The sequence below is a fragment of the Anser anser genome (assembly GCF_964211835.1).
Source record: "Anser anser genome assembly, chromosome: 3".
Classification (NCBI taxonomy): Eukaryota; Metazoa; Chordata; class Aves; order Anseriformes; family Anatidae; genus Anser; species Anser anser.
The window spans coordinates 26,231,779-27,348,961 of NC_139722.1; the positions used below are offsets into that span (position 1 = coordinate 26,231,779).

Here is a 1,117,183-nt window from a genome sequence, read left to right on the forward strand (position 1 = left end):
ATCTGAGGAAAACATTTCTTTTGATCCCTTGGATGTGCTTTCTTGCACATTTGAAAATGGAAAGAAAGTTAGACAAGGGAAAAAGTCTAGAATTTCATTCCCTGCACTGTTTCTCCATAGCCTAGCAATTATTCAGGAGATAAATGACTGGATTCTAATAGATACAGCAAAACAGGTTTCCATGATTATTGGTGAATGAACTACAGTTATGAAATAGTTTTGCCACTGCTTTTGACTAAACCTCTGCCAAACAGGTAGTTGTTTATCATAAGAATCTGCAATGAGCATTTCATGTTTATTCAAAACTCATTTATATTGATTTCATATCAGTAGAACTCATTCTGGCTCATGGCATTTTTCCTGATTTAAACCCGTACAGATCTGAACAGAATCTGACAGTGAAGAGAACTAAGGTCCTACTGATACTGGAACTCATAGCTGTTGAACAGAAAAGCTTTTATGCATGTGTCAGTGTTATTGAAAAATGTGTTATGTCACAATGCTTAGTGCATAAATCTTAGTTCAGTCTTGGTTTTCTCTAAGAGATCCTGATGTTTTCTCCCACATAATTTCTTCAGCTTTTCTTTTTTCCTCTTTGCTCAAACACTTTGTATATTTGTGTTTAACACTGAATAACTTTTAACAGAGAAAAACTATTTCCACATATAAATTGATTTTAGGAACCAAAAATATGCGAAAGCTACTTCACGGATTTCTGGCCTTGTATCAGGAAACTGTGGAGAAGTAAACATTACATCTCATCTACTGACCATGAGGTCATGGTACACTCAGTTATGAAAAGTCATTTATAAACTACTACCTTTGTGGTTTGGGGGAGGGGGATGGTTTTTGTTTTGTACCTTGAAAATCCTTAACCCTAAGGATTCACTCTTATGGGAATAAATCTGTAAGTTAGGTTAGCCTAGGACTGGATGCTGTTGTTAGAAGCAGGGTGTCATTATTTAAAAAAAAAAAAAAAAGCAGCCACACTGGACAGGAGGAACAAGTTATTTGCACTGTAGCAAGAAATCCTCAGATCAAGCAGCCCCTTTCAAAGTGTGATTGTGGAATGTAGCAGCTGCTCAAGATTCTGCTAACTTGTGGGAGATTCATGACCAGTAGATTAATTTGCTTTTCACCAATTATAATTTATCTTACATCAGGACTGTTTACATTTTCTCTGTCATCTACATGCATTAGCACCAGGTTAATGTGCAAACCGTGTATTAAATTATGTCCTGTATAAATCTTTCCTGCTAAATAGCAGAGTCCTTGTCCTTACTTCCTGAGAATAACCTTTGATCTCCACATCAACAACGAAAATAATTACCATCTCTGCCCAACCCAGGACAAGTCATTTCACTCCTAAATAGCTGCACAGCTGGAGACAGATGTGTGCCTCTCCCTGGATAGACCCTGCAGGGTCTTCCACAAGGCTTTATATCATACTTGTCATTCGTTTATCAGTGTCCAAATGTTGTACACTAGAAATGTGTGTAAAACATTCTCAGAATTTCAAACAATAACAAATCAGAATGGGGGAGGGGGAAGAAAAGGCTGCAGGAAAAAATAGAAGTCTCCCAGCTGTGCAAACCTAAGTAGTTGTATTAACAGCAAATGAATTCTGAAAGTTGCCTTCTGCCATCTCCAGCAAAAGTTGATTCAGGGAATGCAGTATTGATTTTCAAATCCAGTGCCAGACTAATGAAAAAATGTTTAAAACCTACCTTAGCATGTACAAAGACATCCAGACTATGGAATTCTATTCAGAGAAATAATGCATTTTTTTTTCAGGAACCTGATATTTCTGTGTGCTGTGGAGCACAGAGTATTTCTAATATCTTTTTTTTTTTTTTTCAGCTAAAGAAGATTTTTCTCTCAAGTGTATATCTCATGTTGGATTCTGTTTTCCCCTTAATTTTATGACTATGTCTCTTTTAAGCCAAAATAATTTTCTATCTTTATTTTTTTCTTAATCATATGAAAGATTGTATCATTTCTGCTACATTATAAAAAAGAATATTGAAGAATGATATGATTAAGGGAAATGATGTATTTCTAATATTTTTTATGATACAATAAACAGAAAGAATTTAAAGGAGAACAGAGATGGAGAAGATAAATTAAAAATATTTTTAACATTACCTCATGAAATTCAATATCACAAGCTTATCTCAATCAATTATATGGCTACTGATAAACAGGTTATTACAGTTAAGCTTAATTTAAAAAGTTTTGTGTCTTAGGAGGAATATAAAAACCTTCAAAGCCAATTTAATGAGACAACTCTTATTGAAAATTTTCAAGAATCCTCTGAGATCAAACTTCATATGAGTTTGATCCAATATGGTAAATGCAACTCAAAAGGAAAAAGATGATGTTAAGCAGTCTGAATAATAATCTTAAATATATTTTATTTTTTGAGTTGGGAAATCAGTAGGATTCAAGCAGAAAGTATCAATCACATCTAAATAAGAGAAGAATTGTCTAATTAGGTTTATATTTTTCCCTCCTTTGCAGCCACTTACTTTGTTATCAGTCATCCCTGGTCTCTGCAGGAAGCAGGGACAGCCCTGGATGACTGCTCCATTGCTCACTACCACAACCCTTTTCACCTGAGAGCAGCACCTCTTCCAGCTCTCTTATTTCAAAACATCAAGGTGAAGTCAAGTGGGAGAACAGTCTTGAGGCAAAAAATATGAAACTGCCTGTTGTCTAATGGCCATGTTCACTTGATCACTCTTGTACTTTGCTATTTGAGAATTCAGGACAGCCTCTCTGGCTGAAGAAAAGATCTCATCCTCGCTGAATGCTCTTTTTGGTCCTGTGGCTCTATTTATCTTCTACTGTCAGTGGAAACACGTCCGTACTAATGAACAAAATGGGCCATGGCTCATCTTGTGCCTCAAAGGACAAATGGTATGGCATAGTGCACACCTATAGAGCCAAGTTGCTCTCCAGTCTTCCTATGAAGACAGCCTTATCCATATCACCTCCTGGGAGCAGTCTCCCAGCCCACAACATCCCTGAATTGAGATGAGGCATAAGAGAGTGTCAACTAGCATGAGCCAAAACTATGCCCAGAGTGAACAACAGTAATTATTTACCAGCAGTTCAAAGACGGACAACAGGATGGACATGGAAACAGGACTGACCCATGCCCTGGCCTTGTTTAATTTAAGTGGAGACGTTTAAGTGTAGGCTAAAATTGCCATCCTGACTCATGAGGTGTGTTTCAAATGTACAGAGGAAGCAAATGCTCAAATTTCTGTGGGCATTTGTGTATCTGCTGTGCATGGTCTTACTGTTTTATTAGTTATACACAATTCTTTAGCAGTGGAATCACAAAAAAAAATACTTCTCTTCATTCACATGAAAAACAAGTTTGTAACTGGCAATCATAGAACAGAACTAAAGCTAACAATGCAAGACAAGGAGAAAAAGCTACTGTACTTCAAAGCTATTTGCTGAAATTCAGTTGTATAAGCAATCCCGTTCTTTTCTGCAGTGAGATCTCGCAAAATAGTGAGCTGTGTCTGATGAAAATTAGATCAGCTACTATGTGAAGATCTCATATTACATTCACCAGAGAAACGCAGTAGGCTTTCTTGGTCTACATCTCTTTAACATTTCTGTGAATGGGAGGCTTCACAGTGACCACAGCGTTCAGAGTCCAGATAACATATCCTGAAGCAACTGGGGAGTATCACATTCTATATAAAACATTTTTCAGCTAATACAGCAAGCAGTGATACTTTCAAAAGCTTCTAAGTGACTTAAAAGCGTAAGTCCCCTTTTCAGCTGGGACCCTGCTTTGTATCAGGTACAGTCATCAAAAAGCTGAGCACCATGACCCCAGTGCTTTACATACCTCGCCATCCCCAGGAGTGCTCTGCAGGAGTTAAGTCTCTCTCTCTGGGGTCCAGAAGCTGAATGGAGAACTCACTAAGCTAATGAGCACATGGTGCTAAAGCAATTTTGGAAGATTTGCTGAAGCCTGTAGTGCATGAAGAAGGCCCCATGTAGCTGGAATTCATGCCATGAATTCCTTTGAAAGCTAATATTTTTGCAGTCTTAGGCATAAAACTCAATATCAGTGGTAAAAGGTAATCATGTCAGCATTCCCTTTACCTAAAAAGCTGAGTGTTAGAGACCAAGTTGCGGTAATTTGGGGTTCACAGCAGCGTGAGGGGATTTGATCCCACATTTCCCTCATGAATTCTTCAATCATTAAGGTAACAGCCCTCATAATTATAAGCATATTTTTAGTCCTGCAATGAGATTTAATGCTCTCCCTAAAGAAGAACAATTCTGTCAGGCAATATTAGGGCTACTTTGTTCCAAAACATCCATCAGAATTGAAAGCCACCCTGCAGATACCCAGGTAAGGCATATGTAACTGAGAATGGCAGTTGCATACCACATACCTGGCAGGGTGGAGAAGATGAGGAGGACCTGCAGGAATAATCCATGGGTGGAGAATGACAGTAGTTCCCTATGCTCCCATAGGATGGAGCGGGCTGGGCTGGGTGCTCAGCTAGATCCCAGGAAGATCTGGCAGTGTTGGCTTCAGATCTTGAGTCACCTGCTACCACAGAGACAATTCTGGATGTGCAGCAGCTCACGTGATACAGTCAGGTGATTTGGCTTCCAAATGAACTTAAATTGCTCATTAAAAAAATTAAGGACAGATTAAAAAATAAAGGTGCAAATCTCTCAAAGTTAAAGTAAACTTCACAAACACTGTGTTACTGAAGGGTGGGGAACCCATCTTTACTCCTGTGGTATTTTTGTGTGGCTTAATCCAGCATGCTCTGAAGCTGAGTTTCCACATCAGCTGAGCCAGCCAACAGTCCCTCTCACTCATGCTCCCACCCTTTCTGCTACACTGACTTCAGCATTTGACAAGCATTGCACTGAACCCGGTCAATGTGCTGGGAAAACAACAGCCTTTGTTTCACATTAATTTTGTGCTGGATTTGCCTGCTGAAATGACTCAGCTGGAGATGCCCAAACAAACTGAAGGGAGAGCTCAGGACTCTGGCATCCAGCATTTAAATCAGGTTACGCTTGCACAGCAACCCAGTGAGCCTGCCAATGAAACAGGTAGGGATTACCTGGGCTTTGTTGTAAAGGTAAGGTGTCTAGCTACTAATCAAGTGCAGCCAGTCCTAGAACTCTCAAAGGGAAATATTCAAGCATTTTTAGAGTACTTCACTGGAAGGAATTTGAGTTTAGGCAATTTGACAATTTGATGATGCATAAGTTGACATTCTTTTTTTTTTTTAATTTTTGTTTGGGTGAAAATATTTATTCTAGCAATAAAATAGCGTTTGGATTCCTAGATCAATTTGACATTTTTAACTCCTGGTATCAAAGCTACTTTTAAAAATGTGCTGGAAGTCCCTAATTTGTGTAAGTGTCTTTGAGAATTTTAGCCATTATGATCCCAAACTATTCAAGGATAACTGTAAATGCTGTAATAACTTCTGTGTTTTACAAGTCTGTAGTAGGCTTTTCAAGCAAACATTACATATGATAAGTACACATTACTATATTAACACCTTTATAGTCCAACTCTGTCAAAGGCAAACAAGAGTTGGACGTAGAGAGAATCTGCATTTAAATAACAATTGATTAACTGTAGTGCTTAACAACAAGATATGAAGGAAATTGCTGATGACTTAAGGAGATTCTCTAATTTTTTTTCCCATTAGTCAGACTCCTGACTCCAATTGCAGTATGTACTAAGTAAGCAGAAGTACCATATGAAGTAGTACTCAGCTTGAGCTTCCTTGGAAGATTGATTATCATTATGATTGTCACAGTTGCTCTCAGAACGGTCTCTCCTAGTATCTATTGTTAGTTATGTGTTTGAAAATGATGTTTCTGTGAATAATAAATTTTAATTTATATTCATTATAATGCTTACTTTATTACCTTACTTTTACACAAACTTACTTCCTGCTGCTTAAGAAAGAATTTATAAAAAAACAATCCATAACATCTTACTATCCATGAGGGACTTTAATCCAAATCTTGAAATTTCTTTCACTTCCTGAGATCCTCCTTGCGAACAGGCCCCAAGAAGGATCCAACAATCCCAGCAGAGTCTGCCATTCTCATATTTCTACTTATTCTTCATACTTTCATGAATAAGTTTAAAATGAAAGTACAGCAGTCACAGCACAAATGTGGTAACTGAAAAGACAGTAGATGATCATATCTTTATGCATTTTCACACATTGTAATTCATTATCAATCATATTTTTCTGTGGCTGTCTGAGCTCTAAGAATTGACAAATACTCTAAATAGCAGGTAAAAACAAACATAAGAGGAGTGATTTTACCTACTTTACCTACTCAAAATCTATTTCAATGGCAGTAAAACAGAAAAAAAAATCAGGGGAGCTAGAAAGGGAAAGGAGTTTATACTGCGATTCTAATCAGATTTTCGTCAACTAGTAAAATTGTTACAAGTGCTTTTTATCAAACAACAAGAGTAAGTCTAGAAATTACAGAAATTCAAGCTTTTCAATTGCATGTAGAACCCATGGGACTAAAATCTGGGCTTTTTGTATCTTTCCATTATTTGTCACTGAGATGTATGCTGGTTGTTGGGTGAATTCCAGATCCAGGTTTCCTTTGTTTGTGCACAGTGCTGTCACAGAGTGCCGTGACATGGGAAAGCTCCATTTCTCGTTGCTGCAGATGTGTCAACTCTCCAGGTGATATCAATCAAATATAATAAAGCTACTCCAAAAAGCACCAGCTGCAGATCTAGCCCAAGGACTGAAGCTTTGAGCCTTATGCACGACATCTCAAAGCAAAGTCATATGTGATGGTAACAAAACACAGCCCAAGCAGTATTGTTTTCATGCAAAAAACACTGCTGCTCTTTGACAGTGTGAATTGGGACTGATCCATGCAGACCAAACACCCATGCTCAGCAACTGCAAAGTAAGAGCAAAACTTGTCTGAAGAAGGATGTAAGAGGACTACGCCATGCTCTACTTTCTGTGCCATCCTTCATGGAGCAGTCTAGTACTCTGCACACACTATCTGGAAGAAGCCACAAATCAGCCAAGCACAGGTTCATACTTCAGAGAGACCTAGCTCTTTGCAACTGACTTTTACCTGTCATCCAGAGAACTCAGAAAGTCAACTGCAGAATGTATAGCTTGGGATTTTCACATTGTGTTCTGGCCTTTCCAGTGGTATTCTGCATAAACCAATTCATTGCAGTCAACAGCACATCACTTGTTTGAAATAGATTAAATGAAAAAAAGGCTAAAATTCCATTCAAAGGCCAATCTGTGTTCCAGAAGGAGATATTTTCCTTATTTATACATGCAAATAAAGCACTTAAAACAAAAAACATCAGAGAGAAAGACACATATGTGCAAATAGTTGGAGAATATGTGCTAACAAATAGAGAACTAAAACCATTTTCACAGCAATAGCAGGTGAAGAGGAAAATGAAAAATGGCAGATGAGGTAGCAATGCTCAGAAGGTTAAAATTAGTAAAGGGAGAATTATAACTTTTTAGAACTTGTCATATATCTCATGGCTTGAAATAATACAAATATAGAAATAGGTTTTCATAAAGATTCTGTGGTATGTTATGAAGCGCTGATCTAAAAGAACAGATGGTGCTGTAGAGAAATGGAGATCCACATTACCTCTCTGCATACAATAAGAAGAGATGTGGAATTTCCTCAGCTTCACACTCTTGACCTTTGCACTGTCCCCAAAACGCCTTTTATGCCTTACCTTTTATTTTTACAGAGCTTAGCTAGAACAGCGATTTGAAGGAAATGGGAGACAGATTTGTGGACTGGGTGATGGAGGACAGTGATTATAGAAAAGACACAGAGAGATTGATATGAAAAGCAGGCAGGCAGCCAAGATTGCCTTCAAGATTTGCATCTTAACGGGTAGCATGAGGAGAGAGATGTGGTAAGGAACAAGAAACTGGTTAGGCAAATAATTGGTCAAACAGACCTTAGTATGGATGCTGGTGATTTGTGATCACCAGGTCAACAAGGATTGATGTGTACTAGTGCAGTGGATGGAGGAGCCAATTGGAGACCTTGATGATGGTTTTCACTTGGTTTCCAAGTGGTTTCACTTAGAAGCGCTTAGATATCAAGGGGAGCTTGCATGATAGATTTCTGAATGTAGAGACATTAAATATACATTACAGTTCACCAGTATAAACAGGGTTAGAGACTGAAAAGTTAAGAAGAGAAATATGAAAAAACAAAATGTTTCTTGGGGTGTCTCTGTTGTTCCTTAAGGGCTCTTGGTCCCTTGGGATGTTCAGCATCTACCATTTGTTCAGGAGATGAAACAAAAATGTATAGCCAGAAATCAAAACAAGATCTAAACCCATCTGGGGATATCACCTCACCAGTATTTTAACTGAACGCACAGTCTTCTTGCTCCAAACTATTTTGAGATAGTTATCCACTTTCTCATGACCTTTGAGATGAGGTCTATAGTTCCATCTACCTTTTTTTTTTTTTTTTTTTAATCTGAAAATAAATGTAGGGTTGGGAGTAGCAAGTATTCTGATCCAGCAAGTTCACTATGATTTTGGACATATGCTTCCAAAGTTAAAAAATGGAGATGACACTGAGTGTGCTAAAACTGAAGCATAAAACCTGAACCCTTTGGTTTCTAGTGACACCAATAGATGTCCTAAAGGAGCTATACAGTAAAGAATGTTACCATAACCACCTGTACTTCTCTCTGGCTTATTCACTCATAGATTAATGTCATCAGGGAAATAAAGATCAACACAACTGACAAGTATATTTAAGCACTGATTTCAGTTCTCTCTTGCCCTACTTGTAGATGGCAGGAGCGAACTGTGTACACCTTGCTTGAGCATGTACGCCCCTGGAAAGATTTCTGTAATGCAATGAATCATCCCACTATGTCACTAATTACAGAAACCTCCTCTCAGTTCCAGTGAGCCATCAGCTCTATACGTTATGTTTCTCAGTCTTCTTCACAATATGTCAAATATTCAGAGAACAAGAACATCAGTGTTTTAGAGACTGGAGGAAGTCACTTCAAAGGAAGTGATACAAATAAATAAATAAATAAATAGATAGATAGCCTGAGCAAATAACCACCTTCGATAGTCACTAAAGAAGTTCTTTAGGGTGGAACAAACTATAACATTGAAATCAAGTGAGCACATCAGAATATAGGGAAGGAAGAGCCTCGATAAATAAGGTATAATTTTCTAATAAAGTACTATATCACATGGTGTGTATATGCAAATAACTTACATGACTACTGATATATCTGAGTCCTTCATTATCACTAAAGAATTTATCCTCTTAATTCACCTGTGATATTAATAAATGCTTCTATTATTGTATTACAAATGAGAACAGAATAAGGTGCCTAAGTCCTACCAAGGCAAACCTATCTTTGAAAATTTTCACCTATCACAAAAAGAAGCATATGGTAGACTAGAATTAGGAAACAAACCAACATTCAATGCCCGAAGTAGCACTATTTCTGTTCTGCTCTACAAATTTCAATCTCAGAATGTTTCACAAAAACTAATTTATTTCATTTGTCTTTTATAAATGCATCATCAAGACATGCAAATATGGAATTTTTGATTTCCAAAGTTTCATAGTGAATCAGAGACAGAAGCAAGGAAACAATCCAGAGATTAAGAACCCTTCTCTTTTTCTCATATAAATGAAGCCCAAGACTCTGGGCTTATAATCTTGAAACTGTATCTTAAGTTTTAGTAATAACTTATATGATATGAACTAAACATGTGACCTCAAACATCAATCCTCAGCCTTTCCAAAATTAATTGACTAAATAGTTTTTATAGACAGTCACTGCTGTTTTGTTTTTGTTTTTTTTCTTTACCAGCCAGACAAAAATGGGGAGAAAGGATCCTTATGTACTAGAACACAGCCAAGGGTTAAATAAAGTAGGTACAATATGAAAACTGTACAAATGAAGGGGCTCCTTTAGGAAAATATCTCCATTTGTATTGATTTGAATATTTACAAAGATTTACATCTTTGTGCTTAACAAGGCGAAGGTTAAATAAGGCTACTTTGAGTTATATTAAGACTTTACTAACTGGACTGCATGTATACTGTAATAGACCTTTTTAAAAAAAGAAAATATCTACCATACAATCTTGACCTTGGAAGAGGTTGAGAAGACAAGTGCTGTCAGTGGCTCCTATTCCTACAGATCTTAGCCAGCATCAAAAATATCAGCAGAACATTTTCTATTTTCATTTAATTCTCTCTGCATTTTCATTGGAATTGTGTGTACATTTCAATATCAGGCTGCCAAAGTGAAGAAATTCTCAGCTCTGTGCAGATGAGTGTATGGCTAAGTGTCTAATGTAGTTAACCACTTCACTGCATCTTCGAAGCAATGCATGAGACAGGGGAGCTATCAGTTTTTGCAAAAGTAGGACCCTCAGAGATGCAACGAATCAAAGATAAAAGTACTCCTGACAGGACAATAGTCAGAAGATGGTGCTATTATAACAGAACTTCTAAGACAGCTGGGGTCCTACATGAAATCAAAGATTACAAGACAGGCTCAAGAGAAAGGAAGCCATAAGTGAAAAATAGCAACTTGATTTCAAAGCAAGTTGATGCTCAGCATCTCTCTGAATACTCTTTACAGAAAGGTACTCACTGAATTAGAGATCCTTTGATTTTTTGCCTTGGCTTGCTTGCACTGTTCACACCAAAGAGGAAACACATCCACATACCAAAGAGGAAAAACATACACATTAAATTGCCATTCACAAACTTTTGCAAAACTGTTTGGATCTTATCAGCTCTCTTCAGAGACCCACAGATGATTAGGAACATTTTCATATATTTCTACACCATGTAGTGTACCTCCATGTCAAGATGTAGGTTCTGACTGACATGCTGTTAGTATTGCAAACAATCTGGAAACGTGCAATAACACATCTGCACGGCTTCTGGAATAGGGTTAGCTCAAGTATCTGCATAAAACTGCTGGATTCTGTCACATAAAAATAGCCTTAGAAACACTTCCTTTTCTCTTTTTAAGGGAAAAAAATGGAAGTTGCCCAAATTTTCATTGACAGAATACCAACTTTTCTGCAGTGTGAAAAGACTGAAGCATGACTGTGAAAGAGAAAAGGCTGATATTGGTGAGAAAATGAGCAAACAAGACTGTAATTACCAAAGCATCTGTTTGCATGTAAATGAGTGTGGTAATTACACAGATAGAAAGTGGATCTTTAGAAATGCATGAAATTAGAGTAGTTCACAGGAAGTTAGTTGCAGCAATTCATATGATGAGTGAGAGGGATTCTGCAGGCTTTGGGCAATCATGAAAACAAGATTATAGAGAAAAATACAGAACCATTAAGAAAGAAAAAAAAAACACCTATATAAATGTGGTTTGCAATCTGATGGAGTTCTGATTCTTGGTAGAAAACTACTGTGTCATTTTTAATATCTAGAATGCAAAAGACATATATTTATATCATGAAAATCTACCTGGGCACAAGTGTCCTCCTCATGACCCAGCTATGTCAATGGAAATACCATTCCTGGCTGCCCTTCTGGAGGTATTGGTATTAGTATACTTAGTAACCTTCTAGTGAAACAGTCTGTTCAACAACAACAACAAAGCAAAACAAAAAAATCAGCAGAAGAAAAGATCCCATTTGTGAGCTAAAATAGCATGACTAGCTTCATAGGATAGGGTAGAAGCCAGGGCAGAAGCCATCTGCACTGCCATTGTTGCACTCAGACAAGAATATTAGTGCTGATCTTAGTTACAGCCTCATTTTAGAAGACAGAGCTACAATGAAGGCTTTCAGGGAACCTACACACCTGCAATCAGCTATGAACATATGCAGAGCTGTTCCTACTGCCTTGTAACCAAGGATTTTAAGGAGAGGGATATCATAGCTGTGTATTATATTTAGTTACTTAAATTAAAAAAAAAAAAAAAGGAAATATATGCATGTAATCTGATTCTTGCCTTGACAGTTATTACCTGACTTATTGGCTTATTTCTTATAGGTTTTTCAACAGCAGAGTTCAGTTTAGGGGAAAGATACAGAGGAGTGAAAGGAAAACATGGTAAGAAGCATTTAGCAATACTACTTAGTTATTCTACAGTAAATTCAGAGGAAGACAATCTCTTCTACTGTAGTTTGTATTTACATCATGGGAAAAGCTAAGAGAATGGCAAAAAACTTAGAGACACTTGGTGGAAATGGGGTGTAACATGATTGAAGAGAGGGGTCAAATTCTTTCCTGCCAAAGATGAGGAAACCTCTGTGAAAATGTCAGTGAAGCTTCACTGAGTAACACTAGTACAGCTTTTAGCCAGTATGTGAATTTTACAATGAATATTTTTCTGTTGTTGAAATAGAGGCATATCTTTAAGCACTTTTCTGATAAAATGCTGACATTTTCAGTGTGCTTGACCGTGCATGGTTCTGCCAGACACCTCTCCCATTTGCCTGCAGTGGACATGAAGATGCAGATCTCCTGGACAGCCCCCACATCTGGACTGTGTCAGAGAAGGGAACCCTGCAGCTTCCAGGCTGCTTTCCATGAACCTGGGAACCCGCAGTCCCCAGCAGTCCTGGCTCCTCGTCAGGGTACGTCGGCACCCCGCCACCCCAGCCCTTGCCAAGCTGCCAGGGCTTCTGCAAGATGTGGACATAGCCCTGGGTCCTCTGCTCCCACCAACCTGGGTTTGGATGCTTTCGATCTTAAATGTTGTTGTGATCTTTTTTTTTTCTTTTTTTTTCTTTTTTTTTTCTTTTTTTTTTCTAACTAATGCAAGTTTGGGAATTTCAGTTCAATTCTGAACTGAGCGTTTTTTTCCCCCAGAATTGTACGTTATGACTTTCAGCCAGTTTTTGCTGTGGATAGATGATAGGAAAGAGCAAAAGCATAGTGGCTTGGTTATAAGGAGAAGAAAACTGAGAATTAAGCAGTTAAATTGTATTCTGGCTCAAGTAAAGTTCTCATTACCTCACTGTCCAATACAGATAAACAGTAAGAATCAGAAATATGTTCATGAGGATTTCAAGGCCACTGCTAATTTTCGTGGATTTATATCAGTGTATCTGAGAGTAACTATCTGGTCCTTGGATATACGTCCTGAGGTAAGCAACATAGATCCTGCTAATTAACTCTAATTTTGTCTGAATTAATAGATTTCAAAACATGAAATTTGACCAGGGTCAGTAGCTTGCTTCCTTAATTCAAGTTTTTTACTAGCTATATCGACATAGTTAAATTTTCTTGGGAAATGCACAAATACTTTTCAAAGGAAGGTTTCATGGAACTCTATGTACTTACCTACACATCTTTATCCACAAGAATTTATAACATTATATCAAATCAAGAAAATCCCAGACAAGTGAGAAAAAGGAAAAGAAAAGTTAGCAAAAAGGTTTCTCAAAGTTTTACATCCCAATTAAACAAGTAACTGGCTTGGCAGGTCTTGTCTTTGTTCCATCCCTGCAGCACAGTGTAGGAAAGAGCATTCCCTGTGGGAGTTGTTAGTCTTGAATAGCAAAACAGATAACGTGGAGAAGGCTGAAAAGAGTTGTTTCAGAGCTTAAGGAAGAAACACTCATTTTGAAAAGGAATCCCGGTAGTGGGTATATAATTGGCCCAAATAAAAGGGAACACACTTTCTTGTGGCAAGTAATTCAAGACAGCTCAGCAACCAAGATAATCAGACATGAAAAGCATTGTTTATCAATTAGATCAATTAAGGAATTTTGATGTATGTGCCATGTTTCTCCACCTTGTCTTGTCTAACTTTTGGTCTCTGAGCAGCTGAGTAGCTCTAGGCTTGAGACCAGATTTCTCCTTTGCGGAAGGACTTCTTGGGGGCAGAGAAAAAGCCCTCTCCAAGTTTTCTCCTTACAGCTTAGTTGAAGATCTTTCTCATTTTTATAAATGTTTCTATTCACAAGTCAGTTGGAGACCCAGAAGAGACCAGAACAAGTTAGACAGACAAGGTCCTGTTTCCATATCTCTGCTTCAATTCCACTCTCTCGAAGAACTGTTCCCTGGAAAATATGTTGCTTTCCAGCCAACATCTGCCCTGAGATCCCCTGCTACAGAGATTTTAACATAGTCTTAACTCATTGATGAACATCTCACTGAGCAGAAGAAGTGTGTAAGGAGGAAAAGGGACGGAGGGAGGAATCACTGCCTTCAACTCCACTGGTACAGATTTACAACTTTGTTGAAAAGGTGCTCCAAGATCTGATTCAAAGAGATCTTGGTTAATCCCATAGAAATAGCTTCAAAATATAACCACCCACACACAGAAAGGTAGAGTCTGCACCTTGCACATGCCCAGATTTTATCAGTCACTGCCTGGATTTTCACCAAAAAAAATAATCATGAAACTTGAAAAGTACTTGGTAAATGCAATTATAGGTCCAGGTAAAGCCCTAAGATTGCCGATAATCAGTAAGAGATATGAGCTGCAGTGATGGGACTCTGAAGTGTATCTGTCACTCCACAAACAGTGTGGGATAAGTGTTAGAGCATGGGATGCTGGAGATCTCATCTCCCCTGTACTGCTTCTCTCCTGCTCTAATCTTAGGCAAATGTCTCGACCTTTCTGTACCTGTAAGGTGGCAATAATAATAACACATACTTCTTTTATAAAGCATTGACATCTGCTAAAGCAATGAAAATATCTTCATTCCTATTAATAATAATAATTGATGGTGCCCATCTGGCAGCAAAAACATGCAGGAACAGAACACAAAGCATTTAGCTGGAAACGTAGCAGTCAGGAGAAATGGCTGTGTCATGTGTTGTAAATATGGAAAACAGAATGCAAAAGGCCCATTTAATTCATATGAGATTCCTGATCCCTCATGTACCACGTTTGGTGATGATTTATTTGAATTAAGATGGCAAGAAAATCTCCTCTTGCTGGTTTTTGTTGGATTTTTAGTTTAGTTTTCTTTTGTTTTTAATCAAGCTCTTGCTCAAGCCATGTGAGTAAGTATCCAGTAACACATTGTAAATCACAGTTTGCAAGTTCCCTGACTGCAGATGAGATAGTAAAAGATAATGCTGTATAATTCACATGTGGCTTGTTCGTCATTCAAGCACCACATGTCAGATTCTCCCAATGCACAGCCGAATGTGTGAGCAGAAAAGTTGGTAGAGATTGCAAAGAACATAATTTAAAAGTCTTGGTTATTAGAAACCTCTGCTTATTCCTGAAACAATTCAGAATCTTATGAGTACAAGCCTAAGAACTTTTTAAAACTACCTTAAGAGTCATCTTTGAGTCAATTTGCCATGCAGGCATTGCAAGGCAATAAAAAAATAAATGGAACAGAAAAAATATGCAGTCAGCAATTGAGACAACATTTACCAGGTAAAATGGATGAGAAAAAATTGATTCCAAAATGGTAGTGTCTGACAGCATGATAAAAAATAGGAATTTTAAAACAATATAATGGTGTTTGAAAAGTGTCATGGGTTGCCATTTCCTGCAGTTGCTCAGAAAAGGTCTATAGCGCAGCCACTGTTGTAAACCCAGTTTGTAGTCTTTGCTCAGAAATTGATGAATTGTAACCCAAAACTGCAATTCCTCTATATTGTCCATAATGAAAGCCTCAGTACCAGTGTCTACGGTATAGATGTAACAAATAGCACTCAGCTATGTAGAATTTAATACAATGAGGTCGTGAATTGTCTAACATTTGGCTCCTATCATAATATGAATGCTAACTATTGTTTTACAGTCCTACAGGTACCAGCATTCAAAATAAACAGCTGCGCAGTCCTGTGCAGCTATGAAGGACTGGTTTCTTAGTCCTGAAGATAGCTGAACTTCTCATATGGTTCCTTTTATATTAACTACCTAGTCACTCAATACAAATGCAAATGTATCTAAAAACCTAAACAGGCCACTGCAGAAGGAAGAGTCACACAGTTGGAAAGGACTTGTCAGTCAGGATAAACTTTCAACAAGAACAAGGAATGATCATCCTTCTTGCTTGAAGACATCCATGCCAACGTTTGTCTGAGAAATCTCTAGTTGTTTCATAGTGATTGGATGCACTGCTATGTTGTCAGCTACCAGCCAGCTTTATATGAATTTATTTTTTGGCTAAAAAAAAGGGGCTAATGCAAACTGAAAGAAGCGTGTTCTTGACTATCAGTAAACCTCTCCCACCTGTTTCCTAATTAATGAAACATTTAAACCTTTGGCCAATTTCAGGAAAACTTGACCCTATAAATACTTTGTAGAAATGGACTTCCAGAAAAAGAAGAGGTGCCCATCAGGTTCCAAACTAGAGGAAGCCTGTTAATGTGGCTAGCACATCAGAGAATTTGCAAATGCTCTACACTTCAGTCAGTCAGAGCTCACCTTGCCATCATTGCACTCACAGGACTTTATCAACATCACAGTCACAGGACTATGTGCTTTTAAAGGAAGATTAAATAATTCTTGCTGGAATACTGCACGTTTCAGCTCTGACTACCACAGGATGAATACTTCTGAGCCATAGAAATGGTCACTGGTAGCATACTGCAAACATTTGATTTTGGTCAAGAATGTATAGTAATAATGTTAACATTATGAGTAAATCGAAGATTTAGAAGCTCTGACCCATAATGAAACAATAATTTTCAGAGTCATAGAATCGTTTAGGTTGGAAAAGACCTCTAAGATCATCAAGTCCAACCATTAACCACAGACTGCCAAGTCTACCACTAAACCATGTCCCTAAGCACAACATCTACACGTTTTTTTAATACCTCCAGGGATGGTGACTCAACCGTTTCCCTAGGCAGACTGTTCCAATGCTTCACAACCCTTTCAGTGAAGAAATTTTTCCTAATATCCAACATAAACCTCCCCTGATGCAACTTGAGGCCATTTCCTCTTGTCCAGTTCCTTGTTCCTGGGGAGAAGAGACCGACTCCCACCCCACTACAAACTCTTTTGAGGTAGCTGTAAAGAGTGATGAAATCTCCCCTGAGCCTCCTTTTCTCCAAGCTAAACAACCCCAGTTCCTGCAGCCGCTCCTCATAAGTCTTGTTCTCTAGACCATTCACTAGCTTCATTGCACTCCAGCACTTCGATGTCCTTCTTGTAGTGAGGGGCCCAAAACTGAACACGGTACTCGAGGTGCAGCCTCACCAGAGACGAGTACGGAGGGACAATCACTTCCCTAGTCCTGCTGGCCACACTCTTTCTTATATGAGCCAGGATGCTGCTGGCCTTCTTGGCCACTTGTGCACACTGCTGGCTCGTTTTCCTTTTTCTTTTTCTTTTGCTCTTTAAACTCTTTCCATTGTTAAGGATGCATAAAACTTAAACAACTTTAAAAAGGATAAAATTCTCATGTCTCCTAAATGATAATGGAATGAACTTAGCAACTAACTATATAAATAAATACAGATTATATATATATATAATTCAATACAGTTACATGCATATTGTTATATACATATTTATATATATTATGTTTAAATATATATAAAGCAAAAGCTAATTGATACAACCTAATAAACAAAAAGCCCTATACTAGGTACTCTTGTAGAAGGGATTAACTGAACAAGTTTTCATGAAAACACACACACAACCTTGTTCAGAGCATGGTGAAGGTGGTGCCACTATCCTTTCTTTCAAACAGAGGAATGATCAGTTAGGTATTTAAGGAAATCTTAAAGAATATTTCTGCTTTCTAGTATATTTTGAGCAGAATGTGAGCAGTTTGGAGGTATGATCTGGAAGTGTAATATTTATTTAAAAATTAGATGTTTCAATGAGCTGCAACTTAAGACAAAAAAAAAAGTGATTTTGCAAACTATCTTCATTAAAAAATGAACTGCAACAAAATCTATGCATAACTATTGGCAATCTCTTGCTTTTACCTTTAAGAGAATAGATGAAGCTGGTGTCATTTTGTCATGTGTCAGAAGCAAAATCACAGTAGAACAAGATAGCGTTAGAGGTTTATTATGTCTCAAAATATAGAAATATATTCCAACAGCATATTTTAAAGAATAATATAACAATAATCTTCAGTTTCTTATTCTCAAAATGGTACACCATCATTTAAAAATATATTACTTAATGTACCCCAAACTTAGTTTCCATCAAATTCTATTTAGAATAAATCAAGTTCTAAAAAGCATATCCACCTACCCACTTTATACAGAAACAAGTAAATTTTTTGAAGGTAACTGAGGAATTTAAATTGTTTTATTTAGCTGTTCCAAAATGATAATTCAGTTGGGGACATAGTATTTTGATATAAACCCTTGTGCATGAACTGCAACTAAACATAGATATGTAGGTAATGTAAGCATAAAATAGAAATTGAAGTGTAAAATGGAACTGTTGTATCGAGGAGAAAGAGCTCCCAAGACTGAAATCAGAACTGTTAATTAAAAAAAAAAAAACAAACCTGATTGTATGCATAAAAAGATGTATGTAATATTCCAATAGCAAGATAAATTAGTTTCTGCAAAAAAGGCAGTTGCACATTTGCATGCATACACAGTCACACACACACTGATTTTATCAGTGTCATAATCTGAGTTTTCTGAAATATGTCTTAAATAACCACTAAAGTCAGAGTTTACATGAATAGATTGTCTAAAGAGAAACTGAAATGTTGTATTCATTTTTAACAACACTCTGAGAACTGTTTAAATGAAGCATTTTTAATCAAGGCAATTCATGATAAAAGCATATTATACTTAGCCATTTAATAAAGAGAAAACAGAGTTACTATTTTCCCATTTTGATAATGTGAAAACAAACAGATGTCCAAATATTCTAAATGTGGTAAATTTAAAATAAGCATATGGGTGGTAGTGATGGGAATGATAATCTGTAATAAATTGTGCAATTCACAACCACAGGATTTTATTTGAGGCCGAAAATTTAGGGAGGTTAAAAATGATTTGTATGGATTTAAGAATTTTCAAAGTTGTAATAACTGATGTTAAAAGGAAAGATATCCCATCTTACATCTTATTATTGAAACCAAACCTGTTAGAAAGGAAGATGGGACAAAAAGTAGGCTGCAAATTACCCAGCAGTTCGTTATGAAAGGTGTTTTTCATCTTTCCTTGTGAACAACCACCATCAGGGTCAAGTATATAATAACTTGTCTTTGTAATGGTAGCACTTGTGTGGTTTTTGTTTGATTTGACCTTGTGTTGTTATAAAAATATTTGCCACGGTAGTGTGATGTGATAGGTAATAGACTGATGTGATTTGAGGTAAGAATGTTGTAGTTCAATTTTTAGTGTTAACTTGGAAAGTCAGAGAGAGATGCTAGAGTCTGTCTCCACAGAATTCCTGAAGCTTTGGGCCTTTTGCAAGCCCTGTGGCCCACAAGCCAAGAAGTAACACGCTCCTCCAGTTACACTCATCTTGTTAAAGAAAATAGTTACAACAATTATGTGCAATCTCTTCACTTCTATTTTCTATCTACTATTTATTTACTTAAACGCTGTTCAACATTTCACTTTTTCTACTGGAGCAGAACTTCTAAAAGAAAAAATATGTTTAGCCAAGCAGTTTTGTTTATTTTTTTTCTGTGCCTTTTTCTAAATAAATACCTTTCCACAGTTTTCATTGGCACAATATGACCAAACGTATTTTAGTTCCTTTAACAATATGAAGCAGTAACAGAAGTTCTGGAGTTTCTAACTTAAAAAAAAAATCAGTACAAAGGTTTTACTTAAAAGTATTGAAATGGAATGAAATAGGTTCCAGTATGTTCAATTGAAAAAATTAGTTTTTGAAGTTCTACTGCATAGTAAGGTGACCCATAATATAAATGGTTTTGAAATTTTGCTCATACAAAAGAAACTATATACTTTTAAATAAATAAAAGCTACTATATACATTATATTGTACATTTAAATGAGAGATGACATGAAATGGAACAAATTTAGGACTGCCTTTTCATCAGCAAGGCTCATATCTCGACTTTATTACAATACTGAATAAACCCCTCTGCTTTAGATTATTATTTTTTTCATTCTAGTGGCAGCCGCATGAACGCACCACCATATTCCTGTATTTTTTTAAAATAACATTGGAACTGTCATCAAAGTAGAGAACGGAGATTGCATTCAGTTTTGTTGGTGCACAGCATGGCTTTGGTACATGATCAGGGAACATCAAATGAACCTGAAAGACAGATAAATACATAGCTCATATATCAAACAGAGAGGTACAAGGACAACGTCAGTGCAAGACATGTCTTTGCAATTCAGAGAGTTCTGTGGTTGCAGATTTTCCTCGGTTAGCAACTTTAAAGCACAGCTTACCTCCAGAATGTTGCTCTGATTTCAATCGTGCGGGCAGAGTTATACAATAATAGCAGATGGAGAGATAAATGAGGAGGAGCGGCCAAGATACAAAGTTGGTTTTCAGATGAAATTTAGAAAAGAGTTGAAGCTAGGCTGTAGTTCAGGAAAACACATATGTTAGTGCCATCTCTGCTGAGGATGATGCTTAACATGAAGCACATGCTCATGTCCTTGGTCTCACTGAGACTCCAGCATATGCTAAAATGCTTTCTCGCATAGAGTCTCAGCATGGAGGAAAGTTTGTTACAGGCAGCAAAGGCTGTGCAGGCAAAGGCTGGTACTGAAACACTGTTTTCAGTCTACGAAAGAGTAAGATGTAGGTTTTCAGACAGCATGAGTGTATTTAAAGGTTTTATCTAGGTATCTGTGGATCCAATTCTACTTCCACTGAAGTCAAAATCAATTCATAATGTGGGTGCCAGCTGGACAGGAGGTATGGGGAAAGGACAGAGACAGAGAAGGCTTTCTGTACACTAGGCTGAAATATATCAATGAAAGGTTAAAGAGAAGAAAAACAGTTTTGAACAGCATCCCAGATTGAACAAGATCTAGTGGAAATATCTGAAAATTGGGGAAATACAAGTTCTTTGTACTTGAAAGAAGGTTGGATGTAATACTCTACACGTGCTGAAGACTTGGAAACTGGGGAGGCCAGAAAGGAGGGAGTAGTAATACAGAGGGCAAGAGATTATTAAAGCATGGATGAAGTCTTCAGCAGTAATAGGTTTCATTTGTATGTTAAGTCTTTGCAAATCTGTTAGAGCCATCTGTCTCGCAGTGATATAAGCCCAGAGACTTTGCCAGACAACAGAGAACAGTCTATCAGGAAAAGATTTTTACATAACTGTTACCATGAGAAGATCTTTTGAAATGAGCAATAATAAATTCTGAAGTAGCAATTTAGAAAGGGTTTAGACACATTTAAAAACAGTTTAACAAATGAATAGCAAAGCATTGGAGAAAAGAGTGATTGTGCCTTGTCTAAGCAGATGTTTGCCCTGCCATCAGTGCTGGTTCTGCCAGCCCCTGCCACCCCAGAAAGGAGCCCCATGGCCCTGCTAGCCCCTCACAACAGTGATGCTCACAGCCTTTTAAAGAGTGAGCATCTTTATTAAGGCAATAATTCCAAAAGCCTGGAAATCAGTGGGTCTACCTGCTGACCCTCTGACTTGAGTGACCATGAGGTCACTTCTGTGCCAGCACCTTTTCAGTGGCTGATGGGAGGAAAAGAAAGCTAATGTAATTTATTAAGTACAGTCTATCTTGTATTTATATGCATCTGTGTCTTCTGTCTGCCTTAGTTCAGCCTCAGAAAAAGAAGAGAGAGAGGTACTGGCCCAGCATTTCTCCTATGCTTATTACAAAAGAAAAGAAAAGAAAAATGAGTCAGTAATGTTTGGAGGGGTACCAAGGAACAATCACTCCCCAAACCAAAGAGTGGGCTTTTTTAGAATGGTGTAATCAGTATGGCTGAGAGATGATTACATTTGGATTAGGGTGGGGTGTATGAATAATTGTTTCCCAAGCCATCCCCATGTGCACACCTTGTGTAAATCTGAATTGTGCGTAATTTAAACCAGAAAGCATACAACTACTGTTATCTCATCTAATTTATGTGCAGTTAAAATTTAATTAGCCTCATGATTTTTTGGCTGCACAACTGAATGCATATACAGTACATGCAGAGGGAGACACACAATTCCAAAAAGGCCATAAAAAGGAGGGAAAAATCTAAGTATCCAATTTAAAAAAAAAAAAAAAGTGGACAATCTACACAAATTTCTTAACCATAGTAAATTAAGCATTTTTGGAAAGAGTAGACGTACAAGAGAAAATAGCACTGGGCCACTTCTTATTTAAAAGCCCATAATTGTAGAAAGGAACTCTAACCTGGGGATTGCACTGATATTGGCAAATTTTCTGGGCAATGTTTACATAATGCTAAACTTCTGCTTTGCTGACCTATTTCTTTGCAGTTCGGGACTGTATGTATTCTGTTCTTCATCATCTCCTAGGCACATTGCTATATTCCTTGCCAAATAGCATTTGATGTTCCACTTCACCTGAACCTCTTACCACAATTCTGTATATTTCCAGACTCTGACTTTTTCCCTTCTTTTTGTGAATCTTGCTGACTTCAGTTCTGGGATAGAGGAATAATGTTACACCGGTGGCTGGACTTGTAGAAGGTGCATAAATGAGACGTTGAACGGAAAGAAAAAGGTCTCAGAACATGCTGAGTTTCTAAGAATGTCCATTTCACTTAAGATAGCAACATTCACAAGAAAATTTTGTTTTCTGTCAGAAACAAACAGGGAAGACCAAACTTTCTTTGCTTGGGGGTTTTGTTTTATTTTCTTTACTTTTGGTTTTGCTCGGGAGGGTAAAAGCTGCACACTTTTCTGAAGGGGAAAGGCTTTTCAGGACAAGTTTGTTGTTGTTGTTGTTTGTTTGTTTGTTTGTTGTTTTTTTGTCAAAATCAAAGAAGATCAGCAACAAGCAACACAGACTCATCAGGATAGTCAGGTGTAAGGACACTTTTCTATCATCAGTTTAAATCAGAGGGAAGCTTAAACCCATGTTTCTCTATTTGCAGTCAAGTGCCTTGATGTTTTCAGAAGCTCATTAAGGATGGCAATCTTCTCTCCTGATTTCATCCTCCCAATCCCTTCTTGTGTATCTCATTTCTCTGTTGCATAATCAGTCTGCTAATAGTGATGATGTTCAGAGACTGTTCTTCAGCTGGCACAGGTGAAAAATCATGACCAGACATCAGACCCATAGCATTGCATTCTAAAGGTCTCAATTTCTGGAGGTGCTGTGTTTTCGAAAATATAGCTGAACACTTCTGGGCTGGAGGAGGACTTGCCAGCTGCTCCAACTAAGATCATCCTTTTGGCTGCTCTGGCTGGTGCACAGGACTAACTGGCAGAGGCAAAAGGCTGCCTGCAAATCTTTTACATGTACCAGGCAGAGCAACAAATCCAAACACACTTATAAATAAGTTCTATTTGTTAGCCAGGCGTGACTGAACACAATTTCTTACATGCAAATGCGTCTGTTTGCAAAGATTCACACTAAATTACATTTTAAAGCTCTCTGCCAACAGCTGACAATAGAGGTCCACTGAGTGGCCAAATGTCAACAATTCCGTAAGGTATATTATATAGATGCTAACATGGAGCTTCAATAAGCTACAAAAAACTCCGGGGGAGCAGGGGCCCCCTTTGGTTCCTGTCTACACAATTCTCCAATAATAAGACATGGTCTTTTGATGTATTATTGCTTTTGAAATGCAATGGAAACCTATCACACAGACCATTCTGGACAGTTCATCTGCTCTCCACTGTAATCATCAAATCATGTCTTTGAAATGGGTAATTATTTATAGAAATAATCAAGGTTCAATAGTAGTAAGCAGAGGAAGAAACAGGCCCTGTCCCAAGACATGAGTGCAAAATAGACAAGTATAACATAGGCAGAGGCATACCAGTGTCTGAACGATGGCGTGGTTTGTTGCGTTCATGTGGGCATTGAGGGGAAACGAACACTCTCCATCGCAGTAAAATGCAGCATAGCCCTCTGGTGCAATAATCCAGTCCTAAAACAAGAACAAATAAACCCACTCCTTTTTTTTTTCCTCACTCAGAAAATATAAAACTATATCAGGCTAACTAAGACTTGTCCAAGGACAAAATGAACTTCAGAATGTGGCATGTTAAAATACTTTTTTTGCCAAAAAGAAAAAAATAAAAAAAAGAGAGAAAAAGAAAAGCATTTGCTTTCTTCCTGCAAAACTCCAATGAAAATTAGATTAAACAGAAATCTGTGCTGAATACCAACTAATGAGGCTGTAACAGGAATTAAAGGCCCAAACATGTTTGTTAAAATACTTTTCTTCCCAGAGTGAAACTCTTGGATGCTTTTTTGTGTAACAAAATTAATTAAAATCTATCCTCTTTCTTCATCATATTCATTACCATTAATTGTATAATTTCATGAGACTAATGGTTACTAGAGATTACCCAGTCGAATGGTACCGAATCATGTATTTTGAGAACGTCTACCAACACAAACAGCATACGGAAAAGATGAAATGGGGGAAAATATTTAAAAATGTTAATGAAATCTATGCATTTAATTTGCTGAATTCTTCTTTTGTTAGGCAAAGGTATTGGAGTTGCTGTGGGAAAAAGGGAGAGAAGCAAGTACCTATTTCATGGTTTTTGTTTCTTTTTCCACCCTGAGACTCCACCCCGAATCTCACAGATCAACTATTATGCAGTGTAACTTTGGTTCTCCAACAGAAACTCTGAACTTTTCAAGTATTTTTTGTGGAAAAAAAAAAAAAAAAAAAGATTTTCTTTCTTGACTGACTGATTTAAGAGCCTTGTGCATTGGGGGGCATATCAGAATTTCACATTTCAAAAAATGAAAGAACTTGTGATACCTGACAAAGACAGAGAGACAATGGCTCACTTGTTCAGCAGCCTGAGCTCAAGTCAATACGACAAACTTACTCTGTCACCATGGACAGGGTACTTATGCTCTGCAAACTTGGGAAAAGACTATCTGCCTACTTCTTCAGGCTGCTGTGAGGATACACATACTACAAAATTCAGACAGGGCCTTGAGAAGATATGAGAATCTGAGCTAGATGTCTTAAGGATGAGCTTTCATTAAAGAGCACACTTTTTCTTCTCGAGACTATATAGTCTGTTTTCCTCATAGAGATGCCGTTTGAAATAATTCAGAGAAATGTGAAAGCAGACATCTCTGATTTCTTAACAACATATGCAACATTTCTAGGTTATAGGCTTCTGGTGGCCTTCTTGTTCTCTCTTTATAGACTGCTCCTTATCTTAAAACAAACAAACAAACAAACAAACAAAAAACTAGACTGATCTCTATTTTCTTTTCCTCATCATGCCCTATCTCTGTCTTTGTGACCTTTTACTACAAGTACCTTCTTTTTCTCGTTACTATACAACAGGGAGAGTTTGTCCTAGGAATTACATCAACTTAGCATCAGTGTAAAAGCCACTGAGCAGTGATCCAAGCTCTCCTTGCCTATGAACCCCAAAGAAGTGAAATCTCTCTGAGTTGCAGTAGACTAGAGAAAGGAGAATTTGAGTGCAAATTTCAAAAGTTTCTTTGCTTACTGTGGGAATTTTTGTTTTATCTACTGCAGGTCTACTCAGATCTTGAGTAATGGTCCAGATTTATCTTTTAGTGAATAAATCCAGATCGTAAAGTCAGTCATCTGCAAAATGTTTGAGAGAATAGCAGCCAAAAAAAGTAAAGAGATAGTGATAGGGTTGCATTGCAGAATGCATTTAAAGAATTTGTCTCTCATCAGTGAAATACCAATTACCATGAGAAGAACAGACTGTAAATACTGGGAGACAGTAAAATAGATTGTGCCATTTAGCACTGATAGGAAACAGAATTTATAACCATACCTGCCATCCCAAGTCTCGGAAACTCACGTAAAGTTCATGTTTCTTACATGCTTGCTTTTGCTCACTTGTGTTATAATCTATAGGAAGAAAATAAAAATTAATAACTTTTTTTTTTTTAGAAACATTGCTAGAACTGACAAGATTTAGCTCCTGAACAAACTGTAAAAAGGAAAGGTACAAGCATACTGTCATTTGTCCTCACAGAGTCGGTAATAATGTCAGTATAAACTAGGAAATTCAGAATCACCAGTATCAGCCTAATGCAATTTGTGTACAGCAGAAACGACACCCTCAGCATTAGGGAAAACAGTTCACATGACCTGTTTGCTCTCTAGCTATGTAACAAATCCTATAATATTCATATAGGTAATTCAAGGAGGACACCGACAGCCTGATCTAAGGTATACTGAAGTCTTCGGCCTGTTGGCACAGATTTAATTGTCAGGTAAAGAAAGTAGCCCAGTTCAAAAGATAAATTAACAAAGACAAAAATTGTCCTGAAACAACAAAACTTCCAAAGGTCTATTATTAGCATGTTTTTTACTCATTTTTAAATCATATTTTCTGGAAACATTCACCAGTCAATGATCTTTAGTTTTAAATCTACTAATATACACAAGTGGAATAACAGCTGCTCTTTTAAGGTTTGAATGTTTCTGTAGTGTCAGAAATATGTCAGGATCAAAGGACATGAAGAACCTTCCATATGTGCTTCTCCAGAACAATCTTAAGTCTTGAGAAAATGTAGTATTTGTTCCCCACTGCCCCTGAGGAACAGGAAAAGAAGGAGGTGTAGACATGCCTTCACTCCATTAGCAGCCCAGAATTGGTTTAGAGAGCTATTTGAGTGATGCAATCAGTGAGGCATGTGATGGAGCAGGGTTCCGTTTAAAGAATGCTTAAAGTGTGGGGTTTTTTGACCAAAATAACTATTCTGACAGAAAAGAAAAAAAAGTTGGCTGAAATTCATGAAAAAAAAAAAGACACTGAAAAACAAACAAAATCTTCATTTTCAAGAACAGATTTTTTTTAGATAAAGTTTCTTAACACTTGAAGCTGAAATGGGATGGTCTCTGTTTAAAAGTTCCAGGAAAATTGAAAGAGTGTCCTTTTTCATATAAAATGAAAAAGAAAAACACCACACAATTTTCATTGCACCCTGTTATAACATGGAAGAGCTTTCTGTTGACTGGAAGAACTTCATGACTTGCCATAGAAACTGTAGAAGAGAGAAGGAGGTTCTTCTAGAATTTGTACTTTGATCCTACAAGGTTTCTTACAGTTTGATTGAATGAAAAGCTTGCATATATGTTTAGAAATATTAATAGTCTCATTAATTAAAGCTCACAATTAGGTACTGTGAAATCATAGAATTTGTAGGCTGCAAAAAGTCTCAGTGATAATTTAGTTCATCTTTCTGCTGTAACATGGAATTGGTATATACAGAGTATTGCTGACAGTTGTTTGCCTAATGTATAGTCCAAAACCTCCAAGGCAGTGAAATGTATAGCATCTGAGATAACCTGTTGTAGTGCTTCTCTATCTTTGTAGAAAACTCTTCCAAATAACTGTCCTAAATGATCTTTTCTGTGAATTTACCAATTGCTTCTTGTCAACTGTATCATTGTTTCCCTGAATTCTTCTCACTTTCTCTGTGACTTTCTGAAGATCTGATAGCCAAAACTGAACACAGTCTCATGTAAAGTAAAACAATTATTTCCTATGACTTTTGGATGATTTTCTAGCTGTAGACCACAGAATGGGAATTTTAAAGCAAAATCACACTGCTGAATGATCAACTTCAGATCCTTTTTTGATGTAATGCTGCCTAGTCATTTTAGGATTGCTTTGTATTTATATAAATCACCAGCATCATTGCAGAGTCACTGTCTGACATTTTGAGTGTTCTGGAGTAGTGACTGGAGAATATTTCTCATGATTCAGAAATGGGAAATGCCACACCCATCTTCAAGAAGGGCAATCAGCCTAACCTCAGTTTCTGGGAAGGCTGTGTATCAAACCCTCCTGGAAGCCACATCGAGGCATATGAAGAACAAAAAGGTGTTTGGGAACAGTCAGCTTGGATTTACAAAGGCCTAACTGTGCCTAAACAACCTGACAGTTTCCTGTGATGAGCTGGCTAGCTTTGTGGGCTAGTCAGAACTGGGTGTTCACATTGCTTTTTGGAAGGTTTTTGATATGGTCTCCCATAGTATTCTTATAGCCAAATTGATCAGATATGGTTTGGATAGGTAAAGAATATAACAAGTGGAAACTTGGCTGGACTGCTGGGCTCAGAGGGTTGTGATCAGTGGTACGAAGTCCAGCTGGCAGCTGGCTGCTACGGATGTCCCTCAGGGACCAGTACCGGTGCCAGTACTGTTTAATGTCTTTGTTAGCAACCTGGACAATGGGACAGAGTGTGCTCTCAGCAAGTTCACAGAGAATACCAGACCTGGGGAGAGTCATCCATCATCCAAATTACCAATAAAATGTTGGACCAAATCAGATCCAGAAGAGACTCAATGAGATATCATTAAAAATACCCGTCCAAATTTTACTTTTATTGGTAACATGCTATTTGAATATATATATATATATTTTTTTTTTATCAAGCTATGTATATATTTTCTGTTGAAGGCACCTGGGCCCCAAAATGTCTCCTGAGATGGTGTCAAAAACTGTGCACAAGTTGAGATATATCCATTTGCAGTTCTAAATAACTTGTAATATCGTCATGAGTGTTAAGTTAGGCTTTCTAACCTATAATATCCTAAACCCCATTCCTTTTTAAAGGTGAATACTACTTTCTTTCCTAGCCCTAGCATTTTCCTAGCATTCTCTTAGACCTTAATGAGCTATTTCTCAATGACAGCCATTAAAGATTCAGCTCAGTTCTCCACAGGTAGCTAGTTACCTGCTGCCATGTGAGATACCGTCTGTTGGCAGGTAGGGCCAAAATATATGCCCACATCCTATACAGAACTCCTGCATCTTTCTGGAGTAGCCACTGAAAGCAAGGCAGGATACTCTAAGACACGATGAGTTTCCAAAAATCTATATGCTTTCAATATAACCAAGAACTCTTAGTCATCCCTTGTGCTGAATTGCCTGTAATCTAGCATGTTCTGCACATACATTAGAAGTAAGGCAGTGGAACTTTAAATTTGAAAAAATTGAACTGTCTCACTATTTCTTTACAAGGATCTGTATACTGATTTTCACTAATATCAGCACTTGTAGGAGGTAAATATTGAGCTTTTATGTTTCAGCCATTAATAAGAATTTTAAATTCAGTATATACAATGCAAGTCACTTTGAAAAAAAAAACAAAAAAACAAAAAAAAACTATGACTGAAAAATGTGGGAAAGATATGCATATGAGACAGTCAGGGAAGTCACAATCTGCTTTTAGATAGCACCCAAGCAGTCAAACTAATGTAAGCTGAAGATTGTGCTTTTGTAAGTTCTCTCAGTCATGACATTTCCATATTTAAGAATATGTACAGAAGTTTTAGTACCAGAATACAGCAGAAGTGTCTACAGTTAAAGGAGAAAGGCTGAATAATAAACGTGCATCACTGCTGAGATGTGTTGATTGTCTTGATATTCTGAATTACTTGAATATAGGTTAACCAGGAGTGGATGTGCAGTCACACCACGTTACCTGATATGGTGGTCTGCATTTTATGTGAAGACATGAATCTTTAGCCATGTAATCCACACACCTATGAAGAAAGCTAAACTCAGGCAATGTGTATTCCTTCCTTGAATTCTATCTTTCATACAAGACAAACGTTGTGTCTATTGTAACATTGCATGTAAGAATCAAATGTGACATTTATAACAAGATTTGGTGCCAAGCATCTAATTTCATATAATGCAGCTTCAAGGCCCATATGCTTATTTTGTCAAGAATCAAAACTATAGGATATTATGGGTAAGTGACTGTTGTTCCCAACATTGTCAGGGATGGCAGTTAGGGTTCAAACCCCTACATAGCAGAAGGAGTTGTGGAAGGACGGCAAGAAAATATAAGAAATTTTTAAAAGAATTATTATTATTATTTATTTATTTTGGCAGGGAAAATAAAGACATTGAGACATGACTATGTATACTATCATGTGTTCTTCATTAATTAGTGTGACTTCAACCAACAAAATACAGGAAATGCACAGTTAAGCACTGTTTGTTTTTTTTTATCTCATCACATTATGGCCAAAATGTATGTAGTTTACCGTGTAGTAAGTATTCAAATGTGGATATCCTCTAGTGCCTAATTATACATATATCAATATATTCTTTTTAGGTAAAGCTCAAAAAGAAAAAATAAAGTCAGACTTTGTTTCAAGGCAGAGTTATATGAGGTACTTTGGGAACAAATTGTCTTGTTTTGATTTGTTTTATTTTTTCATTTTATGTTCAGTTTGACCGCGATAGAACTGGATAAGTAATAAACACTTCTATCCTCTGTGCAGGCAGGTGAGGTCTGAATGCTAAGTTTCTTTTCTGTGTCTTTGCACCACATTGAGTTCATGTTCTTTTGAAGATTTTAGGAACATAGGGATGCTGGCATCAAATCTGTTAACATTTACCCAGCTGTTATAATAATAACTGGTGCATATAGATTTTATTTTCTCCATTTTGTGTTTGTCTATATCCTCATGAATAATTCAAAAATGTGTTTTCCAGTGGAAGGGGAGAACTGAGTTGCCCAGTAGGGCTATCCTTTTTGATGTGCTGAGAATATAGTAACACTAATCGCTGGGGTACAAAAACATAGAAAAGAAATGAGACAAAAAGCAAAAGACAAAAGGCAACAGGAAGGAAGAAGAAAAAAAAAAAAAAAAGTGGGAAAAAAAATAGAAAAATAGAAAGAGAAAAAACAAGAGAAAATCAAAAAGAAAAGGAAGTAAGGACTGGAGTAAATTTGGGATTGACCTGCAGAGAAAAATATAACTGAACGCTGTGACTTATAAGTGACGACATACCTACCTGGCTCTGGCTACTTAGATGAACATTTGTCACTGTCAAAGTCTGACTTGGATGCTCTGGATATAGGTTGTGGAACAAGCTTAGAAACAAGCATCTACATCACACAGTGACTTTTGCCCATCCCTGTGTCTTTTGCTTCCACAGGGCCTTGCATCAGGGAATAAATGAGAATTGAACGTGGCCTCACAGACCACTGTGAGGAGGAGGATGGGCAGAGTTCTTTGGGTTTTTCTTTTGATGAAATATGAAGAGAACTAGAAACCTCTGGAAGCTGTGCAGAACTAGCAGCCAGCCTCCTCCAAGAAGCTTGCTGCAGTGAAACCCATCCAGTGCACTTGTCCAGTTCCTGGGGCTGCTATACAGAAGAAAAAGGGCATAGCTTTTCCCTGATAGCAGGCTGTGCCTGTGTTCTGCAAAGATGTGAACATCTGGGAAATAAGAATGTGTTCTCTCCTTCAAATCATTTTTTCACACTGCAGCATCTGGATAGAATGTGCACATTACCTTTGCAGTCATCAGTGTGCTCATCCACAGATTTTAGTGAGATTTTTTTCAATAATTATCAAAACAGAAAGCATTTTAGATCACTTACAGCATGAAAATTCCCATAACTGATCTTTAAGGGCATACAAACAAAAGGAGTTTGTTTATGTGTGATATGGGTACTGCTGGTGAAAACTGCAAGGCAACAGCATGAAAGCAAATTTGCTGTTGTGCAGGAGCTAGTCCTACAAGCAGTTTTGCTACAGAGGACATTGCTATGTGAGGCTGCTATGTGAGACTCATCTACCTGTAGCTTTACCACCTATTCCAGCCTGCCCACATCTTGCCTCCCCCATCTCCAGTCACAGGTTGCTGCCCCTGCCTTGATGCAACTGCACATGCAATTGCTTCTTAATCTAATTTTGTTCTAACACTAAGGTTTTCTGAAACTACAATCTTTTTGACAGAAATATGGCATGGATCAACATATATAGTGATGCATATCTATGGCTATGCAGGCTGGGGCCCTAAAGAGGTTAGGAGAAAATTTGTTTCATAATACACATTTCACTAGAGATATTCTGATTTTTCTTGTTTTACAGCAGTTCTGGAGCAAGACTGGATGCATAAATGAGGCTGACCAGTGTTTTGAGACATACATACAACTCTTCATGAGGCAATGCTCATGCTGATGCAACTTGCTGGCATGTGTTAAGGCTGATTTTTTTCCCAGGTTAAACCAGCAGGGAGCTTGTGTTCATCTTTCCTGTTATAATCAAGCAGGCTTAACAAACCTGTGCAGTTTTCATTTCCTCATGGACTAGAAAGACGGGATTCAATTTGAAGTATGATACTTATATTTAGGTATCTTAAAAGTAATGTGCACTTAGATTACTTTTTCAATATATATATATATAATTCTCAAAATTAGTAGACATTTTCCAGAAAATATTAGAAGACTTTAACTTTTTTTGCTGTTGTTGTTCAGAGAGAATATTACTTACCCTGGAGGTAACAGAGAGTATTTTAGATTTAATGCAGTTACAAAGAGCATATTTGACTGTATTTAAAGAAAACAAAACCAAAAACAACACAAGAAAACCTCATGTTGTACTATTCAGTCCAAAGTCTTTATGAAAATAGCAGAAGTACATTGTATGGTAGCAGGAAAATCGAAGGAACGGTTTCTGCAGAACCAAAGCTGATCATACTAGAATCATCCAAAAGGCAAATTCATTTCCTTTTCTGAAGTGAATGAATATAGAGCTAGCATAAGCTAGCAAACGTAACCGATGTGCATGCTTAAACCACATCTGAGTTTCAAGACTTCTGATGAAGTTTAAATAGTTAATAAGGACAGAATGCTTAGTCAATATCACTTTATAAATAATGGATAATAATACCTTTTTGATATAGGGCATGTATTATTTTTTTAATAATAAGAAGTTAAAATTGCCTAGCTGGTGACTTTTTTGTTATTTATTTATAATTGCTCTCCTACAATATCGACTGACGGGAGTTAAAAGTTAGTTGTGCAGATGAGCTGTTTGTATTATAGTTACACAGAATATCAGAAAACCTTTCGATATTCAAAAACAAACAAACAAATAAAACAGTTGTAAACAGAGATCCCTGGTGCCTTAATAAATGTTAGGAGCTTTACAAAACGTAGGATCTTCAGAAGGAACAGGTGCATCCCTCTAAGTCACCTACCTCAGAAATAACTATGTTCCAGATCTGCAATTGAAACTAGAGAAATAGCAGTGCATTTTTTTCTACCTACACCTCAAATACAAATAAAATTGAGTCATACATGTAAGTGAACCAACTCACTGAAGGTAGATCATGCTCAGAGTCAGCATAACAAAAGAGGCTTAAGCAAAGCTATAGGGGCAGGCAGAAACATGGCAGGAACACAGTTTCTGACAGCTCAGCCAATGAGCAATGTCTTGTTAAACTGCTGAGACACCACTGCATTTGAGCAGGTGCCCATAACTCCTGTAAACAGAGACTGGTAATTCATAGCTTCGTCTTACCCCCAACACTTGGCATCCTAGAAGACTCCTGATGACTACTAGATTTGTTGCGGTTCTGATTTTTTCTTTTATTGTTGGCTGCTCGGACAGAACGGAAAAGCACTTCGCTCGCCTTGAAGAATGCAACCATGAATGGCTGTTTTGACTGAGGCCCTTGTCTTCCAACCAGGCCAGCAGATTTAACACTGATACTTCGACCTATAAGGCAATGGAAATCATAAGTTATATATATGAGGTGAAGTTCTGCCCCTACTGAAGCCACACTGGGATTTCCACCAGTGGCTGAAGCAAGGCAAGGATTTTGCCCATAACCCTGAAGTTACACGAATAGAAATCCTAACCTCCTTTTGTTTAAGAGAACTTAAAGGACAAAAAATTCAACAGTTTACAAAAGTTTCAACAGCTTTACAGGTAATTTGTCATTGCATGAAAGTACAGTCTCCATACACTGTGTATATTATTCAATACATGGATATTTTAATTCAGTCTCACGTATGCATCTATAGAAGTGAAAAAATAAATGAGTCCCATTAAAGTCTACAGGCTATCAAAAGGATAATGTAATGCAGTCATCTAGTTTTTGCATCGCTTGGGTGTCAGATGTGAAAACTTATATCCCCAAAGCAAATATGTGGCAAAGAGAAGCATGGATAATAAATATACCTCTGCTTTAAAAACAAATATTGTACAGTGTTACTCAAACTGATGTCCATTCACTAGTAAAGGTAGGAAGGTGTTCAGTTGCTCAAGAGAACAGGGTTTGAAATATGGACTTTATTGATTCTGGTTCTGCACCCAAGGGATGTGCATATTTCTCGAAAATATTTGTTCAGCCAGGACCATGTGGTAGCCTCACTATATTATAGGATCTAAACCTCAGTAAAAGAAAAGAAAGCAAAACAACTCACTGAAACTGCATCAGTGACATTTCAGCAAATAAACCCTTGCTCTTAACAGAATTTATTTTGGCAGCATAAACACTTTTGTGCATACGTGTATTATGCAGAGCCCTTCAACCGTCAGAAAACGAGACAGTGTCATGTGAAGCTGTGCAGCTGTGCTGGGTGGGGGACACAGAGGTCCTTTAAATGGGGAGGTGCAGGCACGAGCACCACCCGCGCTGCAGCATCAGGGCACCGGGGGACTCCTCTAAACTGGCTGGAAATGTTTGTTGTGTGGACAACAAAGGAGCATCTGCCTCGCTAACCTGCAATACCATTAGCTTAATCACCCTGAAAGAGAACTCACAAATAAGCCTAGGAATCAACCTTATAGAAATAAGCATATAGGTTTCCTTTTCAAACACAAACGTACAGTGGCTGTATGCCAGAGTCTATATTTCTTAGAAAAACTCTATCACTGGCGTAAATGAAAGAGGCAGTTTGATTTGTGGTTAAAGTAGTTTCCATTCTACTTCCACTGTAACAAATGTATTAATTCAGCTCAGACTTCCTCCTTCTGGCAGCCCTTTTGCAGTAAAAAGAGAAATTAGAAGTTCCAGCCAAATACCATACCTTGAACTGACCCACTTCAATACATAAACACTTTTACAACATGTTTATTCAGGTGTAGCACTTTAAATTGGTTTAAGATGTTTCCAGTGACAGAGAGCCCAGCAAAGGCAGGAGAAGAACTGAGAAAGTTAGCAGTTATGGAGCAGAGTAATTGGCAACATATTCTGAACAATTTTGATAATTACTTTTTTGACTGCAAGGGAAAAATATATTTGTTGAAGCTTCTGATTTCATTTTAAATGTCTTTTTAGTCTTGCATTTCTTTAATTCTTCTTTTCATGTATTTATGTATGTAACTATTAAATAATTCAGTAACATTAATTTCTATATGTTCAAATATTCTGTTGCAAGTCAGATATGAAAAACTGTACAGACTATTCTCTATTCATTGAACATGGACAAACCAACCTCTTACCACAAAGTTCCAAGTTTCCCCTCATTTCTAGAGGGAATATTTTTTATTATTTTTCTTTATTTTTCGTTCCAAGGACTTTCAGAATTTTAATTTTATCTGTAAAAGATTAATACCTTACTGCTGAATAGTATTTTAAGAATACTATTAGATTTATATACTGAGTGCTGTAAAGATGTGTGTAGGTTTTCTGAATTTAAATCTAGGTTCTCTGAATTTACAATGGTGGATATTGTGTGCGAAGCAAAATATCCTTCAAACCAATGTGAACTCCCTTTAAAATAACTTTTAATATTATTAAGTTTCCTCTGGGTTTCCTTTAGACTTCAGCAATAAGATGACTATTAAGATTCCACAAGTTAGGGCTTACTTACTTATTCAGGGTATAGAGATATACCATAAAAAATTAAGCCTGTAACCCACAGCCTTTTTACACACAGAAACAGTTTATGTGACTTTATTCCTTTATTTGTTTGATCTTCTAAGCAGCCAGCCTGAGTTTTTAGGACCCATTTTTTTCAGTTCATGAATAGTATATGCACTGAATCTGCTCCTAGTGAAGTCAAGACAAAAACGATTATTGGCTTCAGTGGGTTCATCATTAAACTTTTCTCTCTTGGTTTATCATATACCTTAGCTTAACTCTAACCTTCAGAAGATGAAGCAATCAAAATATACACTGCCCTTGAGACACTAAATTTCTTCTGAGGAAGATCTCTGAACTGTTTGGTTTGGAAATTCAAACTACATATGTTGTCTCCATTTTAGGTTGCTTCTGTGTAAAAGAAAGTTTGCATTTACAGAACTTCTATTGTTCTTTATTAAATAAAAATCCTGCTGCTGAAAAGCATCAAACATTTTGCTATAGCAGAGGATCAATCTCTTTGTCATAGTCTTGCCATAGTCTTGCGGTCACACCTTTTTCCATAGTATGGATTTCAGAACACAGTAAGAAAAATCTTACCCTAACTTGAACTGGTAGCAAGAAGCATTCACAGACTTCATTTTTAGTAAGTGGTTGTAGTTTATCATTGCTAGTAACCATTTAGAAAACCTTTCTCTTGGCCTCAGTGACAACTGGAAATTCAGGTCTCTCCAGCACAGTTGTTCCCTACTGTGATACTAGAGCAGCATTTCCCAAAGTCAGCTGAATGGATCAGGTTGATCCCACATCTTCCCTGGCTTCACCAATTGGAAAAACCGAAACAGCAAGGTGTATCTCCACCTCTCTTGAGCGTGTCTGAAGAAGAATCAAATATGGTCAAGCATTCTGAATAATTGGCTTGGTTTTATACTTTCATATCTTTAATCCTGAAGATTTCAAAGGTTTTTTTTTTTCAGACTGTATAGATGCACACAGTGCAAGAAACCAGCAGTCGGTGATGCCCACTTCACTGAACCTAGCCACTGCATTTGAGCTACACCTAGCAAAAAGAAATAAGTGCAACAGATGGACTTACTCTGTGCAGGGACAATCTAGAGCCCTTGTATTCCTCACATTCTGGCACGTGCTTCTCAATCCTGCTATGATAATTTATTGTCTCTTTTCCATATTGACAGGTATATTTGGGGACTTAAAACTTGTTTAAAGCATTATGTCCCAAATCTGCTCAACTCCTTACTTCTTATTTATATGATTCTGAGTCCTTGGCAAGATATGTTTGTTTGACTTGGCATTTAAACTTATTTTTGGCTTTTATTCTATTTGATAGTAAAGTGCCCTTAGCAGTTTGCATAAAAGGTTGTATGGAAGTGCTGGTCTGAGTGACTGAATTGAATTAATATTATTTCCCTTTTAACATTCTGGCCTCTTATAATAAAGGAATATCTGTTTCAAAAACAGATGTTTTCATCTGTTGAATATCTGTTTTTCAAAAAAGCTGTGACATTCAGCTTAAAAGGTACTACCTCAACAATCTCGATAATTTTTTTTTATTTATTTTTTAACCCACAGAATAAGAACAGCAGTCAGAATCAACACTCTGGAGCTATTTGCTGTATCACTCCTGTGCATTATTTTCTGCTGTCACATGCAGTTACAGCATACAACTCCTTTCATAAACTGATTGAGTTCCATCTTAAAAATTCATTTTCTCCCCCAGCTACTCCAAATGGAAATGCAAGAGCGTTTCAAGCTTTCAGTAATAATCTGTCTCACAGTCCTGACCTGGAGAGATCACTTCATATTTCATGGCATTCTGAATCCTGACTTTTTCTGAGATCGCCAGCATGGATGCCAGTGACAGTGGTAAGATTTGTGACCTGGCTCTCTCTCCTCATGCAGTATATATTTTATGTAAGGCATTGAGCAGACACTAATTTTGCAAGAGCTTTCAGCCATTATGCGTCTTGGCCAGATTTACACTGGCAACACAGGACAACAAGTGATTCCAAGATCCATTATTTTGTCCTGAGTCATCGAACTGCAGCAAACCACTCATTTTGTTATGAAAAACAAGCACTTATTTACTTTCAAAAGTGTTCAACAAGCCACAAAACACATTTCACAGATTAACCGCTACCTCTAGGTCACAGTAGTTATTTTGGTAATAATTTTACATATTTGTAGATAGAATTATGAACTTCAGTGATGTTGGGAATTCATTTCTGGTCTCTTGAAAAAAAATACCAAAACATTCCAATGCCACATCTATGGTTTCCTTCTTGTAGGGAGTGATCCCAGTGAAGACTGGGGAAGTCCTTCTGGAGAAAGACCCTGAGTATACAGGGTCCAATAATGTCTAACTTGAGCAAACACACTCCTGAGGTTCTGAGTCTGAAAGCTCACTAGGTATTTTCAAAATTAGATAGAAACTTGCTTGATTTCTCATGCCTGAACAGTGTTCTTGTGAGCAATGGGACTTCACAGAAACAAAAGAATTGAGGGAGAGCTTGGCTATCAAAGCTTAAATGAAGATTTATTTTTAAAATGAAAAGTGAAAAGCTAACAACACAGATATGATGGTCTATATATAAGGCATCCACAACCCTCCAACTCTAAAGTATTTTATACTCTCTCTACTGGATTACCTCCATAAACTGTTACACAAACTTTTCCTTTGGTAGACACATTTATCTACATGGACATAAAATACAGCTTTTGAAACAAGCTTCATGTATTTTATTGACTTGTCTGCTCCCTGGAGGCTTTAAGGAATTCTGAAAAATGGGTGGTCTTGGATGGTCTGCTGTGCATTTCCGAGGCTTCACAGCTTTAGTCAAAACTAAACTTCCAGCCTTGTTATTAAAATCTTACATTTTGTTGTTTTTATTCTGTTCACTTGAATGAATTTTGCATATCTTTTTGTGTTGATTTTGGTATTCATAAAGCTCTTGAAGAAAGCACTTGGGATAATTTGTGAACACGTTAGGAACCATGGCATGTTGTATAAGGCAGCAGTACTGTGTATGCTTACACAAAAAAATCAGATGTAATCATACATGAAAACTCTTGCTAAGTACTTGATTTATCCTTTACATTTAATGTACTTAAACTGTGAATTGTCTGTGGGAGTCCTAGGGCTTTTCTGAACGGTTAAGAATGTGTTCAGGAAGACCATAAAACAAGTAGGGATTAGATTAATTGGTCATCCACTAAAGAATACAATGGATAAAAACATTCTGAATGAAACTAAGCAAAAACGCTAATTATTATTCCTAAACTACTGGTGCTTAAATGCAGATGTATCCTTCATCTGCCTGGGAAGCAGGGCAGAGGGGGAGTTGCACAGCCACACAGCTAGGACCAGTATGCTCCAGTATGCACTGGTGGCTGGAGGAAGGGCAGGAGCCTATCTCAAGTAAGTGTGCCCATACTAACACGGGGTGTGTTCACATTGTTGGCTACAAGCAGATGCAAGAAAATGCTGGTGGTATTTCTGACCCAGCTGGAAAGAGGTTACACCTATTTTCAAAAAGTAAGGGGTGCCCTGGAGCGCTCCCAGGTGCTGGAGCTGGACAATCCATACTTCTTGGGGCCACCCAAGGTGCTGCTGCCATGCTCATGACCAGTGCCAGCTGTCCCCAGGCTCTCCTGTGGCAGCTGCCATGTGGCCACCCTTTTTCTGGATGCTGAGAGAGTCATCCCTCTGGCTCGTTTCACACCAGCAAAGCTCAGTGCCCCACGGTATTCCCGAGCATGTTTAATTTACTCATATAATTTTGGCCAAAGTCAGCTCTGAACCAGAACTCTCATGTAGCTGTACTTAGGCAGTGCTTGAGCCCAAGCTAATAAAACCTGCTGAGGGGCAGGATATATTAGCTTGGGTTCAGTGCTGTGCTAACATGGCTATATGGCTTCCAGATGGCTCAGAATTTAGGCAGAGCTATTGCTTGCCAAAGTCCATATATATATCAATATATATATATATCTTAAATTCCCCCACTGTAAGGACACTAATGAAGGTGAAATCACTCCTGATGGTTTTGCCTTGTAAATACCAGCTCCACCAAAGGACTTAAATGTGACAACCCAGCAGCATCCTCTGGACTACCTGCCAGATACTGTGGTCACATAGGGTAGGTGCCAAGGTTGACTGGGGGCAACCTCGAGGTGAGATTGGTAACACTGAGTGTTGTAAAGGAGAGGTCAAGACCAATGTGAAAGTGTGCAGCCAATTGCCTGTAAGAGCCAGGGTGCTGCCACGGTTTGTTATGGGTTAAAAGCAATTTGGGCACCTCCTGCAGTGCATACCCCAGAAGAGAAGGTGGCCATGCTGCCTCTAAAGGCTTCATAGGAGAAAAGGAAAGGACCTTGAAAGTCCCAAGCTGAGATGAAGAGAAAGTTAAAAACAAAACAAAACAAAACAAAAAAACAACACAGAGATACAGGGTCTCCTAGTGTCTCCCCCATGACACTGACGAAGGAGCTCCCCAGTCTTTCTTGCAGCATGTAGGAGTAGGAGCTAACTCCCCTTCCAGGGGACACACATAATAGTGTACCCAAGTACGTGCTGGAGAAAGACTTGGCCTTCCCCAGCCTTCACTTGGATCAGGATATTTTTGTTCAAGTTTCCCTTTGCTCTGAGGAAAAAAATAATACCTGAAGTAAGGGTCAGAGTCAGGGAGCTGAAGACTGTTGTTGTCTGCCTACCTCAAACAGCAAGTCTAAGAAAACCTGCCTTAGGACTACATGGTGACAGAAATCACCTTAATCGGCTTGGGTTTTTCAAAGTAAGTACCAGTTTCTTCCCCTGTGATGCACAGGCTGATGGAAAATAACTGCAAGCCACAGCGGTCCAGGAAAACACACAGAAATATGGGCTACGAAGGCTACCCAGGATGTTATATTGAGAGGTGTGTATTTGGGATCTGTTTTTTTTTTTGTTTTGTTTGTTTGTTTGTTTTTCCTATGGATCACCAGTAATCATAGTTACACACTTTCTCCCTCTCCCATCTTCTGTAGACAACATTAGGTTCTCCTCAGCACTGACATAAACAGCAAAAGGAAGGCTCTTGCAGATTTGTACTTCTCCATTAGAAGTGATGTGCAAATTGTTGCTAACTTCTAATTATAAAATTGTTAAGTGTTAATACAAAGGTGCTGATTCACTGGAACATGTTTTAAGTCTTTGGACACATATGGTATATATACAGGAAAAGCGTCACATGGAGCATTTCAAATCGTTTCTGCATCTGCATTGATTTTACGCTGCAATTCATCTAACACCCGCACTTCCATCAGTGTGAAAATGATCACCTCTTGTTTTAAACACCATGGAGAGTTTTGGTGTCAAAAGGAGGGAATTGGCCAAAAGGAGATGCTGCAGAATGCTAAGGAGACTTTAAAAAAGAGAATCAAAAAAAAAAAAAAAAAGATCCTTAATTTCCACAGCCCCAGGGAAACAGTGCATTATATGTTGACAGCTTCCATATGTGTCATGCAAACCTTTATTCTTACTGCTCAAAATAAAACGTCCCATTAAGAGAAAAAGTCTACATTTCATGCTAAAATGATGCGTATGATACCAAATACTGTCTTAAAGAGAAAAGAAAACACATTCCAATGTCATGTGGCTTTTTGTACTTTTTCAGCATTTTCAAAGGGGGGAAAATATGAATTACAGTAACCAGACATTGTTCCAGAGTTGTTTTTATCATACTGTTATATTAAATAGCTACAATTTTTTGTATTCCTCATGTAGACATTATTATTTTATATTTATCTTCTTCAGGGATCACTAGAGAATTTTATCTCCACAAGTAATTGCTTAAAAAGTCACTGAAAGATAACCATAAGAAAGATTACTATTAATGATAATGATAACAACACAGTAGCACCTTGAAGTCTCAGCAATTACCAGTGTCCCATTTTAAAGGTGCTGTTATGAATACATCTGAAAAAAAATGAGTACGTATTTACAGACTCTATTATCCAGGGCCCCAGTGCAGCATCTGTCTACCCCAAATATGAATCTTCTGACTTAATGGAATCAGATTTAGTTTAACGGCCCATTGCAATAGAGAGGATAGGGTCTTATCACAAATATCTCTCCAGTTATGGGGGCAGAACTCCTGTACTTCCCATAAACTCAATGGGCAGCTGAAGGCATGTGGAAAGGTGCTTCAGACCTGCATGAACTGAAGTTTCCTTGAGCCAATGGCAGGTTTTTCCATTGCTTTGAATCAGTCCCTGGGTTTTGGTAGGGAAGTGGTTGGAGGAAAGGTGGGTGGGGTTCTCTGGGTTGCAGAGTCCACTACAAACTGAGTCATGTACAAAAATTCATGTTTCATCTGTACACAAACATGTCATTCAACTGCTGGTGTTTCTAATAGCTTCCAGAAGTAACAGCAACCCAATAAAAATAATCAAAGCCTTAAGAGCAAAATTGTAAGAGCATGAAAGGATGATTTTCCTTATGCTAAAATGAAGCGGTATAGCACAGGTCTTCCCAATAGTTTTGAGAATTCTAGTCTCTGGAAGGGCACTCTTCTTGCATGAATAAACTGAAAAGGGAACAGAAAGTGAGGAAAGAGAGGAATTCCCTCCTCACTTGAGCAGCTGCGTTGAGAAATTCAAATAAGCGAGGTGCAGAAGGTAAAGCTGCCTGTGGCTTTGGAATTTAAAATAGAAAATTATCTATCACCTTTCTGATCTTGGGAGTAAGACAGGGGAAATATTTATATAAGCTGTTCTTTTACAATTTCTTCAGTGTATTAATCTAAATGTTTCCTTTTAGCCATACAAACTTTCCTGCTGTTTACTGAATGAATATAAGGTTGAGGCTAGAACCAACAAATTGCTAGTTACAGGATTTCTTAATGAGTGTCTTTCATGGGTATTTCATTTTCAAGAATTTCTTTATTTGAATCTCCTGGGAAAAAAAATAAAATAAAAAATAAAAATAAAAATAAAAATAAAATAAAATAAAATAAAATAAAATAAAATAATAAAATAAAATAAAATAAAATAAAATAAAATAAAATAAAATAAAATAAAATAAAATAAAATAAAATAAAATAAAAAGAAGAAGAAGAAAAAAGTTAAGGATGGAGTTTATTCTGGAGCAGCAAAACTGGCTGGGAGCCAGTCCACCTCATTTGGATGACTGACGAAGGTGTCACCTCTCCAAAATGTTAAGGTCTTAAAACTGGCCTTAATAAAACCATGCTCCATGCTGCCTCCCTGCACAGCTCATGCTCAGGTGCAGGCTATTTGAAGAGTCGAATGCAGCAGCAATGTGGTCTACTTAGTATCAGTGCCTTCCTTTTCTGCTGACTATATCTGGACTTTGTGGGCAATGTTAGGTGAAATTGTGCACCCTAGTTCAAGACTTTTCACAGCACTGTGCCTAAAGGAGGACTTCGGGGCCCACGACAGCCTTTTGCATAACTCTCCAGCAGCCAGAGCACTTGCCAGAAAAGTATGAGGGTCTTTGTTCACAGCCCAGCTGAGCCTGAGGGAGAATGCAGATCAAAAACAATGAGAAAATGTAGCCAGAACAAAGAAAGAAGAAAAAATATATATATTAATCCTTACACCAGGGTTTCTTCTGCTACTCATTAACATTATGTCAGCTAAGGTTTAGATTAACTGGCATCATAGATCCCCTGACCTCTGACACAGAAAGCTTTTTGACAAGAAAGAGCTAAATCTGAAAGTTTGCTTGTAAAGTAGTACAGATTAAGTGAACCATCACAGAAAAAAAAAGGTATATAATTCTCTTTTTATTAGTTTCTAAAGAAGTCTAAGAAAGAATACTTCTTCTAAAAACAGTGTTTTGAACTGAGATGCATTTTCACTTTTTAATAAACAGTATAACTGTGAATAATGTAGTAGTCGAGTAAATTTGTCCTATAAAAAACCCACAGTTATTACTTCAGATTTGTTAGAATTCTTTCTAATTTTCGGCTAATAAAAATTTTCAAGATTTCAAAGTTTTGACCCATTTCAAGGTAAAAAAGTTTTGAAGTTAACTTTTTTTTTTTGTTGTTGAAGGATAGAAAAACAGTTTCCAAATTACCCTATTCTTAACCTTTCTACAGCATTAGTATCAGGGTCTAGGAGGTCATTTCTGAAATATTCGGAGGTTGTTTTATACCTTTCTCCATGCTTCAGCCCACAAAGATATTTAGAAACTTTATAAACCAAAAATTCCACAAATCTGCTAGAATTTCCTGACTGCATGTAGGTAATCATCAGTGGAAGAACATTAAAATGGAACTTGATTTTTCATGTAAGAACTTTTATCCCAAACTTCATTTAATTTAGCTTGATTCAGTTAGCCTTATAATTGTTATATTCCACAGAATTAAGAACAATAAAGAGTTTCCAGACCGTAGCTGCAGCAGGACAAGCCTGTGTTCTTCATTTATAAACCCTCCATGGATTGCCACCCAGTAGAGTTAAAAAACACCCATCCAGAAAAGGTTCACAGCAACAGGATGACAAGAGCATATATGGAGCTATGATCTATAGTAACTCTCTTACCGTCCTCAGTTTCAGCGCAGAGCTGCAAGCCCAGATTGTTCTGTGGATTAATCACCCAGTGATTGCTGGTCACAGTAATGTCAAACACAAACCAACCCACATCAGAAGCTTGAGCCTTTCTTGTGTCTAACAGGAACAAGTCTGCATCCCTAAGTTAAAGAAAATAGAGAGTTACGACATCCAAATATTATTATATTTTGCCCTTAACTTCCTTGCTGACAATAACTTCCTCCAGCCCAAATGAATAATCCTTCGACACAGCCTCATCACAACGCAGCACAGCATGTGCTGTAGCCAGCATATAATTGTTAAGTATAATATAGGTATTTCCCCTTACAGGCCTTTCTGAAATGACTCTCATCATATGAAAGCTGCAGTTCTGGAAAATCTGAAAAAATCTAGCTTCCTGATATAAATACACAAAATATGTAATTGAGACTGTGTATAAAGGATTCATCTTTCAGCACCAGAATGTCTCAGGAATATTAACTTTTATAAACCATCCAGTGCAAAAGACAAAAAATGTCAAAATCACGTTCCAATTTCAACTAAATTCAAAGGAATAGCATTGCTAAAAAAGTCTGTTATTAATAACATATGACAGCAGTTATATCATATAACAAAACATGAATATATGACAGTTTCATATTAGTACAGATGTTTAGAAAATAAGTCTATATATCAAAGTAGAAATTATATACCGATTCAATAATGTAATTATTACATTTTAACCCTCGATTCCCTGGTATATTCTCAGATTTGTTCCCATGAAATTTTCCAGTAATTCAGAAGGGCTGCTCAGGGGAGTTAGTATAATTGTGTTACTAAATGTTTAGCATGGATCGTTTATTTGTTCTGTTTTCACATATCTCCTGACACAATTGGTTCCAGAACCACATCTGTATTACAAATAATTTACTGCAATGAACATACTAAAAACAAGATATTTAACTCTCATCAGTTTCATTTTACATGCTTCTACAAAGCAGCACGCATTATTAAAAACTGTTTTCACAATTTAGCCTTTTAAACTTAAATCTTGTTAGAGAAACCTATTCCTTTTCTGCCATAAATAGTAATCAAAACAACAATACACAAGAAAAAAATGTTTTACTTTACATTTTGACTGTCCAAATCAACTAAAGACAGACTTGGCTCGCACAGACCTTAGAGTTGAATTGTTACCTTACAGACAGCATGAATATATGCTTAAAGAGGTAGGAGAGATGGAAAGAACAGTCTTTTGTATAATAAGTGAATTTAAAATTATGATGATCCTGTCACTGTATTCTCATGCTGCTTAATCACAATGACATGGCAGGAATTTACTGTTTTATCTTGACTAACCACTTTACACGCACTACAAGCCTTTTACACTGAAAAAACATCTTGCGTAGCTCTTGAAACAGTGCTTGTTCAACACGCAGAAAAATAAGACAAAATGCACTCAGACAAGCATACAACATTTGCTTACATGTGAGAAATATCTACATAATCAGGTCAAAGAGCTCAGCAACAATGAAGGAATTTTTTTTTTTTTTTTTAAATTAGGGAAATTGAAAGAGGTTTCTTTAAATTTGTCTTTTTGCCTTCCTTTAAGGGATAATCTTTTGCTGGGCTCTTACCGTTTGTGTTCTAGTAGAACTGTGTGAATGACCACACAAGGAGAAAACATACCTTCTCCCTCTGGAGCTAACATGAAAACAGTCTTACGATTTAAAAGAGCCTGACTCCCTGCGCTAGCACTGAACAAATTAACAACGTACCGCAAGCTCATAAATAGTACTCTCTGGAGTCTTAAATGCCCATTTTTTTCTCTAATAAGCAGTTTTATCGGAACTTTAAAACTGAATGGTATAATTCTGAATGCGACAGGCTTTGACATGGTTATTTGTAAATATATTGTGTATCATTCAATAAATTTAATAGAAAACTGTAAAACTGTTTAGAATAAAAAGTATTACAATATTACAGTGCCATAATTTCACATTTGTATTGTCTCCTCCTGAAATACATAATCATTTTCCCATATAGATTCTTTCAGCTCCAAACTTTGCTGTGAATAATATAAAAAGTCCTCAAAAGTCAGTGCGTGCAATATCTATGTGCCAACTCAGAATAGGGGACTACTAATGGTGCAGCCCAGAAATCTGCATAAAAGACAAATTTTCTCCTGCAGTGTGGCTTTATTATTCTGTACGGCAGCAGAAATTCACACCACTTTGTCTTGGCATTGATATGTCAATCTTCTTGCTCACCTTCCTGCAAGCAGGATCTAGCTATGGTAATAGCCAGCAGACTGTTCTTACCCATTTACTCAGCAAACAAACCAAAAATTAGTTGTGAGTACCTAGAGAAAAATAGAACTCATTCTTAAGAACAGATAGTGAAAGCCTCCGGACCAGTGCAAATGATTTGGTCCACATAATAGTCATTTACTACAGAAATTCAAAATATTACTCAGGAAAAAAAGGTTTTTTTCCCCAGAATTCCTATAACATCAGGTGAAAACCTGACTCTTCAAAAGTCAGTGACAGCTCAGGGTTCAGTTTTCCACCATTAGCTAGTGTCTCAAATTTCTCATCACATTTTGTGACATTTTTAATTTTAAAATTCTCTTTTATTCTGTGAAGAGAAAAACAAACAAACAAACGAAAATCACACTTAAAATGAAAAGCAGCTGCAAATTTTGGCTCTAATTTTTTTTAAAAAAAATCTATTTAAAATTACAACACATGATAAAAAAGTAAGGCATTATGTCGTAAATAGCCTGAAATGCAACAGTGAACACATTCAGGCAGAATACAGCTGATTGTCTTTACCTTTATGGAGTCTCTTTAAGTTTAGTGACCTCAGTTGGGACCCAAACGGCCCGTTGTCTACAAAAGAAATGCTACTGTAGTCAAGAATCTCAGCAAAGAGGTTATGGTCAGAACATCTAAGAAGCTCCAGATCTCCTGGGTCATTTAAGCAAGGAAAGGTGGAATAAACCACCTATACGTTCCTTGAAACCCAGCAAAGTTTTTGACCAGATCAAATCATGACTACTATTACTATGTAATAGGCCATCCCCATAACGCTGCTTCACCTCTCGCCTCATTCCAGAAAGCTGCTCTAGTATCTTAATGCCACTTGAGGATTCCCTAATGTGGGAAGAATCCTTCGGGTTTAGTTAAATTAGTGGCTAGCTGCCACCAGATCATGAACAAGGATTTGGCCTGTTGGAGCACATTACTTTCGTCACGAGAAAAGATCAGGGTAGGAGTACATTGGCAGGGCCGAGTAGGAAAGTTTGCCTTGCCATTGGCTGTGCTTTACACTTTTCCTTAGAACAAATAGAAAACTTCAGTCTCAAAGACTGTCATTTCAGCAAACTCTGAGTGAATTCAATATGCACGCTTCAGCAGCCATGCTGCCACAGAGACAGAAAAATGTCTGAAACTATAAAGTCTGCAACACAGAAACCATAAACCATGACCACGCCTTGCCTAAAGGCATAGCAAAACCTGTAGCAGGTTGTAGGACTCCATCAGATACCCACATTTCCCCTTTCAGATCAAAGAAGGGTGGATGGCGAGGGTCAAACTGAGCAGCTCTGCTGTGATATGACACTAGCAGGGAGCGTGGAGCACAGCAATTGCACAAAAATTTGCACCTAAATCTGAAAATTTTGCATCTAAAATCTCATGTACACATGTAGGACAAACCCATGAAGTCTGAGCCCCAAAGCAAAAGCTGTAACGTTATTGCAGAAACCAATAATACAATATTTTTGGGAGCTCTTCTGTCTGGAGTTATAAAGAAGCAAGTGGGAAAGGTTTCTTGTTTCTAATATGAGCACTAGAGAGGCTGTGATCTTCTCCTACCGCAACACATTGAGGCATTTACCTCCATATACTCCATGTATAAGTAGAGACCAGCAAAATCAGCAATAGGAGGGAAACACTTGACCATTAGACTAAGTCTGAAGTTTCCTTAGTTATACTAGTGAAAAACAAATAGGTGGTGTGTCATTACACATGCACTTTTCCAGCATTGTGATTCCATCAGAAGACAAGAGGATTTTATGCTTATAAATGGAAATATATAAGTTTATAAAATTATGTTTATAAATATAGTGCTTTTACTATCTTAGAAATGTGCAGATGAACTATTGAAAGAAAGTACTAGTATTCTCCAATGGTTTAATAGAGACAATTGTCATTTTAACAAGCCAGATGCTATTTAAGTTTCATCTTGCTTCAAAGGCTTAAGCTGTTTTCCCTTCTCTGAAATAGAACAGAAATCACTCACTGAGAAAACATAAAAACAAAAAATGAAACCCATTAAAACGGATTAGAAAACCAACTTTTCCCATTAGTTCTTAAAAATAAAATTAAATCTGTAGAGTTTGCAGGTAAAGAGATTTCATCAACCTAGCCTTGACCTGTGCTCTTCAAATGGATACATTTTTTTCCCTTCCTGTTTCTTTCCTTCCTCCAAGAAGCTTCTTTTGGGACCTATATCAACAGAAATTCTGCAAGCTGAACACAGAGGAAAAAAAATCCTGCACAAATCTAGTAAGAAAGCAGAAGATACTCTGGAAGGATAAGTGCTTTCCCACCTGTTGGTTCTGCTCCGTTGACATATAACTCCCTGTTTATAGCCATAAAGTTTTTTAACTTGGTGTTCAGAGATCTCACCTGGAAGGTACAAGCTCAAGGTTCTACTTACAAGGTTCTTACTTAAACTACTAAGTAGATTAGCTACTTTGCCTCATCAAATCTGGTCATTTACTCATTTTTGTAGGTTTTGCACAGTCTTGGAAATATGTCACTCGCACTGTTCTACATACTCGGAATCAGAGATTTGCTCACATGTGACGTTATATTTGCTTTGATTTTCAGTTATTGTAAGCACCATGTGTCATTTTATAGACAGTGCATGACTCCATCTTTTAATCACGTTCTGCAGAACATTAAAAGACATACCAAAAAAGCCACACTCCTTCAAAAGTCAGCAAAGTTGAACAGTCTATCTGCCTTTAAGGAGCTAGCTGAATCTTGGCTTGTAGTATGTCGGTGTCAGCAAATGGTGTATTTCCCAAATCTAGACGCTTCGACTGAGCATACAAATCCACCATTAGCTCACCAAGAACATGAACCTTCACCCCCTCTGTCTATGGGCAGACTGTTTGGTGAGATTGGATATGCAACTCTCCATAAACCTGGAATAAATTACATTGAAGATAAGTTTTATTCTTGCTCAGTATTTGTTGTCGTTGCCTAGGAATTAATGCAACACAAGCCACAGCGATAGCAATAATGCCTTTTCGAGGGTATGCTTATGGTCAGTTATCATCTCTCTAATTCAGATAGAAGCCTGGGACATTGTTTCAGGCATAATACACTCATGCTGGCAAGGTACCTGTTGGGATACTCCTTGATGATCTGGTATATGCTAATCTGAATTGTTTCATTCTCAAAGCGGCTGTTGCTTCGATCTTTGTATATCCGGAATTCGGCTGCTGTCACTGCTTCTCCATGTGGGATTTGAGTAAGGTCAAACCGAAATTCCTTGTAGTGCCTTCTCTGGTGGGAGAAGTCCTTGTCTCTTTCAACTGTTAGAAAAAGAGTTGAATGCAAATTAAAGAGACAAAGTGAGAGACAACACCCATTTCCCATGATTAATGAAGCATTCCCCATGCTTAGGAGTAAACAAACAGGACAATATAAAACTGTGCAAATAATAAAACCACAAGCCCAGACGTACTTCCAGTTAAAGGAAATTCCACAAGCTAAGTGTCTTCAGTTCAAAAGGAAAAACCCTCAGTGGCTTTTATACAAATTCCAGAAGCCAGAGTGGAAAGAATATTAAAAAAAAAAATTAAAAAAAAAAAAATAAAGCTGAAAGAGGGCATGTTGTAAAGTAACTAGAAATATGGAGAAACTTAAAGCTGCAGAAGGATTTAGGACTTCAATTTAGTTGTAAGCACAGCAGCAGTAATGCCAGAGACATAGGTGACTTTGGAAAACACTAATTGCCACCATTATCCAGGCAGCTGAGAGGAAAGCTGATCATTCCCTCTCAATGTAATAAATCCTGAAGTAGTGCTAAAGTGCACTACAACCACTATATATTCAAGAAGCGGTCACATATAAATTAACACATGCTGTAGTCTAATGGCATCAGTGTCATCTTGCTAGTGGTCAGAAGGAGCCGTGAATCAGGGCCCAGAGGTTCTGGCAACCCGTCAGCAAAGGCAGGGGCGCTCCTGGCTTGAGGCGTCCCCCCAAACATGCAGGGTGTGCAGGGCAGCTGCCAGAGTTTCTGACACCACAATTTAAAGAACAAAACAAAACAACTAATCTCATTATTGCTTAATTCAGGATCATGCGGAATTTTAAAGTGGAGTGGACAGAGCACTTTAGCTGATTTCAGTGTACAACTGATTTGCGGCTAATTCAGATGTCTGCTGCAGTTCTGACCCTGAGTTAGGAGCCACTCCTGCAAAGAAATATCTGTTTTGATGTGGCAAGTGAACGTACAGGCCATAGTACTGGCTGATGACCATCTTACAGGATGAATAGTTCGACTTAAGAGATGTGGAAAGGAAAATCATCCATGGTTTTCCCTTCTACAGAGAGTAACATGACCTGTTAAGAAGCTGTGCCCAGTGCCCTGTGGCAGTGAAGTTCCACCTTCCTCATGAGGTGCTTTGCTGGACTGATGGTGGACAAAGCCAAACACTCAGAGCTGGGATTCAGGATAACCAGCTAAAGATTTGTGACTGCACCCAGCTCCACTAAATGCTCCCTCCCACAAACCTTGCTCTTACTGAGTTTTGGCATTAACTGTCCTCAGATCTGAGAGAGGAACAACCTCAGTTCCGAAAATGTGTAGGTATAGATTACTGCATTACATGTATAAACAATAAAATGCATGTATTATTACAATAGATGTATATTTATACTTATATGTTCATGTTTATGTGTACATCTGCATAAATTTACATACATACACAATGCATATGTGTTTGTATATATATATAAGTAGTATGCATGTTATAAAGTATATGTAGTCTTCCAAAACAGAAATCTGCTGAAAGAAAAAACTGTTTTGGTGTTGCCATATAAAGTTATGGTTATGGACATATTAAAATGAAAGCAACTGAAGCAAAAGTATTTACATTATTTTCAGAGCAGTAGTTAGCAGCTAAGTCACCTGTGGCCATAGAGCTATCCCTTACAGTACACTTCTCTTTCATCCCTGCAAAAATGTAAACTATCCTCGTTTTTATAAGCACAATTTTTGAAAAAGTACAAAACTGTGTTGCCTTAAGAATCACCAAAAATAAAATATATAGGCTATAAGAACACTTCATCTTCAGTGAAAATAACTTTCTCTTGGCTGACAAAAGGAAAATTGTCTGCTAACTGCATGGTTTACTTGGCTCAAGTGTGTATTTAGCTTACGTGGGTTTGCCATCTTACAGTATGTAGAAAAAGTAAAGCAGAAAAGAGGCAGAAGCATGTAAACGGGCTGCTCTGTACCTGAAGATGAATGTGCTGCTACTGAAGAGAAACAGGATACGGTCTATTTAGCAGCTCCGCTGCTCGGCTCTAAGCTGTGAGACATATACAGAGATCTAACTTGAGGTTTGGGGCCTGTTTGCCTTTTTTTTTTAAATGTACATTTCTGAAAGAACTTGGCAGAGATTAGCATATGCAAATGCACTGAACCAGGGAGGATTTTTCTAGTATGAAGAGTCTGCCGCAAGTTTCTAATGTTATAGCTGAGGATTGCTGGGCTAACGTGGAACAGATATGTCAATAATCCGCAAATGAAAAATATATTAAAGCCAGAATTAATGTATCAGTAATATCTTGGGTTTGTGTTTATTCAGCAAGTATTTACCAGCATTCATGGGTAACTAAGCACAACTCACTGTGAGTAAGCACTGGAGAATTAGACTCTGAATAAAAGTATTAAATGCCAGTACTCCTGGCCTGAGCTGTTTTTATTTGGGTTTGAGGTTTCTTTTTGTCTAGTTTCTTACAAGTATATTCTAATTAATAACATTAGTTTGGAAACAGCAGTTGTCTCCATATACACTGCAGTTTGGACATAAACCTCTACAACACACTGCAATAATGCTGATGGGATTCTCTCAGGACCACTCACAACTGCTGAAAGAATACTGATAGCCCTTGTCTGTAGAGCCCCAAATTAATTATTACAGCTAACACAGATATTACTTATCCACGTATAACCCAGGAAGAGACAGCACAGACATCTGAAAGGGACAGAATTTCAGATTTTCCTTAGTCCTAGATTTGCCAGGACAGAATTGGCAGGCAAGGCAAGACTTGGGAGTATCAAGAGCCTCCACAAATGAAGGGTTGTATAAAACAGGCACTAAAATTCATGAAAAACCCTGATTCCAGGGAAGTCCCACCCTCTGCATTGGAGCCAGATTCTCAACCCGTAAATTTCTGTAAGCCAAAGCACAAAACATAAAAACAATTTTTATGAATTTAGACAAGTCAAGATCTTGCATTATATAGCAGACTGGAAAAAAAATCACAACAATGTTGCGGTATTGTCTAGCGACTAGAATAATAAAATATAAAAGATAAATGTTATTTAATGATACTGAGTATTTTAATACAGAAAATAATATACAAATCTAGATCTCTTCTACATCTAAAAAGTGCCTTGCTAGGGAAGACTTTGAATGCACAGTAAGGTTCCTTATCGGGTCCATTGCACTGCTGAAATGACATGGAGTGCAGAGGAGCACCATGTCTCAAGTATTTTTATTTCAGTGCATCCCTGCATTTTTGGCAGCCCAAAAAATACAGGTTAAGATTTTTTAAAGTATTCCGTTCTTTCAGATCATTCTCGTGTCATTCCAGCTCTGCTCAGTTCATCTGCCAAAATGCCTCTCTGTGGGACAGATCATAGCATCTAAAAAATAGTTGACCAGAAAATCAGGAAGTCCTTTTTTAACCATCAGAGGCATATCATTTTTGTAATTAAAAAGGACTAGTATACCAGTGTCAGTTCTGATTATAATAAAATTCTTCATTTGCTGTCATTGATCAGGATTCCTAGCACCAGCTTTTTGAACTGGTATTTTTACACCACCTGAAACTCATATATTCAGCACTATGGTTACATCAGACAAATCATAGCTCAGGGGAATATCACAAACACCTGTGTGTGTAAGATAGGAAAGAATGATATTTTCCACCCATGTGGCTCACTGATGAAATATTCACACTGTACTAACACTCAGCCCAATCACAAAAAGACTGAAGGCAAATTTACACCACAGAGATACTTTGGAAAAATGAGTCATCTTTAATATGAAGAGAAATTATTATTCACAAATTTTCATTAACACAAGTATAAATCACACAGATGGATGTGCAATAAGTAATCAGTATATTATCAATTCTGCTATAAATGTCTGAGCTTAAAAAAATGTAAAAAGTGCTGGCAAGAAGTTTATGTCACAGTGTATGAGGGACTATTATACGTGCTCTTTCATTAGCAGTTAGCTCCCCACTGACATGTGTTTTGCTTTTCCTGAAGAGGCTGGTATGTGGTGACATGTATGGAAAGTGAAAGCTTCTTTAGCATGTGGGGAGCAAACCAAAGCCAGGTTGAAACAGGCTGATTTTACAACATAAGGTCTTAGGATCCCAACTGGATTCACAAATAGTGAATCTTCCCTAATCAACTTAATGTCATTGTTTAACTACTACTTATACATGCCAAGGCATGGTCTTACAGACCATGTAACTATAAGGGGCCATTTGCACTAATCTCACTGAATTTCACTGTTTGACTCTGGATTCTTTGTATAAGCACTAAGTAAACCAGTCAGTTTTAATCACTTCAAGGTGATAAAGGTTACAGTAAGCCGATACACTACAAACGACACTCGTTTACATCTTGAATATAATGAAATGATAGTTTATCTACAGTGAACACTTGTGCTTATCTGACAGAAACAGGTCAAAGGTTCCAGGCGTTTTCTCCTGAAATTACTCAGTGCTGCCTCTAATGACTGATAATTGAAAGCAGAGGCTGGAAATATCAAATGTGGTAGGTGACAGATAAGCAACAGATTAATGCAAGTACTCTGTTACAGGACACTAAAAGGTCAGAGGCCCTAGGAATTAGCTATTGTGCTACTGTGAAAAGACAGACATCAAATAGCTATTTACCTCATTCTTGCTCTGTTCTCCAGCATTCAAATCCTAGAAACCCATTCTCTCTTCTACAATTAGACTACTTGAAGTGACAACACTTTTTACAAAATACGGCAAAAAGGTTTTATAGGGTGTATTGACAAAAGAAAAGGTGCGATCCCAGAGCAGAATGAAAGATGCTTTGCTATTATGGATGTCAATATGTTAATGAAATGCATCACAGAGAATTTAAGAACATTCAGCAGAACGTGATTCTCAGTTGAGGTAGGCCAGACTTTTAAAAATATACATTTCAAAGCTTTGTAACTTTGTGTAGGCTTTTAGGCTGTAGAATACAAACATTAACTTTAAGAAAGTTAAATTAAGCTTATCTCAAGAAGTATATCTTTCATCTTTTTATTCTTCAAAACACAAATTCTAATTCAAAGTTTGTTGAAGTAAATTCAAGTCTTTTCATTCTGTCTGTTGGCTTTTGTATAAGAATTAGTCTTCTAAAAAAATCTTAAATTGAGTGTACTTTTAAAGATCAAGTGCGATGACAAATACTCTCCAAAAGTGATCATTTAAAAAAATGTGCAGACAAAGGAAATACTTGTCTAAGCAAAGCTACTTTAATTGTAAAAGGTTATAATGTTTTTATAAAACTAAAAGAATCCTGATCAAGACTTGAGAAATTTATTTTGAGTTAGATATCAAAATTCACAAAAATAGTCACCTGCGCTCACGGGAATGTTTTGGACACCAGAGCCTGACACAGTCACTGGAGAGACACTTCTTTTTGTTAAGGGTCAGCTGCCTTGCAGCAGTCCATAATAAGAACAGACGAGTTTATCTACCTTTCTCCTTCAGTCAACTGTGGCTCCAGTCCATAGGAGTAAGAGATAGCTTTTTCTCAACAAACACTTCAACCCATACCAGATAATTTCAATGACTACATCTTAACTGCCAGGATATTGAGTAGCTCAGTGGTGGGACATCCTGGGCCACTGCACAAACACAACACAGGAGTTGGTGGTCAAAATGAAAAAATATATGTATATACATACATATCTGAATTTTTGTTCCTGCATTTGTTTGGCGTTTTTCTTTTTAATCCATTTATTGATATTAGGCATCTACTAGATAATCATTAATCTGAGTGTTTTAACTACAAAGCTTCGGAGTCATATGCCCACTTGCTTATTGTTCTTTTAGTACCAAATCTACTGCATTTCTTTCCAAACTGAGATTCATTTTCATCAGCAGAGCAAGTGGGGGCTGGGGCCCCCACTTATATTCTGAAGCCAGTAGTAAGGGAAAGTGGGTGATTTAGACTTAATATGTCATTTCCCTTCCCATCTCCCTTTCCATGTTGAGGTGGGAACCAAAACCACATCCTCTGTTTCCTTGGTGAGTGGTCTATTAGGCAAACAAAAGGTGAATGAAGATGCAATCATTACCATCTGGTTTCTTCATGTAAATAGATTGCATAGAGTTCATAAATGTCTGTCCATATGCCTTAGCCATGTTCAGAATTTGTCTTTTGAACTGAAATCTTTTGAGAATTCTGGGCAAAATGGATCAGTGAATACTCAAAGCCCAAGAGCAGTCTTATTGGGATACCTTATGTCAGAAATGTAGGCACTTGAAGATGGGTATTCCCAAAATTACCTGTCTTCTTGAGTTACATTCCATTCATATCCTATCCTAAGCATCAAACTCATCATCAGTCTTAGTCCAAATTCTGAATCTGATCCTCTTCCAAATGAAGCAAAATTATTTCTGCAATCAGTGAGAATTTTGTTTAATTAAGGAGGGCAAGTCTCCAAAAATCTTACATTTCTCATTGTAGCAGTTCATTTAAAAAAAAAAAAAAGCTTTATTGCAGTGCTGTATATTTGACTTTCTCTGTATTTATTATTATTAGGCTGGTTGTATTTAAAGTAATTATAGATTTACAGATGTGGTTTTGAAAGAGTGATGTAAATTGGTTTTATAAAATATGTACTTTCTTATTAAAACACAAAGGAGAAGGCTTGGTAGGTCATACTCTGAGGCAAGCTACACTACTGTAAATTTAAAGTTATTTCACTAAAGTCTTTATTTTCAGTCAGTTACTGACATCAATGAGCAACATTTAGCTATTTTGGTTAACTAAATTAGGGACAGTTAGAAAATTATTTGATGAAATACTATGCAGTTAGTGGCAGTTTCAATAAATGAAAAATCATCTATTGTTTATTGAATCCAGACTTCTAATGGTAGAATATCCCTTCCATAATTGCACAGAATTACTGAAATGTATGAATTGCAAAGTAGTTCAAGGCAAGATAAGGTCAATGAGAAAACCTTCAGTGACTGCAGCTGAATCTAGAGCAAGAGTGAAAAGGAGAAAAAAAAAAAAAAGTGTTTTAATACCCCATGCTCAAAAAAAAAAAAAAAAGTTAGGATATTCATGGATCTTAGCCAACTATTTAGTATTACATCTTTTGAGAATGACCAGAAAAGCACTCTTCTATGATTGAATTTTTAATTTCTTAATTTTTTTATTGTAGTTAATAAGATCTGATAGATTTTTTACCAACAACAACAAAAAATTGAAAAAGTAAAAATAGGAAAATAGTTTGAAACCCTGAGTACTTATTAAGGTAGACTTTCAAATGATATGATTTTTACATTCTAGAAAGCGGTAGGCAGAGACTAAGCAAATAATGGAAAAATTTACAAAGACATTGTAAAATATAGGAGAATATGTAAAAATTATAAATTTCTTTTTTATTTTTTCTGGAATTATTTTGAGAATTAGAACTCAGTAGCTAAAAGCTTTCAGCATTCCTCGTGAGCAGGAAAAGATTTCCCAGGAACTATAGAGCAGTGCCTGCCAGCAGCTTTTATAAGCACAGACCTAAACAAATGCCTAGACCAAAGAGGCATAACTGAGCTGCGCTTTCTCAGGCACAATCTCCCAGATGTTCCGTACACCACGAGATTACCTGCGATGCCTTTCTGTAACTTCACACTATTCAAAATATGGGACAAAATATTTGTTTTAATGAAATTGCTGTTTTTCATTCAATAGCCAATGTTTTGCTGAAAATTTCACTGGTAAACATGTGGTATTCATTCAATTTACTGTTTTCAGTATCTTCCAAGTCAAATGCACTTGCTCAAGTCAAAACAAGTGCTACACTGCAGCTGCTCCAATGATAATTAAATGCTGGAAAGCTTGCAGTTGTTGATACAGAATAAGTGGAAAAGCAGCACCCTGCTTTTCTTATGCTGGTCTGATCCTGGCCAATGCAACAGTAGGAATAAATAACTTGAATAAGAGATTGGGTGATTCCTCCTGTAACACAGTTTTGGAAGTGAACAGTACTGTGAGAGCCTATGTCTGCATATTATCACAGATCGAATTTAAAGGGTAGTTGATAAAGCCATTCTTCACAATCTATTTTTTTTTCTCTTAGTTTCTACAGTATAATGTGCTGCATCCCTTCAACCTCTTGAATGCAAAACTTTCACTTCAGACATTCAGCTGCAGCACAAAGCACAACAAACGATACACTGCATATATGCCCTTTTTAATTCCACTAATAGTGGTAGAATATATCTCAGCTGAATCTTCCATAAATTTAGTGGATGAAAGTCCAGATGATGGCAGCCTCTAGGAATAACATAAGAGGTCTTGCTGGGTCCAATTTTGGGCAGTCAATAGTGATGTGTGCCAAGAGTGGGAAACATCACAACCAAATGTTTGGGGGAGGCGATGAAGAAAGGATCATGTGCAGTTTGCTGTTTTGAATGGAACAAGTAGAAGCCTGTGGTTCATCATTGTTTTAAGTCACTTTGTACTGCAAAGGCATTCTGATCATAAATACCTACACTAAAAATGCATGTCCACTAGATTTTTGGTTGTGTTCAGTTTCATCAATGAAAAACAGATCCTTACTTAAAAAAAAAAAAAAAAAAAAAAAAAAAAAGGAACAGATAGAGAAAAGATCACTGCATTACACAGTTCTCAGCTAATGCATAGATAAATTAACTAATCCTTACTCTACCATGACTGAAGTTGTTAATTATTTCTGTATTTTCAATGATGTCTATTTCTCATGGGCTTTGGCAAAACCAGTATATTTTGATACCTTCTGTCAATAGACTTCTATTTTATCTCATATGTGATTTTGTTTTTCTCTAATCACAAATTGTCGCAAAGAAAACTAACAATTATTCCCAGGTTTCTGACTGTGTGAGAAAGTCAGGATGTCAGATCAACACAACCTCAAGGTTAACAAATGACATAAAAAAAAAGAAATCCCTCTTGGGCTCAGCTGCAAGTGAATAGGAACAAAAGTTATACCTCTGGGATCCAATGGTCAGAAAATAGGTGTAAGTTATAACTGTTTTGACACTGTAAAAGTATACTGATGGAACATAACTTCTGAGAAGGGTGAAAGGGCATATATCATCATAGGGCAACTGGCAGGGGAGTAAAAGCTAAACACTAAAGCACATTCTATCTTCCCACATCTTCTTAGTTCCTGTTCACGTTAACCCTCTACTCACTTCCAACCCAACGGTGCCAAGCTACTCCACCATTTACCGTTCATAGAGGTTGTCTAATAAGCTCCAGCCATTCCCCACAGTGGAATTTGTCATAAGAGCACCCATGGAAGTCGTTTCTGTGTGTCAAACTGGGTATGACTGGACACGCACTGTTTTCTGCTTAGCCTGTACTCGCATCTGAATATTTTAATACTACCCATTCCCATTAACACTGACCAAACATTCAGTAAAAATCTGTCCAGCTGTAATAATGTCAAGGAAGGAAAACCTCACAATCATCTCACTCAGAGTCAAGGAATGTCTATTACACATAATAATTTTAAATTTATTTTTATATGCTGTATTTTATATAGGATACACAAAGAGGAAGGGGAAGGAGAAAGGGAAGAGGATGAAGAGCCAGGAGAGTGGGTAAAAATGGTAAGGTCTGGCAATTTCATAGGACAGGTTTTAACTGCCAATTTGGGAGCTAGCTGTGATTATCACAGCTCGTTACCCTGACTCAGGCTGCACCCTCTCCTCTACAGCTCTGGTGGTCTAATCAGATTATGATTAATTCATTGCAAGGAGAGATTATTTCATCTACAAATAATTCCCCGTAATGAGTAAGTGCCCTCACTGGGAAGGAAAAAAACACCTGCTTTTATTTATTTATTTTTTTCTTTTCCCTGAAAGAAGCTTAAATTAAATCTTACCAAAGTTAATGATTATTTCAACCCTCTTTCAGCACAGAAACTCTCTGGCTGTTAGTGAACAACTAAAAGATCTCTGGGCTGGCCATCCAGCATTATGCCTACACTGGCAGAGGAAAAAAAAAAAAAAAAAGTCTTTGCAGAAAATATTTGTGCCATGGGGAAAAAAAAAAAACAAAAAACTCAGATTTGCTATACGTAACTTAAGGACATGTGGTGATCCCTCACAGTAGGTTATTTTGGACAGATGCAGACAGAAAGATACAGGAGTGTCAAAATTACTTAAAACCAACCAACCAACCAACTGCAAGATAACTTCCAAAGAAGAGAGAAATAGCACAACACTTTGAACATATAGAAGTGTTAATTCAGCAATTGTCCATGTAAGATTATAAACCCACTTCCAAAAATTACAATAAAATAACAATAACAAGAACAATATAACAATAATTAATAATAATAAAATCATCATCATCATCATCATAAAGCAGGAACAATTACTGTCAATGTAGAAGACAAGACTAAGAGCCTTCTTTGTGATGACAGACTCCCAGAAAGGCTGAGGTTGGCAGGGACCTGTGGAGGTGACCTGGTCCACCTCCCTGTTCAAGTAGCGACGCCCAGGGCAGGCTGCCCAGGCCCACGTCCAGATGGACATACTTGAATACTTCTTGCATTCTCACCGTTATTCCACCCGGGGCTGCATTCCTGATCTATATATAGACATAATGTTTTATGGTATATCTACTTGGTTCCTGACAAACTACTTACAAAAGCAGTACCCTGGGTGATCACAGAGTTCTACTGTGACTACTGCCCTAATCTTTGATGATAGGCCTAGTTTTTTTATAAAGTAATTCAGAGCTGTCTGTTGCCTATCTCCAAAACTGGAAGCATCACGGCATCTTCTTTTCAGTTTTGTTTTCATTCCCATTTTGATGAGACCGCACTCCCTGCCTGAAGACAAGCTGGACCAGCAAATTTTAATGGAGTACCCAGTAAATCTCACAGACCAAGGTGATATAATGTTAATAAAAGAAGCTTCATTCCTGTATGGCAGCAAATGGCAATGTAAATACAAGATGAGCCAGTCTGGATTTTTTCTCATAACTTATTCAGGAGCTGTCCCCATTGAGCCCAGCTTTCAGCTCATGTGTGTGCCTGTTTCACTCGAGTCCCCTGATGAACATTAGGTCTCTTCCGTACATACACATTTGCTAGTATTTTTGCCTTTCTAATGAATACAAGTAAATATAGACAAAGTGGAACACAGCAGCTGGGAAACCAAAATGGGGGAAAAATATTGTTAATCCTAATGGCATCGGTCCCTCCTTTCTGACCCAGTGAACTGTGGCATGAACTTAAAATACTTGGTATTCACTCCTTAGCATAAACTGTCTCTGGATATTCCATTGTTATATATATATGGCAATAATATATATGTATATATATATTATAAAATATTATTTAGACTGTACTTTATATATATATATCCTTGTAAAATGTTGTCTCCTTATGATATACAGCCTCACTAAACATGATTAATAATTTCATGTCTTAAGAAGTGATAAAAAGTACGACTTTTTGAAGAGTCACGTGGTTAAAATAGAAACTCATCTCAAGAACTATAAAATGATATTAATAAAGCAGCACGCCAAGGAATCAAAGAATTTTATTCCGAAAAAATACATAATATTAAATGACTTTAATAAAGAATATTATATTGTGTTACAATGCATGTACCTCCCAAAATTCTGAACAAAAATATCAAGCATTCTTGAAATTCATCATATTTAATAGTATGATTTCACTTACACCTACTACAGGATAACACCAAAGAGTATTTAAACATTATGATCTTTTGGTTACCTTACTATGATATTCAGCAAAGTCTGTGTTTTGTTTTTAATCATGTAAGCTTGTAATCTAAATCAACATATAAAAACATTCATCTGTGTAAATGCAATTGTGTATAGCTGTACTGCAGGTTTAGCCTTTGCTCCCCGAAAGTCTTGGTACAGATTTTGAGCTTTTGCAATAATTCCGTTCACTTCGTGGTGTGAGAGTCACGGGCAGTACTGTATCAGCCTACAGCTTCACAGCACAGCACCAAGTAGCTTGTTCTTTTTTTGTCTAGAATGTGACACACGCTGAATGACAGACCTTTTACAATAAATCCATAATTATGTGTAGTTCACAGACAATTAATTCTTCATGACACTTCATTCTCCAGTAAGTCTAATTATCAGTGTTTTAATAAAATAAGAATGAAGGTATATTCCTTTGCTTTGTGTTTTTTAAAGTCCTGGGTCTAAATTTGTACTTGGTATTCATCAGCACTGTTCTACTGACATTAATATAGATGAAATATTAAATCAGCTAAGGATATGTATGTGTATGTATGCTTATATACAACATAGACACCACCCGTCTTTTTATTTTATAGCTTCCACTCTTTTTTGTCTTCATTCATTTTAGGAAATGAATTCAATATAATCTGTTTGTGAAAAGTGAGCTATGAAACAACAACAATAGAGAAAGCATATATATATATCATTTTTACTGAGAAGACAAGCAATATGGTAAATCCCAAGTGTTTCAAAAGACATCAACTATATGACAAGCATTACAAAATATGAAGTGTTTGAAGATGCTTTCTGAGTCTTTAGAATACCCATTTTCTAGAACTGCATCTGTTTCTGGGTGTTGATTTGTTTTTATTTTTATTTTTCTGCAACAACAGGAGATAATTGCTGCTTTTTAATGAACCCTTACATGTTCCCATAAATCATCAACTCACAGAAAATCTCATACCAAATATTATACAACTCTCAATAAGCTCATGGGAACTAGCAATTCTAGGGAAGCATAAGGAACTCTGAAGTTTTGGAAAACCACAGGGAGATTGCTTGTGGTGACAGAGGCTCATCTCTTTTATCTCATCATATGTGAACTTCAGCCCTTGCAGTGCTGTTGATAGGCTTCTCACTCCTTCCCTGATCTCTTTAGAGAAAGCTCCAAGCTGAGAATCAGAGAGGAGAAGCCCTTCTCAGAACAACGAAAATTGAGGAACTTTATTCTGAGAAGTACTGAGGATCAAAATGGAGCAGTTTAATGATCGAATTTTGCAATCAATTGGACAAAGCACAACACTTATTGACCTAACTAGGAGATTACTCAGCACCTCATACCACTAAATTCTTCTGCTGTTTTAGTCTTCAGTTCTTTGGAGCAGATCCATAAACTCTACTCCTTATTTCAAAATGTTACGACAGGATGTAATTAAGTACAATTAACAAGGAGGTCAAACGGTCATCTGATAAACACTGGCCCAAACAGGCAGCTTGAAAGGTCAGGGCTGCTAAAACCACATAGTATTGATGGGAAAGAATATTATGATTTAAAGGGGAAAAAATCCCAGTGACTAAAACTGCAGAGATTTACATGCTTGCTATATTACATACACAAACTCATGCACACACACTAATACGCATGCACACATGCCTCGGAGAGGCACCAGCCCACACTATGGGAACAAGAGCAAAACTAATCACATGCTCGCTGTTCTTTACACCAGGTCTGAAATGTCAGATTTGGTTCTCTATTTCTAGTATTTGTTTTTCTTTTTCATTATTTTGCAAAACCGTCTCTTTTAAGAACAGTAAAAAGTCTTCTTGTCCAGGGCTTATAGAAGCCCTAAGATCCTTACAGAAGGACCTTCCCAAAGCAATGTCCCTGCTGTCCCATCATAAATCACCACAAAGACTACAGCTGTCATGGTGTTGCACACTAGGGTTGCTCATGCTCCACGGTCTTTATTATCCACACTACCACTTAGTCCTCTTTAAATCATACTCTTTCACATCAATACTATATGGTTTTATCCACACCCACGCTTTTGATTTCTCTGCTAACTTTTTTTGCAAAGCATACCATTAGAATCCCGTGGCTCCAGACACCAGTGCCATTGGGTGCCACCCACCTTCTGCTCCAAAATCAGACTCACAAACCATTTAGCAGCCCTGCTCTTTCATCTCCTGCAGCCCAGGTTTGCCTGGACTGAACTTAAAATCTCTACCTCCAAAACTGATGCTATCCATATTGTAAAAGTCCAACACAACACTTTTTTTGAACTTACTTTGAGGTAAGTGAATATTCCATCTATACTTCCCTCTCCATTTTTAAAACATGGGATATTTTAAATGGTTATACCCAGACAAATTATCATTAATTTATCACTGTACTGGATCATGGCCACAGCTTTTCAAGAGAAAATGAATAAAGTTTCATAAATTTAACTATAGTCAAATTTATAGTCAAATTTATGAGAATTAGAACAACAATAATTTAATTCAATAGGTACAGACTACAAGAGGGATTTTACAAACCAGGTTCTCATGGGGTCTGAATGGATAATATTGCTAAGCTGGTAGAAAACAAACCTAATAGAAATTTCAGCTGTTCGAGTTCCTGCCTCTTCCTGATTCTTCTCCAAAAACAGATTTAGGTGAAATTTTGCTTCCGTAGAGCTACCAGTTGTCAGCTATGGGTATAGATCATTCGCCATCACTAGCTGCCCTGATTAACTTTCTAGGCTCTGACTCATTAATAACTGTTGTCTCAATTTGCCCTGCATTACAATGGGAACAAAGTAAAGCTGCAGTCTGGCAAGGTACCACACAGGCCACCGAATTATATAATTATATAATAGTGGCCGATCTCAATCTATTGCACTCGAGCAGTTGCTCAAAAAAGAGTTGGAAACTAAAAGTTTAGATTCACCTTTTGGAGCACCTCTGAAGAATCGTGGGAAGTTTCAGAGTGGGAAGCCACACTGTAAAACCTCTCCTTTTCTGCTTAGTTTACAGTCATTTTTTTTATATTGAAACAAGTTCATAATCCAGTCCCAAACACAAAGCAGCTCCTGCTAGGTGTACCCCACCCACAAACTTAAATAATGTAGTTGTCAGGGTTGACAAGTTCTGCCTGCTGTAGCACTTCTGTGTTTTATAGGAAATTTTAACTAGGGGTGTTATTTTAAGAGATGAGCAAATGGGGAAACCCCATGGCCTAGCCAATAAAATATGAACTTTAGGTGCAATGGAGCACTCATAAATATGACTCAGAACAAGGGGATTCATTGTTTCTCCCGACCCCTTTTAGCTGCTCCTCTGATCTCAACCTCTCAGTGTGCGTCATGGCAGCCCTCATCCTTTAACCTGCGGTTTTTAAAAGCTAGCTTCGACGTTATTTATGGCTGCCAACCTTAGTAGCCCGTCTGTGTACTCCCTGCACAAAGGCTGGAGGTGGGGAGGGCTGCGTTTTATTTTGCAGGAATGAAAATTTTTGCCTGGGGAGGTTGGGGTAGTTGCTCTGCCACAAGGGATTGTGAAGAAAAGTGCTCCCTTCACCTGCAAGGCTTGCTGGAAAAAGAGACCCAAATCCCAACTCATTTTCTCTTTCTTTTACTCGTTATCCATATTTAGCATGTTCTATCTCATTTTCTCCTCTCTGTGTATCTCTGTTTGCACCTTCTTCCTCCTACCATTACTCCCCTCTTCTGTCCCCCCAGATTCTCTAGCATTATTGGCCTGGGCAGTGCCCTCAGTTCTGCAATACCATGCCCCATGTGGGGCTCCCCAGTAACACCAGTGTCTCCCAGCCTACCCCGTGTCCGCCCCGAACCTTTCCCAGGCCCACTGGCCGCTGCCTGCTGAGAAGAGGCCTCTCCTCCCTCTGCAGCCTGCGCTGTGCCCTGCCATTTTCTTCTCATTCCTCCATCTCCCGTGCTGTCGCGCGGTCTCACCGCTTCTCTTCCTTTAATCCCTTCTCCAGCCGAACGCCACTGACATAAAATTAAAGTTCAGTGACCCTGCCCAGACGGAGGGGGCTAGAGACAAGGGAAAGGACAAGCAGGAGAGGATGGGGAAAAGTGTGGGAAATAATTATGAAGTCTGGTAGCAGCCAGAGCTCTCCTGAAACCCTGGGGAGCCTTTCTTTAGCTGGAGGCCGCAATTGGCACTTCATAAACTGTTCATTCTCAGCTATGTGGAAACACCAGACGACACCTAGCATGATCAGACTATAATCAATCAATTTTCTGCAAAACTCTATTAGCCTGTGGGCCTGTGAAAGCAAGCTGAAAGGAACTGCCATGGCTAAAAAGAGAAGAGAAAGGAACTGCCCATCTCGTAATTACCCCCATAACTCAGGCAGTAAGCAGGCAGGTAGCCATGGCGAAATTCTTCACATAATTTAACATCCAGAGAAAATAATAACAGAAGCAGTAAGTGTTGGAGACCACATATGTGCCAAAGTTGTCCCGTTATCTAAGCATATAAACTGGGGTTTAGGAGGAGAACCAAGAGGATTTCCATCCAGTCCATGGCAGGCCAATTCCTCCCCTAACATCCTCCACACAGAGGCGTCTCTGCAAGCCGCCCTCTTTCTCTTTCATGGCTAGCCAGAGTCACTCCAAGATTGTGTTTTCCTGGGAAAATATGTACTGTACAATACATACAATCCCCACAACCCCACCCAAAGTCTGTGTTTAGTCTGGAAAGCAGCGCTTTCTAAAGAAGCAGCGGAACTGGGTCAGCCATTCTTCCCAATGGGAAAAATATTATTAACAATATATATTTATATATATGCATGCATATATATAGCTTTTCACCATGCACGTCTAACCATCTGCTAAATCAGTTTCTCTTCAGTTATCTGCAATTTCTTTCAAATCTGTCGGCAAGGAAAGTCAGACAGTTTTATGCCCCAGTTAATGGAGAGCTTGACATTTTTTTGGCTGGGTAGATAGAATAATTTACTTGGATTTAAAGTGTTAACTTTGGCAAAAAAAATAATTGACAGTTATAAAAACATTATTTTGGTAGATGATATTCACGGATAGCACACAAACCTATTTTGAGGTAGAACTATATAGTTCATAAAGTTCATGTAACATGAGAGATTTCAAAGGAAATATAAAATATTTCAATAGAAAACAACAAATGTAGTATAATTCCAAAAAGGAATATGGAGAATATTTCTTGCTTAAAATCAAAAACAATTCCTAACAATGTGTGTCATCACACAAATATTGGTTAAATCTGCCCAATGAGTTGTAAGAATTGGGTGAGGATTTTTAGGGAATAAAGTGAGTAAAGCCCTTTTGTTCTATAAATAAATAAATAAATAAATAAATAAAAACATGTTCTGTAAAAAGTTATCTTAATATTTAATTTGAGCATAGAAAATGCTTCCATATTAAAAGTTATTTCTAATGCCTGATTGGGTACCAATGTGACAACAAATTATTTCATCTCACTGATTGGGTGACTAAAATTTTATCAAGGGAGAAAAAAATCAGGATTTCAAGATACCAGTGAGGTCTTCGGATGAAGGTTAAATCAGACCCACTTGATCTAATTTCATTTAAATTTTAAATAAAAGAGTGAAAAATACCATCTTACTGATTTTGGGTTGCCTTTACAAAAGCTTCAAAAACACTCTGTCATTTTTTCTTGGTATTAGTCCAACTCCACAAATAAAGACATGGGGTCTATTTTTTATTTAACAAGTTTTATTTTATCTCTGTAATAGCATCCCTCTGTCCACAGCAAGATAATAGTACTATTTCTGTCACTTCACTTAAGGCTGTGTCAATATTTTCATTAGAAGTCTGCATTTTAAAGACTAAAACTGTACCATAGCCAAGGAAATTCATGTAAGGTTAAAAGTAAGACAGCAACATATGAAATTGAGTGGAAAAGAAAAAGAAAGAAAAAGAATAAGAAAGAAAGAAAGAAAGAAAGAAAGAAAGAAAGAAAGAAAGAAAGAAAGAAAGAAAGAAAGAGAGAAAGAAAGAAAGAGAAAGAAAGAAAGAAAGAAAGAAAGAAAGAAAGAAAGAAAGAAAGAAAGAAAGAAAGAAAAAGAAAAGAAAGAAAGAAAAAGAAAGAAAGAGAGAGAACTCATTCTCAAGCTTTGAGGGGAGAAGTTAATGATCCTGAGGCCTTTTTGCATGTATCCTTCAAACCCAACTCCCCTTCCACAATTCCTGACATTTTATGGCTTAGCACTCCATATCCCTCACTGGTGATATGTTAGCTGTGAGGGGAAGCTTGTAGAAACTGAATTAGTTTAATTTAGGAAACTAGCTACTATATACGCTCCAGATCTGATTGCAGTTAGCAATCCTTTCTTTCTCAGATGTAATGCAAATATGTTTGTACAGGTATTCAGTGTGGATTGATATACTGTAGGTTTCTTAAAGCATTTCTATAAAAGTTGTGCTCTACCATGTTAGCATTCTCGGCTGAACACAATGGGTTGTAAATCTTGTGAATTTATGTATTTGCTCAGTGTTTTAAAGAAGAACATAATCTTCAAGGCAGCGTATGACCTTGGGGTAGAGAAACTGAAGAAATATGAACAGCTTTCTGTGCCTCTAATAGGCAACATTCCCTTGGATTTCCCTGTCTGATTTAAGAACTGATCACAGCGGGTGTGATTTTAAATTATTAATTATTTTAATTAAGATTGTGGGATCACACTGAGTGTGAAGAAGATAAGGTGCCCTTCAATGGTGCATTAATTACTTTAAAAATCTCCATAATATTGGCATTGTTATCTAAACTAGCATGGGTAGGTCAAAGGCACACATTTTATAGTGATCTTCCCATTTGAGTCTCTTAAATTATTTTTTGATGCTAAGAACAAAAAGCTTGACAGAAAAACACAAAACTTTTATATATTTATCCATTATCATATATAGTACAGATCAATTCACAGGAAGATATGCAGAAAGAAGTTGAGTTGCTTAGCAAACGCAGCAATCTGTTTTGAGAAAAATTTACAGATGTGTTGTAAACAAATGAAACTACAGAACATTTGAATTGAATGAGAAGGAACACTTAAGTCCAGTGGATTTAATGATCACTATGATGCTAATGGAAAATTCAGTCCTTGAAATGCTTGAATGTGTTTTTTTTTAAAAAGTGCTGCTGTTTCTCCAAGTATCAGGCATGTGTATGTTTTTCATACAATCCCTCTCTTTTGGTGAGAGGTGAGGAGTGGGAACGCTAACATTTATCTTAAAAAAGTCCTTCCCCAACTAAATTTTGAGTGAGCAGAAAAGTGAGTAGAGCTACATGAGCATTATTTGTCTGTTCTCTGAGGAACAGGGTATCCTATATATGTCATTTTGGGAGATCAGCCAAAAAGAAGATGCCAGAACTCTAAACAGTCAGGGATTTGCAACAATATAATAAAATATAACAACAGGATAAAAAACACCCAGTGAGGAAAACAAAGTCCTGAACTTGTAGGTGATATAATCAGATCTTTGAAAACCCCAGTGTATTTAGTGGAGGATTTATTCTTTGACTGCTGGACCAACCCCAGTTAACTCTTCTGCTACAATCATCAATATTTATGGAGAGCTGCCAATGCACACAGTCTTATACAAAATACAGGAGAAGGCATAGTCTCTGTCTTGTCGTATCTTTCAAGAAAGAAAGAGATGGAAATTCTGCTATAAATTCCAGTATAAAGAGCAGGTGTTTACAATTTCAACTTCAGGAGAAGTAAATGCAGTCTTGTTTTTCTCCCTGGTTGCTTGACAGACTTATAATTGCAGTTCCCTTGATGAATATTTTTTAAATTTGCTTTGGAAAGTGAGGTATTTGCAGCTCTGACAGGTTGATTTTTATCAAAATTAGCATATAAGTTCCTATTTTTAATCTTTAATATAAAAATATTTTTAAACTTTATTTTTAATCTTACTCAGTCTTTTCAATCTAATGCTTCATAATTCTTATCAAACATCTCAGCTACATATTTCTTGTTTAAATATATTTGTCTTAAATTATTATAACTGGCTGCAATTATATACAAAAGTTTCAATTTAAAATATCAAGATGATTAATAAAGCTTTATAATTACACTTTATGTAATTAATGGTGTGCAAGTATGAACATGGTGAATACTATTTCCAGAGCAGATTAATTTGATGCAAGTCGACTGAGGCTTCAAATTTAAAACCAGTTGAGTTATTACTGAGCTGCACCAGCATTTATTGATTTTAAGGTACAGTGTTAGCATTCGCTTATCACTGCATATTTTCCCCATTCTACATTAAAAGAGCATGCCCTCATCTGTCACAATCCTATATGGCATAAATCATATAAAATGGTTACCTGTTTCCATGATTTATTTTGTTATTATGTTAATTATACCAAAACATAGGATTGTTTAATAAAAATGTTGAAGGTAATCTATGTCAGTCATCAATATTTCTTATGCAAGCTATATGGTGGAATATGTGATAAACCACAATAACCAATGCGTATGGAAGGGAATTTGTAGTGAATTAGGTTCAGCCTCACTAAAAGCTGAGGCATATTTTAATTTTACAGAGGCCAAACAAAAACTGGTATTTACTTTTTTTTTTTTTTTGCAAGTTAAATGAGTCTATTAATCGTAACCACTAGAAAAATAACACATCTCACCCCCAGTTTTCACAGCTTAGAAACATAAGATGAAAGATAGACTTTAACTTCTCGAAATGACTTTCTTAAGGCAACACTGCCTTCCAAACAAAATGAGACAAAATATTAGAAACTTCCCAGTCAAGGTAAAGCAGTGGAAACCTGTAGTCCTACAGAGAGGAGTTTTGTCTTGGAAAACGCAGCAGATTCAGGCCTGCACATATCTGACACTGACCCTTCAGAGACTTATACTCATGCAGTGCAAGAAGTCCTCCTGCAGTCAAAGATGTTTCTTGAAATCAAAGGCTAGTTCCCATGTAAATAGCCATCAGTGCCATTGATGAAATGGTCTGCGACATATTTACGGAGGGTTTTTCTAAGGACACATGAGGAAATTTTTGCAGGATCAGGGCCTTGTCTAATGCTTAAGAGATCAGAGCATTTATCATTTTTCTTTACAACATTGCCAATTCAAATTCAATGGACTCCAGCTATTCTGAGTGAATCAAGTCGTTCAATGATAACTTAAATACGCAGATAAGAAGTAACTCTTTCTTAAGGATGAGGAACATATTTTCCGAAAACAGGGATTTCATTTTCTTCTAATCTGCTATTTTGGAGCAAGAGCAACAAGCATATGAATTTGGAGTTTGGAAAAATGTTGCTCTTAAGGAAAAAAGATCTCAGAATTAAACACCACCTAATCTGCCAAATAATTAATGAAAAGTAATTTTATTTTTATGCCAACTACCTGTAGGGTATCACTTTCCTAGAGATTCGAGTTGTTGAGGAATTTAGTGTTTGGAAACATTTTTAATCCTTTTGCAGGGATTAAAGACCTGGTAGACATAAAAGATATAGAGTATGTGTGATAATCTGAAGGTATTTCAGAACATGTGCCATTGTTTAAAAAGTTTCTACAGAATGTATTATCCTGGAAAGCAAGGTTTTATCAGATTTTGTACGAGCTTACTGAGTAACTTCAAGTTTTCAATTAAATCTCCTGCTATCCAGATCAAACAAGAAGTTTTTAGATAGCTTTATGAGTCCTGAAGCATTTAAAATACTTATAAAAATAGTAAGTACATTTCATGAATTATTTGCAGTTTTCTTAATGAGATTTAAGTTGCCTTCTATTAAAGAAATCTGTAACTGCTTTTTTAACCACAACATAACTGGTAAGCATGTTTATTATACTCAGAAGCCAATATAATTTAGTTTTATCAGGTTTTGTGTCTGACTTGATATAATTTTCAAAAGCATTCCTTGCTTGCATGTTTCTGGTGTTTAATACTCTATTTGTTATTTAATTTATTAATGACAAAAAATGAGAACCATTGCAGACTCTGAGCACCATGGCAGTGTAATAAAACACAGTCTGTGGTTATTAAATAGAAATAACAAAGAAACAGCAACAGATTATTTAAAATCCAGCCATCCAGCTGAAAAGATAATAAAAATCTGACTCTTACAAACAGAAAAAAAAAGCCCTAAATAACCTAAGAAAGCTTTTTTTTTTTTTTTTTCTTTAAATGGATTAACTTTTCCCTCTTCATAACATTCTGGGCTTTAAAATATTAACAACCGATGTTTGTTCATGTCTGAGCTTTAAACAAAACAGTGAGGGAAATAACCGAGCAATAGGCATAAGTGTTTGATTTTTTGAGATTTAAAAAAAAAAAAAAAAGGAGTTAGTTGGCCTAAGGCTAGAATTTTCATTACATCAATGAAAGAAAGAAAACAGAAGCCAGCAGAGGGGAGTTATAGAAACTGACTTTATATAAACAGTGAGAAAAATCTTTTTCCATGGCCACCTACAACGTAGCTACTTTACCATTAGTACAACTTTTCTTTTGCTAGTGGCACAGCAGCCAGGGCCCAATCCTGCTCTTTCAGAACAGGTTACGCTCCGGCTGAGAGATTTGCCCCTCTGAGCCCTCCAAGATCAGGCTAACAGTTAGTCAAACAGAGCAGAAACAACAAATAAAAAATTTCGACCTACCTAAATTGACAAAGCTCATGACCATGTCAGCATCATTCAGAAAGTTGGTGTCGTGCAGGCTGGCTAAGGGAGGATTCTGTGTGGTCAGGGGGGTCATGCGAGATAATTGTATTCTCCGCGAATATCCATTTGGAGAGGCAGGGTATCCTTTCCGTATCCCTCTGCTCTCCCCTGCCATGGATCCCTTTAGTGAATACTCCAGCTCCTCAGTATCCTCTTCATTTGTCATGGCATTATACAGGTCCAGCATGAAGAGGGGTGCAGATGAAGCCTGCTTTCCTGGTGAAAATGGTCTGGGTCTGTGAGGTAGACCCAGGATAGAGAGAATCTCTCTCTGAATCTCCCTTCTCTCATGGTTCCGCAGCCTCCTGTAAATAAAACTCGAATGGACATGATTGTCTCCTAAACCTCCCTGTGCGTGACCCACCAGAACCCAGCAATTCCAGAGCAAGCCCACGAAAGCTTTGAGCGCAGTTAGGTTCATCTTTGAAAAGAAAAAGAACAAGGAAAAAAAAAATCTTTTCTCCTACTTGTTTTGAGTTCCTATGAGGTCTGCTTTCCCAGAGGCTGAAAAACAAAATTTACCTATTCTTCATGTCAATGTCATCTCTAAACGTAACATCTTTGGTGCTTTCTTTCCCCCCACCCTGTTTAAATATTATGGAATGTGTCAGGTTGCAGTTATTTCTAAGAAAGCTGAAATTCAGACTTCCAATTTTCCACTGTTGTTATCGTTTTTTCTGCATTTATGGAGCAGAAGACCAGTATTTTGTCAGCTGACCTAGGCATTCCTATATAAACCTTAGATAACCAGGTCTTGGGTGGGGAGCTGTATTAGCAAGAGCTGTTCTTCTGACACATTGTAGTTCCCAGAGTTATCTTCCCTTCTTATTCTGAGTTCTTCGTACACCTTGCGCTCTTCCCAAGATAAAATCCTGAGTCACAGATTTGTCTTGATCTGTACCTTGGTGGTGTAACACATATTTGTCCAGCAGCCTGGTGATAACTTTAACATCTTTTGAAGCGCTTGAGTGTAAAGTAATTCTAAAGCATGTACTAATCAAATTAATGTGTTGCCATGAATTTACTTGAAAAAAAAACCTTCTGTAAATCCATTCAACCCTTTTCAGCTTCTCAACTGTTATTTCCAACTCTAGCAGGCACAAATATAACAGCTCTCTTCAAGAGAGATCTAAAGACTAATGTAAGCACAACCCTGCTGGGAAAGAAGAGGCTTCTCATTGTAATTTGAAACGGGTATAGCAAAAAAGTCCTTAACCCTTCTGTTGCCAGACAAAGCTTTAACCCCCCCCCCAACACTCCCCCCCAGCTTACAGTAATATACCTAATTTGCTTATCGACTGCTTCTTTTCCTTGCAGCTTGCAGAATATCCCAGCAAACAGTTTTAACTTCAGCAGTTTTAGGATATGTAGATAGCTGAAGGCATGGCGTAACGTGGAAGCTCCTGCGAGCCTACTTATGAGTATATAGTTTCGTAACCTTGAATATGAAACCCTTATAACAGACCAAAATAGCATCCTATTAATTCCAGAAATGTTTATATTTTAGGTAGGTTTAGCAAACGAAGGTGACCTTTTTAATAAACTCTGTAGGAAATTTTGTCGGTTAGGCTTGATTCACTCTTCTCTAAAAATGTCGGGAATGCACTCCGAATGAAAACAAATTTATTCAGCAAGTGAGATTTCAAGTTGTGCATAGCCAATGGTGTAATTAAGGGTTATAGTCACAACTTTCATAAACTGTAATTTGCAATGATAATTTATTCAAAGTAGATTTTGACTCATAAACTGTTAGACTACATTTCCCAGTAAATATCAAAAGCTGAGATTTAATCCCACAACCTGTTATTAACTGGAGAAAGAAACAGCTTTACTGAAAGAAAAAAGAAATATTAAACAGATTTAAAAACTGCTACACATGCAGTTAAGATTTAGCTTAGGATTTTATGACAGCCAGCAACTTGTATTTTCCTCTCACTAAAACAAAATCACAGTGTTAAATTTCATACTGCTCAGATTGTTTGTGGTCACATTTTCTCACTCCTACAATTTGCCTCAAGTCTCGGGGAGATTTTCCTTTGAAGGGGGTGAGGGGGTGGGAGGAGGACAAAAAAAGTTAATAAAACACACGACGCTGAGGAAAAAAACAGGTATATAAAATGCATCCTGTCGGGTTTTCCCTTACATGACTCGCACCTACTCAGCAAATCACACAGTTCTTGAGTAAACTTGGGAGTGTGACAGCAAGTACAGTCACACCCTAAGAAGCCAGGAACAATTTATCTAGTATATTAAGTACAAATGAGCTTTTCTCATATATTGTGAGTCCTGGTCTACATTTGCAGTCCAGTGCAGCTATCGTTAACATATAGCTGATTCTCTCCCATAAATCAGCACACATAATAGACAATGCTTCTACCAAGAAAGGATTTATCTCATACTAGACCTGCTGAATTAACACTGAAATTAATTAAGCTATTTAGCAAAAGTCCTATTATTCTTAGTAGAAAAACAGTCAAAATCAAAATATGCTTTCTGTCCTCATTAAGGTTTTTCCTCAAAACCCATTTGTTACAAGAAAAGTGTTATTTCTGGTTTTGTTTTGCTTTCACTTGTTCTGCTCAGACAGCTGTAATGATACATGGGACTTTACCATACATACGTCTTTTTTTGAATCAGCCCATCATGTATTTTGCAACAAGGTTTATTTCTCTTTTCCAGCAATGTATTTCCTTTTTTTCCCTAAGCATTCATAAAAGCCAGTGGATTGATTGCTCAGAGGATTTAAGTCCTCAGCCCATCAGTACATCCAGCAATAGAAACTTCCTATATTATCCCACTAGAGTGTCTGGTGTTCCACATTTAGTTAACCTTTTCCTATTTAAAAAGCCAAAAATGCCCTCAAGTTTGAGGATGCTGTTATGTTGTAAACATATTTCTAGACAGAAACTGAGTAGGAAAACATATAACCTAGTAATCATATGTTTGATGAAAACAGCTCCTGCTATTTTCAGATGGAGCCACAACCAAAGATGCAAACTAAATACAAAGGATTTATTTTACGGCAACCTCCCCTACACCAAACATCCTTGCCTAAAACGTAAAGATAAAAATATTTTTATTAGTATAAACACAATGTCCTTTTGTAATAAACCTGCATTCCACAAATAATCATTGTTAACATGGATATCTCATATATGGGAGATATAGCCAGGTCTAAAACTGAAAGCCTTTGCTAGAGAAATGAAAGGACTTTGTAATAGCTGATAGGTCCCATTTCATATTTCCAATATGAATCAATTTACTGCTAAAGAAAAACACCACATACAATTTCAGCATGTCAAGATATTTTATTTGATAATACATAAAAACAGATTGGCACAGATATCTGGATTCAGTTTAGGTTGGGGTTCAGTTTCAAAGTCACCTTAGATCTAGGTTTCAAGTTTTACAACAAAAAATTATTCCAAGTTGTTTGCATAATATTAAAACTTAAAAAAATACCATGTTCATGCCATTTTCAGATGCATTCAAATCTAAATAATAGTTGAGGTCAGTATAAAGTATTGACCCAGAATCAAACCCAGGGATTTGAATAAGATGCCCCAGAGATTCCTGCATCTAAGACAAATTCTGGAATACAAAACACACACATGGATTGACTTCTTTTTTTTTCCCCAGATGCTCAACCTGGAAGCATCATAAGAAATTAACTGACCAGTGCTCATCCAGCCCTTACAAAAGTAAGAAAATATAGGGGAAAAACAGAATGACTGCACAAATGAGCTCACATTTGGGACAGACCTTTTGGAAGGAGGAACATGCAACCTTCAGAGCACCTGGAGGCCAGGGGCTCAGAGGCTAGAAAGCAGCAGAGCACCATGCAGGCAACGCAGGCAGCACGAGGCCGAAAGCAGTTGCACTAATTTCTTAAATAATTTGGCATAGATGTACAGAATGAGTGAATTCAGAGTTTATTACATCTGCACCAACGTAAACAATGTTAGAGAAAATATTATAATGAAAGTTGGAAAACCTGGGGTTCCAGATCTCATCAGTCTTGCATTGCAATGGATCATAACACTGCAACGGTGAAAAAAAAATTATCCAGCAGGCTACTGCAGTCATTAAGGGTGCAGTTGTTTGTATGGGCAGTGCCTACCACTCAAAAATAAAATCAGCAGACAGCATCCCACTGGATCCTCACTGTCACATCAACTGTGAGTGATTCAACACAACAGCAGGTCTCTGTAACTGCCTGGCACATGCAGAACAGAATAAAAGGCTGACCCTCTCCAAGCTATTTGCAGCCTAAATCTGAAGCCTACACTTGCAAGTTGAGTGATTCTGCTGGCTCTTTCCCCCTTAAAGACCAGCTAAATTTGGCATTCGTACTGTGCATAAACAGATGACCCTGCGTTAAAAATGTGTAAATCTGTCATTGCTGTCTCCCTGGAAGGTTATTTCTGAAAAAAAAGTCATATGGAGAAAGACGTTTATGAAAAAGTTTCATGAAAGCAGGAAAATTATCAGGGGTTCAAATTACAGATTCCCCAGCAAAAAAGTCTTCTGTACTCTTCCAGGGACAGAAACATTACACAGACATCCTAGTCAGGCATACCTGTTATACTACCTGCATCTGAGCCGGATTTACAATAGTATGGGCTGCATGAGCTGTACCTGTGAGACTTTGAACATAAATACGCAGATGTTTGTGTGCTCCAAATGTCCAATCCACAAAACATGTACGACATCTTTCACTTTTTCATTTTTAATTTATTGAGTAGAATGTTCTATGGAAGCTGTATTCTTACCCTGCAAGCATATCACAGAAAAATGAAGATATTTTTCTGTCAATGAAAGATATGTCTCCTAATGCAAAGGGAATTCCACTTATAATTGACAAAGAGTGAAAATTGGCAGAATTAGCTGCAGAAATTGGCAGTTGGAACATAAATTGATTACGATGCTTGTAAATGTAGCTTATCTATATAAAAGCCTTTTACTTGGGATGATCTTGCCATGTTTGCTAATTGATAGACAGGAATCATTTCATGTGCAAAAGCACTACTGCTTCTGGAACAGAAAATTTGTTCAATGTGATTACTTTATTAAACTTCATATCGGGATGGAAAGATAGCTGTGCTGTGCTCTTCAACCACAGAGCAATTTCAGGGTAATCACCAGGGTTTTACCCAACATCTGAAATCTTTACATGTATTCCTGAGGACTGTTAAGTGTTATATAAAGACAGGGCTCCTGTTTTATGCTGCAGGCAGAATGCAATGCAAAATAAAGCTTGCTACGTACAAGTGTTCAATATTCAGATTATGGAGCAATTTATCCAGTTACCAATCAGCTTCCTGTAGCAAAAGAGTTTTTCATTCAGGATTTCAAAAGCTCAGGCAAAATCACAAATCATCCCAAGAGGTAAGTCATCAAGCATTTTATAGATGGCATTTAATAGAACACTGTTTAAAATTTACAGAAAGACCTCCAGCTTTAAAGTATAATCATCTGGGAAGTTTGTTCTATTCATAGTACACACACAATGTTGTAAAGCTATTCTCACAGAATAGCCTGTAGCGTTAACAATATACTCTTCTTTAAAGTTAAAAAAAAAAAGTAGAAAAATCATTTTGTAATCTGCTTGAAGACTTACTGTGTTCGAGGACTGGGAAAAAAAAAAAAAAAGAACTTGTTTCACACATACTCTTTGGAATACACGAACCACAAAATATACAATTAATAATATGATCCAACATCAGAGTGTTGTCATTTGCATAATTTACAAACCCAAAGAGCTCCCAGAAATCCCCTCTGGTTTACAATAAGCCTCTAATTAGTTAAAGGAAAAAAAAAAAAAAGGAAAAAAAAAAAAGGAACTGCACTGAGGCAAATACAAAACACTTGGACAAGAGCAACATTTATAAGTAGCAAAGCATAGCACTTTTAAAGTAGATTATTCTTGGCTCTGCTTGCAGACGGGTTTTATTGTGCCCCACCTGCACACTGGTACTTGCTAGTCTCATTGTTCTCTGGCTAAAGTATTTCCATTGTCATTTTTTGTTGTTCCCATGCTGTCCCCTGTGCTTTTTCGGGGAACCTCTTCTGCCTCTTGCTGGCTGCCTTTTTGTTTTCACCTACAAAGACGTATAAAAATTCATTCCCAGACTGAGTTCCCTCAAGTAGCTGCAATGCACTATTGTTCGTTTCTTGAAACACTTTACCTATCTAAATTTAGGATTTATTTCTTCCCTCGAGCATTCTGCCACTAAGCTCTATAGCTGTGGCTTTAGCACCTCTACTGGCAACTGTATGATGCAGCAGTCTCGCAATCTTTTTGTAACTGCAGTTTTGTTTTTATACCTTTTTTTCTGTGCCTTGTTTTGCGCATGCTACCCCTCTCTTTCCTGTATTTCCTCCTATTATGTCTCCTTACTTTTGGACGTGCTGCTTCTGATGCCACATGGCCTTTCTTTACAGCTTTTAAACTGTAAACCTTTTTCCTCTATCATCTCCATTGTCTTACTCCTTCCCTACCCTTTACATTTCTTCTCTCCCTCCCCACATATCTGTAGACAGATGTTATTTTCTTCTTTTAAAATGACTTCCTTTGTTTAGCAATATGCTTCCCCTTTTGTAAGAGATCATCTGGCCTCTCAGGCAGTACAAGAGGAGCTGCTGCTCCAGTACTTTCAATTAAGTGAACACTACCATGAATCATGCAGTCCTTGAGAGAGCAGTCATCTCTTGCTGTTCGAAGAGGATTGCGAAATAAAAAGATATGCATGGGACCACTGCAAGACTACATGCACCCTAAAGCCTGTGGTGTATGCTCGCTGGTCTTTCCATGTGGACTTCTTCAGAAGTGGCGATCCATCAGGGAGATAGCCCAGACCCAGCTAAGGAATTGGCAACAGCCCAACTACAAAATGTCTTCACACAAACAGCGTTTTCAGGAAAACTGACATCAGAGTTAACCAGGAATCAGCAATACAATACCTGAGATTTTGTGAACAGTCCAGTAACATTAGAAAATGGGTGTTCTGCCGGCAGTACTTTCATACCAGCTCAGTCAGAAAGGACATTATTTGTATCCTTTGTGTTTGTACTGAACCACAAGAAGCCGAAACAAGTTAACAACCAAGCTCAACTGTGACAGTCAAGCGTGTGAACACATCACGGAAAAATTTGAACTCCAGGGTTGGGTCTATTCAAATAGACAACGTGCAGAAGCAGCGTGGCGGCAACGGCCATGACACAAGTTTTTAAAATAAAATATTGCCTTCCTGAATTTCTCTCATTAGACCATACTCCCTTCTAGCACATAATGCCTTTATCTTTCAAAATGATTACAATTTGCCACAGCTGATGGATTTTTTAAAACCCACAATGGGTAATTGTTGCCAAAATTTACTACTATAAACAGTCTGTTCAAGCCAGCATGTGGTAAGCTGGCAAAGCAAAGGAATAAAGTGAAAAGATAGTCCGTGCTGCTGGCATAGAAAACTCACTTGTTTTCCTTAGTGATTTGTTACAGTGGTTGAGAAAAACTGAAATACTGGACAAAGTATTTACCTACCTTACACTAAAATCTGTATATTGGAGTTGAAACATCTCTTTAGCTGCTAACCTTTCCTTCACGGACCTGGAGGTTTGAAAACAGGATTTGCATGATGTTAAATAGAATAATGCATGTATCTCGTGAGACAGGGTTAGGCAAGAAAAGCATAATTTACATCACAACCTTTGCATCCAAAACTGCAAGGTAATCTAAACAGGGAAGAGATATACAAGTCGTCCTTCATTTCTGCTTCTTTAGCTTCACTACCTTCAGTGCCTCTTAGCATTCAGACCTTTAATTTGGAACAAATGGTATTTCCTGGAGGAATTCTAGTTAAGCCATGTAAATTATAAGACAGCTACAGATGCAGACTGGGACTGCGGAACAGTCTTTTCCTTTGGGGAGTAGTTTCACAATGATATTTTCATGGTTTTTTACTATTTGTTGTTCAGTGCTACTCATCAAAAATGTATCTGCCTCTCTAGAAAATCAGCCCTGGATCGTAAAAATAAACTGTTTTTTGTTCATTTATAGCTCAGATTAGGATGATAAACGGGGAACTTCTGCAGTTTACTCAGTTGTTATATCAATAATGCTCAACAGGTATCGCTTACTTCAGCATAGCCCAAGTACACAGGTGTACCATCTCATCGTCAATTTTCAGAGCAGATGTCCAATATATTGCCTGCTCATTTTTTCTCTCTTTTTTTTTCTTTTTTTTATCTTTGGTGATAAAATGTGTACTGGGACAAGTTAATGAGAATTTTCTCTGACTTCCTGACAGCTAGTTTCCTCATTATCCTGTGAGCACTTCTAGAAAAACCATATACAATAGGCTGCTAAGAAAGTTTCAGCCTTGGTCTTGTCCACCCAAGACCTATGAGACGCTGTTGCCTCTGGCTCCAACCATGTCTTCCTCTGGCATAAGAAGGTGCTGCAGGTCTCTGCTGGGAGCTGGAACACTGAGGTCAGTCTCATGGCCAAAACATTGTCCAACGATTTCTTCTGAGGCCCCGGGTTAACTCATTTATGTTTGTTCTCATTTTTTCGTTGTAATTCAATGTTAATTGGTTTTCACTATTTCTGTAAAGAATGCTGAGGTTTGTTTTCCTGTATTTATGGATCTTTGAAGAACCAAAATCCTCTGCTTCCAAGCAATGAAGGATACTCTTGATGCTGATGAAAAAAACGAAAATATGTTTATACTACAGGATGGTCTGAAAGCTTCAAAACCGTAAAACTTCTGGCTCGTTTACTGCTCTCCTAAAAAAGCAAAAAGATGACCAAACAGATTATTTATATTAAATAAAAAATAAATAAGTAAAAAACAAAAGCAAAACTTTTTGGTCTAAGAGCTTCTTTGCCAAGTTTCAATCTAAAATTATTTTTATGGCTAAGTTATAAATTGCTTAAAAATGGGGTTTATAATGGAAATGGTGACAGACTTAACTATGGCGGCACTAGCAGGCGCCAGCATAATTACAGTCTTCTCAAGACATAACTTATTACAGGCTACGCAGCAGAGCCAGTATTTTGTATTTTAATTAAGAAACCTGGATTTTGTTTGTAATAATTGACTGTTAAGCTGCCCCTCTTGCCAGGACACCCTTGTAAAAGAGACTCTTGCCTGTAGTAGTCTTTCTTTGTTAAATATTTTAAATAAATTTTATACTGTTGACTGGAAGATCGCATGCATTTTATAGGTCATTACTAACTGTCTTTTGGTGACTTCAGATGCTCTATATTTTTTAATGGAGACTTTTGTCCCTCTCATCTGTGACCAGAAAAGGTTTACAGGACCAGAAAACGTTTGCAGCTGAAGTTTCCGAAGATCGCAGTGCTGCAGGACCCGCGCAATCTGCCTCGACCTGCAGCGCTCAGGACGCGGCCAAGATGGCGCCCGCACCGCCCTATATCCCCCCGCTGCCACTCGGCGCACCGGGGTATGGCACCGCCTCAGGGGGCGACTTCCGGGGCCCCGCCGCTGCTTGCGCTGCCTGCACTGCCTGCGCTGCCCGGGCTGCCCGCACCCGGCGACTTCCGGTTGGGATGGGACAGGATGCGCCCGCTCCCTGCTGCCACCTGCTGGGGCCACAGACACGGCCACAGCCACAGCCCTCGGCCCGCGCCCCGGCTCGGTTGCTCTGCGGCCGGTGGCACGAACGGGCTCCCTCCTGTCTCACAGAGGGGCTTCACGTTTGGTTTAGGTTCAGTTGGAGCGGGTATTGCTCCGTGGCAAACGGCAGCAGCTCTGTACGTGCGCGCTGCCGAGTTGTGACAGGAAAGCTGCGCTGGCAGTGAGATGCTCAGTGACGTGCCCAAAATTAAGCAGGTCACACCACTTGTGCCATTTAACCACTTGTGCCATTTAACGTCCTGCAGTATTAACGCCCCCCCCCCCCCCCCCCCAAATGAGATAAATGGAAGTGTGTAACTTTTTTACCTGAAAAAAAAAACAAAACAAAAAAAAAAAAACTGAAGCAGTTCTAAATATATTTCTCAACATCTTTTTGCTATGCTTGAATTGCAGTGGGTATGGTGAAGGCTCGGCTAGAAGCATTGCTCACAGCTCCTTTATTTCTCTCCTCTTGGCCTCAGAACGAGATTATTCCAACAAACTCTATTCAGTCATTTTCCCCCAGGGGCCATCTACCAACCGGAGAGATTATCAAAGTTAATTATGTCACTTCCTTGCTTCTCTCCAACAAGCTCCCAGGCTAAGAAAAAGAGATAAAGGAGTTACCAGCAGATCTCTCCCTGCTTCCTCCTACAGGAGTTTTGCCTCCTGCCAAGAGGACCTTCAACGAGTCTTTGCTGCCTTTGTATCTTGCAAGTGGAGCATGGGGGAAAAAGCAAAGGAGATAATCTACCAGTACAAGCTTTGGAAAAAAAAATAAAATCAAAATTAAAATTAACAAGAAAACAGTTGCACTGTCTTGTGATTTTCTTTCAGGTCCTGATACAGCTATTGGTATTACATTACCAAAGAGTTGTAATTATGTCCAAACAGCTGAATGAAAATGGAAATACAGTGTTTGTTTTTATTTTGTGTCCTTGGAGAACAAATGCAAAGTGGAGAGAAATTTAAGGGAGAAAAACAGCAAGAAAGTCCGCAGAAAATGCACAGAAATTATACCGCGGGCCTTCCTCCAATATCTATATTTGAGGTTTCAAATATCTCAAGTATCACTCTTCACCAGCTATTTATTAGGTGACATTGATTTCAACTGTGTGAGGAAAAAAGGCTGGAAAATATGCTTCATTGATAAAGCTCAGGCAGAAAAACTGGTGAACAAGCAATAATCTAAGGGATGACTGGAAAGACTGGAGGGTCTGAGCCTTGGATGCCTGCAACCAGCCACGGTCCAATGAGGTCCCAAAGAACAGAAAAATCCAATTGATGCAGTGGTAGATCACTGTCTGGATGCTGACTCCCACTCTGCTTTTAATCATGGGAAAGAGAGAGGAGCTTTTAAGGTGAGATTTCAAACATGGCAGTGAGTCACCTCGCAGCCAGTTCCAGTCAGGGGCGCAGTGGGAGGGCAGCAGCAGCCACAGCCGGGGTGTCCTGGGAGGATGCACCCAGCGCTGCCTGAGCAGGACTGGAGGTGAGACCAAGGAAGGAGGGTGGGGTACAAACACAGGGATTTGGAAAAGACAATAGATTTGAGGACTGATGATGAAGAACTGCATGAACTGCTACTGTAGGTTCAGTTCTATAATATTTTGTTCCCCTTGGATGTATGCTAAAACACCTCTTGATCCTCGCGTATATTGCGCCACGCACAAAATGAGAGGGGCGAACGAACAGGCTGTGTGTGACAATGAAAAAGAAAGAAAACACCAGCTCCATCATCTGACTCCTTTATCCAAACTGACTAGACTGATTGCCTTGACATCATGTTTATCAGTTCCACATGTTTTTTGGTTTGGGGGCTTTTTTTAATTCCCAGCAAAGGATACCTACAAAGGTGAAAGCAGAAACCAGTAGAGTCCATCTCCTTAGAGGGTGTATTTGACCTCAGCAGCTTGTTATTTTCTGCTATAGAAGGGAAGTGAATAAGGCCTCTTTAAAACAGGAAAAAATGTGAAAAAGAAGATGTATTTCAGAAATAAAATTACAAAAGAAGGTGTAGCAGGAAAATCAAATAAAAAAGGATAATTCTGTCTTCTATGGTCAAGAGAAGGTCTATATACACAGGAGTCCTTGAAAACCAAAAGGTTTTCCTCTTCAAGTGTCTGGTAATTTGAACTTGAGTTATTGTCAAGATTTAGTCTATTCAAGAACAGAAGAGAGATAATGAAAAATACCATGGGGAGTGTTTGGTAGAAACCAGAATTAGTTATCAGTCTCACAAGAATGATATGCAAACAGGAAACTAATGAAGCTAAATCTCTGCCACCAGATATCAATGACAGAAAAAAATATAACACATAGAATAAAAGATTAAGGCTTCTATTTGAAATAAAATACTGTTTTTATGAATTTGTTGAACAGAACTTTCTATACAACATATATAAGAGCTAAGAGCAACAGCTTCACTTTGTTTACCTAACAGGAAACCTTTTCTGTCTCATGTCATTGTGTAAATAAAAGGGTCATTAAATCTGAGATCTCCTCAGGAGCTGAGCAACAGGATTATGTAGTATCATTAGCAATTGTAAATCTGTGTGCAGGTTCTGCTGCAGCCCTCCATTTGTTCTCCAAACGAAATGTGGAGCATGATTACTCCTCAGCTGGAATTATTCTGGTGACTTCTGTCATAACAGTGGAATGATAGAAAACGTTGGCCAAATCATGCAGCCTGTAGTCAGGCAGTGCACCTAATTAAGTCAGTGGGAGATTTTTCCTTCATGCTAACTGTGGAAATTGGCCCGGTTTCTTTATCCACTCACAGATCAGGATCCCTGTCTTCTTTGTGCAGCACTGGCAGATGGTTTGAACACTGTCTGGCTGCTCAGTGTGATAACAGTCCAGTCGATGATGTACCAACTCTATCCTGCATAGGGATGGCTCGTCCTGACTAGGATTTAAAGGTGAGTATTACAGTGTGCGAGCAAACTCATTCTAGCTAGCAGTAAAATGTACTCTGGCAGAGTTCCAGCAGAGCACTTAATCATATGCTTATCAGTTAAAAGGATGACTCAAATACTTCAGATTATGAACACGCTTTTATGCCCTGTTGCATCACACCCAGAATGTCTGCACCGTTAGCCTGTATTAATATTAACCAGAGACTAAAAGAGATGAAATGGGAAAGTGGGGTTTATAGTGAACTGAAATTCCAAACACTACAGCACACAACTGTGATATTTTGATCCTACTAATATTTTTCAAATGGTTTGTACAACCACCTGTATAACAGATGAGATCTTTGATTAGAAACTTAAGTCTCTGGTCTTCAGAGGAGTATTAATATATATATATATATTTAATAACTTTGCTTTTAAGTCATCCTAAACCATCCCACTTATATTTAAATTGGTGTAATCAGTGTTTCAGCTTCCCAAGATGGATAGGAACATCCTAAGGTCTTTCCTTTTTCTGAAATTTCTTTTTCTTGCTATGGATGACAGAGTATTAAAAAAATCAGAAACTCTTGTAATTGCATAACATAGTCCCAGCTGTGAATGGGTGATGACCAAGTGAGGTTATCAACAGTGCTACTGATCAGGCATGAGTCTGGCACATTTTTTTTTTTTCCAACCACACGCACATTTTGCCTTCTGAACCACAGGCATGCCCTGCTTTTACACTCTGACCTGCTTCTAATGAATTAATACAAAAGCCTGAGTAAGGTTTATACAATGAAGTAATAAAGAACTAAATACTTACTATGAATTATATAAAATAAATTGATTTTCACTTACTGTGTTATTTGTTGAAAGGTAATAAAGGGAATGCATCAGTTCCAGATAACTTCAGGGATTAAGTCTCAAAAGACAGTGATTGCACTCATTTCAAGTTGCAGAAATGCATACACAAACTAGAAATAATGATAAATATTTGGAAAAATACTTCAAATGAGAGAGAATCAGAAGTCTGGTAAAGCAGAAGTAGGACAGCAAAAAAGGGAAGGACTCCAAGGACTCCTAAATGAGATGATATTGCATAGAAAGTTTTTCATTGCAGCTCAAGAAAATACAAGGGAAGTCTGGTCATGTAAAGAATTGTTCAGTGTAAGCTTCTCAGGAAAAAAAAAAAAAAAAAGAGTTGATATTTTGACCCAAATCTTTGCAGTTGCTACCACTCTGTTAATCTTTAGGTTAAAAATGGATATTTTTTACATCCCTGAAAACAAGGAAAGTTAGCAATAACTTGTAAAAACAAGTCCCCATTGTCATTGTTAATGGTAGTATGAGGCAGATACTAATGAGAGTGAGTTCACTCCCATGCCCAGCAGACTTATTTATCAAAAGAGCCGAGTAAAAGCAAAGACACCCCCACACAATCTTAATTAGCCCAATCAATGACAAGTGAAAAAATAGCAGTTGGTTTTCACATGACATTCATACTTCTGAATAAAGTTTGCACGTACACCATCACTTGCATTTCCTATTTTACCTCCCTTTTACAGCAATATGAAATACCTGCCATTTCATTTAGATGATTACTAGCTAACTAGAACAGTTGACACACATTGCCCATTACTTACATCTCTTCTTATTTCACAGAGGTGGCTTCAACTCGAAACTGATCTCTGTTTCCCCTGACTTCATTACGATGCCAAATATGGTTTGACAGAAACAATCCAGTTCCCTGCTGGTGACTAAGGTGGAACTTCATATCATCCTGCCTAATGACATGCTCTGGATGAGTCTCAAAATTATTAATCTTGTAAGCTTAAGATCTGCATAGTCAAAAGAGAGAAATGGGTATGGCCAACACACATTTCATGTCCTAGGCACCGTCACCATTCTCAGGTAGGTACAAGGCACTAGCATTCAGTGACGTACAATTCTACTAAAAGGACAGCAGTGCTCCCCAAATGCTCTTCAGCTTTTCTGTTTAGCAGGCGGTAGATGTGGGAATGACTATGTAAAAACAGTTGTGGGTGGATTTGCAATGCGTGATTCTTTTGTAAGTATGGAGCAGAGGGAACACATGAAATGCACTGTGACAGCAATCTGTAGTAGCAGAAAGCATCCACCTGACTGAATTTATCTAATACATCTAGAGGTCGTTTTCAACACAGGTGCGGCATTTATTGCTCACACTACAAATATCTGTGTGTACACAATGCATCACTCCTCATTAAAATAACTGTGGTACGGTTATAAACTGAGTATATCTAGAAGAGAGGATAATACTGAATATTATCAATTGCTCATAAAAGTCACTGACATTTTGATTAAATTCATTGATCAAACTATTTACCAAATATCTCAATAATAACACAAATAATAAACCAAATACATATTTCAAATATCTAATATCTATAAATAATGAATTTTAAATCTGTCAGAATATGGGTTAAATATATGATAAATTTTATTCAGCTCCATTAATAAATTTTCTTAAACAATCTTAATCCTAATTGATGGTCATGCTAGAGTAATATATGGCACGTGGTGGGGCTTCCTTTAGAGTTTGGTTTTGTATAATAACAGAATTCACCTTTGCGGAGACATACAGATTTACTATAAGGAGACAGCTATATGACAATCTTGATAGAAATGTTGGTCATACTGTGGGCAAATTTAATAAAGAAATAAATCAAACATTAAAATAATTCTCTGAGGAAACTTACTTCATTTGAAGGGAGAAATAAAGGTTCACCAGTAACCATAGTGAGCTCGTATTATTGCCATTGTTTTTATAAGTTGTTGCCATGACTTTTTTGACTTTTGGGCTAGATTGGACTTAAAACACAACAGATGGCTACAATTATGTGTCTGTAACTTTTTTTTAGAATAACTAAACAGAGCACAATAAAATAAACAGGCTTATATTCCAAAGAGACTCTCACAGTTTAAGACAACTATACATGGTTATTAAAAAATAAAATAAAAATAAAATAAAAATAACTCTCTAGACCCTATACAATAGGAATAAAGCCTAAATGAAAAAACAGTTTCACAAATATGCTGTATGTATTAAAGACATGATCATGCCTGTAATCTAATTTCTTCAATTAGCAATTTCAGGAGTACTAAAATGAAAGCACATTATAATTTTGTGAATATTTGGGGACCAAGGGTGTATTCCTTTCAACAGCAAAGCTTCCACTGATTTTTTTCTCAACCAGAAGTGCTAGCTTGGGCTCTTAATAAGATAATTTTTAAATGAGTATAGCTTAATTGCAATATTTATTATCTAGAATTAATGCTAAAGAAGACTTTGGATCAAATGCTTTTTAGAAAAATAAATTTATTTAATTACCTCATGCTACTTCAATTTCTTTATCAGTGGACTTAGTAAATGAGAAAAAGAGTTTAATAAGCCAAAGGAAAAAGACTTGTGGAAAGGACGAGCATACTGGCTAACCAACAGGCCACTAAAACTGCAAAACAGTGTGATGTGAGCATCCGTACGTATTTAAGGCTTTGTTATGTAACATGGATTACTTTAACAAAAAGCACATTGAAAAGCATAAACGGCGTTTACTACTGAGAAAAAAAAAAAAAAGTATATCTGGCATGGAAAGTCAGCTAAAACATTGAGCTTTCTAGCTTTTTTCCCCCCTCTTTGTTAATTTTTTTTTAAAATGTGGCTGTTTATTTAATTCTTCTCTATAACTTTTCAAGCTAAGTCATTTATAATCATGTATTTTAGAGACATGGAGAATCTACTTGAGACTTCAAGTCTTATTGACAATGCCTTGGTCACGCTCTGCCTGGGTAGGTCAGCAAGGAAACGTCAATGGTATGGGAATGAGCCTTTCTGCTTCTTTCACTGCTAAATTCAACCCATACAGCAGAATTCCACAGTTTAGCTGCCTATCTCTGACTAAAGCATAAACTGTTTTCTTCAGAATTCATTACCGTCCATTTGGTGACTACATGACCGTATCTGCAAAATTCATGTGTCAGGCTGAAGATGGGCAACCTGAAATTGCCCTCATTAACAACATAGTCCAGCTAAACTTCACAGCCTGTGGATCCTGTGGACACATGAAGAGTAGCAGCAACTTAGACCAGTCTGAAGCCCCCATTCTACATGCACGTAATCCTCTATCCCTCCTATGAAAAGTAGACATAACTTGCCTAAGAATAGTCCTTTTGGGGGTCTGGAGACCTAATGGTCTGACTTTCTAAAAGTCAGAAATTATCTAAGATGTGAAAGCAAAGGTGACAAGCATGAGAAACTTAGAAAGGATAATAAAAGCACAATAAACAATAATGCACAGGCGAGATGTCCAGTTCAGCAAAGCCTTCCAGCACACACTGCCCTTTAAACACATGCTGAAATTCACTGAGGCCTGTTCCTTTAAGTAATCTATTGGATCTAGGATAAGTTGTAGAATAGAGTAAGTAGCAAAAAAAGACAACAGACATCATATATTTCAAGATTTATTTCCATGCATTTACCAAATCTCTGCATATTAAATGAGGTAAATTTGCCTTCATGGTGTCCACAACTTTTAAAGTATGATGATATCAAACTCAGTTTGCTGGAACACTAATTTTAGCTAGAGCAAAATTCTTAGTAAATCTAAACATAGACAATTTATTCAGTCTGGCTATATATGTGTATTCAGAATGCCAGGGAAAATTGGAAAACACATTTTCTGTATCACTGAGAGTTGCTTCAGAAGTGTCATGGAAAACTACAAAGAGTGAAGGGAAACAGTGCTGTTTAATGCTGGCTAGACAAAGACTGGGATGGACACTGGTTAAGTTTAATCACCAATAAAACCTGGAATTTCTAATTTGACTGACATGTTGTGAGCGTTGTTTGTAGAAAAAGCTTTGCTGAAGGATTACACTGTACAAATTCATTTTCTGTGTTCAGAATTACAAAGAAGTGTAGCATTTGCTTAATTCAGTTTATTTTCAGAGCAGTACTGATTTGTAACGTATGGAACATGTTTTGTTCCCTACTTCAATAGTTCCTTTAAAGTCATCTCTTCATTTTAACTCTGGCTAGTTAAATGTTTCCTAAGAATCTTTATAAGCAGTAGAGGACTACATGAAAAAACACAGAGGACGCCACATGAAAAGGAAAACTCTACTGCAGTTCCTTCAAACCAAATTCCATCAGCTTCTGTTGAAATCATGAACTCACCACTTTCTTTACGAGAGTGAAGCTGACACTCTTGAACCCAAACGCTCTCCAGAAGTTTGATTTTATAAGATCTGCTGAAGGATGAAACAGTGAGGTCTTAGATTTGCCTAACAGGTGGAGAGAGATGACCACACCAAAGTGTAAAAGGCAATTGCCAGGTTGGTGCAAAGAGTTTGAGTTCAGTCATGCGGAGCTATTTATATGAGATTTCTCTCTCCTACAAGAATCCTGATGGGGGAGTTTTCTACAACTTGCTCAAACACTTCATGGAAAGGAGATTAGTTTGGCTTTAATTTAACCAACTAAATTGAGTGTTATTACTGGAAACAGCTCTAAGCTTTTCAATTCCCCTAATGAGGTCCAAACTTCTACGGATGCTATCACCTGAGACTACTGTAATATTTTATTTGGATTTAAATCTTTAACTTGGCAGCGCTGCTGCGTCTCCGTGGACACCTCTCATTTTAGTTTTATATTCTCCCAGGTGGTTGATTACTTATCCCTGTAACAGGATTCCTTTTCATATCGAGGAAGCTCTGACCTCCATTCCAGCACCGTACTGAAATTTTAGCAGACATGGGATGTTGTTTTTGTTTGTTTTGTTTTGCTATCAGGACCTAACAATCCATTATATTGGATTTATGTGACAGATTTTTCAAGGCACCTTAATTTGCTGAGCTTCTTTGATTCTTAATGTCATTTGGAACTAATCTCTTCTGCTAACATGAAAGCAAACTAAGAGCCAAGATTTTTATGGGAGACAGGAAACGTATATTTAAAGGAGTGTTGTGTTATCTTTTACAGCAACAACAAAGGGAATATAGACCCAAATTTACCCCCAAATGACATAGTTGATTTTTTAAACTGGTTTCAAGTGTAAGTCTTCTTGGAATATTTATATGGTATCCACAAGAGCATTAAAACCTTAGAACCACAACCACAAAGCAGAATTACTGGCTGCCCTTGCCTTCTGTCAGAGAAGTCCTAACCTGCGTGGAGCTCTGGGAGGTCTCAGATCAGTTGGAAATGGCATCAGGAGAAGCTAGTTCACAAAAGGAACTATTAACACTTCCTTTGTCTAACGCTTTCCCTCTGTTTTATATTTAGCAATAGAAAAAAAGAGAAAAAAATCATCTTGGCAGTCATTTCAACCAAATTGTTTTTTTTTTTTTACATGTATAAAAAAAAAGACTTTTCACACATAAGAAAGGATATTTCTAGACTTTGATTAGACTATGATACCATTCTGTGTTACAGATACCACTGGAAAAGTTCCCTAAAGCAGTGTGGAGAGAAGAAGCATTATACAGTTCAGAGAACCTTCTTCCAGTTCTGGAATAAAATGTTTATTTAGCTTAATTAGTCTCTATTAACTGTTGAGGACAAGTTGATTTCTACAGTGCTCTTAAGATATTTATATAGTAATTGTTTCTTGAGATATACGATTTGTGAAAGAGTAGACCTGAAAATGTTAGCTGAGAAGACAAGGATGAGCTCATTTAAGCAATACAGTTAACATAAAGCATTGCTTCTACAAAAGAGAAGAGACATCAGTTAAAATAAAGGAAACAAGTTTGACAATGTTTATATTGCTTGCTTAATAAAAGGATGAAGAAAGGAGTGCAAAGAAGCCAACATCCAAAATAAAGGGAGATCTCTAGTAAGTTAAAAAATAACTTGCTTGTATCAGCACTTGTATCAGTAAAGTAATACAATGGCCTTCCTCAAACTACACTATAGACACAAAGGTATCCCTTGAAAAAACATTTGTGATCTGTTCTTGCTTATACAAGTTAATAATTTAGAATTTTGGGGGTAGCATTAGAGTATTTTCACTCTGGGAACGATTTGTGATGCCAAAGGTGTGGAGGTGACTTCAGGAACTGTTAGGAGGTCTCCTTTGTCAAGCAAGAAAGGGTATCTGAAATTAATTTATGCTGAGAATATTTACCCTGTTGACATCCAGCCAGCCCCAGTTGCCTTCTCCAGAACTGCATATCCTATTCTCTTACTTGAGTCAACAGATCAGATACATCTAGCTTAGAAATATATATGTATATCTGAGATGAGTTACCCCACTGCACCCACTGGCAGCAGCTCATTTTATCTTCAGGGTTTATAATATGTATTGTGCCTAGGAAAGCCTATACTGGCAGCAGCACACAGCAGCTAACATAGATGCAGGCATCTGAAATAGAGAGTGATGAGTTCAGACTGCTTCTCTCTGCCTCTGGCCATAGTCCCGTACGTGCCCTCTATGGCCAGCGCAAGCGGTGCCTAACTAAGCTCTCTGGTGATGTTAGCTGCTAAAACCAAGGGAGATTATGTTGCCTATGTGCAAGGAGTGATTTTGCAAAAGCCTGTAACAGATTTTCCCATTACTAGCAAAGGTCATAGTCTGACTCTAAATTGCCTTTTCATACTCATTCCTAACAACATAATTTCAAACCCTAACTTCAGCGTATCAGACAGCAAGAGTCATTCACAGAAAAGATCCCAGATTTTTTTTTTTTAAAACATGGAATAACTAACTCATTTTCCCTAGGCTTTCTTGGAAGTGACTGAACCTTCTCAGCCAAAAATTTCCACAAAGTTCAGCCTGAGGCACAGCCAGGATATAAAACACTGCCCTGAAGAAGTGTTACAGTTCAGAAAAGCATTAGGAGCTGGAAAATAGGGTTTAGGACTGGCAATATGAAAAGCACGGGTGATTCTATTAGTCTCCGTAATGCACAGTTTACATAATATCTATGAAACATTTCAAGTAACCAGGACAAGTTCAGTGAGTATAAGCTAATTAAGGCAAACTAACTGAGCTCCAAGTGTTTTGTTTGGAAACTTTCTATTGATGCTCAGTAGCTGTTCTGTAGATATAAAACAACAGGGTAAATTAAGGGAGTCAAGGTCTTTGACACCTTTTTGCTTTCCATTGAATGTTTCAGAATGTATTATATCACCCTCCACCTGAGAGGTAGCTGTGTTTCTCCAGTGTTTCCAGCCAGCAGATGTTATTGACGCCAAACGTGTATGGAAAACATCCACAGTAAACAATGGCATTAGCAACTGCAGTGTTTGTCTGACAGTCAGAGAAGCACTTAGGGAAAAATAAATCAAAGTATAGATACATATTTACATACATGTGTGTACACTAGAGGGAGGGGGATTTCTATGTATATGTGCAGTGCATATTTGCTGCATTATTCAGTGAAGATTCCAGCTGCTGGAACTGCAAATGCTCTAGGAAGAGCTGGCAAAACAAGGACTACTGCTCTGTCACGGTGTTGTACTAAAGCCACATTGAATTGAACATCCATGAAAATGTTAGTGAAAACAATCATTGGGTAAAAAGTTTGCCATACAACAACTTAATATGCTACCTAATATAAAAGACTTAAAATACATGTAGTATACTATACATACAGTCTCAAAACAAGATACACTTTATATTGGAAACACTCTAGTGATAGTACTTGCTTCAGATTATTTGCACCTTTTCAACTTGTTTTGGTTCAGTCTTCTATGTATTTATTTCATATTGAAATTTCTATGACCCACGTATGGTTTTGATGACGCATCAAAGGCAATTTTGTAGTCAAACCTTCATGATTAAATTTTAACATTTATTTGCAATAATTCAGAGAGAGTGGGCCTACATATTCAAAGGTACCTGGCTAGTATATGATTATATATATTTGTAAGAAACTCTGCAGTGTTTGGTCAAAAAGAGGATTTAAATCCAGTATTTTTTTTATGAGTTGCTGGATATTCTGGCCCAAAGTATCTTCTGCCATCTAGTGGGCAAAATGTCTCACAAACTTCTTCCACATAATGATGAGTGCTTTCAAATATCTGCTTGTAGATTATTACAATCAGAACACCCAACTTAAAATGCATTTACTCCAGTATATAATGAGGGGAGGATCTTACAGTATTTAGTCCAAAGAAAACCAGAAGGCATCAAAGATCATTACTTTTCCACTTGGGCTTCAAAGTAATTCAATACCTCACATAAATACGTTGGAATTGTCTGTCCTAAGAAGCAATATATTAGTGTATTTACAGATACAGTCACAATCCTGACCTTGAAGTATATCTCAGAAGCCTGAAAAGCTGTACTGGGTACTTTCATTGGAGGAGAGTGGCAGGACTACAACGAGCTCCAGTGGTGTTTGTCCATGTTTCCACGGTCGCAGTAAATGAAATTATGTCTTAAATCCAAACAGACATAGCACAGAGAAGTGTCTGCGCCTTCTTTGAGGCAATGGGTGGTTGGTGGGTCAGGGTCAATGCACAGCAGTTTCTCTCAGCGGCTCCCTCCTCTAATTTTTCCTTTTCTTCAGCAAGGGTCCTACAGTCCCTCTTGGGGATGTGCCGGGTCCACCATGGAGCATGTCCTACTCTTCTGACCTTCCTGTTCCCTCTTGTTCCCACTCAGTTCTCTCATCCTCTCCCCTTGTGCCTCACTCTGTGTTTTTACCCTTCCTTAGATACATTTCCCCAAGGCACCACTGTCTTGGCTGCTGGGCCCAGCCATGCCCTGTGGTGGGGCCCTTGGAGGTGGCTGTGACCAGCTGGGGCCAGGACAGGGCAATCCCGGCCTCTCCTCACAGAGGCTGCCTCACAGTCCCCTGCTGACAAATTCTGGACACCCATATACAATACACCTTGTTGATTAACATGCATCTGGGTTCTAATTAGTCATTACTTAGTGTAAGGTTAACTATGAATTGTTATATTACTTTCCCTCCACTAGGATCCCTGGTAAATATAAGCATCAGGGGAAGATTTATTGTTCCTGTCTCAAGCCCACTGTTTTTCAAGGGCCATAATGGTCTAAGCATTTATACTAAATCTAGGCAAAGAAAAGAAGGAAGGAAAAGGAAAAGGAAAAGGAAAAGGAAAAGGAAAAGGAAAAGGAAAAGGAAAAGGAAAAGGAAAAGGAAAAGGAAAAGGAAAAGGAAAAGGAAAAGGAAAAGGAAAAGGAAAAGGAAAAGGAAAAGGAAAAGGAAAAGGAAAAGGAAAAGGAAAAGGAAAAGGAAAAGAGCCAACCAAAATAATAATAAAAACAGCAAATAAGAAAAACAAATACCCTCATTGAACTCAGTTCTACTGGGTGATAAAATATTTCTGTCTTGGGTATGAAAGGAGTGATCCAACCCTCTCTTCTGACCATCTGGTGAACTCTCTAATCCTGAAAGAGAAGGAAAACACCTGAAACTGTCATTTCTGGTCTTTTGTCTTTACATCCCTATATGCACCACAGGTGGTCCTTCCAGGAACAATCCTGTTTCAGGTGACCAGGTACAGCTGAGGACAGGCAGATTCACTGGAAGCACACCAGAAGATGGCTTTGGTTGTCATCAAAAGCTAGCAGTTAACATTCAGATAAGTATTATCTGCCCTGCATGTCAAATCTCCAAATGGAAAGAAGAGATGAAACAAACTGTTCTGTGTTTACATCTGAACCTCACATTATATAGTTCTCCTAACAGAAGATGAGGGGGAGAGGAAGGAAGGGATAGCCAAAGTTGCATTAGCTCTGGTCTCAAAGCTGCTGTCCTGTTGAGTCACCCAGGAAGGTACACTTTCCACTGTGGAGCTTCTCAAGCAATTTAGAGTTACTGGCATTTACAGATGTAACGTTATAGAAAACACCCAATTTGTTAGTGAAGCTTAAACCTACAGGCTTGTTCAGACCATACTTACAGCCAAAGGTCAGCACAGAAATATCTGGGAGATTCATCTGGCATGTGAATACCTGCTACAGCTGGTACAACTCATGCTTGATTTAGAGCAGAAACTGAACCACCAATCTTCCACGTCCACAGTGAGTGTTTATTACTATTTGCTATTTTTCACTGGCTGAAAAAAAGCTAGATGTTAGCTACCTAAGCAGCTGGCCTGAATTAGAATTTTAACTCCAGAAAAAGAAATATAGATGAGGAGAGATCTAGATCTGGCACAAGCAAAGCAGATTGGGACCAGCACTGCAATCTTAAAGTTCTTTAAAATATAGACCAAGATGAATTTATGGCTACTTAGAAATTTATAGCTACTTAGATGAATTTATAGCTACTAGAAAAGCACAAAAGGGAATTAAAGTTTAGCATTAAGCCAACAGGAAAAAAAACAGTATTCTTTACTTTTTTGCATTATCATGAAGAATTTTATTTACTTGAAAATCCAAACACAAATGAACTGAACTACCTTGCCATTCAAAACTGATTACAAATCTTTGCCAGACAAGCACAAATAGCCACTATGCACAGATAACGTAATGAGGTGACTAGATAAGAAGCTTCTTTGTCCCTGAAAACTATGCAGGATAACATTAAAAAAAAAAAAAAAAAGTTCTGTAAAGAATAAAACAATACATATTCCATGATCTGGAAGTTATTCCCATTTATGCAACAAGATTCTTTATGGATGTGTCTTTTGAATTTTCTGTGCCTCCAAGATCATTGTAAAATGTAGGTGTTGAAACCACTTCTCATGCTGTGAAACTTCATAAGACTTTAAAAATGGATTAAAATTGACCAACAAGAAAAGGGTGGCAATGGAAATCAAGATTTCATGACTTTCTGTCTTAGGTTCTGTTCCAGATGAAAAAGCAGTTCAGTGAGAAAACAAAATGCATCAATTTATCCCTTGATTAGGTCACCGTGATTACACAGTTTCATTGGAAAAACACAGATTGCCATCTTATTTAAAAATTATAGTGTGAATCACAAAATTAGATATAATGTTGCAAATCATCCTGATGAGGAAGCAGAAATAAGGTTCTATACATAATCATAAAACTGACATTGTTTCTTGATTCTCCTGACTAACCAGGCAGTTTTAGTTTTTTCTTACTTAAACTTAAACAACTCTAACTTACGTTTTCTTTTCTGAGTTTTCCTGACTCACCACCAATAGGGTGCAAAATTTAGTTCAACAGAGAAAAGATAAAGTTGTCATGGAGAGATGGGGACCTAAGGAGTCTTCCCTCTTTCATTGCTTTCTTTCATTAGGAGGTGCAAACACTCACTGTCTTCCCACACTTGTGCAATTGTATCTTTATATCTTCATACACAGCAGTGACAAGCTTCCCTTGAAACACTAATTATCCCCATGCACAATTCTGAAAAATCGAAGCAGCTCTAGTTTTCTGAAATATGTGCTAAAATATTTCTTTTTGTTGAAAATTACTGTCTTCTTAATGGTCAGCTTTCTACTGCAAGTTTCAACCTGACTGCAGTGAGCAACTTCAGGATGAAAAATGGGAAGAGACTTAAAATGCAATTCACTATAACTGTATTTGAGACAATAAATTTTTTGAAAGGGACAGCAAGAGCTATTTTGTAGTTTTTTATTTGTGCAGTGCTTAGTCTAGCTTACATGTAATAAATACTAATAATCACTATAAGCAATAGCATAGACTGACCTTTAAGTTCCACAGGAGTCATAGTGAACAAGAGCTGGGCATAACTGTATTTTTAATTACATTCTCTCTTTCATTACCATTTAATCAAACAAATGCCTTTTATAATACAGCCCACATCCTCTTAAGCAATCAGTGATTTTTTTTTTATATATAACCTTACCAAAAAGGTCACAACAAAAGTAAGCCATTAAGTTATCACAGATAAGCCTGGAAGTAATTATGTAAAGCCAAACAAATCCTGACAGATAAATTAAACAAATCAAAGTTCATTGTTAGAAGGACTAGAGCCTGACCCAGTAACCTCATGTGTTTGTTCCTCTGATTCCATGAGAAGAGAAAAGGAGGTCTTCAAAAACCTAAGATAAGAAAGATTAGTATTAAACATGTTTATTAGCATGGCAGTCTTTCATGACCAAGGATAGCTGGATCCCATTGTGCTAGACTCTGTAAAGGCACAGGGTAGCAAGTCTACTGTGATAATCAGAAAATCACTCATCAATTTCCTTAAAATTTACTCAAACTAGAATTAATTGGTAAAAAAAAAAAAAAACTTTTTCAAACTTCACTAGTTGTTTTTTTTTGTTTGTTTGTCTGTTTGTTTTTTACATAAAAGTTCCAAACTGATCCCACAATTAAATATGAAACAGGGACTGTTTCACCTCTCATCAGACTCAGTATAATCATTTGAGGGTAGGTCATGGACTGGGCTTGGAGTTGTTGTTTCTATTTTTAAGGCATTCACAATTTATTTTTTTTTTGTACTTTAGAGTAAAGACAGGCACTATGCAAAATATATATTTTTTGTTGTTTTTCTGATTGTCTGTATTTCTAGTAGAAAAATTGCTGTATGATGCCTACCTTGTCATAAACATAATATCTGAGGAGCCAGTTTTACCAGCTTTCATAATAAGATGGATCAACCTTGATCAACCTTTTATGCAACAACCACATATGCATTCTAAAGAGCTACCACAAGCTCAGAGATGATTTTGTGAGATATGAGACCAAATGAAAGTAACTACTGAAAGACTGCTGTTAACCACACCTTTTTTGAACATGGATGCAACTTAATCAAACTATAAATTAGGAATCAAACCCTTAATCAATGAAAAATCAATGAAAAATTCTCTAAAATCTGTAAAACCTGGGCTGAAGATCTGTCCCTCTGTTTTCAAACTTCCCTTTCCACAAGATACCACCAGTAACAACACTGCAACTCAGTGCAGTACATATCCTATTGATATGAGCACAGTTTATTTTTGTAGGATTATGTTTACTTTCCTCTTTTAAATCCTAAATAAAATAAGAGAGAAATTTAAGTCATATGGGAACTAATAGTCCCTACATATAACTAGTCTCCATAACAATTTAAATTTATTATTTCCATTGCATAAATTCGCAAAGTTTCAGAAATCCTTTGTGACACAGTTGGCATTGAAAGGTAACAAGAGGTTTTAATTCATTTAGGTCAGTATGTTGATTCCAGGAAGTAAGTTTCAAATGATGGGAGATTTTTCTGTTCAAGGACATTATATTTCAAATAGTAAATGCAAAGGAATTCAAAAATTTGTACACCAGATGGCAATGTATTCTTAAAAATAGCTGAAATAACTGTTTCATAGAGATTGTTAGATCATTGCTGCTTATGAGTAGTTTACCTGTAAGACTGTAGTGATTAACCTATTACTGGAAATGAGACGAACCAGAAGACATTGATCCAACTGCTCTCGTGTGCAGGCCTGACTCTTCATCTGACATTCTCAGCAGAGACCTTCTTTTCAACAGGGTAGAATTTTAATTTCAACTTCACTTTTTAAAGAGCAGTTTTCGGTAGTACTTAATCCACTCGCTTAAATTGAGATTTCAGATTTATATGAGCAATTGTCTTGCAGGCACTTTATATGAGAATTTCTAGAACAGTCAAATGGAAAAGGATTCTTAAAGCAAAGGCCTGTACTAAAAGAGCATTAATGTTCAGCTGCAAGTCAGCAAGCAGGAAGTCAACAGGGGTTCATCTGAATATATTCAATCTTGTACTAACCCTTGTCATCTCTAAAAACTGTCAAAGAAAGGTGTCTAGCAGTGTTCAACAGAAAACAACAAGGCATATGTGAAGCCCTAACAATCTTCTTATATATATATATTCCTGAACACATTTCTTAGATTATACTCTAAGATATATAGATCTAATATAGCTAACAGCTAAGCTACACTGGCACAAGCTTTGCATGGTGGTAGTATGTTTCACAGTCCTAGAAATAGAGGTTTAAGCCTAAAAATCTTCTGAGTCTTTACCGCACCTCCATAATATTTAAAACTATTTCTCACAGAAATTCCTTTCTTCATCTCTGTGCAGTGAACTGGTTTTAGCCTTGGTCTTTCAGTGTGGAAGAAAACTGAAATGAGTCTTTGGACTTAGGAATGAGAACGACACCCTTCCCCATGAAGAAAAATCCAAACAAATGCTTGTTCCAGGAACTGGAGTTTCATCATCATCAGACATAAACAACCCCTTATAGTTCCTGCGATCTTTATCTATAAGTAGCAGGGACTTATTTGTCATCAGATATTCAGTGTGGATCCAAAATCTCTTCCAGTGTGCTTTCTACAGTGATGGCTGGAAAACTTCCTGATTGTCTCATCCAAAGGTCCCATCTTAGTCACCAGTTTGATCCTGCTTTAAATAAATTTTATTTAATCCAGAATTAATCCTGCTTCTCACAACATCTCTGTTTTGGTGCAATTTCAGATTCATGTCTCTCACCAACTTTTATCAGCTTCACCCACCTAGACTACAGCCCTGCTTGGCACAGATTTTTACCTTGTCCCGTATCAGTGTCCTATTCAAGGTGAAAACAGAATTCTTGCTCTTTCTTTGGGGGATCACTTCTCAGTGTGATGGTATGTTATCCTGAGTTATAGCATATTCCACAAGCACAGGTTGTATTGCTCTTTCTGAGGTTGTGTTATTTTCTGGTTATTTCAGGTCCACCTAAAATATGCCTTTTCTACCAAAAAAAAAAAAAAGTCAAAAACTTCTTCATCCACTTAAGACTGCAATGGAAAATTGTAGCCCACATTTATTGGTCTTAGCTTTTGAAACTAAAATCATGAATGTGTACTTCAACTTATGAGTGGACATCTCTCTAATACTTATGGAACAAGATAGGAACGGCCATCTGAGGATCTCTAAAGAATTGAGACAAGCCTCCTTCTGAAACTGCTTTAATGGTAAGTGGTGGCCTTCTTATTCCAAAAGTGTATAAATACCTGTTCTCCAAAATCTCTGAGAAATAGGTATAACCTGAAAGTAGATGGTCATGGCTATAGGAAGAAAAAAAATATTTCAGGTAGTAAAATCTACTTCTGCTGTGAAATGTTCTTGTGGTTGGAAGAGAATACAGTGCACCCCTAGAAATAAACAGTTCAGAAGATTAAAATCTCACCATCAGCTGAAGTGCTCAGCTACTAGCAGCAAGTTTGAAAATGTTTAAATACATAAAAGAGAAGCTATATGAGTAATGGATGTTCTTGATACAGTGGCTGACCTCCTCCCCACAGCAATACATACAGAGCTGTGTACAACATTTGTTTTGGGTCACTCCCAGTTTTGTTGTGGATTTTTATTCTCCAGGTTACCCATGTGGTTTACAAACTGTCTTGCTCCTGACATGCCTTCAGTGCTGACCAACCAAGTGCCCTTGCTCCGTGGGAGTCATTTGACAGAGTACCAGTCAGTCTAGGGATGCTGCAACAGACCCCATGGGTGAGACCTCAGCAGAGATAGAAAGAATATCTCTGCTTGAAATAGTTCTAGGTCATGTGAAAAAACTCTTCTCTTCAGAGGTAGTCCATTCCGGCAGTAATATACCAAGAACCATTGTTAAGGTTGTGATGCAACCTGACGTTACAAAAAATTAACACATACCTTTAAAAAGAAAAATCTACACAAGAAGATCTCCACTATATAAAAACAGTTAATAATAATAATAATAATAATAATAAAACTGGAATTTTCAAAAGCATGTTTGTTGTTGTTTTCATCAAATATTAACAAACGTGTTTTTTGCTTACCATGTTTCTCCCTCACATCATTCAATTATTAAAAAAATGGGCTCAGAAAGTGAGTCATTAGGGGTACTATCTAAAGTTTTGCTACTGGAAGTGCTGATTTTACCTGCTTAGTTTAGTCAATAAATAAATAACTGTGTTTCATCAACATGAGGAAATTTGTCTTACAACTGTCAATATAAAATGCATTTAATGAGTGCATTCTATGTGCCTGAACAGTGGAAAATACATCTTGTTTTCAGCTAGTGTATACATATGTTGCCCATATGGTTAGAAGATTTAAGTCTGCCCTGAACACTTACAAATATTTTCCAATAAATTCTGTTTTTCTCCTTCTTTACTTTCTAATCTAAGGTCTTCTTCATTATTTAAAAAAGATAAATATTTTTAAAGTTTCAGTTATACATGCTGTTCTTTCTATGCTACAATATTTTCAAGGGGTTTTGGATACACTTTCGCCTTCAGATGTGCAATCAGAAATCTACCAAGCCTCAAGGGAAGCCTGGCTTCTGTTTTCATAAAAGAAGGAGCTAAATTGTTCATAGATTTGGTTTTAAAGGGATAATGTGCATTGTAATATTTATTTTTCACCTAGGTTATTTTCCAAACAGGAAAATAAGCATCTGTTAACAGAGTTTGAAAAAGCAAGGTACATGTAGCAAGCATTGTGTGCAAATTCAATGCAATTCCACTGACTGTGAAGAACATATGAGGTCAAAGAAACAAAAGCTGGGAATATTATTAACCCAGCCCTAAATCCAGCCCCAGCTCCCAAACAGAGATGCTGGAAAAGAGGTAGGTACCCTTGAGATTCTGCCTAAAGCTTCGTTTTATAGTAGACAGCTGCATTGTTAATTGGGGCTTATACCAAAGTAATTGCCGTCATCTTCACTAGCATGCAGTGCTGGTTCTAGAGAACAATACTCAGCAATTTCCATTTAGGTCAACCAATGTAACATTTCCAAACTAATTTAAAAAGTCTTTATTTAATACTTATTTCATAAATCAGATATTCAAGAGAGAAGACAATATATTTAACACTAAAAAAGACTGTTACTTTTCCATTACATTTTAAACTATTTAAGGACTACAATGTACCATGTGATGAGTTCTTGTTTATCTACCTGATACCTCTGACCAGTGCAATTTAAAGGAAAACATTTGTAAGCATGTTTCTAGGGCCCCTAATGCTTGTCACTTGTAAACAGATGACTTTATTGATGAATGCCTTCCAGCAATAAAACTGCTATTCTCCTATGAAGCTGAAAAGGAGAACATTTCACTGGAAATGATTTTACATGTGAAATTTAAGTTAAATGGTATGGACTGAAGCTATTACATTCTGACCTCCCAAGTTGCATAAATCATGGCAGTTGGATTAAGTGCTTGAAAAACATCTAGAATGAAGTGAAATTCCTTGTTGACTGATTCCAACAGTCTACATGAATGCTGTAATTTCCCTTGTTTTCATTTCTACACTATTCTGAATTCCCTTACCACCTGCAAAATAGTTCACAACACTTCCCTGAAGGGAGGCATGCAGGGAGGAAATTCACATCACCAAACTTCAAGCAAATACCTTTGTCTTAACTAATATCTGTATACAGCTAACAGAGAGACACAGGCACCTCCAAAGGGCAATTCTGAATCAGAGCCATGAATTCCCTCCTGTATCAGTGTCTTTATTTGATGAAGGAATCAAATTTAAGCTACTCTTTAAATACCCTCCTTTCTCTTTCTGTCTCACAGAGAGACTGCCGTCCAACTTAGGTATTTGAGTCAGGCATTTATAATTTGACAACACAGAAGGAGCCACATGTCCACCCAAATAGATATAGTGATATAGACTATATGTTGCATTTTCATGGCTTCATCTCAATAAACTTTCATAGGTTAGTGACACGATCTTTGGCACCATCACATAAAGCATAAGCTAGTTTTTCTTTTACAGGTAAATAGGATGTTTCTGTTGTCACCTTTTGCCTGTATTCATTGGTAAATAAGTGTTCAATACAATGAAAAGTGAAAGAGGAGATCACATCACACTGCAATCAGTTACGACCCTGTAACAATTTTGATCTGGTCTTCTAGTCAAAACCCAGGCAAAATGAATGACCTTCTTCTACTTCTGCAATAACAACAGTTCTTGAATCTTTCTCTAAAAGATTCTAGGATTGCTCTGCAAATATAAGCTCAAAGAACAAACAACATGATGTAATTCAAAATTAACTCACTGTGTTACAGGAAAAACAACAACAACAACATCAACAACAAACACAAAAGCCTTTATTTGTCCTAATCTTCTTTTGGAATATCACTGCAAGAACAAGAGGATCTAGCTGCTATTTTTTTTTCCTACTCTTCAGTCACTAATTTCTTTATTAATATGGGGTTAATATTCCCTATATCCTTGTTTTGCTGAATAAGTAAAAAGCCTAAGTTCTAAGCAATCAACAATTCTAATTAAATTATCATGTCTTGGGGGGGGGGGGGGTGAGGGGGGCAAGACTTTTTTACTAAATGAAATCTTGTTAGTAACAAAAGTATTGATCCTAATGCTCAGGGACACAGCTTGATAACTACATCAAGTGATGCAGCTGCTAGTTCTGAGCTCTTCACCAGAAAAAAATGACCCCCAAGTTTGTGACACGTGAAGTACTTTGTATGGGTCAGACAGCAACATTACTGTGTTGCAAACACAAGTGTTCAGTGTACAATATATTAACTGTACATTGTTAAATACAGAGCAATGGAAACTTGCATTTAACCATGTATGGTAAATTTCAGTTTATATTTCAGTTCATTTGCAAACTAAGGGAAGAGGAAGAGCCTACCATAAACACTTGTCCACTTTGTTAAACATCATCAATAAATGACCCAGCAGTGCAGTTCCTATTTAAGTGCATAATGTCCTTACATATAGACGCATGACAGAACAAAGTTAAATAAACTTGGGGCCCCTGCACACTTCTCTTTTCTCCTGTCTCTCTTCTTACTGATGTCCACATATTACCACATTGGCCTACTGCTGGGAACACCTATTGTCCCAGGCGTGATTGCTTCCCAGAGCAGTAAAGAAATAAGTGTTATATCACTCAGTGGAGAACGCACTTTGCCCATAACAAGTATTTAAGAACCAACAAAAGGAAGTACTTTTTCACACAACACATAATTACATTTTGGAACTCATTGCCACAGGATGTTGCTAAGGCCAAGAGCATAAATGGAATTAAAAAAGAAACTAGACAAATTCATTGAGGAAGGGTCCACCAGTGGCTATTAAAATATGATGGTCCAGTCGCTGCCTCTAGCTCAGGAAATCCCTAAGCCATTGATTGCCAAAAGCTGAGTAGAGAGGAAGGGACATATAATTCAGAAGATAAGGTTCAGTATTGGTCTGTTATTCTTTGGTCTGGATACTTACAAAAAATTCTCAGTATTGTATGACATACTGACAGTCTTACCCACAAACTTTTGATCTCAAGTTAACCAAAAGATAAGCAGATTTGGCAAAGATCTCATGGAGTTGGTATAGGCAGAGCAACAGATGACAGATTTTTTTAATGCCCCAAAGCTGTAGCATCAGTTCAGCTTTTCTTAAATATATACCCAAGACACAAATATGTAAGATATCCAACTGCACTGCAATAGCCACTTGCTATTATAATCTATAAATATTACATAACCTATTAAGAATAGTTGCAACAGAATGAAAACTGTAGTGAAGCACATAATCAATGTAACAGTCATCACAGATTTAAGGTCACATGAAAAACTAAATAATCCCAGAAATAAGCCTAGAGTCAATCCAGCTGCTGAAATGCAGAGAATATGTGCCATGAAATAAATCAAGGAGAAAAAACACCCCTAAAAACAATAAGAAACAAAGCTGTTTACATTTGATAATCAAAATATACATTTTGCATTACCATTCATTTCTAGTCACATGTCATAAAGTCACATCTGCACCAAATGTTGTACTCCCTCTCTTTGAACTCCTTTGAAATGTTCCCTTGGTCTTTTTAAAGGGGTGTAAAAACGGGCTCAGAAAACTAATTCAAGATCTGTTTTGTTTCTTGCCAAGATTTCCTTCCAGATTATTAAGAGGGCCTCAAAATTTAGCTAAACAAAATAATCGTGTTGGAAAAAAATTAGTGATTCATTTGAAAAAAACATGCTTCTTGGCAAAAAGGAAATGGAACTAATAGGAGACAAAAGCAATAACTAAAGCACTTCCTTATAGAAATAAGCATGCATGAATGTCAACACTGATTCCTTATTGTCAGCACACATGATATGATATCGTATTTACTCTGTGCTCTATACAATATATTTATATATGGCAGACAACTATGGGCAAAACCATTTGAATAAGCCAATGCTGGTTCATGACTTAACTTTTTATCCAACAAAGCATCTTCACAGCATTCCTCAGAGAGCTAGAGAGTCTATAAAAGATAGAAATAAAAATCTGCCTTGTTAGAAATTATTGTCCATTGGGGAAACTCTAAATATGAACACAAAGCTTGAGTATAGAAAGACTACAATGCTTGGCCAGAAAACAAATGTTCCTAGGGGATTACTTTTTGGATTGACTGTGACTTCAGTGCATTTATTTCTGAATCTGAAAATTTCTAGCCAGTAAGAGTCCAAACCCACAATTTCTTCTTTTAGTATTACATCAGAAGTGTTTTACATACTGCCCAACTTACAGTACATTATAAACGGAAATAAATCAATGAGAAAGCCCCGAAGACCAAATTTATTGCAAATGGCTCAATCCTAAAGCTTTTGCTTGTAGACTCACTGAGTTCAACAAGGCAGTTCATACGTTTAAGTGCAAAGGCTCAGAACACCTCAGGGAAAATGAAGAGTGGATAATTGTTTCTAACATATCATTTACATGTTGTGAGCTATTCCCGACTGGCCGTGGGGAAGTCTGCACTGATTCATGGCTTCAGACACAGAAAGTTGAAGAATCTGGATACTAACACAGCATTCATGGAGGAGAGAACACTGAGACTTGCCTTGGGATTGTAATTTTTTCACGTTTACAAAGTAACAGAAGTGACTGACATCTGCAATTGTCTATGTTATAAAATCAATTTGTCAATACAAAGAAAATTATGTTAGTGAAATGTAATACTGAGAAATGGTAATTTTAATTAAAATGACCATTCTAGTCCATGGAAGAGTCAGTGAGTGTATCACTGTTTGTGCACAGACAACTGCATTCACGTGCTTGTACCAGCTCCCTAGCACCTCTGCACTGCAAAACTTCTAAGCCCACACAATTAGAATCAAATATTTAATTAAACCTCAAGTACATCACTCGTTAACATTCAGCAATGGTGGTACTTAGAGGAAATCACACATATGTCACTAAGATGAATATCTGCTAAGATTCTCCTATATCATTTTACATTGATTTCAAAAGAACTTTTACTTAAGGCAAAAGCCCATCAATTTCCAGTCCTCTAGCAATCTTATAATTACCTAATGTAAGCCCATTGAAGTCTACTGGAGTCTTTCCAACCCCTTTAATATCTCTGGGGATCAAATACATCAACTGAATTGACTAGGTAGTACTGCTATGGCAGGTTTCCGAGGGTTCCAGACGAGTTCCCATCAGTTTCCCACGTATCTTCTCCCCAAGCAGTTCTCTGATCAGGGAATAGCAACAGCTATAAGTCTGCTGACTTTGGATAAGGCAATAAGGCTGTGACTACTGTGCCTATAACATCTGAGTCTAAGGCTTTCTTTTGATGTATTTAAAGGATAAGAGCTTAATTATTTTCCAGGGGTTTATGTTAGGAGTACAGATGAAGACTAAATATGAATTAGAAGAATAGAATAAAATACTATATAGAATAAATGAATAAGAATAAAATATGTAAGTCAGAAATTAACCATGTTTTACCTGATTTTGTTTCTCAAATATTTCTCTAAAATAAAGGAAAGCATCTTTATTTTTTTCAGTAATCCAAATGTTTCAATTCACCTGTCCTTACATAGGCAGCTAGTGCCGTTTGGGAACTGCAGAAGTCTCAAGTTAACAGTCTCAAGTTGTGCCAGAGGAGGTTTAGGTTGGACATTCGGAAGACTTTCTTCATAGAGAGGATAGTCAAGCAATGGAACAGGCTGCCCAGGGCGGTAGTGAAGTCCCCAGCCCTGGAGGTATTTAAGAGACATGTGGATGTGGCACTAAGGGACAGGGTTTGGTGATGGTCAGTAGGTCAGATTAATGGTTGGACTTGGTGATCTTGAAGGTCCTCTCCAACCTAGATGATTTTCTAAGTCATTGTGTAGTTTTTGGAAGCAGAGGAGTATTCTTCATTTTGCAATAAATAGTGCATTTCAGATAATCAAATTCTGAATTACAAAAATAATAAAAATCAAATGTCATAATAAAATTTAAGTAAAATGATCATAAATAGGCAAATCTCATCACATGTGACATTACTTTAAAACTGACATTCATGAAAAATATGCTGGGGAAAAACTGAAGTACAGGCCACCTGTACTTTCCAGCATGTTAGTACTGGACCTGAAAGATAATGTCTGTTTCCCACAGCAGAGGTGATTTTGGAAACTATGTACTAATTTATAAAAACCCAGAAAATTTCTGGGCTTACCTGGCCAAGTATTAAATTTTACCCATATAGTCACTGTGTTCACATAAGGCGGGAGATCAGGTAATGCCTCCAACAGTTACAGTTCATTCCACCCTCAGGAAATCTTTCAGTTAATTGCTGAGGCCCCAGTTGAGGCAAAGACTTGCAATGTACATAATGGGTGTGAATATGTGAACAGCAAGGTAAAGTCATCGCTACTAATGGGGAAAAAATATAAATTACAATTTTTTTTTTAGCCTGATGGGATTCCAGATAAAAGTCTGTATATTTCTGTATGCACCTATAAACCTCTCTCAAAATTTGGCCTAATGAGATTAAATGTCACTGAATTTTAGCCTCCTAAAATTTTATGTCCCTTTTGAAAGGAAATGCTTACTTTATTATGACTATTCACTTCCACTATGTTTGCATTCGTTTTCAGTTTGCATCCCGAAGAGCAACTCAAACAAATATTACAGAATATTGATTGAAAACATATATGAATTACAATCCCAAATCCTTTAAATCTTTTTATATATTTTGAAAGAAACAGACTTGTCATTATCTCAATTTAAACTGAAGAGACTGTTATTATCATATACTGTAATCATCTCTGCAAAAGCCAGTTATCGACATTAATTTTACAAAATTACTAAATAAATATTGCATATACATCTGAGAAAATAATATCTTGCAGACAAATTACAAGGTAAACAGATAAAATTTGCATTAAATATATATATAGAGAGAGAGAGAGAGAGAGATCTGTTGTCTGTTTCTGAATTTAACTGTGCTAAATCGAAGAGCCCTGATCTTGCAGACTTACTTGGCAGACAATAATTATCATGTATGCATGTACTACCTTTATGATCTTTTATGCATTCTTTGGACCACTGTTGTCTTCCATCTGCACTAGTAGCACCCTCTGGAGTGTACTCGCCCCCGCTCTACAGGTCCTTGTGCCTGCTCACATCCAAGCCTGCCCATCTTACTTACACTAGGCACATCACAGACTTTTACACAAGCTATCTTGTAGACTTCTGGTGTTTGTTATATTTAATTCAGGAACTCTTCACAGGCTCCACTAAGAAGTCACCCAGCAAAGTACTCACAGGCAACAATATTGTGCGATTGCAAACTGTCAAATTGTCCAGATCTTGTACTTGTCCACGCGACCTCTCTCTGAGATGGAAACATTTTAACATACAAAAGGTAAACCATTCCAAATGCTGTGTGTAAGAGAACTACATCATCCTCTCCAAAACAGGTCTCAGACTAACCTGTGTTATGTTATTTCTGGATAATATAGGAGCATCATGAAGAGATTCACATTGACATAGTAGGTATACGATATGTTTGCCCCTATTCCTACAGGGGCAAACAGAGCAATTTAAGATCATATTATGATCCTATTAGAACATCATCTTTGCCGGAAGACTGTTATGTTTCAACAGATCACTGAACTTTGTTAATTTTTTAATGTAAAATGGAAGAAAATTATTCATCTCACTCCTTATTTCATGAAAACAGCTAGTACTTTTGTTAAGCTAAGATTTTTTTCCTTTTTATTCCCCATTAACTTATGTATTCAGATTCCAGTTATATAGATATAAAAATATAAATATATACAAATGAATACCTATCTATCTATAAATATATATATAAAATATTTCTTTATAAAACCAGAAATAAAACTCAGAAATAAATCCACTAAATTTTGGCTGAATCGAAGTAAGTTTTATATTAATATTGTCCTAAACTATAAATTACTCAAAGGTTTGAACAAGGTCCAGTTTCCAGAGTACTTAAAACTTGGCCCTAACTTGATGGAACATGACCAGGAATCACCAAAAGACTGACAAAACCTAGGGAACCTGGCCTGAGAATACAACAAAAGCCAAAGCCCGTAGAGGTTCCCATTGACATGCTGTCAGTTTATTTTAATGTCACTGAGACAGTGACTGCCCCCTCACACAGTCATTTTCTTTCACAGACTACAACTTGTATACACATTAGAAACATTAACGGAAAAGGATCGTTGAATGCTATCATAAATAATAAGTTTAATCAAAATAAGGTAAAAGCATTAATGCGATAAAAATAGGGTTTGTTGCAGTTATGATTATTTTGATTAAGAATGAAAGAGACATCTTTGGAAATATAAGCAAAGTCAGAACATCTGGAATCTGAATTACTTCTCCGTGCACAGCACTTTTAATAGAAGCTCTGGTTCTGTCAGTTCCTAAAACTCTTTGTGCACATGCCTGCAACTGAAATGGGCACTGACGGTGATACCCAAAGTAGCTGCTAGCTGCAAATCAGGCTACTTAGGCATCTTCATTGTGTGACACAAAGCAGCTGGACATAGAAGTCTTATTTTCTATGGGCATGAGTTCTGTTAATTGGGTTCTTGGATTGCTAACCTCTTAATAACTAAGCAGGTCATAAAGACACTGTGTAGATTTGGTGACTGGGTCAGACTGTCAAAAACACCTAGCAGTTAAATCACCCGTTGTAATTCTTAGATACAAACATAATCATAGACAAGTACATTGAGATTAGACTGAGGCAAGGACATTTTAGGCCATGGAGTAATTCCAGAATGGAAATTTAACCAGAATCTCTGAAGTTAAAGCCATGCACTTGACATAGAATTTGCCTTGTTTAGGGATAGTGAGAAAAGTATACATATAAGGAGTGACATATTTTAGGATAGTCCAGTAGTCGGAAGGATGGGAATGGTCACAAGTTCCACTAGTTTGGAAAAGGAATGGAGTCACAGTCATTTTATTATGAGTTATTATCACCAAGTGTATCATCACTTTCACCTTTTCATCATTATATCATATCTTTGAAACAAAGCTGAGCAAATATGTGAAATAATTTTAATGCACAAAGAGATGACAGCATCTCCTCAGTTTGGACAGAGATTAAAAAAAGGGAGATATGATAGAGGTCTATAAAAATATGAAATATGTGGAGAAATTGAATAGAGAAGCACTATTTACTGTTTTTCTTAGTACGAGAATCAGGGAGTACCCAATTTATTCACCAGGCAGAAAGTTTAAAACAAACAAAGGAAGTCATTTTTCACACATAATTAAAACTCATGCACAATTAAATTGTGGAACTCATTATCATAGGATGTTGTAAAGGTCAAAAGTCCAAAAGGTTCAAAAAGGCATAAAAGGGCATTCTCATGGAGAATAGATCTATCAGAGACTACCTAATGTAATATTCTAGATGAGACCTAAAGTGCAGGAAAGCTTATAAGCTGTTGTCATAAACTTATTCCAGGGAAATGAGCAGGTTAAGCATACTCTATTTCCATGAAATTTATAATAAGTGTCTACTACTGGTCATTGCAAGGCACAAAATAAAAGGCACAATGGACAATTGACCTGATTCAATGTGGCAGTTCTTATGTTCTTTTCTGCTAGGTATTTATTTGAATGAAAAGTAAATACTGAGTGTTTGCCATTTTGACTTGGTAGAACCTTAAAAATAAATTGGATAAAAGGCAATACAGGGTGCACAGTTATAGTCATATGCTCCCTAGAGCACCATGATTAGAAGGCTGAAGAGTTCCAGTTTTTCTTTTGGTTAGATTTCCTTTTTGCTTAAGAATAAATGAGGGGAAAACTATGTTTCTTTTGTATTCCTGAAAAGCAGCCTGCATAAGGCACATTTTTAATAACCTATTTTTCTGCCTAATTCCACATAATCAGCCTCTGAGCATGTAGTATGATTTGACAAGTTATCTTTATCACTGTGAATTGTATCATCCAAATAATTTTCTTGAAAATCAAGTTTTCCTCAAAGATCCTGATGACATTTATGAAATACTGAGGCATGTGGGAGAGAGCCAAAAAACTGAAGAGACAGACTTAGCCACATATTGTTACTACTGAAGAGAGTGTTTGAATATATTTATAATTACATGTTTAAGAAAGACAGTATAAGTGAACTTAGAGCACATCATCTTAAAATATGGCTGGAGACTATAATAATGTGTCCTAGTAAGGAAGTTTCCAGCTCTTACCATGTTTACAGAAAGAAGTGCCATGTTTTAACATTAGGCAGAAAAGTAAGTTTCCATAGGTAATGACCATAGCAATGAGTAACAAGATGCACTTTGGTAGCCAACACATGTGGTAGTTCTATTAGCTCAGTGTTTTCGAATAAGAATCCCCAAAGATCAGCTGCACACGGGAGCTGCTTAATTTCGTGTCAGCTACATGTACTTTTTTCCAACTCAGCAAACTGTGCAAATAATTTGGCTAGATTTTAGATGGTTCCTGGCAATTTAAAATGCTTGGAAGAACATAAACTAAGTAGCTTTTTAGTTTGTTTTGCCATCAATGTATTTGAAAAATTAAAGAAAAAAAAAAGTAAAGAGGAAAAGTAGCAAAGAATCAAATACATCAAAATAAAATCATCTTCAGTGTGGTAACAAATAATCAATTATGATGAATAAGATTATTTCCAAGTTTAGAGGACTTGGATGACTATCACAGTGTTCGGAGATCCCCTTTTGATTCTAACAGACTTAAGACATTCTGTCTTGATCTTTCATGATTAATTTGGATTATTCTATTCCCAGACTACACTACTGTGTAAATTCTTGCAAACTTGGTAGAATTTGCTTTGGTTAATAATTAGAGATATCAAAAGAAAACCAAAGCTTTTTGCTGCCATGTCTCCAGCAGATAGTCTTCCTGGAAGGATACTAGCTATTTGTTTGGACCATCGTAGTTATTAGTTTCAGAAGTAGGTCTGAGTACACACCATATTTTAATTTGATGCCATGATGTGATGAAAGCACAGCTAAAGTAGATGGGAAATAGCTGTACAGAATTCAATGCAACCAAAAGCACAACTGGTTCAACCAGCATTAAACATGGGCATGCCCCAAATTAGTTTGTACAAGCTTATAAAATACAGATGTTTGTAACAGATCACATACCCCCAAGGCTGTTTTGATGCACATTTTGTACAGGAATGTGTGGAGTATATTGAATCCTTCTCATTTATTTATTACTTTCCCAAAGCTAGGCTCAGTCGAGCCCTTCTTATTTTCTTCTTCCTTTCCCCTCCCTCAAGAATACCACTAGAAAATCAGATTTGTTTGAAGGCACTGTGCCCTCCAGTAACTCAAAAGGCTTTCCCAATCTATCAGCTCCATTACTTCTGCCTTGATTGCTGCATTTGATTGGTACCATTGATGAGTGATTTTTATAATAGTAACTCACCTTTTCTGTTCCTACCTGTGTCTCTTGCTCCCGGGCATCTTTTCTGCTTTCATTTCTTTTCCCTTCTACATCATGCCTTTAACATATACAGTACAGCAATCTCTTCAGCAAACAACAGGACTCTATAAAAATCTATAAAAATGTACTTTTTGGTTACAGAAAATTAATAGAAAATAATAGCTTCTATGATCACAGAAATAGGAAGCATTTTCAACAACTAACAGGGCTTAATAAAACTGCTGATCTTATAGATCAGCAACTTGATATAACTTCGAAGTTGGATATAACTTCAAAGTTGGCTCTGCTTTCAGCAAGGGGTTAGACCAGATGACATCCAGAGGTCCCATCCAATCTAAGTTGTTCTGTTTCTATGCCCTGCAAAGAGATTCTGGTTACTAATATTTGTCAGAACTCCCAAATGACAGACCCATTTATAATAACCACTAATTTGTATGTTTTTCCAGTCATCATCTTGAAGGAAGATACCCCAGGCTTCAATGAGCATTTCCCTTTCTGTAACCACCTAAATAAACACATGGAAAAGAGGAAAGTGAAGAGGGAGCTGCAGAGGAAGTTCCTGTCAGAGTTACAGAAATGATAATGAAGATCGCAAAAATATGCAAGGACAAAAATGATGCAGTCTCCGTGTTTCATTGCAAGAATCTCCTTGGCAGATTTTCCACTTCTTCCATGAAAGCTCTGTGCAAACAGGGATTCCAATAAACATAAATATATACTGGTCAGGATTTTTTAAGGACTGGGTCTTACATCCACTGAAAGTCAGGAGGGAAAATAAAATAAAAAACTAAGTTACAAAAGTTGCTTCTAGTGGAACCTCTCAAGAACAGTAGAAAAGTTTGAGAAGGAAGTGGGCAGACTGAAACTAGAGGAATATACATTTGCATGAAGCAAATTATAACCTGTCAAAGCATAATGCAGGTGTCCTTAGGCCAGCTTAAGGAGGACAGAAACCTCCTATCAAGCAGAAGGGAAAAATCGTGCTTGATCTTGATTTTCAATATGAATACGGACTCTGAAAGAAGGGCCTCACTATCTTTCTGACTTTTTCAATCTGGAAGTGTGAAGGCTCTAGGGCTTCTCAAGCAGCAAGGACTAAAGTGCATTGTTTGTAAATACCCAAAACAGTACGGGGTGGAAAAGCCTTTTTCTGGGCAACAAATGTAAAAATATTCAAAACATAAGAGCTGGTACTAATGGGAGTCCTAAAACAGAGAGGGGAAATGAATACTTCTATACTCCTGTGATTTAGTAACATTCCCAGACAACTGAGTTAGTGACTTTCCCAGGTAGCAAAGTCAACCAGTATGGAGTTGACTGTCTAAGCTGTCTAAAACATGGTGTCTCCATGCAAATGACTTGGAAAGAAAAGTCTCCGGAGTGTTTTCACTTCTGAACTGTACCTGGAAATTATTTGGAAGAACATCAATCATCAAGCCAAGGAGTCTTCCATCAGTTCACTAACACAAAAACATTCACTGGCAGTGCTTCACTTTCTAGTATAGATTCAGCCATATGTTGCCTTTTTTTAATACACTACTATGTAGATGCTACTTCCAACATAATAATCTTTAGTATTCAGTAGATGAAAACAGGCATTTTTAGACAGGATTAAATTTAACCCAATTTGTGCATTTAGTGTAAGATTAGAAAAATCACAGTCTATTTCTGATTATGGATTACAAGTTCAGATGCAAAGGTCTGCAATGTTTATGTCTATATATGCGCAGAAGAATTCCACACAAAGGAGAAACTATCAATGTGTAGTGAGCAATCCTTGGCTACAAAGGAGAATGACTGTTCTTTTATACTGGATTTTTAAAACAGGCAGAAATGAGTCAAGGATAAGAAGCTGGAAAGCAAGTCTTGTTAGGGTGACCATTCATTGTATTGATTTCAGACTATTCCTGCTGTCTAAAAATATCATTTTGAATTGCACTCATGTTTTCCCTAACCTCTTCCAGTCAGCTGTCCTCTGCAAACATCCTATTGTTCTCCAATGCCACATATGGGCCACACATGAAAATTTAGAATGGCAGTAGCCCCAGGGGAGACTGGCTTCATCTCACTGATGTCTCCTTGGGAGCCAGCTACCAACAACATCTTTCTGACTACAGGTCTCCACACAGTTTTGTAGCCACCTCACAGTCGACCATACTTCCTAACTTGTTCATGACAGTTCCATGTGGGGCAGACCTAAAGGCTAAAAGTCAAGTTGTATTAAAAATGATACTTTGTACATTAGACTACTTGTTCTGTCAAGGGAGGATATTAAATTAGTTTGAGAAGACATTTTATTGACAAGTAAAGTTCTGCATTTTTTGTCTGTTCAGTTTTCTCAGTAAATGGGTCCCATTCAAAACTATTTTTTCTTCTATGTTTAATTTCTTTATCTTTTGCCAGTTCTCAGGGATTCAGTTACCATCTGTGAGTTCCCTGAGATCACAATGATTCAGAAATTTCTTCATCTAGTTTTCACCTAGTACCTTAAGTAAACTCTATAGTCTCATGTCATGCTTCACTTATTTATCTAAGCATTCACTTACTGACCCTTCTCCTTTCATGTCCCATATTCTTATTAACATTAATAAGAAGAATTGTGATAAACCATTTCATTTTAGTCAAACATTATATTAATCTGAGTTTTCTTTTATTGTATCTTGAAAATTTTGTTTGAAACTTCACCTTTATATTTTTACACCTGCACACTTATGCCTCATGCTTATACCCTTTTTAGAGGACAGAGATATGCCTGTTCCTGCTTTCAGTGGGATTTCTTCAATTTTCCAGTCACTGAAGAGTACTTTTTATTCCTTTTATCTTACTATGTTTCTACTTTTCCTCTGCATCAGAATAATGTTAAGAATATCTTCAAAGCACAGAAAAAACTTCTTATATTTAGAGTTAAATTTGACATCCCTTAAATATATCATTCAAAGTATTTTAAGCTGCACATTGAAATTGAAAAGAAATATGAAGGTTTTATTGTTTAAAGATGTTCTCCGAGACACTCATAATACATTTCACTTGGATGATAACATTAATACTTTATGTGGACTGTGTAAACACAGAAGTCTTAAAGTACCCCATGAAGAAAATCTTGTTTACTATCTTCATGCTTTCAAGAAGTTTATATAACTTAAAGCATTGTTTCTGTGAAGAAATAGACGGGAAACAAAAAAGGCAACATAAAATTTAAAACAAACAAACAAGCAAACATAAAATAAGATATGGTATGTGACCACCAAAGTCTAGGCAGAAAATCTGCAGAAGGAAAAGTAACTATGGAGTTTCCTGAGTAATTCATATGACAACAATGAAAATACAGCTACAAGCATAGTGTATATTCAGCATCCTTATAGAATGGAAAAATACCTTTCTTCTTCCCCCAGATGTACTTCTACTTTATCTTTAATTTTATTGAGGGAAATGATTAAACAAGAAGACTCCTTTCAATAAATAAATAAATAAATAATTGTCTAAAAGAATTTGCAAGCATGACTTTAAACAGGAAGTTAGGATCCCAGAAAACGAGTGAAAAAAATATGTGTAGATAAATAGCAGAAAAGGGGAAAATACAAATATTTGAAGTCAGAGAATACAGTTTAAGTAATTAAATCAACATCCTATTGGAGGAAAAATGTGTTAAAAATGTAAATTTAAAACCATAGCAAGACAACAAAAAATCATTAATAAGTATACAGATAAGCATGATCATTGGAATATAGAACGCCCAATTTTTCAAAGCTTTTCAAGCAAAACTGCGCTAAAGAAAAGAAACCATTAAGAAAAAAAAAATTCTTCCAGGAGATTAATAACTGGTTGAAAAAAAAAGGGGGGGGGAGGGGAGGGGAGGGGAGGGGAGGGGAAGGCAAGGCAAGGCAAGGCAAGGCAAGGCAAAAAGAAAAGAAAAGAAAAGAAAAAAAAAGAAAAGAAAAAGAATCTACCCAGACCAACTGTTTTTAATTCCGTGTGGATTCTCTCTCATAATTAAATTCTAACATATTTGTCTATATAATTTCTCAGCTAGTTTTTGTGGTCCATTATTTAACAGAAGTTTTGGCTGAAGCAACAAATAAGGCATTGGGCCTTCTGCCTGCCTTTTTAAATACATCCCATTTGTATAAACATATGTATTTCATTTGTTTGATTGTAGTGGTTTTATCTGCCTTGCCTTATTTTTTTTTTTTTAACTTTATTTTTTTTTCCTTTTCATTCGTATCTTTTTCTCCAAAAGCTTCGTTTGATTTTTCAGGAATGAAAAAACATACCAGGTTGTCAACCAAAGGAAACATAATGACTTAATAGTTCTTATGGATGGAATTGCAGTCAAGAAGAATTTTATAGCAGGATAATTATAAATCTCGGAGTGGAGGATTTTGTCTTTTATGTGTAGAGTAATTTAGCTCATTGGAGCCCAGGCCGATTACTGGAACTGGCCAAGCCCACAAAACAACTAATTGAATGTTTCAGTCAAATCCTGCTATCCTGAAATCCCCCGTCCCCAGCCAGCCACTGCCAGACTCAGAAAGCAGCTCAGCCTCACCAGTGTCTCACCTTCTCCTTTGAAGTTACCCAAACATTTATTATGCTGCTTCATAAAAGCCAACATGAAGTTGATCTGGTGTCTGATTTCAGCCCTGTCTTCACCATCCATGCATGGGCATACCAGGAATAACTTTTTGGCACAAAACAGCCTCACTGGCAGCGTGACTGAGTCTCGGCATCCTTGTGCCTGGCCCAGCCACCTCCAAACACCTCAGGTGTCTCTGGGAGCACACCAGCCTTTTGGGGTTCCCCACTCTGCCCCAGGAGAGAGGAAGAACATACACATACACCCCTTGACCACATGCACAGTCAGTATGAATTGTCCTGGACTAGGTTGTCTGCTGTCTAAGTCCTGCTGGAGCCAGGCCTGCCCCTCACAAGCTCCATCCGACAGCAGGTCCTATCTGCCAGAGCACCGCAGCAGCATCTGTCACAGCCCAGCCACTAGGCAAAACAGCTAGGAATCAGGAAGGAATTTCAACTCTCTCCTAGGCTTGAAGACACCCAAATTCCCAGCCAAAACACTAAAACACAAGACTGGAGTGCTGCCCCTCTTGTTTAACTCTGTGAAGTACAGGAGCACAACACCGTGATTTAACTGCGAGTACTGCAGTCACCTCTTATTTCAAAGCCAGCTTCTGCAGGCAATGAGCATTCAAACACCTGTAAGCTTCACTGGGAGAGGGGGTAGGATGCCTGTTTTCTAACTCTTCAGTCTAGACCAGGAACCAAATGCTCTCATCAATGTTTTGGATGAACAGTTTCACAATTAGCTTACTTTATGGGAGAAGGCAATTACTTTCATCTTGGTATATATTAAGAGAAAATCTTCACGTGGCTAACTTCAGATATGGCTGACAGGATGGTTTTACTCCTCTCATCAACACTAGCACGATGCCTCCAGGGCAGAACCCAGGGCCATTCAATTCCCTCTCAGCTCACTCCCAACAGGTATTTACTGGCTCAGGAAATCCAGGTACCTCACCCAGGGCTTTGAAGTCAGCTCTGGAAGCCAATGGTTATACCGAACGTGGCTTAATTCCCTTCCACCCACTCTTCCAAACTAAAACCAACCTCTGGTTTCCTTTAGTTGTAGCACCTTATTCATTAATTATGGACTGAAGCTTATACATGTGCTCAAAGGTTCGTTCTTACTCCAAAGAATTAGGAAATACTTTGTAATAGATTTGCATCCTCCTCTATTTTATCAGTTAGAAAACCAGTGTAACAGCTTCATTCAGAAAAGCAAGTATCTCTTCAGATCTGGAATTTACCTTCTTCTTACAGAACAGACACTTGCTGAACTGAGGAACCCAGAAACTACGCATGCGATATTCCTTCAACTATAATTCGGGGAACACTGTCAGTTCTGTTGTTGCTGAATAGCTTTTAGAACATACTTTTCCTCTCCAAATTCTGTGCTAACTTCTAGTAAGGAAGACTATGCTCCATCATAAACATTGCATTGTTTCCCCCTTATCAGAATTATATTTAAAGGGCACAAAATATGATTAGCCCTTGGAATGGTAAGGTACTGTCTTTCAGCCAACCTGACTTCACACACCTCTACTCGAATGGTCTCTTGTGTTGTTAGCTTTCAAATGAGAAAGATCACAAACATGATCATGCATATTATCACTGAATATAACTTCTTTAGAATCAAATGACTATTTCCAAAGTACTCAGAAATGTCTGCACTTTAATGAGGTGGACGTGTTTTCTCTTATGAACGAAAAGAACACTTGGATGAAGCACAAACACAAGACACCATCTTTGACTTCTGCGCATGACTGAACTTCAAACTTCTTAAAGAGCTTGAGGAATGAGTTTCATGATGGAATATATCATTCTCTATGAGTATTCACAGCAAGGTGAACTTTTAGTAAAGTTGAAGCTGAGCTATTTATTCACTACCTTGAGCACAGCATAGAGTAGACAGAGAGATGTGGTCCAGCTCTACAGCTAAAAATAGAATTTGTAGGTAACATGTACATGTACTCATAGTACCAAAGTCTGTGGGATGATAGGTATATTTTCTCTGAGCATAATTTTATACAGAATATCATGTTTCGATCACGAAGGAATTTCTCCCACAACCAGATAGGTCATGACCACTGGGAGTATGAGAAAGAACTTGGTTCTCTCCCTATTGCATGGAAAATTGTTCACTAGAAAGTTGTTCCTGGCTTTATCTAGGAATGTCATCAAACAAATTTGTGGCTTCTTCAGAGACGTAAATCACTGATGACATTTTTGTTTATCCATCCCATTTTTTTCACTGTGACTGTTGGCTTGTAACAGTAAGGCAGATAGAGACAGCCAAAAAGACAGCATTAAAATATGGTACTAACAGCTGCCTTGGGATGTTTCCCTTTGTCTTAGAAATGTTACGTTAAAGGAAATTCACTCCTTTAGCTTTCAAATGACTTGTTAAAGGACAATGCCAGTAATTTATGGACTAAATTCTACACACATACACACACACGCACAAAGAATAAAAACTGATGCCACAAGGCAGCAGCCAATGCACTTCCAGACTGTTGCTTCTAACCTTTTTGATTCTTAGTTGTATCACACAGGCTGTTAGTTTTCTTTAAAACTTTTTCTTTAAAAACTAGTGGGTCATAGGTGGTTGAAGGTGGACGCATTCCTAAAACTAATTGATTCGTCTGTATTCTTCAATTCAACACTTGTTTCAGAAACCCTACCCAGAGCCCACTGAATTTCTTCTATCTGTCTGATGAACTTGAAGATGTTTTCTTTACCAATGAGATCATGTTTCTCAGCACTAAATGATTTGGTTCACCAGGAATCATAGCGACTGTTCTTTCCTCATAAAAGTTTGACTAACTTTGTCTTGGTAGCAATTTCTAAACAAAATATGAAGCAAACAGTAAATGTTTACATTAATGGTTAACATATGAGATCTGCACCTCACATTCCAGGTCACAATTATTATATCTGTAACAGCTGGAAGCATTTGGATATGTTCCTTTCGGTTCCAGCATTATTATTATTATTTATTTCTGTTACTTCTCTGAGTAACCTTTATATTGCCTAAAAGTTTAGGGTTTGTGTTTTTTTGTTTGTTTTTCCTTCAGAAAAGAGTCTGGGACTTAGCTGCACTATCTAAATTGATATTTTCAAAGAAAAAGTCTTTTTGTACAAAATATTATGTCCCAGCAGTACCTGCAATTAAACATTTTCACATAAAGAAAGGCCTATCCATGGGAAGAAAATAATTTGCTTGTGATGAGCCCATGATAATTTTGTCCCAGCACAGAAGTTTATACGTTTGATAAAGTTGTTGTTAAACACTGCTTCCTGTGTACAGCTTTGGGCAATATTTATTCCATTATTTACAACGTCACAAATGAGTAAAGCACTTATACATGACTAGTTTGAAGTCTGAAAACACTTCAAGGTCTAACAGCCCCAAGGACTTTACTAATCTGCTTGCATGTACATGTGTGCTTCAACAATTCAGTGATGCAACGGACAAGCAATAAAGAAAACAAGAAAAGGACGCAATTTCTGAGGGCTCACCTATCTGATAGCTCAACTACTACATCCTACCTTTAATGCAACCTTTTCAGTTTTCCTCCATAGTCATTGCACATGAAGTTTTTATCAATGGATATATTATTTTAAATTTATTAAGGTTTTTCATTCATTTGTCATTGTTAGTGCAAATTTCCCTTTTCTCTGCTTGTAAATCAATAGCTACCAGACTCCAGCAATTCAAATCCAGCTCTTTTCTGTGGTTTTCTTTTATTAATACTTTTAAATATGCTGCAGAAATTTTCAAGTCCTTAATTTCCTTAAAACAACAACAACAACAAAAACAAACCCACATAGTTATTTACTTCCTTTTATATTATTTCGCAGTTTAACATGATTGTATGTCATTTAAAATCCCAACCTGGCTAGGACTGTTTTTACACATATATTTACATTTCTTGATTATGTTTACAGCAGTGACTTATATGTCGTGCTTATTTTCCATTTGAAAAAGGAATTATAAAGAATATGTATACTCTGACGGACAAAATTTAACCTAGATACTTGAACATTTGATAAAAACAAAGCTTTTACTTTTTTATTTTTTTTTAAAAAGTTCTCCAGCATTGAAATATGGCCTACAATATTTGAGAAGACAGAACAAACACACTGCCTCTTGCAAGTAATGTGGCACTAATTGGAAGAAACCTAATTACCTGAGCAAAATACAAAAATGCAGTCAGTTTTATAATCAAAAACAAGTTTTTGTTTTCTGGTTTTCAGTATGCTTTTGTTTTGTTCCAACAGTAACTTAAACAGCACAGAAGGCAATTTTGGAAATGATCTAGTGTAATATAGTGCTTGGAAGTTTTTTAATGCCCAAATACAGCTTATTTCCACCTTCCTGGGGAAAAAAAAAAAAAAGTTTTACATTAAAATAACTCTATCTGTGCTCTCTCTCTTTCTTGGTGAGATGTGCTTGATACCCAAACTTCTTAAGTGTCTCAGATCAAATTCAGAGACGGTTTGAATCCATGCAAACTACAGCTCCCAAGCAGTTCCATTGCTACAAGAGACCTCATTCCAGCTCCTCAGACAGGCTGCACACTAGGTGAGGTTCAGGCACCCACCAAATAATCTTATACAATACATATAGACATTGTATGTGGGCAACCCCAGGTGGTCACAGCCTGTATGGCTTTCTAAACCTGAACACAGATGTGGAAGACCTCCCGGAGGCCAGGCTGGGGCACTCTGCATGCAAGAGAATTGCAAGGTGAAGATTGACTGCGGGGAGAGAGAGCACCTGACCCTGGTTGTAATGCGGATCTGAAAGCAGAGAAATCATTCCCTGGACTTGGAATTTCTCCCTCAGTCCTAAGTGACTCTAGAAAGACCCTGAAGAACCTATGTGGAGGAGAAAAACAAAACAAAACAAAATAATAAAATATCTCCTTGCTTTTATATGTACAAGGAAAATAAGTAGATGAGCTTGTCTGAAACCAAAGCGCACAAGCACACATCTTTCTCTTGATGATCCAGCACGGCAAATGAGCTCGCTGACTGTCAGGGGTATGCTGGAACATCTCCCATAACCATAAAAGAATTCCCATTAGCACACTCACTGTCAAAATGAATTTCCACTTGTCAACACCCCGTGCCCAGGGCTCTCAGGGCACTTTAACAGATGACAATTTGTTTAAACATTTGTTTAAAGCATTTAGATGGAGGAACATTTTGCTATGTATGCATAAAGTTCTGCAGAATCCAAATATTTTTACTGGAAATTGAAATTTCACTTCTTCCAAACACAGTATTTCTTTACTTGGCATATGGGCACAACAGATGGAGTAAGTATGATAAATTGTTATAATGCTGGAAAAACGTTCCTCTCAATTTTGAAGAGTTTGGAACTGGTGTTAAGATTTTCCTGTTTGACCACCTTGGAATCAATGGTACTTTATATCATTAATGCATACATTGCATAAGCTTGCAGGAATAAACATTCACAGCATCTTTATTAAGGTATAACAGAGCATTCTTCAGCAGATAGTGAAAGTTTTCTCATTTCCAGGCATTTTAGTATTACAATTATTACTGAGCTTGCCCAACAGAGATCTCTAACCTGGGGTGTCCACCAAGGTTATCAATGATTTCCACAGTAATAACCTCTGGTTTTGAGTAGCGTGATACACTGACTGTTTAATCAGGAGGATAAGAAAAGGAACACATCTCTCAGATAATCTGTATTATATGAAAGGAACCTACGTTACCAGAAATGAAAGCATTTCAGGACTAGATTCCTAAAGATTAGCTTATAACCAGTAAAACTTAAAAACAGTCTTGTGTGGGAAATGTTCTTAATTTCACAGAAATGTAATATTATAAGTTGATTTAAAAATTGAAGGCACCAGCCTTTGCCTACCTCATCAGTACTTCAGGAACTGCAGGAACTGGCACAGAAAAGCAGAGAAGACCCTGCACTGGCTGATGTGATCAGTGACCCCAACAGCCCGAAGGAGAACTCAGTTCCCAGGTGGCCGAGAGTTGGTGCCTCTCTCACACACACACACAGGGACAACACCATTCTCCATCCAGCTGGCAAATACCTTCCCACTCAGTTTCCATTTTGACAAGAGATCTTTTTTTTTGAACAAACAAGCAAACAAAAACCTTTCACTTGAGAATATTTGCCTATCCCTGCTTAGGAGTTTACTTTGGTACAGCTCAGCTAACAAATATTAGTAGAATGAATTCTACACATATGAAGCAAAACATCTGAGTACTGGAGACGACAGGTGGAAGTACTGGTATACATAAGCACAAGATTTACTCAAAGAGGTACTGGGAATTACTGGAAGCATGACATACAGTGCTGGGTTTGTTCCAGACCCTTGTGGATCTGTAGGCCGTGTTTACGACATGAACAGTCACACACCAGGCCCTGGCAGCTGCCAGAGGCTCTTCTCCCAAACAGAGGCAAAGCTTCTGTAATTCTCCACCTGCTCTCCATTGCAGCTCACCTGCGGTTAGATTACACCCATCTACTTGAACAGTAATACCTTTGACGTAAGTAGCTCTTTTTCCTCCCTACCATTTACCCTGTCATATTTGTAGATTTCACAGAATCACAGAATTGTAGGGGTTGGAAGGGACCTCGAAAGATCATTGGGTCCAATCCCCCTGCCAAAGCAGGTTCCCTGGAGCAGGCTGCCCAGGTAGGCGTGTGAGAAAGCCAAATTTTAATGTATACTTTATGATCAGAAGCTGACAAGAAGTAACTTGGAGCTGTATGTGATGAGGGAGCTTGTAGTATAGCTGTGAACATTCTGGTGACTCCCGGAGTCACCGACTGGCTTCTGCACCTCCTACTTACAGGAGCACTGGAGGAGAGACTGATGTAGAAGCAAGACGTGGACAGAGACACACAGACAGTAGAGTGTAACACAGATGAAAGAACATCCAAAAATATTTTTGATAAGAAAACAAAAGTGAGACTATAAAAAGCACTTTGCGGGTAGAGCAAAGAAAAAGAAAGCGAGCAAACAAATTATTTATCAAATGAAAGAAGTGAAAGAATGTATTGTAGAGACTCTGTGAATGGACTCCAGGAGCCTGCAGATGACAAGACCTGTGAGAGATTTATCCCTAGCAGGCTGAGGGGTGTTGCTGCTAATTGCAGCCAAACTCAGTTCCCAGCTACAATGGGAAAAAGCAGAAAGCAGTAACCTAGATAATGAATGTCAGAGCTAAGCATCTGGGGATACTAAAAGTGTTTTTGACAACAAAGAATATCTTTGTGACATACCTGCACCTGGAGAATTTTTATATGTATTTTATATATATTATATGACAGGTTTGCCTTCAACAATATACTCTCTGGGAGAGAAACATCTAGTTTCGACTCTGAATTGTTAGCAAACTAGTTGGCCTTATAGAGCAATCTAGAGAATATAGAGCAATCACAGAAATAGCTAACAGGTAACTAGTGGCTATCTTACTGTCTGTGGATTTTGTATGACTATTATATAGGTATCTGGAATAGATAGAGACTCTATATCTGTGGGAATGCTGTGCAGTCATCTATCCAGGAGCAGAATACTTGGCGTAGAAACGTATGTCCTGTTGACCAGAGACAAATGGAGAAAAAATAACCAAAGCCTTCTCATCTCCTCTCCATGTTACATGTTCCTGTGTAGTACAGTGGCATAGGAATATGGTTAGAGTAAAAGCAAGTGCTAAAAGACCACTTGGTTACCTAGACCATCTCTTTCAGAGATTAAGCTTTTAGGCAGAGTAGAAGGCAGTAATGCTGTTAAAATCAGAGAGATAAATTGCACTTAAAATTAAAAATTTTATGCTGTCAATACTGTTACAGTGTTAAGTCTAAGAAAATGGAGATACTATTTATATTTTGGGTTGGGATTTTTTTTTTCTCTGTAAGATTTAAAGGCCAGATGGTATGTGTATGGTGAAGTCCTGCAAAGTGCAATCCATAGAAATTTCATGTATTTTATTGCCTTTCTCTCTCTTTCGTTCTGCTCTCCCCCCAGTAACTCATACCCATGGCCTATCTGCTTCGGCACACACTTGCAACTTGTCCATTCACAGGGTCTCTACAATACGTTCTTTCACTTCTTTCATTTGATAAATAATTTATTTGCTCTTTTTTTTCTTTCTTTCTTTCTTTCTTTTTTGCTCTACCCACAAAGTGCTTTTTATAGTCTCACTTTTGTTTTCTTCTTAAAAATATTTTTGGATGTTCTTTCATCTGTTACACTCTACTGTCTGTGTGTCTCTGTCCACGTCTTGCTTCTACATCAGTCTCTCCTCCAGTGCTCCTGTAAGTAGGAGGTGCAGAAGCCAGTCGGTGACTCCGGGAGTCACCAGAATGTTCACAGCTACACTACAAGCTCCCTCATCACATACAGCTCCAAGTTACTTCTTGTCAGCTTCTGATCATAAAGTATACATTAAAATTTGGCTTTCTCACTCTGCCCGGTTTGTAAGAAAGTGATGTTAAAGTGGTCAGGGCTATGCTGTCAACTCCTTAACCAGTAAAACGTATTGCAATGATTCACTACTGAGTTATTATCAGCATATTATTCTAAGGTTTCTCAAGGTTTTGCCAGTGTACATAATGTGAAAGCATCCTCAAGGCAATGATGTAATTGTGGGGAAATATGATTTAAAAAAAAACAACTGCTATGCCAAGCATTATAAAATCTACCTTCTTGTGGCAGACCCAGATATTTGTTTTATCCATCAAATAAGTGTTTGTTTTAGCATTTTTTTTTTCTTTTTTCCCTTGCTTTGTTATCTACTATGCCAAGCCATTAAAGGAGCATTTTAGTAGCTGTTTACTTTTGCAGACAGGTACTTTGCAGATAACACCCATAGCTGCCTTCCTAGCAGCTCCACAGCAGCTCACATATGCCTGGTGGTATAGTGCAGGTTTGCCCAACAAACAGCGGCGTGCACAAAGGGGTTATTTATTTGATTCATAATTTAGCAGTGAATTGCTCACAGTGTAGATTGTAAATGAATACTGAATTTTGTGCCTCTATAGCTTGGGTAAGAAGGAACTGCCCTTGAGAAAGCTGCCGCCTGCTGGGTGCCTGTGTGTGACAGAAGCTCTGATACAGAGAGGGGGGAAAAGAAAGAACAGAAGATTTTCTGAAGTTCAGCCCCTTCCTCATAAAGGCAAACTAACCCAGGTCCGATGGCTTGGGGTATTCAGTACAAGACCTGTCATAACCCACAAAGACAGGAGTCTTTCATCAGTTCTAGGTTTAGGATCTTTTTTCTAAGAAACATTATAAAAGGACTTATTGCGTAGATAAAAAATCTTTTTAAAGTTTCGTAGCACAGACACTATTGAGTGCTAGTATTTGCTTGCCAATTTCCAGAGTAGAAGTTAGATAATATCAGGGTGGGACAAGTCTTACGATCTCTTGAAGTCTCATCCAGAACTTAGGTGCCGGCTGCCAGAGATTCCTGGTGCTCAGCATTGGCAGAGTCTTCTTGAGCTCTCACCTCTGGGAGGTCTGTCACTTCATATCCAGGAGGCGTTATTTTCACAATGTATTTCCTCTCTCTTTTTTTTTTTTTATTTTTTTGAGGGGACAGGGAGAAGCACCATTTATTCAAAATATATCGTGTTAGAATGGAGGAATAAAGTGAATAACCTTTTCCTTCTCCTTCATCTGATACCCAGGCTACTGTACTGCTTATGCCAGTATTTTTTCTTCAGGATCTTGTCCACATTAAAGGCAGCATTCACTTGCACATCAATAAGAGCTTTGCACACCTTGAAGAATCATGACCTAATTACAAGACAGCTTCTTTTTTATTTTCCTTTGCCTCTCATGTATTATTGTATTTTTCAGCACTTCAAGAAAGTTATTTCTTTGAAACTCAGTTTCTAGGCATTATTTCCTTTTTTTTTTTTTGTGATATTTAATAAGTGATTTCAATGTGTCACAGAGATACCATGAATTTTTTTCGTGCTTTACAAAAGGAAAAACTGAAAACAACAAATGGAACACGCTCTGGAATTTACGAGATTCCAGCACGAGAAAGATACTTTTTGCAGACAATATGGACATACGATGCCATAACAGTCACATGGCTAAACCTTCTGATGAATTCACACCTACCTCTTCTTTAAGTGGAAGAATGCTGTGTACTTTTATCAACGGCAAGAGGAAACTGTCAAAAAGTGTCAGATGACCCACACGGAGCACTTACATAGTTCTATAAGCCTATGGCAGACAACCAAGGAGCCTCCAACCTGCCAACATACCTTCTGGAGAGCTAGCCTAGTGGCCAGATGCTGCTGCTGGAAAAACAGCTTCTAATGCTTCCATCTTTTGCCAAAAAAAGGAAAGAATAACACAATACAATACACTGGGCCATCACCAGAATATTTGTTACCAAAAAGTACGTTATGCAAATACCATGACTACTAGGAGTGGGAAAATGCTTATAAAGAAAATCTCATAAATCTCATAGTAATGATTTCCCCACTGTAAATTGGACTTAGATCCTCCAGGATACATAGATGACATCCTCTATGAGAAAATCTTGCCTATCAACAGAAAAAAATAGCCCATAAGTATTTTTTGTATTAATTCAAGTTTTAAACATTTTAAGAGCATCCCAGATGGCAATGGTCCTTACAATGGTCTACAGCCACTGCTGAATATAGATTCCTCAGATGTGCTTTATCATCTACGTTTTCCCTGTAAAGGAAAATATTACTCTCTTTCCATAAGGGCTTGATTCAATCTGTGTGACCTATAAAAGAGAGATCCTGACAGTGTTCACTGCCAGGCCAGTCAGAAGCATTGATAGGAAATTTCATTTTATTGCAACTTGATTTTTCTGAGAAATGAGATTCTCTAGTTCTGAAAGATGCACAGCTAACAATTTTCAGCTCCTCCTCTAAGAGACCAACCAACCTTGAAATATATAGCCTACAACTGAAGCTGACAATGACATCTGGGCTCTGAAGCAGCAGTGACTGTGAGAGTTCAGCTGTTACAGCAATTAGACTTTATTCTTTTTTTTCCCAAATTGGAAGACTATAGTATCTTTCAATTAAATGAGGAACTGAGAACCATACATACATATACACCATACAAAAACACATACATATATGCACTCACCAAATAAATATGCACATGGAAGCCATCTGTGACATCTGGTCTTTTACTAAATTATGTGTATGTATACAGAGACACGTCACTCCATATGTGCTTACTGCAGACTTCCCTAAGAAGTTCATGATCCTCAGAGGTGCAAAGTTTTGAGCTCCACACACCACTTGGCTTTCATTAAGAGATCCAGCTCCCACACTAATGCCTTGCTATTCTGCATCTTTACATCCAGGGACATACCTCAATATATAAGAGTTAAAAGCAACTAAGAACTGTAATAAAGTGGCAAATGTTAAATCCATTTCACACACGCACAGATACGATGAGTTTAAGCCATATTCAAATTACTGTAGTGAATTGTAGTTCCTCTACTGACACCAACAGGCATTAGACCAACAGGGAGTATATTGTTTTAACTCCAGATCACAAAGCAAGATGCTACAAAAAAAAGAAGTCCAAAAATTCTTCTTGCATCTTGCCCTTAGCTTAAAAATTAGCCCAAGCTCCGGTTTTAAAGACTATCATCAGGACAGTAAATGTCAGTTCTGAGAGTTTCTCATAACTGTTTCCAGGTATCTGGTTGTCAGGTGGTGACATGTTTCACAGCAAATTTTTTATTCACAGCTTCTGATTGCAGATCAACACCCTCATGAACCTCATACAGTTTGCATGAACAGTATTTAAGACTCTCCTGTGGATCACTAATCTGCTACTACTCAAATTTATGCCACTTGTTTAACCTCTTACTTCAGGATTAGTTGAAGACCTGGGAAAAATATTCATATTATTAGCTAAAATATCCAATCAAGATATGACCTTGAATACATCTACATTTTATTCTATAATCCCTGTACATCAAATGAAGTCAGAAAATTAAAGGATTGTAGATTATCAAGCCAGACAAATTCTGTAAGAATTGTAAGAAGCAATAGTCTAAATCACAGGTTCCTAGGCTGTAATTTATGCCTCTCATTGGGATGCAGGATGCTCGGTAATAGTTTCTGGCTATTTGATTGTATAGAATTAGGTTTTCAAAGCATTTTTCTTCATTTAAATAACCTACATTGCTACTGGCTTTGAAAAAGGCACCTGAACAGGTTAGATAGTTACTATTTCCTTTGGAAAATGAGAACTTGTCAAAGCCAAACCCTTTTTGGATATATTTAAGAGGTTCTGCAAACTCAAATTTAGAGCAAAATACCAAAGATACAGCAATACTGAACCTCAAAGCTAAACAGCTCAGCAGGTAGGGCAATCAAATGGATTCAGCTTCAAATCTCCTTTTGCAGATCAAGAGATTTAAGCTGGCTTTTTTTTACATTCAGTGAAGCCTCTTAATTACTAAGTTTTGAAAATCAGTCTTTCTTGTCAAGCATCTTATCACACAAAGTGAAATAGCTCCAAATGAGATTTTGCTTTGAAGATGTAACAAAGGCAAGAGATTGTACTCTTTATGCAGCAATGTACAGAAATACTCACGCTAGGTCAGAATGAGCTATGTTAGATACCAGAAGGAGTAGAAAAAAAGTAAATGTCAATCTTTTATTAGTATAGACACAAAGGTAAAATATACAGGCTTCCAATTAAAGGAACAATGCAATGAACAAGGAGATAAAGTAAATGGGAGCTATTCAAAGGGAAATACTGGACTGCTTCAAGAATTGTTTTTTGTTGTTGTTTTGTGTTTTGTTTTTTTTTTTGAATTGACAGTACTGTTTTCCTTATTGACCTTTACACAACAAGTAGAAGCATGTTAATGAAGACCAGAACAAAAGAAAGGAGGATCAGAACAGAGGAGGGATTAGCTTGGAATTAGGACAGTCATAAAGCTCTGAAATGCACAGCTACAAAGCACAAGCTCATACACTGAAAAATTAATAAGCACAGCTACTTTAAGCTGCAGTCCCCTCCAATGAGAATTACCTTATCCTGTAGGAGTTCACCTGTTAGAAAAAACAAAAGCAGAAAAACAGCAGAGGTCATAGATCTGGGTAGTACTACATAAACACAAAAGACCTACATGACAGTTGTATAGCTTACAGTGGAGAGCTTTTCAAACAGATATAGAATTAAAGTTTTACTCCTTGAAACTAGCAGAAAAAAGGCTGTAAGGGAACACTGGCTTTGTAAAAGATGCCAGAAAAAAAGAAAAAAGAAAAAGTTACTCCAGCCAAAGACAATACTAGCATAAGAATAAAGTTATATAAAATTGCTATTAATAGATGCAGCCTGGAAAGTACAAAAAGATCTTCAGTCAGAATAGTTTGGAAATAACCTTCCAATAGGACTAACGGGTGACAAAACCAGCAGCTTTTGAAATCAGGTATGTATGTGAATTTGATAAATGAAATCATAACCTAGATTACCAAAAAATCAGACTGGTTGAACAAATCAAGACATTTTTGCTGGTCAAATGCATTGTGTTAATTTTTTTCTTACACTTGATAAAACTGAAGTGTTTAGATATAGAAGGAAATGTTTTGTGTAGATGAATGGAAAAAAAAGTGAAATATTCCAGAATTTCCTTTTTTTTTCACTATTTTTCTGAGGTAGAAGAACATACGGGTGGTGTTTTACATTACAATAGAAGCAAACACTAGGATTTCCTACAAGCACGGAATTCTGTTTTTCTGCTTCTGTTCACTGCAGTCAGAGGTCCTTTGGACTTGCTCTTTTGTTGTCTTTACTTCATCCCAGGACACCTCCCAAAAGGTATGGCTCACTAGTCACAAAACCATACATCTTACTAGAAAAAGGTGTCTTAAACATAGACTTAAATTAACACACAGACTGGATAGCTCAGAAAGGTTCTAAAAAGCATGCTGTGGTCCTGATTCCTTCCTGACCTAGCAATGTGTTTCGCTTCCAGCTCTCAAAAATAAAGAACATAAGATTGAATGCAAGTGAATAAAAGGTTTCTAGATTCATTCTTACACAAATTCAGTCAATACTTGCTCACGTGAGCAAAGCCCCACAGTGTGTGCCAAGGAACACTTGTTTGGGGAGCAAATTTTATGCACAGCTTCATTTCTCAAGTTGATGTCTTTCAAGGATCATCCTGGAGGTTTTTAAACTAGGTTTATGAGAGACTAATGCTTGGACTCCAGTATGACCAAGGCTGTGGCTTGGCTAAGCTACTCACTGCAGCTCTTGCACGCACCCTTCACAGGCTGCAGCCCTTGGCAGGCAGCAGCCACTGGGCACCATGCAGCAAGAGCCTGGCAGAGAGGTTCTGCTCCTGGGGATGGTGTTTTATCCAGAGAAAACGGAAGGACACCAAAAAAAACGGCACAGCTGGAAGGTGGAAATGTCCCTACCTGTGTTGCAGGCATCACTCTTTTCTGTGACACAGGACACGAGCAACTCTTTCAATCGCTCAGCAAACCACCACCAGTTCTATACAAAATTTTATTTTACCTTGAATGTCAAGCATATTACCAATCTGATAGTAGGACAACAGAAAAACAACACATTAGAAAAAGCCACTTATAAAGCATTGGATAAGCTCAGTACAACTCTGCCTTAATTTAAGAAAAGGATTTCAAATTCTCATGGAACTGTGCATTTGCTGTTTATGTAAAAGCAAGCAATACACCTTATTAGCAAAGCATACAAAGAAAGTTACACAAAGCTTGCTTAAAATGAAAAAGGAAACAGCATAGCAAACATTGCAGCTAGTTAGCCAGCAGTTAGACCTTTCTCCTTGTAAACCTACTTCTTCAATTTGGCAGCTGCAGTCCTTGGGGAGAAACAGCAAAGGGTACCTAACTTAATCCATAATTATGCAGAACTGTTACAGTGGGGTTGTGCAAACTTTTTTATTAATTATTCTTGTCAAAATACAGCTATAAGCCAGCTATACCAATATTCCATTCTTTTTATTTTATTTTTAAATATTTTCATATAAACTGAATCACCCGCATGGGACCTTTTTGACCTTCTGTAGCTGAAAGTACCATCTTCAGTAAAACCTTGGCCCTTCTTGAATCAGTAGGAGTTCTACCTTTGCATTTCACCTTGGTTTTAAAAAGGGAGTTACATGGCAAACAGGTGATACTATTTCTATAACAAGTCCAGATATTTCTCTTAATTTATAAAAATCAAATATATGCTTTTGCTCACACAACACTTGGAGCTATGACAAATGAAAGGTACACAAGCCAATGAAATTCACACACATATGAAGTTAAAGCCAGCCACATCCTTTCAAAATCAAATAATGTATCTGTTGGCTGCATGTGAAAAATTTCACAGTAATTTACACCTGACCAATACCTTTTAAGGCCTAATCCTGCTGCCAGTGGAGTCTGCAGCTGTTTTGCAAAGGACTTCAGTGGCAGCAGGACTATGACAGGACACTTAAATACTAAATACCAAATATTATAGTTAATTTTATTCCTATTAAAACTGATGATCTCTTTAAAAACACTTGAGATTTAATTTATGCAAGTTATAAAAAATTATTGGAGTTCCTTTTGTAAAGGATTGTATATCCTTTGGGATCCTTATTTGTAATGTTTATAATGTCAGAGGTACTTTTGATCCTGTTTACGGGATTATTGCTGGTCACCTTCCTGAGACTTGAAAGACCATTAAAGACAAGCACCATTCCTATTCCTCTAAATTATTATATCACAAATTAGTAGTTCGGTCCCTTTCTAAAGGGATCTCTCCCCACAATTACACTAAAACACAGTGATGGGTCACAAATTCCAGGGGGTCCGACTGGTCCTGGCATTCCCGGTGTGCCACGATCTCCATCTTTACCAGGCTGCCCACGCTCTCCAGGACGTCCTTCCTTACTCATACCCGGGGGACCTTCTGGACCTTAGTGACACACATAAAAGAAATAAATATATTACATTTTTATTAAAATGGAAACTAGTATGGACACGCAGAGGCCGTGCTCTTTGCTGAAGTACCAAGACAAAGAAAGTTTTATTTTCTGAAAAAGACACTTCTTGTCACAAACTACTGATATATGTGTATAGCAAAACTGTTATCTTATTAAGATTTAAAATAAAAATAAAAAAAGCATGGAGAGCTTTAAGTAAAAACAGCTTTTAAAAGGAAACATGAAAATCTGCTTTGGTATGCTTATACTTTATCATATAATCTGGAATTACTGGGGCATGAATCAGAGTCCTCTGATTTTTATTTATTTCTCTAGCTTTGGATCAGGCTCTAAATTCTCTTCCAAATACTCAACTTTGCATGTTGGAAGAATACTTTCCTTCTCTAAGCAATGGTTACAAGTCACATGATTATATAAAGGCTCAGTTTTCAGATAATGTCTGATTTCAAGACCTGTCTGTTTATAAAAGGGAATCTCAGATACCAATCTCTACAAGATGTGCCTTATATTAAATAATGTGTTCTATGACAATTTAAAAGGCATGCATGAGATAGGCTCCAGCCATAAAAGATATATGGTAATTAAAGTGTACAAAAACTGTTCACATTTTTCTTAACTATATTGATATTTGTATAAACTTTTTTTTTTAATTTAATAAATAGCATGCACTGAATCTGCACAAATAAGCCATCTCTCACCTGGAGGTCCCGGGGGGCCTTGGATCCCAGGAACCCCAATTCCTTGATTGCCTTTTGCACCATTTTTCCCTGGCAGCCCTGTGGATTAGCAAATTCATGTATATCTTTGCACACTAAGAATATTTTCATCAGAACAACCAGAAAGTCAACATTTGATAATATTTATTGAATAAAAAAAGGGATGTAAATATTCATTTCCTTGTAACTTGTATGGTGTACCTGAATTCTTGATTATCCTCACTTCCACTAAATTAAGAGCCAATTTAGCACCTAATAAGCAGGTGGCCACTGTGAATTGAGTGAATAGATGATGAGAATTTAAGAAATTTGTTAACTGTATTGCCTTTTCATTGGCAAAGTTTTTAACAAGTTGCATGAAGAAAGTGTAAATTATTCACCACAGTCTCTGTGGAATACACACTACATAGGTAATCTTCTACAGTGCACTGCAGAATTAAATTTTTTACCAAAGAAGTACTCTCTGAGAGGGACAAAATCTGTGCTCTCTTATACCAGTACAGCCCAATGAATCCAATTGCTTCATAAACATAGATATCTATTTTTCCCTTATTTAACTTTAACTTTAAGTCTGTAAATAAACCCACAGAAATCAGTTGGACTGCTTGTATGGCTGAGATACCTAAAAGTATAATCCTTAGCTTCACCAGTATTATTAAAAAGAAACCTGAATTTTCAACAAAAGCATAAAGAAAGGAATAAAAATCCTTATGAGATGAAAAGAAAAAAGGAGAGAAAAAAACAGGAGTAAGAGGGGTATAAAGGTGTCATATACCAAAAATCAGCCTACAGGTAGCAGACAGTAAATAATCAGTGAATAAACACAGATTTTAAAACAGCTGAAACAAAGAAATTTGGAAGAAAACAAACTAGAAAACATGGAAAATACACTGAAGCTCATGTCTAAACATATCTGATCTAAAAGAAAGAAAATCTAAATGCAGTTTAAAATATCTACAGGAGACTATAAAGGAAACAAAAATCTCTGTAAAAAGATCAAGGGAAAGTACAACAGAACTGAACACTAGTTACCTATTTGCATTCTTGTGTTTTCTCTTCTTCTGACATGCATACTTCAAAAGCAAAGAAACCTTTGCTCAATTACACTTTGTGATACAAACCCAGCTATTCCCTTACTCCACTGCACTAGTCCCATTCAAAACTGGAAGCAGAAAACAAAGTCATAAAGGCCATTAGCATGGTGACATGCTGTCCTGGTTTCAGCTAGGATAGAGTTAATTTTCCTCGTAGTAGCTGGTATGGCGCTGTGCTTTGGATTTAGGATGGGAATAATGCTGACAACATTAGTTGCTGCCGAGCAGTGCTCACACAGAGCCAGCCCCTGGTGCTGCCCTGCCAGCGAGGAGGCTGGGGGTGCACCAGGAGCTGGGAGGAGACACATTCAGGACAGCTGGCCCAGGCTGACCAAAGGGATGTCCCACACCATGTGGCATCACGCGGAACAATTAAAATGGGGTGGCTGGCGGGGGTGGGAGGAACTGCCGCTCGAGGATGGTTGGGCATTAGTCAGCAGGTGGTGAGCAACTGCATTGTGCATCACTTGCTTTGTACATTCTATTATCATCACCATCATGATTATTACTTCTCTTCCTCTTCTGTCCTATTAAACTGTCTTTATCACAACCCACAAGCTTTTACTTTTTTTTTTTTCCTCCCGATTATCTCTGCCATCCCACTGGCAGGGGGAGTGAATGGCTGTGTGAAACTACAACACATACACACATTACCTCTTGTCCCACGAGCCCCAGGGCGACCCGGGACGCCTGTCAGACCTGGAATACCATCATTTCCTGGCAAACCAGGAAATCCTCTTGGACCTTCGGGGCCTCTCGGACCCGGTGGCCCTGGAAGTCCTGGGGAAGCGCTTTGGGACTGACAGTGGTTGCAGTTTTGTAGCCTTCCACTCTGAAGAATAGCAGGCAACTGGGCTGTGAGAATTCAAACAAAAAATTGCTTAAAGTGTTGTAACAGTAAAAGATAAAAACATTTCCATCCACCCAGTAAAACAAAACCAGCTTCCTCTCTTTATGCAATATGGTACCTTTAGGAAACAAGATGCTAAAGTATGGAGTCTGTGGTGTGGAAATGTGTTTCTACAGCTGTATGAAAACCAGTGATAAATCAGAACAAAATACTGATCTTGCTTTCAAGAAAGCATCTTTATAATTACAAGGAAATTTCTTCAGTACTTTAAACAAGGAAAGAGCCTTTCAAACTTACTTCTCAGTACATCTGAACACACCTGTCGAATAAATTCTTCTGAAAATTCTCGTGCCTAAATTGAACAGAGAAGAGTTATAAAAACAGAGAGCATGTAAGTTTGGGGTTCTAAGGTACTCAAAATGACAAGTATGAGGTCCCATACATACAGGTTTTCCATCTGATCCAGGTGGTCCTGGGGGCCCTCTGTCTCCTGGCTGACCTCTGACACCAGGAGGTCCAACCAAACCCTGGATACCGGATTCTCCCTTTTGTCCGTTGATGCCTCGAATGCCTGGATCTCCTTTCTCACCTTTCTGGAATGAGAACCAATGAAAAGCCAATCATATCTTTACATGCCATTTGGAAGCTATGTAGCACCAAGCAAACACATTCTGAGAAAATCTTCACTGACAATCTTCATAAAATTAATATAATCAAGTTGTCATTGAAAATTAATTTGATACTGATTAGATCCATTTCACTAAAATGTATTAAGCTTTCAGATTCTTTAACAACTGTTTCAGTACAATAATTTACCAAGGACCTACATTTCCATCTTAAAGAGACTTATTTGACTGACTAATTGATATAAAACAAAAATCTCTTCATTATTAACATATAGAAGAAAATAGTTAATTTCTCATGAAAAAGTGAATAATTCATTACAGTACATTAACATCCTTCTTAGAAGGCTGGAAAAATTACAAGTGAAATTCTGGCACCATTGAAGTTCTTGGCAAACCTCCCATGTACTGTAACAATCAAGACTTTTACCCTACGTCTGTAGAGTATAAGACAGAAGAAAAAATAGTTTGATTTCAGTTAGGGTTTTTTGTTGTTTTGTTGGTGGTGCTTTTTATTTTTTTAAACTTCATTTACTCTCTGTATGATTGATAGCTGTAGTCCATTTGCTTCACTGGAAAATGTTAAAATAATAGTGTATGTATCTTTATCAAAGCAATGGTTCTTCTGTGTATGAGATTACCTACTGCAATAGTTCCTGTGGAGCTCTTTCCCTACGCTGAAGCCAACAAAACTTCAGTAGAATGTAATTTGGTACATGCCCAAGATTAAAGTTAGTAAACTGTCTTTACTCCCTGATGAGTTTTTTCCTTCCATTTTTTCACAGCTTCTGCATAGTGTTACCAGCAAGTTTAACTTTTTCTTTCTCATTTTCCAACTATTTTGATGGAATTATGGAAACAAGGCAGCAGAATCACTATATATGACAAACAAACTTACTGGAGCAAACAATGCAAGTTTAAGAAGTACTTAGGCATATAGTCTTCACAGACTTATGCTGATTCTTAAATTATGTTTTTAAATTACTTTATATCCTTCTATATAGCACTTATCAAAACACTTTACATCAGAAATATATATGGTTCACTCAAAGCTTTCTGGATTGGTATGGATTAGTAACAATGCCCAGAGTTCTCCAAATGAATTACTACAGGTAGCTAGGTTCAAATTTGGTGTCTGCTTACTCATTTTTATGCACGGAGCTAACAGACAGGAATTTCACCTTGCTACGTTTAGATGGTTTATATCTCAAAACCATGACATGGTTACTGATACCTAGCTGAGGAAAACAAGTTACTGAAAGAGAAAGTACTCAGAACTGCATACCTGGCATCGCAAAAGGACCGCTGTCTGTTCATGTTAACTAAGTTCTTCCATTAAGTCATTTAGCTTTGCTGTAAATAAAATTTGATGCCACTGGGGCAGCGCAACCCTACTGTGAGAAGCCATCACAGAAAAACTTACTCAAGTGACTGGTTATCTGTGCATTTTAAACATTCTTAGGGTGGTTTTTTTTTGTTTGTTTGTTTGTTTTGGGGGAGGCAGATATTTTGCTTCCATTAGTTTTACAAGACCCACTCAAAAAAAAAAAAGGGCATTAAAAGAAAGCGGGCAGTTTTTCCTCTTAATAACCAGACAAATGAGTAAAATGCGACAGATGTCAGTAAAATGCCTAAGAGACTCCTGGGAAGATGCTCCACCAGTAAGATACCAAGCATGAATTGAACAGCAGTCTATATCCTCCTCCCTTTACAGAAGTTATACGCTAATTCAGAACTGTCTTTTTCCAGGGTAGCTGTATTTTACTTTCTTGTTACTGTCAACTTGAATATTATAGTCACAGAGATTTGATATTCTAGTTACCACCAGATAGATTGGTACTTGTTCATTTCTATTACACAATTCCAAATGTTTTTACACTTAACAGCTATTTTAAAAATACCCTCACAAGGCCAGCAAGGCTCAGGGATAAACATATGGAGCACATGTAGCTGCCTGTGGCTATACCAGAAGCTGTACGTGTTGGGATCTGAAAATAATGTTGTTCATGTAGCCAGAAGCTGTTTGTTTTAATTTCAATTACTTTTACAGCTATGGGTTATGTTTACACAGAGACATCTGACTTGCAAGTTGATTTATTTGGAATTAAATGTTAAAAGAGCTAGAAAGCATTAAGAACCAGCGAAGTATTGTGAAAATCGCATCTATTGTAGAAAAAACATCATGGGAAAAAAGCTGCCAAAAAGCAAATGAAACTGCTGAGGGAACATTTTCTGCAGTGCATCATGGTTTTGTAATGTTCAGCCACATCTCATGTGTGGCCTTGTTTATCGACCCTTGCTATTGGCAAAGAAAATCAATAAAAAGGAAAAAAGCTTAGTAAATGCTGAGAATTACAGCCTGAAGAAACTTTTTATTAAATCAGACTGTAACAAATGACAAAATATTTTATAAAAACAGAAAATAAACTAGTTTTATAGGTTTGATAAGTAAACACCACGACATCACTGTATCTTAATGTACAGTAAGAATATTATTGAAAGGATTTGTCAAAATTTTACCATGATTTAAAACATGTAAAGAGGCTACTTCAGTGGTACACAAGTAACACCTTAGCAATTTTGGCTACAATTCAGTAAAGCACCTATAAGCAAAACTGTAATTTTAAGTATTTTGTAGAACCACAGTAGCATACAGGACAATTTAAATATTTGATTGCACATGAGCTTTGAAGAATATGTCCAGTTATTGATATGCAACACTAGTTTAACAAAAAAGGGTTGAACAAAGACATCTCTAGGTAAAGCTGGAGCAAGATGATATTAACAAGACAGCATGCACCCTGATTTCACTAAATATGAATCAAAAACAACTAACAAAGTTAATCTTTTAAATACCAACACTCAAAACAATGTGCAAAACAAATACTGAAAGGTCCGACCATAAATATATCTACAATAGTCAAAAAGAACTAGATAAGAAAAAGAGATGTGACTTCTAAAAATAACCCAGAGAGCAACAGATTTAGTTTCTGCCAGACAAGTCCAAGTGGGCTTCCGGATATGCCCCTCAAGTTTCAGGCTGAGTTGGAAATCATTCCTGTGTAAACATGGTAGTAGAAAGAAAGAAGTCTGCCTTGCATTTTCTGAGTCAGTCTCAAAGATAGAATCCTCTAAAAAATAAATTAAAATATTTTTATATGCTTCACAATTCCTTTTATTGAAATAAAGGCACACAAAGAAATCTCACTGGTCAAGTTTGAAATGCACAGATAAATAGTTCAGATGTGGAAGCCCTTGTCACAGACTTTTAGGGAAGCTAAAAGTACAGTCAGGGTATCATCACAGTTCAAAAGGTTTTACACAAATTTCTGATTGACATTAAATGCAACAGTTTGGATCTACAGCTTAAATGCCCCGAATTTGTTGACTGGTAAAATGAGCGAAGCAACATAAGAGGAAGGATCTTCATTATGTATTGTGCTCCGTATTTTTGCATTGGCTGATGCTGAAGGTAAAATACTGAAAAAGAAGGATCATTTTGACCCAGTATTTTGTGACTTCTAAATTTCCAAAAGTTAGCTTTTTTTTCTTCTACTATTTGCCTTCTTCAACCAGCTCCTTTTCTGATTTTTTTTATTCTCTTAAAGGTATATTTGGCTTTTTCTTAATTTTGCATTTCATGAAATATGCATTTTGCTATCTGTTGTCTTTTAACTAATACTTATTTCTGTTCTATTCTCTGATATTTTCAAATAATTTCTCTTCTATTGCTTATGCATGTGAGTATGGAAATAAGACTTTAAATATATGTTTTACAGAACACAATTTGCAGAAACAAATAGAATAATTTTATAATACTCTGTCATTACAAAATACATACCTCTCCTTGTTCTCCACTTAATCCTTCTATTCCCTTGGGGGATTAATAAAAAAAAAAAAAAAAAAGAAGCAAGTTGAGCCAAGTTACTTGGAATAAAAAAACATTTTTTTTTCCTTTGCTTTCAATAATTAATCACAAATGTTAATTTTTAAAGATTGATTTCTATTTGTATAAAAAACAAATTGTATATAAGAATTAAAAATTTATATCATGGTGGACCAACACTTTAGTAATACTTTAATACCATATCCCAAAAGGGTAACTTGGGATTATATCATACATAATATACACCATGTGTAGAAATAGCATATATATTATGTGTAGAAGTATTAGTGTAGAAGTAGCATATATTATCTACATATTATTAGTGTAGAAGTAGCATATATAGACAAAATCTTATTTACTCGACAAAAGACAAAAGAAATAAAGTTTTGTGCTCTAGCAAAAGGAAACTTTATTTTGTGCATGCTTCGTACTGTCTTACAAGAGAGAAATCAAGCTCAGAGCCTTCGAAATACCAACTGAGTTTGTAAGCCAGATTTTGCATGTTGGCAAATGGTTGTAGTGCCATTTCTACCGAATGGTTCAATGGTGTTATTGATCATTAAATGCCAGGCAAGCTGGCAGCTTAGCACAGGTTTTTTCACTTTGCTGATGGACAAGCGAATCTATATTATATCTTGGAGGAGCCCTGGGGGCTTTAGAAACCTTGGAAGGACCTAGTACTGTCTAACAAAGTATTTGAATGACTGATTCTTTGGTTGCTGGCCAAACTAGATAAGCATGGGAAACAATTTTACACTAGCCCTGTATTATTTTTTCAGCTTTCTCCAAATAAAATAAAATAAAATAAAGCAAGCAACAGCTACTCAGCTGTATCATTCTATCTGAAAAAAAGTGTTTTGTTTTGGTTTTTTGTTTGTTTCACCTTATAATTAAAATAATAAATGACTCATGGAAATGGGTCTATTATTTGCAAAGGTAAAGCCCAGAAAGTTTAATTTGTAGAATGTCAGAGTATGACATTACTTTTGGTTAAAAACAGTCACTGGCCTTTTAGTTTAAACTATTTCTTTTTTAAAATTTTTGCTTAGCTTTACTACCAGGCTCCTGTCAAGCTACATACCCCTGAGAGTGATAAAACCAAGCTAAAATACAATCTAGACCTCCTGCCCATGCTCCACTGGAATCAGCTCCTTCTTGCTAGACAGACAGCTGTATCAATGTCGTAATTCTGAAAAAACAACGGTGACTTCCTTCCAAGTCTAGTTTTAGATACGTACCTCTGACAAATACTTCTCTGTTTGGACATGACATAGATTATGTAGTTTACAAGCATTTATAAATACTAACAGTTATTTTCTGTGGTATAACAAGATAGCCAACTATGACACAATCAGAATACATTGGCTCAGAATTGAAAGAAAAGAGAAATAATAGGATCTCACTGATTTGCAGCTGAAACAGGAAACATCTGTAATTTATGTGCACAGAAGATGTCAATAATGACTCTCAGTATACTATTGGGGGTAATAAACTGCGTGAAAGTGCAGCATGGTATACACAAAATCTTAACATCACAAGCATCACTCTTACAACTTTTCACAAAGGCCACTTTGTGCTGTTATCTGTTTTATATTACTTGTAACAGTTTAATGAAAATTTTCCATAATGAACTCTTTCATAAAATAACACAGGAAAATGAACTTCCAGACTGTTTCCCAAGATATAATATCCCTGAGCCACAGAAACGTGGGCTCCAGGATTTCAACCTCCTTTTCAGAGTGGATCTAGCTAGAGCAGGCTGCTCAATGCTGTGTCCAGCCAGGTTCTGCCACAACCTGTGTAAGCAGCCTGTTCCAGTGTCTGACCCACCCTTGCAGCAAAATGTTTTTCCCATTGATCAAGTTGGAATTTCCTGCATTGCAACTCATGTCCATTTCCTCTTGTCCTTCCCTATGCACATCTTCTCTACTTGTGTTGTATTTGTTATATTTAAAATACTTAAGGTGTTTAAGAGGTAATTAACACAACTATGTAATCATGTTCTATGTAAATATATTTCACACAAAAAAATAAATACTTATGCTGATGAAAATAATCTTAAGAAACAAACATGAATCATAGCTGTCGTGAACTAGGATTATCATTTTGACAGTACCTGTAAGCCTGGATTTCCTTGTCTTCCTTTCTCTCCTTTTCGTCCCTTCAGAAAGGAAGCATGTTTTCTTAAAATATATATTTATTTGGGAGAAATAATTAAACTATCAAAAATATCACAAAGACACAAGAGCTGGGCCCAATCAATCTAAAATTTACTCTTCAAGAACTCAGAGCAGAACCAGTACAGATAGATACAATATCTGTTCTGAAAACACAGCAGTTAGGATATGAGTAGTGACAGTATCCTCACCTATTCTTGTAGATATTTCCATGACTTTTAGATAAGAAGGAGGAAAATGCCACTGCTTATAACATAATAGTAGGCAGAGGCCAGGTGGCATTACTGATTATGAGGATTTATGTGGTGCCATGGTGACTGGAGCAGGCAGGGACAGCGCCTGTCCCAGGACGGTGGGTGCTGTCCCTGTGCCCCAGGTCAGCAACACAACCGATATGCCCAAGCCTGCGTCACTGCTGGAGCCACACAAGGTCTGCACCAAATGCCATCACAACCTGCTCAGCCCAAAAAACATAGCTGGAAATTCATACAGGGCATACCGGGTAGTTTTGTTTGAAGAAGATTTAGGGCTCAGTGCTTTTACTCTTCTTCAATCAAAATTCTTGTAGAGCTTAATTTTAAAAAAAAAAAAATCCTAATTAACTACTAGCACTTTTATTAAGTGTTATCAGATGATTTTGACTAGAAAAAAAGTTGATGTACCTGGATACCACTTTCGCCCTGGCTTCCTTTGTCCCCCTGTAAAATAGTATAAGAAAAGTCTCCATTTAACATGATTCATCTCCAAGAACTGTACTCTGTTTTAATTTAATGCACTAAATACAAGGGAAGCATCTAACAGCCTCTATTTGCATTGAACGAAAACAAATGTATCCCCATGTACATAAACACTGAAAAAAAATACAGTTATAATAATAAAGTTATAATAAGAAGAGAATCTGCCATAGAAAGAGCTGTCAAAAAGAAAATTAGATACAAGTTAAATGGCAAACCCAGAAGAAGCTCATCTACTGAATGTATGGGAGGGGAAAGGACACAGGGGAAGGAAGGGCAGTACTTCTGAAGGGTTAAATTTCATTTGGATGCTAACCACTAAGTGTGCTTGCCTTTGCCCACAGAGAATAGAGTACAAATAATTTATGTAATGTACTATAAACCCATTGATTGCAGAAGTTATATACGACACGGCAAAAAAAATGTTTTACTTTCTAATCAGAAAAAAATATTATATTTGAATTTAACCAAAACTTTGTAGAGAATAAGTTCCACCCACTCCTTTTGTCTTTGATTGAAATGTTTATAGTAAGTTAACATTTATGTGGGTAACTGACAACCAGATGGTGCAAATGACACTATAAAAGGCGGGTACCTAGGTTTATCAATTCGTCGACCACCATCTAATTGTCAATGGAGAGAAACAGTCAGCTCTTGAAAACTATTTATGCCAATTAACGATAGAGGTACATAATCCCAGAATGTGCCTATCTCTCTTCAATGACTGAAAAGAAAAAGTTATGGGAGACCTCTGAAATCAGAGTGACTATTTAAATAGACACGAATCAAAATGGTGGGCTGATAATGCAGCAACCCATAAAACAAAAGACAGATCAGGGGAGAGGGAGGCAAAATTGCATTTAATAGAGGAAAAGAATTGGGATGGAGTTTTGGGGTCCATTTTGCCAGTTTTCTGATAAAAGACAACCATGCTATTACTTTTTTTTTTTCCTTTTCCTTTTCTTTTTTTTTTTAAGAGAATGTTTAGTTAAATGTTAAACAGTAGCATAGAGGAGATTTTGGCCAGGGTAAATATTTTCCTAATTGAAAATCCCACAAGAATGTATTTATGCCAGTTGTTGTATTGTACTTGAATGTAAAATATTTGGTTCGCTTCAACTTTTAAAATGAGCTATAGCTGAAGGGCTTCACTTTTATTGCTGAATGCCCAAACTGCACTGAATAATTCAAGACTTTGTCATACTTCCGACTTGTAACTCCAGTTAACCAGCAAAACATATTCTGACTTCCATCTTCATAAGAAATGGGTAAGAATTACCCATTGCAAGAATTACTGTCTTCACTTTAAAATTTAGAGACTTTCCATAAGTTTTAACAAAATCTCCCTTCTTAAAATGAGTGTTAATGTCTTGATCCATGACCCTTAGATATTGAAACTGAGAATATATTGATAATGAAACTAATTAAACAATTCTTATGACACTAGCTCAACACCAGTCACTCTTGGGTTTCAGTGCATTTTGAAAGACTTAATTAAGCCAGGAAGTCTTTGCCCTTATGTGTTCTGGAAAATCTGCCTCAAGACTTGTCAGAAGACTAATTTTTCTACTTCTCCTCTTGGAAAATGGAACTCAGTTTGAAATAACCTCACCTAAATTTGAATCATTCTCTAGCCTCCATTACTGCACTGACCAGGGACTGCTTTCAGTTGTCTACATATAAGCATATAAGCACTTAAATAAGCACTGTTTTTTAAGGTGCTCTAAGCATCCTAAGGCATCCCCATATGTGTTTCATCTAAGACATCTATATGTGACTGCACATATGCATGCTGGCATATATGACACTGGACATAAAGGAAATCTGTAACCTTCTGGACTAGAAGCTAAAGTCTAGTGGAATACCTCCCATTGTGATTATAAATAAAGCTTTAAATATAACACCACCCTTATGGGTGAAGAAACAAGCTTCTTTACCCTCCACCCTTACTTTCCATAGTGAGGTACCTGATTCATCTATTTCTGTAATGGCTTTATATGAAGGTCATCATTCTTCAAAAGGGGCTTCTTGACATTGCTGGTACTGCTACACACACATTATCATTTTTATTTTTTATTAACATCTTACTTCTATCTGACACCCTACCTGAACTTCCTTTGATTTTAAAGGACTTCCTGTTTATTCTGAAATCTGTAATTCAGATATGTAATGGAGAAATCTTTAATCTTTAAGTTGAGTCTTCAGCATTTCCCGGGGAATAGTACTAGGCTTCCAAAACATGTGTCCGATACATCACTTAAACATACTCCATTTATTTTTATTTTTAAAAACTTGATGCATAAAAATGTAAAGCTATTGTTAAACCTGTTCAAATATAATTTTACATTAATTTAACTTATTTATCTAAATTATTTTAAATTAATTTTAAAACTTTAAATTTGGACTGATAGCATATATGGGAGCATTTTTAGCCTTGACAACTTGTTGCTTAAATAAATACCTAGTCTGAAAGGTTTCATGTAAAGCTTGTTAGTCATAATAAGCTATACGTTAAGGAAACAAGCCTGTTACATATCAGATAACTTACATTGCTCCAAAAAAACAGCATAACATTAAAAAAAGCCTTATATTTGTATATGCCAATTAAGAATTTAAAAAATAATAATAAATCTTTATCTGACCTGCCATGTTCTCCCTTAAAAATACAACAAAATACTGAAAGCAATAGCAGTACTTACTATCTTGCAAAGCAATGAAACATTTATTTTTCAGGACACACATTATTGCTTTTAAAGCGTCCAGAATAGAGAAATCCTAATCAAAATTTAAATTATAAATATAATGGATACAAATAAGAGCTTCAGTTACAATTTGAATTAATTGATTTGCAGCAATAAAGTCAATAATTTGACTTCAATCAATTTTAAACCACATGAAAGGTCTTTAACCCTGAAATCTTGCAAAATCATGTTTTGAAGATCACAAGAACAGCTGTTCCCAGCTGTTTCAAATACACATCGAGTATTTCCTTCATATCGATTTGCTTAATAGCATATGTAAAGGGTAAATTCTTGGTATTTCTCTACTTCTTGGTTGAGTTACATAGAAGAAAGGTGCCATCCTGAAAACAACATCATTTAGAAAACACAACTTTGTTCTTTGTTATCCACAGGGCATGAAAAGTAACGATTTTCAATTACTACTAATGTTCAGGTTCTTAAATCCAGTTCCACAGACAATGCATAGCTGATTTTTCCTCAAGAGATTCATTTCACACTCCAGTAAGTTCTGAGAGTTACAACAAGAGATTCTGTAGGTATTTTAAAACTGGAAATATTCTACAGGCTTTCCAGCTTCCAGTCAAAAAAGCTTGTGTTAATGGCTGAGATGAAACTGAGAAGTTTCAAAAACATGGAAGATTTTCAGAATGATATCTTATGGAACAAAATCTCAAGGGAAGAACTTAATGTAATGTTAATTACAGGTTTTAGCATGCAAAAAAATGTATGCTTGAATTTCCAAATGTACCAAAAAACAACATTGCCTATAATCTTTTCAACCAGGGACTCCTTAAAGACTCCTTAATACGTTTGTCAGAAAATCCTATACAGCTACGTATTAAAAATAAAGGTTACTATTCAGAAATTCAAACATAAATAACTAAATTCTATGATGTGTTCACAAAGTAGTTCTTTGGCAATGAAGAATATCAGCATAACCATGTCTATAACAGTGTTTGATTGATGGAAGGTTGCACCAAGCGATGGTGAGATCCTGAAGGCAAGATCTACCTGAGAACTCAGTATGCAAGAGGAAAAAAATACAGATTCCTGCCTGAAAAGAAGAAATAATTGTCAACCAGGACAGCAGAAGTAGGATCCATCTAACCTTTGCCATCAAAAATTTCAACATTTAATTTAGCTAAGCTAAAGTCTTATCTAGGCTTCAGATATAGTCAATGGTAATAGACAAGTACTTCCAGATTTACCCATTCCTAAGCAAAGATGTGAATGAATGATTCCCCAGGGAGTTCAGACTCTCTCAGTTAAACATGGAGAAAAACCTGGACTAGTTGGCTAGATCAAATAGCTCTTAATGGCTAAGGGTAATTGAGCTGAATCTGTCCCAGCTGCCTGGGATTAATTGTTCCTGTTCTTAGGGGAGATCCACAAAAAGACTTTGCACAATAGAATTTGTAGATATAACACTGTGAGACAATATAATATGAAGTAAATACAGAATCACAGATCATACTATTATGTACTATAATTCATAATGGAAATTTCATTAATATACCTATGTAACAGCACTTTATGTTACACAGTTTCTCCCTTTTGGTCATTCTCTCCTCCCTGTGAAAGCAGATAGTATATTTTGGAAGGTCCATTTGCTAGAAAAACAAAATAGTCTCTAATAATAATGATATATTTAAAAAAAAAAAAGGAAAAAGGATTTTCCTTGACAATGACCACTTACAGAATAAGCATTTCCAATAAAAGATGTAAGTAATATAAAACTAGAAAAAAAACAGCTTACCTTTATACCCTGGGTACCAGGAATGCCTGGGTAGCCTGGTTCACCTGGGGCACCAGGTCCTCCTAGATCTCCCTGAATAACATAATAGCTCTGTAAGTATCAGTGATATGTTGTGAGTAAAAACATATTGCTTGTTTTTTCAAGGTCATGTGATACAATTTGGCTATGGTATTTTGAAATTTTATAACTTAGGATGATTGAAATGTTTGGAGATTTTGTGAAGGGATGTTGAACACCCACAAGCCACAGAAGACAATCCTAGTTCTTAATATTCCAGTACCTATCTTCTATTGCCTTCTAATACATCTGATGTTGATTTTTTCAAAGTTACACAAATAAAACTATCTGAAGTTTGCAATGTTTGCAGGTTTGAATTTCATTACGAGGCTGGAAATTATATAACATTTCAGAACATATTGGTCTTATTTTCATCTCAGTGTAATTTAACCCAACTTTGTTGTCTCTTCAACTTTAGAAGACTGTAATAGAAGCCAGTGTCATTGTGTACATATGAAGCCCAGAGACAGAAAAAGACTGAAGAAAAGATGAAAAGAAGAAAACGAACTAATTCTTTTCTGCTCTTCCCCACAAAGCATTCCCAGCACTATTTTTTTTGACTAAAGACAGTTTCTCTTTTTTGATCACTGCCTTCTGTTTTAAATGGCTGCTCTTCTGGTGATGGCTGAGCTGACCAGTCAGAGAGTCCATCCCAGTCCCATCCTGTTTGTGGATCGTGGAGTCATCTTTGGCTTGAGAAGATAAACTCCTTGTAGTGCTGCTTCCCCATCCAAACACATGTTTTAGAGCACCTCTCTGGCATCAAGGTTGCTGGTTCTCCTGAGTCCTGGCTCAAGCGCAGCACCATAAATTCTCTCATATGTGACCCCAGGCCACAAGGCATTACCAGCACTAGACAGCAAGCCAGAACTGATAGACCAGTCAAACAGCTGTACCTGCCACAGGGGTCAGCAGATGTGACACTGTAAGTGTTGGTTTAACCCCAAATGCATAGGAATTTGAAGGAGACAACCACATGATCTAGCTCAACACAAAATACTGTAAAGCAGGTTTCAGTGTGACTGCTGCCTTGTATCCCATAGTCTAATACAAAGTCAGTAAAAATAACCTCTCAGATTGATTCTGATGTGATTTTATGTTCACTGCTATTCTATTTTGAAACAAAACTGCCTTAAACTTAAGAATTTTATCATGGAAAAGTAAATCAATCTCTGCTTTAACTAAATACTTCCAGATTCATGTTTACCTTGGCTCCTGGTGATCCTGGTTTCCCCTGTAGTCCAGGTTCACCTTTATCACCCTATATAAAAACACAGAAACGTGACTGATACATCAGTATTTTTTACCACATACGGTATTACTAGCGAATATAAACAGACACTAATGGATAACCAGCTTTTAAAAATAAGGTGTGTGATCAAAAGGCTACAGTACTGCTCCTTTACAGGAAACTTGCAGGTTCTCAGGAAAGATGAAATACCCGTAACAAAATGGGATCCACCTGCCTGTTCTCAACCATTCCTTCCCCACCTGCCTCATTGTTCTTGCCCAGTCATACCAGGTTTGTGTATACTGACTTCACATTTCCGCCATACTATTTAATAAAATTCTGAAACTCCTTGGACCTGTCTGAGCAAATATGTATATATACTGTAGCCAATGGAATTAGGCGTATATTCAGCATAAGGATTTTCATTGAAATCTAAGAATTACAGATTCCTTTATAATGCTTTTCTGTAAGCATGAAGTTTTCCTCTGGAAATGCAGCTTATATTCTGAATGAGAGATAAATACAAAAGAAAAAAAAAAAAAACAACAATCATTTTTCACAAATAGAAATAAGACTTTTTTTTTTGATCAATCTTCTTGACCATGGCAAACATTAATGACTTTAAAGAACGTTGCCTTCAGTACACAACTTTAAAGAAATACATATGTAGTTTTAGATATAAATAATGTATGGGTGGAAGTGAACCTAAATGTAAATACAAAGTTCAGGAAATGGAGTCTATATTAATAAATTTTCTCTAAGATATACAATTCAATGCTTACTAGCCAAAACTAATTTCGGATTAAACTAAAAGGTTACACTAAAAGATCTAGATTTATAGTATCTATTTTGGTTTCTGAGAGCATGGGTCAAATTAATTCTTGCTGTAGCTGTAGTGCAATCAGTAAAGTTACATCTGAAATAAATTTGGCTCCTCAGGTGGAAAAAGCAGCACGTAACTTTATATAACACAACTGAAATATAAATAAACGTAACATGGGCAGAGAGTTCTGATGTATACTGAGAATTATCTGGCTCCGAGCATTGCAGAACATTTTCCAGGACGGCAAATCCTCATGACCATTTCTGCAGCAGTTCCAAACCTCATGGGATGACAGGCACCATTTACTAAACTATATTAAGCTCTCTTGAGACCATACTATCATATAAGGTAATATATGGAAATCATATAGGTACTCACCAGTATTCAGTATACCAAAAATTTAGCTGCAAAATCTGGACCTTTTGACATCTATAAAGCAGTCATTTATCAAAGTCACAAGTGAATAAACACAAATGCTCACCTTAGGCCCAGGAGCTCCAGGTAGACCAAATGAGCCTTCCGGTCCCATCATGCCCTATGTATTTTTGAAAAAGGCAGAGACATTTCTATAATAAGCTAGAGGAATAATGTCTTCAATGCAGTGTAAATTAGTATTACTATTATGTTTCTACAGCAAAATAAATGGATAGGGAATATAATGGTTTTTATCATAATACTATACAGGATATAGCTCTGGGTTATTTAGGCCTCTTATTGCCTAAGGAAGGGCCACTGTGCAATGGAAAAAAACATTCAGGAAAAAAAAAGAACAGTGCTGTCATAAAATACTCCTGAGAGAAAAACTTCTGCAAATTAAAACTCCATCTGTATCATCTAATTTTTAACATAACTTTAAAATGTCCTTAGCTATAATTGAAAGTGACACAAGTTTCTTAGTTTTCACTTAGGGTTCCCAAAACTGAAGAAAGTATCTGTGGTATTTCAGAATTCTCTCTCTTCTTTCTGACTATGTGACCCTCCAAGGTTGCCATGCCTTGATCCCCCTTCCAAGCCTTGAGGAGATTTATCTGGATCAGTTAACTTGGGGCCAAACCTTTGCTTTTTCAGCAGTCTTCGAGATTGAACCATTCATTCAAGACCCCAACAGCTTCTGCCATTTCAGCACATGTGCACAACCAGTGCATTGCAAAAAAGAGTCCCTTGGACTCCTCTCAGGGAAATGTGTTGATGAAGCCATATTTGTCTTTGTTCCATACATAAACTAATAACAAAAGGGTATTAAACCATTAAATTGCTGGATTTCTCCCTTTCTCTTTAAAGCTACTCTCAAGTATAATTTAGAAAAGAAATCTTATTTTCGAATCATACTTTCCAAGAAGGAATTCCCATTTATGGTGTTTCCTACATCTGGTGTCAATATATGTCTTTCTCACCACTTCATCTCACTTCTTTTTTACTCTAGAAGTGTGTTAATAAAAAACAATATATTATTGTTTTATTTGGACTTCCATATGTACTCTGAAATATGATCTGCTGTAAGAATGTACTTAACAAGACAGCATAAAATACAAGAAATAACACAAAGTCAAACAATTAAATAAGGTCACGTAATCTAATTTACTAGAGATTAAATGTTATCAATGCTTCTAATTGTTAGTATTTTCAAGAACTACTCTTATTATTGTTATTTAAGTTAATCTTTGCTTTCATATTGATAAAACCAACCACCATCCATTTAGTACAAAATGTTAGGAACCATTCAGTTCAGTGGTAATATCCCAGTCCTTCCTCAAAAGTTGCATGTGATCAAAAATAAATGTGTCAACAGTAATTTGTTACACAGACAGTAATCCAGTTGTGACAAAAAAAAATAATTAACTTTACTAAGACTAAAAGGATGGCTTTGTTTTTGAAAATACAAGAGAAATTTCAAAATATTTAGAATGGGAAGTAATTTTTGTATGCAGGGTTTTCACCATTCCATCACTTTTCTGTTATTTTGCATGTGCTGCTAACTGAGGCAACAGAGGTTAACTCAGGCTTCTATTGTGCTGTGTTGTAACAAATTATTGGGCACCAAATTAATATATTAACATCAATAAGCACAACAACTTGCTTTTTGGGCCACAGATACAGGGCTGTGAATACAGAACACAAATGGTATCTATCATAAAACTCGAGTAATTATATAATTATTGAGTAACTATTACATTTCTATTTCTCTAATATAAATATTATATATATACACATCACATATATACCATAGACATCACATAACTTCCAACACTATCCTAACTTTGAAGGTTAAATCTGCTTGTTCTTACTTAAAAAACAGTCATCAGAGATGATTCAGTTAATCTAGAATAAGCTATTTTTTTGGTGAATAAAGGTTTACTATAGCCTGTGCCATTTCTTTCATAATTTTGGAATAGAAATTACCATTTCCTCTTTATTTGGAGTCAAGCTTCCGCAGTCTGCTTCCACTTACAGCCTAAGAGACAGTGTATTCCCATTAACCTTTTGCTTAGGGCATATGTTCAGAATCAGCTTTGTTACGAATAGTGTAAGAAAATATCCTTTTCATTTTAGAACTGAACCTTGATTACATTAAGACTGTCTTAATTTACATGCATATCAGTCCTGCTTCTTCACATTTTCTCTATTTCCATGTATATAGGAAAATAAGCTTTTATAAATTTTCATTTCACTGTAAGCCTGAATTCAGTTCTGCTTTTTTAAAACAAATTTTGTATTATCTATTGACCTTCTGAAATACAGCTCTGTAATGTTTTTTGCATTCCGTGATGGCTACTTTTCTTCTCTGAAAACTCTTGTGAAATTATTATTTTCTCCTCCTTGGATTCCTGTTCTGTGCTCATTTCTAGCACATTAATTAGTAGAGAAAAGGAAACACAAGTTTGAGGAGCAATAGTGGGAAAGGATGAGAAATGGAACTTGGGGATTTCTGGTTCCTCTCACATTGCCAGCTCAGTGTGGCCTTGTGTTACAGTTCATGTAACGTGCTGTTGAGAACCTACCCCCTACCAATTCCACGCTAGATTACTTCTAGTTTATGCCCACACTAGTGCTTGGATTAGAAGTAGTTAAAAGTTCATCACAAATGTCCCACATTCATTTTATATTACAAGGGAGAAATAAAACCCAGTTGTTCTGACTTCCTTTCTTGCACTGTAACTAAAAAACTACAGGAAGGTAACTACATGAAATCAGTACTCTGCAAGAAAAAAACTTTCTGATGCAATATAAGAAAGGCTTGAGAACATAATCTGAAAACTAGGGCATGTAAAATTACAAGAGAAAAATATGTCCTGAATAAAAATAAACAATAATTCAAGAACATAAAATGTAGTGTTACTTCCCTGTTTTCCAGATCTGACACTATTTATGTGCCAGATAAATTAATAAATTACTGATGTTGGCAATGTAATAGGGATAGTTATTACTGAAGAAGAACTTGTTACTGAAGAATTTTCCCAAGGTATTAATAGCCCATCCACAAGCTTTCCATCTGTTTTTTTCTGGAACAAACATATTCAGTGTGACTAATACAAGGAAAATCCCACTATCTTTTCTGGCTAAAATTCCCTAATACCACATAACATATTCAAATATTCCATGCATCAATTTTCTACTTATTTTATCAGGTGACAAAAGATACATTAAATTGAGTTGTCAGGAAACATTAATATATTATTTTCAAGTGTATCACAGAACCAGATGTTATTTACATAAAGACAATTTGAAGAAAAAAATAGTGAGTTACTTGAATAAATATGTACATTTTGGAATCCCACGTCTTTATTGTAGCTGCTGATACAGCCTCCCCTCCAGCATTTTGTTCAGCTTTATTCAGAAAGAACTGGAGAAAAAATTTCCAGTGATAGATAATAAAAATGATTAGAGGAACAGGTGAGAGACCAAATGAGCACGTATTAACTAGAAGTATTTGAACTTCCCAGTTCAATGCTTCTTCCAAATGTGATCCAAACAACTCCAACAACAGGTTCTCAAGGAAATTTATTCTTTCAGAGAAGATCTTCAGGGAGCTGAAAAAGTTCTTTAAGTTCATAAAAAGAAAATTAACCAGTGTACTCATGTTATTCTAAGGGGCTTTTGACAGCTGTAATATAGTGGTCATGCCTATGGTGGAGTAGGGAAAAAAATACTGCTGGATGGATGCAGCGTAGCTGTACATTGTGCAGGAAATTCTGAAGTTATTGGATGACAGAGTGTTCCAGAATTTGTAAAACACAAAACTAGATTCAGTCTTCCTCTCCATCTAGGAGTGCATTGGTTTCAATTGATCCTATATTTTATTAAGGAGCTTAATCATGACAGAAGAGGTGAGATCATCAATACATTTACAGACATTCATGTCTGCATATAATCTATATAATATAATCTATAATCTATAATCTCTATTATCTGGAAACCAGAGTCAAGTTTTTCTACACCTAGCATTATTCAGGGGGCAAGTTTGGGGTGCTCTTCTCTGTCTTAGTTCTTCTGAATCTTCTTTGACGAAAAACAATAAAACAAAGTGAAAAGAAGAAAAGAAACACAAAAGATGATGAGATTTGTGGACCATACTACTTTGAAAAGTCAATTTACAGCTTAACAACTTCCTCAGCTTCTTCAAGTGATAGTCCGCATACCCCTTTGAATTCCACATGGCTGTAATTTTCAGCACAATCATAGCATCCTAAAGGAAAGAGTCCTTTATAGAATCAGTAATCTCAGCATCATTCTGAAAAATGCAAAATGGAAACTAGAAGACCATCTCAAAAACAGTGACAGATGAGGTGTACTTGTGTGGGAATAGAGATATATTACTGAACAGACAGCAAGTGCTGACATGCACAGTGAATAATGATTCCTGTTTTGGACGTGCTCCTGATTAACCCGTCCAATTACAAATGAAGGTTAGCATGTGATTCAAGTACAATTCAGATGCAAGATAAAATAGAAACTTTGGATGGATCTGAAAATATTTTCTCTCTGAAAAGTAAAGTTAGAATACTATTCAGGTTTACACATCTGAAGTCCATCTACCTTCTGAGTGGACATATAGGCAAACTTTCCAGAAAAATAAATAGAAAACAAATATCCAGTAAAAAATAATCTTCCAACAATGGACATAACATCTTTTAAATCAAAGACCTTCTCACCAAATAATCAACTAAATAATTCTGTATAAAATTATTACATCCTAAGAAATTTGGAGCAGAAAAAAATACGGACTTGCTTTCAGGAAGAGGACAGTGGGAATTACAGATACTGAAAGGACTAACTGATATATATAATCAAAAAGATTAAGATTAAAACACTAAGATATAATCAAAAACAGTAAGGATTGAAAGGAATCAGATTTAGTAATGAATTTGCTCATGACCCCATGAACTATCAGTAAACTTAACGGGGTTAGGTTTTTGTGTGACTCAGCCACAAAGAAAGCCAGAGGAACAAAAGGTCGACAATGAAATGCGTGCATCCTGTTTTTTCAAGGTTCCTGTCGCCCACCAAAATGAAGCATGAGCTGATACAAGAAATTGGGCAAACACCACTGAGAGCAGAAAAGAAAGGTCCCTGAAAAGATTATTCCTGTCCTGCAATGAAGGGTAGATATTGACAGTAAGATGACCATGGCAGAATAACACCAGGCATTCTGATGACTTAGAAATGTACATCAGTCCCCTTTTAGAGAGCCACTATTTGATTTTGCAGATATAAGCAGGGTTTTCTTTAAGTTCAGGATGTGCCCTACCCTTTCTTCTACTTTTTTAACACTGCAAAGTAGCCACTGAAACCCCTTCCACTTTGGGAGTGGATAAAATCCAAACTGATAGTTCATGGGGTCATGAGCAAATTCATTACTGATGAAGCTTTTTCATAAGGAAAGATCTTGAAAAGAGATGTAATAGAAAAATTGCGAGACAGAAAAGTTATGAAACTGAATGACACAATCTGTTAATGATTGCCAAAATCCAAGAATCTATAGCAGTGTACTCTCACCTGTTGCTAAAATATCAAGAGGCTTAATGTGATGGCAAGGACAGCAGAGAGAACAGTTCACAGCTTTCACCCCCAGTTTCAAAACTTCAAATATGCCACTGGGCTAACAACTTACATTTGCCATAACCTTGCCTTGTGATGTTGATATTGTGACTCTATGCATAGCTTCCCTGTTTAGGGATAAAAAGATCTGTGCCACCTATACCTACAGACATCACTTTCAAAACTGCTCAGTCTCTTCTGTTTGCTAAATGCTATCTGCTTAATTCCAGTGATTTTTCTAAAGCTCTATCCAGAGTATTTTCTTCTTGCTACTACTCAAACCCCTCAGCCTTGTCCAGTTAATTTTAATTTACTACTTCATTTTTCACTTCCATCTCAGATAGACTGAATTATATGTTAGTCTCTTGTTTATTAAAGCAACGCTGTCAAGGTATTCATTAGAATTTGATGTTTTTTCTTGGTGCTGGTATTGGAAACTTTCACTGTTACCACAATGAAAATCACAGATTTGGACTCTGTGATGATTTATCTTCAAATATATTTTCTAAGCTAAGCAAGTTAAACTGTATCTTATAGTTTCCCATATAATCATATTTATCTCAGTAGTAGCACTATAGAAATGCTGAAATTTCCTGATTAAATATTTTCACTGAAATGCTTTCTTGGCTTTCTAAGAAAGGGAGGCTGTGTATTCTATTTGCATTGAGTGTCAACAAGCTCATTACATGCAAAACAAGCAACGAATCTCAAGATAAAGCAACAAGGTGAGAAAAACACAAATTTTCTTCTTCCCGTTGCTGACACATTAAAAGACACATCAGACACATAAAATAGAACATTAACACATTAAAATAACTGCACGTGCCAGTCAACTTCAAATCAGGAAATGCTATCTACTTTTTTCTCTGACATGCTACTAATTCTGTAGCCTCAACACAACTGCATAAAATCTCTTATACTGCCATACAGCTCTATACAATAAGAATAAACAATGAATTTCTTATAAGGTTAAAACATCTTTGTCATTTAGTCCACCATGGTCCATAGAGATAATAGCATCTATAGTTAGTTCTATACAGTATTTACTTCATTTTAGCCATGATAGTCCATATTAATCTGCTCAAAGTCAAATACAGAGTGAAACATAGGTTCCTTAACTAAATAAAAAGTCACTTTGAACAGTATAGTTATGATGCCAAGTTGGGCACCTTTCAGGAAAGTCAGAAGCATTTTAGTCAGCAAAGAGGATAAAATACATCAAGCACAAAACAAAAATATTGAGGTATATTAAGGATGGTTAAAAATGGAACCACATAAACATTGCTGAACATTAGTGATATGGGGATCAGGCTCTTCTCCCTAGCACCAAGTGATGAGTGGAAATGGCCTCAAGTTGTGCCAGGGGAGATGTACGTTGGATATTAGGAGAAATTTCTTTACTGAAAGGGTTGTGTGGCATTGGAACAGGCTGCCTGGGGAAATGGTTGAGTCACCATCCCTGGAGGTCTTCAAGAAACATGTAGATGTAGAACTTAATAGTATGGTTTAGTGGTAGACTTGTCAGTACTAGGTTAAATGTTGGACTAGATGAGGGGTCTTTTCCAACCTGAATGATTCTATGATTTCAATATAAAAAGATAATTATTTTTAAAGCAGCATATGTTCAACTAACAACGAAGATCCTATTAATTAATGAAAGATTTCTAACCATCTTCTGTGATTTCTAAATGATTATAAAGAACACAGAAATCACTCTGGACTTTGGACAAAATCACTTTGGACAGTTAAGCTGGACTGTCCAAAAAGACTAAATTATTTTCAATTTCCTACATTACAAAATAAAAATTTCTTTTTAAGCATTTTGGGAATTTTGTGACCTCGGCTATTCTCACAGTCCTTGTTGAAAGTGAATATTATTAGAAAAACATCCCGATATTCACATTCAGAAATCCATTGCACACTATGACAATATATAATCCAGTCTATACTTTCATAATAAATTGACCTGAGTACCTTCAGAGTTAAACCAAAGTTAAAGTAACTCAGAGAGTAAATTCACACTAATGACAATGTGTTTGCTGGATTTGTTTATCAAATGTGTAGTCTGGAAATTATCAATTTTAAAAGAAAATTGTGTATATATTTTGGGGGTAACTTATAAATTAGACATGATCTGATCCTATTTGCAAATATGAAAATGCTAGGTTGCTACCATATGTGCTTGTTTGCTTATCACAGGTAGCAAACAACAGCATAAGAATTATTGGTACTTCCTGTTCATAATAACATGATTCTGCAGACTTACAGTTTCCCCTGGTGACCCTTTTGCTCCTGGTTGACCCGGTGGTCCAATTTCACCCTATATTTTTTGGATAAAGAGAATAGTTGTGTAATTAATATATGTACGATTAACAGTTGTGTTAAATTCCCTTTAATTATGCACATCTGTTTGAGTAGGATTCAAAGGATTATGACATTAACTTTGTTACTTTTAAATTATGCATTCCTTCTGGAATAGTAGAAATAAGACCTAATAAGAGATGCCAAACATGCCATAAGCATTTTGGAACATGTCTCTTTTCATTTGCAGCATGATTTGTTGTCCTAAATCTCCCCTGTGAAAACTCTCCTCTCAGTACAGGTTGAACCTTTAGCATAGAAACAGTATATATATGCACAGTTTTTAACTGTGTTTTGAGTTATTAACAATACCTTTTGTCCTTTTGCTCCTTGATTTCCAGGGATTCCAGGAATTCCCTGAGGGGGGAGGAGGGAAGAAGGAAGGAAAAAGAATCTTTTAAATATATGGAATATTTTATCCAAAAAATAATATATTAAAAAACAAGCAAACAAACAAACAAACATGTCCTCATATATTTAACATTTGATATATAATAAGGGTTCCAAATATGGGCAGGAAATAGAAAAATTAAAAAAAAGAAAGAAAAAAAACAGGTATAAGAAAAGAGCTTCAGCTGGAAACACATAAACTATTTCATCTGGGGATACAGCGAAATAGCAAAGTTCAGTCCTTCCCTGGTGCTTTCTTGCCAGAACTCCACATCTGGCCTGGACAGGCTCACATACTCCTGGTTGCCCACCAAAGGTTGCAATGCTGTACTGAAAACCCTGACATGGGGAAAGAAGCCACTACTCATTATTCATAGGATTCCCATATAAGATAGAGCATGCCTTCCTTCTTCCATCAAAAGTCCTGTCCAACAGGACATCAGGTTTGAGTACCACAAATCCTGTTTTCCAATTTAAATTACAGTGATTGTAACAGAACACAAGAGAGAGCTATTATCATATGTGATGTGTGCTAGCTCCCACTTTCATAAATTCTTGAAGATCTATATCATTTCCTCACCATCGTCATTCATTTAACTCTACAATGTATCTCATATTGGTTTCTTACAGTGACCATTTATCTGAATATAGTTTAGCTTTAAAACAAAACTCCATATATACTGAAAACTGTAATCTGTATTCAGTTAATCTATTTTTCCTCCTAGTTAAATCCATTCAAATTTTTTGTACAGGTACTGTTCTTACTTGTACTATTATCGATCTGCAGCAAGGATTTGGTATATAGACTTTGTGATTTAATCACATTGAAATTAATATGCTATAGTGAAAATAAGTGGACTATTCTAGACAACACCAAAACAAACACATTCTATGGAAAAAAAATCAACATGAATGTAACAACCAGAATAACTTAATAGTTTCCATATGGACTACATTTGTACACTGCTGGCTTGGAAAAGACAGCTCCATTGCTTTGCAGATTATACCCGGCTTCTCATTAATGAACCCATCAAGCAGAAGCAGTTCATTGGTCTTTTTGCACAACTTAACTATGGTATCCTCAGCATCTTGCAAGTCACCTAAATTCCAATGCATGTATCATTAAAAGAAGAGATCAAAGAATATAGTACAAATAACTGGAAAACAAAGTCTCATTCTAAGACTTCCATTCACCTTGCATAATGTAAGTCTTCTGGCTAAAATTCTGTCCAAAACCATCTTTTGCACAAATAAACTGATAGGAAATGGAGTGCATTTATCACCACATTAAGAACTTCCAGACCCGTCCATGACTTCTCAGTATATTTATTTAACAGTTAATTTCTGTAGCTGTAAAACGTAAAACTAAACTATAAATATCCATACCAGAATTTCACACAATGATGAAAAAATCTCCCAGTAGGCAGGAATCTTCTTTTACTGAAAGGATGCACCAAAGCTTTCCATGTTTACATTTCTAAGTTATGTGCAGGGCTGACAGAAGACCATTCCACATACTTATCCAACACAGGGAATGATTTACCATTATATAAGCATGCGTAAGAGAAGAAACAGAATGTCCTGCTGAGCTCTGTTGAACTTTCTGGGCTAAAAGAAATCGCTGATACAAGACATTTAACTTTACCTTTATTCAGTGGCAAAGAAGAACAAAACTCAAAGAACAACTGTAAAACTAAGTCACTGGGCCATTTTTTTCCTTTTCTTTTCTGATTGATTCTGCACTACTGAAATGCAGGGAATTTAAGCTCTTATTTCAGTGGGAGACGATCCAGACCCTCAAAATTCTCTTATGGCTCATTGACATTCACTCAGCTAGGAATGAATCTATCACTTATTTTAATCTGAGTGATTCCCAGACTACATGGGGTGGAGATTTGCACAGTTATTCACAAATCAGTTCGCACAGGAGAAGGAGAATGAAGTGGCTAATTTGCCCTTAAAGAATGCTTTTTCCCATAAGGATTATTTTTCTCTATAGCTCCCATGGTTCAGCAATTGCAAGGACTAATTTCTGTAGGTTCAGTTCCAGGATGTTTAAAACAGTAAACTTTGTTTCCTTCTCATTGTCTACTCCAAATCTATTACCTCCTTTTACATGGATAATCCCTGGTCATGCCAACTAGACTTACTTGCACTTTCCCAGAGGGCAAGGTTAAAAAGTAGCTTAGATATCCACAGTTTCTTCCCTAGCTTCTCAGTCAAAAGCCAAACCAAGCTTTGGAAATGTAGTATCCTTGTTCCTAAACAGAGATTTAATCCACAGTACAAATCCTCAAAATTTGAGCTTGCTTTTTCTTTCCATCCACCATAAGTAATAAGGCACTTTTAACAGGAAGTTATGCTTAACAGGGTGACATAACTATCAAAGAAACCTTACTCTCACTATCAAAAGATGTATTCTTCTGAGCATGAGGTGAAACGACAAGTTTCACTCCATTTGTTAGATGAAAATGCAATTTTTGTGAAGTGCATATTGTAACTAAAATTATCACAAATGCCTGTGTTTAATCAAAACTTAATATGAAACAGATTCATCATGCAATTTTTCTGCCATTAAGGGAAACACAATGTTTGGAACTACTACAAATGGGAAAATTGCCACCCACAGGGAGTAAGAGAATCAATGCTATGGAATAATTCATGATTCACTGGGCTAGGGAAAAAAATGCCTTTAGGGATTTTTTTTTTTGATTTTTTTTACAGAGCTTCTAAGCAGCATTTTGTTCATATGAAATACAAAAAAGGTTGTAATTCTAGATTTTCTTTTCTTCCTCTTTCCAGAAAACTTATTTTAAATGGTTCATATTTATCATATATACAGTTACAATAGCAATAAACGTAGCATTACATTTATAACCAGAATAACTACAGATCAAAGCATCTACTGAGCTTTTATGCTTTCTATCCTTAAACACATTGGACCGTCTTATCCTTCAGAGTCAGTTCATTTCCTGATGTTCTTTTACCTCAAATTTCATGTAAGGCTTAGTCAATTTGGTATTTAAAAAATAAGTTTATTGCAAGTCTTACCACTGCCTTAGTCAGCTCTTTCAGCATCAGCTGTCTAACTTTCTTAACCACCTTAATTTCCTTCAAATGTCTTAATCTTTCCTCTAAAATTTTCCCCTAAATGGGAAGTGTTCCCTTACCCCTTTATAAGCCTATATTAATAATTTTAGCAAGTTCTATAGACACATGAAATTTAAAGCCAGAAAGATATCCTAGTAAGTCAAATTCATAGGTTTAAAACTTTGGCTTCTCTACTGCAGCCTAAGCTGCAGTACTAAGTTGCACTACTAAGTTTGCACTACTAAGTCATGCACTACTAAGTTTGTGCCTAAAAGCTAACATGATCAATCACATATCAGTCTGACAGCTAAGATTTTTTAATTTGAGATACAGCTGTGTTTCCCTTTTATTCATCCTCCTTTGCCTGATGATAGGTTTCTACAGACACAGCTAGCAAAGCCTCCTGAGAGTCTTCACTAAGGTTCTTGACTAAGAATCACAATAAAAGTAACTGTAAACTAGGATATCCAAGGGTAAAAGGAGTTCTGGGTGTCCTTTACATGTGGGAAATACCACTGCTTAGCCATTGGTCTCCCTGCTTCACCACGGAGTGAAGTTTGCCTGGACATGGAACTAAATCCCTTCCTCAGTAGCAGCCTCCACAGCTGGGAATTCCGGATACGTAAAAGCAAGAATTTGTTTCAATTATGATGATGAGCTTAAACAATTCTGTATAAATACTCTATGCTATCCCAGTTTTAGCAATTTAAATAAATCTTCCATTATTTGATAATATCTGGCAGATATAACGGATTTAACTGTAAAAGGAACATGGTTTCACAATCCCTGGAAAATCTGTCTTGCAGCTTTCCTTAATCATGAAGTGTCTATTTTTGTTTTTGGATGATATTAAACAGCTGGATTTTTTTCCATACAATCCAACTAAAAATCCATTAAGTTGGCCAAGGCTTTATATACAAATCAACTAGGTGTAAGCATTTTTACTTAAGGTACAAGCTACACTTCTCAAAATATTTCACCCCCTTTTACTATTTAGCATCATGGATTATTTATATCTCCCTCATGCCTATGAATAGCAGAAAAAAAACACACATAAAAGCTTTTGCAAGAAGAAAGCAAAAATTATTTTACTCCTAAAATGAGCATGTATCAGCTTATTCTATTATTTTCTGCTACTACCATGTGCCTGGTAGAACATCACTCTTTGGCACTGGTCAACAGCTTCAGTATGGAATGTGAGAGTTTCTAGACTACAGAAAACATATGCATTACCGTAAAACCTTCTCTCTAGAAGATACAAGATTATAGAATATTTTCAAAAGATTCTCTGTTATGAGCAAACTGTTTTGCGGTTAATTCACCAAGAAGATGGAAAGAGCATTAGTGTAATCATCTTATTTTCTAAAGGCAGGTATACAAAACTGTAGCCTTTCAGCAGTCTGCTTTAAACAGACTTCAAGATACATGAGAGATTTAGTGGAGGTATGTTAAAAAAAAGTACAAGTCAAGTCAAAATTTGAATAAAAGTACAGTAACAGCCCAGATACTTTTTAAAAGATTAGAGCAAATCCTTGATAATCCTAGAAGAATGAAAGACACAAAACCAACTTGGATAATGGATAAAACTCTTCTGCTGTGGGAAGTAGCAAAATATGTGTAAAAGAAACTCAGAAGTTGCATGTTACTACTGACTACCTGGAATTGACAACAAATAAAAATGGGCTAAATACAAAGAAGGGTTCCCAGATACATAGTGAGTATCCACTAGACTAACATTGCAGCTTTAAACTAAATGCACGAAAGGAGAAAGCATTACCAAGATCCTTACAGTTATAAGACCAGAGTTTGCAAGCACTTTTTTTTTGGCAAGTTGCTTATGAAAAATGAAACACGCATACGTTACATGTGGAACATAGTGACCCCCTGTTGCACTGCCAATAACACAGAACTTGGAAAACTGTAATTTGAAAGCTGGAAATTTTAATAGAAAATGAGAACTGCGCATATGCTCTCACAGGGTGAAACTGATGTTACTGGTTATTGCAACACACTTCAAAATAATATGAATAACAGACTCATCAAATCTCTGTGGATCCAAAGCTAGTCAGACAAAACCCATGTCCCCAGCCCCACAGGTGACACTGCAATGTCCTCCCTCTGCCTGTCATGCCAAGCATCATGGACTGTGCAAACCAAGCACATCCACTGGCTAAAAAGCTCAGACAGCTTTAAACAGCTGACAAACCCAGCCAGGTTTCATACCTACATGCAAACACGTTGATATCCAAGCAGTTACATATCTTCAAAATGTTATAAAATTTCTCTGCTACTTACAATTTATGCAGAAAAGCTTCTGATTGATCGCACGGTTTTGAGCACCTTGCACATCACAGCACAAGATCAGGCTGAGGATGGCTGAGGGGCACCGATTGTTGCTCTGCTCCTTGCACCCAACCCTCCTGGCCATCTAACACTATAAGAATTGCAGTTCTGCTCACACAGATCACACCGGTGAGAAAAAATGTAATTTTAGGCTATCCCCCTCTCCTGTAGTAAGGGGACATGTATTTAAATTAGCAAGGAGTAGGTTTAACAACAAATCACACTTTTTTCCATATGGTGCATACTGTGAAACTTGTCACAGGATGTAGCAAAAGAAAACAATAAAACTGTGTTCCAAAAAGGACCATAAAATTACTAGAGAATTAGTCCACTGCTGGCTATTAAGTAGGGTGGGCCAGCATGCACTTTTGGCTAAGGAAGTCCCTAAAGACAGTCAGAATCTGGCAGTAAATGACAGGGGGAAAAAAAAATTCTACATACTCCTATTAGGTGTCAGAGAAAAAGTTCTGTGATAATTCCTTTGGTCTGTTTGGCAGTTCTTACCTGTGTTTAAGGAACAGCTAAACAAATTTGGTGTGGAGAATGGGATGAAACCCTTCCAGAGCACAAAGTAGGAAAATCATAACCTGATTCAATTAGTAATTGCTAAGACTATATTTAATTACTAAAACTAAAGCACGATCGAACTTTTGCAATGTGAGTCAAAGATTCCTTCTTAAATAGTCTAATATTTCTGCAGTGTATCACTTCATGCTTTGCCTTACTGGATCCAAAAACCGTGTTTTTGCTGGTGCTGTAGTAATTTATTCCATATTGGTCCAATATGAGTAAAAGGTGTAAAAATCCTCAAGACAATTTGTTTTGTAGCTTGACCTAAAAACGGGATCACATAACACTCTGTTCCACATGCTTCATTAGCCCAGAGTACTACTTGATTCTGGTGTCATCTTTTTTACAGCAAAGGCTAAGAATGGCAGTATTTTTAAGTTGTCTGTCTGAAAGGAAATAGTTACTGGCCATTACTTACATAAAAATGAAGACTTCTGATACAACAAATGAAAAATGATGTATTTTTACTCTATTTTTTTCAGTTCGGGAAGGACAGGCCTTATACCATCACAATATTATAATCTTAGCAGAAGCATTAATTAAAACCTACAAAAGGATTTAAATTCATTCTGATTAAAGATTGTTTAGGTTTTCATTTCATTATGGATGGAAAGCCAGCCTATATTCAGACAAGGCTTTACGGGGTTTCAATTCACTGTAATTTTAACATGTATATCTTACATACATGAAAACACAAATTGAAACATGTATCTCCAAATTTTCTAGTGCTTTATCTACTCAAGGCTTGAGTATCAACTTCTCAATTTCACATTTAAAGCTCTTTGTGGACAAGGATTGTCTTCACTGTTTCCTCAATAGAGGTGAACCAACTGGTCTCACAAAACAATTGTTCAGTCTTCTTTATAGCAAGAATATTGAGTATAAGCAATAGTAACATCATTTCTCTGATGAAAGGATTTTTTAGGTTCACAAATACTGCTGATCTGCCTTATTTAACTTCACAGTATCTTTCACTATTCCTACACTACATAGTATGTGATGATTTATCTTGAACACTTGGCAGGACCCCAACTAAACATACAGTACAAGAGTAAGGCAATGCTGTTTGTTCTGAAGGACACCTGGAAAAAGCATAAGAAACTAGTTACTTTAACATTCAAGCTAACACTTGAACACAGAATAAAAAATAAAAATGTTTGTTTGCTCTTCTCTTCCACACTTTCTGGAAGGGTTCAGTTCAACAAACTTTAGTCCATCTAAAAACTTTACTTTTATTAAAAGCCAATCTTCTAAACTTGGCTTCCTTTATGGTTCATTAAAAAAATAGGCAACTTCAGAAGTGATGATCCCTTCTATGTGAGACCACTTTCATGATGAGATGAATAACCCTATATAGATTCTTACCAGAGAAGAGTACAGGGAACCAAAACACAGAGGTGGACTAAATTATGTCTACTTGACTATATTAGATGAAATGAAAGATGAACTGGGTAATTATCAGAGCACAGACTGTAGATTAGCTGGCCACGATCAGCACTTAGAATTCCAAAGGAGTCATAGCTAGATTGCTTCATATTACCACCCTCCACCATACTACCACCTTCTCAAGGAGGCTGTAACTCAGATCTTCTCAGGACATATGTACAATAAATCTTTTCTCTGGCTCATCCCCTATCTTGAAGAAGAATGAGGACTAGCAAAAATGCTCGCTACCTTGTTACTACCCTGTTGCCTGCTGAAATTAAATCAGAAGAAGGAAGGTCAAACATCCTTTGGGTCACCCCATTTCTACTTGTGGTTAAGGAACTCACCATAACCATGCTGAGAATACAACAGCAATGAGAAAAGCAAATTAACTGAAATAATAAATATTTATGACTGCTACATACTAATTGAGTGTCTTCATTCATCGCCTCCTGTACTTACTGCCTGTTCGGTTTCTATGTTTAGGAATCAACTGAGGAAAGTCTCTGTTCAGTTAAATGTCTCCAGAGTCACTGGAAACTCCAACAGATATGTACCTAAACTGTAAATCTAAATGCTAATTCCTAGTGTTCAAAATGTATTAAGAAAGGATTTAAGGAAATATTTTGGGTATGTGTTAAAGATTCAGATCTCTCTTCTCTTGATTATTCTCTAGCACAAACATTAACAGAGACAAAATTCACACCAACAAGACAGAGCTTTCCCTAGAAACCAGAAACACCATGTCCCTGTGCTCTACAGAACATTTAAATACTGCTAGGAATTTGCCTATGAGTCATACTACTGAGATTCAAATCGCACTATTACTGTTATGCCAAAAAGCAATGATACAAACCACTGAAGATGGATAATTGGTATGCATAAAAGTGAAATACTTTGAAATTGCACACTCAAACAGAAATTGCATTATGAAGCATTAGCTCCTATAGCATTGTCTGCAACTAGGTGGAATTACCAACACACAGTTTAAAAAGCCTGGTCTGAATTTTTCAGTTACACACCATAAATGGTGAAAAAAAATACATACACGCTTTCCTTTTATTCACTATAAGTGATAATCTGAGTTTAAATAAGACTTTATTGTCTGACAAGTATTTAAAAATTTAAAACAGCTTTATTTTACGATACATGTTAAAACGATGACAAAAAATCCAAATGCATCTTGATTTTCCACAGCTTGCTTCTGTGACCTGACATGATGAAAGACCACAGTAAGCACAGTGACTCACCACTTAGGGTAAGCACATTATTACTTACATATTCATGCACCTCACAATCTAACATAGTCTAACAAATATTACCCTTTCTGTGTGATTGAACACAGCTGCTGAGCAATAGTCATGAACACAAGTGCTGTGTTTACAGATGAAAGCATTACAAAAATGGCATTGTCATTAATTTAAAAGATTGCAAATACGTCCTATGTCTTGCATTTTCGCATAAAATGTACTAACTAAATGATCATTTATTGTTACTAAAAATATTTTTAATTCTATCAGCATAGGTACTAAACACTGACATATTTTATATCTTAATTCTATAATACGTGTGAGAGTGGGAACTTAGCATAGACAAAAACACAAATAACAAAGTTGTCATTGCTGCAAAATATTTAAACACAATGAGAAAAAATATCTGGCATTTTACTTACTTGTAACTTCTTAGCCACAGTTCACAAATGGGATAGTTGTTCCACTGGTTGTCAAATATTTTATTCTTTACAAAAGATTTTTTTTTCATTTTTTGTTCTTTTCCTTCCCACTAAATGGCAAAAATGTTTCTTTAATGATTTCAAATACTTTATCATACCATATTCTGGCTAAGAGGTGATGTGTATATGACTAAATAAGGCCAAAATCATGTGGTGGAACTGCCACCCAGTAGGGACTGTTGGGTGTTTGAGTTGTCAGAAGTTCATTAAAATTCATAAGCAGTCCTCTATGCACAAACTTATTTTTATGATCCTAGGCATAATTTTTCTGTTGAGGAACATACAAAATGCATTTTGATAATTCTCATTTCCAGTGTGCTATCTAGATTACTGACACATTTTACAGGGTCTTGAAGTATTCCTTGAAATACGTGGGAGTTGAGAAAACTGTAAGGTGAGAATAATGGGGAGATGCTGCTGTTAGAAGATTAATCAGCAAGTATGAAATATTGTTCACTGGAAGTACAACTTTCCTGGCATTAAAATGGCAGATGTCAGCGCAATACACAACATTGCAAATACCAGTCCAAATATTCTCTGCATGCACCCTGTACTTCAGCAAAGCCTTTCATGGATGAAACTACCACACAAGTTCAGGAATGCAATAAATATTATTACTGACATCAGCTGGATCAAAAAGAATGCAAATTAGTCTTCTTTTAAATATCACATGTCATATAAAGTGAATATTAATCACTTGAGGTATACCTATTTTGCACCAGTTATATGACATAACTTTCAAGATCTGGAGTAGTTATTCTTTTCTTATTGGGGTAAATTAACGCATCTGCCTAGGAAGTATTAGATCAGATCAATATCAGATTAAACAAGTAAACAAGTTCATAATTTAGTAATCCTACTGAGAAAATAAAGAACATTTAAAGAACTTCTGAACTTTCTAACTTGAATCAGAGATACCCAGACAGAGCTGAGCTGGACTGACACACAGAGATTACATATTTATCATTCTTCAATCCAAACCAATTCAGTAAGCAAACACATTTTTAACTGAGATTTGGGAGTTACGAAATTCCTGATAAAGAATGTAGGATCTATTTACAGTTGTGTGGATTCTTCCATTCAACAGAAATCTCTACTTAAGTCCAGTAATTTGTTAGAATGTCTTATTTTTTTTCCAGTCCATGCAGTTGTATGTTAGCTAATATACTTATATGTATCCATTCATCATTTGTTCGCAATAACATAAAACATTAAAAATATTTTTAACTTATAATCATTTGCAGAAAACTGACTTTTTGCTCCCAAAAAAATCATTAAAAATCAAATTGTATAGCTATAATGTTTAAATACTGAAAAACTCTCTCTACAGGAAGGTACATTGCAATACTAATACTAAGAAAATGTTTCTGATACTTAGAAAAAAAGTGACTGCAATATCTACATGCTTACAAACATCACTGTAACTGATATCAAAGACTCCTGTCTCCTAAATGCATGAACATTTAAATGGGCAAACATTTATATGGATTTTTAAGTAATATTACCACAAGAGAGGAGAGGCGATGTATACTGTATGCATCCATACTGCCAAGCTGATTCACTTTTGTTTTCATACCGTATCTCTGTACTCCATCTCACACAAGCTGAGAACACAACAGCTGAAACTGCAGTATGAGGTAAATATGAGCATTGCCTCAGTGAGAAAAGGCACATATGGAACAATGTGTGTCACAGCTCTTACTCTGCAGACTTATGGTCTACACTATAAGCATACGTCAGGCAAACACTTCATCTGAGAATTAAAGCTCACTTTCTAGTATAGCTAGTAAGTACAATTTCAAGTTTAAAGTCTCAACATAAAAATTCCCAATAAACACTCAAAATTACTTTAATAAGTAGAAGAAATTACGCTCTTCAGATCTATGGGTTTATGGTTTTGTGTATAAAAAGGACTAGTTCATTGGAATCATTGAACACAAATAAATAAGCACTACCAATATTTCTGTGCTTAGAAGATACTGATTTTTTTTTTAAAGTGCACATAAACTGTTTCCTGCAGGACAATTCTTACAGAATCATGCTTTTAAAAAAGATTTCTTAATTTATAAAAGATTAACAAGCTTTTAAGAGAGATTTTAACAAAAGAAAAATATCCATTTATTGTAATGCAGTTCAGCAAGTCAGTAGGGAGATTTTAAATGACATGACGTATTGGTCAGAGGTACTTCTACCACTAGGCTTACAAACCAGCTGCAATGGAGGGGGAATGCTTGCACATAAGTTTTATCAGCACATGAATTAATAAGAAAAATGCCAGCATAGCTATTAAAAGGTCACTGCAGAATACAAGCATAAAACAGAATACTCCTGAGTACTGTTTATAATTATTTATAGTACATGCCATTCGTGTCCATAATAGGCTTACAACTACAGATCCTTTAGTACTCCCTTACATGTTTTAAGAAATTGCCTCTGTTAACATTGCATCTATAAAACAGTTCTAAAGAAATGTCAGCCGGGTGTGCCATCTCTTCTCTGTTTGATTTCCCAGAGTAAGTTATCTGATTTGAAATGTTGCTAACTGAAAAATTCCAAAAACAATACTTTCCTTAGTCTTTGTAGACATAACAAAAATAAAAAGATATCATATAATTACAGAAAATGAATATAATTAATCTAATTGCTTGGTGCGTGCAGCCAGAAATTTCAAAATTAGAAATCACAAAGAACAGAAAGAAAGTGAGAATTAGATGGGAGAGAACTGTTAGATTTTACAACTTAGAAATGCAGGCATTATTTTCCAAGTCGCATTAGGTCAGTGGGTCCAAGTCTATTACAACATTTATTGTGGCTCTGGTCCAGACTGAATTCAATGAGAATCCTTCCATTGACTTCAATACGCTTCAGATCAGCAAATATGTTGTCATGTCTTACATCATTTTTGTCATGTGGGAATAATAGAGCCATTGAGATTAGTCTGCCTCAAGTTCCAGAAGTCTTTAATCGACTGTTTCTTTACAGCACCATTCTCACATTTATCTTCTTAATAGCAATTAGCTCTGCTGAAAATGAAGGATGGAATGTATGTAATTAACATAACTTGTCAAATTGAATGATGAAGATAAGCTATACTGCAAATAATGTCTGTTAAAAATATATACACCTTTTAAGTGGACTTAAAAGTTATAATTGACAGGAAAACCTCCATTCAGTCTAAAAAATGTGGTTGAGCTTACAGCAAGCACTGTATAATTAAAGAAAGATTATTGAAATTGTTGTGTTGTCAAAGCTGTCATCTCCCCCTTCCTCAAGTAGGAACAAGACTAACATCTGTTATAGTAGCTCCAGCAATCAGAAAGTCATCAGAAGATTCTGTCTGCCCTGACTACTCTCACAATTCAGCAGAGCCTCTTGAGGAAAAATTAATGGTACACTTATCTTTTACTTCTTTTTTTTTTTTTTTGGCTGTGGGAGGAAGCAGGAAAGGAGAATTCCTATGATTAAAAAAGCACTTCTGCTTCTAAAGACTTAATTTAGAGGAAGAAGAAATTAATAAACAATCGTTAAAAAATTAATCTGACTAGCTAAGTCTGCTTGTAAAGAAAAAATGATGTCCAGCATAAAGCCTATCAAAGTCTTACTGCATCAGCTGTTTACATCAAAAAAACCTCATCCCACTTGCATAGTAATTTCACTTTATATGTAAAAGTCAAAGACAATTTTTTCAAGAAAAAAATCAGGTATTCTTTTGAGACCCACAGGACATCATTTCCGGAGAAAACACTGTCCTTACTTCCCTTATGATGATAATGTTGGCACATTTGAAAGGAAGCCAACAGTGCTCAGCCGCCACTACTGAGGTTCCTCAGACTAGTGGAAAAGCACTGATATTAGATTTGAAGCTAAGAATTGTGATGGACTCACACCAACCAGACTGCAGAGTCTCCTGTGCATGCTGATCACTTTTCTCTTAATGAATGACTAAAGAATCATTTCTTCTAAATAAATGAATTTCATAGCAGTGCCTACTTCAAGGCAATACAAAACTTGAATAAACATTTAGTACTCAAGGAAGCATTGAATACTAAAGCACATTGTGTTGCTCCTTCTGTTTCTGAACTACAGTGATTGGACTGACAATGTATTCACACATGATGCTGCATCCTCAAATACGTTTGGTATCAAAAACATTTCCGTAAATAATATTGATAAAAAATGACCACTAAAAGTACAAAATTTAAGCTATTTTATCAAAGGCAAAATGAATAGTATCTTCCTAAAGAGACTAGCATAGCTCTTGCACTCATCTATCTACTGCAAAGGTTTTGATTGTGATTTTTTAATTTTCTTCCATTAATAGTTTGAAGCAATTACCGATTTTTCCATCATTAACACTCCCACCCCATTACATGGGTAATTGCTTTCCCTCTCATATTGTCTACCTAACTAAGCCAAGTTAAATGAACAGAAATCACGTTAAAATTATTTTTTGTTCTGTCTTAGACATGAGGAAGGATTTGAACACCTTAAAATCTGCACACTTCATCCAACTATATTAGTTAATCTCAAAAAGAAAATTCTACACTCCATTCTTTTATTTCAGATTTTTCACTCAATGCTATATGGTTGGGGTATTAATATTCTCTCCTCAGTGATGCTCATTTGAACATACACAAGACTAGAAGTATAAAAGGGTGCAATTAAATTGAAAGAAAAACTGCTGCAGCAGGTAAACGATGAAATATAAATTTCAGAATTTCCTCCATATTGAAAATATTTGCTCACTTATATATGCCAGTTTCTGAAATGACAGTGATACGATAAACTGTACAGCTGAACTAGAGAAGAATAAAGTTCATTAGAATCAGCAACGTTTACTTTTAAATAAATAAATATTATTTCCTGTTATGACTGTCAGCTGCCAGGCATTTGCCCTGAAAAATGCAATCTGTAAGGCATACTATCAGCATACATTTAAAACAATTGCTACTATTTTTGTGTTTGTTCTTTCACAGTTTGAAAAGAAATTGCAATGAAAGATGAGAGAGGCAATGCTGAACATAATAAATACTATTTAACAAGGCATCTTGCCTCAAGGAGGTGTTGCACTCTACGGGTTCCACCACAATTTGTTGGTAGGAAGGAAATGTGGAAAACTGTATAGTAAGGGACTGGTAGTAGTATTACATGAAAAACAGAAGAAAGAAGCAACAAAAATATATTTTGTCTTGTATACTACCTTATCATTAAGTCAGGAATTTTCTCTCCTTGGACCCTGTTTCTGTAAATCTCACCATGGCTATAGATGCAGCAGAATTACACTAACCTTATGTCTGCTTTCAAGATAAACAGGCTACCTGGTTATACCATTTTCTGTGCCATATTTTAAAGATTTCTGCTTTATGAAGAAAAATACAGTAAATTCTGTAGTCTGTAGATTTATCTTTAGTTTATCTTGAAAATAATTCTGCTACCGTACCCCAGCATAAAACACACATTTTGTGAATATTAGAGACCAATTTTCAGAGAATCTCACTGATCTAGATCTGACATTCCTGGTGCAGTTATAGGAGAACAACAGACAAACTAGCAGTGTAGGTATAACAATGAGAGTCAGGTCAGAAGCTGCCAGCCGTGCTATACTTCTACCCCTGTCACAAACAAAAGACCACACGTCGACGTGTTAGAACAGGTCCAGAGGAGGGCTACAAAGATGATCAGAGGGCTGGAGCACCTCTCCTATGAAGACAGGCTGAGGGAGCTGGGGATGTTCAGCCTGGAGAAGGGACGACTCCAGGGTAACCTCATCGCATCTTTTCAGTACTTAAAGGGAGCTTATAAAAAAGATGGAGAGCAACTCCAAGGGATGGTGGCATCCCTGCCCATGGCAGGGGGGTTGGAACTAGGTGATTGTAAGGTTCTTTGCAACCCAAGCTATTCTGTGATTCTATGACCACATCTGAGGTCTGATGATGTGGCCTAAATATTAAGGGCAAGCTCTATCCTTTTAAGTATTTGCAGCTGTATTTCTGAAAAATATGATTTCTGGAGAATAAACATCAGCAGTTGCAATTGTTCAAACATATTACTTGTGGCAAGACAGCATATGCTAGGCATAGAAGAGTGCTACAAATGTCCTGCCAGCTTCACCCACAGACACTCACTTCAGAGTTCCCATCTGCAGAATTGTAAACACAAGTCTAACTTTATTTTCTCTAAAACCGAACTCTGACAAAACTACCTACATTAGAAAGGAGAACCAGGCTGAAATTAAGCTCAAATATGTATTGATTTATTCTACCCTCTAGACAGCTGGCCCCTCAAAAAAACTGTATTTATCAAAACAGCCTGTCATCAGAAAGATGCATGACTAGCCATTAAAGTGTCACTCAAGTGACAGCATGACTGCACTTGGAGCATGGCCTATTTGTCATTAGTAAGCTGAGCTTGATTACTAGCTTTACTAAATGCTTTGTCAAGTATTCTGTCCATAATGTCAAATGTTTTCTTACACAGTGTAGGCAGGACAGGAGGGATGGCCTGGATAACTTCATTTCCATCTAGTACTGCTGAGGGAAAACAACCACATCACTGGAATTAATTACTTTAACAACCTACTTTTTCCTGCTCATACATCTGAGGATTAATAAGAGCAGTAGTATACCAGAAAGAATGCTGTCCAGAAAATAATAACATCTCTCAGATGCTGGAGGCAATGGGAGTTAGTTCAGCCGTGAGCTCCATTCTAGACAACTGCTTCCTAGATGTTGTCTCAAGATGCATTCATTTTGCAACCATGCTCTTTTTATTTGCTAAAGCAAAAGGGATCATAAGATCGCTATTTTTTAAGAGACCAACTTTACAAATTTGCCATTAATGTGGCTGAATGGAAGAAATAAAGATTGTTTGCGTGTATGCTTGTGTGGGTGGGGTATCCATGCAACCTACTGAGCTGCTCCAGGGCCACAGCTGCAGCTGGCTGGTCAATACACACTCGTACACTTTCAACAGCATCATCCAAGGCCTGTCTTGAGCTTAGGCTGCCTATTTCACTATCTAACCGAGTACACAGCTGAGTCTGGTGCCTCCCTCCTACATCTAACCACCCTAACTACTAGGGTACCCCACTACAGAAGACCACACAGAGACTGCACAGTGAGAAGTCATGTTGCCAGCAAAAGAGCAGGGAGGAGGTACTCATGCGTTATGCATCAAATACATGCTGTTAGAACAACAGAAACAACAGAAGTAGTAGACTGCACACACTTTGGCCTTGAAGTGACTGCACAGAGATGTTCTTCGCTCCCCCTCCAACATTTAAATAGACAGGGACACCATATCAGCATACACACTCTGGTGCTACACCAGCAATAGAGACAGGCAATCAATGTATATAATATGACTCGGTGTCTTAGATTTCTTATTGGTTACCTTGAGGCAATTTCCTGATCAGCATGTAGACTTTCTGCTCTTCAGAAGAACCTCCACTGATTAAAATTGAAGCATATAGTACAATCTGGCTTGCCCTATTAGGACTGTGTATACCTTTGGTAGTTGTTTATATATTGAAAGTCTTCCTCTGTATTATTTTTATGGTGACCTTAAAAGATTCTGTAGTGATCTTAATGTCTTAAATCTGACACTTCATTTCTCTTTAAAGTATGGGATGTAAGTGATGAGTTTATATTGTTGTTTAAAATGTTACATTGTGAAGCATTCATATTAATTTTAAATCAAAATATATTCCTTTAGTAGTTAAAGGTCAGTCTTAACCAAAGCTATCGTATCAGAAAGAAAGCCATTAAGGTATTTAACACTTAGTTTCTCCTAGTTCAGAAATGCTTTCTCCTTCCTATTTTTAAAATTAATTAAAAAAATGACTATGACAAACCAACATATTCTCTAAAAATGAAAGAAGACAAAACAAGGCTAGGGAAAATAATGGAATTCTTGTTATTATATTAACAATTTTTTTACAGTGTACTATAACAATATACTAAAAAAAACTTAACTTGGATTTTATGTTTCTTAAAGAACATTCACTTTCAGTTTTTCTTACATCTGAAGATACCATAGACTGTAAAAGATTAATACATCTCACAGTTGCTTGGGGCAGAAAAAGAGTAAAAAATAAAGCCAAAGGAGGAATTACATGTGTTCTTCACTTAAACCAGCAAAATGGAAAGAAAGACTTTTTGGAATGATTGCCTTGTGCGTTGCCGTTTACTTTCAGTGTGTTTATGAGTTTTTGGTGAATATATAAAAAATCTAAAGGAAAGAGCTTGACAATATGTCATCTGAGAGCATCACCTCTACCTTGTAGCTAGCAAAACTAACGGATTTCAGAATTATATAACACATTGCCTCTCATGGTGTTACATTCAGTAAAAAGTTTGTGAATGTAAATAACTGCTTCTTCTTTTCTTACAGTTCAAAATGTAATGCAAACTGTAACACATCTGAACAGCAGTGGTTCAACAGCTGAGCATTATTTACTGCTCTTGGCCTACAGAATGATCACTGATGGTTTCCAAGCAGCTGGCTCACTCTCAGCACTGAAAACCTTCAGCTATTTCTTCAGATATCATAGCTCCTCTGCTTCAAGCAAAGACTGGAGGCCTTAAATAGATAAAGAAACCAGTAGGACACAGACTACCTATCTCATAAAAGTAGGAGAAAAAAATGAGCTGCCCAAACACCAGCAGAGAAAAAAAATGTCTCGGGAAACAAGCAAAACAAAAAGGCAGCAACATGCTCCTCAGGTAAGCCAGAAGACCTGAGATTTAGATAACATGGACAGTATAGCAAGATGCAAGAAAGTAAATGATTGAACAAAGGAGGGGGGAGGTAGAAAAGGGAAAAATAAATGTAAGTACAATCAAGTAATATAAAAGAACATATTCCATGTTGCAAAAGCAAGAGTTAAAGACACCCAGAATATTTCCTCATGTAAGTAAACACCAGAGTTTAGCGAAACCATCTTATCAATGGAAAGACATCAGTAATGAGACTTTATATTATCTACAAATATTGGTGTATAACAGTAGCATACTTAAAAATATTTTAACAAATCTTGCACTTTAAAAGCTTGTTTATTTCTTTTACTAAGTCCAAATTTAAAGATAAAAACCAGAAAATAAATATTCTTTAAAAAAGACATAGTAACCAATTCAAATCAAAATGGGTGGAACATAAAGTGCAATTTCCATTAACTAAAAAATAAATGGAAAGAAAAGACAGTATGTAAAAATATGCCAGCAACTGAAACACTTACGGGCTCTCCACGATGTCCTTCTTGTCCTGGAGATCCAGGCTGTCCAACTTCCCCCTTTAAAATGAAAAAGATTGCTAAATACCATATTCACAACAGGGTTTCTTCTGCATAAAAAAATAATGATTTTAAACAGTAAATTATCATTTTTATTATAAGTAAAATGTAAAGCAAGCTCAAAGCTTCAGCAAACAAATGTCTCAAAAACAGTTTCAAACACACAAGACGTTCTCAATCCAGAATTCTCCCATGCTGTGTCCAACAGTCGTTAAACAGTTTGCAAAAAGAGATGAGAGAGAGAGAATTGTCTTTTGAAATTTGAGAACAGTTGAATCAGAACAGCAGTTACTCATTCAAGAAGGTCATTTAACAATAATAAATTGTTATTGCCTAATTGCAAATACAACTAATAGTCTGAAAACGATTTCAAAGCACTTCAGAACTACAGTAGTACCAGACATGATCAAATCTTTATGTTCTTACTCAAAATATGTATGATCCCTATAAATATTCTGAAAATTTGAAAAATAATTTCAAAAATAAAAGTAGATAAAACAAATGCACAGATCAATTATATATAAAAAAACAATCTAGTAATAATTGACGTTGAATTACAAAGATATGGTCTTGAAGTCACAATAGGTAGCATCTGAGTTGCAAGCCCTGCTTTTTTTCTAAATTCTTTCCCAGAATGAATATTATAAAACAAAAAGAAGGCTCTAGCAGAAATTTCCTTCAAAGACAGCCTGTTTGTTACTGCTCTGAGTTTAATTACGGACCCAGAACGAAGCAATGTTTTATAGCAAGCAGATGTTGAAGTCAAACTGACAAGATGTTTGAATGAAGAACATAACTTCTGTTAACTATTATATTCTAAAACAAATAAAAACTAATGAGTTGTCATATTTTTGTACTACAGTAATTAGATCAAGAAAATAGTCAAGAAAATATCTTTTAGTTTAAATGTACACAGGTTCATGTAACTAATATACTGAATTATCTCTACATTGTTTAGAAGCATAAAAACATATCAATACACTCTCCAAATTCATGCTTTATCAACATAATACTCCACTCTAAAGGGTGTTAAGTTGTGTGACAATTAAAATTTTATGTTAAACAACTGCAACTATTACCTTTCCATATTATCAAACACGAGAAAGGAAAATATCTAATTGTTTTTTCCGTTTCCCATAATAGCAGACAAGGAATTTCACCACCAGCTGGGCAGAGATAACTGCATATATATAGTGAAAATAAAGGAGAATTCATTTGAAATAAAGACGTGAATTCCTATCACGACCAGCAGAAGTATAGTCAAGGCAATTGACAGTCTTGATTCAGCTGATCAGTCACCAGGAGCTCAATTTCATTGCCCACACATGGACATTCAGTCATATTTGAGATACCCAAGCTTGTCTTGTATAGACATCCTGGGCTTCTACTCCCACTCCAGAAAGGCATTGGCTTTCCATAGGATTTAAGTCATATTTGTCAGCCCCCTTACAATGCTTTGGACACTAACACATCTCAAACATCACTAGGTGCTTTTATGTAGGCTACCAAGCTGGTACCTACAAGTCTTCCTTCTTTGAGCTGAAATGCTCACCAGACTCCACTGGCATAACTGATTAGGCCTCCAATGGCTTTAATGAAAACACGGTATGTCCGTAGACCCAAATTTAGCTATGTGTTTTAAGAACATCTGTTAAATTGTCTTTGTATGACATATTTGCCACTGTGAGAGTCATACTGTTGTAAATATACATTAATAATGACAATTTGTATGCAAGTATAAATGGGATTCAAAGACTAAAATGAAATGAATGCAGGAGTTTACCTACTGTAAAATTTAAATTTTATATGTACATATTAAAGGCTTTTATTTCAGATATGCTCTACTAACAAATTTTTGAATTGCAGAATGCTTAGTTGTACATTGAAGTTGGGCAACTTTTAGACTAACAGTGCTGTATGGTTGTATACAAGTGATAATTTTGAACTGACTCCCCTCTTTAACTTCAAATTAAGACATCTACATGTATTTTTCTACCAGAATACATTAGGCACCTAAGATCTCATTACAGTCAAGAGGTGCTTGATTCAGTTACCTCATGCCATTTGAGGTGCTGTAAGGCAGCCAAGGCTTCCACCTCAGACAGGCAGCTACCACCTACAGAAGACCTGCATCCTTCTGAAATGGCACTGACAGGTCTCCTGGGATATTCTAAAGCAGCAAAGAACACTGCAAACTTATGAGTGGTCTCAGCAGTTAACAGTCAAAAGCTGAATCACTCTAAACAATCAATTAGAGCTTGATTCAATTGTCAACATATAGGCAATGTAGAGCCATTTCCTGCTGCAAATAAGGGTGAAAATGTTTTCACCATGAAGACAGTCCATGATGGAACAGTCTGCCCAGGGTAGTTGTGTTGTCTCCGTCCTTGGCTGAGGATGGAGATGCCCCAAGGATAAGCAAATATCTGATTATCACTAATACACTCAAAACTACTGCCCCAGTTCACAAGCCAACTGATATCAATGAAGTCTGCCCAGTCACTACAGTAAACTTTAGCATTTCCAGCAACATGTATTGTTTCAATTCCCAGTTATTCTCCACAGAATAAACTGTATGTATTGGGACAAATAGGAATGCTATTTAAAACTTCATCAAGATATATATGAATATGTATTTGTATTTACCTTGAAACCAGGAATTCCTGGTAATCCATCTTTCCCACTTCTGCCAGGGTCTCCCTGTGGCAACAGTTAACAGTCATCGGTAAGTAAATTAACAAACAGAAGTTAAAGGTAAATTGTCTTGGCACAACTTACGGATCGCCCAGGCATTCCTGGAAATCCGGTATCACCTTTCTCTCCCTTGGAGCCCTGAGAAATGCAACAGTGAGAATTAAGTAGTACTAAATGTCTATGTTAAAAATTCAGCATATTTAATCAGCATATTCATATACATTATTTTTTATGTTGAAAAATTTTGGAAGATGTTTTTCTTCCTTAAAACAAACAGTAATCGATTAATAATTATGACCTGTTACACAAGTGCAAATATGCTGTAAAAAGCCTTTGCAATATTATTATTACATATCAACCATATTAAAGGCATGGGCATATTTGCAAAAATATTTATTTAAAGGTATTTGGTGTTATATTAAAATGTATTACATAAATACATTGACAGAAATATGAAAAGGGTTCTCAAGATATCTAAATAAGCAGACCAGGAGTCTAATGTTACTAGACAAAAGTGTCTTCAGTGGAAGTATTTCTGAATTAGTTAATTAACTCTGAATTTACAGAATTAAATCCTGTATTCGTATAAGACATAAATGATATTGTATTGGTGTCCAGGAGTTGGTAGCAGGGAGCTGCAGAGCAGCGTTTGTGAAGAGAAGCTGGGGCTGCCCCATGCTGGACACAGCCGATTCCAGCAGCCCCACCACAGGGCACAGCTGGGCCCAGCAGCCAGTGGTGATGCCTCTCGGAAATGTATTTAAGAATGGGTAAAAATGCTGCACAGAAGTGAGGAAAAAATGTGAGGAAAAAAACCTGCAGACATAAAGGTCAGTGAAGAAGAAGGGGAAGAGGTGCTCTAGGCACCAGAGCAGAGATAACCCTGCAGCCCATGGAGAGGACCATGGTACAGCAGATATCCACGCTACAGCTCTGGAGAACCCCACTGGAGCAGGGGAAAAGTGTGAGGAGGAAGGAGTGTCAGACAGGAACTGACCACAGGCCCTCATTTATCCTTGGAGGCGCATGGAGGTGGGGAAGGAGGTGGAGGGATTAGCAATGAAGGAATTAAGTTGAGCCTAGGAAAAAGGGTGATGAGGTAAAGGTGTTTTAATTTTTGTCTCTGTTTCTCACTATCCAAACCTATTTTAACTGACAATAAATTAATTCTCCCCATGTTGAGTCTGTTTTGCCTATGAAAGTAACTGCTAGGTGATCTCTCTGTTTTTATCTTGACCTAAAAGCCTTTTCATCTTATTTTCTTACCCAGTCTTGTTGAAGTAGAGGAGTAACAGAGCAGCTGAGGGGGACATCTAGCAGCCCGCCATGGTAACCCCACCACAAATATCAACAGTGTTGTTTTAATTTGTCATTTTACTTGCCTTTTTTCCATATATTCCTGGCACTCCTTGATCTCCTTTAGGACCCCTTTCTCCCTAGACAAAATGAATGTGTATAAGTTGTTTTTTTTTAAAATAGAAGTAGTTACAAACAGATATATATACAAAGAAACATAGGTAACAGACATAAAATGAAGGAGGCAAAGAACTCCTTCTGATGTAAAGAAATAAAACTATCAAGACAGTGAATGCAAATCTTGAATTTTCCAAGCTTTCCTAGAACAGCCCAGACTGTCCAACACCAACAGCTGTGGTGAGACAATCCACAGATAGCAGGCATAGTGCTTCTGCTTCCAGTGGAAGCTGAGCAGAAGGCACTTTGAGTTTCTGGTCACTTCATATAGGTAGGTACCTAACAGAAAATTCAGCTCTTTGTAAATTCCTGCACTTTTGTGGAGACCTTATCTGAAAAGTCTGAAACACAACTTTGGAAAAACTAAGAAGTAAATTGAGTTGAATACTAACATAGAAGAGCAAAAATATGTTTGATGATGTTGTGGGGAATGTACACGTGGAAAAATAAGCTCTGGTCAGATCAGAACTACCCTTCAAAATACCGCCCCTCAAATCAAAAAACTTCAAGAAAATTAAATAATTATTTTTAAGTTCCTGGTACATTATTTGTGATGTAGAAGAGTACGATTAAAGTCAAAGTTTAAAGTAATTCACATAAAATCCAACAGAACAGAACAAAAATGAAAAAAAAAAGTCAGTTTCCATTGACTGATACATACTTAATCAAGGCCTATGGCATGTATCACCCTTCAGTTTCAACATCTTATCTATTCATTTTATGTATTTCATTAAGTACATCAGTATTGTATATATAAACATTCATTTTTTAAAAACTAAACTACAGAACGAGTGGAGATATATGAATATTGGAACAACTATTTAGTTTCAACCTTTGGTGCTGGCATGCCATGTAATCCAGGAAAACCAGGTAGTCCACGGTCACCCTAAAAGAACAAACATATTTGAAATGCTTATGTCCAAAATAATAGTAATATATACTATAATAGCACTCATAATCTAAACAATCAACAAGTAGAGGAAAAATGTTATATATCACAATACCTACTACATAATATTGGTATGCTGACTGATTAGTTTGTTGATCTTTAGACAAGATTTAAGACAGAAAAGAAAAAAGTAACCAATCACTAAACTTTTAAAAATGAATTTTACTGTAATCTCTCAATTAGGGTTGCTGAGGTTCCAAAGCAGCAACTTAGCTCTTTGACAAGTGGAAAAGAAAAAGTTTTGAACAGAGCTTTGAATACCACTGTAGAAACTGTTACAATTCTACCATCCACTCTTAATTCCTAAGATAAGGAAATTCCCTAAATCTGGGATGGCTCTGCTCCTACCTCTTAACTGAAAATACCAAATTCCTGCTGACCTTATCAAATTTCTCACCAGCTTACTCTAGTTGAGTAATGTATTCAATAATAAGGTATTATGTACTTTTGTGTAAAAAAAAAAAAAAAAAAGAAAAAGAAACATAAATCAATAAAACGTTGGCACTTTGATAAATGAGTTCTCATTTCAATTAAAGAAAGAATGCACTTTGCTAGAAGCAGTTGCAAGTGAAAACACAAGCCAAAACAACAGTTTTATCTATTGTTCTCTGCTATCAAATGTCAGGAGTTCCCAAACTTTTGGTATTGGTACTAAGGATATTTATCTGACAATTTATCTGCAAGTTCTCTTGAACTATTACAGCAAAAGGCTTAATTCTAACTTGGCACAACCTAACTTGAAACAATAAAAACAAAGTAAGTTGCTTATCTCAGTAGACCGGACCTAATTCTCTCAGGACAGAGCCAATCACCAAATTGTTTTTGAACAATAACAGTGTTATCTCTCTGTTAATATCGAACTTCAAATGGAGCAATATATTTCAATTTGTTTAATGTACTTCAGTCACAAGAGAGGAATAGTAAATTATGCTCAGGAAGTTATTTTATATAATATTTCAAGTTCCGAGCCAAAATACCAAAAATATGGTGGCATTTATCAAAACCATCCATGTCTACAGGGATTTGTAGAGGTCTGTCACATTCACAGAAGACAGGGACATGACCACAGGAATGACAGAATGTGGGTTAATGCAGTCAAAGTATCTCTCAACAAGTAAGTATTGAAAGAAGGCAACTGAAATGGAATGCAGTTCAAAAAAATCATCAAAACTTATAAAATAAACCTTTCATGCATCCATTGCTTCTTATTGAAAAAGAATGGAGCCCCAATTTCTGCTCAGAAGTGGTGATTCAATTATTAGATAAAACAACATACTTGGCAATGGATGTAATTTTAAATTAGTTGCTGTAGAAACTTCACAAGTAATGGGATGAAATTAAGAGATGAAAATTTGGGCTGAATCATCAGGAAAAAAAAACTAATGGCAAGACCTACTTTACAGTGGAAGAAGTTTTCTAAAACAGTGGTGGAAGCCCTATTTCTTGGCACATTTTAAACAGGGCTGGACTGAGCATTAGGAAATATTCTATCTGTCACAACCCTGCACTGCCAGAAGAATATTGTTTTTTGTCAGCAGTACATTTCTTTCTGCATATGGCCCAATACTGACTGATCAATTAGATTAACATAAGATCCCTGAAGCAACAGAATACATAAGTACATTTTTCAGCTTTAATAATGCATTTGAGAATTCTGCTGAACAGTTATGAATTCAAGGACTTTTAGGATGCTTTCAGGATTGGGAACATTAGAAGAAGGAAATTCTTCAGTAAAATCTGTTTGGAAAACCAGATTTCATTGTACAAAAAAAAAAAAAAGAGTCTGAAGTTTAGACAAACCAAAAAGAAAATAAGTTTGTATCACAATAGACTTTAAACTTTTCTAAACACATTTCTCATAGGGCAAAAGCGTGACAGAAGGTTGGACACAAATATTCACATATCAAGGAGACTTGCCAATAGCCAGAGTTTGGTTTATTCGTTGTGCATATGGGAGATCCAGATTCAAGTTTATCCTGATTACCAGAAGGGACTTTATATATAAGCTTCCACATCTGTCTGCAGTTCCAAGCTACTGGCTACACCTCAGCTAGAATTTTTCCACAGAAAGTTTTGGTTTCAATTAGTCAGTGTTTTCTGGTTAAAAAGTGTCACCCAAAAATTCTTATCTAGCTCATCTGGATGCTCACTCAAAGAGGAAAAGGGTGAAAAGAGACAAAAAGAAACCATTCTGACAGATGTCTGTATCATGCTTCTACGTACACATATTTAGATACGTTTTCGAAGTATAAAATATTCAGTGCAATAAAGGTATTACTAGCAGTGCTAATAGCTATATAAATTTTATTAAATAAAGCAGACCAGATTCAGAATTGAGGTAACATTTTAAATTTTGGATTCTCATTACCTTAGCCCCATCTTTCCCTGGCTCTCCCTTGATACCTGGTAAGCCACGTGGCCCCTAAGAGAAAAAAAAAAAAAAACAAAAAAAACAGCTCAAATATTAACACACAGTGCTACATAATGAGACTCAGAAATGTAAAGCAATGTGACCCAGGGAATTATCCGTGAATTGGCTGATCACAGTATTTTGGTAACTAGATACCAAAGCAGAAACAACACGAAATGTATCCAGTATGAGACTATGCCCCACTGTCATAACCCATGACTGGGGAACACCAAAACAATTCTTTGCTCTAACTGAGGAGTACGCCAGGCAGATACGATTGTCACACAGACTGTACCGATGTCCTCTTCCTTTTAAGTGTCCATCAGAAAGCCTTCACATATGCCATGATTCGGCCTGGCTCTTGGCCCTGGCATGCTTTCAGATATGTAATTCAATAAATTAACATGTTCTCAACTATTCAGCCAGAATGGACCATGCTACATATAAAATACAGCACTGGTTTGCAGTAACTGTCCCCGTCAGTGCTCCTAAATTTCTACTGTGAAGAAGAAAAAGAAGTCTCTTCAGTTAGTCTTGGCTTTATCTGAAATTTTTGTTTGGACATGCGAATTGTGGGTAATCAGAGAATCACAGAATGGTTGAGGTTGGAAGGGACCCCTGAAGGCCATCTGGTCCAACCCCCTGCTGAAGCAGAGACACCTAGAGCAAATCAATCCTCATGACATGGCTTAAGATGACTGTTATTGATTCAAAGAAAAATAGATGGAACCACTGTTTGGCTTCTAGATCAGGATGAAAATGTCCACACCCCAGCTCCTGCTCCTACAGACCTTGACTAGCAATGATTAGATTTGCAGTCTAATTGATAGCCTAACTACAAACCCCAAGGCCATGTGAGTATCAAAGCAATTCACCTGAAGATTGCCCCTGATTTCATGTAACCCCTTGAGCCTTTTTCACTCTTCATACTGCAACTCTCATTGATAAACAATGAATACTGAGAGACAGTTGGCAGCATTTAGAATCACAGAACCATAGAATCATCTAGGTGAAAAAAGACCTTCAAGATCATCAAATCCAACTATCAGTCTGACCTACCAAGTCCTAAGAATAAACCCTGTCTCCTAGTGCTTCATCCATACGTCTCTTAAACACCTCCAGGGATGGAGACTCCACCACTTCTCTGGGCAGCCTGTTCCAATGCTTGACCAATTCAACACCCTTCTTGTAGTGATGGGCCCAAAACTGAACACAATATTCAAGGTGTGGTCTCACCAGTGCTGCATACAAGGGGACAATCTCCTCCCTAGTCCTGTGGGCCACACTATTTCTGACGCAGACCAGGATGCCATGGGTCTTCTTGCCTACCTGGGCACACTGATGGCTCATGCACAGCTGGCTGCCAACCAGCACCCCCAGGTCCTTGCCTGCTGGGCACCATTCCAGCCACTCTTCCCCAAGCCTGTAACACTGCATGGGGTTGTTATGACTCAAGTGCAGGACTCGGCACTTAGCCTTGTTGAATGTCCTGTGACTGGACATGGCACATTGATCCAGCCTATCCAGATCCCTCCGTAGAGACTTCCTATCCTCAAGCAGATAATAATTTATCTCAGATTTCCAAGCTGCAGGAATGAAATAGGAACTTACTTGAACCCCTGGAGTTCCCGGGATACCTGGAGTTCCTGCTGATCCTTGATATCCCTAAGGAAAAGGAATCAAGACTTGTTACTTTTCAAAAGTTATATTCACAAATTTTCAAATACCTACTTAAGGAAAACAAACAAACAAAAACAATCCCCCTAGTTACTGGAGAACTGTAATCGCAACTGTGTCATTTTAGATCGCAAAAATATCAGTAAGCGCTATCACAATCTTACTTTTGAGATTTAGATTTAAGAAGTTTTAATATCTGCATCTGAAATTTGCAGCCTCTAAACTTTATGCTAGGTGATTTTTTTCAGGCAATAAGGAAAATCCATTATTTTAAAATTGTTACATGGGAATGTAACAAACATACTGTTTTATTCACCATTGTTAAAAAAAAAAAAAAGGAACAAATTAACCCACATATGCAGACACTTTTTTCCTCTTTCTCTTCACAAAAGTAGGTGAAGAATGCCAGGACTCTTAAAGGCTTATTTCTAGTTACAGGAAAAAGCTTTAACAAATAAGGCATGCTCTAATACATTATGCAGCTAGTTTTATAATATCTCTAAATAATCACAGAATGGTTTGTGTTGGAAGGTAACTTTAAAGATCATCTAGTCCAACCTCCAAATAAAAATAAAAAATCCAATAACAATAAAAATTCCATTCTCAATACTAAGCACTTAGCTATTAGCTTAAAGGTACGTAACAATGTATACAAGTAAAAAAAGCAGTCTGAATGACTGGGACTATGAAAAGAAATACTAAATAATTCATGAGTTGAAAGGAGAATTTCAGGAATGCTTTACTAGAAATCAGCATTTGCAGAACCTTGACAGAACCTCAAATATATGCCTGAGGTGTACTGGTAGATTGCACTCAGTATGTACTGCAAGGATAGCCAGTTTTCTATGCAAAACTAACCAGCACTTCCAAAGAATGCTTTAACAGAGGCAAGTAAGTGAAGAATGGGGAATTCTAGCTAATTCCATTAAGAACATGTCGTTCCAATAGACAAAATGAGCTGCAAGGAGAGGGTTGTTTGTTTGTTTTTGTTTTTGTGTGTGTGTTTTGAGAAATATATTAAACGAGAAGATAAATTGTCCTATAAAATTCTGAGGCTGAGACCTTCCAACAGGCAGCCCAAACTAAATGGAAACATTATTGTGTTTGATAAATCCCAGAAAACAGACTATCCAATTTCAGCTACCCAGAATTTGATCCTCGTTTGACCTGAAAGAACTAATAATCCCATTTCTAGTGAGCGAGCTTCAGTTTTGAAAACCTAGGACAAAATGTATTGGCTGGATTCCCACACTGGTACAGAGGAACTAACAGAATCTTTTCAATACAAGGAGGGCAACCTGTACATCTGATTTCTTCTTTAAATCAGTTAGAGCTGCCTGGAAATAATAATCAGAGCTAAAATTATTTCCTGGGTTAGATACAAGAGAGTACTTGCTGTGCCCTCTTCCCAAAAGATGTTTGAGCAAATGCCCAAAGAGCCAGCTGGTAATGGTTAGAATAGAAGTAAACAGAATTCTAGGTCTCTGTCCTACATGGATTCTTTATCAACCAATTCACTTTTAGTGCTCAAGGCAGTTCTAGCAAAATCAGCTTTAACTGTAAATGGTGTAGCATTCCAAGACTGCTTATAAGCCTCCTGGGTAGCTGAAACAATTCACCAAGCCAAAAATGCCTTTAAAAGTTCATCCTTTTATTTCTGCTCCAAAAAAAGCAAAAACTTTGGATTACTTCCTGTAGGATATAGTCCTATATAAATAAAACTTTATTTCACGTTTTAGATCTCTGAAATGCAATTTCCCTTCCTTCTTCTAACTGAGTAGGAGAAGAAATAGAGGAGGATAATTTCCTGGCTGAACCGAATTTCAAAATTCGCGAGATGAATGGAGGATGGCAGAAGAGTTTTCAGCTTACAAAACCACATCTTTAGCTCAGAGCTAGATCTTGTAATGTGATCTCAGAGCAAATCAAGCATGTGTTCAGTGTGTTTGTTCAATGGAAAGCTGCAACAGAGAAGATTCAAAAGGAAATTCATTGAAATATACAAAACCGAGAATGTCTGATAAAAATAACCTAGCAATTGTTTGGACAAGTTAAAAACACCTTCTATAAATTATGGCAAACAACTTTCATAAAAACTGATTGTCCTTTTGCATTACTACTTCTTTTTTCATTTATCAGAAAGGAGCAGTGTGTTCCTATATCACTGACAATTTGCATAGCCTCCTTTTGTTCCCTTTCATTAACCTAATTGCACACTTATTTGTCACTCACAAAACTCTGATTTAAAAACACATATTCTAAATGACAAATGTAGTATGGATCATCAAACTATATGCTAAGACCTACATTTTTCTTCAGTAAAGTCAGATTAAACCTTCCTTCCTAACAAAGCTCTCAACAGAAGTATGTATGTGGCATACATACATATGCTCCAAGACCAGCTATACCACAGCTGACATTTTGTTAGATGGTCAGAGGTGAAAGTTCACTTTTCATTTGACTGCAGAGGTAGTTCAGGACTGCAGACTCGCTTTCAGATAAGGTGAAAACACTACATTTGCCACTAAATAGAATTCTTTTTGTCTAGGCTTGGTTTTCTCTCATAAACTCCTCAGAAGTTCAAAAAATGGTGTGTAAAGGTATTATTGCTACCCCTGAACTTAATACTAAGTTCTGAATTCTGTGGCCTAAACACAGGCATCTCGTGCCTTTTGATATTCCCTAGACACCTACACAGTGCTAGAAGAAAGAGGCACAAAATATTTGGAAGGCATTCACTCTTTTGAAGCAGCAGCGGCAAGCGAGACAGCCCTATGGCATGAGAACCCTGTACCTCCCAGGGGATAGTAGTTAAAAATCTGTCCATTAATAGGGAAATTTAGACACCGAGTATCCCTGCACACACGTAAACAGTAAATGTAGGTGTCTTAAACTGAATTCCACCTGTAATGTTTTATCAATGCTGTGCAACAGCACTACTCCACAGCACTTTGTTTATATTCTCATTCATTATTTTTCAGCAGTGCAACTGATCACATGAAATCTCCCTCTCAAGCTGTTGTGGATGGGAACAGAACTGATAAATTGTATGTGCCTGAAAACTTGTAAAGGCAAAATGATAAACAGCAAGACACCAAGATCTTTAGGTACCAGATGGCTGGGTACTAAAAAAAAAAAAACAACCAAAACAAAACAACAGAAAAAAAAATATTTCATTTTAATACTTAAATAACACGACAGCAATTTATAAATAATTCTAAGAGGAAAAGCTGAGCAGATTACTTAGGCCAAAGAACTTATATAAAGGACACAGATAAATTAGCAATACCAATGCTGTCAGTACAATAAGAGTCTTGCCATGAAAATCAAGGTGGCTTATATGTAAGGCAAAAAAATTGAGCTAGAAGGGCATATGACAAGTATTAATGCCAAAGATGTTTTAAGTGCAATAGCAGAGTAAATGTCTGAAGTACACCTTCAGTGCACAAAAATTCAGACGGTATTTATGGGTGTATCATGTTAGAAAAATAAAATAAAATAAATAAAATTAAATTAAATTAAATTAAAATAACTGATAAGTCAATGTCATTTGCACTGTGCACTTCCTTACTGAAAAGCTTTTGGAGTTATGGAACAACATAGATGATAAATGGATTACAACAGGACTACTTGGGAAAGACATGGAAGAAGTAAACAAGCTCCATTTGGCTAGGAAATAACCAAGGATCAACCAAGGATCAAGTAATGGTCTAAAGATATTTAAGGACTGTAAACACTAAGTAAACAGAACTATTCAGGGTGATGTAACTAATCATAATGGAATTCATTTGTGAAAGAAAATTTTGACTTCGTGTTCTGAAAACATCCCAGCGGAGAGGTCTGCAGACCCCTTGTGAAAGTCTTTTTGCAGAAAATCTTTACTACTTTTAAAACAGGTATCTAAAGTGTTACAAGAAAAGCTTTCAAACCCTATTTATTAAACAGATTACATGTGAAAGGAGAGAAAGTCCTACAGCTATTCAAACACATCCACGCCTACACTCAAATTCGCAGTCATGGTATGACTTTATCCCTCATTGGCAATATCCCTTCAGCAACTAAAATCCTGTGAGGTTACAGAAATGTTAGAAAGAAATTGATGTATTTGAATGAAATGTTTCATCCTTTCTCTGAGAAGTTGTCTATCATCTAAACTTTTTGCCGTAGGTCCTTCTTCCTTCTTTTTTCAATGAGCTTTTTTCCTTTCCTCCCCCAAACAACCTACTCTAACACTCCTCTCTGCCTGTACTCATCTGCCTACTGCTGCTCTTTTCCTGCCCCTCTGGACATGTTGAAACATAAAGGTTGAAAAAGACCTCCAAGATCATCTGGTCCAACCATCTCCCTACCACCAGTGTCACCCATAGTCACCAACCATGTCCCTAAGCACCATGTCCAACCTTTCCTTGAACATCCCCCAGGGACGGTGACTCCACCACCTCCCTGTGCAACCTGTTCCAATGCTTAATTACTCTTTCTGAGAAGGAATTTCTCCTAATTTCCAAACTGAACCTCCCCTGGTGCAACTTAAGGCCATCCCCTCTAGTCCTATCACTGGTCATCTGCGAGAAGAGGCCGACCCCCTGCTCCCCACAACTTCCTTTCAGGTCTCCCCTCAGCCGCTCCTCACAGGACTTGTGTTCCAGGCCCTTCACCAGCTTCATAGCCCTTCTCTGGACACGCTCGAGGGCTTTGATGTCCGTCTTGTAGTAAGGGGCCCAAAACTGAGCACAGTACTTGAGGTGCGGCCTCAACAGAGCAGAGTACAGGGGGACAATCACCTTGCTGGTCCTGCTGGCTACACTATTCCTGACACAAGCCAGGATGCCATTGGCCTTCTTGGCCATCGGGACACACTGACAGTTCATGTTCAGGTGAGCATCAATCAGCACCCCCACTTCCTTTTCCTCTGCACAGCTTTCGAGCCACTCTCCCCCAAGCTTGTGGTGTTGCACAGGGTTGTTGTGGCCAAAGTGCAGGACCCAGCACTTAGCCATATTAAACCTCATCCCATTGGCTTCTGCCCATCTACCCAACCTGTCCAGGTCCCTCTGCAGGGCCTTCCTATCCTCCGGCAGATCGACACTTCCCCCCAACTTGGTGTCGTCTGCAAACTTACTGAGGGTGCACTCAATTCCCTCTCCCAAATCATCAATACAGATATTAAAGAGGATGGGCCCGAACCCCAACCACTGGGGAACACCACTGGTGACCAGTTGCTTGCTGGGTTTCACTCTGTTCACCACTGCTCTCTGGGCCCAGCATCCAGCCAGTTTTTAACCCACCAAAGAGTGCACTTGTCCAAGCCATGGGCTGCCACCTTCTCTGGAAGAATACTGTGGGAGACCATGTCAAAGACTTTGCTGAAGTCTAGGTAGACTACAACGGCCTTTCCCTCATCCACCAGGCAGGTCACCCGGTCATAGAAGGAAATGAGGTTGGTCAGGCAGGACATGCCATTCATGAACCCATGCTGGCTGCGTCTGATCCCCAGGTTGTCCCACACATGCCAGTTGGTCATCTCTAGCAGATCTGTTTGGAGCTTGTGCCTTACTCCTTTTTTCAAGAGCATCTTTAGCATTAGAGCTCCGCTGGTAACTCAGGAGATCAAAACAAGTGTCATCTTGTCTCTATCAAAACATGAAAATGAAGGGTAGATCTAGCATTAGATCACAAAGGTAACTAAATGCAGCTTTTACTTTCCAACATAAATTTATTGGTGACTCCTGATCAAAGATCTGTCATCACATGAACATTATTATGGGAAAAGAGTTTTCATTGACTCATTCATTGTCTTTTTCATTTTGCTTTGTTTTGTCCTGTTTATTTCTTTCTCCACATTATTACACTTCCTTCAACTGGCTACTCTACCATCTGCCACAGCTTTCATAGCTCTGAGACATTAGCAATATATTTTAACTGAGCATGATGTTGTGTGATAAATATCTGTATGGGCTCAAACACCATAGGGAAGAAAAAAATTCATCAAGACTATTAGAAACAACATCTTAAATTCTGACTTGGAAAGTTCCCAAGCTTTAGACTGCTGGAAAATGGGATGATGTACTAAGCAAGTATAACTTCCTGCTTGCTGCTTAGGTGTTTGTTCCTATCACCTGCGCTTGGCCACTGCTGAAAATAGTCAGATGGACTTTTGTCTGTACTAATGCACAGAGATTTTTGATGCATAGCTGTATGTAACACAAGTCAGCAGCAGGCATCACCCTGATTTCAAAGTAGTAGGTGTCCATAAAGCCATTACATGACTGTATCAGTCAGAATGGAGCAAACATATTTCCTCTAACAGTAACAAGGTCACATTATTACCAAGGAATATATATTTCTCTGGAATTGAGAACAGCATTTTACAGCAGAATTATCAACTATGTTTGGGAAAGTTTCCTGAGAAAAGTAGCTGCAGAGCTTATATCAACTTAAATCCCTAGACAGACCATCCAGCAGCACAGGTAATCCTATGTATAGATGAAACTATTACCCATTTTTCTTCCAAGAGTTCTGTTGAAATAGTTGGCCATTATACTAAATTCATCATAAAAGATTCAGTCTTCAGTTGATCACCACATATTATTGAACTCTACGTATTACAGCTGTAACAATGTTCTAGAGGTTTTCAGAAAGAAATATTGGAATGATCAGAAATTACTTATTATGTCACAATTTTGATAGTGTATGAACTTTGCATCTAGATATATCAGTAAAGTCAGTCTCACCAGGTTATTTTTGAACTGCTTCTTGCTTATGGACACTGTAAATACATGGTAAACAATTCCAAACTGTCATGAGTGAAACTAGAAGGAATACTAGAAAATCTTCCAGATTTGTCAGCCATGTGGTTCAAAGTTCAAAATTGACAGATAAGTGTATTTTTTTCATTTCTTTCAGCAGGCTGATAACCTATCACCTCTATTAACCGCAAGTGATTGCTGCATATACTCTGTTAATTTATTTTCCCTCTTAGCTTGAGTTTTTCTCCAGGATGTATAAAGTATTCTTTGGAATAAAAAATGGCTTTGTGACTGCAGTCAGACTGCTGAGCATTTTCAGGGCCAGCAACTACTCCAGCTGCTTCTTTCTGATGAATAATGCCCATTAAAATGAGTTCCAATTGAGATTCAAATACTATTTTTACACTTATGGTTATTTATCAATGCAATTTCAGATTTCAGGTTGTGAATAACATTTTTAATTAAAATGTATTTTTATTACAAATTGGGCTTCTCACTTCTGTGATTTTCTCCATTTACTTTGATTGATCTGTTCTCCTTGTATCAGAGTATGGAAAATAAACAGAGGTGGTGATTAAAGGGAAAAAAAACCAACAAAACAAACAAACAAAAAAAGAGCCTTTAGCCAAAACTATTTAAAAAAAAGAATGATTAGAATGATTGACATTGAGTCCTGTTTATGTTCACTTCCCTCAAATGTTACAGCAAACAATTCTACTTGGTAATACCACGTGAACAATTATTTTCTGGTAATATTGAAGATATTCATGGGAATTGTTCTGATTTTTTCCAGACTAAAACTAACTTTAAGTGTTACAACCATCTAGCCAGCCCACAAAAAATAAACTAAATTTTCTTTGATGTTTGGCTTTAAAAATCAGTTACATATAGTAATATAAATGCATGCCTAAAACCTTTCTCACAGGAAGAAACATTTTGTTGACCAGTTATACTGTTCCAAGAAAATGAATACCAGATAGGCAAACTGGAATAACTTTAGAGGAGAACATAAAAATGTGTTTGGGAACAAAAAAGATTGACTTTCCAGGAAAAGCTTTTCATGCAAAAGCCATTTGATTAAACAACACTGACTACACAACTACCTGTAAGCCTATTGTGCTTGCTTTTCAGAGTTCTCCAAGAAGATTCAGCTAAAAAGACTGATATGAGCAAAGTTATCTCGAACAAGGAAAACCTCTGACAGCACAGATAAACTATTAGTAGTATTAGCAAATAAAGCTAGTAGTATTAGCAAATAAATAAATAAAAGAGAGAAAAAGACAGAGGGAGAGATCTGTTTTTCTACACAGTGTATCTACAGGGTCTTCTATCGTTCATGGCTAAAAGCTAGCCTGGAAAGCACTCAAGAATGTACTGTAAGGAACAATAATGTACTGGCCAGAGCTGCAGATGATCTAATAGGCTTGCAATTATGTCCTTACAAAGAACAAGTGCAAAAAGCTACAGCTGATCTTTCAAAAAACTTAGTAAGTTAATAAAGCTATAGGATTTAACTATAAGCACTTCACATATGAACTTCAATACAGCAAAATGGTAAAATTTCTCCCATTAGCAAAGCTTTTAACTTTTGTCTAAGATACTTTTGTTAATCTTTTCTATGTTCAGAGAATGCCCATCTATGCACATTATGACTCACTCTCACAAAAAAAAAAATGTAACTGCCAGATTTCAATGTTACAGAAAGACTACAGCATGGATTTATTTCTCCTCTGTGATTCATACAGTTACAAATTTCAGTGCTTATGAGAAGATATATAGCACCAAAGTGAAAAACGGTTAATAAAAGTATGAAAAAGTCCTAACATCTTGTTTCTAAAGCAATGCTGTTGGCATCTGACTGGATGCTTAAGAAATAAAATCAATCTATTTTTTAAAGGAGAGAATGGAAACTGACAGTTCCCTACCAATATCCAGTCCATTCTGGCTTCACTAACACTTACACAATAGCATTTCATTTTTCAAAACATCAGAGTTAGCTGGATTAAAGACAGTTCTGCTATGCTTATCCATATTGCAACTCTACTTCTAGCAGTCAGTATGGTCACACTGTGATGTACGCTCTCCCCATGTAACTCTGGGCTGATGCAGTTTGTATACCTGTCTTTGTACAGGAGAACAGGAATGCTCTTCAGAAACTGAAGCACTGTCAATAATCAACTGAATAAAAAGGTTATTCTGATGAGATCGTAACTACCCTGCTCAGTTTCCATCTGTTCCTATTTTAAAATCCATATTTTCATGATTGTCTGAAAAAGTAGTATTTTATATCACGAACAATTTCAATTCAGAATGTTTTCTGTATTTTTAGTTGAACTTTGAAGATGATAATTTAACTTTTTTTAAATTCTAGTTTAACTTTGAAGGTAATTGTTATCAAAATCCATTTAAGACAAAAGCACAGGGAAAATACTTACAGCAGGAAAAACGAGGATCTTTACTCATGGAACTATTTAAAAATTCATGTTCTCTCTGCTCTCCTAGACCATCAGGACTACCATTCCCAGGTCTCAGTGTATGAAGTCTGATACTTTAAAATAGAAAAACTTCCAATTTTTAGAAGTAATTGTGGTTTTTTTGTTTGTTTGTTTTCAGTGGCTATTTTTTTTCCTCTCAAATTAACTATACTTCCAAAAGGAATCACTACAGCTAAGTCAACCATCTGCTGTTCCTAAGAAAAGGCCAAGATGTAACTAAGCAACAAAATAGGAGAAATATGAACTTTTTATAATGTGTACCAAGGAGCTTTCTCTTTGTAACTGGTAATAGTCATCGCCCTTAAAACATACACACTTCCAAGTATCAATCTCACTGTTTCCACCTTTAGCTGACATAGAAATGAAATGCATGGCAAGTACTAAAAATTAACAAAAATAGAACCTTAGGTGTTTTTATTAAGCCATTGAAGTTGGCAGGTAGTGTCTATTGAGACAAAACAGGTGCTGGAATTGAAATGCAAGGCCAGATTTGGAAAGGACTTGGGTTTAGTTAAAATATCATAATCAATCTTTCCACAGGACAGAACAATTACTAAAAAAGAGCTAAGTTGAAAGGTCCAATATAGCCATTTGTTGTCCTTCTCTGAAGTCTCTCTAGTTTGTCAAGCATGGACTAAAATGGCTCAGAATAATTTAACATCCCTTCTAAATCTCAACCAAAACCACAGACTATTAATCCACAAGCCCATCCATAAGGCAATGTTTCTTTCATAATGATTTTGTCTGCTCATTTCATAAATGATTTTGTCTGCTTTTGTGTGCTCAACCACTCATATTTTTTAATTTTGGGGGTACATTTTTCTGTATTTTTTTTCTTGATAGCAGTTGGGACCCCTCCATAATTGTGTTTTCTGATCTCAAGACATGATGCCTACCTTCTCTTCTACTTCACCAGGGAGATTTCAAAATAACACTACAACCTAAGGACTCAACCATAAAATTTAGTCCTCATGATAAGAATGAAATGCTACAATTAATTAATAATCTGTAGTTATGGGCATGCACTTTTCTTTTCCTGCTTTTGGTACCCAAGTATCCAGCAGAGAAATTATCCTCTTTTTAGAAGTAAATTATTTATAATATCTTTATAATATTTATAATATCTTTTTATATTAATTTAATATTTATAATATCTTTTTATAATATCTTTTTCTTGATTTACTTTTCTAATGATTACCTTCCAATTAATACTAATTAACATCAGAGGCCATATTCTGAGAAAAGAAACATGACTGGTTGAGTCTCCCAGCTTTTAGCCTGCCTTCTCTCAACACACCAGAGGCACATACACACTACTGCTTTGTAGATGCAGAGACTGCCAGCTATTAACAGAATCTTGCTCAACAGAGCAGCTCAACTGTCACTACCTGAGAGGCTTCCAATTAGATTCACAGATCTAATATATTTTTTCATGAAACTTTAGAGTGTCTTTATTTATTTATTTTTATATGACTTTATTGCAATAAGAATGCTTATCATGAAGACGAGACTAGCCAATGTCGAACCTGGCATTTTTATTTTAAATACATGTGTTATTCATCTATTTTCTTCCATTCTTTACTATCCATACTAATGGAATGACAGCTTAAAAAGTAAAAATAGGGCAAGAGAAAAATATGGGTATTTTTTGTTATGCGTGTTTTAACACATAATGTGTAGAACTGCAAAAGGTATTTTTACGTTGTATACATACATCTACATATTTTGATTGACTACTTCCGTAGGAGGCAGACTAAAAGAAATTAAATGAACCAACGTTAAACATGAGAAGCAATCTCTAAAACAAAATCAACAGGATTTTAGCTGCACTAAACTGTTTCTAATGCAAAAAATCTACGCAGTAAAGTTTGAAGGTCAGAAGGTGTTAACTGTTGCAAACTGATGCAAAGACCAACAAGAACACTGAGACCCTGTTCTCTGCTTTATAACAGTGCCTACCTCATGCCATTGTATTTATATTTTAGCTTGAAACAATACTGTGATTCATAGAATTGTATTCATAGATTTGTTACATTCACAGTTTCAAAGAATGGAGACAAAAGCATCTAAATTTCAGAATCTGGTATTAGTGGTATATGTCTTTTCTCCTGCTAGTTTTGCATTTGCAATATATGACTAAGTTTTTAGTACTCACAGGCTTACCATCTGGACCAGGCTGACCAGGATAACCATGATTCCCAGGCTGACCAGGATCACCCTACAGAGAAGTAGTATGTTGACACAAACAAGACATGAAAAAGCATTTTAAAATTAGCAGAGAGCAACCTTAACACTAATACATCCCATAAAACACTGGCTGCAAGCCCAGATACCTGCTATTGAGGAGTAATTCCTACACCAAAAGGGAACTGATCTTGTAACCCCTCCCTGGGACAATTCTTCCTAACTTCTGGTTCAGGACTTGGAGAAGCAAGCCCACACTCACTATTACAGAGCAGGCTTGACCCATAGACTCACATGCCTTCAAGCTTTTCAACATTGCCAGCAACAGGGGAAAAAAAAAACAAAACAGTTTCATCAAATCTCTATTAAAACCTTGTTATTCTAGCATTTCTACTGGGAGGAAAACTCTCACCTGTACACCAAAGATTTGTCTGAGTCTAGTTCTTAGAGCAAAAGCATGGAAAGGCAGGAGCCAAGATTAAAACCTGTTAAATAACAAACTCTTCTCCACACAATTACTGCTGTCTATAAATATATATATAATTTTAGATTTCTTCTTATAAGGCCTTTGCAATTATTTTGATAACCTCTGTCATGACCATAGTAAGGGAAAAGAAAACAGTTTCTCAGGGACCAAGTTTATTGTAGGAGAGCAAAAGCATATCTCCCTACTCAATATATCCTCTTGGTGTATTTCAGTTCTCTATTTATTTTACTAACAGACTTGATCTTGACTTAATTTGGACCCAGAAAAATACATTAAGACTTCAGCCATGAAAATATTTTATTTCTGCAGAAGATTTAAGCATGCACTTTAAGCATTTCTTCAGCCTGATCCACCAACAGACCAGGTCAGCTACAACTGCAGAACTGTTATAAACAGGGAGGACATTAGGAGGGAAATAGGAAATTAGTTTTCAGTATGATTGTGAAAAAACATCTTTTCACAAATAAACCACAGAAATGTAATGCTCAACTAAATGGGAAAGGACATAGAATAATGTCTCTTTAGAAAAACCACAAAGAGTAACAGTTATTTTATAAATTAATAGCAGGTTCTCTGGAGTTATTATTGTCCAAATTAAAGAGTCCATCTAAGAGAAAATAAATTGCTTTCAAATATACTTTCTAAACTATGCAATTTTATGCCCTTGGCTTAAAAAACTTAAAATATCTGTTATTTGTATTTTATTTTTTTTAATTGAATTAATTTCATTGTACTCCATTAATATCACAAACACATAAATTAAGTTTAAATTTATAAGGTTGCAAAGTCCAGTATTCAAAAGTTGATATGTACTGTAACTGTGATATCCTATAGATCTTAAACTGGCTGTCTTTTCACTCTTTCTGCAGTCTTTTGGGTTAGGCACCATCTTGTCAACTGTATTATTCCATTATCCTAAAACAAATATCATACTGCAATGCAATTGGAAGATTGCATGTCACCTTAGTTCTGACATTTCATACTCTTTCATGCTTTACAGGATGTACAGGATGATAAGTACTTCCTTCTATCTCTCTTTTTTCTTTAATATGCTAAAGAAGAAGGAAAGGGTAAAAAACACAAAAATTCTATTACATTAAAAAATAATCATCTCCATCACATAGTTTCCCTGATAGAAACTAGATTCTACATAGATTCCCTGATCAGAAACCTTTGTCATTATAGGAAAATGCCCTTTAACTGGAGGTAGCTGCAACAGACTGTTAACCCTTACGTGATGAGAGTATTTTCTTTCAATCATTTGCTTAATGAAAGATATGCATTTCAGGGACTTCTGGTCTACCCTTTAAGGAAAGCTAGTAACTGGGAACAGCACTATTTAGCACAGTTATTGGGGAAGGTACTACAGCAAAATACTAGTGATCTGAGACATTAGGCATCTGAGACCCAAGTCTATTTTGCATTTTAATTCTTCACCAATACTGATGAGAGGTCATAAAAATCAGAACAACTAAGGTGGAACTCTCCTTACTCTCCCAGTAAGCATTTAGTCTATTCTTAAAGAAAGAAGAAAATTCTCCATTAAAGACTATCCTATTAGCAAACCATTTCATTCTCAAACAATTGACAGTGCAAGATCATGAAACTGATCAAGTGCAAGATTTCTTGCCAATGCTGAAGATTGGCAAGAAAACACAATTCACAAGCATTTTCTTCGAAAGTAGAAGACATATTTGTGTTATCAGGAGCTATGGCACCCAAACCTGGCCCTGTGGATCCTAATCATTATATTCATCCAGTGGAAACCAGAACTAGCAGAACTAGTCCCCTACTTTTTTAACCTGCTTGACCATGGATGATCAACGTAAAACTTCAAGAAATAAAATAAAGTAGTGCATACTCAAGAAGAAAGAATGGAAACTTACTTTGGGGCCTGGAGGTCCTTGTTTCCCTGGAGGGCATACACAGGGGGCAGGCGTGGAGCCTACATCACTAGGGCCATTCATGCACTACCAAGAGTGAAACCAACCATCAAAACACATGGCAAAAGCATTGAACAAACGTATCATAACATTATATGAGGCTGATTTTCCTTAGGTTGCATAGGTCCTAGCTTTCACTCCTTTGTTCATCTGGAACTTTTGCTCACCTGAACACTGCCTTACAACTACTTTGCATGCATGAATTCACCATTTAACAGAGAAGAAAAATAAATAGGAAAGTAAGTACTAATACTGAGTTGGTACCTGAAACTCTATTTGCTCCTCCACAAATCTTTTGTCAAATAGCTTGGTAATTTTCAATCTAGCAACATGCAAATCTGTTCTCCTCAACTAACCAATAACCATCATTTGAAGTGTGAACAATTATTAAATGTAACTATTTAATAAAAGTTTTTAAAAATAATTAATAAACAATATGTAGAGCATAGTGACAATAACTGACTGCATGTTATCGTGTAACAAGCCTGAAAAGAGCATAAAGCCCATGTCTCCCACCTCATGGGCACATGCCCCAGCCATTAAGGTACTTGAGGAGAGGTGAGGTCTGTCTGCTGCCACTAATTACGACCAGTAACCCCACCGGTGTCTATCATCTAGTAAGGAGAGTTCAGTGAACTCCTTCAGACCACACTCCCTATACAAACAGCAGTAAACACTAAACCTTGACAGATCATTTGAGGTATCTACTTCCCACCACTGAGTTCACATGAAACCCCAGTGTTTTACTAAGGCAGGCAAAGGGAGAGTTACTAGATCAAATTCATTTGACCAGGCACCCAAAATTTAGGTGCATCTGTACTCAATTTATAAGATGAGATTCAGGTTAGATTCAGTGAATTCTCTTTGACCTAGTTCTTAGAGATGTGGAAAGGCATAAATATGGGAATCCAAGCTATGAAAGAACAGATTTTATATTTATTATCTAACACACATTCTATAACATCTTTTTTCAGATTTTCTACAGTAATGAAGACTTTTTAAAATGGTCTCTGAATAGAATTCTCTCTTAGGGTCAAATGACTGTTTAAAATGCAAATTCACATTTCCTTCATAATGGTACCAAGCAGGAGTGGTGTAACCAGGGTGGCTAGGGGAACTATCATACTAAGCCTTCAAACCAGCTCCCCTTCAGGGAGCTCCCATTCGCATGATCCAGGAACCTGACCATTCACTTTGCAACGGCATCCAGCCCTGCAAATAAGAGCAATTCGATTGAACTGGGAAAAAAATCAGGCCATTTATTCTAATAAACGTGGGCTTCTACAGAAAACTGATTTTGAATTTGCCATTGAGAGCTCAATTAATGGAAATCCAGCATTTTTAAGCTTAGCAAACCTCTGTCCATTTTTCAAAACAAAGAGTATATTCCCTAGTATAGTAAATTATATAAAGTCATATACTACCTTAAACTGAGTTTGAGCAGTTTAGGATTGAGCCTACCTCTCCATTCTGAAACAAGAAGAAACACAGTTTAAGAATAAAGCAATATTTGCAATAAACAAAATGAATTCATTTGTAAACATTACCAAAACCAATCATAAATTTGGGGCTGTAAATACCAAGCAACTACAGTTCAAAATTTCAGACTTTCTCAGGTGTGTGTACAGCTGCTATCAACATATATGAATTTTAGTATCATTTATGGGTCTTTCAAAAGGAGCTGCCAGTAGCAGTTTTTCAAAGGCAATGACAAAGCTTAAAGTAAAACTGGACCATGTAAATATTTATACACTGAATGTTTAGATTTGGCTCACAACTTTTGCCAGGACCAAATTCTCATTTAAAAAAAAATCCTCTACTTATTCATTGATGTCCAAGAATGTACCAAAACATTTCTAAAATCTCTGATTTCTGCCTGAATCCAGCATCTGGGAAAATATGTAGCAGCACAGAGGCAAGGCTGGCTTTCTGTCACTTGCTTTCCTGTGTGACTGCATGGATCTGCAGTATCATAGTACATAGAACATAGTACATAGTATCATAGAACAAACCATCCCCAAATATTTCAGCACATCAAACACGTAATTGACTTATTAATAATTTAGTAGCCACCATTACCTGCACTACGTGCAGGAGTTTTATGATGCACATTGTCACCACAGACTTTACACACAATCCGTGGAGAGAGGTGGCTTCCTCTGTATTCAATTTTCATCTCTGGCAAAGTCTAGAGAAAGTTGTCTTTCCCCAGTGATCATAGTGGGAGCTTAAAATTACGATGCAGCCAGTCGTCTCAGGGAATTTAGGCTATAATTAGTACATACAGCCCCTGCTTAGTTCAGGAGCTCTGACACAACCACACTATGATGGAGTACAACCACAAACCACATATGCCTCCAACTTTCATTACCTCCTTGGAGATCATCCAACATTTTTATTTCCTGAAGGAGTCCAGAATTTCATGAGTGAAGCCCAAATTTAATTTACAACAACAGTAAGTGAAACTAAACTGGCAAAATGTGATCTCTTTGCTCAGACTTCTTGCCAAGTTGTAGAGAATGCAAAATATGATGGAGTTTTTAGCGTTTGCTTTCTTTAGCCACATTTTTTTTTTCATTTGTTCATTTTTCATATCCTACCTACTCATTGCAAAGAGCAAGAAGATATGTTACAGGTAAATAGCTAAATATCAAGTTTACAACAGATTTAAAGCTAACTTTACAATAGCATTCCTGAACCCATTAGTTTCCTACACAGACAGTCAGATTTCAGAACAGCTAATAATCCAGACACCTACTTGTTGCTTAAATTAAATGTGTGAGTTTTAAATAAGACTCATATTGAGTGCTGATTATAATAGAAATACTGGCCCTAATTAAACAGGAGCCAAACAGGGTCTATGCAAGTTTGGCAAAAAATGAAATATCTGGATGTTGAAGATTCATGGGCACTGTTGTCAAATTGGCAAGATGGTCCTAAGTCCTAATATACCAAATCAAAACATGCCGAATATGTTTTTGCAGACTAACACACTGGTTTCTGATTATCTTAGACACCAAACAAAGGATGACATTTTGAAAGAAACTGTAAATATAAACCAATCTCTTTTGAGATGTGAGTTGAATGCTTTTGAAAATCTAGCCCCAACTGTGTATCATGAATGATTTCCAAGTTTGTTTACATGTGTTTTACATTTCACTGTATAATTAACTCTATGTAAGAGGGCAAAGAAAGGATCAAAGAACCCCCATAAGCTTTGTAATTGTGTACGAGAATCCTAAAACCCTGAACTGTATTTTATTTTTGTCTTATCCATAACATACTTTGTGAAATCTTGACTTCGTTTCAGTCAATGGGATTTTTAAATCAGACTTCAGCATTGATACTTCTGATACGAAAAGGTGATTTAAAAATATAGGTTTGTTGGGTACATATAGAAATTTCAGATATTAAATGACCTGGCAAGTAACAAGTATAGAAGTATACCAGATAAGTTAAAAAGCAATATTTAAAGTATTTTACACTGCTGTAACCTAGCTGTTTTATTTATTTGTAATGTTTAAAGGCTTAAATTTCTAACAGATGATTCTGAGATTCTTCTATACTGCTGTCAAATTTGCACCATCAAATATCTAAACTAAAAAAATAAAAAAAAGAAAAGCTTTTAAAATATGTTCATGCAAAACTAAGGGTGAAGGCAGACAAATTCTGGGTCACCTTATACTGCAAAAGCAACAAGCATTCGTTTGCACCAGCTGAATCAATGTAATGTTATTTATTTTAGGAATTCACTACTAAGTCAGCATTAAACAGTGATTTGTAAGAATGCCAAGCAGTCTGCAAAAGTTTATCTATCATACTCACAAATCCTGGGATCTCACAGACTGTTTCTCGATTATTTTGCTCTGGGTCACAGTAGATTCGCAGCTTTTGTATATCAAACTATAATTCAAAACAGAATAAAAAAGACTTTTTTAGGAAAAGTGTTAATAGTTTGACATTAGTTTAAACTAGACCCTTCTTAAATTATATCATCCACAGTTTTTAAAAAAAGAACACAATATTAAAAAGCAATAGAAACAGGGAAGTCTGTATGTCTACTATAGTTAAAAATCAATTAAAGATGTAGAAACATCAGGCTTCTCACAATGATTCATACATGCAACCAATTCAAAATTCTGTAGCATAATTATTTAAAGAAAAATAATCAATCCAAGGTTTTGTTTTCTAAAGTAATAGAAATCACCACCCTTAATCCTTGGCAATAAATCCAAACATGCACAGCACGAATTACACCCGCTGCCAACACCATTTGGAAACAGTTACAACTGCACAAGCAAAGCGTACATTTTCCTTTTTACTTTAACAATGCTGCTGGTTCAATCTTTCTCCACTGTCCTGTCTCTACTAGATGTAAGATTACTAAATCTTGGCAAGGCATCAGAAAGCATCCATGACACTTGAAATAATTAGTTTTAGTTTAGCTTTGTAATGCAAAACTGTAAAAAGCAGCTGATAGAAACATTGGCACCAGGAAAGCAAAAGTTTGTGCCATTCTGCTCTGTTACTATACTACAGAAGAATGAAATTTCTGAAGTTAGTTTTTCTGTCATGAACCTACCATGACCACAGAGAGAAAAATACCCTGTTACACTTACAAGAAATCACAGACCATGAATTTGACTAGCAGGGGGAATACAGCTCGGAATATCGAGTCTGGCAATGCCATACATAGTAATATAGATTTTCAAATTTAAAATGTCTTAGCTACAATTTTCAACACTTAAGTATGTACACAAGTTTACCATCACTGTACTGGAAAGCATGTAGGCCAGTAAGACCTTAATTAAATTGAGAAGTCTTGCAAAACATCACTAGAAAACTTATAAATCAGAGAAAAGAAAGAGAATGAAAAATCACCAAAGAGTTTCTGAAGGACCTTCTATCATACTTTGTTTTTCAAAAATATTTCAAAGGATTCAAAGGAAAAAGGATTCAAAGGAAAAAGGATTTCACAATACATTTTCAGGGAAAGTTGGCATGCAGATTTATTAAAATATTTATAATCAGTTTAAATAGAAATATTCTGGCAAAGGTTGACCACTAATGCTTTACAGAATGTGTTGCAGTCTGAGAAACTGAGAATACCTTTTTTAGATTTTAGAAATCAGCTGGAAATGAGGAAGATTTTCCACTTTTCTTCTAGTCCATTGTCAGGAGAGGATCTTATACAGTTCTACACTCCTAAAATGCTTTCATTTTTATTATAGACAACATGTTTGGCTAGTAACATTCTTTAATTGAGAAACTGTATTACTGGGAATCTATAGAAGTCCCATTTCTGCAGCAACTTAAGAGAAAAAAACAAGGCACAACAAACAACACTAAAATCCTAGAATGCACAAAACTATGAAAACGGGATAATCCCACGCTGACAGGGAAAATACATGAGATGATTGGTTACACTTCCAAAATCTCTACTTTCCTTGACATAAGTGCCTGAAGTCCTACCAGAAATCTGTGAGAAGCATTCATTATTTTTCACAAAGAAGTATTTTATTATACAAACTACATTTCCACCAGAAATGCTGAGTCATGCACACAGCATGTCATCCAAGTTTCTGCGTACATTTTTAGAATATGGTAATAATAGAAATGAAGCCTGGCTACAAATGCATACAATTGAGAGCAATGATTAACAATATCTGAAGAGAGTTAATGAAGATGATGCAAAACACATTAATATGTTTTAATAGGAGTAGCAAGGATCATGAAATTAAACAGTAGAGTACAAAAAAGCACAGCTTTCAAAATGACTAAAAAAACCCACCTACTTAGGTAGTTCAGTATTTCTTAGTATTGCTTTTTCATTCTCAGTCTAATTTGTAATGCTATTACCACATTGTTATAAGGAAACTATTTAGCAAACATCTGGAACACTGTCAATGTTATAGTCCTCACCGCTGCTCCATACATCCTTTACCTACATAGCCTGATGTTGTTACCAGCTTTTTGGTGTCTCCATACAGCTGTAAGCAAGAGGAGTACACATTCCTCACAATGGAGGAGAGCCTCGGTACAGGAGTTTCAAGGCTCTTTTCCAGCACAGCAGAATTAAACAGTGCTAGTTTGTGCACCAAATATTCGCAGTACAACATATCTAGAGTTGACGTGCTTCATACTTTCTTGACAGCTCAATGAGAAGGAAACTTCCTCAAAATTGTGTTCTCTCTCTATTGTGCCAACAGAACCCATGCACTGGAAATTACACGCAAGCGTCAAGCACAGAGGATGTCCCGTGCTCTGGGATGCTGTTCCCCAGATTTGAGCAACTGCACTGCAACAAATCAGTGCTTCGGCAAAAACTAACACCCACTGAAGTCAGTGAGACCAAGTAAGTACCCATCGCACAGGATACACCAGTTGTGCTGGGTCCTTATGACAGTTTATGTTCCCTCTTAACTACTAAAATTTAATATATTATATTTCAACCTAGAGTAAATTAGAAGAGTACGTTCAGGAAAAGAGAAAGTAGCAATGAAATGTTAACCTACAGCAGAACTTCTAAATTAGCCTGATATTTAAATTACTGTGTTTTTAACATAAACATACCTGTACAGTTTCCTCCTTTCCAGAATACTTTCCTATTTGGGTTAGTCCACTGATGTAAATACCTAAAACGGGATGTAATGGCTTTGTTTCAATTTCTTGGTCATCTATATACAAAGTTACAAAGTCTTCTGTTACTAAGAGACGAACTTGATGCCAGCCTTCATCAAACAATGTCTAAGAAAAGTGAAAAAAAAAAAAAGGAAATGTTTAAAACAAAATGTCTTTAATTTACATTACAATAAAACTTCTTTTCAACACTGAAACTACCTGTCAATGGTTGAGATGATCAATGTTCCTGGTTTTGTCACACACAAAAAAATTATAACTGTACAGGCAAAACAGTTGTAGCCAAGTAATAATATAATTGCGAAAATGATATTTGCTAATAAGTAAGTCTATGCTTCAGAATTATTTTTAACTCACATAGATTTTTTCAGTCTGCCCCTGAACATGCTGAAACGTATTTCTTATAAATATGAAATCAGAGACCTTTTTTTCCAGCAGTATAACAGATATAACATCTCAAACACTTCAGATCTTAAATCATGGTAAAAACAAACTGGTACTTGAAAACATATACACACTTAGACAGCATCTCTGTTTCCACTGTACTTTCATTTGTAGATTCGGATTTTACTTGTAACGGCTCTCATTACGAAATAAAATAAACAACAAATCACAACATAAAACATTTCCATTTTCCACGGTAACACGATAAATAATCATTTAAAAAAGGGTTGTTAATAATGCAGTGATATTTATAGTGTGTTTAGAGATGTGCAGATCTAAAAAAGGTATAAAATTATTGTCCTCCATAATAGCAAATATAAGCATAGAGAAAAACAGAAGAAATAAAAAAAAGTTGTCTTTGCAGTTCATGGATACCTGGGACTGCAGGAATAAAATCTATTTTTCCTTGTAGATCCCCAAAACACTTAAAATATTTCAGATTGACTTAAAAATGAAATTTCCAGCAATTTCCAGTAAAACAAATGTAACACTTTGCTTCTTTAAAATGTATATATTTCACCTACAAATAGTTATAAAAAGGCAGAGGAAATTTAGAAAGAAAAAAGCAAAATTCTCCATTTAATAACAGAATAAAATACTCCTTGCCAACAAAAGCCTGGTAGTTAAGACCTTCTCTTGGAAAGTAGACCTTCTTTCTCAGAGTACTTATATATCAAACTCCTTCAGCCTCAGCCTCATTTGGAGGAAGGTTTCAAATGCAGGCCGCCACTTCCCAGAAAATTAGAACCCCCTTGGCCACTAAGTGCTCCATCAGTAAAACCTTTCCCACTTTTTTTGCTGAAGTGTCCCTCTCTCTCAAATTAATAAACACTCCCCGAGACAGGTATGGGAATCCCTAGGCTGTGTATTCCTATACTGGTACAAACACACATGCAGAGACATTCAATGTCTTTCACAGGAACTTAGATCATCTTTCTTACAGAGTTGAGTGCTTCACTGGAAATTGAAAAAGACTGAAAAGGCAATCTTCAGATTACACTAGGAGATGGTTTACACAAAGAGAAGAATCCATTTAGTGAGAAAAATAAGCAGCTGAAAGGAACTTTTACTCAACAGAGAACTAGACAAATCTAGGCGGAACTTATTTTGTATGCTGCTCTTCTGGAGAAGAAAATAGCAACTTTCATTACGCATTTTCAAGGGAATTTAGATACTTAACAAACACTCTCTCTAAAAATCGACTATTCTTATTCCAATTTTCTAGCCTCTACATCAAACACAGAAAATACTTTCCAGCATATGTTAGTCAAAGTGCTGCGTGCAAAACATTCTCTGTGATTTTCACAATTACCTGCTGGAAACTGCTGAGTAGAAAGCACCTACAAAGCATTTGCACTGATGACCACTGTGGACTCTCAGGAAACATGGATGAAGTACTCACCATCTATTTTTAAACATCTAAGCAGCCAAGAATAAGATCGTGCATTGTTAAAAAACATGAAGGGCAAAGGAAAAATGTGTATTTAAATGAGTATTCCAACATGATGCCTACCTATTTCTTACCTTTACACGAGGTGCAGCAAAAGTAATAACCTGTGTGCCATTTATTAAACTCGTTGTAGTGAATGATAATGTTTTCTCTTCTCCATTAATAGTGACTGCTATCTGTGGTCTCTTATCCAGGCTTAGAATTCTCCACAAATCCCATGTCTTTTTTACTTTAAATCTTTGAGTAGAAACAAACACATAGGATGGAGGCAGACCTTCTGGAAACACATTCCTAAATAAGGGGGAAGTGGAAAAAAAAGGACAACGTTTGAACATTCAATATAAATCTGTCCTGGTTTCAGTTAGGACAGAGTTAATTTTCCTCCTAGTAGCTGGTAGGGTGCTATGTTTTGGATTAGGATGAGAAGAGCGCTGATAACATGCTGATGTTTTAATTGTTGCAGAGCAGTGTTTACACCAAGCCAAGGACTTTCCAGCTTCTCACTCTGTCCTGCCAGCGAGCAGGCTGGGGGTGCAGCAGGAGCTGGGAGGGGACAGACCCAGGACAGCTGACCCAAACTGGCCAAAGGGGTATTCCATACCATCTGACGTCATGCTAAACAATATATAGGGGTGGCTGGCCGGGGTGGGGGGCCGGCTGCTCGGGGATAGGCTGGGCATCGGTCAGCGGGTGGTGAGCAATTGCATTGTGCACCGTTTCATACACATTATTAGTAGTAGTATTATTATCATTATCATTATTATTATTATTATTATTATTATTTTCCTGTCTTAATAAACTGTCTTTATCTCAGCTCACAGGCTTCACTTTCCCGTTTCTCTCCCCCATCCCAGAGAGGGAGGGGGAAGGGTGAGCGAACGGCTGTGTGGTGTTTAGCTGCCGACCGGGTTAAACCAAAACAAAATCTTAGAACAAGTCTCTCTCACTTTAAACAATCAAACAAACAAAATCTTTTAAATTTTAGACCTATAAATGTATATACCTTGTCAATTCTGACAGGTCAACACGGGAGGTTACTTCATAAGCTTTGGCATTAGTAGTTGGTATTTGAATTCTCTTTTTAACCTTTTTCTTCACACCTAGTCCTAGAAGAATATCAAATCCTTTTTCATCTCGAGCTGCCACTGGAATTCTTGTTGGACAAACAGATTCTGCAAAGTAATAAATGAACATATAGATAAAAATAGGATTTAAAACTTTCAAAAGATACCCTCTCACTTACCTAATGTCTTTTGTAGCTGCCTTTCAAGAAATAAAGGAGAACTGAGAACCGCCAGTTAAGTATAACAAGAGAGAAGTGACATGCAGTATCCTCTGAGACATAAAGTGAGAATACTGAGATGCCATATTTTACTGCAACTACATATTTCTATTTTGATTTGTAACTAATTGTAGTAAAAGGTATTACAATATTTGACTAAAAATAATACTAGATTTAATTTCTAAAAATACATGGTTTCAGAATGCTACAAAATTACAGATGTTAATTTCTATGGTACACTAACAGTTTAGATTAATTCAGCATCCCTCTTTATTAACAACTATTTTTTTCATTTTTCAATCAAAATTTCACCAATCTATTTTCTTACACTGGAATCTGCTTGAAGCTATTCTCACTACAGAAATATTGTGTGGTATACTTTCTGTGGAAACAAAAGTTGGCTGGATGTTATCTTTGTTTAATTCTTTTTACACAAAAATAATCTTAGGCAGTGGACTAAAATGTTTTAAAAAAAAGTGCAAGAAAGCAAAGTGAAATGTAATGCTAAGGCCAGTATTTTTACTAAACTAAATCAATTAAAAGAAAGCAAATGTTTCATTTTATTAAAATTATGCTAAATTATTTAAGTTTTCATCATTTTCCATTGTTTCTTCAGAAAAGCATCCGTTCATAGAAAGGAAAGAACTTAGGAACGCATTTCAAAGAAGGGGTGGAGAGTTCTCTCAACTCCTTCTGGACCAGCCGTGGGCTGGAGAAGTCATGTTTCAGTGCCAGGGAATTATCAGTTCAAAGGTCTAGACTGGCTTCACTTTATAATATGAGCAACACTGCATGTCTTCTCTTTTTAGTCAACTTAAGGGCAGTCAGAAGCTACCCTGTTCATGGGAAAGGACAATTCACACTAAGGGGACATGCCACAAGTACTTGGGGCAGCAGCAAGAAGCTGCATACATTCCCCTTGGTTTTCTTTTCCTCCTCAAAGCAAAATGTCACCTGACTCCCAAATTAAAAATATATTACAAGTTATTTGTCTGGTTCTACAAGAAGAATTCCAAGAACATTCAAGAACATCATCCAAGAACAAGGAAGAATTCCTTGCCTACATTAAGGGAACTAAAATGTCTACCTTCTGAATGCTACAAGGAAAAAAATACAATGTCCAACTCAACTTTCCTTCTTACTCATCTCAAAACACAAGCCTCCTCTTCTCCAGGCTGAACAGACCCAGCTCCCTCAACCTTTCCTCATGTGAGATGCTCCACTCCCTTAATCATCTTAGTAGCACTTCACTGGACTCACTCCAGGAGCTCCACATTTGTCCTGTACTGAGGAGCCCAGAACTGGACACAGTACTCCCAGTGAAGCCTCACCTGAGTAGACAGGGAGGATCACCTCCCTCAACCTGCTGGCAGTGCTCTTTCTAATGCAGCACAGGATACCATTGGCCTTCTTGGCTACAATGGTACATTGCTGGCTCATGGTCAACTTGTTGTCCACCCTGACTTCCAGGTCCTTCTCCACAGAGCTACTTTCCAGCAGGTCAGGCCCAGCCTTTAGTGATATGCGGGGTTATTCCTCCCCAGGTGTGGGACCTGGCACTTGCTTTTGTTGAATTTCAAGATGTTCCTCTTTGCCCATCTCTCCAGCCTGTCGAGACCCTTCTGAATGGCAGCAGAGCACCCTGGGGTGTCAGCCAGTCCTTCCAGTTTTGTATCACCAGCAAACTCAGTGAGGAGGCACTCTATCCCTTCATCCAAGTCATGGACGAATTAGTTAAATAATACTGGACCTATTGACCTACAGGGGACACCAATAGCTACAGATCTCCAACTAGACTCTGTGCCACTAAACACCACCCTCTCAGTCCTGCCATTCATCCAGTTCTCAATCCACCTCACTTTCCACTCATCCAGCCCACACTTCCTGAGCTTGCCTGTGAGATCACGGGAAACATGATCATGGAAAACACGAAACAGGATCAAAAGCCTTGCTGAAGTCCAGGCAAACAACATCCACTGCTTTCCCTTCATCTATCCAGTCAGTTATTCCACCATAGCAATCAGGTTGGTTAAGCATGATTTCCCTTTGGTGAATCCATGTTGACTACTCCTGATCACCTTCTTGTCTTCCACACGTTTAGAGATGGCCTCCAGGATGATCTGTTCCATCCAGGGACTGAGGTAAGGCTGACTGGCATGTACTTCCCTGTGTCCTCCCTCTTGCCCTTTTTGAAGACTGTAGAGGCATTTGCTTTCTTCTAGTCCTCAGGCACCTCTCCTGATTGCCACGACCTTTCAAAGATGATCAAGTAATGATACCTAGCAATGATACCACCAGCTCTCTCAGCACTCATGGATGCATCCCATCAAGGCCCACGGATTTGTGAATGTCAGGCTTGCCTAAATGATCTCTAATCTGATCCTCCTCGACCAAGGGAAAGTCCTCCTTCATCCAGACCTTCTCTCCCTGGTCTCCTGGGTTAGGTATTCCTGAGGGCTGGCCTTCTCAGCAAAGACTGAAGCAAAGAAGGCATTCAGCACCTCTACCTTCTCCGCATCCTCTGTTGCCAGAGTCCCTACTCCATTCATTAGGGGAGCCACATTTTCCTGCTTTTGTTGCTGATGTATTTGAACAAGCCCTTCTTGCTGTCCTTGACATCCCTAGCCAGATTTAATTTCAAATTGGCGTTGGCCTTCCTTGTTGAATTTCTGCACGTTCTGACAGACATTTCCATATTCATCCCAAGTGGCTTGCCCCTGCTTCCACCTCCTGTACGCCTCCTGCTTATCTTTCAGTTTTGTCAGGAGTTCCTTGTTCATCTTTCTGGAAGACATGTTCAGCAGCTGTTTTCACACTGCCTACTCTAAAACAAACACTGAAGTTCCCAAAAGATGCACAACAGCCCTCCATCCGCAAGACAATTCATATCAGCTCTACTTGCTACATAAGCCACAAACCTTTAGCCTTCTTTTTCCAAAAAACAAACACTGCCCCTATGCTCTTGTATCTACGTTCATTAAATAACAAACATAAAAACTCCAAAGAGTAAAGGCAAGTATTTTTTTTAAACATTACAACGCAGATGATTAAGTCAGAATTTAACTTTGAGGAAGTTTCATGTGGCTGATCACAGTCAAATCATTGCTGCTTTACCCTTATGGAGTAAGGGGTATACTTCCTCTCCCAGAATCAAATCTTAACAACAGAAATAAAATAATCTACCACTCAGATATAAAATTTCCAGTTTACTAGTCTTTGAGTTCACCTGTTAAAAACATTGCAGTTAGAAACAAAGCTGGCAGTGATCACTATTCTCATGAGGTATCTCTGAATGCTAATGTGAGGGAAGAGTGTGACGTAAGGGCATGGAAGCAAAGGGGCACTTGAAATAAAATAGTAAAACACTTAAAACAAGTAAAAGGAAACAGTATTTTGCATGTAAGAGTTGAGTCAAATGTCTCACTTGAATTTTAAAGGATATTAGTAAACATAAAATAATAGAATAACTGAGGTTGGAAAAGATCTTTAAAATCATCAAGTCGAACCATCCACCTAACTTATAAGTCCACTGCTAAACCATGTCCCTAAACTTACTCCTGAAAGCAGGAAATACATCTCGATGAAATATGTCACTTTTTCTGAAGTTTATTTAAAGAAAATATTGTGTTTATTTTGGGGAATTTGTCCCTGTATGAAGTTTTATTAAAGAATTTAGCTGCACTTAGCTGATTTAATTTTTTGACAGACTTTACCTTACTTTACATCAGCCACATGGAATTATTATGATTTTCATAATTTTATCAAGAAATAAACACTATTAACTTCAACATAAATATGACCATATTTTTTTCAGGGAAGTCAATACCCTCAGTGAGAAAAAATGAAAACTTGTTTTTCACTCTTATTAAGTGCAGAAATACGGTACAACTGAAATACGACTTCCATCAATTATTGGTAATAAAACGTACAACATAGCAGTGATGCATACTCATTGTATAATACAGCCCTTCTGAGTAATATATTTTAGAAGACATTTGCAAGCTTTTTTTTATATTCAGGAAAGCCGTTGTTTTACAAAGTTACCAGAAAACTCAATGCAATAACGCTGCTAGCATTCTAAAACTGAAAAGTTATTTTACAATGTTGGTCTTGGCTAATTCTTTTATAAAATCCTTTTTTAAAAAGATCATAACAGCTTGCTACAATTCCAGGCACTTTTGCCAAGAGTCTCTCTTCTGGGTTTTTCAACACATGCTAGAGGAAGAACTCCTGTTTGTAATAATAGGCTATCCTCTCAACTGTCAAGAAGAAATGCTGAATTGTAGATTAGTATCAACTGAACCTAGGAAAAGGGATAAAGTAAGCCCTGTGGTCTCAGCACTCTGAGAATTGCTCAACTATTTTAGGGTTTCTAAACTCTATCAATGCAAAAAATTTGGTGCTTAGGGCAAAATCCCACATAGTGAAATTAAACACATACTGTGCTAACATACTGCATCTTTCTGAAGTATATCTCTTTGTTTAATGGAGAAAATAACATTTTGGGAGGGATTTTGGCAAACAATATCAAAATGAAGCAAGATCATAGTATAGGTTATCAAGTGCCTTAGACTACACTAATCATGAATTCTGCTTGTGAACTAAAGGAAAATGGGTACAGAAGTCCATTCTGCACACCTTCTAAAACATTTTATGATCACTCACCTTCACAGAGTTTCTGCTTTATAACTTCTTTAATTCTGGATATTGCAATATAATCTTCAACATAAAATACATAAGTTGATGAAGGCTTGTTAGCAATAGCTTTAAGTTCATCCTCTTCAATTTCTGAGCCAACACCAATTGCAAACAGAGTGATTTTATTTTTCCTTGCTTCTGCTGCTATATCTTTGACTTCATCTTGGGACTTTCCATCGGTGAGAACAACAGCTATTTTTGTTAAAAATCTTGAAGATTTTGCAAAAAGATGGTCATAGGCAAATTGAATAGCTCTTCCTGTTCTTGTATTTCCTCCCAAGTAGTGTATGGATTCCATTTCCCTGATGAGGTTTTCAGTGGATTCATGTGTTCCCAGGGGGATTTCAAGTACAGGGTAATCACTGTACTGGACAACTCCAACTTGGATAAACTTTGGTCCTATGTCAAAATTTCTTGTAATATTGACAAGCCATCTTTTGATTATTTCAAAGTTTTCTGGGCCAACACTGTAAGAGCCATCTAAGATAAAGACTAAATCAGCCGGAGCAGTTCTGCAGCCTAAAAAGAACACATATCAAACAAATATTTTAGTGAACTCATCCACTCTTCTCTTCCACAGGAAATTTTTTTTCCATTTTAATAGTGTTTGTATTAGAATCTATATCAATAAATACATTCCATTAAAAAAAATCAGCTGACTTTGTTAGATAAAACAAGATTGTTTCCGTAAATCAAACGGATCCAACTTCATATCTGAAAACCATACCATTTTCTGTTTTTTACATTATCACCAGAAACAACTACGAAATATTCTGGAATTCAGTTCCTTAGCTGCCAATTGTATTTCATGCAATCAGCAGAGAGGAATACTTTTTTTTTTCCCATATCTCTTTGTCTGCAGAGATTGGTCAACATAAGAACTCATTTTTGTTAGCAAAATGTCATGGTTTTGTCTGGGATAGAGTTAATTTTCTTCGTAGAGGCTCGCACAGAGCTGTGTTTTGGATTTCTGATGAAAATAGTGGAGATAACACATCAATGCTTTTAGTCGTTGCAGAGCAGTGCACACACAAAGCCAAGGACTTTTCAGCTCCTGGTGCTGCCCTGCCAGCGAGGAGGCTGGGGTGCACGAGGAGCTGGGAGGGGACACAGCCAGGACAGCTGGCCCAGGCTGGCCAGAGGGATGTCCCACACCATGTGGTGTCATGCTCAGCAATAACAGCTGGTGGAAAGAAAGAGAGGGACGTCTGGAGTGATGACATTTGTCCTCCCAAGGAACTATGACGTGATAGGCCCTGCTCTCCTGGAAGTGGCTCAACACCTGCCTGCTGATGGAAGTAGCGAATGAACTCCTTGGTTTGCTTTGCTTGTGTGCACAGCTTTTGCTTTACCTAGTGAACTTTGTCTCAACCCATGAATTCTCACACTTTTACCTTTCCAATTCTCTCCCCCATCCCACCTGGGGAGAGTGAATGAGCATCTGTATGGGGCTGAGCTGCCTGCTGGGGCTAAACCACAACACAAATCAAACACACTGAAGAGGAATGCTATAGTCTACATACTGCAGAATTCAGTAGTAATATCCACTCCTTCTGCAAATATGTTCTAATGCACTTCTGACACTATTACTTGGCACTTACAAAACTAGTTACTATAAAGTCCTGAGTTTCGACTGCATGTTGCTAATAGTATATTCTGATTTTATTATAAGAAAAATGATCAGTGAAGAAGTCAAACTCCAGAACACAAAATCACCTATTAATTTAGCAAATACAATGCACTCTCCTTAGAAATGTCATCATAACTGCATGATGATGTGGCATGGATTCAGCACCTCTAGCTGTAGCCACTCATAAACGGAGCTTTCAAACCAAATTGCCAACTACAGGCCACAGACAGACACAAGTGTTTCTGTATGTCAGTGCTATCTATTTTACATGCACATCCTCAGATGGAGGGAATAACTTTCTGGAGGGAAGAGCTACCTCCCATCCACTGTGAAAGGATCTGAGATAATGGATACACAAGGTACCAAAGAGATGGCCCAAATCAGGAGAGATTAATCTGATCCCATGGTATGTGGGGTCATGGGAGTTGCTGTGTATAACTGTACCTTCTGTTTCATGAAAGGCTGGGGCTCCACGCTATGAAGAAGAGTTTTGCCTTGTCCTGACTTATGTCTACAGAAACTTCTTGTCAAGACTTCACCTTCCTTGAAAGCAAGTGGCCACAGCCAGATGCTTTTGCAGCGCAGGTGATGGCAAAGAAAAGAGACACTGGGAGAAGTTTCAAGTGGTGAGCACAGTGTCACTCTTCAGAGTACAAGAGAGAAGATAAATAGCCAGGTCCAGGGACACGAATCACAGAGTAGTTTAGGCTGGAAGGGACTTTGGATAGCATTGGACCCAGTGCTTTGCTGAAATATCCACCATATATTCTGTATTCTGTGCACGTGGACCTGAACATGGATATTATAAATATAAGGAATGCTTTGGAATTGCCTTTACCTGAAATACAAAAATTAAGACTTACTTGCTCTTGTTTCTCCATCTTCAGCTGAGATGTAATCATGAAGTATCAGAATTAACAGTGTCTGAAAAAGTTTTACGATCTGTGCCATGTGTATTGTATTTTCAAAATCTTGAGATTAAACTGGAAAGGGAAGAAATAAAGAGAAAAAACAGTGCCATTACAAAAATAAATAAATCCAAATTTATTTGTTTTAAAACCTGTGCATGAGGAACAGCTTTGAAACGAATCTGCAGGCTCAGTCGTGAAGCCAACCTGCAATGGACCTCAGACCCAAAAAGCATCAGTCAGGCACGCAAGCCCAAAATGGAGTTTGTGGAAGCTCAGTTTTCACCAAGGCACATGCATATATATTTTGTATGTATATTCCTCTTGCTAGGTACATACATGAGTAGGTTATATGATCGGTAACAGCTACACTTACCCACCTGCTATCGCCCTCTGATGCCATTATCCAAAGTCTTGACAGCTCCTGCTCCAATATATGGCAAGTGTTTACGTACCAGGTACTGCTGTGGGGAAGTTACTGCAGTCTCAACACATGCACCTGCCTGCATCAGGGAGTCCAGCACACCTCTGACTCCTCCACCCTGGAGCTGGGTCTGCCACCAGAAGTCAGGGGCCCAGCAAACACCAACCCCCATCAACTGTGTCCCATAAACCTCAGGGTTATATAAATGATATGCATCTTCAACTTTATATTGTTTTAATTTGGTTTATATCATCTCCTTTGTTATCATGGTCTGTGAATGACACCTCCAAAAGGACATAGTTCAAAAAAAGCAAACCTGCAATTTTGGTCTCATGTTGCTGTCATAAGCATTCTTTAACATATTTACCTAAATTAAGTCACATTTTTTACTTATTATTATTATTATTTATTGCATAAAAAATCATAATAGGAAAAGATACATTTCTGGAGTACTGTGTTAGTGATATATTATCTCAGAGGAAGAAAAAAAATTAATGAATCTTTTATATCATCGTCTCATCCTTCAATGCAAAATGATTTTTTTCTAAGTATATTCCCTTCCCTTTTCACATCTTTTTCTTCTAGTCATAAGCATTTACTTATGCCTACATCAAACTGACGTACGCTTTTATCTAAGCAGACAAATATATGTGAAAATATTTATTACACAGCAAAATTAAACGTCATTATATTGGAGGGAGGATGAAAGTTGCTCGCATTTGCTCTTTTTGTATAGCCAATCTTTAATTTTGAACTCTTCAGGGTAGGCAAGGTGTCTACCATATTACTAGTAAAAAGGTGTGTTCTGAAACTTCTGTATGCTGGAAAATACTGTTCTCCAAATACACACCAAAACAAAATTCAGCATACCTAATGCAAGTGCCTCTTAGAAGAAATAAGTAAATTGAAATAAGTAATCATCTGGATTTTTAGTCAGCTTCTTTGCTTTTCCCACTGCTTATAAACCATTCATTCCATTAAGATAAAAAAATATCCACAATCTCAGGGAATGTACAAAATCAATTACCAGGAAATGCAACTGATACCTAGTATAACCCCCCAAAAATTAATAATGCAAAAAACATGATTATGCTATTAAATATCACATTCAGATCATGGATAATTACAATGTAACACCATACTTTGTTTTTCATATTACCTTACGATAGAATGAGCGAGAAACCAGATGTACTTTGGGATCTATGGGATAGGATATACGATGCACTGCTCCAATGATGCTACACAAATACTGGGATGTCAACTTCATTTAAATAGACTAAGTAGCAATTCCTTGTCCCAGCTATTGGAAAAAGGATCTGTTTAAACTATGAATTGCATGTATAAATACTAAGATTTTCTCACGTATTACATGCCTACTATAGTGTAAGTGGACAATTTGCATTTTTCAGACTTGATGATTTGTAAGTTTCATAATTTTAAAATCACTTTCAGCCTTTTCAGCAGCACATGTTTACCGAAGGGTAAGATGCACCAAATTGAGCAATACCAAAAAAGAACATATGAAATGAAATCTGTGTGGGAATTTGACTAGCAGGTCACTAAGAAGCACAACTGTATTCTGTATCAGAAAATATTAGCCTATAACTGAAATTAAAAAAAAAATACAAAACACCAAAAAACAGACTACTTTGCATTAATACGTATCAAAACAACACAATGTTGGCCCCAAATAACTACAGAATCCCACAGATTCCTTCCACCAATACCCCAACAGAAAAAAGTCTAAAAAAATACTATGGAACAGCTTTGAAAAAGAAGATTGAGTATCACAACAGTACAATAACAAATTTCTGTTATTTGTCATCTCTGTGGTTGTCTAAATGGTTACTTACATAAAATACACAAAATTTATGCAAAAGGAAGATGATACTACAGCAATAAAAAAGAAGGGACTTCAATGTATCTTGACCAAAAACAGTACAGTGACTGCTAATATTTCACCTCTTTTTGAAAATAGCACAAAATCTACAAAATTATTTTAACAAGACATGCCCCACAACACAAAACTTGTACGTGCTCCCTGCCACAAGTGAAGGCATTTCGGGTCGCACAGGAATGCCAGGATGCTGCTCGCTTCCATAAACCCCTGAAGAAGCCATTAATGCCTTCCTTAAACTGCAACGCCCCCTTTCATCTCTGCTCATCTCTCCCCAAACATTTACCCACTGATCCCTTGAGAGATGAAGACCCTGGTTCAGCAGGAACAAGAGAAGCTACAGGAAAGAGGAAGATGCTCAGAGCCTTCAGCACCACGAGAAGAGCTGGCCTAGTGGGAGAGAAAAGAGCAGCTCTGAAGTCCTGCTCACAGCTCCTGTGCTCCTGAGGAAGGACCTTCAGACTCTCTAGCATTTCACCACGGAAGAGGTATGTGTGAAAGCAGCAATTACTGGCTGCTCTGGTGTACAGGGACGGTCAGGGAGTCTGGTTTAGGAGCAGAGGGAAAGGTCTTGTCAAAACCCCTGCAAATAGGAGATGAGGGATGTTACAGGGGAACTAGACGTAAGGAAAGGAAAATTCTCGGAGATGTGCTGTGGTGTGTCCCAGTCACACACCAAACAGAAATATGTTGTCCCCTGATTTTTTCAGTTCTGTGTTCTCCTTCTTGCTCCTTTCATTCATGGATGTATTTTAAACAGGCAAAACCTAACGGCACAGCCCTCATACTATCCCGCTGTTCAGCTCTCAAGTTGTCCTTGTCCTATGCAAAACAAAAGTCCCAGCAGAAAAAGAAAAAAGAAAAGAAAAAAACAGTAGAACAAGAAAGCAAAAACATTAACAAGGTCCTCCTGGCCTCAGCCCCATGTACCCAAACAGCAAGAACTTTTGTTCACCATGCAGCCATGGCCTCTAAAAGTGGGGCATATCCGACCTCCTTGCTCCACCGATGAAAGAAACAATGTTGCAAATGCTTCACAAGCTATCAGGCATCGGTGTGGGAAGCACGGGAGGGAATTACAAGGCATGCATAATATACATCTCAATTCTCACACTGAAGAAATTTCCTTTCTTCACTGGTGAATGCTACAGCAGCCTTCAGGTTAAGTCTTTAACCTTGAAAGACATTAAAGTAATTAAACTATTACATTAGAAGAAGATTTCTCTTGGTGAAAACCATTCTCCAACTCACGATTTCTTAAAAAAAAAGTCATTAAAATAATTTGCAAAACAGGCTTATCTGATTTGCAGAATTAAATTGTATTCCCTTAGTGGATCAAATTTTCCATCTATTTGTGACAGTCCTTCTGTATTTCATTTACAACAAAACCTGAAAAATATGAGATACTGAACTTGAGAAGTTCATTATTAAGTACAAAGCCAAATAAGTACGTGGTAGTCCAAAACAGACTTACTAACAGAAACCAAAATTAAAAGGATAAACCCAAGACTTAAGCAACCACCCATTGAGGATTCCAGGAACTATCCAGCATTCAATTTATTTAAAGAATATAGCACAGCACTTTTAATAGTCAAAAGAGATGCCAAACCAACAACTCTAGAGACCAAACTTCTGTGTCTTGTCAACACAGTAATTACAGCACAGGCAACAGAATTGTACTTGAAATCACTTACAGAAAATTCTTGCCAAAGTGCCTCACTGCTACCATGGAGAGGCCACCATTAATATCAGCCTAGGACCTCTCCACTGACATTGCCAGAAGACAAAATTAGTCCCTGCTGATCATGTCCTTTCCATCTTTCTCTTCTGGAAGAGAAACAGCAAGTTGCCTTTCTGAAAGGTGGTCCCTGCTTTCTTCTGTGCCCGGAGAGAGCTCTATCAGCTGCTGGGAGAAGTCAGGGTCCTTGTGCCAACTTGCTGCTGCTGGAGCTTAGAAGCTGCCTCAGACCGCGTGGGGAAGCACTGAGGGGTGCTAAACGAGCCCCAGCCTTGCACAGGCAGAGGGACAAGGGACTGATCCTTGTTTGCTCCTTATCTTCTCTGCATCTGCAGGGAGCCAAACAGTAGGCAGGCATAGCTCAATGTATTACAGTGAACTAAGTGAAAAATTTGAACAAAAATTTGTTTTAATCTCTTTAACAGAAAAGAATATTTAAAATTAAAATTTTAGCCTGTCTCTACAAATCATCTGTTCACGAGTAAATTTGTGGTTTTGCCAAATGTAACCAGGAAAACGTATTTATCATTTTTTCTTCCTACCTCTTTATTATACCAAACCAGTTTTAGTATATGGGAGACCATGAAACAGAATTCTATACAGGACTACTAAATAAATACACAGACATCGCATCCGGCTGAAGTAAAGGTTTGGGCACTGGGAGAGTATTAGTAGAGAAGTATCATATACATTACCATGCTTTCCAAAGCATCCCCCCCCCCCACGTCTCTTTCATTTTTCCACCATAAGAGGACTGTGTACCACCCCCAGAGGCTTTGCAATTCTAGTGATGCACAGGGCAGCAGAAGCAAGCCCTTGGCTATCTCCCAGCTCCAGAAACCTGTTTAATTCAAAGCCACAAGGGCCTATCAGACATTAACTGAGAGAGGATACTGGGCTGAGTGGACGTTTAGTGTGACTCAGTATGACCATTCTGTTCTTCATTGTAAGCTTTTTATCTTGTTGTGTTTTTTTTTGATGTTGTTTTCCCTTGCCTCTTTGGTAGCAAAAGGGATGTTTAGAGTGAGTGAAAACAAGTCCCCTGGTGTAAAACAGACTGTCTTGCACAGAGCGATCCCAAACATCTTATGAAAAGGCCTCTGCTCTGTGTTGGGATGGCAGAAGCAAAAGCATGTAACTCTCAAAACATCTTTACTACACAAAAGCGCATAGAGGGAGGCTCAGACAACAGCATCTTCTGTATGCATACACAGCAGAAGAATTTCACATCGAAATTAAGTTTTCAGCAGGAAATTTAGGTGGCTAAGCAGGTTAGGCATGATTTCCACTCTATATTTAAGGTGCCTAAAAGCAACACCTTCTGTCTTGAAAGGCAGCCTACTGATGCAGTCTTTCCACAGTAGCTTTCCAGTGCCCAGATAAGTATATCACTTTACTCTAGGAATACCTTCTGAAAAAACTTTCCATTCAGAGAAATTTGCAGTCTTCCAGAATCAAAAATATTTGCTCTTCAGTGCAGCTTTGTCACTATTCAAACTGGGTAACAGAGAGAGAGATTTCCTTTCTCTGAAACCCTGGCTTCCCTGCCACATAAAGATTTCTTGCTCGAGAACTGTTACAGAGGAGTAATGCCTTTCTTCACTTCTTCCCATTGCTAGTTACTGTCTAAGAAAGAAGCCGTGAAGGGTATGATTTTAACCTTTTCCAGCATTCCAGGAAAATAATCAGACTAAAGGTTATGTATATTATCTCATCTTCCAAGTATAAATTAACACTTCTCTCGTATTACATCACTGCACAAACATCTCTTAATTCAACTAGGGATCGTTAGGTTTGGCCTACAAAGGTACAAAGATTAAAACATTACAATAAAAATGATTAAAAGGACATACTGGAGATTTTTTGTATTTCCAAAACTTATGTAATAACATAGAAATTGTACAGCGAGAGAAAAGCCCTGAAAATCCTGATTTATACGCATTAAATAATGTGGAAAAGTAATGCAGTATTGTATCACCTTCTTTTTATACACAGTCTGGGTTTTCAAAATTCATGGGTCTTACAAATAAAATGCTGGGGCAATTTCTATTTAACTGTTTATTCTTATTTCTGATATTATTAGTCCTAGGCATTCAAACAGTCAATTAGGTCATTCCAAGTCAGTTACTTTTTAACAAAGAATACATCTGAATCTCTATATATTTCCACGTGGATTTCGGTCCCATTCTGCATTCATATTTTCCACATTGCTCCTCTTCATTTATTTTTTGGGGTGGGTGGGGGGTGAGGGGGTGCACAACTGATGAGGTTATTATATTTACAATCAATTAAAAGAAAAACAGCTTTGCCTGGGGAGGGTGAGGCTGTTACCACAATTTAGGCTCAGTTTAAACGTAAATAGATGTACGTAAATGCAAGACTGTACATCAGTAGATAAAATCTCTTACAGTAAAAAAGTGCATCAGTACTCCCATACCATTTCTTTCCATGTTGGAATGAACTATTTTGGTACAATCACTGGTATAATTACATTCATACTAGGACTGTTCCACAGCACTTCATACTTGATTACAGAGTAGTTCAGATGAGTTTTTACTAAGGGGGGTCAAGAAAGAGAATTATGTGTGTAAATTATATATACTATGAGTTTTCTATATTGTTATTATAGTTAATTCTAGTGCAACAAGAATGAAAAGTAGTTGTATAGCGGCTTTTTTCTGGCTAAGCAGTATTTATACTTATTTATATTATTGCTGTTATGCAGACACATGCAGTTATAGTACACAGAAACATTTTATTTCCTAATCCTGAAATCAAGCAGAAAGCATTGGATGGACTCTCTTAACACACAGGTGAATGGAGATTTTATTTGGGCCCTTCCCCAGGTTCCTACCTATCTTTCTTTTTACAATAGTGACAAGGGTACAAGGTGACTGCTTTGTTCCCCCTCTGTAGAAAAGCCTACCTGGTAAATAAACTAAAGAACAGAAGCAGAGCTGGAAAGACACATGAAAGAAGAAGCAAGGACAGATGCAGACAAAAAAAGCCTATTGCAGCTGAGTACATCAAGTCCACGGCTGAAGCAGAAGGAGCTGTGCAGTGACAATGGCAAAGCGACCTGGTTAGCTGAAGGTGAATGTCCAAGCACCTGCAGAAAGTGAACAAATATTGGAGAGGTTGGATAAACTGCAGCAGCCCATTCAGAAAGGTGAGTGAAGTGGGTGTGCACTCACATCACCAAGCACTGCTGCAGGGCTTCTGCAAGCCTTAAGGCGACTAGCACTCCCAAGGCTACAAAAGGCTCACAAACACACAAGCTCCACACTGTAAAATTATTCCATTTTCACAGATTCACAGATTCACAGATTTCTCTAGGTTGGAAGAGACCTCAAGATCATCGAGTCCAACCTCCGACCTAACACTAAGTACTCCACTAAACCATATCCCTAAGCTCTACATCTAAACGTCTTTTAAAGACCTCCAGGGATGGTGACTCCACCACCTCCCTGGGCAGCCCGTTCCAATGCTTAATAACCCTTTCGGTAAAGAAGTACTTCCTAACATCCAACCTAAAATTTTCTTCCCCCACATGGGATATCTCCTGAAATACCAAATGTGCCACAGTAACATCACATCTCATCTGCGTTCTCACACATCATATGCTTCTGTGGTCCCTCGAGCACACGCTAGCACGATCTGTTCAACATTTGCTGCTGCTCAAATGTTATTTTGGATTTCTTGCCCATGGCTCAAAAAAGGCACTAACAACTATTTCACGTTTATGTTTGATGTTTCATTCACCTATGCCACAGGTGAACGTATGCTACTGATACATATTTTAATCCAAGCAAAAACAAATATTTCTGAAAGCTAAACAGTCCTCTTAAGTGGGATGGGGCTGACTGTTCTTTTTCATATGCTTCAGCACAGCACAGCAATCACACAGTCTCCTCCAGTTTACAGCAGAGAAAGTTTGTATTCATGTTCCAACATCTGAAATCACAAAAGGGTTGCATTTTTAAATCCAGTTTCTTTCTGGCATTTTGCACTTTGCTCCCACTCCAAGATGACGCTGTGCCATGTTACAGCGATTAGTTATTATGGGTTAAAGAAAAAAGAAGTTTTACCACAGCACTTGAGCTGCTGGATTGATACACAACTGATTGAAAACAATATAGGATGGGCAACTTATGTAAGCAACCACCACTGGCAGCTCAGCATCCTGGCTGCAACAAATGAATTTGAGGTCTCCCTGGAAATCATGATGTCATCCTGCCTGTGAAAGCCCATGCTGTTTTCTCTCTCTTTATCAAGCAACTTGAGATTCCACAGAATTTTCCCTCCTTGGACAGATCCAAAGGAAACAAAACAGCTAATCAATAGGATAAAATCTGACACTCAAACTGTACAGTTGAAACTAAAGTCGGATATGATAATAAGATTCTGTGTAAGGAATAGTTGAACTTACTCCCACTGGAAACCCAAAATTTCTAATTTTAAGTGTACATATGTATATGCATGTTTAAAAAAAAATAAATAGAAAATTAATCCAAATGACAATTTAATCCTGGAACAATAGCCTGGGAGACAATTCTGTCTGCACTGAGGAATGCAGAACTTAATTGGGCCAACAACAAGTGTTGATAAAGGAAGGAAAATAGTCATTGGGGCACACAGCGCAATAACTCAAAATTATAAATAGTTTGGTAATGAAACCACCAGAGAAATTGGCTGAAGTCTGACAGAAAGGTACAACAATCTGTAATGAATGTTGATAGAAAGACGCATAATGGTAACATAAAAACTGAACCAATGCAAGTAAGAACTTCTAATGCAATTTAAAGACTAATTAGGATTATACCCAGAGAACTAGAGATACACAGAACTGTTCATCCACTACTGCCACGTTCTCAAAGTCTGCATAAAGCAAGCCAGCAAAGGATTCAGAAACATTGGCATTGCTGCCAAATTCAGCTGGGTCCTGGTATGTCAGAGAAACACTTCTGCCTCACTCCTTCCTTTTCCCCATACTTTTTTTTTTTTTGGCCATCTTTTTGTTTTTGTTCTCTACTTTCTAAAAAGAGAGCTTAGGGTTGGCTTAGTTAAGACCCATTCTTTGCAATGTGATGACTGCAACATTTTCAGTGAAATCAAGGAAGCAGCAGTAGGAAATACGCAACAGGTGATTTAAAACAAGCTTGCTATGCAAAGAAAAGATTAAGTCTATGAGCTCTGTCTGTCTCTTTCAAGTAAGAGCATCAGAAGTAGGAGTTACATTTTCTGTCTTCCTGTCTTTTCCGTCTCCTACTCGTTTTGTTTATCCCTCAAGCAGGTTTGGATTCCAACATCAAGCACAACAGATCCAACCCATTACGGTTATTCGTCATCTTCTAGTTAACTCCATTCTGTGTCATGTGAAGTACCGTCAAATGTGGGAGGGGTAAAAATGACAACACAGAACTCTGCTTTAGCTGAAGGTTTCAAAACTTTATTTGAAATCTTAGCCCTTTCTGATTCTTTCACAGTCTTCCCTCTTTTCCCTCATTTCTGGCAACATTCCATTAAAGGTAAAACAAATTGCCGTTTTGTCTTTTTATTAATAGCAGTCCATAGCCATGGGAAAAGCTGGCTAATGTCTCAAGCTTCAGAACCTGATTTTTTTGTTTTATTAAATGAAAGTCATTGTCAACATCTTTGTCTTTTCAGGACTTTTCATTCCACTGAACTTAGTACAACAGCCTTTAGACTACACAGAAAGGTATCATGGAATAGACTGGCCTTTAAAACATTTTATTATATCTTAACATTTTGCCAATAATATGTAAACTCACAAACATCAAAGCAAGAAGAATCATATGAGCTAAACAGACAAAAAAGAATTCTAGCTTTTCTAGTTCTGGTTCTTAAACTACAGTGGGTTTTCATTCGTTTGTTTTAGCCTAGCCTTTTTCTTACTGAAAATAATGACAAGTCGTCCAAAGGAGGCTGTGATTGCTGAAGGAATGGAAATAGTCGCAATTCTAGAACTAGCAAAAAACTTGAAATAACTCCAGTTCTCTTCAGTGGAGCTAAGTCAGACCCTCTACATTTTAAACATTCTTTTGAGGAAGAAAACAAATTTAGCACATTCATGCTCAAAGAGGAAACATCTTTATAACATAAATATTTATTCTTTCAAGTATATCCAAAATTTGGTGCTTTAATAAACTCTTGCAGGTCCAAATACACTATGACCCCAGGCAAATCTTAAAACATGCAAGGTTTACATGCTTAGCTAACTTCCACCTGCAAAAAGACTAAAGATACTCCAGTAAATATTTAAGCTCACTTTCTTTAAAATGTGATGACTTTTACAGCCTGTTATGTGAAGATAATCATTTTGATTACATTTATAAAGTTTAAGACTCCTTCCTGGTCCTTACCATATGTCTTTCTTTCAGTCCACCAGACAACTGAGGACACAGAAGCTGCAGAGTTGGATAAATAATGAATGGAAAATGCACACCAATAAGGTTTTGCAAAGGTGCAGGGTAAGGGGGAGGAAGGCCAGTGCCATCCAGTCCTATATGAACAGTGTTTCTGGGTAGCCTCTTCCCAGGAAATTGTTGTGTATCCCCCTCTGCTCTCAGCTTTGTTTCATACAGGTAAATAGCATTACGAAAAAAACATTCAGTACAAACCATACAAACCTCACCCTAGATGTCATAAATCACTTTCTGACAACACAAAAAAACAGTGTTTCCCAACAGCCCAGATGGGTGCCTGAGCAAGAAGCTGTTTTAAGTTGCACAAAGCACACACATTTAGTAGAGAAATGCTGTTTTAACACCCATACAGTTAAGTGAAAGTTCATCTTCTTTCTCAAAGCCATTGTGTGATCTTGGAAAGGGAAAGGATCATCCAGGATATTTTTATGACCTAGTTTGACCCCTATATGCATAAAGCTGTAGAAACTTTACAATAAACTGGATTAAAATGCGCTTTTTAGAAAATATATCTAATCTTTGTTTTAATGACTGAAGAGTGCATCCCCCCTTTCCCCACTCCCCCCTTTTCTACTGTTGAACTACCCTCGATTTTAAGGCACGGCACCGTATTTTGAACACTTAAGAAACTGCACCATATTTCAACATTGAATTTGTCTGAACCCCCATCTGCTAGTTCTGTTTATGACTTTCTTAGCAAAACTAAAAGGTCCCCCTGCTTCCTTCTATCTACATGTATACACACTCCAAGCCACCACTCAGTCCTGTCCTTCGTATACTTGACTCTCATAAGGTTCATACTGCAATGCTTGTTTTCCAAATGACTTCTCCTTTCTATTATTTTCCTTTGAGCTCTGTTTTTGACATCATATTTCTGAGGTGTTGACATAGAAGAGGGCATAGTATTCTAACATACTTGCTATTGTAAGATCCCATAATTCCCTATTTCCACTCAAGTCTTGTACTTCACACGCTCAAACATACTGGTTTATTTTGCCCCAGCACTGTAGCAACAGCACACATTGAGGCAATTATCTACTGAAGAGTAACAAAAAAAAATTATCTCTGAAGTAACCTACAAAGAGTATACCTCTGACAAAGAATGATTATTAGGGACGATCTCAGAAGCATTATGAGGGATACACTGTTCGTGTGTATCCCTCACTGTCTGCTAATCAACCTGTTTCTAATTATTTAAAGGACCTTATTTAAATGTCCTTTGCTGAACAAATGTAGGCAGTGTGGACGCAGCAGGGAAGAATGCTGCATAGCTACAAGTCTTTAAGAGCGAAATGATAGGAAAATAAGATCTCTGGGGGACTCCGTTGGAGTCTTGGGGCATGGGAAGCAGGGATGGGGAAGTTGCGTGCAGTCCTGGTAAATACTGTTCTGGGTCTGTGAGAGGCTAAATGAGAAATAGGAATAAAATTGGGGTATCTTTCTCTCTCTCCAGTCTGAATACAGAGAAGGAGGAGGGGAGATCTTAGTGCAGTCTGCAACTACCTAAAGGGAAGGCGTAGGGGAGATGGAGAGAGGCTCTCCCCAGAGCCAAGCTGTGGAAAGACAAGTGGAAATAGGCTCATGCTGGAACAGAAGAAATGCCAGCTGGATGGAAGGAAAACATTGGAAGAGGTGGCAAACTCTCCATCCTTGGGGTCATTCAAACCTGAACTGAATAAGGCCCAAACCAGCCTACACCAAGTGTGCTTTAAGCAGGACTAGGCTGGACGATCTCAGCAGGCCCAACCTCCATGTTCCTGTGTCTCTGCAATCCCTTTCCAGGGTCTCTCCTTCTCACTCTTGAGTACAACATTCAGGCCACTTGCTCTTAAGCTGCATGACCCTCCATCCCTAAGGCACACTGCTCTTCTCCAAGCCATTTGCTTTCCTGAGCTATTCAGTTTTAGGGCCTGTGAAGGTAAAAGAGCAGTGAGATGAAGAGCAGACAGGAGGAGGAAATGAAACAGGGTAAGGAAAGCAGGGCCGGACAGCCCTGTTTCCCTGATGCCCCAGAGGGCAGAACTGGGCTCAGTAACCAGGAGACAAAGTTTGGCTATTCACTGAACACCATGCCACAACACCTACACTGTACCTTCCCCATCACATGCACAGAACATGCAGCCATATTCCTGAACATGATGTGTTTACAAAACGTCTTCCAGTTTGACATCAGGAATGATAAAATAAACTTTTTAAAAACTATTATTATAATCACAGAATGGTTGAGGGTTGTGTTTCCAGTCCACAGTACCAGTCACAGCAACTCTCTAGCCTATACTTAGATCTTGTTCCGTTCTAGTGGTTTCATGTAGACTTCTGGCACTTTATTCTCCCTTCCTTAAACATTAAATAATTTTTTGATGTTAAATCCCATTATACAGGCCCAGCTCGCTCAGTCTTTCCTCATGTGAGAGTTGCTCCAGTCCCTTAATCATTTTAGAAGCCCTTCATTGGACTCACTCCAGTAGCTCCACATTTCTCTTGTATTGGGGAGCCCAAAACTGGACACAGTACTCCAGGTGACGCCTCACCAGGGCTGAGTAGAGGGGGAGGATCACCTCCCTCGACCTGCTGGCAATGCTATTCCTAATGCAGCACAGGATGCCATTGGCCTTCTTGACTACACGGGCACGTTGCTGGCCCATGGGCCATTACAATACCTCAGAGATGGTCAAGAAGGAACTTATGTGCTCAAAGGCAATGGGCCTTTTTAGCAGACTTCCACCAGCTTTAAACTTTCAAAGTGGCTTTTTATTGCCTGTGTTTTTTTAACAAGTAGTGGTGGCCTTCCTCCTTTCACAAGCATCTCCAGCTCTTGTCTTTTGCTTTTGAAGGGTCAGTGTTTGTATTCATGTGTGTTCAAGTCATTACATGTCTTCGTGCTGGATTTTTCTCAGGTGATAACTCCCAGTTGGATACATAGTTCCACATTCTTGTCTTATAATGAGCTATACCTTGGGGATGCTAGGGAGGGATTGCCCTCTACCAATCTAGGAGAACCACAAATATCACCTCTCCCTATGAAAGAGTCCCTGCACCCTGATATATCCATTTACCTCCACTAATTTTGCTTTCCCTTTTCTCTCACTCCAGACCATTCATGCTACTGGCCACTTGTTTAATCTTCAGACATTCAGTAATGAGGATTTAATAGTACAATAGGAGCATATTTCCAAGTCACCAGGATACTGAGATGAGACTTACCCTCACGTCAGAGGTGTTTACCATTACAACAATGACAACAGTCAGGGCCACACAAGTTTGTTATGCACTTGGAAATTCTCAGAAATCTCAATGTTCAAAATTCTGGAAAATTCTTCCTCGGCTGCTGCAGACAATTCCCCACAAGCTGGCACTGCAAGGATGGAGCGGGGGTGGAAGGCAGCATCCTGTTCCATCTTGCCAGGTTACAGCACATGGGAAGAAGGCAAATTCCTTCCTCCCACTCTTTGTCTATGAAGCAATCTTCAACATATGGGTCAGAGTCATCTAGGACCCGGAGATGATATTTCCTACCATACTCAGCAGTGATCCCAAACAGTCACGAGCGCTCATCATCTGCATAGGTTTCAGCCAGGGACTTTTTTCTTCTTTTGAGCAATAATTGAATATGTTAAGCATCCCACCTCAAGCTATTCTGAAAGATTTTATCTAGTACAATATTATAGCCCATACAGTAATTAGCTGAAGAATTTCCTATTCTATCCCCTTCACACCTTTCCACTTGCATCTTTTCTGCTCAAAAGATCAGAACAAACAACTCTGCCCATTGTCTCCCTTTGGCATTATGTGGCTTAGAATTTGTTAATAATAAAGCTGTACTTCATACAGGAGCATCATATTTCTGAATCAGCTAGCTTGACTTAAATTAGCAACAGGTAAATTAAATGCCCCTAGAGGCTAGAGCAGTGTAGACAACTTTTTTATTTCAAAAGCACTCTCCAGAAATACTTTAGGAGTTCCTGTGCCCTGTTGAGAAGAGCTTGGTAAAATTATTAAAAGAAGGAGAATATAAAGAAACTAATGGTTCTCTCTATCAGAACCATAGAAAGAAACTCTTTATTTATCCCCAGAGCTCTCAACAGTACTTCTGAGCAACACTGAGAGGAACAGATTGTACCAAGGGACAAGGAATTTAACAAATTCTTTTAGGAAGATATCTCTTTGCTTTCCAGAAGAATGTTCACCCCTCCATTTCATATCACACAGAATTAACCCATTTGTACTAACAAGATAGGTTTAACAACAAAATATAAGTACTCCCAGAAAAGTATAACACTCTGAATTTCTGCCATACAGTCTCAGAAATGAGCACAACATCCATCTTCAAACAATTTTTTGTTCATACCATACAGCTAATCACACAATAAATCTGGCTAAACAAGATGATGTTTCATAGTACCAATGTAGAATCATAGAATGGTTTCTGTCGGGAAGGACCTGAAAGATCATCTAGTTCCAATTCCCTGCCATGGCTAGGGACGCCTTCCACTAGATGAGGCTGCTCAAAGCCTTGGCCTTAAAACAATTCCAGCGACTGGGGGGCACCCACAGCCTCTCTGGGCAATTGGTTACAGTGCCTCACTACCCTCTGAGTAAATAATTTCTTCTGTATAAACAATCTAAATCTCTTTCAGTTTAAAACCATTTCTCTTTGTCCTATCACTACACGCCCTGACAAAGAGTCTCTTCCCATCTTTCCTGTAGGCCCGCTTTAGGAAGGCCACTATAAGGTCTCTCTGGAGCCTTATCTTCTCCGGGCTGAAACACCCCAACTGCCTCAGCCTGCCTTCACAGGAGAGGTGCTCCAGCCCTCTGATCATCCTTGTGGACCTTCTCTGGATCCACTCTAACAGGTCCATGTCCTTCTTGTGCTGGGGGCCCCAGAGCTGGATGCAGTGCTCCAGGCGGGGTCTCACAAGAGCACAGTAGAGGACAATCACCTGCTGGCTATGCTGCTTTTGATATAAAATTTTATACTTAACTGACTCACAAACTGATGTGATCAACCACTCAACTTTAACAACCTCATCTGAGAAGAAAAGAAAGAAAGGAGGAAAGAAGAAAACAGTCTCTAGGCTATTTCTACAGTATCCTGGATTGTATTATACAATATCTACAATATTCTACAATAAATACCACATCCATTTTTCCACCTACATTAAGCAACTAGCTCTGATGACTTCACATACAAAGCAGTCCACATTAGAAGCTATTAGAATACAGTTGCAAAGTCACTTAATTCTTTTAGAGTTCAACTGAAGTGACCTAAATCAAGCAGTTTGTGAGAGACTGTTAGATAAGAGTCTTACTAGAGTGAATGAGTTAACTATAACCCTATCCTTCCCACAACACTGCATTTAGCAGCACTAACAGCACACCTCTCTCTTCATATTCTAGATTTAGATATTTTTCAAAACACTCTACTGCAGATTTTCCTAAATCATTCACATACCTCAAAACATACAAAACACACGTAACATTTTCTGTAGAGTCCACATCACCAAAGAAGGTTCCAAAAAAAGGATAAAACAACGTAGCCCACTTGGTAGGACCTATGACAAGTTGGTTACATAGCACATTGATGACACTGGATAGGCCTGAAGAGATTATATGTCATGCTTTCTTTTTTAGCAGTTATACAAGCAGGTATACAATACATTTCCCAGATTTAAAAAGCAGGTTTTATATCTTCATAGATTCTAATATATGGTTTTCCAAAAAAGTGAAAGGAATTAAACATGCTATTATGCATGCCAGAAATTTGACATTTCTAAATAGGCCAGATGCATTTTCAGACATATTCCAGAGTTCATTCAAGTTCAGAAGGGCTTTCTTTTTTTTTTTTTAATGTTATACTGATGCTCTTAGAAAAATGGTAAGAAAAAAAAAAAACAAAAACACACAAAATACTGAATACACATACAAGGGAGAATCCTAATATATTGTGTTCTCACTGCTCTCCAAGAACAGAAACTCCCGAGCATCACTTAGAGTGTTTCAGAGCAAAAAGTGTTTCCAAGGTTGATTCTGGCACTGGAAACTAAGGATTATACAGCTGGACAAAAATACTAAGCACGCAGTCCTAGTGACTTCATTTAAAGAAGACTTGTGGAGATAAATTCATCTGTTAAATGTCAGTTCCAATTTTTATTTTTTACAGTAAATGGAAAGTCATGGTTTAAATGTATTACTAGCACAGATTCTTCAGACCATGTTGTTCCACAGTCTCTCCTTTGGGAGTGATCCATTTTAATTATATCCAATCCTTAGCCTCCTGCAAGCATGTCTAAACAGCTTGGCCATTTATCACCAGAACACTACAGATGCTGGAGGTAACAATAGCAGGATGGTTTTGGTTTTTGTTTTTATCTTGGTATTGGTTTTTTTTGCTTGGTTGGTTTTTTTACTTTTTTTTTTGGCCCCAGTTAATATTTAAATACTTGGTAAAAAAGAGTTAGTTACAAGAGGAAATGCTGCTTTTCATAGCAGAAAACAAAACCCAGACTCAGAGTTCAGTGCCTACATTTATGTCCTGGAATATTAACACAAAATTGTGTTTTTGATTTGCTCTCTATGATGAACAAGATTTCTATTAATTTCTGTAGTGATATTAGAATATATCTATTAGCATTTTAATTGTTGGATTCATAAACTGTTGTAACTATAGTAATCCAGCAGCGTGAACACACAGTGTTACACATGATAAAGAAGCAAAGAAAGAATGTTCTATACCCAACTTATCCAACAGAACACAATAAATAGTTTATTTTAGCCAACATACACAAATAGAGATCAAAACAGATCCAGGTAAAGAATTTCTAAACATATTCCATGTTATATCAAGTTCCCCATCCATGAAGTTCACTTCATAGTGAAAGTTTTAGTAGATTTAATTATTATGAATTAAAAAAAAAAAAAAATCAGTTTAAAAATATATTACAGCTTTATTTCTACATTACAGTCCTCTAGTACTGTCCAGGTAAGAACAGGGTACTACTAATAGGTGTTGAAACCTCTAGCAGATGGCAACCTTCTTGTGAAAGGCAGTGTGGAGTCAGGCACAGCCTTTGCTGGGTAACTCTTGTCCAGCAGTGCTACAGAGCATCACTAAGTACGTGTCAGAGACACTTCTTCAATTTTGCTAAGAGATATTTTGAATAGAAAAATTCTAAAGAAGCTACCAAGCATGTTCTTGTTTGTAGCAGTAGGAACAATGAATTCATGTGTTTTACTTTTGCAAGTTTGTTTCTAATACAGCCACCCCCGCCCCATGTCTGCCATTATCCTTAACGGAATCCTTAACTTTTCACATAGCTTTCATCTTTGCCTGGTAAGAAGCATAATCTCTACCATACATATATACACAGCCCATTTGGCCCAGTGTAAACGCAAATGCTTACTGAGTGATGTGGCCTGCTTTCAAAGGTGTAACACCTAAAATTCCTAAAAGGAATCAGGGTTCTCTGGCGTTGGCACATCTCTGTTATGCCACAAGAACCACTTTAGAAACTGAGAATACTGACACCTATATTTATGGCTCTCTGCAGTGCTGGCAAAAAAGTTCTTGAAACATGCAATGCCACCCATAACTAAACCAGCCTTCACACCTCTCTTCTCCCATGCCACCTCTGACCTGAAGCTCACCATTTAAACATTTGCCAGAAATGTTGAGGTAAATGGTTCAAACTGCTCTAGATAGATTGAGGAAGGAACTAAATCCAGGTCTTCTTTATTCTGGTTAATGCTCTAACTACATTAACTACATAGCATAAAGAATTAAAAAAAACAAAAACAAAAAAAAACCCACCTTTCTATTCATGGAACTTGTTCCAAAAACAGGTCTTAAAAATTCCTGCTGGATCAGGATCCGCAGGTGAGACAGGGAATTTCTGCCTTGTAAATCTTTCTAGGAATCAGGCTTGTGTTACATACCTACCCTGCTACATGGTCTAGGCATGCCTACCATCAGACATGTAGGTGTGCAGGAATTTTTACTGACAGAAACTTAGGCATAGTGACTTCATTTACCTCTGGGGTTGAGTAGAAGCAGGAAACTCTCTGTCATTTAAATGCTTGACCTAGGCACCTAAAGTCAAAGTTACACATCTAAGTCCTCAGGTCTTTGGGGAATGATATTATCTAGACTCATTTCTGTACCTGAGGGCAATCCACAGGTAAGCCAGAACATACAACTGATGCAGAATGCAGACGCTTTGCATTAGTTCTATGTTTAAATATTTAAAAAATATAAAATAAATAAGGCGTTTACCCACAAGCTGCAAAACTAGCACCTGCTGGCTTAGACCAATCCAGTTATTATACATAACACACAGTTTGCTCCTACAACTTAAAATGACTGCTGTTTCCACTCAAAAAGAATTCAGAATAAATTAATGATGATCTCATAAAATCTGCATCTGAACTGCAATTTGTTGTATTCAGGCATAAATTATTCCAATTGATTCAATGGGATTACCTACTAAATAAACACAGCACTACCTGTACAACAGGACTTCTAAATAAAACAATTGAGGAAGTCATCAAACTAAGTGGACAAATTCATCAGGGATCAGTATTGGGACCAGCCCTGTTTAATATCTTTGTCAGTGACATAGCGAAATTGAGTGCACCCTCAGCAAGTTTGCCAATGACACCAAGCTGTGCGGTGCATTTGACACACAGGAGGGAAGGGATGCCATCCAGAGGGACCTGGACAGGCTGGAGAGGTGGGCCTGTGTGAACCTCATGAGGTTCAACAAGGCCAAGTGCAAGGTCCTGCATCTGGGCCGGGGCAAGCCCAAGCACAAACACAGGCTGGGTGGAGAATGGATTGAGAGCAGCCCTGAGGAGAAGGACCCAGGAGTTCTGGTTGATGAGAAGCTCAACATAAGCCAGCAATGTGCGCTTGCAGCCCAGGAAACCAACTCAATCTTGGGGTGCATCAAAACAAGTGTGGCCAGCAGGGTGATGGAGGTGATTCTTCCCCTCTACACTGTTCTTGTGAGACCCCATTTGAAGTGCTCCATTCAACCTTGGGGCTCCCAGCACAAGAAGTACATGGATGTACTGGAACAAGCCCAGAGAAGGGCCATGAAGATAACCAAAGGGCTGGAGCACCTCTGCTATGAAGACAGGCTGAGAGCTGGGGTTGTTCACCCTGGAGAAGAGAAGGCTCCGGGGAGACCTCATTGCAGCCTTCCAGTACCTAAAGAGGGCCTACCAGGAAGCAGAAGATGGACTCTTTGTCAGGGCATGTAGTGATAGGACAAAGAGAAATGGTTTTAAACTGAAAGAGAGTAGGTTTACATTAGATATAAGGAAGAAATTATTTACTCAGAGGGTGGTGAGGCACTGGAACAGGTTGGCCAGATAGGCTGTGGATGCCCCACCCCTGGAAGTGTTCAAGGCCAGGCCAGACGGGGCTTTAAGCAACCTGATTTAGTGGGAGATGTCCCTGCTCGTGGCTGGGGGTTGGAATTAGATGATCTTTAAAATCCATTTCAACCCAAACCACTTCATGATTTTATGATTCCATTCTATAAATTGAAATTTTAAATAATTGCTATTCTATTTCCAGTTACAGAATGAAATGCCAGGCCCTACCTTCCAGCTAATACTCCTTTCCATGGGAAGTACACAATCATAATTCAAGAAGTATTCTTTGATGTTCTATTCACCCCGGTTTTGCTACTACATTTACAAAATACAGAACTACTGACATCTAATACTATGAGAATACTGACTGAGTACCTCTAGGCATATTTTTAGAAGCTATATTTGCCAGTGCAAAAAGGATGGTATTTAGAGGTACACAAGAGTTTAACAGTTATATAATTAGTTTGTGAATTCCAGATACTCTACACTATAAGCTAATTCATAAGTTTCTTCATCACTTCAGAATCACTTTGCATAAAAATGTCTTCACCCTCAAAAGAATCAGATCTGAGGAATCTCTGATGTATAGTATCAACATCCAAATAAGTACGTTGAATATCATATACTGTTCTCTTAATTAAATAATAAATTGATCCACTGTTTGACTAAAATGTATTTTCATCCAAACTTTATTTCAAGATGTGCAATTATGTTCTCTGTATGGGCTGTGTAATGATTTACAATTAATTTACAAGTAACAGAATTTAGCTATAATAACAACTATATCATAATCCATAAGCCCTCAGCTTGGTGTCATCCGCAAACTTACTGAGGGTGCACTCACTTCCCCTGTCCATCTCACCAACAAAGATGATAGCAACCACGTTTGAGTTCTATTTTATTGTTAGTGCAATGGAGTTTCCAGAAACCACCATATAACAAAATTTTCAAATCATTTTGATTTCCGAGCAAGATTTCATTGTATGCAGTTGCCTATGAGGGCAGCCCAATTTTTCAAAGACGTCCTGTAAATACAGGAAACAAACTCAGAAGTGAATGTGGTCCAGTCTTGAGGAGCAGAGAGAATCATGTCTCCTGCAAAGTACAGAGACGTTTGCAAGTGAAATGCTCGGGACTGGACAGCTCCCAGGACAGCTTTGTCAGACGTCTTTTTCTTGCTACTGCCAGGTAGCATAAAAGCACAAACTACTCATTAACAGTAGTGATTACTTAGCATAAAGTACCTGTGCATTCACAAAATTAAAGTTCTCCTTTGCTGGTAATACCTCCTTTGATAGTAAATATTCTATTTGAATCCAGATCGGAAAAGAGAAAAATTGAATGCCTTTACTCTTTAGGAAATCAAAATTAAGCTATTTTCTTGGTACTGCTTGATTTCCTCAAAGACAACTATGTGCTTCTGAAAAATTAGGTGCAGCTGTCCTCTCTTTTGAGCTCCTAAATGAAATCCTCTGCCTCCTAGCTTCCCTCCCCTTTTTGGCAAAATTTGTCAATGTTCATTTCAGCTGAGTCATGAGCACACCACGGCCATGTGGGCCTCTTTGCACAGCAAATGGACTTAATCACAGGGGCATACAATTACATTCCTTCCTCCTCATTTCAAATTCATCAGGGAATAAGAAACAAAACTCTATTGTCTAGGACCTTAAAAAAAAAAAATCAATGCTATTCCTATTCATCAAGTCTTCCTCCCCTTCCCCACCCCTCATTCTTTTTCACAGTAGAAAAAAAGCAAAAAAAAAAAAATAATCCTTTATTGCTTTATCTTCTATTGTATTTCAGTTTATTTTTCAACTTAATAGATTGCCAGCACTTTGATATATTATATCATGAGAAATCGTTGATCTGTGTAAGTCTACATACAATGTGGAGGATTTTCAATTTTACTTCTCAGGGATAGGAAGAATCATCTCCAAGTCTCTTGTTGCCATTATTTCCCCATTGTTTTACTGTCAACTTCCAGCCAGAGCTATTCAAAATGCCATTTTATTTATTTGGCTGGTTTCCTTAGGGTTGCCATTTGATCCTCACTTTTCTCTGGATGTTCCTGAAGTAAAGAAAGGACTCTGTTTCAGTAGGTGAAAGTTTTAGTTTCTTTTCAGTAAAGAAACATAATTCCCCACTATATAACACCTTTTAATTCTTGTATTTCCACCTAGTGGTTCTTTTGTTTTAAATTACTATGAAATAAGGGACTCCACTCTTTACGTAGCTCCATTTTCTTGGCTGCACTTTTCCACATGGTTTTGTTTCATGAGTTGACAGTTATGGTTTATCTCAAAATTTCTCTCACTTCTCTCACTGCCTGCCTAGGTCTGCTCCCTCTGAATGGGAAGCCTTTTAAACAAAATATGGTAACTCTGTAGAAACCATTTTTCTTGGTAAGGAACTTTTTCCAACATGCTGACACGCACTTCAATTCAGCTTCTATACCATTGAGAGTGATCTGCTTTATCTTGCAATCAAGTGCTATCAAGGCTAAGATTTTAAGAACTGGAGACTCCTGTGTCTGTCTCCCATAAGCAACCAATGCCTGGATTAAATGGAAGTGCAGTATTATGTAACTTTCCCGAGGGTTTTTGACTTGGACATAAATTCTAATCTCAGACAGCCACTCCCCACAGAGTGCTTTTTTGTTTTGAAACACTTCCCACAGCTGAGAAACGAATGAATCCGTGACCCTAACAATCCAACAATGGTCCACACTCATTTCTTCCAACTTCAAGCCATGTTTTCCAAAATTCACCCACCCTGTAAGTTATTGCACAGATGTGCCTTCCTTCTCTTCTCCACATATTACACTGTAGCTACACTTAGTATTTTCTCTTCTGCCTTTTTTTTTTTTTTTTAATTGGGAATCTGATTCCATCTTCTTTACTTGCAGTGCAGAGAGGGGAAACAGTAGAAAACCAGGGTCAGATTCCAAGTGCAAGAGGTAGGAACACGCTGAACTGGTCAAAGAGAGCCGCAACTAAAGGAAGAGATGTTCATTTTTGACAGCTGTGCTTAGATCACTGTTTAATGGGAGTCTATCTGGGCCAGAGCTCCAAGGAGCCACACAGGACATCCCAGGTGGTTAAAAGACTAAGAAAAAGAAATTATTACACTTGCAGACACTAAAGGCAGCACGTACTTTTCTAATTGCACCTATATTTGAACATTTTAAGTGTCTGATATCAGGAAAGGAATTAAAGTACCACTTTGTACATCTGCCTTCAAATGTACTCATTACACAGATGGTCTAGAAGGCTCATTGTAGGATCAAGTGGTCCCTTCCTGGCGTTCTGCGAATTTCACCAAAGTTCACACAATTTTGCACACCTGAGTGAAGCAAGGGTTATGCCACAACATTTTACACTGAGATCAATAATCTGGTATTTTAATAAATCATAATGTTTTTACAACTATGTAGTGTTATCTTGACCTCTCCACGTATGATACCACGGGCTGCTGTGGAATTACAGAAGCAATACTCAAAGGTGATAGGAATTGCAGTTACCTACTGAGATGAACAGAAGCACAAGGTATTCTTGATAATAGGCAGCTGGGAAGTCTTTGTGAAAGACTGAACCTATGGATACTTCCATTATTGCAGCAACTACAGCACCCTTCTCTTACATGTCTTCAAACCACCTTAAGTGGGCTCAGCAAATACAAAATAAAAATGCTGCAACAGCTTTGACTAAAAATAAAACTTTTGGAAATCGTTAACTCTGCTTAATGAAGAAAGTACAGATTGTTATAAAATAATTCGGAAAATACAAGCTGGCATGCTTTAAAAATTGTTGGCTTACTCTCAATCTAGAGCTTGGGGTTTTTTTCCAACTTTCTGTTGATGTAGGATATAAATCATTTCAGGCAAGTTAAAACATGTTTTATCATCAACATGGCTCTAAAGATTTACACAGAAGAAAGGGGAAAGTAATCAAGACATTGAATAATGCAACTCAACATTGTAAATTTGATAAATTGGACTAAACGCAAAAAAAAAAGACAGACCTTTGGTTATTTTAAATGCTCTTTAAAATATACAAAAATGTTCTGAGCTAACCAAATATCAGCGTTAATGTACGCTTTAACTGCAGAAGTTGGAACACTCTTCATACCAGCAACTCAATTTCTTCCCTTCAAAAGCAGCTTGGGTAAATATGCATTTCTAGCATGTTCCACAGATAAAATCTTTTAAAAAATCCCACAAGTTTTGTCACACCAGCAGATGTACAGTATTCTACAGCCATCACGTTCCATGTTCAGACAGACACGTTCAGAGCTATCCTAGAAAATCTTAACTTCCAAATTAAAACATACAAAAATCCAACACTCACTTCTTTGTTCAGGGCCCTTCATAGCCATACATAAACCTGCACACATATTAGCTACTAGAACATTACAATTGGCAGATTTTACCTATACTGAAGAAGATGGGGATGGCAGAGCTACATCCCACATCACTGACAAGCACCTCCTGGTCACACAGTCCCTAAGTACTTCTGCCACCACTGCTAAGGATGGGTATACATGAAGCATCATCAGGAACTGCCATACACCTCTCCCATACATCTCTCTCATGTCAAGCAGGATCACAAGAGAAGCAAGCCTTGCTCTTCAAAGTCACTGAAGTGCTTCATCTCTGCACAGTCCCCGTATCCTACCTCCTTTCATTGCCATCCCAACAGACAGAACAAGTGGTGCTAAGACCTTAAACCTCTTCCCAAAGTCTGGGAGGGGGAAAAGAATCACAGGGGCCAGTGAATAGAGAAAGGAAAACTGTTAGCTTCAGGAAAAAAAATGTATTGCTGCAAAGGTACTGAGAGGCACCCACAACATGGGACAGTGGAGAAGACTTGACGTTAAAAGACTTGCCATTAAAAGCTTGACATGAGCCAGCAGTGTGCCTTTGCAGCCCAGAAGGCCAACTGCATCCTGGGCTGCAACAACAGAGGGGTGGCCAGCAGGTGGAGGGAGGTGATTGTGCCCCTCTGCTCTGCCCTTGTGAGGCCCCACCTGGAGTGCTGTGTCCAGGTCTGGGGCCAAGCACAAGAAGGATGTGGGGCTGTTGAAGCAGGTCCAGAGGAGGGCCACAAAGACGATCAGAGGGCTGGAGCACCTCTCCTGTGAAGAAAGGCTGAGAGAGCCGTGGCTGTTCAGCCTGGAGAAGGCTCCAGGATGACCTCATTGCAGCTTTACAGTACTTAAAGGGGGCTTATAAAAAAGATGGAGAGCATCTTTTTGCTTAATCAGACAGTGACAAGACAAAGGAGAATGGTTTTAAACTAAAAGAGGGGAGATTTAGATTAGACGTTAGAAGGCAATTATTCATTAAGAGGGTGGTAAGGCACTGCAGCAGGTTGCCCAGAGAAGCCGTGGATGCCCCAACCCTGGAGGTGTTCAAGACCAGGTTGGACAAGGCCTTGGCCAACCTGATCTAGTGGGTGGCGTCCCTGCCTATGTCAGGGGGGTTGGAACTAGGTGATCTTTAACGTCCCTTCCAACCTGAGCCATTCCATGATTTTATGAAGTCAATGAGGAAGGCTAGTCTGACTGAAAAGCATGAGGGAACAAGAGAGATCCTGCTGTCACTACTCCTACAAACCCTTCCTAAAATCATCCCAAGCCCTCCTCGTATCTCTGTCCCCTTGTCAGATCCCAGAAGACTCCTGCTCCCCAGTCCCACACCCAAAGCCAGGTGGTCCTTCCAGCTGCCTCTCAACCCCTCCTGCCCCAATTCCTCCCAGCCCCTCCTTCTCTTCACCCCCCCCCCCCACAACCTCCAGAACCCACTCATTTTACCACATCACTATTTATTTCTGTTTACATTGCTAAGAAGCTTCCAGCTTCTCTTTGTTATTAGTGCAGTGTCTCATGCCTCTAACCAAAGCTACTGGAACTAATCATGGGAGAGAGAAAAATCTTGGAATGTAAAAGTCTGAATTATGAAGAGGCCTTAAAGTACTAACATACAAGGAGGAAATTTAGATTTCCCATGTGCTAATGCAGCACTCTTTAAAGGCTTACTTTGAACTGATAGAGAATTCAAGGAAAAATGTAAATCTCTCACTGGCATGAAAGGTAGTTTTATTCTTCACCACACCAAGTTCAAACAAACTTCCCTGCAATTTTTGCATGTTCTTTGTTAGAGAGAACATCCCTCATTCCAGTGCCTGTGTGTTTTACTCAGAGCAACTATTAACTTCTCACTATTTAAACCCTGTTTTATTACAGCATAAAACATGCTGATAAAAAGATCAATTATTCAATCCAACTTTGAAATGAAATAAATCACACAAAATTCCAAAAGGTTGACATATATTTACTTTGTACTCCTATTTCCATTCATAATATTATTCAGTGTGATCAACACTGCTCATCTCCCTGGTTTCTATCTGCTGTTAATCAGCACTAGCATGCCTGACATCTCCCCTGGAAAGCTAAATCAATCAGCACTGCTTTAAAACAATGTCTGTGCAGATCAAGGGCGACTTAGAACCAAGTTGCTTTTATAAATCTCACAGTACCCTACTACCACAGAAACTAGAGAGGAAAAAAATCATAGAATCACAGAATATCCCGAGTTGGAAGGGACCCATAAGGATCATCAAGTCCAACTCCTGGACTCCTGGACAAAGCCTCTCAAGTCATTTTGTCTATATCCACACCAGTTAGGTTTTCTCCTACCGTATATTGTTTTTTTCCACAGCCAGTCCACTTCTAAATGAAGCAACGTGGAGCAAGGCTCACCCTATTTTCCCACTCATGGGCAGAGAAGAAATGCCAAGTCTTATTTTTTATTTAACAAGGCAGTACACACGGTAACAATCCAATAATCTCCTCAATTTTCTGCTTGTCCCTAAATTTCACCAGTAGAGCTGGCCACTCACCAGCCACAGCGCATGGCCACCACTGGTGCCTCAGGAGGTGCACAGGATTCTCCCTGGCAGGGGATGCACGGGGAGCGTAACATCCCACATGCTACAGCATGGGCAAGCCAGGGCCGTGCTGAACCACAGATCTAGACCATATAAAACACTTGTAGAGGGTTTGTGTAGTGGGGGGAGATAAGCTCTCTGGTGTTCTCCTTGTGACTCTAACCCTGGGATGGATGGCACCATTGCCTTCCAGTTTCTGCAGGCTCCCTAAAGACCACAACTTCAGATAGTGTGCTAATGGGTAAATTTCACATTTCCAACACAAAACTTGGATCAGTGAAGCTGTGAAACGCATCAGAGCCTTCACAGCACTCACAGGACTTTACTGGCCCCTTCCCACAGCCCAGGGCCCCATGTCTGGGGCTCTCAGCCTCTGCCTCAGCAAGGCTGGGCTTCAGCTCCCCACAGCCACAGGTCTTCAGCTCCCCGGCCACAGGCCTTGATGGGCCAGGCCCCCAAAAAGGCCCATGTCATGGTCCAGCCTTGGGCTGTCCCCATCCCCAGCAGGGTGCCTGGGCTGCCCAGGTGCCCCCCGGCTGCCCTGGCTGGGGCAATGAGACTCTGTCCTGACAGCCCCGGGGAGCCCCTGCTGCTCCCAGCCCTGACAAAACTTGTGATTCAGAGAAACTCAGACAACGCACACAACAGCAAACTGAAATTGGGAAAGCTAAAAGCAAGACAATGCATTTTATAAGCCATATTTTGACCTCTTCCAGCATTTTGAACTAATGCTACCCAGTGTCACTGGCTGCTCCCTCAGTGCGGATATGATGAAAAGCAAAGGGAGCAGCAAAACAGGAAACGGTAGAAAACCCTGCATAAATAGTGGCTCTTCTACGGGATTACCGGTTCAGCTCTGGTCATGCCAGCTCAAAGAAGATAAAAAATACATCTTGAAAATACAGATGACTAAGAGCATAAAAAAGTCCTGTCTTATAAAGAGACACTGGGAAGATTAGTCTTATTCAATGCTTCTCTAAAGCAGTATGGGCAAAACACAGATGCATAAAGTAATGAATAACCTAGAAAGAAGGATTAGGCCTTGTCTGCTCTCATTCTCTTTCAAGAAAAAAAAGTTATCTTTTTTTTGGCCCGTGAAGCTAATTTCACAGGCCACCAGTAGAAGCAAAGAATGCAGTAGAATTTTAACCAAAACTAATATGTAAGCTGATAACAACAACACAGTAAAAAAATAAAACTTGAGCAAAATAGCAAAAACTTCAAGGTAAAGGAGGTAAGGGAAGAAAAACACAAAGAGAAATCCCTTTTCAGCTAGCTATTTCCATAATTAGTTGGGCTAAATTAATTGGACTGGGTAAAAAATCTTGTTGATTTCAGCAGGACAAACTACACTTTTCAAGTATGTTTTAAGAACTGAATTATAATGCAAGTAATTTCAAAAAGATTGAGATAAATTGAACCAAAGTACTTAAGTTTTGCCATGTAGACTTGCCAGAAACATGCTTGTGTTACCAAGGACCTGAAGGGAGCAATGCAATACAGTTTTCAGAACTGTACTCTGGAATTGAGCTCAAATTTCCTAAACATTTACCAGTAAGCCAATTTACTGGTTGATGGTGCCAAACCAAGATGTTCTTTAGCAGATCATCCACCACTGTTCTTAGACCTCAGCTGGAAATGCGGTTTGAGCAGAAGGAAAAAGGATCACAAAACCTAGTATAATAGTTAGGTATGTGGGTGAAATACAATAAGCGGATTACTGAGTAGTGTTTACCTTATTAAGCTGCCTCTTAGAAATGCATGATTGTCACCAAAAGTGTGAGCTCACAGGCTTGCCTTCTGGTAGCCTCTGCCATGCCAGTAGCCTGTAAAGCTCCCGTAGAGGTCATGTAGTGTGTCTCTCTACCCTTGCCATGGTCACCCTTGCATTCAGCATTTCTAGTAAACATTTATTAGATCAGATATTAAAAACCTCCAGTGAAGAAGATTCCACACCCTACCAGGACAATCCAATGCTCAATTACCTGTGCAATTAGAGAGGACTTTCCCTGCCATTTACCTAATCTCTCTTGCTACAGTTTAGCATGCTGGTTCTTGTTACAACTTCATTAGGTGTGAAGAGCAGTTTATTTCCCTCCACTCTGCAGCAACCAATTACACATCTGAAGATCGTTATCACATCTCTCATCAGTCTTTGCTTCCCTAGACTATAAAAATCCAGCTCTTTTGCTATTTTCTCATGGGCTGTTTTCTAGAACTCCTGACTAAACTGCCTGCTGGAGCTGTGGTGTCCAAAATCACATATCGTGCAGACACCAGACACTGAAGCTGTAAACTACCATAAGATGACATCATATGTCTACAACACTCTAGTTCAGCATCCCAGAATGATGCTTGTCTTGAGTGTTGTTTAAATATAAACGCATATACAATTTGTAGGTTTCTTACTGACTGCTGCTCAGTTTCTGATCAGCAGCAACTCCTCAGTCCTTCCACAGAAACTCCGCTTTGCCAGTCTCTGTCACCTCATGCTCGGACATCACGTTTTGCACATATCTGTAATATACTGTATCCTATCAGAGTCTTCCTGGTTGAAAACTACATTTCTTAAGGAATATACTTAGCACAATTTTCACAATTCTTCAAATACATATCTTGTGCCCATTCTTTAGTTCAGTACTACGTATTTGCAAGACATAAAATAAGCATCCCCACAATCAGTAAGGATTGGGGAAAATTTTAGGTAAGCTTATTAAGCGAGTCTAATAAACCCACAATGTTTTCTCAGGCGTATGAAAGTTGGAAGACTTTCAGAATCAACCAGTGACTGGTTTTCTGGCCCGTGACATCCCTGAATCAGAGACCAGATCCTTTCAGCACTGTAAGTACCATGTACATCTAAGTATTACACAACTGTACAGGAGTAATCGGAAGTGGCCCATGGAGCAGATTTCTCCTTCTAGGTACAGAAACGAATATAATTGCAGTTATTACGAACACCTCTACTCTGCTTGTTATTGTAATGCCTGAACTCCCGTGCCACAAACTATCAAAGGAGCTTAAGTACATGTATGTAATGCCAGCGATCCATTTCACCCCTGTATCAGGATAAGGCAGATTTCTGTATGACGCAGAACGATATAAGGTAACGTAAATGATTTCATCTTGTCCCAACTAGATAAGCGAGGGTATCAAGCCAGCACAACCTGCCCACAAGCACTGAAATCACACCGCGAACAAGCACACTAACACCACACCAGCGACACGCTCCGCTCGCAGCTCCCTGTCAAAAAGAAGGCACGACACTTCGTTATCTCAGCCCCACGGCTCGCTGCCTCCCACCAGCCCGCACTGCAGCGGGGGCAGCTGCCTCGCCTCCCATCCCATCCCATCCCATCCCATCCCATCCCACCCCACCCTGTCTCCCCCCAACTCCACCGCGACCCCCGAGCCGAGGCAGCCCCGCGGGGGCTCCGGGCTCGCCCCTGCCTCCCGAAGGGGAACCTCGCAGCTTCCCCCTCGGCCCCAGCCGGCCGGTGCCGGCCGCGCTGCCCCACCTGAGGCGGGCTCGGCTCGCTGCGGCGTGGCTCTGCCCCACGCCAGCTCGGCGGCAGCCCCGGCCCCTCGCCGCCGCCGCAGCCGGCCCGGCCCGGCCCGCCCCGCCCGCTGCACCGCCCCTGCCCGCCTCCCGCCCGCCCGCCCCGGGGGCTGCAGGGGCCCGGCACGGCCCGGAGAGCGGCCTCCGAGCTGCAGGGGCGCACGGGTTGCTTGAGGCAGCCTGGTGACGGCGCACCTCCCGGTTCAACAAGTGGGGGGGGTGTGGGGAGATGGCGGCGGGCTGGGCGGCCAGGGCCACGGAGAGGTTCAGCTTTCTGCAGTGCAGCTGTCCCACAGACCGGCTGTGATCGCCACGCTGCCCTTTCCTCAGTCCGTGGTACTGCCAGAGCTCAGATGAGAAGCCTTTTTTTCTGTTCACGCAGAACTATTGGCGCTTGGTACCCAAAGGCCTCCTTCCCTCTTGGCCTCCTGCGCAACACACAGAACCGCAGAATGGCTGAGGTGGGAAGGGACCTCTGGAGCCCATCAGGTCCAGCCCCTGCCCAAGCAGGGCCACCTGGGCAGGCTGCCAAGGACCACGTCCAGGTGGCTTTTTAAAATCTCCAAGGAGGAGATTCCACAGCCCCTCTGAGCAGCCTGTGCCAGTGCTCAGCCACCTGCACAGTAAAGATGTGCTTCCTGATGTTCAGGTGGCACCTCCTGTGCCCCAATTTATGCTCTTCCCCCAGATCTTTCAGGCTTGCCTAAAACCCGTGCCTGTGTACAAGTTTGTGTTCGTGCAGTTCAGCCAGGAGACAAATCTAGGTTCAAACACAACCTCGGGTGTGCTCTGAGACGTAGCCTGTTTTGAGGATCACTGAACAGCAGCATCTTTTGTGAATCAACAAGGCACTAAGTGTCCATGTTATACACCCTCATACACAGAGGCACAGTCCACAAAAACATCTCCACATTTGGTAGAAAGAGCTATCACCTTCCAGTTAACTGCAAATAGAAAAGAATTTAAAAAATAAAAATAACAAAAATCAACACTCTCGTTGTCTGGCTAGCCAGACACAGCAAAGAAGCAAAAGATGAGTTTCATTCTAAATCTTACCCCAGAAATGCATCATTTAGGCACCTGAGAGGTACATCTTTGGCAGCAGCTCCTTGTTTCTTAATCCCACTCTGACCACACATTGAGAAAACTGATATACATTGCTTCATTTCTGAGCATATCTCAATTTGTGATCATGCAGTTTGATTGTTCTCAATGAACTCATTCAGTTATATGCATATACATATCTACCTAAACACACACACGTCTTCTGTGTATATGTTTTTCGTATTGAAAAGAAGAGCCATGAGAAGACAGATGTTTAAGAAATTCTGCATGTGAACTATCATAGAGTAGACAATACCTATTTTAGCTTAAAATGTTAAAAAATAAAAATAAATAACAACTATATCACTGACGGAGAACATAACAGCAAATGCCATCTCTAAGAGGGCTTAAATCTAACCAAATCAGTATTTTTCAACATGTTGCACCTCTGGGCTGTTGTTCGTAGTAAGAGAACATCTCTACTGACATCATTAACATTTTCCACCCTGCCCTCAAAACCAATATATTGTGAACCCTTAAACATGAATCAATTGCAAATTTGGTGTTCTGTTTAACAAATACATTTCCTGGGAATTTATTTCAAAACATTATAACACTATACGCATAAACTTTGCCTTTAACAGAGTCTACAATGAAGCCTGAAAAATTATAGCAGTGGTCCCAACTACAATTAGCCATCATATGACTTAAATCCAGCAGCGATAACCCAGATTTCACTAATGATTTTGTTTTTAACTTAAAACAGTGAGATAGGAATGTAAGTTATGCACAAAAGTGGATGTGAACATAGCCCCCAGTAGATTACTGTCATGCCATTACAATGTTTTTTCACCCATTAAGACTCTCCTACTATTAAATTACGAAAATGGTGAATTTTGGCTGATTATTTATCAATAATATTTGATATTTATAAGGGAAAAGAATAACATTGTCATGTAAAGCATAAAAAAGGTACGGTGTCCAATGTGATCATATGAAATAGAAATGAAATGAAAATCCAGTCTGAAATCTAAGCATGAACTGTGCACAAATTAGTCATTTTGAGGTCCCTGCTACATTCCCATCTTGCTTCAGGCAATCAGAAATTGTGTCATCCTCCTCCCACACTGTGAAAGCTCTCGATGTCTTTCTTTGTGTCAGGATTCTGTGGTTTCAAATTAGGTTTCTGGTTATTCTACAAACAAGTTACAGTAGCCAAGTCTATGTCAACAGAAAACTTTCCTTGTGGAAATTCTCAAGAGTTATACTAAACCCATAATACCTAAATATATTTAAGATTCAAGTTTTACTCACTGAAATTAAGACAACTACATTTAAAAACTTTTTCTCACATGTCTGTGTATCTCTTCGTGAAAAACTAATCACATTCTGCAGCCCTTATTCTTCCTTGCTAAAGCAATATTTTAATTTTGCTACTTTTTCCTCAGTGAAGTTTGAAAGGACAGAATATTACAAGTGAAACAGAAACATAGCTTTGCGGTTTTAACTGAAATGCTTGGAAAAGATAAAATATGCATTAATGTACAGTTCTTTATTGCATAGTTCTGCTTCTGTAACAGCTTGTACGGGAGTGGCTTTACTCAAAAGATGGCACGGTGTATTGGTGTGTATATTAGTGTTTGCAGGGAATAGTCCTGAGGATGTGAGTAATGGGGGTAGCGTGACTCATCCATGTAGAAATCTTATGAAGGTCAATTCTCCCAAGACCCATCTCACCAACCACAAGTTCTCCACCTCCTTTTCTCACAGCAGCAACACAGGGTCCTCTCCCATGCCCTTTGGTGTGGGACTAACTGGTTGCATGACATGGTGGGGCAGGAAAGACTGGTTCATGAAATAGCATCTTTTAAATTCATCAACTGTCTTGTTCAATAGTTAAAAAATGTATCCGTTTAGATTATTTCCAAAGTAATACAGTGCTCAGGTAATTTGAAAGATTTACATAAACTTCTGCATTTGTTACTAGTAAGTACGTGTAAAACAGTGACATTTCAGTGTATTACAGAATACTAGGCTGGTATCAATTGTACATTCAAGCATAAGGATATTTTCTACTGGTTTCAAATGTAATTTCTAGTTTTCAGATGTAGCCAGCACAAACTTTCTGTGTCAATGATTTCTTTACTTTTGGCCAGACTTAGAGCCAGCCAATAAATAGTAGGAAGCCAGCCAGGAACCAGTAGGCCCAGAGATAAGTGCTGATGCTGAACCAGCCAAATTTACAATTGCATATGATAATTTTCATGGGACCAATACTTCTGTTGACCTCAGCAGATACCTAATGAATAAAGAGCACTACACTCCTCATAAACATACGCTTGCCTGTGAATGGCAATATTTAGTGAGTGTTTAGGCTGTACAGGATCACACCTTGCATCCTAATAATGTCCACTGCATTTTAGACAGATATAACTTTAAGCTGTATATGAAATCACAGTAAATTCACGAGTTGCAGTAATCACACTGCTTAGAATTTACACTATAGAAAACTAGCAATGCAAGACATTTACTTAACTCTGCTGTCAGCAACCACACCACATTCTTTAAATCATCTCTGCAAGATCAGATTATTTTTTAAGGGACAGAAGCTTGAGAACTTGATTGCATACCAGCGGTTCTGTATTTTGCATTACCTCTCCAATAAATATACTTTGGTTTACCATATAGGCACAGCCAAGTCTCTGAAATGAATTCTGCATTATCATGATGAGAGCAGGGGCTGGGGCTGGGAAAAGAGAAACTAGAGCTAATGCATGAGAAATAAACAACTGGAAAATAGTAGTTGGAGCTGAGGATTTGCAAAACAGAAGTTTCCACAATCTCTGTCATTTAAGCCATTGCTTAAAAAAGCTTGATGTTTGGAAATTTGTATTTCCATAGTTAAAGTGATAGCCCTTCACAGTTTAATGATGATAACGTAGGCAATATGGGCAATAGACACAAACACTTGAATTCAGTGCCCGCTTTAAGAGCCCTGGCTCTCTACAAAAACACTGAGATTTCTGCAGTAGATGACAAAGAACATTTGCATTAAGTCTTTATCCTTCATTAGTACTACAAATTTAAGATGAAGTTACATAAGGTGAGTAACCCTCATGGATTAAATAGGTCTTTTCAAAAAAAAAAGAGAGTTAATACATTTGATTTTTAGTAACTGTAGTCATTAACACAGAAGAAGGTGAGTATTTAAAATGCACAGAAACTTAAACTTGGAAAAAAAATTTAGTCTTTGCCCTTAAGGCCTTGGCACATTTTACAGAAATCTTAGAGATTTCCATTCACAAAGGAAAAACAAAAAAGAGCTAGGCTCCCCTCTCCTCACTGCATAATATTATATTAAATCAGTAGGCCCGTGTAAACCTTTAAAACTTTTCAGAGTACAACTCTCAGCATGATTTAAAATACAGACTTTGGTCCCAGGTATATAATTTTTATATAGCCGTGATGTACAGAAAGTTCCCCCAGTTAAAATCACAGTTAAAATCACTCTGATTTGCCATTAAAAAAAAAAAAAAAGTAAGACTCACCATGGATAGAAGGCTACACATATTATACTCCACTACTTTACGTAGAGTAGGGAACTTCCAGCTTCAAAAGCTGTTCTGTGACTTAGGCATCCTGTAAACCACACCATGAGCTATTTTATCCTCTTGTGGATTAATGTAATCCATATTGACCAGCTGAAGCTCAGGTCTGAATTTAGACCTGCTGTAGGCAAAAAGTGTTTCCAATATATTTGCACTGGCTAAAACACAAAATTTTGCCTGTGATGTGATCATTAACTTAACAGCAGCTCAATAGCATGCTGGCCCCAAATCTGATTTTGATGTAAGAAGAATCATTCTAGGAAGCACCTCCACAGGGAAGTGCTTCGTTTTAGCAGTGGATTTCTATGTTGATGCTTTGGATATAAGGGGAAGAAAGCTCAGTCCTGCCTGAGAACGCTAGCCTGCCATTCACAGTGGTTCTGGCTGGTGACTTCTGTACATAAAAAGCAATCACCAGCAAGTCAGACAAGCCCAGGATTTCTGACCTAGCATATTCCAGAACTGAAGAACAGGGTAGAGTTTAGAAAATACTGTACATAAAAAGTGTGCTTAAAAATTAGTCCTTTTCAATATTATTTTATAGGCAATTCTCAATGTGAAAAGCCTGTAAGTTTAAAAAATTGCCTGGCTTGCCATTATTATTTTAAACAGAAGAAAGGATGAGCAATTCCTGTATCATTCCACTCAAGAGATGACCTGAGTGTGGTTGAAACTGCTGCGTTGCCTGTGGCACCAGTAATTCAGAGGGCAACGTGTGCCCGGGAACTCCAAAGCCTGAGTGAAAATTAACTTTGTAAATGGCTTGGCAAGAATTTTACAGTGAACAAATTGAATGCGGTGCATGTGATGATAGCTCCAAGCAACAAACAGAAACTGTCACATAAAACTTCACAGGTTTCTTGTTTGTTTCTTCAGGGATAAAACAAGAAAGATTGCTAATGAAATTGGAAAATACTGAAGGACTTCAGGGTGCACGGACCAGAAGAGTGAGAAAATTTGTTTTCTTAGCTGGCCCCAATCTACATGATGTTTACAGACAAAGTAGACTTCAGAGGCACTGAATGGAAGAACAGCCAATACTGAGGGGAGCCAGCTTACAGGAGAAGAAAATCTGGTGTTACTGTAAGACTGGTGACAGATTTTGGAAGGACCTTGGCAACCCTAGAGCTTCTTTCTGAGTTTCCTGTAGCACCGGAGACATCCATGGTTGGGAAGTGGCAGAGATGTTACACAGGTTGCTGACGTGCCAGAAAGAAACAGTGCTCAGGGGGCTGGGCTGAAGAAATTGTGCTTAATACTAACCCTCTGCCACAGCAGATGAGAAGAGAAATGCGGCTTACTTTGCATGCTTCCTTTCACAACTGATTTGTGTGTATGTGTTGTTACGGTACTAACATTTCTAATCAAGATGTTTGGGTAAGGGATTTCATCCAAGTCATAAGATTCCCCAGAGCACTAATGAAACGAGCTTGCTTCTGGATAACATTTGAGCGCTCAAAGTCAATAAAAAGAAGTGTGACCTCCTGAAGCAATGGCCTTGCTGGCAGGGTGAAGAGAAAGAAATTCTCCCATTACTCTCGTTCTGAGGAATGGGTCAGAATGGAATTAGAAAGACAATAACTCATCATGTAAATACATCTGTAAGGTTAAGAACCACTCTTTGAAATTGGAGCTGCTCTTTTCCAGAACTTTCATTCAAGCTAGATGAAGAATTTGAGACCTGAGAGAAAGGAATGACCAGGAGCTAAAGGAAGATCCAGCCACGGGGAGAGTACACAACAGAGCTGGTGGTTCAGAGCCACTTAGAAAGACTGAACTCAAAACTGGTGGGGAAACCCAGGAGTGAAAAAAGTCTGGGAACAGACCCAGCAGAAATGTCCACAGAAAGGAATGAAAGCAAGTGAACAGAGCAATTATTTTGTACCTTGTCTTCTCCAAGTATAATGAAGAGCTGAACAGGTATGATGAGAATAGCAATGAAGCATAATTCATGGAATAGGAGCCCCACCCCCTCTGAATTTTCTAGCATATCACATAGTAGTTAAAAAGAAAATAAATTTCATGCTGGAGGATGGCTAGAAGCAACAATCACCATGATCTTCCATGGTCACAATTGTATTAAACATCTGATACAGACATGAAGGGACATAAAGATTTCTCTTTACAGAAGTCTTAATTCACAGAGACATAGAGATCACCCACTTTATTCTACAAGAGACACTTTGGATAAAAGATAAGGACCAAAATATAGTTTTCATTTACCCAATACGTGGATATTCTTTAAAGTGGGGGAGGAGAGGGGATAAAAACAATTGTTATAGATAACCTATGGATTGTTTCAGTGATACAGACTGCCTTTTAGACTCTTGAAAGCACTAGGGACATTTCAGATGTTTGTAAAGAGTATAACTCAAGTCCCGAGGATCAAAAAACATCCTCACATCCTCAAATGACTTCATTTGTTCCCATAAAACATGGGTGGAACATCTGGTAGGAGTGGAAAGTACTCCACAACTTTCTAAAAGCCAGAGTTTAAATTTGTAAGAAATAATGCTCATTTACAAAAAATCTCACAGTTTTCCTGAGACAAAAAGTCAGCAATGGTGGGCTGGAGCCTTGTGTCCAAAAATATGGAAGAGTAAAATAATGGAAAGTTCCTACAGATGTGAGGAGGGTGCAGAGACTTCTACAGGAGCTTCATGTGAAATTTTTACAGAGCAGAAAATACAAGCTACTCTTTTGGACTGGGAAACAGTCAGAAGATAAGCCTGAAGGATGAAGGGGCTTCAGAAGTATGCTGTGCCAGAACCATTCTAACTACTTGACATAAACCTGTGATAACTCAAAGGTTTTTGTTAAGTTTATACTTAAAAAAAAAAAAAAAAAAGTTCAATGGGCACAGAACAGAAACTGTGAAAGCAAAAATTTAAAAAGATCCATGAAAGTTCATTTATTTAGTTACTACGGCGATCCCCCATTTTTGTCATAAACTTGCTGGGTATAGAACTGACAGGTACATAGGCCTGGGATTCCTGCAGTGCCTCTTAGGACGTCTGTGAATTCACAAGCTGCCTAAATAAGCATTCAAATAACACTACGAGGCTGGAAAGTGAAAAGTAGTTATATATATATTCAGCTACAAACCTAGTGAGAATAACTTCACCATGAAGTTGAGATGACTTCTAAGAATTTTGTGAAGTTACTTTGCAAAGTAGCCTTTCAGTGACACCAGAGAAGGCTTTTAGCTGACCTAGACAGAGGTACTACCTGAGCAGTCGTATTCTGTCTCCTCTAAGGAAAAGTCCACGAAGCAGATGGAAACATTCAAAGAATTTCAAGCTAGATCACATCAGTCTCAGTCCCACTACAGGCTAAACCTATAATCAAATACTGAACCCAACTCAGCAGATGAATGTGGCTGCTTGTGCCAGATGGAAGACTGCGTAGATTCCTAAGGGTTACAGAAAAAAAAAAATCTGAAAAATAATTTTACATCAGTTATTAAAATGGTTAGTGAAAGTCAATAAAAGTCGTTCATTACTATTCATTCTTAAAAATGGTAGCTTAAGGCAAGATGAGGGCATGTAAATTAAAGGATTATAAATGAGGGGAAAAAAAAAAAAAGCTGTCAAGGAACCTCAGAAAATCATAGTTCCAGTCCTAAATGATTTCTACAAGGTGTTTGCCTAATTTATTCTTATCTAGCATTATTTATTTACTTATTATTGCATGTTACGTCCACAACTCTTATTTTATCCACCTTGGACTTAAAGAGATCCATCTAGATCATTTTTTTTTAATTTCCCAATTTTAAGAGCAATAAAATAGCCCTGTTTACTACACGCCTTCACAAATATAAAGTCAAAAGTCCACTTAACACTTTAAGAACCATATATTTTTCATATTAATTATAAATTAATAATATTTAAGTTCTTATAAATTGTGTGTCCCTGTCCTTGAAACTACAGAAGCCAATGTGAGTAACGGCAAAGTCAGACATTGAAAAACAGTGCATCTGTGCTAGAGAAAGAATTTATAAGAGTGAGATCTGGTCCTGTTGAAAATCTGTGACGGAACTGCCGTGGGTTTCCTTAGGGCTAGCACTTGAGACTGGGAGATATATCTCAGTGTCAGTGACTTGATTTAAATACAGGGTCATATAGGTCCACTTTCTTTCCTACTTCTCCCTCTCTCTCTCTTTTTTGTTTGTTTTTTTAAGACTCAGAATCATAGAATATCCCACGTTGGAAGGGACCCATAAGAATCATCGAGTCCAACTCCTGACACCACACAGGTCTACCCAAAAATTCAGACCATATGACTAAGAGCACAATCCAAACAATTCTTAAATCCCGACAGGTTCGGTGCCATAACTATGTCCCTGGGGAGCCTGTTCCAGTGCACGACCACCCTCTCAGTGAAGAGCTTCTTCCTGATGTCCAGCCTGAACCTCCCCTGTCACAGCTTGACACCATTCTCACGGGTCCTATCACTGGTCACTAAACAGAATAGATCGGTGCCTGTCCCTCCACTCTCCCTCGCGAGGAAGTTGTAGACTGCGATGAGGTCTCCCCTCAGCCTCCTCTTCTCCAGGCTGAACAGGCCCAGTGACCTCAGCTGCTCCTCATATGTCTTCCCCTCTAGGCCCTTCACCATCTTTGTAGCCCTTCTCTGGACGCTCTCCAACAGTTTCATGTCCTTTTTGTACTGTGGTGCCCAGAACTGCACACAGTACTCGAGGTGAGGCCGCGCCAGCGCAGAGTAGAGCGGGACAATCACTTCCCTCGACCGACTAGCAATGCCGTGCTTGATGCATCCCAGGACACGGTTGGCCCTCCTGGCTGCCAGGGCACACTGCTGGCTCATATTCAACTTGCTGTCAACCACAACCCCCAGATCCTTCTCTGCGGGGCTGCTCTCCAGCGTCTCGTTGCCCAGTCTGTACATATAGCCAGGGTTGCCCCATCCAAGGTGCAGGACCCAGCACTTGCTCTTGTTAAACTTCATGTGGTTGGTGATCGCCCAGCTCTCCAATCTGTCAAGATCTCTCTGCAAGGCCTTTCCACCCTCAACAGAGTCCACAACCCCTCCCAGTTTGGTATCATCAGCAAATTTGCTCAAAACACCTTCTAGTCCTACATCCAAATTGTTTATAAAAACATTGTAGAGAACTGGCCCTAAAATGGAGCCTTGGGGGACCCCACTGGTGACCAGCTGCCAACCTGATGCAACTCCATTTGTCATAACCCTTCGATCCCTACCCATCAGCAAATTGCTCACCCATCATATGATGTTTTTTATCTAGCTGTATGCTGGACATTTTGTCCAGTAGGATCCTATGGGAAACCGTGTCAAAAGCTTTACTGAAATCCAAAAAGATTACATCAGCTGGTTTCCCTTGACGACTAGATGGGTGATCTTATCATAAAAGGAAATCAAATTTGTTAAACAGTTAAGGAGTTTCATTTTGTTGTTGTTGTTGTTGTTTTTGTGGGTTGTAAGTGAATGGATATATAAAATTAAGAAGCACATGGCTAACTAAGTAAACTGCTTATTTCATGTTTTAGCCTCCCACATGGAAGTCCTGTATTTACTAAAGTATAATAGAAGTTTGTGAGAAGTACTCCCATTGCATCGTACTTTCTGTCAGATTGTTCAAGATATTATATATTTACTTTCTAACGAAAATCCATTTATATCCGTAAGTGTATATAAAATAAAAATCATGATTTCCAGTATTATAAATGACAGTGCTGGGAATTATTCAAGGTTTGCAATGTTTTTCCAGGAGCATATTTTACAACTAACACACACGCTTTTTATTTTTATTCCATTATTTTAATACTGCATATGTAAGCACCCATATTTTATTATGCTCCTCCTGACAGCTCCAAGAAGCAGCCACCATATGTTAATTTTATACTGAATACTAAATCCTAACAATGTCAACCATCTACTTACTTAATTACCTGAGCATAAAGACAGCTGTCAAAGTGTGATAAACGAATAACTTTATTACAGAAATTAGATAACAGAGATTTTTGTCAAAGGCCGTTATACATTTAAGTTAATCAGAAATATTCAAGAGGGGTCTAAGATTCAATGGGTATTTTCAACACAGATGCCTGGAACAATTCCATGGTAGCATACGTACGGAATCTCCAGAACTGTTAATTTTTCCCTCTTAGGCTGCCTAACAGACACAAGTTCCCAGTAAGTAAATGGATTATTCCTCTACTTCTCTTTCAAAAGCTAAAATATCATCACAGAGCCAGGAAAACATGGAAAGCATGGAAAAAGGTAGGGGAAAAAATCAGGAAAAAGTAAATAAAATTGAATTGCATTTGAGGAAATATATACTCCTGAAATGACACGCTGACTCAGTGCTGGAAGGCTTCTCTGGCTCCCTGGTGGCTTGCTGCAATGTCTCAATGATTTTCTGACTTCTTTTCAAGTCTTCTGGACCCTGGGTATTCCAGAGAACAGGCATGAATTTTCTTTCCAATTCTGTAATTTTAAGTGCTACTGCTCTAAGTATAATCGAGTCCATCCTGTTATTACTCAAGGTTAGGCAATAAACTGCTGCAATAAAATTGTGACTGTAGCATAAAAGCTGATCCCAGTGTCTTTAGGGACTTGATTTCTGGAAACTTAGCAAGTGAAAGGACAATTATACTTTCCTTAAAGATCAACAGATATTAACATTCTTCTCATCATTGCTGGGTACTGCCCTTTGGCATAGAGGAAAAAGATGACAGAGTATGTTTTGTGTGGCACTGAGCTGGTTTTGCCTGGTAGTTTTGGTTTTGTTTACAAGTATCATGGTAAACTGGAATCAAATAATTAAAAGGATGACAGCTGAGAAATAAAAACTCATTTAAAGAAACTCCAGAAAAAAATGTTAGAATGGACCTTAGAGAAGAAAAGAAATGATTATGAGCTTCTTTTTATAAGGGTTTAGTTTTACGTTGCAATACACTGAATTCTACCGAAAGCCAAGAAAAGGGAAGGGATGGTTTTGCATATGAGCTAGGAAAAAAATAAAAGCAAAACAAAATAAACTAAAGAAAGAAATAAACAAAACACAAAATGCTGTTATGAATAAGCCAAATGAAGACGACTGCCATTACAACCTCTCAGCAGCCCCAAAGGGAGGGAGGAAAGACAAGGTGGTGAGGTGGGACCGCAGAATGAGTCATTCCAGGGTTGGTTTCTGAAAGGTCAGTGGGGAACGGGACAGGGACCAATCAACATTAGTCAATTGCTCTGTGAGTTAACATTTCCCCCACCCTGGCTTTTTTCTCGGGTTCCAGCATGTCCTTCCACTCAACATTTTTTATTTGGAAAATTTGGACTATTTCATTGGAAAACGTATATGCTTAGAGTGGATAGAAGCAGTTTTGTAAACCACTGCACTTCCAAAGCCCATGTCAGCATCATGCAATGTCACTAAAGCCATAACTTCTCCTGGACTAACAGCATTAGCCCATGAGTATTCTCTTCATTTTTTGTATAAGTTAATGATGTTCCTGTTTGGTTATACTTTGTGTTAAGCTGTTGTTTATTTAAATAGACAAAGGAATAACAACAACAAAATAGCACAAGCAAAAGATAATAATTCTGTGTTTTCTCTAAATGAAAAAATATTCCCGTCTCAACAGCTGAGTGTAGTGTGTCTTAAATTCCATTTTTCCTTAATACAGAAAGCAAGGATGAAAAATAAACGTACTTGACAATGTGACAGCATTTGAGTACAGTACAGCACTCCAAGTGTCCCTCGCAATATGTTCAGAATTCAACCCCCCTCTAGGGTTTGAAACTTCCAACCACCAGCCCTACAGAGCTCAATGGAATATGAAGATGCATTCCCAGATCAAATTCTGACAAAATCAAATATTTTATAAAATGAAACTAATATCAAGCTCGTGTCTATACTCCCCACTCCCCTGACACCACCCCCCCCACACCCCAAAAAAAAAAAAATTGTTAATTTCTGGATCCTCTATACTCTCTCAAAGGGAGAGAGTATCAAAATGGCATGGTAAGGGGACACAACTGACAAATACACCCTATTCTAGCATCTCTTCTGCAGCTGAGGAATCAAAAATCCATGTGAACTCATATGGATTTTTATATTTATTCATTTCTTCTTCCTCAGCCTCAGTTTTGGAAATTTGTTTTTTGTCCTAAACATAATTATTTTTTTTAAGTATTATCATTCACCTGTTCAGCTTTTCCTTGCTAAAAATACAAATTGTGGATCCAGTAGAGATGCTGGTTTGGATGAAGGCTGACATGAAAACACGTACCAGGAAATAGACTCAGTGGGACCCTGCTCTAACAGGGCTGACCACTGCTGTGGTCCCTCTGTGCCACCACCCCCACAACTGAGGCTGACTGGGAGAATTGAGTCTGTCCAGTACATTTGGACCTGATTAATGCGCAAGCCTTCATTGAATGTGCCCAGAAAACTACCTTTCTTATTTTATTATCTTGCATAAAAATATATACACAATTGGAAAATATCATTTTCTAACCCTTACCGTTCTTGTCTGTTAGCACTAGAATGAGTACTGCTCAGTTTTTTAAAAAATAAAAAGCAACACTATTTGCAGCTATCATAGCTGTTTGCAGAGAGCTTATTTTATTTACCAACTTCTACTGATCATCAAATACAGATAAATCAAGTTGAGCATAAAATTGCATATAGAATATAAATTTTTGTGTATTCTTCCATGCAGGTTCAGCAGTATCATATCTTCAGATTTAAACTCAAAGATTAGGTAAAATTTAGGTATAAGTTGTTTTGCCTAAAACTATGTGCCAATGTGGTATACAACTTATAACAGTTATAAATAACAACATTTTCACAATGTTGTGTATATCTAGCAGTGGTATTCAAAGTGGAATAATAGAGCTAGAAGAAATTAGTTTAAAAAAGGGAGTAGGAGTCATGCCAGTGCAAGATTCAACAGTTTGTTTCCTTCATCCAATTCTTTGCAGAGATTTCAGTGTGCTGTTGAATAGCTTGCGCCTGATATAGATGACCTCATTTTAGTTATTATGATTTGGCATTCGTTGTCCTCTAAAGAAAGAATTCTAGAAATATGCTATTGGGTACTATCCTCACACTCTGAGAGGGTAAAATAAAAGCATTCCAGATCAGTCACCCCACATACAGCTAGAGGTAATCCTCCAGATGCTGAGTACGATCCATTCCACCACATACACTGCCCACCTGCAAGGCTGTTTTTTCAGAGGGCCACTATCCTCACAGCCTCAGAATAATAAAACACATAATAAAGAAGTTCTTGGACATTGATTTTAATAGGACAAAAACATTTGTGGGGACTAACCGTACTGGTTACTGCATCTTATGCTGGCCAGGCAGTGGAAGAAATCAGGAGTGCCAGAGAGAGTAGAGAAGGAACAGAGGGAGATTTGAAGCAGGGTTATTTGGACAGCAGATGTAAAGGACAAATTTTGGCAACAAGGCTAAATCCACTGTAAAAAAATAAAAATAAAAATAAAAATGGTGACAACAGTGGTTCTATTTCTTCCTTGCACATTTTATAGAGAAAGTATTTAAAAACAAAACAAATTCACAAGAACAAAAAATAAAATAAAAAAGAACACAGGACGTGAACCAAAATATTATATCCTTTTAAACCCCCTGGATCTTTTGGGTGAGCCCTAGGCTTTCTGGGATTTACAGTGGATGGATTACATATTCCAAATTATTTTCCAAAGAGGAATTATGTTCAGTTGCCATAACAGGAGGTGTACAGACATGAGAAGCATACTGGATCACAATCTTATCTTAGGCTGGTCTGCTTCTGAGAGAATTACACATACACAGGGAACCATGTAGACTGAAACATATTTCTAGCAGAAAAAAATTAAAGATGAAAACTTACCTCTTAGGTCTTGGTCACCTTCAAAGCCAACTAGTCCATACAAGCTCTGTCCCCTTTATCTGCATTTTCACTATGGTCACCCAAAATCCAATGAATACAGTTGCAGAGACTAACCATACCAGGTGGCTTTAATTACTACGAAAATCATCACCTGCCCTCTAAGTCTCTTAACTACTCACCCACTGTGTTATAAGTGGTGCAACTCCTTCCTGGAGCTGGCAAACCTGCCTTGAGTTACAAACCCAGCAAAACAAAGGGACAGCTACTGGGTAAGAACAACCAAACCAAGGACCTGGATTACCCAGGAACATGTACCTTGGAAAAGGATCTGCATATCCTCAATACTCACAGACAAGGTATTTTTTAACTATAGCAACACTGAGAAGGTAGAAGACATGCACATCCTCATCACATCTCTCCTGTTCAAAGAAGAAGCAAGAGAACAGCAGCTGAAGCAGTGGGCCCAGTGAAGTCTCCAGCTTCAGCACTAGTGCTCATCCTCCAAAAAGTGCAGGAAGAAATGCATGAGATGACAAGGCAGCCCAGGTCCTTTCCCTCTCTGAAAATGCTCAGAGGAGGAGAATAAAAAGAAAGAAGGGACACAAATACGAGCATGCAGAAGCTTCCTTATGTTTATATATGGAAAGGGAAAAAGAGTTAAAAAACTTTCCTGTTTATTATCTCTTCAGATATGTTATTTTCAAATGCATTCAGCTCAGGTGGAAAATTCAAGTAGTGTTGCTAAACAATAGTTTAAACGTTGTCTAAACTAATCTGTCCATATGCTTCTATGTTATGTTTGAGTATGTTTTTTTCTGATGTACTTCTGCCACCCAGTGGATTACTCATATGAAAACTCCCCTTAGGGTTTATTTCAAAAGATTTCCTAGAAAACCTGTTTTTTTGTATGATTTTGAGCAGGTAGCTAATGCGAGGTCTTCAGTGAGCAGCCATAAGTGTGAGCTTCCTAGTGTGAGCAGCAGATTAAAAGGCTGATTAGCAGAGCAGGGAAAAGAGACCATATAAAGTTAAGTACTTTGGAACATAAATTTCAGGTTTCTGTTTCTTTTTTTTTTTTTTTTCCCCACCACAGTTCCCTTGTTCCTCAGTTTCACATCTATGAAGGAGACATGAAAATATTCCTTTGCCATATAATGTCCCATCAAATCAAACTGGCTCATCTTTGAGAAACATAGAATCTACTCCAGCAACACCTGCCTGACAAAAGTCCTTTGGAAAGTAAACGATTTTTTTTTTTCTAGTAACAGCTCAAATATCATGAATTAAGAAAGCCTATAACCACCGACTGAAGTCAGCAGAAGATTGAAAAAGTGTTCCTAAGGGAGCATTATCTCTTCTGTACTCTGAGCAGTAAACTGAAGCAAAGTTGTGTTATAAGAAATGTAATCAGGCTTGAACTGAGCTTTTCCTAACATTGGAAAATTTGATATTCCAACACTGAAAGTAAAGGAAATTTTGCTGTAAAATAGCAATTAAATTAATTTTCCACTAAAAGGCTTCCTAAAGCTTGTTAAAACTCTTGTAAATAAAAAGAATGGAAGAATCCTAGCCTTTGCTTTATCTTCAACAACACATACCAGATGTAAAAAGGGAAAGCTTTACAGAAGACTCTGAACAAGGTCATGCTATGAAATCATCACCTAACTCTGCAAAGCTTTACATATAACTAGCCATAACAGTTGTGCACACAACTTAGTGTTTACAGGAGTAGAACTCACAAGAGAGTTTATTACAAGTCTCTCAAATATTCACCCTTTACACAGGGATAGAGGCCAATCTATGGGATGAATTTTTCCTCACTGAAATAGAGAAATTGGAAATGTTAAACACTAATATTAAATTAAAGTATAAATACCTGTCCCTCTCACTCCAGTTCCCCTAAATGATTAATAGAGGACAGCACTTCTAGGAAAAATCATTGATAAACCTCATTGCCTATTGTCATTTTGTTTACGTACATATAGATTCCTACAAAAGCTGAACCACACACAACACAATCTCTGACAGAGATTTCAGCTCACATCTCCTAAGAAGCCTGCCTGAAGAACCAGTTCAAAGTGAGGGGACAAGGATAAATTTCACCCGTGGAATGTGTTACAGGGAATTTTCTGACAAGAAGCTCAGTACCAAAACCACTGCCAGCATTCACAGGCATACTTACTCTGGAAACAGATATTGAGCATTGCTGACCCCTTGTCTCTCAACCCACATCAAGACTTCCTCACCACAGAGAACTGAAACAGCTGGCAATGACGACTGAAGCATCCACCCACATTTCCAGCATGTTAAAAGGCAAATTAGTCTTGTTTATTGCACCAGTTTCCAAATTAATGCAATTTCATTTTCACTGGGTGGTCATCATTGGTTAGTTGAACAGGTTGTGATACCTTTGCAGAAAACAACAGTTACACTGCACACCTTGAAGTGCATTATACATCCATGTTAACAAGTAATTTTCTTCTTATTTTCTTCAGCCAACAATCACATCAGTCAGTTTAATTCATTTGTAACTTTTGCCTCCAAAGTGAAAGGAAATATTTCTGCAGTATTGCTGAGGTGAGGTTAAAACCATGAAATACACTATTCCTGGGAAAAATAATAATAATAATTTAAAAAAAAAATCATTCTTAAGCAGTGATAGCACACACAGTGGTTCAGGTAAGTTCTTATTAGTTGCTTCTCTGACTTCTGCTTGACCCAGAAATAAAAAAACACAGAACAGAAAGCACATAACTTGTAATATATACATATATATATAGTAATATATATATATATATCCTGACCTGCCTCATTAAAGCAGCTTTAAAACACCTGCGCTCACCACCAGCCTGTCCCCTCTGCTTTACCTCCCTGAACCAGCCCATTGCCCATTTGCTCCTGTCCTCATAGCTCAGTCACACATCACTTGCAGAAATGTGTCTCTGATTTGCCTTACAGACCTCAGGGGGAAGGTTGGGCATGGTTGTTATACTCAGCTTCCTCTCTCCCTTGACTTTCTTTCTGAGGATGTTAATAAGACCAGAACAGAGGGTTATCTGCTGGCAGCTAAAAGGGATTAAAGCCCCAATTTCCCTTTGTCCAGTTGCTTTAAGTTTATGGTTCATCCGGGAAAACCTTAACTCAAGGGGGGGGAGAGAGATGTAGAGAATTAAATATCTCAGCAATTATTTTCACAGCAGACAAAGTAGTGAATGGAGGCTGGAGACCAGCCCCACGGAAAGGAATCTGCGGGTTCTGACTGACAGCAAGTTGAATGTGAGCCAGCAGTGTGCCCGGGCAGCCCAAAGGGCCAGACATGTCCTGGGGTACATCACATTGTACTGTGTGCAGTTTGGCACCGCAACATAAGAAGGACATAAAACTATTAGAGAGTGTCCAAAGGAGGGCTGTGAAGATGGTGAGGGGTCTAGAGGGCAAGATGTATGAGGAGCAGCTGAGGTCCCTGGGTTTGTTCGGCCCAGAGCAGAGCAGGCTGAGGGGAGGCCTCATGGCGGCCTGCAGCTCCCTCACGAGGGGAGCGGAGGGGCAGGCGCTGAGCTCTGCTCTCTGGGGACAGCGACAGGACCCGAGGGAACGGCATGGGGCTGGGACAGGGGAGGGTCAGGCTGGGGGTTAGGGAAAGGTTCTGCACCCAGAGGGTGGTCGGGCACTGGGACAGGCTCCCCAGGGCCTGCTGGAGCTCAAGAAGTGTTTGAACAACACTCTCAGACACACGGTCTGATTTTTGCATGGTTCCATGGAGCCAGGAGTTGGACTCAATGATTCTTGTGGGTCCCTTCCAACTAAGAATATTCTATGATTCTATTTTATGAAGTAGCCTCAGCTATATGATCTTAACCCTTCCTGAGGCCTGTGAACCCAATGGCCCTGTTTCTTCAGATCAATCTGTATTACATTAACAAGCAGAAAGTGTGTCTTGTTCGGTTTTTACCTAGCTGGAGATGTTGTGGAGACAGGAGGAAGTCTGGTGCACCTTGCAATGAAGCAATGACCTTTTCTTTTGCGTTTGCTTTGTTCCACACCAGGATTGTGGCAATTAGGCTGCTCATGTTTTCAAAGGCCAATGGGAAGAACAGCTTTGATATTTTAACAGTGGTAAACAGTAAGGAAAAGGAAAAGGAAAAGGAAAAGGAAAAGGAAAAGGAAAAGGAAAAGGAAAAGGAAAAGGAAAAGGAAAAGGAAAAGGAAAAGGAAAAGGAAAAGGAAAAGGAAAAGGAAAAGGAAAAGGAAAAGGAAAAGGAAAAGGAAAAGGAAAAGGAAAAGGAAAAGGAAAAGGAAAAGGGGAGGGAGGGAGAGAGAGAGAAAGAACGAAAGAAAATTCCAGTACGAAAGAGCTCTAGCCAATGAATACAAAGTGGAGACAGAGATAGAATGGTCCTTCTAGAGAAGCATGTACATTACAGCGAATATGTACATATACGCCTGAATATGTGTACTTTCCTTACAGATGTAACTGAGAGAGAAAAGATAATAGAAGCGTTGAGGGAAAACAATCATTACACATTTTTATATTCTTTCTCCTTTGAAGATTTGTAGGAATGTAGTTCATAAACTTCATCTTATAGATAAGAAAATGGAGACCAGGATCTGGTAACAACTTGCCCAATGCTGTAATTTGCTGTATCATATCTGGTAAATGATAACCAGGAATGTTAACAGATCTTCTGCTTTCCAGTCCCACATTACAGGCTATAAAACTTCCCCAAGATGCCTCCTTCCTGCGTCAATACATAGGTTGTTCCTCTCCTAGGTACACATCACCAGGAAGGACTTCTGGGGCCAGCTTTGAATAGCTTTGTGACCATTCCCAGGATTTGCAGGAGGAGCTGGGGCCTTGCAGCTGCTGTGGAGAACCAAAAACCGATTGGGGCTGAAAACAGTAAACTGTTTTATTCAAGGATGCAAGGGTACAAAAACTGCACTACATAAGCAGTGGAATTAACTGTTCATATATATATATGTCCCGTTACTCATCTAAATGCTCCAATCCAGTGCATAAGCTTTTTATTTTGTTGTTACTGGAATTCATCAGAGAGAAAATATATTCTTGTAGAAAATAAATAATCCAGCAAAGAAATGCAAGTAGCCTTGTGAGATGAAATTGCTGTAAAAGTTAGAATAAGCCTGCTGCAGAGCAATCTCCTGGAGTTTATCTGGGCCATGTTTGCATGGAAAGCAGCACTTGGCTCTAGTTGCCCATATAGACCCATGAAAATAAGTATTACAAGCAAGAAAGAAAATCTCTGTCCTAGGACATCCTGACGTAAATAGTGCAAATGGTCACCTGAATGGTCAATATTGCTGTTGATTCCACCCCAGTATCCCAAGCAAAGAAATACTAAGGATCATCTGGGAAGCTCAGAACAAAGAATACCAAAAGTACATATACTTACCATGGTCTCTTCATATACTTAATGGCAGTTCTGTGTTATGGTTTAATTGGGGGGAAAAAAATAAAGGAACCTGGCTTTGCTGGAAGAAAAAAGAAAAAGAAAGAAAAATCCTTGTTGTTTTTATGAACTCACTTGTTATTATTACCCTTAAATGTAAATGTCTTTTGTTCTTTGCATGTACGTGTATGTATTCTGATGTTATTTTCATGTCATCTTAGAAAATATTTTGCAAAGCAAAAAAAAATTATTGTTGTTAGCCACTTAATCATCAAATTTCAAGAACAAAACTCTTGGGCCTTGGTTGTCTACGAAACCAACTAGTCCAAAACCTCTGATGCCTTTATCTCAATTTTCACCATGCTCATCTAAAAGTTAATGAGTACAACAATTTACACTCAAGTGGAAAATAGTCCATTGCTCATAAACTTTGAACATGGAATTAACTGAGCAAAAGACAATGTTAAAAAAACCTTTGAAGATATTCTACCCTTCAGTCCCTATTTTCCAGGATCACCAAAACCACCGTAAAATCCTTCTGGTCTACATTCCCCACCTCAGATACCTGTATAACTTTATAAGGAAACTTCCTAGCATGGTTCAATATGTGTATTGAAGCCAGAGCACCAACAGATGCCTGCTTTACTAGGAGCAGTGCTTAAACTGTAACAGTTGAGAGTTGGCTGACCATGGTCTATTGTGTTGCGGATGAGGACAAGTCCCACAGGCAGCAATGGTCTGCATCCCCTCCAACAACTGTGTGAGAGCACATTATATAACAGTTTTATTTCTGAACAGAGATGACGTGAAGCCAGTAGGGAAGCTGTTAAAGGATTCCCTGTTGTACTTGTAACTCCAAGTCAAAAAGGGAAGTTAGGAGGAGGTTGGAGATATAGGGAGAGACTTCTCCCTGCAGAGGAATGAAGCAGAAAATGCACAGCAGCAAAAGGTGGAGAGACAACACTAAAAACAACTAAGGAGAAATGAAGGGATTAGGAAGACAAAGACTGTTTAGAGCAAGGAAATAACAGAATAAAGCCATTCAACATTTGTTCACAAGGGCAAAGCCAATAAAACCGAATGAACAACAAAATCCCAGATGTTTAACTGTGTGGCAAGAAAACTGAGATAACATTGTTTGCTTTCAGTTTGGCATTGTGGTCTGCACATACCAAAATGTGTTAGTGGGAGTCAGTGCCATGAGGGAAGAAGTGTTAAAGGTAGATGAGCACTTCAAGCCTTAAAAAACTATTTTCTATACAGTTAGGTCATTAACATGTTATGTCTCTATATGAGGTGGTGTATGTCTATGAGGTGGCAACCCAAAATTTGCAAAGTGAAACAAACTTATTTTTACCTTTTTTCCAAATCTGCCGTGCAATCCCTTACAATTTCATTCTACTCTCAGAAGAGTATTTTATTTATTCTTGGAAAGCATCACTAAGAATACCTCATTGCAGCCGTGGTATTTAACTTCTGATTTGTAAAATAAATCTTTTTCGTCTAAAGTTCATGGCACAGTAGGTAGTGGTTGTCACCAGAATAACAAAGATGTACAAAAAAACTGTGAAAACAAGAAGAAATAGTCCAGACATTTTTGCTGCTGACTTTTTAAAATCGCCCTCTTCTTTTAGATAATGCAATAAGGTTTTTGGCAGCAGCACAGCAACGAACATAACAACTCCAGTAAAAGAATGGCTTTGGAACTTACTCTTCTCTGGTATTCGTTGCTGTAGGTACCAGAAAATACCAATTAACTATACCTAATGAAATTATGATCCCTCATAGGTCCCTCAAGTAAGGGAAAGGCAAATTATGCTCCCTCAAGACCCTGCCCATTTAGAGCAGTGGGAGATGAATGCTGTAGTTATGAGTCACAGTTTGCTTTCAGAGTTGTTGAAAATAATGATACAATTAAAGTTTTAAAACTATTTCATATCATTTGGGGGTAGTTTTTAGAAAAAAAAAAAGTTTATTAAATTATTGCTCAGTTTGTAATAGCATTAAAGTGGATTTATCTAATCTTTTACCGTAACTTCATTGCATGTTTCTCTAAGCTAAAATTAACACAGTAAAAGTCTCAAGTTCTTGGTTTGGGCATTTTATTTTGTTTTGCAGCCTTCTAATTTCTTCCATAGCTATTCTCTATTTGTTTTCCCTGCAGGAAAGCAAATTCCCCTGGCTCATACTGAAGTCAGTGGAAAACTCACTTTGGCTTTGGTTCAGCAAGAACAAAATCAAGTATAATACTACATTAAAGAAAGTCTTTTCTGTTCCTTGTATTTCACGTTTCATGTCATTCAGTGCTCAGCTACACTTGGATTTGCAAAGTGGGCCTATTTTTCTCTCCCATTACACTTACCTCTTGCCAAAGGTATCCAGGGATACCCTGACGTCCTGGAGAACCAGGGGGTACGTTTCCACAGAGGGGATATGTGCTGGCACATTTCTTCCTCAGACTGTCTGCAAAAGGTAAGATTTGCTCTAAGAATATTCTTTTACACAGTCCTGTCACATGAGTTGCTGGAAAAGGTAGTCCCTGTAGTTAAAGAGCATTAGAAACATTAGGAAAATAAAGTAGAAGCAGTGGAAAGAACACTTCCATTAATAGCAAATCCCACCAAAACGCCTCCCAAATTTCCTGTGATTATCTGGTTAACAATGTTTGGCTGTACTGCCCTCTTCTAGCATCCAGCTAAGGCAAAAATGGTATTTGTAGACCAAATATTCAAGCACAATTATTTTTAAACATGGCTCTTCCAAATAAAAGGGAAAAAATAGAAGAAAATGTCTGCACTCTTATCAGTTTGGATTAATTTCCTTGTAAAGTTAAATTCAGATTCGGTGAGCCAGAAATCTTCCCAAATGCATTTTCACTGACCTGAGGAATAACTATTTGCCCATTTTGTTCCCATTCTGATCCTTTTGCTCTGTTCATTACAATGATTTCCTTCTGTGTCAGCTCAGTTCTGCATATCTTCTCCTTACCCTAAATATTTGGTATCTTTGATGATATTTTAGCTCCAGAAGAACAGCAAATCTCACAGACTGCCAGCTCCAGCAGTGCCTTTCTCCCCCGTCTGACCTTGGTATCCAGCCCTCCCTTTTCTGTTTCACCAATAGCATCTTCAAGCCCTTGCAGTCCTTTGCCTCCTTTCCCAAACAAATAGCTCACTTTTAGTAGCACTTTGTAAATTACGCCTTGCTGTAACACCATTGGAACAGTTATTTCCTGGCTTTATTCAATTGTTTTTTGCAAGGAGTTCAGACAGAAGATGAGTGCAACAGAAGGAGGGAGAAAGGAACAAGTGGATCAAAAATATTCCTTTACTTACAATTCCTTCCAGTCCTTTAACACCTTTTTATTCCTTTAAAATAAATATAAATGCTGATATTGCATCTAATTTCACAAACTAATTACTTCCCTCTGGTTTACATACCAGCTTTCAGTATGCAGAGTCAATATTTTACAGTTTATTAGCATCTTCATTCAGACTCAAGCAACCTACAAATTATCCATCCTGATGATGAAGGTGGTGGAGCTATGTTGGTGCCAGAATAATATAGGAAAACAATGAATGTGAAAAGTTAATAAAAATCATGAACATGCAAAGAGTTAAAACAATATTTTGTGAGTTGTATTTCTTTACAAACATGTAACAAACTATCATTTCATCTCTTTTACCATGTGTACCTGTAAGGCTAAATTCTCCCTTAAAGCTGGAAGAAAAATTCTTGCATATGAAACATTTAGAAATCTCCATAAATGCCCAATTATTTATTTCTGATATAATTAAAATCTTAATTATTCCAGTCATTTCCTCTTTGAATGATAATGTTTCTTCATCCTTTTTCTAATAATAACTATCCTGATGGCATTTATTCAGTAGGATTCTTGAAAACAATACTTTCTTAACAGTTTACAAAACAAGGAAACTAGCTCTTAATGGACAATTTTAATTTGTTAAAGTCATAACACTTTAACCTGTGCTATATTTACATATTTATTTCTATTATTCAATATATCCTGTTATATTTGATACCTTTCTTCCTATTACACACCTGAGAATAACAGATCACAAAATGTATTGTGTTTCAGATTTATTCTTAATTAGTGCTGTGTGCCAGAGATGAAGAATTCTTTAGATCTGGTCCACATTTGTTAGGCTACAGACATATTTCAATGGGTCATTTTCAAAGGGCAAATGCTGAGAATGGGTGTTAGTAGGCTACAAATAGAATTAAACAGGCTGCTAAGTATTTGCAATTATATTACTCAAAACCAAGAGGTATCGTTCAGACTCAGGCAGAAGATTCACACACTAAATGAAGGTGTTACAAGTGTATCTAAGTCACCAATCCAATAATTATCTCTACAGTACTTTGACTCTTTTCAACTTATTCTCAAGTCTTGCCTTCAAGCACTGCCAAAAATATCAGAAGCTGAGTGTCTGCACATGTGCAGGCTAACAGGAAGGCATAGGTGTCTCTTGCTTGTTACTCATGCGATTACCAGATTTTCTGGAGGAAAAAAAAAAAAAAAAAAAAAAGAACATGGACATTGCGAATGCGCAGAGAACTGGGCCTCTCTGAACTTCTGTTTCACTTCTTGGTAAATAATAAAGTTTTCCAGTGATTTACAGCCAGGTTCTACATGATGCCCACACATCTCTGTCCAGCAATTGAAGTCAGGTTTCCTCTCAACCGGCCCACAGAAGAGCCAGGAAAACACAGCCTTGGTGTATGTGTACCCTTTCTGCTCCACAGAAGCACTTAGCACCGTAAAGGGGGTGGAGTATCTCAGTAGGACCTCAGATCATTGCCTCTGGTGACCTGCTCATCGCCAGGCACCATCAAAAGACGTGGCAGTGAGCACACCCACCTTTTCTGCACGTCAGGGTGCACCGTGTTTGCAGAAGAATATATGCCAGAGCGCTTTGTTATGGCTTGCTCATAAACAGTGCAAAATAATCACAGCAGCACTGAAAGATTTTTTCTCTAAAGGGGTGAAATAAAGAAAAATATCTTTGTTGCTATTTTGGGTATTTTATGGTTGTTGGTTTTGTTTGTTTGTTTGTTTTTTTGCCACATTCACACATATTTACACTTAGAATTTGGACTTGTTTCCAGCTAGCTGCTGATTTGTTTTCCATATCTGTTTACCTCTGAAATATATTTCCTCTCCGCTTTAACCCTAATTGCCCTGAGCTGACTATATCGTAATAAAAATCAAATAAATTACTAATCATCAATTTAAAGGAAAGCCTCATGACTAACTACATCTCTCGGTACCTTATTTTGGTGGCTTCCCGGTAGCTCTGCATAACATTGTAGAAAGCAGGAAAAGAAAGTGATAATCATTGTATTTCTTAGCTACTTGATGGCTATCCGTGTTAAGCTAAATCCCAAGTCTCACAGCTATTTGTGTTGATTACAAAACTGACTGACTTCTGTTGCAGTAATTAGTGACAATTCAAACTCCAGCAGCCCCAGGGAGACCAGCCAGGCCTGGGCTTCCAGGAATTGCTGCAGCTCCTTTAGGGCCACTTGCTCCCTGTTCACATTTCGTATTTGTGAATCTGTCTCACTCCTGTGACCATCAGCTACCAAAGGAAGAAAACGGGGAAGTTTTGCTTAAGCAATGTTTCCTGTGACTCCCCCAGCGTATTTGTTTCATGTGGACTTTGTGGTACATCTCACAGTGCCAGCCAGTGTGTAAAGAGGAGGCAGCATCTGGTTTTGTCCACTCTTCTCCCTGTTTCTCATAGAGCACATTCAGCTCTAAGAACTGCCCCAAGAGCTCTGTCTGAAGCCAGCGGCCATCTCCCCATCCAGAGAATGATTTTAGCCTGGTCTACAAAAATCTCAGCCAGACAGCTAATTACTCTGTATCAAGCACATATATAAAAATTGCAACATTCGTAATCATATCATGCACATTTAATCCCTATTTCATTTGTTATATGTTACACAGCCTACCAGTTAGAATGATTTCAGGTCAAAAAAACTAAAGTAGTCTTGCATAGATTTTTGGATAAGGAAGCTAAGATTCACTGAAAATTCAAGTCTAGACTATAAGAAAAAGCATACACCAATTCATGACTTCTGTGAAAATGAGACAGACTTCATTCCAGAAGAGACAATTCAGAACAGATCACAGAGCAAAATGTCTCAAGAATCTGTTACTCTTGTCACGTTTGAAAAAAAAAAGTAAAGAAGTAAAGAAGTGTGACCATCTGCTCAAGAAAGATGAGCGACAAACAGATGGCAAGTGAAAATTACTTCTTCCTCGAGCTGCCCAAGGAGCTGATTCTATCCAGAGTATTTGCAGACTTGCAGCCCTCTGCCATGAGCAACAAGTAAGGGCCCCCCACTGCCATGCCCAGTGGGAATTTTCAGCTTGTAGGGTAAAAGTAACCAGGACTTGTTTACTAATGAGAAGGATGCATAACTTATTTATGATCCTGAAAAGCTGGGTGGAAGTAAAGATGCAGTTATGTCTAGATTTTCTATCCGTGTGAATCAGAGCTCCATAGGGAAGGACTGCTTTTCTTCTGCCATTGTTTGTAGACTCCAAACTGAAATGATGGACATGTTCTGAACTGCTTTCCAACATACATTAGTGATGGAAAATGCTTTGGCTCTTTCGCAAGCTATCAGAATAAATTTTAAGAGAAGAGTTTAACTCATAATCAAATATGGAAAAGTTGACTCAGAGAAAAATCCCAAAGACTGGGTAATCTAGGCTTAGTCACTGAAAGCTGTTTCTGGGCTTCTTTAGCATTTGCACATCCTTAGCATGGATGTGCACATCCACGGATGTGGAAATAGGTTTGCACATCCTGGAGAGCTACACTCCTTCCTAGTAACTCAGAGCTCTGTGAGTCAGCACATACTGACTTCTATTTCGTGAGTAATTTTCAGCCATACTTGGTATTTTCATCCTGCCAGCAGGCTACTGAAGCCTTTCTCCTTTCTGCCTTTCTGCTTGTGGCATGCAAGCAACCTTCTTTCCAGTGGCACAGCTCCAGCCTCAAACACAGAAAACGATGCAGATCTGTTGCCCTCTAGAAAGGAGGAAGGGAGCAGCAATGCTCTTGCAGCAGTTTTTCTTTGCATGACCACAAGATTATGAAAGTCCCGAATAATCCATAGGATGGTCTAATGTCTGCAGCTGTGATAGCCAGATCCCTGATTTCAAATCCATCCCCTACTTTGAGGTCTATAACAATGATGGCTACTAAGGGAAAAACCAAGCCAGGAGGCATGCCTCCATCCACTTGGTTTCCCTCCCTCGTGAATCAATGTCTTTTCCTCTGGACTTTCCAGCACAACCCTAAATCCACCACCCTTTGCCTCACTTTCCCTCCCTCAGATCTATTCCTCACTCACGAGCTGTAGCAAACACATCCTGAAGCATCCATCCCGGAGGTGAGCACCCACTCCCTGCCCTCCTCTCTGCCCTTCCCAGTCCCACTGCCTCCCAGAGAAGCCAACTTTGTGTCAGGCTTACACAAAGCATTAAAAAGGTGGATGCCCTACAGATATAAACACAGTAAACTTCATCACACATCACACTTCTATCAACTACAGTAAATAAAATTGCGAGTAGTTACAGAGCACGTCAGACCACACCAGAAGCAGCAGTCACCTACTGCATGTTGATACTGCTAGCAACAATGTCCCTTGGAGCAGACACAAGCTCAGGCCCTGGTCTTTAACTCCTACCTCACCAAGAGTATCACGGCCCATTGCAATGAAGAACCACACAATGTATTTTGGGTCACAAACTCTTGAACGAGGACATATCCAAGCTGCTAAATCCACCTGGCACAGTGTTGGCCTGCACAGATTTAACTCAGGTTCACAACCAGAAATCTGAGCCGTACAGTGCTGCCTCCAGCCCAACAGATGCTTTTGTCTACAAACCCGTCAATCGCTTTGCGTGCAGCCAGCTCACCTATCGCTTCTAATTTCAGAATTAACATGAATGAACTTCAGATAGCTCTGTGCTGCTCCATAGCTACATCCACACTCTGCATTCCCTCGGTGCTGTAATTGTGAAAGCTTGCTTCCACTGTTAGGCACAGGGGCCATATATTAGCAACTAGAACTGGATTACTTGAGAGTATACTGGATTTTGAGCTGTCCTATTTCTGTCTAGGATTTTCTTGATGGAAACACACATCACATATGTGATGTGTATATGTATATGTGTATATACGTATGCACAAAGAAATGAGGAACGCATGCACATATATGTATGCTGTCTGCATGGGTAAACCCCGAACTTGTGGGCAGCATGAACCTACTAGTGCAGACAGACTCTGATCTGTGACTTCTCTGCTGACGCAGCCGAGTTCTGATGCTTCTTACATGCACAGTGCAAAGTGATCTGGCCTCACAACAGAGGAGATGCAATGACTTTGCAGAAGCTTTGACTGAGCTGCAGGAGTCAAAAAATCCCAGAAAACAAATGTTAAAAAAAAAATAAAAATCTTAATTCTGAGTACACTTCCTTGAAAAAGGAAGATATGACTGAATGAACCTGAATATTATTTGCTCTGCTTGAGAGCTATTCTTTGTGTATGGATTTAATGATACCTAGGATACATATTAAAATATTTATAGTACTGCCGGAAGGATGTCATCAACTTTTAGTATATCTTATTGCTTTGTAGTGAACATCGTACATTTTAGTATAAAATTTTAGTACCTTTATAGCTTGGAATCCCCAAACTCCCATAAACTCAAATTCCCCTTGATCTCCCTTACAGATTGAATAACAACTATCAATATTAGACACAGATGTGTTAACCTTCCCTAGAAATCTACACCAGTAGTGTAGCACACTGCTTTAAAGACCTCAATGCAACTCACATGTCTTTACCTTCCTACACCGCTTCCCATGTTACTTGTCTGGCATCTGCAGATTCACATACATGCACAAAATACAGGCATGGTTGGAATGAACCAGCAACACAGTACAGCAGCTTTGGGGAAGGAACGAAAAATGCTTCTATAACTAAAGAAAGAGAAAATTTTGGTCAGAATAAGGTGATTCAAGCCTCAATTGAGACAGAAAAGCAGATAATTAAAAACAACAAAAACAACAAAGAATGCAAGTAACCCCAGAGAAGTTTCTGAATTTCATCAGAAAAGGGGCACCAAGGCATCATTCTGTAAAATCCTGTAACACCAGTTCAGTATTAACTCAACAAGAAGAGAGCTGTCCTGATTCATTGGCATCACCACGTGCACACTGGGGCTTTTCCTACCATAGTATTAGAATGCTGAAATTCATTTCTCAGTTTTGAAATCACTACTAGTGCCCCGTGCATTGGCGGGGAGACTTGCATTTTACTTTCTAACAGTTCAATTACAAATGAGCTGCAAAATTAAGGATTGTTCATTATGTTGTAACCTCTGATCATCACACATCCCCACTTTAAAGAACTATCTGGCCCTTATTTTCCTTCCATGCTTTCTACCAACATTTTCATGGTTTGGCACACAGGAAAAAGCAGCACAAGCAGCTGGCCCAGACCCCTGATGTGGCATACTGGACATCTGCTGCCTGACCAGCAGAACAGAGGGTGAATTCTCCTCGTCTTTCCCAAAACATGGAGTGCAAACTACAGCCCTCTTCTGTATTTAGCCATCACTTTTCACAGAGCTTGTAAGAGCTTGTTAACTCTGAGACGTGTAGCTCTTTTCACATTTTGTTGGAATTGGCCAATGGGACATGAAAAGATGACAAGAGTGACACAAAAGCCTGATGTAGGAGACAAGTTGTACAATCAACCTTCTCTCCTTTCGCTCCAGGTTGTCATTGTCCTCTGTTTCCAAGTATTCCAGATACTCCCTAAAGGGGAAGAAAGTCATTTATATTAACAGCTGCTTTCATTGATAACAATTTTATGGCTCTATTGTAACTGAAGACGATGACATTATGTTACATGCATTTCAACTCTGGACTCTAATAATGCACTTAAACTACGGGAGACACACAAAGGTATTGCTGGGAGAATTTACGACAGTCAAAGAGCTCAACCCCTTTGAAAGAGAAACGTATTCATAACACGGAAAATGCTGGGGCATTAATCAGCCTGTCAGCCAAATTGCCATTTTCTATTTTGCTGATTTTGTATCATTTTCATCCAATTACGTAACTTCAAGCCATAAGGAAATCATGCAGACTGAGTTCCTTATGCTAAGGTGTATTTTAAAATGTGTGTTTTAAAGAAGCTGTGCAAGGGATGTATCTAAGGATATAGGTTTATATTATTGATAAAAGAAGTCTATGCACCTCTCTCAAGCTTATATATTTACCATTTACAGATAAAATATCTTCATAAAGATTTAGGTGAAATAATGACATAGTGCCTTCTCAAGGTACTCATTTTTTTTCTCTAAAAGTTAACATAAAAATATACCAAAAGAATATTTAGCATGCTTGGTTTTCCCACTTGTCAGGTCCTTAAAATACACGGCACAGAAAGCAAAAACTACTCCATCCATCATGCAACCTTCTCAGACCTTTCTCACCTTCAACAACTACTTTTCCCTAAAGAAAAAATGTTGTTCTCATTAAGGAAATAAAAACAGAAGTTAGGCAGATAGCACTTGAAAACAAAAATCTATTAAAATCGTACAATTGTGCCAGGCCTCTGACATTTCCACAGCCTCCTGGGTCACCCAGAACTCTGCAAACAATTGCATTGTTTCACACCAAGTGAACTTTACTATCGCTGAATATTTTTCAGTGACTGCCCCTGAATGCAGTGTTTTCCATTCACCTTCTAGTTACACATAGAACATCTTCCTGGTTTACTCCTTTGCTCAACGCAGACATGAGGTGCTGTGCAAACAGGAACCACGGCACTTGCCCTCTTATTAAACCCTGCAGTGGCTCCAGCAATAGCAAATATCCAAGCTAATAGTAAGGACTGAAACTAGAGAATCTGGCAAGCATGACAGCAAAGCATGAGAAATCTCCACATCATGCGTGTGCAAAATGTAACAGCACAGATAAGGTCACGCAATGAGCCAGAGCCTACCATGACAGCAATGATTAAAACCTGTCAGCTTCCTCTATGTGCTTTTTGATTTGGCTGCTAGGATGACAGCTCCCACATAGTGACTACCAGGAAGATTCGGCTTGGGATTTATTTTTTTTCCCTCAGAGAATCGAAGCATATATATTTTTTAATGAATGGTTAAAATCTCAAACCCCACTAGAGCAATCCTCAACAGGCCATGGCGTTTGCTTCTTCCCCACCAAGAGGAGCCAAGCAAGGCCTAAAGAGGCCAAGTCTCTAGAGCCCTGGTGCTTTTCCACAGCCGGAGGGCAGAGGTGTGGGAAACTCTTTATAGTTTAATGTGGAACAACAGTGTACAGGCAATCCAAAAATTGTGCTGACTGACAGATTTTTACTTTTAAAGGGAGCAGCAAACCTGCGCTGGAGCCCAACACAGATGGACAGAGGAGCCTAAGCCCTGGTGTTACTGCTGTCTGCCCACCATACTCACCTCACATCTGGCTTGGTAGCAGAGAGCTAGTCACTCAGACCATGTGAATGACAATATCTTGTTTTAATATCAGAATCAAAGCATATGGCTATAATACTTTTAATTCTGTCAGACTGTCCTTTCTGCCCTTGGTAGCTGTATTACAAGAAAAACGATTTGGAGGGGAATCAGCAGCACTTCCACACAGACACGAAAAGCTCCTCGTGGACAGCAAGTCATGTTTTCCAGGCTACCTGGTGGCCTGGTGCTCCACGTCCACCCAGTCTCCCACCAACACACTCACATGCTGGGTTTCCAGCAACACTGAGCCCAGCGCTTCCTCCAGGCTGGCCACAGACACATTATTTACTTTCTGAATCATAAAAGGGAAATCCAAAGGCAGAGCTTTGCTGGCAAACGAGTTTCTGCAACTCTGAAGGCAGGAAAAGGAGAAGCAGAGAAGAACTGGCAGGTCTTCACTCCTCAGCATCTGGGAAGAAGATTTTCAGGACAAAGGGTGGGCAGGCAGGGAGGAGGCGGGGAGGAGAGAAGAGCAGCCCCCAGCTGTGCCAAGCACAGGCAGACAGCTGGGGTTCGGCAACCAGCTCTTGGGAACTGGACTGGGTCCTGGGTTTGATTTGGATCTCTCTGTGCGAGGAATTGCAAAGCCTCTTTCTCCCAGAGGGCGTTAGAAAGGCTGGAAAGTCGTACAGCAGAGCTGCCTTTTGGCAAACACAGGGAGTGCAATCACACAAACATCCCGGGGCTCTGATAACTTCCACATCAAGCAGGACCTCCTCCGTTACCGCTGGCTGGGCACCCACACAGCCCTCGGGAGGTGACCTACATACCACCAGGCTGGCCCACAGGCCCAGAAGGTCTGCTCCATTCCCTCCAGGCAATCCCCTTCTGAACCCTGCCCAAAGGCAGCATGGACTTTGAACACCAGCCTCCTCTCAAAATATTGAGGAAAAAAAACACCTTAGTTTCCAAACGCCCTCACCTCATATGCTGTGTGAGTGGAGCCTGGAGCTTGCTCTTTCTGTATGTAATCTCATTTCAGCTGTGCAGTTGATAAGGACGCTGGATGTTCTCAGACAGTGCAGAAAATTAAGAGGACCTGGAAAGCTAATATTAAGTAATCATCGGTGAAAGCAGTCATAGTGCTGGGAAGAGAGCGCAGATGTGCTGTGCAGGGAAGTGCATAGCATCCTTCCAAGCAGGCTTTTTCTGCGTTACAGTGTATTTCAAGTTGCTTTAAGAGTATCTGGAGACACATAAAAGAATTCCTTTTAACTAGGAACAGGATGGCACCAATTAATAAACAAATGCAGGAATCAAGCACAAAGCAGATTGCTAAGCCTGCTCTGATCCTGTGCATGCAATATTTCAGCTCCTGTGGAGACGTTGCATAGTCTTCTAATCAAATACCAAATATGAGGCAATTACATCTCTGCTAATCTCATTTTTTCAGCAATAAAATAAAAATCTCAATTGTAAAAGAAAATTGCAGTCAAACACTCATTGTCTGCAGCTTTTTCAGGGATGACACTTTTAAAAGCCCACCGCCTAATTTTCATCTAACTAGTTTCTCTCCCTCTTAATTTCTTCCATTCTAGGAAGAAAAACATTAAAATTAGCACAGTAAAATACTTCAGAAGTGCTGGTTTTGGTTAGTAGCCACAGTACTGCATTTAGATACAGAAAGTCTGGCAGCACTGCACAGAACTCTGTAACCTGTCAGGGTGAAGCACTCAAGCAGGAAATCCTCTTTCCTTTTTGAGCCCTGTGGTTACCACTAGAGGGAGATGTTGATTAAATAATAGTTAGGTGTCATTAGGGGAAAAAAATAAAAAAATAAAAGGCTCTTACAAGATATAGTTACATAACAAGAAAGAGGAAAAACAAGTTTCCTACGATTAAAAAGCTCTATTATTCTGCCTCTAAAATAAAAACTTTTTTTTTTAAATCTGATATCTGAAAGGTCAATAAATAAGGAAAAGAAAATAATCTACCTGGAGAGTAAAGGAGAAAAGCATAAACATAAAGAAGTTTTTGACACACAAATGAAAAACAGAGTACTGAATGTAACAAAAAAGAGTGCATGCTTTAAGACATTGCATGAGGAACAGTTAACATCAGAGATGATGGGAATATCTACGATTGTACAAAAGCTTACTTTAGTAAGTAGTCCACTTGTGAGTGTCACCGGTGAGCCTTGCTGGTCAAGCCAGTCAGCGTCACCCAACATGGGACACGGGGAGGAAGCCGCCTGGCTGAGGTGCTTACCCAACCCAAAGACTCATCAACCGATGGTTTCAGTTGCAAAATATATTAATTTCTGTAAGCACTGATCTCCTTATGCATTGAGACAAAACTCACCTCCTGGCATGCAAGCAATAACTTTGCATTAGTTTCTCTCACGCTCAGTGCTGTCTTGTGCCAAGAACCATCAAAAGCTTTGTTCCCACTGATGATGGCCCTGAGCATGAGAGCTTTATCTGGAGTGGCATAGAAGAGACACAGAAATTGCCTGTCTGTCAGGACACAAATGATGATGTGGTCTTTGCCATCAAGAATCACTAACTAGCCATAAATTTGTGGACGGCCATTCACAACCTCAAATGTTGCAACAATGGAGTCCTCTGGTGGAAAGCCATTTGGGTGAGCCACACTGTAAGAAAAATACGTGCAAGGCCTGTCAGAGCCTGCCTGCTGGCAAATACAGAAACGATCCATTCTGTAAATCACATTCCTAATGATTTTCACATAGCTATTTTGATGGTACTGTAATGCAGCAGAGAGACCCACATCAAGAGATGCTGAGGAATAAGTTTTAAGATCAGTATTTAAAGGATTTGGCTCCATGAAGCTTCCTGATTCTAATTAGCCATGTGTCTGGGGACTTCAAAGAAGAAAAGGTCAATCTGTGTTTTTATCTCAGGCAAACTTCTGCTGAAAACACCAGGGTAGCTCTTCCTGTGGGTCTGTGCAGCATTCAGCAGTGCTCTGCCAGCCACAAAGGTGACCAGGGTGAGGCCACTAAGAGCAGGTTGTACATCTCCCTGATCCTTTGAGGTGGGCTGCCTTCCAACACAACCGGAGGAGTGATCCTGAGGTGCTTTTATGTGTATTGACTGCACTAAACACCCTCCCACCCACCCAGGATGTAGGCCATGGAAAGCACTTGGCACTATATCATCATCTACCAAGACGTTTTGATTAATACGATACTGTTTAAACCTCCTCACCTTCTCTTTTTAACAGTAATTTATTTATTTAGCAGTATCTCAACTCTCAATAATAATAATAAAAACAATGACAACAACAAAAAACACAGAGATCTTAATTTATAGGTTACCCAGAGCTTCTCCTACACTGCATGGTAGGATTTTGGGGATGGACTTATGCCCCTGAGTTTGATTCTTCAGCTATGCTTATCTCATTTCCTTCAGACTATCTGAAATCCTGAAGAAGCTCAAACACTGCAATTCGGGAAATACTTCTATTACTTTCATTTGTTTGATATGGAACCACAAAAATTAGGGCTTGGTAGAATTTTTGGCCCATCTGTTTGACCTCGGTGGCCGAGTTGCTCTCTGGAGGAAGTTGCTATCTGGAAATGCTGCCAACAGAAAATTTATTTGTTGTGGTTATTTCCAGGCCTGTATCTTAAAATTATCAGGTTTGGCAACTCAAAGGATCACTCCTTTGATACTGCTCTTCTTTCAAAGCTGGCCTGGATGCCAAGGGCATGCAGAGCCCTGGCAATGCCCACAGGGGTATTAGCTGCCCCAGAGGAAGTCCAACAAAGACACTGTTATCGACCTGTTTCCTGACCACCTACTAAATTTGGGAGTTTACGATGATTTGGAAAGGAGAAGGCAATCCCAGCTCCCCACAAGTTCTGAAGCTGCACCTAAATCATGTCTGATTTCTCCTTTGGGAAAGCTCAGTGAGATCTTTAAAAATTCCCTTGTTTCGGCTACCTGATGTACTCTATAGTAAATGTGATCTCAAAACGAAAGACTAGTTGGAAGGTATGAGACATTTCCTTCCCCAGCTCTAACAATGACTTCTCGCCCTGGGAAAAAAATAATCTGCTCTTCACAATTGCTTATTTCATAGGTAATTAGAAGTAAAAAGGGAATGTTTTCTCAGGAAATGTGTTTCTTACCCAGCCATGTGAAATACAATTGCATCCACTTGGTTACTTTACAAGCAGGCTTCAGTTTCGTAAGCTTGGCTGGAGTGCCTCACTGCTGTTAGCTTTCAGACTATGGACTGTGACAGCACTCGATCTGTTGCAGACCCAGCCAAAAATGGACAAATGTATTTAGTGGGTTGCTTTATAAAATAGCATAATCTTTAGATGCAGAACTCATATTTTTTTTCTGTTCATTTTCGCCAGACAGAAAAATAATTTAAGCTAAACTGTATCCCAAATGAAGGTATTCTTCAGGTGTTCTTCTAATTTTGTATATGCACAAATGAAATAAATATAAAGAATCACATTTGTAACTTAAAAAAATAAATAAAAGACCTATTATAACAAAAGTTTCTATCAATAAGAGGAAAAAAAAAAGAAAAAATTGTCCTTTAGGTCTATTTTAGGTGTTCATTAACACCTTTAATGTTATTAATTTGTTGGACTATTTCCATTTCAAAATATCATGTTTAAGTAATAAAGAAAAAGCATCGTTACTCCTCTTTATTCTTCATTGTAACATATCTGTGTAACAAACAAAAGTATTTTCAGTCAACTCCAAGTTAGAATTTATCAGCTATGAGGAGAAAAAGGTTCAGAGAGAACACAATTATGTTCACATATTAGCTAAGTGCAGGCACAGTGAAGTACTGAAGAGAATCACCAGGAGGACTGAAACAACCTGAAATTGCATTGTATGACCTTCAGAACATGTATCTATGAAAGAAACCTTTAACAGTTAATTCTGATCACTGTTGATGATAGCCCACTGCTAACAATCTCTTAAGCATTAGTCTTGCAGCGATTTCTACACCAGAAAGAATACATGTATGAACATAAAAAAAATAGCTGATATCCTTATAGATGCTCTTATTTAACATGCACTGAATCTCGCTCTAAAGATGCTCTATCTCTTCACTGAACAAAAAATACGTAAGTCCTAAGAATATAAATACCCTTTCACTATATAAATTCAGTCTAGAAATATACTCATCAATTCTTTTGAAAATTGAAGAATCATCCACTGTAAGAAAGCAGTAAGTAACATCTTCCATAGCTAGATTTTTAATGTCGTTAAACTCCTTGTAATTGTTGGAAAAGTAACAGAATTTCAACTAACTTGTACTTAGAACATTCCAGACAGCACACGGGATTAGTACAATTCAACCCTCCTTTGGTTGAAGTAAAGTTAAACATTGAAGGTGCCACTTAGACTTTACTGTAAAAGTCTGTTTTAAGAATTTAGCTTTCTGCTTTTCTACAGATCCTTACTGGATGGTCAATGTAGTTATTTATTTATTTATTTCACATTGATGGTTTTCTCTTCCCCATATCCTGAATTTAATTATACAGACATTAGTCATAATTTTACATGGAAAGTTATGGCATTAAACAGATTTACTTCTTATCATTCTCACTGTAAGATCCAGCCCTAAAGCTACTGATGTCAGAGGAATTTTGTTCTCAACTTCACTTTAAAAAGATAAGCCTCAAAATTACTCACAGAAAAACACATCTTGATTTATTATATCCTCCCACCCAGGCCTGCTACTTGCAAAGCAAACTTTTGCTTCCTTTAGGACTGTAGAGAGGTAGGGATCAGGCCCCTGGCAAGAACATGCAAGGTTCAATGAGTAACCCAGATTCTCAACGCATTTCCCCGAGCCCCCTGATCAATTCCTTCTATTTCTGAACTCTGTTAATGTCAGTCTGCAACCATCCATTGACAGACTTGCAGTGTTGTTTTTATGATGAGATCCCCACCACAAATGGCTACTGCTTCTATATACGTACATAAAGTTTGTATATGGACGTAGCTGTTGAAGACCAAAAGGAAGACTGATCAACGAGCTTTACAAACCCCCTCCAAAGCCTGTCGATAGAAACAGATCCTTCTGACGCTGAGACACGTTGGAGTGCTTCCAACTGGGTGATGTGAACTCTGCAGCTGAGCCCAGCTGTAACCTGTTTAGCATCAAGCCTGCAATTGCTGGGTCTGGCAGCAGCCAACCTGCATTATCATCTTCCCCCATCAGCCCATCCCTGGCCATGAACAGAAAAAAAAAGCAGAATAAGGGGATATGTGTGTACTGATATACACAAATACTTATCAAGGACAAGAATATTAATATGCTGGTAGGATGTTGCAACAATAATAACAATATGCATAGTGCTTTAAATACTGATATTCAAATAAATAACACCACTGCAGCCATAGAAATCACTTCCTTAAATAAGGATCAAAGGACTGGGTCTCAAGTGCCATCTTTCAAAACCTTGCTGTTAATGTTCTATTAGTATATTCACTTACTTTTATGTATCTATATACTTAATACAGGGAGATGTTTATTGCATCACTTCATAGCTACTAAAAAAAAAAACACTGTTAAATTATATGTAAATTTACATTAAAATAGAGTCCATTGCAGTACCTACAAACTCTGCTTTCTTGCAGGAACATGGGACTCCTAGGTTTTTGCTTCTCTTTGGAAGGTTCTTCTCCAAATGGAGTTGCTTGGAAAGTTTTATCAAGGCTGAAGGATATTTCTGGATTGCTTTTCTCCCATCTGCCCAATAGCTTTCAGATATATGAATATTTACGGGGAGGGCAGTGTAACTTAGCTTTGGTTAGTAGGTAAAAACTGCTCAACCATCCTCAAGGCTCCAGATTTCACACTTACTGAGTCTTCCTTAGAAGATTTTCATCTCTTCATTTTACCTGTATGTAGTTTTTTAATGTTTCAGCAAGTCACTTACAGTCCAGTAGTAAAAAATATCTGTTGAACTAAAATCTAACAGAATATTTCTAGCTGCTACTTATATCTACTATAGAATTTATGGCTGTCTATTACTTAACACAAGAGTTAATAAAAGTCTTAAATCATTACAATAAATCAGATTGTTGCTGATAATTTTAAGGCATAAGTAAACACAACAACTATTCTCCTTATTGGAGGCAATTCTGTTCACACATGTAAGATTCTCCTGGACCCAATGAGACATTTTATAGTAACAAAGATGCAATGTTTTACAAGGACTTGGTAGGTCTGAGACAAATACATCAGCTGCAGATAGAATGGATTTTTGAAGTTTTTTTTTTCCAGCTGGTTCTCTTTGACTTCTACAGATACCAAACAAAAAAAGAAACAATTAGTGTCATAGCTGAGTGGCCCATCAGCAACCATTTATCTATTTCTCCCTCTTATCCCACCTTAAGGAGTCTCCAGGGCGATGTACATGTTAGGCTATCCTGGGACATCAGGACAGAAGAATGGGACACTCTATGTCTGACCCCAGAAAGAACCCCAAAACAGGCCATTTGTGTCCGTCTCGGTGCCCCAGAATCCCCAACAAATTATGCTTGGTATTTTATTTACATGAGTGTAAAAAAACTGAACAGTTGCCAGTAACCCAAAACATCATTTTTTGGGTATTCCCTGGGTTATATTTTGTCTGCCTGGGTAACTAACTGCAGCACCAGGGGACCAGGTAACTCTCACCAGTACCTGGCTGTATCTCCTCACTCAACACTATAATAATTCTCAGAGAATACATGTGGTAGTCATTACTGTCAGCTTCCATCAAGACTTAAAATGCCCAAAAATTCATTTCTTCCTGGTAGACCAGATACTTTAGCATGCGATGTCCAAGCCTGTGCTTTCTGTGATAGCTGCCCATCCCTCCAAAAGGAAGCAACAGCGTCTGATCATGCGGTTCATCAGAAGCTCCCCATTCTCTCATACAGGACAGAAATCTCCCTCTTATTTTAACCAAATTTAGTGGTAATGGACTTCTATTATACACCACCTACATCAAAACATAAAATCATTAGAGAAAACAGAGAATTATTATGTTTAAAAAAAATAATACTCCCCTGATACTCCTGATTTACAGGCTTGAACTGAGTGCTTGCTGCATGTTGCACCCTCAGCAGTTACAAAGCTACAATGTAATATTCGGTAATTTCTTGACTTAAAACACTACAATTAACGACCTTTTTTTTCACAGCATATTTGTCCATAGGTTTGAGGACTGTTATTTTGTCTCCTGTACCTCTTTAATGAAGAGAGAGAGATCTATTCTTCTTAAAATTATCAGTAAAGAGTACAACACATTTCCACAGATTACTTGTTATCTCAGGGAGAACTCCTTGCAAAAAGTTAGCAAAATATATCATTTGGAGAAGCAGTGAAGTAAAAATTGAATCAGACTATTGGCATGCCTTGGTCTAATTGTCAACTGAGATAAATCAAATCCAACACAGCAGCTATTAAGCAGCCTTCAAGCTAAAACTTTAGCTGAAACCTGTTCAGTAGTAACCCTTCCAGTTACAATACTCAGATAACAAATGCAAATCACATGAACATTTGAAAAAACCTTGGGACATCCACACATGAATAACTACCACCAGGTTTCAGGCTCTTCAGGCTTTGATCATCATGTGGTCAGTTTTTGTTGCCTGCTAAGAACCACACCTCATGTCTTTGGCTGTAAACAAACAGATTAATGTTTCTCATTCTTGCTTCCACGTCCTCTGTTTCATACTGAAATGTCAGAATAAAATCTTCAGAATAAAATATTAACTGCCAAACACCAAAACTGCCCCTTGCAGCCATGGTTCATCTGTATCTGTGTTCTGCATGATAAGGATGGAAACCTAATGAGTTTTGTAGTACTAAGGTTCCCGAGGAGGTCTTCTACACGATTTTGTTAAACTAGAAAATTTGCTGCAATATACATGGTGAATATCTCTTCCAACCATCTTAGCAAGCTGGTCCTCACAAATTCTGTTTACCACGTCCATGCTAGTCTGTTAGTAGTTTGCTAGCCTTAGTTACTACTTCTCTTCTTTGCAAATACACAATCCTTCAACAGCTGTCCTTCCTCCACTTCTTACAAATTTTTTCCCCTTCATCTCCAGTGGCTGCCTCAATCTTCTATTTTGATAAAGTGACTCAAACTCAGTACGGGAAACCATACCCAACCTCAGGGCTGCCTCATTTGCCTCATTTCAAAACTGAATTAAGCAATGGTCCCCCTCACCCCACAAGCTCCTCAAGCTGCTTTCTCCACTGAATACGAGAAACCTGACTTCTAACAGAGCAAACCTAACTTCTTCAGGTAAAACATGGTGCCTCAATTATGTTTGAAGTAAAAGGACCTCACTTCTCTGTGGCACATGTATTAGCAGGGAATTTTCTCTTACTGGTCCAGTGGAGGGCAGCAAAATATTTTCTAAAGAGATTCCTTATTTAATAGTTTAATCACTGAGTTGTCCCAACAACAGGTTTCACAAAAACCTTGGAAACGTTCGGTACTTCTTTGTTTGACTTATAATATCTTACATATTTGTTTATTTTAGTTGGACTTTTAGTCCAAGTTAAGCTTTTAGAATGTTTGAGACTATTTTTCACATCACAGATCGTGCCTTAAAACAAACAACGCTTCCTGTATAAATAACTCTGTGGTGCTCCCATTCTTTCCAGGGCTAATGACATCCGCACTGGGAGGAGGAGGGTAGCAATGCTCTGCCTCGCAGCCGGCTAGTCCGCTCTCTGGAAAGCTTGCATAAATTTACCAGTGGTTTAAATCCAACTTCGTATCTCCAGCACAGCAGTATTGGCACACTGATCATCTTGCATCATTCATTTGCTATGAGCGCACGTTATCTCAGCTCTTAGTTTAATATAAAAGGGAGTCAGCAGTACTAATGGAATAGCTTGGAGTCTGTGTCCTAAGCTGGAAGCCAAATTCAAAAAGGAAAATATTTTAATGTGCCTGTTAATGGATTTTATACAATTCTCTTTAGTAAAATCTGAATATCAAATATATTAATTTTACAGTGATGTTTCATGAAAAGTTACTGATAATAGTCTTCCACGTAGGAACAGATTGACTGCGGAAAGATTGCTGGTAAGAAAATACAGAATGTCTAAAAGTCTTCAGTCTAAATCACAGGACCTGTAAAAGGTCTTTAACTAAGGAGTGCACAAGTGTTTTATAGGCCATAAACTATTCACTCTCTTTACCAAATGTTTCGGGCATTCTCCTGGAAATGAGATTTCCTACTGACTTTTACAATGACAATACGGCAGAAGGCAGAACAAAGAAGCACAACATAACGATATGGAGTCAGGAAGGGAGCAAAGGAGGCTGCGCTATGCCTCCAGCATCTGCTCGTTCCCTACCCGGAGCTGGCGATACCTGTGCCACAGAGCGGCTCCAGCTCTGGAGGTCACTCTGGCGGGAGCAGGGAGCAGATGCCAGTGTCCGAAGGGTGACAACTGTTGTACTTCTGGTGCTGTGTGCTCAGCAGTCAGCTCAAGAGCTCATGCTGCAGCACTGAGGAGCACAAAGGGAATGGTGCAAACATTACAGGGAGAAATTTGAATCCCGCAGGTGATCTTTTTCCTGGCAAAATCCAGCGTACAACTTTAAAAGTGTATAACTTTAAAAGTTATAACCAAAGCTAAGAGCTATCAGGTAGCTGGGCGCAGGTATATACTGAGTGCTTAGACAATAGAGTGAGTGCATTGGAGAACCCCAGAAAATGGGCTGTAGGGAAAACATGATGAAATTATTTCCAGTTATACCACAGGAAATTCAGAACAGGGTAGCCTATGCAAATCTAGCAACTGTCAGAAACAGAAGGGGTTTTGCTGTGTTTCTCACAAAGGTATCATCAGCTCCTGGTACAGGCAGACTGACACGACTGCAGGCAGTGAAAGCAAAGAAAATCATCATACAGCAGAAGTGCAGTTTGAATTGCAAAGAGCAAGGACAGCAGCTGAGGGATGCAGCAAGCTACCAAGGCTGTCCTGCAGGGTTATCATGCAGTAAACTCCAGATTATTTGCAGCAGGTTCTTTCAGGAAGGTAAAATTCTTTACAGCTCAGGGAAAATACAAATTAGACAGGAGATCTCTTACTGAGACGTGATTTCAAACAGGAAAAGGGAAAGCACTGATGGAGGGCAGAATTTTATGCAGCATTATTCCTAAATTAATAAACTTCTGAGGTAGGATATTTCAATATAAAGCCAATTTGCAACTTCCTCTTGGAGCTGGATGACCTATCTGTAATAAATACTTATTGGATAGGATGTAACTGTATGTAGTACATCATGACTCACAACTATGCACAAAGTACCTGCCTGTACGTATAAATTCTACTTTATGCTCACACTTGGCTTGTTAAGCTATTTTCATTGATACATGCTGTAGTAAATGTAATTACAGAAAACACAGTGCTCATAAAGCAAACCTTGGCACCAGAATGGAAATCTTGCAAAAGAAAACTGCTCTGCTGTACTGTATGCAAAGACTGACAGACTACCTGACACAGATCATGCAGCTTTCAGAAGACGGCAGAGGTCTGCTGAAGACCAAGAGTACAATCAGGGCAAGTTTCATCCAATGCAGTTGTTCTAAACTGGAAAACATCGATATTATTTCTAAAGCATATGGAGCTGTCTTAAGTGGTTGTTTACAGTAGTATCAATTGTTGTGGAGCCTGATCAGATGGAGATGTTGAAAGGAACAAAGCCGGAAAAGTGAAACAATAGCAAAGAGAAGGAGTGGTCCAGTGCACACAATAAGCAGGTTCACAGCTGCTAAAAAAGCCTCCCATGGAGCCTGCTCCCTGGGACTGAACTGTTTGGCCAAGGTTGTCCAAGAGACACCAATGCAAACACTTGAGATGGTCTTTCCTTTCCAGGTTTGTTGGCTTCCCATCAGGTCTGGAGGAAACGCCCTGTCCTGCTCACGGCATGCATGTTCTCTCTAGCTTCTGTTGTGAGGTTCTTCCGAACTTCCAGCGTTAGCTCCCAGGTGGCCCATCTCTGCTTGCTTACATCTAGTGCCTTTTTAGCACCACACTCCACTAAAGGGTCAGCAGCTCCTTCCCATCCTTGACAAAACACAAAACATTTGTACCACAAGGATGACAGCACAAGATTTCTTCACAGCTGGAAACCTGGCTGTTGTATATTGCGGTGTCTCTTGTGTTGGTTATTGTCCGGACTGGTTCCCTAACACCTTCCCTGTCTTAAAACCCTAAATTACCTCACCCTTTTGCAAAATATGGGCAAAAAAAGGTAATGCCTTTTACTGTTCTCCGTGTTACTTGGCTCCACCTCTGCAACTGACTTACACTCATTGCCTTTTTCTTATACGTATCTTTTTTTGCCCAATATTTTTGCCAGGACGCATTTAGAGCAATAGTTCTGACCTGTGATATAGCAAACTGACTGTGTATGTGCTTTAAAGCTCATCAGGGAGCTCACAAGCAGGTCTGGCAGGCCCAGCACACATAAAGCAAATTCTAAAAGCATTAGCTGCTGTGCATGATCAACCTCACATCACAAACTCACCTATCTTTCTACCTGGAAATTTCCAGGCACAAACACAGAATATCTGCTAAGAGTCTCTCAGATGTATTTATCCCTGTAACTGTGGTTGTAGACAACAGAACAAGAAATATTGTCAGAAGTAACATGAGGGTGATTTATACTGTTTTCCTGCAATGAGAGATTAACACCACTGGGGAAAAAACACACTAGGTACAATTGTATTTTAATAAGCACCTCATGGAGAGCCCAGAGACGAGCAGTAAATAAGGGACAAATAAGATGCTTCTTGCATTTGTTGGATGCTTGGGCAACATAGCACAGTCCTTTTTAGTGAAATTACTTGTATGGCAAGGGAGGGTCCAGCAGGGTCAAAAACAGCAAGGTCTCACCAGGAGGTGAGGGAGACAGAGCTACTGCCCTGGTGGAACAGCACCTTCCTGTTATGGGCTCCATTTCCTGAATTATAAGCAAGAGTGGCAAAAGCTGCAGCTGGGGAAAAGAAAAGCAGCTTGCCAAGCAAGGGAGTGAATGATAGCTGGACAGGAGGCACCTTGCAGCTGGGACAAATAATGCGCGTATGTGCAGGAAAGCAAGAGACCCTGCAGAATGGTGAGCAGAGAAGCAGCAGACAATGCCAGTTCCGCAGGGGGCATGCATGCTAAATTATTGCCCCAGCCTCAAGGAGGGAGGGAGAAGAGATGCCTATCTAACCGCTTTTGTACAGGCTTGCAATCCGAACTGCAGAATGGCTCCTTTGTCTAGCCCTCTGGCTGAGGCTAAAAGCCATGAGGCATGCAGCCAGATGGCCAGGGCAGACTCTCAGGAAAAGGAGGAAAGCTTCATTCCTTAAATTTGTACTGATCCCTGAGGCTTAGAGAACAAAACTCCATGGAGCATGCAGCCTCAGGGGATGATTTACAGACTGAGGTTCTCAGACAGCTAGAAGATACTTGTGAGGAAGGAGCAGAGATGAGGATGTACCTACCTGACGTGACATATATAGTCTTAGCTGCTAAGATTTGTCTTATGAGATGTGCATGATTTCATAGTGCAGCTGGTGAATGGGATCTCCGTTCGCTTAACATGCCATGTGCATACCAGCAACAAATCAAGTTGTAAAGGAAACTCCAATATCCTTACAGTCCCCAGAGAGCACTCACTCAGGGAAAATCCCAAAATAGAAACTATATAGTGGGTGCCAGAGGCAGTGAGGCAGCATAACCAAGAAAATGGATGAAAAACAAGTGCTGAGCAACAAAGAGGTATTTTTGTATTAACCCTGCCAAACGGATTATTTATACCCTAATCATCTGCTGTAGGTATGACTGAGCTTTTTGAAGGAGAGCTGCAGCCAGCTTCTCCGGTTTATTCAATGAAGCAGATAAGCTCACACCTTCAAGCAGTTCTGCCAGCCTTTCACTGCCTTTCTGCACATATGGGTTTTAGGATAATTCTTAAGGAAAGCAGAAGGTGGCAGTTCACAAAGAGATATTCTGGTTATGATGGGACATCAAGAGTGTCTAGACTATAAAGAGACATTAAGAAGCAAAACAACATCAAGCACTGCAAGCATGTACCTTCAAGAAAGATGTCCGTGTTATGAAATGTTGATTGCAGGACACATGGCCTGAAAAGGGGTGGAGATTGCCCAAAAGACTGCCTCTTGCTGCCCAAGGGGTGTCAGTGCAAGCTGAAAGGTGGGCAAGGAAATACACGTAAGCAGGACAGGGTGTTCCAGCAATAAGACCACTACTACAATGTTTCTTGTTACAGCCTTTTCCCATTTGCTTTCATATCTTTGGAGAACAAAAGAAAAGAGAAAGAAGCTGGACTCAAGAAGTCACCTTGCTCGCGTCAAGGCAAGGTCATTTCTACCTTGAGCAGCAGCATCTGGCCTGCTGCACTCACGGAGCGGATACCTACCTGTGGCCCAAGGCCTGCCTCATTTCACAAAGGCCTAGAGCCCTTCTTCTGCATTACCACAAGGCAGGTGTTGCTCCCCCAGTGACTGAGAAGCACCTAGTATGGGACAAGGCCCTGCCTTTCCCTCGTTAGCTCTGTTCGTGTCATGGTGGAAGAACAGTCGTCCTCAAGTGTCTCCTTAAGAGACTATGCAGCTCACCACAGCTCATCGCTGAACTAAACCCTTCCGGTCAGACTTCGGATATTTATACATTCAGCATGCATGTATGTGTGTATATATGTACGGACATTTATTTTACACAATTCTACTGAGGGGATCCTACCACCTCCCAATACTCCTTACAAGAACTTCCAGTACTTTGCTATCCTTACCATTAGAACATTTTATTTTTCCCTGAAATTTAAGGGAAAGTTCCCTCACTGCTAGTTAAGACCATTGCTCTTCTTGTGCTTTCCCCACTGAAACAAATAATTTATTCCCTTCCTCCTTGGAGCATCCTTTAAACTAGTTTAACAAACACTGTTATCACACCTCCCCTCAGTCTTCTTTTCTCTAGTCTAAACAGCCCCAGTGCCTTCAGCTCATAGGGCATGATTTTTCATACCCCTGTCATTCTTTTTGTTTGCTTATGGACTCTATCCAATTGGCCACATCTTTCTTGAAAGTGTAGTGTCTGCAGAATCACGTCTGAAACTTCACCAGTATGGTAAATACCAAAGTAGTTACTCCAAAGATCTCATTATTCAGCACTCCTGACTTTGCATCTCAGTGCTGAACCTACGCTTTTAAACTTCTTTATTTTCAGGTCTTCCCCGGGAAAAATATAACTGGGGATGCTACTAAGGTAGTTGGGGACTGTAGCACAGAAGCCCAAAGAAGAAAATCAATGGTCCCATGTAGGAAAACGGGCTAGTGACCCATGTAGACTTGGGAGAAGAGATATTACCTCTTACTAGGTGATACAGACTTGACAGCAAATTTAAGTTTACTTAGAGTAATGTGCACTATTGCTGTAGAGCAATTATTTCACTACATTACAAGTGGCAAATTAGAGTATTTCTGTTACCATTACAATGCTTTGGGGGTTGGGTTTTACTTCTTCCTATCTTGCCACTATACTATTTCTTGTCTTCTTTTTATAAATTATGCCAAGTGAAAATCTAAGGAGGAAGAAGTACAAATAAAATTACTTATACATATATAAGTGTATGCTGAAACAGATGCCTCACAGTTACTTCATGAGGAAAATATCAAGACTATTAAAAAACTGTCACCATAACTGTAACAGAGAATTAAATAATATAATAGTTGGTTTAAGACTGAAGTTTAGTTATTCACTTTTACGAATTATCTAGTCAACTCTGGCAAAATCCACAAAGAGTCTTCACCCACTGATATTTCAGATACCTTTCTTTAGTACTGTGAACTGCAAAATTACTCCACAGCTTGCAATTCTTCTGTTTCTTCCAGTTTGTCAAGAAATTTAGCATCCAATTACACTTTTTAAGTTTGGCTTATGATTGCCTACCAAACTTTTTTCCCCCCCCCCCCCCCCAGGGCAGTGTCTGATTCATACAATCTGGCATCATAGTCCCTCCACAACTGCATGCTTGTCTCAACCAGCTCATCTCCACGATAAAAGCTTTTAAGCTTTCTTCCTTTCTTGGTTCCTCCCCTTTTTCTGACCCATCTCCAAAACTTCATTTTCTGGGGTGTTAAGAGTGTGCAGAATCTACGTAGTAATACCTAAAAACCAACCTCACATTATATAGACTGTCAAAAATATCCACTGCTACCAATTCAGCAACACTCAGAAAATTACCTATGTTTCGCTTCCTAAAGTATCTTCATTTGCCCTTATGAAAAGGCAGATCTCCCACTTGAACTACTTACACCTGTCAGTAAAATTTTTAGAGAATTTGCACCAGAATTGTAAGTTTCTATATATATATATATTTCATTCACCATATGTCTCCTTCCTTTTCGGTTCCTTCAATGTCTACACTGCTTTCTTTCTGGTCTTGTTCACACTTATGCTGGTCTTGATCACATTTCTAAGTGGAGATTAATGAGGAGCCCAAGTCGGAATTAGCAAACAGGTGGGTTAACCACCGCTGAGGGAAGATCCTTGTGGGAGGGAGAGGTATGTACCTGCATTAGTCATGCCATTAACATCAACAATCTTTAACAACTAATTTGTACCAGACTACTCCAGGAGCGGGTTAGATTTCTGCTTTTAAATGATTGCATACCTTTGCACTCCAGATTTAGATCCTGGCAGAGTTACAAGCTTTACAATCTCTCCTTCTAATATTAGCTGTTTCTTCCACGTTTTAGAGAAATATGTGAAGTTCACACAAAGCATACAAAGATCTTTCAAAATCAGAGCACACATTAGCCTGAAGGGAACACCGTAGTGGGAAAACCCACCTATGTCTTGACTTAATTCAGGAGACTTGCAATAATCCAGAAGTAGACACAAAGACTAGTGTTTTAAATTCTCGGACATAACCAATCCTACTAGATTCTAGCTAGTACCAAAATAAAAAGAAAATAAAACCAATTAAGTAAACAAAAAGCCCTCTTTTCCTTCAAATTTAAAATTGAATGTATACCACACAGAGAAGTAAGCATCTATGTTGAACAGGCTGGAGATTAAACTTTCCATAGCCAGCACACAGTATCAAGTCTCCTCTGAGATTTTACATAATTAAAATAAACTTCACCTAAGGAAATGAGGGACTACTCAAAAGAATGAAAAACCTAAATATTATACGTCTAGGTAGAAGGAAGAAGGAAAAGGAACGTGCTGCGCAGACACTGAAATGGCTTGTGGAGCTGGCTCCAGCTCAGCACTGGCTGTGATGAGCCCTGCCAGCTCCTCCAGCAGCACACGTGTGTGTGGCCAGCTCAAGGCTGGCAGAGCACCAAGGCTAACACACCCCGAGTGCTAAAAGTGTGTTACCACAACACCTACCTGGCTCTGAGGGAAGCAGCTGAGGTATGGATGGAGTGATGAGTACTGCCTACAGAGGTGCGCACGTTTGGCATAAGCCTTAGCACCCTTTACACCTGTCCTGGTTTGGCTGGGATGGAGTTAATTTTCTTCATAGTAGCTTGCATGGTGCTATGTTTTGGATTTGTAATGAAAATAGTGCTGATATACCAGTGTTTTAGTTGTTGCCGAGCAGTGCTTACACAAAGTCAAGCTCTCTTTTGTTTCTCAAGCTGCCAGGGAGTGAGTGAGTGGTTGTGTGGTGCGTACGTGCCGACTGGGTTAAACCACACCACACCATTCCATCCAAAGCAGTGCCCAGGAAGCTCTGGCCTGCAGCCAGCACAGGGGTTGTTATCTTGTGTGGGCACAACAGAGAGAACTGACATGCTTCTGGGCCAACAGAGATCCTGAACGAAGCTGTTCGTGCCACTGTACCAGTAAGCTTCTTCAAAGGTAGCAAGTGTATCAATAGCAAAAATTGAAACCCAGAACTGGGTGGACCACAGAGGGTGCCAACAGCACCGTAGGATGTACAGTCAGGTCATGCCCCAGCTTGTAATTTAACATTTCTACCCAACTTGTAGAGTGTAGGGCAGCCAGCGTAAGCACTGCTTCGCGAGAATTTTCAGTGGTTTAACACAAAGCAGTATTGCACTCAATCCTGTGATCCAAATTTGTCGTTGTTCTTGGAAAACACAGCAGCATACCGTGGGAGCAGCTGTTCTAATTGCTTCCTTTTATTACCATCTAAGGATTCTTCTGTCAAGCTAACCTCCTTTACTGACTGGGCTTCTTTACAGCTCTTGACCTTCAGCTTTGTGAGGGGGTTTGAGACACCAGCTACATTGTCCACTTCTGCCACAGTCTATTTTTTATCACCCTCTGCCCTGCCTGGTCATTCACATCAGTTACCCTTTTCCAGAGCTCACCATGTCACACAGCCTAAACTGCCCTTTTCCTGAAGAATGGTCCACACAGTATATTTTCAGCTTCAAACTGGCTAGTAGCCATTATTTTTATTTGGCTTTCCATGGATGTTTGTGTTTTTTGTTTGTTTGTTTGAATTTCTACAGGGAAGAATGCATCTTTGGTGTGGTAGACATGGCAAAGAAATCTCCAAGGTTGTAAGAGATTGCCACCTCCTCCCTCATTCCCAGTACTCCGACTTGTTTTTACCAGTAATCTGTACCTAAATAATGTTTAGCAGCATATCTATAACACTTGTGGTGGAAAATCACTCCCCATGAAATATCTTCAGAAAAAATAGCAGCATTAATGCAAAAATAGTGCGGCATTAAGTCATTTATTGAACTCAGAACTGAGTTCAACCGGTACTGTTTTTCTAGACTTTGCAGTGGCCAATGGTTAATAATCAGCCATTGAAATTTGTGTAGTATAAATTTTCTTTCCCTTGAGCTCTATTTTTATTTTTTGACCCTAGAGAGTAGACTTGTTTCAGATCTTCAGTCCAACATCATGATCTGATTCCAGCAGAGAGGATACAGCAGTCCCATCAGCCAGTAGTGGTGACCCTTCAGCCTCACAGGACTGTTTTCTTGGGGCACCACCCCTCAGCTTCAGCAATTTCATCTTTGTCCTTCGGATGCCAAGAGAAAAGTGGCCAAGCCTTTCAAGGAGGCAAATTTCTCAGGTTCATCTGCAAAGCCAGTGAATTTGGGCTCCGAAGATGCTTCTGACAGGAAAGCTGCAACATCCACATATACAAACCTGGCATGGGGACAGGGGACGAGAGGGCCAGGGGCAAGCCCACAAGGCCTGCACACGAGCACCATGGTCTCTCACCATCTCCACCTCCACACACTGCTGTGTGGTCCCCTCCCCTCTGTGCCAGATGCCCCTGCCAGAGGCACAGGGGCCAAGCAGTGGGGACGGAGCAGGGCTGGAGCCAGGTTTCTGTCATAACTGACAGGGTAAGTGGTGCCTGCACCATTGTTCGGCTGCTGTGTGCCTCCAGCACTCTGGTTCCTTAGGAGTCCACGTGCCCATTGCACGGTTTGTGTGCCAGGACGTTCCTGGAAGTGCCTTTGTTGTCTTGGTTGAGGTTTTGCAGAGATGATGGCAGGGAAAGTGCTTGCTTTTTTCACTTCTAAAATGGAAATGCGTCAGGACAGAGCACACCTGGGGCAGCACAGTGTTAGAGAGGCATCTGCAGGAAAGGTGTCTTACTGATAGCCAGGCTCCCTAAGGGAAGGAGACACGCACGATTCTTGAGGCTGTTGATACCAGCTGCATCTGGTGAAAGAGCTGGGGTCTCACAGGCATGAAATTCCCGCAAGTTTTGTAAGAAAGATTGAGTGTAGTGGGAAATCAGTGGACAGATCTGGTCAGCAAGCTTGGCAGTGAACAAGGAGAGAAGGGGCACTGCGGGTGACTGCTGCTCAGCAAGGACAGCTCCAGGTTGGTCTGAGGGCAGCAGCTTGCCTTGCTCTTCCTTTGTGCAGGCAGGCAGGTCCAGGCTGTCCATCTGGCTCTCAATTAACACAGACTCACGATGAGCACCACTGCTCACGAGCAGTTCTGCGACATGAAGCTATTGCCTCTGCTGTAATCCATCTGCTGTCCTTCCAGTCCACCAGAACATGCTGGACTTCACCCAGCACGTCTCTTTGCAAACATCTGTGTGGTGAACACCAAAGCTGATAAGCAGCTCTTGGAGTTTGATGTGGAGATTAGCCTCCACAGGGACCCTCCACCTGTGTTTGCCTGCTGGGATTTAATGAGCTTCTCCAGCAGGTCATCAGGGACAGAGCTTCCAGTTTTGTAGTGCCTGGGCATGCGCAGCAGTGGCTCCTTCTCCCACACCCCCCACACCCAGCTCTCCAGCATCTTTGATGGTGCCTCAGCAAAGTCGTGCTCCACCTGTGTCCTGCTGAACTTGGCAAACTATGCTTAGGAGACATCCAGACCATCAACACAGCCAGCTCAGAGTGGGGAATCATTTAACCCTACAGGGGAGCACAGCAGGTACATGACCCAGGCACGTAGTAGGCTCTGCTCCCACCGCCCCAACCCTCCTCCTTCATTTTGGCTTGCTCAAGGCCTCACCACAGCTACAGGTCTGGGTATAACTTGCTGACGGTCCCCCCACAGGAGGTGTCCTTCACTGTGTAAAGCTGGACATCCTCGTGCCAGACTTGAGCCTTCTCTTCCAAGTGGGAGGTGAGCCTCAGTACCTCATGGGAGATGGCCAGCACGCCCATGGTGACCACCTGCATGGGAAGTACTCCTTCAGCAGATTGTTGTCCACAATGTACTTGGTCTCCTCCACCTGATTCATGTGGTAGCACATGTTCCAGGCATTGATCCAACTGCTGAACTCCAGGCCTCTCTTCTCACAGTTTCTTTTTCAGGTCCAGGACCATATCCTGTTCCTTCTCCCTGAGGGATTTCAGCTTCTGAGCTAGCTCACCCTGGAAAGCCATGGGAGGCAGGTTAGTGCCCAGGGGAGAGAGCAGCACACCCAGCCCAGCCCCTGTTCCAAGGGCTTGCATTTGCACTTAGCACCTGAAAGCAATAGCATGGCATTTTTGTAAGGCTGGAACTTTTCCAGTTTAGATAGGAGCCACACCAGAACAAAGCAAGAAGATAGAGTGAAGGCATGAACTTAAAAATAGATATAACAAAAATAAATAAATAGATAGATAGATATTAAATCTACGTTTGTGAAGAAGTCCTGATCAGAAATACAATTTGTTAGTGATCTCATAAAACTCTATCTTCACGTTTTTCACATATTCAGCTAGACAGCAGGTTGCAAACAAATGGAGAATTCCTCTCATGTGGCAAACCAGAAAAATGAACTAAAAGGCAGAAGTTGAATTTGAATCATGAGCCAATAACCCCCAAAAGCAAAACCATACGATTCCTCCAGTCAAGTATTTCCATTGCTAAGCTTGTGGAAAATTGCTCTATAATTAGAAAAAAAAAATGTTTTTTTTACTATTTATGTAGTAATACATCATTTTTCTGATAAGAGCATTGAAGAGACCTAAGAAGTTTTCGTTTTATTTACAGATTTGCAGAGTAAAGTAGCCCAACCAACAAAAAAGTATTATAAAACCAGAATATTTTAAAACACTAAAAAAAAATAATATGCACAAAGCTGAAAAGCTGGTCTACCCTGCAGAGTTTACACTCCAGCTGACAGCTTGAGGTGACTTGAGGTGAGAGGTGACTGAGAGATCCATGAAAAGGACTATGTGGGCACTACATTATTTTTGGAGAAAAAAAATCATTTGCAATAATAGTCTGGCAGGTTGAAATGATTTGTATTACAGCAGTACCCAGAGGGTCTCTTAGACTATCTGATGTGTAACATACTACATAGTGTTGTTTTTCTTTTTTCCATGGATCTTAAGTTATGTACTGAACAGTAAACTGTCATTTTAGCAACACCAACTAACTCAGCAAGATGGTCAGGATATAAACATCATTAGCCAGAGCATCTGCTGTTGGCCAGTGACAGACAGGATATGAAAACAGACAAGTTTTGATTTTATATTGTAAGGCCAACGGCCTGCATAGAGATATTAGTTTGGGTCTCAGGGGTAGTTTAATGCTTCCAGATTGTCCATTAATCTTCCTTTTGGGCTGTACACACTGGCCAGGCACAGCCACACGGCTGCTCTTCTTCCCCTCCGGAGCCAGCACAAAATGTCCCTGCTCTTCTGGTGGGGGTCCAGCCCTCGGTGTCCTCCCACTGCAGCTATCCCTCATACTGCAGCATCAGCACGTGATGGAGGACAATTCAGGCCCATTAGCTGCTTGAGAAGGAGAGAAAAGATGCTTTGGGATATCTCTCTGGAGTTTAAATCTTGCTAAATTTAGGCAAGTGGTCTGGGTGGGAAGGACCTGCCTGGGGGTGCCTACGCAGGTAGCTGCTGCTTTCTGTTGTATGGAGCAGTTGTTGGAGGCCCCCTTGCAGGAAAAGCAGCCTTGGTAGGTGAGCTCATTCACTAGGCGACTGGGCAAAGGGTGCTGCAGGGAAAAAGACATGGGGAAAGAGTGAGAGAAAGTATCAGCACAGCTCAAAGACTTCTATTTTAAACACGTGAAAATGAGATGAAACTAAGGATTCTTGTGAAGAAAAAAAAAGGCTCTCTAAAACTATCGGAAGTATAAATCAGTCAATGCACTATATTGGATCTATAAAACATTATGAATGTGAGTAGCACAGTCAGAAAAATGACACGAGCACAATAACGAACACAATCACTGTGTACAAGCACAGCATGAGGATGGGAGTGTTTATCCCAGTGCATCAGGGCAGAACTAAGGACTCTGTAATCAGACTGAACAACAGGGAAAAATCAACTGAAGAGACCAAGTACCAAATCCAAAACACATGTGGCCCCCAGCTGAGAACCACACGCACACAGCTGGCGCTGCCGGAGGACAGCGAGGCACCTTACGTGGAGCAAGGAAACCACGCCGATGAGCGAGGCGAGCAGCTACACGTGCAGACGAGCACTGCGCAGTGGCAGCTTTCAGGAGAAATCACTGTACAGAGATGGGGAAGAAAACAAGAGCCAAATGAACTCTAACTAAGGCTCTGAAGTATAAATAAGACTGCAAATAAACCATAGTGCACTTGGCTGTTCGTGGGAGATGTGCTGGGATTTTCTGAGATGTTCTTTGGAAGAAAAATGAATAACCCACCACCCATCAGCTGTTGTAGGCCGCTACCCAGCAGAGTCCCCTGCATGACACGCTGAGCACTGGGCCTATGGCTGTATACTGGCCAGAACTGGGACTGTTCCCGACACAGCTGCCATAGAGCAGCTCCCAACCCTCCCACTAAAACAGCTCTCCAAAACAGAAGGCTGCATCCAAACCAGCTGTTAGCATAGGACGAAGACTGCCCCCAGCTCCCAAACTGTGACCAGGAATTGTTTACGAGGGTAAAAGTTATCTGAGGCCAAAACCACACCAGAGACCTTCCCAACAGCTTAACACTATGGATGTGACTGGCTACTGGTTCTCAGGCACTGCATAACTCTGGTGTAAACACAGAGAGTGACTCTCGGCAGAAGTCTAATTCCTGCCATGCACTGTATATGCTATAGTTCACCTATATACTAAGCTATATGCAAAGATCATATAAATCTTTCTTGGGAACTGCTATATAGGGACTAAAACAGTTCCTTAGCGGTAACAACCAATTTCAGCTACTGCATGGAGCAGTTACATTAGCAGAAAAATGTGAACTGGCAAATTCAGGGTTAATTTTTAAGAGGTCTGTGTGGCTTGAAGAATTTCTAACCAGTAAATTTGACCCCTGGATTTGAGAAATTGGTAGAAACTGCAGCAAGAAATAGAATCGGCGGACACTGCCAAATACGATAGCCTGAGGAAGAGCGTTCCTAGAAAAGAGGGAAGTCATGCCTCAACAAACTCCTAGAGTTACTGCTGGGGCAATGTACTTGAAGCGGTTCTCTTGGATTTCCAGGCTGCTTTTAACAAGGTCCTTCACAAAGAGTCCTAATAAACCCAGATTGGCATTAAGGAAGAAGGGAGATCCTTTATGAATTATTATTATTATTTTTAGGGGATGGAGGAGAAAAGGTAGAAATGAAAAAACAGCTTTTGCAGTGGAGTTATATTCTTGTAGGGACACGTGCCTTTCAATGCATTTGTAAATGGTATAGGAAGAGAGGCAGCTGAGCACAAACAAAAGTAAAGAGTTGTGAGGATATCACATAACCCAGCGATGAGGCAATACAATGAAAGCTGAGGTTCAACACTTATCAGCCAGAGGATGTCAGGGACGCAGTTTCCCATGTGGCAAAGAGCTTACAATCAGCAAGTCATGTTAAGCAGCATTGTGAGGCTGGTAAATGACTACTGAAAACCTGGATAAGTCTTGTTATTTATGTGTTGTATTATGTATTCTGAGGGTACCGTAGAAGAAGGCAACAGCACAAGGCAGTAGAGCAGATGATAGCCATGCCCTCAAATCTGTGACTTTTCTGGGCAACTCTGTAAGGGTACAGCTGGAAAAAATAAAGCACTTATAAATCTGGCACCATAAATAATCCTATTTTTAGACTGTTGTCAAAATACAATGCTTAAAAACATTAGTAGTAATGGAAAGTTCTTCATGAAACCCACCTCTGCCCTTACTCATTAGCTATGTCATTGGCTGCAATACAATCATTTTTCATGGTTTTATTAGATTGAATTGATTTAGGATGGTGCGATTTTAATCCTCTTCCTCTCTACTCTTCTCTGGTAAGATCTATGACACATCACATGCTCTTATCTCCTTATCTCCCCTTATGTTTCTGATCCTACTTTTCCAAACGTCAGTTTTCTTTCCCCAGTCTCCGTGCCCTGCTAATGACCAGTGCTACTTTTCCTTCTGTTACATCTCTACAAGAAGGGATGGGTTTCATATTCACAGGAAACATGACTTCCTAGTGGAAAATGTTTTTCCCAGTCACACTTAAGTAACAAAGGTACACCACCTAGTCAGGCAAATATGTTCTCTTGCATTTAAAATGTCTACCATATAACACTTTCAAGCTAAGTGGATTTTGCAGATACATGGAAATACTAAACATAGCATCCAAATGCAGAACCATTTCTGTAGCTATTATTTCTGTACTTGGTGAAATGCAGAACTTCATTGCCAGAAATTACCATTGCTCACATTGTAACCGTGGAATCAGAGTGACCCAGTCTTGAATAATTTGCAGTGAGATCCCCTTGTCTTTACAAACAGCTGAATCCTTGTACCCACTGAACTCTGCAGACTTAAAGTACATCTAAGAAATGTGCATAATGTAAAGACAGCAGAAATGTAAAGTGTCACCTGTGGCATTTACCCAATTTATTTGCTTTTATCCCGTATTACTCGGTGCAAGGAGAGATGCGCTAGATATCCAAAATTCACTTTGGTATCAGAAAGCATAGGAGTGTACATAAGACAAATTGGAGTGGAAAAATAATATTTTCCATTAGCAAATCTGAAAACAAGTGCATCTTTTGTTTTCTGTTGGAATAGGATCCAGATCAGGCTAGTTTATGTTACATTCCTGGAGGGAGCACGCTGTTGCAGCATGTCATATATCAGATCTAGGCATGAACCCATGAAAACTAACACTTGCCACAGGTGTTATAAATTCTGCATCTTCTGTGTTCCAAGGGATTCTTTTTCCAGCTTTTCTGGTAAATATTATCTGACAAAGCCTGAAATCTAAAATCCCGTGCTTGCAGAGGAATGACACCAAGGGTGGCTACATAAGCCCCAGCAATGTGAAGCCCTCCTCACCTCCAGCACTGTGTACCATACCCAGCTGGCTCCTGTCCTGGCAGCTGACCAGGCTGCCAAGCAGTGCTACTTGGCATTTTAGGTTTTGTCCTGCAGAACTCTGTACTAAAACCATTCGGCACAGAAGCACTGCCAGAGTAAGCACCCTATCTACTCCGTACTCATGCCTTTCCACCAAGGCTGAGGGGCACTTTAACCAGCACTCACTTCCTGAGCAATCCAGTTAGCTCAGGTAAATCTTCAGCATCCCAGGAAGACAAAACAAAACAAACAAACAAACAAAAAAAACATATCTGAAGAAGAGCAATCCTGCATGCTGGAGAAAGTACCATCTTCCCCTACTCTGCACCTCCAAAAGAACTGATCTAGGATTACAAAATGCCTCTGCATGTAGCAGCAAGACATGAGATGTGTGTCAAGCACATGAAAAATCATCACCAAAATTTGACATGACGGATAAACATAGGAGGCATTAACAATAGCCAGTTTTTTCATGGGCTGCTTAGATCCCTTGGATAAGAGCAGGCACAAGATTAACCTAAAATTCTAGCCAATAGCTGATGTTATTTCAGCATTTTTCAAATGCTTCAACCAGAACCTTGTCAAAATAAATGGTGGATTTGTGCTCTATGTGCTTATATGGCAAGGTTGATCCACGCTGATACTATTACAGTGTTGTAAAGCATAAAATCTAGTTAATGGTTTCTGCCAAACCATGAATCAGTTACAAAATAATGACCTGAAGTATGGTCTTTTTTCCATTCTCTAATATTTCTTCACAGCACAACCCAAACAATTGCTCATAATTAAACTGATTGGAGGAGCAGACACTGGCAGGAAATACAGTGCTGGCAGTGGTCCGATAGCACTTCATTGTACTGAATTTAGAACAATTACATCAGTTCCTTTCATTTTGCAGAAAAAGAGTAGGGGGGCTGCTTTTTTATCTTCTGCTCTTCACAAGCAAAATCAATGTTTATCAAATCTCCTGAAGCAGAGTTATATATTTTTAATGAACAGCGGAAGTGCATCCTTTGGTACCCTAATGCCTTTGACCATCGTTGCTTTGCATTATTAGTCATAATCCATCAGGGTGGGAATTTTTTGTTTTTGTTTTCTAGAAAAGCATGAGTAGATCAGCTTTTAATAGTGGAAGAACAGAAAATGAAACGTTGTGCAGTAAGCGAGCAAAAATATTGAGTGAAACTGAAGTTCACGTTTAAAAATACATGGTGATTTGTGAATTCCTCTACAACTAAGGATCAGAAGTCATACATATGTATTATAAATCAGCATGATTTCCCACAGCAGTAAAGGGGAACTAAAGCCAAATTTTGCTCAAGTGGACATGTCAATTTCCAATGAAATTCAGAGACCAAAGAGTACATTGTCAGTCTATAGCACTTCATCTCTGCCGCTCCCTCATGGTCACTCTGCCCCTGCTCCCCGTGGGGTCCCTCCCACGGGATGCCGTCCTTCCCGAACTGAGCCTGTGGGGGCTGCCCACAGGCTGCAGCTCTTCAAGAACTGCTCCCACATGGCTCCGTACCACGGGGTCCATCCCCCAGGAGCAAACTGCTCCAGCACGGGTCCCCCACGGGCGGCAGCTCCCCCCAGACCCCCTGCTCCTGCGTGGGCTCCTCTCCACGGGCTGCAGCTCCGGCCCGGGGCCTGCTCCTGCGGGGGCTCTCCATGGGCCGCAGCCTCCTCCAGGCCACATCCACCTGCTCCACCGGGGGCTCCTCCACGGGCTGCAGCGTGGAGATCTGCTCCATGTGGGACCCATGGGCTGCAGGGGGACAGCCTGCTCCACCAGGGGCCTCTCCACAGGCCGCAGGGGAACTGCTGCTGCGTGCCTGGAGCACCTCCTGCCCTCCTGCTGCACTCACCTTGGGGGCTGCAAGGCTGGTTCTCACTGCTCTCTCTCTCTCCCCCAGCTGCTGTTCCCCAGCAGTGTGTGTCTCTGTGTGTCTCATCTTAAATATGCTCTCACAGAGGCACAAAATAACATTACTTATTGGCCCAGCTCTGGCCAGCAGCAGGGCCCATATCTAACATGGGGCAGCTTCTAGATTCTTCTCAAGAACCCACCTCTATGGCTTCCTGCTACCAAAACCTTGCCACATAAACCCACTACATACCTAGAGAGACAAATAGTCAAAAGAACTCTGTAAAGCCATGAATCTGTCACTTGCCTTTCACAGCAGTTTGGTGCCCCAGACTAACCTTAAACCCCAGTACTTTAGAAACTTTTTTCTTAAACAAATGTAAAGACATCCAACTCTATTTGAGTACCTACAGCTCTGTACATACATAGAAGCTGTATTTAGGAGGTGCTTTAGCAGAATGAATGCTCTCTATTACATGGAGCCCCGTTTTCAGTTCTCACGGCTACTTTGTAGAGAGGAAGAGGACCAGATGGCCCAGCAGTGGCTTCTTGCTCCCAGCAGAACATGTCCAACTTCGGGCTTGAACAGAGGTCAGTCACAGTCCGGCAGTCAGTTAGTTACTCATGCATTCAATTAGAGTGATTTTCTCTCACACATTCTTGGAGATGTAGCACTTCCCATGAGTGGCTGTGAATAGATCTTTGAAGAGGTTCTTGCAGCATGAATGTACCTCTGTTTCTGCAAGCGCTGAATAGAGGGCAAATTTGGTTCAGAAATATAATCTCTATTAGTATATTTATAACAAGTGAGATCTGTGCATTCATATCTCATCCGTTACCCATGCAGACCTTGAAACAAAATCCAGAGCATATTTTGAGGGGAAAAAAATGGTGTTGTGAATGGAGCACTGTGCAAGGAATAGGGAAGATAGGGCAGCTTACCTTCAGCAAATGATTTTTTTATTATTATTCTTTTTTGTAGTCCTAAGCCCTGTCTACTTGACTGACAGCTCATTACAAGCCATAACTGTAGCTGCTGCTCCTAGCTTTGGTATCATGATGAATATCAAATATTATTAAGAATATGATAGTGTATGTTCTAAAATTGATGGTAAAATTCACAGAACCAGAGAACCTCTGAGGTTGGAAGAGATCTGTGAAGACCATCTGTCCCAACCACCCCTACTCAGAGCATGGCCAGCTAGAGCAGGTCACTCAGGACTACTTCCAGTCAGATTTTGAACGTCTCCAAGCATGGTGACTCCACAGCTTCTCTTGGCAACCTCCTCCTGTGTTCAGTCACCTTCACAGCAAAAAGTTCCTTCTAAGTATTCTTCCCGTATTTCAAATTGTGTCCCTTGCCCTTTTCCAGGATATCACTGAGGCAAATCTGCCTCCATCTTCTTTATCCCCATCATCTCTCAATCAGATATTTATACACACTGATAAGATCCCCCCCGAGCCTTCTCTTATCAAGTATAAACAGCCCCTTCTCTCTCAGGCTTTCCATGTATGCTGCAGTCCCTACATCATTGCAGCTCTTGGCTGAACGGCTACATCTATGTCTTATACTTGGGAACCCGGGCCTGGACACAGCAATCCAAGTGTGACCACACCAGTGCTAAGCAGAGCAGAAGGGTCACCTCATTGACCTGCTGGCAGTGCCCTTCCTTACACAGCTCAGGAGGTTGTTGGCTTTCTTTTCCATGAGGGCACATTGCTGGCTTACAGTCAGCCTGCTGTCCAGCAGGACACCCAGGTCTTTTTCTGCAAAGCTACTTCCCAACTGATCAGCACCCAGCCTAGCCTAGTGCCTGGGGTTATTCCTCTGCAAGTGCAAGATTTTGCCCTTCCCATTGTTGAACCTCATGAGGTTCCTATCAGCCCATTTCCCCAGCCTGTCAAGGTCCCTGTGCATGGAAGCACAACCCTCTGGTGCATTAGCCACTCCTTCCAGTTTTGTATCATGTGCAGAGCACGTCCCAGAAACAAAGAGACGTGATGTGGATTATGGCACAGGAGCAGCAGTACATTTTGACCTTACTAGCAGATTCTGCTTGTATGGTTTGCACAGCCACAAAGCTGCTGAGGCCACCTAGACTTTAAGATGAACCCATTTCTGTGGGCTAACCATCAGCTCACCCATCAGAGGCACGATGGGGCCACTGCACAGAAAGGCCATTTGTCTTGTTCATGCTGCACCATGCTGTTCTCAGTCATGAAAATAAATCAATTACATGGGAAAACGAAGGAAAAATAACAGCTGTTTTTGAGCAGAAGTGTGGCAGCTCTGAGATACAAGTAAATGTCAGCATTTTTAATTGGATTTTTTCCATTTTGTGAACAATCTCCTTTTGGAGTCTATCTTTCTGTATAACAAGGAGTGTGCCTACTTTCTATTTATAACTTTGCTGGGAAAGATTCAGTGTTTTGATTTTATTAGAACGCTATTAAAACAGAAACATTCCAGAGTCCCAAACTGAAAGATAAATTCATATTCATGTTTGCGTTCCCTTCTAGCCTGTGTTCCCTAGCAGAAACACTTGATGGGCACAGTGTAGTGTTACTGCTTGACTCGTACAATTGCACCTAGCACATCCAATGTCTTCTCTATCAGATAATCCTCTACAAGCAAACGGTGACATTTAACTTTTTTTCTTTTTTAAGTATAATTTATCTTTCCAGGTAACTGAGGATGTGTTTCCAGACATGGAAGACTTAACTTAGGTTTCTAAACAGACATATTAATTAAGATTGTGTTGGAAAGAGAGGGATGTTCTTTACAGATTGAAGACTCGATGAGGATTAGTGTACCGAACCAGTTTCCTGATCTACCAGCAAGTTTCCTGAGTATTCCCAAGCAAATTGCTTAATCTGTTTCTCCATTTCCTATCTGCAAAACCAGCATATTCCTACTTCCCTTCTTTCTACTCTTAAGCTATCTATCTTGGTTATAAAATGGTAAGAGAAGGCCAGTACTCTGCAGAGGTTAGAATTACTAAAATAAGAGACCAGCAGTGCCACAATGATCAAAAACGCATATTTACAACACTTCTCATAAGGACTGAGCACTTCTACCCTGTAGACAGTTTTGGCACATGCTAGCTTTTGCAAATGCTCAAAGATGTTGTTTCTCTTTGGGCCACATTTTTCAGATAGGTATTTTTCTCTTCTCATCCTCTTAATTTTAATTTTAAATATAACTTCGGAGCAAAACTTAGATAACATGATATCTCTAGCATAAAAGAAAACTTGGAAATGCACTGAATACTTATCCCTTTCCAGATCAACCACCAATTGGTCTCACCAGACAAAAAATAAAAAGTACTTCAGTACAATTTAAATTCCATTCTTAAGTTGAACTTTGTTTGTGATGTACTGGGAAGACATATGTATGAACATGAAAAAATAACCTGAGGCATACTATTGAAGATTAAAATTAGATCTGCATTTATCTGGAGTTTTTCAAAGCACTTACGTATATTGACTCATATTCTTACATAGAATTTCATTCCTTGGTTTCACTCATTAAAGGGAGCAGAAGTACTAAATACTCACTACAATTTTTCCACCCAGAACCATGAAATCCAAGAATAAGAATAACAGCCCCCTATGAGCAAGAAATGTCCTTTCTATTCTTGCCAACTCTGCTAGTCACCACTGTAGATACAGCCTTCAGTTTAGAGAGAGAGGAACAGTGCTGGCAAAGTGCCGTAACCACTTCACCAGAGAAGACAACAAAGAGCTAGAGATTTGAGAGAACAGTCACCATCAGAAGCACACAGAGTGTGTTTTATTATATTAATGTTTGTTGGAAGCATAGCATCACCAAAGCATTTTTGAGGCAAACCAGTGCGAGCCAGGAAACTATCGCATACCATATTTTTCAGATTTCCAGTAATTTGCCATTTGTTTAACTACAGAATTATCACCAATATAAGTACTTTATATTGGTGCCTTACTGCACATAAGAACTGCATCAAGAAATACCAACTCAAGAAACGTCCTGAGAACTTTCAGCCTGGAACACTAGCCTGTGTCTTTACACCATTCTGCAACATCACTGAGCAAAGAATCTCCTGATGCTGTATCAGCCTGAAGAAGCACTGTTCATCTTCTTTACTGCCAGAATAGATCCCTGCCAAGTAAGAGCTATTGCAAGATATGACATTAAATCTGAGACTCCTTGTTTTCTTCTGGCCGTTGTCTCCTTCTGAAAGGCGGAAAGAAAATCTTGACAGAAAACACAATTAAACACTGACTTAAAAAAATATAAATGAAACTCGATTTTTAGCCATCTTTCTCCAGGCCTGATGAAGTCAATCCCAAACTCACCCCCAACACACCCAAAGCCTCAAAATCAAGAGCATAGCTTTGTGCTACAGTACTAGCAGCTCATGCTTTGACTGACAGGTTCTGTCAGTTATTTCTTCCTGAACTGCACGCTTATTTCAGTTGTGAATTAGAATTTATGCTTTAATATACTTTTTCTTTATCATCCTTCACAAGAGTATTTTCTCACTGTGATATAGCATTCTTGGACAGGATACAAACTAGGACAAAACCTTTTCTCTACAGGCACATGGATTTCAGCCTTACTTCTGCTATTCTAAGAGGTATGAATAAATTATACTATAATTTTCTCTGACATGCATTGTTCACTAAATCTCTTCAGCGATCGACACAGCTGGTGTTCCAGTCTGGGACTACATATGTGAGTTTACACAGTATAATTTACAGCAAAAATATTTCCTTGCAAGTTAATATCACAACAACAAAACTGTGTTCTCCTCTTGGATTTTAATCCAACTGATTTTTATCTCTAACTCTACCTTCCAAACCATGTACACAGCCAGGTGCTGGACTACAAATGACCTCACTCTGGTAATCATACGCACATGCACTTAACCTGAAAAAACCAACAACAACCCCCAAAACAGAACTCGACAAATCAAGGCTGCATTAATGCAGCTGCCTAAAATACTGCCCATTCAACAGGTGTTTCTAAATGTTTTCAGTACTTTAGCAATTGTGCCTATATAATTACTGCACAGTGATGTATTTTTTCAGAGTTTATTTATTTTTTTAAAAACAGTTGAATGACATCACTCTGCCTGGACTCAGACTCTCTGGAAAACATTTAATTACTGCACTCAGTTGAAAATGTTTGCCTTTATTTATGTAGATTTGGAGGCCACATCTTATACCCTAGAGTTTAATAACAGAAAATAGCATTCAGGGCCAGAGGCAGACTACTAATATCTAAAGACATCATATAAAAATACACTCCTATATAGAACAAGCCATGTATCTAGGACAAGGAAAAGATTCCCATCTCTGACATTTTGACAGCAAAAAAAACTTAACTCCAGGCTGGTAATCCACCTTTTCATTTTGCATTGCTATTTAGGAAATTCCTGGGTAATATTCTAGTACTACCAGTGTTTCACTAGACAAGCTTAAAATAAAACAGAGGAAAACTTAGGAAAACAAAAGCATAGGTCTGCATTGTATATGTGTCTTCTCTGCCGAAACTAGTTTAATTCAAATCATGGTTAATAAAATTACAGCAGATGGTTCTGCTCTTTCCCATACAATGGCATTTTCTGCAAAAAGAAAATCTTATCTTTTTCAAAGACAGCTTTTAGAGGAATTCCTTCTAAATTTGGGGCAGATTCTAAGAAGAAAGGAAAAGAATCAAAGAACATACTACCTTCCATTTGGAGAAAAAAATGAATGCATCTTCAATAGTCCTTTCAATATAAAAATTAAGAAGCTTTGTGTATAAATAAACACTACTAAATCAGAAATCTGTACCACACATACAGTATTGCCTTTGATGAAAGATTAAAAAAGAACAAGCCGTATCCTACAGGGCTGAGTCCCATTACTCAGTCACTCCTACAAGGTAAGGTACACCTGGGTGTTTTGATTAACAGCAAGCTGAATCTGAGTTGGCAGCGTGCCCTGGCAGCAAAAAGGCCCAACCATGTCCTGGGGTGCTTCAGGCACAGCACTGCTAGCCAGCTGAGGGAAGTGACTGTCCCACACTGTTCTGGGGCGGCCCCACATCCAGTACTGTGTGCAGTCTGGGGCACCAGAGTACAAAAAGGACAAAACTATTAGAGAATATCCAAAGGAGGGCTGTGAAGGTGGTGAAGGGTCTAGAGGGGAAGACATATGAGGAGCAGCTGAGGTCCCTTGGTTTGTTCAGCCCAGAGCAGAGCAGGCTGAGGGGAGGCCTCATGGCGGCCTGCAGCTCCCTCACGAGGGGAGCGGAGGGGCAGGCGCTGAGCTCTGCTCTCTGGGGACAGCGACAGGACCCGAGGGAACGGCATGGAGCTGGGACAGGGGAGGGTCAGGCTGGGGGTTAGGGAAAGGTTCTGCACCCAGAGGGTGGTCAGGCACTGGGACAGGCTCCCCAGGGCCTGCTGGAGCTCAAGAAGTGTTTGAACAACACTCTCAGACACACGGTCTGATTTTTGCATGGTCCCATGGAGCCAGGAGTTGGACTCAATGATCCTTGTGGGTCCCTTCCAACTCAGCATATTCTGTGATTCTACAAAGTAGCACAAACCCTGGTCTACTTCCCTAAAACAGCAGGACACACGAGGTGATCGGATGGTCCTACTTTCATCTCTTCCAAGAGTAACCAGAGCTAAGGACTCACTACACAGTCATACATGTGCACCTTCAGGAGACAAGATGATTTTTCCCAAATTACCACGTACCGTACTCTTTCAGAAAGCCTCTGTGGAGGACACAAAGAGAAGATGCTCAGAGGAAGCAGAAGAGTAGCCAATAGCCTATGTCATTATTGATATCTAATCCTAACTAGTTACATAGCTCATTATTTGCAGACTTTGGTAGTTGCTTGCTCTATAGATTGCAATCACTTAGTGATACAGCGACTAGCTGAAAGAAGAAGCCAGCCCTGAGCCCAACAAATCCAACTCATGGCATTTAAAAAAAAAAAAAAAGAAAAAAAAAAGGAGGATGCAAAGATCCAACATGTGCAGAAATTTCCCAAGGTCTGGCCAGGGGAAATAGGACCTCTTATTGCTGGGGGTGAGAATGCCCAAGGATCTCAGAAGTCTTGCACCCATGAAACTGGGTCAACAAGAAGCTGACTGGACTCACGCCTCCCTGCAGAGCCACCAGGTCTACCCACAGTACCACATTCCATTATCCTCTACCCCTGGGAGGACAAAGTTTCCACTTGGGCTGACCTAATGGCATGGCTTCTGCAACAGAGAGTGTGTTTGCTGGCCATAGCCTCCTGCCCCTGTAGCTGATACAGCCTGAGGATTTGGGCCAACACTGACCAGGGCTATTTTATGGGATGAGATCAGAGCAATATTTCTGGAGAGTTATACGCACATCGCTGGAAACAGAGTGGAAACTCAGAGGTGAAGAGGAGCTCTCTTGTGTGGAAAGTTTTAAAGGTACCAAATACTAAGTGCTCATACGGGGCTGAATTTTTCATCAGTAATTAAGAGCTTTACCACTAACGAGAGCTGCATTAAAATTCTTTTGCATCATTAAGAACAGTCCCCTCCCCTAAAATCTGGAAAGATTTAGTAAGACCACATAAGCCAGGAAAAAAAAAAAAAGAAAGAAAAAAAAAAGAAAGGAAAAAAAAAAGAAAGAAAAATGGGGGAAAAGAGAGGAGGAAAACAGAATAAAGATTACTTCTTCACAATTTCATCTCCCCAGCCCCCATAATTAAACAGCAGGCAAATGCAGCATATAAGAGGTAAAAAAAAATGCTATTAAAAAAAAAAAAAACACACAGAAAAGCCTGTACTGGTTAAGTGACAACATCAGCCGACTTTAAAGACTGAGAAGTGCTGTGGTCAAGCTAATGCTCTTCCCCAGTATCGGCAGAAATAATAAGCAATCTCCTCCCGACCGGCCGCTGCTTTCCACACGGCCGGGCCTCCCGGGCTAGGAGGCAGCTGTGCCGGCAGCCTACGCAGGGACTATAATAGCATCATTCTGCACCGCGAGGTTCAGCCCGAGTTCAGGAGCCGCAGCTCACACACCCTTGTTGCCATCTGGCTGGGGAAAGCATCACTTATGCTTTTGTTGCAGAGCGACGCATACGGGCTGGAAAATTCAGTTTGCTCATTTTAATAGGAAATGCTACAGGGTTGCCGTACGGTTCAAAACAACTCGAGCAAGTATTTGCAAATATACTCCGTGAGGAAAAAACACTAACACAATGAGTGGAAACAGAACGCACTGCGAGCATTTTGCCTTCCTTTTGAAAAATAAAGGCACTGGATGACTAATTTATTTGTGGTTTGTTTACTGCATCTCATTGTATTTTTACAGAACAAATTAAATCTGCTTTAAAATGAATGCCTATGCTTTGCCCCTAAGTTCAAACATACTAAACTGCACCCTGAATTCATTTCTAACTGAATGGAAAGCTATTTAAATAGTTTTAAGTAAATATTCATTACACCCAGAACTTAACAGTTATTTTTATTTTTCTTCCTTCCAGAGAGAGAGAAATTTATGAATGGCCACATTCAGTTGTGCTTATTCAAGATGCAAATAAAGAAAACAAAACACACTAGAGTAATGAATAGCTCATGGCTTTTTGGGAAAATCCCATTCCGTTATCTTCCTCCAATGCATAGGACACTTAAAAGGAAGAGAAACACGCCACTGTGGTATTCTCGTCAATGACAAAATTTTAAGTGGCTTGGATCTTAAGGACGCGTGTGGCCTGCCAGCATCCCATGGAAGATGTGTTTGTTTACTGCGTTGCACATGGATCTAAGAGCTCCTGGTACGATGAGTTATCAGGGAACCTAAAGGAAATAGGATTTGCCTGTGCCTTGCAGAGGATGCACGACTGGCAGCAATACAGAGGGGAGGAATATGCTTGCTCATACCTGAGTTTGCCGCTGAAGGATCAAAGGAATGCTCCAAAGTTCCTAAAATATTTCAGAGCAATGACATGAGTGGATTCTCTGCCCCTCTTACACGTTTGCATTTCCTAAACGTGACTAGAAATGGTGCTAAATTTTGGGATGCTTCATGATTTGCATATCCCTAGAACACACGTAGTCCACCCAAAGGGTGTGTAAGCGATAAAAGCCAGCAGCAGACCTTCCAGACCATTTGTGAAAAACCCCATCCCCTGCTACACTTGGCTAGAAATGAACTCATTAATTTGGGGTGGGATTCGTTCTACCAAAAGTTAGTTGGCGAGGGCTGAGCTAGTCACTGCGGGACCCTGGTAGTCAGCGGAAAGCAATGCGCGCCTCCCGGGAGGCGAGATGAATCACAGAAAGGCAGCGATGCTTTTTTCCAGAGCACCCTTCCAACAATGTGCGCTTCGGGAACTTCTGAGCCAGCGCTTGTAGCTGTGTGTTAAAACCTGTCAAGGGCTCCACAGCAGGCCTCTTTTTTTTTATTTTTTTTTTCCTGTTAAAACTATTAAAATCGCTGTCTCCTACACGGCCTTTCCTAGCTTTTAGCATGCTATTTACCCTCATTAAGACCTTTCTTCTGATCCCATAAGTGTTTGCTTCAAGAACTCGTGGTGAACAACCTTGCTGAATTTTTTGGGAAGCCATGTGGTCTATCTCAACCTTTGTCCTCACTAGCTGAGCCTTTCAAAGGCTTCCCAGGCAGTCTGTAAGGCGTGACTTCTCTCTAGAAGTTAAACCAATTCTTCCACAGCATATTTATTCAGGTTTCCACCAATACATCATTTATTATTGCTTCTAACACTTTTTTTTTTTCAAGCCCAGACTGATCAGCAGGTCCCCAGATCTTACCAGAACCTTTTAAGAAAAGAGCTGGTATTGCATGTTAGACGCTTTCCAAACCTCTCCTACCAAGTCTGTACAAGATGAGGACTCCAGACAGTAGCTCAGGTACTTCACCTTTCAGTTCCTTGTAGCAGCCTGTGGTGACTACTATCTACCCCTGATTATTACCTTGTTTCACTGTTTTATTCTATTGCGTTTCTACCAACCCAGGCCTGAAGCTCTTCTGATCCACAAACGTAGAGTTCCTTAGTATAAATACAAGCCTATTTTTTTCCTCCTCATTTTGAGCTCACTTGTTTCCTGTCTTATCCTTGGATCATTGGCTTTTAAATGAAGGGTTATTACTTTATCCTATAAACTCATTGCCTTTAAAAACAGCCCAGACAACGCAAACTCTTCCATAGGTCCCTAGATAACCATTACTCTGCCAATAAAAAAGGGATTTGGAAGTGCCATGATCAAGCCCAAAAAGAGAGGGGAGGGGAAATAAAAAAGTGTTGGATATTTTTCTAACCATTGGAAAGAGTGTAATGACCCCCACAAAAAGCTTCAAGTCAGCTTCTCCTGCCAGGACAGAGCTATCACCACTCGGGTTGCCTCTTCCCGGAGGAACAAAAAACACTGTGGATGTTGACAGGGCCTGATTTATGGTTTGGGGTTCTTACTCATATTCGATCACCCAAGTGTTAAGAACACATCTATTAACTTGCTTGTACTTACTCATCCAGGATGCCAGCTGAGTTACACAATTCACCTTCATCACTCCTTCCTTAAACCTTCAAATACAAAAACGCAGATTTAGCACCACAAGCTGCAATTCAGACTATTTAAACTATCTCACTTCAGAAGAAATACTTAATTATGAAACTACATCCCCCAAGACTCTTTTAGCTTCAGGTCAGATACCGCTTCATCTGCGGCAGCCAAACTCTGAACAAGTCCTAACAGAAGGCCTTACATCTGCATTAAAAAAAAAAAGAAAATACCTTAACAGTATCAGCCACCAAGCATTTTCATGCAAGTTACATGTAGCTTAAGCTGCTGCCTCATCCATTATTTCTGAACAGCTCCTTTTTCATCTGCAATGTTCCCCTTCTTAAAAAACATGACTTCCTTCTTTTTCTACAGAGATGACTAACCTATGGGCACTTAACCTCCTAACACTATTGTCTTCCAAGAACACTACTACCAGGAAAAAAAAAAAGGGCAAGCAAACAACCCAACCATCCCTCCCACCTCTGTGCCTGCAAACAGGTTATTCAAATTCAGCAGAGAGAGCAATTTTCGTTAGGAAAGCACCTTTTCTTTGTTCTGCAAAATCCCACTCAGCTTGTGTTGAGCTATAAACCTCCTAACACCACCACTCCCCACTCCAGCCCACAGCAAGAGCAAACATCCAGCTAAATACCACTACCCTAGCACGAGATCAGGTGCTAGCACACAGCTTAAGAGCTGGAAACACCTGGGAGCTGTTGGGGCAGCTGTGCTGAGATGAGGCAGGCCAGGTTTGTATTCCCAAAATGCTTATTTTCCGTCCCTGTGGTTATTTGTGCAACAGCACAGAGGGTGCTCAGCAGCGTGTCCTCTTGCCACATGCTGTGACCAACCCCTGCGAGTGCTGTGGCTCCTCTCGCACACGAGCTCTTGGCCGTGGGTTGTGTTGCTGTTCCTACAGGGTGGATCACAGAATCACAGAATTGTAGGGGTTGGAAGGGACCTCGAGAGATCATCGGGTCCAACCCCTGCCAAAGCAGCTTCCCTAGAGCAGGCTGCCCAGGTAGGCGTCCAGACGGGCCTTCAATATCTCCAGAGGAGACTCCACAGCCTCCCTGGGCAGCCTGTTCCAGTGCTCCGTCACCGTGAAGAAGTTCTTTCTCATGGTGGTGCGGAACTTCCTGTGCTCCATCTTGTGGCCATTGCCCCTTGTCCTGTCCCCACAAACCACTGAGAAGAGGTTGGCCAAATCCCTCTGTGTCCCACACTTCAGGTATTTGTAAACGTTAATAAGATCCAACAAGGATGTGGCAGAAGCAGACACTGGTTGAAATGCTGCTGCTGAGTACAGCATAGCTGCTTGCACCAGAGTTTAAGAAATGCATTAATTTTTAATTTAAGATCACACATAACCTCATCCGTGTGCTTTTGTAAAAGGATGTGCTGCAGGCAAAGCCTGAATTACTGTCATCCAGTACATTAGCATGTAATTAAGAGGCTCGCTGTACATCAACACCGAGCGAGCTGAAGCTGCCGAGGCCACAAGGCATGCCTAGTTCTTCCACAGGTGCATTTCTTACTCACAGGTTTCGTCTGTATGTTTTACAATATCCTGTAGACACTCTCCCTTTTTGAAGGCAGCAAAACAGAAATGCAGAAAGATAAAAGCAACTGGAAAAGTAAAGGGGCTAAGAACCGAGCCAACTTTTCAAAGCACTAAATATGCCTCATTCAGCGGACAACGTGGATCTCACAGCCATTGGTCTTCCAACCCTTCTTTCCTCCCCATTACCTCCGTACCATCACTTTACTGAAGAATCACCGAATTTCTAGATACAAGAACCCAGGCCGTGCTAAAAGGTTGACTTCATGATCGGCTTCCGATATGGTTGTGGGGCTGATCCTTCCTGTATCATTTATATTGGGAACACAGAAATAACATTTTTGAATTACAGGAAGGTGGAAACAGAATAGCACTGCTTTCTTTACAAAGTGAGTTCAATAAGACTGTGCTATTTATCTCTTACTGTGGTTTGACAGCCCTTACATCCTGCTGGTAGTGTCTCCTACCACGGAGAACTTGCCTGTTAGCTGAGACCTTGCCGATTCCATTTTCTTCTTTTCATGATGGGACCCTGGCCACTAGGACGACGTTCAGATAATCCACGTTTCTATGCATGTTATTCTTAGTGAAAGACTAATAATTAAGCACGTTCCCAGAACACAGTGGTACCAAAGAGCAGGGCTTGTTACCCACAGCCGTTTGCAATAGGAGCCCCACTTCAATGAACTGCTCAACCTACTTGGGATGCAGAGCCCCACACTAATGGGGGCTCAGTCAAATCCTAAAGTTTGTTTTTGCATCACGAAAGTGCAGAGGATCCGATATTTATTTTCAGACTTCTGTCAGTGTCATTTTTATAACACAGGAAACACAGTTTTAGAAAGCCTCTAAGTTTGGGGAATTCTTACTATCAATCTAAAGCATTTAAATCTTTTTTTGGAAGAAGGTAATTATGTAAAGTACCAGATCTTAAGAAAGATTTGGGCTTTTAACAGGAGAATTCCTAATCCCATTTCATTTACTATTAATCAGGTTTCCAAACTGGAACGATTCTCAGAAACCCATATATTAGCTCCTCCACTTTCCCAGCCCCAACCTCCATGGTTTTGCCATAGACAACAAGTTACAGAAAGCGAGTTGGTCGTTCTTTTAGTCTACGCTGAATTTCTCAGAATCTGGTCACAGCTTTACTATTTCTGTGAAGTTAAAACGTAGCAACAAGTAAATTCCAGGTAGCTGTATATTTTGTGAAGTATTATAAACATGTTCAAAGCTAAGACCACAATATACATAGAGGGTGTTTCAGGTATATGCCAACACTACCCCAAGAAGGCCGAGCTCAAAGAATCAAAGAATCACAGAATATCCTGAGTTGGAAGGGACGCACAAGGATCAAGTCCAGCTCCTGGCTCCACACAGGACCACCCAAAAATCAGACCGTGTGTCTGTGAGCATCGTCCAAGCACTTCTTGATCTCCAGCAGGCTCAGTGCCATGACCTCATCCCTGGAGAGCTCAGGGAGCTGCTCTGTCCCTTTGGGATACAACAACTACACACCTATACTTCCAAGGCAGCGATTCAGAGCTGCCATTCCCACCCTTTCCTCCAGTGGTTATAAAATGCACCGAGAGTATCACGTTGGGCACCACCCCTCCTCCAGCCAAGGCAGCCATGCAAGTGCCTACATCGGACTCTTCCCCTCCTTCCTACAGCTGGCAAGTAGAGATGCTTCAATGAGCACCTGTAAAGTGCAGATTGCTTCTCTACCCAGGGGTGCTGCGGGGTTCCGAAATGCTCTGAAGTCACCCTCATTTACTTTAATGTTGTGGGAGAGCAATCGCTGGATGAACAGCAGCGGGAGGAGAGATGAAACACGGAAAGGTTACAGCAGAGACCGATGCTGTAACATGGGGTCAATGCACGTGCCTGCTCCCAAACTTGCTGCAGCAGGGCTTATACCCACACTGCTTGCCCTGTGATAGAAGCTGCCTGTCCCTTCACTGCTGCCTCTCCCAGTCCACGTACTGCTGGCAGGCAGGAGGTGCCCCTGGTGCAAACGGCTTCAGGAGGTGACTGGGGCTCAATCTGAACCGTGCAGCGACATCTGTCCTTCATACACCCAGCAGCGGCTAAGCGGTGAAGAGCAGTGCGATTTCTTTCCAAGCCCCACCAGCTGCAATCTCACTCAGGATCCCATCAAACTGCACTTTTCCTTTTAGTTCTCAGTGGAATTTCCTGCCTGTTTTCCACAAACACTTGTACAGCTCCTGCATGCACACTGGGGGAAATCCTGACACAAGTGGATTTTGATTGATTGATCCATATCTTGAGAATTGTTTTTCAGTTTCTTATAAACCAACTCTGGGTTCAACTTCTGTGTCTGCAGAAAGCTCTTGAGAAAACTTGGAAAAAATCCTCTTAGTACTACTTGCAATGAGCGTTAGCAGAGAATGTGGATGTCACTGTTACCTACATGCAATCAACTGAACTTCTTCATTTTTAGCACGCTAAGGGACCAATCCTAAACCAGCCTTCCCCTAAAATTCCCAGGTACGGCTTTTTCTGGTATATCGACAGTCAGATCTAGATTATTTGGTCTGGCATATTGGCCAAATTTTAAGTGAGTTTTCTGATATTATCAAACATTTTGCATTTCTAGGGATTCTGTTACTACAGCATCTACCTAGCTCTTCTGTAGCACTCCTATTTGAAACGACATCCTTGTCAAAAAAACCACATTATTATTAATCCTTTCAAAAGGATCCCTGAATAGCAAAAATGTTTCACTGACAAAAAAGTAGCCAAATTACTCTTTATGCCTTTCATACATGGTATATAAATGTCACAGTTTAATATGGAGAAAATAATTGTCACCACACAATAATTACAGATAATTTCATATGATCTGATATGTGCAATTTAGTGTTTTATTAAACAAATACAGTAGCTAACCAAAATCTGACTGCAGATAATTGGAAATTACATTAAAGTCTATGTTCCTATGGCAATTATTGGTCATTTGAAATAATATATGCCCTAAATCATAATGCAGAAAATGATCTTCCTGTGAAATAAGAAATACAATAGAAATAAAGTTAAGGGACATGTTTATTTCAGAGCTTTCTGCAAGCAAAATTGCTTTGATACAAAATGAGTTCAATGATACAGTGCTACCATCCACTCAAGCAAAAGAAAACCTCACATTTACATGAATGCACTTTATATTGATATTCTCACAGAATAACAGTTCGAATATCCAGAATGTGTCTGGCCTCGTTGAAAGCAATGGCACAGAGATGCTGCAAGGTATTGGAGTATCATATCACTGGCGAGTGCTTAATTAACTCTGTGAGTTCTCTGAGAGATGCTGTATAAATAAGGGTACTGTGACTGTGGTTTTGTATTCCTTAGTAGTTTGGACATACATCCTTTAGTGTTTGTTTCGTTAGCTCAAAATGTGTAATTGTGTCTTTTGGCTTTTTAGTTAATTCTTTTTTTTTTTTCTTTTTTAAAGAAAAATCTTGAGGTATCCTTTACTGTTAACTAATGACATAGTGATAGGCCCATTTTATTCAGGTTGCAGAAACTTACACTGTACATTCAGTACACTGTACATTCGGTAATTATTTTTAGTGTACTTTCTACACATTACTGTGTACAACTGTTAGTTTACATTAGAACTCTTCCCCCTTCTCACAGGATATGGGATAAACAAAAACAAATCTGACAAAAATTATACACAAAATAAGAAGACAAATACACAAATAAGGCCATCTGCAGAATTAAAAATCCACCTCTTGCAATATTTCACAATAATTTCTACATAATATTTTACATCTTACGAACTTAAATACTTAATGCAAAAGAAAAAAAAAAAACTTTACGTAGCCAATCTTATTATCTCTTCAAGGACTTGTCCAATTTGCTGGCTAGTGGCCTTCTCTGGGGAGTTGGAATTTTGGAAGGCTTGGCTGATCCTGGCCGAGAACCTGCTCGGGGTGTCGGTCTGCTTGTAGGTGGAACAGTCTCTGACATATCTGAGCATACAGACTGGATTTCTGAAATATCAAAGTCAGATGCATCACTGCCTCGGCGGCTACTTGACCTGCTGCCAGCCTTGCTTCCTGCTCGGCTCCCAGGTCTGCTTGGAGTTCTTCTGGTTTCTAGAAAGAGAAAAGATACCCAGCAGCATTAGGCATAAGGATGCAAACGGTGTGCAGGCCTTTCCTAGGTCTTTGGCTATCCCAGGCAATTCTCATTGCACAAACTAAACTTCAGACCCCTGTCAGATAAGCTAGACAACAATCGAAATTCCTCTTGATATTAATAAACAGCATAAAACAGTACCTCCCACTATATCTCGCCCTAAAAAGAAATAAAAGTGTTCGCTAAACAGCTAGGTCCTTTCTTCCTTATGTCATTTTCTCAACAAACTCCAAGAATTAAATATCTTCTATGGACTCCATGAGTTCAGTATCTGGCATCTTCACGTATTCAGGTTTTCTGAATATGTAACTTGGAGATGCAGAAGACAACCCCAGTTTCTAAATGTGTGCTTCCTTCCCCCCCCCCACCCCTTCTTTTTTCTCCATCAAAACCATAAAGTTCAAAGCTGCAAGTAAACGAGGGAAGAGTATACATGTACACATTCTCCCAAACAAAGGACTGAGTAAATGAGCTCTCAGCGAGCCTGCTAAAATGAAAGCTTGCCCAGGCAATGTGCTATGAAGAAAAAACCACAACAAAGAATCTTAAACAGAAAAACATTAATGTGGTTTTCCATAATTTTCCAATTCTTATTGGATCTTTTTTGATCTTGACAAATCTGGATCCCTGTGTGTGCAAAGAACACCAAGTTGAAACTGAAATCTTAGGTGGCTCATTTTTTCCAATCACCCGTAACTTAAAAGACCTGTACTATTTGAACAGGATTTTCCAGTACTGCTCAGTCAGCTCTGAGGAGCTGAAGACCTGAGGGAAAGCCAGTGGTGCTATCTTCTGCTCCAAACACCCAACCCTCCCCCTCACACAGAGCTGCTCCGAGGATCCTGGAAGAGCACAGCGTCACCACTTTCTATTTTTATGTGCTGTTTTAAAAATGTCTATGGGATATTCCATTAATAAGGTCATACACAGCTGCTCGTTGCCGTTCTTCTTTCAAAAGAAATGGACAAGTCATGATGAAATGAGCCCTTTGCTCTATCACAGTTGAGCATAACTTGGATACTGTGAAGTGAACCTTTTCTTTTTAAGCAATACTGCTTCCCTACTTCCTCAGACACACTGAGATAGCATTGTCAAGAAGTTTTCAGTCACGAATTTGTAAATCCAGGGCTGAATGTACCTGCTGTGCAACCATGTGAGTGGAGGACAATTATCCTGATTACCTGCATCCTTGGCAATTACTTATGTGGAGACAGCAGGACTCATCACTCCTTCCCACTCATCTTCCTCACACCCTAACATGACTCATAAGTATTCGGGTAGAAACCAAAGCAAGTGATAGATCAAGCTCTAAGGCTGAGACACTCACCTGCAAACTGAGCTCTAACTCTGGTAGCTGCTGTGGACAGGATGCCACTGTCTTCTCCAGAGTGGAAACTCTTCCCTGATAGGTATCCTGGCAGTCTGAGTTTACTTCCTTGAATGGGTGTTCCCTATTGGGAAAAAAAAGAAAAAAAAAAGAAAAAAAAAAGAAAGAAAAAGGTTGTTTCAATTGTCACAATTGAAGATAAGGTCTGGTATCAGGTACGTAGCTTGGAATGTGATCATCTTAACAACATTCACTGTGAATCTGAAATACTGGTTTGGGTCAGTACGAGCATTATTCATGACGTAAAGGTGTGAACATTCCTTTAGCAGTTAGTTTTTGAAATAGTCTAAACGTAAAAAAAGAACACTAACAAGCTGCTTGACAGTAACTTTTTTGTCTTTTCTCTGTGTATTTCAATGCATATATAGAAAGAAAAATACTACCCTCTTACAGTTAGTCAAACACATAAGATTAGTTGATGGTACGTGACTTCAATTAACGACGACAAGTCGCTGAAGCTTTATGTCTACATTGCTTGACTTTCCACTATTCTGACTCTTGCCATAGGTGGTGAGTGCATGTTTCAACTTTATAAATACTTGATGGCAAAACAAAACTACCTGATTTCAAAAATTTTTGCTGCAATACAGAAGAAAATATAAGACTAATTCAAGAAGTCCCTGTTGTCAATACATTGCCTGAAATATCTGTACTCCACAGCTTAACCTTGCCTTTCTCATTTCTGAAATAAAGTGAGCCTTGATTTACAACCAGCCCCAAACGAGAAGATTTTTCGGTGCCACAAGGATTAAATCCTCAACTCTTAGATCTCCAAATGCACATAACACACTCGATAGGAGGTGGAAGAAAACCACAGTATTCATATTAATTTAATCAACAGTAAGTATCAGAAACGAAGAGACAGTGCAGTGACAAATCTGGCCCTTCAGGTGGCCCAGATCCCAGGACGTGTGCTCCGTGCCTTTGATCCCCAGACAAAGGTGGGGTACTGAAAACCAGGCCCCAGCAGAGTGAGCTGGGAGCTGCCTCGGGCTAAGCACCGAGCAGGGGCCCAGCAGGGGCTGCCTGGCAGCTGCTTCTGGCCCTCTGCCAGCGAGGACCACTTCTGGCACGTCTGAAAAGAAAGAGCATATGGATACTACGGAGCAGACAATCTGCTGGCTCCGGCAGCGATGGTCACAATATTAAACTCTCTTTAAAGCCAAGTATAAATGCTTAGCAGGCTGCAAGTGTCCATCCAGCCACACCTTGGAAACCTCTGCTGTACGGAGATTACTGGGGATGATTAACAGAAAGGGAAATCTCATTACCCTGCTGAAGCTGCTGCACTGGGAAAGGCCTTGGGATAGAATCTCTGAGGCAAGAACAAAAAGAGATCAACCTTGTTCTTCAGCTTAGCCCTAAGCCCAAAGCCAATCTACGTGTAAAACACACAACTGCTCAGAAAACTGAAAACACACAACTGGTCAGAAAACATTGCAGAATGCCTCAGAAATTCTCTACAAGCTACCCCAACCCCACCCATTCCATCTATAATCTTAAACCACAGTGTTTTACATAAATGAAACTCACTGAAACTACTGACAGTTAAAAGAGCACGTGAGAAATATGGTGCTCCCATTTGAAATCAGTGCCATCTGCTTTCGCTTCATGCTAATTCAAAGAATACAAGACACTTTTCCATGTCTGTGAACAGTGAATATTTCTCACAAATCTTTGAAGTACCATCAATTAATCTTGTAATTTAGTTACCAGCTAAGAGATGAAAATACAAGAATCTATTAGAAGCTGACAATTTTGTGCTATTGTTAATCATTCTAAGCAGCAGTCTTGTGCACTCGAAGTGATGTATACATCCAGACGCCTGCAGTGTGCACAAATAATGCGCCCAGTCGCACAGGAGGAAGTGAAAAGTTCATTATGCATCTTTGAGCAAAGCCACGCACAGGTCATGTAAACTTAGCACTGGAAGGTGTCAAATGAGTAGCAATAGACGTCAAAGTGCAGACTTGTGAAAAGCAGATACAGCAGAAGTGAGGGCAGTGCAAGCTTCTCCACGTTAAGCCCTCTATCTAAACCAGGGCAAGAATAACTCCTACAAGTGAAAAGTCAGTTTGCAGCCTGATCCAGCTGCAGCCTTTTCACTGGCTGTAATGACACGAGAGAAGACGCTGGCTCCAAGCCCATTCAAATTTTTGGTCATTCAGCTTGACTGCCAGCACAACCCTAATTGCTATACTAGCAGTCTCTATGTAAGTCATGGGCTGGAAATAAGACCAAAGCTCATTTCCTGTAAGTCATCAAATAACTATCTTATTAGAGCAACGACTGGTCGTTGCCCCCCTAAACAAAACTTTCAGCTGTTGGAAAGATTTATATATTGCCGTCAGTCTTTTGTGCAGTCTTGTTCAGAGAGATTGGGTAGTTCTCTATTTAGTGGTTTTTGCATGGGAGATAATTTATTAATCTAATTCCTGAAGTTCATGAATATTATAGTACATTACACACTCAAAGTAAACAATTTAAGGAAAGACAACCTGTGAAGTATATGAACAGCTATGTAAAAGAAAGGGAAACCACATATACTCATCCAGTTTATTGCATACTGTTACAATTTATTAATCATTTGCACTTTAAAAATAAATTAATTGAGGCTGAGTTTTTTCTAGAATTCAAAAAGTAACAGAGAACAACAAAAAAAGGAAATAATTTGCAAAGATCTAAAATAAAAATGCATTAATATGCAAGGGATGTTGCAGCACTGAAGCACTGAAACTAGTGGTTGTTAGTGAAGTGACAGTTTTAGTGAAAGATCATGAGACTAGAATCTCTGTCCTTACTGTACCTCTGCAGATGACCCTTGATAGTCTGAGGATTCTGCTGGCTTAGAAGGAGTTGACGTTTTGCTGTTTGTCAACCATGGCTTACCATAGTTGCGTGTTAAATGATGGGGTGTCTGTATGAAACAATGGTAAATCAGAATATGAAGGACAGTAGATGGAAAACAATGTCATGGAGAAGGATACCCAGGCTTTCACAAGCAGATCAAATTTCATAGTAGAAATACAAACTAAGCAGAAAGTGTTGATGAGAAATGTTCCGAAACAGATGGCAGAGCTTATTTTTTGTATGAAATAGTTCTTTTTCTCTTTCAGACCTTATTCCAAAATTTCCAGGTAGCTCATGCAGCACCTTAAATGTAAAGAAACCTTCTGTTCCCGTGTTGCAAACAAACAATAGAGGAAGAACACTGAAAAGTCTTCTCAGATCCTCCCAGAATATGAAATAAAATTGAGATACTTCTTCCCTATCACCTAGGGAAAGTACCAATATTGTTGGTCGACGAAAAATCTATACCCCATTTGTTAGCCCATGCATTTTTGTATGTTTCTTCTTACCTTCGGTGTACTTGTAGCAACTGCTTGTGGGACAGCTGCCTGGCCAGCCTGACTCGACAGAGAAGTAGATCTGTTGGGAGAAGCTCCCCTTGAAGAGGGTCGTGATCGACGGCCTCGTGGTCGGAAAGCTGCCATGCTCTGACTGGCACCGTCTGCCAAAATGAACTTCTCACGCAGCTCCACGTTTGTCCTCCCTTTAGCTGCAGCAAAGAAAGATGTCGATTTAGTCAGATATGAAAACCAGTCGCAAGGTTGCTGATTGTCATGTTTGCCATGCCAATTCCAACACATTTTTACAATAAATAAAATGCATTACTGCGCAATGCATTTATTTTGGACACAGAAGAGTTATGTGCAGAACTTGCTTATTCTAATACTTTATGCCAGCAGGAATGAACCACTGTCAAAGGAAGTCAGCGTGATAATGGAATGCTCAACGTGCTAAGTCACTGTTAATCAATCAGCTATCAATACAGAGACACAACCTGATGAGCAGTTTTGCTAACTCTACAGCTATTCATAATTAATAATACTTGCTTGGATGGCCAGGAGAAATCGCTAAATTCAAATTACAGGAAAGCAGCAAATATATTTATTCAAAACCATGAAATTATGTAGTTTGGCAACATGCAATGATGAACACAAAATCCAAACTATGAGGTAATTGGTGGCTAAGCACTCACACACACACACAAACAGATATGAGAGAACGTTCTGCAAGAATAGGTGCAGGAAATGTTAGCATTTAACTGCGTCAATGTGAATGACAATTGGTTTTGAAACACTCTTCAAGCGTGTCAAAAAAAATTAGCTCGCAAAGCACCAGCCCATGTAGAAACACATTAAGCTAAAAATGATAGGTGAGGCTTATTGTTAAAAGTATATATATTAAAAAAGTGGGAAGGAAATGAAGAGAAAGGAGAAGAGGAGGAGACAAAGAGAGGGATTTGCCAACCTATAGTAGGCTGAGTGGTAATTGAAGAGTTTGATTCCGAACGTAACATTTTACTCCCGTGATGATGAACTAGAAAAAATGACACAGGACATGGGTCACATTAAAGAAAATCGTTAGCAGGAGAAGAAATCAAGTATAGCAGCTGCATATGCAAGAGACTCAGAGCACCAGGCCAAAGGACAGGACTCAGAGCAAAAGCTGTCTCTCTAAGTGCTCTGAGGTAAGCTCTCAACGTTCTCCTAGGGAAAAGGAAATAGCCCTTGGATAGACTCAACTGCACTCCCCAGTATACTTGTGTAACAAAGGTATTTATCTGCTGACATAAAGAAGTAATATAAGCTAAAACTCTTTTACATAACTAGATCCAATACACTTTAAGCTGTTTATGACAACAGTTCTTTGAAATGTGACTTATTTGAACACACAAGAAGCTCTTAGTGGAAATGCAGGTTTGCTAGGCCAAGTGTTGAAGGAAAAGTCTGAACCTGCACCACTAAGAACAACGTCCACTTCGCATCACTGACTTCACCTCAGGCAGGATGATGCACCAATGTACAACTTCCAGCATCTGACTGATTTTACAGAGATCAGTATTCTTTTAGACTCACTGTGTTGACTTACACATCTACTCATATACTTCCCGTGACAGAGAGGCAAAGTACAATAGTAAATACTATAGAGGTACGTAAAATACAAGGTTTGTTAAACAAGAGGGGAAGGAAGGGCCAGTGACTAAAGTACCAAAGGACTCTTTATCTGAGGATAGAGTAATAAAGAAATCCAATAAATTAACTAGATATTAATTATTGTAGCTTTCAGCATCAAGTAGGAATTACAACAATCTACCTGTCAACAGACGTGAGAAAAATGTTTGCTATACATCAAAACTGACCAAGTTAACCCTGTCATAAAGCCTGATATTTTGAGAGACATTCATTTTCCACAGCCTTGCATTTTTGATCTAAAAAGCCATAAAGTAAGGATGGCTCTGCAGGCATAAATGACTCTGTAATAGTAGCAGATGCAGAATCAGGTGCTAAATTTCAGTTAGGCATGTGGTCTAACACTAATAAATGTAATATAACTGCTACATTTCTTTAACAAACAATATATGCAATACGTTGGTAAGCAAAATAACTATTCTTAATACTGCTGAAAAGCTCGCAGATGTCACCAGCCAGTTACAACAGCTCTTTTATGATGCTATGACCAGAAGTTTGATGGGTACCTTTTAAGCCTGTGGACAAAGGTTTCTAGGCCAGAGTGGCGTACAATATCAGCTCTCATGGCATTCTGTGGTAGCTTCTTTTTTGTTTTTACATCCTTGTCTTAACATGGCAATTGATACAAATACAAGTTGCACACCCTCTTAGGGTCTATGTTGAGCTGTTTAGAAATCTCAGCTCCCAAACTGAATTTGTGTCAGATGGCTGGCACTTTATCAAAGTCTACAGGACAGTTAATCTCTGTCTTCACTACTTTGCTCTTCTCCCCCGTCAAACTCATCTGTGCTGTTTTCATGCTGTTACAAACACTGATTGCAATTCTACAGACCCTCTGAGAGGTAAATTGGAGTAAATTAATGCTGCTACTTAAGAGGATAGAATTACCTAGTTACACAAAGTTAGTTCAGTCTGAATGCTGTAATTACAATATTCTCTGCAATTTTACCATTTTGGCTATTATTTAACTTACATCTGTTCCATTACCTTCAGAAATGGCTTCTTTCTTATCTCCCCTTATTCCTCCAAGACTGGTACCAGACAGAGCCTACTTTCCCACTACAGAAGTAGGTTTTCCGACAAACTAAGACACCATTAAGTTTCTGAGTACTAGTACAACAACCCATTTGATACAATGCCCTGGAGTGTTTGGTGATAGAGCACTCCCTGCTTCCTCAGAACACAAGGTTCTCCTGATCAGAGCAACTTCTACTTGCTGTGTAGAGGGCTCAGGGCTCTGCAAAGTGGTGCTGGGGAGAACACCAACGAGAAGAGAGGGCTACGAAGGCAGAGCCTAAACGTGTGGGTGCAGCCACCAGCCAGAGCCATTTTTTGTTGTCGTATTCTTTTTGATTCAACTGCCTTATTTTGATTTATGGCCTTAACATTTCTCTCTTGCTGAGAAGCTTTAATTGGATGTTTCTGTGTGTTATTTCTGCCAAGTCATACAAGCAGCTTACAAGCATAAACTCTACTTGGGCTAGGCTCAGTTCTTAATTACATCACTCTAACACTGGGGAACTGCACCGAAGACACCACAGTTATTCTAGACACAAATCAGTGCAAGTGAAGAGATCTTAACCATGGGATTTAAAGTTTACAAAAACAGATCATTATGGGACATTTAGTGAGATGTTGTTTACAGAACTGGCATTTTATACAATTCAATCTCCTTCTTGAGACAATGACTGGTGGCTGTATCCAAATAATTATCTGCATGTCCATTTCAACAGTTTTGTTACATACCCCTGCAAGGATCATTTTTCACTAAGAACTCATCAAGTGCCATCCAGCCACCTCCAACACGCACCATGACCGTACTTCTTAGGATACGAACAAGGCGTAGTTGTTGAGAGTCACCAAACTGCAAGAAAACCAGACAACAATCTGAGGATCTCAGTCGTTCAGATACACTTCAATGCTGATAGGTTAAAAATCAGACACTTCAAAAAGTTTATTTTGATATTTGATTATTAGTAAATGGCAAGAATTCAAGGTTTATTTATGCAGATTATTAAAGCTGTTAAGGTTTCAAATCAGATGCTGCTGCGTTAATCCAAAGGAGACGGCAAGGTGGTAAGAAGAGAATCTCTGGTTTTATTTTATGCTTGATTCTCAAATGTCTGATTTCATACAGGAAGCACAATTAGTAACATATTATTTAATTGGTTACAATCTGCATTTGTGCAAATTAACGAAGACCTATTTGTGTTATTTTATTGTTAAAATCTTAAGCAAACTCTTCTGCAACAGTCTAGTTTTTAATGATATCAGCTGAAAGGAAGGCAGTATCACTTGAAACGATCAGTACATGGGCTGGGAATCCAATGCATTATGAGCGTTGCACTGTTCCATCAATTGACTCGTTATAGGGATTTTTTCAGGTATAGCATCAACACTGCTCACCTATAGCTAGGTACATGTGAGGAAGGGAACATTAAAGTAGCACTGAGTCATCTTTAGGTATCACAACTGTCCTTGGCTATAAACTCTCACTCCTCTGTCTACACATCAAGGTTGTTCACAGTTCAGGGATGTACAAAAAGCCCATTCCATACTATCTCTTGTACTAGATGATTCTTCCTTTGGGCTGATGGCCAGGCCTAAGGTATGTCCTGCTCTTTAAACCCGTATACCAAACCTGTACGCAGTATCGCAGTTCAAATCTGAATCAAAGAAAGTGTCCAAAATGTTGACCCCACAATCTCATGAAAATTAACCAGAAGAATTCAGTATTTTTTAGCCAACGCCACTAAAACATTTCTTTTGGTATCAGATCACCAGGCCAAGTGTAGGGCTCTCACACGCAAACATGCAGCGTTCTCACTGAAACCAACAGGAGACAACTACACATTTTTGGGACAACCTTTGACCCTCAGAGAAGGCTGCCGTATAGTTCAACTGTACCTACTTGCTCCAATAAGGAGACTGAAATTCTTTAAAATGTAAATTACAAAGATGTACTCTCTACTTGTTAAATGACTTTAGTTGTTTGGTACTACTTAAGCCAAGGAGAGGGAATAAGTTTAAAGGAATATTACTTTTAGGAACCAAACAAAAGCAAACTTGCTGTTTAATTTGATAACAAAAAAATTTGTTATAAATAAGAACATTCAAATGATAATTATCTCTAAAGGCTTTTTAATAATTATTTCAATATCTGCATAACAAAGAATTGTTTTAAAAATAAAGATTAAAGAAGAAATGGCATCCAAATTGATAACGTTTACTTTCATTGGCTTGTTTCTAAAGAGAGTATTTTCTAGTGGTTCTAAAAATCCTTTTTCTTTTCCATTCTCTTTTTCCCTTTTCAAATTAATTCTTCATTTAGTCCCTATCAGGCAACTGTACCAAGGGTCAGATGCCACATCCTTTGGAAATTGCCTAGGCTGTAGTTAATTCAGACAGTGGGACTTCTGGAGAATACCAGAGGTGTCTCTCAAGGCATTTTTCCTAATAGTAACTCAGTCTATTTTCTTCTCAGAACAGCCTGGACACCAGCTTTCCTTGAACAATATTTAGCATCATTTCACATAACTGAAAATCAGAGGTAAAAAAACAGGAGGATAAAAACTTAAAGGAAGCCAAGTTTAAGCTACAAAAACCCCTACTCTTGATAGTAGCCATGTAACATCACTGCCACTAGAGAAATCTTGGCCAACTTGCTGTAGGTGCTTTTCACTGTAACACTACTTTGCACCAGTAAGAGTTAGATGCTCTCAAAAAATGCTGTATTCTTCTCAGTTCTGAGAATACAGATGTCAGATAAGAGGATTAACATAATTTCAAATAATCTTTTCAAATCAAGGCATGTTCCGTATGTGGAAAACATTTTAAAGAATTACTTAGATATATTGCTTGAGGCACGTGGTAAGATTATCCACCGCTCTTTGTGCTTTCTTCCATACTTCAACAAGCTTTGTCAATAAATAAGAATGCAACTAAGTTTTCTCAGCATCTCTAGATTTTAAATGACTAATGCTTTTAACACTAGGATATCCAGAATGGATTCCACACAGTATTGCCTTAATAAAAACATGAAGAAGAGTCTAATGAGAGCAGATACTGAGTGCCTAAGGTATTTCCATTATTACCAGGCAAAGATGATTTAACAGTTTAAGAAGCTGTGTGTCAGTATGTGCCACAGGAGTAAGCACCAGTTAGTGCTCCCCCCCACACTGTACATATAGTGCCACTGCAACCTGACTCACTGATCACTCAACTGACAAGAAGTATTCTTAAAAATAGGCCCAATCATTGTCGATTTGCTCTTTGAAAACACTTTGGAAAAGGGAATAGCCTAAACTGGAATAGCAAGCTTACTTTGCCAATTTCCAAAATATGTATTTAATAATTCACTTGCATTAGTTTACAATATACCAGCAATCAATTAGGTTCTTAATCAGTCTGCTTGATTGCACAGGGGTTTTATTAAAAATGAAAGCACTTTTCACCTTGAGTTGCAATAAATAACTGATATCATAGTGGCATATGTGCTTACTGTGAATGGCTTTTAATCTGATAGCCTAAAAAAACAAAACAGAGAATTTTGAGGCATTCCACTATAAAACTGGAAACTGATGAAATAATGTTATTCTAAACTTGCAGTTTAAAAGCCCAAGATTTTTAATACTTGAATTACTGGTAAGGACCATTATCTGGTTCCTTTAAAAGTAATCTCCTTAAAAAGGAAAATGGCCAAGGAAAGCAGATGGGGGGTGCTGAACAGAAGAGATCCTGAGGCAAGGAATGATCCATAGCATTTAAAGAAATACCACAGCTGACCAGCAATGAAGTAGCTGAAGATGAAAGGATGAGAAGACTGACCATTGCAAGCTTAAATCACTATGCGTTAGAGGAAGGGGGGGAAAAAAAAAAAAAAGAAACTTCAGAACACATTCCACTGGTTTATACCTGATTTCCCAGGAAGAACTGATAAGAAATGAAAAATGGAAGAAAGACACGATTAGTTTACAGGAAATTCTCTACGTGACTCTAGAACACATGCAAACTAACACATTAGACATTCTAAATAAAGTTTCTAGTTCAGAGATGAGCAGGTAGCTAGCTATCCGGAGACTGAATACTGAAGAATATTCAAGGCCTTTGTTTCCTTCCCACTGCTGTTTCTGTGATCTTTTAAAAATCACCTGCAAGCGTTTTAGTATTTCTTAGCCAAATATTGTGTCTTTCATCTGAAATTGTTCTGGTTACTGAATCTAGGGGTAGCAGATTTTTCTCTACAATGTGATACTTTTTTACTGTGATCTAAAATTGTTCAGTAGATATCTAACACATTTCTTGTACTTCTTCAGACGTACAGTGTGCTCCGATAAAATGATAAGGGAGGGTAAAAGTGATCAAACACACTTTTGTTAAAGATTTTTGAAGTACAACACAATACCACAGGAAAATATCAGTCACTATTTTTATGATACTAATAGAACACCAGCTACAGAGTAAACACTTTGGGTATCCAGACAAAAAGTTTGCACTTTAAGGAGCTGTTGTATGTATGTATATACATGTATGCAGAAATTCCCATACATTGAAAATAGTTTCTGTAGTTTCAGTGAAAAATACATATATGAAGCAGCATTTTCTGTATTTTTAGCCTATATGTTCTAATAAGAAAGAATCACATTCTAAAAATGAGACAAACTTACAGTAAGAAAACATATAATTGTCATACAAAATTCCTTTATATGAATATAGTCTATATCCTTGCAGAACCATATCATAGGAATAATCTTTAAGCTGAAAAAACTAAGAAGGTCCTTAGGAGACTTACCCTGTACTTGTTATCCCCAATCTGTTCCACTTGAAACCGTTTTGCACATTTACATTTAGCTACCTGCCTTGTAACCTGAAAAAGAACACCACTGGATGATTATTTTACCACTAATGTCACATTTTTAAATGATTTATATAACTGGTAAACTTCAAATTATATGGGGGGGAAGGGAAGAAACCAAATAATTAATAATTAATTTGGAAGAAACCGAATTAATTCTTAATGAATGTGACTCCAGTAGAATAGACTGCAATCTAAGAAAACAGAGAATGTACCTCATCTTCAATTTTGTCAGCATCTGTGAGAGGCTTGTAAGCATCCTTGTTTGGATGAAGAGCTGCTACAAACTCGTAATAGTCAATATACCCATCACCATCTCTATCAAAAATATCTGCAACAGCACTCATTTCAAGTCGGCTTGTTGGGAATTCTGTAATACAAAAACAACAACATAGATAAATTGGCTTTTCTATTCCAATACAATGAATGGCTTTATCAAAAATCTTAACAGGTTTTCAGGTATTAGGTGACTTTCAAAAGAATAAAGGATTTTTTCTGAAAAAAGGCAGGATCTCCAATAGATTTTGGCCAAAAATGAATAGCATAGTCTGCCTTGAAGACAGAAACAGAAGAGAGCGCACAGATTAAACTACGCACTTCAACATTTTGACCTTCGAAGTGCATATAATACCCATAGATTAACAAGATAAACTGTTAGTGAGGAAAGGTCAAGCGAGAATTTCAATGATAATTAAATTTGGGATGCAAGGCCTTCCCACTTCAGAAACATGCATAGTGTGTTGTGAAATCCTTCTTTAGATCAAGTTCACAGCAACAGATTATTAATCCATACAGAGATTCTCTATGAAATGGTCAAGAAAAATTTTAAGATGGTAAACAGGAATTAAATCATGAGTATTTAGCAGAAACGGGAATTAAATCATGAGTATTTAGCAGAAACAAGATTATATCAACTGAGTTAAGTAAGTAAACTGTTTAACCTCTTGGTCGTATCAGGTTTTTCCCCTCAACTTCTGGCAATCCATGCAAAACATCAAAAAGCACACATCAGGACAGTATTAGCACATTTACCAAAGCAGGGGAAAAATGCATCTACTGCTGTATTATCCTACCAAATAACTTTTACGTGAGGTGCTAAAAGCAGCCCAATTCTGAATCTTCACTGCTCAAAGCAAAAAGTCCCCACGATTTGAAGATAAAGGATAACGTTGAGTAGCAGGTCCCATCTGTTATGAGTCAGGCATATGAACATGGCCATGGTTCATGGAAACACTAGTTTCAGAAATTACATGGTTTCCTTCCGTAATTGAAGCTATTCCATGTTGGCAAGTACTTTAATAAAAGTCATAAAATCACATGAACTGGTTTTGAAGTTATCTGTAGGTTTTATGAGGTATGTTTTACTATTCTGAATAATCAATGAAAAGTAACTATCTGTTCAAGATAGTTCAAGTAATCTGTTCAAGTAGCTAGTGCATTGTGGAAATGATTGTCAGAGTCCAATAAACCAGTAAATATTAATTAACCAATAGTATAAATGTGCCATTTGTAATCTGATTAAGAGAGGAGATTCCCTAGAACTTGAGTTTCTACAATCTAAAAATGTTTTCAAGTAAAATAATTATAGTTTAAATTAATCATACCTAATGACTTCAAAAAGGAATCCTGACCTTCTGACATGATCAACCCCATAGTGTACACCATACAGACAATAAGTTTTAATTAGATGTTTCTTCTAAGTTCATCTTTAAATTAATTTCAAAACTTACTTGAAGAAAGAATTCCATCAATAAATTCCTGTCTCGTTATCTTTCCATCCTGATCTTTATCAATCCTTCTAAAGAAGTCCATCACACGAGACTTCTTATGGTTCATCCATCGCATGTACTTTTTCCTCCAAATATCAAAATCAAAGTTGGCAAATTCTCTCAGCTTCATTAAAAAAAAAAGAGAGAGAGAAAACTTCTTACAGTTGAAATCAATTAATTCAGAAAAACAAGGAGAGAGAGACCATCTGCGTTCTTTTAGTTAGTTATTTAAAATGTTAATGTAGGTCCTCAAAAATCTTACCTCCTCACATTTAAAATGAGAATGACAATCTTTAAAGCATGTGTCAATGTTTTCAGTTAGCTGTATCATGCAACAAATACGGATGGTTTAAAGTATTGCCAATTTAACCCAGGTTAAACAAAATTATACAAAGAATATGTGCATTCTGTGTAGTCCATTGCTGACCTCTTCAAGTCTGTCCAAAGCATCATTAAGTTTTCTTCTTCTTTCCAAGGCCAGAAGCCAGACTTGCTGCCATTTGCTGACTAAAAGGTTTACCCGTGGATTTTTGGTTTCAATTTGTGCCTGGGCTGCTGACGGATATATGCCTGGTGTGGGGGAACGCTTTCCTGTTGAAACACGATAAAAAGTGTAAGTCTTACCCAGTTAAAACAAAACAAACATTCACACAAAGGGTACTTGACCCTCCTAAAACCACTCCTCCTTGCCACAAATAATGAGCCCAAATCCTGATATGATTCCAACTAATGAGGTTTTCTTTAACATTGCTGGGGAAGGACCAGGGCGGTTTAAGTATTCAGCTTCTCTTTAGCCCGCAGCAACTAGTAGTTGCTGCACTACTGAAACTGCACAGACTAAATAAAATTTTTGCAAATCCCTTACAGAGATCTACAAAGTAATCAAGCTGTTTTTTGAAGTAGGTTCCATATAGGTACAGGCAAACATAAAATGCAAAGGGTAAGTATATCTAAAAATACAAAAACCAATTTCCTCATTTGAAGATTTGTTCTCCGTTCAACTCCACTGAACAGAAGACTTTCTACTTAGTTCCATATAATTTCACAGACATTAAAAGCAAAATTTTGTCTACCTTTATGTAAAATAATTTGTTTGCACTTTTAAATAATGGTAGGTTGGCAAAGACTCGCTGTGTGCACGCTCTTGGAAGTTTAATAGCACAGGAAAATCTGAACACTATAAAAATAAATACTCAAGAAGTATAGAACAGAATTTAAAAACGGAAGTGTGCTATGAGAAGTTCCCTCACAGTGAAAAATACAAGATAATTAGAAAAATCCACCCTATTTCATTAGAATGTTCCATTGCTAATCAAACTTATTAGGTTATTAGTAATCAGTTATCTTTGTAGACAGAGCGATGGTGTATATGACCTGCCCCAAAACACTTCATTACTTACTTCCTGCTCTCCCCTTATCAAGGACAGGAATATGAGATTGTACAGGAGTGGGTTCAAGTGCCTTTCTTTTATAGGTCTTTGTAACTTTATCCACATCAGGTTGTTTTCTGGTCATTTCCTCCATGAATGTCTGCAATCAGGTAGAGGTGGTTTTAATTAACAATACACAAAAGTGACCACAAGAATGTAAAACACATACAATATCAAAACACCAAAGTTACAACAACAGCACAGGAAGACTCTAATAATGCCAACTGAACAAAAAAGACAGATGAAATAGAGGTTTTGTAGGTAAAAAATAATACCAAAAAAAACCAGCAGTGTTAGGACCGCTATGCCCTGGCTGTTAAAGGAAGTCTAAATCTATAAACAGTTTGTCAAACTGTGTATGGTGAGATGCTGTACAACACTTTTAACTCAGGAGTACTCCTCTACTGTCCAGACTGCAGCTCACATAAGTGAGATACTGCTGTGCCTAAGCTGGGCTAAGCTTGCAAGTATTCACTGCACCAGCAGCATGCTCTTCATAAATATATTTTAGATAACCAATCAGTAAAGCCACACAGCAACACTACTCCTAAGCCAGCAGCACTACCACATATTTCACATGGTTACTACTATCCCTGTTCTTAAAAGGAGTTATAAGTTTGCTTTTGGAACAATACAGCACTAAATTTTTATTGGTTGTTTTCTCACATCTGTGTTGAATAAGCTCCAAGCATATAGTATATGTAGTGAAGACTCAACTGAGTGTTTGAAAAATGATTCAGTGATTAAGAGAGAAAACAGCTAAGGAGGATTTGCACTTAATTATGAAGCCTAGCTGAACAAGAGCATCTGTTTGAACGTGTAGGACATATATGTCACTTAACATGCCTTACCTGGTGTTCAGCTATAAGTGCTTTAACTTCCTCGATCTCCTGGGGGATAACCTCTTTATCTTTTTCAGTGAGTGTAGTCTCTGCCCACTGCAACCAGGACAGCAAAGCTTCCAGCAGTTCCTGGTTAGCAATAAGTCCAGCCAGAGCTCCTGCCAGTCTTTGTTGATGCTGTTTAGCCCATGCTAATACCTTGATACAAGAACCGACACATCAATATCTGCACATCTGAAATTCTTCAAAATGTATTTAAAATTGCCCTGCTAACCGTAAACCCAAAGCTTCCTCCCAGTGCTGCTGATATTTCAATATCAAAGGTGCTAGGTGTAGTGGCTGACCACTAAATGTGCTAGGCAACTAGAATTTCCAGTTCAACCACATTTTTGCACAAATACTCAGGTCTATGTACTACTACATGCAGGAAATAACACATTCTGGTAAAAGACTAAGAACTTGATCAAACCATACTTATAAGTTGGTAAATCATATAGGATCTGGGGTCTGTCTTCCTCGTGAACACTCCTGAAGCCACACTTTGCTAGCAGCAGTATTTATAAAGTTTTTCTTTAAACTTAATGAACACACAAAAATGCACTTTAGCAACTAAGAGTTTGGTGCACCCTCTGAGACTTACTTGTAGCCACTTGAATGATTTGGAAATCTCCTAGATTAAGAATATGTTGTATTCAAATCCTCCTTAATGCAATTAGAAAATGCTTCAAGTTTGCCTTGTATTTTTTTCCCTTTGTAACTTTTAGATTTCTCTTCCTAGAAACTATTGGCTTTTCTCAGATAGGAAGGGTCAGGCACTATTTCCTTTAATACATACAAACAAAGAAGCTTGACCATCTGCTTTAATTCTTAAAGGCCTATAAGTTTTAAAATAAAACCTGGGGAAGTATGGTATTCACATTCATCATTGTGGGTATTTTAAATGTTTAGTTCTTAACAGCTGGATCATTTCCTCCCAGTATAACTACCATGTTAGTAGTCAGCTATGTTCCAGTCAAAGATGAACTGTTGCAAAGAAGACGGCTTGAGATAGTACTGACCTCTTCAAACCTGGCTCTGATGATTGTTATCCAGTGCTTAATGGTGGTGATGGAGTCTGGGTGGCAGATAGCCAGGATAGCTTCTCCCATACCTGTTGCTTTATTCAGTTCTGCCTTTTTCTCTTCCAGTTTCTTCATAAACTCCTAAATCAGAAGCAACAGTTTCAATTAGGTGTTGGCAAAAGTTGAAAGAGAAATCTGAATAAATTCTGCATAATCTGAAAGGCTCTGGATCAATCAAAGCCTGAACAGATTCAACAGACAAGAGAAAGAAGAGAGAAAAAAAAAAGTTTCGTTTCTTTGAGAAAAGTTAAAAATTGCTCAAAAAGCCTATTCCACACAAAGTATTAAATGAAGCTTTAAAATCTTTACCCCATCTTGCCACTCCACCATACTGTAAGTACTTGAAATACACACGCCCTTATTAAAAAAGAAAGAAAATCACAGCACTTCAGAAGTGCTGTAAATCAGCCATGCAACGGTTAGAATCATTACTGGCAACATTTCAGAAGACTTAGTTTGTCTGTCAGTTACAGTAATTCTTGATAATAAACTATCAGGCTCCTAACAGAGGCTGGAAATGTCCAACTATAATTACATGCTCAGACAAGATGACAGAGGACTTCAGGAGCAGCTATACTAACACAAATATGAAAAACTCAGCAGCCAAAGGGGAGAGACAGAGAGAACAGCGACAGGGACTGTTAATTAACCAGCTGTTTTCAGAGGTTCTGCCATGTGGGAAAAATCTTGTAAAAGCAAAAGGATGTTTACAGCTCTGACCATCCAAGTTCATAGCCATTGATGTTCCTAGGGAGTCTGGCAGAAGAAAGGGTGGCAAGATCAGAACTGAAGTGAGGGGGGAAAAAACAAAAAACTAAAACATTTTCCATCCTTTCTATAGTTCACTTTTTTCTTATTATTACTACAGTGGTTTTACAATTCTGCCTACTTTGTTATGTCTAAACGTTGCGTAAGTTTGCATGTCTATGTGAGCACTGAAACTGCCAACTACTCTCAGTGCCTGTTGGAATTGTTTTTATTTATATTTTAAGATCTTTAATTGGGCTACAGAATAGAAGCATGTCTCTGAAAGTTTAACTTAACTCTCTTTCTCTCCCCCAGTATGGGTTATTTTAGATTCCAGAAATTAATGATCAACCAAGCCAGATCTTAGAAAATTCAAAGTCACCAGAACATTGTAAAAACAGCTTCTACAAGTCGTAATTACATTATCCTGTGCCACTACAAATTAACTATGAAAATATCATGAAATAAAAGTGTAAAAAAATCTCTTGTACCTTGTTCTAAATGCCTGGAATAGGTAGGCTGTGTATACAGGGATTCATTACTAAGTAATTTTGAGTTAAGTTTAATGTCAGAGTTTAAGACTCAATCACAATAGCAGTCCTCTCACAAAACCCCGTGAGTTCTTACAGTATTTCAGCTCAAAATGGGTTTGAAAAAGTTGAGGTGGACTGTCGTGACAGATTACCAAAATAAACAGGGGCCAGGAGGAAAGCAGGCAATAGCAACACTTGTTTTCCCTGCACAATTCAATCTCACAGTCTGCAACACACGTTAAGCTTTCCCTTGATATTAAGCTTTCCCTTGGTAAAGGATACCAATTGTATCGAACTCTGTGGCAGTCCAGTGATACAGACACATTTACACGAGAGGAGATGGGATCCTCCTTACTAACTAATGCAGGGCATTACCTCGCTACACCTTTCAGTCCCTGGAGACAATGGTGAGTGACTTATCTCACTGGCTGAGATAAGTAGAAATCATTAAATGATTTGCAGTGTTCAAGGAAAAAAACAAACAACACCAAGTAATGGGCATAAAGATAGACTATTTGGATAAAATATGTTAATGAAGAAGCCTTTCAAGAGGTAGCTGCATACAAATGCATTAAAACTATTTTCCAAGAATCACAGAGTAATAAAAAGAAGATACATTTCATATTTAGGCAAACAATATCATAGTAATCTAGTCTATTTTTAGATTAATATTACAGCATAATAATACAGACATGTAGTATGATACTGGTTTTAAACACCATTTTCCTTTTTGTTTCCTCCTTAAAAGCTAATGTGAATAAGCTTACGAGCAGAGACCACACATTCAAGCAGGACTTCTCACATACATGCTTACTGAGTGGCAAAGAAGCAGTGCCACAATCTTCCTTAGATTGACAATTTCTGCATTTCTATTATTTGGCCTTTAAAAAAGAAAATGTGGTTGGCAGAACTTCTTCTAAAGTCTACCAGAAGATTTTAAGTATCGTGCGGTCACATCTAACGCTGAGGTTGGTTGCGTTGTTCTAGTGATTATTCTCCCCAGCTGGACAGGGTTTCTCAGAGACAAACTCTGCTTTGGTTTGAGGCTCAAAGTTAGGCTTCAGTTTTGGCAGCACGATTTCAAGCTTTTGTACAGAAATATTTTGTTAATTAGTCTACATTGCAAAGGGAGAAATTTAACACTCCATTACCACCAGTGTGTTTTTTTTTTTCTCATGTTTCAGTTTTCTAACTAAGATTTCATTCAGCTTTTTCCTCTGTACTAAGACAACCAAAAAATGTAGCAATGTGGAGGAAAGGCAGCTAACAGACCAATTTAGTTGCATCAGAGAGTGCGTTGCTACTGCCAACTTCCCCACATGGGCATACACTGGCATCTACATGTTTGCCAGCTAAAGAGTAGCACCCAGTTTTCAGGGCCCTAAATTAAGTCCGAAAACTTCTTCAAAACGTATGCTGCTGCAATATGAATACCTTCAAAATTACCTATTAAGAACAGTTAGGCAGTCATATTCTGCGTGCGCTCAGTGTACTGCTGTTCCCAAACTCAAATTGAACAGGATGCTTTTCCACTCTTCATTCCCTAAGTTTATAATGGTTACAACTTTCTTCATGGCATTAACAAACAAATCCATTATTATTATAATCTGGTCTGTAACATCATATGTGATTTTATTTTCACTTTACATTCTTTGTATTATTACTACTGCACTTAAAAGTTTTGCATGAAAAATGCCTACGTGTAAGAGAGGGAAAATACGAACTCTCATTTCTTTAGTTAGGCTCCCGACTTAGCCATTTTCCCATTTCATTACTGCAAAATCAGTTTGGTGACCTGTAATCTAGTATCTGCAGTACCTAATGCACTGCAATATTTCAGTACCTAATGTACATGAGGCATGACAGCATGCTGTTTCACCGTGACAGGAGGTTAATGGATGACAACATCATTCTGCTGACATTTACAAATGACCTTGAAAGTATGTGGTCTTCTTAGCTCAATGGTGCTAAGAAGACGGATATACTTTTGCTATCGTAACAGCCCGTGTTAGAATTGTCAGGCAGCACATATTCCAGAGGTTTTGAATTTATCTCTAAATGATTACAGCAACTTCCATAATGCCCGTTATTTTCATAACAAGCGAATATGACTCATACAACAGCACAACACAAGAATGGGCACCAAACTGTCAAATTCATTCAATTTCTAACTTCTCAATAGAAAGAGTTGCAAAAACAAACCTTGGATGCTGGATATGATTACATGAGGTAAACTTTGCCTCCTTTCCTTTACATTCTAGTAGAGTATTAGAACAAAGAGACCCTCTTCACTTTCTTACTTACCCTGTGCTGGTCTATCAGGGTACGCAAGGCCTCTTCATCATCTGGAAGGACGCCGTGGAAGCGAAGAGCCTGCTCAGCCTCTGCCAGCCACTCCAAGAGGACATGAACAACAGAGTGGAATTCCTCTGCCTGTTAAACACAAGAAGTCACGGTCACTGATGAGGGGACCTGACAGACACACTGCAGCTTACACAAGGAGACTGAGCCCAGATTTGGAGCCATTAATCATGCAGCAGTACTGGCACATTAACTTTCCATTAAAAAGTCAGTGATATACGGTACTACATTTTCATAACCGTAAAAATATCTCATGCTTCCCAAAAAATTATAGGAAGCCTAAAAGCCTGCTCATGCTTTTAGCTATCTGATTTATAGTGTATTTGCAGCTCAGTTGAGAATGTCATGCCTTTATGCTGACAAATTACATGGGACGTGCTTTCATGGACCAGCTGGAGAGATGAGAACTGTATTTTCTGCAGAGCCTAAATCACTGGTTAAGCAAAATTAACCGAGCGCCTGTTGGTGACTGACCCTTTCAAGACTGGAAAGAACAAGAAAGTCGCACCTTTGGGCACAGCCACATTCAGACACAATCAGTGTTTGACATAGCTCAGAGCTGTTCCTACTGAGATACCAGGCAGCAGGGGGAACACGGTACCCTGGGAAAAGCGGGGCAGGAATTCTGTACACAGTGGATACATCACTGTTACTGGAACCCCAAGCTAGCATCAACCCAAGCTGTATGTCTGCATGAGCAGTGCAGACGTAGGATCTCAGGTCTGCAACCAATACAGACGGACCTATTCATCTGGGACTGGTACCTGCCAATACTGACATGCATAGACTATTCTAGTTCTTGAGTGCACTCAGCAGGGCTCAATTTCTTCTGTAATTGTGCCAATGTAAACATGTTTCTAGTATATAAATTTACTTCTTTCTAATAAGGCACAAAGGGCGTAAGTATGACTGCAATCTCCAGCTTCCTGTGAGGGGGTCATAGTTCTTAATCAAACTTCATGCTTGTCTGTAACTTCAGTGATTTCCTTAGATGGTAAGGTTTTTGAAACATTTGGTTTTTATTTGTGGTATAGACTACTACTAATAGTAATAATAAGTACCAACAGGTATTATTTATGTGTTGTGGTAAAGGGGCAAAGACAAGGTAAACAATGCATGAACAAGAAAATGAATGTTTTCAAATGAAATTAAATGAAATGGAATGACATGAAGTGAAAATGAAATGAATTTTTTTCAACTACACTGTGCAGTATTTTCTCTGCTTCTCACACAGAAGACGTGGAATCAGCAGCACTCTTTTACCTGTCGGAGAGCCTGTTCCAATCGCGTTTGCTTGGATACTGACAGGGCACAAACTGTCTCCCAGCGAGTGCTTAGCTCCTGCATTTGGACTTTGACCCAGGAGGAGTCATCACGACTGCCTTCTATCAGCTCTCGGGCAGAGCGCTTCAGAGCCTGGACACTGCTCGTTCTTTTTCCCAGTTCCTTCTGGAAAACCTAGGACCACCAAATACATTTGGAATGTTTAAATCATTAATGTAATTATTATAGATAATAATAACAACTGTAGAAAATAACAAAAAAACAGCCTACTGCTTATAAGAAGAAATCAAAATATGCATTTAGTTCAGTCCATGTACAAGTGACACAATGCACAAGTTCTGCTCATTATATTTCCTATGAAGATATTTACACACTGGAATATAGTAGGGAAATGTCAGGCAGATCCTGGGAACAACGCATCCTGATGCAATGCATGGGAAATCTAGCCTTCTTACCACACTGGCTTTAAACTCTTTATCAGAGCAATTGATCTGACACAGTGATGAATGTGCAAGACTGCCACAGCACAAAAAGATCAGATAAAATGCTAACAATCAAGGAGAAGGTTGAAAAATCATAAAAACAGAAATAAAACCTCATCTGGGGGTCAGACTGTAGGACTATAAATCTGTACATATTCATATATTTATGTGAGAGTATGCTCACATTCATGGCTGGAACAAGCTCCATTTTCACAAAGGAGCCTCTTAAAAGGAAATAAGACAATACGGAAATTGCAAATATTGTACCACTGACTACGATGTAGTTATGTTATCCACTTGGACTTCAGAAGCAATTCCAGCACATTTCAGGCTAGTTTTTACAGATAAACTGTGTTTCCAAATACTTTCTTTCCTCAAAAGAGACAAAGTTGTCTTCTCACCAAGCAGTGCTTGGATACTGGAAGTCACTGGTGGAAGAACAGGGAGACCTTCATCCTGTAAGCCTCCCAGACCCCAGAGCTCTGACTGTGTCAATACTAGTAACTTCAACAGCCATTTCTTCTGACGTACTGAACTGGAACTGCAGAACTGCGATTCAGAGGCGCAGTCCTAGACCCCCTGTATGCTCCCTTCTCCAGAGACACTTCGCTGACAACATGCTGCAGCCAATGTAGGTTTCCTGGGATGGAATCTGGTTGTGTACACCCATGCAATGCTTAAGTTGTGCAACTGCTTTTCTCTGTGAATATACAGCAGCTCAGCAGGTTTGAAATGCTCACTGCTGCCTTTTCAGAAAGGCTGCTGGAGTCACAACAACTGCACTGGACATTTGGTTAGCAGATGTACTGAATAAAACCCTTTCTCTTCTTCCCCAAAAGATTTCCAGTAAAATCAATTTTGACACTTCTTTCCATATACACACATTCATAAATGCACAGTTGTGCTTTTTGACATGTTCATAAATATACAAGATAGCAGCATTAAATTGAATATCTCAAAGCTAATTGGTGCCAATGAGTTATTAACAGGTTTTTTGCTTCCAAGTCTGTTTTATAGCATTTTCCATTGTCAACATGTTTATGTCATAAATATATTCCATGTTTCTAAAATTACAGAATAGCCAAAAAATGAATTAGCATTAAAAGACTACACTTATGAGCAGTCTAGTAATTAAAAAAGGAGAGTATATTTGGAATTACCTTGTGATTGTCAATCAGGTTCATCACTAAATCAATGTCTCCATGTACCGGCTGATCTTCTGCTAGCTGGGGTTCAATTTTGTATAACCAATCAATGAGAGCTTGCAGAGCATCAGTAAATTGCCCTGAAAATAACAGGGCTTCCTCTAGTTTATTTTGTCTGGGAAGAAGAAATGAACACAAGAAGAAGAATAAACTTAGTTAAAAATCATAAGGAAAAAAAGTTTTAGCATAAAATGATAACAAACGAGCTTTAAATCAGTGTTTCCCCTTTTTAAATAGCAGGGGAAAAAAATGAAAGCTTAGGTCTGCAGTGGGATGAACACAGTGCTTCTCTGGGCTCTGAACTGTCATAGGCAATGTACACGTTCTGCTGTCTCCAAAAGAGGCAACATTCTCCTGGCTTCCCCATGCTACCCTCAGACACCGTGGCTCCTGAGGGAGACACGTAGGAGACACCGCTCAAGTGGGAATTTACCAATTAGGTTAATGGGGCTTTATCCAGTCTGCACTGACCAGCACAAAGCAGGTTCCTGAAACAGATGAGGAACTCTCATCTGTTCCTCTCCCCCTCCCTCCCACTCTTGATTATGAGACACGCTAGCCACTCTGGTTTTACTTTTGTGCAACAGAAGCCAGAACAGAAGCCAGAAGAATTCTTGTAAGCCTTATTCTTATCTGCTGAATAATTAGATTGGCTTTCATTTACCTTTCTACTGATTTTCCACAAATTGTGTCCCATTTATCCCTTAGCTCACTCAGCATATCATCAAGTTTCAGATTGTCATCAGCCAAAGTAGTTTTCTCTTTCAAGGAGCGTCCAGTCCTGTTTGTGGTATCATATACAGAGTGTTTGGCACCAAGAGATTTCTGGAATTCCTATAAACATGGAAGAAAAAGAAAACATCCATATAGCAACAACTGCTTACAGTCCACAGTTAATCAAATTTTGCCATATTATTTGCAATGTAAATAATAAATGTTGCTGCAAGAAAATGTTAAGCTTAATACAAAGTTTTTAGTTTGCTAGTGCCATAGCGCAGCTGCAATTATACAGAGCCTGATGCTAGCTGAGGCCACGCTTCATCCCTCTCTGGGAATAGAAACAGCTCTACACCTACAGGAACAACTCTAGGAAACTCCTCCCCTCCATGAGTGATTGTTCCTGTCTTACCGTAATTCCTAAAACCTAAATTTCAGTAAGAGGCTGAGTTGACTGTTCAGAAGAATGTGAAAAGACTTCTAGTCTGGGAACTATGAACTGAGCACTCTTCATACTAAATTTATATATTTTAAGATTTCAAAGTAGTCTAGAGCACCCTGGAGGCTACAAACATTACTCTGTTTTATCTCAGTGTGGACAAGACAAAATGGGGAACTATCCATGAGCATTTAACCTTCCTAAGACTGAAGCCTACTACAATTGGGAAGAACTGTATGCCAAAATTATACAGATCTAGGTACAAGAAGCAGCCAGACGGCATCCCAGATAACACGGTTTGGGCTGGAAGTCATGATCACAAACAGGTTACTGTAATCTAGGAACTCTGGAAGATGATGGTGACACAGCAGCTGCATTTGCCTGCCTGCTCTGATAGCTCCTTCTGCACAGAGCTTCCAGAAGCTTTGCACAGGCACAGAGGAACACGAAGAAACTTCTGATACCAGCAGAGAAGTCAACAGAATGACAGAGTAAATAATGAAATAAATGAACACTACCAAAAGATAAAGCTCTACACAGTAGTTTTTGAATGGTAGTAATGCCTGAAGTGCTTTAATTCACACCTTCATGAACTGCTAGTAGGAAACCAGTATAGCAAAAAATCCAAACATCGCTTTAGGAGCTTCACATATATAAAATTTAATAAATATCTTTTTTTTTTACTTACGAAAAACAACAACAAAAAAAGGAACGAAAAAATATCAGGCCAAAAGAGTTTTTGCTCAATGTTTGCTAAAATGGATTTTCACCTGATTCTCAGAGCAATGTTTAATATCATAAAATCCAGCATGGAAAGATTACCACTTAAAACTCTTCGTAATTCCTAAGGGCACATAAAGATTGCAAAGACTTCACATGGTCACTGCCAGCACATGCACGACTGCTCATCTCCAACTTGCAAGCTGTTCCCAGCTGGTGCTCTGCACCAGCCTGTGCTGTGGTAGCTCATGCCTCTTTCACCAGCTTTCCTATCTGTTCACACAGTCATCTACTCATTTTAGATGTGAATTCATGTCAGGGAAAGCTTAGGTGCAGTGGAGGTGTGGGAAGTACGAATAGGTAGGCCTTGGATTATGACACGGGGATGATATGCTAACTTTACCTAGGGTGATTCAAGGTTCCTTACTTAAATCTTACTCAATATTTTGCACTGCACTGTCCTGATTTTATGGTTATTTCAGGATCCAGAGGGAACTGAGGATTAGAATCTATCAAAAAAAAATCAGCATTTGTTTTGTAATCGAGTATCTCCCTATTGTCCTTTAATTTTCCTCATATAAAACAAGGAATCGTGTTTTAAGAAAGAATACAAACACCACTGTCAACCTAGAACTACTATAAAAATAAAAAGCCTTTTCAAAATTAAAATAACCAGATTCTTATAAGAGTTTCTTCAAAACAAATGACGCACATGTTAGTGCTCCCGTTGTTTGATGGGGCTCATTAACTACTTAAAGCTACACGCACAATGTTTCTTGATTTGCACAAAGAAACACAATGAAATTGTTGTCAGAGGAGGAGCATACATTAAAAACAGATTTAAAGGTGAACAAAGGGTTACAGTCAATTCACTTTTTGAGACACTGCACACTCTGTACCAAATCTACTTTCATTTGATTTCACAGAGGTATTAACTGAGAGTAGATTTTGGTTTAAGACATTGCAGCTGCCAAGAGCAGACAGGTAAGATGAATGAAATCTCAATAATTAATTATTTACCTTCTTCTAATGAAGACAGGACCATACAGATAAAATTAGTTAGGTTCACATAAATGTACTGTAAGGAACATTCAGCATTAGCGTAGGAATGGATTGGCTATCCTAGTAAGGGATTTTCCACTCCTGACTTCTAAAAATGAGGAAAAATTGCAGATAAACAGACCATGAATAACCCCCCAAAAGTCCCTGGCAATGCACTAGATATGACCGAGAGAGAAAACATATCTTGGCTTTTCTCTTTCGGGGCATTTTTTTTTTGGCAGTAACAACTGGCAAAGAGCAAGTCCAAATCATTGCTTACAGCACACGCAGAGCACACATTCGGTTTAGATAGTAAAATCACTAACTAAATGGAGCAAGGAAACCTTCAAGGCTGGACAGAAAAGACAAAGACAGACAAAAGAGGGTAGATGTGGGAGTGGAAGGAAAGGATTCAAAATACAAGGAAGGACATTGCAGTGTTGGGAGGTTTGACAGCTCATTAAAAAACAATTGAGTTGATTTCTGGGGGTGGGGGGGGTTGTTTGAAGTTTAAAGTCACAGAGTTCACCAAACTCCCTCTCTCATACACATTCATCTTTTTCCTCTGAATAACCAGTTTCAATCCTAATGCCCCCGTGCTACATTCCAGCCCACTCCTTATAATAAAGGAGAGTCAAGCAACTTAAGCAGCTATTCTCTGCAGGTATGCTATATGAAAAGAAGCTGGAGAAAATCTGTCACTGAGAGAACTGATGAATCTGACAGCCTGTTTGAGGAAGTTTGGGCTCATAAAATGTACTGCTGTAGGTACAGAGAACAAGTAGGCTATCAAATTTAAAACTTCAGAAGAGAGGAGGAGAATTAAGACAGTGTGTCAATCCCCAGGGCCAAAAAGGACCTCAAAGCTAAGTCACAATGTGTTCACCATATTTGTGAGGAGTTTGAACTTTATATAATAAAGAAGGGAAAAAAAAAGAGTGGAAGGATTAAAAGATTGATATAGTCAGACAATACAAGAAAGAAGATCTTAACAGAGATTTTTCTAAATCCTCAGAGCTGACTTCAAGTTCTGGCAACACCACCTAGCCCAGAACAAACTGAAATTGCAGAGTTAGCATAACAGAATGTTATTGCAGGTTTTATCTAAAAGTTTTAACACCAAATGTAGGTAAAACTATTTTTGTTTGACCTGCAGCCAACTTTCCCATATAAAGTAGAATATTATTATCCTGTTTGATAAAAAATACTTAAATCATCATGGAAGCTGAGAGATGATAAAAATGCGAAGCAGACTGATGCAGTAACCAATCATTAATGCTCAGAGCAAAAACTTATCAGAGATAAAAGCAATCGTGAGAAACTACACACAGAGCGTGTAGAGAGCTGAGATGCAAAACCTTGGGTATATTGTGCAGAATGAAATAATAGGAATAAATGCAGTACACTAAAGTCAACATGAAAAGTGAAAGTAAATATATGCCAAAATCCAGAAAAATAAGTGATCTTACGATACTTTTCTCTGATGAAACTGCTCCAAGATAAATCTTTAGACACAGCCCGTCTCTGAAGATTCTAGAAGTCACCCACTTGATCCTCCCTAATATATTATTTTAGGCTGTTTACAAAAGTAAAAATGAAGTAAAGACCTTTTCTGTCCTTCATTTTTTTCTGTCTGCTATAACTGTAGAGCTTCCTTCACTTTTACATCAACTTTATTTGTTTGAAAAGCCATGTCAATGGCAGAAATTTTTACACTTTCTCCTAAGTAGTTGGGTTTGTGGAAAGGTGGTCCTGGAACTTTTAATCCTATACAGAGAAACTACCTTTTCTACTAACAGTGTCGCTGTACTTTCTGGAGGATTTCATCAATACTTCCACTCAACTTAAAAAGCAGCTGTCGATCAAAATACAAGATTGTTTTTTATTTTTGAGGTTGTCCTGTAGTATTAAAAGGAAAATACCAAACAAAGTAACTGGATGGTAAATCTGTGTTGTAAGGACTGAAAAAAAGCCTATAACCTCTTCAGGGATTCCTCTTCTGAGAGAGTATTACTTTCTTTTTTTAAAGTTTCCCTGGTGCTGTATTTTTATGTCTTTCCTCTTCATCATTAACCATTCTACCACAGAACAGGTTCTGTTAAGGGCTTCGTTGACTCCCCACCTGTAACATGTCACCATTTAATTCAATGCTAATAAACACTTCATTGTAGTGAGGCCATAAGTTTATTTCCTTTGCTGACTGAACAGTACAAGGTTGAGACTTACTTACATCTCAATGGGCATCTTGCATTTCGTCAGTCATGACTCACCTTATGCTGCGCAAGCTGCATCTTTATTTTGTCAGGGTCATTTGCAATTTCAAGATCAGAGTCCAGAGATTTCTCAGATTCTTCCAGCCACTCCATAAGTTTGTGCCAGGCTTCATGGAACTGCAGGGAAGTGAGATTTGCATAGATGTAAAAATGCAATGGTACATAAAATAGTTCATAAACATTAAACCCTGACCAGTTCTTTACAGGCCAAACAAGTACCCTGCAGACTTGGGAAAGGCTTGGTGTGATTTTTCTCCCTGGCCTCTCAAAGAGGGACTGGCTCAACCATCGGCTCTACTAGACTTAGCCTCCTTTTGCCCAGGAGAATTAGCAACTTTTTATGTACATGATGTGTATGCCTAGTGTGCATCTTTCACAGACACATTGGTAACTTCTGTTGATGTGTTGGTCATTTCGATTCCTACATTTTTAGTAATGAATACAAAATACAGCAAGAATGGGATTTAGCTATTGCCTGCATGGGACGACAGCTGTAAATCACTGGGGAAAACTGCCTGGATGATTGCCCAAGATTTTCCCTGAGACATTCATAAATGCTCTCATTATATCAAGTACTATCTTGACGGGCACAGAACAGATTCTTGATCTTCCTTCCTTTCTCAACAACAACAGTGCTTCAGGGAAGGAAGCAGAGAAAGACTAAAGATTCAACCAGCTTTCACAAAGTGGCAGCCCTTTGGGACAGGATTTTTCCAAGCCTGTCATTTCTCTCTCCAGGTCTCTTGATATTTTTTCTTGCCTGGGCTGCCTACACATGAAAGTACAAGAAACCAGTTCAGAAAACTGTTAAGTCTCTATGACCCTGGTGTTCAGGGCTGTGGATCAGGCATAAGTATTCCTCCCCTGCTCTGCACAGATAGTTGTTATCCTAAATGAATAAAACTCATTGTATTCAGCTCTGCAAATGGATGCAGGGATGTAATTTTCTCTACTGTCCATCTCATTGCAGAACGGACACGTGTGTGAATGCACAACAGAAACTGCCGGAAAATGAATAATGTTTGATTGGTTTATGGCCTAATTTATTGCTCAGACGAGTTCTTATTCTGTGATCTGAGTGGCAGTAACAGTGAACATGAGAATGTGGTTTGGCTGCGAACATAACCAAAGCTCCATGTGATTAAAAAAAAGCTCGAACTTCCTACTGACGTTTCAATATATTACATTCCTCTCACACATTTTGCGTCTTATCATTTATGTTCTTCAGTGAGGGAAACATGAATCTAAGGAAAAAATGAATGCTCCCTGGTGAGGAGAAGTCTGTAAAAACGTCTCGGGGTTTGTAAGGAGATAAATGCAGAAATCTTACCACATGGAAGATAGTGGTCTAGTAACTACCAAAAGAAATCGAGGAAGTGGTGCGTATTAACTAGGGCAAAATGTAAACCCAAGAAGAAAATGCAAAGCAATATTCTCACAGACTACTAAAAGGGGTTTGACATGTTCTTTAATAGCTACGGGGTTGATTGTGTAACTTCTTTTTGAGGACAGATGGCACTACTAATCTACATCTGGAAGCCACACTGTAACTTTCCTCTTTCAGACCATCCCGCACTGCAGACAGAAGTCACTGCTCAAGTTGAAAATGAAGCTTTCACCTTCCAAACGAAGTGCTCCATGATTGAATCACTGAAATTGCTCCACTAACCAAGAGTCTGTTACACTAACCCAGACTTACATGAAAGTGCTTTAAAGCACCATATACTTCAAGAGTCTGGTTGTAATTTCATCTAAGTTCAAAGAATTGTACAACAGCTGTTGTTCGATTACCTGTTTGGCTCGTTTCCTTGCATCATCCAAAGCTCTTCCCCTTTCAACTAAGCGTTGGACTACTTTTTCCCATCTACTCTGTACACTAATCAGCAGATTCTTAATAAGGACAACATCCTGTTTCTGGCTGAAGTATTTCAAATGGGTTCCAGTTTTGTCCAGTTCTATGATCTGATCTCGATGAGAATTCACCTCTGTGGCAAAAACCTTGGGGAAAAAAGTAGAAAATTACTCTAAATATTATGTTGCTCATATGCATGGTAAACACTGAAAAAACAGTCCGATATAGAATGATGTAGCAAGACTATATAAAATGCAATTTTAAACAAAATAAATGTTTCTGAGTGCTAGTGTTACAGGGTTCATTTGAACATTGTTAAAGTATCTCTGCAGAACTGGAGAAAAACATTACACATCTGTTTCTTTACATACCTTGTGTTCATCAATTTGAAACAAGACAGTGTCCAAGATAAGACTTGGCCGAGAAGCTGCAGTTAGAGTTTGCTCTGCCTGAGTAAGCCAGTTGATGAAATCTTGAAGTGAGTTGTGGAACTCCATTGCTAAATTAAGAGCTTCTTCCAGTTTGGTCTGTAAAGATAGGTCATATTTTAATAGTGTTTGATATTGTGCAGGGGCTTCAGCCAAGTAAACTATTTTAGTTTAGCATTTTGGAGTAAACCATTTTAATTTAGCATTTAGTTTAACATTTTAAAGCATTTTCCCAACTCGAAGTTTCTGAGTTTTGTATTATTATAAAATAATAGCCTGTATTTGAGCATGTTAAAGGAGATAGATAGAAAAGTAACAGTGAAACTATGTATGATATTGTTCTATGTTAGAACATTTCATCTAGTAGTTAATCATAATGGGACGTGTGGATTTAAAATTTTGTATGCAAAACCAGCAGAATATCAGAAATCTAAGGTGGCAGTACACTTGGAAGAGCCTCAACGAGGTCATCTTATTTTTTCTCTTGCGCTAAAGAAAGAACAAGTTTGCCTAGACCACTTCTCTTTAACAATGCACAATTGTCATTTTGTTTGCCTGAACTGAGACTACTTTTGGATACAGGGTTTTTTGTTGACTATGAAAGAGCTGTCAGATTTTCAGTTGTACTGCTGGCTCAGCTGAGCACTCCAACCTTGCATCTTCCTGCAAGAAGGCACTCATGTTATGCATTAGTTAGTCTGATACTCTTCCATTATACAGTTACCTTAGTAGACATCAGAATTCTCACTTTAAAATATGGCTAAGTTGTGAGTTAAATATTTGTGCTTTACACACATCAGGGCTGTACAGAGAGTTTGAGTTCCTGTGTTTGTAATTATTGACTTTCTTCGTTGTTTGACTGAGGTAGAACAAATGCACTATACTTCGTGAAGGAATGAAAGCAAAATGAAATTAATAATAAGAAAACGTATGCTGCACATCACTGAAATCATGGTATTGATCTACATTAGAGCAGAAGGTAGTCACTTGAACTAAGTGGCAGAAGGCCAAGTGTTTGGGATTTTTAAGAATAAAATGGATAAAAGCTAGAAAAATTAACACAGCAATTCTATACAGAGAAGGAAATAAACTTGAATGATCAAATAATTTTATTCCTTCTCTCATGTCTATGATCACTGTAGTAAAAACCAGAAAAGCCCTCACCCTGTAAAGTGAGTATCATCAGTATCAGTTAACCTATTTCTATGGAACAACCTTCTGCCCTTCTCACCTGCCCTCACCCCCAGAGAAGGATAATAAACTTCTTGAATCCCATTTTTTCCCAGTACTTGCTAAACATATCAATGAATTCTGCAAAAATGTCTCTACAATTTTAGATCTAAAAGACCAAGCAAGTATGCATGTGTAAAAGGACAAAACATTAGCAGTCCTAAATACATGATTTACACTTCTATTTTTATGTAAAAAACATACTTTTCTTTCACTGAGCTTTGTTTGTACTGATTCCCATTTTTCTTTTAAGTTATTTATGTCCTGCTCAACATTTGTTTCGGCAGACTCTGGGCATCTTGCAAGCATCTGCTGGCCTTTCTGCATTAGACACTTATATGTCTCTTCTTTGGCTTCAAAGGCAGCACAAAGTTCCTAAATAAAGAAACCAACAAAAAATAAGTCAGGTAGACATTCAATACTCTTTACAAATGTTAGCATAGTATCTATTCCTCCCCCAACATTTTGTGGGTATGATTAAGACTAATAGAGGAAACATATGTAATTCATAAAAAGCCAAATGAGCAAAGAAAGGGCCCAATTCTTCAGGAAATGAGAACTTGTATTGTCTGTCAGATGTTTTTTCTGAGATCCAAAGCTTGGCAAAGAAAGTACTACGCACTTATCTCATTGCACAAGATTTGCTATAACTCTCTTAGTTTGCAGTCCATCTGCAGCTGAAACACAAAAAGTGTCAGCATTCGCAGCGCACTGAAAGCCCAGACCTACCCACACACCTTTGAAAGCAGGTGGGACAACTTGGGAGGGCTGCTTTATCGTACATCGTCTCTTTTGTTTTGTCCGTATCTTCCCTCACTCACTAGGCAAGAGCACTGAAGACATCTTATACAGAGAGCTAGAAAAATAACGGTAATAACTGTTTTACCTGCTAACTATTTGACTCACTGTTCTCTTTTAACCGTACTGAAAATGAGGTGGCATGAGAATCGGAGCTCACGTATGTCCTTCTGACTCAAAAAGTCATTTTCAAAATTTGCAACAGACTTTCAAAATGCACCAACAAAGTTGGTACAGGTTCCCAAGTGAGGAACTTCTTCAAGGAGATGAGCAATTAAGTGGCTTGCAGATGGGAGGAAAAGTACTTCTTCCTCTTACTCCCAAGAACAGAGTGTAAAACCAACATTTACTCTAGGGTAAGAGATACTGGACAGAGGGTTGTATCTGATTACAGAGGAGGGCGGCAAAGCAGAAAGTAGGTTGAATCATGAGCTAAGGCCAGAAAGCTTCCTTCCCTTCTTCCTGCAAACCATGAAAAACTGTTGTCACCTAGCCTGATTCTTCCTATGCTCCCAAACTCAAATATTTCTGGTTTCCCTAACTCCCCAGAGCACCTTATTCTACTGCAGTGCAGTGCAGGAACCCCTCAGAAGTAAACATAGGGAGCACATCACAAGTGAGACATAACATGGCAAGAGTGGCCTCAAACACTGGGGCTGGGCTCAGTCTGAGATGGGAGGCCTCTTTTTAAGCCCCTTTTCTGTTGGTCTCCTTTAACATTGCTTCATCTCTCTTGTATTCCTGGAGCTGCCCTAGCTGGAAATGCTACCCAATTGCAACTCCATTTGTGAACTGATTACGTTTGAGGGCTCTCTTATTCAGAACTGTAGAAAGAGACCTCATACTCAAGATGATGATTCATAACATTATTTCCAATGAGAAGGACAACAAAACATAGAGCAAAATTTTCTTTTCGGTTTCAGGTCACAAATGAACATGGTTTGTATCCCTTAAGAGCAATTTGAATTTGGAAGTTACGACAAATTGTTCTCAGCCTGACAACTGGCCTCAGCATTTCAGCTGCCAAAAAGCCAGAGAATTCACACAGAACTGCACAGATGGACTGAGTTTAACTAAACTGAAATCAAATCCTATTTTTTAAAGGTTAAATACATTAAAAAATAACATGACAATGTTTGCAGTTGTATGACAATCCACAGCATGGTATTGACCTGTAAAACCGTACAGTTAGCAAACAATTGCACATATAGGTTACTATTACATTCATGCTTATTCTAACAATATTACATTCAGTTTTAAGATTCCTTAACTACTCAACCTGTAAATGCAAGAAATATAGAAAACGGCTTCTTGATTTGCATAGTAAAAGAATATACCCTAAACACCCTGAACTTTTTCAGGGAAAAGCTTTTGGTCTTAATCTGATTGCCCAGAGAGGTTGTGGAGTCTCCTTCTCTGCAGATACTCAAAACCTGCCTGCATGCCACCCCATGCAACGTGCTCAAGGTGATCCTGCTTGGCAGGGGGGTTGGACTGGATGATCTTCAGAGGTCCCTTCCAACCTCAGCCATCCTGCGATTCTGTGTGTGATTCCAGGCCCAGGATGAAAAATGGAAAGAACTCCAATGACTCCCACAGGTTCTTGATTAGACAGCCCCCACCCTTGCAGGAACAAGAACGGTTGGTTGTTTCTTTACTTTGATTCTGTGGTGTGGTTTTTTTTTTCAAAACACAAAATTAGAAGGATTTGAGGGAAGAGGGATGTCAAAGAATCAACGTTATTTCTGTGTTTTGTGCTTGTTTCCTGTCATAACTGATTCAAAAACTATAAGTAATGTCCCTTCTCAAAAATAGTTTCTGCTCAATTTTGAAAAAAATGCCCCACATTTGTGGGCAATGACCTTTAGCATCATTCCAAAATAAAATCTGATTTATGAAGCTGTGACAATGCAGTGCTTTAATGGAAACTGTGTCAGGCATGTTAGAGCTCAAGGACAGTTCAGAAAATATCACTATTACATCTGAGCCAGGAGGTCAGGAGTTCAGATCCCTGGGTTTGGGCTTGTATCCAGGCCTAGCAGCACAGCGTGATTTTATATAAATGGAGCACCAGGAGCCACCTTCGAGTTACCTCAAGACTTCAAGTTAAGGCATCCTTTATCAAGCTCTATGGTTCTACAGGGGAAAAAAATCCATAGGGTTTTTCTTATAAAGGAAGGAAGTGAAGGAAGGGAATAATTCAGGCATCCTGATCAGATTTCCATTTCTAATTAAAGCAGAGTTTATGTGACCCATTAGTCCTTATTACATCTGTGCTAATGATGATTTCAATGCCAGCTTTGGTTAAATAAAGAATAAAGGATTGAGCCCCCTTAATTCAAGGTCCAAATGAATGTGGATCACTTTTAGATTCATCTTTGTATCTGAGAAAGAACATCAATTCTAGTTATGGCAACAGAAGGGAAAAGAAGCATACGAATTACCAAAAAATCTGTAAACACTTTCTGTTTTTGTTTCTGAAACTATGGATGAAAAAAACTTTTTTTATTGTCTCAACACTACTAATGGCTCTGCTTTGGGCACCTCCCAAATTACTACTTTCACTACACTGAAAATAACAGTGTTGTTTTGAAGGCTATTAAATTTTTTTAAGATACTGTACAGACATTGTGATATATAGAACATGCTCTGTATTTACCATAAACACTCATGAAAGATAGTTAGCCCTGAAATGCAATTTGCAAAGCATTCTAATACTGATACTTACCATATGGGTATTAAGCTGTTCTCTTGCTGTTTCTGGTAAGCCTCCAACAGGTTTTGATGCCAACAGCTGACGTTCAGTGTCTGTCAGCCATTGCTGCATATCTTCAACTTCACCATGGAAACCTTGGGCCTAAATTACACCATATCATTTTAGAGCTTACTTAAATGTTTTGTATTCTAAATACTAACTCAGATGCAGAAGTATACTGGCAACAGATTCAATCAGGTATTTGCAATAATTGGAGGAAATGAAAGAAAAAAAAGCAAAGGAAAAACAAAATTTAAGCTAACTGCATTTATCATAAACAATAAAACAAAAATTATGGAAATCCTGAAAGAAGGCTAAATGAGCAACTGTGAGATCAATGTTTTCCCTGAATAATATACCTACACAGAAATTTCACCCTTTAAAAATACATAGGTCAAAGCTGAAGTCTTGATGCAGCACTACAAAAGACAACGACCAGCTGTGGAAGATACAGTTGGTTCCAAACTTTCTCCAAATTTAGGAGTGTCTGCATTATATTTTTTTTTATTTAGGCCAACTTCTAATACATGCATCTATGTATTTCATGTAAAAAGACACTTTTTCTGAGTTATCTCTATTTGATCATTTCCTGTTCACCTGGATCAAGGCACTGTCCAGCTGCTGTTTCCTTTGTTCTGTTTTTTCCAACACATTTTGCCAGCGCTGATTCAGAAGTTCCAATTTGCTCCGTAAATTACTTGCTTCTTCAACAGCACTTGATTCAATCAGGTCACTTCCAGCTTTCTTAACTGCTTCCACTGTAGACTGGTGAGCTAAAACATCATTTTGTAGCACCTACAATTGTAACACACAGCACCTATGACTGGCCATGCTGGTAAGTTATGGAAGGAAGACAAACATAGTAAACAACCTAGTTCTAACCCAGTGACATGGCAATAGTTTAAGATCTGCACGAGTATTAGCAATTAAAGCTAATAACTAATCTTACTTTACTCAATAGCAATAATAGACCAACCTGCCAAAACGCTGTATTTTATTGTTATATATTTGAAAAAATAATGCGTTCTTTATGAATAAATAACTTCCTGAAATTATGAAAGCTTTCCGGCACTGCTAGTGAAGAATCACTTCTGAGGCATCCAGTATCACCTCACTTTCCTTCATTTACTACATCCTTTTCTTTAATAGCACTTTTCTTTGGTTTCGAGGGCAAGGTGTGAAAACAATGCTATACATACTATTGCTGATTACTCTTGGAGCAGTAGGCTAAGAAGAGAGAAGAGAGGGGAGCAAGAAGACAACAATCTTCTGATTGCCACTATGTCTTTTCAGGCCTTTCAGGTCTACAACCAATTTCGTGTTATGACAGGCTAGCAGGACACTTCGACTGTCCTAAGAGCTGGGGAATGACTGTAAAACTAACATGATAAAATCTCCTCCATCTGTTTTAAAACCTGTTACCACCACCCACAGTAAAACCACCAAGGACAAAAAAGTACAATTGGGAAAAAGACACTGTTTTCAGGAAGATTTCATTAAGATTAATGGAAGGCTTTGAAATACCAGGAATAAAGAATAGAAAAAGAAGATGTGTGAAATGGTTAAGGGAATGAAAAACCCTACTTAAAAAGCCAAACTTTGTGACTGCTCTGTTCCAGGAGATCTGGTTCAAACTTATCTCCATCAAAATGCTAGCATAAGGAAAAAAAAAAAAAACACAATAAAGCTAAATACGGAAGGACTTTTAAATAAAGCATACAAAGCACCTGATAAAAAAGCAAGTCACAAGTAGTCCTGGTATCACAAGGTGCACAAATGTGTATCACACTTGCTTTAATTCTTCTAAGCTAAGCACTAGAAGATATTTGTTGTTTTATTTTCCGGACAGGAAAAAAAAGGGGATATTCACACAAGCAGATGAATCTTATCCCTTCCTTCCTACTGAGGCTCACTAGGAACAAGGTTTATTCTGTCCAAAGTTATTCAGGAGATGGATGTTTTTCCAGACTACCACAGGATGCACTACTGTGTGAACTTTCTAACCTATAAACTCTGTTTTACGAAACGGAAGTAGATTGGCTCATGTGTTTGCTGAACTCCTTCAGTTCAGTGCTGAACTCCTTCTGAAGGCAGATGAAGTCATAAATGATGTCTGGATGCTTCTTCAGTAGTAAAACACATATAAAAGGTTCACGGAGTGGAAGCTGGGTTTGTAATTATTATTATTATTTTTTGAAGGGCTTGTTTCTATCAGTAGTCACACAGGGCATGCATATATTTTACTCTGCCCAAGTTCCAACTGACTACCCAAAAGGCTGCAGAAGCTGCATAACGGCACTGACACAGATAATGAAAATGCCTTAATTATCTGTGTACTGTCAATTTCAATCTATTCTCTCTAAGCCAAAAATTAACTCTGAATGAGAATGCTTTTCTCATCATATGCAAGCCAAAAACTAAATGGCAGGAGAGGATTTATGAGGTTAGCATGAAATCTTCAGGCCTACATAAAACACATCATCATGAACAGCACTTAGCCACACGAACAAGTAGAGAAGATCTCTTGCTCTTTATATATATTCTTCAAAATAAATGAATAATGGAAATATTCTTCCATGGGCTCCAAAGCCACATTAGCTAGTAAATATACTGAAAAAAAATAAACAAAACAAAACAAACAACCAAAAAAACCACCGCCATCACCAAAAAAAACCCGTGTTGTATGTAGCAAGGAGAAAAAGATGAAAACATGGATACACCTAAAATTTGCTAAGAGGTTCAGAGCAGCATTCTCTGTTTTAGTTAGACCCAACTAAGATACAATTTTGCAGACTTCAGAGCTAAAAATCAAAATATTTTTTTCTGACAAGAAAGAACAAAGCTGTATAAAGGTGATGTGTGTTTTGTAAGACGTGGCCTAAGCAAGTAATCAAGAGTGTATTGCTTCAGGAAGAGTAACAGGTTCAATGACTTTTGAGCTCCCTGGATCAAACAAAGGTGAATAAAGGGGGAGGCCAGGGTGCGCTGCTCTTTTTGGCTAAAACCTATGCCACTTGTGTGGTATATGCAAGGAAGAAGGAATACAGAAAAGTAAACGAAAAGATGTTAGTTATTCGAAGCCTGAATTTCAGCATCTTGAAAATCTCTACAGAGAATTATTTATCAAGTGCAAAGTTTTACTACAAGACTCATCTCTAAGATAAACCTCAAAAAACATTTCAGTTCATATTCATTATAATTACATACATGATGTTTGGCAAGTTCAATTTCAATAGCCTTGGGGTCTCCACCCACAGGTTTCTGTTCATTCAGCAAGTCTTCTGTATGCGTCAGCCACGTCAGTAACTCATCCAGGGCATGCTGGAACTGCCCCAAGGCTAACAAGGCACCTTCCAGCTTGTGCTATAGTAAAAATAAAATAAATTAACAATAAAATGGTTTCATGATGCTGTTGAATCAGCTTAAATTACCATTAGTCACCATACTCTGGAGTGGAGTCCATGCACATGACAGCATAAAAAACAGAGACAAACAGTTATCCAACACAAGGAACTGCATTATAGTTAGAGCTGAGCTAGCAATTCCCTTGTAAAGCCTGACATCCTAGGCTTAAATTCCTGACCTCTGAAGATCCCATGTAACCAGAGCAGAGTAAAGATTGAAGGTCCTCCCATCAGAGATATGACAGAAGTTTTCATCATTTACAGTGTAATTTAAGTATAAATGCATCTTGGTGCATGGTCTTCTTAAAACTTTTTCTTTGCAGTTAAATGATTCAATTTAGGGGAAAAAACACACTTCAAAGCACTGCATCTTCAACTCTTTCTGACAATTTAATGTTGTGTAGAGTAGTGAAACAGTACTATGGTTTTAAGAAAAAGTGCTTGGTTCAGCAGCTATTAATGGTTTTGCACATATAAACATGTTTTCAACTGCTACTTAAGATGTCATTAAATAGCCAAAATGAAATAATAACGATTCGACATGACACTGCCAACAGAAGAAGTGACAAAAAGTACTAAGGGTTGAAAAAAAAACACATAAAAGCAACTCAGTAAATTATGAAATTCAAATTCCATTATACATAGTTCTGTAATTTCCAAACCAAAAAGACTAAATATGTAAATTGACACAAACATTATGCATAAGGAAAAGCTTTTCTCATAAATCTAAGTCATGAATGAAGCCCCCACCTTCAGGTTTATTTACCTGTCTATTTATAATTTTTTCTTCTAGGCTATCCCACATCAGTTTGAGCTCTGAGAGAGGGTCTTGGACAGTGTGCTTGTCACTTTCCTGTGTTACTTTCTTCAGCAATAGTTCTGCTTGATGGTTCAGTCTTTCCATTTCTATCTGCTGCTGATAAGCTTCTGTTTTAAATTGCTATAGTAAATAGAAAAGAATACAAATAAACATATCATAAGTAATGATCTTGAGTATAGCACAGTACAGCAATATTTACAGTAATAATGCATCGCTGTCAACTTTCATAAATCTAGGGGTTTCTTTTCCTGGGTCAAAATGCATATAAGATACTGATAAACCACTTGATTCCAGCTATGTGAAAATATGCAACGTCTTACTATCCCACCAGATATTTCTAAGTGTGAGCAGAAGATGACAAAGATTTCCAATACGAAAATCCTCTCCAATGATCTCTCTGGTTTGTATATAAAAAATATTGTACAATTCAGGAACAAAACCAAGGACATCCCCCCGGTTATTATACACCTCTGCTTTTTATTTAAAATTTGTAGAACAAACTACCAACATCAGGAGTGTACTTAGTCATAGACCAATACAGACAGGTTTCTAAGCCTGCAATTTTGATTTACAGCTTGCTGGATGTATTGGGAATGATGTGATACGGTTAGACATTTAGAGAAAGTCAGCAATGACAGCAGTGAAGCTCTGGAGGCTCTCTCCTAGAGCCATCAAGGAAACTGTTTATGTTGGAAGCCAGAAAATTTAAATGTCATAGCAAAAGAACTCTCTTCATAACCTTACAGCCTTTGAAAGGGAAATAATGCCATTACAAGTATTTTTTGACTATCTGAACATAGTCACAGAATAAAACATAGTCTCATCAAAGTCTACTCCAAAGCCTTGAGTCACATATTTTAAAATGAAAACTTTGCAATGAAACATTAGTTGGAATTGTCATACAGTTACTTTTCGTTTTTTTTTTAAACTAAAAATTGAAAATGAAAATTGCTTCTCAGTCTTGAAGAATGCGGAAAACACTAAACAATGCAGGAAAATTCAGACGGATGAAAATACAAATGAAATAAATAGCTAAGTCATACCTTAAGTTCCTCTGTTTGCTGCTTCACTGTCTCCAGATCTGTTCCAACTGGGGACATAGATGCTAACTTGATGCCAGCAATGTCTACCCAGTCAAATATTGCCTGAAAATCATAGCATGAAATTCAAGTGTGAGCAGAGACAAACAGTATCATGGTTAAAAGCTGTAGTAAGTAAAATACCAGAATTTATTTTACTTCAGAACAGTATTGCTATGCTCTTTGAAATAAAATAGTTGCCTTTAATGCAACCTACAACCTAGACAAGGCAAGGGATCAAATAGTACTCCATGTAGTGGTTACAAGAATGCATATACTGCCAAACTGAGCTTCTGTGAGCAGCAATATTCCACCAGTACTCATGCTAAGTAGCACTTTACTCCTTGAGTAAGATCAGCAATTTTTATGCACACTCTGAGAAGTAAATACAAGATCAACTCCCAGTTCCATGTTCCATACTCTTTTGGAGCTAAGATGGCAAGTTGTGGCTGAACAATATAACGTTTTCAACTATGATTATTAATCATCATTAAGAATCGGACTTTTATTGAAGAACAATGTTATCTGTGTAAGGAACATGAAAGGAGACCCATTAAGTACATATTTGGTAGTAAGAGCCATAACTCAGCTTGACTGAGTCTCTGTAGGATGACACAGTTAAATTTTCAAACAATAAATGAAGTGCCCACAATTCTGAGGCTTTGTGGGTACTATTTTTTTTCCTGATACAACACAGAACAAGCTCAAGGATTGCCTACTTACACATTACCAACAGCTACATACGTCTGGGTAATAGTATAATAGTATTGGGAAAAAACACCTCTGCTAGGCCCTTTTTCCCCTGCCTGTTAACCATGATCCAATATGGAAAAAGGCTTAGCAGTGCTCATCAGAGCTGCCTATAGTTGCCTGAGAAAATGAGAACTGCCCTCACCCAACAAGCTCAATAAGACAAGGCAACTGCAGTACAGCTAGCAATCTGTCCACAACACTTTTCATACTGTCTACTGCAAGGAGCACCAAAAGGCATTTAAATACAGTTCTTTCACAAAGTACCAAGCCTGTACAATGTTCAGCCACAGAAAACAAAAAACACTTAAACCAATGGCAATGTTCCTAATATAACCCTTCACATCAGCCTCTGCACAGCATGAATATAAGAGTACTGGGAGAAAAATACATAATGAGGTGTACTGGAAAACAGGCACATTGCATTATTAGTCAGGAGTGTTCTGCTGCTAGATCTGCACTGAACACACAAACAACTTGCTCAGTGTCATGTGAAACTGTAATTTTATATTTCAAGGATTCAATGAACCAAGACAGACATTAATCCCACTGAGAAAAAATAGTTTTGCAAAATTCGATTACGTTTGGAATCTTTTAAAATGTTTCAATCTTCTAGCCACCCACTGACAGAAGATGAGAGATGTTGCTAAGCCAAAACCTACAAAGAAACCTGCAACCAAATATATAGCACATAAAGACAAAAGATATCTTTACTTACAGATTTAAAAAGTGAACATCTTCTGAAGATTTGTGATTAGATAAATTATACTATGAATTACTACTATAATAGTCCAGCAATGTTTTTTTTCTTCAAATATTCAAACTTATGTATTTAATTGACAAACAGTAAAGATAAGTTCTTTAACTGTCCTCCATTCAAGGAGAATAGCCACAATGAGTTTATAGACCTATATTCTGTTCCTTTCAGATCATGCAAATGTGTCACAACTTGCCTATCATGTGAATGGCCTATCACAAGAAAATATGAGCGGGATTACTATGAACTTGTGTGGTATCAGTAAAACTCTGGTCTCGTCAATAAACAAGGAGATTTTATCTTGGAATCTCAACATCGTGCAATGTATGAACAACATGAAGAAAAGAAATCAACAGATTTCATGTCTAATTTAAAAAAAAATAAGTAAAGATACCTGCCTGCTGAAGAAAATAGTCACTATAATCAGAGTGATACATTACGTGTAACCTACAAAATCCCATCGCATTTTTAATACAACCACATTAAATCCCATTAACTCAAGACTGGGTTAAGTATATCACACCAACTTACCTGCAGTCCATCTTGGTACTGAACAGCTGCCTGCATGGCTTCAGCAAGTTTGTCCACTCGCTCTTTCCATGTTTTGTTTAAGGCATCCCAAGCAGAGTTCAGCTGCAAATAGTGCAATTTGCTCCAATGAACAAAAATCATTTTACTGCCACGTAATTTACATTCACTAAATAAAAAGTCACTGCCCACTAGCACCAATAAATTAACGAAGAACATTTCATATTCATTCCATATTAAAACTCTTGTTCTCCCTATCGCTGCATAGTTAGTTTCCTTCAGACTATACTACATGTTTTGTATTACAGAAGCTGTGTAATTCAATACTGACTATATTTTTATTGATATAGGGATTATAGTGAATACGGGAAATATTAAGAAGTCATTCGGAGTTGCATCATTACAATGAAGGTAGCTTAAAAGAAACTTACATTACTTGACATGAGAGAAATCAAAAGTCCTTTGTAGTCATGTGAACAGAATTGTCTCAGTTAAGATGTCTTACTTGGCACAAAGCAAATACACATGCAGCTTATTCTAGCATTACTTTTGCAAGAAATAGTCATCTATTGTATTAATCAGTAAATATTTTTTACCAAAAAAAATTGTCTTCTACAAAAAAATTGAATCCATAAAGTAATAAAAGGAATTTATTTTCAGAATTTGTTGGGGGAGCAGGGAATACTACTTTCAGCTGAACAAGCATCTAACGTAACAGATTTAAGCATCTGCATTTCCCATACCTCATCTATACTCTTGTTGACAATAGGTTTGTCAGGCTCCCCACAAGCAGCTCTAAGTTCAGAACCAAGGCTCACAACTGTTTCTAGTTCTTCTTGCAATCCATCAATTTCTTCTTTAACAGCCTACAAAGGAAAAAAAAAAATCCAACACTGCCAATACTAAATTTAATAATCTATGTAGAGCTTGCTTTTAAGATAGACACACCAGTATGTGACTTTCGTTTCTTTAAAGTTGCCCGGACTTTTGGATGCTTGTATTTTAAGCATCCTTAACCAGCCACTGACCTTTGCAGTGTCAGAGTGAAATCAACTGACATCAGTCTAAATTATAACAGTGGATAATGATGTCATTTTGTATGAGATGGGAGAAATAAACAGGAAGTTTTAAATTAGATTTCTTTAATCAGAATGTTTTCTTTTTCAGAGGTTATCATTCAACTTTCAAATTTTTAGCTATCAGCATAAATAATTACAGACTTAGAGCATAATACACACGTCTGTATCCCTTTCATTTAGACGTTAGGTTTAACTCGGAATCTAAAGTATGTGTAACTTTTAAAAGTCTCAGTGACATGCGTATTATACATGTTTATACACAGATATGTAAATATAATGACAAGCACAAGTTGTATGCTCATTGCAATTAAGCACTGATACGTATCATTTGCCATAGACTCTTGAGATATCATTATAGTAAATTTCTATGTAATTATCCCCCTTTGTCTCTAAAAAAAAATCTCCTGTGGTATTCCATAGCAATTCCATCTTTTCCCTGCATAGTGTGAATAGAACATTTTAAATCAACAGAACACTTGCACTGACCTCAGCAGCTTCTTGCTGTTGCTTGACTACAGATGGGTCAGCTCCAGGTCCCTCCAGTTCTCGAATGAAGTCCTGAGTATCTTTAATAGTAGCTACAAGAGCCATATGATCACACCAAAACTTTTCAGCTAGTTCCATTACGTCCAACAATTTGGCCTCCCTTTCCTCAGTCAAGGTCTGGATGTCTTGCCAAATGAGGACCATTTGGTCTAGTTTATCTTGAACAGCTAAACAACAAAGGAACTAAATTACTACCTTGGCAAACAATTCTTGGCCATAAATATCTCTACAGTTCTACAGCAGAAACATATGTGAACATTTTAAAATTTAGACTTTAAAACTGTTTCTTTACAGGACTTTTTAAGATGTTAAGTGGAAACAACCAACAAGGCATTTAAAATTAAAACAAAGGTCAGGTCCACAACTATTAAAACAATGCCTTGCTTTTTTATATCTTTCACAGCTTCTTCAGAAGAACACAATCCCCAGATTAGTGAGCATCAAAACTGAAGAGCTTTATGTGATGCAGCTTCCTGCATTTCCACTACATGAACCTTTCCTCACTCTACTACCTTTAGCAGATATATCCTTGTCTGCTCCTTCTGAGCGCGCAATCATTTCCTCCCCTCGCTGTTTAAGCGTCTCATAGACCGGCTGAAGTTTTTCCAGATCCATTGACACATTCTTATTTTCACTGATTTGCTCTTTAATCTTCTCAACCTCTGCTGAGATTGAAGGTGGCTGCCTCAGACGTTCAACTATGCGTTTCAGACTCTCAAGAGTTGGATCTATCTTGTCATGAAACTGGGAGGGTGGTGAAGAACACAAGTAAGGGATAGAAGAAAAACATTTGAAAAATTGCATCTGAAAGTTCTCTTGGAATAAGGTACTTTAAAATTGACATATTTAATATCTCTTGTTATATACATGCAACTTGCAATACCCCCCAGTGGCTCTCCCCCTCTTTTAATATCTAAATTAAAAACATGACCTTGCAAAACGGTACGTCCTCTGAATTTTAGTATGAAGTCTGGGTTTAGTTCAGAGACACTCCATCTGAAAATGCTTTACACATGGCAGCACCTACCTGCCTGTAGTCCTGCAGAGTTAGAGCATCACTTTCTATCTTATTTTGGACAGTCCTGGCTTTCTGATTTCATCATTTTAGAAATATATTCACCTTAATATTAAATACATGTATTTCCATATCAGGACCAACATATCTCATATAACCACTGATTAAAATTTGATATTTAAGGTCATTCAATAAGACATTTGCCTGGTGCCCAGGTGGTGCTCATTAGTGAAGCAAATGTGCATTTCCTTCTGCAACTAAAAGCACACAACAGCAAGTATTGCCTTCACCCATATTTAACTCAGGTCAAATATGACTTGAGCCCAGATGCCCAGAAACTCAGCTACATCTTTGTTAATTAGCATGGTTCATCCGTACTGGTCCCAAGTTAAGTTCTAATACATGTCTTCGGATCCATACAGATTGCTAAAACCAGCTTACCACCATGCCCTTTCCAAGTAACAGAAATTGGTAACTTGTGGGTAGAACTACTGATCCAGCAGGATCTACAAAGAGCACTCTTGACTACTCTTGGGAACGGTGCTAGAAAAAGTACAGCAAAACAGGGTTACCTACCCTACACAAACAAACAGATACAGCCTTTGTTTTTAGAGGAATATGGGCAAAACAAATGTAATTGCTTATTCCCAGTGTACAACCCGCTTCAAATCTGACTCAGACTAGTGTTACAGACTCAGACTGATGCTACCTGTTTTCACCAGAAGTGTGAATATCACACAAGCTCTCAAAATGCAATAATACGTAAAGGTAAGCAGATTTCTTCAAGATTTCTGTAAAACTGATTGTGGCAACAAAACCTTACAGAAGTGATTCAACCTGAAATTAAATTGGCAATATCCAGGTCTAATTCTAGGGCACACATATTGCATTTTTAAATTGTCAGTGCACTCAGTGGGCCTCACTTTACTCTTCAACGACTGAGACAAGGTGTTTTAGAACTTAAAAGGAAGAAAGGGAAGTCATTATAACCTCTCATTCTGGCTCCATAGTTCACATGCTGCCTTTGATACATAAGGCAATTTAACATAATTTGAAACCTGAAGATTTAACTAATTATTCTTCCAGGACTGTCTAGACAAACACTGACATATCCACCATGCTATAGAGTATGGTGATACATATTTAATAAAAAAGAGATTATATAAAATTACATTCTGGACATTCCAATGTTTTGCTTTCTCATCTGTGGATACATTTATGTACACGAAATACTTCAAGGTTCATTTTATAAGTAATTAAGTGTTCTTTCAACATCTGATTCTAGCTGTTACCAAAGAATGCATTTTTATTCTTGCTTTCTGTACCTAGCCTTCTGCGCTTCTCTGTACTTAAGCTCTTCATGTTAACGTCTATCACATACAAAACAACAGATCGAATACTGAACAAACATCTTGGTTTTCAAACGTACAGCTGCAAACTGGGGGAGGATTGAGCATGTATGACAAAGAAAAACACTGAATCTAAATAATCAGGCTTCTTTCAGAGATGTAAATAAGGAGGCTGTTTAGAACTACTGAAAGTACAATATAATAATGTCTATAACCAGGTCGAAAATAGGATGACATCTGATGTCACCTTTTTCCCTTATCTTCTTAGATTTTGTCTATAGTGGTTAGTTAACACAGTGTTAAGTACCATGACCTATGAAGACAATTATTTAGAATGCAAACTTGATGAGAACTTTAAGGTCTATTTCTTGATTTAGTATTTTAGACCTGAGCAGAAATACAGCACTTAATTTCCAGCCAACAAAATAAAAGGGGAAGTTATCATAAAAACAGCAGTACAGAACACAGTATTTTTATTCAGGTTTTTGTGTTCATGTACACAGTTTAATGAGGTTGGGTTTTTTTTCTGAATTTGTTGTCAAATGAAAAAATTTCAGTTAGGATATAATGACAATTAATCTAATATCTAGTAATCTCTAGGATCTGATACCTAACAATACTCTATCAAGGTTCATTCCACAGAGTGATGAACCTAAGATGCACAGCAGTTAGGGACTTGATCTGAATTTTCTGCTTACGATGACATTTTGTGAAGTCTAACTTTGCTCACAATACTTTTATAAAACAGTTCAAGCATAAATTACAGTAAGTTCCTGTAGGGTCTACAATAAAGAGCAAATGCTGTTACCGCTGAAGTACCCTCTAGTTCCATCAGTAAAGGACTGTAACTAAAGCTGCCAAGTCCTAGATATAACTTTATGTAAGCTAACTGATTAATAGTGACAACAATATCAACTAACAAAGCATCAGCTAGTAACAGACCTGTAAAAAGAAACAGAATAAACTGAAAATCCCACATTTTTAGACTAAATGTTCCTTTTTTCTTTTTTTTTTTTGTTTTTTAACTTTGACATTGAGAAGCTGGAACACTTTCAACTGCAACAGAATCATCATAACAGTGACCAATATATAAAATTATAAACCCTCAAAAAAAAAAAAATCAGCGCCATGAGCAGTGATATGAACATTCACAGGCCATTTAGTTGAAAAATCCAGATAAAACAGCAGTTTAGTCTTGATATATACATATAAGATGATAATGTCTGTGTATCTTTCCATTTGAATGAATCCAATTATACTTTAAACTTAAACTGATACCTGGGTACACTGAGAAATGGCTTCATCCAGCGCCAAAGCTCGCTTTTTGACATCTTCCTTAATTTTACTGTAAAGGGTGTCAGCTGCCACATATTTCTCTTGGATAGAAAAACCTTCTCCTGGGCTCAGCTCCAGCAATTGAGGCCCGGTTTTGTTCATCTTATCTATATGAGGCTTGTGTTCAGCAATCAGCTCACGCAGTTGCTATAACAAACGAAACAACTTATCAGTTTCTTACGCTTACACCACCACATTACAGCTGTCCACACTTCTAACACATCCAGCTGGCAAGAAATTCCAAACAAATACCCGTCATCTTAATGTAAAGCACAAATAGCATCAAATAAAGTTAATGACTGCTCTGCCAGTGATGGCGCCCTTTCCAACACCGAGCTAGCCAGCCGTGAAACATCACAATTACAGATGCACTGGCAAGGCCCAGTAGGGCATATCCCTCCTCCTGTAGGGCTATCATTACGTGTAGGATGCAAGGTGCCAGCTATGCACATGATGCTGGCAACAGGCACTCCTCGTCGTTTTTAGAAGCTATAATGACAGAAATGGCAACCATATTCCAAACATTTGCATAACACCACTATGTTTATACATTTTCATGTTGATATTTGCTACTTATCACGAAGACTTCCATTGAAGAGCGTCAGAGAAAGAGGTATTGACATTACAAGAATATTAATGCAAATTGTCCTTGACTTAAGAACAGGAAACTAGCACAAAGAGGGGGTCAAAGAAACCAGTGAAAAGGACAGAGGATAATGACAGAGGCCAATGAAGACAGATCAGCAGAGAACAGTCAACCAGGTTTAGCAGTCTCCCCTGCGGCCACCAGACCACTCTGTCTTCCCAACAGTGCTGTTACTTCAAGGACGCAATGTTTAACAAGTAATTAATACGTACATTACATTTGATCTCATCTACCTACTCACTCTCATCGTCCTCCCCTGAAATAAGTCAAAACTGCAGTAAACTGGGTAGAGACTGGTGGGCCTGAAAGGTCACAAGGTAACCGTTCTGTCTGCTGACTTGACTACTTATTTTGGTTTTGTTTACTTGCAACCACAGATGTGACAAAAGGGAAAGATTTGGAGGGGGGAGTAGCCCAACCCTTCCCTCCAGTTTTATTTATTTGCTTAGCTCATCCTTTCCTTTTCTGAAAAATCCCACTGTCTGTTGAGGCACTGTCCCTCTCAGTGCTGTGAACTCCACGCATTTCTAGCCTAGAGCCACTGCGCAGGAACATGAGAGGCTGGAGCAGGCACATGCTCTGCTCCTCCTAGCTTAGGGTTTGTTTAAATTAATGAAGACACAGAAAAGGGCTTGTATCAGTCTCAGTGTAAATAAATCCTCTTCTCCTCAACTGAGGTCCTTCCCTTAAAAAGGAATCCTGTTACTGGCTTGCTTCCTTGCTCCTCCCTGGAAGAGGAGAGGTTGGGAAGATTGAACAGACATTGACCATGACAAACCACTGTTTCCTGATGAAGGAATAGCAATGAAAATACAAAAAAAAAAATCTGACTCCAGATACTTACTGAGAATGGAAGTCTACTTGTATGTCTTGCACCAAGAAAAATAATATTGCTTAGCACAAGAGGAAAAAGCTAAACTAAGAATGGTTGTAAAGTTTTTAGAAAATCATCTTATGTATTTTATGTTTGTGCACAAATAGATCCCCAGAGTCCCCATTTCGAGGTGCAAACCTTACGATGCTGGTACTGTCACTCTGCCAAAAGCTAAATTCAAACCAATTAACTGCATGATAATATAAGTGACTATATATGAAATATAAGGGAATATAGAAAACTATTCATATTCGGAACCCTTTTTTTTTTCAGTATTACTACAAATGATCTGGTCTTTGCCATGATCTATGATTGGGTAAACAATTCCAGTAAACAAGCATTTCAGATCAGATTACGTGTTAAAATTGCCAGACATTAATCTTCTACTTAAACAAATCTCTGCTAATGGCATAGCCCAGGGAAAATGCAAAAATACAAGCCCAGATGAAGGGCCTCTCAAGCAAGCAGAATGATTAAAGTAGATGGGGACCAAACCTATAAGTAAAGCAGTGTGATTTGGTTCATGGTGACTAATCAAGACAGTTCGTAAAACTCCTATTAGATACCTAGTGTTTGCAGAGAATGTTTGTTCTTTGTGGACACAAACGAGTGAACCCCGTGTTTACCAGTGTATCAAAGTGGCACATCTTCATTCACTGGTCTCAGAGTAAACAAGAATTTGAAGCCAGGTTTCACCCTATCTAACTTGAGTCACTTAATTGAAACAGCTAAAATTAAAGAAGCCCACAAGTAGTCACTCCGTGCTCTGCAAGGAGAGCCAGGTACCTCCAGTAGGAATATGGGCTTTGCACGTGCTAAAATCTGCAGGCTTTTAACACTGGTGGGATAAACCTGATGCCATGTAATACTAGTAGCCATCTATGAAGCATACAGATTTTTATCCCAGCTGACTGATTATTCCTCTGTGTAAGAAAGCCCATATGGAGGCCAGCCCACAACAACATTCCCTCTATTTTGCGATGTTATGTTAAACAATTATTTCTTTTCATTATTACATAACAAGCATACTATATGTGAGAAATGGTTATGGGGCTGGCTGGAGCCAAAGCACTGAATTCTTGGGCCTAGAATTATCAGTCTTTAGTTCCCAGGATATCAACAAAATAAATGCCACTTTTCAAAATATGTACATGAGGTCAATATACATGCTTACTTGTATACAGATTGTATACACAGACATTTCAGTTTCAGCAGGCTGACAGCAGGTACTCCAGTTCTTTCTGTAGTCTCCTATTACCTTTTCTTGGTTCTTTCTACATCATCCAATTTCTGTTCTTTCTGTTTATGGGTTCAGTTTGTTCCAATACTGCTTACTTTTAAATACACTTCTAAGCTATCAGCTTTTGTATGCTCAGATCTGTCACTATAATGGCATTTTTTCCCCTTTAGCCCTCTTCTATGGTTATACATTGTTTGCTCTCTTCCCAGACAATCTTGTTTGTGTGCAGAGTTTGGGTAACAGTAGAGGCATTTACTATTATTATTTTAAATAACTTTCTTCAATAGAAGTATAACTGTCTGGGTTATAAGTACTCACTAGAGTAACTCCACAGTTCTAAGCAGAATACAACTTAGCCTTTCACACTTTATTTTTTTTTAAACAGCAAAATTCTTACCCGATGCTCTTCTTGTTGTTGCTTTAAAGTTTCATATTCAAGGGCTGGTGCAGGAAGCTGAGAGATGATCATTTCTGTTTCAGTTAACCATGGCCAAAGCTCTTCATAAGTCTCCCAGAACTGATTAACCAGAGACTGAGCCCGTTCCAGCTGGAGGTTTCTCTCAGAGTTCATTTGACAGACTGTATCATATTTCTGTAACAGGCTTTCCAGTTTTTTCTGTAAAATAATATTAACAAAAAAAAGCAATGTCTGTCTTTCCACATGTCTATTACCCTGATTTCTAAACAGTCTTTGATAATTATAGCACCAAACCGCAGCGAACCAAATCTATGTTTTGATTGTATTTCTACAGGACCAGAGTGTTTAGAGGAAAGAATCAATATCGTGGGAGATCTGGATTTGGCACGGTGCTTTCAAATTAATTAAAATACGTTTAACAATATCTGATATTTACAAACAACACCATTCACAGGACTTCCAGTCAAGCTGCAGATTATCTGACTGCACGTTGTAGCCCCAGTTCCTTACAAAAGGCACCCATCTTCAGCAGCACTTGGCAGAAGCTAAGTTTTCCACAGCATTTCTGAATCAAAGCATCACGAACAGTGCACAAAAATCTGGCTTTTGAAAATCTGATAAGAGAATAGAGTATGCTGTCCTGCTTGTAGCTTACAAACTTTCCACAGAAACCACATTATTTTCCAGGTTATCATACATTAATTAATGAGGATGTGTTGCCATTAATAATATGATGGAACTACAAGGTTTAAACATTACAAACCTACTCTGTTTGGGGATATGATAACAAAAGCATCAACGAGCTATACATTCTTCCTGTGGAGGACTGCCCATGTTATCATTTCCATGAAATATAACATGCAGCAATGCATGTAAATACTAGCCTTGGAAAAATTAAACATATAAATAAGCCATTGAATGTGAAGCAAAAAATATTTTTTGGCAGAACAAACTATCGTTTCATTTGTTATGTCTTGCATGTAAATTACGTATAGAGATGCTATCCAAAGGACAAAACAGCCTAACACACACAGTATTTTTGACTAATGCATATATTCAACAGGGACCCACCTAAAATTGCTCTCCCTTATGACTACATTTTAATAGACTGAATATCTCATCTATTTTAAATTCACTTAAGAGCAAATCAAATTTATTCAGAGATGCTGCAGCAGAGCACAATTAGTGAAGTACTGTTGGTCACTGGAAGGGCCCAATTCACATAACATATCCAGGCACATCATTCACATAACATATCCACAACTTAGCACCAAAAAAAAAAAAATCCATTATAAAATGCCAGTAGGAAAGATCTGCATGTGTGTATACACATGTATAGATACGTTTATATGTTCTGTCAGCCCCCAACCTCAGGCTCTGTGTGTACATATAAATAAATGCATAAGAACGCCTTTCATAGTCTGTGTTAGTCAACAGGATGGAATATTCTTGGCAAAGAAGAACAAGGCTCACACTGAAATCATCAGAAATGAAAGTAAAGATTCACACTGAGGTGCCAGCCATTGAATGGGGCACAGAAATGCACACGCCCAGCCGGAGCTTCACAGACCCAAGAGAAGCGAGGAAGACAAACAGCCAGATTCCACACGCATCACCCCAGCTGACTAATACCTACTCACTCAATCATCTCATTGGCTAAAACACTATTTACCACGCCAGAGACAAATGGGGCTACAAAGCAGTGTCAGACAGTGAAGTAAGTACGCAGTGCTTGCTCTTTGAACATCCTGAAGGAAGAATAGAGATACACGACAGCATTTCTTCTGGTGTTACAAACCTCAGACTAAAAGTGGATGTAATTAATGCTTTTTCATTAGTATTTCAAAGGATACGTAATAGGAATCTTCCTACTTATATATTATCTTCACGTCCACTGTAGCTGCAAACTTATGGAACTTTACCTTTATGGTCTGTTTCTCTTCTTCAGTGCATGTGTTCATTATCTTATCCCCAGATTTAACAAGTTCATCTATAGTATCCTTGTGTCGCAAGATCTCCATGGTAAAAGCCTTGAAACACAATAAGAACTGGTCAGCAATAAAAAATAAAGAGTACATGGAGCAAAAACTATTTTTGAAGTGCATTATGATGGACAGAAAATTTAATCACACTAGTACATTTTCTAGATGGAGAGCGTGCTGGCCAATAATTAACGTGACAGTTGGAAATGCATTTCTTTTACCTTTTGAACTTGTAGCTGAGCTGTGGTCTGGTCTTGCTCAAGCCTAATATCACCCAGAGACATCAGTTTCTTTTCTGTTTCTCCAATCCAGGCGAGCTCAGCATCAGCTGCTTGATCAAACTAAATGAGGGAGACATGAATTAGTTCGGTGATTCTATATACGTGAAATTAGAATGACTGTTTCAAAAATTTTAAAGGAGATTAAAAAGCATACTTTTGAATTGGTAGAAAGATGGCAGTTCACTTTCCATATAAGTTTTTTATATAAATTAAATACAAAGCCCAAAATGGTTCTGAGGGATTGTAATAAAATCAGCTTAATTCATAAGCATGACAAAGCAATGGAAGTGTATTTTTCCAAAGCCTACAGCTCTCTAACAGACATACGAAAATTAAAAGGGTTATGATTTCATAATTTTAACTGAATTGTTTCTTTTTATTCAACTTTCATGTCTTTACCATCTCTGTATTTATTATTACTGCTCCTGTTGTAATTACCCTAAGAAATAGCTGTTTGATGGTATCTTTTTGATCTTAAAAGCTGCCTTGATATTAAATGATTAAGGTGAAACAATCACAATTCAACTAAGTCAATGAAAAAAAAACACTGAATTCAGAAAAGACAGGATTTCATCTAAATCTAGACCATGGATTAAATTTGAAAATACTCTGGGGCATTTGGGTGCAGCCAGTCCTTTCACTAAAAGATTAACTTCTGAATCCTGTTAGTCAACACTTCAATGTTTCAAAAATTACCTTGAAGCACTAAGGTAATTAGAGGATTTAGAGGATCTTTTTCTTACTAATTTGAAAAGGAGAGTAAGAGATCCTGAAAAGAAGTACCTGGGGATCCAATTCTGCTGAAAAGTAAGAACTTGCTGAGAAAATTTTTAAAAATCATGTATTATATCTTATGCTCAAGTTTCTAGGCATGCATCTTAGCACATACATATTGTAATACTCGAGGCAGCTCTGAGCTTCAGCCACGTTATGCAGGATGGTCAGATACACAAAAGAGTCATCACAGAAACTACAAAGAACTAACTACTTTTTTTCTAAAACGCTGATCCCTGCTACAGTTAGATGAAGATTATCATGGCTCTGAGTTATTCTGAAAGTCTGTTAGGACATTTTAGGTCAGAACTTGTTACTTGTGTTGTTGACTACCACGCTTTCTTCAGAAGTCTCTTTCTGACCGCACTCAGTCCCTCTTGTCTTTTAAATCTGACGGTCTGTGCATTTGTGGCTGTAGAACCATGACAGCGTTGCTCCTGGAACAGAGCTGGAGTTCGCTTTACCACTAAATCACTCTTGTCTTAGTGGTTAATTATGAGTCACGCAAAAACAAAAGAAGCAGTTCTGAGATTTCTTTCTTTATGAGTCAATCTTTTTCAGCCTTATTTAATCCATTTGTTACATGAAAGAGAGCACAAACATTCTTTTTCACTATATGTCATTTCTCATTTAAAGTAAAAGAAAGAAAGTTTTGTCCTAAATATTGTGACTTCCCAACAGAAAGGTATGTTCCGAAACAATTAGCACTGTAAACATTAGCACAAAGCACATCCACCAGTGGTGTTTAAATCCTGACTTTAGAAACTGCATTTCACAACCAAGCTCTTTGGAAGCCCATCTATTTATGACCCGAGTAAATGAAATGAACATGATGTCAAATGTGTTAGAGGTACAAACTAACTGCAGTGTGATTTGCTGAGACCAAATATTGATGGGCATCTCAGTAATATTGATCAAATATTGAACGGAAATAATAAAATCAAGGCATGGCACTGAAACATCCAGATTCCATAGAAGTGAGGAAGGACTGGACTCTAAACTCCATTTGATGAGGGTAGAGGTTTCAAATTTGCAATGTGCACATATAAATAACATTAAGGAACAAAAAGTGTAAAATTGGTGCTCTCTGCATCCAAAATTCAAAGAGATTTTTTTCCATTATGCCTGGCAGAGTTATTTTTGAGAGCCATGACTTCATTTAAGTCACTATAAAATCATCTATTTCATCCCTACACAGTTTAACCAACCATAGTTCATTGTGGTACTACTTCTTCTAACCAGGAAAGACTGTCTTGTGAATATGGCAGCATTGTGATTTGCTCTCTGAATGTTTTGTAAAGCATTCTTTGTGGCTGCTTTAGAGTAAAAAACAAGTAAGTCAACCGCAGAATATGACCTTCTGTTTCCTTGCAGCACCCTTTGCGCTGGGGTAAGATACTGACCAGTACCTTTAGCATTGAGAAATAAGGATGAAAACATGCAGCTGAATTTCTCTCTTAGATAATTCTATCCATTTGGGAGGATCTGCATTGGTTTATTAAGCTTTCAAGCCTCTGCTTACAACACGAAACAATATGCTTAGCCGTTCATATAGCTTACTGCGTTTGTCACCTCAGCCCAGTAATGTCTATCAGAAAAACCACACTAGTTCCATTGAGCCCTCATGTTCTCGGTGGCTTTGTCCTCCACCCAGAAATTTTTAATAGTATAGGTACTTAAAGTAGCTGCAGGGTAAGCTTACAAAGCATCAGCTTCTCCAAAAACATTTTTTATTATGCATGGTCAATCTCTGAGCAAAATGGAGAGCAGCTTGTCCTTCACTGGAAACACGTTAAGCCACTTAACCATGGGATGTAGTACATGGGAGTATACCGGGGTGGTGTGAGTTGGGCTAAGTGGAGGTTAGGGGGATGCAGCAGTAGGGTGCAAGATGCCCTCGCAACACCAGCTAGTGGAGCAGCAGCGCTGGACCTTTCCATGCCTGGATTTGAATCTGCTGAACTGGTGCTAGGGGATGCAATGTACTCACACTATTAAGTAAGGTTGAAGGAGAGCCAATATCCACTCTTCTATCTCGCCCTATCACTCACCAGAAAATCACCCTTCATTTTTGAGGGTTTAGTTTAATGAGATGAGATAATATTCAGAGCATACCCTTTAAAAAGTTAAACACGAAGTTATTTTTAACCTCGATAATAAGGAGATCTGAGTTACTGCCAGCCTCTTTCAGTCGGCTTTCAACAAACTTTGGAAGTGTCACACATGCTTTCTCCTTGTCCCATTATAACCATTTACAGGAACTATTAGGAGAGAGAAAAATCTCCACCGATATTTTTATGTCTGAACTGTAGGCAGACCCTGCGAAATTGTGTCTCCACAATGCTTTTATAAGCACAGAGCTTAAATATGGGTCTATTTAGTGATGAATTTAGAGTGGCAGTTTTCAAAGTGTACCATATGTATACATCTGTGTGTGTTTAGAAACTTTCATGTATTTAATAATTCAATTTTTGTGTCCCAAGAAGAAAAGTGTTGTGGATATGAGTAAAAGCAATTGTTATTTAAATTCTCCTGGGCAGCTTGGGATAAGATGATCCAGCTTTTAATTGTCAAAAGTACCAAGGAGCTAGATAATCAACTGATGCTTGAAGGTATGGCAACATTAGTGATCTCGATGTTGCATCCAGGAAGATTCGCTGGGGAACTGGACCATATTTTCCTTAACACAACCTGATCTGTGAAAGATATGAGCCATTCAGTTCTTACTCAAGCAAACTCCCACTTAAGAAGCCACAGGATAGTTAGAGCAGTATTAGCTACAGGACTGAGGTTTGTGTCAACAAAAGTCAGATGATTACACCAGCGTACATTCTGGCATGCATACCTTTACAGTGGAGTCACATTCCATTCAAACAGGCCTTTTGCTGCTCGAGCACAACAAATATTTGGCAGCACTATTAAAGGACATCTTCTGTTCAGCTACAAGTTGCCAGAGACAATTTATTACGGCCCAAACCCCAGTTTTCCGTACCTGCTGGGATCTCAGGATGGCAGCGTCAATCTCATCCACCTTCTGCGAGATCGTGTCGCTCACTAATCTGTATCGCTCGTTGTCCTCTGTTATCATCTTGTCGAGCCCCTCTCTGGCCCTCCATGGCACCAGCTCCAGGAAGGCACTGCCGACTTCATTCAGGGTGTCCACTAAAGCTTTGTTGTTCTTTGCTTCTTTTTTCAGCTCCTGAAAAAGGCCATTTAAAGTAAATGTGCCAGCACATGAGCTGAACACACACACAGCTTGCACATGGTTTTTATTCTCTCAACTACCGTGTTGAGAACTGAAATGTGTTCCAGGCACACCAAAGGGATAAATTAGCACAATTATTTTCAGCTCAGTTTTATGAGCTTTTTGATACTTGTCAGTTGTTTGACAGAAAAGTGAGTGATGCTTGAAGGTTTCTATAGAATAATCCTAAAAACATTTCTCCAGTCAATCCAATACTCTGAAATTCTCTGGAATTTATTAGAGTTGTTAGTACTTAACGAAGCAACCAAATAACATAAAACTAACACATATTCTTTGCACCCTGCAACTCCATAAAGAACTAAATCACCACCAGAAGTATGAAATGAAGCAAAATATGATGAATTCAAGCGATTCCTGAAATGAGCAATGACTGGATTACATTCCAGTCAAATCATCATACAATCCTTCAGGAATGACATTTTCCTTTACAGGAAACCCTATTGCTGATTCATTTATTTTCTTTATATAAATATATGTATCGGAAATCTAATGGATTTTTTTTTGGCTTTTTTCTCTCAAAACTATCCAGCTTATGCTACAATTTAAAAAAAACACTTATTGATAAACGAATTAGTAATATATTTAAATGCTGTCTTTTTTATACTTTTTAGGATTTTATCCATGTCATAACTAAAGAACCAAAATAACTTTGTTTGACAATTTAAGAGTTTTCCCAGGATTAGGCAGCTGCTCGAACAAAAAGGAAATGTTGTGCTTCTGTGCTAAAAATAAACCTCAGCCCAGTTTCGTAAGTGATTATAACAGATGACTCTGGAAAGTGAGTTCGATTCTTAAGTGCTGCTACATTTAGTCAGATGAACTGATGCCAAATTAGTTATTCACAAAACAACTTCCTGCCAAACAGAAGTTAACACAAAACCTAGTCAAATCATTCAGCAATAAATAATTCACAGGTTCTAAAACCTACTTTTTGTCTTTCTTGTGCTTGGCTTAATTCTTCACCCTGTGGTATTTGAGTTTCATATGACAGTAACTCCACTTCCACTTTATCGAGCCATTTGCAGAGCTCCTCATGGGTTGAGTGCAGTTGACCTGCAAGCTGCAGAGCCTGCTCTAAGGTCTTGGACACGTCAGAGCTCAATTTTGTAATGTCTTTGTACCTCGCTTTAATGCCTTCCAGTTTATCTTGAATTATTACAACTTCATCACCTAAAATATCAGAAGGATGTTATTTCCTGTGAACACAAATCCTTAAAAGAAAAAAAAATCCCAAACATCAACCCACACCTATTACAGCAATCTCAATAATTTAATTTATAAAATGACCCCAACAAGGTGACAGGGCAAATCCTCACCTCTTGTAAATTATTCTACTTCACTAAAAGTCTACAGAGCTACAAAGTTTACCTCAATTCAGGATCTAACCTTCTGTGGTTTTTTGCTTTACTAAAGTTTCAGAAAGTAAGGAATGTGACCCAAAATTTAATGCAGATGTTCTTTAGAAAATCACAATACTTCTTAAAAAGCCCCCCCTCAAAAAAAAAAAAAAAAAAAACACCCAGATTATAAAAGTCACTGAAAATACTAAGAAAAAAATTCAACCGAATATTAACTACAGTAATATTTTATATCATTCTTTAACATGTACACTCTTTACCATCTGTTCAAAACAACTCAAAAGGCTAAAATAAAAGCAACCTCCTGAAATGTATCAGTATATATTCAGTTTTCATTACAGAATATGCATAATGTTTAAGTGTGGAATAGAAAAAGGATTCCCCTCCTTCGGCTGTGTCTTACAGAGTTCAACAACTATAAAAGTACTGGAAAATCTGGACAGATGTTGATCTACAGAACAGACACGTTGTGTACAACTGGAATGCAACTTTTCCCACAATATTAGCTCCAATGGTCAAAGCTTTCCTATTGCAGTAAAAGGTAGTCTAATATCTCATTCATCTGTGAATGGCTCCAGGGAATTGACTGTGTCCACTGCCAAACAGCCCTCCATTCTGAGTAATGCTCGTAACTTCCTATTAGGAATGGAATGCAGGTTCACTAAAATAATTTTCCACTAAAAATAATAAGGAATTCAAGGGCCAAATTCCCTACAAGCATAAATGGACTTTTGCTCACATACATTTGGTCCAAAACATAACCTACCTTGACCTCAAACCTTTATTAAAATAGACAACTGCAACCGCTTTAAGCAGTAAGTATGGACTAATATTTACAAGTTTGACTTTAATCTTCTCATAAGCACTTTCAAGTACAAGAAAAAAAAGCCTGGTGAATTGTAATTTTCTAAAAGCTCTCACCTGTTGTTTGCTTGAGAAGCTCTAAGCCATTTTGTATAGCCAAATCAACATTTTGTTTTCTAAGAAGAATCTCCTCCTGAAGATCCTAAGAGGAAATGCAATTTGTGTAAGCATGGACATAATAAATAATACTATTTTTATGTGGAGTAAGCATGTTTCCATTTTAAATAAAATATATTAATGAAAAATAAATAAAACATGGATATGTAAATCATATGCAAAACAAAATTAAATAATAAATGAACAGAAATCAAAATACCAGTAGTTCAGAGTGCTGTTTCTCAATCAATTCTGCGTTGCAGTCTTGGACTGACAATTTGCTCAGTTTATCATGGACTTCATTCAGCCAGTTCATCAATTCAACTTCGTCCTCCCCAAAAATTTGAGCATTGCAGTAGGCTTGCTGGAGAAGTTCAGACCTGCTGTTGCTCTTCTCTTGAATCTCAATGTATCGGGCCTGAGAAGAATCTAGCTTTTCCTGCACCATATCTTTATCTTCCCTGGAGCTCATAGTCTTTAGAGACTGACCAATACTAATGGCCTGATGTAAACTCTTATTGTGAGCTAGAACATCATCTTCTAGAGCCTATATATTTTTTTAAATAATGAAGAATAATGGAAAAGAAAATGAGAAAAACATAAAAGAAACGTAAGTGGAACTAAATAAAAACTGAATAAAAAAAGGACATATTGCCAACATAAACATACAAAACTCAAATTACAGAAAAAAATCAGTATGGTAAAACAACGGTACACCACAACAGCTTTCCCATTTGTGCTGTACTTTACAGATGAGTTTAGAAAGAATGGCACAAGCAAATTTGTGGTTTGTATCTTACTTTATGCTGAGCAATCTGCTGTTGCAGTTTGGAGGCCTGCGTTCCAATGGGTTCAGCATTTGCAAGCCTCTTCTCTGTGGCGGTCAGCCACTCCACCAGCGGCTCCAGAGCTTCATGAAACTGCTGTGCTACCACTGAGATGCCTTCCAACTGGCGGTTCCTACAAACAAGTTGTTTTTTTTTTTTTGTGAGGAAGTATATATTAAATAGTTATAAAAAAAACGACCCTTGAATCTTTGGAAACAAACAAACAAAACCCACAATTCTGTCTTGTAGGAACTACAATATGAAATAGAAATATATGAAAATGAAATAGAAATATATCCACAATAACCAATAAAAAAGCAAGGTGAACTAAACCCAAACAAAACCTACCTCCAAAGCTGTTTGAAGTTCTTATAGCTGATAGGTAAGTTTTATAAGTAAAAGGATTAGCGCTGTATTCATATACTTTTTTTCTAGCGCTCCATTCAGCAAAATATTGCTTGATACACAATTACGGTGGTTCTCAACTTTTAGCTGTCTTTAAGCATTAAGTTACATCCCCCTATTACAAGTTTTAAAGTTACTCAAAGGCTTTATTGAACCAGAACACATTATCATGCTTACTCAGCATTGTAAAATACCTCTTAACATTTGTTCAGTGATGTGAGCAGAACTACTTGGCTCTACTCTGTATCTCTTGTTCTGGATAAAAGCTCCCAATGAAACAAATGAGACAATGTTAATAAAGCACAGAGACTTGACCTCCAAAAAAAAAAAAAAAGCAGTATCTAAAACATTTCTGTTCCAGATTATTACATTTCAGAGAAGATTCTTGATTACAGGAATAGTCTTCTCTACCACCACTGGTGGTAGAAAGAAATCTCCCTCAAACACGCTTTTAAGAGAGATTTTTCCTACATGAAAAACATCACAATATTGTCTTTCAACAGGGGATCTTATTCCAGGTAAAAGCTATGTTTACACATGTTTCACAAGGCTTATAAACAAGGGAGACCTGACAGACCTGGCACAGTTAGCTATAGAATGCTCACAGAAATACTCTATCTAGTTTTCAAAATCATTGTCAGATCTCCTTTTCATTTTAAGAGACCAGCCAAAGAAAAATGGAGACAAGCTTCCAACTAATAGATAGCTTGGAAAAAACTGCAATTTGATTTTTAATTAAATATCACCAGACTGGGAGAAGAATATTAAATTAAACATGACATTACCCAGCTAATGAGTCAGATACCTTCAATAAATTAAAAAAAAAAAAGGAAATAATTGTCTATTAGCGGTTGACTCTACTAATTAAATAATTTTATTATTTGTATGAGGCAATTAAAGAGGCTCAGAGTAAAGGAACTACAGAGAGGCTACCAGAAGGAGTAGAAGACAACATAGGTGAGTTTAGACTCGTAGACAAATCATAAAATATCTAAGTGTCTGTATATGTGGATATTGTGTCTTTTTTTTTAATTCGAACTTGAATTGGACTGCAATCTCTGTAAGAGTGTTTCGGCATTGCTAGAATATATCTGCATAACTCAGTGGTCCTTCTTTTCTTGAGAACTAAGGCAGCTCAGCACCCTGCATAAGTACATCAGAAACTGACAGCATGAGGGTTACTAAATGGTAGAAACTGACGACATAGATGACATCAAACAGCAAAAGAGAGGAAGAGTTGAGTGCCCCCTCTGTAGCAGCATGTCAGAATTTTTAAGTTTTGAGGTAACATCATTATTAAGTGTCAAGTATGCACTTGATTCTATGCAAAATAGATGTGTTTTTTTTAATCAAGAAACTTCAATTTAAATGAACCAACAGAGATAAAATGTTCAGGGGATACACATGCAGTCAACCCTAGCAGATTGTCACACCTTAGGCTAAAACATTATTAAAACAAATTAAACATTTGTTAAAAGCTTTTGCTCTGTTCAAGGCATCTCTCTCCACTTTTTCTTCAGAGGACCTATTATATCAACATCGAGACACAATAATGTAATGTACGAACAAGAATGACAGTAGTTAAAAGGATTTCACATTAGAGTTCCACTTGCTGCTTCTAACCATCTATCTAACTGTGCTATGTCTATATTTTTCAAAGCTATGAAAGACTTTCAAATACCTTGTTTCAGCTTTACTGAGCAATGCATCCCATCGACTGTCCAGGAAACTCAGCTGTTTCAAGATTTTCACTTTATCAGCAGGTTCTGCTGACTCTGCAATTTTCTCCCCTTCACGCTTGATTACCTCAACAGTAGGCTTGCGGTCATCCAGCAACCTCTGGAGAAGCTGGAGAGAAAGCAATCAGACAGCAGGTTATTAAGGAACATCGTAATATCACAAGTGTAAAAACAGAAGGAGCTGGACTTCTTGAAAACCTCTTACAGAAAAAAAAAAAAAGCAATGCTATTTTGATGGAAGTGTGATGTTACATTTTGATGGTGTGAATAATGCTAATCAAAAAAGAGAGATGCTCCCCTCCTCCCCACCCCCAGATGCTCATTTTATTCTCTGAACCATTTTGAGACAAACAGCAGATTCTCCAAACCCAAAAGATCCCCTTGGTTTCTGTGAGGTGATAACATGTGGCAACCCTACAGAGTGAACATAAAAGGGAAAAAGTTACATCTAATACCACTGAGGGAAACACCCTATCTGAAGTCTTTGATGCATTTTGAACATTTATGAGAAAGCTGCATGCTCTTCTAGATTTGGCAAAACAACGGTAATTCTCATAGATATAGATAGGTGAACAGAAATTAAAAAAAAAGTAAAAAAAATCTATAATCTGTTTATCACTTGCTTGACATATTATGGAGTTCATTAATCTAGTCTAATAAATTATCTTCCTCAAGAAAATATTCCACTTCTGCCTCAAGTCTTCTGTGCCACTTCTCTCCCCATTCTCTAGTAACCTTTGGTAACACGACCATTCGCTCCTCTGCAGGGATCCCAGAACGACAACCTGTTTTGGCCACAGATTTACGTTAAATATCTGCATGGGAGCTGGCCACACAGTCCAACTGCATGGACAATGTTTCATGAGCTACAGTGTGCTTCTTTTTTCTGTGACCATTTTGAAAACTCGCAGAAGGTGATAACTCTGCTAGTGTTTTTATATTAGCCCAGTCCATTCCCCAAGAGCACTCCAAATAATTACTAACAATGATCAGATCACAACAGGATCAAGATCCAAGTATTTATGTCTATAGCCTGCAATATTACCTTGGAGTTATTACAATGAAAAACTTCCTATGTTTTATTTCCTACTTTTGAGATTGCCAAAAACTGGATTTTACGTTGTCTCTTTTTCCAGTGGACCTTTAACATTTCTTTCCAGAGGGTGTTAATAATTCTAACCAGAGCTCAGATTGCAGTGTCATACGCTGCCCTATGCTCCCAGAAGACGAGCCCTTCTCCCAGCCCTGGGCAGACCCTGGAGTACCAATGGATGGCTGTCTTAACCACCTCAGTACATTTGAAAAGATTTCATGCTTTGACAAAGACTGGGAATTTATTTTCATTGCTCCAGTGAAAAGAGAGATACTCTGAACGGATTTTACTTACTTTCTGTTCTTGTATTTGGGCCTTCACGACTTTGAATTCGGCAGATGGTGGCTTCTGATTAGCCACAAGTTCTTCTGTATCAATGAGCCAGCTAAGCAGAGATTCAAGGGCATCCTGAAATCTCCCACAGTGAAGGAGAGCTTCCTGCAATTGTGCAGCACGCTGGGCAACCTGACGAAAAAAAGAACATCTGACTGTACTCACCTCTTTTTTTATTTCTGTGAAATAAGCAGCCAAAATCTGCTCGACACCTGGCAATATCATTAACTTGTGCTCTCATTTTCATAGCTATTTGTAGCAGCACTATGGCACAACGTACCATTAATCTCTCCAGTCATCCAACGAAGAGAGGTTGACTCTCAGTAAACTAGACTGCTCTAGTAGTCCATTACAAGAGATGCTCCTGTTTTATATAGCTACAGTATTATGAAGTACACTGACAGGATGTTTGTGTTTCAGATGGTCTTTATTTTCCTTATAAAAAGACTGAGCCAGGGACCCAAAGCAGCAATTAAGGGGCAATAAGCCCTTCAAAGGAAAGAAGAAATAGGAAAGGAGAGGACAAACAGGTGAATTACAAGTGTCTGTGGTCCTTCCACATCACCCCTTCAGGAAGACAGAGAGCAGAGGAAACCAAATGCAGTTTCCACTTCCCACCCTTGCCATTTTCAACAGCAGCTACTTCAGGAAGAGAAGTCTTCAAAGCATCGGAAAAAAGAAAATCTACAGCAAGTTTTCCAAAGCAGTGGTACCTTCCAATGGCTCAGGCAACCCTCAAGGTATTACAAAGGAATTGTGCCACTAGCCACACAAAGCTGGGCTGTATCAGTGCTGCACTCCACAGGTATGACCAGTGCACACAAATACAACAGAGGGAAAAAGCATGTGAACGGAGACTGAAGAAGAACTACTCAAAAGCAGCTATCTACAAATGACATTGCTACTTTTCCCACGTATCTGTCAAAACTCCTGCCTCTTTCACTGGGTTATCAAACTTCTCTGCTTTGCTTAAGCAGAAATGAACACACAGCCCTGGAGGAATCTTTCCTCAATGAAAAACCATGAAGGACCTACAGAAGCTTGACAAAACCTTATAAATGACAGCAATACCTCTGGCAACAAGAGATATAAATCTTATCCTTAGAATTACTGTTGAAGGTATTGTGTAAAGCAACGCAATTCATAGTCTCACTGAATATTTAATTTCCTGTGTTTTGAAAGACATCAGTAAATAAGTAATCAAAATATAGGACACGACAAAAGCAGAATAGTATACAAAATAATAACCTTCTTATTAAGAGTCTTCCACCGGGTGTTAACGTCTTCAAGGTCATGTTCAAGGTTCTCTGTGTTGGTACTTTTAGCAGCGCTCTGAATAAGGCCTTGGCCCAACCAGTTTACCTCCTGTTGCTTAACTTGCAGGGGTTCAATTTCTTCTTTCTGGAATACCTGCAGATGGAAAAACAAGACACACGTGACTGTTAACATAAAATGCATCTGGTGCTTACATCACATTATGCAATAAAAAAAAGCTGAATTTGCTGAGGTGGTACTTAAAAGAAAGGAAACCATTCCTCACCACCACCCTCCTAAAAATAAATCAATAAACCTAAACATAACTGACTTAATCTAAACAGAATAAATGTAATACACCGTTGAGGTGAAATGATGTACATTTCCATGAGTAATTCTAGACAGGAAGGGAAGGGAAAAAGGGAGAAAGAATCAAGGAAAACAACTGAAGACAAGGAATGCATCTGTCTGTTTAATTATCTGTCTATAAACTCTACCAAAACATGGTGCAGAAGGACCATAAATTGTCCTTAAACAAACAAACAAACACCAAGACAGACATTTTTTTCCAAATTAGGGCAAAGACAAAACTTTCAAGTTAAAGAAGCAGTGAAGGAAGAATGATTTCAAGGCAGGTTTTACGAGAACATAAAGGTAAAAAGTGAGGAGGCAGCACAGATGCTGCTGAAACAGTATCGCTGCGGACACCCATGAGAATGGTTTTTAATTCTGAGAGATACTCTTGCAAATTGCCAGGGCTTTGACCGTACCCAAAGAGCAATTTGAACAGTTTTCTGTTTGCTTTATTTTACTCTCTCAGGTATTTAAGGCTTTTCAGAGTCAGATTATTACCATTAGCAACAGCAGTGTAAATCTCCACTTGTATTCAGCTGAATGAGGCTGAGCTGACACCAGTGTCAATGAGATCAGAAAATGGCCTGAAGCCCCTGAATTAATTACACAGGCCAGTGAAAAATAACCAATGAATAAACAATGCTAAAGAATGCTCAACTTTTGACCCTAAATCCTTCTATTTCTATAGCAGCATTCAGTAACAGTTTTGGTGTACATTTAGAGCATTCAAAGCAACCTTTCTCAGCATCCTGAAAAGCAGAAATCACTTCAAACATACCAATGACTCCTCTTTTGCACCAAACACAGTATGGCAAGTGATTTCTTTTAAAGAGGCAGCCCCCAGGTGGCTGAGCACACTTCCAGGAGCTTGACAAGTCAATCTAGAAGCTAGAGCAAATATACTGAGTGCGAGGGGTAAAAGCAATTAAGCATCCGTACGAATTTTGCTACTATGGACCAAAAAAACCTGAAAACTGTAGGACTGTGGTTCCACAAAAACTCACAGAGCACAACCAGCTGGCTGTTCCCAGAAAAGGGAAAATGCTTGTCTTTTTCTTCACTTTAGGGTAGGGAGGAGCAGAATAATCTTTTTACACAGAACCGATAACAAATTCTTCTTTTACGTCCCATAAAGCCTCATCTTTTGAAAGCAATGCCCTGCCACAGAGAGGACTGATCTCCATAATCTGCCCTTTACAAACACAAGCGTTCTTTGCAAGGAGAAGCTTAAAATAAATTACAATTATTGCTGAGGCCAAAGTTTACCAGAACAACTTAGCAACAAAGTTTGAAATATCTCAGATTTCAACCAGAGTGGGAAAAAAAAAATTACAGACCTGACAAAACACCCTTTACTTATTACCAAGCTTCGCTTTTTACTTTCTTACCTCACCCACCACTCACAAAACATTGTGAGACCCGGTGCTTGTAAAACACTGCCATGCAGTCAGATCGACTTTCTGGCACGCAAATGCAAAAGAAGGCTTTCAGAACATGTGGTGAGCCTTTAATCTACATGCCTTGGAAACCACAACAATCTGATACTGTTGCTTATACCTTTATGAGTAAGGCGGCTCAGCCTGAATAAATGGGCTGTAGCTGCCCTTGAATGGCATTGCCTTTAACCACAGCCTGTGTAAAAACTGAACACGAACATCGGCGCGCAGTGGAGGCTCTCCAAATCAAGGGTAACAGACACCATCTGGACAATAAATAACCATACACCCAACAGCTGGAATTAATCAGCCCTGTCAGCGATTGCCCCTCGTGCATTTTCGGAGCTGACCATCTCACCTATTTTGGACGTCTTGGGTGCGCTACACCAATGACACTGACTGCTACATCTGCTGAATTAATAAAATGTACAACTTTTCCAACGACAGCCAAGCTTAAAGACTTCTGTAAACAACTGTGTTTAAGGTTGCATTACAACTATTTCACAAATGGATTTTTTTTTAATTACCTTATTAGACAACAGGCCATTGCAGACTGTATCCAAGGTTTCTTGGATGCCTGTAGTCCAGATATTGCCTCTACTTCTCCCTGGGATAGCTTTTGGACAGTTTACAGTGCTATCTAATTCAAGCTGTTGAACAGAAAATGCCATTTCACTTGAGCCTGTATGTGCTGTACTTGATTCCTCTGGATCAGATAAAACCTCGTATTTTGCTAAATCCACATCAGCAGTATTTACAGCACCATTCGTATAATAAACATCTAACTGATGAGGTGCATCATCCACATAATCCCTCTCCACTGTTGTGGCTTGCGTTTTATTCTTTTCATGAACTTCATATATATTTTCCACTTCGTTTTTGTTGAGGGAAACAATTTGTCCATCACCTTGAAGAGGATCTCCATGTGTCAGAGTTCTCTCTTTGAAACTTTGTAAGTAAGAGTATTTCTCCCCCATCTCTTCCTGATCGCTCTCACATTTGTGTGGACTGCTTTGTTTTACTTTTCCAGAGGGCAAAATGTCACATGAAGTCAATCTGCAGCTTTCTTTGACAGGGATACTGCTGCTTGCAAGCACTGGGGCTTGCTGCTCTCTGCAAAGAGCAGGGAAAAACGGTCTGAGCTGACCAACTGCCTGGATTTCTTCTGCAGAAGATAAACTTTGTATTTGGGTTTGCTCCCCTGCTAGGAGTGTATCTTGTTTTTCTTCCCTTTCTGTTGGAGGGCTGCACAAACCAGAATCATCCTCTTCCGAGGTAAGTGAATTTGTACCCCATTTGCATTTGCCTGATTTCGCTGTATCTGACATATCAGCAGTTTCATTAAATGAGCATTCGCTCTTATTCGTGTAATCTGAAAAGTTGGGCGGAACGAACATCCTCCACGAACGCCGATGCTCCTTCTTTTCTGTGTGAGACTTGGCTTTGGGCAATCCCCCTGTTCGAATTATGTCGCTGTTCAGCTTGAGAGCATCGAAGATCATTTTTTCATCCAACTTGTTAGCTTCACGACTTCTGAGCTCAAAAGCACTGGAAGACGTCAGGGCGCCGTTGGAGCACAGAGTGCTGATATCCAGCGTCCTGTGACTGTAAGGCAAGGTCCGGTCCGTGAAGTGCCTCGAGGAGAGGCTGCCCTTGGAGCCCGAATCGATCTGCTCATTGAGCCGCACGGTGTCGTAGATGGACCTCTGGGGAACATAACAGTCTTCGATGTTCAGATCTTCATCTTCCTCCCCTTTGCCTACACACGGAGGATTCTGACGTAAACAGTCCGGCCTGCTAAGTGGCTTCCCCATTTTGAAACTGTCCACACAAGGGTACCACTATGCCTCCGCTTTCAGAGATACAAGGGAAACATTTAAAAACCACTACCAGTCCGAAGAACTACAGTAAACTTGCCCTTAGCATAGGATGCATAGATACAAAATACACATCATAACTTATGAGGTGGTTAAGGTCAGAATCAGTGCACCGGTTTAAATGCAACTTTACCTGGATATGAGTTACTTTTTTTTTTTTTCTCTCGCTAAAATATAAAGTGCTTCAGTAAGAAAGGAACAGAAATCTTCCAATATCACAGGAAAACCAAGTATAGCAAACCCCAGCAGCGGCTCAACCACTTAAAGCCCTCCGTGGAACATTCCACTTATATTTTTCAGGTCAGAATTTGTCTCTTAAATCTCCAGATTAAGCCTTCCAAACGAACAAGCCTTACAGGAGGCAGCACATTATCTTCTGTAGGTGCCTGATTAACTGTAATCCATTTAACCGGCGTGCAGAAATCCATCTCCTTTATAAATAAAACATGGTACGGCAGCCCCAAAGCTCAGGCTCCGCAGCGGCTGCGGACGGTTCAGACCAAAGGCACGGAGAAAATCTCGCAGGAAAAAATAAGTTAAATCCAGAACAGCAAGAAGCATCGAAGAGCCCTTTACTTTTTTGGCAGCAGCTGTAAATAAGCCCGGTCTGAGGGGCAGCTCATTCTCCCCTCGTCCCAAGCTCTTCGGCGGCGCTCCCAGGAGCCGCACGGGCAAGCATCGCGTCCCAGAGGCACGGCCAAAAAAAACCCCGGGGCTGCAAGCGGGCGGTGCTGGGCTGAGCTTCCCGACACCGTCCCGGGGAGCTGCACCCCTTTCAAGGCAGCGGCGGAGGGGAGCAAACCCCAAAGCCCAGCCTCCCCCCTTCAAGGCACGGCAGGTTTCCAGCAGCTCGCCCGCCCCGCTACGGCCCCTTCGCCCTGAGGCGCGGCGGCGAGGCGGCGGCGGCGGCCCGGGACGAGGGACCCGGGCAGGGCAGGGCGAGGGCCGCCGCCATCCAGCGGAGCGGATCGGAGCCCGGCAGCTCCCCGGCGGCTGCGGGGCGGCCTCCCGCAGCAACGCCCCTCCGCCTTCCTCTCAGGCACCGTCTGCCCCCGCCGCCCGCCCCGCCCGGCCTCCCCGCACCCGGCGGAGGGAGGCGGTGCCCGGGCACCTCCTCCCCGGCCCCCCGCCGCCTGCTGCCCCCCGACGGCGACACCGGGGCCGGCACGGCGACAGGGACGGCGACTCGGCTCGGCTGGCTCCCCCCGGGCGGTGTGTGCCCCCCTCGGGCCGGGGATCCCGCCCCTGCCCACCGAACACCTCCGGGACAAGGCACGAGGCAGCTGAGGGCTGACGGCGCCGTCGTTTAATTGTGAAAGTTAAATCGGACATCTTTACGGATCCGCCCCCAATTTCACTCTTTACGGATCCCCACCATCACCACCACCAATTTCACTTTAATGTTTTTGAGTTCTGTTGAATGTTTCACACAGTTTTGTTCCCGTTCGCCTCCAGTGTGTGGCTCACAGGCACCAGGCTACGGGCATCAGGGGTCCAGCTGCCCCTCTGACCCAGCTTTCACCGAGATAAAAGCAAAAATGAAAGAGTAAAACTGCTTATATGTGGAAGATGATTTTTACCAGACTGGGAGCAGCACGAAAGCAGTGACACAGGACAGAGGATCGGCTGTTGGACATTTCCATCTCTTGAATACTGCTCAGCGCTTTGCACGTAGCTAATAATAACGTATGGGATGGGTTGGGAGACCCACAGGTAATTCGCCACCGGTACCCGAGAAGCAGCCTGCTCCACCAGTATAAACCATCCCTTCGTGGCCAGAGGCCTCCCTGCCTTGGGAGAGGCGCTCTCGGTGCAGTCAGGGTTCGGAGCTCAGTTTAAGGACAGCATATGGCACTCGGTGTTAAAACTTGAGGCAGGGCATTAGCAACAATCAGCCGAAGCTTTCTGAGTTAAGCAGCGAGCAGGATGCATTTTATGCAAGACACACAAACGGACCACACTTTTTGTTGATTGATTTCTCAGATATAGTCAGCTACGCATCGAAATATTTAAGTTACATGCGGCAAATTCTCTCTTGCCCCATCTCACAAATTCTGCCTGCTCCATGAGCAACCAAAACTTACCAAAATTACGTCAAACAGAAACTCACCTCTGGGTTCTCTAGCTAAGAATCCATACTATAATAGTAAGGATGAGTAAAGCATTTGCGAGGGCCTGTCATCCGTACTTATTCTCACCCCAAACAGTCACAAACAGATCCTTATCCAGTGCAAAGGGTGCTGTATTGTTTTACAGGGGCAGTATATAGCTGAAATCCTACTTTTTGCATTGCAAAATTGTTTTATTAACATTTAAAAAATATTTTACCATTTTTCACCATATCCACTGAAGGCTTGCATGAGCTGCACCAGTCACCTTCAAAAGCAAAACTTAAATTAAAACAGCTTTCTTTTGCCTTTGCTTTTTAACACAGACCCTAAAAGTAGTAAATTCTGTGGAAAGTTAGTAGCTTATTACAGTATTTGTAAACCAGCTCACGGGAAATGCAACACTTCCAGTTTCTTATCTGAGCATACAGAGAAACCTCAGATTATTTTTTCAACATTATCTGCCTTCAAAGTGAAAATCAGAGGACAGACACTCTCTACACAACTAACGTAAGCCAATTAAACTCTTAGCTCAAGCTCATTGGCAGGAATACTCAGGCTAGCTAAAAATTCCTATAAAGTCAAATTAGAAGGCAACCTCTTTAACAGCTACATCTACATTTCTTCTGAAAATAAAAGCAAAAATCAAATGAACCATATACTGATGAAAGCTGTAAGAGCTCTGTATAGTTTTTTTACTAAGAAGAATACCTCTTTATGGCAGTACAAGGAATTGTGCAAAGGTTTCGAGAAGTAAAGTAATTCAGCTTCTGGGGTTCTTCTGTCTCTTTTGGAAAACCTAGCTGCAATACTGCTCCAAGTGCCAACATCCCAGCACTATGTAGCTACCCAAACGCAGGGCTCTCCGTTCAGCCCCATTTGTAGAATTCTTTTGTATTTCACTTTTCGAGAAGGGAGGCAGACTCAGCGTAACTGAGCAGACCTCATTTACTGAAATTTTCTTTACTACCAGTATCTGCGTTACACAAAGACTTTGGGGGAGGGAACTTCCAATAAAGCTGAATTAATCTGTAATTAATTTTGTGTGTTTTACATTAATTGAGACAAATTCTTTGACTGATTATACTCTTCCTGGTGTATTTTGTGAAGTAACAGTCTAATGAAGTCTACTTTCAAATGAACTCCACCGGGGATTTTCATTTACAGAAAGCAAGTTTTATATCTGCATTGTAAATAAATGCAGTTTAACACTGACAATAACTACTTTCGATTTAACATTCCATCCTGGCTAGAATAAGTGGATTACAAAGAAGGAATATAAATAAAACAAATATGGATGTGTGTACGTAACAATATTTATATAAAATACTACTCAAAGTCTGTTTATTTTTTTTAAATAACTATGCATTTTAATGTCATGCCAAGAAGACGCACAAAGCTCTACTCTTATACATAAAAACTAGTCAAACCACAAAAACCACCTCTGGCCCATTACACAAGATCCTTCCCTGAAGAGACTGAAGACATCATGTGAATAAATCTATCTACCGAAGAGCATTTTGCTTTACTCCTGAGGAACAGAAGTTGCTTGTACTTGACCACAGGAGCTAAAGACATAAGGAGCTAGACTGGGGTTTCGTGGCCAGAGCCACATTTTCAGGTTGTGTGTCTGCCTACGTGCGCAAACCTGTGAGCAAGAGCACCACGAGTGGAGCAAGACTGATGGGAGCCTACAGTTTGCTGCCTCGGGTAAAACTGCTCTCTGGAAGGACAAGGGGTATGAAGAGGTGCAACACCTACTGTCATTTTGCTGCCATGCATGCCACTAGCGCTCACAGATTAGGAGAGGGATCACTGACCCCACGCTCCTCCTCTCAGCATGCCTTTGGTACCTACCCTCACCCAGTAACACTCCCTATTCTGTTCTCCCTATTTCCACTCGTCAAACGCTCTGCTTTTTATTACCGCACTTGCTCTTTCCTTCTTTGAACAACCCCTTCACCTCTTCATCTTGTTTACCTCCTGTTTAATGGCATTGTGTTTTCACTCAGAAACAACGACATGGCCTGAAATAGTTGTTTCAAACAAAGTACACTTCTAAGCCTACAAATATCTAATATAAATACAATCCTGGAGCACTCATATAAACACTCTGCTATCGCTGCTTTCCTTTTCCCTCTTCATTTTTTTTGGTCTTTTTACCATACAAGCTCTTTGTTTACAGGGACACTTTTCCTCCACAGGCCAGACAAGGATCTCACTCCTGAATTTTGCAACCGCTGTACATCTTTTCCATTGACCTTACAAAGTACAACACCAAGACAATGCATAGGAAACTGCACTGACTATGTTATTTTCCAATTTCCCAAGTGTTTTACTAACCATATACAAAGATAAGCCATTTGTTTCCCTTTTAGATTGCGACAGGTTGGCATACGAATTTAACAGTCACAATCTAATGGAATCTCTTAAAAATGTAACCATTTGTTCCAGATTTCTGTCTCTATGCACTCTAAAAGGTCATTTCAACCGATAGGAACTTTCAGCTGAAACTCCCAGATTGAACCTTTAGTTTTCGCTTTGCCTCTCCAATATGGTTTAGTCTAAACAAGCAGAAGGCACCCTCTGTTGGGCCAAGCATGTCATTACCTTTTCTCCAAGGCTCTCTCTTCACCAGCATGGTTTATCAAATCACGTTGTGGAGGCTTGTTTTAGGATTAACTGCGTACTAATTTACAAGTCACACAAACATTTGAATGAATATTAGATTGGCATGACTCCAAAGCGGCACATGATACTGAGTGCTACTATACAGCCAGTGGGAGATCTGTGAGCTTTTTCAAGTACTGCTTACGCCTGTGTAATTTATAAATCTTCTCAGTGAGCACTGCAAATTCGTTTCTTGTAGCCTAAAATCTGCAAAGATCTGCACTTCATTTCAGCACTAAAGCACCATTACACTTTACACCCATTATCGCCGCGATGCATTTTTCTGAGCTGGACAACAGTTGCCAACTGGCATATTAAAAAAGCTACGCACAGAAGCTCCCAAGTGCATTTTGGATAAGGATGCTACAATAAACTCCTTCTGTAAAAGGAGTTTCATTTAACCTGAATTCTTCTTATCAGTATATTTCTAGGTAAGGATGGGATTTGGTGAGGTAAAACTGGACAGTGCTAAGGTGTTAAACCTACAAACACTGCTGCCTATACCCATGTGGAAAAAAAAAATAAAAGCTATTCAGATAAGTGAAGTGTGGTATGTGAACACCAGAGCCTAAAACTCACACCACACAGAAGAGGAAGTTTGTGTGATACATGGACAGCGGAATAGAAACAATTTGGAGTTCTCAAAAACAGGTAAGGCAGATGGATTGCACAAGAAGAAAGATTAGGAAGAGAGGGAGACCTGGGTTAAAGGGACTGCAAAAATTGGGTTGCAAAGACACCAATGTCTAGCAATCAATAGCAGAGGAAAGCTCTGGAGCAAGAGAAGATATCCCATTTAAAATAGACAAAAAGCGTACAGGTAGAACTGACTGATGTGAAAGACTTGTCCAAGGTCTCAAATGATTTTACCATTTTCACACTGATATTGAATAAAGAATTGCATTGTGGTAAAACATGATAGCAGTAAGAAAGAAACCTTCCTACCTTGAACGTATCCAGCTGCTGATTGATGGTTTCTGTTTCCATTCCAACAGGACCTTGTGATTCTTCGTGCTCTTCAGCTCTCCCAAGCAGACTGGAAAATTCTTTTAACTTACTGTAAAACTCCTCAACACGGCTAATTGTACCTTCCACTTGATCTTCCCTGGCTTTTGCTCTGTCTAGGAGCTTGTTGCACTGTTTATTTAATGCTTCCAAGTCCCGTTTTATACCAACAAGATCAGGAGAAGCTTCAGCTTCTGTGGCTAGCATCATTTTACAGTTTTTATTAGCATTTTCATTATTCATTATAAGATCTTCCAGTTTTTTCAGGAAACATTTTATATCCTCTCTCTGTGATTGCAGTACAACGAGATCTCTCCCCACTGGAGCCATGCTATCAAGTTCATCATCAAACTCTGCAAATTGAGAGAACATCTCTCTGATGCTGTTTTGGAAATGGCCAATTCCCTGAAGTTTTGTCTCCAAGAACAAGCACCTATCTTCAACCTGCTGGTTCACTGCATTGTATTCCTGCTCCAAAGATTCAGCTTGGAGCAAAAGGTCAGAAACACCAGCTGAATCAGAAGCTTCTACCACCAGGTCTTGGGCAAGCTTTTTTACTAAATCAACATGAGGCTTTAAAGTCTGTAAAGCTTTCTGCTGGGCCTGCATCATTGTCAGGTGTTTGTTACTGAATGACTGAGGTCCAAGTGAATCATGAGCTTCCAGATGCTCTTTGGCACTTTTAAGCTGTTTTTCTGTTTCCTTGGATGATTCCTGAAACTCTTTCAGCCTTTGTGCCATATTTTCCAAGCACTCTCTCTTCTTATGCAATTGTTCTGTGACCATATTCACTTTCTGATTCAGTGCCTTAGTTTCTTCTCTAACAATTTCTTTATCTGTTTCACTTGCACTGAGCAAACTTTCAGCAGTGTTATTTAATAGCTCCACCATCCCATGGTGTTTATCCAGGTCCTTCTGCCAGGCCCTCACCTGACCAACAGAATTCTCTATTTCTGCAGGGTTTATGCCAACTTTTAATTCAGACAGGTTGCTTTGGCATTTCTCTATCCACGGCTGCAAATTTTCTACATGCTGCTTGTATTTGAGGGCTTTCTCCAGACAGTCTGTTAATTTATCTTGCCTTTCTTTTACCTGCTTATCCATTTCATCCCAGTTACTTCTGAGTGTGGCAATTTGGGACTGTAATGCTGCTTTGTCAGCTCCTTGAGTCTTCTGCAAGATGCTTTCTCCTTCTGCAACAATTTTTTCGTACGAACCGATTTCGTTGGTCAGAGTCTTCTTAAAATCTTTCTGTTCTTCAATTAGGGACTGCAAGGTATCAAGTTTGGCTGATATAGGACGAGCCTGGTTCAGCTCTTCTTTCTTTTTGTCTAGCCAGGCCTGGAAGTCCTTAGACATTTGCTGGAACTGATGAGAAGTGGCATACGCTGACTGAAGCTGCTGAACATGGTTATCTACAGAGAAGAGAAGATAGCACAGAAGCTTATTATCAGAATCTCCTAGTATTCAGTGAAAAAATAGTAATATTGATTTTATTATGAATGATCTTCAATGTGAGGAAAGCAGGTGCTTAGTATGTAGCGCTTAACTTGCCGACAACCAAGCTTCTTGCCAGGTATAGTCTTGTATCTGCACCACAGCAGAGCAGCGAAGGCATTTGGACATGAACCAAACCAGCTGAGCTCAGCCAGTTTGTGTCTACACGAATCCCATTCAGGCAGATTTGGGGGGTAAAAAGCACACAGTCATGTTTAATGGTATTATGAAGTATAAGCAGAGAATATCAAGTAATCTAGCCCAGCAGGGTCTAACTCAGCCTGCAGGCGGTACATGTTTTTAGGGAGATTGTTTGAAGTTCCTTGTGACCAGAGGAAATGAACAAGCTAAAACTGAGGCTGTTAGGAAGAAAAATGTATGATAGTGCTTGCACTGCATTACTTGCTGAGCTCTGTTGTTCACAGGATAGGAAAGGCGGCACACTACCAGCTCAGTCTTCTCATAGGCAGTTGTATATCACTTTTATACCACAGTTGTATATTACCACTACTTTTTGCCAAGCCAATCACTGGCGCATGCCTAAAAGTTACAATTTTATCTCCCTCTCTGCATCTACGCAGTTAAGTAGTTCAATGAACAGCATCCTCTGTTTTGGTATCCAAATTCAGTAAGGATGCACCTGAAGGCAGAGATGAGAAGATCAGCACTTTTATCGTGTTTCAAATTCTCTTCCAGACTACTCACTAGAGATATAAGTATTGTTTTTGCCTTTTCAAGGTACGGCAACTCTCTCCTAAATTCTAATGTGCAATTGGTTAGGGTTTGGACTGAATGAAGAGCTGGCATTAGGCTCAGCTTACTCAACATATCACTACTGACTGTAAAGACAAATGTGAAAATGATGCTTAATTTTATACCTTTATTGCTATTTCTTTTTAAATAAATACTAACCTGATTTTTGCTCAATATCCTTAAACGATTTTAGGATGCCATCTAACTGTCTCGTAAGTTCTGCTTTCAAATACTCTTCTCCAACCAGTGTTGACAGCTCTTCACAAAGAGCTTGAGCTGCATTTATATTCTTCATTTCCCGTTCTATTTCCTCCTTCATTTCTTTAGCAATTTCCAGTTGTTGTTTCACAGCATCAGGTTGTGTGCTCACAGCCAGGCTGCTGCTCAGTTTGCTATCCAAGGCACTTAGCTTGTCAGACAGACTTCTGAGTAGGCTTTGGTACTCTGTGCTTTTCACAATGGCTTGGTCAATTCGGTCACATCTGTTACTCAGCTGGCCAGTTAGGTTGTCCCATTTTTGTGCCACAGCTGCCAGTTGCTCTTTCACAGTCTCATGAGAGGGAGGATGTTCACCAGGTCTCTTCAGGATCCCTTCACCAGCCATAGTTAACTGCTCGTACTGTGGCTTTCTGGTGTCAAATTCTTTGAGCAGAATCTGGGAAGAAAGAAAATTGTAAGAAGCATTCACCTCATGAAAAAGGAAGCAAAATGCTTCTGACAAGAACTATGTAGAATTTGGTGTAGCTAAGCTCCCTTACTGAGTAATCCATCTCTGGGTTTAAAAAGCCAGTGAAATAATTGCATCTTCTGCACATAAATTGAGTGTTGGCTCTGAGCGTTTACATCAAAGAACAACAACAAAAAAAGTTAGTTTACAGATCATCTAATGGAAATTCAAACAGTAGACACAAGTAAACAATGAATTTTGTTAATATTACAGCAATTAAGTAACTGTACCAAGTAAAATAATCATTATTTAGTTTCAAGCAGTGTCTTCTTTCCTAGACAGTTTTGATACTTGTCTTAAGATAGGACTTCAAAGAAGGTGTATAGTGACATAATATTGCAATGTATTATTACAGCACAGAGAATATTTGGATGATTCACAAAATGACAGAATGTATACTGTAAGACCTTTACAGTTTATATCACTGGTTCTCAGTACTTTATTTTTTGACAATAAGTCAAACGTGCCTGTAGAAAAAGGGACAAATATCATGGTTTTACTTTACAGAACATTCCAAACCCTTTCTTTTTAAGTCAATGAGGTTTAACTTCTAAGGACTGCTAAGTGATACATGATAGTCTTATGCCAGCTGTCTACATTTCTGAAACATTTACAAACCAATTTTAAGTCATTTTCACATAGTGTTAGAAAACAGTTCACGTTTTAAACACTTTATTTTAATCAATATGGATACACCAGCTTTAATACTACTTTTTCAAAATAAGAATGTTATTTCTTGTCACAGTTCAAATTAACTGGCAGCAATAGAAACGTTTGCAATTAAAATTTATAGTTTCTTCAACTTTGTCTGATTCAACTTTCGTTTCTTTTGTCTGTGGTTTGCTGTGTTTCTGTAGGCAAACACTTCACTTTTTCTTTACATTTTTCATCTATCCTTCATTCTCTTGGCTCCATACATACTCAATACTACATTTCACTTGCTTTCTTATTTTTATTAGCTATTGGCACCGTCAAGTGAACAAAATCTCAAAAAACTACAGCGTAGACTGTATATGAGAACTGACCGCAAAATGTTACATATACACACTCAAATTAATAAAACTTCAAAGGACTGCTTTCATTAGACTACAGAGAAATCGCAGGACAGTTAAAACAAAAAATACATCTGAGGATCAGTATCTCCTCAAGGGTAAGTCCTGAACATTTTTTCTTTAGCTGTTCTGATCTCCATTCTCATGGTAATTTTTTCTTCTAATTGCTGTAGTCAACTATAACTTAAGCTGATATTTGCTGATAAACAAATAACATAGCTTCTTTTGACTGGGCTGTACTCTAAATGCAAAATACTACTTTCCAATAGCAAAAAACAACAACAACAAAAAATGCACAAACCAACCAACCAACCAACCAACAACAACAAAATCTTAAATCATTAATGCATGTTGGCAGTCCTTACTCACCTGAACCTGTTGCTTTTGAGTATTCAGCATATTTGGATCGATTGACAGGGGTCCCAATACACTGACCATTAGCTCCTTTTCTACAAGCCAGTGCTTTAGCTGAGCTTCTGCTGTCTGGAACTGGGTCAGGTAATTTGAAGACTCTTCCAGTTTTTGTTGTCTCTCAGATGTAACTTGATTGAGCTCTTTCCACTTGGAATCTAACAATGATAATGTTAACATATTGCATGCATGCTCTAGCAGATGGGCTGTCAGACAGCAGACTATATACGAAATGTAAACAGAGCACTCTAAGAAGGCTTCTTGCTGATTAACTCCAGATGCCTTGTTGCAGTGACTCGGCAAATACATCTTTTAACAGGCAGATCCGTATACACTTGGATAAGGGTCTGCAGTTTAGCACTGCCACATGCAGCATTTTTAGAACAATGAATATACAACATGCAATAAAATTAGATTAGAATATTACTAGGTGAAATACCACCACATTTAGGCTTTGATTCCAAATGACATAAAAGCTGAAGGGCTGTACTCACTTATACATTAGGTGCCTGACTTAGGTCGTCTAGCCTTCCTTTTTAGTAAGTGGACACAAACAGATACCTTTCCAAGGGTGAATCTAAGCCAGAATTTAGGTTTCTGCTCTGAAATGCCTCCTGAAGGAGCACACCTCTTTCAAATGTCTGTATTAGGAGCCTGTGGAGATTAACTGCTTTATTTAGACTTCAGAACCAGGTACTTATGACAGGCAATGAGGATACTTCTTTACACAGGTATTTCAGAAGTGCTGTGTGAACTTAGGTTCACCTAGGCTGAACTATGATCTCTTCCACTTGTAGCAAGTGGCTTTCAAGGCAGCCATTGAGTCTCATGGTCTTTTAAGTTCCCTCTTCCCTCTGTGATACTGTCAGTGCTTGGTGACTCAGCTCTGGTGGTTTGCTAATGCTCCCCGTCCTTGAATTTAATGTCTGTTGTTTCATTTTCTTGTGCCACTCCACCGTCTTTGATTCCTGTTCATTCTGAATTAATTCTCTTTCAGCACTACTCACATTTTCTTTGAGAAGAAATGTGCTACCTAAACTGCTACATGCTACCTAAACTTTTGGAAGTACACTTTTAAAAAAGACAGATTTACCTTTACAATTACAATTACTATTGGTGCAGCTATTATTATTATTGGTGTATGCCTGTTAGTATGAAACACTGACTGACCTATGATTTATTTAAAATATGACAAACCTAAGAAGAGTTTTTAAAAGCTTGCAACAATTACACACTGCATTATCTAATCTATATGTAGATCTATCTGTAGATCTATCTGTAATCTATTGTACTAGCATGGCAATTTCCAATTTTTTACGGCAAAATTTATGAAGTCAGCTTTAGAAAATGGCAGAAAGCCATCAAAACCACAAAATGACAAAAGCCCCTAGGTGCATGGGAAAGGCATTACCAACAACTCAAAGTGTTCTTTATATGAAAATAGTATTAACTTAATTTGTTTGTAGCACTTTTTGTAAGAACAACAACATATGTATCTGGAGCAATAGCTGACCTTTCAAGTCTTAGCCACACACTGTCTGAAAAAGGTAAAGCCCTCTAAAACATGCAGCCAAGCTATAGCCTCTCTTAATTGCACTGATATAAATTCAACGTCCACCAACTTCAGTGGAATTACTCCAGATGCATATAATAAAACAACTTCTAAATCAGTCTGAGTTATAATACAGCTTTACTGAAATACCTATTTTATCCAATGTTTGTCTCCATTTGGGTGCCTCGGGAGAGTCGGGGTTCTTCTCCAACAGCTCTGTCACTTTGTCCTTTAGTTCCTGCACTTTATTCGCACTTTGCTTTAATTCAGTTTCAAATAGCTGTAAAATCAAATGGGAAAAAAAAAAATGTAACACTAAAGATAAACTGCAAAGTATTTTTGAAGTCCATAATTCTGAGATACCAAGCATGAAAGTAAACCATAAATATCTAGCACTTATATACTGCTTTTCTGCTGAGCCTCAAAACCCTTTCTAATGGCATGTATTGGCTGGTCATATTTTTTTGGAAGAAGTGACCTCATCTATGTAAACGGCATTAATATTAACAATTACTGTTTAATTTGAACAAACGAAAGGATTAGAATAATTCAGATAAATAGGATCCACTAAATCTCATCCTACTTGCATATACCTGGAATCTGTTCTTGTACATAAGGCCAACTGACTAGTGCACAGTAAGGTTCAAAGCAGAAATTACCCGACTAAGCAACAATATATAAGAGCTCTGTGTGGACTCATTTACCTTGTTGAAAGTTCTGCTGTCACAGACTGACTGCTTCTCGTAGATAATCTAGAACAGCCATTTAGAGAGCACCATAGCTTAAGTGCAGACTTAAGCTCAGGGGATTAAGATGCCCAAGCAGCTCCTTGAGAACACTTCACACAGCTCTTACAGATGGAAGTGGACAGTCTTATGCCCAGGAAAGGTCTCTTATATCAACATTCTGAAGTCACAGAATTTGCACTGAGGAGTTTCATTGTAACTACCCTCCAAAAAAACAACACTACACTAAAATAAGCACTGAACATATCTGTGCTTGGCTTAGAACTTTTAGTAAAAGGTCCAATTGCATCAAAAGGATGACTCTTGCTTGAGTAATCACTCAGTTCTCCAACTGGCTAGGAACACTCTTCTGTTATTACACTGAGAGTAAGATGGTCTTGTTAGCTTTGAACAGTCTTTGTTACAAATGAAGGAAGAAGGGTTTTCCACATATAGTCTGAGTTCTGTGACTGAATATTAACCGAGTCTGAGGAAAGTCAAACTTAAGGAAAGTCAGAGGGTGTTTAATTTTTAAGGGTGAACCCCAAAATGTGTAGAGAAAAAAAAAAAAAGTACTTCAGAAGGATCAAATTCTGCCCTTGTTTATCCCCAGTCACAGACAAGGAAAGAATTTTCTCTTCAATAGCTTAGCTACCCATTACATTTCACTTTACATATAAACCTTTATATGTGTAAATGTTGTCCTTCATTGCGAGTAACGTATCTCCTCAACGCTTAAGCAGGACAGAAGCTTACTCCTGATTCAGTGATTTTCTCATATCAATTAAAAAGAAGGGAGGAGACATTTGTGCAGCTATATGACTTAACAAGCATGACATGGCTGCTGAAGAGAAACACTGCCCTGGAGCAGACGTAAGCCTCTGCAGCTGCAGAGCTGGGAAGGTCTGTGGAGTGTCAGTGAACCAGCAGCTGCAGAAACAGCTTTTGGATAGATACAGCTGTACAGATCTTATGAGCAATCCAGTAAATAGGTTTAAACAACTAAAGATATCAAAAAAGTAGACTGCGCAATCAATATACTCTTACCTATTTAAATTGGCCATCAGAATGATTATTTTTTGACATGCAAAATTCATTCTCTCTGACCCAGTGCTCCTTTTACTGCACTGACACAGTTTGCCAGATTTGCTCTAAGCCTGACTGGCATGTTTACTGGATCATTTAAATACTCTCTGCAACATTAAGCTATGCTGAGACATCGATTGTTCAGATAGAATTTCCTCAATAGTTGCAATAGAGTATTTTTTTTTTTCTGAAGACATGAAGTACCTTATGTTGCTCAACTTGAGCTTTAACAGCTTCACTATCAGTTGGAGCAGCTTCCCAATCTGATGCAGTTTTGTCCATTTTTTGTAACCACTGCATCATTGAGGTTGATTCTTCCTGAATATTTTGCATTTTTGAAAGCATACTTTCTAGTTCTGAAATCTTTTCCTTCAGTAAAACTCCCAAATCTTCATAACTATGATTTACATCAGACATGGCTTGTTGAACAGCTGTCAGTTCTGTAAAAGGAAAGATGAACAAAGACTACATTAGAGATTACATATACTTCAAACAATACTTAGACTTCAAGAAATTCTAAACAGTACTTCAAGTTACCATGGCTAATAGTTCCCCAAACCAGAAGCTGCTGAACACATTAAGAGTTATTTCTTAACTTGTTATTATTATTTCTATTATTTTATATTATTGTATATTATTATTAATCATTTCTTAACAGTTACTAGCTTGACTGCCTAACCTTACTGCAGCAGTATCTTGCTCATAGTCAAGTACCATTATAAAGGTGTGTTATCAGCAAGGAGGCAGTCAGTGTACTAAGCAGGCTGTAATTGAGAAGAAGGAACACTGCAGACTTAAAAAATAGTATATGGCTATCCCTAAGCATATATGAGTGCCTACATAAGGTCCTTTTTTTCTGAAAAGGAACTGGTCACATACAGCAATACAAATGTATGTAAAACGTGTGTCTTTGCATTACGTATACATACGTGTCTGTTCATGTTGTATATGTTGGTTGGTATTAAAAAGTTTCAAATCACATAAATTTCAATAATTTTCTCAAAATCCGTATGTCATATTAGAATAGCCCTCTCTATATATGTTTATAGAAGTACATATTGTTCAGAAAGCAAAGATTTGATCTGTTTTCAAAGGACATACTGAAGGCAGATATTTTTACAGTTGATTTTAATATCATAATAGTCAGCATAGTTTCCTGATGCAACAGTGACATGAAATCTGTCTAGTAAAGATTGTTGCAATCAGATCTGTATACAGCATTTAAAAATATCAACATATTTAACAGTAGTTCATAAGCACATTTCTTTATCACATCCTGAATTTTTTACTTAGTGATTACTCACCTTTATTTTTCAGAAAATCCTGAGTTCCTGGAGCTCCTCCTTCACCATTTAACACTGTGCCACCTACAGCCCAAGAAAGACTAAGTCACATGCTTAGCTGGGCCTTTTCCCACCAAAACACCAGCATTACACTTCCTCTTCGAAACAACACGATGAATAGTTCTCATTATAACATTAAAGAAAAATGTGCATGCTAACCACGTAAAAACAAACATTTTATTTAGATAGTTTTATATATTTGGAGGTTGTTTTATGTTTTAACCTGTTCCAGCCAGCTAATACTGTAAGTGGGATCACATATGCATAGCATATGCAGAGTGTGGGGGGGTGAACACATGCACATATAGTATGCACGATGCATGAGCAGTCTTACGGCTTACAATACTACGCTAAATAAATAAATATAGTGGACAAAGGTCTACGGCCTAGCTGTGAGGCCTACTCATACCCATATGGCTAATGTCACTTCTTTGTCTCAAAAAGCAATCTGTTCCCTACTGCTCACTGAGAACATTTTTACCCAACCATGTCTGGGCATTGCCCTAGAGAGTGGCAAACACTGAAACCAAGAGGAAAGCACTGAACACCGAGGAGCAAAGAAACCCAAAGCGGTCATTGCAGACAACACAACCAAAGACACAGCTTGCTTAAGACACCTTTACCCACTTAAACAGAAGTGCAACTCTGCACAAAAAAAACTCTTGGTATCAACAGGACAAACCCCTTCCTATCTCATCATTAGCAAGACTTGACAATATGTTCCATGCTGTTTCAGGGATTGCAATGTGGAATCCTTACTGTCACTCATAAATCCTGTCACTGTCTCTCAGAGGCAGCCAAGAAGCCCTACTAATCAAACAGCATTTCAAAGCCTCTGGACTCAGGGCTACACGAACCTTGTGAAACACCATCAGAGCACAGAGCTGGGACACAGAGTCATGGCACAGAGAAGGGCCAGGAGAACCACCTCCCGCTCTCCTGCACATTCGTATTCCCACGTGAGCAGTTAACAGGGAAAGATTAACGGTTGCCTTGGAGAAGGCCATGCATCCAGCCCACGGTACCAGCTGGACGGTTAGGGCCACCTTAGTGGCAGCTGGAAGATGGCAAGAGAAAATAAACAGATAAGAGAAGTCACAGCCCCCAACCAGAGCCTTGTAAATCTTCATGCTCTTATTAGCCAGACTGTGTTTTTTTTTTAAACTGTGATTAAGTGATACACAGCACAGCTCTTGTCTAGGAGGGTGAATACTCTAGTCTGGAGGATTGTGACTGCTCTTACATGCTATTTATTTAATTATTTTTTTTACCTGGACACACAGAAGTAGAGAAAGGAGCAGAGGCAGGTGCACAAATATCCTATATAAAGTTCCAAAATGTTTTTTGAAGATTTTTATTTAAAATTCAAACACAAATGAAACCAGAAGTAGCTACTACCGAGAGATGTGAAAAAGAAAGTGATCTACTCTTGCCAGACAGGTATCCTCTGGAAGTCCCCATCCTTCCACTGTCCTTTGCAAATGACCACTGAAGGCCAGCACTTGAACTAACAAGGTCTGGAAATAAATTAAAGAACTGACTGAAAATGTGCTTATGGCCATCGAAACGCCCCAGGTACCACATGCTTTAAGTTATGGCTTCAATGATACTTAGCAGAATTACTAGATTCTGTAAAACAAATGAATGTTTAAACACTAGAGTACAGAAAATCATGGAAATATATTTGTTTTTCTTTAAAATCAGATTATAGGTAAAGATAAGTCAGTCAAAGCTTCAGGCTGGAAGCACATTTTGGCCCAGGAAATTCATACTGGAATACAAAGTTGATTCCTTTTCATGTCACTTTAGCTAAAATACTGACTAGCATTAATTATGCTATCATCATTGGGATGAGCTAGTTAGTCTAGGTAACTTCTTAGGTAAGTGATGTCCTCATCATCTTTCTAACAAAACCTTTGTGATTCTGCAATTATGTGCTTGTTTGAAGTCACACAGAATAGCCATGAAAAAGGTGTCTCTGTGAGCAAAGATGTGCAGGTGCATCAGTGTTTGCAAAAATAGGGTTTATATTTGTCCTACTTGCAGACTTGGCAGGTATACGAAGCACTGAACACCGATCAGATTAAGTCAATTTCTCATGATCAGAAGTTTGCTGGGATGAGGTGAAAAAGACTGTGATACTGTTCATTTTATTCACTCTCTGGGAATTACGGACAGAAGTAACAGGTTTTAGGACTTGTCAATCATTTACAAAGTGCTTTTACACTATTTTGGCAATGTAAAGCAGTAAGAATTTGTACTGAATTATTAATGTAGTTAGACATAGCTGAAATGAGAATCACAACAAACGATGGTCAGAGTAGACATGGCTAACTGACTTCTCATGTGCCATAATATTCAGAAACCTAATCACAGGACGCAATACATGATTGATTTATTTATTTAAGGACTTTAAAAACTCCTTAGATGTTAGATTTACCTGATTATATGAATGCATACCTGATTTTGCAACTGCTCTCAGTTTTGCAGGAGAAGTCACAGCAGTAATCAGATTACACAACAACGTTCCTCTGCTATTCATTTTCTGCACTTCAGTTGCTTTTAACGTCCATTCATCTTTTAAATTCTGGTTAAGAAAAAGCGACAGTTGTTCATCGCAAAACTGAGTTCAGACTTAAAATATTTAGTGTTGAGAACGGAACAACCTTGTTACTTGGGAATCCCTGGTAGTACTGTATTGGGTTTACGTGGCAGTTTTGGTAGGCTGGGAGCTGCAGGGGTGTTTTCTGGGAGAACAGACCAGAGGCTGCTCCCATGTCAGACACAGCCAGTTCCAGCCAGCTCCAAAATGGCCTCGACTGAGCCCATCAGCGATGCTGATGGCACCTCAGTTATAACGTATTTAAGAAAGGGCAAAAACCGTTGTGCAGATATCCAGAGTAGAGCCCATGCCACAACAGTCGGATGTGCCCTGAAGGAAGCTGCAGACAAGGGAGAGCCCACGCAGGAGCTGGCTCCTGGCAGGAGCTGGGGCCTGTGGAGACGAGACCAGACAGGGGCAGGCTTTTTGGCAGGAACTGCAGCCCATGGGAAGGACCCCACTCTGGAGCCAGGGAAGAGCGTGAGGAGGAAGAAGTGGCACAGACAAAGTGTTATGAACAACCCTACTTCCCATACCCCTGTGCCACTTGGGGCAGGGGAGTGAGAATAGTCATAAGTGAAAGACTGAAGTTGAGCCTGGGAAGAAAGGAGGGATGGAGGGACAGTGTTTTAATTTAGTTTTTGTTTCTCAGTATCCTACACTGCTTTTAATTAGCAATCTTTTAATCTTTCCCAAGTTGAGCCTGTTTTGCCCGTAACACTAATTGGTGAGCGATCTCCCTGCCCTTCTCTCAACCCAAGACCTGTATTTTCTCCCCCTGTCCTGCTGAGGGGAGGGAGTGAGAGAGTGGCTGGGTGGGTGCTTGGCAGCCAGCTAAGGTTAAGCCACCACATATATCCAAACATGCCAAGGAAATGGGAATGTAAATGCAGACTGCAAGCTCCTTAGTCCCCATCACTGTGGCTGCCTATGCCTTATGTTTGTTCTTTGCCCTATTTCCTTTAGCTGTGTCTAGCTGCTTGTATCACAGTGTCTTACCAAGGTATCTTCCAAAGGCTTCTTTAACTCCTCTGTATTCAGAGAGGGTTGTGCTGCTGGAATACGTTCTGTTGTCTCTTTTATCCATTTCTTTAAAGATTCCACAAGTAGCTCAAAAGTATCCATTTCTTTCTGACAAGATGATACGTCCTCTTCTCTAGAATATTAAAAACAAAATAAGTTCAGCACTGGATGTCAATATTCCTTCTGATAATTAAACAATAGATGTTATCAATCCAATAATGCCATTCCTGAATTCAGAGACAGCCTCAACGCTGGCTTCAAAGACTACAGACACAGATCTGTGAGTTTTCTGTATGAACAAAAAACATCCGTCTTTGTGGCATTTTGATAGAAGATGCATAGATGATTACAAAGTAGGTAGAAAACTAAGCTGTCTTGTGCTTATCCATCTAACTGGAGATGATAAAGTTACAGCGGTACCAAGGAGAGGCAAACTCTTGTCAGAGCACTTGTAACTTGCTTATCTTCTAACTGAACATGAATTGAACCTAAAGTGGTATGTTGGTAGGGCTGGTGAACTAAGTATACTCAGTCCTGTACAATAAAAGCAAAGACAGTGTTTCAAATACCATCAGATCAACCCTAACTCAAGGAATTGCATGACTAGAACAAGTAGCAAAATAAATACAAAGAATGCTTAAGTGATGAAAGCAAAACAGGCTAGATAGACTAGCTACAGATGTATTTCCAAACAGTTGTTTTTTTTTTAAATGAAAAAGCCTCTCTACTCTGAAGTTAAGTGTACTCTCTTGAGATAGCACACAAGTGGATAGCAGTCATCATAACATTCACACAGTATTATTAGCCTAGGAGGTGGAAACACTTCAATAATTGTTTGACTTACTTTTCTTTTACGGTCTCCTCTACCTCTCTGAATTTTTTTGACAAAGCATTTACTTTTTCTACTACCAATGCTTTATCCCCAGGAAGAGCGTGCAATGAAAGTTCTTCGAGAAGCTGCTGCAAAACTTCCAGGTCTTTCTTATGTTGTGCCAATTCTACACTAGCCTCCTGCAAGACAGAATTATAACAGAATTATATTCTTCATATTAGACTCGGCAATTGGCTGTTCAAAATTAAATGTGATTTTTGACAACCAGCTGAAGCTGTGAAATAAGCATGTCTTATTTATAGTTCAATCACTTAGATACACACGTTGTATACAAATGGACTGGTACAGTACCTGCATATACTGAGATACTTCACTAACATCCTTTCTCGGAGCCTCAGTCTCACTGAGAGCCTGGTTTTTCTCATCTAGGAACGACTGAAGTTTTTCTGTCAGACCTTCAAATAACTCCACTTTAGTCTTCAACTCCTCCATTTTCATAAGCTTTTCTTTATGCTTCTTACTTGCTGCAGAAAACCGTCCTGCAAGTTCACTCATTTTAGCTTGCAGTGAGGATGCAGTGGATGGATCTGCTGTTTCCATGAACTTCTTCACTTTCTCATTCATAGTGTTTATACTGCTTTGGCGACCTGCAATGTCTTGTTCTAGCATCTGAAACAAGCAAAAGCCACTCTGTATTGCTTATAATTAAAATTTAAGAAGTGGAACTGGTCCACCATATGAAGTAATACAATAAATCAGTATAGCAGGACCATCAGTCTAAATCTATTTCAGCTACAAAAATCCTTATGCAGTTTCAGTTCATGTAACAGTCTTCTTTATTAAGTATTCTGAGCCCATTAAAGTAAGATTTTAATTCTTTCTGAAACCTTAACTTCAAACAAATATTTCTTTCAGAGTGTGATACTTACAATGCTTTTACTAATGATATCCTGAATAGCAGCAGAATTCAAAGGCACTTGATCTTTTTCTTCAAGGCTCTTTTCAACACCTTCCATCCAATCCAGCATTTCATCCAAACCATCCTGCACACTTAGGGATCGTGTCAGAGTTATTTGGAGCTTCTCATTCCTTTCATTCACAGACTTTGATAAATTGTCATATCTCTCCACAATATCATCTGATAAAGAGAAAATACATTTCAAAGTTTCCTTTAGCCAAACTAAACTTTTAACTCATTTTATTATTTGTCATCAGGTTAAGTGTGAGTCAAAAATTGCCTGTATCAGAAGTAAGCAAAACCATCAGCTGTATTCAGTAAAAACATACAACACAACAAAAGAATGGAATCAGACACAGCCAAGAAGCCCATACGACAAGTGAAATGAGGGAGCAGCTTACAGCTGTGCTCCCAAATTTTTAGAAGTTGGTTCCCATGCAGCTCTAGCTTCTGGCAGCTGTTGACTGCTCCCAAGAAATAAAATAACGGTATTAAGTGAGCTACTCTACAGCTATGTCTCTTATGTTATTGTTAGAGCTGAATGGCTTTTCTAGACAGTTCATCAACACGCTGGGGATAACCCTCTGAAAGTTACAAGTTCCACATACCTCCTATGGAGTTTCATCACCAACTCCAAAGATGCAAGTTTTTTTATGGTGTTGCTGAAAGTTACTTATGGGATTCCAGTACGAGACAGAAATGTGATATACACACACAGCATTCAAGCCTCAAACTGTGATGAATGCCATGCTGTACTAGTTCTCACAACTGACAGGAAAGAGTATTCAGTGTGGGTGGCAAGGTTTGGTAGCAGCAAGGTTTTGGGGGACTGGCCCAAGCTTGATACAGCCAGTTCCAGCCAACTCCACAATGGACCTGCCACAGGACACAGCCGAGCCCATCAGCCACGCTGATGGCACCTCTGGGAAAATGTATTTAAGAAAGGGCAAAACGCCGCCCAGGAGTGAGAAGTGAAACAAACAAACAAACAAACAAAACAAAACAAAGAAAGAAAAAGAAAAAAGAAAACCAAGTGGGAGAACAACCCTGCAGATACCAAGGGCAGAGAAGGAGAAGGAGGAGGAAATCCAGGCACCAGAGCAGAGATTCCCCTGCAGCCCAAGGGCCACAGTGGAGCAGGTATCTTCACGGTAGCCCATGAAGGACCACAAGCAAGTGCAGGTGGACACTTTCTGAAAGAACTGAGGCCCACAGAGAGACCACACTGGAGCAGGCTTACCCTGAAGGACTATAGCCTGTGGAGAGGTCCCAAGCTGGAGCAGGGGAAAAATGTGAGAACAGAGCAGCAGAGATGGAACTGTACGGACTGACCTCCCATTCCCTATCCCCCCGCATAGCTTGGTGTCGGGGTAGAGGAATTGGAAATGAAGGGGTGAAACTGAGTCTGGGAACAAGTGGGTGGGGGGAAGGTGTTTTAATTTTTTCACTTTCTCAACCCACAAGCTTTTCCATAATAATCTTCCCCATCATGTTGAGAAAGGAGAGTAACAGAGAGGCTGTGGGGGCATCATGCAGCTGGCCAAGGACAACCTGCCACGGAAAGTTACTTGAAATCAGAAGAAAATAAGTTCGGCCAAGCAAACTTCAAATAATTGGTTGGAAACAGATAGCTGGAGTCACATTCCTTGAACCAGAACATATCCTTTCCCAATGGTAAACTTATGATCCTCAGCAAATCCCTAACTCTGACACGCTCATCTGTAACATGGGAATTAAACATAATCCCTCCCTCTGAAAAAAACAAGTTAAAAATAAAATGACAGGTTTTAAGTGAAAAGCACATGATCAAACATAGGAGACAGCACAACAAAGGATTTACCATGTTGTAACAGCTTATATCTCAACAAAACACAGACGTGAGCAGTGACACAGAGATGTGGAAACCCTGTATTTTGTCTCTTCTGGTATCTGCATGCCACAAGTGATAAAAATGGGTATTAAGAAAAGCAAGCATTTTACCCAGTGTTTTCTGAATCTCATCTTTGTCTGGTGTCAACTCTCCTCTCGTATCCAAAAGCACTTCAGCAGCTTTTTTAAGTTTTTCTACAGCAATTTGGTGGTTAGACACTTGTCCTTGAAGAACCTGCAAAATTCCACAATTGTCAATTATACTGTTCAGTATAGGTACAACATGTAAGGCTTGAAATATACCACACAACCTAAACTTAGTGCTGGGAATAAACTAACTTAATTTGTGACCTCCCCACAAACATTCACCACTGGCTTTGACTAGTCTTGGCCTTCTGGCCCTTGTTTTAATTTATTCACCATCTTTTTATCTTCTGTCCTACAATACACCTCTGACTCAACTGGTTTCTTGCATGCAACTTCAAAATGTGTCTTTCGGTTAATTGTTTTTTAAAGACCATTTGTACTGACTCAAGTGTTATTCATAAGAAAAATAAACTTATTTTTCAATTCAGCATCAGAGAACAGAGGGAAAAACATACAGTCAGCAGCAATTACACACTAACCATCAGTTGTACTAACAAAGGATCAGGCTGATATTGTAGCACCAACATGAATACCTTGAAAAAAGGGCATCATCTTTACAGTTTTTAAAACCTCCTGGAGCCAGCAACACTGAATTTTTCCTAGGTTTCTCCCTCCAACCAAGGAACACAGGTTTAGAGACTACCCCAGCTATAACTTGTTCCAGAGTCAACAGAGACCGAATCAACTTCTGAAAGTGGCTTTCTCTCTCCGGTGTATAAAACCTGTTTAGGGTGAACAGTCTCTAAACTACTTCAGGTCTCTGTGCTAGTGTGTATGACGTATTTTTGTCTTGATTCGCTTGAACTTTGCAGAAGTCCAAAATGAAGGGACCTCTCATTTTTTTCTGATACACACTAATGCTATGAACATACAATTCAATCCCATCTGCTATGCTGGGACAAAGAAGTCATGTCAGTGCATTCAGCACTGGTAGCCAGAGCACAACATTATGCCAGAACATAGTGTATCTTGCTACCCTGTTGACAAAATAAAATTCAGACAGACCTGAAGAGAACTTTTCCTTACACTAGTGAAATATACTGTACTTGTACAGAAGAAATAAAAGAGAGAGAAAAAAAAAAGGCATACCAAAAACGTTGCAATGCTGGCAGAAAGCAAGCAAACTTATGCCAGAGGCACTGAAGATTATTCTGAAGAACAGTTAATCCCCATAAAAAGATTAGACTCCACCATACTGCCAAGGCCTGTGTCTAGCTGGATTATCAGCTGCATGTGTTGGCTAGAAGGGACAGCTTTAACTTGCAACACCTGACTTCTTCAGAAATTCTCTTTGTTTTGCTTTCATTAATTGTCTTCCTTTCTTCAGCCTCCTGTTTTTTCTCTTCCTTTGAATCTTTTGAATCCTTGCATCTTTGTAGTCTCTCCCTTCTTCCCTGCTCATATTCAGAGTGCTCTTTTGTGTGGCAAGTAATCCATGTAGGCATTTCATAAAAGAGCCCTAATACTCACTCCTTTTGTATTACTTGCATGAAAATTGGCATTATACAGGACATAATTCGTTTTGGCATAAGAAACAAAAGTTTAAATGGAGCTTCAAATTGTAATTGGTGTTATTTCTACCTTTCTTGTGCTTGGAAGTACAAATGCACCTCAATTGTTCCAATGTCTTGGAGTCCAAAATTTACACTTCTATTTATGAAAGAACTGCTAAGTTTCTTAAATCTTACATAATTACTATATTTTTTTTATTCCTGTGACGTGTCATATACCAAAGCGTTGAACAATTCCAGTGGCAGATTTGAAAGATAGCATGTAGTAAATGTATGACTTTCAGACTGTTTTAAGGGAAATAGTTAAAGCATCCACTTTCCAAGAGACATTGATTACTGTTTGTCAATAGCAAACATACCAGACCTGCATAGAAACTCCACATAGCACAGATCAAACAGCAATGAGATGTGGGAACAATAACCTTGCTTACTGAGAAATAAAGAATTTGCATTTTAATTATAGTATAGATAATAGAATGTGTTTATGAAAATACAAGAGTCAGTTCTAAGATAACAGACTGTATGAAACTTTAAACAAGCCACTTTACACTTGGGTTCCTAAAGCCTCCCGTAAGCCTACCCTTTATGAACCTAACTAGCAGTTTACCTTCACAAGCTCCATCACTATCCTGTCTTGCCTATACTAGGATCGACATAAAGTTGTGAGTTACTTCCTCAGTGGAAAAACAAAAAAACAACAAACACCTGTTTTTCTGTGAAGTGCAAATTATTTTATATCTGCTTTTAGTGGGGCATGTAGTGTTGGTTACAACTGGAGAAAGTAAACAGACTAGAAAAACTGTGTACTGCTGATCCAGTACGATCCCTTACTGGAGATAATGCAGTAAACAAACATGAATAGAAAAAAGTAAGAGTCACACACAAAAAACAACATATGGTCTTCTCCATCAGGGACCTGGTCACAAGCCCTACTGTGACAATGAACTGGAATCACTAAATCCTTTGTTAGTTCAAAAACTTTCCAGATTTCACCTACTATTTGCTGAGTGATATGAAACACATCTAGTTTTCATTGCTGCTAATGGCATCTTGGTCCCTCATTTTATTTTCACCCTAGTTCTTTTCAGATAACACACTAGACAGCTGAATTTGAGAACTATAAAAGTTGCATGCAGACTTGCAAGGCAAGAATTTGGCCTACAGCCACTTGGATTATATTAGATTATCCAGTTTTTCTGACAGAAAGCAGTTCTTTTTAGGACAGAAGAACTGCTTTTTAAAGCTTTTTACCTTCGTTTCTTCCAGTTGTCTTTGGAGATTTTTGGGATCCACTGCAATTGGCTCAGATAGTTGTTTGTTAACAGCTATTTCAGAGGCCTGAAGACCCGACAAAAGTCCAGATGAGGCATCTTCATAATGCTGGTATTTATCTGCCAGGTCCTTAAGGTTATTTCCAAGGATGCTACACTAAAAGAGCAGAAAACAAAAAAGGAAATACTCAGGCATTGTACTGTGTGTTGTGTTTCATAACAATCTCACTGTCTTACTTTCATTTCCTGAAATACTGAATTATTTTTTTCCTGTAGTCATTCCACTGACTAATAGATTTTTGAACGCAGGTAAGACAGTTGGGCAGGCTAGACAGTTCTTCCTAGTTTGTGCTCCTCAAGCATGATTTATGATCAGTTCAACAATACAGTCAACAAACCAGAATTTAACCCATTGTACCAGAACAGGAAAAACTTTAGGAAGACTTTTTGATCCGCCAACTTAAATATTCTTTATCAGCGCCCTGATGCCAAAAATCTAGCCAGTAGAAGCTAGAAATTTTCCAAAAAAACAGAAGGTATGTGCATATTCGTTAAAATACAGAGAACAAATAATTGTTTTCATAAATATCTGCCTAACAAATGCAAAGCGATATTGCTCCATAAGGCACATACGCTTTGTTTTGGCAACTTAAGGATGTCACCTAACCAAGTTCCTATTAGATCGATATGTTAGCATGCTCCCAAAATGAACACAGTGAATCATCACATAAAGAGGCCAGTGGAACTCTGTTTCGGTCTTTTCAGAGATGGTTTCACATAAAGAATCTGACTGTACTGAGTCCTAATATTTATAAACAATTATGTTAATAATATTTATAAAGTGTCTTTAAATATTTATATTTTGAACCTTAGATACGCTGCATTTTAGTATTTACATTTGGTACTTCAGCTCCACCTGGTGGGAAAATATAGAATGCACTCAGTTATACAGCCAATTAAGAACTGATTAGATTCGTTCAATATACAAGCCTATAAACTCCTGTATGTGCACACAAATGCATAAATATGTTACTATTAAATACATAATATATATGCAGTTTAAGTATATAATACGTTAAATATTTTATTACAGACAACAAGCCTTTACAAAAGGCAAAAAAGTTCCTGCAAGCCTATCTACAACTTGGAAGATCTCGCTTTTTAAAAGTCTGCCCTTCAAGTTCTTGATTTAATAAGACAAGTCTACTTTGTGTTGGTTTTGCTCTTCATAGTTAGGGTCAAATATTTAAGGTATCTCTATTATGTCTGCTAAATGTATATATGTAAAGGTTAGAATTTGGCAAATTGACCAAAGTGAGATCACAAATAAAGCTGCTCTAATAGAATTTTTATGTGGATAAAACTAAGTTCTTTGAAAATTTTGCAATTAAATCTTTACATTCACACTCAAACTAAACACAAAGTAGAAAATTTAAACCATTCAGACTTTAGGTATTCTGGCACTCAACTAATGCAGACATTGTAGAAAAGCCTCTTGTTCTGTTATCTAACTTGAAGAAACAAAGAATTTACAACTTCCCACAGTAATTTGTTTAACCAATTAGCCCCTCCTTATGCAAACTGCCAAAATCATAGCAGTCTTTCCTATTTGGTATGAATAAACTTACCTTAGTATAGAGAGATTTAAAACGATCTGAAGCACTATCCAGTTTATTTTGCACTTCAGCATAAGTAGCCGAAGTATCAATACCATCTTTGTCAACCTTGACACCATCTCTTTTGCTACATGACCTTGCTGCGTCCAAAACTCTTTGTCCAGAAATTGTAATATACCGTAAATCACCTTTGTGAGATATAACGTCTTCTGAAAAACTCTTTTGCCTTTTCAATTTGACCATAATACCACTGAAGTCAGAAGCACCAGCCTCCAAATTGTCGAGCTCTTGTTCTGCCTGCTGCAGCCAGGTTTCAAATTCACTATAGTCTGTATCAAACTTCTCAAGTTCTTCCCTCAGAGAATGAGTCATCTTCATTTTCCGTTCAGATTCAGCTAAAGCAGTCTCATACTGAGCCTTCAGCTCTTTCATGTTCCTTTGCATCTTCTCCTTTTCTTCGGGGGAAAGGTAGTGGCCTTGCTTCTCAAGTAGTGCCTGAGCAGATTGAGTTGCTATTATGACAGCCTGCTGCTGTGAAATAATTTTCTCATGTTGAGCCTGCAAGAAAAAATAATTATGACCAGCGCCTTCTCAGATGATTCCATTAGACAAGTACTGTCTTGAAATCTCTGCTGAATTCTGCTTAGAAATGACAAGTAAAAAAAAGTCCATCAAAATGATTAAAAGCTTTTAAAATTTTCCTGTTATTTATTAAAAACATTTTCTGACTAATTTAAGTGAAAGCTTGACTCCTGGTCAGCATATTTCTTTGCAGTTTCAAAATTTTAAGAAATATCTGATGGTAATTTTAACCAGATATACAGTCCATGACCAAACGGAGTATCAAATACCACTGGATATATAATTACACAAACACTTCCTCCTATAGCTCTAGAAGACAACTCTGTGTAGTTAAACTATACATTATCAATCTCTTTAGTTTTGTTTTTCTTCCTAATAGAATTTATTTGCTTATTACTTAATACTTAGGATGGTGTGCTTAATGTAATCATTTTTTTCTGGTTCTCTGTCTCAAAATTTAATAAATTAAGTATCTGAAGGTAGGCAACTTTCTAAATCAGAAATGTTCTCCTTTCTGTAACATATACTGTAGCGAGCATTTCAAACCAACAGGCCAAAAGGAGTGAAAGCATCAAACTTTAACAAGAATTCAGTTATTTCCTTCTGATATTCTGAGTGAACAAACATTCTTATAATCTGATTGAACAAATGTATCCGAAGTTTTTTTATTTTGTTTTTCAATTTCAAGAGCCGTGATTCTTATCTAATATATCCCTAAAACAGGGCCTTTTGACATTAAAGATCTAGCCATATTTTGCACATGTAAATTGTTTCAATATCATCAGAAAATAGTAGATCGTAGAAACTAGAACCGTATGCTAAATAAAATCCATAATTTAGGTTATGTCTTTCAAAAAAAACACATCTCCGTTCTTGAAGGTCCTCAATTCCCATATAAAATGGCTATGTAAAATAGACTAGTATGCTTCTCTTCTATATCTACACTGGACAATTATCCTGTAGGCATTAGATACAGAAGAGAATTGCGAAAGACGTGAAAGTAAATTTGTTATGAAAACAAAATCAAGTTATTTCATTTCCTTCATTTTTTTTAATAAGAAAGGAAGACCAAAATAGTAACAGCTATCGACATTACCAGTTTCAGCTACACTCCCATCAAACAACATATGGAAGTTTTTGGTTGCTCAACTGTAAGTAAACAAAGGCCATAAAACTGAGCTCTATTATTTTAAATGCCTCCAATTAACTTACCTGGAAAATTTGTTTTTAAAATGCTGCACTGTGGTTTTATGTAACTCATTCCTATGAAGCCCTGAAATAGTGCTTTCCAATGTGTTAAAGGGATAAGAAGTGAAGAGTACAATTTCAGCAAACTATTAACTGTAGCTATTTGTAATCAGTATTCACAGGGAATTGCAGGGGATTAAATTTGGCTACTACAAAGATTTTTGAAAAAATCTCATAGAGGATATGAATTTATGGTGCTGCTTCTTGCATTTTATTACCTGTAGTACTGATCAAAATGTGACCGCACTGCATTAATTTCTCACTATAAAACTTAAAAATAATAGACTCAGCATCAGATTCTCAGAATTTGCCTTTGAAAATATGCTCTTTTCTTATTTTGCAGTAAACAACCACGGTAACATTGAAGAACTGACAAATTTGCAATACATTCTAACTACTGAAATTGCTATCACTGTGCATCACTAACTTCCTAGTGACCTTTCCAAAATCTATTACAGAAAGGGTGTAATTGAATTCACTCAAGTTGTATGAAGACTGACAAGTTTAGCACATCAATGTAAATAAATGCAGTAATAGTACCTTGACTTTCTGATACTGCTGGTTCAGATTATCTTCTGTGCTTTTTACTAGTCCATCCACTTGACTTTCAATGTCTTGCTGAATATCCAACAGATTACCATTGACATCATCCTCCTCTCCTTCCAAAGCCTTCACATCTCCCTCTTCAAAGTGTGTTCCATTCTGTTCTATCGCCTGCTTAAATTTCCTACCGTGCTCTGCTTCTTTATCCACATTTGACAACCAATCCAAGAGATTTTCTATTGTATTTTTACTTTCTTCCAGCTGTTCTATGGCTGCAACCTACAATGAAATTATACACTTTTAGTTCAGAAATCTTCTTTAGGCACTACGTAATATTATATGCAAACAGACCATTTAAAATACATTAACATTAAAAATTGGCATATATATTGCTGTTTATTTTATATAAAAAACAGGAAGCAGTTTATTAGTCACCCAAATTAAATACTTAATCTGTCCTCAGTATATCAATAACAAATTGCAAGACTAATCCCTTAAAAAACATAAAAAGTTTGAATGAAAGTACGAAATGGTTGCCTAAGAACCTTTTCTGTTTCTTGCTTAATTGCTGTTGTCATAGCCTTATCCAGTTCTTTTTTGGACTCTTCTGCCTTCTGGCTAAGGAGCAAACACTTTGTCTTAGCTTCATTCAGTTTCTGTTCAAGAATAGCCTTGTCTTCTTGTGACAACTTCTCTCCATTTTCTTTCAAAAAGGTTTCAGTATTTTTCACAATCTCTGCCAATGTCTGGGCACTTGCTCTCATGTCTTTTTGTATCTCCTTTTGAGAAAAAAAGATTGCAAATAGAAGTAAGTAAATTATTCACCAGATCTTTCTGATTAACCTTGTTATAACTTCTGCTCTGGGAGCAAACACCTTTTTTTTTTTTTTTGGCTTTGTTCAGCAGCTCAATTATTTTTTCCCACGTACACAGTAAAAAATGTGCGGAAGATGATGCTAAAAGGCAAGGTCTCAATAGGAAAGCAAACAAACTGAAAGGACTCTGTTACATAAAGACACCAAGGAGAGTGCAAGTATTACTAGAAGAAAAAAAAAGCACAGAATTGTAACCAACCCCTTGTGCAAAAACTCCTCAAAATGTTGTAAGCAGGTATAAGCATTTCAGTCTTGTTATTCAACAAGGTAGTCTAGTCACTCTCCTCTGCACTTAGTCTTTTTTACTTCATGTAACTAGAATTGTACGTACCTCTTGTTTGGTCTGGTATTGTTCTAGCTCAGCCTTGCTGTCTCCAATAATGAGAGATTCTTGCTGTCCAATGAGTCGATTTTCAGTCTGTCTAAGCAAATCACATATTTCCTGCAGCTTCTCTTTGCATTCCTGCTGCCGTTCAGCCACATCCTATATTAGAGCCAAATACAATTGAACGATAAAACAAAAACTTCCCCACTATAAGAACTAACAGACACTCTAAGAAGAATTAACCTTTGAACACCAATATTGCAAAGCAATCTTTTTAAAAGTATGCTGTAAACATGATAGCAGTGGTACAAAGAGCAAGATGAACATATAGAAGTTATGGATAAACCTCAAATATGTTGTAAGTAAGAGAGACCATGTTTGATGGAATTGCCCAATAGAAGTCTGGCCATGCACATATGTGAAAGATGAAATCTCCAAATGGCAGGAGTGAAAATCCAGTCTCTTAACCGCTTGAAACCTGTGATAAACACTATTAATTCTGCAAAAAGGATATCAAAACAGAGGTTAGTTGTGATTGTGAGTTAGCTTTTGTTGGTATGCATAATATGTTACCTGAATAGAAAATGCTGACTTCTTAAGCAGTAGAAAAGAACAAAACATGCAAGAACATTACTGTTACTACATCCTTTAAAAGTATCTATGTTTCTCCTCTATTTTACATTTCTTTGGCAAAGTATGATGGAAACAAACTTTCTTAGAACAGTAAAATAATACAAAGCCCTCAGAACATTGAAACACCTCTCATTATGCATAAACTGGGGAATGAGGTGGCAACTCTGAAATTTCACCGTACTTCTGTGACAGAAGAGGAGATGTAGTTACACAGCGGTATCTATCAGCCTTCTTTGACTATGAAGCTGGCCTGTTTGCCAGCTGCAGCTATGCCAGCTGAAGAGGTAACTGTACCAACTTGACTCATGGCGCTTCTCAATGCCCATGCCTAGAATTACACATTTAATCATATTTCTGTCCCTCTAGCCTGTCTCAGTCAAAATGAGCTATGGTAGCAAAGATTTAAACAAATCTGGTACTCGCCTATAAAGACCTAAAAAAAAGATCACACAAGCAGATGACATGGCAAATCGAAGGAAAAGAAAATCGTCAGCAAGACAGAAGTAATAAGCAGTGGTGGAATAGTAAACTTGTTCATCAATATAGCTGCAGCCAGAAGAGGACATGAGTTCACTGCTTTATTTAAACAATATTTAAAAGAACTGATTATAATGCCTAAAACTGTACCTGTCCATAATCTAGTATGCTGTTTCTGTGACCTGTGATTGTACCAACGAAAGACAAAAATGACAATTCGCCAAACTTCAGAGGATCATAGAATATCCTGAGTTGGAAGGGACCCACAAGGATCATCGAGTCCAACTCCTGGCTCCTCACAGGAACACCCAAAAATCAAACCCAATGTATGAGAGCATTGTTCAAATGCTTCTTGAACTCCGGCAGGCTCAGTGCAGCAACCACTGCCCTGGTCACCATGTTCCAGTGCCTGACCAGTGAAGAACCTTTTCCTCACACCCAACCTGACCCTCCCCTGTCCCAGCTCCATGCCGTTCCCTCGGGTCCTGTCGCTGTCCCCAGAGAGCAGAGCTCAGCGCCTGCCCCTCCGCTCCCCTCGTGAGGGAGCTGCAGGCCGCCATGAGGCCTCCCCTCAGCCTGCTCTGCTCTGGGCTGAACAAACCAAGGGACTTGAGCTCCTCCTCGTATGTCTTCCTTTCTAGACCCTTCACCATCTTTGTCTTTTGGACACTCTCTAAGGGTTTTATATGCTTCTTATATTGTGGACCTCAAAATAGCACACAGTACTGGAGGTGATGCCTCACCAGATCAATGCCATCTTTGCAGAATTATGAATGTATCTGCAGTGAAACCAAGAAGATAAGAATACACTTAATAGTGCATGCTGGTATTAAAATTCCTCATCCCTAGACAGAAACACTCAGCACACATTTACACAGAAAGGCAAACCTTCTGATCACCCAGCTCTTGCGCTGCCTGTAACTGAGTCTCTAAACTTTTCACTTGAGATGTTATTGCTTCCTGTACTTCCTGAAAAGATTTCTGGGTGGCATTTAAGAGTCTTAGAAGCTGTTTGCTCTGATTAGGAGAAAGATCTTGGGCGTGTTCAGAAATGAAGAACTGAACATCAAACGCAGTGGACTCCAGTTGCATTTTTGTACAGCCAAGCTCTGCAGCAGTGTTCTGTAAATAAAAGACAAGGAAATGGCTAGCAAGGAGGACAAATTCAGTACAAATAAAACATAAATACCACTATCTTCTGTACTTAGCCCTTGTTCCAAAATGCTTTTGAGAGACATTGTAGCCACAGTTAATAAAAATGTGTAAGGATCATTCTGACACATTCCATTAAGGGTTTCTGAATTTGTGTATGGTTCGCCTCTGGTACAGTCCATGTGCAAGTAATAAATAAGATGATCTTGAAAATTTCTTTGTTTTCTCATGGATGTCTGTGAACATGCTGACCTTCAACACTGAAGAATTTATGGCAAGCATGCGCTGACTGAAATGGCAGCTTTGGTTTAAGTTTTCTAGATTCTATATCTGAAGACCTAGAGATGGTAAAATATTTCCTTCAAAGTGTTCCCGTTCTTAACTCCACAATGAGAAGCCCTATTTCCAGCAGCACGGCAAATTCTGCCCACAGTTACATCCTGTTCAGCCCCTACGACAATATAACACATACTGGAACACTATTAAAGCACAGTAAAAAAATGTCATTTTTAACATTCATACATACCAAGGTAATACACACATACAGTAAAATACTGTATGAACACCACTAAAAACTTGATCTGATTTGTTTTTCATAACTCGCTTCAATAAAGTGGGAAATGAAAAGGCTTTTTATCTTTCCCCATCTTCTCTTCTCACATGTAATTGATTTGGAAGGTAGCTAAACTTCAGTATAGAATCCAGCTCTTTTTTTTAAAGATTTAATTGTAATAATTAAAATATCTATAACATAAACTACATTTTCAAAAAAGGGTGAGATTTATTACAACAAATATAAGGAGAACCAATAGCCTTCTCATTAAGCCAAACTCTATTAAAAAATTTAAGGAGAAAAAGCAAATCAACAATACTTTATTAATGGATCATTGAGTAATTGTATTCTTAAGTAATGAGCTCCAAATGTTTGATTAAGCAATAGAGGTTAATGAGCAGCTATACAAACTAGCGAAAAGTTCATAATAAGCAGTAACATTTGCCGGAAGCACCAACATCTGTTATAAAGAATACTTACTTTGAGTAGTTGTAAACTTTGCTTCATATCTTCTATGTCATTAGCATTCACTGTGAAGTCATTCACGATTTTACTGTGTTCTGTGATCCAGTCTGAAAATCTCTGGAGTTTGCTTAAAAGTTGCTGGTGTGATTCTGCAAGCTTAGACTAGAAAGGGAAATTATATATTTATTTATGCCCCCAGAGTCCAGTCACATTTTCTATCATGTTAAATGGAATCAGATGTACTTTATGTTCAGATAAAACAAAACCCTTATTTTTTAGCTGAATTACCTTAAGAAAAGCAAGACAAAATATACAGATATAGAGTGATAAAAACATACCATTTCCGAGTCAATAGCACAGACTATTTGTTTTGCTCGTTTTGAAGATGTATCACAGACCACCAGAAATGCTTCCTGCAAATAGTCATAGCTTATCTTTAGCTCTTTAAGTTTCTCTTTGGGAACATCCTTGTGATTAAACTTTAAAAATTCTTCTGTCAACTTTGTGTCCTTTTTTAGGATAATTGCAAAGGTAGCCAATCCGGATTCAAATGACTACGAAGAGAATATATATAAAATGTATTAAGCTACTATGCAAGAAAGAAATTTAAATCTGATTTATTTTAATTATATTTGAAATCTCACTTTTTTTCCCCTCGTCTGAGGTCTTTTTCTAGCTCCCATCACTGAAGTGCTAGCATAAAGAACACTTTACTGACCTCTAGTTGTTCTAATTGTTCTTTTAGTATTTCCAGGTTGCTACTAATAGGTTTCTGGTTATCTAAGTGGCTTTTCATTTCTTGAAGCACCATCAAATGTTCTCTCATTTTCTCTGTTAACTTGAAACATTTCTGTACTCCATCGACCTAAAAATGGGTTTTAACAATAAGAAAAGGTTTTCCAAATTGGCAGACTGAAAATAAGCAATAAAAATCCTTCTTTTAATTTGTTTTAAATGTATTTATTTAATTTTGCAACCATTCTTCCAGTTTAATTATTCTCTCCAGCAATTAGGAAGATTCATGCAATTCCTTTAACACAGGAAACATAGCACACACCAGCTGCTGTTACTTACCATGCTAGCGAGGTTGTCATCCACAACTGCTTCTTTGCTTTTGTAAGCAGGTTCAGTAATGCCTTTGGAAAGGCTGTCTGTCTTCTCATACTCCTGGTCACTTTTCCAGGCAACAGCTATGTCATCTGCCAATGTTTTCTCTTTAGGAATTTCAGATCCAAACTCTGGTTGTTCTGTGGAGAAAAGAGTACAAAGCCCATCTACTTTGCCTTTACCTTCATGTCCTGTGGTGATGCCAGCAACCTGTGAGCTCGTAAGCAAACCACTTATCAGCTCCTCTAATTTGCTTGTACATTCATCTCCAGATGACATTTGAAAAATCTCCGTAATTTCAGAAGTCCTAAGTTTTGCAACAGGACCTTTCACCTCTTGGTCTATTTCACTCTTCATTTCATTTGGATCATCCATCTTTTGCTTACAGGATTCCTGCTTCAGGATATCACGAAGAAGATCAGGACTTCTGCAATCGGGCCAGAGCAAGGAAAGAGCATCGCTCTCCTTTGGCTCTGTGCATGGTACAGTAACCATTAACGCTGTTCTAGCAGTACTGCTTGTTTGACTAAGATTTGACTCACAAGACATGCTGCTTCCAGGCTGGGTGCTTCTAACCATTGCAAGTAAGTTTTGCATCAGAGTTTTGGTATCAGAGGAACTTAGGGGTTCACCCTCTTCCTTGCAGTAAATATGTCCCACCTTCAATTTCCTTTGTAATATATTCTTTAAGTCTTCCATTAGTGTGTCAGACATTTCTGGTGACTGTGAAAAGCCCTTCTTTACTTGAAAATCTTTGCAAGGTCCTATTTCCGTTTGTAATGATTCCATGGGCATTTGTTTTTTGAAACTGTTTTCAAAGGAAGAAGTCTCACTGGCCAGGAATTCTTCCCCCTTTGTGTTTTTCAGCCCTTCATATTCTTTCTGGTCACCATTATTCAAGTCAGCCCCTATGCTGCTCAGAACTGCAGAAGAAGCATCAGTGGTATGTGCATGATTCCCAGAAGGTAGCACAACGATCCCATCCCCTGATTCTTTGGCATCCTCAGTGCTTCCTAGAGCACCTGCTTTTGTAAGGGTAAGTTCATTATCACTGCTGCTCCTGTTTTCTGAAATGTCTTTATGAATAATGTCAATACTTTGACAGACAACTGTCTCTCCAATGTCAGGCAAAATCTGACCAATATTTACTTTTTCTTTACTTGAAAGAGGAGTTTCTCTATCAGCTTTAGATGCTGATGCATCAAATATTTCCCCAAGACTTTCCATATGTATGGGACTTTTACTTAGCTCCGTAATATCACATTCCTTTATAATATTTACTCTATCTTTATTTTCTGCATGAAATTCAAAACCTTTTCCTATCTGATCATGCTTCCTATTGGTAATTGGATCTACCCGGTCATGAAGTGAGCTATCATCACTTGGATAAGGCACATCTGTGAGGAATTTACTGTCCTTTTGGGATGAACTTGCCTTTAGTTGTTCCATACCAGCCATGTCATTTAATATTTTTTTCTCTGCAAATACTGCTTCTTTTTGTCTTTGTCCATGACTTGAGTGTAATATTGGCATAGTATTATTGTTTTTATTCATGCTATCAGTAAAGCATTCTGAGAGAAGCATATTCATCTGAGTACTTTCATCATCACCATTAGGTTGCTCTGTAATTAGGAATGGTGTTACATTAATGTCAGATGTCACAGTATCATCAAGAATCTGTGTTCTCTTGCTTTCTTCACTCTTACAGGACATCCATTTAGTGTCAAAGGTATTTTCAGACTGAATATGCTCTGTAGTATCTTGTGACATGTGTTTACTTTCAACACAAATCCCATATTCGTTTTCTGTTTTCTGTTGTCTTTCTTCTTTGCTTGTGCATGTAACACCGGCACATCTTTCCTCATAAACATCCGAAGAAGTTTCACATTTTCCCAAGGACAGTTTACTATTTTCATGGTTAGACTGGAACTGCAAACTGTACCCCATCTGGTGGCCTAAAGAATAGCAAAAGTCATCAATATCCTGATTATTTTTGTCACTATTTTCTATGTCTCCTACAGAAATTAACAGCTGCTCATCTTTGTTTTTACACTGATGGTGTGAGTAAAAAGTATCCATTTCTTCATCACTGTCAGAATCAGTATCAGAGTCATCGTAACTATCATAATCAATACAGTCATAATCATAATCTTCCTCCTCCTGTGTTCCTTCAGATTCATCCTCACTGGAGGTGCTTTCTGCTTTCATTTCATCTTCTTCACTTCTGTCTCGCTGTACTTTTGTTACATACAAATTCAATAAAGAAGTGAGGCATCCCTCCTTTGTTCCTTCACTCTCCGGAGTAACTGGTAATTTTTGCTTCTCTCCAAAGCCCCCTCTTCTTTCCCTTTCCTCCTCAGGGACTGTTTCCAACGTTTCAGCACTTGAAGAAGCTGTATTTATGCTGTCAGGTAGACCTATCAGATTTACATCCCTTAAGTAATGGACACTCTCTCCAGCACTAGTTGGAAGTTCTTGAAAAGAGCTGTTCTCTTCTCTCAGAGCTATTAGACCACCCCCCTCCTCTGTTCCTAATGGAACATTCTCTGGCTCTGGTGTATCAACATCCCCTAACTGCAAGGTATCAAAATCATCATCCCCTTGAGGGGTGTCATAGGACTCATCATCATCAATTTGTGGAGAACCATAGACATCACTGTCATCATCATCAACCTGAGGAGTTTCATAGGCATCGTCGTCGTCATCATCAAACAGCGAGCTGTCCTCTTCAGAGGCCACCTCACCATATTCATGCTCCAAGTGGTTACTTTCAAACTGTGGGATGCTATCACCTCCTTCTAGTGATGAGTCAGAACTACTGTCACCCAGTAATAACCTGTCAAATTGCAGATCGCTTTCTTCTACTGCTAGACTTTGTGCTGTGCTGTTACTGTCCCCCACAGAAGGTCCATCGTGTGCAACAGTATTGCTTTCCAACAAAGGCGTCCACTGTATGTCTCTACCACCTTCTAGACAAAGCTTACGCGGCAAATCAGTACAACCCTCCAGAGACAGCCTGCCATGTCTGTAAGGATAGTCCTCTAGGGATGCCCTGTTATGCACATCTGTGTAGCCCTGTAGAGGTTGCTCACTATATCCATTATCATCAAACTGTAGCGTGTGACCACATCCACTACCTGATTCTTCTCGAAGTCTGTATTCATTATCTGCACTGACTGATGAACCAAAACTTCTCTGAAAGTCGTCTTTCTTTCCATTGTCCAGTACCATTCCATAACTGTCAGCTTCTAGTGTGTGAGGCTCATATTCCATGCACCTTTCCATGCCTCTCCAGATTTTATTATCTGACAAGTCATTCACACTCGAGGACTTTTGTAAGGTTTTATCATTAATGTTTTCCTTACACAGACTGTCTGCCAAAAGAATATCCTCTTTCCCTGTTTCTGAAATAAGATTTGGATTTGAGTCATTTAGAAGAAATCCTTCAATGTTTCCTGAATTTGCTTTCTGATCATTATGCTTACACAGCTCTACTTGCGTCCATTCAGAATCCTCCAGAAGACCTTTGAGCACATTTCTGTCTGTGGAATTTTGAGTGCTACTTTCTACATTTCTAAGTTCTGGAGGTTTAGTTAACAACATCTCCTGTGCATATTCTGATTGCTCAGTACCACTAGTATTGCAAACACCTGATCTACACACATAGAGATCTTTTCCTTGTAAACATTTATCATTCCCTAAATCATCAAACTGAATTAACTTTCTGTCATTAGAAGTGCTTTCAACACCTGAAAGATCACCTTGAACATTGCCTGCAACATTACTAAAATGGACATTGTCAGCTGACTTTTGATTAATTCCTATTGGGCTTATGTATTTGTTGCTAAACTCATTTTCATCAATATTGTACGTAGAACTACCCCCTTCCAGCAACATACTGATGGCTTCTTGCAGTTGTCCGTCATACAACAGAAGTCTTCTTCCAGTGTTTGCATCCATATAACTATTTACCATCAGATAAGATATGAATAACTTCTTAGCTTGATCTGTATTACGACATACAGGGTCTTGTGTTCCAGAATCTTCGTGTTCCTCCTCACAGTCATGAAATACAGATGGCAAGAGCTCATATGTTGATAACCATTTTGCAGCATTTTTACAAGGGGATTCTAATTCTTCTACACTGGGCATTTTATCTGGTAAAATCACACTGTTCAGAACAGACACAGTATTGATGTCTATTAACCCTGATTGTGCAGCCTGATCTAGACCGAGTACTTCACAAGTTTCTGGAATGTAAAGTGCAGCTATTTTCTGCCTATCATTTAGTATTTTGAATGCCAGCTCATTTGTTATCATCTCTTGGTGCAAAGAAGTTGATATTGGGAATATTTCACCCGTGTGAGGCCATATTAGTCCAACAAAGCCTCTCTGTGCTTCTAATACCAGCAGTGCACTGGTAGATGATATTAAATTGCATTGTACAGCTTCATCAACAGTCAAGCGTTGGCCTGAATTTGGACAAAGGATTCCACCAGCCTGAACCTGATGCGTGAGGATCCCACAAGCGGTGTCCTGATCTATCATCCCTTGTCTCATGGCCTCTTCCACAGTCAATCGCTTCCCTGAGTCAGGGTCAATTATACCTCCAGACATCATCTGAGCCCCCAGTAGCCTGAACATTGTTTCCCGGTCGATGAGTCCTTCATGGGCTGCCCTCAAAATAGTTATCTTCCTTCCACATTTGAATGTGATTCTACCTTTTTCTTGTGGTTTCACAGGTAGGAGTCTTAACCCTGTTTCTTCATGTATTATGCTTCTATGAACCATCTGTTCAAGGGAAATCTTTTCAGCACAGTTAGGGTCTATGAGATCTTTACAAGTGTCTTTTTCCAGAAGCTTTGCATATAATGTTGGAGAAATCAGGTTTCTCTGGAAAGCACTCTGCAAAGTCAGGTGCTCTCCAGTAGATGGCAAAATCAAGTGCCCACTTGAAAGCTGATTCTCAAGAATCTTAATAGCTAAAGGTTCTGAAATTAGACCTTGTTCTAAAGCTGACACAACTGGAAGGTTTGATAATGATGATTCTGAAATAAGTTTCCTTGCATTATTTAATTCCTGAAGCTGCAACAGAGTCTGCTCATCAATTAAGGCACGAGCTTTAGCTTCTTCCAAATCATAACATACTCCTAATTCTGGAGAAATGATTCCAGTGAGGATCAGCTGATTTTCGAGCAATCTAACTCCAGTGTCATAGTCAATAAAACCTTTTAGAACAGACTGAAAAACTGAAAGGACTTCTCCAGTTGTTTGGTCAATGATACCAGCAATGACATTATTCACCTAAAAAGGAATATAAAAGAACAGCTGTCACTATTTTTAGACGAATCTTAATTATTTTTTAAATTTTTTTTTTTGCTTTTGAATGCATGATAAGCATAAAATCGTGTACTTACCAGGACTGGATGAATGCTGTGAATGTTAGCAGCTCAAACGCGCAAGTGATCTATGTCAGTCATTGAACAGCACACGATGTGATAAAAGGTTTAAAATCAACATGCATCTGTGAATTGAAAACCTATGCTTTGCATACATAAATAGGGTTAGTGAAAGACAATAGAAGAGATGATTGCAGAGTAAGCAAACAGAACATGTACCTGAAAGGCAAATTGTCATGCTCTAAATGTCTGTGAAAGGTTAGAATATTCAGAAACAGTATGTGATTCAAAACAACCATGCTATTCATGTTTACAGCATACAGCACTTCTGTATATACGCTCAACAATATGGAATCAGATATTCTAGCACCAAATACTGCATTTAGTTTGCATGGAAAGTATGAAGTCAGTTTGGCAACATTATTAAACTAATTACACAGACGCTGCCCGTAAATGTATATGAGAATACTCATTTGCAACACTTTTTTGAGAATCCCATATTTATGATTGAGATCCATTAACATATATTCGTAGATCCATTAACAAATGTATTTGCAGTGTCTCACAGTTATTAACATTATGCAGTCCCTTATTTATGTCCAGATAAATTTTAAGAAAAACTGAAAGTAGATCCCTTCTGGGACACTTCTGAGTGATATATTGGAAAGATTAACATGTTATTTTATGGTGTCCTTTTTGCAGCACACACGCAGACTTATATAGCAGTCAGAGAATGGCTTTTAAGAGAAGAGTTAAGAGATGAATGATTTGTTTATCTTTCTTCATGCAAGGCACACGTTATTAAGACTCTTCACAAAAAAAAAACCCTGATGAGCAGAATATTCATATGCACAGATAAGGTAACACACAGTATTTTATACCAAATACACAAAACCATCAGTCAGTTAAATCTCAAGTTCCTTTACACACAGGCAGTTAATTACAGCTTCATCTTTTACTCATCATGTATGGTTCCACAACCATGCACTAACACTCAAGACAGCTTGAAATGTGAGTTTCCATCTTGTTACCTTTTCTTCCATCTTTTCATCATCCAAATACTGTGCTTCCTGCAGCTGCTTCAAAGCTTCATTGGATAATAAGCTGTAGCTCTCCTGGAGGGATCTGACTTGTTTTTCCATTTCATTCCTCTCTTCATCTGTCATTCTATTAAAACAGAAACAAAAAAGGGGAAAGGAGATCTCTTGATAACTTGTGACAGAATCACAGCATGGTTGAGATTGGAAGGGATCTCTGGAGACCATCTAGTCCAACCTGCCTCCTCAAGCAGGGTCCCCTAGAGCACACTAATCAGGCTGAACAGGCCCAGGTCCCTCAGCTTTTCCTCATACAAGAGATGTTCCACTCCCTTAATCATTTTAATAGCCTTTCACTGGACTTGCTCCAGGGGCTCCATATTTCTCTTGTACCAGGGAGCCCAGAACCAGGCACAGTACTCCAGGTGAAGCCTCACTAAGGCTGAGCAGAAGGGGAGGATCACCTCCCTCGACCTGCTGACAATGTTCTTCCTAATGGAGTACAGGAAGCCATTGGCCTTAGCTGCAGGGAGTGATCTCGTTACCTTTAAAAAAAAAGGGGGGGGGGGGAGGAGAAGATTGATAAAAGTAGTCTGAAAAAATATAGTTTAATTATGAGGATGTTCAAGATAGCTACGGTCTGCTTATAGCTACTCAGGAAAAGAGGTTAAAATCATCTACAATTTACTTTAAATGCCTTTGCTAAGGCATTTACCACTTGCATGTGCCTTTGTCTACTTACTACCAATGAAGACATTAATTATCCCAGCAATTTAGCAGTATCTTAAACAATATGATTTTAGATGCAAATGAAACAAACTTGTGATATATAGTACGTAGTACTGATTTGTTAATTATTTTGACTTCAAATGAAAATTACAATCTAACATTTTTAAGCTGACCAGAGGTGCATAAATGTAATCAAATTCTTGAAATAAATAAAACCAAATCAAGCTTTTACCAGAATGGGAAGTCAAAATTATAAAACAAACAAGCAAACAACAACAAAAAACACATGTATTTCTACATATAGCACAATTGAAACTGTCACATGAGAATTTGATTTCTTTTCAAGCAATCAGTACGTACTGATTATAGTAATTTACATTATTTGAAAAATAAAAGCATAGAAATGGCATACTTGTCACTGTGCTTAGCTAAAAATGCTTGAGTAGTCTGCAGAGCTTCAGCTATTTGTTCTTTCTTGGTTGACATTTCATCAAGGGAAATCTGAAAAATAAACAACCTATGTTTAAGACTTCACTATGCATATGCATAAAAAGAGAAATAACGTAATATTTCAACGTGTAACAAAACTCAATAGCGTAGGAACTTGAAATTTTCATTAAAAATAGGGGCTATTCTTAGAACTAAGTTGTATCATATCCATATGGATAAGTCATTACACTAAGCCTCTTGGTAAAATAACCTGTTGGAGTTGGAAAACTGTTCAGTGAGACAAACAGAATTTATTTTAAAATGTTATTGTTTGAAATTTAATGACTTAAAACCACTTAGTATTTGGTACAGTTTAAAGCAAATTTACAAAGATATGCATACAATCGTCACGACCAAGAAGTTGCGTACCACCATAAGAAAGAGTAATTTAAAAAAAACAACACAACCATAGCAGAAGGCCACAGACTTTCATGAAATTCAATGACAGAGAGAAATGTAATATTACTTGGGAAAAATGAATTATTGAAATATTAATAAATACGAAATAGTTATTAATACTCTCCTCTGTCATTTCTGTGTCATCCCCACTCAAGTAATAGTTTTGGCAGAGGAACTTGTAACAATTTAATCTTTTAAGTTTTCTGAGAAACTGCCTGCAGTTCTTCAGACAAAAGCACTACCTTTGATTTTGGTTAAGCAAAGAGAAAGGAAGTACTGAGGGGTGTCCAGTAAGTTCAGTGCAGGTGTAAGTGAATGCTAGTAAGGCGCTTGGGTCCTGTTTTCACATGGGTTGGGACATAACTGATCTTCCACACAGCCTCCCTTTGCATTCAGTACCAGTGACCCACAACGCCACTATTCATGTTGCTTGAACAAAAACACAGACAGAAAGCACAGTATGCATAATATGAGATTATATGAGCAGGATGAGGTAGCAGGTGGGGTCATGGGCTCCCCTTTCCTTGGGGCACTGGCATCACGGCAGCTCCTGCTTGCGCTGTGCCACTACCGGCAGCAGCTTCCCCACCCACTTCATGGCTACACCCCATAGCCCCCAGGCATCTGTGCGAAACATATTTCAGCTAACATTAGCTATCAAAACAAAACATAAAAAGATCAAAAATTAGTTATCAAGTTTTTACAAAACTTGTCTAGGCACCTGTATTAGGAGGCGCCTTTGGAAGGTGCCTTCTACCTCACAGGCCGTAATGGAAACGCCCTCAGGAAATGGCTGCCACCCACAGGCAGGAGGAAGCCCAGGCTGCTAGTCATAGGTTATTTTCTGAGGGCTAAAGCTGGACAGGGAAGATGCCACCTGCAGTCACCGTGGCAGACTGAGATGCTCTAAGTTGCTGGACACTGGCCCAATGCTGACAAGTGGTTTTCATCAAAGCCATCAGAAGTATAAAAAGACCAGAACTGAATGTTTTCTGTCGCTAACAGAACTAGCACTGGTGCCTCAAACAGGTCTGCACTTTGGTAGTAGAGTGAGCACAGCCTGTATGAACAAGCAGCACGCTGGGACTGGTGGCAGGTGGGGACTGCACAGCTGCCATCCTGCCCGATGGCAAGCTTGACTCCTGTACACGCTGCCCCTCTAACTGGCACCAGTGCCCATGACTAAAATAAAAACACAGAACAGGCAGCTTAAAAGACAGGCCAAAATCACATTTGCCTGACTACATATCCAGCCTATACCCGAGTGATGTGTAAAAGACAGTGCTTCATTTCTCTGCTGTGAAGTGGGCAGGTGGACCTTCACTTGTGGAAATCCTTTTAGGTGTCACTAAGCTATTTTGTGTGACAAACCTGGCAGGGGAGCTGATAGAAATGTCATGAAACTTCACAGATGTAAATGCACGGTCAGAGTAACAACTGTGCACAACAACAGATCTACCGAATACAAAGGCGGCATGACAGGCCCCTCCAGCAGCCTGTGGACTACTAGCGTGGTAGCAAAGAGGGCCCAGGAGTATGCATCTGTTCAAAGACTGTCAACTACCACCTCATAAGCCAACCCATAAGAAGACCCCTCAAGATAACTTTTTAATAGCAAATAAAAACAAACCTGGCCCACAGGCCCCTCCTGCCAACTCTCTCCCTCCAGGTGCTAGGGTAGAAGTCACCAGGCTCATTCACTGAACTATGTCAGGACCAGGCAGCAGACCTACAAAGTGCCATCTTGCCAGGACACACTGTCCCTCTACAATGGCTGGATTATGGTATGCAGGGTATAGTCTCTCTAAATTGAGATTTTGTACTGTCAGAATATAACACACTCCGGGAGTGTGAAAGGCAGCTTGCAATTGTTCCTGAGTAACGTGTTTGTGTGAACATTTATCCAATCCTCCACTCACAACAAAATGTGAAATTACATCCTTAGTAAATTGTGGATGGTGATTTGGAGAAAAAAAATATATTTATGGAATATTTTATCATTTTAATCAATACAAAAAACTAAAAAGGGGAAGTGCTATTTTACCAAAAGACATCTATGTACCTGCTGCTTAGGCAAATCTGTCTTTTCAGCCTTTTCTCCTCCTTCTTTGCTGAGTGTCTTGCTGAGGTTTGACACCCATTTCAGCAAATCCCCAGCTTTCTCAACATGTTCCTTCTTTTCTTCTTCCATTGACTTCTGACGAGCACCACAGATTGTAAAAAACATGTAAATGTAAATTGTTGAAATATTTAATATTCACATCCATAGAAACACAATTCTACCACAATGGCAGTATCACATAACCGTAAAGCGATTTCTTTTTATTTATCACCATATGCATTATTGCAACACTTTGACGTAAGAACAAAAATGCCACATAATTATACACATTAAGAGAATAATTCCTCAAAAGATATGTAATTATGATTATGGTGCTTAATCATACACATGTACATTCATTATAAAATGATTTGATATCAAAAAAAATATATAGCTTCCCAGCCACTACTCAGCAGATAAAATCTAAAAAACATTTGCATATAAACTATCTTTGAATTGCTGCCTTTGCATTACCCTCAGATATGGATATCTAAAGCTAACACAGGATATTGGTATTTTATAATCTATGAACATGGATTACTAAATTACAGTTAGGAAGAATACATTGCTTCTATGTCTACAGAAACAAGGACAATAAAAGTAAAATGCTGACACATTTCATATTTTTCTGCATGGAAAAATACATATATATTTTAATAGTAACATGACCTGTTAGTAGTTTGAAATGTAATAGTACTTAGAAAACACATCTAAGCACTTCCATGTAAAAATGAAGTGCTTCCGCAAATAAAATGAAGACCTTGAAGAAGTAAAAATGAAGACATTCTATTTCAATGGTATTTTTATTAATTGGATATGTAATAGTAATTCATTTCCCTATTAAAGTTTTGAAAAAAATTACCAAAAAAGTTACCTGAAGTGTGAAAAAAAATGGATATGCAATTTTGTGATATGAGTAGCCTTTTAAAATTAATTAAATACTATCATGGAAAAAGCTACTTATGCATTAAGTGCTTACTGGACTGCAGATTTAGCCCTTGTATAGTACTTTTTCACCTTTGTACAATAAATTATATTTGCATAGTGATTTTTAATATTAAATGAAGTGCGTTGTATGAAATACTGCACTGTCTTCATTCACAAAATGGGCAATCTCAGTTTTTAATATAAAAATCTGATTCTTGTCTCACCTAAATATACGTATTTCGCACTAATGTTAACTCCACCAACCTCGGTATAACTTCTGTTTTGTAACACCTACATGTACGTTACGTCAGATATGGCCTTCAGGTAAACACTGAACACAGTCTGCATTTTGAAATTATGAATTTACCTAAGTTTACCTAAAAATTTAAACTTTATGAAAAGTAATAGCTAATTACAGGTTACTGGTTTATACTAATTAGTGGTTTATACTAATTAGTTTTAAAGCAACTCATGACTACACTAGACGATACCATCTATAACTTTTCATAAAAGTAATCATAGATCTTTTCCTTGACTTGAATTGACTTTAAATCAGGCCCCAAACGAGCACTAATATCTTATTCCATTACGAAGCATAATATAGACTAGAAATTCCCGTTTTCATGGGTTGAGCAGCTTCTAATAATCGTAGTCCAGTGTGGCAATCAAAAACAGCTCTCTCTAAAGCTTCTTTGTAGGTTAACTTCTTCTTTGTTTTGGGGCATGTTATAACTTTAACATACATTTTTTCATCTTTCATCTTCGTAGCTGTGACAGCATCAATAACACCACTCTTAATTGCATCTTCCATTGTTAATCTGGAGTGAGATTTTGGATCTATCAACCCACCAGTCAGGTACTGATACTCCATGAAGCGCATACCCATTTCCTTGTCTAGGGCATTTACACTCATAGCTTCAACAGCTGACATAACTGTATTCCTTACAGGGTGAATGATCCCAGTAAAGATCAGTTCACATTGCTGAATTTGCTTGGCACAACCATCATCAATTAAATCCCTTTGCAAAGCTTCTGAAACACTGTACTTTTTCCCAGTAAACGGATCAATTATGCCTCCTGTACTAACCTGAGCTTCAAGACACCGGAGAGCAGTAACTCTATCTACCAGGTTTTTGCGCGAGGCTTTTAAAACTGGAATTCTTTCATTGGTTTCAGAAAGCCAAAATCCTGCAATAGGACTCTTTAAATCTTTATTTGGTTGTGAACTGGTAAGTAAAATATCTCCAAACTCATTAATTGTGATTAAACCCTCCTTATATTTATTGACTACTGCTCTGTCAATTCTACCCTGATTTAAGGTCTCCTCGATATTAAACTGTACACCAGTTTTAAGATCTGTAAGCAAAAGAAAAGAATTCCCATCTGAGTCAAAACATGTAGACTCCTTCCAATCAAATTCCTGTTTTGAAAGCTCAAGATATGTAGCTTTATCGACACATTTTTTCTGATAAGCCTCATAAGAAGACATTTCAGCTCCTGTTTTGATGTCTACTACAGAAATTTTATGACTTTTCTCTGCAGATGGGCTGCTTATTTTCCTTTCACCAACTGGAAGCAGAAAACATTTACTGCCTACACTGAATAAAGACATTTTCAGCAAATCACAGTAGTACATAGCTTTCCTGTTATTTGGATTGTGAAAGCATTTTGCATTACTAGAGGGCTCATGCAAAAATTTTAAAATTGTGTTACTAAGCAAGCCAAGCTGCACTGCAGTTTCCGGAGGTACACGAACACCTCTTATAGGATCAATGACCCCTCCACTTGCAATTTGAGCTTCAAGGATATTTTTACCTTTTTGTCTTTCTACAAGTCGAGCTTCCATAGCCTGATACACAGATAGCACTTTACCAGAACAGCAATAACCCAAAACAGCCTTCTCTGCCTCATGCAGTCTACTCTTGAATTCATTATCTGCCAGCTCCCTAACAACTGAATCATCAACAGAGAATTTCTGACCTGTTGTAGGATCAATGATGAAACCAGTAGCTGCTTGGGCCTCTAAAAATGCTAATGCCAATGCTTTCCCTATGATTCTTTTCTTTACCGCTAAAGCAAAAGAGAGTATTTCTTTGCTGGATTCAAGGTACAGCCCAGCTATAGCTGTAGGTTTAGTTAAAAATTTTTCAAGACTTTTCTGAACCTCATTAATAGTTTTCTGCCCAGAACGGAGCTCCTCAATTGTAAGCCTGTCTAAAAGTTTAACTTCGGCCAACTGTCTGGCAGTCACATCATGTCGGAGACCTTGAAATTTAATATCATCATATTCCTCTGTAAAATACTCCAACTGAGTATCATCAGCAGTTCTCAAAATCTCTTCCCCTAAGAAAGAATTCATCTTTGCAAAGTCTTCTCTCCTAAACCCTTCAGATGTTTTGTATCCCTCAAACATTCTGTCTTCGTTACCAAAAGTCTTGTCATTTTCTTGTTTTAATGTTGTAACTTCAACATGCATGTCATACTGCTTGTTCTTCACTATCTGTAAATAGGAATTTTGCACAGTGAGAAACAGATCTGCAGAACTATGCTGTACATAATTCACTCCTAAATCCACCACCAGAGCAACAAAAGGCAGAACTTGAGTATGTTGGAAAGGGGAGCTGCTATTAGCATTGGACAGCACAGAAATATAGGTAGCTAGAGTTTTAAAATGCATTCACTGTTTCAAATATTTATTCAACAACCAGAATAGGAGTAGACTAAGCAACACTTGTTACTATGTGAACTTACCACTGTTAATCAAAGCTCATTTTGACCAGTAATGATAGAACGGTGTATGTGAATTCCTATTTCCAACAAGGCATGAAAAATAAAGTGTTTCATATATATTAACGAGCCTGCCGCAAAGATTTAATGAAAAGCTTGTGTGATGTGAAAATGAAGGGGTACCCTTCACCAAGGTAAGAACACAAGAAACATGAAAGAGAATACAGAATACTGTAAAGCACAACTAAAAAAAATGAAATAGAGTAGTAAAAAACAGTATTAGGAAGGCAAACCCTCACAAAATGTAGTGTATACCTCCAAGGGGTGCAGTTTTACTAATCCTAATTCATGTTTCATGTCTTCTCCAGGCCTAACAGTTTGTCTGGAACTGTGTAGGTTCCTGTTTCTTAATTTGTCTCTCTCAGATGTTCCACTGATTTCGCTTGCTTTATCAAAAGTTATCTGGAACTGCGTACTTGTTTGAGAAACAAACTCTGTAAAAGATTGTGGGTTTCCATCTTCTAGTGATTGGTTTATTCTCGACATCTGGAATTGCACCTCCTTTGGTATCGTATCATCAGCACTCACGTACAGTGTATTTTCTTCTATTTGACCAGTCGTAAAGCCTGACCTCTCCTGTTTCTGCCTGAACAAAGGTGAATGAGGTTTTGCATGTGGAAGAAGTTGTTCAAATTCTCTAGCTGAGGTGTCATTCAAGTAATTCCCTCTTCTCTCACAGCTCAAGTTAAATCCACAATCTTTGAATTTATTATTTTGCTGAACTTCATTCTGAAACAAAAGAAATCTGTGTTCACTCTCCTTGACCTGCAAGTCCATTTTTTGTTTCAAGCCCTCAACCAAACGCTTCTGCACTTCCAACTCTTCCTCAAGTTTCCTGCACTTCTGGTGATAGTCCATTTCAGCATGCTTCCCTTGCTGCAGTTGCTCATGACATTTTTTAAGCCTTTCTTGCAGATCTTCAATCTGTATTTTGTACAACATGATGTTTTCCTCAGCCATATGCTTTTCCTGCTGAAGAGCAACACACTCTAGTTTTATGCCAGAAATGTCCTTTTCTGTGTTGCTATGAGATTCCAGTAATTTTTCCACTTTTTTCCTAAATTCCTCTGCAGAGTGTTTAAACTTGATTGATTCTTCCTGAAACAGAATCATTTTCTTGCGTGCCATTTGTTCATCCAGAGTCTTCTGGTGGAGTTCATCCTGTAATTTTTTTAATTTACTACTTAGTTCTTGTATATGAACTTCCTGTAGTTGTATTTTCTGTTCACTCACTTTCTTTTCTGTAGTTAGAGCACACATTTGGGCATTTAGATTTTTAATCTCCAGGTCAATGGTTAGGGTGGAAGCACTTTGTTTATCACATTTTTGTTTATATTCACTAGCTAAATCTTTTGTTTTTGCTAGATCATCTTCTAGACTTTTGATTTTACATAGGAATTCTTGCTCCATTATTGTTTGCTTGTGCAATTGTTCGTTTGTTGTACGCAGTTGCTCTTTGAAACCATCTGCTAGGGTTTTTAATGCCTCATTTTTCCTCTGAATACTTTGTTTTTCCAAAGTCATCTTCTCTGATTCAGATTGAATTTGCTTCATTAGTAGTTTTGTTTCAGTGTTCCATTTATTAAGGTCCTCTATCTTTCGTTTCAATGTTTCTGACACCTGATTACTTTTAGCTAATTCATTCTTCAGCATCTGGATTTCCTGATGGTACTCCTTTTCTACTTTTGTTTTTTGAAGCAATTCTTCCTGTATTTTCTTATATTTGTCCTGAAGATTACTTGCTTCTCCTTTGCATGACTGTGTTCTGTGTTCAGCTGCCAGCTTCTCTTTTTGAAGAGAACTGATTTGTGAATTTAAATGTTTGATAGTGATTTCAGTTTTTGCCTGTGATCTAGTTAATTCTTCTACTTCTCTTTTTAGATGTGCCTTTTCCTGATGAACAGATTTCAGCTCCTCCTGATAGTTCATCTTAATTTTCCTAAGATCTATAGCTTCCTGCATCACCTCTTCAGCTTTACCCGTAGTTCTATGTAACTGTTTGTCAAGTTCTTTCAACTGTTGCAAATATCCCTGCTCTACTTGGTCTTTTTCCTCCAACTTAATTTTTAGGCATTTAAGTTCACTATTGACTTCATCTAATTTTTCTTTTAATAAACGAGACTTTTCCTCTGTTGATGATTTTTGAAGCTCAATTTCATTCAGTTCATATTTGAGGTCTTTAATAGTTTTATCAGCTTTCTTGTTAGCAAGATTTAGTTCATCCACCTTCTGCTTTAGTTCTTCTACTATTTTTGCTTCTTGTTTCTTCTGGAAACTTGTAATTTCAGAATCAGTCTTACACTGGCTGCTTTGCCCAGCTGTGTAAATTGGCAGGGAAGTTTCTCTAGTTACAGAGTACCTGCCTTCAACAACCTTCCTTCTGGCTTCAGTTTTCTCTTTTTCTTTCAGCTTTATTTCTGACAGATTCCCTTTACATTCAAGATCTTGCTCCATTTGCTTTATCAGTTTCATAAGTTTCTCTTCTCCTTCTGTTTTTTTCTTCAGCTCCTGCATAAGGGATTTTTTTTGTTGCTCTAAATCATGAAGATTAGTATCCTTTCTTCTCAGATGTTCTTCAAGGTTTCTTCTGGTAAAGGTGCTTTCTTCTATTTGGTTTCGAAAAGCCCGGAGGTTTTCTTCCAGTATACTTCTTTGAGTCTCTGCCTGAAAAACAAGCTGCCTTACACACTCCAACTCCTGCTTTGCATCTGCTTTCTCTTTCTCAGTGCTCTCTAGATCTACACGACACTGCTTTGCCTCTTGCTCAGCCTTGGTCTTCTGAAGACAGATCTCTTCCATATCCTTTTGCTGCTTTTTCCGCTCATTTTCTGCAGCTTCCCTCAATTTGGGGAGCTCCTGCTCCACTTGGAATTTTTGTTTCTTCATATCCTCCAACATCTCCTCAAGTGCTTTAACCTTTCCCATGAGTTTTCTGTTCTCATCAGTCGTGCTATTTTGCTGTGCCATTAGATCTGAATATGCCTCACGCACTGATGCCTCCTCCTTCCTTAATATCTGTAGAAAAATAAGACAAGTTATAACATAGTTTTTCTAATACGGCGTATGAAACATTAGGCTCTTTTAAAAGCAAAGTGGAAAATACTTACTCATATTGCATGGTACATCCAGAAAGTAGAACGAGCAGTTCCCACCACCATCACCTTCTCTTGATACAGTAAGCTTCAGGAAGTTACCATTAGCCAGATATGAAACCCTTCATAAAGACATCCGCATAACGAAGAAGTCCTGAAGCCTCTCACTTCAGTCAGATGCCTCTTAGTGATTAGCAGAGTCAAACAGCTTGCATACGCTTTTTCTCCAAACAAATATGTAGAGCAAACAGTGAGCCAAACACTATGCACAAGAATTCCCAAGCAGAAACTACCGCTTTTGGATCAGTACAGCAGGAAACGGAGGAAGCTTTTTATGCTCACAAGCAAAAGTAACTCACAAGAAGTTTGGATGTCTCCAAGAAAAGAAACAGCATTTAGAGCTAGAGTCAAGATGAGTCAAGACCACGAAGGGAACTATCCCCCAATATATCTATGTTCTGTACTGTGCTCCACAGTATCAACACATCCACTGTCTCAGCTGGGGGACTAGGAGCACAGCTGCTCTGAGGTGTAGACACAGTTAGAACATAAACATGGTAGTTAGAAAAATCCTAGCGAAAACCAGACAGTAGTCTCCGTATGTTGGCAGGTGAAGGCAAACTCTTAGAAGCACTGCATAAGAATATAGTTGAAACCATACATACCTCACCTTCAGTAGCACAATTATGGCATTAGGTACCTAGTGTGAGCTAACATGAGGTAAGAACACACCCATATTCCTATGATCATACAGATATGGCATGGAAGAAAATTATAGCAATATTTTCAAATAAACAAAATGTTGTAGTTCACATTTACCAGATTTACCTGATTCTTCACATGATATATGAAACTAATTTCCTAAAAGGCTAATGCAAAGGCAGCTTCTTCAATATCACTCTGTATTTCCCCTGACCCTCCTCACAGACAATTTTGAACATATCCTAGCCAACACAAAACATTTACAGTGATTTCTTATCCGATCTCCTTTTATGCTCTTGTAGGCACTAAACCTAATGTATTATGCTTGAAACGAACTGAAAATACAGATTAGTCCCAAATCAAATTTTGTTAGCTTCCATTATTTCTAACTGGCATGGCTGAGCATCAGCTGGGTGGAGAGGAGGATGGCAATTAAATAGTAATATAAAATGAACATATGGATAAATTTATGAAAACTAAAAAATAAAAATAAAAAATCAAAATGCACAGTAATTAGTATATCATTAGTATATTCATTGTTTAAATTGTATTGGATCAACTTTAAATCACTTGACCTTGACATATTTTGAGATTCAAATGTTGATTTGGACTGGTTTAGAATCATTCTTAATTTAACTTTTCTGTTTGCATTGCATAAAAACTCTGGTACCTCAGTTATAGTTGTGCTCCTTTTATCTTCATTACCACTGTCTTTTGTCTTTGTCTCCCTTCTTCTTTCAAGTGAGTTTTTGTTTCCTGTGTTTTCACAGAATGTTTTCTGTAGTTCAGTGGTTTTTCCAGGTACCTTTGTGTTATGACCTTTATCCTTGCTGTCCATTTCTACTACTAGCAATAAATCTTTACATTTCTGATCCTGTTCTAACTTGTCCTCTCCACTCAGTTTCTTCCTGCTTATATTTATGTTGTCCAAACCATAATTTTTACCCTGCGATATTTTCTTCTCACTTACTTCCTCCTCGTGACTCAAAATCTTTTTTGCTAATCCATGTTCTGGTAATGGAAAATGATTATCTCCTCCAGAAATAATTTCTGAGAGGGAATTTAAATCACCTGCATTTCTCAGCAATTCTGTACTGAAACTTGGATCACTCTCCACTGGTTGATTAGATTGAGAGACTTTTGTTGTATGCTGATTCTCTGAAATATTTCCTGATGAAAAAGCCAAAATTTCTTGTGTTGTACTCCTGGCTTCATTTCGATTTAGAGTTGATTCTTCTAAGGTTTCACTTTGTTTTATGAAGTAACTTTTACCCAGAGATGTTCTGTGCAGTTTGTTTGCGTCCCTTTCAATACTACCAGAAATGCCTGGATTACCCACAGACTGCAGACTTAACTTCGTTTTTTCACTTCTGTTGTGCACTCCCAGTTCTCTGAAAGTAGATGCAACTTTCTCTAAAGGTACAACATTCCTTAGACCTGATAAAGAGTCACCATCTTCACCACACACTTGAAACTCTTTGCCTTCATTACTTATGGTATTGTTGCTACTACTTTCTGTAAAGCAATGTTCTTTACTCTGACATTCAAAAAATGTTTCTCCTGAAAAATGTTGCTGTTTGTGAGGGCTGATGCTCTGGGCATGCTCTCCAGTTTTTGTAATAACTTCATCTTTCTTCATTGTTAGCTCAAAATTAGTTTCTGATTGCATCTCATATCCTTCCTTTGCTGGAACATTGCTCCCTGCCTTTCTTGAACAACTTTTTTCTTGATTTTCACATATTATTTCCACTTCAGATAATTTTTTTGACACTCCTTCTATTTTCTGTCGCTCTCCATTAACGATTTGCTGACTTAACCTTTCACCAGGATAATTATTCGCACTCACAGAGATCTCAGCTGAAACAAAGGAATTTTTTCTATCATTTTTGTTTTCTTTACTTTGATTACCAAAACCCATTACATTATCTTGCTCTGTATGTAGCTTATTTTCTCTGTTGCCACTAATGCTACTTTCTTGATCATTGAGATTTACAACTTTTTTTAATGTTCTATCAACTTCGATTTTATCATCTCTGTGTAATTTTCTTCTGTGAATTTCCAGTGTATTTTCTGTTTGCTTAGCTTTATCCAAAGAGTTATCTTTTTGCATATATTCCACATCCATCATGCTTTCATTAGGTGCATTTTCCTCTCTGAATTCAACTGCTTCATTACACACCAACCGTTCAAAGACTTCAGTTGACTTCACAGGTTGCTGGAGTTCACTGTCATCTGGTAAGCTCTGAGCATGACAGTAACATGGATTAAACAGAGATATCATGGAAAGGATTTTATTTTTCTTTATTCTGTGCATTCTTAACGCCATTACTGAGAGTTAAGAAGAAAGACTGTCATGAAAGAAAATCTTGGAACAACCACAGATTTCAGAGGTTTGATCCGAGGAAAACATACTATTATTCCTCTTTTGAAACCTATTTAGGTTATCTTCGAAGAAGCTATCAGAAGTTTAGAAGAATTCAGGAGTAGGACAGGGTTTGGATGGAGAGTATTTGATTTCCAAAAGAAAAAAAGCAGTCCTGGGGATTCAGACTGGAGACTCAGAAGCATTTAAAAGATTCCATTTGTTCTTGAGGAACATGAAGCCTATCAGCATTCACAGGATTCTTGGTCCCCATTTCAATTCTTGCTCTTTGTTTCACTTTTTATCCATTATAAAGTTAGTATTGTTAGTTAGACTAAATACTCAGTTATAGTGGCTACGTATCAAGAAGCTTATCTATTTCCATTTGCACATTCCACCACTTTAATGATGTACATTAGTGCAAAGATGAGTTCTTTTAGCATTAACGGTTTGTTCAAAGGTATTCAAAAGCCAGAAAGGCAATAAAAACAAAGCCAGCACCAGAATTACGTAAAATTAGTTTAAGACCTCTGTGTGTTTTTTTTCTGTAACAACATTAAAATTTATACTTCTGAATGTTTTCCAATTTTATGTAAATTACACAGGACCAAATTTAATATGGGCACAATTAATCATAAGAGTATAACAGGGCTTTATTTTAGAGATTTGAAGTGTATAGATTATATTAAAACACTATAGCCCTTAAGAAACTGAATTACTTTCTGAGAGAAACAGATTTATGAAGAAAGTGAAATTTTTCGTTTTTTTTCTCAATTATTTGGAATGGTATTTCTGCAGCAAGAATGTATTCTGAGTAATTTGTCTGTTTAATTTCAGTAACCTACGCTTGTTAATAAAATTCAACACTAAACATGAATAAAATTCTATTTGACCCTAAGGAATCAATACAGTAGAAAGGTAGAAGGAAAAAAATCTAAACATGTCAAAAATAATTAAGAAATTTGAGAGGACACTGCATCTCCCTGTTTAATGGGCTCCTTTATATATTGTAAGTGGACCAGAATACACACTCAGCTTAATGTTGGCATATATCCCAAAGATCGAGCCCTAAAATAGTGCAGTATTAAAATGCACTGTATGTAACTGCATCTCCAGCAGAAACTAGTAAGCCATATGATCCTTCCAGTTGGAAGGACTGGTAAAATGTATGAGTGATATGGTTTTGCTTATCTGAATGTTGTAATTTGATACTCCTACATTACTGTATAGAGCACAGTATATAGGGAATTCGGTCTTCTGTATCTGCTGCTAACTTTGTGAATAATTCCAGCAGATAGATAGATTGCTCTTTATTTGCTTAGCTGTTCTTTTTGTTCGGTTGTCTTTTAGCAGATGACCTACCTCTTCCTCTTCCAGTCTTTTCAGAGAATCACCTGCAAACTTTATGTACTGCGTCATCAGGGTCACTAAGGCAGTATAACGAGTCCGTAAATCCATGAACTGCAGAGAAACAAAATGGGAAGGCAGCAAGAGTGAAACACTCACCCTGAATGCCACGTAACGTAAAAAGACAACTACCTAGAATTAACCTTTTAAGAAGTGATACTTTTCTAGAACCTATCCCAACTTTGAATCCAATTTCATTTTACTAATTAATAAATCCTAAATCTCATTCTTTTGTTTACTCAGTTTAAAGCAAAGATGCATAAAGATTTCCTATCATAAGAAATCCGTTTACCTCTTGAATAATGAAGTCTGATGAGCTTTGCATTCTTCGACGTTTCACTGGAGATTTTTGTTGGGAGTCAACCATAGCTCTGTATGTCATAGTCTGCAACTCATAGTCCTATAAAAAACATAAAATACACAAAATGGTCAGCATTCCACATGATACTGACACTAATAAAAGGATTCTAAGTATACCAGTATTTATTACCTTCACAGCAGCTGAGTACTGTTCTGCATATTTCTGGCATTCATCTATTTTGCTTTGTTTCATCTCAATCTCAGAAACCAGCATCTGTAAAATATGAATCTACATCTTTATCTTAAAAAGTGACTCTTTTCTTATGGCTGTTGTTATTAGCATTTCTATTTTATCTAACAACATCAAATTACATAATACACACATTTCCACATGCGTACAAGTAATTGTAAGCTCAAGCCCATTTCCTGGTTTTGCTTGGTTTACAGTACAAAAGTAGTGGAAAAAATCCTGCCAGGCTTAACACCTGGTGAGCAAAGCTCAAAAAGAAATTAGGGTTATACCATTTCACACATATAATTTGTTACATGAAAATATTTTGTTATATAAATACATTATTGTTATAAATATATTTCTATGTCCATAATTACCAAGAGTAGCACTAAATAAAAAAATGAGGTGATAAGCCAGTAATTTTAGGCACTCTCTAAGGTTTTATGTTTGCAAATGTGAGGACTAAAAGTGGTCTACAAAATAGTTATAATTAGTGATATATTAAAAATGTTAGCTGCACATAACATATGGGAACATAAAAATGTAAAAGCTGCTGACAATTTGGATTTTTACAATAAAGGCTGAGGGATATAAGCACCTCAGTTCAAGAAATAAGACTGACATCATTGGGTTCAACTGATATTTTAATTCTTCTCCAGTCATCACAGCAGCAAATTCCTACAATGAGATCCCTTATGTACCTTATGCTGGTTCAGCTGTTTAGCCAGTGCTTTGCTATTTTCGGGATGAATTTCTTGAATCTTTCGCTGAGTATCTTCCACTTGTTGAATCCAAGTGTCCAATGAATTGTAAGTATCTTTGTAGTACTTCAGAGATTTATTAATACTTTCTAAGTCACGCAACCTGATTTTATGTTAGAAAATATATAAGGAGTAAAGATGAGTATAAATGATAAAAAGCACAACACTAAATACAACCTTCAAGGCTTTGGATGTCTTAGCTCTGCTAAGCTAAGTATAGTATAGCATACTATAAACATTGTAAAATAGCACTAACTGAACAGTAAATTAACTTCTCAAACACTGAAATCCCCAGCTTGATGAAGCCTTTTCATTTGTCATAAACAACACCCAAGAGAGATTCTACTACAGAAAAAAACCTATGCATATATTTCTCATTAGTGAGCTAAATTGCTTGAAACTCCATGAGCACAGGAATCCCCAGGCACACTGTAAGAGGAAGGTCTCTGCAACAGTAATTAATTCTATGAAGTCGGAGAATTTCAAATGTGACTTATGTGAATTAAGAAGGCAAAAAGCTGAGCTGGAGTTATGTAGCGGTTCACCATACCCCATACCTCCCACAAAACAACAGCAGTTACACTTGCTATGCTAAAGCAAGAGATTTTGTTGACCATTAAAAAGTCCCTTTTAAAATTATGTTTTTGACCTGGCAAAAAGTACGATGTATTTCTTTAAAGTGGTTCCAATACTGACAGTTATACTTTCATGATCCTTATACTGTTACTTCAAGTATCATATAAATACCACTCATCCAAAACACTGCACAATTACAGAGAAACTTACTCAATTGTGAATAAATACTTTGAATTGTGAATTGTCTGATTGTGAATAAATACTTTGAATTGCACTACTGTTGTTCTCAAGATGCCAAAAGGAGAGTAAAAAAGAGCAAGCAAAGGATAAACTATTTGTCAGGTTTCATACTTAAGCATAGTTTTACGCCAATAACCATGAAAGTAAGAAGGGATCGTGGTAACTGCAGCCAATATTTGTATATGCTTTCCATATAATGATCATCAGTGTCAAGCTGTTAGGAAGCAGCAGAGTGAACATTTGCAGAAAGCAGTTTGTTTACAGCTACATGCTGCAACCACCACAATCTGTCCTATTTACACTAGAAGTCACTTTGTATTAACAGCAACTTTTCAGTACGTTCTATTCAGAACACAGAGCCGTAAGGAGATCATTTGGTTCGTGTTTGTCCTATGAGGAAATAAGGACACTTCAATACCTCATAGAACTATTGTTTTATCATTTAATTTTTGTCACGCTATCAGATGATGAATCATCTGAGTTGATTTAAGGCTAGCCATTCTCCAGTCAGCTCTAAATCAGCCAGCTTTTGCCCATCTGCCTTTTAACTACTGGTGATGTTGAACAGAGCCAACTAAGTTGGTTAATTGCAACCAAATAACTTCAGTATTACATCTGAGCGGACACTCGTCCCTTAGAAAAGGAGGACAAAAACGTGAAAGGGTGTTGTGTGAAACTTTACGTAAACAGCGCTGTATTTGATGCTCCTGTTCAAGTTATCTGTAATGACAAATTAAAGTAGATTTTAAAGGAAATAAATTCAGACTGTGTACTACAGACTTCCTTAACTTCTCCATACTACAAAGGAAACAACACTAAATAGATGTATGGACATCTCCTTCAAAATTATTGACAGCCGTGTTCTGTGATATCTGTAAATCTGTAAAGGCATGTGCATTTGAGTAACACTCTCCAATATAGTCACAACAATAATATTGAGAGGCTTAAATTAGAGCAACATTGCAATTGCGTAAGGAGACTTCATGAAACCAGTTGCACACCAAAAGAAAATACTGGCACTTCTCCAGAAGTTTTTAATCTGGTAGCTATTGCAACAAAATTATCACAGAAGTCAACAGAAGCTAAGGGCTTCCAGACTTAGCGCTTAAGTCATTAAAAGCAAGCAAACATGAAGCCAGTCATAACTGATCAATCAGCTCATGAGTTTTGCCTGTCAGAACAAATTATGTGGAGAAACAGATGGCATTTCCATAGGACAGCAAGCCATTTCTGTAGGCTTTTTTTGGAAAGTAAAAGGACAGTTTCTCTCTACTGTGTCTCAGTAAGTTGTTAGAAATAAAACAAAGTTTCTCTATTTTGTTAATCTTTTGGTGTTCAACAGGCAGAGACAATCCCTGTGGAAACGACAGACAACAGTGTCAGCAGCACAGAAAAGATAAGAATCCCTGATCTTAGTGCATTTAGCAAATAGCTCATTAACATTCATTCTTGATTATTTTTCCTCAGAAACAACAAGAACATCAAAAAACACGAACAGATTATAAGAAAAAGTTATACAAACCTATTCTCAATTTGAGAATGAATATTTTGCCACCTCTCGGCTAACTGATCAACTTTTTCTTTATGCCAGTCGAAGTCAAGATCACGTTCCTTGTGCATTTTAAACATCTGATCACTGATCATCTTTGCCTTCTGCAGCTCATCCTCCAAGGCATGGAATACTTCTCTTTTCTCATCTACTTCAGATCTCCATTGCTAGTGTATGATAAATTAAATATTTTAAATAATTCTTAAATTATGACACTACTTATAAATGAATATTTTACATAAGCAATTACTTCTGGTTGCTCAAACACTAGAATGGCACCAAAATGAGTTTGAAGCAACTAATTAGCCGTGAACTGCAAAATAGTTCTGAATAACAGCATCCCCCACAACACAAGCACCAAAACACAGCCAGCAAATCAACATCTTTATCTGATAAACTACAGCTTTCACAAAATTAGGTAGGTGCCAATCGCTAACAAAAAAGCATTACTTATCATTTGAGATATTGAAATAAGCTGTATGCAGAGTATTAAAAATGCTGAACTTCAGTTTTAGCCTTTCTGAAAGATAAATGCCAAACCTCCTAAGAAATCCCAGTTAGTATACCACAGCAGTAAGAGGAATCATACTGTGGACATGTTTATATAAGAATATGTTTATGTTACCTTAAGCATGCATTACCTTTGCAGAGACAGAAAAATAAGTCTTATTGAAGCATTAACAATTGGCATTCTTCGAAGTTCGGAAACTGCAAAGCATTACCTAATTGCAATTATACACATGCAAACTATCCAATTCTCAATGTTTCAAAGTCTATTTTTGTTGAGGTATCAGTCCTAATGCAGACTTTCCTCCAAACACATATGCCAACTTTTGATAAACTATACAGTAAAGCATAACCAGAACAAATGTTACAAGATGGATCATTTCTCGTTTATTTTTTTTTATTTGTCCAGGCACCTGTAGACTCTTACCTTTAATGTACCCATAAGATTTTCAATATTATTTTTGTCAGCAGTTACTGCCTCTTCTTCACACAGCTTAGTTTCATAAAGTTTCACTAATGATTCTGCTCCTTGGGTGTTCTTCAACACCAAATTTACAGTTTTTAATCTGAAAAACAGTAATCTCCTGTTAACTGAACAAGCAATAAAAATACTCAACACACTTGTGTTTTTCAGTCTTTTCATGTCACAGATACCCCTTTATACAGTGCTAAAATATTGTTAACTCCTCTTACTTGATCATTATTATTCATACTAATATTTTTAATTTATAGTAAACTACAGTGTGTATGATGGGAGATGGCCTATTACATACTTATCTATGTAAATGGAAGACATAGAATAAACTTGGTTCATATTCTGAATAACAATATTTAGTTCAGAGCGCAGAGTAGGAACTGAAGGTGAACCAGCAGCTTGACTGAAAAACTCTTCGCATTTATCTGTGATGCCTCCCAAGTCATCTTTCAGTCTATCCAACTCCTTCTTCAGTTTCTGTAAAAATGAACAGTGATTGACAGTGTTTTTATACTATATCAATCTGATGTGTACTCTAGGTAAAAGAGCCTTTCCCAAAGGCTTACCTCTTGCTCTGAAATCCTAAACACACTTTCATGTAGGTCATCCCTTTCCATTGGGGTTCGGATCTGTCGGATTAACCGCTCCTCACAGCTCTCCAGCCGAAGTCTGATATTTCTGACTTCTGAGATGTACAGGTTGTAAATAGACTCTTCCTGCTCCTCTGTTGAAAGAAACAAAGAACATTTTAGCAAACAAAGCCATTGTGACACTTTAACCATGTCTTCTCACAGAAGACTTTATAGAGTCACCATTCGACAGGTCTTTTCAGGAATGACTGAAATCCCATCAATTTCCATATTTTTTACTACAAAACAAATTTTAGGAACCTTTAAATTTTAGCTATCATTAGATCACCTCCTCACACTTTGAAAATTAGCATTTATCCTCAATTGTCCATCCCAGACACAGGCATCATCCCTTATGCAGACACTGCTAAATTCAGTAGCTGAATCTTTCAGCCAGATGATGTCAGGCATGATTCTCTAGGAAATCTCAAGGGATTTTTTTTTTTTGTAATTCTCCTCCAGAGGCACAAGGCAACACATCTTTCCTTAAGTATAGTGAACTATGCTAATGCAGTAATCAGCTTTGCACTACTGTATTCCTGTAAGTGATTAGCTACTTGACAGTATCAGAACAGTTATTTTAAGCTTTTTGTGCTTGTTGTATTTAAAAACAGAGTTAAGAGAACTGTAACTACAGGTATTCTGTGGAGCTACAAAAAAATCTAGGACACTTCTCTTGCATTAACAGTGTTAAAAAATTTAATATTGTTATGAACTCAACAAAGTACTGAAGCTGAATTCAAACATTCAGAAACAGCAAGGAAACACTGACTAAACAGCAATCTGTAGTGTACAGAAAAATTTGGGGGAGGGCTAATTTTTTTCTACCACTTTGTATATTAACAATATTTTTACATAGATTAATACATGCAAGCTTAAAAAAAAGGCTTTGATTTTTCATACAATATAATTGTGCAAAATGTTAAAATGACAGTTCTTTATCCATTCAGAGGAACTATAACATTAACCATATCAATATGATAAAACAGTAATTCACTAGAGCTTGAATTTATACAGAGAATATGTATTGAGAATTACAATCTCTCTTGCGAGGGCAGCTTTCTACTTTTCTCAGCAAAGTTTTACCTCTTTCTGCAGATTTCAGAAGCTCTTGATAGTATTGCTTGCAAATATTAACTTCCCTTTCCAGTTGTGCTGTATCAGAGCTTGTAAAGATTTTGGACTCCTGGCTGTCTTCCACAAAATCATCAAAGCGGGACTGCAAATTGCTTAGAACCTGCTGATGTTCACCTGGCAGCATTGTTTTTATCTGCAACAGATCATAAACCCAAGGTGCAGTCAGCAATGATGCAACACTCATGCAGTTACCTCTAACACTTTTTATTAAAAAACAGTACTGACCAATTACTAAGATGGCAAAGTCAAAGAATTGAGGTTCTGAAAGCTTGCTGTTCCTGGACCGGGGTTCACTTGACAGGTATCAGAGTAACACCAGATAGATTATATTCAAAATAAAATCCTTCTCCAACTTTAACACCAGTAATGGGCTGTGTTAAGCCAACCCCACATCAGACACCATTTCTCCATCTCCATCTATGCCTTGTAGCAACAAACAGGCACCCAGCAAGAGTCACAGGAGGAGGAACGTTTCAGTATTATCTCAGATTCCTTCTTTCCAGTAACAACAGTGGGAAATTAGGACTTAATATGTCATTTTGGGTATTACAAAAAATTTTTGCAACCGTTTGAAGCCAGAGATACTCTGATGCTGTATAATAAACTCCTATACTAAATATCATTATGCTGTACATCCAACACTGGATAATTCAGTGATCTCATACATTGTTTTAGCTAGACAGAATAGTATTTTGATCTCTATCTCTATTTTATTTCTGACAAATTTATCCTAATTATCTACTTAACTTTTCAAATTACAGACACATGAGAAGAGGAATCAGCATTCATCTGCCTTCAGCTTGAAAAACTAAATGTAACTTTCACAGTCGTCCAACTGTTAGTAAGAAGTTGCAGCATAAGGAAATAATGGGGAGTTTTCACTAACATTAACCTTAGCCTAGAGAAGCTAACCTCCCCAGACATCTTCAAGATAAATCCAAGCCAAAATTCAAATTTAGTCACTGTTCAACTGCTTTCAAGAGATCCTGTCTCTCTGCTGACAACAAGAGACTAGAGAGATTAGCCCAAAAAGAGTACTGGTAGTTTTCATGATACAATCTCTCTGCTCTTTCCCCATGTACATCTGTGTAAGTTGCTCAGATAAAGGCAGAATATTGCACAGTGGTGCACTGCCAGCTATTTCCAGAAAATGAGGATAACTGCAAAATGATTAATTATGCACTACCTCCGTGAAGTGCAGCCTACGCCTCTTAGCCTTACTTCCTAGGAGGTGGCTAGGAGGCCCTTGCTAGACATAGTACATACCGAGGCAACATTGCCAGCTCGAACGGCTTCAATTTCATTTGTAAGGTAATGCCAGGAAACCACACTCTTCATGTTTACATGTGACTCGTGCCAAAGGGCCAGTACATTCTGAAATTGCTGTTCAATCCTGAAACATAAAAAGAATCCAATTTAAGATAAGAGAATGCTGTTTTACATTGCAGTAATGTATGAAAAAGGAAAAAAAATACATTTTAACCTGAGTTCCATATTAATGAATTTGAAAAAAAAATCTGCTTCCTTGTCTCTAACCCAAAGGAAATGTTTTTCTGTGTAAGAAAACAAAAATATTTATATAAAAAACGTATTTTAAAGCTGTTTTTGTTTTGTCCCTACCTGTTGGCTGTATCTATTGCTTCTTTGTTTGGTGGAGGAACTGTAAAGCATACAGATGGAACCATGGCCTCATTACCACTTGGGCTAATGACTTTCCATTTAGCACGATGGGAGTTGTTTGCTAAAACACACTCATCATCCTTGTAAATAGTTATCTAGTATTAACAGAAAAGCAGAATAATTTAATGAGCTAAGCATTACAAAATAGTTGTACAAAGCTCTTTTGTAAATGGTGTCACCAAATAAGCAACAGAACAACAAAAACAATGTTCAACACAAGGATTTGCTCTTGTTTACTAGGGTGGAAGACATTTAGAGCCCAGCATTCTCCAGGAACATGGTAATTAATGAAACTTCAGCTGAATTCTCACGTCTGTAATTGATTTGAGGAAATTCAAGTTTCTAACCTCAATTTGTCTATAGTCACAGATGGCTTTAATTGGGATGGATGTTTTCAGTATACAGTCAGGGTTCCTTGGCTTCAGCTGAATTATTGCCTTTGCTCTCCCTACAAGGCCTGCTACTGTGCTCTTATACTGCAAGAGTTGTTCCTTTTCTTCCTAAAACAGTAAAGAAAAGAACAAAGAACACATCATGAGAAGTGGCCAGAATACAGTTCTGCTTCTTTGATCCTGTTAAGCTTTTCTTTTTCTGACTTCTTTTACTGTGTTTCTTAAAAGTAACACATTTTACAAGAACGATTTATCCTTCTGAAGTCACTGGTTTCCCACAACATCTGCTATTGTAAAGATAAAGAAATAAATAATACTGTATTTTAAGGGTATGAAAAACAGTCATTACATGTGGACGGATAAAAATATTTAATTATAACTTCTAAAATATCTAAAAATATATATAAATTCTAAAATATCAGTCTTATTTTCTTATTTGCCTTTAAAAGAACAATTTTATAACATGGCTTTTATATCCAAGTACAATCTACACATATCTTGTTTAACTGTAGCTCACATTAACAGGATCCTTGAATTCTTACCATAGACTCCTGGACAAGGTCTTCCAGTCTATGAAGGCTGCTTGTTCTATCACAACTGTATTTTCGGTATATGGCATCTTTCAAATTCTTTAAATATTCCATGGCCTCTTTGGCATCACTGAAAAACTAGGAGGAGACGAATATCTGTGTTACTATTAAACAATCTAAAAAACATACAAATAGCTACATCATGAAGGTTTTTTGAAGCGTTATCTTCTTAAAGATCACCTTCCCTAGCAGTTTGAAGTGACCACTGTAGCACACAACAATATTCATGATCTCATGTTTGAATGTACGCTTAAGGGAGGTACATGTTGTAATGTCTTGGAACAGCAGTTGGTTTGGGTACTATCTAAATGCAAAACTGATTCAGCAGTTATTGAACCTTAGTTAATTATGGTTTCAGCTAACAGAAGAATTTCTGAATTCATTCTTGCTTCGTAATTACGAAGCATTATTCTTGGATTCATAATTACTTTCACATATAAAGAACAGATAGAGCTTATAAACTCTAAGAAACTAGCTGCAGATTTAGCAAGCACACCGGAGTGAACATTTTGGGAGGAAGGGGAAGTGAGCAACCACACTTGGCAGTTCTGCCTCAATCTAGGGCGCTGGTTAAGAATGACTGGGAAGGGAAATGTCCTGTGATAATTGGCAACTCATTCCTCAAGTCCAGAGTTCTCCTTTTCTTACTGTTACCAGTAGGAGCCCAAACCACTCAATTCTGTCTTCTTCAGCATCCATTTCCTAACTTTGGGCTGTTGTTCTTCTCAATCAAAAGACATTTAATCCCAATAGCCTTCCTATTCAACTGCAAAACGCAGAAGACACTAAGGACTGCTATTTATAATTTAAATATAAAATAGGAGTAGAAAATGTTTTTTCTACAAAACAAAAATCCTTAAATCTTCAATCCTCATGCATATTTGATGGGTAAGTAAAAGGGTGATAATCAGAAAGATGTTTTGTTGGACATGTCTGCTGTCAGGGTGCTCTCTGCTCTGTTCTTTATTAATAGTGCCCATTCCATTTCTGTTTGTGTTCTCCTGGAACAACAACCTGGAATATGTTCTGCCTTGGCCATCATTAACCTCTACATCCAGCCACAAAACCTTTATTGACTGCAGTTCTGTATGACATGGAGAGAACACGGCTTCTTTCTCAGATTCTCTGCTTGTTGTTATGGCATTGTTTAAAACCATCAGACCACAATTCCATCTGTTCTGAGCTAATGTAACTACAGGCAAGTCAATGCAGGTGTGGTAACACTGTGGGAGTACAGCTCATCATCTAATAATTGTACATGATAAATTCCAATTCTACTACTACTAAGAGAGAGCAACTAGCATTTTCAGTCAAAATGGAACTTTTTGACTGTGGGCACAACTTAAAAACATTTCACACTTATATTATTTCCTTACCTCAAAATAGGCAGCATTTTCTCTCAAATGTTGTTCAACACAGTGACAGAGCTGAAGAATCCAGCTCCATTGTGTCTGCATTGCAGCTCTATAGGCCTTTAAGGGAGACAGATTTTACAAAAGGAAATGAATATTAAAACATAGATACATTTACAGAATTTAGACAACATAAAAGTAATGTTGCAAACACAAGCATCTAAACTTGAACGCCTTACCCAAGAAAAGCAAGCTGCAACAAAGAAAATTCCTAACAAATGTGCGAAATACCCTGCCATTACAGCATGGTCATATATCAGAAAACCTTTCCTGAGGGACTGGGGAATCACCATCCTTGGGTGCATTCAAGACTCAGCCCTGACACTGCTGTAAGCAGGGACTGGACTAGATTTCCTGAGGTTCCCCTAGCCTAAACCAGTTTATGACTCCATTGCTCTATTTACTTGTTTGAATATCTGGACACCTGCCTCCATACAAATCAGATATTAAAGCAACACTGACTGCACAATAAAAATAATAATTCAGGACATGCTGCAATATGCAATTCTGTATACGTGTTGTAAAGATTTTCAAGAATGCAGTCCTGTTTGAATGATGCCTCCTATACTGACTGCAGTGCTGTCACTACAGATGTACTCTTCTAATATTCACCAGCAGAGGGGACTCTTGACTTGGTAAAAGCAGCTGAAAGTCTCAGTTTGGTAATTCTGTATAATTCTCAGGGAATTCAAAGATTTTCCGTTGGCTTCAATGAATCTCAAGTTGATCCATTAACGCATAATTTTTTCTGCACAGAAGGCATTAATTTAAGAATTGTTTTTTCATGTCCTAATATAGCATTATTGCAGACATCATAACCTACATACGCATCTTCACTGTGATGGCCTAGTTTCATAACATGCATCTTTAATATATTAAGTATATTTATATTTATATACTGATTACCCATTAGTAACAGCATATACTTTTAAAGAATATAATTCTACAGATTAAATAAAAAATCATGCATTATAATAAAAGTAAACGCAGTGAGAAGGAAGAAAGGAAAAATTGTCTTTGTCTGTTTCCAGTTTACATTGATATAAACTCAATGAGGTGAAGAAACATAAAAATCCATCCTCTCTGCCTTTTTTCATTCTTATATAATAACACTGTTTTTTATTCTTTCCATTTTTACTACCCACTGTCTGCATTTATTCTTTTCTTGAAAATCTGTAGGGAAAAGTATTCAACATTTTCCTGTAGAAACTTGTTATGTCCCTACAACAGCTACAATAAATTTTCTGTAAACAGTATAGAGCTTAGTTCAAACCCACAGTAATTCACATCACCTGGTCAGATTTTTAATATCCAAACACATTTCGTAACTTACTGACAAGAAGGCTATAAAACCAACCCTAAACCATATCAGGAAGCAATATATACAATAAGTGACTGGAAATGCATTACTGAAACTCCTTTCAGTCCAACAGGAGAGACACCATGTAAGGACTGTTCTGCGACCTCAGTCTACCAGTGCAGGTTGCATCAATAACTACAGAAGCTGCATGCATGCCCAGCAAGAGAAATGTCTGTACAGATACACTTCTGAAATTTTAATTTTAGACTTCAGTGGGATTTTATATAAGCAGTCCAAAACATAGCCAAAATTTTACAGAAATGTTTGTGCTTTTTGGAAACTGCAAGATGGAGTTAAAACAGAGACACTGAAGAGGAAATAAAGGCCCCATTATTCAGAGTTTTGTTGCTTAACTTCCTATGAGCAAGCACTTTCCTTCTTTTCCTCCAAAATCTATGGTCTATTAAATCACAAAATTGTTTTCTTGTTTGTGTGCTGTTTTTACTAACTTACCTCAATGGTTAGCCTAGCTGGGTGATTTTCAAGAAGCAATTGCTCTGCTATTTCTTGTACTGATTTAATTACTTCTTCTTTCTGATCAAGTTCTCTCATTAATTCCTTTTGCCAGACAAAAACAAAAAAAAACCACAGAAACATTTTAGAAACCTGTTGAATTATTAAAGAAGACTGAATTTTTCCCTCTGGACTATACTAGTAATACATACTGCATGGTATTCCTTTTTTCTTGTTATATTGGGGTTTCTTTCACTCCAATCATACGCAACCTCTTCCTCTTCTTTTTCATTCAGCCATATCAGCTCTCTAGTAGCACGAGACACAAAATTGTGAAGAGTATCTAGATGCCTCTCCTGATTTCTTGAAGTGTTCTTTATTAAAAAGGAAAAACAAATAAGATTAGGAAAAAACAGAATTTGAAACTCATCCCTTTTCATAGATGATGTATATGGAAAAGCTGAACCTCAAAGACATATTGAGAAACTTACCAAGAGTTTTGAATATTGACTCTCCAGTTTGTGCAATTTTTCTGCATAACTGAGTTTAAGAGGGGCAGTCATTTGGATCTGTATTTGGTATATGAGGTCAAAAGACAAGAAAACAGACATGATAAGTTACTCTCAACCATTAGACCTCCTGATTTCATGATACGTCATTTAGAGATCAGAACTAAAAATAAGTAAGACTGTGAAACCCAAACACAATTCTACAGCACTTTATGGGTCATTCAGTAAGAAAGTAACTGAAGAAATAAAGAATATGGAGCTATACCTCACTCATTTTAGCTTCTTTAAGGCTGGATTCAAATTCTTCAATAGCTTTGTGGACATTTTTGTGATTTTCTAAATGGCTTTCAACACTTGGTAAATCTGAACCCCATTCTGCCCGATCAAGTTGCACCTTACCAAGAAGAAGGAAAAATTAGCCATGATCTATAAGCAGTAAATATAACAATTAGAAGCAGACCATTTCTACGAAGATTGTTACCTGCATTTCTTCCACCCAGTTCAATAGGTCCTGGACAAATTTCATGTTCACCTCTTCTTCTGTTAAATTCTGATCCACAAAAGCTGATTTCATAAGAGGTTTTCTGATTTGCATCAGTTTGAGTGTTTGAAGAGTCCCACTGTCTACTCCTGTCACATAGCTTTGGATTAACCGTGGTGGGATGCCAGGTGTGTAAGCAGGAGTGATGGCTGGTGTCAACCTGGAAGTAAGACCTGACGAGAGGCCAGATGTCAAGCTGGAAGAAGTCAAAGAAGGTGTTAAACCTTGGGTCATTGCAGCATTTAATTCAGGGGTTAGGTTTGTTGTAAATCCTGAGTTTAAGCTTTCAGTTATTCCTGATATCATCAGCTTTGTCTGCTCTGTTGTCAGTGCATGTCCCTTGCTGTACACGGAAGAACATTCGGTACGTATGGCCATCAGCTCATCACGAAGTTTTGCAACCCTATTAAAATAAAAGAAAAAATTTAAATAAAAGAGAATGATTTCATTGAATGCTTATTATAGCTTCATCACGCTGAACTGAACAGCAATATGAATTCACATGATCTCCTATACTTCAGTTGTACTTAAATATTTATAAATAAGCATTTGTATCAGAAAGTATAGACTATGTAAGCTTTGACTTCTATGAATACAGATAGTAGGTGCAGAAGTCAGGTAATGACACAAAAAATCAGCATGGTATGGGCATTAGGGCATACCATACACAATACCAGGGAACAATCACCCGAGCAGAAATTATACAAGATACTACATGTTGTGGTAGATAAAATTACTTGCAGTTTGCTGCTAAATAGCTGCTATGTACTTGATCTTACCCCGTCCAGAATGAATCCTGACAAACTTTAGAGCTACTTCTTCATAAAACTGAATTATGCTGCTTAAACGTATCTTTCTCCTAAGACTGTACACACTGACACACGTAAGCTAATGCTACCCCTCTTACTACCTGCTAAGATACCTACAGCTATCATGAGAAATCTCACCTCCATTTTTAAAGCCAAAGTTAGTGAATTCTAAAACCATTTTGTCTGCAATAAAACCAGCTAACATCTTTACACTCAGATAGCAGGAAACTTTAACATTTAAGTCGTGGTGTTTTTGTGAATTACTTCATTTTCACAGATGATCACAAACAGTTCCTCATCTTCAACAAAGTTTGTGGGCGATGTAACCACCTGGAACCTTTATTTGGGTACCAAGTGACAGACCGAAGCTTATCCACAGACATGAAGATTTGAAAATTATGTCCATAATGGGTATCCATATTTGGGAGATTTATTTATTGATATAAATGTATTGTAAAGTACCTCTGCACGAGCTGGTCTGCCTGATAGTATTTTCCATCAATAAGAATTTGGGCATCAATCACTTGCTGGCGGAGAAGGTTCTCAGATTCAAGAAGATACCCAGCTATCTCTGCTTCATGTTGGAACTGAAGCCCTGACTCTAATCGCTTGGTGTCCTGAATGAACAAAAGAAAGCTGTTAAGCCCTGCAGCTAGACCAAAGAGAAATAAGCTGTAAGAAACCTGTTTTTTTAAAACTTTTTTTCTATACTTAAAACAACTGTAAAGAACTTTATCTAACTACCAAGAAAAAATTTAACAGAACTCACTCTAGGTAATTTTGGTATTTTCTTGCAGAAACGATAAACTGATTGTAACAGTACAGCAAAAACAGAAGTATCAGTTATTAAGTATGCACTTAAAAATCCTAAAGATTTTTATTTATTTATTTATTTATTTGAAGTAGCCATCCCATTACAGCAAGTTCATGAACACAGACAAGTAAAATCACTGACTGACTTACAGACTGCAGAGCATTCCGGGCAAGTATCAGTTTGTCCTCACAGCTCCGGCTGTCCCGCTGAATTCTGTTTGCAATCTGCTGCAGCATTTCCAACCTAGGTGATGCCAGGGAATTTTGGAAAAATAAGTATTAATGCTATTTATATTTACTATACATATACGACTTCAAAACAAACAAAGAATAACAAAAACCAGCAACCACAGAGCACAGATATATATGCCAAGTTACCTGTTTCCTTCTAAGGTGGCATTACCAAAGCTTATACAAGATTTAATCAATGTGGGACCACAATTAACAGAAAGAAAATTCTCATTAGAGTCAACGCTGGTTCGAGCACTAGTACTGTTGCTAAACAGCGAATCGCTGCTATGATAGCTGTAACTAGTGCTGTTCATTTTCACATCCAGACCACGGTCCTTCTGGCTGTTTACATTTGCTGAAAAATGGAAAAAATAAAACTCCTACAAAATGTACAGCTTCTAGGGATGAAATTTCACTACTGGCTTTTGAAACACCTAGCACTCCCTCTTTAAATAGGCTTCAGTAATGCATATTCAAAACCCAGTAATTAATATTCTGCCAGCTCTTCAAAGTATTTTACCTGGGGCTATGTATGCTGCCTCACTTTTGGCTTCCCTAACCTTGCATTAAAGCTTTGCAAGTACAGACTAGGCAGTAACAGTAGGGCGTCTCTAGGAAACAGACGCACCAAATATTTTATTTAAGTGTCACAAAATGTCTATAAGCCAAATAAGAATTTAAAGAAGTCTTTAAAGTGTTTCTCAGACTCTTGAATGAAAAGTTTGAAGAAGGACCAAAGTCAGAACTCCACGCTCCACTGCATGGTGTAGAAACTTCAGGCTGGGCTGATTCCTTTTGTTTCAAATGGAACTGCACAGGAATATCACAGTTAATCAGCTCTTACCAAGTTAATTTTAGACACCTGTACACCATCCAACCCACCATCATTACTCCACTGTCCAAGTATGCATGTTTACTAACTGCCCTGTTCCACTAATCCATCCTCCTGCAAATTTCCCTTTAACTTCTTCCATACTCAGAGCTAATTGCTTCTTACTGTTTTGACCACAAAACAAACAAGAAAACTCTGATCACTGCCCTTAAGTTTATATTTTAACTTGGATTTGAGGGTTTGGGTAATTTCTTCAGTAATTCATCTCCTGCTTTTAGCACCTCCTAAAAAGCTCACCCACAACATAGATGACTGTGTTCAAGCAGAAGAGCATGGCAAAGGCACAGACACACCCCTGTGGCAATTTCAAACCCTGCTAGTTTTGCAAACTGGAACTCAGTCTGGCACTCTCCCCACTGACATCGTATTAACTTCGATCCCACCCACCAGTCTGGCCACATGCTGTTTGTCTCTGTTGATACTTTCGGATGTATTCACCAGACATGGAGGTAAAGTTTTAGTGGCTCGCCAAATTTCTTTATTAGCTAAGGTCACATTTTTGCTTGACTATCACTTTACAATCTGTCATTTTTAAGTGTGTTCACCAATCCTGAAATATGGGAAGGAGTTTATGCGCATTTATATTTATCTGTGTTCCATCTATCTGACTAGTAAATAAATAAACTAATGTCATTTATATACTCTCCCAACTAAAATAATCCAGCTTTCTGCAATTATGAATAGAATTCCTTTTGGTGAAGGCAGGCACTAACTTTGCCATTGGCATGTTAGAACAGATTAGCCTACAAGATCTAGCAGGCCGTATTTCCACCACTGCTTTCCAGTGTTCTGATCCACACGGTGGGGATAACTTTGAATTCCTCTATAGGAATCTCTTTCATAGCAGTTACCACAGGGATACTGTAAATCAGTACCTCCCATTGAATCTGCTATTTCAGTCATGCTCCTGCTTTTGTAAGGAAGACACATATTTTGTGAGCATGATCCGTATCTAATCAACTCCAACTGTCTTTGAGATCTCTTCTTAAAACCTGTCTTTCTGAGGACTTACTACACAGTGGTCTCGATTCTTCACACCTAACTACAGGTGCCCAAACCCTATTATCACTCGAACGTCAGTGCCAGATTTCTCTATAACGTGATTTAGATCTTAGGTGTCTCCTTTGGATGCTTAAATTTAAGCAGAATGAACACAGAGCCAGGTAGGAGCCCAAAGAATCATTTAATTTAGGGTTAAATAAAATGATTTTTTGAATTAATGAATGGTAGCCTCTGTTTCTGCCACAGAACTCAAAAGAGGTACCATTAAAAAGCAGAAATGCTCTAAGGCTGCATTAAGATTTTAAACATGCTTGGTACGTTATTAATGATGTACAAAACAGCGTCACACATTCCTCTGCCATGGAAGACTACTATGCACTTTGCATGTCTGAACACTTTGTGTGTTTTTGAGTACAATCAGTGCAAGTGAATTACACATTTTATGTAAAGAATGAGGGTGTTGCTTATATGAAATAGAGTCCAAGCGAGACAATGAAGTAGTATCAACCTGGCCCTGACCATTTGTACAAAGAGGACAGTATATTTGTGTTTAAGTGCTTTGACGATCTGAGGCACATGTACTATTCACTACGACCTTCTGAGATCATCCAAGTATATCTGGACCCGCTTCTACAAAACACATAGAGAAGTTCAGGCTTGAACAAAATCAGAATTACTCAACAGGAATAGAAATAGAAAAATAACGTGGATATTACAATGGAATAAAACATTCATGATTTTCAATACAGGGTAAAATAACAGAAGATATATTAACCAATCCTGTCAGATGTTCACTAGCATACCTCTCTACTTCAGGCCGAAGGGTCTTCTCTCTTTCCAGCATCGCAATAATAAGCTTTCCCCATTCTTTTTCTATATCATTTGGATGATAGCCTTGAGGAAGTTTGATGCGTCCAAATTCTATCCAGACCTTAAAAATTCATACATACTTGTTATTTTAAGCCTTCAAAAGGGAACTTTTCTATGTATTTCAATGCATGTTTAAACTTACCTCCAGCAGTTTATATAGACGTTTAATTTTTGATTTATCTATCTCCTTTGGTGGAATTTCTGTTTCTTTAAACTGTAAATATTGATTATAAAGTGCCTACAGAAACAAACAAAAAAAAAATCAACTTTTACTTACAGTGAATATAACCTTACTCCCTAAACCCTCTTTATAAGGTTATTTCATAAGATTCTTTATAAGCTTATGTTCTAATATTGTTCTACATAAGTTTTGTGAAAATGATCTGTGACAACCTAAAGATTTGCTTTTGATCGTTCACATATTAACAATGCTTTTATTGTCCTTTGAAAAGTTTAGGGAGTAGATTTTCAAGTGAGCTTCAGACAAGTGAACTTCAACATGATACTATTTCTCCTCTCTTATTCAAAAAAAAATTAAATCTAGCTTACAAAACTATCTAAGGACATCTTAAGAAGGGTTATAAAATCTATCTATAGACCCAGCCTATCCCATCTCTAACATTTTTAACATTGCATTTCAGAAATCCTGCAAAGGTCACCTAAAAACTACTTAATAAAGAACTATATTGCTATGATGATACTGTTCTACAGCTGATTTGATTGTATAAATCAACAGGCACTTCATTTGTTCAACCATGCTTTAAGTAAGTATGATAAAGTGCCATTCCAATAAGGAGTCTAAGACGCTATATATCTTACCTTCAACTCCACAGGATTGTTGGGAAACGTTCTGTCAGACATTATTGTAACATGGTGTCTGATCCACTGCATGAGGTAGTTCACCATATTCTGATACTCAACCCATTTGACTTCAACATCCTACCAAAGCACAACACAGATTACAGATCAGAAGAAAATCATCCAAGAACTCCACTTTGTTTAACCTTTGAAGTCTGAGGACTTCAAACACATAGAACAGAGATTTCTAAACCCCGTAATTCTGAAACATGTACGTGCTCATTACACCTCACCTAAAGTTTCCAAATGCCTCATTTGTACTATTCCATGTTAGTCCCAAATATTTCCACAGAAAACATATTTTTTTGTTGTTTTCAAATTTATAAGAATCAGAGAGGCACAACTTAGGTCTAAATGTAGGACTGGAAAGTAAGAACTTGGACTATGGAAGATCCAGCTATCATTCTAGAGCTGAACCAAGAATCATTTATGATGTTGGCACACTGCACAAGTATTTTTCTCCTACTTACATTTGCACCAATGCCTTCACCACCTTCTGGTACTTTGGGAAATGCATCATAAAGTGATGACACATAAGTTATTACTGATTTCTCATCAGGTGAGGAAACATCAACATCTAGAAGAGCAAGACAGAACAGTACTTTACAACATAGTTGTAAAGATGCCCACAAATGTGCAACAACCAGCAGTTTGGACTTTATTTTACTGCTAGGGTTTTAGCAACAAAGTCCTTTGCAGCTATCTTACCTTCAGGATCCAGAAGTCTGGCAACACCGAGTTTTTCTGCTACAAAAAAAGCATGTTCTAAATTTGCAAGGTTGCTTTGAACAGCAACGGTATTCATGTCTATCAGGTCCGGCCTGCCAAACAAAAACAGTAATACTTGATTACAACTCTTTTCCAGTTTTAAATCAGTGCAGCATTAGTAATTCAATCCAAAACCATGGAAGGATACAGTAACACAGTTTTCATCAAAAAAGGATTTCATTAAAAATATGTGAACGAGCTGAGGTCAGAGCTAAGTGATAAACACAAGCAGCAGACAACTACAATATTGTCAGTTCTTCCTTCCATCTACCAGCTGACCTTTCTAACCACCCTTTTTATGTATCCCTTATGTTCTTATTTATTCATATGCATTGTACTGTCTTGCCTTGTCCTTTCCACTGCTCTTGAGGAGGTTAAGCTCACTTTTCTCTTAGGACCCATCTATATGTAGAAGTTCAATTCTCCTGCCTTTACAAGATTATAGGCGTTCTGCACCAAACTCTTCAGCGCACGTTTCTGGTCAGAATCCATACGGAAATTAGCTCAGTCACAGTAACATCACTTTAACCCGGAGGCAAGTATTCTTACCGGGCTTTGATGAAGTCCTGTTCAAACTTCACCGAAGTCCTGCTTTCAGATAAATGTTGCTGCCAGCTCTCTTGTGGACAACCCTCAGCCCCACGCGCTAGCACCTTCCCACCTTCCTCCTTCTGAACTCTACTGCCAGCCGCAACACTTTTGTTTTAATGGGATACTTGTCCTAAGCAAAACCCACCTATACACAGTTTTAAGGTCTGTAAATATTATCCTATACCAACATCACTACTTTAATATTTTAAATTGATGCAAAATTCAAATTAAATTAATTAAATATTAATACAATCCTTTAGGTTTGCTATGCGATGCCAGGTTTTTAGATCTTGCAGTTCTCAGTGCAGACAGTGGTACTGTCTGCCTTCTGCACTAGCTGCAATCCTGCTAGCCACATCAAGTAAAAGGAAAAGGGGATTTTTGAAACATACTGAGCACAAAACTCATCCCACTTAAGCCAAACAGTCACAAAGCCCTGAAAATTTTGTTACTAAAATTCTAAGCTACTGAAAACCAGACCCACATTGGGGGAAAATAAAATCAACAACAAAACCCCCAAACAAAAGAAATATATATATATATATAAACTTTAGTAATAAATAACTATTTTCTTAGTTTTACCTAGCAGAATCTTTAAAAAATTGCAAAACAAGAGAGAGAAATAATCCTGTTAAAATAATTACATTTTTCAAAACTAACAATTACATTTCATTTGTCAATACCCCAGATTGCCTCGATCCCCAAATGGCATTAGCTTTAGAAAAATCGATACAAGCTTGTCTTTAAATTAACTATAAGAGTACTGTAAGTAGAAATTTCTTTCCACACATTTAGAATCACTGCTGTCCTTGTGCTCTGTAGAAGACAGGTCTGTAAGACAGATACTAAAACTGCACCTATTCTTTTTTGAAAGAATGTTTAATTAATAATAAAACTTAAGCGGTGTAAAAAGAAATATAATCCTTCTAAACCAGCGGGAGTTTCCGCTTTCAATATGCTTAGTGGGAGCATGATCAAGCTCATGCCATTTATTCTCTGAATTTCATTGCAGTGAAAACAATGCCATGAAAACGTTATTGTCTGTTAAACTTAGCAGTACCGAGAAGCCAGGAGAAATTAAAGACAACAGCAGAAAAGGAAATGGAGCGGTCCAGTCTCCTATTTCAGCAACACTAACAGAGATGGTACGAATAATAAAGGTTGCTTTCACAACATAGTTTTTATGAGGTAAGCAGGTTTCTGTAAACACACACTGTTGCCTTCGTTATTTTTTTCACCTGCTTTCTTCACATTGGTTTCACGCTTGGTAGCAATGGCCCAGGCGTCATTTATGCTGCCTGTTCAATTGCCAACTCTCAGAACAAGAAAGGACAAGTTGCTGAAAAAGCCTCGTCTATTCCCAGAAAACAAGCTGCAAACTGCAAGCGCTCTGACATCAGAATCTCCTTTGGAATAAAGCTTTAAATTAGATGAATGAGAGGTAAGGTTTTTCTCGCAGTGACACAGGTTAAAAAAAAAAATCAAGAAAAAAACAACTGTCATCGGTTGTGTTAGACATCATTCTGGGTAGCTGCTGTGGCTTCACCCCAAACTTAACAACAGTATCCTCTGTGAGATGCCTCCCGTTTCAAACGCTTTCCCATCCCTGCAACTCGCACCAGCCAGAGTTATTCAAGTTCCCCTTAAGAAACAATGGAAACTTGCACTGGATACCACACTATTTCCAGTTAATTATATACTTACCACAGAGCATTCTGACCTAGATTTACTAGTCTATATTTGTCTCAAGTCTTGATCTACCAGAAAATACTACACAAGACAGCATTTCTCTGTGTCTTAGTAGTGTTTGCCTTGAGTTTTGTGAAGCAGAAACAAGGCTCAACAGCTGGTTGGGAAGAAGCCCACTGATGGCATATAAAAAGGAAAGGACAGGTATGACTTAAATGCAAAAACACCTGGTACTTGGCAAAGTGCAAAGCATACAGAAAAAGAGGAGGGTACCTCTTTTTTGTTTTGTTTTGTTTTGACCTCTCGGTAAAAGACTTTTTCTTAACCACTAAAAACTCATCCAAAATCAGGGCTTATGAAATCAAGAACTGCCACGTTGTTCATTTTGTTTAAGAGTGTTTTCTCATGATTTTAAATACCAACAATTGCTTTTTTTTTCTGCTGGAAGCCTGCAGAGAGCTGTGCCCACTAACTCAGTGCCTGGGAATTTGCCTTTGAGCATGCTCGCAGGGATCTCAGTGCCGTGATCGCCGATGCCCATCCTCCTCTGAAGGATCGGTGTTACTGAGCACAGGTTGTGCACAGCACTGCTGTGCTCTGTGGTGCTGCATTAGGAAGCCTCACAAATATTTTCCAGTATCTTCAATACTTCATGTCTCAGGTGAATTCTGAAATACTGCAAACTGCATTAATTGCAGGTATGGCGAGTAACCTAATACAATTTAATTGTATTAATTTAGTTGTGTTAATCGAGGTAAATACTAGATTTAACAGCATCACCCATCATGGAAAACATTTTAATTTTTAAGGCAAAAGAGAAAACAAGCAAGGTTTGTAGATGACTGTTATTTGTCATTTATCATAACTGAATTTTATATTAATTTGCATAGCCCTATTAGGTGGTTTTATACACAGTTTAGAACAAATTAAATCCTTTTCAAGTAAAAGACAGTGACTCTAACTTCTGTCATAATATTGTGAGTCATCTTATGGCAGATTTTTCAGCAGCTGGGGCCTTGCCATCCAAAAGCACACATAAACATCCCAAACACAAGGAGACTTGGAACATTCCATGCAAAAGAGATGCTCCTGCTACGGCCCCACCTAAGTCAAGGTGTTTGCTTTCCAAGCAGTGAGTCACTAATCATTTAACTCATAAAATGTTTGGTGTCTGCCGTTCCAGGTCTTAGAGTAGGTGTTAGAAATTAGACTTAATTTGTATTAGAACTGAGGAAAGAAAGGTGTGGTTAATGCCACTTCAACTAGGAAACTGACCGCATTCCAAACAATTCCAGAAAACATTATATAGCACCACAAAGAGAAGCAAGTGATCACTATTTGCATAAGAGCATAAAAACCAAGGTTTGTTTTTTAACGAAAGAGCTACATGTATCATATTTAAGCTTTCTACTCTGCAAATGCTCCTTGAAATGAAAGAGTTATGCATCATAAGGGAAGCTGGACACACAGATTTTCCCATAGTCAGAGCTTAGTACCAAGTAAAACAGTTCAAGATCCAAACTAGAAACTACAGAATTTGTCCGTTAAACCAAAAGGTCAGATTTGAATGAGATCTGATATTTCAAACTGGAAAAAGATAATTGGCTGAACTTTTATTGTCCCAGTCAATGATGAAAAAACTACATCCTCCTCTTCACTGTTCCCTGATGACACTTTCCCAATTAAAACGTTTAACTTTATTACTATAAATATACATCTGAGCAATATTCTACACGAAAATATGGTTAATGAGTTTAAAAGGATTTCTGACCATCCTGGAGTTATTTACATGAACAATCTAAACTGTTTAATCTGCACAACTTTGCTTTGCTCAAAAATTTGGATGGTGTCTGAGTAATGCTCAGTGTTAAAGGATGTTTCTTTCCTGGCTTACTGAGTGTAAAAATTAACACAGTAAGTTCCAAGCTGAACTCACAGAGAAAACAGGACCGAAGATGCAGAGTACAGATGTATGCGTTTCTGTAGCCTAGTTAGCTTCTCTATTGCTGTAATTAGAAAATGCCTATAAAAGTAAACAGATTCTTTGCTTCATTGTTCACAGACATTTGAAAGGGACACATACCAGAAAAAGGCATGCTTTTTTTCAGGGTTGGGAGAACTACTGAAACAAAGACCACACCAGAATACATAGCCGTTTAAAAAAGCCCTTAAGAATAGAGAGACTTCTCAGTCAGGATTCACCACATGTTTTAGAAGGAACCAAAGAAATATATTATCTAGAGATTTTGATTCATAGCAGAAAGGTAGCAAACAAAGGAATTAGAAGATAAGTAATGTCTATGTAAAACAAATGAAATTTTAACTCTCTCTCTCTTAACACATCTGTTACTTTCCCAGGAACTCCACAGATGAGATGATGAAGCAAAATACATTTATTACTTATAGTAACTCCTTCCTATTCCTTAGGTTAGCTAGAAAACGGACCATGAAAGATACAACAGGGAGCCAAGTGTGATGGAGTATCTAAACGAAAAACTGGCTGCATCTATCCTTCAGAGCAAATAGGCGGTGAGAGGACAGGCAGGGCTTTTAATCTCTAGTTACAACACTATGGGGTGGAGTTGCCCAGAAAGAAAGGCTTGTGCACAATAATGTACAGCCAGGTCTTATCATCAGTAATCAGCCTTGAACATTCACAAGATAAGTAATTGTAGAACATAATGTTTATGGGGACAGGTTTTGGTTCTTATTAAGTTTAACAAATTCACCCAGACGTGACAAAAAAAGAGAAGGATTTGAAGGTACCCAGCTTTTATACTTGCCTAAGAGACCCCAAGATCTCCCTTATACGTATATGCAGATGAGGAAGGTGACAAGGAGTGGGATTCAGCTCCAGATCCAGACACCTAAACTCAGGTGTCTACCTGCCAGTGTGCATACACATTTCATTACAGTCAGCGATCAACACATCCAGTACAACCTACCTAGCAAGCTATCCAGTATCTGAGTATTACTTAGAGGGATCCAAATCCATCCGTATACTCCATTGACTGTACTGAGTAGAAGTTCAGATAGTTGCAAAGCCCTCATGAAATGTTACACCTCACTAAGCATGCATGTTTTGAGACTGACACATCTCAGAAACATAAGAAATAAAAAGCATGGCTATACATTTGAAATGCAGAGAGCAGCTCTCAGAGACTTCATAACAATGACTGTTGAAGATTTGCTTATGACTTCTTGAAGAATTAATTTCTCATTCAATTAATGAAACAAAGTCAAAAAGGCTACCAAACATTTACCACCAAAATTAAATAGATGCATGATACGTCTTATCTAGTAGCTCATCTTTTAGCACTTTACTGGAAGTCTAAAGGTGAAAGCAGGTGAAAAGTACTCCATAAAATCCTTTGATATTGGTCAATTCACACAGACATTTTGAAGTGATTTACATAAATATTCTATTACTTATCAGAAATATCATGTTTTGGGGGGAAATATAGACAGTATTTCATGTCATCTCAAATGCAAGACTAACAAATGGCTCTTCAACCATAGACTTTACAAGATCCCTAGGACTCAATGATATACTGTGCTAACTTATTCACATAATCATTATGACTTGCATGCTTTTTTTTCTTTTTGTCTTCTCTTCTGTTGTCATGGCAGGAATGCCTGTACCATTCATTATTTTATGTGCCCCTACAGATTTCATTCAATGCCTCTAAAGATGAACAATCATGTCTTTTTATGCCCTCAAGAGTTGTAAAATTCTCACGTGATCTGGACTGTTCCACCCTCATTTGTGTATCTTCTTCTTAATTTTTGCTCTAAATTTTCAGGTATGTTGAATAATTCCAAAAAATAAAAAATAAAATAAAAATTCAACTGATGGTGACCTGCAAGTACTGTAATAAAGGGACGCCACCAATACATTTCCTGTCTATTCCACAGATATCCCAGCGTGGTCTATTAAAACTTCTAATTGGAAAAGAATGTTTTAACTGCACCAAAAAAAGGGCATGAGAGGGCTGTTTTTCCTTATTTACTTAGTCTCCCTAACAATACATGCAGATAATTCAGACTATTCATTCTATTGTGTATGTCCTTAATTTGACAAGCACTGAGTTTAAAAAAATTTTTTTAACGTGAAAAAAATTGAAGCCTCATGCCCCACCTTTGTTAGCACAGCAAAACGTTACCTGTAACTTGTCATATCAATTGGTCTAGATAAAGACACAACTGAGGCATTGTAAGATCAAAGTCCTATTAGTTAAATGTGGAGCTCAGCTTTAGCAAAATGCCTAACAAAACGTGATCGTAACTTGGCAGTAGGGTTGTGATGAAGGTTTCAAGATTGCTATATGCATGAATGAAACTAGAAAGGATCTTGTTCCTTCTTTTCACCATCTTAAAGCCAGATTTTACATTCTCTTTGTAATATGAGATAAACATCATTACAGAAACCATACTGGTACAGCAAGTTTGCCAATTTTTTGCCTATGATAAAATTTAAATAGGAAAAAGCTCATAGCTTTTAACCTCAACCCACACTGTACAATCTACAGAAATAACCATAAATCACATACTTTTCCTTGGCGTGTCTGAATACCAAAAAGACAATGAAGAAACTCAACCAAATGATTTTTCTCTCCTGTTTGGTGAGAAAACTCCTTCCAGACCCTAACGGTGACTGTCTGACACATTAGCTTGCCAATGGGATTCAATTAAATTGTAGCTGAGGTTACTTGATATTTCTAAAACCATTAGCTACGTGCACATGAATACTCAGGAAAATAACATTAAACAAACATCTCTTTGTCCATATCTTTAATTATCCTAAATGCTGCTCATCTTTTCCCAAATTGCCAAGCCTTAATGCCAACTTAGTTTCTCCTATGTAACAAAAACCCTTAAAAACAGTAGCAGGCACATTTCTGAACAATGGTGGAGAGGCAAACACAACCAAACTGACGTTTTCTTTTTGTTAAAGGTGGGTAACAATAAATCACACTTTACAAAATGGCAAGCCAAAACCAGCAGAATCAACTAATCTCTTTATTTAAAACATATCCCCTAGCATTTTAAGCCTTGATACTGTGTAATATTTAGTTTCTTTCACATTTATTCCCCCAGGGTGCTCAACATGTTACTGCAAATTGAGGTAGCACTATCCCTCCCCTTAAGGAATGTATTCATGTCAGTACCTGATCTGCTGCAACATGTTTTAACATCAGAGGGATGCCATAGGCGCTGCCGTCCAGGGGCTTAGTGTTCACTTAGCTATACATACACGTCATATTGTCCCGTGTAAGGCTGAAAACAGCTTGTCCTAAACCAGAACAGTTGTTTCACACACAGGAATCTAGCTCACTCTGTGCTATGCCACATACTGATAAACATCCACTTCATAATTTTCAAAGTATAGAGTTATTATTGTACTATTTCCAAAGAAAATTGCTGTGATCATGCCAAATTAGCCTCTTACTTTATTTAGCATTTATGGAGCAGTCACACTGCTACTTCTTTTTGCAACATGCTGTTCAGTGCAGCTTGCATTCCTCCTTCTTCCACTACTGCTTCTTCCACAAGAAGTATCTGTTGCAATCTCTGTCTATGCAGCAATCATTGTTAGCCTCTGTTCCTTTTTTCATTTTGGGATAATAACCATTTCCTCTTCACTCTCTCTAAATCACATGCAACTTAGAAGCATAGGCACAGGGTGGGGTTTTTTGGGTGGTCCTCTGGGGACACAGGAGTTGGACTCAATGATCCTTGTGTGTCCCTTCCAACTCTGTTATTCTATGATTCTATGATTAAGATCTTGCATAAAGTTTACCATTACCAAAGGTCCCTTTCAATCAGATCCTTGCATTTCTCTACAAAAAAGGAGTAAAAAACATTTTTCTTCTAACTTGTGCTCAAACTGCATCTCTTTAAACTACATATCACTGCTTTCCTTCTCTTGGAGCTTATCTAATACTTACCTGTTATGTTGTGGCAAAATTTGTAGACAACTGTGTGAATGAGGTCTTTATATAAAATTATATGAAATAACCTTGCTTTTTTATTGTCTCAAACCCTTTACGTGTGTGCTGCAAGCCTGTTCATCAGAATTGCTGCCTGCCCTAATCACCAAGTTTTAAGAATTCAGTTTATCCCTATCTTTTTCCTAATCAGTATCTTTTCATTTTGTATGGTTGTTGAAACTCATTTAAGAGCAAAAATGCAGACATAACTGGATATGTCTGCACTAAGAGCATAAAGAAGGCCAGATCAAGGGCCTGTGACTCTTGAATTCCTGGTCCTTCCCACAGCATGACCCTGGCCTGTGCCAACATGCATTCTCCCGGGCAATACTTGGGCACAGTTCAAGGGACAACACTGACCCAGGACTCCATTTTAGGATCAGTTCTCTTTAATACTTTCATAAATGACTTGGCTGTAGGACTTGGAAGGTATACTAAGTAAGTTTGCGGATGACACCAAACTGGGAGGAGGGGTTGACCCCATCAAAGGTAGAGAGGCCTTGCAGAGAGATCTTGACAAATTAGAGAGCTGGGCAATCACCAGCAATATTAAGTTCAACAAGAGCAAGCGCCAGATTCCGCACCCGGAATGGGGCAACCCTGACTACACATACAGTTCTGGGGGTTCTGGTCAACAGCAAGTCGAATATGAGCCAGCAGTGTGACCTGGCAGCCAACAGGGACAGTCATGTCCTGGGGTGTATCAGGCACAGCACCACTAGCTGGTGGAGGGAAGTGACTGTCCCACACTGCTCTGGTGCAGCCTCACCTCCAGTACTGTGTGCAGTTTTGGGTGTCACGATATAAGAAGGACATAAAACTATTAGTGTCCAAAGGAGAACTACAGGTGGGGAAGAGTCTAGAAGGGAAGACCTACAAGGAGCAGCTGAGGTCCCTGGGTTTGTTCAGCCCAGAGCAGAGCAGGCTGAGGGGAGGCCTCATGGCGGCCTGCAGCTCCCTCACGAGGGGAGCGGAGGGGCAGGCGCTGAGCTCTGCTCTCTGGGGACAGCGACAGGACCCGAGGGAACGGCATGGAGCTGGGACAGGGGAGGGTCAGGCTGGGTGTTAGGGAAAGGTTCTGCACCCAGAGGGTGGTCGGGCACTGGGACAGGCTCCCCAGGGCAGTGGGCACAGCAACAAACCTCTCAGAGCTCAAAAGTGTTTGGACAACGCTCTCAGACACAGGGTTCAATTTTTAAGTGGTCCTGTCTGGAACCAGGAGCTGGACTCAATGATTCTTGAGTCCCAACTCAGGATATTCTGTGATCCTATGATTCTAGGACTGCTCTCAGGAGGTTGCTCCCTGTGTGGGTGTAGTGGAGAGAATTTGTAACCATGTTGTACGATGCACCATTGGGTCAGACAGCATGGTCTGGACCCAATTTATTTGCTGGAACAAACCCAACACCTGAGACTAGAACTTAAAAACATAAAATATAGAAAGGAATGCATGCATTTTTACAAATATGGTGTGTGCCTGACATTAAATCTTTTTTTCCAACCTCTGTACTTCATTTTTTTTCTTAGAAAGTAATATGAACTGGTCTGTAACCATGTCAGTGTTTTCTGAGTACTGGTAGCTACCACTAACAAAGTGTCCATAGGTGCTATGGAGTATAAATTTTATATAATTCAGCTATTATTTTTGCTGTTTCTTAACTTCTTCTATTTTCAGACACTTTATAACAGAAATTGCCTGCAGTTTTTGTGCACCAGTGGCTCAGGTCTGTCTGAGGTCAAAAAAAGCAGCTTGGTACTTTGATGTCACTCCTGGTGACTTTTCATTAGAATTTCATTTGCTTTATAACACACGTATCTTCAAAGTATAATGTAGGTCTATAATTTAGATGATTAGCTCCAATCTGATATACAACTTGTAATGAAATAGGAGTATAGTTCATTCTCTACAGACGCCAACTGTTTCTATGTATCTTAACAAGAAGGTACAGTTCTACAAAATGAGTATTTCTTCGTCCTGGGAGACAGGCACGTACACAAGATAATGAAAACACAAATCAAGAGCATTTACCTAAAGCGCATTCTAGTGTCTAGATATGCAAGACCAAGATTCGAGTGTATACACAGCAGTATCTTTGGGAAAATCTGGGCAGTATGTGCTGATTAAAGTCAGCTTCAACTTTGAAGTCTGGTTTACAGGTTTTTGCTACGTATGATGAGATGGTATGAAAGAACATCACGTACTTTTTAAACTGCCTGAAGTCAGATTTCTTCCAACACAATATACTGAAGCAAATAACACACGTCTTCAATGAAAAATTAAGCTATAAAAGGCCAATTACATAACAGATGAGACATACAGAATTTTCTTGAGTCTCTTGGGCTTACGTGTAACTTTTCCTAATGGACCTGATCACATTCAAAGAAAGCTGTGGAGGTTCAAAAAACAGCCTGAAAGCTGATACATTTAAATAAAAGCATATAATCAACAAACATCATATAGTTCAGTATTAAAACTGACTATTTAGTTTGATAATTATGTTTGGTCTTTCTGTGTAAAAACATTCACACAGAAGAACAACATGAAAAACAAAACCCAGGACCCGCAGTGGAGCTCTGAGGCAGTTCTTGAAGCCAGCCAGGAGCCCCATTAATGTCCCAGGGTTTTAATCACATACAGGATGTTTTAAAATGGAAGCTCTATATATTCTTCCAAAGCATAACTAACTCGTGTGCGTGATCTGGCACATGCACACTGCCCACGTCCGCAGGCTCCTCATGGAAAGAAGAGCAGTGCCGGCATGGCTGTGGGTGCGCGCTGGGCAGGGAGGAGAAGGAATCCAGCTTGCCCAGCTGCAGCACATCAGCCTGCTGAACGCATCTGAGATGCTGCAGAGGGAAGTTAGTCATGCCAGGGAAATGTCAGGCTTACCCTGCTTTTCCCATGCACTGTGGTGGAAGCAGGGAGCCATGGTAAATCCATGCATCATTTCCTGCATTTCTGCGACATGAATCTTAAATGATTTCTACCAAAAGGTGCCGGGATCCTCAGCTGGGAGGAAAAAAATGTAGACTGCTATCAGCAGCCCAAACAAAACACTTCTCACTTGCCATGAAGTGCTCTCAGCCCCAAGGAGGGGAGACTCCCTGCCTGCTGGCAACTGATTCACAGCTCAGCTCCCTGCCCAGCCCTTGGCAGCGTTGGGAAGTACTGAAGCTGGTGCACACCTGAAATTTAAAAATTCACTTATGCCTAGACAGGAAATAATTCTAACCTGCCGCTCCAGTTCCCTGTCGCCTAGAACTAGACAGCAACATCTCCTAACCTCATGGATGACCAACTGCAGTGATAATGTTGGAGCCATATGGTTCAGGTCCCCAAAAGCACATTCAGGAAAGGCCTCTCAGTGATGGCAGCAGGGCTCTGAACACAATCCCTGTCATATTCCTGCAGTCATATTCCTGCTGAGGAGCCCCATTCACCTAGCTGATTCATCTAGCGCCTGCTGTAAGCTGACATTCCTCCTAGCCCAGGGTGGGGCAGCTGCATAAGGCAGAGGTATCTCCGGTGAGCACAGCGTACCTGGCACAGGAGGAGCTGCCACGTTGCACTGTGGCTGATACACGTGCTCTCCAGGAGCACCCCATGCCCACAGGGAGCTCTGAGGTGTCAGCACCACAGCCTCACCCCACTGTCTGGAGCACAGAGTCACAGAAGGGTTGAGGTTGGAAAGGACCTCTGGAAGTCATCTGGTCCAACCCCCTGCACAAGCAGAGACATCTACAGGAGGTTGCCCAGGACCATGACCATGTGGCCTTTGAATATCTCCAAAGAAAGAGACTCCATAACCTCCCTGGGCAACCTGTTCCAGAACTCCATCACCCACACAGCAAAGAACTGCTTCCTGATGTGCAGCCTGCAACTCCTGTGTTCCAGTTTATGCCCACTGCCTCTTGTCTTGGCACTGGCCACCACGGAAAAGAGCCTGGCTCCATCTCTTGGCACCTTCCCTTCAGGTATTTATAGTCATTGGTAAGGTCTCCCCCTTGAGCCTCCTTTAGATGGAACAGTCCCAGCTCCCTCAGCCTTTCCTCAAAGGAGAGGTGCTCCAGGCCCTCCATCATCTTAGGGGACCTTCATTGGACTCTCTCCAAGAGCTCCATGTTTCTCCTGCGCTGGGGAGCCCAGAATTGGACACAGGACTCCAGATGTGGCCTCACCAGTGCTGAGCTGAAGGGAAGGATCACCTCTGTCGAACTGCTGGAAACACTTTGCCTAATGCAGCCAAGGATACCACTAGCCCTCTCAGAAGCAAGGGCCCACTGCTGGCTCATGTTCAACTTGGTGTCCACCAGGACCCCCAGGTCCTTTCTGCAAAGCTGCTTTCCAGCCGCACAGCCCCCAGCACGTACTGGTGCCTGGAGCTTCTCTGCCCTGGCGCGTGCCAGCCCCAGCCAGCAGCATCTGCAGAACACACAGCCTAACTCCTGAGACCACCTGTGATCTGCAAAACGGAGGCTGGGAGGTACTAAAACAGACAAAAAGAGCATATGGACAACCACAGCTAGAAATATGTGCATTTGTTAGCATTTAACCTACTTATCAATCTGAACATAAGCTAAGTTTATTTTTATTCTCTGGAATAAAACACTGTAGTTAAAAATACCAGGCGACTGTTTGGGAAGACCATTCCTATCTTGTGAGCAATAGCTGGAAATTATTATCTCTATTTTAATGACACAAAACTGCAAAGGAAAGAAACATAGAAGCTCAATGAAATCAGTGGAAGAAACTCATTGATTTCATCAACAAGAGGACTGTGTCCAAGGACTATAACCTCTCAGAGCAAAAAAGACATCAGATAAGTACTGTAAACATTCCTGTGAAGGACACACTATCCTTAGGTATAGAAGATATGTTTACAGGAACAGGAGAAACTAAATGGACACTGACATAGAAGGACGCAAAATGGGGAGTCTGCGCTTGCTCAGGAGACACTGAACCTCAGCCACTGAATTGTGTGCTCGATGCAAAGCACTTCTGTCAAAGATGCCTGTTTTTCTCAGCTGAAAAGCTGTGAATGAACTCTCAGAGCACTGCCAGAAACAGTATTCCAGCAGAGCAACTGCAGGTAGTCAGTAATACCCTGAAGCATTAACATTTCTGCAGCTGGAGGAAAGAATTCAAGGTTTTAATTATTTACTAATTGATCTGTACCACAACTACTAGTTGCTAAGCTGTAAGGGCTATGCTGCTCTGCATATGAAGACCTGGTACAAGTCTCTGAAGTTCTGGGAAATATTTTTTTCTTATCCCATCTTACTATGCTCTTTCCTTTTTCTTTTCCTCCCCTCTCTCTGTATCTTTCAAACTGTTTATTTTTTCAAGCAGTTGCCTGTGCTATGTTCATTCTTTTGGCTGCTCTGTCCTGAAGTAAAACAGCCCAGTCCCTTGCCAGTTATTTCCCTTTGTCTTGCCAATGTTACTAAAAGAAGACTTTCTTGTTGGCATGCATCTCCTCCCTCACTGGCTACCCAGAACAGAAGCATTAGTTAGAAAAACAATTCACTGATTCAGATGCAACTTCATATTGCCTAAAAGTTATGCGCTGCCACAGCTACCTTCCCCGGGACTCAAAGCACTACGTTATGCTTACAGCCTCTCTACACAGTGCTTGGGGAATAGGACGCATCTGCTTGACTCATTTGTCTCCCATTTTACTTTAGTCTCTTAGTCTCGACACTGCATGCATGCTGGCTCTTCCTAGGCTTCCTTCTGTGGTGAGCCAAGTGGTCCCACAACAGGAAATCCAAGAAACAAATAAATCTGCACTAGAGAGAGCCAAATTTGATGTGTTTTATTTCAGACACTCCTTCAGCATTATACCAAGGAAATCCCGTACTCTCAAGCTTAAGATATACCCAATCACATACTGCACAAACTCTTTACGCGTGCTGTAATAAAACCCAGAAGTTGGAAGCCTTACAAGTGAGGGATGAATCTGTTCATGTTAATTAGCCCAGTGGCCAGAAGACTCTCCCCAGTGGCCAGAAGACTCTCCCCTGTGTGGTCCTTTAACACACAAACCTCCGAACCTCCTTGTTCAAGTCAGGAACAAACAAATATACAAATACAGCATGATGCCACCAAGAGGAAGGAACGCTGAGCAAAGTTGTTTAAATCTTGTTCCTCTGCTGAGCTCTGATGCCAAAGTCAGCTTTAAGAAGAGACACCTGTTCTTACTTAGAATCCAGATGACACCTTCTCTCATCAGTAGACATCTTCAACTGGATTTTAAGTAAGTTGATTTAGTGTTTAAGTAAGTTGACCTAGCTTCTACCTGCAGCCACCAATGGTTTTACCAATACCTGTTTATAAGAACGGGGTTACGAAAGTACAGAAAGAGAGGGCAAGTAGTAGCACAATGCCCTTCTCAGACTGGGAGCATTCAAGCCAACTGGTCCCATTTTCCAGGAGAATGCCCTACCATTTTCTAGGAGACTCATCTTAGAGTAACCTGAGCTCCAAGCAGAAACAGTGCAGAAGCACTCAGCTCCAGAGGAACAGTAGAGTCAAATGGAGAAGAACATGGGGAATTAAGACGTATCTCATGTCGTAAGGCATATCTCAGTAGTTTGAGGGCCTTCGTTAGCAGTGCAGTTTTGGCCTGTGGTGTTTAGCTCTGCCTTGACCCTGCCTGTACCTTGATGTTACAGTATGACCAAAGGGACACTCTGCTCAGTTGGAGGTGCCCCATGAAAGATGTGTAGGATTTGTGGGGGCTCACCTCTGAAGAATGAGGGACACCAAAGGGCTAATGAGGCACCTTTTGGCTGCTAGAAGCAAGGGACTGCCCAGGAAGGGACATTGCCATCTCCACAGCCACAGTGCTATTACAAGCAGAAACCACAGAACTCTATGTACATTATAATATTGTAATTCATATTTCTCAAGAGAACAAATGGAGCACTTACCTGTATTTATGAATGATGGCATTAAATAATCTTCCATCACGCCAGCAGGTAGTGAAATTTTCACAACGGATTCCAGCATAACCCTCGGTTGTCTGCTGCGACCACAGGAGCAATCTCTCTTTAGCAGACATGTCCTCTGACTCTCCAGTAACGTGGATATCAGATATCTAAAATACAATTAATGTAAGTATTACAATTACATATAATACTCAATAGTATTTAAAGGATTGCAGAAAAACACTCTTCAGTAGTGAATATTTTTCTTTCTTTGGCATCTGCATGTATCATCATAAATGAATATAATTATTCACATACTAAGTTAATATTTTTTCTTGTCATATCCCTATACACTCTTGGTGTCTTCATTATGAAATACAAAGGGTGTAGTATCACCATTCTCATCAGCCAATTCTCAGCCTCAATTTCTGGGAACACTATAATACTCTTACACAATGAGAAATACTTAAATATGTCTACTTAATGCTGATAATGTGAATAATAATCTATTTTTATATGTTATACCCATTATACATAAATGTTATATAATTATATATAATACAATATGTGCTATATGTAGATAATCACACCTACATAATATCCATATTTATACCATACATATTATACATATTTTATTTAGCTATAATAACCAACTGTTTCTCTCTTAATACAGGTTAAATTATATTCAGCAGTTCAGTGACAAAACAGTCATTAATATTAAAAATGACATGAATGATTTTAAGAAAACATTTTCCAAGAAACATTTTAGGAATGATTGAAAGATTATAACTGAAAATTTTACCCCAGATATAGAGGATTTGGTTTTGTATTCTCTAAGTATTACCATCTTTGTGTCAGACAAAGCAGGAAAGCTGGATAGTACCGGTAATTTTACATACAAATGCTATTTTCTAGTAGATGGTCATAATGACGCTTCCTGGCCTTGAAATCTCTGAATTCAAAGCTTTCTTCCATCTGGGATCTTCCTGGGGGAATTCAGACAGGCCAGGCTGCAAATTACAGTTTCTTTCTCCCATTAGAGCCACACAGGACCCAGTGGCAGGAACAAAGAGATGCAGCTTTCCTAGTGGTGCTACTCAACACCTACCAGGAGGTGGTGGGAAGCACTAGGAGGCAGGGGACAAAAGGAAGAGACCTGGAGATGTCAGGGCAATAAAGTTACCGTGCTTGAACCACGTTTCACACTTTCAGGGGATGATGAGCATTTACAGCCACCTGGTAAATTTTAAGTTTAATGTGGGGAAAAATTAACTTCAATTATTTTCTAAGTATCAACAAAATCACAAGTTGTGAAACCAGTTCTTCAGATACTTATCGAAAGCCATCATATCTGCTGGCTCAAGGTAAGGGAAGGATATAGATAACCACTGCTAGAAAGCAAAAATCTTAACTGTTAAACTAGCCCATAAATAGCCTCCGAATAAACAAGAGCAGTTTTGCTTCCTAATGTCCACAGCTTCAACACCGACCATTTTTAAGAAAAATCAAAGGAAAAAAGTCCTTTCTTTGTTTGAAACACTGAAGAGAAACACTTGCAGCTGTGATTGTTCATAAATCTTTAGGTGTCAAAGTGCTGCATGGAATATTTACTACATGAAATCACAGGAAGTATAGGATGTATGAGTCTTAAATCTGAAATCAACAGGGAAAGCAATGTGGCAAAAGACCAACTTAAAATCTCTTTGAAAAATTTCTTGTAAAACTCTATGAAATTCATCCTCAGTGTAAAAGTTCCTGTCTTTTGGTTACCTTTATTCCATGGTACTTCAAAGCAAGAAAGCAAACCAAATATTTTTTCAGTAGCTTTAGTTTCTATTCATGACAGAACAACCAGACCACAATGTAAATGAAGTCAAGCATTTACCACTTATCCGGCCAACGCTTCTGAAAGAGATGATGTCATCTGGAAGTGCCAGATGTCTAACAAAAAAATAAAAGCGATATTTTTTTCCTGTCTTTTTCAGAAAGCCCTCTGTGTGTAACCCTTAAGAATCACATTTTTCAATATATTTTAACATAAGCAAGTGAGCAATGTAATTTGCTAATGGCCATTCCTTGCCGCTACGTTCAAACCTTTGGCCTCCTTCACGGTTAATTGAACTGCGTTGGCTATGTACATTTCCAACTGCAGAGAGTGCAAACACAGCATATTTGAGTGCATGTTAGATTCCTCCAGCAGAAAGTGATTTCAGATATCAAGGCAATTTCTGAAGGTCATGCTTGTATCTGTTATTACACGTAAACAACATTTGTAGCTATAGTCAGAGACAGAAGGAGAGCAGTTCACCTGAAAGATACCCACTAAGCAAGTTTTCAGTCCAAGTTCTGGATGGCTAAAGCATGAATTTAGCTCATTACCCTAAGATCAACAGGATTTTGATCAAATATCCTCCGAGTTACCATTTCACAGCCTAGCTGGCCAGCTGAAGAAAAAGGAACAGACTACACTGGCTTCAGAAACTAAAGTTGTTTTATACTCACGGAAGTAGCCCCTCTCAACGCGGGTTAAGGAACACTAATATTATTAGCTTTAGATCTGTAACAACCTAAGAACTTCTGTTTCTTAATTAAAATATTTCAGATTCTAAGGCTGAGATTTCAGACTTGGTCATAAACACTGAATTCATATTTTAAAAGCGTAAAAATACAAAGGAGGGAAACAGTGACTCAAAGAGCTGTATTTTCTTATGCTTACAAATAGGAGCCATAGTTTGCAGGACACTCTGTTAACTCATAACACTTAACAGATAAAATACTACTCCCAGAAAATAGGGTATCAGAGAGAACACATCTTCCCTTTCATACACAAATAATGACAGGATAGATATTTTTCTACTAGCTATGCAATATTTTATATTTATAGTATCATTTATCATAGGAAAGAAAAAGAAGTATTAAATTAAGGAATACTGGAACTGAAAATAGTTAGGGGCAATCAGATCTTTTATTGTACAAATTTCATTCAGATATCCCACAAACCTAGCAAACCAACCCACTACAATCCATTAGTAGAAGACATTTGTTCCTTGAGCATGGAACAAATTACTGAGTTTGTGTGGGCTTAAACAGTTGCTTGCTGGGGGTCCAGCTCTCCAAATTATCTCATAAAGCCTGTGAATTACAAGTTATACAAGAAAAACTGTCAGAGGTAACTCTCTGGACAGCCCTAGTATCTCATGATCAGTCTTAAATGGCACTAAACACCTTATCTCTCGTTTCTAACTAACTAGTTCACCTCTGCCACTGCAAGTGTTTGTAGCTCTGCCTGTAAATTCTCTCTGCATCACACAGTACACGAAATCTGTACACCAAAAAGCCTCAAGATCAGAAGTTGCACTGATTTCAGTGATGCAGTTTTGAGTCCAAAGAAAAGAGTAGACTAGTATAAATTGCAAGGAGTATTTCCTCTGATTCTACCCTACTCCAAATATTTTGCGGTCTAAACTGAACATAATGGACTTAACTATACAAAAGTATAGAATCAGCTACAGATGATAAACAGATGTGTGATTGTAAAATGAATAAAATGTATTTGGATGTTAGCTAGCCCTAAAAGAGAAAAGTCTGAAGAATATAAAGAAATGAAAAAAAATACATTAATTATGAAGACATTTCAGACTTTCAAGGCCAGGCTGGATGGGGCTTTGAGCAACCTGATCTACTGGGTGGCATCCCTGCCCATGGCAGGGGGTTGGAACTAGGTGATCTTTAAGGTCCCTTCCAACCCAAACCATTCTGTGATTCTGTCATTTTAAAAAGCTTACTTGAACCAAAACATTCCTGACTATCAAACAGAAGGCGGCAATATTTATGCCCTATTTTCCATCTAAGTCGTTATGCGTTGTGTTTGAAAAGGATTGTTTGACAGCATGTTGAGGGAAGTGCAGTTATACGAATGGAATTTGAACTTGCATGTGATCACAAGAACTCATCTCCCCTGACGTTACTGTTGGACTTTGTGAATTTCCATTTGGCCATAAATGTAAATGCTTCTATTCAGCTCTATGCAAGTACTCTCTGGAGCCACGCGTCCAGCTTTGGACAACACCCTCAAAAATTTTTGGATCAGTTGGAGAAGATTGGAAAAGAAAAACAAGGAAGACAAAAATCTAAAAATGCATGGCCTGTTAGGAAAGATTGAAAAAATGTGTTTAGTTAGTCTAAAGCAGGGAAAACTGAGGAGAAATATGACAACAGTCTTCAAATATGTAAAATGCTGTGTAAAAAAAAACAGTAATAAATTAAATCTTCTGGGAATAGGAAAAGAACTGATGAGTTTAAAATGGGCATAGGTGTTTTCAGCTTAAAAGCCTTTATAATACAAAAGACAGATAAGCACTAGAATTAATTACTCAGGAAGGATGTGAAAGGAGCAGCATGGCAGACACAGAAGAACAAGCCATGCATAACAGTCAGGAATGGTTTTCATGAAGTTGTCTTGCCTTCAGGTACAGAGATGACACAGATGACCTCTCCAGAACCTTTTCACTGCTAGTTTTGTAGTTCCATCAATTATAAATCTCCTTCATTCACCAGCACCAAAGGGGGATTGCATCTGCTTCATGTTTTACAAGGGACAAAACAATGCCAATAAAGCAGAACTTCTGACTTTTGCACCCTTGCTCTGCAAATCACATTGCAGAACAACTGACATCTCTCCCTCCCTTAGCTGTACTACACGAAAACACCAGATTACATGATGGTGGGATGTAGTTGGAAGGTGTCTTGCTGTATTACAACTATTTGAAATGATAACTGAAATAAACAGATGACTACTTAACAAGAAGTATTTTACTGAATAAGCTGGTTACAAAAAAACATTTTTTTTAAATTCCGAAGGGAAGTACATCGCCTCTAACCTGATCCAAATACATTTTTCTTCTTGTAGATTATTATTAGTACCACAGAAAAGACATTCACTCTGTTAGACACTATGTAGGTAGCAAAAAGTTGTCTTGGCTATAATCTCCTCAGCTAACAGTTGACTAGTGGAAGTAGGTTATTCTGTTTATGTATTAGTTTAACCATATCCTTCCTAGAAAAAAATCACATTCATGAACTGTAACTGAACCTACCCCAGATTAAGCTGGAAGAATAACAGTGATGGCTGATGCTGTGATACAGAGAAGCCATTGGTTTCTACACAAGTTGACAACATAAAAACTGGTGCTAACACCAGCTGGTAGCTATCTTTTGCTGATACTCGTTGAAAGTCATGGCTTGTTTCAACACAGTGACTGTATCCTCTATAGAGAAGCCAAAACTAGAGACTTGGTTTTCTACTCTACCTGCACTTTGCTAAAACATCACTGACAAGGGGGCTGTCATAGGAAGCCTGTTTCAGTCTTGAGTGTCAACTTCTTGATCTTAGTGCAAGCTGCCATCTGCTCTAGAACAGCCCCAAGTTAGAACAGTATCAGAGAATATCTTGCTTGTGGAAGTCAACCTCTCGTACTAGAAAAAAGGGCTGTAGAAATGAGGCCCAGGCAGAGCGTAAAAAAACTTATATCTCCATGTTCTCAGTGAACAGTCAAGAATGAACAAAACATCCCAATTGCTTGAGTTCTGCAAATAGGAAAACAGAGCTAATGCAATAGAACGTGTGTGAACACAAAATCATAATTGTGTCATATGCATAATAAGGAAAGACATATTAATGTGTCACAGAAAGAGGCTCTAAGGACAAGGACATATTCAACATATTCCAGTAGTGGTTATCATGCTGTTTCAGCAGATAAAATGTCAGACCTCTGCTACAGTGCAAATTAGCTCACTGCACTAATCAGTTTCCTCTAGTACATGCCTCTTGGTATGGCAAGCCAACATGCTTCCAAACATCAGGCACAGCTGCGGCACTGTGTAAGCTGAGCACACATTACAGCCTGAATAAGCTGACAAGGTGAGTGTGTGCCACTGATCTCTGCAATTATGGCAAAGCAAATGGTAAAACCAGTGAGACTGGTAACTGCAAACCTTGTGTATCAGCTCAGGCTGCTATCAGGAACTTTGTGGATTTGTATAAACAACAGCTTTACTGTTCTATACTAAAATACAAGATATTCAAATACCTGTTTAATTCTCAAAAGCAATCAAAGAGAAAATGGTCATGACTTTGTAAACTATGCTCAAGTCTGGAATTTAGTTTTCTTCCTGGGTTTCTTTTCACGTCAAAGGTGGGTGCTTTTAGGATTATTTGCATTCAGAATTCTGAATGGACAAAGGGAATTAAAGTGAAAACCAGACATTTCAGCAACTCAGGTGTTTAGCCTGATGTGTCGGTAGTTTCCATATTCATATAATTAGGCAGTGTTTTACCAGTATCACCAGCATAAGCCTCAGTGTTGATGTAGGGCTCAAAAGAGGTCTTTTTTTCCCCTTTTACTGTGGTATCAAGGAGTATATGCCTGGTCGGAGTAATAGCTGGAGTGATACTAGAAGTTGTGTTACTCTGATTATACTGGAAGAAGTGGTCATGCTTGGCTGAACAGACACGGCCTCATACTCCTCTGCTCAGTAATGACGTTTTGGTCAAATCAAAGAACATCCCTAAGCTGTTCCTGAATTCCAGTTAAGATTAAGAGGGCAAAAACCTCCATTAGAGTTCTGTATTAGAAGGTTATTTGTACTAGCATGCACTCCGTATTGTAATTGAGAGCATTATCTGTATTTAAAGCCTAAGCTTGGAAAAAGTATGAATTGTGTCATGTTACAAAAGTAAATTATATAAGCAACACATTTGCCCTTAGCTTTTTGCTGGGAAGAGCACCTTTGGCATAACGCCCTTTCTCTCTGTTCACACAACTCAAAGCTCAGATGTCCCTGTTCAGGAAGGGGAATCAGTTTTGGACCAGATCCTGGTACTGGCATTTGACCCACACTTACAGATTTCAGTTGTACTGAAGATGAGTGGGGCAGGATTGATATGGGTACCAACAAACAAAAATTTGCTTTCCTTCAGATATTCTGCAACTAAGCTTGCACTTCAGATATATTGTAAAGCAAAATTAATCCTACCCTCAGAGGAAGATGGAATTTGAGTAATTAATATTAATAGAGCACATAATTTTGGAGGAAAGATCTTTTAAAAGTGCAGAGCATTATTAACATGATTTATGTCTGCTTTTTCTATTTCAAGCTTCCTACATTTTTCTATCATTCTTCAGTTCCTCTTGGTCATAACTAAAAAGAATTAGAAATATTCCCTTTATCTCATGCAAGACTAAAAAGTATTACAAGACTGTTAAGTGTTGATAAGAAAATCTACCACAGATATTAAAGGTGATCTAAAGCAACTCTCCAGAATTCACTCCACCTCCTAGATTTTTCACATCAAAATCATTTTTTTTTTTAAATTAGGAAAGACATCTAACTACAGGCAGCAAACAGCACAAGGATAAATCAATACTCCTGAAGTACAGAGGTACTGCTTAACCTATGAAAAAGATCAAGTATATATCCTGTCCTACGACTACCTGTAGCATCACAGCATGTGTTAACAGTTTACATACAGCATAGTGGAGGACATTTCTATAACACAACAAAAATACTGTTCCAGTACTTATTCTGAGCTAAATTGCAATGTTAATGTACGGTGCCAAAGTATTTACCTTGCTCCTGTTTGGTGAAATGCTATATAATGCTTTTTCTTTTGGCAATTGGGAAAATACATCATCAGAAGAATAAAACCTCTTTTGTTCAAGCAGTGGATCACTTTTGCTTTCAGGAAGAAAGTGACACAACTTTTCAGATTTATTGCTTTCTTGGACATCTTCAACAATTCTGCGAGAAGTTTTGTTCAACCCAGTTTCTTCGTGCTGTCTGCCTAAAAGGTTGATAGCAGAACTCAAGCTAGCAGCTTTTTTGTAACAAAGACCACTTGCTTTCTTCTGAAATGCTAATTCTCTCTTGTTGTCACAGTCTGAATATTTCCTCTTCCAAGCACACCGTTCCTCTGAACTCCTCTTGTCTCGTTCATTTAACCATGCCTCTGTTTCATTAGACTTGGTGAGCCTCTGATTATCACCATGAAAACTGCCCCGACACGGAGAATCACTGTTTGTTTCCCTCGGTAAAACTTCTGCTTTAATAAGTTCAGCCGAAAGGTCTGTACTCACGGGCAGAGCATTACCATCCACTGTTAGTCTCTGTGGGAAGGAATCAGCCAATCCCATACCCTTTGGAAGAATCTCGATGTTTTCTGAAATCCCCACTTCATATTGACTTTCTTCTTCACTTTCTTTAGGTGGTACAGAATCTGGTCTCCCGTCCACTGATTTCTTTCTCGATTTTCTTCTGAAATATTTTCTTCCAGGGGAATGTTTAGCTGGACTTAAGGGAGCTTTGGCAGGATCCAAGTACTGTTCTTCCTTTTCAGCCCTTACGCATCCACAGACATTCCCCATTTGGTGTTCAGGAACTCACAGACACACAGCCTCATTCATCCCAGTATATTTACATACACTTAAATCCTCCTCAGGACGTTAAGAACTGCAGTTTGCACCGTAATTCCTTCCAGGCTTCCCCTCCATCCTCCTCAGTACGTAGCCATTTTGCTTATGAGAAACGCACACGCAATAAATGTTGTGGCAGGGTGCCCAGGCAGGGCCTGTGTCTGATTAGACACTGTGGCTTATTTCTGGCCACCAATCCTCTTAAATAAACATCACCACGGCAGCATTAGGCTGGAAAGCTGATGGCCTTTCACAGAGATGACATAGCATTTATGAGCAAAAGAAAAATTCTTGAATACATTTAACTTCCTGTTTCATTCGGTAACTCAAACAAGATAAAGTAGGAAAATATGCAGCAACCTTTGAAACTATTAGCTCCACTCCAGATCCAAAGCAAGCAGGACAATAAATAGCTACAGCGATTTAGTTGGCAAATTTGTTTTTCCCTGCTTATGCTCTTATTATGTATCCAATGATCCACGGAAAGGAAGATTAAAGTAAACGATCAGAGATTGCTTTGGCAGCGTGTCGGGGGTCAAGCTCCTATTTGTATGTGGAGATTTCATAGCAGCTTACGTGATTTTTACTGATCTGTCAGCTATAAATAACCTGCTGCTTCACCATTATCATAAGAGCTCAGGACAGTGGTGCTGTGTACTTGGGGCTGGAACCTTGCTGCCAATTTAAAACTTCTGGCAGAGAAAGGTAAAGCAAAATTGTAAGAGCCAGTCTGTCTAGAAAATTGTCTACAGTTACTGTAAAAAAAAAAAAAATGTAGCTATAATACGTCCAAATTAAACTCTACTGGTATTTTTAAAGTCAAGTTTTTTCCTCCTCCCATGCTCCTGTTCTGTAGCTCTGAAAATAATAGCCAAGAAATACGAGCATACATATGAAAACTAGATGGAAACGTAAACCATTAAAATGCAAGCATGTCTCATCACCAACATATTTCGTTTGGAAAATATTTGTATCTACTTATAAATTAAATAAAAATGCAAGCTTCTGCTTCATTTTTGTTACCAATATACAAAACCTACTAAAACAACACACATTGGCAGGGGTAATGTGTACGGTTCCTCACAGAGAGAGAGCTACCAACTAGCTTGCAAAGCATCATCAGGTGTTGTCACTGAGTTTCCCTCATTTATTTTAAAAGGAACTGCAATAATGAAACCCAGGGACTTTATCCCCCAGGGACAAGTTCCACCAAAATATTCTACAGTATTTTACAGACGGGAGCGAAAGCAATCATGTTAAGAAAGTGCTGTCAGCAAGCAAAGAATTCACAAGAATAGGGATGCTCATTTCTGACTATTCTCAAGGCACTGAGGTAAAATTTGCTCAGAAAATTTTATACTATAACACTAACAGAGTATAAGGCTGTTAAAGAATGGTATGTACCAGTGCTAGATAAGCAGCTACATATTGGCACATTTCTTCTCCAAGCAGATGTTTATGCTATGACCACATCCTATTCCACTGCCTTGATTTCTATTTGCATTTGTAGTATGCTCAACGTAAAGGTGCGGCTGTGACATTTGCTCCCTTTACTCACAGTAAAAAGCTGCTCTCTAGCCAGCTTCGAAACCTGCCTTCCTGCCAAGGCCCAGAGGACTCGGTGATTTAAAACACACCTCCCCATGGGACTGAGTTGGGTCCTGACTTGGTCCTCCCCAGCTAATACAAAAAGCACATCAGAAAAATAAAAATATAGTCCTTGTAAAGGGCACTCTTGTGTTTGTATAATCAAACAGCTTTTACACTTGAAAATATGCCTCTCTTTCTCCCCTCTCATCAGGAAAGAAGATTGAGGACTTTGCAATGCAATTGACCAAGACTGACTTCATTTCACACAGATACAGCTTTTGGTTTAATAGTATGTATATGTATATTTAATAATATGTATAATTATAATAATAATAATTTATTGTACAATATATCATAACATAATAATGAAATATTTCATTATGGACTCATTAAAAAAATGACTTATTATGACTATCCTGCTAAAACAGAAATTATGCAAAAGATTAAAGATAAGAGTCCATCATTTGTATGAACAATTACAAGTTTTCATGCCATATTAACTGTAATTAAAAGTGTACTTAACATAGCCTACCACAAATACACTGCCAATGTTCTTCCTCCACAAACTTTGCAGGAGCTAAGAAACTGCTTAGAAAAATTGCACATTTAAATTTTCCAATGCAAATACATATTTAAATGAAGGCACATGAGGTTTCTAAACAGTAACTGTATTAGCTAACTGATTTTTAACGAACTGTGATTTACTGCATGTTTATTTTAGGCTGATTCAATTTGTTTAACAAGCAGTATGACACCACCTTCTTCCAAACAAAAACCATCCCTAAAGCATTATTCACTACTTCAAAACCCTCATTAGAATTGGTGGCACACTGACTGACATAAAAATGTCAGCATAAATTGATTTCAAGACAGGTCAGAAGAAACACATGGTTATTTTACAGCTGACAATCTGTGCTTTGTAATGTCAACAGTATTTCAGAAAGTTTCTGATTTAGCATATCCCCATATATACCTTAAACTTTTTTTTTTCTTAGTAGTTTATTGGCTTTTTTGTAAAATGAGATGCCTCTGAAGTGCAACTAAAACTTGAGGCAGCAAAAATACAAGAATCAGTTCTGAAACACTGGTTACAAGCCCATCGCTTTTCCTCTGCGTGTTCCAGGCCAGTTTAGATGAATGCAGATGGCTTATCTGCAGCTATTCACAGAATTTATCTATTTCTCAATATTAGCTAGGAGTAAATTCATTCCAAATATATCTGTACAGATTATTAGCAGCATTTTTATCTCCCAGAAAAAGATAAGAAACGTGTATTTTTGATACTTAATCAACTTAACAATACTTACCAGCTGTTCCTTAGTGAGAAGGCTATCACCTCTCTTAACAGTTCTTTCTACTATTCCTTGCATTTTCTGAAGCAAAAAGTAAACTTTATGATCCCTTACTTATGTCCTTGAACCAAATAAAAGATCAAGGACAAAAAGGACTGAAAAACTGCACCTACATCAGTTGTTTTTTAAAAAAAACTAATTTATGTAAAATCACATTCAGTGTTAAGGGAAGATGTTAAGCGGACGTGCAAGCAACTAAGGACAAAATGACCACTTTCATCTAACAGAAATTCTGTAAAGTTGTTAGCTTTTCTCAGCGAGAAAGAGACAGAGACAACAGGGTTAAACTGGAGTCTTGGAAAAGGGAAATTGAAATTTCTTCTAAAATGTGTCTGCTAGAGCAAAGAAATATGTCATCCAAGTGTAGTAGGATGCTGACCAGGCCAGGGGCTTTGTCCCAGACATCTGACTAGACCCCAATGGAAGCTCAGCCTTGGCTGAGGCCAAAGAAACAGATAATCAAAGCTGTTAAAATACTTACATGGATTGCTCTGGTGTTAGGATTTTTTGTTTTGTTTTTGTTTGTTAAAGAAACACCCGAAGATCCAAATACCAGAATTTGGATCAACAATACCAGAAAGTTTTAAAGGGAGATTAGTGAAAGACTTCTTCTAGCACATAAACCCTTAAGAAGTATAACATGAATAAAGGATTAGACCAACACTTGTCTGCAATTTGATCTGTCTTAGAGGCCGCTTAATCACAAACAAGAGGTTAACATTAAGACATAGCAAACAAACAATTAACATCAAGGCATGAAATAGCTTGTGAAGAGGTGTATGTTTTGCGTGCATTTAACCATAGATCTCTGTAACTAATCAAATGTGGAGCTGTGAAATGTTCTTAACATTGAACAGGTGAATCACACATTAAGGTGGCAATGCTGCCAAAATAAACTAGAATCCACTGCAGGTAGTTTCAGATCTATGTTCCCTCCCCCTCCTTTTTTTTTTTTTTTAAAGCAACACAGGAAAAGCAATAGAGCTTTTACCATAAAGGTTACGTGTCATTTCATGGTACTAAAGCAGCATACCAGATAACCAGAAAGCGTTTTATTGCACAGTCCAAAGGTCACACACAGAATGACAGAGAGACAAACTTAAGTCAAAGAGAAAGTGAAAATTAAAACACGACAAAAGATGGAGAACAAACCAAGAAATAAAGGCTTTCCAGCACAAACAAAAGGTTATATGCAGTTCTGTTTGAACTGTATAGACACCGCTCAAAATGTGAAAGAGCTGTTCAGCTACAAGGTACCACTGAGGTACCAAAAGTATCACCTGAACAGCAGATCTGGCAGGGGAGAGGTTTTATGTCCAGTGAGATGACTCTTAGCAAAGTGAGGAAAGAAGAATTTGTTCTTTGGCGGTGGTTTTATGGCATTCAGCGTGAACAGAATCAACTGAATGAGCTAACTGCTCCTAACTCTTAGCCAGCTACAGATATCCCACTATTATTAGATGTAAAGTATAAATATGATTCTGCAATGAGATTTAATGCTTCTCATCTCTGTGAATTAGATGAATCCCAGAAATTCCTAGAATTTCATGCTCATTTTCCTAACTGAGATTCAGCAATTTTCTTCAACTGCTGAAGAGTTCTGGAAGAGATAATTGGGAACTCAGCTGAGGAATAAAATACTGGAAAAGCATACCACATCAGATACGGAGTGACAGGTCTGCCGCTGGGAATCTCAAGTCCCAGGTGGAATAGAGTTTATGACCACTGACAGTCAGAGATTATACAATTAGCCTCATAGCCCCATCTTTAAATCTTTGAGAAGATCAGACCTGGAACTGTTCTAGCTATTTTAAAGCAGAGGCAGATTAAATGTCCATCTTTGGGATCCAAGCCCCAGAGCTTGGACAGGGCCCAGAGGCCAACTCCACATCCAGCTGCTCCTGGCAGACTAGAAATAGGTGGCACAAGAATGGCAAGTGAAGGTCAGACCCAACTCTCAATTCCATGTTGCCATCCCAGGAACAGAAAAATAGGCAACATGTCTCTTACCCGATGACTCTTATCACGGATTTAACATCAGAGCAACTGAAATAGAGGAAGGTGCTGAGGTCCCAGAATATCTCATTATTCCTCTTCTTTTTACAAGTCATTTGTTTGAGTGGGCCACCACCTCTGAGTTGTCTCCTTCTCTGGCCACCTCTCAGACCCCAAGTGAAGGCCAAAGCCTTCATGACCAATGCAAGAGTGCTTCAAAATAATATTATTTGTACTGCAGCCTCCAAACACCTAACTGGTAAGAGGTATCAGGAACTTGAGAAAGGGCTGGATAGCTATCATCTATCTCCGCCAAGGAACCTACAAAGAAATCCGTGCTTCTTGCCTTTTTGCCCAACAGAGGCAAATGTCTAACCGCTGACCGCTAGCCCAAATGAACAGTCCCAGGACTGCTTTGTGGCGGACTGATAACGAATGAATTTGGCTTGAAGGCTTACAGGGAACCAACAGCAAAAAAAGTATTTGCTGGCTGACACGAGAAATGTTAAGAGGTAACACGTGCCCTAAGGAGGCCTGGGAAAAAGAGCCCATCTTCTCTAGGGGGGCTGGACAGCAACGTAATGTCTGGACAAATGCGTTACAGGCTGGAGGCTTACAAGCAGCCTTTTGTAAAAAAGGCCTGATTGCAGGGAGATGGGGAGAGTGGAAGAAAGAGTGTTTCACAGGAGTTACTGAGCTGCAAAATGATGGTGAAACAATAATAAATAAATAAACAAACCTACTGAGTCATGACTTGGAAGTTCCGGAAAATTGTGAAGGCCTCAATTCACAGAGGCCTTGAATTTAAGATGCTTAAAAGCTTCAGGTTTCTGTTTTTGCTTTGTTTTGTTTTTAAACAATTACAGATTACTCTAAAAGACTGTGAAATTAAAGAATGTTTGCAGTGGTTTGAGAAGAAATGATCACTGATTTTCACAAGAAATTATCCTACTGAAACTTAGTTACTTTCTGAGGTCCAGAATCTGCCTTTATCTATAGTTGCTCATCTCTAATGTCACCAGTGAAAATGTACTGGGTGTTGAAGAAAAAATCTTTTCAATTATTAATTTGGACATTTATACATGCAGCATATAATCATAAAAACAGTGCAATCTGATTTAGCAGGTTATAAAGATGCCACAAATAGTAACTACTGCATTATGAAACTGAAATAAAAAACAAACATATTACTAAAAGCTTGTGAAATACATAATTGAAAGCTTGCCTAAATCATAACAACACGTCTCAGGGATTTTCCATATCTACAGGACAAATTATTTTCTAATATAATTAACTCAGCAAACTACTGGATTTCCTATTCTATCATTTCTGTACCTTATATACAATTACTTGGGCCACAGAAGAATGTACATTTTTTGGACTTGTGCAGCTGCAAAAGCCAGTGGTGTAATGCAGAACAAAGCTTACACTTATCTAATTGTGGGTACCGAGTCAGAAAGCCATAAACATCTCTAGACATAACTCAGATGCAAGAGAAACTTAATCCTCAAATGCTTATCATCTCATTTTTGTTCATCATGTCCTTCCCCTAAATCATTTCTAAATTCATTCCAATACTCAGAAGGATTTTCGGTTTTGAAGAAATATTATCCCCCAGATAAGTGCCATGACTCAGAGAAACAAGAAACCACAAACAATAGGCAAAAGAATCCCTCACCTTTTGATTACATCCCAGGTAGTGACGGTGTTAAGATTACCGACAATGATGAAACAGAGGCAATAACATCACACAGCAAACAGACCCTTAGACTCGCTGAGAAACAACTACTTCTGCAAATGACCAGAAAATTTAAAGACACCTGGTGTAGGTGTCTTTGCATAGGTGTTTATATGCTGGCCAGGTCTCTAGAAGCCCATTTTATTCAGTTGAGGCAGGTTCCTAAACACGGGCTTCTAGAGCCCTGTGAAATACCTTGCTATATCCCTGCTGGCCTCCAGCTGCAAGTCTAGAAGAATGTAGGTCTCTCACAGATCTGGTGTCTCATCAGAGAACTTCCACATGCACGTCCTAGACACTCTCATGAACCTCAAATGACACCTATCTTCACGCAACTGATTCAAGCCTGGCAGATCTAGTTAGTACAGTCATCAGACCTCTAGCAACAAGCTATCATACCCTGAAGTAAAGACAAAAGGAGAAAGTCAATTGCCCACCTAGAACATCTGAGTCACTTAAAACCATCTAGGATATCTACATGGGGATAGCAGATGCAACAATGGACCTAAGGTAACTCTCCTCCTAGCTGCATCTGCACCTACAGGTGAGGCAGGATACGATGCATCATCTCAGACCACAGCAAGAGCCTACGCTGGGCAACTAAATTGCTCAGTAGGTACTCTAAGCACCTACTACAGGAGTCATGTCAATTGCTCCACCAAGTTCCACCCGCTGTATTGACTGGGCCCCAGGTCTCAAATCTGTTGCTAAACATGTTTACTTCCATTTAAGATGTAACTTATCCTGCCTGATCTCAGTCTCTCCCCAGCTGACGGTGTGCCTCCCATAAAACCTGTCATGCTTTTCATACTTATGTGGGCGTCTCATAAATCTCCAACGAGAACAGATGTTTATGTTTAGTCAAATGGAGAGAGGCTTCAGAAGGTGGTTAGCTGAATCACTCTCCAGGCTATACCAGCTGTATAGACCAAACCTCTATCCCTCAGATTATCAGATTACAGGGAGAATTTAGAATTGAATCTCACCACAACTTTCCCAATATATATATAGGATTACTCCATGCATAAACACTCTTATTGTCACGAAGCTTCATCTCTTTCATTAAGACTCTGCTGTTAGACATTGCAATTCAGATTTTCCCCCCATTCAAAATCTGAGTGAAGACAAAAAACTGTTAAGTGTAAGTACGCACATTCTTCTGAATTTCCTTATGTATTCTAAACCTGAATCTGACATACACAGGTGCCAACAACACCAAATTTCCAGATGCCTCAAAAGAAGTGGCATACAGGCAAATGCTAAGGTTGCACAGATAAGCACAGAGCATCCATCACTTTTCGAATCCCTTCTGCATTCAGTATAGATACTGCAGCTGTTACTACTAAAAAGACAGAAATAATTTTATAAAATCCTTTTCTTTGGTTACTTCATATGTACTAATGTGGTTTAATATTCAGTCTAAGAACTATCCATTCTTAAAAATATTTTAACATAGATTTTTTAACAAATTATTTTGAAAAAATGAAATCTGACAGATTTACAAGACCTGAATTACACTGGTAGAGATTTACGTCATGGTTATTGAGGGTCAGTATAGAGTGAAGTAAGTGTTTCAGCTACAATTTAAATGGTCCTACATATTTCACACAGAGCTGGCTACCTTACAGCGGAAAATCTTTGTCACACCAGCTCGCCTAAATTAGACACTTTATGTTTTTCTTTCTTTTTTTTTTTTACAGGTGGAAATAGTAATGCTAGCTTTCATCACTTTCTATAAGCATCCAAAACTGTACCAGATGTCCCATGCATCAGTTAGCAAGAAAAAATAAAAATTTCATCCTGCAAAAACCTATTCATGAGGTTCAAAAAGATAAAACACACATCAGTTAAAAGTTTCATTACCACTATCTGCTTCTATCCATGTTTTTAATAATCTTTACTTCTTAAAACGCAGCAACATTCATCCATGGCTTATTCTGTGGGTCATGCTCAAATATACTTATGCCCAGACTTCTTTCTCCATATACCACGTAGAAGTTAAGCTAAAGACTGAGATAACAGGGAGGTTGAGGGAACTTCAGGGCCTCGTAGATGTTGAACAGTTAGATTCTCCTTTACCCTGTGCATTGGCCTTGGCTGAGCTGCCCACCATGGTTAGACCTTTGCCACATTGGTCCTATTTGTGTCTTTTGTTCTTCCTTACAATTTACAAGAAGGGAAACAAGACCTTAGCAGCTGTTTGTGTTTTTGTTTGTTTGTTTGTTTAAAAGGTGTTTTTTTTCCAATCATAAGTCCAGTGCAGGGCATTCCTAAGTGAACCATGCTTTTTCTGTACTATCGTGTAATGTTTCGACCATTTAAAATGACTGCACAGCACCAAGTCTATTGCTAACAATGCTGCAGTCAGTAAATGGGAATTATCTGTCATCTGAATTACATCATCTACAGCCACAGCCATTGTGAGGGCCCCGTTTTGAGGAGCAATTTAACACCACAGACTGTAAGGCTGCATTATACTGTACACAATCTGCCCAGTGTACAACAATTGGAGTGCCACCTAGTGTGACCCCGTGTTACCATCATGTTTATTGTACTAAAAACAAATGCTGAACTGTTACCAACTGCTTGAAAATGCTGGGAGTAGTGCTTGCCACAATACTCATATCAGAAAAGAAATTTAGATCCAGAATGAAACAAGATTAAAACTCTTTATTTCAATATTCAACAAAATCAGTCTGTAGAATAAAACAAGGCCTATTTATCCAAGTGCTGAAAGAAATACACCAATCTCTGTCTTAAATAATGTTCAAAAACCAAGGTATTTTCTATGACTGCACAGACAAGAAATTAGACAGCAAACTACACCTTAAAATTTAATTTATATCACCAAAACAGAATCATCAAAACCTTCAAATCCACGTTAGAGGCATAATGTGTATTTTTGCACAGGCTATCTGGAGGTCCTAAATAAAGGTATGCAGGAATCTTAGTGAAAACATATTGCCAAGCAAAACTAGACTTACCTGAAAGTGCAAAATTATGGTCCATATCAACCCCAAAGTCAACTTGGGATTCCCATCTGTTATGTCATCATTTCTAATGTTAACCAGTTTCACCTGCCAATGAGGGAAGAAAACACACAGAATTGAAATAAATATGCCAAGAACACATACCGCACTACATAGGCGCGACTATGAAGGAAGCATTACTCACTTCCTGAACCTACTCCGTTATTTTCTTTAGTTCTCACAAGCTGAAAGGAATTAAATTCTGGCCGCCTGTGGCCTGCAAGGAATCACCCTCTCCCACCCACGCTGACTTGAGGAGATCCCTCAGCTGTCACTATGCCGGCAAATCCGGTCCCTGTGCCAAATGCCCTTCATCTCAGCCTGTGTCAAAGGAGGACGGTGTGATAGATGGGGAAAGGATAACAAGGACATGCAGATCTGTAACTGTGGCACATCAGTCTCAGGGCAATGCTGAATCTCAGGAAGTGATCACTGGCTTTCCCCATGCTCTCCCGTACCAAAGACAGAATCCAGCAACAAGAGAACTCGCCTGTTAAAAGCACAACAACCTAGCTTGATAAAACCAAGAATTTATTATCCCAAAAATGCCATAATAATGACAAAGGTTATTATCACCTCTGCTGTTTTACTCATTCACAATGCTGTAAACATGAAAAGGTTAACAGGGTTAAAACAAAGGTTGGTATTTTTGCCATTCCAATATACTCACATTCAGAGTAAATTTAATAATTCTATTTTCTTTGTTGTATTTTATTATTCCATTCAATTTCTCCCTATGTCTTCTTTATCCAGGTAGCCTAGCAATTAATGATGACTCAGATAAAAGGTATTTTATGCTTATGCTAGTAAAGCTACATGCATATGCTTTATAACATATGCCCTGTTATCAACACTAAACAAGTAAAGGCATGTTCTCTTTTTGCTCTGCAGACATAATCTCAACTATTAGGAGAAAAAAAAAAAAAAAGAGAAAAGAAGAAAAAAGAAAGAAAGGAAAAAAAAGCACTCTCTCTGGAAAAAAGTGTATTCCCCAGTTCAAAAAAAGAAATGAAATACATCCAAATGTTTTCCTCTCACTGCATATGAAAGCTGTTTGTGTTTGGCAAAGCTCTACATGATAGTCAAATATGCTTCTTCTTTATTTTTTTCTTTGTATTTTATTTTTTCCCCCCAAGTCAGGCTCCAGAATTATCCATATATAGACTCTTTCTAACCTAAGTAACAATAAAGCATTGTGTCTGGAGGTTATACATCCACCCTGAGCAAGTTACCTCCTAAATATGGTTTAGAAAGAAATAACAAGAGTGCCACACCTCTTTAACTCTGCCTTTCCTTCCTGAGCTGAACCCCAGTCTCTGGAAAAGTCACTTTGCCTTCAAAACCTTTCACAGCTCTCACTCCAGGCTAGGACCCCCTCTATAAGAAGGGGAGGGGGAGCTGAAACTTTTACCCAAGAACGACAACAGCATACAATTATTTTGTAAGCTAGGGTACAGCTTACACCTTCATGAAACTGCAAGGCTGAAGAAAGCACAAAAATTCTCAGATCACAATCAAGAGCCACATGATGGAGGCCTGCTGTTCCCAGGGAGAGAGGCTGATCTGATTTTACATGTCCTGTGACATGTACCTCAGGTCTGGCATACAGAAATAAGGCACGGTGCAGCACAAATCCAGAGGTCTCACTGCATAAAAATGCCCTTGTGATCATCAGTTCAAGTAGCCTTTCATTTACTGAGTAGCATTTTTGTTCAATAGCCCACATAAGTTCCCTCTGAATTCAGGGAAGCAGGATTGAGTTCTTGGTGCACAAATATCACCCCACAACCTAAAGTCTGTAACTACACTCACAATACGGAAAAGGCACTCTGCTTAAAAAATAAAAATTAAGTATCTGCTTATGTTTTTTCTACCTTACATTTTTTCACACTTTTAAAGTAGCAAAAAAACCACAAACCTAATCAATCAAAATCAACCAAAACAGCTCATTTCCAGTGTCAATTCATAAGGATGGGTTAGACAGAGATGTAGTTTTAATTTCCAAAAAATTTTTTGACATTTTTGAATGTTGCCATATTGCAAAAGGAAAAAGCGAGAATCCTAAATTTCTAAAAGAAACGTAAAAGAAATGTAAAAGAAATGTAAAAGCAGAAAGAAACTCATTCCACTGCAGTAGAAAACCACCAGGGAGTGCAGTTTTCAAGTGTTTGGTCCAAAGGTGAAATTAAACCCGAACCTTCTACAAGAGTTCTGGTTTTATCAGGAACAAGGCTCGAAAAGGGTTTTCCAAAAGAAGTATCATCAAAACGAGTGACTCCCATACAAAGTTCTAATTTCTCTGAATCTGCATTTTGCACTAAAAAAAGATTTTGTGAAAAAAATAATACATACCAGCTGGTGTTTGAACAGCTTGCGAGATTTTTAATCTATTATAAGCAATTCCTGTGGATCTTCCCCATAATTTTCTCCTCTTTAGTATCTTCTACCACATGTGTTGATGTTATTGCTCAGAAAAGACTGGTGTAAAGCTACTTCTGAATACATCCCTCTTTACTGTCTCAAGCACAAGATCAAGCCAGCCCTATACCAGCAGCTGTTATGTTACAGTGTGCATGAATGACCAAGGAGGACATTTTTTTTGTTATTGTTTTTATTTATTAGTTACTGGTTATGCAACTTTTGTTAACATCTTTTATTAAAATGTTCACCGTACCTGGCGTTTTTTCAAATAGTCAAGTGCAATTTGGACGTTCTGGAGTCTGTGAAAACGCATCCGACCTTTTTCTCGGGGCTAAAATTGGAAAACAATAATTGTGAGATTTCCCTTTCAGACAAAAGAACAAACAGTCTGGCTCAAAAAATACCACATATAATGTTCTAGGCTCTACAGTTTTAATGAAGCCAATAGCCAATGTCTTTGGTGGAAAAGTGTGTTTTAATGACTTTCCTTTTTTTAAGCTGTAGTTGAAATTTTTTAGTACAATGGATGGAAAGGAAGATCAGTGTCCCAAGGTGCAACTTTGCTCCATGTTGGCAGATAGCTGTTTCCCTGTAAAGTACTACTTTGGCCAAGAGAGCTAAAAAAAGGCCCCACGTGAATCTACAGAAACCAAACTACAATATGTAATTATAAAAGACAGCATATTAAGCAAAGTAAAATATAAGTAATGTCATGGACGTTTATGTTGCTCTGGTAAACTGTAATGGAAAGCTTATCTCTGTACACACTTTTATGATTTAACACCATTTATTTATGATATGACTGCATAATCATTGTAACAGCAATACATATTTATTTAAAGGCATCTAATAAAGATAATACCTTCCTCCAAAAAGACATAATACAACATATACAGCCCTAGAGTGTATATTTAAACTCTTGACTTGGGTAAACATTATAAAGCGTGAAAAAAACTAATCACTTTTCTCAAATCAAAAACATATGAGCAAGAATCTGTGAAATGAGCGGTGTGTTAATGGAAACATGGCAAAACTGCATGCAGTTAGTGTAAAATCACCAAGAAGAATCACACAGAAAAAGAATACTTTACTTAGCTGCCACAGATCAACAATGGGAAAGCAGTTAATTTTTTATCATCATAATATCCAAATCCTTATGTTCTTCTTCCTTATTTCAGATTTTTCACAAACTTTCACAGCAATAAATTCAAGCAAACTATAATTGCTAGGGCTCAGCCATGAATGAGAGTATTTCCTCAGACAATCGCTGTGAAACGCAAAGATAAACCCAAGCCTTCCTCACTTGACTTTTTTTTCCCCCTGTGGAATATCAGATGCTTGCCAAAACAAAACATGGGAAAATGGAGTTGAATAAGAAGCATAAACTGAAACACAAAAAACTTTAATTTCCATTGTAGAACCTTTGATTTAGCTGCTTCTTTTTCACACTAAGAGCCCAGGATCAGTCCCTGCAGCCCTTGCTACTGAAAAACTTCCATGTATGCAATGAAGGACTGCAGACCTAGAACTTTGCTTTACAAAACAGAGAGAGTAAAATAAATCCCAAAGTGTCACAAAATAAAGGTCGAGAATCTCAGAGGGGAAATATTTTTTTTTCTACTGTATAGCTAAAACGCAGCATTGTGAGGGATGTTATGCCTCTAGAGAAAAGCACACATATTCCACTGAAACCACAACTGCAGCACGACACACACAGAGCCAAGAACATAATTAGGCCCTATGACAACAAGCTGCTGTAGCAAACACTGACAATGCAGGTTCTACAAAGGCATGGAATGGCTTCTTGGACTAACAAGCACTCAGCATTTTATACTTCATAGGTAGATATTTCCCTTCTGGATGGTTGAAACACAGTGAAACAGTAATTCAACATCTGTTGCCAGAAAGATAAATCCTGCAAACCATCCATATACTTGGTAGCCCTACACACAGTTGTCACATAGCTTCTACTTTGACTATCTGCTTTGAAAAAGTAACTATTACATTTGATAAATTCTAAGAAATAGATTTGCGCTTCTAAATTACCTCATTTCAAAATATTATCCAATATTACATCAAATACACTGTGGGTGAGGCTTCTAACTAAGACAAACTGATTTTCTGCCATCATTTTAAAGCCTTCAAGGCTTTTTCTGAATTAATTGTAAATTGGCAATAGAGATTGCATGTATAAAAGCTTGGTTTAATGGAATTTCTGGAACTACTGTAATTCCCTAACTGAAAAAAATAAAAGTCCTATAGGATTTTGATAATGTTGCACCTTGGTTTTGTACAGCTTAGTGAAAGTAAACAAACAGCTACGTTAAACCTTAGCATTTTAGCTGTTCATAAAAAAGGCCAAATAAATATTTGTCCTTACCATACCTCCATTTTAAACATACGTGTCCTGGTTTACCAACATGCGTTCTTTTGTCCTTTCTATGGAACTACTGCAGAACACTGAACTAAGAATCAACTTTTACATTAGCAGACACCACACTTCAAACACTATGTTAGTACAGTTATGGGGGTCGGCACCTACCCCCTTATCCTCATCCTCCACATCCTCATGCTGTTCATATGCGCATGCTTCTGTTGAACTCACCAACCGTAAGGTCTTCAAAAAATCTCGCTCTCTTGGCTAATGAATATAACAGACAGGAGACAGGACAGCAAAGACACAAGACAGACCACAAATGAAAAGAAGAGCATGAAAAGAAGAACATAACGAAGAGAACAAATACCAAGCAAAGGAAGTAATGCTCACAAAGAAAGGAAATGACATTTGAGGAGTGTGTTAGACAATTTCGGGGACATTTTACCCTTGCTATTTGTAAGTTACTCCCTCTAATGGGAAGCGATATTAAGCATCCAGTACTTGTTAAAAGAAAAATTATAAAGAAAAGGGAAGAGCAGAAAAACTAGTATATTACCCTATTAAGAAAAGAAGTCTCACTGACCACAAGAAATGAAGCAAACAGATTGCATTCTCCTACAGGATTCATGGTGCAATATTTTACCAACAGAAATATAGTAACTTGTGTCTTTGGTATCAAGTCACAGGTTATGGGAAATATCAAAGAAGTTTCCAGCAGTCAATACCCTAAGAGTTAACAGAGTGTATGTATATATAACAAACTGGAACTCCTGCATTCTGATTTAAAAGCTTACCAAGGTGTCTCCAGAAAGGACTTCTAGAAGCGAGATTAAGTTATGTCCATCTCTTAGGTCTTCATATAGGTCATTCACATGTTTTCGAACCTGCACAGATAAATGCAAAAGTAAAATTTAAGTCCCCCGTTTATACCAAAGAATTCAGTCATATAAACAGTTATCTTTTAATATCCACGCATACACATACATCAACTTTCACTTTCATGACAAATTTACAAATCTAAATTCTTTATAATAACAGGCAAAATTCACACCCTTGTCTGCACTCATACTGTTCCATTGTATTTTATTTAATTTTATTGAAAACAGTGTCAAGTTATATGCAACGAATGCATATAGCAACCAAAAATCAGTATCTGACAGTTTAAACGATACCAGATACTCACCTATTTTGACCTAAATCTTGATCACTTACAGATGATGCTAGCTAGACTCTGTGAACTGTGAAAAAATGCACAGAGCAAAATCCTGTCTTGGCACATGTATTACCCTCAGCACGCACGTTCACTGTTGTCAGGCCAGAAGTCGATGCACATTCTGCCTTTAAACATATTACTAATCAAGCCATATGGCCCACCAATTAACAACATGTTTCCCAGTGCTGAGTGAGTTTTCCCAACAGCTCACACATCCTTTTACAACGTTCCAAAGAAATATGATGTTTAGCTGATCCGGGGAAGCCAAGGGCACACACGGCCCTTCCCACCAGCTGCAGAGGTCAACCCTCCTGACGGCTCTGCAGTGCTCCTGTGCCCGTGGTCAGCGACCCGTTGGATCCACTTCCCCTATGCCCCCTAAGAGACAGCCAGCCTTTGCCACTTGACCTCTTTTGACTGAAACGGGTTGAGAAGAGCTGGTAACCAGCAGATCCTGGGAGGCCAGCCATGAGTGAGGGAGCAGAAGTAATAAGAAGAGAGTCAGCTGAAAGCCTTCACTTTTCTGATGGGAACAACAAAGCTGAAAGATGTCTGCCCATAGGCCAACTTCTCGGTTTTTAGCGTTAGGTTAGCTAGCTCAAGTATAACCTTATTTGAAATTGTTAAAAATTTCAGCCACTCGCTCTTTAAAAGTGAAACAAAGGGCCTCACTTCTCAGATTCTTGACACTGTCAGTCAGGGCAGAGGTTGAGGGCTTTTCAGATACAATTTAATGTTGACCCACTGATGTTCCCAGTAAGGCACCAGGTCAGAGACTTCCTAAGCTTCCAGATGATAAAATACAACATCAAAAGGTTCTTCTAAAGTTTTCACATCTACTAGAGGCAAACTGCGCTTCCAATACAAGATCTATAAGACGATCCCCTGACTGCCAGCATTTCTGTGTGCATGACGAGGACAGCAGGAATCAATCCAGACCTTTGGCCTTATGCAACAGTTCTGTTTACCTGACTTTCGGGGAGATTTCTAGATCCATCTTATTGATTAAATCACTGCCTCCATACTGGTGATCAGCTTGATAAATGTTTTTTAATTCAAGTTTTCTTACTCCAACTTCTAAACATGAAATTACCATGTGACCCGTTTTTACAAAGACCATCATCTTAACTGGGAATAGTATCAGAGTATATTTACGTTCGTGTTGAAGACTAGCCAGAACAAGCCGTCTAGAAGACTGTTCCATACAGAATTACAACAGATAATATTTTCCAAACCATTTATAAAGATTCTGCAGATGCAATCAAGGTACATGCACAACATCACTCTTATACATAGCTTTATAGACTCACACACATATACAATGTAATTTAATTTTAATCCCAACTGTGATTAAAAATCCAATGTGCAATTAATTTTTAAAAAATGACACATGAAAAAATCTCTGGGAATGTGAACTGCTGTTAAGCTAAAGAAAGAAACAAATGTTCTCCTAGTATATATGTGGCAGAAGAAAAGGAAAGCCTCAAAGATAACATGAAAACCCCTAATACTAGATTTCATTATGCTAAATGCTGAAAAAACTAAAAGCACAAGGGTCTTCATTTTTTAACCCAAAACAACTGTGCCTTTTTAGTTTTCTGTTCAAAGAACCACGGAAAACTGAGTGCTGTACACTTTCCCACAAAAGCAGGCAATTTTTCTACAATAAAACCCTGTGAAAGGGTCCCTCTCCTCCTTGCTCCTCTGGCCAGGACGTGTCACTCTCCAGCTCCCTTAGGAGAAATGAATCCTAAGCCAGACCAGAGCCACAGTGCAGGCTGGCGACTAGAGACAAGGGAGGACATCAGGTTAAGGACAGAGGAAAGGGGTGTACATCTAAAAGACATGGGACCAGCACTGCTGAAGAGCCATCGCAAGCACACAAGTCAACATCTCCCCTCTTTTCAACACAAAACTCCTGACAATGGTAACGTGCAGAATTGTGAGATAAGAAAATTCAACAGTTTCTAATCTGTCTATTTTATTTTCTCATTAGATGCAGTATAATTTTGTGCCTTAAAGATGATTTATCCTCTGGCCTGTCTCTCACAATGTACACTTGTTTACCTTCTATCTGTTTCTTACACTCTGAGGTTTCCAAAGTATTTCAGAAACTACCATTTTCCCCAACTCATCTTTCTGGAAATCACAGATGTTTCAGAGACGAATCCATACGGTTTATGAAGAAAGTGCCGTAGAGGTCTCACAACAGGAAAACCAGCAATATGCCTTAGACTTCTTTCTTAGTGCCACCACTGACTGACAGTTATTGAGAAGATTAATTAATTAGGACATACTACTGTGACATGCTAGCTCAGGATAACATAATACAGAATTTGTTCCAATGCCCTGAGCAGCAGATGTGCACCTGAAAAGACGTATTTGGGCAATTGATGTATAGCAAGTGCGTTCACTCAACGCAGGAGGCCACATCTAGAAGAAACACTTTGTGCTTCTCAAGAGATCCTACATTGCTACTTGAGGAAAAGCTCAAAAAACCTCTCTCTCAATCATCACTCAGGCAGGTTTTGCCTCTCAACACATATAATGAATTCTTAGATCTTTAAGCACACAAAAACCAAGTATTGTTTCACTGCTGTTTTCCTGACACATTCAGACTCCTTCAAATTGTGTCATACCACACGTATTCAGGTTCCTGGATGGATCCGCAGGATTTGCAGACCCCCCTTGCATTTCATTAAGACTTCTTGTGGCTTTTCAATAAAACAGCAGAATTGTCAGCCCTGCGCTCTGCAAGGTCCACGTGCAAAGTAGGTTACATGCTGCCTCAGGCAGCTTTTTGCAATATACCCATGTGAGTGTGGGAGATTTGATAATTTGGGCATGACAAGAGATTCTTTAAGGAAGATATGGGAGGTATTTAGTGGCTATGGGGCATATGAAAAATGAGAAGCAAAATGGCTTCATCAGTCAAAAGGAGACAGGGAAGATTTAAGGTACTGTTTCAGAGATGATTCATCTTCTGATCTTCTTCTTCTGGCATGCATACTACAATGTTTGTGTCAAGTAAGGCTCCCCCCCCCCTTGATATGAGCATGAGATATTTTTCATATCATATATTCCCAGTAAACTTAAGCTCTGCATTGAGGAACCTGCGCTGCCACTAATAAAAACAGCTTTTAAAATTGGAGCAGACACAGAACTGTAATCCTGCCCCAGATCCCAGCACATTAGGCACTCTACAAATGAAGACCGTAAAGATGGTTGCTGCCTCCGAAAGCTAGTGAATTAATACTCCACATAACTTGCATAGCTTCATCATACTGTTCAGCTGACGCATTTGGTTGACCCTGCAATCGAGTTATCAGTTACAACCCAGTGAACAGTACAATTCCCCTTCTGCAGTTAAAGGCCCTGAGCCACAGGGCTTGATTTCCTTTTCTGGAGGCTGGTGTCACAACAAACCTGACACCATTGTCTTCAGTCTGCCTGGTTCTCATTTCCAGTGACAGAAAATGAAGCCGTGATCCAGCTGCATGGGCACACACCTAAGACCATTTCATGTGCTGAGGGTTATGCCACTTGGCCCAGAACTGCTTCTCCAGAAGGATGAAGGTTTGCCAAAGTCCGTCCAGTCCATCTCTCACAAACCTGTCCTGAATACCCTCACGCATCTCAACGGCCCTAGACATCTACACATCTGAACTGAATTTGCACACAGTGACTTCTGGTTTTGCCATGGGCCACAGCAAAGAACAAGCTACAGGCTGTGACTATAGGTCTTAGCAGTGAAGTCACCTAAAACCTCTTTCACTGATGCACTTCACAGAGCCATAGCCAGGTAGAGAACCTGACAACAACTGTACAAAAGAAAAAAGCGGGATGAAACTTACCCACTTCTTATTTTTTTTCTTGATATTTTTAGTTGTGCTGTGCTGACATTGGAAAAAATCTGGCTGCTTATGCCTGTATGGATGAAATGGGAAAGTCTGTCCCTGCTCTATCTGCAAGCAAAATCTGCTTGGTGTTGAAAGGAAGGAGAGAACATGCACTGCTAAAACTCTGTGAAAACAAAACGATCTCTACCCTTTTTCTGCTTCAGAAGAAAATCTGGCAGGAAAATAGTGTTGTGGCCCTTTTTATGTATAAAGTGGATGCACACCTGGCATGGAGACACCTCACAGACATTGGTTCAACAGCACAGCGTGCCTCAGCCCAGTACCTAAAATGCTAAGGGATTATGTTCTCAATTGAAACAGTGTAGGACGGAAAGGAAATAATGTGTTGCAGAATACTGAGGAGAAGGCAAAAGAGGCCAGAGAGAGAGAGCGTATGATCAGATAAGGCAGGAACAGGCAGCAGCTACTCCCATGTGCCAGAGGCAGCCAGGAACTCCCTCAAGGAAGTGAGGCAACTGCGCGACCCTGGGGCCGCAGGCCTTGGAGCCAAGGCAGACTTTGTGCTCACACACTTGCAATCGTTCCAGTTTGTACAGGCTGACGAAAGCAGACGATCGTAATCAGGTATCTTTCTTAAAATATTGGGATTTTTCTTATCTATGTTACAGGTAAGCTGAAGAGATCATTGAGAGAACAAGCCAAACCAGGCCTTTCCTTACAGTTTTCAGAACTGGCAGTAGTCGAATCAAAACTGATTCCTGTTTTTGAGAAACTGAAGTTTTGCTGACAAGCCTTTATTAATAAACAGCGTTATCCCCAGGCATCATCAAGAATTACAACACTACAGAGCCAAGAGAGGCCTTTCAGGCTACACAGCCTGGGAAAGTCTTTTCAAGTACCACTTTGTTCGCTTGGGGAAGTGAAGTTAATTAAATGCACAGCTCAGATACAAAGCACTACCAACTCCTCGGAAGGAAAATGGGATAGGACTCGAAAGTTAGAGCTGCAGTGGGTGTGTTTGGAAAAAAGAAGGTCAGGCCTTAATTACCGCTGAGGTCACTGATAAATCCTGACTCAATGCCCGTAGAAAGATCATTTAAGACTCCCATTCACTTCAGTACATTTTGGATCATGTGAAGGGCTTCAGATTTTTGGCTAGAGTAAAACATAAGATAACAGACACAGACGGTTAAAAGCTGCTGTAATTGTACCATTTCACAGAAAATGTCATCACTCAGACCGCTGAAACATTGCTGTGGCCACTGCCTAAGACCCTGACATCTTCATGAGCTTCCCTAATTTTTCAGCTTCTTAAAAATGTATTGAAGATTGTTTCTAGAAGACAAATTGTACAACAAGCACTAGTGAAGAATGAGGAAACAGCTTTCTGTAGGTTTTGAAAGTTTGTATCTTTCAGTCCTTTCGCCTTTTGAATACAAAGGAAGCATACTGCCAGTTCCAACTGCATGGCAAATAAATGTAAGATATGAATAAAGAACTAAAAAATCTTACACAAAGTTTTATTTTGTTTTTATGCAAAAAGAAAGATTTACCATGCCAATACACACAAAGCATGACTTATGCCATTCTTCCTAAAAGCTCTGAACAGGCTGCAACAAGATCCTTGCGAAAATGTAGCGTGTAATTGTCAGAATATTGGATTTGTCGAAATTTTCCCATGGGACTGATTTGCCAAGCAAGGCTGCTTCCTCCAATGTCTTCAGTACTACTTATTTTGCTCTGCAGACTTCTTAGATTGCCCCACACAGCATACACGAGTGTTGCTTGATACACCCCAAGGCCACTCCACCTCGGGTAATTCAGATCCCTCCAGCCTGCTCAGCACAGCCAGGCTCTGAGCTGCGGTCCATCGCCAACCCAATGGCACCCCTAAAAATCAGGGAGCAGAAGCTGTTCTGTGCAGATCAACATCCTCTCTCTGGCTCTCTCTTATGTTCTTTAATCTCCTTATTTTTAACCAAAATTTTATTAGATAGAGATTCTGGGGAAACAACAACCTCCAAATATATATCCTGGTCATGATCTTTTGTACTGAAGCCTATACTAAGCTGAACGCATTCTATTGAAAATAAGCAAACGCAAATTCTGGCATAATTTAATCACTGGGTAGCCCTGCAATGGTAACCTTCAGGCACAGCTTTTCCCCAGGGGACAGCAGTGCGTGCAGCCAGCACAAGCACTCAGCTGCAGATGGTGCTGTTCCTCCGTCTCTGTGTGAATGTGCTCGTGCTGGACATGCACGGCCAAGCAGACACTGACTTGCTTCCCCCTCGCCCAACCACAAGTGTGTGGTAAGATGGCACAAAGGGAAAACTTGTGCTCAGTCTCTTCTTCACGCCTGTTCACTGGCAAGCAAACCCTGGTCAATCCACTTTCAGGTCCAGTTGTCAAAAACTCCCTTTCACTTCATTCTTTTCCTCACCAGTCTGATAATCCATTGTACTGAAAACTTCTCTTTTAGCTACGTTGGAAATAAATCATTCTTTATTTCATACTCACAGTTTTCTAGCCATTTGTTTTTGTTCTGGATATTAATTTTCCCAAACAGCAGGCTCAGCTAATGGTACTCCATTTCATAAAATCCCTTTATGATTTCAAATTCTTTTACTAAGTTACTTTTAAACAAGTCTCCCACACAAAGCGAGTTCAATATCCCTGATCTTTATAACAGATATTTTAGAACAGAAGATTCATCCTTGGCTGCAGTCTTGGACTGATCCTTCACTTACTCAACTGGCCAACATTGTACACACTACTAGCATTGGTACTTTGTGATTTGAACACACTTAGTGTGTTCCACCCCTCTGAAACCCTGTCCTTGTACCTGAATTTGAATCAGTCAAAAAATAAAAATAATTTTTTTTTTTACATTAACCTTCACATCTCTTCCAGACATCTATATTGCCTGATTAACCCACTGCTTTTGCATACTCTGTTTTGCATCTTATCCCCCACCTCCCATAGTTTCATATGTCTCTGGATAACTCTTAATAAAGCAACATAATTAAAAACACACACACACACACTTGTATGACTTTAAGGTAAATATACTACTGTTCATATTAAAAAAAAAATCAGGACATTGCTAAACCTTGTCCTTGTATTTATCATGTTCCTATAGTTGGTTTCATGAAATGCATTCTAATGGTCTCCTAATCCCCAAATCAGCAAGTATGCAAGCAGGTGCATAATCTTATGTATGTAGTAAGCAAGAACTAGGACACAAATATGCACATTTATCAGTTCTTTTCTGGATTTCAGTAGTTCTGTGATATCTCAAACAATTATTGTGCAGGACAAGTTTAACCAGAAGTCTTGAGTCTTTTTTTTTCCCCAAAATTCTTATTTCTGCCTATTGCAGAAAAATAAATCTTGTCTCCATTCCAGCTCCCATCTCAGATCTTTCTGAGGTAAAGGACTACATCAATTAATATGGGTTGTCAGTACTAGAACCAAGGTCTGGCCATTAAAAATACCTCCACAGATCCCACTGCACTTAGTCATCATCTTTAACACGGCACTACCTCCACTGCTTGTAACACTTCCACAGTCTTGGTTGGCTGCAACTAACTTTGCATATTGGGATCAGCAAATACATCTGAATGGAGCCCATGTTGTACAGATTCACAAGCTCAGCAGAAATGGTTATCTACTAACACAAAACAGACATCTACTCCGTTATTGCCACAATTTAAAGCCCAAAAATATTAAGTTACAGAGCTTTAGTACCTGTTTAGTACCTGTTACTAGCTTTAGTACCAATTTCACCAAAGTAATCTTCACCCTACGAACAGCTCCCAGTGAGCACGAAGGAGATGCCACACACTGCAAGTCAGGGGAGGTCCTGTGCAATGCCACGCATGCTCCCAGCCCATTAACAATTCTTGTACCAGTTGTGACTAATGCCCAGGATGTCCGTCCCTCCCCTGTTTTGCACCTCAGTAGCCCTTTATGATTTTTCCCCAATGCCATGCTCCTTGTTCAGATGCGTTTGTGTATAAGACTATGTATAAATCTTAGAATAATAAAAACATTAAAAGTGCATTATAAAACCCTCTCAAAATCTCTTATTTTCCGGTTGTTATGAGATGCAGCCTCAGCATATATTACTGGTGATAACTAAAATGTGACTCACAACCTGCTTAAAGCCTAATTTGTAACTTTAATTCTGTTCCCTTTTAAAAATATTTTACTTACAAATGCATTAATAACAAGTAATGAAGAATACAAAGCAAACATCATTAAATTTCACATTACCTTCACGTTGCCCACTGAAAGCAGGCATTCCCACTGAAACTGTAGGATTGATGCAGATTGAAATCACTAATTTAATGAAAATATAAGCTTCATAAAAAACTTGTCATTGGTCAGCTCTACGACTCAAAGTTGAAAATTATTTTCATAACAGGGTTGGTCTATATTAGGCTTGTCACTATCCCAGAATAATACAAATGTGAGGCTAAAAAGGACTAAACAAATCATCTTATTCAATTCCACGGAGTGGAGCAGATTAAGTTTGGTGTAAATGCTCCAGAGATGCTTGTTTAATTTATTCTTGAAAATTCAAATGAAGGAGATTTTACAATATGATATGTACACTTCAATGTTTTACTATGCTTACTATCCTTTGGGGGGGGGGGGGTACTTTGCCTTCCTAATCTTCAAACTAAATCATCTGTAAACTAAGCCAAATTTTTTGTTGCTCCCTCCTTTGAGCTTGACTTTAGAAAAGACTTGTTCACCCCCACCTCTGCATAACCCCCTTTTTACATACTGAGGACATGTTATCATGTCTCTGTTCAGTTTTGTGTTTCAGACTCAATAAACACAGTTCCTCACAACCTGTCCTTGATTTTCCAAGAATACATATCTTCTTAGTGCTTTATTACAGATGGCTGCAAACTTCTTGCCATCATAATGATGAGGTGTAGCACAGCCACATGGAGTTTCACAACTGCATGCCCACAAACGTAAGGAAGAGCTACACGTGTCTACAAGAAGGCAGGGTTATGAGCTGTCTCCTCGTCTGTGCTGGCCCACAGAGTTAATCTGCAGCTATTGGAGCTTCCTAGGCATGAGCAAACTCAGCCCAGTAGAGGAGATGGACCCTGTAAGAAGCGTGGCAGGGTGAAGGCCGCACTTCCTATTGACAACGTGACACCAGGCCTGAGCCAGAGAAAGGTGCAGCCACAGTGTTACAGAAACAGGGTAAAATTGCAAGGATGAAGTGACAGAGCTTGAGTCCTCACTTGAGGATGCAGCACAGAAAGGTGTCCAGACCCATCTCTTGATGGAAAGGACAGCGGGTCCTTGCTCACTGTATAGCCCCCCCGAGGCAGAGGACGCTGTGGCAGCACCTGATGGCAGCCATGACAGCAGCCACAATGGAAGGCCATGGCTCTCGCTAGCTCCAGGTTTGGCTGCAGTCACAGCTGTTAATGATGACAATACCCAAGCAAATTGTATCCCAGAACCTTTCATTCAAGCTTTCTGATAGTAACCTGCTAATGAGACTACATGTGGGAGCATGTCAAAAACTTGAGGTACACCATTCACACAGCATCCCCTGCATCTGCTTGCTTTCAAAGATCAGTCGTCCAGCCAAAGGTTGGATAGATGATAGTTCAAGAATTTGCCTCACTGCCTTCCCACGGAGTGAATTACTCTGTAAGACCTGTAATTCCCCATTCTTTCCTTCTATTTGGGAGACAGGTATTGTGCTTGCTATACTCCGGACTCCTAGGAGTCCCCAGTCCTTTGTGAACTCTTAAATAAAATGATAAAATGCTATAAATGACTTCAATTAGTTTCTAACTGCTGGGTGAATAAAACTGCACAACTAGAAAGCACATAACTTCTCTAAATATTCTTTAAACTGACCTTTCCTTATCTTAGTTTTACTCTAATCTTATTAAAATGTGTTTCATCAAGTCAGTGTTATGCAGTCTAAAAAGGATGGAGTACTTCAGTCTTCTCTACACCATTCAATAATACATCTCATTTTTTCCCCTCAGTAATGCATCTGTATTTCTCCTTTCTTCTTCATATTCTGACATAATCACAGAACCTTTCACTTGTGGACTTTTATGTCACTCTCTTACCATAACTCGTTCTGGACCTTTGCTTGTCTGACTGTATCCCATCAAGTTTTACTAACTCTTTTATACAAATCTTTAGTCCTACTACCTTTATTTCCATTTTTTGTACGGCTCCTTTTCATTCGACACATCTCTTACAAGCAGCAATATGTTCTATACTGTGCCTCCTATCTGCGCTGCTCGTCTGCAGCCTGCCTTTGTGTCTTCAACACAAGCGCGTTCAGCGACTGCCAGACCTCCTGCATTCCTTCCTCTCTTAGATTACCTCCCCAGGAGACCCTACCTGTTGGTTTCCCGAGTTTGAGGAGTTTGGCTGCTTAGAAGCTCGCTGTCGGTTTTTTTCTTCTCACTTCTCTCTTTTCTTTGAAAGGTGAGCCTGTGGTTTTGCAATCACTTGCTGTTAAGTGTCATTCCCCTTTTATGTTTTGAAGCAGTGCTTCCCCACCAGTGGAGACCTAACTAACCAGCAGTTTCGCTAGCAACTTTCTTAACCTGCTGAAACAAGTGTTATTTCCAGCATGCTCTGACAGGCTGAAGGTCCGTTTCTGGGTGGCACTTATCCCACAACACACATGCCCACAGCAGGGTTAGGGGTAGCCACTCTCACTCCTGCAACAGGCCGGCAAAGAGCACATAGTGAGCCCCGACCTGTTGGGCACACCTAGCTGAGGATGAGCTGAGTTGTGCCACAGAAATAACTCTTTTTTGCATAGGCTACAAAGGCCACGCAGACGACCAGTTTAAATGCAGACCTCTACACCTGTTTTTTCTGTTGGTTATGAGGATAAATGATTGCCACAAAGTCCTGTGCTTTGAATGCTAGATGGTGACCAAAAAACCATTGTTGACCTCCTTGTTCCAATTCAACACCTCAAATCAACAGCAGCCACAACCACCTTTTGTCTCATTTTATCTTTGGCCGGAGACATGCTTCTGTCTCACAGTGCAACCAGTTTTCTTCACCCTTCATCCTTCCAGTTTGCCCTCTCCCTTCCAGCCTTGGACCACGTGCCACCAAATACACCTCATCATGGATGAATCGTTTAAAATATTGAAATGTAATGTTAATAGCATGTATCAAACCCAACCAATAAATCTGGCTTTCACAGCTTAAAACTGCAAGGATACATTAACTCAGACGAAAGGCAATATACTCCACACCTGCCTAAAGCAGGTAAGAGGTAAGGTTGGCAGACTTAGTATTCTGATTAGAATCCAGATTCTGTATCTCAGTAGGTAGACGAGGATTTCAAACATTACATTACTACTACCTTTAAATCTCCCTGTTCAAAGCACCAAAAACATCTTTAACAGAAAATACATGCTTCTTTACAGGAAAAAACTTGTTTACTCAGATGTATTCTTATGTCCCCACGCAGTCACACACCTATATTACCTCAGATCAAGCCTGGCATCCCAAAGTATACAAAATATTGTTGTAGAACAAAATATTTTGGAATGTTTATGACGGAATGTTTGCGGTTGCTTACTGTCTGGAGTCCAGCTAGAGGGACAAACGTTACTCCCACTGGAGCCAATGGCACAGTTACACTGGCCCCATGGGGGCAAGATCAAGCCAGAGTATTTCTAAATTGGTATATAAATGGTTATTAAATGTGGACACATCAAAAGGATATAGATAAAATATAATTCCATGCATAATTTAACAATTAATTAAAAAGCCAACACTTAATTGCAAATGGTAGAATTTTATCTCTTATGATCTCTAAGGATAAATAATTAAATATTGAATAAAATCTGTGCTGAGAGCTAATTGCAAACAATAAACCCACAAAAAGAGAATGAATTAATATATTAGTCTATTATAGGAAACATATTGGTTCTAGTGTTTCTAGTCTACCATAGAATAACCTCACAGTAGACTTAATTCTCCTTATACTCATCCTTTCTCATATAAGAACCTACATAAAACAAATTAAAATAAATAAATAAACAAAAAGGATCATAAAAACATACACTCAACTGTTCCAAAAGCGCTGCATGCCATAAAAATATCAATGCACTTAAGCTATATTTCATGCATATTTAATTTACTGTTTCCAATTATTCTCTTTCCTACTCCCAATTAGTCATGAAGTCTGCATACATTAAAGAGGATCAAATAAACTTGAAGTCTGTGGCATAGTTTTTATTGACTTGATTTATTTATTTGCTTGCAGAGAGATTCTGTGATGTGGTTTATCACCAGCCTCTAAAACTTTCACATTTTGTCACTGCCTCACCATCCTCACCAACCCCTGGTTACCTTCCTCCTTTGTCTAAACTTCTCATAAACACCTAAAAAGTCCTGAGTTTGCTTGCTGACCTGCTTTGCAAACACCTATAGATTATACTAAGCAGATCACAGATGCTGTGTGGTTTACTTGTCAGTAGAAGATTTTTGAAAAATTTGTATACGCCATGTGGTATGAGTCAATTATAATTGTACATATTTCCAGGGATAACAACAAAATCAAATATTTCTTTACAGCATTAACAGCTGACTTTTTAAAAAATTTTGTGAAGGAATAAATCTCAAAGGAAAAAATACTTCTGCTTAGGCAAGATGTTTGAGTATAGTCCTGAACACGAAATGGTCAAAAGTTTTTAGGACAAAAAATGAAAGAGCCTGTCTACCTAGACACAAATAGGTCCTGCTGAACACTGAAAAAATGACATAGAGGAGGAAATCCTCATACCTCAGCCACACCCAAAGACTAAAGCAGTGAGCTCAGCAAGCTGCATGCTGTGTTTGAAGTGGGGCTGTACAGTTTACAACAGCTGTCAGAAATAACCAGGAGGAACACGCAGAAGATTCATTTATATGCACTTGCACAGCAAGCAATCTTCTTACTATTTTTATTAACACAGAAAAAAAAAAACCATGCTTTTTCAAAGTGTATTTCAGATATGAAAGGCAGTAAAGCTCTTTAAAAAAAAAGTCTGCACAGTCAGACTAACACCAAGGATTTCACGCCTTAAAACAAATAAAAATGTAGAGCTAAAAAGCGTTCATTTCTAAAAGAAGAGGTGGGGAATGTTAAATAACAGATTAACTGCATGGCTAAGAAGAAGATATCGTAGAGTAGAGCTATCTCTAACGATAACCACTAGTGTCAGTGAAGTGCCAGCTTTCAGCAAGGGGATGACTGCATCGGATCAGAATGGCTCCTCTGCCATTAAATGCATACCTGAACGTTTCACGAAGGTATTGATGCAAGATGCCATTTGCAAACCATGAGCTGTCTGAAGGACTCACAGGAATCAATAACGCTGGGTTTCTATTATGAATTATGCATTTAGTCTTTGCACAACAAAAAGCACTTATTTCTACAATGTACTACCAATGTATCACTGCAACTCAGCATGCAATTTTGAACACAGAGCTTTAAAACAGTAGTTTTAAAAGCATTTTGTCCAGCTACTTCTAAAAGCCTTCTTGCCCATAATACCTTTACAAGTGACTTTTGGAGCAACTAATGACTGTGCAGGGATGCTGCCCACTGCTCCCATCGCCAGCACGCTTCTTTTCCCAGGTCTCACCGGTTGAGGGTCCCAAGCCGACCCACGCTGCTGGGGGCAGCAGGTGGTGGCACCCCATACAGTGCCACGGGCAGGACAGGCTCCCTCTCAAGGCAGCTGCTCAAGGCACCCCAGGGTCCCATACTGCTGCTGGAAGGTCTGTTAAGAGGTGCTCTACAACCCTTCCTTCAACGAAAAAGGGAACCACTTTTGCCCAGGAAAGTGGTGGCGTCACCGTCCCTCGGGGTGTTTAACGAAAGGCTGGACCTGGTGCTTAGGGACATGGTTTAGTGGGTGACATTGGTAGTAGGGTGATGGTTGGACCAGGTGATCTTGGACATTTCTTCCAACCTTAATGATTTTGTGATTCTATGAAAAGAGAAAAATCATTTTCCCTTTCCACCTTTCGCTAGGTGTCCATTACAAATATCTGTTTTCCATCAGAGCACTGATCTAACCAGCCTCTGGTCACCTTGCCATTAACCCCATTTTCTGTACGTGATAATTTCTGATAAAGAAACTAAGTACTTCAAAACATCTTGTTTAACCTGTCAAGACTAAGCTGTGGTGCTACAAAACAATTTTTTAAATTGATTTGAAAAACGAATTGAATGACAAATTTGTCTGCTTTTACTAATTTTTCATCATTACCTTTTTTCTTTTCCCTCTTTTATCTCATTTCTACTTATATTTCACACTTTTCATTCTTTTCTCGGGCTTCAGGGGATTCAAAGGAATTTAAGGAAAAACTTCTGGGCTTTAAGGGAAATCAGATTTCACTTCAGACTCTTTAACCATGTGTGAATGCTACACCAGAATGAAAATCTTTTTCTTTCATTAATTTAGCCAGTTTTGTTATGTCAGGTGCTACTTACTGCTATAGCAAGTACTAGAATTTAACATACTATTTTGACAGCAGCAAAGCGAAACACTAGAAGCAGAGGCACATTGTGAGAAGTTAAAAGATGAGATCTCTACCCCATTGCCACCCTACACTGGAATGTGAGTTTCTTTCTGGAAGCTCATACCACAGCAGCAGGTAAGGCCAATATCTCACCTCTCCAGCCTGTATGTCAACAAAAAGTAAAAGATAGCGTATAAACCAGAGCCCAACCATCAGACATTAAACAGTAGCCTTAATGAGTGCAAAACTCTTACCATCCCAATGAAAAATTATTAAAAATTATAAAGAAAATATCAGCATTTTTTAAAAAAAATGTGGTGGCAGTCCATTTGATCATGAACTGTGGTATACAAAGAACAGCTGAATTTTCTAAATAACTATTACTTATCTATCTCTAAACCTACATATCTAGAGATTGTTTGCAGGAAATATTTCTGCAATGACTGTGGCTCTAGTTTAGTAAAGTACACAAACACATGCTTAACTGGTCAGCTGAACTGCCAAGGGATTAATCTCACACACTGAGGTTCAGTACGCACTTCTGTGCCTTGAATCCAGTGCAACTAAAGATGGACAGCAGAGGGCAGAAGGGTAAACATTTCTCAGCCATGTTGTTGTTTGTGGTTACTCAGCAAGTCCCTTAAAAGCAGAACTTAATTAGAAGAATGACAGTAGGCTTCCATGCCATCCACCCAACAAATGATGGTAACCCATAAAAGCATCATGCTGTTGACCTAGAAAAAACTCTTTTGAATATACTGCTATAAAGGAATTAAAAGTCCGGTACTTTCCCAAGGACGTTGGGTTGCAAGAGAATAGAAGATTAATTAAAATGGGCAAGGAAAGAACTAAAGCAGGGAAAAAGTAAAAAGAGGCAAGAGGAAGAAAGGGGGAAAAACAGAGAAAAGAAAAACAAAAAAGGAACAGGGGAGAGAGAAAAGGAAGCAGGGTAGATAAAAAGTAAAGAACGTACATAGGATGGAAAAAAGATTAAAGAGAAGTGCAATCCATCCCCATGTCTGCAGTAGAGGTTCTGTCCACACACATATTGTGGTCAAGCTTTCCAGTCTCTCCTAACTTCTGTGATCACCTTTAAACTTTCCGCAGTCTCTCATAACTTGTGTGACCACTTTTATCCTTCCCACTTCTTGTTGAACCATAGCTCAGTGACAGATAAAGCACACTGACCTTTTTCAGTCAGTGGGCTGAAAGCACCTCTAGGACACAACTCATCTGCCCCTACGGTACTTAGATCACCTACAGACAAGGTGGTCCAAGACACACAGAAGGGTCTCTTCTTTCTGCTAACCATAAAAAAAAAAAGTAATCTAGACAACTAGCTGAAATAAATCTAGTGAGATGCCTGAAACAGGTTAGTTCTCACTTTTTCTTTTTCCTCTGCAACAAGCTATCAGCAATCTGTGAGCATGTATGAGCTGCATGTATTTTGTATTAAATCCAAGGTAACAAAGCAGAAAGCTATGACCCAAATTCAATGTAATGTATAGACCAGGAGAGCTCTACTAACTCTGCCAAAAGTGCGTTCATTTATGGTGCTACTTTCCCTGCATTCCAACCATCATAGAGTATTTTCTAAATATGTCCTTGTGTCTTAAGAGAGAGCATCTGAACGATTAATTTAATTTCCATGCAAGTCATGGTCCTAGAAATAATGCTGTAAGAACAGAAATTGACAACTGTATCATCAACTGCTTTCAGACTGAAAATTTCCAAAAAATAAAGTTGAGTTGCTACATAAATTCCCAGTTAATGGAAGAACCAGTGTCAAATTATCATTTTTTTTTGTCAAAAAGCATTAAGCCACTATCCATCATTTTGGCAGTTTAACATCGTTATCGGTGAGGTGGACAGTGGGATTGAGCGCACTCTCAGCAAGTTGACACCCTCAGCAAGATGACACCAAGCCGTGTGGTGCAGTCGACATGCTGGAGGGAAGGGATGCCATCCGGAGGGTCCTGGACAGGCTGGAAAGGTGGGACTGTGCGAACCTCATGAGGTTCAACAAGGCCAAGTGCAAGGTCCTGCATCTGGGCCGGGGCAAGCCCAAGCACAAACACAGGCTGGGTGGAGAATGGATTGAGAGCAGCCCTGAGAAGGACCTGGGGGTCTTGGTTGATGAGCAGCTCAACATAAGCCGGCAATGTGCACTTGCAGCCCAGAAAGCCAACCGTGTCCTGGGCTGCATTGAAAGATGCATGGCCAGCAGGGTGAGGGAGGTGATTGTCCCCCTCTGCTCTGCTCTTGTGAGACCCCACCTGGAGTGCTGCCTTCAGCTCTGGGGCCCCCAGCACAAGAAGGACATGGAGGTAACGGAATGAGTCCAGAGGAGGGCCATGAGGATGATCGAAAGGTTGGAGCACCTCTCCTATGAAGACAGGCTGAGGGAGCTGGGGTTGTTCAGCCCGGAAAAGAGAAGGCTCCGTGGAAACCTTATAATGGCCTGCCAGTACCCAAAGAGCGCCTACAGGAAAGCTGAGGAGGGACTGTTTGTCAGGGAGTGCAGTGATAGGACAAGGAGGATAGGGCAAGGAGTAATGGCTTTAAATTTGAAAAGGGTAGGTTTAGATTAGATATTAAGAAGAAATTATTTACTTTAAGGGTGGCTGGTGAGGCACTGGCACAGGCTGCCCAGAGAAGCTGTGGATGTCCCATCCCTGGAGGTGCTCAAGGCCAGGCTGGATGGGGCTTTGGGCAACCTGGTCTGGTGGGAGGTGTCCCTGCCATGGCAGGGGGCGTGGAAATGGATCTTTAAGGTCCCTTCCAACCCAAAACATTCTGTGATTCTATGAAATTGTATTTGTGTAAGTTAACAATCCTTTACTTGAATTCTAAAGTGAGCAATCTGAGATGAAAATCAAGGCCAGCAATACATATATATATATATATTTACCTCTAACATCACTCACACCAAGAACTATTTGAAGATGAAGGCCTAATGCCACTGACCTTGTCAAGCAAGTCAAAAGGATTTAGTATGAACTCTTCACCCGACTGCCTTACAGGTTTAGAGTCTAAATCCTTTCTAAGCTACTCCCAAGAGGCAAAATGTATGTCAACGATGACTGTGCATATTTTAAAATTGTTGAAAAAAATGGTGTGTATAAACGTAATATTCGTTACACTGCTCATCTGTTAAAACAGGCATTATTTTAAACTGGTATTGAAGGATTGTTCTCCAAAAAAGCTTCAAATGGGGTTTTCCACATTCCACAGAAAATTAAACCTGCATCTTTAAAAGGCATCTTTAATACAGAAAAAGATCAGTAGCCCCTACAAACACAGTCACAATTATCTTCAATTATGAGGAGAAATGCATGATGGTTAATTTGGAGATTGCATTTTGCTGCCAGACTAATGACAATCTTCTTCTGCGTGTTTTTTTTTCTTTAAATCTAATTTGCCTGAAGTACTGTACAACAGATAAATTTCTTATGCTGTAAATCTGGAGTAAAATCCAGAGAACTCCCAGAAGGAGACAGAGCAGGTCGGCAGCCTCTTTGTCTTTTCTCATTAGCAAGCAGACTTCCACAAGAGCACGGGACCACTTGGGTATCCCAAGACCAGGGTGAGGAGGTGTCTAAATAGATGAGGTACTGGGAGCAGCTGTTTCGACACAGCACAATTCCTTTGGGTCTAGGAAACCCATAAAGGAAAACCTATTGGTATGAGCAGTATTTAGTGCCATTCTGAGGCTCCAGACTCACCCTTCTCACAGAGAGGTTATGCAGAGCAGCTGCTCGGAGGCTGATGTCAGGACCAATCCTGATGGCTCAGTCATGGCAGCAAGAACTGAAACAGCACTTTGCAAGAGAAAGTTCTCTCTCTATTGCTAAGAAAAATGGGGAGCAACTTAACGTCTGGGCTTTGCTAGCCCACAAAGTCTTGCCATTTCCAAGAGATACCCTGATTTCAAATGTTTAAAAGATGCAAAACTAGAATTCTGCACCTTCTAAAGATTTAAGGAGCCATAAAAGTTGATTTTAAACATCCCTGAAGAAATTCTGGTACGCTTCAGCATCCGATATTTATCAAGTAGCTACAAGCGCAGCCACAAGAAACAAAGAGATAATTAAGTCACCCCCTTAAAAAATGCATTTTTCTCTATATATGAACACAAGCAAATCTTTCCAACAGTGTCTGAACATTATACTCATTAATTAAATCTCAACTCTGAAAGATTACAGTTATGTTTTTATTAATGGGACTTCTACGTGAATTCAACCTCTGAAAAGAAATCAAAGCCAGTTATGTTAAGTAATTATACAATCTGTTTCTCCAGAGAAATGTCTGGGCTCGACAGTTGGCGCTGAAACAGCAGATTAAATTTAGAACTGAAGGACCATGCAGTGAAGGTGAATTCACAGCCTTCAGTTCTGTGTTGACTAAAAGCTGTACATGTTGTTAAACTGATGTGCTCTGTCCCTGAGACCAAGTTCACTACTTATTCAAAAGAAAGATGTTGAAAAGTGACTTTCATCCCTAGAAAGTCTCTGTTTCTAATCCATGAGCAGCACACTGATGTCACTGGCTGATCTAGAGATATTCTTCTCAAGGTCACTTCCCTCTCCTCAACACAGTACTTAAAAATTATTTTAACCTTGTTTTTTTTTAATTTGCCTTAGCTGTGTTGCTACAGCCATGGCAGTCTAATGCTAGAAAAAAAGCCAAGCATTGCAGAAAGAAATAGTGTCCCTTAAAACTTTGTCCCATTTTAACTTCAAGTGCAAGTATTCAAACAGATCACCCAGGGTTATCAGACAGCAGTATTTCAACTCCCCCATGACTCCTCAAAGACAGAAACCTTGAGATTTACATCTTGCTAGTTTGACTTCCTTACTATATGCAATGCAACTGCATACTGAAGTCAAACATTTAGTAAAATGCATGATCACTGCTGCAATAATCAATCATCCAGACATCACAGAAATATCAACTGACCTTCATCAGATGTTGATTTATCCATTTTGTGAAGGTCTTCTTTTGTACTTTGTCCCGTTCATCTGCAGGTAAAAAGGAAAAAGAAAAGGGTTTTCAACAGCTCTACAAATGATGCAGAAGATTTTTTAATAACAGCTTTAAAAAATAGCATTCTAATAAGGTTTAAAAAGAGAATAGCTTGTAAAAGCTCTGAAATATCCAATTAAAATAATAGCATACAAATGTTTTTGGCGGGACATCGCAGAATGTTATGCAGAGGTTTCCTGAGCAGAAGTTCCAGGTGAACACCTCCAGGGCTACAGCCCTGCTGTCAGAATAGGAGCACTACTAACGGAAATATAACTTCCTAAGAAAAGTTGACCATCCGTAAGATGATTAAAAAGATCAAAGCACACTTTTAAGAGCTATAAATACCACTTCCAGCCTCTATAATCTGATAAATTATTGCAGTATTTACCAATAGAAAATCCCTTACAATATGAAAGCTGACTTTCTCATCATTGTGCTTTTTGACCGGAAGATCACCCTTCTTCCAACATGCTTTAGTCAGAGAAAGCACCTTGTTTCTTTTAAACCTCTATAATATAAACAGAGGGTTCGTTAACCTAGTGCTGAGGCCCAGCTACTGCCAACAGTTTGCTCCGTGGTGTGGCAGTTAGCATCAGTGATTGCCCACAAAATACCAAGAAGAAATAACAAGAGCAATAGGGTAAGGAAGCATCCCACCACGGACGGGATGTATGTACAAGTATTGTACAGAGCCGTGCTAAAGAAACAGCGATGCTACCCCAGCTCAGGAGTTCAGTTACCTCCACAAAGCCTCGCGTGGTCATTAGGTGGTACAACTGCTATGGAGCCGCGCGGTCCCAGAGCTCCCCAGAGCAGGAGCTGCACTGCATTAGGACCGGGACCATCTGTGCAAGCCTAAAATAGCCAGATCCCTTAAGACCCTGTACAACAAAACTGCAGCTGTTTCATTGACTTGGGCTATTTGCAGCGTGGCTGAGGAGGAGCAACGAGCTCAGGTAGCCAAACAAGACCCTTTCTTCAGCTGTGGCCATCACTAGAAGATTGAATCGCATCCTGAATTTTACATTAAAATACTGTTTTCATATTGGTCAAAGGTAACAGAAGTAAAATAGATAAATAAAAAATCATGGGAGGTGCACATCCATGGACGTTCAGGTTGCTGGTGTGGTACTGAGGTCTTTCAAAATGGCCTGTGATCACACACGAGTCCATCCTGGGCCATGAAGAGCATTGCTTGCTGCTCCTCACACTTGTGAGGAAGGAGTTCACAGGAACTAACTCAAAAACAAGGCAAGCAAAAGCCTGCAAAGCTTTCTACAAGCTTGTACACATCTTTCCATGTGAGATCCACAGATGATTTTTTTGGTCTTTTTTTTTTTTTGATCCTTTTATAACACCTCTAATTTCTGCATTCGCTGTGGTGATGAGTTCTGCAGTTAGACTGTGCAGTGTACTCGTACATTTGGCTCTGTACAGAGCAGGAACTGTTCCCAAAACACCTTTTCCATACCACTCATGATCTCTAAGTTTCTGGCATATTCTGTTTCCCTCTTCACAGCTCCACACACACTTATACTAGTCAATGACCCAAAAAGAGAATTAGGAGACCACCTAAGAGCAAAACAAGCACTGCGTGAGGGAAAAATCTGACAGAGTAAAAAACCTTTTTGCTATGTAGATGTTTTCCTATAGCCTTCATCCAGGAAGGCAGCATTTCCAACATCAGTAATTTCTCCTACTAAGGTAGAAGCCCCGGCTTGGCAGATGTAGATAACAGAAAAACAGAGAAATGAAAGATCCAGAACTAATTTCCCTTACAGCTGTTCCATTATGGGTAGCTGTTGTAAAAGGAACACAACTTTTCTGAACTGCAGAATTTAGTAGGTACCAGTCCACAAGCGTACAACATACCTGTTTTCCTAAGGTAACCTTCAGCTAGTTTTGACTAACCACCACGAAAGTTTACAGTTAGGAAAATGTTACTGGGACAACAGGAAAAAAAATAATAATCCCCAAAATTCCCTTCCATGCATCTTGTTAGAACATGTAGTGACTATTCATTTCAACCCTACCTTCAATTAAAATGCCAACAGAAGTAAAAAGTGATGCTTGCTCCCCATATTCCTTTTATATATTCACATCGATTACACTTTTCTACGCTTGTAGAAAAATTGTATAGCTATGACACATACAAATGTGAAACAAGGAAGAAAACTGCCACCTGCAATGCCGAGAAAAACACCAGAATAAAAACCACTTGTGGTTTTTAATCAAAAAACAAACACAGAAAACGCCGATTAGGATGAAGGTGCAGTGCAACAGTATTTCATGTGCTCGACCTCCAAGCAGAGCACAGCGAAGCCAAGTGAAGGAACTAGCAAACAGGCAGCCTACTGCCAAAGTAAGGCACAGCTACGAAGCGAAAGCCATTCAAAGTCTCTGGTGAGAAGTTTTCCCTACGGAGAGCCCTGCTATCTACCAGACGTAGCTCTAATGCCCTTCCATTACAAAGCAAACCCGCTGCTGAAGCTGCAGAGCTCCCAAGCAGCGATGCCGCGCTACTGACCCATGCAGCACATGAGCTCCACCAGCTTTGCTCTCCGGTCCTTTTCATCTTTAGCGAACGGTCGCATTCTTCACTTCAAAACCTCACAGTTCCCTTTCAGGGAAAAGCAAGCCAAGCCCAGGGCTTCTCCTAGCTGTCAGAAAGTAGTAACTCCCCTTTAAAAAAAAAAAAAAAAAAAAAAAGCACGAGCAAACAGCCCATCTGCTGTTACAGCACGGAAAAACTGCGAACCCTCTGGATTTAACTCACTATAGGCATTAAATGAAGCATGTATGCTTGTTTGTTCTGAACTTTGAGTGCAGTAAGGCACATTTGAGTACAAACGTTGAGCTTTTCAAACCAGGAAGTCTGTTTTGCCTCTGTCAACAGCGAGTGGCAAGGCAAGCACGTCACCACGAAATGCGTAGTGGCAGTGCCGCCTCAGCCAAGGCAGGGTACAGGTGAGGCGGCTGGAGAAAGACAGCTCATCTTCTTGGATCATCTGATCTGTAGATCATAATACGAAGCCCTCGATGGTTAAGTAATCAACTGGAGCTTCTCCGCTTTACCTGTTATTGCAGACATGTATCAGACATACAAATTAAGTCTCCTATGCTTTATATGCCTCCAAAACTACCCCAACAAAACATACGCGGTCTTAACAGGCTGACACCTACTTTACGGATCTACACCACAGCACAGGTCCAAGTTAGCACATCTGTGGGTAAAAAGCAGTTGTCAGTACTAAGGCATCTCATTGTGTGTTCCAGGACAACGCCCTTGGATATAACCCTTGGATATAACAACGCCCATAGCTTAACCCTTAGCTCGCCCGGGGTGAAGCCAGGAGTTGGACTCAACGATCCTCACGGTCCCTTCCAGCTCAGGATATGCTATGCCTGTGATCGATCCAAATGCCAAATTCAGAGGCCAGATCCTTCTGACACTGATGCCCCTTCCACAAATCCTCCGTGCCTGCAAGGGCTGCTGCACCTGCACATTAGAGCAGCTTCTCAGGACAGTTTTCCTACTGGAATTACGCCAAAGTCAACACCTGACATTGACGACTCTTGCGATGCCTTCCTGGAGAGCAGCAGCCGAGCATTCCTCCACGCCTAAATGCAACCCAAACCCATCTTTATCTGTCAAAACCCCCGGTTTTCTAGATGTGCTGCAAATTTCTGTACTTGTTTCCTCTTTCCAGTGGTGACAATATCAAAGTTGGGAGTTTCTCCACTACTGACAGACTTGAAAAAAATTATCTCCTTCGCTTAGGCAGCTTTTTGCATTGATAAGTTAAGTTTGCTTCTCTGCTGACATTTTGTTTGCCTACATGAATGGCCAGATATGCAACAGGTTTGTCTACATTTATCCAGGTATTTACAAAAGCCCTGACATAAGTTATTTCTTACTTATGTATTAACACACTAATTTTTTTTGCACATATTGCTTCTATTTACAGGACTTACATTAAAACTCAAAAAAAACTGTGTTGAAAGAACATTGAACATTACTAAAGTTGCAAAATGAGGCACTCAAAAGTAGAGTGAAAATTGGAATTAAAACTGGCCTTAATAAAACCCTATTGGGAATATGCACTATAACATTTAATTAAATGACCACTTACTTTTCACTAGAGTACTGTCTAGTACATAGAAGGGACGCTATTCATTTAAGGAGCGGTTATTCAATAATGTATTTCATGTTACTGTTGCATACAGAGCACCAAACCTTTTCACTGTTCACTCTTCAAGCTAGGAAGACAAAATTTGCTTCATTATAGGCTTTCCTCTGGTATTCCTAAGTATATTGATTGAATACACAGTACAGGACAATTTCTTGCTCAGAACTCCTAAGAAAGGAGGGAGATATTATTCCCATTTTGTAGAGAAAAGAAGAAAAGAAAAAGATATAAAAAGCTGAGTACTGAGACACTGAATATCCAATTTTTCAGAGAAGTCTTCTGTTCAGGGGTTAGTTCTCATCAAGTTCTGTTGCTCAGCACTTCCACAAACTAGACCCTGCTATCTCAAATACTGCACTCTGAGCATAATTAATGAATCGCCTCTTGAGAAAACATCTGTCTTATGATGCTCCCCCAGAATAACATAGCTACAGAAGACACAAGGGGGCAAATCCAGATCTCCAGGCAGTGCTGAAATGCTTTACCTGGGAGGCCTTCCTCTCTGCTCCTGCAAACTCAGTGTTACCTTCTTACATGCCTCCCAAGGCCTATACCAATTAGTCATTCTCCCTCAGGAATTAAGAGCCAGAGGGCACCCAACAAACCTATCAGAGTCGGGAGCAGTCTCCAGGAGGTAAAAATCTCAATTCAACCATGTCGAGCTTGGAGCCTGGATAGTTAAAAAAAAAAAGGGGGGGGGGGGGGTGGAATTTCTACAGGGAAGCGTTAAATAACCTTACTAATACACAATCTACCAGCTTTCACATCGTTTGTGGGGATTCCTAATTACAGCAGGTTTTTAAAGTACACATAACTCTAGGCCTTGTGTATCAACTTGGACTATCTGAAATAATAATTCAGCAAAACCTACCCCTGTTACAAAATCTGGGATTATCTTTGATCCTGTACAATATCTTGAACTAGATAAATTTAGGAATGAACTAGAGCTGTAACATATAATACCGTAAAGTGTATGAGTACAGACCTAACACTACGAATTGTGTGCTACTGCATTACATTTTCATCAAGACATGCAGCATATAAAATCCTACCATAGTTTGACAATGATTTCTGATGATTAAAATATGTATATCCCTTCTGCTATAAAAATTTCAAGGCAGAATTAGCATTCATGTCGCTAACAAACTGGCAGCTATGGTGAGGTCTTGTTAAATTGCTAACAAGTTTCTGAAGAAGCAGTATTAGATGTCTCGTACAGGGATCTCTGCATATCCAACCTGAGACCAGAAGCACTGAGTCTGGAGGTGTCACAGTTCCAGGGCCTATTTCAATGGGGGCGACATCTACTATATGAAAAGAACTATAGAAAATCAGGGAACTCCCAAATTATTTTTTTTTTTCAAAGGTAGAAACTATTGAAAAACAGACCTCTGTGAAATAATTAACAATTTAGTCACTCAGAACTGGAGTGGTAATAAAAATTCAGTGTTTGTCATGATAGAGTAACTCCTCAGCTGAAGGATCCCTAAGAAGTTCTTGTTACTTACCCAGGATTTAGGGAGGGGATAGATATGACAGTTTTCTCAGAGTAATCAGCTCAGTTGGCAACCCAGCCTTCTATCAGTTATTTGCTTCCTTCACAAAGTACACTTTGCTCCACAGTGTTTTAATTTTTATATTTCAGAAGGACTACCTCGTGAATTTTAATATAGAATAGTATTGTTCTTAAATCAGCTCATCCTGAAGTGCAGGAAATGTTTGTCAAGCTTAAAAGTAACATTTTATATTTTATCACCTTTATATTTTTTTTCTTTTTTAACAGCTTCCCGTTGGATTTATAAAATCAGCACTTATAACACTCCTTGTTTATGCCTCTGTTGGTGTTCCTGTAGCAGGACAGCTTGGGGAGCAGCACTAGCTGTTTGCAGGAGTTTGCCTTGGCGACAGCATCACATTACTGCTTTTTTTAGAAAGACTGAATGGAGGCCTTGTCAGCCAAATACAAAATAAGAGGATAAATGCGGACGGACTGGTAAGGTATGGAGTTTAGATACTACAGAGGAAGCCAGAGAGTAAGGGCATGGAGCAAGGGAGAGACATGGTCCGCATGTGAGAAAAAGAAATTAAAAAAAAAAAAAAAAAACACGTTTCATGAGTCTAGACAAGGAAACTTGGATAGGAGAGTTGAGGATAGACATAATGATGGGATTTCAATCTGTTGGAAAAACAGTCAAAAAAATCAAGCGACTGTAGGTCAGACAAAGATTCTTACACAATGGATATATCCTACAATTTAAGAAATACAAGCAGAAATGAATGCTGCTAGACATTCGTAAGGCACAAACAGCAGAAATGCATAGCCTACTTCAGATTCACTTCTTAAAAATGATGAAAATCTAAAACCCTCTTAAAGTCTCATTTCATTCAGGCGAAGTAACTTCATTTCTCTTTCCCACTTACTGCTCATTGCCATCACTTCCTCCTCCGTGACAAGTTTACATTCCAACTCGCCTGGCTCGCAGATGCGAAGTTTCAGCTACTGAAGTGTCCCACACATACACGAAGGTGCTTGAATAATGATACCATTGCTTATACACAAACAGAACTTTACAGGGAGAAGGACAAGGCACAAAGTGCTTCTGTCTCACTGTGTTACTCCCCAATGTCTATAAGCTGGAACCGATGCAATGGCACACAGAAAGCGAGGTTATGCAAGAAAAATACCTATCAGCAATCAGAAAAATCTAAGGGAAACTGTACACACCCAAAATACCGAATATTTATGTTTAAACCCTAAGAGAAAAGTCTGAATTATGTGCTGGTGTTTCCACCACTGTTATTCTCTAGCAGCCCTGAGCCACCTCAGGGAGGGAAAAGAACCACTGCCTCCTTCTCCTCCTTCTCCAAAGCATCCACTGCCAGCTGCTGCCAGCGAAGGGCACAGGGAAGACGAAACCCTGGGCTGCCCCAGTGGGGCTCACCAACAACTGCTCCCCACACAGAGAGATGCATTTGGCAATTGTCATCATCTGACCTGGGGGGTTTTGTGCGTTTTTTTCCCCTCCAGAAAATGTCTCCCACTCAGCTACCACCCACTCTGCCAAGGTGTGCATCCACGCAGCAGGATTCTTGCAAAAGTGGCTTCTCCTCCGCACCTTCCTGTCAGGCAAGGCAGTAACGAGGCTCCGTTTTGTATGCCACGTCAGATCATATATGCACGTAGTTATGGAAGTGATTCCAATTAACTTCTATCCTGAGGTTTGCATTGTTAATTTAAGTAGCAATAAAATAGGAACCTCAGTTTAGATCTTATCCTAAACCTTCTGGTTGCTCCAATTACTCCGTTAAGAATTTATGCATCTCTCCACTTCAGTTTCTTCTCCTTGGAAAATCAATCAATTTTCTTACACTGTAGGGGGAAAGGTCACATATATAAGTTGGTCTCATTACAAGGATGGATCAGGATAAAAGTTTTGCCTGGTTATTCTAAAACCTGATGTTCTGCTTCATGCTCCGCTTCTACTAAACTGCACGGTCACTGCACTCAAGAGCTGAAGATGAGCTAGAAATTGTGTGTTGTTCCTGGAGCTACAGCCAAACAAAACTAAACCCTGACCCCACTGAAGCTGACAGTTAACCTTTCCTGAAATAAAGCCCCCATTGACTTCTACGTGATTAGTGTTCAGCCTTCACAACATAAAAGCAACCAATGTTTAGGATCTACGATACATTCTTCAAAAAGAATATTTTTATTTCTCTACCTTTCAAGAAAAAACATTATTTCAAATTAAATTTGTCAAATCATTTTTCTGGATATGCCTTTAGCTATAAAAATGCACATGCTCTCTGAAAAAATGTTCTTCATGAAAAAATGAGGCATGTAATTTGTAGGCAGAATGTGAACTCAATTTGCTGACAGACATAAATGCACCGAAGACCGGGAAGTGCTCAAATACTACAGAAGTTGCAAGAAAAACCACACGAGAAAGCATGAAGACTGAAAATAAACTGGAGAGCTTCAGTATTTGATTTTGCATTACACTCGGTCATCCCTTAAGAGGGATTCCCAATGAAGTTATGTTGATTGCAACAGCTGCAAATAGCATCCAAAGATACCAGCCTTTCATCTGCGCTCTGCTTAATGCGTGTTTGCTCACTGAACTCCAGTGACCCACGTCAGCAGCTTCCCAGCCTTACAAGTGAAGCAATGAAACGTTAATACAGATTAATTGGTGGAGAGAAGACTAACACACATACTACAGAAGTTAAAATGCTGGGATTTGGAACGACGATACCCGTCTTTGGAACTCTGCAATTCTTCATAACTAAATACCAGTACAATGTGGTTTATTAGTATGTCTGTTTATTAAAATGGACAGAATAGACCACAAAGTTGGAAATTAATAGCTTGGATATAGCAATATATAGAATATAGTAATATATATATACTATATATAGCAAGTATATAGCAATATACTGCCAATAAAATTAAAGGACTTATAAAAAGAAAAGTCTTTAGTCACTTGTAGACTTGTATTTGCTTTGTCATCGGCTCTTGTACAGGCTCTGAAAGACACAGCTCTCTGTCTGCAAGGTCCATTGCTCCCCTGCTATAAAATGAAATTTAACACTTGGACATTTACATCCCCACTGCCATCTGTTAATGATTAGATGGGCTTATCAGGACTCAAACAGAGAGTCAACAACAAAACCGTAACTTCAGTTGCACCTTCCCCTCCAGCTGTACACACACGGGCTGTTCAGGTATTGTTTCTTCCACAAAAGACCCAATTCCATATGCAAACAAATAAGCACGGTCCCCCTGAATCGAGGCAAGACAAAGCTCCAGCACAACTCCACGAAAGGAGGAAGGGCTGGAAGGGACCCTGGGGAGAACAGGCTGCTCAGGGCACACCTGCCTCCCGGCCACGTGCTGAACATACTCGGGGCACCCTTACATGAGCTACTTCGGGTAACCACAGGCAAATGGCAATGCCTGGGAGCACCACTGCACACCCTGGGCCACGGACACGTTTGTCAGTTCATGAAGACCCGGGCTGCTGTGGCTAAACTCTTACCAGCCTCCAAACTCCCAGATGTATCAGATGGTGCACGACAGCATGAGTTTCGACATGTTTGACCGTGGCATCAATGTTCATAACCAGACTGATATAGACTAAGAAATAGATTTGCTGAAACAGAAAGATATAAGGCATAAAATAGAATATTCTTCTCTGTTATCACTACAGTGTGCTAGAAACAAACTTTTGGATAATTCTGGAAGTCTGAGTTTAATCCTCCTTGCAGATGGAGGAGCAATTGTCAAACTCCCACTGATTTGGCAGAGCTATGACCATCTCAATAATCAAAGTAAAAACCACATGCAGACAAAAACACACACACGCAAATCCTAAAACAACGGCTCATCATTTGGGTTTGTGATATTCTGTAATGCACTGCACCCTAACCCTACAAATTCAGGAGAATATGAAATCACAAGAGACCATACATGAATGCTTTGTGTCCTGAAAATATTCAAAAATTTGTTAATTGCACACCCATCTGGCTCAAAAAGAAACTGCACTCACAAAAATCCCAAATGAACCTGTTTTCTGCCACTGCTTTCCATTTATCCTTGAAGCAGAACAAAGAATTCAACTGGTCTGTCCCTGAACCATGTGGGGATAACTCAACTGCGTAAAGCTGTGCGGGTGTGCCTGGGTTTACCATCCTACATAGCAAATGCTACGTAAAACCTCAATGAGTGGAACACAAACTGTACTTCTGATATGAACTACAGGTATGTAAATTAAGAATAACCACACCTGCATGGAAGAAATGCTGTCATTTGAGTGTGTGCAGGCATCAAAATGGAGAGGAACCCCAAGGAATCGCTTGGTAATTTTATTGTTGTAAGCACCTAACTTGGATCTCATGAATGACACATGAAATAAACTCAAAAAATTTTATTCTGGTGTCTTCTAATCCCAGCAATGAGTGGTATAAAGGGGTCAGAAACACAAACAAAATCCAGGTCCCAGCCCCCAAGAGTTTACAGCTGAAGTATAAAGCAAGGAATCAACAATGGGTACAAACAGCCCACAGAAGAAATACAAGAAAGTAATGGAATAATAGCAGTTGCTTGTAAGCCTGTTCCATTCAAGGGGGGGAAAAAAGTCAATAAAGCACACTGCTTTCTTATTCAGTAGCTAATTTGGTTCGTACTGTTCTCCTTTGTCTACGATCCCCATGCACTCCTACTTACATTATATAAATTCTCATCCAACTACACACCACACATGCTGTCAGGACTTGCGTCAGCAATGAATTCAGAATATCTTCCTCTACTGTTCCAAGTAGTATTCCTCTTTTTTTCAATTTCCAGCTTAAAAACCAGAAAACATGTGGAGGAGAAAACTAAAATAGCAGTTGACCCACATAACCAAAATCCTCTTGATGTAAACGTTAGTATATTTACTCATTGCAAAGACTTGTTTTGTGCAGCCCTCTCTCCCAAGCCCTGTAGCAAGACAGGTGCTGAATTTTAATTCAAAGAGCATAGCAAAGCAGAACTCCGCGGATGGCAGTGAGCATTGCTGAAAAACTGACAAATATACCGTTTTCCAATTTGCTTCAGTTTTCAGTATTACTTGATTTCTGACTTATATAGGCAAAAACAGCCATGTCAAAACGCCACATCCAGCTGTCAAGACACACACAAGCTGTACACAGCCTAAAAGAACATCTCAGTAGATGTCACGCTGCCCTGCGAGGCGTATCATAGCACTTCTTGGCTTCTGGCTGTATCACCTTTTTACATCACCACCTCAACCAGAATTTAAATTCATTTAGAAGAGGAATGTTTTATGTATTATTTTAGTGAGATATCAGGAAGCGTTGATAAAATCGGTTTTCTAGATTGCCAGTTTATATGTTTTAAAATGCCAAACTGTGTTTTAACTAAAATCCAATACTGGAAAGATCTGACTACTGCCCATCTCATTGATGATAATAAGCAGCTTTGCACTAAGAAAATCGCTACCACCTTCCTCAGCCGTCCACAAGCCAGTGGAGATGTGCACCAATTCTGGTTTGCCTTTCGCTCCAGCACACATCATGTCCTGCTCTGCTCACTGTGCTGTCCCTTGAGGGAAAAAACAGAGGAAAACATTCCAAAAGATCCACAGAAAGGTCCCGAGAGAAGACATTTATGGAGGGAGAACAGCAATGTTTGCATGTAACACAATAGAGCCTGTAAGCATCACAGTTTACATTGCCATTTCCTCGGGACAAGCTAAGGCCACAAAACTTACTGCAGTGTACACAGTGCACATGAACACACTCACAAGCAGAGTATGATTGTCACACACAACACTACACATAAAAAGGAGATTAATTCTGCTTGCACACAGCGTCAGGATAACCAGAACAAGAATCAGATTCACTTGACATTAAAAAAAAAAATCTCATCTGCTGATGTTTACAGCACAGACATCTACAACGTTGCCCCTGCCTTCACCAGCACACTCACCCCTTGTTCTCCCTCTGGTCTCACGAACAATAACAGATTCTACTCGACAACAAAGAAACATAAAAAGAAATACTTGGATGCTTTCTGTGGCACAGGAAGGCGAAGGACACATGCACTCTGAAACTCCTATCAGCCTCGTATTCCAGCCAATTTCAGCTGAAGACTTGGCTTGAAAGAAACTTTTATGTATTTTTTTTTAAATATGCCTATGATGATTTGGAAATTTCCTTGACCATTTTTCTTGACTGCTAGGCAAAACCAAAATAAACTCTGAGTTGAACCGGTTCAATTATATTTGCCATTTCACCAGGAATACCTATACTCTTAATCCACCTCACAAGGACTTATTAGCAAAGCAATCTTTACATCTAGTAAATCAAGTAAATAAAGTAAACAAAAAGTACTTCATTGAACAGTCTTGTTAAAATGTGCAAAAAGACGTTGAGCGGAAAACTATGTAAATTAACTGGAACAGTGAGATGTGACTGCTTGTCAACTGCAGTGTTGCCATACAGGACAAATAGCTGTACCAACGTCTGGAAAAGCAGTGGGAAGCACCTGGGAACTGCACGTGTGCTTAACTGCGTGCTGTGGGGGGCACGTCTGCCCAGGCAGGCAGGCAGCCCCGATTATCAAGTCATCCTTCCCATCTTAAATCCCATCCTTCCCATCTTAAACTATCCTTCCCAGCTTAAATTCTTCTAGATCCCTGAAAGCATGCAAACTTGCATTTACCAGCTTCTGGGTCTCCCCCATTTAACCAGCAGAGCAGACTTACCATACATATTCACGGTCTAAATTAGAATATACCTCTGCCTTTAATGTTCACAAAGAGATATGAAAGCTTTGTATGAGGTTTTGTACAAACACAAAATTCCTGGTTTTTAAGAAAAACACACTCTACCTATGCTAATAGAAGAAGTAAACCACATAACTTCTTTATGTGGCTATGCTGGTGCTATGATATGTTAAATTTAAGAGCTGTGATCTCATGATGCAGAGAAAGGAATAACAGTGCTAATTTAATCACGTTAGAAATTATCCCAAAATAACTGTCACACTTTTTTAAAGTGAATTTCCACACCTAAGCGATCAATTAAAATGGTGTATTTTCTTCCACAATCTGTTTCCTTCCCCTACCCACAGCAGCACGTACAAAGAAAATACAGCATCATTTGAATTATCCATGATAATAATATAAAAATGATTTATCGGGTCCTGCAGTAGTCCTAAAGCTTATTGAACAAAGGGTCAGAGGTGGTTGGGGGTGATGTGGATAAGGGCTGGTACCCAACTCTTCACTACTCTTATTAACTGCAGAAATGCCCCCTCCTGTCTGATCTCACTGCACAGCCTGAACCAGCCTATATGGGATTTTAATTTGTGGTGCAGGCACCCAGATAGGACTGGAGGATCTGGGGCTCTGCCCTCCTGATCCCCTGGAGTTTGGGACCACTAAACCCACCCCGGCGTGTCCTCTCCTCCTCTACCCTTCCTCACGGGTCCGTGGACCTCCGATGGCTTCATATGCACAGCAAGTATGCCACGTAGATGAGAGAAGTGGCATCTTGGAAGGAGATTTTAAAGTCACTTCTGGGAAGGCATTGCCATGTACAACGAGCAGCTGAACAACAGGCAAAGGCAGTTTAGAAAACGGCACTGTTAGAAAGAAAAAAAAAAGTTTAAGGAATGAAAAATGATATGGCAGAGAGGGCTGCGTGTGGTAGTGAAGACAAAGACGACAGGCTTGTACATATTACAGTTGGGTGAAGAGGATTCCAGTACAGCAACATAGAAAGATGATTATTTTAGTGAAAACACATGTTGAAATGACGGGTTAAGCATGGCATCTGGAACAGCAGAAGGATGGATCCTACAGCAGTCAGTACAATACTCAGACCTCTGGAGGACAGCTTACGCTGTATGGACAGAAAAAAAACATGTTTCAAAGAAAAAGAACAGGAGAGGAAAGGGAGTGCAGTCACTTGCTTGAAAGTAGCCATGGAGGTCAAACAAGGTGAGGAAGGATTTAAAAAAGGAAAGTGGATACAAAGCCAAAACATTCCCTGGCATTAAACAAAACAGTCACACATACAGTCACTGCTAAATGCTGGATTCTCTGCAGGTGTTATTTAAATATGATATTTAGAAGATTTAATTTTTTTAAACAAAAAAGCTAATGAGTAGGAGCACGCTGTGCAATTGTTCTAATTTTCTTCCATTTAAAGATGGAAGGATTGCCACCTTTACATGTTATAATCAAACCAGGCATATAAGCAGAAAGCCAAAGCCTGGCATGTTCCGGTTGCAGCCGAAAGGTTTGTAATGAGAAAGTTTTGCTTCACTAAAGCTCTTGAACTTGAACGATTTCTCCTGCCAGTAAGGCAGCCAAAGCTGCCTGTCCCTAGAATGAGCAATACAAGGATTACCGCTGAGAGCACAGCTGGGTGCTGGTGAATGTGAGAGGTGTCACCACCACTGACGCTTCTGTCCTGGCACTTCGCAACTTCCCTCCAGGAAAAACTCTGGATCAGTAATACCGTTCACAGCTAACCCTGATGTAAGGCACAGACAGTCCAGTACTATCAAAACAAAAAAAAAGGAAAAAGGAAAAGAGGGAGAAAGATGCCATAACTGTTAGTAGAGGCTGATAATCTATGACCAAGTCATTTAAAATGCTGTTTTACCTCTGAATTTACCTTCTTTGAGACTTTCGCATCCATTCAGGCTGCATGAATTTTGTAATGCCTATATCCAATAGTTACCACTCAGATTTAATGCAAATTATTTAACAACAGTTTACCTTAAGGAAGTGTTTTTATTCCTGAAATACATGCTGACACTTAATAAACAAAACTGTCGGAGCTCCCCCCCAACATAATCAGCTACTGCAGAACTCAGGCACCTCTGCCCGTGCTGCATTTTACTAGGCCTGTTGACATCATTTTCAGAAATACCTCCCTTCAGCTATTTTATTTACCTTTTTTTTTCAGCATTTTGCAACTTTGAGCTGCACCACGAACGGGAGCATTTTCACACGTCCAGAAATAAAGCCAGTGGCATCTCCCAGCAACCATGCAAAAATGTCATCTCTGTTACAAAGTTTGTTGGCGAAAAAAAAAATAAAACAGCATATGTATAAATCTTAGCCCACCGGTTAGCAACGACACTCATCTTGACTACTGAGAGGTCACAATTCTCTTCTTTCTTTAAGTAATTCTTACAAAGCAAAGAGGAAGTTACTAAAATGGTAGTCATATTGCTGATGCAACTGAAGAAGAAACATGGGGAGCTCTAGTACCTGAGGCAACCTACTTAACAGAAGAGCTATCAATAAAAAAGAAGACATAAAACACATTTTAAAGTAATGGTATTATATGAATAATAACTGCAGGGTTCTCATGGTTTTCTGAAAGATTCACAGAGTTTCAAACAAAGAGCAGAAATGAAAAAGTATTAGCAAAAGGTGCAACTGTATACTTGAGATATCCTTTTACACATGGCCATGATCTTCCTGCCAACTTAGTCCATGTCCTCATATGTGACCACAGAAGCCTGCAAAAATCAAGTGCCAGGCTGACATTTTGCACTTTGAAATTTAATAAGGGAATTCTGGATCTCATTTGAGGTACTGTACCTTTCAGCAATAAATGAATATATCTAAAATAATCTTCAAAGTTATATTAATACCATTGGTCATAATTATCCTCACCTCCAGTAGGCACAGAAAAATTTAAAAAAAAAAAAAAAAAGCCACAATTTTTCCCTCCTAAGACTATTCCTTAACACCTCTGCCATGGACCATTGCAAAAGTGGGAGCAATAGGACCACGATTCATCTCCCTTAACTGTAGATGTCTACTGTGTGGATGTGTCCAACTAAGTAACTCACAGTTAGATTTCTTTATAAGCAATGGAGGAAAAAAGAACCTTTTCAGGACCATCTTCTCCCCACTAACCACAAAAGGGACCTACACAGCTACCTCATATTAAAATACCTCCATTTGTTCTCATGAAGCCAACCATAAGCCCAAGAGATACTCCAGCTACTGAATTGGAAGGCAGAACCGAGTTAGGCAGCATCGCTGTACCAGCAGTGTCCAGCTGGTTCTCTGGCACGTAGCTGCCATATGCCAGGAAGCGCCTATTTTCATTTAGCAGTGGTACAGGAAGGAAACACTGCCCCCAGCGACAGAAACTGAGTTAGCCTGGAAATAAAACGCTTAAATCTTTACAAATTTTTGGTTTGGGAATTTGCACACATAACATGGTTATCCATTTCATAACCTTTGTTCTTGTTAGATGTAAATTAAGTCAGTTGAATGTCTTCAGTAAAAGCAAAAATCAAAATCAATCAAATCTGATTTCCAAACACAATGCGTACAGATACTGCATTTTTCAGCTGTGAAGGAACTTCAGTTATCTGAGATGCTTGTGCACATAGGCTGGGCATCCATTAAGCCAGAGCTGGAAGGAGCTTCCAGCATCCTTCCAATCTGGAGACCTGAAAGCATATAAAAGGTCTGTTAATCTTGTCATACCTTTCCTCTGACAAATTCTGTTACAAATATTACTGATACACCACCTAAGACAAGCTTGCTTCCCAAAAAGCACTGTACAAAAACAAAAAAACGAGCGCACTTCTGTAGTTCCTCTTTTCTGGAGGTGACTGCATTCATTTCTGAGCTCCACCCCCTCTTGCTCTGAAATAATTAAGCCTTTTGAGCCTTTCATCCCCAGAGGCTTCAAAAGATTTCTGTAGCCAATCTTCCAGCTACAGCCTTATTCCCATGTTTTAAAAGCCACCCTCTATATTCTCCACTCAGCATAACATAAATTATTCACTAAAACCTTGACGGCCGATTTCTGTTCTCATAGAGCTAAAAATGCACATATGCTGACTTCAGCGGTAGCTGATTTTCTTTACCCCCCCTAATTCCAATTTCTGTTATATTTATCTCACGGGAGGGGGATGGAACAAACAAGATGGGAGAGCACTGACAATTATCATTTTCTCTTGGAGCTGTGAAATATATAAAGCTGTACTTGAAGCTTACAGATAAAAATAATCTTGCAGGTAGAGAAAAATTGTGAAAAACTTAACTAAAATTTAAGTATTTCAGGAAATGCTAAGTATTGGCAAGAACACCAGATCAGAACAGAGGCTTAGTGGTAACTTGGTAACAAAAATCACCAGAAAATTAGTCACTATGATGATGTGATTTCATATTTGCCTGTCTCCCTCTCAATCTTTAAATATTGATAATCAATAGGACGTTTGTGCTGTAAGGGAACATGAAATACAACCTCAAGAAGCCCATGTCCTCTGAGCCGGGGCGAGCCAGCGCAGCAGACAGGATGGCAGCAGCAGGGGCGGCCGGACTGACGGACGTGGCACCTGTCTGTTGCAGACGGAGGGATTGATTACTGCCCCTGGGGCTGCCAGGCCAAAACTTGCACCTCCGTCCAAGTTAGGCTATATTTTTAGTCTTTGCAAATAGTACTGAACTATATATGGATTTTGTTCTAATAGCTTTTATAATAACGCTTTATTATATGCCATGTAGAATTAGCAGTGCAGTCCTACAGAGAGGCTTAAAATCCTAAAAACAGGGATTTTACGCTGACTAAAAAGCATCACCAAGGATGATTGGTGTCACGGACCTGGGCAGAATTACCACTACGGGGGCACAGGGCAGCTGTTAGTCCATGACCCGAAGAGCTCGCGTACCGAAGCACATGAGACAAGCGCCCAGCCCAGGCAGGTCCGTAGCTCACAGACAGAACGAACACCGTGAAGCAGGAAAGCTGTGGGCGCTCGGTATCTTGGGTGCTGGCAGAGGCTGTACGGCCGAACCGACTGAGTGAAAGCAGATGACAGAAACGAATGGGTTAGAGACAAGGGGCTCCCAGAAGAAGGAGCTGAGAACCTACCACAAGAAACAGTAAGAAACTGAACCAAACATCCACCAAGAGAGCACATTTGCCTTTTTGTTTCAGCTGTTGTCATTAACTGTTATTCCAACACCTAGGAAGGAAATGTGGTCCTACGTACAGCAGGATGGAAAAGCCACCCACAGAGGAAGGGCCAGGTCCGCCCCCAAAATGAAGCATGAACTTCTGTGACAGTGAACAGCAAGAGGACTGGGTTGAATTAGGTCTGTTTTAGCTCCCTTCGTTATTTCCTCACTGTATTGAGGGAAAAATCAAAGTCTTGTCCGGTACGTGGCACAACGTGTGTAAGGAACACCACAGATGCATGGTCTGCAGGCTAAAATATCTGTTTTGCAGGTCGCAGACATGGCCAGGGACAACCCAGCCCAGGGGGTGAAGGTATAAGGGAGGTCGGGTGGTGGCACCCAGCCACACGTCCACCACCGAGCACCACACTCCCCAGCTGAGCTGTCACGTTATCCAAACCACCCCGCGAAAACGCGAGCTCCGGTGTCACCTAAGGGAGTGCCTGCCAGTCTCCCTGTCCTCTAAAAGGTGGAAAGCTTTTTTTTTTTTTTTTTTTAAATAAACCAGGAGGCCAAAGCTTGGCTTGGAAGCCTCAAATAGTCACTGTCTGAGATAAAAGGATCAAATGAATTACTGTCTGAAATGACTGTAACGAAATAAGATACAGTCTGCCCAGTCACAAGACGCTGACAAGCTGTGAACTACTCAATTTTACAGTATTGCAGAAGCAGTGAGACTACAACTTTGGGGGAGCATGAAAGAACAAATTTATTCTCAGCTGAGTGGGATTTTGTTAACAACTGACTTGTCTAACAAATCAGATTTGTCCTACACTCACTGCAGCAAATTCACCCTCATAAAATCTGTACTCTTTCTTGTAAGGTAAAAGCTACACTAAAAACGATAGCCCTGATTAAATGATCCACTAGGAAATCAGCAAGATGTTCTGCTCATGAAAATTAAGATGGTATGAATGAACCTCAACTTTGACAAAGATGCTCCATCAACCACACACAGACGGGATCCAGCAAAGCCCAAACACACAGATCTGCAACTGGCCTGGTGCCAGAGTAAGACTGTATTTCGTCCACATAGATTACCACAAGCAATATCAATTTCTATGAACCTCATGGAGGAATACTAGATCCTCAGTTACACAGACCATAAACCTTGTAAAACAAGGAGTAGTTGGGGTAAGAGCTGCAGCAGTGGTCCATGACTGACAAGTCGGTGAGCAGGACAAGATTTTTCAAGCAGAAGTACAGGGCACTTGTGCTAGGAGAGATTTTTGAAACGCTACACTTTATGACTAGAGAAGTAAAGACGACTGGATTTTAACAACTGACAGGTAAAGAATAAAACTGAATAAAAGGCAGGCCTGGCACCGTTACTCTGCAGAGGCCAATGTTTTATAGGCTAATGGCTTAGTGAGGTGGCACACCGTCACAAAAATAGAGTATTTATTAACATAAGGAAGTTAAAGGCAGGATCAGAGCCCAGTCTCCCAGGCATATCAGTATTTTTTTTGGTCCATTTACCTACTGCTGAGGATGGCATCTGAAATCCCTGAGGGATACGTGACCCTACCACTGAGGGAGAAAAAGTTAATTCAGAAAACCTGGATTTTGTAAAATATTATTTAGCATGGCAGTCCTGATAGAAGTCCTAGCTTCTGGGGAAGTATGACTTTTCATGAAGGGACAAATTTCATAAGATTGGTTCGGACAGTATCTCTGGGGAGGTTTAAAAAAAAAAAAAGTGAACTCATTTTTTAGTTCTTTGGTTCAGTCTGACCAGTGAGTGTCCGGGCCAAGTCAGCAGGACACTGGCTGTGTTTAAAAGCAGAATTTTGTCAAGTTGCAAGAATATATTTTTTTGTATTTATTCACACAGCCCACAGCTGGGACATTCCTCGTTCTCAGGGATGCACAGACACCGTAGGTGTGATGGATTCTGTCTCCCCAGATCCCACCCAGAACAGCTGCACAAAGCCAACTGACTACTAAAGGGCAAGAATGTCACCCGACATCACCAGCTCCGATTACAACAAGATAATAGTGATTGTTAAAATATTCAATTTTAGGCAGCTTGCTGGGTTACAGATATATCACCTAGACTTCCAGGCTGATGGTAAATAAAGGAAAAAAAAATGTAGGAAAAAAATAATAACTTAAAAAAAAATAAGAGAATCATGTAGGAGAAAAATACATTTACATTTGCAATGTTAAAAATAACATATCTGAGTCATGGTTACCAACAGCAAACAGGAGCTCATGCCCTGTTGTTCTTTTCAAAGTGGCTAGTTCACACATCGTTCAGCAAGAAAAAAAATGAGTATACAAACACACCCACACTCAAAATAAATAAAACCATATCTGAAATTTAAATCAGAAATAAAGTGATGATAAATGAAAACAAGTAGCATCCCCATTGGTCCTTAGCTGTAAATATTTAGGAAACTACCAGTACAACCATACTGGCTTGTGGCCACATGGAATGTTTTATGGTATTTTGTGAATACGCTGCAAAATATCTAAGTTGCATCGAACACAGCTAAATAAATAGGTAGTTAAAACGAAGTATTTTTATATGAAAAGGAACAATAACAAACACCAAAACTATTCACATAGTTCCCCACAATGTGTCCTCCATTCACGCCTGTGAGGGCTTAGCTGCATCTGTCCTGTTAGCTCACTGGAGCCTGTGCTTCCACTACAGCATGAGCGGCATTTCACCCTTCTGTCTTTCCATAACTAAGTGGGGAGAGGGAAAGTTAGGAGAAAGATGGGAAGAGGATAATAATGTATCTGACTGTGTGTGTTTGTCTGTTTATACTGTGATAGTCACTGACTGTTCTCTATTGTGCTATGTGCTGCATAAACACAGGAATAGACAGCTATTGCAAATGTGCATGGGGCGGTTGTTGTCATTATTTTTGTGAGTTTTTTTTTGCCATTAGGCAACTCTTCCAAACTGTTTTAAATCAAAGCCCCCATAGAAGAAAGGTTAAAGGAGGTAAATGGAAATAATCTTCCATCCCCATTCGTACACCTCTTTGTACCACCCAATCCATCAGCAACGAACATCAAAAGCAAAGCAAGATGAAGTAACACAACGTCTGCACAACAGAAGATCACAGAACAACCTGAGTTGGAAGGGACCCACAAGGATCATTGAGTCCAACTCCTGGCTCCACACAGGACCACCCAAAAATCAGACTGTGTCTCCGAGAGAGTTGTTCAAATGCTTCTTGAACTTCAACAGGCTTAGGGCCGTAACCGCTGTACCTTGGGGAGCCTGTCCCAGTGCCCGACCACCCTCTGGGTGCAGAACCTTTCCCTAACGCCCAACCTGACCCTCCCCTGTCCCAGCTCCATGCCGTTCCCTCGGGTCCTGTCGCTGTCCCCAGAGAGCAGAGCTCAGCGCCTGCCCCTCTGCTCCCCTCGTGAGGGAGCTGCAGGCCGCCATGAGGCCTCCCCTCGGCCTGCTCTGCTCGGGGCTGAACAAACCCAGGGACCTCAGCCGCTCCTCATACATCTTGCCCTCTAGACCCCTCACCATCTTCACAGCCCTCCTTTGGATATTCTCTAATAGTTTTATGCCCTTCTTATAAGAAGGTGGTGCCCAAAACTGCACATAGTGCTTGAGGTGAGGCCGCACCAGTGCAGAACAGAGTGGGACAATTGCTTCCACCAACTAGCTAGCAATGCTGTGCTTGATGCATAGATATATAGATATAAATAAATATATACATTCTTTTACACACACATGTATGTATGGTACAATAATTATAATCCCACATTTTCATGCAATGGAATCACAGGAGATAAATGTAAATCCAGAATGAAATAGCTAAAGCTATACTCCATAAAAAAATCATAAAGAATCTCTCTCTCCAACATTTATTTTAGCATAGCATTTTATACTTCTAGTAACAATAGCGCAAGGCCCATCAACAGGAAAAAAAAATGACTTGGGAAAGAACTGAGACAGAAAGCTCTGGCTCAGCCATATACCTACACATCCTCATTCGGAAGGCACCTACAGTATCCATGCTGCACAAGGGTCAGCTACAATGCCTCTGAACTAACTCTTAAGTGAGATTTCCATACTACTGGGAGCTTTGCTATAACTTTTAAAAAGGTGCAATCTCAGAAATGCTATGTTTTTGTGTTTGTTTGTTTTTTGTTTGTTTTAATGATATGCCTAATTCTCGCAGCTACAAAATAGGGAGCACTGGTTCCTGAAGTAGGCGATAAACAAAATAAATTTATGTATATTTAAGCAAATCTCACCTAACCTGATGAATACCATCACCTTACGTAACTCCAGTCAAAAGTGAACTAGATTCCAATGGATTAAGATCAACAGAAATAAAAACATTCTTCTGGAAGCAGCCCCTCCACCCAAAGAATCCTGGAACTGCATGTATAGATAAATCCTTTAAATCCTGCAGTTAAATTTTAAAGGTTGCTATTAACACCTACTTAGTCTGTTTTAAAGGCTTACTTATGTACTATTTTGGCCAGACCTTACTGTAAAAATCTTATCTCGGATTTGCAACTTCAATATTACCACTTCCCATTCCAACTCAGAGTGCTCTTTTTTTAATAATATTGTCTTTTAGCACAGACTTTTAAAAAATGAAATAAATACAAAAAAAAAAAAAAGAAAAAAAAGTTCTTTACAGACTGTGTCCTGTCTTTCCTACCACTTGTTTTATTAACCCAAATAATGAGAATAAGAAGACCCTTATCTTCTATACAGAACAGCCACTAAAGGAGGACGACACACTCTGTCTGCAGTTTCTGTGTATTTTTGGACAGAAAACTCATGTACAGACCAAGTATTCTGAGATTCTATCTTCCAGTGTGCTCTCCAAAACCCTTTCTTCACCTGCTACTCTTCTCATTCCTCTTCTGCAACTGCCTGGCCCTTTATGGCTCTCCTTCCTTCCCCCTGCCACACCCCATCTCCTCCTCCTAAATGTCCTATTCTTTGTCTCCTGTCCTCCTCCACCCCACTGACTATTTCCCGTTTTAGGTTTTTGCCAGCCAACATCCATTTCTTCTGTTTGTTTCCATCCTGTCCATACACTCTCAATTTTGTCTCCCTCTCATTACTATATTAATCTCTCCGTCCACTGCACTGCTCAGCCTGTGTCCCTTTTCCTCCGTGTTGCATGGAAGTCAGCAGAAGGAATTGATCCACAAGAGGCAATCTTGTTAGTGTAATGCAATCAAGCAGCATCTAAGCATCATGGCTCCACCTATAAAATACATTTAACTGCATCTTCTAGGGGGGTGTGTGAGAGTAGTCTTGCTCTGCCAAAGCCAACAGAGAAGCTCTCAAAGACATCACATCTTTGTCCTATGTTTTACAGACATGAAATAAAAAGTTAACTGTCTCAGAGTAATCCTTTTATTATCATTTTTAATTAGCTGCAGCACAAAGTTCCTTTGTTCTGACTTTGAGAGCTAGTGTCTTCCTATTATTTTGTAAATGGTTTACATATTTACTGTATGTTAACTTCAGCTACTAATTTTAGTTCACTGTAACTGAACATCATCTGGCTATTCATCACATGCTGTTATTAAAAATGACAGCAGCAGTGTTTGTTACCAGCAAATATGATAAATTGTTTACATTTTCTTTGTCACAAAAGCTTTAGTAAAAATTGTCATCAGTCAAGTCCCTCAAGTTCTCCAAACCCAATTCTCCTACTTGCGAAACTAACAGTTTTCTTTACCTCTTTCAACAGCTTTGGCTTAGTAAGTGCATTTGTGAATACAATTACAGCTCTTGCACTTTTCTAACCGTGAAAACAGCCTGCATCAAGGGAAGGGAAGGCTTCTGACATTGCTCCAAATAGCTCTCACTACCAGGGAACTGGCTCTGTACTGATAAGTGGCAGCCATAGCATGGCTCATCTCACAGCCAGCTACCATCTTCATTAAAAATCCAAATAAAAAGACAAATCAAACTAAGTCAAGGCAATTTTTTTTGCCAACATCATTTATCTCAGCAGTTTTCGTTAAAGTACAGCATTCAGAATGAGACAATACAGGTAATAGTATAATTAATAGAGTAAGATAGTATAAGCAGCTGTTATTCAATGAATATCTACACAGGCAGCTGATGTGAAATTAGCTTTAGTTATGCTAATAGGAAGCTGTAAGACAAGGAGCAGCAGGGACAAAGCAGCAGAACTGAGCTGATGGGATTTGCATGGACAGGAAAACCAGAACAAGCCCTGGTGCAGAGCAGGCAGCAGATACGACTGTGATATATGGCCTGTTCCTGCACCATGTTAATAGTCAGGCTTTGCAGTGGCAGCGAATCTGCGCAAGCATCTGTACATACTCCAATATCCTCCTTGAGCATTAGACTCCCAAAGCAAGATTTACGTTCATCTCTGGATCAAATCTATTGAGACTGATAACATACTAAGTGTAGTAAGGGTAGAAAAATCCATCACTTAAACATACCACTAGAGTAACAGCAGGATGCAAATGTGCAGACAGAATTACTTTCAAAATTGTACTCGAAGAATTAAGCATTATCACGTATACTGTTTCCCATTCATGATAAGCCAGTGAGTAAGTATCAAGGATTCACCTGTATTCTTATGGATATATTTCAGGAAGTTGTTTTGCTAGGATTTATGGAATTGTGGCACTCAGAAAAAAAAGCACGTACTCTAGAAACTGGAAATCACTGAAAGTTACAGCAGAGATTACTTTTGCATAGATATATGTACTGTTGACATCATTTTCTACTCCTCTTAATCAAATCACATGCTGTTCGATCAGAAAGGGAAAAAAAAAGGTGTGACAACTGCATTAACTGAGGATATCCAACATTCAAAACAACCAGGATTAAACATGTACCACTTAGCAACCAGACACCTGTAACAAAATTGGATTCTAGCAAATACTACTTTTACAGGTTTGCCTTGGACAGGCATGCTCGAAACAGCATGGTTTTTGTTGTTGTTGTGCTTTTTTTGGTGGTTTTTTGTTTGTTTGCTGCGGGGGGGGGGGGGGGGGGGGGGGCATATTTTCCCCCTATTGATGCTTATCACCTAATTAAGAGTTAATTCTGCTGTTTACTTTGTTTTCATAAGAGCAACAATACAGCCCTGGCCAAAATTGACGGTTACTTAAAAACATAAAATTAACTTTCAGGTTCTGCAGGTACATTAACAAAAAGCTGAAAACAAAAGGGAGATTCTCACAAAGAAAGGTGAGATGAAGCGAAGACAAACTGTGCATTTTCTGTAGAAAATAAAAAATAAAGAGCTGTCCTTATGAACGGGCCCAATGTTGTATGTCGTGCTGCAAACCCTTGGGTTCAATTCCTTTCCCTGAAACAGTGCGCTGACCTTTCCACGTTGCCTAGCAGGAAGACTGAAACTTCCTCAGCTGACTTTCAATCGGGCATGGAAGAATCTGAACGTATGGCTCCATGCTGGAGACCAGCCAGGGAGAGGAAAAGTACCCACATTGTACAAAGGTTGCCTTTTCACAATCATAAAGACTGTGTTAAAGAAAAAGAGTTTCCAGAAAAGCTGCACTGAGAAAAATGACTGTTCTCCCCATCCAGATAATTTTATTACATTTTCTAAGGCTTTCTGCTAGAGTTGGATGAGTGGTGTTGAAACTTGATGTGAATGAACAATAAAAAGACAAGAAAGCTATCTAAGAAACGGTGCCTACATTTTTCCTGTATCTCACTCTGACAGTCTTCTGTTCACACATCTGAAATTTTAAAAAGTCACAAAGCATGAATGAAAAAAGGCTAAGAATTAATGTTTTCAAAGAAATAAAGATTATGAGAAAACAGCTTTATATTATTATAATTACGTAATTTTTTAGTGTGTAATCTTCTGGTCAACAAATCTTTTAATTTAGTGATATCAGGCTGAAATCAGAACAGGCACTCATCATAACAAATATGCAGAATTACAAGTAACAACGGACACCAGAATGATATGGAGAATGTTTATGGTTCTTGTTCTGGTTTTAAAAGAGATCTTATCTTGCAATTACTACTCAAATTTATCTCTCCACTAAATATTCTGAATGGGGTTGAAAAAATACAAAAAGAAATTTTTTTTTAGTTATACTGAAAAGTTCATTTAACAGTAAATGGAAAACAAAAACTGCCAGCTGGTTTTTAATTTATTACATATTAGTATTAAACAGTTTTTTAAGAAAAAAAAATCTTTCTTGAATTTTACGCTAATTCCCATGCGCAAAGATGTTGTCTTTGGCTTCTGAGCTTCGTGGTTATTAAATACAAAACACAGGATTATGGAGAAAGAGCGTAGCCAGTGTATGAATAAATAAAAAGAAAAATTACTTTCAATTTATAACGCCTGCAACCAGAAGATCTTACTTGATGAGGCAGGTCTTGTTCACTAGCAATATAACTCTTGTAAGAGAGATTTTAAAGTAACAGATGAAACACGTGATGACCTACTACATCGGGTGGATATGAATTTTTGTATTAATAGTACGTATTCATCTTCTGTAACAATTAATCCCTATGGTAAACAATATTTATTTTTTTCCTCCACAAAGCTTACAGAAAAGAGAACATTTTCATGTTGAAATGTACAGAGAAAGTAGACTTCAAACTTGTTAAAACAATGTATTTACTTTGTTTCCATTAAAGAAAGGTGTCTTTGTTCAAAAACTGTATAAACAATATTTGCATATACTGTCTGTGTGACTTACAGGACTAGCTTGCCAAATCTGCCCAGATCTCTTTTCACATTGTCTTTTTATCCCATTACTCCACCCATTTCTACGCCCTTTGTTTCCTTCATCCAGGACACAGATGCATCCTCACTTCCTACCTCTCCAAGTGGTACTGAAATGTAAAAACTTCTGGGATAACGATGGGCGAGTCTTGCATCCCCACAGCTCTCATGTGGCAAAGTTAAGTCACCACTGAAACCGAGGGATTTGCATCGCTGCTGAACAGAGGTAAAACAACAACCAGCCACGCCAAAAATGATGAAAAGAAACGGACTGTCGTGTCCCAAGCACAACAGCTGCATTTCCCTCCGAGCTATCACATAAAATATTAGGAAGATTCATACATTTTTAAAGAATTTTCTGCTTTCAGTTGCACTTCTTCAGCTCTTTCATAAAACCAGGTCCTGCAGGGGATCAGGTTCCTCCTCCCCATGTAATACACTCAGCGTTGTATAAAGAACACGCTGCATAGTCAGCTGTGTTCTCCCCCTTCTGTGGCAGGTCACAGCAATAATTTTGCATGATGTATGTAATACATGCATCGTGTAGAGTAAGATGAAGCCATGTTGTCGCAATGACTTTTGAACCGATCTTCCCTAAGTTGCTGAGCAGTAAGAGATTTGCCCAGCACAAAGGATAGATCTTTACAGGCCATCACACTCAGTGCATCATTATTACAGTCCGGGAATGGTCAGAGACAGGCCGAAGACTGAGAGCACGCATCCTTGTAAGACATTCCAGATTTAAAAGCATAACAGACATTTCTTCCAGGCGGCTGCTGCCAACTCCATTAACTGAGGTGTAACAACGAACATTACTTCAGGGCAGGGTTACAGACTGTAGCTGCAGTCTAGTGAGCTGGTCAGAAAGAACTTAGGAGTCTGACAGCATCCTCTGCTGCTGCAGCAAGTATACCAAATGGCTTCTCTTCCTTTAAGTGAAAAAATAAACTATGATTGTTAATTTCCTTTCATTTTTCAGCAACATCTTTAAAATATTACACTACAGCTTAGAAATTCAGAACGCAGGTCATAAGACTGGTCCAGAGATCAGCAAGAGTTTCATCTCTTAATCTCTTTCCAATCATCTGTAATAAAAGTATGAAAAGCACCTCCAACAATCTGGTTTTTCCATCAAATTCCTAATAACAAATGCCCTGAGTCTATTCCACAGTGCAGGCTATATAAAACCTCAGGCATCCCGTTATTCAAACTGTCTGCATAGTAAGAAGTCCACGTTTTAGATAGATTAATAATAATAAAAAGAATCAAATTATCTTTCTGACTGTTTCTCATCCTTTCCAACACTACTGGTTTTAGTTATCTGCCACAAATGGGAAATGTAGCAAGTCCCCAAGTATGGTGCCCAAGTTATTGAAACAACACCTACCACTGCAAGTATTTTTGGCCTTACTTATCACCAACAATAAACACGCACTCTGCCAAGCCTCCCCAGTACATCTAGCCTTAGCTTTAAATTGTCATTACACAAAGATTCCATAGATACCCAGGGCAATCTCTTTTTGCAATTCAACCTGAACCTCCCAGCATCAGCTGCATTTTGGTATTTTTTTTCTCCAGTAACTCAATTTAAGCCATTCCAACTGCCTGTGATCTGCAGCTCATCTAGCTTTTGACTTTCATAGTCCTTCTAGATTTTTAAGCTTTACCGATACCCAAAAATAAAAAAATCCTGGTTTAAAATTCAGAAGGTTCCCCTCCCCACACCCCCCTCCCAGCCTCTCTTCCCTTGGTTTCAGTTTTTGGATCTTTAGGATTCGTATTACCAAAAATTTCTCTCACCCAAGTCAAAATCTTATTTGTACATATAAACTGGGATTCCTCTCTCCTATGGAGACGGGCTGAGGGAGTTGGGGTTGTTCAGCCTGGAGAAGAGAAGGCTCTGGGGAGGCCTTATAGCGGCCTTGCAGTACCTAAAGGGGGCCTACAGGAAAGAGCAGAGGGACTCTGTCAGGGAGCATAGAGATAGGGCAAGGGGGAATGGCTTTAGACTCAAAGAAGGTAGGTTTAGGTTAGATATTAGGAAGAAATTCTTTACTCTGAGGGCTGTGAGACACTGGCACAGGTTGCCCAGAGGAGCTGTGGATGCCCCATCCCTGGAAGTGCTCAAGGCCAGGCTGGATGGGGCTTTGGGCAACCTGGTCTGGTGGGAGGTGTCCCTGCCCATGGTAGGGGGTTCGAACTGGGTGATTTTTAAGGTTCCTTCCAACCCAAACCATTCTGTGATTCTATGATTGTCATGAAATCATACAAATCCAGAAAGACAAGCTTTGATAAGGGCAGTCAGTGTTCTAAGGCACAAAATAAGGTGACCAGTGATAGCAATTTTTTATTTTATTTGAAGACATACTAGGAAAACCCCTAGAATTCTTATCTCAAAGGATGAAACAAGGAAGTATCACTTACTGCATTTATGTGACAAGTGCAATACAAACTGAACAATGGGATTCAAATCATCTCAATTAATACTAACATTAATATAACAATGAAATCCTTGTACATGGCTATCTCCTTAAAAGCCTGAAGTCCAAACAAAACCTCCTGCAATCAAATGCAAATACTTCCATTAACTTCAGTGACTGGGACTTTACTGTGCTATTTACAAAAACCACTGCCTGGGAGCTGACTGTGACTCAAGAGCACCATCCATGTAACAACAGCTGTGTGGCCACCAAGACTGAAATGCCCAGTGGCAAAACCCCACTCCCATGACCACAGTATGATGGGCATCCTAAAATGCTCTGGCATTTTCAGAAGTGCCACCAGCCCTAGAGATCTTATTCTGATCAAAGAGAGAGAGTGACCAAGAGGGACAGAGTGAGAGGCCAAATGCCCAGCATCTGGCTTCAGTTGAATAAAACTGGGAAAACTGAAAGGTATGTTTTCAATTACAGCCATTGGAAAGGGCAGATTGTGAACAAGCAGTAATGCTTCAGAACTAGAGGCATATCTAAAGTGAAAAATAATAACATCAATTTTTAGTGGTGCCCTTTTCAAGTAGCTAAGAAATGGAATGATGACTAAGACAAGAAAAAGCAGTGACAAGTGTAAATCCACCACGGATTTCAATACTATATTTAAATTATATTTTTATGGCAGTGGAGTAATAATGATAAAAATGAAAATATTTTACACTGACAGCTGAGGAGCATGGAAAGTTTCTCTCTCTGATAATGAAAGTTAGCACCTAAGTCAGAAACCTGAAAGTTTCAAGTCTTTCAACTACCACTTCTCAAATGTGTCGCATACACACCTGGTATCTTGGGAGATGAATGGTGAGGAGGCCAAAATGACAAAATGACTCTGACAAAGAGTTTTCCCTGCACAAGTACACTTCAACAGTAAACCTAGCAGAGAGAGATTTTCCAGCTTAAGTATTTTCCGGAAATTCATTTCTTTCTTTCTGTTAATTTGTGAATTATTTTTTACAGTGTATTATTCCAAAGTGCATTTTTCGATAAAAGCAGACCATTTGTCTTTGTGTACTATTAGGAAGTGGTATTTGTCTGAATATACAGTTTTCATACGCATTTATTAGAATGATAATGAAGATGAAGTAAAAATGAGAATAATCTACATTACCACTGCTCTCTTGGTGACAAATTCCTGCCAGAGAAAACAAGGATTCGGAATTACGTAGGGAACCACTGTGACCCCTGGGTACCGAGCTGGCTAGCTCTATGGTACATCAAAGCTTAAAGACAGATATAATACAAGCAAGGCAGAAGAGGCTTGGGAACACACTGTTGTTGAGCTTCTAATGAAAATACACCTGTTTTTATCTCCAATTAGGTAAAATGGAGGCATCCCAGTTTTATATAAAGAAGCAGAGTAGACATCAGCAAAAGGACATAAGCTACAGAGTCACCCACCCTCTGAAATAAAGCATATAACCTTTCTAAAATCAAATGACAACAGATAAGCAACATAATTATATAGTCACCTGGTTCAGATCAACTACTAGTTCACACGAATCTACATTTTGGGATTAGAAGACAGGGCGCAAGCACCACATGATCTAATACCAAATGGTGTCCCACTATCACACAATTCATACACATGCTTCTGAGCACGTAAACAGTTAACAGACAGACGCAGTTAATAAATGTAGAGGAGACACATTTGGAATCCGCTGCGGCAGCCAAGAAGGAAATGGGATTTGAAAGCAATTTTGGAAGATTTAATCTTCAATATCTTAAAGCTTCTCTTTGGAGTATCTAAAACCTGGGTGCCAAAGTAAGCACAATTAATTCAGCTTTTTTTTTTTTCCTAAAGCAAAAAAATAAAGCAGCTACACTTTAATGTATCTTGTGTATCACCTTAATGCTTACATTTTAGAAAAGAAGCCCTAAAATACTTCTGTGATATGATGACAACACATTTCAATTGAATAAATTCACTTTCTCTTCTATCAATCTCAACACTGTTCATCTACTACATATTTCAAATTACTAGATACTGACTAACAAAATCCTAAAGTTTTCCTGTGAGGACAATTCAGTACACAGAGTGTTATTGCAGGAATTACTTTGTAAGAAAATATTTTTTTAAATTTGTTTTAAAAACAAAAACAAACACCTGAGCCTTCTGATAACCATTAACTATTACCATCTAATAACATGTTATACCGCTCATAGTCTCTCATTTTCTGGAAATCATTTCCAAAAATACTGCTCAACATTTTTATTATAGAAAGCTGAGAAGTAGGGTTAATATTATTAGACTCGTCTATGTTTTAATCCAGCGGAAACCTGGCATTGATCTGATACAGTTCAGGATGATGGAAGGGATGCAGAAATAGCCAGAGAATGAGATTAATTCCATGTTCAGGAACCTGATCTGAGCTTCCTGAGCCATATGTGAAGTAGCAATGCCAGAAGGCAATAAGCACTCCCACCTAGAAAATGGATTCTGCATATTTAAAAAAAAAAAATCAGCAAAGAGGTTAAAATGGCCAACTTCAACTTTTCTCTTCCAAGGATGAGAAACTGGAAAGTGCCGAGGGATTTTGTCTCATTACCTAACCACTTTTAGGAGGCATCCCGTTACAGAGCTTCCAGAACCAGAATTGGCATTGGGAGAGCAGTCTGCACAGGAGCCACATAGCTAGCAGCAGAAATCTTCCAGCTGTGCAGGATGAACAACACAGTTGTGTTTTCCCAAACTGGCCATCTTCCTAATTCAAATTTCCTCAAGCTTCACCCCTAGACCTTGAAAAGCACTATCCTAAAGAGTAGGGCAGGTGAAAGCAGGGACCACAGCTGAAAGTTTATGCTTTTTCTCTTTTGTTTTTATTTGTATTCATATTGCTTTCAAATAGCATTCAAATTAGTGCTCTAATTCAAATTGCCTAAAAGACCACCAGAGAGAAAGAATGTAAATGTTAGTGATTTAGTATTTCTACTGCTTCTCCTGAAGAAGGAGGGTATCACAAAGCACCTGTGATAGGTTCAAGTGGTCTTCAATGAAAGTATATTTCTAAGGACAAAACAAAAACAGGGAAAAAAATGCAGGCCTTTGCAATCACCATAAATGATGAATTACATTATGAAATAAATGACTGGGGAAACAATAGAATATTAAAGGTTTAATAGTTGTTGTAATTATGTGATTTTAGTTCTAAGATTATCTTTCATACAGGCTGATTCCCTCAGCTATCTGACTATCTGATCCCACCAGATACACATTTTCATGGTGTTTTTTACCCCTTAAATCTCCGCCTGTCTACAGAATGACAGAGCAGTATCTTACCTCCTCCAGCCAACTTGGTCTCCCTGTTTTTGTGCCCCTCCAAATAAACTGGAAAAAATCTGACAGATAATAGCAATTACTTCATCAGTCATGCGCTCACGCTGTACTTGCACTACAGCAATAGACACTAGGCTCTGCAAAAAGATTTTAAAAATACAGTGATATCATGAGATTAATAAGAGTATTTATAAGCTTAAAATGAACAAAACAGAACAAGCTCATGATACTGGTTTTGAACTTTTTGAAACTATTCTGCAATTGAGTTTGTGCTATTGCCACAAGGCCTAAGACGACCTCTTGCAAGGTATTCATCCAGAGCCAGATGCAAGGTGAGGAGCCAAGGTTCATCTGGGACACGTAGGTACCGAGGAAATGGAAAGCAATAATTAAAATAAGGAAAAAGATTGAACTATAAAAAGACAAAATCCACTTTAAGCCTATATAATCATCAGACTTAGAACAAAAAAAGGATGTCTATCACTGATGGCTTGCTGTATCAATCTTATTTATTGTGCCTTGGCCCAGGGTGTAAATCAATTGCAGAGACAGGAACATTCCAGTCTCCAGACTGATGGTAAAAGGCTGTAAACGATTTCCCAGATGCAATGAGAACGAAGTTTGTATCCCATCTAGACACACAGAGTGCTTTTTCCAAAGGTACGGGATAGGTCAATGCTCCTTGCCAGGAAGCTCTGTCTGGCAGTCTCTCTTTTCCAGCCCTCCTCTAGCCAACAGAAAGGCCAAAACAAATTTGTCATATTTACCTGCCAGCTTCTGCCTTCCAATTTTCCTAGACTTTTCATTAGCAGATTGAAAATTCATTACTGCAGGCAGCATAATGGGAAATCAGAACGCCGGTGTCGTCCTCTTTACCCAGAAATGCTTAGTCTCAATGTGCACCAGCAGGAAGCAGTGATCTTTGCCATTCTGCACTGGCACATTAACATGGTGTCTAATATTTAACATGTCGACTTCCAAAGTTACTCTGCCAATCAAAAATTATAGAAAATATAAATGCTTAAAATAGACATGTTTGTTGTTTGTTTTTTTCTTAAGACAACCTGGGAATCAGAAGCACAGGGAATTTTTTACAGAAAGTTGGAAGAAATTTTTTTCATGGGTGTGAATGAATTGGGAAACATCTCTATTCGATATTAATTAAACATTAAAATACTTTTCTATGAGCAAAACCTAGAGTCTTTTCCTCGCTAAGGAGGAAGAGAGAGCAGTCACGGAGACGAATCAAACATCTCACATGACAAGGGGGGCTACCATGCTTATAAAAGTTAAAGGCACTTACTCCTAAAGAAGAAAAAATTACAGGTGGCCTGCAAGCTCCAATACCCCAGTCAGAACAATACAACTACTGTTTCACCGTTTTCCAGTTTTAAAAAGCCAGTCATTTTGTCAATTACTATTTTTCAAACTCCTGACTATCAAATACCATTAAAATGGTATTACTTTCCAACCATTTAAAAGAGTAAAAAAAGACCACAGCTTCTTGTAAATAGTCTTAGCAGAATTAAAGAGTATCATCCAGGATTATCACAGTCAGATGAAATACAGACTATATAGGACTATATAGGTCAGTGCAGTGTATTTGCTCTCTCTGCTCTACTGTACTCTATTTTTCACTATGAAGTTATCTTTCAAAACATAACCAATATACTTTCAAAGTTTTCCCACTTCTTCTTTTCTAGAAAAAAAAAATAAAATCCCATTTTACCCTTTGGTGCCAAGTTTCTGTCTCTCTGTTAAACCACTAGAAAAAAACCCTCAATCAATGTGGTGAAAAAATCACCTTTCACAGTGAAACCCAAGTATTTAGAAGGTCAAATTTCAACGTTAAAGAAGGAAAATCATAACAGACCTTTGTAGCAGACAGAATGACCCAATCAATGTTTTTCCCCAGGACAATGGAGTTGCATGAGAACACAAGTGAGGTGCATTATTATTTGGTAGGCTGCAAAAAAAATGGCTACTGGAAAATGATAGAGTTTGAACTTGAAATGATTTGTTCGTGTTTCACTAACAAGGGTTCTCTCCTTTTTGCTTGTATCAGTTTTCTTCTCTGCTTGGGACATTTGAGGTTGTTGTATTCTTTTGTTTGTTTTTTAATAAAATTTCTTTAAAAAATTTTAAAGAAATTTAAAAAAAAATTTAATAAAATTTCTTTAAGGAAAATCAGATATAACTTTGGAACTAGATGACTACGCTATTAGTCTCCCCATGAAACACAAGTGAAAATAGTTAAAGAAATAGACAATTAGGAGCATACTTTGTCCAAAGTCTGCTGAACACGTAACCATGAAAGGTATTGTAGATGTAACGTATCTCAGCCACTGATGTGTGTTTCTGAAACAGAATGCCATGGGACCCCACTAGATAAGTTTAAATGGAAACAACACATATGAAAATGGCTTTAAAAAAAATCACTTAATCACATGATAAACATTTGAGTACAAAAAATGTAAACTGTGTGGTAATAGAGATGTATAAATTAAACCAGCAAAATTCCAGATCATAATCAGCAAGAAGCACCTGATAGTGTTTTAGAGAAGCTGGGAACCTCCCAGCTTTTGTCCACTGGCCCTGAGGAACACAGGGAAACAATTCTTGTCTACTTGCCCTGTCTAATGCCTAGCCTCCGCTTAAACCATGCAAACATTTTTTGCATTTGGATGCTAAAATACATAACCTTTTAATTCAAAGTATTTGTGAACTCATATCACCTGCCAGATAAGAGTCAAAAAAGTATGCAGCAAGTGGTTTCAATGCAGACTAGCCTAAGTGACACATAAATAAGGTCTCAAGAGGCCCTCCTCTCCTGTGCACGTTGCAGTAAAATAAAACAAGGTTGTTTCCTGAAAGGTAACCTATTCCAGCACATCACAGAATTGTAGGGGTTGGAAGGGACCTCAAGAGATCATCGGGTCCAACCCCCTGCCAAAGCAGGCTCCCTAGAGCAGGCTGCCCAGGTAGGCGTCCAGACGGGCCTTGAGTATCTCCAGAGAAAATATCTTACTATTTGCATTAGTTATATTTTCTTCCATTTCAGAGTTGCCTACTTTAAGGTTTTACATTACTGAAATTCTCCTGGGGCTTAATTCTGCACCCTCCAGGAATACAGGACCCTTTGTGATGGGGCATAGGCACGCCATCGTAAGCAAAGAAAAATCTGGAAGTTCTTAGTGGTATTCTAAATGTGCAAGTGGAAAACCCCAAACATACAGCTCCTTCCTTTGGAACTAGATTTGCCCAAATCACAAAAAAATTTCTGGTTGTTAAAATTCTTTCTGAGTTTGGTTATTGAATAACTTTGCCTTGCTTCAAGATGGAAAAATCTAGTATTTCTGGATGTTAACTGAAGCAAGTTTTGTTCACAAAGCACATCTCTTCTACTAAGACACAAATAATTATAAAAAATGAAAATATTACATACAACTCCGATCCTCAAGTTCTTGTTTTCTCCCTTTTAGAGTTTTCAGAGAAACCTGGTCTGTCATTATACTATTGGGTTTTTGTTGTTGTTTTTTTTTTTTTTTTTTACACGGATTGACATTTTTACCCCCTTAAAAAATATATTATTGATTTTTTTTTGCCTATTTACATGTTGTAAGGCATAGTCATATAATTTCTGTAATTGCATCCTACATTTTCTGTACTTGACATCACAGTGATGATGCTGGACTAAATAAAAGACAGACCAGATCCCTCCAGCAGTAACTTCTCTGCAAGTGCCCTGACTTCCATTGTGCTGAAGACAAAATGTAAACTCACCAGCTCTCAAATTCTCATCTCGCATTTATTCCAAAGGAACTGATCAAAAATTTGGGGAAGAGAATGATGGACTTTCAAATGTTTGCTAATAATCTGCAAGAATATTTGGCAATTACAAGTTAAGTTGCAGCACTCAAAATTGCTATTGGTACTTAAAAATATAAAGGTTCTAAATAACATGAAATGCAAACCTTACAGAGATCTCTGGAAATATAATACTTCCTCATATAAAGGGAATACAAGGATGAAAAAACATATGTGCAAGTAAGAATGTCTGTCAGCCTGTAGAGAGATGTCATTCGTAAGGACTAGTGGCAAAATTAGCAATTCTAGGTATTCAGATACTTTTCTCCCACGTGTATCTGCCACAATTATTAAAGCTACCATAGGAAAAATTTCCAGGAGTAGGCAGAGAAGTCAGTTCACAATTACAGGCAGATGTTTCCCAGGACAGAAGCAAAACCCAAACTGTTTAAGTTAGCAGAGAAACACCAGGTTTTCAGGGCTGAAATCTTCCATGCTGAAGACTTGCTTCTTTGTATTATGTTTCTATAATAAACACCCTGATGGCCTTTGAACATCAGCTGCTTCCTGTGCTCAAAATTCACCATCACCACCTACTTCTACAGTCCTCCTCTTTTATGTTCATCAGCCTCATGAAATATGTTTGGTAGACATCTGGTCTTGACCATCCTAACTGAAGCACAACCATGTTCTTATATTACCTCAAAAATAGCACGTGAGATCACTTCCTCAAAATAAAGATTTTGTTCTTCCGTACTGATACCAGCAGACTAATAGCAAGTGCTGTTCAGCAGCCATTTCAAGGCTGAATCCACGGTTCTATAATGGAAATGCTCCCTAAAATTTAGGCACCACACATTCTGCAAGTGCATGGCTTTGCCAAACAGTGAAATAGAAAATTATTTTTTTTCCTCTGCCAAACTCATTGTATTTGCCTGTTATACCATCTTAGTCACCATCGTTCTCCATTTTCAGTGGAGATCTTGATGAACGAGAAAGAATCAGCAGACATCCCTGGTTTTCAGGCTGTACCTATGCTGCACAGTGCCTGTGTTCTCTGATGGGCTGTAAGATCATTCAGACTGAGGACCTGATCTGAGCACAGTATGGCTTTCTTCTACCTATATGCCCAGACTGCCTTTCATTGGAAAGCAGGGTTCAAGTTGAAGGGAGAAGAAAATGCAGAGGAAAAGAGTAGTGCTTGCCCAGGGCTCACCCCAACACTAAACGAGGACATGGACATGCTGACAGGCAGGGCCTGGGAAGTGCTCCTGAGTCCCAAAGTTCAAATATCGCCAAAACAGGAGAACAGTCAGAAAGCAGAGAGAGAGGGGCAGATCCAAAGAGTGGCTAAGAGTTTAGGTCCCACACTCTGCATGCTGACAGCTCAGTGAGCTGGGATTACTCTTGATCATGCCATCCTTGTCTTAACCCTCTGTATGGCTCTTGATATCATCATAAATGGGAGAGTGGAAGGGGATCTTTACAACAGCAAGCTCAAGAAGAAGCCAAAACACATCCATTTACCCAAGCGAAAGACAAAGCTATGAACAGAATGGAACATTTTAGAGATTAATATTTTAGAAAAGTCACAAACACTGACATCAGACATACCAAGGTCTTTCATTCTGGCTATAATTCTGGCTTTAATGCTGGCTACCTATACTGCTCAAAGTGGCATTCCCTAGCATTCTGCCAACAACACATAGTTGAAGTATAAATATCCAAGCAACTTTTAAATACATTAAAACATGAATTAAATATCTTAAGAAAAAATTAATCTGCAATGAAGTGATTTAATATCAGTTCTTCTGTAACGAGTATCACAGATGTTTTTAAAATCCCATGTCTGAAACAGTGCTTATGTGGTTTTTTTCATTATTAATAAAGACCTTCAGAAATATACCTCTCAGCAGCACTACTTAACATACCTTCCTCTCAAAATGATTTATACAAAAAGGTTAATTACATTCTTCTACCAAAGAAAGTGTCCATTATGGAGTATTCTTACCACTACTAGATATGAACAAAAAGAATTATTTGTTATCAGATAGAGCAAGAGCACTTTGGGGCACCTCAATCTTAAACTATGTATCACAGTAAGTCATTGAAAAGAGATTTCAAAGGCAAACAACAGTTTTAACTTGAGTTCAAATACCAACTACGTACACTAACTTCAAAATGCTTCTCCAGAATGACTTCTCCTATGATACCTACAGGAAATCAGCCAAAATTCAATGACTAGACAAGGGAAGTGAAGCAGTGTTATTGAAAGTCTTGAAATTTTCCCAAAATTCCTCATTTATTTATATAATTGCAAAGCCCTTTTAAAATATCTACCAAAAATATATCTATTTTTGTAGGTAGAAATGCACGTTGTCATGATCTCACTCAGGAGAGAAGAAAGCACCTACCTTTCCGTTGCAGCAGTCCCTGGGCTGCCCTTTCTAGGACAGCCAACAAAGACCAGGTTCTCGACCCAGATGAGCTCGATTCTACAGAAAGGCTCCTTTTCCAAACCTGAGAGAGGAGGAGGAGGAGGGAAACACCTCCCTTTCCTCACCAGAAGAAAAGCAAAGCAAAATGGCTACTTTTACGAACCTTCCACATAATCTCCTCCCTCATTTGTACAGCCGAACACTTGCATTCTAGCTTTGCCTCACCACATCAACCACCAGGACAATAAAAGCCTCTCTATATACATACCCATATGCATAATTTCATCCTCCCCATCTTTTAATTCTTGGTCAGTTGTAAACTCTTCATGTAAGGATTATATTTTTACCTTTACAAGACTAGCAGTAGCAGTACTATGACATTTCTCAAGGTCTCCAAGTGATGACTGAATTTAAACACCTCATGACAACAGGGATCTGTTCAGCCTGCAGTGTGGGAGCCCTCTACACCACCTGATGATTACATATGTCAGGAAGATATATTTAAGGAAGACATTCTTTTCTATGAGGGTGGTGAGGCACTGGCACAGGTTGCTCAGAGAAGCTGTGGGTGCCCCATCCCTGGAAGTGCTTAAGGCCAGGTTGGATGGGGCCCAGGGGAACCTGGTCTGATAGGAGGTGTCCCTGGCCATGGCAGGGGGGTTGGAGTTAGATGGTCTTTAAGGTTCCTTCCAACCCAAACCCGTCTTTAATTCTATGATATATACTGATAGTGCACCTTTCACACCTCCTGTTAAAGCCAAGTATCAGATGAACAGAAAAAAAAAAAAGCCTAAACTTACACAGAAACCCCCTCCTTCTGAAAGCACTCTCTCAGTTGTCCACATAGGGAGCACAAGTGCTTAAAGAAATTCACAACTAGAAGTAAGGCTGACTAGATGCCTGTTCCAGTTTCAAAAATGAACCTTGTCTGCTTATTCCTTTAAAGATTTTGAAACCTTTTTATTTGAGAAACTACTGTGTTCCTTTTTAGAGCTTTCCTTCCCACAAACTCCTGGTTGCACGATTATTTACCTTCTCCTTATAAAGTCTTGGTGAATCAAAGAACTGATGCTCAATTAATTTTTCCATTCCTTCTACAAACTTAATTCTATGCAGTGAACATGTCATAAAGGTTTTTCAATTATGCAATGCAATTGTACATCCAACATGGTACAAGAGTCACAAAGAAAAAAGATTATTGTTTTAACAGATTTCTCCTACCCACTAAAGAGATAAGCTTTCCTAGAAGTGCCTGAATATCACTTTGCCACAAGTATCATGTCAACAGTTGGTTGCATGACGTCTTCGTTTTCAAGGGCTCGCTTACACAAACTCATATGCTTTCAGAGTATTCCACCTTAGGAAGAGATTAATTGATCCTCTTGCTTCAAAAGGACAACCTAACAGACAAAATACAGTGGGGTATAAAAGGGAAGCACTGTGAGTTGTGTAAAGCAAGCACTGCCTTTGGTCTTACCTGCTACAAATTTAGCTACCCCGCATAACTTCTGAGAGCGGGTTCTGTGTTGTGGAGCAGAAACAAGGTATTCATGTGAGGTCCATGTTTCAGCTAGCAGGTGACCTCTGCTGCTTGGTTCACACAGGCATTTAATGCTCTTTCAGCTTGCAGAGAACTACTCAGGAAAAAAACCTGATTAAAATGATAAACAAGCAAAAATCTACAAATTTAAGATCCATGTTACTTCATATTATGGTTAGATTTTCCAAGTCTGCCACGTTTCCAGTATGATTTCAAATGCTTGCATTCTTTTACTGCTACTACATACGGCTCTATAAGCATAACATACACTTCAGAGTAAATATTAAGCTTTCCAGCATAGCGTGATATTCTGAGCTCAGATCTATTCACTCACGATAGCTTTCAGATCTTTGTTCTGGTATTTTTAAATGGATCCTATTTTGCTGAAAAAGCAATTGTATTTGTGTATTCAGTACCACTTATCTACATTTTCATTTCCTGCTGATTTAGCTCCATCTTTAAATTGCTCACACAGTGCTGGCAATTCCATCTAATTTAGGGCTTTCACTGCCTTGGAGTAGATTAGTGTAAAAATTTTCCCAAAGCCAGTAAATCCACCAGCAGCATCTAGAGCTGAAGAAACGGATGATTGTGCATTTGATCAGATAATACAAAGGTATCCAAAATCTGGATACATGCATTTGATGCACTCATAGCCAATATGCTCTTTGGTCATCTTTCTTTATCCCCCTGTCTCCACCACAGAATTAACTCATGTTGAAGTCAGTGTTAACTCTAACTGACATCCTGTGCATTGAAACCATTTCTTCTAAGGGCCTAATGCTTACTACTCAACTCATCTAATCCGTGAGAGGATACAGTGCAAACCAGTGCAACCCATTGGCTCCTGACTCAACACCTTCATGTAACAGTAAAAACAATACCTCTGAGCAGTAATCCAATTTCACCCTTCGCCTCCTACACTATTGTTTTCTTTGGCTGCTCTCATTTTAGCTAGGCTAACTTCTCACAAAGTAACGCGAGCAATTTAAGCTTTCTCTCAAGTTATAACTGGGAACCAATGTATAACCTGACTAGGACAAATTATATGTGGCCAAATGACAGGGTCAGAATGTAAAATTAGGTAATCAGAACAAAGTTAGGGTAAAGAAAGTATTTCCTACACCTGAATGGCAGGGATGTTACAAAGCGCCATGCCACAGACCAGCTGCAAAGCAGAACAAGTAAATTTAATAGCTGAAATTCACGCACGAAATAGTTACTATTCACAACTAAAATAAGAAATTCCATCAATCAGGCCAAACACATACACCTCACAAATCAAGCTACGCTAAGCAGGTACAAAACCAACAACCATGGCACAGGGAGCGAACTCCTGTCTTAATTTATGTACACAGTACAATAAGAAAAAAAATCTACCTAAACATGAGAAGGGTCCTTCCAGATCCTTTTTGAGTTATGCCTAGAGAGCAGCACTGGCTGCATTTCAGGTGTGCCCGTGCTCCCTACCATTCCTTGCAACCCAAGGCACATTCCCAGGCCCCTCTTCATGTCCCACCCAGCGACCGCTAATCCCTGAGTACCAGTGACATCCTGGCAGGTATTTCTTTAACAATTTTATTATTAGGGATTTTTTCAGTCTACAAATGCCATCTCAGGCATTTCAGCACAAACAAGTGCTCTCTGAAGGACCACTGAGGAAGCCTTAAATCACACTTATTCTGCTTTAAGCAGATAAAAGATTTTTAGAAAAAAAATGGTTTTCCATTTTCCTCAATTTTGAGGAAACAAAATTCATTTCTTCCATATGAAAAAAGGCTACAAAAATCCTTCTTCCATACAAACCACCGTTCTTTTAGGAGGTAATAAGCCTCTCAAAAAACACAATGTTTTTCACACTTTGCAAACTCTGATTTGGAAAAACAATCAAGGAATACGACGCTCCATCAACACAACCAAGACAAAATTACTTCTGGATTTTTCATACCTAACCCTGTGAAAGGCAAGGGGACTGACCACGGCAGACCTGCTGGTAAACAATTCACATCCTACAAATTTTTTTGCTATGTTACAATTTGCAAACATTCATCATCTGCAAGGCCTGAACTTTTAACTCTAATACAGACTGCTAAGTATTCTCTTTTCCCCTCTAAACTATTAGGCATCTTTCCACTCCGCTAAGCTCACTCCAGTGTGTACTTAACATACTTCAACGTTAAAGCAACTTTTCTACTACTGGCAGCATCTAATTATATGTATGTAGGTACAGATGCTTGGGGCGCAGCCCTTTCCCTCCGAACCTAAGTAGAAAGCCAGCACCTCTGTTCGGAGCAATCTCATGATCCTATGGCAGTTTCTCAGGCGTGCACCCAGCTTCTTCAATGCTCGTTTATGACTTTCTCAACTACTTAAGCATTGCTTAGAAACTAACACTTGTCTGACAAATTAGAGTACTCACTTATAAAGCATCCATTTTTGCTCTGATTTTTTTCAGTCCTACCATCAGGAGTTCTCCTAAAAATATGACATCAGAATTTAGATTGCTTGCTTAACGTGAGTAGAAGCCAACGTTCAATAATGACACTAATTACAGTCTAATAATTCTGAAGAACTAAATTTGTAAAATTCTTTATAGGACAGCTCTCAGACTACATCTATCCTAGCAAACCTGCTTAAAATGTTCCTGGGCACTGGAATTAAATCCCCAATTCTAACAATTTTTTGCCAGCTTGCTTTCAGCCTATGCTGGCTGTTCATGCCCCAGACAATCCTCAGGCATTGTTCAGGCAGAGCGTGGGCCATGCACCATTCCCAAGAGAGCTTGCCTGCAGCCCAGACTGGAGAAAAATGGGATTTCAGAGTACGGATGCAGCCTCCTCCCTGCCAGTGGGCATCAGTAACACAGAATGGGCCTCATCCCATTAGTTTACTAGTATGGATGTAACCACAGGACAAGTAACTTTTGCCTCAGCTTTTTAACCCAGGTTTCAAAATACCTCAACGACTGTCCTCAAATCCTTACCTCTAATCCTTGCAAGTACCAGTCATATTCCTGCTGCATTCTGAAAAAGTAGAATATGCCTTCCCAAGGCAAGGAGGTTACTCTGATGTCAGGCAACAAAGGGACACTGAGCGTATCAGCTCCACTGGGGTTACTTTGAGGCAAATGCCAGCCCATTCCTAAAAACACAGTCCTCATTGAGAGAAGAGTAAATTAATCACATTTCACCACTGTGCATGTCCAACACACAAGGCCGTTATCAGAGAATAGCCCACATGCTGTAAGCACTCATTTTATCTTACTTCAGAGCAACTCACCCGTTTTCCAACACCGTAGAGTAACTAAAGTCCCTTCAGACATGGCCAATAGGTGCATAAACCTGTGATGCTTGCGATGCTGGGTATTTCTGAACAGCACACACACAGCAGAGGCAGACAACTATCACTTGGTCTCCTCAGAGCTTGAAGCCTGAGGATTATTGTACGCAGGGCTGGCCAGGTTCCCTAGGGCAGGTAAATGCAGCAGCCGCTCTCCTGGAGCAATCCCTGATGTTCAGCTGGAGGAAAAGGTTACCAGACAGCTGCTATCTTGGCAAGATTAACTAGGTTGTCCATTTTAATATTCATCTGTGAAGACACAGCTGTGCCTTCTTAACTTCCAGACGCCATAATAAATAGATGAGGCAATAGGCGGTAAAAGAAATCAGAATCTTGGGAACGTTAAACCTGTTTCTATTTATTCTGTACTAAATGTGGCTCTAAAAAGCAGGGAAGTTTTACAGGAAAATCTATCATCCAGGAATGAACCATCAGGGACTTTCATGGTCCTGGTGAAATGATGTTACTTGGGAATTCAGGTAGAAATTTGCAGCTTAAATGACAGCTACCAAAATAGCTCCAGTGATATTTGATTCGGCATAAGGTCACAGAGACAACATTGACACGTGAGGGAAGACTCATAAATTTCATGATCACTGGATCCCAATCTGACCTCACATTAAAGGACTTTTTGATGGTTAAGAGAAGCTTTGCTATCATGAGATGAGTACAAGATGCAGAAAGTCTGTAGTATTGGGTAGCAAGCTGAAATCTAATAAAACTAAGAAAAAAAATTTACTATTTGCTTCAAGCAACAAATAGTCAAGGACTGTCAGTAGCAAATCCTACATCCAACAGTTGCTGCATCTACTCCAGGTCTTGCTGGAGTACCTCCCACGTTAGGATGGGACACCAGGTCACGACTGTCAAGGAAGCGTATCAGGAGCCACAGAGACAGAACGGAAGCATTTTCTGTTCACTTCTGTCAGCCCTGATCAACTTGAGCCAACTAAACCTTTCCCTCCAAGCTGACAGGAAGCTGCATAATGGTCTCAGGTCCTCTGTCCAAAGAACCTGTAACAAAATTGGAAATAACCACTCCATGGAGGGGAAAAAACAAACAAACAAGGACTTGGTATAGGGCAGTGGGGGAATGAGGGGAATGACATGCAGTCAGATTCATCAGTGAGGCATTTATTAGCCTGTGCTGAAGGGAAGCCAGCAATGGCACTACTGGAGACTACTCAGCTACGATAGCTCTGCAAGGGCCCTGGGCACATCCCCAGCAAACCAGGGGATCCGAATTGTCGACTGAATCTGGCTGTTATTCCCAGGCCCACCCAGTGCCTGAAGGCTGTGGGGCCAGGCCCCAGTGGGCAGGGTCTGTGCCTCCGCCAGCCTTGTTATCACACCCGGCTCCCAGTCCTCTGCAGGGCAGTCAGTGCTTGCTGCTCCCTGACAAGCTGCTCAGAGTTTCCATCCTCTTATCTGGATGACAGATTAGAAGGTATTACGGAGAAGAAAAAACATGGTTATCTTCCAAATCCTCACTATTGTTTTTCTAGAAGTTCTCCAGCTGCCTGCCACAGCCTGATTCTGCTGGAATTTGTAGTTTCCCAGCACAGCTCACTATGTGATCCCCCTGCTCTCAAAGGAGCCCAGGACACTGTCAGTGCTTCTGATGAAGGTCTCTACCTGTTTGAATGGGAGCTCCATGAACCTCTGTTGGTATTCCTGACGTTCACAGCAATGTTTTATACGAGTGGCCAGTGTTGAATACATCAGTGGAATTTTCTTGCTTTAGCTCTTTGTGGAAGTGTTAACATATCCTAGAGTTCAGTTCAGTGTTTCATCCTGTTCTTTGAATTTTGTATGTATATAAACATCAACGAACAAAAAGCAATGACAGCCCTAGAAGCAAAGACCAGAACCGACACTTTCCTCTCTTCCATGCCCATCTAGAACTTGCTTTTCTTTCACCCTTCGTACTCCTACATGTTTGCACGGCTACTCAGTTTTAATAGAAAAACTCTATATTCCTACCCAAACATCCCAAAACTTGTAGCATTTCGGCTTAGATATAATCAAAACGCTTCAAGCTCAAAGAGGCCTGAAATTAGTTCCAATTCAGGAAAATGCTCAAATCACATTTATTCTTATGCAAATGTACACAGAACTGTCACTGCAGCATTCAGTTTTGGCTCAGGTTTCCCTGGTTAGTAAACCAGAGAAAACATACAAGCAGCTTTTTATCTGACCCTTAGCTTACAGTTAACCTTAGGCAGAAGATGAGAGCATAACCCCCAAGAATTCATTCTTTTTGAGAAGACACAGATACCCAAAGGCCTTTTAAGCCAAACACTGATGCTCAAAGCAAATTCAGATCCCTAAAAAATTTGGCAGCAGTGGAAAGCAGTTAACCTGGACTGTTGTATGGAACATCCCAATTTAGGATGGATTGGATTTAAGACCAGATTGTGCTCTTTGTCTTGTGTATGGTCAGGTTACAGCAGCCCTTACTGTTCAGCTTCGCTCCGTTTGCACTAAGGCTTTAATACCTCTCAGCCCTCATTTCTTGGTTACACTGGACAAAGGAGTTTTCTGTAGAGTGGGTGGTCTGAGGCCTGGGTATCAAATTAGCATAACAACACACTGCAGAGCATTTCTTCCAAGGATCACTGCATTTTCCAAACATTAACTAATTATTTTGCCAACTAGTGATACATATTCATGAAGAATGAGGCTGTCCTAGCTCCTGGGAGAGGTCTCTTCCTAGCTCCTTAGTGTCTGCAAAAGCTTCTTTCTCGGTAACTTCTAATTGGTGCAATGAACTTGCTCTACAACTCTTCCATCTCCATCACTGGTTGCTCAGGCTGAAGGCCGAAGTAATTAAGCTCTGCTAATTACAATAAAGGCATTATCTACAAGCACATGTTTGACTGATCTTCCTGTCAAGCCCTCACATGAAAGACAGCGCCCTTGCCTCAATTGTTCACACTCCCTTCTAAGGCTCTCATCGCTTCACATTTTCCTAAACAATTGCGAGATCCCAAATGAAATATTTTACTGGTGTTACCATTTAGTCTACTCAGAAATTGAAAGAAAAAATAATATAAAAAATTAAACACCAAAAAAATATTTAGTCTAATTTACTTCATGAATAATCCAAGAGTCACTACAGACACTTCATAACTATTCCTAGAGTACCAAAGACCAACAAGAGCCCCCCACTGCGGCCATGCTCCCTTGCACATCGCCCAGGGGAGCCATGAGAGCTGCTGACCACCGGGCCTGTCTGTGCACAGCGAACACTGAAGTCACAGATCAGCCCTAAAGCTGGACTTCTACTCTTTTCTGACCAAAAACTCAAAAGAACAAAGAGAAGGGAGAGGCCTATTTTTCTTCCCCCCTTTTCTTTTCCCCCAAAACATCCATAGTTCAGAAAGTCCTACATAGATACCTATCAGAAAAATTGAACCAAGCTTTACCAAGGCTGGATAAAGAAAATAATTTTATATCCACAGAAACTGCATCACCACTGCTGTCCCGACATCACTCAAATGGCCTATTTTCACAGAGCAGTTCCTCAGCCACACAATTTTTCCAGCTCCCAAATCATTTGCAGAATGGCAGGCATTAAGCAGGCCACGATATCACATAACTGGATCCAGCCGGCCAGGAGCGTACAGAAAGCCAAGCACGAACCACTCTCTTAATATGAAAAGTTGCCATGAACGTATCACGAGGCCAGGAGAGAAAACCACGTTACGAAGAAAGGAATTAAGAGTGAAAAGCCAAGTTAGAGAAGTGAAGCCAGGTGAAGCAAGCAGCGGGCCCACACAGAACCATCACGGTGCGGCGGGGCTGTGAGGGCAGGGCCCGGCAGCAGGGCCAGTCCCAGTCCCACCAGGAGCAGGGCAGTGGGGGTACCGGGGCAGCCCCAGTCCCAGGCACCCCCTTGGGGCCAGGCTGAGGGTCCCTGGGTCGGCTCGGGCTGTGGGGAGCTGGAGCCCGGCCCTGCTGTGGTGTAACTGGGGCTGGCAGCCCTGGGCGCTGAGCTGGGGTCCTGGGCAGGCGGGTGTCCTTAATGCAGTTAAGGTTTCACAGGGTAAAACAGTGATGTTGGATTTCAAAGAGGCAAATATTAGCGTCTCTAAACTACTTACATTAAAACTAACTGAGATTTTCTAGTAGAAAACAGAATAAAGCATATAAGATAAACCACGTGCAGTGTTGATCCTTTTTCACATGAACACTATGGACTACAATTTACTTTGGTACCAACAGGCTAGTAATCTAAACGTCCAATCCCAGCAAGTAAATGGGCACACGCTATAAAAGTTTACTGTGCCAGAAAGGTTTGCTTAGCAAGACAGAAACCCTGCCCAAGCAGTGGCTGGAAAATCAGGATAACAAACAAAACCAGACAGCAAACAATATTTTTTTAAACAAGTAAGACCATAATGCGCATGCTCATGGATCATCAAAACCAGTGACACAGAACCACAGCATCACCTAGGTTGGAAAAGACCTTCAAGATCACCTAGTCCAGCCATCAACCTCACCTACCAAGTCCCATCATTAGCCGTGTCCCTTAGTGCCACATCCAGGGGTGGGGATTCCAGTGCCCCAGGTAACAAGTTTCAATGCTTGATCATCCACTCCATGAAAAAAAAACTTTCTAATACTCAATCTAAACCTCCCCATTTAGTCCATTAAGCAAGCCATTACAATGGCTAAATATCTGAATAAACACTTCAATTAGCAAGGAGCCAGTCTTTAAGAAGATAATTTGCTCTTCCTTTTTCTCCACAGCATCCTTCACAGAAAAATTCCCATGTTCCATCACAAGAAGGAATCTCAAAGAAGAAATTATGGAGCAACACAAAAACCTAAACACAGCCACCTTTAAGCAGCTTACATAGACTGCCACAATCACCTTTACAAATTCAGAAAGAACCAAGATATCAAAGTGAAAGGCTGCTTATAAAAATAAACCCTTAAATATATCACTATCCTCCAGATAGTGATTTTCAAGAAATAAATGAAGAAAGAAATCGCTGATGTAGCTCATTCATTCCACAGGAAGTAACAGGAAAGCACAGCTTAAACCAAACCAAAAAACAACAACAAAATACTGGGAAAGACATTCAGAATATAACACCAAACTCCCATAATTTCTGCAATGACAAATCAAATTCCTCTATAATTGTTTAGCCTTTTCTGAGTTAAAAACAAAAAGGTGTGTATATAACACACACACACAGGCACACATACACACACATATACAATTTTATATAAAGAGAATGGACCAAAGGTTTTCCCAAAGGTTTTGGCAAGACTTTTATGAAAAAGCTAAATACAACTAAAAGCAACTCAGATATAGTATGTGTGAATGACTTACAGAATAACTAACATCCTGAATCTTGGCTGCCTCCCAGTTAAAGAGTGGTGTGGTTTTCCAGAAATCATCAACGCATTCTGTATTTATTAAAGATTTGGAGAAGGAAGCAAACAAAAAAATGGGATATTCTGTATGGGATGATACAAATGTTTTCTGACAGGATGAAGTCCAGAATTTAAAGTCTTAAAAAACAGCCTATCAAATCTGAGAAGATTATTAGACAGAATTATAGGAAATGAAATATAATTTGAACAGAAAGTAAAAAAGTATTGGGGATAAAAAACAGAAGCTGAGCATTACTGAACTACCAAGGCCATCACTGGAAAACTGTCCACTAAATGTAAAGAGATCAGTAAAACACTACCTGCAATATAGAACTATCTAAAAGAACCAAAAAAAATAAACCAGAGGGAATTCTTGCATACATATCAAAGACATGTAACATAAAACAGTAACACAGCAATGCACTACATACAATCATGCTGTTTCATCTCACAAGGTACATCAGTAGGAGGAGCATTAAAGTGCACGTACAGTTATTAAATGCTTGGCACTATGGCATGGAGAGAATTTGCAACTGTAAAGAGACTGCAGATGAGATTTATTTTTTTTAATCATGATGTACTGAACTAAAAGCCTTTTGATTGAAATACAGAAAAAAAAAAGACCCAAAATGTTAATTAGCCTCTCTTTCTCTTATTTGCTAGCCTGACAAAACCAAATTGCAAAAATAATCCAGTATTTCACATACCATCTAAGCCATTTGTCAACGCTAAGTGCCAAAACGATTCGGATAAATATTGTAACAGACTGTTTAGTTGTAAAGGAAAAAGAATAAGCAAATAAATAATCTCACAATTATTTATCCGCTGAGTCATTACACTAATACATGGAAAACAAGTCTTGGGCATTTAAAATGCAGATGCAGACGACCTTTTAGTGCACTGCATAATCAGTTGGCATGGCTGCACACAGCAGGTAGGGAGCGCTTGCTTTCACTGGCACTGAGATACAAGCACAGAAACAGCAACTCTCATCCTAAAGAGCAATGCTCAGACATCCAGGTGTGGGTTAGAGTACTGAAACCAAGAGCAAAATAAATACAACAACTTCAAAAGAAGTGGTGATGCTAACAGCATTCCCAGTCGTGTCTGTTGCCTGGATATTCCTCTCTCAGCACTTTCACTGCGAGGGATTAAACTCAAGACTTGAAATGCTCTCGCAGTAGGACACCAGCACGTCAGCACACAACCTGAGACTCAAGACCCAGCCAGGCTTTACTCCGGCTCTAGAAACTCGAATTCACGGCAGGAACTAGCACACGGGCACATAACCTGAGAAGACTTGTCCCACATACATGTATTTTTTACTTTAGATTGATGAAAGCTGAAACACAATTCAGGGAGCGGGCAGACTTCCAGCAGGAGCAAAGCCCGTGTTGCTCAGTCTCTTGGACTAGGACTAACACTACTGATCCCCACTCCAGCAGCAGGCAAGGAGGGGACTAGAACAGAGGTTTCCTCTTTTTCCACCACAAATGGGTGAAAAAGTCTGAGGAAGAAGTTCATTCCACTGTGAAGATGGTGCACAAGGAATCCAGCCCAAAAGGTAACTTGAAAGGAACAGCACGAAAAAAGGAAAAGCAAGGGTAGAGTAACAGGAGTCAGATTGTATCTTTCATGAATATTATCTTGGAACAAAGCTTTTTTTTTTTTTTTTAAAAAAAAAAGGGTATTTTTTTTACTAGGAAAACAGAAGTATGCAACCTTCAATGAAGAAATATGCACTAAAGAAGGTGAAAGAGAGAAGACCAGAGGTAGGTGAACTCAACAGAGCATACTGGGTGGAGAAACACAAAGAAAAATTCCAACATCCAGCAGAAGCTATACAAAGACCTATCAATATTTTAGTCATGCATCTAAACCTCCAACAGACTACAAGAGACCATTCACAATGCTGCTCGCTGAAACGACTATGTGAATTCCAGACATCTACTTGTAGTACCAACTACAGAACACATTTCATGCTCAGAATAAAGACGATCCCCCATGATCAGAGATGATTCTAACACTGTTTAATCAAATCCATACATTTGGTATTAAATTGCAAATTATTGTGGACATGCACATGCTCTCAAAGTGTAAACTTAATTCTTTAAATTCCCTTGAGTATTACACGGTTTACAAAGCCAAAAAATGCTTCAGTATGATAGCCAAAATATCAAGACACAAACATGTATTGTTTTTCGGACACAAATGTAATCTTTATAAACTAGACTAATGTAGATTAAAAGTCTTTGATGCTGCTCGGTGCTAACGTAAACCCACTTTGAACAGTATGTTGGACTGATTCAGTGACAAGACACTGAAGGAAAGCCATATCCGTGAGAAAGCGAAAATAAATGTACGATGTAAGTAAAAACACATACACTTCTATGAACCGACTTGATTTCATTTAACACACGTTGCAACAGAAAGAAGCAGCAAATTAGAATTTGGGTTCATATTCTCAGAGGTTGGCTAGATCTGGCCTCACAAGGAGTATATGGATTCCATTAACAAGGGCTTTATTCTAGCAAATGGAAATAGAACAATGCAAAAGTATCCTGTTAAGCATGATAAAATTATAAGGTAATTTCATCAAGGGACCTAATCAACTTTGGCTTTCTTCCTGTAACTCATCTGTGTCTCTTCTTCTCTCCTTTAAAGAGATACTGAGCCAAATTCCATTTCGGCTCTACTGAAAATTGGAAGTCAACAAAAATTATCTGCAAAGAAGGGAAAAATCTTTGCAATTGTTTTGTTAAAAACTGAATCAAAAGATAGAAGTCACAGAGCCTGAGAAAAACGTTTGCTCTACAATACAAAGGCAACATCAGCAGTAGTTTTGAAAACGTCATTTTATTTCTGAAATGAACTTTCTGAAAATTATGGTGAATTTACCTCCAGATTAAGATTTCATATTAAAATCCTTCCAAAAGCTGAGTTTTAGATGCAGAACTAATCTATAATACAGGGTATTATGATTTGGTTCCAGGCACTAGGCTATAATTTGAACAATGCAGTCACTGGGAGAGAATTTCAAAGGCACAAACAGCAGCAAAGTGCCTAATTCCTATTAAAAGTCAGCGGGGCTAGCAATCTAACTGCAAGATCTGCTTTTTAGAATATGCTACACTGAAACCAGATCTTAGCAAAAATACCTTATTCCCAGAAGTTATGGACAACTACACAGTTGCAGCTTCTCCAGACAAATGCTTAAGTCATTTCCTAATTTCTAGGACATAATGTAAATCCTTTATCTCTAGATTAAAAATTTATCTAAAGGCAGGGTAATTTAAGGCATTAAATATTTATAAACGTCAATAGCTAAGTTCCTGACTCCTACCAAAATTAACAGAAGTTTTGTTTGAGTAAAAACCACAGCATCACAAGTGCTGTTTAGGTCTCAAAAAAAAAGGCTCTTCTGCAAGAACTGCTCAGGATGCATTATTATATTATTGCTATAAAATGTCTGTCCAAATTACTACACGCATTTTCTAATGCTGCTTCTGCTGTGCCTAAGAGACCGTGTCACATGAGGAACGCAGGGACTGTAACCTGAGCAGGCAGAGCAAAAGTCCGTGAGCAGGACGAAAGGATACCCTGCTCAGCATCCAGCAAACAACTTTTGGGGTCTTCTCTGTTCACACATATTCTCAGCTGTACCTCCTCTGAAACGTCACTCCGGAAGATGTGCGAAGAGTCAGACTCCTACTCGTTTTGTGCCCTAAAACATGTACGCTTCTCTCTAATCCCAGTATAGAAGGGCTCTACTAATTTTAGATCCAAGTGGTGTAAAGTGTCATAGCTGTCAGATAGCTGGATACCTGAATCTCAGTCCAAAGTAACTTAGTTTTCCAACGCCATTCGACTTTTAACCCCACTTAACTGCTGACCTGTATTTATATGAAGTTTAATTACATGAAATATAAATCTGTATTTATATTTATCTGCAGTAATTTTGAAACCAAACTATTAAAATATATGTAACAGCCAACCAAGTTCAGACGGGCCATGTGGCTATAATCAACAGCAGATTTTGGCCTATGCTACTGAAAAGCCCATCAGAGGCCTAATCCTCCTTGTCTTACAGAAATAGTTACACTAATTGTGTAATTGCAATGTGCAGAATTTAACCCTCAATATAGTTGCTCAGAATCCTTGTCCTTTCTCGGATTTATTTGCAGATATTGTTGGTGTAACTGTACTTGCTTAAAATGCACCCTAAAAAATAAAAAAGATGAAAAAGCTGATAGATGACATTCTGCAGCAAAATGACGTATACACAAGCATAATAAAATTAAATCCGGAAACATGCTAACTTACTTTCATTGCAGCTAAGGCTAAAGTCTAATGTCCTAAGGGATAACTGACCTCAGCAAGAGTATGCCCTGTTAAAGACGGAGCTTTTACTCAGGCCCCGATCTTAGGAAGGGGCTTGTGTGGGTGGATCACCAAAACTCTCAAAAGCACCGGCGTCTGCCTACACGGATCGACTTGTAAGATCTGCCTATTAACGTGCCCTTCAGGATCTGACCAGTGGACTGAGTTGTCTTTGTGAGCATTGTTTCACCTGTTTGAAAGCTGGGTTGACTACCAGCATTCAGCACATGAATATTTTCACCCACCACAGAAAAATCACGGCTTTGTTAAATTAAATGGCTTTAATGATGTTTTACAGAAAACATTTCAGGCATGCAGCAATAAGCCGCATTCATATTTGACATTTACAAAACTTTATTCTTTTAAGCCTGAACATATAAAATACTTGCACTTAACTTTAAGCATGTGAATAAGCCCATTTTTATTCAGTACAAAGCACTGAATTCTAAATACATGTTGAAGTTCTAGCAAAAAGGTGGAATAAATTCTTCAAAATAGGCACCTTTTAAATAGTGTAGAGGAAAAAAAAAGAATGCATAATCTGGTTTTCATGCAAAAGATCACTAGAGATTAGCGAACTAGATCACAGCAAATAACTAATCCCCCCTTACCCAAAACCATAAACTGGGCCAAAACAAGCCTTTTAACACAGCGATGACTGAAATTTATTTTTTCCATGCTTCAACATCTCCTGGTTTGGGCCAAAAAAAAAGCATAATGGAATATTCCTGTGATTGCTATTTAAAAGGTGTTTCTGACTCAGTGCAAATTGGGAAGTACCAGAAAGGCAATACAACAGACCTTTACTGATCTCTGCCCCAATTCACGTACCAAAGATACTTGAACCGATGGCCAAATTCTGCCTGCCTTAGTCATCCAAGCAGGTATCTTTTAAAGCCAGAGAGACAGAACCACAGCTTACGCATACCATCCAACCCAACTTCAGAAACCACCATCCAAACCTTGAGACCTCTACACAGACAAAGCCTTGCTGAATTGGCTAGCATTCAGGTTCTCAGTATTTTATCCCCCCAAAATCAAGACCCCTTCGACTTAATTCAAGTGAACACAACTCCACTCAGCAAGATCTGCTTCATATTTAGGATGAGATGCACTGAATAAAATCCTGTCTCTACACAGTATGAACCAAAACGTCAGTGAGAACTTGTTGCTTAAAGAAGAAGGAATGTTGAAACCAAGGAAAAGTGCATTCGTACATTTTTTACACAGCGTCCATTAATTTTGTCTGACTTCATACCACAAACGCCATTACATTTCCATCCTTAACTGAACCAACTTTCTGTTGGCTCAAATTTGTTCTCAGGAGGCTGAACTGCTGTAGGACACGTGCAAGGAACAGGTGAAACTACGTCACCATGATGAAGACCTGGGTGGTGGCAAAAATAGGATTAGGTGATGTGCAGCCAGATAATCCACGCGCACCCTGCACTGTGCAACAAAAGAACAATCCTATTTGTCCAAATAAAGAGGTGATCGGTTTCAAGGCTAGAAGCTAGCAGCGCCTGAAATGAGGTGTGACAAAACCACCGGAGATGGAATTCCTCATACACCCTACAAAACCTATATGCCACTGGTTTTTGTCAATGCCACAGAAGAAAGAAAATAAATTAAAAACATCAAGTCAATTACTCACTCGGGTATTTCTGAATTCAAAATCAGAAGCCCTGAAGCAGAAGGTTTGATTAGTTCAGAGCCTGGAGCATAGAACAAGATTTCTGCTGGCTGTCTCTTAAGGCCCTTGAGTTCAGAGTATAAATAAGGAGTCTCAGCAGTTCACAGATTTCAGAATTAGGACTAAGTCTGATACTGAACACATTTAGGAGCCTCCAAATTCCTGAAACACTGCAGCTTTTTGTTTTCAGACATACAAAAAAACTGTTCTGAGTAAATGGTCCCTTCCTGAATTCAGGTTTAATCCTGGTTAAAGGAGACAGATGACAAGTACCCCATTTTCAATCTGAATTCAAAAACCATCCCCACACAATGTCAGAACAGCTTTTCTTGAAGCTACCCTCAGTCGAGCACTATGACAGGCAGATTGTATTACGTCTGAACCCCTCACAGGCAACAAAGCACAACAAAGCTCTTGTCCACCTCTGACTTGCTTCTCAGAGCACAGAAAACAGACCTGCTTGCTATGCTTCAGCTGAGTTCGTGGTGTGATGGATTTCTTCAAACCAAGAAACACCAATACTGAAACACAAAACACATCTTAAACAACCCAACCTGAGCTGTGCCCAGTCCCAGACCTGCCCCTCCTGCAGCAAGCATTCTAAGGAAGCAGTGGTCAGGCATCCAACCTAAGGAAAACATTTATGCGATACCTTTCCTGTTGTCAGCAGCTAGTTAGGCCAGTCCTATAGAGCCAAAATTCACAGCTGTAATAAGTCTGCATGGACCAGAAAGCCTTACATATTTTAAACTTCTATAGTTCATACAGTTGAAGAATATTCTTGAATAACTGTGATTTAATACTTAACACTATGAATTAGCTCTTTTTCAGAGACAGCAATCACAGGGTCATTATGAGGTGTTCCTATTTCAACAATGATGTCAAAGGGAGGCAACTTGATTGCGTAATTGTTCAAAATTTTGCAGAAAAAGAGGGCTGTTACAACTCCTATTTAAGTATTTGTTACCTGCACTGAAAAATACAGTTTTGGAGGGGTCGTAAGTTTAATTCTTGGTGCATTATTTAAGATTTATGCCAGAGCAAATCTAATGAATGCACTGTACTTAAAGACTCTGATCTTTAAACTGGAGATCTTCAAACCTTTAATGCTCAAATCATGTTGGAATGCAACAAGGCATACTATACCTACCCCATCTGGTTGAGATGGCATCTAATATTTTTTAAATTAAATGTATACAAAATACTACTGGACATTTGCTTATCAAAAAGTCAAAGGGAGAAGCTATTTACCAGGAGCAGCTAACAATAACTTTATTAATTTTTGTTCCCAGGCAATGGTGGTATGACGTACAAAGCACCAAGACTAATTTTTAAAGTTCATTACAACCTCCTGAGCAATAAAATAATAGTTTTTGAGACAAAGCTGAACTGTTAGTTATATTTGTGTTACTTCTCCTCTTCCTATCAGAAACAAGATGTGAAATGTGTCAAATATTTCTGATGAAATATACCAGACATATCATCGCTCCTATCGCAACAGAGGCTTTGCCTCTGAATTTCTATAGATGCTACTGACAAAGCAGCGATTTTTGCCCTAAATATGTAGCTTGATTCAACATGATTTCTGAATCATCTGAGATAACGTGACTTTTTTTTGCCTCTCCATCAAAATGCTTTGAAATACTGCCAGTGAGTTGCTATGTGAATCAAGAAGAAAAATATGATGGCCAGTGACTGAACTGACCAGGAATCAGAAAACAACGTTTTCTCCCATAGCAAACAGCTCCTCTGTGCTATCACAGACCTAGTGAACAGTTGCCTGATTATTTACTGTCACAGCCAGGGATGTGGTTAGCAGCCAGAATTTGGAGACATACAAATATCCTCGTTTCGACAGTTAAAGCAACAACGTCCTTTGTTTTGCACAGCCTTTCTGACCTGCAGCCTACTTTGGCTGTAGAAAAAGATGGAGAGCAAAATCTGACTTCTCTACATTTGAACAGGACTGTTATTTTTTTCCCTAAATCAAAAGGCCCACATGTCTTAATGATGAGGCATCATATGATTCCAAGCCTTCCAAGACAGGCAATGAATTTTGTACAGCTGACTCTGCTAGTTACAGTACTCAACAGCTGGGGCATAGATAATTTGGCACCCTGATAATGCCCCAGATGAATACAAGAGCATTCTGCAGACTGTAAAAAGGAAAAGGGAAAAAAAAAAAAAACATTAGCATTAATATTACTCATTGAAGCTCACCTTAAAACCCTAAAATCAATATGTTTTGCATTTGATTAAGAAAACAAATAAAGGCAGTGTTTACAAAACTGGGAAATTCAGAGAAATGGCACTCCCTCTTCAAAGCATATATTGTAGCAATTCTTTTCTGATTAGATCAGCTCCCATAGCAAGTCGTCAGAACAACAATCACTGTAGTGAAGTCATACTACTGGGACTCGATGGGAAATCATGAGCGGCTTGGAAACACATTGTGAAAAATAATGCATTTTCCAGGCTTCCAATACATCATAATTAAAACAAGTCCAAACCTTTACCTTTGCTCCCAATGGCTGAATAAAGCATACCTCAAACAGCAAAATAAAGCACACTGATGCACTCAATATGACACTAAAAATTAAGACAGCAGAAACTGGATCCTTCTGAACAATTTCAGTATTTAGCTATCACCAAAACTAGCACATTGACGGACCTGACATGGCCCCCACAATATAAAAAAAGTCAAGTATTTCCCGAATTTATTTCTAATAAAAACATGAATTTGTTTTAGGAGTTTATTTTATCTAAAATCCATTTATCCACTAACACTTGAAAAACAAATGTTTCAGTCTCTACACAGACAAAACTCTCACTGAAATTGGGAAAATTAGGCCTAATATCTTTCCCAGATTTTTAAGCTAGTTGACAAACTGGTATGAGACCAAACCTTATTAAACCTGAGTACAGCAGCAAATCAAAAGTAATCTAAAGCAGAACAGCAGTGCTTTAAATTAGAACCAGGATAGAAAAACAAGTTTTCTCAGTGTTCTTTTTTTTTTAATTTACAATGTGATGTCTACTTGCATTTTTTTTTGTTTGCAAAAATTAATTCAGCCTCATATGAAGTAATTGATAAAAAATAGGGACAGCATAGAATAAAGATGTCCTTTTGAAGACGATCTGTTCCAAACCATAATTATTCCTCATCTAAAATGCACTAATGCATTTCAGTACTGAAATAGTGCACATGCTCCATAGCTGCATTGACACAATGGGCAACAGACACAAAGAAGTCATTAGTCAATACTGTTAATGACACACGAGATTGCAAGTAGCACAGGTATAAAGTACTCTCAGACCTGAGAAGTTCCCATTTCACGACAACCATCTGTAGGTGTTTTTTTTTTCAAAATCTTACCAGTGACAACCAGGATCAAATAAAATCCACTATCGATATCTTCGAATCAAGCTGTCTTAAACTGTGCCACTCCCATTCCCATCAGTGGGAACCATTTACCTAAAACCTTCAGAACTGCCTGGAAGCACACAGCTGAAAAACCACGATCCTTCAAAATACATGCTTCAGATATAAAATCCAACCAATCTTTTCCCCAAATATCGCAGAAGGACTCAGCACAGCAACTGTCAGCCGTGACACGCTGTGAAAACTATTTCTGGGACGCGGATCCAATCTGAACGGTAACTCCATACCTTTTTACTTTAATTAAAATCAGACCCGTAACACTTTTGAAAAAACGCTTTCAGATTCAGTGTTAGCGAATGTACTGCAAAACAGTCAGCCATCACGTCTCCTAAACCACCTCCTCCATCCCAGTTAATTAAAAAAGCAATGTAATTTACATGTCTAATAGGATAGATTTAGTCGCATGCATCGATGTTGTGGCAAACGTTTCTATTTTCCCCTATTTTTCCCCGCATTCAGCGATAACAGAAACCACCTCAGGTGCCATATAAACCAAGATCCTTCTTCGCCCGACTACCAACGCAAGGTGAAAGATAAGCTCCAAAGATAAATGGCCACGGAGACGTAAAACACTGTCCGCGTTTCACTCGGGGGAAAAATCACCATCATCACCGCGTCTCAAGGCGAGGAGTCACATACACGTCGCCCACCAGAACTGGTTTGGTGTGGGACCCGCAGGGCACCTGCCGGTGTCCGTGTGTCTGTCGGTGTCCGTGGGGCCGCCCTACCTTTGTATCTCTCCAAGACATCCTCGTAGGCTTGCAGGTACTCCTGCTCCTCGGCGTAGAAGTACGCGCCGGGGGAGAGGTAGCCGGCCATGGCTGGGGGCTACCGCGCACTGCCCGCTGCCCAGCTCGGCTCCAGACAGCGAGAAGGGAAAAAAAAAAAAAATAGGGAAAAAAAAAAAAAAAAGAAAAAGAAGAAGGGCGGGGGGGGCTGCTAGCGGCAGGAGGAGGAGGAGGCGGCCGAGGAAACGCCCATGCCCCCGCCCGGCCGCGGCGCTCGGGTTTCAGCAGGGGGCGGCCGGGCTGGAGCTGGGGCTGAGGCCGGGTGGGGGCCGCCCCCTGCTGCTGCCCTGGGGCCGCTCCTCGGTCCTGGCCCCGGCCCCTTCCCCTCCTCTCCTCGCCAGCCCCCGAGTGCCCTCCCCGGGCGGCTCAGCGCCTCCTCCCCGCGGCCGGCGCCGGCTATCGCCATGCCGGGCCGCTGCCCTGAGGGGGGACGCGCCCCGCGGCTAGGAAATGGCCGCCCCCGGGGGAACGAGGGGGCACGGGGGAGACACAGAGGGGGGCTTCGGGCTCGCCCCGCGCCTCGCCCGCTGCACCTGCGGGCATCCATCCATCCGTGAAGGCCGGGCAAAGAGCTTAGTCACCCCGCCTCGCTCCCCGGCTGTGTGGGGGTCCCCCCGCGCCCTGTCCCTCCCCGTCCCCCCCCCCCGTCGCCCCTTACCGGCGATGCGCAGCACGGCTCTCTCGGCGGGGTCCAGCACGGAGCCGCCCTGGATCTTGCGCTTGGACCTCTCGTGTTTGGGCAGGTTCCAGGGCAGGGTGTCCCCCGGAGCCGGCGACACCGTGCCGGACTTGTGGCTCGAGTCCTCCTCGTCGGAGAAATCGGCGGACGACGACATGGAGCAGCGGTGGGACGCGTGGCCGGAGCTCTGCGCGGGGAGACACACACACACGGGGGGGGGACGCTGCGGGGGCGGCCCCCGGGGTCCCCCCTCCTCGGGGGGGGGAAAGAGGCAAGTAAAAATAATAACGATAATTATAATGAGGGCAGGGGACCGCCGCTCACCATCGCTGGGAACGTGGTGGTGATGGAGGGGTGCGTGTGAGGTGTGTCCCCCCCCCCAAAAAAAAAAAAAAGCAGCCTCTAGGGGAAGCGCACTGGGGAGGGGGGATGCGGGAGCATCGTGGGCGACCGGCTGGCCAGCGGTCCTCCGGCTTCCCCCACAATGAAGCCAGCAGCAGCGACAACAACAAGAAAAAAAAAAACCTTCCGGGCTGCGAATCGGCAGCGTCTGGCTCCCCCGCCAGGACGAGGGGGGGCTGCGCACCCGCGCCTCCAGGCAGCTCCGCGGGCCCTCAGCACCTCCCCGGCGCTGCGCTGGGCGGGACGCTGGGGGCTGGGGGGTCTGGGGGCTGCCCACCTCACGGCACTCGGTTTTTGCAGAGACAGCCCTCCTCCAACCCATCTAGATTCCATTTATATATTTTTTTTTAATACTAAAGGTGCTAGGATTTTAAGGCTTCCCTTGTTGCGTAGCCCTCTGTCTTCTGTGGGGAGGGCACCTTAAAATTACAGAAGAAATTGTGTTGTGACTAGGATCCGGTAAAATTTACTGTTGCCGTCTGAACAGATCCACTGCTGCTTTTCATGGGATGGACAAATGAATCTTTATGGTTACACTGGGGGTATTTCACCCTTAGAAAAATTGCATAACCCAGAGTAACAACTCTGGGTTATATATAGGTGCACGCTATGCTGCGCAGAAAACTGCCCGTGATATACTGGTAAATAATCTGCTGAATAAGAGGGTCTCCCTTATCACTGGGTGCTCCTCCCCACGTCATTCATCTCCACGCTAATCCTTTTTTCTCTTTTTACAGTGCTTGATGGTAAAGTTCAGAGGGGAGGGAGGGAGGGAAGGGATGCATAAAGACAACAGCTAAATTTCCATTCTGTACGGTGACAAAGGGAAAACACCAGGTAGCACAGATAAACAGGAACAGGAGATGCCTGATCCCAGCCCCAACTAGCTTTGCAATTAGTTCAAGGAGCCAGAAACATTTTGCTGCCAGTTTATACAGGAAGGTAAAACTCTTCATCGAATCTCATAAATTGAGGGTCACAGGCAGGTGTCTTGCCGGCAGCCCGCTGCGGGGCAGGGAGGGCAGCCGGCTGTGCCGCTGGCGTAACGGGGCCTGCGATGTGCTTTGGCACAGATGGGGTTTCCTGGCGCCTGGCCGTAGCTCCAGATTTTGCAATGAAAGAGAAAGTGTTCCCTTTAATCCCAGCGCTGAGCATCCCTCTCTTGGCTGCTCAGTAATCCTCAGTATTTTTGGGTCACACATGAAGACGGAGACAGATTTTGCCGTGCAATGTCTTCACGTTCTGCATTTCTAGCTTTTAACATGAAAACTGTAAAGAGCCCAGCCATGGTGTTGGGAGGGTGCTGGAGTGATACTTTGTTAGTATTTAGATAGCAGCTGGGAACATACAAGGACAAAGTAAAATACCAGTTGTTACTGAAGCTTCAGAGAAAGAAATCTCAACCCTACGTTTACCTTTAAAAGAACATGTTAATTTTTATCCAGTAAGTATCCCTTTTCTCAAAAGAGACCTTAATAGTCATTCTTGTTTGTTTAAATAACCGATTTTAAAGCTCTTTCTACCCTTAGAAACCAAGAGCACCGTCAAGGGACGGTTCCATACGTACCACTGAACGTGCCACACCCTCTATTGAGAGGTCAATTTTAGGAAAAAGGAGATTGTCCTTCTGGTCAGCTGTGCTGCTATACTGGAAGATAAGCTCTGTGACAAGACCCAGCTCCCACATTTTTGAGAAATTAAACTCAGCAGGCAAAGGTAGAACAGTCTTTGGCATCCATGTGCATTCCAATTAGCTCTGCTCTTTTAAGTTGTCCTTCAACCTTAATGCACGCACTAACAAAACTAATGAACAAAACCCAGTTTAGCTTACTAACTCTTCAGGAATCACGTTACCTCATTTTCTGAAAAAAAAAAAGGTAGGATTCTTGGAAAGAAATTTTTCATAATAGGGAGGTCTGGCAAACTTGCATCTAAGAAGCCACGGTAATGCCAACTTTTAACTTAATTACAGTCTAAATTTTTTACTCAGCATGGAGATATTTCTGAGTAATACATACACAGAGCTATTGAACACCTGAGTATTTTTAAGAATCTGGACTTTGCTATTACAAAGACGTTTATAATGAAGTTGAACAACTGCTTAGCTTTGCTTGAGTAAATTTACAGCTTTGATAAGAAGTCTGTAATTATTCTCTTTTGCACAGCCGCTGTTCAAAACATGCTTAACAGTCCTTCTGCTGGATTGTTTGTTTCTAGCAAACACGTCTTCCATGCCATAGCAGTAAGACCTGAATAAGCATTCCATGATTACAGCAACATGTTCACCAATTTAAAGAAAAAAAAAATCAGAAAACCTGCGATATCCTGAAAAGGGTTCCTGGCTGATTAGGATCGAACAAGAAAAAAATTGGTCATATTGTATTAAAATCAAAATATGTAAGGCACTTCTGTTATTTTTCTATAAAGCACATCACTGTATGCAAGGGGAAAACATACCTGTTAGTAATACATGACGCATTTTTTGGTCACGGGTGAAGTGTCTTTTATAACCACCAAAATATTGATCAGGCACATCCTTACTTAGCCTACCCTGAGACTTAACAAGGGTCAGGGCTTGACCCTGCTTAGCTGGAAGGCCTGTAGGGTCACACTCCAGCTGCTATAGCTGCTTATTCTATGCCTCCGATTATGCATTCCTTCTGCTCATTAGAGTAAGGATTTATCTGTAGCCTCTGTTGTTGGTCAGGGGGAACTAGTGAATTTGCATAATATTTATGCATCTAACAGCTTGTGCATTGAAGCCTGTTGGTCATACATAAGCAAATCTAAGATGAGTTTTGTCCGCATTAGAAGTACAGGATTAAATTTAATGCATCGCCTCACCGTTAGGGCCACAGGGGGGTGCAAAATGCACGCAGTCTCCTCGCTGCTGTGTTTCAGGAGGCAGAGCGGCTGGGGCCAGACAGCATTCAGGAGAGCAGCATTCGTTGCTGCCAGTATCTCGGTTTTTCTCTGAAATCAGGTGACTTGCAGCAGCGGAGAGTCAGGCCTGCTACTGTGCTATAAAAGCACGGCAGTTTCCAGTAATGGGGATGATTTCAAAGAAGCGTTAGTATGCTTCTTGTAAAAGGGATTTGGCGAGGTATCAAGTCGTGATTTTCCTTTGAGGAGGGAAAGAAGGATCGTTTGTTGTAGGTAAGGCACTGCAGATGATCAAGTGGAAAACAGGTGAAAGATGGTGCAGCTGGAAAGCAGCGTAAGCTAACACACAGCACCATGTACCGGAGAAGCCACACCTACAGGATCTGATACCCTCCAGAACACCAGTGGGATTTGCACTGTCATTCCTCAAGGGGGAAACAGTAGCAGAGATTTACTTTAGCAGTTTTTGAATTCTGTCAAGCAATCGAGCTGGCAAAAGCAGCTAAGAGGCTGATACCGAATCATACTGGAAATGTTCTCCATCTTTATGACGTTGGAGATTGCGCTGCCAGCTGAATTCTGATAAAGCAGTAGGAGTTATCGGTATGCTGTACTTTCCCATCTTATCTTTAAGAAGGATTTCCACTGCAGTGGGTCCTTTCAGGCTGTTTTTTGGAAGCTGTTGGGAAGTAAAGCTCAACATTGCTTCGTGTTTCTGACTGAGATTAAATTCTCAGTTTAGTTAAGAGTTATTTGTACTTCATTCATACTAAACTATCACAGAATTCCAGAAATACATTTTCTTTTCCTTCATCATGCTCACTGTGGACAATGAGTAAACATGAACAGATATAAAGAAACATGGTTTTACTGAATGTGTTTCAACAAAATTCCTCCTAATTTAGAATAACTTAGATATCAGTTGAGTATAACATGCTTTTTTTGTCTTTTAACATCCCAGATTGAATGATATTAAAGTGGATCAACTTTTAAAGTGAAATTACTTAGTAAATTTAAGACAAAATCTAGGGCAACTGAATGTTCCCATTAGTAAATCTTTACCAGTTTAACCTGATTAGATGATAATGCCATGCAGAATACAAAACATCCAATGTATGTAATCAGGCTATGCGAGCCCCTTGGGACTGTATGTTGTCAGAAATTATCAAAATTCAAAAAAGACACAGAAATGAAAGTACAAACAAGGGCAATGTAAAACCAACTATGCTGACAAAGAAAGGAAGAGAGAAAGAGAAAGAAAATCCACCAGTGGGGACTCAGTTGTATTTAATGAGTATTTTCCTTCTAGTTCTGTGCCAGTCATTTAAGAGGACATCCATGTTTGAAAGTGCCTGCACTACCGGGATATGCAAACATAACTAGTTTCTGGCTTTGTATATAAAGTTATAAAGTAGAAAAGTGGAGGGCAAATACTCTAAATACCAAGCTCCTAAGCATCAAAGGTCTGGTTCTCTGTTAAACTACCTTAGTGAACAGTTAGGTTTTTCATGAAGACAAATTATTGCTTTGTAGAGATAATTTACATTGTCTGTCTTTCTTAAAGGCAAGAGGAGACGGAAATAAGCATTCAGTGTTTATTCTATCACATGCATAACATGTATTTTGAGCCTGTGATTGTATTTATAAAAGGAAATCCTGATACTTTCATAGGCTTTCAAAAAGAGATGGGTTCTTTTCTAGATGCTTGTCAGTCAACTTCTACCACTCCTCCACTTTGGAAAAAAAAAATTAAGGAGGCAAGAAGAAAATAAGTGTGTTATTCAAGGACATGAAATTCCACGGTGCATAAAGGACTAGATCCACATATGTACTTGGATATTACAACGCATTTTTCTAACTTCAAGCTAATTGGATAACCATCGAAAACTCAAGTGATGCAAAACTGAGTTTTTTGGTCAGAACTAAGTAGACAGAAAAATGTGCTCACCCAGGACAACACAGTACCTCGTTCAAGAGTTCAAGACTTCTCGGCGCAGAAAGAGAAAAAGAGTGCAGCGATCTGCATCAGAGCCATCAAGGCTCTCTGCGGGAAGAGGAAAGTGCTGGGTTATGATCCCTGCTCCCACAACTGCTTATGCAGTCTGCTTTAAGTAATAATTGGATAAAATACTGAAGTAGTCGCTGGATGAGACATGTGCAATGGAGGCAAAAGAAACCACAATGCAGCTTGTGTATCGCTTCTCTCTACTACGGGGATACACTAGATATCAAGTACTTATGGTCTGAAGTGATACTGTCTTCTGTAACTTAACAAAATAACAATAAATTAGTGAATATTATGCCACAGAGATTAGAGTTTCTGTTCCATTTACTTCAGGTATTGGTGATCTCTTTCAGGAGCAACAAGTTGAGAGATGCTCCACATTTGTAATTCCCTGCTAACAGTGAGATGAGCTGAGGGTTCACATACTGCCACAGTAATCTCCACAGGTCTCAGCAATTTCTACCACTGACAATGGGCTAAGAGAAAAGTAAAGCAGAAACTTTTCTCTGAGTAAACTCTCTGGAATTTAAAGTATGTTGCTGTGCAGGGAAAACCTGCTTGTTTTTTTGTTTGTTTGTTTCTTTTCTTTTTCAAATTAATAGATTGGAAAGCAAGGCATACTTCATTCTGTGTAAGTAAGAAGATCTGTACACAAGTGGAGCCAAATATGTTCAGCCGAAAGTAGCCACTTTGTGCCAAAGTCCAGTTCTCCTGAAGCACTGTTTAGTAAAACCGTGCTAATGAAAGTCTGGATTCTTTCTGAATGTAGCTTGAAAATGAATAATACCATCAGCAAGGCAGCCTTGATGTATTCCATATTTAATCCATTCCCCTATTTCTCATCCAATTCTCTACTCAATTTTTCAATATGAATTGCAGAATTTAGTCCCAAAATAGTGTATCTACATTATAGAATTAGGTACTGAAAGGTACTGAAGATTTTGCAGATGGGAAAGAAATATTTAGAGCTCTGAGCATCTGGGAAGCACGTGGAATAGGTATTTTAGTTGAGGTTTATGCTAAAACCATCAGCAAGACAGGAGTGTTACTCCCTTTAAAATTATCTTTTCAAAATCAATGCTTCATAGATATTAATATGGGAAGTACCTACAATGTCGCAATTTCACAGCCTCAAAATTCAGTCTCGTGAAATGCATATACCTTAGATGACTGCTGTACACAGCTGTTGCAAAAAAACCCTCTCATTTTCTAAAAATAAACTTTGTATTAACTTATAATTATATCTATCTTGCATTCATTCAGATCCTCCTAGTCTGCCAGACACAAAAGAGAATAAAGTGACAGATAAGCTTATGGTCTGAGGAGGGCACACGTAATTTTATCTGCTTACTAAGCCCACAAGACTGATCGTGCAACAGACGAAGAGTCTGGAATAAGAAATCACCTAGCCTCAAATGCTTTTCTCAGCCTTCTATACTTTTCACTGTAGATTATATATAATGCTTTAATAAAAAACAAATTACTCCAGCTGTAAAAGGTGGATCAGAGTATGAAAGCACTATGGACAGGAAAAAAAGCAAATTAAAGTTTTAAATGATTTTAGAATCTCTGATGGGCACAGGTTGTTTCAAGGGGAAAAAAAAGGAAGACTTAGAAGATTTTTTTTTTAAATGACATAATGAAAATCTAAAATAGTAGTATTGACATTCTGCTTTTAGTCATGAATGTTAAAATTCCTGACTGATAGGTTACCCTCCTCTTAGGATTAAACATTCATTTGTTCTTTTTAAGCTGTTTTAATCCAGTGTTTTAAAACAAAGTTTCATAACAGCATTCAATCAACATTTAACCATTTGAAAATATAAGTTCTTACATTACACAACAGTAGTAATACTGTTAATAATTATCAACTTGTTTTCTCTTGTAAAATCAATTTTTAGTTGCCTCATCTTATGTTTGGTTGAAAACATTCCCTGCCCAAAGCTGGATTTTCCCCAAAATTTTCAAAGACTGACTCAGAAGCCTGAGAGCACGACTGATGAAAATATCCAGGAGGTTTTCTGAGGACTCGGGGCTTCGGAACAGATTTCAAATCTCAATATTCTTCATGCTAGACACAGACCTTTTGTCCTCCTTCTTAAAGGCTTGTCTAAATTTGCCAGTGCTAAGTCTTTAAAATATAAATATCATCTGCTAGCCTTGGCATCAGGGAGTATGAAGTAAAGCTCTTGAAAGTTTGGGTTTGATCTCACTTCTCTGACTAGAAAGCTGATCCAGAACTTACTGTTCTCTTGATTAGATGTAATTTTCTTTTAGTTGCCCCCTGAAATTCATACCTGGTCTTTAGCTTTTGTGACAACAGTGTTCATTTGCTTAAATCTTTTTTTTGCTTCCCTGTGCATTTGTAGCCTGCACTGTACCTCCTCTCAGTGTTTTTTGTTTTTGCTGAGCACGTCAACTTCTTTTAATCTCTTATCTGCTTGTCCCTGTCATCTAGTAGGCCTTCTCTGCAATGTTAAGTTTCACTGTTCCTAGGGCTCAGGTGACTACCAGTCTGATTTTACCAGAACTTAAAAAAAAAAAAGAAAAAAAAAAGAAAAGCAAGGCCAAATTGCCAAATTTAACGTTTAAATTTATCTATACAGCTAAAATCTCTTCAGGTTGGCACTCACTGAACAAAGACTCTGAAGACTCCTACAGCTGCCGGGCCAATGCCCCACCATCACGGCCTGACCACCAAGCAAAGTCCACCCTCGCAGCCCTTCCCTCCGATGTCAGGACACCTACCATCCTCGCTGAGGAGCTGAACGGGATCCTTCCAGCCTGGAGATACGGAGACAGAACTGATCTCTCCATCTAACAGCTGCCTGCTGCGGTTGCAGGCTGATGGCAGCGTGAGCAAGAAGCATGGAGAGCAAGCGAGGGCAGGCAGCAGACCTGACAGGCGGGAGGCTGTTTCTTTTATGCTCCCGGTGATTTGCTCAGCTGTGCTCAGGCAGCAAGAGGAAGAAGCCGTATGATCTGAGCGCAGGGAGGACAAACACCGGAACCAGCACGCTGGAGGAAAGGGCTGGAGAAATACACCAGCACTGACAGCCTGAGGGACAAACACTGAGACTGGCTGACTCCAGAAATAAAGCCTAGGAGCTGGAGCTGAAGAGAAAAAGTGTTCAAGGGCAAACAGGCTGGATAAAGACTAGAGGAGAAACGGAGACGTGAGACAACAGCTGGGACAAGTAACCAACAATGCTGCAGAGAAGGGACCAGGGAGAGCTCAGGATCTGATGTGCTGGCGTGAAACTGGTATTGCCTCAGCAAACGGCTCTGAACAAGGTTCTCTGAGGAACGAGGAAGGTAGGAACTGAGGAGAGGCAAACAAGAGCCAAGGAAGCTAACAAGGAGCATGCAGCCAGAGGCCACAGGGAGAGACAGAAATCAAAGAGCTGGCTGAACAAATAAGTGCCTCTGAGCATCCAGCTGACTGAGCAGGTGAGCCTGGGGATGTCACACGCAGAGGATGTGACACAGAGGAGTGATTCAAGGGCTGACAAGGCGACAGACGAGGGCTGAGGTCGGTAGAGGAGTAAGGACGGAGGAGCAAGGCTGAACAAGGAGGAGAAAGGAGCCAGTGGTGGGACAGAGGCAGGTCAGGAGCAGGCTGGAGGGGACAGGATAGAAAAATGGAAGCTTGGGAAGAATGTGCACAAAAAAAGCACGTTCCCCTAAGGGGCCTGTAGGAAAACTGGGATTTCACCTAACTCCACCACCTGAGAGCTCCTCTAGGAACACTACCTCCATCCCTTTGGTACAGATTCACGAGGAGGAATACAAACGTTGTCAGTCTCTGCCTGAGCTCCAACAACAGAAATTTCTGTGGTGTAGTTCAAGCGTCAAAACCTGCTGACGAGCCACACAACAGAGCTTTCTTTTTAAGTTTACTTTTTTTTTTCCTTCAACAGTAAGGAGTTAGACACAACGTTCCTGCTAAAGTACTGTTTTTAAGGTCAAGCACTAAAATGTTACCGCATCCCAGACTCAAAGTTCACCATGCAACTTTAATTCAGCCTTTTTTTTTTTTCCTACCATGGTACAGTCATAATGATGTGGTCATATGCTATTACGTCCACAGTCTTTTTCTCCTATTTAGTATAAACAAAGAGTGATATTCACTCCATAAACAGGTGTTCAGTATTTTGTTTTGTCATCCTCTGTTCAAAGGGCAGCCCCTAAACTTATTTCACACTATTCAAATAATATGAAGAAAAAATTATTTCCTAGACTTTTTGTTGGGCTCATCACTACAGTAGTATCTCACTGCTTTGTAAGTATGAATGATCTTCCACATCACACAGGGCACAAACTGAAAGCAAGAAGACAGTTTTGATACCTAGGTCATATTGAGATACCAGGGATCTCATTTTTAGGAGTTATTAGGATTATGTATCAGAAACACGCAGACCACAGCAAACGGGGAGTTCAGTGGTGAATGGCAGTTTGAGAACTTTAGTAAACCCAACTACATGCTTTAAATCGTGCCCTTAGAAAATGGAGAATAAAAAAATGTTTTAAGCCAGTTGTTTGGCAAGTTCAGAGTGACCTTGTGCCCATCCTTCACTCTTCAAGGCAGCACTCGCTGCTTTTTATAGAAATAAAAGATCCTTTCTCTTCTCGCAATCTCCTGTTTTATTCATTTACACACTCTACAACTTCTGCAGTAGAACTCCTACACATAAGAGTCATTCTAAGAGCACTTCCATCCTGCAATGAATACAGAGTACATCCTGCGAAAAAACAGTATGCCATCATATATTTAAAGTCTATATGACAATGCAGATGCATAGTCGACTGAAGTAAAGCTGCATGGGTTACCTTAATTCCAGCATTTCCTAACATTTCAATACTTGCCTTTGCCAAACTATTCTTTTAGCATAATACCCATGTGCAATGTTATATATAAATACTAATGGATAAGGGAGTCCCTTGCTATATAAAGATGCAGTGTTTATGTGCCACAGTAGGATGTTATACAATAGAACTCTGAAGACTGACTCCTGAGGCAGTGAAGGAAGAGGAAACATCTGCATTTAGACTTTATAATTACTAGGCATCTGAGAGACAATTACTGGTCATTTTTAGTCGTGCAAACAACACCATCATAACAAAATCATAGCTGATTAATGATTTTTTTAACCTGCCTTCTGCTACTGTACAGAATTTAATAGCTGTGATCATCTACATAAAACTCATTTTGGTACTACTAAGACCACTAGCATATTTTAGCAGCTTGGGTTTACATTACCATCTTGCAAGGAAAGACACTGGGATTTAAAAAAAGAAAAATTCTGAACAGTTAAAAATTTAATTTCTCAGTGAGGCTACACTGCATACACGTAGTGTAATTTCACCATTGAACATAAAATCCCAGTTGCTATAAATCACGGCAAAAAGCAACAGTGGCAACAAAAAGTATGAGATGTTTTTCAAGCAAAGATTTTACAGCTCTATTTCTTTGATACAACAGTTGAAGAATATTTTATCTCATTCACTTCTAATTTAGTAGAAAGTTAACTTCAGCTCCAAGGACCAATTCTGAAAGCAATATAATGCAAACCCAGGTTTATCATGAAGCTGTTGCAATTTCAACAAAAATATAATCTACATTTTAGAAAGGGCAAACCACCATACCGGTGAGTGATGTCTGATAGGTGCTAATCTGACAGTAAGCACTATTTGCTATTTTTACATCAAAAGAACGTGATTGGCTATGCTGCTTTTTTCTTTTTTTTTTCCTCTCCTCCAAGACTGTCTATGCTGGTTTCATTTTAATACAATTGTAAAAAAGAGAACAGAACACAAAGTCACGTCCTACAACAAAGACTGCTGTCTTAGCTTCATGCTGATGGTGCACTTTGACCCTCTTTCAACACCTCAGATCAAGCAGAGACTTGGTTTAAGTTCTCATCCCATTTTCACTAAATAAGAATTTGCCTTGGGAATGAAAATTGATACAGACAAAATGAAAATTGTATGGAACCAATTCAGCTATCAAGAAAAAAAACTGTCATAATACAGGACTTCGCCCACTAATGCAGGATGATTTGAAGCTGTGTATAGAAAATTAATATAGATTTGATGCTATTTTCAACCACAGAAGAATAAATTTAAGTAAATATACTCCAGACAAGCATGATCATGCCACCATAGTGGACAATTAATTCAAATGACCTTAACTTTCTGAATAAGAGTTAGCACCGAAGAAACAATTCAGGTACTCTAAATGTGGAGTTGCACAGTTACTGCTATCACTACACTTATGTCTATGAATTTTTACATACATGTATCATCAATAACTATTTTATTTCTATGTATTTTTACATACATGTATCATCAATAATTATTTTCACTACTGCAGGTAAATACTACTTCTGCACTATGTTTAATAGATTTAGTAACTCATGCATAGACGAAAATCATTAGAAAAGCAATAATCATTTCAAAACTCAAGTCTAATTCTTAACGCTTTACCATTGTGTTTTAACAACAAATATTTTTCAATTTGTAAAGTCAAAACCTTCCTGGCATACAGGAACCCACGGCAACATGCCTTTAAGAAATCCCTTCAAAACGCTAAAATACCTAGGAACTGGGCAGAAGGAATGGAAGAAACACGCAGTTGCTAGCATGCAACAGATGAGCTGCAGGGTGGAGACGGAAAAGCAGCCAAGAGGAAATCAGGAGCAAGCAACAAGAGAGGAGATCACAGAAACTAGCAGAACAGTGGGGAAATAAAGGCTTTGCACAAAAGTGTTTCAAGAGAAGACTTTATCAGTGTGGATATTTATTTGCTGTAAGAAAAGCAATAAAACGCAACAGTCCAAGAAACAGATGCGAACACTCTCTTGGTAGACATGTATATGTTTGGAACAAGAAGAGGGACCTTTAAAGTCAACCTAATGCCCACTGAAGGCTTTTGATTGATTTCAGAGATGACTGGACTTCACATTTACAGTCATATATGCAAAGATCCTACACACTTAAAATAGGGGCCTAGAGGTATGTTTAAAGATGCTTAAGATGACCAGACGCTTAAGTCTTGTTAAAATCTTTCCAAATCAATCCCCCAGTAAACCCTCTCAGGTTCTTTTCAAAATCAGCTTCAGTATTCTTCAGGTATTGAAGCAAAAAATAGTCATTGCTTCATCTTCACACATTTGGTGCATTTCTTCATTGTGGCTGCACTCAAATTATCCTGAGAGAGAACACGTGTGTGTGTGCACTGTGTAACTCAGATTTGTCATACGTTCTGAGAACATTAATATAACGTTAATACAAATGCCGAAGGTGAAAGATGATATGATTATGCTCTGCCATATTTGCTTCTAAATGTGATTCACAAGAGACACAATCCAACACAAGCAGATGTCTGCAAAAGAAAGCTATGAATGTAATCTACAGATTAAATAGCTAATACTTGGAATTAACCAAATCTTGTGCAGGGTAATGAATAATTTTTGTATGATGTCTGTGTTAGGTCACTCAAAATTACAAGTAAAGTACATCGTGATATTGGAAAAACAGTAAGTAACATCAGATTAAGAACAAGTGGAAACTAGCAAAATCAGATGGACATTATTCAATGACACTTAAAAAACCACCACGTAAAAAGCCCTTCAGAACAATTTTACCCACACGAAATATTTCATCTCAAGTAACCCAAGTGTCAATTAATATAGAGACTTCTATGAATGATTTTGTATCAGACGTTTAAAAAAAATCATGTTTTTCTTAGAATATTTTAATACTGTTTTTTTCTCATAAGTTTGAAGGCTTAAACACATAAAAGCAAAAATCAGGATAGCTGAATAAGACTAGATACGACAGCTCACAGTTTCAGATACATTATAAACTGATTAACTTTGCTTTCAAGTTTGTATAATCAGACTTTTTACAGTGTAAGCTTCACTTCAGTCACGGGAGTCTCAGTGGAGCCAAATGAGGCTGCTTACATCAGTAGACTTTTTATATGTGCATCTGAAAGTGGAGGCACCAGGCTTATTTATGCCCCAGGCTCCATAGTCTCGTCTGCCACTCGTAGCAATACTGTTATGACATATGCAAGTGCAAATTTTGGTACTACATATCATCTTAAATAATCTGGGTGGCTGCATGAGTCAGGCAATTTAGAAGCCCTTCAAACTGTTTAACAATGAAGATGTCAAAAGACACTGCTTTGACAGCATCTCATTTCAGCTATGTACTTAGAAACACAGGTGAGATTAGAACTGGCAGAAGTGTATGTCTGACTGACCCCACAGCACAGAAGCCAGGTATCTTTACACAAACTCAGGGTCATCTTTTGGTTCCAGGCCATCACGGGCAAAAAAAAAATTATTAACAATTTACAGAGTTTTACACTCTTGCTTCAGATTGGGCCACTATGTAAAATACAGATAATATTTGCAAAACATAATAAAACCCCACCATTTTAACAGTTTAAAATTTGCCCTGGAGGAGTATTGCTAGACAGCAGCAAACTCATAACAGTATCTATTTTGCACATCCTTCTGCACCTTCAGAAAATTTAACTACCATACAGAATCAGCTACCTGTAGGTATGGCTCCTCTGACTTCCCTGAAGTCACGCTAATTTAAAGATCACAGTCGTGCTTCTCAAGAGTCCTCCATTGTGTTCAAAAATTCAAAGCACATTTCAGTAATAGAGATCTGTACTCTCCTTGGTGTGAAGTTGACATAAAGTGTCACCTATATGGAATGTCAGCACAAATAACGCAGCTACCAATGAGGAGAAGACCTACAGGGCATGAGATTTAACACCGTGTCATAGAAGAAGTAAGCTACACAACATTATGCTGATGTTGCACTGCAGTAAGATGAATGAAATGAAGTTGAAAGGGTATGAACTCTGTCTTGTAAGGATCACTTTTTGGCCAAAATGTATTTAACAGCTTCATTAATGTCCTGGAAAGTATAAAAAAATAATAAGAATTTCAGAAGAAACTAATGCTCTATTTCTGCAAGCATCTGCTCATGTAGATTTTCAAAGAGAAAATTGTATTCAGTGGGATTACTCCCATACACACAATTACACCTAGTTTAGTTCTGACACGATACTGGAAAGATCTCAGATTACTACGCAGGAAGTGAGAAATAATCCAGGCAAATTGAGATAATTATAGTCATGGCTAGGAAACTGCAAAAACAAGATTTAGATACAATAATATCAAGTAAATATAAAATAGCCTGAAATAGCAGGAATACCTAGCATCTAAACATCCAACAGAAAATTTAAAGAAATATCTGAAAAATGTTTCAGTATATATCTTAACACAGCAGCAAAACAGGCTAACATACTTTAAGGTTAATTAAGCAAAAAATTCCTGGACTAAAGAAACATCTTCCCATAAGGCTGTTTCATAATTGCTTTGGAAATACCCTTCTCTATCTGCAAAATATAGGGATGAAAAAGCAGAAATAGACAAAAAGCAACACAATCAGAAAGATAAATGTTTTCTGAGGAGAAATTATATCTTTTGATTAGCAGACATCATACATCATTTTTTCAAGCAATGACTAAGCAGGATATAGCCATATCTGCCTACAAATAGTTCCATAGTGTAAACATCAAGGCAACAGATGATTTATTTAAAGTGGCTCAAGTGGGTAGAGCTAGGAATAACAGGAAAAAATAATGGGGAAAAAATATGCAGGCTAACAAGAGCATTTCTGGCACTGAGTCACATAAAATTGTGCAAAGGCAAGGGCCAAAAGTCTCATATTCGAGACGTCAAGACAAAGCTGAACAAAGCCATGCTGAACTGAGGGATGGATGACACTGTGATTCTGAGAAACTTTGCAATGCTGCAGAGATTTGTCATGGCATGAACCTTACTCACACTATCACCATGACGTTAATAATACATTGAGAATAACTTACAATGTCCATAAGGAATGAAATCAGTAACTTATGTTTTCTGGATCATAGTCTAATAAAGATAATGATATATTCTTTTTTGTATGATGTGAGTTCATCAAGGCTTTAGAACGAAACGCTATCAGAAGAACTGTGTAACACTGCGTAAGAGATGTACTGCAAAAGCAATTTCCAGATAGTGACATAACGCTGACAGCTCTGAGAGAAGTTTTCTCTAAATCTGGGATTTATTATTGTTTCAGTGCTAGGTCTTGTCAAATACAGCGTAGACCCATGAATCAATATGAAACTGAAGTTATACAGTAACTTTCCAGGCTTTCTGTTCTTTATCTTTGCCGGTCCTGAAGTCTCCGACGTGTTTGATTTAGGGGAAAAGCAGGGCTTTGTTAGCCTCACTAAGCCACTCTTCAGAGCCTGTTCTGCTGCCTAAACCATTTCCACAGTTTTAGCTCTGTAATTTAGCACCACTTGTTGCTTTTTTTCCCCATTCTGGTAGTCAGCAGCAGCTGGAAATAACCGCAGCAGGTACAGGTGAGCCTACCTTCAGCACAGGCCTACCATGGAAGAAAATTAAGAAGAATCACACAAAAAAGAGAATGCAAAACACAGGGGTGGAGTGGAAAATAGTAAAGGAGATGGAAGAGAGGAAAGAAGGACAACAAAGGAAAGGATGATAAGCAAGTAATGAACAGACAAGAGCATGGTTAGAGGCCGGAGGCCTAACAAGAACAACGGAGTCAGACAAAGCAGTCTGGAGAGCAAGGTCGGATGGGAGTGAAAGGACACAGCAGAGAGGCAAAGGAACATGTTTTAAGAAGAGGAAAAGACAAATCAGCCAGATCAAACTGCACAATAAGAACAGCAGCAGAGTAAAACAAATAACGGAGAAGCAGAAGCATGAGAGAACAGAGAAAACTGGGGAGCAGCAAAGTGAAAGCAGAAAAACTAAGTGCATCAGGTAACAGGTAACAATTCTGGCTGGCGTCTGCAGCTCTGGCTTTCTTTTCTAGGCAGAAGTTTCTTGCTCTCGCAAACAACGTATTTCCACCAGGGAATGCTCTTTTTCAAACCAACTTCAGACCTTACTGATAATTCTTGGTGCTGAGTTAACAGAAATCCAGGAAGGTTCAGTTAGGCTGGTGCAACCTTGAGACAATCTTTTTTATGGTATGCTCAATGGTTACCTTTTTAATAATACTGGCTTAATGTAGTAGTAGTAGTAGTTCTTGAAGCAGTACTTGAAGTAGTTCAAGCCCCTTAACATTGGTACAGATAGGTTAGTCAGCAAATGCATCAAAGCGGTGAACTCTCATTAAAAAGAGAAATGCATTATGTCTGCAGGAAGTAACTTTATATGCATTCACATTAGGAACTGTACAAATGTTTCAATGAATAGTCATATTTCGTCACTAAAAGTAGGACGTCAATATTAAAAGAACTGTGTATATATAGATCTAGCTGAAGAGCAAAGAGCAATTACAATTCAATTCAATTTTTGTTGAGCAGAAAGATTGTAAAGACTGTATAAAGCAGAAGAGACCTCAAAAATTGTATGCAGTAATGAGATTTAATATAAATTGGGTTCAGTACATAGAATCTCTGATAAATCTGGGTGAGGAATTTCAATAATGTGTGCTATAAAAATCTGTTAAATAATACCAGTGTAAAACTATCAAATGAAATATATGAATATTGACTATTGACTGAACATTAAATCAAAATCAAAGTTGAAAAAACCCTCTTCAAAATTGGATTTTTTAGAGTTACAAATCAATGTTAAATATAGCCTAACCCACTTATACCTAGATTCACTGAATATGAAAACTGAAAAGCTTTTTAAAATTGAGGAACAGCATATGGATGACCCAAAAATCAGAATTATATTACATGCCTCTATAATATACTTTCAGTGCTACTTATCCCTAAAGGTAGAATACTTACAGGTTTTCGAGTTGGGGTAACTTGAACAGAATGATAGAATTCTGGTTGTACTCGGCTGCTTTTTTTGATTTTCCTTTTTCTTACAGAGGTTTCCTGCTCGCTTAGGTGGTGAGCTTCCACTAGAGGTTGTGTTTCCTCAAGGCGAGGTGCTACGCGTCTTCTGGCATGACGAGGACTTGATCTAAAGCCCTGTAACCAAAAAAGCAGTCATCATGTTTGACACCTCACAGAACGGAGCCACGTAACAACAGAGAAATCACAGAGGACCTTAACGATTACAAGGACTTGAGGTACAAGCATGCTCATCTTAAATTAGTATAATGCCCATATATAACAATATGCATGTAACAATAAAGAGATGGTGTCAAGTGCTGCAAATGACACATTTATTTTATACTTCTCAGTTATGTATATTATTGACACAGCTAGTAGCAGTAACTCCTGTGGCTTTTCTTTATAAGCCCACACTCTTAGTTGTAACTGAATAGTTATAATCTAAAATTTATAATTAAAATTTTCCAGGTTCATTCACTGCCTCAAGAGAAATTGTTTTAGGGAGTATGAGCAGAAAATACCCATTTTCTTTTCTGAGAATTAAAGTGAAGAGAAATCAGTAGCTAGCAACACAACGATGACTAACTGTTCCTGTTAAGAGTCCTGATGCTGCTAGATCTGGGGGGAGACCTTGCCATTTGGAATAAAATAATTAAGAGAGACATCTGTCTTTTGCTATTGTCTGGGAAATGCATGCATAGTTGGCCAAAATAATAATCTCAGGAAAAGCTGCCCTTCACAAATGCTTTATAGAGGTTTGCTGTGAAAACCTCTGAACATCATCCAGAACCTCTCAGCCTTACAGAATTTCATTTACTTAATGGCAACAAGCACAATGCATGCCCTGTATTGCTACCTGCAGAGCATTTACACAGAGCATTTTCTCATTTCACGAGGTTCCCTCTGCACCAATCACCACGAGCATGCAGGAGCCTGCCATGCGTCATCTGTACTGAACGCAACGTTGGTTGATATTAAACCTGGCCAGGTTGTAAATAAGAGTTTCATTTTCTTGGTCCTATCAGCTTTCAGAATAAATGGGCCAAACCTACGTCCTTGGTGACAGTCTGCAGTTCAAGGGCTCCATTCCCTTTCAAAATCAAGAATAGAAGCAACAGTTCCTATTTTTCTACTTTCTTTTTCCTTCCACTAAAATATTTCCACCAAAGTCTGTTTTCAGCAATGACTGGATCAGAAATGACTGATCCATATAAACAATGCAACTGTTACAAATAGAGATTTTAGCTAAAACTGAAGCCATCTATGATGAATTTCAATGTCCTGAGCTCCAGCCAGTTGAAAAATAGGGGAAGCGATACATTTCCTTGTAAAGCTGATGGTTTTTTTTTTCTCCTTCCTTTTTTTATTTTTTAATTAGAAAATCAGCATACAAAAACTATGCTCAAATGTTGTTATGGTCATAGATTGAAGTAATCAAAAGTCAGCTGCATAGCTCCCTGTGCAAATTGGATTTATTCGTATAATGTTCATGCCACTGCAAGTGGAGAGAGATGCAGTCTATTCTGGGCACTACAAGAGACAGGCAGTTGGTTTAGTTCTTTAAAGGTATGCTCTATCAAGTAACAGCCAAAACACACAAACACATTTACGTACACATGCCAGTAGCTACTACAGATGTATACAGCATGCAACATGATGTGAAAAGGCTGAAGTGCTAAGATGAAGCATCAGAGCTTGTATGCTGATCTAACTTCTTGTAGCAACATTCGGCTTCTGGACAGGAATGGAATCCAGCTCTATTTAGTCCATGCAAGAGGTTAAGTTCATACACGTGCCGAATTAAGGCTATGAAACACACATGATGAAAAGATACAACCAAAATTTCCTGAATCCTGATATACAATCCCTCCTTATACCACTGAAGCAAGAGAGCTGTTCAGGCTGTATGTAGGACCCAACTTTGATTCCCAGTATCCTTCATGGATGCAGGACCTTGCCCATATCAGCCAAGACAAGCAGCAGGAAAGCTCCTGCAGCCAACAGACCTGCGGAAGATCTAGGAACATCTCTAAACATTCAAAGATGTAAATCTGTGAGATGCTCCATCATACTACTGCAATGGGAAAAGCTGTTGCCCCTTTTTCTCTACACACTGTGAACAGATACTCACAGTGCATATCCATGGTACGAAGACATTCAGGATAACAGGGAAAAATACAACTACTCTTACAGAGCTTACTTGTTGCAAAAAAAAAAAAATATGAAAAAATGTTAGCGTGCATCAGGGATTATTCCATAGTAAAAGAAAATCCTCTTTAAGAGACCAAAATACCCAGCAAATCTATTTTGATTTTCTAAATGTTAAACAGATTGTGATTCATTCACACATAATGGCTACTGGGTGAAGCCTAGTTACATACGCGACACTTCAGATGCTCCCCTACCACACTCCCATCCCCATTAGCTAGATAAAACTCTTTGGGAAAGTATGTTTACGTAACAGAAGAATTTGGTGGAAGCTAAGCAGCTCTAAAAGTGCTTAGAGACACATGCCAAATAGGGATTTATGTATGTGGGTCTCTCACTGAATGACTTCACTTCAAAATACTTCAGGGTTTACTAATTGAGTATTGTGCTTCAGTTCTGAAAAGTCACTTGTGACTTCCAGAAAAGTCTGTTTATGGACAGTACTTCTCCGTTGTATTTTCTAGATTTTTTTCTGTTTTGCTGTTTATTACTAGCGAGAAAATGGGATCTTTATCTCTTTAAGAGCTCATCTGCTTCTACTGCTGCAGCTTATTCTTTACTTGAAGTCATAATCTGTCTGCAGTATCACAAATGGTCGCTCTGGAGAGGATTATAATGCGATAAAGGCCGAGGATCATGATTTCAGGTGGAAAATTAATTCCTTATCAACAAAGATAATGTTACGAGGGCAGAGTCCTTAGGCCAAAACCTGAAATGCTTACTCATTTCTGCAACAAGACTTTGCCAGAGCAAAAACCCAAATCTGGAAGATTTCAAAATCTGGCAATCAAAAATGCAGAAATGACTCAAAAATGATGTAATGCATGGGAGCCGCTACTCCCAGGCTCAGTGCAAAACCAGAGCAGCCAGTGATGCCTTCAACAGCTAAACGAACAGATGCTCAGCGCGTCACCTGCATTTCTTACCCTTCAGTTGAACCCAAAGTTGAAAATAGTTGAAAACTTGTCATACTAACATAGCAATCAAAATTAAAAAAAATAAAAATACAGTGAAAATAACAAAAGTATCTGTGCAGTGAGACAGAGCTCACACAGGAGAGCAGAAAAGTAATACAAAATATTCAGGGGGACACACAGTACACCATCTGACACCAAATCACTGAGGAAATGCTAGAGATCTTAAGATCAACCAGGCAATACGAGGCTGCTGTAACACCGATAAGCAACTGGTAGTTTCGGCTGTCGTGTGAATGCTGTGTCACTGGACAGTGACAAACCTTTTCTCGTTCTTTGCGTTGAGAGTGAGCTGTTCCTAGACCCTGCTGCCTGACTCATTTTTTATCCCTACAAAATTACGACACAACAAACCGAACAAGTACAACTTCAAATTCACATTTGTGTTGTGTTTTTTTTAACTCTCTTTTCTTCTAAATACTAAAATAACCACACAAAGGGCATGGATTTACACCACAGGATATTCTTCCTTAAAGAACTCAAATGACCACCAGAACCAGTTTTAGGTATCACAGAGGAAGACAAGAAACAAGAACGATTTGGGATTATCTTCTCTCCAAAATCACTCATGCTCATCCTTCTGGTTAACTCCCTCAAGGGAGCATTTCTGCCTCTGGAAGGAGGCTAGGAAGATCTGCCTTTTAGCTGAACTTTGTGAATTAATCCTTTTATGTCTTCTCTACAAGTTGTTTTTTTCTGGAATGAAGTGTGGTAATATTGAATAGACCTTTTGTGCCCGTCTTTTCATCCTACCCAGTGATGAATGCTCCAAATCTGGGCACCGCGTTCCAGCGTGCACAACCGACTGGTTGTGTAAAATGAATTCCACAGCAAGATGCTCAGTTTAAAATAAATAAATAAATAAATCTTCTTATCCTGCCAAATTTTAGCTTCACACCTCTGATTCAGTGCCTGACTTGTGTACAGAAACACAGTGTGGGATCCCTCTCAGCAGAGCTCCCCGGGCTCCCTTTGGAGCCAACAGGTCAGAAGAACGGCCACTGCTCCCCTCCGCTGGCCATAAAGGCAGCCCAGGCTGACTGCTTCGCTCTCAGACAATCGATGCTGCAAGCGTCCAGAATTAGACAGGACGGATCTGACCTATGATGATCACACGAAGGGTGCAGTCTGCCTTCTACATGATATTCATCTTCCCATATATTTTTCCTCTCTCTACATGAAATAATTCCACTCCCTTGCACCGCTTTTTTTGTCTGAGATTTTTACACGTACTTATTCACAGACATAATCCTTGCTGGATCCCCATTCAGCACTGTGTTCTTATAAATTAGTATTACTGATGTAAATATAATAGTATTGTGTGATTTTCTATTCTGTTTAAATATTTCCCATTCCATCTTGTTTTTTGATCAAGCTATACATCCAACAAAGCTCATCACTGAATTATCAAGAGTAATTCAAAAGGCTCTTTCTGGAGACCATAAACTTAAAACTTTATTATAAAGTGTATACATCACTTTTTCCTGTAATATGCCCAGCATTCCATTTATTAACATTGAACAGCGCATGTATTCATTTGTCCTGTTCCTCAGAATTTCTTTGGTGTGCTCTGGTGTTTGACAACCAAGTACGTGACACACTGCAGGCTTTGTCAGGCCACTGCCTATTCCCCCTATTTCCATTACAAGACCATTAATACAGAAAAAAAAAATAATTGAAACTTTCTAAACAACTTGTTTAATTTTTGCTTTTATTTATATTTATTTACAGATGGGGACATTTTGGATAATGTGGTAAACCTTTTTCTCTCTTTTCTCTTTCTTTATTTTTCTGTATCTCTTTTTAGTTCTTCAGCTGCTACTTTAATAGAGCCATATGAATACAGCAGTGCTATCTCATGAGTGCGTTATTGCTTTGGTGACTTGAATCTTTGACTGCTCCATTCCTTTGATGTGCTATTCTGTAATTCACCAGATCCTTTTTCCCTCTATGCTAGTTTTTTTTTTTTTTTACTATCCCTACTGCTTTCATCATGTTATCTGCTATTTTTATGCTTGATAAAAAAAAATTACTGATCCTTCATTTTTTCCCAATCTGTACTTTATGCAAAATATATCAAGAGTCTGAGTTCTTGTAACCCCATCTTTCCAACAGGTATGTGTTTTCAGAGTCACCAGGCATTAAGAGAAATCCGAGTGCTTTACAGGAAGTCCAGCTGCGTTAACTTCAGCAGACACTGGCCTGTGACCCAGTTTACCTTCTGGCAGAGCTTCAGTAAACTGCAGAAAAACTGCTAGTCAGCAGTAAGCAGCTTTTCATAGCAGGAATGACAACACAACTCAACTGTATTGGCAAATGCCTTTACAGATTTTTGAGTGAGTTCCTTAGATAAATGCCCTTTAGCAAGTACGCTAATGAACATCAAAACCAAAGGAAGCTCAGATAGGATATCCAGCCTTGAGTGCTTGCTTTTTTTTTTTGACAGTGGCTGCGTGTGCATGAGAATTGTCATCTATTACCCTTGTCAATTAATGGCCTCAGGAAACAGTCTTTGAATTGTCAGTTACCGTCTGCTTAAAGCTTGGAAACTTTCATGTGTATGCAACCTCCAACATCTCGCGGCCTGGAGACATCAGTATGCACAGCACCAGAGCCCCTCTCAAGATGCCAGAGTTTTGATCTGTTTGCAGACAGGCTAAAATAGAACCCAACCCTATAGCTGACCTGGCTACTGGAACTCAAAAAGCAGGTTTAATTAAACATTAAATCAATTTATTGTATTAAATTCCCCTGCAGGCTGAGAGAGCTTTGGAGAATATTTCTGCTTCACCTAAATACGTATGTTTATATGCATCTGTGTTGTAAGACCACCTTTAACTTTGAAAGTGACCAAGACTGTGTTATTTCCCTTCTTCTCCCATAGTTACTTCCACGTCAAATATCCTCAGTTTACAAACTAATAAAGAAACAAAACAGAACAACAACAACAAAAAGGGTAACTATTTAATTGCCAGTCCTGAAAATTCAACTCAAAATCCAGGATTTAAACTAAGTCCTCCAAACTAGTAATACAGCTTGTCTAACAATAAAGACTGCTAATTAAGGCTGGGTCTTCGTTTTCTATAGCAGGAAGACTGCCTGCTTTCACTCAGCATATTACCTCACAAACACACACAGAGGGAGCAATGGTATTTGCTCATTCTTGGTTCTAACAGCTCTCAAAAAATACAATGCAATTTTTAAAAAAAAAAATTTTGATGCTTCCATTGACCTTTTTCTTTAATCTTAGCTCAGGGTTACCCCTATAAAGACCTGAATCAAGAGTTAAAACATTAAATGCAAGATTTCACGTTCAGTTTCCACTCCCTGATTAACAAGCCTTCACTGATGCTTCTTTGCATGTATTCAATTTATTTTAGGAGATATTATTCTTATCCTCTAAAGCCTAAATTCCAAACACTGCAGGAACTATTTCTCGAATATTGAAGACTATGATTTGGCATGTGTCATATAATATTAAATTTTCCAAGATAAACCCAAACATTCAAAGGGGATTACGAGCTATTGTCTTTTACGTAACCTGAGCAAGATTACTTTTCAAACTGGGTTCATGAAATACAATACCAATAACCTGCTTTCCAGCTCCTAAATGGGCCCCCAAGTGTATACATAAAAACCTTTGTTTGATCCCAGGGTTTAAATGTGAATTGAGAATGTAACTTTTAATAACCCCTGCTGTATCACACTGCTGTTTCACATGTTTTGTTGTTGTTGTTTGTTTAATCACGGGGTTAGGATTCCTATCAGAGCAAGTAAGATTTGATAGAAAGACTTGATGTTGTGTAAGCAAATAACCAGTGTCCCCAGTCATGCCTCAAGATACCCTTTAAATACTCTTTCCTGTCTAAATCTATAAACCACAGAAGCTGGCCTGTTCTCTCAGATTCCCTAACAAGAAGGCTTGCAACCCTCCACTGCTGTCTTGCCTTTGTGATAGCTTGTCCCAGTTCCTTCCCTATTACCTCGGGGCACCACAAGCCTACAGGAGGAACAGGACAACTCTCTAAGAACAAAAATAAATCAGAGTACTGCTTGATCAGTGGTCTGCAAGGGCCAATGGCATTTAGAATATACCAGCACATTTCCCAAGCATGTCCCTTTTCCGCTTCTGCTTTCTCTCTTTTCCACCTCATCATTTCTCCTTAGCTTGGATGGTATATATCCTGAGCCTACCAGGAGCAATTAACTAGGAAAATGACCTTTTAAATATTAAAAATACAGTAAGAAGGAGAGTAAGAAGTGACACAGATTGCTAAATCACACAATGGCTGCACAACATCTAATAGAAAGAAATCACTCATCTGTCCAGTGCACTTGTTTGGAGCGCAAACTGGAGAGAGAATTTATGCCACCTCAGCACGTGAAGACAGGTGTCAAGTGTAAAACAGACGCATGACAAATGAGAGATTTAATAGGCATACATATATATGTATGTAAATAAAGATAACTGGGGAGGAATTTGGGTATCTATTAAGATACCTAGATGCAGATACCAACATTTTCTCCTGGAGCTAGTCTAAGATCCTACTACAGCCAATGAAAAATTCAGTCAACAGAGTCAGTGAGGCTTGAAGACCTATTCAGCTTCTCCTAAGGCAGGCACCTACACCGGGTCAGCTGAACAGCTCTGCAGACTGTAAGCTGTAAATGCTTACAGGGAGCTTATCCTGCTGTGTAAGAGGATGCTGTTCTCGCAAAGTCACTTTCCGACTCCAGCTGCACTTTACACGCGTGAAGGTGGCAGCAGCAGATCAGAAGGGAACGATGCCTTGACCTAGTTGTATCATTTCGTTCTCTCTAGAACAAAGGAGGAGGATAAATATAATACCTCAATCTGACATGATTATGCATTTCAGCGTAGTTTAGATATCCATAAATTAAGCTCTGTAAGATCTGTGCTTCCCTTCCCGTTTGCACTACTGAAGCTGAGCGCTGTCGTTCAAACTACTGAGTGGACAGGGGCGATAAGGACGTTGGCACGAGCTGCGAGAAACGTGTCTTTGCCTAAATGTCAGCTGCAGTTAGCTCCTACAGCTGACATGGTATTTTCACCCTTCAGCTGTAACTCGTGTTTCACGGCTGCTGACGAGTCAGGAAGAGCCAGCCACTGCCTCTACTTGATGCAGGGCCGGAGGGCACAAGGGAGCACAGCTGGGGCTTGGAGGCTTTGGACAGAAGAAGCACCGAGATAACAGGTACCCAGGCACACAGCTCGCAGGTGAACGAGAAGCATGAGGAATCAACTCAAATATGACCGGGCAAGCTAGTGCTAGGTCAAGATGAGCCGTATAAGCAGTGGGTGTGAAGAGCAACTCAAGCATCTCTGCAACACAGTACTGTGTCCTCGTCCAGGAGACACGGAGGAGCCCAAGCACTTCTCCTCGAGCCAGGGCTGGGGCCTGATATGCCCTCCGGACCACGCAGCATGGGAGCAGGTTGGGAAGCCGCAGTTCTGGATCTGTTCACTTTTGGCATGGCTGAGCCTAACAAGCCAAGCTCAGCTGAACCTGCTTCTGCACGAGAAGAGCAAAGTGACCTTACCCTCAGCACGGTCTTCCACAGCATATCCAAGAGGCCTCTCTTTCAAGAAGCCCACAAGTGGCATTTCCATGCCCTAGGAAAACGCGTACAATAGTCCAGGAGCTGGAACAGCCCCGAGGGTAGTGCTACCCTGTCCATGCACTGCTTTCTTTCATCGGATAACCTCAGCCTCAGCTCAGTACTGAGCTATTTCTGAAAGTGCGTCCACAACCCGACCTGTTGCTCTTACAATCTAACCACAGTAACCAAAAATTGGTGTAGATGGTTAGGCTTTTCTGAGCGGCATGTGGTCTGTGGACCCCTGCACGATCCTTTCTGTCTGTACAGGAAGAGTCGTTTCTCCAGCTGATGTGGTAATACACGTGGTCACCACAAGTATGGCCTCAGCTAAATTTAATTTCAGCCAGAAGATGATAGTTCCCATTCAGCACACCGGTACAGACAGACGCAGGAAAGCCGTGCTCCACCTGCAGCCCCTTAAAACCAGGGCTCTGCTTGCTTGCAAGCAGCTGCTTGCATGCACCAGGACTGTCAACTGCAAACTGGCATACAACATACCTGAAGCTGCAACCACCACTAAAACCTACATTTCCAGAGAGAGCAGGGGACACCGAGCCCTAACCTAAGTATGTGAATACCTACGTGACAGCTAGGAGGCTGTTGATACGACTGTATTAATGGGAAGTTAAATAAGAAGAACTTTGATTACGCAGCAGATCTTTATGCAGTGGTTATCCCTGTCCTGTCAGAGCTGTGAGGATGTGCTCATTTGAATGCAGATCCCATTAGGTAGCGCGCTGAGACCATGTCTTACCCATGGATGCAGACTGTGACACGATGTCAGTACTCTATCAAGTGATTGATGGAGCTGAGAAGAGATCCCCTCAGCATTTCAATGCTCTGCCTACCGTCAGAAGCTTCAATAGAGCTGCAGGAAACCAGGTGGCTACAGAAACATATAGGGCATTTCTATACTATGCTGTAATGCAGAGTAAAGGCACCTGGGTTACCTCATACAGAGTTAGTTTGGGAACCCAAGTGACCTTGCTGCAGCAGCCGGGGAGTTGCCACTAATTTGTGATAGGACTGCCAAGCAGGCTGCTTCACAGCTCAGCCCAGCATCAGTCCAAGTACAGTTCTGCCGTGAATAAAACCGACAAACAGTAATGGACAGACAACGTACAATAACAGAAACTCAGCGGTAAAAGCTGACACATACCTGCTATGTGATAGCGCAGTGTGACTTATTCTGTTTGGGGCATGTTACGAAAAACAGATAGGAGGACTTGTCCTTATACAGTACAACCTGCATTCGTAGACCTCCATTCATTCCCATACATGTGCATTCATACATCTAAGAAAACAATTTCTTTTTGTCTCCAATTTGTTGTCCATTGAACTTGTTCCTTAACTCTTAAGAGAACTAATGGAAAAACAGTTAAGATAACCTGGGGGAAAAACATGTCAAACACAAAGGTAAAACATTTTCAGACTGATGCAGCTCTGCAAAGACAAAGAGACAGCCTTTGAATAGGTGAATTAATGTATTTTTCTGGACAGCCCTGTACGTTTCTGTAGCTCTTTGAATGCACTTCCTCCAAACAAACAGAAGAGGAAAATTAGAGGCTTAGACCCAGCTTAGAGGGTCTGCTGATTTCTCTTTTCAGTGGAGCAGAGCATATCTGGAGCAGTTTATAAATAACTCTACAACGCTCATGATGAATTATAGCACAAGTCTTCAAAGACTACTCATTATTGTTTTGTAAGATATCAAGAACTGTATTTTTAGGCAATTGTCTCACAATCAGCCTGAGAAGAAGGGACAATTATGACAAAGCTATGCTTAAGGATAAATACACGAACACCTTTTCTGGGCATCCATTGTTGGCAAAGTCAATACATGCATATACTGGAAATTGTTGTGCTGTAGCTTACTTATTGTATGACAATAGATGAGTTAGCAAATTTGTTTGCTCTTAAAAATCGTCATTGGACTTGGCTGACCTACGAAATCTTGTAGCGACTACTCAGTAGTCTACATAGAAAACAGGAGGTCTGCAAAACCCAAATGACAAAATGTTATTCCTTCACTACAGCTGGGGGTTAATATATGCTGCCATCCCTCCCCAGAGCCTTTTCATAAAGGGTCAACTCCTGTTTGGTTTCCTCATGTGACTAGTCCCACCTGGCATGCACCTGTTTTAAGTGAAGTCGGGATTTACAGCAGACTGTAAAACTTGTATGAATTTGCTTCCTAGTAGGATTATACCTGCAGGTCCCAGAGGAACCATTCACATAAAGCTCGCCCAAAATATACGAGTCAAAATAAAATAAATAGAGAAAGATACCATAGTGTTCCTGACTGCCCACAGACGCTGAGACCTTCTGGTCCTGACATCGTCGTATTTCTAATTTAAAAGGTGAGATAAGGGAAAACTGTAAAGCTGAGAGAGAATTTCAGGCTAAAGATTTCTACATCTATTGGATGTTTTCCCAATAATATGATAACCATCAGCAACTGGTTTAGCAATTAGCACAATTATCCCTTAACAATCCCATAAAAAGCCAACTACTTAAAAATCCTGAATGAGAACCTACCCATTCACGAATTCTTGCCCTTGAATAATGAAGTTTTAAGACTTGTACCATTTGTATTAATTCTATTAGCCAGACATTTGCAGCAGGCTAGTCTTCTAAAAGCTTGTGAGAAGCTTCTGACCTGCGTATGTTCAAGATCTCTCTGCAAGCAAAAGAGCTAGAAGCTTACTTCTTTTTTTAATTGAAAGGTAGAAATCTCACATAATCCCATGACTTCAGAGGCTTAGAAAATAAGGAAAACTCATTCAGGAAGGAACGGAAATCACAAGAAGTGGCAACACAAGCACATTAAACAATGCTTTTAAATTGTAAAGTACAGAAAACATTCAAACCTCTTTGTAAAGTAGAAGCTGCTAAACACTTAAACCTATCAAGCCCCCAAAGTACTCAGAGAAAATTCCTATACTTCATGAAGAAACAAACTCCTACAGAGAACAAGGGAAGCACAAAGTAACTGGATCACTAATATCAAATTTTTCAATATGCAAGGAATTTAAAAAAGGATCGTAGTCCTTATTTTGGCAACACTCTCACTGAGTTAGTTGTTATTTTGGTGTGGTTTTGGTACAGCACAGACATTAAATTCTGCAACTGATTCTCAAAATAAAGAAGGGAGAGAATAGTTCAAATAGCTACATCAAAGTCTGATTTGTCATGTAAGCAATGAATATTTCTGCCGGAAATTTACTTGTTTTCTTCTTTACAGCTCTGGCATATCTAGGTCTACCTCAGATTAGAAACGTTAACTATTCTGGGTGCGATTCTTGTCTTAGTTCAGGGAATATCTCTAATGCCTGAGAAATGGAGGGGAATCCTAAAAGCAGTTACAGTCATAAAGAACTTTAAGGACTGAAACAAAGAATACATAAAAACAGGCCTGACAAACTTCAGATGGTAGGAAATTAATGTTAGTGGGGAGGTGGAGACACAACTGTGCTATCTTGTAAACTCTTGCATCTTCTTGCTAGTTAATTCTGCTGTTATGAAGCACCTTTAACAAAGCCAGACTTTAACCTACTTGATATTCATAACAACTCAATGCAAATTTACCTCCTTTTGAGGCAGGGGGTCAAGTGTTTCAAGTTCCTTCTACAGTAAGGAATATCTGCATAGACTTTTGCGGTATAATAATGAGACAGGTTTCGCAGAGGCACTCGAAACCAAGACTCACAAAAATGGGCAAAGTAATGGTGGATTAAATGCCCAGTGGCATATAAAACTCAAAACAGGATATCTGATAAGGCTCATACATGCATTTTCAAATATAGTATTTACTCTTCCATGGTCTTTTTACTATTTTTATTTTTTTTTTAATGTGGGGTTCAGGACTAACGTGATTAAATAGTTCTCTGCTGTAGACAGACAAAAAAAAAATGTAGGCATGCACCACGACAGCTATGGCTCTGGCAAGGAACTTGAACATAAATTTGCTACACATCTATTTTTCCAAATATAAGGCTTTCCTGGCTTGCAGCCAATCATGCAGGAATTGCCAACCGCTCTGTAGATAGCGCAATTATAATTCTCTGTGCAGTGCCACTAGACCACCTGCACGTTCATGTGCGATGCAAGTCGTATTTGAACACAGCTCTCAGGAGATGAATGCCAACCCATTGCTATTTACCATCAAACTCTTTTTCATCACCTTTTGTCAGCATCAAGGAACACCATTTATAATTGCACCTGACAAACAGCTAAGCGTAGTGGAAGCTAGCAGCTGGACCTTGTGCTATAAAATTTGGAGTTGGGATGCTATGTTTATTTTTGGAGGAAAAATAAAAAACCTATGCAAAGCCCACATTTTCATGTATTGTGCTTTGCTTTCATTAACGTCCTATTGGAGTTGGAAGCGCATAATATTTTGTGCTGATATAGAACGAGAATGTTAAATTCTGTTTCAAATAATGTTGCCAATATTTTCATGAGAGCATGCCTGTAATTTGTTATTAATCAATTCAATTAGATTCATTAAAATAAGGTTTTACTTGAAAAAAACAACTGGAAAATGAAAATTTAATGATGTCAAATGAGTCATCGTTTTCTCTTAAGAATAAAAAGCTTATGATCAGATAATGATTGGGAAAACAGCTCCACCACTTACTTAAACGGGCAGCTTAGACCATTAGCAGTGGCGCTACTCTGTTTAAAGATAATGTAGAAAATTATGAAGGAATCCAATAGTTCTTTTTGGTCTGTATGGTCTAGTATGGTTCAGTAAATGGAAATATCTAGGAAATATTTTGAATGCGTCTGCTTTTTATTGCGTGATAGACAAGTAACCGCACACCAGATTACTAAAAATGAATTAGTCACTTTGCAAACTTCCCTTTTAAGAGTCAGCATTCAGGACCACACATACCTCAAAACAGAGCAACGCATCAACCTTAATCTCTGTCCAGGCTCAATGACAAAATAACCTTACATGGAAGCCATGTACTTCATATTGGAAGTACTGAACCATGAAAAAATTTCTTGACTTCTGGAAGGTCATGTTTGTTAGCTTGCTTTACTGCAGCACTAATCGTTCAGTCATAAAATCTACAGAAACAGACTTCTCAGGGTTTAAAGACATGAGGCCTCTCCAATGACTACGCTCCATGAAACAGTTAGGAGTTCCAACTGATTTCCAACAGAAACCACATCACAAAACCGTACCACATGCACGCTTTTGAAAACATTACTCATAATCAGGTAATTTTCTCACCCACAACTGGGTAAGGAAAAATGCAAATAATTTAAAACAAAAGACCATTTTAGTGCGAAACTCTCTAAATGCTTCCAGGATTGCAGTCAGCAGCATGAAGACATGCCTTAAATGAATAGCAGGAAGCCAGGCAGGAGAAATATCTAGGCAGGAGCTCTACAGAGCAGCATGGAAGCAGAGTAGGGGCTAAGACAAATATTATTTTCCATGTTTTCCCAGCAATTACGCTCCTCATTCAGAACCACTTAGGAGGTGGCTGGGTTTTGTGTTGCTCTTCTACCTCTGGCATGCAAGACCTTGGACTCCCCTGGCCTCTGAGGCCAGAGTTGTGCAATGAGGTGTCTGCCAAGCGATCTGGGGCTCTGGATCCCTCCAGGATCTCCCGCAGCGGCGCTCGAGTGAGGCGTGCAACTTTCCTTCCTGACAGAGACACGCAGGTGAGGGCTGAGGGCAAAGCAAACGCGAGCTCTGCAGCTGCACAAGGCACCAGCTCTGCACATCCTTCCAGTGTGGTCAGGAACGGGGCTCGGGGATGCTTTTTGGGTTCTTTGCGGTGAGGTGAGGAAAGGGGCTGGGGGGTGCTTTTTGGGGAGAGGTAGGTCTGGCACGTAGAGCGAGCGTAGCTCCTCTGGAAGCGGCCGATTGCTTTGGAAATAGCACGGATCAGCAGGCCGGCCGGGATGGTGCAAGTGAAGAGCTCGCGTTTGGCGCGGAGGGTTTTATTTGAGACGCAGACATGAAATAAAAACCAAAAGATGAGGGCATTGTGTCGCTCGTGCAAAACGAAAAGCGTGCTACGCGGTTTTAAAAATAACACAGAACACACGACGATAACGGTAAGTACTCGGGTAAAAAGAACAACTTCTGACCTTGAAATTGCGTGCTAAATAAATTACCTCAGAGCGAAAGTGATGGGTTCTCATGACAGCATCTGGAAGGGAAGCAGAAAGAGGGGGGCTGCACCCGGCTGCACCTCGGGCTGGCCCCGGGCTACGCCGCCGCCGCCGCGCCGCCGGGCTCGGGCTCCCCCCGGGGTTTTATTCATATTTAATTCCCCGGCACGAAGTTGAGCATAAAGTTGCGCTGTAGTGGAGACACCGGGGGGTGTTCCCGGCCCCCTCTCTCCCCTCCCGGCAGCCGGGGCCTCCCTGTCAGCCCCCCTCCCCGGCCCCTCACCTCGGCTCCTGGAGCGCCCCGAGAAGACGGATTTGATGGGGTGCCTCCCCTTGTGCAGCCGGCGGTGCCAGCAGCAGAAGAACACAATGGTAGCGATGGTCCCCAGCAGGAGCAGGAGCAAGAAGAGGGCGCACTGGATGCTGTAGGGTCTCAGCAGCACCAGGAAAGCGGCGGCGATCATGGCTCAGGCGTGCGGCTGCCCCTGTGCGAGCGAGGCGCTGCGGCGAGCCGCGGGGGGCCGGGCAGCGTCTCCCCCCGGCAGCGGAGCGGGCATCGCCGCCGGCAGCCGGGCGGGAGGAGGAGGAGGAGGATGAGGAGGAGGAGATGGAGGAGGAGGAGGATGAGGAGGAGGGGCCCGAAATTCGGGCCGTGACTCAGCAGCCGACCGTTGCGGCGGGGTTCCCCCTGCGCGGCTCCGCGCAGCGGGCGCGGCGGGATGGGCGCCCGCGGGCACCGGCGGGGCGGGGCGGACGGCCCCCGCCGCGCAGCGCCGCATGGCAGCCGGCAGCAGCAGGAGGAGGAGGAGGAAGAGGAGGAGGAGGAGGGTGCCTGCAGGGAGGGAGGAGGAGGAGGAGGAGGAGGAGGAGGAAGGGGGTACTTCGCAGCCCCGCCGGCGCGGCTGGGACTCGGGGCTGGGGCCGGCCGCTGACATCACGCGCTGGAGCCGCTGCAGAGGGAGGTGGAAAATGGCCGCGGCGAGGTACCGGGGGTGTGGGGGGGCGGCTTCACACCGGCTTGGTTTCACCTCGGCTTCGCCCCGGCTTCAGCCCGGCCCTCGGTGGGGAGAGGGGAGCCCCCGGCCCTCCTCCGTGAGGGGGGAAGGAGCCGCCGCGAACAGGTGATGGCGCGCTGAGGGCTGCCTGTGCCGGGTTTCCCCGCGGGCTGGCTGCGAGGTGCCCCCCGGTGAGGCGCTGGGGTCTCTGGATATCCCTCTGCTTGGGGCTGGGGCTTCGGCAGCGAGCCCCTCGGTGTCCCCCTAACCCCCCTCCTTCCCCGGGGGGACCCCCCGAGTCGTCCCCCCTTGTCCCCGCCGGCTTTCAGAAGAAGATGGGGTCCCCGCTGTCGCGCTGCTCCCTGAAAAAAAAAAAAGGAAAAAAATTAAAATCTTTACACGCTGAAAGCATCTCCAGGGAATGGTCCGCACTACGACGGTGTAAAAAAATAATAATAATAAAAAGTTAGGATTGATTTGTGGCAAAATCCGTGCACCTTTCGTGCCTCTTGGATGGGAGGGCGGGAGGAACGGATCTGAAGCTCGACAGAAATAATAAAAATCGCTGTGTATACATTGGGATAATATTGGGATGTTTCTGCTTTATAGGATGGCCATAAAACATACATGGAAGCATATGAGATAACATTGGGATGTTTCTACTTTATAGGACATCCATAAAACATGTATGGAAGCATATATCCGAATTTAAATTGCAAAACACGCAAGCAGGAAGGAGAGGGAGAGAGGGATGCGCATCTGTGGTAGCTTAAATAAGAATGGGAAATGGATGATCTGTGTATTGCTAAATTTCACTTATCGCTGAAGGAATATCACTGACTCGTTGCCCTTAATGTCAGGGAAAGACTTTTTTGGGGGGAGATTCCCTTGATACCAGCTCTGGTGGCTACTTTAAGAAAGAAACAAAACAGCCTTGTTTTTAGGTCTGCAATGTTTTACTCCAGGAATCTTGTCCCATTTTATAGCATACACCGACATATTGAGACGAAACAGTCTGTCATTTGACTTGGTAGCATGGGAAGTTGCTATATGGCAGCTTTTGATTTAAAGCTTTCCTTCACTGCCCAGGAGCTGACAAATGCTGTGAGGTTGTGTTTTGTCATGTGATGCGATACTGAAATCTCCTAATACCGCAGTACACTGCAGTAAAATGGTTTTAATGCAGATTACCTGGAGATTATTAAACCGCTTCGTGTCACCTCGCTATAACATGAAGCGAAGCAGAGTGATCTTCCCAGCAACACGGAGCCTTGCTGCAGTGTTTCACTGCAGTCTGTTGCAGGGACAAGAAACTTTTCAGCACCTTTTGCTCTGCACCGATTTATATTATTTCATAAGGGGGTATTCCAGGAAACATAGCATAGAGGTGGCTGCATAGTAAACTGCAGAGAACTCGGGGAATTTTCTGCAGAATTCACGTTTTCTATGCAGTTATCTAAGAACAACGTTTAGACTAAGGACAGATCTCTAATTAGTCACCCTGCTTGTTTAAGGTTTACAGCTTTTCCTTTCTAAGACTTAAGGCGCACTGGTGTCCGGAGGATAACATTTTGTCAAAAGGCTATGATAAATTACTTGACAACAGCTTAATTTTTTTCAGATTCTGGAGAGAATACAGTTTAGTACAAGAAACGCTGACGTGTGATTTTTTCAGAGAGCCACTGCTCTAGGCTTCTGAGTCAACGGTCTCATGGATATGAAACTGCTGCTATGGTTTTCTTTATGCTCATTGCTACTCTTTTTTTTATAAATGCTGTGGGTATGGGCAGTGTGGTTAAAATGGTACTTCGATGGTGAATACAGTTTAAGTAAATTAAGTGATTTCATGTTAAAAATAAGCAAACAATATGCAGCTAGCTTATTCCAAATAGTAATAAGGAGAAATTACAGTAAGTTTTATATGTACGGTGTTTTTTTAATATAAGCTTCTTTATAGAATGTTTTTCAGGGAACTTTTCATAAATCTTAAGAATGAGAAACAGAGAAGAGAAAAGGAATGAAGAGAAAAGGTGAATAGAAAGCCGTTGGCTCTCAGCTGAGATTTGACCTCAGAAGGAGAATCCCGGAGGTGAATAGGAAGCTATTTCGGAGAAGAGGAAGTGAAAGAAGGTAACCAAGTATTTAAAACTATCTGTGTCAAGAATATGTGGTGAGGAAAGGCAGGTCAGAAAAGAGATCTGAGTTGTTGAGAGTCTGAAGGGGTCTTACAAACTTTGACCCTGAAATCTTTTGCAGAGATGTGAGAAGATGGGAGGTAGCATCCTGTGGACGCCTGCTTTGATAGGGCTCATGGAGCAGCTGAGCAGCCACAAAGTCACGAGCACAGCTGCAGTTTGCAGCAGGCAGCTTGGAAGAAACCTTTCATTTGAGCAGCACTGAGGGAGGAAGCAGCGATACGTGCTTGGGCAGCAGAGGCTTCACAAAGAGGTGACCCACAAACATCTGCAGTGAAAGGGGACAGGGCAGTACAGGAGGATGTTCTTCAGGTTGCAGTTGCTCCTCAGTGCAGCTTCTTACCGTATTTTACAAAGTTGTGTAAAGCAGGGGAGCAACAACCTGTACATCAAAGTTCTCCAGTATAACGGAAAAGTTGAGCAGGGAATGTGATGCAGCAACAGCAGCCTTCCTGCAGGAAAACAAGTCAGTGTTGACCTAAAATATTCTCTCACTCATGATAGCCTCTTCTGACTTAGCAGTCTTGCTAAGGCAGAAGGCAGGGATATTTTCTTCTCTCACCCTTGCCCACTATGCAGAATTGCAATGCAATCTATGGCCTAATACATATTCCTCAATAATTTACATGAGGTTCAGCAGCTCTTAGAAAGAAACTAAAAATCATAGCTGAGTACAATGGGTTAGGCTGAAAGGAGAAAAAAAAATGAAAAAGAAAATATCACAGCATTTTGAATGGAGAACCCACATCAACAAAGATCTGACCTGCTGCAATGTGAGCTGTGGAGTTCAAGGGCACTCAACAACTCTGAGAAGGCACCTCTCTGCTCCTGCAGGTTCAGGCTGTGTGGACCTCATTTTACAATTACAAGACTCCCTGTATCAGTGAGCCAAAGGAAAGTCACATGTTAGATCTGGTGGTATGGACCTAAGAATAGGAGTTTATACAAGATACGATGTTGGAAGAGTAGCAAAAAAGTAAAAATTTTAGCTGAGTAAGTAAGTGAAAGAGTAAGGTCGTTTCCTTTCACCGGTATGTAGATGTGCTTTAAAGACTGTGTTTCTACTACTTAATTATAATTAAGTAAAATATTCTGCTTAAATGACTACTTAACTGGTTAGAAGGATTCTGTAATCATGTAATACTTCTTAACAAAATATTTAGTTTTTCTCCTAATCAAGCAGGAACCTAGAAGCAACCTAAGTAAATAAAGAAAGTACTCTAGTGTCTGGGTCTTAGCAACTTAACTCAAAGACATAATTGACATTTCCTCTCAATATTGTAGTTCTCGGGTCACATACTGTCCTTAGTGCGCTGTCTGTCAGTTTTAGTATGATGTTTGAGAATATGTTGTGGGAGTTTCTGGTGGGTGATTAAATCTTATAAAATACATTCTTCATCAACAATCTCTAGCTTGATTTAAGCATCAGGTTTCAAAAATCTGTTATATGAAATGATATGTTCTAAGTTAATCAAGGGTATTGCAAATATTTGTTCTGCCAAACAGGTTAAATTGTTTGCTTCATGCAGTGCTTCGTATATTTGCATGGCACATCAGTTAGTTCTTGCAATATCCTCGAAAGTTAGGTAAATACGTATTATTGCTTCAAATCCTTTGAAAAGAGAAATTAAACTGCAAAGGTTATATGGTCCACACAAGACCAAGCTGTTTGATTCAAGTGCTGCAGATTAGACCCCAGACATGACTGGAAAATTTTGCAGTTTTAGGTGTTTCAGGTGACGATGGAAAACCAAATACCTTTCTCCTTTATATATGCTGAGGTAATTGTTCTTCTTTTGTAGGTTCATTAGCTCACACAGCTTGGATATTTTGATTCCCTCTGTTTATTGGACTGAATGTAAATCACGTGGTGTAGGAGCCATGCAGTTGTGAACTCACAGCATAGAGCATTGCTGGAAAAATGCTGGCAGGAATTCTCTGGGCATAAATTGACTTTGCAGACAGACAAGCTGATCTTGAGCCTAGATGGAAATATACCGCTAAAGCTCCTATGGCTTTTCTTTTTTTTTATTACAGCAGTGGTTTGCCCCTTTGTCCTTGGTTAAAATTTGTTCTCTGTTCATTTTTGGCAGTGTCTAATGTAGCAGTTGTCGATCTGAATATGGCCTTGCATCCCAGAGGGAATTGCACTTCATTAGTATTATGTATATAATTGGAAGTTGCTTAAGGATTTCTTCAGACCAATATACAGTATTGGTCTTTCAGCTATTGCCTTAATTTCTAAAGGTAGGTTGAACTGCGAATGCCAAAATGACGTTTAATTTTACAGGAGGGGAAAAAATAGGTATAATAAGGTCTGAGGTTTTTATCCTCGCAGGGGAAATACCTCCCCATAAATTCTCCTAAGTGCATTCAGAACTAATCTTGGTTGCAGCAATATTCCCTGGAGTAAGAGGACAACATATATGTCTCTTGTTCTAGCTCATGACCTTTAATAGCAATCAGGATTATTTTTTTAACAGGAGATTATCGAGTTCATTCCCTCCTACCAGTACGTAGCAAAACCAGAGGGACTGAGTAAGAGCTTTGGAGTAAAACAGCAAGTATTTTGAGTATTATCAGGCATGACTTCTAATCTATCATCACTCGCCTATGACAGCCAATAAAGATGTACGAGTAGAGATAAGTTTCCACTGGATTATTAAATACTGACCCAAGATCAGGCTTGGAATTTCTAGATGTTTTTTCACTTCTGTGCTCTTATAGTTGAAGGGAGAATGCCATTGATAGTAATGCTTTGGTGCAGCACGGTTTATCAAAAGACAAAAGATATAGCTTATGCCACCAAAAAAGTGAGATGCCTCCTCTTACAAACTCTCACAATGGATTACCAGTGGGTTTCTTTGAACAAATCCAATTTGAAACTGCATTAGTTGCATATGAAAAGTACTTCTGATATTTTTTTCAGCCTTTTACACATCTCTTCAGAATACATTAAGAAAATAGTATTTGCCTGCTTGGTTGTTACACAGAGCAAGTGCACAATTTTTGCACCTCAGCACAGATCTGCGTGTGGTCAGACTTCCCCTGATGACATCGGCTTCCCGTAAATGCATTTAGACAAAATAAGTAAATGCATTGCTCCTCTTTAACCTTCATCATTTGGGAGCTGTTAAGATGCATTGTGTTGAATTACCCAAGCCAAATCACAATGAGAAAGGCCAGCTGTTGAACTCTATAGATCCGTGCTGATTTGTTTCTCCTCCCAGACTAATTACTACCATCTAAGAGTTTGGATATATTAACTTGCATGGAGAGAGCTTTCACGCGACTATTCAAATTCCAGTAGCTTAGGTATCTCCTCCAGTTCAATAAATAGACTATTTTTTGTTGGTCTGTATATGAGTACGTTTTGTTGCGCCTGGTGTTTGTGAACAAGCAAGTGAAAGTGGGTATTAGTTTTCCATCTGTCAGCTGTCTAATAAAGGTACTAATCCATGATGGAGAATTAAGGCAACTTCCTGCATCTTGTTATTTGGCATCTTGCTGTCTTTATGTGGATCTTTCATGGATGGGGAGATTCAGTTCAAGAAGCAGTTATAGGCATGTGAGGTATCTGAGCTCCTATTTAAACTTGGCTTAATCAGTGAATCCCAGAGCATAATCCTTTTCCCTAAATTTTTACATTTAATGCAATTTGAGATATCTGGAGTTAGTAACCATCCTCATGAGCCTGGAACAGGGTCCTGGCCCTATGTGAGGTATGTGCCCATAAGAAGGAAGGGGCATTCAGAGGACAGGCGTAACAATTTGTGATCCCTTAGCACCATACGTTTATTTTTAGGCAACTGACTTGGGCCTTAGAGCATCTGAAATGAGCTGAATTGCCCTCCATATGGCTTTGATTGTATTCGCTAGGGTCTTGACTCTTCTGACTGATGGAGGCGCTCTGTGCTGAGGCATCTACAAAGGGATGGCAGTTGTGATGAGAGACCTATGGGAGATTTGCACAGCTGGAGTAGGTGCTGAAGGCCAAGCAGAACAGCACAGGACACTGGCACTAGACACCTATGTTTAGGCAGCCAAAATGATCCCTAAAAATCCACAGATTACAATGAAAACTTAGATACCCAGTGCACCCGTAACTGCACACGTCAGCAACTGAATCCTGTTCTAAAAGCCCAATAATGATCTCAGGTTGCTATCTTGAAATTTAGTAAAATCAACACCATGTTTCAGTGTTAGCTGAGGAAATTATTAGTTAGAACTAAAGTTAGGTATTCCTAGAGATATTAAATATATCTGTTCACTGAATTTATTATTCTTCCTTTACTGTCACTCAGTATTACACAAGAAAAGTACATGATTTGATGTGGAAATTAGAGCATTTCCAATCAATTTCTGTGAACTTGTAATTTAAGCCACAGTCCTATGAAGATGTTTGGCATATTTGGGTGTTGATATTATTTTATAGAACTTCTAGGTTGCTAAAGCTCACAGCATGAAGGACACTACTGTGAAAAATAATAATTGCTTCATGAATTCTGTGGGCCAAACCCGTGGATTTTAGCATCTGGGACGAGATATAGGCCAAATTCTGCATGTAACCGTGTGGATTGCAAGTGCTGATGCGGTTTCGAAGTCAATTAGACAAGCTATGTAAATAAGGCCAGAAGATGTTGCTGAACTATGAATACCACCACTTCTTAGAAAAGTATCTGAGGTTATTCCTTGGCTTGTTTTACAAGAGTAATGATCTATAGGCAGGAAGTGAGCTGTTAGTACTAAGAATCATGTAGTTTTATCCTTCCTGTTAGTGGAAGACAAGTGGGGTCATTTCCGTGCACTTACAAACTTGAAAGCTACAGCAGTGTTCCTATAGATGCTCCCCAAGATTTCTAGCTCAATTTGGAACAGAGTAATATTGATGACAAGAAAGGTAGACCTGTGTGGCGCCAGGAGTTGGACTTGATGATCCTTATGGGTCCCTTCCAACTCGGGATGTTCTATGATTCTAATGATTCTATGATCTGTACTCTGTATTTGTGCTTTTAAGTCATACTTTCCCCTGAAATGACTAAGATACCACAGTTGAAATATTTTGAGCAATAAAAACGCTTCTGCATTTTTCTGACGCTGTCTGATTCCACTGAAATCTTCCATTGGTTTCAGGGGAATAAGACCAGAACCTCCAAAAGGGCATATAGCGTATTTAAATAAGGTAATATTTTCCATCATAAATTTGTTAGGGAGAACCAGGAGTTCTGACACGTTAGTGTAACCCAAGAGTTTTGCACCAGCATTGTGTGTAATGTCCTAGCAAGTTCAGCATGAAATGCAGTAATCAAAGTAACTCAAACCAAATTTAATACTGCTACTAATCGTGCTGAAGTAAAGTAAATAATTTTGCATGACAGATGATTTTCTAGTCCAGTAAAGAGTTGTGCTGTTCTTTTTTTTATTCCCTAAGAAAAACTGGGATTGTTAAAGGGTGAATTTAGAGGGTAGACAATATAAAATGTCAGAACTTTATTATGGAACCGTGTTTACATAGTTGTGGTACAGTTCCTTGTTTTGCTAAAATTAGTGGCAAAGCTTTTATTTTAAGCCACAGCAGAATCAGACCCATTGAGTAGGCCTACAATCTCATGGTGTAAATTTGTAATACTTTACACTGCATTTACTGAAAGGAAAGAGAAATAATGATCTCAGCATGCCATCTGCCAACTCTCAAACTGAATGGAACAGACTATGTCAGTCAAAGGGTGAGATATGTCTTTAAATGAGTCTTTTGGGTATTTTTGTTGTTGTTCTGGCTTTTTGGGTTGCTTAGCAACAATATCCTGTGTGCAAATTTGTAGCATCTGTGCCGAATGTGAGATATTAACATGTTTGTAAAAATTAAGTCCAATTAATGTTTCATCTGCAGAGCTCTAAAATTAAATGGCTTCTTCCTTTTCCTTTTTTCCTTCTACAGATTACTTGGTTTTAGAAAAAGTGAAGTCAGATTTACGTCTTAGAACAGTGATAAATCAGAAGTTGGTATTTCAGTACTTCTCAAATAAGTAGCTGGCGTTTTCAAATGGATAATACAGCAGAATTAGGCAACTTAAACATAAGTGGCTTTCAAAGGTCATGTAATTCTATCTCTGTGGTTAGCAGCGCAGTGCGCTGGGTGAACAATTGTCTGTGAACGATTATGTATCTTCCAATTAAACCGCTGAACAAAGCGCTCAGTGTCAGAAATCTTACTCGATGACTTGTAGAACTGTGTAAGAAGGATTTAAAAGAGAGAACCAGATACACTTCAGCAGACTTCATTCTTCATCCTCGTAGCTCCATGTATCAGGAGTTCTACCAGAATCTACCCTGCAGCTTCAAAAGTAGAAAAAGCTAATATAGGAGGGGTTGGACCCAACCAGCTTCTGTAAGGAGACATAGCGTGGTCACTGAATGGTCAGCGGAGAGGAATGGGCTCCCACAGACAGTAAGTCATCTGCTCTCTGAGATGTGTCTTAGGGCGAGATGAATCACCTCTCTTTCTGCAGTGACAGAAGAGAGCCAAGCATGGCTAGACAACCTCTCATTTTCAAGGTAGTAAAAGTTCGGTAAGATTAATCCCACTCCACAGAATTTTTTTTTTTTTTCCGTGGTGATACAGTATATTTTGTCTTTGATCTGTTTTGGCAAAGAACATGTTTTAGAGGGAGGCATCTGCTGCAGTCCTTACCCAGGGAAGGTTCACATTGACTCCAGTGAGAGGACAGGGTGAGAAAACACTGCTGGACTTCTCCAGTAAGTGATGTATTTTACTGTTCCTTTCCTTCATTAGAGACATTTGTTCTACCTTTCCATTCCCTTTAATCACAGGCTGGAGATGATGCCAGCAGACAGTTAGATATTATCCCTAGGGCCCATGAGTTGTCACAATAAATTCTGGGAAAAGACATAGTTTGATTAATGTATATTGAGGTAGCCGAAGCCATGGCTTCATCACAGAAAAATACTAACAACCAACTATTGTTCTCTGCTCCTTCTATTCGGCAATATAGTAGCTTTGTTATTTTATGTGTAGGGTAAGCAGTTGAGCTGATGCCCAGCAGGGCCGCAGCAGAGGAGAGAAGGCCTGGCCAGCCTGTTGCTCCCCACATCTGCTTTCCTACTGTAGCCTCTCCAAATGCAGCAAGAACAACAGGTCTGAGCAGAAGCCTCATAAAGGTGCCGGGAAGTTTTCTGACTCCTTTCAGGAGCTACAGGGATGGATCAGTCCCATCCCTCTTCCCATGACTCTGTGAAATCCATTCCTAATTTCTCTCAGCATCGTATGTAGCTTATATTTTAACTTGGCAGCTGTTAAGACTTCTAGTGAAATCAGTTTAGCTGTTTACTAGTACACCCTCCCACCACAGGCAAGAATCTTGACAGCTCAGAAGGGCTTTATAGAAAATGTAGACAAATCACTGAGCTCTGAGTCCTGCAATGACCGTGGTAAAACTTCTCCCTAGCTTTGACTAGTGGGCTGGATTTGTCAGCTCTTCCTGTTTGTCTTGCCATCATCCTGTGGAGCTCTTTTCATGGATCCAGATGCTCGAGGGCCATGCATACCTCTTTCTTTTCCCCCACCTTGGATAGCTTGTCTGGTGTAAAGACTGAGAGGGATTTTACTGGCCACATGCCTCACGGTGTCTACCAGCCACCCCATGCTGCTGTTGTGGGCTCTGAACATCCAGAAGTTGACATATCCATTGACCCTAAGCTGTGTAACATACATAACTCCAATACCTCCTGAAAACTGTTAGACTTCCTACCAATGTGCTCAGTAGTCACTTTGGGGAATCATCACTGCTCTTCCATGCTCTGAATCCCTTGTGTGTTTGGTGCTTATCTGACTGACTTGGTAACCAGCACATACACAGACCACAAACATCAGAGAGTGTTGGGCTGAGTACAAAATGAGGGACACCATACAGACACAGCCTGTTGAAGGGCAGCAGGGAAATGTTAAAAAATACAGGTTAACAGATTAACATCAGCTGTTAATCTTAGCACATTGGCAGCTCTAACTTTGCTGCAACTCTGTTAGCATTATGTGGGCTTCTAGGATAGCAGTGAAGTAGCTCAGAACTGTCAAGGGCCAAACAGGAAAGCTCAAAGTATTTCATTTGAAAATTGAAGAGCTGGGTGATGGGGATTGTTGTGCTGGGTTGATCAGGGGTAAACGTCTATCAGCTGAGTCTGCCCTGTGATTCTAGAAGTCAACATCTTCATGCTGGATAAGCAGTTTGAAAAAGAAGGAAAAATACTGATGTTCAATGTGATTGCATATACGGGTTGTTTTAAATCTGGAATATTGTTGTTTGAACAAACATGCCATTTCGTTTTGGATCTTACTTATTGAAGTCAGTGCTGGAACTTCTCTTCCTTTGGCTCCTGCTGCGTCTGTGCATTTATTCATTTGAATGATTCCTTTCTGTGGGGCGAGGATCCACCCAGCATGGATAAGTGGCAGAATTAGGCCTCCAGTGATTCATGCTAAGCATAGATATTCAGGCTGTCTCCCCTCCAGTATTTACATGGGATGGATTTTTTCTTTAAAGAAAATTAATGTGAATTCCTGCAAACAGTCTCCTTTTTTAGCAGTTCAGTACTTAACAATCCTACCACAATCGTACTCAACACATTCTGCAGAAAAGCAAGATTTAATATTCTCCTTTTTAGTGGCGATTTCTTATGCTGCTTACCTCATTGTATCAGTAAACATGCTGACAAGAGCACAGTTGTCTTGTGCAAATTAACAAGTTCACCTCTGTGAAAAGCCGTCTTTTTGGAGGCTTAGCACAGACATGGTGAATAGTGGTAAGCTGGGCTTCTACAGATGAATTGACATTGCTTCCTCCAGCACCGCAGCCAGATTTTCTCACTTTGACATAACAGCCCCATGTAATTCTCCTCTCCTAGCTCCGAGTTACCTTTTTGACAGCCTCTGCGTGAGACACTAGATTTGCTTCCGACTGATTGAGGCCAAGTAAATCACAAATCCCACTGTCACATCTGGGAATTCATGAGTTTGCTGCTCTATAAAATTATTTCACCCCTATGAACTGACAGGCCAAATCATATGTTTGTTGGAAAGAAGGCCAAGGCTTGACAAAATCCGTTTTTCTATTTATTGGTTTTATCCGTTTTAAGAATTTTCAAGTAGCAAATATCTTCTCCGAGTATAATGGAAGCACTTATATGAACTGATTACATGTTCAGTAGAGTTCAATAACGTATATTACATTCCACACTTCCGTGTAAAGCATATCAGCTTAATTAGAAAAATAAAACGTACAGTATTACTTGTTTCCTTCTCCCTGTGTACAACTTCATTGCTTTAAAAAGTCTTAAAGTGGTCCTTTGCTTTACAATATTGTTTCAGATAAGCAAAGGCTTTATCTGTGTATTTGGGTCTGGATTTTCTTTGTTGCTGTTTCTCTTCATGAAGCAGCCCAGCTCACTTCCAGTCCTCAGCCTGTCATTTCTTCTGTACATCAAGTTTTCCACTGCCAGAATGTGTCATCCCTCATCCAGTCAGTTGTCCTGGGTTGTTCTGGGCTGTTTTTTATGGGGCCGCAATTGTAGATCTCAGTGCCCGCAGGATGATTAATACAGTCCTGGAAGTCACGCATCTCTTTTAATAGCACATAGAGTGAGTGCTTTCCCTCATTCTAGGTGAAGTTTTTATCATACCTGTATCTTTTAGTCTGAGGCTAAGGGTTCACTGGCACTGAAAACTTGTAGGGGCAAATGTGGTAATAGAGATCATGGGCAGGAGATGGATTAGACATGGTAGTATTATGGAAACAATTGTGCTGTGAGTAAAAGATGTCTTGTGTGCATATTTTGGGAGATAATTATTTTACTTATGTTAATGTATTGAGCAGACCATCTCCCATCTTTCAGGGAAGATAAAACATGCCACTTGGCTAGCTTTCACTTCCTTATCCAAGATATTTTCATACAAGATAAATATCAAAATTCAGGAATAAGTGGTTTTGGGGAGGCTTTTTAAAGTATTCTTCTAACATTCCTGTGGGATGACACAGTAACAGCTGTTTTTCCTATGATGTCCTGCAGGTTGTGTCTGTGTGACAAGAAAACCATTTAACAATGAAAAAATTCACACTGTTTGATTTTGTAAATGACAACTCGCTCCAAATTGGAGAGACTTCGTGGATTCAGGATCTTCCCAGTGATGACAGTGAACTAGAAAGACTTCTGAAACCAAATGAGCACGTGCTAGTAAACTGGCCTGTGGGAGAAAGAAAGACAGAAAAGCACCTAGTAAAAGTTGTGTACATGAGTGGTAAGTGCTATTTGAGTGATAGGAGATTTTAATCTAGTTGTAAAGTATTGCTACATTATTTTCTGTGCTTTGGCCTTTTTTTAACTTTGCTTCAGATGACCCCCAAGAGTTGGTGGAAATGATGCAAAAGATATTACAAGCAGATGAAATTACAAAAATACAAGTCGTTGGAAAAGGCAAGAGGAAGAGAATAGAAATGATATTCTCAGAAAGTGAAGACAGTGACCTGGATAAAGAACAGGTGAGTTTCTGCCTTTGTTGCCTGAAATTAGTATGCTCGTCATGTAATGAAATAGACCGTAAATATTGATTCTTCATAGTATAATGCACTAAATGCCAATAGTAATGGTAGGAATAAAGGCAGTCTTCATGTGATACCTCAGCATGATAACCTGTCAGATTAATCAGGCCAATAGATTTTCTTTTTTGCTGTTCAACAAGAAAAGTATTATTCAAGTCTCCAGGTGCTGTATTTTCTCCCAGGGGATGGATGTCTGACCACTGCGTAAGAAAAGTAGGGACCAGGTTTTGCATTGTCCTGAGATCTACAGTGACAAAATATGGGAAAAGAAAGCACATATTATTAACTTTTTGTTGGGATTTATTTTTCCGTAAATACTAACTGTCAATGTTACATGCAGAGTGAATAGAAGTTTATAGTATGCCTTGAGATACTACAATGAAAGTCTCCATACAAATGCAAAGATGCTATTTATTACACTCTTGTTTACAGGAGAAGATGATGAAGCATATAAAAAGAAAGAAATCATTTCAGGCATCTGCCCCTGCCAACATCCTCAGTCAACTTGAAACATCTTTAATTAACAAACAGGTAAACATCTCATCTTCAGCAGTTTTAATCTATTAAGCAAAAGCAAACGGAAATGTTTTAGTAAAGTTAATGGTTCTAAAACCATGTTAGAAAATTGGTGAATAGAGAACATAGAAGTACGTAACAGTTATGTATTGCTTTGACATTTCATTTTGAATTTTAATAGGAATGATAATATTTATGTTCAGTAACAATTAAGATTACAATGCACCAAGTCTGTTTATACATTCTGAGTACAAATGGAATATTCTGTTTTAGGTAGATATTTTAATGGTAGGTTTAATGCTTTATTTTTGTGTTGTTGTTGCTGTAGATAGCACGTTCTGTTTCTTTCAGAGAGAACCATATTCAGGAAGCAACTTTCTGTACAGTGAAAGTAGCAGTGATGATGAAGAGCCTTTATTTCAACTGTCCAAGGTAGAACTGTGTGCCAAAATAAAAAGTCTCAAGAGGAAGCTGACAGACACCATGAGAGAAAACTGCCGCCTAAGGCAGTCCCTGGTAATGCTTCAAGGTAAAGTCAGGGGAAATTTTTTGATGAAGAGGAAAGCCTGAAGGTCATGAAAAGCTTGATTTATAGGAGGCTATTTGGATGGGAATTATGGATGCTCAAGCTCCTGACATGATCAAGGCCTACCGTTATCACCACAGTCTTTGATACATAGCAACATTCAATTCCAGCAGCACTTAGAAAAAACTGCCCTGTGTGGAGGCCATGCAATTATAGAGTTAAAAATGGAAAAATGTAACTCCTGTCAGTTGTTGCCAAGAGAACCTTTCTGTGTGCCATGTATAGCCATCATCTAAGCTCAAATACTCCACTGACCACTCCAACTATCATTTATTAAGGAATTTTTATTGGTCTCCTGAGATTTTCTTTATTCTGGAATGATATCATTTCAAATTACATTGGTAATTCCTCTGAGTTCATTCTAGGTACAAAAAATTGTGTCCTAACTCCCAGAGTTGAGCCATTTTGTCTTTTTATAAATGAACCCTTAATCACTTGGTGATCATATCTGAAGCACCTATTACTTGTTCTTGTCCCTTACTCTAGGACAGCAAAGACAGACTCTGAAGTTTCAAACTGTTAGTGGGTGAATAAGGTTTAAAGAGGGCTTTCTGCTTCCCATGTCACTGAATTATAGCATCCTTAGACTGCCTAATATCTCTCTTCTTTTTTTATTTGTCATACAATCTTCTATGTGCTTATCAGTTTCATTGCCCACCTGACTCTGTTGCATGTTATTCACCTTGACTTGAATCATTTTTCTCCACTTTTCTGAATATTAAGTATTTTATCAACATCTGACAACTTTCCTTACATATTTATACCATTTCCTTTGCATCTTAAACAGTTATGTTAGTCTTTTACAGTCTTAAAATAATTTTTAATAATAATTACAGCGATTCTGTATCTTGCTGATTCTTTATCCCTTGCATCCTTTTTGCTTTGCTGAATTGATTCTTCTTAATTAAATAAATAAAAGTTTCTATTTAAAAATAAATATTATTCAGAGAAAGGGCTATTTAAAATCTATTTTCTATAGAATAAAAGAGGGAAAAATGTCTACACGACTCCTTTGAAACAAGCAAGCAAATATTAGATATAACATTTTGTAGCCTATATTCAGTAGCTTTACGGACTTGCAGAGATTGTAAACAAAAAGGGGAAAAAAAAATAGCAAGCTTAGTGCCCTGATGGAAATAAACTAATGATTCCTCTCAGCCTTGCAGAGAACAGGTCAATCATATTCTAACAGCAGAGGCCAGATCTTCATGGGTGGGGGCTGAAAGCTTTAATTACTATTTTACCCATCACTTTCCATTTGATTTCAGTGTTGCCACAGGCAGTCACTCATTTTGAGGAACTGGTAGGAATGGCTGAAGCACTGCTCAAAGGGGGAGTGACAACATCTACATCTAGTCTTCATTCACATGCTGTTTGGAAAGCGTCTAACAGCTCTCTAGCAGATACATATGCAGCTATGCATAGTAACTCCAGCTCACCAATAACTTTGAATGGAGAAGATGAGGAACAACAGACTGAAAAACAGGTCAGTTAAAAAATAATTTCAGGCATAAAAAATAAGTCTCAATATAGTACAAATTTTACGGTTACAGTATAACAAAAATAAGCATCGGTAACAGTCATTTTATCATGATCCAGCTGATGATATAACTAATGAGCTCCTTTTGTACAGAAGGCTCTTTCCAAGAGAAACACTAGGCTTAATTCAGCATGCTGGTACACTCTCAAACTGATTTCAGTGGCTTTGCACATATGCGGATTCATGAGTTAAATACTGAGACCCTGGGGTAACTTCCAGACTAATGTTTTGGATTCCAAAAGGGAACAGTAGTGTTTCAGAGGTAATCTAAGAAAAATGCTAGCAATCTGTTTAAACTGTTAATAAGCAAATGGAGAATCATATGTTTCTGTTCTTGTTCCCAAAGCTGGCCAGCAGTTAAGCAGAAATACATATATACATAGTTTCTGAATGAAGATGCCCCCTTGTTCTCCATAATTATAACAGAGCATAACTGAGAAATCTGAGGCCAGAGGCTGTACAGGAAAAATATAAAGACCCAATCAAAAGAATAGTTATTGGTGTCTCAGAAAACCGAAGTATTCTATTAAGAATTATCAAGATATGATGCTTTGACTAGATATTGCAATACACAAAATCTGACCTAACCAAAGAAATATAAAGACCAGTCTTTCTAAGCAACCAAGCCTTACCTTGATAGGGGTGACTCAAAATTGCACATTAGAAGAGTTCAAATACTTTGGATGTAGAACTGTGGTGTGCAGAAATCACTCTCAAAGCCTAGGACCAGATGTCACGGTTCTTAGGGCATGTCTGCTCAGAGGCAGAAATATTAGTTTAGGCATATTGCCGTGCTCCTGAGGCTATACAGATTCCAGGACAGAACTGGACCACATCCAGCCTGCGTGGAGTGCAAGCAGGATTTAGGTATGTCTGAAAATGGCCTGTCTCTACTAGTGAGTAATAAGGACTGCTTCGTGAAGTGTTTGCTAGTGTGAATAGGGGTCCATAGCCTGCTCCACGCTGGCTTCTGAAAAAAAAAATAAAAATCAATATGTGTGTACAGTTCCAAACAATGAATGGTATGCAAGTTTAAAAATTGATCTCAAGTGCACAGCTGCAGGGATTGCTTCTGAAATTGTGGTGAAAGAAAGAAAATACGCTTTAAAAATATTTCAGAGATAATACTATATAATATTTCTAGTGAACTGCAAAAGTTATGTCTATGACCAATTTTGTTTTCCAGTTCAAGATCGAAAAGTGGCAGATTGCACTTTGTAACAAGAGCAAACCTCAAAAGTTTATAAATGACTTGATGCAAGCACTTTACACACATGAGTACATGGCTACGCACAGCCTGACAGGTGCAAAATCCTCCTCTTCAAAGGATAAAGCAGCGAAACCAGCTATGAATCAGAATGAAGTTCAGGAAATCATAGGTGATAACTTATTAACATTACTCAATATGGCACTGATTTGACAGAGGGCTTTCTCTGAGGGAGGGGCACTGATACTTAACAGCTGGTCTACTCAGCTTGTGTTCTGTTTTATATTTCCTTCTTCGTCTCCATGTTTGCTTTTTAACCCATCGGTTACAAATCCTGACAGTGAAATACTAAGTTCTAGTATTTCTGTTGTGTGAGTTTTGTGTTTTAAGTGACCATTCAGGAACAGTAATGTAACTTTTTAGATTTTGAAGAGCTAATCTGCAGTGATCAAACGTGGAGCATGGTGATAACATAAAGAGGGAAGGCAGAGAGGACACACTTGGATCAAATTTACAACGTTTGCTATATTCTGAGTTATCGAACGTTATAAATTTTGACATTTTAAATAGTGCTTGTGGCAAAATGAGACACTAAGTATAGGAAACGGGAACAGTGATCAAAGAAGCAAACAAAATTTGTTTTATGCTGAGGTTTAAGGCAGATGATGTTTGGTGAATAGGAAAGAATCATCTCAAATGTAAGTAACAGCCTTAAAGAAAACTGGTTTGTGAACACATGAAGCCTGACTTTTATTGGATTCGCACCAGTAGCTTAATACCTTAACAACATAGCTCAAACTCCTGTACCAGAATCTCTCCCCCGTGGTAATTCCCTTGGACTACCCCAGTTCTCTGTTTCCTTCCGAACTTGGTTTTAGTTCATGAACCTTCATCTAGTTTTGTTGAAGTTAACCAGCTATCAGTAGGGTTATCAATAGGGCATTGATGTTACAGTTGTGTAAACCTCTTTTTTTTAAGAACCTACCCAGAGAAAAAGTCCCAAGGGCAAAATAAAAAAGAGTGTGTAAGATGGTGAAAATACTGAGGAGTTAAGATGAGACAATTTCAGAATGTAGTATGAGAAAAATGAAAAAGATTTATTGGGATGAGAAGATCTACTAGTGACTTTTCTAAAGGTGGATTCTGGGGAAGGGTCTAAGCAAAACTGAGGAGAGGAACAGGGAATATAGTCAGACCATTGAATATGGCAATCTGCAAGAGAGTTCGGTGAAAAAGGGGAGCTTAATACAGAAGTTAAAGAAATTTGTTAGGTTCCCCTAACAAATTCCCCTAATGAGAACCCTCCTGAATTCAAACAGGAAAGTGTCAACATTATAGGGGAGAAGAAGAAAAACATGGAATGTCTGGGAATTCTAGGACTGTAGAAAAATACTTAGCTGATGAGATTAGTTAAAGAAGATGGAAACTGTAAAACTTCAAAATTAAATGAAAGGAAAAAAATCAAGGGAAGCGAGGGTAATGGAGGAGAGCAGAAATTTCATTCCTGATGTTAAATCCTGTTAACATTGCATTCAAAAAATTTAACCATTCAGCTAGAGGAAAAACAGAAGGGAAATTTTAGGGGAAGGAGACGTTATCTGCAAATGCAAAATTAATGAACAAAGCCTGTAAGATTCAGAAGCATGAGAACTCACATGGATATGAACAGGTTTCTCTGATCAAAAACAGAACAACGGAGGAGAAGATAAACACACTTACTGCAGGAATCTCTCCTGGAGTTCTCTTTGAGTATGCCAAGAACAGGCATAACATACAGAAGGCAGAGAAAAAAGCAAGGGCTGACAAAATTAATGAAGTAGTGAGTAAAGACAGAAGAGTAACGAGATGAAGCAGAAGTAGCTGGAAATTTCAAAGATGCGATAAGTGCATTTTAGATCATGCCTCTCTGGTCTCCCTGATGTGGAGGCTTCATATATGTCATCTCTTTGTTTTGCAGGCATCACAAAACAGTTGTTTCCAAACACAGATGATGCTTTAATTAGGCGAATGATGGGACAAAAACTGAACAATTGCACCAAGAAGCCCATTTTAGGCAAAGATCTTAACTCAGGTGCTTTTCAGAAGCATGGCTTTTGGTAAGTCTTAAAATATGTATACAGAAGTTGTAGCCTGCAATGTGGAATTCTGTATGCTACCTGGTAATTACAAAAACTGAAAGCACTCTTAAAATTATGAAGATGCATGTTCACATATGCATTGCCAAATAAGTAAGTATTTTTGTAGCCTTGTACAAAGAGTACGTGATGAAGCAGTACAGCTTGGCATTACAGCACAAAAAAAAGTTGTTCATTCTGTGCAAAGAAGCACAGGGCTAGTAAGTTACAGGAGGAGAAGACAGAAGTGGGTTTACTATGATCAGTATGTCCGTTTCAGATTTGACATTATCTACTTTTTTTACTATTTTCCGTAGTCTCTCCAGAGACCAGGCAATTCCATTTTCTTGTCAGCTGTTGTGCCTCAATTAACCCACAAGTAAAGATAAAGAAAGTCATACCTCTTTAGTTCATACTGATAAAACTACTGTAGGAGAGCTAGATTAGCATTCTTTTACCAACAGAAGAGTCTAAATTATTGGGGTAGGGAATTATTAAATAACGTCTCTCTTATTATGGGCATGCTTCACCTTGCAAACAAGACTAGTCTAAAACTGCTCAATTTATCCTTACTGTCAGGGAGGTCAGCTATTAGCATAGTACTGGTTCCATGTATATGAAACATACATACAATAATTGGAGTTCGAATGGACCTCTGGAGATTTTTTCAGTCAAACCGCTGCTCCTCAATGCAGAGTTGCCTAGGACGGGTTGTTAGGAGCTGTCTGCAGTTGGGCTTTGAATATATACCCAAGGATGGATGCTCCACCACCACTCTGGGCAACCTCTGCCAGTGCTCAGTCACCCCTCACAGTGAAAAACTGTTCAGACAGAACCTCCTCTGATTCAGTTTGTGCCTGTTGCCTCTTGTTCTGTCACTGGGCACCACTGAGAAGAGGCTCCATCTTCTTTACACCCTCCCATCAGATACAGAGAGAGCTCAGGGTGATCCTGTCCATCTAGGCTGAGCAATCCCAGCTCTCTCAGTCTCTCCTTGTACTAGAGATGCTCCAGACCCTTAAGCATATATTCACTCGTTTAACAACTTCATACTGAAATATGATGGTGCACATCTTAAGCCTCTACAGAGAAGAATATCCTGTATATGTTATATTGTGTATATATAATTCCATGTGTGTATGTATATGTATAGTGTGTATATATACAACAGAGTGTAGAGCGTTCTTCTGGGAATGCCGGGAAGAACAGAAAAAGAGAAGAAAATCAGTGAGACATCAGGGAGAACAGATTTGTTCTTTCTTAGACTTTCCATGCCAAAGTAATATATTACTTCTTCCTAGTTTAGTTATAACGTGTTTCAAATATATACTGTACTGTAATACACTGCATAACAAAACACAAGATATTTGACTGTTACAAACACCATCGTTTGATAAGTAGCAGTGCTTCACTATTAGAATTCCTCTCTAAGCCACCTGGAAGTACTCCATGGACTTGAATTACCACTATGGCCTTTTTTTTTTTTAATTACTACTATGGTCTATGAATTACTACTTAAGAAATACTGGGATCGTATCTATAGGAAGAATCTACACACACAGGTTTTCTTATCTGGAAACAATAAACAAATGCACCAGCCTGGCTAGAATAAGTTTAGTGTGTTAATGTTTTTCTTCTAGACCTTACAAAACAAAGGCCCTCTGCATTTGTAACATACAGTGTGCATTGATTCACTGTAGTACTTTTCCCTGTCCTTGACACAGGTGGTAAAAATAACAGCATAGAAAGACAGACTTGGTCTTCTCTGATAATATTGAATGTTAAATATATTATATATATGATCTTTCTCCTCATCAGATGAATCCATGACTTTTGCTAATTCCTGAGTCTCATGCCGCACAGGCACAGTATTCCTGTAGGCCTGGCAGGAGGATCTGGAGCTAGCACAAATACAGTTCTGGGTTGCTGTTCCATACTGCCTGAAGACCTTTCAGCTTAAACGTAGTATCTTAAAATAGAAATGTCTTTGTCTGTCATTGATACGTGCTTATGTAAAATTCAGCCCAATATCCACTGAAACCAATGTGAATATTGTTTGCACAGTCTCTCTTGAATGGACTTTTATTAGAATGCATTTATAATAGATTAGTTTCATACGTGTTCAGAATTTCCTCACTGTAAAAGCATTTAAACACTGTAAGTAATCATCCCCAAGGTAATGGTGGCGTTTCCTTTAACTCGGATGACACAGGTTTCCTCTGCAAGAAAATTAGGAAAATTTAAAAGTGCTTCACAATGTCACAGTTCCACCTTTGGTTCACCTCAAGAAAAAAATCCTGTTGTGCAGGACCGTAGTAACAACTTACAAGGTAATAACAAATCGATTATAAACTATCGAAACCTGGTGATGCTGCAGTGACGATCTCTGTTGTAGCTTCACCTCTTCTACCTTTCCCCGGAACACAGGTATGATTCAACAGAAGGAATTAGGATTAAAATCCGAGACAGACAAATCATCGTTTCAGATTCATTAGGCTGAGGTGAAACAAGGAAAAAGGGAATGTGTAAATGAAGCTAACTGGTTAACTAACTAATAAACTCTGCTGCTCAGAAACTAAGAGCAGTCAGTAGTCATTGCACGTTGAGTGTTAACATTGCAAGCTTAGTTGTAAACTGTCTCAACAGTGGTTCAACAGCTGCTCCTCAGGGCATCATCCCTTCAGCTGTTCCTCCCCGCACCCAAGACCAGCAGGATGACGATTCACCAGCTGCTACTGCACAAATTCAGCAAAGCCCCAGCCGCCTGACTCCACCGCCCCCCAGCACACGAGGTCAGCAGGAGTGTTCCAAATCCACTTCTTCCAAGGTGGAGTCTCACCCCTCCAGCAGCTCCCCAGCGCCCTCTGCCAACCAGGGTTGCAGGCAGGACCTCAGGAATTCAGATAAGGAGTAACGGGATGTGCTTCGTACCAGTTCTTCGATGGAGACGAAGGAGTAGTACAAAATTAAAATGAAATAATATTTATGGGGCCTAGCAACAGTGAACAGAGGTACTGCAAGAAGAATAGAAGCCTGGGAAGCTTTTTCTCAAATGAGTGAAAATCCCACAGCATAGAAAAAAATGAAGGCATATTAATATCTTTGTCTTTAAGATATTACTAAATGTATGCATGTTATACTGTATTTCAGAAAATATAAACTTGATCCAAAGAATACAAGAAGAGTTCCCCTTAGTTAGAAAAACACTATATTATTTAAAGTAACACCAAAAGAATTTGTAACAGGAACCTTAATTCCCTTGCTTTCACCTTGACAGCTGATGGCAAACTGCTTTACCCGTTAGAGAAAGCTATTGCATACTAATACAAAAGAGCTACAGAGATATAAAAACAGCAGAAAAAAAACCCTAGTGAATGAAAACTACGACCAGCACAGGGTTGGAAAACACAGGGTCACGTGAACAGAGAAGTAGTAGTACAATAGGTATTTAAGGATGCTGTTAACTTAAAAAGAAGAAAATGTTTTCAGGGCAGTGAAACTGCACCTCCCAAGATGTCTGCGAGAAAGAAGCAGCTCCTTTTTAACCTCCGGAAGGTGGAAAGACGATGAAAAAAGGCACATTCCTTCTTAGCTCAGGGAAGAGTCCTCCAGGATAGCCTGTGGAGGCCACAGCTTCTCTCCCAGACCCTTCGCTGCTACTCTGGTTTGGCAGCTGTCGCTCTCTTCCCTGAACATCAGGTCCTGAGGTTAAGGGTGACAGATCCCTCCAGTCAAGGGATGGAGGATTATCTCTTGGAAGCAACTAGTAAGGGACAGAGGTGCCAGTTCCTGCTCCCTCTGTCTAGATTTTGGTATGCTGCGGTTTGGTTAGAGAGTGGGTGGATGGGCAGAGCATTCCTCGTGGGGTTGGTACCAGAAATCCCCCAGCAGCTGGGCAATTTCTCTGGAGCTCTCCGACACCACTTGTTCCAGGGGCACAACTGGAAGTCATGCACCCTGTAATTGCCTGTGGAGGAGGAGTGGTACTTTTTTTTCCTCCTTGTTGACTGATTCCAGTTTTACGGTGTCCTGTTAGCATGGGAAGGAGAGAACACTCGGATTATAGCTTTCACGCTCGAGGATATTTCTCCCAGAACAGAGAGTACTAACAGTTAAATCTATTTCGTACTTGGCAAACAAGCAACTAATGAATCAAGATGGAGGGGAAAAAAAAAAAAACTTGATTTGAGGAGGATTTCTAGAATTAGAAATAGGGTAAATGCCAGGAAAAAAAATCTGAAGACAAGTTTTGCAGCTGAATAGCGCTGAAGGGAAGTGCTGCAAACTACCTTTATTAGAACAATGCAGTAATCAAATGCACTGTAGAGAAGACTTCTGGATGGGATGGGGTATGACTGAAGAGATCTGCTAGCCTTTTTCATCTCTCATGTCCATCAATTCCTTGTAGATAGGATTAAGATGAAAGCAGGTATGACAATATGATGTACGTTCTAGCTCATGTTATTAACTATCATCCATAAAATGTAACAGGAGGATGTTTGCTATTATGTATATTTTGTATATGTACCTGTATGTACAGCATATAAGGATGTATATAGTTAATCATATTTTTGAAGCAACTTTCTATCAAATAAAATGAAATATTACTATCTCTTAGTTTTTGTTTTTAACCAAAGGGTAAAGAGTGAGCAGGCTGCTAAGAGTCGGTTCCTACCTCTCCTTCAGAGTATGTGGCTGATGTCCCACCACACAAAACAAGATAAATACCTTTTTACAAGTACATGGGTAACAGAAATGCTATAGCTAATGCAGTGTGACTGAAAAGGAAGTATGAATGTTTTTCCAAAATGATGCAGACAAACTTGGAGAACACAAAATTGAACACCTAATAGTAACAGATTAGAAACTACAGAAATAAGAGAATGGGAGAGAGCAGAACAGTCTAATGCTGCTTCTCCCAAATTTTGCAGTAAAATCAAAATTGGTGATGTGTCACAGTGTAAAATTTTTCTGATGTGTGTGATAGAGGACACATCTGCATCAGAGAAGGCTGACAACTAGTGCAAAAAAGCGTAATAGCGATATAACTGCACAGAATAGAGAGACTACGGGAGATTCAATACAGAAAACAAAGCAATACTAAAGCCAATCATTTGAAAAATTTGCTTTTATTGCTGCATTTTAGATTGAATTTGAGGATTACAACAGCAAAGAATTTGGATATTGTTATGAACTGCTCATTAAAAGCACCTGCTGTCTAAGGAGGGAAGATATTAAGATGTATGAAGAATGAGATAAACTCTGTGAAAAAATACACTATTGAATAAGTAGTGTTTTCAGTGTATTTTTCATGCATGTCAAGTTCACTTATAGTATGTAGATGAGAGTCAAAAAAAGACATCCACATTTTCTAGATCGAGAGTAGGTGGTAGCATGCAATGGTAGTACAAGAAGGAAATCAATGGTTAAAAAAGGCAATGTTTCACTTTAAGAAGCAAGGATCTTTTTAAGTTCTATAAAAGAAAATAATTGTTTTAAAGACATATAATGAGTATGCGGAGCTGGCTGACTGTGTTACTGAGTCTATGTGAGAAGATCTTCTCAGAAACAGCTTCCAAATCCTATATAGTCCCCAGACAAGGCTTGGAGGTTTGGACTTGGAGACTTTAACTCATCAGCAGACCGTGATTACCCCCTGCTCTCCTAGGTTTGTCTGCTGCTACCTTTGGCAAAAAAAAAAAAAAAAAACACACAAAAAAAGACAGTGAATCTACATTGCAGTTGGTCCACCAGCCAAGTCCAGCGGGCTGCATTTTTTCTCTTCTGCATGAAAAAAAATCTGTATAAGAGCTGTCCAAAACTTGCCCAACAACCTAAGAAGCCTGTGCTTTCCCAGATATTACCTAAAATACTGTTATTTTGGAAGTCAGAGTTTCATTAGCATACTGTCAATGCTGACATGATTACATGTATCAATTCTCTTGCTATTCTTTTTTTTTTCCTTAATTGTTTGCATAGCTGGAGGATGTTTGGATGGGTCACTGCAATAGCAAACACGCTTCATTTACTTGAGTTACTGCTGAAAGTTTCATATTCAAATTAATGTCATTTTCATAGAGGAGCAGTTTCAAAAAGTAATGCTACCTTGTTCTATTAACCCATTACTATTGCACACCAGATTATTTATCCTCAAGAATAAAAAGTAATTAAGTGCAAATACAAGCTTCAAACAGAATGGCTGCTATCAACGTTCTATTAGCACATATAAGTTACAAATGCAAAATACGAAATTTTAGGCATCAACAAGGACTTGAATTTTCTAAGCGGTAGTAGTTTAGTTTTGTTTATACAACTCAATAGTGATTAAGTTGTACAAATTTGTTACCTAGTATATTTTAATTAGTAGTCAAACGATAAAAAAGAAACAAGGATTGCATCTCAGAGAAGGGGCTAATTCTGAGTTCACACAACATCAAACCCAGAAAATCTATACAAAAATATTTCGGCCTTTTTTTTTTTTTTGCCATTCAGCATCTCAGTACATCTACCAGACAGTTGTGTTTTCATTCACACATGAAATGAGGCTTAAAACTAACAGTATAGTAACTTGTGTACAAGAAAAGTAAGTGCACTAAATTAATGCTGACATTAAGTACCCTGTGATGTGTTCTTTCTTTCACAAAGCTTCCAGATCATCAGAACTTAACATGCTATCCTCAAAACTTTGCATGCTATCCTCAGTTCTTTCTCGGGTATACAGAATTTAGTAAGAAGGAATAGTGACATGCTTTGTGTGCATTTAGGTCTTCCACGTAGACACACAACTCAGATGTGTCATTACACGTTCCTATTTACCCAATATTAATGCATTGAGCAAAGGCAATTCCTACGTACTTGGGGTGGCTCAAAGTAACTGTGGGATGAAGGGAGGAGAGCAGTAGCATATAAACAGCAAGAAAACAGGTTGAAAAAAAAAGAAAAACACAATGATTTATCTTATCTGTGTCATTTTATTTCAGGATCTCATCATTTTAAAGTTACAGGTGTCCAACACGTTAACATTTTATTCATGAACGTTCACAAGACCATTTATCTTCCCTCTGAGCATTTTTTAGCAGCAGAGCCCACCACAGATGTCCTCATCGCCCACCCTGCCCCACCACAGAGCCTGGTTGCTGCAGTGCGTTCCCCAGCCAGGAAACTCAAATTTTAAGGGAAAGGGGGTCGCAGATCCCCAGATTAATGCTCCTTTTAAGTCTTCCCACATGCTCTAACTAGCCTGGTGCATGAGCTTTCACCACAGATGCTCTTCGGACAAGCAACACCAGGAGAGCAGGGAGCAAGGGCCATGCCCAAAGCATGCCAGCCCTGCAAGAAGCCACCAGAGGCGAGGCCTGCAGGTTACCACACACAGCTCCAACCCCCTGCCACCACCTGACTGAGACGTGGAGCAAGCGGGGCAGGGAAAGAAGGGGGCTTGAGGAGGGAGCCCCCGGGGGGGGTCACACGTCTTGCCCCCCACCCCTCCCTCAGAACCGAAGCCTCTTTCAAGCAGGGCGGTAACAACGTTCCCCGCCCGGCTACCAGTGCCGGGCCAACGGCGTCCCCGGGGGCGAGCAGGGCACGGGAGGCACCACGGAGCCCAGCCCAGCCCCGCCGCCTCAGCGCGGCGCCACCGCCCGGCCCCGCGGCCTCCTGCTGCTGCTGCTCCCGCCTCCGCGCCCTGGCCGCCGCCCGCCGCCATGGCCGGCCCCGGCCCTGGTCCCGGCCCCGGCTCCAGCACCACCGCGTGGGTCCCCCGGCTTCGTGTACCGCCAGCAGGGAGGGGATGGAGAAGGGGAACGGGGCGAAGCCGGGCGGCGACTACAAGTCCCGGCAAGCCGCGCTGCCGCTCCGCCTCTCCCCCTTCCCCGCCGCCCCCGGGGGAAGAGGAAGCGGCGCTGCGGCGGGCAGCGGCCCGAGGGTGGGTGCGGGGGGCAGCGGGGCCGGGCAGCCCCTCGGGGCGGCCCCCGGGGCCACGTCGAGCCCCTCGGGGTGATGCCGAGCCCCCGGGGGTGCTCTGCGCCCGCGGGAGGCTGGCACTGGGGCGCTGCCTGGGTTAGGCCGCGGATTGGGAACGGGGGGGCTGGAAAGGTGAATTCCCGATCAAACCGAAAGCGCCGCAAGCGTGGATGATGAAGCGTGTTTTGGGTTTGTTTCTCCCTAGGTAATGGAGTCTTACGACTCTGCCACCGTTTCCGAGAGCAAGTCGTCGGTTTCCGAAAGCGAGGATGAGATTGAGTTTGTTGGAGTAAGTAGATCCCGCGCCTGGAAGCGGGCTCGCGGCGTGCTCGCAGTGAAACAGGGGCTTTGGGTTCTGCGTTGGGTCAGAAAACTAACGTGTGCCTTTCAAACGTAACCACGATCGTCAAAAATTGCTTCATCTGGAAGCTGGTGGCTTTAAGATAACAAGTTTATCTTAAACAGATAACAAGCTTATCTTAAAGGGACGTTCATTGGGAGGGCGGTAGGTGATGCCAGTTGGTCCTACAGCGGGAACCTAGAGCCGAGCATCCCAGCAGGTGAGTGGGGGATGCGAAGTGGTCGGGGAGGTACACGACAAGGTCATTCATTGTCAGTTGCATGGCGTTTTGCTTAATGAGTAGCCTCGTTGAAGGTAATGAAGTAAAGCACTGCTCGCTCTGCAGAACGCCGTCCAAACCATTATACGCTGTCTAAAACTGGAAGGCCTTGAGCAGCCTTCTCAAATTGTGAAGCAGTGTGTCATAGCTACAGTACAGCACCTGACGTGTGGCTCATGTGCGAGTAACCTTAAGATACTTATATCTGTTAAATACCCAACCAAACAGGATGTTTTTCATGCTGCCAGTGCTCTAGCCTCAATCCATCATCAGTCAAATGGTGCTGGATGGCAGGCGCATGTGCAAGAACAGAAAGATGATTTCTCCTAAAGCAGAAGTCACACAAATAAGAAAGAAGCTGTTAATTGATGCTAGGACTGAAAAAGGATGGCTTCCTATGGATTTGTCTTATTTTTAATGCTAAAAAGTAACTGGCAGTAGCTTTCTTCCTGTTTTTCATGATGTTTGATAAAGTCTAGATTCAGTGTACACCTTTCTGCACAGGTATGTAGGTGCAGAGGTATAAGGGGCATATACATATTTTTGCTAAACCTATAAGTACTTGATCATCTCTGAGATGTCTTGATCTTTTAGTTGAATTTTAGCAGAATTGACTAATGAGTTCAGAGTTCTTTAGATAAACGGGCAAGCATTCATGTGTAGCATGGTTGTATAAGCTTCACTTTCTTAAAATGCTGGGCAAAGAATGAGGAAGTTAATATAGCTTTGGGCATGTAATGATTGAAGGGCTGGTGTAGAACCGAGAACACCAGCTGATAGAAAAGAAACCTATAAAAACAGTGGTTCTGCTACCTTTTATTTCTTGTTTTTGCATGTGCACAGACGCTTTGTGGTCCAGTGATGACTGATTTGAGACAGTCTGGCCTGTATGGGAGGAGGACTGCTTAGGCTTGTTTGTGCAGGGTTGGTGTCCTGGGGTGAGGAGGTTGCTGTGGTCAGTGATGAATACAAGGGGAAGGGTGTCTGACACTGGCTGCATCCTCATGTCAGCCATGCTTCCTCTTCTCAGGTCACTACCACACGTCCCTGTAGTAAACGTGCACCTTTCAGAAGGATTTCTAATTTATTTGCCTAGCTTTTAGATCAGAGTTTCCATATAATAATGTGTATGGCTAGATGTGTAGGGGCTTCGTAAACATTGTGTATGAATGCTATCTGATCTTTTAAGTACTGCATGTCTCAAGGAGACAGTGCACCAAGTGGTACTTCATAAATTGGGTTGGAGAAGCCCACTGAATATCTCAACATGTTCATATTCCGGTTAAAAACAAGTAGTTGTAGGTCACCTGGTCTCTCTTTTTCTTCCTTTTTCTTGAAAGTTGTGTTTTTGTGTACATGTGTGGTATATTTCATATATTTATTTTCATTCCATAAACCTATAGGAAGCTGCCTGGACATGGTCCTGGGCAGCCTGCTCTGGGTGGCCCTGCTTGAGCAGGGGCTTGGACCAGATGACCTCCACAGGTCCCTGCCAACCTCAACCTGTCTGATTCTGTGTTTTAGGAAAACTAATACAATTTTTTTTTTTGTGGAGATCTAGAGAAGGGGTGTGGTATAACTGCATAAAACTTTCTTGCCTAAAACACTTGGGGGCGACCTACATATTTCCAGTTACTGCTTGAACTTAATTCAAAGTCATTATTAGTCATAATTCAAGTGGTATAGACACAGAAGAGTGTCCTATGGAGCGAAAGGGTTGGGAATGCATGACATGAAACATACCGAGGGAAGTGAGCAGGAACTGCGAGGAACCAGCGATACTAGAAAAACTGATACATCAAAAACAATTGGAATTCTTTGAATCCCTACGGAGGTTTTAAGGAGCCCATGAATCTCTTGCAGTGATGGAGTCCTCAGGGTTCGTGCTGTCTTTGCACTGTGCTACTATTTAGTTTAACCAGTTGGGGAAAAAAAAGGAAGTAATTTTCATAATGATAATGTTAAATATGGGACTAGATAGCTGCTGAGGTGAGCCAACAGAGCAAAAGCTAAATTCCTGCTGTTCAGACCTCTCCCTCCATAATTAATACTCCTGGAGTATTAATTGGGCATGTTTACTGGTGGTGCCTGCTCTGTCCCTGTAAAAAGGCCATGTTGCACCTGGCACCGCCTCTCCAAGCAGGATAATAAAAGGAAAAAGTCCATGTGAAGCTATTGCGTGCATGAAATTCTCAGAAGGCCTCTGTGAACATTTAAGGAAGGAGTCGTCCTAGAGTCAGTCTCCCTCCACGAGGACGATTTCAGTCCAGGGCCACTGAATTAAGAGGCTTTGACCTTCACTTTCCGTTGTGGTGTCAGCATCCTCTTGGTGGAGAGGAGCAAGGCTGTAGGGATGAGCCTGGGCTGCAGCCACTGGCGCTCTCGGAGGAGTGTTGGAGTCACTTCTGTGAGAGAGGATGGATCTAACCCAGGCTCTGACGTTTGATGACAGCTTTCATCAAGGGTTCTCATATGTCAACCTCAGCAGCTGCCAGGTAGATGTGCTCGGGACAGAATTTCCCCGATTTCCCTGATTTTCACACTTTCTCAAGGTGTCTGTTTTAGTCCTGTTGAGTTGTTGATCTGGCCCAGGACGGTAGTTCTTTTCAGTATTTGTTTTTTATCCTAGTTGGTGGCTTAACCTTTAGGTGAATGCAACACAAACTAGCCTAAGTGCTACATTTGAGATTTGCATTATTATTCAAGAGTGTATACAGGCAGATAGATTTTTTTTTTCTTTTTTTTTATTTTTCCCTTTTCCACAAAAAAAGGGGGGGAGGAAATAAGGATGTATATCTTTGAGAAGTATTAAAAAAAATGTCGTATCACATTTGTATTCAAGTCGGAATGCAAACTAACAAATACATAAAAATTGTTTAGTAAAAGGTACAAAATGCAGAAGGAAAAATAATGTTTTGTTCATGCAAACAACACTAAAAAAGTGAAATACTACTGGTATGTAATTGAATTTACTATTCTGATTGTTAGGCTTGAAAGCAGGTTGTTATTCTGCTTTTCAGTTGTCAGTTCCCTAACTTTTGAGTAGTTGGTTGCGGAGCTGAACCAAGGGAATCAAATAAAGAGAAATAAGGAAAATCTTTGCATTTGAGGAAGCCACAGCTGTCAGAATCAGACTTGAACATTTCAAAACACCCTGCTGAACTGATGAGACGGTCAGATGGTCTCATTGCATCTTTGAACTGTAACATGCTAGCACCTGTTGTTTCTTCTGAGGATTTAATTTCTTGCAGATTTATAGGGGCTGTCATTTTTTACAAAAGATGATCCATTGTGGATTTTTCAGATTTAGTTTAGAAAATCATATTCTCCTTATTTAATTGTTAGAATTTAAGCACTCTTTAGGGGTAATGTGAGTCCTGCAGCTGAATTCATATAAGTTTTGTCCTTTGTCCAAGGTCTCATCCCTGTTCCTTCCCAGTGAGAGACAGTGAGGGCTGTTTATGCCTGCCCAGCTCAGCAGCTTTACGGCCTTGAAAGGTGGAAGAATGGAAAGAATGAGATGCAGTAAACACAGTGGAGAGAACTGCATGCTGCTGCAGTTTTCTCTGCTACTTCTCATGAGGCAGTAAATCTGCGTAGCCTGCCCTACTTGGTTGATTTTTAAGACATTCAGGACACTGCCAAATACATGACAGAGGTAGTGGGTATGGTACTGTGCCTTTTCAAGAAATCAGTAAATTGTTGACTGTCTGAATTCCTTTTTCTGCCTAGAAAGTTTAGTGTCTAACAATAAGGAATGTCTTTGGAGTTAATAACGGTTGTGTGGCACCTGCCAGCAGCATTGAGAGACAAATGGGTAATACTACAGCTCAGTCAAAGACCCTGTCGCATGGCGTAGATGGAATTGTATGTACAGACTTAAAAGAAAAAAAAAAACAACAGAAGCTTAAACTATCTTTAATTTTGTTTCTTGTCTTTGAGGTTAGATAATAGCTTTCAGAATCTAGCAGGATTGGGAATAGGGTGTAATAAATTTGGATGGGAAGCTTTTTAGTGTGTGTGGAGATTTTTAGTTAACTTTGCCTCTCTTCTGTGCATAATTGTCAAAAAAATGAGGCCAACGTAAATACCAGGGAAGATGTGTATGTACCCAGGCAGTGACTAGGGTGTGAGTTAGAGTAGCTAGGCATACTTCTGTTTGGTGTATGTAGGCTTACTTTTCCTATTGCAAATTCACTGTACTGATTAGCTAGTTGACATGTGGTGATGTTGTAGCATGATACCTTGTTTGTTGCTGTTGGTTTGTTTGTTTTTGTGTGTGTGTGACATCAGACTGTGGACGTAGTGCTTCTTTTTGCCTTTATAATTGAAAGACTCATCACAATGGGTGTGCAGGGAGCTCGAGACGTATTGTGTGTCTTCTCCAAAAATACAGGACCTGGTTGCTTGTTAGAATCTCATTAGTTAAAGCATAAAAGTATGATTTCTTTTTTATTTGCTTTTTCATGTTTGTGACGATGTTCTGCTATCTGCCCAGTAGCGCCAGACAGAATGTAAACATGGAGGGATTTGAGGGCCTGTAAATCATCAGGTGTTGCTCATATCTAGACCAGCAGGTCATTGAGCTCACAGACAATCAGTGTGAAGTTTCTCAAGATGCTTATATCAGGAAACATTCAAGGACAACATCCTTAGAAAGTAGTAGACTTCAGGATATAAATGTGTATGAAACTATTTCTCACTTTCATAATATCTGAAGTTCCTTAGGAGTTTAATTTCCTTTGGAGTCAGAGTTTAATTTGTGTCTTCTTAAAAACAAACCAAAAAAAAAACCAAAAGTGAGTCTGTGAAAAACCTACCACCATTTAGTTGTGTTTAGTAAAATCTAAAACTATTCCTTTCTTGGTGATAGTCTGATACCCTAGTACCACTGAAGTAACAGCACAAGCTGAGCATTTCCAACTAGAAATGTAGATTTTAAGTTGATTGAGGAGGTGAAGAGTATAAGGCTATTAAGCAGGCCAAGATTGTTCATTTTATTTTTGGTAGTTGATATTTATATGTTAAGTTGATACTTGAATTATTTGTGAATATTTCATATATGTGCATGTTTTACCAATTTTGTGCGTAAGTCTGTTAAGTTGTCCTTCAGGAATTTTGTTCATATACTCTCTTGGAACCTTGGTGAAATTCCCCTTAAAATATCCTTAGTGCTACCAATGTTCTCTGATGCGAGCAATATTTTACCTTCAGGGAAAACAATTTAATGCTTTTGCATGTGTGTGTTTTTAACACTTTTTCAGGAAGGACCCTTAAGACCTGTACTTGAATGCATTGATCTGGTCAGTAGTGAAGATGAAGAACCTAACAGCAGTTCTTACGATCATGTGAGTATGTTGTAACATATCTTGGGACTTCACAGGTAAAAGAAAAAATAATTTAAAAAATTAGTCTCTTGTATTTTTTCCCATCATCTACTCTTCATGGAAAACTTGTTAGAGGTAATTTAACAAGTAATTAATGAATAAGCTACTATTTAAGTCTTCTACTTTTTTTTACCTAATGTTGAATAATTAGGAGAAGTATGCTAACACTTTGTTTTTTCCAGAGACATTTTCTGCGCTCTTGTAGTGAATCTAGAGCCTTTATTTGTCTTTCAATGTTTTTGACAAGCGTAGTGAAGAAAAGGGAAGGAAAATGTCACTTTAAAAGTGACTTCAGAAGTCAGTTTGCAGTCTGGAGCCTGCGAATGTATCTGCCTACTCTGAGACCTTTTCCTTCTACAAGGACTTTTTAAGAGGAGTGGTTAGGCTGTAGGATCTTACTCTGTTGTCAGCCTGGTCATAACTTCATTCTTTGTAAACTGTCCCAAGGATTTGAGTCAGAAGCAAGCTGGTCAATTCATGTATCCCCTAAGCTTCTTGTGTCCACCCTGTGGGACCTTTGAGAGGGACAGTGACTGAGAACGAGCTACTGGAGTCATTTTTGTCAGCAGTGCCCGTCTCTTGACTTCTGATAACCAGTGTTGCAGTAGAGGATGTGTGCAACAAACCTGGGTCATAAGGAAAGGCAGATCTTCTGTACGTGCACTGGCTCGCTCCCTTGTGATGATTTTGGAACTTAAGATCAAACTATCCGTACTGAATTATGTCCTGATTGCTTGGCATTGCTTTTTACTGTATTAAGATCTGTTACTAACGTAATAATTACCAGATAAAAGTTTTAACTTTTTAATTGTAGAGAAATGCTAGGCGTAAAGATCACATTGACTATCAGAAAGAAAGAGTTGCATCAACACTGGATCGTCTGGCACGCCACGTTGAAGTAGAGAAACAGCAAAAGGAAGAGAAAAACAAAGCCTTTAAGGTATTGGATGTGTTCTTGTTTCAGTAGAAGTGCATAGTACAGTAGTCACAGCTGTATTTTCATTACTAAGTAAATAAAAAATTGGTGAGCCTGACCTGGAACTGACACCTAGATTTTTGTTTGTGGGGCATTGTTTGAAATACAATATGGACTTTCTCTCTTCAGTGGCCTTTAGCTGATGATTTTGATAGTCTTATTGCAATTCTTAAGGGGAAAAGACAGTAACTTCATGCAAATGGCAAAAACTGGTTCACTTGTTAGTGTGTGTAGCAGAGGGACCTTTGTATCGATTATTCTGGTTAAATAAGCAAAGAATACCAGTTACCACAAAAATTTGACAAATCTAGTGAAATATTTGCTTTTGTCTGAGATTTTTAGAATGTTATTTGCTACATTAAATGTCTGTATCAGGTATTATTTTGTAATGAGACAACACTTTGTAAATTAAAGGCACAACTGCAGAGCCAAATCTTATTAATTGTATAGTGCAGTCATATGGAAGGCATGGACTTTTTGTGTTTGTAGTACCAGCTAGGAAGTGCAGTCAGTAGGCTCAGTGGCAGGGCTGCTCGCAGACAGACCTGGACAACTGGAAGGAATGGACTGACAAGAACCTCATGAAATTCAACAAGGATAAGCGCAAAAGTCCTGCACTTGGGACAGAGTAACTCCCTCCACTGATACAGGCTGAGGACTGACTGCCTGAGGAGCAGCTTGTGGACAAGTACCCAAGTGTCCTTGTGGGTGGTAGGCTCAAAATGCAGACAGCATGCCCTGGTAGCAAAGGGTTACAACAGGATCGTGGGCAGTATGATCAGGAGCACAGTACGTGGATGGAGGAGAAGGGATTGATTATTGCCCTTGGCATTCATTTGACCACATGTGGGTGGAATGCTATAACTGGATTTGGGCCCTGTGGTACAAGAAAAACATTGATAAATAGGGCAAGTCTATCAGATGGTCAGAGGCTGGAGCGCTTCCCTGTGAGGAGAGGCTGAGGGGGCTGGACTTGGTCAGCAAGGAGAAGAGGCAGCTTCAGGGGGACCTAACAGCAACACCCGGTGCCTGCAGGCAGATTATCAAGGACACAAAGCCAGGCTTTTTATTTATGTGTGTGCCAGAGGATCATAAGACAGCGGTCATAAATTGAAAAAGGAAAAGTTCTGTCCGGGTATCTGGTAGAGAGGAAAAGAACTGAATGTGAGGATAATGAAGTATTGGAATAGGTTTCCCAGAGGGGTTGTGCAGACAGTGCTTGGTGTTAAAGACCCAAGTGGATAAAGCCCTGAGCAACCTGGCCTGCCCATAGCTGACCCGCGATTTCAGCACCAGGTTGGACTAATTCCTCTTGATACCCCTTACCAACCTGAAGGAGTCGATAACTTTATGAAGTATTATGGAATAATTTCATGAACCAAAAGTTTTTTAAATTGCTTTCCGTAAAGGTGCTGGCTCTCTAGCTCAGTTTTCTGAACCACTGTTACTGACTTTTAAAGCCACCCAATTATACTACAAGGGCTATTATAGTCCACTACAGACTCTGCAACTGTAATGCAACAGAGTAAAAGTCTGCTGGATGTAGTCTAAGGTAGCTTTGATGAGCAGAGGCCTACATCCCTCTCCTGCCTCCTCCACGTAGAATTTGGCAATTTGTTAACGTCTCCACATACAGTTTTTGAGCTATAAAGTGGAGTCAGCGATAGCTGTGTAGCTTTTGAAATAGTCTGAGAGCGAAGGATAGGAAACCCTTTCATGATGATGAATGTTTTCCTGCTGGATGACAACAGGTAATGCAGTTTGCAGAGTTACAATTACTTTTCATAGTGAAACTTGCCCATTTTTTTCTTTTTTTGGCCTGGCAGTGGAGCAAGCTGACTGTTTGGTTTCAGGGACCATTTTCTGTTCCATTTTTATTTTATTTTAATTCTTTTTTTTTTTTTTAATCAAACTTTCTGGCTGCTTTGGTGACATGAGGAATTACCAGGATTCTGAGTCTCTGTTAATCTGCTGTTTCTAGCACAGAACTTCTTGTGTGACCCTCCTCTGCATCATGGTCAAAGCTGCAGAAAGGGCTGTGCATAAATCTTCGGGCACCTTTGAGCTGAGCCTTGAGTCTGAGCTAAGGGCGTTCCCACCGCCCCAGAGCTTAGTTAGCAGCACCGTGCCTCTTACCTCTGGCAGGGAGACTGAGCTAAGGTTGTGGGGTTTTTCCACAGAAAGAAGAACCCCTTGTAGCCATCTGCCAATGATTCTGCCAGACGTGTGCTGACTTTGGTTCTCCAACAGACATTCGTATCTTCAGGCGTTGGAAAACGCAGTCATTTGTATTACTGAGCTCTAGTAGAGGATTCTTTTCCTTCTCTGTCCCTTCTCTTGAAAGCATATCTGTTGCTAAATCTGGCCACTGAAGCAGAACATCTTACTGTCAAGATGCATATAAGGAAGAAATCTTCAGAATCATCAGAAATGTCAGAACATTTTTTTTCATTTTGCATATATTTTTATATATGAAGAAACAAAATATAGGAAACATGAATAAATCTAAAATTTTTTTATCAAAACAAAATACTTTTATTTACCGGAAGCACTGCTTCCTTAAAACATTGTTTTCAGGATATTTTAAAAATTGCTTTTTATTAGTCATGAAATATACTACAAAATGGGAAACGCCGTTGCAGTCCCAGTCTGGCATTCATTTAATTCTGTGTCAGGCTGCACTGTAATGGGAATTACCTCTTTGCGAGCTTGTGAGCCAGGTTTAACTGTGGAGCTAAAGTTATCTAGCTTTAGGAGATGAGGGGAATTATGTGTGTATAACCACGTATCTGTCTTCTTCAAAGAGCGAACTGTATGGCCCTCACAGATACACCAGTGTGTGGTTTGTGGGAGATAAGGCATCCTTTTCATGCGCACAGCTGATACGGTATTTGATCACTGATTTTGATTTTGATCATTTGATTTGATCACTGTGCAAATGCCTGCATGCTGTAGGGGAAAGAAGGGAGTCCATTTGGGCTCCTGGAGCCATGGAGTAGGTTCTTCCCTACATATACCAGAACATTTTCTGTGAAAAGGTTTCCATCCCAGTCTTGGTAACTTTGATTCTGTCTGTAAGAGAGGTATTCTGTGCTTACCACAGAAAAACCACAGTCCAAACCAGAAATAACAAAAGCTATCTCTTCAGGTAGGTTGCCTTTAGCCACCTTGCACGTACATGTTTTTTGGTTCTTGTTTGCTTTGGGTTTTATTTGCTCTAGAACTCTTCCTAAGAACCTCAAAGCAAGCTAGCAGTTTTTCTAAAGATGAAGAATAGTTTTGCTTTGAGGGGAACACGTGCATTAGGTGCTAATGGTATGCTGTAAAGCAATGTAGTTTGTTCAAGCTATTAATGTAATATCTGTAATGGCTTTTTAAATTGACTAAGAGAGATTTATATATTTGTTTTTGTGAAAGCAAATTTGACTGAAGTTAGTAGTAAGAGAAGTTGACCTTAACACTGACAATCAATTGCTAGAGGGGTGTAGTTGTTGAAGGGATTGAAAAACCATTTTTGAGGGATGTGCTGGGTGGGCAAAATTTATTCTTGATCTGACCAGGAACATAGCTGAACTCACCTTGAAATTGCATACCATGGTCATTGAATAGGGAGAGATGCTGTTAACAGAAGATAGTGTTGAATAAGAATTTTAATCATTAGGATAGATTTTCCATTGTAAGATAAATTACTCCAAACTGTTACTTTAAAATGTTCTGTCTGGTCTAGGTGAGGTTTGCAATGGGTCCTGGCTTTACTAAGTAACTTGAGAAAATGTACTGCTAGAGTGAGTATATACTGACAGAACTAAGCTGACACTACTTTGAAGCATTCTTTTTGTGTAGGAGATACCTAAACAGTAAATATTTGAAGGTGCTGCAGAGCATTGGATATTTTCAGAGTTTCTTATAATATGCTTGGGGGATCTTTACTGTCATTTTGAAGAATTCTTGCAATCTGGGATTGGAAGTGATGATAGAAAAATCTTACATGATCTGCAAATCCTTGTCTTTATGCCATGCCGTGCCTTTTTGAAAGAGCTGAAGGGTAGCAGAACCTGGGGAGCTGTGAGCAGCCAACTTGTGAAAATGAACAAGCCGAAAAGGCAGCACGCTGTTAAGTGGAGAAACGTAGTCATTGCCTTGAGATGCTTTTGTATGAGACTGCTCGGGCTGCATGCCTCTAATTTTTTCAAATATAAGATGGCTCTTTGTAAAGAAACTGTCATGTCTTGTAATATTTGGCACAAACATTGTTTCTTCTTGAAAAAAGAATCAAAACTGGTGTCACATCAGGGGAGGCCTGTTCTTAAAATATATGTGAGGAAACAGGACTGTCTACTCTGTCATGTGGCTGTTGCCTAAAATCGGTGAGGAGAAAAGGAAGTTGTGCTCTTGCTTGCTAAAACGTAGTAGGGTTTATCTCTTGTTTTTCAGAGTGAAAGATTGTACATAACACCCTCTTCATTACCTGTGGCATTTAATTCTTGTCTTTAAAAATCTATACTTTTTGTGATTTATTGGGAAGGTGGTCCTTCACAATAACATCTATTGAGGAGTACTGGGTGGACTACTCCTCATCCTCTTGTGCCCTCCAAACAACATTTTCATCCATCTCTCCTTTCCTGAATGACCGCATTCTCTACAAGAATTTCCGCTGATCTCCTTTTACTTCCAGAGCAGCCAGGTGTTCAGCACCTTACCTGGAGCCAGCAAGTAAAGCCCTTAGAATACAGAAGTTGATGTGTTTGTGTTGTGGACGTATGGCAGAGGCAACTTCTCATTTTTTTTTCAGCACATAAAGCCCTCTTTTCCTACATTTTGAAATGTGTCTCTTAGTCTCTGTGTAATATAAGAAGTAGATTTTTCAGTCAATTGCTGTACTGAGGTAATGTTGTCTTCATTTATACTGATGTTGAAGAAGGTGTGAAGGTTAGAATTTGAGGTATAAACACCATCTTTGCAAAGGAACAAGTGATCACTGGTTACCATTACTAGTAATCAAATTCTGGAAGATGTTGTACTGATACAAATTGCCCAAAAAGCACAAAGTGCTCTCCTCAGTCCGATGATTTGCTGTTAATCCAGTATGGTACCAGCCAGGAGATGACTAGAGCAGAGGATGAATAATGTGATGTGCACATTGCTATGGGAAAGGACTTAATATGCTGCAGCCTGCATGCCAGGCTGAACACTGGAAGTATTAGCTGTCATTTGCAAACGCACCATAAGTTTTCACCTCAGATACAGGAGGCTGCTGGCAGTGGAGCCCTGTGCAACACCCAAATATTTGTAAGTGCAGTGCTTGAAATTGGAGATGTTTACAAATGTTGCTGTTGTGTACTTTTAGGTGTTCTTTCTGATGTCTTCTCAGGAACAACAGTGTAATAAGCCCTATAATTCTGTGATTGTTAAGGCAGTGGTTGGACTGTAGCTTAACTGCCCTGGCCACTAACAGATAGCATACTGTGTTTTTGCTATAGCAGTAAGTATTTTTTCAAGTGAGACACATTTTTTCCTGCCATTTCCTGCCAACCTCATGCTGTAGCGAGGTAGGGGTTGGTCTGTTCTCCCACGTGCCTGGTGACAGGATGAGGGGGAATGGGCTAAAGTTGTGCCAGGGGAGGTTTAGGTTGGATATTAGGAAGAACTTCTTTACTGAAAGGGTTGTTAGGCATTGGAATGGGCTGCCCAGGGAAGTGGTCGAGTCACCATCCCTGGGGGTCTGTAAGAGATGTTTAGATGTTGAACTTAGTGATATGGTTTAGTGGAGGACTTGTTAGTGTTAGGTCAGAGGTTGGACTGGGTGATCTTGGAGGTCTCTTCCAACCTAGACGATTCTGTGATTTTTCCACTCTTTGACTTTTTGACATGTGATATTTGACACAGAGAATAAGAAGCATAAGGAGTGCAGAGTCAAGACATTACAGAATCTCAGTGTGTGTATATGTGTAGCATGAGTGACAGGGAGCAAGGAAAACACTGGCTGGGCTAAACTGTGTTGGTGCTGCACACGGATCATGGCTCTGTACCGTACCATAGCCCGATGGTCCTATAATGGTATGCCATCAGATAACTGGTATCTGGAAAACACACGCATGCCTCTGTAGAAAAAAGACCAGTGGGTAAAATGGGATGTAGCTGAGTCAGGTTGGCATGTTTCATTCGGTATCTGGAATTACCTTAGGATAATAAGCTGTCATAGTTAGCTTTAACCCATCTAAGAAACTAAAGAAGTTTTAGTAACTCATAGAACTTGAGAAAGTTTTCTGTTTGTGGTTTTCAGTGCAGTTTCCTTTTTTCAAGCAAATACATAAAATCTTATGTCATCAAGGGTGCTAGGAAAAGCTTTTTCTTATTTATTTTTCATTCTATTATTTGTTTGTACAGTCTTCTTGGTTATAGATACACTTCACAAACTTAAGTAAGTGTGGGAGAAGTAAGTTAATTGACTTTTTTCTCCTACAAAGGAATTATATTTTGTGAATAGTTGCTATATAAAAGCAACTATTAGTTGCTTTTTTTTAGTTAGAAGGTGGTATTCCTGTGGGCCATATGAAAACATGAGCTGCTCTTGTTATCATTCTTGAATTTATATGAAAAGAAAACTATTTCTTTAAATTCCAATTTGGCCAGTCTGGTCAAGTTTTATTAGCTGTATTTCTTGGAAGATACTCAGTACAGGAATATGTTTTAATTGACTGTGATATTAGTGGAGATTTTCTTTTCTGTATTGTCAGAATTAATACTAATAATGAACAGGGAAAAGATCAATATTTAAACTTTTTCACTTAGTTATTTTCAGCAAGCATATTTCAAGAGCTGTAGCCTTTATTTGGGGCACAAAAATTAACACTCTTCTGGTGTTACTTTATTGCTGTTATATTCCACCTTTGTGTTATATAGAAATCAGTCAAATCATTCTAAGTTTTTTCTTTACTTTTTTTTTGAAATGTAGAGAGCCACATGTAAGTTTTGAAAGTCTAACTTGATATATATATTTAATTTTGAATTAAAAAATATATATATTTACTACCTTGCCTTACATATTTTCACCTTCAGGAGAAAGTCGATTCCCAGTATGCTCACGGGTTGCAGGAACTAGAATTTATTCGGGAACACAGTGACACAGAAGCCGCAAGACTATGCGTGGACCAGTGGTTAAAAATGCCAGGTAAGAATAGGAATGATGGGGCTTCAAATACTTAATAAGGTAGCAAAGATTAATAGTGAATATGTAATAGGAGTAATCAGCATTTATTCGGGTACCTTGAAGCTAGGTTTTGGTGATATGTTTTCTAAGTCACTGCTTATTCACTTAGTAGTGATTATTTCTAAGTGCTGCATTGCAGAATAGAAATCTGATAATTGCATTAAGCAATACTGACAGTGAGCTTGCAGGTGCCTCTTACGCATAACCAGATCTTAGAATCTGAACTTTGTAATAGTTTCCACAAAAACTATTCTTCTAATGTTTTATTGCTTAGAAAAATAAGTATAAAAGCCATTAAGGCAGCGCTAACAACTTTTACCACAAAGTTGTTGGAAGGAAAACATTTATTGAACTGTTGCTCAGGAAAGTATGCCTACATAAGCAAGTATAACTTCAGTTTAAAATATTTTTTTAGGTTGCAATTTTAAAATATTTCCTGCAAGACCTGGAGGAAGTATGTCGAAGTGTTAGAGAAGTAATCTAACTGGGGATTGAAGAGACAGATTCTTCAACTGAAACAGGAGACTTTTTGTAGTAGGATTGCATTACAGTGCATTGCTAGCATGCTTCTAGAATTTGATGTAACCTGATTTCTAAATGCTTTAGGTTTTGTGGTTTTGGTTATGTTGGTTTTGGTTGGTTTTTTTTGTGTTCCTTTTCTTTTTTTTAAAAAAAAAAAGCCTCTATAGTTGAGATTGTGGTTAAGTGTTTTGTTTTCTAACACAGGTCTCAAACCAGGCACCGTTAACAGTGGAAGAAAGGGTGCTTATCAGAGAGGAGGTCAGACACAAGTCAACAGCAGTCCCATTTCTTGTCCTGTGATGCATTGCAACAGAAACTTTGATAATGGGCATCTTCTCCTAGGTCACCTGAAAAGGCAAGGGCATAATGCAAGAAATAGTAGTGAAACTGTGTTCAAACTTAAGACATATACATCAAATCTACTTTAAACTGCCTATAGTGACAAAAACTCATTTGGAGGCTAGGTTAATGTGTTGCAGATTTTATACAGATGTTGTGAGAAACTTCCTGGTTGGTTGTTCTTTTGTAGTTGTTTTTGTTTTGTTTTGTTTTTCATTCAAAATTTATTTATTCTGCTTGCTAAGCATTTTTAATATCTGGTTTTCTGAGAAACAACATTTCTGTGCTCTAGTTATATTACTTCTTCATCCAAACTTGAAAAAGAGCAAAAGGTTAACACATTAAAAACATACAAGTTAGAACTGTAGAATCATTAAGGTTGAAAAGGACCTCCAAGATCATCTGGTCCAACCATCCCCCTACCAGTATCACCCAGTAAACCATGTCCCTAAGCACCAGGTCCTCCCTGGGCAACCCGTCCCAATGCCTGACTGCTCTTTCTGAAAAGAAATGTCTCCTCATTTCCAACCTGAACCACCCGTGGCGCAACTTGAGGCCATTCCCTCTGGTCCTATCACTGGTTATCTGTGAGGAGAGGCCAACCCCCAGCTCCCCACAGCTTCCTTTCAGGCAGATGCAGAGAGCAATAAGGTCTCCCCTGAGCCTCCTCTTCCCCAGACTAAACAACCCCAGTTCCCTCAGCTGCTCCTCATAAGACCTGTGGTCCAGACCCCTTACCAGCTTTGTAGCCCTTCCCTGGACACGCTCGAGCACCTCGATGTCCTTCTTGTACTGAGGGGCCCAAAGCTGAACACAGCACTCAAGGTGCAGCCTCACCAGAGCAGAGTACAGGGGGACGATCACCTCCCTGGTCCTGCTGGTTACACAGTTTCTGACACAAGCCAGGATGCTCTTGTCCTTCTTAGCCACCTGGGCACACTGCCGGCTCTTGTTCAGGCAAGCATCAATGAGCACCCCCAGATCCTTTTCCTCTGCACAGCTTTCCTGCCATTCTGCCCCAAGCCTGTAGCACTGCATGGGCTTGTTGTGGCCAAAGTGCAGGTTGTAACAAACTTGATGGTAGGATAAAAAAGATGCTCTTAATGAAAATAAAGATAAGCAAAGAGTAGCTATAGATGTCTGTTCCTAGCTGATTGTTGCTAGTCACCACTCGCTGTATTTCTGGTCAATTCCAGCATATACTGTGTTTCAGCTAATGGTAGTGTCATGGGGAAGCTGGTAAGGGGAAAAACTAAGGGGGAGTGTTGTGGGTTAACCCCAGTAGGCAGCTAAGCACCACACAGCCACTTGCTTACCCTCCTCCCTACACTGGGAAGGGGAAGAAAATCAGAAAGGTGAAAGAGACCTCATAGATGCAGATAAAGGCAGCTTAGTAGGTAAAGCAAACGCTGTACCCACACACAAAGCAAAACAAAGAATTCATTCACTACTTCCCATCAGCAGGCAGATGTTCAGCCTTTGCAGGAGAGCAGGGCTCCATCACACATAATGGTTACTTAGGAACACAAATACCATAACTCTGAGCATCCCCCCCACCTTATTCCTTCTTTCCCCCAGCTGTTATTGCTGAGCATGACACCACATGGTGTGGAACATCCCTCTGGCCAGCCTGGGCCAGCTGTCCTGGCTGTGTCCCCTCCCAGCTCCTGGTGCACCCCCAGCCTCCTCGCTGGCGGGGCAGCACCAGGAGCTGAAAAGTCCTTGGCTCTGTGTGAGCACTGCTCTGCAACAACTAAAACATCAGTGTGTTATCACCACTGTTTTGGTCATGGGTCCAAAACACGGCACCATGCAAGTTACTGTATGGAAAATTAACTCTATCCCAGCCAAAAACAATACAGGGAGGTTAAAAAAAAATCTTCAGGAAATGTAGATTTGATTAGTTCTCTCACTCTCAAAAACAGTATAATTCCTCTACCAATAGATCATTATAACTGATAAGCTGCAGAGAGAATTGGCTCTGCATGGGATATGTCAGCTGATACAGCTAATGACAGGTGAGGAATTTTGCAGATTAGGTTGATTTGATACATTGTTGTCCAGTAGCTTCAAAAGACCTAATTTTCCTATTAAAAAAAAACATTTTTTCGCTGTTGAGAGGGGCCTAGTTTGTTAATTATTTCTTCCTCTCTAGGTTTGATCACTCTCCTTGTGACCCAACAGTCACATTGCATGGACCCCCAAATAATGCTGTTGCCTGTGTGATATGCTGCAAAAGATTTTCAACCTTACAGCAGTACACTGATCATCTTTTATCTAAGGCAAGATCATAAGGATAAGTAACTCACCTCACTGAACATAATAGAGGGTTATCAAGATACATAATTATGCATTGTTTTTTTTTGTCCTTTAAACCCTCTTCCACCCCACCTCCATTGATTTAGTCTTCCAAATAGTTTTTCTTATTCTGCTGTGTTTCAAACACGTGGTATATCCTGACAGCACTGCCATTAAATCTGACCATTACGTTGTTCTCTGTGGTGTACTTCCAAGAGGACTGTAGATCTGTCTTGAACCTTTTGTCCTTGTTGGTGCTGTCGAAAGGTATTCCCGTTTTTGGTGTCTCCAAAACTACAAAAGATGAAGGCACAAGGTTAGGGTGAAGTAAGGGGAGGTAAAGAGAAGCAGCAGAGAAGAGCTCAGAAATAAAGGCAACAGGAGGAGAAAAGAAACGTGAGTGACTCAGGTGCAATGGTTTCTTCCCTGTCTTTAGTCTCTCCATTGATAAATGTGTTTACCATTACTTAGTAGTTAACTTATGGAAGAGAACAGGATAATCTAGCATTTGAGCTTTAATTCGAATATGAGCTAATAGTACTTGCTTTTTATGTTGTTGTTCCTTGCCTCCTTTCTTTTCCCTTCTTTCTTTCCTGGTGTCCTCTGACTTTTCCTTCAGTTCAGTGACAGATGCTCAGCTATTACGTTCAGGGTGCCTGGTTGTATTTAAGCAATCTGGTGTTGAATTGGATACCAGATAGCAACTTCAAAGATGCTTTAATAACAAATACGGTTATGTCCAGGAACATTAGCAGGAGTTAGAGACAAGTTTGGTGAAAGGAAGTGACTCTTGCAGCAGGTGTGAGGATAGGATTATTTTGGTGTGAAAGGAAGGGGAGATAGCAAAGTGAGTTATCACTTTCTAAACAAAGTTTTGGAAGAAAGCATAAACATGTCATGCAGATTCTTTGACGAGACGGAAGAAAAGAGTAAGCAAAAACATCATAAGCAGAATTAAAGGATCTTTGCCCTGAAAGCAGAGATTTGAAGTTGTGTAGAAGGCAAAGAGTGTGGAAAGAGTTGATTTTAAGAGTCACAGGTTGGTCAGGAGCTTTCTTGTGAGAGCCTGATGAAGGACTTGTTAAGAATTGATGGAAGGGAGTTGCTACCAGTGGTGCAAGAAGGGAATGGAAAAGTTGCCGGTGCAGTAAGGATGAGTTTACTACAATGGCAGTTTGGCCATTCCCTTGTGTCTCACAAGCTGAAGCACATAGCCTGTACATACATGTGGCATCTGAAAACCTAAAAATAAAAATATTGCTGGGTGGGGGGGGAGGCAGGGCATGGGGGGAATGAAAGGACATGAGGAGAAATGGAACTGCTTTGTTGGCTGAGTGTTTTTCCTCATCGGATGATTTTATTTTCCAGCTAAATGAAAATGACGGACATAAAAAAGATCTCCCTCCACAGCATATTCAGTGTTTTGCGTGCCCACAATGTTTCTTCCTCTTCACCAAAAGAGACGAATGCTTGCAGCATATGTCAGGAAAGAAGCACTTCCTCCAGGTTTATAAATTGCTCGGTACGTTGCTACTAAGTGTACTTTGTGTGCTTTTCATTCCTTGTGATAATTTCTCCTTACAACGTGAAATGATTTAAGCTTTTTACACAGCAGAAAAATCTAAGGCTTTTAAGTTTGTTTTTAATTAATTCTTATTTTTCTTTTAAGGCATTACATATTCTGTAAGGTGTTACAAGTTCTGTAAGAGGAGACGCTTTGAAGTTTACATTATTTCTGTAGAAGTGATTCCTCAGTCCTGTCATACACGCTTCTAATCCTCCAGTGACCCTGTATTAAATTGATACTGTCTTAAATAGGTTTACATTTAACGTATTGATAGAAACCTGGACCAAAACACATACATGTCTGTTTCAGTCCAGTCAGGCCGTGATGTTCCTGCCCCCTACTGTGCTGTCTGAAATCTGCTGGAGATTATTTTTTCTTGTCTGTGTCCTTGGCACACCTGATGAGCTAAAAAAAAAAATTCTGAAAGTTCCTTCTCCATATAACTGCAGATTTCATCACCTTAGCTGGAACAGTGCAGCAGGGCTGGTGCCTTGCACTGGCAGTGTTGCTACTGAAGGCTAAGCTACTGGTTATGTTGTGAGCTGATAACATCCTGGGCCATGCTTTCCAGATTCCACAGATGTCTGAATAATCATGCTCTTGGGAACAGGGTCGGTGACCTGTGAGACTGGGTTACCAGCCATCAGATCTGTACTGACTTCTCAGCTTTGACATATGCAATAGGCATTAAAGCATTTACTCTAACATTAGGTAAGTGGCTGAGGTAGATGACACGTAGATGGAGTTGACTTCTTATTCAAGAAGCTGCCCTGTTTTAGGTAGTGTAGCTTTCAGGGTAAGTCTACATGGTCAAAAGGACCAATATAATTTCTCATCCTTGTAAACATATCTACCCTTTGTGGCCTCCCCTAGTGTGGCTGCAGGATTTACACGGTAAAGAGAGGCTTTGAAGGAATCCTCCTGCAGGCTGCATCGGTTCTTCCATCTGCATGGAAGTGTCTGTCAGCTGCACTCTTCGGAGTTCTCTTGCATTTTGTAAATCTAACGTACTTGTATTCTCAAATAAGTTATTAATCATGAACATGCTGACTTGTGTTGAAAACCAGGTTGTAGGTTTAAAATAAAATTTACTGGTAACCTGTTGCTTTGGAAAGATTAATAGCACAGAATAGAGAGATGGATAGCACTTAGCTCAGAACAAAAATGCTCCTTTTTTTTTTCCTTTGCATTGGTACGTCTTTGATTATTATTGTCAACATGGTCTGTGAGATCTGTTTAGTTGAAAGGCCCAAACTCAAATGACTTTCTACTGTTCATTACATCTTACTAAGCAGAAAATTAAACTAGAGTTTGCCTCCTAAGATCCAGAACATTGACAGCACTGTGCAGTTCATAAGCCATTTACCATTCTCTTTTCGACAGAATATTTTTTGTATTCGGCTAGTACCTGGAGTTATCCATGGATCATGCTCAGAACAGCAAAAAATTCTAAGAATACAAGGAAAAGTAACAGTAAGAATGGGAAAGAGAGATGATCAAACTTGTTAATGAGTTGCATTATTTTTTTTCTTTTTTAAATGCACCGTGGCTTTAGGTAAAAGTGTATGTAGTAAGAGCAGACAGGTGGTGATAGATTAAGGTGAAGCAAGTCAGTAAGAACCTTCCTGGGAGAGATAGCTGACCTGAACTTGTAGAAGGACAAAAAGGGAAACAGTCAGTCACTGAATATGAAAAAAGATGCTAAAGATGCAGATATGAGATTGTTACAGAAGTTTAACGTATTAATGCAGTTTTAACTTTTAAAACTTTTATTGCACAAATACTGGGGATCAGCTGACACATGGTAACTCAATTTCTGAACCCTGTGACAAACGAACACAACTGTAGAAACCTTGTCAGAAAGCTGAAATATTATGAAAGAACTCCTTAATGTATGGTTGCATTTTCTGCCATTCTGCATTACAGAAGAAACGAAGGATGGCCTTCCTCTACCTTTCCCGTCATATGCAAAGAAACTGCTGATATCTCTCTGCAAAGAGGTCCCCTTCCAAGTGAAGTGTATATCCTGCTCCCAGATACTACGCTCACATATGGAATTAACAGCTCACTTCAGGTGTGTGAGGAGCGGCTGTCTTTGTAACGCGAATATCCATGTACTGATAACAGGTGTGCTTGTATAACCTACACAGATGTATCTTGTACAGGTGCTAGTGGATTTCACGGCATCTAGGACCATCTGAATGTTGACTTAATGGGTAAACTATCCCAAAAAATACTTAATTTCCATGTCTTTTACCCTCCCTTACTCTATGCAATCCACTGCAGAATGCTGACCCTATCCTTTTTGTTTATATTCTTCTTGTAACAGAGAACAACAGAACTTTATTGGTCTCAGTTCCACTATTTCTAAGTTGGCAACATTTGATTTCTAAAATGTACTTTCTCAAAAACATAAGTGCTAGTGTTAGAAATTAACATCTAATTCTGTTCAAGGTGCAGAGACTAGCTAAGCATTGCATAGTCCTGTTGACAAACTAGTAAGTCAGTAGAAGTAGACAGAGGACACTACTTCAACACGCTAATTGCTTAGCTACTAGGAAAAATTTCAAAGTACATCTGAAGGTTTAAAAAAAAAAGTTTGAGGTTGTGATACAACACCTTAATTGTGCTTTTTTAATCCAATCTAGAACACGTTGTCGTAATTCTGGCCCTGTGACACTGTCCAAGAAGAGCATCTCCCAGATTGCAGAGGTATTTAAGACAAAAGGTCACTGTGAGAGCTGTGATAAGCTGCTTGCTGATGAGAAGCAGATCGCCCAGCATAAGCAGAGCACTCAGCATAACGTTAAAGTTCATACTACAATGGAAGAGTCCATCTTGATGTTCTGTCACGTCAGTGAAAAAAATAAAGACTCATCTCATTTGAGCCATACCATGGATCGATCAAGAATGTTGCTCAAGAGACATTTGACATCGAATGAATCAACCAATGAAAGTGGTTCTCCTTCAAAACGGAAGAGTGAACTACAAGATAAGAACGAAGATCACGTAGGAAACCAAAGTCAAGGCAATGCTAGCAAGGTAAAAGCCTGGTTTTGTGAATGCCTTCAAAAGTTTTTTACAGAAGAGGCAGTAGAAAACCACATTTTGTCAGCAAATAGAATCTGTTACAAGTGTGCCGTGTGCGGAAAGCTTGCTGAAAATTCAAGCATTATCCACCTGCATATGAGCCGATTCCATGGGGGAGCACACTTGACTAACTTTCTTTTCTGGTGCAGAGCATGCTCTGTAGATCTCCTCAAAGAAAAGGATATTATGAGGCATGTGACTGAACGTCATGGTGGACATAGTTACTATTACGAGCAAGAAGCTCTAGCAGATGAACCTATGCCATCAGTTTCTGACACCGCGTGCATTTACACAGGTGAAAGGAAAGACTGCACTCCTAGTCCTATTGAGCTCTCCCCTGAAAAAAGTCCTATTCTGGGAAAATGGCAATGCCGCATTTGCGAGGAGATGTTTGAATCTGAAGACAGCGTTAAACAGCATTGCATGTCGCTAGAAAGCCACGCGTTTCACAGGTATTGCTGTGGGTTATGCAAAAGCCACTTTCGGAAAGTAGGAACGCTGCAGCGACACTTCCAAGAGCATCATAAGGAAGAAATACAAATTAAATTTTTCTGTGGCCTTTGTGGTAATCTCTTCTTTGACAAAGAGGAAGAATTTCTAATCCATTATAAAGAGCTTCATAGCATGGACTATGCGTTTGTGCCTGAACAGATGGAAATATCAATAAAAGAAGATGATGACTTCCTGCCAGTAGAAAAAGGAGACCGTTTAACCTGTGGCTGCCGGACCAGTTACGTCTCCAAAATAAACAGGAGGAACGACTATGTGAATTGTCAGAAAGCCATGCTGCAAAAAGGAAACTTATGGTTTCGCTGTTGCTTCTGTTCCAAAACTGCACAGAACGTTGCCGATCTGAACAGTCATCTCAACTGCCACGCGTCAGTGAAAAGTAAGCAAGAGATCTATGTTGTTAGATGTGCTGCGTGCAACAAAAACTTTGACGATCTTCACAGCGCACATCAACACTATCACATGAAACACTGCTTCTTGCAGAAACCTGATATATCAGGTCTAACACCGGAATTGGAAAATACAGTATTCAAGTTCACAGCAAGTGGGGCTTGCGTGGACAAAAAGCCCCACGAAGCAAAATTGCATGCATATCCATCCAAGACTCAGGAAAAACCACAGTCTCCTCCTCTGCAGGGACCATTCCATGTAAAGAAAGAAAAAAAAGAAAACTCTGCACCCTGTGAAGAGCCTAGTGAAGGTATGTAGAAATCGAGAGGTTTTTACATTAGAAGAATGTTGCTATCTTTAACATACTCTGTTTGAATGTCAGTATAAGTATGTAACATATCATTTGCCTATATCCAGTCTACAAATCAGTTCACAAATAACACAAAGAATTATTCACAAATAATTTAATTTGTTATTTCTCAAAGTTGCACATTGAATTCTTGAGATTTAAGTTGCCAGAACTTGAACTCTACATTTTATTGACATATACCTCATGCATGAAGTCTTGAAAAACAAAAAGGCAGACAAATGTTTCAGTCCAAAGGCTCTCTCATTTAATTTTTCAAATTGCTTGGGAGCCTAATTTGGTGATAAAAGGAGGAGGACAATTAATGACTCCAGGTGGAGATCAAATGCCTAGAAATGCAAAATGGACTGGAAATATACACACACACTCAAAGGAAACTTTTCCTCCTTTGTATGTACACATATTTGTGAGGCTGATAGTGCTTTCTGTGTGGGCAGTTCTATTACAACACCAGCTTCTCAGTTGTGCTTAGCTTGCCAAAAAAACTGTGGCTGAGAATTTCTGTTCTCAATATGTGTTGGGTTGGCTTTGCCTAAAAACTCCAATTGTGGTTTTTTTTTTAATTCTTGTTACTTCTAAGAATGACGTAAAGAATGCCAAAGGTGTGTCTTACGAGTTCTTGGAAGTATTTTTTAATTACTCGTGATGTCATTTTTTGATTTAAAGGTTGACATTTCTGTTAGATATACAGCAAAAAGTATGTTTCTAAACATTTTACGTGCTTTTATGCATGTAATTAAATGTCACAGACTCCCCATAGTAGGGGGGTGTATAGGTGAATGCGCTGTTAAAAGCATCAGTGTCTCAGTGAATGACAACGGCTCTGTGCCTACCACATCTATCCAGCTCTTCACCGTCATACCGCTAGATTCTGCTGTCTTTAATCTAATTTTTGCATTACTAAATGCTACTTTAGTTGATGTAAAAACACTGCTGAAACAACGCAGCCCCCAAATAGCATCATGTTTTGTTACTGTCAGCTTATGGAATTCTTTAATACTTGAATTTTAAAAGCGTGTCTGAGTTGATGTGTGTTGGTTGACCAGAAAGTCAGGTGAACTTAAAATGCCTTCTTTTTATCCCCTTGAAGACAGTGAACTTCCTGATCTTGACTACCTGAGTACCATGACTCACATTGTGTTGGTGGATCTGGACAACTGGGGAAGCTTATTCACACAGCTGCCAGCTAACCTGAACCAAGGGACGTTTATCTGGGGCTTTCAAGGTAAGAAGTGGTCGAGGGAAACAGGAAGAGAAGTTTAATGAGTCCACACAAGTACTCAAGCAGCAATTCTTTGAGAGAACAAGCAGCCACTAGGGTCTCAAGTCACAATATCACAGGCACCATGAGCAGAAATGTTCTTGACCTTTTCTAACTCAGGTCTGCTGCTCCTACTGTTCCTTGTAGACTGTCCTGTAGACAGAGTCACTAAATGGTTTAGAGGTCTTTTTAGCTTCCCTGCTCAAGCTGCTTAGGCAGTATCATACTAGTTTTTCGTAGGTATCAGGACATCCATAATACTCACAAATTATTTTCTTTCTAGCTAGTTTCTAGCTGCCAAGTCCTTGTCATAATGTTTTTTGGTTTTAGTTCCAGAAGACGTGATTTTACATGCTTATACTCGAATTTTGTTCAGTCTCTGGCTTGCCTCTTGGGGAGGTTCCTGGTCATCCTGCACATCACTAGGTGTCTCACATCCGGAAGACATTAGCAGTAGTACCAGGTGATTGGCAGAACTCACATTGTTACTGGTTTGTAAGAAAACTTCTTGGGAAGTCTACCAATACCATTAACTCAATACTTTCTTGTCCAGCTTGTGGCTTTTCTACTGATTTTCTTAGTATCTGCCTTCAATTATTTCCCTTGCAGCAGGTATGTCTGTTAGCATGAGTTCTTCAAACAGTCAACGGTGCTCCTGGACCTGTGGTCTAATGTCTTGTAGCTTAGGAATTCTGGGGAGGAAACCTCTGGTCTTCGTGATCAAAGCAGGTTATGCTCCTCACTTTTGTGTTCTGCTCAGCCATTGCTTCTCTGTCATTCTCCCTCTTGTCATTATTTAGCACTTGGTCTCCCTGTGTGGTAACAGGTCTCCATGTACAGCAAAAGTCTTCTTGCATGTATGTGCATACGCCACAGAACCACAGAAAATATTGACTTTGGGGGGTTTTAGATTATGCCAAATTATCCTTGGTTTCTGTTTCATTCTCACTGCCTTGCTGCTGCATTGTTTTTCCATATATAGTCTCTTTTCTATATGGCTGAACAACCTATTTTGCTTCTCATTATCATAGAGTCATAGAATATCCCGAGATGGAAGAGACCCATAGGGATCTCTCAAGAGGATTGAGTCCAACTCCTCTCTGTTGTAATGCTTTGCCCTCATTGACTTCTGGTCAAATTTCCCTTTACTTCCACACGCCTTGATTTCTAAGGCTGCTGTGAATGGGGGTGGCAGGGCCTTGATGCAGTTGCAGAAGGTTGTTTGTTGATTTCTAGTTATTCAATAGGCTTGGCCTTGGAACAACATTTTATTTTTCTACAGATTAAAATAAGAAATTATTAGGAATCTGACTTGAAGAAATGTCCGGCCTGGCTCACATCTAAAATCAGGGTTACTCTGTCTGGGTTTTATAAAGAATTCCTTAGTAAATATTTTTTCACAGTTAAGTGAAACTTTACCCGCTTGAATTCTGACCTTTGCTTTCAGTCATACTTTGCCTGCTACTCTGCTTAAACTGGCTTGTCATTGATTGACCCAAGCTTGTTTCTTATGGGAAGGTCTTCTGTGTGTTACTTCTTTCCAAGGTTAAATGCCCTGTTTCGATTCAGTAAGGAAAGGATTGATTGAGCCTGTCTGAACTGTATTCTTGTCAGAAACGTTTCTTCTCTGACCTGAGAAATAATCCATAGTACAGTCTTAGTGCTACTGATCTGTTGTTAGGAACCTCTGTTGGTGGGGTAAGCTAGTTAAGACAACGTGCCCAGGGATGCTTTGAATCCTCAGGCCTGCTGGCCCTGAACAGTCCGTGCCAGTGCTGCTAAATTTCTTGTTTTCCAAATGGGGTTGCTGCATCCAGGCTGCCTGGTGGGAATGGTTACTGGAGGATTTGAACTGAAAAACCTTGCTGAAGAGTTAGTGGTCATTAAAATGGGCCAAATCTGTATCAGAGAACATTTTAACAGTTTCTTAGTGTCAGAAGGATTGTTACAGAGCCTGGGAACAGTAAGGCTCTAGGAGATGTGGGAGACATCAATAACACATGGAGACATTGTAGATGCTCTCATAGAAGTGGTTTACAGAGTTACATAGTGCATGCTATTCTTGTGTTTGTTTAGCCTTTAAAAATACCAACATCCCTGTCTCTTGATTTTTTTTTGCACTTCCAAACAGCATCTCTGACTATTTTTTAGTGATACCTATTGCATTATGTCTACTATTCCTGTTGTTAATACAGCCCTAGCTTTTCTTTGAGGTTCCTCCATTGTGTTGCTCAGGTTCTATATTGTTTCTGTTTTCAGATTTTCAGTTTTCCTTCACCTGTTCTGTAGTCTAGCTCCACTAGAGTAAATACAGCTCTGCCAGCTGTTACGTCAAAAATTCATGTTGTACGTTTATGCTACCAAAAAGCAGGGTTGATGATTACAAGTCTTCTCTAAATGGCAGTGGCCAAGGCTGTCACAGCAGATGAGAACAACTCAAAGATCATTTTGCTCATGGGCAGGTACCTCTAGATCTTTTCTGTATAGTTTGTTACTGTATCCTTGAGTTTTCTGATCATTTTTGGTAGTCTTTTATAGCCATTAGGGTGAAAAGAAAACAAAACCAGGAGAAATCTGCTGAAGACTACTTCTACTTCTTTGTCAGATTCAGGGAGAATGCGGAGTTCTCCATGGGCTGTTCATGCGAGTCTTAGTTTCACAAGTCCTCATATGAAGTGCAATCAACGACTGGTTTCACTTTCCAGTCAAAATCCTTTCTTATACCCAACCATTATATCACCTGGCAGATCAAGCAGCGTTTTTTCTCCTCCCTGTTGCAGACCCATTATTTCTTAGCAATTGGGAATGTCATGAAATTCTTATTCACTCCCTTCACATTGTCCTTCCATTTGTTTTTCTTTTTATGTTGTCATAGTAACTGCAACCTCCTCTGGTTTTCCCTTTTTTTCTTGAGACAGTTGCTACTCCTTTCCTTTCCCTTGCAACCTGTTTCAGCCTTTCTTTTTATCCGTAGCAAGCCATTTACTCAGCTCTTCCCTGTTATCCAGCTGTGTTCTCAGCTAGTAACTACATGTTTCAGGTTACCATTGTTGAGAAAATTCCTGCATGTTGTGTGCTGGTGGTTTTTTTGTTTTTAAATGTAGCCTCATTTTACTTATCCTTGACTGCATCCAAGTTTTTGTCAGGACTCCAGCTGCTGCTCCAGTTCTTGGATCTTCTCTTTAAAGAGTTCTGACATGCAACGTGTCAGGAAACTACAGATTCTGCTGGAAACAATCTCTGGCACTGCATTAGTGTAGAGTTCCCTAAGAAAAGCATTTCTGTTATTGTACTGCTTTCCCAGAGCACCTCTGTTTCTGTAGATTGGCCACTAACTGTGTATAAAGCTGGAAAAGATGTTACTATATCCAAACACATGTAATTTCTGGAAAATATTTTTTTTTTTCAGAATTAGTAGAAAAATGCATACAAAATAGAATGAGAGGCTTTGTGCAGGATCAGGCTAGCTCCTTTCCATTTTTTTGTTTTCTAACCCACAAACAAGGCCTATGGGGGTTTTAGAGTAATGTTTTATTATTTTTATTTTTTTTAGCTTTTACATTGGTCAGAATAAATTTCGTCTTTAAAGCCAGTTGTACCTTTACTTTTGCCTTTCATTCTTAACTCATGGTGACAGTGCTATGCATTTCTTTTCTTTGACTGCTTAGGAGGACACAGCAACTGGAGACCTCCAGTGCAGTGCAGAATTTATAATTATCTTAAGAGGATTGGATGCTTCTTCCTTCATCCACGTTGCGGTACCAGAAGAGAGGCAGCAGACTTTGCTCTCTGTGTTCATGTAAGTTAGTGCACAATGTCTTTGTTGTTGTTTCTGCACCTAGAGAAGGGTGGCCAGGTGATGTCTGACATTGGTGTTAAGTACTAATCGCATGTGAGATTCTTAGATTCTCTTCACACAACTTCTGTGTCCACTAAAAAGAACAATAAAACCTGTCATTGAATTGGGTAGAGACAGCCTGTTGAGAAGTGATTTTTGAAGCACTCCCCCTACACGTTTGGATAAACCTGAAAAATTACACATTTACTTTTTTTCCGTGTGAATTGAATTGTGGATTGCATGAAGGTCATACAGCATAACTTGGCAAATATAGTACACTTAGGTATCATTATCACTTTGCCCTATGCTTTGCTTCTTTTTCATCTTTTTTTCGGAATGAAAATGTTATCCCAAGTAGGACATCAGTCTGTTGTGAAGGGATGGGAGGCTGGTTAGGGAATGAAGACTTTTTTTTTTTTTTTTTTTAAAGAGTTCTTAGAGTTTCTGCTTCAGAATGAAGTGTAACTTTTGCCTCTCCCTTCAAGTGGCCCAAATCTGGAGCTAACTATAAGAGGGAGTTGGATGTGTGTCAGTTTCAGAGACCCTGCTGAGCTGGCAAAGAGCAGTGCCCATGTTCAGTACCATGTTGAGTAGACCTAGGGCTTTGGGCTGGGAGAAGTGCAGGAGAAGGACAGGAATCTGGGGTCTTCTGGGGACTCAGCTTATTAATACAGTGTCTTATCATTTAGATAAAACCTACCTGAGGTTGTATTTGTAAGTTTTATAAATGTGTTTTGCAACAGTGTTTATATGTTGCCTTACTTTTTTTTTTAATGGTTCTTAAAATGCTCTGCACGTACAGCTTGTTTGTAGTGGAGATGATTCTGAAATGCTGGTTTTTAAGAATTTTTCCATACTGTATCTGTGCTGTTCTGGTAGCCGTTCCCTATATCTATTACCATATTTATAGAATAAATGCAGTGTCAAAATAACACCTTTTGCAGTCGTATAACTTGCATCTGATGATAAAAGTGGAGGTAAGCTGCTGTAGAAGGCTTTCCTATGAAGAGCTGCCTTACAGAAAGCTAGCCAAACTCCACAAGGTAAAACTACGATCTCAGTTCAACACCTGTCCTTTGTTTCCGTGCAGGCTGGTCGTCTGGATGAGCACCTGCCCAAGCAAATTCCTTTCACTATACTTTCCGGAGACAAAAGCTTCCTGGAACTGGAAACTCAGTTTAAGATGACTCAGCGGTCAGCTCGCATCCTAAATCCCCACCACATTGAAGGAGACATGATGTGTGCCTTGCTAAACAGCATTTCAGATACCACAAAAGGTAGAAAGTCAGCATTAAGCACAATCTTTCCAGTAGACTAGTAGTCTTCTCAATAAAAGAACCGACCACTTTTGCTGATAAAACAAGTTGGTACTTGGTGCTTCTTGTAGTGTACTTGCATTTTAATGATATACAGCTCAGAAGATCAGTTTGCTTGGGACAAGTTTTGAAACCAGACTTAACTGCACATTTCTGTTCTACCTAACAAATCTGTCCTATGTTTTATGTTACAGCATGCAACAAACAGTTATTTCAGTCCTTTCTGGTTAAAGAAAAGCTGTTTAGAGCACTCTAGCATGCATATTTATTGACTTGTGTTCCAATCTGCTTTGTCTGATTTGTGCTGGGTCTGAAACAGATATGACCCTGCTAAATTCGTTGTTATTTCCCAAAATATCTCTGTCTATTTTAACTTCAGTTGTCCTGGCCGCTTCCAGTCACTTGATATTTGTCTTTACTGACACATGACTCACACCTCTGTTAGGAGGAAAAATGTCAATGGAACTTTTAATGCCATCTTCTAGTTAATGGCATGCTGAAATGATCACACTTTTTTATATAGAATAATCAGAGGTTTGAGCAGCCTCATTTTCGTGCAAAGGATATTGGAGCTGAGATGAGTTTAAATACTTCTCAGTATTTTAAAACAACTTGACGTAAAGTTTTCGTAGAAGACAATGCATTTCCAGTTGTTTTGTTGTGGCTTTTGGGCGTGTAAGTTGAGTGGATGTTACAGAAAGCTCTTTCTGAAGTAGCCTATTTAACTATTATTAACTATAATTAATTATTATTAATAAGTAACTATTTTGAGAAAAATACCCTACTAGTATGCAGGTATAGGAGAACTGTCCTATGTTTCTCCTGTACTATCAGGAAGATCGAAGTGGTGTGCTAGCACTGAATAGTAAATTGGCACTGATCGATTAAAGTAGGGAAAAACAGATGGGATAATGAAATGGTTGGATCTGTGGTCAGCTGGAATTGATCTGTGTGTTTCTGACACAGAAGAGGTGCTTATAGATTTTTCTGGTCATGCTGGACTAGATTTGTCAACTAGATTATGGAGATGTCATTTCCATCCAGAAGTAGCCACACCAGTAAAATTTCTTCTTGTAGCTGGTTAGAGAACCGTGATTTTCACTAGCATAGTCCCCTTTGCTTAAGGAGGAAGATGACTTTTCTCCTCAGTTATCCATAAAGCTACACATTGTGTCATTACGTTCCCACTATTAATGTTTTCTTTTTAGAGCATACTGAAACCCCTAGTTTGATAGAGCTGTTCTAATGTAATTATAACTGCATATATTAATTGGGAAGATGGTTTTGCTTTAATTTCAGAGAAGGAAATACTGGAAGAGAAGTGTAGCTTCCACGCATTCAGTTTAAGTTGTCTTATATGTAGAAACTTCTTTCACGTGTGGTTTGTTGTGTGACTTACCAGTACCAGATGGTGAGAAGAGGGGAATGACTGTGTTGCTCCATAAGGGTATTCTAGCTCCCTTTTGAGTGGTTTTGCTGGTATAGCTTCATTCACCTGGGTATTCTGGCTAAGAATGATGAGTTTGAGCTAACCGAAACCTTAATTTGCTAGCTGTTTGGTCATTGTGCATCCCACTAAAGTTATGCATGTGGTCATTACCAAAAATATGTGTGCATATATATGTTTTAAGCAGGAAGTTGCTGGAATCATGCTTATGTCCTGTTCTCAGGCAAACTCATAATGAGCAGAATCAACTTGAAAACTCGGTTTTGATGACAGGACTATGTTCTCTGGGTAGTGGGTTGACGTCACTGCCAAAGGTCTATCAAGGTCTTTTAAAAAAGACGTAGCCATCTCAGAATACGTGCTTCACTGGTCAGCAGCATCAGCAAGCATTCACAAATCTTACTGTAGCAAGGCCAGTATCGGAGGGCTGAGGTGGAAAGTTGTGCTATGTATTGTAGGCTGGTAAAACCTGTTGTCCTGTTACAGAAACACAGTTGAATATAAGGAAATAGAAATGAGATTTTCTTGATTTCCAACAGTCTCAAACCTGGGGGCAGTATTCTAGAGGGAAAAATAGGTGAAAAACAACAACAAAAAAAGTTGTGTTGAAAAACATAAGACAGTTTTTGGGACTGAATGAGCTTCAAAACGAAGAAGTAGTGTCTCTGAATCATCCTCACAAAGCTATCATTAGCTTGTGAGCATGTGGTGGCAATCTCTGACTGTTGCATCTTGTGAACTGTTTTACCATTTCAGCAGAACTGCTGTGGCAATTGTACTATACGTATTTAAAAAAAAAAAGGGAAAAAAAGAAGTTATTGCATATATTGGAGCAGGCTATCAACTGTATGTTACATTAGGAGACCATGAATTTCCACTGAGGTATGAAAAGAGTAGGCAAGACGTTTATTACTTATTTCTTCTGCTGCTTTTAAACCTGAGTTCATAAATACAAGAGTTTTAATTTCATGCTGAAGGCACAACACATGATGGGAGATTCATGCATGTTGATAGAGTGGTTTGAGAAGGGTAAAACGAATTTTTCCTTTACAAAGAAGGGTTTGTTGCATGCAGAAAAACAGCACAATCTCTTGTCTGTATCTCGACACCTGATATCTCAGAATGCCAGCACTGCTACAAATTACAGTTCTAATGAACGCTGGACAATGTTGAGGGCATGCTGACACCAGTATGAATGCCAGCACTTCTCAGTTGACAAAAGTGATTCTTGTATAAAATGAGGGCTTTAGCTTAACTGTATTTCTCAGAAACTCATGTTGTAATGAGATCCTTAATTGACTCAGCTCTTAAGTAAAAGAGTTTTTTGATAAGAAGACAACCACAAGGAGACTTTCTTCTCCTTTCTTTAAAGAGCCAGGCTGCCTCATGAGACTGTCAAAATCAATGGCACAGTGATGCGCGATGCTTTTTTTGAACTTTCAGCTAACGGAAGTGTCAGACTGCAAGCGACTAAAGACAGGTCACAACCTCCAGCCCCTCACGTCCAAAGAGATTGAACACGAAGGGCATAAGCATCTGCAGTGTGATGCACACTGCCTGCACCACGAATGAACTATGGGAAGCATTTATTCCTTTATGTACACAGCTCTTACAATGGCCACAGTCAACTGCAGGAGGGAGTAAGAAGAAAGTCAGCCTTGGGTTGTAGCCTTGTGTTTAGCTGCAACAGGAAGTTATTAGCTTTGGTATGTCGGTGACATCTGTGTGTACATTTGAATATATGTATGTATGCCCTAGGCAGAAAGCCCTTAGGTATATTAAGACCTCAGATAATGAGCCTTAACAAAAATTCTAGCCAAGTGGATGAACTGGGAAGACCTCACCACCCAGGTCATGCCAAAAAAAAAATATCTTCAAGGTTTAATTTAACCTGGTTGTGATTTTTTTGAATTTTTTTAGAGAGATATCTAAGATGAAGGTTAAATGAAAGTCTGAGTGAACGTCATGGTATTATCCATGTTATCCAGTTTCCAAAAAAATGCAGTTGGAGCAGGGTCGGGGATTAAGAGCTTTTTTTGTGTTCATGCTACACTTGAATGCACAGATGAGGGAACATCTGCAGGGAGAGATAATATAGAATGAGGCTTTGGTTTGCATGGAGGAAGAGATGGTCTTCTGTATTTGTGAAACCTCGACAGGGAGTAGCTGCACGTGCATTTACAGATGATATTGCCTAATGAAGAAATAGACAGCAGAGCAGTAAGTACTGGGGAGGAGTGTATGGGGAAGAACCTCCAGGGACTTAGTGAAGAAGGAATCAAGGAAGGGATTGTGGAAGCCAAGGAACAGTATTTTAAAAGCAGCATGATCACACACAGTGAAGAGGATTGATAAGGGTGGGGTGCCGATCTTATGTTTTTGGCTAAGTAGTCATTAGGTTCCTGAATGAGGTAATTTCAACAGTACCCTCAAGGGAATGTAGCACTAAAACTTCAGATGTCAACTGTAAGAAGGGAAAGTGGCTGGAGAGAGAGCTAAGTGTGATAGCTCTGTGACTGTGCATCGGGACGGTAAAGAGGCAGATGAAACTGGGAGTCACTGAGACTAAGAGTGTCATAGGAGAGGGAAGCGAAGGTAGGGTGCAGGACTGCTCAACGTGTGAAGCAGTCCGGAGGTGCGTTAACAAGTTTTATGACAAGGCAAGGGAGAGAGGGACTACGGCCAAGAGAGGGCAATCATCAAGTCTTCAGTGTGACTGAGCAGCCAGACACCTGATGGGAGCTATTAAGGTGATAGTAGTAACTGGGGAGGTTGCAGAAGAAGAATAGTGTCAGGTAGAAGAGGGGATTTAATTACTCTGAGATGTGTGGGTCACTGATCCAAATTCCATCTGACACTTGGATGTCAGGACAGTGGGTGGCGCTTGCATTCTGTGCAAGCTTAACAGTTTCCAGAGTAGGTTTCTGAGACCGGGGAAATATTGCTGTACGATGTCTCTCAAGGAAAGTTACTGCATTTACTCCCGTCTCTAGGGTTAACCTTCCTAATCACTGAGCTCTGTTCTCATACAGAATTTGCATTCCTGTTTTATTCCTTCCAGCAGGAACTTGGCAATATGTGAGGACAACAGAGAGCAGCAGGATTTCTGTGAGAGAATAGGTACAAACAGAGTTTCTTAACTGTTGTTTATCTAACAAAATGTACTGGAGAAGAAGCTATATCTTAAGATGCTCTGGCTGAGAAATAGGGCAATTGCTGCTTCTCTGTGACCCCAGAGGAGCTGGGAGCTACAGAGTGTGCTAAGCGTTTTTAACAAGAAAAACAGGACATGCCTGATTTCTCCAAGTCATGTGTTTTCATTTACCCTACGTCTTCAGAAGGTGCCAGCAGCACCAAAAGTATATGCTGATGAAGTAAGTACAGGCTGAGGAAGTGTGGGCTGGATGAGTGGACCGCGGGCTGGATTAAAAACCATCTGAATGGCCAAACCCAGGTGATCGGTGGCGTGAAGGCCAGTAACTATGGGTGTACCCCATGGGTCAGCGCTGGGCCCAATGCTGTTTAACATCTTCATTAGTGGTTGTGATGAGGAGGCAGAGTGTGCTGATACCACAAACCTAGGAGGAGTGGCTGTTACACCAGAGGGTCACGCTGCCATCCAGAGGAACATCCACCTCCTGGGCAGGCTGGAGAAATGGGCTGACAGGAACTTCGTGAAATTCAGCCAAGAAGTGCGAAGTCCTGCACCTGGGGAGGAGCGACCCCAGGCACCAGTAAAAGCTGAGGGTCAACCAGCTGGAAAGCAGCTTTCCAGAAGAGGACCTAGAGGTCCTCGTGGACAACCAATTGACCATGAGCCAGCAATGTCCTCCTGAAGCAAAGAAGGCCACCAGTCTCCTGGGCTGCGACCTGTGGGCTGAGGACTGTGCCAGCAGGCTGAGGGAGGAGATCTGTCCTCTTTACTCAACGCTGGTGAAGCTACACCCGTCCAGTTCTGGGCTCCCCGGTACAATACCTGGAGATACTCCAGAGCCATCTGGACATGGGCCTGGGCAGCTGTGGCTCTAGGTGACCCTGCTTGAGCAGGGGGGTGGACGAGATGACCTCCAGAGGTCTCTCCCAACCTCAGCCATTTTGTAGTTCTGTGATACTGGCGTTGGGCACGTTAACTAGAATCCAAGATCTTCTTCAAAGCGGAGTTCAGCCACAGGATACAGGCACACCACAAGCAATGTTAGGTCAAGCACAATGACCTGTCCAGCGTGGGAAGTCAGCCTGGTCTCTTCTGACTTAAAAATGCATCTGTTCAATCCGTTGGCCCTTCCTTCTTGGTTGACAAGTGATGACTTCCATGCTTAATTATTGCTGCCTAGCCCGTAAGGCAAGCTGAGTTCCTGCTCCTCATCCCTTTATTTGTTGAAACATTTATATTAAGATTTTTGCCTACAGACAGTCTTTATTCTGATTGTTAGTTTTATTCCTGATTCCCGCAGAGCCGTATCAGAATATCTTACAATTTTCTGATCCAGAAACTTTACTCCTTTTGTGCCTGCCTCACCAGACACTCAACGTGACACCTTTAATCTTTGCTTTGTGTACGTTTAGGGGCAGAGGGCGGTATTGGGGACAAGTGTTATCATGCTTTTGGTTTTGCATGGGGAAAGTCAGTACAGTTTGAGATACTGACAAGCCTTTGCCCAAAAAAAAAAAGGTAAAAAAAAGTTCTAGATTAGATTTCTTGGATTCTTAATAGGTTAGCTTTTACCAACTCAAAGATTTACAAGAATCCAGCAACTGCCTGTGTGGGAAGTTGAACATGCGTTAATATAGTTAGGTAGAGGGGGGAGAAGTCTTGCAAATAATGACCGAACTTGAGATCAGTGGATGCAGAGTGTAGCTCGTGAGACTTCTCATGCGCTTTGGAACAACATTTGACTCTGAGGTGATGTTTTCCTCTCTAACTAGGCAGAATATGATCTGTACTAATTGTTTTCAAGTTTCATAGTTTCTCTGAGCTCTTCTGGCTCAATTTATCTTAGCCATAGCTGACTTGGTATCAGTGTATTATATTAATTGAGATGCAATATGTGGAATGCCCAGTCTGTAGGACACAACTGGATACCTACCACTTACTGTGTATGAACTGTGCTTTCATTTCCAGAGGCTTGCAAACTATATGCCCTAATAAAATAGGCTTGCTTACAGGTGTAGGTAGTGGAATGGTGTTTCTTCAACTGTGCTTTAGGCAAACCTGCTCTCTGTGCTGTAACTATTGAGCAGTGTTCTGCTATTGCATATAAGTAGCATGATAAATCATGAGACAGGCAACTTGTTTTTAAAACATTTAAATGTTTTGCATGCCAGTTTGCACATACCTCTGTTCCAATATGGACGTGTATCCCATGTTATTACAGGGGGGTAATTAAAGTGGTGTGACTGGTAAAACATTTTGGTAAGATGAGAATTAATACGTAAGATGAATCCTTAATTTTCTTAATGAACTAAAATAGTAACTCACCTACAGATTCTTTTCAAATATTCATAACTATCCCAGTTGACATTAAAATCCACTTTAGCTAAGGATCTGTATTCTGAAAAACTGAATCTCAGGCAAGCCAATTGCCTGGGCCAGAGAAGCCAGGAGTAAGCAGAAAAGTGCTGTGCACATCGTACAAGTGGGTTGCCATCGTGGTTCTTTGTGTGGTAAATACTGACTGATTGTACAACCAGTTCCAGGAAAGCTGACTTCTTTAGCTAATATCTGAAAGAAGCTGCTGAACTTCTGACTGCTCCTGTCCTCTGCTGTTTAGCTGTCTAAGCAGGTTGCAATATGAAGAATTTTGCCTTTCCCATTTGCCAACATCTTCTGTCAAGTTGCCTGGAAAAAAAAAACACCTCCAGGAAAGTGCTCTCGATGCACTTTTATTTGAAATGGCAGCAAACCAGAGAATCTCTTGTACTTTGCCTTGCTACTTACTGGTCTCGAGATCTCAATTCTTCCATTATACTTATGCCAAGAAATGAGTTAGGGAGTGATTGCTTCAGCTGTTACATCTCTAACAGGTACAACACTGTAGAGCAGTCAGATATATCTTCCAGGCTGGAAGATTAAAATGGTCATTGACAAGGGGGAGGCCACTTGTGCAAAGCCTTTTCTTTGCACTTTTTCTCTCATAAGTGATTTAAATGACATTTGTTTGGGGTTTGTCTGGGTTTTTGTTTCTTATATTTTGTTTGCTTTGGATGGTGATATACAGGGAGGTGTATCTTCTACCCAGAGATAGTAGGCAGCTCCAAAAAGGATGCACAGGCAATCAGCTAAGCGGCTGGAGAAAGACCTTTCTAACTTTAGTACGTGTTCAGAAGTCTCTGGCATCTTTGTGGGCTCCTGAGTTCTGCTTGATAGGAGCTGTTGGTGTTTGTATTCCTGGAGTCAGGAGAGTCAGTAATGCTGCTATTCAAACAAGGTGTGTGTGTCAGAGGCTTGAGGACAATGTGTGTGGATAATGTGTATTTGTCACTTCAAATACTTAAATCATTTAAAATGCCTAAAGTCACACAGTTAGTAATTTAGATGTCCATATCAGAATCTTCCTTGCCTCTAAACATAACCAGAATTTCATTTATGTACTAATAAATGAACTGGTTTTAAAGGGAAGTGCTTCTGTTGCTGTGACCGTCGGAGACCTAGTTCACTGTGAATATTATACAACCTCATTACAGAGACCATCTCCCAAAACAGCACCAGCCTCTAGCGGGAGAGCGAATACATGATGTGACTAATGGACTTCTTTGGGTTTTAACCTGTAATTTTCTGAGTCTCCATTTAAAACAAGTGGGGGGAAAAAAAGTTTAGGTACACCAATCCCTGCTAGACATTTCAAAATACAGCTGTCATTCTGGAGCTGGAAACCAGCCTTGTGAAGAGCATTACTTAGAAAGGAAGGGGTGGTAGGATTTTGGCTGGGGTTGGCTATGACAAATTAACAGATCAAACTAAGCATTTCTGCTGGTTTCTGTGAGATTTGAACAACATCTGCTGAATTGTATTGTTCAATTGACGCATTGCACTGCTGAGTTTAGCTGTAGCACTCTGTTGCTCAGATGGAGTATTTAGGCAAGAAAACATAGCTAAGTTCACGTGTAGTTCTTAAAATCCAAACTACAATGTTATTATAGTAAGATAAGTGTAAGAGGTGACTGACTTATTTCTTAGAAGCAATGTGTAATTTACATTTAATCTATGCAATTATTTTTCAGATAGTGAAGAGGATGAAGATATGGAACTTACAGTGAAAAGGAGCTTAGAAGAAAAAAAGAAACAGGAAGGTCCGTTTTAATTTTTACTTCTCTATTTTCAGGATTGCTATTAGTTACAGAAGATACAGAAACTCAAAATCATTTTTCTGGCAAGTGACCTCTTAAGAATACTCTAAAATATTCTGGGGAATAATGAGTAGTCGAGAATACTGTGAGTTAAAAAGAAAAAAGAACGTCCTAGGCCGAAAAGTATGCCAGCAGACTTGAAATCTATTTTTATTGGTGCACCACTGGGCATTGTGCTATTTAAGATGTGACTGAGCTCACTTCATACCAGTTTAATATGACTCTGACTGCGAGTAGAACTGCTCAATAAATAGTTGAACTTCTGAATAAATGGTTCAGAATTAGGTACTATATCTCAACCAAGCCCTCTCGTCTCCTAAAAGTGAGCTGTAGATTTATGCATAAGTTTGAATCAGCAGTACAAGTATCTGCTCGCATCATATCTTACCTTATTTGAAATTGTTTTCAACCTTTTGCTGCTGTGCTTAGGGGTGATGTTCGTACAATGTAGTTACTTAATTTTAGGGACAGACTGCAATGCATTTGAAATAATGCTCTGTTTAAAGACTTGACTCTTCCCCTTCCCACTTCTAAAAAGAACAAAAATATTGATAAATACTTTGTACAAATGCAGTGATAAAACTAAGGTAACGATCTTCCCAGAATGTATTCAGTGATAAATTTAACAACTGTTGCTAAATAGCTATTAAAAATACATTCATCTACAGTCCTGAAAGTTTGCCATGCTCAGGTGCTGCTAAGCACTGGATGTTGCCATTAATGATAGCGGTGGCATTTGGCGCGTGCAAGATGTCCTGGGTCCAGATGTCTTCTGTACTTGAGGCATCAGGACCAGCCTTATGAAGCAGCCTGGCTTCAGCTGCCTCGAGCTAGCTGTGTGCGTGGCTAACAATAGCCCTCGAAGGGGGTAAGAGGGAATGAGGAGGCAAAATCAACTCCAGAAATGGATAAAAATGAAAAAGCACCAGCAGCTGCTTAAAGAGGACAAAGCAAAAGCAAATGTTGGAGGCAGAAGAGGTTGCTTCAGCAGCTCCAGGGAATACAAGCCAATCCGGGCATCACTTTGGGAAGCTGTGTGCCACGAGCAGCAGAGTCATGGTTTGGAGCTTAGTCTTGGTAGCTACGCAGACTTAGTGGATTACTGACAACTTACATTAGTGCAAGCAGTTGTCTGTAAGTGTGCCTTTCTGCTTTGTTTTAGCTTCAGAAATCCATCTTTGTTTCTGTGACCATGTAATGTTTTCCTTTCAGAAACTAACTTACCTCTTTGTCATTAGTATCGGCTGTTGCAAGAAAGTCCAGCTGAATGAAAATGGCTTAGCAGACACCAGAGAACATTCATTGGTGTCATTTCTTTACAAAGCTAGGCCTTGCAGAAATCTCAGATGTGAACTTCAAATACAGCAATAGCCCAACAGTAATCAAAGTTTCAAAATCTGTTATGTTAGTGCGTGCGTATACGTAGCTATTCACTTTCCTTTGTCATAAGAGTAGACCTAAACCAGTCAGCTTTTGTTGTAGACTGTGCTCCTGTCCTCCTAAAGCAGAAGATGAACTGCTTAGGAATTATAGTGTGCCTGAAGGCTTTTATAATTTTTCTAACTATGCCAATAGTATTAATACTGACCTTGTTTATCTTCAGGATGTTTAATTCACTAACCCCAAACAATTAGTGCCTAAGACAACCTAAAGGTAAGGCCGGAGCAGAGCTGCTGTTCTGAGAATTACTGGGGGTGTTTGAGACGTCGTTAACAAATCAGATGAGCACGGTGCAGCCTTGCTCCCACCATCAAAAATATTACAGCCCTGAAGTGGGCTGCTCTTATGGTTAATATGACTTTATCATGACTTTATCTGTGCTTCATGTCTTCCCAGTGGAGTGACAACAATGGTGCCAAGTCACAGTTTAGGTACAGGAATATCTATTGACAAGGAACTGGAGCAAAAACACTGCTTGTTTTGTGTGTCTGTCTTTTTGTGTTAAGGTTTTACTTATTTTTCTTGATGCATAGTGCTAATCGTGGTTATTCGTTTGACTGATAAATACGCAGTTGCATTACAATCTTACACGAATCACCAGGCTGCCCCTAGTTAACACAGTGAAGGGTTGTAGAGGTTGTTTCTGTTTTGGAGTGTTTAAAAGGTGGTGTAAGATGTAAGAAGGGAAATAACTTCCTTTTTGGTTTTGTAACTTATTTTCAGTCTACTGGCATTGCCCACAGAAGTAATTTGTTGCTTTATGCGGTAATAATAATGCAATTGTGTCTATGACTAGTTATCAACCATAGTTTGAGATTATAATTTTTTTTGTATTCATACAGAGGAAGATGCAGAATTAGAAGAAGCTATCAAGAGAAGCCTCGAGGAGATGTAAATGAAGATACTTCCATACACTAACACCATGTCATCAAAGCTGCTCACAAAAATGGAAGCTTGTTCATCTATTTACAAAGGTTTAGAAATACTGCTTCAAAAACATGTCTGTATCTTGAATTGTTAGATTTATAATCTTACGTTCTCTGTCGTGCTGATGAACAGCTGGAGTTTATGGATATCTGCTGCAATATATTGTGTATGATAAGAATAAATTTTAAAGTCTTTTCATTTTCTGTTTCTGGCGGGTGATGACTAAGTCTCACCAGTCTAGTTGTATAAGTTGTTGCCTAATTAGTAGGCTGGTCTTACTATGTGTTTTGTTTTTGTTTTGTTTGTTTTTTAATTGTTAATGGGTTCTGGTATTTAATTCTTCTGTCACAAAATGTCATCGTCTTCATTTACTTTTCCATGTGGTCTTTGCAACAGATACAAGTAGTAAACTCCAATTATCTCAGACTGACTTGCCTAGCTGATCTTGTTATAAAGAGAAGCTTAGTCCCCAGCTTTATGAATTGAACATATGGTCTGACTCTTGTCTGTGGACAGTCTTGCCTGATCACAATTTTGTCTATGGACTGTTTGCTGTAAATGGCAAAATCAGGACCACGGACTGTACAGTTAGTCTCTGTTAGCTTTATTTTTATAAATGTGTGTATTTTTCAGTGATGGCATGGTAGAGTACTGGATTTGATGGCTTAAAGTTTGACAGGTTTGATACCTCTCCCTGGTTTAAGGAAGGAACAGATCTAAGTGGACAGAAGCTAAATAAAATTTCCAGTTCCTGTTTGAAATAGATGTGAAAGAATTTAAGACGAATCAATCCTATACACTGGTTGTCTTTGCTCCTTTCTGTTCATGAAGAGGTGGCCTTGGATGAAGTAATTGTGTTCATTATTTTTGTACTGTCCTTATTTTTAGGTGAATAATTCTTTCCATGTCTAAAATTAAGCTGTCTGTGCCACCTTTCTCATCTCCTTCTTTAAAAATACCTATGCAAGCTGTCCAGCTTTATGAGCTTATTCTACTCCAATGAATGATTGTTGTCAATCAGTAAGAAACCTTGATGTAATAAAATGCCGGCTTTTTTTTAATCATTAGCTTGTGAGTTTGCTTGCAACTGCTATAAATCTAAATACTTACTATGCAAAGGAATACTTATTTTTGGAGAGTGAAAAAAGGGGAAAGCTGGATTTTACTCGCTGCCAGCTCCAAAGAGTCAAACTAACTACAGCTGTGTGCCATCATGCTTAGAAAAGTTGGAAACTGATGCTCTTTTATTTCTGCTGCTTGCTGTCTCTCAGGCAAATAACTCACCAGATTCATTAATTTTATCTCAGAACTTGTTAGCAATCATACAACTTGAAGAAACCATTCAAACCCCAGAAAATTGTTTGAATGCTTCCAGTTCGTTGGCTCTGACACCAAAGTGCTACAGATTGAACAGAACCTTGTGAAGTTTTTCCACTGTGTCTGCTGCTTGCTTTTCTACTATAAATGTTGGGTTACTAGCATGCCTGTTCAAATTTGGGAGTGTAGTACCATACTGCTGCTGAGGAAGCACTATTCTAGAAGACTTTGAGTTGCCTTTAGCTAATGACTCAACCTAAATCGATTTCGGAATTTTTTACGCAAAGTTCTTCTAATGTAAGGTGGAATGAGGCAGAAAACTTTCATCCTTGAAATCTTCTTTGCCCAAATTAGAGGTTTGTGGAAGTTTGTTTTTTTTTCAGCACTGGCAGTAAAGTTGCAAATTCTTTTCACAGAAAGAGATGCTTCAGCTTGAGAAAGTTCTTTGCTTAACTCAACAAATGTTTCAAACCTTGGTGGACAGTCTTCTCCTGAGTCTACTGCATTCGGTTTTGAGCATAAACTTTATTCCTCGTAATATTTTATTCTGCCATAAAATTTAAGGTTGATTGTACCTGATAGGCCTTGACTTAATCATATGCATTAAAAAAAGAAAAAGCCATGTGTGCACATAGATTCTCTGTCCTTGGAGCTCTAGTTATTAAAGCTAGGCATGTTGTGTTGGCCTCCTCATCTGCTTACCAAAATAAGTAGCAAATCCCAACTACTACATCTGTGGCTGTTATAAAACCAGCTAGAGTTCTAGTCTCTGTATTCTTGCAGTAAAAGTGCTCTACAGAATTACCAATGTCTTGAAATTTGTCCTTTTTTTTTTTTAGTCTCTTTGATGTTCTTACACTCTCTGAAATTTTTCTTCATGAAGTTTTCTGCTGACACAGGCCTCTAATCCCTTTGTTTCTAGAAGAGCAGAGAAAATGTGGATTCTTAAAACTCTGCGTGTACAGACAAGTGACTTGTTACTCACCAGCTTCTCATGGTACTGCACTTTGTTCTTCAGCTGAAAAAGATGTCTTGTAAACGGCCGTGTTTCAGAATCTAATGTTTCTGGCTGGAGAATCTTGTTTAACTGGCTGAAATCTTCGAGGTTTGCCCTGGATATTCTGAGATTTGTCTGCATTTACAAGCACAACTCACCTGCTAAAAGAAGTTTGCCAAGCATCCCTTTGTTTGTCTTTTCTGTTTTAAAGGTAGCTTGCTTCTGTGGTGATCTTTGAGTTCACCCTTTGTTACTATAAACTAACCAAATGGTGCTTTCTTGCATTTATCTATAATGAGGAAAGTCTTATCTCTACCCGGCTTTCCACCAGCAGTTTATTTTAATGCTCTTAGTTTCAATATGGTGCATGCCCAAGTTGAACAAAACTTACATTGTGGCAAGTCAAGATTAGCACAAGGTTTTTGAGTCTTTGGTGCTTTGTGTGCCATATTCTTTCAGATCAAAGAAACCTTCTGTTTTGGTCATGTTCAGAGACGAGATGAGATACCAGATAAGTTGGTGCAACTGTTATGAAAGACACTGTAGCCTTGAACTTCGTGCCTGCCTGGTTGCTTCTGTAGAGTTCAATAACAAGAACAAGAATAAGAAGGAATGAGATTAGCTTACTGTAAACTTCTTGCTTTGTATAGATAGCAGGGGCATGGATTTGGGTGATGGCTTGATTTTCTTAGCTCTTTGAGATGTGCAGGCATGACCACTGCTGTTCCTGTAGGAGTAGTGGATTGCAAACCTTTACAGAATCCTTACCAAATAAGGTGAAGTTCACGGAGGTATGAAGTTACGCCGTCCTCTTTCTTAAAAGGAAAGTGCTCTACCCGTTTATGCTGTCCAAGCCATGTTTACAGTGACTGCTGTAAACTGGGAAGAGGTGAAGAGGACGGATGATGAACTGCTTCAAAATTAATTTGGAAGAAATGGTTGACAATAACAGCAAGATACATTCTGACAATTCTTTCCAGCTAAGTAGCCTTAATAAAGTCTGCAGATGCATGTTTCTTTGACACTTCTAAACTTCTTCAAATTTTCTCTAGGAATTTTAAGTCAAAAGGTTAGAGTTCAGTTGCAATGTCGTGGGTCAAATGATATGGTCCAAGTCGTTACAAAAGTGGGTGTAAACAAGCCAGGAAATTTATGGTAAGCAGTGAGTATACACCAAGTGTGCATTCAGATGGCAAAGCTATGTATGCATGGAAATTTAGATACTAAATTCCCTTTGTAAATCTGCGGTGGTTTATTTTCGCTGACTGCAGAATCCTGTTTTCTGGGAGTCCTTCAGTTTGTTTTTTTGCTCAGAGCTCCATTGAAAACTTCCTCAGTATCTGTGGCTGTGCAGAATTTGCTGGCTCATTTGCTAAGCATTTTGCTAAGTATTGTTCCTCTCCATGAGAATGAAGTGCTGCATGCCCTGAAATGGTCATACCAGCTTGGAGATCGATCCTCAGATAGAGGACCTCGCTCAGACTTCTGACAGCCTTGGGACCTCAGGGCTTGCCTACACAGTGAAATGACTGCGACGTGTGTAGGCAAACACGGGGCTAGCTTTAATTAGCATCGGCAACAATAGCAGTAGACACGGTAGCACAGGTTCAGCCGGTGCTAAGTGAGGGGCCAGCCTCCTGTAATAGCCAGCATGTATTCTGATTGAAAACATACCCTAAAAAACCCTAAAAGTTGGCCCATCTTTGCTGCTGCTGTTACTGTGTTCAACGCTGCCTTTGGTTGGCTGGCCGAAGCCTTGTGGAACGTATGGGAAGCGGTGTGTTTCCATTACACCTGCGGATAAAGAAGCTTCTTCGGATGAAGGGCCTGTAGGAGAAGGGAGGAGAAGAATCTGGCATGGCATTTCCATGGGTGTGGACTTGCTCTTTGATCCTCTTCCATGACAGCTCATAGGTAAGCGTTAGGGTATGTGACAAGGTATATATCAGGGTTTGGAATAAGGCAACGTTGGAATGGGACACTTTGTGCTGCTTTTGGGGTGGATCATCTCTCTGGCTCTGAACTTCTATAGATACGTCAGGTGCCTGAGTCCTGGGAAAGCTGCTTTCTGCTGCCTGAACAGATCTTGTGCGCGTGAATGAGAATCCTCTGCATGTTGCTCTGGTTTACAAGTGGCATGCATTTTTTATGATGCTGTAGTTTACACAAAAGATGGCTGGCTACTTCGCATTCAGATATGCACCTTCTTACAGGCTTCTCCCCGGTGCCTGCAGCCTGAATAGAGCCGTGTGGTGCAGTCACACAAACATAGCTGTGGACGAGATAAGGAGAGAGGGACAGTGAGAGGACTGCGTGGCAGCAGTCTTGACCCAGCCGTCACCTTTCTTCACCACAGGCCATAAGGAGTGTGAAATCTGTGCTTTGTTTCAGACATGAGGAACCTTCCTCATCCAATTGTCTGTGGCCCTGAGGGACCTAATTGCTTCCTTCCTTGTGCCCTGACTTCTTGTCCCAGTTCAGCCATGAGCCACTTCCCTTCCTGCAGAGACTGGCCCCTACCTCTTCAGCCCAGCCACCTATTATTTTGGAAAAGTGGTAACAACATTCCCTTTATATATTTCATAGAAGCATAGAACAGCTTGGGTTGGAAGGGACCTTAAAGATCGCCTAGTTCCAACCCCCCTGCCATGGGCAGGGACACCTCCCACCAGACCAGGTTGCCCAGGGCCCCATCTGACCTGGCCTTGAGCACTTCCAGGGGTGGGGCAGCTTCTCACAAGCTTCCACAGAAGCTTCCCCAGAACTTCTAAGAAGCTTCCACAGAAGCTTCTACAGCTTCTCTGGGCAACCTGTGCCAGTGCCTCACCACCCTCTGAGTGAAGAATTTCCTCCTGACATCTAATCTAAATCTCCTCTCTTTTAGTTTAAAACCATTCACCCTTATCTTATCACTATCTGCCTGAGTAAAAATTTGCTCTCTATCTTTTTTTAAGTCCCCTTTAAGTACTGAAAAGCTGCGATGAGGTCTCCCTGGAGCCTTCTCTTCTCCAGGCTGAACAGCCCCAGCCATCTCTCAGCCTTTCTTCACAGGAGAGGTGCTCCAGCCCTCTGATTGTCTTTGTGGCCCTCCTCTGGACCTGTTCTAACAGCCCCACATCCTTCTTGTGCTTGGCCCCAGACCTGGACACAGTACTGCAGGTGGGGCCTCCCAAGGGCAGAGCAGAGGGGGGCCATCACCTCCCTCAACCTGCTGGCCATGCTTCATTTGATGCAGCCCATGGTGCAGCTGGCCTTCTGGGCTGATCTCACCAAGAAATAGAGCACCTGAGGCGAAAAGGGGCCATCTATCCCTCTAGAGAGCAGGAAGAGAAGTTTCCATGGTCCTTCCAGGTTTCTAAATGGGAAAACACTCTAGGCTGCCCAGATGGTAATGATGCAGTCAGTCCAAAAGACCAATTTTGCTTTTAACATGCATTTTGGTTCCATTGGTTGTGTTACTCTCACTCCTAGGGTAGAAGAACATTTTGCCATCAGAGGATAAAGTCATATAGGTTTCATTTGTACACGACTAACAACTGTTCCATACCTGCATAGTCTTAAACCCCTATGCAAGGAAAAAAAAAAAAGTCCATTATAATTCAGCTACTAGCTATTTGATTTCTGCTTTTTAAACACAACCTGACTGATATGTAATAAATTGGCATGGAAACAATGGCAGGATCCTAGGAAAAAATGGTTACAGAGTGTGCCATGGCTACAAAGGCTTTCTGTTTGTATATGTTTGGGGTGGGAAGTGGTATTTAATCACCTTCTACAAAGACTGTAGCGAGATGGATGGAACAGTTGTTCAAATGAAGTTATTTCCATGAGCTCACAGGCAATGAGCCTTACTTATCCATCTACGTAAAACAAAGGAAACTCAGGCAATTAATTTAACAAGAGGGCTTGGGACATGATATCATTCTGAATGGACAAGCCTGAGAAAACAGCTATTTTGAATCATGGCCGGGGAAGCGTACAAAACAATATCCAATGCAACAAAATCCCTCTCAACTGGGTGCCAGAAATCGGTCTGCTGGAGCCGTGCAGTATTTGCCCAAACCTGGAATTAGGGATAAGCAAATTCCTTTTCAAACAGTCACAGAAATGGCAAGTAAAGCCCAAGTACAACTTGAGTTGCTGGAAGCGACGCAGGTTTCTGCAGGAGCCGCTGCCTCGGCCCGATGGGCCCCCATGGGATGGGCACCGCTGGCCCGGGCAGGAAAGTGAAAGGAGGGCTCTGAACACAGCGCTGCCAGCTGTGGTTTCCCTCGCTTCTGACCCTTGAGGCATTTTAACTAGCACGGGCTTGCCTGCTAGGGTGTTCCCCTGGTTTAACATCTGCTTTTGGTACCATAGGTGTGGCAGAAGTGCAAAAAGCTTTCATCTTCGGAGATCATCCCCACTCCATCTATCGTTTAACTGATGGATGGCATTAGGCAGTCATAGATGCCACCAAGACTCATAAGTTTTAGCAAATTGCTTGACCAGCCCTTTGTTCACTCAGCAATACAGAGTAAGCATCTTTTCCTCACGAGGGGAGCGGAGGGGAGTGAGGGGAGCTGAGCTCTGCTCTTTGGGGACAGTGACAGGGCCTGAGGGAACGGCATGGGGCTGGGACAGGGGAGGGTCAGGCTGGGTGTTAGGGACAGGTTCTGCACCCAGAGGGTGGTCGGGCACTGGGACAGGCTCCCCAGGGCAGTGATCACAGCACTGAGCCTGCCGGAGCTCAAGAAGCATTTGGACAATGCTCTCAGACACATGGTCTGATTTTTTGGGTGGTCCTGTGAGAAGCCAGGAGCTGGACTTGAGGATCCTTGCGGGTCCCTTCCAACTGGGGATACTGTATGATTCTGTGTTTAAACACTTTTCTCTCCATTAAGCCTTTTATTTGGGGGGTTATTAGCTTGGACACAGGCGGTGTAACAGGGCCGCCCCGCGCCCAGGAGGGGTTGTCCCTGAGGGGCTGTCCCTGAGGCACCGCCATGGCGGCGCTGGGCTGCCGGCCGCCCCGGGACCACCCTTTGGGCTCCCGGTACGGGACAAGCCCACCTCGGCGTGGCTCGAGCGGCAGCCCAGCGCCCCGAACCCCCCCGGCGGCCCCGCTCCGTGAGGCGGGGCGCGGAGGAGGCGGGGTGGCCGCGGGGGCAGGCGGCGGGCGGGCTCCATCTTTGGCCATGAGCGGGGCGCCGGCAGTCGGCTGCCGCCGCCGCCTGCGGGACGCGGGGAGGGAGCCGCCGCCCGCCCGCCGCCGGCGACTGCCATGGCCCAGGCCAAGATCAGCGCCAAGGCGAGCGAAGGGCAGCAGCAGCAGCAACAGCAGCAGCAGCAGCAGTCGGCAGGGCAGCTCCGGGGCCGCTTCTACCGCTCCACCTCCATGGCGGACCGCTCCAGCCGCCTGCTGGAGAACCTGGACCAGCTGGAGCTCAGGTGTGCCGAGGGGGGGACATGGCGGGGAGCTGAGGGGAGCGGCGCGGCGGGGAGGCCGGGGGGCGCGCCCGCCTAAAAACGGGCTTTTTTCAGGGAAAGCCCCGCCGCCTGGATGGGGTTTTTCCAGTCAGGAAGGGGCAGGAGGGGGACCTGACGGCGCCCAGGCGCTTTGGGGTGGCGCTGGGTGCCGGGGGTAGGTGACCAGCCTCACAGACCTGCCCGGCTCCAGCCGTGGACGCAGGTGTGAGGAGCGCTGTGAGGGCTCCCACCTCAGAAACCGAGAAATCTGTGGGCTACGATGCTGACAGCGCTGCCCTCTGCGGCTTAGTTATGGTTTTTCCTATGGTTTTTAGTTACGGTTTCCTCAGTGCGGACAAATAGGGGCCGCATTTCATCACCGCACCATGCCTCGTCTCCTCTTCTTGCAGGACGTTCCCCAAGCGACCCATTTCATTTTATTTTTCTTTCCCCATCCCTGGTTTGGCTGCGTGAGAGATGATTCGGTGCCTTTAATCATCTTCCTCGTCCTCCCAGCTCTCCCTAATTACACCGTGTCCCTTTTGAGGTGGATTGCTGCCTCGGTAATGTGAGTGCACCCCTGATTCACCTCGTGGCGTTGCTGTTTCAACACACCCTTTCTTCATTACAGCTGCATATTGATCAGTGGCTTTCACAGAGCCACCCAGCCAGGACGTTTCTAGGCCTTTCCTATAATTAAAGGAGCTCTGGGAGATCTAGGAGCTGTGTTTTCCCCTTTCTGCCTGCATCGCTTTGCATTATTCAAGAGCGGACTCCGTGTAGTAGTCTATTACCCTTTCACTTAGCTTGATTAAATCTCCTTGAAGTCCTTCACTGACTTCTCTGAATTTGCCTAAACAAAGTGACTGTCTGCAAACAAGCCTCGCCGCTCGCATCCAGACCTGGTGCATGAACGTATGATTACAAAACACTGAGCCAAATAAGCAGTAGACTATGCAAAAACGTGTTTTAAATTTGCCGAGCAGCTCTGAAACCAAGCAGACAGATGGGTTAACCAGAAATTAAGCCCGAAATTCAACTTTCCAGTTTACTGTGGGTCTTTCAAACAGGCGTATTTCTAAATGCGGAATGATGGCAAAAGAGAGTCAAGCCGCTTTGATTAAAGTCACTCAGGTTTTATTTCTTTCTGCGTGTATCTAATCAAGATGCCTAATCTGAAAGCTAATTTGGATGCTAGGAGGAAGAGCTTCCATGCTTCTTCCTTCTCCAGCTGGTTTAGTTTGGCTATAATCCCTTGAGATGTGACTTGTAAATACAATAAGTGATTTATTTTTTTTCAAAGTGTACTACAGGATCATCGAGGGGTTTAATTAAAAAGACTCAGCCATCGAGTTGCTTGAGGTCGGCTGAACCCCTCGGCAGCCCTCACCCCTTCAGGAAGTGCTCTGCTTTGAGCAGCCTTCCCTTTCCCTTTTCCCTCCCACCATGAAAGCCAGAAACCGCGGCTGGAGAGCGACTGCAGCCCCTTGAACACCCCTTCTCCGTAGATCAGTGCTCGCTTCATTTGCTCTGGGGCAGAAATGCAGTTTCACAGTCTTGTTCTTAATCCCCAGGCGGGTTTCTCCACCACAGGGACGGGCTTCCCAGCGGTGGAAGCAGGAGCAGGAGCAGGAGAGGTGCTGCTGGGTGAAGCTCTGGGGCTGTCGGGCAGCAGGAGCCCAGCAGCGGGGCCAGTCTGTTGGTTGCGAAGGCTCAGACCTTCTGCCCGTATTTGCCCTGCATTGCCAAGAAATCTCAGCAGCAGTTGGAAGCGGGACCAGAGTTTCTGTTCATGAGTCACCGTGCCCCGGTGGCTGTGTTATGAACATGGAGTTCTAGGTATAGTGACACATAAGGCAGAAACGCAGACTCCTGCTTTTCTTTTCCTTTTATCCCCTTCTTAACTTTATTTTTCCCCTTCTGTTCCCCATCAGGACAACCCTTTTCCCCCCTCATTCGTTCCCGTGTTTATGGGACAGCTCGGTTCAAGCAGCTGAGGATGGCAGGGTGAAAAATCCTGCTTTGTCTTAGCACAATGTGTTTAGCTCTGTTTCGGGGGAAAAAAAAGCTGCACCGTCTTTAGGCGTTTCTCATCTCCTTTGAAAATTTACCTTCACCTCCAGCACACCAGCCTTAATAAGCTATTTAAGTAAGCCCGTAGCTTACCACGCCGCGTTATTGCAGCTGTCTCAAGAAAGCGGGTATCGGATTTCTTGCCTGGAAACAAAAGCGCAGGCTGGTCCACCTGTTCCTCAGGGGAATGCTCTCCTCATGTAAATGGTATGTAGGGAAAAAAGGCCCTGCACGTCTAATTGCTCGCAGACGAAGGCAAATCAGAAGTCCGGAGTGGGTTTTTTTTTTTCAGTCTTAGGCGATCGATGGAACACTGAGTTGATGTTCAAAGCAACAAATGCGCTCCAAGTGAAAATGCGACTGGGTGTTTCCCTCTGGTAGGAAGAAGACGGCGCGGACCTGATGGTCCTGCAGTGCGTAAGGGGAGGAAGGCTGCCTGCGCCGGGGTCTTCCTCGGATGTGGCGCGGGAGCCGGAGCGAGCTGCGATCCCTCAACTTGATACCTTCTCGTGACCTTTTCTGGGTTCCATTCGGCGTGGCTAAAGGTTATACGTTGCCGGTTTAGGTTATATTGACGTATGGTGGGTTCTTCCTTTTTTTTTTTTTAAAGAAAGCTGTTCACTGAGATAACTAGCACTAGGAATTCAAAATCTTACCTTGATTCAAGCCTGTCCAGCATCTTCTCTGCGTGTAGCACTGTCTTCCTGACTGCCTAGGCTTTGGTTTTCTCTTTTGTCCTGGAGCACAGGTTTCTGAAACCATCCTGCCCTGCCCAAGACCAAGGTCCCCAGTAGCTACAGCTGCTCACTTCCTCCAGTCTTGCCTTTCTCAGCCCGTTTCCCTCCATCTTCTGTCAGAGCACAGCACTGGGACGCTGCCGCGCTCAAGAAGTCATCCCTCCCTGTTCCTGAATGAATTTTCACAGGTTTTGACGCCCCTGCGGTAACGCTGGATGGTAATTCCATCAGCAATAGTGCTGGAAACCAAGCGAGGATCCAAGTCGCACAGAGCCTTGAGGGTGAGGCCCCTGTTAGCTGCTGTGGGAACCAAAATCCTCCTCTTAGCCAGAAAACCCACGAGCCAGGGTGTGCCCTGCTGCCACACGGTGCCTCCATCTTGCCCTCCAGGGGTCTGCCAAAGTTGAGTTTATTTTTTAAGGTTTTTTTTTAGCCTGGCACGCTGCTAACAACTGGCCAAACTGGACATGTTTGGAAAGGATAATGTAGGATTGGGGGAGCCGTGAGGAGCTGCTTTCCTGTCCATTTCCTCTGGCAGGAGCTGGTGCATCCCTTGCCAGGGTAAGCATTCATTTTGGCCGCTGTTTATGGAAGCAAATGCACCAGAAAAAAAAAAAATAATAGAAATCCCAGGGGCACTCTGTACTGCAGTTAAAGTGGTTAAAATAATTCCCAAGAAGTAATTGTTACAAATAAAGTAGTTCTCAAAATCTGCTTGTATGAGCTTTATAAAGTAATGTCAATCAAAGCTCGAACTGCTGTGTTTTTTTTTTTCCATAGTACATTTGACTGTGCAGCTTTTCACATTCTTTATAGGACCCATTAAAGCCTGCGGAAATCACGGCTCGATCCGTTCCCCGACGGCAGACCTTTAGTTTTCTAGTCAGGGCAGTGACATACCTGAGCTGATGTAAAAACTCTGTTAAAATTGAAATTCTGCACTTTCAAATTTTAAGCTTTCTGGGGACCAAAATGGATTTTCCAAGTTGTGAAAATACAGTGGTTTTTTAAGGGCACGGCAAGGCCTTTATGAAAATATCGCTAGGCTCCTTAAATTATAAAGTGCAGACGTCTGAGGCACGGGGTGACTCCACCTGCCTCATTGCTCTTACTAACCCGTCCAAAATAATAATTACAAGTATTTCTTCTTGGCAAGGGCTCGCTTCGCATTAACTTTTCCCACTCCTCCGTAGAGTTAACGTTAGAGGAGAGGCCCGGAGCGTGTGCTTTCACTGAGCGAAGCAGAGCAAGTGTTTGGTAAAACAGAGCCGCGAACGTGGGGCCTGTGGCGTGCGACTCCAGCCTGTCTTTGAGGAGGTCGCGCTGGCCCCATCCTGATCCCGGTGGATCTGCTGGTGGCCGTGGATGGGCCGTCTCCATCCCACGGTGCCCGGGAAGCGCGGGGCCGGGAGGAGCGAGTCGCCGCGCGCCGGTGCTCCGTTGTGTTCCCAAGCATTCGGATGAACCAGGAGCTTTGGTCGGTGCAGCGGCTCTGTGAAAGCACGCGGGAGGGAAGAACCGAAGAGGATTTGGCTTGGACTTGGGCTGAGGAAGGAGCCCGATGTCGGGAGGGACGTCCATGGTGGTGCTTTCCTGCCAGCCCAGAAATAGGAGCTGATCAGCCGAGAGCTTCATCCCGCGTGAATCACCGAGCCTCCTCCTGCCAGTTTGCTGCATCACTTCATGGAAAGAAAACCCCCGTGGCTGCGCGGGCAGGCGGTCCCGCGTGTTCCCTTAACAAAAAAGGCGTGCCGCTGAGCAGGGAAGGCCTTATAAAGTTAACGAGACGTGGCAGCCTTTCGGTCTCCCATTCTCCTCGCCATACAAAGGGGTCGCTGGGTCACAAGTCCCATAGCTCTTGGCGCTTTGCAGGCGGGTGGCAGCGATCCCCAAGGCTCTGCATGTCCAGGCTCACCGTGGAGGGGGACAGAGCCGCGCTGTCAGGAAAATAAAAGATTTAAGTCGGAGCAAATTAGTGTGGTGCTTTCTTTTTAGTTTTATTTTTTGCTTGCTTCATTTTTTTTAAATTATATTGTGTCTTGAAAACCAAAGATATGGGAGAAGGTCGTGAAATCAGACTGTACTTCTTGAACTGAAGGTTGGTTTGGGGTTTATTTTGTGCGTTTATTTTTTTATATTTTATTTTTAAAAAAGGACTTTGAATAATAAAATAGATGTTCACCTAAGATTTTATTTGCTTTAACCACGTTCAGGGTAGAGGCTTTCCGTGACGCGGCGTCTGCTATGGAACAAGAGAAGGAAACCCTGCTGGAAATGATCCACAACATACAGAACAGCCAGGACATGAGGCACATCAGCGAAGGTGAGCAGCTGCTTTGCCGTCCTCTCCGGACTGACCCCAGGTGGAAACAGCCCGTGCCTTCAGTGCCGTGGCACCGGCACCAGCTGAGGTTCCTGAGGGGCCTGCCCGTACCTGGGGCGCCCTTCCGAATCAAAGCGTTTTGATGGCTTTGATTGCTGGACAGGCAGGAGTGTGACACGGTTTGTGTGGCCTCCAAGAACCTGATGATTGAGGTATTTGTCATGGGTGTGTGATAGACGGCTTTAAATATAGTCCCTAACTCTATATCTTTTATATTCGGTGCCTCAGATTGGAAGTTTGTTGGTTCTGCAAGGGCTTACATGTAAAATAGGTTGTTGTAATCTGTAGTTCAGGAGGAAAAAAAAGATCACAAAATAGAAATCCATTTTTTACTAACCCCTAATTGCACCTCGTAGTCAGGAACCAGTTTCCTCTTTGTGGCCTTTCAGGGTGCCGTGTAAATCTCTTGTGGCTTAGATCCTTAATTTGCCTGGTTTGTTACTGGATAAAGTTTCCTGATGGTATCACATGCTTACTTCAGTGTGACAGAGCAAGCATTCTAGCAGCAGTGCAAAAGGATTGCTTACATTTCTAGTGAAGCTTACTGCCTCACTTCTAATCATAAGATGTTGGTTTTTTTTAATTTATCTGCCTAAATCCTATTTACTTCACAGAATCTAACCTCTGGCTCCTGGTAATCTCACAGACTGTCACTTGTTATTAAAAAAAACACTTTTTTTGTTGCAAAACTGTACTAGTTTGATTGTCTCGACGTAATTTGCCCTGGGAAGTACCAGCCTGTAATGCAGACCGCTTTCTTTTTTCCACTTGAGGTGAGAGAGAAGAACTGAATTTGACCGCCAATCGCCTGATGGGCCGAACCCTCACTGTGGAGGTGTCTGTGGAAACCATCCGGAACGCGCAGCAGCAGGAATCCCTGCTGCACGCCACCAAGATGATCGACGAAATTGTCAATAAACTTCTGGATGATTTGGAAGACGCCAAAATCCGACTAATGTCGCTTTACGGCGCGTGCACGTCTGACGTGCCGGCAGGACCCATCGATCAGAAATTCCAGTCCGTTGTGATTGGGTGTGCGATCGAGGATCAGAAGAAAATCAAGCGAAGGCTAGAGACTCTGCTCCGAAACCTGGAGAATTCTGAGAAGTCCATCACGTTGCTGGAGCACCAGAAGTCGTCCGTTCGGCAGTCGTGCAACAACAAACAGGATTAAGCTGTCCTCGGGGCCGCTTCTGGCAAACCACAGCGTGGCGGGGTCCCCGTGAAAAGCCCACGGAAGCTGAGACCGATTCTGTTTACGAGTACACGCGCATATAGACGCCGCGCACGCGCACCGACGTATCCTTGGTTGTGAGGTGCAGGCATTTAATGGGTTCTGGTATTTTAGTATGGTATTTGGCATTTTAGTTCGGCAATAAAGAACGCTGTCAGGATTTCTTCTGTAGAGTTGACGTTGCTCTATTGCAAATTGTAACGTGCTTCTGCTGAACTGTCAGAAACCATCGAAGTCTCGCCTTTCCTTCGCTCTCCTCTTTTTTTTAAAAAAAAAAAAACTAAATTTGTTTTGTCATATACTGAGATTTCAGCTTTTCTCTGCTGTATACATAGCGTGTGCAATGGACTTCGGGGGAAAAAAGACAAATTATGGAAATAAACCAAAAAAAATGAATAAACTGTATATTGTATTTTCATAGACAGTGCAGTGTCCTGCTCCTTACCAGTTGTCCTGCTCCTTACCCTGAGGAAGTTCAGAGCAACAAACCTATCTGGGGGTTACAGGCGGGACTAGGACCAGGCTCCAGCTCTGGCGCTGTGCCACTCCGCGCCTGCCTAGCGAACCGTCCTGCCTCCCACGATTTGTGGTAGTTTGTGGCTTTGTTTTAAAGCTAATAGAAAGGGGACCTGTATTTTGTCAGCTGCTGCTCATCATCGTCTGTGGATCAACAGAGCCAAGCGTTTCATTTCTCAGCTGGCAGATGTTGTTACGTGCAGGAAGATGTAACGTTTAACATAGCTTACTCCTTGAGGAAATGGTGCTGTTTCTGTGTTTGTTTTTGCCTCCTGCTCTCCCACTAGTTCACCAAGGGGCACCATTCCCCTGGGGAATGTGGGGGCTCTGCTGCTTGCCCCTGACCCCGGGCTTCTGGGCTGCTGCTCGGAGACACGGCCTCCGGGAGGATGCTGAGGGCCAGAGCCGTGCCCACAAGCGCGGCTCCCTCAGTGTGTGGAGCTTCTGCCGCTACACGGGCGGTGTTCCTGCAGCTCATCTGCAGAAATGGTGCTCCTCCAGGTGGGTGCTTCCAAAACAACCATGCTAGTTCCTGAGAGTAATTAATTTTATAATCATATTTCAGAAATTACTTTTGGTTTCGATGCTTGCAAACTTTACCAAGAGGAGTAAAGCTGTTGACTAGTTAACAGCATTAAAGCCCTTAATGCACATGTAAGGCTCTCAGAAACCACACTGGAATAGTTAAGTTGAAAATAGAGTTTGGATGCTTAAAATAGTTCTTCAATTATTTTTTTTTAGAGTCCATTACAAGGTTAGGCCAGGAGGGATTTTTTTTTTCTTCTTTTCCTGTTTCTGTAATCCTCTTCACTGTATCAAGAGCTAGAAGTATTTTTATAGCACTCACTAGCACAACTGTGATTTTGCTCTCAAGGACAGAGTGAAGTAAGCCATCACGATCTGCAGATCAACAGATGAGGTATTAGTGTAGGCTCATATTGGCCTGTTACCGGTTAATTTTTGAAATTATTTGTTTGCCACTTCCCTAAATCCTGCATCATCTGACCCACAGGAGGGCTGCAATGCATCCATTGTTACCGTCTTCAGTGCTGGGTAAGAAGACACGCTGCATCCATTAAGGATCCCCTAGATCAAAACAATCTAGTTTTAAAACCAGTGATAGTTTCTTTCATACATACAACTGTAAGACACAGGAAAAAAAGAAAAAAAAGACAACTAGACTACTGAGCATTTTGCTGCAGTTTCATACTGACTCTTTAAAACCCCACTGTTAAAGTAAAATAGCTAACCATAGTTGGCATCCCACAGATGATCAAATCAAGAACAGGTTATAAAAAAAGTGAAAGACTTCCAAGCGCTGTCTGTTGTAAAAAAAATAAATAAAAAAAAAATCGGAACACAGCAGACATGGTTCTGTGGGCATAAGGCAGCTGGGACAAGACACTGAGCTGTAGGTAGCCACTTACCTGACCTAAAAATTCTGACCATAAAAATGTGAGTTTTCTCACATTTCAAGTTCTCGCTTCCCTAAAACATCGCTAATTAATTCCTATTTGGGTGTTAAGGAAGCAAATTGTTTGTCTGTGTGCTAAATTGCATGGAAGAGGAAGAAGCAGTGCACTACTTTCCAGATTCCTGAGATGCCTGGGTAAGAGGAAAACCCAGATGTTGTGAGTTCTATTTTAGTTTAAAGAAAAAATTAGAAAAATAAAAGAGAAATCAGCAGACTGGTTGCCTGTTTCTTTTCAGAAATGCATCAGGCCCATGCATGGGCTGTTGATTTAAGCCCTGTCACCATACGAGCCACATTAATTGTGATTATTTTTGATTAAATGACCACAAGGAGCAGAACAGAATCCGTATTTTCTCTGTGGTGAAGAAACTGAGAGGCAAGAGCTCAGAAGAATGCGTTAGTTGGATTGGGATGCCCACACTTACTCCGTGGAGGGTACCTCAGCGGGCGCTGCCTCGAATCCCACTGTTGGCAGCACACGAACTGGAGTCCGGCACGCACACGCTCCTGGGCAGAGTCAGGTCGCACAGCTACAGGGTTACAGCAATTTCTTGCTATTTAACACGGTGACAATTTAATATAACCACAAAAATAGTGACCTGCAATCAGACCAAACAGTAATCAAAGAAATGCGCTTAAGTCGCATGATACAACTAATGTCACTGACAAGAGACCAGCAGAACTGACTTGTGGGAATTTTACAGGAACACCATACACACGATATTCGTTTTTAAACATTTATTTGTCCACTTGAGGATTTACTGTAAGTTATATTGACTTTTTCTAAAAATATAATACATTTACTTGAGTTCATGAAGGTGATAAAAACAGTTATGTGTATATATATAATGTTTTAACCATTTAGAGTCACGGGAACTTGCCAATAAGAGTAAGTCACTTCTTAGTAACAACACATCTTTAGCTTTGCAATGACAACGGTTTTTCTCCTGGTCCTATTTTTATTTTTTTGAGCAACTTTAGTGGTTCTGCTGAACCACATCTGTGTCAGGAAGAGGAAACAAGAACGCTCACTCCACAAGTTAGTTATCAGCATTCCCCTTTGGCTGCAAACCTGAGGATGAGGCTCACGCAGCACTAGGACTCGCCTGGCTTTGAGGTGACTCGTCCAGAACCCCTCTTTGACATGGAACTGCTTCAAAGTTTCTCTTAGTTTACCATAGCACCTTTCATCTTAAATTTAATAATTCCTGCATTTTTTCTTTTATGACTTTGATTACCTTTTAGGATGCCATATTTAAGTGAAAAGTATTTTCTGCTGTTAAATGCCACTTGAGCATGAAAAAAGAAAGATTTGCACAACTGTTACTTTCTACAGAAGTACAGTGCGGGGTTTTTGATGAAATCACACCTCTTGGGCCGTGGTTGCTCTGTTTGATGGACACCTCGTGCTCAGGAACTACAACTTCAGCCAGAGGTTTATGATTAGATTTAGAAAAACAGGAGCGGCTTAGGTACCGCCGCTGGAATCCAAAGCATGTTTGTCAGTTTGGTGTGTGACTGAGTTCTCCCAAGAGGGTCCAGCAGTGCAAATAATTAATTGCATTAGTCTGTTAACTGGTAGCTATACACTTGACTAATGAATTATCAGCATCAAAGTGCACGTTCACCAGGTATGTGCGTATACCCAGGCATAACCTCAAAGCAGTGCGTGTCCAGCTACTCAATTCCCTCCAGTACAACGTACAGCTACAGAAGTGATGCAAAGAAAAACTACATCAGATGTGCTATAGCCCAACAATGAAAAAAAAAGACAATTTTTACTGAAGTATAAAAAAATTCATCAGGAAATAAAACTGACGGTATGGTAATTTGTGCATTTTGACCAAAAAAGGTTGCCTTAAGAAACGCTGAAAATAAGAAAGCTCCAAAATTGTCTTATGTGGAATACCCTGGTTTTTTTTAATCAACCACAGACACAAGCACAAAAATCTTACTGTGACCAGTCTTACAACCTTGAGGTCTGTTATTTCCAGTTGGAAACATGTCCTTAGCACTACTGCTCCGCACCAAACGATGCCCCACTTGCTGGGAGAACACCCATTCACTGAATGGATACGACACGGCAGCAACAGATGCTTGAGAGCTGTACTCTTGAGTGAATGCTTACTTCACTGAGGCATTAAGTTACTGAAGTTTTCTACTACCTTTATCAGCTTTATCAGCTGAAAGCAAAGAATTCTGGCAAAATTTAGATCGTGTATCCAATGAGCTACTCAAGAGACATTAGCAGATATCAGAGGAGCGCAGCTCGCTCAGTCTCACGGAAGGAAACTGCGGTAGGTGCAGAACTGCACCCTCTGCCACCACGCAGTCAGCAGGAGCACGAGAAGTGACTGCACCGTGGTATTTTAGTGAGAACATGGAGTGAAGAATGGGGGCGATGTTTATAACAGTAAAAAAAAAATATAGAAAGGACAATGTGAGTGCTGGAAGTGCAGGCACCTCTCTTCATCCAAAAGTCAGGAGTTATTCCCACAGAGCAGTGATACGAATACCTAAGGATTCCTGCAGTATGCAACTCGTCTGGTTCACATCTGTAAACTAAAACCAGGGGGATAAAAATTACGTTTTCAAGCAGAGCACATGCAGAGTGCTCCTCAGAAAAATGCTAATTTGGACAGTCTCCATCTTGATCGTACTGGCGATTAAGCATTGCAAAGTCACAACAAAGAAAGAGCCACTTAAGATTTAAGATGGGAATGAAATTAAAACTCACTGTTGCCTGGTCCTGCAAATATATGTTCCTAGATTAAAGCACTTACATACAACATTTCAATGTATCCTAAATTTAGCAGGTCTGTCAAGTCTCCACCTATGAAAATTTCTATTGTTTTCAGTCCTTAACCACCTTAACATAGTTGTTTATAGTGACAAGACCTCAAACGCAAATGGCTTCTGTAATAACACAATGATGTCTGCTGTAAAATACGTAACAGTACAAATGGTTGTTACACATCAGAAGGATTTTTCGGTACTCTGTACAAAGTTGAACAAGGCAAGAAAGATGTTTCAGACACTTTGCGGGCTTTTTCAAGAAAAATTAATAAAAAAATGTTAAACTGGCAGACAGACAATGAAATGTAAAAGTTTCCATGTTAAAAACAGTTGTCGAAATTCTTCAGGCGTACCCTCTATCCTACATCGTGACACTGTAAGATGGCCCCATTGTGTACAATCATAGGTCTCTGTTACCAAATCCTACGTACCTTACTTCTTAAATCGTTAAAGACAGGTGGGACTCGACTCCGTTTAGACATACATACATACATACGTGATTAAATGCACTTGTTAAAAAATAAAGGCATCTATCCAAGAGAGGATACAGGAAACACGACAGCGAAGGACACAGTTTTGCTGCAACGGCAAAGGGGCCCGAGCGGCTTCTTGCCACCACCGGGCGATGCTGTGACAGCTTGTCAAAGAAACAACGGTACTCAGTAGAAAGTCTAACACAGTAAACATCAAACGCAGAGTTCAGAGATCTACACTGCTTGTGCATAACTTGCCACCCACTTCTCTCCCTGCAGACAGTGGGACAAGAGGACATTTCAGTTTCCATACTCATTGACTTAGAAACAAAGTAAGTCAGGCTTCCTATAGGAATTCACACAGTGAAAAGTCCTTCCTCCAAAAATATACAGGATCAGTCGAGTCGCTTTCACTCTCATACACTGTTTAAAAAACTATTAAAATTCTACATTTTTTTCAAGCAGCATATTTTGCATTTGTCACTGGCAGGTTTGTTGTAGAAATCCTAGAAAGTTAAAATTATATCATACCATACAAAAACATGTAAACAAAATGGATATTTTTAAAAGGCATGCATGCTCTTGAAGAGGATTAAAAAGTGTTTATTTTTGGTAAATTAGATATCTTGCTTAGCAGTTTTAAAAGCACCTTAGTGATTTAGGAGCCTAAACCCAAATACCTTTAATTTAGATTTGGGCTCCCAAATGTCTAAATCAGTTCTGTAAAATTATTTACGTACTTGATTTTTTTTGCCATGTCTCTGATCTTGCAGAATTAGATTTTCTGTAACTGTCAGCTAATTTTGAGTCGGTGACAACATTAAGGAATGCCTCATTAATGTAATTCAGTTATTAGCTGCGGTTTTTGGATCCTCCATAACCTAGCTTACAGTACCTACGAAAAATTTCTCCAAAGAAGATAAATATTTTGTGACGCCACTTTGCAAGTTCCTTTTTCATAGATAACACAGAACACAGCAATCAAACTTGGGACAGGAATATGATTACGTTATGTGTTCCATCTGGATATCTATTAGTGTTAAAGACTTACTTGTTCAACCTGTTAAGACTGAGGAAAAACAAACTTACAAAAACATCTGTAGCACAGCATTAGGTAAAAGAGGAACGTTTTTGGCACCATCCATTTTTAAATCTAAGCTTTTAGGCCCAAGTATAGCAAGTTAAACATACACAGCAGCAGCTGGGAAAGCCTCATCAGAAATGTAACGTTTTTAAAGGAAAACCTTTTCTGAAGATGCTATTTCATAATCATTAGCTGATCTCCAAGTAATGTATACACTGGAATTTAGCCTAAATATTCATACCAAATGTTTACATATATGCCGTAACAACCATATATAGAACACAAGTATATTGCACCAACAGAACTGCCAGAATACACGTTAACACAGTCAGGCATAAAACGTCACATCTTCATTCTGCTCTTCATTTAATTTCTTAGTGTCCTGGCTAATCAAGTCTAACATTTCCTTTGAGTTGCGAGGTTGCTACTGTACCTTGGGCCATAAGGTTACGGTCCGTACCTATACTTGTAAGTATTATCCCTACATTATGTGCTTCACAATTCAGCAACACCTAGTTCAGAGCTCTGTAAATAATTCCTTCAAAAAGATGCTTATTTTTTTTTAAAAGAGTGCACAGGGACAGGCATGGTTCTGTGTTTTGCCACCAGGTGTCTCACTCTACATACCAAAACCCACTGCATCAGCAATTTTAGACAAACCCATCATCTATCAAGGATCCCATAGGCACAAGATTCGCTAAAGCACTGGTAAAATACCTCTAAAGCTGACTTTTTATTCTGTATTCAGTTGCACAACTTCATCCAATTCACTGTTACTCTTTTTTCCTCCAGAAGTGGTCTAAGGTATGCTGCAGTTGCTGAAAGGACTTCTGCTCTTCTTGGTCCTCTGTTTGTTTGGTTTAAGGTTGATGACATCTCCCCCGTTGAGAGTGCTAGAATTTTGGTTGGGGTGACTTCCAGCAGCTGTGTTAAAAACACCTACAGAATTTAAAGACAAAAAAATATTTATATTTCTTCACTTCCTGCAGTATAATACATTAACACTGAAGATGCAACAGTTACTAACTCACAGTACTGGAAAAAAAACAACAACAACAACAACAAAACCACCTTTTATCTACTTTGGGGACAATATTGCAGCTAAATTTGATGCAGAGCCAGCTGGAATTACTAGGCAGGCAGTATTTAAAGCCAGTATACAACAGCTATGTAATTGAAGGGTAGCAGATTCACTCCTCCGAGTATGTGTATGCTACTAATTGCACAGTAACAAAATTATGGTTTGTTGAGTAATGCAGTAAAAGAAAAACACGAAAATTTTAAAGTTAGAAACTTTGCAGAGAGAAAGGTATGGAAGAAGAGCGAACACAACCCAAGTGCTTTAAGGAAAATTAAAAAAACAGACTCGGGATTGCTTTAAAGAAGGGCTCCGAAAGTTCAGTGTTCCCTCACAAAAGGCAAAGTTTACAAAGACTTTATTGCGTGCCAGATTCTTTCACAGTGAGTCTCTTGTACATCTGCACTAAGATGAGTAACGCTAATACTAATTACATTAAAACCACCACCAAGCATCCCTTCTCAAGCCCTTACACAATGTTTTAAAGAATTTAATAAAAGGGCACTTGGCAAACATTAGCCAGAAACTTCAGTACATCAATTTGACAATCTTGTAACTTTAGATAGTCACCAAGTTATTTTACAGAAGGAAAGGACACAACATCCTACCATAGCAAGGTAAAAATTACACCCCGTTCACCAGCTATTAACTCCGTAAGGCAACAGATGGGACCAGAAGCTTTGATGGCACAAAATACTCTCTTCTGTTTTTATTATTATTATTGTTTATTACAGCATACATACCAATCTTGTTACTGCTTGTATGTACTAGCTCTGGTTCTTCAGCTGTTTGTTGCTTGAGCCTTTGAAGGTATTTATCAGCCAAATACTTGAAAACTGGAATGTTAAAAAGAGAAAAGGCACATCAGGGTATGCTTAAAGATAATATTCAGATCAATAAGAAAACCTTCATATCCAGTTTTGGTTGGTGACAAAAGCACATTTGACACGATAGGTTTAACACAGTCTAGCAAGTGATTCTCCCTTGGCAGGCCTGGCTGTGTACCTGACCAGAATCCAAACTAGTCCCGTGCCAACCAGATCTTACAGGCTGCAGTACTACGGTCTTGGTCTTGCATGGCATACAAAAACATCTCAATACTCCTCTAAGAAAGCTGGCATATAAATCTTGCTGAATGTTCCAATTCATGCAACTTGAAATTTGTAAAGTTATGTAGGAATTATTATAACTATATTATTTTTTTTTCCAAGAAGTTTTAGAATAATAACAGTCATATAAATCAAGGCTATTAATATAACTCGGAAAGAACACTTTTCTAATTAACAAATGCCACCCTCATTTGTATAAGGGTATAAAACGTCTATCTAAGACACTGAAAACCCTACAGCTGTAGGCAAATTTTCATTTGCAATTAATAACTCATTTAAAGATGATACAGAAAATTTTTACAGTTTTTATGGTACAAATTTTATGTTCCAAGGTGAAAGTTTGGAAAGTTGCTAATGGAGGAGAAGCAATTAGTTTACTTTTAAGTTTGCCTGATTAAACAAATGAAAGTTAGCAGAGACTATAATTCCTGTTTATTCAAACTTAGCCCTGAAAAGACAGTGACTGAATTGTATAATGATATTTGTATTAAATACATACATTAAAGCTGAACTTGGGAACTACTAAGGTATCACCAGCAGACAAAAGGCTGCAACAGATGTAATTTTTAAATGTACTTTATTTAACTAAACTACGAAATAATTTATACCAATTATTTCTTAACTATTAACAATTGTGAATTAAACTGTTCAACAATTTCTATATTGTAATAATTGAACTTCTACGTATACACTTTAAAAGCCCAGTGCTTACTGACAGTCAATAGGACGAAGAAGCCCCCAAAATGCTGGCACTTCTAAATCCTGAAGCTACACACCACTCATGGAAAAGAAAGGAAAGATGTACACAAATAAAAAACAGGCGTAACACGCTGATACCAAGCCATAATAGCTATGTTTAAAGCGTGCTGCTAAGAAATATAAGAAGGATTGCCAAGAGAATGCAAAAGCAATGTTATATACATACGATATACAGCCATGGTATGTATATGATATACAGCAGAGGGCAGGACGGACACCTACTGTGTTGTATCTCGTACCTTCACTTACGTTTAGGTCTTCCTTCACCGATGCTCGGTAGAACCGTAGTTTTAGCTTTTTTGCCAGTGCTTCTGCCTCTTCACTGCACAGTAGAAAAAGACTTTTAAACACTAATTTCTATAATTTGTCAGCATTTATCAATTCTTATAGGCAAAACGCTTTGCGGTAAGTTAAACATAGCAAGGTGGGCAGACAGTCAAAAACCACCTGATCCTTCATTTCTTTACAGTATCTCTACTATGGCAACAAAGTATTTCACATGCAGTTTCTTTATGAACAAAAAAAATTCCTTTTCAATATTTATTGACTTCATTAACTAAAATTTCCCAATTTCCCAATTTCACTGGTGTCAGTGAAACCAAAAGGAAGGAGGTTGTAATTAATGGAGCTTCAGAATCAGAACAGTTACCACCGTAAAGTCAAAACAACCAAAAAACGTATTTCTTAACTCTATTTTAATAAAGCAGTAGATGATGCAATCAGATGAGTTCAAGAATTATTTTCTTTTTGGTGAAAGAGAATTTGTGCTAAATGTTAAGGAAAAGCTGAGAAAACATGAGAATTTCACCAAGAGAAATCATGTCATTAGAAAGATGAAATTACTGTGGCAGATGGAGTATTCAGAGAACAAACCTAAGTGACATACCATAAATAACGGGGGAGTTCAAATGCAATTTTGCTTTTCCTTTGAAGAATACTCAGTATTCTTGGCAGAGAGAATACAAGCTGATTTATGCCATCAAGGAGAGCAAACACAGAAAAAAGAAAGCCAGTGTAGGAAACAACAAAAAGACGAAAACTCCAATCTCCCAGGAAGGTGGTAGAAATAAAGTAGTGGAGAATGATCAAACTAATCATGCATCACTTTCCACACTATGGTAAACAGGAGTTAATATTTGTTAAACCGATTTTATAGCAGGAATGAAAACAGGCATATACACAAAGGCAGAATAAACTGACAGTAAAATCTATGAAGTAAAATATAATAAAGAAGGATCAGCAATGTGCAGATGTAGGTTTCTATAGTTACAATGTTTTGATAAAAATGAGCAATAAAAACAAACTGAAGAAAAGGGAAGCAAAGAATATGAAGATACTTTTTCAAACAACCAGTTTAATATGTCCTGGCCACTCTACCAAGCCTTTGGTAACTAAACTGGGCAATGCCCAGCAGTTTAACAGTAACTGTAAATTTGTAACAGGAGGGCAAATTTACAGTTTTACAATCTCTGATTAAAAAATAAATATCACACCATGGCAGAACCAAACTCTTGATGCTATTCCTCCATTTTTTAGGCCGATACTTCAGAAGGCGGCATGAAGCTAACAGAGTTTTTAGCCTGGCAAACACATCTGCCCAAGCAGCTACGCTCCTGCAGTAATGCCAGAAATCTGTGCTTCTAGGGCAGGTTTTGATGCAGAGCCTAAGTTCGACAACCTAGATATCAGAATTCTTCACCAAAACCTCCTATTTTTGTTTGTTTGCCTTTTTTTTTTTTTTAGCATGTGTATAAAGGGGACATTAATTGTTCTTTGGAAACATTAAGATAAAACTCTTACTTCTTTATACAAGAGTCATCAAGAAGATCAATCTTATTCTGCACCAGAACTGTGGGAATGTCTCCAACTTCAGACACCACTTTTTCCTTCCAGGTAGGGATTGCTTTGAAGGACTCTCTGTCAGTTGTAGAAAACACAAGAACACAAGCCTGGGCTCCTAAAAATACAAAAAAAAAAACACAATTACAAATGCATACAAATCAACCATCAAACCAATATAATAATAATAAAAAACAATAATATTGAATATATTTCAAGCGTGAGGGGTTTTTCCTGGTTTCTTCCATAAAAGCACACTTTTACCACCAGCTTGTGGCAAACGAATGTTAGAAAATTCCCCAAATGCAAAGGAATAGATTGGCATATTATTTCAACCATTATACCAATTCTTCCTGATGGCTGAGTCTGGTACTTTTCAAATCATCTCCAGCAAGGCGTACATTTGCAAAGGAAGGAATAGGAAGGGCCGTGGAAAAGACTGGAAAAAGGGAAAGTGAAGTTTGCTTATTGCTCACTGCTTTTCAGACGGCTTAACTGGAAGCCAAAAGGCAACTATTTTTCATGATTCAGTATCTGAAAAGCATAATTCACATTTTCTTTAAAGTACAGTAATTGGGATTTTGAAAAGCAGAGAAATAACCACAACTTTTTCTAAAAATTGTAAGTAAATTGTTTAGTAGCTCTTTAGAGAAATTTCATGCTCATTTGGTCTCAGCACTTTGATATCCACGCGCACACAGAAAATGTTTTGTAATATTTTTGTTATGGTTTTATAACAGCCTTAGGAAGTAACAGTAAACCCATAATAAATAGTGAAAACCCACGGATTCAAAAAGTACTTCAGTAGTTAAAATATTAGTGAGTAGTCTTTTGACTGTCCAGTGGCCCTTTGTTATCCTCCAAAACCTACTTGTCTTTGCACATAAACACATGGCTGTTACTTATATGCCTGAAATATATTTGATATTTAATAGTAGGATTTTGCCTGCTTGTAAAAGGATTAGATAGCTAATGTTTTGGAGAGCCTAGCGGTATCTTGTGGCACACATCCCAACCTACTTACATACAGCATGAAAAAAAATATTTCATCAGTGTGATTTTTCTTTTATCCATGAGTTTCATCAAGTATCCCCCGTTCCTGTATTGTTTGCCCTTATACTTCTCTGACACAAAACCCTCAAGTACTTTTATTAAATTTCCTTTTATTTATCTTTTCAAAGCCAAGTTCAGTCTACCTTTACCAAAGTTTTCCTATGCTCTTTAAGCATTCTTTCACCTGCCTTTATGACTCCTCTGATATGGTTTTATACAGAGTAATAAGAACTGCCCTCAGAAATTAAGCTCTACCAATAAAGTAGTAGCAATGTAGCCTTTCATAATCCTCCCTATCTTATTACCTGTGTTCTAAAATTCTGTTTGTTTTCCCTAATGTCCACATCATGTTCTAACCTGATGTACTTAACATCCGATGAGGTATGTATAAATCTAATTATTCTTTCTAAGGCAGGTTACCTTGCATCTGTCAACGCTGAATTTAACCCATCATCTTGCCATCTAGCCTAATAAAGCCTCTCTTAAGTTCTTTGATCTGCTGGAGTGGGAACGTGTACAAGGCTCTCACCATCTGCAAACATCATCTCGCTCGGTTTTAAGACTAAGGAATCCATTGCGAAATTTCCACTCTAAGGAACTTTCACTTCATCTCTCTTTCCACCCATTCCTTCTGAATGCTAAAACAGAGATAAGTTGGCAACAGTAAGCGTAGAGGGAAAAGTTCTAGCATGTTAGTAAGTCAAGAGGGTGGCTTACAAGAGCAGATTTATTTATTCAATTTAGATGCAATACTTCTGTAACACGGTGGACAGGGACAATAAAAATAACGGTCAGCTTGGCAATACTGCTTTTAAAGGAATTATATAACAGTCTCTAATCAAAGTGAGATATTTTTGAGGGCCTTCCAGATTCTGGTATTTGAAGGTTCCTACCAGGAAGTTATTAAAACAAACAACAGTAAATGGAAGTGTCTTTCATCATCAACAATGCCTATCAACAATGACAAATTATACACACTTATGTGACTGTGTGCTTCCAAGCTTCTGCTGAAGGTTTTGACCACTGGCTTGTAAGAAATACCAGAGAACACAAAAGGAGTATTCTTCTCAAGCTCGATTCAAAACATCATATACAATCTTTCTGAAAGGATGCTTCATTACAGTGCAAAAGTTAATGTGGCATCAGAGTGCGCTAAAAGATGCTGCAGGACAGGTATCTTACAAGGCAGATTATTTTCATCTTCTAAGAATACTGCTAAATACTCAATATTTTTCTTGATAGTATAGACAAGTTTAAGAAACCATAATATCCCTGGAGGAGTTCCAAAAAAAAAAAAAAAAAAGACAAAACCCAGGATTTAGGCACAGAAACACCTCTCTGTAGTGAATGACAGTATTTAAGAGAGTCAGTAACATCAGTACCTCACTCACCCAATCCTGATGGAGTCCTGCACTACCTCTGTCACACAACTGATTGTGTACAACAGGCACCAGCAGCAAAGGCACAGGGCAACACCAGACACGAACACAACAACTAAAGCCAACAGGCTCTCTATGAATGTTTGAAATGAGACTTCTTTTGTAAGATGTTTTGCAAAGCGACTCTAAGGTATTAAGGAAAAGGATACTGGATTTTTCTGGGTGTGATTACTGCTTTGATAATCCCTATACTGTCCCGACTGACTACAGAATCACTGAACTGATATCCACACCTAGACTAATTCAGAAAAAAATTAACAGTAGTGCTGGCATCTCTAGTTGATTCAAGCAGAGCATGAGCTTGGCAGCTGAGTAGGTCTCAAAGACCCTCAGCAAGCTGTCCCATCCTCAGAGGCTGTGTAACTGTATCTTCTCCTTTCATAAGGACACAATGCCTGTATAATAGAAATCAGGTAAAGAAATTCCTTGCCACGGGTCGACTCTCACAGGGCTTTATACCTCACACCTATTCATTCTTCTGTTCTTGCCCTCAGCTTTTTCAGGCTATGACAAAACCACATTCACTACAAAATTGACGGTGGCCTGTTCGACCTTAAACTGAGATCAAAATCCGAGGTCAATGATATCATCATCCAGAAGTTCTTGTTAATGTTGACGGTCTACCTGCTGTGGATCCTCGCTACCTTGAGTACGTTTCTAACTTGACAAACAGGACATCTGGCTACTGGGCTACAAAACGAGGAGCCTGGTAATTTGATGCATCAGCGACAGACTAATGAGCAGGAGGTGTCTTTTCCTTCAAAAAACTAACTCAAGACTACAGTGGTAGTGTTTGGAGGGAGATGCAAGCACTAAGAAGCGATCAAACACTGCGTTGCAAGACCTGTAACGTGAACAGAAGGCATGGGGCTGCTAATGACAGCCACTCGTGTATTTGCTTAGCTTACAAATGAAGTACCCAGCTGCATAGAGAATGCATGGCTTACAGGATAGAAAAGGAGATGCATGATACGATATAAAAAAAGAAACCAATACATATAAAGCTTCCTTCAATTATTTGAATTTAGGCTGCTGGACAGTTTGACTCATCGTGTTGTATGATGATGGGAACGCAGCTACACTGGCTGCACATATTCAACTGTGCAGAGAAAAATACATGACAAGTCCACTGACAGCTCCGATTTTGTTTCTCTGCAAGGCTGAATGAATTTGGTCCCCAGACAAAGGCTCAGAAACAGACTCTGAAGCATTCACTGTGCCATCACGGATGAGCAACTGATCCCTGAAGAACTGACAATGCACAGTGTTCCAGGACAGCACGCAATCCCTGGTGTAATGACAGTGGTCAGCGTGACAGTGATCTGCGGGAGGTGCAGGACTGGAAGAAACAGCCCCTCCCTTGGAGGCATCTTTCCCTTATCAGCACTAATTCACATTGAAATCCTTACATTTATAAAGTAACCTTGACCTTTTGCTCTATATAAATGTGCTTGCAGACCTGATGCTAAACCAAAACTGCATTCCAGCCTCCTAAAATCTCCCTCATCCTTCAAAGTCCAGTGCAGAACAGTCACTGTGTCTAACAGCTCGTGCTGTTAGGAGAACGATCACATTGTCCACAGGATCCACAGGATGCTGCCGTTCTGCTCCACAGCAACCCCTTCAGTATAAAGATCCTGAGGGCAGAGCTCTAACTGTGCTACGCGGGGCATGGGTCATGAGCAAGATACCAAGATTCTCGTGGTGATTATTTTTCAAACCACCAGGTTTGATGGTAAGTGAGGACAGTAAGTGTACTGCAAAGTTCTGGACGCTCTGTGCTTTGGCATAACAGTCCCAGTAATGAGGAGAAAAAGGCTTTGGTTTGAAACACCTAGGGACTGCAAGGCACACAAGAGAACTAAGGGCAGGGAGAGTAAAAGAGCTCAGAGATAATCAAGAGCTACCTTCTAAAATTCATGTGCTCAACTTGTTAGCTGTAAAATAACAGAATGATCTATTTCCACATGAGGGTAAGAAGAAATAGGAAAAGAAGTATCTTTTGCCAAAGAAATGGCAGCCATCAATTACAAGGGACAACCAGAAATATTACTAAAAAAATACTAGTTATCAGAACTATCATGAAATATAAAAAGCTCAGAGAACTGAAACACCCTGAAACATCAAGGCATAACTCAATTTGTCTCTAAATGAGATAATATTTCTAAGATTTTACATCATAGCAACATATTTTTCCCAGCCATCAGGTAATTTTGACAAGAAGCAAATGACATAATTTCTTAAGTCATTTGTATCTCTTGTTAAAAAAAAAAAAAAAAGGGAGGGGAAATATTCACAGCCACTGTTAAATTATATGCAAAGAAAGCACGCAATTTGTAACTGGCTAAATAGATAGGCTGCCTTTACATGGCTGAATAATACAGTTTCTATTCTATGAAGTAAATACACTTTCCTTATTACTCTCTTATGTTAACGTGTTCAAAGCAGTCAGTACCAGCATGAGAATTACTGTGCTTAATAAACTATCTTTCCAGGATAACTGGTGGATTTTTTCTCCCTTGCATTAACTTGTAAGTGCCTCAGACATAGTTTTTGGAACATTTACAAAGGCACTTCTTACAGAATTAAGGCAATACTTTTAGGGGGAAAACACAACTACAGAAAAGCTAGCAAATACAAATCAAAATGAAGAAACAAATTTCTGAACTCTGATTCTAGTTTTCCCAGACCTTTTCCTTATTTCTATTACTGACAGTTATTATGCAGTATCATGATCAGAGTTCCCACCTGAAACTTCAGAACTGCCTTAAAATATATTAATAGTGTATATTGGATTATAAATACATCACTGACATTAAAAACAAATTAAGTTTGATTTTGAGTTAGACTGTTTGAACAGCTCCATAAGAGTTTCTGTGCAGATATTTGCCTTATGTTCTGTTTTTTCAAAGGGCGCTACTGAGCATAATGCATAAAGTGGCACTTAACTAAGACAAGGATCTTACATGAAAGGGAAAACATTCAAGAACTGAAAAAAAACGAGCTATACATGCTTTGCACACACATGAAATAATTAAAATTCTTAATAGATAGAAAAATATCTTAAAGATGTGCAGACCAAAACCACCCAACCACCAAATAATAAACATGGTATTTTCACCTCTGTAGTAGGCCTTAGTTATGGCATCAAATTCTTCTTGACCTGCAGTGTCCCATAACATTAGCCTGACGTCTTCATCGTTAACTCTGAAATAAACAACACCGTTCTGCGATTAATACAGAACAACCAACATAAAAACATTTCCATCTCTACAATATAAGAGTAATTCAATTCAAATTTAACTTGATGTAAATATAATGGAACTTAGTATTGATAATGGTTCACCCCCGTACCATACTATGGCAATAGAGCCTCAATTACATTAGTGCTCCTTCTTGACAACCCGTATTTTATTTTCTTTTTCCTTTCCTCTTCTTCCTCTATATTCTCTCCATGAAGAGAAATAACAAGAAATCAAAACAAAACTTTGGCGGCTGAATAATGTTCTTTTTGTCTTTTTAATCAGCTTACAGAATGTATAGATTTTTCTTTATTATTACCATCGTATTTTCCATTTTATCAAACATTATTGGGTATTACCTGCTTATATTACATAGAGACTAAGTCTATAGACTAAGTCTATAGTGTATTTAACTATTTTTCCCAGTTATTTAATCTATATTAGCTCCTAAACTTGTGCAATTGTTTAATCATAAGCACTTTTACTTTAAACAAGAAATCACAAAGAATATCAGCAGGTGGTAGAATACATAGGAAACTTGTTAAGAAAACTTAGAATGACAGAGGTTCCAACTTTTGCTTTTGATTTATAATTCTAAATCTTGATTAGAAAATGGAGTGATATAATTTTAGCCCTCAGTCCAAAAGAGAAAACAGGTCCCTTTACTTAGATTCAGAGGCTGCAAGCCTTGTGTTTCAAGTCTTTGCATATCTTTAGATTTCGACAGAACAAAGAAACAGAAGAAAAGGTAAAAATGGATAGCACGACATCTGTTTAATACATACTGGATTTGTCTTTCCAGGAAATCTACACCAATAGTTTTCTTGTAATCTTTTGTAAAAATCCCCTTGCAATATCGCTGAATCATACTGGACTTCCCAACAGCTCCATTTCCTACTACTACCACCTTGATGGCCACCTCCATATCTTCTTCCAGCATCTCTGCAGCTCAGGTGACTAGCTTATTCACGACCAATTCTGTAAATAAACAGCTATGTTCATAAAAACACTGTGAACAGAAAGCAAGAGGAAAGACGATTTCACGTTAGGATTCACAAAGACTGTACCACTTATTTCCAGCTCTTCTACAGACTGCTTAGGTGACCTTGGGCAAGTTATTTCATCAGTCAGCACTTCAATTTGCCACTTACTAACTGGACACGAACAAAACTGTTCGTAACATTGTCCTTTCACTCTATGAACGTATGGTATGTCAGTTGTATGCCTGATGCTCTACCTTTGATGTGCAAAATGCCCAAGTGACCAGTCCAACGCGTACCATGGGTCTGAGGCACACAAGGTTCGCTTCAGCCCCCGCTCCCGTACCTGCCCCAGGTGCCGTCACCTCACAGCAGCAGTGATGCTGCCTAACCCAGTGACCACATCCCTTGCTCCACTTCTTGAGAATTTGCCTAAATTTGTCTGAAGAAGTGGACAAAGAATCATCATCAAATAAGTTTGTGCGCTATTATGACTAATTTAGGTTTGGGCACGTGAATCAGAACATGAAAGGTACTAAGTATCACTGGGTGATTCAGGAGATGTTGCATTTTTCAAGAGTCTTTTTTTAAAAATTAAGAAACTGGATAACCCAACTGCCTTAAAACGTTATTTTTAACGTTTAAACCGTTAGATAGCTTCCTTAGAAACGTTTAATGAGCAAGTTAAGCTAGGAAAGCCTGCACCCCAGGAGCGAGGTGTGTGAGCGGTGCCCGCCGGGGCTCGGCAGAGGCAGCAGCCGCCCTGCTCTCCCTGCGGCCGTACTCAGGCGAGACTTTTACCCCAAAAATCCGGGGTGGAAAAAAACCAAAACCACCCGCAACCCACTGTCAGCCGCAGGTTTTTCCCTCAGGCTTTCCGCGCTGTTCGGCGCCCGGCCCCGCGGGGCTGCCCGCCAGGAGCTCGCCTCACGGCGCCGCCGCCTCGGGGCGCGGAGACAGCCCCGGGGCAGGCGGGCAGGGCTCGGGGCCCCGCCGAGGAGGGACGAGGGAGGCGGGGGAGCCTCTCCCGGCCGCCCCCCGGCCCCTTTCCCCGCTGCCCCCCCGGGTCCCTTCTTCCCCGCCGCCTCCCGCCTCGGGTCGCCCCCGGCTCCCGCTCCCCTCTCACCGACCCCCCGCGGGCGGCGCTCCCTCGGAGGGCACGGCGGCGGCTCCGCCTCAGAGACAGCGAGGGAGGGAAGGAAGGAAGGAGGGATAGAGGAGGGAGGGAAGGATGGAAGGAGGGAGGAAGCCGCTCGTTGGGGCCGGCCCAACCCGGACGCACATCCCCGCTCCCCCGCCCGGAAACGCCGTCAGGGCCGCGGGGGCCGCTCAGGGAGGTGCCCGCCCGCTGCTGCCGCCTCCTCCGCTCCCCCGGCGCCCGGCAGGGGCTGGAGACCCTTCGCCGGGGTGTGGGGTCGGGGCTGGAGGTCCTTCACCCGGCTTTGGGGTCGGGGCTGCAGCCCCCTCGCTGGGGTTTGGGGTCGGGGCACGGCCCCGCTGGCCGCCCGCCGCCGAGGCTGGGGCGCGACCGGCAGGGTGGGGAGCCAGGGGGGCCCTGAGGAGAAGGCTGAGGGGGACCCGCGGGGCTCCCCAGTTTCCGTCCCCTCTCTGCTTCGCCTCTGTGCATAAGATGTCCTTGGACATCACCGGCCTCCCTCAGGCTTTCAGAGTTTTGGGTAGTCCTCATGGGAGGCAGCTGGTGCTTCTGTGAGTGGTGCGCTGGGTATCACCCAGAATTTTGGCCAAATGTGTGAGACCTGGGGACTGGGGAATGGCTTGGGTTGGAGGGGACCTTAAAGACCACCTAATTCCACCTCGCTGCCATGGGCAGGGACACCTCCCACCAGACCAGGTTGCTCAAAGGCCCATCCAGCCTGGCCTTGAGCACTTCCAGGGATGGGGCATCCACAGCTTCTCTGGGTAACCTGTGCCAGTGCCTCACAACCCTCTGAGGGAAGAATTTATGCCTAACACCTTGTTTATATTTTGGTAGTGGCCGTTTCTTTAATATTTGGTATATTCACCAAGCCCAGTGCCTGTAATTCAGACATGAATTGAGCTTAGTTGGAAATAAAGTGGGGAAACGTGCTAGTAAGCATAAGATAAACTCATTTTGTAACTGACTGTATGTTGAATTCTTGTTTTCAAAACATTATATAAATAAATACAGTATGCTTTAGCAGAATTATTTACCTGATAGTCTTAAGATCTGAAAATGTTCCATTGTTTCAGCTAGACTACTGAAGTTCCCTGACCTAAAATCCTTTTTTTTTGTACTGCAAAGCCCATCGTGTTGACTGCAGAGGCCGCTCTCAATGCCCAGTCAGCACCTCCACTTTTCAAGTATTTCCAAATAACACTCAGGTATTACCAGTTTAAAAGCTCCTTGCACAGCTGAGGTCTCTTTATCCCTTCCCGAGGCTACATCTTCGTTCTAGTGAGCTGATGTTGTGTATGCTTGAGTACATACCTTTTGGGTTAGCAAATTTTGCAGCTGCACTTCAGAACAGCTAAGTTGTATGCCTTGTACTTTTTTGTGAAATTTATGCTTTTGTTTTGTTCATGCGGGTCCAGGCTGCTAGTCTCAGAGTCTTGTCTGATGCCAGAGCTTTTGTGTGCCAAAAGGCCTTGAATCAGAGAACCCTCCCGTTAAGTCTTAGAGAAATCTGTTGCATGCCTAATACTAAAGTAATATGTGGTACACAGCTATGCCACATTAGGTTAAGACAGCTTCCCACCTTCTACCTTGTATTCCCCTTTACAGACCTCTGAAAGGTCATGTTGCCATACCATTTCACCAAGGTCACCTCTTCAGACAGTTTTCTCCATGTCCTCCTGTGATTACTGCTTTCCAAGGCAGTTTTTACATGAGCATATAACCCATAAACATTTTTTCCAGATGTATTATGTTGTACTTAGCTACAATGAAATTATTTTGTTTGCAAGGCACATCAGATCAATCTATAACAGAAAAATAATGCCATCCGTTAATAAAGTCATCTGTTTGTTAATAGCAAGGTTTACATGACTGTCACTGCCTGGATTCACAATAAAAATGTTAAATAATCTTTCACTAAGAATCCTTGGGAGTCCCATGAGGGTCTTTAGTTGCTTATATCTCTGTCATTACAACTATGTTTTGAAATCTCTTAGTGAGCCAGTTCAATGCATCTGCTGTGTGCTGTTTTTCCAACAGAATGTATGCATTCCAGCCAATGCAATCCTGAAAAAACAACAGACAGCAACTTGATATAACTTGTTTTCTGTGAAAATGTAACGCAAGCTGTACTTTAAGCATTATATTTTTGTTAATGTGATGAGTATATTTCCACTAATCAACAAGATCAGATCAATTTAGATGTGTTTCATCATTTTTTATGGCATTTTTTGTAATTCTAAACATCGTTTTTTAAAAACTGCAGGTATTAACGCATTGTTATGTAAATATTAAATATGCCCATCAAAACCAAACATGATATATGAGTGGAAGTTAATGAGTGTTGAGATGTCCACAGTGCTGAAAACATTTTTCATGCTAAAGGCAATCGTTTCTATGCTTAGTTACTGGGCTGTAAATAGGTTAAATAAAACAAGTTGCTGAAGGCAGTACAATCAGATGTGCAGCTGAATTATCGGCTGCAGGCAGTGTGTCATATGATGAGAAGGCAAAATTTATAAATACATTGTCTATTTCTATTTCTATTTCTATTTTCTACGTCTATCTCTAATTTCTGTTAACATCAAAGCCTGATAAAAATAAAAATACTTGATCTGTGTGCTGTATGTGAAGAAAAGTGGAAATAAATGGGGACAACATCAGGATCGAAACACTAAATGTTAGTTAATTCAGTTGTTTGCATTGAACAGTCGTGTAGTTTGAATATTTTCTCTAGCTTACTTCATCTGGAAGTTAATTTGCCTGAAGAAAATGCTGGAAGTGTTTAAAGCTGCGTATATCCAGAGTTTCTGATAGATCACTATTAGCAGTTTGCGCTAATGGACTTGCTTCTCTTTTCAGCTCTTGTTCCTGTAAGCATGTATTCAGCGAATAAAATGTAATGGCTGTCTGAGGAAGAAGGATTTGCCACTAAACAAGAAGGAAATTAAGACATTCCTTAATAGGGTAATAATTTGAAAATATTTCCCAGTAGCATGGAAAATGTTTACTAAACAGTTGACAAACAACAGAGATATGAAGGCATAGGTAGCAAAGGAGGAAGAGGCTGAGTCAGAATTAGCAATAAAGAGCTTGAAATTAAATATTTGTTATGGCATTAACCATATTCCCATGGAAAAGCAGGCTCTGAATACTGCTATCAATCTTTCATAAATGATGGATCTCCAACTAAAAAATTCAATGTCCAGGTAGCAAAAGGAGGAGCACTAGAGGTAGAAATCGTATGGGAATAAAAAAACAAACTAAACATCTTTCTGATTTGTATTTACTGCTGAGATATACTGAAGACTCACAGCTGGCCTGGAAATCAGTGGAGCTGGATTCCAAGTAACCTGGAAAACTGCTGTCTGTGTACATCCATACATAGACAATAATAATTCCATACATAGACAATACCTTACAGCACGTATGCAAATGTTGACTGAAATATCTTGTGAAAATGCATTTTTTAGCTTTTGTGTATTTTGTGAAGAAACATTTTGACAGCATTTCTGGGGAGAATTAAGCAAGTAGAACAAAAATGAGAGGAAGGTGATAATGATCCTGGGAAACTAAAAATAAAATCCAATTAACTAGTCTTTTAACTCTGTGAAATGTCTAATAGAAGTCATTTGAAATATTGGCAGCAATCATTTCTGTGGGGAAATTAGCTTGCTATTCAACAGGATAAAGTCAGAGGGCTAAGAAGGTCAGGGGAAAGCAGACACTTCCATTGCTCTAGTCCTGAGAGCTTGTTATGAAAATAAGTACAGTTAATTAAGAGAAACCTACCCAGAGTCCTGAGCTGTAAAGATTTTTTCTTGTTAGTCACTGTCATTTGTCAGTTCACTTGTGTTATTCAGACTTTCTGTAGTGCTGTATTTTAATCCTCCTGAATTTATAGGAAAATGTTCCTGTGAAGTGTGAGACCTTCCTAGCGACAGACCAACACCAAGGGCTGCAGTCACCGGAACGTAGCAACGTGCGGGTAGGTGAGGCAGTTCTCACAGGTAATTAAGGGTTTTACAGAGGTGGTAGGATGCTTTTCTTCGTAGAAACTTTGTCATTTGTCAACATTTAGTTGCTTCCAATTTTTTTTTTTCTGAGTTCTCCTTTGAGTCCCTGAAGGCTCCGTAAAAAATCCTGGATTTGAGAAATGGCTTGTGTGACCTTTTGTCTCTTTTATGGCCTGATCTTGGCAGTCAGGAAGATGTACTTACCAGTGCAATAGCATTTGAAACTTGCATGGAGAAGGTTAGAAAAAAAAAATTACACATGCAGATCCCTGTAGCTAGGCTTGTAATGCTCTTGCCAGGTTGCCAGAGTTTTATTACATGAGAAAATTTTCAAGGACTGGAGTAATTCACAGTTGTCACATTAGCACAAGCAGAAAAATTCAGCTTTGTCTACGAGTCATATGTATGCAAACTTTTTTGAAATCAACATGCAGATAATCACCATCTGAATAAACCTTTGAAATATTTCACTACTGCTATCCAACACAACCAAGTATTTGGGGAAAAAGTTGCTATGATCTACCACAGTCAGGAGGAGTGTATATATTTACCATATGTTACAAATTTGGCGACATGATATCTCATCTTGTTTCTACTGTGAAATGCCATCTGTTTTGTACTCAAGTCCTATGGAAGAGTGACTGCTGAACTCTGTAACTATGAGATTATGGATGTATATTTTTTGAGATTAGTGCAGATCTGAAGGTATTTTATATTATTAGCTTTATTTAGTTGTATAGACGTACAGTTCTTTTAGCAGAACAAAATGGAAGTAAAAATTATTAATATGTTACCCTTCTAATATTTACAGTTAAAGGAGACCTGTGAGATACTCCTGATGCTGTGACCAGCTACGGGTAGGTTTGTGGGCGGCTGGTATCTAATCAGGTATTCCATCTGTAGTTATGAATTAAACTTCATAATGTTTTGAGATAAAGGTGTCCTATCATCCAGTTTTATAGACGGGAATGTTTTCCAATAGGACACTTTCGGCAGAGACAAAAATACTCTATTTACAATCTTACAGAAACGTGGATTTACTTTTTCCCATGGCTAAGCCAAAGGAATTGCAGTTGTGTAACGGTTTTAGTAATGGGAACTCCAGGAAGTTGTTTGCTGAAGTCTTTCAGGACTGAGTTTAGATTGTTTTTTAGATACTTTTGTATGTATATTTACAAAAATTTAAAAAATATGTTTAAAAATACTGAATTCCACTTAGAGCCCTTTTCTTTTCATAAACACAAAGGAGACTGTTAAATAAAAATGAAGATGCTAAAAAGGACACTCTACAGAGTGAAATGGGATATTTTCCATTAGAGCACTCAGAAAACTCTCAGGCAGAATTTCTGGGACAACTGGTGCAAGGATTATAGGCCAACTTGATATGAAATTTATATAATTTTACTTTAATTCATATTTACTGGCCTAAACTGAATATGTCTGCTGCAAATGAAATGAAACCTTGTATTTGATTAAGTGTACATACAAATGAGTGCCAAGTGTTTTTACTTGAGACCTCCTTGCATCTTTTCAATACCTCAAGGGGGCTCAGAAGAAAGAAAGAGAAATACTTTTTGGCAGAGCCTGTAGTGACAAGACAGGGGTTAGGGCTTTGAGTTGAAGGAGGATAGATTTAGACTGGAGATAAGGAAGATTTTTTTTATGATAAATGTGGTGAGAAACTGGAACGGGTTGCCCGAAGAAGCTGTAGATGCTCCATCACTGGAAGTATTTAGAAGTCGGGTTGGAAGAGGCTTTGAGCAACCTAATCTAGTAAAATATGTCCCCACTTATGGTGGGGGTGTTGGGCTAGGTGATCTTTAAAGGTCCCTTCCAGCCCAAACCATCCTGTGAGTCTGTGATTCTGCTGCAGACTGGATCTATCCACTACTGAAATAGCCACCAATGGAATCGCAGCATAATGTAGTCCTTGTTTTTTCTGTGGATCCATACAAAAAAAGTCAGATTTTTTTTTCAGACTCACACAGCCAAACAATTTGTGTTTACCAGCAATAGAAATAATATGTTTTTCATCAATGACATGTTAGAAGAAAATATATGAATAGAACAAGTGTTATCTTAGTAGGTCCTTTGAACCTCTTTAATTCTACACATTTCTTGAGACATTGACTATCAGGTGAATCTTTTTTTCTCATCTCAACCAAAATTTGTTGTGAATACCTAATTAAGTTCAAATGAAATAAAGGCGAGTGATGACAGCATTTCAAATTAAATAGAAAATTCCATATTAATCTAAACTTTGTTTTTTGAATAATATTACAATTATATTAGAAAGCATGTCTGAAAAATGCAAACGTTAATTTCATCAGAATTATTACCCATGTGCTCCAAGTTTAGGATTTTTATATATATGTATTTTTATTAAACTAAATTGTTTGGGACTAGAACTACAAATTATAAGAACTGAAAAATACAAAAATGTTTAAAGTCATTAATTGTACTATAAAAATAACATAGCATAACAACTTGTTTTCTGAGATTTTATTTAGTATTTTAACCAAGAATGGCTAAGATTTGCCTATTCTCTGGGCAGGAGTGAGATATTAAAACAAAATTATGTTCAAATATATTATAATAGAAATGGCATGAAATATAAATATACAGTCTTGAGAGTAGTTACGATTCTTTCTATGCCTACATAGTTATTTCAATTGTTTTCAACATACTGTATCTGAAACCTTAAAATGCTATAGGCTTGTTTCAAAGAACTGCTGAAAAGAGCAACAAATATTTTACTTGGTGAAAAAGTTGATTACTACATCCTGGATCCCAGCTGACCTCTCTTTTGTGCCCTTTACGTAACGTGTTTTTTTTTTTCTTGTACATTTGCCATCAAGTAACTGTAGATTTCCGAGGATTTTTTGTGTTTAGGTGGAACTGACTGTTCTTGGGCAACCTTTGTGATTACACAACATGTTGAGTTTGGAGGGAAATTTATGCATGTTAAAGTTGGTGTATGTGTTTCATCAAAAATGAATTTTCATAAATGAATAATTTGTGTGGGAATGTATTAACTGAGAAAAAAATGTCATTCGGTCAAACCTTCCCTCTCTGACCAAGTAACTTAACGATGCGTGCTGGAGGGGCATGCTGTAGGCATAAAAGATTTGAGTTCAACCAAGCAGAAGAGGAATGTGAACTAGATTTCAGTTTTCCAAATTATAACACTTAGCACCAGGCGAGGAAGTGTAAAGAACTGCCAGAATGCTGCCTCATGCTTTTTGTGAGGTTGGAAGCTCACCAGATGATGACTCCTAGGGCAAATGGTGCATACTGTTCTTGTTTCGCTGACCTTGGACGCAGGCTTTTTTGTCTGCTCCTTTCCCAGCCCATTCTTGGTCGTGGATATTCAAAAGGGGATATTAAGAACTCATGCGGATGTAGTTATGAGATTTAGGTGCAGTTGCAATATGGCCCAGGGATTCCCAGGGCCTGGGCGAGTGCTCAAAAATTAAACCTTTATGTGGAAGACCATCTTCCAAAGAAAGCTGTTTTTTTGAAGCCCGAATAAAAGAAGACACTTTGAAATGGCAATTAGTTTAGGTGTCTGAAACCACCAAAATAGGACCACAGAGGAGAAAATGTTTAGGCACACTTCTTGGACGTCTGTTATTACCTGGGTCGGTCATCTCACTGTGCTGGTTGCTGTAAATCCTGACCTGGAAGGGTTACTTTCTGTCTAACTCTCAACCATTTCGTATGTAAGATTAGGCAGATACTGAAGTCAGTTTTGTGGTAAGTCTGGTTTCAGGAAAATAATCACAGTAATTCATAAAGTAGAATGATGAAGAAAGTTTGTGGTCTGTAAGCAGATTTTAGTGCTTTTGGAAATATCTGTGCAATAAATCACAGTGGAGGAAAAAACAGCCTGAAACCCATGACACCGTAAGTTACTCCTGAGTATCAGATTGAGGACTGACTTCTCCTGTGTTCTCTTTCACATTCATGCATTGATTATTTATACGGTGTGGCTGGTTACAGCTAAGACTGGGTGAGAGGTCTTACCTCGGTGTTCGTTTCAGATGTTCATGTGCATTGCCAGTTTACTACAAATTTCAGGAAAACTCGCAAGTATTTTCACCAAATGCTTGTGGGAGTCAGTTTTATAACTTACATTTCAATGCAAAATATACATTGATAAAATTTATGTCAACTAAAATGTCACTGAAAATGGAAGAAAATTACTGCCTGGCTTTTTACTGAGAGATGCGGTAACCTGGTACAGTGCTGCGGGTTGTCTTACAGGAGTAGGGTTTCTGTGGCACCTGTCAACAAAGGGGTTGACTTTCTTTGCAGCTGGCTTTGTGGAAATGAATACTGCTCACGCTTAACTTCCTAGAGACACAATGAGCCTCTGAACTTTTGTTAAATGAATAGACCGTACCCTCAGTGGGAGCTGTAAGGAACAAATGTGTGAAAATCCACCACTGGCTGACATGTCGAAATAATTCCGGCTGATAAAACTATCCCTCCTCTGATACCAGTTGGGTTAGAAAAATATTGTATTTAGCCAGGCATAACTACGTGGTTATTTTTTTTTTTTTTACAGAATCACAGAACTGTAGGGGTTGGAAGGGACCTCAAGAGATCATCGGGTCCAACCCCCCTGCCAAAGCAGGTTCCCTAGGGCAGGCTCCTCAGGTAGGCGTCCAGATGGGCCTTGAATATCTCCATGGAAGGAGACTCCACAACCTCCCTGAGCAGCCTGTTCCAGCGCTCCGTCACCCTCACTGTGAAGAAGTTCTTTTGCATGTTGGTGCGGAAATTTCTGTGCTCCATTTTGTGGCCATTACCCCTTGTCCCGTCCCCACAAACCACTGAAAAGAGGTTGGCCAAATCCCTCTGTGTCCCCACACTTCAGGTGTTTGTAAACATTAATAAGATCCCCTCTCAGTCTCTTCTTCTCAAGGCTGAACAGACCCAGGTCTTATTAGACTAATCTTTGTTAGTCTATAGATGAAATTTCTTTGTCTTGGAAGTGTGAAGTTTTGTACGCTAGGGTACCACCAGATTCAAATTCCAAACATACCTCTTAGCACTACGTTGCACTTCTTATCTTGGGGACACATTGCACTTCTTAACTCTTCATATGAGCACAGGAACAGAGCACCCAGATCATATTGTGCACTACTGAGAAATTCACCTTGAAAAATAAATTCTTAGAAAATTGCAAGAACCTGTTCTTGGAGCCCCAGTTGTATTTTTGAGGCCTCAGCACTATACTAACCACCTTCCTTCTGACATGGCATCCATTACATGAGGTGTCTGTCCCATGTGGGTCCAGCGATAAAATAAGGGTTTTGTATTTTTTTCCGTCTCTGTTCCACACCCAGATGCTCCTGGAGTGTACTGAAGTTTTGTTTTCATTACTGACTTATTTTTAGGCTGCCCTCCCCCTCGAAAGGCTGATGAAGCTCAGTAAGTGCCAGTATGGGTCTGGCTAGACTGAACAGTTGGGACAACTAATTTACTTACAGGTTTGTCTTTTATAAATTTACTGCAGTACATTTCAGTAATAAAAGGAAAGATATATTAGACTCCTTAAACAAAATATTTTTAAAATCAGTAAAATGTTCTTGAGGAAAAGACTTAAATAGACAACCCTAACAATGTTATACTGAATATCTCTGCCCCCCTGAAAGAAGAATAAAAGCAGAATGTACTAGCCAAATGGCAATGACAAAGAGCCCAATATATCTCATTATATGATTTTTTAAAAGGTGACTGGGAGAGTAGGGAGTGCATTTTTATGGTAGAGTGGCAGCAGAAAATGAAAAAATGGCTCTATTCAATGTTCTCACTAGCTTAATTAAGAGAGGTATGACGGAGCATTTCATCTGTCTGGCTTTTACAGCCAATGGCAATAGTAAGTCTTTTAAAAAGAGAATAAAGGAAATACTGCACCTCTATGTTCTGTGGGGAGAGGCTGTGGCATAAAGAGGATTGATAATACTGGAATTTCAGGTGCAGAAAACTGAAAAGATTATTTTTGCTGGCTAATTTAGACTTAGAACTTTGTTATTTTATCCTGCAATCACACTAATTTTGTGCTGCTTGTTTTCATTCCTAGGTTACTGATACTTGACAACTTCAGGTAAACATCAAACCTCCTTGGTAGCTTTCTTGTGTTTGCAGAGTGCCAGCCACAATGGGGCTGTATTTTTGCTCATCATTTGGACACTACCCACTAAACACAATCAGTAACAGTACACTAGAAATAGTTTAAAGAAGTTAGGGTAGGTTGTGGCATGTCTGTAAAGAAATAAATCAATAAGTTGCTTTTATATGATAGATTAAAATGAAGGTGTTATTCTGCAAGAAGTAGGATTAGGAAGACAGTGTCAGTAAGCTTAATTTGGATGGAAAGGTTCAAGTCAACTGGGAAAGTTTGTTTTCAGTGTCAAAAGACAGAAGGAAAATATGGAATGTTAAAATAATAATAATAATAATAATAATAATAATAATAATATATTTTACATTGACTCTTGCTTCTGGCAATAAAATCCCAATTTCAACAAACTTACCAATTTGATTAAGTTATTCTTAAACTGGTTTTGATTACTTATGATGCAGGAAGTATATTATGAAAAACTTATAAATTGCTGAAAAGTATTAAGAGCTGAAAAGTAGCAAAGAGCGTTTTAAACTACCAGTTTGATGCAATAACAATTTATTGAAATGGTTCATTCCTTAAAATGGCTTGTAATGGTTCTCATTTGATGTTAAATCACTGGAATTTCTGGGTTGAGATAATCTGATCTGCCTTTTGCAAAGAGTAAGCACTCATATGGCCAGTTTTCAAATGGGAAAGTGAACAGAGGGAAGTCATATATATTGCTTATCATGATTATCTTGTTCTTCCTTCTGTGTGGAGATAACAGTCTGATCCAGCCAGCCACACTGTGTGATCTTGCCTTTAAAATATTTAATACTGTCATTTATGTGGACATTCTTGCTTTGTGGACTGGTCCTTTCCTTTTTTCTTTAGATATTAGAAGTCTTGGATCACTTCAAACACTGCGATCATATATCAATCTGTCAAGATTTTGATTTTTAACTTTTTTTTTCCATTCCATCTGTTATTTTCACTTTGAATTTGAGTAATTGTGTTCATATGTGAAAAAAATGATAGCACAGATACTTGTGTAAAAGAAGTTTTGACAACACTGAGTACTACACATCAGAAAGGACTGATACTGGGCACAGCCTTCATTAGTGCTAAACTGCAGCAGGGCTAAAAGATGGCTAAAGGAATCTGTTCAGGAAGCTCCACCAACGCCACAAGCCAGAAATCTGGGAGCTGAAAGCACTCATTACACACAGTAAATAAAGGAGGCACAAATACAGGTATCGTATGTCTGTGGGAGTGATTTTGGGCTTCCTATGTGAGAGGCTGGAGCAAATCCCCTTGACTGTTACTACAAAACCTCCATTCCTTGAGGGGATTGCGTAAAATGGAAGACGTGCACAAAATGCAGTCTGGTTTCTTTGCAGCTGATCGACTTGACTGCTTCCCATGTAGGGGACAGAAGATCTGCAAAGGAGTTTTCTGGCCTTGGCAGCATCTGCTAACCGAAGATTTAGAAAAAAAGGTGGCAAAAGGAGAACAGCTTCTCTTCTGTGGTTTCACTGTAATTGGTTGTGAAAAGGAGACAAAGCAGAGCTAGCGAAGTTGTGCTGGAGCATCCGGAAGGGCTGAAGGAGTTTTTCAGTTATGCTCACTTTGTTAAAGAAAGGGAGCAGGGAACATGCATGTTTAAAGGAAATGGGAGAATGGTAAATTAAGAGTTAATAGAGGGTGCTGTGGGACTGGAAGAAAACAATAACAGCTCCCTGTGAGGACATGTGTTATATTTTGTTGTGATTTATGGCTAAGTGATGCATTTATTTAGTCTGGATAAATAAGGAAGAGATAAAGGATGCACTTCACATTTTTTCACCAACTTTCTTTATATCTTAATAAAATCATTCCCCAAGACAGCCCTCTCCTGACCAGTCTTCTGGTCAAAAAAAAAAAAAAAGTATTATTTTATGCAGGTTGTCTTGCAAATTCTTTAGTTCAGAGGGGAACTGATGGGGCAGTTAAGTTAAATCCTGATAATTTACAAAGACCACATCCCATTTTAAAGACAGTCAGAATAAGCCAGCATGAAACAGCTTGTTTTCTTGAAGTCCCAGCACTCATCGTGACAACTCCCAGGTCTCATCCTTTTTCCTTTTTTCGGCTTGACTTTCGTTGTCTTCATGGTATGTGACTTCTCTGTACATAGGCACCTTAAATGTTTAGATATGATGATACATATGATCATCTCCCAGTGATATCTCCCCCCCTGTAAAGTTCAGCATTTGACTGCCCTCACCTGTGGACTTGTGCTCTGGGTTTTTGGTGATGTTGCCTACTGAAATTCAGCTCCCTGTCCACCTCCAGAAAAGAGACTGAACTATGTTGAGCTGAGCAGTCACACAAAAGACACATTCACCCAATTCAGTGAAACTTCATCCAATTTTAATCGTAACACTGCAAAAGACAAACACCTGTTCTTTTTATTTGGTTTTGAGTAGAAATATTAAGCTCGAGTCCTGCATCTCTAAAATACTATGTGATTCATCTCGTGATAATGTAAGTATGAAAAATACATTGGAGATCTTTGGGTCTCTGAGATCTCTCTCTGCAGTAACCACTGAGGCAGCCAAATCAAATAGCTTAAATTAGACACAACCTTTAGATAGCTAAATTAGGTGAGTGAAAGTAGTTAACAACAGTATTATGTTTCAGAAATCTTCATTTTTATTACTGCAAAATATGATCTCATGAAATATTATCCATCTGACTGCTTTGTCCAGTGTAACTGAACAAAAATGCTTGTAAAAACAACCTAGACAAAGTTGTGGGCTATCTGCTCAATAAACTGCACATACATGGTGCAGCTAATGACCTGTGGTGAATCTGCTAAAAATGCCAAGGGTTGAATCACTGCAGTATGAGTACATCTGGTGGTAGGAATTGGCTGATTTTGCAGAGGTTGAAAAATAGTATTATAAAAACAACATGTTGAAAAAGATTTGCTTCAAAGTGGAATCTGCAGCACAGACTCAGAAATGTGCAGTCAGTCTCAATTTATACAACGTCCAATGTTTTATGCAACACGTAATCCATGGATTGGATTGTTCAAAGAATTATTGAGATTAAGAGTCCATTAGATTTCAGGAACAAGTGTACATTAATTCTTCAATTCTTAAGGTCCTTAATTTGATTTTTTGTTTTGTTTTGTTTTGTTTTGTTTTGGGGGGGTGGGGCATAGGTAGCCATGCCTGATGATATTCTACAAGCAGGATATGCACAACTTACAAGTACCAAGCAAGTGCCTATTGACTCACACAAAAAATAGCTTGTATTTAATGGCCTCTTTGGTTAAGGATTAATAAACTCACTGCTCCAGATACGGCACTGAGTGTCTTTGCTCCCCAGCCAGGCAATGGTCACGAGGGGAAGGGCAGGCTGCCACCAGCCTGCCACCAGCCCCAACACTCACAACTGGTCACTTGACTCTGTAATTTCTGACTGGGCTGATGAGCCTCCTTCTCTTTTATTAACTAAGGATTTTACAGCTTTCCATGCTGGTGTTTTTGCTCTTGAGCTACTTACGGCCCTGTCTCAACAGTTCTAGCTCTGCCTGGAATTTTTATTCTTCTTGCCTCTGTACAGACTCATAGCTGTTTTTTCAGCAGCCTGAGCAAAGGTTGTTACGTGGTGTCTGAGCTGGCCCCTGACCCCTTGGCACACAGAATGCTAAAACCCTGCTAGTGGGGGAAGCTTGCAGAAGGGCTACAGAAAGAAAAAGAGGGGGTTCGCTAAACAGAATGCATATTATTAAGGGCAGAGTGAATTTGGAAAGGCTGTGAGATGCCAACTTTCAGGGCGTATGCCAGCTAAATGGCAAAGTTAGGAAGAAACTGTTGTTATAGGTCAGGTCGTCCATGGCTGCTTACCTTGTGGATTCTGTGGAAATTTCCTCTGCAGCATCTGGTACTGATCACCGTCAGAAACGCTGTTGTAAATAGATGCTTGGGCTGCTCCTGTATTTGCAGCTCCTGCATTTTCTATGGATGTATTACGTACACATGCAAAACATACTATCTTCCATATTGTCCTGATGTTAGTGAGTAGAAAGAAAAATCAGTTGATTGCTTTTGCTTACTGATAATTCATCAGGCAAAGCATCAGTGCTAGCGTATAGCATGGTAAGTTTGGTGCAGAATATTCCTGAGAGTTGTAGAAAGTGACTGGAAATGAGACATCGGTTGTTACTGATCTTTTTCACCAAATAGTTCAACGTTTCATTTGTCAACGTTACAGATGGAAAACAAGCCAGTTCTGCTTCATTTTTAGCAGTGTATCTGTCTGTTCACATTTTCACATCACGTTTTTTATAACCTATGTCCTTGGTGATGGTTGCTATGAAAGGATATTGTCACTTTAATCCAGTGTCCCTCTTACAGGGCTAGCGCACAGCGGCCCTCTTGCTTTAGATTTAGATTTTCTGCTTTGAAAGCTTTAGATGTCCTTAAGTACCAAGCCTCTTTCCCTAGGTTATTAGTCACCTTGACATTGGTAGCAGTTAATTGTTATCTTTCCCATTTCTTATGTTGGCTTCCCCTTTAGAGCTTGTCTCTCGCATTTGAAAAGTAGACGTAAATGATTTTTCTCCTAAGTCATCATGTAGCTCAAACTTTTTTTTTTGAAAGACATGTCAAGAGGACACGTATTTGTCACTCAGAAAAAGAGTTCAATCACTAAGTGTTTCCCTTTATGTGCGAATTTGTGGTAACTCAAGCTAATGCTACCTTCAAGGTAGAGTAATTACGGTGATGCAGAAATTATGCCCACGAGAAGACTGCTCAGGGTCACCCTGCATGAGAGTGATCATCTGATGATCTTCTGTTAACTGAGAACTGCCCTGTAAGTCTAGCCTGATCCCCTTGAAATTTATAAAGGGACTCTCATGAGAGTTGCATTGTGCTGCTCTTATTAATTCTTTACTGTGCTTAAGGGCTCTGGATAGTAAAGACTCTCGATTCTGGATTTTTGTGGATGTGAACTGATGATCTCTTTTTTCCATCACTTTTGTGGCTATGTTGGTTTGGTATCTATGCATCTTTAAACCACTTAGCCCTTCTCTTTCCCGATGTCCTTTCCCCAGTAACTTTGGAAACCACTGGCCAAATTAAACCAAATAATATGGATGGATAAACTTCTCAAAGGCGGCAACATTCAACATGTTGTCTGAAAATTGGCAACTCAGTAGAAGTAAGACAGTAGAAGACAGTAGAAGAAAGATAATGATTAGATATTAAGAACAGTCAGATAATTAGATAATAACACTTAGATAATAACACTTAGATCATTAAGAACACTTAGATAATGATCTCACCAGGGGCGAGACAGCAGAAAGCTCTGTCACATTTGATCACCACTGCACAGCTGATCAGCCTTCAGGTGATGCTCAGCACGTGTACTACTTTTTTTTTTTTTTCTGGAAGGAAGAAAAGAAAGACCTGGGAAAAAAAGAATGGGGAAAGTGTGAGGTTATTGTGTGTGAAATGGAGCCCTGGGCAGAGGGTTGTAGGCACATTGGGGACAAAAAAGACAATGACCCATATGAAGCCAAGTTGTGAGTCCTTCTTATCACAGACTAAGTGATTTATTTCTGATGCCATACAGAGCTCAGGAATTACTCCAGGTCCTAGATGCTTTAAGGAGGAAGGGAAGGGAAGGGAAGGGAAGGGAAGGGAAGGGAAGGGAAGGGAAGGGAAGGGAAGGGAAGGGAAGGGAAGGGAAGGGAAGGGAAGGGAAGGGAAGGGAAGGGAAGGGAAGGGAAGGGAAGGGAAGGGAAGGGAAGGGAAGGGAAGGGAAGGGAAGGGAAGGGAAGGGAAGGGAAGGGAAGGGAAGGGAAGGATCCTTAACCATGTTTTTAAAACTTTCACGGATTATTAAAAAGAAATGGAAAGATGTAAATGATTCACAATTAATATTTTTTTTTCTTTCAGTCTTGACGATAAAATCAGGTACAATATATCCACTGTATCACTCTAAGGTTCTTGCTGTGATCTGTGAGAAATGTTTCCTTTAGAAACAACTGTTTCTATCTGTATGGTGAAAGAGATTAAAAGATTTGTAAGAACTTAGTTTTATAAAATTTGGTTCAAATTCAATATTTAATTTGACAACATTCTCTAAAGACATTTAAATGATTTCTTTCCTTAACATACTGTGTCGTTCAAAGGTTAGAACTTCAGTTGTTGGCATGCCGATGCAGCAAGCCTCATAATTCAACCTGCTAGTTAAAATAATGCCAGCTGGGAACTGATGCTGTGCTTCTTAAGCTCCTACCACTGTAAACGAGCGCGGTAAGAAGTAACACTACTTTCCCTCCCAGGGTCAGGATGTAGGTGTTTCTATACTATTAGTCACAGAACTTAGTACATATCCAACTACCATTGCTGCATTTTAAGATGTTGATGCCATGGCATCCTTCAGACGTGCTGGTGTGTAGAATGATTTGCTTCTCCGAGAGCATGGCTCCTGCAATCCACTGCAGTATCAATAACAGTGAGAAGGAAGAAAGACAATTTGCTGCCTTTGTACCAGTGTTCTTAGCCAAAAATGTAGCCAGCATACATAAAGCCTATCCTTTTTTTTAAAAAGCCAGTTTCAGATAGTTGAACAGATCTGAGTAACAGCTCCAGTCAGGCTTGTGCAGCAAGCACAGCTGGACTCCAGACACTGACTCATTCTCCAATTACCACTACCCAGCTTTTTTTTCCAACAGGCTCTATTCTGCCAATAAATCTTCCAGCTTCCCATAACGTACTGTCAGGCTGAGGTCATGTCAATGTAGACATAAAAACTAAATATATGTCCACACCCGTAAAGAGGAAAACAAGGCAAGAAACTTGGAACTAACTAGCACTAATAAAAGAAAAAGAAAACCAACAAAAACAACTGGAAAGCATACAGACAATTTTAGAACTTCTTTGTACAGACCACAGTGAAATATTCTGCAACTTTCTTTAGCAGGCCACCCTCTGCAACTCTTTTGTATTTCTGTTGCATTTAGCTAAGATACTCTTAGTTAAAAGCAAAAAGACAACAAAATTGGACTTTGTAAGTTGTTACACCCAAACTATAAGGGAAAAGGACTAAATTTTGCTGTGTGGTAAATCTAACAGAGTAAACAGTGGTCTTTGCCAGCCCCAGTTTCACTGTAATATGTGAATAAATAAACATTGACCTGAAGGACTGTTTGCAAAGTCTTGCTGCAAATTTCAGGTAGGTAACATGTTCCATGTTCTTGTGGCCACGGTGTGTGGGCTTTACTAAGTTTTAGCACAACCAGATCTCTCTTTTAGTTCCAGTATACTCCAGAAAACTTGAATTTGAGTTTAACTGAAACATCGTAAGATCAACTTTTTTCTAAAACAGATATCTTATCCCAACTTTAGCTTAGTTTCATCCATACAGTGGATGAAATTCTGTGGCCTCTCTTACGCAGGCAGTTTAAATCAGGTTCCTTTTGGCTCTAAAACCTGGTAAAATAAAAGAAAAACAATGCAGAAAAAGTATATCGTAGAGCATATTTTATTTTTTTGTAATTGTGGGACCAGTCTATTTTGTAGGCTACCAGTAAGCTTCTTACAGTCAACCCATTATCGATTGGTAGACCACAATTAAAAATAGCAAATTGCCACTGATGAAAAATGATTTCCAGTCATAGAAGCAGTACAGAAATTGCGCTGTTGAATTTCCAGAGCTATCTCATTTGCTGAGGAGTTTTCATACAGGTATCCAGAGATTCTAGCTAACTGACTTGTTAGTCCTATGCAGCATGGGAAAGATAAGATCCTGAAGTAAATGTGGTTGCAAAATGGCTAGTAGAGTCCTAACAGCAAAACCAAATTGATATTAAAATTTGGTTGGTTTTGCAGAATCTCTGCCAGGCAGTTTTTCGGTCTTTTTTGAAGTTCAAAAATGTCTCATGGAATGAGTTTCTGACATTTGCTTTGGCTGCTAACGAAAACTCATGTATATTCAGGCTATTACACTTGAACTTTGAAGAGTCTGTCATAGCAACCTTAAAAAAAAAGGTGAATGAGTCCGACTTTATCTTATTGTGGGTGACAGAAACCTTATAACTGAAAGCAGGTATTTTTCTAGCTGACCAGGAGGAAAATGCTCAATAAAAATCACAGAAGGAAAACACTGTGAAGACTGGTAAATGAAATGGGAAGTCATGGTAAGGGTAAATTAAGGGTTTTAGGGGTAAATTTCATTAAGGGTAAATGAAAGGGCAAGTCTTTTCCCTCTGAAGCCAATAATCTGTAGGAACAGATGTATTTGTAATCATCTAAAATGTCAGAGATGCAGAATAAGCAGGTCAGTAAATATGACATGGGTGAAAAGTAGTGTGGAAAGTAATGGGGCTAGCTGTGTAGGATACAAGAGAGGGGAAGAAGTGAACTGTGGTGGCATTAGCAGGACATTAGCTGTCTGTAGCCCCGGGTTACTGCTCTTACTCTTATGATTGAATTACTGCTACCTACAAGTGAGGGATGCCCACATATCTGGAGCTGGGGAATCTCTGCAGGTGGTAACGCAATCAATGCCTATGGAGGAGACAGAACAGGGGGAGGATATAGTAGTGGGAAAGGGAAAATGAGCATCAGTAAGTGGTTCCTTGGACCCAGAAACTGTCCAAGTGGACTAGAAATGTCGTAGGTGAACTGGGAAAGCAGACGAGGAGACTGAGGAGGTGGGGATGGCAGCCTACGCAGCGTATTTCTGAGGACTGCTGGGGCTTTTTCAGACTACCTGCTGTGTACTGCTCTGCTACAGCTTCTGCTTTCTCAGCTCCCCGTGTACAATTTGCAGGCTGTTGTAGACATACAAAGCAGAAATGAGAAGTTCCCAGACGTGTAAATAAATTCATGCTCTTGGCTCTGTTCCCTGAGAGCATCACCTGCTCCCTCCTGCAGGGGAGTGAGTTGGGTTCAGCCGAGCTGGATGAGGAGGCGTACCACAGAGGGTGCTGCCTGCTCACTGCTTGCCACCAAAGGGCTGCTGGAGGCTCTGCCACTACCATGAAACTGTATTTTCTTGCAGAAAATACTCTGTTCACCTCTCTGCAAGAGGTCCTTGAGTGATGATACTGTGAAATTTTAAACCCTAAGCATGATTTACTGTCACGGAAAAGCACATTTAAAATTGCTTGATTTTTTCCATTGTCTTTCTAATCACATCAACCAACTAGACATTTTAATCAACAACAAATGTATTTTTTCATTTATTACTCTTCTGGTGTATTTACTTTGTTCTACTATCACTGCCACTCTATATAGTTTTGTTCTATGTAGTTTCTTGTACTAGCCTCACTTCTCTAATGTGTAAACAACTTCAAGTGATTCATCCAATATTATGAATTTGTTCCACGTGCTTGGTTCTTTCTCTCCTACTCTTACCAGAGAGAGAACTGTATGTGAAGTTGTAGCTTTGTTGCTACATGCTATTGTTTTATTTTTAAAAAAGTATTTCTATTTATTTAAAAAATATATATATTTAAAATACAGGAAGGCAAAGAAATTTTGTGCATGACGGAATGTATGGAAAACAGCCTCCCCAAACTCCTATCTTCCTCTACCTTTTTAGAAAGATGCTTTAATCCTGAGGAACAGAAATATCAACCTTAAACTTGGAATTTAAGTGATCCTTTGAGCATAGAAGTTTGTTTGTCCTCAAGAGTAAGGGAAAGACTTTGCATTCAAATAGAGACCTTGCACAGGGAACAGAGAAAAGACAGATTTTCTTTAAAAAAATAATAAAATATCAAATAAATCTGTTGGAATATAATAAGCACTTCAAACTAGGCACACAAACTAATTCACTTTGAGAGTTCTTTGTATGATGTGACCCCTCAGCTGTGGAATTTGTAGAAAAAAAGTCCTCTGTTGCTTTGAGACTTCCACTCTTTAGGATTGTTGAAAAAGATCTTTGAAATGGTAGGTGATTGTAGGCTGCGACAGCTGTAACACATGGGATTTTTCTGCTATTCTAAAATAGGACTTGGCTGGCTCTCTGAAATGGAAAATTCAGTATTTTTGTTGTGCAACTGACCAATTTTCTGCAGTTAAACTATGCTAATTTTGTTTTATTTCCCTGTCCTCTAGAATCTGCCTATAGATGCCTGTTGCTTGGTAGCTTTCCTTGCAAGGTGAAGGCTGCAGTGTGTGCACCCTGTGCTATGCAGTTGAGGGAGGAAGGAAACAAGAATATTCAGGCTGCCAGAGAACAAACGGCAAGGACAAAGAGCAAAGAGAAATACTAGCAGTGATTTTACCCATGATGACTGTCATTACAACCATTGTACCTGCCTGCCGGAGCTTTGCTTTGTGCTGCTTTCAAAGTCTACTTTTGCCTAAGTTTGGACTAGAAGACCTTGGAAGAACACTGGCATGGAGTGTCAGGTTATCATGGAGATCATCGTATTCATCATAAATTGGTGAGGTGCTCAATGCCTGCACAGGTACTCAACACTCGATATGTAATTACGTATCTGCCATCATTTGTGCCCATGTTTAACAGTATACATTTATTTTATTGAAAAGGCAAAACTACATGCACCAAAGCATGTGATACTATTCAGATATCCATGTAAGCAGCGGGCTCATAAAAAATAAGTATAATAAATATATATAAAAAGAACACATTTACTTTTGAAAGTATTTGGGACACTGTGTTCTATTTTTTTTTTTTGGTGAATGCATTAATACCACCTAAAATATAAGAGTAAGGTATACCAAGTGGATCCATTTAGATTCACTATGGTGTTACTGCATTTGTTATAAAAATCTTAGGTCTGCAACCTCGTCTAATAACTTTGCTGTTGTGAAAGTTCTGTGTAGTCAGTTGTGTAACTAATATACTTGGTTTCTTACTTCCAAGTGCAAACGTAGTAATCTCCTCTACCCCATATGTCTATATTGCAGGCAGTTTTACTGGTTATTTAAAAGCTGCTTATTATTATTTTTTCTGCAAAAGTACCACGTAGTTTTCCAAACAATAATGGGTGTATAAGATCTCTACATATTCATGTAGGTGGTCTGAAGAAAGATTACCAAGATGCTGGTGGCAATAGTTATTCTAGTTCTGCAGTCTGAAACTAAATCAACAGCTTTATCAGCAAGGCTGAATTTTAAGGAGAGCTACACTAGGAACTGATGTCAACAGCGGGAGGATGGGCTTTGAGGCTTAAGTTCTGAGGCTATATTTTCCTTCCAGTGAAACCAACGCAGTTTTAGAGAAGACTTAATGGGAAGAGGGGTCTTTATTTGAACTTTTCACTGTTGCTTTTTAATAAACTAGTTCGTGTGGCCTCTTTAACACAGTTTCTGCTTCTACCCTCAGTCAAAGGCGATGCTATAACAAAATGAAAGTAATAGAAAGACAAAATACTAAGGAATAAGACAAAGTAATCCAAGTATTTAGTTTCCAGTAGGAAGGCGGCTAAAGAATTAGATAGTATGTTAATAGTCTTGATTTTGTATGTCTTACTTAAGCAGCTTCCAATTAATTTGGAGTTTTGCTTGCATAAGGAATGTGGGATTTACCTCTAACTCCTTATGTTGGTGTTAATTCATAACAGGGAACAGGACCTGGTATTACATACAAGGGACACTCTTTTCCCCTGACTTGCAAAGATGTTTAAGTTTTCACTTCCATGCACCATCTGCATTTGAAAACAAAACAAAACAGAAAAACAAACAAACAATCTTGAGGTAAACAAATGGAAAATAAATCAGCTCTGCAGGCACCTAAATTTACACAAACTGGATGTCCTTTTGGAGGCCAGCAGGATACCTGCCTCTTTCCAATAATCCCATAGGAAACTATTCCTTTTGAAAGAAGAGCTTAAAAGATAGGTGCAGGTTTAGTGGCTAGATTGGGCACACTGGATAATCCCAAGCACTTGTTTTTGGGGTTTCCACTTGTAACAGTGGAAGTGCTCTGGGTAACCCTAACACAGCTGCCAATTACTTTTAGGTTGGAATCTTACAGACTGTTTTACACAACGGCTGGGTATTTGAAACCTCAGTGTGTGTCAGTACTGAATAGGACATTTTTTCATCATCAAGTCATAGGCTAAACATGGGAAATCTGCCTGGCCAAGTCTGTATTATTCAGTATCCCTAAATAAACACTGAAAAGGCTGAAGAAAATCCTCATGCTGTGGTGGGTTTCCTTTAATGCAGACAGAATCATATTTTTAAACTTTCTGATAATAAGAGATACTCCTTATAAAAAATATTTTAAACCTTCTTTGCATTACTCTGAATCTGATAATTAATTCTTTATGTGGTTCAAAAATAGATAAAAATCCTAGATACATAGATTTGATGAGGTTTTATGCAGTTTCATTTTACTTTGCATAGCAATATTTTGGGGGTTAATGAAGATTTTCAGTTACCTACAGATCACTTGATAAGAAAGGATGCTATTCTTTACCGCTATGCAGGTACGAAATGGATTAATCTCAAAAGAGTATAAGAAATGCAGCAAATATGTAACAAATTTTCTTCTTGTAAATTAATTTAGTGGTAATAATTTCCAAGAAAAGAGAACATCAGTATCTATACATGTAGACAGACTGATAAACTGGTTTAGGTGTTTCAGAAGCTCACAATTTAAATATGGTAAAGATAGACATTACAATAGGAAAACAAAAGAAGGGTTCCTTGTGCAGCAGAATATACTCAGTCTACAGATTGATTCTACTTTTTAAGCCCTGATGCTCAATTTTTCAAATCTTTCTGTCTGTTTGTTTAGAAACAATCATTCAGTGGCTGAGCTGAAGCTATGTTTATGCTGATCAGCCAGGATGTTTGTGTTAACTGCTTGGTTGCTGCTGCTCTGCACACAAAACTGGCTGAGTTCTGCTTTTCTTTCCCATGGTAGAAATTCCAGTCTCTCCTTTTTTTTTCCAGGCTCTAATTTCTCAAATCTATGAGAACTTGTTAATATAGACTCACAGACTCACAGAATGGTTTGAGTTGGAAAGGACCTTAAAGACCATCTTGTTCCACCCCTCTGCCACGGGCAGGGACACCTCCCTCCAGACCAGGTTGCTCAAAGCCCCATCCAGCGTGGCCTTGAACACCTCCAGGGATGGGGCATCCACGGCTCCTCTGTCTAACACTGGTCAAATACTCAAAAATTATTAGTGCAAAAAAAAAAAAAAAAGGTCAGAAAACTCCAGAGCCTCAGAATGTCAGGCAAAAATTTTTAGAGCACCTGGAACATCTTCTAACAGAGTATTAAGTGTGGCATCCTTTCAGAGAAGTCTAGCACAGGGACAGAGCAGATCCTTCCTTGATATGTAGCCTGAGAAATGATGGATGCTCAGGGACTGAAAATAAGATATAAAATGGAAAAAGGAAGTAGTGAGCATGTTCATTATGGCATCCTAAACGTACTGAAGAAGATGCATGCAGTGAGAGGCAGACCTGTCGAGATAAATTAAAGATGACTGTGAAGTTGTATCTCTTGTGTACTAGAGATTTGTGCAGGGAGGTTGAGAACTAAATCCAGTATCCAAAAGCACAAGTGGAGCCAGAGTGACTTAGGACATCACAAGGGATGTAACCTCGCTATTTAAATAAATTAACATCGAGAGACAGAGAATGTATTCCAAAATAGCCCCCTGAACCTCTCTTCAGTGCATGAGTCATGCTTTACTCACTGTGGAGCCTGAAGGAATTTAAAGGCTAGCACAGAACATTTACCTTGCTATTTATAGTAAATACAGAGGTATCCGTGCATCACAGTCAGAAAAAAGTATAACCTGGCTGGAAAATATTTAATGAGCTAATATAAAGCATGGAGCAGAGAAAGCTACTGCAAAACAGTCATCCAAAGAGAAGGTGGATGCAATGACACAAATACACTACAACAGAAGTGTAAACCAGTCAAGACTTCTGGGAAAGCCAGGTCAGTAAAGGAACTGAGTTAAGCGATGGAGAAATCTAAAAACTGTGTAAAGTTTTAAAAAATATTCAAGTAGGTTTTTTTAAGAAATTGAAACATCAAGAAAACAAGCTATGAATATATATAAAGACTACGTTATATGAGGATTCAATCAGACTGGTGATGCAAGCAGTAAATAAGATTATGGATAAATTAACAGTAAGAGCTGGGAGCAGAGAAGGGACATTTTGTGCTGATCCCTGCTATCTGCCGAGGTCCAAGCACCCTAGACTTGAAGGATGAATGGGGCAGTTTGAAGGAGAGACAAGATGCTGGCATCACCCTGTTTACTTTCTTTTTAGGAGCTGTAGGTATGCAAGTAGAAAAGAACTGGGCTCCAAAAGATTTGCACTGGACACTGCTGGTTAGCATAACAACAGTGGGAGTAGAAAATGCGCAATCATACATATCTAATGCAAAATAAGGTATTTTTTTTATTTTTTTATTTTTTAATTAGGTAGCACAACAGTAGGAGTTTGGGGTATGTAGATGGGACTGTGGATGGGGTGATGGGGACAGTTTGACAGCTGGCCATATGGATATTGTTGCAAAACATTTGTGAGGTGGGTTGTTGGGAACATCAATGATTCTGTAATAAAATATCTTCTAAACCAGACCCTACTGGTCATGTTGCTGTGGAAATGATGAAAATATAAATGAAAAAAAGTAAGCAAAACACTATCGTGAGAACTATCACCATCTACAGATTTTGATAAATAGGTCAGTAAGAAAGTTTGGGTTATGACATTGAATTGTGGTTTGGGAACTTTGCTCCAAGATGATCTCTTTTCACTTCGTCTGTTTTCTTTTCCCAATAATAGTATTTTTGTTTGAAAGGGCTGGCAACGCCCTCATAAGGTTTTTATACTGTAAGATTTGAGTCTAGTAACATAGTTGTTAATTTTGCTTCTAAATCATATGAATTTTTTTGCAGTTATGTCTGTGTAAACAGTTAATTTAATTTTTTAAAAAGAAACAGATTAGGTCTTCACCTAATTGCAGACAATTTGAGTATCAGTACTCAGCATTAGATGGAAAAAAACAAGCAGAGCAACAAAGAAAGATAGAAAATGGCAGGCACTGACATAGCTGCTGACTCGTGAAAAATCAGCAGGATGCGGTTCAACAGAAGAAATGGTGATAGCCAACAAACTGCATGGCATGGGTTCTAAATGTGTGGTACCACTGCTTACGTGCCAAACCCTAAAACATTACTTCAAATAAAAATTAAAAACATTGCTGGTTTCTGCAGAGGGCCCCTCGGCATTGTCAAACTTCTCCCCCTCCTGTCCAGGTCATGTACAGCACTCAAACCAAATGTGCAGGCTCTTACCTTTGTCCTTTACCTGCCCTGGACCATGCGCTGCCGGTCTGAATAAGATCTCTTGGGTATTAAATGACTCTTGGGAATCAAACATCACACTGCCAAAAGCAAAACTTCTGCCCCCGTGCAACGAAGATGGATTTTGGCAGGTTCACTCCTACTCCAGAGAAACTTTTGTAGCACCCACCTGGAAAAGCGAAAGAAATCATGCAGTTATGAGCACTGGCTATTTGAGGAAAGATAAGAAAGATGCTTTGGGTTACGTATATATATAATATTGTTAGTATTTTTATTTATTTATTTATTTGTTTGTTTGTTTATTCATTTTTCCCCTGGAAAACTACAGAGCAGACCTAAAGAGCGAAGGTTATTTTATCTGTTCAAACTATTCAAATGGTCCCTGGCAGAGGTTTGGCCTGGACCGAACGGCACACTTCACAGTTTGAGAAGTAGCATGGGCACAGGACTATTCTCAGTAGGCAATTTGGATGGCGCTGCCTTGTTTCAAAGATTAACTGGAGCGGGTTATCCCATATCGGGTGAACTCAACACCATCTTTAATTGGCTAATATAGAGACAGTCTACATTTTCAGGCTTGCTTCTAGGGGGCCCGCTTGTTAAAGTTGCTATCCAGTTACTCTGCAATATCTTAGGTGTTGCCCATGAACATGAGAACAGTACGTGTCCTGGTCCATGGTAGGCAGCTTCACTGTTCTTAAAAACAAGTTGCCAGCCTAAGCTACTGATTTTATTTATTTATTTATTTATTCACTTTGTCGGTATAAGCCGCACAGTAGTTCTGATTTTCCATCCCTTTATACTCACTTTGTTGCAAGATGATCAACCAACATCTCTTGTTTGGAACTGTCTGGATGGTGGCATTCAAACAGTTGTGATCAATGGCTCAGCGTGCAGGTGGAGATCAGTGATGAGTGGCATCCCTCAGGGGTCACTACTGGAACCAGAGCTATTTAACATCTTTGTTGGTGGCATGGAGAGTGGGATCGAGTGCACCCTCAGCAAGTTTGATGATGACACCAAGCTGTGTGGTGTGGTTGACACGCTGGAGGGAAGAGATGCCATCCAGAGGGACCTAGATGGGCTTGAGAGGTGGGGCTGTGTGAACCTCATGAGGTTCAACAAGGCCAAGTGCAAGGTCCTGCATCTGGGCCGGGGCAATCCTGGCAATAAAACAAAGAGGTTGGGAATCATGCTCACTTTCTACTATGAAGAGCATTGACCATTTTAAGTGCACCAGAGGACCCTTCGGGTGGATGCTTTAACTTTCAGAGATAACATCTCAGATACCTGAGAGATGATGAATTTATGCACCTGGCTTTTATGGCCAGGTCCCCCTGAATGGATATCCAGTGCTGGCTGTGGTCTGGTACTACTGAACAACTGTACCTGGCTCAGGTTAGCTGAAATTACAGGAACTACTCACGAATCCAGTTTGGCTTGTGGGGAATCACTTTATTATACTGATATTCAGCATACCTAATATTGAAAATGTCTCAAGACAGACAAGTAGTGGAAATTACTGCCATGACAGACATTCAAAGTCCTCCATGAGATTTCCCAGAAATTCAGAGTTTTTTAATAAAAGAAGAATATTAAAAAAGGGGAAGAACATTTTACAATTTATTTATTTATTTATGTATTTATGTATTTATTTTCCTCAGGAAAGGGCATTGCTCCGGGTGAGGATGGGGTGGAGGGTGCCACCAAGGGGCATTCACCTCCTGCCACCATCACCACCGGGGGCAGCTGCACAGGAGACAAGGCGAAGCCGCCGTGCAGGACACACACACCCTGCTCGACCAAAAATCCTGTCGTGACTGCGAAAAAATCCGAGGTCACCGCAGTTAAAGCAACCCCTGTAGGTACCAGCCTCCCCGCCACGGCTGCTGAGGCAGCTACCATAGAGCTCCCTCAGCCCCTAGAGCGGCCGCAGGCGCCCGTAGCCGAGGCCGCCATGTTGAGTGCGGGCACAGCCGGACGGGGCGGGACGGAAGCGGGCGGGGCGGGCGGTGCGCGGGAAGCCGGAGCGCGCGCGGGGCCGGAGCGGGAGCAGGTGGGGGGGGGGGGGCCGCGAAATGGCGGCGGGGACGGGGCCGCCGGGGGGGGGTGGACCCAGGACCCTCTCCCCTGTCCCCCTGAGGGCCGGGGGCCCCTTCCCCGGTCTCCATTTTCCCCCACGCCCCGTCCCTGAGCGGCCGTGTCTGTCCCGCAGGCTTGCCGGCGGCGGGGATGGAGTTCAGCAGCAGAGCTCGGCAGCGGCACACGAGGCTGGCCGGGGACAGGCGGGACCCGTACCCCCACAGCCTGCAGTTCTACCAGGAGCCCCCCACCGAGAACATCTCCCTCGCCGAGTTTGAGAGCTTCGCCGTCGACCGCCTGAGGCGTGAGTAGGGTCCCCGGGCAAAGTCTGTCAGCCCCGGGGGTGCCGGCCCAAACCTGCCTCACTCGGGGTTTTTTGGGTGTAAGCGTCACGGTGGGGTTTTGGGTTCTTTCTGGCATAATTTGTGCTCTTGACAAGCCTGATGTACCCTGTCTGCCTGTTACTGGTAGAAATTAGTAGCCCACTCGCGCTAAAGTACACCCCTGTTAATGGAGAACGTGCTGCTGTAGATATTTCAAAGAACTACAGCTGATTTCACAGTGAAAGCTCGGTGTGTAAGCAGTCAGGGTTTTATGGGTTTGGACTGTAGGGTTGTGTTTTATGAGAATATTACGGTTTCTGGATATCTTTATTGGATGTCTTTCAGTACAGCGACTGAAACTGTTGTGAGCCAGGGTTCCCCTGAACTCCCCCAAACAGTTGAAGCCAAGTTTTTTTTAGCCAGTACCATGAAAACTGATGCTCTGAGGCGGATCCATCAGTCGGGTGTCTCCCCTTCTGTACTGACTGTCTGGGTCTCAGAGTTGGGGGAGCTGCTCAGGTCTTGTGGGCTACAGATAAGGTGGGCCGTGCTCTATCCTCCATATTTCGTACCCTTTTGCTCGCCTTACCGCAAGAAGCAATTTATGTGACCTTACCTGTTCTGTTCATTTCTCGAGTCATGATACAGTAAGATTTCATTTCAAGGTGTTGTCTCTAATATGAACTTTATTTTTCTTTTCTTTCCCCCCAGTGCTTAAAGTAGTTGAAAACCTTGGTGTGAGCTATGTAAGAAGTAGCGATTCATACAAAATGAAGCTGGAGGCCGAGTTCCGCAGACTTAAGTTTCCCTACAAAGTAAGTATAAAAGAGGAACTTTCTTTTTGCGCTATTTTCTGTACACCATTCAGAAATTCTGAATAAAGATACAGGTGATGAAATACTGTTCCTAAAACTTAAATTCTGGTATTCTGTCAGAGTTCTAGTTTGTCTTCTAGGGTACTGTTTGTTTTTTTTTGTCGATCCCCTTCTTTAATAGTCTTGTGTTTGTTGTCTTAAATGTGAGTATAAATATGATGTTAAACAGCCGTGATAAATTAATTGTGGATTTTTAATCTGGAAGAGATCAGTTCTCTGAAATAATACATTTTTTGTAGGCTTTGGCTGAGGATGATTATGATGCAAGAAGAAAGGACCATATCTCTCATTTCATACTACGCCTTGCTTATTGTCAGTCGTAAGTACTTTTTGGATTACTCTATAGTCTTATTAATAACTTTAGATGTAGATGTTACATTACGTTACTTTATCATAGGTTTTATAGATACTACAGAGCTGAGTGGCTACTAAACAGAGAGGCGGTAGGTTCAAGTAGAGACCTTTTCTTCTAGAAGCATGATTTCAACTGTGATGAAAATGCATATTCAGAATTAAGATAAATGTCCAGCTTTTGAAGTAAGTTTTATTTTTTAGCTTTGTAATATATAAACTTCTGGGTTTTACACACTGAGCATTGATTTAAGCCTATTCTTTTTGTCATCTCCTTTTGAGAATAAAGTACAGCAGTTTATCAGTCATTGTTTCAGTTATGGACAATTAAATTTAACTGCTGCATATACTTCAGCTGTTTCTTAGTGACCAAAGACCTATGTAAATAGGCTTTATAATATTGTCAAAAGAGAGCCTTATTTCTGGGAAACTAAAAATACTGCTTGAGTTTGAGGTTTTCTCCACTGACTGTTCGTTCTGTCTAAAAGAAAGATGCTTTTTTTTGGGTGCTTGCATACCATTTTTTTTCCACGCGTAATCTGAGGTATGTAGTTGGTCCTGTCAAGTGCTTTTGTTTTGTCTCAGCTGCAGTCTTTGGATGGTAGAGGTTGTCAGTGCTTTATGTCTATTAGCAGCTTTGTTATGCATCAGTATGAACTCCTAACGCCTTGCCATTGCTGTCCTGTTTTCTAATTAAAACCAGCAAATACAAAGTGCGTTTGGCTTGAATTACTAGTTCAATTGCACTCTAATGCAGTATCATTTGTTTAAATTTGGCGAGAGTGGTAGAATGAGTACTGTGTTACTGTGATAGCTGAGGTGACTGAACTGCTGCTATGGATGCATACAGGCTCTAAGGGGAAGACCAGGCCAGGAAAGTGAGGATGGACTGTGCTCTAGGCAAAGAGATGGAGCTGAAATGGATGGAGATTTTCCTTGGAATAGGTCCTGGGACAGGTGAGAGTTTTGGTGCAGAGTGGTGGAGAACAGACCAGAGCAGACCAGGCACGTTGCATGTAGTTTGGCTACAGACTGCCTGAGCAGAATGGGGTGTAGCAGAGGCCTCAGAAGCCTCCAGATGGAGGAAACCTCACCATGGCCCTTGTTGAGGCCCTTCTCTGGCATAGTTTATAATCCTGAAAGAAGGAAATGACGTGAATAACATGATTACAAGTAAAATTCCTTCTACTGTTCTTTATTACACATGTGTGGGATTATGAATAATTAGTTGTTCATTTCTGGTGTTTATGTTCTTTTTGTTTTTCCCTTCATCTCTTAAAAATTGCTCTGGAATCTCTCGGAATTAATGACAGATGCAGATATTTGGACTGTTTTCTTTTTCTCTGTGACTTATCTTTTTAAAAGAAGGTCCTCATCTGTTATATAATCATAGAATCATAGAATATCCTGAGTTGGAAGGGACCCTTAAGGATCATCAAGTCCAACTCTTGATACCGCACAGGTCTACCCAAAAGTTCAGACCATGTGACTAAGTGCACAGTCCAATCTCTTCTTAAATTCAGACAGGCTCGGTGCAGTGACCACTTCCCTGGGGAGCCTGTTCCAGTGTGCAACCACCCTCTCTGTGAAGAACCCCCTCCTGATGTCGAGCCTAAATTTCCCCTGCCTCAGCTTAACCCCGTTCCCGCGGGTCCTGTCACTGGTGTTAATGGAGAAAAGGTCTCCTGCCTCTCGACACCCCCTTACGAGGAAGTTGTAGACTGTGATGAGGTCTCCCCTCAGCCTCCTCTTCTCCAGGCTGAACAGGCCCAGTGACCTCAGCCGTTCCTCGTACGTCTTCCCCTCCAGGCCTTTCACCATCTTCGTAGCCCTCCTCTGTACACTCTCCAACAGTTTCATGTCCTTTTTATACTGTGGTGCCCAGAACTGCACACAGTACTCGAGGTGAGGCCGCACCAGCGCAGAGTAGAGCGGGACAATCACCTCCCTTGACCTACTAGCGATGCCGTGCTTGATGCACCCCAGGACACGGTTGGCCCTCCTGGCCGCCAGGGCACACTGCTGGCTCATATTCAACTTGCTGTCTACCACGACCCCCAGATCCCTCTCTTCTAGGCTGCTCTCCAGCGTCTCATCGCCCAGTCTGTACGTGCAGCCAGGGTTTCCCCGTCCCAGGTGCAGGACCCGGCACTTGCTCTTATTGAACTTCATGCGGTTGGTGATCGCCCAGCTCTCCAACCTATCCAGATCCCTCTGCAAGGCCTTTCCACCCTCATTCGAGTCCACAACTCCTCCAAGTTTGGTGTCATCAGCAAACTTGCTCAAAATACCTTCTATTCCTACATCCAGATCGTTTATAAAAATATTGAAAAGTACCGGCCCTAAAATGGAGCCTTGAGGGACCCCACTGGTGACCGCCCGCCAGCCTGACGCAGCCCCATTTACCATAACCCTTTGGGCCCTGCCCGTTAGCCAATTGCTCACCCATTGTATGATGTTTTTATTTAGCTGTATGGTGGACATTTTGTCCAGTAGGATCCTATGGGAAACCGTGTCAAAAGCCTTGCTGAAGTCCAAAAAAATCACATCAGCTGGTTTCCCTTGGTCCATCATACGGGTGATCTTATCATAAAAGGAAATCAGGTTAGTTAGGCAGGACCTGCCCTTCACAAACCCATGCTGGCTGGGACCAATAACTGCTTTGTCCCCCAGGTGCGCCTCAATAAGTTCGAGAACCATCTTCTCCATGATTTTACCAGGCACTGACGTGAGACTGACAGGCCTGTAATTGCTAGGGTCTTCTTTCTGACCCTTCTTGTAAATCGGCACAACATTTGCCAGCTTCCAGTCTACCGGGACCTCTCCAAATTCCCAGGATTGTTGAAAAATAATTGAGAGAGGTTCCGCGATGACGTCCGCCAGCTCTTTCAGCACCCGGGGATGAATCCCATCCGGACCCATGGACTTGTAGGGATCCAGGTGGAGTAGCAAATCCCGCACACGTTCAGGGTCGGTTGGGAGTTTGTCATCCCCACCGTCCCGGTCCTCTAGCTCAGGGCACCCTGGGTCCCGAAGCCCATCATCGGCATTGAAGACAGAGGCAAAGAAGGCGTTAAGCGTCTCTGCTTTGCCTATGTCATTGTCTGTGAGGAGACCTTCCCTATCAAGGAGTGGCCCTATGTATTCTTTAGTTCTCCTTTTTCCATTCACATATCTGAAAAAGCCCTTTTTATTTTCTCTCACAGACACAGCCAGCTTCAACTCTAGGTGTGCTTTGGCCACACGAATTTTCTGCCTACAAACACGAACAGCATCCCTGTATTCTTTCCATGACACCTGGCCCTCCTTCCAGTAGCGAAACACTCTCTGTTTCCGCCTAATCTCCATTAGAATGTTCCTGGTCAGCCACGCCGGCCTCCTGCCCCGCCTGCCTGACTTGCGATATTTAGGAATTGCCTGATCTTGTGCTTCTAGGAGGCATCGTTTAAAGAATGACCAGCACTGGTGGACATCGAGGCCTTCAAGAGCAGTTTCCCAGGGGACCTTGCTGACTAGTTCCCTGAGCAGCCTGAAGTCCGCTTTCCCCATATCTAGGGATGAGGTTTTGGTGGCACTTTTCCTTCTGTCACCGTAAATTTTGAACTCAACCACTTCATGGTCGCTTTGACCAAGGCAGCCACCAATCACCACATCTCCCACCAGACCCTCTCTGTTTTCTAGCAACAGGTCTAGGAGGGCACCTTTCCTAGTTGGCTCCGTTAGCACCTGCACCAAGAAGTTATCATCTGGGTGCTTCATGAACCTCCTGGACTTGCTCGTGTCAGCCGTGTGGCACTCCCAGTTAACGTCTGGCAAGTTGAAGTCCCCCATAAGGACAAGGGGAGTTAATCTCGAGGCCTCTCTTAGTTCTGTAAAGAATAATTTATCGGCGCTATCGTCCTGGCCAGGCGGTCTGTAATAGACTCCCACAACGACATCCCCTTTATTCATTCGTCCCTTGATCCTTACCCAGAGGCTCTCAACTTTGCCATCGCCGACCTGAAGTTCCACACAGTCCAGCCCCTGCTTCACATACATCGCCACCCCACCACCTCGCCTACCCTGCCTGTCCCTCCTGAAGAGCCTGTAACCATCTATCGCAACACCCCAGTCACAGGACTCATCCCACCAGGTTTCGCTTATGCCGATGATATCGTAGTTGCAGGACTGGGCCAGGACTTCTAGCTCATCCATTTTATTCCTCATACTGCGTGCGTTCGTGTAGAAGCACTTCAGGTGCGTCTCCTTACACTCAGCACCTTGTGGATCTGCCCGAAGGACCTCACTGGCACCCAGCCCCTCTGATTCTAGCGTACCTTCCCTTAGGTCTTCACCGGCGTGCCTGGTTTTAGCCCCTTCCCCCTTCGACTCTAGTTTAAAGCCCTATCTATCAGCCCTGCCAACTCCTGACCAAAGATCCTTACCCCTCTCCGAGAGAGGCACATCCCATCAGGTGCCATCAGGCCCTGTGTAGCATAGACCTTCCCGTGATCAAAGAACCCAAAGTTCTGCCGGTCACACCAGTCTCGAAGCCACGAGTTTATGTGAACAGCACGCCTTTCAGCTTCGATCCCCCCTATTGGAAGGACAGAGGCAAACACAACCTGCGCCCCTGATCCTCTAAGTAGTCGCCCCAAATCCCTAAAGTCTCTTTTGATCGCCTTCAGACTTCTCGTTGCTACTTCATCGCTACCAGCCTGAAAGACCAGTAGCGGGTAGTAGTCAGTGGGCCGTACCAGGCGCTGGACTTTCTTGGCGAAGTCTCTCACCCGAGCCCCAGGGAGGCAACAGACTTCTCTGCGGGTTGGGTCCGGTCGGCATATCGGTCCCTCTGTCCCTTTCAGAAGGGAGCCCCCCATAACAATAGCCCTTCTTTCTTTTTTGAAGGATGATGTGGCAATGCGATGTGTAGGTCGCCTTGTCTTAGGCGCCCCCTCCAGCTGGGACGGGTTTTTATCTACTTTGTCATTCGGATTGTCTTGTTCTAGTCCTTCATATCGATTATTTAAGGGTAGATGAGAAGGTGAGGTGGGCGGAGAGAGGGCTCGCCTACCACCCCGAATAGGCACCTGCCTCCATTCCCCCCCTTGATCTAGGTCTCCTCCCGCTGCCTGGCAGGAGGAGGGAACCTCCGTCTTCTGCATAACAGGAGACGCCTGTGCTGTGGCAGGCTCATGAGCCTGCCTCAGAGAGGGCTCATTTGATTGGGGTGTTTCCTTGGGAAATGGGAGACCTGGTTCAAACCCGGTGTTTCAAGGAAGTATCCTAAGAGCTAGGCTATACGCAGGTCAGAGGTGAGCAGCTTGTTGAGGGTGAAATGTGGTGCAGAAATGAATACCTGTTTTGGTGGGCTGCAGAATCAGCAGGACAGAGCTTGGCTTGGTAGTCTAGGGGGGAAAAAAAACCCTGGGAAGGGGAAGACTCGGCTGGGGTCCAAGGCACTCTTTAAACTATTTGCAAATGTATTTTCATATCTTTGTATACAGGTAGCTTTGATATAGTGCTGCAGTAAAGAAGCTGGGGAAACAGTTTCTGCTTTAAATAGCTTTTTTATTTTTCTTGAAAAGGTGGACTTAGTGCTTACTCAGATAGTGGAAAATGGTATCATGAGCACTGAGGTGACACTGCATCCTGTATATTCTGTCTTGAAAAGCGGGTATTGCAGGAGTGAAATATTTCTATGCTCTAAAACTGTCATGTTCTCCAAAAGATAAATTTGGGAGGCAAATAGAATACCTTACTCTATAGGATTTTACTGTACTAGGTCAGAAAAAATGAGCTTGGCACAAATCATTAGGTTAGGTGGTGAAAGCTACTAATATAGCAAGTGGTGTCTGAAAAGTGTGCTTAAATAGGCATAACTGCAAACTAGCTTGATTCAATTCCCTGGGGCCTGGCAGAGGGTGTGTTGCCAGACGTGTTTTCTTGCTGCAGCCCCTTTCTAAGTTTCTAGTAGTCTAACACTGCCACCCAGGGGTACAAGTTTTCATCAGCTTTTCCTGATAGGTGTGCATGTTCCCCCAGCTAGGGGATACTCCAGAAGTAATATTTAAAATAAGTAGGCTTTGTAATGCATCCAATAGTGCTACTAAAAAATATTGTGCCATGTTGAAGAAGAAAAGCTGTCCTTTAAGGAGAATATTATCTGTGGGTGGCTATCCTTATCTAGAACAACTAAGAAATGATGAAACTAAAATAGGTAAGAAATGGTTAATACCATTTAAAAGAGGCTAACAACTTCAATACCTGCAGAGCAGTTTTTAGTATTGAGATTGACTACCTCCATTCTTCCAAAACGTGCACAGTCATGCTTCTTTAGGTATTGTGTCTTCAAAAGTCTTTTCTGATTAAGTGCTCCTTCCTGAAGGTTTCTTGCCTTCTCTTACAAGCTCCCCAGTTTGTGGGTCCTATGACAAAGTCAGCCTTGCATTTAATGTTGTGTTCACTAGGCCTGACATCTGCTTTATGTTGAAAGAGAGAATGCATAATCAGAAAACATATGCTGGTTTTGATCATTTCTCTGCAGTGAGGATCTCAGGCGTTGGTTTCTTCAACAAGAAATGGATCTCTTTCGATACCGCTTCAATGAACTGACTGAAGGTTTAAGGCAGAAGTTCCTGGAGCATGTTAACTTACAATTTGAAGCCGTAAGTATGTTACTTTCTGGATTTGTGTTATGTAGTGTGTGCCTGATGTTTTTAAAAATTTTCTTTAAGGTAGTTTCTGTACTTCTGTTTAAAAAATAAATGTGAACTTGAGGCTTTAAAAAAAACAAACACTCAGAACTCCTCCTAAACTTGGAGAATAGTCTTGGCACAGAAATGAGGATTAAGTGATGTAACTGTGTGCTGCAACCGAAGAAGCTCTGTCTGCTTTGTCAAACAACATTTAACTGCAAACTGTGTAATTATGAAAACAAGTTAAACATTTTTTACTAAAGTTTATAGGAGGTATCTTTGAATCAAGATTCTAGATGGGTTACTGTGTTCTTCAGATAAGGCATTTATTTGTATGTTTCAACTGTCAATCAGAGCAACTAACACTCAGGTTGGAATCACCTTGCTTTTTTTTGGCATGTTAGTGATGAATTGTGTGAAATATGCTTACCTCTTATTAAAGGTTTCAGTGGCTGTGCTTTATTCTAACCAAAAGTATACATACTGTGCAACCCATTCTCATCAGATTACTTAATTCAGAAAATAGTCTTGGTCAGCGTATGTCTTTTGTTAATAAACTTTGTTCTAGAACCTCTGCAGTCCACTAATTTTAAGATGTTGGCTTCTTGCCTTAGTAACCAAAACAAATTACACTGATCTGGAGACTTTGTAAACCTTGCCATGTCATGAATACTGAAATCTGGAAAACTGAAAACTAAAAAGAAATGCTTTCAAGGAATACTTAAGATAGCTGTTGAGCCATCATTAGAATACTATAATGAAATTATGAAAATCCTGTATGGATTGCTCAAGAATGCAACTTACTGCATAATTGTCCATGTAGGTGAAAAAAATAGGTTTCTGTTGTGCAAGTGTGTTTTTAACACATGGTTGCGCATTTGTATGTGCTAAAATCAGTTTGATTCTGCTTATTTGTACTAGTTACTGCAAGTTGCTGGAATGTAGATGTGTAACCAAAACTACTGTTTACCTTTTTTTTAAGCTATTAGATACAGTTGTTGAAGAATTTATATACAGTTTTAAAACAAATGGTATTAATGTACAAGTAAATAAGTTTTATATAGACTTTATACCCAGGCATAAATGTGAATTATAGGGTATGAACATACAGATATTTTAAATATTTTAGCAAGTGGGGAACCTTGGAAATCTGACTTGTGTATAGTTATTCCTCTTGGTATTAGATACTTGGTCACCTGATATCTTGTTATGGGATGAAATTAATCTTTTGCTGTCTCCTGTTCTTTTTATTCCTACTCTGAAATGGAAAATGGATATTGCAGTTTCTGGATTAATGATTTCAATAGAATTTTGCATGGCAGCCACAAACTATTTTGTTACAAAGCTCCAGGTTTGCCTGTAGTTCTCAGAATAAAATTAATAAAAAAGATGTATCATCATTGCTACACTGAACAAAAATTCTCTTAAAATACTACTTAATCAAAAAGACAAAAACAACAACACCCTTAAATATTCTAAGATGTAGCTGACTCTATGTGTAATTGTGTTGCTGAATTGAAAGATCTGGCACCAGTACATATTGATGATAAAAGATGACTTGTGTAATACCGAGAATGAATTTGTCTAGCTAAAGAGTGGCTCATGGGCTTTCCTGGGTCTTTCTGAGAGTATTATAAATGTCATTCTTTGGTTGAACAGACATTTCAGCAAATGCTGTGTTTGTGGAGCTGTATTTCTGCTACTTATTCCCCGGTCTCATATTGTCCTGTCACAGTTTCAGCACTCAGATTTGTGAGAATAAATTAATGTTTGCAGGCTGCTGGAAATAGCTAGGAGTATGGCTTGATTCTATGCTATTGAATGTGCCTTCACTTTATTGAAATGATTAAGGAGGTATTGCTTTCTTACGCCTAGTGAGGCAACAAAGCATCATTTCGTTGAAAATCCTCTTCTGTCATGTGTGAAAGATTTCCATATGTATCTGAAAGACGTCTAACCTCAGTGATGGTATGTAGGAGCAATTAAAAATAAAGCCACTGTAGAAACAATATTCTCTTTGTGTTGTACTTGTAAAAAGCTTTAAAACGGAATAAAAGATGAACTGTCCTGTTCCAATTTTTCTGTTGGAAGTTACAATGCTTTCATGCCTTACTGTGCACAGAGCAAGATAAAGCTTTGTATTCCACCTGTTAGAAATAGGGGTCCTCTCCAGGGAAAGGAAATTCTGAAATTAATACTCAGTTTCTGTCTTGGTAAACAGATGGAAATTCTCCTGTTGGATTTTAATTGCCTAAGATATCCTATGAAAGCTAGTTAAACTTTTACAAAGAGAAGACAGCACCTTGCAACTTCTAGGTAATGGCTCTGCATTTCAGAATTGTAATCTCGGATAAGCCGGAGCTCCTGAAGTTCAGACCTTGATTTAGTCTGGCATCGCAGTGTCTCTAGTTAAACTCCTAAGAACCGTTGTAAGAAGCGGTTCCTCAGTATTTAATTAAAGAACCAGTCAACTGTTTTTTTTTTTTTTTGGTGGTGGAGTGGGAATGAGTGGATTGTCTTGTACAGTTTGGTCACAGTTGTCTTCGTTTACAGCACAAAGTGAAGCTAAATACAAAGAACTCAGTAAGTGTCACTCCTCTTCTTTTCATGTTTGCTTACGTGCATGAGAAAGCAAGATGTATGTTCTTAGAACTTCCAGCAGAGGTTTTGCAGACTGCTTCCTGAGGTTTTGCGAATTATGGATTGGGAATTACTGCTTTACAGAATCAAGAAGTCTTCAGTCTCAGTCAGGAATAATATTTAAGCAGCTGTTAAGATCTTCTTTGAAGACAGATACTCTCTAGCTTTCTTTTTTTTGAAAAATGGCTGTTATTAGCTAGAAGAAAAAATGCCAGACTTTCTGAATTTTTTATGACAGCTGTGAAGAGTTTGAAATGATAGGACTGATTTCACGATTAAAGAGAATTTTAATCAAAGAGCAAGAACTTTCTGAAAATAAAAATGGAAATGAAATCTAATGAAAACAAATGTCTTCACTGTAATAAGGTTTTTTGTGCAGTATGATTGACACTTACATTGCTAATGGAGCAAAATAAATGGGAAAAGATTTATTTCAGTAAGTAAATATTTGCTCTGTGGAGTTTTACCTGACTATAAAAAAGCCCATTAGTTATAAATGGGAGACTATAAACTGTTCAAAGTATTCAGATGAAATATAATGACATTGGCATAATGAATTTGTATTTGAACATGTGTAGGATTATGATCATTCAAAATTTATACCATATTTGTGTAAAACAAACAAAAAAAACACACACAAAACCAAAATACAAACTTTAACAGTTAGTGTGTTACGGAAATTTGGAACTTAAGTATATTCTTGAGATGTTTTTACAAAGCTGTCACTGGATTGAGTTAGTCCATTCATCTTCAGTAATTCTGTGAGAAACCTCTGAAACCTCTGGGCTTTCTCAAAAACTCTAAGCTTGCTTTGAGTGTATCTTTGAGACATTCTTTGTGAACGACTAAAAGGTAGATTGCATTTTAATCACTTGTTGGAAATAGCTTTGACCAATGTTTTCTGGCAAGTAGGTGTACAAGATGCCTGGACTTGCTGCTCAGGCAACTGGAACTGAGCTTTCAGTGCTCAACACTTTAAGCACGTAACATTTTGGAGCACTAGATATAATCCTACCTACTGATGCCAGCATGGGCGAGAGGTAGTGTGTGTGGTCTTGAATAAAACGGCAAGAAAGGAGAAGGCTAAAAGGAAGGCAAGAGTAAAAGTGGGTGAGCAGGGTTGATAGACCTCATTCTTGCTTTTTTTTTTTTTTTTTTGGTTAGAGGTGAGCTGTTAACTGGAGTTGAACCATCATGTGAAATGACAGCCTCATTTAGTTCCTTATTACAGCCTTTGCGTGTTATTAATTCTTACACTTTTATTTTAAACTCCGTAAACATTTGTAGGCTTTTACTGTGATTGAGACCCTCCTGGAGCCTTTAACAACTGACATGGTTCCAGTTGGTTTTAAATGGTAGAGGGGGAAAGCATTACATAGATGGCAGCAGTGGTTTATTTTTCTTTGAGAAAGAGTTTGTTAGGTAAAGAGATTGTTAGGACTGTGGTGACAAGGACTGACGTTGCGCTCAAGAACAGAGACCAATGAGGAGCATTTGAAACTTTACTGTTGTTAAAATTTTTGTTTGAAGAACTCAGTAGTTTCAGCTTCTGAGAGGCTGTATTCTATGTCTCTGACAATAACGGGCTTCAGCTTTTAGTTCTTGGCACTGGTTTGGGACAGCGATGAAATTACTTTTCTTGTTCCGTTTTGGTTAAAGCTTTCATAGAACCATAGAATCACTTAAGTTGGAAAAGCCCTCTAAGATCAACGCCCAGCCTTTAACCTAGCACTGCCAAGTCCCCCATTAAACCATGTCACTAAGCTCTACATCTACGTGTTTTTTGAATACCTCCAGGGATGATGACTCAATCACTTCCCTGGGCGGCCTGTTCCAATACTTTGCAACCCTTTCAGTGTAGAAATCTTTCCTAATACCCAACGCAAACCTCCCCTGGTGCAACTTGAGGCCGTTTCCCCTCACTTGGTACTATTTTGTGTAGTATAACAAGCTTTTGGCTCTTAATCAGAATATAAAACAGCTTCTTCAGCAGAAAAAAAGAAAGCTGGCTTTAATAAAGTCCTGTTTTGACTGCAAACGATTCAAAAATAATAGAAACTAGTGTTTTTTGTAGTATCTGGGAGCAGCTGTCTTAATTGGTTCGTTTCCATTATTTACTGTCTAATGTAATACCGACAGCTTTTAGAAAATAAATGGCTTCAGATTTGTGTTGTTCAGACACACAAGCTTTGATAGCTATATCTCTTTGCATTTTTGATTGCCTTTTAAAAATTAAAACTGATTAAATTTTGAAGAAGATTTCTATCTGAAAATCATTGGCATGCCTTTCATAAATAGTTTCACCCTGAAAATTGTTGTCTTGACAACTATCAACTTGAACAATTGAGAGTTTAGCCTGTGTTTTCTCAGGAAGCAAGTTTTAGTTGAACCATGGTGTCAAAAGCAATGTTTACAACACATCCTTCTTTCCAGTGAAGAGAAAGACAGGGAGGAAATACAGCTTTTGAACTTTTGAAAGTACTTAGAACTTTTGGGAGCAAACATAAATGATTTTATACGCACATACTCACTCTGTGAGATGTTGTTTGGTAGACATTTCGTTCACTTGTTTTCCTGAGAGTGGAAAACACATGAATATACACTCAGCGTTCGAGTATGTTGAGATGTGAGAGTTTCTTGCTTGTGGTTTTGTCTACTGCATTTCTTGACACGTTAGTAGGGGACATTCAATGAGAGAAGAGGATTCTGCAATATAGTTTTCTTCCCTCATCCTCCCCCAGTGTACAAGAAATACCTGCTAACCAGTTCCATGTTTCTAAAGCTTGCTTATTTTTAGCCTGTACTCTTTAAGGCTATTTTTGCCTGACGAGTTGAATAGTTACCACAATAGCAGAAGAATCACGGAATGATTCTGGAGGTATTTCAGTGAGCTTTGAGTCTGTTCTGTAGACGCATAACGTACATATATTTCATAATTAAAAGAAAGAAAAAGGGTTTTGAAGGGATAGTGCTGTTACCACTATTTAGATAAATACAGGAGCTTTTTACCTATAGCAGGTAATTTTCAGCTCTCAAGGCACGTTAGTCTGTGTGCAAAGTCAGTCCCATAGGGAGCATGGGAAACCCTTAAGCAGTGCTCAGGAGATCTAAAGGCTGACATTTAAGGTGACAGAGCCCATCAAAGAGAATACACAAACACAGGTGTGCAGTTAAGACTTATATTAATTTAGGAGATTAAACCATTAGAATCTTACTAGAAATGAATAATTACAGCTACGATGCCTGACAGTTTCAGGCAGTAAAAGCTATTAATATATTTTAAAGATATTTAAAGGGAAGTGTAGTGAATACTTTAAATATTATAACTATGGAAGGAAGTATTTTAATCCCAAAGTTTTTCAGAATTTGAAAGAACTATATAAAGTATACAATTTTGCAGGTAAATGACGCTTGGTTGTTAAGTGTATTTTTTTTTTAATTTCTTGTGACATCTGATATTTTCCTTTATTTAATTTAGGGGTACCCGATTATGTTTCTGCCAGATTATCCTATATGACCAGTTTGGAGCCAGTTGATGGCATTATGCCCAGGCCCTGCTTTGTCATGTACCTTTATCACTGAGGTTTGCTGTCTCTGCTTTTTCAATGCCCTGATGCCTCTGTGCCCCTCATTCTTCCCCCTGCACCTGCATCAACGTTTTCATGTTCTTTTTGTAGATGGTTATGTGTACCCATATCAAAAGCCCTTGAGAAGTGACCATTCTCAGACTTTTTTTATTGTAATACTGCTTTTGGACCTTCATAGTGTGAGCTAAATCCTAGTTTATTGATTTGAATTTCTGACTGGCTTTTTGATGTCAGCAGAATATTTATGGCAACTGTTGGTATACCAAGTTGTTATTGAAGAGTTTTCTGCATGTCTGTAAGTTTAAGGAAAGCCACAGGATCAGTGGTGTTCCTAGAAATTCCTGAATTAAGGTGTTGAGCTTGCTATTGTTCATGTATTTTCTCCTATGGGACCCAGCACTAGGGAATTAATTAATCACTTTGATAACAACCCGAAGCCATAAAAATGGAGTATCATAGAATATCCCGAGTTGGAAGGGACCCATAAGGATCATCAAGACCAACTCCTGGCACTGCACAGGTCTACCCAAAATTTTAGACCTTGTGACGAAGCGCACAGTCCAATCGCTTCTTAAACTCCGACAGGCTTGGTGCAGTGACTACTTCACTGGGAAGCCTGTTCCAGTGTGTGACCACCCTCTCGGTGAAAAACCTCTTCCTGATGTCCAGCCTAAACTTCCCCTCCCTCAGCTTAACTGTTCCCATGGGTCCTATCACTGGTGATAATGGAGAATAGGTCACCTGCCTCTCCACTCCTCCTCGCGAGGAAGCTGTAGGCCGTGATGAGGTCCCCCCTCAGCCTCCTGTTCTCCAGGCTGTAAATTCATTCTTTCCTTCACTCTCTGCTGTTGGTCTTTTTCTTTCCCTTCAAAGCTGCGTCTGTGCACGTCACATTGGACAGTAACTCCTAGATCTTAGGCTGGGTGTTTGCATGCTTCTGAAATAAAAGTAGACCTCTAATACGTTTCACTTCTTTCAGCCATTTTAAGGTGTTTTGTAAGTGATGAGAATACTCTTTTAGAGTATTCTTTACTCTTTTTATATATGCCAATTTGTCATTTATAGCATTAAAAGAGAAATTGGGTCAAAATTTATCTAGCCATACTGGTGTTTTAGGTTTGCTCAGTAGTTAGGAGTCCCCTGGCTTGGTAACTGACATGTCAGTTACTGTGAATTAGTATTCGAGTAATACTGCCTTAGAAGGAAATGTCACTAGCAGAAGTCTAAATTGGCTTTCTCTTCATTCCTTGTCCATTTAATTTATATGTTAATTCCTACAATCATTAACACTTCTTTCCTTCCATGCATTTGACTTTGTCCTCAGCTGTTGCTCAGTCCTGTTTGCTAAAGTGACAGCGAACAGAACCTTCCTCTTTGTAGCCCTCTTCATGGAAGTGTCACTGCAGGGACTGTCACTTAACTGTCTAATTCACCTTTAGACAACTGCCGTGTTCTGGGGCTTTTAACTTCGAGTTCCTAGAATGGCGCTGCCATACTCATTTTACCATTCGCTTCTATTTCTCACAACTCCTATCATAAAGTAACCCTCTGTAACTGAGCCAGCTCAGTTTTTTGCATTCATCCTTCCTGTGTGCAAATCTCTGTAGCAGCAGTGCCTAATTTTGCTCTTGAACGCTGGGAGATTCTTCTGCTCCTGCATGGGCTCCACGGGCTGCAGCGTGGAGATCTGCTCCGTGTGGGACCCATGGGCTGCAGGGGGACAGCCTGCTGCACCAGGGGCCTCTCCACAGGCCGCAGGGGAACTGCTGCTGCCTGCCTGGAGCACCTCCTGCCCTCCTGCTGCACTGACCTTGTTGGCTGTGGAGCTGGTTCTCTCATTTCTAACTCTTCTCTCCCTGCTACTGTTGCACAGCATTTTTTTTTTTCCCTTTCTTGAATCTCCCAGAGGCCCACCCATTGTCGCTCCCTGGCGCAGCTCTGGCCAGCAGCAGGTCCCTTTTGGAGCCGGCTGGAGCTGGCTGTGATCTGACATGGGGCAGCTGCTGGGCTCTGCTCACAGAGGCCACCCCTGCAGCCCCCTGCTACCAAAAGCTTGCCCTATAAACAGTATACACCTTCTTAGTCATTTTATTGGTCTACTTTCCCTATAATTTTTTTCGTTAATGTCAGACCTAAGTTTAACTTCCAGTAATTTAAGTCTTTTTCTACTTGTTCTGTCTACTAAGAAAGTTTCTTTCTTTTTGTATTTGCCTTCTACATATAAGAGGACTCTAATTATATTTCATTGTTTCTTCTTTTAGGCTTTCTTTATGCTGGATTTTCATTTTCGTGGTTGTTCCTTCCAATTTTTTTTAATGGGGGGAACATTTTTTTTTTTTTTAGTGTAGCATCAGCTGATCACAATATTCCAGCTGAACCATTACTAATGCTAAGATGATACAGAGACAAAATTCATGTATCGAGTACTGGGATGTATGCTTGCAGAATTTGGCTTAATCCACTTTTCTATTTTTGAGCTCAATTTTTCCGTGCATGGTTTTTCCAATTGGTTTTGTGCCCAGGCTATAGGAGGTTCATTTCATCTGCTTTATTTGCTTGTGAAAAGCGTCATATTATAGTGACTTTAAGGGCTCTTGACACAATATAATGTTTGTATTTTTCCCGTCCTGGAGGATCTGCTGCACTGTCATAAAGGCAGTGAGGTTGCCTTAGCACAGTTTGGTTTTGACACATCCACATGGGCCGTTAATTGTCAGCTGTGTTTTTTTTCCTAAGTGCTATCAGATACTTTGATTTATTGATGTATCTTTCCAAGAATTGAACTTGATACGCTGGAATGCAGAATAAAATGTAAAGTTTGATCTCCGATTGTATTTCACTGACGTTCTGGTGATTGTCTTGATTATTCTGATCTCCTTTGACCCTTCTTTCATCTTGTCTTCAGACTGTTAGCTCCTTGAAACAGACATAGTTCCTTGTTGTCGCTTCCACAAGAAATGAAAATTAAGAATTATAATCATGTATATCTGCTGTATAAGGATGATGTGTAACTGAATTTAGATTCCCTATAATGTTTTTGTTTTGTATTATTTGTTCTGCACAGTGCAGAAAGATAAACTTCAAAGCGTGCTTTCTTCTCAGATACATTTTTCTCTGTTGCTGTTGCCTCTCCATAGAGCATGAAAGATCCTGTTTAAATCATCTGAGAACTCCTTTACCTCTGAAAAGCCTCTTGAAATCTAAAAAAGTGTTATGTCTTTTTTTATAACTTCTAGGATAGATGCTTTAATTTTACCACAACTGGCAGTTTCCCAGAAATAACTATTTTTTTTATTGCTGTTATGAAATACATTGTTTTAACAAAATGCTTTGTATCATAACAATGGGGAAGGAACAGCAGGTGGGAACAGTCAGTTGGGGGAGCCCATGCTCTGTAGTGCATCCGCTAGCATTTGAGAGGAAAGAATAAGAACTGCAAAATAAAAGGAAAGAGCAAAATGCATTTGTGGAGCTAATTTTTTTTGCCGTTGCAGTTAAAGTGCTTTTTTTAGCAGCTTTAATCGGTAGAAATTAAACTTCTTTAATTTCCATTTTTATGATCACAGCGTTCCTGTGAGAGACTTTCTGATTATTACTGTTATGCTTTCTTCAAAAAGCATTTATCTCAGTAGTGGGGCAGATGGATAAATATTTGGAGTGTAGCTTCTTGGAAAAATGTTTAATGGCCGCCTTTTTAGAAGGTACAGAAGATCCTGAAGTCAGATTCGGATTAATGAGAATGGGACTAGTTTGTGTCCTCAAGTACAGATACAGGTGAAAGAAAATACTCAATATTGTGTCTGTCCACTGAAAGGTCATGGCTGTAATTAGTCATTTTGGTGCCAGGTGTATGAACCGTAATGTTCTGCTCTTTGGGTTTATAGCTTTGCATTTCAGAGGCTTCAAATAACATTTCTTCTGTTCCCAAACAGAATGGGGAGGATTGCTTAAAAGTAGAAACTGTCTAAAGCCTATATTTATGGTATGGAAACGTGTCAAGCTAAAACAGTAACTGTGTTCAAGTAGGCTGCAGTTTGTGCTTGTGAAGGAAATGGTCCTGAATTTTATCTTCGTTTCCTGCTACTTGGATCTTGCATTTTTCCATTTGTGTGGAAACCAACACTACTTGTCATACAGGTGATGGCCATGCATTTTTTCTGACCTTTACTGAGTGGGGAACAGTGCCTTATTGTCGTTGTAAGCTAAAAGTATATGTGCTCTGCCATGCTTAATGTTGTAATAGAAACAAAATTGTATGTGGAAAAGCTTAAGGATGGTTGAAGTGCTGGAGTTTGCTAAGGCAGTGAAACATACACTATGTGCACTTCAAAAAATGTAACAGGTTACTTTTCATCCTCAAGTACCTCCTTTCAAATGAAGTAGTATCTCTGTTTAATCATTTGAGGTTCAGAAGATGGATTCGACTTAAATCAAGTGAAAACCAACGGCTTCTTTGTCACAGACAAAAATTGGTTCTTGGCCCTGATAGAGAGAAAAATGCACTGATCTCTAAGCCAATGGCTACCTCCTGTAATTGACTGTAGTCATGTTTTAGGGGAAGAAAATCCCCAGGAGCCCTCCCTCCCTCCTTCCTCAGCACTGTTAGCAGCGGGGGAATCGAGCCAGTTCAACCAGCAGGTGGTACTCTTTGTCTGCTCTACTGCAGTCCCAGGTTTGGAAGTCCGACTGGCAGCTCTGTTTGCAAAGTAACAGCGAAGCAGTGGTTTTTCCAAAGCAGTCTTACTGACTGGCTGTATGCCTTATTCCCAGCTCATCTTAAAATAATTGGGTTGACTGCAAAGCAACTTGAGTTTTTTAGTAAGTTAACATTATAAGGGTTGGGGAGATGGGGTAAACATTGGTAAAAAATTGTCATGTTTAGACTTAAAGCTAGTTGTAGTATTCTCTTATAGACATTTTTAATAAAGCTTAATTCACAGGTGAGTATAAGCACACCTCGTAAATCTAAGAAGCAGGATTCTTGAATGGAAGGAGGGCAGAACATGCACTTGCCACTATTTTTGTATTAACAGGATGGATGAGGAGAGGTCTTTACGCTTCTTTAATGATCCCTTGAACTATAAGCATGGCTTAGCTTCTCCACAACTAAACAAGCATTTTGCTGCAGCAATTCTAGTTGCATGTATTTATTTGCACGTATGGTGTTGGTGATGTACTATAAAATTGTGGAATTAAATAAGGAATAAATGTGATTGAAGAATAAATAGCTGCTGGGGACGTCCCTTTTCACCTTCGTTAACATACGAACAACAGTTTACGTAAATTATGCAAAATGCTAATTAAAAGTTTTAATTTGGTAATCATCTAAGTTTGATTAGAAACAGATGCTGATTATCTGCCGAAATCTAAACGGACCCTTACAAGTTAGCTTTTACTGCTTAAAATTGACTCATGAAACTAATTAAAGTCAAGCTAAAACACAAACTATACAGCTAAGTTACTTATGCCTCTTTTAGTGGACTGTGATTCTTATTAAATAGCTTTGTGCAGTTCGTCATTTCAATTACAGTAGACTCCTAAGATCTTACTTAAGGTTGAGTTGTTCTGTACTGGATACGGTGCACACTTTTTGCTTTGAAATACGGTCTTTTCCTGCTTTGAAATAGTTATGTGCTTGGAAATAAAAATAGCAAAAAAGGCTGCTATAAAAATGAGATAATGAATAAAAGCATTCTTCCACTTAATCTAGCTGAAAACATCTAGACAGCGTTCGGAGTACAGTTTGAATCCTGAGCTGCCTTGTGTTCTGCTGCGAGCCTGGCTTCCTGAAGTGACGTGAAATGGCAGCTGTGCCAGAAATGCAGGGCAGAATAGGTGTCTTCTACACGATGTTCTTCGGCTTATGGCAGAAGAGGTGGCAGGGGAACGGGCACCAGTTGTGTGCCATGTGCTCCAGCACTCTGTGGTTGACCAGGTGACACTAGACTGCCATTATCTAATGGCTTGGAAATGAAAAAATAGCAAGTCCTGACCTGATCCTTGTAGATCCTCAGTTCTTAGCAACTGGCAATTTTGGATTTTACTGGAAGGAACTTACTGTAGACAAGGAGGAGGATCTCATAAAGTGTCCTCTCTCTTCCTATAAATATTTTGATCATTCTGTTTTGCCATAAAGGAAGAGAAAATAGGGAAATCAATGGTGGGTGGTCTCCCCCCTCCCCAAATGGTATCCATATGTTACTTAAGAAGAAAGTAAAGGTTTTGGGGTGTCAAGCTGTCATTTTTTTTTGCAGTGGTTGAGGTTAAGAATAATTCCAAAATGAATTTATTCATCACATAGCAGTGAATGCAGTAAATTCGGAAATGTTTATTTTGTTCCTTGATACGGCCGCGTGAAAGCTGGTAGGATAATTTGGGCAGTATGTAATTAAGCTGCAAGTATGACTTACTCACTGGTGTTTTGGATAAAAGCTTCATAAAACGCTCTTCAAACACGGAAATACCCTTCCCTGCTAATCCAATGATTAAATCTAGATAAACATTTAACAAGTTTCTGTAAAATTAGTCTGACGTTAGCTTTCTCATTTGTAAATGGAGGAAAACCTGTTGCCATATTTCTTAAAAGTTTTAAACTAAACTTAAGTTTTAAATGTAAGTTTTTAACTAAAAGAGGGGAGATTTACATTAGAGGTTAGAAGGAAATTCGTCACTCAGAGGGTGGTGAGGTACCTGCACAGGTTGCCCAGAGAAGCTGTGGCTGCCCCATCCCTGGAGGTGCTCAAGGCCAGGCTGGATGGGGCCCTGAGCAACCTGGTCTGGTGGGAGCTGTCCCTGACCATGGCAGGGGGGTTGGAACTAGGTGGTCTTTGAGGTCCCTTCCAACCCAGGCCATTCTATGATTTTGTAAGGATCTTCCCTTAGCTCTTCAGTCATGTGCAACCTCAAGTAATTGTTTTATTTAGCTTTCATTTTCAGGGAGGCAGTCAAATATTTGTCAGGAATGTGGGAAGCTGGACCTGTGTCACTGGGTTTTTCTGATCATGGTAACCATGAATAACGATGGATTGAACAAGGAGAAGGATCTGTAGAAGGATCTTCATAGTTGAGAAGGATCCATAAAATGTCTTTCCATGCCCACTCTTGTTTTTAAAATAAATAAAACTGCATGCATGTATAAGAGTACATAATGCCAAGTGCAGCCCTTTATGTTTATAGAGATGCCGGCAACCGAACTGGAGCTAAAATAGTAAGTTCGAGTACCATAGGAAATAGAAATTTCTTCTCACTTCATCTGTGTCTGGCCAAAATGGACTTTGTCTCTTAAGGAACCTTGTTGTGAGATTGCTCAACAGATTTGGGAGCCTCTGGAATGTTTTATTGCAGGCTTTTCATGCTCTTCATTGGTAGGACATCTGGGCATGATTTCCTTCCATAGTCAAGTTATTATTAATTAACTAGTTGAATACACTTTAAACTTAAATTTAACAGTATCTAAGCTAATTTCGTTGTATTCTAGTTGTAGCTTACTTTGTACAGTGCTGTGTGCTAATGGAAAAGATTGACTAAGAAAGATTGTTTTGTCTTTTTGACACTTAAAATTGCAGTATAGTAATACTGAGAGACTGACACCATCACTTTTTGAGAAGGGTATTACACTATGTAAGTACTACCTGCTCAGTAACTAAAAGCAAGCTTTAAAAGTTGCCCTCTCTGTGGACACCAGTGACATGTGCCTGTAAATACCTGGGGCTGAGTCCTGGAAAAGGAAGAGAAGTTTTTGTTCTCTCCTGGGAGATGTAGTAACAGCAGAGATAAGAAGTGTATGTACAGTAGTATAATGGTGAATGCATCTTTATCCCTTCATTAAAATAGCAGGGATATCAGATTTGTTTCAGGGTTGTTTTTTTTGATAACCTCACTGCTAAAGTTTGTCTAACCAAGTTCTACATCTTAAATAATTCATCTTTCGATCTGAGTTTCTATGTCTGTGTTTCCAGGATAATTCTGTGATCAAAATCAAAGAATAAACTGTATATAGTAAACAAGAAAACTGGAAGCAATGCAACTTGTCCATCATCATCTCTTCCTTCCTTCCTTCCTTCCTTCACTGCCTTTTTTTGTTTTATGTTTTGACTTTTCTCATTTTTCTAAGTCTCAAAGACTTGCGATGAATTGCTGGACTGTTTCAAGCTACGGTATGTGACCTGCTGTCACTGAAAAGGGAAAAGCCTTCTCCTAGCGTTACTGTTCTTGCTTTTGCCTCGGGCAGTCTTGGTAATAAGCAGTTTCAGGTTAAGAAACTGGCCATGAGCTAGGCAGGCAAAGCTTGTGAGGTGTTTTCTGTGGGTACACAGGTTGCATCAGGTCCGTGCCGAGGGCGAGCTGGGTGCCAGAGGCAGAGCGAGGAGAGGGCAGAGCTGCGCGGCTGTGGGGAAGAGAACAAGCCCTTTGTGCTTTGCTCTTGGGTCAGTTTGGGTGCTTTGTGTAGCTTAAAATTCAGAATTGCTCGGTAAAGTCTGCCCAGTTCTGCTTGCTAATGCCTTTTTCTTTTTTTTTTTTTTGTGCCACCCTCAGAAGACTTCTGTTGACCTACCTTCTTTTATCTCTGGAACATCACAGTATCTGTCTGTAAACATCTTTGAGTGCTGTCGAAAGTTAAGCAGTCTGTTTATCTTTCTGATCTTGATTAGAATCCTAAAAGCTTTATTTAACCGTCTTAATTTTTTAATGATTACTGGAATGTATTAATGCAGGTGGCATTTTAGCTACAGAATTACTGAATGTACAAAGCGTAGTGTTGCTTTAAAAGAAAGAAAAGCTTTTCCAGCCTGCATAAACCAAGAAAAAATGGGATACATGTTTCATGATGCTGCATGTATGGATGTGTATGTATTATCTACATTTTAGACTATAATATGGTAGTTATTTTTATTGCATTACAACTTCAATCAATTTTAAATAGTTTTATGTTTTTTAAAAAAGTGAAGTCCTTAATGGCTATGCAAGGTTATTTTTAATGTTCCACTCTTTAGGGAAGCAAGTTTTTAATGCTTTAACTGCCATTAATGTGTTCTGGAGTTTTCACCCAGCTTTAGTTAAGGGCTAAGGATATCCTTGTTTCCTCTTCTGCTCTCCATTAGCTGAAAAAAGGAGAGCAATGGGAATTTGGTCAAAAAGGGAGGTAGAGTGTTTGTAGGGTTGCTGTAGAATACTGAAATGGTTTTCCTTACCTACAAGATACTTGAGGCTGTGAGAAGTGAATTATTTAACAGCTTCGTAAGTATTATTTACTGTTAAAATAAATATTTGTTTTATAATAATACCTATTAGTGTTTAAAGAACTATAAAAAACTAGTTGTATTTATTGACAGCCCTGTCCACAAACTTATCCAAGACTTTAGTCGTGGCCTATTAACCAGTTTTCTGCTGGAGTTTTCGCCAGGATCACTTTTACCCAACAGTGTTAATTAGTTTTTTAATGGTGAGATGCAAGAAAATGTGCAATCATTGGGATTTACATATGCACAAATTTTAGACAGTTGATTACAAATAAAGAGGGATTGGGACAACTCATGAAGTTTGGAGTCAGTATAATTATTTTAGGAGCATATTAAAAATTAAATTTTAAGGTAATATGGAGTAAGATGGTTTTGTGGATTAAAATCAACTAATTGATTGTTTCGAAAAGCAAAAGAAAGCAGTCCTTGCCTTTCCCTGTTTTCAGTCTTCCCCGAACTTGCAATCCTGTCTATAAAAACAGTCACTGGGCTGTGTTTTAATGGCTTTCTATTTAAACAAACAAACAAAACCAAATCACCAACAGCAAAGAAACCCCAACCAGCCAAACAAAACTTTATTGGCTTGGCTGCCCCTCCTCTCCCATGGGACTACCCTGGAAGATGTCATGTGTTGTCCTGCTTTTTTTCAAAGACTGTTTTACTATGGGTTTGGAATGACATGGTAGACTGGGCTCTCAAGCAATTTCTATCTTCAAGTGTACCATAGATTTAGAAATCACAGAACTGTTAGGTTTGAAAAATGGAAATCACTACTCTGGAACTTCAGTCTATAATGGGTGAAAGCTTGCAGGCCGATATGGTGACTTAGACTGACAAAGATAATTAGATGTACCCAAGAAATACATCGTTTAAAAGTAGAAGAAATGTTTTGGTAGTACTAAATGATGTTTGTGTGTGTTTTCAGGGTGTTGTGCTTCAAAAGCTGGAATTGTTCTTCTCAAAGACTTAACAAAAATCATATCATTAATGAGAGTATTTTTGTAGACTGTTTTCCGTTATTGTTTCTAGAAACTCAATCAGTTGTTTTGGTACAGCTACTTTGTTAAAGAAAAGTGTTTTACTTGCAGGCTCTTTTTTTTCCCCTGACTATTAGACTTTCCTATGCAGAAATATAATGCTACTGTGTATTTCCTCTGCCTTCCAAGTTACATTCTTCTGTCTTGCTGACTGCATTATGGTTGGATGGAATAGTAGAATTGTTAAAATATTCTAATTTTAAGTGTGGCTTTTCTCCTGTATTTGGTGCTATTCAAAATCCACGTTATTAAGTAGTTGAAGAGCATAATATATATGTATTTGTATATGTATGTATTTGCATATTCATATTCAATAAATTACTATGTTAGGAAATGTAATATTTTTCATGATTTTTCTTTTCAAGTTAGAAATTTTGTCTAAGTACTTAAAGAAGTTAAATCAGAGTATTGCTGCTTAATTCTCTAAAATTGTGAAAGCACTAACACATGGTGAACAATAAATGTCCCATTGTTCTTATCTTGAAGAAAAAAATCCATACGTATAAGATGATCTTTTAAAAATGTTTTTGAAAATGACCTGATATTAATATTTTAAAAAATCTAACAAAATTGTTTGGGATTGTAAAACAACTGTGTCTTTCCAGTTGCCATTTGGTTACCATGCTTTGTTTTAGTGAATGCAGTAAATCTAGATATAAGCAGGGATCCTCACAGAGGCTGATTTTGAAGAGGCCAATTTTTGAAAAGCATGATTTTTTATACTTCTGTTAATGTATAAAGTATTATGATAGTATTCTATTTTGAAGTCTGCGTTACTACTTTAGAAGGAATGTATTTCACACAATTGATCACAAGCGTTTTGCTGGTTTATACTTAATCATTAGAGATCACTTGTTGAATACGTAGTTGTTCTTTTGTCAGCTGAAAAGATGATATATTTACAAATCAAGTCATCAAGCTCATTTAAAAAAAAAGTATTTTCAAAGTATTTCAGTGGTTTTAAAAGAAGCTTTTTATTTTAGATTAGTGAAGATCTGAAAAATGAATTGGCAAATGAACTGTCTACATCAACCCCTGGCTTCACTATGACTAAAGTAAAAGAACAAATGTTCTATAAGGTAAGTAGAAATTTCTAAGTGCCACTAACTTACATTCATTCTTTCTCTTTAAAACTTCGAGTTACTTATTTTAAGGTTATACGGTATTGTTATGAACAATAAATCAAAATGTCTAAATTAACTGAGACTAATGAGAGTTCTTTCTCACGTCAGCATGAGGGTAGAGGGAGAATGAAGGGAGCTTCAGACTACCATTAACATCTTCTGTCATCCCCTGTCTTTTTCCACAAAAAAGGTCTTCTGTTTTATCGTGTCCCAGACAAATCACTTGACTTAACTGGCTGACGGACTGTCAGGATGGAGACATTCTCAAATATCCATTACTGAAACTAGGTTTAATCTGTTATTAATGTGAAATACTTTATGGAAGCGAGCGAGAAGAAAGAAGTGATGGAAAGTTAAATGATAATAGAATTGTTTAGGTTGGAAAAGACCTCAAATAATCAAGTCCAACTGTAATCCTAGCACTACCAAGTCAACCGCTAAACCATGTCCCTAAGCACCACATCTACACATCTACACCTAGCCTGTGCTGACATTGTGGGATTTCCCAGATGCGGGAACTTGTGTTTGGCTTTGCTGAACTTCATCTCAGGCTGCTAGTTGTAGATACAAATTTTAAGGTAGCTTGTATTGCCTAGTTGTATGACTTTCTGTAAGCAAATAATATTTTTCCACCAAAAATCAACATTTGTTTTCAAAATCTTTGTGTTTTGCCTAGAGCTTTGTTAAAGACACAGAATGACTTAAAGCTGTACTGGTCCGTCTTGAATCCTGGGGTTGTAATAATTGTTACTGCACTATTTTTGCTATTCTACAGTTTTGGTTTTTTTTTTTCACTTTCTCAGGTTGGACTTTCAGATGCTGTTGATCTATTCAGAGCCAGAAGAGTGTTTATTAAAGATGGCTTTGCGTTTGTGCCTCTTAAGGACATTGATGCTATTGTTTTGAATAACTACAGACAAAAGTTATCTAAAGCACTGGCGGTAAGTCTGATTTTACAAATTTTGTTGCATTGTTTAATGACACTCTTGAACAGTAGCCATTTGGATTTAAAACATATCAATTTGGTTTTACCGAACTCTATATAAGTGCTTACAGATCAAAACAAAAAAGCCCTTCATTAATAAACTGAGAGAATAAGCTGAGAGTTTCTTAATTTTAAATGGAATTTATCATACCTACAATGTTAATTGTAAAGAATTTTCAAATAGAGGATTTAAAAATTATTTCCTACATAAGAATAACGTGACTTTTCACTCAAAATGTTAGCCCAGTAACAACTTTCTCTTTGTATCAGTGTTTTCCATGAGATTTTGCAACATTTTTTTGTTGAAACAAAATAGGACATTTTTTTCCCTTCAGGTATTTATCATCTCATTGATGAGATTTCCCCATGAGCCTTTGATTTTCCAGGGTATTTTATATGGGATTCATTTAATCCAGATTAACTCATTAGAGCCAATAGCTGCTTTATAGTAAAGAACTACTACTTTCTTATCCCCCATAATCATAGTTTAGAAATATTAACATTCTCATGGGTCTGGAAAATTATCTTCTATAGAACTGGTACGTTTTAAGTTATTGCATTATTTCAGGCTTGTATTAATTTTTTGTTTTATGATGTAAGGCTTTTATTTATTACCATTCCCCATATTTTCAGAGTAAGAAACAATAGATTAGTGATTCCTGTCCTATTCCAAAACTGATTGAAGTTATGGGCTTCTGATTGTTAACTGAGTTTGTGAAAGCACATTGAATAAACTGTTCCAGCAAATTTTATCCTGCATAGTGCACTGGTGAGGGATGCTAGGGATATTATTTGAGTCTTACGGAAATGAAGGCCAAATATCCAACATGTTCTACAGGTGTCAATCTAATGTTATTCTGTCATATTAAACAGGAGTGTTTGATATACAACTGGAGTATAAATTTGGTAGCTGGAGAATTAGTGTCGTTTTCAATGGAACAAAACTATAACAGATCAATTACACCCACATAAAATTCTAAGTATTACTGTTTCAGATTTTGAGGCTACACTATTTTCATGTAAGCATACGTTTCTCTCTAACTTGCAATTGGAAGTTGTTTTCTTCAATATTATATGCTTTGTGCAATGCTATGGTTTAAAAAAAAAACACATTTCAGTGAAAATATAAGAATATACCATTAAAGAAAAGTGTGCATAAAGGGTCTTTTTTATATAAAGGTGATAGTAGTTGCTGTTCGACAACAAAGGAATTAAGAGGATAATCTTTAGTAAAGCACCTTTCTTGTTCAGCATTACCTGAAGTGAGGAGATGCATTTCTATTGAAGTTATGACAATCACAAATTTTTGGTACCATTTGTGAAAAGTAGTTGTTGAAGTATTATTTGGTCTGGACTTAAGTTCTGCGTATATAGCTGGTTTAGTATTGCATAGCAATGCTTTTGTAGCACATGGGTGTTTGTATGTCTGCTGCTGCAAAGAAAATCAAAAAACATGCTGCATTCAGGCTCTGTGATTGTATGGAGCTCTTCATGACTTTGTACAGAAGTTGTGCATAAAGGCTAGACTTAGCTAAGAAGTGGTAGTCCTAAATGGCATCACTGATTCGTCATTTAATCTGTCTGTTAATGAATGGATTTGATAATAGTACTGTGGTGAGCATAATTATTTATGCATTTAGGAGTCTGTTTTAGTATTTTTTGCATGATCTGGTTATTTATGCTTTGTTCTCAGAACTTTCTTGCAGACAATCCCGGTTTTATTAGAATTTGATAATTAAGGACCTTAATGATGCGATAATCCAAATTAGACTCAGATGCTATTTCTAAAGATGGGATTTGCCTTCACTGGGTAACATCAAAAAATTAGAATATTTAGCCTATCTTCTATGTGGTAGTTTGCCTCCTAGGCTTTTGGACTGTCTGTTATAAGCTTCTAAGGGAGAAAATGCCCTCAATATAGGTAGTGGAAAGATGATCTTTCAGGTATGTAGTTTTGAGGAATCTTTTTGTGCTTATGGTTCTCATTAGCCATTCAGTTCTTAAATGCTAAAGAAGCATGGTTTTCTAAGTTTTGGTTGTTCGAAAGGTGTTACTGATTATATGTACTGTGATGCATGTTTTGGAACCAGGAGGTTCTCTGGTGCTACCCCCAAGGAGTTACACGCATACATTTTTGGAAGGAGGTACATACAGCAATTATTTGATGATGAAGTCCTGCCCTGCCTTCTCTAAGGTGCTCTGAAGCTGTTATACTCCAAGGCCTTCGAGTGCTAAAGCTACTATTCATAGCTCACCGAAGCACTGAATGGTTGGGGTGGCGGCCTAGCCTTACTATGTTGCCCACTGCGGTGCAGGCTGATGCCACTGCCTACCTGCGTGTTACAGAGTGGTTCTAGCCAGGCTTCTCAAGGAAGCGGAGTATCATCTGGGTGAACAGAAGGAATGAATTGTGTCGGTACTGATGTTTGAGAGAATAGTAAATAACTCACAATAAGTACTTTCAAAAAGGTTTTATATTGGCACAAATTCATTTTGGTTAGAGTTGTGCTTCAGTTGCTTACTAGTCAACTCCACGAAGCAGCCATGTGTTGTTTCATCCTGTTAAAAATAAGTTTAACATCTTGAGTATGCCTCTGTTCTTTGAGGCTCATTAATAGGGGGAATTAATACTATTCAAGCCTTCTTGATGGTTGCAAATGCAACTGAAGTTCATTATATGTGCAAAATCAATACTGCAAGGCCCTTCTTTCTGTTTTTTTTTTTCTGACCCATTCGTTGGTAAATGATTGCCTTTGTCCCATTAATGATGATTAAACAGTAGAAAGCCTAAATATTTTGTTGTTCCTCTAAGTTGTAATATTAGCTCTACATTTGTTTTATAACTTAGAGCAAACTTTTATTAATTCAGATTGCATTATGTTTTATTCATGAAGATTTCACTGGGTTTATGCTGATACACAAATGTTTCTGCAGTAATAATACTATGTTGTGTTTTGATTTTAATTTCAGTTATAGTGATGCAGAGAACAGGCTCTGAAATTATTAGCAGTGTTGGATCGTTTTTGAGGATAGCTGTTTTAAATTCTGCTTTCTTGAATCAAACAAATTAGAATTTGACTTAATACTGCTTTAGCAGTTGTCTGACTTGTTTGTACTGGAGTTTATGTTGGACAAGTTTGCCTCCACAACTGCAGTCTCGTGTGATTAACCAAAATGGCTGTACGGGTGGACACGTGTCTCCCATCTGATGAAAGCGTTGCAGTGTTCAATGTGAGCTCCCTCGTCCTTGTCATGTCTCATCCCCAGGACTGACATAATCCTTAAAGATGCATTTAGTTTTTTTGAACTACCTTTTTAATAGTACCACTTAGTGTCAGGTATAGACTGTCTACCTATGTGATTGAACAGGATCCTTTATATAGATTATGGTGTTAGATTGAGCATGTAAAATGCTCTTTTCTTTGAAAAGAACACAAGTAGTCTTGACTAAAGCTGTGAGTTGGGCGTGTGTGTCATGGTGCTGGCAGCGGGGAGCTGCGGGGCCGCCTCCGTGAGGAGAGGCCGGGGCTGCCCCGTGCTGGCCCCAGCCGGTTCCAGCTGGCTCCAATGGCCCCACCACAGGGCACAGCAGCCAAAATGGCAGCACCTCTGGGGAGTGTATTTAAGGAAGGGTAAAAGGGAACCAAAAGGCACGAGAACAGCAGAGAGAGGGAATACCAAGGTCAGAGGATGAGCTTTGTGACACTGCAGCAGATACTCGTGGCACCTACAGAGGACCACGCTCTGGAGCACGGGAATATTCCCTGAAGGAACTGCAGCTGGTGGAGAGAGCCCATGCTGTAATGATTACTTTTTAAAAATATTATTCCTGAAGCAACTGTGGCCGGTGGGAGAGAACCCATGCCAGAGCAAGGTTAAAATGTGACAGGGTGGGAGCAGCGGAGAGGAGCTGGTCTGTACTGACCATAGCCTTCCCAGCACTGCCTGTGCAGGAGTCTGGACTGAAGGAGTGAAGCCCATCTCAAAAGAGAGGGGAGAAAAGGTTTAAGGCCTGTCTTTGTTTTTCTACGTGAGTCATTTTTAATTAGCAGTAAAATAATTTTCCCCAAGTCAAGTCTGTTTCGCCTGTATTGCTTATTGCTAAGCGATTTCCCTGTCTTTGTCTTAACCCACGAGCCTTTTCACAGAATCACAGAACAGCCGAGGTTGAAAGGTTCCTCTGAAGATCATCTAGTCCAACCCCCCTGCCGAGCAGGATCACTTAGAGCACATTGCGCAGGATGGCATCCAGGAGGGTTTTGAGTATCTCCAGAGAAGGAGACTCCACAGCCTCTGTGGGCAACCTGTTCCAGTGCTGCGTCACCCTCACAGCAAAGAAGCGCCCTCTCATCCTACTTGTCTCCCCTGTCCTGGTGAGGAGGGGGAGTGAGGAGTGGCTGGGTGGGCGGCTGGACCATAGCTGTGGAGAGCCCACCACAACTGAAGGTTTCAGTCCCTGGCCTTGTAGGCCTGCTGAGGTTGGCTACTAGAGGAAAGGAGGCTCGGCACTCTGGTTCCAGCACACACAGTAGTGTTAGTTTAGCTTCCTTGTTTTGTTGACTCTTCTACTGAAGCAGTTCTTTGGTAAATTTCAAAGATGGGGATAATAGATACTGTAAAACCTGGTTTTGACTGGGATGCTTCTGCTCATGGCAGATGTTTGCCTGAACTAGAGTGAATCATAATGTGATTTTTATCATAATGAGCGTTACAGCTCAGAGAATGTTTTGTCTTTAAGTTTTAGTGCTTGTTAAATGTTACATTGTTAAGCTATAAGCAAATGCTTGAAAATGTAAATATTCCTGTTTTAACATGAATGATTTCATTGTGGGTTTGAAGAATTTACTTTGCAAAGACTTGTAATTATCTTTGGTAGCAATAACTGAGCTTTACAAACATTGCCTGATAGCAGTTTTTCAGTGGAATGCCATACTTGTGTTTAAACCGAGGCCCTTTTCCTCCATCTTGAGTGTATGAGTTGAAGGTATAGCTTGGGTGGTATTTGTATTATAAGTCTGCTGCAATAAGTTGCTTTTGTGAAAATACTTTGACAGAACATCACATACGATCTAACTTTATGCAGATTAAACTATTGACTAAAAATAAACTGTGAGAATTCAAGATTCCAGTTGTGATACGTATAATCTTGATAGCACGTTTTCCTCCTAACTTGATAAGAGCACGCTCTTTTTACCTTGCAGTGTGACCTTGTTAATCTGATCAAATGTCTACAAATCAATTTTTCCTTTTTGCTTAGTGCAAAAGTAAGACATCACTGGCTTTTTCTAATCTTTATCTATTTTTTTTGTTTATTCATTTCCCTGCTTAGGATGTAATCTTCAAAATTGTTAGAAATATTGATCAAGTAAGTTGCTTTTAGTTTTACTAATAATTCTGGTGATTTGTCCTTTAAAATTAAACATCAGTCAAATACACAGTTTTGTTTGATGTATGCAGTATGTTCAAAGAACCTGCTAATCTGGGACTTAGCAGGTTCTTTACGCCACTGTAACACCACCTGCAAAACATTTTCTTCCTAAAACACGTACGTTTTCAGGCAGTGAAGCAGAAGGCTTTATGTAGTGGCATTAATGTTGAAAAGGTATGATTAATGATGGTCTTGTCACTTGAAATTCATTTCAGGTATTGTGTTCCCAGTGTTAACTTAAAGTAATTCACTGTAACATAAATGGATGATTTTTATAATATGCACATACAAGGTTAGTAAGGTAATAACTTTGGCACCATAATGTAAAACGTGATTACAGTGACTTTGTCCTCTGAATCTCCCACATGAAAGTTTTGCTGTGAGAGTTTTGCAGAGAAGAAGCTGGTCTTCATTTCTTAATATTTTGTTGTACAGTTGTCTAAGCAACAGTTCTACTAAAGAAAATAGTGGCATTTGGACTGAGAGAAAGAAAATCAAGGGAAGCAACTTTGCCTGTGTGATTCTGTGTCAGAGACCTCATTCCCCTATGCAGAATAGATACCAGCAAGGTAGTGAAAATCATTGCACTTTTCCTTGTGGACTGGCTTTTTACTGTGTCCCCTTAATTGTTCCATTGTTGACTTTTTCTGAAATCATTATGTGCTGTTTTCTCCCTTTTACTAATTGAAGGATGTGTTTCTTACCAACTTAGTGGTTGCTAGCATAAAGTAACTATTAAAAACATTAGGAGGGTAAGTGAAATTGACTTCATTCTGTGTTTTGGCTTCCTAATTGTCCTATCTGCTGCTTGCATCTACTACAAAGTATAAGATTTTTGGTAAATACTAAATGTGCCTGTGCTGTCTAGACCATTGCTGTGGTCTCTTTGCATGGGTCTTGTTTGGTTTGATTCAGATGGAACTAATCCCATCCTCAAATGAACTGAAGTGTTTTGTGGTAGTAAAATAACAAATCAAGATGTACAGGAATTGAAATATGTGGAAGGTTTGCTTAACTCTTAGATATTCCTTAAATTTCAGAAAAATATTTTTGGAATAGAATATACAAACAGGAAATACAATTTATGTCTATTTTGTGTAATAGAGGTGATAACCAGGAAATACCTCAGTTAATATAATACTTGTTTAATGTCACAGGACAACAATTATCTAACAATTTATTAACATGCTGGTAACAGTAATTTGAGAATGATGCACTATAGTCAGTAAGAACGAACTGTAGAGGCATATGAGGTCAGTAAGTAAACCAAAGCGTCTGTTTTTAATATGATTGTGTTTGAAATTTAAGTTTTCTCCTGATTTTTCTTTCTTACGGCTGCCTGTGACCCATAGAGAGTGTCTGATTGATAGCGGAAATAGTGTTTGTCTTGAGTTTGTTTACACCAGAATTAATGACAAGTTACCTTGTGAACTGCCTTTTTCTTGGAGAAAACTGCTTAACTTTTTAGAAGGGAGCTGGTAAGTGATCTATCTGACGTTTGCTTTGGACCATGAATGGAGCAGGACTCCAGTGACCAAGAGAGGCATCTAAACTGCCAGAGAAGATGTACCTCATGTTTTCCTCAGCATCCCAGCATTTCACTGTGGACTGAGACTGATTTGTGTACGCAGTTGTTTCCACAGGAAAACGTGATTCATATGTCTCAATAATGCTAATTGAATCCCTTCCACTCTAGTTGAGCTTTGAATTGCCTATCAGCCTATACATTAATAGAGATGAGAGATCCCATTATTGAGATCCAAATTTCAACCACTTACTAGTTTTGTATATGATTCAAGAGGCTCAATTTAGCTACTATTACCGTGTGCAATTAATCATAAAATTCTCTCGAAATGAATATATCGAATCTTTGCATACAACTCTGCAGAATTCTGTAAAGGAGCATAAATCTTAGATACTCTTTGTCTAAACCAATTCTTTCAAGTGATGTAGTTGATAGGCTGCTTTTAGAAGAGAACAGTTACTCACCGGGCTTAAAGAATGGATTCTTAAATTGATGATTGTTGAAAAGCAATAGCGCTACCTCACTGAAACATTTGAACAAACGTGGTCAAATCCTGACAGTTACTTTTTATGACATTTCTGAAGTATGTGCCACTTTTGTCCTAAACTTTCAAATTGTTTATGGCTTAAACCTTACAAGTACTTACGCTAGCTTTCCCATTCCAAAAGAATGTAAGTAATGCTCTTATTCTTGCTTGCGTCTTTGTCTAGTTGTTCTACCAACTCATCTCATCACTTGCCTATTTCTCAAAACTGGACATTTTCCTCCTGCTTCAGCTCATCATCCTTTCTGTTCTGCTAATCCCAGTAGTTCACAAGAATTTGTTTTTTGCTTCTGTTTTTCTTCATGATGTTTTGAAGTGCCCACCTTGTGTTCGCTTTTCAAAGCAATTCTTTTCCTGTTTTGCTTACTTGCTAAAAGCTATTCTGAAAAAAAATTTTTGAAAGCTTTGCAGTGCAATCCTCAAAAAATCTTTAATCATGGAAAAATCACAAAGAGTAGATGCACCTGTATTCATTCATTATTCATTGCCTCTATTGTCTAACCCATGTTTTTCACGTTCCTTGGTTAGCTGTTACATTCGGGGTAGCATATCACGCATTTTTATAAGCCTGCCATACAGGTATCCCCAAAGTTGCACCTTGGTTATAAACAGTTTTTAATATCACACCAGATGCAGATGCTCATAAGACTGGCTGTTGCAAATAGTCACAGTGAAATGACTAAGTCTTGTAGCTGTAGAAATCAACATGTACAGCAGTGAGCGTCAGACTGGGCATTGAAGAAAGAGTTGGAGTCCAGCAAGTTACCAGGTTTAACATGCGAATTATTTTGAGACCTAAATGCAGCTGTAGTGTCTGCAGTTTCGGTTGCAGTTGTGTTTGTGTGAAGCCAAATTTTCTTGGGTTAAAAGCAAAAAAGGCTGCAATAAACGTAGACTGGAGAAGGACAGGAAGAGGGAATGTTCTGAAGTGTTTAAGTCTGTGGATCAGGCAAAGAGAAATACTCTAAATCTCTACAAATTGTGGTAACTACCTTTCAATTAAATAATTTTTTGCATGCATTTCTCCTTGTATTATGGAGAGGGGCTGTTTCCGTATGTAATGTTGTCTGATATCCTCAACCAGTGAATGTACATTGTATATGAGATGTTTTTTGCCATTCCTCCTAATGCTAAAGATCATATGACTGGGGAGGAAGGACTATAGCTTAAACCCTTCCTTTTTAATCCGCAGGAAGAATGGGAAACTAACGTCAGCAGCTCAAAGTTAGATATGAAATAAATTGAACAGCTGGTTGTTGTATCAGATGACACTTAAAGTATGATTAAAGTATGTACGCTTTCCAGAGGTTGGAGCACTTCTTTAAGCAGCAAATGAAAGAAAAAAATAAAGTATGCACGAGTCTTATCTCAGAAATTCCTATACCAAGACTTGTCAAAAAGAAATTCTGCTGTAAGACTTTCAAGAGAAATACTAATTTTACTGATTGCACGGTTCAAGTGTTTTGAACTTTTAAGAAAAACGATAGCTTTTCAAACTTCTTTTATATATTTTTTTTTAAACTTCTAAATATAGGTGAAGTGACTAGTTTTTAGAAATGCTGGTCGCTGTCAGTGCTGCTGCAGCAGATTTCTGGGTGGGCTCATTGTGTGGCTTTCCATTTTACTGCAGTTTCCCACAGGGAGGTTCATCTGTTAATGGATTTCTTCTGCAAATAATTGCTAATCTGCATATTTAGGCTTGAGAGGAAATGGACCTTTTTTGTAGTTCTTGTAAATGAATATTTGTCAGAATAATTTTTGCTGGTATTAGGGAAGTAGGGTGTTTCAAAGGCAGTATAATTAAACAGAAGTTTTACAATAAAAAGGCAAAGCTTGCTGCTGCTGCTTCAAAACAAAGCCAACACAAACCTATTGATATATAACACTTAACCAGAGTTTTTTGCCCCAAGAGTAGTTTTAAAAATTGAGCATGCTGTGTAAAAACACACCCCAATGCCTTACAAGCAGCCTGTACAGGCTGTCGTGGGAATCGTGGTGTGCCATCTCCCTGTTTTGTATCCATCTCATCCGTCTGGTGATGCCTCATTGTTCTGAGTAAAGAGGTAAAAAAAAATAAAAATTGTAATATACATGTTCTATAGTACAAATGGATTTTGAAAGGTAATGAAGGATTGTTCTGTATCCAGGGTTACAAGAAAGTTTCCAGACAGAAGTGAAAAATGTGCTCTGTAGATTTTGGAAGGACACTGAATTAGCTGTTCAGTGTCTGAGTTATGGAATAGCAGAAAATACGGTGAAATATCAGGGAAATGGATGAATGCAGATATACGGCTTCAATTTTACATTGTAGCTTGTGAAATATCTTTTTTATTACAATTTTCTCTATTTATGTAAAAAAAATTCCAGTGTATTTAAATAGTAGCATTACTCTAAGGATTGATGTTTAATTTAAATACTCTGTTGTCTTGAACAAATATCAGAAGGCAAAGGCTTTTTTTTATTATCATCTGTCATGAGTTAAGCAAAATGACATGGGTTGTTAATGACTACAGCCTTTGTTTATAAAGGTACATGTGAAAGAAAGGGAATAAATGTGGATATAGTGTTTAAAGCTTCGTAAGTAATAGAAAAAAACACATGATTTTTCCTTTTTTTTTTCTACTTATGCTGCCAAAATGAAGTGAAGGTTGTTTTGTTACCAGCTTTGTTAATCCCAGAGGTTTGGGTTTCTTTTTACTTCAGTCTTTCAATGTGTAGACAGTAAAAATACAATAAAAACTGATCAGAATGTTTGATCTGAAGCTATTTTGGGAGGAAGAAAAGGAAGTATTGTGGATTATCTGCTGATGGGCAGTTGCTTAAATTTAGACTTGGGTGTAAGGTGTAATTCTTGTCATCCACTTGCTAGTGGAAAGCTGGAGGATAGCACTTCTGTTCATCTACATCTTTTTCTTATACATCTTTTTCTTATTGCAGGCTTTACCAGCATTACCCTATTGTCAGAAGAGCAGAGATGCTTGAAGTAATAATTTGGGGGGCAATTAATCATGAGTAATTCGTCCAAGCTGCAGTGCTTGAAGTCAGCACTGTGGTTACATCAGCGATTTTGGGTAACAACTTCCAGCTCAAAGGTGATAGTCATTCCTGGGAAGTATGGTCCACAGCCTACTACCCACCTCTTTAAAGAGCTGGATGGTTTCATGGGGAGATTCCTCAGTTCAGTTGATGCAAAGAAGAATATGTCCCACAAAGCCTGAGCATAACCCTGTGCTCTGTGCAGAGGGAGCTGAGGAGTAGTGGAGATGAAAGCTCCCGTCCTGCTCTGTGCAGGATTCTCTGTCAGCGTTGGTAGCAAACCTGTGCAGAAAGCTGGGTGAGGGTCTCTGTGAGCACTTCCTTCAGAGGGCGGCTTTTCCTGTTCCTTAGGCAGGAATCCTATTGAGTAGTAGGGGTAGAATTTCCTGTGTCCTGTCACTTACCAAATAATTATGCAGTTTTAGTATTACTTGGAAATGGTACAGTAATTATAATCCTTTGCATGATTGGACTAAACTAAAAGCTTTTCTAAATTTGCAGGATCCAAAGTGCAAATGGTGGAAACTGCAAACTACTTATAGGTAATTCTGTCAAATTTTCAGTTAGCTTTACTTTTTTATTAATGTTTTGTCTGCAGTCTTTATTCATTTCTTTGAAGTGAGCTCTGTGAAAGCATCACTTTCTGCGTTAGGCTTGAATTCAAGGAGCCTTTCAGAAAAGCAGATGCAAACTGAGACAAAGACCTGAAAGTTAACGCTAGCTACGCACCAGCTTTCTCTTGAGGTCACTGCAGCTCTGCATCTTATCTCTTGCAGTCTAATCAGATGTTCTGCTTGCTGAGTGCGGAGTTTCGAACAACTTTATTGGTTTCATGCTTTACAAACTGACTGTCTTTATAAGCTGTGCTGGCAGTTTTAGTTCCAGTCAGCACAGAGTGGATGCGTGAGGTCTGGCAGAAGATTCTGTCTTGCTACTGCATCCGGTCTCACAATCAAACTGCCAACGCGTTCTTCTCACGGTTTTCACCCCTTCCATGATGGTTATTATATGTGTCCAGACGTCTAACTGCCGAGAGGTTAGAGCTGCATCTTGTACCTTGGCCATCAGAGGGCTCTGTGAGAGTGCTGAACGAGGTAATGCAGAAAACTTGTGCCTGAAATGTAGCCTTTCTGTGTTGCAACTGCATTGCTACACAAAGGGAGGAGGGAAGGCGTGGGACTAAGTTCCTAATTCTGAAGAAAAATGTGTTGTATTTGGTGTAATGCAGAATGTGTGCAAATGAGGTTGATCTTATTCTTTATATACACCAAATGCAAATAAACATTCCCTGAAATGTCATTGATTTGTTCTGTGATTCATTTCTGTGCATCTGTCAGTGTGAGCTAATAAGTAAAAGGTTAAGTAAAAAGTTTTTTAAATCTGAATGTCTTAACTGTATCTTCATGAATCTGCTTGCCTATGTCATTCACAGTTATCAGGCTTTATGTATTTGTAATGTGTAGCCATTTTTTAATCTGTTATATTAGATAACAGCTGGTGCATTTGAAGTTTTCCGTGTCAGTTAGGTACCACTGATTTTGTCCAGTTGATGTTATGACTACGGACGTTAATCCTGGAGTCATGAGATTTCTTTCTATGAGGTTTAACATCAACTAAAATCTGACCGTAAATGAGCAATTATGTTTTTCTCTTATTTATTATCTGGGCTGCTTAGCATTGATTTTATGTGGGCAATTCCCGTTCTTGTTTGTTCTCCTTAGTGTCTTAATTAACTTTGTTCCTAGTGTTGTTGCACTCCTGCTAAATAGGCATTTCTTGTTCCTTTTTTAATCGTTTACATGAAAAGTGTTGTATTATCTTTAAAAGATCAGTGATTCTTTCTCTCAGATTTTTTTTCAAACCAGCTAATAACGATCCTTTCCAAATAGCATTAATTTCTTTATCCGTAAAACAGGAAACTGTGTTACTTAATCAACTAGCAATTCATCCGTTCTGAAAACTCTGGTCGTTTGTCGTGTTGTCTGTTGGACTTTTAAAGGTTATTACTTGGACATTTTCCTTCAGCGTCCTTCTGGGTTCCTTCAAGGCTTCTACAACCTGAGATACTTTGTGTTGCAGCATTATTATTGCTGATGCATCATCATCTGGATGTCTGGCTGTAAGGGACGTCCTTTAGAGCTTTGTTCTTGGTCTTGATGTTGTTCCAGTCATCACACCTAAGCTTAATCTAACTCATAACCTAGTGTCCTGGTTCCAGTTAGGACAGAGTTAAGTAGCTCATAGTAGCTGGTAGGGTGCTATGTTTTGGATTAGGATGAGAAGAGCGCTGATAACATGCTGATGTTTTAATTGTTGCAGAGCAGTGTTTACACCAGGCCAAGGACTTTTCGGCTTCTTGCTCTGTCCTGCCAGCGAGCAGGCTGGGGGTGCAGCAGGAGCTGGGAGGGGACAGACCCAGGACAGCTGACCCAAACTGGCCAAAGGGGTATTCCATACCATCTGGGGTCATGCTAAACAATATATAGGGGTGGCTGGCCGGGGTGGGGGGGCCGGCTGCTCGGGAATAGGCTGGGCATCGGTCAGCGGGTGGTGAGCAATTGCATTGTGCATCACTTGTTTTCTTACACATTATTATTGTTAATACTATTACCATTATCACTATTAGTATTATTATTGTTATTATTATTTTCCTGTCTTAATAAACTGTCTTTATCTCAACTCACAGGCTTCACTTTCCCGTTTCTCTCCCCCATCCCAGAGAGGGAGGGGGGAGGGTGAGCGAACGGCTGTGTGGTGTTTAGCTGCCAGCCGGGTTAAACCACAACAGTCTTTTTGGCGCCCAACGTGGGGCCCGAAGGGTTGAGATATCGACAAATCTGACCAGAGTGTGTTAAACTAAAATTGGTATAAGTATTGGACCTGCTTAATAGTTGCTAGTCACGATGTTGATTGCCTTAATCTCCAGTCTGCTGTACCTGTATTCCAAATTGAGTTTTATGGTGCGTTACTTTCTGTATGTGCTCCCTGTTGCACTGTTTATCCTTTCCGGGCCCTGGTTTAAGATTGTTATGGTACTGTGCGGTGTAGCAATGGCTTATGAAATGATGAAATATCTGGTCATGACTTTAACCTGGTATTTGTACTCAGCACTGACATCGACTCTATACTTTGGAACCCATATCTCGGAAGCTATTAGCAATTACACCTATTGCCTGTTTTCGTTAGGGAGCCAATCTGTGAAGGGGACAGGGGAAGACATGTTTCCCTACCTGTTCACTCTCCCTTTCTCCTTCACCACCACCCTCTTATCCCCCGAGTTAGTTACGGTGGTTCTCCGAGATGTTGAATATCCTTGGGATACTCAGACCAGCCTGCTCTTGTTGTTATGTCTCCTGAATGCGCTTCAGATTTTGTGGAGGGTTAAACAACTACTTAGGAATCTCATCCGGAGATCTGTCTTGAGGCGGGATAGTTGCGAGTGGCAGGGAGTGTGGGAGGATATGGGCAGGTTTCTAGAGCAGTGGTCACCTCCAGTGTTTTGGACATTCACCCCTGAACAACTGCAAAATCCTAAAAAGCTGGCAGAATGCTTGAAAAAAAGGTGTCATGACTCTGGCAGTTCCAAAGTGACACAAATCACTGTAGCGTGCTGGGGTCTGGCTTGTGCCTATCGAGCTGCAATTGATGCTATTAGCAACCTAGCTCCAGTTCCAGCTCCTGCAGCCGCTCCAGTTCCAGCTCCTGCAGCCGCTCCAGTTCCAGCTCCTGCAGCTACTCCAGCTCCTGCAGCCGCTCCAGCTCCTGCAGCCGTTCCGGCTCCTGCAGCCGCTCCAGCTCCAGCCCCTGCAGCCACTCCAGCTCCAGCTCCTGCAGCCGCTCCAGCTCCTGCAGCTACTCCAGCTCCAGCTCCTGCAGCCGTTCCAGTTCCAGCTCCTGCAGCCGCTCCAGCTCCTGCAGCCGCTCCAGTTCCAGCTCCTGCAGCTACTCCAGCTCCTGCAGCCGCTCCAGCTCCTGCAGCCGCTCCAGCCCCTGCAGCCACTCCAGCTCCAGCTCCTGCAGCCGCTCCAGCTCCTGCAGCCGCTCCAGCCCCTGCAGCCACTCCAGCTCCAGCTCCTGCAGCCGCTCCAGCTCCAGCCCCTGCAGCCGCTCCAGCTCCAGCCCCTGCAGCCGCTCCAGCTCCAGCCCCTGCAGCCGCTCCAGCTCCTGCAGCTGCCCCAGCTCCTGCAGCTGCTCCCACTCCTGTGGCTGGGTCAGAGAAACGAGCTGTAGCAGTGCAAGTTGACCCCGCAGAGGGTATTCCAACCCCTGTGGCAGACCCTGCGTCTGGGTCAGAGAAACGAGCTGTAGCAGTGCAAGTTGACCCCGCAGAGGGTATTCCAACCCCTGTGGCAGACCCTGTGGCTGGGTCAGAGAAACGAGCTGTAGCAGTGCAAGTTGCCCCTGTAGACAAGGTGAAAAAATGGTATAGAGGCTCAGGTCGTTTAAAACGCAGACAGTCTTCTGCTAAGTCTGGGCGTAGTGAAGACGAGGCTGGGCCATCAAAGGTGCAGGAGACTGAAGATGAGGATGAGGATGGCGAAAAATCAACACTAACTACCCGGACTCCATACCAGCCATCAAAGGTGCAGGAGACTGAAGATGAGGATGAGGATGTCGGAAAATCAACAGTAACTACCCGGACTCTACACCGGCCATCAAAGGTGCAGAAGACTGAAGATGAGGATGAGGATGTCGAAAAATCAACAGTAATCACCCGGACTCTATACCAGCGTGAGCTACGAGATGTGCGAAAAGATTTTGGTCGCTGTATAGGCGAGCAGCTTGTCACCTGGCTGCTCCGGTGCTGGGACACGGGAGCCAATTATGTGGAATTGGAGGGCAAGGAAGCCAGGTGGCTGGGATCCCTTGCTAGGGACGCATGCATTGACAAAGCAATTGGAGATGGAGCACAATCTCGCAGCCTCTGGAGGCGTCTCCTGTCAGCTGTGAAGGAAAGGTATCTCTTCAAGGAAGAACTTGTATGTTTACCAAGCAAATGGACCACCATGGAGAAGGGAATTCAGTACCTGAGGGAATTGGCCGTACGGGAAGTAATTTATAAGGACCTAGACGACGCACAAACATCCGCAGATCCAGATGCAGTCCGGTGTACACTACCCATGTGGCGGAAGTTTGTACAGAGTGCCCCATCATCATATGCCAGCTCATTGGCAATGCTAGCCTGGAAAACGGAGGAGAATCCCACAGTGAATGAAGTGACTAAAATACTCCGGCAGTACGAAGGAAATCTCTCCTCTTCCCTAAAGGCCTGTGTCTCAGCTGTGGAGAAACTCTCTGAAGAGGTCCACCAACTTAAAGAGAATTTATCTTCCCCTCCACCTGAACGAACCAGTGTCCACCAGCTAAAAGAGAATGCTTTAGAGAAACTTTCTGAAAAGATCCACCAACTTGAAGAAAGATTATCTTCCCCTTCACCTGAACGAACCAGTGTCCACCAGCTAAAAGAGAATGCTTTGGAGAAACTTTCTGAAAAGATCCACCAACTTGAAGAAAGATTATCTTCCCCTTCACCTGAACGAACCAGTGTCCACCAGCTAAAAGAGAATGCTTTGGAGAAACTTTCTGAAAAGATCCACCAACTTGAAGAAAGATTATCTTCCCCTTCACCTGAACGAACCAGTGTCCACCAGCTAAAAGAGAATACCTTGGAGAAACTTTCTGAAGAGATCCACCAACTTAAAGAGAGTTTATTTTCCTCCCCACCTGTACAAACCAGTGTCTCAGCTATTAGGGGTAAACGTTCATCTATGCAAGGAAGACAATATGGTGGGCACACACACCGCGCCACCCTGTGGTTTTACCTACGTGACCATGGAGAGGACATGAGAAAATGGGATGGAAAATCTACTGCGACCCTAGAGGCACGGGTACGTGAATTGCAAAGGAAAACAATTGGGAAAAAGGAGTTCTCTGAAAGGTTTGCTGCTCCAACTTCCAGCAGGCAGTCCTTTAAACACAGAAATGAAGATTCTGACCAGGACTAGAGGGGCCCTGCCTCCAGCCAGGGGGAGGAAAGGGACAATCGAGTTTATTGGACTGTGTGGATTCGATGGCCTGGCACGTCAGACGCACAGAAGTATAAGGCTTTGGTAGACACCGGTGCACAATGTACTCTAATGCCATCAAGCTATAAAGGGCCAGAGCCCATCTGTATTTATGGTGTGACGGGGGGATCCCAGCAGTTAACTGTATTGGAGGCTGAAGTGAGTCTAACCGGTAATGAGTGGCAAAAGCACCGTATTGTGACTGGCCCAGATGCTCCGTGCATCCTTGGCATAGACTATCTTAGAAGAGGATATTTCAAGGACCCAAAAGGGTTCCGCTGGGCTTTTGGCATAGCTGCTTTGGAGACAGAGGACATTAAACAGTTGTCTACCTTGCCTGGTCTCTCAGAGGACCCTTCTGTTGTGGGGTTGCTGAGGGTTGAAGAACAGCAAGTGCCGATCGCTACCACAACTGTGCACCGGCGGCAATATCGCACCAACCGAGACTCCCTGAGTCCCATCCATAAGCTAATTCGTCAACTGGAGAGCCAAGGAGTGATCAGCAAGACTCATTCACCTTTTAATAGTCCCATATGGCCAGTGCGAAAGTCTAATGGTGAGTGGAGACTAACAGTGGACTATCGTGGCCTGAACGAAGTCACGCCACCACTGAGTGCTGCAGTGCCGGACATGCTAGAACTCCAGTATGAACTGGAATCAAAGGCAGCCAAGTGGTATGCCACAATTGATATCGCTAATGCATTTTTCTCCATCCCTCTAGCAGCACAGTGCAGGCCACAGTTTGCTTTCACTTGGAGGGGAGTCCAATATACTTGGAATCGGCTGCCCCAGGGGTGGAAACACAGCCCTACCATTTGCCATGGACTGATCCAGTCTGCGCTGGAGCAGGGGGAAGCTCCTGAACACCTGCAGTACATCGATGACATCATTGTGTGGGGTGACACTGCAGAAGAAGTTTTCGAGAAAGGGAAGAAAATAGTCCAAATCCTTCTGAAGGCTGGTTTTGCCATAAAACAGAATAAAGTTAAAGGACCTGCACGAGAGATCCAGTTTTTAGGAATAAAATGGCAAGATGGACGCCGTCAAATCCCAATGGATGTGATCAACAAAATAACAGCTATGTCTCCACCAACTAGCAAAAAAGAAACACAAACTTTCCTAGGTGTCGTGGGGTTTTGGAGAATGCATATTCCAAATTACAGTCTGATTGTAAACCCGCTCTACCAAGTAACCCGTAAGAAGAATGCTTTTGAATGGGGCCCTGAGCAACGACAAGCCTTTGAACAAATTAAGCAGGAAATAGTTCATGCAGTAGCCCTCGGGCCAGTCCGAACAGGACCAGATGTAAAGAATGTGCTCTACACCGCAGCCGGAGAGAATGGTCCCACCTGGAGCCTCTGGCAGAAAGAACCTGGGGAAACTCGAGGTCGACCCCTGGGGTTTTGGAGTCGGGGATACAGAGGATCTGAAGCCCGCTATACTCCAACTGAAAAGGAGATATTGGCAGCATATGAAGGAGTTCGATCTGCTTCGGAAGTGGTCGGTACTGAAGCGCAGCTCCTCCTGGCACCCCGACTGCCGGTACTAGGCTGGATGTTCAAAGGAAGGGTCCCCTCTACGCATCATGCAACTGATGCTACATGGAGCAAGTGGGTTGCACTGATTACTCAGCGGGCTCGAATAGGAAACCCCAGTCGCCCAGGAATCTTGGAGGTGATTATGGACTGGCCAGAAGGCAAATACTTTGGGATATCACCAGAGGAGGAGGTGGTTCGTGCTGAAGAAGCCCCCCTGTACAACAAGCTACCAGAAAATGAGAAGAAATATGCCTTGTTCACTGACGGGTCCTGTCGTATTGTGGGAAAGCATCGGAGATGGAAAGCTGCTGTATGGAGTCCTACACGACGAGTTGCAGAAGCTGCTGAGGGAGAAGGTGAATCGAGTCAGTTTGCAGAAGTAAAAGCCATTCAGCTGGCTTTAGATATTGCTGAACGAGAAAAGTGGCCAGTTCTCTATCTCTATACTGATTCATGGATGGTAGCAAACGCCCTGTGGGGGTGGTTACAGCAATGGAAGCAGAACAACTGGCAGCGCAGGGGCAAGCCCATCTGGGCTGCGGCATTGTGGCAAGATATTGCTGCCCGGGTAGAGAACCTGGTTGTAAAGGTACGCCATGTAGATGCTCATGTGCCCAAGAATCGGGCTACTGAAGAACACCAAAACAACCAGCAGGTGGATCAGGCTGCTAAGATTGAAGTGGCTCAGGTGGACCTGGACTGGCAACATAAAGGTGAATTATTTATAGCCCGATGGGCCCATGACACCTCAGGCCATCAAGGTAGAGATGCAACATACAGATGGGCTCGTGATCGAGGGGTGGACCTGACCATGGACACTATAGCACAGGTTATTCATGACTGTGAAACCTGTGCTGCAATCAAGCAAGCCAAACGGTCAAAACCTCTTTGGTATGGAGGACGATGGCTGAAATATAAATATGGAGAGGCCTGGCAGATTGATTACATCACACTCCCTCAAACCCGCAACGGCAAGCGCCACGTACTTACAATGGTGGAAGCAACCACCGGATGGCTGGAAACATATCCTGTGCCCCATGCCACTGCCCGGAACACTATCCTGGGCCTTGAAAAGCAAGTCTTATGGCGACATGGCACCCCAGAGAGAATTGAGTCAGACAACGGGACTCATTTCCGAAACAACCTTATAGACACTTGGGCCAAAGAACATGGTATTGAGTGGGTGTATCACATCCCCTATCATGCACCAGCCTCTGGAAAAGTTGAACGATACAATGGACTGTTGAAGACTACACTGAAAGCAATGGGTGCTGGGACATTCAAAAATTGGGTTACACATTTGGCAAAGGCCACCTGGTTAGTCAATACCAGGGGATCTGCCAACCGAGCTGGACCTGCCCAATCAAACCTGTTACGCACTGTAGAAGGGGATAAAGTTCCTGTAGTGCACGTAAGAAACATGCTGGGTAAAACAGTCTGGGCTACTCCTGCCTCAGGAAAAGGCAAACCCATTCGTGGAATTGCTTTTGCTCAGGGACCTGGATGCACTTGGTGGGTAATGCAAAAGAATGGGGAGGTCCGGTGTGTACCTCAAGGGGATTTGATACTGGGTGAGAATAGCCCATGAGTTGAATTGTAGTATGTTAATTATTATATAATAATGTATGTCATCACTACCATGATTGCTATATATCATAGATGAAAATGGTGATTAATTAGAATGTATTGGACAGAGTGTAACCTGAGCATGACATAAATGGTATGGAATAAGGGGTGGATATCTGTCCTGGTTCCAGTTAGGACAGAGTTAAGTAGCTCATAGTAGCTGGTAGGGTGCTATGTTTTGGATTAGGATGAGAAGAGCGCTGATAACATGCTGATGTTTTAATTGTTGCAGAGCAGTGTTTACACCAGGCCAAGGACTTTTCGGCTTCTTGCTCTGTCCTGCCAGCGAGCAGGCTGGGGGTGCAGCAGGAGCTGGGAGGGGACAGACCCAGGACAGCTGACCCAAACTGGCCAAAGGGGTATTCCATACCATCTGACGTCATGCTAAACAATATATAGGGGTGGCTGGCCGGGGTGGGGGGGCCGGCTGCTCGGGAATAGGCTGGGCATCGGTCAGCGGGTGGTGAGCAATTGCATTGTGCATCACTTGTTTTCTTACACATTATTATTGTTAATACTATTACCATTATCACTATTAGTATTATTATTGTTATTATTATTTTCCTGTCTTAATAAACTGTCTTTATCTCAACTCACAGGCTTCACTTTCCCGTTTCTCTCCCCCATCCCAGAGAGGGAGGGGGGAGGGTGAGCGAACGGCTGTGTGGTGTTTAGCTGCCAGCCGGGTTAAACCACAACACCTAGACAATCTTCTGTAAATGGTTGAAGGGTTTGTGTGTGTGTGTGTGTGTGTGTGTGTGTGTGATACTCCTGCAAATGTAGCATATTGGATCTCTACAGATAGCATTTCACCAGTTGGATATTCAGAGATCTACTGCATTTGATATTGCCCGAAGAACTCAGACTAGTGCAGATGCTCTAGCATCATAGTGGTTCTCCTGTCAGTGTTGTATCTTTTTATTCTTGTCAGCACAGTTATGAAATTGCATGTTATGTTTCTTGTAGAAAAGGCAGATATATTACAGGTTTTAGCTGGAATCACAAGGTTGTGTCTAAGACTTCTCAAGGAGAGGATGTAACATTCATATCCCCAGTCCTGAGCTGTTCTGTTTTTTCCATGACCTGACCTCCGCAGGTCCCCTGTCTTCAACCCATGATGGGCAGGGGCCTTGCAGGCAGAGTTTGCAAAAGGCCTTCAATTTCAACTGTGTCATACTGGGTCCTACTGGCAGCTGGGGAGGTTTATTAGAGTTTGGGATAGCCTTTTAAAAAAGTTTAGTATTAAAACCGATATGTTTGTGTGTTTCAGTATTCAATATGTATGTGCGTACCTGTATGCAACCATATGTTTCCACGTTCAGTATGACTGCGTACTTGTACAGTCACTGTTCCTTGTTCTGATACCTTGACACTCATGCAAGAATATGGCTCAAGTTTTACATGAGTTCATTTAATTTTTTTTGCCTCTTCTATTAACCTTTCCTTATACAATCGCATCATGTAGCTTCCTCAACAGTAGGCATAGGAGAACCTGAGGTGCCAGATGATGTGTTTTAGTGGCCTTCCTCATGCTCAGTTTTGCAAGCCAGTGCTGCAGTCCTGCATCTGTTGTTCCATGTGCTTTATCACTTTCTCTTGATCTGTCAGTGAAAGCAGATCTTTTTTTTTTTTTTTTTTTTGCTAGGCCAAGAAAAAGATTTCAGATCAGCTTACTAAGGCAGTTGACAAATAAAGTGTTAATATTAGAATCGTATTTCCCACACACTCATATCCTGTTTGAAATAGTTTGTCAGGTCTGTCTTACATTGTGTTGTGTGTTTCTCACCTGGCAACAAATCCAATTCTGTTGTAAGCTTTAAAAAAATAAAATAATTAGAATTAGCTACATAGGGAGCTGAAAGTAATAGAGCCACATCTGTGTTATGTCATGGTCTGGCTGATGACTTTGAACAGTGAAGGAAAGCAGCGGCAGATACAGTTCCATGCTAACATAATTTTATCCTTAGGATCTGTGATAGTATTTCTAGTGAGGGCTGTGCTTGTCTAGCATGGATGGAGGCAGCTGTGATTTAAGCGTGATTCCATATATAACGGCTTTACTACATGTAAGTTGAATATAGTGCAAACATATCTCAGATGTGCTTTCAATTCAGCTCAGGTCCACCGGATTCAAAAGGCAATATACGTTTTGGTTGCCTTGCACATCAGGAGTGGGTTGAAAGCCTGGTACTGCTGATATTCTAGCTGGTAAACCCAGGAAGCGGCAGAAGTTTGAGTAACAAAAATACATCTGTTTGGAATGTGTTCATCCGTTTGGGTTTATATATCTTTATCTGATTTTTCAGTTGTCTGCCCTTGTGGCAAGATAAAGCAATGAACTAGACTTGAAAACATATTTGACATATCTGTTGGCATAATTTGTCTGTAAGAAGCACTTCTGATATAGTTCAGTTCTGCAGTTTTCCTCCAGTAATGAAGTTTCCTCCTGCAGTTTGCCATGGTCTTTCTCAAAACAGTGGAAGTAATGAGAGAAATAGTACTTCCTCAGGAACAGAATATGACTTTATAAATCATAACCATAAGATCTTAGTGATAGAAGTTGGCTTTCCTTTGTTTTTCAGTTAGTATTTTCCATTTATAAACCATATTTGTGACCCTTGAGTCTGATATTAGCTCTGTGCTGCCTATACTTGTGTTCTGCATTGAACTGAAAATACAATCAACCCTGTTATGATTCAGTTAAGAAGCATTAGAAGGACCCAGATGGGTTCCAAAAAACATGGTGTCTGGAGATACTTCAAGCACTTGAAAAGGCTTTTTTATGACCATTGCTGACTACAGACCCATTAAACTGAAAGCTTTTGTTCTTGAAGAGCGGTGTCAGGTGTGATTACTTAATTGTTATTCAAAAGAGAAATTTTCTTCAGCTGCAGGATGAAGTGAAATGTCTTCAGCATACTGAGTGATTCTAAACCAACCACACAACTGCACTGTATGAGCTGAAGCCAACTTGCAAGCTAGTCCTGGTGAAATACTGTTTCTGCTTACAGAAAGAATCAATCATCATTTCTGATACACCTCACAGTGCATTTAAATGCTTGTAATATCAGTTGGAGATGTCTTAATTTGTATGCTAAGTTTTTTTTTTAGTATTTAAAACTTCAATCAAAACTAAATGCTAATTTAGGAAAATGAAACACCTCTCAGTATAACCACTGGATTTACTATTAATTTAAATTTGAGGGTATGTGTCACTGCTGGATCAGACTCTTATTGTGGATGAGGTAGGAATGCATTTTAAAAAAATTGAATGAACCTGTTATTCAGCTGGCCAGAAATTTGTACTTTGTCGTCTGAGGCTTGACTAAGTAGTCAAGCTTGTGTAATTTCTATTAGCAGTCTGTTTCCAGCCTAAATCCCTGGTGGGACAGTTGAGTTCTATGACCCTTCCCACACTTTCTGTTGCTTTTGATGTCTCCATTGTTTGGTGCAAGACTGCAATGTCTTACTCTCCGGTTGTGTTTGCACGGAAGCATTGTTCTTGCAGTCCAGCAGAAGGTTAGTTTGCTCTGTTGGTAAGTGCTTCAGAGACTGCCAGCTCGAGAGCAAGGCGAATGGTCCTACAACACCACTGTGCCAAAAACCTACCTCATGTTAGATGGTACGAAAGAGCTGCCCATCTTAAATAATACTAGTTTGCCAATAGGACAGTTTTTGTACTTTGCACTTATATATAGTTTATTTCATTGAAGTTAGTGCTAAAAGATCAGTTGATAAAATCATGAAAAAGTACAAATCAAAACCCTGCAAAATAGCATAACAATAACATGCCTTTTCGAACACATAATTAAAAACATTGCAGTTTGTTAAATTATTTATACTGCATGCTGACTTTTATTTTCTTCACTGGGTTTTCTGTGGACGGTATTTGTTCAAACTATTTAATGTGTGCAGAGAAATGTTCAGCTGAAGTAAGCTGAGATGTCTCTTACGTACATGAATTAGAGGCCTCAGGGTCCCCTCGTATAGTTATTAGAGAAATGGGAGGGTGATCTGGGACCCCGGGAGGGCCTCCACTGGTGTTTAGGCTTCTAGTTAGGAGAAATCGAACACAAATCACCTCTGCACCCTAAAGTAAGTGAATCTCTTCCCACTTTGCAAAGCACTTTTCCCCTTAATTGAGGAAAATATGTATCATAGGATTGAGGTAGTTGCAAATGCAGAGCCATACCAATTCAATTGCATAAATAATAAATTGTATTTACAACGTGGGAAGGTTATAGCAGGCAAATAATGATTTCTGTTCCTCCTGGGTGTAGGTGGCAAGGTTTTGGTAGCTGGGGAGCCGCTTCCCTACGAGAAGGGCCCGGGGCTGTCCCATGCCAGACATGGGTGGTTCCAGCCAGCTCCAACGGCCCTACCACAGCCAGCAGTTGTATGGGAGTTGAGCATTAGCTGAGGTCAACCCATCATATTGCTTTAGGATTTCTATTTTGTGGCCTACTCTCACATTCTTTGAACAATACAGACTTGAATCAAACAAGGCGGCTTCTCCTCAAGTCAAGCTGCGTTGGCACCGTGGTCTCCAAACGGGGCACTGTAGCTGGTCCAAGGGATCCAGGTTTTGGCAGGTGGCCTGGCTTCCGTGGATACTGCTTCCCCCCTGGGCTCAGCCATTTGTGGTGCTGTAGCTGATGGTTATCACCTCCAGGGCTGTTATTTTTCACTTAATTTGTTGTTTTGTAATTTAGATGCTTGGCCTAAGTCGTCAGTGGCCTGATTGGGATGTTACCTCTTTGACCTTCTCCATAGGTAAAGCCCACTTGCCGTTACCTGAGGTGCTGTCATCTTTTGGCTTTCTGACCCAATTGTGTTATATATGTAAGAATGTAAAGCTGTTAAGAGTTCATCCATATTTCTTTGTTCTTGTTGCGTGAGTACCTAAACCATTAGAGCAAGGCAATGTAGTCCAGAGTTTATTTTTCCAAGCATACCCCATAACAGTCATCAGTGCTCTCCTGATTTTCCCAGTGTGTACTCGAATCATCTGATAAGTTAGAGCTGCTGGGCAGATGTTAGGCAAGGTCTCAGCTGCTCAGTGATGCTTCCAAGCAGGCTCAGGCAATATACAGCTACTTGCATCTGTCACCTATTAAAGGCATGAGGTGCAGAAGCTTTGAAATAATAATAAAAAAAAAATGCAGTTAGTGTTTTGTTGCGTGTGCCCTTCCATTTTGACTTATTGAATTGCCCTCTAAGAGCAGAGATAAGCTTTTAGACAAATAATTTCCCATTAATCCTTGCTTCCTTAAACAGCGTCATATATGGACTGTGGTGTGACTGTGATTGACATTTTGTCAGAGCTATTTTCTGTTTTCTCCTAATCTCTTCAATTCTCTCTTGTACATATTTGAAAACAATTTTATTTTCCCAACCTCAGTAACCTTATTGCTCTTGTTGCAGATGATTTTTCTCCTCCTTACATATTCTGTACAGGCTTAGCCTTGAGGAGGTCATAAGTTAGTGTGAAAAGAAGCTACTTCTGTTATGCAGGATGGAGAGTAGGGTTTTTCACATGATTTTCAGTAACTCTCGGAGAAAATGTAAAAAGTGAAATTTAAGTCCAAGAACAGTGTTGATGTGGAGTCCAGTTTTTTATGTTCATAGGGATGGTGGAACAGAAAACAAAAGTTGGAAGAAGTAGCTTCTGTCTCAAAGCACAGTGATAACACCTGGTTTGGCGCTTCTTTGAGCTGTGTACTCTTTCGCTTCAGTCTCTTGTATCTTTCCTATGCGTTGTTGGTTTACAGGCTTGATAGTCTTTTTACGGCCCTTGTGCTGTAGTCATGATGTACCTGTATTCTTTTGAGGTCTAATTATTTCGTCAGTCGTCTTACGGCAAGTCTGATACATTAAAGATGAGATTTCAGGCTTTCTTCCAGATAGCTAAGAGTTGCAAAAAATACAGGCTGGTGAGGGTCAGGGTCCTACGTTTCGTTTATAGTGCCCTCTGATACTTTGCTGGGGTCCGGTTCTTGAAGTTTGTCCTTGAAATGTGCTAGGTGCACCTCAGGTACTGGTTAAGTGTCCTATTTCGGTCTGGTGTTCTTTGCAATTACATGTTATCTGGGCAGGAGGCTGTTTCCTGGGATTGTTAAACTCCAAAGTATCAGCACAAAACCAAACTGTCAGCTCTGAAATTCTCGTGTGTTTGACATAGGATGTGTTTTCCTTTCGGAGTCTCTGCTGTTCTGTACAGCTTGTGTTTGTTTCTGAGACATGCCAGTGCCTCTCACCTAGTATTTTCCTCATGAAACTTGTCAGGAGGTAGTGTCTTTTGGGTTCTTTTCTCTCTCAAATCTGGTGGGATGGGCTAAAATGGTCAAAAGTTATTAATTCTAACACTCATCTGTGAGTGTAAATAGCAAGATCACTCTAGCCTCATTTCTCTGGGAAAAATGTGCAAAATAGTTGTCGTGGCATTTACTTTTTGATTTTTCTTGACTTACTTGACTATTAGCAATGTGTGCTTGTGGCAAAGAGGGCAAAGCTGGCAACCAAGCCAGCTTCCAGGGCTTTGAGAGGCATCTTCTGGGGCGACCACACTGTGAGGCCAGCTCCAGGAGGCCACAGAGGTCAGCCACCACGTGCCGATGGATCAGGCCATTTGTGTGGTTTGTGTGCGTGCTGTCTGTGCGTGGTGCCTGCTGTGGGGTCTGTGGTGTTCTTCAGCCTTGCTGCTGCCTGGTCTGGGGTCAGGTGCTGGCAGCAGCCTGCCTCTGGTGGGCTGGGAAGAATTCCCTGGGCTTTGGCTGAGCAGCTTGCTGTGCGCTCTTCTTTTACGTAGGAGCACCAAGCCCCAGGCCTTACAGGGAGGTCAAATGATACAACAGAAGAAAGTGATGCCAAAGGGATCTGGACAAGCTTGAGAAGTGGGCCCACGTGAACATTACAGCTTTCAATAATTCCAAGTGCAAGGTGCTGCACCTGGATCGGGGCAATCCCAGACATGAGGACAGACTGGGAGAAGAACTCCCTGATGAGAGCAGCCCTGCAGAGAAGGACTTGGGGTTTCTGGTGGACAAAAAGCTGGACATGAGCCAGCCGTGTGTGGTCGCAGCCCAGAAGGCCAACTGCGTCCTGGGCTGCACCAACAGAGGAGCGGCCAGCAGGTGGAGGGAGGTGATTGTCCCCCTCTGTTCTGCCCTTGTGAGGCCCCACCTGGAGTGCTGCGTCCACGTCTGGGGCCCCCAACACAGGAAGGATGTGGGGCTGTTAGAGCGGGTCCAGGTGAGAGGACCCGTTCAGAGGGCTGGAGCACCTCTCCTGGGAAGAAAGGCTGAGAGAGCTGGGGCTGTTCAGCCTGGAGAAGGCTCTGAGGTGACCTTACTGCAGCTTTTCAGTATTTAAAGGGGGCTTATAAAAGAGATGGAGAGCAACTTTTTGCAGATAGTGGTAGGACAAAAGTGGGGGGGTTGAACTAAAAGAGGGGAGATCTAGATTAGAGGTTAGGAGGAAATTCTTCCTTCAGAGGGTGGTGAGGCCCTGGCACAGGCTGCCCAGAGAAGCTGTGGCTGCCCCATCCCTGGGGGTGTTCAAGACCAGGCCGGATGGGGGCCCTGAGCAGCCTGATCTAGTGGGTGGCATCCCTGACCAGGGCAGGGGCTTGGAACTAGGTGGTCTTTGAGGTCCCTTCCAACCCAGGCCATTGTATGATTCTATGAAATGGAGGTCCTACTACCATACTTAAGTTCTCAGGCAATGTTAGTGTGTTCCATAATACCAGTTAATTAGTTTCTATGAAGTCTTACTTTTCTTCTTCATGCACTTGAGTCCTGGGGGTAGTGGTTCTTATGTCAGCCTGTTTTTATGCAGAAGGAAAGTATATGCAGTGTTTGTAAACTTGGATAATTAACATTTTAAAAAGGATTTTTTTAAAAAATACATGTTTTGCTAGTAATTTTCTGTAGTGTGAATGTCCTTCTTTGATTTGAAGAGAAAATATTTAAACATTAAGTCTTACTCATATTTGGGAAATGTCATGGCTGGCAATTGAGAGTTGAGATTAAGTAAAATATTTAAAAATGCTGGTAAGTAGGCTCAGATTTATGCTGTTTTTTTCTTTTTCTTTTTTTTTTTTTTTTGGAGCATGAGATGGGAGTGCCTGTCATGTTTTTAGCTGTATTCACTACAGATCAGAATATAGTCGCTGATACTTGAACATATGGGGAGCTAGGGCTTAAAACTTTTTGAAGGGTTGGCAACGTTTGATTCTACCTTAAAAAAAAGTCAATATTGAAAAATATGCATAACTAAGCAAAAGTATTCCAAATGCCTTTTTACTTTTAGAAGATGGATATTTTCTAAATCTTAGCAACGCAGCAGTTATTTCCAAGCAGTACCCACATGTTGAGAGGATAAAACACTGAAATTCAGACGTCGTCTTTTGAGGTTTGGAAGTAAGAGGCTGGCATTGCACAGACTGTTGTAACACAAACTTTTTCTTAAAGAATACTTTCATTTATCTGAAGTGGTGTAGTAACTTTCTCAAGGAAAAGTAATTTAGGAAGATTTGACCAGCTTATTAGACAGGGAAAAAGGTTGGTGGTGGAATCCTTTTTCCTTAGATATTAGGGTCTTTACCATAGCTTAAAGACAGAATAGGAACATAGCCTCAGGCAATGTAGATAGGTAAGTAATCCTGGTCTCTACCAACAACTATTTTTGAGATTTTAGTTAATTATTTTTCTCAGAAACCAATCTAAGAGGAAGATGCTCTCTTGTTTCTAAAAACCGGTTTTATTTTGTGTTTATAACTCCTGAGTAAGCGTTTAACAGTCTTGCTGGAATTGCTAAACACTGGTACCTGTGAAAATTCCTCTGCATCACAGATGAAAATGCAGACTTCTGAGGATGCTCAGAGAGTCTAAGATCTCGTAAGGAAAGTAGGAATGCTGCTAGCTGTTCAGAAATAGTTGGTGCTGGACTAATTTATTACGTATCGGGTATTTGGTTTAAACAACTGGGATTCTGTTTGACCGTCTTTGATACGTGGACAGCTGAGATCAGAGGATCAGCAGAACTTGTCTGATCTGTGCTTTTTGTCGTAGAAAAATACTGGGCCCAGCTTTTGGTTCTGAGGCTGCTTCCAAAATGACAGTTTTCTTTACAGGCTGTAGCTATAATAAGTTCACAAAGTCTCGTAGAGCAAATCGCCGAGAATTCAGGTCAGCTCTGGTATGAGATAAACAGGACCAAATTTTGACACTTAAGGAAAACTTTCTTTGAGTGCAGTAATAAGACACAAGGACGGAGTAATTGGTTCCTAGCAGTAAAATCCTATTAAGAAAATGAAATCTCTGAGGATAATAAAACTGTGACTTTTATACAGTGCCTGACCTATTTATTTCCTGCACTGCCTTCCAAGCCACATAGGGCTTTAGTAACAGTTTGTCAAGATTAATGATAAATACGTAATACCTTTTCAACTCAATTTTTTGGGGATGGCTTCCTTTGCAGAACAGTAGATGAAGCCACGTTGTAGTGATAATGACTACGGAAAATGAGATTTTAGTGGAGTGGATTGGGTGGGGCTATAGATGCTAGTTTCTTCTCTTGGTCTTCACCTTTGCAGAAGCTTTGCTGGCATGGTTTAGGGTTGTTCTTAAAACAGTTTTAGTACTGCTGAGCGTAGAATTAGTGCTAGATTAATGCAGTGTTTGGTTGGAAAACCTGTTGTGATTTCTGATGCGACTTTATGAGGGTGTTTAATGAAGCAATAATGAGTCTTTCATGCTTTCTGGCTAATTGTTTCCTCTGTGATATTGGTTAGTAATTTTTTTTACTGGGTTATGCAGGGATGTTAGTTTTCTTAATTTTCTTTTCTTGAATGATGGAAGAAGGCAAATAGTCAAAATGATAATGTTAAGACCTTGAGGAAATCACTGCCTTCTGAGTGAAACCACCCTTCTCCTCACTGCCACTAATGCTCTCTTGAAGCAGGTTAATTACAGCAACAATGTACAGCTGAACCGAAGAACAGATCCCAGTACTGGGAGCACTGGGATATTCAGTCTGTGGAACTGGGATCAAGACAGCAAACAATCAGAAGCTTCTGCTCATAAATACTGCTAGGAAAAGAAACAAAATCTGCATGCAGCCAAAGAGCAGTAAGCAATACTGAAGACGAGTGAAATACTTCCTTGTATCAAGCTGGTGGTGACCTAAAGCAAATGATGTTATTTTCCAGTCTTGCTGTGAAGACCAGTGCTCTAGTACACTTGGCTTAGTTTTAAAACCACTAGATATCTGGAACTAGATAGCAGAAAGACCGAGGACTAAATTAAAAGTTCAGAAAGCTACTGGCAAAGGCCAAATCAGCGGTGAAACAGTTGCTGAAATTCCCGAGGAGCCGTCCCAGTTATGGCAAGCAGCATTACCAGAAGGTTGGGATTTGCTGACAAGGTAGCTTTCTGAGTGGCTACTTCAATCTACATATAATTAAAGCCTGAAAGACACTGTATTAATTCCATTTTCCCTGCAATATTGTATTCTGTTTTAGGGGAAAAAATATCTAATGAGAATCTCGGTATCTGTCAACTATAGCTTTACATTAGAATGCAAAAAAATACATGAGATGAGTTAATTTACATACTTGTGCCCAGACATGCAAGCAAAATGAGTATTTCCGCAAGTAATGATGCAAAAACTAGCAACAGTTCGCTTACCAATTAAACAAGGTTTAATTATTGAAAACCTCTGCTTTAAAGACTAAATATTAATCTTCAACCCAGATGTTATTTATACCACAATGTGAATATGAAAGCTAGACATTTGCAAATGGAAAAAAAGAAATCAATTTCTTTCAGACGCAAATGCCTCAGGAAAACATTAATTATTATTCTGAACGCATTCGGCAGACACTGAGCTGAAATTAGTCGAGTTCGGTCTCTTCAAAATTCTTAAAGTAAGTATCTAGCACATGCTAGCAATCAAGCTCTTCACGACTGCTGATTTGTTTCTTCTGCGATGGAGCACCTGTCCTTTGGCAACTTGAATTGACTCCCTAAATAAATATACATTAATTTTATTTGTATATAAACATGAATTTTATACTATATTTTTTATTTACATACAGCTTTTCAATTCTTAGGTACAGCATTTCAGCACCGTTCATGGCAACATTGTCCCTCCACTTCAGAGTAAAATAAATAAATAAAAAATGCTAAGGTTAGGACCTGAATTTCTTTTTTTAAAGTAAATCTTGAATTAGCTGTTGCCTTTGCTTTGCTTTCCTTAAAATATAAAAGCCCACTCTATGTTCTCTATGAGTTGCTTTGGGCTGGTTTGTGCTGTTGTGAAGGGGTGAGACAGAGGTGTTGGGAGTTTTATTTAATTAAAAACAAACAGACTTCAGCCTCGTATTGATACATGTATCAATCACTGGAGATTCATGAGGAAGATCTTTTTCCTGTCCTTTGAAAATGTCACTGAGTTGTTACATTTGTGCTAAGAGCCCAGTAACCCCAATCTATATTATTTATTTCCTTTCTTCCATGCATTTGGTGGTGCTATATGAAAATAAATGTTTCACGTGCTAAATCCGATTGGCTCATTGCAAAAACATTTTCTCATGTCAAAAACATTTTTTGTTAGTTTTGAAAAATGTTATCTCCTTCCATGCAGATTGTGCTACTGCTTCCAATGGGATAAATGTAGTATTAATTGTTTGCTTTGGTTTTTATTGAGCATATTTCAGTGGAAGTGCTGTTGAAATAACTTTTAATAGCTGAAAAAGCCTTGGCAAAATTACTTATTAATTTTGTACAACACTTGAGATTTGCAGCGTGTTGTGAAAGGTTAGACCTGAACTTTTTTTCAGAAGAAAATTGATCAGTGCTAAAATGTCAACTGTCTAGGTAGAGCAGTATGCCAGCATGCAAACACCGCTCTCCTGTTCCAGGTTCCCTAGCTGCATAGCATTTGCATTGTGACATTTTGTTACAACATTAGCAGGATAGTTGATGTTTCAGAATCAATCAGGTTTTGTTGATATGAGGGAGCCTGTAACTTTTGTTGGATGTTACATGGAAACGCTATTAAATTGAGTTCTTGGGTTTTGGCAACGTAAGAATCTCATGATTTCGTAGTGGTGGTGAAATTGTGTGGTTTTAGAAGACCATGTGAAGCAGTCGTTCTGAAATCTCAATTCAAAAGGCAATTCAAAACTTCCCCAGAAGTCTGAAGCTTTTCTAGAAATTTTATGGTAATTTAAAGCAAGTATTTTGATGTCTGATGCATTAAAATACAGGATATAAGAACAGGCTACTATGTTGGAGAGTTCATAAACTTCAAAACTACTTGTTAAGGGAATCACTAGCTAAAATAAAGATCTGTTAAAAACAAAGATATTTTAATGTTTATGAATTTCTATTCATTAACAATGTTTTTAATCAAAGAGAAATTTATTAACAAGCCTTTTCTTGACTATTAGTTTCCTTGTTTATTCTGGAATAAAAGGCACAAAGTAAATAGTGTTTGTATCTGAAGACGGGTTGCAGGGAGAAGGATTTTCGTCTGAGAGCTTTGTCTGAAGAAAAATGTCAATACATCATAGATTCTCCCTTTTAAAACTAAAAGCTATGGTTTTGAATACACGCATTGAGAAACATACATAGTTGGAATCAGGATAAGGAAAACTGAGATTTAGAGGCCTGATATTTACTGTAACCATGCTGGGTGTGTACATGGTTCATGTTGATCCTAAATACTATAAAATGCATAGAGTACTTTCTTGTGTAATGCATCTGTAATAATACAGCGAATGGTATGATAGTCTTTAAAAACAACTGAGGTTTTTCTATAGCATTATTTTGAAGCTATTCTGTATCTTAAGATTGAGGGGATGGAGGAAAGGCTCCCAAAAGTCTCTTTAGCATCTCCTGCGTACTGTTTTTTCTCTTGGTCAAGCTGAGACTCCAGAGGTAGGTTGGGGTAAAGAAAAAATTGCTAAGGTAAGTGACTTTCAAAGGAAACGTTTTACTGGCCTCCCTCGTTTTTCGGTTATCCCTGGTGAGTGGGAAGAGCTGGGTTGTGTGTTCCTACCTCTCTGCTGTACCAAGGCTACCGCGCTGTCAGTAACAAACTGTGTAGTCTGCTTTTTTTAGATAAAAGCTGATACTCTGTAGGAATGATTACATCTGAAAAACAACTCAAATCAAACCATTTCCTGTGTTTTTCTTTGGAGATGCATCTTTGAATAAAGCATGTCTAGTATTAATTTAACCGGAACAAGCGATTTCTTTAGCGTGCCATGTAATGTTAAATAGGTATCTCTCTAAACATAATCTCTCTTTGAAAAATTCAAGAGAAAGATATAAATAAGTAAACTGGTGTTGAATTACCAGCCTATAATGTAACTGTTTGATTTCTTGAAAGATAATTTCTAATTCTCTACAGCAATGTTGCATGTGTTACTGCTGCAGGTACTACCATAGCATTGTATTTTACTCATCTTTTTTACCATTTATCTTTCCTCTTCTTTCTCTCTCTCTCTCTTCTTCACTTTACTATTCTCCAAGCTTGTACTCATCTGGAACTAATAAATGATAGTCGAATGTGTAAGAAGGAAGATTTTCTAGTAGATGTACAATGTAATTAATTGTTTTTTGAGCTTGGCACTTGCAGCAACTTGCTGTTACTTCTTGCTGTTGTTAATGATGTATCAACTTCGAGCCTACTTGTTTTTTTTTTTTTGTATAAATTTCTGTGGATGGAGAACAAATCTTAGGGATCTTCCGCTGGTTTTCACCTAGGTTTAGAAGCTGTTAGACTAATGGTACAAAACATTCAATAGATAATATTGACCTGGCCTAGTGGAAGGTGTCCCTGCCCATGGCAGGGGGATTGGAACTGGGTGGTCTTTAAGATCCCTTCCAACCTGAGCAGCTTTATGATTCCATGATTTACGGGGGAGAAAAGTAGGGTAATGATCCAGGGACTGAGCACTTTTTGAGATTCCTAATGCCTACCCTTTAAATAGGAGTCCTGTACTTTATGGTCGTGCTTGGCTGGGTTTGAAAACATCTGAGGCGGCAAAAGGACGCCAAGCCTGCCTATACAATGTTCATTTCAACATGAAGGAAGCAGCATGAACACCAGCACAGGGAGCTCTCAGGTTAAAGGGGGAAAGTTAGACTTGACTAATTGTGTGCAGGCAGATCACAGGCGGTGGATGTGCGTGCCGACAGCATGTCTCAAGATGTCCCTACTTGTTCTGGGAATACTTACTAGCTGATAAGAAAATACTCTTGGTAATAATGTACACTTCAGGGTCTCTGATGCGTCCTCTAAACGGAACTTTATTTTTCTGGTTACTTGCAGAAGAAGCTTGGAGTAATTCAGTAGCTTCAGCTGAAAGTAACCTTTGTTAAAACCCTTCTTGCTGTGCTTTACTTGTAAGTCTTCCATGTCATTTTGCAAAATAATATCCAATTTAATGTGATTTTTAAAAAATGTATTCATCAAATGGTCTGACAGCATATTAAAATCTTCTTGCGCAATGCAGTTAATTAGGACATCTTGCCTAGAGAGCAAACTCTTTGTGAAAATAAAAATTCTCTTATCTTTTTTGCACAGAAAATCACTTAGAGAGTGAATAGCTCTCACATCGTAACCTCAAAATCAAGAAATTCACACCCATAAAAATGGAGACAAGTTAATTGAGTCATGGTAATCTTGTTCTTAATTGCTGTGTATAAAAATGCCTTCCTGATAGCATGTGGAGCTGCTACTTAACTTCAGGCTTTCTGTCAGTTTTTTTTTTTAAGTTTGTACTAAGTTTTCAATAACTTGCTGTTTCAAGTTTTCATGGGGGCAAGAAAAAACTACAAATTCTTTCTTAGATGTCAGCCTATGAGTTGTCATCCTTTTGCCTTCATTATTGCTTGAAATGCCCCAACCAAACCTGAAGTAATTCTTATATTTATGTAGTTTTCCAGTCCTCGCCTCCTTCCTACATTCTCAAATCGTTCCCTTCTTTGTGCTGCACGAGAATGTCATTTTGTTCATTTGCCATGAACGCAGCACTGGGCACGCTGGAGATGTGGCTGTTGCACAGAGCTCTAAATAAAGAAAATAAAGAATAGGGTGTATATAGAAATACAGGAAATAAATATATATAGAAAATAGAAACCAGGTTCTTACTCTTGTGCTTTGAGAAGACGGTATAAAAAGATTACTGAATTTTGTCAAAGTTCTGGAAAGCTTGCTCTTGGAAATGCTGGTTATTTCAAATGCCTGAAGATTGTGGTTTGTTTCCTCTTCCCTGAAGAGATGGGGGCGAGAATCGTGGGAGGTTTCCATGAAGCTGGACCTAGGTTTTCTCAGCCTTCAGTTTATTCATACCTTTTCCTCATTGTTCAGTATCCTTCCTCCATTCCCCCTTTTTAAATGTTGTGTGACATTGACAACGTGGTGCTTAGTTTGCCTTAATGATCTGCGTCTCTCCTGACAGCTTCCATGATCTCGGGTCAGCTGTGAGATGCCCACATGTCTGAGGCTTGCTCTGCCTGCTCTTCTCATCACCATGGTCTCTCAGCTGGGAATATCTGAACTCTGCAGTCTTTTATGTTCTCTCGAAATTAAACTGCTTCCGCATGATTAGAGTGGGAGCTATTTTCCTAACTTGACAACGTTTTGATGTCTTTTTTTTTTTTACGTATCTAACATTGAATAGCATGTTTTTTTCTACTGTTTGGATGATCTTTGTGCTCACTGCCTTTTGTAGGTGAAGGCAAGGCTGTTCTTGCAAGAATTTGTTTAAGTTTGGTTTCAGAGTGATGGAAAAAAGGCTGCAGAATCTGTTGGGATTCTGTCATTGGGATTATGTTCTTATAGCAAATTGCTGTTGAAAAAGGACAATTTTTAGCTGATTATTTGTTGCTAGGTTAATGGTTGGACCTGATGATCTTGGAGATCTTTTCCAACCTAAAAGACACTGTGATTCTATGATAATTCCTAGCTGTTCAAAACCACTGGTGTTAATTTACCACCACCTTTGTAAAAGCTAATTGTATTTACAGTGTCTCTCAGAAAAAATTCACTTGTGGGGAAAGACACATTAAAAATTTTTTACCTCGTATTTTTATAATCCGGGTGAGTTAAAGGAAAACGTGCTGTTTCAATAAAAATTATTTAAAAAAAAATAACAACAAATCAGAACAAACCAAAACAACTTTAGTGGGTTCTCCTGGCAGCTGCAGTAAAAGGAAATGACTGTGCTGCTATGTTGTCATGAATTACAGTGCTCTTGAGGAAAAAAAAAAATAAATCCTATTGGACAGTACAACTAAGCGAAAACATCCATAACCAAGGACCAGGAAGAAGCCAGCTAACTTGGCCATCTGCCAAAGTGTACCACCTAGAAGCCTGCCGTTTTTCAAAGTTATGGTGGAGAAAGCAAAGTACACCTGATAGCAAGTGCTCAGATCTTAAGCCTTGGCAAGAAGGAAATGTTTTACAAGTTAAAATATACCTTCTGTAGTTGTAAAAGATGCTTTTGGGGTTAAATTAAACTACTGTTTCAAAAAAGGTGATGCTGACAAGATGATTCATTTCTGCAAAGGGTGAAACACCTGTAAGCAGACCTGTAAGCGCTCCTTCTCTGACACTCTATGTTTTCATATAGGCATTACCGAGTCACCTGCTCAAAGCAAAGGATGTATTGTTCTACATCAATCCTCCTGCTTTTCCATTCACAATATATTACTCAGATGTGTGAGAATGGTTTACTCAACACTTTAATGCTTTCATTTTTTGTTCTTCGTTTGTATGATTGAGTAGCAGTTGTTTAGGGAAATATCTTGCTCTCCTGTAAGAGATACAGAAAGGACTGATGGCAGCGCTTCAGGCTGGTAATCTCTTCTAAGGTTCAGCTGAACAAATCAGCATTGCCTGCAATGGTGTCTCATATGAGAGTCCTCTAGTGGTTTTTCATTCCTTTTCTGCTTTTTTTCCCCCCACCTTTTGTCCTTACACAGGATCCATGTGCATCTTCTTTTATTTACTAGAATAATAAATAAGAGGAAGGCTTGATATCTTGGGGTCTGTTCTTTTTGTCCGTGCAGAATCATCCATAGAAACACTCCTGAGTGTATTTTTTTCCTCCCTTTTTCTTTTGAAGAAGCGTTCCTGTTAAAGGTAGCATTTAGTGTATCGTGTTTAGTTGGTCATATCCATATTCATTATTTTCGCATTCTGCATAATTGTATAACACCTGATTTTCTAGTAGCTCTTGAGTGCCTCTATAAGGGAAGAATGTGTAGCGATATTGGAAAAGCGCTAGAGGCACCTTCCTGTCCTGAACCAAACCTGGCAAACCAAAACAGGCTCCTGGCGGCTGTGGAACAAGTGACTGTGTTGAGGAGATGCTTCATTTTAGATGGAAATGAACAGTGTCATGAGGATCCCACGTCTTCCTGAAAATAAATACTTGAACGAACCTAACGAAGTGTGTGCTGTAATCGTGGAAAGATGGATGATCTCGTTTTCACAGGAGCATATTCTGCAGAAATCTTCATACCCTCCTTCCAGGCAACATAAAGGAGGAAATCAGGATTTATTTTGCTGTTAACACTTGCAGATTCCATAATCACAGGAGAAAAAAAAAAGACAAGGAAAAAAACAAGTGTGGTGTGGATTCTCCTGTGACTTTAAGGGATTATACTTTGCAGTGATGAAGGGATTACACCATTTGCAGTGATTCCTGAAACGGGCTGCACAGGCCACTTCTTTATTCTTTCACTGCAACATCCAAGTAAAACTTGATTAAACCCAGAGATCACCAGTCCTTGGTTCCACCTCAGTTCCTACAAGGCTCCCAAATTAATTTTAAGACAGTAGCTCTCTCTTCATTGATAATGTTTATATACAACATAGTTGATTGCATATATATCTTTGACAATATCAACATTTTGCAGTTTTTGAATTTCACCGTTCTTTGAAAGGTGTTTGCTTCTTATACCACTGTCCAGTGTGACTTTCAAAAACATTGTCTTGTCATGTTTGTTTATATCAAGAAAAAAACCACCTGTTTTTTCCTTATTAAATGTAATATGAAGGATTAGTTTTCTAAGCAATATGAAATGGATATAAGCAAGCCATGCCAATACATTCGGTGATGCTTCAGACAAAGATAATTTGTTCTCCTAGTACTGTATTGAGAAAAATACTACATGCTTGTCTTAGGGAAAAATCTGTGTATGTGAGTGTGCACACAAATCTTGTTCTGCGTATCAGCTAAGTATTAATAGCAAGAGAAGCAGCTGGTGTTTCAGGCAATTCAGACTCTGTTCTGTTTTTAGCCAAGTGTCATAACTCAACTAGCTTTTAGAGGGCTTCTGAGTTTTATTCAGAAATTTCTGGTTGTCTGAGTGTATTTAAACCAAAACTAGATTGTTGTTATAGAGGGCATGAATATAGAATAACTAGTATGTTAGTTAGCACTTTATGGGCCTCTAGCACTCAATAGTAAGAAAATGAGGTTTTTATTCAAAAGAAACTTCTGAATAAATAACATAAAGCTTAATGAATTCGTAGTATGCCATATGTATCGCAATCTAGCTTAAGAATGATAAGGGAATGCAGGTAATGCTTTAATTGCCAAGGTACCAGCCTGTTTTAAAGATGAATGGATTGCTGAGACTGTGTGACCCCCCTTGATTGCAGCAGTTGGACCAGGTTGGTGTGCGGGGGTTACCCGAGGCTTAGAGGAGCTGCGTTTTGGAGCGCTCCTACTTCAGTGCTTTGCTTTGTGTGCTGGAGCCAGCAAACACTAACAGAGCTGCATTGCTGGTGCTAAAAGTTTTTTGTTTTTAAGGACTTAAAAGATATAATTGTATGCACGTTACTTTAAGTTACCTGTGAAATACTTAAGACGTTGATGGTGATTTATATAATGTAAAATAAGCTGACATTTTAAATTTGTATGAAGATAGTTTTCAAAATACAACCTAACTGGGCAGCAATAGAATCATGAAAGGCATGCTATATTAATATTATATTATGTTAGATAGACATCAGCATTATCAGAACTGTTATGCTTGTAGCCTTTACACGTAAGGGTAGATACGTACGTAATATCAGCCAAATTTAATACATATATTTTTTAATACGCCAATTAACTAATATTATCAAATACTGCAATGTGTATTTGATCTATATACTACTGAATGTATTTTATTCAGAAAAAGTTAAATGTCTTAACTAGTCACTTGAAATATTTAGAAGAAAAAACTACATATTTGGTTTAAGGTGGGCCAATTGCAAAATACACACAATTCCCATGAAAAGCACTAACTGTGTGCACAGAGAAGCACATCTATATAAAAGTCATACAGTGCTAAATGTTATGTAAATCTTTATACACGTATGTAAATTGTGTATAATACAGCTTAATGGACTATATTTACATTACATGGTTGCTAGAAGGCTGTCTAGGTAAAGTATGATTTCTAGTCCAAATATGTTTGGAAAAAGTATTCAACTTTCAGTGATGTCTTGCTATTTAATTAAAATAACATTGTAATAACATTGTAATTTTAGTAAAACTATTTTTCACTATTTAACTTTGTTAATTTATAAATATTTCTGCTAACTTCAGATTCTGGAAAGCTGTGCCAAATCATTTTTAGTAGGAGAAGGTATGTCTTAGGAATGATGTTTAAAGTGGTAGCAATACAGGGTGATTTCTTGCATCATTCCTGCTTTGTGCTGTACTTTTAAAAGCTATGTTTTATTAATTGAACTTCTGTTTTCTTCTAGCTGACAGCACGATCACTGCCTTCCATACAGTCTGATGAGAGACTACAACCTCTGCTTAATCATCTCAGGTACCACTGGGGCTTATTCTACTCATACAGTACAGTCACCTACAGATTTTTCAGATGATTTATCTGTGTGATTGGTTTTGACTGGGGAAAAAAAAAACCACAACCAAAACTAAAAAACAAAATGGAAGGAATAGAAGCATTCTTGTTTCTTTGAATGTGTTTGGGGAAAAGTAAGAAAAAATACTTTAGATCTTTTTCAGGTTAAGTGTAGATCTTTCTTATAAATGTGATTGCTTTTTACCATGTTATGCTGTTTGGGAGAGTTCTCTTACTATGATAGTATGGAGGAAGACAAAGACCATAAAATGAGAGGGAGCTGCATTGTTTTACAATCATTGAATTATTTCACTTGGAGCAAACCTCAGGAGATCATATTATCAAGCCTCTGCTCAAAGCCAATCCAGTTAGATTGGGTTGCTCAGGTACTTCTGCAGTGCAATTTTTATAATCTCTAAGGGTAGAAATTTAAGGTAGAATATTGAATGTCCGTAATGAAAGCTCTGTTTTTAACATTATACAGCTCTGCATTAAGATCACTGAAATGATGCTAAATGAATTAGAAATGGAAGCAGCGAGGCTCCATCATGCCAGCACTGTACCTGAATTAGGATGCAGACCTAGTTAGTATGCTGTTCGTTTCCTGTGGTGCTCTGCTGCTTGAGGTATCTGTACCTAAAAAACACAAGCATTTTATTTTGATTCAAAATTTTTTTCATCGTTTTTATTACATAAGAACAGCTTCATATTTTATTGCTTTAGTGTAGAGAATAGGAAAAATAGCTGATTGACATATAACTGAACTTTGCTCAAGAGCAGCGAGTGAAAAAAGTGCAGTGTAACTGTTAGTCTACTGGTTAGGGACTACTTTTGAATGCTAATAACCTTTCATGGTTTTATTACTATACATCTTGCTGGGATTTTCCAAAACATGCCTCAGTGGCATACCTTTCTCCATTTGAAGCTGAAGAGCTATTAGGCTAACTTTTGATAAATTATGCTCTCTAGAAGTAATTACTGAGGAATCTGAAGTTTCATAGAATCTAAAATCCCATGTTTATGCAAAAAAGGCAGTTTTTGCACATTTTAATAATAACTTTAATGTGTATGTTTCGTACCTGGTGAGTTAATTTTATTTTACATTTATGAAAACAGAGGAGCTGTTCCCAGTACATTTTGTCCCCAGCTGAAAAAACTACACAAATGTGTCCTCATTGACTTCTGGCAAGTTCCTCTAAAATAAATAAGGTAGATCAAGCCTTACAACTTAAAAAATAGGCTTTGGCAGTGAACAAACAGATGACCAAATAGGCATTTTCTGTTACTTATTTCCATGAATCTGTGATTCATTTTTTCTTTATCTTGCTCATAGAGAAGGAGAATATTAGTTGTAGGCTTTTATTTTCCTTCAGTGTGTGAATTCTTAGAGCAGTATTTTACTTTGTGCATATGCCAATAGTGCTTTATCAGGGGAGCAAAAGCTTAGATAGGAACATATGAAAAAAGCATACAATTGAAAGTTAGAGAGCATTGTTTGGTTATTAATGCACTGCACATTTGTTGGCAGCTATTCGTATCTGCTTGTGACTTTTTAAATTAGCTAGTCCTCAAAAGAGGTTACCTTACTGAGGATTAAGTCTGCACAGACATTTTAATCCATGCTGCTTTTTTTTTTTAAATGGGCATAACATGTTTTGTGATTGGACTAGTTTAGACTAAATACATACTTTATCTGTGACGTAGGTGCTGTTTTTGTCACTTCTGTTTCACTGGCGTTCTTTAATACTGATTGTACTAGACTGGGGTGGGTGGGTAGGGAAGAGAACATTTTAGTTAAAACACTTTTAGTTGAAAAAAAAAGTTCTATTATTTGATGTTCAGGGATTTCATGTGCTCACAGTCGGTTGTACGAGGAGATTTGAATTGCTAAAACTAGCTATTTTAATAGAAATGGAAACTTTGACGAAATGCATGAGAAGAACACATTTGTAGCTCCTATATTCAAAGGAATTTATGTGGTAAAATTACAGGGTTATGACGTTACTGTTTAAAACCTTCAGCAGGAATAGTCTCAAAGATAGACAAAAGTTGTGATACATAATCTCATCAAACTACTGTAGGACTGTGCCTGTACGTGAATTAAAAGGAGAGGCTGAATTGGCTTTGTTTAATCTGGTGGAAGGGAGGCTTAATGATGATCACATAGCAGCCTACAGCTGTAAGGGCAAACATCACAGTATGGAATTTTTGATGGTGTTATCGGTATAACAAATGTCAGTGGTCACATGTAGCAGCTTGGGGGGTTCAGATCTGACATTAGGAAAAATCTCTCCGCTAGCATTATGATGCAGCATATTGCCCAGAGATGTGGAGTCTTTTAAAATTCTTCGGACCTAGCTAGAAAAAGCCAAGGGTGACCTGACCAGTGTTGGCCATAGTCCCACTTAAAGTTGGTTGTGGAACTAAGTGGTCTTCTAACATCCTTTACAAGCAACGTTTACATGATTCTATTAGTTCTGTTCTCAAATGATAATTTTCAAATGCGGTACAGAAACCAGTTATTTTGCAAGACTATTTTTTTTTAAAGAATAGTGCAGTACTTATGTCCCCATGTCCACCCTCCTTCTTGCTTACGCTCGTCTCGTAAGTAGAGAAGGATGCACACCATAATAGACTGGTGTCATTTCCTATCATTAACATCTGCAATGCGTCCATCATATCCTCACTAAATCTTGTGGTGTCATAAACACTGCACTTGCCAGAATAGTCCTACAGGTCTTTATTTGAAAGACAGAAATTCCACTGCTGGAAATGTGGACATGATGGAGATTTCTTCCTGGTCAAGAACAATACAAATGTACATTTGGGCGGTCATTGAGAATTTAACTCCTAGCAAATGGAATACTTACGATAAGTAGACATAATTATCTTTAATTCTGTCGTCTCCTTCATTTTCAGTCACAGCTGAGTCTATAATCCAGCTTTGAAATATTAACCTATTCACACGTGATCAGCTGTGTAGACTATTTAGAGCAACTTACCTTGGTCAAACCAAATGACACCAACTTGAACATTCTGTTTCTGCCATTGTCTCTGAACAGCTGTAGATCATGAAATAAAGCAAGAAGTAAGCAAATGTAGCGCTTCTCTTCCTTCACCTGCAGCAATGTCCTAAACTCCAGCCATTGCCAGCTCAGGGTCTTCCTCCTTCCTCAAGTGTTCCCAGGCACCTTCAGAAGTGTTTTGTGTTGTCACGACCCCTCAGTAGGTTTCTTCCATGAACCGCACTTGACTTTATCACTACAAAACTGGCATTGGGTAATCTTGCAATTTTTTTAATGCCCACGTATTTTATTTGGCTTAGTGGAACTTTAAATTGTTTGACGTGCAGTATTACAGGAAATACAATTCAGTATTACAGGAGAATTTTACCATACAATGGTAGCATTAGTTATCTGTTTTATTCTTCTTGGCTTGCTTATCATAAATACATCTTTAACTATATGAATATTAAGCATTGCCGTCTTATCTTTTATGACATTTTGGCTTTGTGTGTCTTACTGTTTTAAACATATCAGATATTAGTCATGAATTATGAATAATTTTGATTTCCCCCCTATTTCTTGAATTCCTAAAAGCAGACACTGAAAGAATAATACAGATCACACAGATACGACCCATTTTGTGTGAATTGTGTAAATTAAAAAATATTTATAAGCTTTTCTTCTTTTGTATTTTTAAAATTATTTTGCAGATGGTGTTGCATTAATGGCTTAAATGTTTCCTAGCGTTGTTTGCCCAAACCAGCATCACTACTGTTCTAATAATTCTGCAGAATGTGACCCGATTCCCAAAGTCATTACAAAACTTAATATTTTTTGCCTGCTAAAATGTTTACAAAATATGTATCTGTAATCACTTTCCTGTGGAAAGTGTATTTAGAGCTGTGTCCTGTGCAAGAACATAAACTTAAAAAGAAGAAATGTGTAAATGCTAATAGAAGTGTTTCTGTTCTTTGTAACTACTCAGTGTTTCCACTTTTTGACCCCAAATTGCAGTACTTTGCTCCTGTACTGGACTTTGCATTTTCTTCCCTTTTTTCAATCTGCCTAAAGGCAGGCTTTGAATCAGTTATATTAATATTCTTATATTTTATACAAATTTCATAGAAAAGAATGCCTGTCTTTATTCTACGTGTCTTGGGAGTACTTTTGAAAGAAAGTCTAAAAATAGATTACATCTAAAAACTTTGCAAGTGTTAATTAAGAAGGAAAAAAAAAACACAACAAAATGAACAACAAAACTTCACCAAAGAATTAAAAAACAACAACAACAAAAAAAATATTTAGCATTGCTATTTGAACTTGGTATTGATCTTTAGTTGCCAGATAGGTTTAGAATTCTTTTGGTTACTAGGTTTTTGGATTTCAGTTCTGGAGTGATTGAATCAGGCTGAGTGGAGAGATGCAGGAATTTCTCTATGGAGGAAAAAATAAAGCTATTTTAAAGTGAAAGGAGAAGACATTGCCTGCTTATGTTCCAGCAAGCCACAAAAAGAAATTATGAAGAACTATAAATATTTCTAGGTGAGTAAAACTTGATCAGGAAGTACACACACAAACTGTGTGGAGTTAGGAAAAAAAAAAAAAGTCCAAAACAAGAGCTAGAAACAAAAAAAAAGGAGAGGGGGTGGTTGGAAGCCTGATCAGTTTGTGTTGCTTTTTCAAACTAGTTGTGGAAGGCTGTTTGGCGATGTTTAATGGTGTGAAAAAATGATGACCATTAGTCATAGAACAAAGGATATTCTTAATTTTTTTTTGCAAGGTCATTGAGGTTTTCAGTAGGAATGTAGAGAAAATAATGGCAATCAATGAAGACAGTAAAGTGTTGATTTCTTGTGGTGAAGTCAGGGGACCTGCAGAAGTTACCAGTGCTGGCCTCTTTATGCCCAGCTCCTTCCGTCATGGCCCCATACTCGGGATGGATACAGGTGTTCTGGCAGTGCGTCACCTTGGAAGGCAGCGTGTAGAGCTCAGCTCTGTGGTGAGTGGTGCCAGGAATCAAGAAACTCTGACCTTGCAGAGGCCATGTGCTTCTTTTTAACGTAAAAGTTAGGAAGCTAAAAATAGTGAAAAACTTTCCCTGTTTGCTTACTGGTTGGGGAATATTTAATTCTTTCGGGGTCTGAAAAGTGTTACTTGTTCCTCCTTTCCCCCGGCATTGAGTTTTCTGTCCTTGCAGTGAAAAAACAAGGTGTTTTTACCATGTAAAAACTTGGTGTTTTTACCGTGGCTGGCCTTTGAGTCAGGAAGTTTCAAAGAGTATGCTCTCTTCAGCAGTGACTTCTGAAGCCTCTCTTCCCCAGGCTGATCCTTTCTAGCTTGCTTAAGAGGAAGTGTTTTTCTTTAGCTGAGCAATTTTTATGCCTCTACTGGCATGATCCTAATAAATACTGTAGGGTGGGTACAAGGAGATGATCTGAAGTGATAATGGTAGAGCAGTTGAAGTTACCAGCGCTCATCTGAGGATGTGAGAAGTGACGCTCATCTGAGGATGTGAGAAGTGACGGAATGGTCACTTCCCTAATTGGTTGTAATACAAAATAAAATGAGGTTGCCAAAGCAACAGCAGTTTTCTGTTGTTCTGTGCTTAGATTGTAATATCTTTGGGACCGTGATTTTTGTTTTGTTTGTAGCTTGTCTAAGTAAAGTGGTGCAGATGTGGTTCTACAAGGAAATTCAGCTGCTGCGTCAGTAAAAGCAGTAATAATAGACATACACAGCTCAAATTCTTTTTAAATTATTTATCCACTGTTGTGTAATGAAAAACAACAACTATTAGGGACAATAAGCTTGTCTAGTGCTCCAATTTATACCAAAACAAGATTAAAGAACCAATGAATACACATATAATTAAGCAAGTGATTTGCACTGTGGTAAAACCAACTCTTAGCTGTATGTTTTTCACACATTACAATGTAGAAGGGTTGCAAAATAATCAGTAACACCTAGTAGCATCACTTAGCTGAATTTCTTTTTTCGGGAGATAATGTTTTTCTGCCTCCAGAAGATTTACGAAACGATCTTTGCAAACTATTTACAAAATCAAAGAAATTTGTTCTTATCCAGAGTGTGCACTGTTTTTTGGTCCAATATTCTGTATCCAGAGACACTTTGTGCTTGCTTTATTGCCTGCTGTATTGTCAGCTCGGGATGTCTGTTGGGTTCTGCTGTGACCATCTCTCCTGGCCTATTCTGCAGCACTGCAGATCCTCATCCAAGAAGTCTGTATAGTTAAAAGCAAAAGCTGGGCACCTAATGTGCTTGTGTTTGATTTGAAATGACTTCAGCAATGGTGTCTACATGCCTGATACAACGTAGGGTTACTTGAGCTTAGCTCGGGTATCAGAAGTAGCTTTGCTAGAATATGATTGAAAGATGAGGCAGCTCTTACCAAGTCCTGTGCTATCTTGGCTAGCGAGCTACTATCAGAAGTTAACGTGTTTTTATGTCAGTACTGCAGTAAAAGCCTTCTTAGCTTTTTATTGGTACACTTAAGAAGCAGATGCTTAGTTTTTATTTTTCCATCCCAGTAGATGATCGTAGCAATACATAAGTGGTGTTTTTTTTTTTTTTTTTTAATGCTGCACAAGTAGCAAGGTAGCGGGGCACAAGAATTTCAGAGCAACTTGGGCAGGCTGGAGAAATGGGCTGACAATTCCCTGAAGTTCAACAGTTCAACAAAGGGAAATGCCAAGCGCTGCATCTGGGGAGGAATAACCCCGTATACCACTACAGGCTGCTGTGAAGCAGGCTTGCAGAAGAGGACCTTGGGGTCGTGATAGACAACAAGCTGACTGTGAACCAGCAGTGTACCTTGAAGTGAGGAAAACTGTCTCCTGGTGGCATTAGGCAGAGCACTGCCAACAGGTCAAGGGAGCAGGCCCTTCATTTTTGGTCAGCACTGTTCAGGCCGCTTCTGGAGAGTTGAGTCCAATCCTGGGCTTCCCAATATACATCAGGAAAGGCTGAGAGAGCTGGGATTGTTCAGCATGGATGACAGAGGGTCCAGCGTGTGTGTGTGTGCGTCTTGCTGATATGTGTAAATAGATGCTTTTTATGGAGGTGTAAAGACAGAGCCAGACATTTCTCAGTGGTAGCCACTGATAGGCCAGGAGGCAAGAGGCACAAACTAAATCAAAGGAAATTCCCTTTAACCAGAAGAAAACACTTTTAATGAGAGGGTTGTCAAACACTGGAACAGGTTACCCAAAAGGTTGTAGAGTCTGGCCTTGGAGCCACACAAAATTCAGCAGGATGAGATGCTGAGCAGCCTGCTCTAATTAATTCTGATTTGAGCAGTGGAGTTGGACTGGATGATCGCGGAAGTCTCAACTTCAACAATGGTGTGATTCTCTGATCTAAATTCTTAATGACCCCCCACCACTCCTTTCAGATAGAGGAAGGGAGGGTTTCTTTATCATACTGACTGTAATTCTGGTTCTGTAAATCTAAACTACTTACGTAACTGTTTACTGCTTTGTTCTTGTTTTTGTCTGCTGTATAATATTTGTAGCCCTTAATTGATAAAATATCTTTTCCTGTATTTGTAAACTCAATTTTTTTTTTGAACAGTGAAAGCTTTACATGATGCTATTCTGTCTGCTTTTTTTCAGCCATTCTTATGTTGGTCCAGATTACAGTGTACAAAAAAACACAGGAAAAATCTCTCTAGACCAAATCGATGCTGTAAGTCCTCTGTGTTTATTGAGTTATATGTTGATTATGATTTAAGGTCAAACTCCTTATGTACGGACAACATTTTTTTTGATTCAGTATTTGTTATGCAGCTGTTGAGAATGGCTTGAATGAAGTTGAGACAAATTTTAAAATGGAATAGAATTAACTGAAAGTGCATCTAATCAGAATTTAGACTGGAGCTATAGTGAATTTGCTTAATTTGCTGCTTAATTTTATGTGCTTTCACAAATACCTAACATAATCACAGAGTTTAACAAAGTTTTCATATATAATAATGTTGCAATTTGAACTTATTCCAACTCTTTTTTATTGGACCTTAGAAAATAGTTTGTTTTCAGTATCCGTCTTAAACATGACAGGGTAGTGCAAAACCCCAGTAAAACCGAATTTCATTTTTACGTCTCTGAGGTCTTGCTTTATAAGAAATAACATTCTTCAGGTAAAAAATCTGCAGATCAGCTGCAATGGATTTTACTCTTGCTTGTAGTTTCTAAAAGATACTTAAACAAACAAACAAAAAAAAAACCACAGCACCAAAACAAACAAATAAAAACCAAACCAATGAACTACACAAATTAAAAAACAAAAACCTCAGACACGGGTCACCTTGCCATTCCCGAAACTAAAATAAGGAAGAAGCAAGAAGCATTGAAGTAGAACTGTGAATGTATCTTTCCTGACGGCAGTTATCCCTTTCTTACGTTGGACAGAAGATATTCTGGTATTACCACCAGTGCTGCTGTCTTTTGGATTTTCTTCTCGTGATGGTTGTTGTATTTGATAGCTTAATGACACTTTTGTGTTATCGTTAGTTCCAAGGCACCCTGCACATGCATATCTTCCCAGCCATTGGCGTTTTCAAGTGGAGCTAATGATTCATCGTGATAAGCTTATATCCTAAAAATGATCGGTATGACTTAAATCATTTTTTCTCGACAGCTTTCTGTGAAATCATTCCCACTCTGCATGCGCCAGTTGCACAAAGCCCTGCGTGATAACCACCATCTCCGTCACGGAGGCCGTATGCAATACGGACTGTTCTTGAAAGGCATCGGTTTGACTCTGGAACAAGCACTGGAATTTTGGAAGAAAGAATTCATCAGGGGAAAAGTAGACGCGGACAAGGTAATTCAACAAATGAAAAATACCTAGGCATATGAATGTGTGGATGTAGTTAATGTGTATGTCTGCTAGATACCTTGATAGGTGCTTATTAAAGAAGATAATTTTACAAAAGGTACAGTATTGTCTTTTAAAATTGTTCTTCCTTTTTTGTTATGATTTCATTAATTTTTTTGGTCGTTCTCCTGAAGCATGGGAAAAACAAGCTAGTCACAAAGCCAGAGGCTTTTTTAGATGAGAACTAGAAAATCTTGTTTTACCACTTAATCACTAGGAAACCAATGTTGTGCATGAAATACAAGTACTATGTGACTAAATTGATTCACTTCACCATGCAGGTAAGTGACCACAAACAGTACTGTCTGAAAGGAGAGGTTAGCCTTCTTTATTGGTTAATAAAAATAAAATTAGTTGGACAGTTGTGTGAGAGGTAAGATTGCATTATTAATTTATAGTCTAAAAAGAAACTGTGGGTGAAAGAAAGGTATGCTTAAATAGTGAGAAAACACCGTTCAGTGCCATAGGCTGTGTTGTTGACAAATTAGTGGCCTAACCCTTGCCAGTAGTTTTGAGGTTATCATGGGGGAGGAAAGTGTGACGTACATGTGCTTTGAGAGCATGAAAAAATGATGGTAATTTTTGGAGATTTGTGATCTGCTCCTTGTTTTACACAGTCTAGAGTTTACACAGGTAAAACCAAGCAGGTGTCCTGACTCACCTGTATGCTTGGCCTGTGGCACGTGGCATTCAGGATTTGTGTGTGATTTTAGACCAGATGTTTCACACCTTATGCCAGTCTTGTTTGGACTATGTTACTTTGCATTTGATGTGAGATCTTAGCTTTCCAGAATACTCTGACGTACGTCGGAGTGTTTGGCAGATTATTTTTTGTTAGCTTAAGTTCTTGGAACTTGGCTCTTTAAAAAATGTATGGGGGCAAAAAAGGAGTCCAGGCTATAATGAATTATGATTTGCATCTTTTATTTCAAGTCCTGGAAGATATGTCCACTGGTCTGAAGATCCTTTTTGGAAATGGGAGGGGATATGAAAACAGGATTTTAATAAGGACTTAAATCTCTGTAAATCTAGCTCCATTATTTGGACATGACTTAAGAGGAAATATGTGTTTTATTAAAACAGAAGAAATCCAGGATGCAATCATTTACAAAGGATTCAAGAAAAGATTTCAAGATAGGTAACAACTTTAATTTTGAAGTTAAATGCTAATTAACTCTTTGTTGAATTCAGGAAAATGCAGACTTCTCATTTGTGATTTCCTGTGTTTAAAGGAAATTGATTAAAAACAAGCCATCAGAAGCAAAAACAGTGGAAATACCTACATTTATTCTGACTTTAAAAAAAAAAAATACTGTGTGAACTGTGGAATGTCTGATTCCACCTGCTTGTGCTTTGACACTAGATGCCTGCACATGTATGAAGACATGCATGCATCTTGTGTCCTGTTTTCAGTCAAGTTTTATGACCCTGTGTTTATCTGTGGAAGTGTGAAAGCGTATTATGAGTGAAGCAAGGGGTTATAGTTACTGCATTTTTTATAAGCAGGCTGCTATTTCATAATTCTGCTCATGTTCTAGGTACCAACTTTAGACTGGGGTGGAAAGAAAAAGCTGACTTTTCACACCCATAACTGAAGTAACTGAAGTCAGTGGTCTGTGATTTTCATAGTAAAATGTTATATTATGTTTAATGTCCTGAAAAAAATGAAGATGAATGCCATTCTAATCAGTACTCTCTTCTTTTGACGTTTTTATCTTCTGAATCATGGTATATTTCCTTTCCTGTTGAATAGAGGTAATTACACTGTTTTGTCCTACTGGAGCATTTTGAAGATATATGAATGGTATCTTGCTAGAGATTAAAGTCATTTATTCATTACTGGGAGGGGTATTGCAAAAGGGGAATGTTCGATTCACTGCAAATGGTTATGATTTCAAAATTGTGTGTTCACATGAATCTTGGAAAGGCAGTAACATTTACACTGTTTTTCAATCCTGAATTTCCTTTGTGCACAACTTCAGTCTTCAGCAGGAAGGGAATCATCGTGAACACATCAGCAGTGCATTGGAGTGCGTACTACAGACTAAGCATAGGTGCAAGGAAAATTTGCACCAAAAAGAACCCAACCCCTCTGGTGCTCTGAATCGCTGGTATGGACATCCCCTAGCTTTCCATGATTAAATAAATAAATAAATAACAATAATAAAAAGAAACACTTTAGAAAAGTTTGCGGGAAACATTTTTTTTCATTTGAGAGGAAAACTGTAAAGTACATTGTAAATGAAGTGTGAAACTTTGAAGTAGATGTAGATGAAGTAGATGAAGTAGAAACTCCAAGGAATGAGCTCAAACAGGTAGTGATCCTCTGTGTGGGGGAAATTGATCGAGTCGTAGCATGTTCACAACAGAGACAAATGCAGAGCACAAAACAAAATATGCTTTTGTTTTAGACACTGTAATTAAAATTATTCTGAAAATTGCTAGGCTAAGAGTGCCTAAATGGTAAATTATTATTGTTCAGATGTTAGGATCAGCTGTCAAATGGTGGTAGCTGTGTTACTTCTGACTGAATGGCTATGCCATTTGGTTCCAGTGATTTGATTTTCCTGGCTCTTCCATTTTTTTTCCAGGTGATCCTAGGAGGTCCTTGGATCTGGATTCCAGAATGAGGGCTTTACCTTGACTGCAGGCAGCTGGTGGGGAATGTTACTACCAGAGCCAACCAGAAATGCCATGGGGGGGTTCCTCAGGGTGGATTATGATCTCTGCTCCTCTTTGAATTCGCTCCTCTTGCCTCTTTAAAGAGCCTGTTACATACCTTTCATATACTCCTATTTTGAAAGGTTACTGTCAAAATGAAGACTGTTTGTGGTAGCACGCTGGTGTCCACTGAACAGATCTGTGAAGTGCCTTTTGTGGCAACTTCTGGGGCTGTGTTACCAGGGGCCACAGATGATAGACGGAGGGCAGGGTTTATCCCCATCTGCTCAGCACTTGTTAAATGACACCTCAGAAGCAGCGCTCCAGGTGTGCCCATCTCCTGCCCTCTTCCCAAAGCCAAGCAGTTGATGTACAGAAGCACGTTGAGCAGAGAACCACTTGAGCACCTGCCCTGTGAGGCTTGGCTTGTTCAGCTTGGAGAAGAGAGGGAACCTAGCAGGACCTGCAGCAGGTTAGTAAGAAAGCAGAGCTAGGCTCTGCACAGCGGTGCATGGTGGGAGGGCTGGAGACAGCAGGCCTAAGTTCAAGCAGGATATTCAGACTGGTTATAGTGAAAAACTCAGCATGAGGACAACGGAGCACTGGAGCAAGTTACCCAGAGACATTATGCAGTCCCTATGCTTGGAAGCTTTGAAGACCCAACTGGATAAAGCTTTTAGCAGCCTGGTCTGATCCCTTGGCTAGCCCTGCTTTGAGCAGACTAGAGATCTTCCGTGATCCCTTCCAGGCTGAAGTAACCTGTAATTCTGCACACGTGTCTGATGAAAGGCAGAACTAAATTTTTGCGATTGCCAGCCACTAGAGGGAGACAAGATCATAAGGAATAAGCAAATAAAACATGGAGATCTAACGTGCATATGCTATGGTGCTTTGTAGGTCTATACATTTATATAATAAAAACAAACCATATTTTTGCATGAAAATAGAAATAGACATCTGTTACTGTGCTGAGCAGTGCTTTTTAAGCGTGCACAACTCTTCACAGTGGAATTTGTAATGCACGGAATGACGTGGTGGTTCTTTAAAACAACCTCTGCCTCCTTAAATCCCCTGGAATATATTCTTTATCAGTATGTTGATTGCATTTGATTTTGGTATTTTACTTTCTCATTTGTTTGAGATTTGAGGGTTGATTTGCAGCTCGATTCCTTTTTCTTTTTTTTACTTGTCCCTTTTTGTACTGGGTAATGGTGCCTACTAATTTGGGAACATGTTTTGATTCACACATCTGAAAAGGATCTCTGTTCTGTCGTGTTCAATTATAGTTCTCTAATTGGATGCCATTTGCTTTTATTCTTGAGTTATTTAAACTTACAAATCTGCCAAAGCCCAGTGACATGTTCAACAGCAAGCCACAATATTGGGCATCTAAGAGAAAAATATAAATCAAATTGAAATTCCTGTATAAAGATTAAAATTTGATCTTTGCCTTTTCCTTGTACATCAGTAGTACCGGTGCAAATAGATGGCTAAGCTTGAATTCCCCGGAGGTGAGTAAAGGCTACTATAGAACTTGAAGGAAATGTTTACTGTCTTCTTGGATACCAGAAATGTAATATCTGTTGCATATATTACCTGTAAAATCTTATCCCTGTGAAATCTGTGGAAAATGGAAGAGGATATTGTGGTAACAAAGTACTGATGATACAGCAAAGCGTGGTGCTCTTGCTTTCATTGTCTGTTGGAGGAGTGAATAGTCAAGCTCTTGATTAAACTATATTTTTGGGTTAAACTCCCACAAACCTCTACTAGTGACTGCAAAAATGATCTTCAGTATAATCACGTACTATCTGTATTCCTCTCATTATTTAGAAATTATCATTTAATATTCTAGCTGTAGTGAGATAGAGCATACGAGTTTTAAAGGTTTTGGGTGAATCATTTTTATTCTGTATTGGCAAAAATGACATTGTAGTCATAACACTATTATATGAACGGCTATGCTTACTTGGTATAGCTGAGCATAAAGAAAGTCAAAATACTCCTATATGCTTTCAGATGCTTTTTCTTTTCTACAAAGTTAGCTTTTGAAGCTGCTTTAGTAGCAGGCTAAATGATTTAATTGCTAGAAGAAACATGAAAATGTGTTTTCAGTTAAATGTCTCATTTTGATTCCCAAATTTACTATTGAATTGTCTTTGACTATTGCATTGTCTTTTCTTTCAAATCAAGTTTAAAGAAAAAAGAAAACGAAACATCCCACGGTAGCATACAACCGTTATGGGGGTTTTGAGAAAGCAGGTGCTCCAATTGCATCTTGTGCATTTAGGCTTGAAGTTTAATAAATAAATAAACATCCAATTTTAAATTTCAACCTCAAAGGATAAAGAAAAGGACCTTCAGGTTTCTCTATTCCTGAATTCTTTTGTGTGTTTGTCTTTTTTTTTCTTTCTTTAGTATATCTTTTTGTGGCATTCTTCTGAACAGCCAGATCTATGAGATCAGAGAACTTTTGCAAAACTGGAGTGAACAGACCAAGATTCCTGCTTAATGCTGCAAAGGCTGTTCAGCTTCTGATGTACTGAACACCAAGAGAGAGATGTCCATAGTCTGAATTCTCAAGTGCTGTTGTTTTCTGGAAAACAGCTTCATGGCAGTGAATCAATCAAGATCTCCGTTCATATAGCTTACTTAATCTTTTCTGCATATTAATTGAAGCCTGGAGGTTAACAGTTGCATCGTTCAAATGGGACCGTGCTAGTGTTGAAGGTGATACCCGTGTGAAAAGAGAGATGCAGCTGCTGAGATCGATTAGCTGGTGTGATCTCAGCTGAAGAAGAGAGTCTGGAGTTTGTTTTATAATAAACAATAAACAGGAGAGGTATTGTCTGTGAGTTTGTCTTATACTCAGAATTTATACAGCTAGACAGGAGAATGAAAAGCATGACTTGAAACCACAAATGCAGGGATTGCTGTTGTTGCATCTGAATCAAGGCGAATTAGTACAACGTCCCTGTTGGCTGTAGCTGGAAGAGGATTTTGTTTTCTTTCCTTTGTCTCTGGTTACTTTCTAATAAGAAGCAGTGAGCAGTTTCACACAAACAATTGAAAATCCTCAAGTCAAACTAGGAATTTCTTGGAGAACCTCTGTTGTTTGGCCATGAAGTTTAGTCCAAAGAATCATAATATCCTTCTTCAGCTGAATGGAAGTGTTTCACTTGCCATTACAATGCGGTTATTTTTGGCAATATGTGTATCACATTATGTTAAATCTGTGCAGGATTCCTGCAATTACATATTATTTTTACCTAAAGTTGTGTTTTATCAGTGGGGATTTTTGCCCTTCCTGTCCTGTGAGCCCTCATTTATACTTTCTAGCGTTCTGGTCCGTTCTCTCTTTTGGAGCAGTTCAGCATTTTGAAACACTCAGATGAGTACTGTTTGTGTATTTCTGACAGACTGGTCTACGTGGTTTGATTTCTTCAGTTTGTTTTGTATGCCTATTGAAGAAAGTAGTCAGAAAGAGATCTGTTGTGGGTTCTGGAAGTAAGAGGACCAAGGAAGCATGCTCGTGGTGCTTGCATTTGATTATTTCTAAGAAGCATGGTCAAATGTGAATGACTTCTTGCAAATTCTGCTAAGTCATAGGAAGGAAAAGACTCCTTACTGACGGTATCAAATGTTGTAAAGCGTATTAGCAGTGGCTATAAACATAAATCACTGGCCTGTGGCTGGAAGGAAGTCACTGTCAGTGTTGTCTTTGTTATTTATTTCTCTTCAGTGTTGTGGACAGCGTCGTTCTGCAAAGACTCCAGAATACCGGCTTGTCTAGTTAGGGCCAGAGGTAGCACTTTGCTTCCCATTTAATTAAGCATTGTGAGATCAAATCAAAATAGTTTAAGGTTGTTTGCTTTGGATGGCAATTTTTAATAAAACTTTAGGAGTTTACAAGTATAGAATTGCTATTCTTAAAATAATATGCCTCGTCGTATTTATGGACATTACTACCTGCTTACTGAATGCACGATTAGTAATTCAGATAATGCAAAGCCATTGATAACAGTTTCTATTTTTCTGACATATAAGAAAACCTGACTTTGCTGCAAAGGAATTTAGCAGTAACATCTACATTGTTCGCAGTCCTCACACAAATGTATGCAAGCTTGTAGGTATTGCTGCTCTGACCTTTTTATGAAACTAGTAATACAGATGGGTTCTGTGGCTGTCTCTCTCTGTCTCTTACTTGTTTTTTTTTTTTTTTTCAAATTGAGCAACTAAACGAAGTACATCATAGCTCCGGTTGACATATAAGAAGTCAGTTGATGAGAAATGAGACATGAATATAAAATTAGGTGTCTAAGCCCTGTATAGCTTTTGTGATACATGGTAGGAAAGTCCTACCGCTTATTTCAGCAAAGCAAGATGAAAGTAATCAATCTTTCACCATTTCTGCCTGTATATAACGTATGTACTCATCACCGAAATGGTACTGTTAACCTACAACTAACAATATATATACACATATATATATATACAAGTACATATATATATATATATATAGAGAGAGAGACTTTTATATACATATATCTGTATATATGAACGGTACATGATTCAATTATGTTCAGAAGTTTTTAAGATTCCAGTAAGAATAGTAATACATGGTACGTGGTGCATGATGTTGTACTATTAAATTGAACTAGTTAGCGTTGATGTTATTAAATTTGCTGTAGGAATATACACTGGTAATGGGACAGTCCCCCTGGTGAATTAATGGCTCATTTTAGTATCAGTTAAAGGAGTTACTGATGTTTCCAAAATAAGCCACGTTCAATTTCCTTTTTCCCAGTGGTAGCTGTTGTTTCAATTCCCCGTACTTTTGATGGGGGAATAACCTGCAGCCTCACTTGGTATTGTTTTTTTTCAAGGTGCATTAAACTTTTGTTTTGCCTACCGTGTGTTTGGACTTGTGAGCACTAAAAGGAACAAATGCGAACAAAAACCTGACTTTTTTGGTTGTTTTGAACCCTTTTACTTGTAAGGGTGTATTTTACTTTTAAACAGTATTGTGTGACCTTTTAAACCTAAGACCTTTCCTGGTTTAACACTAAAGTTATGGATACTAAAGGGAAAGTGTCTGTGGGACATAATTATGTAGATTTGAGAGAGAGATGTAGTTTTAATTATGCCCTGTAGCAAACGTAGAAGCATATTAAACTCAATCATGCTTCTGTGTGTTTTCCTCTGAAACTTGCTTTACTCAGGCCTTAAATTACTAATCAGCATATTGGTGTACCCTAAGGTTGTCTAAGCTAACTGAATATTGACAAGAATCTGTTTCGTTATTTGTCATTTTATACTTCACATGTCTTTTTTATGGCAATATTTTTTTACAGAGACTTTGTTTAAAAAACAACTTAGAAATAAATAAATTTGTGTAATAGATTAAAAATTTTAAAGCAATACTCTCAAGTGAAGTGGAGCTGGTATAAAAATACATTATTTTTCAGCATATTTTTGTTTCACGAGTGGTATTCAAAAAGACCATGACTGATGAGGATATACTACAAAACATAAAATCCTTTTTGGAGTTGCTACCAGATATCTTAATTAAATTCTTTTAAAACTAAAATTTTCTGATTTTTGTAGTGACGCCAAAGTTATGGTGGCATTTTCCTGTGATTGCTCAATTTAAAGTACTTTTTAAAAAAAAAAAACTGCTAAAAATATATCTACCTTACCTTTGATTTTCATTTTTCATCATTTAACTTGTATTATAAGGGAAAACTTCAGATTGTCTTTCAGCCTGTGGCATGTCCTAGGGGCAGAGAAGAATAATTTCAGGATATTAATTGTGGTACTGGCATAGTGTTTTTTTTTTTTTTTAATTGGTCTCTCTGCTGTAAAGACGGATAGGGTTGGTTTTCTTTATTACCTATTAGGCACTGAAATCTGTATTTACTAATCTAGTATATGAGCAGGTTAGTGATACAGTTCTTGCACTGACAAGAATGAAAGCAACAAATGATCTTTCCTGTACTAAAACTAATTTAGAACAGAATCCAGTCTTTTTGACATGTTTCCAGGGAATAAACGTTTCGGGGCATTTCTTTCCCTACTGTATTATCTCTTCTGAATTGCAAGAATAGAAATGGATGTTAAAACCAGACTTTTAATTTTCGAAGATTTTGTAGCCTCGAACCGCTTGTCAGATCTGTGCTTTATTGTTGTAGAAAGACTGTGTACTTGTTAGAAGAGGATTCCATCTGATTAGCCATTACAGCAGCAGCAAGTTAGTACGTCAGTGACATTTCAGGGAAAATGATAGATTTGTCTGTCTGGTTGCCATAAGTTCAGCGATTGTAAAATATCTGAGTATCACTAAGTTCTCTGGCAGGCTGTCTTGAATACCTTCCTAATAATACGGCTTTATCTTTAGAGCAATCTGCTGAAAAATACCTGCTGCGTGTTCCCATAATGTATCGAACCTTTCTGGGTGTTTACCCCAGTTTCTGAGACAGACGTTCATGTCTTTTGAGATACAAATATATTCACCTGTATCTTCTTATTAATGTCCAGGAGAAACTGAATGACATGCCAGATCTTTTCCAGTTGTGTTCCTGTGTTGTTTTGAACTGAAAAATACTGGTTTTGGTAGAATACTTTATTAATCTTGATATAATTGTTTGAAACTATTCTAAAATCCTTTTATTAGATGTTCAGATTTGCTGCAATTGTATATATTGACTTCCAAAACAAAAGGCAGAATCCTGTGTACTGTCTCTTTTGATAATGTCCATGTCATTGCTGTAACATCACATAACTGTCATATGCCGTACGTTTACATTCAACCAGCAAATCGTGGCTGTATTTCCTATTCAGTCATCTAGAAAAGCAGCATGTTGTACATATCAAATGTGCAATCTGCTGATATACCACATAAGCTTAGATATAAATAAGAAAGTATTTTTACTTTCAGAATTGATTTAAGAATTGTGCCTCACGTCTTCTGAAACGTAATGAATCTCATGAATAAAGACAAGGTGTTTTTTTTATGTGACTTGTGCCGTGCACAATTTATGTTTTAGAAATTTACTATATCGGTCTAAGAAAGTTAAATTACTAGGATCAGGCTTAAGTATTTCAAGATGAGAGAGGTTACTACTTCTTGAAAGTAAGACACTGATTTTATATTGTAATGTACAGCGCCATTTAGCTGAAAAGCTGAGTTCTGCATAATGTGTTATGCTCTGGCTTTTCCTGTTCATTGTGTCCATTCTGAAGTCCACTCACACAGCAAGGAAAACAAAATGTTTCCTTCAAATATACGTACTTTCTAACCCTGCTGTACGTAGGGGAGCAGAAGCTAGTGGTCTTTCTATAAAGTCCAGATTCCTTGGATTTAAATTTCATTTTTTTTTTTCTGATGGATCTTTTTTGAGTTAGTCTTGAGGCATGAGAACTGGGCCAATAACAGTGAGGAAATAGTTTTGTTTAAAAAGAAAGGCTGTTTTTTAGCTGTATTACAGTAGATAGGCTGTCTTTCCTGTACTTTAGTTATTTCCCAGAAATTGTATTCTTCTGTTTGTAGGACCTTGCAGCAGGCACTAAGAAATCGGATGTATATTGCTTCTGAAACACTTCAGAGCAGTTTGTCAGTAGAGTTTCTTTATTTTTCTGTTTGCATTTTTCTCTGTAGTCAGGTCATCTTTTAATGAATGATGAATTAACAGAATAAAAAGATGGAAAAACAGTCTCGAGTGGTTTAAAACAAGCTTTCTTCTGTCAGTGAATGCAGAAAGTTGTCATGCAAAGTCTAGAGTTCAACTCTTGGTTACAATACTCTCTCTGCACATGAGAAAGAAGTTAGAGAGGTCTGTATATGTAAGCAGTTGTGCTGCTTATGACAGTAAGGACTAACACCGGCGGTTTTGAACACTTCAGCTTCCTTTGATCATCATCTTAATGTGATTTTTGTCTTTTGTTGTCCTGCTAATAAAGGAGGGAATCTGTTTTTACAGGCAAAATGCCTGCATTCTTGAGCCAAACCATGCTGTTTGGAGGGCTCTGATGTCTGCTTTACTCTGTTCAAAAGGGCTGACAAATAGTGGATCTCTGAACACTTTGTTTTTCTGTCTTTTATGTCTGTATAAAAAAGGTAAGCCTACATGTTTCAAGGGTAGACATAAGGCTTACATATCTATCTGAGGGAAACACATTCATTAGTCAGCTTCCTCATAGTTTTAAGAATTATTTGATTTTTTTCCCCCCATTTTTGTAATATGTGCTTATACTAGAGATTTGCTGATACCTTGGGACGTTATGTGTTTGAGCATATGATGTCCTTCTGTTCTGATGCTATCATCCTTGTCTGAGAGGTATAACAGTAACTGCGAAGGTGTGGGTTGTGTTTTTTTTTTTTTTTTTTTTTCCCCAGGTTGTAGCACATTTTGATAACTTTAACTTGGATTGATTGAAGGGATATTCTCCATCCCAAGTCACTGGATCTCTTTGCTGCTGCCACTTTGGCAGATCTGAGGCTTACAGTAAAATTAAATCTCCTGGACTTTCTTGCGTATCACTTGATTGGGTCACTCATAGATTTCTAATGAATGAGGACTGCTTTGCTGGCAGGCTTGTTTTTACTCGATGATAGCAGCAACGTACCACTCAATCTCATGATCGACGAAGAGTGCACACTTGAATTTTACATTGCTTCTTGTGTGTCTTTGTCAGCCAGTTCTGGAGTTGTCTTCCAATTCTTTCTGATCAGAGTATACATATATAAAGGATTCCTAAAACGTAAGACATAAAGAGCGTAGATATATAAAAGATTTCATTACTGTACTGTGAGGATGCTTGCAAGCAAATGCAGTAATAATTTAATGAAGTAATTTAATAATACCTTATTCTGTCAATTTTGATTGACTGGAGTGGCTGAGACAGCTTTTCCTCAGAGTTTCTCTCATTTGTGAGTTGTTTTTTGTTATCCTCACACTCTGGGAGTCGCCATAACCTCTTAAAGTTCCCGCTTGTGGTGTGGCTGATTGGGTAACTTTGCTTTCTGGTATGCTCTTTCTCCTTCCTTAAATTATTATTAGAACAAAAATTATTATTAGAACAAAGGAGCTTGCCACACATTTTGAGTTAAATGCTTTTTTTTTTTTTTAGTATCCATGTTGGACTATTCTCTGTGAAGTAGAAGACATTCCAGGTATCTTGGGTGCCGGCTGGAGCTGAGAGTAGTGGCTCTCCTCTGAATCTCTTCTGAAGTCTGTTTGGCTGCCGTTTTGGCATAGTGCAGTCTGCTCTGAGGAATGCCTTCTCATCCCCAGCTTTAAAATGTTCTGACAGGCTACTATGAATATTCCCTCTGTCAGAGAGCAGTCTGAACCTCCTGTCCCAGTCCTGCATTTTACTTCTGGTCTGTCTTATGATCTGTACAAAAGGGAATCCATTTGGACACCTTTCAGGATTCTTCACAGAATGACAACGTGACTGTGCTGACAGTTCTATGAAAAACAATCTGTTTCTTCACCATTTCTTCTCTAAATGTTAAAGTTTTTGTTGTATGTGCTCACCCAGGCCACAGTATATGTTATAAGAAATGATGAGCTATATGAGACTAAATGCTTTACGTGTTTACTGTGCTTAAGTAAAACTAAAAAAAAAAACAAAACCCTGTTGTTTACAGAGTACTGATAGAGCTTGGATAAGCAGTAGGAATTCAGTTTTTAGACTTGGCAAGGGGCCCTGGCCAGTCTTCATCTATCTTCTTCTAAAACCTGTAATACATGCTACAGCGGTATACATATAAGTATGGATTTCTCCCAGTTCTGATACAAACTTGCTGAATCTGTTTTTTCCTTGGTATACATATTCTTTACACTAGGATCCTAAGCTGCCATTATGATCAATAGAGATCTAGCCAATACCATCAATAGTGTCTGGAGATGATTCATTTAATGAGCCTCTGGGTGCCTACGGTAGGGTGAATTGAATTGCTCCCCAGGCTCCTGATTGCATTGACCTCCATTGACAGCAATGGGAGATGTCTGGATTTAGATGTCTGGAGCTGAATCTTATTCCTATAGATGCACACCAAGTCAGCTACAATTCTACTTCACTTTAAGTTTCCTAGTCCTTTTTACTGTTCTACATGCCACATTTCTGTCCGCTTTGCAATCTCTCAAGTCTTACATCTCTTTCAGTGACAATGCTTGCTGTGTTCTCTGCCATTAAGTGTTTTGGGGAAGATTATTCTCTGATGACCACTTCTGATAAAATTAATAATGCTCTTGGTTTACTGCTTACTTTCTGCCGAAAGAAACACTTAGAAATTCCATCAGCTGACATCTCTGAACGTTGAAATGCAGGAAACACTGATTGAAAGAACATGAGCAGAAAAATCAGTGAATGGCATTGGTGTGCTTGTAAATCATGGAGTATTGGAAAAGTCTTTTTTTTTTTTTCTTTAACTGAATGGAATCCCTTGATTTAGAAGCTCATTTTTGTATAAAAGATGAAATAAAAATTTTCTTCTTTCACCTCCCAGCTGCTCCCTTTTACGACCTTCACCCCTCACAAACAAAGCATCCCTAATTACTTTGATCCCCATTTAGCTACATCTGTACCAAAATGTGAAATTTCTGGTGGAACTACATAGATGATCTCAGCCTCATGTGGTACGATGGATGTGGCTTCGTGGGTGCTGCAGGCTTTGAGACATTCTGCTCCGCAGAAGGTCACCAATACTTCAGTCAGCTGTGAAGTTTGGCTATTATGTAGCTCTGCTTTAACCACCAGTGAAGTCACCGTAAGATTTGTTAACTTCCCATTTTTTCTGATATTCAGGAAGTATTTATATTTATCTATATGTTTATAAACACATACTTATGTTCATATATTTCTTACATCGTGACTAGTAGTTTCTCATGTCCTTTCAGATAGCTCAGCCTTGGGCCAGGACTGCAGCTTGTACAGGACCTAGGAAAGAGAGACCTGCCATTGCTCTTTGTAGGTTGGTGGTTCTCTAGGGGATGTGTTACTGGGACAATCCCTGGCAGATGTAGGCCCTACTGGAAAGCTGCGATCACCTTCCTAGCTATTGCCATCTTTGTCTTGCTTTTAAGGTAGAGAAGAATGAAAACCTTTGTGTTTTGAGACAAAGTTAATATACAGCCACATAAAACATACGTGTACACACAAAATGCTGTGGTAAATTCTGTCTGACAGAAAGATAAAATTCTTTCATAAAAAAGGGGATTATTTTTCATCTCATTTTAAGCTTTCTTAAATAAGTCTTTTGTGGAGTAAATATTTGGTAACTAATGCAAGATTGTTCTCTTATATTAAAAGGACTTGAGAGTTCCATTAGAAACATAGGGAACGGCCTACAGAAATCCGATTAAAACAAATAATATAATAATGAGTTTTATTGAGCGTTCATTTGTTTGAATGTATTGGTACTATACATTGTACCAATGTATTTTTATAGATACTTAAGAAAAGCATGTTATCTGTGGTGGTGCTATCAAATACTGTCATTTTAATACAGCAGATTAATTCATGTTTAAAATAAAATGTATTTAATGTTTTCTATTTAAAAACAAAGCAAAAAAAATCATTAGTTGTTTAGTGTTAATTACCGTTTAAAATTTGATTTTTGTTCTATTATTGTTATTTTTCTATTTTTTTTAATTATAACTCACAAACTACATTATTTCTTAATGTAGTTGTTTCATTTGTATTAACAAAGAGCTTACACCTCTATGTTCAGTAGCATATGTTCAGCTAAGTTTTTAAGGCAAACTTAGATTACCGCTAAAAAGCCTGCATGGACGTATTTTTGCCTGAGTAGCCTGGGGTAGCCCAAAAACTAGTTCATGAGTCATGCAGCTTACACTCGTGGACACTACACAAGGAATTTAATTGATCGTAAACTTCTTGATTTCCTTGTAGCAGATGAAGACACCTCCAGGGCAGAGCACTTCTTGCCTCATCAGATACGGAAAACCTGAAATGGAAGGGGAAGAGGGGTCTTGTACTTGATGTGAATCAATCTGTAATGACTGCCGCACAGCATATTCAAAATTTCCAGCTCAATTTTAGCTGAGGTTTCTGATCTGTACCTTAAAGCATAGAAATTGTGCTACAGGTTGAGAATTTAGCATAAATGGAACCTTTCTGTAGTTGGCAGATGACGAAATACCTATTTATGTTCCTAAATGAAAGCCATGCCTGGGAAAAGATAACCTCAAATTGAGGTTATTTTAAGAATGAGCTTAAAGAAAAAAAAAAAAAAGGACAAAGATGTGCCAGCTAAGCAGCGTCAACAGTAATGATTTGAGTGACTGCCTAGGGAATGGATGAAAAGTGAATCAATTATTTCACAAGATACACAAGTTTGTGCGATAAATTTATGAATTTGAAGCTGTTATCCATACAGGCTCAACAATTTTAGACAAGAAGTTACCCAATGACTGCTTAACAAAATGGTTTAACAGCATTACTACTTTGAATTTTGCAGAGCTGGAACTAATCTGGTGGTCAGCCAAGAAGCTAGACAAAATTGCTGCAGTCATTTTGCTTAGTTGTGAGATTTTTAAATAAATAAATATCCCAGGACTTTAAGGAATAAACGCATAAAAACTCACGTCAGTATATAGAAGTAGTTAAACTGAAACATGAAAGTTTTGCTGAAGTGTGAACATGAGCATGCAGTGCTTGGAACACCTGTCAGCAAATTACTTCCCGTGTTAATATGCACGCTGAATATCTGAATTGGTAACCTAGTTTGCAAATGACAAAATTTATGGAGGACTTTGTGCTATTTCTAGATACTCTAATGCAAATATGACAAGTGACATAAGCCAAGTAACTTGCGGTTATGACATGATACTTACTCTGCAGTGGCTGAAATGCTTTGCAAGTGTTGTATATAATTGTTCTGTTCTTTTGAAGTTGCCTTCAGTTGTATCTAATTGATAACTGAGGCACACATGAGCCATGCTTCTCTGCTTTGTTTTAACAAAGCTTTTCTTCAAAGGAAAGCGTGTACCTGCCACATGGTCTGTATGATGGACATTGCCATTTCATACCCTAATATCTCATGTTTATGTGATCAAACTCTAATGAAAATAACATTTCCATAAATTCTTATCTAGAACATAGTAATCTGATGTTAGGCTATACCAGTTGCAAACTTTGTGTGTGTGTGTATATATATATCTCAGGTTTTTATTATCTTACATATACCTTATTTATACCTTAACTTATAACATACACATCTTCTCGTGAAGGAAATCTAATACAGCATATGTGCCTTAACTAACAGTTTTAAGGCAAACTCATCTGCCTTAGTCTGATACCTGTTTAAATGTATCAGATAAAAGCAAAAGGTGAGTTCCTTGCTATCTTACACGCGTATACCCAGTGAAATGTCCTCCAGCCTCCTGGATTTTGGCTTATGGACCACTGGTTTAGCCTTGCCCATCAGTGCTAAGAGCTTACTTTCCTGTAGGAAGAAGTCTAAGAACACTTCAGTGTCACTTGTGTTAGGATGCCTGGGATGATCATTAGTACATTCAGCACCATACGCTGGACACCACAGCTCATCCCAACAAATACTGATGCATAAAAACATACACTGCAGAACATGGGTGGGCAGTTTTATCTCAGACCAGACATCACATGCATCCTACAGCTACGTCTAGAGAGAAGAGCTGTCCCCAGAAATTTTTATATCTTAGGGAACAAGTTAAAGATCAGGCAATTGACTTGTACTCTTCTAAAATTTAAAAAAAAAAAGAAGCAAATGTACACAGCTGTTAATCCAGAGGTTTGTGCATGCCAGCACCAAAGTGACAAATTTGATAGAAGGTTGTCTTTTTCATTTTCTTGGCTTTAGGGTGAACCAGTTCATTATTTAAATAAGACGTGTTTCTCGATCACTTCCTCTGGCACTAAAACCATGACCCATCGACCCAGCACTTGGAAATAAATTACAAATGCCTTGCAGATTTTGGAAAGCTCAGAGAACTAAATAAACTAAATAGAGTCAAAAATAGTTTAGGTAGTAGAATTGTGGGCCATGCTGTAAAAAGTTGCAGAGAATCCCCATTCTAAAGTACTACCCAACAGTAGGTGGTCTAGTATATGTAGTTACTCAATAATATGATGGTGTTATTGTAGTGCTGCTGTTCTATTGTTTCTTTTGTCTCAGTGGAAACTGTCACACAGTAGGAGGTGATGTACCCACTTGGGCAGCATCATTATTATCAAGCAACTTCATCTCAGGCTTCAATAAAAACCTTGAACGTTTTTATTATAGGGCCATCACTAAAAAAGTGGTTCTTCAAATCATTTTGAGTTTTCACCTTTCATAGTTTTCTGTCATAATGACCTTTTGGTAGATTGCATAGTTGGTCTGTACTGTAATAGTTTTACAATTTTGACATGTTTTTTTCCTGAAATAGTTTAAAAACAAGTTGTCTATAAGCAATTAGAATGACCCTGCAAACACTGACATGCATGATGTGTTCTGCAAATGCCCTATTTTGTTGAAGGAAGTGGGAGAATCATACAGCATCTGTTTGGGGGTTTGGAATAAATAGGAAGGGACAATTTCTCTGCCTTCTAATTTGTGCAGATTTCAAGCACATCTAATTATACTTACATACATATATATGTGTACTTTCACTGGCAATTGAAAGGGAATGCTTCTGAGGGGGATTTTTCTTTGTGCATATCCTAGAGTAATAGCATTAGGAAAGAGCTAGTCTGATCACTGAGCTCATCCCCCAGCGTACAGAGGGCTGTTCCTCAGGATGTGCTTTCTGAAACGAAATGCCACAATTCATGGCTTCTTCCTACTGAGGAGCACTGCACAGCCCCTTGGATACTGACGCTGCTAAAACTCTGTTCCCTTGAATAATGACCAGAAACTGAATCACAAGGACAGGAGAGGTCTTGGTGAAGCATCTCACTGTGGGGGCCAGCTTAGCTGTGTTAGTCTTTCCTTCCCTGTGCTGCTGCAAAGGCTCTGAGAACAGGTGACAGTTATCAATGTGCATGAGCAAGTGCACAGTTGGGCAAGTGTTTGTCACTATCAATTGTCTTCTCTTGCAGATGAGAAGTTAGATTTGCCAGCCATTGCTATTGGACAGATTCCTTCTCCTTCAGAGAAACAACCAGTTTGCACATGAAGACTTTGTAGCGTGGAGGTTGGATTTTGAAGGGGACTGTTCAGGAGCACTGGGGTGTTTATGGTTAATTCCAGAAGTGTAAGGTAGTAAATGTGGACCAGGAAGTGCAATAGTGGTGTTGGACAGCTTTAAATCTGCCAAATAGCCACAAAAACACTGTGTGTTGTCTGAAATTTAAAAAAAAAAAATTGGAACAATACTTATTTCAAGCATTTTGCAATGAATTCAAGAGATTGAACATTACCAGCAGTTGCCCGTTACCATTACAGTATTAATTTCAGAAGAATGGCCACTACTGAAAAAAAGCAAGCAAAAATGTCTTTGCACAATTTCTTTCTCTCTTTCTTATCACTAGTGTGTTTCCATTAAAAACGTGGCACAATTACAATGGCAGAAATAAAATGAGATTTATAAATTGCCTTTTTTTAAAAAAGCATTTTATGCTACTCTGTTCAGCACAGAGGGGATTCTTACCTTAATAAGTAAATGACTCAGTCTTCTGATACCTTAGTTTTAAGTTCACACATGGTAGCTATGTCTATTTCTATACATTTTAATTTTTCAAAATATATTCTACTGTAATATTACTAAAAAACAACCTGGCCCAAAGAACATATAGGTGTAATGAAACTGATGTCAAATGTCCTCAAAAGATCCAAACAGGGTTACAAGAAAGCAATGAGAAAACCCCCAACCTGTCCTAAGGCCATGTTGTGTTATTATGTAGCTGTTGTTTCTATTTACTGCAAAAGCTGCTTCTCAGCATAAAATAATGAGTTAGGTAGTAAAAGTAGTTTCTGTGGGCATTAAGACAAGTGATGTGAAAAGTATAGCTCAAGATTTTAGTATACAGCGCTGTTAGAGGGTTGTTAATTTTCTGGCAAACTAAGCAATACATCCGGAAGCAGTCAAGGTTTGCTTTTGCCTTACAAAAACCTATCTGCTTTGCTTACTCAAATACCCTGTGTTAAGCAAATGAAATTGCGTTCATCCAATCTTTGCAAAGAAGGCAGAAAGGTTCCAGAGTTTCTGGATGGAAGAATATGTGGCTATGTGATCACAAACCTGACATTTAGCTTAACAGATTCTCTCAGAGGTTGGGAATTAAAATATGCACATCTTTGTGTCTGATATTTGCTGTTTTTCAGGAGTTTTCAAAGAGTAAGTATACCAATTCCCAGCTCCCAATTAAGTTCCATGCCGTGATACATATGTACTGGCATGTGTGCATTTATATGCAAGTATATATGCACATATTTAAGTGCTAACATCACATTTTCACCATTATAATGCTGTCTTTTGCTGTATTAGGCTTTCCTGAAGCTGGCAGCTGCAAAGGCTGTATTTAGCTTTTGCAGCTCCTGCAGGAGCAGCAGCACTCAGCCAGCAGCTGCTGCTTGCGCTGCTAAGGTGAGGGGGGAGTCCTGCACCTGCCCTTCCTGAGGGCATGCACATGCCTACAGCACATCCTCCTACACTCTTCCACTTCTTCCTAAATTATTACTGTTGGTAAACCCAGTTCTTCATTGTAAGCAAAAATAGTGCTTGTTCAACCGAACATTTCTTTTCTCCCCTGGATAGAAGGGTTGACTAGATAGGATATCCTGATGTGCTGCAGCCTGCCTTGGCTGTGCTGGAAAACACAACGTTGTCTATTTGATATATCTGTGTTTTTTGGTGTTCTTTTAAAATAAAGTCACTTTGTCAAATGTATAGTAAGGATTAATTAGTCAATGTTTGTTCAGTGGTTTGGATGCCTTAAGTCTGATTTGGAGTGAGTGCTGAATATTGTTACACTAACTTGACTATGGCAGTGTCTTGATAAGGAAGTTCCTTTTTTTTCACCCATCCAGAATCAGGTGCAACTTATGTTTTTATTCTCAAAGGTTGTCTGTATGTTTCAACATATTATATATTTCCATATTATGTTACAGGTTTTCCATCATATATAGTTAGATTTTGTCAAAACCGTTCAAATATTATATTAAGAAAAGTATACCTCTTCTTCTGTTTTATTTTGTATGAGTTTTAGCAGGTCAAGATAATTTCACAGATGTCTGAGTATTCTGAAACCATTGGAAATCCGCAGCCCAAGCAGGGAATTGCTCTTATCTGTTAAATAAACAGAGTTAACCAATTATATGCTTCAATATTTTTTGTCTGTGTTGACCTATGTTAGTAAAATATTGGAGTTAAAATGATTTTTAAGTTGTTTTTGATAAGAAAACAAATTCTTACGGGAATTGTTTTTGTGAAGTTCTATGCCTGAATTAAATGTAAAGTTAATGCTGGAGCATGAAGAGCACAGTTGTTCTTTTATGTATTGTAGCTTTCTTGAGGAGGAGAGAGACGGAAGTGTAATTCTGCACACAAAGCTTCATTATTTCATCCTATTTATTTTTTAAGAACTATTTTGTGATACTTTGGGCAAAATCCTGTAAAAAGAAGTTGCTAATGAGAAGTCTCTAACTTGTACTTCAGTTCCTCTAGGAGTATGTATTTGAACAGATGTTCCTTGATGGCTCAGAGTAGCTAATAAAGCTTCATGGAATATGGGTGTGAAATTATTCTGATTCTACCACAGATCTTACATCAGCTATGGCCATACGTAAAATAGCATGAACTTGTGTCACTGAGTCTTCTTCACAGGACTTACCTAAAATGATACACGGATAGCAATGTACTTGGCGGCCAAGATAAATGTTTGTTTACACCTATATTTCTTTAGAACTTTCAGTTTTATTGCAGGAGTTGGTATGAGTTGGGAGCTGATTTTTGGACAAAAGAGATTTGCTAAAAATTTTGTTTTTTCTCAAGCAAAGCACTCAATTTTAGACTCTAACAAACTGAACTTTAGTGCTGAAACAAAGTATAGGTGAAGCATTATGCTTTGGGGGAACAAAAATATGAACCTGACTAAGGAAATCTGAATTTCTATTATTTTCCGATGATAAAACAATTATTTTATGGACATTTATGAAAGGTTTTAAATTGCCATGTCTTCATCATTTACTAACATCTTGGGGGTCACAATTTTGATCTTTAAATTGTCTTTAATGATTTCTGCATCAGCTTGAAAGATGATAATTCTTATTTCTCTTGTGCATGTAAAATATGTATATGTGCATATACAAGTCCATATAATGTAAAAATCAAAGCTAGCAGCAAACAAATCTATTTTCATTTTCCTCAATTTGAGTAGGTTTGGAGAATTGACTTCATAATCCAGCATTTCTATTTGCAAAGTTAAAAATCTGGTGCAGGATATAAGTATATATGCTTTTTTTTTGTAGTTTGACAAAGGATATGCTTACAGCATTCGCCACAGCTATGGGAAAGAAGGAAGGAGAACGGATTATACCCCATACAGCTGCATGAAGATTATCATGTCCAATCCACCGAGTCAAGGCGATTATCATGGTGAGTTCTCAAAACAAAGAGAAAAGAGAAAAGGAAATCTTTAGCCTTTTCCTTGGCTCAGGAAGAGAGCCAAATGGATTTCAGTTTCTTCCACTGGTAGTAAGTTTGGACTACTAAGATAGTCACTGCTGTTCTCTGTTACTCTTGTGATTAGCCTTACTTGCTTCATATCAGTCAAGAGAAGTTCAGTTTTGTACTCAACTCTAATTCCTTTTCCTTCCCTAGTCTTCTTCCCACTGTGTGTGTCAGAAACCAAAGTTAAATTCCTTTTAAGCTGTGCTTTCAACCTGGCAACCTTTTTCTACTTATATTAATTCATTTGCTTCTCAGAAGTTTAGGACATTCAGGGCTCTTCTTGATGCTTCATTTATAGTTGTAGAATAGTGTAAATTTATAAACGACCTGGTATTGACATTTTTAACTCTTTAGGGCAATGAATCTATCGCTGTGGAAGTCATGGCTTATATACACATCCCAGACAACATAGATACTGCAAAAGGAAGCTTAACAAGGACAGAATTTATGATGTTTTCCAGTATTTTGAAGAAATAAATACTTAAGCAATTTGTTTTGCTATGATGTGTAATGCCAAACTGTACTGTTTATCCTTTTACAAACGAGGTCATAATAGTGATTATACAGGGTACATATAATGTTTAAACTTTATCTTTTATACTGAAGTAATCTGAAAAATCGGTTTTGTAGAACTTGTGTCCTTACTCAAACAGAATTTACAGTTGGAATTTACTTCTTGAAACTCTTGCTTCAGAGTAAGGTCATATTTTTCCATAAACATAGTTTTCTATCAACAAATTATTTGGCAAAGTATCTGACAAATTGGAGTATTGTGTCTGTCTTGCTATTCTTGTAATCTCTTATGTATTTAATTTCAAGATCAGGTCTTCAAATGTTCTCTTTAGATTGCACTGGATAGCTTTTGGCGCTCTATGTACTGAGTTGCACAGTGCAAGGAGACTTTAAATATATAGATGTTATAAAAGGTAAGCAATTGGAGGGGTTCTGAGGTACGAATTAAATTGAACAGAAATTCCTAAGCTTGTTGGGGTACTTAAAAATTTCCTATCTTGGTGTGACTGAAGGAAAACCCTCACCAGTGTGACACTGTTGTTATTCTAGTATTAGGTTGTTCCTCCAGTTGTGTCTCAGAACTAATTCTGGGACAAAAAAAAAAACACATCATCATCCAAACCGTTATTCAAGGTGGTGGAACTTTCTAAGGCAGTATTTTATAAAGGATTATGTTTTAAAGACTAGTTGACTATCATTGTCTTTTTTCCATTTTTTTCACAGCTCTTAAATGTACCAGTGCTATCATTGTCAGTAAGGAGCTAACAATCTCTTTTCTTGTCACTGAATGAGAACTGTGGCCTGGTTATGTTAAGATATTTTATGTAACTCTTGAGAGTCTGGTGCCCTACTAACCATGCAGTGGACTAATTATTTAAAAAAAAAGAACAGGAAAAAAAAAAGAAAAAAAGCAATTGCACATATGGGCAATTAACTTTTTTATTAATAAGCTGTTAGACAATTAGAAACGGTTTAGTTGGTCTCTAGAGTGTGTTACTCTGCTAACTCCTGGGTAAACAACCTTGTTTGTGAGCTTGCTTGTTTTTACTGTCAGGGTGCCCATTCCGCCACAGTGAGCCTGAGCTACTGAAGCAGAAGCTGCAGTCATACAAGATCCCTCCCAGTGGAATAACTCAGGTAAGGCATATTTTGTTTGGAACTTCCTTTAATGAGGCCCTGTTTTTCAATTGTACTTTATATTGGTGTAGAAATGCTGCATGCAATTTGTTGGTATGTTTGTAAAATATCTCTTCTTAGAGAAGGCTTAAGCCAGAATCTTGTCTTTCTTGCTTCAGTGCTCCCATTGATGTGTTGACTGTTGTCATCACCTTTTTCTTAATATTATGAGTTTGTTTATTACTATAGTGGATGTTAGTCACTGTTTCCGGTAATAAACTTATAAAAAAAGAAAAAAAATAGGTCCATTGTGCTGACTTCCCCTAGACAACAACAGCTCATGAGATGCCTAGTGAAATTTAACAGATTTTATCAGCTTTTTAAAAGGTAACAGTAAATTGATAACCTGTCATCTATAGAAAGGGCAATGCAGAAAATGGAACTTTTTCACGTGCATACTGAAGGACATTGACCTCCCATTCATTGTTCTTGCAGGAGGTTAAGGATATAAAAGAGCGCTGTTGTCTTCATTGGAGGGAGACATACAGGTTAGAGCTCAGCTGAGACAGTTCAGGAAAAAGTCAGGTATATTAACTGGGTGAAGTCTACATTAAGTCTGTAGAAAAATATCTTTTGTTCATGTGGAATATCACCATTGCTGGTCAGGCACCAACAGAGTGTTGCACTAGTTAGAAAAAAATGTGAAAGTTTCATTTAAAGTAATTTCCCTTGGAAGAAGTAATTAGGAGGTAGATTAAAAGAAAATAGTTTAAAAGATTTTATTGTTCGTTGGAAGTCATTCTTCACAAATTCTAGAAATCCCCAGACTTTTTTTCTTGGAATTTTTTTTTTCCTTTCTTTCTCTCCTGGACCATATTAACTGTCTTTCATATATCTGACAGGCACTAGAGATACCTTCCTTTGGCTTTTTTCTTTTTTATATGCATCAAAAGTCATGCTGCTCTGAGATTTTTATCCTGCTAATCATTGGAAAGATTGGTATGGATTTCCTGTTTTAGCTGCCTTGCTGTGCGTGGGTAGGATTCAGTTGAGGCTATTTCTTCAGTGCTTTTGCACAATGAGGTAGGATCTTTGTTTAACATGGTTCCTTAGCTCATTTGTGGATTTTTTGTTTGTTTGTTTGTAAAGTAGGATTGGGACTCATTACAAATCTTAAATTTTCTTATCAAAACTGAGTAAGAGAAACCATCTCTATCAGTGGCTGGAAAAGGACACAGTGCAGTCTAGGAACTCTGTGGGGTGAGTTTAAGTGCATTGAGAGTACAGGGCTCTGCAGTGGCCACTCTTAGTAATAAAAACAAAACAAAGTCCAGTTATAAAGCTGGCTCTGTCTGGGTTTTCAGAAATTGATATTTTACATCAGTCAGTCTGAGATATTCAGGAGGAAGATGAGGATTGCTTCACATCTGTCTCCAAGAGCTTTTACCTATCTTATAATTGCCACTCCCCATTACACATGACCAATAACAACTCAGAGTCCTTCAGTCCAGACTGCAACTTTATAGTGTCTTCTCCAATGCTGGTGATAATTGCTGACCTTCCAGTGGTGTCAGAAATGTGTTTTCCTTTAGTGCAGTGAATGGTTAGGAGGGGTGAACGGTTTGTCGATCCTTTGAAACTTCTGATATAGTTGCTTTTCCAGTGTATCAGCCTCAAGATTGACATTCACTCAAACTGCATGTACCCTTTGAGTCTGTTAGACATTCTGCTAGCTCAGATCAGCGAGAGCTTTCTTAAAACTCAACAGATTTATGTTTTTAATGAATGATTCAAAGCTCGACCTTTCAGCTATGTATTTTAATAAACAGAGTGTCTTTCCTGGGGCTCATGGCTTCTTATACTTGTTCCTTGCTTTGTTTCAGAGTTCTTTGCTGTCTTCAAATGTGTCTTCATTTATTCTTTTCTGTTGCTTTGTGTGTTCTAGACAAGCAGGTTGTCACAAAGTGAAAAATTCCCTTCAGTGATGTCAAAACCAGATCAATGCATGTATTGCAGTGCTTTTTCAGTTCTCTCTGCATGGTTTATGGTAGTACTAAATGCATTATTCTGGACTGAGAGGACACTAAAGTGGCCTCGTACAGAGGAGAGCAAACTCGAGAGGAGCCAGAGTTTGACATCAGTGTTCCAGGACTCAGATGCCTGCAGTGTATGCAAGTCTCTCGCATCCATTTAATGAAAGCATGCGCAGTAGTTGACTCATCAGCTGATGTGTGTGCTGGTGCCACAGTTGAGACACAGTAAATAACCTGTAGTGGATCCGAAAGCTTTTTACAGTCAAGGAGATCAGAATTATACCCGTGCTTGATTATCTCACATGAGCCTTCTCTTGCTCCCCACTCTGCTGTTGTGTTTACTCAGGTCAGGGAAATCACTGCTGGTCTGGGAAGATCGGGCAGAAAGTCATATCAATACCGGTTTTGTAGCTGCTTGCATTTAAGAGTCTCAGGCACTACAAGCTGTGATCCCAGGGAATTCTTTGGCATTTATCACCATGCATCTTTGATCTCCAGAATAATCCCCAACTTCCCAGGATCTTCACCCTCTTTTTTCTGTGTTCCCAAGTCCCTGTTTTTCTTCACCTTAATAGTCTGCCAGCAAAATATGCAATCAGCTTCCTAACTGATGGTTCTGTGTTATGTCTCCTTATTAACTGGAAAATTGGAACATGTCACTTCTGTTTAGTCTAAATGTTATCAAGATTTACAACCAGCTCATACCAGTTGTAGCTAGCTAGCAGGTTTGTGCTTGACAGTTTGGAAGTTCAGTTTTGGATGCCACCCATCAGTTTTACAGTTTTTACAGTTTTAGCTAATTTTTGCCTCCACACGTGGAAGAACACGATACCTGTTTTGTTAGAAAGTGTCTGCACTTTCATACAAGTCTGTTGCTGTTTTTACACGGATGTAGGACCCATCTGTCAGCTATTCATTATTAGGACTCTGTAGTTATTTAGCAGACAAATTAATACAATTGTCTTTCTCAGCAACTAATGGGTGATCCGAGATCCAATTCGGTGACCTCCTGGAGAGTTTTTGTGAATGGGATCATCCCATAACAGACTTCTTTTTTTTTAACCCAGATCAATAGGATGTGTTGACAAAGTTGTTTGAGAGCAAGTCAGTGTGTCAATGAGAATTCAGCCCAAAAGGCCTCACTGCTTGGTTGAAGTGGGTAATGTAAATATAATATCCACCCGCTCCATTACCAAGGTCCTGCAGACCCCCACTTCCCCAAACAAGTCTAGTATGAAGATTTTCTTCGTTTCCCAAAACACGTACCTGTACTTTATGTTCTCAGTGTCAAAAGTAGTTCCTTCTTTTTATATTCAGAGTTCTATAGGTTCAACTAATAAGTAACCTTTCTGCCATCTCTAGAAGGGGTTAGCAATGCAGTGGCTTATCAGATCCCTGTGGAGGTCAAGGAATCATTCTTCACTGTGTTGTGTGTGAGGAGAATTAATTGGATTATCACAAGGGCTAGTAGGATCTACAGCTATGGGCTCATTACCCTGTGCAGAAAAGGTTTTCTGTTTACAGCCTCCTCTGAGGAGTAGATGGAAGGATGTATCACTACGAACCTGAAAAGAAAGGTAGTAACTATCACCACTGCAGCAAGTGATACTCCCTCAGTATCACCGTCAAGATGTAAGCTGGGAGAACATTTGAGTAAATAAGAGTTGGTTCAAGCTACTGTGAGATTAACCTTTTTTTTTTTAGTTAATACATTTTTCACCTAAACAAAATGTTTCCAGAGCTAGATTCCTTATATGCTATCACCATAAGACGTGCTCCTTTTCAAGAATGTGTCTGTTTATACCCAGGAGACCTCGTGGGTGGATGGTTTGTGCTGTAAAATGTTTCTTATGTTTATCTGACAATGTGTGAATCTGTTATGCAGCCATTGTCATGGAAACAGATGAGATTTTCAAAAGGCATCTCCATGCTAGGTCTCAGGAAGCATCTCTGTGTGTAAGGGCACGAGGTCTTCTGAGCTTACCACCTAGAGTTCTGTTCACGTGCCCACCAAGCATTTTGTTACATACAGTCCTGTAGTTCTCCCTGAACTCGATGCTCCGCGGCACTCCCTCTTCTGGGTGAAAGGTGTTTGTGAGAGGAGTATATCGCGCTCCGTACTTCAGATGAGCAGTAGTAGATGCTTCTCTCCCGAACTCAGAAGCTCGCTTTAAGGGGTTGACAGTTCGAGAGTTTCTGTTCCCTGCTAAGATTAACTTCTCATTGTGAAACTCAGGTTGATTGGAAACTCATCAGGCTTGCCATGAGTATCAGTTTCCCTCAAGAGGAGGTGCCACAGAAGCTGTGGCAGCCGGGGCCATGCACAAAGAATTTTCCATCGGTGGCTACTTTGTCCCCAAAATGAAATAGAGCTGCTGTCTTAGCTTTAATTTGTGCAAGTATGAATATAGATATTAAAGTTTGAATTTGATGGAGACTTAGCTGACAGCTTTGTCAGCAGCACATGGAGGCTTGCAGTTCTTAGTTGGGGGACTCTTATTTTTTCATAACTGTCTGTTGAACCTTTATTATCTCCAGTTCATGCACAGTGATCTGGATCAGAACTGTTGTTGTTTGGGGTGCTTCCTTTCCATTTGTTCAAACATTTTTAAATATTCGTCAAGGTCCTGGTGACAAGCTAATCTTGAGGATTTTTTTTGCTGATTAGAGTCCCAGGGGTTGTTACATCCAATGCTCTTTTGATGTTTTAAGTGTTTCTCTTCAATAATCTTTGTGCTGTCTGTCAGCACAAAGAACTGTGATTTATTCCTGAATATGCTGTGTTCAACGAGGGGATGTAGACTCCTGAATGGTGGTGGTTTGTCTTCCACAAAGTGAGTTAACAGTGCTTCAGACCATCAGATGTGGATTTGTAGTACGTCAACAGCCACATCAGTGAGTTTTTTTCCCCAGTTCTCCTGTAACTTTCACAGCTTATCTGAAGAGGTCCTTGAATCATGAGTCAGGCTGCTGTTTTAGTTGATCCCGAGTTGATCAGAGATGGCTGCAGGTGGGTTTTATTTTTTCAGCAATAATTGCAAGCAGCAACCGATAGGTTTGGATGCGTTTCCCATCCTGTGTTTGGTTTATGCCTTCTGTTTTTATGGGTTCTTTCCAAATCACCTGTGCTCCAACTCAATTTGAGTTCTGGGATTTTAATCTGGTGTTTTTAGAGTACTCATATAGAGTGCTGTCCTCAGTCTTCTCTTTCTAGGGCTGTCTTTCATACTTTTGAGATAAGGAGTACTCTTTTCCCTTTGAGGTTCATAAGACAGGAAATTCCTGAGTCTTTTCATACAAAGATAGCATTTGACTGCCCTGTGGTGGGAGCATAAGCCATCCTCACAGCGCTTTTCCAAAGGGCTCCCTGTGCATGGACAAGGTGTGAAACAGGAAAGCTGGACTTCGGGATTGCGGTGCAAAGTAAATACTGCCAGACCTGACATGAGCCGGTGGTCAGTCTGAGCATTGCTTCCGTTGCAGTCATCTTGTAGTAGAGCCAGTAGTGAGAAAAGTGATGAAGACATTTGAACATGTAAATCTGCTTGATGTGAAGTACCTCAGTCCAGCCAGCTATCTCAGGCTGGATTTTCTGAGGCTGTCTTTTCTGAGATTGTCTCTGCTGAAAAGATCTTTCTGGTAATAGAGGAATTGACTCACAGGTCTTGCCTAGTTATTATATACCCTGAAGCAGAAAGAATTAATCCTGATGTTTATTCCAAGAACCAAATTATTTGACTTGTATTTAGTTCACATTTTCCTCAGGATAAGCTATTTCTTTATTTGTGAAATTAGATTTTTTGTTTGTTTAAAAATTGCTTCTTGGAGAAGTAATACGGTTAGCTGACAATCTAATGTGTGATTGCATAGTATTTGCATTATATTTTGGACTACATTTCATTTCTGTCTTTTGGTATACTGCTAATCAGGTAAAATCTTTATAAAAGCGCTTCTGAGAAAAGCTAATCAATTTGAAGAATATGAAGATTAAAGCATCTGCAAGATAAATGCATCTGTTTTGGTGCTCTACTAAATGCACTATAATATGTTGCTGACATATCTCAAATAGAAAAATAGTAGTGATAGGCTTTGATTTAGACTCGTTTTAAAATATCGGTTTTTGAAGAAATTGCCCAGGTTTTTTTCCCAATTCACTGCTATCACAATAGCAAAAGGTAATAAAAACTTGTGGTTCTGCAGTAGGGAGAAACAGGAGACCTAGACTCATTATTGCTTTTGCTCCAATTACTACTTTTTTTTTTTTTAAGAAAAAATGCTAATGTAAATGAACACAAGATAGATAACTTTAGAATAAAGAATATTCTTTCTAGTAGAATTATTCTCTTAATTTAAAAAGCCGCTTTTTTCCATAATTGGATTAAATGAAAGATTCTAAATGAGTCATTGAACTTTGGACAATGTTTTCTGACAAGTTTGATGTTTTGGGGGATAGGGGAGTCTTAAAAGGGAGAGAAATAAATTAGCTAAGCCATGGCTGGGCAAACCACACTCCCCCTTCTGACGATTTAATATTAGAAAAGTTTTAGATCATTCCTAGCTGTAAAAGTGTTTTCCTTTGCAGCTGAAGAATTTTGCCCTAACCGCAGTTAGTGCTGGTAGTGTTTCTGTGAGTTTTGAGGATACTGTTCAAGTAAGAATTACTAATAGTTATTAAACTATTATTTATTGTGGAGATATATAAAAACAGGAACAAAACCACAAGAACCATTGATATTCTTAATACAGACAAATCTCACGTGAGACTGGTTTTGCTATCACAGTGAAATTTGGTGCATTAAAGTTCCTTAAAATCTCTCTTAGCAATTGCAATTTTAATTCTTGTCTTTTTTTTTTGACTTGTGGCTATGATAAATATTTAATTGATGATGATACCATATGGGACTTAATATTTATTAATTTAACTCTTTTCAAAAATTCACATTTTTACTTAGAGCATAGATATTGTGAGATTTTTTTTGTGGCAGAATTCTTCCCCAGTAAATTAACTAGTTAAAATTCAAGTCCTAAAATAGAGTACCCTTACATATTGCTTGCCAAGAAATTTTAAAAAAGCATTAGACCTTCAATCTAGAAATTGTACATCATTCACATCTCTCAAATGGTGAGTTAAGACTGCTTGTTTGCTTTCCAAAATTGCTCAGATGGTTATTGTCTTTACTATATCAAAATTTGCAAATGTTTTAAAACGATTAAATCTTTCCAGGTGGACAGTCAAGTGTCTTGAGAATAAGATTATGTCAAGGAAATTTCGTTAGTGAAAATAAATCTTTGTGGCACTCTGGTGTAGATTTGTGTAACTACAAATGCTGTAAATTTCCATGTATTTTGTATTGATGGGGACCATTTATTGGTAGGAGACAGTATTCAACCTTTCCAGTATTTTGAAAATAATAGTTGTGTGTTAGGAGTGCGTCTCCCCCATTTCATCTGAGTTTATACTTTCTCTGATTTACTCTATAGACCCGGTATTTTAATACTGTACTTTGCTTATGATTCCTCAGTTAAACTATGTGTCTTGTTGTCTTTAGTTTTCAAGCATGAATATGCTTATTGATTTCACTAGGGCTACTTTGGCATATAAGCTGAACAGATACAAATACAAGTCTATCTAGGCAATACTAAGCAAGTCTTGTTTTCCAGTATTAATACTCTCACCTATTCTTATCATTCAGGTATAATGTGTCTTGATCAACTTCTTTTGACTTTTTTAGTATATGTTTGTTGGTGTTGTGGTGTTAGTATTACTGACACCATCAATGGAGAGTATTAGCATGATATAATTTGATGTCTTAAGTGTTTCATGACATCTTAACATGACATGGATTAAAGCTATTCTAAAAATCGGAGTGACAGTATTTCAGACTTAGTTTTCCCAGTCTTCATTTTTTTTCCTGATAAGTTGAAACAAATGTTAGGAATGAGAAGGTATGTATGGCTATTGTCAGGTGAGGGTGAGATTGTTGTTAAAAAGGGTGTATGCAATTAAATAAGAGTGAGTTGTTCTAAAATCTGGTTGAAGGGCTGGTAACTGAAAAAGTAACTGTTGAACTGTTGGACTGATGAACTGGCTTGTGTGAGTGAAGCAGCATACAAAAAGAAAACTTTTTGTTTTGAATGTTTTGTTTTGAGTGCAAGAAAGATACAGAAACACAGTGAGGAGCATAGCTAATCTGTTTGATAACAAAAGTCTTTAAGAATACAGTATAGTCAGAGTATATGCACAGATTTTGTTCTATGTAGAACATGGTTTTAAGTACTTAAGACAGATGTTTTATTATACTGGAAACCAATAAAGGTTGGGCTAGAAAATACACTTTTAAGAACTTGGATTTGATATTCTAACCACCAGAATAATGTAATAAAAACGTATGGTCAGTTGATATTGAGAGTGTCCATTACTGAATCACAGAATGGTTGAGGTGGTCAGGATCTCCGGAGGCATCTGCTCCAACCCCTGCCCAAGCAGGGCCACCCAGAGCAGGGTGCCCAGGCCCATGTCCAGGTGGCTTCTGAAGATCTCCAGGCAGACTCCGCAGCCTCTCTGGGCACCTTCCGCTAGCACACAATCAAATTCGTCTTTTAGAAGAATAGAATTACGTGCTGTTTAGGGCAAATAATAATAAAATTAGAGTAAAAAGCATACTTTCTCCCACTGTTGGAGAAGAATGTCATTACTTTCAGCGAGTTCAATTTAAAGTATTTAAATTCATTAGTCAAATCTTAGACTTCAGTACCACGTGCTTATTAGCCTAAATTGGTCCTGCTGCTATGGAAGGCAGTTTTACCCTCTGTTTGTCTGTGCTTGTTGAGTTTCCATTCCTTCCCTCATGCTGGACTTACGACTAAATGGTAAAATAGATGAAAAAATTATCCAGCTGTAGGTGAACCTGAGAAAAGGGAAGAGGACTGAGATTCGCTTTCAGCCTGTCATTAAAATGGAGATGGCAGGAATGAGGGGGCAGAATTAGGATCTGTCTTTACACTTCAGCAGCTTCAATTTATGGAGTATTAAACTGCTCGTGACATTTTTATTTAGAAGAGAAAGGAGGAAAAAGGAATAGCACAGAAGAAATCAAAGGTTTAAACGCACTGTTTAGGATGTGTTTTCATGTTTTCCTGTATTCTCAACAATATATAGGAAGCAAGTTGTCTTAGGTCATTGTTCTTGAAACTGCTGTTTTGTAAACTTAAAATGTACATGAAGTAAAAATTTTATTTTGTAAGGTGTTTTGATTTTGAAGTATTTCAGATGCTTGCTTTCACACTTGATAACAGTCCAGGCTTTGACTGAGCATTTCCTTGCTACACGGGAACGTGGGTTATCTATCAAATCTAAAAACGGGCAGCACTAGCTTTTAAAATAAGTGGCTGTAAACTCATACAGGATTTGTCAAGTTAAATGAAAATGTGTGGGGAAACATAGCCCCAAATTTCTGATTAAAAGTGTACGTTTTACAACGTGCTATTTCCAAACTTTTTGAAATCGGAGAAGTGAAATACTCAAATGCAAGAAGGGCTAATGCACCTGATGTTCACACCATTATCTTTCAGCAGTAGGCTGTGTAAAACTTTGAAAAAGCAAGCAAGCAAGCAAACACAACTAGCATTAGAGCTGTTTCCTTTTAAGACGATTAACTCGGTTTAAATTAATGTCTGTCTTCATTAAATAAGCTGCCCAGGGGTTGCTGCAGCAACTATAGTCACATATTGACATTTTCTTCTCATTCAGACATTTGTTTATTCTTAAGTGTTTAATGAGTTCCCCACTGTCATACATAAAACAAGAACTTAAGGCTGGAAAGCCTATACATTAAAAACGGAGGGGGGAAAACTACAGGTATTTTTTTAAGAGACGTTCATAAAATACCTCCATCAAGGTCATGACTGCCTCTTATTTTTACCTTTGCAAAGCATACTGGATTAGGTTTTGTTACTTCATGGTTGGGATGCAAGTTGCAGGGGAGAAGCTGAGCTGTTACGGTGCACTGAGTATTACCATGTGCGATGCTGAGTGCCATGAGATCAAGTATTCTGACTACAAAAGGACAAGTGAAAGAGTGTAGGAGGAACAGGAGCTGTGGCAAGGATGTAGCAATGGTCCTCCAGCCTGTGAGGGAGTCCTAGAGGGAAAGCAGAACTTAAACGTGAGAAAATTTGTGCTACATTATACGAAGAAAACCTTCAAAAATTGCTGGCGATCAGCTTAAAATATAAAGGAGGTATTAAAAAATGGAGAAAAGATTTTCCCGTGAAGTGCAGTGTGGAGTCTTGGGGCAGGACTTACGCTCAGGTGGTCACAAACTGACCTGAAACAGAAGAAAATGTGAATGTGTTCAGATGTGTTCCAGCAGTTGCCCCCCGTCATATCTTCAGTCACCTTTGAAATAAAATGAAGGTTAGAAATGAGTCACGCTTAACTGAATCTACAGCAGAAAGATTTCGGAAGATATAAGGTAATTCAGCCGTTTTCAGATAAAATGAACTAACTTTGAATAAGTGAAATTAACAATGGATAATTGCAGAGCTCAAACTACCCAGCTATGCAGTGTCTTAGCTGTAAAAGCTGAAGGTCCATAAAGCAGGTGGCTGCATGCAGCTGCCAAACATCATCTTAACCTCATTAGTAGTCAGTAAAGCACCATCACAAAAGCAAGTTGCAGATGGCAGGGAAAGAAAAGGCACATAAGAACTAACAAAAGGAGTCCTTGACTATGTACAGTTACTTGCAAAATAAAGCAATTTAGTGTAAATGTCTGAATATATGTGGAGGCAAAAGATTGCTGCTGGTAATTAAGGTAGTTTTGAGTGGAGGTCTGTTTCTGGGTAACACCAGCGAAAAGCAGCTGCAAGTTTGCTTTCATTATGAGCACAACTGTAGTAGGAATGATAATATTTATTATGAATGATAATTCTGTTTTATTTAAATAGAGCATTGCTCGTTCCTCTCCTGCAGAGCACTCTTTCCTAGCTGGTTCGGCTGTTGCCATTATTAACTCTTTATTTCGTCTCAGAACACCCAGTTGATCTACTAAAGCTGTTCTTCTTTGGGTATGTTTATTGTAATCCTTATTCCTCAACCCTGTCATATACAAAAAAAAAGTTAATCTGTTTCTGCGTGATGTGGCTGATTTACAGTTATGTGCCAGTTATCAGATTTATGCTTTGGCTGCCTTCTGTGTGCCTCTCAGAACGGATGGGAGCTGAATTACAACTGCTTTTCCCTGAATGAGTCACAAATGTTTGTCTGGCTTTTCTACCCAACCAAATTTTTAATCACCACGTAAGAATTGTCTAGCTTTGTCACCTCTACCTGTCAAATTTGGCTGAAATTTGGCTAAACAGCCAAAGCTGAGGAGGTGATGTGATGGAGAGGGGAAAGGAGTAGGAATGTAACGTGTTCAATCTAGCTTCAATGTAAGTATGCCTACTGGTGCAACCACGTACCTTGATTTGAGAAATTAGATGAAAGTCCCTGCTCTGTTCTGGCTGCTATGCTGATCTATGGAGCACCGTCAGTGGTGGGAAAAGAAGAGCTATGAAGATGTGATTACCATTTTCGGCGGAGAATGCTGGTAGGGGTTCCTCTTAACAGCTGTTCTCCCAGCTACGTGTGTCTTCATAGTAGTGCAGCAAAAAAAAAAAAGTGTGGTTACAGAATAGCAGCCTCTGGGAGGTTTGAGCAGTCTTGAGGGAGTGGGACAGCAGGTCCTTGGTGAAAGTGTGGTGAAGGTGGGCAGTGAAGATGGAGCCGCTGCACAATTACAAAATTGTTCCTTAAGAATTTTAGGTTCCTCAAGGCCAGCTCTGGTAACGTTACGTGTCAGCAGTATCGATTCGATGGAGTACTCTTCTCCACTCTAAAGATGGGTCAAGATTTTCCTGAGGATGGGTCAGGCCTCAAATGGGCCTGGTTTAAGAATAGTTTGTCCTGGATAATCTCTCCTACAAAAGTGGAATTTATTTGTAAGTGCCGCTTTATTCTCTCGTCATCCGTACCGTGTCAGTGATCCCTCTTCTGGTGTCTGTCACTTGAAGTTACCATTTTTGCACTGAACCGTCAGAGGCGACAACAGCAGCTTGATCTCACATCCTGTGAATCACCGAGTTAGTAAATCAAAAGCCAGCTTTGATAATTCTTGTCTTTTCTGCTTTTCAGGAGAGTTGGATAATGGTAGCATTGATGCAAAAAGCAGCTATGACTGTGTGGTCTGGAATCGAAAAGTTAAGCTGCGGTATGACTACTAGCCTTTTAACTGATCAACTTTTCTTAAAAGTTCTCTTAAATTAGAAGAGAACCTCGATGCCTTTAAACTTTGAGGTTTTTATACTCAGAAGTTGCTGATACTTCAGAAAGCTTCTGTTTGCTCACTCGGTTCTGAGTCTTAAAATGCATTTCCACCTGAGGTTCTGAACTGTTTACTTACATTGAGGTGTAATCTTGGTTAAATGAATAATTCTTAGGAGACCTTAAGGGTTCATGAGCTAGATTGAATTAGTTGACTTATTCCCGCCGGAAGGGTTAGTTGAGAAAAATCTGAATGCTATGAAATAACTCAGTGCAAATGTTTCTTTCAGCTAGCCAGTGCACCCGTAGGTCTTCTGATCGTGACTCTGAATCATGAGGAAAATATAGTGGGGCATAATGGCTTTTTGGTATAATGAAAACTGCTGTAACAATTCTGTCCAGTTGAAATACACATAAATGTCAAGATTTGGGATTCAACTTTTTTTTTTTTTAAAAAAAAAACCATGAATACATACAATGTTGTTAGCATTTACTTGAAAATAGAGAGCTCTTTTGCACGGTACAGATTTTATTGTAAGGAACAGGCAGAGGAAGATGTAAGGCAAAATGTAATTGAAGTGTTTCAAATAGACGAACTTTCTTCAACCCTTTGCTTAATGTGACGGTAATTTTTTCAGTCACTTTCAAAGGGGGGGATAAAGAAAGTGTGTTTATATATATATATATATATATATATATATGTATGCGTAGATGTGTGTGTGTATTGAGAGAGAGTGCCAAATTTCAGACTTCATTGCCTGGCTGGCCTTGGTCTTGATCTTTTACAGAAGATTTAACAGGAAGTGGCAAGAGGCATAGAAATGTAATCAGTTGAACTGTAACAGAGAAACAATGTGGTTAAGTACTTTCTTGGCAGTGTGTTGCCATTTTTATCCATTCAGCAAATGTAATTTATTTATATATCTGTCAATAAATACAAGGCGGCATCCAATAACGAATGCAGCAGGGATTTAAGCCGGAGTGTATTGCTGTGTTTGACACAAAGGTCAAACCTGGGAAAGGGCCTTGAAATTAACATTTCTTGAAAACTATTTTTCCTTCCAGTGAGGTTATCTCTTAATTCCAGCAATCTTGTCTGTTTGATAAGCAGAGAGCGCATACATTTTGATTATATGAAGGAGGGAGGAGGTGATGAAACTTAAATAAATAAATAAAAAATTCAGGCGGCATTGCATTCTGCTGATAAGAATGGAACTTTATACAGCACAGAAGAGATTACATGCGGTAGAATTGGGAAGCAAATTGTATTTACAAAAGATAGCATGATTTTCCTAATAGGTGTTGAAAACAGGCTATTCACTCACGTATTCTGCTGAGCTTGGCTAGAAATAACTACATTTCAAAAAGGACAAATCTGATTGAAGGTAGAAGCATTCCTGTCTCGCAGACACTTGTCTAAAGGGTTTGCATTAAATTTTCTTGATGGGAGCACAGTAGCGTTTTATTCTGCATCTGTACAAACTGGTAATGTGGAAAATAAAAATACAAATAGTGTACTTGATTGCTTCATGCTTCAACCACTTGAATTACTAGATTTATGTCTGCAATTATGGAAGAGATGTTGCAATATGATAGTTTGGCAATAACTGTCACAATTGTATTACCAAAATATATATACAACTCATTTTTGAAGTTAAGGGTATTAAAATTAAGTTTTAGGGACCAGATATATCTTCCTGGGGTTTTATCTTGTTTTTAATGTGGCCAGAGTGTTTTTAAAGAACTGTAGCGTGTATAAATGCTGTCACTTATTAATAGAATACACGAGTCAAAGATGTCATGTGCTGCAGAATTCTGCAAGGTATTATACATGTCTGCTGAGAAAAGTGATACCTACCTTGTCATGGTAATATCAACAAGATGCAGAATTCTCTGGTTGTATGTCTGTGCTACCTCTGAAGCCTTTAAATTTTTTTTTCCTCTGTTTAGATCCTGGATTTGGTGAAGGGCATGCATTACCAGTTGGCCTGTCAGAAGTACTTCGAATTGACACACGATGTAAGTAGCTACTAATTTCTGTTATACTATAATCACCGTTTTTGTCTCGAGGAAGGCCATGGAAATCGTGCATGAAATCCAGAGGCTATTTGCAGCTTTCACATCCATCAGCTGTCTTGCCTTGTTAGCTTTCATTTCAATAATTTCTCATATTCTTTTGTAATTTCCTACATTTATATATTGATGTTATTTACTATCCTGAATGTTAGATACAGTAAAAAGTTACGATTTCTTCCTGAAAATGGTCAATAATGTAAAATTTTGTCTATTTTAAGCCCTTTAACTTTTTCAATATCCTCTTTTTAAACAAACTGTTATTTTTAACCCATAATGTATGTTTGATATTTTGAGATACACCTTAAAAATAAACAGAATAGATCTAAGAAATGTAACTGAAACTCTAATCTTCCAGCACTTACAGAGTTAATATTGTTTATTTTCGTTTGACATTTTTTCATGTCTTTGGTCACGTGTGATGATTTTTTAAATCAAACTGAACATTCACAGACCTTTCCCACTTGCTTAATCATAAGCTTCTATAAAATATTAAAGCAAGATCCACAAAATTGTAAGGTAGAGAATGGCAGTAGCATACCTCCTGCATGATTTCTTGATTCAAAAAATAGTTTTCTCATTGGCTCGAGGTTCCTTGTTGTCAAGAAAAAACAAGAGGGTGCAGTCTTTCTTATAAATTTGTCCTCTCCACAGCTGAAAAAATGGAAACATCCCTTTCAAATATCAGAACATGGTCTTGTTCAAAATCTGGTTGAGGATTAGATGACCCACCCAGAGACGTTTGCCGTTGACTTCTTTTGTTCTTATTGGTTTTCACATTTGATTTAGATGGAACTGCTTGTTTCCTCAAATTCCCAGCAATCATTAGGGTGAATGTATAGCAAAAGTATACTCTGAAGCCATATTCAGTATTGCCAGTTTGGCAGCTGTAATTTGAGAGGAACGCTTTGTCTTATCGTCAAAGAAGATGATAAAATGGCTGTAATAATCTGAAAGGAAATTCAAAATTATGTATTATTTGAAATTTAGATAATATATACCCTATGTACGGCTAAGTCAGTAGAAATAATAATTTTCCCAAGATGACTATGAACCCAAGGTCAATATTCACCAAAGAATAAATCAACATGGTGCTGAATGTGTGTTGTGTTTTGGTAAAGCTGTCTTTCCGTTGTCCTATGGTAAATTCCCACAAAGCTTTATTTTCTTTCAGTCCTGGGTAATATGAATATGTCTTCGCTGCTTGCGCTAAGAAAATCATCTTCCTGCTTTACTGCTGTTTCATACTTCAGCTAGAGATTCATCTTACTTGTTCTGTTTTCATTCATTTCATGTAGAAATGAAACTGTCACCTAACAACAGCTCTGTCCTGAAGGTTATCAAAATCTTCCAAGAAACAATAGGAAGCATTATGATTGTTCTTTTTCATGCATTCAACTTTCCTGAGAATTTCTGCATAGGTTAGATGTAAATGTAGCCTCCAGGGAATAAGTACATTCTATGGACAGGTTTCAAGCCACAAGCACATTTCCTTTTAATATGAGTTATTTTTTAACAAGAACTGTAGTTTTTATCGTGTTTTGTTTTTGGGGAAGAAGGAACTAGAATCTCTAGATGAAGAGCTTTCTAGAAGTCCTGCTGTCCCAAAGACTGCGTGCCATCGTTTTCAGACCTAGTAATCAAACTAGTGAAAAAGATTTTGTCAAGTTTTTTTGTTCATCTGGTTACTATAGTAACCCTTATTCATTTCTACAAAATCACGTTTAGTACATGTGGAGTAACTTACTGCTTTCTAAATCCCCCTGTGAAGATCCTCTGACATGTAAAAGCTTATAAACGGAGATATTGGGAATGCTGTCCACAAAAGTAAATGGAACAATTCTATGTGGAACAATATGGCGCGTTCCGGTCCCCTTCTATTGTTTGCTTCTTAAGGTGGCTTGAATGGTTTGAGGTGATAGGTCTTTGATTTTTTATCCTGGTAATCTTTTCTATAGTCCACTAAGTAATTTTGCTGAAGTCTGGTTATTTTCTTGAAGTTTACTTAACAGAAAGCAGCACAGTGGCTGCAAAACTGACAGAGGCAGAACATGGACAGACGCTGTTGGTGTTCCTGCTGTTAGTTCCTGTCATCGTTGTTCCAGCAGCAAAAGCAGAAAACACAAAGTCACTTTCTGCAGTTTGAATGTCACATGGTTATGAGGGTGCTTTTTTTTTTTTGAGAATTTAGCTGCTAAACTCATCAACAGTGTGCTAAGAATAATTTTTCTGTCCTACAACTACATGTTTTAGTAATTTTATTTTCAAGGGGAGGATAAAAAATCTCTGTAATTGATGATAGCTAATCAAGCCATATAACCTTTGCTTTCCTGTATACGAAGAGCAGAGCTTTTCAGTGGAAAAATTCCTGAAAAATCAAGCAGTATAATGTTGATTATTACTGTTTTGTCAAATAGCTGAAAAATCTTGAGTAAAACTTTTCCAGAAATAATGGACTGGTTCACCTGGAGAATTCTCAGCTTCAATTTTGTAATCTGTCCAAAATTTTATCAAGGAAGTTTTTGATATATTTTATGCAAAGCAGTTCTTGTTACCTATAATTCTTGAGAGTTTGTAGTGCTTATGTAGATTAGACTTTCTGATCTACCACGAATGGCTTTGTAGCAGAGACTTGCTTAAGATGATGATATTTTTCTGAGTTCGCTGAGTTCACACTACGTCTACCTAAGAACTCTCTGCATTTCTTCTCTGTCATCATTTATCAAATCTATATTGCATTTTATTTTCATGCTGGCAGCAGCTTTGCTGTTGGCTTCAGTAGTGTAGTGCTTGACACTAAGTCTGTCCTAGTAAGTCCAGCTGAACTAGAATGGGATGTTTTCGACTATGTGGGGAGAATCAGGGGGGGGGATGCTTTGCACCTCAGTATTCCCAGTTTACAGGATACCTAAATGCTGCTTATCTGAAGATTCAGTGTAAACTGGGCTTATTAACTTTAATGCTACACCTCACCTGAACCTTTTTTTTTTTCACTATCTCACAATCACAAAACAAAAGTGACCATCATTTTTTGCGGTCCAGTGCATTGTCTTCATGCAGGAACTAATGTGTTAAAGAAATGTACCTACGTGAAATTCGCTAAGTCTTTCAGAAAGTGTGGAAAAGGGAAGCACTGCGTATGGTGCATGATTGGCTTTAACGTGTATTTCAAGTTCTGGGATATTAAGGCACACTGCTTTTTGGGAAAGTTATTTTTTAAATGATAACAGTATAATTTGATCAAGACAAGCAGTTTTCCATGTGAGAAGAAAAGCCATTTTGACTTGATAAGAGTTATGAATGAATGGCCTGTGTAGAAATATGATAGAAAAGATATGATAGAAGTATGACCAAATGGCTAGATATTTTCAAATTATCATATTTTAATAAGAAACAATATATGTTTGTTATACATGAAACTAGAGTAAGTATTCAAACTACCAAGATACTGAACTATCTTGTCTTTTTAGTCAAATTCGGATTTGAAGTCTTATGGAAAGCATCATAACTGTTTGAAGTTGTAGTATTTGTACGTGAGTTCATAGTAAGCTATTTCATGTTGATTATTCTTTTTAGATTGGTTAAGTTTTTATTTTGTTTTGAAGAGTGGGCAGAAGGCAGCTTAAGTAAAGAGGAAATGAGACACCCTGCAAATGTAAGGAGTGCAAATGTAACCCAAAGTAAATAGTCACAGTAATGAGGAATGCCTTGCACGGTTACAATAGCAGAGAGATTTTATTTTAATTTAGTTGATAGAATTGGATAACAATTCAAAATAGAGGAAAATATTTCCAGAATGAACAATTTTGATCTGGGCAACATACATATAGTCAAGTAAAAGAGATTGATGATATGAGTCAGCTGTGAACTACCAGTAGGTTAAATTAATGTTCTTGTGTCAGCTTGCCTGTAGAAATAATTAGTGCTTCAAGATTTGATTGTAAATAGATCACAGTTGTACTGATCGAAGACTGGCTATTATGAAAAAGAAAACCTAACTGGTTAGTGTCTCTGTTACTAAGTTGTATTCCAAATGAACTACTGTTAATGTCATTTGCATGAGTGTTGCTGTGCCAGTTACTTGCTGTACAGCTGATTATTTATATATTAACATTCCTCTCTCAGCATTTTATTCCTGAGTACTGATGTTTTGCAATCTTTGTGTATTTTTAAAGAGCAAATGAAATCTGGCACACTTAGCAAGCTTTCTGGTGCCAAGGAATCACTTCTGAATAGTTTATTAAAAAAAAGAGGGGGGAGGAATTAAGTCAAAGACATTTTTCTTAGTTTGTGATCAAATCACAAGAACGTTGGACTTTTTTTTTAATTTAAAAAAAAAAAAAAAGGATTTGGTTGCTTGGGTTGCTTGATAACACCGTGATTGCTCCACGTTTTTTCTGTAATGTCAGCTTTTGTTTTAAAAGTTCTTGGTTAAGAAAACAAAGATACCATAGCTATAAAACGATTGCTTCAATTTCTTTCAAAACAACATTTGCTATAGCAGAACTGTAAAACTGGAATTTGTATGAAGGTCAGCATGTGCAAAATGTGTTGAATCCAAGAACAGTCTTGTGATAGCATCAGCTACTGGATGGAATAAAGAGTTCTGTCTGAAGTGACAGGTCTTTTCACTTGGATCGATAGACTCTACAAGCTTAAATTTCTGACTGCCCAGAAAATACATTTTTCTTTGGGCATAGTGGCTTCCAGATGGATTTACAGGTGTGAATGGATAAACTGATAGAGAAATCTACTTTCTCTGCTTCTGGTAGCTCTAAGTTACCAGAAATTTACTAAGTTAACGATGAAGGTTTTTCAACTTGCTGTGATTTTTTTGGTGTAAAACACTAAAACACTGTAAAACTTGCATGAAGTAACATGAACAGCATAATGTAAAAAAAATCAAGGAAATTTCTGTCTGCTTCACCTGCGTTTTTGTGGTCCAGATTTATTGTGTAGTTCCAGTCAGAGCAGAATATTTTTGTTTGGAGAAATATTCACCGAAACCTACTGAAAATTTCACAGAACAGAATTATTTATCACTATCACAAAGGATAATGATGATTATGAACAAAACTTTCTCTTTTCCAACTCAAGAAAAAAAAAAAAGGTGTTGGGCAGAATTCTTTTAATTAAAATAGCATTGTTTAAACGTCATCCACTAGAGCTTTATTTTAGCAGCATTTAGGTTTGAAAAGGAGAAATGGTACATGGGATCATACGACAATTTTAACTAACAGTCTGTAAGTAGCTTTTAGACAAATGCCATCAGTCACCTCTGGAAACGTGGCTGTGGGTTTTATTTATACAACGAGCTGCTTCTACAGCTCGTTCTAATTTGTTGGGGAAAGTGCCATAGAACAGAATTAGAGCTACAAAATGAGTCTTAAATTGGTCTGAAGAAAACTGAGATTTTAAGGAAAAAAAGATAATTAAGAGCTTTTCCTAAGAAAACCAGCTTTTCACTGTATGGCTTATTTTTTAAGCCTTTTTGGTGTAAAGAAGTAATTTAGTTCCCAGATAATGGAAATTGGGACATGGATGAAAGCTGGCTGGATGAAACTCATCCAGATAAGATTGAAATGAAATTCAGTAGTGGTTTTAGGTTTCTTTTTTTGCTATGTGCCTTTTATTTTGAGTTCCAAATTAGTGTGCTAGGCCTGCCACTTATTTTTAGGGTTTTTCAACCAAGGTCACTTAGTACAGTTGCTAATATCTTTTTTTCATGCCTGAATTAGATTTTGTTGTACGTGCAGCCATTTTCTGATGGCGCTAAGATAGGCTGCAGTAATACATTTAATCAGGATCCCATTTAGGACGCACACTGATTCTCCGCTTTATGATTTTTCACAAGTGGCTGAAATTTAAGCTGATGGTTTTGCATGTTAAATCAGCCACCAGTATGTATCCTCATGCGATGTGTGTGAGTGCGCACGTGCAAAGTCGCTCATTAAGTTGCAACTGACTCCTTTCTGGGAAAACGGGAACCTGTCTGGGAAAATGGGAAGATTGTGGCAGCAGAAGATTCCTAGTCTGTGCCTTTTAGATTCCTGGTTTGTTGTATCCCACGTTTGGGAATTTTTACAAAATTCCTGAGTCTTTGGTCACTGGAAGGACTGCATTGGTTTGACACTGGTAACTACTGTGGTGGTAGCTCAGCACCACCACACCACGCTCTCACTCCCCGTCTGCAACAGAGCAGGGGGAGAAAATAGAATGAAAATCTCATGGATTGAGATAAGGACAGGGAGATCACTCAACAATTATCATCACAGGCAAAACAGACTCAGTGTAGGGAGATAAATGTAATTTATTACCTATAACTAACAAGGTAGAGCAGTGAGAAACTAAAAACACCTTCCACCCATCCACCCCCTTCCAGCTCCTCCCCCCGAGCGGCTCAGGGGAAGGGGCAATGGGGGCTGCGGTCAGTCCCTGACGCTTCATCTCCACCGCTCCTTCATGGTCGCTCCCTGCCCCTGCTCCCCGTGGGGTCCCTCCCACGGGATGCCGTCCTTCCCGAACTGAGCCTGCGGGGGCTGCCCACAGGCAGCAGCTCTTCAAGAACTGCTCCCACACGGCTCCGTACCACGGGGTCCATCCCCCAGGAGCAAACTGCTCCAGCACGGGTCCCCCACATGTGGGCGGCAGCTCCCCCCAGACCCCTTGCTCCTGCGTGGGCTCCTCTCCAACAACTGCTCTAATATACTAATATACAAGAACAAACTTTATCTGCTTCCTTATAAATATTGGTTTTGTGGCTGCCGGGGAAAAAAGGGGAAGAGGCGAAGCTACTGTTTTCTATTGAGAGTTTCACATTGATGCTCAAGCTCTACATTTATATTGTTCAGTTGTAACAAGTTCTGTTTATATTCTCTACTGCTGTTTGCATTCTAGACTTACTGAAGTCCATTTATTAGGGTAGGAAGATAAAGATTTAGGTATAGGGTTCGGTTGTCCTAAATTTGTAAAGGTATACTGTTTTACCTGTATTGTTTTTTGTTTTTTGTTTTTTTTTTAGTACAGGAAAGACAGTCTAAAATACTGTCTGATTATTTCAAAGCAGTAATTTTATTCCCCATGCGAGGGAAGAAGTTTTGTGATGAAAATAAATCTATGTTATCCTAATATTTCTTGGACTAGTATTGACAAATGTATGCATTTTTATTCAACAATGTAGAAACTTAATAAGTTGCTAATTAATTTGTTCTCAAATATGAAAAAATGTTTTTTTCTGAAATACAATAACGTTTCCTTTCATTTTGTGCAGCTTGACGACATTGGATTTTCTTTGAATCATCCTAATCAGTATTTTGCAGAGAGTCAAAAGTTATTAACTGGCGGTAGAGAGCTGAAGAAGGAACAAAGTCATTTAGGCAACTCTCAACAAAAAAGCAATAGTCAGGAAAGCATGACTTCAACTTCTACTCCCAGCTCTTCAAATACAACAGCTGATGCAGAACTGGAGGGACTGGAGGCATACTTCACTGAAGATTAAGCAGCTATGCTTTTTTTTTTTCTTCCTTTCTGTCTTTCTTCTTTAGCTGAATATGTCCTTATACTAAGGAATATGCACTTCACTACCTAGAAGACGCAGGCATTTAGTGCTTTGAATGGGCTGATGAAAAGAAAGTTACTGAGGCTGTAATCGTATCCGATACTTACAATTGCCGGTTTAGGATACTGTTGTATAAAGTGTGTCGAAGGATGGGAAATGAAAATGCATTCCCAATTCTTAAGTGATTTTTGCCTGACTTGTATTTTTTGATTTTGTTCAAAATGTTTAATTATTACCCATTTTCTGGTCACTTTTATATGATTCTTGTTAATAAATAAATTGTAAAATACAAAGTTGTGGTATGTCCTTTTTAGCTGTCTTTGTGTGGTAGTTCAGTAGGAGTTCTTGTGATTCAAATTGCCCTCTGAAGGGCATGAGCCAGTCTCTGTTTTCTACGTGAGGAGCTGAGGGAAATCAACTTCCTTATTTGTGTACCTCGTCACTAAATTTTGAGAGCCTGTTTTGGTACTTGAAATAGAACCAAGTAGAGTTTAGACAATTGTATGAAGAAGGTAATCCAAAAAAGTGACACCACCAGCTGGTTAATCTTGAAGAAGCCAAAGACTTCCTCCCTTTTCTGGAGAGTGACCTAGCTACCAGTAAGGCCCTGTAAGCAAATAAATACAGTGTTGTTGCTAGTGACAGGCCACAGGCTTTCTAGAAACTCTGCAAACCCTCAGTAGCAAGATTTCCCGGGCTTGTTTTCTCTAGACCTGTCTTGGCCTACTTGGAGCTTTGTTTTAACTCTAACAGCAACTGCCTAATGGCAGTCTTGCTGTGTACAATTGTCTGTACAGTACTTTGTACAGTACAGCTGTACTGCCTATGTTTGTAACAGTTTGGGTATGTTTCTACAGCTAATGGCTAGTAATAAGTAGCTATTGCTTGTAGAATGATTTGATCTATGACCTCAAGTGCTGCATATAAACAACTCACCAGTGGTGAGCCAAGTGCTGATACTTGAAGAAATACAACCTAAAGATTGGTGCAAAGCAGGTTTTAGAGATAAGAAAATAAAATAGAAGTCTCCAACATGAGTAAACTACACTATATAGAATGTATTTGGATATAATGTGGAATTGCTAGACCAATGAAGAAGTCTGGAGAGCATTTTTGGAAATGTGTAACGTTACCCCCAAGTGAAGGCTGAAGAGGAGAGGGACCAACGCCCACCATCAGCATCCTCCTATTCATGACGAACAACTTGGGACCCTGACCATTTGCTGCGTGCAGGAGGATGCTGCTGACCTTAGGACCCCAAGGGGCAATGGCAAGGTGCATGCACCACTTAAAGGGAGAGGTACAAAGAAATACGTATGTAACCTGTGTAGTTGTCTTATGCTAGAGGCTTTATTTTCTCTGCAATATTTGACTGATTTAGACTATTAATGGTGTGGCTCGACTAATGATTATTTGATTACTGTTTAAATCTTGCACTAGCTGTCAATCTCTTTGCTTCTCATATGCAATGTGTTCCTTTGAGGGCACATAACTTGCACAGGGCTGGTGCAACACAAGGCATTAAAAAGAAAATACATCTTTTGTTGTTAGAAGACCATTCACAACCAGGATTCAAGGTTCCTTGAATTATTCCTTTATTTAGTGTCTGCTTTGTGTAAATTACCAAAAAGCCTTACTCCTTTTAATACATGGTATCCAAAGGAGTTACAGAAATCTATCCTGAGAAAAGGCTCTGCGTGCTGGGTGCTGAAGGGCAGTTGTTGTTCTGGGCCCGAGCAGCAGGGAGTTACAGACACCTGTGGATGTTAATCTCCAGTTAATCTCCGTGTGGAAGTGTTGGACTCCACTGGTTGCATTAGATGGTTAAGAAACCGGACCTTAAGGTTTTGAAGTGTGCTCGTGAGTGCTAACTATCCTCTTTGAATTACTGAATATTGAAATTGGAAGTGCCTTAATGAACAGGATCCTTAATGAAAGGATCGTGGAACCTTTTAATAGAACTGAAACTGTTTCAGCCCTCCCAAGTGACTTTGTGCTCCTTATGCTCCTGGTGAAAGAGCTGATCAAGCAGGTCGAGGTGTACTGGATGCAGGCATCCTGTCCCAGCCAAGGCCCACAAATTGTAATTTATGATTGAGTAGAAACATTTCTGTTCTGCCCTAACCCTGCTAATGATGACATTTGTCACCTTCTCTGTGATAAAACTCTTAGCGCTTCATTTGTGAGCTCTACGTGTGCTTTGAAATCTGTTATGGTGGGCGTGGGCTTCTTGCTCACCTATCTGTATTGATTGTAACATTAGCAGAAAAACATTATTTTTAGGAATTCAAACATAGAATTTAAAAATAGGTCTGTTGTTACAGGGAAGAGCATATAACCTCACAAATCCTCGGTTGAATGAAAAATCTTCATCTGAATTGCAGCAAACAGCAGGATTTGACGAAGCCTTTGTTCTCCACTGGTTTACATCATTATCGCCAGTTTACGTCTCTGGAGGTACTAGAAATTGCTTTGAACTGTACTTTCTTCCCTTTTATTTGAACTGTATTTTCTTCCCTTTTATTACCTGTCAGGTGGATTCTAAGGAAAAATACATAATAGCAAAACATACAAATGAGTACATACAGTTACAGGTAACTAGCAAAAGTTTGTAATTAATGTTTTTTCTCTATATGAAGGCAGTTGAAGGTGATTTATTTTCATATTTCACACATTTTGACCATCTTGACTTTGAAAGCAGAATATTTTGAATTCGATCCTTTGTAAAAACCCAAAATGAGAATCTTCCTTCTTAGCAGCTAGACACTGAAGAGTTATTTGTCTCCTAGAGCTTTAAACTCTTACTGCCTTGTAATTTGAATAAGAATCACTTGTTCCTTGATTACAGAGCTCTTTGAGACTGGAAAGGCAAAATCAGTAAGAATATGCAAATCAGTCATTTGAAAAACTCATCCTGCATTGTTGTAACGCTATTTAAAAATTGCATTTAGACAGAAGATAAGGATTCTGAAAGCCATTGACTGATACGGTTATGCAGTAGTCAAAAACAAAATAAACAACAAACACCACCAACCAAAATACAAAAGAAACGAACCCTACTCTTTTACAAATCGGAAATAATTTATTTCCGAAGTATTACAGATGGATCTATTTACAAGCATCAGCGTCTCAGCTCTCCTTCTAAGTGGTTCTTTCAACTTCCACTGTATTTTGTAACTTTAAGAAAATGGGAGACACACACCTCTGCAGTTGGAAAGTGTTCTGGACAGGACACTTGTGTATTTTGGGTCAGTAAAGGAGGTGCAGCGAGGATATTTGATTGCATTTCTGAGAGGATGCACACAGCTGTGTCTGCTGCTGAGCGATGCATGTCTGCACAGACATGATCTTCATGTAAAAAGTACTTATTTTTTTTACGTTATCTTAAATATACAACAATTACATTTAGAGGAGGATGCTTCAAAACGAACATAGCTTGTCCCTTAGTGTGCTCATTTGCTAAGATTTGTTTAAATCCCTTAAATGTTGAAGGATCTGGGGCGTTCGAATCGGACAAAGGTTACGAACGGTGGGTGCAATCTGATCATCCAAGGAACCTGAAGCATCTATGTAGGTAAATTGATTGGGAAACAGGTACAAAAATGGCTGGAATAACGTCGAGTGAATTATAGCTGGGAAATGAACAGGAATAGATACTTAAGCTGTAACTTGACAACAGAGAGGAAGCACTAGAAGTCTTTAGAAGAGGTTTTAGGGTAGATGAAAAGTAGGTCAGTAGCTGGAGATAGGAAGGTGCTACTGAGAGCTCTGTCACCTGTAGAGGGAGAGCAGGACTTGGTGTTTGAGCTGCAGCCAGCAGAAAGGTGTATGAACTCTCAACATCTCTTGAAGCAGAAGTGGATGCCACAATGAAAGTATCGCAAGATGCTGTTCCTAGCTGAAACAAAAGGACTTGGACAAACTGAAGCTGTTCTGTCATGTAATTATACACCTAAATTAAGATGAAAATGGGATAATGAAAAGGACATGAATACAGCAGAGTCAGATATAGCATGACCTTAGTAATTATTTATGTTTCAAGAGAACATCACATTCTATTCGGGATCGGAATTGTATTGTGGGAGGTGTTACTCAAAGGGAAGACAAGTCTGTGCCATGCTTAGTGGCAGCACTTAAAAAGTGAACCAGTAAAAATCAAGTTAGATCAGTTCAGAAGAAATATCTTTGCTCAACCTTGAACGAGTCAACTTTATGAAATGCACTGGTCTGTCTTGTACTCTTCAAAGGGGATGATCAAACTGGTCCTTCTGGCCTTTGAAGTCCATGACACTCGGTTTTATTTTTATGTTTAAAAAGAATCAAATTCTGACAGCTGCAGAGCACTCTTGGTTCAGAGACAGCCGCTCTAGTGCACTTGGGTAGAGTACAGAGGAAACCTAGATAGAAAGAGAAAGCTTCATGCAGCCACTCGGTCTTTGGGCCATCGGGGTTTCAGTGCTTTGCCCAACTGTAGTTTTCGGAGAAATGTTTGGCTGGGGAAAAGTATCACAAAACCTGCTGAATGGCCTAAGTTCTATTTTGATCTCTGCCGTTAGAATGTAAATAGAAATACGAAGAGTTCTTTGTGTCCTGTAGGTAAGGGGTGGTTGTATTTGCTGTTGCTGTAGGGTTTTGAAGGGAAGAGGAGCCTTGTCACTGTGTCTCGGAATGGAGGTTAGAGGATGCTTACGCTGTCTCTGTTTTGTCAGGAGGCACTGTTGGGTAGAATAGTTTACCTACAGCTGATTACATTTTTCTTTGTAATTGATTATGATGTCCCAAGTGGTAATTATAAAACCATGTTTTTCAGGATCTGGTATTAACAGAAGTACGTTTTTTGACAGTTAAGGGAACTTTTGATTTCAATTTACTTACCTATGACCTTGCTTCTTAAAATTTCATCATTATGATAACATATCAAGAAGAACACGTATAAATACCTGAATCAACATACAAATAGGAAAAGGAAATTGTATTAAGTCTGTTTCAAATCAGTTGTAGGATTTGTAATACGAGTTTAATAATAATATAATACAGTAATACTGTTGAATGTGTTGGTATTGCACATATATATTAATTTGTTCAATGTAAGCATCTATGAGGTTGTATGGTACTCCTCTCTCTGCTTGTTTCTACTCATGTTTAGAAGCGATCCTTGAGAAAATATTTCTCACCTTTTTAACATTCAGGTGAAGAAAATTAGACTTCTGTACTGTAAACATTTCAAATGTATTATTCATTGGAAAATACATTTAAATGTCCTTTTAAATTAAATCACTTATTTTTGTGGACTTTCTGTGCATTTCCATGCTATTGCTTAAACTGAATTTTATGAGAGATATAAGGCACCCTCCCCCTTGAAACCGTAGTATTTTGTGACTGTGGGTTAAAAAATGCCATTTCATTCATTTGTTCCCCAAGCACCAGTTAGAAAAAACCCCTCACACAATAAAAATTTGAAGACCTTCAAAATTGTTCACAGACTATATGAAATTAACTCCTTTCTTTGCCTATCTAACATCCTCCCCCAAGTGAAATGATGAGTGCACGTACATTAAAAAAGCATCGAAGTAAAATTAGATCTACTTTCTGCAGAAGTTTCCACCCAGGCAGCCCATGACAACATGCTTATGCCAGTTCTAGATGCAGGGTTTTGCTTTTGATCTCCAATTTGTTTCTGAGCACATGCAGATAAAATTTTGGAGCAAAAAAAACCCAAACAAACCAAACTTGCTGTTCTCATCAGGCATGCAGATAGTACAATGCTCAGCTGGTTTAATTGCTTCCAAACTGAAGGCCAAATCTAACATGAAGCATGGAGCTGGTGTATCCAAACTGGTTATCAAGGAGACTTGATGGGACATTTCTCTAGGGTCCTTCCTGGGCTCCTAGTAAGTGTGAAGCCAGCTTGCTGAGCAGAGAAGAGCCACTCGCTTCCTACAGGTAGCTGATTTTTTTTCTAAAGCACTTCACCTGTGTGACACTTACTTATGAGATTTAAACAGAGCTCCAAGAGGGCAAAATCATCCCTCTCTATATCATATAGATGTATGCCAGCTATAACTGGGTCTGTTAACGTGCTTCTGATAAACAGTTTTCATGACTGAAAAAACAATAGCGGTAGTGGTAATGGACCTTCGATATTTTTGCAGGCAATGTACTTGCCATGTGATTGTCTTATTCCGTGCTAGGTTCAATACTTATTAAATTCCCTGTTGTGCAGAATTTAAAGCATGCTAAATCTGTTTCTCAAGGATTGCTGCTCAAATCTTTGCAGTAAACCCAGCAGACAGTACTCTTGGTTCACATCCAGGTTTTCAAAGGGTAGTAGTCGCTCTCATCTTTGAACGTGTAGCAAACTCCAGAGATGCTTTATTCCTTTATTAGAATTTAGTGCTGTTTCAAAAATTTTATTCGCACCCCTTAGCTGCAGTGGTCCAGTATTTCTAGGTAATGCTTTAAGATTTTAAAAAAAAAAGCACACACAAAAACCTTAGTAAAAGTGCCTTTAAGCACGTATAAATTACTTTAATGAACGCTGCATTTCTTAATGACAGTTTCATAGAATTTCTTAAAGCCATTTGGAGCCTGTTGCCAGTGATGAAGGTTGTTCCCAAGAAGCTAATTATTTTCCCCATGTATTAGTAGTTCTGCACCTGTCCAAGTCACTATTTTCCTTACGGATAATGGCTCCAAGATTCCTTTTCTATAACAAAAATTAACCCGAGGGATATTTCTGTAGCCTGCAAGAACAGTATCTTAAAAAAAAACAGAAAAAAGAAAAGTAGTACTCCTGTATCTAACATTACTCATTCAGTTGTCACCTTCAGCCATTGTAACTAGAGACTAATTGCTAAGACCTGAAGTAGTCCATAAACCTGGAAAAAATATCTAAATGCAGTCCAAGTTTCAGTAAAGATGATTTTTAACAAAAGTTATTAAACTGATGTCTTTCTACTTTGCCAAGCCAGGTTTATATTGCAGTTGGTGTTAAGTGATGTCCTAAAGCTGTGATTCTGAGCAGCCGACTGAAGAGCCTGTTCTTCGTCATCCTTCTCCGTCGAGCCCTGTGCAGCCAGGTCGGGCAGGTGGGCTTGCCTCGACAGCCGCTTAGGAAATGCGGAGATACTACAGGAAGCCACATGCTCAATATATAGCTATGCAAGGAGACTTCTGTGGGACTTAATTTACTTCACACAAATAAAAACATAAGCGGTAGGAATATACTATTTTATCGCTTCTTCCTACCAGTAAGTTGAAGGATGTTGTCATTTCTTCCAATTCCAGATGTCTACATATTTTAATTAAAAACATCACCGCTGCATGCTATTCCCGAGTATTTTTGAAGAATCTCGTATCTGTAGTTTTAATTTTCAGCTGTTGCAGACTGATTGTTTCATGCGTGAGATGTTGGCTCTTTGCTCCCCAAATGAGTAAATACATTCAGCAAATCTTTTCCACGTATCGTGGTGTTAACGTCTTCATGGTTCACTGTGGTGAGAGTCTTGCATACAAATATGTGGACGATACTTAACCTAAATCTCCTCTCTGGAAATGGTTTTTACCTTGTGAGCATACATTGCCGTGCTTCGCTAGGCAGAACCTCCAGCATAAATGAGCTGCCTGGCAGGATTGTGTCTGCGGAGGAAAAATGACTGAAGCCATGGGTTACCCTGCGCCTGTTTGTTCTGCCAGGTGGAGGACTAATGTCTAATACATGTGCTGTAGTCTCTTGGACATCTGTGACTGGTAAAGCCTTAACTTCCTGTGGGCAAAGAGAGAGGGGTGTGTAGGGTTTCTGCTGGTAATCGCTTCAGCTCTTGCTTGTGATTTGGAGCACTCGTTAGCATTGACAGGTGCCTGGCCTGGCCTTTGGGTCACGGGATGGCTTTGGAATAGGGAAGGGCTAGAAGCATCAATATACTAATTTTATGTGTGGAAGAACCAGTTGTAGAGCAGTGAGCTAAGAGGCACATTGGCTGGTAGCTGCATGCATCAAAAAGAGCTGTCGCAGCCCTAGGAAAACAGCAGTCCTCCTGGATGACTTCTTAGGGGCTTTGTTTATAACTTGCTAGCATACAGATATCTCAAAATAAATACATTTTGTGTACAGGTTTTCATTTCTGTGAACTCACAGAATCATGCTATCAAAAGGATCATGACGTTCAACCTGGTTGTTTAGTCTTCAAAACCCCAAATGATTACAGGCTGCTGTTACTGCTCACAGCTACTAATGGATATGCGATGTGGCCCCGAGAGCTTTTTTCCTTTGGCAGGCAGCAAGCCTTTCCATTTGTGCATGCTCTCTGAGGGGGGTTTCGGTCGGAAAAGGTCCCCAGATGGGTTTTTGATGTCAGGTTTGCTCTTCAGAATAGGTCTGGCTTAATGGAAACACTCCTACTTCATGCTGTCCCTGTCTAGTTTTGTGCGTTTTGCGTTCAGGGAATCTGGAAGAGGGAAAATATGCCCCAGGAAAGTATGAAGGCCCATCTGCTTCCTTCATCAGTCTGCGGGAAGTCAAAGGCTGCTTAAATGATGACTGCTTACCAGAGCTGCAGTGTTTTGGTCAACAGATACTGCCTGAAAGACTCGTTATTCCCAAAGAGCAGCATTTCCATTTCCAATCTCCAGCGCCATACTGAGGTGCTGAGGGCTGGGAATTGCTTCGCTGTGGCTTCAGAGCACCGACAGGCTGGAGCATGACAAAAACAAAGGATCTTTCCTTGAAGGAAAAAACTGCCTGGATTCATTTAATCTGCTGCTTCTACACCATGCTTTTCTCTATAGAAAAGCGCATGCTGTAAGGAGCGCACAGTGCAAAGAGGTGCAGTGCTTGGCATTTGAAAGTTGGCATTTGAACACAAATCGAAGCAGCTTCCATCGCTCTGCTTAAAAAATAATAAGGAAAAATATACTTGGAAATGATAAGGAAATGTTTGGAATAATATAGTGTTATTACCATGAATATTAATTTCCAGAGGCGCAATTGTGACGGTGTCTCATTGGTCATGGTCTCATTGCAGAATACAGAAAGACCTTTTTTTTTTTCCTCAAAGCTTACAGTTTTAAATTATGCGATGTTGTGATGAGTGAATGTAACAGATACGAGGGGCAGAAGAGAAAAAAAATGGAAAGGACTGTGACTAGAAGATGTTTTTACATAGATGCATTGTATAAATTCAAGGTTTGAGGTGAATTGTTAAAATGGACACGTTAATTATGTCCATAGTCTCAGCTGGCCACTTGCCTACCCAATAAAAGCTGGCAATTTACCATAGCTATTGTGACAGAAATGGGTACTGAGGAAGGATTTGAAATCAATGAATACAAAGCAGGAAAACAGATGAAATCAAATTAAATGCTAAATAACCCTGAGCTGACGTCTGTGCCTCCCTTACTGGAGGCACCGAACTCCCTTCACTTCTCTTGCTGCCCACAAACTTTGCAGCATCTTTGACAATGCAGAAGCTCTTGTTTGAACAGGGGCCCTCGTGTTCCAGCTCTTCATTTGTTATCACTGCAGTGTCACATCAATCAGGCAAAAGACAGAAAGACACCAATTGCTACCTGTTCCTCAAAACCAGAACTAGCTGGGCATTCCTGAATTTTAGGCAGCTGTACAGGCTGTACTGCAAACTGTTTGCACCTTTCCAGCTGGTGATAACAACCTTGAGGACAGCCATTTTACGGTTTCACTGGTGCATAGAAATGAAAATTCATCCACCATCTTGGGTCTGTCGTGCACAGCATTGCTTCATAGACTTGATTTCAACTAGCAATGGCTAGAGAAGAATAATTGTTGTCTCTGTTGCTGCTCTGGTCATCCATTATGTTGAAAGCAGAGGCCCGTGAGTTATAGCAATTCAAAAATCACTGCCTGAAAGCTGTATGAAAACATACACATCTCAAAAAACAATGCAGATTTGGTGAGATCTGCCAGGGGAAAGGAGGAGTTGAAGATGGTCAACTGAGAAGGAGGCTCAGCCAGCAAAGGGCTTATTGCAGATGAACCAAAAGGTAGAAGGAGATGAAAGGCTTCTTTTATTTTTATTTTTATTTTTTCCCCCCAAGGATCATACTCTACCTCCTGAGCCTGCATACACATGTGAAAAGGATGCTTTGGTGTCTGACAAGACCTTTGTTCACAACGTTGCCCTTTTTGGAATTAGTCTTTATATTTTGGTTTCTGAAGACACACTTCTGCCAGGTGAGCCTTGTGACAAACAACAACCCTGCTCCTATGTCCAACACTAATCACGCAGGCAGATGATTTATGGATTGCTCCCTAATAAATGCTTTAGAGTCAGGTTTCTGTTTGCAGAGCTTTCAGCTGTACCTTGTCCAAGGAAAAATCCACAGTAGCTGGCAATTCTAATTTGATGTGGGTAAAAATACATTGGCTTTGAGTGACACTAGGCGAACGTGCATAGAGAGATGACATTTCTAATTTGTCATTTCAGGTATGTCAGCTCTCAGGTTTTCAGTTCCTAATTATTTGTCAAGATTGTTTTAATGTGTTGGGTTTTGGTGTGCTTGGGTTGCATTTATGACCAAGCAAGAGCATCTAGAGCCTGTATTTCTTTGGTTGTTTCAATCCAAAGAAAAATATGTAAATTTTATGCACACCAAATAGTCATGACTCCTGTTTTGAAAGACTTCCTTGAAAGAGGCTCCGTGTTTCATGCAAGAAATACTGGAGGTGCATGAAACCTCTCAATCCCAGCTGTAAGCCTCATAGCATAAAATGGCAACAACAAGCTTGATGTGTACTTATTGCCTATTCAGAGTATTTTTTTTATTCTGATGGACAAATCTTAAATTTTCATTGTTACTGCTGCTGCTTTGAACTCCCTGGGCATTTTGAATTGAGATGAGTGCTTTCTATCCGATGAAGCTAAGCTTTGCCATTGTGTGCGAGTCCTGTAGCATCTCATCCCTGGCAGCTGCACCTGGCTGGGTGCTTAGGAAAAGGAAGAGAGGGCAGCAATCCTGCTCCAGGCAGTCCTACCTGCCTCCCAGTGACCATTCCTGGGCTAAACCCTGGCACCCAGATTCATAGGGTTTAGCAGATGCCATAGATAGCCAAAGATTGCTATCTCTGGACCTGTCTTCCATTAATTGCTACAACAGTTTTTGAAGTCGTTCATATTTTTGACCTTCAGACACTTCAGTAACAATAGTTCCCATGATGTGATTAGGTATCATGTGAGAAAACAAAACACATTCTTTTTTGTTATTTTAAGCTTTGTGCCTGATCATATCATTATGTTATATGATGAGAAGCAGCAGCTAATTGTTCTTTTCACCTTCACAGTATCACGGGTCCCAACTGTATCCTTCCTCAGTTATTGCTTTATAAACTGAAGAACCGTCCTGCATTTCTGCATGTGGTTGTTATTCCATGCCTCTGATATTCCTTCTTCCTGTGCCGGTTTAATATGTGGTTCTTCTCTACTCCAGGCGGTGTCTTGGTGCTCCTGAGGCTCATCCAGGAGCCAATGAGTCTCGCTGCATGTCCAGAGGCGGGGGTTCACATCTCGCGTTGTACCTGCTGCCAATTAGCTCACCTGTAATTGGGAACCCCATAATTTCAGCTGGGGGCATGCAAAGGTGGCTGGGCATGATGTGCAGAAACTACTCTTGTGTTTTGTTGGCTCCAGAAGCTGAGATGCCTCAAACACATTTGCCTGGTAAGGGTCTGTGTTTGCGACTGACGTGCCTGAATATTTATCAGGGTATATAGATCAGTGAGTTATTGAGGCAATGCAGCAGAAACAAGTAATTCTCTAACTAAGAGTTTGCAACAGCACACATTTTTTCTAATTTAATCTCTCATATTGTTCTAATATTTACCAATAAAGAAAACAAGCATGCCTTGTAACTAGAAAACGCATGCAGGAGATAGTAAATTAAACAGATGTAATAGGAAGGATTTTTCACAATACCATTTTTCATAACAAATCTGAGGCATTTTAAACTTTGTCATACTTCATGATGAATGCTGAGATTAATATAACTTCATTTGTATGAAGTATAATCGAGGCCACTCCATGGAGCCCAGAGCGCTCTGCTTCAAACATCATCTGCCTCGGCTGAAGCTTCACATGTAGTAAGAAATCTACTGCTAAAAAAAAAGTGTGGTCTATTAAAAAAGATGCTTATAAATAAAAAGGTGGTGGGGGGAAAGTGGATTCTGTCTTCACATCTAGCAAAGGATAAATATAGAGCATCCAAGGGTCTGTAAATTGTTACGTCTTTTGTTTTCAGAAAATTGGTTGTGGGTGTGACAAACACGATTTATTGTCCCTTTGGCCTGCATACAGATACTTGATTGATTTCAGTGTTGCAAGAGCTAAAGTAAGCCCCATGTTTTATCATCATAGTCCTCTACGAGAGATCTTGAAGATGAGATGAAATGCCCCAAATATAAACTGTTCTTATAATTACTGATCGACCAAGGAATTAGATTGTCTATACTTTGTACCAGCCTTCTCTTGTTCTGAGCATCACAGATCCTGTAGTCTCTAAAAACAGGTATTTAAGCTTCATAAATATGTTTGAATTTGGAAGGCTGCATTTTGTATTCCAGTCTTGTGAGTTTGCAGCCAGTGAAACTCCAGCTTCAGCAAATTTCATGCACTGGCTTATGTGCTGCAGCAAATGATTTTGAACTGATGCCATAAAACTGGCCTATTTCATATTTTAATTATTATTTTATAATCAGAAGTAACTATTTACATTTTTAATATGCAAATTATTATACAGACAAACAAAGCAACAAAAATATCTTTTGCTTGGCAGATTTGGTTGACTAAGGAGTAAGAAAACTTCCCCTGTTAGCTTATCAGTTTAAATGCAACCCGATTTTTTATGACAAATAATATTTAGCTACTTGGATATCCAAAAGGAACAACAGGATACTTGATTCCTTTTTGACATAATAGCTGAGCTATTCATTATCTTCCTTCCTTTAGATATGGTCCTCCTAATATGTCAAGGTTAAAGACATATGCATGCAACAAAGTGAGAAGCTTGTGCTGTCTCCTGTTAATAAAAATAAGTTTTTATTTTACGAAGCTGTGAGTTGAATATGTTCAATGTATTTCATAAGCACTGAAAAATGGTTCAAAACTGTACTCCAGTTACTTTATTAATTTCTTTTTGCCATTCTAGGATTGCTGTAAAGGAGAAATGTATTTTTTTTAATAGTATTTTGAGGAACAGGCGCTTGTCAGAGTAATGGAGTCACAGAAGGAAGTTTATGATCCTTTGAGCGGATCCCAGTTGTATGACTTTTACCTCGTGTTTCTGATTTGCAGTGAGTGATTGAAATATTGCTTTGTGTTTCTCCACAGGTAGTTCGATAAGCAAACGCTTTTGTTCCTGACAAAAGGCTGAGTTTTCAGAGTTTCAGAGTTTCAATTCAGAGTTTCCTGTAGCTGCTTTTTGAGCATTCAGTTCCGAGGACACAATATCAAAGAGCCTAAAAAGATACCAAACAAGGAACTTAAAAAGACAAAGTATTTTTTTGACCTTACTCCCTTCAGTAACACCTGAAGCCTACTCTGGAGGGAAGGCACTTTCCATTATCCATAAACCCAGCCTTTGAGAGTTTTCTTTGCCTGCTGAAGAGCATCCAGGCTCAGGAGTTTCCTTGCCTTTCACTGGGGCTGCTCCTGCATACAGAGCAACACGCTTTCTGTTCCTTTCCAGAGTATGAATATATTCTTGCAATCTCTCCTGATTTGGAAGTCAATTTTCTATTTTCCAGAATGCATTTTATTTGCTCTCTGAAGCAGATTAACGTATAAAATATGTTGACATCTCCGTCTTTTGCCCTATCCCTCGAATTTTAGTTGTTATGAGAGGTGCACACTTGGGAGCTATCCCAGCCTTTTGCTTTTTTCTTAAACGATGGGGTGAGGAGCTGTAGTGATAGGGATTGCTCAGGAGGTCACACCACCACTGGCAGCTTTCAGATAGTGTGGCGAGCCCCAGGTAATGGCTGAATAGAAGTTCAGAAAGAAATGCTTTGTCACGACTGACTGACTTCTACCTTCTGACATGCATATTTCTCATTGATGTGCCACAAAATGGCTTCTCTCAGGCACAAATATACGTAAAAGCAGTCACTAAACATGACTTTTATTTGATTTATTCAATATTTAAGCAGTGGGGAGTCTGGAGGGGGAAAACAGTTTCGCCTACCTCATTACAGAGAGATATATCACGAATGGCAAAGAGAATAAAGAAGATCAGCAGAGCTGCACCTTCAGGCCATGGAAGAAGGTACAGCATTAAGCTTGCATAATACAGAATGGTAAATGGGAACCAGGGAGGTAATCCTGCTGAGTTAAAGAAGGTTTACAGCCCTTCAGAGGCCACTGGAATAGGGTTTACCTTGGTGAGCTGGGAGGTGATGTAGCAGAACCATTGAAGTACGATGAGAAAAATGTCATCCTGCCTTCTTGCCAGAAGCTGCCAGAATTTGAATGCCAGGTGTGACCCAAAGGCCAAATATTTCCAGAATTTTGACCTGATTGCAAAGCCAGATAAGGTCAAGTTTTGGTGAGGCTGGGCCTGTATTTAGGATTTGCAGCCACATCTCACAAATGGCGTGCTCTCCCCAGAAAGTTTGTAGGGAAGGATGCAAATGGACCTTTTGCTGCCCAAAACTTCATAATGCTGCAGTAACAGCTTTCGCTTTTGATGCTGGCTTTTCCTGCCCCATTAATCTCTTCATTGCTCCCTGATATTTGGAGAAAATATGCAGCAATCTTCTTGATGAGCATGACCTGGGAGCCAGGCAGGGCTGCCCGAGGGGTGCAGTGTGTGGGCAGCGCAAGGCTTCCAGCACAAGCTGGAAGAAGAGCATTTCACTCTTCTTCCCTCCCAGACTTGAATTACTTGGTATATTTTCTGCATAAGTAAGTGAACGATGAAGGCCTCGGCTTGCTGGAGCCAAGGGTAAGGATGAAAGGCTCGAGGCTTTGGTTGTGTTTGGAGAGTTGCTAATTTTGTAACCTTTTTTTTTGCATATACCTGTTTTTCGTCTGAAGTGCCAAATTTTAAGAAGAGCTTGAAATTAGTATTAATAAGGAGAATTGATTGCAGGGATGTTCAAAGGGAAAGGAAAATACATTCCTGTGAGATGAGGGAATGGGATCTGACCAGTGAAGCTGCGAGCATCCAAGTGCCAGCAGCGGGCAGAGAACCCTCTGCGTGGGGACACGCTGGAAACTTTGGGACAAGAGTGAGTGCAATACATTCACTTTCCTTTCTTGAGACGTGCAGCAGGCTCCTGCTGGCATAGCAGGCACAGCCTGGTTGCTGCTGTTGGCGCTGTCCACTATACTCTAGGTGGCCCGCTCTACCGTCTTGACACTACAAGCTCTGGATGTCTGGGGCAATCCCAGCTGCTAGTTCGGTAATGTTCCAAAGTTCGTGCTGCTCTGGGGCTTGCTGGATTTCCACCCGCTGTTTGGTGTTGCTTTCACACCCCCTGTGCTGCTGATGCAGGCTGCTCTGACCTCGCACTCACTCTTCTGCTCTGCTGTGTGCTCTAATCATCAGTTCAGATGCCACCGCGAAAAGCCTGCCACCGCCAACTCCATCCCGCTCCTCCAGAGTGTGAAAACCCCTATTTAAGTTATTTGCAGTGCTGTGGGTATCTAATTATTCTGACTGCTCTGTTTATCCGTGCTTGCAGCCGGTGACTGTGCCTGGAGCCTGAGGAGGAGGAGCCCAGCTGGGTGGCTTTGTCCAGCTCAGCTGTGTTTGTTTCTGCTTCCAACACAAAGGCTCTGGGTGCTGGTTAAATACTTTATGAATTTGTTTCATAAGACGCCGCAGGTCAAAACAAGGGCTAGGACACTGGCCGTTCATAAGACATTTCGTTATATATATGCAAGATTCAATTACTTAAACTAAGCCCAGTTTAACTAACTAATTACCCTAACCTACCAGCTAGGTTGGAGGGGATTTGCCAGGCAGAAATGGAGACTGTTTTTTATGGGCTAGGAAAAATAATAGTGAGGAAATGGCCACAGAAGGAAAAGTGCAATAATCAAAACGGGACATAACTACCTCCAAGGAGGAAAAGAAGAATGATAGATCATAGCAGATTTGAGTAGCACAGGCTGTACAAGAGGGAAGGGGGACTGGAGCTGACCCTGGAGATGTACGGGGCCAAAAATGCAGCAGTGTGGATGTGACATTTCTAACAAAGAATGGAAGGGGGAAGACAGAGGATGAATTAAAGTCTTGATTTTATTTGCAGTAAGCTTGGGATGTCAGGGAAGCTCTCAGAGGGAGCTGCTAGCAAGACAGCATGACCTGAAAATGTGAAATGAATTCAGTTCTTTAATGGCTGGAAAATTTCTGAGTCTTAATGAGATGGCAGCAAGGTTGTTATTTATGGTGTCTCTGGTGCATAGTTGAAAAGAAACTGGAACACAACTATGAATTCACTGCACTTAGAAGGAAAGAAGAGGGGAAAAAAGAAAGAAAAGCTCAGAAAAGGAGAGAGCCATACAGCTTCCTAAGATGCCACCCTGGGGCCTTTTGGCAGACCTTGTGATGTGTGGTCTTCCATTTTGTCTATCTTGTTAGGAATGTTGAGACCCAAACGTGATGTACCCAAACTCAGCTTTGGACAGTTTTGCTCTCATCTACCCAGCAAGCACTTGGTACATTTCAGAGGTAAAGGTTTAATTGGGTTTGCGTTTCTCATCTGTGGCTCCTGAGCACTGTAGACGCAGCATCGATTTGTCCTTTTCCTTCCAGCCCCGCTTGGCATCTGTTCTGCTGAGTGGGACAACAGGAGGATTAAAATGGTTTAAAATTGGGAAAATAGCCAGAGTGCCAATAATAAATACAAGAATAAAACTTTCAGATATAACTCATAAAAGGGTTGGGTGGAAATGAGGGAAAAGCAGCTGTGTTTTTGGGTGGAAATCCTGACAGGTCTATCAGTCAAGATGAAATCTCGCATTATATAGTGTTTTTAGGCTAGAAATTCCCCTAACTGCTTTGCAGAAATCCTTACTAGTTGATTTGCAGATTGCATTGAAATCGCTCCTCTTGCTACAGAAATGTCATTTTCACTAATAATGGACATTTTGAAATGGGAAATGAATAATGTACAATCCATTTGAAATTTTACAGGTAGCTCATGGAGGCAGAATGTAATCTGCCAAGAAGAAGCGAGATCGTTACCCGCACTCTTCCAATAAATGTCACAGGGTGTTTAGCAACCGTGGGAGGGTGAACTCAGACCTGTGGATTCAAATTGATTTTGAGGTGTTGGAACCGGCGTTTTTCATATCACCGCCTGAAATTCACTGCCCTGAAGTCAATGGGAAGGCTTTCCTCACCCCTGCCAGGGCTTACCAACAACAGGCTAATTGCTTTCACAGGCTAATTGCTGAAATAAGGAGAATGAATATTTATTATTATTTTTTTAATTTTAATTTTATTTTTTACCAGGTGTACAGGGGCTGGAGAGACCTGCTTCTCTCTAACCTCAGCCAAGAGCTCTTCGGAGAAGTCCTGCGGTAAGGACACGTGGTCACTCATGATTTTAAAAGGCTCAAACACCCAAATCTTTTTATCCAGCACGTACACTAAGCTATCAGCACCTACTGAAATTTACTACGTCATGAAATGCATTTCAGAAGACCAAACCTTTTTTTCAAGATTTCCAGTAAAAAATTATCAAACTATTTAAACCATGTAACTAGGGCACAGGATGTTTCAACTTTAATGAAAAGGAGGTGTAAAAGCCTCAAATATTGCTTACATTAAAGAGATGGGCTCTAGAGCTTTTCTGTAACAGCAGCGTCAACACAGGACTCAAAATATAAATAATTAGTGGAATTTGCAGACACTTGGCTGAATTACAAGTTTAATATAATTTCATTGATTTTCCCCATAGCTAATACCCATTTATATTTATTTGAGCAGAGAAGGGGAGGGAGCAGAGCTGGGAAGCCCTTACCTTAAAGTAAATCAGATTGATTTTTACTTAACTTTCCCAAGGAATGCTGAATAGTTTAACAGGAATTGTACCCCAGTGATTATGATGAGAAAATAATAGCACTATTAAAAATAATCACTTCCTGGGATTTATATCTGAGCATTTGCCTTACAAGCGCATATAAAATGGCCTGAAGAATAGAAACCAATGTGTAATTATAGGTATTTAAGTGTTGTTATAACAAAACAATTGCTTAGATTTGAAATCAGACTTTAAAGTGTTTAAAAATAAAATTAATTCATTCTCACATGACCATCCTGTTTGGTTGTAGTCTCTCACTACACTGAGGCTTTTTTCAATTTTCCAGTTGAGTTATTAATTCTAAGCTTAAAAAACCTAAGGATTGAAGTGCTTGCTGCAATCTGTACGCAGGTGTTTATTACAGGTAATGGGAGAGGCTTTGGTGTTGGGAAATTTGCATGTGTTGAAATTAAAAGTTTTGGGGAAATATTTCAGGAAGCTATCTATCTGCTACAGAAACTCCTCAGGTGCTGGATTTGTGCGTGTGGCAAAGAGATTGAGAGCCCTTGAGGGCAGCAGTGCTTGTGGTGATTTTACGAGACCGCAGGTCAGCCCTTGGGATTTTGGTGGTTACTGCTCTCCTCACCCTGTTTAAAACCTCATCTAGAAAATGTCAACGTCTAGCAATTTTGGATAACTAAACAAACAAAGAACTCCTTCACCCAACCAAATGTAGAATATGAGAACTTGTTCTTGTGATCTTGTATGACTTAAAATCACTCCATGGACTCCTTAAGGGTCTAGAGGGTGCAAAGCAGAAGCCGGTCATTTCATTTATAGGTGCGGGGTGCAATACTGATTGTGCACTATAGTGGCTGGGGAACTGCTGGCAATTCAGGTATCTCAAGAAATGGTGGCTTAACACTGGATGTCCACAGTAATTATCTTACCATTGTGTTTTTTTTTCTGATCCCCTCCCAAATCCATGACCAGTTTTTTCAGCTCATCAAGGCAAAATTCAGTGATATGAACAATTTTGTTAAGCAGAGTTTTTTTTTTTTTTGCCATTTTCATAAAAAATGTAAGATGGTGTCTATGACATACCCAGTAACAGGTACATAAGAACAGGCAATTGCTCATAAACCGATGTGTTTATTTTTGTGGCATTGCAGCTGGGCGATTAACATGGCTTGTGTTCTGTATGGCAGCAAGGTCACACTTCTAGCTCAAGGCACATTATTACTTACTTGCTGATAATATTTTACTGAAAAGGATTGCAACATGAGCCCTAAATGACAGATGAAATTGTTGTTTATATATAAATTGGCCGCATTGGTGTCTGGAAATTAGCATAATAGTTACGAAACTCCTGCCTGAATTTCAAAAGGCAGCTTCCTTTTTGAGCCCCCCATGGATCTCATTTGGGGTCATTAAGTCATTAGCAGGCAGCAGGGAAATTGTAATTTTGCTTTTCTTCAACCTAACTATTCCAATGTGCAGCCCCTTTCCTATTCTCATTATCACTTTTACTCGAGCTGATTGCTACCGTGGTCTCTGAATAAACCTATGCTGGTTATACAAGAAAAGGTGAGAATCTGAGTAAAGCCGTTAACTCTGTGTTTATAAAATTATCTCCTTGGACTTAATTATCACTAGCCTGCTGGTTGCTCTGATTCTACGCTCGCTTATCCCTTGGCTTCCTTCTCTTGTTTGATAATACAACCTCTCATAATCCACGTAAGCCTTGCAATATATTTTACTCACTTGCTGACATTTCACTCAGCTGTTGATATTCATCACTAGGTATCCCAAAAATGCCTGTCAATTAATCAGTCATCAGTCTGCAGAGTGTTATTAGAGTCAGGGACTAAACACCTGGATTTCAAATGAGGCAGCATTTGTCAATTCGTGTGACTCATGCTATGAAGAAAGAGAAATTGCACTATGTTGCTGCCAGCAGCATTCAGGATGGTGAGAGTACAAGACAAACTCTGGACAGAATCCTGCTGGAGCTTTCAGTTATTTTTCAACCTCAGTGGGTTTTGGCTCCTTCTCACCTTATCTGTTGTGGTGCACAGATTATTCTGTCTCATGATTAAAAAAAAAAAAAAAGTTCTGAACCTAGTGTGGCCTTTAAATGCTGTTTCGGAAATTGTAATTTCAAAGAAATTTAAGAGTACATTGGAAGAGAGAATGTGAGCAGGCTGGAGCAACTGCAAAAAAAATTATAGGTTATCTTTACTTCAGACTTTGGAAGACATTAATAAATGAAAAAAAACCTACCACTTTTTAATAATTCCCTCCCCCACTTTTCCAGGTCCTAAGGGTTCGTAATTTTGTTCTTTCCATGAGTTGTAAGCGTAGTGCGCACATTTCAGGAGCTGTCATTTGGTGGGAGCAGCGATGCCGGTGGAGGGGGGCTAAGCCCTACCCCCAGTGCAACGCCTGGGGCAGGGGGCTTCTTCTGCTGCTTCCTCCCACTGGACACTGCTGTGCTGAAGGAGAGGCTGAGGAAGAATTTCTCCCTTCTGAAGACATATTGGTGCGCTCTGCTGAAGAGAAAATAGCTTCTCAGACAGTGAGTTACTTTCCAGCCCTGCTCTCCGCTTTGCCCATTTGCTGTCAAAGTCCCGAACTCTGGAGCACTTGAAAAATGAGTTGCTACAGCTGTGATGAACAAGGGTGTCCAGGTGTAGTAAACAGGTTTTCGTTAGTCAGCTAAGCACTGGGGGTTCTCTGTCCACGTTCACAAGCAATGCCACACCTTATTTATGAATTGGACTTCGTATCTCTGAGGGAACGGGTTTTGAAGGGAATTTCCTGATCTGAAAGAGGTAGGGGGGATTTGATTCCCATCTCCTTCCTCATTTGGGTTACATATTCTGATTGGTATAGCAGTCATTCTGGAGAAATACCTGACCTCACGTTCCTTTTTTTGATTATTATTATTATTTATTTATTTATTTATTTATTTATTTATGAGACAGGAAAACCATCCCATGTGGACTTATTTGGCTGTTCCACAATGTTGAAGGCCTTTAAGTGAAGTAATCTTTCATGGGGCATTGCTCAGCACTTGCTTTTGACAACCCAGAACAGTTACTCTCTGCGGTATTTGATGAATAATGGCATTTGATTAGTATGTGAGCACTGGTTGCTGTAGAAATGGAAGCTTAGTGCGGAAATCAGACAACAAAGATTCCAGTCTTGGAGTTGGCAGGGTGAAGGAAAACTAGACGTATAATGAGCAGAGATGTAATGCAGATGCCTGCCAAATCTTCCGTGTTAAGTGTTGATGTTTTGCGTGCATAATAACTTTTTTTTATCCCTTTTCTACCTCACGGATCTGAACTTAGACAGGGCCAAAGTACAAAGGGAGGTGGCAGTGGAGTGACTGTGAGCACCGTGAGGAGATGCTGGGGGCTGCGTCTGCCCTAGAAGCAGCTGAAGGCCATGGTGCGCATACGTGCACACATACGTACGTGCACACGTGTGTGCACACATACACGCAGCTTGTGTCAGGACTGGCTCACCCTGGCAGTGGCTCTCCTGCAGGAGCTGTGCTGGCACTGCTGGTGTCTGCTGAGCCCTGCAGGGAAGATGCAGATATCATGCTGCTTTTGTTACACTGTTTCCTCAAGCAGCCTAACTAAGCTGATAAAAGCATATCTGTATCTACTCTAGGGGTTTTCCAGGCAGAGCTAAGTAGGCTTTGAGATGGGATATATATATATTTTAAACATTCATAACCAACGTAGCTGTTCCAGCAAAGCTTTATGGGGTGCACTTAGCCTTGATAAAAACGACCCCCGTGCTGCTAACCTTTGTGTACTGCCATATTTTAGGCAGGGCTCTCTCTGTTTTTTAATGGCATATCCAATGTAACGCAGTACTGCAATCTGTCCGTCAATAAAAATGCTATTTCCTCCATGTGCTCACCTGCTATGATGATATTGAAGGGATGCCAGCTGCATCGTGTTTGTAAACAGTGCCAGATTGGGACTGCATGCTCCATTCTGTAGGATCATGTCTGCAGAGGAATGTGGGCATCACTCCATTAAGCAGCTCCCTTTGCTTTCCCTGCATTTCTCCTTGGCACTTACTCCTGGGGAGGCAGATCCTGCCGGCAGCTTTATTTGTAGCTGAGGAAAAAGACACAGCATAAGATGCTCGCGCCGTATTTATCATCATCTTGCCCGCCTCGAGAAGGAAGCTGCGGGCACTGTGATGGATGGAGGATGACTCGACCAATTTTGCTGTGGTTTCTGCGAGTGGCGTTCTCCATCTCTGGGCAGAAACACGGTGTCATTTCTCATAGCTGTGCCGCACGGCAGAGCTCTGATCTCTCGCTCCTTACTCTCTGCAAATGACCACAGCCTTTAAAGGAGTTTTGCCTGATCAGGTACTGAAATTGCTGTCCCAGAGTGTTTGGTAGCGGTACAGGAGAAAGCCTGCTCCTCCTACCTCCGCTTCTCCAGGGGTAAGAGTACTGCACAATCAGGTCAGGGTCACATACAGTATAAACCGCCAAATAATTTAGTTGCAAATTAGATACACATCCCAGGAAGAGGATACTAATGCATTCATGCTAATAGAGGGCTTTGTCATTTAAACTGAGCTCCAGTAACAGCTACCCCTTATTTATATTAATATGATTTTGAATTGTTTACCGTGTATTATCACTGAAGGGACACATTGTTAGATAAGATTATTAACTTGCTCCCTGAAGAGCAGAGTTCAGTATTGTCTTCTAGTTTGTTATCCCTGTTCACTTCTTGCTGCAGATTTATCCCTTCCCCATCTGCTTCGTGTTTCTTTCAAACAAAGGCCCAGATAAAAGACTGCAGACATGCATCATTTTCCTCTTGGCTTGCGTGTGGTGACATTTCCGTGGTGGTGATGGTGAGGAGGTCTTTGTCAGCATCTTGCTGCCTCCTGGCTCTTCTGGACGCTGCCCAATTGGTGGTGGTGGCACCACCGAGGCTTGGGGTCCTGCTGGTGGGATGGTTACAGCCCTGGTGGTTCCCACTCTGGTAATTTGGTTAATCTCCTACTGAGTGCGTGGCACTTGGAAGTGGCTTCTTCTCCCTAATCAGATTAATGAATGCAAAATGTGACTGTTCCCTACTGGCTATGTTGTATTAAGTGCGAGAAAACACACAGAGATTAAATAACAGCTACAGAAATCAATCTCATTAGCTACTTATTGTTCTTTTTCTCTCTTTTTTTTCCCTTCTTATATGAAGATATAAAAGCCTGAAAGTGCAGTAAAAAAGCCAGAAGATGAATATTCTGCTTTCAGACATTGAATTTCATTGCTTTCTTTACAGGAAGAAGGAAATTTACGTGCGTAATTTAGTGAATTGTGTATTAGAAAATGACAATGAAGTAACTTTGGCAGCAGAAAAATAACCGGTGTGTGTTCTATTTGTTCTCTACTGCTCCTGGTTAGGGAATGAATCTTCTGTTTGCGCCACGAGGCTGAGCCATAGGTTATGACAAAAAAAAATTGGGATCAGCTCAGTAACAGTCATGTCTGCTTGCAGAAAAGAAATCTCTCTTAATCAAGAGAGAGAACCAGGGAGGAAATCCTGATCTTCCTCAGCTAGCAGCTTTAGAAAACTTGCTTTTCAAGATGTCTGATAAAACAGGTAAGTCTACAGAATAGCACAGCTCTCTGCTGCCTGTGCCCAGTGTGCTACACACACCAGCTTTGCACCCTTCCAGGGACATTGCCAGTACTTGCACAATTTCCTAGAATTAAGATGCCATAGATCTTCATTTTGCTCTCTCCTTCACTCCCTTTTTGCATATCTTTTCTCTGTTCCCATATTATGACCTTCTAAATCCTTAAATATCCTTATTTCTCTCTTGCTTTTCTAGCATTGCCAAGGCTGTGGGTAGCAGCAGCAATGGTGTATCCCAGTTCAGAAACGTTGTCTTCCCATGGAGCAGAGCCATGGTATTTCTGCCCGTGGATGAGCTCATCCTTGTCGCAGTGTGACATGCTGGCAGTGGTATTGCATGGGCAGGGAGGGCAAGTGCGACTGGGTGCTTGGTCCATGGCTTGTAGAGCAGACCCCATGGAGGAAGTCTTGGGAATGAATAAGGAGCAAACACACTGCATGCTGGCATCCTCTTCCTCCCCCTCCTCCCCTTTTCCCCTGCATATTAGGAGGAAAAAAAAAAGGGGGGGGGGTTGCTCTCAAATGACAGAGGCATTGCCTAAAGATGGTAGATTTTGGAGAAAATCAAAGCCAAGCTGTCTCCCCTTTCTGGTTAAACTTCTGAAAGGTTACCCATCCCAACTCTAAACATGTTGCCAGATGTGACTGATGGGTGTTAGCAGTTATTTTTACTTCCCTCCTCAAAGAAAAGTCATCGACAACAACAACGAAAACAGGCTTATCTGAAGAAAAGCAGGAAAAAATGCCAGTCTTTTTGCACAGCAAGTAATGTTGTGGAGATACGCTGCTTGGTCGATTTGCCACACTGTGTACAGTAGGGCTCGTGGCTAAGTACAGAAGTTGGATTCATCCAGGCGGATATCCATTAGGTTCATTTGTTTCATGTTGACATAAACTCAAGTGATCTCAACAGGGGCTTGTTGTGCTGAGACTGTCACCTTGAGTAATGGCTGCTCATGTGATAACTCAATGTACCTATTGGATAGCGAATGACTTACCGAGGCTTTTTGTTGAACCAACGTACAGCACAAATTCCAGTTTTTATAAATGAGGGCTGGTGCCTGTTACAATAAATCAGAGTGTTTCTTGTTCCCTGCACTTCCAGCATATTTAATTTAAGCCCACAATTGGACAAATCAGTTGTGATTGCAGACTTATTTCTGCTGGTAAAGGTGGTGGTGGTGAAATTCACCTCTAACAGTGTTGCTTTCAACACTCTCCAAAATTTACCCCAGCTCTCCCAGGATAAACTATGTGGCACTGGCTCAGCCCTGCTGACCTCAATAACAATTTACCCACGGGCACGGCAGGGCCACCAAATCGTGGCTATAGTTAAGGAACGAATCTTGCATTGCACGGAAAGCATGGTTTGTGGAGCAGGCCCCTGGTAGCCATTTTGGGAACAGCGGCCTGGACAGGGCTGCCATAAACTGTGGGATCATGTCTTTGCCTCATGTGCTTGCTGTAACCCCACAGCAATCATCCTGTGTGCTGGAAACACAGAAGAGTGAGGCAGAAGAGGGGATGAACGTTTGGTCTTTTTAATTATTCTAAATTTGACACTGTGGTGGTTTACTCAGCTGGGCAGCTGAGCTCTGCCACAACTGCTCTCTCACTCCTCCTCCTCAGATGGAAGGGGGGAGAAAATAAAAAGAAAAGGGCTCAAGGGTTGAGATAAGGACAGGGAGATCACTCAACAATTATCGTCACAGGCAAAACAGACTCAGCACTGGGAGATTAATGTAATTTATCACCTATTTTTAACAAGCTAGAGTAGTGAGAACTAAAAGCAAACCAAAAATACCTTCCCCTCCATCCAGCCTCTTCTACCTCCTACCCTCAGGCAGAACTGGGGAACAGGGAATGGGGGCTGCGGTCAGTCCCTGACGCTTCGTCTCCGCCGCTCCCTCACAGTCACTCCCTGCCCCTGCTCCCCGTGGGGTCCCTCCCACGGGATGCCGTCCTTCCCGAACTGAGCCTGTGGGGGCTGCCCACAGGCAGCAGCTCTTCAAGAACTGCTCCCACACGGCTCCGTACCACGGGGTCCATCCCCCAGGAGCAAACTGCTCCAGCACGGGTCCCCCACGGGCAGCAGCTCCCCCCAGACCCCCTGCTCCTGCGTGGGCTCCTCTCCACGGGCTGCAGCTCTGTCACAAGGCCTGCTCCTGTGGGGGCTCCACAGGATGTTCTGTTTTTTTATCCTTTTCTTCAATCTCCTCTCCCAAAGGCCCACCCAGTGTCTCTCCCTGGCTCGGCTCTGGCCGGCAGCGGGTCCCTTTTGGAGGTGTCTGGAGCCAGCTCTGCTCTGACATGGGGCAGCTGCTGGGCTCTGCTCACAGAGGCCACCCTTGCAACCCCCCTGCTACCAAAACCCTGCTGTGTAAACTCAGTACAAACACAGATGGCTTCTGAAGAGCACTTGCTCCCTCCAGACCTCTTCCCTTGCTTAATCTCTGTTGTGATGAGGGAAAAAGACAAATTTTCTTTTTCTTTTCCAATTTAAAATGGGAAATGATGTGGTTCTAGCTTAGTGTCACTTTTCTCATCCCATATGATAATGTTTGGCAGAGGAACACCTACCTCAGCATCTGGATCCCTCCTGCACAGTTCACAGACCCAGTGTCTGACAATTTCAGTGGCTTTAGATAAAACTCATTTTTCTTACACCCGTATAGCCTTTCTGCAGAGAGCTTCACCCATTTTACTTCAGTGCAGATGCCACAGTGGTTGCTTGTCTGCGAGTGTAAAGCACAGATGCTCTTCAGCTCTACCTTGGAGGATTCATGTGGAGAAGAGCTTCAGGGATGCCATATAAAGCACATAAAATTCATGGACAGTTTGAGATGTATTGGTGACTGCCTGATTACCAGTAATTTGTTTGATGCAGGTAGTGTGGGGTGAGCACAAAGGACAGCAAAACAGCTTCCATATTTTAATCTGGATTTTTTTTTCTTTAACAAGGAGAGTGAGATTATTTTCTGGCATTCCTCCACAGCTCTGCACAGTCTCAAATTAAATTGCTAGAATGCTGCCCTGAGAGATTTTAATTTACATTTCAATAGTCCAAAGCAGCAGTTAGTAAATCTCCTTCTTGGAGTAAGTTTCGGTTTCTGGTTAATCACTAAAGTTTCTGAAATTGGTGAGAAACAGGTGTTTAATCTCTTTAAGGGCTAAGGTATAATTTCCTTTGTTGTGGAAAGCTATGAGCCCAGGAGCTCTGCCCCTTTGATAGCAGGGCTTAAAAGTACCAACCCATAGCTTTTAATTACTGTCCCCTCAGCTGCAAAGTGATGCAGGAGAAAAGAGACTGGCATAGATTGATGCTGCTTATGACTGTGACCTTGCCGTGACCACGTATGCCGCTTTTGACAGTTTGGACAGCCTTGAACAGCATACTTTATTCTGAGGTTAGTATGTGAGAAGATGTTGTAGCAGTCGACAGAAAATACTGAGATGTGTTATCAGCGTGGGTGGCTCAAGGCGTCCTGGCCTGCCAGGGCGGCAGTGAGAGGTGATACTGCTGCTTGGGCCATGCTGAGAAAATGGGCCTGTCAAAGAGAGCAAATGAACAAATTTGCTATGGTGGGGAAGGAAGTCTGCTCCTGGCTTACCAGTGGTTAAAGAAGCCAGACTGCTGGTTTCTGCAGATCTCCTTTCCTGAGAATGGCTTTTCTAGCCCCTGTTTTCAGCCTCTGTGCCAAGTGAGGAGGAGACATCCAGGTGGCCCCCATGAGAGCACCCCAGGCTGTAGGGCAATGCCCTTGTGTATGGCAATGCTGCACCTTTTATCTTTAAAAGTCTCCTTCTTGTAATGTGGCATGTCTGGGACTTGCTCCTGCAGGACAGTGGGTGCAATGGATGCCTCTTGCAATGTCTATGCCTAGAGATGGACTAAAAAAAAAATTAAAAAGAAGGGGGAGGACATCCCAGTGCAGAATTCTTCTAATAAGAACATTTGTCTGAAGAATCCTATTGCCCAAACTTCTGGTGGAGCTACTTTCTTCCTACCTTGTTAACACCTTGCAATTGCAAAAACAAAAAACAAAAAACAAACAAACCCACCCCACAAATGGTCCCCCCCCCAACAAACAAACAAACAAAACAAAACACCTCCAGCAAAACAATGGTAAGCAACTCTGATCTGGCATCAAAAATGACTTTTCATACACACAGTTGAAACGTTAAAAGTTGTATTTCCATAAACTGGAAGTGCATGTTGGGTGGGAGAATATTCATCTGAGCGTCAGCACAGTGCTTTCTTGACCAGAAACAAAAAATCAAGCTTCAAGCAGCTGTCTCATTAGAAGCTAAAAGAAACAAAACTGATTTTACCACTGAGCATGCTGTGGGGTGCACTTTCAGAGAGTTTCCCTCTGCCCTCCACCTTACCTCCCTTTAGACTTTCTCTGTCGTCCTTCTTTAAGAAGTATTCTGTGTCTCTTCCTGGAAAATAAAAGCCTCACGCTCCTTTCCCAGACCCCATGTGCACCACTTGCTCTGTGAATCCCATGAGGTGTTTTGATGTGTGTTAGAAAAAATGTCTGGGCTGACAGATACAACCGCACTATGTTTACACTAAAACTAAAACCCAAAGCTCCAAGACCAAGGAAGCTGATCCCTCAGCAGAACTATTGTTCCTTGATGGTCGCCTTCCCACCTTCCAAATTACTCTGTGGGCAGCTAGAGATGTTGGCAGTATAGTAAGTGCTATATGACATTACAAGAAATGGAGCCAGGTACCACTCACCGGTTATTGTAAAGAAGTGCCTTGGATGCTTAGAAAAAATAATTTCTTAGGAAATGAATGTATGAGGCAGTCTGTGACCTCTGATAGTGTGCATCTGACTCACTTAATGCTTGACAAATGGTTTAAACCCAGTGGCTGCCTTTGGAGGAATGGAGCATACACTTAGCCCAACCGTAAGCATTTTTCCAGAATAACACAGAAGTTAATGTGCTACAATAAAAGCAGCTGCTTTATTTAATGACCCATTTCATCATGTAATTCCTGTCTTCAGCTATGAAATGCCAGAAGTTTTCAAGAAGTCTGGGAGTGTCCTGGCAATGATGTGCCTGTTATTTATGGGGGAAGGAAAGAAGCAAGTGAGAGTTGTGAATGATTCTCATTGATGCTGGAGGCATCCTCTTCTGACTGGGCCTGGCATGGTGGCCCTTGGGTAATTTCTATCTCATAACAGGTAGAAAACACTTCCTTGCTCCTTTCCCCACTTGCTACTGCTCAAAAATATTGTGTGTTTACAGGTAAAATACCAAAAACGCTTTAGAAGAGTTCTGGTATTGGACTGCAAAATCATCAGGGCTGTGCTAGAGTTTTACTTGTGTGATGCAGACAGGGTCACTCAGCAATGTTGCTGTAATGCTCACCCCTCTTACTTCTGTTCTTCATCCTCTACCACCGAGGAAGGAAATTGAGTAGTTCTGCTCTTAGTGTCCAGTAACTAATTTTGGTAAATAAATTGTGATCATAAATTATGCTTTTTTTATGGAATACATTGGACCACAAGTGGTTACTTGCCTGTAATCGCTGTACCACACAAGCTCTTTATTTCTTCAGGAAAAAATACATTAAGAGAATAAGATACAATAAAATGTAATTATTCAGCAAGTGTTACTAATTGGAAGATAATGCAATGCAGTTGTCTTTTTTATTTAAGAATGAAAATAGTTAGTTCTGCTTCTTCTCATTCAAAATCATCAAGTGAATTAAGCTTCTAGCGTTGCAGAGCAAACATACTTCCAGGAATGTTTCTAATTTGCACATAAAGCTATTTTTTCACTCTGTGAGTGATCAGCACTTCATATATTTCTCTAGCTTGTTCTTCACAGCTGATTCCTACAGACATTGCTATATGGTCCTGCTTGGTATGGGCTTGGTAGGGAAAGGAAAGATGTTTTTAACAGATAATTGGAAGTAAAGCTTATGGCCCATCAGACAGTTTCTTCTGGGGGGGTTGTTTCATTCAGGATCATGTCTGTAATCCATGTCCTAGTGCAATGCTATGAGCTGCTGGGCTGCACAGCTGCTGAACTCGGCAGGAGCAATAGGGCAGCAGTGGAGGAGAGAAGGGATGGCCTTCACCTCGCAGTGTCACCAGAGGTTTTGTGCTGAGTGACCCAGGCACCCGAGGCTCTTCAACTGGTGGGAAACCCCGGGGATCCATTTGGCAGTGGGAAATGATGTGCAATTGAGTAATTTTTGGTGGTCAAGCCCATCCTTTTCCCAAGTGTGTGTTTTCATAAAGCTGGATGTTAATATGTGAGATGAGGGCATTTTTTTCCCTCTGCATGCTTGTCTTCCATCTAATGTCCTCTCTTTTCTTTGTCTTGCAGCATGGTGCAGCTCCCGTGAAAGTCTCTTGTGACCATTGCATTGGATCAAAATTCAGAGCTGGCTGCTTTCCACCAAAGACTCTCTTTGGCATCTTGTTCATATGCTCACCTGTCTACATTCAGAAGATAAGACCTCCTTTTTTTAGGTTATTGTTTCTACTTTCCAGTTTACCAAAGCATGGTAATAAAACTGTATCACGCTATTCTTCTTCTGTAAGTAGCATCGTGCCATTTTCTGTGGTGACTGGAGGTGGAATAGCCTCAGGATATAGGAAAACAGAATTGCAAAATATCCTTATTATGCAGGCATGACCTTGAAAGGGATCCCCTTTATACCAAGCTCCCTCTGCCTCTTGTGCATTGGTAAGTCTGCTAGGGACTGTAGAAGCAGTTTGTTATTTTCTGAGTTTTTCTCTTAGTGCCCAAGGTGAGTAGTTGGATTTTCATTCTCTTGTTGCTTACGTGCAATTTCCAGAATTCACATTTAAAGGGCATTTTTATCTCTGGAGAGCTAATGTATAAAAGTAGTACATTCTTTTGAAGCTCTTTCATTTCCTGTGTGTATTCAGATTTGGATTTAGTTTTGCCCATTGCTGATGAATTTTCTACATTTTTTTTGCTTATTTTTCCTCTTGGTCTTAGCCCCGCAAATGCATCTGGAAAGGACTGAAATGGATTTTCTTCTGATTTTCCCAACAGTTAAAGTGAGCTGTTAAATAAGATCTGGTTGATGGTGCCTGGTTGAACCCCCACTTACCTCTGCGGGAAGGCAGTAAGGGAACAGAGAAAAAGTTTGTGAAAACTTCAGTGTGGAAGTCAGGAGTAACACAGAAGGAGTTTCAGGTTATCTGGAATAAGAAATACCCATCCCCTTTTTTTTTGTGTGAAATGAACTACTGTTGCATGTGGGGGCAAAAAAGATGGGGAAGGACCTAGAGGGCAAGATGTATGAGGAGCAGCTGAGGTCCCTGGGTTTGTTCAGCCCAGAGCAGAGCAGGCTGAGGGGAGGCCTCATGGCGGCCTGCAGCTCCCTCACGAGGAAGCTGCTGTCTGGTGACCAGTGACAGGGCAGGCTCTCCAGGTCTTGTCACTGAGCCTGCTGGAGTTCAAGAAGTGTTTGGACAATGTTCTCAGACATATGGTTTATTTTGGGGTGGTTTTGTGTGGAGCCAGGAATTGGCCTTGATGATCTGCATGTGTCCCTTACAAGTTGAGGTATTCTATGATTCTGTGGGGTCACGAAGACATGAAAAACCCTTTGATGCTATTTGTACTGAACTGTTCTGCAAAGGTGTGTTGTTTTAGAAACAACATACCACTGAGACCCCACCTTGAAGATGAATAAAACTTGCAGGCATGTGAAAGACACTACTTTGTATATGCTTGTCATTTATGGAAAATTGCAGCAGCAATTCATTTATGACCATTTCCTCTGCCGCACACAGGAGTATTTCATTGTAGAGACTGAGGCCAGTCTTAATTTAAACAAACAAACAAACAAAAAACCTCTTTTATGAATAGCATCTATTAGTAAGGAGGTCTCCTCTTACTTTGGCCTTATTTTTGGTCCTTTGGTCTCCCTATATGCAGGGAGACCAAAGAGAGGAAGCCATGCAGATCATATGAGGGGGCAGCATGTGTTCCCTTGAGACCAGCTGTCATGGTCACAGGTCCATCGGTTCTGGGTAAGAGGTGTAAAGCTGAAGACAGTGAGTGTTGCAGTGTTGCTAGTGCTGTAGCAGGAATATTGGTGGTAGGAGTTAGTGAGATTGTAAGAAAGGCCTAAACCTCTCTTAGCTCCTCCTGGTAAATCCTTGCCTAAAATTATATTCTATGATATGACCTAACAGACTATTATGTCTCCTCCCAATATTGTATATTTATAAGACCAATAGATCAATGGTTGTAATTGAACATGTCTAATGGGTGTTTTCCTGAACTTGCAAGAGTTTAGCAGTAATACTCATTACAAATCAGAGCTGAGAGGATGGGGAAGTTTGGCAGGTTTAGCTGCTGGTCATATCTGGTATGGGCCTGCTTGTGCAATTTGTCATAGCTTGCTTTAGTGGTGACAGATGTTAGAAACAGATCGTGGAAATGATGTTAGAGAAGTAGCTGAACTTGTGGACTTTCATCTGAGCTGTGCCTGAATGCTTGTCTGCTCCTTCTTTATCTAATTGGAAAACAGGAATTGTTTGAACATGGTCAAGAGAGCTCGTGTCCAGTACAGGAGGGCAGCTCCATCCAAGTCACAGGAAAGGTATTGCTCACTGAGGTTAGACACTTTGTAAAATGGTTGTATGGGATATTATGCCTAGAATTTCTATTGGGCTGTTTCTCCACATATATATCACATACCTTTTCTCTTACTGATAAGGTTTAATATCACCCATATCAATATAATGCCATTATTACATTGGGCAAAGATGAGCCTCCATTGCTCTTGTTTCACGCTTACGGGGAACAAAGTGGTAAAACAGCACTTTTGCATTAAAGTAGAGTTTTGGTCTTCACACAGAGTTTGGTGATGTGCAGGGATCACTATAATAAAGTAAGGCAACTCCTTTAAAAATATGAGGTGTTAAAATTGTTGACCTGGAAAGTCCCCCACATATTTGACAAGGTTAGTGAAAAAGGAAGCTAAATCTGCATAAGCCTCTGGAGTTTTGGCTTATGTGGGGTTTTTGAACAGCACAGACTTACTAGGATGTTCTGTGGGTGTATAATTCCCTCAGCAAGCAACTAGTTTGTGCCACAGCATCAGAAATCAGAAATGCAAAGTACCAACAAAGGTGGATTTTGTTAGCCAGGAGTGTGTATGTTCAGGCATTTTTAAGGGCACCTTAAAAAAGAAAAAATATGTTGTTTAAGCTCCCCTACAAAATTTAATCCAAAAGCAGATATTGGAACAGAAAAATGGGAATTTGTGACCTCTCCAGGCTTACCTGCAAGCTCTCTAAGTATCCTTGAAACTAGCAAAACTCCTGTGTTTTTGATGGAGAAAGTTATGAAACTTACTTATGAAAAAATTTATATTAGAAAACTGAAACACTTGTAGCAGGCTCCCAAGCCTGTGGGAAAAGCCAGCTTTTCAGGGCCCTGGATTATTCTAGCAGCAAACATTTTCTACCTAGCAAGGCCAGACTTATTAATTCTGGTGGGCACAGGGAGGCTCAGCTGCAGCTTTGCTCAGCTGCCAGCTGTGGTCCAGCAAAGCCATCATTCCCTGGTCCCCCTCTAATCCGCCCCTGTCAGGCTGCAGAGCAGGGATAGAAAGCTATGGAGACACTGGAGGATGAACTTACAGCAAAAGTGAACCTTTAAGAACAGAAAGTGTAGTGGAAACAAGCAGAGAGGGAGGGAGAGGTTTCTGTGCAACCCCTTTCCATCAGGCTGTGCCTCAGGAGATTAGGGATTGCCTTGGGGGGACCTGAAGTTACAGATACTACACATAGTTAATGATATCTGACATTTGGTTGCTTCAAAAGCAAAGAGAGAAGCTAAAATATCAAAATTTTGGGGTCTATTTCCAAGTGATTCAAATGACAAGTACAAAAATCCCCTCATGCTGTGAACAGTGCTTCAAGCAATTAACAGCAGTTTTGCTTAAGAGTCTATTGTATCTTCTAAAAATGTTTGTTAGTTATAGTGGCACAATAATGAAGGATATGACAGATGAAAACCAAGAAATTAAATGTATCTATTTCTCAGACCAAACAGCCCTGCTGGAGGACAGTTCTGAGTCTGGGTGTCTGTTCCACCTGTTATTGCAAGGTATGTGCATAGGCTTGCTGTCAAGCACCAACCTACATAGGGCTTTGGGACCATTAGCTAAAGAACAGAGGACAAAAGTAATGTAATTTTGTACTTAAAACATGTTATATGCTTGCTGAAGCTGCAGATCATGATTTAAGGTGATTCACTCAATGGTGAAAGATGGAGCTGCGTGCTGAGATTGTCCTGTAGCTGCACTATATTTTAGGAGGTAATTTGTGTTTGATAGAGTACAGGTGGGTGCATATGTTAATATATATTCATGATGACTTGCATGGAGGTGATTTTTTTTTTTTAAAGCAAGAAGTTTACCCATCCTTGCTTTTTTTCTAGCAGAATATCCATCAAAGAACCCTTCCCTGCCCAAAAAGAAACCCATCCTCCACAGCGAACCAGAGTTCAAACAGCAGAGGCATTTCAACACATCACAGAGTCCTGCATACTGGCTGGCTGCTTCTCAAGTTAAAGATTTATAATATATTTAATATGGATGAAAACTGGAACCACGGGTTGTAAACTATTAATGGAAGAGCAGTAGACTCCTGCAATCAGGTAAGGTCACTTGCTATGCACCATTGGAAAAGAATAGATTTGATATCATTCAGATCAATGCGCTTCAGTACATTCTTTTAAAACATCCCAGTTTCCAGGCAGCCTATAAACTCTAGCCATTTCCTGAAGCAATTAACAAAGCACAATGCAAAAGCAAAGCATAGATGAAAACAAAAATGAAATATCAACTGTAAAACGTGGAAAAAAACCTCATGCCACTTCTCACTAAGTCATGGCTAAGTGTTGTTAATTGTCTACTCTTTGTAATATTGTCAGGTGAACATCTGAGATTTTAACTGATTTATATGCCTGTTGTTCACTTTGCAATGCAAATGACTGGAAGTGCATGTGGTCTGTTGCCAAGTGTTGGCTGGGAAGAGGTAACCTGAAGTTTTTCGCTTCAGGAGTATCTTGAGTTCCTCATGAGTCGTTCCCACAGGACATATAACCTTACCTAATTTGATCATAAACATCTGGTTGTGTGAGTACTGCTGCACTGTCAGAATATCTTTTCAAATACTGTAGCATAACTCTTCCTACTGTAAATATTTGCAAGAAGAGATGACCAAATTCTGTGATCATGCATCTGGTAGTATTGCTGCTGGTACTAATAACAGAGTGCTTAACATAAACTATTTATACAGATAAATTAAAATGCATTACTTTGGAAGGAATAAGTATAAAAGAAAAATAAGAAGTAGATCATGACTTTTGTATGGACAGACAGGATAGTAGAGAATGCTCTTGTAAAGAGAATGACAGTTTGAGTCCTGCCATTTTCCTTGCTCAAGCACAGCTTAAACCTGTTGGGCCAAATTATTCCCTCTGTGATTCTTCCAAGGGCAACCACTACCCTAAAGATTGTCTCTCTGTTTCAGAATTATCTATAGGAAGGCTAAAAGCAATGCACAGGTGGAAATGTAGATGTTTTATATATATTTATAAGCTGTAGATTACACATATTATACACATTATACTTAAGTTTGGACTCCATACTAGTAATTGGAGTTTGGCTTTCATCCTGTCACTGGGGAAGGAAACCCTTGAAGCTGCTGGGCTCAGGCGTCATACTGCAATCACCTGGTGCCACAGAAATGACTTTTTTTTTTTTTTTCTTCAAGAAGCTAAAAACCTGTGTGACATTTAAAAAATAAGGTGAAAGCTTTAAGTTGTCATTATTCCTTAGGTGTTTTCACTTGCAGTTGCATTTATGTCATAGGTAGAGAAATGTCTCCCCTCCTCCATCTCCATGCTGAATTTGTGTAAACCCCCAGTCCTCTCAGAATCTTTAACATTGACTCGGTTATTTCTGAGTAGCTAAGGAGGAAATAGTGAACCACAACAATGCCAATAGATATCTACATGTTATGCACCAACTTTTTGTAGCATTACCTTCTCTATAAGCTTAGAATAATAGCACACAGGTGAGAGACAGCAATTCATGAAAACTTTTTTTCAGAAGGGGAATCCGTATGTGGCTCCGTTCTCTAGTTCAGTTTGACACTTTGATATATATTGTCTTTTAAGAGAAGAAGGATAAATTTTGGTGGTTACTTTAATGGGGAAAGCTGAGCCACTGTCAGATGGAGTTGTGCGTTTTCTGTTCTCTCAGGGTAACGTCATCTTGCTATTACTGCTTATGTTTTGGTTTGCAGTGAGTTATTTGTTGAAGGCACTGAGCTATTTGTTTGGCTGGGATAGGTAGTTGACTAAGTGGCTTTTGGCACATAACAGATCTGACACTATGACTAAATCCATTGCTGTCTGGAGCCCAGAAGATGAGATATGCTCTAAATATCACCTTTTCACAGTTAAAATAGAAAATATCTTATCTTATTTTGGAAAACGCATATTCAGATCCTATAATGCATCCCACAAATTTCCATGCTTTTATGAAGATTCCTGACAAATTTCATCTTACCTTTCTCCATTTGCAATTTTTTAAGCAACCACCGTGTACACACTGTCATCCCCTGGTAGTAAGGGTGGCAGTGACCTGAGAAGTGTAATTACCTGGATTCCTGCAGAAATCTGTATCTCTTTTCACCTTTTTCCTTTCATGAAGATTTGTTGAAATGCCCAAACCTTTTTTGTTAATCTGTAGTCATTTTTCTATGTTCTTTAATGTTTTATAAGCCTATTTAATCAGTCCATTATACAGCAGTATAAAAGTCACTTGAATGATATGTTCTCCAATAGTCATAACTTGCTTGGCTCAACACCAACAGGATAAACAGCTCCATAGATCTTTCTACATCAGCACCTATTTCTTCTTTCCCCAGACTTGACTTATAGGATAGAATTTATTTACTTCTATATATCTAAGCAGCGATGCCGTGTACCTCTACTCAGTTAACAAGTCTGCGCAGCTGTAGAGCTCTTCAGTCATGCTTTGATTATGTTTGTCTTCAAGATTTTCACTTGACATTATCTTAAAGGTGGATCTAGAGGCCATTGAGGCAACTCTGAGGCTTTGGACTGACTTCACTGAGGACCATTTCTGTCCCCAAGGGAACGCCCAGATTTTATATGAAGAAGATACATTGGCGATAACATTGTCCATTATCTGTCAAGCAAATTCATAATTAACATTTATTATTTAAAGCAAAAGCACGTCATCCTGACATTTAGTGAATACTATGTCCTAGCATCAGAGCCTTTTCTTAAGCTGCCTCTTGCCATTCAGAAAGACCATTCTAAGCTTTTAAATTGTTTCTAATTCTTGATGTGGCTTCCTGAATAGTAGTAATATATTTTATGAAAGTCTGTTTTCCTCACCGTTGACTGCTGGGATTCAATGAGGTAACATTAACCTGTCATTACACATTTCAAAACCTGACAAATCCCTGTACCATTTGAACGGAGACTTTTCCCATTTCGTGTATATAGAAGGAGTTCATATTTGTTCTGCAAGTCATTTCTCACTTCTGAAATTCATTCCTTCCAATGTGCAAAGGTTGTGTTAAGTTTCTGCATGTGGTTTCAGATTTACGGCTGCAGTGGTATTGCTAATCATGGGAGGCAAGTCTGAGAGGAAAAAGGAGTTAGGAATAGTTGGCGGTTCCCTGAGAAGCTGTATTAAATGTGTGGGTATGAATCATTTCAATGACGAGGAAGAATAGGAAGTGTTATAAGAAAAAAAAGCTAGCTAAAAGCAAATTCTAAGTCTAAAAAGAGCAGTTGTGGAGATTTGGTGAAGTTATTGAAGATGAATTGTAAACAATAAAACAATAAGAGAACAATAAGAGAAAAAAAACAGAAAGACCAAGACTTACAAAGATAGGCAACAAGGAACATTCATTATAAAAAGATCTCATTATATAGATACAACAGGAAGAAGAAAACTTTCCAGTCAGTGAAGAGGGAAAGTTATGGACAGATGAAACCTAAAATATAGAAATATTTAAAGATTTCTTTGCTTCATTTCTCACTAAAAGACCATCACTTGGCCAACTGTTATTTAGGCTGGCAATAAATGGATGAAAGCTTGGGTTAGACCCATGAAAGATTGGTAAGGAAAACACTTAAAGCAATTTAATACATTGTCTGGATCATGAACTCTGTCCCAGGATATTGGAAGAACTGGTTGAGAGTCATTATTGTCTTTGGGAACTTGTGGAGGGTAAGTGAAATTCTGAAGGAATGACAACTTGGTACCTATCTTCATTTTCTTAGGGAAAGAAGGATTTTATTCTTTATTCTGAATAAGAGAAAAACAGTCCTTCCAAATGTAAATTTTTTGTTCTCTCTGGATAGGACAAAAAGAAACAGGCTTTCAGTGCAGCAAGGCAAGACAGTAAAACATCAATCAATCAATCAATCAAATAAAAAAACACCCCAGACCCTGATGTTAAAGGGGTGCTTATTTGTGGAAACAGGTTGCCTAGAGAGGTTGTGGGAGCTCCATCCTGGTACATTGTTAAGATTAGGTTAGACAAACATCTACCAGGAATAGTGTAAGTATTTTTGATCCTACTTAAAGGTAAGAAATATATTGTATTGCCTCTCGAGGTTCCTTTCAAGTTAGATGCTTATTATTTTATAATATCATTAATAAAAATCACATCTTCTGTTATTTAGCAAAATAGAGAAATTTGTACAGCTGAACTCTGTTTTATTTTCACATCTGATATTAACTATTTGAAAAACAGACCTTTTAAAAAAGACTTTTTTTTTTCCCCTGTATTATATGAAAAACAAAACAAAACAACAAAACAAACCACTGTAGCCATTCCTCCTCTGGGTGTTTAATAATAAGTAACATTTTTAAAAAATAAAGTCAGTGAAGAACTACTCAAAACATACAGGGGAAAAAACATGGAAATCTTTTGCAGGAGGATTGTATAAAATGGACGGAAATGAAACTAATCAGTACTGAAAGCAAGCCCACAATTAAATGCATGTTTCCCATAAATATGTAGTTAACACTTCTACTTAGTTTATTCTCTCTGCCTGAGTCTGTGAAATGAACACAGCATGAGTGCCCAGTGTGAACGGGAAAGATGAGCTGGTATACACCTTCATCTGCTCTACTCCACAGCTTTCTAAGGCTGCATTTCTTAAAACAAGAGAAAGTCACCCCAGAGCAACATGTTGCACAATCATTTCTTCTCAGTCCACTTTCTCAAACCCCTGTTACATCCTAAGTGGTAGCAGAAACGCCAGCCTTGCCACGGAAAATATCCTTGGTGTACATTCAATTAGACGAAGAGTATAATGTCTCCAAGCATAGGTGTGCAACAAAAATATAGAAATTACACAAATTATGAAGACCTGAGGCAGTTCTTAACCCAGTTTGTAAACTGTCACCTGTGGGGACACGGCTCTGTTACCAGCAGAGAGACAGTGGCAGAAGGCAGCATCCTGACGCGAGGTGCATGGAGGTCCTGGGCCCTCCTCTGTGCCTGAGCTTTCTAACAAAGGACAGACCATACGCTGCCCATGAAGGCACAGTCTCTCTTTCTCCTCTGCTGATTATTGCAAAATGATAAAAGACCAGTAGCTTAGACCTTTTTTTCAAAGCATTAATGCTTCAGCACTTCCCAGGAGAGCTATGGATTCCTGCAGAGTCTATTTACTAGCTTATTTATAACAGAATGATGGCTTTAGTTACTTTTTGTGGACTTAGAGATATGAATTGACTGAGAGTCTTTAGGCCAATAAGAGGAAAATCACTGCATTAACTGTGCAGGGTAAATGACAAGTGCAGAGTCCTGCACAATTTCTACAACTCATAAAGGTCCTTCTGTTGTGGTAGGCCAACAGCAGAAATCATCGTTCCATTCTGCTAACTACAGAATTACTATATCTCACATCAGAGATGGTCTCTGTTTTTCTGAATGGTTTATAATCTGTGTTTTGAGCCAGTGGAAGGCCTTGACAAGCAGGTGGTGGGCACTGTAACCCAGATGATTATGTGCAATTAACCTGAAGTGACAGACACTGAACATCTGCCCTCTCATCTTCTGCTTAACCTTCACCTATGGCTGCTTTAACAATGGGCCTCAGTTTTTTGTTTTTTGTTTTTTAATTATTATTGTTATTATTCTCTCAGGCTTTCCCCTTTCTTCAGAAGCATCTTTGTAGCCTTTAATTTTCTTTCTGGACATTTCCATTTCTTACTAAATCTTCATAGCTCCCCATGGTCTTTTTACTATTTTCCTCTGATTTTCATATCCTTTTTGGTTTGGGCTTGCCAAAAATACCTAACATTTCAAACAGCTGTTATAGGAAATAATCACTGTTAACCTTTCATTAAACTCCCTCTCAATTTCGGTTATAACATCCTTGTTTCCCTTGGCTGCCTGTTATCTTTTAGCTTATGTATCTTTTGGCACACATTTATTTTTTTTTTCTTTTTTCTTTTTTTTCCCTAACAACATCTACTAAAATAGGACTGAATTGTGTTGGCACCTAGATGCCTGTTATAGGCAAATACAATTAAAATATTAAATTAAAATTAAAATATTAAAACAATATTTGTCAAGTAATATTAAAAATAGAATCACTGGAAAGCTCTTGGTTTTGAATACAGAAAAATCAAAATGAAAACTTACTGTCAAAGAACTGGGGGGATTCTTGAGTGGTGGGCTATGAAAGAAGTATTCTAATTTTGCTTGATGTTGGATGAAAATGCAGAGAGCTTTCCTCATTATTATAAATCATTGTGAATTCCACTATGCAAGAAAAGCTTGATCAATAACTTTAGCTTCATTTACAATATAAATGTCCTAAGAATGGCCAGAGTGCATTCCAGGCTGCATTGCATTGAAAGGATAGGACTGGTCTGAAACTTTTCTAAATGTTGGATTTGACTCACCTTGAGAGAGTCTTACACAAGCAAGGCTTCATGTCATGCAGTTCAGGCAATATATTTTGGATAAGTCAAAGGCACACATGTATGAAATAACAGATATGCAAGGGGTTATTTTTCTCCTTTGGTCTAACTTCCATCTAAGCAACACCTGACTAAAACCTAAAAATATGTCTTAGAAACATTCTCAGATACCTGGAAACACTGCTTCAGTTATTTTCTTATTATCATCACCCATAAGATAAAACCTTTCAGTACAGGAAACAATCAGTAAGTGCCTCTATAGGGGACTTGGTTGTGGCATTCTGGTTTTTATTTAGAGAAAGAATCCCGTCTGTCTGTCTGCCTGTCTTTCTTATATGTAAGGAACTCACAGCTAAATTATTTTATTATTCACATATTTCTCACCGAGGGCATTTTAAATATAACACAGGGATGATAAAAGCAGCTGAAGTTTAGGTATTGCCTTTCCTTGCCAATAATTTACAACAAAGCAGATGTGTATGCAAATCACATCTATTTTAATTCCAGAGATCACTAGCTCAGTCGATTACTTTAAAATAACTTACATCTTTAAAACATAAAATGTGATAAAGAAGCTTTAATCTTGGATAAGGAAGGTGTCAATAACTACCCAACCAAGGGCAAGACTGAAACATATGGTTACATTTTCCAGACTTTCATTGACCTCATGGGAGCTCTCAGTAACAAGTCAATGACAAAATCTATGTATAAGAGTAAGAATTGTGTGCATGCGTGTTGGAGGTAGTAGGACACATGTCTTGTGCTACAGATTATTTGTTTTTGGGGCAGATACATTCTGAAGATCATGAAAAACTGCATTTTCTCTACCTGAAAAAAAGCAGTGACATTGTAACTCAAAATGCATCAAAAGAAAAAAAAGTATACTTCTAGAGAGAAGCACAAAGACAGAAGCATTATTTGTACAATTGATTTCTCCCCTTTTCTGTGCTCACTTATGCCAATTTTATTGCAGCTCTGTCTGTGTAGAAGCCCCTTGTATGCTTGTACTCCCACTTCTACCTTCTTCAAAAGTTAGTGCAACCTCCATTACTCTCGAGAGACAGTCTCTCCTAAAGAGACCTGTCAGAAAAGGCACTCAGCAGTTCTGACAAACAGCTATCAAGACTTTGATTTCACAGAGTGGAATAATTTGTAGTCTTAGCCTTTCATTCTACAAGTCCTGTTGTCTTAGGCCTTCTGTCCACAGCTGTCAAGCACAGATATTTTACCCGTGATTCCTCATCTGACAGACGGTGTGATTAAAACCATGCCGAGCATCAGCTACGTTCAGAGATCCCATAAATGCTTCTAGTCTTATAATATCTTTTTCACCCTCTCTTTGAGGGATGGAGAAGTTCTCCTGCAATTAGCACCATTGACTGGGAAGCGATAATAGACTACCCCAGTGAAACAAACCCTTTCACACAGCGGGCAGGAAGAATTCAGTAACAGCAGGACAATTTTACTGTAGGAACAACTATGCTCGTGTGAGAGCAAACATCCTGGCATGGGCTGACATGTCACTTATTCAGGTTATCAGTGCAATGTAGGTACATCAAGAGCCCAAAAGAGTTTCATCCACTTTTTTTTTTCCAATTATTTTTTAGTCCCTGAAGTATGTCCTCACTGTCCTCACCTTTCCTTTGTTCTCATAATCACAGATGGTTTGACATCAAAATTTTAATATCTTTCTTTTCTGCTGGACATTGAAACTATTGATTTTAACATGTGTCTTATGTACATTTCTTTTCTTGTTCCAGGGTTTATTGGAAGGCAGATTGGTGGTTAAGATATACACTTTTTTTTTGTTCTCTGTATGTGAGACCTGACAGGATACAACAACAACTGCTGCCCTGATCCTAATAAAAATAGAAAAGATCTTACCAACTCATATTCAGTTATATGTCTGCCACTGAGGACAATAACCTTCCTCAAGCATTTCTAATTGTTGGCAAGATGCTGTGGGTACGAAGCAGTATTTTCCCCCTCATTTCTTTGTATCTTCTCTTTTCATTTCCTGGGTTTTATTTGCAAGCAGTTTGAAGATACTCCCAAGACCTGGAATATTGTTGTTATAGTGCTGCTTTTAAAAAATGCCAGGTTATGATGAAGAAGGGATATATTTAGAAAGCCCGGTCTGGGGTCCATAGTAGAGCTTTCCACTGATGTGCCATCAGTCACTAGTTCAACAGTAGACAAAAGATTTCCAAATAGGAAAAATCCTTGATATATGTCTCATAGAAGACACTTCTGAATGCTACAATTACAGCGTCTGGTTATTGATATATGGCGTACCCCCTCGAAGAGTGTAGGAACAGAATGATTCCTCTATAGAATTAAGCAAACCAGTAAAAGGAACAGTTTCAGTTCATTACGGTGTATACTTCTTCTAGTATATCTGTACCTCTTGTGTTTATCTTTTATTGTTTTTTCTTATTGTTCCCTGGTGAATTTGTACATGTACTCATGCATTACCATAATTGCTTTGGCTTGCCCACTCTGTTTTGTTCTTACATCTTGTATGTTTGAAATGAGTTAAATATAACAGGAGAAAGAGAAAAACCTCTGTAGTAGAATTTCTGTCACATTATCTCAAAAGAGAGTAGTTCATTTCTATGCTAATGGGGAGCACGTGGCTCAGGGTAATTGTTAGAAAATATTCCTTGCAGATATCTATCGTCTTTTATTGTTGAATACTAAATATTCTGCTTACAGTAAGGATGTAATTCACTCTGGGCAATAACACACCGAGCTTCATGCTACTCTAATTGCAACAAACCTCTGCAGTGTTTAGTCATGGTGGTGGACGAAAAAAGTTCACTCTCAATAAGCCACCCTGCTGCAGTGTGAGTCTGGCAATAAAATATACTCAGCTGAGGAAGGTCAACTGTGAAATGAATTTATAAGAGAGATTGACATGTCACAAAAAACTCTGATTTGATTCTAATAGGACTGATTTACTAAGCCTGTGTGTATGGCATCTGTTTATAATGTATAAAGTCTGTAGTAGTGTACGAAAATAATACCACTGTACAGATGTGGAAAATTTCCATTTTTCACCCACAAATGATAGTCTTGTATTGTCCATGAGGTCAGACTTGAAGATCATAGTCATTCCTCATGCCCTTAAAATTTATGAGCAAAAGCAGAACGGTCCACAAAACCTACTAATGCCTTAGCTGGGCAGACCTTTTATTTCTTGCAGAAATTTAGCTGAAGCAGTAATGGTTGCTATGAAAAAAAAAAGGAGAAAAAAATAAAGGACTTCTTGAAGCTCCTTTGTAAAATGAAGAGACAATAATCATTCTGAACTACCCAAGGATGTTTTGTGGCTTATTTATTGCTTGCAGTGCATGTTCAAGATTCTCCTATAAAAGGCATGGCTATACGCAAGTGCTGAGTATTGCTATTATTAATAAAGGACCATAATGGTTCTAAATTTAGAGTTATGGTTCAATACGGAGTTTAAGCTCTTTGCCTGGGTTACAGCCATGAGGGTATGCAAGTAAGCAGTCCCTGTCAATTACCGACAATGACATATGTAAGATAGTGCCTGCTTGTGTCTCATTATTTTGATTTGAAGACACCGTAGCAGGAACATTCAGAATGCTAAAACCCCAAGAGAAGATGAACATGCTGATAACAAGAGCATAAAGCTGTCAAAGGCAGAAAACCTTGAGTATGTCTCCAAGCAGGGCTTTTGCCAAACCACAAGCTGAACATACCCTTTGAATGCTGTAATGTATATTGTACTCTCCATCTTAAACATACTTGTGGAAGCAAAAATAAGCCTGTAAAATGCTAAAAATAACACCTTCCGCCATGTTTTTTGTATGCTGTATGCTTAGAGTAGCCTTTAAAAGAATGTAAAGACTTGAATGCAGATTCTTTTCTGCAGTCAAATCTGTTTAGAATCGTAGGGGCAGCATTAGGAATTTTTGTTAGTTTGTAATGGGCTACTAAGTACTTATTAGACCACATGTGAGCATTGCTTTTTTTGTCTTACCTTCAATGTATGCAGGCACTGTCTTGGAGCATGAAATTCCCTCGTAGTGCAGAGAGGTGAGGAGGCCCCTGTGAAGCATGGGCAGCAGCAGGCAGTGGTGCATGGCCACCAGTGACAGAGGGGAACAAGTGCAGTAAGAAGGGGACCCAGGCCCTGTGGCTGCTACCATCATGTCCTGTGTGATGGCCACACTGTTCTCCGCAGCAAGGAGGAAGGATTCTTTCAGGTGGGTATAATTCTGCATAGCAAGTCCTGCCCCAGAGGAGGAAGAGCCAGAAGGCCTCCCATTTAGCACAAGCTGAGGGACATTGCAGGGTATCTTCCAGTTGTATTTTCTGCAGATTTACTCTAGAGTAGCTCATTCAGGCTTGAAAGGTTAATTAGAGAAATCCTGAAAATGTTCTTAGTGCTGACTGGTTGTCACCAGCATTCCTCCACTGAGTACTTTCAAGTCAATCTACTTACAGGGGATTAAAATGACCCTTCTGTATGTTTATGAGGAATATTTTGACAGGAGCTAACATAAACCAGGTGTGAAACATACTGCAAGCACAGCTTCTCTTGGGAGAGCAGTCAATGAATCCACATTTAGTGTTTAATTATTTACGTTGCATTAAGCTTTTGCACAAGAAGTGATACCTGCTTTTTCACCTGAATAGCAGAGGTACCCTTCCTTAGTAAAGGTTAAACATATTGTTAACATGCTTGTGTCCTCAAAAATAAATACATTTATTTAACCACTATTTTTCCCCACAAAATAAACATTTCTGCCTTTATTTTTGGAATTCAAACTTTGATTTATTCAAGAAAAATATAAATAGGCACTAGTGTAGCTCACACTCGCAACAAGAACAAAATACTGTCACCAAAGTGATCTACCACCCAGGAGCTTACTGTTACCATTTCTTTACTCTGCAGGCTCATGCCACTTAAAAAAACCTCTGCAATCAGAAAATAAGATGCTTGAATTATTTAACATACAAGAGACCAAAGTGATATAAATGCAAAAGGCCAGCAAGCAAGATCAATTACTGTGTTGAGGATTGTCAAGAGTTTCTAGTCTCCAGAGACATTTGTAAATCCTGTATCCACAAAAGTGATATACTGTTTATCTAGGCCAGGCTGCCAAATGAAATACATATTTATCTCTTCCATTCCAGACTAAGCTTCATGTCAAAAATGCCACAAGGAAATATGAACAAGCACATGGTGATAGAAACCATTAGCTTTGTGGTTACATTAAGTTTTCCTCTTAATGCAGCTCATTTTCCATAACTAAGTATGCCCATTTGCATACCTTGTTTCCAGGCATATGTTACTGGCTCTGCTGAGGTGTGCAGCTGAACGCATATTTAGTCTGGAGTTTTACTAAAAGACTTTTTTTGAGCCAGGCAACTCATTTTCTTGATGCTTCCTGCGCTCTTTCCTGATTTCTTTATAATCAGATATCATGAACACCAACCTTTGCAAGGTTGTCCTGCGTGCAGGACAGCAGAGGGCAGGGTGTTGAGAAGGAATGTCAGGATGATACTGGAAAGAAATGCATATTACATTTAAATGAGTATCTGTAAATGTCAAAAAAGATTGCTTTTTTTGGTGTAGGATCAGGCCAAGGACAGAAAAAGACAGTTCTGCCCAGAGGTAGGCTAGGAATGAGCCCTATTCCTTAAGGAAACTAAGCAGGTGATTTACTGCAGATCTTGACCCCTCTCTTGATAGTCTTGTCTGTCTCCATATTTTCTCAGGCTGCAATATGATCAGCTCTTCAGCCTGCTTTTTCCTCTGCTGGGATGAAGACAGTAAACACCTTTGAAAATTGCTCTAAAACCTCTGCCATCTATGCAGAGCAAATAAGCTTTGTCTGTTTGCTGACCCTCTGGAAGTCATCTACAGTAGTCCTAAAGCAATCAGGAATACCTTTGCATGTGATACCCTTGATATAGCCTTCATTTTCCAGTCTTATACCTTTGCTATGCACATGCACAGCTTACATCCTAAGGGTCACTTGGTTGCAAAATTGCCTGCAAATAGAAAATGCCCAAACTGAAGCTGAGAGAACTGTAAATTAGGGAAGGCACAGTTTCTTATCTGAGGGAATGCTATGGCCCTGGGAGAGGGTCTTCCCACAGCTCTGCCACAAAACTCCCAGCTGTTGCCTGTCCACTGACCTTTCTCAAATGGCCACTGGATATAAAGATCTCAGTTTTTAGAACCTGACTGGGTATATCCATGTCCAGTTCTCAAGAGAAGTCTCAAGAAGACTCAACAACTACCACTGAAGGGATTAAAAGCCATGCATAAGGAGTCTGGAAAAATATCAGGCTATAAATTTATCCTACCTGGGTATTGATGTTTGTACCTTGGCTTTTGATGATGAGAAGCATGCGCTTACAGGACATATCTTATCCTAAATGAGGCTTTTCAACTTTGTCTCAAGAATTGCTTCCTGTAACTGCCTATTTCCTCTTCTTTGTTTTAAAGAGAATGTAGATGGCCAGCTCAGGAATGGATGCCTGCACTGAAGACGTTGAAGCCTAGATGCATCCCATCTGCTTGGTTGGTAAACAATATTGTGGCGTGCAAGGCCTGGGGCATCACACTGAACACTGACAACAAAATCTGTTCATTTAGTTGAGCACTGGCTATTTTATTTGCTAAATTATATGGGAGGTCCTTTGAAAAGCATAATGACATGTTTCTGTAGTTATTAACTCTGTCATGGTGAATTAGCACAAAGTAATACTGTCTGTAAAACCTTAATTCTACTGTTTTTTAACTTCTGAATCTTTGATGAAATGCCAGTCGATTCTTGGCATTTTTTAGAAGCAAAGCTGAAAAAAAATCCCTAAATTTTCCATTTTTGTGAGGGACTGTCCATTGATGGAGCTGGAACCTTCTATCGCACAGACCTTTGGCACTTCAGTGGTAGAATAACTGATAGCTGCTCCAGAATGTCATTGTCTATGTTTTCCAGCAGTAAAGTAGATTTAAAAGTGCCCTTTCCAAGGTGCTTTGTAGGTTATGGCTGATATCAGGGGTGTGGTGAGACTGAGGAATTTGAATTTCTGCATTTTGGAGGGGAAGTTCCATTGGTGTTTAGAGACCCTTCTTGACCCATCCATCATGGTCTCTTCCTCAGTCCTCTCAAGTCCTCCCAAGAAAGCTCTTTCTCAGCTAACCTCACTGTTAGCTTCTCCTGACTTCCTATCCAGTCCCTAACCATTTCTTGTCCTCACCTAGTCCTTCCATGGTTTCTTCCTTGTCCCCTGTTTTTGCATCAGGTGGCTGTCTTCTTCTTGCCACCTGGGTGCCAAAACTGTTTTTTTTTTGACTACAGAAGGCTGTGTCTTGTGTTTTTGTTCTTGTGTTTTGGGGCAGTATGGAGGAACAATGGCAAGGGAAGGTGCAAGTTGGGAAAGGATCTTGCCGACCTACTGTATAAAAATGGAAGAGCTGCAAGCAGGTTACCTGTAGGCATTGTGTGTCATGATCCCAGAAATGGGAACAAGTCCAGCCTTCAGGAAAACTCTTCTGCCAAACTCAAAAGTCTCCTTTAAAACACATGCCATAATTTATTGATGAAATAGGTGGATTATTTTACATGAGAGGACTCACTAATTCTTAAGCATGTTACAGGTGACACTAATACTGTTCTCTCTACTGTTGTTATGTTCTGAAAGTGGTGTGTAAGAGTCGGGGAAATGCAGGGAAATTGCCACCAGATGGTTTGAGATCAGTCCTGTCAACAGATTGAGGAAATGCAAAAGCCTGGGCTAGTATGGAGAGGGCTGGGCTGTTGCTTAAGGGTGGTTTCTGTGCTGCGTGTGTGTGTCTTTAAGGTGATCAGAGTATCAGTGACACAATAAAAGGCAAGGCAGAGCTCACCAGATGATGGCTGGAAAATTTAAACTTATTTTTATTTAATATAGCAGCTGCACAAAAAACAATTCCTTTAGAGGTACAGTATTTCCCCAGGAGGGCTCAGCATTTCCCTAACTAGAGACAAGTGCAATCCTCCTCTAAGCAGTTAATTTCCCTTGACTTTCCAAGTGCACGGTACCAAACCAAGCCAGCTGTGTTTAGGTGCCCTCACACAGAATTAGGTACCCTGCTTGCAGCACACGGATTTGAAACTGCATGGCTTAGCAGCTGGACTAGAATTATTATTAGAGCCATAATGTACTTAACAGGAAAAAAAAATCAGTAAGGTTTTATAAGAAAAGCAAGATACTCTGCTAGCTTTGCATAAGCCTTGCAGCTTGTTAATGCTACCATGGAAGCAGTCTTTGCCCTTTTCCATCAAGCTGTCTTTGTGTGGTCTCTGTAAGATGAAGCATCTGGCATAGCAGCCAAAATCTGTGAGAAAACGTAATATATTTGGGGGCTTATGTCTTAAATGTGTTTAAATGACAAACTCTTCAAACCAGCAAAGAAATAGAGTTGGTCAGCCCTGCCACTGGCTTCCCTGAGCATCCTAACCCAGCACAATGCGGAGAGGGGAGTGCTCACAGCCTTGTTTCGAACTCAGGCAAGGCAAACCTCAGATGGTGTTAGACCACCCCAAAGGAGCAATTTCCGAAAGCTTTGCCTTAAAAGTCTTGCATTGTGCTGCAAACAGCAGCTGCCAACCCGTTGGCAGGCTTGGTGTTCAACAGTGAACTTAAGCTGGAAAGGGGCAGATCATTTAACTGTGACACCACATAATTTGTTGTTACTGAAGTCCATATTTATCCTATTAATAAAGAGCGTGGCATTAACATTTTGTGTAAATGAGGATAATTTATTAAGTGAAAGAAAAAGAGACCAAGGAAAACAGATTGCTCTAGAGAGCAAAGAAATATATCACTGCAAACATACATAATGAATGCAATTTATAAAGCTCTTTTAATTAAAAGTTTCTAAGTTGAATTATTTCATTTTGTTGCAAAATGTGAGCACGTTTTAGTAAGCCAAACTTCTCAGTTGATCCTGAGGCCCCTTTTAAGAGAAAATGACTATTATGCTTATATCTGTCTATTTGTCATTAAGAAATTGTTTATTTATAGTTTATGAAAGTGGTGTAAGCACAGGGTTTATGGGCTGTATTTTTGTTTATCAGTGTTTCTCCTGAATTAATTTCCAGCTACCTAGACTTTTTAATAATCATAATTTTTCTCCTTTATAGGAAAGATAAATAATACCAATGCTTGCTTTCTACTTTTTATAACAGACTTGAATAACTATCTATCCCCTAGCTTGGGAACATGAATTCCTACTGTCCCACTTGTCAAACATATGCTGCACAGTATCATATATTCGAATGCACTTATAGAAAGAATGCATCTATTATAACGACGTATCTGATGAATGAAGGTAGGTATTTGCTTTGAACATCAGTGAAGAAGCTTGGCTCAATTCTGTCCTGTAAAAACTTCAGTTTTGCACAAGATGTTGCTGCACAGACCAAAGCAAAGCTGCATTCACAGTGTTTGAAAACATTGATCAATTGGAGTGGACATTGGGTATGAATGGTAAAGAAAAATATTTTCTGCCTTAGAATCTTGATTGCCACCTCACAACATAGCCACCTGAGATGGAGCCATGCACTGCTCAGGAAACAATCACTCCCTTCTCCTGAATTTTAAGGTTCAGTATCAACATCTCAGGAAAGTCTGGGACTAGAAATAGGTGTTGGATATCCATTCAGAAACTGACTTGATATGGCTTTGAGATATTAAGCTTTAATGGAATGTGAAAATATTGTACTTAAGCAGAGGTACCTACGTATTTTATTTATTTATTTATTTTTTTTCATGTATGTGTGCTGCCTGGCCTCCTCCTGTGGTAACTTCCTGACCAGTAAAACTGATTTTTTGGGTAAGGATGCTATATCATGTTTTTAGTATGCTCGGGGAGTGGTAGGTAAGAAACAAGCTTGTGACACATCTCACATTAATATTCCCTCCTCCTGATTCCAAGCAGATTTATACATTGCTTTATTCCCCGATCAGCTTAATTTTTAGAGCAAAATCTGTGAGATTCAGTCAGTTCTGAATCAGAGAAAAACCCTTCTCTCCTCGGGTTTACTGGAACTTAAAGTGCTAAAAGCACCGGAGTGAAATTTGCCTGGGTGACTCTTCCTCAGAAGACTGAAGAGCAGAGGGAATGAATCTGTCCTTGGAGCATCATTCTGTATGCCCACAGAAGCCAAATTCACTCATGACACTTTTTTCAGTGAATGAGCAATTTAGAAAAGCTATCCTTAAATCACCTTTAAAAATGACTAATAAATTAAATCATTATAAAAATAAAGGCCTTGCATCTATGTCAGGAAAAAAGGTGCTAACCCTTGCTAATACTTGCAAATAGCTCTTCTATTGATGTATATTAGAAATTGTATTTGGCCACAAGAAAGTGAAGAGAGCTATATATGCCAGAAATAGAAGAGGACTCCTGAGAACCTTTTCACTGAAGTTTGGGTGTGAGGAAATGAGTTTTCTAACCCTTCAATTAGAAGCCCTCAGTGCAGATCCTGAGAGTTCATTATTCAGCTTTCATGAAATGCTGAAGTTTGCAGCTTCCTTCTGAGACACTGAAGTTAGGATTTCTTCCAACAATTTTTTTTTTTTTTAGTTTTAGTTAAAAATTATAAGGTTTATTTTACCTCTATTTGAGGACCTCAGTCCTTCCCCCAGACATAAACAGGCTTCAGTCTGTCAGTTGGCCCTCCTCCTGCTTACCAGAGCTTCTGTTTGAGTAATCTCACAACTTCAAAAACTTGCATAAGTATAATGTAATTTCATTTGGTATTGAAAGAGTTCCTGTCCTTTTTTCTCCATGCAAGTTTCAAGAGTCAGGGAGTCTTTTATGTTTTAGCAATTTCCCTCCTACATCATCATTTTGCATTGTCAAGTGTTCAAAGAAACAGCTAGGAAGCTGTCTTGGTCCTCTTCACAGCGCTGATTATCAACCTGCTGCCCTTTGCAAGGCTGTCATGTTCAAGTACAGGATCCAACACTTTCTGAAGGAAACTGCCAGCACTTATCTCTGGATTCCTTATTCTCTTTGCTCCAGACAAATATGGACATTACTTTTCTGGCTTTTTTAAGTAGACCACAGTCCTGGCTACAAAAAGGCCTGTGATGGGCTGAGGAGTAAGTAGACTCCTCCAAGTAAAGCAGGCATGTACTCGGACTCTCTTACTGCAAAGACTTTATGTACATTTCAAAAAACTCTTTCAGTCCTGTGTACTAAAATTTTGGAGTGCTTTGATTGTCAGATGACAACATGTGACGTTGGGAGAGTTTTGGGGCTTATTTCGCCTTAATCTTCATGTTTCAAGAATGTGTTGGTATGTTCATGTCTCATCTTGCCCTGCATAGTGTCCTGAATTCATTTAAAGCATCACCTACCTTTAAGATCATCGCTCCCAAATATCAGGGATGCATCTTGGCGCTCTGGGGATTAAAAGGCTATTACAGGAATTGAAAATGTTACCATTAGTGCATGGATAGCATCATTTTGCTGTTTTCCCACATAGAGATCAGATTTTTCCTCTCCTGCTGTTCTTTGTTCCATAAATCTATGGAAATAGGCAGCTGCCTGGAGGTGGTGCTGATGTACTCTTCTTGATCACAAGCTGTGCAATGCCTCTGAAAAGCCTCTGAATACACTGGAGTGAGCGACAGTTTGATTTTGTCTGGCATGCACAAGCTAGCAGCATTCAGTTACATCTTTATGTCCTTTACATTTTATGTTGCTGAAACTACTTGCAAATATCATGCGGCTATATTGACTCTTCTGTGAGGGAGTGCTGGTCTTCAGGCTGTCTTCTGCTTCTCAAACACATTGCATAGCCTTCCAGATACCAGGATACTGCAGGAAGGCAATATGGATATCCAAAAACTACCTGAGAAAAGCATCAGAAATTCAGTAACCAGTAAAAATATGAACTTCAAGTGTGAGTTCCTCATTTTGTAAATGCAAACGGCTTGGGAGAGTGTTTCAGTGATGTACGTCAGTTTGAATCATGGTGCCTGGGAAAGGCTGTGATGTGTCCTTTGCTTGTCCCTGTGCTGGTATGTTCTACAGGACCAGGAAGCTCTGTGGAGCCCATTTCATGTGGTGGAGCAGACAGACAGTGCTTTAACTTGGTGCTTCACGTAGATGTAACCAGGACCAGCATGATCTTGCAGTAGTCAGTACGGTAGTCCAAACACATCCTTGTCACAGGTTTGCCTTGGAGGAGCTGCTTTCAGCTGTGGGAGTTGAAATCCCTTTCTTAACTGACCATCTCGCAGCTCCTTGGCCTGGGCTGGGTCCAGTGTAGAGGCCTGCTGCTGCGCTGGGCCTAGCCAGCCTGCCTCAACCCCTTAGATTGCTGCTCTGGCTTCAGACAGTATCTGCCTCACCTCAGGCCTCTGGGTGATGGTCAGGCTTTTGAAGCCCTTCTTGTTCATGTTTTGTATTGTTCAGCATGGCCCAGAGGACCAGGCTACTGCCCATGAGGTTCCCACAAACTACCTGGCAGCCCAGTTACCCTCAACACCTGTCCTCTTTTCTGCCTTTTTCTTTCTTTGGTAACCAACACTTTATATAAATAAACCCGACTGCTTGAAGGTTTATTCTACAAAAATCTGGCCAGTAACATACAGTCACACTGACAGCTCTGAGCCAGTGATTGCCTGGTGTATTAGCTTTTTGGGTTGTCTCTAGATGATCTTCATGTAGTTCCAGCTTGTATTTGTTGGTGTACAGTTAAATCATTGCTGTTTCTCCTGTGGCTTTCCTTCTGCCTGTGATTAAATGTCCGACATACAATGATTCTTCATCTATGTGTGTTTTCTCATGCATCTTTTCCTATAGGCAGAACTCATTTCTGGCTGAAGGTCTGCTTCACTGTCATGCTCTGAGGCTTGTTTTCTGTCTTCAAAATGGCATAATCTGTAACAAATGTACCGTGTAAGTAAGTTAAAAATACATTGATCTTTATTCCTACTCTGGCTGTGAATGCTTGATAGGCAAAGAAGTATTCAGAAAACCAGCTTCAGAAACTGTAGTGAGCACGAAAGCTAAAACCTTATTGTTATGCCTGTAGTGCAAAATATCTGACCCCATAAGGACAGCTGAATCTGAGTACCACATACATTCCCCATATGGACACTAATACTCAGATTCACTGCTTCCAAGTACTTTAACATTTCACACGTATTTTTTTCCTTTCTTGTAAAGGCCTTTCTCAGTGTGGTGTCATGGCATTTACTCCTTCCTTCTGTTGCATGTGTATACTAAGGTTAACAGTAATTCAGTCTTGCTAACTAAGTTTAACTTGCAGAAGCATACGTATCCTTCACAGAAATTTATGGTGTTTTCTGAGGTTTAGTTCTCTTTCAAATAGTCACATTTAAAATACTGAGCTGTAAGGCAGTCTTGAACAGTGAAACTCATAACCTTTCATGCTTCTGCACGGATGGAAAGAAGCTGATGCTCTGATTAGTTTCCTACACAAGTCTCAGGAGAGATAAACACAGCAAGGGAAATAGCAAAGACCTTGCTGTACAATAATCTGTTTCAGTAAAGTCTGCTCTATAAGAAGGATTAAAGAACTGTGACCAGGATCAAGTAAAATATGAGCATATGATTGGTAGATACAAGAGGGTCAAAGTCGCTGTGACTGGTAGCCTGCCGAAACCTTGAAGAATTCACAATATCCTCTGTGCTTCTCTTGCAATTACAAAACAAATCCATTTTTTTTTTTCTTTTACCTTATTAACTAGCTTACAGTGGTGTTTAACACCCCCACTCCAGGCCTCTTTCTCCAGCAGCATTAAAGCTCTTTTTCATGAAGGTCATTTTCAATAAGATTTGATTGAATAAGTGCAAATAGCTTCATCCCTTTTGGGTCTGACTTATTGATGAACTCAAATATCTCTAAATAGTTATGTCAGGAAATATTTCCATTCAAGCAGACTTACTTTCATTTGTTACAGATCATCGCCAAAACAAGTTTTCCAGGTCATCTTCTCAGGCTGTCTCTGACTTTACCATTTAGGGTTGTTACTCCGAGTCTCACAGCATCACCGGAGAAGAGGTGTTTCCGAGCCTCTTACTCATTAAGAAATGGCAAAGCTTTCTATCTTTGCCTTCTTGTTCGATTATGTTTATGACAGTCTTATTTGAGAAGTATAAGTCTCAAAACACTTAGGGTTATGCTTTAGCTTGGAGTATGACAGGAGTAAGGAACAGGATCTCTCTGGAACTCATCATTTATGCTGTGGTTTACCTTCTGCAGAAAGACCAGAATAAATTAGTCTAATTTGCATCAGGAGAAGATTTAGTTGAGATATTAGGAAAAGCTTTCTATGGTGGATGCAACACATACAGTTATAGACTGTCTTGGGTTAAGTTCAGATGAGCAAGCCGGACAAGAGGTATTCAGTCTGTTGTCTGTCTCTGGCTTGCCCAAAAGGCAGTTCAGGATGGCACTAGGGTGAGATACTGGTGCAACAGTGATCTGCTCTGGGCCAAAGCCTTCCTCAGCTCACCCTTGCCACACGGGTCCAGGGCTGCACGTGGGGGCAGAAGGAATGTGCTGCATAGGTGCAGCACCTCCTGTACTGTGACAGATGGGGCATCCGCAGCCTTGCTCACCAAACACCAGGGGAGGTGCAGCAGGATGCCGAACTCCCCGTCCTTGGAGGATGTTAAAAGTCTCACTGAGGGCTGTCCTACATGACCCCTTGAGCACCTTCTGCTTCTGCATTTCAATGATTCCATTACACAGTAAGCCAGGAAAAAATAAAACTCCATAAATACATCACCTATGACCCTGGAAATGGTAGTTTTGCAGAACTGCTTTCCTGTGTTTTTCATTCATGGTGTATTGTGCTGTTCATTACAGTATGTCAGTGTGACAGTAGCATTATTCTCTTATTTACAGTTCTTCCTTTCTCTTCAGCAGTGAAAATGAAAAGGAAATCAATGCTATTAAAGAGAATAATGACAAACTCACCTCCTGCAAGGTCTGTTCTCATTTTATTTTCCCCATAATTCTTCTCATCTCTGAATGTACTTGTATGGAAGTGATGGAAGTATGGAGGAAAATTCTAGGAAAGCACTACCACAAAGGAGAGAAATACCATGGTAGGCCACTGCATTTGCAAAAAGTTGAGAACCATCTGGTGTTCTGCGCCCTACAAAAATCTGCTGTATGGTTAGAAATATCAGGGAAGAGGCTCAAGAAAGATCAAATTAAATGACACTGGAGACACGGGGAGCTAGTGCAATTCTGTACCAGTGAAACAACACTCAAACCTCAGTGGCATCACTGTGTCTTGCCGTCAATCCGTGTATCACACTGTGAAGCCTCAGATCAAAGAGTTGTTAGAAATCCACAGAGGAAGTCCTCCATCAGGCAAGAGGCCATGGTCTCTTGCAACTTCTTAAGTCAGAACAGCACCTAACACTGAACTGTGACAGCAAAACAGTATTTCCTTGCCCTTTCTGCAAAATTCTAAAGTAAAACCATTTTATGAATTTCCAGATTGTGAGCAGAGTGTACAAGGAAAGGTACAGCATTTGGAAACCACTCAGGCTTTCAAAAGTGAAAAAGCTGCAGTGTGACACTATATATACTCTCTGCAAGAGCCTCGTTCCTCTGTGCTGTGTCTCTCAGTGAATGAGATTTACCGTGCAGTTCTTCCTGAGCGTGAATTTTACTGAGGATAACAACAGGGATAGAGGGCAGCTTATATATCCAGCATGATGCCTTTGCTCTAATGAGTGGGGCAGCCATTCAGCATTTTGAGTTGCTGACTCTAAAGGATGAAACAAATCCCATTTGCATACTACTCACAGGGAGGATTTTTCATTAGTGGAATTCACCCTCTTTGTATCGTACAAGTCACTACCTCTGAATCAGCCCCGCTGGGCTGATGGGAAGCAATTTAGATGGGCTCAAAAACACTTTAGGAAGATGAAAATTTTCAGTGGATAATTACCGGGCCAATACTGCATATGTCTGACTGCTTGCTAATTAACACACCTTGACTAGATCTGCCTGCAGTCAGAGTAGAGCCCATTAAGGACTGAGATACCAAATTATGTAGTAAATATCTGGATAACTTTGTGCAAAGACAGGCTGCCTATGTGTGTTATGGCTTGGGGGTGGTTTTATTTCTGGCTGGATGAACAGAGAGCAAAGCCAAGCTAAAACAGAGAAAGGGGAGTTGAACACCTATCATGGGGGAGAAGAACTTTGTTTTTTAGAGGAACAACATCAAGGCAGACAGAGTGATGGGTAGGGGCTGTAATCCGAGGTCAAATATGGGAGAAGAGCCCATAGAGCAAACAGCAGTACCAACACAGGAGCAGAAGGTGGTAGGTGTTAACTTGGTTCACAACCACCACAGTAATGAAGCTGTACAGCAGGCTTCTTGCCAGCTGCACACACTTGCAGAGTCAGGACGTCTACGTTCCCAAAAGAAAAGAGCAGCATATAAGGGGCTGTTGTCTGCAAAGTGTGTGTGTGTGTGCCTGAGAGGGAGTGAGAGGGAGAAAAGGCTTTGTTACTCTCATGCTGAGAAGGGAATTCGCTGTTGGCTTCCCCATCTGAAGAACAGAGTCTGCTGTTGTCAGTGCAATAATTTCATTACAGCGTGTTCAGGTACCTGGTGGCGATGCTCCTTATGTGCACCTTGCAGGGAAATTTGTTGAGGTTTTCCTAGTAAGCACTGCGTCCTGTGTCCTCAGCACATTTCGTACATCATGGCTGGTTTCCCCTGGGACAAAATATTTCTGTTTCAGCTGTATTACCCAAGAAATACACCTGCTCCTTTATGCAATCAGCACCATCTCTACAGAAGAGTAAATAGCTACACATTTACCTGACACGGCAGATGTTAAACATGCTTGTAAAATAGCAAGTAACGATTGAGAATTAGCTTTGCAAAACCCTCCATAAATGTTATAAATAAATAAAATAGGTAAAAGACACAGCCTTGTGCTGTTTTCTGCATTTGCTTACATTTGATTTGCTTGTGAATAGCAGTCAGTCCTAGATAATCTGTGCATATGTAGAACTGTTTATGTTTTTACACGCTTTTAACCATTTGTCCTTAACTCCCATAAAGCCCCTCTATGTTGAGCATGTATGTACACGTTAAAGAAATATATTCATAAATATAAGGAGAGATAATCTGCACGTGTATTTGACTGTGTGTGTGTATGGTTGTCAAAGGAGGAGGAGGCGCAGATTCACTGATGTTTTTGAAATGTTTCATTGCTATCTTCAAAATGCTGCCTTCTTCATTTTGGTGGAAGATTGTGCTGAGAAGAAAGATGGGAGTCACCAGTGCCTTGGTAGTGCTTCAGCTCTGTGAGAGGGAATGTCTCCTCAGCAGTCACTAGGAGCCTGAGAAAAAGGTATGTCCTCCTAGATATCCTTGCAAACTTCTGCCTTGCATGCAAGTGTGAGGTCTCAGCATACTCTCATTACCCCACTACCTCAGACACTTTCCATATGGGCAGAGGAGTGATGTGCTTAAAGACCCTAGCTATAATTTCCCTGGAAACACGCTGTTATATTCTCTTCTCAAATAATAACATTTTCATGTTACAGAGAATGTATATATATGTATTGCCTGTGATTTTATATGTGCAGTATACATGCGCATGTGATATCATAAATGTATGCACCAAGACCCACATTTGTGTGTATACCTGCAACATTTTCTAAAGTCTGGGCACCTATAATTATAAAATGAAAAACTATAAATATTTTATATTTAAATACTACAAAACCTGATTCTGTTCTACAGTATATAATATCGATATGATGTTCCACAGGACTTTAGAGGTGTCTGTGTTGTGAGGTAAACATGCCTACCTCTCATAGGGGATGATTGCATTTCTGTATGTGTGTATGACATAATTCAGTAATGCAAGAATATATATACACATTTACATACACTTTTAGACTAACACCACCAGAAGAGACGTTAAGTGCTTTCAGGATGTGGATGCCAGCTTGGAAGCTCAGGCACCACGTATGCTGTTTATGCAACATAGCTGCTGCAGGAGAGAGAGCTGATGTTTAAAATCTGTGAAAAGGTGCTTCAGCAGCTGTGCTAGCAGCCAGCAAGCGTGGTGTTCCCTTGCTGCTTCCTTTGGCCACAGAATACCATAATTCAATAGTACGTGAATCCTTTGCTGCCTGATGCAGCCAGGCGGCAGGCCCAGAGGTCCTTTCAAAGCTTTACAGTACTTCCTAAGCCACAGGAGATGCTGTGGTGCTCTTCTCCTTTACAAAGAAAAACAAAGCTGCAGCAAGACAAAATTCTGAAAGGAAGAGTAAACTCAGGAAGAAACTCAGCATAGCAGAGAAATGGGAACAAAAACCTGCCTGTTATATTATTACTATATAGTAACAAAAGCAATGTGACGTTTATGGAGACTTCAAGCCTCTCACACTTTCTTCAATGTACGTGCAATCGGCCATCCTGAGATATGATCCTGCTTCATCCCTTCCAGGAAGGAAGAGGATTAATACCCTTACCTCACAGAAACTCCTTTCCACCCCCAGCCTGCTCATTTGCAAGAAGTAGCCTCTGTTAAGGGTGGCTGTGCTGCAGCTGCCCATATCTGCTTGCTGCAACCCCTTCCAGGCTGAAGAGTAGAAGGTTTCCCTTTCCTTCCTGTGCCTGCAGTTCTCCAAGGGAAAATAATAAAACCTTTCTCATCAGTGCCAGCAACCTCAAAGCAAGGTGCCTCTTGGAGAGCTGTGATCATGTGTTCAGGTGGGTTTGTTTGAAATTATTTTGTCCCTGCTTCCCCCTCCCCTGCGATTCCTACTATAGATTAAATTCCCATTACTAACAAAATGAGCTTTCCTGCCAGCTAGGCTGAACCTTCAGTTTGTGCTCTGTTTGCCCAAATAAGAGGTTAAAATGGCTGTCTAGGAGAAAATACTGTATTTTCCCTTGTCTTGTGTGGTAAGTGATTATTCAGGACCCAGTCCAGCAAAGCAGAAGCTCTTGCTACCCTGTTGGGTGGGTAAAAGTGGAATTACACTGCTTGTGTGCTGAAGGTAAAATGTGCTCCTAAGTGATCTGCTGGATAGATGCCTCACTCATGCCAATGGAAAGTGGATGAAAACCACAGCTTTCATTTGGCTGTATTATGTTCTCATTTTGAATGAAAATAAATGATTACTGGATACAAAGCCATGTTGAGTCAGTCATTCTACTCTGTTTTTCAAAATCCCTTCTGTATTTGAACTGTAGTCTATAGTGCTCTAGCTGGTGCATAAAATCTGCAAATAGTATGGTCTTGTGAGTCATATTTGCGTTCAAGCATGATTAACATCTCTCCCCTACCAACAGGTTAAATAAGTGGTACCATCCATTAGCTAAACTTGAGTATGGAATGATCAATAAAACATGAAGTTCTGGGAGTACCGTGTGCTCAGAGCATGTAAGGACACGGCAGAGGAACTGCCTCTGAAAATAGGCTGTGCTCCTATTTTCAGGCCCTGCTTCTTTCATTCTCCTTCTAAGAGCTGTGGTGACTGCTGTATTATACAGGACTGTGAGCCTTTAGGGATTTTATTTTATTATTTTTTTTGGGGGAAAGAGGGGATTTGATTGTAACTTCCTGCAATGCACCGAAATAGTCACATTCTGGTCTCTCCACCCAGGTACCATTATGAATGAGAGGGAGTGCTGCGCTGGTCTGAGGGCAGAGCCATCCATCTACCATCCACCTCCACAGTATGAAGCAGCCCAAAAGGTCTTCTTTCTGCAGTGCTTAGGGGCTCAGCCACAAACAAATAATAAATCAGGCCCAAACTGAAACATATTTTCTAGATTCTCTCATGGTCACCCCAATGCTGGTAGAAAAATCTCTGCTTTCCTGTTTTCTAGGGAGGTTTTTTTGGGTATGATAGTGTTGTAACTCTGTCCTGTAGATAATAGGTTTAGATGTGCAATAAGGCTCGCATTGCTGTAATGTCCTCCAATTATATATTTTACAGGGAGGTTTTTAAAGATGCACCTCAACTCATTTACTCCACTGGAGGATCACAGCCTTGATGTGAAAAGGATTTCCAAATGTTGCTGCTGTGCTCTGTTAGATATTGTCTGAATAGATATTGCCGCCGCCTTCTCTCTGTGGTAGGATTTCTTTGTTCCTTTAGAATTTGGACTGAGTACTGCTTTACTCCCCAAACACTTCTGAAGATCTCTGGTTCCATACTGACTTTGCAGACCATTTCTCAGACTCACAGAGGTGTCAGCATATGCCAAGAATTTGCTCTGTCGTGCCACTGTCTGGGAGAAATCCTGCCCCTCCACCCTTCTCCTGACCTTACCTTTGCAGCATGGAAGTGTGAAAGGGAAATGCCAGGTCCTGCGTGTGCTCCATTAACATGGGCACTGCCTGCTGTCTTGTGGCAGTGCTGAGAGGTACCTGGTGATAAAATTACTGATTCCTATGGAATGTAGAAGCAAAAATAAGACAAACACGCTTCTCTTCAGCTCTCACCAGAGCACACAAGCTTTAACACTGTTTACTAACTAGTTGATATTTCCAGCTTCTCTGAGCTGGTTGGAGAACTGGTTTTCAGAAACTTGATTGAGTGTTGGTAGCAGGATATCAGGTGCTTACCCCTGCTCCAGATGAGGAAGAGTTCCTTTAGTTTTTAGGCAAGCCTTCCATTTAAATTAAAGGCCCAACAAGCTATTGCTATGTCATTTCTTCAAAAGTCAAGCCCAGTCATGTTTTCAGCTTCTATTGGAATCCAAACACTTCCCCTATTTTCCAGAGGAAAGGAAAGCAAATTCATCTTTTCTTACGATTAAACAAACCTAAAAAATGAAGATGGCTTTGAAAAAACGTTAATTCACCTTTTTCACTTTGTGTTTGGGATATTGCACAGTCCCATCAGTAAACAATTGCTCCCTGATTTCAATTTCTGTTTTATTCATCTGCGTATGTTTTCTGAAGGTTGCACAGAGCTACGTGTACAACAAGATGCTGCCACGATAGAAATATGAAGAATTGGAAAGATTGATGTAATGGTAAGGTACAATACGGTGCCAAAAATAACAGTTCCTTGAATATACGTTTAACAAATGAACCGCTCATTCTCCCCATTGCCTGTATGAGGCTATTTGTGCATAAATCACTTAGTTCAGCCTGACTTCTGCATTGATGGGACATAATTGGTCTTTAAAAGTTTTATGAAAGAATCACAGACTGTGAAATTAAAGGTGGTTCTGTTGTTTAACTTTGCATTTCTATCAACTGCCAGGAATATCATAACAGCAGAAAAATACCTGTTTTCTCCCCAGGAAGAGCATTTTATAGATGGTATTAAATCTGTAATTATACTAATTTATTACACCAAAATATGTAGTACCATAATATTTTTCACTTCATATCTGGAATTTCTGGAATAAAAGCCAACAACATTGTGATAAATTGATTCACTTTCAGGAGGAATGATGGTGATATTTTATCAACATCCTACCTGAGTTGCAAGTCTCTTCTTTCAGAACAGCATTAGACAGCTCAGGCACCAGAGATCTGGATTTGTGCCTATGAGCTACCTGCCTTGCAGACTTCATATGTTGTTATTTGGGAAACTGGGTCTGGCTAGGCAGGGGTAATCAGGAAAACATTTTGCTTTGTCCTATCCTTTGGGAACAAGTGGACAAGGGAAGAGGAATGGGCAGAATCACACTGCTTTTCCACTACTTTCTGGCCAATGTGGGTATGATAATTTGGCACAAATAGGCTCCAGCAGTAAACCCCTTTCCTCTGGGAGCTAGGAAGGATAAACCGTCTTGTGAACCACAGCACCCATCCTACAGTATTCATGCTAGTACAACAGCACCTTGCTATTGACTGTGTCCTTGTGGCAAAATGAAGCCATTAGTCACTGCTGTACTAAAGATCATGATTTAGGTGCTGACAATAGCCTGCTGCTACCTGCACAGTTCTAATGAATGCACTGGTTTCCTCACCTCCTTTTGCATCTTAAAGTAATTGCCCATCAACTTAATCTTCTTTGTTTTCAAGGCATTTTGTAGGAGGGACTGTAATGAGTAGCCCCTGTGCATCCACCCCTTTATTGCTCCAGCTGTTTATTTTTGAATGTGTTTCAAATACTTCTTTGGCACATTTCTCCAAGATGGTTAATGCTTAGAAACTGGAAAAACAAGCAGAGAGCTATAAGCCAGGCTAGCAATGGCATTAGCCATGTGTTAGTACTTTAATGTGTATCAGGGCTGAACAGAAGCAGAGAGGGAGATGGGAATTATTCCCAAGGCCCAAGTACTTTCATGGACATGAAAAATAAATTGCTTAACCTTTTAGAAGAGCCTTATGTGCTGCAGTGCCTGTCCTCAAACCCCAGCTGCAGATGAAGAAGCTTTTGCTGCAGTTTGAGCCTGCTGGGTTCTATTGGGTTTACATGGCCAAGTTTTGGAGGTTTTGGTAGCAGGGGGCTGCAGGGGTGGCCTCTGTGAGCAGAGCCCAGCAGCTGCCCCATGTCAGAGCAGAGCCAGCTCCAGCAGGCTCCAAAAGGGACCTGCTGCTGGCCAGAGCCATGCCAGGGAGTGACGCTGGGTGGGCCTCTGGGACAGCAGACTGAAGAAAAGGAAAAGGAAAAAAAAAAAAAAAGCTGCAGCGCAACAACAGCAGGTGAATGAGGAGTGAGAACTAGCCCTGCGGCTCCCAAGGTCAGTGCAGCAGGAGGGCAGGAGGTGCTCCAGGCACGCAGCACAAGTTCCCCTGCAGCCTGTGGAGAGGCCCCTGGTGGAGCAGGCTGTCCCCCTGCAGCCCATGGGTCCCACATGGAGCAGATCTCCACGCTGCAGCCCGTGGAGGAGCCCCCGGTGGAGCAGGTGGATGTGGCCTGGAGAAGATTGCGGCCCATGGAGAGCCCCCGCAGGAGCAGGGGGTCTGGGGGGAGCTGCCCCTGTGCTGGAGCAGTTTGCTCCTGGGGGATGGACCCCGTGGTACGGAGCCATGTGGGAGCAGTTCTTGAAGAGCTGCTGCCTGTGGGCAGCCCCCACAGGCTCAGATCGGGAAGGACGGCATCCCGTGGGAGGGACCCCACGGGGAGCAGGGGCAGAGCGGGACTGTGAGGGAGCGGTGGGGACAAAGCGTTAGGGACTGACCGCAGCCCCCATTCCCTGTTTCTCTGTGCTGCCTGAGGGGAGGAGGTAGAAGAGGGTGGATGGAGTGGAAGGTATTTTTGGTTTGTTTTTAGTTCTCATTACTCTAGCTTGCTAACAATAGGTAATAAATTACATTAATCTCCCAGTACTGAGTCTGTTTTGCCCATGGTGATAATTGTTGAGTGATCTCCCTGTCCTTATCTCAACCCTTGAGCCCTTTCCCTCATATTTTCTCCCTCTTTTCCTTTGAGGAGGGGGAGTGAGAAAGCGGTTGTGGTGGAGCTCAGCTGCATAGCAGGGTAAAACCACCACATGGGCTTGCAGTGGCTGTGCAATTAGGTCCTTGGAATTCAAATTAATCCTTATCTTCTTTTATGATACTCCCGAAATCCTTCTGGGCCTTTCTCATGGCTGAAGTCCTGGTGATCTGCTGCTCCATCCTTAGCCCTCAGTGTGGGGATTGGAAAGCAGCATTGCAGATTCAAAAGGAGGATTTGCTGTGAAACTGCAAGGGAACATTGTAGGGCTCTACGAGCTGCAAGTGGATCTTGGAGGCACTGCATGCAATTGTGATGAATTATTGACACAGAATAGGAAAAACTACACTCAATGCATCAAATAGAATGGAAGGAAAATAGCTGTCTCCTTCCCTCACCCTTTCTCTCATATTCCTGTCACAAGCTAATGTGGAGAACCCACGGCAGGGAAGATTATGGAAGGACTATTTAACCTAGTCTAGGGCTTGTGTTTGCAGACGTTGCAGTGGATGATGCTGTGCCATCCATTCTAACACAGATAGCACCATCTATGATTAAACTTCTGTGCTGTCAGATTGCAATTCCCTGCTTTGCACGGTAATTGTCTTCTGATGTCTCTAGGTGAGTGCGGTGCCCAGGCCTGTATCTGTGGGGCTGGGGACACTTACTATGCCATTCTCTGCTATAAGAAAGTAATTCTAATGTGGTAGGATTCCTGCGAAGGCTTGTTCTGTGCAATGTTATAGCCAGGAATATGAGGTGCATGCCCCCCACCTTGCTCTGCCAATGGATCCATCTTGGCTGAAAAAAAGTCAGAGGGTTTTGCGTAGATCTCCAGAGAAGGTCACAACAGCCCTCATCTCAAAATTCATACAGCAAGTACAGAATAGACGTCAGCAAGAGAGTTCAAAGAAACACGAAGTGTCGTCACTCTATTGGGACTGGTGACTCAGCTATGCGGAAAAAAAAGCTGATGACTATGTATATAAAAGGGATGACTTATACTGAAGACAGGAACATGGGCTTGTAGATGCACTGGCAGATTAATGGCTGTAATTAACATAAATCTGTGGGAATCAGTTGAGTAATGACAGTATGTGTCAGGCAAGTGCAGAAGATCATTCTTAAGCCATTGACAGGGATCCAGGCTGCCTGTAAAGAGGTGCCCGAGAACTAGGAAAAGGGATCAGATCAAATATAACTTTCATGACTCCCTATAAAGTGGACAGTTATGTGCAAAACATTTGTCTGAAAATCTTTCCTCTACTGATTAAATCCTGTGTCTGTATAAACGGTGGACTAGCTGTTGGAAATAATTCACAACAATGCATTTCAGCCTTCCCTCCAATAACCAGCATAAAAATAAGTGCCCTGTTAGTTTTTAGATCTAAAAGATCAGGTCATTAAAGCCCAGGGAAAGGCCAAAAGACGTGTCATTGCTCAGGCCGCGCACCTTGCTCTTACACCCGTGATGCTTGCAGGTAGCTTCCCAGTAAGAGTGGAGTTTGACACTTTGTTGTTGTGGTTTCAGAGAAATTTCTCAACAGGGACAGGTGGTGTTTAAGGAAGCTAATGAGAGGATTGACTTGGCAGAGGATGGCAGAGTCAGAAGACGTATCACAGCTGTCCTGTCGCAGAGGGACGGAGAATGGGACAGACATTTTCAATTACTGCCTGCTATTGCGGCTGTAGGTAAACCTCCCCAGCAGTAGTCATGCACAGCCTTCATCTGTTCTGGTGGGTGCTTTAGCATGGAGGAGGCTGAGCTTTATCTTGTAAATGCATCTTCCCGCCGTTGCTGGCATTGGTACATGTTGTTGTTTGCTGTGGTTGAGCCTCAGTTAATATACGACAGACTTTGATAGAGTGCCTCAACTGTTGGTGTTTTTCTTCTTGATAATACATACTGCATTTTGCACTACTCTATACAAATGAAGGCTGCTTGGCGATAGTAAGAGCCATTCGGAAGAGAAACATGTCATACACAGAAAATTAATATTGTTTGTGGATTTGATAATGTTGGCTCTAATATCTGCATAAAAAGTTTCCTTTAGATTTCAGAATCACAGTCACAACAAATGGCTTTTAAATTCAGCCTCCGGTAAATTTTCCACCTCATGGACTTTGCCAAAACTTCCAAAAGGAGTTAGAAAAAGCAGAAATTATGAGTTGCCAGAGGAGGCTCAGTGATTCCCAAAGGAGCTGGTGCCTCTTTGAATGCAATGTCTTTTCAGCCTCTGTTTTCCAGGCTCTGCTTTCTGCTCTCTAATTTGGTAATTTCCTCCACACAATTCTGTTTTTGCTTCACTGAGCCTGCACCATGGGAATGAACTGGCTTTGTTTTCTATATGGGCAGGCTAAAGTTCCCTTGGCAGAAGCAGCTGTGAGGCACTGGCATCACTGCAGCCCTCAGTCGCAGCATCCCTGTGAAGTGTGTGCTGCTGTTCTCACTTTACGGATGGGGAAATGAAAGCAGAGGAGTGCAGGGATTTGCCTAAGGCCACATAATGAATCAATTGCTGTGTCGGATTAGTTACAGCTCAGGATTTCCTGCTCGCTCCACCAGACTTTTCAGTGCCACGAGGAGGCACAGCATCGTTTTTGCCCTACTGATTTAGAGAACATGCAGGTGGCCTTGTGCACACTTGAGACCAAAAATATTCCTGCTGCCAACTGTTCTAAGAGACTTTGCTCTCCTAACACAAGGTGGCAGCTGTGGAGAAAGATGGTTTACACTTGCATGGCTCTTGACACCGTGAACTATATGTCATTGCACAGGTGTTTTAATATGGTAATCATATTTTGCAGATCGTATGGGTTGACAGAAATGCGCTAGGTTCTCATGGATTTCTGATTTTTTTTCCCCACGTTTTATTCAAACACAAGAAGTATACATATGTGTCTCGATACAACCCAAAACTTAAGATTGATTTAGAGCTGCTCATCATACAACATGCAATTTAGTTAATCATATCATCGAACTACTAAAGAGCACTGACACAGTGCAGGGAATCATCCTACACATGCTTCCTCCTGGGCATGTGTCTCCTACCTGACCTTGGTAGGCTGACAAAGAGTCAGTAAGAAACAGTGCAGCCAGCAGCACGTGTTTGAAGCACCATGTTCCCAAGCTCCTCTGTCCCCACCAGGAGAGCTCTGTGTGCTCTAGCAGCTGGCCAGGGTTGCAGGAAAGGATATAGAGAGAGGCGCATGAACATGGGAGCACTGCTGTGCTTAGACAAAAGCTACAGAAAATGTGAAGTGTACGTGTTTTGACAAGAAAACTGATAGCTAGAGTGGGGTTGCCTAGGATGCGCAATGGAACACGTACCTAAATAGAGCGGTCATGCTGTCAGGAAGAAGGAAGCAGCAAGGAGAAGGCATGGAGGCAACGGAGACTATCTGAAAGGAGGAGACACGTGACAAGAAAAGGGAGGAAAAGCTTTGCTCCTGCAAGGTGCTGAGCACCCTTCATGCCCAGTGGGTCCAGGGGGAGAAAGAAAAATCCTGCAGCAATGTCTGTCAGTTTTGAAGTCAAGTTCAGGCCAAGTTTGAAGTGCTTTTGGAATTTCCTTCTTACACTTACTTACTGCCATTTCAGTGCAAGCAAACAGATGTGAGCAAAAGCAATGTATTTTTTTTTTCATCTGCTATTTGCAATGCTAAATTGTTATGTATTTCTGACCACGTGTTCTGACAAAGCTCATCCAGAAATGTACAGCAAAAAAAGGTTACTTTTGCTGTTGTCACTTTTATTGTTTCAGTGAATAATATGAGAGAAAATTTTCCATCCTTGTAACTCTGTTTCTAGCCAGCCCACGTAGTAATGTCAGCTCTATGTTTTGCTCCCAAGGGTGACGTTATTAAAATATTCAACAGTTCTAAGCAGGATCCTCTCCCAGTCAGGATGCTCTGATAAAATGCCTGCCTTTAAAAGTGCTCATCTTCAGGCCCGTACAAATGTTTCTTCTTGTTTGTACACATTAAAAACACAGCTACCCAGACTGCAGGACGATTTTGATACGGACTGCCAAAGATGCAAAACGCCCAGCTGTGCCCATGGGGAGTGAAGCCAGCTTCCCTTCCCTTCAGGCTCCTTCTCCCCTCCGTTTCGGTCAGAGCGACGTGAGCAGGGCAGGTGGGCAGCGGCACTGCCACATGCAGAAATTTCATTGACGTTGTTCCCAGCTGGAATGGCGTGTGCTCCTCCTCGGTGGCTGCCCGGGAATGGGAATTGCCTTGCTACCTGGGCGTGTTTTTCACAGCAGTCAGATAAATCAGAGCTCTGCATGAAGAGTGGCACTCCATCACACCTGTACGGACTCGTGACACTATCGGGATGGCTTCTGTTTGTCAAGCAGTCAGTGCATTGCACGGAGGCAAAGATATGTCATTTCTGGCAGATGCAATCTTGCTCTGCAGCCCTGTTCTGTGCAGAAACAAAAATGTCTTCATTTCCAGGTGTGTTACAAAACATCTGAAAAAAAGCACGAACTGACAATACAGATGAAAACTTCACATGCACAGTGTTTAAAAACTTAAACTCCACAGATGGTTTCCTTTCGCAGGCTGGATGTGATAATTTGCTGCATAAAAATCTAAGTTATTTACTCAAAGAGGAATTGAAGGACTGTTTCTTCTAGTCTCCCTTGATGTGCACAGGCTTCTGATTTTGCATAGCTAGATGGCAACATGTTGTTGGATGCTATTACTGCAAGTTGTTTATCAGAGACACTTTCATGGGACAGGTTCCCAGTTTGTAATCTGGAGACCTGACTTCTTCAGCAAATCTTCTACCCTAAAATATATGAGATCAGCTGACACGGCTCTCTCTGAGTAAAATGTTTTCTCTTGCATAAACTTGCAGCACATCATATATAAGTGTAAGTCATATATATATATGAATAAATGTGTACACAGCTGTGAAATGCAGTTGTTGGAAATAGTCTAATAATTATACTGCTGTGTTAAAAATCATGCATTACTTAGAGCTTTATTGTAAAAGCGTCATGATGACTTCAATATTAAGTTAACTTGATATCTTTTCCATTATATTTTATTGTATTACATATGAGAAGTGTTTACTAAATGAGGCTAGTGGGTTGTGTGCCATTTCAGTTTACACAAGAAGCATTATTTTAGCACAATGCCTGCTTCACATAGTGATATTTGTTCTTAGGTAGGAAGCTGAGCAAGGTGCAGGTCTCCAGGGATCCCATCATATGTTTTTAAGCATTTTTTATTAAAATTTCACTACAATTCCTTTTTTAAATATTTTTGTAAAGGTCTGAAATCAGATATTTGGTCACAGGCTACCTCCTAGCCCCACAGTGACCTTAGCTCTCTAAAACATGATGTTGCAAATCACTCCCATTGCCAAGTCCCAGCATGAAATTCATATTGAGGGTTGAATGCAGGCAATCTCCTGGCTATGCATGGAGCCACTGACATATTTAGATTAAGCTCTTTTCTCTTCTTCAGGGATGTCGGATGGTCCTTCACTTCCAACAAATGCTGTTTTGCCAGGGAAGCTCACTGCTGGGTTTCTGTTTCAGGATGACAAAGCAGAGAGGATGGAAATGCACCTGCACAAATGAGCTTGTCTTGGGGAAGCTCTTTCTCCCATGGGAGCATCACACACGTCCTCGTTGTTATTACCGTTATTAGCAGCACCAGCTCCACAGAAATCTGAGGTATCCACCAATGCACTCAGTGCTGAATTTTTAGAGGCGTTAATACTTTTTTTGTCAGAAGCTCTTCTATCAATGTAATTGAAATAACAAAATAAAAGAAAAAATGAATAATTTTCAATGGTGAAATGAAGAATAGATCTTAAAAGGGCATAGACAATCAGGGTGAGTGAACATCACTTGCATGCTGTTTTAATGCCATATCCACCTGAAGGGACACACAGACAAGTACCTATACTCTCTTTTTTTTTAATATTTCATATGTTGTTGCTGTGTTGTTACTGTGTGCAACTGCAATAGCTTCGTCCTTCCCCAGGAATTACAAACTTGATTTCTAGCTACTCTGTGGAAGAGAAGTAAATTTCTTTTTTCTTCTAAGAAGCCAAAGTCTGAAATGAGCAATATGTGAGAAGGAAGTAATGCCCACTAAAGTCAGTTTCAATTTTACGGCAGGACTATTGTTGATATTTGGAAGAGAAAGTTAGGGATTAGGAAGCAGGAAATCTCTGGCATCTCAAGGTAGTGTTTAGGGAGTATCCAGTGGCTTGATATTCCAAGAGACTGAGTTTGGAGCGCAGGAATTGAGGATGTCTCCTGGAGTGTGGATCTGGAGCAAGCCAGAAAATTACAGTCATCTGTGGTCTAATTTTTATTTCTAGATTTCATATAGTTAATGCAGAAGACTGTTTCCTATTTTGCTCACAATTTCTGTGTTAGGTTGATTGCTGTGAGCACATAGAGACCTGTAAGCATAACTGTTTCCTATCAACAGTCTGCCATTTGCCAGCATGTGTGGTCTTCTGTGGAAAGAATTGCTTGGAAGTGTTTTTATAGGAACTTTTGTCTTACTCAGTACTAAAGTAATTATGATTATTGCTGGAAACTTCCTAACAATCAATTTATTTAAAAGTAATGCATTGCCCTCAATGAGATTTTACAGAGGCTCTGAGAGCCATAAATGAACCTTGAGAGTAGCAAGTGAAAAACTGATTTTGCATTTCTGCAGTTTCCAGCTACTCATAGCGGGCTGTTCGCAATAATGCAATAAGCATATGTGATTCACAGGACAGAGTCCTCTATTATTATATTAGTCCTTGGGTACAAATTCAATCCACCCTACATGCCAAATAGGTATTGTAGGCATCTTCTTCTGAAGAAACAGCCATTCGTGAATGCTTATCCCTATTCCACATGTGTATTGCAACCCGGAATCCTAGAAGCTTTCTCTTGTAGATGACATTATAGAGAATTATTACAGGAATATTAAGACTAGGAATATCTGGGTGTGGAGACACTGAGGGAAAGTCAGGAGAAGGGCTGTGAGAACAGCATGAGTTGGTGCTCAGCAAAATCCTTGCACGTGTCTGTCTGCAGCTTCCCACTAAGACTTGGAAACAAAGGGCAATGAGCAAATTCTCTTTACTCAGGGAGGTGGAGATCGGGATGAAGAAACCACCAGTTCCTAATGTGTACAAAAAAGTATATCTAAAGCCAGCACCTGGTCATCAGCATAAATGAAGCCCAGATGTGAGAAGGATTCAACCTTTGTCAATGTCCCTCATCCCCACTTCACTGCGAGGACTCCTAAACACAGCACCTGCACGTGCATGGTCTCTTGCCTGTATGCGGGACAGATGGCTTGGGCTCACACATTTTGGAGTTGTGAGTATGTGGATGTGAGAAGTTGAGTATGAAGGACTAAAATTGGTTTTGTTTAAAAATAAAATCACCTCCCCCTCCTGAAAGGTGCTGCATTGCGACTTCCTACACAGTTCCTACAACACTGTGACATTATTTCCTACAGTGTTGCCTGCTGCTCTGTAGTATTAATGTATTCCATAGACAAGAAGAAAATCAGGCTCTATATTTAAAACAATGTGCTTATAATGTCTTTTCTTGCAAATTACATATTGCTGTAAATGTGCAGTATACTTTTTTTTTTTTTTTTGGATTGTATTTATAGAGAACTCTGGAGGAAGTCATAAAGAAAGTGGATGGGTCCTGTAGGAGTTGAACTGGGTACATTTGGTTGTGAGAGGTGATGACAATATTCTTTGCTGCAAAGATATAAAGGGCAGACAGACACCTGAAGATCTAGAGGGCTAAGAAGAAGGTGTGGGGACAGTCATGGCTGTCTGCCAGGGAGAGACACATATTGTGGCTGGACTGATGATAGGGAATAACATGCAGAGGAGCTGCTTGTCTGAGGAACCCTAAGAATATATCACTCTTGTGAGAGAGGTAGTATTTCAGTACGTAGGGAATGGACAGGAAGATACATGCCAGGAACGATTGAAGTGGATGAAGTGGACTTATCTTGATGGGAAACCATGGGTTGGAGAAAGGAGGACATCAGACATTTTCAGCTCTGCGAAATAAAACCTCACAGTAGGAGGTTGTAGGAGTGGAAAGAACACATACATGAACAGAAAGAGCCATGGTTAGTTTTCTGTTTCCCAAAAAAAATCTGGAAGAATTAAAGAGCACTGAAAAAAAGTATAATTTCTTTGGAGAAAATATGAATAGAGGGGGAAATCACCTTGTAATGTAGAATGTGGATATAGAATCGAGTATAATATGAAATTATGATGCCCTACACCAATTGCATTATAGAAATACCAGCTTCTGATTCATAAAGCTGGAACAATGCACAGCTTAAAGGCAACCCAAATGCCTCCTTCCCAGCTCTGCTGAGTAAACCCTGCAGCTCTACCATCCCGTGGTGAATTCCCATAGGGAATGACCTCCATGTTGGTTTCTGGTTGCCCAGAGAAGCTGTGGATGCCCCATCCCTGGAAGTGCTCAAGGCCAGGCTGGATGGGGCTTTGAGCAACCTGGTCTGGTGGGAGGTGTCCCTGCCCATGGCAGGGGAGGGGTGTGGAGTTAGATGATCTTTAAAGTCCCTTCCAACCCAAACCATTCTGTGATTCTATGGCTCTATGATTTTGCATGTGGCTCCTGGCTTGGACGTGGTCTACCTTGACCTCAGTAAGGCTTTTGACACCGTTCCCCACAACATTCTCCTCGAGAAACTGGCTGCTCGGGGCTTGGACTGGCGTACGCTTCGCTGGGTTAGAAACTGGCTGGATGGCCGGGCCCAGAGAGTTGTGGTGAATGGAGTCAAATCTGGTTGGAGGCCGGTCACTAGTGGAGTCCCCCAGGGCTCGGTACTGGGGCCGGTCCTCTTTAATGTCTTTATTGATGATCTGGATGAGGGCGTCCAGTGCACCCTCAGTAAGTTTGCAGACGACACCAAGCTAAGTGCGTGTGTCGATCTGCTCGAGGGCAGGAAGGCTCTGCAGGAGGATCTGGATAGGCTGGAGCGATGGGCTGAGGTCAACTGCATGAAGTTCAACAAGGCCAAGTGCCGGGTCCTGCACCTGGGCTGCAACAACCCCAAGCAGAGCTACAGGCTGGGAGATGAGTGGCTGGAAAGCTGCCTGGCCGAGAAGGACCTGGGAGTATTGGTGGATAGTCGGCTGAATATGAGCCAGCAGTGTGCTCAGGTGGCCAAGAAGGCCAACGGCATCCTGGCCTGTATAAGAAGCAGTGTGGCCAGCAGGTCGAGGGAAGTGATTGTGCCCCTGTACTCGGCTCTGGTGAGGCCGCACCTCGAGTACTGTGTTCAGTTCTGGGCCCCTCGCTACAGGAAGGACATGGACGTGCTCGAGCGAGTCCAGAGAAGGGCGACCAAGCTGGTGAGGGGTCTGGAGAACAAGTCTTACGAGGAGCGGCTGAGGGAGCTGGGCTTGTTCAGCCTGGAGAAGAGGAGGCTCAGGGGCGACCTCATCGCTCTCTACAGTTACCTGAAAGGAGGCTGTAGAGAGGTGGGGGTTGGTCTATTCTCCCACGTGCCTGGTGACAGGACGAGGGGGAATGGGCTAAAGTTGCGACAGGGGAGTTTTAGGTTGGATGTTAGGAAGTACTTCTTTACCGAAAGGGTTATTAAGCATTGGAACGGGCTGCCCAGGGAGGTGGTGGAGTCACCATCCCTGGAGGTCTTTAAAAGACGTTTAGATGTAGAGCTTAGGGATATGGTTTAGTGGAGTACTTAGTGTTAGGTCGGAGGTTGGACTCGATGATCTTGAGGTCTCTTCCAACCTAGAGAAATCTGTGAATCTGTGAATCTGTGAATCCTCATTGACATCAATCTGTATTACATCATGTGAACATTTGATGCTTTTGATCATTCAAAAGTGTTGTGAAGCTGTGAATGGATTGGGTCCATCCTGATCCCAGCTGAATTACAGCTGCTGTTTTGGCAGCTGAAATTTTCCTAAATAATTTTCTTTTATGGTAAAGTGGAAAGGTGACACACTTTTGTTTCCATTTGATCACTGATTTGCAACCTAAAACCGGATGATGAGTTGCCTGTGTCTAAAAGGGTCTGGAAAATGCATGAAAAACAAGCCAGAATAGGCTTAAATTTGCTCTACAAGGATCTTCACATTTCTCTGAAAAGTTTTTAGGGCTCTACAGATTGAAGACATCTGACTGAAAATGATGTTGGAGAAACCATTTGAGGTGTCTAATTCTGCCTTGACATTTGTAAAAGGAGTCTGAATCAAGTCTGTAGATCTGCACACTCATTTTGTGATGACAGAAGATTTTATTTTTCAGTGGTGTGCCAAGAAGGATGTAAATAGAATCAATGTAAAAAGACTTGCAAAGCTTCCAACATTCATTCTTCTGGCTTGTCTGTATATATTTCTGTAAAAATAATATATTTTAGATTTCTGTAATTTTCAGTTACTTCTTTGTTATGCGTAGAAGCATAGGAAAGGTCTAAATAATTAGCAAAAAATATTAAAATGCCTTTTTTTTTTTTCTCAAATCTTACAGTAGACAGACATATAAAGAGCATCTGAGGGAGCTGGGCTTGTTTAAGCTGAGGGGAGACCTCATCACTCTCCACAACTACCTGAATGGAGATTGCAGGGAAGAGGATGTCAATCTCTTTTCTCAAGTGACAAGCGATAGGATGTGAGGAAACCATCTCAAGTTGCTTCTGGGGTGGTTTAGATCGGATATCAGGTAAGATTTCTTCACAGAAATGGTGGTTACGATTGGAACAGGCTGCCCAGGGAAGAGGTGGAGTCGCTGTCCCTGGAGGTATCTAAGAGACGTGTGGACATGGCACTTGGGGACATAGTTTAGTGGTGGATGTGGTAGTGTCAGGCTGGTGGTTGGACTTGACAATCTTAATATTCCATCCTAAATAATTCTCTGATTCTATGGTATGATCAAGCTGTATGTGAAGGTGCATGCCATTAACTTTACCCAAGGCAATCAGCTAATATTCACCTTTGTTTCCCTTCTAGGTACTTTACCCACTCTGCAGCTACAGAACAAAAATACAGTAACATCAATTTTGCCACTTCCTACTTTGGTTTAATTCTTTATTCTGAAGAAGAGCTTTGATTAGAAAAACATACAATTATGAACAGGTATACTGCTGCTCTATTCCCGCCATTGGACAAATCCATCTTAGAGTGTAGGTGGGTGTCCTCTCGTGTAGTTAAAAGAGTCAGAAACTTCTGTCCCCATGCTGCCTCTTTAATCTGTCCTCTGGGGTTTATTTTTCTCTTGCAGTGAATGTAATGCCCATGGTAGCTCAGCTGTTCCTAATACAGATGAGTTTAAAACTAGCTAGATTAGTTTAACTCATGGGTGAAGGCAGCTGAAATGAATCTGGATGACTTTGTCCTGAAATGGACTATTAATACGGTGACAGTTTGCTTTGGCACATCCTTCTGTGGGGGCATGTTGGGGAATGCTGAGGTTGCCCATGCTGGAGTCACCGGAGGCTGCCTGACTGCAGGCTTACTGATGCCTGTGCATTTGTACACACAGCTTCCTTGAATTCTGCATCAAAGCAGTTTACAGACACTCAGGCTGTGCCTATACTAACAAATTAGATGTGTTCAAGAGTGTTGTTTGGCACTGAGACCAACTGACTTGAAATGACCTGCTAATAACGCACTACTAAAATCTTTCCTCTGATACCCAGCATGCCTATTGAGCAAGGTTTTTGGCCCCTTCTAATTCCTGATTAAGCCCAGAAATCATCTGGAAGCAGAGGCCAGATCTGTGCCAGTGCTAACAATTCCCTGGAGAGATAATTGAGTGCCTGGTTGTATTTGCTGGGATTGTTCAGTTTACTAGCATAAACACAGTGTACAGAGTGGCACAGCTCTCCTTTGAGGCATCTGTTTTACAGAGGAACAGTCAGTCTGTGGAACCAAGACCAGAAAACAAAGTGCCAAGTCTGAGTATAGGACTCAAGTCCTGACTGTAGCACTGAGTTTATTTCAAGTGCTTTGCTCTGTTTTTGTACCCTGTTCATGATTCACAAAGAGTGTGTCTGCTCCAGCCAGAATTTAGCTGGGAATATGTGTGAAGATATTTTTCTGTCATCCACACAGGCTTCCTTGCCATACACAAGTTATTTCCTTCTATTTGATGTTGCAAGGCTTAGATCTAAAAAAAAAGAAAAAGGTATTCTTTTCACATAAAGTATCTTTCTAGCACTGTAGTTACTTCCCTGACTCTCCTGTGATGTTGGGGATCAGATGCAGATATTATCAAAATTCTACTCATTTTCATTCTTTTTCTGATGTTTTTGCCAGGATTCAACAACACTTTTACTGTGTCAGTTTTGACATTAAAAAGGTAAAGGAATGAGGGAATTAACACTTCTTTAAAAGCAAAAGAATCGTAATCCCTGTAAGTAGTGAAACGAGTATTCTTCTCATATTTATGACATGTCTTTTACTTTTGATGTGTTTGAGGTGTGCATGCATCATACTGATGCAGTTGATCATTTTTGTATTTGGGCCTAAACCCTCATCAAATATGAATTTTCCTCTCTGTGTGATGCTGGGTACTTGACATGTTGTGAGATGAAAGCCATCAAGAGGGGATGGTTTCAGAAGCTGGTTCCCTGTAGGTGGGAGCTCCTGCCCATGATGCCTGCCTTAGGGGGTGCTGTCCTCCAGCCATGACTCCTCCTGGTGATGGGTTGTTGGCAGGTAAGTGTGTGTGCATGGAGGAGACACCCTCAGACCTCGTGAGCTGTCTCCAGTCCTGCTATTGATCTTGTCTCCAGTCCAGCTCTCTAAGCCTTGTTCGTCTTCCAGCTTCAAAACTCACTTTATTTTGGCTGTGATTCCTGATCTGCCTCGCATCAGTTGTTCCTGCCTCTTTGCACTTCTTGCAGTACTTTTTTTTTTTTTTTTTTTAAACTATAGGCAGACCCTGATTTCCTAAGCTTTGGCCAGGCCTTTGATGATAGCCTTGCCTTGACGTGCCACATGCTGTGTCTCCTTGGCTGTTGATGGGGTCTGGACTGCTGGCCAAGCCATCTCCCTTCAGACACAACCAGAAGCAGGAAGCATGGCCTGTCCCCTATGGCACACCGACTGCTCCCTTACAGGTGCCTTTTGCATAGCGTAGGTAGGATGGTTTTACTAAATCCATTATGTTTAGATTTTTCCCATTTAGTACAACGTGGGGAGGGACAAGCTGGCAGATATGCTGGACTGGCTGTGAACCACATGTGATAAGCAGGTTTTGTGAATCTGTCTGTCTGTGTTTAAATTTCCTGGTAGGAAGAAATGTGCCCTTCCATAGCTACAAGCAAATTATTTCTCTGACTCCAGAGTCAGAAATCTGCTCCCCAGTGACACACTCTGTTACTAATCTGGCTCTGCTTGGCATCGTGGTGTACGAACAGCATGGACACGAAAATCCTCCACCAGTCCAACACTGAATCTTATCTGGATACAATACAAAGATAACTATACTGGGGAGCCTGAGAATTTTATCTGTTCAGAACACAGAGATTTCAATTTCTTGGGATATCTGACTTTTAAACCAAAATCAGAATCCTAAACTAAGTATTAGAAGTGAGCACAGCAAGAACATCTGACTACTCTTTAGAATACTGTAGAAGTTACAAAAGCAGAATACAAAAACCAGGGTTATGATTACCCATGCAAATTTTGATCTCCTTCTATACACTGTGATATGACCTTTACTTAAAGAGCCATTGATTGATATTTAAAGGAAGTAGAGTGCTGTTTTGGAAAACTAGGTTTTATTCCTTTCACTGCTGGAGCGTAGCCATGTGGTGCTGGGTAAGTCATTTAAATCTTTAGACCATGAATACATTCTCAGTGTGTTACATCTAAGGACAAATTTGCTAAAGCAGACAATACTTAACATCTCCAGCTATGCCTGGTGGAACTATGCTTTGAGCATGTAGGAAATATGAAGGGTCACTCTCCTATGTTGTTAAACATGGGCGTCGGTAATCAATGAAAACCTTAACTGCTTTCACTTGAATATCTGTGCCTCAGGTTCCCAAGTATTCAGTGAAAAAAGAATATCATATATCTCATAACTGTATTGTGGAGAAAAAATAATTAATGCTTCCAAAACTCCCAAATGTAGTGCATCACAAAGGAAACACTGAGGACAAAATAGGCAATTTTGTGATTTGTGTAGAGCTTCCATTTATACGTTTAATGAAAAAAAAAAAAAGAAAAAGCAGAAAAGATATGGATCAGAAATTGAATAAGAAGGTTAAAACAATATAATGAATAGCAACTCTTGTACCGAATGAAGTTGTGATGCCATGTTGAAAATGCAAAGTGTTAATCTAAGGATTAGAAGAGAAGACGAAAGGGAGCAAGCTAAAAGGTTTGGGGTACATAAAAAAAAAAGTTGTAAAATAAACAATGTAAAAAAAATGTTTTTCATGTTGGACAAGGAAAACATAAAAATGCAGTAAGAGAAATCCAGATTGGTATAGAAAACTTCTAGGTAAGAAAAATGTTCAGAGTAGGAACATGGCTAAGTCTGGGGACATGGAGAGTCCCTACTTACGGTGTAACTTTTCTCTTTTTTTTCCTTTTTTTTTTTTTTTTAAGCTGACCTCATCACTGTTCCTGTATATCTTCTCCTTGGGTTTGAAGTCCATAGAGCACTTGAGATTTAGCAACGTCAGCCTCTTGGCTATACTTCCTTTCCTCTGTGGTGGGATTGTTTGCATATTTGCCCTTAATACAGTTTCTTTAAGGAACTCAGTCTCTTTAAAAACTTTGCACCATGATTATCCTCCCAGGATATTTTATCTTGAAATTGCCTCAATATATTGAAGGCTGTCTTCTTAAGTGCCGCTGTTTTTATTCACGTTCTCCTTTCCTCTTAACTCGCTCTCACATTTTTTCCAGATGCCTTTTCCCTTGGTATTTGCAACCATTTCCCCCCATTGGTTAGAAACTCCTAATGTCTCTCTGTGCCATTTAATTTCAAAACAATAGTCATAGAATAATCAAAATGCAAATTTTCAAAATAAAATCTATGTCAGTTCCTCCTGGCTTGGCTCTGTAGGGAAAAGTCAATCATTAGAGTATCTATGGTCTTTTCTTCTTCAAAAAACTCTTTCCAACGGGTCAGTTTTGTTGTTGAATCATTTAGTTTGCTCATTGACATATATGCTCATTGACATCTTCCTTGATGAGCAATATAACATCTTCTACATTACATTAAATTAACCTACAAAATCTCTCATTTCAGGTAATAATGTATATCAAATTCAGGTAATAATGTATATCAGAGGAATAGTTTTGGGTCCCAATTTGTATATATTTCCATTTTCGGTGCAAATTGTTATTTTCTGTTTTATTTCAGGTACCTTTTGTAACACTTTTATATTTTCAAGGGTGACCTTCCTTTCTTCTAAGGTAGGAAAAAATTATTAATAGTTCTTTCTTCCTAGTAAAAGAGAACAAGAATTAGAAAAAATGCTGAGAGAATGAAGATGTTGGTTGGCTGGGTGAAGAGTGTGAGGGAAGTAAGAAAATGGGATGATTAGATCTCGATCATGCCAAGAATATACAGGAAATCACAGAAATATATGAAATCATCCAAATTGTTATATGAAAAGGGATCAAAACGGCATCAACAAAATCCTTCATCTGAGCTCATAGTTTGAATAAATACTGTGGTATCAGCAATACGAAATAAGGGCAAATACATGGTATTGTTCTTCAGAGGGAAGTATTAAACACAAATACTTGAAAGGTGAAAATAAGTAGACAATGGTACTTCTCATAGCAGCAGGGGATTATAATGTGAGATGCATACAAATAAGGCTGAGAAACAAAGCTGTTGCCAGAAACTTAATCTTATTCTGGAACTATTATAAGGAAGAGGTTATGTCAGACAGGGGAGGTAATTATTTCACTCCACTTGGCACTAGTGAGGTTATCTGGAGAACTGTGTCCAGTGTTGTGCACTGAACCTCAAGAAAGATGTAAACAAATTGGAGAGAAAGAGCATTAGCAATTATGAGAGATTTATGAAACCCAAGCAACAAAACAAGGTTGAAGGAACTTCCATTTTTGTTTGTTTATGTTTTATTTTTTATTTTTTATTTTTTATTTATTTTTTAATTTTTATTTTTTTTAAATCAAAAGTTGATTTTGAAAGAGGGGATAGAGACATTTTCTGGTATGTTAAAGGTTTTTGTAAAGATGCCTGTGATCAGATGTTCTCTGTTATCACTGGGAACATGAAAAAGAGAAAGCAGTTGTATTTGGAGGAAAGGAGATTTAACTGGATATTAAGAAAAGCTTTTTTGTTGTTAAAATTGTGAAAATCTGGAAGAGGCTGTGTTAAGGAGCTTGTGGAATTTGGGATTTGAAGAACAGCTGAAACAAACATCTGCTAGGGATGGTCTAGGAATGCTTCAAAATATCCTGTTGGGTTTAAATGCTTTTCAGCCCTCTGTTCTTATGATTTCTGATAGTGTCTGCTATCTGCAGTTAGAAACTGTAACTTTAAAAGAAGGATATGATATTAAATAACTTGAAAAAAAGACCCTACTGCATCTAACTGAGAGTAAGAGAGACCATTTTAGCACTGGATGAGATCTTTAGATGCCCAATTTATCTTTGAGAAAAACCAACTTCAAGCCTTTCCAACTACATTATTCCTCTATTTCATCCCAGAATGAACATTTCTGGGAGCGCAGACTTGAAAACAGGATCACTTTCCCGGTGTGCCCTCAAAAATCAGAAATCCTCTCTCCTGCTCTCCCTATTGTTAGGCAGCTCTTTGCAATGTGCTGTGAATGAGGCATGAAAAACACCTTTAGTTTTAAGCAGGTTTTTCTGCACAGAAGCGTGTAGCTTTTCTGTAAGGGAGTTATGACCAGCACCCCATTAGGCTAGTGGCTCTCACAGGGTTTTCTCTTCTCTCTCATTCTGGGAGGTGTCCCAGTCATGGAGGTACAGCAAAAGGAAAGTAAGGCACCGCTATTTTTCTTTCTTTTACCCACTTTTAATAATTATGTTCAGCAACACAGTGAATGATAAACTTACTGTGTACTTATTACATCAAGTCTCTTTTGGTTTTGGATTCAAGAATATCTATTTTGGAAGAAATTCCCTCCAAAGGAGAAGGAAACAACCAGTCCAACACAATGACAGAATTTCTAAGCAGTAAAAAAGTGTGCACGTGTGTGTAAAATTTTAGTTTGGAAACTTTAGGCTTCTGTGGCATTTCAGGCATCTGGATGATATTTTGCATGACACTTTACTAATTTCTTCCCCCCCTTTTCTGAATTTTGAAAGAGCTAAGACAGCATCTACTGCCATTTTGTGTAGAATGCTTGCTCACTCTGCTTGCTAAAGGCTGTTTGGATTTTCCCTTTCCTCACATTTATATAGTAGAATGCATATATCCATGTTTCTAGAATACAGTACTTACATTGCCCTGTGTCAAGCTGCATAAAAATAATCTGCAGAGAGGGGAAGGTGATAGCTACAAACAGCCTTTATATGAAAGTATAAATCACTCTCTATATAGCCTTAAATGGCTTATGCTAGTGGTCTAGAAAGCATTTCCAGCCTGGCTTAAGTTTTCAAGATTAGTGACTGCTTCATAAGCATCGCTTGTCTGTGGCATGAAATCGTTATTTTCATTCTGGAATGATTCAACCTATTACTTTGCCTCACATTATTGAAAAATTCCTGGTTTTGATTCACAGAAGGAATGTTTGCTATTGTTGTAGTTGAGGTTATAACAGTTACTATATTGTTTTAATCGACAAGTGTAAGCATTAAAGCATAAGAAGTTGTTTTCTGTTTAAAGCTGAGCAAGAAAATCCAACCCTAGATGAAAGGTGGCTGAAAGGAGGTATCTGTGAACCAGTTGCCTTAATCTCTGAACGCAGATTTTAGATATTTAGATGCTTAGAAAACGTACACCTACAAAACCTCCTAAATCAAAGGAATGTGAAGTCTAAATATGTATTACCAAGAAGCAGTAAAAGTCTTCTGTGCTTAAAGAATAGCTTTCAGTTTTAAAAGCTAAATAATAGCTTTAGTAGAAGAAAGTGATACTGAAAATACCTTGGAAAAATAAGTAAAATTGATGAAATAGATTGGGCTTGTTGGACTGTTTTGGTAGCGTATAAAAACCTAAACCTTGCAAAGAAGCAAATGGTGACAGACAAAAACACCTCCACAACTGTGAGACCTTGTCCTGCTAGCAGTAGACTGTGATCCTGCATTCAGAGTAGCTGGTTCTGGAAATAGTGTTATGTGCAGAAAGATCTTCTGTTGTAACCAACCTCTTAAAAACAAAGTTGGCGGTACAGCATCATAATTGCAAAATGTGTTATTTTTATAGAGAGCTTGGTCAGTTTTCTTCACGAGGCTTAATGTCTCTTCTTGCTGGGAACTAAATCCAGTAGTTTCTAACTGTGAAACAGTTCTGTGATAAATTCCTACAAGATGAGAAGGGCTGCTCTGATACAGCACTTTACTGAATTAATACGACGACTATCGTTTCAGTTAACGTATGGCATTATTTGCTCCACTTCACTCCCTAACACGTCTTTCATTCTGAAGGAAAGCTGAGCAGTGTATTACATCAACTGCAACATGGCATCCACTGTAGTCTGGTGTATGGGATTTGTTTATCTCCTTGTTTTTCACTACTTAACCTTATGGCTCAAGAACCATTACGTGCCCAATTAACTTTGGTTTATATGCTCTGTGTGTTTTAAGTCTGCAGCGTTGTTTCACTAGAAAAATTACTTTACTGCAAAACTGCAATAATTTCAGCCAGTACAGGCCACACTGAGATCTGGGAGTTTATTACCTTATCATGGGTCAAAAGAGAACAGATGTAGCTGCTGAATATAGAGTCGAAAGGGGACAGATTTGGTTACGGGAGACAGTCATACTTTACCTTCTTCAAGACTACACCAGATACTTGAATGTTTTTCAGGGACCTTTAAAAGATAAAGGTAATCTATATTATTTTGGCCTAGCACCTTTAATAATTGGAACAACATGTTAAAGGCTCTCAAGAAATTCATAAAGTTTAGTGCCTCTGATTTCTTTTGACCAGGAGAGTGCTGAGAAATCAGACTACAGAAAAGTACCCTGTGTATTAAGCTATTTTCCCCCTTTTCTCTTTCAGTGTGGGTGAAATTTCTTGTTAAGATGATAAGGCTTTGAAAAATATATCTTCTAGGAACTTGTAAATATATATATATATTTCTATATATATATATTTTATATATATATATTTATATATTTATATATTTATATATAATATAATATATATTTATATATATTATATATTTATATATATATATTTTTCTTCAATATTTTTATTTTTTTTTCTTCTATATATATATATTTTTCTTCTTTTGCTGTTTGAATGCAGTATTGTGAAATAGTCATGAGTTGACCATTATACGTTTCAATGAGATTGTGAGATGGTCATTTATTGAAAAAGAAATATGACTTTAAAATTCATGTTTACTTTGGAGTTTGCTGTTCATTATGAAGTTTGAATTTTGTGTATCTATTTAGATTTATTAGGAACATTAAAAAGAATTTTTCTGCATATGCATCCAGAGCTTTGGACATAGTATAGAACACATAAGTGCAGCACTGAAAGACATTTTACTGTTGAAAAATCATTCCTTTGAAATTCCTTTTAGTCTCCTCTGTTCTACTGTGTACAAAGTTATGGGAAAAGAAATGGCTGTGCAATATAATCAGGGGTCATCAGAGTTGGGCTTTTTCAAGCAAAGAATAAAGTATGAAATTGAAAGGCGTAGAGCTCCCACTAAGAATGGGCTGCAGCATCCTTCTCTAGTTTCAGTCTATAAAGCTCGACTCTGAATCCCCTTACTAATTCTAAGTGAGCAAAGATGGCCTCAGAGAAAAGAGCCTCCTCAAGTAAGCCTACAGGTAGCTGTTAATTTGAGGACCTAACTTAATCTAGCCCACTGCAAAGCCATACCTCCAGGCTGTTCTTGCTTTTGGCTAGGTGCAATTAGAAGAGTGACTCTGAATAGTGATTCGTTAGGGTTCTTTCCCAATAATTGAAATAAAATGTCTCTCTCTTTTAGGGGGGGAATGGTAGCATTGCACTCAAGGACTGTCAGTAGTACTGTCAAGTGAGTAGCCTTCCATCTAAGAACAGACCTATTGCAGTCAGAGTTAAAACATGTTTTGACTTCTGATCTGTAATGAGACATCTAGTCAAGAAAAAAATAACCGAGTTACAAGGTGCCTCCAAACCTTCTTTTTCCCCTCTGTGAAATACAAGGGTACTTAGACCAAAAGAGTCAAGATTATGTGTAATGAAGCTCTCAGCTAAGAATATGATAATTTTTCTAAGGCAGTAAAGAGTAAGCACATTAAATGAAGTAATAATTTGTCATCCCAAGAGAATGTGTGTAAAAAAACATGGAAAAGTAGTAATGAATTCTGTTGTACGAACTTCTTCCAAAATGTATAACTTCCTCCCCTGCCATGCAGAGAAACTAATGGTTGTTGTATGTTCAAGAAAGATGTGAACCTGGACAATAGTATGTTTTTTGAATTTGTTGAACTGCTTTGCTTATATACATCATATATACATCATCTTTGCTTATATACATCATGATAGGCTGTGTTTTCAATATATAGGAAAAATCCATCCAAAGCTACTGTTTGGGGAGATGGCAAAAATGCTCATAATAGAAACAACTTTCAGGTAAGGACTAAGCAGTATGATGTGAAGAACACTGGGGCATCCTCCAGTGACTGCCCTATAAGGATGGCATTTTACGCAATTTTGATCTGGACGCTAATGGCCATTACCATGAGGTCTGTGTTCCAAAACTATACATAATAGGGACTACTGCCTAGTTTATTGAATTGCATGGTGAGCTCTGAGCAGAGCTCTTGTGTCAGCCAAATGGCTTCTGTGCCACGATGTCCTGTATATAGCTGATGCAGTTAAAGACCAGAAAAAGGAGTTCAAAATGTGACCTTAAAAGAAGGGAAGAAAAGATCTGTAGACAATGAACTCTCTATTGTGACAAACATCAGGAGTCCTCTAGGAAACAACCTGTTTAGAGCTTATTTATTAAGTAAAACTGAATATAAACATATATATTCTGAATATGTGGAATGAATGGGATTACATCAAAGAAATTCGTAGGTCAAGCAGTAAAGTCCTCTTCTTAAATGCAAATGTCTTTTCAAGGTCATGAATCATAGAATCATAGAATGACTTGGGTTGGAAGGGACCTTAAAGATCATCTAATTCCAGCTCCCCCTGCTATGGGCAGGGATGCCACCCACTAGATCAGGTTGCCCAGGGCCTCATCCAGCCTCGCCTTAAACACCTCCAGGGATGGGGCATCCACAGCTTCTCTGGGCAATGTGTTCCAGTCCTTCACTCTGAGTGAAGAATTTCCTCCTAACATCTAATCTAAATCTCCCCTTTTTTAGTTTAAAACTATTTTCCCTTGTCCTATTATCTGCCCAAGAAAAAAGTCGCTCTCATCTATTTTATAACCCCCCTTTAAGTATTTAAAAGCTGCAGTAAGGTCACCCTGGAGCTTTCTGTTCTTCAGGCTGAACATCCCTGGCTCTCTCAGCCTTTCTTCATAGGATAGGGATAAGTGCTCCAGCCCTCTGATCATAATCATATGAATGTTGATAAATAGCAGGGACCAAAGAGTAAGTTTACTATACCAACTTTTGTATATACACACATATGTATATTTGTATACGTATGTGTATATATATATATATTTCTGATCATGAGAGAGTATCAGATTTTGGGGCCCTGAAAAACAAGGGTGAAATTGCTGATGGAGCTTCTTTCTTCTGTCCCATGTTAAAATGTACTGTGCCTGGTAATGAAAATTCAGGACACGTCTCCTTGATAGGAAGCCACAGGATATGAAGACCATTTTTCCCAGCTTTAGACCTTTCTGGGGTCCATCATAATGTCCTAGAAATGATCTGCATCTCCAATCATGTAAGAAGCAATAAATGTAGCTGGGACCCTCACAAACATCTTTTCTCAATGAGGCAGTAGTAAATCTCCAAGTGCTCTGCTTTTTAGGAAGAAGCCATTTGAGAAATCATGTTCGTCTCAGCGTTATTGTAGCCAAATTGCAACTGGGCAACAAGAACATATGGCCACTGCAGAAACACACCTGTGAATGTCACAAATCCATGGAGAACTCGGTCTGTTTTGAGATGAATAGAAACCCATACAATTTCTCCAGAAGAGCATGGGAAATGCAAAACAAAAGGAAAGGTTGGCAGGAATATAATAACTGGCGAGACAAAATTATAGCTAGACTACAAGTCTAAAACTTATCATATTGGTCTTCAGTAAGAAATGTTACAGTTTGCAGGACCTCTCATGCTACCTCATTTCAGTTTAAGTCATGCAGACTTGTTTAGCTACTGGGCTCTCTAGGTGGATCATTCCCTTTAGGTAGGAAACATATAGCAATGAGCTGTATCTTTGACAAGGAATAATTTGTGGCATTAAACGAGTAATGTTTTTGTGCTATATGTGGAATTTTGAAGATTGTTTGCAGAATATTTGGATTTTAACTGAACATGCATATGCATAGGAAGCCATTTTCTAGTTCTAAACAAGCAGGCACTAGTGAAAGTTAATTATTATTAAAAAGCTGTTAGTGAAAAAGCTGAGAAGAAGTCTTTGCACTGGCATCATCCTATGTAGGAAAGTTGGCCTACAGTTCCTCAAGGACTAAATAGTCCATTAGTCCTATAAAGATTTTCACAGTAGCATATTAGTTACAGATTTATTTGAAACCCAGCTCAGCTGGTGGAACTTATTTTCCAAAAAATGACTTTTTTTTTTTTTTTCCCATATAAAAAATGTCTAAGGGTCTCCTTGTCCAAAACTACAACAGTGACAAAACAAGTCTCTGAGCATAAAAGCGTGTCTGCAGTAACCCAACAGAATAGAAGCTTACATGTTCCCGTTGAATTTCTATTGGAGGCTGACACCATGAGAATGGGTTTCCATATTCACATGAAAGTATAGGCTGCTGTAACAATGGCAAACAAGCCAAACCATGTGTGCCTGGCCTGTGGAGTCTGCTGGAATGCAGAAATGTAACCAAATCTGTTAGGAAACGTACTCAAAAAAAAAAAAAAAGAAAAAAAAAGTGACTTAGCAGGTACTTCTTCTACCTGTTGCTGAGAAGGACAAAGTGAAAACTATATTCACAGAGTCACAGATTTTGAACTCAAATTGAACTCAAAAAATCTCTGTCAGAGGTGAAGACTACTTTGCTATGTAACCTAGGGTGAACACTCCTACTCTGTACTATTGGCTGCTGTGGGGCAAGCTATTTTGCACCACTTTCAAAGAGGATGTTACTGAAACTGTTGTCTTTGATTGAATGAGTAAGCACATCACTTGTAGAACAATGGAGAAGAGAAGATAAAAACAATCCTAATGCCAGTGAAACTATTTAACTTGCCCCCGTCTTGTGTTTTCAGCTTCCCATTCTTGCTCTCTGCTAACAAATTCCTTTTTCCTTCTGTCTGGGCTTGCCTGAGCATCACTTCTCAGTACCACTGATTTTTTTTATTTTTTTTTTTCCCCCATAAATACACTGATTTTGCTAAGAAGTGGCTGGCAATGGCAGAATCTGGATAATTATGTCCAGCTCCCAAGGGTAGCTTAGAAACAGTGGAGATGTGGAAATTTCTTTTTCTCTTCTCCTTTTCTTTTCCTTTTTCTGATGGAAACTTTCTAAACTAAGTATGTCCATCCCTAGAGGGAATGTTTCTCAAAAAAATGTAATATAGATAATTCATCAAGTTGAAATAGAATAGCATAATAAAAGTGGGGAGAGAATATACTGCAACAGAATGCAGGAAAGGCAGTGACACGGTGACATTATTCATATAGACAGACACTAGTGAGACGGAAGTTTAAAAAGCTGTCTCTCGCCGTAGGCATGTTTTAGTTTGCTGTTCAGTACAGTTTTTCAGTGTTTTTGTTTTTGCTGCTGAAGAACAATAACAAAAATAGCCATTAGGAACAAGGGATAAAAAGAAATCTTTTTTTTTTTCCTCTGAGAGCCTTATGACACCTCGGCTGGAACAGGATCAGTCAGGCCGTGTACCTCACCATTCACCTCTCTGTTGCAACTGAGTGCTGGTGGTATCCTGCAAGGCTGGTTGTACGCTTGTGTAGGCTGTAGTGAGTTAATATTTTTTTATTCCTTCAGGTGCCTAGGTCCTAATCTTGCTTTTACTTTGGCACTGACAGTGCTCTCCTATTGTCCTTTTATCCCCTTGTTTTCTATTGATATGTTTTTAAGTTCCTGTGTCAGGTTTCTGTCAATGCAGAGCCTAGTATGTCCCCCAGAAGAGAGATTTTCCATAGGCTTTTGTAGTTTTCATTCATACTGTGTGAGAAATATGATAAGATCAAATGGGCAGTTTTGCCATCCTGTTTTCCCATCCCTTGGTCAACCTCCTACATTTGCATAGTTGTAGATGCTTATGGCTGCTGTAAGCGTGGCTGCTCTCTTGCTCCTTTCATTTTTCATTCTTGTTTCTCTCCCATAAAAATGACAGAAGAACTCTGAGCTCTCTTACTGTGTTTGTTCCCCACCTTGTGGCCTCAGAATTTCACAGAACCATAGAATGGCTGAGGTGGGAAGGGAGGCATCTGGCCCAACTCCTGCTCAAGCACCCAGAGCAGGGTGCCCAGGCATATGTCCAGGTGGCTTTTGAAGATCTTCAAGGAGGAGATTCTGCAGCCCCTCTGGGCAGCCTGTGCCGGTGCTCCATCAGCTGCAGAGTAAAGATGTGCTTCACGATATTTAGACAGAGCTTCTTGTGTTCCAGTTTGTGCCCATAGCCTTTGAAGGCTGAATATTAAAATTGGGCATGCTTGAAAATTTATGTTTAAACATTTTTGAAAGCTTTATGGTTCAATCTCCCTGCTGCCACGACCACTAGTATTCTTTAAGCTTCTTTTTACTTTTCTACTTTGCTAAGAAACTTGAAGGTTTTGCCCTTCCTGCCTTTAAGTGCTTCACCACCATTTCCACTCTCTGTTTTGGGGGATATTGAGTAGGAGGGAAGAAAACCAGAAAACAACACTTTTAAGTTCTGAGTGCCCTCTCCTCTCCTCCAAATGATCTGAGAGCCCAGAAAGACAGCTATGTTATTTCTGTGGAGATTTGTTTTCCATTTGATCAAGCTAAGATCAGTCAGGGAGAGCAAAAGGTGTTTGAGAAGTAAAACAAAAGTTAAACCATGCTTTTATGTGAGCTTTTTTTTTTTTTCTTTTTTTCTTGAGGATTTATTTTCTTTCATATTATGAAGAACCAATAGTGCTGTCAACTATAAAAGATTAGATTGTGTGGTGCAACGTGCCAGGGTTTATAGGATCAGGCAGGGCATGGAGAAGGTTTTTCTGGTCCCATTTTATCTTCATAAATTCATAGCATTGGCTTTCTGTGCTTGGCTTGAGCAATAAGGGCTCACAGCTTCCTTTGCATTCTCTCTAGCAGCCGACCAGCCTACCTACCCTTTCAGCATCCTCTCCTGTTTCCCAGCTCCCATTTTCAGGTGAGAGATGAGTTCCCAAAAGACTCTATGACCTCTTCTGTGTTTTTTTTTTTTTCTTTCCTTTTCCAGAATTCAGCTCCAAGGATTTGTCAGCTTTCGTTTTGTTCAGTTATGGAAAAGCAAAATGAATTCCAGGTTCAATGTGATAACATTTCTCTGCTTGGAAGCAATACAGCTTTGATTCATACAATATTACTAGCCCAGATACAGAGGGCTGGCTTCTGCCAGTTTTACTGCAGATTTGGAAACCAGAACAATTCAAACAAGGTATGTGCAGGATTTTAGGTTCTGGGCACAGAAGGTTCAATAGTGTCTGTAGATTGGTGGGAACATATTATGTGACATGGCATGATGATATTCCTAACCTCTCTTACAAAGGTAACACAAAAATAATAGTTATGGAGAAAGAAAGGATCCATGTGATCATAGTGTGGGAAGGAGAGACTGGAATGGTTTGATATTTCCTGCAAGAATCTGGGGTCATGTAGACACTTGTGTTGTTGAGGGAAGAGAACATTCATCCTTTTCATGTGGGGAAGGTGCTGGAGGTCACTGGGTATGGTCAGCTTAATATCTAGGAGATTTATGAGATTTTTGCCTTAAGGAGATTTATGCCTACCGGTCCACTGGAGACAAATCCAGTAACAATGACAGTGGGAACTGAGGTGATACCTGCTGGCCCAGTTCAGTAGAGCCAGACTGCTGCCATTCCTGTCTGTAAGTTCAGCCAGTAGTGAGGCATGTGTACACATCACTAATATGGTTGGCCATAGAAATTACCACAAAGAGCAGTGCTTTCACACACACTGAAATGCTATGGGTTTATCCAAAAGCCGTTTTTAAATGCTTAGTATACCCAGAAACTGGTCCCCAGGCCCTGGCATCCTCCAGTTGCTCACCCCAAGACCTCTGAGCTTGCTAGGCTTGTGGTCCCTTGTACCTCATACCCTACTCAATGGCCACTCTGATTTGAAGGTTGTTAGGGAACAGCCACTTAGGGTCAGAAGAGAATGCAGCCATACAGAAGATAATTAGAAAAAGGGATTTAGTAAGAAAAAAAGAGAGACTACCATAATTAAGGACAGTGCTCAGTCAGATGTGCACTGATCAGCAGCAGCTTTTTTTTTTTTTTTTTTTTGTGACTGGCTCCTGTTGTCCCCACTACTCACTGCTACCCCATGATTCTTTCTCTGTGGTTCACCTGAGTCCCTTCTTTCCCTGCCTGTGGTCTTTCCCCTAGACATCCCATAATCACAGAATCATAGAATCATCTAGGTTGGAAAAGACCTTTAAGACCATCAACTCCAACCATCAACCTGACCTACCAAGTCCCATCACCAAACCATCTCCCTTAGTGCCACAATTGACTTAAAACATGCTGTAGTAAGTTTTACGCAGTCTCAGAAGTCTCTCTGTTCTATCCCAGATTCTCCTCCATCCCATAAGTCCTACGCTCCAGCAGGCAATGATCCCCTTCTGTTTGCATAGTGCTCCTGGGAGGCAGTTTCTTTGTCTGACTCATCTCAGTGGGTTTCCTACCTGAGATAGTGGGTTAATCCTTATCCTCTGATAGCCCCAGGTGCAGCTGACCCTGCAAAATCCATTTTCCACTGGTCAGGTCACTGGGTTCCTCTACTTGTTGTTTTGCCTCTGGTCCTCACTGGGCCTTTGTGTTTAATTGGCACAAGCTTTAGTCAGATTAAGCTAACAGAGGGGAGACTAGAATTGTAATGGGGTAGGAAGCATGGGGAAAATCAGATGGTTTGGTTTAGCTAGTATGGCACATGACATGAAAAACGCTAGGGATGTACCGGTTTCTTAGTAGGGAATATGTAAGTTTTGGGGTGGAGGTTGTCTCTGAGAGAGAGAAACATGAGGGGAATACACTTGAAGAATTTCAGCATGGAAGTAAGAAAGGAGCACCTGATGCTCAAGCAATGTCTGTGGTCTTGGGAAGCTATGAAGCTCCTGTAGTTTTGGTCAGGAAACTTTTATTCTTATAAGCAGGCTCGGGACTAAAGGGACACTTAATGTTGTCATGGTGAATTCTGTTCCATCTGTTAGTTGGGATAGCCTCGGTCCAGTGCCCATTACACCACACAGCTGACCAGTGTCAGTCATTGGTAGTGATGCCAATATAGCCTAAATGTTGATCAAGCTTCTTGTTGCTGGCACTTTTCCTCTGAGGATGTAACAATTGCTGTGTTTTGCTGAGTATATCACCATTCTTCTGTCTCTCTGTCTCCTCACCCTATTTGTCCTCAATATGTTTTGCAGAGATTAGCTTATGGGACTTGTTTCACTACACAAGGAGTGTCTTCCGTAAAGTGGCTTGTTTGAGTAAAGGGAGCAGAATGGGGCTGAAATTGTTGTCTTAATTTATAACATTAATCATATATGAATCATGTGATACCAATGTATGGCGATAAAGTTCTATGGAAAGATGGGAAACAAAGGCTGTCTTTTGTTTTTCATGTAATTTCCTTTCATTGAAATGTAAGCAATCACTTCACATGCATTTACAAGGTTAGGAAATGGCTTAATGACGCTATAAATTAGAAGGCATTCATGCCTGTAAAATAATTATCATTTTCTCAGACATTTACAAACATTTACTAGTAACACCTCACAATGACCCTTTGAGATGCTCTCACCTCTGTATGACAGGGTTGGAAACAGGGAAAAGAATGTGAAAGACTGGAGAAAAGAACAGAGTGGAACTCATAAAATGCTCTACATCTCTGTTCTCTCTTTCTAGGATAATGACCTTGCCTGTGTCCTTCAAAGCAATCCACAACAGTTTTACATGTATCTTTAAAGTTTTATTCAACATAGTTTTATTCAACATAGTGTAAGAGCATGAATAATGAAGTTTGCACTCTACAGGGAGGGCAGATATTGATTTACACATGAGGTATGCCTCATTTATTAATCTGTAAATACTATGCAAATATATGAATGATAAGAAATTAAATCAATGCCTGTCATTTATTCTTTAAGTTTGCATGTTTTTATGAGTATAAATTTGACATTAATACCAGTTTACAGGAATGTTACTGCTGAGAAAGCAATGATTTACACTGGTGTGCAAATCACTCATATGGTCTGAAAGAGAGCTTTTGAAAATAATGTATATAACCTGGATCAGCTAATCCTCAAGTGTCATTTTATAGATGGTCCTAGATCCCTTTGTTATACAGATTATTTAAGGATTAAACTGTAATTGCTTGCTTTTGAGTTTTTAAATGGTGTGATTTTGACACATGGGACTGGAGCACAAAAACGAGGGTAAGAAACATCATAGAAATGAGGCAAGCATCTTAGCACTTCTCAGATGAACTATTATTAAAGTCTGGCTGTGCTTTCAGCCCATCTAACTGAGAAGTAGGAGAATTAGCTTGAGCTGCATGTTTAAGATTTCTATCCTAAACTAAGAGGTTCAATAGTGCTGTTATGGTGCAAAGTTTGCAAATGAAAGAAGTCCAGTAATATCTTGTTCACATTAAGCATGAAGATGGCTCCTATAGTCACAGTTCAACTCATCAGCTGTTCTCCTGCAACTGCAATGTGAAGTGAAGCATACCCAAGCACCTTGCTACTTGATATGAGAATAAATTGTGCCTCACCTTATGGGACCTGGGAGTTCTCAGCATTGCTCAAAGTTGCTTGGTACTCCAAACTATAATTCTTGGCTTGATGCTGGAGAAGAAACATTTAAGAATTTACTTTTCCTAGGTAGGAAGAAGGTAGTTTCCTTGACCCAGAAAGAATTACTTAGATAACTTACTGGTATGTGGAGCAAGGCAGAGGAAGAAAATGTCCTCCTTTGATCAACAGTAAAAGACAAACTGCCTTTAGAAAGATGTAATGAGAATTGAATGAACCCTAAGCAAAGCTTTATGGACAAATGGCAGAAATTCCAGAAGTCCAATGGCTTACGAATGGTGCAGAACAACAGAAGACAGAGACGGCCTCTTTCCAGCAGTGTGTGGCAAGAGGATGAGAGACAGGAGGCATAAATAGATACGAGAGAGACAGATTAAGAATGAAGTAAACAAATAAAAGCAATAATAAAATAACAAATAAAATACTAAAAATAAATAAAAGGAAAAGGTTATTCACCGTGAGGACAGCTATGCCATACAGCAGGTTGGTCAGAGAGGTGGTGCAGTCTCTGCCCTTGGAGGTTTTCAAGACCCAACTGGATGAAACCCTGATAAACTCTATAACTGATCTTTCTTAGAGCTGTGGGTTGGACTAGAGACCTCCTGAGGTCCCTCCTCACCTCAATTATCCTATGGTACTGCTATCTGCTAGGATGGCCCAGCCTGGTACCAACAGCAGCCCTAACCATACAACGCACCCACGTGTATGAAATGCCTGGAAAGGTTTGTGTGCTGAGAAGAGAATCCTCTGACATCTAGATCTTGTGAAGACAATACTGATGACAAGAACAAATATTATAATGAGTGAAAGGGAAAACTCAACCCATTTTTTAGATCTTATGGACAGTCTCTAACTGAAAGGGGGAAGAGTTAGACGCTAGAGCTGGGCAGGAGACACGTGTCCATTAACAGATGAAACTGTGAACCCTGCTACTTTTCCCACAGCTTGGGAAACACTGACCAAACTGTCAAATACTGCCAAACACTGCCTACCGTTGTTGGTGGGAGGTAAATAGCAATGAAGAAATTATAGGAAGAGATAAACACCTGTGAGTTCTTCCTTGCTCTTTGTCAGGGACCTTTGTGCATTTCAGTGGTGCCAGAATACCTGATGATTTCTTGATATAGGATGGGATGCTGGGAATCAGAGGCCTATGTCTGAGTAATAACTTAATTTTAATGATAGTAATTACAGCATTTTGCTTACTCACATATTGAGTATGAAAGCAGACATTTTCCGTATTTGAATATGTCTGATTTCACGCAGGGTCTGATACAAGTTTTGTGTGAGAAAAGTAGTGTTTTTTCTAGACAGTCATCTGTAATGGAACATCTGCTAAAGAAATACATTGAGTCATCATGTGATAGAAACATCCAGAAAAACTTATCACAGTTCTTAAGAAATGTATTTTCTTATTTCCTTAAGATGTTTTCCTTTTACTTTTAAATTGTATTTCTACCTTTTCGATCTTTACATATCTTGAAAGAATCAAGTTGAAGAAGTGCTGACCTGGAGATTGTGATCTGGGATTTTATTTATTTATTTATTTATTGCATTACTATGAGGTGGAAGTGTCACAAGAAGAGAAAAATACCAGTTCTCATGAAATAATTTTTTTTAAAGAACAGCTTTGAAGACTCTGGAGGTTCAGATAAACATCTCGCATGAGCATTGACAGGTTTGAGTCTCAGCCATCCCTCATGTTGTGACCTCATTTCAATACAAATTTGTCTCTGTACTGAGCTGGTTGTAGGTTAGTTAAAATCAACCTCTTTCTGCTTAGAGTCCCACTTCAAAAATTACTTCAGAAGTTTTCTCACTGCATACATTTGCACCTGTCAGTTCACAAGAACCTATCACTGTCTTCCAGGAACAAAAACGATCTGAGCTAGCTGTTGATGGGCTTTTATGACTCATTGAAGCCCAGAGCTATGTGAAACTGGCTTTAATTTCTAAAAATCAATAATTCTTTTAAGCACTGTGTGCCTCTGATAAGTCTTCTTATCCTAGTGGAGAAGTAAATGTACTCAATATAAAAGCTGAAAATAGATTTTCATTCAATTTTAGGCTGAAGTAGTGTTTCTGCACATAGCTCTGATAACAAAGCTGAGTTGTTTGGTTTAAGGGAAACAGTTCTGTAACGCATCACAGGCATCTGAGTCTGCTGCAACAGAAATGAAAGATGAACCTGACCAGGGTTTGGCAGGGAGGAATTTGGATTTCAAAATAAAAAATGAAGACTTTCTGGAGTTGAATCACTTCCTGATGGGCTGATAATGCCATAAAATTTGTTTGTTTTAAATTTTTCCATTCTCTTTTATTATCATATATGGAACCCTTTGTATTTCACAAACAGTCACTCGATGGCATATGAGTCACAGCACAATTTCCTTCCAACTGGAAGTCTTTTGTGTCAGTCTGTGAAAAGGAAAAACCATCTATTCCTGGGTCGGTATTGTCCTGTTTAGACCATTTTGGAAAGCTACAAAATGTTCTGGATATTGTAGCTTGAACAAAAAGTTTTCCTGGCTTTTTTTTTTTTTTTTTTTCTTTTTCCCAGGTACTAGGAGCTTTTCACGCAAATCCATTTAAAATAAAAAAGAAAAATATACTATGTAATTGCTGTGCTAGCCTCCCTGCCACAAAAAATACAATAAGAAACACATATATGTATTAATTTCACAGATCAGAAGCCTGCATTTGCTCATGCCTCAGCTGAAGAAATGCAGCACATACCCGGTGTTCTTCCCTTCTGCATTCTCACAACAGCCAATTAACATCCCTGTGCACTGTGCTCCAAGGGTGGCTTTGTCTTTGGCTATCTACACAGAGCTTTCAGCCCTCTGTTACACTTCCATTAAACCATCCTTCTTGCCTTGATACCAAAACGAGATTCTCAATTTGCCACACTGTCAGTATTTACCTGCTAGTCTACCAGTAGCTTTAACACTTTTAATTGATTTACTACTGAGTCTTCATTACCAGAGGAGCGATAAAAGATCACGTGGCTACAGTATACAAGTAAGTTGTGTCTCTCCTGTAGTATCACCTCCAGGCACTGCAGAAGATCTCAGCAGGACTGCAGCATGCAGTGTTCGTACATTTGGTAATTAGAACAAGAATGATGCTAATAACAAAACCTGGTGATATGACATAAAAACATCCCTTTTCCAAGGTATCTATGAATTTGTTTTGGTATGTTTAAAATATTCAAACCAATTGACATGAATTAATTAAAGAAACAATGAAAAAAGAATGAAGCTAAGCATTTTTTTTTTAATGATATTTGACTTTGTCTAATCTCCAGATGTCACAAAGAGAGCTATGCTACTATAGCAAGAGAGAACCTGTATTTACTGCAGGAAAGATGATAAACAATTTTGACTGGAGTCCTGCAAAAATGTGATTGCAAAGGAGTCACGGAAATTCAGAACCTGCAGAAAGACTCAGAAGATAAAGCTGGTTTGGTGCAGAGTTAATTTCATTACTCCATTAATCTTATTTCTGAGCTTGTTTAACAGAAGCAGATTTGCAAATGACTTTGAATTCTGCAGGAAGATAATTTTACGGGGCACTTGGATTTGGAAGTAGGCGTTTTGCAGATTAAAGCATATGGTGTTTGAATTCCCCCTGTCTGTCGTCAGGAACAGATGATGCCAGCCCACTCCAGCCTTTAGACGCTGCAGCACTTTGTCGAGTTTCTGATTATAAGTAATACAGCTACAGAAGAACTCGCCAAAAGAAGCCAGCCACTGTGAAAAACTTGTTACGGGATCACAAGGAAACTAATAACTCTCTGCAATACTCACCAGCCTTTAATAGCCACTAATGCTTAATAGCTTTGGCTAAGTTTAACCATTTTCTCAGGGGCCTCTAAAGCACATAATTAAGAGCTATGTATAATTTTGTGCAGGCAAAATACCAAAGATACTTCCTTTAAGAAGTAAGAAAACAGTTAGAAAACAGAACTACTTCTCTTCAATAGCTCCAGACTTGGTGATTCTCAGGGTCTATGAACGGTTTATACATCAGATCCCCATCCATTGCTAAAAGTAGCAATTTTAGTCTTGGAAATACTTCTTGGAGCCTCCAGACCTGGTCGTTCAGCACCATATTTCAATTACTGGTTAGATCAATATTTTTAACAGCAGTTAACAATAAAAAAATCCTCACAGTCATGTCCTTGCCATAATACCAGACCTCTCTTCTTCTATTGAAGTAAGAAGAACACATAGTTAACATTGGAGGTACTATGACTTCCTCAGATCTGGGGTTGCAAAACAAGTTTGTTCTTACTCATATTCTTTTTAAAAGTTACCAAAATATGATGTGTTGGGTCGTTTGTTCTGCATTTCTGTACAGCATTTTAGTCTCTTTAGGACTGTGTAACATGCACATGATATAATGGCGAGTTTCTGCTATTACGTTCCTTCAAATAAAAGCAGAGTGTTGAGATGTAGTATGTGCATCTGAATTCATCAAAGGAGCATGTTTTATGGATATGCTTAGTGCTTCATTTATCGATGAAGAATTCCAGATGTTGTGTGATCTGTAGTGTATCCAATTTAAAGCTGTTCTTAAAGAGAAAAATTTGTTTACTTCTTATATGGATATTTAATCACAGTAAGCTGATTACGGGATTTTTTCTGTCTTTTCCAGTTAGCTAACTCTTACCATTATCACTGAGAATCTTCAGAACTGTAAGTAAAGCTGCACTGGCGTATCATGCCATTTATGAGGAGAATTGATTCAACCCGTTTCTACTAATTTTTAAAATCAGTAGGTATTCTTTATTTTCTATTCTATTATATGCCAGGAAAAAATGGTACTATAATTTTTCATCAATACTATTTTTAGTAATGCTATAATAAGAGGCATCACTGAGGTTGTGATTTAACTGGAAACACTGCAGGTGTTGGAAAAGCAACACATTCTTTTCTTTGATTCCTATGGAACTTACATCGTTCTTCAAAAAAATCTGGTAGCTGTTACACTGCAGTTGCCATGAGCTATATCAGTTAGTGGTAACAGAATGACCAATGTAATTATTTGGATTACAGAGTTATTTCAGTTCATGCACTGAAGTGTTTCTAGAGTGTTTGAACACAAGTTTCCACAAATCCTATGAATTCACCAGTTTTCTTTATTAATTATGTACTAAATATTAAAGAACATCAAAGTGCTATTTTGTAAGGTTTTACTTTTATTATTTTTAAACAGCTCTTATGCACTTTGTCTTGAAAACAAATGAATGAACAAACCTGAAATGCAAACAGACTTTGTGTATAAGGTGAAAAAAATCCTCTTTGTTGCTGGTCTAGATACTATCTTGAATACGTCAGGATTCAATTGCATTGGAAAGTCTACTTCCTGGAAGACAACCATTTTTTGCTGTGTCTCTACTCTGATTTTCCTCCTTTTTGTGTCTGTTAAGACTAAGGTCTGAGTAACAAAGATGGCATCTTTGTGCTCCTGTTGAATCATACAAGATTAATTTATGATCATGTACCTGCACACTTCTGTCTCCTGCTTTTAACTCTTCTTTACTCAAGTGAGGTCTTTTATCCTGAAGAAATCTCAGTCAGAAGACATTGCCTTAGCTGGCTCTCTCTAACTTCTTGTGATTCATCAAGCACCTTGTATGGTGTGCATTAGAGCATGCAGGCAGTGGTTATGGTGGGTGCTAATCCTTTGCTTGGTTGTTTTATTAAGGTAGGCCAGCAGTATCCATTTAACTGAGATGCCAACATATTGGAGTACAAAACTGCAGGTCACATTTCGTCCACTAGAAAGATACACTGCTGACACTTTTGCTGTTTTCTGTACAAGAATGCACACCTGGTGGGTACCAAGTAAACACCTCATTCAAAACTGAATAAGGGATAAAGTAACCTCTTTGGCAAAAATTCCCAGGTATTTTTCTCTTCCAGTTCAGCTTTCCTAGGAAGTCAAGACAGATTTTGTTTTAGCCATATAGTAGCAAGATGTTCCCCATTCAGCACTGATTACAAATCTTTGTCAGTTTTCTCTCTTTCTCTCCCCCTCCACATTGTTTTTACATGATCAGCACCTACCACTTGATTAAGAAATACTACCGTATCTTAGATACCACTGTGTGGTTGCTGATGGTAAGTGCTGCTTTTTCAGTAAACATCACTGTAAAGTAATTGGTTGTGTTGCTCGTCATTCATTGTGGGGAAGTTTTGGGTTACCAAGGAAACATGCTGTGGCAAAGGAAGAATTAAATTGTAATGCAAATATTGCCTTTAATGGGAAAGAGGTAAATGTATTTTGTAATTTTGTGACAAAACTAATAGAACAGGAGCACTTACATAATTATTGTCTCATATTGTATATTTCCACATTGGAGAAAGTAGCCATCTTATGTTTTCTCCATTGTGTAAAATAGATTACTTAAGTAAAATGTATTATTTGCCTCCTTCGCTGATTTTACTGGCACTCCTTGCGAAAGACATTGCTAATAACTATGAGGAAGGGTGACAGAATCAAGCAAAAGCAGACAGTGTCTATGAAATTATTAGGTCATTTTGCAGCTTGAAGAGAGAGACTCTCCATTCAAGTGAGATTGGATTTCAAATTCTCTTTGTTACTTCTAGTGATTCTTTCTGCAGTATGGTGGGTTTGAAAAGAACAGCTTATTTAAAAAATGTCATGGAGAGTCGGTACACAATCTGGCATAAGTAACTCCCAATTAAAATAAACAGAACCCTGTGGGTAGAAGGAGAAGAAATTAAAAGAGGAACAACTTTGAAAATGAAATGAAATGCCACTTTTAAGCAGTCAGATACTAATGCAATTTAAATTACTAACCTGAAATTAATAGTCTGCTAAGGGAAATAAAGTAATTTAAGAGACCAGATCATTTTTGGTCATATTAATAATGTCACATGGTCATGGGCCATTCCCTTATCTAATATAGTAACATTCTTTCAATATGGAACACATTTGCCTTTTTAATTACTTAGCTGTTAAGAAAAAAAAAATTACACTTTTATTCCCAGCGGATGGTTAACAATTTGTGATTTATACATTGCTTCATTAGAACTGGGTAAACGTGACCTTGACACAGTTCTTACAGTTTCCTCAAATGTACTCACAGCAGAGGAAGGAGTTAATGACTGTGACTTGCTGTGCAAACTCTCCAGCCTCTCCCAAAACCTCCCAGTGGGCAGATGATTTTTTTTCCCTGTCTGTGCCTGTTACTGATGGCTTTTGACTTTCATGCTTCTGCTTCGTATGGGGGCAATTCCAGGTTGGCCACATTAAAGGAAAAGGGAATAAGAAAATAAGTTTAGCATGTTTTCAAAACTCAAGCCATATCTATCTTGTGACAGAATAAACCAAGCACAGAACATTCTTTGCAAATTCCTGCCTGGAGATGGTTCTAAAGAGTACAGTTGACAAAATAAAAATCCAGGTGGTTTAGGATTATATGGTTTATGGCTTCCACGGTTTGCATAGCCATGTCCCATGCAATCTGAATAGCAGAAATAATAATAAGAAAATAATAATAATAATAAAAAAGAATGTCATGACCACATATTACGGAAATATACATACACAGACAAAATCCAGTTAATGTAATTATCCCCCTAAAGATGTTGCTTGGGAATGAGGCTTTTAATTCTGCATAAACCAGGACAGTGAAATCTAAGAGACCGTCCCAAACAGCAAATTGTGGGTACTTAATGAATGTTTGTGAACATGCACACCATAAACTTTCCAGATTAATGAACGAGTATTTTTACCACAACACAGTTTCAGGTTGTCCCTGGCCAGGGCTAGAGAAGGTTCTCCACGTCATATGACAGTGAGCCATGCCTCAGCTGCCTCTCAGGCTCTGCCAGTGCCAGAAAGGAGTGTACGAGGGTGGTGCAGTGAGATTCAAGCCCTGTTCACCTTACATTGACAGCATATAAAGATGTTGGGATGTGTCATAGGTTTGTCAGACCTGTCATTACGAAGATACTTCTCCCAGGAGTATCCCTGGGGTTTATCTGGTGCTGACAGCTCTGCACACTGCCTCTACTTTTTTTTTTTTTTCTTTTTCTTTTTTTTCTGGTTTCATTACAAGCAATTGCATTTTTAAATAGATTTTTTTATATTTCTGTTTTCAGGCGCGTTGTGTGGGGGCATGCATTCTGCCTACGTGCTCCATGTGATACTGAAAAAATTTAACAGAGGCACAACTCAGCTGGGGCAGATTGTACAGGATTTATCAGGTTGTTCTTCTGTAGACCGTGTTCCTGAAGGCCACCCATCTTTTGCCATGCTGGGTTAAGATAAACAAAATAAGCAACAACTTTAATTTCACCGAACATGAATGCTCTATCTCTTGATTATTGTTTAAACAAGCTGGCAGTATTCTGGAATAATTTCAGGACTCAGAGTAGAATTCAGCAAAGAGAAAGCTAAACCCCAGGTAACCTTAATGCAGTTTGACAGCTAGCAATAGGCATCTGCCCCTATCACAGACAAGTGATTAATTCATCCCTTTATTCATAACTTCTCCCAAAACAAAGTCAACTCGTGTAACTTCTGTGGTAGATTTTGTGTTCGTCAATTATCATCTGAATCGGCCAGAACCTCTAATCCCATTTGCCACTGGCAGCCTCCTGCCCAACCAAATCTCCTGTACATAGAGCTTTTATTTTATCTCATTACAGGAGGCTGACTTATTCTCTTCACCGAGCTGATCTGCTTGTCTGTATCACACCCCATTATTAGACTCCCTTGGCCTTTAGGAGCATGTTGATCCGTATAACACTAAGTGCAGAACCTGCTGCGCAGAGTCCTCATTTATTCCACAAGAAATGTTTTTTCTGCCATGCAGTACACCATCTACTCACCTCTCTTTTCCAGACCTTCCCTTGTGATTCTAACATTCCAATAATATGAAGTATTGTTCTTGGATTCATTTTTGCCAATTAAATCACGTCCTCTTCTCCACAGGAATTTCCACTTTGCCCTTCTTGTCACCCTAGCATTTGGTATATGAGACTGAACAATTTCTGGTCTTTGAGTTTATTGACTTCATAGTTCTGTTGATCAGTAACAAAATGATAGTGACTTTATGTCCCTTTACAGCCCTCTCCCAGTGAGCTAGCTCTCTTCCAGCCAGCCTCTAGCTAGGACTTTAGGGCTCGCATACATGGTGCAAGCTGCGCTGTTCATACAGGCCTACCACATGTGCTTTGATTTCTGCTCTGAAAGGAAAGTAAAACATAGTGAAGGCAGGTCATAGCAGCTGTCTTCCCAGTGGCAATTTATACTACCTAGCTCAGAGGTATCAAAAATATCCAAAAATACCTTCTGTAAATATCTTCTGTATCTGTCTTGGTATTCCCACTCACTGGCATGAAGAAGCCTCTGTGTATTTTTCATCATTACAAATTTTGTGCATTAACAAACAGTGAAACAGATTTCCCAGATGAATTTTAACAAGTTAAAAAAAATCCAACTAATAATAAAAAGTAATAATAAGCCTAAAGATCCATTTATCTGTACTGATGTTTCTAAAACATTAGTGTTCTGAAGTCTCATTTTAAAACTTTTCGAATTTTCTCTTGCAACAGAAAGAACTAGAAATCTTTTTTTTTTTTAACATAACAAAAACTGAGACTCTCATTTGAGAAGATGGAGCTTGAGGAAAAATATCATTATCATGAGTAAAGTAGCAATGGTGGGGGAGCTGGCGACACTGTTATCTTGTGTGCATCTCAGAAGTTTTGGCAATCCCATCACAACTCCTTGTATAGGAAAGTTTTCTGGTTAACCAGAACACATCTTCAACTCAGTGTAACACCTGGAACAGGAGGAAATACATTCAGCTAGGTAGGTTCCTAGCTGGGATGATATGCAATCATGTATGTACTCCAAATGACTGAACAAAAAAAAAACATCTGGACATTTTCAAGCTCTGAACTGCAGTTCTTAGTTCTGGATCTGAATTTCAGGCATGATTCATATCTCTAAACTGGTTTAAGTCATAACCGTGGGTATAAACAGTTCTGAATCTATGGAGAAGTGAAAGACACATTTGAAATGCAAATCCAAATATTGTCATTCCAACTCCCCCTAATGCAAATTTAGTCCATACAATAAAAAAATTCTGTTTCATTTCTGATAAACACAGTTTCTTCATGAATTATTGTCAAGTATTCCCTGTGAAGGTTTAACTCAACAGTCTGTAGTTTCAGTGGCAAGACAAGGAGACTGTCCAGCTTCACCTGATCTCCCCTTTTCACAATGACATAATTTTAATGGCTACTCCTAGCTCTTGCCCTGTCTACGTTAGTATTTGTAAGTTCTTTGGTGTGACCAAGCAAAATATGTTGCTACTGCTCAGTGACTGATTCTGAGTTTAACAAACTAATGTGAGATTAGTTATGGAAATGTGAGAGTTGACTTACTGGGAGAGGAACAAAAGAAGTTTTTCTCTATTCGGTGACAGTGCAGGAGAAAGAAACCATCAGACAGAATAGAGGTCTTCTTTTATTTTTTTATTTTTTAATTTATTTTTTATTGTGCTGGGTACCTGCAGCTGTGACTTTGATGGCTGAGGTTGCTCAGCAGTTCTGAAAATGAGTCCCAAAGCCTCTGCCCTCAGCAAGCTTTTATTGCTTTAGCTCTGATTGACGGATTCAGGGAACTGGAGCCTAAAGATAAGTCTTTAATATATTTTAATAGATCACTAAATTGTGACTGCCAAGAAAATTATTGTGTATAGGTTTTACAACTTGTGCCACCTAGAAGATGGCACATTTCAGGAGTGACACTGGAGGGAAAACAAAACAACACTATTTTCAGTAGTGGTTTTAATGGCTGATTTTGACCAGAATACTTACCTGCTGCTGTCTTCTTTCTCAGTTTTCACTTCAGTGTCACTTCTTTCTTCCATACACATGCTGGAGTTGGTACACAGGACATTTTGTTACTCTTCATATATTACATTGCAAGTGCTGGATTTTGTTTCTGAAGTTGTCAACATAAAAAAGAGTTTAGATAAATTATTTCATAAAAAGTTCACATACACCATATAAGGGAGTTATTCTTCTTTTATGTTAATTTTCACATCTTTATTTACGGTAGCATATTTATGATGTACAAGATAGCTTATTTATGAAGATAGAAGATGAAATATAAATGACAGTTGCATGTAATGAAACACGTGACAAATTTTATTCCATAGGACAACCTACTACAGACTGTGGCTTAAGAAAAGGACATTAAGCTGACTTTAATTAGCTACAGGAAGAGGACTGTTTTACTTCTGGACCTGCAAATATATTGCTTTTGTGTCAGTATTGATAATGTGGGTTTACATGAAAGTAATAAATAAATAAGTAAAATAGGTTACACATTCGCATTTCATTAAGCCAACAATACCAAATAAAATAACACACTTTTTCCAAGTGTACTACTACAGTAGACTTCTGGGTACCTTAGATGAATTTTAGTTTTGTTTTGCTTGTGTAAACATTTTGAGATCATCACAAACCCCTCACAGCAATGAAAAGTGCAGAGTGAAATGAGAGTTTGAAATGAAAATCATTAGTTTGCCTGGGATTTCTCCAAGGGAACACAGAGATACTGAGGTTTGCAATAAGTTATCCTCCAAATTATAACATTTGTGCATAACAGAGGAGTAATAAGTCCCACTTATAGCCAGGGAAATTAATCAAACATTACTGAATGAACAGTGATGGATGAATATATCCAATATAGTGATCATTTTAGTTATCTATATTGTTTTTATTGTTAAATGAGCTGGATCATGTTTTGTCATTTATGCGTGAAACCCCCACAATTAGAAGCTGCTGTTTTAACTGAGGTAAGGACTTTATAAAAGAAACATTTAGATTGACTTTGCTGACAATGTGAAATAACACCAAGCTTAGAAATCCTCGAGTCTTTCAAATAGCCTTTTCATGTTTGCTGTCTTCTGTTGTAGAATACAACACATTTTTGGTGCCAGGACTTCAGAAGATCACCCCATATTCAATAATGGCTCTTGAATTATGAATAAAGGAAGAAACCTGCTTCTTAGAACACCTCAAGGGTGTGAAGATGTTAGTATTCTCCCACCTATAGATGCATCTGTACTACTTCAAAATTGATTTAGTCACTGTAAGTTGTCCCCAGCTTCACATATACTATACATAGACAGATGGAAGAATAAAATTATATTACATTCAATACTGGAGAATTAAAACTGGGAGTGCCAGAGAGGATTTTTTTTGTGTGAAACTGTACTCCTTTGTTTTTCCCCAAACTGTTTTTAATGATGTTGCTTTCATTGCTTTGATGTTGTTAGTACAGACAGTCTCATTCCCAGAAAGGGCAGACAGGGTCTGTAAGTGCCTAGCCAGCAGATTGTTTATATAACTTCTTTATGACACATAAACGTGAAACATGGTATATATTGGGTGCACACCTGTCTTCTTCAGGCAGCAGAAAATAAAGTAAAAGTCCTAATGCTCATCTGGGAAAGTGTAGAGTAGTACTAGGTGCAAATTGCATAGATCAAAGTTTAGGAGAGGAGGTATACTGAGTTCTGTTCCACATCCTCTGTCCCACAAAGGAAGTTTAGCGAATAAGACATATGAAAGCTGTTAACCAACACTTAAGAATAGAGATGCAGAAGTAAAACCTCACAAAACACAAGAGGGAGATGAGGTGATGATCATCACAAATGTCTTTTTCAAGTATAGCTAATGTAAATTCTGTTGGATGAAGGAAAAGTATGTCAAGTGGGGCACGGTCAAAGATTTTCAAAAACGAGAAGAACTGTACTGGGAGGAAGACCAAGAATGGCATAAGATGAACGAACTGACAAGTCATTGTTTGCATCTGTTGTGGTAGTGTGTAATAAAAGAAGGAAGCAAGAAAGCTGTGCTTGTATCTTAGTGCAGGACACATCTAGAAGATAGATGGTGAGTAGATTGACAGTGAATAGACTGAAGTCACTGAGTAGTTGCAGATGGCACAGTCTTCCAAATTTTACCCTGACCTGATCATATCAAAGAGACAAGTTTTTAATCCAGTGATTCCTCTGCTACTTTCCATTTACCAGCATGAGAACACCAGAAGTTATCCAAAAGAAAATGTATGAGACCAGAATTCCTGACAGGATTGAAATTTAGTACCCATGATGCTTATAATTTGCAAACACAGGAGATTAGCAGTATTAAAAGAAGCTTTGAAGCAAGTGCAAAAGCTACAAGTCTAAAGTTAAAGGCAGAAGAATGTGTACTGTGAGAAACCTTGCCATGGTAATTAGGACATGATTGATAAACGTGATAGCAGAGGCATAAGACGAAACACACATATTAAATGCCAGTGTTTAATAGCACATCAGAACTTCTGTGGATCTTTGATAACACTGTGTAGGAAATTCAGACATCCTGCTTCCTCAAAAGGCCAAATTCGTTATGAACTACATAAAACAGACTTCGTGCCCATCTGGGATAAATCATACAAGCATTCCTTTGAGGATTTAAAAATGTATTGATCACATCTTCAGCAGTGGCATTTTCTACTGTTTTCTAGACCCTCGGGGAGATGTCATTCTTGCTGCACCGAGATGACAGGGAGCCTAGAGCACACTTGTTTCAGTAAACCTGCAGATATTGATACCGACCATATCAATTTTTATGATGTATCAATAGTTAATATAGGGACTTGCAAGAATTTCAGTGAAGCTTACTATTAAAAAGTGTCTTAATAACATGTTGGGAAATGTTAAAAGACAAAAAGCAGGCTGTCATTGGGATGTCAAAAACTTCCTTACGAATCTAAGCTGGTGTCTGGAAACCTGCTAGTAGTAGTAACTGTTCCTGACTTCTGCTCATCTCTGCATGCCCCAAAATACAAATTTGAAGTGTGTAGGTAATCACGATCTTGTTTTTCACATGTACAGTATTATGGCTGGATATATATTGTGCATGAAATTATCCTGTCCTTTTCACAGCAACCCTAGGTATGGGCAGACCTGTGTAATTTAAAAGGTGCTCAAAGACTAATCTCCCACTGACACAGGAATGGTAGACTAATTGGGGCAGTGCTCGCTTGTTTCGGCTTACACCATTTTGCTGTGCTGCCCATAGGACACTAGCAGCAGGGGCCCACCCAAGCTGGCCACACCTCTGCTATTGGGCAGTGACTGTGGAGTAGTCAGGGACATTATTTCCAGTACGAGATTAGCGTCACGCCTGTTCACCTTGCCACCCCAGTAGTACCTCAATGGCCATGTTCATTGCTGTGTCTCTGAAGGACCAACTTCTGGAAAAGGACAATGACTATATCCTTTCAGAGAACTGATGTACTGCATAGACAGATGCCTATAGATATCAGGCTAGGGAGGTAATCAGTCCTATGCATAACAGAAATTAGGTAGGGAAATGGGTTGAGAAGGCCCCATGCTATCCACTTTCAAAGAGAATGAACCCTGCTTCTGCCAAATCTTTATGGCTGGCCAGCAAGTGTTTGCCCAGGAGTCAGGTATTTCTGTGCAGGGCTGGGCACCATCTTCTGCTTCAGAAGTAGGCCAGCACGGCAAAGAAAGTAAGAGAAATGATTTAGTCAGGAAGAACAGAACTGGCGTGGAGTATTAAATGAGCATCTGGATCTATTCAGCTTAGGGAATATTCTGTATCCCAGAAAATACCTCTGCTGATTGACTTCTGTGTGTTTGCATACAGGAGGAAGTGAACAATCCAAAATCATTGCTGTTCTGCCTTGCCTTTGACCAGTCAGGAAATCTGGTCTCTAGAGCATCAGGAGAGGCTCTGTTAATAAAACAGAAAAGAAACTGGCATTATGTTTGTGTCTGTTTGTTCTCCTCTGTGTACAGTGGGATTCTTTAGCTGCTGTGCAGTACACTGGGTACACAGAGAGGCCCATGGATGATCTCAGTATCAAATAACTTTGAGTGATGATTGGCCACTTAGCTTTGAAGATGTTAGTTTTAACTTGTTTGGTTTAAGCCTCTCCATCCACACGGCACACAGACTTTCCAGTAATGTAGACACACAGTAACAGGTTATTTGTATACTGAGCTATTTTTGAATGGCATTTGACAGGATAAAGCCCCACCACATTTTGTTCAGAGTTTAGCAACACTCAGAATTGAAAGGGCATGTGTACTGTGCTGAGTAACTATAGCAATGAGAAGAAACAAGTCCTTCTTTTAAGAAGGGAAAAAGATCAGAAAAGCAGCTTGGTATTGCATATTCTATTCCCCTGGTCTCAATAAAATCAAACTGAGAGGAGAATATGCAAACAAAACTACTTTATGTGCTTATGAAGCATGGAAATACATTTTCAAGAGAGCCGAACACCTGAAGGCCAACTGTTCTTTTCTCAGGCAAAATAATCACATAAATCCATATACATAAAGAGAGAGTATGCACAAGTGAAAGTGACAGTGAGAACACATTTCAACCCAAGATCATAAGGGGTTTCATAGACACAATTATTTATAGATTGTGTTAGTTAATAGAGAAGATAAAAATTGACTTAACTTGAAACTATAGAGAAAGGAAGATGAGGCTGTATCTAAACAACTGAAGTAGTTGAACTGATTTTGGGGATACAGGAGTACCTGGAAACACTGAATCCCAAGACTCTCACTCAGATTATAAATGTGATTTTATTTTATGTGAAGCTCATCAGCTTTATGTGGAGTATCACAGAAACTTTTGGAATGCTACCAAAAATCCTCGTGTAGTTGGCAATTTCAAATGTTAGATCTTTGCTAGTCCATCACATTTTGAAGTTTGGAATCTCTTGATCAGCTCTCTTGTTTAAATGGTGAATGATTTCATTTTGGGAGTTTGAAAATAAATGAAAGGTTTCCTTAGATAAGTCTGAATAAAAGTGCAAATAAATGTTATCTTTGCACTTTATAGAATCACCTCCTGCTGCTAAGCAGGTTGTCTGCCTTTGCTATGCAATGGACTTTAATCCTGTTCTCTTTTCATTTATAATCCATTAGCTTTTTTTTTTTTTTCCCTTTCTTTCTTTTAATGTAATTAGAGTGCTAGTTGGTTTTGGGAGTAAACAAAGAGAAGTCAGCCTAAAAAAAGTCAGGTGACATATTGATAAGAAAACTAAATCTGCTGTTTTATTTTCCTCTTGGTCAAATTTAACCATGTATTATGCTCTCATCTCAGCTCTTAGAAATTCTCCTGTAATGTTCAGTAACTGATTTCTAACAGAGGTGCAAGTGTGAACCGTCCATGTTTGTGCCTCCTGGATGGGCAGCTTGCTCTGCTAGTTCACATATTAACTTCCTCTGGAGCAAATCCTCTCTGCTTTTCTCTCTGGGGCAAATGCTACTTCCCCTGTGAACGGAGTGAAGCTTGCTTTTGTGCACCTCTGCCTTCAGCTGGATGAAATTCAACTGTTACTCTTTAGAAAGCAAAATTTTCCACTGCACGGACTCTTCATTGCTAAACTGCTGATTTGTACTGGGTTTAGGTGATGTTAGGAAGATCACCTCTGTATCATTGGGAATCTTTCACCAGAGTAGCATTAGCTTTCTCTAGGTAGCGAGCTATAAAAACATCAGGCTATGGCTGACTGCCTAGTTCCTGCTCTTTTTATTCTGCTTTAACAATTTGGCTTTGAGAAAGAGACTTTTTCCCCTTTTCTCATTGAATGATAATCTAATTGGTAATTTGCAGGTGATGGGTATATTAAAAATGCAAATAATTCTTCTAGCTTTCTCCTATTATGAGAATTACTTTAATTTTCTTTTGAAAATGACAGATGTCCTGGCTACTTAAAACCTTTAAAAAACTGTAGATAGTTTTCAAGAATAAAGATCCTAGTTAAAAGTCAGTGTAATGATGAAACCGGTTCTCTACATTCATCCCATGTTTACAATAGGAAATTTAGCTCTCATTTGCTATCCAAAATTGTTGTATGCTGTGGGTACTGTTAATGAGCTTATGTTCTTCTGCTATTAAATGTCTCTGAGACAATACTCACCTTTACAGTGTTTTTTTACTTTTATGTTTGAAATTGTAGCAAGACTCTGTGTATGTGATGAAAGATGATTATGTAAGTTCCTAGACACTCCAAAGAACAAGTACATATTTGTATTTCCTTTAGTGAATTTTGTAATTGTTTTCAGTTTACAGGAACTAAATGAGAAATGTGATTATAATGATGGCATGGAAGAGTTGTAAATGCCTACATACAGTATTTTCTGCCCTCATAACTGGAAATGCTGTCTGAAGAAGAATTTGAACAGACAGTCCTTTCAATGCCAGTTGCCAAACTTTCCATTTCACTAATCAGAATCTATTTTTACTGCATGAGGGTAGATTTTTTTTCTCTCTTTTTGCAGTTGGAAGTTTTGAAACATCTAGGAAAAATAAATAAATAAAAGGATGTGTTTGGTTTTTGTTCCAGCAAGAGATTAAGCTTGCTTCTTTTTTCCAGAGTTAAATAAAATAAAAAGATTTCATATATCTCCAGTTGAGAAATGTTAGATGCACAGATGGGGACAGGAGTGATTGTCCTTGATAGGATATGCACCTGGCCTGAAGGCTAGAGGCAATTTTGGGGTATGAGTTTTAAAGTTATTCAACATGAACAATGCTTGTTTGCTTATTTGGGTCTCTGGTGGTTAAGTGACCCAGAACACTGTGATCTGGTTTGAAATTTGGAGAAGTTGGATTTCACATGCAGGCTTTTATGGTGGGATTTAATTCAAAATAAGATGTCTAAGATGTTTAGTTACCTACAAGCACTCCATCTGTCTAAGCTCCTTCTCTGTGGCAATCTATAATGAGATTCAGTTACCTTGTTTTAGCAGCTGGTTCTGGTTAGATAGGTGAGGTTTGCTGCCCAGGCTTGAGCTGCCTCTCCAGGAAGCAAAGATCTCCTGTGAGTCCTATATCATGTCTGTTCAGCCTGTGCAAATGTCTTGGGTGTCCTGTGGCATGTGTGAACACACAGGTGACCATTTAATTGCATGACTCTCTTATAGGTCTCGTGTAACTTTATCAGTCTGTGCAGTTTTTGGACAAGGTGGGAAGAATTTGTGTGGGCAGCTGAACAGATCTCCTTCGGGCTGGTCAGCTCAGAAGCTCAGAAGCTCTTCAGGCAATTTTATAGAATTATAGAATATCTTGAGTTCGAATTGTATAGGAGATTTCCACAGACTACAGTGGGAGTTTAGACTTAAACTACGGTGTCTACTATTAAGGACAAACGGGATCCTGTCCATTTAATCTGTTGAAAGGTCTGAATCTGGACCATGGTTCCTAATACACTGAAGTGTCAAAGAAAGAGTGATCCTGGATTCAGATCTGATCACTTGAGAGAGAATAGAAAACAATCTTAAAAATGTGTTTCTTATCAAATGTATTTCTGCATTCTGTACCAAAAGATGTTCTGTAACTTCAGTGGATCCAATGGTCATTATGTCATAATGTCTTTTCTTTTAAAAACATTTTCATATGCTGGTTTCTAATACTTCTTTTTAGAAAGACATATAAATTCTCTGCTTCTGGTTTATCTTCTTTCTTTGGGCCACATCCACCTGCTCCCCCAGGGGCCTCTCCATAGGCTGCAGGGGAACTTCTGCTGTGGCCTGGGTACCTCCTGCCCTCCTTCTGCACTGACCTTGGGGGCTGCAGGGCTGCTTCTCACTCCTCACTCTCCCAGCTGCAGTTGTACAGCATTTTTTTTTTCTTCCCCTTTCTTAAATCTGCTCTCACAGAAGTGCAGACAACTTTGCTTATTTGCTTGGCTCTGGCCAGCGGCGGGTCCCTTTGGAGCCATCTGACACTGACCCTTATCTGACATGGGGCAGCTGCTGGACTCCCCTCACAGAGGCCACCACTGCAGCCCCCCGCTACCAAAACCTTGCTGCGTAAACCCAATGCAGCCAGTAAAATTACTTTGCAAGTTTTGATACACACAAAAAAGAAGAGAGAGTGAGAGAGAACATATCACAATCAAATGTGGTAAGTAGGAATGTGTTTTGTTTCCCATTAAGGAACAGCAAATTGGATTTAATGGACTGGAAAGACAGTGTAAAAAGATAAGTCTAGAGTGTTAACTTGGAAACAGAAGTCTTGATTCAATGCACACTTTTCAGGGGCTTCATTCTGTATTCCACCATGTCATCATGTGTTGCTATCAAACTTCATTATGTTTAATGCAGAATTGTTTCCTTGTAATTTGAGTCCTCACTGAAAAGAAACCATGGCTGTCCTTTGTAAATCTTTTGAAGAAATATACTACTTGGGTTTGGAGACATTATCAAGGATCTTATTCTCAGAAGTTTTATGTATTATGGATCAAAAATCTGCACACTACATAGTGCTCTCTGAATCCCCAGTAATTTTCTCTCTACCCCTTTTTGTAGTGGGCCCTTTGCAGTTTTACTACAGCTATTCTTTACAAAATCTCTCTCAGACACTATTGGCTTGAAATATTTTGTTCATGCAAAGAACCGTGCCCTCTGAATTCTCATAGCTGCTAGCTATTAAATTAGCTGCACATACTTTAACTACAGTTTTCATAGTCAATTATTAATGAATATTTTATTCCATGTACAGTATTACTTTGCCAAATGAAACTGCTGTGAAGTTAATTACTGTACAGTTTTATTTTTTAAGGTGAAAATGAGAGAAAGTGCTCTTGCAGCAAAATTCATCTATGGAATTTGTTGTGTCATTAGAGGATAATGCCAACAACACACTCCGGTGAGCAAGCAAGGCAGCTCACAGCTTTGTCTTACTGTTAGGGTGACTGATTAAGCACTCATAAAACTGAATCCTGGCAGAACAAAAATCTGCAGTTTTGTAATTCAGGCTGCATTCAGTTGCACTGGTAGGCTTCCATATTCTTTGAAATATCAAGCTTTTTTCATGTTTATAATTTGACCCACTTAACACTCATTTAAAAATATGTGTTTCTCACACACCCTGCCACTTTGGGCTGCAGTGGCTTTCCACCTCCTAATTCAATGGGATAAGCTCTTTTGTTCTCTGCAGCAATTCAGGGATTACTGATGTTGGCAGCTGCCATTTCTTGGGAACCTTCAATCTGCTCATGATGCTTTCAAATATCTTTTTGCTGAAAGCGATTCAAGTCTAATTTAAAACAAATTTCTGCCTTTCTGCCATTGGTTTTAATTTCAGACTGAAAGAACATCGATGTATTATTTGGCTTTTGGTGGTGGTTTTATAAAGGCTATGTTCTGCCTGCTCTTCTAGAAGGGGGAGCACTTGCAAGGCTTTGGGAGAAGGTGATCAGTGGCTTTGGTGCTGATCTGGGATCTACAGGCATTCGCTAGGAGCCCTGTTGTCAGTACAGCTCAGCTCTGCATAGCCAGGAGATGCATTCAGCTGCATCTGGACTGGCTCAGAGGGAAGGAAAGGTTTTCTGGTCAATGGATGGCACTTTAAGAGCCAGGTTTTTCAGGTTTTTGGTAGACTATCCTCTATTTCAATTCACTTAACCCACAGAATTCATCACAGTTGGAAGCTTATGTACTAGGTGGCCTCTCCATTATCTACCTATGCTTATTTTGACAGCATGGGTAACCATTATTCTTCCTCCAAATTCATTCACAGTGTCCTTCACCCCCTCCTTTCTTTGCATGTAAAAAACAGACAGCTGCAGTCTGATGTCCATTTGCTAAAGGTCCTTTAGGTCTACCCCAGCTCACCCTCCTTGGGTGGGAGGTTCAGCATTATTCCTCCCGCTGTCTGGAGCTGCAAAGACGATTTGGTCTGTATGACTGGGAGGCAAGCCAGCGTTTCTTACAGTGGAGAGAAACTATGAGCATCAGCTTCAAAAAGGTGGCAAAACACTTATTGGCTACATATCTATTAGATGGGCTTTGTATTAGGCATAGGTCACAGAGGTGATTTTTTTTTTGTTGTCATTTTTTAAAAATCCAGAAATTTAGTTGTCTTTTAGATAATAATCCTCGGTGATCTGCTTCACCTCTTTCAAATGTTGAACAGTATTGTGTAACCTGTATCCTAGTATAATCAATTTCTTTTGGTATTCAAGCAAAATTCCTGGTTACTTTTTCTTAGATAAGTGATAGATATACACTGGATGGTATCTGAAATGTTATCTCCATCTTCCTCTTACATGAAAACCTGCTTATTAATGAAGAGAGACTTTTTTTTTCTTTCTTAAAAGCTGATTTCTTAAAAAGTGACAGTGCTTAGACTGATGCCTTCAATTGACAAATGAACTGCAATAATATTGCACTTCTTCATCACATAACAAACCTTTATAACAACTAGAGAGGGACACATGAAATGGTTATGACCATCAGGAAATTTGTATGCTTAAGTGGCTAAAAGCAGTGCAAAGATTTCAGGCTCTTTCAGACACCTTTGTGAAATAGATGTGAGGATATGGTTGGAGTGTTTCTGCTGACAGTGCCTGGCTAAAAAAGATTTGAGAGGCCACAGGGATCTAGGCCCACGTTTATTGCTGAAATTTCTTGGCTTCATGCTGAATTATGACAATGAGCAGCAGAAATGGCCCCAGGCCCTCCAGTCTTGTTGCTGCCTTCCACTTAGAACAGGAAATCAGGCCTGAAGTGTTCAAAAGCTGGACTATATCAAGATATAATGGCAGATTTTGAATGCACTTAGTCGAAGTTCCTCTCAATCATACAGCATGCATCCCTATTGGTTTGAAGTCAGAAAGCTTAAGGAGTTAAAAAATTATATGCAAGCTCAATCAGCTCTTCAGTCTAGACCTTGAATAGCCAACAGACCAGCTTCCAATGATTTCAGACAATTGCTTGGCTCATACTGGGACAAAATCACCAATAAATGTTCCCAATTGTACACTTCATTATAACTTTTCAATGCATCTTTAAGTTTTGGGAGCTAGAATTCACAGTGCACATTTGATTGCGGCCCTGCGTCTGGTGCTGATAAACCCTGCTTCTTGGTGTAGAGATGCTCAGTATAATTAGAGACTATTCATGTCGGTGAGCAACAAAAATGCTTTTCCAGATGTTGGAACTTTCACAGCATTGCTTGTAATTTTTTAAAGCAATTTGTTGCATCTCTCAAAAACTAAGAGACAGTCTTTTAAAGCTGAACCTACGTTCTGTTTCAGCAGTCTTTGCCTTATTATAGCAAACTTTTAAAGTCTTTTGACTGAATCTTTAAACGGCAAACAATTAGAAAAGAAAAATTGGAGAAAATCCACATAAAAACGTTTGTTGATGACTTTGTACATCTCATTGCTGTATTCTAACTAGAAAATATGTGAAGCAGACTATTGATGCATTAAGCAGGGAGTAGTATTTTCCAAATATTAACAACAACTTTGCAAAACTTTCCCCAGTATAAAATATGGATTATTTTAGCAATTAGTCCCCATATCCTGCCAGGTCTGTCATGATCTCTTTTAGTGTTTGTAGAAGAAAGGTTCCATGCTAGAATGAGGCATGGACAACCTTAGGTACTTCACCTAAGACCTCTCCATTTATGTGGTGGATAATTGGGATGAGAAAAGCAAGATCATCACCCTGAAAATTGACAAAGAACTGTTCCAGCTTCTGCAGGCCCAGGAATTAAAGTTTCTCAAATTGTTTTCAGGCATTTCTTTTCTGCTGTAAGCAGTAGCCTCTGACTGTGTGTCATGTTTGTCAGTGAGAAGCATCTTGCTGCACAGGGAAATCATTAAGGTAGGCTATGAATTTAAAGTGCCACAGCTATTCTGTAATAACAGTTGTCTGGATGCATGTTGTGCACTGGGGGCAGAGATGTGGGTGGGTAGTGGAGAGATGGTGCAGGGCTCTTTGCAGATGTCAGTAAGAAAGGCCCAACAACAAATGGCATATTAAAGAAAATCTAATAAAAAGAGGAATAGAGATGCTGGGACCCCTGCTTCCATGCAGTATCAGATGAAACCCAGATGGATTTTCCACAGCATGTTGCAGAGACCAAGCACAAGTTCCCAGCATTTGAATGGGCATAAGATTTACTTGCTCTCTGTAGTCCTCTTTTTATTCTGTCTTCTTAAAGCAGCTATTTAAATATGCTATTTATTGTTGGTCCTTTCTTTTAACATCCACAAAGAACCCTGCACTCCGTCTCTGTCTCACCCACTGCCTCCCAGCCACGCTGCACCCCACCCTGTGCAGAACATGACATTTATTTGGGAAAACAGCAATGTCCCTGTGGTGAACTCTCCTGATATTCTAGAACAGCTACCCTGCAGCTTTCCCTTACAGACCTTGAGTAACTGTTCTCAGACTCAAAAAATGATAACCCTGTATTCCCCGTACCTTAAACGGAGACATTACCGATAGCATATACATTAGTTAAGGACGTATTTTAAACAGACATTACTAGGTACTGAACTGAGCAGTATTTTTCACAAGGACTGTCACTGCTCTGCTGTTCTCACATATATGTCAGGACAGGACTGCAACCTGATGTTTTATATACATTAGTGTGTTAGCCTGTACCCTTTAATCCACCCCTCTTTAATTTTCTTTCAGTAACACTTTAGTTATTTTTATAGGGCTTTCATATTACGAGTAGGCATATCACATGGAGTTTTTAGAGGCTAAGAAGGGCACCTTGATTTCCTTCTGAATATTTTGTGGTGTTGGGCACATAGACGTCTGAGAAGCATCACTGCCAGCCACCTTCCAGTATTAGCTGCTCCCACAGCTGACTAGACATCCTGGTACCTGCTGGCTAAAGGAACCTGCACCTCACACTGGGGTAAGGGCAGTCAGGCCTGGTGGCTGAGTGAGACTGTAGCACAAAAGGCTATGGCAAAAGGAGAATGAAATCAGAATGAGTTCTATGGTACAAAGTAGACAGGAGAACCTGACCACCAGGTATTTACAAAACAACCTATCTGACAAATAAGAAAAACATATCATAAAATCAGAGAATGGTTTGGGTTCGAAGGCACCTTGAAGTTCATCTAATTCCAACCTCCCTGCCATGGGCAGGGACACCTCCCACCAGAACAGGTTGCTCAAAGCCCCGTCCAACCTGGCCTTGAACACCTCCAGGGATGGGGCATCCACAGCTTCTCTGGGCAGCCTGTGCCAGTGCCTCACCACCCTCTCAGTAAAGAACTTCCTAATACTTAATCGATACCTACCCTCTTCTAGTTTAAAGCCATTACCCCTTGCCCTACCATCACTACACTCCCTGATAAAGAGTCCCTCTTCAGGGAGGGGATATGTGCAGATACAAAGATCTCTTGCACTTAACCAGGCAAGCAAGTTCTGAGATTTCTACATCAAACCAGATTACAAACTATATCTACCCATCTCCTCAATTAAACAGCTCATCTCTCTTTTGTTCTTGCAAGGTTGCAGGTCCAATATGATAAACATTTATTTTACCCTTGTATGGTAAGGATATCACAGAGCCAATCATCTGGGACAGGTTACTCAGGGTTTACTGAAAACAGGTTGCCCTTGTTTCCCTCCAGGTACCAGGAACTGTCTGAAATCTGATGAGCACAACAAGCTGCTCCAACACATTTTCTGCTTATGAGGCTTTGCCAGGAGCGTTAGTCTTTCACATACTAAATCAGCTCAATTTGCTGCATGTTTGGATCCTAGTCAGCAATTTGCTCTGCAAGGTGGCCTGCTGCTGAAAAGTTGTCATTTAATCATTCCCATGAACATGAAGGCTGAAATCACCAAGGGTTTTATGACAGATATAAGGATATCACTAAGTGCTAGGCTTTGGCTTGCCAAGTGGCAGAAGTGTGGACTGATGACATCCCTGAGAGTCCAACTCTTGAGGAAAGTGAACATGATGCTGCAGAGCAAATAAAACAAATTTCTTAGAGACATGTGGAGTGTGCTGGGAACACCATCAGTCTGGCCCTGTTGCCTGCTCACGTGTTGGCTGACCATGGGGGAGAACTATTCTGCAAGTTAATGTACCTCCAACATATGGACTGCTACAGAGAAGCCATGACTTAGCAGTCCACATGGAGCAATTAATAAGACTTTGGCAGGTTATTAACATTTACAGTACCACTTCTCTCCTACCATGAACTGAACTTACAGCTTATTGGTAAAACCTCCTCAGAACCTCACTTTGTTTCAGACTATGTGAACTGGCTTTTTAAGGAAGGAAAATTTATAATAGCTATGGAGCAGTAACTCATAGGTTTCTGGTTTTCTTTGGCAAATACTGGAGTTTTTGGTGGACTTTCCAGGTAGCACAACAATATGTGCACACAGTGAATGCACACACATTCCAGAGCTTTGAGGGTGACTTTTATTTAAGTGAGGAAAACAACAGGCTTTGCAGCTTTATTCTCAATCTATTTGTTGTACTTATAACTCCTGCCCTTGTCCTCTACTCTGAATGGCTCAGTTCTTAAATGTCGCCTTTTGGGGACTGGACTCCTTATTTCTGCCACAGGTGTTTTTAACTGAAACTCCTTTACAGCATCAGAAGTGTCTAGGAATATCTCTGCTAATTACTGTACCTTCTTCCTGGGAGGGTTTCCATCTTTCTTGTAGTGTTACCTTGGTACTTGTGCCAAGACAGTGACAGTTTATATAAAAGTTCTGGGACTTCTCTGAAGGGTTTGTTTCCCTTCCTCTCAGTCAATATGGCCCACTCTAGTGGAATGAGGCATTGCCTCAAGAAGAAAGAGATCATCAGTTCATCAGGGAGGTGGGCTGACGTACTAGTTATACTGACATACTGACACACTTCCTATCAACCTTACACAGGGGTCAGGAGGTACTGTGGCTGTGTTCTCTTCAGCTGTTTCCTCTTTGCCTTTCTTAAAATAGAAATGGTGTCTTCTCAGTCTATGTAAGCCAGTTGGATCTAAAAGTGGTACTGTGCATGTATTCTTACTATAGCAGTACATCCCCAGTAAATAAACCATATCCTTTTAGTGAGAAGGACATCAATAAATGACTGACATGATTCCTTCCTTAGCTCTGAACAGTATGGGTGGGTTCCTCTCCTGCCATACAGATCATGTAGAGAGACTGGAACATGAGACATGGAAAAGAGTGCATGCAGAACAGGAATTTCTGTGCATTTTAAAGAAAAATTCATCTGAGTTTGTGTAAGATTTAATGTTTGAACTATTTACGTAGCTGAGCAGACAGGGATTTAGAGAGATTGTTGCTCTAAAAATTGCAACATGAAATTATTCCCTAAAGCAACCGTTGCTGTTCTTGATTTTTTAAAATCCATACAACACGCTGAAACAACAGGAAAAACCCAAACACAGAATAAACTGAGGCTATAAATCTGCTGAAGTTACCTAAGTTATTCTGAAGCTAATTATGACTGTATGCAAAGCAAATGAAGTGAGAACTGAATTAATGAAGACTAGCTACCTCCCAGAAACTAATGAGGCATGCTTTATACCAATAACTCTTTGAATTGAAAATTAAACCATGTTGCAGCGTGAAGGAAGGAAGGAAGGAAGGAAGGAAGGAAGGAAGGAAGGAAGGAAGGAAGGAAAAGAAAGAAGAAAAAGAAGAGAAAAGAGAAGGAGAGAGAAAAAAAGGGAAAGAAAGGAAGGAAAAAGAAAAGGAAAAAGGAAAGGAAAAAGAAACAGGAAAAATAAAAGCAAAAGGAAAAGAGTTAAGGAATTTTGTTAAGAATAATGTAGAAGTCAAGAAAATCAGTAGGATACATGCTCCCTTGCTGTTTAGTGTTCTTTTTTCACTTGTTTTTCTAAGTATCTAGTTGCCTTTCTCTTTTTCTTTTACTGGCACTTTGGGCTACAGAAAACAAAAAAACCCTGTTAAAGTTGGCCTGTATTTTTCAGTCTTCATTGATCATGTTCCATGGTATTAAATTTTAAGGATATGTGCAATACTGTCGAGTAAGAAGGGGAGTTGTGTTGGCTGAGGCTGATTCTGTCCTCCAGTATGACAATCAAGGGTTATTTTTCAGCTGTTGGTTTGTGTTCCACTCCACCTGGTCCCCATTAAGCATTTATTTCTTCCTTTTTGTAATCTTCTATGCTCATTTTATGTGTCTGTTGTACTCTTTCATAAATCAAAATCCCCATCTTCAACTTATTCCTTTTCCCTGTTATTGTGCATCTGCAGCCATATTTTTGTCTAGTGAAATGGGGCATCTTTGATTCTGACTAGCAGAAATAATAATAACTAAGTGTTTGGATCAATATCTCATCTGTTCAGAAGAAATGTGTAAATCCATGCCTTAAAGGGGCTACATTCCATCTGTTTCATTGAACAGCATATTTATCTATAAGATTTAATTTACATGAAGAAAATTAATTTCAAAAGCAATGGAAGTATTACATAATCTTATTTGGTAATGCCACAATCTAAATTTGGAAAGTTTCCCTGAAATATATACTAATTTTAAAAGGCTCATGAATCTTCTGCAGTCAATATTATTGTGTTGTATTTTCTGTTAAACAAAGCAGAAAATTAAACAAAAAAGAAAAAAATAAGGTAACCAATATTGAAAGGAGGTATGTACTAGCAACAAGGAGGTGAACAAAGTGTTCTTGACTACAAGCTACCATAATTACCTTATTTTACATATATGGTAGATTTTGAGAATTGGATTAGTAAAATTGTCTTTTCACAACAGAAATACATTTCACCTCTTGTCATCAATGAAACAAATTTTAACAAGGAAAAGATGCTGAAGAATCACTTCTTTTCTATTACTATGCTTAGAAAACCACTTAAAATGAAGAAAAACTACTTTTGGGATGAGTTTCTTACAGAAAATAGGATTGAAAGGGAAGTCACTATTCCCTCCCATGGGTCACAACTAAACCGGGACTATTCAAACCTTCTATTTAAATCTTTCCTGACAGACTTATGTTTTGCCTGTTCCTAAAAATATAGAAATACCACGCTGTCGTCCCCCCCACACACTTCTGATATGGAAATATCCCTAATGAAATGTCAAGTTATTCCAGTGCTTGATTAATATTTCAGAATGTTTTCTTAAATTTTAAACTATTAATAGCAGTTTAGGTAAAAGAAGTATTGATCTATTGGTGATAAATCTTCTTACAAGATACTAATAAAACCTGAATTAGATATGAAGCATACCAGTTCCTTTATTTTTTCAAGAATTACTATTCTTGCTTGCTCATTTGTGCCCACTAGAAGCTTATTTTGTGCTATAACTAAAGTTATGAAGCCCTGGAAATTCTGAGGGAAAAACTGGCCAGCATTTCCTTGTCATTCAGTTCCAAGAAGCCTGTCTGCTTTAGACAAGGCATTTGAAATTTGATAGCTAATGTGAAATCTGTCAGTCCTTCAGATGCAGCTTGGTTACAAATAATAACCATTCTTGGCTGGACTCATTTGCTTGGTGGGTGGTGCAAATCCCTATTTGGCAGCCTGGTAAGACGGACCTTTGTTTATGTGAAATTAAGAGGAGGATTTTATTTGATTTATTAGTTATTACTTTCTGATTGCCACATATTGCAGTGAAAGATGAACCCAAACCAGTTGCAAAGTCTTCATTACTACAATTGTGGAATTAGTTTAAGTAAAAATGTCTTCTTTAACCCCTGCGTGTTTTAGTTTTACACTTTTAAAAACAATTTATGGTGTTAAGGGGTTAAGGTCTGAGAGTTCTGTGTGAAGCTAGAACTGATTGGTTAATATGTGTGAAAACAGTATTGTTTCCACATGTTTGTGAGACCTGTACTCTTGTAATTGAATCATGTCTTTGCATGGTTCTTGATCGCATTACTTCTGAATTCATGCACAGTGACCTTAATTTCAGTATAACCCATCTGTTTATTTATTCTTTTTCATCCCCTTTGTCACATTTACTAGGCTATTGTGACATAAAAGAAAAAAAAAAAAGAAAAAAAAAGGATCTTTTTGTTGAGCTTTTTGAACAGCAAATTAACTGGTTTTGGCTCTGATGTAAGTAATTCTGCTGAGATGAACAAGAGTGTGTTTCTGTTCTTCCACGTTTAAGTTGGTTCAAACTGTCATGTCGAATGATTTCCAAATTGCTAACCTGAGCTCAGGGGAAAGCCCTGGCCCCATCTATAGAGTTGAGAAAATCAGTTTTATATTAAAACAATATTACTTAAGGAAAAAGACATAGCTGTACACGAGTTACTTTAATTAAGGGAAGGCATTATTTCTTCTCCATAGCAGTGACAGTTCTAGGTGCCCATTTTTTTATGGAAATGAAAACTCACAGTGTAATCACATATACCAATTTCCAAAATGAAGCTGAAATATTAATACAGCTTTTTCAGATGTGTGCCTTCCCATACAGAGGAGCAAAATATTTAATGTTTAATAGTCAAGGGAACAACTTTAGAACAATATCCAAAGTGCATGTTTACCTTCTATCATTAGATTTACCTCCTATTGTTACTATGTGCAAAGATATCATAGATGTATCTGTTTACACACACATGCACAAGATTATACATTGTTAAACTTTCTTCCTGAGGTTTTACTTTAGATAACAACTAATGTGAAAATATTTCAGTCACTTATATATAAAGTCTAATTATTCGTTTGCTTTAATGGGTTTTAACTAGTGTAGCTTTTCATGGAAACTCTGTGTGTTGACATGATTTACACTTCTAAAAAATACCTTGCTTCTGATTTACTCTCTGATTCAGACATCTGGCCCTTCTGTATTCAGAAGGAAAAAAACCTTTTAAAGGTGTTCATGAATCTGTCAGACCTAGATTTATCCAACCTGATTTTTATCTGTGAAAAGTTAGAAGCACAGACACTGGAATTAACTCCTGGCTTTGAAGAGGAGCAAGATAGGTGCTTCTCCATTCACTCATATTAAAACTAGTAGGATGAATCAGGTATTGAAAGCACATCTCTCAGACTACAGAGGAAGCCTAAACTGATAGTTTAGACATGATGCCTGATGTTTATAAGGCTAATATCAGGTAAGATCAATTCTACCCTTGGGAAGCACGGCTTGGATCAGCTACATTTAGTGTCTGGTTTCTAACTGATCATCATTATTTATGATGAGCCATAACACTAGTAGCTCAAAAAAATTCCCAAACCTTGTAAAAGAACAGTTTACAGCACTTTCTTTAGCTTATTTTTGGACAGTCCTCTGCTTCAGAGAAGTATTGGCTTAGAAGTGATTAAATGTATCTCTGGTAAGTAAGGCTGTAAGGACATTTAACATGGCAAGAGACACATTTCTAGGTTTATAGCCCTGGCAACCTTGTTTTCTCCTAAAGCAGCTATACAGACAATGCTCACCACATCATTTAATGAAGAATAGTTGGAAAAGCATCTCCAAAAAGACAACAAGAGCCTTTGTTCAAGACTTTCAGTTAGTAAATTCTTAAAAATGAAAGCTTTAGAAATTAGAAATTAATCATGGACTTCACCACCCTGGAAACTTTGGTTCTGTAAGTGGAATGCATATGTCCACAGAAATGAAGGAAAAGAACAAAACTCAAACATGCTAAAGGGTGCTCATACCTTCTGCTTTCCCTTCAATTCTAGATTATTCCTCCAATATGTTTCTTGTAAAAAGGGTTGTCACACAGGTATCTCATCAAGCTTTTTCTTGCTTGCTGGTTAACTTGGATTGGAAAGAAATATTTCATGTTTCTCTTCTAGTCTTGTCTTTTCTGAGTTGTATTTTATACCTTGACCACCTTTTCAGAGGCCTCTCTGGGGAGGCTGCTCTCTCCAAATACATATTTGAACAAGGATTTAGGACAGGCTAATATATTTCTATATGTTGTACCTGAAATTCTTCTTTTTTTTTTTTTTTGTCATTTTTTATTTTTTCCCATTCAACTTTCTTTCTTTCTTTCTTTCTTTCTTTCTTTCTTTCTTTCTTTCTTTCTTTCTTTCTTTCTTTCTTTCTTTCTTTCTTTCTTTCTTTCTTTCTTTTTCTCTCTTTCTCTCTTTCCTTCCTTCCTTCCTTCCTTCCTTCCTTCCTTCCTTCCTTCCTTCCTTCCTTCCTTCCTTCCTTCCTTCCTTCCTTCCTTCCTTCCTTCCTTCCTTCCTTTCAAATTTTTGAAAGACATCTTTTTATTTCAAATAGCCTCCCTTATTGTGTTGCTGATCCATGCTGGCTTTCTTCCTTGTGATGTTTCTAAAAGTATTTTGGCTAATGGTGCATGTTTGTTTTGAATACCTAATATGTTGTCTGCCAACATTTAGCAGTTCTGGCTTCCTCTTTTGGCTTCTCTCTGGCAGTTTTTCTCATTTTTAAATATAATTCTTTTTGAAATTAAGCACTGCTGAAGTGAGTGTATTTCTTTTTGTAGTCTGAAAAGAAAATTGATATTTATTATTTATTTATTATTAGGGTATTCAAAAGTAGATTTTCAAAGCAGGTCTTACAAAACTGTTATTTGTCTAGCCTGAAAAACTATCTTGTTTTCACACTGCAAAAGTTATTTCTATCTAGGCTATATAACAGTAGATAGAATCTCATTATGTTTTTTTTTCCCTTTGCTTTTCATGATCCTCATCCTCTCAGTCACTATTACTGTCCTAGCTAAGCAATCTCAGTATTTTCCTGTTTGTCTATAAAGATTTCATATTATTCACCCATTTACCTGTTTTGACTGTGATTGATGAATAAAACTACCCCAGACTGGGATAAAGTGTTTTGAATATAAAACAGGCAGTGTAAAAGAAGTTACCTTCTCAGCTATCTCAACCATCTCAAAATACCATAATTTTTAGATGAAAGGTACTTCTGGTAAAAGCTAGGAGCCTCCCAGAAGGGTGATCTCAGAGTCTAATTGCTTATAGAAATTGTAGCTATATATGTATCAGTACCATATACAAGTGTCTATTAGTGTAAGATGTAATTTTGTGTACTGCTATTTACTGTAATTGTAGCTCTGGGTTAGGGGTTCCTTCAAAACTTCTCCAGTAGAAAATAACCTAAATATTGCTAATGATAGCTGTTGTTATGAGATGCTAGGCAAAGCAAAGGACAAAACTATAAGTGGGTAGACTGCAGCAATAGTCTAGAAATCAAATCAATAATGTAGGAGACATAATAATAAAGATATGAGACTGATAAGCAATACCTTTTCTCTGCCTCAATTCTCTTTAGTCCAGAAAGAAAATGTGAACAAGCCTCTGCATCCTGTTGCTCTACTAATTGGAAGAACTGTCTTTCCCAGTTTGTCTAAAAATCCTCAGAAACAAAGAAATTAATTACAGCAAATTAGAGAAAATATGGGAAATTTGGCCTAGCATAGAAGGGCAAGCCAATAAAAATTCAGTCTGCCTGTGGGATAGTTGGAGAGTTTTACAACAAAGAATATGCTTAAAATCCAGGGGAGATAAGAGGAAAACTGAAAGGCTGAGAATACCTTGAGCTCTCTCCAACAGATAACAGTAATATTGCTGTTCCCAGCAAGTGAAATTGAATTGCTTTCTTGCTTTTAAGTTTAGCAGTATTAGTGTATTACTCTCAATAAATTGAAGTTTGGATGATAAATCCCAGAGCGAAAGCTACTTTCAATTCCCTATTTATTGGAAAGGAAAAAGCCTTTGTGTAAGACATTAGAGTTCTGTGATTTGTCATACGGCTCTTAATGGAGGATATTTAACTCACCTTTAAGGTCTGCTGCTATTCTTGCTTTAACAAAACAGGCAGATACAAAGAGAAATAGAGGACAAGAAGCAGTGTAAAAAACATGGCTCTTAGTTGACATTTGTGACTCAAAATGACTAATCTTTCAGTCAGCAATCCAGATTCTGGATTGACAGTCAGCCAAAACAGTTACTCTGGATACAGACTGAATTTATGCACCTGGCACCATCTCGTTAATCTTGTCTCCAATCCTTTTTTTCAGGTGGGCCAAAGCAGGAAGAGGTCTCATTGTTGCACTGATGTTCTCTAGGGCCTTCAATAAAGTGGTGATGGCAGCGTACTTGCTGGGATGCTGGTGGGAGATAAGGCTTCCTATCAAAGTGTATCCTCTTCATCTCCTTCTCTCATGGTGCTGTGTCAATTCCTATTTTCATTAATGGTTCCAGCTTACCAGAACATGAACTTCTAGCTACTTTCCAGTATCTGAATGAGTATCTCATTCCTACAGAATGTGTGCATAAGGCAAGCCTGCCAGTCCTTGAAGAAACCAGTCAAAGTCCGTGTGAACTTCACAGAGCAAAGCATTAGACTGTACTAAAGGTGGGCTGAAATGACCATTGCAATGGATCTGCTATGCTGAGTTTGCTAACTGATATTACAAAAAATAAAGAAATTCATAAGAAAGTTTTAATCTTTCCTTTCCCAGCACCTGGCAGTAGAAAATACAGATATATTCCCATAGCCAAGGATAATTGTCATATTTCTTTTACAAATGAAGTTTATAATGAAATCCAGCCTTCACTGAAACAATCCATTATCATGAGTAAGTTTAACTTTTCCCATTCCAGTCTAAAAACCCCAGTGTTACTGGTTCCTTTAATTATAGGGGTGAGCAATGGTCCCCTGAAGCAAAAAGAAGTTACTGTATGACATTTCATGATATACCGTACAATGACTCAGAAGAGACTATGTCGTTGCCATTCAGCACTGCACATTTTCTGGTGCCTGTGCATTGTGAAGTGATAAAAATTCATTCTTTATCAGTAGAGATAAAAATACATTTGTAAGTTAGAAGAGATAATAATCAATAAGAGATAATGTCAATAACTTAAATCTATCTTAATACTGGCTTAATTTTAATGAAATTTAAAGATGAGCATGTTATGATTAAAATGATAAGCTCACAAGACAACACACTTCCGGATGGTTTTGTGCATCAAAATTGGCCATGCTCAATTAGCATCAAAAATATATTGAGCCTTTTTATATGTATATTCCATATATTTATCAGTAGAGGTAAAGTAAAATTCTGTGAGAAGCTCAGAGAGATAACATACAAATAATTAAACATCCATCATTCTAAAACAGGATTAGTTATTATGAAATGTAGAGATAGAGCAACTTACTGAAATAATGAAGTAAAGGTTAATCACAGTGTAACATGCTTCTACTCTGCTTTGTCAATCAAAATTCACCTTACTCAGTAAGCTTCAGAAGCAGATGCATTGTTATTTGGTTTCTGCTTTTATCAGATGAAAAATCTCATGTTGGTACTCAGAGACAAAAAGACCTAATTTAAACAAAGATATTTGTCTCTAAATATATACATACATGTATATATATTTAATATATATACACACACATATATATATGTTTAACATTATCAGAGTTCTTCTCTTGAGCTTCTGCTTTTCCAAAGCAAGATCAAGTTACAATATATTTGTTACAGAAACATCTTAATGGGACAAGTGGCTGTGGCAAGCAATCAATTGCACCAGAATTTCATGAGTCTTAGAAGTGATGTTACAGTCACATTTTTAAATCACTGAAATGAAGCACAGGAAAGCAACGGTGTCAACTGTGCCTCCATTTGGCTGTTGTTTAGGTATTACACAGCAGGAATTGCCTGTTCAAAGGAAGTAAGTACAGGCTCCACCCACACAACTTTAGTTTACCTAAGGTATCTAATGAGCTCTTAACTGTGCATCATACAGGCAAAACCATTTTCTTAACTCCAAGTGCCTATGCATCCACTAGATGGAAAAGTCAGGAAGGTATCCACAACACTTGTTTAAATACAGCTCAGATGGAGAGTGGTTGAAATCTTTCAACCATTAGAATTTATTTCCTAACGGTGCAGATGGTCCATGAGCATTCCCTTAGTCTTCTGGAGGCTGTCTTGCTATACTGCATAACTTTCATTCTGGGACATCCACAGTCTAGAAGTGAAGTGGTAAAATGCTTCTGAGAAATAGATTTTAACTGGATAAAAACTATGATGACTTTTCTATACTTTTTTTTTTGTTTGTTTGTTTGCATACTAAGGTGCAAATATATTAGAAATAAAAATTGGGATACTAATAAAATAAATTCAAAACTTTGGGCTTATTTCATTAAAAAAATCTGTCGTCACATTGGTAGTAGCAGGAAAAGTGTTTTTTTTCTTCTGAAAAAGAAAATTAACAGGTTCAGAATTGTGAGAGTTCTGAACTTTTTCTGAATTTATGGGAACTTCAAAGGGAAGCATTACAGCTGTAACAATACAACACAGTGCCTCGTTTAGTTAGTTCTCGTGGCTGCATCTATAATATTAAGCTGAGAAGTTAGGAACAAGATTGAGCATGTACCCATCTATGCAGCATGCAGTTCATAGTGTGGTTTTGGCCTGGGGCCAGCTGGCACTCTTCCAGATAAACCCCAAAACATGTATGAGATTTTGCATTTGTGAAGGAGCATTCTTAACAGGCATTTTGTCAAGCTACCATGTTGTGGTGGTTGTGGTGGGTAAGAGAGTGTAGCTGTATGTGTGCAATCTGTGGTGTACCATTTGGCCCAAAAGCTAGAAGATGGTTCTGAACTGTTTCCTTTCCCAGCGTGAACAAAGATGTTGGATCTCTACTATGGCTACACTGCTTTTGGGGCCCAAACCAGTATCTCTTTCCCACACTTTGTGGTTCTACTTCTTCAGAAATTGTTTTCTCTAGACAGCATCCCATTGTGCTGTGGAGACCCAGACTGAATTGTCTAAATTCTTGTGTGTATTTGGCTGTTCCTCTCTGTGTCTCAGTTTCGTATCCACAAATGGTGGATAGCCACTGTATGATCCCACCCTTGATTTATATTGTCAAGTTACAATGTAAGCTTTTTAGGCTGAAATAATCTACCAAAAAAAAAAAAAAGGCTCAGTAAATTGTGTGTCAATCTGATACCTTTTAGAAGGTAGACGCACACACAGGACACACAGTACTAGATAGGATGCCTTAGTTCACTAAGGAAAGCACAAAGCAGTCACAGACAAGTATTTGTGTAAATCCTTTCGTAAGTTTATCAAGCTGAAAATTACCATTAAATTTGCAAGTGTCCCCACTGCTCCAAGGGAAACATTACCCCAGAAGTTCCCTCTGTGGCCATTAAAACATCCTGATGCCAAGTCAGAATTCCACTTGGTTGTTTGGTCTTGTGCTTGCGGTGTCTGTCAGCTCATATAGTTCCCTGTTTCCCACTTGGCATTTACTGCCTGTTATACTTTTAAAGTCAGTCTCTGCAGGGTCTTATATTTTGTTGTTTAAACACATTGAACTGTACATTTACCCAGGCCCTGTGTGAACAAATGAAAAAAAAGAATTTCCTCAGCTATTGATTTCTTTTATTATTTTCTAATTTAGATTTATTCACACCAGCTTAGCCCCCTTTGGGCTTGCACAGAGTCTGCCCTTCAGCTTACTTTTCTGCCTCATAAGCTACATACCTGCCTTCTTGGTCTATGTAGACATGGAATGGAAGTGCCTGAAGGCTCAGGATGGGTAGTGCAGGAAGTTGCACAGTGCAAAAGGTGAAAGGGATCATAGTATTAGCAAAAAATGATCTCTTGTTATCTGGTGTCCTGAACAATAGAATTCAGATCACTACTGGCTTGACATTCTAGAAGGGAATTGATATGGTATTCAAAAGCAGATATTGTACCTGGATTGCAAGATAAAAAATTACATTGATAATGCTTAAACTAATTTTCCAGTAGTTGTTTACAATTAATACAATATTTTTTCAGACTTTAGGGATTTGAATTGCCTCATCTGATTTTCATTTCTAAATTGTAGCTTAATTTCCCACAAACAGATTTCTGTTTTTCTACTAAATAATGCATGGCAGTACTAGCTGAACATTTGCCTTTGTTTCCCAACAAATCTTAGAATACTGCCAAGCCATCTGAACTTTTCTCAGAAAAAAAAAAAAAGAAAGATAATCTTGCATTTAGGGTTCATTAAAAGTTCCATTATTTTTTCATAAGAAAATTACAAAGAGTTCTCATAATCCTACTTTTGGAAATACTGTGCACCACATGCAAAATAAAGGCAGAACATTCTCTTTCTTTCTTTCCTTTTTTTTTTCCTTTCTGCAACTCTGCACAAAAATTTTAAAATATGCATTTTCCTAATGTAGTTAGCAATGACACTTCCATATCATTCAATGAAAGCCTAGGATTACCTCTTTTCTTTAATAACAGAGATGTAATGTAGCAAAAAAAAATATGAAAGCAAATATAGCAGAAAACAGTTCCTGAGAGTAAGTGACCCTTATTTTTCAGTGGTTTATGAGAATAGTATAAATATAGCAGATCCTTGTAAATAAAGTTACCTACAAATAGAACATCTATAGAGTACAATGCAGCATTTCAGAGGTACCAAGAATAAAGCCCTAAATGTACTTGCTAAGCTACGATAAGTAGTGTAACAATGTTTAGGTGTGTCTCTATTTCAAAATAGATCCTCTCTCTGTTTTGGTACATATCAGTGCTAGTACTATGATTATCCATATTGGAAATACATAGCAGTTCATTCCCAGTCAGTGATATGGGGTGAACCTTGAGATGAGAAAAAAGAAACAATATACCCACACAAAATGGAGAGGAGAAGAGAATCTGCACCAAGATTTGCACCCTGCACATAGTGTGAATGTCAGTCAGCCCACATCATGTGCCTGGGAATCAGGCTTTGCCTGCCCTGAGTACAAGAAAGACAGAACATACATGATACACGCCTTTACCCAGACTGTCCCCACCTGATTTGCCATGCAGACCTGTCTACAGTGATGGATATCACTCATGCTCCAAAACTGTAAGCTAGGCAGAGTGATGCATCTTACTCCCATGCTGGGTATGGCTTCACGTACTGTGCACAGCACTAGGAACTTAGAGATTAATTCGTTCTTTGGGGTAAGGAGAAGGAACAACTAAATCATCATGCAGCAACAAAAGCTGCAGGCAAAGTATATTCTGGTGACTCCATTTACAACGCAGCGGACTGGCTAGTTGGTACTGCTCAGAGCTAAAGGATAGGTCATGACAGCGATTTTCTCTGTCTCACATCTTCTGCCTTTCCAATTGGAAAGTTAGCTTTTTGCTCTTTCATGGCTGTTAAAAAAATGCATTTAGGGTACACCCACAAGAATTAATTTGCACATTTATCACAAGCTTCATTCATGAACCAAAAGAGCAGGATACAAGGCTGCTTTAGTCAAAAGAGGTGTAGCTTTAATTAGAAATTGGTGTCATTCGGAGTCAAAGACAATAAGCCCACGCTTTACGTTGCGTAAGAGTGGCTGTCTGCATTTTGTTATTTGGCATGTAGGCAGAATGTGCTTATGATTCTGACTAGACTCCATCAAGTCCTAGTCTGGACAGACTGTACTAGTAAATAACGGTTTTCAGACAGGGTATATTGTTGGAAGAACATTACAGGCAGATATCTGAAAAGACTATTATTATTTTTTTCTCTCTCTGAGTATACATACAAACAGGTTATACATAATACCAAAATATAACTAGCTGTTGAAATTGTCCATTTCAGCAGGTGGCTCTGGAAATTCTCCAGAATATGGCCACAAGGCAAAAAGTGACTTTCAGTGATGCAGATGGAAATGATTTCTGAACATTCAGTAAATCCACAATTTAAACATTTCTTGATGTGACAAATAAATGAAAATAAATAGAAGTTGACCCTAAGTGTGTAGAGAATTAGATGATATCTATATAGTATCTTATAGTACTTTTCATCTGTAGATCTCAAAGAGTTTGCAAAAGGAGGTCATGACAACTTCAAAGGTATTGGAATTTATTCAAATGTCATTGAATGCAAGATTTGTGACATCTATATTCTACAAAGTGATTTCTGAAGTGCTGTAGAAGATTGCACACCTGAGACTTGCCAGTGAAAAAAAGAATTACAACAGACATAAACCTCACAGAAATATTGGAGAGAAATAACCTTTTTTAATGTTGTTTCTCACAAAACTTTTTGTAGGTGTTTTATATTGTTTGGCAGAGTATACCTATTTATATATCTTTATTTGCTAAGACAGGTTACACATCTTTTAAAACAAAAGTTAAAATAAATATTCTTTCCAAATCATGATTAGATGCTGAAGAGTATCAAATATATACCTAGTTGTCTTATGAAAATAATTGTACCTGCTGAAGGACTTAAATATTGGATAATCCAGATTATATCAAATGAGAAGCGTTATTCATATTTCAGCAGTGAGGTTTATGAGGAGAAATCCAAAAATTTTGTCCAGGTACTAGTAGCTGTTGGGTGTGGGATATTTGGTATGTGGATAGTTCCAATCAGCAATCTGATCTTTTACCATCTCAGGAAAATTTTCATAGAATAAATACATCTGAGGTATTTTTCAATAATAAGAGATAAAGAATAACTGCTACAGAACCCTTTTTATCTATGACTACATATTTCTATAATCTTCCCTAAATTAATATATCTTTTTAAAATAAAACTGAAGAAGGCTCCTTAGTAGAGAGCAGGTAGAGGTCTACTTGAGTAGTACGGATTAAGCAAAATCATTGTGTCTCTCAGTCTTCAAATGTATGGCTCTGCATGGTCCAGTGCTGGCTATTTTTATTGACAAAGGGGTGAAAAGTGAGAATCACAAAATTATAGAAATGTTTGTTAGAAGTGAGCTCTGCATAACAAGCAGTCCAAACTCCCACAGAAGCTGGACAACTGCTGCAGAGGTGGATCTATCAACATTAGATGAGATCAGATTTGACTTTGGCTAGCCAACTAATGAACTACAAGGATGGTGGTTTCATAGTCTGAGCAAAATTTTCCAATGCTGCACTACTCTCGTGGTGAAAATTTGCTTCCTTATATACAACTGGTGTCTTCCAGACCACAAAGTTATGTCCACATCACCTTACAGTACTGAGAAGAGTTTGGTTCTCTCATCATTGTTACTGCCTTTCAAATAGTTGCAGGCAGATACTAAATCACCCCTTAGTTTTCTTTTCCTCAGACTAAATAAGCTGATTTCTCTTCACCTCTCTTCAAAGGCTTTATGTCTGAGGTCTTTGACCATCTTTTTAGCACATCTTAGAGAACTATGCACTCTGTGAAGTCTAGCTGCAAATGACTAACTTTCCTCTTAGAAGAACATCAGTGCATTAAGAGAAGACTCAGTAAGCCAACAGTGTATGATGGAATTAACATCAAGAAGAAGTAAAAACTTCAAGCATAAATGTACTGTGCATAGGTGGCAAGTTTTCGGTAGTGGAGTGCTACAGCGTGGCCTCTGTGAGGAGAGGCCGGGGCTGCCCCATGCCGGCCCCAGACGGTTCCATCTGGCTCCAATGGCCCCACTGCAGGGCATGGCAGGGCCCAGCAGCCAAGATGGTAGGGCCTCTGGGGAATGTATTTAAGGAAGGGTAAAAATGCCTAACAGACAGGGGAGAAGGAAATAAAAAGAGTGAAAAAGAGTAGTGGGAACAACAAGGTTGCAGAATAAAGAGGGTGAAAGTGTTAATATTTGTCTTTGTTTCTCAGTACCCAAATCTATCTTAATTAGCAGCAAATTAAATTAATTTTGCTCAAGTTGATTCTATTTTGTCAACAACAGTAACTGCTAAGCAATCTCCCTGTCTTTATCTTAACCCAAAAACTTTTTCATCCTATTTTTCTGCCCCGTCCTGTTGAGGAGGGAGAGTGAGTGAGCATCTGGGTGGGCAGCTGGCTGCTCTCCAGCAGTAACCCACTGCATAAGAAAGTACAATAATTACTTCGACAGCTTGGACAGGATTCCTGCACTAAGTTTGCATTAAACCAAGAAACAGAAAGTGAATAAAACTAGATATCGCAGATAGTGGTGAACAGCCAGTTCTAGTGAGGTCAGTGAGCCATTGACAGCCATTTGCTGACAATCTGGTTCTGTGTCAGTTTTTGAGCCACTCCATTTTAATCACTATGAATATTTACCACAGAAAATCTCTCAGTGTTATGAAAACACATTTTTTTTCTTTTTTTTTGGTAAAACATATCACACTGCTTTGATGGACACAGATGGTAAGAGAGGCAGAAGACATACACCAGTGAGTTAAGGTATTTTTTTTACCAAGTGCGTGGTGACAGCATTAGAAGTTGGTTCCATTATTAGAAATGACTAAAATGGACAGTTTCCTTGCTGCAAAAAATCTTGCTTTTCAAAACTTTTGTTGGGCTCAAATCCTTCTAAAACAATGCCATTGATCCTATTGATCTTTACCCAGGTAAATTACCATTATTGACAGATGTGAGCTTCACTGCCACGCATTTCAATAGGCACTTCTGGGGTGGGGTTTCAACTGTTAGGCATTACTGTTCTATGGATCCAAAAGTGATGCCATCATGTGGGATTCAAGCTTTCTTTAGAGCAAGTGTTTCCAGATGCCAAGTAGGGTAATTGGAAGAGGAGTTAATCTTACCTGAGATTATGTATCACACAATAGTTGCAGTCTGAGTTTACATAGCCTTGTCTTCCCCAGCAGTCAAAAAAAAGTGCAAATATTTTCCCTAACACAGGTATTTAAAATGCAGAAAATCAACCCTACAGCTGCTCTGATTTCTCTGTTTGTTAGACTAGGTAAGGCTCACATGCTCTTAATAACTGAATGCAGGCAACATTCCTCCTCTACCTTTGCTTTAGTCTGCACAACTTGTCTTGGCCAAGAGGTCTTGGCACGTTCTCTGGTCCTAACTCATTCCAGACAGTGCATCTGCCCCAGACAGACTCTTGAATCCTAACAGATAAATTGTATCAGAGCTGGAAACCCTATGCTTCTAATCCCTACACTACAAGGGTGGACGTGGTGAAATGCTGTAGGGTCATGGATTCTGGGGAAATTTGGCTGGAATCCAGAGCAGCCTCTCTTAGAGTCTTAATTTAGATTTGCTGGAGATATGCTGAGTTGAGAGTGTTTCTGTCAAAGCAGTTCCTACAGCTTTAGTGAATGATATTCATACAGAAAGGGTGTAAAATGGTTTCACATCTCTGAAGTTTTAAGGTATCTTGCAGACATTCAGGCTTCTTAACATTTTTTCCCCCTACAGTATACAGCTACAACTGCCAAAATATCTCTTCCATTTTCAGCAGAAGTCAGCACAGAAGCAAGTTGCAGAATCTTAAAGCCTCAGGATGTAACAAAAAGTTATTGACAGTAATGAGGACGCAGGAGTAAATAGACCTGTTAACAATAGAATAATGTACTTAGTACATACCTGAGCTTTTTATTCAGCAACTTCTTTTTCCCTTATCACTTGCAGTTGTGCTTGACAGCTAGTTAACTGCTGCTTTACTACAGTGAAAACCTGAGCTGGTTCAAGAACCAAGATGTGTACTTTTGAATTACAGCTGTTATGCAAATTATTTTCTACCTTCTTACTCTGATGATGGATGAACTAAGATCTGTAAACATTCTGTTTCAGAGCAGCATACAAAAACTGGTGCATTTTTATATGGGACTAAAGGTTAACTCAAACCTGTCGGCTGAGGGATGCTGTCAGTTTGGATTTAACACAAGTATTTCTAGATTCTTTTCTCATTTTTTATGCTTGTCAAGTAATTTCTTCCAGATACAAAGCATTCCATCACACACATGCCCTGACTAAGGAGGGCAAAACCAGCTTGAATCCTAGCGCAGTTCTTGTCCTGTGTAGTTTTATTATTATTGTTTTTTATGACTTTTTTTTTTTTTTTTTCCTATCCATGCAGTTTGCAGGAATAAAGGGGAAAACAAAAATGCTAAGTAAAGTTGCACTTCATTTCTCTTGGTCAACTCATTTAAGTCAATTTATCATTTGAGACAAGATATCCTCTGATTCAAAGCAGGTCTCCTTGTTCTGATTCCCTGTGAAATCTCAGCATGGTTTTACTTGTCTTTTACCTGGCATTAGCTGTTGTGTTGGGTGCTTTCCAAACAAGAAAAAATATTCTGCAGTCTATCCATTCTTTGCTATCTCTCAGACTAGGACTAAAATAACTATACAGGGATTTGCAAAAGGACACAGTACTCTTAATTTCCAATGACAGCCTGTAGTCAGATTTTGCTCCGATGGGCATGAAGGCCATCTTCACTGAATACACAGAGAACTTCTGAATTTTCTTTATAGAGACTCCTCACAAGGCATCTATGATTCAAACTGTTTAAATTATGGAAAGTGGATCTTAGTACCGAAGTATTTCTTCACTTTAGTATCTCAGCCTTTCATATTAACACAGCAGTCAGTCTGTTTTGCATACAGCTGAAGTTGTAGATCTTAAAAAATTGGAGGTTTTATTTATTTATTTATTTTTTAAATCTGGTACTGGACAAGGATTAACTTCAAATATGTTTAAAAGTTAAGGCATTAAATGTTAGGTCTGTGAGGTCTGGGTGTTTCTGGAAAACAACTCATATTAATTTCTCAGAAGTTCTTTATTTCAGAGTCCTTAGGATATCATATCTTTGATAATATTTAAACTGAGATTTATTACACAAATATTTTTTCTTTAGAAAATTATATTCAGTAGTATAAATGATAATTAGTAACCCTGAAATAGTATTGAAGTTGCAAGTAAAGAAATTCTTAGAATATTGAACAATTTGATTTACAGTTTAGTGGCACAAAGCACCACACCCTTACAACAGTTGCTGTGGGAAGAAATATGAATATTGATATAAAAATTCCATTATGCATTAGTTGGTCTGCTTTACAATAGTATTACCCTGATGAGTGGAACTTTCAGATTACATACTTGATGTGAAAAATTGAGCAAAAGTGAGGAAGACCAGAAAAGATGGTTTTTCATTGAGTTTCTCTGATGATACATAAACATTCACATAGTTCCTAACTTGGCTGGTTCAAATCCATTGAAGTAACAGGAGCCTTTACATTTATCTTTTTGCATATGGTAGCAGTCATTAGCCTAGAGTGTGTCCACAGTATGTACATAATCATGGGCACAATGCAGATTTTCTTTTATACCAAACTTCCAAACTTTTTGTTTTGATTTAAGCATATGCTTCACTGCTTTCCTAAGAAGAGGTCTTCGTGCTAGCAATTTTTCTCTGACAAATCCTATGACCCTTTGGTATTGTTATCTGTCTTTTGACAGTTTTAATGTTTAGGGGTCGATGGAAAGTCTAAATTTTATGGTTTCTTATTAACTAGCAAATTTTACAGTCCGTATGGGATGAATCTACCATCTGATTTCTTTGAAAAATTAAGCTCAAATGCTTAGCTTGACCTGCGTTTCTAACTCGGGTGAAGTATTCAGTAGTCAGACAAAACACAAAAACTACTGAGACTGTTTTTATGTGTTTCTTAATAACATGGAAAAAGAGAACTCACTCTCTCACACAGGACTTTACAGAGTGTTTTCTTTGGGTCTGAAGAGGTTTTCAGATTAATCTGCATTCTTGGGCTCTCTATATTATATGATACTACCTAATGTTTACAGGCCTGACATAAATTTGCAAACAACTCAAGTCTGTTTTAGATTGTTTCCCTGTAGAAAATCCCTTCAGGGTTTTTTACAACTTCTGGTGCATTAGCAGGTATTCCAAACCCTATGACACTTGCAAAGCATTTGTTTTTCACAGCTGTCACAATAAGTATTTGGCTCCTTGTACTCAGTTTCTCCTGTTGATCTGTTGACTAAAAAAGTGTATTTTTCTAATTTTGCCGATCTCAAACTTCCAAATGTTATGTTTTTTTGCTTCATTTTCTTTAATCAGTTGTCCTGGTCAGCTAGAATGGTCAGAAAGGCCATTACTCCTATGAAGAAAAGCTGAGAGAGCTGGGGATGTTCAGCCTGGAGAAGAGAAGGCTCTGGGGAGACCTTGTCGTGGCCTTTCAGTACTTAAAGGGGTCTTATAAAAAGGATGGAGAAGGACCCTTTACTCAGGTAAAGATAGGACAAGAGGGAATGATCTTAAACTAAAAGAGGATAGATTTAGATTAGACATTAGGAAGAAATTTTTTATTGTAAGGGTAGTGAGGCACTGGAACAGGCTGCCAAGAGAAGTTGTGGATGCCTCATCCCTGGAGGTGTTCAAGGCCAGGCTAGGTGGAGGCTTGGCCAACTTGATCTAGTGGGTGGCATCCCTGTCTATGGCAGGGGGGCTGGAGTTAGATGATCTTTAAGGTCCCTTCCAATCCGAGCCATTCTATTATTCTATGATTTTATGATTCTGTGATATGATACTCTGTGTATTTGTCCAAGCCCTGACTGCACCACCCATCCTGTCTCTGCCCACCCCCTGTGGCTCCCCCCATGCTGTTGTTGGCCCAGGACCCCATGCCAGTCCCAGGGCCATCAGCAGGGCCGGTCTGCAGCACCCGAATAGACTTGTCCTGCCTGGCCATGGGTCCCACCAAACCAGGCCCACCTGCAGGCCGATGTCCTGGACTGGCCTTGGCCCAACCCCTCTCCCAGGGAGGTACAAAATGCCTGGGGCTGAGGCTGCCATGGTGCCCCCAGCTGACCTGCTCCTGGCTGGGGTGGTAGGGCTGGGATGGGACCTGGTGCCAGGGCCAGCCCTGACAGTCCTGGGGAGCCCCAGCTGCTCCTGGCACCATGAAGCTGCTGGCCCCTGCCTCACTCTCAGAGTCTGCTCCTATGTGCAAAGCAGCCTCATTCTTTACCAAGGCCATAACCAAACCTGGAACACTGTCTCAGAATCTTAAGAAAAGAAATCTACAAGTTTTTAGGATCTGATTTTTACATCTAATCATTAACTCCCAACATCTTCAAAGGGGAAAAGACAATACATGTTTTCCCATATTCATAACTGCATTTCATACTTATCCACACATAAAATAACATTTTGAACATTTGTTTTTTAACGAACCATGTTGGCAGTTTGGTTTTAAAAGCTTTTTGCATAGAGGACTAGAAACATTTTTTCCTTCTACTAATTCAGTTTTCTGGAGTAAAACACTAGGTGGCTAGTGTATGAGTTACACAGCACTCAGCAAGTTGTTTGCCAATTTCTAGTTCAGCACAGCATACAACTTTGCTGATTTAGAGATTATTAGTAACTTTGAAAAAGCTAGTGTTTGTATGTCATCTCTGTTGTTTAGTTATCTGTCTGGAATTGGCACTAAATCTCTCATTGCACATTTCTTAGTTCATTTCCAGCTAATAAAAAAACAACCAGCATCTAGTGATGATGTTCATTGTTTTGTGGCATAAAACATCATTGTGGGTTAGGAGGCTGCTGAGCTGAACAGTGAGAACTGACTCAAACCATAGCACTGCAGAGGTTAGAAGCTGCTAGATGTCCACATCAACAAAAAGATTCAAAATACTAAGAATGATTAGACAGAAAGAAAAAATTACTAAAAAAATCTTCATCTGAAGACGTACGTGCCTTGTTCTCAGCTTTCATGTAGAGTTCCTGTAAGAAGCAGAACTGGCTAGGGCAGAAGTCTCCTGGGGCAGGGAAGTTGCTCTTTAACAGGTTCTTGAGGAGAGAAGGTCAGAAGGACTGCATGACATGAGAAGGAGAAGCAATCAAAGAGGCACAGCAAGGAGATGGGAGCCTGCAGTTAATACAGACGCTGACAGATTACTGGAAAGAGACGGGAAGGGACAGAAAGGTTTCAGGAGTGATGGAGGGGATCAGAGGAGATTGTGCAGATTTTGCTGCATCTTGGAAATTCTTCAAGTTAGTCAGCTGAAGCCAAGTGTGCAAGTAGAGGTCCAAAGGACAAGGGTATATTATCCAAAAAGCAGCATGGTGTAAAATCACAAGGTTTTGTCATATTTTAACTGACACAATTCCTTTGAGTATTTTTTACATAATAGTGAAGCACACTAGTTTATATTCTAAAAAGAAGAAGAAAAGTGTCTTTGAATTTAAAAGCTATTCTGGTCTTCCAGGTTGTCTCTGTAAGAAAACAGTCCATGCAGGGTTGCCTCAAACCTATGGGCTCCTATCACATCATCAGAGACAGGGGCAGCTCAGACCACTCAGACCACTTGGATCTTGGCAAAAGCCAAGTCAACTCTTTCAAGAAGACCCACAGACATGTCAGTGGGAGAATATCAATGATTTTCATCTTTGTAAAATACAAGGGAGAGACCTGTGCAGGCACTGAAGCAGGCAGGAAAAAGGTGGATAATGTGGTAAACTCAAACTGAATTTCATAACACTTAACAAGACCAATGAAAGTGATGTCTAACTTAAGAACTCCTACCAAGAACATGAGTTTGAAAGCCATATTATTCATGGCAATTACCTCATTAAAAAAATCACTTGTAAGATATTGCCATAAATTGTTCCCCCTCAAAGTTTTTTTCTGAGAGAACACAGAAAGAAAAAACATAAGGACTAATTGAGAACACATTTTTTAGGCATCCACCAAACTAATTTTATAGTACATGTTACTGACATAATCTATGAAGCTTCATTCTTTGTAGTTAAGTGGACAAAGAGCGTTCCTAGACAGAAATGTTAAATTACATTCTGTATGGTTCAAGAATAGCTAATTCCCATTTCCCTGTTGAAATACTAGCTGTTAAAATCTCAAGTGGAATGATCCTTTCTTATTCTTTAAGAATTCAGGCTGAGTGATAGATAGCTTATTTAGAGGAATGCTAACACATTATCTACAGAATTGGGAAATCATAATATATGAACTACAAGAAAAGGAATTTGTGTAAAAATCATCATACCAAGTAGCACAAAAATAATTATGCCCCATTTTAAAAAGGGACCAGAGTACCTAATGTAGCAGTTCTGCCCAGAAACTTCAGTTCCTCACAGAACAACACTATCACTGAGATTGGAAGAGATCTCTGGAGAATGTCTAGTCCAACCCCTCTCCTGCTCAGAGCAGGGTAAAGTAGAACATGTTGCTCAGGGCCATGTCCAGTCGGATTTTGAGTATGTCCAAGAGTAGAGTCTCCATAGCCTCTCTGGGCAACTATTACAGTGTTCAGTCATCCTTACTATAAAAATATATCTTCTTATGTTTAAATGAAATCTCTATATATGTTTATATATTCTAATTAAAGGTGTGGGGTTTTTTTTGTTTTCAAAGGAACTCAGGCTACAGGAGACATTCCCTCTTGGTCTGCTTGCATGGCAAAATACATATTTCCCTCTTTACCATCAAAACCAGATGAAAACAAGAGTTGGGGGTGATAGACTCTGTATGTTAGGCTTTCTTGTGTGTTGGATTTCATGACCATGTGGGAGGCTGTCTTGATCATGATATTCATTCCTAGTGTTATATTCTGAGCAGGGAACTTGAGGAAAGTTCCAGTATATAAGCTGGGAGAATAAAGTCAGAAGGGCTTTCGTTGGGATGCCGAGAGACACCCTGTATCTTTGAGCCATTCTGGCCAGAAGTTTGGCTACCTCAGTCTAAAATATCTTGTGCAATTTCTATTGAAAATGGCTACGGTGTATCTCTTCACTAGAAATTTCATTCCCATAGCGAAATTCCCACCTACAAATCGAAAATGTCTAGAACCTCCTTCTAGCTAAAGGTGATTGAAATATGCAACGGTCATCATTGATTTTCTCTGTATCTCATATTTGCCAACAGAATAGATGTTATTGGTGTAATATTCCTGGTTCTTCATACTCATATTACCAGATTCTGTGTCTTAAATATATGTAAGCAAATGTATTACTTTGTATTTTGAATAGTGTCTCTGGTATAAGATACAATTGTATTTTGCAGAACTGGTAATTTAACTTGTGACAGTTGTATTTTCCATATATATATTCCCAATCTTTCAATATTTACTTCACACAGAACTAATCCAATTTATTCTAAACATATAATTAAGTCCTGTGTTAAAAAAGGCAGTTCTGTACATTCAAAATGTGAGGGAAATGGAAAACTGTTCATTCAGGATGGGATTTTTTTCAAGAGTTACATATAATGTTTTTCCCCATTTTTTTGTAATGCACTCCTGAATGTGACTTTAATGACTCTTGCAAAAGTATATTTCAAAATGAAAAAGAACAAGGCCCTAACATCCACAAATGAATCTGCCAAAGTTTTAGAAAGTACCCCTTCTGTCCCACTGTAAAAATTAGACAACTCCAATCTTGCAACTTACATCACTCTAATACATATCCATCCCTCTAAATAGTCAAATAAGTTGGACTGGAACAGATTGGACCTCTGTATTTTTTAAAATATTTTTTGAACTGTGAAGAAGTAACAGAATTATGCAATAATTAATTTAGTTTGGGCATTATTTTGTCTGCAGAGGGAACATCTTACTTTTATTGGAAAAAAATGGTTTATTCCTATATGCTAGACTATTTCAGTTTGCAATATAAAATACTGCTTTAGGTGAATTCAGTACATCTTTGTGGGCTATTGCAACTTTAAATTAGGTCTTAAAGACCTAATAGCACTTATTACTTTAAGTAAACCTAGTAAGATAAGGCTATTTCAGTGTAATTTTATTGTAAGTATATTAGTTGGTTATCCACAGCTGACAAGGACAAATGAGTTCTGCTCAGGGCACTGTTTCATCTGCATTGATCCATGCTAAAGAGACTAATATAAGTTCTGCTGGAATATGTTGTGGGCCTGAAAACTAAAAGTAAATATAAGATAAGGAGGTTAGCTAAGAACTGTAACCATTACTATAGTTTAGAATTTTTAATAAAGTTGTGAGCATTAGAAACAAACAAATACTAAAATGACTCATGGCTTGTCTCATAGAAAGGTTATATTTTTCTCCAATAAAAGTGATTTTGTATCACATGGTTCAGCATCTTGAAATGTCAGTAGCCAGTTTAGATGGAGAGATAACAAGCAAAAAGCATAAATTAATTTTGTTTCTTTAAGTCTGGCAGGAACATTAGGAATAATTGATAGTGACAGGGTGAGAGAGATAAAAAGAGATGGACTGGGAAGTATTTAATGACTCTTTGTGGTATTACATCTGTCACACTTTTTGTGCTACATTAAAGTTTCATTATTTTCATATTTCTTGTGTTCATATTTTCCCATCCCCTTCTTTCTGCTAAATTTACCAAGTAATACAATGTAGATAATAGAGAGCTATTGCTGCAAATGTCATTGAATCTGTTACTGGAACTGAATAAAGTATTTCATGCATTCCTTTTCATAATACATTTTCAATTAGTGGCTTTGGAATTCTATATAATATAGACTGTTTTTTTTTTTTTTTTTTCCTAATAATGGTGTACAGTGCAGTGAGTTCTGAAAAGAAATGGTGAGCCTTTCATTATGCAGCTATTAATAACCTGAATCAATTTCATTTGGCCAAAGAAAATGATTGCACAATTCTGTTTACTGAAGAAGTTTATTCCTCTAAGGGCTTGTCTTCTACAGGCTCTTAAAACAAATGGATTAACTTTGCTCACTGAAAGATAACATATAATCTCTGGGATTCACATCTCCCTTGTTTCCATCTTCTTTCTTCCATCTCTATTCTTTTGCTATTTGCAGCCTACACATGTACCTCCAAGTTTTAGTCGTATGGAAGAACATAACCTCTGTCCCAAGAAGCTTTAAAAACTTATGTATTGTTCATGGGTTTACAAGAGGCTTATCACCTCTGATTTTTCGGTCAGTCAAGATAGGTCAGGTAAGGTAAGGTAAGGTGTGCCTCTTTAGCAGCAATGGCAAAAGACCACTTATGTTCCCATAGGTCTTTGTGGTCTCCAACCCTCTGGTAATCTAATCCTAAAATCTTGGTGCTTCTGGGCCTCTCACAGGAGGCATCTGTTCCCACCAATCACTATTAAGACTAGTTTGTCCATGCACCACAGCTACTTGCTTCTTGTCCCCAACCTTTCCAGTGACAGCAGTAAGCATCTGTTCTATTTGGTATGAGGACATCAGGGTGCACAGGGTACTACTGTCAGTGAGTGCTAAGGGTTGTCAATTGCCACACCTGGACAGAGAGCTGCAGGACTCTCCCAACTCCCCTCCAAATGTTATGGAAGCAAATGTGAGCCAAGAAGCTTAGCTGAAAGGCAAGGTCTGGCTTGGACTGGGCACTGGACCAGCCTGGTATCCCTTCTGGTGCACAAGCACTAGATTGCCTTAGATGATGACGTATACACGATTCTCAAAAGGCATTTAAACCCTCATTTATTTTTCAGGTGGTCCTGGAAAGCAGTGCAATCTAAAATGCTAAAAGTCTTTGCTCTCATCATCAGCATTGCATGCATTTTTATAAATTATTTGATGGAATTTTATTGTCCTGTGCAAATTCAAGACCTGGTGCTGGATGTGTCATTCCCTATCTAGTCCTATAGCAATTAAGGTTATCCACAGTCCTTGAATAGATCTTCAAAAGCCTTGTCAGAATATAACTGCGGTAGTAGCCCTGAATCTTGATTTTAATTCTGCAGCTTGGACCACGACTATTTTTGTTGACCTTCGAGGCTTAGTGTAAAATGTATTCAGGTTTTTGCCTGAAGATGTCATTGTGAAGGATTTATAGAGCTTGTTCTATGGGGTACGTCTCATTAGCATTTCTCAAGATGTCAAATTTCTTTGTTATCTATGCTATATGTGTGCTTGCAGATTTAATGATAGACAGATGTTCATAAAACTCACATTAAAAAAAAAAAATGTTTCATCTGAGACATCATGTGCCAAGATTTGTGGCATATTGGTTCTGCTGGTAGTATTCTCTTCCCAGGTTGTAGTTGTTTTTCTAAGATTTTAAAATTTCTGAAGAAAATGTCTGTACTTTCTAACAGTGTTTCTCTTAAAAACTTCTGATTATGGCAGGAGTTTTGAGACCCTAATAAGCTTCTATTCATTACTAGAGATACCGGTTATTTTCTGGGAAAGCAGAAATTTGATTTATTAAGTAAATAACAATACATGTAGATTATGTATCCATCAGGATTTGCTGTGAAAATGGAATGCCTATTAATATGTGCAGCTATTAAATGGAACAATGTATTTCACTGTCAATAGGATCTACAATAACTCAGAATTCTTCATTCAGCTGAGATAAGTAGAAGGTTGAGTGAGCTAATAACACTGGAGGCAGAAACCCAGACCGATGTTCCCTGATAATGCTTTTTTTCCCTCACTACTGAAGTAAAAAAAAAAAAGTCTCTTTTCTTGTTGCTAATTATGAAGCATGACTCCTTCATGATCAGCAATATCTCAAATATTTAATCTGGAGATGCCCTGACCTGTGAAAGTACACCCTACTTTTAAGTACCTTTTGAACAGAGAATTGAAAGCAGCATCCAGAATTCATAAGAGCTGTACTAGTCATGTTCAGCCATAGAAGATACAGTTATCTTCTTTGAAAACTGAGACTTTGAAATGATGTTTTATTGAAACAAAGGGAAACAAAACAAGTGTGGTCTTTGTAATTTACAGCAGGCCTGGGTATAGAAACCTGTCTGTTCAGAAGAGAGACATGTAGGAAACCTGTCCTTAGAAATCTATCTTTTGTCTTGACATTTGCTTTTTCTTCTCTTTTACTTTTCTGTTGATTCTTTCCATCTGTCTTTGGCTATCCTGTGTGACAAACATTGAAGATGCTGGCTCCAGAGAAAGATTTTTGAAGCAAATGCTATTCTATAGACAGTATGTAGAGCTCTGTGTACACAGGATGGGTAGAAGCACTGGTTCCTTACAGTCACATATGGGCATCATGTATAAAAGTTTTTCACGTTGATTTTTTCTTTTCCTGAAGATTAACATGCTGTATTTCTCTTGCATTTTTCTCCATAGTTCATCCTAGGTCAGACTGAAGATTAAAATCTCCTTCTCTCCACAAGCCTATCAGTTCCTCTGATTTTCAGTGATTATAATTTCATTTCTCTCAGTAATCATTTTTCAGTTAGCCTATTTTTAACAACTACAGATGGAAATAAAATGGATCTGAAGAAGAGACATTCATTAGCAAGTAAGTATTCAGGGATTAGAAAAGTCTGTCTGATTTACAAAGCAGAAATGGCATTTAGTATAGAAGTCCTCTTCTAGACAAAATTAGCAAAGGCTGCAGTGAAGTTAAAGCCTGCTGGTCGCAAAATTGGAAATTGGTTTCCTGGGGCTCTCTGTAAACTCTTCATTACTTTACTCAATCATGGTTCATTAGCAAGTTAACAGACAGAAGACCAGCACACGTTAGGATATGTTCAGAGCCAGCCCTTCCATCTCCTTGAACATCACTTAAAACTTGAATGTCACAGCAAATTAGATACGGTGTCAAACTGCATCTTCTTGTCAGCTGTGGTATGGACAGCGCACAGATCATGGCTACTTAACCTCTTGATATTGTCAGGTGCTTTTTATCATGCATTTCAAGGAATATCACATGAGTTTTAATTTAAACTGACTCTGATGGAACAAACAAAAGATCTCAAAAGGCACATGAGAAAGAAACAAGTTAAAAAAACCTAGTTAAAGGTTTAATGTAAAATGGATTTAATGTCTCTTATTAACTGAAACCTAATTTGCTAGAAGAAAACATCTATTGGTGACATTATTGCAGTTAAATGGAGAGCTAAAAATAGTTGTTAGGTTTCTGGGAAATGTTCACATTTTAGCTACAATATAATTTTGAATTACAGCTGAGTGCCAATTATCTAGAACCCCACCTGAGTGCCTCAGTCTCCATTTCCTATCAACTACCATTGTGTTTCTCTCCAGTGTAACCTGATTTTCCAGAAAAAACATTTTCTCTGACTGGTTGAAGTCACTGAAATGAACTGTATAAAAATATTAGAGAATTAAAATGCTTCTGTGCGGGTGTTATATGTATAATCTTTTCACGTTATAATTTTTATGAGCTATCATTTATTTTGAAAAGGAAAGGTAAGATGGGTATTAATTGAAGCAAACTGCTGGAAATTACCTGTGGAGTCCCTTTAATACAATCCATTCATGGTTTGCAGGGTTAATGGGAATAACTAATGACACTATTGGTTTTGTCCCTTTGCAACAGGTGCAGATAATTGCAATGGCCTGTATTCAGACCAGCTAATGATGATGTCTAACTTATGATTCAGACCATTTGCTAACCAGAGATGCCAGGTCCTCGTTCCCTATGCAGTTAAGGGAAGACAGTCATTGCAACGCCTTGGATAGGAAGAACAGCTACTGCAAGCATCTAGGGGGAGTGCTGTGACTACCTCTCTGCATTAACTCCATAACAGTGTGATTGCTCATTGCTCTCTTGAATGTCAGTGCTGTGGCATCTTATTTGCTAAGTTAGGCACCTATATTAGGTTATGTCAATATGGCTACACAGGTGTCCAAGCTGAATTTTCAGTTCTGTCTTAGAAAGCAGCTATGGCAAAAGGTTGGCATGCTCCAGACAGGGACTGACTACATCTAAAGTCCCTTTGTGAGTAGCTTTGGCTTTCCTTTTCTGGGGCCACCCAATGGAGTTTTACTATTTGTTGCTTTCAAGTAGTACATCTGTTCAGCGAACACCTAGGCTGGTGGCTGGGTGCTCTGTTGGCTCTGTCTGAGTAACAGACAGACTTTTGGGCTTTGGAGAGTCTGGGGATCAGACTAGAGCTAGGGATTGGACTCAAGTCTGAGTAGGTGCTTTGGTACACCCCAAAATTGTGGTCCTTTAGCCATTTGTATAGAGTTCTGGCCAGGGTACACCACAGATCCTTTCCAAACTGGGAACTTGGATCGCCATTTTCTGGGAGTTAAGGCAGAGAACAAGTGTATGTCTGCATCTCTCTCTAGGGTGCGCGAGGGGATGCAGGTGACATAAGTTTGAAAGTTGATTCCTTCAGCTGATCCTTGACTTGCCTCTTCCTTGCCTTTCCTTGGCAGATCCTGTTGCTGTCACAGCTAGTGAACATATTGTGGTTCTATTGCCAGTAGAGTGCCACTTCCAGATGACTGTTATTTATTATCACAGATTCAGTAAAATATGGCAAGCTGCAGTTCAGAAATTATCTTTCATACCTGGTTCTTAAGGGAACAACAAAATATTCTCATGCCATCATCTGTATGATTTTCACATAATGAATTTGTCAGTGTACACTTATGCTCATATCTTTATGGGGTTCTGACATCTGTTTGATGGATTATTACCTAATTTACTCTAAAGACAATTGACCTGCTGAGGGTTGGCCTTTTGTTATAAATGTTAACAAAACAATTAATCACTCTCTATCGTATTACCAAGGCTTCAGTTGCTCACAAGTCTGACACAAAGAAGTTGCAACTATTGTAACACATAGAAATTAGAAAGATGGCATAAAATAAAACACGTTGGAAAGATACATTACTACAGCACCGAGTAGAAATCAGGTGGATGTTGACCCAGCTAAAAGTTTGAAAATCTATCCTCTTACGTTGCCAGGTCTGATAGCTATTAATATATTTTCACAAATATACACTTAGATACACGTTATTGGATAACTAATAGAAATTTAGGATAAGAGATAAGTTGTGGGAAGCAGGGCAGATATTGGGACAGACATTTCAAGCTGTAGGCAGTCAGGTTGTTGGGAGGTCCCTGGCTGAGAAGCAGCAGCCAATGAAGACATCAAGGAAACTAACAGGATACATGATAGAGAGGGATGGGATACATTTCATAGGGCTGAATTTAGAAGTTGCTTTATAGAGTGAATCCTTGCCTAATGTGTCTGAAAATCTCCTGTTTCATAAGTTCACTGATTAATTTTATGTACAGGTCTGTATTTTGGTTAATACTTTATTACCTAATGTAATTCCCAAACAATATTTTGAAAAGTGCTTGATTTAGGGATTATGAATATGCACACATAAATGACAACTTAAATATGTAGGTCTGAAAGTCATAGCTTTGTATTTATTTTTTTTTTCCTCCAGTGAAATTTGATTTCCTGCCTGTTGCATTGATTTTACTGGTTCAGTATCGCACTACTGTGAAAAAAGGACATTCATTTTAATTATGAATTAACCTTAATTAGATGAAAACTCAGATGGCAAGATGTCTACTGAGTTCATTTTGGTATTGGATTAGGCTTAGAAATCCCATACAGGTTTCTCCTAAAATAGTGTGTAAGCACCTATTAGGTCCTTATCAATGACTGTAACAAAAAATTTTGGAATTATATTTAGATAGGAATCCAGGAGCTGCTGCATTCTGTGTAGTATGGGCTACATTAGCCTGATAAGAGTATGTGCATCATCATTAAGATAGTCCTACATCATCCCTATTAAGAGGCTTTATTTTGGATTGGATTTAATCTACTCACATTGTCTGTATGTCCTCGTCACGGGTGTGATTTAAAATTGCCCAAAGCAAAAACACTTGTTTAGATCATTATGTTTTCCACTCCCAGGAGGTGACGAAGTACATTTGCTGTGCACCTAGAGCAGAGGCTTCCAAAGAAGATCTTGTCTGTCAGCACTAAATCTGTTTTGTGAAGTGAACCAATCAATATGTTAATTGTGGATGGTGAGTCATAAGCAAATACTTCAATTCACATCCTACCATTGAATGGAGCCTTAGTGATACAGTAAGCTCTGATAGGTATGGATTACTCCCTATTTTCTGTATCAGTTTCAATGTTTTACTAACTCTGTATCATAAATACTTCCCAGAATTTTTCCTGAATCCAGTTTTCTACCTGAGCATCTCCCAGGATTAACAGTACTGGGAGCTTCTAGAGTCCTCGCTTTTGAAAAACAAGATAATAAATCAAAGTTACACAGCCAGCATGCCAATAATTAGTGTAAAACTGAGTAGAAATTACAGCTGACTTAAATGTGCAGACTTTTGAATAGACATTTAAGTGAGGACATTTGCACAAACTGTTAGAGATCCTGTAGCCCTTATAATAATATTCTGATGCTCTGACCTGCTGTCCTCCTGGACAAGGTTCTCTAAGCTATCTAATGCTAACACAGATTAATCTGTGTTACTAAAAATGTTGGATGCAGAATAGATATTCAGCTGATGAGTGTTTTCTATGACTGCACTATAGATACTTATTCCTGTGGGAAGCAATCCTGCAATAAAACATTAAAATATTAAAGTCTGCTTGAGTAGGTGTTACCCTGGCATGGAAAGCAACGAATCTTCAGACTGGTCACATTTTACACTTTCCTCATCAGGGCAGTATTCTTGGTTTGGTAAGAGTCAAATTGTTTACTGAATCTGAAAGAACCTATTTATATTATGAAGTTTTAGACCTCAAGTCCAAGCTTTAGAATTCAGTATCAGTCTTACGGTCAATAATCCCTGAGGTTTTTATTTTGCAATTCACTAGCTTATGTCTTGTACAAATGAACAATTAAAGTCCTAATGGAAAATTCCATTTCTGTCCCTGTATTACTTAAAGCAATCAGTTACTCTGCAGCTCATTGCTTTTGCAAATGAAGGTGCTGAACATGAAAACAGGTGGCAAAATAAATCTTCTGTTGTATTAGAGAAAGTAGGTTGGATTTGTAGCTAAACTTGATGTGTGAGTGTGGAAGGCAGAGTAGCCCAGTGCTGGATGAACAATTGCATAATGCTGTTCATAGAACTATATTCTGAGTAATGTAATTTTGTTTTCTGTCAGAGACCAACTCAGAAGGACACCAAAAATACAGACAACTTTGGAAAAGAAAAAGGTAGGCCTTCTTAAACATGTTCTTTGTCTGAGCAGAAATTATGCTAACCTACATATCAAGATTGTACATTACAGTTATAGATCCTGTCCTGACAGCTTCTTAATATTTACATCTACAGAAATATTTCCAGACATAATTATCACCAAAGCATCATATTGAAGAACAGCTATTATTTGCTCATTAGAGATCACAGTTTGTGTAAATTCACTTCAGAACAGGACCCTTATAGCTATAATGGGATTAATCAAGTTATCCTTGCCAAAAATTTCTCAGAAGTGTGTGGTAAAACTAGGTCTGTCTTTATCCCTATTAAAATGGAGCTGCTAGCCCACTATATATGACAGACTTCTTTGCCAACATTGTTGTTTCTTTAAGGTGTTAGCAGGGGGTTGCTATTTTACAGCCAACAGTCTCATGTAAATTCTCACAAAGAACCAACTCCAGTAAACTCAAAAGCAGCAGCATCTCATTGGGTGAAGCTGACAGCACCATCACTATCTATCTATCTGCAATTAAACAGGGCATGAAAATATTCTCAGGAGACTATCTACCTGTGTTCACATAGTTGATGCCTCTCAATTAGAGAGAAGCCAAAACATTTATTTTCCACATATTCTCCTCTGTCTCACAGTTACTTCTTTCATGTCGTTTCAGTCTGAATGGATAGAAGGTGCTAGGCAGGATGATGGACGCAGTAGCTGAAAGGGGACAATGCTTCTCTGGTCTTCCAATAGGTCACATGCTCCCATCTCTCCCAGCACTAGTGCTGCTGCTTACCATATCTCAGAGTGAGGCTATTCAGAAGACTGTTCACTTTTTTGGTTGTACTATTTAAGTGCAGAGTCAAATGATTTCCACTACTGGGCCAAAAACTCAGCAAGAGCATGGCTCCAGGTGGAGAGAGGGAAGGACAAGGAAGACAGCTTCTCTAGTTGGAAATCTCCCCTTAGTGAATGACCTTTTCTTCAGCCTCAGGTTCAGTTATTCAATTTACTTGTGAAAGGGGAGCAATCTGTGCTCAAATTTAAAACATATTGTTTTTAAACTTTCGTGATGAGTTTTCTTTAAAAGTAGAAACTGCGGGAAAAAAAGGTACAGTCCATACATGGACAGCATGCTAATCTGGGTTGTGACCCTGGCCTGGAGCTAATTCACAGCATAGATAATTTTCTTTACATGTGATTTAATCACCATGCTAATCTATTTTTTTAGCAGCTGGTTAGTTATTGTATGCAAGATATTTACTTATAATGTATCTTATGAAACTGGTAAAAGTAAATATTAGTGGCAATATCTCTTGCTTTTCGTAGTTGAAATAGTCTTTTGATATCATCTGCTGCAGCTGAAACGTTAAATATAAAATAATAGTTGATATGTAAGTTATCATATAAAAGTCCACATCTTATCTTAAACGAGACAGTAGAATTTTCAACATGTAATAAACAGTTTGGCCTTTTGGGAATAATTTAAATATAATTTGCTGAAAAATGTCATAGCAAGGATACAAACACTTTCTATTCATTTTTTTAAGAGATAGCATTTCAACTGCTGTTTACTTAGTGTGAGTGACTAGTAAAATTTGAGAGGCAAGTTTTGAAGGGATTATAGAAAAGTTTTGTGCTTATGTTGAAGAAACTTTGTTACTAGAGAAGAGGAAATGTGGCATAAATATAAAGAAAAAAAGGATAGAAATCACTTTGCTTGAAAAAAAGAATTTTTGTATGTGAAAAAAGTACACAGTCAAGCTTTGAAGTGTATTATGCAATAGGAAGTAATGCCTTATGTAAAGTTACTTCATAAAATTTAAACATATAGCTGCCACAGTGAAAGTTGCTTATGTATTACTGTGGTGTGATGTTCTGTTTCCTGAGAGAATCTGAAAGTCAAATTTGTTCTAAAGAGATCTTAAACCGTCATCTTTGTTTACAGAAGCCTCTGCTGAATCTGTCCATGTTGCAGACTGCTTCCAGGGGTCTTGTTTCTGAATGAGCACAGGGGCTGGTTGACAGCACACCATATTTCTAATACTTGAAGGATAGGAATAAATCATGGGTCCTTCTTGAGGCATGTGTCCTGTATAATCAGACTTCGAATTTTTATTTGATGAATAATAACATTTAGTGAAATAATCATAAGAAAATCTAAAACCACTTGTAAATTAGCAGATTTCAGCTATCAAGACAGCTCTGCTATCTATACTGAAAGGTCTGGCAAATTTAGTCTATGCATAGTCTTCCTGAAATCTGGCAAAATATGACATATGTTAATAAGACTCTAAAAGGTTTAATCACAAACTCAAAGCAAAACATATGAAATGTTATTCCATGCAAAGTGAAATAAAAATTCCTCATTTTTAATGTACTCTAATGTACATCTGGATTTTCTGAATGTGTATGTTCACTTTTTAAGTAGTAGAAATGCCGATACACAGTCAGGTCATTTAACAATTTAATTTTTAAATTATACAGAAAGGAAAAAATATATTGTCTTTAATGAGGAGACACACAAATGCATTTGCATAAAACATTTTTTAAATTTAAATTTAAGGTAGGATCTGGGCTTAAGTAACTTCTTTGGTATGCCGTCATATATATTGCCACATGAAAATAATGCATGAACATATGCATACTTACATTGACACCGGAAGTTAACACTATAGGAAAATTTTCTGGTTTCTTGTGGCTTGGTGTTGGTTTTCAGTATGCTGTAAGTGTAGTGGTACACTGAGAGAAGTAGTGCTGTCATAAACAACATGACATAAAAAGACATGGAAATAAGAATGTTAATGAATTAAATGTCTGAGACAGGAATCTGAAAAAGGAATTAAGAGCTGCTGTAGATATATCTTGCTGGCAATATGGCAACTCAGTGCTGCAGCATGCTTTACATGAGAACAGCAGATGAATACAGATGATGTGCAGCTTGTACCAACCCTGAGAAATGGTTTCCATATCACTACTGGTGCAAATATTGGTTTCTGTGAAGTTACATCACAGACTGATGTGACCTATTGAGCATATACTCTGAAAGTACGAGTTATAAATATGTAAGTATTAGACTCAACAGTCTGATAACTTTGATCAATAGCCCTGGGCAGATGTTACTGTGAAAGGACCTGAATGTGTCTGGGGAAAAAAGGAGATGTGGAAATTGTCTGTCTGCTTACCTTAGGACAGAGCACTTGGTAAAACTGTGAAAGTAGCGCTATATTTATGAAATCTTTGCCATTGCTTTTGCTATTTTCAATCTGCCTGTTCCCAAAGAAATAGCAAAAGTTAAGAGAGTACAGTAAATAAAATTGGACTAGATACATTTGTATCCCAAGCTTGTGAACAGTGAAAGATGAAATAATGCCTCCTGGGGCTTTTCTCTGTTTAACAAAAGGACAAAAGGTACAAACAAATATCAAGGCATTGTGCTTTTCAAACTACCTAGGGCAGTCTTTAAGTTTGGAGATGTACAAAGTAACAGAAATAGTATAACTTCCTTATTTGTAGTTTCTATAGAGATATAATTTCCTAAAATATCTTCTGAAATCTGTAAAGGTTTTATTGAATAGGATATAGAAGATCTTACTGTGCTTTCTCATATCACAGGAAGTGTGAGTGCTATTATATATATTTTTTTCTTTTTTTATATTCTACAGAATATTTGTTTGCTGGTGTATCAAAAGTTAGAGAGAATATATTCAGAATATTTGTAAAGTGACACTTAAGAAATATTAGAGATTAACTATGGTATTGCTGTGAATTAATGTTGAAGCCACATAAATTATGTGCTAAAAATTATTTTCAGAATGAAACTGCATTTAATATCTGGAAACATAAAATAGATTTAAAAGATTTAATGTGAATATCCTTTTTTTCCCTTTAGATTGCTCTCATAATGCGCAATAATTCAGTTCTTGTTGATGACATTGTTTGTCCACAGCTGGCAAAATAAAAGATGTATTTGAATATACAAGGAAATACACATCACCATTTTCACACCACAGAGAAGACTAATTGTAGAGATAATCTTTACCTTGATTTATCTGCTGCTGATTAATGTGTCCTGATGTAAACAAGGCATAAGAGTGTTGCAATGGCTGAAGGCTTATTAAAAAACATGCATATCCTATTCAGATTTGAGGTAATTGGAAGAAAGCTGGTCTTGAGCAGAAGTGACAAACATATTCATAAAAGAGTAATCATAGAATAAATCCAGAACAATTTTATAACTATGACTGGAAATATTCAGGCTTGCTGCCAAGAAATCAGAGGTGCTTGATAGAAATCTTTATGCTGAATAACTTTGTATGAGATAGACAAGAAAATGCCCTTTTTCTTTCAGGATGGACTTGCAGAAGGTCCTAATTTGCCAGCAGGTGGGTCAAAACTCATTGAAATCAGTCAAGAGCTTAGCCTAAGTCGATGGACTTTGGACTTGGTCTATAACTGTTTCAGTGTTAATGTCCATACTTTGAGTTTGATGATGTTCTTATTCATTCTAAACAGACAAGGCTACATTTTCTATTGAATGAAGTTGTATTTCATTCGTTTCTCTGGGTCAGTGAGAACTGACTCATCCTGGGGAGGCTTGTGCTCTATAATATTCCCTTGTTTATGGTCTTCAGAAGCAATTACTAAAACGTACTTTGGAACTGATATATGGTACAGGCAGAAATTCAAAGTGTGCAGGGCTACATGGCAAGATTACTGGTGATGTGAGGATGAAGCAAGACCAGCTAACACAGATGCCTAAGGCACTTTTAGGCACATGAAGAGGAAGAGAAGGTACTGACTCTAAGAAGAAAAAAATTGGCAGTCTTTGAGATGAGAAAGGATATGAAAACCTTCCCCTTGAATATTGGTCAGTGCAGTGTAGTGATAGGGAAGTCTTTAAATAGAGGGATTGCAAATGTCTCTTTATTTTGAAGAAAAGTACTTTCTAACACTAACAAGTCTCCCAGCTCTCCCTGAAGCAAATTTTGTATGCTGACTTCAAAGCAAAAATATGGTGTCATTGATAAAATCAATTAGGCAGCTAGCTTTATTTTCTTATGAGAAAGTTCTTTACAGAGCAGTGCTTTTAATTGTAGTGGAGTTACAATCAGTAGCCTTCTGTCAATTATTGAGTTATAACAGCTGGGCTAAAATTAACCAGTTTTCAGATTTGGATCACTGTTCAGATACATGTCAGGAGCAAAGAAATGAAAAAGAGAGAAAGAGTTTCAGAACTCATCTCTAAAAATGTACCATGTGTTAAATGAAATCCTTTTACTGTGTCTCAGCCATAGAGTAACAAAAGAGACAGTAAACAAGAAGTGAGAAGCAAGGAGTGCAGACTCAATTACTATTCTGTTAGAAAAGCCTCCTCCAGACTTTGAAATACCTCTCATCATGGTTACCACTGTTAGTTGTTCTTTATGCCAGTCTAGGCATAAAGACATGTCAAAACTAGGCCTTCCCTGACTCTTCGCTATTTGTATTCAGAGAAATTTTATCTTTAATTAGAGCTAAAATTAAAATCCAGCGAAAAGAACAAAGGCTATAATAAGCTTGTTTTAAAACACAGTCCTATGCTTTCAAGTTGAATAGTGGCAATGTACCAGTCAATTCCTACTTTTGGTACTGTTAGCTATTGAGAAGAGATGAAGTAAAACTGCCAGCTGATCAAGTTTCAGCAGTTAATAAAAAGAGTGTTTTTTAAATATTATCATTTGTACCTGAAAGAACATGGCTTGATAACCAGGGAAAACTAAACTGTAGTTGGAACCACTTTAAATTATAGTTTCTCTTCAACTGCAAGTGATATAAGATAGTAAATTCTCATTAAATGGACAGACATTGGGAATAAAGTCTGAAATTAAGTTCTGAGTAGAGATAGAACATAGTTAAATCCTAAGCAATCCACAAAGAAAGACGCTACACTGGATGGTACTCACAGATGAATGGTGTGTTGCTACCAGTGGAATAAGGAGTGATGCTTCCCCATGAAGAGTCAACAATAAATCTGTGCCTCCATCCTCTCTGACCTGTCTCAGAGAGAAAGCGTACATCCTGCTTTTTCCAGAGAAAACTAGAGCAGTCACAGACTCAAATTATACTAATTCTTCAGTAATGGCAAGCAGATTAACATCAATGTGGATGGTCAAGATATACTGAAACCAGAGCCAGTGAGTGGGCATGAAGCACAGAAGAATGAATGAATTAGAAGAAATGATATGATTATCACTCTTATATATCTAGTCCTTTTGGTCACTGTGATATTTGTATTTTAGATATGATTTCTTCTTAGTTTTATTTAAACTGTAAAGTAAGTTGGAAAGGGTTTTCTCTACAGTTTTGTGGGACTCTTTCTTTCTCAGTAAGAGTGCTTCAGGACATTTCATTAGTGGGTCAATGTTGTTCAGAAGAAACTTTGGTTAGAACTTTTGCCTTGGAAGGACTAGTAATTTAGTTGCTTCTGTCTTAACCCATACAAAATGTGCAGAACATCTCTGGCCCAGTGGAAGCTATAGTAGGGAAACTATTTCTGTCAGATGTCCAGAAATGAGGAATAAGCCAAAGAGGTTAAAGAAGGATGAGAATCATTCTTCTTTGCTTCAGTGCAAGAGTTGGTGATTCTTGGGAGATAAATTTGTGATTAGGGAAACAAATCACATTATTTGGTACAGACAAGCTTAAACTGTAACTAACCAAGTTCCAGATTGTCATCAGACCTTACAGACAGACTCTGTTTTTGGTAGATTAATGTATGTTCACTCATATAACTGAGACTGGTGAGTCTCAGTGAGAGGGACTGGTGGGATTGAGCTCACATGATTTAAGTATCTCAATAAAGTATTAGATGTAAAACTCCTGGTGGAGAAATAGATCATAGAATAGAATTATAGAATCATTTATGTTGGAAAAGACCTCTAAGATCATCAAGTCCAACCATTAACCTGGCACTGCCAAGTCTACCACTAAACCATGTCCCTAAGCACCACATATACACTTCTTTTAAATACCTCCAGAGATGGTGATTCTTCCCTGGGCAGCCTGTTCCAATGTTTCACTACTCTTACTGAGAATAAATTTCTCTTAATTTCCAACCTAAACCACCCCTGGTGCAACCTGAGGCCATTTCCTCTTGTCCTATCACTTGTTGCTTGGGAGAAGAAACTGACTTCCACCTTGTGACAGTCCCCTTTGAGGTAGTTGTATAGCATGTTAAGGTCTCCTCTGAGCCTCCATTTCTCTAGGCTAAACAACCCCAGTTCTCTCAGCCACTCCTCATAAGACTTGATGAGGACATAAGACATGATCTCATATCATCAGTAAATGAAGTATGTTCCTGTGAAGACTATCAAAGGGAATCCATGCTTCTCAACATCACTGCCTCCCTTCTTCCATGACACAGAAAATAAGCTTAGGGGCTGATTTCTGTTTAAGGTACTCTCCATTGAGAATCACTGGAATTTTTAACACAGGCAGGTGTAAAGTCAGCCTAGTCTTTCTTTGATAGACATTGTCATGGAAACATCCACATTTCTGTTAGATGACTCCCCTTAAAATGTGACTTTGTCAGTCTCAGGTCTATGTAGCCTGGAATCCACATCCCACAAAACTAACCTAAAAACTAACCTTGTGAAAGACTTATCCCAGAAGAGATAAATCTTTGGCTTTTCTACTCAAATTGAGCTCCTGTGTAACCATGCATGCAAGTGTCACATCGTTGGAAATACAGCACGCAAGAAGAGGTTGGCTAGATTACGAGGCAAATCTAGTATTCTGAAACAGTGCAATACATTATTGTTAGTTTAAAATAAGTAAAAAATCACACAGTTTTTCTGAGGCATTAACCAAACTAGAGAGGGAATAGATGCAGCACAGAGAAAAAGTGCATAGGAAGAAATGTGAGGGAGTCTTTAAGGGAGAGGGTAGAAAGAGTGTGGAAGAGGAAGACAAGTGATAGAAAAAATTCCAAACATCCAAGTATGGCCAAAGTGAAAACTGGGCAAAAGGGATAACACTGAGTACCTTTCGCTTGCAAAGAGAAGAGGATAGATCCAAGGGATAAAGAAGGAAACAAGGTTGATGATGGTAGTGAAGGGGAAAAGGATGAGCAAAGTTAAGTGGCCATTATGAGAGCAATTTTCTGAAGGATCTGCCTGTGAAGGGAGCAGAGCTGATGGTTCAGAAACAGGAAGGAAATTAATTTGAGGGAGAGTTAAGAATTAATTAATGGCTTGGATAGAAAAGGAAAAGGAAAACAATAAATTATGGTTGTGGTTACACAGGCTAGATGCAGTCTGATTCATAATGGATACCTGCAAGGTATACTTTATCAGGTATATGCTATTTATAAAGAAGAAAAATGAAAAGAGGTGGATTACATTTGTGTGGACAGACTTGTGGCTTAATGCATGGCCTTGGCAATATCATAGTAATATCACAACACAATACTTAAAACAGCAATGTGTTTTTATAGCCCAGAGTATCTTTTACTTTCAGAATCTTTTTTAAGTGCAGTTCCACAAATAGGTGTCAAGGTTATTTCTTAAAAAAAAAAAAAAGTAAGGTCAGAATCCACAGTGCATCTGTTTTTTTCTTTTTAAACAAAAAAGCAAACAGGAAAAGTTCACAAAAGACAAAATTAAGTTGAAAGGTCTGTTCTATTTATTTAGAACTGGACAGTAGTTCCTCTAATAAGGAAACTAAATGTAAATACATACATATTTTTACTGCTTTTTGGCTAAGAGCAAGTTATTAGTTTAATATTTGATGTGTCTCCTGGTCAGTAGCAGTATGCTGCTTTTGAAGGCAGGTGGACTTGACTGTCTAGTAGGATTTTCTCCTTGAAAGCTAAAATAATCCTCCCCAAAATATTTCTACAAACTTTTCTATAGCAATTTCAGTTATTCAACCATAATCATTTAAGATTTAATGTTAGAAATCACTGACTGAGGTGAAATTTCTGTTAGGTTTCTTTTGTTTTCTTTTTCTGTTGAGCTGCATCAGATTCACATTCTTCCGCTACTTTCAGAAATACAGACTGCTGATATAAAGACTGTCACTGTCTTATTTTTAGTGTTTGCTCACAGGATTCTGACTGCTATAATCTAAATCTAAAAATTATTTACAGGTGTTTTAAACATTAATATTATTCAGAACTTTTGATATTAATTTGAATGCATGTTCTGCATTTCTTTCTTGGAATCCACTTTTATATAAGGTGTTTATCACAGTATGAATTTACCATTAAAGTAGTTGAAATATAAAAAGTAAGAATAAGTTTTGTTTTCATTAACAAAAGATGAAACAGCATCTTTTAGGGAACTAGAACCCCCAGGGTTTTTTAATTGATACAGAGACTCTTAGGAGTCTTACATAAGTCTGAATTCAGACCTGAATTGGTAGAGGTGAAAAGCTGTCACACTGCTTAGCAATCTGAGATGACTACGGGGATATGCTCCTTCAAGATGTGACTTATCTGTCCTGCAGTCAGAGGAGTTACAGAAATTCTGAGTAGGATGAGCTGGGTGGTCATCATGGTGGCCGGATGCCAAGAAATTCACAAGGGACACTCTGGAGTTCAGCAGAAGATGGCTGAAGTGACACAGAGGTTGCTCCATCTGCTAGCCCCAAGTCTGTGGGGCTGCTGTGTCTCCCTGTGCTCTGGTTCAGCCAGCAGCAATGCTGAGTGCATGTTACTGACACACATGCACATACAGAGGCAGCCACAGAGGTCAGCACAGATAGAAAATAGCACCTCGTCAGCGTCACACATAAAGATATAGCTCTTGCGCAAGCATGAACAGCATGGACGGCCTGATCATGTTCCTCCTCTATTTGTCCAGGATTGAAGTCCACTAGTGGAGTATACTCATACATATATATCTACATACACATGCACTTTAAATGCATCTCTCCAGTTGCTGGCCTTAGCCACTCGATCTACTCAGTAGCTGGCCCCATATCCCTAATCACCCTGTTGCTGGCACCTGGACATACAAGTGCCCCAAGAGTAAGATGGCAGGACATTGCAATGATAGGTGCAGAATTTGAACACACAAGCATACTGACTAGTAAACTGTATTCAACTGACCCTTTTTGTTCCCTTTATTCCCTTTTCCCTTTCTTTTCCTTCCTGGTTGACTTTGATCCTCCCCTTTCTTCCCTTTTGGCTCTTCTCCTAAACATCCCATAGTAAGGTTTACCCATTCTCCAAATTCTCTATTCTCTGTCCCAAACTCCCCTTCATCACGCTAGAAGTCCTATATCACATTAAGCAATGATCCGATGGTGTTTCTGGGAGAAACTTTCTCCTGGAAGAAAGTCTCACAAACTTCTCCCAGTGGGTTTCACACCCACAGTAGATTAATCCTTCTCTGATAGCGTTAGGCACAGCTGCCCCTGTGTGCTTCAGTTTGCACTGCTCAGGTCACTAGGTTTCTCTGCTTGTTGTAGCTCCTCTGTTCTTTGCCAGGCCATAATGTTGATGGTGGCTATCCTTTAATCACATAACCTACCAATGACTGAGGCCAGAACTGCTCTTCAATCCTCACAGAGGACTGAACAACCATCCCATTCATCTCTCACTGCTATAGCAGTGATTTCAGCTTGTGGTGGAGATAACCTGGCTACCTCAGGCATCAAGGTAACTGAGGAAACACTGAAGTGAAAGCCTCACTAAACTAATTACCATGTAGCAGTAGTACTGTGGCTACACTATGAAGTCTATGTGAGCTTACTGTTTTCAGGCTTATTCAAGCACAACAGGGACTGTAGTGTAGAGAAATCTCTGTTCCAGTTTAGACTGAGTCTATATAGAAAGTTCAAGAACATGAATCTCACCAGGAGCAAAGGCATTTCTTTTCCATTTGGATATGGTCATGTGAATAATTTTTATATAATAAAGTGCAGCTAGACAAACATAAGAAGGAGTTTAACACACGTGCACAAACACACACACACACACACACACACATATTTACTGCAAATAATCTTGGACTACGAAGTATACCAGAATCTGCACTTTTCTTTCTCAGAACTGTAATCTTGAAAATCTGTTGAAAAACTTTCTTCCAACATGGAACCATATCTTGCTAAAGTGTTGTGAAACAGTTTGGTCTGGAAAGCTGACAAAAAAAAAAAAAAGATAAACATGTGCCTATTATTTAGAATAGAATAGAATAGTATCTGATATTCAACACAATGTCTTGCAGGTCCTGGTCTACAGCGAGCACAAAAACTGAACCCTATTTCAGAGATTAGAAATCCCTATTCTTTCAATACCATGTCTGATCATAATCATTGCTACTAGTGAATTTGCTCACATTTTAAAATATACTTGGTTTGTCTCCTGTTTGGGTATTCTAGATTTTACTTCTCACAAACACTATAAACTCTTTTTTAGTTTACATAGTGTCTCACAGAAAAATGTAAAGAGAAAAGTAAGCAATAAAGTAAGCTAGTAAGCTAGTAAACTAGTAAGCAATAAACTTGAACTGGCAAATTGATTTGAGCCGTATATTTTGTATTAGGAGGTTTTATATGTTATCAGTGTATCAGCCTATATATTCTTTGTATCCCTGTAAAATGGATTTTACTCCAGTAAATTGGATTATGGCAGCATATGATTGGTAAGAAGGCGATACCTTGTTTAGTTATAAACTGTCTTACATGATTTCAGACACAAAGTAGTGAAATAATATATAGTCAGCAGGACCAGTTTATGTTATTCTTCAGCAAACAGTTTACAAGCTGATTACTTTCACAAAGTTTTTTCTTTCCACATAAAGCAATTTTAGAGGATCCGTAATAGGTTAAGACCAACCAAAAACAAATGACAAAAGAAGGCCTTTGAATTAAATGGATAGTGCTACCTTTCATTCAGACTAAAGTTTCAAAATTTCTTCTGTTCAGATTAGAGGCATTAATGCTCCCATGCTGACATGAATTTTACTTCAACTATCTAGGCAGCCGATTTAATAGAAATAATATAAGAACTCAAATAATAATAAGAACTCAAATGAGACAGTGTTTCTCCTGTTGACTCACTTTGATACAATAACAACACTTTTGTGTTATATTGCAGCTGGGTGTTAGGGAATGATACCTTTTTACTGACATGGATTTGCAAAATTACATTAGTTTTACAGACTATTATTCAAAAAAATGCCTTGGTTTTCATTTTTTCCAATGGACAAGCTAAATTTATTTAGCTTTCACAACAGTGAAATAGTAGTGCTATCAACCTGTAGGCTATTATAGTTTGCTGCTCCTCAAAGAGTTATATTGGATTTTACCCTTAAAAAATTTGCAGGATCAAGGTCGATTTATCAGTGAATATTACTCATAAAGGATATCATATAATTCTTTATAACTTTTTAATCATTTGGATTAATTGGAGTAAGTGGAATAATTACATCTTCTTTCTTGTCCACGTCTTGCTCCTTTCTGTTTTTTGCTTTCCATTTCCTTCCCTGTTTTCTCCATCTATTTCATTGATCCTCTCCTCCCCTCCCCTCCCCTCCCCTCTCCTCTCCTCTCCTCTCCTCTCCTCTCCTCTCCTCTCCTCTCCTCTCCTCTCCTCTCCTCTCCTCTCCTCTCCTCTCCTCTCCTCTCCTCTCCTCTCCTCTCCTCTCCTCTCCTCTCCTCTCCTCTCCTCTCCTCTCCTCTCCTCTCCTCTCCTCTCCTCTCCTCTCCTCTCCTCTCCTCTCCTCTCCTCTCCTCTCCTCTCCTCTCCTCTCCTCTCCTCTCCTCTCCTCTCCTCTCCTCTCCTCTCCTCTCCTCTCCTCTCCTCTCCTCTCCTCTCCTCTCCTCTCCTCTCCTCTCCTCTCCTCTCCTCTCCTCTCCTCTCCTCTCCTCTCCTCTCCTCTCCTCTCCTCTCCTCTCCTCTCCTCTCCTCTCCCCTCCCCTCCCCTCCCCTCCCCTCCCCTCCCCTCCCCTCCCCTCCCCTCCCCTCCCCTCCCCTCCCCTCCCCTCCCCTCCTCTCCCCTCCTCTCCCCTCCTCTCCTCTCCTCTCCTCTCCTCTCCTCTCCTCTCCTCTCCTCTCCTCTCCTCTCCTCTCCTCTCCTCTCCTCTCCTCTCCTCTCCTCTCCTCTCCTCTCCTCTCCTCTCCTCTCCTCTCCTCTCCTCTCCTCTCCTCTCCTCTCCTCTCCTCTCCTCTCCTCTCCTCTCCTCTCCTCTCCTCTCCTCTCCTCTCCTCTCCTCTCCTCTCCTCTCCTCCCTCTTGTTTCTTCTTAAGAGATTCTAGATATAGCACTCTCATAGACTCTCTCTGCTAGAGACTCTGATATAGCAATCTCACAATGGCAGTAACATAATACTGAGACTGACTTTGGTGGAAGTGTCAATAAAGATGCTGAAGGCCATTTTTTTTTTAATTTGTGATTGGCATACAACACATAGTAGGGATGCACTGTGACTAATTCTCCTAACTGCCATATTGTAGGGATGCACTGTGACTAATTCTCCTAACTGCCATATTTCAGGTAGGTGTGCTAGAGTCCTGCTGTCATCAATGGTTACAAAAACGTGCCTACATTGATTGATTCACCTCACCCATTTTAGATAGCCATTCTTATCTTGCCAGCTTACTTGACAACTTGTTTTCTGAGTAAGATGGGATGAACCCCACCTCTCCTATCAACGTCTAGGTGAGAATTTCAGAGCACAAAGGCACTCCATGTTTCCAGTCTTGCTATAGAAAGAAGCATTTAAGCCAGTAGTGCAGTCAGTTTTTTCCTGTACTCTGAATTCAGTGAAAAAGTTTTTTTTGCCCCAAAGTATACTTAAGTGAAGACTTGTAAAAATAACTTCAAAGTACCTAATGCTGTTACCAAAGAAGGTATCATTACTTTTTTAATAAGGCTTGTCGACATGTTTTGCTCATTCTGACAACAGAACATTATCTTTCCTAGTTTTACTTGAGACAGGTATGTGGTGACCCTTTTGCAGCTGGAAACAGCTGCAAAGGCTATAGGTGACTGTGTATGTGCTTGAAGGCTGGGAATTCACTAGAGACATTCAAATGCAATTGTGGCTGAACCAAGGCATACAGCCAATCTGATCTAAAGAAATGTATTGGTTTGTACGACAACCAACAATTCTTTTCCTTTGCTAGAGACTTGGAGGGCCTCTTAAATAGGTTCATATTTACCTTGTTTGAAACTTGGATCAAACCCTGAGATGTGTTTGGAAGATCAGTTCATTTGATTCTAGGAATAAGAACAGATCTACTATTTGGATTTAAGATTTCTGTATAGCCCTTTTACTTCCTGTCATTTTCCAATTGTCTTTTTAAGGCATCAGCAGGTTGTGTCTAGGGCTGAAATTTACCCAGAATTTTAGACCCCATTTGTGCATGAGGTAGCTCTGCATGGAACTGTATAATGTCTACCGTTCTCTTGGTTGCTTAGTAGTAAAATTTGTATGATTCTGTGTTGTGGTTGAAGAAAGAATAAAAAAATACAAAGACCAATTATTTTGTATATGTGGGTGTGTACGCATCTTTGTGTGACAAATCAATGCCTCTGACTATGACCATTATAAGATATAGTTTTCAGTTGCTTTTATCTTTCCTGAATTTTAGCTATTTAGCCTGAATTTTGTTGTGTTGGACATCACAAGCAAGGATTCTCCTCTGCCAGAATGACTATATGAGTGGTCATTAAAGTTAACATGTTTTGTTTTGCATTGAGGGAGATCAAGTTCATACATTTTGTGTGGGTAAAAAACAAAACAACAAACAAACAAACAAAACCCCAAAACAACCCCTCCCAAGCCCCCAAACTTTTGTGGGGAAAGGTTCCATGTTTAAACCCTGGTAGGCTGAATATGTAGTCTTGCTTTTATGGAATAGGTTCCTTACCTGAGTGCATTCCCAGTAAAGGGTTCTTGAAGTGGGCGAATAGGACAGTTGCTTGTGAAATAATCAATGAACAGATTTGTCTCTCCTGGAAACATTGAAGGCAATAGGTGAAATTTGTGTTGATTCTTTCTTCTATTTACTTGTTCTTGTCATCAATATAAACCTTACTGTGCAGGCAGTTCCAAGAACATTTGTCATGGACAAAATCTTAAAAGATGTTTTAGAAGATGCCACTTTCAGCAGTAGTAGAGAATTTCATTACAAGTCAAAATTGAGCTGCAGTAGATGAGTCGATTTTTGCTATAGCAGAGTAGATTTCCCACTACTACAGAAAATAATATAATTAAAGGGGGATTTGTTTAAAGGTCTAGTTAAGATATAAAATTGCAAGACTCTTAAAGGCAGTTGAATTTTTTTTTTTTACTTTATCCTGAAGAAGAAATTACTTGATAACAATCAAGTAAAAAGATTCTTAAACTCACTAGAAGGTAAACATAAAGGAGTCTGAAAAGTGAACCAGATTACCACAGGTTTGATAAATATAAGCCTTTGACAAATGAAATATATCTACAAAGTAGCTGTCTTGGTATTGTGTATTAAGGAACAAATAGATCTAACACATGAGCCTGATCAGGAGGATTGGACAAGATGACCTCCAGAGTTCCCTTCCAACCTCAGCCATTCTGTAATACTGTGATATAAAAAGAGATTCAGTTAACAGAGCTACTATATGGACTAGGGACCTAAGAATAAGGAAGGAGGGGTTTCTCTTGCTATGTTTTGATGTGAGGGTAAAGTGGAAGAAGAGAAGTGGTGCCTCAACTTCTGAATCTGTGCAGTGGGAAGTTACTTTCCATTTTAAGTCTACTCCAGACTTACTCCAGGTAGTAAAGCTGAAATTACCTGAAATTACCTGTTGTCAAACCTGATATTGGGCCAAAGACTGGTTTCTCAGGAAAAATTTCTAGAAGAATGCAACTAAGCCACTGATTTGCCCCTGTAATTTCCAGCCTTTAAGACTATTATTTATATGGGTTGCTGACATTGCCCTCATGTCTGTTTTTCAGACTTTTTTGCTTATTTGAGATATCTCAGTAGAATTTGTTCAGTATTCTTTTCCTTACCAGAGAGGAAACTGGCACAGTGGTCTCAATAATATTTGTTTTGGTCTTACATTATTGTGACATCTGTGTTCATGTATCTTTTAAAGACTGGAGAGATATTGGAAATAGCTTTCAGTGAGCTAGATTGCTTTGATAAGCAAGTAGCAATCAAACTCATTAGAAGGAAGCTAGCCATACAAGCTGAGAGAGCTCTAATTTCCTTTGCAGAATAAATACTGCAGCATAGCATAGCATAGCATTTATACTGCTTCCAATACCTGAGCTAGCTTATTTAAAATGAGGTCACGTTGTTCCAACATTAAACTGCAACCTAGAGTGAAAACATATGTCTTTATCTATATCAACATATAACACAGTTTCTGCTGGCTGGACATTTTTTTCAGGATGAGTATCTCACTGGGCTTTCTGAACTTTTTAGCTGCTGAATACCTCTTCTGCCACCTCTGCAGTTTAAACTGTTTCACAGACAGTGTTGTTGATCTTCAATAAATTTTCTAGGCACCTGTTGCATTATTTCATCAAGTTTTGGTGGGATTTTTTATGCCTTTTTATTTTTAATGACCATACTGTGGAGCATAACATTTCTCTAATGTCTTATTTCAACATAATAGGTACAAATGGATTTTAGTCTTGTTGGAGCCTATGAATTATTTATAGGTTCTAACTCCTCCCCTCCCTCTTTCCCCCAATCTCTAGTGCTTATCTCACCCTCTTTTCATTCTGTCTTTTAATTCAAACACTATTGAATCATCAACAAATGTTTGTCAGACCTGTAGTCTCCAGAGGTCCTAGACTGAGATCTCCTCTCTAATACTGTTAACTTTGTCTATTTTTTCCTCTGCCGCTGTCTCTGTGATATCTACAGCCTCATCACACAATTCCTTGGAAATGTATCGAATAATTTAATGGTATCTGCTCCTTTGGAATTGCTGTAAAAATTGTGAAATTGCTTCTGGGTCGTTATGCATTTATTTAATATTTCCAGTTAAACAAAATCCCATGTAGTCCTAGCTTGTCCAATGCTCTCAACTTTCAGTTTATAGAATGACCTTTTTGCTATACAGGAAGCAATCAGTCTGCTGAGCCTTTATCATTCAGACAGAAAAAAAAATCAAGCCATAATGCAACTGATATTTTTCATTATAACGAGGAGATATTCTGCTGGGTAGTAGGTTTTTCATAACACTTATGGCAGCACAATTTATTTTTATTTGGCAAGCTGGTCTCTGGGGGATTGTCACAGAACTTACATGGTCCAGCTAAGAAATAAGTGATTCAAAGAGCTTTCATTTTTAGAGTAATGAAGGTGCAAGATGAAAACAAGCAAATTAGTTTTAGAACTACAGGGTCTTCAGCACAAGGACAATGTTGTCTGTGGACAGGTGTATATAAGAGACCTGTAAAGGGTCTAGCAGTCCCCTATAATGCAAAGGACTTTACAAACTTGGGGTAGGAGGACTGCTGGAGCATATAGGTGTGTCTATTTTCATCTTGCTTGATTGATATGCCAGTATTTTGCAGGTAAAAAGAAGCAGAGAAGAACCTAACAACTATTCTGGTGGTTACCTGCTGTTTGGACCAAACACTTTGTCTGGGGGCTCTACTCTTCGTCGCTGGACAAAACCTGAATGTGCACTGCTGGAGGATGTCCCTGGAGATGCAGGTGTGATGGACAACGGGGGAAACAGGTTCCCCACAACAGAGGAGCGATCTTGTCTGTGCTGAAGAACAGACAGACCCTCACAGATGTGGCTGTCTTGGGAATTAACTGGGAACAGAGCTTCATGGGTGCTTAGCCGGGGTGTCTTTTGCTCTGACTTGGAAAAATGCTGAAATTTGTTGTACCAGAAAGCAAGGGTGCAAGTAACAGTTTATCCTGCAGAAGTCCAGTGGGCAGAAAGAAAATTCTGTATTTCGATTTGTCTCACCCAGCATATTTGTGTTTTCTTTTTACAAGAGCAGCCTTGTTCTAATTTACCATTTTGTGTTTAACACAACCTAGCTTTAACACTGAAAGCTTGATAGACAGGCCTGTAATAAAGGCTTTAAAATGCTGAAAGACAACAGTGTTTGTATATAACATAGAATGTATCAATGTGTGCACAGAATGTATTTAATTATTATTTTTGTCATTTTGCAAATGGAATCTAGAAATACAGAAAGCTCAAGGACACACAGTATGCTAGTGACGAACTAAAGAAACCAAATTCAAATTTCCTGAGTCTTAAAGTAATTTCTTTTGTTTCAAAGATGTGTTCCATTGTTTTGTCGAGCAGGTGATTTTACTTTCGTGACTTCGGTACATAAAATGTTATTGAAGGCTAATGATAAGAGTGCAGGGAAGAAATAATTTTGAATAAGTTAACCCTTGAAGTAAATTACAAAAATATGAATAAGTAAAGCATATCTAAAACAGAGAAGGATGGCTGATGGCCTAGGTCCCGGCATACTAGGACTTAGCATGCAAGGGAGATATATTTGGCCTCCAGAATGTATTGTTTGAAAGACAGGCAGACAGAAGTATGACTGCATGGAAAAGGAGAGGAGACAAGGACACTTACATCCTGTAGAGCCAGGACAAATCCTTTACAATTTATTGAGCCAGGTGCAGTGCCTCACATGTGTGGCTGCTTCAACCTTTGGCATCCATCTAGGAATAAAAGTAACCCCACAACCTAAAGAAGATGGTCATATCTGTTTGGAAATATAGCTTAAGGCCTTGTAAACACTGATAATTTTGACTAGTCATCAATATATGAATTGATTAATATTTGGAGATAAATGAGTTGCAGAAGTTCAAGGTTTTAATATTAAATTGTAAATGTTTTAAAATATTATAGATTCTCTGAGATAAATGCTTTCCATGATAGAAGCATTAAAGTGCCATTTTTTTGGTCCAAGTGGTGAAACATTTATTGACCTCAGCTGATTAAAAACATATAATATTTGTAGCTAGAGGAAAATATGTCACTGCAGTGCCTACAGTTTGAGACAGTTAACAGTGCTCATTATGGCCCCATTTTTTGATAGGAAAAAAAACCAACAAAACTATTTCATGGTTAAAATTAAAATAATACTAAAGCAATATATTGCTACCGTTTTCTGTGGACTGTTAAACTGAAATTCTAGCAACGAGTTAAATAAACATATATTTAAGGAAGTCCCTTTAAAAATGAATAATAAGCACATGAGCTTTGGCCCATGGTGAAACTTGTCAGTAAGGATAAGCTAGGCTTCAGCCCATTTCACTTTTAAAGAATACTTACGTATGTAGTTAGTTATTCTGTACATTGGATTCTATTACTGAGTACATCCATTTTCATAGTGATAAACAGATGCCATTTCATAATTACTTCATGGAGAAAAAGCAGAGGTTTGAAAGGCATGGGCCTGCTTGTTCTGACTCCCTGTCAGAAAGTATAAGCATGAGAGCAGTTTGCATGTATTTTTGTACTCTTACTTTTTCTTTGCTAGCTTTTGTCTTTTTTTTTATTATAGACAGATGTTTTTCAAATGTATCTTTATATGAATATTTATTATTATTATTTGAATAAAAGTTTTTAAAGGACAAAAGATTACTTCAAGGTTTTACTTCTAGTTGGCAAGGAAGGTGGGTTTGTGCATTAATTCATTAATTCCTTTTGCTTGAATGCATTGTCCATCTGCTGTCTGTTATGAAGTGAATTTGTCCAGTTGAGAATTCAAAATAGGGCATACCTGCAGCAAATTTTCAAATCTGTAACCGTAGCAATTTTGATCCATAGTATAGAGAAATTCTGAAGGCAAATGATGATAAGAATGAAATAAGAAGTAGAACCCAGATATAACAGAGCAGGATGCTCTTTTCCGCTAATGTTAACTATGGGCCCCATGCCAAAGATCCTTGATGAGCTGAGCCATTTTTCTGTGGCTGTCTCTTGGAAGAAATGTGAATGTAAACTGATTTAGGGGTGTTTTTTTTTCTTCAGAAATACAGGTCCTGCTTGCAGTCTAGGTGCCTGAGGGAGCTCTCTGGAGGAGGTGCCACTCTAAATAAAGGAAATACATTTAGGAGTCCAGGTCCACCAGTTTCTACTGGTGTCTTCATGGTCTTCTCAGGAGGTATCTGCTTTCACGTTCCCAGGCAGGCACATAGGTGGCAATTTATCCTCAGACCAGACACTGTGTATTTATATCAGTCTGAGTTTTTGTTGGGAGGTTGATACCTGAATTCTCTTCATTCTCCTGAACTTTCATGTCCCTCTCACATGGTAGGATCTTCTTTCTCCTTACTGAGTGTTGCTTTTCTTTGTACCTGAAATTCACATTTGAACTCAGCTCTCTTTAACATCTTCAACCCAAGTTAAAAAACATGCATGCTATGTAGTATGTTAATGGAAGAACACAATTAGCTGCACAGAACGGTAGGTTAGAAAAGTCTAGGTAGATTTTGCTTCATTCCAGGAATAGGAGTAGAAGGCGCAATTTGTATTCCTTTTGACACCGACCACTATGAAATCCACACTTTGCCTTTTCATCACTTGTTTCAGAGAAAAGAAAGGTGCTGATTTCTTGTCTCCTCATCTTCCTAGCAATATAATTATAGCCAAAAGTAACTGGGATTGTTACAAGCTTTGTAATATTAAATATTGTCATTACTTTGACTAACAGTTATTCTTTGCAAAGGAGGAGGTCAGTTCACTAGGTTAATTTCTATGCAAAGGTTTGTTTTTAGCTTATTAACTAACTTTTATTTCTTCTGGGGAGTACTCTGAAGTCTATAGGATCTGCTATTTTGTATTAGAACATCTATTAACTGCAAGGCTTTCAAGTCTGATATCTGACCACTTTAATTGTCACTGTAATTGATTTTACCTTTGACTTGACATGGTGATTGCTTTGTAATTTGTTGACGATTAATGGCTGTCCTCTGGTTATCCTGCTTGGATATACCTAAGGTATAAACCAGGTGATTGGTTTGCTTTGACTCTGACTTGCCCTAAAAAATGTCAAAAACTATTTAGTTCAAATTTATCACATGGGGAAAAAGTAGACTCAGCATATTGACAGCATCCTCAGCCTCGCAGTTGAACAGGTACAAAGATTTGCATTCTGTTTTTTTTTTTTTTTTAAACTTTTCCTGTTATTATTATTATTTATAGAAAAATGCATGGGGACTCAGCTTCCATGTTAAAGTCCTGATGTGAAAGTTAACAGTGTAAGACCTGAGGCTGATCTTGAGATTGAACTGAGATCTAACTGAGTTTGAGAATGATTTACTAGTTTTTTTAGGGTATTACTGCAAGTAAAAATGTGGGCTTGTATGGGAATAGTGAGGCTACATCAAATGAGTATATTCCTGGGTGCTTCAGGAAACTAGTTATCTTTCAGGTAGTTGTAGAGAGCAATAATGTTTATGAAGTTGAAATGTGGGTGCTGTTGCTTTTTTAATTTATTTTTTATTTTTTTTCCAAGTCAATGTAGTAGGCTATTAGAACAGTTAGAATTTCCTCTTTGTCTGGAAGAAGCTCATGCTTCCCACCAGGTGCTCCAATTTCAATCTTTCATTTTCCTCCGCTTCCTACTTCCCCACATTTCAGTTTGAGAAAAACATAAGACAGATATTCTTTGGTGTGCGTCCTATTTCCCATCTTCAGCTGTAAGTTTAGAGCAAGTTAATAATCTTTAGCGGTAACTCTGTAACTGTAGCTATCAGAGAAGTGGCTGACCCCCAGACATGGATCATCCGCCACAGAGAATTATTCTGGAATACTTACTAGAAGCTCTGCTCAAGCCAATCAAGATATTTGCCAGTTTGTTAAGACAGAAGTGAAAGATATGCAAACCTCCTTATGAAGGGCTTCCAGGGTTTCACCACATTGACATGTAGTTGGATTTAACACTTTGCACTTGGTTTGTTGAGATCTTTCACATCTCCTCCCTTCCCTCTGAGCTTACTACCTAAAGGCAAGTACGGTGCAGGTGCATGTGGATTTACCTGGAAAGAATCCCAGTTGTTTTGTTAACTTGGCAGCAAAATGCACAGTGAAGCCTTAAAACTAAAATCCATCAGAGAGCCTTGCAGAAACAAGAAACCACAGGAAAAAAAATATTGTATCCATTTAAATCTATTGCTTGAGCTATACTGATACAGACCCAAAGGTAATGTCTAAAGTACTGACTACATAGAAATCAGAACACAGGTGAATTTTTATTTCTAAATTATTTTGAAAAATGAAATAATTCTGCTGCAGAATATTTCATCTCTAACAAATATTCTGAGTTCAGTTGTAGGAGCTGTAATAAGCAAAACAACCAAGGTCACTGAAACCTTTGCAGCTGATTCTTAATGTCCAGTTTCTTCCAAGTGTAAATTCTTCCCTTAGCAGCCCATACAACAACTGCAGGTGCAGCTTCTGAGCACAGACCTGGAAACCAGAGAGAAACACACAGAAGTGACCTATTCCTTTGCAGGATCATGTGGAGTTTTTTTCATACTTAACAGTCTGCCTGCAGCATGGAGAGGGTACCCTGGGGCTGCCTTTTGGGCTAAGGAGCACCTAGGAGATGCTGAACATCCAGGACTCTTCAGCCAAGGCCATAAAGGAAATAGTATCATCTGTAGTGTGGGTCATGAAAACAAAAGGCAACACCTGTGGACTGCATTCTTCTTCTCTAAAAAGCTGTCTTACCCAGTGCCATCCACAAGTGAAACCTGCAGCCTGCAGTCTCCCACCTCTCTCTTGTGGGTAACCCCGAGCCCTCCCCTGGCTCTGCCCGTGTGCCCTTTTCAGGGGACCTGGGATTTGCTTCCCATGCCTCTGCTTTTCCCCACCCCTATGACTGCCTGGTCTCCAGACCCTTTCCCAGCTCCATCTTCCTCCATCACAAAAAATCTCTCCATTGCCACTGGAGGATCCTGCTTCTATATTTGGTAGGACAGGGAGAAGAGGACACGACCTTGCAAATGTTCACAAACATGGTAATTGGACTAAGTTCTGTGTTTGATTGTTCCAAAATACACCGGAGTAACTCCAGCAAAACAATTGAGATTTGTTAGTATAAACCTCTGCAGTGATTTTAGAAAGTGACTATAATAAATCAAATTCCTCCTTATAAAATAAGAAAATCAATACACTTTTTAAAACTTGGATTTTTCTTTGTAACCCATGTCCTAACAATGTTGAAATCTTTAATGCCAAATGTCGTATCTGTAAAAGTGGTAAATTTCAGGACTGTATTAAAAACAGAGGGGACATTTACTTTTGAAATGATGTATGACATGACCTTCAACTCTTCATAATTTAATAAGAATGCAAGGCTAACTAATTAGACTTCAAAATGACAGATAAGTGCTAATTATAATCCCTTTTGAATAGACAAAAGAAGTTTTAAAAAATAAATGCTATAGAGTGGTGGAAGGACTTTGCAGTAACTAGCACCAAGACAGTGTCTAATGAAAAAATATTTTTCTCCTGTACCACACAGAAATTATCCTCAATATGTTCAAAAGAAGTAGGTGCAGCTCAGTTTAAGTCCAAGATTATGTTCTAATAAATAGTATAATGAGAAAAATTAATCTTTCTGACTTCTCATTTCCCAGTCAAAGACTTATATAAATATGTGTTTTTATGTTGTTATTACATCTAAGCTGATACAGTTGGATTCCAAATTTGAGAAGCCTGCTTTTTACAGAATATTATTAAAAAAATAATTCCTTAAAAACTATTAGATTACTCTGTACTTCATGTCTCTAAAGAAAAGGTCAAAAAAATGATCACTCAGCTGTTCACTGTGATAAAGGAATTTCTTGGCTTTATCACCTAGAAAGATCTTCTGTCCAGAAATTTACCTGTTAAATTTAGATAACTGCACTTTTAGATTGAATCAAGCAAAAATGTAAGCTCAGAAAAAGAGGTGATCCAAAAAGAAAGAAAACATTAAAACCTCTCACATTTATGGATTCATATGAAGTACATAGAAAGGTAGAAAAAGAAATTATATATTATCCTATAATTTCACCCTTTTGTAAAATGTTCTGAGGCAAAAAATTATTCTCAAAATATTAGACTTGTCAAGTCAGCAAAATGTTATTCTCCCTTCTTGGTTTACTACCCTGAAATCCTGTGATGATAATGCTTGTTCAGCTCTTCATTAACAAAGCAGGGGTTTGTCAAATAGTAGAGACCAGCAATTTTCTGTGTGTGTGATGTGTGTTTTTAATGTAATTTGGTTTTGTGTTTACTTTTATTTTGCCTTATGTTTCATGTTTCTAATGGGTAATTACTGAACTTTTCTTTCCTGTGCCTTGTTCCATGCAGAGTAAGGAATTTGCCAGAATGGATTATTTAGATAACAATTTTGCTACTCCACTATATTTTTAGGATTAATATATTCTCCAGTGTATGTGTGGGAAGTAAAATGGAAAGAATTCAGAACAGAAGTTGGGAACTGGTAAGAGGTGGGGTTTCTTCAGCTTTCTGATGTTGATGTAGCACCAAAGGGTACATAAGCTTGGTTTCTTTGTGTGTGAAAGCATTTCTGCAGACTAGTTCAGCTGGACCACTCCATATGTTTTACATTTTAAATCTTTCAGTTTAGACAGCTAGAATATATGAGTTTCAAACAAAGAAGCTAGTTAAGTCCATATTAGTTTCCAGAGCTCATATTCAAATTAACTGATATTTTCCAATCATACCTATTTCAAATCATTATATGTACTCAACCAAGGCCTCCCCTGTGGGTGCAAAATTTGTACCTGCACCTGCCAAGTCATAGTTTTGGCTGGCTCTCTGGCTTTGAGGCCAGTGATATACCCTATACACGTTTCTTTGTCTTCATGAGACAGTGACTGCCTACACCCTGTTCCCTTCCCAAACTGTTCTTTGGGTGGCTTGGAGAAGAACATGAGACTAAGAACTTCACTTTACTGCTGTAAAAAATAGGCCTGATTGATTTGATGACCAATTTGATGACATTGATGATTAAGAAGTATTCATTTCCTGAAAAATGTAGCATCAGGTAGGATCTATAAGATATGACATAGGAATACACCTCTACTTGTGAAATAAATATGTGAGCAACTGAAGATCCAGGAGTGAGTACCTAATTGGCAGGCTAACTAGGGTCTTAACAGAAAAGGATTTAAAGATATATTCTGCAAAAGACTGTATGGCTTTTTCCATAGTCTAAAACAGATGCATAGGAAAACCTGCATGATATTGATAAAGTACCACCTCTGTTTAAAAAATACACAGCTGAGTTGACAGGACATGGTTGTAGAAACTGCAGCTATAGATATAGGAAAAAATGCTATCTCCTACTAGCCTGACAACCTAAGAGAAATTTGTTATTTGTCTTGTTCAGGTATACAGTACTGAAAAAGGAGAAAAGTATAAGCTTATATTACTCCAGTGCACCTTGAATAAATATGGAGAAACACTGGAAAAAGGAAAAACTGAGTGAGAGAGAGAGGTATTGCTTCACAGTGCACATAGATTCCTCTACACCTATATATATATATTTTTAAGTTCTGTAATAACATAAACCCACAAGCTCATAACCTATTAATGTCAAGTCTGATCTAGTTTTCTTTTGGATACAAAGTTATTTCAAGGAGATCACCATAACTTTCTGTATATTTTTGCAGAATTCTTGTTCCTGTTAAATTCCTCTCCTGCTTTGTCCATGTTGCAAAACTTTTCCCTTTACCTTCACGTTTGTTACCTTCATTTTTCTTCTTGTACAAATCTGTCCTACTCACTACTTGCAGCTTCTAATTTATTCCCATAACACCAAGTTTTTTGCGGAAAAACCCTCTTTGGAAACCCCTGAGGCTATCTGAGACTCAACTGCCGCATACAGAGCTCACTAAGTATACCTACACTGACAAAAATTTCCTTCCTTATTTTGCCCCTCATCATCCCGGTCTCATATATGTTGTGTCCATTCCTGTACTTTTGTGGAATAATTGCTGGAGATCAGTTATTGAGACTAAAGGTATGTCCACATCTTAAGAGAAGGTTCAGCACTGAGGAAGCTTCCTGGGTGAGATGCAGCAGATGTATAAGGAAATCTGATGATACTCCCCTTGGCAACATAGCCTGCAACGTTAGGTGTTGAGGTAAAGAGATTCTGTACATGTTGGCCTAGGATGGGGATCATTTGTTAGAGCAAGTGCCCTTATCTGTGTAAATAGAATCTTTAAATCCAGCACAAACTAATGAAGAGGTTGGGTAGAAATAATATTTTATGTGAACTAAGAACAACTCGTACAAAAATAATAAATCATTCCAAAATTTCACCTTTTTTTTTTTTTTTTTGTATGTGTGTGTGAATCATCATTCTCCAGGTCATTTCTTCATGTCATCATCATCATCCTGCATTCATGCTATTCTTGTCACTCAGTATTTACTTTTTGTCCATATTTTGCCATAAAGTCTTGTCTATAACATAATACCTAGTTATTCCTCTACATACATAAAATTTTGGAAAAAGTAGATTTTAAATTGGAAGTTTTAATCAAACATATTTTTCAATGAGGCAGATATTGAAACCTTTTTTTCTTTTTGCAATTAAATACATTTCATTTGCCATTACCCTGAACTGGAAGAAGTAAAAGGAAAAAAAACCCACCAAACTAATCCCTAAAAATATTCAAAGATGTCATATTCTGCATAAATTTATTGTCGTATTACCTGTAAAAGTGAAACAATGTATCTTTTACAAACATTTTTACAATACATTCAAGAATAATGTATGTGTAGAAGCACATTTGAAATATACAAAAAATACATAATGCCTTCTTATTTCAGAGGACAGCCAATAATTTGACCAAGAATAAAAGAAAATCTCCTACTTTGTCACACACACACAAAAAAATTCCACTATTTTTATACAGCGAATTACATGGTTTTTCTGCTGCAGGCCACTCACACACACAGATACACACACACACACACACACACAAAGGATGGGTGAGCAAAACAAGATCTCCATGACAGAACAAATAACGGAGCAATTCCTCTAAAAATTGCAGGAAATGAACAGAAAGGAATGAAATACTGGGAGTCTGATGAGCCAGATATGAGGAGATTAGAAAGAACCCATGAACCATCCTGAATACCAGCAAGGAAAACTGGAATGAGAACCGCAGGTGTATGGATTCTGCAAAATGCAGCAAATCATGCAGAGAAGTGGAAAAGACTTGTATATGTTATTATGTAGAATTATCTTATGATATCTAACCTATGTGTCTAAATATAGAAAGCACATCAGGCTCAGAATATCCCTCCAGTAGGGATCAGTGAGATGGGATGGCACTCAGGGGAAAAATGTATGCTTTTGTTCTGTTCTCACACTTTTCCACCCAGATTCCCTAACAGCTAGTGCTGGAGATGGGCTTCTGGGATGGATGGGGTATTAAAAAAGCAATATGCTCATTGTTATGCATTTAAGGGTTGTAATTTTATGGAAATGCACATTTTGTTACACCACTCTGAAGGTAGTTTACACTGGAATAGTGTTGTGGTTTAACCCGGCTGGCAGCTAAACACCACACAGCCGTTCGCTCACCCTCCCCCCTCCCTCTCTGGGATGGGGGAGAGAAACGGGAAAGTGAAGCCTGTGAGTTGAGATAAAGACAGTTTATTAAGACAGGAAAATAATAATAACAATAATAATAATAATAGTGATAATGGTAATAGTATTAACAATAATAATGTGTAAGAAAACAAGTGATGCACAATGCAATTGCTCACCACCCGCTGACCGATGCCCAGCCTATTCCCGAGCAGCCGGCCCCCCCACCCCGGCCAGCCACCCCTATATATTGTTTAGCATGACGTCAGATGGTATGGAATACCCCTTTGGCCAGTTTGGGTCAGCTGTCCTGGGTCTGTCCCCTCCCAGCTCCTGCTGCACCCCCAGCCTGCTCGCTGGCAGGACAGAGCAAGAAGCCGAAAAGTCCTTGGCCTGGTGTAAACACTGCTCTGCAACAATTAAAACATCAGCATGTTATCAGCGCTCTTCTCATCCTAATCCAAAACATAGCACCCTACCAGCTACTATGAGCTACTTAACTCTGTCCTAACTGGAACCAGGACAAATAGGTTCTTGCCTCTCTGAGGAAGAGAGGTTTATGATTACAAAGCTCTTTTTTCACACCAGTGTAACTGCATAGAGACTGGGAAGCATGGCTGTGCAGTGCATTTAAACTACCACCAAAAGTTTATTCTGTTTGCAAGCTGGTTTTAGACCTGCCCACGAAATCGTTTCTGAAAACAATAAATTAACCAGGAAATGTAATGTGTGATGTGTCATGAATAACTGCTTTCACAGGTCACTACACCCACCCACCTCGATTCCTCCTCTCGCATGTCAATTAAATCACCTGTGTTCTCTCCAGAGATAGTATTTATCACCTCTGATGGGCATCTACAATCACTAGAGAAGCAGTAGAGAGCACTTACAACAAGAATGATAATGAGAGGCTTTTGGAGGCTAACAAAAGCCAGTACCATGCAATTTACTCCAGTCTCGTACTGCTCTTGGCTTTTGATGTCTGTAAGCCACAGTAGACCTGCCTTTAATCTCTACACATGTACCTTTAGCAGCACTTCTTAGAGGAACATAAATTGAAGGGTAGAATACAATACAGGGGGAGAAAAAAAAAAAGTGGATCTGCGGTTAACAGGCTCTCAGGAGCCCAGGAGTACCAAACAGGTTGTTTTACATGAAGAAACTGCATGGAAGCAGTGAGCCTATTAAAGGGAGATTCAAGATAGGAGTTACAACATGGGTGGAAGCTTGTTTTTCCTGTGTGAAATACTGCCAAGACACTGAACAGTGGGCAACAGCCCCAATCACTTATTATTGCCTATGTCAGCTTTGAATTCAACATTACTGTGACAGTGAGAAGTCAGGCCACAAATACCTTGGATATTCAACCACAAGCCTCAGCATAAATGCTGTCCTTTAGCAGCAGTGGAACAGGTTAGGGTTAGCGATGTGCTTGCATTGCAGATAATTTTTAACAGTACCAATGCAATCTGTTGCAGTAAGAGCCAACCTGTGTCGGTATTTAAGAAATCTTTCAAAAATAATTAAATTAAAAAAAAAAGGGAAAGGAATGACAGTTTTACCAGCTACATCTGTCCTTCTCTCTGACGGACAGTTTTGTCTTGAATGGTTGAGGGTTGTCCTCATGGTATTGTGCTGGTACAGGCTGTCCGCAGCATCCTCAGTGGGAAAGCTATGTACAATGGCACAATGTGTGTTTTTCTGGCGCTTAGATATCACTTATTCAATTGTCTTAAACTTTGCCAACAGAAGTATTCTTTTTGGAAAATAACAAAGCAGTTTTTAATACCAGCGGTTTTGGATTTTTCCCACACCAGAGCTGTGAATATAAAATTTAGTTGCTGGGGAACTAATTTGCGGTTTCTCTAAACTCTCTAGCTGCAGCAATGTGACAGGTACGAATGAGAGTCAAGCTCTTCCTAAAGTCGTAATTTCTAGGGAGTTCTGATTCTATCGTCGTTCTGATGTTGTGACCACTGCTTTATACTCAAATGGCTGTTCTTAAATAGTTGGAAGAACATAACATGCACCTTTATTTTATATATATATATATCTAACATGTTTCAGTGTTGTCTTCTTTTGCTCTTTGTTCTGTTCCATGGTGATAAATCATTCTGCATTCTCAAACTGATGCTTATTTAACGACTAGTTAGTGCAATGACTATTACAAAGTTTTATTACAAAGTAATTGATTTTCCAATTTTTTTTTTGTTTAATCACATTTTATTCTTTTGGGGGATAACACTGATAGAATATTTACATTAGGAAATTATTGGAGGGTACCTTCAAATCATATTTATGAGTAGTTTGTCCTTCATAAACATCTTTATGGAGTGGGTGTTAGTTTGCAGTGATGCAAAGGCTTTGGGGAATTACTTACTTCTCTGTAGAAGTGTTTTGATTGCATTATTACACTGTCAACAATATAAGCTTGAATGCCAAATTTGCTATTTTTATGTTTTCGAGTGGGTGCAGGTATCAGTGTATGTATCTTATTGCAGCTGAAGTGTCAGTCACTAGTCCTCTGTTAAAAAGCTTTTCTTTAATGGATGGTTCTGATAATCTTTGTTTGGGGGTTAAGTAACATTTATTTCTTCTCCGGCTCCTCTTCACCCCTCTGAAAGATTTAGTGATATTCACGTTTTCTGTTGGGCAAGGAAAAGTAGGCAATAGCACTTAAAGTCTGCAAATTATATTCATCATACCATGAAAACCATAGTGCAGTCTCAAAAAGCTGTAAGTGACTCCTTTTCTTCAAAGAGTATCTATTTGATTGCTTAATAACTAAGTTACAAGACATGTCTAATAGCTAAGCTATTAGTGAGAACAGCAAATGGCCAACAGTCCTTAGCATGAGATCTTAAACTCTCAAATTAGGTTAAAAAAAAAAAAACGAAAAAAAAAACCACTCCTAACACTCTGTTTTAAAATACTTAAGCCGAATTCTCCAGGGTACTGAACATCCTGACAGGTGTAGCTTTTAGAATTCTACTGAGATTTGTAGATGTTCAGACTCCTGACTTGCAGAGATTCACGGGGGAATATAATACATATTTTAAAAAATAATGTAACCCATTATAGCCCATTATTTTGTCCTACAGAGGGATTCTGTCTGGCATAATCATGGCTTGAAAAAGAAGGGCATAAGACCTTGGTGTGTGATCTGCCTCTGTTGCTTTTCTAAGCAATAAATATTCTTAAAGCTGGTCTCATTCCTTTTGACTAACACAGGTGGCTGAAGAGATGAAAAATAGACTGAGGATAATATTCTAGTTTAATGTTTGAATCTGCTGCCAGCTGGACTTCCATCTTCCTTTTAGAAACAGATAATTTCTGGAATAAATATACACACATAACTGTATGTGTTAAGTAACCATATTGTTATACTACTAAAAGAGGTACCGCTGTATGGATGAGTGACAGCAACAGCTCAGAAGTAGACTGTTATTGTCTTCTTCCGTCATTGCTGGATTGTGTGGTTGTATCTGTTATCACAGCATCTGTTACATGCATTTATTTCTACAGCATGGGTAGGCAGAGAAATGTCTGAGAGGCTTCTGCTCCGTGTCATAAAGCTCCACCTGTTTCCCATGGGCTTCTGGACTATACAAAGGTATTGGTAGCAGGGAGGAATTACTACAGTCCATGCATCACCATGGAAACTGGTGAGGATACTGTGAAACTGAATTAAATTTTCTTCACTATCCTGACTGTTGACACAGTACAGAAATGTCCCTCTTAAACCTTTAAGTCAGAGTGTTGGCAGACTTTGGTGTGCATGTAGTCTACCTCCTGGTGCTTGGAGCTCTGATCCTGGCAGGAGATCTATGTTCATGAAGGAGCAGGATGCCGTTTCCAGACCAAGTTTCTCTATGGCCTCCTTGGTGATAAAGCTGGCATTTACATCCAGAGGAAACATGTAAGGCAGGTTGTTCCTCCGAGAATAACTTGAAGGAAGCTTTTGCAGCTGATTTGTATTCAAATGCTGGCAGGTAAGAGTTTTGAAGGAGTTATGGAATATTGAAACCGCGTCAACATTAAAATGACACTGAAGTATTCACCCTCTGTCTTAACTGTTCATAAAGTTGTCCAGTAGCCAAGCTTGCGTATGTCATTTTGTACTGTAGCTAATCCATACACACTGAAATTCTACTGTGAAAATTAGAGAAAAGTGTTAATTTTTGCTATATTCCTAGCCTCAGAATATTAAATTGAGTCAGTGATACAAGGAAATCAGTCACGAATGCCCAAGATGTTCAGAGTTCAATCCTACTGAAGATACCTTTTCTAATATGGCTTTAAATTCATGTGGAGCAAGAGGAAAAACAGGGAAAATAGGTCCCTAGGATTACTTGCTTCTTTATTACTTTCTATGCATATGTTAAACTCTAATAGCATTTTTGCCTTTTAAGTTGTTCTTAATGGATGTATTGTTTCTGCTAAAGCACTTCAAAATGCATAATTCAAACACTATAGAAATGCATTTTTACCCTTAGCAAGCTTGGATCTAATTGTTTCTTTTAGATCCTCACTAATATATTGCAAATGGATGTAAAAATGCTGGGAAAATCACAGCTATTTTGTCTCCCATTCTGCTGAAGTGTGTTCTGTATTAACTGATTTTGCTGAAGTAGTCTTAGACTGTTGGGCTACAGATTTTAGACTTGAAATAAGATCTGGTATAATTTTTTAAAGAATTTAATTATTATTATTATTATTATTATAGGTTTTATTAGAGAATTTGCTCATTTGTTTATATACTATGTGGAGCTAGGGACCTCAGGAGGTCTCTAATCCAACTTCCTACTCAAAGCAGGGCCAGCTTTGAGTCTAACCTCGTTGCTAAGGACAATTGGGTCTTGAAAACCTTCAAGGACAGAGACTGTGTAAACTCTCTGGGCAAGAAGTTGGATATTAGGAAAGAATTCCTTCCTTCCTTCCTTCCTTCCTTCCTTCCTTCCTTCCTTCCTTCCTTCCTTCCTTCCTTCCTTCCTTCCTTCCTTCCTTCCTTCCTTCCTTCCTTCCTTCCTTCCTTCCTTCCTTCCTTCCTTCCTTCCTCCCTTCCTCCCTCCCTCCCTCCCTCCCTCCCTCCCTCCCTCCCTCCCTCCCTCCCTCCCCCCCTCCCTCCCTCCCTCCCCCCCTCCCTCCCTCCCTCCCTCCCTCCCTCCCTCCCTCCCTCCCTCCCCCCCTCCCTCCCTCCCTCCCTTCCTCCCTTCCTCTCTCCCTCACTCCCTCCCTAACTCCCTCCCTCCCTCCCTCCCTTCCTTCCCTTCCTTCCCTCCCTTCCCTCCCTCCTTTCCTTCCCTCCTTCCTATTACATAGTGGACATTGAGGAAGACAATGTCAAAGCCCTGAAGTTGACACTGAAGTAAAGAGAAGTTGCACAAAATATTATTGGCCTGATCAAATTCCATCCTTTGAATCTGTATACTGGTCTGTTTTCCTTAGCAGAAGTGTACTCTGTGCACTATTACTGCAGAAGCATTTTATTGCAACTTGTTTATTTATTTATTTATTCTCTTTCTAATTGCATTGTCATCTTATTCCTGGTATTTCTGGATCATTTCTAAGAATTCAAAAGTGTATGATACATATATGATGTATTACTAGAGATGCATCTTTCCTGGTATGTTCCTAGTCTTTCATAGGAAACATGCCAATGTGGACTTCTGACAATGTGTAGAAATCAGAGCCCATGGTGGATCTGCTGTGCAATGGGTCCAGGCTGCCAATCAGTACTGAGACAAACTAAGTGGTCAGAGGTGTGTCCTGTTCCCCTGGGTCCAGGGGAGAGGTGCTGGAGCCTTGACTGGTGTGTGTTTGTGAAATGTTTGCTATGTACTTGCTATACCTATCTCAATAAATCATTTTTAAATAATTCCACTAATTCCAATAGTTCCATTCCTGCAGCTATCCCACACTAAATTCCCCTGTGAATTCAGTGTACTAAACTGAAGTCCTGTCCCTATTTACAGCCAGTTATTGCCCATCCTCTCTTGTCTTCTGTTTTGCTCCTTCAGTTCTAACTTTTTAGATTGTTGCCATTCCTGTACCTCAGTATCATTTATTCTTCTACATCGAGCTGCATAAATACTTCTAAAAATATTACCCCAATGTTCAATGTTTTGAAACTTGTTTCATGCTATAAAGTAAATTCCAGGCTGTTGGGGAACCCTCCTGGAACACTGGTTTTGTGAGTTTATTATCAATGCTGTTAACAGTCAGTTCTTACAAATTTAATCAATTTCCATGCAACACTTATAGCTGGGAAAAAACTCCATCAGGTACCATATCATTCTTCATCAAACCTCATTTTTGAATCATCAGTGCTAATCAGACTTCCATGGTACACTTCAGATTTCACCACAGCTGCATTTCATTTATTGACCCTAAGCCTAAGCTGTTGGTTTTGCCTTCCTAGCAGTTCCTGCACGTCCAAGTGCAAGCTGAAAATCATGTGTCCAATAATTCTGTAGTATTCTTTGCACACTAGACAATTAATTATGAATCATCTGTATTCTAATCTGTGATCTCGTACAGCATCCTTACTAATTTAGCATAGAAAGATGTCAAACAGCCATCTACCAATCTCACTGGAGAAGGTTTTGTATAGGACATTTCGAAATAGAATTTGCTTTACCTAGAACGTCACATGATTTTGCTACTCTCCATAATGCTTTTTTAGAACTCAATGCTAGATTATGTTAGAGTTACTTCATGAACACCTTCATGAGGTCAGTGAAAATAATGAACTCTTCAAACCCTATTCTCATTTTTGTCCTTGGCCAGCTCAGTGTGAATGCATCCAAACAGTGCCTGATCTGAAATTGTACGTTTCCTCTTCAGTTTTCTTTCTAACTGGTCTGAATCTGTTAGAAGTTTCATTTTTCATCTTTTTTTTTTTTTTTTTTTTCCCAGAAAATGACAAAGAGATTTATATCTGTCATTGCCTGAATTAGGTATGCGGCCTTATAAATTGATACAGCTGCTGTGTTTTGCCAGTCAAGAGTATCACCTCTGCTTAAAAGCTTAGAAGATTGTACTTCTGATTCCTTGCTCACACTTGTCCTTCTAGCTATTTACAGCTCAGCAGTTATGCTCTATGCACCATCAGCTCTCCTCCACTGAACTACATCACTGCTCCTTCTGCCTCCTTTTTCAGCTGGCAGTGTAGTGCTCACATTCCTTCTACCTTGAAAGCTGTCCTGTCCTTCCAGCACGTCTGGTCTGCTTGGATCTGCATGGTCAGCAGGGATTAGCACTTTGTCAAAATATTCCTTCCATCCTGCCATTCTGCTGGCTTTTCTTTGACATTTTCTGTCACTTTACAATTAGTCTTTTTTATTTTTTCCTCTCTCTCTCTCTTTCTTTTTTTTTTCCAGACTGTACTCTGTTTTTGATGGTGTTTCCAAATAACTTAATATCTTATGCATTTAATTTTCGTAGCTTGTTTTGTTCTCTTCTTTTTTTAAACCTCCATTTTTATTTTCTAAAAACATTGTCCTGTCCTGTCCTGTCCTGTCCTGTCCTGTCCTGTCCTGTCCTGTCCTGTCCTGTCCTCTCCTCTCCTCTCCTCTCCTCTCCTCTCCTCTCCTCTCCTCTCCTCTCCTCTCCTCTCCTCTCCTCTCCTCTCCTCTCCTCTCCTCATTCTTTCCTGCCTTGGTTTGTCTTATCTTTTTTTTTTTTTTAACCCCATTAAAATGCTTGTTTCATTATTTGTCCTGTTTCTGTCTTCTAAGAACTGTCTGAAATTCTATTATATTGCTTCCTCAAATATTTCTCCTTATCCCTGGAGAGATTTCTGCAAAGAAATTGGACTGAGACATACTGCAGGGCATCATCTTGCTTGCCTCCCTCACTGGCCCATTCTCATGCTACTTGTCAGAATCAAATAACTTCTTGTTACATTCATATTTTTGTTGGAGTTTAATATGAAGTTAATATTTTTCCATATATAGCACACTATCTTTGAAATACCAAGTAACTACTAGGGTCTTGCTATAGACACTGGTATCCAAAAGCTATCCTTTCAGATTCTACCAGCAGTCCCTTGCCTGGGTTTTGGTTAGCTCATCTGGTGAATTTTCATTCAATGACCAGTAATCTCACAACACATTCTTAACTTTCCCAGTTACTCTTTCAATGACTGGCTGTAATGGTCACATTTTCACTCATTTTCACAGTCAGGCAACGAGACACTTTCCAGGTTTTGGAGACAATCCTGAATCTTGACATACCTCGATGATAATTTGAACATCTAAATAGGTAATGGAGTGATCTAATTGAAATTCCAACCAGTGACACTTTGTGGAGGAGGAGCAGATCCTAGACAAAGCTAATGAAAGCAGCTTGAAAACAGAGAATATTTCTGAATGTAGCAACCTTTTAGAAAATTTCATCCTGTCTGCTAGCAGACAGGATGAAATTTTATTTTTTGGAAGAAATTCTGTGCATTCATAATTAGCTGCAAATGCTGCTGAATTCATAATTAACAGTAAATGGAAAAAAAATGTCCCCTTAAATGTAGGATGTAGTCCTATGATTCTTCATGCCTGAGAAAACAGGAAAGAATAGGTATAACATGCTTTATGTTGAATATTTTAAAGCAAAAACATAATACTATCGTTGATGGGAGCTACCACCATGGGGCTCTCCTATGTGGAAGCTGAATGTGATAAGACATGGGAGAACCTTCAAGCAAATAGGAAAATATAGGAATGAAACAGAATTTGCATTCTTTCATCAGATTTGGACATCTGAAACCTGAGCTTTACTCATTATCAAGCCATTCTTTATATCCACAAGGGACGTGCTGCAAGCAGAAAGGGCTTTAAAAATATCCTCCTCACTTTAGTTGTCTTGACTTCTTGCCAGTTGTCACGGTCTCCCTGTCCAGATCCATAAAGGATTTCTTTCTATTTCCTGACATCTCACACTCCTTATTGCTTACTGTAATCTATAAGAAGACAAATTTGTTCTAAGGACAAGGAAATGTTGAAAGCCAGATGTATCTGCTATGTTTCTACTTTTTGTCCCTTGAACTGGGTAAATGACCTTAATGTTTACCTTCTGTCTACAGAGTAACTCTTCCCTAAGTATTACATCTACCCAAGACAGTTTCTGAAATACAACGAGAATTTACTTGATAGCATTATTGGCTATATTCAAATAAATATCAATAAAGAATTTCAACATTGACTCCATTATGTTGCTGAAATATTACCTTATTTGTACATTTGATATTTCTGTGGCCAGTTGCTATGAGAGTAAAAGAAGGGTTGGATAGAACTGAAGCCTTTCTCTGGAAGAATCCTATTTTCACAGACTGGTGAAGATAATGGCAGACCATGGTCTTGCAGTCATGAATGCAAATAACATTACTGGTATGAGTAAACTACAGTTAATACTTTGTGCACAAAAACATGTATGGGAATGATGAGTAATATGCACAAAGTAACAGCTATTAGTGATTATGTTCAAAAATAAAAACATACAGAGTTCTTTAAACACAGAAATATTTAAAATACACCGAGTACTTCATTCTTACCTAAAAACAGAATGGTAACTTTAAATAATGGCAAGACAGTCTGGTAAATCAGCCTACAGTCTTTTAGCTTCAAGCAACGTTTTTGTATTTTATTTGCTTGTTTGTTTATATGTATATAATCTGGGCAACTATTTATTTCATGGGTGTTTTCAGAAACATAAACAAGGCCTGAAATACTTTAAGCTGAAATAATTGGAAACACCTCTGTAGGGACATCTACATTTTGGAGAAACCCTAGTTTAGTTTTTCCACGTTGGATTCTCTGAGGCAGTCAAATTTTACTCTAGATTTCTTGTTTGCGTGTGTTCTGCTTCTAGGGAGCTCTGATTTATTTTTATTCATTGTTGTTTTAGGGTACTGTGTTGAAAGAGATTTAGCCAGGTAGAATTATAGAATCATAGAATCATTAAGGCTGGAAAAGACCTCCAAGATCCAGCTGTCCCTCTGCCGCCACTAAACCATGTCCCTAAGCGCCACGTCAAACCTTTCCTTAAACACCCCCAGGGACGGTGTCACCACTGCCTTGCTGAGCATCCCTTTCCAATGCCTGACTACTCTATCTGAGAAGAATCTTCTCCTAATTTCCATCCTGAACCTCTCCAGGCCCAACTTGAGGTCATTCCCTCTTGTCCTATTGCTAGTTCCATTCTAGGTGATGCTTCTTCACATCTGCCTTTATTTTCATTTCTGTAAGTTTATTTCCCTTTTTCCCTCCCTTTCTCTTTTCCTTCCTTCCTCCTTTCTTTCCTCTCTTCCATATTTTCCTGTAAAATCATTTAATTGGTTATTTTAGGTAAAATAACATCTTAGTAAGGAATGCCCCCTCCTGAGGGCAATGATATTTCTGTAGAGGTTTTTTTTTTTTGCAAGGTCTTAACTTGCACATAAAACTATATAATATTGCAAGCACTTTGCTTCGAAAAACTGACTTTAAATAATCATCATAGTTGAATGCTCCATCAGCATTTGTCTCCAAAATCTAGTGCCAGACAATTAAGAATTCTTGGAAATGTAAGAGGCTTGGAAAAAGACAGATGGGATAGTGCCTATGCATAGAAAAGGAGAATCCAAAGAATTGTAGCGCAGTCAGTATAAATTAAATACTCAAAAGCTATTGGAACAATTTATTAAGTAATTTGAAAGTACTTGGAGAATAATAAGGTGATAAGACAGCTAATATGGATTTGCTAAGAGCAAACAATGACAAACCAGCCTATTTTTTTTTTTTTCCCTAGAATAACTGATTTAGAGAGCAAAAGGAGAAGCAGAAAATGTGATAGTTCTTGACTTGAGTAAGGCTTTTGATGATATCCCCTATGACACTCTCAGGGAAATATGATGAAATTACAGGTGATGAAATTACAATAATGTTGATGTACAAGTGGCTGAAAAACTGTAATAATATAGTAGTTATCAACTGTTAGCTGTCAAACTGTAAAGGTTTATCAAATGTAATATGACAAGATCCTAATCTGAGTTCAGTGTGAGTCAATATATTCATTAATATTTTGGGGTACTGTAATAAAGAGAAATAATTTATTTTCAGTATCGTGAAGGGCTTTACAAACACATCTGAAGGCATGAGTAGAACTTAGGTGGGCTGAGTGGTATGAATGACACGACCTCCTCCTTTCTGCCTTTCTCCCACATTCTCTTCTCTTCAGTGTTCATGGTAATGGATATTGAAGAGGAAATTCTTCATCTAATGATATTTTTCAGCTTTCACACTCCTCAAGAACTAGACTTAAATAGTTCTATACATTTGAGCCTATTTCAGCCTCTACTTAAGGGCATACCTGGAGCAAACTCTTTTTCCCCTTTGCTTTCTCTTTTGATTAATTTGAGAGGTGAATTGAAACCAGCAAGACGAAATCCAACTGCAAAATACAAAGTGGAGATAGAAACCAAATGAATAAATGTGGGAGGTCTTTCTAAGCAACAGGGTTTGGTCTCTGTTAAACTGAGTCAGAAAGTGAAAACAAGTCAACACAGTACTTTTCCCAAAGGCAGGCAGATAACATTCCAGGGTGTATTAATAGAAGTATCATCTGCAGGGAGATAATTATTCTGCTTCAGCAGTGAAAAACCACTTGCATGCTGAAAAAATAATTTCTAATATATAATAAGCAATTAACAACATAGAAAGACTTTAGGAATCATGTTAGAAATAAATCTGTCATTGCCACTGTTTCATATACATTGACATCCAGTTGCCCTGTAGTCTCACGTAATACTCTCTGCCAGTTTTATGCATTGTATTTTGAGAAGGGTGTATGCAAGCTGAAAATAGTTGAGAGAGCAGCTAAATTAAATATATACATATATCTAATGAAGGATGCAAAATATTAGGTTTGATCAGTTTAGTACAAAAGAAGACTTTATGGTGAAGATGGATGGGATCATGCATAAAACATTCATTATAAAAAGACAGTATATATTGGTCTCCACATCTGCTGAGAAGGGGAACAAAAAGTCATTGGGTTTAATTTAAAGTAAATTTACATTAATGACTTGTCTCAAATAAAATGCATTAATCTTTTAGAAAATGTAAGAATGTTGGGAAATCCTCAAAGCTATATATCTTTAAGTTCACGCACAGCATTGTGCTGGGTGACTGCAGCCTATAATTTATATGTCAGCTTTGTATATAGTCTGAGACTTTTGTTCACTCTTCACAGGTGTCAACAGGTAATTTTAACAAATATGCAAGCTATTAGCATTTCTGATGTATTTTCTCTCATCTCCCCATTCCGAAAAATATCATTAGAACATTTTTTTGTTGTGGTTGATTTTGGCATGCTGGTAATTTTATAAAGAAAGACAGACATTCAGCATGTTTTATTCATGTTCATAAAATTAGTGACATGTATAATGTGTTTGAATATCATTTGTTTCCTACATCAGGCAATATAAATAATCTAAATACATTAGGTATAATATTTTAAAATAGCAACCAACCTTAGACTGATGAAATAGTAAAAAGTGAGAAGGAAAGGACTGGAGGAGAGTAAGAGATAAGAACTTGTTTATTTGATATAATGTGATGAAAAAAAACCCACACATATCACATTGACTTTATTTGTCTACATAATTTTCCTCACTCATTCCTGGCTACCACTACTATCATGCACAGGCAGTTAATGGTCTAGAAACGATTTGAAAACTAAAGCTTCTTATGAAAGGTGGTTAACATGGTAATACTATTTATTATATAACTTGGATGAAAACAGATAAACCATGAGTTTAGTTGGTTTGACAAATACTGAACACATTTTAATGTTGTCATCTTTGTTTACATGAGGGTCTCATGATACCTTAATGAGGATGGCAAAATTAAACCACTATAATTTCGTAAATTAGACAAGATATTTATACTTCTGTTTTTATTTCCTCTTTTGCCTTTTAATGCACATGCTAAAGAAGTCTATATGAAGCTATTAATGCAATGGGGTGGGGGGGGGAGTGAGGGGGAGTATAAGTACTTTGGGAGCATTCATGAACAGAGCATTTAAAGAGCCAAATTAGTTTAAAGACTTAGAATGTGTGCATACTGCTAAGTGTTAGCTGCTCTGTGGTAACTCTTCATGTACACATGCTCAGCCATCAGCTAATGGGAGGCAACTCAAGCCATGCTAGCTTGCTTTACTTGTTCACATTTGCTGCACGCACTTGAACAGTTACCACTGACTACTGTATATGCAATCAGTTGCATAGCAAGTTGTGTGGGAAATTCACAGGGATTTGATGCATACGAGCATTCGTTCTCCAGCATGGTTGTTCTTCACTGGATGATTTCAAGAACAGAGAAGAGTAACCAACCACATCGTGTTCTTTCCTTGAGTGTTTATCCATAACTCTTAGAGTTAACAGGCACTGTATCAGAAGTATGCATTACTCATTTTGGAAACCAAGAATAAATTCAATATAGCAACATTCCTTATTCTTCTTCATTGCTTACCCTCCAGAAACTGATCTCCTGAATGGATTGGACAATTCCCTGCTGTGATTGGAAGAAAATTCATGACCTGAGGGGGAAATTCATGTCTGAGAGGAGCAAAGATTGAGCAATGATGTGCAACAAGTATCTTTATTATCAGTATAATTCTTTTCTTCAGATGAGGTGTACCTATTCTTTCTCTCTAAAGATCTCCAGTGGCTTTTTTGTTTGTTTATTTGTTTGTTTGAAAAGTACGCAGTCATTGCTAAATATGACCTAATAAAGATGTATTTAAATGCTGAATAATATATTTATTAAGTATTTATGATGTTCAGCAATTATAATGCACACATTTTTGACCGGACAAGTCATTTTAAAGAAAATATTTCTTAAATGATTTCCCATAACTGTTGAGTCCCTTTCACAGAGGAAAATATATTAGAAAATTTTGAACACTTTCCTGGTGAAATTCTCATTTTGCATTTGTGTTGGGCAGTTGCATTTTCTACCTGATTAAAGGAAGGCAGTTTGAAATCAGCATATGCATACATTAGTTCAGAGATGGGTACATGGTGGAGAGAATGATGCATAAAATATTTACGTGTTAATATAGCTATCATTCATCAGAAGCATACAGAATTATAACATTACCATTGCTTTGTAGAGCAGAAATCTAGGTAGGAGGTATCTACTATGAGTGATTTGTATGAACTATATGAATATTTTTTCTTCTCTCTGGCAATATAATTACAAGTCTGAAAGACTCAGAATTCTCTTGTAAAACCTTGTTGTAAAGGAACAAGAAAAGACATCTGAGAATCTGTGATCTGCACTGTTTTTATACCCTGGTGACACTTGTAATTGTTGTCTCCTGTCATCAATAAGTCTAGTTTCAGAGTATAAATAGGTAGTGGGAGACACTGCCTTTGTCCAAAGTACAAAGGCCTTCTTGAGCTGTGTAACAATAGGAATTCCAGACTTAGTTTATGCCTTGTGCACTGCTGCTTGGCAGATGTCCTGAGGGACAGAGCAGGTACACCTCATCTGAAGAAAAGAAGTCATAAACACAGAGATAAGTAGAAATAACTTCATTGAGAATAAAAGTTACTGCAGTCTATATTAATGAGAAGGAAAAATGGCATAACACTTTGCCAAAGAAATGCACAGAGTAACAAAGCATGGTAACAACCTGATCAAGATCAATAGCCAACCAGTGTAATACAAAGAAATGATTTGAACTGGGAATAAGTGTCCAAGGAGAATGAGAGATAACTAACAATATCCATGTATAGGTAAAACAAAATTAGAAAGAGAATAGCTAGTCAATTTCGCTTTCTACAAAATAGGTCAAATGTCTTGAGAACAGTAAAAGAAAAGGTTAGTTCACTGCTTATGGTAGCATATAGGTGAGCCTTTGGGCTCTATGATTTCTGCTGATACAAAAACAGGCAGCTATTGGACCAGCACACATCATTCACCAGTTCACTGCAGCCTCACTGTGAATGTGTCGAGCTGGCAGATACCGAGATATGTTTTTCAGATGGGAGAAAACCCTGTGCTATACAGCTCCAGTGCACAGGTGTGAGTGCTCAGTGTGCTCAGGATGGTTAGTCACAATCCATTACAGTCCTACCCTCTTGTTTCTCCTTCTGCACAGGCTTTGAGGGATGCTCATGACAGAGATTAAAAGGAACTGGTTACACTGCTGCTCCACCTCAACAGTGAAATGGAAATTTTATGCTAAGCTTGTTCAGATGGTTATTTTTAGATGTTATGATACATAGCTAGTGGAACAATTTACTGAACAATGTCACAGTTTTTCCTTCATAAATATCATAGGTGATAATTAAGAAAATCATCCTGCTTTGATTTTTAAAATGTATTCCTGTACTGTTGTCAGAAATTAACAGTGTCAGGGAGCACTTTTGACCTGTTTTAGGAAGGAAACTAGTTTAGATTAGGATGGCTCATTTTGACCTTACACTGACTCCTCTACTTTGAAAGTTTCTAGTTTTAAGAGACTCACTTTTAGGACAGTGCTCATCTGTCTATCTGTGTGACTGCCTACCTGTCTGTTTATCTTAACAATTAAGTTAGGAGACACATTTTTGATGAAAATATATTTTTTACAGATGTTTTCCAAAGTTACTACTTCTCTGTCATCAGCATTTGGGAATTTGCGGTGGTGGGGTTCCTAATACCTGCTATGACAGTCTTTTTCCAGACCATGAACGTTTGCACAGCAGTGCTGTGCCTAAGTCAAGACAGACATAGACAGGAGAGATTTCTGCAATCCTATTAGCTCATTCTATGTCTTAGTAATGTTTTATCTGCTTTCTCGGTTGCCATTTTTTTTTTAGCTTCACACTGGATAGGGAGATCCTGGGGCCCAAATCTTATCAGGTGCCATGTGAAAGACCCAGAGCTGTGGTGGTTCCTGGAACAGAGACACTAAGACAGAAAATAAATACCCCAAAACACATAAGACTAGTCAGACCTCTGCCACTGGAGTCTTCAGCTTAGATTTTCTACTGTTTTAAGAACATTTAAATAATGGATTGCCTCCCCCCTCCCTTCGTATTCTAGAAATCTCCTTTGGAAATCATATGTATGTGCTTATACTGTATGCAAAATGTATGTATACATTTTATATTGCATAAAAAGCAGTGATACATACACTGGGCACTTGCAAGTCACCATTTCCTTTACAGTACACAAACTCTATATTGGCAGCTCAGAGTGGCTATTACTTGTCTGCAGTTGTGGCCTTGAAGAGTTGTTGGAGGTTTGGGTGTCTGATAGTTTTATAAACATCCTTGCTGCTGACAGGAATAGATTGCAGGAGAAGGTTTTGCTTTTATATGGTCTTGGTTATTACTTAGTATGCTAAAGTAAGTTTTAGGTAGAAAATTGCAATTGTGAACAAATCATAAGCTCATATTCAGTTCTTGCTCAGAAAAGTTTAATAGTGATTAAAGACTTCCTCTGATTTCACAGCAAATGATATTGATATCTTAGTATAGGAAGGCTTTTTCTTTATCATTCAAGTGTATTTAGAGGGGAATCATGTAAGGTTGCCTTGACGATTGTAGTGTCAAAGTGTGGTACTGACTGTGATACAAGCAGTATCTGTTCTTCACTTTCTCCTCTAATGAATCTTTTATCTAAATTATTTTCAAGCCAAGACCAAATAAATGAAGTGACAAAATATTTTGGGTGTATTGGTATTTTAACTGCTTATCTGAAAATAGTTTAAAGGGCTTCAGTAGTGAGATAGTCAAAGCTTAGCTCTGTCAAAAAAAAAAAAAGTGGTTAGAGAAGACTCAGTTTAGTTACACATTCATACATAAAACAAGAGTACTTATAGACATAGATCATTTTGAAAACATGAGATTTATAATAGAACAGTTAGAAATGCAATGCATTGTGCAATGCATTCCTTGAAATTTGCCTGTTAACCATTTAACTTCATGAAACAGTTCAATGTTATACATCATTATGTATTTATCAACTACGTCTGACTAATTTCATGTTTTATATCTGTGGGTAAACTCATGATTCTCTGATAATTTTTTTGGCTTAAAAATTTCAGAGATCAATGTTCTGAACGTTATTATAATCCTCCTACTCAGGACATAATTATTTGCAGGAAATCTTTCAAACGTCAAGCTATAACTCAAGTTAGGTTGGAAGTGGAGGAGGGTGAGCTGGAGAGAGGATTAGTTCCACACCAAATATCTGCAAGAACTGGCTGAAAAACAAACACAAATCATAGCAGGCAAAATCACAACACACTACACGCATAAATAAAACAACAGGCACATTCTGAAGAAATACAATAGGGAGTTTATTTGAGCTCAGGCTCTACAGATACATTTTTCCAATTAGCTGTCAGTCTTTTTCGTAAGACACTATTCTGGCCTTTACCTTTTCATTTACTCATTTATACCATATAGATTTTCAAAACCACAGCATCTTAAGCGGTAGTGTTGATTTCATATTGTTTGCATTGTAGAAATACCAGGAGTCAAAAAGAGTTTCAAGAAAAAAAGGAAAAGAGCAGTTTGGAAGTTCCAGGAAAGAGAGAAAAGAGAGAAATGAGATGAGTTTTTTTTTTTTTTTTTTTTTTTTACTGGGGCTTCTCCTATTTAATAGCTTTATTTGCAGTATTGGGTAGGGGCTCTGGATGACAAATGCCTCACTTCTTAGTTAAATTTCCATATATATCCTGTGTAACTAGTTTATAGATGCCTGTTTGGACTCATCTCTCAGTCATTTCTCAGGTCTTTTTGTGCATCTGAATACACTGGCTTACCTAGGAGATTCTGTCCATTCCTAGGGGACTTCTCTAATCTGCCCCTGTCTGCGTTATTTGTCCTTGTATTGCTGCTGAGCCTGGTGTGCAATGAATAATTCAATCCTCATTCTCACCTTAGCCCTAAGGAAAAGATAAATTCATAATCTTTCTGAAAGTTGTAGCAAGCAGCTTGAGCATTGGTCTTCTTCCCACTGTCATGTATTGGGTTCCCTTCCAGCTGCTCAGACCATGATTTTCTGCCACCAACTCAAGGCAGTTTGCATACTACCCTCTCACTCATACTCTCTCAGTGGCAGATGGTGTTTTCAAAAGTGCAGTAAGAAATGTTTATAGCCCATTCACATGGCAAATATGGTGACAGTGGTAGCAGCAGATGATGCTTAGGCTCCTTGCCCTCAGAAGAACAGTGTGTGTGGTTACCATCATGCACAGTCCCTACAAAGCCCTCTTGGAATCTGACATTTGCAGTTGTGTCTCTCACTTATTCCAAGAACAGGAACTTCACAAGAACCTGATTCATTTTCATTCCTCCATGTTGGTGCACACCAGTTTTACACCAGTACATATATATATATACATATATTTTTTTTTTGGTGACAGACAGGTCATACAAACACTACCTAACTGGTGCTTCTGTATTCCTCCTAGGCTGATACCATGTGATGACTACTCAACAGCATATTCTTAGTTGTCTTTTATTTGGAATATATATATATATAAATGTATTTTATAATATATTTATATTTCCTATAAAAATCTCAATGGTTTCATCTTCATGGTGACTTGCTGGTTGACTGAGGGCTCTAGATGTCTCTGCTTATTGTGAGAACTATAGCTAGGGAATGAGGAGGCCTGCACATGAAATAATCTTTGCTAGTTATCTACAAGAAAGCAGAATTTGACAGTACTATCAAATTTTTGCTACAATATCAGAGGTATATAAACATTTTTAAAAATATATTATGGCAGCTCGGAAATTATTCATCACTGCTTAATTTTTTTCTGTTGTGTTTTCTCAGTTAAAATTATTTATTATTTGTGCATATGTGTAAGATTATTCATTCTCTCTCACAAACTGCTTCTTTAAACAACAGGTTTCTATCACAAGAGGAAGTGGCTGTTATCTTTCTGCATAAGACTGCAAGTTTCCCAGAAGTCTACCTATTCAATTATTTAACCCTGATAATGAGAAAAGGTTGATATAGTTAAGGTTAATGAGACAATTATTTGAGAATACCAGCCATCAAAGCACTTTATTCTAGTTAACTATGCACATTCATTAAAGTCATCCCAGTCTTTTCTTTTAGTACAGGTCTTTTCAATAAGCCATTATCAATAAAAAACCTAATTGTTCAAGAATCAAAATATCTCTCACCACCTAAAAAATCTGAGTTGTGAAGTAGTTCAAGTTCAGACTAGGTGTTCTTTTTTCCATCCAATTACCTGGTGTCAGCTAACTAATTATGATCTCTTCAAGCAGATGGTTCCTCAAGCAGAGATAAAAAGACAGTATAATAGGAATACACTCCCTTTCTCCATGAAATTGGTTCTGTAAATGGCTTTTCATCTTATGTCCAACTGGCTGCTATTGACATCTCATAGCTCTCCCCTCATACTACCTACATCTTACATCTAAGCACAAATGCCTTCTACCTCTTCTGCCTAGGTAAGAAGCAGTATATGCCATGGCTTGTTTGCAGATTGAGTGCATGCTGACCAACAGTAAATGGGAAATGATCAAACAGCTCTTCTTTCTGGGCTATTATGTGGGCCAAAGAAGAAAAGGTAAAAACATTCTTTGTTTTTCACCTGTCTGCTTATTATAGGGCTTTTGGTAGTACCATGCAATTTGAAATTCCTATTGCTGTCATGTTTGCTTGAAATTGGCTGCATGTTTAGAAGCTACTGACATACAGAAATGAACAAAAAGATGTATGTACAAATATGTATGTAAGTTCACACATGAGGGAGTATACAAATTTGATGGCATAAACCTTCAACTAAAAGAAATGTTACTGGAAAAGTCTTTGTGTTGCTGGAGAACAAATATAATGTAGAAAGCATACAATGTCCCCTAATGCAAACTGTATGTAACACTCCTCAGATGTAAAAAGACAATAGCACTCTATGTATTTACATGTGTCCAGTGCCTCTGCATGAAACATCTATGTAAGGTCTAAAATGAGAAGTGAGCAACGAATAATAGAAGAAGATAATTGAGCAGAAAGTAATGACTAGAAGGAGAAAGAATTTTCATGTAGACATTGTCTAGATGCTGAGTTTTGTCATTGGCATACAAAACGCACTACAGGAAGCAGGAAGAAGAAATGTGATGACAGAGCTTGCCTTGGTGTTGATGCATAAAGAGGATGTATCCTTGGACAGTCAGAAAGTCCATTTTTCTGCAGAAGTGATTCTCAAACTTGCTGTGAACTAAAGAATAGTGGTGCAGAGGTAGGTGATAATTTTTCAGACTCAAGTTTATTCTGGTCTTGCAAATTCATCACAAAACACGAAGTACATGAACAATGAAGTCTGCAGAATCTTGCTTGCCTGCTCTCAGTCAAATGTAAAATGCAAATCAGTTGTAAAATATTAAAATCTGTTAAAAGTAGTAATAGTTATATTAGTACTTATTTATTTATTTATTTTACAATCTACAAATCTTTTATTTTGTTCAGTAAAGGTTACTAGTTTTTGCTATTTTTTAAAAAATGAGAGTGACCCCATGCATATGTTCTGAACTTCTGAATTGTGAAAGTATTAGTCTCTAGTGATTCTAGCCTCAAATGGAATAGCTAAAATAAAAATTCCTACTTATCCCATGTTTGTTTACTTCACAGAAATGAAAATACCAGACCAGACAAATTCAAAAGGACTTTTGTACAAATAGCTTTATTGATTGCCAAAAAGCAAATAAACTGGAGAGTAGAAGTCCCTCCACCAAATGACAAATGCATTATAAATCACAAAGGCATTCTTCAACTTGAAAGACTGCATTGTAGCTCCTGGAAAATAACAGAGAACATTGACTGGAGTATTTTATCCAACAGAATGTTATTTATCCAACAGCATGCTAGCAACAAGAAGATTCTGATCTATAATATTTTTAAAACAAATTTAAAAATTCCTTTACTGTGATTGCACTAATGTCCCTTGTTTTTCTTATTTTCCTGTGATTAGAATTATTATTGTTTCATAAGGATTACTGCATTCCTATTTTACAATTTTGTTACTCCTTGATAAAATAAAAAAAAAAGCTCTAGTTACTATAGCAGATTCAAATGACCCCAGTCACTGAACTGCCCACTGAGAACAACTATCTTATTCTGTCTCTCTGCTGGAACAATTTCCAGTCTTCTAATGAACTGCTTTAAAATGCAGTATTATGCAAAGTTTCTCAAAGAAAACTTTGAGAAGAAGGTGTTGAGAAGACTTTTCAAAGGTAGAGGCAAGAAAAGTAAAGGATCTCTCAACAGTGTTCCTGCCTTGCTATGGTTACTGTTTTAATGTTTTTCACAGAGAAAAAGCAGATATTAAGAAAGAGCCAAACTGTCATACTTGTTCTGGTCCCTAATGGCCTTTGAGAGGCATACACATGAACATGAGAATACCTTTCCTGACTTGGTGTTTTTACTCCCTTTGTCTGATCACATGAATCTCAGCTGCCTGTGTAACCATACTTATGCATTGAAATTAAACTCCCCCTTCCCCCTCACACTCTGCTCAAAAGTCTATTTCTACAGATGTCAAATGGAACCAGTTCACAAATTCCAGTCTGATGCATTTCTTCATAAATTTAAAGTACATGTTTTTGATTCAATTCAGGGCACAGGAGCATCTTCAGAAAAGCAAACTTCTCAAAGTCCTAATTTTGCAGCTGACAATTGAAGGATTTGTATTGAAGGAATGATTCACCATTTTATGCATGCCTTGAATTTCTGCTTTAGTAAACAAGAAGGGGCCCAGGATTCCACTTGTATGTTAAGATCTGAAACCCAGAAATACATTATACATATGACTAATAAGATTTTGCTTCTAAACAAAGTGGGAATAATTAGGAAATGTAGTTGAGCTTGGAGCTGCTGACTGAAAAGGTAACCAGAAATATGTCCTAAAACCATAGAAAAAAATAGCCAGGCTTGGCATTCATACTAAATGTAGTTTATTCACTAAGCTACCTTGTTGAATATGCCATGATTTCAGTGAGATACTGCTTGGGGGTAGAAGGTACTACAGGAGATAAACACACACATTTAGAAACACATTCTACAAATCCACCCTGCTTACCAGCTAGAAAGTCTATGTTTACTGCTTGATTATTAAAGCTGCACATCATAATCATTGATACATCTCAATAGCACAAAATGCTAATTTAGAAGCATTTTAATAACTCTTTCTTATTTGCCAATTTTATTCAAAAGGGAGGTGTAAAATTACTGTAAAGCTATAAAGGTGTTTTCCTCTCCTTCAAGTAGTCTATTGTACTTGTCTGATGATTAATATCCCACAAATCCAAGCTTACTTTTGTTTGTAAGGAGGGCTCTTTTTTTTTTTTTCTCTTTTTGTCTAGGATTTCCACCAGGTCAGAAGTGTTAGAAATATTTCTGAACTAAATCAAAATGTTAGATACTTAAAAATTGAAAGCAGAATGTATCACGTCACACAGACTGTGTATTTCTGATAGAAGTACAGCATTCTAAGAGCTTTAACATATAATGACTTTTTCCCTATAATTTGCTCCTATATGTTCCATCTGGTACTAGTTAGACAACTGTTTCTCAAACTGTTTTCACAGAAGCAACAAAAGGGTAAGAAAAGACTAAATGGACAGTAGTTGTTAATTTGTTTTAAAAAATGCCCACCAGGCAAAGGAAGCAGAGCTGAAAAGGATATTGAAAATCAGTAGTCTCCACTGAAGATGTATCACAGTATCACAGTATCACAGATTTCTAGGTTGGAAGAGACCTCAAGATCATCGAGTCCAACCTCCGACCTAACACTAAGTACTCCACTAAACCATATCGCTAAGCTCTACATCTAAACGTCTTTTAAAGACCTCCAGGGGTGGTGACTCCACCACCTCCCTGGGCAGCCCGTTCCAATGCTTAATAACCCTTTCGGTAAAGAAGTACTTCCTAACATCCAACCTAAAACTCCCCTGTCGCAACTTTCACCCATTCCCCCTCGTCCTGTCACCAGGCACGTAGGAGAACAGACCAACCCCCACCTCTTTACAGCCTCCTTTAAGGTAACTGTAGAGAGCGATGAGGTCGCCCCTGAGCCTCCTCTTCTCCAGGCTGAACAAGCCCAGCTCCCTCAGCCGCTCCTCGTAAGACTTGTTCTCCAGACCCCTCACCAGCTTGGTCGCCCTTCTCTGGACTCGCTCGAGCACATCCATGTCCTTCCTGTAGCGAGGGGCCCAAAACTGAACACAGTACTCGAGGTGCGGCCTCACCAGAGCCGAGTACAGGGGCACAATCACTTCCCTAGACCTGCTGGCCACACTGCTTCTTATGCAGGCCAGGATGCTGTTGGCCTTCTTGGCCACCTGGGCACACTGCTGGCTCATATTCAGCCGACTATCAACCAATACTCCCAGGTCCCTCTCGGCCAGGCAGCTTTCCAGCCACTCATCTCCCAGCCTGTAGCTCTGCTTGGGGTTGTTGCGCCCCAGGTGCAGGACCCGGCACTTGGCCTTGTTGAACTTCATACAGTTGACCTCAGCCCATCACTCCAGCCTATCCAGATCCTCCTGCAGAGCCTTCCTGCCCTCGAGCAGATCGACACACGCACTTAGCTTGGTGTCATCTGCAAACTTACTGAGGGTGCACTGGACGCCCTCATCCAGATCATCGATAAAGATATTAAAGAGGACCGTCCCCAGTACCGAGCCCTGGGGGACACCACTAGTGACTGGCCTCCAACCAGATTTGACTCCATTCACCACAGCTCTCTGGGCCCGGCTATCCAGCCAGTTTCTAACCCAGCGAAGCGTACGCCAGTCCAAGCCCCGAGCAGCCAGTTTCTTGAGGAGAATGTTGTGGGGAACTGTGTCAAAAGCCTTACTGAGGTCAAGGTAAACCACATCCACAGCCTTTCCCTCATCCACCAAGCGCGTCACTTGGTCATAGAAGGAGATCAGGTTCGTCAAGCAGGACCTGCCTTTCATAAACCCATGCTGACTGGGCCTGATCGCCTGCTTGCCCTGCAAGTGCCGCGTGATGACCCTCAAGATAATCTGCTCCATGAGCTTTCCTGGCACTGAGGTCAAACTGACAGGCCTATAGTTCCCCGGGTCTGCCCTGCGGCCCTTCTTATAGATGGGCGTCACATTGTAGGTGAGGTCATTTTCTTCTGGAAAATCCAAATGAAGAAGATGAAGCGTATCCTGTTCTCTTATGTCCTGTTGGCTTTTTTATGCAAGAGACATCAGCCAGGAGAACCAACTCTCAAGTGCCAGGTGTTCAATAGGCTGATTACAGTATTTCTGTCCTGGATTTGCCAAGGAAGTTTATTATGTATGAAACAAGTTAAAATTGCTGTTTCCTATGTACTGAACACATGGCCAAATCTAAATATGAACCTGTTCAAAGTCATTTTTGGTATGGATCAATTTCTCTTAGTAAGAAATAGGCTTTGCTCTTCCAGCTCAAGTTGATGTCATCCGAAATTTCTGTCCTGACCCAGTGAAGAGGGTGAGACAGAAACATAGTTAAAGGTAACTCTTGTGTACAGAGATATTTTTAAGGAAATTCCCTAATTTCTGGTGAACATATGAATGTCTTACTCAGCCATGCAAGCAGAATGACAATTTTAAAAGGAGACCTTGTTATGAAATATTTTTTGGCCTTCTCTTTATGAAGAACTTTTGAGTTTGAATTAGTTTTTCAGTGTTCTGTAGAAGTACTAGAGAGTGAGAAAGTCACAGCAATTTCCTACCAGCAACTTTCCAGTCTCATCACATATAGACAGGTTATAAGGCAGCTAGGTAGTGTTCTCTCTGCCTGTTAGTGGTTGCTAAGAACACATCTGTGAAATGACCCTATACAGCTCTATTTACACAGTTGTAAAACCTTTACTGCAGATATTATTCTCAACAAAGTCAAGCACTATCCCCTTAAAAACAAGGTCATGGGGTGGACTTGGCTGCATAAGTATCGAGTGCAATTTTAGGTGCCTTGTAAGATCAGGATATGCCTGGCCTCTAGCAGCTACTTTAAAAAAAGACACCAGTTTCTCACAGACCCTGACTCAGTACTTTAAATCCCATGCCAGTGCCCTGGATACTCCATGGCCTCCTGAATCTCAGTGTACATGTTGCCTTGAGTCACTAGTATGTAATGGGCACACATGGAGAATGACTGGAGGAAGAAAGAGAAGCGCTATGAATGATATCCTTTGAGATATCCATAAATGCACCCTGCGAGCTTTGCTAGTGTTTTTTCCCTCAGACCATAATCTTTATCAGTCTTCAAAACCCGGCCTCTTATGGTATTGGTGCAAAGCTTTATGCAGCCTGTGTTTGTGCCACTATGGGTACTGCTGAGCACAGAAGAAACATCAAGTTACTGTAACAGAAGTCACCATTTTTCATCTTACTTTTTTTCCATCATTTCCTCACATATTTCACTTTTTGCACACATTCTCTTGTGCCTTTTTCACAGAAGTCTTTTTGTTTCCAGAAGGAAATACCCAGCCTACCTTTCTGTTCTTTTAGCACTGAAATATATTTATATATTTTTTTCTGTATACTATTCTATTAGCCTTTGTTGTTGTTATATCTTATTTTCTCTTCCCCTTCACACCTACCCTTTTCATTTAATCTTTTTGTTTTAGCATATCATGTCATCCAACCTTTATTTCTCCTTTCTGCATCCTAGGTTTTTTCCTTAGCACATTGTCCTATTTTTTCTGTTTCTCCTTTTCTCCCTCCTGAGCATTTTTACATTGTCCTTTGTCTGCCTTTTTCTGTCACATTATCCTGCTTTTGCTCTTCTTTTTCTCTAGAGTGTCATTTTGGTATAAAAGAAATTGTATTGCATGTTATTTATTCTCTACAATTTGGGGTGAATGGACCTGCCTGTATAAATACACACATTTACACATAGTATCCTTCAATTACTTCCAAAATGTCACTATAATTTCAAAAGTACACTATATTTACAATGGTTGAATTCTCCAATGGTTACTGCAGTATAAACCTCTCTCACTCTTATTTATTCATACTCCACCATAAAGCGGCAGTATTTGAATTTTCTGTTTCTCATGGGTGTTCTTTTAATACCGCTGGGCCAGATTGCAGCTAGGCATAAGCATGTGCAGGTGTGTAAACTGGAGGCAGTTTTCTTCCTAATCACCAGGCTCCTAGGGTGCCAGGACAGGAGGAGTGCTTGGCTAGTACCATCAGCAGCACTGATACATGGAAGGTGCTGCTTTGGTCATTACACTTTTACATGAACTAGTAATCTGCAGCCAACACAAAAAAAAAAGTGCAATGCAGTTTTTTTTTGAATCCTAACTCTGCTTCTGTTACCATTGTTTTCATAAGGAAGTTGAGGAAGTCTTTCAGTATCTTATATCTCTCAAGGCATTTGGTTGGTGCTGTGCTCTGTAGGGAGGATGTCCCTGGGGTCTGCCTCTGGAGAGGCATTTTTCAGGCATGGCAGTACCTCAGAAAGGCACAAAAATTGCATCACTGATAAAAATAAAGTGACATCTTGCTACTTGGTAGAGCAGCTTTGAAATATAGAGAAAACTATTTTTTTCTGATGCTGTGAAAAGTAAATTTCTGTTGTGCACATGCTTCATTGCTGAAGAGGACAAGTAAGATGAAAGTGGATGTTGCACAGCCAAAATTGTCTTGAAAATAAGTAAGATGAAAATATGTAGAAACAAGGTGACAGAATGGGCACAGGGTTTAGTGTACATGCACCCAAGAGCATAATTTTAAGTCTTGTGCTTCCTTCAGAAAATTGATTGGAAAGAGACCTCAGGAGGTCACCTAATCAACAGCCATTCCCTAAGATAACCAGTCCGCTTTTGTGTCTTCTCATCTAAGGTCTACTCAATTTTTTTCCTAAAGACCACAATCAATGAACATGCTAAGGCCTCGGGTAATCTATTTTAGTGCTTTACTTTCTCTGTCCATTAAATATCCATCAACAGGTTCCCTTGGGACCCTCATCCTATTCCTTCTTCTCACCCTCTCCTTTCCTCTTTTTTTTTTTTTTTTTTTCCCCCAACAGATCGATCTTCATGCATCTGGTACTCTGGAGTCTTTCTAATTGTTCTGCATATATGGTTTCTAGAACTGAACTCACACTCTTACTGAAGAAGTGTGAGGAAGACATTTTCTTTTTTTTTTTTCAAACTTTTTTTTTTCCATGACAGTGTGATGTAGTTTCACATTCAAAGGTAGATATACTGTAACTTACAGATCCTTCTTCAAAGAACTGATGAATTGTTCTGCAGCCTGCTTCCACATGCTGGATTATTTTTTGGGCTATTCATCCACTCTGTCAAGATCATTCTGAACTGATCCCTATCCTCCAAAATACATGCAGTCCCACCAGCTTCCTGTTAGAAGCAGAGATTAAAAAACAACAACAACAACAACAACAACACTCTAGCCCACCTTTTTTGGTCATGAATGGAATTGTTGAAGAAGCCTGGATGCAGAACAAAAGTCTGTAGAACTCCTCTTCATGTGTCATCCTGACAGTGGTCCTGTTCCAGAATGAATTAATCTTGCTCATACTTGCTCATATTTTCATAGGTTGCCTAAAAGGTGTCATGTGAGAGTCACCATATACAGCATAAGATACTTTTCCAGAATTCATAACATCATACACTGATTTACAAGAGAATTAGTTTGTTTTGATTTCTTTTCTCTTTTAAGTAGTAAGCTTATATTTCCAGATGATTCTTTTTTTTGTTGTTGTTTTGTTTTGTTTTCCACCCAAGAATTCATATTATGTCAATTGACCTAAAAATCCCTACTCTCTGTTTGCTCTCTTTCTGTCTTCTGTCCTTCACCTGTCATACACAAATCCTTAAAGATAACCACTATAAATCTGAGATAGCTTTTATTGTCCCTGTATCCTTGGATTAAGTTCAGTTTGATTTTGAAAGTTCAGGTCAAATAAAGCATATAAATGATCCCAATAGTTTATAAACTACTCATTTCATGTTCTAGGTTCATTAGTATCATATTCTTTGGTCAACAGTAACAAGTGTGATGAAGACTTTGTTCTATTGTTTCAGTTGTGAATTCCTATGTGTTACAAGAATCGTAAATCACGGGAGCCTTTTTACTGTCCCTATTGCTCTTGTGCAGTGTTGGTAAATGGCGTCATGTTTACATGAACGACCTTCACCTGATGATCTGAAAAGGCTTGAAATAGGCTTTGGGCAAATTTGAGAACTTCAGGGCTTCTGTTACACAGGAGACATGCCAGTTAGTGAATGTTTTTCTATAACATTGAAAACTGTTTATTCCTTTTTGCCACCATCCTTAACTTAGGTACAAGACCAATACCAGGAATACCAGGAATTGCCACAGGAATGACTAAACCATCAAACAGATGCGCAAGTGTTCATATCTAGAAAGGTTTTTTTTTTTTTTTGGTGTTTGTTCATGTGTGTGTGGCTAATTAAAGCTATTATACTACTGTGTATCTCAAAGATACATAGCTATAACACCATTATAATTAAAATATACACATATATATCAAAGACATATGTCAAATACATATAATTATCTAATATCTTAGATATATAGATATACACATATATACACATTTCAGAGGTACATACATATATACATATACTCATATGTATGTATCTGTATGTCAGAAGTGTATATCTCTGAAGGAACAGATCTGTGTATGGATATATTTAAGTGGGCTGCTGAAATCACTGCCAGGTTCTTAGTTAAACTTGTGATTCATTTATTTGGTACTCCAGGAGTGTACATATTGCTCTGAGAACATCTTTTACAACATATTTTAAAAACATAGTCATTGTCCACTTGTGTGACAGTATTTCATCTTTGTTAATCAAAGTGGTTTAGAAACACTATAGACTCTCTTGTCACTTCATTATCTAATGTCAAACATCTTGCAGACATCTTTTCTGGTATTCAGTATGTCCATTGAAACAGTAGACTAGACAGACAAAAAATTATTTCAAGGTCATGAGCACAGGGAATTTTGAGTCCCAATCTACCTAAGTCAAAAGAAATACTGTTCATTGCTTTGTGTTTTAACTCAAGTCATTTTTTTCCCCTCAAATTCAACAGATAAAGGGAATTATTTCACTTTCTTAAGGATATAGCGTGGACTCTTGAGAAATCAGCTTCTCTGTTTGTTTATCTACCTGTAATTGTCATCTGGGCATACAAGCCTTTAGGCTGACAGCTATTTTTGTCTTTACAAATTGAAATAAATTAAAAATAAACAGATAGTTTCTGTCAGTAGGAATACTTACAAAAACTGGAGGATGAAGCAGCAATGTGTAATGTTCTTATTATCATTAGGAGTATGTCTTGGCGATATTAATACCTGGTATTGAATACTAACAGCTTTTTTTCAAGCAGCTGAATTCTATCATATAGAATTTAAGTGATAAGGAGAACAGAGATGAAGTAGGCATTATTGCATTAAAAACAGTTGGTCATCATTGACCAAATGACTTATTTTGCCAGTTATATATATATATTAATGATCTTCTATCTGTGATCTATTTATATTAATTTTCAGTATTTATAGCGAATGTTTCTTTGGACAGGAATAGATAGGAAGGTCTGCCAGGAATGTATTGAAAGAAAAATCATTGTCTGAATGCATTGAAAGAAAATAAAAAGCTTCACAATTTTACACATCTTCAAAACACTTTAGGAATTATTCATTCCTAATGTGGAGGATTCTATTTATCTCACCTGAAAAAGGGCAACCACCCTAAATTTGAGAGGAAAAAGTCAAAGTTAAGTTAAAAACAAAAACAATCAAACAAATAAAAGACCCCACACAGAAATCATGAAAAAAATTCACCATCAGTGCAGTCAGACAAAAACATAACTCTGATACCCCCTACAAGGACAGGGTAGTTACAAATAGAAATTCTGATGCACAACACTTTATCACAGAGCTGGCTTTATCACAGCTCCCAAATTCTTTGCTTACATTTTTAAATGCACACCATCAGTGCACAAAGGACAATGCAGATTCTTTGTAAAACATAAGATCTCAGACACACACAGCTTTTCTTGTTAACTAACCTCCAGCAAGACTGAGGCATAGACCAGAAGACACATAAATTTGTCTCCACCTCTTTAAAGATGCCCACCCTTGAATTTAAGGCCAGTGCTATAACCCTGACTGAAATATTCTCAATCACATTAAACTTCAAGAACCTTGAAGTCTATGGTATGTTGAAGTCTACGGTATGATATATCTATATGGATTGAGATGAATCTCTCTTCCAACTACCAGAGAGATACAAATACAACGACAGTTATTTAGAAGGAATAAATGAAAAGAGAAAGACTCATCATCAGCAAAACTTTCCTAGGCAACCTGCTCCAGGTGACCCTGCTTGAGAGGTGGTCTTAGACCAGAGGACCTCCAGAGGTTTCTCCCAACCCCTGCCATTCTGTGAATTTTGTACTAAAATTTTACTGGCTTATGGTTTGTAGGAGCCACAGGTGAGTGTTCAAATATGTTTGTTTTTAAATGCCTTGCAAGCCTTGTGGCACATCATCATGTTGCCTACATTTCTGACATTACAGATAACTGGATTTTTGATCGAGTAGCTATTAATTTCTTTTTGTTCAGTAGAATGTGACTTTCCTACAATTTTGTGGGAGTATGTACCTCTTCTCTGAAGCCCGAACATTCAAAATGTGGTGTTATTTCATTTAATATAAAATACTACATTTAACTTTGGAATTTTTTCAGAAAATTAAAAATATTTGCATTCAAGTTACCTCCTTTCTATTACAACCACAATGAAACATACTCCTATGTGTTGAACTGTGAGTACATTTATAGTGTAAAGTGACACAGAAGCATTTTAAATGAAGAAAAGTAAGACCAAATGAAAACAGGAAATCATTCAGTCATTATTTCATCTTCTTACACCTGTTACTTTGGAAAAGTGGAAGGGAACACTTTACGGAGACTCGCAGGCACTTAAAAGTTTGGACTGTCAAATTAGATATGTACCTTAAGGAGTAAAACTTAAAGGCTCACAGAGCAAGAGCAAGCTTACTTCATAAGCCTGTTAATATATTTTGGTTCCTCTATGGGTTGCCAATCTTTTTACATACTTATTTATGTGTGTGTTTCTTTTCTGTCCTTTCATATAACATTAGACTGATAAAACCTTCCTGCTTCTCATTTCAAAATTATAGGAATGCTTTTCTTTTTTAAAAACATGATAGAGGAGAAGATCTGGCTACATAAAATAGACATTACCGTCAGATTTAGTCACAGACAGATTTTAGCCTTATTACATAATAAGACTACATGTTGAACAAAATATGACCATTTACTGTATCCAGAAAGTAAAGAATTAGTCTGTGAGTGTGTACGGTAGTCGAAAGTTTGTCCATCTCATTTACAATGTAATTAACTTCTGCGCCAATATTTGTAGTAGCAAACCACGTAATCCCTACACAATGGTTCCTCAGGGTTTTGAGGCCTTTATAAGACAAGTTTTTGCTAGGTAGAAAAAGACTGACACCATACTGGTCATTACAGCACAGGACAAGTTGGGTTTATGACTGTAATATTTTCACCTGGACAATTACAAATAAACATTTCCAATATGTCTATAATGTTTAATTCATTACATCATAGGACAGAACTGATAAAGTCCCTGGACCTAAGGAAGAGCTAGAAGAAAAATAAATTGAACGTTGTGTTCAACTAAAAATGGAAGTTTTTACTAGATAGCTACAAAGTCATCACGTTGTTTATTCAAGGCCAGAATAAGCCAGAAATAATTATAACATTTCATTAGTGTAAATAATTTCTTTTCAGTCACAAAAATGGATAAATGACTTGAACTTAAGCCCTCTAAATTCAAACTTTCTTGAGGCTGAATTGCTTGTACATGTACAGCAACACCAAGGAAATCTGGGAGATATAATCTTAAAGCTGTCTGGAGAAACAATGATTTGTAAGCTTTTTTTTTTTTTTTTTTTCTTGTTTTACCAATTCCCAATTTAATCATCAGACCTATATTCAGAGCCTTTTTAGTCATAGGATGAAGATCTCTTTATGTGAATGCATTAAATTCATGATATTTTTTGCATTTACTATATGAGTATATGCTGTTTTGTCATAATAAGAAGGATGACAATATTCACTGAGAATATATAAAACACTAAATGTTGGTGATAATCTATTGGACTAAACATTACAAAAGGACCAGGAGATAGCCCTCAATATAGGCCTGAGTAAATCTTAGGGCTGCAGAGTGAGCTAATCTCTCAAGCCTCCCTCCCTCAAACTATTCATCTCTTCTCTTGTCAATGAATGTAATGACCATGAGAACACTATAAAAATAACCAATTCCTCTAGCATTTTTAGAAATGTGATTTCAGGGTCCTTTTCAAAATACCTTCTTGCCTTATTCAGGCCCTCAAAGTGACATTCATGACATTCATGTTCATTCATTTTTATTTATTTTTTTTCCCCTTTCTTAGGGAGAGCTAAGAACTGGGGAGATCACCAGCTCCATTTTAGTACTTTTGCTACATTAGTACACTTGTTATACTGCTCTTCAAAAATAAGGAAACCTCACTGTAATTGTTTTGTGTTTCGTCAGCTTTGCTTACCTAGGTAAAGATATTCTGCTTGTTTAAGGGTAGTTGTGTGAACACCACAGATTTATTGCCTGCAAATCTTTGTTTTCTTTGTAAAAGGCATTGGAAAAAGAAATATTTTTTACTCACTTACTGCTTCTTGCTTTGATAAGCTATTGCACTAAAAGCAGACATTTGTATTGCCCTATACCATTCTCATATATGACTCTGATGATAGCATCTCCTTTAGGTCCAACTGTAATTTTAATGCTATTATCTAGTTCTCTTGTTAGACAAAAGACTTCAGTGGTTACTTGACAAGGAGGAAAACTGTGTCCAGACTTTGATCAGCAGGTGGAAAATATAGAAAGCCTGACTAGTCTCATACTTCTTGCAATTACAGGGCTTGTGTTCTTTGGCTGTTTCAGATCTCTATTGCTACAGTGTTTGTTTTTATGGAGGACAATGGGCTCTCAGCTGAAGTTGAGTATTATAATGCTAACAAATGCAAATAATAGTTACATTAATTTTTTTTTTCCAAAACAGAAACCATTCCATGATAATGTGACTCTGTTAAATAGGCATAGACTAATGGGTCTATAACCCGTTCATTATTACTGTCAAAGAACAATGAATGCTTCATGACATACCACAGAAAAAAAAGCTGTGCTACTTGAATATTGTCTCCCTCCCAAACACACATGCTTTCCCATTCACAATATTATAGCAGAATCACCTCTTGTGTTAGGTGCTACATGAATATCTGGAAAGATTCAGGATTAATTTTCCAGAGGTCCCAACATCCAACTGATAGTTCAGCTGATGCACTGAATAAATTCCAATACATTGTTCTTTGACAGTCCTGCTTTAAATTTTATACACTTTAAGGATGGAACTGAAGAGTACTCTTGACTACTCCAGTATACCACATAAGAAAGAGCTTAATTTAAATTAATTTAATTTAATCAAATTGCTTGTTCAGTATAGATGAAGTTCTGAATATGGATCAAAAAAGACAAGGAACTTGAATATTATAAAAGAAATTTATGTCATTTGTTGAGGTCAGTTGTTTTCTGTTTCAGGACAAGATATATACAAGACGATGAAGAGAAAAATACTTAAACACATTTTATATATCTTACATGTAAATAATATAAGGCAATTTTGGTATTTATCTAAACAGATCTGGTAGTTTTTCATTGCAATTTGTACAAAGTTTGATGCAGTAATACACTTCACCTGCAAATGATAAGTGATTCCTGCCAAAAAATCATGAATGTTTTTTTAAATGAGAAAACCAGTCTTAAATCAAAGTTTCTTTTCCCCAAATCTCTGTAATTGCAAGCAGTTCCCTTACCAACAACTGGAAGTAATTTTCTATTCAATGGAAAAATAGGTTATGTTTTTCAAATAATATTTAATTTCCTTATCTAATTGCTTTGGCATAAACAAGATACAAAAGCTTTTGCTGCCTAAAAACCCCTAACAATTTCTATTTTACATTAAATTATAGTAAGTTTGAAAGGAAATAATGCATCTTCAGATGGTGCTGAATTGCATGAAATTAATTACTACATGTGCTAGTTCTCAGTAATTAATTCCATTGAGACCTGTAAAATCCATTGTGAGCTGAATTACATGCTTTTTAGTCTTTCCTTTTCTACCTGAAAATTGCTGTATCATATTTTAAGCCAAGTTAAAAAGTGACAAGGAAAATATATTAAGGTCACCCAAGAAAATGTATTCGATTTTCTTTGTCATGCTCACAGCACAGAGAAATCAAACACTTACTAAGCTTGTGCTACTACAGTGACCAAACACTTCTAAATTTCTTTCTGGGAAATAATTATCTACTACATGTGAACATTCAAACTTGCCAGGATCACTGTTCTGTCCCTGCACAGGTTTTAAGATAATAAACACAAAGTTTAGATGATCTATGAGGTCCCTTCCAACCTGAACCATTCTATGATTCTATGACTTTGCATAGTAAGGGAGGCCACCAAAAAGAAAAAAGGTTGAAAATTCCTCAAGTTTGTCATGATATGCCTGTTAGTCAGACTGGTTTGGGGATAGTAAGGAGGAAGTTCACAACAAGTGTCATTATGTAAAACCTCTTAAGTCAATGCCACTCTACTGTTTCCAACCAGCCATTTGGTCTGGATTCAGTACCATGAATGACTGCTTCCAGTGCCACGTCAGACATGGCCATATTAGATCTTTGTTCTTATTTTCAAGTAAGGTCTGTACAGCTAGGAAGGCTGATAAAATAATTTGTCTGCGCTGCTTGTGGTAGCTGACCTAATTCACCATCAGATAATTTGGGTGTAACTGCATGGGTCTACAGTCTGTTGAGCAGACATATGCTAATGTGCATACTTCTTGGCACTAGTTTGAAACTTCAGACTTGTAAAAATTTGTTTGCCTCTCACTGAAACAGAAGACTTCTTTGGACTTTGTTTTTTAAATGCAGCAGTGTAGAAGAGCCCTATTTTAAACTGAACAATAACATTTTCAGCACTTTTGTTATGTTGTTGTTTGTTGTGTTATTTAATCTGGGAAGTTCCTGTAAATCAGAACATTTCAGATCAATATGTGGCTAAAGAATAGGTGGTCTTATTGAAAAAACAATAATCCAAACAATTATCTTTATCAGCTTGAATTGAATTTTAGCTCTTGTCTCAGTCTTTATTCCTTTCTACATTTTATGTAAAACTGATAGGAAGGGTGGGGGGATGGGGCTAGGTTTCCAGGTGGCAATTCTGTTATAGTAGGTGAGAAGGAAATCTCACACACTCTCTGCTACACTGCACTTAAGAATCTGACCAAAAAATGAATAAAACTGTCAGTCTCCAAACTCACTAATACATGTTGATGCCTTAAGTCCAACATTCCCTTAGAAGACTGAAGGTGGAAAGAAACCTGGAGAAGGGAACAGCATTTTCTCTGCCTCAGGCATTGAGGATACGTGACTCACCGGCCTTTCTACTTTTTGCAGAATGTAGGTATGTGTGCTTCTGTAACCTTTCAGTCCAGACAGCAACTGGATAAATGCCAAAGAAAGCATGATCTGCTTTCTAAATCAGTGGGCAGTTTACTCTGTGAACTAGGCCAGTCAAAAACAGGTGGCATTTTTTCTTCCTATAATCCTAGTGTGCTGCTTATAGTAACAGACACTATATAGATTCAAGTTTGAGCTTTTTCTGTGTATATTAGATACAAGGCCCACGTAAATCACATTTAGGTTTTATTGGCTGAATTAAAGTGTAATTATGTAATAAGCAAATCATAAAACTGCTTCTAGTATTTCAATAACTGTCATAAAATAAATTTTGGATATTTGGACTTCATAGACTCTTCTAGCAGTGGATTTAAAAATGATAAAGAGTGCATTCTCTTTAAATAAAAAATGTCTGCTTTAACAACTATTCATATTAATAGTTATAATATTAAAACATATTTCTGACTCACAGTGGGCTCCTCAGTCATGACTCACAGACTACCCCCTGGAGCTCAACCCACTTTCATTATGAAATCAAGAAAAAGCAGGTGCATTATGCCCAAATAGGCTTGTGGATGCAGTATCCCTTTGGGAACTTCGGGACAGGGGTGGACTTCTTTCTGCATGACTTGGAGAACAGATGAACTCAGCTCTCATGCTCCTGAGAGCTGTAATTTGTCAGGGGTTCAATTTCATAGAATCGTAGAATCATGGAATATCCTGAGTTGGAAGGCACCCACAAGGATCATGGAGTCCAACTCCTAGCTCCATATAGGACCACTCACCAATCAGCCCATATGTCTGAGAGCATTATCCAAACACTTCTTGAACTCCAGCAGGCTCAGTGCAGTGACCCCTGCCCTGGGGAACTTGTTCCAGTGGTCAGCCACCCTCTCATTGAAGAACCTTTTCCTAACATCCAGCCTGAACCTCCCCTGATGCAGCTTCATGCCATTCCCTCAGGTTCTATCACTGGTCAACAGAGAGATTACTACCTGCCCCTCTGCTCTACCTCATGAGGAAGCTGTTGACCACCACAGTGAGAAAGCTGAGGTCTCCCTTCAGTCTACTCCTCTCTAGGATGAACAACCCAAGTAAATTCATCCACTGATATGTCTTCCCTTGTAAACCCTTCACCATCTTTGTAGCCATCCTTTGGATGCTCTTTAATAGTTTTATTTCCTTATACAGTGGTGCCCCAAACTGCACACAGCAGTGGTGTGGCCGTACCAGCACAGAGCAGAGCAGGACAATCACATCCCTCAACCAGCTAAATATGCCGTGCTTCATGCTCCCCAGGACATGGTTGGCCCTTTTGGCTTCCAGGGTACACTGTTGACTCATATGCAACTTGTCATCAAACAGAACCCCCAGATCCCTTTCTGCAGGGCTGCTCTCCAACTTCTCATTCCCCAACCTGTACATACATTCAGGATTGCACTATCCCAGCTGCAGAAGCCAGCATTTGCTCTTGTTAAATTTCATGCAGCTGGTGATTACCCAGTCCTCTAATTTGTCAATATCTCTCTGCAAGACCTCTATGCTCTTAAGGGAGGCAACAGATCCTCCAAATTTAATATCATCTGCAAACTTGTTTAGCATACATTTGAGTCCTTCATCCAAGTCATTTATAAAAACATTAAACTGGCCCTAAAATGAAGCCCTATGGAACCCCACTAGTGACTGACTGCTAGCCTGATATAACCCCATTTAATATAACTCTTTGAGCTTAACCCATCAACCAATTGCTCACCCATTGTATTACAAACTTGTCTAGCTAATGTGTTCTGCACATTTAGTCCAGAAGGATACTATGAAAAACAGTATCCAAAACTTTTCTGCAGTCCAAAAAGATTACAATTTGAATCAGTCCTTTTTTTTTTTTTTTGTTAGAAATGCCTTACTTTCTAGAAACAATTAATATGCAATGAGTCAAAAGAAAATGTCTTAATCTTTGCTAAAGAATGCCCTAAGCTATGTGACTCAAGACTGTTCTAATAGCAATCTGTAAAAAGTAGACCTGGTGAAACAGCAAAGACCCCTTAACTTGGAGAAGAAAGTGGAGGGTCTGGCACCTACTTTTACTTCATTCAAGTGAAAACGGTAAGAACCAGGACACATGGTATGGGATTGCCTAAATAATTGCATGAAGCCAGCAAACATAACACTGGATCAAAGGAATAGCTCCACTCTTTTGGAGTTGCAGTTAGGGGCCAAATGAAACATCTCACAGTATCTGAAATAGCCATGTGTAGGCAACTATATTACGTTCTGATTCTGTCTCTCTCTTTTTTTTTTTTTTTTTTTTGGACTGTTTCCTTTATGAGTGCTCTGAGTTTCCCTTGAGAGCTCAGGCCTCACCATGAATTTGAAAGGGAATATCTAATTTAAAACCTATCTCTCATGGCTTGTTGCAGAGCTCCTAGTTTTGTGTATGAATACTGGTGTTTGAATTACTTCATATGTATCCATAAGTATGGCATAAATATCTATTGCACAAAGGCTGCATATGATAGTGATGATGAAGATGATACTGGGACATAATTTGTGATCTTAGCTTCTTAATTCCCATATAGTACATATCCCTAAGGACATGTGCTTAAGCAATGCTTTTGTAGAGCTTTGTACAACATTTTGAAAATGTGATTTGCATGTTCATATACATTCATTTTTTTAAAAGGATTTAGTGTGTTAAAAACAATTAATTGTTTGCTTAATTTAATTAAAATGCCAAAATAGTCATAGCAGTGAAGATAATTTTTCAAGCTATTGCTTGGAATCAAAAATGACCTAACAGTTAAAATAAACCACTTTTTTTTTTTTTTTCCTTGGTCCTCTTGTTTGTTTACAATATGACCTTGGGCAAGCCATCTAAGTTCCTTGTATTTTGATTTCTTTATCTATGAAATATTGATAGACATACTATCTAGATGACTTATTTATCTTAATTAACATTTATTTATCTTTGTTAACATTGAAGAAGTACTTTGAGATCCATGGATGGAAACTGTGATATAAGTGCAAAGTGTTTTCTGTTGTTATCTAACTAATCTATTTTATCAGAATCACAAAGATGCAAGAGGGAGATGGCTTCAGATATATGTCTGTTTAATAGCTATTCCAGCCTCCTGGGAGCAAGTTAACATTTTTTTTTTCCTGAGACGACTGATCTATTCATAGATTAGATAATCAAACACGGGCACATTATACTGGCAAGGTGTTTTAAAGAACCTTGGCTAAAAATAAAGATGCTCCTTGACCATCCTGAAAACATCACCATGACATGTGAAAGGCCTTGGTAAAGATGAGGATTAAAAATAATGGCATTTAAAAAGGAGGGGATGACTGTAATGAATCACGTTCTGCTCTTAGTAACACTGTTATAAAGCCAGAAGAGCTGCATTTAAACAAAAATATTTAGTAGAGAAGAACTGTCAGCTTCCTTAAAAGGCATTTGCTAGATGAGGTTTCTGTGGTTTTACACTTCATGAACTTGAAAACAGAATCTGGGCCAGATACAGAATCTCTTAAATGCTCTTTAGTTAATAATAGTTCTTTCCTTATGGAGGTAGCAAGAAGGCTACAGCAGTTTTTTTCCTATAGGTAATCATTTGCTGAAAGTGAAATCTAGCCATTTAAATGAACCCCCAAACAAAGTTTTTTAATGTAGGATCATAACAACACATCCAATCACTTTTTAATATCACCTTCTCCACATTGCTGCTAGCTGATTCCCCTTGCTTTTCATCCATGTGGACAGCAATGACCCATCTAAGGGAGGCCCTGAGTGCATCAGTATTACGGATGGGATCTCCCTGACACCTTTGCCAACAGAAAAACATTATTGAAAGGAGGACTGAGACATGGTGAGGCAACTCGTGGCTGGAGACCTGTGACTGACAGTTAGAAGCTCTTCGGGGAAGAAAGGCAAGGAAGGTGAGATTTGGGGAAAGGGAGGTGTTCTCTATGTTAAACAGCAGCTCAAATGTAGGAAACTATTGTACAGGATACACAATAGGTTGGGTTAGAGCTTGTGAGTCAAAAACAGAGGAAAGACCAGTGAGGGTGGCATCATGGTGGGAGTCTGTGGTGGGAGACTAGGGTGAGCAAGCAGGCAAAGCTTTCAAACAACTTTAAAAAACTCAAGGAAGTTTCTGGATCACACTCAAGGACAGGGATACCGTTCAGCGAAACGCAGGCTGAAGCATTGAGCTGACAGGGACATCAAGAAATTAAAGGTAAACAGAAAGCACTTCACTGGAGAAGGAATTGCAATGATACCTGCTGGGACTGTGTGGGAGTAGCTCTGCTGAAAAGGACTCTGAGCTCTTAGCTGGCAGTGAGCTGCACGAGAATCAGCAGCATGCCAACAGTGTCCTGGGCTGTATTAAGAGAATCACAGTCAGTACACAGAGGGAAGGGGTTATCTTCTATTATTTGGTGATTTTCAAGCCTGTACTAGAAAAAACCCTGAGCAACCTGGTGCGATCACTTGTCTGACCTTGCTTTGAGCAGGAGTTCTTGCATACTTATTACCCAATGAGTCTATGGTTCTCATAAAGAACTCTTGGTGAGAATGTCAGTTTTTGAATCTTTGGTTTATCTCATTTAATCTCTATAGGTTATTCTATTATGCCTGTCTCTCTAGAAAGCTCTTCAGTTATTTGGACTAGGGCCAAGCAGGCATACTCTCCAGTGACTCAAGTGCCTAATTTCCACTGACTTCTAAGGGTCTCAGGTACTTAGATATGTTTAAGGAATTTGGACTAAGGACTCTCCTTTTTTTTTTTTAAATTTTAATTTTTATTTTTTTGCCTAAATATGCTAGGTGAAGAAACTATTACAACCAGCAAACAAACAAAACCATGTTTTAAAGTACATATTTTCCTTCACTCATCTTTTCTAAGGAAAGAAGTAAGGTAAGAGGGAAATCATCTTCCAAATCCTGCAGAACTCCTGAACTAGAAAAAAAGAAATACATAGTAATACCTCTCCCCAGCCCTATATTTTCATGACACCTCCACTCTCGAAACTAACCATTCTTAAAAACTGGTTCTATTAAAGAAACTAACTGCTTTTCTGTTGATTTCATATCACAGTACTCTGTGCATAAAGAAGCCCCATTCACAAAAGTGGATACTTGCCAAAGAGCAGTCCATTCATTTCCTGCTCTTTCTCCTACAGGAAAAACAATCAAGTAATTTATAAGGAAAAATAGTTTTCCTCTTGTCATAAATGTTAACAGAAACAGCTTAAAACATATCTACCACCTCATGGGAGACCAATCTAAAGAAAAGAATTCCAAGAGGAAAATTGCAAGACAGCAGTACAATAGCAGAATTCATTTTCCGGCTATTGCCATGCTATTATCTAAGCTATACTTTGGAGCCTAGGAAATACTCTGGTGAGCTGAAAGATCATCAGAAGTAAAAGAAAAGAAAAAATATTTTGTGTCCTGCAAGCAGCTTGGAAATTGACACTTTAAAAAATATTGCCATTTTGCCTAAATCTTTATGTTTCTTGCTATTATCCATGAATTAAATATACTTAAAACTGAGGAGTTGGCATGGGGAAGGGCAAGGAAAGGGATGGCATGGAAGGGTTTAAACATGTCTAAGTTCTTTTAGAAAGCAGTATAAACCTCCATATCAGAATGCAGATAAATGTCACGACTGAACATGAAGATGAATGCTGACAGGTACAGGAGGAGGATTCTGCTTTTTCTGCTCTGTGCAGACCAGAAGAGAGGAAACATATCTTAAAAAGCTTTAAGAGAGAGGCTGAAGGACAAATCATGTCTTAACATGTGTTAACTTGTGTTAACAGTGTGGCCATGACAAAAACCACTAAGAGCAAGGTGACTGTACTGACTGAAAACATTGGAACTTCAGGCTTACTTTTCTCTGGAAGCTTATTCCTGCATCTATGGACTTTGCACATTATTCATAAAAGCAGCAGAATGCATCAAATAAATCAAAATAAATTAACTGCTAGCTTTTGCTTCTAATTGTCTTGTTGTGAACACGCAGGTCAAAAAGGTTAATTAACATTACAAACAGATCCCCTATGTTGGTAAAATGATTTAGGTGTGGGAACTTATGTTCTCTGTATGCAATATTATCAGGGACTGCTAAACGCCATTCAGACAATGAATGGACTTGCTCTTTGGCACATCTGAAAGCAGAACTCTGGCTTGTTTAACTTGCCTTGAAGGTCAGAACGATGGAGAAGATAAGGCATATATCATTAGTGTCCTGAAAGACCCTTAGCAGTCTACTAAACGGGAACACAGGAAAGAATCTGGAACACAGACAAAAACCACTCCTGCATCTATAACTATCTGTAATTTTTCAAAGTTTGTAGTCATATTTTGGGTCTGCCCACTTAGTTTGTTCTACATATAATAATGCCCTTGTTCATTCCTTTAATCATTACTGAAAACACATAAGCATGCTAAAGACAAGAGTATCGTTACTCATGTCTGGTTCTGTATGTATTATGTCAACAAAACTGTCACCTATAACTGACATGAACTAAGACCATATTTGTTGGGTTGTCTTTGATTACTTAATCATAGTGTTTGCTACCTGCATTTTAAGAGACTTGCACAAGTGATGCCAGAGAGTATAACAGCTGACCAGGGAAGTTCCCAACATTATATCCTAATACAGTAAACCTGTAGGAAGTGATGTTTCCTCTGTTGGCTTATATAAAGAAAGTCTATTCCTAAAGTAAATAAAATAAGCTACTCATGTACCTTGTGATCATATCACATTAATCTAACCACAATGTTTTCATACAGGTAAGTTAAAAGTAAGTCATCACATATTTGTGCTCATGAAAAAAAACCACACCACACAATAAAACTGCAAAACATCTCTCCAAGATATCTGAGCAAAGGCTAGCCATTTTTCTTAAGTAACATTTCAGATTAATTGATGACCTTTACAATAAGTTGATGACCTTGAATTGAAAATTAATAAACCCATTTGCAGCTAATATGAATCTTTGTGATAATGCTAATGGAATACTGAGGTGTTCAAGAAACCCTGGAAACTGATAAAAATGGCCTCTTTCAAATACAGGTACCTTTTACTTCCTTTGTAAGTCACTTTCTGCATTTTCTGGATTTTTCACAAAGATTTCAAAGGTAGGCATTCTTTAATATATAGCTTTGGGGAAGAGTGGCTGGAAAGTTGTTCAGCAGGCAAAGACCTGAGGGTGCTGGTTGGCAGCCAGCTGAGCATGAGCCAGCAGTGTGCCCAGGTGGGCAAGAAGGCCAACAGTATCCTGGTCTACATCAAAAATACTGTGGCCAGCAGGACTATGGAAGGGAAGTCCCTTTATATGCTGCATTGGTGAGACTGCATCTTGAATATTGTGTCCAGTTTTGGGTCCCTCACTACAAGAAGCATATGGAGTTGCTTGAGTGCATGCAGAGAAGAGCAAGGAAGCTGGTGAATGGACTAGAAAGCAAGAGTTATGAGGGGTGGCTGAGGAAACTGGGGTTGTTTAGTCTAGAGAAGAGAAGGGTGAGGAGAGACCTCATTTCTCTCTACATCTACTTGAAATGAGATTGCAGTGAGGAGGCTGTTGGCCTTTTTTCTCAGATGACAAGTAGTAGGATGTGAGGAAAATATCTCAAGTTGTGTCACGAGAGATTTAGATTGGATATAAGGAAGAATTTCTTCACAGAGAGGGTGGTTAAGCACTGGGATGGGCAGACCAGTGAAGTGGTGGAGTCCCCATTCCTGGAGGTATTTAAGAGATGTGTGCATGTGGCAGCAAGAGACATGGTTTAGTGATGGCACTTGGTAGGTCAGATTGATGGCTGAACTTGATCTCTAAGGTCTTTTCCAACCTAGATGATTCTATGATGAAGTCATTAAGAATGTGATGAGATGGACTTTGGACAGAAAAGGTTGTAATGTACTTTTTCACTAATAGAGATAATTTGATAGGTCTGCAGTTGTAGAAGTTCAGGAAAGGACATGCTTATGTAAGACATTTGTAGTGAAACATAGGATTGCCCCCTCTCTTTAAGGAATAGTTTACTACTGTCTTATTCCCTGATGTTCCTTCTCCAGTTTATCATGACTGGTTTTTAAAACTCTGCCCTTGCATCTAATCCAGCACCACCTAGGTTAAATTTCTACGAGAGGTTTTCAACATTGAACTTCAGAGCATTTAGCTGTCCTAGGGCTACTCACCCATCTGTCCTCAATATTCTTGTTAAATAAGACTATTGATGAACACCTTAGGCACATGGTAAAAAGCTGAAATTCTTTAAAAACTATTTTTATCCCCCTGCCTTGTCTCTGGACTCATCCAGTTCAGTAAGACAATAGTATTTACTAGTTTTATGCTGAAAAAAAAGAGTGACCTTTGTTTTGTGAGAGAAAATTAAGACTGGTCAGATCAAAAAGCACCTGTACCACACTTTGGCCTGCAGGCTGGTTTACAGTGGATGATGAAGGTTATGCTGGAGAACTGGAACCTCCTCCAAAGATTTCCTGAGCTAACAGCTAATTGCTTGAAGGAAGGACTTTTCTCACCCTCTTAGTGAGAAGTGCAATGTTTTCCACCAGCAAATACCTCTGAAGAGTTTATATTAGCCTTGGGGGACATTTGTCTAGGTTCTAGATCATATGTTCTGTCAGCATGTGCTATTACATAGAATGAAAAATCTTGAAGTACAGCGAAGTGACAGATAGTTGCTTATGGCAGAAAATGGCCTGAATGTTCTGCCACAGCTTAAAGAAAACAAATATATGAGTGACTTCACTAAAGGAATGCCATAAAGTATTGCCATTTTACATCATAGTTTAAATATCTCTTTTCCTCTGCATTAATGTTTCTTTATTTAAGTTTTCCTGAAGTTTTTAAAGAGAAGTATTTTGCTCTGAACCATTTTAGAATAAAAAGTGTTAAAACAGTCACTCTCAGAAGAATATTTTTATAGGATTTATGTTTAGAAATGCCAGTTTCCTTTGACTTTCAGAAACATTGCTCTGAAATAGTCCTAGCTTGTATTTTACAGAGCAGTTATATCAGATTCAAGTTAGGTAGAAAAATTATTTCCATCCCCAAATTCATTCTGTGAGTATCACAGGAGTTTCTGTACTCTAGAAGGAAGAATGAGATTTTGTGCAGCATTTTATATTTGGATTTGTAAGACATGAATATGTATCCAAAAATCCACAGGTAGCCAGACATCTCTCCAATGATTTTGCCTGTGCACTTGCTGTTGTATGTGTTTCAAGATAAGACTGCCTTTATTTACGCCTTTAACAGTTCTTCCTCTACTGTCCTGATGATATTTATGTGAATTAAAGGCCCATTATTTTGAAGAGGAAAAATATAAAAGCTCATAGCAGCAGTCTAGCTCAGAATGGGCAAAAGTTATGCAGAGGTTAAAAAGTTCACAACTGCTAAATACGTGCTGTATTCCTTCTTTGGTATGGCAATTTTCTGGTCTCCAAATGGATAACATGCTTTCTCATTCTCATTGTCTCATATAGATGTTATCCAACAGATAACATATTCTCATGGACAAATTTCAGATGCACTCAGAGATAACAATTTTATTTTTCAGTATTGCTACATGAATAATGACCTGGTGGAGCTCTGTTCATGCATTAGAGTGGGATCACACATTTACCATTGAGACTCAAGTTGCATGTTTGTTCCTTCCGTCTTTTATGTGGATGAGGCAGGAGCCCACCTAACCTGCACTGTAAGTGGATTTATTTAGAAATCAGCTTTTATGGCAGTAGCTGATACTCCATTACTAATCTGCAGTGTCATGTTTCATTACTTATGTCAGAGTGCTTATGAAATACTCTTGCTTAACTCATAGGCTATGTAAGTAGTATTGTAAATACATGAAGGAGCAGTAGGAATATTTTGGATTCAGACTAAGTTCATAGCCTTTTTTGCTAAATTAAATTATGAACAAGTTTCACTATATCTCTGGCATTGACTGAAAGCTTAAAATGGAAAAAGAATTATAGTACTGTATGGAACAACTGTACAATTCAGAGACCATATGCAAACTGTCACTTTGACAGATGTATTCCCCTATTTATTCTAATGATAATATAATTGAGAAAGTAAAGATCCCAGGTTTAACTCCCTGATGACTCTCCAGATTTCTACAGTGTGGCTAAGAACTTCTTATTCTGTGTTTACAGTTCTTAGACCCTGTTCTTAAAACATGGAATGGAACTTCTGGGAATCACTGTTCATGCTTTTCTCAGCAGTTTGCCAATTTATGCTATACATCCTTCCTCTGCTGGTTTCTCTCATTAGACTGACTACAAGAATGTTTGCCAGAGATGTAGGCTGAATGTTATTTGCTCCTGAACTTAACCAATGAAGCCCTTATGAAAAGCCAGATTTGTACCTCATCCAGTTATCTGAATGTGTAACATTAAGTAAGATCAATGCTAAATTAAAAAAAAAAAATAAAAAATTGACTGTGTTTCCAGAGTTATGTCTGTGTCTGAGGCTCTAGGACTCCTACATAACCATTTGCTTTTCTTTACTTTATTCCTCTCTTTCCCGAGGAATCAATATTGGCACAGTCACTTCAACTTTCAAAACTGTTGTTGAAGGTCCCTCGTGAGGAATGAAAACTGCTCAGTGGTGCCTGCCTTCCTAAACAATGGAAGAAATTAACAGATGAATTTCACCATGTAACTGGTATTCAGTCATGTCTGACATCTCTACTACTAATGTCTAATTCATTCATATTTAGAAATAGCATTCCCAATATGCTTTCCTATTTCTTCACAAGCCTGTCTATCACAACTGACATTTGTTTTAAAGAGCAAAACTGGAGGAATTTCCTCTTAGATACCAGAAAAGCTTAGCATGTAGATTTTTAAGACAAAATGACAGGATCTGATGAAATGAAAAATTATCTTATCATAATAGGATTATATTTTGTAGAAGTGCACATACTTCCAGAACCTTAGAAAACATTCCCCTAATCTTCAGCCCATTTTAGCAGATCCCACACTGAAGGTCTTATATATACATTTTTGTCATTTTCTTATACTTACTTTCTTATACTTACTTAGGGTCAACAGACCACTATGCTTTCAAATATTTTTTGTACAGATTATTAAACTCAGGAAGAATCAACTCTTTTTCTCTTTATGTTGTGCTGCTGATGGAGTTGTGATTGTTTAAGGATTGTTTAAGGATGCAAGAGAGGCAAGGCTTGAAGGCTAGTCAGAAAGGTAATACCAGATATTAGACAACTGAGTATATCAAGAATAAAAAGAAACCATCTTCAAAATATGAACCAGGGGAAAAAAATATTTTTCATATTGATTATTTTTCATGTCTAGTGGATACTATGTATCAGGAACTCAATAGAGATCATAATTTCTTAACATAATACATCTTTTCCTACACCATACTCAGAACTTTAATGTGTCTTCTAAGCAGCAGTTACCTGTTTCTGTCTCTCTCTGTCCTGTTGGGGTTAATAACATCCTCCTCTTCCTCCCTCTTCTCCCCAGGTTCAAACCACCTCTTCCTTTCAAGCTAATTATTTAAGATAGTCAAGCTAAGCTTAGACCAACTCTCCTCAATGCTCCCTTAAATGTAAGACTGCTGCCTTTGTTCCAAATTGAAAGAAAGATTGTGTGCCTTAAAGCTGTCATTTTCAACTACACAGGGTTGTTTTAGTAAAGTGAAATACTTCCCAGAAAATCTCGCTTCTCATATGCTTACTACTGTACTGAAGACTGAAAACAAAATAATTTTGTTTTCTTTATCTGTTGTGTAGTGTTAGATGCTTCTTGACCAAAAGAAAAATTGTTTCATTCCTTTCAGAATGAAACAATCTGCTTACTTTCAAAATTAAATAAAGTTTCCATTTTCCTCCAACTACAGCTTTTCATTTTGTTCTCCTTTTTTTGGAGGAAATGATTTTTTTTTTTGAGAAAAACTAAAAAACAGTGTCTTGATCTAGAGGTAAATTCAACTTAACGAAAGCCATATTTTCATTTTGTTCTCCTCTTATGTTAAAGCCTGGTTCTGAAATGATGATGGAGCCGTATATCATCTGCTAAGCACTACATATTAATGTAGTCTTGCCAATCTTGCCTGAATTTCTGTAACACAGTCATTTCAGTGATGCTTCTGTGTATTTAGTGGATGCCATCTGACTGGAAGAATGGTCACATACAAAGAAATGAGGTTTCTTTTTCTGTTATATCCTATGAAATACTTGGATGAAAATGCAATTTTCAAAACCAAGACAATTAAGTCAGTATAATATATATATTTTTCCCATAAAACATACTATAATGAAGTAGAAGAAACAGCAAGACTTGTTGTGTGGAGAACTTAATATTTGCTACAAGTTCTTAAAAAATACATTCACTCTCACGCAGTTCTTTAAATAGTTTACATAGATCCATTTTTACATGTACTTTAAACACTGTGGACTCCTTCCAAATTACTTGAGGCAGCTTATGAATTTTTTCTTTTATATCCTGATTTAAACTTTTAACTATCCACATTTTGAAGCTAGAAGGTGCAGATATTCAAGTGGTACAATCATCTGGTTGATGATGCACAATAAAGGTGGCATTATGGCAGTTATCTTTACTTATTTGATTACATTGTTGCAATTATTAATAGGCTTGTTTTAAATCAGAAGCAACAAATTTTCTTAAAAAAAGAAGATTATGTTATATAAATATTGTAACTTAATAATGATTTTGCTAAGCACACAAAATGTTAAGCAGAAGGATCCTGTAACCTCCTGCTGGACAATAGACAATGCTGATTAAAAAAAAAAAAAAAAAAAAAAAAGAGAGAGAATTCAACTTAGAATTTTTAAACTTATAATCTTTTAAACTTAGAGTTCTTATTCTATGGCAATATAATAATAATATATAATAATTATATATAATAATTACATTATAATTATAATTATATATAACATAATTATAATTATATTATAATTATATATGTAATATAATAATTAATACCTAATTTAATAACAATACAAATAGATAAATGGAAATTTATCACAGCATATTGCTCATATATCAGTTTTTGTCAAAATACAGTCTGAGTTAATGAAACACTTGCTATACAACGGAAGTTCACATTCAAAAAAAAAGACCAGATAAAATTTATTACAGGGCAAAAAATGCTAAATATAATATTCTCACTAACTAAATAAAGCCCACTTATTTTATTGCCTATAGCCCAAATGAAACTCAAAGAATAGTCTAGGATTTGTAGGAAGACAGACTTAATAGTAACTACCTTAAATAGAAGAAAAGAAGGGATAAAGAAAGTCTGAAAGTACGGTAATGAAATGTATGCTTCTTCATCTGCTATATGCTCCTCAAGGTCAATATAAGAGAGAAGTATCCTTCAGTCTCCAGTTTTGCCTGCTATCCTTAGTCAATTTAGTCTGTTATAGCAGGGCTCTAGAAGAGATTTTTGAAAAGTTACCATGCCCGTTTTTTTCATGCTGAGCTTGTTTCAGCATATTTGAATAAATGTTTCTTTTTCTTTAAGTGACAGGAAAGCAGGAAGGGTCAAGACTAGTTCAGTGAGTAAGTTTAGGTTCACTGAGGAATGGTTTGGAGATATCCCAAAGGATGTATATGTATTTGGATGTGCAAAAGTCTATGTGGACTTGTCAGAGAATGAAAGTAAAATTAAGGAAGTAAGCAACAGAACATCAAATGTCTTAATCCTTGTGGCAGGGTTGATCATGCTGTATGGTAAATTATAGCATTGCTCAGTAGGAAGGAAACTGTCACTAAGTGCAGAATTTGAGTGCAGAATGAAAAGAGAATTTCTGGTCAGAAAGACATAAGGAGGAAAGTAACTGAGTTACGTTCTGATTAAAGTAACTAATATGAGTGAGCTTCTTGGAAATAAGCTATTTTTAAATGGTAGTTTTCAATGACCTGAAAAAATAGTTTTCAGTGACTTCAACAACTGATCAACTGATTTTTTTTTAATGATGAGATTATAATTGTTATGCATGTTTATCCATTCAGCATTAGCTTGATGAAAGTTAATTTTTTTCCCTGGTTTATAGCAATACTTAAAAACTTTATACTCAAGTAATTCATTCGTACTTATATATAATGCACAAATAAAAACACAAAAAATAAAATTAATTATAAATGAGGATTTATGCTTTTAGTAATGAACACCTGATTTCCTTGTATGGACTTAGAACTTATTACTGTTAAGTAAACTTAAATTGATCATATCAGTTTTTCTGTAAGTATAACATCTGGCTCAGTAAAGCAGTAAAAAGTCACATATTATATGCTGAAATTGGGAAAAGTTTAGTTAATGTTGCATTTAAGGTTGCATTAATGCTGCAACCTGCTTCAAAAACTCATAAATACACATTTAAGGTACTATTACATAGGTGCTATTACACACCTTTTTCAATGGAATTTTAGAAACACATGCAAAAATAGAATCAGCTAACTCTTTTGTTTAGAATGGTAATGCTGGTTATTTTCTGTCTTTGATAATATGAATTTTAATAATAACTTAAATGTTAATTTACCCTGTATTATCTTAAACTGTATCATATGTACATATGTATAGATGTATACAGTTTAAGATTATTAGACTTTTGTTCCCTCTTATATAAACCGTGTTTAATGATTAAGTGACCTCATTAAGTTCTTTCCAATTCTCATAGAAATTTGTTTTTCAGAAATGTTCATGGAAATGTCCTTAGAACCTGTGGGAAAAGTGCTGGCCATCAGTAATGAAGAGGAACTAGAGATGGGTTGTTTTAAATGCATAGCCAGTTTTCTGTAACATCCCTTTTGCCCATATCAGATTTTTTTCTGACTATTTTCCATCTACCCTGTGTGCAGTTAGCTTGCAAACAGTTCATAATTTCATTATAAAAAGAGGTTAGCAGGAGACCAAAAAGATCTGACAGGTTAAATCCAAACCCCCATTTACATGCTGATCCACACACATTGCTTTATAGAAGAGCTTTCTTTGGCTGTTGCAGTGCAAGTGCTCTGGTTGCCTTCTAGGACACTTTGCCTTTTTGAGTATGCAGGCAACATTTTCTTGTTCATCAGAAGAATGAAGTAAACCCGATTAGATTTGTTCTCCATCTGGGAGCAGGAAATTAACTTTGAAAATGATTTAAATATCTTGCCTGGGGAGGGACTTTTGCCACTCTGAGTTCAATAGTTCAATTCGACAGAGCTTTCTGCCAGATTTCTAATGCATAATAGTTAGGTGTAAGGGATGAAAATGAGGTGGATTTTATAGATTATATTAACCGAATTCATATATTGAAGTTGCTGTACGTTTTTGTTCTACTATTATCAGGAAGAGCTGGTCTGAATGGGATTTATGGCAAAGAGCTATGCCTACATTAGAGAGCAGTATAGCAGATTTGAAGAGAGAAATGGATGAAGACCTGGTGTGTCTTGGGGGTTTTTACTTTAGACTAGCTTTTGTCTGGCCCTATGTACTGAATACACATTTGTACTTTAATTTTGTTCCTAGAGATTATTTTCTGGTTCAGTTTAATCTGGAAGAATCCCAAGACGGCTCTGTGATATAAACTGAAGTATGGTAAATAAGAATGATCAGGATATTCAGTCCTGATCTGAACTACATCATGCATATAGACAAACCTTACATAGCCTTCCCCTACCCTAGTGTTTATGCAGAACTGATACTTAAAGGATGTAGCCTGGAGTTCAATAGGAGCTGGACCTACAGCAGCCTGTGTGGCAGTATAGTTGCAGTTCTAGGAAAAACAGAGCTAACATGGAAAGTGAAGGAATTATTTTTCTTACAGCGTTTGTGCTGAAACTGATCAGAGATTGGAAGTACAGTTCTGCAGGACATTTTAAATCAGTTGAATTTCTTTTAAGATATTCTGAAGTGAATTGGGGAAAGGAGAACACCTCCACAGAATGAGAATTCCACTACTATTTTTCAGTCAGAATATTAACAGATATTAAACAGGAATATTAACAGATATTCCCCATGTTATTTTCTCCATTGATTCTGTATCTCCACCATAGGAAGATGGCTCATCATTCAGACTTCCTTGATTTCTGTTCAGGCACAGAAATTTTGACCTTGTTCACTACATTTCCAAGCACCATGTCAATTTTGAAAAACAAGCAATATTGAAAGAAAAAGAAAGTATCCAAGGAAAGTACAATGGGGAAAGAAAACAAATCTCTTCTATATCAAAATTAGCAGAAAACAGATAAGTTTCCAGTGGATAATTGTACAAGAGCAAGCAACCTGTCATTGGACTTATAAAACAACTAAACAACTTAAAATCTGATTGTGTATGGTAAATACTTCCCTTTGTACCAGCTGTTAATATGAAGATGTCATCTAGAATAACATATTGTCAAGAGTTTGGGGCTCTGTCAGGAAGATAGATATCCCTGATAGCTTTGGTCAGTGAACTAGATAAGTGTACATCTTCTATAGCCTAACCTAATGCTGTAATGTTCTGTATTAAAAGGTGGGAGGGTAATATTTCCCCCCTCGTACCCCAAAACATCCTGTAGTTTCAAAGAAAGGAATCATTTTACTATTACTGTTTTTTTTTTTATTTATTAATTGAGAACAGACTTATGTATTGCCTTCTAGAATGCAAAGATATGAAAATTTAAAGATATGACTCTGAATGAATCCTGAGATGAAGGAAATGAGTCCTCCATTTGTTGTATGGTTTGTTTGCAAGCTCCAGAGAGGAATGAGATGTGGAAAACACAGCTCCTCAATATTCTTTTTTTATTTATTTTTTAATGTAGATAGCTTCAAAGCTGCTACTAGATAGATGTCTAACAGTGACTGGAATTTCATCAGACTCCTAATGTCTGAGGCTGAAGTCTTCTGTTGCAATAGCTATGTCCCATGATGATTACCAGAATATACGGGAGGCATCAAATAATTCCTTGATTTTCTGATAGATGGAATCATCATTGCCTTCAGCACTTATTGTTCATTCATTTAATTCTACAGTTCTTTACAGAAATGCAGTCCCCAGATGTCCTCAGTTTGTCTAATCAAAATTAAATGGAAAGTAAAGAGACACGATTTACAGTCAGACTGCAGCAGCTCGCCTGAAGTACCAGTGACTTATTTACAAGTGCATCTGAGACCATATAGTTTTAGGCATCAAAACTAACAGAGCAGCTGAAGTGTGAAAGGTGAGAGGCCAAGCTAAACAGCAGCAGCAACAAGCCAAATCCTGTTATGATAAACCCCTGTGACGTTCAAACAGGCCAGCCAAATGCATTGCTTTCCACTAACAGCAGACACAAGAGATACATGGAAATGTATGCTTATACAGGGGGTAGGTCCTGCTTAGGAGAAGTGTGAGAGGTAAGAGGGAGAAGGTAGCCATTAGTCAGTATCTGGAGAGGTGTTTCATAAGTGTGGAGAAGAGGGTGATGACAGTGAAGAGCCTTTATCCACTTGTGAGGGTCCCATGCCAAAGTAGGTTGATATTCCCTGAAGGAACTGTGGCACAACAACAAATGCCGTAATAAAATAGCTAATTTAATAAGGCAGAATATGAGGAGGAATATAGACAGTGAGTAAATACTGCCCCTCAAATACTGCCACCTCAGTTCTCTGTAGCACCAGATGGACCACAGATAGATTTCCCCATGGATCCTGCACGGATCCTGCCTATTGACAGAAGTTCCTCCTGGGAAACTCCTGTGTGTGTGTTTGTGTGTGTGTTAATGTTTGCTTTTTGTTTCTCACTAACCCAAATTATTTTAATTGTCAGTGAAGTTAATTAATTTTTCCCAAATCTGTTTTGCAGGTGACTTTATCTTGACCTGACATTATCTTGTCCCCAAAGTTTTTTACTCTCATTTTCTAAGCCCCCTCCCTGCTCTCCTGTTTGCAGAGTGAGGTGGGGATTGAAAGAGTGGGTGGGTGGGCATCTGGCTGTTAGCCAAGGTTAACACTCCACACCACTTCAGAACAAAGGGACTTCTTTTTTCCCTTTCTTTTTCCACTAGCATCGCAGTCAGCCTGGTGACAGCACTGATGAGTTTCAGCAATGGATGTGTGGCAAGACAGACAACCTGCTGTGCAAACACACAGAGGTGGGGGGTTCTTTGTGGTGACCGTGTCCCTGCCGGGGCTAGTGCCCGCAGGGTGCCAGCTCCCAGGAGAACTGCTCCATCAGGAGGCAGCCGCTCCCCTTTCTGTCAGTGACAAGCCTCAGCAGAGGACCCCAGAGATGTCTGTGGAAGTGAATTCCCACTCCCAGCCTGCCGACAGGCTGCCAAGTGCAGAGGAGCACTGTGAGGTGAGCTATGGGGTTGGAGGGAGAGGCCAGCAGCAGGGATGGGACCCACACAGAGATGGCCAGGACTGTGGGTACAGGCAGCTGAGGCAAGGTGTCACCGAGCACATTTATTCCAGGCTCTGGGGATTTTCTCTCAGGCAGAGCTGACTACCTGGGATGGCCAAGGCCCGTACAGTCCCTGGGAGCAGCTTGGGGTCAAGCTCAGCCTGACCATCCTCAGCCAGGAGCTGCCTTTGAAATTGGGTTTGGCTTCCTGGTCCTTCAGGGACCAGTTTTGCAGATACAAGCACCTCCATCCTGCATCTCTTTTGCCCTCCAGGTGGGCCACAGGCAGCAGCATGCAGCTCTGCAGCACTGCTTGATCCTGGCCTCATCCCTCCAGAGGGGCAGGCTGCCATCACTCCCCTGCCCAGGGGCCTCTGGGGCCTCTGGGGGTGGACATGCGCAGGTGCCAAATCAGAGACAGGGCCAAACTTCTTCCTGACTCCTGGGAGTGCCGATAACCAGGAGGGGTGTCCTGGAGGGTGTGACCTAACTTATGCTAAAATAATGTCAAACAGAGACCTGACGGATCTTGCCCTTGCAAAAGCGCCTTTCTATCTCCATTGCCTAATAAAGCCCAGGATGAGTAATTTACGTATAGACTAGCTCAGATTACCTAGGTTAGATTAGAAGAATCCCAAGTACATTCAGTTCAGTATTTATACTCGCAGTTTAATTCCATTGATTTCCTAGCACCTGATGGATAGAGGATAAAAGATAAAATTGGAGTTAAAATGTAAAAATCTGAGTACTTCTGAAATGGCTAAGCTTTGGAAGAAAGGTTGTTTTATTAACTAATGACTCAGCTTCAAGGCAAAGAAAAAGATCAGTTAGGCATAATGAAACTGCTTGTGAAGCTGCACAGTCATGTAGCTTGTACTGAGACAACTAACCAGATGCTGCTTCCAGAGGAAGAAGCTCTTTAGTCTGAGATAAGAGGATTTATTTCCAATACTGCGTTTTGACACTGCTAATTCTGTGATGCTACAGTTCTGGCAACTAGGATTTTATTTTTTAAATAAAATCACTTTGCTCACCATCATTCACATAATCTAGAAAGTAACATTCACTCTTACTTAGTTAAAGTTAATTTCTGATTGAAGTAATCTGCCTCTTACTCTCACTGCTTTTGTCAGGGGGCAGCAATAGCAGCACTGCTCCTCAAGAGATGACGAGCCAGGAGCTGAGCAAGGGCCACCCTGGCACAAGCAAGGGACGTGACTTTACTAACTAGACCCTAATTATTGATCAGGATTGGGGTAGTAATAGAGGAAAGGTCTATCCATAGTCCCAGACAAAGTGAAGTAATGAATTGCATCCAAGGTCCATCCATTCTGCTGTGGCATCACTTGGGCAGGTATTGACAGCTCCAGGGAGGCTGAAATGGGGTCCTGGGCCATGGGCAGGAGGGGGGAAAGCCCTGAGTAGGATGGCAGGGACAGAAGGAGTTGGTAGTGCCTTTAGGGCCCTTAGCTGCCCGACAGCTTGACTAAGCCTCACTGCACTCCATTGCTAAATCCCCAAGTTTGGTTTTGATTACATGTCAGCTATTTCAGATAATACCTTAGAGTGCCTTAGTGTTCTCAGTGTTTATTCTCTGAATGTTTCTAGGTGCAAAAATGTTCACATTTTCTTACTGTCAATGAGCCAATGCCAAACATTTGTTCTGAACTTTACTGAGCTTTGAAGAAAACTACATACAGCTGTATTTACAAGCACTCCTCTTTGGTATTAAATTGTATGATAATCCTAATAATATTTATATAACGGTATGGCCAATAATGTAAATCCATTGTGAAATGGGCTTTAAATGTTGACTAGTCACTTCTAAAATTAGGCTGTTCTAGCTGCTAAACTATTAAATACTATGTGCATTGGAAAAGGAGATTAGTTTGGATCCCTCTGACATAACTGTTTTGGTGTCTTGACTTTGATAATGTCCATTCCACATTAGAAATGGCTGTACAACAGGAATACAACACAGATGGCGGTGGATGTCTGATATAACCAGATAGGTTCACCACTTTCCAGTCAGCTTCCCACATCTGAGGTACCTGATGTAGGGCTCTGACCAAGCAAGAGGTGGCACTGTGCAGTGAGCTTGCTCAGATGCAGTGCCAGTGTTTAGAAAGGGGCAGGAAATATTTTATCTGAAATCAATCTTTTAAACCCAGAAATGTTCCAGCTTACTTTCCTTCAAATGCAAAACAGTAGAAATCACTATTTGAAGAGGTAATTTCTTGTTTAATTCATTAATCCCTTTGACTCATTGCATTTTCTGTGGATTGTTCTGCTTCTGTATCACTTATTAATTTTTAATGTGTTTATGCTTCATTTTGCAAATATGCAATAAAATGTTTTGTGGTAGGCAAATCCCGCAACTTTATATCTTCCAGCTCTGTGAAATGTTTCTGATATGAACAGAGGCACTTCACAAAATTTCTGGGTCATACAGCAGCAAAGACACTGTTACCATTAATAGGGATGAGATTGTAAGTTACACTCTTTCATGTTTAAAAATTTAATATCCAAGCAAAGATGCAGAAGTGTACAAGGTTTGGAGGCACAAAGCATATAAATTTTGATGTTTTCTTTCAGAAGAGACATGGAGGATAATAAAACTCTGCTGATCCTATTAGAAGGCAGGAAAGATGGATGATTTTTTTCCCTCCTGTATATACAGGATACACTTACAGTGTTATAACACAGCCAGAAGATTTTCTTTGTACTTGGAAGATAAAACTGCCCAGGCAGGATTTTGTTCTAAAGCAGGAACTTTAACAAAATATACAGACTGGAAGGAGGGGGCAGTATTAAAGTAAACGTAAGGGAATAAACTAATTATGTCTGACTGGGTCTTGAATATTTATAATGCTGCCAGTAGCAGCTCCCTTTGGGCCACTTGTTTACAAAGCCTGTTGAATTTATATGCCCTGACAGGACATGTAGTTCTGAAAACAGCTATGTGCAGAATATCAGATATGGCTGGAATATTTTCAGACACTAAAACTTCAGCTGGTAAAGCCGTGCCTTTCTTGAAAGAGATGACTTCAGGGTACCTTTCCAGCTGAAACTGTTTAGGACAGATAACTAAAAAGGAAGGTGCAGGAAGCTGAAAAATGGGACCTAACATTTTGACAGAAAGATTGGCCTTTGCTCCCTAGAGTATGCCAGGGTTTGTCCTGGAACCAATTTCCGTAAGCAAGGCACTAATCCTGACAGTGTGACAGACCCCCCTTCACATTTCTGTCATTTCTCCTCTTCAGTGGAACACGATGCAGAAAGCAGCCTTTTGCCTTTGAGGGCAACTACAAAAGCAGGGTTTGCATCAGTCATAGTGGTAGAAATGGACTGAAATGAAACTCTGCCTTGGCGTAGGATCAAGCATCACAAGTCCATGACCAGCACTTATGAATGATTGCCCATCCAGGTGGCAAGTGACATCCTTCTCATATCCCACTGCTATTTATAAAGTAAATTGCCAAAAAATCTTCCTGTGTGGCCTTTTAAAAGTAGGGAAATCAAACAGGAAAAAAATATTTAAAAATAGCCTTTGAAAAAATATAGCTTTGAAAAATGTAGTCGCAGTACAGTTGCACAACAGATTCAATTGCTATGAGATTGGACTGTCAGAATACTCTTTCACCCACTGCTTGTTAAAAAGCACCCAGGCCAGACACTGAGTGGGGAGGGAGTTGTGTGAATCTGAAAGGGGCGGAGTATTACTTGCAAGTAATTTCACTAACAGCCTGTGCTGATCTAAACTTCTGTCATTGGGGTAAGTATTCTGGAGACTTACAGTTTGATCCATGTCTAGGAGGAGCTGAACAGCACTCCAGTCCATGCCACATGGGTGGTGAGTTGACTAGAAGGGAAGTAGAGCCTCCTCTCTCCCCTCCTTCACCTCCTCCTCAGGCTGGCTCAGTGGATGAGTGGAGGGAAGTCCTTTGAGATTTGAGTAATCACCCTAGATGTACAGTGGTGGGCAGATACGATAACTGGCAATGGGCATGGAGCAGCAGTAAAAAGCAGCTGTCAGAGCAAAGGAAGAGTGAGGAGAGGCCACGGGGAACAATCAGCTGGCTGGTGTGCTTTTGGGGTGACAAGGTAATGTGCTACGGCTGATCAGATGCTGCAGCCCCAGAGCTGAGTGGGTGGCAGAATCAGTGACTGACTATAGCACAGTACATGTTTTTTACTATATTTTACAAGCATACTCAGAGATTTTGTCCTGTTTTTATACATATGCCCTTGAAAATGTTAAGATATTTTCAAAACAGCCTTCAGAGAAAGTGCTCTGTCATTCAAGGCTTATATTTTTCCTGGCAATTACAACAGGCCCTTCAACTGAAACAAACAAAACTTTGTCCTTCATGGGTCTAAAAAGTGGGTGAAGTCATGAGATTTTAGACTCTTTTTTCTTCTTTTTCTTTTTCTTTTTCTTTTTCTTTTTCTTTTTCTTTTTCTTTTTCTTTTTCTTTTTCTTTCTTTTTCTTTTTCTTTTTCTTTTTCTTTTTCTTTTTCTTTTTCTTTTTCTTTTTCTTTTTCTTTTTCTTTTTCTTTTTCTTTTTCTTTTTCTTTTTCTTTTTCTTTTTCTTTTTCTTTTTCTTTTTCTTTTTCTTTTTCTTTTTCTTTTTCTTTCTTTTTCTTTTTCTTTTTCTTTTTTTCTTTTTCTTTTTCTTTTTCTTTTTCTTTTTCTTTTTCTTTTTCTTTTTCTTTTTCTTTTTCTTTTTCTTTTTCTTTTTCTTTTTCTTTTTCTTTTTCTTTTTCTTTTTCTTTTTCTTTTTCTTTTTCTTTTTCTTTTTCTTTTTCTTTTTCTTTTTCTTTTCTTTTTTTCTTTTTCTTTTTCTTTTTTTCTTTTTCTTTTTCTTTTCTTTTTTTCATGAAAGTTAAAAAGAAGACTGAAGTACAAAATCTGACACAAACAAATCTCTGATGCACTGTAAAAGTAGCATGTAAGTTCCTATTCTTGGAAGAAGGTCCATGAAACTTACTTGCAAAGAAAGAAATACTTTACCATTTCACAGTGTTAAAATGCCTGCCTATTCCCTTTCTGATTCATCAAAATAGCTCCATAAAATAAGTTATTTGATAGTCCAGGCCCATCTAAACTTAGTACACTAAAAACTCATATGAGCAGTGGAAAAACACCTGAACCAAGAAAATAATAGTCATTTTGAAAAGACATCTTTAATAAAGAAGAATGGGTACCCAGCACAGATATAATGTGAGAGACTTTTGGTGTTAACATTTTTTTCCTTTATGCTTTATTAATGTCACATCACATTTAAATTCTACTAAGCATGGAGTGTAAAATAGTTTACATCCAATATGAATTCAGGCCAACACAACTAGAGAATCATGCTGGATAAGGAAATGACCCCAAGCCCCTGTGTGTTAGCTGTATGGAGTGCTATGCACTTCTCTGATTATCCTGACAACTGAATGCCACCATTGGCGTGCTACATATGGCTGAGGATGTATCTTGTGGTCATAAAATCTAACTCTTTAGAGAAGGTACTTTGGAAATAATAGCTTAGGTGCACTAAAAGTACATTTTCAACTTTAAAAAACAATTTTGCATTTTTAAAGGATCCAGATGCAATGGAGAGGTGAAAAATGGACAGCAATGAAAATCAGTCATAGTCATTACTTAGTGTATTTGTTTGGGGAGCAGTAAATAGAAAAATGATATGTATGTTCTCAAAGTGTGAAGCAGAAGCAGCAAAGATATAAGTTACCTCAGGTTACCTGTTTAGTACTATGCACCAATAGAACAAAACAAAACAAAACAAACCTCTTCTGCATTTCACTGCAAGTGGAAGAAGATTAGCATTTCTTGTGAGTGGGTGTGAAATGCCACAGCCATCCAGGAGCTAGGGTTTGTTCTCCCAAATCATGATTTCTTGCACGGAGCTAGACAGTAGTGTGCTGTACGCCCAGTTAGGGTAAAAGGCCCATGATATCTGATTTGGAGGCAGATGCCTAAGTGGGTAGAGTTCTTACTATCTGAATCCTCAGCTCTGATTGCTGGTGGTAGTGCAGAAGCAGCACCCCAAGCAGGTAGTGCAGAAGCAGCAGTATTAACAGAAAGCCCAGCTGTTATATATGAACAGAATATATCCCATGCATTCACTCAAGAAGGGTCAGACATTTCCAGGTTTGGAAAAGAAAGCTTATATCATTTTCTTATTCTGGTTGTTTTGTCAGCCTGATTCTCCAAAATTTCCAGTCTGTCACCTCTGTATAAAGTCATACATTTATTTATTCAGATCATGCATTTCAAATGCTACCACGTCTTGGCTGCTAGCATTAAAACAAGAAGTTTGTTATTCTACTCAAGATTTATCCCTTCCCCAAAAGAGGAATGACATCATATTTCACCAGCTATTCCAGCAACAGAAATCAGGCAGAACATGTGGAACTGTTATGCTTTCTGAAACCTGTTAACTATAGTTGCATTCTGGATTATATTCCACAACCTACACAGGCAAGCTCCTGTATGCTCTTTAGAGAAAACAAGGCAGAGAATTGCTTGCTCCTGAACCACAAAGCATGAATGCGGTGATTATTTTCTCTCTCATTTTGCATTCCAGGGGTAAAAGGAAACTCTTCAATTCATTGTTGAAGTGTGCAAGATGTTTGTTTACTTCAATCAGATGAAAAGGTGATATTTCAAAAGCGTGTACCCACATATTCCATTTTCATAGAATTTCTGATGCTGAAGGAGTATATGTTGGTTTGGGGGATAAAGCTAATCATTTGCTTTCTGCTTAGCTATTTATCACTTATATGCAGTCCCTCATTGTTAGAATTCCTTGAACCAACCAAGTGTTTATAACTGTTTTTATTTAAAACTGCTTTTCAGAGTCCTCAGTGTAGCACATGAATATGTTATGGTTGTGACTACTCTAATACATTAGTTCTTGAATGTTATTATGAACCGAGTGTTTTAAATATGCATTTTCTTTCATCTTCTTCAGCTGTGTCAGTAGTAATTTGTAGTTTATTTTCTAGGGAGTATTACATGACCTACTGAGATAAGACTTAGTGAAGTTAATTCTCTTTCTAAATGCAATACATTTAAAAATCCATTTCAGTGTTTTCATATGGAAAAAACAGCAGAAGCTTAATGTACTGAGTCTGGCTGGGATGGAGTTAATTTTCTTCACAGCAGACATATGGTGCTGTGTTTTAGATTTACACAGTGTTTGCACAGTCTCGAGGCCTTTTCTGCTTCTCACACTGCCCCACCAGCAAGGAGGCTGGGGGTGGGCAAGAAGTTGCAAGGAGGCACAGCCAGGACAGCTGACCCAAAGTGGCAAAGGGATATCCCATACCATATGACAACATGGTCATCAATAAAAGTGAAGGGGAAGGAAGGAAGGAGAGGGGAATTTTGGAGTGATGACGTTTACCTTCCCACATACCCTGCTTTCCTGGAAACAGCTGAACATCTGCCTGACGATGGGAGTGGTGAATTAATTCCTTGTTTTGCTTTGCTTGTGAGTAAAGCTTTTGCTTTATCTAGCAAACTGTCTTTATCTCAACCCACAAGGTTTCTCACTTTTATGTTTCTGATTCTCTCCCCGTCCCAGTGTGGGGGTAATGAGCAAGCTGCCTTCCAGGGTTAACCAACAACACTCAGCAATTCCAGATATTTTTAAAACATAAGACTTCATTTAAAAATTTCAAATTGCATCCATAAATATAGACACAAAGTGTCTGTCTGAGGGACTGAATTTCAGAGTTTTCACATACCTTATTTCACTTAGTAAGTTAGAAAATAAAGATCACCCAGAAATATAAGGAGGAAGAAATCATGTGTGTAATGATCTTGAGCCACTGTGGCAATATTTCAAGGTCAAGTGTATTGTACTTTGCAAAGCTACTATACCTCCCAGAAGTTACACTTTTGCTTTGTATGTTTTTTTTTTTTTCTTTCCCCCTTGGTCTGTGCTTATTATATATCATATGGTTCTTGAATATTAACGTAAGTGGAGTTTGATACAATTGTGAAGAAAATCATAGAGACAAGGTGTCTTCTACCTGATGTGGTGTTGTCATATGTTTATCAAGTGAGATTTAATTAAAAACAAAACAAAACAAGCACAACCCTCTTTTTTACAGTTGAAACCCCAAGCTTCTCACACATGCTTATAAGTAAGATACTGCTTTCTTCATCCACTTGTTTTCAGTGGATGAATTATGGTCAAAAGAACATGTCAGGGTACAAGAGGTGAGTTATTACTTGGTATCATATGGGAGCTACAGCTAGTAAATAACTTCATTCTCTCCTGTGAGTTACGTTATCTACCCAGACACACGGTTAGATTGGTTGTCATAGCCCTAAATATCTCCTCCTCATCTGTATGGTATGTTGCTAACATTGCCTGGATTGATTTTTGTTTTGCTGTTTAAATATCATGTTTAGGCATATTGTATTTTCTTGTCATTCAGTTGCATGCTACTCCATACTAGGAAGAGTCAAATGTTATGGCAAATCATTGGGAAATCAGAGGAGGTCTCAAAAAAAAACCTCTTTCCTTTTCAGTGAGAATGTTGTACTGTTTCAGTGGAAATTCCTGAAGCATGAACGTGCTGTTATTTTCCCAAAGGTCAGCTCTGTTTTGACAGACAAAGCTATAACTAATCTGTAAAGGTTTTTTTTGTCTGTAATATTTTAGAGAATTTTTTAAAATGTCTTTGACGCTTGTGCACCTCCTGCCATGCAAATAAACACTCAGCTAGTAAACATCTGGAAATAATATTTCTGGGTTTTACATCTATCTAAAATAAATAAAGAGTACCTGCACAAAGCAGTATGGAAAGAAGAGCCAAGTTTTGCTGGTTCAAAGCAGTTGAGCAGAAAGGATGTAGACCCATAAGACTGACCACTTAGTTCAGTCCAAAGGTTTACCTCTGACAGTGACCAGTAGCAGATATATAAGAAAAGTATCCAAAAGATAACAGATAGAGAAGGGGCTTTCCATTAGTTTGTTGCTTCCGGCAAAATGAAGAGTTATCATCTTTACCCTCACAAGAGGAATGCTTGATGAGATCAGGTAAAGACTCTTTCTGACAGTTACAGCTAAATTCTGGTCACTGGACCAGGAGCACACACGGGAGTAAGTGGCAGAGATGCTTCTCATTGCCAGAGCTATGGTTTAGCACAGCAGCAGGTTCAATGTTGACCCAAACTTAGAACATTTGTTGCTCTTCTTATCTAGATATGATGGCCAGAATCAAGTGAAATTAAGCAAATGGACTGCTCCAATATTATTCTACTGATATCAAAGATGGCTCAGGCTTTTTAAAGTTAGCACTGTAAGAGAAAGAAAATCCTATGTACAGTTCTCTTCCTCATTCTTTGGAAACTGACTGAATTATGGATCTTCTAGGACACATTTACATGGTTTAATTCAGTGTGTACTATAGGCATTGAAGTGGCTGTAATACTGAGAAAAGCTTTAATGATTCTTCTGATTTTTTATTTATTTATATATAACTGAAACAGAAGCCAGCAACTCTGAAGAGTATTTCAGAGAAATAAAATACTGCTCAGATAATGCTTTATTGTCTACAGGTTTTGGCAGTTTTAGCTTCTCTAAGTGAGATGCTTTAATCAGTAATAGGCGTATGTAAACCACGTGTTTAACAGTTCTATTTTTTAATACATAAAAATAAATTGCTATGCTTAATATTTAAGGTCCTCAACAAATCTGAGCATTAACTGAAGAAATAACCCTAGTGACCATTTTTTTTTTTAAGATAATGAAAGGAAATTTGGATTTATTTTTTTTTTTAGTGAACATTCTAATAAAATTTTGGTGATCGATCCATGGAAAATAGAACTTTGAAGGAGTTTTAATTTTTAAACTCCTTAAAAGGAGCTTAATTTATAGTATAATAGAAACATCCGATGCCACCATTAGCCATCTATTTTGCTTGGAATAAGAACTAAGATGAAAAAAAATTACATCTGCTTTTTATAATATCCACATTATCAGGACATCACTTAGCCACACTGGAAAAGAAAATGCTAGTAGAAGACCAAATTGCTCAAAACAAAAAATAAATGTAGCTTTTCTTCTTAGGAGCACAAGCATTTAAGTAACATTATTAAACTAATGTTAACAGTATTGCTTTTTATATAGTAAAACTATGAATGAAAACTCCATGTTGCCATGGAGTTTCATAAATTACAGATTTTTTTTTCTTTATTTTCTGTAATGTATCGTCCGCTCTGAATAAGTGTTATTAACATTTCATTCCAGCTCTGGTCTGATATGGTCAGGGCAACTGGATGTCCTGCAGTGCTTACTAAAGCCTATGAAAAGCCGACGAAATTGAGATTTAATGAAGATTAGATCTAAAGTAATATAAAAAATGTGTGTATGTGTGTGCGTGTGTGTTGGGGATGGGTAATAGAGAAATAGATACAATTTAATTTCATTTTTTCTTCTCATGACATGTAGTAAAAGCCCTCCAAACCATGCTAAGATACTCTGCCCTTTATTCCAGACATCCAAATGATTAAGAGGTAGAACTGCAAGAAATTTTGCCCTTAAAAGCAATTTATGCAGTAAGATCAAGATGACACAGTATCTGTCTCCACCCTTCTGCTGGCTTGCCATAGCTCACTGATTAGTAGCAGCTACAGGTTTAAATATGATTTCAAAATACTACTAAGGTCATTCTAAATGATGAAAATAATTGGAATGTTGCTGAAATGCTGTCTGATAATTCAAACTAGATTGGCCTTTTGTGTTGGTCTTGCTGATTGAGATTGAATTTTTACCTGTAGCTTCTGCAGACAACTCTCCTATTTGCTACAGCATTTTATACAAAAATTAAATTGCTATGTATTGAAGTTAATAACTTCAGACTCCCTAATGTGAGGCAGATTTTGCAGTGGTTGAGATACAGTGGGAAGGGAAAAAAGTGACTAGAAATTGTCTGAGTTTCTGTATCATAATGACATTTATAGTACTCCCTCCTCTTTACAGCACCTTAGACCATTTCTGGGTAATGAAAGGCCCCAGTTTTCCAGCTGGGGTATGGAGACCTGCCACTGGTAAACTTTGGAGGGATCCAGTTGTGTTATAGGTTTTCAGCCCCTTGTACACGAACTCAAGTTAACTGAACTCACAGTTGTCCATTAAAATTTACCATTGTACTAAACTCCCAACAGAACCAATGTCAGTAAGTGATTTAATTGCTTTTGATGTATAATATTTTAAAAGATGGCATTTGTAAGCAAATATGATACCATTCCTTTAGATAGTCATTATATCTCCCAAAGTGTCAGGCTTATCATTAAATCAAACTGAATTTAGTACTGTGTCCTCAACCATCAGGGATAATGTTTCTATTTCAGATCTTGTGATATTTGCAGTTCAAGACAGAGGAGCTGAAAGTACTGATCCATGAGCCCACTAATTTTGCTAGCACCCAGCACAGAGTGAACCACTAGAAAGTCAGAATTCAGTGGGCCAGAATTTTAAATTAAGAGAGAAAACTTGAGTATTAAAAATGTGAGTGGGGCAGCTTTTTACTGGGGAGCTTAGGACTTAATAAACAAGCCATAAAAGAAGAGAAAGGAATCTAAGATACAAAAAGCCCTCTGAGAGAAAGTAAGTAGAATTTTTAAAGTTTTGAATGTAAATCTTATGACACTATCATTTTTAACTACAATATTTATAAAATATATATGCACAGGAAGAAACTTTGAATAAACTAGAAGTATCATAAGGAGATAGGAAGCATCTGGACTCTAATCATGGTCTTTTCTCACCTTCTGTTTATTTGCTGTTGTACAAACAAGGCTGAGCTGGGCTCACTTGAATGAGCTTGGGCTACTGCCAGTTTTAGTGGCAGACCTACCCTTCTCCCCATGGCAGGTGGCTGTTTTACTGGCAGGAGAGTTCAGGTAATTGTTCCTGTGCTGTGCTCCTCACTGCAAGGCTTGCAACATCACTCTGTGTTTCCTTCTGGACAACCAGAAACCAGAGTCAATATTGCCCTTCTGTTGCCTGTACTGGCAATATGGAAAATAGGTCTCATTGTAGGGGAAAAATATGTAAGCCAGTCATGGTTTAATGATGGAAAAAGCCAGAAAGTGTACTATGATAAGGACTCAAAGTTTAGGTCTTCAGTACTGACGGATTAAAAAAAAATATGCAGAAAGAGTCTGGTAATGCAAGTCTTTCTCATGAACTTTCTCGAGTATTTTTTAGTTACTGGGAGAAACTGCAACATATAAGACTAGGAGAGCAAAGAAAGTCTTTACAAAATCATTTTTTGCAGCTAAATTTTTCCCACCCCACTTCCGGGCCAGTAAATGGTTTGTGAACTACTTTAATTCCTAGAGTAGGCTCAGTCTACCAGGACCATGGACTACACTGGGAACAGAGGCTCCTGATTTCAAACACTTGAACTTGATAGCTAAAAGTAGATGATGTAAAGTCTTCCTCTTGTTTCTCTCCTTCCCTGTTCTGTCACTCCCAGAGCTCTGCAGTGCACCTTGACCTCCTCTAATCTGCCTTAAGTTTTAAGCTCAATTAGCAGGCACAAAGTTTCATCACACCAAGCGTGAGTTGGCAGCTGTTCGCTAGCTCAGCAACACCTGCATGGGCAAGTCCTTCATACACATGTGGCTCTATCTCTTTAGACCAGTCCTGAAAGGTGACTGTGGATGGTCAAAGGGGCTCTCAGCAAACAGATAAGCTTGGCTGCTTCATTTTCACAGGGATAATTTGTCTTAAGAACCCTAATGACAGCACATTACTTTGTTATTATATCCTTCTCTTCACAAGCAAGATATTTTTGGAAGTTAATGTGCAACCTGAAATGAAAGTCTATCCTGCTATAGTCTGATTTCAGGAAAAGGATTTATCCTTTGTGCTCCTACATCCTCCTGTCTTTTTCAGTTCTACCTAACAAGAATGCTTTTGTAGCTGAAGGCAGGAAGAAATCAGTCACACATACAGATCTCCCCTTTGCATGCCTTCCCATTCTCTTTGTCCTGCTCTCTCTCCTTTAATTGGGCTAGAGAGAAAACATTTAGCAATCTCTTTCCCTCTTCCCTCTCATTAGACTAACGATGACATATTCTTTTTCCAGAGTGTCTTTAGAAGCACACCATAGCAGCCACTGCTCATTATTAGCACTGGGAGAAGCAAAAGCTTGCGGCTTGATCCTGAATTTATGTAGATGCATGTAAATGAGAAGAAAATTCCTTGAAATCACATATAATACAGCAGTGAAAAATCAATGCTGAGAGATCAGAATCTGGCTCAGCAACTGTTTTGAGCTTCTCTTACTGCGCATGTAATCCTATACCCTTATCATTTCTAATGAAAGTAAGCCTCTGGTACAATGATACAAACAGATAAACCTCAGACATTTTTTCAATCTTTATAAAATCATATTTGTTTTAACTGACTTTGTGGGTTTATTTTTCAATTTGATTCTCACTTTTATCTACATACTGACATTGCCTCATGCAACAAATACAACATTTTTTTTCTATGCACATGATACTAGAACAGTCCTTTCCTTTTTTATTTTTTTTTCTTCCTGTAATAACCTCTGTATACTTTAGTTGCTGCTACTAATTACAATCAAACTTATCACCTACTTTTTTACTTATTTTCATTACCATAAAAGCATTCTCAAATCCTAAAGTCACGTTATTGACCTATATTGTATTTGTCTACAGAGCTAGGAAAAAAAAAAAAGTGATAATTAACCCACAAACAATACAGGTTTCTGAATACCAAAGGAAAATTAGTTTTAAACATTAATTTGAGCAGGGTGGGCTGAGTAGAAGAATAAACTGTACTTAATATTCACAGAGTGAATAGAAAGTGCAAAAAGGATGAATGCAATAGTCATTGCCTACAACTTAAATGGATTATTAAGAAATCAGAGTTCCTATAATTTTGAAGCCTGAGTTTTAATGTGTTTATTGACTTTCATCAGAACTGTTAGAAGTCTTTAAGACATTTTTTAATTTGCAACACCTCATATTATATCTGAGACAAACATTATGACCCTCCTACAAAAGAATAAACTGAGGCATGGAGGTGTACAGTGGCTACTAGAAGTCCACAAAATCACAGTTTCATCTAAAACAAACTAAAATTGAGAAAAGCCTGGGTGAGACTGGAGCCCTGAGTAGTTGATATGGGACTTCTTTGCATCAGCAGCAGTTTTTGTTTTCATCCCCTTTGTTTTTTCCCCCAAATCTAAGTCCCTTGGCTCTTCTGTTGGCCAGTGTCAGCAGACAGGCTTCAGTGCCCCCAAGATGCGTCTAACCCTCTTCAGGGAGAAATCACTTCCAGAGGTATGCCATAGCAGTGTGCATGCTCATACAGGCAAATAGTGTCAGGACCTGTCTGTGTTCCTTTGAAATATGTGCAAAACTAAGGATGATTTCAGTAAAGGAAGAACTGAGCCCAGCATCCCTTACCAGTGGAGCCTGTGAGGCAGCCTCCATGCCAATTCAATCACTGGCCACTTTGCCGAGGCTGTCAACAAAGGTGGCAATTAGTGCCAGCTGTGATGATGATTTTTGTGATGCCGACACCTGTCCACTATGAACTGGACTGTGACCACCATCACATTTCCCATTAGATGCTGAGCAGCTGTCAGGTGGTTGCAAGGCTGAATGATATATTAGCTTCTGCGCACATCAGTAAATCAGACAGGCTGTATTGTCTCTAAAATGCCTTTCATGTCAAATTATTTTAATCTCCATTCAATAATGCAACTGACTTTGTTCCTTTGATTTTAATGTGCTTTCTAGCTTATGGATGATTTATTCATATAATATCAGGTAGCATTGCATGACAAAACAAAACAGACTCATATGCTAGTAGAACCAGATTTTAAGCTGTAGACACAAGCACACTTGTAAAAATATACTTACATAGCCTTTTAACAATGTTTGGAGGTACAAATTACATAATTATAATCCTGACTTCCTGCACAATTCCAGCTTCATGGGCACAGAGACATGTACAAAGGAGT

General features: G+C 39.0%; 9 protein-coding genes and 9 long non-coding RNA genes across 72 annotated transcripts; 10 read left to right on the forward strand and 8 right to left on the reverse strand.

Moving 5' to 3' along the window:
• Nucleotides 1–7,138: 7,138 nt before the first annotated feature.
• Nucleotides 7,139–73,434, reverse strand: BMP5 (bone morphogenetic protein 5). Of its 3 annotated transcripts, XM_083827708.1 has the most exons (8): nt 73,118–73,401; nt 72,154–72,521; nt 49,641–49,833; nt 44,235–44,383; nt 33,380–33,577; nt 25,866–25,942; nt 23,894–24,004; nt 18,013–20,221 (listed from the first exon to the last, which is right to left on the reverse strand). In XM_083827708.1, exons 2-8 carry the CDS (start codon nt 72,401–72,403, stop codon nt 20,072–20,074), a joined length of 1,128 nt encoding a protein of 375 aa, XP_083683834.1. In that variant the 5' UTR covers nt 72,404–72,521; nt 73,118–73,401; the 3' UTR covers nt 18,013–20,071. The 3 variants fall into 3 exon arrangements, with proteins under 3 accessions (XP_083683833.1, XP_083683834.1, XP_083683832.1); XM_083827707.1 differs by lacking the exon at nt 18,013–20,221 and adding an exon at nt 7,139–7,222 and having other exon boundaries at nt 72,154–73,434; XM_083827706.1 differs by having other exon boundaries at nt 72,154–73,414.
• Nucleotides 10,823–17,840, forward strand: LOC310895976. The gene is made up of 2 exons (XR_014581085.1): nt 10,823–13,175; nt 15,801–17,840. It is a non-coding gene; the product is annotated as an uncharacterized lncRNA (long non-coding RNA).
• A 1,913-nt stretch (nt 73,435–75,347) lies between the features above and the next one.
• LOC310896241 lies at nt 75,348–82,131 on the reverse strand. Of its 4 annotated transcripts, XR_014581298.1 has the most exons (4): nt 81,457–82,131; nt 79,925–81,004; nt 79,760–79,825; nt 75,348–78,317 (listed from the first exon to the last, which is right to left on the reverse strand). It is a non-coding gene; the product is annotated as an uncharacterized lncRNA (long non-coding RNA). The 4 variants fall into 4 exon arrangements; XR_014581299.1 differs by having other exon boundaries at nt 75,348–77,848; nt 79,760–81,004; XR_014581300.1 differs by having other exon boundaries at nt 79,760–81,004.
• A 50,323-nt stretch (nt 82,132–132,454) lies between these two features.
• COL21A1 (collagen type XXI alpha 1 chain) lies at nt 132,455–263,000 on the reverse strand. Its single transcript, XM_083828287.1, has 30 exons — nt 262,868–263,000; nt 217,904–218,023; nt 215,378–215,929; nt 210,434–210,602; nt 209,505–209,721; nt 207,471–207,644; nt 204,723–204,800; nt 202,359–202,367; nt 200,841–200,924; nt 198,439–198,501; nt 186,977–187,030; nt 185,324–185,377; nt 182,839–182,892; nt 181,916–181,969; nt 180,618–180,671; nt 180,486–180,539; nt 177,786–177,839; nt 159,313–159,357; nt 158,906–158,959; nt 151,085–151,138; nt 149,757–149,810; nt 148,493–148,564; nt 143,924–143,959; nt 143,201–143,245; nt 141,040–141,072; nt 137,022–137,168; nt 136,873–136,927; nt 136,380–136,580; nt 134,614–134,691; nt 132,455–133,887 (listed from the first exon to the last, which is right to left on the reverse strand). Exons 2-30 carry the CDS (start codon nt 217,989–217,991, stop codon nt 133,700–133,702), a joined length of 2,874 nt encoding a protein of 957 aa, XP_083684413.1. The 5' UTR covers nt 217,992–218,023; nt 262,868–263,000; the 3' UTR covers nt 132,455–133,699.
• Nucleotides 263,001–263,041: 41 nt separating this feature from the next.
• LOC310896243 lies at nt 263,042–264,403 on the forward strand. The gene is made up of 2 exons (XR_014581302.1): nt 263,042–263,136; nt 263,241–264,403. It is a non-coding gene; the product is annotated as an uncharacterized lncRNA (long non-coding RNA).
• A 12,927-nt stretch (nt 264,404–277,330) lies between these two features.
• On the reverse strand, nt 277,331–286,015 carry LOC310896244. Its single transcript, XR_014581303.1, has 3 exons — nt 285,791–286,015; nt 280,793–280,917; nt 277,331–278,143 (listed from the first exon to the last, which is right to left on the reverse strand). It is a non-coding gene; the product is annotated as an uncharacterized lncRNA (long non-coding RNA).
• Nucleotides 286,016–315,696: 29,681 nt separating this feature from the next.
• On the reverse strand, nt 315,697–318,675 carry LOC310897020. The gene is made up of 4 exons (XR_014581993.1): nt 318,539–318,675; nt 317,960–318,015; nt 316,355–316,396; nt 315,697–316,270 (listed from the first exon to the last, which is right to left on the reverse strand). It is a non-coding gene; the product is annotated as an uncharacterized lncRNA (long non-coding RNA).
• Nucleotides 318,676–322,426: 3,751 nt separating this feature from the next.
• LOC310897568 (dystonin-like) lies at nt 322,427–620,849 on the reverse strand. 35 transcript variants are annotated; one of them, XM_083831327.1, is made up of 104 exons: nt 620,449–620,849; nt 620,169–620,203; nt 605,173–605,361; nt 588,008–588,215; nt 528,291–528,352; nt 508,508–508,597; nt 505,590–505,667; nt 502,871–502,963; nt 484,744–484,910; nt 469,481–469,593; nt 469,243–469,349; nt 468,734–468,853; nt 468,057–468,152; nt 467,848–467,975; nt 465,070–465,163; nt 464,569–464,723; nt 463,238–463,700; nt 463,022–463,150; nt 462,739–462,816; nt 462,460–462,621; nt 462,248–462,352; nt 460,399–460,494; nt 458,975–459,100; nt 458,388–458,540; nt 457,981–458,135; nt 457,627–457,753; nt 456,310–456,493; nt 455,161–455,318; nt 454,893–455,071; nt 454,547–454,685; nt 453,586–453,779; nt 451,188–451,350; nt 450,445–450,528; nt 450,247–450,354; nt 449,910–450,008; nt 442,647–445,406; nt 438,639–438,773; nt 436,101–436,189; nt 434,954–435,089; nt 428,491–433,827; nt 428,135–428,281; nt 427,755–427,970; nt 427,432–427,578; nt 426,135–426,368; nt 424,143–424,295; nt 423,482–423,715; nt 422,934–423,215; nt 420,576–421,121; nt 418,928–419,104; nt 416,130–416,253; nt 414,121–414,329; nt 413,543–413,860; nt 413,204–413,370; nt 412,336–412,492; nt 411,195–411,321; nt 408,696–408,758; nt 407,596–407,831; nt 405,731–405,860; nt 403,987–404,186; nt 401,998–402,493; nt 399,529–401,003; nt 390,133–390,294; nt 388,846–389,016; nt 387,401–387,567; nt 385,288–385,447; nt 384,708–385,034; nt 384,449–384,533; nt 383,098–383,339; nt 381,897–382,103; nt 378,071–378,190; nt 377,790–377,897; nt 375,847–376,065; nt 372,633–372,836; nt 369,503–369,734; nt 368,931–369,157; nt 368,109–368,231; nt 367,369–367,470; nt 365,295–365,396; nt 364,198–364,371; nt 363,235–363,390; nt 360,625–360,822; nt 360,001–360,129; nt 356,679–356,849; nt 355,188–355,343; nt 354,756–354,962; nt 352,962–353,081; nt 348,439–348,608; nt 347,730–347,889; nt 346,067–346,261; nt 344,747–344,875; nt 341,100–341,243; nt 340,051–340,239; nt 339,170–339,299; nt 338,197–338,360; nt 337,731–337,893; nt 336,216–336,370; nt 335,938–336,012; nt 335,061–335,078; nt 331,893–332,010; nt 329,425–329,493; nt 328,470–328,669; nt 327,917–328,027; nt 325,051–325,174; nt 322,427–323,680 (listed from the first exon to the last, which is right to left on the reverse strand). In XM_083831327.1, the coding sequence occupies exons 1-104, from the start codon at nt 620,627–620,629 to the stop codon at nt 323,415–323,417; spliced, it is 25,962 nt and encodes an 8,653-aa protein (XP_083687453.1). In that variant the 5' UTR covers nt 620,630–620,849; the 3' UTR covers nt 322,427–323,414. The 35 variants fall into 35 exon arrangements, with proteins under 35 accessions (XP_083687453.1, XP_083687458.1, XP_083687431.1 ...); XM_083831332.1 differs by lacking the exon at nt 442,647–445,406 and adding an exon at nt 507,879–507,977; XM_083831305.1 differs by having other exon boundaries at nt 620,142–620,203.
• Nucleotides 438,805–442,597, reverse strand: LOC310897571 (desmoplakin-like). The gene has a single exon (XM_083831350.1). It carries the CDS (start codon nt 442,279–442,281, stop codon nt 440,191–440,193), a length of 2,091 nt encoding a protein of 696 aa, XP_083687476.1. The 5' UTR covers nt 442,282–442,597; the 3' UTR covers nt 438,805–440,190.
• Nucleotides 589,322–593,613, forward strand: LOC310897578. Its single transcript, XR_014582393.1, has 2 exons — nt 589,322–590,146; nt 593,015–593,613. It is a non-coding gene; the product is annotated as an uncharacterized lncRNA (long non-coding RNA).
• A 150-nt stretch (nt 620,850–620,999) lies between the features above and the next one.
• BEND6 (BEN domain containing 6) lies at nt 621,000–644,538 on the forward strand. Of its 3 annotated transcripts, none has more exons than XM_083831357.1 (11): nt 621,000–621,148; nt 623,118–623,290; nt 623,417–623,608; nt 633,436–633,664; nt 633,760–633,905; nt 634,398–634,496; nt 634,833–635,010; nt 636,336–636,553; nt 637,794–637,986; nt 639,772–639,910; nt 642,575–644,538. In XM_083831357.1, the coding sequence occupies exons 4-11, from the start codon at nt 633,469–633,471 to the stop codon at nt 642,840–642,842; spliced, it is 1,437 nt and encodes a 478-aa protein (XP_083687483.1). In that variant the 5' UTR covers nt 621,000–621,148; nt 623,118–623,290; nt 623,417–623,608; nt 633,436–633,468; the 3' UTR covers nt 642,843–644,538. The 3 variants fall into 3 exon arrangements, with proteins under 3 accessions (XP_083687483.1, XP_083687482.1, XP_083687481.1); XM_083831356.1 differs by lacking the exon at nt 623,417–623,608 and adding an exon at nt 625,449–625,602; XM_083831355.1 differs by lacking the exon at nt 623,417–623,608.
• Nucleotides 644,539–647,071: 2,533 nt separating this feature from the next.
• On the forward strand, nt 647,072–689,803 carry ZNF451 (zinc finger protein 451). 4 transcript variants are annotated; one of them, XM_083831347.1, is made up of 16 exons: nt 647,685–647,852; nt 648,096–648,179; nt 653,775–653,858; nt 654,712–654,837; nt 661,933–662,044; nt 662,810–662,960; nt 665,100–665,226; nt 666,611–666,764; nt 668,736–668,883; nt 669,458–671,109; nt 672,257–672,391; nt 676,096–676,226; nt 677,356–677,542; nt 686,250–686,318; nt 687,979–688,028; nt 688,658–689,803. In XM_083831347.1, exons 1-15 carry the CDS (start codon nt 647,718–647,720, stop codon nt 687,993–687,995), a joined length of 3,312 nt encoding a protein of 1,103 aa, XP_083687473.1. In that variant the 5' UTR covers nt 647,685–647,717; the 3' UTR covers nt 687,996–688,028; nt 688,658–689,803. The 4 variants fall into 4 exon arrangements, with proteins under 4 accessions (XP_083687475.1, XP_083687473.1, XP_083687472.1 ...); XM_083831349.1 differs by lacking the exons at nt 647,685–647,852; nt 687,979–688,028 and adding an exon at nt 647,072–647,678; XM_083831346.1 differs by lacking the exon at nt 687,979–688,028.
• Nucleotides 689,804–696,184: 6,381 nt separating this feature from the next.
• BAG2 (BAG cochaperone 2) lies at nt 696,185–703,355 on the forward strand. Its single transcript, XM_083831362.1, has 3 exons — nt 696,185–696,486; nt 701,528–701,637; nt 702,471–703,355. The coding sequence occupies exons 1-3, from the start codon at nt 696,320–696,322 to the stop codon at nt 702,869–702,871; spliced, it is 678 nt and encodes a 225-aa protein (XP_083687488.1). The 5' UTR covers nt 696,185–696,319; the 3' UTR covers nt 702,872–703,355.
• Nucleotides 703,356–705,644: 2,289 nt separating this feature from the next.
• RAB23 (RAB23, member RAS oncogene family) lies at nt 705,645–722,042 on the reverse strand. Of its 4 annotated transcripts, none has more exons than XM_083831358.1 (7): nt 721,904–722,042; nt 720,579–720,802; nt 719,673–719,758; nt 714,021–714,177; nt 712,460–712,542; nt 711,096–711,188; nt 705,645–710,213 (listed from the first exon to the last, which is right to left on the reverse strand). In XM_083831358.1, the coding sequence occupies exons 2-7, from the start codon at nt 720,731–720,733 to the stop codon at nt 710,074–710,076; spliced, it is 714 nt and encodes a 237-aa protein (XP_083687484.1). In that variant the 5' UTR covers nt 720,734–720,802; nt 721,904–722,042; the 3' UTR covers nt 705,645–710,073. The 4 variants fall into 4 exon arrangements, with proteins under 4 accessions (XP_083687484.1, XP_083687487.1, XP_083687486.1 ...); XM_083831361.1 differs by having other exon boundaries at nt 720,579–720,771; nt 721,900–722,038; XM_083831360.1 differs by having other exon boundaries at nt 720,579–720,771; nt 721,904–722,036.
• Nucleotides 722,043–722,232: 190 nt separating this feature from the next.
• On the forward strand, nt 722,233–747,310 carry LOC310897576. Of its 5 annotated transcripts, XR_014582387.1 has the most exons (9): nt 722,233–724,896; nt 725,834–725,917; nt 726,757–726,802; nt 730,516–730,607; nt 731,351–731,443; nt 732,037–732,060; nt 732,955–733,313; nt 742,188–742,519; nt 746,343–747,310. It is a non-coding gene; the product is annotated as an uncharacterized lncRNA (long non-coding RNA). The 5 variants fall into 5 exon arrangements; XR_014582388.1 differs by lacking the exon at nt 746,343–747,310 and having other exon boundaries at nt 730,516–730,722; nt 742,188–744,089; XR_014582389.1 differs by lacking the exon at nt 746,343–747,310 and having other exon boundaries at nt 742,188–744,089.
• Nucleotides 747,311–749,094: 1,784 nt separating this feature from the next.
• Nucleotides 749,095–870,062, forward strand: PRIM2 (DNA primase subunit 2). Of its 4 annotated transcripts, none has more exons than XM_083831353.1 (14): nt 749,095–749,243; nt 749,598–749,768; nt 750,499–750,602; nt 750,902–750,981; nt 757,540–757,660; nt 775,177–775,272; nt 776,121–776,258; nt 815,847–815,914; nt 823,587–823,659; nt 824,611–824,796; nt 845,969–846,095; nt 847,738–847,820; nt 862,089–862,157; nt 869,482–870,062. In XM_083831353.1, exons 2-14 carry the CDS (start codon nt 749,615–749,617, stop codon nt 869,707–869,709), a joined length of 1,527 nt encoding a protein of 508 aa, XP_083687479.1. In that variant the 5' UTR covers nt 749,095–749,243; nt 749,598–749,614; the 3' UTR covers nt 869,710–870,062. The 4 variants fall into 4 exon arrangements, with proteins under 4 accessions (XP_083687479.1, XP_083687478.1, XP_083687477.1 ...); XM_083831352.1 differs by lacking the exon at nt 749,095–749,243 and adding an exon at nt 749,370–749,438; XM_083831351.1 differs by lacking the exon at nt 749,095–749,243 and having other exon boundaries at nt 749,441–749,768.
• LOC310897577 lies at nt 824,803–843,702 on the forward strand. The gene is made up of 2 exons (XR_014582392.1): nt 824,803–826,961; nt 827,442–843,702. It is a non-coding gene; the product is annotated as an uncharacterized lncRNA (long non-coding RNA).
• Nucleotides 870,063–903,714: 33,652 nt separating the features above from the next.
• LOC310896429 lies at nt 903,715–919,690 on the forward strand. The gene is made up of 3 exons (XR_014581480.1): nt 903,715–904,131; nt 914,490–914,700; nt 916,956–919,690. It is a non-coding gene; the product is annotated as an uncharacterized lncRNA (long non-coding RNA).
• Nucleotides 919,691–1,117,183: the final 197,493 nt, after the last annotated feature.

Bases quoted from the DNA above. Each gene is read 5' to 3' on its own strand.
- BMP5 (XM_083827706.1), bottom strand. From the start codon at position 72,637: ATGAACCTAACTGCGCTCAAAGCTTTCGTGGGCTTGCTCTGGAATTGC. The intron at 44,384-49,640 runs GTACCTTGCCAG...TCTTTAACTTAG, and splicing joins ATCAAGGAGTATCCCAACAG to GGATGCAGACTTGTTCCTGT. The intron at 33,578-44,234 runs GTAAGAGAGTTA...ATTGCCTTATAG, and splicing joins CTGCGCTGAAACTGAGGACG to GTCGAAGTATCAGTGTTAAA.
- COL21A1 (XM_083828287.1), bottom strand. From the start codon at position 217,991: ATGGCACAGATCGTAAAACTTTTTCAGACACTGTTAATTCTGATACTT. The intron at 185,378-186,976 runs GTAAGTTCCTAT...TTTTTCTCTTAG, and splicing joins CGGGAACTCCAGGGGTTCAA to GGGCCACGTGGCTTACCAGG. The intron at 137,169-141,039 runs GTATGTATTTTG...TTCTCATTCCAG, and splicing joins TAAGTGGAGAACAAGGAGAG to AAAGGTGAGAAAGGAGATCC.
- LOC310897571 (XM_083831350.1), bottom strand. From the start codon at position 442,281: ATGCATTTTAAAACTCTAGCTACCTATATTTCTGTGCTGTCCAATGCT.
- LOC310897568 (XM_083831305.1), bottom strand. From the start codon at position 620,629: ATGATCGCCGCCGCTTTCCTGGTGCTGCTGAGACCCTACAGCATCCAG. The intron at 401,004-401,997 runs GTTAGTATTTAT...TCTTCTCTGTAG, and splicing joins GGATATTGAGCAAAAATCAG to ATAACCATGTTCAGCAGCTT. The intron at 368,232-368,930 runs GTCAGTGCAAGT...TTTCCTTTGTAG, and splicing joins AACAGCAAGAAGCTGCTGAG to GCTGTTAAAGAAGAAATTGA.
- BEND6 (XM_083831357.1), top strand. From the start codon at position 633,469: ATGAAAAAATTCACACTGTTTGATTTTGTAAATGACAACTCGCTCCAA. The intron at 636,554-637,793 runs GTCAGTTAAAAA...TTTGTTTTCCAG, and splicing joins AACAACAGACTGAAAAACAG to TTCAAGATCGAAAAGTGGCA. The intron at 637,987-639,771 runs GTGATAACTTAT...TTTGTTTTGCAG, and splicing joins TGAAGTTCAGGAAATCATAG to GCATCACAAAACAGTTGTTT.
- ZNF451 (XM_083831346.1), top strand. From the start codon at position 647,718: ATGGAGAAGGGGAACGGGGCGAAGCCGGGCGGCGACTACAAGTCCCGG. The intron at 647,853-648,095 runs GTGGGTGCGGGG...GTTTCTCCCTAG, and splicing joins CGGCGGGCAGCGGCCCGAGG to GTAATGGAGTCTTACGACTC. The intron at 666,765-668,735 runs GTACGTTGCTAC...TCTGCATTACAG, and splicing joins CCAGGTTTATAAATTGCTCG to AAGAAACGAAGGATGGCCTT.
- BAG2 (XM_083831362.1), top strand. From the start codon at position 696,320: ATGGCCCAGGCCAAGATCAGCGCCAAGGCGAGCGAAGGGCAGCAGCAG. The intron at 696,487-701,527 runs GTGTGCCGAGGG...AACCACGTTCAG, and splicing joins CTGGACCAGCTGGAGCTCAG to GGTAGAGGCTTTCCGTGACG. The intron at 701,638-702,470 runs GTGAGCAGCTGC...TTTCCACTTGAG, and splicing joins CATGAGGCACATCAGCGAAG to GTGAGAGAGAAGAACTGAAT.
- RAB23 (XM_083831358.1), bottom strand. From the start codon at position 720,733: ATGCTGGAAGAAGATATGGAGGTGGCCATCAAGGTGGTAGTAGTAGGA. The intron at 719,759-720,578 runs GTATGTATTAAA...TGTTTATTTCAG, and splicing joins TTCCTGGAAAGACAAATCCA to AGTTAACGATGAAGACGTCA. The intron at 712,543-714,020 runs GTAAGAGTTTTA...TCTACTGTGCAG, and splicing joins GATGACTCTTGTATAAAGAA to TGAAGAGGCAGAAGCACTGG.
- PRIM2 (XM_083831353.1), top strand. From the start codon at position 749,615: ATGGAGTTCAGCAGCAGAGCTCGGCAGCGGCACACGAGGCTGGCCGGG. The intron at 749,769-750,498 runs GTGAGTAGGGTC...CTTTCCCCCCAG, and splicing joins CGCCGTCGACCGCCTGAGGC to TGCTTAAAGTAGTTGAAAAC. The intron at 846,096-847,737 runs GTGAGTTCTCAA...TTTTACTGTCAG, and splicing joins GAGTCAAGGCGATTATCATG to GGTGCCCATTCCGCCACAGT.